Source organism: Acromyrmex echinatior, chromosome 7, assembly GCF_024713525.1.
Source record: "Acromyrmex echinatior isolate Ae372 chromosome 7, ASM2471352v2, whole genome shotgun sequence".
NCBI classification, from domain to species: Eukaryota; Metazoa; Arthropoda; class Insecta; order Hymenoptera; family Formicidae; genus Acromyrmex; species Acromyrmex echinatior.
In genome coordinates, this window is record NC_141858.1 from 10,360,374 (window position 1) to 11,256,487 (window position 896,114).

Below are 896,114 nucleotides of genomic sequence, written 5' to 3' on the forward strand. Positions count from 1 at the left end.
ATGTATATATTGCTGTTGATTAGTGCCAGCTTTTGTCGTAAACTAGACGGAGGTATATCTTTAATAATATTACAGCCGACGCTCATACCTCGCAGATGTAATATCAATCAACGTTATCACATCTCCTAATTCGCATTCGATAATATTCCAAACTGTGCAACGTAATGACGAATGTCTAAAGTGACGAAGGAAATATAAAAGAAAGAGACAGGGGTAGAATAAATAACACAATTTATTATTATACTCCCGTTTAAATAACACAATCGGAGCAAATAAAAATTGAGAATGTTAAAATAAAACAGCGATAACGCGCAGTAGACTAATATGTAATCGGGTAAAACAGTAATAAAATTTGTTATCTAGTAAAAGTAACATGTAAGATGGTATGACAGACGGGAATTTGCAAAACGCAAATTCCACGTTCGGGATCGTTATATCGGACAATAAATCGCCGGCGCAACTCGGAGCAAAGTTACACGCTCGAGACGATCCTCGCTCGAGATCGTGGATCACGATCGATATCACGTAACGTATGAGCGTAAGCTTAAGCTAAAATCGGCAATATGCGAGCGTACCGATTGGAGCGATAAGTTACAGGATGATAAGTTACAGAGGCATTCGAAGAAAGCATGCACACAGAACGCATTCTCACTTTTCATATTTTTTTCTCTCTCATTCTCCCTTTCTCACTTCCTTACAAAAATAAGTTGGACGGAACAGACAACGAGTATCCTCGTAATTTATCTTACCCCCATTTCGAAAGCGATTAGGCCATCCGGTTGGAGGCTTGAGCTCCTCTTCCCTCACCATTCCGCGAAAACGCTTGGCAGACTGCGAAAGTCTATCTGTGCTAAGGGTGCTATTACATGGCTTTAAGCGTGTGCAGGGTGATTTCATATGTCGCGACCCGAGGATAACGCGAAAGTAGTGAGGAGATGAATATGAGGTAAACGTCCCAATCACCGAACACGTACCTATGTCCGGACATTTATAAAAAAAACTTTATTTATTTTCATTATTAATCTCAAATGCTTTTTTAAAATATCTTCTTCTAAATAAATTTAAGTGTCTACACATAAATACAGTTGTTTACTAAAAGATTGCAACATTTTTTCTCGATAACTTTCAGAAGTCTTCATGCAACCTGTTCATCGAGCGATTGGTTCTTACTTATGAATCCATAATCCAGGCCTGTCCAAATTTGAGCTCCGGAGTGATCGACTCAAAAAAAATCAATGTGAATCAATATGAATAAGATTTCGGAGAATTGTAAAGTATTGAGATGCGTCTGAGCAATGCTTATCAACACTTTACAATTTATGAAATCTTATTCATATTAAATTTTTTGCGTCGATGGCTTTGCGTTTTAGTTCCGGAGCTCAAATTGGACAGGCCTAATATCATCATTTATGTTCAATATTACGCTTTACGAGCAGGATAAGTTCGAAAAAAGGGTTGCGAGCTTTTAGTAAACGAGTGTACGTGCCCGGTCATTGGGACGTTTACTTAATGAGAATTTACCCGTATAAAAATAGAAAATAAATCGCTTTTTACGATTCTTGCCGTAAAATTTTTCCACTTTCGCGAAAAATAGTGGATCTTTCCCCAAACCTGTAATATAATTCTTACTGGTCTACTTTTCGTCTTTATTTCGAAATTCTGTCCGTTCCCTTTGATTTCTGCTTTTTGCGTAAAATTATTTCTCTACAATGTTCCAGCGTCACGAGCAAAACTGAAACGATTTTATTTTCTTTAACACGGCGATTCACATCTTTGTGGATCTATAATGGAAATTCCCTTTTCTAACACGGAAAAGGTCGGGGCAGAATATCGTTACGAAGGTATGTGGTAGCGACGCGCTGTACAAAAAAGAAAAAAAAAAGAAAAAATACGTGGGACGTAAAATTAACAAAATGAGAGTTGTACGCTTTATTACATAATACTTCGAGGCAACGTGTTAAAAGTTGTAATTAATATCTATATCTCTTGGGCACCGCTTTTTGCCCTCTCATTTGTGCAACGCACGATTCTCTTTTCGTCGAGGACGAGAAAATGTAGGGTCTCGCTACGCGGAGGATGATCGCACGATCGAGTATTGCACTATGTAATAAATAATCCTCTATTGGCAGCAATATCAAGATCGCCTCCCGCTACGTTGAAAGGGAAAGCTCAACGATCGACTTAATACAGAAGACGTGATACACTTAATGATTTAAATAATATAAAATCAGTGGTAAAAGATTCACTATTATGACAATGGTAACAAAAAAGAATATGCGAAGAGCGCCTCGGATTATCTTGCCTCGATCTCTTCCGATTTATCGCCTTTTCGAATAGCGATCCGCGTGACACAATTCCGAAAGCGAAATATTAAAAGTAAGAATATTAAAAATCGTAATATACGAAAAGGTCGTCGCCACGAGATCAAAAGACAGTGAGCGTTAATCCTCGCCGAAAATTGAATTTTAAAAATATCGCTAAGCGGATTCTCATTAGGTAATTAAGATTCAAAATTACAAGTCACATATGCAGGAATATGACAAAGAATGCTATACAAAAACAATATTTATTCCGCGATAAATATTGTTTTCACTAACACTGATCCAATTTTCGCGTTACGAGGCAATGCGGGTGCAATACAAAAATATAGACTTTCCTTTTGCGTTACAATTCCACGAGTGCAACGTTTAAATTAATACTGTTCGATCACCGCCTTTTAATTTGTCGCGACATGAATAAAACGAGAAACAAAAATAATCTTACAAAATACTATGTAACAAAATGTCTTACAAAATTTTCTCCAGCGTTCGAAATTTCACTTCGCTTCTCCATATCCTCTGCATGGTAATAGTTAAAACGTTCATTCGGCGACAAAAATAGAGTATAAAAAATCATTCGAAAATCTTTAAAAATGCACTTTAATAGCACGTATAATAGCGGCACCGCGTCGATGCTTCAATATTTAACTCTGTGAAATATTAGGTAATCAAAAACATCGGGATAAAATGCAGTTCATGATTCAAGGATGCTACCGCAAAAAAATAATTTAACCGTGAATATAAAAACGAATCGTTCATCGACACGCGTTTTTCCCGTTCCAATTCCCAATTCTTTCCCGTCCTTTTAGGCGCGTACAAGCTCTCGCTTAGGCCCTCTCTCACTTTATATCTTACGATTTTATCTTCACGAGGATCAAGGTATCTACGCCTATGTCAGAGTTTTATTAGTAAACGGACGCAAATACCTCTTTCAAAAATACAATTTCTCTAGGAAAGGTGTTATACTACGTTACGCTTCGTTATTCGTTTAATCGTATTAATCATCGTCGCCTTGATCATTTTCGCGGACTTGAGGCTGATTCAGCTGAAATGTTCGATAATCGTGTGTGATCTGTGACAAGAAAAGTGTCATTCCGCTTTATTTTGCACAAACGAACCGATGAACTCGCTTGGGACATTCCCTCGTTAATTTCTATACGAATTTCGAAATCAATATACTGATGCATCGGGATTTGGCAAACTCATTTATTATCCTTGTTTCGTTATTACTTTGTTTAGACTTTAGGCAATGTTAAAGGATAATATTAAAGTTTACAAATAATATAAAAGTATTGTTAATTGATGCATGGAGAGATACAAATGCTTCCAATGATAAAAGCGAGCTTAATGTTGATATTTTTCTCTCGCGCGCGGATTATTCCGCGTTTAATGTAATTTCTTCTTTAAAAACTTCGATATGTGTTTTTATTGTTTTAAAAATATATTATACTTTTAGATATATTTCTAAATTTTCTAAAAACAATTTAATCGATTTGAATTTAAAGAAACACACATGCTAAGAAATACTTTTAAAAGTTGACACGTTTTTTTTTTAAAACTAGTAAGATTAAATTAATCCTGATGTTTCAGTATAATATTAGATATGTTTGGCGACTGTGTCTTTTCTCACTTTCACCCGCCTCTCATTTAACTCCGCGAACTCTTCTTCACAAATTTCTTTCTTTCCACGCCTTCACTGACACTCCCTCTTTCTCTTTTCATTTTTTTTCCATTAATGATGACAAGTAGCACGACTCGTCCGACCGTTCAACGACTAAGTAACGAACGTCTGGCAATTTTGTTCGCTTTCTCTAAGCTGCGCTATTGCGGGGAAAACAACGACAAGGAAAAGGCGATCAGCAAACGGATTGATCGAGGACGATGGAAGAAGGCGGTAGCAGCAGAAACGTTCTCACGGACGTTTCCTCAAAGACGAGCCGTGATCTTGTTGCTACTCCTTAACAAAGTTTCGTTTCGCTTCTATTTGGCGGACACAATGCGATCTTTGTTTCACCACTGCTGAGTCTCGTCGAGAGGAAATCAATGGTAGTCGACCGACGAGATACTGACAGTCGAATTCACGAGGGTCTCAGACGACGCCATTCTCAAGGTCACTCAAGGCTCCTGATGAGCACCGCCAGTTCGCGGAATGAGGCGCCGAGTTTGCCGGGCGTCGATTGCTTCTTCAACAGGATCGCCCGTATCGCCGAAAGCTTCTCGTAGCAGGAAAGGCACTTGTGGTACCTGAAAGGAAAAGGAGAGAAACGCATAAAGTTTCCATGTCGAAGACGAGGCGACAAAGTTACATTACATACAGAAAATATCATCTTTTCTAACATTCTTAAGAACAACACAATAGTTAAGTATAGTCTTTTGTACTTAAATTTTTGCGTAACGTCAATGTATTAAATATATCAACAAGATAAATTGATAATTTAAAAATTGAACGTTGCTAATAAAATCAATAGAAGAAAATTCAAACAAAAATATTTATAGATATAATATAATAAATAGAACTCACCGTTCCTCTCGCGATACGTCGACACCGATTGTGTGAAGGGGTGCCTCCACGTTGGATTTTATCACCGAGGCGAAATTACGAAGAATAAGTCTCAATGCCGAACAAGCTACTGTTATGTACCTGAAACAAACCCAATTTGGACAAATTAATAATAATAAAACATACATCATACAGAATAATCTAAAAAATATAAAACTAATCAAATAATATTTCAAATAATTTCAAATAATAATAAATTTATCACTAAAATATGTATGCGTGTGTTAAAATGTAAAATGTTTAACGTTAAAACAAACTATAAATGAACTATGAATGAACAGAAAAGTAAATTAAACAATATATATATTTTTTAGCTATTTTAATTAAATATACTTTAGTTATTGTATATGTACTTTAAAGCTATTTTAATTAAAAAAAAAAACCAAAATAAACAAGGTGCTATATTATGTAATTTATAACTCGTTTGTCTAGGAATGGTTCGGACGTTCAGGATCAAAACAATCGTGGAATGAGGATGGTAGCCGGTCTCGCAACACTGGTTCGGTCACGCCTGGTCCGTTCGGTAAAACGAGCGTTATTAGGCCCGCTAACGACGTCAATAAATAACGAAAGGCGCGAAAGGCTTGCCTGCACGATTCAGCACGCTCTCGCTTTCGGACGGACGGGCGATAAAGGGTTCGAGCTCCCGTTCGAATCGGCGAGACGAATCGCAAACAGTCTCATGAATGCAACGTGCACGATGCCGATCGACAATACCACGTGTAATGCACCGTGCACAACTCGAATTTTATGCGACTTGTAACAAAATGTGAAACCAATAGGAGAATAGTCGTAGGCTTTGAGAAAAAGCCTTTCTCGTGGATATTTCAACTAAAATAATCTTACAGATTACAATTATTTAGATAGATTGAGTTGATTTAAATAACAAAATAATATAATTTGAACATATTGAAAAAAAAAATTTTATAAAATAATAATTCTTCAGAGTAAAAGTAGAGAAATCAGATTGCAGAGGTCTCGTTGACTTTGCAAGTTAATATTGAATTTACTTCCATTTATCGTATTTAATCTTATCATTTCTGGTGTACCAAACGATACCATCGATACATTAATTACAACAATTTAATTTTTCTGATTTCATTTTTATGAATGTAATTTATACTTTGTCAAATAATTTTTAACGTTTTACGGCTAAGAATGTGTTTTTCTTACCAGAATTAGAAGAGATCTATAGGGATGAAGCTGGACGGTAAAGAGGGGAACAAATAGACGACAAAGGGGGATGCGAGAAGCAATCGCGAAATTGGAAAACGATCGGGCGGAGCACAAACCCTCCCCTGACATGTGACACGCGTCTAGACATTCTGGCCGACGATCTCTTTTTTTTTTCTCACGAGGCACGGTTCCAGGACGAAAGGCCGCGACGAACGAGCCGTGAAAATGACGAGCAGGCTGTATGCAAACCGTCACTACATAATAAGTTGTGAGATGTGTATATTTGCCCATGTCGATTTTGTGTCCCATCGATGATTGCGAAATCAGAATATAAGAAACCATTGCTCTTCAAAAAATACGAATTTAACAAATACAAACGATTCCCATCTCTATCTTGCTATATTCTACTTTCTATATCTCAGAAATAAATTTTAAATTAAAAGTAAGAATTTTTAGAATCAATTATTTCTATATGATAATTAGATAGAAAGTTAGTTGGATAATTAAAAATAATTTTTTTAACTTTCAACTTTTAAATACCGGTAATTAAGTAGCAAAGTAGTTGTATAAAAAGTTTTATTTTTAATAGAATTAACAAAATTAACTTTATGTAAAGAGAGATTACTTCATGTAAAGATGTCAACTTTATGTTATATAAATTTGTTATATATATATATATATATATATATATATATATATATATATATATATATATATATATATATTAAATATCTCTAATTTATTTCCAAGTAGAATGGCAGGTACCAATAAATGACTTGACGGCCTATTACGAACGAACGACAGCTGCTCAGCGACGGATAATTAGTTTGAATTCACTTTTCACGGTATTAAGTATATACGCACAGGGCGCTAATACCGACCGCTCGACCGCTATTAACTGGTTCACTGGCATTGTTCCAGGTAATCAGCACGAGTAGTCTAATTACAACAATATATTTTCTAGAATTATATTGTCAAAGAAATCTTATTTTTTTAAAATAATTCAAGGATATACATAAAAATCCAAAATAGGAATTGTAAAGAAATTTTTCATATAATTCAACGTCCCATTAAAAGAAAGATTGGCTGAATATGGCATAGCATTTTTAATTGATTGCAGCGGTCAATTTTCGCTTGCGTTAGCTTATCGAAATTCTGTACTGACATTGTGGATGGTTGCTAACGCAACTAAAAATTGGCTGCTGCAGCTAATTAAAAATACGATGCCATATTTTACTATTTAATTTGCTGCAGCAGCCAATCTTTTCTTTCAGTGCAGATTTCAAATTCTCTCAAATATAAGTAATCTCAATCATTCTAAGAAAGATTCTATCAATTAATGAGAACATACAGGGTGACAATTGTTGAAATTAAATAGCTGTTATTTCATAATGAATGGACAGAATAAATTAAATATATCCTAATCATCCTGCGTGCACTGAAATAAATACATACTTGGCAGAAGACAAGAAGAGAAGAAAGGGGAAACTTGTTGAAGACATCAGGTGCTCGATCGAAATCTAATTTTAGGGAGGGTTACGAGTTGATCGGAAGTTGTGTAACGATCTGCCGCTCAATAATTAATTGTTAAATCAATATCAAATAATTTCAATTTCTAGATCGAGATTGCAGGGATAGAAAATTAATTATAACATAATAGAATAGCGTTGATTTTTTTAACCAGAAAATAAAAATTTGTGACAAATATTATTGAAAGCTAATAATAAGATATAATAAAAATCTAATGATATATATTACAATATATAAAATAAATTTAAAAAATGAATTAATGCATACATATATAAAACTAAGCAGATCAAAATAATATTAACACTTTAGCAGACAAATGAAAATCTAATTTCTTCCTACATAAAATATTTTGACAAAAATTAAATGTGGAGCCAAGGGTTAATTAAGGCTCCTAAAATTCACGTGAGTGATTAGGAATCGTTATCAAATTATATCTCGATAATGAGAAGGCAGAGAGAGATTCTTACGAGGCAACACGTGCCCAAGGAATAAAGAACGCGAGGGTGAGTAATGGTAGTTCACAATAAAAACGCGGAAGGAAACAGTCGTTCCTCGTCACGACAGAGCAACAGCTTGGAACTGAGGGCAGTCGGTTAATCACCCACTTTCGTACGTCAAACGAACATAAAAGACAAGCTTCCTCCCTCCTCACTCGGATTTATAGTCAAACGGTCAGGAAGTGGCGCGTATCTGACGAGAAACCGTTTAAATTCGCTGTTATAACGGTAATTTAAAACTTTATCTCGAATGAAATGTCTACTTCTGTGTTGAATGTAATCACAATGAAATTTAGTTTAATCTAATTTCAATTGATCACTCATTGTAAAAAGATTCATTTGCTTCAGTCTTTTTAGTTTAAATAATTTCTCAAATCTAGAAATATATATATATATATAAATCTACAAATTTAAATTTTTTAAAATTTTCTTAATGTTTTAAAACCTACTTCTTTCTAAATTTGTAATTTTTAAATTATAAACTATAAAAATTTTCTTTGTCTAAACGTGCTCATTTAAATTTTGTTTTATGTTACTCTTCAACGTGAGTCTAACTCTCAACAAAATTTAATCGGCGACCGTTTGGCATTGAAGATGACACTCGGTCGTTTTATCTGTCTACTGTCATTGCATCGGCATATGCGAGCTTGGTGGCACTTCAGATTTCAATTCGTTTGACGAACAATACGATTCAGCGAGCGACAGGAATAATCCGCACGTCTCGTCGCATTTGCATCTGCCGCTATCTCCCATTGTCTCGGCTAATTTCGCGCATCGCCCTAACGTTCGCCTCGGGTTTCCCCGCTTCGGCAAATTAGCCATTCCCATAGTGCACCCCCGTTTGAGCACCCTTTTGGAAGGGGTGTCCGTTTTCCAATACAAATGCCGTGCGCGCAGTGTTTCGCTATTGAAGGTGAAGTAATCTTAGACGATAATAGATGCAAAGCGTGCCACGCGGAGAGCAATGAATATTCACCGTGTCATCGCTAAATATACACGCGTGATGCGATGCGGACAATGAGATGCGGATGCCCGATGCAATCTGACGAGAATGCAAATACGACACTGATTTTAAAACGAATCAACTTGAAAACATGATAAGCTTGAAAAAAATATTCCGCACAAGGAAATAGGTCATCAGACTACTTAAGATAACGATACAAGTCATTTGCAAAATAATCTCGCTGTTTTTATTTCACGTTATAATCGAGATTATCGATAATGAAAAATTAATTATCTCGAAGACATCAGAATTTCTTAGAGAATATTAATAGGAAAATGTAAAACAAAATATTTCATACTCACATTTCATATCTACTTTGAAAAAGTTCACTGATAGGACCCAGTAAGGAATTACACAGATCCAAGTTCCACATCGTTCTGCGAACAGAAATTAAAAAATAATTATAAAACACACCGTGTTAATTATTATGTGTAGTATATAAATTCACACCGAATTATCTAAGCTTCAGCTTAATCGATAAAGATTTTTCCACACTTGTTGTGTAATCACATTCATGATCTTAAGAAATTTTTTTAATATGATTAAAATTATCGAGTCGATAAAATTACGTACGGTTTTAATGTGAGGATACTCAAAAGATCCACAATGACTGCTAAATCGTTCATCGCGACTGCAGAGTCCACCGCGGCCTGAAATCAATATTACGTTATATTTTTTCGCCTTATACGTCTCGTACGTTTCAATGCAAAATCAGATGAATAACAACCTTGAGATCCTTATTTTGCCAGAGGGAATAAATTATCTGTAATGAGCGATGTCGACTCTTAAGTACCGCCATCATCGAATCGTGACTGCGCATCATGCTGTTCAGCACCTCGGTCTCAGACATTTCCGTTAGCACACTCTGGGGATAGTCTAACGCCGCGGGACTAGTGTAACTGTGCTGTAAAACGTAAATAGAAGAGAATTAAATATAACTTGGTAACTTTCTCGTTATATAAAAATGGAGAATTTATTATTAATTTTGTTATTTGCACAATTTATAAGTGAAAGGATTATTCACCGGTAAGAAATTTTCCACGTCCAAACCATACGGCTTGTCGGTGCTCATCGGCACCAATTCCTCTTTGTCTGTGACTTTCCTTATTTGCGAGAGAATCGACTTTGGGATTTGAGGGAGTACATCGATCTTGGGATTTGGTGGGACCTGAGCCTTATTGAGTAGCTTCCTCGTAGACGATGATGTGTTCGTGGAGGCATTACGCGCCGACAGCACAGTTGAGGTAGCAAAATTTCGGTTGAGCGACGTCGACCTCGATTGCGCTGTATTTGGCCTATTCAACGCAGGATCCGAGGGACTATGTCTTATATTATTAATTCTGCAACAAAAAGGTCATCCAAACATTACATAATCGTTATAGAATATAATGTTATTTCATATACTGTTAAAAATGTGATGAAATTTAATGTACTTTTAAGCTACACAAATTAAATTCAATTTTATTGAATTTACACTAAATTAAATTTAATGTATTTGCAACTGAAAAGTAAATTTGTGTACATGTGCATGAAATTTATTTTTTTCTTTTTTGTATTTTTCATACAATTTTATGAAGTAATACATTTTTTATTAAATTTTATATAAATTTACATAAAATTTAATGTAAGTAAACGTTAAATTTAAGTTACTTATAATTTCATTTTTATAAACAACATTAAATATTTTTAATGTACCTGCTTGAAATTTGCTTCCATTACATCTAACGGAAGCAAATTTCTTTTTTTTTTTTCAACAGTATAATTAATTTTCAATCTTAATTAATTTTGTGAGCAACATATATTCTACATTCTACTAAAAGACAATTATTTTCTCTTAAAAACTGCAAAATAAACAAAAAATTAACTTGGACAAATGAAATAAAAAGATCTTTCTTTATTAATTTCTATGCAATTTGAATTTTCTATTATACTCATTAATATTTACGATAATTATTTTCCATATTTATGTACTCGAAGAGAATCTTCATTGTCTATTATTACGCAAGAATTATTACTTACTGTACAGGATAGTCACTTTCGTATCCCTGTTCCCCGTCCCTACTGCTCTGCCTCTTCAGGCAATGTTTCGGGGAATCCGGGCTAGGTACTCTGTTCTTCAGCTTGCCATCATCCATAACAGGAATTACCGCAGCCATTGGTGCAACGCGTGGCGTTAAGGTCGAGTTCGACCTTTGTGGTCCTAAAGGATGAGACGGCGCCGACATCGTTTGTTCGGTGGTGCTCATCCTCTTCCCTGGGAACGGCGTGATGTTTTGCCGTAACGGCGGTATGGACGCGAAGTTTTTGGACGCCCTTTGATTCAAGCCATTGTTCGCCTGCAGATTCGTCCTGATCTGGCTCGTCGGCATGATCGAGTTCCTCTGAACTGGCGGCGAAGACTTGATTGGTTGAACACGCACCGGCACCGGTTTTGCTAGGGACAACGTGGGCGCCGGCGGGGGTGGTGAAGAAGGGGATGGCATCGACGGCATGTCCTCGCGCTCTATCGTGCTCAGGTTTGACATTGAGGTAGAGAGATTTTGCAGTATCTGTGGTTGTGCCGGATCTAAAATAAGTTGATAATATATCAATTACATTCGTCCTCTTCTTCTAAGAGAAGTTATTACAAAATTACTTTAAAACAAAGTAACAGTAATCATTTAAAGAACTTAAGACTTGTTTTTCCTGATATAATTAAAAATATTAGATTTATAAATTAAATTTATAAATAAAATTTATCCATATTATTCAACTTTCTTGAAGTTCGTATTCTAACATGCATTATACCAAGATTGAATATTATATCAATATTTACACTTTTTTGAAAGATTCTAATACTATGATAGTAAAAATTTCATTTCAAAACTTATATCATAATTTAGTCCAACGCAATTCGTGCAAAGGTTATCGAAACTCACCTATGTCATGAGGCTCCTGGAAAGCCTCGGGGGTTTCGGGAGGTGGTGTGCGAGACACTGCAACATATCATGCACGGCATGCTCATTCACAAACTGTACAGCGTTTGCATTCACATTTAAACGTGTTTGACATATTGTGTGTGTGTTCGCTAGTGATCGCGAGGGATTGGGTTAGATATTAGTCTAGAATTTTTGTCATACACGCGCGCACACACTCGGTGAACAATGAGACATTACAAGGCGGATGTAACAAATCACTTACACGCCCTGCTCGGTTGAAAAACGTCCCTGTACTCGGTTACGCTGGGTATGTCCGCATAGGTGGCCTCGTCCTCTGGATCGGTACCGGATTTATCCGCCTCTTCTATTGTTCGTACATCCAATCTGCAAGCGCATATAAATATGTGTTACGATGATCAATTGATGTAAAACTTGTGGTTAAAATTAAACTTCATAAGGCAAAAACGTACGTATGCTTCTTCAATCCGATCGGTCGTTCTTTGGAAAAACTCTTCCTCAAGGAATTTCCATGACTAAATGGTGAACTCACGGCAGATATTCCTCCCAGTGGTGCAATTTTTTTTAAATCACATATATATAGAGCAACATTTGCGGTATGAAGACTCGCGCCGATCTGAAAAAATTTCCTGTCTTAGTAAAAACGACATCGAATGTACATATTCAAGAGTTCAAAATCTAGCATTTTGTTCTACCAATTGGTTTTGAGCTATGGCTATATCCTGGACTTTTCCCCAGTTAGTCGGTATCGTATCCAAGGTCCTGCCTGGCTCCCAGCCGTAAACCTTTAAAACGTCATGGCTACCAGCAAAGAGACATTCTCCGCCTTGACTAAAGTATAGGCATCTGAAATAACGCATTAACAAAACAAATTAGCGTGATTAAGAAATTGCATTGTAAGATTATTGTTTTTCTCACCGAATGGCCGAAGAATGACTCTGTTCCGTGGAAGATACAAGCTGAAACGATTCTAAGTCCCAGAAATGGACAGTTCTATCGGCGCTGCCGCTGGCTAATAGGAATTCATGTGGATGAAACTCGACGGTTGTGGCCGGACCTCTATGTTCTGAAAATTCCCTTAGTTGTCTACCAGCCTTTAGGTCCCACAGCTAATTTAAAAATAACATAAAAGTCAATGTCTTTTGTCTCACATAAAATAATATAGAAAAGAATGAAAATCATGTTATACAATATATGAGATGATAACAAGGCAAGATAAGACATGATAAAAATACATTTTTCTGGAATATAATATTTATGACTCACCTTAACCATTCCTTCCTCCCCAGCACTAGCGATCCATTGTCCATCAGGACTGAATTTTAAACTATTCACAATTCTGTTGTGCCCTTTATACGTAAAAATACAGCCTTTCCTACGAATATCCCACAATTTAATCGCCGTATCCAAACTCCCAGACGCTAACAGCTCCCCATAAGGATGGAAGTCCATGCAACGTATCCCGGATTTGTGTCCCGTCAGCGTGCGCGCCAGCTTAGCATGCTCCAAGTCCCAAATCTTCAACGCGCCCGTCTGTGAGCCAGCGCATACAAGATCTTCCGTTTGGCCGAAACGTACGCATTCTATAGGAGTAGTGTGGCCACTTAGGCTCTGAAAATAAGTGAACATAAATCTCATGTAATTTTAACAAATTTAAATTCAATAACAACATTTAAGATATAATTTAGTATTTATGGCTCTCTCTTATTATATAATTTTAATAAATTTAAATTTAATAACAATGTTTGAGATACAATGTAGTGTTCATTGTTCTCTCATGTAGTATGTTATTGAAACAGAAAAAAAAATGAAATAAAGGTAAATATTTGTTGTACAAATCATCATTTAATCTTGAACTGGATAAAGATAACGGAACTGTTGCGCAACAATTACCATAATACAATTCTGCTTTCCGACGGCCCATAGATTCACCTTTTTGTCGTCACCGCCTGTGACCAGAACACGACCCGATTTGTGGCCCAACGCCAAGCAATTGACGTTTGGCGTATGGGCGACGAATTCCTCTGTGCCAAAAAAAAGAAGAGATATACATTTCATGTACTGATTTATTCATGTTAATGTGATGCAAGAGAGATACAATATAAAAGATTTTATAGCATGAATAATTTTTGTTTAGATTGATTTACTTATGAACATACAAGGATTATATAAATTTCTTTTTTCATATTGGAGAAAAATCAATCTATTTATTTGATAAATAAGAATCATCTGAACCTCTCAGAAGTCAAACTCATTAATTATACTTCTTGTAAATTTCTTAGTTTTATTATCCAAACAGTTTATAACTTCTTATCAATTTTTTCCACTTCTAATTTCATGGAATTGATAAATTTGACTTCTTAGAGATTCATTTACTATGAAACTACGGGCATGAAAATTCACACACAATGTCAACCTCTGTTCCTCTAATAAATAATTTCTCATTCTTAGGCTAAAGGTCACAAATCAATAAGTCCTGATCACATAATCAAAAATGATGAGTTGGAACAAAATATATAAATAGAGATTACAGATTTAGATTGAAAAATTAAAAAGATCAGCTCATTTCCATTGATAAGTAAAAATAAACTAATGTATTAAAAAAATTTTTCACAATTTAAATAATCTCTATATTTATCTATACATAAATATATATTTATTCTGTTTCAAATATTTTTAACTAAAATTAAAATTAACTTATTGATGACTTGTGGCATTTATCTAAGAATGGGAAGTTACTTAAAGGAGGAACAAAAGTTGAACATTGAAGTTTCATGCCTATAGTTTTACAAGCATCAAATAAATCTCTAGTCAATTATTCAATATCCTTGTCTTATTTAAAAAAAATAGAACTGTCATTCCTCCAATATAAACTGTTCATCCGTAAAAACAGGCGGAAAATCTCCGTCCATTATAATCCAGTTTCTGCTACCGTTTGCGCGAAAACGACTTCTCATTCTCGCCGCGGGACAAATTCCTGGTTTGTGCCAGATGTAACCATAATTGGAAGAAACTGGGAGGTAGCAGCTGAAGTGAGAAAGTAAACAGAGACTGTTTACCTGCGGAGATCTCGCGGAAAAGCAGGATTTTCGCGGAGGAGGGAAAAAAAGAAAGAAGAGGAGCGATGCAGCGGGAAAGAGAGAGCGTGAGAGAGCGCATGGCGCGCTCGCGCGCGCCAGGATATTCATATTCTTATGAACAAGGATGATCTTACGGAGCTTCCAGGACCTCCTCGTAGACGAGGCCATGTTCGTGCCGCGCGCGCGGACTTATTTGGCAGCGACGGTGGTCCGTGGTCCCGGTTGGCGCACGACGTACGATCTCCTCTCGCTGTTCGTGCCGCTGCGCGAACGTAACATGTTTACCAGCAGCAAACGGTAACAGCCTCCACTCTACTCGCGGTCTCTCCTCTTTCTTCGGCGACCGGGCACCGCGGCGCGTGGCGTCGCGAGGCGTCACGTCGTGTAGCGTCGCGTCGTCGCTCCCCGCCGGGGAGAACGTAGAAAAAAAGAAACGCGACGCTGTCCCGAGAGCGCGGAAAACAGATCGCTTCTCTCTCACTCGAGAAACTGCCAGTGCCACCTTCTCCTCGCTACCGTCTCGTATCTCATCTCACGAACCTGTCACTATCTCTCTGTCTCTCTTTCTCTCGCTCCACTCTGTTCCGTTCGTCTGACAATGTATCTGTGACGCGGCGTACAGGTCGCGAGGTCGCGGTTACGTTTCCTCGTTAGATGGCGGTAATCGCGTTATCTATCGCTGATAAAATAAATGTTTAATCTATTACTGATAAGTGCTAATAACATTAGGATTTACTGTTATCGATCTAGTAATTAATGTCGATAATGTCGGCGTTCTTTAATTACTTCCGGGCCCTCGGGGGCCCTTTTAGTCAGGATAAAAACTTACCAGAGCTTTGGCTGTTCTCGCTTGCATGACTGATAGTGGATGCTTTCCATTTGACACTGACGAGAATGACGAGATACTATTAAAGATCGACATCCTTACGGGAGTTTGCATTCTTGATTTATGAAACATTTATCTAATAAATAATCATGAATTTAATAATATATGAGCCAAATATAATTTATGTTAATAATAGTAAATTTATATCAATTGTTTGATAATGTCACCGTTTTTTAATTACCTCCGGGCCCTTTTTATACCGCCGAAAATTTGCCGAGGATTGACAGTCTTTATTAGTATTTCGTCGGTGGATTTGATGACAAGTCGACACAAGTTGACACGAGTGTCGTTCTATCCTTGTTGACATTCAGAGAGTGACAAAGATAGAAAGACAGACACTTATGTTGACTTGTATCGGTTGTGTTACCAAATGGAAAGCATCCAGTATCTCGTCGACAATAAAGATATATTTATAATTGAGAAAAAGTGAAGTCTCTAGCAGAGGTTCCCTACAGAGGTTATCACAGGAATTTGATCCAAATTCAACGCAGGATACTGTGATCTTTTTTTAGATCGGAAAACCAAATAGGGGAATAAGAAGAAGAAAACAAGGACATGGATCATACGCTTCATGCGTAACTCAAAACCCATAAACAATTATAGCTGGATAATGACATCACTGGTTGTTATATCGATTGTTGGCAAGTTGAAATTCAAAACTGTTAAAATCTTAAATTGGCTCTGTTAGAAAACCAAATGTCTGAAGAAACTGTTGAGAGGCCCACGAGACAACTATACAAACAATTCGCAATAAGGACACGCGTGCGAATGTCAGAACAACCTGAGAAAGATGTCAACATTTTTTTTTTAATAGTTGGAGTGTTACTTATACTTGCTTTGGCCGTTCTAACTGTTTTACATTTTTTACATTAATATTAAAGATGTGAAATATGCCGATAAAAAGAAGGAAGCTTGAAATTATGATCCACTTGTCATGTTGACCGGTGAAACTTACAAGAGAGATTGATGTTTAATGCTTGCGTAAATTCTTATTGTATTATTAATGTCTATATGCATAAAGGAATATAATTTATGTATCATGTGTATACATATATATAATTGATATATTTATGACAGTGTGATATTAAAGTTGTGATATAATCAAACGCAGTTTTTTAGGTAATAAATTATGAACCTGTTTACATATAAGAATAATTTTTTTCTAACAAATTATTTCTATATTATTTTTCTTCTATATTAATAGATCTACTTTAAGAGAGAAAAAGAGGATTAGAGTTCGAAATTTTAGGTTATATCGTGATTATTGTTGAATTCAAATTTAACAAAATGACGTCGATATTTTGTATGCGAACTGGCTTTGTTGTAAGCCGAACATTTCTTTTACCCAATATTCTTGGGAGAAGTTATGTGACATACATACAAGGTCAATCCCCTGAACCTCGTGTGCGAGAATACTTCTATTATATTGATCATCAAGGCATGGTATTTTTCATTTTATCTATTGAAACTTCAGTTTTTCACTGATGAAACATTTTCTCAGATTTTTTTCATAATTTTTCAGAATTTTAAAGTGAATTTCAACATTTTTCAGAATTTCTATATATTATATTTTTTTTTAAATAATTTCTAAATAATTATTTATGTTTGTCACAGTTGTTCCTGGATGATGTCCGCATAAGGAATTTTACCTCCTGCTTTAAAGGTATATATCAATGTTTATCAACTGAAAAGTATTTTTTTTATGCGTGTTGCAAATTGTTGCAGACAAAAAATTTCTGGCATTCTTCTTCAAGCGCCTAAGGAAAAACAATACCGAACGTTACACAGACGACTTTCCATTCTTGTCAATTTGTGGTGTAGAGAGAAATTATGTGAGATGTGACGATTTGCCATTGGTCTTTACGAAGGTGATTCAAAAGCATAACGTGGAAACTGGTGCAGAAGAGGACTGGTTTAGTTATGCGCATGCAGATGACTTATTGATGGTAATTCTGCAGAATCAGTTATATGTAGCTATATATTAGTTTTATCTTTGAATAAACTATGTAATAATTTATCTAATAAATAAACGAGTAAGAGAGTAAGTAAAATTAAAAGCTTAATCGAAAAATGAAACAATCCAACCATAGTAAAATTTTAACCGAGTTTTACTGATGCTATAATAACCATTAAATTTGCCGCAGGTGCAGTTTGAGCCACAAAGATTATTTATGAACATTAAAACGGGAAGAGTGTATCATCCTGCACCAGAGAAAGCGAGTGGGATCGGTTTAGTGAGATCTAATCTAGCTATTGAATTCAGCGCTTCGTTCAACTTTGAAAATGGCGAAGGAAACGCACCAACACATTTTGTGTGGAGAGACGAGCGATACCAACTCGATACCAAATGGTACAGAGACAAACTGTCATAAATAGTAAAATAAAAACAACGAAACTCTTTATAATTCGTAAATACATTGCGTAACTATAAAAAAGGAATTTTTCAATGACCTAAGCGTAAGCCTCGAGGCTTACTCAAATAAGCTTTAATGACTTACTCAAATAAGCTTTAATGGTTACCTCAATCATCCATCAAAAAAGTTATTAATAAAGAATTTATAAACAAGCGTGATCTGAAATCTGAATAAGATTAGGAATTCTACAAAAAATTATATATACATTTACTGTAAGTGCTGCAGACAAATGAAATCCCTGCATTTTCTACCCGAAAATATTCTATTCTAATCAAATCTAATCCTAATTTGAAATTGGGAAATCCCGTTCATTTACTTTGTATTTAATAATTTGCTCAGTCTTGATTTCAATAATATATTTAAACAATATTAAGAAACTTTTTTAGTCTGCATATGTCAGAATATATTTTTTTGAAGTTCTCCTTTTTTATAGTTTTATTAAAAAAAAGTATGTTTTTTATAAATCACACTTGTGTAAATATACATGAATTTATATATATGCTTATATATATACGTCTATATACATGTTTTTTTATATTTTAATATTTTCATCACTTTCACCTCTCTCATCACATATTAACATACACTTAGAAATGTTCTTAAATTTCATTAAATTTTACATAATTTGAACTTAATTTTATGACAGTACATTAAATTTAATATTAAGTGTAGTAAAAAGAAATCCATTATTTTTCCAATAGATGGCTTTAGTAATCTGTATCACGCGTAGACGAGATACAAATTATTAAAGCCATCTATTGGAAAAATAATGTATTTCTTTTTACTACATCCAATATATTTATAACTAAAAAGTATATTTGTGTACATATACATAAAATTTAATTTATTTTTTATGAAAATTTATGAAATTTAATGTACACGTCATTATATTTAATTTCGTTCATAACCACGAGTTTCATTTACATATAAAGGAAGCTCGTGGTTACATTTCTAACAGTGTATAGACGAAATGTCAAAAAGTCTAGCAGTACCATCGTCGGAAACTGTCATTGCTTTCTTCTCATCACTGAAAAGTTACAAAACATATTAAATATCACAGAGATCGTATTTTATACAGAAAATTTCAGAGAATTCTCTAATAAAGCCAGATGTTCAAAATATGATTTTCAAAAAATTGAAATAATTTTAATCGCACGAGAATATTGCTACACAAAACTATAAACGTTTATTAAAATTTACGATTTAATTCGAGTTATTTTTTTATATACATTTTAATAGCTGTTCGAATTTAAATAAGAAAAGTTTACTTCGTACAAATATAATAGGAACTAATATATCGAAATTAAGCTATCCGCAAAATTTTTTTCTGATATTAATAATTTTGTTTTATTTTTTCTCACGCAATTAATTAACACAAATTTGCTTGTTAATAGTTTACCTGGATATGCATACGTCATATAAGGCCCCTTTGTGCCCTGAGAATATTCGAAGGCAGTGACCTATTCTCGCATCAAAACATCTTAGTTTACCATCTAATCCCGATGTAAAAAATATCGATGCCTTAGTCCAAACTAATTTTGTGACACCTCCTTCTTGATCCATTTCGTGCCTAAGACTCTGGAGAGGATTGAAACTTAGAACTTGTTAATTCAAAAAGAAACTCTAGGTATAAAAATATAAAAAATAATACTTGTTTAAAAATATCCCATATGTAAATTTTTCCGTAAGTTTCACTCGTGACTGTTGCACTTGCAGCAGCAGGGAATGTAGGATCTTTACAAAAAGCCGCAATCTCTACATGATCATTATTATTGCCACGTCTATGCAAATCTTGAAGTACACAAATTACCTGAAAAATATTTCAATATCAAATTACTTTTAAGCTTACAAATCGAGATGTCGTATGGATCTGTACGAGAGCAATAAAATAAATAATCGTAATTAACAGATCTCTGGACTCGATTTCCCATCTCATACACAGATTATAATTTCGTAAAAGTTATTATTCTGTAAATAAATAGAGATTGATTTCATTTCATATTAAATTTAATTATTGAAAATAAGCCTGAGAAGAAGCCTCTAGGCTCCGATTTGAATCGCAGTTCATCGGTTTAAGCTACAAGTCAGCAAAAATTTTAAATAATCGATCAAAAAATTTTAATCTTTATATGGATAACATAAAATCCAATAATTTTATCAGAAATCATCTCTTTTCAAGTACAGGAAATACAGCAAAAAAATATGAATATAATGATACTACTCTTCCTATTGAGGAAAATATTGAGAAAATAAAGAATTTCTTGTACCTTGCCATTATGTACTGTGCTTAGTATAGTCTGGCTTTCCACTGATACCGAAATCAATAAATTATTATCCATGTAACAATCAAGAGCAATGATATTGCTTGAATGTCCATGTAATCGTGTTTGGTCAGGAGGAGTGGTGGATACTAGAGTGTTCGATTTTAAATCTATTACGTGAATCATACCATTTTCATATCCTATTGCGGCGCGTTTCCCTGCAAGATTTAAATTAGTATTTTGTTCTCTCTTGAATAAAAATAATATCTAAGCGTATACTCCTATCACATACCATCTGGAAGAATTATACCAGCCTCTGATTTAATACCGCTACCCTGTGCAAAGATTTTACAATCATCTGTTCGTGTTTTCAACATATAAACCTCCCCTGTTTCAACACCTGTTACTAAGATGTCACTGAAAGGATGCCACTTTATCCACTAGATAATAAAAAAAAGATTATTAATAAATTATTGTAGATGCTTGTGTTTAAAGGAAATACAGATTAAAAATTAAATTTTTTGTACTTCTTATTTTTTTTACTTTTTCTTTTAAATTATCGCTTTTCTTGAGACACGACTGAAAAGTACAGGTAATAAAATCAGGAATTAACAGATTTCAACTTATCAGAAATTATGTATACTAGAATATACAGTTTCTAATTAAAATCTGTTATTTCCTGTTCCTTATTGTTTATGCTTTTCAGTTGATCAAATCGTAATTAAATTATTTTATTTATTTATTTATTTAAATTATTATTTTTATTATTTTATGTGCAACTATAAAAAAGTTTTAATAATTATCTAAGAATGCTCACGTTAATATCGTTCATTAAGGCAGTTTCCCAGACACAAGTTTTGTCACTTATTCGCCACAATTTTATTTTGCCACGCATGTCGGCTGTGACTACATATTTGTCGTTGTAATTGAAATCAGAGAATATAACGCTATCGTTATGGCTATCATCAGTACTGAGAATACCTTCGCCTGTATTGGTGTTCCAGAGGTATCCTTTATCATCTTCGCCCCCTGTCGCCATTAAGTCACCATTCTTACTTAATGAGCAGCAAAATACGGCATGATCTGAAATCAATTTAAAGAGAGAGTTAATGACCATTAGTGACATGAGTCAATGAAAACTTTGTTCTTTCTTAGAAACTTTGTTCTCTCTTCCATGAATAATAAAAGATACTTTTCATCTGGTAACAAGTCAACACAAGTGTGATTTTGTCTTTGTTACTCATTGAATGCAAAAATAAAATGACAATTGCTGTCCATTATACCAAAACTCAGATAATTCTCAATTATATCATAACAGTTGCATGTTCCTTTAAATTCTGACAAGTGAGATTCAACTGAGTTTTTACTTAAAATCTGCACAAACTCAAGACTGTGTGCTTTACTGAGTCTTGTTAGCTCATATTAAGAGTGAGGTTTTTTTTTATAAATCTGGTGTTATACAATAACTTTATCGCGAAAGTAAATAAGCCATTATCTGAGTATGAAATACATAACTTTAAATTCAGTATCACTTGTATGATAAACAATTAATGTTTGCCTTGATTTCTGCCACTAAATAGAAAGCATCTAAAGACAGAATGATACTTGTGTCGACTTGTGTCACCAAATAGAAAGTATCTAATGCCTTGCATGTTAATCAACTTGTGTGGAGATAAAAGCTTTCTTACGAGACTTATGACCACGAAAGACGCGTATGGCATCATCCACGGTATCCTCCTGTATAAGATCCTCCGTCCGTGGATTTTCATTTTCATCCGATGAGCTCGAGCTCTCGAAAATCGGATCATTTAAATCAATAACCTCTTCAATATCATCTTCTACAATCATCTCGTCATCCACGAGATCTTCCACTTTAGCTGGAGACGGCGGCGTATGTTTGTCTTGCATCTATTGGAAAAATCACAATTAATCTGCTGTTTAAATGTATCGATTGCACCAACGTTATTTTGATTTTAAGTGAGATTTAAAACTCTTTCTGTCTTTATCTCTTTTTGGCTTTAAAATGAGACAGAGTTTTAAGTCTCGCTTAAAGTCAAAACATTGGTGCAACTGGTCCTAAAACAAAGCTAGTACTGACCATCACGAAATAAATGCGAGCGAGCGAGCGAATAAAAATATCTTTGACCTTCCTAAAGCCCTGTGGCACGCTAAAATGTTGGAGCACGTGTCCACAGCCCTCAAATAACACTGATAATCCGTGACATCGATTAGAACAGCCAGAATAGAACTTTATGGAACTGAAAGGAACTTTTCTGCAGTGTTTCTAAAGTGTAGTTCAGTGCAGTTACAATCGATAAAATAATACGGAAGTTTTGCCGGGAAGTTATCCCGGAAGTTTGTTGCGCGCTAACGCCCTCTCAACAAATTTGGCGGTTAAAATTTAGAATCTAGATGGGGTTATAAATTCTTGTTGTAATTCTAATTTTTTCCTTATTATAAAGATTATACGTAATGCGTCTTAATTTTAATGCAATGATCAAATGCAAATAATTGCAAATGTTGTAGCCTAGGGGCGATTCTATAACTCTAACGTGATAGTTATGTCATTGATGTCATTGATGTCATTGCGTAGATATTATGTAGAGTAAAAAAGCTGTGCAATGACATCAACAACTATCGTTAAGAGTTACAGAATTGTTACAGAATTGGTCCCGATATATTAAATATTTCTATACAGAAGAAATAGAAGAATGTACGTGCTATTCAACTTTTATTCAACAACTATATTAAGCTTATTTTCAAAGAAAACGACGCAACAAGCATCGCGTAACAAGTTTTCTGTACATATTTGAACTTTATATTAATATTTATATATATTAATATATATTATTTTATATATATATATATATATATATATATATATATATAGAGCACACATTCACACATTATACATAATGCTACTATAAAGTGATAATATGTTATATGTATAAATGATTGAACATATGTATGTACATACACACGAAACGAAACAAGACACAAATAAAATTTCACTCTCAAATTTCTCCAAAATAAAGAAAGACGAATTAAATAATTTTTTAAATTAAGGTAGTACACTCGCGAAAGAATTCAGTCAGAATTTTTCGAAATTGAAACTATATATTGTATTAGATTGAAGATTTTGACGATGTGCAATTACAATGAGATTGATCGTTTCAATAAATACAAGCAATTAAAAACTCACTTTTTATACATGTCGCCTATACAAAATTCATAAAAATGTCGCGTTTATTTTTGCAGGGTCTAAACTAACAGTGATATGTTAATAAAAAAACGAGCATGCGATGAAGGAACATGAAACGGATATTGTGAAAAAAATGTCAATTTTCTACCGTAATGCAATTTTTGATTTTGTTTGGCATAAGGAGGCGACTATGCGTCTGTATTCATTTTCTTTCCGCGTATATGTAGCTTTGGACATCATAATCAAAAATTCTTTCTTACTAACGGGAATGGAGGTATCGCCAATGTGCGCAATGGGAAACTTTTGGATGATATTGTCGCGAGTATACTATCTTAAAAAATTATATGGTAATATAACTTTAGTAATAGAGATACTGAAAAGTAGCTCTGAACTTTTCCAAATTTTTTTAAAAATCTAGAAAAAAGTTGAATTGAATGAAAAAGACTCAGATTACAGACGAAGACAGTAAAAATATGATTGCTGACGGAGGATTAATTTAGAATCTGAATTCGATAAAGATAACGCGCTTGTTGTACTTTCTACATAGTAGAAGATTATCTAATTAAAACTCGCTCAATTACGAACTGTAGTTCTTATTAAATGCCTAAATATTTCACTTCATTATTCCGCTTTCAATGACTTCTTTTCTTTTCTCTTGATAGGATTCTTTTTACAGTCATTATAAATATTATTGAGATCAAATGCAGCCTTTATATTGTCCTGAAAAATTAAAACAAATAAATAAGATAGAATTACATAAGCTAGAAGTTTAACAAATTAAATATGAATGACGACATACCAACGAGAATAGAAATTTAACAAGTTTCCCTTTATGATCCGCGTATGGACGTCGCTCTACTTCCTTGCCATCTTTAAAAAGTATCAGCGTTGGTAGCTGCTTGCTCGTGCTGGCGTCACTGACATGATATTTTGCCGCAGCATCGGGATGTCTTCCAACATCCACTTTACCGAATTTGAAGTTCTCCAATGCGTATCTAAATCATAATTATTTTTAATGTCAGTAAACATATCAAATATTCTCTCACAAAGAGAAAGAGATTAGATTATATATAGCCACGTTCAGCAGAATTTATTTTGTTTATTTTGTATTTGCTAGAAATTTTCTTTGTTGATATAGAGAACTATCCTGTAGATCTAAAAATATATTTAAAAAGTATATTTTTTAATATTTTTTTATATAGATTAATAATATTATTCATCCTGATTGTTTAATTGAAGAATAAGATAGTAATATTTGGAAATTAGTTATACCTAATATTTTATAAGGAGAAATAATCGAATAAATAATTAAAATTATGAATACAAATATATAATTAAATTAAATTAAATTAAGTTAAAGACTTTATACAATTTATAGATTGTATAGAAGTAATATTTTGCAAAAGTAAATAAAATATAAATATAGCGTGTAATTAGAAATTAAAGGTAATCCAATTAGCAAAGAAAATTTGCAACAGATGTAAAATAAACATTCTGCAGACTATAGTATATATTTAATTAAATCAACTTACTCTGCAGAGAGCTCAGAAAATATCGGTGCAAAGGTTACACAGGCTGGATTCCATGCAGTGTAAAACGCCACTAGCCAAACCACTCTGGTGTCACGTTGTAATTCCTCCTGCAGCCCATTGGCTCCACGTAAATAAATGACGTTCTCAGGCCCTTGATACATTGGTTCTGGCAATACTAATGCAAATACTGCATACAAAGTGTTATTAGATCGCTTATGACACAATGATCTATAATTCACGATGGTAAAGTGTTGGCCAACTGTTGTACTGTTTATGGAGAACAATTAAAATTAATTCTATCATATTCATGTGCTCAGTTACATACATTAGACTTTCCATAAACAATAACAAGTTAGCAGACATTTTGTCTATCGTGCTCCTGCCCATAGTCTTTTCTTACGTATAAAAATAAATGCATATAGAATGCCCATCCGCACGTCCGCGTAGAACCACAAGATCAAGTTTGCTCCTTTCGTATACATGAAACTGGACGTCAAGTAATTTATCATGGTCACGCTGCCAGTCTTTCTTGTCCTTATCATAACAACAGTTATGAGGAAAAAGAGAATCTGTGTCTCCCTCTAAAAACATGAGTACTTGTTAATGAAATAATCAAATGTTAATTCTCATCTGCAACTATGAAAACCTATGTTCTAGAATGTCCTGTTTAAAATATAAAACGTAAGTAAATCTCTGTCTTATAACGATAAAAGAAAGTTTTAAGTTTTATCTACAATTTGGAATCTCATGATATCAATCATACAGATTGTACAATAAACTAAAAATATTCGCTTTGAGTCTAAATGACTTAGGCTTGATTGCACCAACGTTATTTTGATTTTAAATGAGGCTTAAAACTCTTTGTCTTTGTCTCTTTTTCAGTTTTAAAACGAGACAAAAAAAGTTTTAAGTCAAACTAACGTTGGTGCCTACCGAGCTTTATTGCTATAATCAAGAGTTAAAATCAGGATTGTGTATTATGCATAAAATATAATAATCTACATCTATGTGTATACATACAGGGTGTTCATAAAAAGTAATATCAAACTTTAGGATATACTATGTAATACTTGTACAAATCAAAAAGCCTTGTATAACATAAACTATTCGAACTATTTTATATACCATTTATACAAATAATCCATGGATTATTAAAACCCTTATTCTTATCATTCATTCTTATCATATTCTTTATCATTACATTAGGCTTTTATTTTACATTTTTGATATTATTACTAGTCAGATATTATTACTAAATCAGTAATTGTAAAATTTAATCATTTCTTTCCATATTGTATTATCAAATTTATAATCTTATAATAACATATTATACGTTACTTATATTGTCTACATGAAAAAAAATTCGTGTAGTACAATGTAAACATTACAAAAAAATTTCGTGTAAACATGATCTCGAAGTGTAAGCATAACCTTGGTTAAAATCATATCGTCGACAAATTAGCATCACTTACCCCATCGAATTCGCAGCCGTCTTGAGCAAATATATAATTACAGACTACAGGAAGGCGTTTGGCGATGATGTAGGAGACACTGAGAAGGATATTTATCAAATAGTACGGTTTCACGAGCAACCTTAGATCCTTTTTGAACGACATTTCGCATAAGTCGAAATAAAGAGATAATTTGTACAATTAGTAGAATACAGAGTACCTGAGAGGTACTCGGTACACACTCGAAGTATTCTGACTAATTGACGTTAAACAACGATTATTGTACGATCTGTCTCGCAGATGTCTTCCTCCTGAATAATTCCTAAAGATGATCACTATCTCGCACATATGATGAGCGAGATGTCAGTGAAATTTATTCATGTCAACGAGTGGAAGATATGGCTCTGCAAGGAAAATTAAAAACGAGGCCACTGCAGATGCGACTAATTTCTATGTATTATTCTGCGGCGTGTAATGATATGTCAAGTATCAAATGTCAAATTTTACTCATGGTAACTTAGCTAATGGAAGATAGGTTCCATAATAAAGGACCGTTTACAATGGAGATAGCAAGCGGAGCAAGTCATAAGTCATAAGAAATTGACCAATCATAGTCGATTTATTCTCCTCACATTTTATTGTGATTGATCAATTTCGTATGACTTTCTCGTCGACTTATTGTCAAAGTTTGATTATTAACAGAGATGATAACTGCAGAGAAAAAAATTGTAATTTTCCTGCAATAGGATATTATAGCTTTACAAATATGCATATTTATTTATGGAACATTTATGTAATAAAAAATTATGAATTTAATAATGTATGAGCCAAATATTTATTAAAACTTAACAAAAAAAAAGAGCGTAAAACCACAGCACAAGATATTCTTTGTGATATTTAATATAATTAAATTCTTCTTTTTATGATTGTTCTGTGTATAAAATTCTAATATTATCCCAATCCAATTCATGCATCTCATTAACTTGGCATGACGAATTGTTAATCCTTATCAAATTGACTAGAAGGTATTAACGATAATATAATTTTTTAAATTAGAATCTGGAAATTCTTGTTCTACATAATTTGCAATATGATAATTGGTGCTGCAATCACGATGTTTTACGATGTACTTTTACAAGAGGAAAGCTCTGCAGGAAAGAATGCGTTTATATATATTTATATTTTTGATCGCTGAATTTAATGTTAGATTTATATAAATTCTGTGTTTTATATTTGTAATTTTACTGAAGATAGCCAGATTGTGGTTGATGTGGCCAAAAACGTTATTAAAACTAAATTATTTATTAATGTAATTATATATTAAATATCACAAGAGAATATCTTGTGCTGTGATTTTATGCTCTTCTTTTTCTTGTTAAGTTTTGATTTATAAACCGCGTTTATTATAATTATATTTCAAATATTATAATTATATATTTCAAATATTTACGTTAATATATTAATATATATGTAACAGCAAATTTATATCAATTATCGATAATGTCAGTGTTCTTTATCTCCGGGCTCTCTTTAAATCACCGAAAATTTGCCTAGGGTTGACGGTCTTTAATAGTATCTCATCGGTGATTGTTGTAAAAATCTTTTTCCATAATTATCTACATATGAAAAAAAATTAAATAAAAATTAATTAATTAATTAATTAATTAAAATTAATTATATTATGAACCAGTCGTCTAAATATTAATTCTATAAAATCGATGATCTTTGATAATATCAGAATAGTATACTTAATGTGCTAACAATATTTTTGACACCCTGTATATGATCAGACACGTGCATTGGTGTAATGTTTACATGGTCAATGCACCCATTAAAAAATCAACGATGTGATAACATAATCATTCAGGGCAATTACAATACTACAAAAAATAAAATCCAATAGATCTAAATGAATTCTCGAGACAAACAAAATTCGTAATTTCTGATTGCTGGTAGTTTCTAATTATAATAATATTGAATTATTATCGCTGAACGACTCTATATTCATTTGCGGTGAGCACAATAGTATTAACTATAAATATATTTCCTGCTTATCAGAGCTTATTTTCCCCTTCTATGCTTTCTACTGTTGTATATATAAATGCTATTTAATGCTTCTGTAAACACCATACATCTCCAGAAGTTGTAGGCAGAAATTGCAAGATGAAGACAGTCAGCCACTTTGCGGGAATTTTATTGCTCCTTGAAGCTTGCTCGCTCATTAATGCAAATAACGAATGGAATCCTGACACTCTTAACAACAGTTATCCTGTGATAGTGATCACCTGGAATTACAAAGATGCAATGAAAAAAGGTATATTTGAGATATTTGAGATATTTAACTGCATCAACTTATCATGAGAAAGATATGCAGCTCTCTGCTAATTTAAAGATACTGTTACTTATTATTTAAGCATGGGATGTAATACATAATCAGAAGAAAAGTGCTCTGGACGCGATAGAAGAAGGATGTTCCCTGTGCGAGGAGCAACAATGCAGAAAGACGGTGGGATTTGGTGGTAGTCCAGATGAATCTGGAGAAACTACACTAGATGCTATTATTATGGACGGGTAAAGGCAATTAAAGCAATAAAAAAAGCAGCTTTCTTGTTTCATTAATATACTAATGATATATTCAAGAAAGATATTTTTTTTATAGAACAAAGATGAATGTAGGAGGAGTAGGAGGACTACGGAATGTGAAGAATGCCATTTCGGTTGCTCGCAAGGTGTTGGAACACACAAAGCATTCCTTATTAGTTGGGAGCTTGGCTACAGATTTTGCTGTGAATATGGGATTCAAGCAGGAATCTTTGCAAACGAATGAGTCCAAGGAGATGTGGGCACAGTGGAAGGCAAATAAATGTCAACCCAACTTTTGGAAGGTATTGAGAGAGAGGTCATATTCTTTCAATACATTTCATTTTATGATTATTTCTATGATATTTTTGCTGTATATATAATATTTAGAATGTGATACCAAATCCAACAAGTAGCTGTGGACCATATCACCCGAGCAACATAGAAGATGACGAAAACATGTTAACGGGAAGCGAGAAAAATCATGACACGATCGGTATACTCGCAATAGACTCACAGAGACGAGTAGCAGCTGGAACATCCACAAATGGCGCCAAGTATAAGATACCAGGTCGCGTTGGGGATTCTCCTATTGCAGGAGCTGGCGCATATGCCGATCAGGATGTTGGTGCAGCTGCCAGTACTGGTGACGGAGATATTATGATGCGATTTTTGCCGAGGTAATGTTATGTATTAATTGTCTTTCCAGCGAAAGACACAGTGTAACACATTGATCGTTTTATTTTTGTTTAACAATAGCAAACAAGAATGTTATGAGTCTATTATACTGTGTCATTTGTCTCTTGTTGGAAAATGTTCAGTATAAATATATTTTTTCTAGGTACATTTTAATAAACTAAAATATAAATTTGTATGCATTCTATTTTGGTCTTAATTCTCCTACTTTAATTTTTAATTTGTTGAATAAATAAAATTAATGTCTAATATAATATGTTGTATCTTAGCAATTGTTAGCACAGTTGTTGAAATTGAGTATTTTTTGCAGCTTTCTAGCGATAGAAGAAATGCGTAATGGTGCGGCGCCGAACATTGCTGCTAAGAAGGCAATAAGCAGAATCGCCCAGCATTATACTAACTTCTTCGGCGGAGTGATCGCGTTGAACAACAAAGGAGAATACGGAGCAGCGTGTAACGGAATGCTGACGTTTCCTTATTATGTTGCAAATCCTATTTCAGGCCCTAAGTTACATTCCGTTCAATGCAGCAATTATCCGCAATATGATGGATTCGACGAAACTTGTTAATTTGCACATCTGTTCATACTTTAAAATGAATTATTCAAGTTTATTTATCTTTATAAAATAAAAGAACAGAGACTTAAGAATTTATTTAAGATATAATCTTACTCAACTTACTCTTACTGAACTTTAAACTACATTAAATTCGATATTGAAAATATCGTATGAAAAAATGTTGATGTAATATAAACATAAACATCAATTGTCAATAAAAAAGTCGCACCAGTTGTAGCGATAATTATTTCATAATTTTGAGTTAAGAATAAGTTAAAGACCTTTGCAAGACATATTAATTATAACAGAATTTAAAATAGATGCCACAATATAAGTAGAGTTCTACATTACTTTTTCTCTATTATAAGCTAGTTATCTAAATTCTTCCATATGATCATCTTTGGTAATATTAATGCCAATAAAACAAAAATAAAATTATATTTTGCAAATTAAATATTTCCTTGCGTTTGAAAAAATTATTAATAAAATTATTAATAAAATACATTTTATATAATATAGATATATTTATTTATTTTAATATAGATTATATTTATAAAAAAGATAATTTGATTTTTATGATCTTATAATAGCTTATCAGAATTATTCTTCTCTTTGATAAACCTTCCCAACCAAATATGGAGATGCTTCTTTTCTGTACAACGCTTTCATAGTCATCAGAATTCATCATGATGCTGTCTATTCAATTGAATTTGAATCTGTAAAAAAATGATAAATATATAAAAAGAGTATTTGTAATATAATAGCATAATTTTGTAAAATATTTTAATTGCACACATTTCATTAGATTATTAATTATTATCCTTTTCAGAGCCGTTGCAAGTAAGAGTGTAAATTGAACACCGCACAAAGGTACTTTAATAAGGGGGAATCAAATTAAATTTTAAATATTCACTCTGTATTTCTTATAGCATCAATTGCGTGTGGTCGCTTCGATTAGAAAATTGATTAGAAAATTGATTAGATCGAAATTGATTAAATTGATTAGAAAATTCTTCTATTATCGTATATCTTTTTCCATATGATACAAAATGTGAGAAATGAAAAATTTTTCTAACTTCAATGAAAAAGAATTGTTCACATTTATGGGTTAGACAAAAAGTTACGTAATTAATCTTTACGTGATATAAACTTGTGTAATGTAAACAAAGCGAATAATTACCAGCATTATTGTTTTAATTTCTTCTCCTAATTTCTTTTCCTCCGTTTGGATGGTGTAGAGATTGAAGAATTCTTTGTCGTAATATTTCGTATTTTGCTTTGTTTTGCCACTCTTATTCTTACAATCTCATCATCCTTCAAAGTGCTCGGTCCAGGACTGTATTTACATATCATTAAAAAAAAAAAAAAAGAAAAAAATAGAAATTATTACGTTTATAAACAATAGAAAATGTTATGGAATATTTAGTATTTTAATTAGAAGTATGCATTTCACTCAATTATTATCAAAATTGTCATTTTTAAGATTCAATGTATATATATATATATATATATATATATATATATATATATATATGTATGTATATATATATATATTAGGTGTTGGAATTAATTCGTAGCGTTTTACAAGTGATGGGAAGTACTTTCATTAATGTATTTTTTAATGCTCATGTGAAATAAATAACATTCTTTCATTAAAAAACGCTACGAATTAATTCCAACACCTAATATATATATATATCAATCCTTTAACATTCGTAATGTACATATAATTTGGTAATTTGTACAATTATTTCTAAAAAATTTGTAAAACTAGAAAAAGTACTTCATAAGCGATTAGTTTATAAATAATATAAATATAAAATAATATAATAGTATAATACAAATGATTATATTTTTTCTTAATATAAATATTTTTATCGAAAAAAGTTAATATTTAATTCTCATATTCATTTGATATCAAATACAAATGAATAATTACTTATTAGGAGCACGTTCTTCCCGACTCTCGAGTAATTGCCAGATAAAGTTTTGCCATGTTTCTTCTATATTTTTCACTGTGTCTCCTATTCTCAATTTTTGTCGTAGATTTTTTAATTGTCTTTTCTTCCGTTTTATTCCTAAACTAGATAAAGAAGAAAATCCAATATACTAATATTGCATTATATATGTATTATAATTATACATATCTATGTATAATATATCAGAAACTATTTTATAATTATGTTTCTTCTTATTGTCAAAGTAATAAAATGGAAAATAATTTAAACGAATTCTAGACGTAATATTGTTTCTATTTTCAGATTATCATGCAATTATAGAAACAAAACAAGTGAAACAAAATCGACTTTCGCTCATTTTGGCAAGTATAAACTCTACTTTTTTTCATACCTACTATGAAATCCTGTGTGCCAATGTAAAAGTAATGGGATCAGTTTTGTTTTAATGTTTTCTTCCAAGTCCATTTCTGCATCACATTTGAAGCACTTTGCCATGCTTCCGTCTATCTGGTACTTATTTAATACTTGACGTACTTCTCTTTTTTGTATTACATCTTTATATATGTTAGATTTAGATCCATGATTCATTTCCCAATGATTTTTTATAAGATAATCGCTGCCATTGTATATAACATTTTCTAAACAAATTGTACATTGTCCTACAAAATCTGACACATACGTCATTTTATAATCCCTCATTAGCTTAGGTCGAACGCATTTTTTTTCAATATCATCCACAAGTCTACTTGCAGAATATATTTTTTTAATTTCTAAATCATGATTTCTCCGTCTTTTTAATTTTTCTTCTGCTTTTTGTAATTCTGCTTGTATGGACACTTTATTTGGTCGATCAGGAGCAATTCTGCAAAATCCATAATATCGTTTAATAGTGAGTTTAATTTTTGTTTTATATCAGCTATTTTATGATACATTCCGTGCCACACCAATTTTTCCACTACGATGTGTAGATTACCAGTGACCGGCATAGAATATACATATCAATATAATATTAATCACATAATAATGCTGATTATCAAAATATTTAATAAAAATTAATTACAAAAAATTGTGATAACATAGTGAAATCTCATTAGATATATAAATATATATGTACTCATATATACTTATGATAGTGAAAATAGCTTTTTCTTATCTAAGAGCATCTATATATCAGGATAGTTATTTTACATATATCAATTTACAATTTCATGAAAATATATGTTTGCAATTACAATTCTAATCACGTCATCTATATTTTTTGAATTATTATGAAATTGTTAAAACAAAACAAACAAAATGCATAAAATAATAAGTCTGTTTTTTATTGCTACACTTTCTGAACTGATACACACAATGCAAAAGTTGGAGTAAAACAAATATGCATTTCAACTTATTGCATCGGTTCAGAGTACAACAATAAAAAACAGATATCACTCATATTTTTAATTTGCGTTTTGGAAGATATAAAAAAATTTATTTTTTATACTTATAATGATTGTTCCAGTGAGTACTTAAGGACATCAGTACTTCAGCAGGATCTGATTCTAAGCCTTCCAAGGATAAGTATTTCCAACAAAATGAGCATTTTGCTGTGGTATTTAATATGAAATAATTCATCAGTATTTGCCGTCCAACTTCAATACTCGTTGCTTTTCTAAATTTTTCTCTATGTGTGTGATACATGACCAAATGACTTAGTAAAGGGAAGGCATTACTATTATGACAAATAGTCATTCTTCGACAACTGCCTACATGACATATTCCAATTTCACATTGTGATAAACGTTTAATATCAAAACATTCCTCTAGAAGTTCACGATGTCGATATTTGGTTAGTTCTGATATATGATGCTTCTCATATAAATGTAATATCATTAGATTATGATCATCGAAGAAAACATCGTATGAATTTTCTGTACAGCATTCACATTTTAAATAAACACCATCAGATTTTATAATTTTTTTGCAATGCTTCATTAACCATGTAGCTGGCTTTCGATTCATTTTCGTTACAATCGTTTTTTTAGATAGCTGAATATAACCAAGTACGATCAAAAACTCACTTGATCTCACTGCAATCTATAAATTACAATACTGCTTTTAAAACATTTGATTGACTAATCACTCATCACATAGTGGACTAATCGGCAAATAAGCGTCATGCAAGCTGATGCAAGCGGCAAGCGTCGAGCACCGAGCATCTGCGCAGAAAACTCTGTAGATCTGTTCTGTTTCAACCCCAAGTTCTGAACTGGATAAGTTGAAGTAAGATAAAATTCTTCGAAAAAGAACAGACCTTCTGACTCCGAAGAAGAAAGGAGACGGAAACGAATCAGTCAGATGGAGCCATCTACCGATGAAGAAAAAGAAGAGGAAGAATGAGAATCAGGTTAGATGAGGATCAGGTTAGATTAGGTTGTGTGTTACTGTACAGATGGAAAATATTTGCGCCTAATCGAATTTTCGGAAGAGTAAAATGATAAAAGACCGTAAGAACGTACGATCGGTGGGACGTGTTAGATGTACGAACGTCAATCACGAAGTTCCAGCCATCGTGTTGGTCTTCGTGTACGACCTGCCCTAATAAGAAGAATCTATCAAAGCAAACGTGTTGCACGAAGCACCTGGTATGGATTATGCAACGATCGTTGACGATGCGGTCAGGCAATTTTATTCAGCGGGCAGCAACGAGGCGCACTCGTGGCTTCTGCAAGTGCAAACCTCGCCCGAGGCCTGGCACTTCGTGTGGCAACTACTAGATCCTTCCAAGGTACTTACGCCAGCCAGGGCTGCTTTCCATTTGGTGACACAAGTATCATTTCTGTCTTTGTTACTCGTTGAATATCAAGAAAAATAGAATGATATCTGTGTCAACTTGTGTTGTAGATGGAAAGCATTCTAGTCTTTCTTTCTCTGTATTTTGCGAAACTTCTGATCAGTTTTCTTACATGTGTTTCTCTTGCGACTCATAATGTTTTTTCACTGGTTTTTTCACTCCAAAAGTATTACAATTATAGTAGTAAAATGATTGTCTTCACATTGCTCTTGAACTTTAAAGTAATTGTAGAAATATTTTGATAATAAATCATATCATATAATTTTTTGTACAATTTGTAAAAATATATGACAAATAGTTTGAACACGATATGGATTTTATTATCTTTTTCTTTTTCTTTGATGATAAAGCCTTATCTTTACAGTCATATGAGGTGCAATTTTTTGCGGCAACTACTCTGCATGCCAAGATATCCAAGCAATGGAATGAAGTGCCTGAAGCGGAGTATCCGGTGTTAAGGGAACGTTTGCTCAATAGTGTGAAAAGACCTAACATACCCTTATGCATCCTTACAAAGCTTTGTCAAGCGGTAATATATTCTTCTTTGTTATTTGAAGAAAAAAAAGGACATACTGTAAATAATTTAATGGAGTTTTCCTATAATACACTATTTCTAGAATGTTGTATGAATATTAAAAGTGATAAGTAACATTCTTATAACATTCTAGGAATATTATGTACTTATTGAGTTTTTACATAACACTTAACTGGGACGTCCAAGGGACGTCCTTAGGACATAAAATGTCTTCTGAATGTCCATAGAATATCATTTAGAATTCTGTTGTATTGGAATTCATACAATTTAGTAATTGTTTAATAATATATGCTGATTTCAGTTAGCCGCATTTGTGGCCAACGTTTACAGTGTAGAAAACAGGGAACATGATAGGAGTATAGTCGACGAATTGCTCGACATTTTACCTTATGATTCCCCGTCTGCATTAGAATTATTGCTTCGAGTGCTCTCAACGCTTCCTGTTGAGGTAAAATATAAAATGTATACAAGTAGAGCTATTTAATCTTTGCTTTTTAATGAGTTCAAATCAATAAACTTGTGATTAATTTCAGTATCAAAAGAGACACGAAGCAAAGAATGCCAAACTGCGGGAAGCTCTTGTCAACCTGATCAACAGCTGGTGCCAAACTGCCTGGTTTTTGCAGCAGGTTTTTTCAATGTGTAACCCAGATTCTCAAGGCAACGATGGTATATTATATTCCTTGGGACTGGAATGCGCTCAATTATGGCTTAAGATCGGCCAATTACCTTTAGAGACTAGCGGCCAAATCTATCCTTATTTATTAGTGGCTGCAGGTCACTATGCACCTAATAAGTAAGTAATAATCTAATAATAAGTAAGTTTTATTGAAAAAACAATAATATCGTCAATTTTGCTGTGTTCAAATATATTATACGATTATATCGTTTGGGTCAAGATGATTAAAAAGATAAAATTTCACAAAAAAATCTTACACTGATAAAAAGTTAAATACTAGAGAAAAGTTTTTAAATAAAATATTAGTAAGAAAATAAATTATATTTTGAGTTATAAAGTATGAGAAAATTCTCTTATGCATCTTTACAAAGTTTTGTTAAGCGATAATAAGTCTTTTGTATTACTTGGTAAACAATTACAAATAATTAAATAGGCTTTTATATAATCTATCAATTATTTAATATATGTTAAACCAGATCAGCAATTAAATTTAATTTGCAATAAAGAAAATGATATAATAGATGCGGATTATTGAATTATTAAAGAAAATATCAATTCCTTTCGTTAGAGACGAGAATCATGGCAATTATAATAACCTCAAGAGCTGGGATATAGTACAAGATTGTTTAATTATGATCGTAACACACTACGAGCTTCATAAACGGCCGCAAACATTCTGGGAATGGGCCAGGAGTTTAGTATTGTTAGCGAAGCAGTACAATAGAAAATACTTTTGCGAGATATTAACCGCCATCGGAGAGGCTCACAGTCGAGCGTTTCTGGTTGCTCTGGCTGAGAATTCCAACGAGGCACATACATGGACGGCCATGGGATTGATCGAGCTATTATTGGAGTGTTCGGAACTGGAAGGACGTTATCCTACCGATGAAACGCGCAGCTGTATCCCGTTTGGATTTTGGTACGCGTTACAGGACGATCTTGCTACGTTAGATCAACCGTTAGATAACCGAGCTTTGGAAGCGTTGAAGCCGATTTATTTCCGATTGGCCCAGGCATTGCTGAGAAAATCAACGCTGCCCACATCTCCGAGCGAAAGAGGGAACGCGGACGAGCGCGAGCTCTTCAGATGTTACAGACAGGACGTGGCGGACACATTGGACTATTGTTACAGTGTTCTCGGCAGTGATTTGCTAGCACTTCTCGGGCAAAAATTGAGCTTGGAAGATTCACCATGGACCCACATAGAATCAACGTTACATGCCTTCAAAGCTCTATCCGAGAGCGTCGGTACTCAGGAATATTGTTACATCCCTGCGCTGATAAACTTGATTATCATTCACATACCTTATCATCTTTATCCCGAAGAGGTACATACGATCATTCTTAGAAATAATGATTAATTACAAATCACATACTTCTCCTTCCAAACATCTCTAAATATAATTTATTTCTAGCTAGCTTGATGATTTTTTTCTAAAAAGATATATTTGTGTAATAATATAAGTATTTAATTTATTTTGTCACCAGGTACTAATTTGTGCCTGTTCAACACTGGGCGCATACGCTGAATGGATAGGGGAGCATCCTGAGCCTTGGCTAGAAAAAGTCTTACACCTCGTTACTCAGGGATTGACCAGGGGATCTATGACAGCACCGTTTGCGAGTATGGCACTGAAAGATCTGACAAGGGAGTGCGGGCCGTATCTTGGCCCTTATGCGCCATCCATTCTTCACACTATCAGTCAGACGCTACCGAATGTTGAGCCTGGTGGTGGAGAAGGTTTGCGACTCATGTATGCGGCTGGAAAATTACTTAATGCATTGCCTTCTATGGAGGAGCAACTTTTGCATCTGGAGGCAACGCTGGGATTGTGTGTGACAAAGATCAAGGAGTTGTTGGGACAGCCGTTGTTTACAGCACGGCTTGGTGTGACGAATTATCTGAAGATGGCCACCATGTTCTTTAGCACGATCGATGGTGCGATCGGCAAGGCCGTACTGGACGGCGTGCTGCCGGTATTCAATCAGATCATCACACATCCTGAGTGGAGCCAGGACAACGCCACGCTGGAGGCAATGCACATGTGCGCGCAACGATCCGTGGCGGCTTTACGACAGCCGGAGATTGAGGCACGACCTTTGTTATCGATCTTGTCGACCTCCTATAAGATCTGGCCGCATCCAGCTGCATTGAATCTGTTAAAACAACTCGTGCTACTGTTCGGCAGAGATCCGGACAATGTTGTGAGTCCGGTGCTCGCAGAAATGAGCTCGTTAACGTTGAACGGTGTGAAAGTATGCAGATCAGTGCAGGGCGACCTGTCCGAGTGGTCGGACTTGATGGAAGCGTACATGGGCGTACTAGCACAGATCTGTAAGAAAAATGCCCGGTTATTGTTGCAAATCCCAGATCAAATCCCAGATATGTTGCAATGCGGTAAGCGCAACATCATCATATGTTTCCATGGAAATATGAAAATCATCATACAATGTAATTATATTTCTTTTTACAGGGATTGCTTGTCTAACGCTTCCAGAGACAGCTACAGCCAAAGCAGCCGGATATTTTCTTAGTCATGCGATTGTGCAGAGTCCGCACCTGCAAACATTCATTCAACCAATTGGACAGGAACTTGTCGCTGCGATTTTGCATTGTGTCGGTAAGTAGAAGACTTCAGGATGTCTGCAAATGTGAAAACATTCAATCAATTTATTTCTTAATTAATTAATTTTTTTTCTTTGTTTATTTTTTAATTTCTATTAGGTGGAGCAATGCCTCATAATAACTTGGAGCCTCACGCCGAAGTTCTGTTAGCATTGAACAAAACGTGTCCGGAATGGACTGCGCAGTGGTTACGCGTCGGACTAGAGAATCAAAAGAATCTCGCTGCTGTGTTACAAAAGGAGGACGTCACTCGCATTTTGCGCGAGAGAACGAATAGGGGACGACTTTGTGATGTACTAAAGGAGTTTAATAAACAATGCCGTCAGAAGATGGGTATATGACAATAGAACTTTTGTGATGTCGATTGACGAATTTTACTGTACGAAGTGATTTATGATATATATGTAACACACAGACGTTAGTATAATTTATCTCTTCGTATAATAAACGCTGCATAATGTATATAATTGTGTTTTATACAGATTTATTTACTTGAATTGTAAGATATTCATTGATTGTGTGATAGAAGCGCTTAGTGTATCGAATACAAAAAAGTTCACGTGATGCAAAATAAATAGCGATAATAAAAAATATATTTACAGTAAAGACAGTGAAATATACAGCCTTGGCTAAAAATATTAGGTATCTGTATTTTTTTTCATTAATTTAAAATTCTTTTATTTGTATTGTTTTCTATTGGTTACCAGCAAAGAGGTCTTAAAACAAAGGATAACTCACAATAAATGCTGTAAATTAATTTTCGAGTTAAAACATTATATATCGTTATATACCTAAGTCTAAGTATCTTACTAACCGTTATGTAAAGTATAAAATATATATAGATACCTAATATTTTTGGTTAAGACTATATAGAAACGAGAAAGTAATGTATAAATCCAATTTCTTTTTGTATGTTCCGAGGAATATGAGAATATTAAAAAATATGAGTTATTTCGAGTTCTTTAATCCTTTTAATGCATAAAATTTTACTGAAGCAATTCAAAATGAATGAAATATATTGGTTTTGTATGAAGTAGGCTAAAACTTAAACTTAATAATGTGATAATAGTAGTAATTTATGATTTAATAAAGGTTTGGAGATAATAAAGATGCAAAATCATTTAAAAAATAATGTAAAAGATAGAAAGATTTGCAAAATATATTTAGCAATTATATTGTGCTTTCTTTATTGTATAATAAGATTAGAACATCTTGGAATTTATGCTTCTGCTTAATTTTGATTTTTGTTTTGTTGTTTATAGTACAGAAAAAAGGAATGGAAAAAATCAAAGATATATATTTCTATTTACGGACTTAATATCACTTTCTCAATGTCTTAAATGTACGTACTAATATATACGTTTAACGTTGTCTTGTACAACGATGCCTATATGCAAATAGACAAATGTTTTGCATTAAAAGATGGGCTGTCTTCTAAAAATTGCGATGCACAATTAAATGATAAAATCAGTCTATTTTCTGTAGCTCTAATATGTTATGTTACTAACCAAAACCTTTTCTCAAAAAAGAAAAAAATGGCATGCCAAAATAATGTAAAAAATAGTACAGACCGATCATCGTGCACACATGTGATGTATTTTACAATAAAAAAATTTATTATAAACAAAAAAGGAACATAAAAATCATGTACCACTTACATTATTTAGTTCTGCCATTTTGTGCATATATTATATTATTTCCATTATTTTAAAATATATCTAAATAAATAATATTAGACTTCCTTTCATAATTGCAAAATAACTTGTTACCTTGATGAAATATCACAAAATCGAAACATAAAAGTCAATAGTTACAAATTACACGCCAATATATATGTATATATACATATATACGCGCATTGTGATTGTAAGATACAAAATAAACAGTCATTCGATACAAAATAATCATTCTCACTTGCTTTGTTTATATTATACATTATGTGTTTAAGTTCAGTGTATATACATTTGATTTGAAAGGATCTAGTATTATTTGGTGCACTGACATGCGATCGTATGTAAGTATGAAAAACTTTTGAATGCATCAATATAAAGTTTTCGAAATAAAATATATATATGGCCCATTAGAAATCTTTTAAGAGAAAGATCTGTTTTTATTATAAAATATAGAAAATGAACGATGGCGGGAAAGGATGGATCGGTATAATTATCTTGTATTTACACATAATTTGCAAAGATCTACCCCATCCAAAAACCAGTTTTTCACTGAGGGGGTTCACCACCGTTCGACAAGGGTTGTGTGCCGAATTTTGCGGCGACACGTGATTTCCTGGGCTTAGATGATTTTCCTGTGTTTTGTTGCGGTTGTTGCTGCGGTTGTTGTTGCAGCTGCAGCTGTTGTTTCGGTTGTAGCTGCGGCTCGTTTGATGCTATCTTCTCCCTAGCTTTATTTACAACTTCTGGTTTCTGTTTCTGCGCGCGAAAAATCGATAATTTAATTATAAACATTAAGATAACAAAAAAGAAACAATTTACAAACCTTGGGCAACGTTTCCTCTTGTTTCTGTTTTTGTGGTTGCTGTTGCGTTTTTGAAGGACTGGAGCTCTTCTTAGCATTCGGATTCGTCTCCTTCGAAGCTTGTTGTACGCTGACGTTTCTGCTCTTTTTCTGAGCTTGTAACGGAACAAATGCGGTGCTATTTCTTATTTCCATTTTTGATCCATTCTGAGGTCCTTTCTGTTGTTGATGATTCTGTTGCAGCTGATGTTTCATTTGCAATTGCCTGCTTTGGCTATACGATGCGAGTTGCATGAACGCTGGAGTCGGTGGTAATTTTGGATTCCACTTTGGATAAAATAAGTTAGGCTGCATAGGCGGCATATTCAGTGGGACTGGCGGTATTTTCAGATGGCCCATTGGAGGCATCATAGGAGGTCGGATATTTTGGATCCAATTGTTTTGTTGAGTGTTAAACCACTGAGGCGTCATTGCTACTTTCGTATCGTGCATTGATGCCTTGTTCAAATTTAACGCCTGACAACAAGAACTATATTAATAAAAGTAAAAAAAAAAAACAAAATTAAAGGAAACCTTTTATACAGTTATTGTTACCTTGTACGCTTTTTTTGCGGCGCTTTCTGTGGCTTGTTCATGAGTGGTACAAGGATCGCCCTTAAAGATCTTATTGTCCATAAGCATAACATGAGCGCTGATTAAACCTGTTTTTTCGTCGACAATATAATTATATTTTGGCATGCCAGTTCCGTTAAATGAGAAATGTTTCAATAATTGCGTGCTGTACCAAACTGCATTTGCTTTCTCTTTTTTCTGTTCTGTTTGTCGGGCGCGCTAAATAACGTATATATACCATAAAATTATTAAATAACATGTAGACACGCGATGTAAATTAATGAGACATAAATACATACATCGAACAACTGTTGTACTAAAGGCGGAGGATTCTGATCCTTTTGCGAGACCGTCGCTTTCTGAATCATCGCTGCGGGTTGCGGTATAGACTGCTGTTGCGGCATAGATTGCTGTGGTATAGATTGTTGCGGCGTAGATTGTTGAGGCATATTTTCTTGCTTGCTCGTTTGTGGATTTACGTCAGGAATTTTTAGCACAGCTTTCAAAAATGCGCTAGGATCTTGCGGCTGTAACAGAACGATCTTTTAGAAATACATTGATAAAGCAAACATAATTTTAAAGGTACAATATTCGATACCGATTGTACGCTATTGTTGCTGTACGACTTGATTCTCGGTGTTGAACTGGATGCCATTTTCTCTGGTGGTCCATTCGGTTTCTAAGTGTATAGCAAGAATATGAGATATCTATGAGATTCGTGAAACAATTTCGTAATTCTATATCGCTACACTCACCTGCATCTTGTGCAATTCATTCCACAGCGCTTGAAACTCGGACGTTTGATTAGGCGGTGCGTTCTGAGGTAATGTTTTCGGTACTGTTTTAGGATTCACTTCCATGCCGTGTTGCGCCATGCGCATACAAATATCACGATTTAATTTTTCGAGTCCCTTCTTAGCGAGCTGCATTTGCGGATATGCTTTCGACGATTGGTCGTTCTTCTTATTGGGAGAAGCAGAATTGATCGTTTGCTTTCGGTTTTCCGTCAATTCATTCGCTACACTTCCCTGCTCCGTTCTTTCGCCGAAACTAATATTTATGAAGTCCATAGTCGACAAACGATAACCGCGAAACTGAGAGCAACCGTTTAATGTAAGTCCGCCTGCAAAAAACAAAAAAATATTCCATAAAAATTTATGCACTTAATATTCGGGTTTCGAAAGGTTATGCGTTTCTCACCGATAAAAGGCTTATCGAATAAAACATCATACATGGTATCAATTGGATTGCTTCCATTTCGTATTCCAATGATAGTGCCCTTAGTTCCGAGCGGTACGCTAAAGCCATTTCTGACGCAGAGAATTCTATCGAATAAACGATTTTGGGAGTTCGGATCGGGCGGCACGCTACGCAAGTGTAAACCCGGCTTATAAAGTAATTGCGGCTTCACTTGCAGAAAGACCGTTTTTGCCATAGTCTCTTCAGCCTTCAAGTATTCTTCTACTTTCTCCTCGATTTGTTTGACCAAGTCTGCTTCGATGACATCCATCCCGCAAGTGCGACTTTCTAAACCGTTCAGTTCTGTTTTCAACCATGCAACTGTATCCTTCAATTCATCCGAGCTACAATAATATGTTAAACTAGACTGTTATATAAATTTGTTAAATATAAAGAATCAAATACGATCGATGCTGGACAGATCTTGGTGCCTGATAGGATTTAGCTTCAATCACATTTGACTCTTCTTTACTTATTGAATTCATCCGATTTATTAAGATTGTATTATTACATCAATATATATATTTGGCATAAGAAAATACGAAATATACCCCTTTGTGAATAACTCTTCCTCTTGGAAAATATCGTTTGCTACATTTTGAGTTAAACGTTCGAATAAATTAGGACATTTCGTCATGTAATTCCGAATCAGTTCGATTGCTTTTGTGCTATATAACCATTGACTGTTTTCCTTTCTAGTATAACCAGGCACCTTTTAAGATTTTAGATAGATCAAAAACGGAGAAACTGATAATTGATTACGTTGGAAAATTTGCAACATTATCAATTATAAAATTATATTTAAGTAAAATTTATTTTCGTATAAATTTCTTACCTCTTCATTTCTTTTATTGAATTTTAAATTCAATCCAAGATTATGTTTAGTAACGTCAATCGTCGATGATTCTATAACATAAATTGTTCCAGTGACCCTACTTAAAAGATGACTATTTATTCCAAGACGTTGTGCGGCAACACTGCCAGGCATATATCGCGTTTTCTGTTGCCCATAAGCTTGTTTAATAGTATCGAATGTTGGTTCCTTCATAGTTTTTATAGAAATTTTGATTCTGCGTGACTTGCAACCCTCTTTATTGTGTATAACCTATAGAATAATAAAATCATCCTAAATAGAATTAAATACTAACTCGAGAAATTTCAAGGTAATTTAATCATTAATCCTGGTATCTAATGTGATATAAGAAGAAATTCAATGCAATTGTACCTCTCCCATTGCACCATAATAGGGATGTCCCAACATGAAACAAAAGGTTCCTGGTATAAAAATATCATGCATAGTTTCGTAGACTGGCAATTTTTTACTGTAGACGGAGATATCTTTGACTACAGTCTGATAAGCATAAGCTGCGGCGTAATCATTCCACTGTTTTTCAACCGTAACTTTTCCTTGAACACCGAAAACATATTTGTTGCCCAGGAACGCGCGAGCATAAAGCAACACATTCGTATCGCCAATATCTATTCCAAGACGTGACATATGTCTAGAAATAAATATTGCGCAGTATTATATTACGTTTTTAATATTACTCTAATATTAATGATATTAATGACAAGTATTAATGTCATCTTACAATTCTTTAACTTGTTTGCATAATGTGTTCCATTCTGCAGATAACGCGCCCTTCACATCTTCTTTCTTCAGATTATCATGACTGTAACCGCCTAATTGGTTGATCAAACTGAGTTTCATGTTACAGTCAGACACACCAACTACAAGGACTTCTTTCAAATGAGGCCATTCCACATATACGCTCTTTCCTAATAGCTCTGATGCTAAAGTTGTTAAATTGGGTATTGGTTTTGATATTAGAGTTAGAATCATACTGTCCAAGACTGAATATTGCTGAAATACTTTGACCTGCAAAGATATTGATATAACAACTAAGACCTAAGACAACGTATTTCAATGATATGTATACCCTCGCTTTTTCCAAATGCGCTGAATAATCCAAATGCCGTAGTGTAGGAAATCCTGGATAATAAATGTCGAGATCAAAATCAGGGGATAATCCCCTAATTAATTGTTCTCTCGGAACGAAAATTTCTTCGCGATTCATTAATTTTACTTGAGCATGATTGGTAAATTCTGGAAAGTATATTGTTGTCTTGTGAATACTTTGGCTTTCGTCGGTATACGAGTACAAACACATCGGCCCGTGTTTATTCCTTGCTTGTTCTTCAAGTGTTAATCTTGACAAATGTGGCTGCATAGCTATTGCAAACAAAAAACAACGAAAAAGAAACTTAAATATTTTTTATATTAAAAAAATAATAAAATTTATTATTTGAATATTTACATTTTATTTCGCTCAAAAATTTCAAAACATTGAAAAAAGTCTTGCTTACCAGCCAACAATAGTTTTTCATCAATAAATGGGATAAGTACAACTGCTTCCCATTCCTGTCGTTTTCCATTTAAATCGGTTTTAAAATTATGTGGATAATAATTAATAATCGGAGAAGTTTCCTCTGTCAGTAATGACTGAAATGCCATTGGTAATAAATCTTTACTAAATGCTGGTAACACAGCTAGCAATTGTTGAAAAGGTAAGAATGGCTGTCCTAAGTCAAATTCTAACTTCAAATCTTTGAAGTCTTTTATATCTGAGATGTATGGGGCATAATGATGTGGATAATACCACGACCAGCTGCAACAGCCGTGGTAATAATAATGCAAATTCCACTGTATCGCTCTCACATAACCTTCAGCCTGTGAACGTAAAACTTCTCTGGAAATTAATAAAATGTATTTATAAATGAGCTGGAATATTATCTCAAACATTTTATGTAAAATTATACATATATAAAATACTTACTCATCGACGTTTTCATATTCCAACTTGTTCATATAATAATCTTTTTTATGTTGTACAAATTCCATGTTATATATCTCACTATCCGATTCATCATCTACTATTAAATCCATATTTCTATACTCTATAAAGATATCATCATCGTCAAAATTACCTAAGGACTGTGTTGCAAAGCATTAATTATTATTTATTTATATACAGACATTATTAAAAGATATTTAAATAAATACCATCTCCCTAGTACTTTTGATAAGTGCATCTAAATCTTTATTTTGTGTTTTCTTTGGAGATGCACTTTCATTGTCTTCTGTTTTCTTATATATATGACGCTCAGATTCATTGGGCCTTCTACCTGTCTTACTTTCAAAAAACTTTATATCGGCATACTGCTCGTTAAACTGCTCTACATCTAAACGGCTAAGTCTCTCCATAAACTTTTCAAAACGGTCAAGGTTTAATGTTCCCGCTTCATTTATATAACCTGAAGCAAAATAATATATTTAATTATATAATTATAGAAACATAATTTTGACAAGATAATTAATAACATACCCTCTAGTGTTGGTAATACCTCCATATATGCACGATACAAAATTGGTAATGCACCATTAGCAATATGTAAATTTGGCAGGTGGGGAATAAAATCGTTTCCTACCAGAAAACCCATTAAAACCCAATCGTCAATTATTTTCTCAATATCAAACGAAAATGACAGTTTGTCCTTGATCGGCGAAAACTCGTGTTCTATGTATTCTCGTAAAAGTGACAAATGAAGAAGGCAAAACTTTGTTTCTTCCGGGGTCATTTTCACTTGTTGCTTGCCAAATTTTACTTCCTCTCTCAAAAGAGAGAAATTCGGTTCATGTGAACACAAGCCTAACATTATTAAATCTGCATCCAAACCATATAAACAATGGCTGGAGTCACTGTTGTATTCCTTGCTTGCCTTCATGTACCTTATGTAATCCATAATCTTGTGCTCTCCCTCTCCAGGGACCTAAAATACATTTGATTTCTCTTATATTTTACTGAATAACAAACATCTTAGCCTATAGTACATAAAAATTTCCTTTCTACAGCATTAATAGCTGGATTTGTGTGTTTACTGCTGTATTGCACAGTGATGCTGACAGTGTTGCTGATCATATTGCTAGTTTGATCCCAGATACGAGTTTTCATGATAGATGAGCAGTTAAGTTTTTTGACAGAAGATACTTTATCCAAGTCAGTAAACATAGAATACATATATTGTTATCATGATACATTATCATAAAACTATAATGATATGTTTTTAATTATTGCGAATACTTTAATTACATTTATATTTGTATTCATAGTCAGATCTTATATTTAAGGCTTCTTTAAATTTATCTTCAGATGATCTATGAATTATTTTATTGACTATTAAGCATCTAAAGATAAATTTAAGAAAGCCTTACATATAAGGTCTGACTATGAATATAGACATTAAACTGTATCTTCATTGGCTTTTACAATAAGCCAGCACAAAATTATGTAAGAAAAATAATACATAATCTAACACGAAAATCCAGCAGACTATACAAATTCCAGTATAGCAGCCAGTACAATTAATACAGTAGCATACAAGCAATTCTGCAGGAAGAAAAGTATCATGTGCCACAGACTTAAAACTAGTATTACATTTGTCATACAATAAATTTTGCAAGCTCATTGGTTAAAGAACAAAGAAAGTTTTCTCTATAACTAATCAACAGACCTATAACTAACCAACAGGCTTGAAAAATTTGTTGTACAACAAATGTAATATTAGACTAAGGGCCAATGTTACATTTGCCCATTTATATTGTACAATTTTTCAAGGTTATAAATTTGTCATATGACAAACGTAATATTAGCCCAACTCCTGTTATTTCTGTAAAGAGGACAAATTGTATTTATCTCTCTTATGGCTACATCATCATCAGAAGAATTACCTCAGAACCACTAAACAATATTTTACATTTTTTCCAAGCATCATCTGTAGAAACCTTGTGTTCGACAAAACATTTAAGCTGCTCGCCTAATTTAGCCATAAAAAGTGTTCCTGGGGTTATGCAATTCGAGTCAAATCTCTTCTCTTTGGGTATTGGAATACCCTTGGCTATGGCTTTAGCCTCTTGCACCTCGGCATCCTTAGCGGCTCTGAAACGCCGGCCCCTCTGTTGATTGATTTTTGCTCTGGGTGCGACACCATCGATCGCCATAAAAAATAATTTCTGTGGGCGGATCATATTAAATAGCACCTCTATATAGTGAAATATATTTTTAAAAATCATCTCCTCGGAGATGCGGAAGCAGACGTCGTCGTTGGGATGGGAACATGTATGTATAATACCATTCATGTCCAAATATAAATAATCAAATTCTGGTATCTGGAAAGAAAGAAGCAAACAACAGTTATATTATGATTACTGTACAAAGCTATAAAAACAATTTTATTGAAATATTTAAAATGAATAAAAATCTTGCTGGGCTTAATAAGAAAAAAAGGAAGACGAAGGAGCGTGATAGGAAAAAAAGAAGTCTCATCGCTTCAGGATTTACAATGCTTTTTTTCTCCTCTCACCCCCCGTCCAGTACCTGATGTTCCTTTACGACCTCGCTCAGACACGGATATCTCTCACTTATGTATCTGAAGAATTTCGGCACACCCATCGTGAGGCCTCACTTCGACGTCAAAATAAACGCGTTACCTTGGATAATTCTGTGTCCGCAACGAACGCTTCGCGCGTTAAAGTCGTTCTACCAAAATCAAAGATTTTGCTCGCGAGTACATATATCAACTTTGCTTCGACAGTAACATTTGTCCGCGGATCATCCATGTAGTATAGACGAGAAGACGAGTGCGGGAATCCCATACCGGGTTGTTCCGGGAATCCTGGGAATTCTTTAAGTCGGTTCTACATTACTTGCAAGCCGATCGCAAGTTTGTTGCGACAGCCAATATGAAGCGTTAATTTCAAAATGCAAGCTTCAGATTGGCTGTCGCAACAAACTTGCGATCGGCTTGCAACTAATGTAAAATCGGCTTAATATAAAATGGGCTTTCAGTGTTCCTGCACACTGGACGCGGAAACGTTTGCAATGCGGCAAAATGAGACGCGGTAAGGGTAAATTATGTATTGTGGAATACACAATTTCGGATAGATTGAAATTCTTATTCTTTGTTCTCTGTTCCCTGTTTCTTTTATTGTGCGGAGCCTCTAACCAATAAACACATTAGGAGCTGTAAGCTTATTGACTACCGCATCACATTTTGAGCGTAGCAAGCATTTCCGCGTCCAGTGTGCAGAAGCCATTAGTTGATGTTTAAAATCAGATAAGGGTAAGGTTAGATTATCATACATGACGCCGATATTTTGACATACGGTTGTTCTTTCGCGCGACGTTTAGAAGTTGGAAAATCTGAACTTCTAAGTGTCAACGCTGAAACTAACATGACGTCACAAAATTGTCTTGACGCGCGTCAATTGACGTCCATGAAAAAGCTTTAGTCTACTTTGCCATAGTTTCGCATTATTTTTGTTACATCAACTTGACAGGTCCAATTATAATAATGTTTTTGATGTGACATTTTGGACTTTATAGCACTTTACACGACACAATTAATATAATTATCGTCAAAAATTTATTGCGCGTGCTGCTAACTAATTTATATGAGCGATATTCGAGGTTAGTGACATATGAAATAATCTATAATTTTTGAAAGTTTCTAATAGAGTTTGTTTCGTACATTATATCCAATTTATTTTTTATGCATTTATTTCATAAAAAAATATAGATAAAGGGAAAGTTCTTGATTGTATCAAACTTCGAATGTCAAAAAGACCAATTAATTAGAAAAGAAGGACAACTCATAGTTGGAAGACTGTCGTCAGATGTTGGATAAAATATAAAAGTAAATAATTGTAAATAATTTTTACAAAATTGACTTTATTAAATTAATTAAATCAATTGTTCATTATAGCACCATTGATTTATCCATTATCTCCATGTATTAGAAAAGGAGGGACTTCTCTTACCTTAAAATTGTTGCTGAATTGACGTTTCAATGACATTCCGTACACGGAGAAAAATATTTGATTGAATTAAGAATGTACGATCGATCACTTGCGGGGTAAGTAATGAAGAGGATACGCTATTATTCTACATTGATAATACCTAATATATGAAAATCTTTTAATAATAAGAAAGGCTAAATTATGGTTTATTAAAATTAAATGATAACTAATTTTTGATTATTATGACATGCTTTCATCAGTTTTTTGTTTATATACAAATAAATTACACGGTGAATAGAGTTAAAATTCTTGCAAGAATGTAAAAAAAGGTTTGTTCTAACTATTTATATGTTTTTTATGCAAATCGAAGCACTTTAGGAGTAAGTAATTATGTAATATATCAATCATTCAATGCATATGTCATATGATATCATGCATAAAACTCTAACTTTAGTTCTTTCATTTTTAAAAATTATATAGTCAAAATTATATAGTCGGTTTGAAATTTTAATATAGTTTCGTTTTAAATAATATTCTGTGTAATTTTTAAATAGATCGAAGTATTTTGATTTTTCGATCGTACCTGCTTAACTGGACTTGTGGTGGAAAAAAATGAACGATCCAGAATTCTAATTAAGTTTACTAGATTTCTCGTAAATTTATTAGACTTTGGTTATTTCAAACAAAATTCTGATAGATTGGAAATTGGTTATTTCAACTAGAATTTTGATAGATTTTGAAATTGGTTATTTCAACCAGAATCGTGGTAAATTTAATCAGAAATCTAAACTTAACTAGAATTCTGGATCGTTCATTTTTCACAATTCCAGTTAATTCAACCAAATATTTTTTTCCGTGTATGTAAGAACAAAAAAATTACAATTTTGATCTTAATTGATGTATGAATAATTAATTTTTTGATATACTTCTTTCAATAGGTAAACATTAGAAACAACTGACTTGAAGTGACTAATAGAGACGTTTTTTATTTCGGTCTAATTACACCTGCATTTTATACAGATCCTTAAATCACTTCGACAAAGGTGGTCTACTCATCGCTATACTGCATATGTTTCGAGTACCAATCTAAACGGTGAAACCAACTGAAAGCTGAAAGATGATCGCTCCGTGTTCTCCACCGCGAAAAATGGCGATTAAGCACTTTTGAGCTGACGCACTGTCTAAACATTTTGATTGTTGCCACGCAGTGCGGCACGTGTTAGCTGTGTTATTCGTTTCGCCCAACATGAGCTTTGCAAGCAAGCATAGGAGCAAAAACGATCTCATTATTGATGTCTCACCGAATAATATTACAGCGCGACGACAGCGGCGAGTGTTAGAATTTCGGACCTGGCAGAAAGATAGACGGAAAAGAGGAACGACGAAAGATGAAGAGAAAGAGAAAGACGGACATCTTGATAAATGGAAAAACGCACCACTTACGAAGCTGCTGTAGGCATCGTTGATCTCTCGACTGAGATTGTTTCTTAGTCTCGCTACGCGTTTGAATAATTAATTTGTTCTCCATGTACATCAAGGATGTGACGCATTACATCATCTTGGGTGGTACAATGTGTTTACGCTTACCAGAATATTTAAGATATAGTGACGGATACTAGCTCGACACAGATTTTTAAATTACAAAAATGGATCTCCGATCCGATTCTACTCTTAATTTTAGAATGCTTGCCAGAGCTCTATTATTTTCTCCCATTTACATTCTCATTTGACAGAAAAAAATTTATCAGTTTGAAGAGAAACATGAAATGATAATGATCCATTAGAAATATATATAATTATGGAAAATGGCATTATAAAAATACTTAATTTAAAACATTTAATTTTGTTTTCAAATGAAGACGCAAAAATTCAGTGCTTTGAATAATCACATATATTTTTACTACGAAGCTTTACATGTTGAGTCATTTGTAATTTTATTAGGATAAGATCTAATTAATAAATATTCTGTCATATATATTCTTCTCGTTTTAGGTTTTCCATTACAGTTCTTCTCTCTCTCCGTTTTCGGAGACATTAACTTTTTTTTATACATCTGATGTCTTGACTCAGTTTTTTTCACTGGTAGAACTGGTGCACATTCAGTGCACTTTAAAGCCGTTTTACACAAATTGATGTAAAGATGTTCGTTTAATAAAAATATAGAAACGATTAAAAACGATTAGAATTAAACCGCGAAATCCTCAATACAATTCTATATTTTATTGTGATATTTGATAAAACATACATTGAATATTTTATTAATAGAGATATCTCACTTTTACATTCAGATTAAGTTAGTGTACAACAGCTTTAATATGCACTGAATGCGCATTTTACCAGTGAAAAATGCTATTATTTCACTTTTACGAACAGGTGCAATGTCTTTTGTTGCATTTATATGATACCTTTCGAATGTTTGAAAATTGAAACTCAATTTTGCGATGTAAGAATTTTGGAAGTACGTAAGGAGGGATTAAAAGAAGCTCATGTAATATCGATAATCATCGATATTATGATGAGCGTTCATTGACAAGATAAATATTCCAGATGAAGAAAAGAGAGGGATTTTTTGTTAAGAAAAGAAGAAGAACACATTTGTGTTAACAACATATGTATGAAACCGGGACCGTCAAAATATAAAAGTGAACAATGTCTCATAACATCGAAGAGAAAATATATCGTTTTACTCTTATCGCATTGTCTCTAATTTTAACCGACTTTTTGCGCTAGAAATACATTTAATTTTTGACTGAAGAAATTTTGTTTTTACATTAAAGGATAAAATTCAATTTCATGCGTTACATTCTTCAATTTGCATATATTAAAGGATATAATTCAAGCTAATCAACGATTGACTGCTAATTATCTACTATCATGCAACGATTTTTTCCAAGCTATAATATAATTGCGAACAGGATTATAATTGTTTTAATGTTACCAGCGTTTATTAGAGAGAGCGAAGTATACATTTATATTATGTTTTGTTTTTTTACCGTTTGTAATATTCTATGTTTTATTGATAATGATCTGATCGCGATCGAAACGTTTGTTTGTTTATTAGCGCATTGTATTTAATTACATCATTATATTAATGATATAATTAAATAATTTGTTTGATTTGTAGCCCTTTTTCTTTCTCGTATTATAAAAGTGAATCTTTGCGTTATTTTCTCCGTTGGATATGTTAAACGGATGGGTAAACGGATAAATCGGCGAGCTGGTGGCATCGTGATCGATATACAATCTCGATAAAGGAAGACACCGGCCGGCCAGTCGGTCGAGACGAAGAGAACGATGAAGAAGCAAGAAAAGAGGAGGAGAAGAGGAGTCACGGCGGTTTTAGATCCAGTGATATAGGAGGCACGATATATAAGTCGTTCGTTCGTTCGTCCGCGTCTTCGTCCATGGCCGGGCATACATAATCGGGTTACCGTTTACGTGACACGACGAGTCGATCGGCGACGAACGGGGTCTCGGGGGAAAAAAAACACGAGCTTTTCGATAGAAACGGCCGAACGGCACATATATATATATATATATATATATATATATATATATATATCGTAGCTGGATCTCTCGTCCGTTTTAGTTGTCCGAAAACCCTTATAAGTTCCGGATAGTCTCTTCCATGTTAGCGCGAGTTTTCCATGCTAATGTGTCCTCTTTCTTTTCCTCTTGCCCTACTTGCTTTGCGCGATTTCCGCGCGTTCCTCCTCTTGTATTTCTTCAGTTCGTCTCGTTCTCCAATCTTCTACATTTGCCCGTCCCTTAACCCTCCGGCTGTAGGTCTCATCGCACATCGCTGATGCACACGTGCGTTTATATACTAACTAAACTGTATCATCATCGCACTCTGCTCCCTATCACTCTCTCCTTCTCCTTTCGTTCGCCATACATCGTCGTCCTTGGCCTTGTCTTGTCCCTTCTCATTAGGAGTCTTCTTTGCCCTTTTTCTGTCCCGGCTATCGGCAAACGTGCGCGTCGTCTTCTTCACCAGTTACTTCCTCCCTCTCTCCCTTCCTTCATCCTTTTCCAACCCGTCTAACTCTTTCTCTTTTTCTTCCGCTCTTTCTAACTCCCGTCCTCGTCGTCGTTCCCGGCTGTTTTACTTTTGCTCTTGTTTATCTCTCCTGCAACAAGAGCGCGCGATCTCTCCTGTATAAATTGCATTCTCGTCGTGCAATTGAACGGATCGAGGACTCACGAGATACGCTAAAATAAGGAAGTTGAAGGAAACAAATCGAGTGGACGGAACATTGGGATAGAAATAGTGACAATGTTGGAATGGTGCGTCGGAATTGCGACCACCCTGTTGACCTTCCTTATCTACTTTGCATATTTCTTCAAATTCAACTGGGTGAAAGTGAGTGATAATCAAGCGACATTATTTTCTGTGTTTTTACTATGAAGTGTGTTAAGATTATAACTTAGTACTTCTTAAAGGACATGAGAATTGAGGCTAAAACGCGACAGACCCGCAGTTTTTACGCGAGTAACAAACATCGGAAGGTGGGTAAACTACCACCGGTCTACCCGAATGGATGGTTCGCTCTGCTCGAAAGTTCGCAGATAAAAAATGGTCAGGTGAAACATGTGTCTGCTCTCGGTGAAAATTTCGCGGTATTCAGGTACGTCAGGGTATAGAATTTTCTTTGATTATTTTTTTAAATATTTTAAGATATAACAGGATGTTCTATTTCAAGATATATCTTAAAATATTTAAAATACATATTATTTATCACGTAACGTTTTATCAATTTCTTCAAGAACCGAAAGAGGCGTTGTCAACATTTTAGATGCATATTGCCCGCATTTAGGGGCAAATATGGCTGAGGGTGGTCGTGTTAAGGGAAATTGTCTGGAGTGTCCATTTCATAGCTGGACGTTTCGCGGAGAGGATGGCTATTGCGAAAACATACCTTATGCTGAAAAGGGTATTAATCAAGTTCTACATAATTTTGAATCTCAGACGACATCTATCTACCCTTTTGCTATTAGGATCTGTAGCCAAGATGTTCGAATCGGTTTTTACGAAACCACATTCCTGCATACAAATGCCTATTTGTGCATTTTAATATACAATACAAACGTTTGCGTCTAAATATCAGGTGTCCATTTAGGGCCTAAATTATTCACAATTCTTGATTTTATACTAGAAATATATAAAAAAATGCATACTAGAAATTATTTCCCGATGCATCTATCCTAGTTATATATATACATTTTTTTCACAGTGCCGCATGTCGCCCATGTAAAAGTTTGGAAGAGCTGCGAAGTGAATCACATTATCTTCGTCTGGTACCACTCTGAATCAGCTGAGCCAAACTGGCAACCCCAACCACATACATGCATTTCCAACGGCTCCTGGCGTTACCAAGGTCGCAATGAGTACCTCATTAATTGCCACATACAGGTTTGTCACGCATTCGATTCTCTAATGTGAGAAGATATGTTTCATTACATAAAAATCACTTTGAGATGATTAGAAAAAAAAAGAATTAAGTTCGCAACGAAATAAATGAATTAAACTAATTATTAGTGTTTGCTTGAAAGTACTGTCACTTTCCAGAGTCATGAACTGAAGAAAAAAGTATTAGAAAGAAAATTATTCTTTTCTTCTTTTATTCTTCGTATCTTGAGAATCTCTTTCAAATAGGCAATAAAGGTAGATATTAAGTTAAGGCTGTTTTTCAGCTGAAATGAAAAAGTTCTGAGATGTACAAATATATACGATTATTCAAATCGAATGATATTTCATTTATCTTGGGAACATGGGAGAAATCATCAAATCAAATCAAATCAAATAGATCTATCATATTTATGCTATCACATTTATTGAAAAAGTAAGAATAATAAAACAAGAATTGAGCAATAAGGATATATCATAGTATTAAATATGCAAACTCTTCTTTTTGAAAGAAATTCCGCAAAACAATTTTATTACGCAATAAGATAATTATCATACTGTGATACTATTTTGTTATAATTTCTGTACATACATCGAAGGCTTAGTAAGAATAGAACACGCAGTTATTATTACTTATTATTACGCTTTTAACATTTGTGGAATCATTTCATCCTTGTCTATTAAAAAGCAAGAACGAATGATGATTGCGAGCATTATGAGCATCAAGTGAAACGCAGCCCTAATAAAATCTGAAAAGCGTCATCATTGCTTTTTTTACTTTTAGTATCTTCAGGAATCATGGAATATGTCGAAATGAATTCCGATCGGAATTATTCCGTTTTCTCTAGAAAACACAATAGAAATCTAAGGAATAATTGAATAATTCCGATCGGAATTTATTCTTACTCCAATATGCGTTACTATCATGTATTCTCAAAAATATGTAGTATTTGTTAACAAATTTTATATAATTATTTTTTTCAAATCTAAATCTAAAAATTTCAAACACAAACTTTTCCATGATTCTGATGTTTCTCCAAAATAAGTGATATATCATTCGAATCCGTATGAGTATCCAGTAAACGAAAATGGATTGAATGAAGTAAAAATTGCAATTTATTTTAATTTATCCGAGTTCGCGCTTTAGAGCTGAAATGAATTAATATCTAAGGGCATAAATTCGTTTTTGTTCATGAACATTTATAATTTTTTTTTCTAGTTAAGTTAGAGTTTTATGCATAATGTCATATGACATATGCATTGAATAATTGATATATTACATAATTACTTATTTTTAAAATGCTTCGATCCACATAAAAAACATATAAACAATTAGAACAAATCTTTTTTTATATCCTTGTAAGAATTTTAACTCTATTCACCGTGTAATTTATGTGTATACAAGCAAAAAGCTGATGAAAACATTTGATGAAAACATCTATTTGAGCATTTAAAAAAATATACGCGGAAAACTTGGCAATGCTGTTGACTTCCGACATTATGTTAGATTGCTTCCTTCATCCTGTGACATATGTGTGATGATTGAATATATATGTGTTTGCTTATAACCTGTTATAACTATAAAACACGTATATGAAAATAATATTTTAATCTCAATTATCAATTACTATAGTGTGCAACTCGAGTAGGAATGTCATTCTCATTTTCAGAATGCAACGTTACCAAGTTATTGATGATCATTAAACATAAAACATTAAATTACTTGCATTTTCTAATAATGCAGTATTAATATTATGATTCATTAAATTAAAAATTAGCAATCAATGTTATCACTTAATTTTAATAAATCATAAATTAGCTTTTTTATTATTAAAAGATTTTTATATTTTAGATTGGTATTATCAATGTAGAACAATAGCGTATCTTCCTTATCTACCCCGCAAGTGATCGATCGTACATCCTTAAACAAAGTGCATATTTTCATAATTTGGATGTGATGTATTTATAGTTTATAAATTAGCTATGTTGAAATTTTTTTTAATTGAAGTAAATTCAAACGAGACTGTTCTTATTCATAATTTTGAACTGTGATGTATTCATGGCTAACATATTTATGACATAAATATTTTTGGATTCAAATAGATAGAAATATAAAATGTACAATTTATGTTGAATTTGGATGATTTATGTTTTTATTGAAATGAATTAAAATACGAAAAGAGCTATTTATCATGTAGAAATCAAATGTATTCATGTATTCAAATGAATTCGAAAAATCAGAAGCTCGAATTCGGAAATGTCGAAATGAATTCATTTCTATCCATTTCGATTTATTCTTGTTTACTGAGTAGCCATTTAATATGATATATAATTTATATATGTCGAAATTTTTTTATTTTGACCGAATTTTGAAAAACAATCTTAACTCCTCCTTTGTGGACTTGTACATTAGGATATAGCTGAGAATGGAGCTGATCCTGCGCATCTTACCTCAGTGCACGGTCCAGTTATGTTTCTTTCTGGCAACTTTTCCTGGTTAGCTCAGCACTTGTGGATCACCTACACGGGATGGCGATCGCATTATAATCAGACGGACGAAGACGAAGAAGCAGCAAAGAAGCGCGCTGAATTAAACAGCGTGTCGATCCACCCTATCGAGAATGACAATGGGAATAATCACTTTGCAGTCTCACAGAATAATTTCGGCAGTAAAGAGAAGCACAAGGCCGGTCTGCACATGTGCCACAAGTTGATCCTTCTGGAACGTTTTAGCATAATGGAGATTGATGTGCTCGCCGAGCAGATTGGACCTAGCTATGTTGAGCTAATGATCAACACGTCGATCGGACCCATGTACATTTTGCAGACAGTAACGCCGGTTGAACCGTTGCTGCAACGGGTGACCCATCAGATCTTCTCACCGCCTTTGCTGGCACCATACGCGAATCTCATTTTTTTGGGCGAATGCTTGATGTTTGAGCGCGACGTTAAAATCTGGAACTACAAGAAATATGAGCGACAACCTATCCTGGTGCGCGAGGATCGAGCCATCCAAGCATATCGCCGTTGGTACTCGCAATTCTACTCTGATCACAGTCCCACCTATGAGACGGCTATGAAGGATCTACAGTGGTAGCAATACCTTCTTTTTAAAATGTAACTTATATATTTTCTGTTATATTTGTAGGTATTATTTTTATTATTAAAATAGATAACTTATGTACAATGCTTATTTTTAAGCATTCGATATATGTTAATTATAATATAAATAGTTGTGGTTTAAAAAAAAATTAAATCTTTATTAGAGTGTCCATATATTTTTACTATTGCTTTATATGTTTGACATATCTGCAATGTATATATAAAATTTTATATCAGACAACGATAAATAAATAAGAAAACGATGGAGTTTTTCTTCACTCTAATCGTAGTTATTTAAACAAAAATAGTGAGAAAATAATAATATTTAAATGTCTAACTCTCAAGACATTATATTTGAAAAAATAAATTATGAGAATTAATTGTTGAACTCGCATGAATCTAAGAAAATTCGTTGTATACAAATTCCAATTATTTAATGATATTATCCGTCTTACGTTTTTATTAATTCAATGAGTGAACTGTTTTACGAAATATGTTAAAGTTCAAGACAATTTGCAACTCAGCATGTAACGTAATAACATTATAGCATTCAGGGTCGTGTAAAGAGTTTTGGGGTCCTAACTTTTCGTAAAATATTAAAAAAGATTTGAAGAATTTAGAAAATATAAAAAAACAGAATAATTAAAATTATATTTATTTTATTATATATTATTATATATATGTATGTCATATATAAAAATATCGTGTACATATATGTATAATTTTACGTTATCAACATAATTCAGTGCTATATGTTAAGGAGATTCCTAAAGTAAAGCTTTCGAACTTCGACGAAGTTACCAAAGGTCGCTGTTTTTCTATCGACATGTCTTTATACACTACCACATCAAAATCTCACGCAACCTATGATACACGCAATCGCACATTTGTATAACAAATTCGTCGCGATAAAACGTCTAAGTCTAATTCCAAGAATTCGATGTTATTTATTCGTGAAAACTACGTGTTTGTGGATTACTATTTCGTAAGTACAAGTTGCAAAACTTTCGTATCAAACAAATGTTATCACGACTTAACAGCTCAAAACGTTTGATGTTACTCTAAGAAATGATAAAAAATATATTAATTTCGAAATTTTTGGTCGTTCTTGGTATAAACTCCATCTCATAAACACGCATTAATGCGTATACTTTAATCCTAGAAAAGGATTTTAGAATCTATGAAAAAGAAAAAAGTATTTAGTTTATTGTACAAAAATTATATAATTTAATACAAACAGTAATACAAATAGCTTTAGGATCCCTTTAATAACTCAGTTTGTTTTTTATTTTTTCCATCAATTAGGTTCGGACATCGCAAGTTAAAGTGGAAAGTCTCGTGAGCTGGATGCAACCCACGAGCTACTTATAGTTGTATATCATTATCATAAAAAAATACATAAAACTCGCTTGATTAAATAAACAATTGTATCATCGATATATAATTTTACATTAAATTTGAGATATAAAGATTTTATTAAATTTAAACTATTACTTCTTTGAAGTGCAAATGAAATATAAATAAATATCATCTGCATGTGAAAATTAGATTGGCTAGGGATTAATTTAAATAGAAATCATAGATAATTTATGTAAAGTCAAAGACATAATGCGAGGGAATAACGATAGCGATAGAAACAACACGATTTCAATCTATCAAAAATCAGATACATCGAAATATATAGTTTCTAATAGCTCACCCTAAAAAAAATATTCTGCCGATAAGCGAAGAATTCCTCGTACAATTAGCATTTTCTCTAAACAAAAAATTTTACTTGAATCAAGCGCGTGTATCTATAACACGTATTTATGTATCGAAATAAGGAGACATAAGCTATGATTAAAAAGAAATTTCTCTATAGAAAATTTTATTATTGGGTCATTTAAAAAGTATCTGCGGTTTTTTCATTTAAAAATTGAACAAAAAACCGTGGATACTTTTTAAATGATATAACTCGAATAATCTTTTAAAATAAATGGATATATAAGATACGACACACTTATTTGTTAGAAGATATTTGTCATTTATGTGCTATCATAACTACGCGCGTATGTCAGTATATGCAAGACATTCTTCTAATAATAAGAGAATTGTAATCTTAAATGTAGCATTTTTATGGTTATACAAAATTTTACTTTGTAAAGTATCTTCTTGAGGTTGTATAAATCCTCTGACATTAAAACGGAATCGCTAAAAGGCAGAATATTTTATTTTGGGTGAAATCGTTATTTCTATGGCTATCGCTATTCTCCTCGCATTATGTTGGATGTTTAAAACTTCGGAGCCCCTAACATTGGGGGCCCTGATGCAGTGCTTGCTGTGAACCCTCCCTTTGCACGGCCCTGAGCCATCATTATTGAAGCACAATTTATGTTAAACAATTAAAAATTAAAAGTAGGATTCTACGTATTTGACTGACGTATGTCATACATATGTGAATTTATTTCATGTTAAAAATCTCCAGTAATAACAAATATAAAAGAAAATGTAAGTATTACGTAAACTGTGATTCATTTACAAATATTAATTTATCATTCACTGAAATTTCGAAATAGCGCGCGGTTCAGAAGTCTGAAGGCTATAATGAGATTGCCTCTAATTCACTCCAAAACAATGAAATTCACTATATTAATGGCTACACTGAAAAAAAATGTATGTAAACAGCATTATCTTAATTGAAAATAACTTTATCAATTTAATAACACATTAATAAAACAAATACTTATGTTCTTGTTTTAATAAAATTTTATTTGTTTCATTAATACTGTTTAATTAATATTGTTGCAACAAATCAAAAAGATTATTTTTAATTAAAATAATGCTGTTGAAACAACTTTTTTTTTAGTATACTGTTATGCTATTCATAACTCGGAAGGGATTTTCATGTTTTTTCGAAGTTCGCTATTACGAGATTCCAGTGTAATTTTCGCAATTAATATTTCAAAGCACACAAGGAATTGATATTTAATCGAAGATGTAAAGAATAAAAATTTGATATTTGATTATATCAGATATATTTTTCGCGTTTTGAATTGTCTGCTGATTTGAATTTAATTTGATCGTTTTCTAAATCATCTAATATTGAATAATTTGAACGAAAGCTCGCAGAAACCTGATTAATATATATATTAATCTATAATTGCATATTAACATGGAATGATACATATTATTAATAATGCGCTTCGCTGTCACATTTATGCACGTTATTTGAAATTGTACATACAATATCACAACTATATATTTTTGTCTTAATCAAAAGTTACAATAATTCAAATCTTCTATATTAATTATATAATGTACGTAAAATTATATATATAATGCGAAGTCCCGTGGTCTTATTTTTTGTCTACGCAAAACAACGCAAATATCTTTGCTGCGTTAATGTGCGAGATGCTAATCGTCGAGCGAATCGTTGCTTCGTGCGATCGTATTATCTTCTTTGCGTTACTTTTCAGTCGCAATAAAGCGTCGCAAAGTGTTACGTGATCATCATATTCTGGTGATTGATATGCGCAGGATTGTTGCTAGTCCTTTCGGGAGTGCGTTTGTATGAGCGCCATGAAGAAACATTAATGGTGAAGCAGTGGGAGGAAAAAAAGAAAGAGATTAATCTGGAAGTCATGGAGCGACACTGGAGCATCCAAGTAATTTATTTATTTATTTATGTATTATATACGGATTGATCATTTTCGGCTGCGCTACATTTGAGCCGCAAATAATGCACTCTGAACATTTTATAATATTGTATTTTGTGCAAAAAGTATTTTATATATATGGTATATATATATATATATATATATATATATATATATATACATAAAATATTTTTGATAATTAAAAAATTTTCGAAATTAAATTTCATATAAGAAATTAAATTATGTATAATGCATAATATCGTGACTTGTGTACTAGGATGAGTGCAATTTATTTTCTTGTCAATATTTGTATATAAATTTTAGGAATATGTATTCTAAACTATGATAACGAGACTTGTGCAATTTTTAAATATTACAATATAATTTATAATTTCTAGTAGCTCAAACCATAATGTAGTTCACCAACCATAAATAATTAAAGATAATTTGATAATTTTTTAGAAATATGACAGAATCGAAGTGTTAGTGTACTCAAAGTATCAAACGATCGTCATATTTTGGTATTGATTATGCAAGGTCGCAATCAGCCTTTTCGCAAGTGTGAGCGCCATGAAACCGCAGGAATTACATATAAGAACGGAAAAAGAAAGAAGAGAAGGAGATATGAAAGGCATCATACGACAGCGAAGCATTCGAAAGGTAAATAATTTATTAGTGTGCCTTCCAACACGAATCAAATGACACAATGAATTATTATTATACATCCTTATTTGTTTACCAATGTTAAACAAAGATGATATCATTGTGTCGCTTGTTGGAAAGCACACTTATTTATTTGCTATTAGCTATTTATAAAATTCATCGTTTCCTGTTCAGTTTCATGTTCAGTTATACACAGTGCATAGAATATTCAAACTGCAATTTTCGTATTGGGACATACATATAAAAATTATTAAGATACGTCTTCATACAGATTACCGGCAACGTGTAGCCGAATCCCGGGAAAATTCCATTCATGCACCAAATTTTTGTCAGTACTTGTAATCAGATAAAGATAAAGCCTCGAGAATCAGAAACACCAATACAGTGATCATGTTGCTGCTCTCGGATGAGAAATGATGCTTGTTCAGATAAATTGATGTAACCTTGAGCATATCACTTGAGCATATCACTAGTCATGATGTTGCAAAATGGTTGAAGCTACATCACATTGATAACGTAGATAAACCAAGTGAATGAGCGATACTACATAACAGTAATAAATTTCGCATTGGCAATTTCCATCGCCAAGTGAACGTCATTACTATGTAACTAATATCTTCTCTTCATTGCAAGGACTCAATTGATCCTTGCGATTATTAAACAGAGAATATAAGAAAATATATATATCATATTAAAAACATATTAAAAAAATTTTTTAACGATTCGATCATTTTCCAGATGCGCTCTTTGAATTTTTTCCTTTTTTGCTATTGCTATATGATTTGGCATATTTGCAATGTATATACTAAATTTTATACTAGACAATAATGAATAAATAAGAAAATGAACTTCATTTCACCTTTAATCATTTTTATTTTCTCACTTATTTAGAAAAAATAGCAAAAGAAAGTATTGTTTAAAAGTCTAAGGTTCATAAAAATCTCAGATAGCTTTAAACGGCTCATAGGTTAAAATTGTTCCTATTGAGACATTTATTCAGATTGAAGAGAATTACAACATATCTAAAAATTAGCTAAATTCGCAGAAAGACATTTTCCCATAAGATTACGGTACGGAATCATTTAGTTTATTCCGGATGTCTCATGTAATGACTATGTTTGATCAGAAATTTTATCAGTGGTTTCATTATATTGATTGTATTAGAGGAGAGATTGGAATTATTTAACTTTATCTCATTGCATTGAAGAGAACTCGAACAAGAAAATGTCTGTCCAGTTGAATTTGTCAGCTTTTATGAACTTTGTATTACGGTAACAATTATTATACAATTTCGACATTAATAGCGCGACAAAATCTCATTGGCAATTTGAGTTGCAACTTTAGATTTATTTTAATAAATATTTTCTTTAATTAATTATAAAAAGTAAATGTAAAAACATATGCACAGATCGATGAAAATTTGTTGTATATATAGTGTACTATACAAACGTAAGTTATTCATTGACATTTTTGTCTTCCATGCATTTCTATATACCAGCTCGATAAGCCCAGTTCCATGTCATTCCTATAAATAGTATAAATGAATAAAAATACATTCAGAATTGAAAAGGATTTATTTTAACATTCATGAATCCGTATTTCTGAAAATCTAAATCCATTTTAATCCATTTCAATCCATTCTTGTTTGCTGAGTATTTATTATGTAACGTTTTATCAATTTTTTCAAAAATCGAAAGAGGCGTTATCAACATTTTGGACGCATTGTTCTCATTTAGGGGCAAATATGGCCGAGGGTGGTCGTGTCAAAGGAGATTGTCTGGAATGTCCCTTTCATAACTGGAAGTTTCGCGGAGAAGATGGCTACTGTGAGAACATACCTTATACCATAAAAGGTATTAATCAAGTTTTATTTTTAATTAAGTCTTAAGGTAAATTTTTACGAGCTGTTCTAACCGGCTGTTTCAGCAATAAAAAGGATCACCTGATCAAAGTTGATATTTGATATTTGTCAATTTTGACCACGTAATCCTTTCTGTCACTGAAACAGCCTGTTTGAGCAGCTCGTGAAAATTTGTCTTCAGATAGCTAATAAATAAATAAATCAAATAACGCTCGTTAGGTTGCAATACACATGAAAACATATGCACAAATCTATGAAAACTCGTTGTATATAAATTCCAATAGTTCAATGTTATCTTTCATGCTTTTCCATTACTTTGATAAATGAAGTTTTTATGAAGATAAGTATGTAGAAGTTCGAGATAAATCGCAATTCAGCACTGTATATGACGCATAACATTGAAATGCATCATTGAAATATATCATTGAAATACATTACTGATTATATAATATCATCTAAAATGACAAGTAGGATTCTATGTATTTGTCTGATACGTGCAAAATAATTCCATGTTAAATATTTCTTAATGACAAATGGAAAAAGGAAATGTTATTGCATGGTATAGTTTACTGTCAATTAACGGTAAATGATCTCGCAATTGATGTTATCAAAGCGATCGCAATTTGTACAGGTATTTAGAATTAAAGAGATAAAAGATAAAGATTTAATGTTTAATTATATTAAATATATTTTTCATGTTTTTTTTTTTCAATTTTTTGATGATTTGAATTTAATTTGCTCGCCATTTTTGGAAAAAATGGTGGATTGAATAATTTTAATGAGAATAAAAAAACTGGTTAATATTCATAATGTATATATATTTACAGTGATACGCGTTATAAATAATTTTCTACAAAATTTATGTGAATTATTGAAAATGTATTGCACGTGGAATGTTAAACATGCGCAACTGTATATTCTACTGTATTTCTCCACGCTACCTTTCAACTATAATACAACAAAGTGTCTATTGCGTTTCAGTGTCACACAATTGTCATTCTGATGATTGATATGTGCAAGGTCGCGGCTAGTCTTTTCGCCAACGTGTTTGTGAATGCTACGATGGAACAGATGAGATATGAGAGTGGAGGGAGAGAAGGAGATGTGAAAGACGGTGACCGAAGTGTAAGTATTTTATTTATTTGCTGTTTACTTGTGAAATTAATCGTTCTCGGATCATAAATGACACAAATGGCATCTTCCATGCGCTATTTTGTAGCGTTTTATACAAAAGATGCGTTTTTTTTTATTATATTTCTTTTGTTCCAAGCAGTGATGGACACGTAATTCATTATATAGCTTTATCTTACATTTAATGAAAAATGAAAATAAGTAATACATTACATGCACATCGTGCGTGAAATGAAATGATCCTTTAACAAAAAATTTTGTACAGACTTAGGCTTTTTTTGTTAAAAAGTGTGTATATATTTTGATAATTTACCATTTTTTTTAAATTAATTGTATTTATATAATATGATTTTTGTACTAGGATGTGAGAAAATATTTTTTTCTAAGTCTTTTTTTTAATCTTTTGTTATATTCTGAAATACATGATGATACCAAAATTTATGAAATTTTTAAATAATTAACAATTAACAGTAGAACAAATTTGATTTATTTAAAATATGCATTTAAATATACTTCTGACTATTTCGTATTAAATAGTCAGAATTAGCAAGAGAGAACTTATTATTATTATTGATGTTTGTACAAGAATACATTTTTTTAATTGCAAAATTTAAAAAATTTTAAATTTATTATTTTTTTCAAAATATATATACAGTAATTAAAGATAAAATTTTTATTTTTTTATTAAACTTACAATTATAATATTTGAATAAAAAATTTTAAAAATTACATATAATTCTAATTTCTCTGATATTTTATTTCTGCATAAATATGATTAAACTCTTGTTTATTCTCTTGCTTAATTAAGAGTTTATGAAAATATTTGCATAAGAAAATAACAAATATCTTTCCAATTTTTATATAAAGATGCAGTATTAAAACTGACAAAATTTGTTTTTGAAAAGAACATCATTTTTACATAAAAATGAATTACAATCTTTTGTCTTAATATAAAAAAAACATACACAATTAAAAATTAAAACAAAAATTAAAAGAAAATATTTAAAGCTGCCGAAAATAGACCCACAGACCGCCTTTTGGTGTTGGTAATATGGTGCCAGGAATGAACTTTAAAGGCATTTGCGTCTTTGGGGATAGTTCCAGATTGTATTTTCTTATAATCATAGCCAAACCCGCCTTTATCTGCAGCTGGGCCATTCTCATGCCCACACAGATTCGTGGGCCTTCGCCGAATGGAAGAAAGGTGAATCTATCGATGTTTTGTTTTCTGTCCGAATTGAATCTTTCAGGATCGTATTCTTCCGGATTTTCCCAGTATTGAGGATCTTTGTGGAGAGCTTGAACTGGTATGAAAATCTCCATTCCAGGTGGCACGCGACAGACGACTCCATCGGATCCTTTCAGTTCGAACTCTTCCGTGCATCGTTTCTTCATTGACAATCCTGCGGGTATTAACCTCATCGTTTCATTAATGACTTGGTCCATGTATGTCATCTCCCTCAAACCTTCATACGTGATTTCACTATCGTATTTGTTGAGCACGGATATCACTTCCTCGCGTAATTTCTCTTGTATTTTTGGATAACGAGCCAAATAAAATCCGACGAAGCTCATAATACTGCTAGACGTTTCGTAACCGTCGAGAACGAATGACATTGCTTGACCTGTAAGCATTTCATTATCGAATTTATCCCCCTCTGCTCGCTCCAGTTCAGCCATCAAATGGAGGAAATCGTTTCTAGGTATCCCGTCCTTTCTCCTTTGCTCCATGAGTTCTGCAACCAATGTTCTGAAGAAATTATCAACGTACTTCGGGACGAAGCTTATTTTGAAGATTTTATTTAATGATGGAATGAGAAATACAAGAGCGAATATAATTCTATTTCGTTTTGACGGTTTGAAGATGGCTTGTCCGAGTTTTCTAAAAGATATATCTTTTTTGCTATCATCAAAGCAGTATCCATCTACACCAAAGCCAGCAGCAGCTACCACCTGCGCGGAGTATTTGGAAAATAAGCTCTTCAGTTCGAACTCTGTCTCTCTGTTACTTAATTTTCTGTCCATGTAATTCTCCATCGTCGCACACACTTTTTTAACGCTAACGAGCAAGATCTTCAGTCGCATGCTAGAAAATGCGTATGTTAATCGCTTTCTGCTGTTTAACCACTTCTCACCGGAAAGGACGAAGGGATTATATGACAGGAGGTTGTCTGATTCTTTATCAATATGAACAGCATTTTCGGCAAAACTTGAAAAATGAGTTTGCAGCACCACTTTGACTAGTGCCGGTTCGATGACCATTAATGCTGGTGACGTAAAGTCATAGATCCCGACCATGCTGTGATCCTTATTATCCTTGTAGACCTTGTAACAGAAATCGGCGATGTGCGTCTTCATACAGATCACCGATAACATGTTACCGAACCACGGCAAGGCTCCATCCACATAAGGAACTTCACGTTTTTGCCAGTACTTGTAATTTCGCGTCAAATAAAAATAAAGGGCTATAAGCGCCACGAAAATCAGAGACACTAACATGACAGTCATGTTGCTCCTCTCGTACGACAAGTAACGTTTGATCGAATAAATCGATGTGACCCTCACCACGTATCATCTACGACTGGTCGTCATGTAATAAAATTGACATTAAAGTACATTGATAGCGTCGATAAAACGAGCGAGACTGAATAATAAAATTTGTGTACACGATTTATATCGCCAAGTAAACTTTACTATATTAATGTTAAATAACATTCTCTTACAATTGTATAGAAGAAATTGATTTTTATAATCATTGAAGGAAGAAAATAATATTCAATATGTTTAAAAAATTTTCGATCATTTTAGTATTGAATATTTAAATGTGTTGAAAACGCAGTGATAAAAATATTTTAATGATAAAATTGATATATATGTATATAATAGAAGGGATTAATTTAAAAGAATATCATTTTAAATTATTTCTTGTTGCTTATACAAATGACATTGCATCAAGAAAGCATTAGTTCAAGAAAGAATGAGTTCTTTAGCGAGTAAAGAGACAATAAATAGGCAGTAAATTTAATATGTGGACCTGAGCATTAGGATAACTGAGAATGGACCTGATATCGTGGGCCTGGTATCTCAACGAGCTGCATAGTCCACCTATATTCCTCTTTGGCGAGTTTTCCTGGTTAGCTCGGCACTTATCACCTACACAAGATGGCAGCCTAACTGCTCATATGACAATCAGATGGATAAGGATGAAGATGAAGCAATAAAGACGAGCGTCAAAAAGGAGTGTCAATCCATCCAATTGAAAATGACAACGGAAATCATCACTTCACAGTTGCGCAAAACAGAGACAGAAGTAGGGAGAAGCACAAGGCCAATGTGCACTTGTGCCACAAATTGATGCTTTTAGAACGTTTTAGCATAATGGAGTCCGATGTACGCGCTGAGCAAATCAGACCTGGCATCATCGAGCTAAATGTCAATACGTCGTTTGGATCTTTGTACATTTTGTTAACAATAACGCTGATCGAACTGCTGCTACAACGGGTGATTTATCTGATCTTCTCGTCACCTCTGCTGGCGCCATACGCTAATTTGTTTTTTCACGCGAATGTGTGATGTTTGAGCGTAACATTAAAATCTGGAACTCTAAGAGATTTGAGCAACATCCGATGCTGTTGCGCGAGGATCTCATCAGCCAAGTATATCATCGTTGGTACTCACAATTTTACTCTGATCATTGTCCCACCTACGGCCATGAAGGATTTACAGTGGTAGCAGTACCTCCTTTTTGCAATGTAACTTGTATAATTTCTATTATATTTGTGCAAGTTATTATTATTATTAATATTATTATTATCTTAATAATAATATTAGTGTAACTTATGTGTAATGCTTATATTTAAGTATCCAATACACACACACACACACACACACACACACACACACACACACACACACACATACATATAGGTACATACATATATATAAATTATAATATAAATAAGTGTGATTGGTATAAAATAAGATTAAAATCTTTATCAGAGTGTCCATATATTTTTACTGTCGCTTTATATATTTGATATATCTGCAATGTACATAAAAAATTCTACATTAGACGACAACAATTAATAAACAACGAGCTGGTCATTTAGTTATAATTGTTGTTACATATTGTTTTGCTTATTTAAATAAAAATAGCGAAAAAAATGTTTAAAATTCTAGTTTTCAAGACATCACATTTAATTTAAAACAAAATGAGTTATGAAAATTAAATATTAAAAACACGTACAGATCTATGAAAATTTATTATATAAATAGTAACAAATTCTAGTTATTCCATGATATTATTATTCTTTAAGCGCTTCTGTTAGCTCGATAAGTTAATCGTTTAAAGAAGTAAATATGACAAAGTTCAAAACATATCGCAACTCAGCATTGCAATAACATCATAGCATTATCGCTGAAACACGCGTTACATAATAATAAAATTATCACTAGATTTTCTATTTGTCTCATATATGCAAATTTGTTCCACGTGTATTCCGTGTTATATATTTTTCAGTGATAACAGTTACAAGAAAAATAATTATTACATAGTATGCGGCCAATTACAGTAATAAATTAATTTCTGCAGTTAATTTCAAAGCATATCAGAATATTGATATGTAATTGTATACGTACAAACAGTGATACACATACAGTACATGTTATCAATAATTTGCTACGAGATTTCTGTAAGTTATTCGAAGTGTATTGAACGTGCAATGTTAAATTATGACTTTATATATTCTGTCAATCATTAATTACATTAACTCACGCTTTCTTATGCGAAATTAACGTGAAATTGGGAGTGTAAAGGACTTAATATTATTATTATTACAAAAGAATATTTTCTAAAAATAACAGCACAATTTTGAATATATTCATTTTTTATTTTTTGTAAGAGATACTGATTGAAATTGATAAAATTATTATCTTCTTAACTTCTTATAATCCTTCTACATAAATTTTCCTACAAATCTTATAATTACAATGTATTATGTTTATACATAAACTTAGAAAGTATGTTTAATATATGATATCAACTATCTTTCAATCTATTATTTACGTGTAAAGTTTATTAAATTCTTACTTATCTTTCACAATCAAAAGTTAATAAAAATATTTGCGTAAAAAAGCGTTACATTATAAACAATTATAAAATTTTAAGTATTTCCTATTTTTGAATAAAGATACAGTAATTAAAAATGACTAAAATGGCAGAGAATTGTATTTTTTTATGTAAAGTTAAAAATCTTTATTCTGAAAAAATATTTATGACATTGAAAGTTTGAAAAAGAAATTTAAAACAAGTATTTGTACTTAAAGCTGTCGGAAATAGACCCACAAACCACCTTTCGGTGTTGGTAAAAACGTTCCAAGAATCATCTTTAATGGTATTTGTGTCCTCGGTGACAATTCCATTCTATATTTTCTCAGAATCATAGCCAAACCTGCCTTTATTTGAAGCTGAGCCATTCTCATACCCACACAGATTCGCGGACCTTCGCCGAAGGGAAGAAAAGTAAATTTCTCAATGTTGTGTTTTCTATCTGAGTTGAATCTTTCAGGATCATATTTTTCGGGATTTTCCCAGTATTGTGGATCTGTGTGCAGAGCTTGAAGCGGTATCAGGATTTCCATTCCAGGTTGGACGCGACAGACAACTCCATCAGATCCTATTAGTTCGAATTCTTCCGTGCATCGTTTCTTCATTAGCGCCCCAGGAAGTATCCTCATCGTCTCATTGAAGACTTGGTCCATGTATGTCATTTCTTTCAAGCCATCGTAAGTGATTTCACCACCATATCTGTTAAGCACAGATGTCACTTCCTCACGTAATTTTTCTTGTATGTATGGGTACTGAGCCAAATGAAACCCGATGAAGCTCATAACACTACTAGACGTCTCATATCCGTCGATAATGAACGACATCGCATGACCCGTGATCATTTCAATGTCGAATTTTTCACCCTCCGCTCGCTCCTGTTCCATCATCAAATGAAGAAAATCATTTCTAGGTATTCCATCTTTTCTTCTTTGTTCCATAAGGTCTGCAACCAACGTCCTGAAGAAGTTGTCGACGTGCTTTGGAATGAGATCTTGTTTCAAGATTTTATTTAACGATGGAATGAGAAATACAAGAGCGAACATAATTGTATTTCGTTTCGATGGTTTGAAGATGGCTTGTCCGAGTTTTCTAAAAGATATATCTTTTTTGTCATCATCAAAGCAGTATCCATCTACGCCGAAGCCAGCGGCAGCTACTACCTGCGCCGAGTATTTGGAAAATAAGCTCTTCAGTTCGAACTCTGTCTCTCTGTTACTTAACTTTCTATCCATGTAATTCTCCATCGTCGCGCACACTTTTTTAACGCTTTCGAGCAGGATCTTCAATCGCATGCTGGAAAATGCGTATGTCAATCGCTTTCTGCTGTTTAACCACTTCTCACCGGAAAGACCGAAGGGATTATATGACAGGAGACTATCTGATTCTTCATCAATATGAACAGCATTTTCGGCAAAACTTGAAAAATTGGTTTGCAGTATCACTTTGACTAGTGCCGGTTCGATGACTATTAACGCCGGTGATGTAAAGTCATAGATCCCGACTATGCTATGACATTTATTGTCCTTGTAGATCTTGCAACAGAAATCGGCGATGTGCGTCTTCATGCAGATTACCGATAGCATGTTACCGAAACCCGGCAAGGCTCCATTCACGCATGGAACTCCACGTTTTTGCCAGTACTTGTAATTTCGCATCAGATAAAAGTAAAAGGCTATAAGTGCCCCGAGAATTAGAGACACCAGCACGATGGTCATGTTGCTACTCTTGAACAAGAAATGACGCTTGATCGGATAAATCGATGTAGCCTTGACCACGTATCATTCAGGACTGCAGGTCGTGTTGTAGCGATGCGGCTGAGACTAGATTACATTGATAGCGGTGATAAGTCGGGAGAATGAATAAGACTTTAAAAGAGTAATATATATTGCATTATTAATGATTCCGCCAAATGAACTTTATTATTCCATAATGTTGTAACTAACATTTTCTCTCTATTGCGAAAACTAAATTGATCCTCATATTTATATCCCCATCATTAAAAAGTAAATATAAAAAAATATGCATATTTAGCATATTAAAAAATTTTTTAATAATTCGTTCTTCTACAAATGCAGTCTTCACTTTATTGTCGTTTTCTATGTTTTACGTATCTCCATTACATTATACATACAGAGTTTTATTGCAATGTTAAATAAGAAAATAAACTTTTTTTTATTTAACTGTTGTTATGTATTTAATTGTTGTTACGTATTTTTTCTTATTTAAACAAAATGGTAAGAGATAAGTCTAAAAATCGAGTTTTATTAAAATATTATTAATAATATATTTAAAACTTTTACAATAATAAATTAAGTAAAGCATACACGTAGAAAATGCACAATTCTGAAAACTCATTGTATATAAATTCCAGTAGTTCAATGATGTTATCTTTCATGCTTTTCTATTACTTTGATAAATGAAGCTTTTATGAAGATAAGTATGTAGAAGTTCGAGACAATTCGCAATTCAGCACTGCATATGATGCATAACAGTATCATCAATGAAATACATTACTGATTATATAATATCATCTAAAATGACAAATAGGATTCTATGTATTTGTCCGATGCGTGCAAAATAATTCCATGTTAAATATTTCTTAATGATGACAAATGAAAAAAGGAAATGTTATTGTATGGTATAGTTTGCTGTCAATTAACGGTAAATGATCTCGCAATTGATATTATCAAAGTGATCGCAATTTGTACAGCTATTTAGAATTAAAGAGATAAAAGATAAAGATTTAATGTTTAATTATATTAAATATATTTTTCATGTTTTTTTTTCAATTTTTTGATGATTTGAATTTAATTTGCTCGCCATTTTTGGAAAAAATGGTGGATTGAATGATTTTAATGAGAATCAAAAAACTGGTTAATATTCATAATTGTATACATACTTACAGTGATACGCATTATAAATAATTTGCTACGAGATTTATGCAAGTTATTATAAAATGTATTGCACTTGGAATGTTAAATCACGTTATTACGACTATATATTTTTGTCAATCATCAATTACATTAACTCACGTTTTCTGGCGCAAAACGTGAAACTGATCGCATAACCTTAACTGTTCACGCAAAATATATATCTTCTACAAGATACCAATTTTCAAGCAAATCGTTTCTTCGCGGAACTGTATTCTCCACGCTATCTTTCAACTGCAATAAAGAGTCTATTGCGTTTCAGTGTTACATAATTGTCATTCTGGTGATAGATATGTGCAGGGTCGTTGCTAGTTTTTTCGTCAATGCGTTTGTCTTCAGTGTAAAAATTATAAAATAAAATAAACCAGCTAATATTTAAAAGGATTTCTATTTATAGACATAAAAGATTTATTAGGTTGCTATTCTGTTATTGCTATTTGCTGTATATTTTAAGAGATAGATTACTATTTATGTATTTCATAAAAAGGCCAAACTTGTTTATATTTTATTACATATCAAACGAGACGAAACTTATTTGTATATTTTTATTATATATTTTATTATAAATATGGCTTTCAGAATATTTTACGTATTATACTTATTTGATTTACATATGTATGCGTAGAATCTCTGTTGATCTTATCGTAAATGCGTATGAACGCTGTGAAGAAATACTGAGATGGGATATGTAAACGGGAAGAGAAGAAGGAGAAGGATGTGTGGATGGTATCGTGTGACGCATCCGAAGTAATTTATTTATTTGCTGTTTGCTATTCTATTTTTATGAAATTCGTGCCCCAGTTGCACCCACAAATGTCGCTTATATTGTGATTAATTGTCATTCTAGAATGTGTAAAAATATTAGGTGTTGGAATTAATTCATAGCGTTTTTTAATGAAAGAATGTTATTTATTTCACATGAGCATTAAAAAATACATTAATGAAAGTACTTCCCATCACTTGTAAAACGCTACGAATTAATTCCAACACCTAATATTTTTCTCTAAATATTTTTTTTATGATAACATAAATTGCGTAATTTTTAAATAAATAGTTTATGATTAATAATAACACAAAGATGTTAGATGTTAAACGTATTTTTGACAATTTTCTAGGAAAGTAATAAAATCAGGAGTTGTAAAACTTATTATATATATTGACCATACAAACGAATATTATAAAGAATTTCAAAATTTTTAATACTTCTTTATTTTTATATAAAAATACATTATCTGAATATGGTAAAATTCTTATTTTCTTACTAGATTAAAAACTTATAATTATTATATATTCACTGTTTTGCTTAAATGATAACGATATGATAAATGAAAAATTTATAGCAATAAAGGCTTTTTATGATTAAATCAGTAATAATTCATTGGAAGCATGAAAATCAACGCTGGACATTTTATTATTAATTAAAAGATGTAACACATACAAAATACTAGTTCTAATGTTAAAATGTGGATATCACTGTAAAGGATAGACCTGGAATTTTTTTATAAATATAATTAAATACGAAAAATCCTATATTCGATATATAAATCCTATATTCGATAATCAAAGAAGTCTCTTTAAATATATCTTGTGTGAATTTATATAAAATTGAAATATGTAGAATTTTTCGTATTTAATTAGATTTATTCTCATTATCTAAATTCGTATAATATTTGTTTATAAAGTTACAAATTCAGTAATTTTATCGAGAGTATACAGATTTGATTGAACATATGCAGAAGCTGTCTATGCCTCTTGCATTGGGTGTGTCTAGCAGCGCAACCTCTCACTAAGCTATTAAACAGCAATTAAATATGACTGGCTTTTATTTTTAGAACCAACATTTAAATTCAATTGCATAATGAAATTGATACTCAGCCGCTTAGTAAGCAGTTGTGCTACTGGGTGCACCTATTGTTTCAATCGCCATGTGAATGCCACAGGGGAAAGTGTATTGTGTCGTTTGCGAGTTGAAACGTGCCATCATGGATTTTAATTGCGCAAGCGATAACTCATAAAAGCTTTCTGCTGTTGTGTCCATATGGCGACGTAGAAACCGCTCAGTAATGACAGAAATAGATCGCTTCTGCGCATACGTTACATGTCCAAATCGCTAATTTTATTTAAAAAATTCGAAGCTGCTCTTATAATTAATATTTATCATTGAAACTATTATGTTGTGAATTTTTTATTATGTCTGAATGGAACATCCTATATAAAGTATATAAGAAACATTGTAGAGAATTATAAAATTGCAAATATCCTGATCTTTAATTTCTGTACAAAGATTACAAAGAAATCTTCCTTACTTTCTTAATGAATTAAGAATTTCTAAAAATATACGTATAAGAAAATATTTTATAAAAAATAATAACATTTCACCTTTTTTATTTTTGTATAAAAATACAATAATTAAAATAGATTAAATTTGAAAAGAATTTCATTTTTATGTGAAGATTACACAAATATTTTCTTCGGACATAAAAATTATTCATGACGCTAGAAACTAGACACTGAAAGCTAGAAAGAAATTTATTACAAAAAAGATATTTACATTTAAAGCTTCTGAAAATAAACCCACAGTCCTCCTAGCGGTGTTGGTAAAACGTTACCAGGAATTATCTTTAAAGGTATTTGCGTTTTCGGGGATAATTCCATCCTATATTTTCTTAAAATTACAGTCAAAACTGCTTTTATTTGTAGTTGAGCCATTCTCATACCGACACAAGCTCGAGGACCTCCGCCAAATGGAAGAAACACGAATCGATCGATGCTGTGTTTCCTATCCGAGCTGAATCTTTCAGGATCGTACTCTTCGGGATTTTCCCAATATTGAGGATCTTTTTGCAGACCTTGAACTGGTATTAGAATCTCCATTCCAGGTTCTACATGACAAACAATTCCATCGGATCCTTTCAGTTCGAACTTTTCCGTGCATCGTTTCTTCATAATCACGCCTGCGGGTAACAATCTCAGTGTCTCGTTTAAGACTTGGTCCATGTATGTCATTTCTTTCAAGCCTTCATAAGTGATTTCTCCGTTGTATTTGTTAAGTACGGATAACACCTCCTCCCGTAATTTATTCTGTATTTCTGGGTGACGGGCCAAATCAAATCCGATAAAGCTCATGACACTGCTGGTGGTCTCATAGCCATCGACGATGAACGACATTGCGTGGGCCGTCACCATTTCAAGGTCGAATTTATCGTCTTCCGCTCGCTCCTGTTCGACCATCAAATGGAGAAAATCGTTTCTAGGTATTCCGTCTTTTCTTCTTTGCTCCATGAGTTCTGCAACCAGTGTCCTGAAGAAATTGTCTACGTGCTTCGGAACGACGCCTAGTTTAAAGATTTTGTTTAACGATGGCATGAGAAACGTGGCAACAAACACGATTGAATTTCGTAAAGACGGCTCGAAAATGGCTTGTCCGAGTTTCCTGAAGGACATATCCTTTTTCTCGTCATCGAAGCAGAATCCATCAACGCCGAAACCAGCAGCGGCTACCACCTGTGCTGTGTACCTGGCGAACAAGCTCTTCAGTTCGAACTCTGTCTGGTTATTGTTCAGCTTTTCATTCATGTAATTTTCAAACGTTGTACACACTTGTTTAACACTTTCGAGCAGGATCTTCAATCGCATGCTGGAGAATGCATAAGACAAACGTTTTCTGTTGTGCACCCATTTCTCACCAGTAAGGACGAAGGGATTATGTGCTAGGAGCGGATCTAAGTCGGGATTAATATCGATAGCGTTTTTAGCGAAACTTGAATAATTGGTTTGTGTTATTGTTTTGACTAGCTCGGGTTCGAGGACCATCAATGCTGGTGACATAAAATCGTAGAGACCGACCATGCTGTGACCTTTGTTATCATTGTAGATCTTGCGACATAACTCACTAAGATCCGTCTTCATTAAGATCACCGATAACATATTACCGAATCCTGGCAGAGCTCCATCCACGCACGGAATTCCACGTTTTTGCCAATACTTATAATTTCGCGTCAAGTAAAAGTAAAAGGCTATAAGCGCCCCAAGAATCAGAGATACTAGCACGACGGTCATTTTGTTTCTCTTGAACGATAAATGACGCTTGATCGGATAAATCGATGTACTCTTAACTATATATCGTTCGCGACTGGTTGTGATACAGCGGAATCGTGGAAGTTATAATAATGTGCAATGATAGCATCAGTAAAATGAGCGAGACTGCGAAACAGCCTTGCGTTGGTATATTTAGCTCCATTAACTTTACTACGACGTAGTATTAAGGAAGTATTTTCCAGTTTAAAAAAGTGGAGGAGTTATGTAACTTTTCTTATCTTAATATATACAAAATACAAATTGCCATTGGCATGTCTTTTAGAAAAAAATAATAAAGTTTATACATTTAATTGTTGTAAGACTAATTTGGTGTAAAAAAATATTTTTATTTAAATAAAAATAAATATTTATGTGGAAAATATTAAAAAAGAAAATTGTTTAAAGTAGTGATTATTTTAATTTAATTTATATATTGATAATTCTGGAAATGACGCTATGTTTTTACTTGCGTGACTTCATAATTAAAGAGAATTAATAAAAATTTATCGTACTCTAATTTTACACAAAAAATAATATGGTGAAATCTCATTTTTTTAATTTCAAGTTGTACTTTAAATTTCATTCTTTTATAATTCTTTAAAAATAATAATATATATTCTTATATTTCGTATGCAATTAAATTATTTAAAATCCTCCTTTTCTTAAGAATTTAAGCTATTTCAGAAAATTATTTAAAGAAAACTATACGGTCAAAAAATCTGAAAAATTCAAGAATGCCTACATATTAATTTATTTTCAATATTTGATCAAAACTTTGTTTTTATATGAAAAGATTGAACAATCTTCTTAACATTTTTTCGCGATTGTACAAATCAAGTTTATCCTTGCATTGAAAAAAGAAAATATATTTAAATACTTTTAAATAGTTTTTTAGACTGTATTTTTATATTGTATTAGAAATAATAAAAATACTCTAATAATGAAATTAAGTTACATAAAAGATCAGAAGATTATCTTGAAAAAGATTGCACTATTTATAGCCTATTACTTATTGCTTGTTTAAGCGTTATATATTTTTTATTTTAACTTGCAACTGTGCTATTAAGTAATGTATTTGTATTTGTATTTGTATTTGTATTTATTAATTCTTGCCTAACGGCTTTAGATGGCTTCCAGGCTACATAATTTCTTTACAATAAATGTATCTTGTTATATATTTTAACGCATATTTTAGCACACATTTTAACATAATAATATTGATTACACTATATTACTTCCTATATTATCTTATCCTAAGACTTCAGCAAAGTCACTCAGTATATTTAACTCCAATTAAAATAATATTAACAACAAAGTCAAACTTATATCCGAATGAGCAGCAATATCCGAACTTACATATAACTTATATATATCTGAATGAATAACAATATCCAAACGTGGCTACTTGTATCTTTGGTATTTTATTGATTATTTTATAATGGTTATTTTATAATGGTTATTTTTCCATCCTCATAAAACATCGCTAAAATAATGATTGCGGTATAAAAAAAGCATCGCTTGAGTTGTTTATCGAAATTGACTTTACATTGATTTGATCTGATAAAAAAGATTGCTATATTTCGCTATTTGCTTATACCAGAGTATATACATATAGATAAATTAATCGTCGTGTATGCGATAAAAGAAACAAAATATATGTGTAATTTTATATATTATATATTGATATATTAAACAAATATTGTAAGAAACAAGAATCGTTTCAATATCAATGTTAAGTTCATCTACAAGGTGTCTGGAATTAAAACTTCGGGAGCGTGCATCAATAAACTAAGAAAAAAAGTCTTGTAGAAATATGTTCGTTTTTGTTTCATTTTGAAGAAAATCTCAAAAAAAACAATAATATCTTGAATAATATCTACACAAGTATATCTAAACAAGTGAATAAATATAACGTAAATAATAACGTAAGTAATAAGAAAATACAAAAATGAAAATTACGTTTTGTCTTTTTTTCAATTTTCTCCAAAACGAAACAAAAACGAACATATCTCTACAGGATTTTTTTTCTTTATCAATCCTCTACACGCTCTCGAAATTTTAACATTTAAATACCAAACATCCTATATATATAATATAATATAAAAATAATTAAGTTATATTCAACAAGTGATAATATATTACTGACTATTTTTAATCTTTAAGATAAATGAGTTTTTAATATGCTGTGCGACATTATATAATAAACTGCGTAACAAAAAATATAAGCAATAAGAATATATATATATATATATAATTCACATTGAATTACTTAAAGCATTAAAGATCCAAAAAATATAAGTTTAGAATATTCGAGGTTCGTAAAAATTACCGAACACAGAATTTCTTTTTTGACCTGTAGAGTTACCAAAAAAATTGACATCTAAGTTTTAAGGTATCAGATCTGGGGTTTTCCTTGTAAGTTAGAAAATGATAATGACCGTGATTTCATCCTCGATTTCATTTGTTTATATTTAAAAAAAGGATATCGGATGGAAACGAAATTATACGCTGGTATTTATTAACTAACCTAAGGAAAACAAGAAAATAAAAATAATGTCAATTTGACGTCATAGTGATCTAATTTATGTCATTTTTTAATCATGATAAAAATCTCGATCTCAGATGATTTAAGAATGATTTTATTTGTTCCACTTTATATTGACATTTTTTTTATTATAGTCTTTTTATGTTTGAATGCTGCATATCCCATCTCATGAAGCAATTTGGATATGTACTGAAGAAGAAATTTATGAATGCAAAAATTTTAACAAAAATTATCAGCATCAAATGAGCGAGAGATTCTTTGCAAAATATAAGTAATGAAAGTACCGATTGCAAATCTTCAATAATTACACATTTGTCAACAAATTCTAGCTTTGAATGCAGATGAAAGTGAATAATTTTCTATTTTTTCCTAACTTTCAATTTCGTTAAAATAAAAAGATATACAGTTTTTATATGTTTTAAATAATGTAAAGTACAATGGAAGCTTGTTGTCCTAAATATTCAAAGCTACTAATGAGAAAATTAATGTACTATCGTATGCGTTATTTACATACAAAAAATGTTGCTTATGCCTGTACTGAAAAGTTATGCAATAGGACGTTTAGTACTTGGAGTTCTCTTCGTAATCATTGCAAAAAATGTAATAAGAAGATTATCTAGAAATGATATACCTATTTATGATGCAAATAATTATTACAATACAAATATCAACTATGACAATCGTGAGTTTACCATTGTTCAGGATAGAACATTTTAAATATATCTGTTATGTCGCTACTAAAGCTCGTCAAACAATCAACTTTGCAAACTGATCTACAGTGAACCAATCACAATTAGTCAGCCTCATTATAATGATCCATAATAGATTGATAGTCAGAGTTGGTTGTCAATTGACCTGCAGAATCGATAGTCTGATACGGGTTTTAGTAGCGACAATAACACTACTTAAGCGTTCTAAACTAAAGAAAGAAAATATATAAAAATATTTACACATATTAAGAATATATATAAAAATATATAAAAATATAAATAGTTTTTTTAGACTATTTTTCTATGTTTTAAAGACAATTAATAAAAATACTCTAATAATGAAATTAAATTATATAAAAGACATGATTATTCCGGAAAAGGTTGCACTACTTATATATTAGGTATATTAGGTAATATAGTAGACTATTAGGGGAATGTGTGTAGGGGAGGGGGGGGATTACACGCACGGGAATTCATTGGTGTAATGTGATTTTTACTACTGCAAGAGAATAAGGGACTTAAAGTTCACAAACCAGGGAATTTACTACGCACGTTTTGTTTATATTCTCTTCCAAGCCTCTTGATTTTTCTGGCTACTTGTTTTTTCAGTATCACATTATCCTTCTTACTCCTCTTGTAAGTTCTTTCTTGAGGGACACCAGGAAGATGTCCTGTTAGTGAAGAAACACAAGCACAGGAAAGGTTTCGCTGTTGATCTTCTAGTATAAGATTTTTTCAGCTTTCCATTTTGATTAAGAGCCTTCCTTTTCCTCCCTGTTCCTTTTTGTAATCTTTATTTTTACTATCATTCATGGGAATAAAAATATCGACTTTCCGAAATTCAACTTTCCAATCTTGCATTGTTCCTTTATCTGGCGCTTCAAGCGTAATTTTAGGGAATAATTGAAGTAAATAATCATACAAGGATAAAATCTATTTCCATTTGTTAAGAGAAGAACCGCGATACTTGCTCGATGAACTCTCCCTCTCGTCCTGAACTGCCAATTCCTCATCGAGCAATAACTCGAAGTTACCTAAAGCTTCTGGTGAAGGTAATTTATTCCATTTCACGCTAATCAAATCAAAACCGTAAATTTTAATCTCGTAAACTTACTGGAAATTTTGATTTTTATTAGAATATATTGTACACTTACTCGGGCATACCATCCGGAGGCAGAACCACCGATATGATATTGTCGATTAATTTATACTTCAAGATCCTATCATTTACTGTCGTGGATGTAAGAGACGGCGAGGCGTTTACCTGTGAAAAAAAACCAAAATTTTGATGTTTTCGAAATTTGAAGATTTTACTGACAAAAAAATATATGAGAGTTACATTTCAAAAATACTTTAAAATCATAAAAAATTGTTTTAAATTTTTAATTTTTTAATGCATTATCACATTTTTTTTTTAATTTAAAATTTTTTTATCAAATTAAAGATTATTTTATTATGAATTTAATTATAAATAATAAAATTATTTTCTAAAAAATTATTTTCCAGAATTAATTACAGATGCATCTATACAAATGCAACGTACTAATACTTTTACCTATCCGTAAGTCTGATTTTTTAATGTAATACGTTCTGTTTGTATCTTCCTGTAATAAGAGATCATAGGAGACAATATGACAGGGGGGGAGGGGACAATAAATACATTTGAAGAATATTTCATATATGTCATATCAGTTATATTTGTTATATAATCACCAGGTAATTAGAACATTTGTATAATAGTTAAATATAGAATAAGATCATGGTATCAAGATATGAAAGTCAAATAAGAATGATTTAAAATGCATACACAAAATAGCGTACGTAGAATGAAATCAATGTATATTTAAGTATGTATAATTATATAATGCAACGACACTATATATATATATATAATCGAAATCAGTAATTATATAATGCAACGATACTATATATATATATATATATATAGTGTCGTTGCGTTATATAATTACTGATTTCGTCGCTTATGCATGTGCATTTTAAATCATTTATGTTTAACTTTTATTTCTTGATATCATGACCTTTTATATATATTCACTTGCTATTACATAAGTATTATTTTAATTGTTTGCGATAAAATTTTCCTAGATTATATAATATTTAACAAAATTTTCTTAAAATGTATTTGTCCTCATCGTCATCTATCACGGGAAAATCCTCAACACAATTTATTAGCATAATATCACATCTGTTCTCCTCCGATTTTATCCAGCAAACAAGAAAGGATTGAAATGGATTAAAATGGATTCAGATTTTTAGAAATACTGATTTATGAATGTTAAAATAAATCCTTTTCAATCTTGAATACATTTTTATTTATTTATAGGAATTGCATGAAATAAATGTCTGTTCCTTTTCAATCTTTAATGCATTTTTATTCATTTATAAGAATGGCATGGAGTATATTTCTATGTCTTTCAATCTAAAAATAATATTATAGTATTTTGTGTGTGCATCGTGAATACTGCTCAATTTAATATTCTGAATAAGAAATGCAGTTTTTCAATCTAATTAAATAAAAAAAGTTTTTACTTAAAAATAGACCATAAATGCTACTTAAATTATTCAAAATTATAAGTAGGAAATTTTTTGTTTTAATCCAACTAAGCTCAAAAAAGTTGTAACGTAAAAATAATTGAGCTATGTTCTTTTGTTTCTCTTTGATTAAAAGTAAAATGAATGATCAATGTGAACATTCGCAAACCTAGTCGAACACAGCCTGAATATTAGGCTAATCACGGCGCGCGACATTAGGCCAAGCGAGATTAGATTATCCGACACTTATGTTGTAGTAATGTAAATTGTTTATACTTTATTATATCTGTTAAATGATGATATTTTTATTATATCTTTTTAATTTCGTTACTAGCTTAGCTGGTTGTAATTGAAGTAGAGAATGAATAACACATTTATCAATTGAAGAAGTGGGTGTAGCGGATAACGTAGAAGATTCATAATCCAGAGGTTCTCGAATCCCACTAAGGTGCATTTTTTAAATACCAATTTGAAGTAGTTAATTTCAGGTATAATTATTGTAAATGTCTTAGAAAAATAAAATTTGTAAACTTAAAATATGAATGTTTTGTTTTTCGAATATTAAACTAGTGTCAACTCGGATCTAATCCATTTCAATCTATTCAATCTATTTTCATGGATTTAAAGTACGCATTAAAAAAATTTTAATTCATTTTAATCCATTTTCGTTTACTGGGTAATGAGCTTAAAATATATATTTAAGTTTAAAATACAACATATTAAAAACTCATTGTCGGAGGACACTTGTGATGAAAGATGAGAAATCAATGCACCTCGATCAGCCATGGTTTTAACTTATTATCGATGATGATGTCATATCCGTAGCATTCGAAACAGTGTCGGTCGTTTGCCATCACTGGAGCTACCGCTTTCAACGAATGCACGATGCACCAGGAGATGTTGGCGAACAGCTTTTCTGTAACCGCCTTCCCACGCGTGCTCTCCAAGTATAAACGCAGATTCTGCACGCTCAGTTTACCGCCGTGCTTGCTGTTATACTCGTCCTGAAATTCCCGTATGCAACAATTTTCGTGTTGATTAATACATTAAGTATCCGTACAAACTCATTGAAAGTTAAAATGTTGAAAAACTAAATATCCAGAGATTACAGAAACGCGATGAAATCTAAGATTTTAAAGGTATTTTTTTAGACTGCCAAAAAACCGCTTACTGAGCGCTATGTAACTTAGTTTAGGCTTCCTTAAAAAATCATGTGTTTATATTAAACATTCTGATATCTAAATTGACTTACTTAATTGTCTAATTTAATAAAGATTATTTTGTAAATTTAATTTTAAAGTAAAATAGAAAACTATTTTCCATAAAGGGAGGGAAGATACCCCTACAGCACGAAATATTGCAGGAATATTGCAATAATATTTTAATAGTGTGCAATATTTATATAATATATATACAAAAATTGCAACAATATTGCTGCAATATTCAAATTTAAATATTATATTGGAATGTTGTTACAATATTACTGAAATGATCTATAATAGGACATATTAATTTTTAGCAATCAAAGACAGTACTGTTACGAATAATTTGATAAGTGTACATGATACATACGCCATGCTTTTGCACGGACACATTTGTTAGATGCACGTACATGTTGTCGAGCTCTTGAACGCTGGTATCGTACTTGACGGTGCAAAATCGGCAGAATCCTAATTTAAAGAGATACGCTTTAAGCGGTCGAAATGACGTGATGAGAACGTACAATCGGAGGTCGAATTTCTTGCTGCCGATTAACAGCGGATTGTCGATATATCTACCGTAAGAAATGTTAAAATAATGAAATGGTTCGAAAAGAAAGAAATTAATAGCTTTAATTGACTGTTACTAATCATCTCCATCGCTAGAATTTCATGAAGGACATCCTTATAATCGAAACGTCTTTGATTAAAATTATAATTATAAAATAATTACCTGGATATGACATATGATTCTTTTGTCAAGTTTGGATTGAATGGTGTCTTTGCCTCGCGTGACCACTTCTTCAGCTTGCTTAGCTTATTAATAAGAAATATCCCGGCACCCTGCGATTTGCCGCATGGCTTCATGATCCAGGTGCTCTGCGGAGACTTGCGATATTCTTCCACGAACATATTGTAATCTATGGCATAATATACTGTGAAATTCAAAAATAAAATAATTCTCATTTAAAATATCATAAATAAAACATACATAGTGTGAAAATTGATCGAAATGTTTAACACAAATGAGTGAAGAGGATCATATCAGGTTAAGGCAGGTTTTGATGCCCAATAATAAATTGTGCAAATTTTTACAATGTTCAGTTCAATAAATTGCGTGTCTATTATTTGTCGATCTTATACCAATTAAAAAATTTTAAATTTAAGACTGAACTTTTTATTTACGAAACAGTTATCGGGTTAGCTTTTGTCAAGAAATTTTCGAATCAATTCTTTACTTTAATTTTTAAAAACTTAATCTTGGGCTCACCAGCTGGTAAGACAAAAGTGACAGGTATGAAGTCGAGGTACAAATATTTGCCTGGACCTTCCTCGCGTTCTGCCAATGGATTTCCCTCTCTTTCCAAGTCCTTCCGGTATCGCTTGATGTTTTTTACCAGTAAATCCTTGCGCGTAAGCTCATAGTGATTTGGGAAGTGATTAATGATTCTAATAGCATAAATAAATATTTTTCTTCAAAATTCTTTAATATTACATTTCGTTGAATATTACATTTCATTGGAACCAAAGAACTCTATCAGTTTCAACAAAAAGAGCAGATAATACGGCAATTTTAAAAGATATAATACATATTAATCAAATATACAGTGGAAATGAGTAAGTAAGCATTGTCAATATAATAATTATATGGAATTATAATAATTTGAATGTCATACTTTTATCTGAGAATACATACTTTGATCAACTGAATTCTTTGTAGCTTATTAATATATATATATATATATATATATATATATATATATATATATATAATTAATAATATAAAAAAGCTTTGCTTTGTCTTACTGATTATCATCCATCCTGTATCCAATTTCAACGCTGAAAATATTCCTGCAGGATAATGTAACAGCCCTATAATAAATAATAGAACGTTATAATCAATTCTCAAATAATATGCAAATCTTGTGTTATAATTTATGATTACCAATAAAAATTCCAATCATCCTCCGGACCAACCTGCGTCCAGCCACGTTTTTCGAAGTTGTGTACGATCACAGATTTGTCTACGTCTGTGCAAAACGTGATTCTTGTCCGATCCATCCCGACCGATGGCACTCTATAGTCATCAATTATTTAATCACGATTATGAAAGAATTAATCAACGCCAATATTTTAATATTGCTGAGATTATTTCTTAATTATTTTACATAAATATTTCAAAATTAATTAAGGAAGCTACTGTGTTTACGCAAATTGTCTTAAATAAGATGTTTATAAAATAATAATTTTAGGATAACTCCGGCAAATACGCCGCGCTGGGATTTATTCCGCAGAAGTCAGAAAAAAATAGAAGGAATGGGGATAATTTTCCCGCAACTACTTTGTTACATGCCTTTATGTTATATTAGTATTGTATTATGATTTCAATTTTTTACTGTTAATATTAATAAAATTATTGTGAGTTGAATTTGTCGCTGTGTTGAGTAGCGCCATCATAAATTATAATCTACATAAAATGATTATTGTAGGACGTACAAAAGACTTAATGGTAATTTCGTGATACATGAGAAGTAATAGAGGAAGATACTAGAGTAGAGGAATAATAAAGTATATGTTATATAACAAAATATAAATACTTTGCTCTTGTTCTTTCTTTGTTTAAGTTGTTATCTTGTATATCCCACCTATTTGGGATATACGGCATTTTTAGCGGGGATTTATGCCCAAAGTATACAAAGTGAGCAGATTTAATTCAGTGCATTAAATGCAATAAACGCGATTATATGAAATATGTACCTCATGTTATAACACTTGTAATACATGTGAGAAGATTGGAATTATTATTTATTACTTTATATACATATTTATTATTCTTATTCCTTAATAAAACTTTATAAACGCATTTTATAAGTTATTGTATCACTTTACAACTTATTTACATACGGCAAAAATACAAGGGTTTCATTTTTTAATACGAAATATAAATATTTCCGATTTCCAATAGTTTTTTCATAATATTAGACAGTACAATGTTTTTATTGATACAGTTTTTGTTTACTTTAAACATAGTAAATAATACTTAAGAAATTAAATTTTTGATAGGTGCAGCGTATATATCGGAGTTACCCTATTAATCATCAATAAGATAAGACATAAATAAAAAAATAAATTTTAAAGTTATAAAAATATAATAAACTCTAGCAATCTCTCTTTTTCCCGAATACAAGTTCAAGACAGTTTGAGAATAAACTCTTCAAACATTCGCTGAAGATTGAGCTTGAAGAGAAATTCTCGAAATCTTGGCGCATATTTTTAAGTATTGTGAGCAGTGGCCTTTCAATCATCTCGAGCAGCGTAGTTTTACAAAATTGCTATTAATTATTTACCTGCCATAAACAGCACAGGCGTTTAGATTCGTAGCCCGTTTGCTTTCTGCGGCTACGTTTGACGCCATGTTCTCGATACTTATGAACCGTATTGTTTGATCGATACGGTCGTTAGTCGATATCTCAGTCGTCAGAAATTATACACAGACTGTATTATTGTATTCCAAAATTCACTGCATATCTTCTATCGGTAATCCTCTTCATAATCTTGCTTTTTATGGTCACGCAATTATGAAAACTAGCTTAACATATCCGAAAAATTATGTAAAAAACAATTTTTTATTAGATAATACATTCAAATTAAAAATTCCGAAAGTTTCTATTCTTATTTTTGTTGACGTTGTTTTTTTTTATTCATTAACGTTTTAGTAATAACTTGATAATTGAACTTGATAATTGAAAGTATACTATTGAACGCAAGGTAGGATTTAATTCAGAAGAATACGAAATTATCAAAGATTGAATTTATATAAGTTTTAAATTTAATTCTCGATATATATTTATTTTACGTTTAATGAAAAAAATTTATAAACAATCATATGGTGTATTCCTATGGGTTCACCCCTTTTACACAATCCAGATGAATGCATGTCAAAACACAGTCGAAACGCATACAGTTTGTATGCATTTCAACTGTGTTCCGAAATGCATCTACATCTTGAATGTGTAAAGGCATTTCTGTACTTCGCCAGTGTACTTCAGAAATGATATTTAAATATATATGTTTAATTGATACTTAAACAATATTTAAATTTATATTGTCGACAGAATAACTGATGAGTAAGGCCGTGTTCCAAATTTACTGCCAGTATTGAAAATGCTATAGTCTACATTACTATATATTTTCTATAATACTGGTAGTTAATTTTGGAACAAAGCCTAAAACGTCATGTGTTGATTGCATTATAAATATGATATTAAGATAAAAATATAGAGATGTTAACATTTTTAAAATAATCATAATACAATGAATCCAACATATCACATTTGTTTTGTAAATTTGAACTCTTCTTTTATTTTTTAATAAAAGTAGCTTCCGAGATTTTAATCTTTTCTTTTAGTGATTTTTCTTCATCTAAGATTCTAATGTTGTTCCAATTAAAATTACGATTGTATTCAATTCAGTTATTACCGAGTGTTGAGTTGTATTTGTGTTAATGTGATTGCAATGTTTTCCTATTTTGATTTTTAGTATTCTCTTTATCTCTTTATCTCTTTATCTCTTTATCTCTTTATCTCTTTATCTCTTTATCTCTTTATCTCTTATTTAATCGCAATCACAACAATTAATTTTATATACAACATTAAAACGTGAGAGTAATGGTATTTTGTCTTTATGAACTTTAATAAAATTGCTTAATTTATTTAGACTCGTCTCATTATATGAAAATCCTACAAAAATTTTTTTAATTATTCAACTAAAATCGGTGTATATAGAATTGTAACAAATGTTTTCGGATTTTCATTAAAAATTTTCCATTAAAGATTTGCTATTATTATTTGATTCGGTATTACTTAGTTGTTTAAATTTTGCGTTTAATTTTTTTTAATGTTGATAAAAATTAAATCAATGGAGTAGCCATTTTTTTGGAGAATATTTATATTTAATTGAAAAATTTTCTTTTTTGTATAAAAAAATGGGATGAGAAATTGTATAAAAGAGATAATTATTTTGGAAAACATACTATTTGTAGATTATACTCATGATTGTTTGTTCAAGCGCCATATCTATATTTTTAATTTCAACTTATAACTGTGCTATTAGAGTAACGATCGCGGTGTCAAGAAAGCATAGCTGTTTATCAAACTTGACCTTATATTGATTTTATTAAAAAAGATTGCTACATCCATTTCGCTATTTGCTATCAGAGTATAACTATAAATAAATTAATCGTTGTGTAGGCGATAAGAGAGACAAAATTTATGTAATTCTATATATTATATACATTATAAAAATTATATAAAACATTGTACGGTGAAAACGTACACAGATATATATGATACATTATCTTATTAAATAATAGCCAATAGACAATTGCACTACTGAATCACTAGTTATAGCATTTAATATAGGATAGCGCACAAGAATCGTTTCAATATCAAGTTCGCCTATATGTAATATAAAAATAATTAAGCTATATTCAACAACTGATAATATATTACGAGATTATTTTTTATATTTAAGATAGTGAATGATGTTTCCGGTATACACTGTGCGACATCACATAATAAATGCATAACAAGCTCAGATTATCTACGCATTCGTCATCCTGCCATTTCGCTCGTTTATTTCGCTACCAACTGCAAGTGTTATTTCTGTGTGAAGCAATTGCAACTGATAACAGTCATTTGACGAACATTTCTTGGATATTGAACCACTCAGTATCGTTCAGTCCTTTTCGAAAGCAGTAATATGGCTGTCACTCTCGTGTTGTCGATTCTTATAGTTCTGGTGATTCTCTATTTCTTTTTGACGAAAAATTATAAATATTGGCAAAAACGTGGAATACCTTGTCCGAATGGAGTCTTGCCTGGTGTCGGTCACTTCTGGGAAATCGCCATACAAAAAATCACTATAAGCGAGTTGTGTTGCAGAATCTACAATACATATCGGGATCGCAGCATGATAGGAATCTACAATTTCATGACGCCGACGTTAGTAGTCCGCGAGCCGAAACTGGTAAAGACAGTGCTGCAGACGAGTTTTACGAACTTCCACGAGAACGGCTTGAAGCTCGATCCCAAATTGGACCCTCTTCTGGCGAACAATCCCTTCTTCACCTACGGTGAAAAATGGATTACCGGGAGAAAGCGCTTGACCTATGCATTCTCCAGCATGCGACTAAAAATCCTGCTTGAGACCGTCAAGCAGGTGTGCCAGACATTCGAAGGCTATCTGGACAAAAAACTAGATAAAGCTGGAAAAGTGGAGTTAGAGCTAAAAGAATTGTTCTCTAGATTCACCTCGCAGGTGGTATCTAACGCTGGTTTTGGCGTCGATGGCTTAAGCTTCGACGAAGAGAAAGAGAAAGATTCTTTCTACGCAATGGGCAAGTCCTTCCTCGATTCGACTGTTTTGAACAACATTATCTTCACTTTTGTGTTTTTTATACCGGCGTTGGGCAAAATTTTCAAGACGAGATTTTTACCAAAAAAGGCTGATCAATTCTTTAGAGCTATCATTGCAAATGTTATGGAACAAAGAAGGAAGGAGACGACACCCAGAAACGATTTTCTCCAATTGATGACTGATCTGGAACGAATGGAAGGCGATAAGTTTGACTTAGAAATTCTCACGTCCCATGCGGTGTCATTTTTCGTCGACGGTTATGAAACTTCCAGCTCAGTCTTAAGTTTTGTGGGTTTCCACTTGGCTAATAACCCAAAAGTGCAGGAAAAGTTACGCGAGGAGGTGGTGTCTGTGTTGAATAAATACGATGGTGTGATTACTTATGAAGCCTTGAAGGATATGACATATATGGATCAGGTAATAAATGAGTCGATGAGATTCACACCTACTCTGGGATTCCTAAGCAAGGTTTGCACAGAGGCGACTGAGTTAAGAGGGTCCGATGGGCTCGTCTGTCACGTAGAACGTGGAATGCACATCTTGATACCAATTAGCGGCCTACAGATAGATCCACGATACTGGGAGAATCCCAAAGAGTTCGATCCCGATAGGTTTGGCCCAGATAGAAAGCATAACATCGAAAAATTTACCTTTCTTCCTTTCGGCGAGGGCCCTCGAATGTGCGTAGGCATGAGAATGGCTCAACTGCAGATGAAAGCGTGTCTGACTGCGTTCTTGAAAAAGTATAGCATAGAGCTTTCTCCAAAGACACAGTTACCTTTAAAAATGATATCTTCGTCCTTCCTGGCCAATGTAGAAGGCGGTCTTTGGAGTATAATCCGACCGATTTAACTACGAGATTTTTCTTTACTTTTTTTTTTGATGAATTTTTTGTTGTTACTCGGTCGCAATTTAATTACGAAATTTTTAGTTTTTTTTTTTTTAGTAAATCTGTTTTTTCTTTGATTTACTTTTTTCTACCATCATATGAATTTTGTAATATATTTATTTTTGTGAGATTATTTTCCTGATGGTAAATATTTTTCAATCGTGTTAAATGATACTTTAATACAATAAAAAGAATTGATAGGCTCCAAAGAATAAAGCAAAGAAAAATGATGTCTATGCAAGTCAAGCACAAATTGTATATTTTGTATTAAATAATAAATATTTTGCATGCGGACATCCAGTGTCTTGCTCGCATAGACATCATTTTTCTTTGATTAATACTTTAATAATAATTGTATATAAAAGATAAATAATAAAACACTATTTTCATTAAATTTTAAGGAAATATTTTGTTTATCCGAAAAATTATAAACATTATGGTCACTATAACAGTACAATTATATAAATAAAATTTGTGAAATTTTATTTGAAATTTTTATGAATCAATATGCTTTAATTTATTTTCAGCGTATGTTTAGATATTATTTTAGAAAAGAAATAATGTTTAAAACGAAGCATTATTATTACATAACATAACATTTATTGCGCATTAATTTCGTGATATAAATTATGAATCATGTGTAGCTGAATAATATAATATTATGATTAAAACAATCGTAGAAAACATGATAAAGCATATTTCATAAGTGCGTTTTGTTTGCAGATGGCAATAATGTGTACACATACACACGCACGCATTAAATATGAATACACAATTTATATTCGTAATATATTATATGTATATATTAATTATTTTGTATAATATAGATAATAATTGTACTGGATATAAATTATATTGTATCAAAAATAAATTTTCAGTTATAATTAAATCATGTAATTGTAATAACTACAATTGTTAATAAAATTATACAATAATTAAGTATAATTTTCGTTTGTATAATTATAATTTTTGTTTGTAAATTTATCATAAGAGGAAGGTAGGTAATATCTGTGTATAGATAATGAAGAATGCGTTTTATATATTACATACAGAATGTCTTTATTAAATGTACCTACACATATTATGTACATATGTCGTATAGTAGCACTTTAGCGTATTTTTCTCACGAAAATTTATATATTCTTAGCTGTACTAAAATTACATTTTCATTACATTATTTTACGATGATGGAATACATTATTATATACGTACATTAAAATGTATCAAATAAGGCACTATACGGTGAAACCAAAGTATAATCAATCTCGCAGACGATAATCGTAAGGCAGTTTGCAAATTAACATTAAATTAATAATTCGAAACATAATATTTCTGCTAGAATGATGTCAAAGCTTGATAAATGTGTATCGTGTAGTATATCTTAAATCTCTATCATTCTCATTAAACTGACGATCGATTTGTATTTCGCCAATTAAATCTAGATTCTTTAATCTTAATTCGATGATGGAAAGAAAGAGAAAGAGCGGAGGAAGAGAGAAAGAGCGAATTATGCTTGCTTTTGGTGCCGATTTAACAGTAACAAAACAGTTTCTACGACAAATTCTTTAAGAACAAAAAACTTGGAACACGGGCATTAATAGCATGCAACTTCTCGGGATTTAGAGGTAACAATGGTAACTTAACAATAACGTAATTTTGTATAACAATAACCAGGGATACGTAACAAAGATATTAAATAACAATAACGATTATAGGTACGTCATGGTGGCTGGCCAAGTGTTTCTGACAATTAAATATTTGCCATAGAATTTAGCTACAAGAAGATTAATTGAATCGATTATCTCGTTAAAGAATTTAGAAATGTAAGTAGAATAGAAATGATTTCTTTATTTATGGTTAGAGTATATTAATAATTCAGTTGTTTCTATTGATAATATGATTTTGAATATATCTTTTCCACATATTACGAATTATTTTCAAGAAAGAGATTTGGCGAATTATATGTCTCAAATATAAAACATGAATTTTCATTGTTCGAGTTTATATCTATTTTTTGGGATATACTTTTTACCACGCTTGCGAGAATCGTATTTACATCGAGCAAATCGTAAGAATAAATTTTCATATATACCAAAAAGGAAAATATAAGCGTAAATATTATTAATTGCCCAATTGGAATAGATTTGATTGATCGCCCTGCCGTCGCATTGTCAACAATAATAAAGTAATCTGGAAATGTAATGTTTTCGTAATAAAATCTAAATAGCAAATATTAATAAAGATAATAATATTAGGGATTGAACAAAAGGGTAGGGTAAACAAAAACGGTATTAATAACGAGCGAGATAAATGTGTGTAAGTAACGATTATACAATAATATGTTTAAGGCAGACAAACTAATAACTTTAACTGACCAAAATTTAACGCAAAATACAGAACATGTTTCAACTTGAACTTTCAACAATGATAAAACGGGGGAGATATATATCATCAGAATTTATGAGGATTTTGGAATGTAACAGAATTTCTATGAATTTTGGAATATAACAGAGCATATAAAAATCAGAAAGCAATACGATTTTTTAAATATATATTTAGAAACTAATAACTTTTTGAGAGGCACATTTGTCAAATTGAGGTAACATTATGATATGTAAGATTTTTTTCTTTTTATTGAAGTATCTTGATTCAAAATTTTTTTAAATATATTTACACGTGAATTATTTTAAGATTTCAGAAATATAGCGAACATATTGTAATTAAAGTCAAATAGAATTTTTAATGTCTGTTCAAAATTTGTTATAGTAACTGAAAGGGTAGATCAAATATTTTTGAAAGTATGAAATAGATTTCCGAGTACAAATATTCGATAGGAAGTTTTATGGATGTAATAACGATGATTTACAACACGAACAAAGTATCAACAGTATAATCAACAAAAGATTAACAGTGTTAAAAATAACTTTTGGACAAGAATGGGAATATTCGAAGGCTTGATAATGGGAAAACATGCGATAAAGTAACAGGGTTAAAAAGGAAATGGGATGTAACATTTGATAACGTATTAACAGCAACAACGTGCCAAACAGAAATTCAACGTGAACAACGGGAGAATCTTGGGGAGGAGTACTATGTCGGGTGGCCAAAAACGTAAAATTTGACACAAACGTAAACAACAGAAACAATAACATTCAGATAAGCAACATACGAGAAGCATTCAAAAGCAGCATAATACGTTTGCGCGTTGTATCTGAACAATTCTCTTTCGTGAAGTGTTTTGCATCTCCTTTCTTTACGAAATGTACCTTGAACGCCTTCGTTCGGATCGTATTATTCTGGACAGAATTTAATTTCAATCATTACTACAGGCAAAGTACAAATCATTCATAACTTTTTACATCGAGTCCAATGATCTTTTATCTGGGTAATTAACATAAACAATTTGTTTCTGTAAAAAAATGTGTGTATGTGTTTACCCTAAACCTTAAAAGTACATCCTAAAAATATCCAATTCTATAAAGAAAACTATTAATGTTAAATTATGTCGCTTAACTCGAATGTATAATAATGTGATTATTTTTAAAGTTAAAAAAATTTCTGTTTACTATGTTTGGATAGATATTTATGGATTAATATATGGATTGATCTAAACTAATTAACTAATCATCTCACAAAAATTAATGGTCTTAAATAATCTGTCTACGAGATGAAGCTATCAACTGTAAATTGATAATATTTGTTCTGTAATTTTTAGGCGATTAGCGATATAAAGCTTGACAGTAAATTAACGAAAAATTCATATATATAGTAATTCATTATAGTATTTCATGAAAATAAAAAGAGGTATTCGATAAATTAGAGCAATTATTGTTAACTTACAGCATTGAAGCATTATTAATTTACAATTGACAGACGACATTTCACAACACTAAATATTAGCATCCACGATTTGTTCTTATTATTACTCACAGGGATATTATTCGTTTATCTGTGAAACATTTTTGTCTTAACTGAGTGTGCTAGCGATAAAATTAAAAATTAAATCTAAACGCGAAATACTTACGATACGATTGTGTGCATTAATTAAATTTTATATATATGTATTAAGTAATTAAAAAATATTCACGTTCTACATCGGATGTGTTGGAAACATAATCAAAATATGAATTTTAAGTTTTTTAAGTTTTCTTTTCTTGACTTACGTATTTTGTGACTGTCGCTGAATAGTTGAATCACTGAATAATTGAAAAGTAGCAGAATTTGAATGACAAAATACGCAGACCCTGAAAGAAACTTGTTGGTCTCGCAAAACGGCGATTACGTTATTTACGTACTGTAATTCGCAATGCTTATCAACATATTTTGCAAAATCAACATTTCTTCACATCCTTTCAGCATCTTCGTGCTGTCGAAATTGAATCTTTCATTTTTTTTGTAACAATAAAACATAAATACTTATCTCAATTATTTTGAAATTACTTTTGTATTCTCAGTCATTTAATTACTTTTGAGGCATATTGTCGATTTTTAATTTATTATTTCGTGTAAAACGTATCGAGCTTTATATTTTCACGCTCATTTCTTTCGTTTTCGTTTTCTTTTTTTTTGGGTTTTTATGCTCTTCTTTTTTATGAATAAAAAAATTAATGAAAATAAAAGAAACAAAAAAGAAATTAGAACTGAAAACAGAATGAATAACTGATCAATTCGTGAAATCATCGGAATATAAAGAATGTGTTGAATTAAACAAAAATTAAACACAACATGTGATAATGAATGATATAAAATTCACAAAGCGCAGCTAAGAATCTAAAGTTATAACATATTTATTTCGGATGAGTCTTGAATATAACATTTGGATGTTTAAAAGTTTACCATTCTTACAATCAGAAAGTTTGTATCAAGAGTATCAAATCGTTATTTATATTTATTGATATAATAAATAGTTTTTTTGCAGTTTTATATGGTTCACATATTTTTCACTGAGATCGATGTTTCCAGTCGTAAAAATGTCAGAACTTTTCTCTCCATTATTACAATTCAAGTTACAATATCTGTTATAATCAAATCAGTATCTCTTGAAATACGCGAGCCCTTGTGCTAACGTAAGACGCATACATTAAAGGAAAGTGAAATATATATTTTATATACGTACATTTCAGAGATCCATGTAGGGAAAATGCGCTTTGTGCTTCGAGATTAACGACGATTTCACGAGATAGATAAAACAAAATGGAACGAAATAAAAATAACGGACAAATTAAAAAAGAAAAAAAAATAAATAAAAATAAATAAACTAAGTCTACGAGAATTTTATACATAACTAAGTAAGGATTTAAGTGCTCAAATGCAGAACTATGACGATCTATTTTTACGGCATATCATAAATAATTTCCGCTTTAAGTTAATATTCACGAAGTTTCGATCGATATCGTTAGTGACTTAAGTATAATCTAGGATAAAATTGTACGATTAGAACAAGGGATAGTACCTTTGCTGATGGTCCCACGACGTTCCGCGACGTCCGCGTTGTTTGTTGACCCAAACGACTGTGTCCCATGTTGTTCCGCTATGATTTGGTGCTCGCGATTATCCGTGTATGTCCAAGAGTTGTCGTCCGAGGGTAGGTCCTCCGATGAATTTCCATGAAACATAATTAATCCTTTGCTCGCCTTGATTCCTCGAGCTCTTCTTGCTTGACAGGAGAAAAATAAAACATCATTGTCGATTAGTTAGATTCTGTTTAGCTTGTCGAAGTTTCTTGCACAGTCGGAAAAGTCCGCGACAGCGATTTTTGTCCTGAGATTTGCATCGAGTCGGAATGCTTTTCGATGTAAAATTCTATTCTTCATCCAGATTCGAATCTTCGTGCGATTCGTGTCGAATTTGTGGCCGAGTGTAGAGTTTATTGGAGTAATGGAGAATAAATGATTCTCTCCGAATTTGCTTTGCTCCGAGTAAATGGTTCTCGCCATTCTTGTTTTCTGGCGGTATTTTGCGGTTGTTTCGTGTTCCTGAAGTGGTTTTTGCTCGTTGGACGTAATTTTTCAGATGAAATAATTGATTTACGCCGCTACAGAGCCGCGTGCGAAAGTTCGTTTTTTTTTTTTTGTAAAAGTTTATTCGCAGATTTCGCTGATAATTTCTGGTTGTGTTTTCAGAGTATCCTTGGATTGGACCAAAAAGGACTCCGCGTGTACTGTTTTGCATAGCGTCATTCGCAAACGAACGTTATATAAATTAGCTCGATTGTTGATCCAATTGATTTTAGAGTTCGATATAAATTGATTCGATTAATGATCGATTTCGATTGATTTGGGGATGACATCTGCTTTGAATGTCAATCTTTCCGCCCACTTCCCTGTAGATTTTGCTTGTGAAATTTGTGCGGGTCGTTTTTGAGATCGTCTGGTTTTTGGAGCGCTGCTGTTTGCTCTCTCTTTTTCTCTTTCTCTTTCTCTCTCTGCTAATCATTAATCGATCGAGAAGTTGTAGGTCAGGTATTTGACGGTGTGCTAACTCGTCGATCCGAAATAACATACGAATTTCGATCGAGAGCCTCTATTCTTCGTCGCCAGGTTGAGTTCTGGAAGATCGTTTTTTTTCTCAGATCGGTGCAGCACTGTTTTGGCCGCACGATGTAATTTACGTCGTGATTACCGATTTTGCGATTTGGCGCTTTTGATCTGCTCTGAAGCCTTAATTTGCATGCCGTTGATTGACATGCGTGTTAATCGATCGTCTCCTGTTTGAACCGTGAAATGATCAAAAATGGTCTTGCGGAACTGTTTCACGTAAAATTGCCGGGAAGAGTTAGTGAAAAAATAAATCATCGATAAATCGTACGTGAACTTGGAATCACGTTGTATCTCTTTGGTGATGGCGCAGCGCGTAAGAAAGAACGTAGGGAAGTGTAACGAGAAGTATTTTTTTTTTTTCCTCGCGGTACGGTCCGCGGTAATGCCTCCTGTAAATCGTATACATACGAAAAAAGATCGCGCGTCCTGCTGCGACCGTTTGGTAAATGCTCTGCGAAATTATAATCGTGAGGTGTGCGAGACTTGCGCTTGTGGCGGCGTATAGACCGAAGGGTTGCCTGGTTGAGGTCGGAGGAACGATTCCGTCCATGTCGTGAACCTTTTGTGAGGAGAGACGTTTTGTCCTTTCCAATCCAATTTTGAGCGAGGCAGAGTCTGGACTCTCGCAATTTCTTCTTTTTTTTTTTCTCGCGCTGCGAAACAACGCGGAGCACGTTAATTACGTGCGCGTGCGTGTTATGAGTGTTATGAGTGCTTTTTTTTTTCGTTCCTGAAGTGAAACTGCGCGTTCCTGAAGTGCGTCGCGTGATGCACGCGCTGTGTGATATTTTCGTAAATTTCTATTGATTTCAGAGAATTTTCGTCGATAGTGTTACTATCATTAGTATTAGTATTGGCTGTGAGGGTGAAAGTAACGTCGGCGTTTGATTTTTTTTTTTGAAGTAATAATAATAGTGATAGTAAATGTGTGACGTTTCCAGGTGTGTTTACTGTTTTTGACGATGCTCCAAGTGTTGCGTTGAAAGTGTTCGATTTTGTTGCTTTTGCTCTTCGGTCCGGCGAGAACGGCAGATGCAGCCACCCGCCAGTCAGGAGATTCCTGAGTTTCCGAAAATTTCCCGCGTTGGAGATCGAATGATTGACGATTGTGCGCCGTCTGGCGTGTGGCGTAGACGTTGTCGAGACAGAAGATGGTTGGTCCAAACGAAAATAAAAATTGCCTGGTTTGGTCTTGAGATCGAATGCCGGAAGGTTCGTTCGATACTAGAACTCGCGGAGTTTTGTGTACGCCTCGAGGATGTCTCGTTCGAAGGCGCTTTCGAGTGTGCAAGATAAATCATTAATATCCTCAGGCTCGCCGGGTAGACACGTGAGAGCCTGTTTTCCCCTCTTGTGTGCGAAATGTGTGAATGCGATAACTTGAAACGAATGATTGGCGTGATGATTGGCGATAAATTCAACAAATCCCGTAGATGCAATAAATATAATAGATAGCCTGGTGGATTGAAGAATTGTTGCGATCGTCGCTCTTGATCTCTGATGATCTCCCCCGATCATCGAGGAACGAGATCGCGCTGGATACACTTCCTTATCCATTTCGGTTACTCGTTTTGGCTCCTCGCCGGATAGCTGGGTTCCGCCTGACATCGGTTTCCGGCTGCACCCGCTGATGTTGATCCTCCCGCGCCGTCCCGTCGACTGGTTGATGCCATGATTGATGCCCTGATTGCCCTTGATTGTTGCTGCCTCGTTTTCCCGGGCCGTCCGAGTGGTGAGACCTGGAAGGGTGTGAGCGTTAGCTACGAAAAAAACACACAAGGACCGGTTGTTCACGTTTTCTCCGTGCGTTGAAACTCTAATCTAACCGATTTCTACCAAATGCTCTTTAGTGTCGCTAAATAAAGTGGTCCCTTTGAGATTTCGAATAGTACTAGCTAGTGCAGGTTCGGAAAATGTGCGTGCAGTCGTCGTCAAGCGTCGTCTTTGAAGATAGAAACCGAAAGATAGACATTTCTTCACTATTTGTTGCTGTTCTTATCTTTTCAGAATTCGCGAACGCCTTTGTACATCTTTTGGCCTATCAACGAGTTTCCATGGGCAAAGAATTTCGATCAATTTTAATCAGTACAGGCGTATTCTTGATGAGATTGCAATAAATGATGAATGATCCGATGATATTTTTTACATCCGTTCATTCTTTGTAATATGTAAACGATTTGCATTTTGTTCGGAAAATACTTCGCGACGCTCAACTTCACGATAAATTTATATCATGTTCGGAAAATTTAGCTGTGTTATAGAAAAGTGTTGATGTAGAAAATTTATACAATGTAAAATGTCGGAAAGTCTATTTTTTTCTTTAAAATTTTGAATCAGATTGAGAATCAACATTTAACGGATATCTGGCAAATATCGTTTTTAATAATTTTATCTTCAGTTTTTGTCAATTTCATCTTCAGTTTTGTTATAATGCAACATTCCATTTAATTTTCCTTTTTCGTGAACAATTAGTAATTTAGTTTTGTACATACTTTGATTTCATGCATTAAATTTTATTACTGTTTTTTATCGTTACTGACAAATGTAACAATAATAAAGTTATTCCAGTTTCAAAAGAAAAATTGTTTTTCTAGCACATTTTATTTTTACGTTCGTCTTTATAAATAGCTTTTAGATGTAAATAGCTTTGAATTCTGCATCGAAATGACGGACAAGTTTTTCGGATTTTGTACTCATCAAGTGAATTACTGCTCGTGCTTTTGCGAAATGAGCCTTGGAAATCTGTCTGTGTGTACTCAATTTCTTAGAGCAATTCGATCATTCGTCCAATATATACCGATCACCCCAAATAATTATACAATCACTGTCCTTGAATCAGTTTGTTTCGATTTTCATGAATGTAATCGAGTGTTTCCAAATAAATCTTATTTTTATCTCGGCCAATGTAAAAGATTCTTTTTGGTCATCATTTCATCTGTTGTTTGAGAGAGATTTATTCTGACCTTTTTTAGAAGAAAAGACTTACATAAATAATTGCCAAGAAACAAGATTTAAAGATCATGGTCAAGTTATCAAAAAGTAAAAAATATTTTCAAAAATTAAACAACGGATTTATCGTCAAAGCAATATCTGTTCTTATAAGCTACAGCTTTTTTCCTCTTCCTACATTGGAGACGATAATCGTGGAAGAACTTTGACTTGATATCTTGCTGCGAAGATTTGGAAGTTGCCAGAGAGAATATCTTGCAATAATGTAATTACAAATAAATTAATACATCTCGTCGGTGAACCGGAATTGAAATAATTTTAAGGAATGATCCTGAAAAATTCTACGAGTATCAGATTCACTTTCATTTTTTCTATCTTCCTTTTATCCAGAAATAGTACGAGATGTTATAAAGCACAAGCTGTTTATTTTGTAATATAATTTTGCATGATGATTGTAACGTGTAATTTGCAAGAAATCTTTCGGACGCTCGTGCCATGCGGCTCTCATGAAATCTCAAAGTTTTTTTGCATCAATACTGCTTACCACAATTATACGAAATATATAACAATACGCACTATACCGAGCAGCTGGTAGTAGCCTGCGATCTTGAATAAAATGCGTGATTTCGTTAGTGATTCGTCGACAATATGTCAATTATCCTCGCGTTTCGGAGGGATGACGGAGGGAGGATGGAGAGAGGCAGCGTGGAAAGTGTAGCTGAGAGGAACAGAGCAGAAGCGAGAATCAAAGACCTCGACGGTTCCCTGTGTGTACAACCGGAACAACCGGCCCCGGAAAGACCGGAGAGCACAAAAAGAGGGCGAAGCGTGAATCGTGGAAGAGAAGCGTGGCCGCAAGAGAAGAAGACAAAGAAGTCGTGCTGTTGTACTGTTGATGCAAAGATGCTGGACCGTGGGACTTGTAGGCATTATGAGTTAGTTAGCCCCCTTTGGAGGTTTTCTCTCTCTTCCCTGGGAACGCGGGTAAATCATGAAACGCGAAGGGGAACGGGAGCAAAGTGACGAAATACCTTTGTACGGATGTTAGAAGGGCCGGGTACGCGGAGCGTATAAGGGACTCTTAAAACAGAACTTATTTTTTTTTTGTGGCTTGTTTCTTGAAGGCCGCGCGACAATGCCAAAGCCGTGGCTCTTTGTTACGCGAGTCCGGCCTGCTTCGCGTTTTGATGTCCGGAATCTTTTCTTCCGCTAACGATCGCGTGGTGTTCTCGTTGGCGTTTGACGTTCAGATCGTTAGAGTGGTCTTGAGCGGGTTTCGACGACTGATCTTTGTCGACCTGTTACGCTGATTATCTTGAGCAATGAATTTCTCAAGCTCATTATACGTTATACAACTTTGATGGTCGGTTTCACAGATTATTCGGGCTCGCGTGAAACTGATGATAAAGCAGTAATTGAGTATTCCATTTATTTCACTTAAAAAATCATCTTTCCTTGATAGATTACGATTTCTATAATTGTGACACGTCTTTCTTATAATTTGCTGTCGAGATTTGCAATTTTCCAATGGAAGAAAACCGGCAATAGTCAATGATTAGTTTCGCGAAATTATTTCTTTGATATTGGTTGCGATAATTAAATTGATAATTTTCTATGTATATCTTCTTTCGGAAACAAAACGATTCGTCCGGTCATTTTATGAATTTTGGAAAAGCACAAAAATCCAAAGATATTTTGTACTCGTCTGAAGCAATTAGAATTATTTTTGAACCATTCAGGAATTCTCACTTGGATATTATTGAAACAATTAACAATGGAGAGAATCTTTTCTTTTTGTAGCATAAAAAAAACATTCAATTATCTGTTTGTTTCTATTATTATAATTACTGCTATAATTTCTTGATATTTTAAAAAATACTATCTTACATATGATTTTAAACTTCACTTTAATTCGAGAATGTTCTTCAGTCTTTATATCTTCTCTTATATGTTTTCTTATTTTCTTCACATTCTAATGAAGTTTCTTTATATTCTTTACACATCTCAAATCAATTCAAAGATACTGTGTTGTATCCAAAAATTTGAAAGATATCTTTTCTTTTAAAACATGTTATAAAATGTCCATTATAAGAGCCGATAAATTCTTCTATTTTTTTCATTGAACCAATGGGAATTATTTTCGAAATAGTATAATGCTAGCGATTGATTTTAAAAGGCCAGAAATATCATTTATAAACCAAAACCATTATTTCACTTATTGAATTAATATCATTATTCTATTGCAAGCCCATTTTTCATTTTATTACATGATCTTAATTTTATTATTCGGGGTGCTATTAACACAAATTAATATAATGAAAACTTGGCGGGATATAGCGTGTACTAAAAAATCTGTTATGCTGATTTGACAATGTTAAATAAATTTTGAAAAATGACTTATTCAAATAGGGTCTATAAAAATGCTTTAATTCTATTTGAAGAAACCAATTGTATATGCGCGCACGTTTTTTCCGTAATGTAACCGATTTCAGAAAAGTATCGTAATACAAAACTAGAGAAACTAACACGTATGTTACTCTCACGTGGCAATTGGGAGTTGTATTATTAAAATACGGAATTTTTTTAATACCGAAGCAGAATATAAAATTTTCTGATCATTATATAGGGACGAATCTATATTTTTGTCATACATTCTCATCGGTTGTAAGCAAATCCAGTTAGATGCGATCAAATAGATCAAATAGTGGAAAGTGATACTCTGTGTGTCGCAATTTATGTGTGTACCTCATATTTTCAGTAATGTAAATTCCTTTGGATATGGAAATGCATTCGAAGGAGCAATTCTTTCGTATCAATGTAATCGGTGACCGAATCAATGCAGTGTTAGACTGGTTACGTATGCCGATATCGATCGACATGCTCTTTGCTTCCGGCGTTTAAATACATGGGGAGCAGAAAACTGATCCCCTTCGCACTGATCGAATATGCGAACAGGTGAAATAATTGTCCGAACAGAATAATTTCTTTCGTGAGGAATGTTTTTACTTTCAATTGTAAGATATATAATTTTTAACATTGCCAGTATTGTCACTAGTTGCTCTTAATTTTGTTACAAAAATTATATAATTTTACGTAAAGGTAATAATTGTTAATTTTTGTTGTATAATTTATCAAATGTTGTTTTTTACTAATTTTATTCGACCGATTTGGATATTGTTGGGTATTTTATTTGAAATATAGAATAATTTTTTGGAATATCAAAAATATAATTTAGATTTTCTCAATAATGCTGCTGAAAAGACTCTCTTTGAAATTTGTACAACATATACTATTTTTGATGAATGATCCATTGTTTCAGAATAACATGATATAGAATTATATTTTGAATTGATTGAGCTAAATAAAATAACAGATTAATAGTTGATATCTAATTTCTATAGATTTAATAAAATACCTTATTTATCAGATAATTTAAAATAGAGATACGCTATTAACATGCTAAATGTTTAAAATTGAGTTTTCATTAATTTTTGTAATAAAAATTTTTCGGTTAGTCTTATTGCTTGTAATAAAAAATTGTATAGATATCAATTTCATTAATTGCATTTTTTCTTTTGGAAAATTATTTTTATCGTTAAAGATCACGACAAGTATTATAAAATTATTCGGAATGGATTCTGAATAATTTCATAATACCTGTCCTAATTTTTAACAATATATTAATGAAATTGTTTTATTATTTTCTATTGTATTTTTTAAGGAAACCGAAATAATTCAGATCGAAATCCACTCCAAATGATTCCATAATATGTACCCTGGAGATCAATCATGTAATTTTTTCCTTAAAGTGAAAAGTGAAAAAAAACGTAAAAAGAATTTATATATATATATATATATATATATATATATGTGTGTGTGTGTGTTTGTATATTTTCTCTTTAAAAAAAAGTTACATGATTCATATCCAAGTTAGAATATTCACTAAATACAATAATGAAATGAACCATAAAATTTTTGTAGCATGTCAGAAATAAAATTTTATTTCTTGTGAATTTTGCTTATATTACGTATTGAAAACTTGAATACAAAGATGGTTAAGAATGCCTGTCATACTATTTAACAATTTCTCAGATTTTATGGATTAAATAAAGATTCAGATATAATTGTTTTTTTTTCTGTCGTATAAATGAATAATTAGTTCAATATGTTATTTCTTCTTTTTCTTAGATTATGATCAAAAACTTTTTATTTTATTTACTATTATCAAAAAGCTTTATTATAAATACTTTGTCCAGTTTTCTATCTTGCTTTTATTTCTAATTCTGTATTTCAATATATTTCGTTTGTAATTATTTTCAGAATACTATTAATCAAAACCGTGTTCCATTTATCAAAGTTTCGTATAATATCAAGAATGGCAATTTCTATTTCAGAAAAGTCTATATTACATGCATATTGTGCCGAAATGTGTAGTGCTCGAAATTTAACCTTTGTTAATTATTCTTTCAAACTGCAGCGATAAATTGAAGATTCTAATATGATTTCTGGCTTTTATTTAGGGAGAGTGGGGGGGGAGAGATCCACTATTTTATCTTTTATTTATCCAGATAATATAATTTGTGATCCGTGAAAAAATCTTTTTTTATATTGCATTTCAAACATCTTTCAGAATATGTATTTTATTTCATGAAATTTATATTTTGAAAAGCGTCTTATTTTGAAATTGGAACGACGTTAATTAAATTTGTTTTGCCATACACTCAATTATCTGAATATACCTGAGATTGATGATGCAAAATGAGCATGCCGTCGATAACAGCAGAGAAAATCATATGTATTCATATAGATAACATGTTTATATCATATTATATTATTATCGGAATTTTGAAATAAACTTTTGTTGAGTTACTGTTAACCAAAAATAGAATTTTTGTAAAAATTTTGCAAAAATGATCGAATAATTAATTCCTTATAAAATATTAAAATGGCAAATAAAAAGTCTGTCAAAACAAATTTCATGATTGTTAGACAATTTTTTTATTTCAAAGGCATCGATTTTATCAGATTGGTATATTATTGTTCAAATTGTTCACGTAAATTTATTACTTTATTCTATTTTTCTATGTGTATACATTCTCGTCTATAATTCTGTTTTCTAAAGTACCCACTACATTGATTCATTAGAAATTTTTTAATAGAAACAAATTTAAACAACTTCAAATCTTAGCAATTAAAATTCACATTAATCATAAAGCTGTTGTGATAATATTTTCATAACAAACGAAATTTTTTTTCAAATTTAAGCTTAAATATTCTCAGCTTGAGATTGAACGGCAATTTCAACGGGACGATGAGTTGACAAAGTGAAAAAAAAAGTTTTTATGTGGATTGCTTCGGAATATTCAATTTCATTGTCATTTTCGATTATGTCGCGTTTGAAACTAAAGAAAATTTTCACCTGGATCTGCACATTTTTGATCGAAATTTAAGCCCGCTATTATGTTACGAAATTACATCACAAAAATTTCGATAAAATACACCTTTCGTATAAAGACTTTCACGCTGTCTCCGTGTTACTTTGCGATGCGGTGTATCGACAGTTTCTGACGGGATATGACATATGCTTGACAGGATGTAAAGGTGTCTACGCATGCAGATTTATTGCGGGTTTAATAAGCAGCGTGAAATGAAAGAGTAGATCAGAGATTGAATCGGTACAGAAACAGCAGCTTGAAACTGAGAATGTTTTAATGTGCACACATGATGTGTTAATTTAATTACATGCATTAGTTTACACAAAACTAATTACTGATGGATCTGTACATCTAATTGTTAATCTATGATCATCTGTGAAAATTGCACGCTTACGAGCGTTCTTTGGACACTCGTAAACGCACACGATCAGCAACTGAAAACGTTCTAAAAATCTACAGGTGACAGGGTGAGAAGCTGAGAGTGTGACCGTGATATCACTACTCGCAATCTCGAAACGAAGATTATCCAAATGATTTTAGTATCACGACGAGTTGCAAATTGTACTCGAACGATACCGGCAAATTTGGATCAATCTGCAGTTGTTAACTTAATTATTCATATGAAGATTTCACGAAACGTTTTCTTGTAAGGAGTCATTCTGCTGTATTGGCAATATAACGTAATCGGTAAGATCTCAACGCGTGTGAGTAGTGATAACGCCGTTAACACGAGAAGCAGTTTGAGGAGAGCGATCTATTTTTAGACGAGTACAAATTTCGAAGGATAACTATTACACACAGAGAGCAATTTTATCAGACGTAAAAGAGATGCACAAAAGCAGCGAAACTTTCGAACACAACGGCGAAAGAGGAGATAAGACGAGCAAATTTCAAGTCACATTTTGGGGTGGGATATTAGTGCCTGGATAGAGTAGGTCCGAATGATTAATACGCGCGTAACTCGGAATTTCGATCGTAGATTCACGCTATTCTGTCTCGCGAATTATCTCAAGATATCTCCGTCGCGATTAACTTCACTTTAAGTCTCTCTTGGTACGTTGTGGCAATTTATTGTTCTCGTTTTCAGCAATTTGATCGTTTTCTACCTGCCCGAAAATTTTCACCGATATAGAGTACTATCTGACAAAATCAGAACACCATGAAAAAAAGAATAACATTGTTCGTTACATCACGCGTGAATCTAGCAAACATGCGATAATTAATCGCGCGGTTGATTGAATAAACGTGTATCATGCTTTTCAATTCGAATTCAATTTACTTTGAATCTCTCATATAAATTTCTGAAATGTCAGCAAATTCAATCGCTTCTGGTGTTCTTATTTCACAATGAATCATATTAATCGACCATCTCATTCGCGAAAAATTAAGCGAATCGAAAAATTTAAACTTTCAAAATTTCACTTTGAAAACATCGATATGTTCGTCTGCCTAAAAGACACGTAGCAGTAATTGCAAATTTCTATAACATTTTCTATGATAATTGCTTGCAAACATATTTCTTTCAGAGCGAATGTTAATAGAACGTATTTAGCTTTTTTAGGTGCAAAGTATGACTCGTCCAGTTTTTCGCGTGTGACAGTCGATTTGTTATTTGGAAAGAAGTGCAAATTTTCGGTTTCACGAGGCAGAACGTCGAAGATCCGCGAAGGCCGAAAACCAGATTTTAGATGACTTTTAGCGTAGTCTATCGAAGCACCAAGATCACGTGCTAGCCAGGATAAAAACCCGAAACTATACTCACCATCGTGGGTGGTAGACGCTCCGATCGGATCTGCGACAGAAAAATGATGGCGACCGCCGTTAGATGACTGCAGTTTACTTCCTCTTCTCTCTTCTTTTCTTCAATCCCTCCGGATCCTCCTCGACCGTGACCGGGATGGTCGATCGGTCGAAGAAGCTGAGACTTCTTCTCTACACTGTTGACCGTGATGCTCTGAGGTCATTGCAGCCCGGGCGGGCCCTTATATACTCACTAGGCCCTTCCTTCGTTGCACATGGTGGTTGATGGGGGCCCTTTAGGGGAAGCTCCTGGGAAAACGGCTTTACGCAACGTTCCTTTTCAGATCCTTCAGCTCCCCTTCTCTGTCATCTTTTCCCTTCGACGATGGGGAAAAGAGATCACGAGACGAGACGAGAAGAACACGTTCGCTCCTTACCTGTTTCTGCATGTAACGTGTGCAACGTGTTAGTTTTCTCTGCCCGATATTCTCTACCGAGGGGTCCTAGTCGCCCCCTGAAAATCTCGAAGGGGTCGAAGTGCCAGGTGCCCAGGTGCCGGCAGAAAGATAAACCAAGAACTCTCGGAAATTTCTGCCAAATGATCTCTTCGCGATGGTAAATTTGGTGCGTGAAAAATATCTCTAGGTGTCTAAGAATTGTCTAGAAGTGAGATTTATTTAGTTCGCTTGTCTTGTTAGAATTAAGACTTAGGAAGGACGTAAATAGAATCTCCAAGCGGAACGACATCAATCTCTGGCCTTTAAATCTCATAGTATATATTTATATAGAAGTATATATTTATATAGAATTAAAGGATATATTCTGAGTGATACAAAAAAGATAATATATATATTTTTTAAATTAAATAACGCATTTATAATATTAAATTTGTATTTATATATTCGGGCACAGCATTAATTGATTAAATAATTCTAAATTTCTAAATTAAATCATAAGTCAAACGTATCTTTATTCTTTATTAGCTGAATTTACAGATCTTAAATAATTGTTGATATTAAAAGCATAAATGGAAATATTATTTTTTTTTCTATTTAAAATAACGCATCTTCGGTGCGATTGTTATTCTTTAACCGTTATGCATATCCCACCCTTTGCAAGAGTTACCGGTTTAACGTTCGTGTGTTACGGCAGCTAAATCGATTTTCTTTTTTACATATCTCAACGATTTCTTTAACCCTTTAATAATAGCTGCGGATCCAGTTATGTGAATCTTATCCGTTGACCGTTTCTCATAGACCTTCTCATCTCTTTTATCTCCCCTTCTTGAATTTTTCACTAACAGTACGTGCATGTATGACCAGTATGACTTGTACGACGTATACAAAAAGAAAACAAAATCTTTTTGAGATGACGACTTGTGAGATAATTTTATTAAATTTACCTACAAATGTTATTAAAACTTTCTGATCGAATGATGTGTCAGTAGAGAAAGTAAAGAAATGTTGCTAGATAATTTATTTATATTTGTATAAGCTAACTTATATATATCTATACAAGCTTATATCTATAATATATAAGCTAATTATCTATATAAGCTAATTGTAAGATAATTTAAACTTTTTATCATATATTTATTCTTAATTTAATTTAATTTATTTAATCAATTTTTAATTAATAATATCGCCTTTTTTATCTCATTTATTATGTGTCTAGCTTATTTTTTCCCTGTTAAATTAATCCTTGTTTTCATTCCACAATCTTTCATTAAATTGTACTTTTATATTCTTTAGAATTTCTGTGAGAGAATGGCTGTGTTCAAATTGGCAAAGCAACTAGTCTACTCATCGAACATGATTGGTTTTATAGAATCCAATCTTTATTTATTGGTTTTATAGAATCTAATCGCAATCACATTCAATTACTCGACGAGCTGGCTAGCAGCTTCGGCCAGCTTTTGAACGTAGTTAATTTTTCTCTAACATACATAAATAGATATAGATGTATAATTATATACAAAAATATAGATGCGTTCGAAGGGACGTTATTAACGTTATTTATGTCATTAATTGTATCCTTGTTTTAATGAACGGTAAAGATAAAATAAGCAAATAGCACTAATAACTTCTCGAATGCAATTATAATATGTATATATACATAATAATTGAATTACATATAATATATGTTATTTATTTTCTTACATATGGCCCACTGCAAATGATTATACATACATCGTTATACATACATATATGTATTAAAAGTGTTTCAAAATTTGCGCCCACGAAGTACAAGGCGTGATACTTTATGTTAAAACAAACAACTTTTTCCTTTAACAAAATTGCGTCCGATAAATAATTTTTGTGCTTATTTATTAACTTCAACCTCTCTCCTGCAAAAACTACTTGTTTATTTACAAACTGTGTCGGTATTATCTTTTTTGTTTTTATCTTCTTAAATAATTTGTGTTATCTTCTAATATTCATCTTATATTAAATTAAACGTACATTTAAATACTATTTAAGACACGTTAAATTCAACCCAAATTTTCGATTGTTATACATAAAATAATATTTATATAATTTATTAAGTGCAGCGATGAACATTAAATTTAATACAGTATATTGTAATTTGTATCTGAAAAAAAGTGATGTTATGTTAATAGCATTATTTTTATTGAAAATAATCTTGTTAATTTAGTAACACTATTAATGAAACAAATACGTCATGCTCTTGTTTTAATAAAATTTAATTTGTTTCCTTACTCTGTTATTAAATCAAGATTATTTTCAATTAAAATAATGCTATTGATACAACATTTTTTTCAGTAATAGAGTATAAATTACAATATATACTATATTATGCATTCGGAAACGTATTAGCAGCGTTATTTGTATTATTCTTAATCTCATTTTATGTTTAATGAATGATAAAAATAAAATGACATAAAACTACAAAAATACAAATCTTGCTCTGTCTGGGAAAGTATAATCAAACTGTTGATTTAAAGAGCGACCACCCTCGATCAGAGTGCTGATTTTTAAGAACATAGACACGCGCCACCCGCAGCATACGATATGCCCCTGATGGAAATTGATTCGTCAACAATTCAAGCAAGATCGACATGAATCATTCGGAAAGAACAGTTAAATGAATTCTCGTCGACGCGCAACGTTAACTATGCGGGTACCAACTAGTCATTGGGGGAGATTACCGGGATAGATAATTGGTTAATGACTCCCGCTATTTTCAGCACGCTACGATAAGATAATATAAGGACGGTGATCAATTTATTTTTACCCTATACCAGAGTTATTTCGCGACAGAATTTTGTCTATCAATCATGAAAGTTTTGCATGTTGATATAATGCAATCCATCAGTTTTAGTGTATTTAAAAGTAATCGACCAGAGATAAGATCTTTAAATAGATTTTAAAATAAACAACATAGAAAAATGTGCTATTTGAAATAAAAAGTAATTTATCCTGTAATTTCTATTAATTTATAATTATTTTAAAAGATAACTGCGTTTTAAAAGAAAACATTTAATTTGTAATGGAGACAATGGCGAAAGTTTGATGTAAAAATTTAAAATTTTGCAATTTTTAGAAAACAAAGTCCATTTTTTCTTAATTTCTTCTTTCAGTTCAAATATGATGTTTATTTTATGTTCTTCTTTCTATTATATATTTCTTCTTTCTTATTATATAAGTAGTTTATTAATTTAATATATGATATTATTATCTAGTTCCATTCATGATTGCATTTTAAGACCGAAAAAGATCTTGACGCGCTGTTTGCAAGAATTAAATATGTAGGGGAAACTCAATGGGTCATCGATTATTTAACATAATTTAGAATGTTTAAATTAATCCTACTAATACAATATAACTATTACTTCGTTGCCCACTATTTATTTAGGTGGCAGTGATTAAATTCCATTGTATCGAAAAGCATTGAGCATTAATAGTTTTCGTGGTGTAACAGTAACTTTTTAACCGCATAAAAATGTTTTAATATTGTTTTTTTAGTAGAAGATACATGTATGAAGATAAGGTGCAAGTTTCTGCGCATCTTTTTTCAACTTACTATTAGTAATAATCTAACATTTATTTTTATAGTTTTCTATTAAATGTATAATTATATGTATAATTACATACTACGGGTCATGCATTAAATATTCATGATGAGACGAGACAATATAGAAAATATATGTACTAAAAAAGGGCAGTTTATATTTCTAAGCAATTTATTTTATTTTATCCTAATAAATTTTTTATCTTATATTAGTGGTTATTTCTTATTTGTTTTCTTATAATTTTCTATTTTATTATTTAATAATTATTAATTATAATCATTATTTTATTGTATTAATAATTATGCTAAGAATGCATAATGTTGTAATTAAAAAAATACTTTTCAACTTTCGTCACCGTTATTTCTTGCATAATTCTACTATTTTGTATGTGATTTATAGTAAGTACTATGGGGATCATATCTTAAAAAATGTTATTATTTTTTTCTTAAAAACAAATAAATATTTACTAAATATACTTATTAAATTTTAAAATATGCATTATGCTTTAATTATTAAAAAAAAATACGATACAAACAGTTTTATATTTAGATGCACTTTCAAGAGTTTGAATTTTTGTGACTCAACTTTTTGGTACCCCGGTCTCTCCTATATAAATTAATACACTTTGAAATATTTATTATTTAAAATACTAAGATCCGTTTTGATCAAAAATATTTCTTTTAATTGATTTATTCTCGTTGGTCTAATACGAATTTCTTCTTTCTCTTTTACGGTATTTAAAGATCTGTATAGTACTTGAAGAGTACCGCACACACAAACATATTTTCCTTATTACGACAGCCCTAAACATCTTTATTATTTTTAATTTAAAGAGACAAAAATGTATCTATTGGAGGCAAAAAAGTAGTTTGAGTTTAAAGGGACTTGTAAAAATTTCTTTCCAAGATTACAATTTTCCTGACTTTAAATTTAACGACTTTTTTAAACTATTCCATATTCTTTCTTTTTTTTCTTTATGTAACTCGATTTCTATGCTTGTCGCGATCCATGATTATTGTAATGCCATGATTACTTATTATTTCCGATAAGGCAGATGGCCGGAAATACAGTCCAGTTTCTCGATGCGGCATGGGTAGTTATTTATGCAACACTTAGCGCGCGACCCAAAGGGTGGCTGCCGAATCTGGGGTGGGAAACAGTGCTTTGGCATTTTTGCATCCCCTGCATTCTCACGCGAGCGCTGATACGAATGGAAGGCTACCTGTGCGAGAGTATAATTTTTCAGACAGGTATGTACACGTGTATGATTCGTTTATTTTCATGGATTTAATTGTAACATTATATAATATATTATAATAAACAAAAAGGCACGATGTAACTGACAATTGTCTTGTTAAATTAATTTGTAAATTTACACGTACTTGCTACACAGATATATTTACAGTAAGTCATCGCAATTATTTATTGAACACAAAATTCCGAGTGAAGTGCATAACAACAATAAATTATTGATAATAAAAAATGTGAATTATTATAAATTGTGAATTATCAATTTAAGAACTGAGTTATATTAAATCTTTCGAAGTTTCTTATAATTAAATAAAGAGTTAAGTATAAATTTCGCGATTGATTAAAATAAAGTATTTCAAGTAAATTTCATTTTTTTATGTGTTCAAAATAAAGTAAAGTCATTACATAAAATTATTTCTATTTTTGATAAAATAGAAATATATCTCAAACAACATAATCTTTGCATCTTTCTACGAAAATATTAATTTGTGAATTATAAATTATTGATTTTCTAAATTATTTTTTAATTTATAGATTCCAATAATCTTTTATAAATTCACAAATTTTTATTTTATTCCGATTAATTAGCAAAGATTAATATCTTTTTTCTCGATTTCTATACCAAGAGAGATTAAAGATTCGCAAGTTTTTTTAAGATTCATAGCCTATTTCGCTTAGTGAATATCGTATAGTGAATTTGAAAGGAGAGCATTATTTCTTGAACCCTTCGACCTCGCGACCCTCTAGGCCTGACCCTGATCCAAACTATGGGTGCTATTGCACAGTCGCTTGGTTTCGTACATTTCTATACTCACATCTGCTTTATGTTCTCACGCTATTTTCCTTCCAGCTTAGAATCTCCGAGTAACGGCGATAAGCTTTCCCAAGCAGAACAAAAAATTATGATAATATAAAAATGACGTCAAACGACTCCAAAATGATTATTAAATCATTTCTTGATCATGATAAAAAAATGATAAAAAATGTAATTTCAAAATTTAATTTAGATACACTGTTTTAAATATTTTACAATAATTTATAATATTATAACTTATAAATTAATATCTACATGTTAAAATTGAATACATAGCATACAAGTATGTTGTTAACAATATATGAACTGAATATAATTTTGCTTAATTAAAAATATTCTGATCAATAATCTCTTTCGACAAAACATGCAAATAATGATTGTTTGTATTGACGTGTAAAGATACGTCCATTGAATTACACAATTAAATTTTTAAGTATTATAATATATGATAAGTATATGTATATGATAAGTATGTTTTTATTTCGTGTACATGTGAAATAAGAGACTCTAATAACAATTATTTTTTTTCCGGAACAGAAGCAAAATTATACTTTTTTCGCACACTACTATTCGTTTTTGTTTGATAATAAAAATAATATGCAGGATTCTTCCATGGATAATTAATAATTAATAGCAATAAATAATGATACTTTTAAATTATCAGAATTATTTTTTTTTGTAAAGACATGTATATTAATATTTTTAAGATATTTAATACATACAACTAAATGAAATTATAAAATAAAAAATATATTTTATTTCGACTTATGATACGACATTTACGATTTTTATTCTTTGTCTCTTTTTAATCCTAAACTACAATAAAAAAATTTTGCAGCAAATTTTCATAAATAGTAAATAATTATTTTGAACAAGGAATAAGGAAGTGTAAATTGATACAAAAAATCAATAAATGTAACAAATAATACGTTATTTCAAATGTTTTAATATTTAATAAATCATACATAAGATTCGGGAAACTCGAATGTTACGTCTCGTCCAGTCAATTGTTTATATACCGAAGCGAAAGTATCGACCTGTCAAAAGATGAATTAAAATTTAAATCACATTATAATGTTAAATAAATAAAGTGTAGAGAAAATGGGCAGAACTCAATAAAAATACCTTGTGTTCAATATTCGTTTGTTCATTTTTGTCCAAATGAACTTTGATAACTTGTGAGCCATCAAGTTTTACTCGAATTCGTTTACCCACAATCTCTACAGGATAAACAATATCCTCCAACAAAGCGTCATATACCGAAGTTAACGTACGACTAAAATATAAACATAGATTATACAACGTTTAATCAGAATTCAAAATAGTGCACATATTGAATATTAAAATAATCGGTTTTTACAGATAAATAAAATAATAATAATACTAATAATGCAATAACTGTAGATGTAATAACTACTGTTCTCTTTAGTTGGACTTCTTATACGGTACAATTTTCTTTTGTTTAAAATAAATCATGCAAAAAGTGGTACAATTCAGCAAAAAAAGAATAAGGCCAAAGTCTATTTTTTGAACTTCTTGCCCAACTTTCTCTTTTTTCCTCTCAAATTATAAAAAGAAAAAAGAAAGATAACTGTACAAAAAATTCAACTAATGTCCATTTTTTATCAATATAGTTTAATTTTAACCTCGGTTCAATTAATCTTTCATTTTTTTCTAATTCTAAGAATTAAAAAAGATAAAGAGTAAATCGAACCAAGATTAAAGTTAATTGATAAAAACGGGCATAAAAAACAGACTTATAATTAAATTATACTTGTCAAATTATATAAAAACAAATATTACATTTTCATTTTCTTACCTTCTAGGACGCTTCTGCTTGTTCTTTGTACGCGTCTTTCTCGTCGGCTTCGGTAAGATTTTACGTTCACCAACGAACATTACATGCTTGCCAGAGAACTTCTTCTCCAGCTCGCGTACTAACCTCGTTTGAATTTTTTGGAAAGCCTTCAGTTTTGGCATCGGTACATATATGATAATCGACTGCAAAAAATACAAGCGATTCAAATTTTTTTCAAGAGTATTAAACAGAAAGATACACATTAACATACAACACAGAAGCTTGCTGCAACATTGCACCATTTATTTATATTTATAATCAGACCTTAGATTTAAAGTTTCCTTAAATTTATCTCTAGATGTTCAGTAATCAATAAAATAATTTGTAGGATATTTGAAGATAAATTTAAGGAAGCCTTAAATATAAGACTTTACTATGAATATAAGCATTAGTCTGTTTTCTGTGCCTAAATTAGTATATCCTTTTGAAGTTTAAAGTGAAATAGATATATTTATATTTGGTAAAACAGGCTTGTTCAATTTGAACTCCAGAGCAAAGCCATCGATGCAAAAAGATTCAATGTGGATAAGATTTTGGAGACTGTAAAGTGTTGATAAGCATGTAAGTGATGCTTATCAACAGTTTATAGTTCTTAAGATCTTACATTGAATTTTTTTATGTCAATTTTTTTATGTCAAATGGAAGAGTGCAGTCTAGTACAGGAATAAAAAAACAGAACTATCACTGGAATGATTCATACTGTACGAACTGCATGAAGGAATTGAAGTTTACCTTCTTATTGTTTGTTTCTAATTCCTTCGCCTTGGTGATGTAAAGCTCCCTTAAATGCGACTTCAGATCGCTGTTCATCTCCAGTTCCAGAAGAGCATTGGAAATGCTCGCCTCAAACTGATCGGGTTCCGAGCCACCGCTCTTAATTATCTTTGCGTTAGCCGTGAACATCTGAAAGAGATTTCGAGGTTAGGACATTGTTTACAAGTAACACCCGACGTCCGCGCGAGACATTCGTCGGGACATCGAGTGACAGAGTCAACAACTCCAGCGTGGATTTCGCGGAGACTCCGGGGATTGTCCTCCTGACGTGAGAATAATCGTCGATAACGCGGCAGCGTGGCATTATGGTAAACGCGAGGATTGCGGAAACCGACGAAATCCGTCGTAATCACGCCTTCGACGCGCGATCTGGGAAAGATATCAATCGCTTCACGTATCACGGACTGTCATGAACTTTCTGACGTCGCGCGACGCAAGATTTCATACATCGTTATACATAATAAAAGGCCGCAAAGCTAAATGCTCGAAAATGCCCACCTTGTCCACCTGGCTACCACATGAAAAAGAAGCCGAGATAAAAAGATTACTAGAACGAATCTTCGTATGTTTTTCCAGTTCACGAGTCACTAGTATCGACATCGACTGGCCACGTGGTCCTTTCGCGCCAAGCCTTAAAGCCCACTCTACAAATGTGTGTTCTCTGCTTCTTTATTCTTAATTTTTACTACTTTTTATCTTTTGCCTCTTTTGCTTTTTTATTTTTTTTCCTGTTATTTTTCATTGGAAAAGTTTGTGCAATAAATGAAAGACTATTCAGAATTATTTTGGAGAGAGGACTATTTTTCGGACTACATATTTAAAATCTTACTCCGACAGCCAATCAACACATGACAACGAGAATCTCACGTAAGATTTTCTAATGCGACTGTCCATCTAAATTTCAGATACGCTTTGCTCTAATTACGAAAGAAATATCTGTTTTCATGTGTTAGTGTTGTTTTGCGAAATTCTTTTTTGTTGAATTTCAAATGTTTCTCTAAATTCAATAATTCTATGATTTTGTGTAGTCTCTTAATGAATAGTGTCATATTTTTTTAATCTGCTCCAAAAACGAGGCGAGAATACTTGTTTTACAATATATTTAAATTTTTGAACTTCTAAACATAAAAAATTTGTTCAATCACTGTATGGACATTATCTAATCAATATATTTTGTTGTATAATTATACTTAATTGTATATATAATGAATAACAGCAACACGATGGATGCAGTAAATAATCTGCATGATTTTCCAAGTACAGGTATAATTTGTGATAAATGAAAGAAGTTTGAATGTATATTCTGAGAAAAATATAGTTTTGACAACTCCTAAATTAACTCTAATAATTTAAGTACTTGCAACTAGTTTTACAAAGTAATAAGAATTAAAGTAGTATCAAATACTATATTTTTATAGTATTTGGTATTACTTTAGTTCTTATTACTTTTTAAAACTAGTTGCAAATATTTAAATTTTAGCATTGTACTAGTTACCACATCTATTTTTTTCCTCTCAGTGTAATAATATTTATTTACAATGATTATTTTCTTATAAAAGTAGCACTAGTGGAAAGAAATACTATGCCACAAGGCATATCGTTGGTTGATCCAGCCGCTGTAGCAAAATCAAGTAAGCAAGATTTAATGGCACTAGTTACGGAAATTAAAAAGGTAATATATGATATCTGCGTAATATTTATAATTAAATTAAATTATTTATATTTTAATTATAACGGTTTTGTTATATATTTACTAATTTATATTTTTTTTTACAGGCAGATAACTGTGTAAGAGCTAATGCATGTAACAAGTTACAAGTAATCGCAGAGCAAATTAGATTTCTGCAAAAACAGGCTGAGGGTATTTTGTTGGAAGCGGAACGGAACGCTAAGTTGCATCATGTACCTTGCAATTTTGTGAAACAACCTGGTCACATCTATCATTTGTATCAACGAGAATCAGGACAGCATTATTTTTCCATGCTTAGTCCAGAAGTAGATATCTTTGTATCATTAAGTATTTTTGTAAAATCTTGTCTAACTTTTTTTATTGTATCTGTAGGAATGGGGTAGTTTGGCTCCCTCACAGAATTATATGGGTTCGTTTAGATTAGAACAAGATCGCTCATGGACCCCACTGTCTCAACTACAGGCGAAGAACGACGAATTGAAATTGATCGGAAAATTCTTACCTTCCGATACAACTGCGAAAACTTTTTTACAATCTGTCATGTTAAATACTAGCACGTAACGTAATTAATAAATTTATATCGTTAGTAATGAAAAATGTAAACTAGAAAAATAACATATTGCTAGAAAAACAATTTGGCAACTAAATTATTTTAATCTGATAGATTAAGGATCTTTGTTATAATTCAACGAGCAAATTTATTTCATGATATAATGTCGAACTATTTATAGCGTTATTTGTAAATAACACCTATTTGTAAATATACATACATACAAATATACTTCTGTAGGTATATAGAATAGATGATTATATAGATATCTGTTTTATATGATTAGAAATTATATACATAATTTTTTGAAGTTATGTATATAATTATATACACATATCGTGTCAAAATGATATCTATTTTGTACAAGAATAAATCGTACACTAATACTTTAACTCCAATGTAATAGGATGCAATTAATCAACAAATGTTTTTCTCAATATGTAATAATATGCATATGTAATATAATTCTTGGCTGATTGTTATTTTTTACTCATAATAATCTTTAAATGATTGTTAAAAGATCAATAATATGATTTTTGAAATTATGTTTTCTATTTTATGTGGCATATATGTATGTCATTACATTTCTATAGGCAGTAAATAGATTTGTGTTCAGGTTGACTTTTACTCTAAAATATTTGGAATATAATTTCAATGAGCAAAATGAGTACATCTCAGTTCAGCTCACGATTAAAAGCTTCGTGAGTACAACTGAATATTTATATAAAGATCTATTTTTTTTTCTATAGAACATTTTTTTCGCAAAACTTCTGCGAAATGTAACATATTTAAAATATTTTTATAATTATTTTTAAATAATAAAATACATTTTACTGAAGAAACGACATTAATGTACAAAGTTTAAGGATCAACGAACAATTTAATGTTTTGCCCTTTATGTAAAATTAAACCTCTAAAAATGAACAAATCTATACCAAAGTAACATGTCAATCATTGACGGGAACCGCGACGACTGGTTTTTGATTTCGATGTTGAATCTGTATGTCAAGTAGTATTCACTTTGTGTGCTGAAACATACAAATAATATATTGACAAATCGTTAAATACAAATTTTTTTGTAACAGACAGGCGAACTCTTACACGAGATTGGTATCCTAAGAGGTGCATCATCCTGTATAACGCATTCATGCGTATGAGTATGGAAGAGATACTGTACCAAAAGTTGCTTATCTTCTCCCACACATGGATCATAAAATCCAGGTAATTGGCTCTGCAACAACATACGATTTCATATGATTTACAAATATTTCAATTTTCACTTTATATATACTTTAGTTTATAAGAAATTACGGAGATTAAAGTTTTAACAATCGATAACAGAATGAAATGAGGTAATTGTAATTTTGGGAAAAATAAATACTTAGCTGAAATTGATCGGTCATAGTCGATTACTCTCTTGGCATTACAACTTATAGCTTACTACTTCAATTATAGGAGGTCCTCTTTGTACATTAAATCTTATTTATGTAAAATAAAGTGTCAAATTTTATATATACCAGAAGAGACGGTAGCGTCTCCCGTCAAGTATATATTTGTAGTTATAGTATAGACACACAGAAGATTTTGAAATATAAAATAAGAAATAAGATTTAAATGAAATAAAGACTCTTGACATAAGAGATAAGTTTATAAGAGCGCACCTTAGATGCTTTATGAAGGATCAGTTTGGAATCCTTGACTAAACATTGCAAAGGAATCGTTACATCTATCATTTCGTCTCTGTGTCCGCTTTCGTCCGTGGCAGCTCGATCTTGTGGATAAACGAATCGACCGTACAACGCTTTGGTAATGATTAATCCTTTCTTGGATTCCTCCTCGGCTCTTATCCTGCTGACGGTTTCCTTCATTAGTTCGGTGGCCGCTTTGGCTTCCCTTTGTTTCTCCAACATTCTGGACTTGTTCATCTCTCTCTGTTTCTCCTTCTCGCGCTCTGTTCGCTCTTTCACGACGGGATCGATTATGAGCTTCTTAATGACCGTCCAAGTGATTATAGGTGCTACAGTGGCATAAAAAACCGGAGCTGGAAGAACTTCGTCACATAGATGGATAGGGAACGTGTACGCCTGCGAGGCGCGACTCAATCTAAGTTTTAACGTGACGCCAGTTGGAACACCGATGCGTACAGCCGCTGAGACTGAGCTATGCTTGGAGACCTTCTTTTCCGCGCCATATTCAAGAAACGCACCAAATGTTCCGGCTCTATAAATTATATAGACCAAATTATACATAATTATTAAATTTATTGATAATAGAATAAAAAAATGTTGACAATACTAACTTGACACTACCACGAAGCTTAAGTTGCTTTTCTTCCATTTTGTAAGTATAATTAAGGCTGACAAAAGAATGTAGAAGTCCGAAATGTATAGAAAACGCCGTGTACGATTGAGACGTGTCTCTTACAATCATTGTGCTCATGGCGTCTTGAATGCCAGCTCTGTACGTAAGATATCCCACCGTATGTTTATCCAATTGCATCGCAAGAGCTGTAAATATAACAATTTTGTTCAAGATATCCTTCCATATATAAAACAAATAAATATGTGAATAATATAAGAAACCAAGAATTACATGGTTACAATTATATTATGAAAACCGCAAGTAAACGTACTCCCAACGTAGCCAGCTTTCACGCCATGCGACGTAAACTGCAGTATTGTTGCACCGTCACAAAACAATCGTTTCGTTAATGTGCGAAATGCTTTGAGGGAGAACGTTGGACCGTTGCCAGCTCCGACCTCGACTTCGATCCAACCCTTTGAAGATACCAGCCTTTTCGCTGAAACATTGATAGACCCGGAACCAGTACCGTTTTGGGTTCCTAGTTGACCGGACATAGTCACGGTATCTCTCAGGGTCAGAGGCGCTTCAATAGATTGTGCAAACGACATTCCGCTGACTTCGATGCATGAAAACAGTCCATTGCTGAAACTAGATCCATAACTTTTTAATCAAGGATTATAATTATTGATTTGTTAAAATTTAGTAATACTGTTTAATAATAAATTTCATTATTAAGCAATCTCTTACTGTGTTTTATCATAATAATATCAATGTTTTATCATAATAATATCAATGTAATAATTTAGACTGATCGATCTTACCCATCGCTGTAATCTTCATCGTATTTACTGAAAAGATCGGTGGCATTGATGTTTACCGTTACAGTGCCTTTGGGATTGGTATGCTGCTGCAGTCGTCTCTCCTCTCTCTCCCTTGCCAGCCTCTCGTATTCCTCGCGAATCTCTTGAGGTGTTTTTGTACGCTGTACTATTTCCCATCCTTCTGTCTCCAATCCACGGATTCCCAGCGAGTCGTAAATTGCCCTTTGATGTGGATCGTTCAACACTACAATATCAAGCATTTTACATTCAAGATTCATATTTAAATAAAAAAAAATAAAAAAATAAATAAACTAATATAATACACATAATTTTAATGCTCTAAGATCAAAAATTCATATTGCAAATAAATAAAGAAGCAATTAAATATTTTATTTTATAACTTGCTACAATAATAATGATAAAAGAATAACAAAAATAATTGCAAGGTATCAGTTATATGAAATAAATTCTAAATCAATATTCTTCTGATACAAATATACATATATTAAATATATTGTAATATACCTTCATAAGCTTTCTTTGTGCGATTAAAAAGAACCTCAGCTTCCTTTTTAAGTGTTGGATCCACATGCTTATCTGGATGGTAGAGTCTACTAAGTCTGCGATATGCATTGCTGATATCTTCAGGACTAGCCTAGAACATCGAAGGCAATCATTACAACAGACTATATGATTGCATCATAAATAAAAGGTAACTTTTATGAAAGAAAAGATGAAAAGGGACGAATTTAAAATGACATTCACTCGTTTATAATGCAAAGATCAAACGGATTTGCGTTCTGCAACCAAAAATTATGTTGCAGGATAAATAATATGTTAAGAACGAGCGAGACAGTATCGACGTCGCGTTTTCCAATTAATTTATCCGCAATTCCTCGTGTCGGTCGCAAGGAAACGGATCCTCTGGAGCACGTCGTTACGTCAGCGTGCCGAGGACGAAGGTGTCACGTGGAAGGTGTACGAGACTCGATTTCTACCCCCTTGGAAACCGGGCGAATTGCATACGGAACGAATCGAGGTGTTCTCACGTTTCTCGAGATGTTCAGGAACGTGTAGTAGTCGTCCTCGATCGTGGTCTCCTGATCAGTCTCGTCGTCCATTTTAAAAACCGCGAATTTCGCACGCGCGCCGACGGGTCTCCGGTGAGCTCGGGCGACTCGCTTCTCACCGTTTCTTTCCCAGCTTTTTATAGGTTATCACGCAGAGGGGACAACACGGGCCGGTAGGATGTGCGGTTCCCCCGGACGCTACTAGATGGAGCCCGCTGTTCGAAATTGGAGGGACCCGGAGCGAGAGAGATCGGGAGGTTAATCGTCGAGCATTGTCGAGCGAGAAAAATTAGGAAGATGTGATTATCCGCAGACAAGCTGTTCGTTATTAAATCACTCGCGAAGTGTCATTGCCGGGCTAAATGCGGGACATGGTGAGCGAACATTGCTAGCGAAATTTGCGAATTTTTAGTTTTGCCACGTATCGGATTTCACATTTCACGAATAAATAACATCTACTTTGAGAGCATTTTTAAGTATTTATTCAGCCTTATAAGGTATCATATATAAATAGATAATAAAAGCGTAAAAGTTATCTGTTAAATAAGTGTAAGTGTAACGTACTACTTGGTGCAAAGAAGTATAGAAGCTGTACGTACATTTGTAGATATATTTAATATATTTAATATAATTTTTTTTAATATAATATGTTTATGATATAAAATATTTGATTATAAATTTATCTGTAAATTATAATTTCTATGTTATTTGAATATTATAAATATATTTTTTTTTATATTAATGTAAATAATTGTTCAATTTAGATGACACAATCATAAATGTTTCATGTAAACTGAATAATTATAATTACCTTAACATGATGCAGATAAGTAAATGAGTGGAATCTATTTTCATGGATAGATCGCTTGTTGAGGATCAAAGTTACACGATGCCTGGAAAAATAAAAGTGAAGATACTGGCAGGTCGTAATCTGCCAGTGATGGACCGTTCCGGTGACACGACAGACGCTTACGTAGAATTGAAATTTGGCAATATAACTTACAAGACAGACGTGTGCCGAAAGTCCCTGAATCCGCAATGGAACTCAGAATGGTATAGATTTGAAGTTGACGATGCAGAGCTGCAAGACGAACCGTTGCAAATCAGATTAATGGACCATGACACGTATTCTGCCAACGATGCAATAGGCAAAGTTTACATAAATCTTAATCCGTTGTTGTTACCTGGTGTGCTGCCTTCTGTAAAAAATATTTGGACCGTAGAGGCAGCTATGAACACCACTGCTGGTTCTCAAGGTGATATATAATATACTATAAGAGATACACTTATACATTTTGCGTATTTTTCAAATATTTTCTCTTTGCCTGTATATTTTTTATAGGATCAGTTATGACTGGATGGATACCTGTATATGATACAATGCATGGCATACGTGGCGAAGTTAATATTATCATTAAAGTAGAGCTGTTCTCTGATTTCAATAAGTTCAGACAGTCGTCCTGTGGAGTACAATTTTTTTACTGTAAGTATATTTAATTTTTACATAGTGATAATTTTAAGAGAGAAATAAATATTACGTAGGATACTTCATTTTATATAATATATCTAATTTTATAATTCATTTTTTATTGAATTGTTAGCTTTCCAAATTTAATATTTATGTTACTTGTATAAGTTTGCTATAAGAAATGTTTTGAAATCTGCAATAAATATTTTAAATACATTTTAGCACCTAATATACCATATGGATATCATGCTCAAATGATACATGGATTTGTTGAAGAACTTGTAGTTAGTGACGATCCGGAATACAAGTGGATTGATAAAATAAGAACACCTAGAGCATCGAACGAGGCACGACAGACTCTATTTTTTAAATTGAGCGGAGAGGTCCAAAGAAAGATTGGATTAAAAGCACTGGATCTTGGTGGAAATGCTGTGATTGGGTAAATTTTATTTTTCTAGAAAAACTTTCAATTATTTTTATTATAATATTTCGTCATAATACTCAAGTAAAAATTAAATTGATTTAAAACATTTAGTATCTAAAAATATGCTTGCTATTTTATTTTATAATTCGATATTTGGCATTAGATATCTGCAAAACTTCGATCTGGAAGGCGAATCCGGTATCGTTGCCAGAGGTATAGGCACTGCAGTAACGCTTGTAAAACTACATGATGTTCTCGGTTTTCCTTGCGACAGCATTAATATCGAAGAGTGAGTACTTCTATTACATATCCAGTTATGAATTACCGGGCAGTCCTTGTTCAAATATAATTCGATCATAAATGATAAACGATAAATTATTGCGCAATTTCATCTGGCATCGTACGAATCAATTAAATAGGTGTCGCCAACTCACATAATCTACGTTAAAGTTGGCGCTCGCAAACAAGCTATTTCGAGAATTTCATACAAGGAAATATAGCTATTTTACGGCTGAGACGTTCTATTCCTGTGGTTGAAAATAATGTGCGGCAGATAGATATGATCCGAATTTATTGGACGAATTAATTTTATCTGTAATTAAATGCTGATTATCTTTCATTTAGGTTGTCGTTACTTCGATATTACGAATAGATCAAATCAAATTGCTTATCATCGTTAATAAAACGTTGATATCTGAATTGGCAGTCAATTGACATTGAAATATTTTCTTAATTCCATATCTACTAATTTAATCTAATCTTTTTTACGTAATAGAATTAGCTTTACACTTTATAATTTCTTTAAAGCACTTGGTTTTATGTTCAATGTTTGAAAAAGAAACTGTTATACTGTTTACTCTTCATAAATAGCACCTAATTTATACTCTTTCCTGATCGCTTGAATTAAATCGTCCATCTCATTGTTTTTAATTATATTATACTTTTTAGGAAGTATACGAATTAATTGATACTTTTCTTCTTGTTCCTTACCCTCATGCGTTTGCATAGGATCGCATTTGCGCTTTCCTCACGCACGATAGCGCGAACGGAATGTTATTCTGACAACAGCGTGCCGTTCATCCCTATTTTAACTCCCGCTTCGTATCCCATTCATAGAAACAGGAATCTCCCGTTTTACATGCAATCCACATCGTCTCTAACGCGCCTGGAACGCGCTACAAAGGCTCCTGGATATTTTGCTGGAGCGCGAAGGAAACATATCAAGCGTATTCCTTTTTTACGATCCAATACGTCGAGCATGGTGAGTCTAAGGATAACCGCGTCCAGTAGTTCAGATGTCACTCCGTCTCCGGAAATTAGCCGGAATTTAATCGATGAGACGATGAGGTCTATACGCACTATGTTAACGCCGGAGGATACGAAGAAAGAATCGCCAAAAGATCGTCTCTCCAAGCAAATCAAACACCTGCGTAGCAAATTTGACTCGGTCGGCGAAGAAAATCACTCTGCCGCGAAGTCCGATTCTGAAACTAATACGATCAGTTCGTTCGCCATGAATCCCGAGAAAGACAGAAGTCTCAAAGAAACCAAGACTGGTGGGATAATGGCCGCGTTACTGATTGGATCTATACATAACATGCCTCTGGAAAATATAAAAAATACTGATCCTATTTCAGTTTTTTCCAGCGAAGAACAACCCAATGAAGAGGTAAAGAAAGAAACACGCTGTAGAGAAAATCTTCATGAAAATGTAGATAGAAACATCCAGAGCGAAGAGCAGAGACAGGATGTCGCGTCCTTGATCGATGAAACGGAGACGTCCTCCTTCGATGACGGTAATTCTACAGATGACGAATTGTCGGAGGACACCACGAGCTACAATATTTTGGACGATTCGAGATACTCGATTGACAGAGACTCCGACAAAGCGGAAGACTCGTCGAGCCTCCAGGAGAGAATTCCCATTACGCACTCCAGCGCGGAAAGCTGCACGGATTCTACTCTGCAGATGGAATCGATGAATCGTTCACTATTAAGTCCAAATTTAGCGAGAACGGAAGACATCGTACGAAACGATACGATCCCTATAATCACCGTGGACACTCAAGACAGCATAGACTCGGATACGTCGATCGACGCGTCTGGGTTCTCGAATAGCGAAAGTCAGCCTGATATTACAAATTCATACGTTCTAACCGAGGCCAATATCTTTACTTCAGAATTATCTCATTCGTCTGATAATCAAGAGATCGATGACTTAAGACAAGTGTCCGACACTTCTGAAAGCGAGCATAAAAAAAATTTAAAAATAGAGAATGATAAGCGGCATAGCAGTGTTATATCTAGGTCGTCAGTTTCCGAGACACATCGTGTTTATTTGACGAAACATGAAGATTTATCGGCGCGACTCAAGTCTCCTTCTTGCATTGAAAAATCGGAAGATCACATAAACGCAGACAAGGAGAAGAATCTGGCTATTAGTTTACCGCATGTAACGACACGGATTAGCTTATCGAACGAAGAAGCTTGCGCGATGGCGACCATCGAGAGACGGAGAAGCATGCGTGATTTGATCAAGCTGATCGACACGAAGATGATGGTATCCACGTGTCACAACAAAAGAAATGTATCATTGAGGAGCAAGAAGAGAAAGCTCGAGAGGAAGGTTTTCCGCAAAGACTCAAGAAAGTCGAGGAATTCGTTCGACAGATTTCCTTTCCATGGCGCATCCACGAGGAGACGTTTGTCGCATAGATGTCACACGAAGGACGTTTTTCTTCGCGTTCCTCGCGTTCCTCGCGTTCGCTCAAATCCTGAACGCCTTTCCTCAAGTCAGCATCCTATTCCCTATGCCACCTCTCGTTCCTGTGGCTCTTCTCTCATTAGTTTAACCGACCGCACGCGCGTATCTCCATCTCCTGCGTTTCACCGTCCGCATGACGGTTCATCCGGAACCTCGCCGAGGAACGGCCGCAGGAAACCCGACGCGGTATCCACGGTGTCTGTTAGTTGCACTTGTAATCTAGAAAAAACATCACGTCATATTGATTGCGCTATGCCCACTAACAATGCTAATATAACTTACAACTCGCGTGTGTCCCATCCTTCTCCCGATCTTAGGCAGCAAGATGAGACGTCGGTCAGTCCGTCCTGTCCACTTCCGGCCGTTCCCACGATGGCTCCGAAAATGTCCCAGTCACCGGCGACCAGAACGCTTGCCAACGTGCCACTTCACCGGAGATCGAGTGATTCCGATCTGAGCGTTACTCCTAAAGGTATATTAAATTATTCTTCTCACTAAAGAATGAGATAAATTTACTATTTTTTTAGAATAAGAAGAAAGATAGAAATTATACTATAATTATTGCACGTTCAAAATTAAAATATTCTTTCTTTCTTCTTAGAACTTTAGTTATAAAGATTTGATTAAAAAAGGAGAGAAAAGGGTGAAAAGTTTATACATTCGTGTCTCTTAACTCTCTTGGTGACAATTAAAAATTTGTTTCTTTTAATTTCTCTCTATTTTAATTTTTGTTTTATGAAAGACAAATTGTCTACAAATGAAATCATATATATATATTTAGAATTTAGTTAAAACTTCAGTTATAAAGATTTGATTAAAAAGAGAGAGAAAAGGGTGAAAAGTTTACATTTTCGTGTCTCAGGTAACTCTCTCGGCAGTGACAGATCGATAGCAGGACCCTTAAGGACATCGACTGCAGTCGTCAGACCTATGAATCAAGATACGTTGGAAATGTTAGAGTATCCATTTATTACTATGCAACATTATCCACCTGGCTTCATATTACATATAGGTAATTAAGTTTATTAAGTACATGAGGCGTCTTGAAGACTACTTCTTCAATGTGAGACATCATATTTGGTTCTTTACAATAATAAATAAATCTAGTCGATTCACTTAACAAATATAAAGTTTGTGTAAATTAAACATAATAATAACGAACTGAATTATATGCATGATGGAATAGGTGGTCTAGTGAGCTCGAAGTCGGTAAAATTACTCGAGAGGATAAGTAATCTGGAGGAGCCGGAGGGCCGTGATTCGTGGTGGACTGAAATTAGAATGGAAGTTAGATCGCACGCGAGAGCATTAGCTTGCAACGTTGTTATAGGCTACAAAGAAGAAACCAGTATATGGTAAGAGTTTTATATTTGTTGCATGTCTTATTACCATAAGACACAATTTTTTTTAAAATAAGAACAATAGTTTTTCGTAAAATAATAAATAGTAAATCCAGGTTAATATATTAAATGAGCTATAGATGTAAAAAAAATATTTATTATTCACAAATTATAATTTTCCGACGATAAGTTTCAACGATACGTTTCAACTATACTTAGTCCTCATCAGCTGCAAAAATACATAACTATCTCATATATCTAATTACATTAACATATTATGATTAAGTTTAATGTATTGACCTGGGTTTACTATTTATTATTTTTGTATAAATTATACGAGCGGAAAGAATTGATGTTAATTTATTTTGTAATGAGTTTAATCCTTTCTAGTATCTCTTTGTATCAATAATATTGTGCATTTTTTTTACAGTGACGACGTGTGTGTGCTAAGTGCTTCCGGTACCGCGGCAGTCATAAATTTTCATAATTCCGGTCAAGATTCGGACGGTGTCGTTTTGAATAAACTTCAGCAAGGTGTACCCGCGGCTGCCGTGGATTCAGAAAAGAGCCAGCAAAAGTCCGTAGTGATGAAGGCGGAGAGAGTCGACGGCGATGTATCCGTCGTGACTCACTCGGAACGGCAAAATGGGAAGATATGCAAACATTCTTCCGAGAGCAACGATCACGAGGGCTCCTGCGGCCAGTCTCAATTGCGATGCAACCTGTGCCATCTCCCTTATAGCGAGGGTAGCGTGCCATTTAGAGTTAATGTATCAAAATGTGCCATATGCAAACGTGCCAAAGTCCCAGATGTAATGTTCACTACTATAGAAGTGCCCGCAAATATACCGATGACTGGAAGAGGCTGCTTCATTCAAGCGACTGTGTGCAAAAGCAAGAAGGACCTGCGGGGCGAACTGAACGCGAAGGAGATATCCGATTGCCTGCCATTTTTGGAATACGAGCTACATAGTTTATTGTTGAACAAGCTCAAGATTAAAGGCATGAATGCGGTCTTCGGTCTCAGATTGCAGGTTTCTGTGGGCGAACGACTTGTAATCGGAATGGCGGTAGGCACCGCAATTTATTTGACGGCTCTGCCACCACCCACCATCCCGCAAATAGCGTCTGGAAATTCGTGGCACAACGAGGAGCAGTTGGGGGAAATGCAAAAGTCTATCGTAGAAACGGTGAAGAAGAATAGAGAGTTTTATCGTCTGAAACCTATCGGAGTCAACGTATGTGGGACTTAGCACCGTTTTCATTTCAGAGAATATCATCCTAGGGTTTGATCGTTAATTATAATCGTGACGCGATTGTAGGAAGTCGAAAATGGACGCATTCCGAGTACTTCTGATACAGACGAATCAGACGAGGATCTGCCGGAACTCGATCTTGGATTGGGTACTCGCGATGCGTGTGTCTTGGAAGTGGATGACATCGAGGATATGGACCGGATATCGTCATTAATGGACAACAGACCACCTGATGATTTCCATGTCGTTAACACACAAACCATACCTGGCCTCGAAGATTTAGAAATTGTCAGGAATTTACAAATGTTCACGCAAATCTCAAGGGCTAAAATTCCTATGGGACAATTCGCATCGATGCCATCGAAATATTTTGCCAGATTACTTCAGGTATTTTCATCTCTAAATTGTTTCATAGAAAACGTCTTCACTTTGGAAAATGTCTTTATTTGTTCGCGTATGTTTAATTGAAAATATGCTTCGTGGAAAAGAAGTATTTTTATTTTAGTAAAATGTTTTTTCACTTTATTTTAGTCCTTATATTTTAAATTAAGACGGATGGTTCCATGTGCGCTGTGCGATATGCAGTTTAAAGTAGCATTACCCGAACAAGACGAGATACAACTGACCGTTGTTGGTATGGCACTTGGCTTAGGGGAACCTTTGAGTACGAATAAATATAAAAGGAAAATTGTGTGTCGTTCCTTGAGTAAGGATCAAGTGAGAAAATCAGGTATTTTTTTAAACAGTTCTGTTTACAAATTACTTTTCTATTTTTATCGGGAATTATTATCGGATTTTATATTACAATTTATGATTATGCTATCGTTAATGTATATTTTAAGGGAAAAATTAATTCTTTTTTTTTTTATTTCTTATACCAGATGACAGTGATATGATATTCAGCTTAGACGAGGATCATTTAGAGAACAATGTTATATTCGACAATGCAACACGTACTTGTGCGGGAAATCCCACATTAAGTGGTACTCCTGTACAAAAGCCAAGACCACGCTCACCTTTGCGTATAAAATCATTTACTAGTCATAGACGTAAACATGTAAGAATATTTCTTTTAAATAAATGTATATATATGTTATTTTATATATATATATATATATATATATATATATATATAAACTTAATATTTATACTGTTATCATGTGTTATCATTTTCTCTCAATTTCTACCTTTAAATTTATGGTAAATGTTAAGCATGAATAATATGAGAACTTTTTCATATTTTAATTCATTATAGGTGCCTTTAAAAGGAAGATATGGCGTGGACATAACGCCTTTATCTTATCTACCAGGTGGAAGAATAGAGAGATATCAAGGCAATTTAAATTTCTTTTTCATTCGCGAAAGTACATCGATACGGGAGGTAAATTTTGTAGAATCCATAGTAATTATTCTCGACGAAATGTTATAAAATATAACGATAACAATTCTGATGATGTTATAGAATGGTGGATTGAGTGGTTTTACTCATAGTTTTGTAATGGAAGTTTTGGCGATTGTTCGCGCGCACATTACGGCATTAGGCGGTAACGCCATGGTAGCATTCTTTATGACGCAGTGCGTGCTTCTTCACAGCCCTCACAAAAATCAAGTTAGTAAAAATATATTATTTAACGTGCAAGCATATTCCCATGCTGGTTGCATATTTTATAAAAAATATATTTCTAGGGTCAATGTCTCATTAATGTGGGTGGCGATGTTGTAACAGTATCTTATTATGCAGATGAGAAACACAGCGCTGTCTCAAATTGCTGACCCCAACCTCCACATTCAGCGCCGCCATGAACGACTATTTAACACAAAGGCAATTAATGATGTGACTAAATAAATATGACTAAATTCGGCAATATTAATTCTATTATAGAATCGTATATTATCGTATATTATGAAATTTTTACTGCATTGCACAATGCCTAATCTTAAAATGTTTCTTCGTAACAATCAATATTGTTATTTATTACTAATTTATTGTATAAAAGTAAAAACCCAATACTTATATTTAAAATATTTTCTTTATGAATTAATACAATAGACGTAATGAGATACGACAAAGGATATATAATCTATCAGCCTGTTGTTATAGATTTAAAATATCTTATATATTTAATATCTATTGTATGATTAAATATTTAAATGGCTTAATATTTATTAATTCTAATGACTAAACATAATTATATATACATATATACATGTGTCTCCAGAGGGATATCTTGCCTTATGAAATAGTCCAATGTATAGGATGTTACTAATTTTCCCAGTTGTATGATACTTTTCAATTTTTTGTAATAATTTAATAATTACTTAATTATACCACAAAGTAATCCGTTATTGATGGTGACAATCGGAAAGCTAATCATTCTCTATACATAAAAACTTTAAACTAATAATATTTTAACTATGTAGAACTTTGAAACTATGTAGAAATATGTAAATTGTGCCGATTGTACTATAAATGACAGACTACTTCATAAATATAGAACTATAGGATATTAATCCGTAGAATGCACAATTTTTGAAAGTTTTTCTAAAAAGCTTTTTTTGGAAATATCTAAAAATTTAAAAAAAAACATAAGATTAAATCTGGTTTAAAAAAAAAGTAGAATTCTTTTAAAGGCTGCAGGCCGTAAAACAGCAATTTATCTTTTTCGGAAATAAATATAGTTTTGGTAACTAGGTGCCTTCAAAAACTTTGTAAAAAGAGTTTCGTGTATAGAATATATTCTACTTAATACAGGATATTGCTAACCAGACTTAGCGATAACCGCAGATCTCAAATTTAGTTCCTCGAAACCTATGAAATTAATAAAACAGCAAGATTGTCACCTTAAAAGATTAAATACAAAATAATCCGCTTAGATTGTTAATATTTTGTGTCTTTGGTTGTGTTAATATTTAAAAAAAAGTATCAATACGAATGATGAAAAGTTTATAAAAAATTATTAATTTAAAGATAGATGTTGCTATGTTTGATAATAAACGAGTGGTCGATATTGAAATGATAAAGTTTATTTGATATTTTTATTGGTCACATTCTGTAAAAATACGTATTATTAATTAGCATTCTTCCACTGAATAAAAAATGATAATGAAATTATTTGAATACGTATTCAGGAATAAGTTATGTAATAATGTTATTTATTGCAATTGTACTCGAACAAAACGTGCATTCTTTACTCGAATAACATTATATAACCAAAAACATGTTGAATTATGATATAAAAATGTTGTATTTTATTATTTAAGTATTAAGATAAAGATTTCTATATCTAATATCTAATACTATTTGAACACATAATAATTTATAAATTATATATTGTATTTATCTCATTTACCTGATCAACCATAACTACACAATACTATCCAACTGTGAAGCAAAATGTCCATTCGAATGATCAATTCTAGTCAAACTCTCATTGTTTTCTCTGTTATCACTATTAAATTGTTTAAAAATATTTGACTTTTCTTGCGTTATATTTTTTTCTTTAATAAACAAATTGTGTTCTTAAACATCAAAACGTAAAGAGGGATAATAATAAGAAAGGAGAAAGAGTAATGTTATGTCCAATTTAGTAGTGTAAACATCTGTTTTCAATAATTAATTGGAAAAGCTAACAGAAACTTTTGAAATGGCTCTGTCACCTGGAGATCCGTATTTTTATGCAAGATCAGGTATTTTAATTATTTAATTATATAAAAATTATCTAAAATTTAAAATTTATTTTCTCTCTCTTTTATTGAAATAAATAGAACACTAGGAATCTTTTGATTATCACCCAAGCACACAGCACCTACAAAGCATTAAAAAGCGCTTAAAAAAGTATATATAGCATTTTTTTAGCGCTTTGTAGACGCTGTTGTTTGTACTTTATTATGTCTGAAAGATGAAACTATGCATGTATCTCCAAATCTTTAAAAATTATCTACAATTTTTAATTTGTATTCACTGTTCCACTACTTTTACTATGATTTTCTGCGTATCTTCTTAAATGCTCAAATTACACGTTAAAATAGCATAATACTTAAAATATTACCAGCCATAAAAATAATACACGTATCTAAAATTATGCTTTTAATTGCAATTATTGTTTGTACTTATATTTATAATTTTATATATCCATGCTAAACATTCGAATATTTTAAAAAATTCTTTAATTTTTTAATTATTAGAATTTGCTGTTGTAAATCACATTCATTTCGAATTGTTTGTGGATGTGTTTTGAGTACACTCTTCTTAAAGACAAGGTTTTATGAAAACCTATAAAAGGAAAACGGATATATAACGAAATAGTAAGTATATACTTTCTATTGTTTAAACAATAAATGTCAATACGTGGTCAAAATTTAAAAACGGAAAGATAAAGGGCATACATTACGAACACAAGATATCCTTAGCGAGTAATTATATTTGATTACAAAAATTTATAATCGAATTACAAAAATTAAATGTTACAGACGTTTCGGCCTACATTAAGCCATCTTCAGTATAAAAATTTCATACTTCAAATTTCATTATTTTCCGCGCAACGGGAGACTACTCTAAGTATTATTTTCTTAAACATGTCTAATTGTAACGTAAGAACGCTCATTATTTAACAATTTTATTTTTTCATGTATTGATGTTAGTCCAAAGAGTTTCAGATTATCCTATCCAATGGAAATCGTCTTTAATTACACATTTTCTAATAGTCCAAATGCTCGTACTTAGTTGTTACTTGAAATGCAAAATTTCCAAATTCTAATGATCGCAAAATTTCCTGATTGATGAAGTTTTGCAATTCGTATTTCGAGTTACAAAATATAGAAATTAGTACCTGTGTTACAGTCAACTTATGTGGATTATCAAAAGTGGATGACTTGTTGTAATCAATTAATGTGAACTTTTTTATTTTTATATCATAATTAATGTGAATCTTTTTTATTAGTACAAAAGTTAAACATTAATTGATGAATTGATAATGTATAAACTGTTTTTTCCGATTGATTATATATAAACTGTTCTTTCCTCTATATATTATATCTATTAATGTCTTGACAATTGATTATCTAATTGTTTGTACTTTAGCTTGTTCGATTACTTTATAAAATTAGAGTTGTCACCTAAATTTTTAGTCGTAGATTCAAAATTCATTATCATCTCATTAATTATTGTAATAAATTTTTTTGAAGTTGCAACATTAGATAAGACTAATTTTCTCCAACAACATTCAACTTTAATTGGAGATGCAGATATGATCTATTAATCCACAAGAAGGATATATCATGCTTACATTCTCCTATAATTAAATTCAATATATTTATAGAAACTTATATATTTATATTGTTACAAATATGTATTGCTCTATATATATATAGAAATCATTAAAATGTGAACATTATATAACTTATTATTGAAGAAAATATTAGGTCATTTAAAAAGTATCCGCGGTTTTTTGTTCAATTTTTGAATGAAAAAACCGCGGATACTTTTTAAATGACCCAATATGAGCGAAAAATCATTTCAGCGCGCGTTTCTAGGGACTACATACGTAGTATATAAATTCATACAAGAATTATATAAGTATTAAGATCCAACAAAAAGTTTATTTAGAGATCATTAGAAACTTAATATTTAAAAAATTTTATCATTTTGCGTCCAATAATTAATTGGATCATGTCCATTGGTTCATTTACCTTGAGATATTGGGTACTAAGTCATGTAAGATCCAGTTACTTTATGCTTTGCGATGATGTTACTTGGTCCCTATTTGTCGAACGACATAAATTACGTCCCGGAATAAAATACGATATATGCTATATACATATGGATTAAATAAGGAAATGATACAACGGGATTCTGCAATCGTCGCGATGTTCGCGGTATTCGCGATAAAAAGCTGCTTTGGATATAGAATGGTCGATGAGATAGGTGACAGCAGGGAAGAACAAATATTGCCGCGTAGTTAATTGCTAAGAAGTCAACAGTGGGATATTAATCTTCGGAGTCCGTTCGTGCCGTTGTTTTAGTCAGCTCAAACTCGAGTGTTCTTTTAACTGTGCTGCTATAAGACACTTGCAGACAAAGTTGCAGAAATCGCGCATCGATTTTCATATAAAGACTTAAAATTCGAAAATAATAAAGAATGTTTTTAAGATTTTTACAGAATAATAAACTACATTCTTTCTTCTTTCTATGTATAATTTTTTCATAATTTTTTGGCATTACTATATATATAATATTTTAAATGAGGATTTTTATAAGTCTGTAAATAGTACAATTTATATAAGCCAAGGAACATATAAAAATCAACAAAAAGTTAAAATGATTTTATTTTGGTAACATCAATAAATAATCAAATTTTATAACCAAAAATTATCATTTTGACTTTTATAATGTCAAAATAACGTCATTTTTATTTTCTCTTGACTTGGGGAGTTGTTCCTTGATGAAGATTGTCAAAATCTCATTTCCATTAAAATCATTTGCAGGCTTATTGAAATTCCTCATTTAAAAAAAGTTATAATAATGCAAAAATGTTTAAAAATTATGTAAGAAAGAGAAAAGATTATAGATTTATTATAAAAATATTTTTCATAATTTTTAGAAGTACAAGTTTTAGTATTTCAGGAATTAGAATTTCAGGAGGTAATTTTGAGGAGTTTCTATGTGAAAGAAAAACACTTTGCAAGTTTACAATATATATATATAGAGTTTTACATAATTATAAATGGAATAAAAATATAAGAAATGTAAAAAAGACTGTTAGGCAACGTGCGATTTAGAAGAATCGTGATGTAATTTAGAAACATGTTGTAACACTTTATGTATTTAACCTAAATAATAACGTAAAAAAATTTTTAATTTTATTAATATGTTATTTATTCTAATATAATATTTTATTTTGTATTTTTAATATTAATAGTTGCACTCAATAAAGTCGTTATTATTATTATAATAAAAAAATATAAAAACAATAAACTATTAAAACATAACTATTTAAGTATATATTTTCTGCAATTCTGCTATGAAATATAAAAACTGCAACGCTATCACGATCTTTTTATTTATGTAAATATATTCCTACTATGATCTTTTTATTTATGTAATATATTCCTACTACGTTTCATCACATGAATATATAATGCAGCAGTTATAATACTATATATCATTCTCTCCAAAAAATAATCCATAAGAAGATGTATAAATACAATAATTAAATTTCTAGGTCAGTGTAATTTAGGAACCGGTTTAATTTCGGCAATCTTGTTCTCTAAGAATGTTCCCTTCTCTCACTTATTTGACGGATATTTGCACCCAATTGTAGCGTAATATCTTTCTGTGTTTTATGTCCCCATTCAGTTGCGTTTTTTTTCTCTTAATATACATTGCCTTAATCCTTGACTTATTTGATGGATTTTTCGGCCAAAATATATCCCATATTGATTTTTCCACAATTTCGCGTTTTCGCACAATTTGCGATCCGCATTTAATTGTATTAATCCATATGTTCAGTTCGTTCTCGTAAACTTAATTGAATTCTCGCATGAGCGAAATATATTTTTGCGCTTAACGAGAGAGAGAGAGAGAGAGAGAGAGAGAGAGAGAGAGAGAGATATTACAGCTGTTTCCTGTTTGTTTCCTTTAATACTCGCAATTATTTTTATAATGTTAGTTCGAGAAAATAAATAAAAACTAAATAAATTCTTAACTTATTTTCATTTAGTGCGGAAAATACACATTTCTCGAAACGTCATATGCAGTATTCTCTAAATTGCTAAACAGGGATGTCCGTCCGTATTGTAAGGTGTGGACCGCGGAAAATAAGACCGATGACGGCGACGTCTGCACGAGACGCGGAAATTTAAAATATCCGCAATGAACATACGGTGAGACAATATACGGAAAGGCAGCAAAAATAAAACATTACACAAGATAAGTCCTCAGAAAATATTAGCGTTGGTAGAAATGCAGCAATATTTTCTTGTGTTTTACAAGTCGAGACCACTTACGTGACGTGCGCGTAAACGTATTAGACGAATAAAGAAAAAAATGGGAAAAAAGAAGAAAGGAGAATAACGGAAGCGATTCTCTGAGAACAAAGTGACTTACTTTGTTAAACGTAATCGATCACGTGGCAACGTGACGCCTTTTATGCGAGATGTCGCAATAACTCGTGGTATAAGAATATATACCCAGACAACACAAAATATTTATGATAAATATTTATTATTATTAATTTTTTGAAATGTTATATGAATATTTTATACATATCTTATACAAAGTTTTATTATTAGAAATATTATTGAAATATTGACTAAATATTTTAAGTAATAAATAAATATTTTAGTAAGTATCTTATACTTAGATTATGATGTCTTATTAAGTATTTCTATAGCATATTTAGCCATTTACTATAACATTTATAATAAATATTTTATAATATTTATAATAAATGTTTGTAATCTGTGCAATTTAAGATTACAAAATGTTTACTAAATTCAAATAAGTTTTATAAATATTTACAAATATTTTGTAAGTATTTTATAAATATTGTGTGCTGTCTGAGAAGATATTCCATTGCATGTCTTAATGGTGGCAGACTAATAAAACAACAAATCAAGTATTTTCCGAAAGTTAGCATTAAATTCAAATACAGTGTTGATAAAAATATATAAACAAATGTACAAACAAAAATGAAATTCTATCTGCTGTAGCTAAATAAAAATTCGAAAAACTTCGTGTCAGTATAGTGCCCGTACTGTTAAATCATTCGAAACACTCTTCTAATGCACTTATAACACATGGTAGTAGTCGGTAGTAATCATGTTACTTTTTTCTCTTTTTTTTATTCTTTTTTTAAATTCAATTTGAAACAATATTTTGATTGGCTGAAGAACAGTCGCCACGTTGGACGACTGCACATCCTCGAAAATGGGATACTTTATTTCTTATTATACCATACAAAAACCTACCATCGCTTAACTTGTCGCCTACCTCTATTCTCTTCTCGTTGACATGATCTGCTCCGACCATTCTCGTACTTTTCTCTTACAACTCGATTTCCGCAAGATTCACCTGTCGCCGGAAATCGAGCTTGGATCAAGTTAGTCTCTCTCATAACATCTTCTTCCTTCTTCTTCCTTGTTTCTTCTCAAATTCTTTTTCAGCAAAGAACGTGATATTCTATGATATAAATTACGTTGATAAAAACATTTTATGTTATTCGAGTTGCACGTAAAAATACTATTGCATATTCATACCGATTCCTTCAGAATCTTAAGTTCACGTAATCGAGACGAAATATAGATGCATTGCGCAAGCAGACGATTTTCTGGTGGAGTGCAATCTCGACCGCTTTGATATTGTAATTTAGAGAGCTTGGAATATTTCATACCGTATACAATAGATTCATAATATTGTGAACAAAAGAGCAAATATGTAGAAAGAAAGAGAGTGAAAGACGAAGGATGGTGCAGTTGCGTAGTGTATAATAAACGACAAAGCATTCTGAGAGAATCACTTTATATGCGTATATATATTTATCTGTTATATATAATAAATATATTATTATTTCGCAATGAATGTATTAGCACGCGTCGCATCAGCAATATCTTACTGTTTTATCCGTTCCATGAGTGATACTTAACACATCCATAACGAGCTGCGAATATATCCGACGACGTAAGACGTAGAGACGTTGGAAACAATGCGATCTCTTAGGACAGGGACCTTTGGTCCGGCACGTACGTTGGCAAGACAGTTGGAGAATAATCGGATAATCTTGCGATCGATGGCGATTGTAAGGATCGGAACTGAACGTGCCGTCTCGACAGTTACATCGGGACAGATAATGCAGAGCATACATTTTAGTTAGCTGTTTAGTATTTGATTTTAAGGTTTACTTATTGAAACTGCAGTACAACATTCATTTGTATCTTCGTCCTTTTCGATAAACAAAGCTGTCCCGAATGCATCGATACGCAAACATCTACTCTATAAAACTTTTAGAGTGAATTATTACTCTGAAAAGTAAGATCTCATTCCTAAAGACTAAAAGTTAAGCCACTCTTTTTCAACTGACTCAATTTTCATTCTTTAGAATGAGATTCTACTCCAAAAAATTTGGAAAGTAAACATTATCAAACTCAGAGTCGATCTATAATAAGTCGCTAATAAGAATCCATTCAGCATCATTTACAAAAAACGTTGCTCAAGAATAATTTTAATAGAACTTTGGATTCTTAATAATATAATATTCAACAAAATATTCAATAAAATGAAATTAAAAAAATTACAAATATAGCAGTAATTTCTTTTTGATATTTTTCTACTGAAAATTAATTTTTTACGAAAATTCATTTGAAACGCTCAAGAATAATTTATTTTAATAACATTTTTACATTTAACGCTTATGATGTATTTCAATAAAGTATTAAATAAAACGAAATTCAAAAAGATGCAAATGCAGTAGTAATTCCTTTCGTTTTCTTATCAAGAAAAAATAATGTTGTGGATCTGGCTCTCTCTCCAATTCTGTTTACCAAATAGTTCTATAGATTCCCAAACAGCACGTAATATTCATAAAATATTTACAAAATAAATTATAAATATTTATTCTAAATATTTTGTAGATATTTTTGGTGGATTGCACACAGATTATAAATATTTATTATAAATATTATGAAATATATACTGTATTTATATATATTGTAAATGCTAAAAAAATATTTAATGAGACATATATATAATCCAAGTAAAAAAATACTTATTAAAGATATTGATTTATGTTTATTATAAATATCACACAATGAAAATATTTAATCTATATTTTAACAATATTTCCAAAATAAAGCTTTATATAAAATATGTATGAAATTCTATGTAACATTTAAAAAATGAATATATTGATAAATATTTATCATAAATATTCTGTGCTGTCAGGTAATCATTGAAATATAATCAAGGAAATCTCATTTGGATTAACGAAATTAAATTAAATAACGAACACGAGCCCGCATTTTGAGATATTACTAATACATGTTTCGGAAATTAATTTGAATAAATTTAATTTACGTTTAATTCAATCTTGCGTTCGGACTAATTGTTCGTGTCACTTACTGATCGCATTACAAGGCGTAAAATGCTTGATTTTTTAAGATAAATGGCACGCGAAGACGCATAACATTCTTTACTTTCACATGAAGGATCATCATCTTACAAGCGACGCGAAGATGAGAGTTAATTGAAAATAGTAGTTGGCGCAAAAATCGATACGACACAACGTTCCTACGTACTTACACTGTTAAAATGACTGTTAATCTGACCTATAATCTAATAGTTAAAGGTAGTGCATTAGTAATTAATTGATTAATTAATAGACGAGTAATTAGTAAATTCGGTACATTCACAGTGTGATACAGCATAGATTAAAATGGTTGTACATCATTGCGATAGACTCTTTATTTATGATGTGGCAACATATAGAATTAAGAGTAGCTTCAGTTTTCGAAGATTTAATATTTAACAGTTGACATTTGACATTACTCATAAAATTATATATGATCAACAAAGAGAATGAAATATCGTGAAATTCGTTTTTATTTTCGTAACTATCTAATTATTCTTTCTCGAGCGTTACATGATTATATTTTCAGTGCTCCAACATGTCGGGATATTAAAGTGTTCAAAGAAAAATTATTTATATTATCAAAATTATCTTGTAACAAAATTATCTTATAATGTGAAATTTTTGTTCTGCTAACGGAATAATAGCTGTTAATCAGTGCTGTAATATAATATATGTTTAATTGTTAATTAAAGTTCCTTTAAAGTTTTCGCTTTTGTCAAACAAAGAGAGCAAAACTAATTACTTTAACGCGCATAAAATCCATATATTTAACAAGATATACTTACTTTCACGCAGAGACGATTCAGAGCGCTCGAGAGGATCAATTTGATCTCTTAAATGCTGTTTGTATACAGCAAAAATAAAAATGAAAATTATTAAACCATTAACGATGTTAACGAGATCATTTTTCGGTGAAATGTTGCTCTTACTCTTTTCATTTTTTTCCCTTTTTTTTTACATTTTCCGTAGACGCGCTGAGTTCTCTAGACGACGGAATGATCGAATGAGAAACTTAAAGGTAACTCGAATCGTTTATCTATTCGCTTGCGAATAGAGAGCAGAGTGTAATGCCTGGTTCTAACGTCGTTTTCCAAAGCGCAAGAAAATATGATCAACGTCTTGTCTCTTGACAGCGCTGTCGTATCGCGGTAAGTTCTCCCGGTATTCTGAAACAATACAAACACAAATCGTGCATAATTATCCCTATCGCAATCAGTCCTTCGCAGTATATGGGATAGTATCGAAGGGGTAACCACGAACTGAAATATCCCACAGATTATATGATTTCGTTTGATGTCATACGATTTCATCTGATTGTAAATGATTTCATCTAATTGCAAATAATTTTCTTCATTACATATATAAAGTCACTTAGTAAAATAAACGATTTCATCCGATTATATAATGATTTCTCATGATTGCACAATTATCGGATTTCTAGTAATTGCAAATGTTTTTATTTGATTAAAACCATTATGACGTAGTCACTTAATATAATTCTAATGTAGCAGAATGTAAACAACAAATTCGGAATGCACTCCTAGAATCTTATACGTAAAAAGAAATGCAACCGAATGTGCGTCATCTGTATAAAAAAGGCTGCATATTGTTTACGTTTTCTGCTTAGAGATCTTGAAATAAGAGATTGAGAAATAACACCGCTTAGACAATTTCTAATTAATTCGTCATATTTTTCAGGGCCTGTTTAAAATAAAATGAGGTGCGTAGATATCTCATTCTACTTTAAGCCTTGAAAAGTATGAAAAACTAAATTCAATTTCTTGAGAAGCTCTAGTTTTGTTAGCTTATTATTATTACTTAGAATTATTTATACATTCATTTCAGATTTAAATTTTATGATAATCGTATACAATTTCATTATAGACTTTATGGTGATTACACATGATTTCCAGTAATTGCACAGAAATTCAAAATAATTTCTACTGATTACATATGACTTATAATTTCTGATTATTCTACATGAAAGATTTTTGAGACTTCATAATTATCTGATTGTAAAATGATTACATAGAGATTTTGTAATGATTTCAGAGACACTATTTCACAATTACATTCTCCTTAGGTGATGTTCAGGCGCAGAATTTAAAATTAATTATATATACTGACAAAGTTTTCGAGTGGCGATAATATAAATTAATTAAGCAGTAATAGCAAAAAGATCAGGAAGAAGCACGTGTTGTTCGTGCGCAATCGCGTGACATTCGCTTTTTATTCATTCAAATAAATTAAAATGCCTTTAACGGCACGTAGCGATAAAACGAATGATTCAGTAAGGGTGGACTTTTATTTGTGCGTTTTTGTCGTACGACAAATTTTTCAAGCCTGTTGATTGGCTATAGGATAGAGAGATCCGAGGATCTTTCTGTCCTGCATATAATTGTCATACGACAAAAACACATAAATGAAATCCCACTCTTAGACAGGCGATTACCTTTGTCGTCAATGAAGTCATTCATATCCCTAACGTCCCATATTCTGGCGAAGGCCATGCAGATTTTACGGAGTCTAGGTGGAAGTTCGTCAAGAAATCCTGGGTTGCATGAAATACCAGGCGACCCGGCGAGAGCTTCGCCGGAAAGGATTGCCATAGTTGTCACGGATACGAGGATCATTATCGTCGAACTCATCATTTTCGGGCTGTAAGGAAGAATAGAATAAAGATACCTAATATGAAATACCTTTTTTTAAAGGCTTGTAATTTATTTAACTTTTAACTTCTATTTCAAAGTTATAGGAAATATAATCAAGTTTTATCGCCAAAAGTTAGCAATCGATAATAACTATACTTTGTTGTATATAAAGATTTTTATCAAAATTGTCAATTTTATTAATTAAAAAAATGTTTCTAATGTGAGACACAAGGGTTTCTTTATATAAGATGATATTTTATAATAGGAAATGAAGAAAAAAATTATGAAAAGCTTTCAATCTTAATTATATCTAGTAATTGCATAATTTTTCGATGACTTTATATTTTAAAAACAGAATAATCCTAAGACTAGAAATCAATTACAATTAATATATCAAACTTATATACTTATTATAAAATAAAACCGTCAGAAAAAAAATAAAATTTTAATTTCTTAATTTTTAGAAATTAAAAGTATCTTATATTTTAAGCCCCACACCTTACAGTTTCACAATTACCATCTAAACCTAATTTTTACAATTAAGCCAATCATCACATCCTATATTTTTCTATTAATTTTTGCTCTATCGCTGTGTAGAATTTATTACCGAATATTTATTTATTATATAATAATTTTCAATTATTAAAGATTCATCTCGATAAAATTTCTAATTTCACAATATCTAAATTTACAGATATTATATTATACATTTAATTTCACAAATCTTTTTTCGCAACAACTATATGCATGATCTAATAATGAATTTTCTACACTAAATAGATTTTACCCTAAGAGTAATAAGTTCATGATGGAACCGACCACATGCGCATATTAGTTTCACAGAAACCCCGCTGTCTCATATTAAGAGTTTATCTCATAACAGACGACTTTACTCTATAATGTTGTTCACGCCGATCACTAACATCCTTCAGTTTTGCAAATAGCAATGAAATCAAAGGGAATTAGAGTTAAAATGTAGTATTTAACTGTTGCAATAAATTAATTGCTATCAAAAGTTTCTTAAAAAGAATTATTTTATTCACTGAAATAACTTTCTTCCTTTACGAAAAAATACACTCTTGGTGGATCCAAAGTGACACTCAAATCGAGTGTTCATCCTCAAATTGGAGGTTTATTTGGGAGTTAATATACTCAATTTAAGTATTATTTCGGACCGCTAAGAGTTTATTTTTTCGTAAGGGTTAGACTTCCAAATTGCTTTGCTCCAACAACAAATTTATTCTATCTTCTTTATTTATTTTCTAATTTTTTTTTTATTTTTATGACAACAATCTATCAACAATAATTACATGTAATAATAAAATTGCATTTTCTGATGATAGACTGTTTGCTTTAACAAGTTAACATATTTCTATGAGTAAAACTCAGAAAAATGATTCTATTTGCTGATTTAAGAAAGGAAATTTTACTGTAACATGGAACAATTGTTATTGCAGCAAAATTGATTTGCTTCTTCATCAAATAGTAATCTGGTAGAAATATAGATAACAATTAAATATATGTAATGAGTTTGCAGAATATAGAAACATAAAATTCGAAGAGCAAGAGTTCCTGTGAGCAAATGAAGCAGACGTGACAGACATTTAAATCATGAATCCCATCAAGCCACTTTCTGGGATCCCTGTTCTATTTTCTGCTTCACAGTTGTATTGTATCATGAAGTGAATATCCGCATATATTGACCCACGAGTGTTGCGCGGCCCGACTTCCTAAGCGTACGCTTTCCTTAATACGATAGCGGGGACCTATTGAGAATTAGATGTCATATTCACATATCGATGTTCACGCAATTCAGAAGGAAAATATCGTAATAATACTCGATAAGTCGATTGACATATCTTACCACATAACGTGAGAGCACAATACTAAGAGTGATTAGCCTTGAACTTCAGATGTAGCCATGATACTAAAATAATGTCAACCAATAACATCACAATATAATTAATCGACATCCTTGTACATCAGTAAAAAATTAAATAGAATGTATAAAACGTTTGTAAAAGATACGTGAAGCAGTCCAAAAAACTTATTATTATTTTCCTTTCCTTAAAATAATTTTCTTCACCATGTATGAAGTCATTTGGTAAAATAATTGATTTTATCTAATATCACACAACCTCAAGCAGAATAAGTCACGATAATATTAAAATGATACTAAAATGAATCGGAAGTGATTGAAAAATGACTTTTAATGATCATTTTGAAGTCATTTTGACATAATTTTGATATCATAATGACTTGTGGTTTTGCTTGGGACTATTTCTCATAGTTGTTATGTAATTATCGGATTATACATTGCGATTTCATGCAAATCTTATAATGATTTCGGGGACTCTGTCTCATAATTACATTATATCCCCTCAATTTTGACCTTCAAAATTAATTATACATTATAAATTGTTTAATTTTACATTAATTTTACATTTAATTTTAAAAATGTATTGATTTAAAAACAACAGATCAATGAGTATGGCGCAATAATAAGAGCGCCTTTGCAAAAAGTCAGTCTAATTTTATAAAGTCAAATGAATAAAAAATTAATGTTCATGAAAAATAATATTTGACTCACACACTTTAAAGTCTTCGTCAGCAATAAATAATCTTCAAATCACTCACACATCCCTTCCCAGACAGCACAGAATATTTATGATAAATATTTATTAAAATAATAAATAACAATAAGATTATAAGGCTACTGAGAGTCGCAGAATATTTATTACTATTAATTTTTTGAAATGTTATATAAATATTTTATACATATCTTATACAAAGCTTTAGTGATCGAAATATTATTAAAATTTTGTATTTCAAAAGGAGCTCATAAAAGATTTTGTATTTAAAATCGAAAGATTGCAAGTTTTTTATATTTTGTAACTCAAATAATAAAATTTATTATCAATTTTAGTATTTGAAATACAAAATATAAAATATACTTTCAGTTTTTCGTTATTAATACTGAAGTACAAAATATAAAATATTTTTATATGCTCTCATGAAATACAAAATATTTTTATGTACCCCGCAGAAATACAAAATACAAAATACAATAATCTTATCAAATGTTTCTCAAATAAAAGTATTTTAAATACATGCCCAGCCCTGATTCTAAAAGGTTTAGAGAGTACCAATTAGATTTATTTCAGTTTCAATTCATTTAAATATTTTTTTTTTCAAAGTAATAGCTTCTTTTGCGTATTTTAAAAAACAGTATAAAATGGTTTCTGTACTTTCGAGACGTAATAAAATTTTTTTATCAAATAGACATCATGTTATTTTGCGCGCTTTTTGATATCATACTGTGCCCAGACGATGTATTATAATTTATAATCATAACATAAATATATTCCATCGAGACGCGTGTAAGATGAATTAATTTGTACATACGAGAGGAATGTTAGAAACGATAAGAGTCATCCGAGAAAGGAAAGCGAAGCGTCGTAATAGGAAACGTGATCCAAAAGACATATCAAGTAAATAGAAGTTATTGATAAGAACAGGAGAAAACCCTACAAACGAATTCGAAAAGAGAAAAGAAATTGCGTTACGTCAATGTACCCGTGTTCAGACTTCTAGATAGATCTTTGTTTTGTTCAAATGGATAATGGATAAATGGCCGAATAGAACAAGGTCGGAGCAAAAATTTCTATTGTGGACAAAGGACGAATAAATTCGATATCTTCTCTTCTTTGTGAGGAAGAGGAAGAAACTCATATCGTCCAAAAATTTCGCGTTCCATTACTTAAATAACATATTAAAATTTTATACAAGGTTCTTTCAAAGCAATTCGGACAAAGGAAGGTAGAACTTTTCTCGCAACTATTCGGGGATTGTTTTATTTCTACATTTTCTTATATATTTTTCTTCGGAAACCGAAAATTGTTATGATAATAGCGCTATATTTAAGGAAATATTGGTATAAATAAAGTTAATAAAATTTGTATACACATCATTATGCTTTCAGTTATGTTTCAATCATTTAAAAATTAATTTAGAGTTTCAACAATTTTACTCAGTAAAGTTATAAATATAAAGTTATATATGTTAGCAGCTCTTAAACAATCAACATTATTAAACAATATTTGATACTGCGCAATATTTTATTAATCCTCTGGGGATAATGTTGAGGATTTGAGGGGTACAATGCGAATAAAAAGTTCTTTGAAATACATTGTAGAACTTGTAAAATATTGGTCACTCTGTGGATACGACCAATATTTCAAAGATCTTTTTATTCACAAAAGGTACCACAGAAAACCCTCAACATTGTTCCCTGATGATCAAAGAAATATTGTGTAATATCGAATTCAATAATATATATTGATCATCCAAGAGCCATTAAAATATCCTATAACTTTACTAACATCAGTAATCTTTAACATATTTTCAAATAACACGTATTAATTCATGTATATATTTTTCATGTATTTTTATTGTTATTTTATATAAGTTCCTAAATATATCTGATATCTTATAACCGTTTAAAAAAGGTACATAGAATTATAAATACAACTGTCTTTAAACTAATGTTTCAAGTCGAATAGTGAAACAATAGAAAAAGAAGATAGGCTTGTATACATTCTTTCCCCTTTCTTTCGAGCTTCCATTTGAGTAAGCCTTCCAGTGGTATAAAGTTTACTGAGGCAAATAGGCAACCTGTTGCTGATTCGCCAACGCTCACAGTTGATGAACGCAGTAATCGTGTTTTATGTATGCTCCGAGCCGTTTTATATATCACGTTCAGATAGAATATACGTAGACGTTACGACGTCGAAAGTAAAATTTGTTTGAATAAAACCATCGTTCCAAGTCTCGAGAGAGGAAGAAGAAAAAGTATATATCAAGAAATCCTCTTTTAAGAAAGGCATGTTGACGTATGCAAATATTCAAGAAAGATTCTAAAATCTTTTTACGTTACAGCGTCTAACATGTGTCTTCTTGACCAATTTTCTAAAATGATCGCGAAATTTTTTATTTATTTATCTTTAAAGTAGATTCTTTTCTGTATATTTTAAGCTATATAAAATGATTCTTGTAACCCAGTGAGAAATGACAATGGAATTGATGTCGATTCGATGTTAAATTGACATCGATTTGATGTCGATTCTATTGTCATTTCTAGTTAGGAAATGTTCCTCTTTTTTCGCAAAGTAAACGTGATTGTATAAGTTTATCTTGACGTCCACAAAAGCTTATGTCAAAAATAAGAGGGAAAATAAGAAGAGAAAAACGAGTGGAAGAGTCAACGAGATTAACGAGATACGTCAGATCGCATACACGTAAAAAAATTGAGTAAATATTTTAAGAGAAGAGATTTTATTCTAATACAATGACATTAAAAAATAAAGTTTTTCAAATATTTTTCAGAAATAAAGACAATGCCTAAGAGGGATAATAGTCAAAATAATATCATATTATTGAATCAGGATAAATAATGACAAATTTGATCATTAATCAGTGAATGACATCAAATTGATATTATTATTTTGACTTTCTTGTTCTTCTTGGGCGAAAAAAAATAATTTCGGGCAAAGAAGCCTTTGTGTTAGATCATCAACACATCGTCTCAGTCTAAATTCAATTTAACCTATTTTTAACACAAATTTCATTTAATTCTTTATTCTTAAACTCCATTTTGGTGAAATGTAGAAATTAAAATGCGAAGATTTAAAGAGATGGTTGTAGCATTGTTTACACTTGTTTATCATCAACTGCAAGAGCACGTGTATGTAAATATTGGCGATGCGACAAATAGGTAATACCATTCAATGCTAAAAACGTGCGTTTTCAATCATTTCGATATGCGTGTATATTCCCCTATGTGCATAATCAATTGCCTGTACTGTACGTGACCTATACGTATTTTAGATTTAACGTAGTTGCAATCATAAATAAAAAATCGGACAACGATAAAAAAAAAGAAATATGCGGATGAAATAAATTGATAGAGAGATTTTGACCATCGGAAATTTTTCAAGAAAGATAATGACCAGAGGTAATTATGAAACTTTCGATTCTGACGTGTACTTAAATGTTCTTAACAGCGATTAAGGAAAGATGAACCAAGATAATACTGCGATAAACACCGATCGCTCTTTTTTGCAGCAGAATAGAAACGCTATTGTTATTAACGTGGAAGTTTAAAAGCAAAAAATGTCTCACAGATTAATATATTATACATACGAGAATTTTTTTGCACATTATTGCATATGCTATTTAAAAAAAAAAATATATATATATATATAAACAAATATTCGTATTTCATTTTGATAAACTGTAATAAAAACGCGTATATATAAACTCATAATAATAAAAATAATAAGCGTGTGTTAACTTTCTGGAGTTGACTCAAAATCTGTAATTCAATTACTAATATCGAATCTATCTATTTATAAAATTTATTTAATTTATGTAAATTAACAGTCACTAATTAATTTCAATAAATATAAAAACGAATTAAATCAAGAAATCCTCAATATATTTTATTGTGCTGTTGAATAAAATCTACTACTTTACATATATTTTACTTTCATATAAGACTAAATCAATACAAAACAGCTTTAAGATACATTAGTGTGTCTAACCGAATTTACTATTTTAACATATTTTAATAAAAATGATTTAAATTTGCAAATATTATATAAAGAAAATTAAATTGTTTACGTAACATAACATTTTTGTCGAAGAAATTCACAATTAAATTAATTCAATAGATTCACTGTCTAGAGGATTAAAAAATTCTTAGTTGAAGAAGTCGCGTTCTACGATAAGCATACGAAGATGAAGAAATAAATATATGCATATGAAAAAAATATGGACAGAATACATCAATACATATTTCATATATTGTCTTGAAATCTTCCCTGAATCATTAATACACAAGTATGCATACGCACAGCACACATATACTTTGAAAGTGCCGGCTATGTTCAAGTCTTCTCCGCTTCTCCGATATCACTGGAATAATACATATCATACGAACCGAACATATCATACGAACCATACTACTACACGCGTTACGCGAATCGACTTCACGCAGCTATCTTTAAAAGTACGATGAAATATTAATATCGTGAAAGCGGGAAAATGACGAGATTCTTTCGTCACCAAAAGCAATCATACAGATATATACTTCATCCGAAAGAATCGAGAATTTTAGATACCCCTTCTCGTTTCTTTTTTTTTTTTTGTTGAAACTGACTTTTTCATAAGCAAAAAGAAGATGATGAACTTAATTTTAAAAAATGATTAAGCTCATTTATCTGAAATGACTATTAATAGCCAAGAACAATTAATCGAAATTAAATATTGATAGTAATATCTTCCAAATATTTTTCTGTTAATGTTAATGTTGAATATAATAATCTTAATATATTCGATATATTCAATTTTACTTCTCGATATGATCTTAAAGGCATTCAGTCTGAATAAATCATAAAATAATGATCGAATTTAAAAAATTTTATTCCGGATTAAACAAATACCTATATGTTCGCTGTATCGGAATTCTTGATTTACGTATCGTTGTCCCAATTTTTCTGGCTCGACTACCGATTTCATGTCTGCAGTGTAAGAGTATAATCCTTCCTCTCAAATCTCTGTCCCTCTTTTTCTTTTCTCTCTTTTTTTATTTAACTATTATCGTCCTGCATCTATACCACATCACTGTCCATAGATTCTTGTAAAGTGCGTAAAAAATTATTTTCGGTATTTGTCTTATTAGAGAGACATCGAAAATGATTTTAGTTGCGAGGCAACGGAGAGAAATTGTGAAAGAGATCGTCGATATCAATCCTCTATTAATGTTCTCCACATCACTTCCATTGGAAGTCAGCTTGTTCCAGAAACCTTCACATTTCGTAGATTCTGCTTTATATGGCATTCTACATCCAACAAGCGTAATAACTGAGTTACGTCATATTCGCCAGCTTAAATGCCATTTGCTTTTATTTTACATCAAAGTAATCCGTATGTTATCGTGTGGGCAATTCCAATAAATCTAGCAACTTCGGCAAAAAGAAAGAAGAAAAAGAAGAGGATATCAAATTCTCCTCGTAACTGAATAAATCATTTATGCGATCATATGAAAAAAAACTCTACTTCTCTTCATTTCTTCCGAGACAGCTAACGCTAGAATGTACTTCTAATGACAAAACTTTTCGTCTAATTGTGGGATCTGTTTATTATACATTACATTTATTGTACTTTAAAGGCTTTAAATTAGGCGCTTTTTATTACTTCTTTGCAAGCCGTCATAAGAGTCCATTAGGACGAAGACAGATAAACATTCTTTGTGACTGCACAACTGTATTTTCATATTTTTTAAGTATAAATATAATTTACCAGTGGGTGTCAAAGAAAATTTTTAATGAGTTTAACATGAAAAAATGGGACACTAACGAGCCTTGTATCTGTATTCGTTTTTACTACCAAAGAAAGGTTCTAATGAAGCTACCAATTTAACGTGATATTTTACTACCTAAAATCCTTCTTTATTGCGATCTCTTTCGTAACGTTTTTCTTTTAATAAAAGGAACAGACAAGCTTTCTTAAGCTTTCCAATGAGCAACTACTGAAAGAATTTCATGATTATCAATAGATAACGGAAATTATCTCAAGGCGAATTGAGACGTACGTCATTCACAAGATAATGTCAAACGAGCAATGAGACGTCACCGATCGATCTTATCATTTGAGCGTCCAGCTTCTCCGAAACTCTCTCGTGTTGTTTTAGGATGAGATCAAGCGGAATAGTGACGCCGAAACAGTCGTACTCGTTAGAACTATCGCAATTTAATGCGGCACACAGGAGAGTTTACGTCATTCCGTATACAGGAAGATGTCCATGGACGGTATAAATGTTGATATGGACCATGATGCAAATATGATGTCTACTTGTACATCATGATACGGACGCGGAATTACGAGTTTGTACCTCCCATATTACAATCGCGATTAAACTTGCAAAAGTTGCGTATTAGAGGCAGAACCTGTGCAGGATTCATCCGTTCTGTCCGCGCAAGGATTCATCCTTGCGAGCCGAAAGAGATTAGTGCATTCGGCATCATGTTTGCTTTCGGAAGTATAAGATCGGCGCTTAGATCTTTGCATAACGCATAAAGATGCGCATAAAATAACGCGTAAGAAAATCAATCAGAGTTTCTTATGTTTTATTTAAAAAAATATGTTTTACAAAATATGTTTTATTTATGAAATTTGTTTCAATAAAGCAATAAATGTAAACAGAACTCTCCCCAGTTCAAACAAATATTTTTCTCTGTGAACGTGAGAAGAATAACCAATTATGATTGGTTAATTTCTCCTTATAGAAATTTATCCTTATAGAAATTTAATACTAGTATTGACCGATTAATCACTTATTTTGAGTATTAAAAATACTGTTAATAATATTTTTAATATCAAAAATAATATCAAAAGAATATTTGTAATTTTAAAATAAGTGATAAATTCGTTACTATTAATATCAAATTTCTATAAGAGAGATAACTTGCAGGAAGTCCATATAACTTAAAAATCTTTGCCTATTTACACGCGCAATATTAGCTGCGAACTTTCCACGTGCTTTCGAAATATCAAAGAGTTTCAGTATATATAATAAGGTCACTCCCGGATTTATCCCTGTTGCGCCATTTTAAAGCTGTAAAGCGGAGAGATCGTGATTTTCAGTATTTACTTAAATGAGAATAAATTTCCGAGCTTTAAGTCTGAAGACTAGCTTTTTATGAGATATCGTTTAAAATTCCGTAATATATGGCAAGAGATCCGTAATATATGTATTCAGTGATTAAAAGCCTTCCTTTATGCAGAAATCTAATACTGGCCAATTTAATCCTTATTGTATACATCATTTTTTTGTACGCATTAAGTGTACACGGAAGTCAATATAATGTCTAGTTTTTTTAATGAATTAAATGGCTTAAAAAATATAAAAAATTCATGTAATTTCTTAAATATTCTTAATAAAAAATTTTTACATAATTTTACAAATCTATTTGTTTAAATATTTTATTTTTGCAAATATATAAACCAAAAGTATATGTTTAAAAATTTGTAACTTTTGAACAAATCAACAAAATCTAATCATTAAAAATGGAAAAGAAAGTTTAAGGTACATATTTTAATTTAAAAAATATGCCAATACATTTTTTTAATAATAAATGATTTATTAAGACCGTATATGAATACATATAAATATATATGAATACACAAGTAAGAATTTAAAGCTTATAACGATAAAAGCTGGATCTTTAATGCTTAAATTTTTCTTTTTAAATGCTTAAGTTCGGGATATGAAGTCTTACAATTTTGAAATTTATAAAAATAAGTGTTCGTATGAAAAATTGACATTTAACTTTAAAAAATTTATTTTATATTTAAATCTATAATTCACAATTATCTCATTTCACATTTTCGTAAATATAAAAATATGTATGGAATGACATTGTAAGAGAACAAAAAAAAATCGTAACACCTCTTCAGCAAAGTTTTTGCCATTTTTATTCTAAGATAATACTAAATACAAAATTTTTCGTTATATATATTTACTTGTAAAAATAATCAAGAAACATGAAAAAATCATTTTATTTATTTGTACACAAATATGCGTTGCGTGTAAATTGTGTCCGCGCTCGATTTTGAATATCTATCCGCTGCTCAGCGAGAAAATAACGTTCACTGCCGATTTTCACAGATCTTCTCTCATTTCCATAAGTTTGTTTAGAAGCAGAACGGCGTGTCCATATTCACTTCTTTTTAAAATATTCATCATATTCATAACTTGAAAAATCGCTTAGAACACCGTCGTTTACACAATGAGAATTAATACTGGCCGATTTATTACTAAAAGATGATAATCACTTATTTGAAGTACGAAAAGTATTCAAGAACAGTTTTGAATATTTAAAATAACTGATTAATTACTGTCTTTTAATATTGGCCAATATTAAATTTCTGTAAAGGTTGGCTAAGGAGATACAATATATAATATCGTTTGTGGAAGGAAAAAAGGAAAGAGATATAATATATTTGAAGCGAACAGCTTCTATGAGATTTGCGAAATTCGTTTCTCTTATCTATTTTACGATGGATAAGTAATGAAAGCTTTGAGAAAATTAACTTATGCTAGAAAAAATATAGAAAATGTGTATAATTGTCTCGCAAAGCTGTTTTATTAAAACAATAGTTAATTTGCAGTTTTTCCTTTTTATTCCCTTTTATCCGTAATATCTTTGTGGTGATTCCAATTAACGTGCTGAAAAATGATGAAATTAAAGACTAACAAATGAAAAGAAAAGATAAGAATGTTGAACGCGCACATCATTAATTAAGGGCCTGCGTTAATTGAATGCTAATGAGAGTGATATTTGTAACTGCCATATTACATCTCGTTTATAGAGCTTGTATATTATTACGCGAGATAGTAATACAATGTAATGCAGAAATAGTAATAGGTACAGAGAGAATTGATTAAATCAATACCGGTATGCAATTTGTAATCCAACTGTTATGTTCATTCCGCGCGTATTGCAGAACATTTATCGTTTTAAGGATGATAAAACGCAAATCGAGGAACGAACAATATCAGTCTTTCGTAATGATCAGCGTATATAGTGCCCTTTTCTATCTCGTATAACGTAATCGAAGTAATTCAGGCGTAAATTACTCATCCTAAGATTCCATAATTTTTCCCTGATTTCCAGACAAAATTTCATGATTTTCCCTAATTTCAATAATATTTTGAATTTTTTTATATTTTTTATTTAGAAAATCGTTAAATATTTGATTGAGAAATTAATTTAACATAGCAATTATAGTCAATTACTTACAATTAATGATTAATTAATCACTTTGCACTGTTTGTATTTTTAATTATTAAGTTGATAGTATTCCAAAATTATATATTATAGGTGATATACGTACATTAAACTTCTTTAAAATTAAGAACTTTAATTTTCCAGAAAATTTTATAAAATTCCTTAACTTTTCCTGATCGTTTTTAATTTTCCTGACATTTCTCTGATTTCTTTGATTTTTAGTCTTGTGGTAACTTTGATTATAATATTATAGATTTATACACAAAATATGAACTCGCGTTAATTTACTGATATCTCGCATTAATTATTTACGCGTCGAACCGCAAGATCATTTTAAGCTCATTTATCACGACTGTATTGAGAAACGGCATTCAACAGCGCTTTATCCTATATATGTTTCAAGACATCAATTTTCGAGTTTGACATTTCAAAAGTAGATGAATTCTCACATTACTAAAGAGTCAAATAAATTTAAAACGTTCGTCATCAATTTCATTCGCCTTATTCGAATGTAAGCTTAAGACGTCAAACTTTGAAACTGAATTCCTCTGAAAGATTAGGTGTACCCTCACATCTGTATGATAATGTTTTACACATTATCGATACATGATATGTATAGAATCTTGAAATTGTAAAATTGTATGCACAGCGTTTTATCTTAAAAAATTCGAAATCGATTTTTCTTTAACGAGAACGAGTAGATCACGATTTATCACAACTTTTCGAACTTCGGTCTTGTATCGTCGTAATTAAATTTGTAATTAAAAGTTCCGTTAAAATTTACTTCATATTGAGCACTAAATAATGTCTTGCACTTGTTCCTTTCGAATTTAATTCATAGAAAAGTTTCTCGCTCTTGTTTCCTCGTAATTTAAGAATTTATTTTAGTACCTCGAAGATATCTTTACTATTGAAAATTGGAATTTTTGGAGGAATACATTTCTATTTTTCTTAATTTTAGAAAATCCTATATAACGTAAAATATAATTATTTAATAATTATGTAAATAAAAGATTTGATTTGTATGTAGATGATACAATATACACTTAAAATGATATTTACATAAAATGTTTGATCCGTATATAAAATACACTTTTTATTATCTCCACCTGTAAAATAAATTTTATTTGTGAAATAAATTCATTGCCAATCAACAAGAATTTTCGAAAAAAATGTCAAAGGAAAACGTAATCTTAGTAAGCAAAAAAAAGGCTAATAAATACTACTGTCAATAATAATACTATAATTTTCTACATTTCATTACACAATTAATAGTTTTCTATATATTAGTTTTAAAAATTGGAATTTATAGTAGAAAAATTATATATTTATTTTTATTTTTATATAAATGTAACACAAGATCCTACTTTGGCTTCAAATACGCACGTGTTACGCCAATAATGAATAATAAACGGACATTTGCTCCGTAAATCGAATGAACGCAACCATTGAAAAAGAAAAACATCTGCATTGAAACGAATTACGTTTGCTCGATTGCTTTAAAGCCACTTTAACATTTCAATTCCTAATGAAGTTATATTCTTCATGGGTGTGCAAGAGTTATTTAAAAAAAAAAAAGAATAGGTTGTTGATACACTCGATTTCTAAAACTAAAAGTAAATATAAAAACTTGTCTCCATATCAAGAAATATTGAATTGCACAACATACGAAATTGTTAAATTTTGTATAAGTTTCTATTTCGTAAAAGTAAAATAAAAATATCGACGAATTTTTAACAACATATTTTGTATTTTCGTTATAAACTTATATTTTTATATAAACTTTTTAAAATTTTGCAGACGTGATGGCAGAATAGATGCGTACTTTTATGCAGAGTGGCAATCTTTCAATTATCATATCAAATATCAAAGCTATAGATATAAAAATATTTTATTTACATATTAATTATATTTACATAATATTATAACTGTGTATAATACGATCCTATATATTGTAATTTTATATATAACCATATTAACAAATCTACGTTAACATTTACCGTTACGAATCTTAAAAAATTAACACAATGTCATGGCCTATTTCGAACTATAATTAAATTAACTTTAAATTAATATAATTAACACATTATATTAATTTAAAGTTAATTTAATTATAGCTCGAAATAGGCCATGACATTGTGTTAATTTTTTAAGAAAATATACGAGCATTTTTTACTCCTTTAACGAATCTCATTAGACTCATGAATTTAATTTATTTATGAATTTAAAGAAGATTCTGCAAAAGATATTAATTATATAATAACTTTGCACGAGTGTTTTAAAAAACGCAAATCTGAATTATACCGCATGATTTATTTTTCTTAAAAAGTATAATCTTTTACTTTGCGCGTGCGAGTTAAAATTATAATAGCTTCTTACAATAAGCCATTACCTTAGCTTTAAGTCTTAAACCGTAAGAAATTGACCAATTTAATTGATTATTCTTCTCACATTCGATTATGATTGGTCAATTTCTTACGGTTTAAGACTTAAAGCTTAGGTAATACTTATTATATACAAAAAGTCTATTAGATTTAAACATTTAACGGGACGATACCAACCTGCTGAAAGCGTGAAGATAAGTAAAGAAGAGGCTCGTTGAGAGCAGATAGTCAGCAAAAGTAGAGGCTTATGGCTTCGTCGCGCTCGTTCACCCCCTTTATCGCACCGGTAGACTGCGAGTCGGTGTCAGCCTGAATGGGACCGTGAATTCGCACGAAGGATGTGATACCCTTGAATTTGATCTCCGAAGTTCTGACTTGGCGACTTGGACAGACGTCCGTGCGGAAAGACGATGGGATGGTGCGGAAGATCGCGGGATGTGTCTCGCGATGTGACGCGCGAGATGGATTGAGTGAACGAGAAGATAATGGAGATCGCCGTCGACGTATCGCGGATGTGAACGTCGACGATGGCTCGACGAAGAAGGACAAAGGGTTGCAAAGACAAACGTGGGATGACCGGCGTGAGGCCCGGACGAGAACCGTGTGACAGTGGCGAGAACAGCCGGAGATCAGCCCTTAAATACGCGCTGTTCCAACTGCCATGCGCGTTTCATGGGGCGCCAGAGAAATCATACGTCGACGCGTAACTTACCCTCTCTCACCATCCCTCACCTTCCCATACCGTACCCGGGACGCACGCGGGGTTGAGATGCGACGCACATTCTCATGCAATACGCACAGAATAAAAGTTTTATTAGTAATACGAAAGGACACATTCACGTAAAGTAGTGTGGCGAAGAAACGTGGTTCCAATCAAACTTGTTGCTTTTGCGGAGCTCAGAGGACGCAAGACAACGTGCATGCAAACATGTACAAGGTGGTGCTTGTACGGGGATATTTGAGAAAGTACAAGACGATTTTTCTGCATAAAATACAACATATGAAGTAATAACGGGAAATGACAATGATAATATATATAGATATAGTTAATAAATTACATCCGATAAATAAAATATATAGAATATATATATAATATAGTAATGGAATACACTTGTCGTATATTATTATTAATTATCACGTACTGAATTAATTATGATACCTACATTTATCAATCTGAATTACATAAAAGATCGTCTTTTATAATTTATGTTATATTCGCAGCTTTAATATAATTTTTTTTATATTTATTATTATAATTCTTCAACGAAATTTTTAATCAGCTTCTTTAATGTTGAAAAAAATGTAAAAAATTAATAAAATTTTTGACACGATTAGGGATTTTTCATTGAACTATAGGCGGCAGATTCTCTCACGTAACTTGGAAGTTCTTCCTTGCCTCTCATCATTCTATACATATATCTCTAAAATGTAAATATCGAGTGATCCATCTCCATAATTATAAATTTGATTCTAAAATTATTAATGTGAAATATATAGTTACATTAAAAAATTTAGAAACTCTTCTTTTTTATCTTCTTTTAACTACCGCATGTTTGCATTATATCCAAGCAGAACGAGTCACATCAAAATGACGTCAAATGACGTTAAAATGAATCGTAAATGATATTTTGACATCATTTTGATATTATAATGACTTATTGTTCTGCTTCTATGCAAAGAATTTTAGTTTCTATGTCAGTCTTTATACAACGTGTTATTTATACATAGAGTTATTTAACATAGAGTTTATGTCATTACCAAGATCTCATATTAATAATATGCATTGTTTTACTTGTCTATAAATTTAGATAGAATGTACAGTAGTAATAAAGTAGTGAGTAATTTATGTGCACAGAATGTAGTAAATAGTATGTAATTTATGTGGTCGCACACACGTAGAACTTTACTCGTGTATCCTACTTAAGATGACAGAAATTTTTCTCGAAATTACTTTTCATATCTGCTCATGTTTTATTTATCTTAGCAAAAAGATCACGTACATATTTTGTGTTTTTGTGTAATCTTTCAAAAAACTTTTGTAAATTTTAAAAGCTCCTTTTAATAATAAGCGCATTCATTTTAGAAAAGATTTTAATATAATAGTATTTACATAATTGTGTATAGGTCTATTTTATTGCATAAGACTCTTATTTTCTATAACTTTGTTTCATATCACAATTCCTTGTAATTCAAATATTTATCAATAGAAATAAAGCATGTTAATTTTTAATAATAAGATGAGAATCTAAAGAAACTTTCAAATTTTTTTAAGAAATGACAAAATATGTGGAATTCATTTAATTCTAAAAATGGATAGTCAGTCTCATAAAGGGCTGTCATCAAATGGTGATGATGATTGCTTAATTTTTATATATTATTTAATTACGTAATTATTATATATTAATTACTTAATTATTATATATTATTGCTTAATTATTTAATTATTATATATTATTATATTATATACCTTTCACTATTTTAGTTAAACTAATTTAATAATTAAATGCTTAATATGTCAATAATACCTTTCACTCTATACATTTCTCGAATAATCCATCAACATTGAAAAGTACTTAGGAGTCTTAACGAGATCTAATTGCATTATGCACAAAAGTATATATATATATATATATATATATATATATATACAAATATATAATAAATAAATAATCTGCTTGCATTAGCTTAATATGATAAATGCTGAACATAATAAGTAAAGTTTACAGCACACAATGCATTTTTTTCTTGCTGGATTTGTATAGAATTACTAAAAATTCTGTGTGTTCTATGTGCTATATAGTTCTAGTAATTTATTGAAACGCGAACAATCCAGCAGGAAAAAATAAATCGTGTACATAGGTTTAATTGTTAATAGTTATTGATAGAATTGTATTAACACAGATTTAATTCTGAGGCGTCAGGTGCAATACGAATGACACGATTAGAGATTTTTCAATGAACTATATAGGCAGATTCTCTCACGTAACTTGGAAGTTCTTCCTTGCCTCTCATCATTCTATACATATATCTCTAAAATGTGAATATCGATAAGAGCGATCCATCTCCATAATCATAAATTTGATTCTAAAATTATTAATGAGAAATATATAGTTACATTAAAAAATTTAGAGACTCTTCTTTTTTATCTTCTTTTTAATCAATTCATATGTAATAATAATAATAATTTGATTGCATAGACACAAGATCAATTTACGATAATTTAGATAATTAAACACGAATGAAAAAAATTTACACACGAAAAGTAAGATATCAACAAAGTTGCCGCTATAATACCAATAATGCAAACATAATCAAAGTGCAAAGTAGAAATTTCGTAAAACGACACAAACAAAGCTTCCAGTGAGAAATGACAGTGAAATCGATATCGAATTGACGTCGATTCCATTATCATTTCTCACTAGGAAAGAAAGCAAATAATATAAACGGCAAATAAAACAAACAAATTATGGGACAGAATCAATTAAAAAATGTCCATGGAGTTGTCTCGTGGGAAATGGATAAAATTATGTAGCGCAAATTTTTATTAATTCAATTATCTTATATGTTTTTGTTTAGATTCTATTTACATTCCTTAGTACACACAATTGGGACATTCGTTTTTTGCACATTTCTCTTCTTTTTTTTTTTTGAAAAAGTAAGAGCATCAAGTAATTATTATAACATTTACATACAATTTTTTTAAATACACAATTTTTAAATACTTCTTAAAAATGTTCAAATATATGTAAGAGTCACTTAATAATTTTTGTATATTTGTTGAAGTGATGAAAATTAATTCGGGACACGAATGACTCATTGTGTGTAATAATTAAAGGACCGGAAATCATCGTATGTATTAAATTATGTATTATACATTTTGCATAACGCATGATGTATTATATAATACATAAGAAAATGAATCAAAGCCTTACTTTCCTTTCTTTCTATAAAATAATTAAAAGATTATTGATTTTTTTATGCCTTATGCAAGAATCTGTATTCTCGTCGACTAATAGATTTTCTACAACAAGTCATTACCTTAAGCCATAAGAAACCAATCATGGTCGATTATTCTTCTCACATTCGACTGTGATTAGTCAATTTCTTACAGCTTAAGACTTAAAACTTAGGTAATGGCATATTGTAGAAAGCCCATAAAGATTAAACCTAAATAAAGAACATGTGTACAATGCTGATTGAGCCAATCGAAGTATACATTATTTTTTATTGATTTTTCAGATAAATCTATCTGGTGCACGTGTTTTCTATCTGGTTATCCAAATGGAAGAGAGTTTCAGTCACGCCGAATCTTCCATATACATATCTAGGGGATATCTCAATGTTTTGTTGTTTCACTCATTCGCATTCCATCCCGGTGGAAAAGCGCTTTCTTGGTGCAAGAACGACTTGCGGCTGCGGAATACAACATAGCTAAGCGACGTGTACATTGACATTCGTCCCTTATCGACCACGTAGAGAAAACAGCGTCGCAATTCGATTTCACGGAAGATCGAGTTCCATCGGCTCTCTCATGTAGGATGTTCGTGGCATCTCCTCCGCTTCATTTTGCACTTATGCGATTTACATTTTCGTCACTTACGTATACGCATAATACGACCGTGTTCTACATATAATGAAATTCGTAATGTCCTTCTTTTTTTTATCTGCTCTTTTTTTCTTAACCGAAGTGAAAGAAATTTACTCGTCGCCTCGACGTGATAGCGTAATGGATCACGCACTATTCGCTATAGATAAATTAATTATTGATCTCTTATATCACATAAATAACGTGACGATGTTAATGATATAAGATACGTGTTTTTTCTTCTGCGTTGCAATATTTAGAGCATAAATAAATACATAAATTTATACGCGACGTCTTTTACATATCGCGGAATTGTGTCCCTGCAGCTTCGTGTTTTTTACATATCCAAGGAGAAATACCTCGCACGTGGCAAAACGCGAAGGAATCAAAGAACGGCATTGAAGCGGCTTTCGGAGTAAGCGAATGCTACATTCATACACTGTGACGCTGCCCATGGGATCGAAAACTGCGGACGAACGTTTCTTCCTTCCATCGCGTCGACACGCGAGAATATTGCATCGGAGCGCAGACATGTCAGACTATGCCATCATTTGTATATCATTTGCACACAATATACAACGTGTAGTTCATATGTGCATATGCCTATCATATAGAGAAGACCGATGAATATTCTCCTTTGTCAAAGACAACTTGCAGCACAGTTTATAACCCAAGTAGAACAAGTTATTATGATATCAAAATAATGTCAAAATGACTCCAAAATGATCGTTAAAAGTCATTTTTTCAATTATTTTTTCGATTCATTTTAGTATCATTTTAAAATTTATTTTAATGTCATTTTGATATTATCGTGATTTGTTATTCCATGTAAACGTTTTTAACATTTAATCGCTCGAACAATAGCCTCGCAAAAAATAACCTTCCTTTGTTTCAAATTCGAGATAAAAGCAAGAAGTAAAAAATTCTATATAATTTTTACATAATCTCGACACTGAAGTTAAATCTAACGATCTTCAAAGACTTCGAACTTTGTCTTGAAAATATCGTAACTTTGCAAAATTCAAGATTGAGAAGCATTGGGTGAAACATGGTTAGGTTAAGCTTAACCGCAAGTTAATCAGATAATAAAAACTAGGCCTGAAGCTGCAAAAAAGTTTTAACGTAACCGGCATAACCGAGCTACGAAAAGTCAAATCTCTCGATATAAATGTTAAAAAAAGAAAAGAAACGAGAAACCGTTCTCCTTTTCGTTAAGTTTCTTTTCTTTTATCGAACCGTGCAATTATTGAGAAAACGCTGTTAAAAGAGGCGATTGGAATGGGAATCCGATATTTTTATTGTTTCCTCCTCTTGTAATTGATTCTTTATTCCGAACAGTTATCATCACGGATTATTCATGTCTGTCAATATTGAAACATAAAATCATTTCTTATTAAAATTAATTATTTTGGCTGCTTTCTTTACTCGCGTTTGATCGTGATTGATAACGTAAGAAAATCAAGATTTCGTATAAGTAAGTCATCCGAGTATTAAAAATTATTGGATTAGGGACGATCAGATGCGTATTATATTATTACATACTCGTATATGTAAAAAATGATATGTGTTCTCTAGAAGATTAAAGGACGCATCGAGGTTGTACTGATTTTCTTATTGATTACGTAAGTTAACACAGTTAATAGGGAGTTTTTGCAATAACGTAAATCCAGATACGGTGAACGCTAAAACCACGTCACCCTTTTTTAATTAGTTGTGAAGAAAAAGATAATCTTAGCATTTACCGTATTTGGATAAACGATATTGCAAAAACTCCCTATTATGTCGTATTTTGACGATTCGCATGTTAAAAGTTAATAGTTGTGATAATAATTTTTTTGTTAGAAACGAATTTTATATTACCGTTAACGAAGGAGTCGCACATTTGTTTCGAATTTATAACGAATATATTTATAACATAGAGCTATTATAGTTTAAGGCCATTACGTAAAAGCTTAATCATAATCGTAAGATCATAAAAGCGATAAATTGATTGGCTGCGAGATAAGCGATAAGTCACGTGACTATCTTCCAATTGATTGTTTATAAGGATAAGGCCGCACACATCTTCCGTAACAGTAACATAAATCCGGATCTATAACAGATTTTTAAGCCTTAAGCCATAAGAAATGGATGAATCATAATCAATTATTCCCCTGGCAATTATTCAACTGTAATTGATCAAATTCTTACAGCTTAAGGCTTAAAACAGCTATTGTAGATCCGGATTTATGGAAGGTGTGTGCGGGCCCCTTTAAGGCCGCTTGGCACATAAACTTAAGACGTAAAACTTAAGCAATAAGAAAATCAACATGTTCGATTCCCTACTGCTTACGTTATGCTTTTATGGTCTCTATTGTGATTGGTTGATTCGCTTACTGCTTAAGTCTTACGTCTTAAGTTTTTTTAGATGCCATGATCTTTAGGCTAATTCTACAATGTGCTCTTTGTTTCCTATTTCTTGCTGTTTGTCTGTGTTTGTCTTTTACCTTTTTGGTCAATAAGACAAGAGACAAACAGCAAGAAACCGAAAATAAAAAGCACATTGTAATTAGCCTTAGAAGTACTACAGACAAAATTTTTATGATAGTATCTTATGTTCGCTTTTTATGATTTTACGATTACGTCGACTTCTATGTGTAATGGGCCTTATTTAGGCTGTTCCAAAATTTATTGTTACTACTGAAAATCTATGGTTACATCACGTACACTATATATTTTCAATACTGGCAGTAAATTTTGGATCACAGAGATGAATAATGACTTGGGTATCCCTTTCCTTTTCTTTTGCTTAAATATTTGATTATCAAGTATTTAATATTTAAATGGTCTGTTAAGAAAATAAAATATATGTCAAATAAAACATTTTACATATGTATATTATTACAATATTTGTTATACAAGCTAGAACACGCTACGTAATTTCAATTCAAGTTTTATCATCTTTTAAATTTCCCGCAAAAAATTACAAATAGCAAAAAATTAAAGAAATGTTCCTGTTTATGTTAGTTAAAATTAAAATTTGCTATTCCTCTTTTTTTAATTCAAAAATATGAATTTTAAATGCTATATTTATAATTTTTATAATATTTAGTTAGCTCGTTTAAAAAAGGCGTGTGCTTTTTATGTACTTCTTAAATTGTGAGCGTAGTAATCTAAATTAATTATCCTCTTACATATTTGGATTATGACTTAATTTAAATAATTTTTAAGTGGTTTAGAATTGATAAGTATTATAATAAGTATTATAATAAGTATTTTATTGATAATAAACATTTTGGCAGATATTGGGAGTGTGAATAAGTTCTCGCCGTTTCACCATCAGATGCGGTATAAAAAGTTTGTGTGTATAATTAAAGATGATGACGCCTCTATATTGAAGTTCTATAACCTATGTTTAAAATCAGTGCGTGTCTTACCTTTAATCTATAAAGAACATTTTCTTTTCGTACCATAAAACATGTCAAATTTCGTGCCAAATAAACCGTTTTTGCGGGGAATTTTACTGCACTATTTTATTCAGAAGAAATCTGCAGCTGAAGCGCACAGAATTCTTGTAGAAACCTATGGTAATCATGCTTTGTTGGAAAGAACATGCAGAGATTGGTTTAACCGATTTAAAAATGGTGATTTTAATCTTCAAGGTAGAGAACGCAGTGGTGCATCAAAAAAGTTTCGAGACAAAGAACTGGAAACATTACTTGATGAAGATCCATGTCAGACTCAATCCGACATTGCAAAATTATTAGGAGTTTATCGAACAACAGTTTCAAAACGTCTGTCAGCATTAGGAATGATACAAAAGGAAGGATCTTGAGTGCCGTACGAACTGAAATCGAGAGACATCGAACGGCGTATTGTCACGTGTGAACAGCTGCTTCAACGACAAAAAAGGAAAGGTTTTTTACATCGTATTGTCATTAGTGATGAAAAGTGGATATACTATAGTAATCCGAAACATAAAAAATCGTGGGTTAAGCCCGGCGAAGCAATAGCATCAACGCCAAAGCGGAATATACACGGTTCCAAGCTCATGCTCTGCATTTGGTGGGATCAGCTGGGGGTAGTGTACTACGAGCTGCCCCAACTAAACCATCACAGGAGATCTCTATCGACGACAATTGATGCGTTTGAGCCGAGCATTAAAAGAAAAATGGCCGCAATATGAGCAAAGACACGATAAGGTTATTTTGCTGCATGATAACGCTCGGCCGCATGTCGCGGCACCGGTCAAAACATACCTGGAAACGCTAAAGTGGGAAGTCCTACCACACCCGCCATATTCACCAGACATTGCGCCTTCTGATTATCATCTATTTCGATCGATGACGCACGTCTGAGCAGCAATCTGTCACGTCTCATCATACGATAAAAAATATCAAGAATTGAGTCGATTCGTGGATAGCCGAAAAAGAAGTGTCGTTTTTTCGACGTGGAATTCAAATGCTGCCAGAAAGATGAGACAAAGTTGTCTCCAGTGATGGGCAATATTTTAATTGACTTGTTCTTTTATTATTTTTTTTTTATAAAAGATTTATTTTCACAAAAAAACGGCGAGAACTTATTCACACTCCCAATATAATAAATTTTACTTTTATTTAATATTTTATTTAACATTTATTTTGATTTTGATTTTAATATTTCTCTTTAATATAATATTTTAATACCTTTAATATTTTTTTATTTCTTTTCTTTCATCTTTATGTACTGTGTAAAAGATTTTCAGAGAATTAAGTTTAAGAAAATAAGAGAGAAAAAAATAAGTAAACTAAACCTCTAATTAAGTCAATTATATATATACTTTTAATACTTAATTTTGTTTAACAGAATCATTAATAAAAAATCGACTTTAATTTTTTCAGAAAATATATCATTATGTATAAAATTATATATAAAATTAAAGTCACAAATTACCATTAAAGTAAAAAATAGCCCAAATTACAGAACAGTGTTTACGTAATTCATTGTATCCTGCCATTCATCTTGAGTTCTCTACATTTATGGAACTCAACATCAAATTAATGATTTTAAATTAATGCGATGACCTGCGGATTAACAGTTCACTCAGGAAGCATCACGTGATGTACGATTTTACATATTTGACTTTCAGTTCTGAAGGTAAGGTTTTAGTTTTCTACGAAGCACATGTCTTTACACATCTCCTTTCCACAAGTGCATCTATAAAGTATGTATTATGCATATTTGTGTCATAGTATTATACATACATACACCCATGGACATATACACGCACACACATCGCGCACGCGCGCATGAGCGTGTTAATAAGTTAATAAGTTTGATCAATTTTACTGAAGTGCATGGTAAAAATCTTTAAAATATTGTATTGTACAACAATACCATACAACAACTACCATATTTTCAGGGTAATTTTAAAAGAAAATTCTCTCCATGTATGTATTTTATATTTATGCAACAGTAACATCGCAAAGAAATTCTAAAGCGGGGAAAAATCTGTGTGAGACAGAAAAAAATACTATACAGTGTAGAAATCTAATAGTGCAACATAAGTCATAACACAATGCATTTTTTTAAATAATTCTATTTTCAGTAATAAAAATAATGAAATTTTTTTTTTAATTTGAACATTATAATAATATAAATTTTACATGTTTTATTAATTTAATTTGTGTCTTAATGTTATATTCATTTGATAAATCAACGATGACAATGATTATGACAAAAGTTAATTTGATTGAAGTTATAATTAGGATAATTGTCCCAATTACTGTGCCTGTTAATGTGCTTTTGTATTTCGATAAGTCATAAAGAAAACTCACGAATATATAAGAAAAAAAAATTTGTTTGTTAAATTAAATTATTAATGCATACGATACCGAAGATAATATTTTATTTTTTGAGTATTAAAATATTTTAAATATTTTTCGAAAGATATGAGAAATTTATACGAATCCAGTAATATATATTTTAGCAAGATTTTAAGCTTGTCCCTATGTGTCCTGTATTGAAGCTGAAAATGTTGTTATGTGTACTTTGAAATAAATATAATTAAAATAATGATTTATGTAATATTAACATAAACAATTAGCTTAAATTTATTACCTGTTTCAGTAACTATATAAAATGAGTCAAATACAGATAGACACAAATTGGAGGGCACATTAATAAGGCCATCGTACGTGTGTGAAGTTGACACCTCATCTTTTGGCACCGCAAATTTTGGTAAGAGTTCCATTGGCACCCGCAATAGTTCTATAGTTCCTGATAGGTTTTATAAATAGTTCCGTTGATTTAGCTAAAAAAAATAACACTTGAAAATTTGCGGTGCTAACTTCCCGTAGCACCGCAAGATTCGAAAAAATCAATTGAAAACTATGAAATTTTATAGTTCTCGAAGAGTTCTACAATTCCTGATAGGTTTTAACAATAGTTCCGGTCTCTAAGTTATTTTAAATAATAATTAAACACGCGCGCTGGCACTGCACTACAAGAGTAAAGTACTCTTTAACAGCCAGTTCCAGCCGACTTGTTGGCATTTTCCTATAGTTCTACAATAGTTCCGACGATTTTTATAGATTTCGCTCAGAGTTCTGCCCTTTTAAGTACTTTTTAATAACAATTAAACTCGCGCGCTGACACCGCACCACAAGAGTAAAGTACTCTTTAACAGCCAGTTCCAGCAGGTTTGTTGGCATTTTCCTATAGTTCTACAATAGTTCCGACGATTTTTATAGATTTCGTTCAGAGTTCTGCCCTTTAAGTACTTTTTAATAACAATTAAACTCGCGTGCTGGCACCGCACCACAAGAATAAAGTATCTCTTAAGAAGGTTGTAAGAGCATAAAACACATATATTAATATTTACGCTTTAAACAAATTACATATGTCAGTTATATTGATAACATTGTCTTTATTGAACAACACATTTTTATATATTATTTTTATATATTATTATTATTTGTTATTAGTTTTATTGTTATGAACAGAAATTTTGAAAATAACAAAAATCTAAATTTTTTATATACATATTTGAAGTACTAAAAATGACTTATGCAAAGGTTTTCATTAAGATTCACCAATTATTTTTTATAACAAATAAATATTTTGTTTATTTACTAAACATTTAATGTCTTCAAAAATGAAGTCTAAAAAATCTATAAATCTATAAATGAAGTATAAAAGAAATCTATAAAAATCGTCGGAATTATTGTACAACTATAGGAAAATGCCAACAAGTCTGCTGGAACTGACTGTTAAAGAGTACTTTACTCTTGTGGTGCGGTGCCAGCGCGCGGGTTTAATTGTTATTAAAAAGTACTTAAAGGGCAGAATTCTGAACGAAATCTATAAAAATCGTCGGAACTATTGTAGAACTATAAGAAAATGCCAACAAGTCTGCTGGAACTGGCTGTTAAAGAATACTTTACTCTTGTGGTGCGGTGCCAGCGCGCGGGTATTATTGTTATTAAAAAGTACTTAAAGGGCAGAACTCTGAACGAAATCTATAAAAATCGTCGGAACTATTGTAGAACTATAGGAAAATGCCAACAAGTCTGCTGGAACTGGCTGTTAAAGAGTACTTTACTCTTGTGATGCGGTGCCAGCGCGCGTGTTTAATTATTATTTAAAATAACTTAGAGATCGGAACTATTGTTAAAACCTATCAGGAACTGTAGAACTCTTCGAGAACTATAAAATTTCATAGTTTTCAATTGATTTTTTCGAATCTTGCCGTGCCACGGGAAGTTAGCACCTCAAATTTTCAAGTTATTTTTTTTAGCTAAATCAACGGAACTATTTATAAAACCTGTCAGGAACTATAGAACTATTGCGGGTGCCAATGGAACTCTTATCAAAACTTATGGTGCCAAAAGATGAGATGCCAACTTCACACACGTGGCCATCGTCGCTTAGAGGATTCACTATTAGAGACAAAAACATGTTTTCTATTTTTGTTAAAAGTATTAACATTTTTTAGATTAAAGAAATATTATAAAAAAAAGAAGTAGTTGAAAATCGATATTGCAAGCAGATAAAATTAAAGCTACTATATTTAATAATTCATTCAATAATAAGCAAATTGGTTAAAAGATGTATTAATATAGGGACAGTTACCCTATTTTAATATTCCAAATTGTCAGATGATTTCATGAATTTAAACTTCGTAACATAAATTGCTTATATCATTTTTAAGTATCTATGTAGCACATTTTTCCGTTATTCGCACTTTAGCCAAAAGCCAGAACATTAACATTTATAATATGAATCAATATCTTCTTATTTCTTTCATATGCATATATAAAAGATTATATATTATAAGATTATATATAAAAGATATTTAAAATGTATGTAGTTATTGTCATACTGTGGATGGACCCCACTCCGTGGATACAGAGACGTTACTACTATTACAGACTACTATATATAAATCGTATTTGAACATTCCTCGGATCAACAGTCGGATCAACACGTAAAATGTTGCATCGGATGAATCCTGATTTTTTGGACGCTGAGCCTGAAAGTTCAAAGAAAACATGCGTGGAGCCATGTACTGTACGTTCGAGAATATCACGAAAAGGAGATGACAACGGTATGTTTCTATGTATAAAATTATTGAAAATCAATATTTAGCGATATTTAGTAAAATGTAGTACACAAGAAGGGCAAAGAGTCAGTATGTATAAAAGAATTTTAATTTAAATTAGAAATTTAAAATTCATATTATCATTAAAAATTCGTATAAACAATTACAATTAATAATAAATGTTTTTATTCTAATCGAGTCATTTTCAATGTAGTTTTAATATATGAACATCGTTCTAAATCAAAAATATGTACATGGTATTACAATACTATTATAATACAATACTATTATTTTTAATATCATATTACATTATACATTTTTCATTTCATATAGTACACTGCGAGTCATTTTTATCAAGAATCAAAGTAGTCATAAGAAAATTCTGGAAAAGTAACCATGAACAAAAAGAATTAATATTAACTACATAAAAATTAATAATATAATAATGTATCTTATCAGTGATATCAGTAAATGTGTTAAGAATCCATTAATAAAAAGAGAAAAAAACGCGGGTAGATTGTAGTCCATTTCGTGGTACAATATATTAGGTTTTTATTCTATAAATTATTTTAAGCAAATTTGCAAAGGTAACGGACATCTAATTTTCACGATGTCAGATAACAAAATGTCAAGAAAAAAAACATTTATCGGAAAACGACAAAACAAAGGGGAAAAGGAAAGAAGATGTTAGGAAGGAGAAAGAGAATGTATAATGTTAGAATACAATTCAGGCAAAGACTCTGTGTCATTTTGTCTGTTTATTTCATGTTTCTGTTTTTTAATATGAATTTCAGATATCAATCTTTTATTGTATGAGGGCTCTATATCTAATATGTCCACTTTATCCTATTTAAAGTTATGATTCTCTTCAATCACGGTGGTTGGAAATCACTAATGGAGATTTTGAACTTATATTGATATCTGAAACATGTTCATGCAATTTAGTCTTTTTGTCTGGCCAATGTAACTAACATCACAATCCTCACAAGATATTCTGTAAACTACATTTTGATTATGAAAGTGTTCCAACTCATCCTTTCCTCTGAAATTTCTTAATGTGTTAGGAATGGTAAAAGCCAATTTACAATTAAACATATTAACAATAGTAAATCTTCCAGATATTAAAAATTATAATAGTATTTTAATACCATATACATATTTGTGATTTAGAACGATGTTTATTTATTAAAACTACATTGAAAATGACTCGATTAGAGTCGAAACGTTTATTGTTAATTGTAATTGTTTATATGAATTTTTAATGCTAATTTAAATTAAAGTTCTTTTATATATTACTGGCTCTTTGCCCTTCTTGTGTACTACATTGTTTTATACGTATAGAGCCTTATTATTATTTATTAATTTTAGTAAAAAATATTTTGTTAACTATTACGAAAATTGCAAAATGGTAGAGGACTTTTCGACTTAGTTTAGTTTAGGCAGGTATAGAGCGGATATTGGTTTTTAATAATTTTTTATTTAAATACAATCAATTTTATAGAAAAACAGCAAGAGATAAAAATTATTTTTCTTCATAAAGTCCTAAGAATTTTTTCAGAATTACATAAGGATACAAGATCTGCATTTCATTTTAATATAAAATTATTTTCGACGAAATCAAAATAAAAAATTAATTTAATTGATTTATTAATAGATAAATTTAAATAAATCAAAGGGAAGATAAGACAATATAATAAGAATCAATGCAGATATCGGTGTGCATTATAATACAATATTATAATATTTATATTAATATTATAATATTATAATATAAATATTATAATATTTAGTCTATTATACGCATAAAATACGTTCACAATTTTATTCTCTTCACAGTGCATATTGTATATAAAATTATTTAAATGGTAAAAACATTAGTAAGATAAAACCACAATAATACTAGTAAAGTGTATCGAAATGCGAAACAATTAAATAACAGATTAAACAAATATACGTCTATATATCAAATTAAAAGTTATGTTGAAAAATAAAATTGTGTAAAAAGAGTCCAAAGTAAGTAAAAATAAAGTTAATGTTATGTAGAACTTAGTCAAAGATACAGTCGGAAGACAGATTTATAGTAATACCGCATGTAAAATAACATAAAATATAACGTATAATATATATTATGATATAAAATAAAATAGTAGAAGACGGAAATAAAGAAAAGCGTAATAAACGGTAAAGATGTATATCGAAAAATGTATGCGGTTACTTAGTCTATAACTTAATAAATTAAATATATTATTATCACGCATCGACGTTCACACTTATTGGCATATATTTCTTTCATTTTATCTTAATTTATTCTTGAAGCTATTCTTGTTCATTGTTTAGATAAATTCAATTAGCGACCGATATTAGTCTAAGGCGTAGATAAAATAACATGTTTTTTTCTTCTTTTTTCTCCATAAGAATATTTTATATAATTCATATTAATTGACACATTCGAGTTCCAGATATAATATATATTTTTTTTCCTGTGTGTCGTATGCAAATTTTATGTAACATATCAGGTTACAATTATATAATTACGAGAATAATACGATAATTATGAGAATAAAAAAAAACGATAATTATGAGAATACAAACGAATGCATATTTCTGATAACTATACTGCATATTTTTCAATACTACTTACAACGATGCATACTCTGTTTATCGATTTTTTCAATCTTTCCATTTAAAAAACATGATATTTTTGGAGAATATCTCAATTGTTGTAGTTTTGCGAATCCTTGTGTTTGCCGTCTCTCTAAAATATAAATAATTTTCATTTGACCAAAACTTCATTTAAATTAATTTTGCCTGCAATTGTCACATTGTATAATATTGCGTTGATTATTAAAATCAAATATAAATCACACATTTTTAGACACACGTCCGTGTACGACAATGTGTTACTCAAATATGAACTATTCTCGAAGTAAGAGGTCACATAGTAAACATTAAAGCAAATTTGCGAATATGACAAACATTACGTTGTATTATATAATATATTTGTGTAATATATATATATATATATATATATATATATATATATATATAACAAGAAAAAAAATGTTGAAAATGTAACTTTTCACGTATAACTTAGTGGCAGAATTTTCACTAGGGATGTTCCACATACACGTAGTTGTAATATTTTATCCAAATTATACAGATAGTTGCAATTTTAGGTGGGCCCTGATGAGACACCACAAAAAAATTTTCGGTACTTTACTAAAGAACCATGTTAAGAAAAATGTAAAAATTTTCTTCGATATAAAATCTCGAGGATACAATAATGATCTGCGATCGTATAGATGTCTGTCGGTAATTTTTACACAAATTTAGCAATTAATTAAAATAATTTATATTATTAGCAAGCAAGGACTCGGACCAAAATGAAATTTCAGTCCGGTTACGGTCACGATCAGAGGCTGTATCCAATTTTCAGATTCGGTTCCGGTTCCAATCCTTTTACCGATAACGATTTCGATCTTTTTCGGTCTTTTCCGAATCGAAAAAGTCCGAAATCTAAGCGATTTCAGTTCTTTTACCGATAACGGTGACTATAACCATTTGGATTTAAGTTTTTTTCGATTACGGTATATGATTATAGAATGATAATGATAGAAACGGGCATAAGCACACTAACTCTAAATTAGTGTAAAGTAAACAAATCATTTTTTTCTTTCTTTGCTGCTGTTTCACTTTTATTATCTTCTGCGACGTCATCTATGTCGACTACGTCAGCGATTTACAGCGTCGCTAATACTCGTTTACAATTTTTTGATAATTTTCTATAAAATAATATATTATTGTTACGTAAATTATCATAATCAAGCAAGGAAATAAGAAAGTAACACTCAGATGGATATCCTGTAATATTATTACTCAAAATCCTTTTTCTCTTTAAGACTCTCCTAAGTAGTTGCTGTGGCAGTGGCAACAGCCTGCATAACATTTCGGTTCGGTTATCGGTTTCGGTCCGAATCCCTGTTAGCAAGATTAATTTTTATTACAAATATTAAATTATAATTTGTACACAACCTGTATTGTTTTTAACTTTTCATAATTTATTTCTAAAATAAAAATCCTTTTAATTTCTTGTTTTCAAAGTTTGAAAAATTTGTGAGACTTTCAGTAATTATTAATTTTATAATTCGCCAATTTTGACGTTTTCTCTCTTATACAATAATTAAATGGTTCAGTAAAAACATTTATCAATTTTTGCAGTACTGAACCTGCTGTTAGCTTTGAAAAATAGAGCAATTTTTACTACACATCCAGATTTTATTCAATAATAATTATTCGCTCGATTAGCGCCGATTTCATTGGCAATGGAGATCCTCTATCTAGTACTTGAATTAAATTATCGGGCGCATCTGCTGTTTTCCTGTTGCTGTATTACATCATTCTCTTTACCTGTTCTTCTTTACTCCATTACAAATTACGCAGATCAAATAGGAATTACAAACACGCAGGCACAAGAGTAGAATAAAATTATCGATATGTCCTTCTTATTTTCGCAGGACATTTTTATAGATTTATTTCTTTATAAATCGAAAAAGATTGACTGATGTACAAGGTGTCCCATAACAATTAATTAATATTTCAAGGAGTAAACGAGGATGAAATTTTGAACTAAGTTTCTTTGCTAATTTTGGCTCAGACTATTATTTACCGAGTTATTACAATTAAAGTTGATCAATCAGATCAACACGCAACCGGAGTATAAGAATGTAATATGCCATGGGATTCCTCGCGCTTGCTATGCATTATCCTGATTGAAATTTTATTTTAATTTTTCATATTAACAAATAAATAAATCAATAAATCAATAAATAAATGATAAATAAATATGGTCTGTACCAAAATTGGCAAAAGAACTTTTAGTTCAAAATTTCTCGAAGATTCGTTCACAATCATTTAATTCGCTGTTGTTAGAAATTAGAACTCGCTCTTCTTCGAGTTTTCTCTAAATAAAATTGCTAGCAAGTTACATAATTCCCCATTTCTCTGAAATAAGATACCACACAATCTGATACATCTCGAGAACTCCTCGGTTTCAAACCCCTGGAGAACTTTCACGCGAGATGTGTTTGTATAGGAAGATGTAAAGCTGAAATATTCATCGCTAGTAGATTCAAGCCGTGACTTCTTCTCCAGAACTTTGCAAGTAATATTTAAAAATAATTTTTCCCCTTTTTTCTGTCTCTCTCAATATATGAATAATTTTTGTCTACGTTCTTCGTGCTTTATTAGATCAATATTATATGCAAATATCATATTTCCGCAAAATAATTTATAATGTATCTAACGGTATACAATATTAAAATGTCACATATAATAAAAAAAGAGAAAAAAGCAGAATGTAATTCCAAGGCTACTTGCTAAACCTTTACTCTGAATAACAAAGTTAATTCATGGATCGTGAGTATTCATAATCAATTCTTATCAACTACACATATATATATATGTCGTTAGTTTTTATTTTAAAACCGTCTTAAGTAATATGTTAAAATGTTAAGTCTCTATGATTGATTTATGATATCTTAAGACATTACTTAAAACGGTACATATACATATCGACTCCTGATTCATAACTTAACTCTCTTACTCATAAAGTAAAGTTTTGGAACGCAACCAAGAAGAAATTTCTCGAGGGAGTAAACTAAATCTAAAGTGTTGGAAGTGAATGCTTTTCAGTACAAGGAGAACAATTAAAAACAGGTATTATATTCATTCAAACAGTTTATATCTCGAAGACTATAAAAAACGACTGTGCTAAAAAAATATTGTCATTCTTATTTTTATTTCATTATACACTGACCAAAAAATTTGCTAAATCTTAATACATATTATTTTAATAATACTAGCTAAACATTTACTGTAAATAAATGACAGTAAATAAATATTTACTCAATAAAAAAATGATTAATTAAATTAATGATTCTTGTGTCAAATAAATATATGTTTACTTTTAGTAAATATCTAGTTAGTATTATTTAAATAAATATTTATTAAAATTTAATACATTTCATTTTAATGATATATTCAGAACCGTATTTAAAAGCAGAGATTTTTTGTATTATTATATGATTTTATGCATTTTATGCGATTAGACAATAAATAGCATAAAAGGAGTAGCTTCTTTTGATTCACTTTGTACGCCTCAAAAATGCATAAAATATAAGTTGCAAACTAATTGAAGAAAGAAAGCTATTACGCTTTTATGAATATTTTAAGCTCATTTATTTAAACTGAATCTGTTATCATAGAGTAATTTTTCCTGTATCACCATGAAGATGCGGAATATATCAAAGTTTGTGAATTAAAATTGTAGCCAGAAAGCTCTTGAAAAGCATTTATAAAAGTATTTATAGTAGTTTTTGATATATAAAATTATCAAAGAGAACATATTTTAAAATTAAAATGTATTGTAATATCATTATCGCGCTCATATCATTATCTCATGATAACTAAACAAAGTGAGATAACACTGATAACATATAACTAAATATTCAAGTAATCTAAGGATAATGTCAATTTAATATATATTAATACGAAGCTAATGCGAACTAGGAACATTATGTTCCTTAAAAATGAATTAATTATAGATTATAATTAGACAGCCGGCTGTCCATAAATCGCACATGGATTACATTAAATGCGAATTTTGTATCTTTATATCTCAAAAATTATTACTTGGAATGAAAAATGACAAATATTTTTAAAACTTAATTTTTCAGGAATTTTTGTTGTAATATTTTAATTTGCGAATTTCAGGACGGTCTATAAGTTAATAATATTCTTGTATAATCTCTTTTAAATAACTATTAAAAAAACAGCTTTTTGAGTAAATGTCTTATTAATGTATATTCAAAAACACATCAATACATCAAATATCGGATAAAATATCGCTTATCTGTTACGACATAATTAAAAAATTATTATTTTGAAGTTGCTTGTACAAAAAGAAATGAAACATAAATAAAAACATATATCTTAAAAGAACATTTTAGTCTTTTACAATCATTATTGTATAAAAATCATTATTGCAAAATTATAAATATTACAAAATTTTATTAGGTGTTGGAATTAATTCGTAGCGTTTTACAAGTGATGGGAAGTACTTTCATTAATGTATTTTTTAATGCTCATGTGAAATAAATAACATTCTTTCATTAAAAACGCTACGAATTAATTCCAACACCTAATAATAATCTAAAATATTAAAATTTTCTAAAATTTCCCCTAATAAATTGAAAATCCATTTTCTAAAAAACTTTGTTTTTAAGTTGTGACGTTACTGTAGCAAATGAGCAATTTTTATATTTATTTCATTTCGCAAAAAAGAGTTTTTTTTTTTAAATACTAACGAGATTTTAATTTTTATTATTATCCACGCGATAGATCTTTCTATTACATTTCCCGAGGAGAAAGATTTTTCGAATCCTCATTTAAGGAAGAAAATAAATGAATAAAAGAAAAAACGTGATTTACGCGTTATAAGGAATTCGAATTAACGTCCCGGAGATTTTCATTTCCAGTCATCGTTCCCAGTCGTGTTACATTTCTCCATAAGGGACAAATATCGCAGTGATGGTCCCAGATACGCGACGATGCGTGCTTACAGGAAGAACCGGAGTGAGACGAGATAGAAGACGGAAAGATAGTCCACGGTGGTTCTCTTCTTGCGATTGTCTCGTTTATTCGCGACATCGGGGTGTATTAAGCCAACGTGTTGCGCGACGTACCTCCATAATTCACGATACACGGAAACAAATATGTGGGCGAGACCGCGTTAAAGAAAAGCGGTCGGGATAGAAAATTGCTACGAACTTCTCGTGCAAGGCGTGATGTATGAGCGGCGCATTGGAATGAATTATTCATGCTGGGTAAAAAAATATCGGAGAATCGATATTATTACGTCAAGGAAAGCGTTTTCAAATACATCGTAATATCTCACATGTCATGTTACGATAATTAAATGAAGTGATATGACTGAACATTCTGATAATTCGTTGATAATACAAATCTGATACAAATTCGCGGTATTACTGTAGGGTTGATACAAACTGGAAACATTGGCTGCGTTCAGCAGAAAAAGCAGCTTTGTAAAATTCTTTAACATGATTGGTTTATACGTTTAGATCTATAAGGGTCCGAAAGCAAGAACCAATAGATGAAGAATTTTACAACAGTTGCAAAGCAGCTTTCTCTGCTGAATGCAGCTATTGTTTCTTGTAAAGTTTGTTAAGTTACTGTCTTCGACATAGTTTACTAGACTATTACATTTCTTCGTAACGTAATAAACGGTAATTTCCGCAATACCGAGTTTTGTCAAAGGTTAAAGGCCGTGCTTTATGCGTGGTGAAAAGGTTATTATCGTCTTCATTAACATTTCCTTGCAGATTATATTATGAGCCCACATTGCAACGATTGCCCTACGTACGAAGAAGCATACAGGAAATCACTGGAGTCCCCAGAAGAATTTTGGGGCGAGATTGCCGGGTGTCTCGATTGGAGCAAACCATGGCACAAGGTCTTGGATAATTCCAACGAGCCATTTACGAAATGGTATCTCAAAAAAATCATTAAAAGAATTATATCATATAACTCTAATCATAATTCTTTCCTAAGGTAATCGGCCTAAGCTTTGCGAGTTTTTCTAATTTTTTGCTAACCAAAATTGAAAATTGTTAATTAGATTTAAAACATTCGAGAATGTTAACCTTTAGACCATTGGAAAACTGATATATCGGCTCATTTTAATTTCATGATTAAAATTTCATAATTAAAAACTATGATATATACAAAAATCAGTAAAACTAAAAAATAAAAAAAAAATAAAAAAAAATAAAAAATTTTTTTAATAAAAAAAATCAAAAATTCAGAAAACAAAAATAAAAAAGAAAAAGAAGCTACTCAAACTCTCTACGTCTACGTCGTTAGCTCTGGATAAAGCCGAAGGAGAGTTCTATCTAAGATTTATTTTGCTACTGTTTTATATGCAATAATGGCTTCAGCATTCAACATTATTATTTTCTGACCTCACAGTATTTAGTGACCTCAAAACAAACCCATTATTATATGCATTATTTACAAATTAAACAAATTTTAATTTTTTCCATAACCTTCCCCGCTGGAAAATCGATATATCGGCTCAAGCCGTGATGGAAACAATGTATGAGATATATCCTTAATACAAACACATGTTTTTGTTACTTTTCAATGAGATTTGGATAATCTTTAATGCCGGTGGTCTAAAGATTAAAAAAAATATGAGATATTTCCAAATGTTTACAAATTAGAAAGTGTTTTCTATCAAATAATGTAGCAGTTTTTATATTTATTTTTGCAATAATTAACTTTTTTCGTAAGAAAAGCAAAAATAAGCGTTTGACAATATGAACCTCAAAACACAGTGGCAGAGAAATGTCATATTCCTATTCTTTTTCTTTCACAGGAATCATTTATACAAAATACCTACAAGTGAATGTACAAGTAAAATGTTTTTTGTTGATTTTATTTGTATATTTCACACTTTATTATTGTTCGCAAGATGTAACGCAATAATTTTTTTAAGGATTTTCCCGTGAATATAAAAAATAAAGCAACATTATATATAAAGATTAGATTTAGCTTATGGTCTGCCTTACAAACAGTTAGGTCAAATACGTTGCGCCCTAATTTCATACAATCATTTTTAAAATCATATTTTGAGAAAAGTAAGAAAAAGAGAAATATAAATAAAACATATTTAGGAAACTATAAATATATAAAATAATCTAATCTTCAATCAATATATTTATATCTATTCTATATGTATATCTATTATTTAACATTATGTAATTTGCAAAAAAACAATCATAAAAATTTTATTTTCATCATGGAAGATTGTCGAAATCCTAAAATATAAAATACAAAATATATTTCAATATTTAAATTACTATTTGAATAAAATATTTCTTCAGTAAAAAATAACGTGATTTATTGAATAAAAATAATAGAAAACTAAAATATATATATATATATATATATATATTAGGTGTTGGAATTAATTCGTAGCGTTTTTTAATGAAAGAATGTTATTTATTTCACATGAGCATTAAAAAATACATTAATGAAAGTACTTCCCATCACTTGTAAAACGCTACGAATTAATTCCAACACCTAATATAAATAACAGTAAGTTAAATTCAATAATGTTACTGTAAAAATATAATGATGTTACTGATACAGATAAAAGAAAATAATCGTTACTTTGCAAAAAATAACAATAACGTTACAATTAAATAAAGCGTTACTTCCCAACTTTGTGTTTAAATATACGACATTATATATGAGATTTATATAGAGCTTCACTTGAAGAACAATTAATAGAATAAAATCTTTCCAATTGAATACTTTATGACTGCAAAAAAGATGTAGAAAGCTGATTTTTTTTCCTTCCTAGGTTTGTCGGGGGTGAACTGAACGCTTGTTACAACACGGTAGATCGCCACGTGCATGCCGGATACGGGGAGAAAACAGCCCTTATTCACGACAGCCCCCAAACGTCGTCAATACGCAAAGTGTCGTACAACGAGCTCTTGGAAAAGACGTCCGTGCTAGCGGGCGCGTTGGCGGATCTAGGCATACGCAAAGGGGACAGGGTGATTATATACATGCCGCTAATCCCCGAGACTATAATCGCAATTCTCGCTACTGCCAGACTAGGGGCAATTCACTCGGTGGTCTTTGGAGGTAATAACAAGATGCTGGTAATCGTGACCGTTATGTAAATTAAGTTCGCTGCTAGAATTGCATACAAATTCTTTACAAATTCCTTAGCCTAAAATTCTATAATTTTTCTGATTTCCAAATAAAATTTCATGATTTTCCTTGATAATTTCAACAACATTTTTGAATTTTTTTGTATTTCGTCCTGAAAACCGTCGAATATTTTGTTAAGATAGCAATTTAACATAATATAAATTACTATTAATTCAATTATTAATGTTGTTAACACTGCTTACATTTAATTATTGAGCTGGTAGTATTCCAAAATTGTTTAGGTATAATATTAAACTTCTCGCACATTAAACTTCTTTAAAGTCAAGAATGTTAATTTTTCAGAAAATTTTGCTAAATTTTTCTTGGTCTTTTTCCTGATTTCCTTGACCATCTTCAATTTCCCTGACATTTCCCTGATTTTTAGTTTTATTGCAACCCTGATTGCTAAAATATATCGCGTACCAAGATATCTTTCATGTGGATCACCTAAAAATAGAATCGATACACGGAAAGAATTATCTTTTAAAAATTTATCCTGAAAATATATATATAGTAGTTGTGGTACAATAAAATATTTTAAAGATTTTTTTTAGTTTTTACCATGCACTTTAGTAAAATTAATCAAACTTATATTTTATACTTTACCGTAGTTTTATTAATAAGTGAGAGAGATTTACATTAAAAAATTTCTCGAAATATAATGTCCCACGACTCATATTTTTAGGATAAACTTTAAAAAAAAATTATCTGCGTGTAAAATGTACACCTAGTACAAAATTGACTATGATTAAAATTCGCATATTTATGTTATGTTTCTTACATACACATATTTTTTTATCTATTTCATTATTTAAAACGCTTTTTGTTTAAAAAGTAGATAAACCTATCCTTCAGATGTCTTTTAAACTGTCAAGTTACTTTTACAGTGATATAGAAACTTCAGTCGCATAGCAAAAATATTTCTAGTATGATAAATATTTACTAATTCAATTACAAATGCGACTATATTTATAAATATGCGTTTAATTTCAGGTTTTGCAGCAAACGAATTGGCTTCTAGAATAGATCATGCCAAGCCGAAAGTCATTATCGCTGCGAGTTGCGGCCTCGAACCGTCCAAAGTAATTAAGTAAGTCTTTTTATTTAAAATATTATGAGAGATTTATCAAAATTGTGATTTTTATCTCTTTACAAGAAATTCGTAGAAAACTCTCCAAAAAAATGTTAAATATATATTGATATTAATATTAATTTAATAATGTTAGTATTAATTTATATATTTAATTTATATATTTTAAGTAACACAACTTTTTCAATTAATTTATTTCCCACCCCTGCAATCTGCCAAATATCTTTCAGACGTTCCTATTCATATAAACTCTTGCATCTACGTTGTCTTTTTACATTCTGTCTTTAATTCAAAATACACACAAAAATATAAGATTGAGTGATTCAACAAAGTTATAGCTTTCTGACCGAGTCCAACATTTATAACTAAGAAGATTTGATGATTCAACAAAGAAATTATGTTTGTAAGCAATTATCAGTATGCTAATTCAGCAAATTTTTTACTGAATTGAATATTACTGAATGAATAATGAAAATTGCTAATGTAACAAGTTGTTTTCATTGCAGCAGCAAAAGTACGCATCATCTTAGATAATATGTTTTGTTAAAAATTTTTCTATTTATTGGATTGATTTTCACACAGAATTATTATTAGAGTTATTTTTGCGTTATTAAATAAATTTATTGTGCTGTTACAAAAAATATAATCAACCGTTCATTTTATTCAGCTGTCTAACTTTGCTACTTTAACAAAACTTTAAAAAAACTGGCTGTCTGCATATCACGGCTGTAGATTTGCTGAATCAGTGATCATGATCTTTTAATTGTTTTAACAAATCTTTTTTTTCTGTGTGCAGGTATACAACTATGCTAAACAGCGCTCTGGATATGATCGTTGTATCGAAGCCGAAGTGCATAGTATTTCAGAGAAGAAATGTGTGGGAGGCCCCGTTATTCGAGTCACAGTTCGACTGGGATGATATCATGAAGCGATCAAAACCTCATCCGTGCGTAATGGTCGAAGCTAACGATCCACTGTATATAATGTATACATCAGGGACTACAGGTAATACGTACATAAAGTACTAATATTATAGATAAAAGAACCCAACGACGCTTCTGGAAATGAAGCAAGAAGATTTTCTCATATAATTTTCTCCCTTTGATTTTCTACACTTCGAAAAAATTTTCTCTTTTATAACTCCCTTTCGTTCTCAAAAATATCTCTTGCTTCTTTAGTGTTATAATAAATTAGCTTCCTTTGATGAAACACCGAAATCATATCTCTGTTGCGCAATCACAAAAATTATTTGATATCATTTGATAGGAGAACCAAAGGGGATTTTAAGGCCAACTGGCGGTCATTTGGTGTCACTTTGCTGGTCCATACAAACGGTTTATGGAATAAACAAAAATTCTATTTGGTGGGTAGCCTCCGATATGGGATGGGTTGTTGGGCATTCCTACATTTGCTATGGCCCTCTCGTTAAGGGCGCGACGAGCGTCATGTACGAAGGAAAACCTGACAGAACACCGGATGCTGGTCAATATTTCAGGTTTGAATACCTTTTTATTAAAGCATTTTGCTTGAGAAATATAGAAAAGCGTTTTCTAATAGGAAAAGAAAATTTCTTTTATTCAAAATCAAATTTTTATCAATGTTTTTGTTGAAAAATATGCAGCTTAAAAAGTCTACAAATATTTTTCATCCTAACTGAAAAATCAGTTTTGAAACAGCCCGAGAAAGTTAATAAATATTAACCGTAATTTTTTAAATTGCTCTATTTTTCTTTCTATAATAATTTTAATTCTTCAAGAAATCTATGTGGATGGTTATTCATGGTCCGTTCTTCTGTTAAGACCGTCTTAATGTAATGTTTTGTAGCTCTGTTTGGTTCACGACATCTTAAGACGGTCTTAAATGTAAGATCCGACTATAAATATCTATTTCTGGACTGATTCCTTCGCAATTTGTACGCAAATGAGATACTAATATGTGTCTGATTTATTTCATTTATTATTACTTCTATAGATTATCTTACTTTTCGTATGATGTCACATTATCTGTAATGACTTCATCTTTAAGAAATTTTTTTCTTTTTTCTCAGACTTATTGAACAACATAGCATAAATGCAATATTCTGCGTGCCTACTGCTCTACGAGTTATAAAACGAGCGGATCCGGAATCGCTTTTGGGAAAAAAATATTCATTAAAATCGTAAGTTTCGAATCAATCCATTAATTGATTACTAATTCTCTGATCATGATATTTAATTATTTCGAACTGTAATATAATACATAATCAAAAAAAGAATAAATTATCGTAATCTCCATCTTTTTCAGAATAATTTTGTGTAATATATATTATTTGTATCGAAATATGCCTCTTTTTGTATGAACGATTTTGCTGAAATATCTAAAAATTCAATTAGATCTGAAAATAACTTTGTTAGACTATCAAAATAATTATGAAGGATACTCAAGCATAAAAAGTTTTCAACAATTAATGTGAATATCCTATACATAATTATATTTTTATTCTAACAAAATTATTTTCAGATTTCTTTTTAACTAAACGTATTTTAGCAAAACTGTTCTTCCCGTTATAATTAAACAGATTCCTATAAAAATTAACTAAAATGATGAGACCAATCAACATAAACACACCACTTAAAAGTAACATAACATCGATGTTATAATTTCTCTCAACAATGTAACTGTATATATAATATAAGTATTATTATTATATATTATTATATTATTATATTGGTAAATGTAAAAGTATAACATTAATCCCAGTAAACATAATGTTACACGTATTTTTTAATTGCAATGTCAGCTCAACAAGATAACTGTAATATAATACAGTGTGTTTACTGAGATGTAATATATCACTTTTAGTGTAGTATTGATGTTTAATAGGAAACAAATTCCTTATACAAGCAACTTTTCTTTTAGCTTAAAAACAATATTCGTGGCCGGCGAGTTTTGTGATTACGAAACGAAAGCTTGGGCAGAGAAAACGTTCAAAGTACCCATTTTGAATCATTGGTGGCAATCGGAGACCGGACATCCCATCACAGCGCTGTGCTTAGGATACGGTCATTACGCTAATTTGCCCAAATTCAGTACGGGACTTCCTATACCCGGATATGAAAGTGAGTCCTCTCGATTGTTTTCAAAAATACTTTCGAAAACTTTTTTATTATGACTCTATGTTTGATTATTTCCCTGTCTAAACATTTCGCTTCGTAATAAACTTTTTGATCATCTCTATGCAAAATCACTTACAAATTCATCATCGACAGTACATGTTTTGCGTAAAGACGGGAGTAAAGCGTCACAACACGAACTGGGACATATCGTGATAAAGTTACCGTTGCCACCTGGATTCATGTTGACACTTTATCAGGCATCTGAGAGGTTCAAGCAAGTATACTTCTCGACATTTCCGGTAAGTAAACATGTACGACATTATTGTGTGCAAATTACGTTTACGATGTCAAAGAGAAAATATATATTTCGTATACATATACATACATACGTAAACTTATCCAAGAAACACAAATCAACAAAAAATCAAAATGACCTTATTTTGATTCTTAATGTCAATTAATAGTCAAATTTTATAATAAAAAAATCATTATTTTGACTTTCATGATGAAAAAATAAAGTCAATTTGACTTTCTCTTGATGTGTCAATTTTGTATTCCTTGGATACCTTGAGGCTTGCTCGTCTATTGTTTTTTTATCTTATCCGATTCTTTTTGGAAACTTAAGCTACCTTTAAATAATCAATATTGCACAATTACTTTATACAATATTATTGATGAAAAAATATTCAATATAGTCTTGATTAATATTATGCAATCAAATATTGTGCAATAATATTGATCATCTAGGGATCGCTTTAACTTACAAAAATCTTTCGCGATTTGAAATCTTGAACGCTTTCGATACTGAAAATATTTTTGCCAAAAGAGATCAACTCTCCTTGCCGGAGGATTTATTGCTAAAATCAAGCTCGGAAATTATCTAATTAAGATCACGAGATGATCTTATTAAAATCAAGTTCGGGGGTCATTTATTTCGCTCGTGAGATGAGATTTCGGTATTTTTGTAGGGTTATTACGACACGATGGACGCGGGATACATCGACGGGTTCGGCTATGTTTACGTCACAGCGAGAGACGACGATATTATAAATGTAGCCGGCCACAGAATATCCACGTCTGCGATAGAAGATATTATTTTAGCTCATGCCGACGTGGTGGATGCTGCAGTTGTCGGTGTACCCGATCATATGAAAGGAGAAGTACCGCTGTGCCTTTACGTTAGACGAGAAGGTACGTTCGTAAGAAGTATAAAAGTATCAGTAGCCGGACGTTTAAACGTTGTCATAAATAATACAATTTATAATATCAGAAAGATTTTTAATATAAATATTTGTATTCATTTGAAAACTCAAAACTCCCTTAAGCAAGGAAGAATTATTTCAACTCACTTGTAACAATTATTAATTAAAATATTTAAATAAATTACAGAATGCGTCGATATACCAGTGGCCAGATATTGGGACGTAATTGTTTCATTGGCTACGTTTACATCGTACATTTAGTCCGCGGCCTATACAGGTGTCTTTGTTTAACCTACAGGATAAACAAGGACACTTATTGTATAGGCCGCGACCTAAATGCACAATGTAAACGTAGCCAGTGTCCAACCACAATTGGAAAATTTGTAAACTGACAAGAAATATTAATTAATATAAATAGATGTTTAATGACAAAAGACAACTAATTCAAATTTTTTTTAAGGTAAAAAGCATTTGAGATTAATATTAATTTAAATAAATAAATAAAATTTTGTGTAACTGTCCGAACATAGGTATTGTCCGATTCCAATGACTAAATATGTAGCACGTATCTATGTCCGGACATTTACATAACACTTTATTTATTTAAGTTAATAATGATCTCAAATACGCTTTTTAAAACATAATATTATAATTTAATTGTAATTTTTAAATGCAATTAAATTATAATACAATAATAAAAAAAGCATTTGAGATTAATAGAATAATAAATTGTGTGTAACGTCTAGATATAGATATATGTCTGGACACTTCTCTGATATTTACCTTAATGCATTTGGAAGAGATTCCTCAAAAAAGCGCTATTATTTTAACGTTTATATTCAGCAAATTTTTTACTTACTGTAAATAAATACAGATAGAATGGTTTTGCTGAAGTATATAAAAATTAAGCGAAGCACAGAGCTAAGAATAATTATATTAAACCATCTAAATAATTATATTAAAGCTGATTGATAGAATATAAAAGTTTTTGCAGATTATCATTATGATTGAGCGTAGAAAAAAGGAAAAAATTATAAAATAATTCAGTTTTACTGAAATAATTTAGTAGATATTCATATGACATAATTACTTTAGTAATTTGAGTTATTTTTAAAATGATATCAATTATATGAGGATCAAAGGACCACATAAAGGAAAAAGAGAAAGAAGATATTATACAATAAGTAAAAATTTAATATGTAATAAATGCAATTTAGAAAAAATTGTAAAAAGAAAAAAGTTGAAGTTATGGGATAGAAGGGAGAATATGAAATATCATCAACTAATATATAGTATAATTTTATACTTTGAATATATAAATACATTTGGTTATCAAATTTAGTTCGATTATATTATTTGAAAGCCACATTCAAGATCTCTAAGCTGGATTTATATGCTATCTGCACACTTGAAATGCAGCTTTTACGACAACGCAAGTAAAACCTTACGATAGTAGCCATCTTATAACGTCTAAGCAGACTGTAAAAAAGTTATATCTTGATGGTCGCCTCTCCAGAATGTATCGCTACCAGACATTCCATAACCATCTCCTTTCCTTTGTACATAATTATTTAGATGATTCAACATATAATTATATTTTCAAATCTGTGTAGCTAAATAGATATTTCAAAAAATTTTTCCGTAATAAATTTCAATTTAACTCAATATTGAAATAGTAATTTCAATCAAATCCTGATGTCGTATTTAATAATTTTCTTTAATATAGACATTCATTTCTTATTGATTTAGAATTATTAATTTTTTATGGAAAGAAATATTGATTAGAGATAAATCATATAATTAGTAATTTTAACTGCGAGCAATTCTACTAGTTGTGAATTAATCATCTATATACATTATATATACGTTAAAGTTTAATCGAAGTCGTAACATCATATAACAATCGGAATATACTCCAATTAATTTATCAACATTCATATTATTTTAATGTAAAAGAATTATTAATTTTTTTATTATTTGACATACGAAAGAGAAAAGATAGAAATTAAGGATGATGAGTTTTACTCTCGATAATTCTTTTTAATTAATCTTCAATTAAATTGGGAATTTGGTCGCTCTAAATTAATAATAGCAGATCGAGTGAATTATTAATTAATAACAATCTGAATATTAATTTAAAACAGTAAGAAATAGAAACAATTTCGATTTAATTGAAGTTTCTCGTATTCAAATCGTACTCTTTTTTAACGAGATAATAAAAATTTACACTAAAAAAAAGTACTAAATTCTAATAAATCATTTGTTTGAATAGTACTAATTAAATATTTACTAAATACAAAGATATATTTATTTGATACAAGAACCGTTAATTTAACTATCATTTTTTTGTTGAGTAAATATTTATTTACTGCAAGTTATTTACTATGAAAATAAATATATTTACTTTAATAGTTATTTACTAAAATTTATTTATTAAAATATTATAAATATTTATTAAAAATGTAATACACTTTTTCTCAATGCAAAAAATATAATCGCAATAGAATTGAATTTTTTTATTATTTGACATACGAAAGAGGGAATGAAGATATAGAGATTAAAGATGATGAGTTTCGCTCTCAATAATTCTATTTAATTAATCCTCAATTAAATTGATGGGAATTTGGTCGAAGTCATCCTAAATTGATAATAGCAGATCGAGTATATGTGAATTATTAATAATTATTAATAATTATTAATATACAATAGGTTTAACAAAAGGATCATTCTTCTTCAGATGCGATAAGCAACGAGGAAGAGATAAATCAAGAGCTAGTTACGCGGGTGAGGAAGATGTTGGGACCGATCGCGTCTTTTCGCACCGCCGCCGCCATTACCGCGCTACCCAGAACGCGATCGGGGAAAACAATCCGAAAAGCGATCGCTACATTGGCGCGATCGAAGCAAGTCAAGGTAAGACCGTGTAAATTACACGACAGAAGCGCACTTACCACGCGCCGAACAGAATTGATAATGCGATATTTTTGAAGAGAATCTCCTTTTAAATTTGAAAAACTTACCCCATTCGCCGTTTCTCCTCCCGTCGTCATTACTTGAAGTCTTGACTTTTCAGCTTCCGAACACGATCGAGGATCCAACAGTATTCCGCGAGATCAAGGAGGTGCTCCAGAAGCTTGGCTACGCGAAACTAGCCCCGGATCCGCAATGACCGCCTTTTAAGTCAATGATTCCTCCGCGCGCGCAATATGAGAAAAAATGGAGGAAAAAAAGAGAAGAAACTTCCCGAAAACTAAGGATGTCACAATTCGAGCGCGGCACTTCGGCGATCTGTCTCTTTCCGATTACAGGATGTCCAACCTTGCTGCGATCGGAACTGAACAAGCGTGAACGCGGAAATGCGAGAGAGAGAAAGAGAAAGAATCGATGAATATCCGCATTTTTCTTTTCACTTGCATTTCCTACTTGAATCAAAACAGACGTATATTAAAAAATCCGCGTGAGCGGAAAGTAAAATAAAATTATTGTTTGTTGAGAAAAAAGTGCAATAAAAGTGTAATAAAAAAAAAGTTCCATCACCTTGAAGTTGTCCGTACTCGATATCGATCAATGATCGCTCTAGTAATGAGGAAGCGGGAATGTACAAAAACCATCAAACAATTCGAGTAAATAAAACTTTCATTTTTGCGCGTCAAGTGCGAGGAATCTGTATATCCAGTGTATTCGCAAATATCCTATAATATATGTATAAAATATTCCCTTAAGAAAATAGATTCCATTAAAAAAATATTCTTTTAAAAAAGAGAAGAAAATTTAGAAGAAAATTAAAAGCATTTTTGCCTGTATCTGTTCGTTATTGAACGATTTTAATGAGCTTCAACGAGTTTAGAGTAGCTATCAGTGTAAACTATTCTAATAAAATATTCTAGACGAAATAAAACACGCGCGGGGCGCGGGAAACATTTGTGCGCCTTCGAATATTTGCAAATTCGATTAACTACTTGATCCATTTGTTTTTATGGTTTGAAAAAATATACATAGGAAATCCGTCATACTGTAGGGATGTACAGTGACGTACATCCACATCCCTATTAAAATTATCAGGGCACACTTTTTTGCAAATTTGTTTTTAATGACAATATAATAAGAAACAGTATAATAATAATTGTAATATTAATTTTATAATTATAAATTGTTGTGTAACACTATTTTGTTGATTTATTCAATAAATTTCTTTTTCCAACTCTTACCACCACTTTAATAATAATTATTCAATAATAATTATAATATTAATCATATATTTCCTTAAATGTTAATTTCTGCAATCGATATCAATCTTACTCCCACTTCCGTGTATCGCACTTCAGAAGAATAAAAATATCGTGTTTTTTCTTGTTTTATTATCAAGGAGACTCAGTTATTATTTGATCATCATCCGTTTATAATTATTCCAATGCAAGTTGCCGTTGTTCAGTTTATCTAATAAAAGGAACACACGCTCTTGAGTTTGTTTCTTTCGATTGTGTAGGTCTCCTTATCTATATAATCGAATCTATTTGCTCTTGTATCAGGCTATAAATATTTTTTCCCCTTCTCCCCGTTTCCCCCCACCCCCCACCCCGTTACCCGTTGCGTCGTAGCACGTGGACGCATGTATTGTTTGTATAGCTCTGCGGTACATAGTGTGTGAGTTGTGTGTAATATGTTACATTATTACTAATTCGCCCGGATTTCATCATGCCCGTTCGGTTTGCTTAATATCTCGTGTGCTCGCCTTGCATCGTCACATATTTGTCACATTGAAATAATGATCTTTTTTTTTCTTTATTATTAATCTGTCATAACACTTAAGTAAGTTTTTTTTCTTTTACTCGACGACTTTCAGCACCTTGCCAATTGCGATAGTTTTATCTGAAATTATACACATTTATCGTAAAAATTATCATAATCAGGGAACAAACAAAAGAAAAAACGAAAGTGACAGAGGAAAAAAGCTGAGTTATCATCAGTACTCACTTTCATCCCTAAGAGTAAAGCGGCCCATTTGTTGGAATAACTTGAATCTTTCGAGACATATAACTCCTGCGCACTCGATTCTCATTATAGCCACCTGATCTTGCTTGACAAACCTCGGCCTCGTTTTGCTTTTATCGCCCGTTTTCTTATCCACCAGACAGATCAGCGCCTTTACCGTGACTTCCTCAGCGGCGCAATGAATATGCATGACCGCACTATATCCCGCACAAATAATGCTCTTGTGTTCGAGAATTACTACCTGCGCGTCGAAGACTTTGCCGGTCTTGATAGGATTATTGCTGTCGCATAAGACAAATCCAGGACTAACGTCTTCCTCTTCGATACCTTTTAGTTTGATCTTGACATTTTCCCCAGGTCCGACAGACGTTACTTCTTCGTCGTCCGACCACAGTTGGTCCACCGTTACTGCCGTCTGCAAATTCAAAATATTCTATAAATATAAACGCACATTATCTTACTTAGGCTATAAAATATGAAGCATTAAAAATTACACACTAAAGAAAATATCACACTTTTTCTATATTAAATTGGAGCAAACCATTCAATTCAGTTACAGTTCAATTCTATATAAAACCATTTTTATTGTTAAAACAATAAAATTATTGTTTGATAGGCTTTCTGTATAGAAAAGTTTGTTAATCACTTTCTTAAGAAATTTTGGAAATTTTAGAAGGAAATTCAACAGAAATCAATTTTTTTATGCTAATGTAAAATATAATTTAGATTTACAATAATATATATTAATATAAGTTAATCCCAGAAACCAAAAATATATATAATTATATAAATATAAATTAATTTCAGAAACAAAAAATATATATAATTATAAATCAAAATTAAATCGATGATAAATCAGTTAATAGAAATAATTCTATTTTCGGTCAAAATGAATCTTAGTACTTAATAATACTAAATGCAAATTTTTGCAAACATATTTTATAAACTGCGCATCGATAAGATTTAAAACGCAAATTGAAGCTTTAATTAATTTCTTAAATTAGATTAATCGTCTATTTTAATAGTGAAGCTAATAAATAATTAAAATGAATAATCAATCTAATTTAAGATATTAATTTCAGTTTAGTTTGTCATTGCATTTTAAGTCTGACAAATCTTATCAGCGCGCAGATTATAAAATTGATATATAAAATAAGACTCGAAAGAATCTATCAGTGAAAAATGTAAAAAAGCCAATCAGAGCTTACATCAGCTGTGCACAGAAAATTCTTTATTTTCGTGTGAATGTAACAAAACGCATAAAATATACGAGAATTTCGAATTAATAATTAAAATTCTTTTAAACAATGGATATTCACTGAAACTCATATTCTCTGAAATGAAAAATAGGTTGTCAAAAAAATTTAAATAATGGAATGACCAGGGTAACACATCTACAGATAAGACAACGGACAATAATGAAGATAAAATTAATCACAAGTTTTTTACAATACCTTTTATACCACTTTTATCAGAAAAGATCAAAAAATTTTTTTAAAAAGATTCCTTAATACACATGGCATATAAAGGGATTAATAATCTTAAGGGGTTCATCAGGAGTCACAAAGACGTTCGTCTTAAGTTATCACACAGACGTTGTATATAAAATTGATTGTCGAGATTGTGAAGCATCATATGTTGACCAAACAGATAGATGTTTGAAGACACATAAAAGAACAGAGAAATCACATAAATTGAAATACTACACAGCATTCCATAAGAGAATATAGAATTAGTCATCAACATGATTTTGATTGGGAAAATATCAAGATATTAGATGAGGAAAACGTATTTAATAAAAGACTGATTTCGAAAGTGATCCATATAAAGCAACAGAAACAGAGTTTGAATTTACAGAATACGTATTCTTTAGATCCACTATATGTGAATTTGTTTATGGAATTGTAACATTGCTTTTACCTTCTTTTGTTCTTATTTTTATTTTTATTTCAATAACTACATGGCTTTATTATTTTGACTCTCATTGTATCTCTGACTGTCGACACCATAAGATCTTTATGTTGAGTCGCAAGAACATGCTTACATGTAAATTGGTTTAATTAAAATTCAGACAAATGATTTGAATAATTCTTTAATTTTTCGTTTTCATGTTTCCTTTGAATGACTACACAACAAATCTGACAATCTGATGAGCGATGTGATTCTACTTAGTGACGCAATATATATGACTTCGGTTTTACTTTATGTAAGTTTTTATTGTATAAAATTATTGTATAAGTGTTAATATTTTTGATAACCATTGGGCTATTCATTACATAGCTAATTTGGCATTTAGATAAAGATGAATGAACTAAATTATCGGGAATCATTAACTTAGAATTTGCATTATTTATGTAATTTCGATTTATATTTTATATTGAACCCAAATTGAAGGGTCGAAACGTATATTTTATTCGTTTTATTACATTCACATGAAAATAAAGAATTTTCTGTGTATCCGAACAGATGATGTAGGCTCTGATAGGCTTTTTTTTACATTTTTCACTTATAAAATTGAAATAATATATTTGCAAAAATTTACATTTAGTACTATTAAGATCCATTTTGACCAAAAGTAGGAAATTATTTCAATTTAAAAAAATACATACCCTATTTGGCATGACGAGCAATGACTGTCCCTTTTTAGCTTCTCCCGCTTCAACCTTGCCCATAACTACTGTCCCCATATCCTTATATTTGTCGACGATCGGCATAATAAAAGGTCCATTGCTTTTACGATTAAGCGAGGGTAGCGAATCGATGAAAGGTATAAATGGTGGGCCACTATACCAATTACAGAGATGTTCGGGTATTGGATCCTTTAAGCCGATACCGAGCTGACCAGAAACTGGCATGAACGTAAGATCTTTCGCAGGATTGAATCCTAGTTTACGGAGATATGGCAGTATCTTATCCCTGAAAGATATATTAACGTTTTTCTATTCATGTGAGTAGAGAACGCGCAATTTTATTATTATCAAAATGAATAAAAATATATTTAAAGGGGAATAAAACCGATCTTAATAATTTGTTTCCCTGTAATTCTGAAATTATTTCCAATTAGTTTTTAGAATGAAATCTTTCTAAACATATATTTGACAGAATCTCTACGTATCCTATTTCTAAATCTTGCATTCAATATATACCTGCATTCATTGTATCGACCCTCGTCCCACTCAACAGTAGGATCGTCCATCTTATTTACTAATACAACCAAATGCTTGACACCCGCGGTTTTAGCAAGCATAGCGTGCTCTCTCGTTTGACCCCCTCTGTCAAAGCCCGTCTCAAATTCGCCTTTCCTCGCGGAAATAACAAGGACTGCTAAATCGGCTTGCGCCGCGCCACCAATCATATTCGGTACAAAGCTTTTATGGCCGGGTGCGTCTAATATTGTAAAGTGCTTTCGTTCTGTCTCAAAGTAGGCTCTGCCTACTTCCACAGTTTTGCCCTTTTCTCTCTCTTCTTGATTTGTGTCCAGCGCCCAACTTAAGTACCATGTTTCTCGACTTCTTTCTTTCGCTTCCCGCTCGTATTTCTCTAAGGTACGTTTGTCCACCATCCCCGTAAGCGCCATGATCTGACCTCCAATAGTTGATTTCCCAGCATCTGTAAAACACCAGATATAATATCTAACAATGATAATTTTATTTTATTAAGAAATAATCAATAATTCTTCTATGAAGTTTCCTACTACATTTATATTCCAGTTATATTCTTCACAAATTTATATTACTACTTACCCACATGACCTATGAAAACAACATTAACATGTTCCTTTTTGCTTTTAGTATCTTCTGCAACTTTGACAGGTTTCTTTTTGGGTACTTTAACAACCAGTTCTTCGTCCTCGTCGTTATCAGCCTAGAAATAATATTAAATATGATAATAATAGAGTAAATACTTAAAAAATCCACCAAAAGTCAATGTAGTTTATTTAGGACACTATAATAAGAATATCGCTGCCCGAAGAACTTTACACATTTTCACATTATTATAATAACTTTTCACATTTTCATTTAAATTTATACTTACTTCTTCATTTTCTGGAGTAAGTAGAGGATCTCCATCAACTGCTGCTTCTTCCCAGGAATCTGCAGGTTGATGTTCCGGGCTGGTATTTAGTTGGTCATTGACGTTCGGCGGTGGAGCCCCTCCTCCAGCAGGAGGTTCCTCAACTCGACTGCCAATTGGATCTGCCAGAACAACGGGAGTAGAATTTCCTATAAAAAAAAATTCAAATCGAATCTATAGAATACTTCTAAAATAACAAAGAGATACTGTCTGAGACATCTCTAAGAGAAATTCCTTGATACAGATAACAGATTAAAAACGAATTTGATTAGATAATGCTACGCGCATATCAATCACCTTACATGAAACCTACTTTATCTCAATTTAAATATTAATTTTTGTATAATTTGATAACTTACATTATGAACATATAAACTTTACTAATTACTTAGTTAATTTTACTTTTTTTTATATCAAATATTTATGTTATAAATAATCTACAGATAAAAGTAAAAATATTTCTGAATCTTTCTAAAGTAACTATAAAAAATATTTTGCAAATGTGATATAAAAGTTCAAGCCGAGTTGCAATCTCTTTGTTACAAAGGTTAAAAAGGAAGCTATCAGTTTGATGTACATTTATCACCAACGCTGTACACAATATGTTCTTAAAAATATTTGTCCCAACTTTAGCAAGATATTCTATTAATTGTGTTAAAAAACAGACACAAACATAGATCAAACATAACAGATAATAAATTTTTTGTGTTATAAACACTAAAGATCCCAATATTAATAAAAAAAACTTTGAATCTTCAAACAAAGCATGTCAAATATGGCATGACTCAAATATAAAGCAACGAAATGTCATCAAGCAGAACCAATTGTAACGAAACATCCAGCAGCGATAAAGTACACAATGACAATTCCTTCCGCTGCGTCTTGTTTCTCATATTACAATTTGATCACAAGATCCCACATATCCAATTTCAATAATCATGTAACGACTAAACGTACTCAGCAATTAACATCAACATAAAAAGAAGAGTTGTAGTTTGACACAAAGGTCAGAATGGAGGAGCTACTCATATATAAATGAGACCATATGGTACTTAAAAGATCTACATCCGAATACAACCAGGACATCATGGGGATTGATCTCATGGAAACGTGACGATATACGAAGAAGTGTGCGTAACCTGCTACGCGTTCAATCGTCCCGTGGAGACGGGAATCCAGGAGAGAGGACAAGAAGGGTGTAACGACGAAGGGGGTTAGTGACAACAAGGGAGCCGCGTGCGTGGTGTGACAACACGCGACGGTGCGGTAAAAGCAGAGCGCGGGACAAAATCCGGAAATCAGCTGAAGCGACTAACCATGATGTATCTCGACGGGCACGGAGGTGGTGGTTACAGTATTCATTACGGCGGCGGAGGCGGTGGCGGACACGGCGGAGGAGGCGGTGGCGGCGACATTGCAGGGACTGCTGTCGGCCGTCGTGGTCGCGGTGACGTTGCTCTGCGGCGACGAGTTGATGCAGAAAGAAGGCACGAATTCCGCGGCGTTGACATTCAGGGTGGAGAACTTGCTCTCGATGGACTTGTCCTGCGACGTAGGCGGGCCGACGATGTCGCCGTTCGTGTCCGCCTGCTGTTCCCACGAGTCTGGTGCTATGCTGTTCGCCATATTAATCAGTTGTTTCGGCGCACAACACACTGCCGGCCCGCTAGGCTAAACGGATAATACGATTCTCTCGCGAGGGAGGGTGGGAAAGAAAGAGAAGTGTGAGAGTGTGAGAGAGAGAGAGAGAGAGAGAGAGAGAGAGAATGAGAGAGAGATCGGGACACGAGGAGTTGCACACGCCGCAACAAATCACTGCGCGTTTCGATTCTGATCCGATGATCCGCCGGAGGTTACCGGACTCGGACGGGTCTTAAAAAAATAGTTATTTTTTCAGCGCACTCTTTCGCGTACACACACCGCGTACACGCGCGTACGATCGCTACTCCGCGTGCGTACGTGCGTGCGTCCCCCGTGGTCTGCTTCGTTGCTGCTAATGATGATGGTGCTGCTAGTGGTGCTGCTACCGCCGCACTTCGACCGGAAGTACCGCAATCGAAAAATATCGCGAGAACTATCGTCGCGCCGCATGGCGGTCGGCAGCCGCGTGGCAGCCGTGAGCCAATCACGAGTGAGAGCGCTGGACAAATTTTACCTGTTTTACGCTGCTGGACAAGTCTATTTCGTTTGCACGTGGTCGAAAATATACGTTCACATTTATCTGCAATTTTTTTATCGGAATCAGCGTAAGAATGTATAATTGATTGTTGAATAAGAAATTTTTATCTTTATATTATAAATTATAAATTATATGCAAAAATAATAATATGTAATAATGTAGTAATATTATTGTATATTATATTATTTATATATATAATATATTATGTAACTATATATATACTTTACATAATCTTAGATATTATTTATTTTAATTACTAATTATTTTACCATTTTAATTAAATATTATTTATTTAACTATTAACTACTTATATTATATCAGATAAACTGTGTTTCAAAATGTGTTGAGAGTACTGAAAATATAGAATTAAGAATTGTTTTTTGCAGCTAAACTTTTGTACATTTCCTTTATTTTTTATATATTTTCCATTCTCTTTTTTTCTCCCACCCCTATTATTATATATTTATCTCATTTCAAGTATTCAAGTGCAGTTAGTATGACGTAGTACAGTCAAGTGTAGTTATAGAGAACAGATAACTGCAGATAACTGCTTTTGTCTTTTTTTGTATCTGTCAAATTCTGTGTTCAGCCGAGCACAACCGATCGTTTTGGAGTATTTCGACGTGGGACGATTTTCCTTGCTCGACATTAAACTAAATAAGTTGTCGAAATTATGGATTTGTTAGGATCTATTCTGAAATCCATGGATAAGCCGCCGTCGATAAACGAGAAGCAGAAGGCCCTCATGAAAAGTTAGTTGACTCCCAACCTAAGAATGCTCACTTTAGAAAAGAAAAAAAATAAACAAATGGTTTTGAGAATTACGTTAGCTAACTCATTTCGATTATGCAGAACAGCGGGAGGAATTTCAAAAGTGTCAAAAAGCGGAGGCAGAAAAGTTGAAGCTCTTCCGACAGAAGGTGAAGCATCAAAACAATCTATAAAGCAGTCTTAACTCTATAAATACTCTTTGTAAATGCTCTTTTTATTTACAAAAAATGACACAATTTAAATGTCACTCTTGTAGAAAATATTAGTTGCTTTCCATTTTCACACAAGTGATATTGAGTTTAAAGTTTTGTATTTTATACTCAATTATAATGACGTTGCTACTTGCTTTGATGGCAAAGTTATCGTGTAACAACACAGTTTATTATCTCACTTTTAATATGAGTTAACAAGACTTACTCAATAAAGTACATAGCCTCGAGCTTGTGTAGATTATAAATAAAAATTCAGAATTTGAATCTTACTTGTCAGAATGAAAAGAAATGTGAATTCAACTGAGTTATGACATCATGAATGATGAGAATTATCTGAACTTTAATATAAATGGAAAGTAACTATTATGATCTTTTCAAAAATCTTAAAAACAACACAGATACTATTTGACAGATGGAATGAAGTTAAAAATTAATTAACTTTTGTTGATTGATATAGATTAATGTTTATATTTAATTTATTCATGGTAACAACTTAAAAATCATTTTTTTAATTGTGTTACTTTTGAAGTATAAAAAAATGATTTAATCATTTATCAGTAATTATAAATATATCATATAATTTATTATTAATGATATAGTTGCATCTTTCTATCTTTTGACTAGTCAGTTAATGTTACTTTTGTAGGTTGAAGAGAAGATTAATAAGTTTGTACAAGATGACAACGCAAAGGAATATAAATTTCCTGCCATGGATCAGATATACAGAAGTATTATGTAAGTATATTTCTTTGAAAATGTTTTACTGGAATGATTCTTGTTAGAAAGAAATGGTATAACACAATAATGATTATTTCATCTTTTTTTAACAAACATTGACAAACAACAAGTATGTAATGATCCATTGTATCATTTATGTCTCTTGCTGGAAAACACTCTGTAAATAATATGATTACATACATTTGTTATTTCCTGCAAGTATTGAAAATCTATAATTCATGCTGTAAGCTCTATAAATATTGGAGTCACCAAGGAATAGTCTCACAAGCAGTGTCTCAATTAGACATTGGTTGTGTTCAGTAGAGAAAGCATCTTTGCAACTGTTGTAAAATTTTTTAATATGATTTATATATTTAAATTCAGTAAGAAATTAAAGCAAGATCAATCGTATTAAAGAATTTTACGGCAGTTGTAAAACTGCTTTATCTGTTGAACACAGTCAATGACACTGTAATGCAAAAATTATACTGTTTATCAAGAATTCGCTGATTGGCTAATGTTATTTTATTATCATAAATAGAAGAGCCAGAAAGACAAGTATATATTTGCTATCCTTTTTAGGATGCAGTTTTCTATTAGTAGGTAAAGTATATGTTCCAATATATTATAGAGCTCACTAAAATTACATTACATATACTTTAGATTTTCAATACTCGCAGTGAGTAATGGAATATAAGCAGCCAATATAATGTTTTCTATCCTGGACTTCAGTCATGATGTAGCAGAAGTGGCGAATATCCTGGCATATTCCTTCGGCGAAGAAGGCGTTGATCGGTACATTATGATCTTCAAGAAGGAGCACGCGCCTTCGGAGGATCAGTTGAATACACTGCGCAAAGGTGAAGAGTGGAACGAAGAAGTTGCAAAAAGACTGAAAGAGGAGAGAGAAAGGAAGGCTAAAGAGGAATCCGAGTATGCAAAGTCTAGGAAACGAAAGGAGAATTTTGTGCCCAATAGCTACTACAAGGATAAATATCAGCATTTGATCGGCAAGGAGGCTGCATTGGAAGCAGCTAGAAAAACGGAAGCCAATAGTAGTTATGGATGTGGTGAGTATAACATAAATAAACACACAAGTCACTTAAGTTTTACTGCAGACACAAGTTATTCATTATGTTTTTGAGATTGTATAATAATGTTCATAGGTCTGTTTTTCAGCTGAATTGATTGCAAGGTTTCATATTTTTTCTTTTTTTCTCTCTACGTTAGAAAAAAAAGAAAAAAGAACAATGCAAGAAGTTCAGCTGAAAAGAAGAGGCCATGTTTACAGTAAAGATTACGAAACTTATTGCCATAAAGTCAGATGACTCTTGCTTACAATAGAATTGTCACTTTAAATTCCTGCAGTTCCCAGTGAAAACAAGAAGGATCAAAGAAGTATAGAACAAACTTTAGCCGATATACGCGCCAAGAAAAGAAGACTGGAAATGAACAATGAAACTAATAATTGCAGCGACAACAGTACAAAATAATGCTATTATATATAAATAATCATAGGCATATATAAATTATACACATATATCTATCTATCTATATATCGAATTAAATGTGTACATAATTCAATATATTATATATGTTACAACATTATTACAAATTACTGTATGATACGCATCGTTAAAGAAACCGTGCGATAGTCTGTGATTTGTTGAATTTCCCTTATACCGCGTCCATAGAGAGAACGACCATAATCCGCACATTTTATGATCAGATTGGGGGACTCAAGCACGTTATTTAGTGTTGCACGTATTGTCATACCCTGGCTGCCTAAGGGTATGACAATAATGCGCTCGAGTCCCCCAATCTGATCATAAAATGTGTGAATCATGGTTTCCGTGGATGTGGTATACTTACTTGTCCATTAATCAAGTTCTACGAGGTATTAATAAGTTCTACGATGGCATTATAATTAATATTTACCCGCATTAGAAGTGCAACGAAGTACTTCTATATCGCTATATCCGTATTTATTACTTCAAAGAATCGGGTCTTCTATGTACAATATATTACATTATCTCGTGTGTGCATGCACGCGTGCATACACGTGCGAGTAAGCGTTCGTTACTGCAACATCTCTCTTCATCTATAAATTAAAAGCGACTTAATGTTCTCTATTTCAGTTTAGAGATATTCCGTGGTAGAGTATTTAGGAACTGAAGTTCTCGGAGCTGGCTTCGGCTTTGTAGGCGATGGAGACTCGAATACAATCTGTTCTTTCAAAGCGAGCAGCTTCGTGAATTTCTGGTTCGTTGCGGATTTGTACAGTTCTAGGCCCCGAGCGATAATGACATCTCGCACGTAAGCTGCATTGTTTTGTACTAATTTTCGCTAAAAAATTAAAATTTTATAAAGTTAGAATTTATTCATAATATAATAGAGCTATTTGTAATATAATATAGCCACAACATTCAACCTCTTGCTTCAATTTCGGATCCGTAAGCGAGACGATCAAGTGTTGAACTTCGACCCGCATCACGGACACAAGCACGCCGTCTATCGTAGATATAAGTTCGGGTGTAGCTATACTAAGACAGTCTTCTAACAGATTGACGTAGAGCTTGGAGAAAGTTATCGTATTGTACGTCAATGGTATCCAACAATCGTTCGTTTGTAACGATGGTACACCAATACCGAGATCTTCGAGCTCGGTTAATAGTTTTTGAAGATTCTGACTAGTTTCCATATTAGTCGGTCGCCAATTGTCCTCCGTCACGTGACGCTTTACTGCGTCGAGACAATTTTCACCTGCGTCTTTGATAGTTTTGGCTAACGGAGATCTAAGTTGGCCGTCTAATTGATAACGGAAGTCCATGCCAAGCTGAGTCAACTGAAAATCGAATTATATGCTGAAATCTGCACGTATAATATACAAAGAAGAGAATCCTTAAATATATTTAATATATATTTATTATTTAATATATTTAAATATATATTTAAATCCTTCTATTACTTTAGAGAGATAAAATCCATACAAGTAAATATATCTATTACTTTTGAAGATACAAAATTCAGATTAGAATGTGTACAAACCTGATCGCAATGACTTCGAACAGTGACAATACATTCTACCAATGTGCTTAGCGTGACCTTTGGCACAAACAACTGCTGAGATAAGTGCGACGTTAAATGTTTCACTTCCTGACTGCACCATACAACTAAGCCTTAAACGACAAGTAAATAAAATTAATTCATTATTCGATTATGGAACGTTTGCGGATCTTGATGCTAAATTACCAGAAGTGCAATTTGTAGATTTAGGAAAAGTTTTCAGAAATTCTCTCGCTATCTCAACTATATTGCTGAAGGCGATCGCACTAATCTGTTTCACATAGGCCACAATCGTGCCTTCTTCTTTGATCCTTTCCATTCGCGCCTTCAGCACCGCGCTGCATAATCGCAGATACAAGTGGCATGCTTGTGCGCTTCTGTTTAGCTGTATAAGGAGTTTTACCGCACGTCGAGCACTTCTCAGACCACCGCCTTGTAGCGATTTCGCTTCCGCGCTTAACTCCAATTCCTTAGTCAATACGTTCACCAGCGAGCAGCCTCTCTCGTTCACTTTCGTCTGAATCTCCGTCAATAGCGGTGTCGATTGAGCGTCCTTCAAATAAGTCTTCGCCTTCTCCAATAAGCCGTAAGCCTCCTCAAAGTGACGTTGTGCTATACAGGAATCTAGATCCTCGGCTACTTCCAGCACCCACTCCGGCAGCGGTTCGTAGTACTCCGAGTCATCGTCGTCTTCCATTCCTAGAGGTAATTTAAATGACTGTAAAAGTACCTGACGAAAAAAACTCAATAAAAAGGATTAATGTCTGTTTTTTTCAACACAGATTAATTCTAATCTCAGTTCAACTTGACTCACCGTTTTTTAATTCTTAGAATTAGAATAAGATGAAAAGTAAGTTGAACCAAGATTGAAGTTAATTTACATAGGATATAAAATGAATAAAAATAGGATATATATTAGGTGTTGGAATTAATTCGTAGCGTTTTTAATGAAAGAATGTTATTTATTTCACATGAGCATTAAAAAATACATTAATGAAAGTACTTCCCATCACTTGTAAAACGCTACGAATTAATTCCAACACCTAATAGTATATGAGTAACGAAGAATATATTTATGAAATGCAGAAACATTTTTATTTGCAAATTTTACCTAACGTATTCGACTCCAAAGACATCGAACGAGACGGCACCGCTTTGTCCTCCTTCGGATGCTTTTCCGGTGCGTTGACTGAATTCTCCTCCGCTAGCTTTGTTCTTTTCGCTTGCTCGCATTTATCTAACCACTCTTTCTACAAAGTAAGTAGATTCAAATAATATCCCTTCGTGATTTGCGGTCGTTGTTTTCAAACACACTAACTTTACTTGTCGCTGTGGCACACTGAAACACCCTCGTGTCGGAGAATGCCAGCAACTTGAACGCCAGCTTCACAGTGCCGTGATCCCTTACGTTGACGATCGCCAAGCTTTCTAAATTATAAACTGCTTGCATTTTGTACCTAGGCGGGCCGCGTCTGCCACCGTTTGCTAGCCAGGATGCAACCATTAGAACATCGTTGAATAAATATGCGTGAATTCTTTTTAATGGCGTACCGTCGATCGGATCTAACTCAAGCAGGGAACCTTCGTGTAAACACACGCGTCCTGGAGTCTCGGCTAGGCTCTGCAAAAAGAGAAACAGGAAAAGGAATAAAACATCAACTAAATCTAATAAATCTAAATATTTTTAGCTGAACTTTTTTTGTACTGTTAATCTTCTCTTTTTTTTTCCAACACGAAGAGAAAAAGAAAAAAGATGAACCATGCAAGAAGTTCTGCTGAAAAAAATCATTTCCTTACGGCTCCTTATATATTTCACTTGTTAAATACCAACCAAGGCGCCTTCCACATTTTCAATCAGTTGAATGAGTTTCTGTTTTTGCTCTTCCTCTTTAGACATAGAATCAGCCGAATTCTCCTGCTGTGACTCAAGCAAATCCTCGAAAACAACGCCAGTTGTTCTGGTAGAGCCTAGAGTACTTAACAAAGCACGCTGTTCGCTCAGAAGCTGAGACAACTGATACATCTCGCTCTCCAAATGTGAGATCTCTTTGGCAGTCTCGATAAACTGCATGTAATTCTGATAGACATTCCGTTTCAGTTGAGCAGATGTATTGTTTGCCAGTTCCTGGATTTTTGCGCGCTGCTTCCTCAATTCGTCTGCACCAATACATTGTGCACTCAGCTCCTTCACAACTGTAAGAACAAAAATATTTATACTAACAGATGTATACTAATGTTACTGTTTTTATGTGTTTCCTTATTATTTTCCAATTTCATATGTAATTAATAAATTACTATTTATGTTGGATTTGAGAGAGAGAGAGAGAGAGAGAGAGAGAGAGAGAGAGAGAGAGAGGGGGGGGGGGAATATAGCATAATTCTGAATATCTCATCAAGTATCAGAGATTGATAAAATACGATCCCATACTAATTTTTAAATATATTTTTATATTTATTTTCAATTCTATATATAATTAATTAGCAAATTAACTATTTATCGGATTAAAAAAAAGCGAAAGGATACAGTATAGATCTTGAACATCTTGTAAAGGATCAGAGATTGATAAATGTACGATTGATTTTAAATATATATTTTCATATGTATCTACTATATTTTGTATATTTTTATATTTGTCTCCAATTTCATAATTAATTAATAAATTAACTAAAAAGAGAGGCACAGTGTGGAACCTAAATATCTTATCAAATATTATAAATTGAAAACAAAGTACGATCAATCGCATAATTTTTTTTTAAATCGTCAATTTTTCATATTCTCGAACATGATATGCGTGCTCAATAACTCACATTTCTCTGGGTTAAAGTCCTCAGCTGCAAAAATCTTCGGCAGGTTATTATCGGCCATTGCGAGATCGTCGTCCGCGGACGAGTATTTTTACTATCGTCAACAATACAAATCGCGTGCCTCTGTCATGTTACGTTTCTGTTGAATCCCTTCGTCGTCACCTATTACAAATAAATTAACATGATTCGCGTCGGTTTACACCTCCGCCCCGATCTAACCTTGCTTGGTGTGTATCCCAATTCCCACATCCCACACCGCCGAAAGAATGACCGAGACGGTTGATAATGTCGAAATTCTTAGTTATCTTCTGGCATTTGATTATCGACTGCACTTAGGTTAGGTTTACCAATGTAGGTAAACAAAAGCCAAAAGTGGTTTATGTCTCCGCTAAAATATATATATTTATAAACTTTAAAGTACAATTTTGTTTATCTTTTTCTAATTTATATAATTAATAATTATGCCCGTCTCTACTAAAAACATAAATTAATGTTTAACTTTTTTTTCTTTTTTTCTAAGAATTTCTAAGAATTTAAGAAAAGAAATATAAGGATAAATTAAATTAAAATAAAAAAAACTTAATCTACAATTAAAAAGATATAAAGAATAAATTGAATCGAGATTAAAATGATATAATTTATTTATATTAGCATTACTTGAGGATCTTTATTACCGACAAATAGCGTCTTGTCGAACTTATCAAGTTACCAAGTGAGCGACTTTAAATGCAACATATCTTAAATGGCGCTATTGTGAGTCACTTCCATTTAACGTGACGTATATTAATTTTAATTTTATATATATTTATATATCTGATTGTGTGAGAAATTAGAGCCCAAAATGCAAAATATTTAATTCATACTCGAGACATATTTAATTTACATTTTTTACAACTATAAAAACGATATTTATAGATGAATTTTAGGTTAAACCGATCGATCTCTAGTAGCTTATAAAGACAAGTCGCAAGTACTCTTTCAGCTGGGAGTGTGGCGGCTCCTGTAATCCGGCTACTCGGAGGCTGGTTATGTCGGAGGGTCTGAGGTCGGGGGTACCTGCTGGTGCGGGGCTCACGTTGACTGGGCGTCCGCACTAAGCTCGCCATCAATATGGACACCCTGGAGGAGTCCGGGGTGGCCAGGTTAGCTAAGGAGAGGCGAACCGGGCCAGAGGGGAAACCCAGCAGCCAAAAGTCTCCGTGGCGGGCAGTAGTGGGATCGCGCCCGGGAGTGGGACCGCATTGACAGCCTGGTTGATATGATCCGACACATAACTTTTGCACTTTTTTTTTCAATTTTCCAACAATCCCCAAAACCTCCTCATGCACTTTCACCAAAAATCTGATTTTTTCAATATATTTTTTGATGTATTTTTTTAATACCACATAACTATACAACATTCCGATGTCTATGGAGAATTCAAAAGCAAAGTTCGAATTGATGCTCCTTTTCTTAAAGTATTGTCCATTTTTAGTCTTCGGGAATCATATTGATTATTGCATGTCTTTATTAAAAAATTAAAAATTAAAAAGAATAGAAAAATTAGGTCTGTTTTTTTTATTCCTGTGTACCGGACTGTACGAAAGAGAGAGAGAGGGGGGGAGGGAGGAGACTTTCTTTTTTGCTTTCACGAAATATCAAACGTATACCCATCTCATTTTAAGTTTCTATATCTATCACATTTTAAGTATTCTAAGGAGAGAGGAGTTAATATCTCAGTTCTTATGTTTACTGAATATATTTTAATATTTTTGTTATATATTAATTAAAAAATCAACTAGTGTGCTATATAGATATTTTTTGTATTAAATTAATAGAAAATATTATTAAAAATTAAATTGATTTTACATAATCTATAATTCACATTTCAGGATAGGAATCTATTCATAAAGTTACATGCCTATATTTTGACGCGTTTTTTAATACTTACGTATTTATAAGTCTTCAAAGATTTTTAATTTGTTGTATTAATTCAAAACTAATACTATATTTCGATGTATCTTTTAATTAATGTGTATGGATTTATGAGTCTTCAATCATTTTTGTGTATTAACAGTATAAGTAAAATTGAATCAAATTCTATCCCGAATTTTAACACAAATTATAGATCTATAATTAATCTGAAATAAAGCTTGGGCAATTATGATTATTCAAAATCACATCAATTATGGTAATGAGATGAGGACATAGGAAATTGCAAGGAGAAGAAGTATAACATGTGATACATATTTATGGAAAAACTTTTAATCCTATTATAACCACTGTTTTGTAATGAAGATGATAATGTTGTCATTGTGAGGATTCACTCCTGCGACAAGGAAATAATTTATAGTACATATATAAACACTTGAGTTGCATGTATATCAATTTTTTCCTGATACAGTAAACTTCGTTACCACAGTAAATTAATCTTCTTCTTATTTAATATAAATTTCTACGATTTCTGCTTTTCTTTCTTCGCCTGCTCCGCCAGTGCTTCTAATCGATCATGTTCCGCGATTAAAGCATTCACTTCATTCGCTGGCAATATTTTCGTTTTTGTTTTACCATCTTCACGTGTCAGTATTGCCATTTCCACTGTAAGTAAAAGAAGTGAACATACGTCAACTTTGTTACAAACTATCACAAAATGTGTCCTAATAAGAAATTTGATTCGACGCACTAATATTAAAACTATTGTTGTATACATTTTTATGTTAATACAGATTGATATAAAAATATATAATATAAATATAGAAATGGGTTAAAACTTCAATACATTTTATTCTATCATTAGGTAAAGTATATTTCACAATTCCAAATATTTATATTTCACTGCGTCCAATTGAATTTATTAAAAAAACTATGTTTACAATCTCATCAACTTATGTCCACTTTTATGAATGAAGAGTAACTTTAATCTAGTTTAATTTTCTATCTTCTTTAAAAAAAAGATATTAAATTAAATCAAAATTGAAATTAATCTACATTCGTAGAAATAGAGATTAAAATCAATTACTCTAATTTAGATTTAAATAAAAATTTACCCTTTTCAGCTGTGAGTTTATTCATGTCTAACGTTTTAGAGAGCACTTTGATAGCAAGTGCCATTGCGTCTTTCAGAGTTGTCTCGCCCTCTTTATATTCCTGTTTTAAAGACGACACAGCTGCTGCTGAATTATTCCCAATACATGTTGCTTTCCAGCCACCATAGTTTCCGCTAGGATCTGACTGATACAACTGATAGCCATAGTATTTGTCCCATCCCATGTATAAGATAGATACACCAAAGGGTCTCTTTCCACCATATTGAGTATATGCCTGTTTAACATCACATAACCACGAGACAAGCTGCTCGCAAGGTATAGCTTCGCCATACTGAAGAAGATATCTCTGCGCGATAAGGCGTAACTCATTCGTCAAGACATTCGCGTCCGAAGTTATACCAGCCACTGAACAAACTATATCGTCGTTCAACTTGTAGATTTTTTCGGAGAAGAATACCTCGTCCAGCAACTTATTGGTGTTACGTTTCTCAGCTGCCAGTAGAATACCGTCATTTGCTAATATACCTAGGCAAGTACCGGCATGGCTTATAGCCTCCATAGCATATTCGACTTGGTACAGTCTTCCTTCTGGCGAGAAAATTGTGGTACGTGTATCATATCTACGTGCCTGTAAAATATATGACAAGGTATAGCTAAAAAATATTGAGTCAATTGCGATGAACAGTTTAGAATTTTAAAATTTCTATCAAAATTTCTATTAAAGTTTCAATTTTTATTTTATCCCAAATATAAGCGAGTAATATGTGTAAAATAAAATCATTATATTCATCAAAAGAGTCACTTTTAAGTAAAAGAAAGTCTCTAATGTGTATATTCTTTTATATTTTACTGAGTATCAGAACTTTAAATCAAATAGATTGACTTGATTTCAACATTCTATGCATCAAATATGTGCCATATTAACAATAATTACACTTATGATCCGTTTATATTTTAAAATTATGATAAATGTTAGTCTTGATGACAATGCATTTCCCGCATAACCTAGAAGCAACAACAGTATCCAAGGTATTTCGAAGAGTTGACTTCAGAACTGAATAAATGTAATATTGAGTTGCAATGAGACTCGTCAACCTTACCATTTTGAAAGTAGTTTTATGTTATTAAAATGTCTATCAATCGTATCAAGGAAATGCCGCTCACAAGTTCAACAGTACACGACAACTGAATCTGACACTTCAACTCGAAGAATGATTAGCAGGTTAATCGGTACGATTGGTAGTTTTCGATTACTCGAAAGTCGCTATGAAAAATCGACAAGTATCGCTATGGTAAAAATCTTAAAATCGATAAATACCGCGATAATACAAAATAAACAATGCAATCATTTATTTTTCAAACATACAATTTTATCTCATTTTCTTCACTATTCATATTTTACAACTTATGAAAGTGGGCAAAGACTTCAAGATGCAAAGAGGATGGATTAAATATTTTTTACTTGTACATAATAATACTCTTCAATAATATGTACCATTAAAGTTTATTTTTTTATTAGATCCAACATGAATAGAAAATAAGATGCTTATAGAAGCTAACAAACATTCAGATTACTTAGAGATCCAAGATATATATGTAAGCCATCTATAAGGTAGATATTTTGTATAGTTATACAAATATTAATCAGTAACGTTGCAGTAATCGAACTAAAGATGCAACTTTCTTTTTCTTCATCATAATCTTAAATTTAACAGATATATATAATAGAGAGAAGCAACTTTATAATATTTTGGCTGTGATCGAGTTGGATGTTTAGCGCTTTTTCAGTACTTCTATATTTTATGTCTAATGAACAATAAAGACAAAATGATAATTACAAACGCTTAAAGCACATAAGCATCCAAATCGAGCGCAGCCCTTTATATAAACACCGATATAGATTTATATAAACATCTATACATGTTTGTTAACTGTTTTCTATTATATACAGGATGTTTTGGGCAATAGATGAGAAAAAAAAAGAAATAATTTTAGATGATAAAATAAGATGATAAAATCAAAAGAATAATTTTATGTCTTGATTAAATTATAAATGTTTAAATATTTACATAAGTGTCTGAAGTACGTATAAACAGACATGTATAATTAAAAGAAGTCTCCATCAAAATTCTGATATTTGTCATTATGAATGTTTAAAGTAATACTTGAACATTCATAAATAGAACATACTATAAATTTATTGACTTATTTTATCATTTAGAATATCTATTTATAATCCTATCTGTTGCCGAACATCCTGGCAAGCTCTTTTTTGGAACACATATAGGCCTTTCTTATTTGTACATACATGTATACACAAGAAACTAGATATTTGTCAGTAATTAAGAGTTCACAGCATCATTTTTTAGTAATTTTTAGTAATACTGTAGTAGTATGTTTGGTATCTATAATACCTATACTATTACTATAATAAAAATTATATGGAACATATAGTGACTGTTTAAAAGAAACGATTATTATGTTGCTCCAAACGATACATAATTGTTATCAATTGTCATCAATGTGAGAAATAATTACTTTCTCAAAGCCATCTGATCACGAAGTTCTTTCAGGTCTTTCAGTTGTTGACTCACTCGTGCGCTCTCCACGGCAGCAGTACTCTGAATATCGTTTAAATAAGCTAATCGTTCAGTGAATTGATTGAATATCTCGTCCAGTACTGGTCCTTTTTCATCAAAATTTTTAGTAATTTGATCAGTCTTCACAGTCATAGATTGTTCCTTAGCACTTGATTCATCTTTCAATAAAGCTAGAAATGTATCAGTAACTCGTTCATTAGACACACTCGAAGTGTTTGCAATGCATTCGTCTCTTGCTTTCTTCATATCAATATTGAATCGTTTCGAAGTTGTATTCATTTCAGTTTTTTTACTTTCTACTTTTGTTTGTTTCTTTTGATTTCGATTAGAAATTGAAAAATTTCCATTTTCTCTGGTAACTTGTTGGAAATAATCTTTTAAGGAAATTGCCTAAAAATAAGTAATTAAAAGATTGAAAAAGAATATACTTATATCACTCATTACAATCATTACTATTTACAATCAAGTTTAATCAAATGTTTATATATGTAAAAATAACGTAATATATTACCGAGTCAGTGTTACGTAGAGACTGTTCTAATTGCTTAATCTCGTCATCTTTAGGAGCTAATTCATCATATAACATTCTGTGGAATGAACTATTATGAAAGTTAGGAATAAAGTTAACACGAGCACTTGCATTATGATCATCATCGCAATCGTGTTTTTCATCTTCATGTATTTTCATTTCATCAAAATCTTTTTGTAAAATGCCTGTGGACGCTGCAGTAGCTTGTGTCGCTGCAGTAGCTTGTGACGCTGCAGTAGCTTGTGACGCTGCAGTATCTTTTGATGATTCAATAGCGTAGTAACGAGGAGGACGTAATGGACGTAATGGTGCCTCATGAGTCTGAAATTACAACAGAAAGAATACTTATATAATTATATCAATATAGTATAATCACAACGTATTTATTTAATGTTCAACTATAAAAATAGATTATTTGGAATAGATTATTAGCATATTAATAATATAAATATAAGCATATTAATAATATAATATAAATATTTTTCTTTCTAAATTGTAGATTTTTTTCTTTTCTAAATTGTAAAAAACTTGAACTTCCTCTATCAAGTCGCCGTAAAGATTCATTTGCATTCTATGCACTTCAAACAGGACACTTTAAAACTTAAGTGTAAATTTCACAATTATAGTTGAAGATTAAATACATATATTCAAAGATTGTTATATTAAGTTTGCATGAAATATATTTTACTACGTTCACAGACTCTAAGACTGCACTCATAGAATGAAACCCTTTGAGATTTGCTATACGCATTCGTTCGTTGTCTCTAAATTTCTTTTTCTCTGCTTTTGACAATCCAGACACACATCGAATCACAGGTTTTTTTGCCGAAACTTCCATCGGATCGTAACGCGGAACTTCTGGGTCCTGTCAAACAAAATATACAAGTTATGTAAATCAGTATCAGTTTACATTAGCTAATTGTTACTTATGTTTCACACCTCTTCCCAATTTTCATTTAAGTACACACTACCACCAGCTACAGGAGGATCTGGATCTCTTACTTCAACATTTCCAATATCCATATCTGCCACTCTTCCAATACTAGAACACATTTCAATGTGTTCCTACAAGATTGAATAAAATTGATGTTAATAACAGGAAGAACAGAAAAATCTTTCAAGATATGCAACTTTTAAACATATTACAATAAATTTGAATATATGTACCCTGAGAAAGTTCTGGTCTACAATGTGAGTTTTGTCCAATGGACACTCTACCATATTTTCCTTTTTATTATGTTTCTTGCATTTCGATATATGATTCATAAGTTTATATTTGCGAATACGATGCGCTGGATTGTAGGGACAAGAAACTATGATGTCTGCGTCTGCCATTTTTAGAATTTAATTCTATAAATTATAATATCAATTATTAAAAAGCCATTGTATTTTTTTCGTCATTATCAGTACAATAAAATTTATTGCTAAATATAAGAGAAGAGACAAGAGACCTAGAAGAAACAAAACATTTGAAAAAAAGCTGTGTTATTGACAATTTTGAAGGTAAAATGGCAGAATTCTCAGTCTGTTATTCTTAGATTTGGAACAGTATAGTGGTTATAAAATTATCTATTTCAATAGCAAGTTTTTTATGAAATAATTAAAGCATTCAATATGAATCAGAAAATAAATTGATCCCTTTTCAAAAAAAATTTCACAAACATTTGATGATCAAAGAAGAACATGTATCCTTATTTTTATATATTGCTAATAACAAGCTAAGTTAACATAACAAAATTAGTTTCTTAACCTTCGTCAGCAAGGTGAAAATTTCATCCTTTTTTTGTAATCTGATTTTCGAACTTCAGTATAGAATATTATTCTAGTTTCATATTATTCTAAATTGTATAAAAATCTGAAAAAATTCCTACATACTTGTAAACGCTTTAACGAGTTTTTACTATAATAGAAGTTAAATTTCACTTTTTTTTTATTTTTTACAGATTTAAATTTAACTATCAGAATCCACAATCAAAAAATCAACTGTACTTTTAAAGTCCCGTATTGCCAGTGGAAAGTTAAATAATCAACTAAATAATTATATATTCAAACAATATCTAGTTTTGTCTTCTTTATCAGTAAATCATTACATATTGCAGCTTGTATGAATATGTTCATCTAACAAGAATTTCACGTTTAGTTGCCTAATCATTATGAACCAAACAAAATTTATTTAGTTAATAAAAGAAATGCGTCGTCGAGGTATCGTTCGTCGTACACGCAATAAAGAACTTCCTTCTTTTTTCTTTATATCAAATTTTTTACTTACCAAATCATAACAAAACACCAACACAATTTTTTCTTCTTCTGTCCCTGGATGTCCGATTCTCAATACAATTAAATTTTTCCCTACTAGTTATTAACTCAATTCAAAACATTAATGGCGAATGTTTTCACCTCGATCGATTTCCAATAACAATCAGATAACCAATTAACACGTATCTTTCTACCACTCTAACAAATCAGTGTCCACTTATACCTAATACGTATTTTGGCCTCTTTCGGCAGATTCCACGATATCGTACTGATAAATGATGCTGCTATTAGATGCTATGTGCCATTCTTTGGTGAAAATAGAAGCAATGAAAAATCAAGATTATGATGTGATGTCGCAAGTGTATACAGTAATGCAACTCTCCTGTTGGTCAAAATGGAGTGTGCATGTGAAAAATAAGTAAGTTGCCCCGTCTCTTTTCCTCCTTTTTTATTGTTCTCTTTCTCTTTCTCTCTCTATTTAAATAAACGTTTTAAATAAGCGTCAATGTTCCACTTAAATAATTGTCTTTCAAGCATACATGGTTCAGAGTAGAAATTTAGAGGAAAGTATTATGTGTATTGTCTATTTGACGAAATGTGTGAGAAATCTCGAGAGATTGGTCTAATTTTTGTGAAAAAGTGATAAAATGAAAAAGTGAACAAAAGTAACATAGAAAACCGAGAAAGAGAGATTTCTTTTTATTTATTGTATTTTAAACTTATTTTTTGAATATATATATGTATATAAATTTCTTTTATATCAGCTTTCTCATAATATTTTCATAGATATATATAATTATTTAATATTTCTTTATACAAATATACATTTTTAAGTTAATTTAATATCTTTCCTAATTTTTCTATATTTTTTCTTTATTATTCAATATACAATATTTACAATTTATTTTTATTAATTTTCATAAAGTTTAAATTTCATTGCAATATTAGGTTTATTCGCATGCTCCAATTTCCTACAATAGCACTTACTCACTTCAACGAATTCGTTAGATTGCGATGCGAATAAATCTAGTGAGTTTTGCGAGGAATTTTGACAGAGTGAAAAAAGGATGAAAAGAAAAAGAAGTTTAGGTGGTAACCGTGGCAACGCTAAATAATTTACTAATTTCACGCATGCGCACTCCATTTTGGCCAACACTAAAGGCTTAAACACAATAGCCATCCAATCAGAGCTCTAGGATATAATATCGAACTTACACATCAGAGCTCTGATTGGATGGCTCGTTATTCTCTGTTGCTTATGCCTATTATCTGTGCCTATTGTGTTTACATGATTGGGACTGTGGCTGTGGTCAAAATCTCGTTACAAGTTTGAAGTGTTTGATGGACCAATTAGAAGAAAGAATTTTTACAAACTGACCAATTAAAAAACGCTTTAAAGTGTTTGCAACATCGCGTTGACCTTACCTTATATTAGGTCATCTAAAAAGTATCCGCGGTTTTTTCACTAGATGTGTTGATGGCATATCTAGTGACAAAGTACCGCGGATATTTTTTAGATGACCCAATATACTGTAACTGGAAGCGTGAGAAAAAAGAGGGAAAAAATCAAGATCATTGTGTACAACCAACGGAACGACGAATAGGAACAGGAAATAACAGATTTCAATCTATCCAATAACTTTGTATATCGGAATACAAACCTTTGAACAATCTGGCAACAAGTGACTTCTAGCGGGAAAACTAGTGCAACACTGGCGCAATTGAATGTAAATCGGTTTACATATTTTCAGTATTAATAAATAAGTTAATCCTTTTAAGATTATGAGGTTATCGTTTAATGAGTATTTAATTACACATTCTTTGTTATATAATAACAAAAAATATGTAATTAAATGACTAAATTATTTATTAATATTTAAAAAATGTGGGAATTGATTCGTATTTAATTTATTGTACTCTTGTATGTACCAGTGTTACACTTATACATATATAGTTTCTCCAGGAAAACGCTATTCATATCACTCCATCATTGTTGTTTACGGACGTTAAATAAAAATGACATATAGCGACGGATTAAGCATTTTGTCGCTGCTAAACATCAACATTTAGCCGTCCCTTCATTATAAATAATTTATAAATTTGATTAAAAAAAAATGGATTAAAAAAATACCCCCATGTTAGTCAAAACATTCAATATTTCTTACTAACAATAAAAGTAATATAAATATATTTTTAACTGTATACTTAAAATATCCTTTCTGATAAAATGTACTCAATGTAACTCGTGCAAAAACATTAGATTAACAAATTAAAAATTTATCTCAAATGTGTGAAAATTTTGTCTTGAAAAATTTGCCGCCCCCCCCCCCTCAAATTTGTTATCCTAGGCAAGTGCCTTGTTTGCTTATGCGTTAATTCATCACTGATGACATAACATCCGGGTGGAAATTCGGACTTGTCCCTGCATATTCTAGGGGATTACATCGAAAGTAGTAAGCCGCGAATTTCCAGAGCTAAATTTGTGACATCTGAATAGCACGAAATTTAAATTTATCATACTTATATATATATAAGATTTTTTATCGTCTTATATTTAAGATAATCTTATGACATAAAGCAACTACGGAGACGTATTCTCTTAAGACATTACTTAAGCAATTTTAACATAAGAATTGATTAATATTGTTCAGAAGTATCGAAAAATCTTTTTAAAAAAATAATATAAATTTCGATTTAAAAAATAAAAAAGGACTCAACAATTTTTCGAGAATACAAGGGACATTTCCATTTTTTGTTTCGCTTTTATCTAATTTTTTAAGAAAAAACGAGATAAACATAAAAATTTCATGCGAATAAAATATAAGATATATTATTAACATTTTTCTTTTGTTTCAGATTTTAGATTCACTGAATCAATCGATTATTCACGCAATAAAAAACAATGTCTATTTCTTCATATACACTTCACTCTTTATTTTCATTTGACTATAATAACTTGAACTCTTTATACACTCTCATAGCCTAAGTACATGTAAATATAATAACAGAAATTAACATCATAAAATTCATCATATATTTATAGATTTCGCTACCGTGGAATGATCACGTCTTTGTTAATTTTCGTAATTCCGTTGACATATTCTCAGATAGCGAATGATTTTTGTAAAATCTTATTGGATATTTTTCAATTAAATCGCAAAAAAATACGAGTTTTCACACGATACGCAAAGCGATATTCTGCACGCACAAAATTTGTAAATAAATCATAATAATTATTTCCTACATGAAAAATCGATATTATAATCGAAAATATATCATGAATTATGTCGCTTAATTATTATCCCAAAACCACGAGTTGCAATGAGATATGCTGCGCCATTTGTCGTATGATATAAATCCTTTTCCAAAGTGTGAATTAACTTTTAATATTAGACAACATTAGAAGTCACATCGTGAATGAGAAATGTACCACATGTAACTATGATTTTATTCAATAAGATTTCTTCAGATTTCTTAGATAAAGAGAATTTCATTTTGCACAACAGAGATTTAAAAATTAATGTTTGATGCGCACACACATGTTTGTAAAGAACACGTATCAATCTCGTTTAATTTCTATATTAGAAACAAATGCAGTTTTTACTTTAAAAATTATACAAGAGTAAATTAAGATACTGTATGTAACACGCGATACGTTTATATTTAAGATTCAAGACAAGAGAAGCTATTCGATATTTACAATTTAATTTTGGACTTTGGGTGTAATTTCTTAATAATTTATCATATATATATATATATAAAAATTTCAAAATTTATAGAGCAAACATGTGTCTGAAAAAATTAATTCGTCGGAGCGCTATGCATATATTTATAAATAATGCAAGGCAATAAATATATAATAAACAGATACATACGCTTCGGTAAATAATCCAATACAAATAATTCACGGTCCCTCTGTACTGTCAATATATTAAGATATATTACACAAATTAGCTAACGAAGATTTATCGATATTCGGAAACACACTCCTGCATGAGCTTACACAGATTTATATTAGTGGAAGTCAGAAATCTGATCTACTACTATCGTCGTTCGATTCTTTAAAATATTAAAATTCGATTAAAATTCTTAACGTGCGGCGTAAATTTAGTCGGTCTTCGTATGAACGACCAACGTTTCCCATTTGTTAAGTTCATACAGGAATTCTCACTTGTAAAACGCATTTTTCGTGTAATTATGCGCAAATCGGAAATTCCAGTAGATGATCAGTAATGTCCGTATACGATACATTATCATGGTACATTCTTTCTCCGTAAACGCTGAGGCGTAAAATATAACAAGTAACTTAATGAATGAGGCATTTAAAAGAGTTCTTCAATTTGTCAATTTTCCTTAAGTGGAATACCATGCTGCATCGTATCAATGTACGGATTTAATGTACAATATTGATATCTGTACATAAATAGTTCAAGGAACTTTTTTTACGCAATGTACAAGTGATGTATAGATTCATAAAATATTCCATGTACATCAATTCCAATATATATATATACATATTTTGTGGACTTGTGATGCATATAACATTTTAAAATTTTAGGCACATCGAGCACACAACAATGATATACATACACAATGAGTCTTAGTTATAGGAGCATGATAACTTTATGTGTGTGTGTGTGTGTGTGTGTGTGTGTGTATATATATTTTTCCAATATAATTAATAGTATACAAACTAAACACAGCAGTTTTATGATTTCCTTAAATCATAACACAGCTTGTATATATTATTGTATATATTTATGTAATATATATATATATATATATATATATATATATATTATATATATATATATATCATTATGAGTAATTAACACTTTATAAAATATTTATTCTATTTTTTTTAATCTAAAAATATTTATATAGATTTGATTACTGCAATGTAGTAACATTAATATACGTTTTTACCGTATTTGACGTTTTGTACTACGAATATATTCGAAAACCGATCATTCTTAAAGTTGTTGAATGAATTCTGTACAACAAATAATAACAATATTCATCGAGAATTAATTATCAAAGATATTCATAACTGTCTTATATATAAAAAATTAAAAATTCCGCAACATCCTTATTACATCAGATTTCATATTTTTATAATTATTGTATCTATATAGGACTCTTTTATATACTTTCATTATATAATTAGTATATCATTATTAGTATATCATATTATTAGTATATGTTTTTAAGTTCACTTGATAGCATTTGAAGTGCATGTGCATGCATTTTATGTATGAATCTTTTAAATAAGGATCTTTATCATTACGCGTTCGCAGATTTAAAAATTAACAATTTCTCGACGCCACTAATAATTTATATTATACAATTTTCTGTATATATTATATACAGAAAATTGTATAATATAAATTATTTTCTGTATATATTTCTGTATATATTACTGTAACAGTATAATCATTGTATATCTATATCATTGTATATCTATATGGTCATGCGTTTTCATCAGTGCAACAAAACAATTAATGTGGCATCAAATTATTGTACTGTGGTGTGATTATGCAAAAAATTATTAACTTTTATATCATGTAATACGAGACAGTATGACAAAGCTAAATATTTTGGTTTTTGGACATGTTTTACACAGTACATCATGTGTATCTGTAGCGGTAATATGTATCTCGTGTTTCAATAGCAACAATAAACTTTAGCACATTTTGTATATGTTCCCTGTAAAAAATTCTGATTTTTCAATCAGATTAGTGATTCATAAAATATTTCATTTCAATCTCAATATATATTTAAAAATTATATAGTTAATAATGTGTATATGCTCCGATAACTAAGGCAAAATTATGTACATGTGTATAAATATGCTCCGTAGATCAAGAATCTACAAATATATATAGATTTACTTATTTTATGTATAGATATATATATATATATGAATTTTCATATATATATATTTTATATATATATATATACTTTTATATAATATATATAACACGATACAACGAATACTGTTAGGTGTATCTTAAGGCACTCGTGCGAATAAAATCTAAAACATTTGAAACAAATAAAGAAAAACAAAGTCTCTAACTTTAATAACAATTCATAAATGTACACACCTAACTATATAGTATTTAGTTAAATTGGTCCAGAACTAGAACTGATGAAAAACACTTTCACTCTGTGTTAAACCCCCGTAAGGAAATAGTGTTAAACGATCGTCGAACACAATCGATCAACCCTATATTAATATAACGTTTTATTGTAGCCTCTTAACAATATTATTAAAACTCCGTCTAAAGCCAGGAACTAGTGCTTTAAGGAATTGTTTCACCCTTGACACGTTTTCACACTTTAATTAGAATGTACACTGCAAAGTTTTTTAATCTTCTGCATCGTTTACTATCGATCAATATTTCTATTAGTGAATACACTTCAAATGTACTTTTAAAAATCAAGTGCGAAATAAGGGAGGATGAAACTATCTCTGTAATATATAAAATCTGTGTTAACAGAGACTTTGGGGTTGATACATATGGGAGCATCACTATCCAGTGTCTGAACACTGCGCACATTATGACATATAACGCGTATATTTAATTTAGCCCGTTTGCACGCAGAAATTATATCGTATTTTGAGATTGACCTCAGCTCTTGCTCACTTTAAATTCCTCTAATATTAATTATTAATATCACGAGTTTTGCTTCAATAGATCTTCTGTGTTATGGCAATATAGATAGGTACTCATCAATATTTAATACGCTGGATGCAGATTCTCCCCACAATCTTTTCTAACGCTTACCACAGCTTTTGCATTATTAACTACAATACTGAGCTATAAGACACTGTTTATTTTGCGTAATTTGTCCCGTAATATTTTTAATAAATATAGCAATATATATATGTATATGTATACATGACCATCGACCGTCATAAAAATGTTTCTTTTTATGAAGAATATATATATATATACAAATATATTATTGTCTTCGTATTTTACGATAGACAATTTAAAATCATTATTTTTAAAATAACATCAATAAAATCTATAAATATACAAATAAAATAACACTCAGATAAAATATTCTAAATAAAATTTTATAAACAATGATAACTTTTAAACAAACAAAAAAGTAAAATGTTTAGCCATTTCGAATGCATTTAACACCAACACATGATGAGAATATATTGATAAATCGATATCGTTTATGTAGAACTCGCAAACAGTTCTATTAAGTAAACTTTTCATTACGCAAGATAAGTTGTTTTTATATCTCATAGCTCAAGTTTTTCGATATATATCTATATGTATAATATAGGAATGTTCCATTTTTTTTCTTGTACGCCGCCTCTATTATCAGAGACAAAATTGTACCGTATTTCACATAATTTTAACCGTATACATCTCTTACAAACATAATATTGCCAGTGTACATATTTTTGCAAACTGGAATGACGAAATAAATAATATATATATATATATATATATGTATATATATATATATATATATATATTCATATGTACGCGTGTATATATATATCTACCTACGTGTTTTATATATAAGTCTCTTCATAATATAAATAAAAATTCGCAGTGTGAGCACATTCAGAAGTTGAACATCACTCATAAAACTTTGTACAAATAAAAGACCGGAGTCTCTTTTCAAAGTGTAAATAATCGAACGCGTATTATTTAATTCTGTTAAAATCTTTGGCTAAAACATCTAATTGCAAGCTAGAAGTATCCCTTGGGTAACTCTTTGTTAATGATGACCCACATCGGTTGACTTAGCTAAAATCAGCAAACTTTTCAAAGCGTTCTAGCAATTAAAATTTCGATGTCGATGCCATTAACAGTAGCAGCTGAATCGCTCGCGATCTAACTGCGATATAAAATATTCGATTTTTCGTTATCGTCGCGAATGACCTTTATAAAAAGATTGCACTGTAAGCCATTATAATAATCACAGTAATGTATATGTAGGCTTGTAATGTAAATAACTTACTCGCGATTATTTATCAACGTCATTTTCTTTTCTTGGACTTTGTTGTGTGCAGTCAAAACACTTTGTGACATCCTGAGGAAAAATTAACATATAATATTTATTATATTCAATATGATGAGTTGTTATTGCACCGTTATAATAATCAGTAATACTAATAATGAATAATAACAAAAATATATGGTGCAATATATATATGTAAGAATCGTTTATAAAGACAAACTTTATATCTCTATTACTACTTATTCAGTAAAGAGAATGCAACGTACCTGTACTGCAATTTGTAACGGCGTTAATTCACCTATAGAACAATCACTTCGTACAACATTCGCCGGAATTAGCTTGGGACAAGGCTTGCCCGTGAAGAGCGTGAACAGTGCGTGAATGCTTCTACGTTGTGTCAATTCTATGTGACGGTGTTCGTATCCAGCTAAGTGCCGTTCATGCTGCGATGAATTATCGAACCATATTTCGCACAAATTGCAGTATCGTTTATCTTTTATCGTTGCCTGCGAAAATAAACGGGATGAGCAAAGAATACTTCGAATTCATGAGAGAAAAGAAAGTATCTCAAAGAAAAAGATCTTCTTGCATAATAATTTAAATAAGATAATCTTTTTCTCACCTTTTCGTGATAAGCTAATTGAGTTATGAGATCGACGATGGACATTTCGTTTTTCTTAATGTCCTTTATATTGCTTTCAACTTTAATGTTTGACGTTATAACTTTATCATCTATCAACTTTGACTCCGCTACACCGAGATCTTCGCTGTCCTGAATCGTGATGACCGGAGGCGATCTAGAACTTTCTCTATCTGAATTCGAATCGAAGTTTACATTGACCTCGGGCTCTAATATCGGCATATTGTCTTCTTTGGACTTGATTTCTTTCGCGTTACTTGTGTTATTCCCCTGATTTGTGGATCTCGATATCTTAGGAATTTTGTAGGATAACCGATTCTTCTCTTTCCTTTGTGGATCTTGCGAACGAATATTGTCACATTGATCGGTTACATTCTTTCTTTTCTCGTTTAAATGTACAGTACGAGTTAAGCTCTCGTTTGACACAGCTTGCTCGATCTGTTTAGACGTTTTCAAGGATGTTATATTGCATTTGGATGTGTCCTTTATCGTGTCCTTGAAATCTGCTTCGTTTTTCTCAAATGACCTCGGTTTCTTCTTCATAAAGGAACTTTTGCTTGATTTGGAATGTTTCTTATCAGACTTCTCGGTATTAGATATTTTCTCAGTCTTGTTACATTTACTTGCCACAGGTATAGAGCTCTTCTGAGACGCAATGTCACTACGACAGCTTTGAGAGTCACTCGAAGGCACCTCCGAAATTTGGTTGATATCAAAACTCGAACCCTGTTTCTTCTCCGCGGCTGTCTTCGGTCTCGTGTTACCTATCGCGTTGCCCTGTACATCGTATCTGGATTTCGAAAGGCACTTTTTCAAAGTCTCCTTGGCCGCCAAAACTTCTTTTATCAAGGAATCATTGCAACAGAAGTTTTCTCTCGTCGTAGCAAAACCCATTACTCTGCAACAAGGGGCTTTCGAAGAGATCTCTTTGACAGAGTTAGCCGAGTTGTTCTCCAATTCAGATCTATCATCGTTGCTAATTTCCATAAAACTTTTATCTTTCTCAAGCGAATTTTTGCCGTGAGAGGAAGCCTCAGATTTATCGTAATGTCCTAATTTCGCTGTTTGATCACTAGACTCTTCATAAGTAGAATTCACACGACGTGAATTGTAACAGGTAACAGGATCAAGTTTCGGCATAGATACATCTAATAGATCGGTATTGCTATTATCCGCGATCTCTAACTCCAGCTCGAACTGAGTTGGAATTGCATCCTCCGAATATAATTGATCATTATCACCATCCTCCATTATATTCCTCTCCAGCTCGCTACGATTATCATCCGGTGAAGCAGGCAGGATCTCTATGGTCGACTGGCTCTCGTCCGAAGATTCAACTTTAATAACAGTGCTGTTATTCATTTCGAAATTATCTGATATACTTACAGAATCGTTAAGCAAGTCCATGTCATCTTGCACAGTGCAATCGTTATCTATGTCGTTGAAATTACTCAAACGTTCGTTCTTTATCACAACTTTGTCGCTGTCCTTGCTCAAGAAATGATCGTCATCTTGCTCTTTTCTCCGCTCCTTGTTAATTCGTAAATTGATTTCTTCAGGCGATATTTCACTCGGACCGGGCAATTTCATGAAACAAGTTTCTGTCTTCATTCTGCCTTCAACTGTTGCCTTCAATTCCTTTAATGCCAGCTTGAAGCCTGAGCTATTTAGGTGTTTGACGGGAGTATTCTTCTGGCCAAGTTTATTTGAAATTATATCTTCGTCCGCTTTCAACGCTTGTTTGCTATTGGTATCAAAACTATCAGTCTTGTGTTTATCATATTGAGAGGTAGCTTTCTGTGAGTTGGTTCTTTCAGATGACTGATTGATTTCTTTATCGGACGAAGTAATATCCACTTCCAATCGTGGATTATTATCACGAGATCTCGATCTACGTTTATTGTCCTTTCGACACTCGTTGGTTGATTTGTGACCTCTGGATGATGAATACTTCTTCGGTGTGATGCATGTCTTGGTATCTGTAGAATCTGTTTTAGACGCAAAATTTACAACGACTCTTGACGCGTCATTAATTTTTCTACAGTCGTAATCTGACATTCTTCTCTGCTTACACTTAACCGGAAGTAGGTCGGACGTTGAATTCGATCTGGACAGTTTATAATCACCTTGCTTTTCCTGACGATGATTATCCTTGCGACTTACAGACATTTTTTCGATAGCTCGTAATGTAATCGGGGACAAAGTTAACTTTAAATCCTTGACCATGCTGTCCAGGATACGATATCTTTCCAGCTTGACCTCCGGTTGCCACTTTGCACTCTTCGCAATGACATTCTTGTAGCCCTTGCTCAGCTCGCATTTGAATTCCGCGCTAGCCGATGTTCTCTTGATAATTACCTTAGGAATCTTCTCAGAAATGCATACGGAATTCTTCTTTATTTCGCATTCTGATGCATTTGTTTGCATTGATTCGGAGGAGTTGCTGCGTCTCGTACGATGTTCCGTATCATCACGTTCCGATCTTCTGCACTTTTTGAGGGGCACTTCCGAATAATGGCTCGAGAATTGTCTCTTCCGTGTCACTTCTGGAGATGACGATCTGTTCCTTTCCTGTTTCTTCAATTTCAATATAGGTATCTTTTCCTCGTATCTTCCCGTATCTCTCGATTCTTGAAAAGTCATATTGTTGCAATCCAAATTGTCCGCCAGATCAGATCTTAAGCTACTCTTTATTTTAACCTTTGGTATGATTTTCTTAACGTTTTTGCGTTTGGTACAAACTTCCTCGTCATCATCAGCTCTCACTATCTTATTGGAGTGCTTCTCATCTAATTTAATCTTCATTTTGGGAATTTTATTCCTATAACTATTTGACTCATGTAGAGAACTTTCGGAACTGCAAGTACATATATCATCAATCGTAAGCGAAGTTCGATTCATGATACTTGCAGGAATTTCTTCGTGAACTGCCTCGATAGACGGAGTCCCCGGGCGTGATCTCGCGTTCCTAATGATCATCTTTGGTATCTTCGGTTGGCAAACTGACTTGTTAGATGTACTATCCTGTGTCACAGAAGAGGAACCCACCTTCGTAACGAACTTTGAGCTAGTCTCGCTTTTCTTGATAACGAGTTTAGGAATCATCTTTGTGTTAGCGTTGCAATCTGTCGCGCGCAAATATGCTATCTTCTCATAGTTACTGGAAGAAATTTGATTCTGCTCTTTGCCTTCGTTGTTGCTCGATGTTGCTTTAGATTCCTCGATGACTGCTTTAGATTCCTCGATCGTTGCTTTAGATTCCTCGATCGTTGCTTTAGATTCCTCGATCACTGCTTTAGATTCCTCGATCACTGTTTTAGATTCCTCAATTGCTGCTTCAGATGCCTCGACCGTTGATATGGATTCGTTGGTCGCCTTGTTTTCAATTTCAGTAGTTACCTCCACGTCTTGAGACTCTTTGGTGGTAGACATCCTCGAGAGAGACAGGTGGTCTAACAGTGAATTATCCTGGAGTGAGTTAACCGCGCCCGTAAAATCGATCGATTCATTGATGTTGCACAAACGATTGACAGCATCTTCCTGGATTTGACTCGTCTCCCACACCATCGGTACCATGCTGTCTTCCTCCGTGAAATCGTGCTCGGGCATTTGCAACGTGCATCTATCCTCCGTGTAAATCCCGCAATCAGAAGAATCTATGCACAGTAACTTGGAATCGATTATGCTGTCGTAATTCTTGGGAATCTCATTCGTCTCAGGTTCTTGACATTGCTTCTTGTCGCCTTTAATGATATTCTTGATGACGGTGAACTCTGATATGTTTTGTTCGCGTCTCTCGCTTGCGAATAAGTCGCATATGTTCTTTTCCGTTCGTAGGTTCAAAGCGATGGACGTAGATATTATTGTGGAACAAGTATCCACTTCGTCATTTCCTCGATTCTTCAATGAAACTTCTTCTTTTTGTCGATCAATCTCCGGAATTTCTGATTGCTGCTCATTGCCTTCCTCCGCAAGCGTTTGTTCGATGAATGCAACGTTAGATGGATTTTGCAAGGCATTCGGTTCGTCTTCTTTAGATATAGTAGTATCTCCTCTATCACACATGTCTTGCTTATCTGTTTGATCGAAAGTAATCTCAGTCGAAACATTCGATTCCGTAAGCGTAGTCTTTTCCTTATCTTTGTGATCGATCGAAGCTGATAAAACTGGTTGATATATAGTTTCCTGATTCACGGCAGAGTCTGAATCATTTTTTACTGAATCATTAATTTCATTATCTCGTTCATTCAAAGCAAGCGTGGATTCTTTTACAATTTCCATATTTTTTGGTTCGTCAAGTGAGTCCTTAGATTCGACGTTTAATTTAGAAGGACTTGCGACTTTGGCAGAATCTTCATCCGAAATTTCTTTCGGATTATTTGCAACTTCAGTATCGAGTTTATCTTCCTTTGTAGAGACAGAACGATCGCAACGAAGATGCGAATCGTCTTCCACTGACTGCTTCGTCAAGGCTTCCTTGTTTTTCTCGTAGTTCGTAGAACCTTGGTCTTCTTCTGGATCGTGTATTTTCTCATCCGTCAATTTAGGAGACTCACACGATCGTGCCTTTTCAGTAACTCCGATTGCACTGGATTCGTCTCCATCAAACTGAGATTCTTGCTTTTTTATGTGTTCATCGTTACTTTGCGTACTCAACGATGCATTAATATTAAGTATGCTTACCGGTTTATTAATAACATCTGTTGACGCAATCTTCTGATTATTACATTCATTTTCTTGTTCATTGCATAAAGCAGCATTCGATGATTCATATCGCAAATCGTCTTGAATCGAACGTAGATCGTCGATATAATTGCACGTTGTGTGATGCAACGTTGGCTCATTCATCACGTCGCAATTCGCTTTATGAATGCCGTTGTCAGAAGAGTCTTGCTCCGCAGATAGAAACGGGAAGGTATCCAATCGTTTCTGCGTGGCGAATATATCACTAAAATTCAATTCTTTAACATTACCGCTATTTCTCCTATCGATGTGGGAAGAATACGACTTAATTGACTCCATAGTCTCTTCCCAACATGTGGCCCTTGGTTCCAAAAATAAATTCGATTCGAACACGGAGCTTTCGTTGTATCCTTTCTCATACTCGAGATTGTCCGCGAATACTTTCGTCTTACAATGTTTATTAATGCTAGTTGTAATGTTGGCTGGAGATTCGGTACTGTCTAAATTGTATTGTTTTTCGAGGAAGTCCAAATCTATGATATTTTTCTTATTATTAACTTCTTTGTTTTCTTGATCGTTCTTGTTTGCATACAACTTGTTTGCGTCATCGTTGAAGAATTCTAAATGTGTACCTCGAGTTTTTGCGCAGTTAGCATTTTTGTGAACAGCATTTTTATTTGAATCAACATGTATCGCTGACTTAGCGTCGAGAGGATCAATCTCTTTTTTCCTACTGGCGGTAGTAACATCGCGGTTTCTCTTGAATACCTTCCGCAACTTGGAGCAATTGTAATAATCGTACGACGGAGATCTCGTGAAATACGGTTCGCGAGAGTTACCATAACCATCCTTCGTGCGAGCTTCCATAAGTAACTCACGATACGTGAATCGAGGATTAGGACTATAAGTTATCTTTCCGTCTTTGGTGGTGTATACAGGAACTACGTTTAAATTCTCCAGCTCGTCCGTGCTGAAGAAAGTCGGATTTACGTAACCGCTGGTGGTTTCATATAGGTCGAAATTGCCGAATTTACCGTCTCTCTTTGGTCTTTTCCATCTGTCGGCACGCCTGTCGTCGACATCCGTATTTTCGTTTGGTGCAACGTCAAAATGATTGTAATCAAAATGCACGAGATTATTGTAGCTGGCATCTTCTATGCTAGGTTCCACCGTACTTGAAGAAGTCGATGGAACCACGTTTAATTTCGACGCATCATCTTGAAAATTTCTTGCGCTCCTGCATGGAGAAGCGACGGCTGTTTGCTGATGTTCCTTCTTCTGTACATTGACATTCTTCAATCCTAAGTATGACGAATTATCCGAAGAGGCTTTCAGTTCCTCGCTACCGAAGTTGGTAGTAGCGACCTTCCTTTCTGCATCTTGATGTACGCTTCTCCTTCTGCTCGTCGCGTGTTCCGATCTTGAAATTTTTAGAGCGCTCGATGCCAGCTCAGATTCGGTATTAACGGTGCCTGAAAGAGTATCATCTCGTAAAATTACATTGCAACTAGTCGATTCCGTACAAGTATTTGAAAACATACCGCTATCTTCGTATACGTCATTGATCAATTCTTGTGCCGACAATGAACTTCGTCTCTTCTTCGAAAGTGTCTCGCTGGTCGTATCTTCCTTGCATGCGACCACTGATTTGACCGTATTGTTATGATCTTCGTGAGTTTCGTTATACGCAGACGTTACAGCGGATGGTGATCGATTGCGTTTCTCATAATCCTGGCGATCCGCTTTATCACAAATCATTTTCTTATCCGTTATATTCGTTGAATTTGAGATCGTATTAGTCAAATGTCCGATTGTCTCGGCAACGGCATTCTTGATATTCTCGTGCAGCAATTTCTCCGTTGTGTTCCGTTCAGTGCACGACACGTTTATCTCAATCTTGATCCCGTCAAGGGAACCGCTGCTCTTCGCCTCCTCCCTCGAATGCTGAGATCCTTTCTGGTGATCATCATCCTTGAGTTTCAGATTGACGTTCGTAACTTGAATAGCAAAGTCAGGATTTTTATTCTTAGCTACGAACGTCTTCAAGATGTTCGCGTGTTTTTCTTCCTGTTCCTCGGACGATTTAGATCTCGCCATGTCCTTCTGATTATCGCATAGTGACTGCGACTCGGATCGTTCGTCAGGATTCGACGAACGATGACACGTCTTACTCGCTGCATAATCAGAGGCCTCCTGCGTATCCTTTCCCTTATCGTGGACTTTACTAACACTGTGTGATTTATATTTTATTCTTCTATATTCCTTTAGAAGCCGCATCCTTTCCCCGCTATCGGTAATGCTAACGTTCTCGATCACTCTCGGTTTATTATGCGAATTGTCAAATCCTTTGGAATTTTCAATAGTACAGGATTTGTCCTTATGCGTTGCCACTTCTTGAGTATGTTTATTGTGATGTACGATGGTTTCGCCGCACCTATTCTCTGTATTTTCTGACAAGCATCTCTTTTTGTGAGAAATTGCCTGGTCGCCCGAGACCAACTTCTTGCGATCCGCGAGTTTTGCATGCTGAGAATTCTTCGGATCTGTCGCGTCGATTTTTGCTGATTTATTACTATCGCTCTTTTCCGTGGAAGAATCCTCGTTCGCGAATGATGCCTCGACCTTCCTCAACTTATCGCTATCCAATGTCAGCTGGTTCGTGCTATGTGATGTAGGTGAATTACTTTTAATAATCTGCATCATATCTTCTGTCCTGGAACTCCTCGGAGCAGTGTCGTTTGTCAGTGATGAACTTACCCTGCTCGTTGTCATTTGACGGATCATTTCGGTCGAGGTGCGTCTCCTTCCGGAATAATCATCCTGATCACCGTCTAACGCAACGGGATCGGGATTATTCGTGATATTCTTTGTCGTATTGTCCTCATTCGTCGAATCATTATACCGCAACGCGACTTTTGCATTCGTTTCTGCCTGTGATTTTTTATGAACATCCGGACTCGTCGTTTGAGATTCATTAGCGCGGCGCTCGTTTAAATTTGTATGAGCCTGCATTGATTTATTCTGTGCTCCAGTTGACACGATCTTTAATTCATACTCGCCGGAGGTCAAAGTCATACGCATGCTAGTGGCCTCTATAGTTTCCGTTTCGTTGTCGAGCGCAAATATTTTCTCGCTATTATTTGTCGAAACGGAAGTTCCATTCAGATTCGCGTGTTCTTTACCGTTTTTTGTAAACGACGCAGATCCATTCTTATCAGTATTCGTGGAAAATTCAAATGTATCAAGAATAACATCATGACCGAGCATGTTATTATCACCGCTGTTGTTTTTGAAATGATTCTCCGCCTGGTATTCACCTTTTAACGAATCGGCCGGTTTATTCCTGACGGTTTCCTCGCTGTTCAAATGATCGTAGGGCTCGCTCTTCGTCGGCGACTGCGTGAAACTAATCATGGGACTGTTCTGTATAATCTCGATTGGATTTGTCGATATCGTGAGATCCTCGACGCGCTCCGACGATTCCTCGTTGTCAGAATGGATCGGAGTGTTCAGGGTGGTAGAGATCGGAGTGCATTCTGACGTGGGCAAGTCTGGCAGACTTATATCGTCCGGATTATGAGATTCCTCGCTCGCGAAACTGTTCTGTTTCTTCAAATTTGTGTCTCGGGCGGAATCCTTCGCGGACGTAGGCAGGGCGGTGATCGCCCGGTCACTTACTCGCGATGTTTGTGACGTGCTTTCCACCGCTTTAGGCGGAGAGGGACCTTCGACGACGTATTGCTCCTTGTTCAGATTTTCAAGGTTAGTGTTGAACTCAGTCGTAGTCGATTCGGTTGTGTTGCTGTCGGTCTTTTTAAACTTGTCGGCGGCTTCGAGAGTTATCGCGGCTGTCGCGATTTCCGTTCCTTTTTGGAAAAACGACACTGCATCTTGCCTCTCCAAAGTCTCGGTAACTTGACCATTTGTGACCTGTAAAATGCTACCTATCTCTAAATTATCGACTATGTGTATCGTTGGTACCTCGTCAGGCCCGTTGCTTATGCATTGTATAATGTGGCTTCCCGATCGTACAATAGTTTCCTTCGTAATATCTTTACACGTTGGATCCTTCGCAATCTCAACGTTCTCTGCGGATGAGTACGATATGGTCAGACAGTCCTGCGCTGGTACTACACCGATGTCGCTCTTCTCCTGATTCTCGAACGTTATAACATTCGGAGTGATCTCTTCCGGTTTGGAAACCTCTAGACCCTCCAACGTCTTCGCCGAAAGATTCTCGTAGCCCACGACTACCACTGGTGTCGAGTCGCTCAGAATAGCGCTCGGCAAATTGGTACTCGCGCCATCCTCGTCCTCCGATTCGTCCCAATTGGCGAGAAACTGTCGTACGTCAAGCTCCGGTTTGTCGGCGAACTCTTTGGACATTTTCTGTTGTATAACCGCGTCATTCGCGTTCCCAGTCAGATTGTTGAAGCTCTCGCTTCCAATTTTTTGAATTTCGAACTGATTCTCGAGGCTCTTTTGCGCCGGGTATCGATCTTGCTTTTGCATGCTTTCCGCACACAGCGCGGTTGCATGACCGTCATGTTGTTGTGATACCAATTGTTCTGGCTTCTGGATGTTGCGATTCGCCATTTCGGGGACGCCGTTGCCATCCTGCTTACTCTGCTTGTTGTCCACCGGATTGTTGTCCACTGGAGCGTGAGAATTCATCGCTTGTTGTACTCTAGGGAAAGCTTCGGGCATGTAATTAGAATTGATTAAAACGCCATTCTGATCGAACTGCAAGTTTATAGGCGGGATAGCAGAGGTATTAACTGTCGACGTGGTAGTGGCGACGCATGGAGTTTGCTGCATTTGCCCCTGATATGTGATATGAGACTGCTGTAATTTCAATATTTCTTTATATCTATGAACACATTCCTTATACTTGGGATGCGACTGGTACCCGGGTATCTTCGCCAACTCCCTCAGATGATTCTCCATCGAGAATCTCTGCATCGCTATCTTCTGTTGATACATCGGATACCGTGAATGAGAGGGAGTGTGCATAGTCGTAGACGTTTGCATTCTGTTTACCATGGATGCATTGTCGGCGGCCTCCTGACAATCATGCGAAGCGTCTGTCGATAGATTCCTCGGGTATTGCGAATTGAAATAAGTATTCTGAGCAGGTGGCATCATTGTTAGGTTCGGAACACTCGTGGACGGCATGTTAGTTGATATCATAGCGCTGCCGGTTTGATACGGCACTTGTTTGTTGTTATACTTCTGCTGAGGCATCGCGAAGCCTTGCTCCGAATGTTTAACCATCCCTTGATTCGGCACGTTCATGCCGCTCATCTTGGAGTACTCTTTGACGTTGTAAGGATACTTCTGGTACTCTCCCGTGTAATTGTAGTTTTGCATGGGATAGTTCGGCAACATGCCCGAGGATGATGGATAGTTGCGGGAAATTAGGCGGTCCTTGCGATATTTAAAATCAGAAAAGTTCCTCCGGTGATCAGCGTTAGGTCCATTAGGCGGTGGCACCATAGGCGATAGAACCTCCTTGCTGTCAAAATTGTCCTTCCTAAAATTATAATCGTTTCCGAATCGTCGAGCGTCCGTTTGGTATCCGGTGGACGTGCGAATATTCTCCCTATAAGTCGCATTGTTCGGATAAGAGCAGTACTGCTGGTAACTTATGTTAGGATCCGCATTGCAGCATAAACCCTTGCAGGGAACGAAGGATGGCGGGGGACCCGTTCTACTAGCGGCATGCGAATTCACGTTGGTATTTCGTGATCCCATTGACGCATGCGGTGCATTCATATTCATCACGTTTGGTCCATTTAGATGCGAGATAGGCCCATTTAAAGGCACCTGATTATTTCTATAGCCTAGCTCTTCATTTATACCGCCTATCGCGGCATTCCTCGGATCCATAGGACCATTCAAATTGTCCACCATGGGATTTCTCGTATTCGAAGGCCCATAGTGACCAATGCAATTCTGCATCTGCACCATCGACGCGAGGGGATTGTTGTCAGTGGCATTGTGACCGTGCGAGATGTTGCTCGACAAATGCGGCTGAAAGTGCCTCGGATTAAAATTGGAGTCGTTTTGATGTTTCTCGAGTCCCTCCGAGCTGAGATTCAAGCCGTTCAACTGTGTCGGGCAGGTCGGATTAATATTGGAGATAAACGATAAGTGTCCCGAATTGACATTTTGAGCGGTCGATGTTACATCGTTTATTCCTGATTGCGGAGGATTATACTGATGCCAATCTGGCATATTTCCACTGTAGTTCATTGTACATTGTTTTGCTATTATTTTGCTGTGATTACATCGTTCTTCATCGAGATCTGTCCAAGTATTAAGAGCAGGAGATTACCTAATAAGCAGAAAAGACTAGATGTTATTTGTTATAATGTATTTGTAACAGTTACACAATTAGCAGAAATTATAAATTTACTTTTTATGACTAAACTAATGTACACTTTTTGCACTCAAAGTAAAATAAATATGTTTGATATTTAGCTAAAGAAGAAAAATATTAGTGCAATCCAGTGTAATAATAAAAACATATTTTATACATAACATTATTGTAATTGGTTTTAATAAATATAAATGTCTCTCATCATGTCTGTGCAATTGAATAAAATTTATTTAATATTTCTAAAATAAACAATAAACATTCTTTTAACATTGCTAGATTTCTAGCATTGGATCTATATTATAAAAATAATTATCCTCATTTGACGAGTAAAACAGCTTGAATTCAGGACACAAAAATCCATAATAATGAATTTTTATTATTAATGAAGAGTCAAAGAATATATTTGTGACTACAATTATTATAAGTACACTTTTTATTTGGAGGACTACTTATATCCATCTTGACGATTACAAAGGGATTATAATGCGTAAGGTTTGATGAACTCTAAGATACAAGGAACACATTATCTCTTTATAGTCCAGATTATTTCTCACTAACAAGCAAAGATCAAATATTTCATCTTTACTTTAATCTAATCCAAATAATATATGACTATGGCTGGTATTTATAGTTTCTCATATTTAAGACTATCTTACGTACAATATTAAGATATCATGAACTATAATCAAATAGCTGCATTAGTATCTTAAGATATTACTTAAGATAATGTTAAAATAAGAAACGACTATAAATATCAGCCTATGATTTTTTGTTATTAATTAGAACTTATTATAAGGCTGATATTTATAATTGATTCTTATATTTAAAATCATCTTAAATACAATCTTCAGATGCCGTAAGCCAATCACAGACTGGCATTTACAGTATATAGTCCATTTTTATTTTAAGACCGTCTTAAGTAATGTCTTAAGATATTAATGTGACTCTCTGGCCAGTACTTATAATCAATTCTTACATTTTAGACAGTCTTAAGATGTCACAAGCCAATTCAAGGATCCTATTAGCATATTAAGATATTAATTAGTATCTTAAAAATAATCTTAAAATAAGAATGGATTATGAATACTGTCCTCTAATTGGTTCATCACATCTTAAGACTATACTTAAGACAGTTTAACACATAATGAGCTTTTTATGGACAATAAGTCATTGGCTGCGTTCAGCAGAAAAAGCAGTTTTGCAACTGTTATAAAATCCTTAAATATAAAATATGACTGGTTTATCCATTACAATCTAAGCTTTAAGTTTTAAGCTGTAAGAAACAGGTCCAATCACCAAGATTAGTATCATAGATTAGTATCTTCTCACATTCGATTGTGGTTGGTTAATTTCTTACAACTTAAGACTTAAAACTTAGGTAATAGCTTATTATAGAAAGCCCATAAGAATCGATTATGAGTACCAACTTATAACTTCTTAAGATCTTAAGATTATATAGGTCATAGAACTGTATTAGCACACTTTAAGACATTACTTGAAACGGTCTCTGTAAAAGAACAGACTGCGAATACCAAAGAACACAGTTTGCAATGATGATACACATTGCTTTATTTATTTGAAAAACAGCAGCATTATTATATCTACCTCGACGATCGCAAAGGGTCTAGAACGTATAACATAGGTGTATGTCTATGACCTAGATACTTCTTTGATATGTTTGGCATATAAACCCCCGCACTTGCACGTACACGTATGCACGCACGCATAATTGCAAGCATGGGTCGTGCTCCGTCATCGGAATGTAAATGAAGGAAATAAATATTCAACGGACAGTTCCGCTATGCAAAACTGGAGCAAAAGAGCTGAGCTGTCAAACCGCGAGTTGGAGCTTGACTGAGCACCTACGACCGTGCCTCACACCTCGGCGCTGGAGCGCGCACTAACAGGTGACACCATATTTACCGAGGTTGTAAGCCATTGTTGGTCACCCTACCCCCAGACCCCGCGGCGCGGGTACGTGTTTACGTTCGCCTCGCGACACAACGCCTCGTCGTCGCCGAGCGCTGAGCGTGCTGCGTGATCCACGATATGCGGATTTACATGCGAAGTTATTGCGAGAAACGCGCACCTTGCCACACGCGGGGCCTTGAAGGTACAACACAATTAACAAACACACGCACACACGCACGCACGCATACACTCATACGCACGCAGGTCCCGTCGTGACGAGCTGTCGTTCGTCGTCGCTCGCGTTAAACACACATGATTACCGCGATGACGACGACGACGACGACGACGAGGACGAGGGTGCGTGGACCGGATCGTCGAGATCTGCTGCGGATGGTGTCTCGCGGGGATGAAATTCACACTCCAGAACTTACCTGCATGTTAACATCGCTAACAACACGCACGCCATATTGGACACGACTGCTTGCGCCAGTTGCGCCGTGCGGAAAAAAAAGAGACGATAAACACGCGCGCGCTCTCTGTGGCGAAGACGCGCACTTTACTCCGTTCGTTATCGCATGTAGGTTGCGTATGTACATTTGTGTGCGTGCGCGCGCGCGCGTCCACAAGTCTGTTTTTCGCACTTGGAACTGCATACGTGCAGCGGATACTCATAAAAATACGATGCTAATCGCTTTATACGCTTTACGCCTCGCTTAATATAGCTACGCGAGTGCTGTTGACCGTCGTGACTCGTCGCGACGAAGCCACAGGCGCAAAAACTTCATTATGAGGTACAAAGATAGAACGAGGTTTCTGCTGAAACCTGATTTTAACATATATACTAATGACTCGAACGTGTCTCCTGTGTGTATAGAAATTATCTCGCTTTCTGAATATTCGATAAAATTTTGATGTCCTTTTTATACTTGCATTCTCTAGATGGTGTAACATAATGTATGATATAAGTTTCACAAGTTTTTGCAACTTATAGAATGTGTATAAAATATTCAAACATTTTCTACATTGGAAATGTTTAATTTTACACAAATCTAATTTATTAAAGGGATACACAGATAGCCGTTTATGTAATAATTTATAATTTATATTAAAAGTATGTACAGTGTATATTATTGCTTGTACTTAAGCTTAGACTAAGTATCTATCCTTACTGTTACTTTTAATTTACTATCATTGAGGCTATGAATGGATTTTAAAACGTTATTCGCATAAAAATAGGAAAATCTGTTGCTTATCCAAAGAGAATATATACATGACTGCCTAAAATTTCTTACATTCTTATTTGATGAGTTCTAAGAGAGGAACAATTTTTTCTTATTAAACTTTTTCTTATTAAAAAAAAAGATGCTTTAAGGATTAGCCATAAATAAATGAATTATAAAAGATATTGATACGTCAATAAAGATCTATGCTTCGTAAAGTATGTATTTGCTATTTTCAAATAAAAAATAGATTAGTGTAAAAAAAAACATTTTTCTAATTACTAAAACATTTGATATTGTCTTTCATTCTTTTTTGATGTTTTTTTAAGGGTTTAAATTTAATTTGACAGCTTCTTGTCGTATCACAGAGATAAGTTCTTGGTTTATTAAAAATGTGAACCTCAGTCCTGCAATCTGTAAAAAAATGTATGTAGTTATTAAAAATTATTTTTTAGTTAAAAAAAATAAATTATTATTTAAGAGAAAACTACTCCAATTAAATCTGTTATGCTTTATGCAATAATTATAATTGCGTAAGAATTTATGATAATTACCTCAATTACACTATTATTATTCAATTTCATCTTATTGCCAGCCAAAATTGGTCTGCTATCTACAAAAATCGGCCGTTTTCCCTCGGACGACAGAAAGAAATCTCCATTATTCCTTAAACGGATGGTTCCTTGTCGACGCGAAACTTTCCATGCTGGACCTTCTAAACCAAGATCCACGTCGACAGTATGATCTTTTGTAGAACGTCCCACACTTATCTAAATAAAGATATAGAAGAGAATATAAGATGTAAATCTTTTAAAATAAAGCAATAACTTATTATGAATAATTATAAAATAATCATCCTATGTTTGCCTCTTACCTCTCTAGATCTCATAAGATATCGGACAAGTCTTCCCCTTAAAATAGCTAAGGTTTGATTATCAAATTCTGGAGGATTGATGCCTGTTACGCTGTCGACAAGTACCTGCCATCTACCAAGTTCATTTTCCAATACTTTAATTTCTTTCTTGTTTTTTCTGTCTGCCGTTGCCAATTCAGTGTCCACTAATTCATCTTTCGGTTCCATTAATTCGGTATCGTTAATCATATCTTCGGCATCCGAAAAACTTAACACGTGTTCACCTCGTGGTAAACTTTGCACTGTCTGATCTGGCAATAGGTGATATTGTTTCATCAATTGCCAATGGCTATGTAACGCTTTCGCAGTTCTAGCTGGATAAAATGTATGTGCATTTGCTTCAAGCAATTCTTGAAATACTTCCAATGTTGGTTGAGAAGTCTGACGAGATAAAATAAAAGAATCACATACTCATAATAATAGTTATTAAAAAAAAAAGACTAACTCATTTTCATCAATATATATCAATTTTAATCTTGATTTAATTTATTCTTCTTTTTTTTATTCTTAAAATTAGAAAAAGATGAAAAATAAGTTGTACTGAAATTAAAGTTAGTCTACATTGATGAAGACAAGCATCAGTAACTAACTCATACTTATATTTTCTATAAAAACATTTGTCACTAAAGCCTGCGATACGATGCGTGTTTTCCTGCTGAATAACTTGTGTTTTAGTGAATTACTAGAATTGCATTACACAGAACGTAGAATTCTTAGTAATTTACTATGCATCATGTGCCACAAAAATTTAATAATACTCACCGATTTAATAGTGCCTAATAGATCTTCTTCTGCTTTGCTATATAAGGTTCTTGCTTGAATAGTGGCTATTAGTTCAGGATGCAAATTACGCATAGCCTGCACAGCTACACGCGAAACTGCACTGTCATATAATAATGCATACCATCTTTGTTGTATTTCCTGCAGTGTGAAACGACAAGAAAATTTTGTACCTCGATGGACCTTAAACAAAGAATAAGGACATTAAAAATATATTATATTTTTTCTCGATATCTCGAAGAAAACAATTATGCAAATAGTCTAAGTAAAAAAATGAATTTATCCCGTATTACAATGTAATTATACAAAATACGGAATTAATTCATCATGTTTCGATTTTTTATTTAGACCACTTTCATAATTACTGGCACAATTAGAAGCAAAAAGAAGATAAGGATAAATTAGATACATACCATCCTTAAATCATTTGTCTGTTGTACGCCAGTAATTAACGCCAAGTCGTCAGCGGGTTTCCATCGACCGAGATCTTTGGTGGCGTTGAACGAATGAGAATGATTTTTACTCTTCTTATTCTTTCGTCCAGGATTTGAACCGCTTGGTCTGCTAGGTCTACGATTGCACCTGTCCGATTGTACCAAGGTGGTCGGAATGGGTATCGGAGTCGGCAACGTCTGCGTCGGCAAGACGTCCATAGGGCCGGCGGTTACCGAAATTGTTCGTGATTTCGACGTTGACTTGGCGCTTGTAGGAGGCGGTTGTAGATTGAACGTTGTTTCCACGACCTCATCGTCAAATTTCTTGCGTTTTATCGTGCGCGAGGAGCTTTAAGGAAAAGAAAATATAAGCGATAAAAATTTTTCAACTTAGCAATAATTTATAATTTATAGTAAATTCGGTTATTTGCATTACATTGAAGTAGTGCACATTAAAAAAAAGCTGTTATATATAAAATACCTAAATGCAGTGGCACAATATAATTAACTTTGATGGTGATGATACATGTATATTTTGTTAAATAATGTCATTATTTAATTATTTATGACTTTTATATGCTTTTATATTTAACTCTGCTAACTTTATATATAGCAATTTTTATAATGGTATACTAATTATACAATCAATAATATTGATCAAGAAATATTGGGTCATCTAAAAACCGCGGATACTTTTTAGATGACCCAATATTTTTAAATCAGTAATACTAATTGATATTAATATTTTGACAACCTTACATGCATCAGCATTATTGACCATGTCTCAGTTTTGCATACATAATTGCGTAACTTTATTGACGTAACTTTATTAATTTATACGTGTTTTTTTTTACACATCCTTTACATGTTTTCCAGCAAAAGACACAGATAACACAGTAAAGTTTTTGTTTGCCAATGTTAAACAAAGATGAAATGATTACTATGTTATACTGTATTGGAATGGGAACACAGTTTTACATAACATATAATAATGCATAAGAAAATGAACGAATCAAAGTCCTTTATTTCTTTCTTTTCCATTAAAAATAAAGATTCTAATTGGTTGATTTTCTTATGCGTTATGTATTATGCAAGAATATGTGCTGCTGCACTTATTTGTGAAAAACATCATATCGGTATCAATAATTACTGACAATGATCTCATACTTAATATTAATATATTAATGTATAGAATATTAACAGTGATCTAGATTTCTTGCTTCTCAAGCATCACTGTGATAAATAAAAAATCAAAGATAATTTTCTAATTAGATAGAAAAAAGAATTAAATATAAAATACACCATTATTAGCTATTCTTTTTTAATAAATAGATTCAACAATGAAATGTTTAAACAGACAGTAAATTAAATAGAAGTAAATTTTTCTCTGAATGAAATTTGCTTTTGTCTACCTTAATGAACTCAACATCAATTTTCTTTCAAGGAAAATTTGATCAGCAGTTTAATAGGAAGACTGTTAAGACAGATTGAATTAAGCTTTGGAAATGTAAATTGTTAATACTATTCTCTGATTAATTGAAAGTAAATTTTATTTATAATAATATTTTAATTCTGAGAAATGGAAAAATTGATATTTATTCACAAGGTAAATAATGAAAAATTTAATCTAAATTTTCAAGATTTTATAAAAGCTAATTTTTCGAATATTTCTTTTTTTCTCCCTTCTTTTTTTATTCTCATTTTTTGTACTCTTTCTATTTTTGTACAAGTGATACTAAGTTTAAAGTTATATATTGTATACTTAGATAATGACTTGTCATTACTTGTTTACTTTGACCACAAAGTTATAACATAGTAACACAGGTTTATAATCTCACTTTCAATGTGAATTAACAAGATTCAGTAAGTATATCTCGAGCTGATAGATAAAAGTTTTAGATCATAGGTAAAAGTTCAATTGAGTCTCACTTATCAGAATAAAAAAGAACATTCATTCAACTGAGTCATTTATGACATCATAAATAAAAATTATCTACATTTTGATATAAATAGAAAGCAACTACTGATGCTCAAGAATCAAAATATCCAGATCATTGTCAATCTACATCAATCCATTAATATTAATCACACATCAATCATATTGGCTATGTTCGGCAGAAAAAGTAACTTTGCAAGTAATTAATCAAGTAAAGCAGTAATATAATTAGTTCTTGTCCTTAATTCCTTGCTGGATCTAAATAATCAATCATATTAAAGAATCTTATAACAATTGCAAAGCTGTTTTTACTGTTGACAATCATTGTCAATATTTGTTTTGTATTGACAATACTGTCGATCGTGTAATATAACGCAAGTGAACAGAATTCTCGACTAGTCCTAGCTAAGGTCAACGAACTACTTGACGTCCTACCTTCTCCGTTTCGTCGACAAAGCGTCCAAAGCTGACGAACCGATGGGAATATTCAGGAACCCATCCGTACTGTGCGTGAGTCCGCTGTGGTTAAGGTTAGTTGGAGTCGGTATATCCATCGTTTGTAGTAAAATAAACGATTTTCAAAACATAACACACGTCGCTTGCCCTCAATAGACTTTAGTCTGCGACTAGACTTTAGTGCGAATAAATCACAACTATCCTAATCGCCTTGCGCAACCTTGTGTTAATTCCACGTTGTTATCTGAAAATGTCAACACAATCGGTAGTTTGACGCCAAGCGAGTCGTAGTAGAACAAAAATAGACGCAATCTAACGCAATCACACGAGGCGTATGACGACACTCAACGAGTATCGGTTCTCGAAAATCGATATCGAGAAAGACGTCAATCGATTACTCGCTGATCTCGACGCTCGCAGAATTTTTAAATGCGCTCTATCGTGCGTGCATGTAAATAAATAAATTAATTAATTAATCGAAACGAATAACGCACAAGATATTACGAAGATTTACGTCATTCATAATTTCCATGATAGAGATTACATCGCGCTGTTCAGCCGAAGCTTTTATCGAACGCATAGCTTGCCGTGTATATTTCAAAGCGACGGGACGTTTTTTTTTTAAAGGAGAGACATTGTCTTTGACGAGAAAAAAAATGGCGTTGCGGAGGAGTGAAAAAATCTAACCTCGCGCTAACACGGGTTCCCGATTTTCGCCGTTTGCTCGTCAACGACTAACATTTTTCGTGGAACGTTCGAAATAGGTCGGAGAGATCGTGCCTGGATCTCTCGATCGGTCGCCACGCATGCGCAGCAGGTCACGCTCGCGCGAGCGATCGGATCCAACGTTGGCACGCTGCTTCCTTCGTGCAGTATGGCACGCTCGATTCCGGTTGTACTCGTTGTCACCACGTTTGTGCGGCAGGTTCTCTGTTCATCCGCAGGCACGACGCACGGCGAATAATCACCGGCAGCAATGGACGAGGAATGGGGTACGTAAGTGAACGGGGAACGCTAATCGCTCCCCGCGAAACGCTCCCTGCGAACCGGAGCGATTTCTCGCGAGGGTGAGACTGATTTTTTAACCTTCACCCCTTTGCTGTGTCTCTTGCAGATGTGGACAATGTCGAGACGAAATTCGACCTCGCGATGAGATCGAATAAGTGGGAGGGCGAGGACGAGGAAGAGGATGTCAAGGTAATGCGATTTTCACATCGTTCGTGCTACGCGAGGACCCTCCCACACGAGTCCGCGTGCTGTTCCGCGAACCTAACCTATAACGAACACATGTTCTCCATACTGTGCTTTTCATCGATTACAGAATTCTTTCTCGTATCCTTGTTGGTGTCCTTGATCAGAGCGATGTATACAGTCATGAAAGAAGGATAAATAATATTATAGTTGTATAAGGATAAGAACCAAGGAATCCTGTGAATTTGTTTATACTTAATATTTATTTACTTAATATAGCTAATAGAAGCATATATCTCTTGTTATAAATACTTCTCATGTTTGGAATCAATCTTGTATAGAAATGAATAAGTAAACGCTGTTTAAGGAAGTTAAATTCTTTTGTTTTGTTATTCTTAGGCTGTATTCCGTTTCATGCATGATGCACATGCTGCATTATTTATCCTTGTTATTCATCATATTTAAGCAAGAATAAATGATACGTCATGCGCATCATGCGTGAAATGGAACGCAGCCTCAGAATATAATTCAGTATTTACTGTTGTTAAATATTTTGCATAAAGTATATTTAGTTAGACATATGTGAATAATTGAATATTAAATAATATATATTGAATAATTTATGAATAACAATTGTTAATAGTTGTTAATTTTATTTGAATTATTTCAATTATTGTATATTTTTACTAGATCTTTATTTGATTAAATGAATTATATTAAAATTTTTTGTATTAAGATATTTATACATTGGTTCTAACAAATACTAAATATCCCAATTTTATTATATGATAATATGGTACAATACCATTTTGTATATATATATATATATATAAAATAAGTCTGTTTTTTAGCTGAATTTCTTGCGTGATGTTTATCTTTCCTTTTTTTCTCTCCATACTGGAAAAAAAAGAAATGATGAACAGTGCAAAAAAGAACAGACCTGTTGATGATAAAATCCTGTTTTATTTATTTATGCATATTAAATAACAGGATAGCTGGGAAGATGTAGAAGAAGAGAAAAAGGATGTAGAAAAACCAGCGGAGGTCCCAAAGGCAAAACCGAAACCTAAAAAAGCCCTAGCTGAAAGGATCGAGGAACGTGAGGTTTGTTTCTACTTAAGCTACGATACTGTTTTTATCTTATATAATTTTACTTATATTTTTATATAATACATTTATATGAAAACTCAGAAAAAAGCACGGGAAGAAGCTGAGAGGAAAGCGAAAGAAAAGGAGGATGCACTTACACCTGAAGAAAGGCGAGCTGAACTGTTAAGGCGTCAAAGGTTGCAAGAAGAGGCAGACTTACGGCTGGCGATGGAAACTTTTGGTTTGTCGACTCTAGTAGATTTTAGTGATCGTAAAAAAGATAAAAGAGATAAGAAATGACTTTTTTAACGAATGATCTAACTGTTTCATATTGTGAATTGATAGCTTCTTATTTCTAACATAGTAATTTTTATCTGACATCTAAAATAGACCTCTCTTTTTTTTATCAGAATTATATTAGGCGTTAGAAACATTATTTAACCAAAAATTTTTTATAAGATACGTCATTTTTTTATTACCTTATACATTGTAGGCGCACATTGTCATTGTAATATTACTTAGCTGAAAAAGTACACTTTCTAATTATGCATGGGACGTATAAGCAGTTTTGCTTTGTAACAATAATAATAGCTATTATTTTTATATAAGTGTGACGTTTGACGAATTGAAAAAAATATTAATATTAAACTAACTATTTAAAAATTGTGACGATACACAAACTGAATTGTCAGGAGACACGGTAGTGTCTCGGCGTAACATTACCTATATATTACATTAAATCATACAGTATTATATAAAAAGAAATATCTTTTAAAAAATGCTAAATGCAACACACATACATACACACGCATAGAACATTATGTACATATGTCTTTCTTAATATTTTTATTGATATTAATTTAAGAATGTGGCATAATAGCTTTACATTATTGTAATTATTATAGCCACGTTATATCTACAATCGGTTTATCATTTAGGAACTGCATCAAACAGGGGCAGACAGACAGAAAGAGAATATATATACAAGCATTTAAACTTATTACAAGCTCTACATTTAAATTTATTACTGATGTTGTTGTATTTTAATAAAAGTTGCTATTCTATGCAATTTGTTGTGTTTGCATCAGTCTTTGTAACCTTATCTCATCTGTTATCTGTCTCCTGTACCGTTCCTGATTGATTCTTTTGATGCATATATTGTAACATGCAAAACTGTCAATTATGTGAGTCATGTCAGATATATAAACCTTTATATTTCTTACAAAAATATAGTATACAAAATAGTATGCATTTCTTCAGAAGTACATTTTTCTCTGCAGTTTTATAAAGTTCATTGTTACATGCTCGTGAACAAATTATTAGTGAGTTTTCACAAAATATACTTAAATCTAATACATATTAGCTTGATATGAAAAATATTACGTTACTTATATATATTTAATAAGAAATATATTAATATTATATGTGTTGTGTGTACATTATTACAATATTGACAATTTTATGTTATAGGAGTGACAGAAGTATCGCAAAACGAATCGCTCGATATTATGGTACCGGATACAAAAGAGGAATTTGAGCGATATGGTGCAGCACTGTCACAAAAAATTAATCAATTTAACAAACACGCAGAGTTTCCACCGTTTGCAGAAGAACTTATAAAGTCTATTGCTCTTAATTGTTAGTATATTTGTTAACAATCGATACTTTACTTTCACAGCTAGATACTTTATATTTGAAAATGTTTCTTTGTTTTAGTATCGTCAAATTACTTGAAAAAAGTGAAAACTATAGTTGACAACTTACTTATTGAAAAGCAGAAGATGGAAAAGGGTGATAAGGCGAAAAAGAACAAAGGAAAAGGAAAGGCCAAACTCAAAATCGAAGGTGACAACACCTTATTGAGCGAATACGGTGATTATGTATATGATGAATATGACGATTTTATGTAGCGACTTTTCACATATTCATACATTCTAGTCGCCTAAATACACGCAGAGGAATATTAATTTGCAGAATTTATACAGAAACTTTATATTTGTAATTTCTGCATATTGAATTGTAACCAAAATGTACAACGGTTTAATCTATATCCATGATATCACCCTTAACAAGATGAGAAACAAAAAAAAAGTAGAAGTGAAAGCTAGCATTACAATATTATCGGCGGAAATGCTTAACAAATGAACACTTTCCGACAACTGTAGTGATGTCACATTCACACGCAGTTATTCTGGACAGTTGCAGATTCTACGACTTACTGTTGAGTTTTATTGGATTTTTATCCACGCGTCCGTCGTTATCAGATTTTCAATTTTGATGTTGATATCAGTAACGATTTTAGCTTATAAACATTGAGATTGTCGCGCAACACGTGATTCTAACTTATTGATTGTGCATACATTAACATCGGGCAGTGAAGGATAAAACTATATTTAGTCTTTGAGTTGTAATCGCATCTTAATCTGTTAAAAGGAAGAAACTTTCCCATCTTTATATAGCTGCGCCATTGCAGACTAAACTCGTGTAATTATATTGTGGAAGTTTTATATAACACAGCTTACATATTCATAATACCTACACACACGTACTTTTATTGAAGAATGATTAGAAGTTGGTTTTGAAAAGAGTATATTCCTAAATAAAGGTTGATTATAAATTATCCGCCTCTATGATTCTTGCTCATAATTTATACAATTGATTGTACATTTTACTGCAGAGAAAAAGTATCTTTTATATTTTCTGTTTCAATTGCGTTTCTCCATTTGTAGATGGTATATCTTTCGGCTGTTGATAAAAAATTGTCTAGATTGCTCAGCCTAGAGAAATTAACGCGTGTACATTGCAATGCACGCAGAAATGAACGATATGTATTTCGGGGATAGGGTATCGCAAAGATAATGTTCATAAAACATGTAAGGACGCAGCATTAAATATCTCGAAACTATCAGGAAACTATTTTCTAAACCGAGTCAACTACGTGAACAATTCCTGAGATCTCTCAGGTATTTACTGCTGCGCAGAAATTGATATTGATTTAATAAATATCATTCATTTGATTCTCATCGTTTTTTTTTAATGTCTCGCAGGCTTGCAGCTTGATGTATAGTTGAATTCTCAACGTTAAGTCAATCCTGTCTTTACACAATTCCCTTCATTTCCTTTTATATCATTCTATTCTATCGTTATATTGTTTATATCATTCTATATATATTATATCGTTTTGGTTCATTTCTCGATCTAATTTTAGTTAAAAATCTAATCTCGGTTTAACTTACTTAGAATTAAAAAAAGATCCTTTTTGATTCTTAAAATGTAGAAGTTAAATGTAGAAGTAAAGAATCTCAAAATTCTTAGAAAGAATCTTCTAGAATTCTTCTAGAATTAAAAAAAATTCTTTAAATTCCTTCTAATTTTTAGCATCAGAAAGAATGTTAAACAGATAATTATATCTTACATTGATGGAACCGAGTCTTATTATAAAGATAAAAAAAAATGTCTGCATATAATTCGTTTTAAGTTTGCCTGTAAACATATCAAAACATAGCTAGATTGATAAAGTAACCAAAGTCGCGTAACGAATTTATCTTTGCTAACTCTAAGAGTTAGGGTGAAAGTATGAAATCAGTAATTATATGCACTTACTAGTGAGTCTATACATGCATTAATTTCACCAATAAAGTATGAGAATTGAAGACAATTGGTTTTATTAGCACGTGTAAGCGTTTATTATGCTAATTGAGCAAACGACTTAACCTCAAAATGTCAAAGAATGCCAAATATTTTGCAATGTAAAAATATCATTAATTCTGGCTTACAGTGCAATAAATAAAAACCATAGTCTAGTTAAATAAAACATTACTTTCAACTTTATTTTCAATTTTATTTCATATATAATTAATTTTATAATTGAAATCAATTCAAAATAAAACATGACTTTACTATACTAACTAGGACAGTTTTTATTTTTATTTGTCTTCAGTTTTAATTAAATAATAAAAGTGTTGAACTGTATACAATTACTAAATCTTACTTTTTCTGTAAAATATTTAATTGTAAAAGAAATGAAGTCTTTTCTATTTGCGATCTGTGAAAAATATATGACCTTATAATACAAATTGATTTTGTGAAAAATAAGGAAGAACTGTCAAAACAAACATCTAATAATCTCATGTTTATGTGACTTTTTTAAATTATTTAATCAAAAGATTCCTCAATTTAGGAAATGGCGATAACTATGCGTCTTCTATTCCGTAATATAAACAGAGCGTTTTACTGCTCGACCTCCAAACATAATATCAATTCCAATTCGGAGAAAACAATATCAAGTAATGATGCGATTAAGGATTGGAGAGTGGAGCTGTACGACACCATGAAAGTCCTGCCGAACTTTATCAGTGAGAAAGAGGAAGATATCCTGATACAAGAGGTTGATCCCTATATGAAACGACTGCGCTATGAGTTTTCCCATTGGGACAATGTTGGTAAAATGTCGAGTATCATTGTACTTCTACATTTAGATTGCTTTGTCTTGATTTGTCAATATTTTGAATCTTTGCAGGCAATACATGGCTATAGAGAAACCGAATGGAAGAAGTGGAGCAAAGATAGTTCTCAGATTCTTGACAGAGTTCGTAGAAAAGCATTCTCATCAGAAATGATACAGCTTTCGCTTGTGCATATATTAGACTTAGCTCCTGAAGGCTGGATAAAGCCACATATTGACAGTGTTAGGGTAATGACCTATTATTTTCACTTTCAAGAACTATTTTTATTATTCATTTTATTCTTTATACCTATTTTGTTAATTTGGATAAAAATCAGTTTTTTGTTGTTTAAAGAAAAGATTATAAGAAATTGAAACAATTTATACCTCTGAACTCTATTAATAATTAATTTTTAAATTAATTATCAATAGAGTTCAGAGGTAGTTCTGATTGAAGTCACTTCAAAATATGTTACAAAATTTTACAGTTCTGCGGAGGTATTATTGCAGGATTGAGTTTGCTGAGTGACAGCGTAATGAGATTGGCGATGGAAGGACATGAAGAGGAATGTGTCGCGTGTTTTCTATTGCCGAGGAGATCATTATACATCATGAGGTTCGATTCATAATTTTTATCGTGGCTCTCCTTAATTATTATCGAGAGATTTCATAAATATCATGCATTTTTAGTGGCATTGCGAGGTACAAGTACAATCACGAAATCCTCAAGTCTGAGGAATCGTACTTTGAGGGACGACACGTACCAAAAGGCAGACGCATTTCTATAATATGTAGAACCGAGGCTGATCCCAAAGTTACTTAATCTAATCGATTACGTCATCAATTGCGTAATCTAGATATCATAGTATATCAAAATATCTCTGTAAATATCTAAAGTTCAATTGTTATAGCAGAATCAAATTGTTAATAAAGTATGTTGTTTGAAATTAGTTCGAAGTACACTAACATGAAAAATTGACATTATTAAAACACATTATTTACATTTATATTAATAAATGTTACATTTATATTAATAAAATATACTTTACTTTGTATTGGGTCATCTAAAAAGTATCTGCGGTTTTTAGATGACCCAATATGTGCATTTGTAATATCGAAATTCGCGTTCGATCTCGTCGTTTGAATTTCCCGCCAAGGTGGCTGGACCACGTGACTTCGAATAGATGGCACTGCCATCGGAGGCGCAGAGATTCAATCGGTGTGGCGGTCGTCTACGGGAACGTCGCTTGTCGATGGCGGGGCCGTCGTACGAAACATGGCGTCCGCGAGGTTATTGCTGTGAATGCTGCTCCGTTTTCTATTGTTAAATGCGGCATCGTCACGCGGTCTCCGGTCTGACGCGGAGCGTCGTGTCCTCGGGGCCGGCGAGGGCGTCTGCTTGAATCCCACCACCATCCGGATTTCGGGGACCGCTCGTAAACGCGGTTGAATCGAGTAACGAGAGGAGATACAGGGCCCCCGTCAACACAGAGTGGGCGCTTGTGGGTATACACACCCTGACGCGCGGGACCAGCCTGGGGACCGAATTTCGCCACGAGCGTTACGCGATCTTCATCATCCCGATAGAGACGGATTTACCGCTCCCGTGGGCCGCGACCCCGCGGCGAACGTCCCCCAGGTAGGGCGAACGGGGCCCTGTGCGCCGCCGCCGCCGCCGCCTCCGCCGCCGTTGCTGCACACACGGACACGCGCCTTCAGAATGCCGGTCCCCACCGTGATGAGATTGTTTTTGTATACGGGGTAGTAGGGACACGAGCCTGGGAGATCCAGAATATTCTCGCCTCGTGGTCGCCGTCGTGAGAACGCTCTCGCACATTCCCCGATTTCCGATGGAAAGCGGCACAGTAACACCAACGTGGTCGCGCATTGTCCGATTTCGCAGTTTTAGTGCTTACGATCAACCCCGAACATTGACGAGGCCGACGTAAACACGGCCGATGGTGTTCCGGAGGCACGGGACCGCGTATCGTTATCGAGGATGCGTCCAATGACAGAGTAAAACGACGATAATATACATAACATATGATCCCAATGTATCCCCACTATCGGGTGACAACAAGGTAAACATTAGACAGAATTAGTAAGAGAAAACAGTATCACCCTAGTTCTTATTTCCCCACGTTGCGTGAAACAAAACAGCAAGATATCGTCGTACGCGCCGAGAGAAGACAGGAGTGTGATATACGCTACAGAAGAGAGGAGTAAGGAAAGTGTTGAGCCATATGCCGCCAGCCGGGCTATCGGCGAGAGGCTTGTCTACCTTGATGGACCACGGACAACCAGATGCTCGTCATCGGAGCGAGCGTTTCCTACTCTATTCAGAGAATGGCTCCTCACATCCACATAGTCCCAACACGGCCAACTCATCGCCACGGTATCAGTACAGCAGAACCAATAGTCATACCACTAGGTAAAAAAGATAGAATCTGACATATTAATTTATAGATATTGTATCTTTGATAACATCTTGTGCATTCGTGACAATTTTTTACAGTTACGGGTCCATATATGGACGTACATCTAGCAACAATATGTCTGATAGCAGCGTTTCTGACACGCATAGCGGCGGAACTGCTAGAACCGTCTCTCAACAAACTAGTCCATCCCACGGCACACATTCCTCTTCCCAGTCGCGGCAGGACAACAGCATCACTATTTTCACAGCCCTTTTTGATTATGTCGCTCAGGGTGAAGACGAACTATCCCTGCAAAGAGGAGAAACTGTTGAGGTGATTTATAATCGAATTTGATTGGATGCATTCAGTGTGCATATTAAAGCCGTCATACACAAATTAACGTAAATATGTATGTATGTTTAATGTAAATATAAAAATAAACATTAAATCGTCATGATATGTTTTATTGTGCTATCAAGTAAAATCTGTATTTTATAATTCAAAATTTTACATCTACGCAGATTAAATCATTGTACAACGGCTTTAATATGCATAAGTGCCAGGGTTGATAAAGACTAATATTTGTTTTTAAGAATAAAACATATTGTGTTTCTTTTCAATGCTTATGTTTTTAATGCTTCAAATATGTAATATGTATAATGCTTTAAACGATACTGTAAAAAAAAAACATACATTAAAAACATCAACTAAGTTTCAAACTCTTTAAAACACATTTAGAACATATTTTTTACCAACCCTGACATATACAAGTGCATATTAATGCAAACTGAATTCGCTATTATTTTTATATATCATGTAATTGTTATAGCATAATACACTATCTTCATAAGAAAATACAATATTATTATTGTTATTATTGTTATTATTATTTTCTGCAATAGGTTTTGTCAAAGGACGCCAAAATCTCGGGTGACGAGGGATGGTGGACTGGAAAAATTTGTGGAAAAGTGGGAATTTTTCCAGCGAATTTTGTCGCAGAGGCAGAAAGCATCGACCGAGTTTCGTCGGTGATCGATAAAGTCCAACCGATTGAGATCGACTTCGAGGAGTTGCAATTGGAAGAAGTTATAGGTGTCGGAGGATTTGGAAAAGTATACAGGTATATAGGCAAACTAATTTATAAAATGCAATATCATTATTTTTAAAAAAATGTTTTATAAAAAGGATGCCGATATATTGATTCTAAAGCACTCTAAAAATAGTTTCAAGGTATATAAATTCCATCGCGAAAGTCTTCTTTAATAAATTTGTTTATCATTTCTAGGGGCTTTTGGAAAAAACGCGAAGTTGCTGTGAAGGCTGCACGCCAAGATGCAGGCGAAGAACCTAGTGCAACATTAGAAAACGTACGACAAGAAGCAAAACTATTCTGGTTGTTGAAACACGAAAATATTGTGCAATTGGAAGGAGTGTGTTTAAAGATGCCCAATATGTGTCTTGTGATGGAGTATGCGCGTGGTGGCAGTCTTAACAGAGTACTCAGTGGCAGGAAAATAAGGCCCGATGTGTTAGTCGATTGGGCAATACAGATTGCGAGGGGAATGGATTATCTTCACAACAAAGCTCCAATAAGTCTTATTCACAGGGATCTAAAAAGTTCTAATGGTAAGATACTTTGATATTAATGATGATAACTATATTTAGTAATAAAACAAATCGTATTTTTATTGTAAATAACTTTTTTATATCGACAGTGTTATTAAGTGAACCGATTGAAAATGACGACTTCCAATACAAAACTCTAAAGATCACGGACTTCGGTTTGGCGAGGGAAGTTTACAAAACGACTCGTATGTCTGCAGCGGGCACGTATGCCTGGATGGCGCCGGAAGTTATTAAAAAGAGTACTTTTAGCAAAGCCAGTGATGTATGGAGGTCAGTTCTAAAATTATCAGATTTATTATTAAAAAATTGCAATTAGCATTTAACCATAAGCGTCCCGTTACGCTTGTAAGCATCATTTACCCTTTGTATTTAATATTTGATAAACAACAAGGTTGATGCTTGCAGCGTGTTAGCGTGAAAACGGAACGCATCCTACATTACTCTTGTAGTTTTTAAAACTTGATTACTCGCATGAGATGTTTCTAATATCTAAAAGTAGTATACAAAAAGGGCAAAGAGTCAATAACATATAAAAGAATTTTAAAACGTATGAAAAAAAGAGCATAAAAAATCACCGCAAGTTATAGTTTGTGATATTTAATTATTATTACATTAATAAAAACATTAGACATTTCGACCACAATCTATCCTCAGTAAAGTCACAATATTTTTAAAATGCAGAGTTACATATAGCTGACATTAAATTCAACGTATGATATAATTATATATAAATGTGTTCTTTCATATGTGAAGATGCCTCGTACAATAATGTTACCGCCAATTGTCACGAAAAGTGTAGAATGAGAATTTCCAGATTCTGTTTTACAGCAAAAAAATAATGATGAATCTCAAGTACATCCTTTGCACAGATGGAAATTTGTCGTGACATTATGTGTTATTATTTGAAATACTTGATTTGAACTTGAGATTCACGTTTATTTATTAGGTGTTGGAATTAATTCGTAGCGTTTTTAATGAAAGAATGTTATTTATTTCACATGAGCATTAAAAAATACATTAATGAAAGTACTTCCCATCACTTGTAAAACGCTACGAATTAATTCCAACACCTAATATAATTATAAGAACATCTAATGTTTTTGTTAATGTAATGATAATTAAATATCACAAACTATAACTTGTGCGATGGTTTTTATGCTCTTCTTTTCATACGTTTTGAATTAAACCACGTTCGTTTTTATGATGTATTCTGATCACACGAGCATTAATATGTATAACAAAAAGAATTTTAATTTAAATAAGCAAAATTAATACAAACAAAATTAAAACAATTATAATAAACAAACATTTCAACTCCAATCGAGTCATTTTCAAGAATAATCTTAAAATATATAAACATCGTTCTAAATTAAAAATATGCACATGGTCTTATAATATTATTATAATTCCTTAATATCAAATTTTTCATATTGTGTAATACGCTGCGAGTCATTTTTATCAAGAATTAACAAAGTTATAAGAAAATTCTGGAAAAGTAACCGTGAACAAAAAGAATTAATATTAATTACATAAAAATTAGTAATATGATAATGTACCTTAGTAAATGTGTTAAGAGTCCATCAATAAACAACGAGAAAAAAACGCATGTAGATTGTAGTCCATTTCGTGGTACAATATAATAGTCTTATTATTTAATAAATTATTATAAGCAAATTTGCAAAGGTAATAAGCATCTAACTTGCACGATGTCAAATAAGAAATGTCAAGAAGAAAAACATTATCGAGAACGAAAACCGGCAAAATAGGAGGGGGGGGGGGAGAGAGAAGATATTAGGAAGGAGAAAGAGAATGTATAATGTCAGAATAGAATTCCGTGTCATTTTGTCTATTTATTCCATGTTTCTGTTTTTTAATATGAACCATTTCAGATATTAACCTTTTATTATATGAAGACTCTACATCTAATATGTCCACTTTATTCCATTTGAAGTTATGATTCTCCTCAATACGATGGTTGAAAATCACTGATGGAGATTTTGAACTTATATTGATCAGAAACATGTTCATGGTTTTTATTTTTTTACTAATCTGGTCTTTATTTTCTAATATCTTCTGACTTCTATATTATATCTCAATTATTGTTCTCTTTGATAATTTACAATTAAATAAAGATTGATAATATTCTATACATTCTTTAAATAAAGATAAATATAAACAAATTTTAATTGTGAAACAATTTGTACTAAATATAATAATGTGCATAAATAATATTTATATTTAGTGATTTTGCATAGTGATTTTGTATAAAATCAGAATATCTTAGACATCCTACGCAAATAATGAAATTAAAGAAAATTATTTTTTCTTTTATTATTTTTTAAGTGTGCTTGCTTTTCATTAAAGTATTCGAAATATTTATTGATTATAGCTATGGCGTGTTATTGTGGGAACTTTTGACTGGGGAAACACCATACAAGGGTATCGATGCTCTGGCTGTAGCATATGGTGTCGCCGTCAATAAGCTGACTCTACCTATTCCATCTACCTGTCCTCAACCATGGAGTCTTCTTATGGAGGGTAAAAAATTCGTAATATTTAAATATAAGCTGTTCTTTCTCAAATATCATGTACACGTCGTGAAGGAATAAATACTAAAAATGATCACAGCATGCTGGGCATCGGATAGTCATGCTCGACCGGGATTCACGGATATTTTAATCGCTTTGGACGAAGTGCGCAGTGCATTCGCGGCAACGCCACACGAATCTTTTCACACGATGCAGGAAGATTGGAGGCAGGAGATCGAACAAGTTCTGCATGGATTGCGCATGAAGGAAAAGGTATATGCATATGTATTTAATAGGACACGCTAATTATTTATACATTCGTATATTAAATTATGATATTTCCATATATTAACGGTCATAATTGTGTAAATTATTATCTTTAAATTATATATGTATATGTGATATAAATATGCATAATGAATAATATCCAATCGTTATTTTAAATGCTTTGCAAAGGCATGCCGTTCTTTAGAAGAGGTAAGACAAAAGAATTGGTTAAGATATTATTGTTATAGAAAGAATTATACGTTCATTTTTTTTATTTTCTATTAAATAAAAATACATTACATTAATTATGATGAAAAGCATAAAATACAATTATGTTATTTTGAATAAATTAAGGTCTGACATATTTCTTTTGCTCACAAGGAGCTGCGCTGTAGAGAAGAGGAACTGACGAAAGCACAGGTGCAACAGAGACAGCACGAGGAAAATTTGAGACAGCGAGAACAGGAATTAGCTGCGCGCGAGATAGCTATCTTAGAGAGGGAGCTCACCGTGATGATCATTCAACAGCAAAACACGCCTACGCCAAACAAGAGACGCGGCAAATTTAAGAAGTCGCGATTAAAATTAAATAAGAAGGAACCTGGGAGCAACATTAGTGCTCCTTCGGGTAAGAATAGCTACGTTATTATGTTGCAATCTATATCGTGCAATCAACGAATTTCTTACAAATTTTATCGATAAATTATTATATTCTCTGCTTGGAACATACATAAGAATAGAATTGTAAACTAATTTTGGGAACGTATTGTTTAGATTTTCGTCACACGATCACCGTTCAGGACACGGCCTTAGATCGAGGTAAAGTGAGGAATCCGTCGAGACCGAATAGTCCACCTGGATCACCTAGCATTCCAAGGCTCAGAGCGATCGCATGTGAGTAGTCTTTTACTTTGAAATACTGCTTCTAGTAGTACCGTGATTATGATAATGTATTATGCAATATGAGTGACTTTACGAGCGAGTCAAACGTATTGGAATTGTAATCGAATAATTTGAGTGTAACACTGTTTGTTCGTGGTAGACACTTTGTATTTTTATTCGTGTATAATATATATTTTTTTCGGCATGGTGTGCACAATTATTGTTTTTATATATGAATACTTTTCCATTTTATTTTCTATTCTTTGCAAAGATCACGATTACTTTGAGCTAATGTATTACCATAGTATATACTTATAAATTGCTGAAATTAGCGTGCACAGTTATATCGTTTGACAGTCGCTTTACGAAGAGTATATCCGTAAAGAAGCTTTACCTCCGCGCCGAATAAGCGAAGGAGATGAGAAGAGTAGTTAGTAGTATCGTAGTGAGTAGCACTTTGTTTCTTTTTCTTTCCCCGTTTAGTACCGGCGGACGGAGTTAAGGGTAAGACATGGGGACCGTCGACGCTACATCAACGTGAGCGCGGAGCTATTATCACTCAGCCGCCGAATCCCGCCTCTCCTGGCGGCAAACGCTGGTCCCGTTCCGCGCCAGATCTCGAAAAGACACCTCTGCGTACAGCCCTGTTGGCGAACGCGCATCGCTCCCCGCTTCTGCAGGAAATAGGTAACCCTACCACCAAAAAATTGTACTCCTCGGCCAATAACCTGATAGACAATCAGCCAGGATGTAGTAGCTATAATGATATGCCGCAAAACTCGCTCGACATCGTGCTGGGCGCGTACTGCGCGCCTTGCAACATAGGCGAGGACTTTGTCATTCTGGACAACGACATATACGAGTCTGTAGTTGTGCATAACAAAAATCCCCCGAATAATCTTAAAGCCCACTTCTCGGAGGAGCCCTCGATAATCAACGATGATTACCCAAAAACGGTGGGTCATCGCGCGGCCGCTACAGTTTCGAAAGCTACGTCTCCCAAGTGCCAAAAGCTGCCCGAGTGGGAGCCCTCGTACTCCACGAATTTCGTGCAGAACGTGGCGTCCACTCTGGTGGGTACCGCGAAGCGGGTCAAAAGTAAGAAGCGCGACAGGAGTAAATCGAAGGAATCGAAGCGCAGGGACAGTTCGGAATCGCGGCTGGCGTCTCTAGCTGATTTCTTCCGGTCGCCATCCGGCTCGCGTAAGAGCTCCCTGAATTCACCGCGTAGCGGCGAGAGAAAGAATTCGGTAACTATCAAAATTAACGACTACGACGGTCTGGAGTCGAGTCCCGAGAATTCTATCGGCGGCAAAACCCAGCAGTCTCAGCACAAATCGCGCCTTTCCAAGAGTCCGCTGCGGGTGTTGAACAAGATGAAGACGTGGGGCAGCCGGGACGCACTCGACGACAAAACCGCTACGGTTAAAGTGGAGTACAGCGTCCTGGAAAACGTCATATCTATACCGCAACTGAGCCATCGCGATTCGAGCGAGCAGATATTGGCCAACGTCAGTGTCTCGGTGCCTAGATTTCTCGCAGCGAACTCACGCGAAGGAATAGACTTCGAGAGCCTCGAGTCGGAATTGTGCAATTTCGATTCGGAGCATTCGAATGACAGCTCGAGGTCGAAGAGCTCGTTGGGACCGTATCACGAGACGACGAGCTCCAGGCATAAAAGATCACCGATCGCATTCGAATTGGACGCGTCGCCTGCGAAACCGGTCGCCGCCGCGTACCGTTTAGACCACAGCATCGAGATGAATTCCTTTTTACATCACAAGTCCAGAAGTAACGAATACTTGCGCAGCTGCGACGGCGACAGCGTCGCGCAAACGTCGTCTGGTGGCCTCCAAGAGGGAAACGATCGTCAGAGCCCGCGTGCCAATTACAGTCCAAAGAGAAGTCTGCCCGCGTCTCCCCCGGATCATGCCAGTCTCTGTCGCCCGACCTCCGAAGATGCTGATGTCGTGTCTAAGAATTTCGCTGGCGAACAATTCTCGAAAAAGGGTGACAAGTAATCGCGCGCGGCTTCGACGAAACGGATGTACTCCCGTGACTTTTTCCATACAGGGTGTTCCGTGGCGTGCCCGCGCTGCTCTTTTAATTCCAAAATTCGGATCCACTTCCCTTTTTTGGGACACGTGTGCACAGTATCCATGATTAATTACAAAAGAAGCGCGGCCGAATTACGAATGCCCTGTATTTGACGAGAACGCAAGTAGAGCCTGCAGCTCGAAACGCATTTCGGATGGCATGCCTCCTATCCGCCGCACTTTTCTCCTTACATGGTATTTTGAATGACTTCGTACTGATCGTGTGTTTCTATTCTATCGCAGGCCTCTCTGAGGAAAGCATCTACCATACCCGTAAGTTTTCTCTTCACGCAACGTTGTTAATGTCGTATTTCACTGATGTCTCCTTCATCCCATTTCCTTCTACTTAAACTTTTACTTCGAATTTTATTCTTTCCTTCTCTTTTTTTTTTTTTTACTGAACGACGATTTGTATTGCGTATTGTAAAGCTAAGGCAAGGATCTCAAGTAGACAATGTCTTTTTACTTTCATAACTGAACGAAACTTTTGCTATGAAGCCTCCTTATCACGTAGTTATTAGCTAGTGCTTAATGGTTGATCACATAGTGATAATGCATGTGTACACCGATCGATAGTGTCTTTTTTTCATTGTCTCTATCAATTTCATTTATGGACGACGCAATTAGATTTTGTTCTGAATGAACTGTACGGACTTCTCGTGGATCGAGCGATACTTTTGTTGCCCCACTGTGTCTCGCGTCCATTATATAGTGTATTCCCAGATCATTTTATCGGGATGGGACTTGGTCTCCTGTGCAGCGTGAACTTATTCAGACTTGCGAGGTAGTTTGGATTAGATTCGGTAAGGGACCAGATTTAGAAATTTAAGTTAATCCCCCTCTCCCCTGTTCTACGACAAGAAACGCGAAGAAGCTGGTGCATTCGAGAACCCAAAGTTGCCTCGAGAGACGGAATTGATGGTACATTTAAGCGATGAAATCAAATCTTTAAAACGTTTATACAGAGGGCACGGACTCGTTTCTTTTCTTTTTTTTGTATCCCCCCTCCCCCCCCCCCACGCGCTATATAATTTACGAATTATTTATCCTAATTTAAGCCGATGTGATACTCGTAGTCCGAGTAAGCTAAACTCTAATAAGAATATTAAAAAGAATATATATTATATATGTATATGTATACACACAGTCTTTCTGGTGTTGGTTCTTTTCTGATATTTATCTGGAAGACATAACATTTCTAACAAGCAGATCTAACAGCCCACTACTACGCGAAAGAGAGTCACACGCTTCGTCTATTACCGCAAAGTTCAACTTTAACGGTACTTTTACATTGGAGCGTTGTCAAGGTTGTATATCTGCATAGTCATAATTTTATCAAACGAAACAAAAAATCAAAATTACATCACATATATATTGTATAGATATATGAAAAAAGAGAGAGAAAGAAAGAGCGTACGAAAGAAGAGAGAGAGAGAGAGAGAGAGAGAGAGAGAGAGAGAGAGAGAGAGAGAGAGAGAGAGAGAGAGAGAGAGAGAGAGAGAGACGAAAAGAGAAATATATATTTGTTAGCCCTTCTTATTTCGTTGTCTTATGTGCCTTTAGATCGATTGCAAATTTATTAATTGTTAAATACAACTTCCAGCGAGAATTGTTCGTTTTTTCTGTACTATTTGTTATGCCAAACTTCCGTTTCCGAAAGCAAAGATTTTTTGCACACATCACATTCGACACACGGAACCACACACGCACACACTTGTATTTAGAAAATAGAAATTTTTTTCAATAAAACCTTTTCAGTTGGACACGTTGAATTTTGTTTTTTCGTTTTGCTGAATTTTTACGCTCGGTCTGTGCCACTTGCTTTGCTACAATTCGATGATAACAGATTATCGGCACAATATATTTCTTACATCGCCCTTTTATCGGTATTTCTGTAGAAATTAATAAACGATTACATTTAATAATCAAATGTTCATAATCAAATTAACGAATATTCATCACCGCTTACCGATGTCACATGTGTAACCGGGATTGTACGGTGTGCCGAGAGACAGCCGAGCGTAAAAAAGAAAAAAAACAATCCTTGCATGCTTCCAGTAGGATCCTAACTGTTAACTCCGTTTGGGTATGGTTCCTTTCTCTTCCTCCAGGTCCTAGATTCGCTAAGGAGTAAATATTACTCACGTCTTAATTTCATACCGTGCCAATTTTGACAGCTGCGAGAAATAGGGATCTGCAAACGTTAACCATCTGATTAAATGCTTCCGTTACGATAATCTGGCTTTATGTGACTTTGTTCTTAGTCATTTTGTTTTAAGTCGATGAAATGAGGAAAAGAATCTTTGTAAGTAAAAGTGTATGAGACAGTATCTCTACAGTAATATACCGTTTGATTAATTATTATCCATTCTAAGTAGAGTTTTGGAATGTTTCGTATTTTAGATGTGGAGCACAATACCTTTCGAATTTATCTTTGCACGTAGTATATATTGCACGAAGTCTATATTATATTACGACAAGGATTAGTAGATCAGTAGAAACATTTATCTTGTACGTTGAACTTTGCTACTATTTATGAAAATTAGCTAAGGCCAATATCAGTAGTTTATAAAGATACTTAAGAATATTTCATATCATTTGAAAATAAATTTAAAGTTAAAAAAAAATTATGCGCGCATGTATTTAATTATAAATACTTGGCTTAGCCGATTTTTAATATATGCCTTGTATGTTGTACAATTTGGATGTATACCTTTTAACGTGGTTTGTTCATAGCAAGTAGAAACAGCTAATGCGTGAAGATAATACTTAATTTACATTTTTACTTTTATAATTGGCTTTCATGCATGAGTAATAATAATAAATAATTAATAAGAAAACTAAGCATATATAAATTGCAAGCTGTCGCATTACTAAAAATTAAATTGAAGTTCTGAGCGTAAAATGCATCAAAATATTAAGTTAATTAAAGATTTAATTAATTGCGCGGACAAGGTAAGCAGTTCCCAACCGCATTTACAAATTTCAGCACAGGGAAGAGAAAAAGAAGTATATATCATGCTTATAAATAAAACCGTTAATTTATCAGTTATCTTTGTAGATTCGCTTTAACGATCCTATTACTCTTGCCAGCGGATTGCGCGAGTGCTACACCTGTCGTCGTCCAAAAAACAACCTGAATATCTTTTATAGATTATACAGCATTATCGCCCGATCTATCGACCGACTGGATAACGTCGGAATACCCTCTGAAGCCAGGGCTGACTGGGCCCTACATCATGCCGATGCCTGTTCCCATGCCCACTCTCTACAATGGCGAAACGAAAAAACCAAAGCTAAGCATAGTCGAACTGGTACTGTACAACATCGCGGCGATGCTGGCTGGTGTGGCCACCGGCTACGACGTGAGAATGTCGAATATTTCCCCGATACATCCGCGGCTGTATCCACGGCTGGGCGAATGCGACGAGGATCCGCCGAGGTGGTGGTTTCAAGCGGATACCGGATCGAATCGCAACTCCTATCTCGGTGCCGATTACGAGTTCAGCTCGAGCAGCGGCTACCCGCACAATACTTATCACGGACGGGCACACCATTACAGGTAATCTGACAAAAATAAAATATTTTGTTAGAGAAAATAACTTAAAATGTGTACCAGGATCTGGTTCATGTAAGATTAATCTTGGTTTAACTTACGATTTATTTTTTTTAAAGACCAATTGTTCCATCTTTTGGTAAATTTTACCTGTTAGGTAAATCTGGCAATCCGCGCATGTGATTGGATAATCTATAAAAGATATTCAAGTTGTTTTTCGGACGATGGTAAAATTTACCAAAAGGTGGAATAATCAGGTCTAATTCTTAGAATTAAAGCCGGTTGTTCTACCTTTTAGTAAATTTTACCTGTGAGATAAATCTGATAATCCACACATGTGATTGAGTCTGCTCATCTTGCTATTTACCCAACAGGTAAAATTTACCAAAAGATAGAACAACCTACCCTTAGAAAGATAAATAATAAATCAAATCGAGATTAAAGTTAATCTTACATTTATATAATAGAATTGGGCTCAGGTGTAGTCTCTATAAAAAGCGACTGGAAATTTGTACTTTCCATAAAAATGTATGTTATATATATATGAAATAGTTCAATGAGGTCAATATTTATATTTAAAAATATAATTCTAGTTTAAATGAAAATTTTTTTCATTTTATCTTAATTACTTTTAAAAACAATGTCTGCTTTTTATTGAAATAATTTTATCCAGACTTTATATCACTACAAACTTTTTTAATTTCAAATACAATATCAAATCTATATTTTTTTCATTTTGTTAAATACGTATAATATTAGGTGTTGGAATTAATTCGTAGCGTTTTTTAATGAAAGAATGTTATTTATTTCACATGAGCATTAAAAAATACATTAATGAAAGTACTTCCCATCACTTGTAAAACGCTACGAATTAATTCCAACACCTAATACATTCTTAAGTAAAATGTAGTTGGTTTAATTTAGACACAAATGATAATTACTCTATTCAACATAGATTTATATGACTATCATCGCAGGCCGTTCCTAAGTAATATGGGTGGGATAGCACCTGGCCTTCCATCCACGGCGATGCCGGACAAACCACTGCGTTTCACGGACTCCCCGCAGCACTACACGAGCAGTACAACGGGCTCCAACGCTCCGACGCCCAGCCCAAGAAGAAAGAGCAGCAGCAGCACTAGTAACGAGGATGCATACGATGCGGCCCGTGTCGATCGTATGGAGAGGGTGCCGACGATATACATGGGCAACGTCGCTTCATTCCCCGATTACGGACCGCCAATGTACACCGTCGTACCACCGGAGTACTATCGGCCTCCCGAACCGTATTTCATACCTACAGAGTATCAGTAAGTATCAGTAAAATATTATACAAGGTTTTTCCTTAAAAAAAAAAAAAAGAAATTTTCATAAGAAAGAAAGAAATGATGAAAATTTTAAATGACACTAGGCGTCAAGTGGAGGCTTATTTAAAAGGTCTTTTGATGGCAATAAAAACATTTACGATTTTAAATCGCTATGAACGATCCCATCCAAAACGACGAACATACAAAAATGGAAATTTCATGCACTTGGCATTATTCAAGATTACCTCTCGTTTTTATGTACCTGAGAGTGATAGTTAAATACCCAAAAAGTAGTTTTTTTGAAGTATCATGTTTCACAGTTTTCTGATATCTTCTTTTTACAAAATTATTGCAGATTTCCCACACTTTTGGGATATCAGCATAATCTCGAAATCGATGAAAGAAATAGAACCTTAGTATGAATAAATTTTTGCTCAATTATGTTTCTTCTAGATTGTGGATACGATTTTGAAAACCGATTTGGGGAAACCGAAATCATATGACATAAATATTGGAGCATGGTTTTAGATTAACAAGGGATCTTTCGTTATTTTCAGCGATCGGATGCTCGAATGCCCCGAATTCCCGCATGCGTACGACAATCCGAGCAGCATGAACAGCCCGGCCAGACCGGTGTCCAGACTTCTGCCCTACACACATCATCGTACCTCTTCGAATGTCTCAAACGCCAGCACGTCAAGCCAGAGCAATGTCAACCCAACGTTCCGGCTGGAAGACGAGGATGATTACAGCGTATTACCAATGCTGTATTACCAGCGACCCTCGAATGTTATTTCCAACTTGGCGACGACGTATGGTGCGAGTGTACTCAATCATGAGTATGGCTCGCCGCTGTTGACTCGTCAGAACTCTCACGACTCCAACTCAAATTCCGGCGAGCGGCCAAGTAATCTGGAGGTAGTCACGCGACTACGTTCAAGCCTGAAACGATCAAGTTACAATCCGTACAACTCGCCAAGCAAAAGCGTAAGCAAAAACAACTCCGGTTCGGGCACACCGACGAATCCGACGCCACCGGATTCACTCACTTCCGAGGATTCGAGTTATGTCTCCGCCAAGGACAGCCAGATCAGTCGAGTGCGCTTCTCGCCAGTTACATTCGATCGCGATGGCGTGTCGGGACGCGATATCCACAGAGAAACGCTACTAGACATCCCAGTTCACGGTCAGAGTCAGGACATCACAGTGCCGTTGCAAGCCAATCGGCGCCTCAATCGAAGTAGAAAGCCGAGCATTTCGGAGCTTGAAAGGGAGTTTTTATCATAGCACTGGCTTATTTAAGCACATCCCCCCCCCCCTTATATAGAACCAACAGAAGTGGGTTCGTCGATATTTTATCTATTTATCGATATTTCTAGCGAACGATCCTAGGACTGATCTCTTTACGCCTCCGATTATACAATCGCGATTACGGAATCTTATGATCGCTGATTGAAAGAAGAATTTGTAAAACGAATTGCACGTTATCGAAGCACTGCCTCCCGTGGACGATTCTTAATAGTAGCAGTACACTAACAAGTCTGGGAATCATCATTCCATGCAACGCATATACAATCCTGCGAAATTCATGTACGTTCAACGTAGCGTAATACGTGATTGGGTGAATCTTTTTAATTTCATAACATAATATTTGATATACGTGTAGAAATATGTACATACATATACCATGAGCGAAGATTACGACGCGACGTGGTATATATTCAAATTGCATATTATTTCGAGAAAAGATATTTTTCTGTAAAATACAAAGTGTATTTTACAGTTTCAATCGTTAATAACAGAGTTTTCGAATAAATACAATCCATTTTTTTCTTTAGCAATCAACATCAATTCGCATAACGGTTAACTTAATATAATAACTTAATATACATACATTATGTATACTAATATTTAAACAATGAATTTCTCAATAGCATACACCACAACGCAAGATGTTGGCTAATATTTTATATTTTAATCACACAACAATTAAATAAATAAACGTTTCGACCTTAAAAATTAACGGTGGGAGTACTTGACTGATTTTAACAATAGACAAATTCTCAGGATACGTATAACATGTAATACGATACAATAGTTGACTACCTTCTCTTTTAAGGTTCTGCTTAGAAAATATAACTTGACGTTAACGTGCGTTCTTTTGGATTAATTTTACAAATTATAACGCGATATAAAATTCTTTGTTGCGTTGGTGTGATAAGGTATTTGTATTGAATTGGATAAAGGAATTGTGTAATACTGAAGATGACTTAATTTTTAAGGTCAAAATGTTTATTTATTTAATTGTTGTATGATTAAAATATTAACTCCCAACATCTTGCGTTGTGATGTATGTCATTGAGAAATTCGTTGTTTAAAAATTTTACCACGTATCGACTTTTATTGTTTTTTATACTAATATTCTTCTGTTAATATGATAATTTGTGTATAGAATGAGGTGATAACTATTGTAATTTAATTAATTTAAAGATCGTAAGTTTTCAATTTTAAAAATAACTTTTACCCAGAAAAATAACGTTTCTACCAGATTAATTTCAATAGATTTGTAAATTAACTTTAATCCTAGTTTAACTTACACTTCTAATGCCTATTTCTATCAAGATTAACTTTAATCTCTTGTCCTTCATCTTTTTCTGATTCTTAAAACTAGAAAAAAATGAAGAGTTAATTAAGTTGAGATCAACGCTCTTAAGTAGTCATCACAGTTATGTTGACGTCATTCAATATGGCTATCGTGACTATTCAAGAGTCTTAAAATTAAACTATACTAGTAAAAACGGGAAAATAAAGAATAAGAACTTATTTAAGATTTAATTTATTTTTTATCTTTTTTTAATTTTTAGAGAGAACTAAATAATTAGATTTCTTAAATATGTAATTTTGACTTACTTTTTATCTTTTTCAAATACTTAGAGCTAGATAAAAAGTTAAACCAAGATTAAAGTTAATTTACATTGATCAAAAATGTTGAAATAGATATTAGAAAACAAAAGTTATCGCTATAATGTCTTTTATACAACTTTTCTTAAACAAATTTTGTTTTTATTCTTTTAAGACCTTAAAGGTGATAATTGTTTCAGTCTATATAATGAATAATAAACATCGAAGCTATGCAATTTGACGTTCTCTGTGGTTTATTAAGACATTCCAAACGTTATCGCGTTTATATAATCAGCATCTGAACGATACGCGTGTATTTGAAGAGCGAAGAGGAAAGCGATAGTCGAGCTCGCGATAGAGGGGATTTATCAGAATGCATATAATATGTAATTCCATGGCGCTAGTAAGATTAAAGAAAAAGGAGTGTTTTTTTTTCTTCGGCAACTACCGCATTAACAACCTCATATATTCGCTTTCGATATTGAGATTCGATATTCAGTATTTCAGCGAAACAAAAATGTTATCTCTCGCATTTAATATGAAAGTTACGTTAGTGTGTTCTTCGTAACTTTGGTGATACTCGGCGCAATATATAAAACATTCCAGAGAGATTTGTTGGAACGTAAACTGTTCTACGCAATACGGAATTGACATTTCGTCAGATCGGTGTAAGCTTAGAAGATATTTGCGTTTTTCGAGATTTGAAAGTCCCAAAGTTATTTCTCCCAGAGTTTGTGATAGACGAAATGAATATCATTTCCGTATTGTTTAAACTGTTAGGATGAGAATAGATTTTTTTTGCTTGTACTTTTATCAGATGACGTATTGTGCATTTAAAAAGCGTAATGGTGATTTATCTTAATTTTTTTCCTATTAGAAAGTACTGACGACAGTCTCGTGAGAAATTGTATAAATTTTTGTGCGTTTCGTACAAGCAACTTTGTACAAGCAATTCGCATTAATTATAAATACGCAATGGCAGCTCGAGTATTGTATATTCATAGGGAAGTACGTGTTGTTTTAGACGGATCAATTCAGTTCGAGTTGACGAACAATCACTATTTATAATCTAATTTTATGTACTTTACAAGATACGGACAGCTAGAAGTATTAGTTGTAATATTATGTACTTAGCCGAACTTTTTCCGCGATTACGTATTAATCTACAGTATTTCCGACATAATCTCTCTTCTTCTTATCGCTATCAGTGTAACTAGTCATTGTAATTGTATTTTGAAGTTGTACCATTGTCATTTTAATAGCGATACGATTCCATTTTCCTTCATCTCATAATGTGCTAAAATTAATGAATTAGACAAAATTCTTCATCGCATCAGTGCACTCGCCTTTTCAACACTCTTCTGTCTCCTAATCTTACCCTATTTTCTTTGCAATTTTAAAGATTTGTGTGGTGAAAGGAAGGAAAACGTTGCTGTGCCGCTATTAAAATAGTGCCTCTGCTCAATGATACGTTCATCGTCGTTCTGTTGCAATGCACAATTGGAGATGTACACGGTTAATACATTGACCCAGGTACTTCCACCCTGCCTCGATTATGCCAATCAAAGCGTATAATCGACAAATACGCTCACGAAAATGCGGAGGACATGTACAATTAGCATTTTCGACATTTAAACGTGAATTATATGTATCGTAGCGACGAACCGTGATTAGATAGTCGCGCTTTGCGCAGCTGTCACGCTTCTTTTGTACCTTATGAAAACAGTACGCCGTTGTATTGAGTAATCTATGAGCGTCTGTAGAAAGTATCCAAAGCGTGAGTCGCGTGCAAGTGAATACACAACATGCAGCTGCGCAAAACGCGAGGTGTATTCATTGTAGGATTGTTGTAGGACGAAGATCCTTCTAACGATCGTTGTACATATAGACAAAAAAAAAGTAAACGCTGAATCATTATTACTGTTTAAATAGCGACTATTCATACATTCCTTATACAGCCGACGCTGTGCTGTACGATATCCACGAGGCTTCTCCGAAAGATATTGATGACGAAAGTTGGATTTGCTTCGTGGATATTGCACCGATAACGAGTGTAAGCATTTCAATTCGCAATGTGGGGTACCGACTCAAAAGGAGGGCAATTTTCTGCCATCTTCTTTTGAATAATATAATTCAGGAGATATTAAGAAACATTCGTGTACCCCGTGCTGCGTGCTCTATGTGCCCTGAATGTACATACGGATCGCTGAGTAATGAATTAAAACCAGGGTTGGCAAAGATTTTTTTTTTTTAAGCATAAAACATTGTTTCTTAAACATGTTTTTAATATTTCAAATATACTTTAAACAGTATTATAAAAAAAAACATGCTTAAAACATATTAAAAACAATTAAATATGTTTTAAACTGTTTAAAACATATTTTTTACCAACCCTAATTAGAACGCGATGCACGTAATCTTAATTTATTAGCATTATGAGATGACGAGGAATGCTCGAATTTAGTTTGAATCTGTGAATTAATCAAAGTTACTTACACTCTTTACATCGCATTCGAAGCAATCAAAAACATCTCGTTTGTATCAACCTCACGTAGCGTATTACGGAGTCACGGATTCTTTTATCTTCTTCGTCGTGAAAGCCGCTTTTCGTTTACATTGTTTTTCCTGAATGACTATCATCAGTATTGTAAATGTACGCTGTGTGCGATGTACATGAAATGTGTTAGAAGAAAGAGAATTTTTTTGGTTTTCTCACTCATTGGAACTCATTTACTTAAGCGGACAATTTAGAAATAGTTAAATAGACCTTTAAATTTCGTATAAAAATGTATGCAATTTTAAATTTATTATTTTTTAGTTTGTCCGTTCATTAATTATACGATTTTTCTAACGTTTATTTTGAGCGTTGTGTTGCTTAGGTGATTATAACGAAGAATGAAAAAATCAGCCATCAATAGAAATCCTCTGATAAATAATTTTAAATACGATGGAGATGCATGAAATTTTTCTTAAATTGAAAAATGTGAATCCATCAAATTGACGTTCAATGATAAAACTTGCAATATTAATTGACTTTTCTCTTTTTAAATTTAATAACTTTTTCGAATTATATCGATAATCCGGCTTTTCTATACATTTATCTCTTTCTTACAACACATTTAATGGATATATCTCTACGCTGTGCGAAGGTATTTCTGTGGTGCTAATTACGTACTTAAATACGTTAAATAAGTGACACATAGAAATTCAAAATGCTTCCAAGGTAATCGAGAGAGAACGAGAGAAAGAATGAAAGAGAGAAAATGTTTGAAGTTAGTGAATGCTGATATTCGAGAATAATTGTTCATATATATATATATATACATATATATATATATATATATATATATATATATATATGATAATAATTTTTAATTATACAAGAATATAAAATGTTCGCGGCAGCTATTATATTATTGTGTATGGCGTATCCGTCGCCGACAGTGCTAGTCTAAGCTATATTTATTTTTTATATATATAACAAACACCTTAGCATAGAGATTAAAGAGATAAGAATCCGATTTTATACTTTATTAGAGAGCATTTACGGAATATGTTTGACTCGTTGAGCAGAACGTGTATAAGAAACGTGTGTTCAGAATAATTCTATATATATATATATATATATATATATATATATATATACACATATATATATACATATATATATATATGTGTGTGTATATACACATATACATATATATATACATACATATATATATACATATATATATATATATATATATATATATATATATTTATTTACGAGATAAATTACGTTGTATCATATCAAACGCAACTGAGGTCTCTTTATATAATATCAATCTATAAATATATCTCATTGTGAAGAAAACTCAATAAATTTATCATGTATCGTTCGTATGACATATATTAATAATATATACCAATGACAGTAATTTATAATTCTTCTTTTAGAGATATCTTCTTGTTACATACAACTCTAATTTGTCAGAATTAAAATTGTATAAAAGAAATGAATTTCTTCCTGTAAACAGGTTAACGTTTTTAATTAATGTTATACAGTACTGAATTCTTCTCATCCTTTTAATTCTTTTCTTTCTTTTCTTTTTGTTACATGTACTACACGCTTTGATACAGGATAAATTTATGAAATTTATGTGAGGGAAATAGCATACGAATGTGGATCGTAACGCGAGACTCTCTCTAACACCTGTTTTTACGTAATATACAATATGCAACTCACATTTACAATGTAGTCCTCATTAGTTTAGTTAGACCTAACGAGAGTGGACATTAAGGCACTGAAACAAAAAAAAATACTCATCAACCTCGTGAAACATATAATGGAGGATCCTGTTTGCTCTCTGAACTGCTGTTTCTTATGATGTTGCATTTAAAAGATGTAAATATACTTTATGACGTAACAGATTGTATCGAGATTGCATGCAGCTTGCGCGATTTAGCAAATTGTACAATAACGACCACGACCAAGACGATTAATTATAAACGAATTGTCTATTCGATGTACACATATTCTGCGCTGTGGTAGCTCCTATTTGTACGCTTCTGGCGTGTGTAGAAAGTTTAATGTATTTCATAAATATAAAAACGACTTATCGGCGCGGGGCTATCACAGTTTGGTACATACATATACATAAATACGCGAAGTTAAAATTTTTTTTTCTGTCAGTATTCCTTTTTGTAATACATGAACTGTAAAGAATGTAGGACGTAACAGCAACTCATCAGGTCACAGGCAATTTAAGCATGGAGTAATTCTATAGTTTATAAGTATATTAAGCTAAGTGCAATGTGTTCCACGTGTATTTAAGTGAGAATAATGAATCGCTTCGGTGCGCGCCTTAAAGTAAATGAGAAACATCGCAAAAATCCAAAGCTTTCGACGGGAAAATTTTTCAATGTAATATAACTCCTACCGCGGCGATTTTTCGCGTAAAATCCGGGAGTATTCACTTTCGATCCGGGAATCTAATTTTTTTCTTTTACCGATTTCCTAGGCGACGAGTATAGATTGCCAAGAAAGAAATCCTACAGGATCGGTTTTTATCTACGAGCAGGAAGATAATAAACGAATGAATATTAATTTTACGGATCCCCGAGAACTCGATTGTTTAAAAGCGGAAAATATATCGTAATAATATATTCTGTCTTCGATTTTTTTAATGTGTTGTCTTTTTCCTAACTACGAAGAGAGAGCTTCAGAAGAAGTGTTTGTATGATGTCTGACCTGCACTAAAAGTTCATGTATTTTTCCAAGTATTGTACATTACACTATAAATATTAATTATATAAAAATTATAAATAATAACTGGAGTATACATAAAAATGATAATAAGAATAATAATAAAATAGGTTTATTATTTTATTATTTTAGCATATTGTATTATTATTACGATAACATTTTATGAACTATAAATAATACGTTATACTTACTCTTATTTTTACTTTTATTCTCATCATAATTTTATTATTATTAATAAATAACTTCAAATAACAGCATCAATAAGTTTTAACTCTTTGAGCGATCATTTAATGTCTTCCACATTCCTACGAAATATAACAATTCTTTAAAAAAATTTAAAGTGATTTAACAATACAACTGAGTATAAAATTTTCATTTTTTTTTTTAGACGATTTTCTGATGTCGAAACAACGAAAAATATTTAAAACGTCGGAATAATATTTTGTAACCTGTTATTCTTATCATAAAAATTAATGTCACGAATTGTTTGATGTAGACACGAAATTGAATAGCAAATTTCTCGTTTTCATTACATCATTTGCAAATGACTTGACAGTAAACTAGATAAGTTAAGAAATTAAACATGGTTACCTACGATTGCAATTGCAAGGATGTTATAATCACGGAAGGAATATTTGGAGAAATTTATGCCGGTGCTTTGTTATTTGAGACAGCCCGACTTCTGTACTGGTGATAGAGTGATGTAAAAGCCGTTTTAATTACAGAATCTGCGGAAGATAAAATACGCAGCTATGACAGCAAAGATTATGAGAATGCTGAAAATAAAGGATTCCGGTTGATGCCAGTAAAATCGTACACGATGATTAATAAGAATAGCTTAGAGATCACCGTCATTTCCTGGGGTGCGACAATCGTTTCTTTAAAGTATCCCGATAAGTTTGGATATGTCACGGATGTTGTGCTTGGTTTCGATGATTTGAAGAGTACGAACTCTTGACGTAATTACATATTTGTCCATCATGTTCATTTAATCTTGTCGCTCTCAATTAACTCTTTATAAATTAATGGGAACAATTCGTGTTTTTTTCAGGCTATACAAATCCCAAGATTAATCCGTTTATAGGATGCATCCTGGGCAGATGCGCGAATCGCATAAGAGACAGCAGTATTATCATTAAAGACAAAACTTATGAGCTAACGAAAAATGATTTCGGCAAGCATCATCTGCATGGAGGTGTAAGTCTGTATTATCAGTCCATTCAAGAATTAATGAATTTATATTAAATATCTTATACCAGACATTTTTCTTTATTTCAGACAAAAGGCTTTGGTCGGCAGTTGTGGGAATCGTATATTGATGGATGCTCAGTCGTCATGACTTATCTAAGTAAAGACGGTGAAGAGGGATATCCCGGTGCGGTATTGAGTACAGTGAGATTCAGATTGATGCCTGATAATATACTGGAAATAGGTATCCGAGCGACAACGACGAACTCCACTATAGTGAACATCTCACACGGTTCTTTATTCAATCTCGCTGGACATGTAATTATCTATACATCTTGTGCAATGTTAGTACAGTTGAAGCTGGAACCACTCTGAAAATGCAAAGAACAATGATTTAATAAATACTATATTTTCTTCTTTTTATTTCTATTTAAAAAAGGCATGATTCTAGTTTCAATAAGAAATTGTGTGACAGGTTTATTTAATTAGATGTAATTATAGGACGCTGGTAAAAAGGAATTGATGAAGCACAAGATCTCATTGAACTGCGACCGCTGGACCTTCGCAGATTATACGGATCCAATACCAACCGGCAGCATCCGAGGGGTCGGAGGAACCATCATGGATTTGCGTGTACCGAAATTTCTGGAAAGCTGTATCGAGAAGGCATCAAATTGAAGTTCATACAAATTACAGTAGATGAACCATTATCTAATAATTGTGTAAAAAGATATTGTGAATTTGCGTAAGCTACAGGTTCCTCCGGGAGAAGGGTATGATCATAATTTCTGCGTCACACCAAATTGGCACGGGGGTAACGCGTATGTCGCTCAAGCGGTCCATCCGAAAAGTGGTCGGTAAGGCTCGCAATTATATTAGATTCATAACACAGGTTCATTGTAGCAATATTCTGGAATTATAAATAAACATATACAGCGTTCTGGAGATTTATTCGAATCAGCCTGGCGTACAGTTCTACACAGGTGGTCGTCTATGTAGTACTTCTGAGGTACTGTAAATGCGTTGATAATCGAGATACATAATAATCTATCAATTGAACAAAATACAAAAAATATATCGTAATCTGAATAATCGTAGACTGGAAGTAATCTTGCTGATGCATATGATAGCCCGAATCATGAAGAGGAATACGAGGAAAAAAAGGCTGTTGATGAGATGAAACAAGATGTGGCACCTGAAGGCGAATCACAGGAATTTATTTCAGGAAAGCAAGGTGCTCGCTACGTGAAGCACTGTGCTTTCAGTATTCAACCGCAAAACTATCCAAATGCTATTAATTATGTGAGTAGTAAAGCGAGACTAAGATATTGCATTATGTTTCTTATTACATTCATTACAAGTTAATTTTGTTTCAGTCGCATTTTCCCTGTTCTATTCTACAACCCGGAGAAGTCTATTGTCATGATTTAATTTACAAATTTGGCATCCAATTGGCCAATTACATGTGATACATCTAAATTAGAAAAACATCGATAATCTATCGATTTATTAAGATTAAACTTTCTTAATTCTTTTCGCTGCGAAAAATTTTGCGATGTTACCAACTACAGAACCAAATGAATTATTAATCGTCACGGAGCGTTGAATCCATTGAGGCAGTACTTTGACTTTGTGACAATAACGTTTGTCTAACAGTACAACTGTCGAGTAATCATTGATATGACGAACAGATCGGCCAATACATTGATTCACTGCTTTCATGCAAGAATTTTCGTAAAAACTATTTCCGGCGTCTGATTTCTACAAAAACAGAAATTGGAAAATGAAAAAATGGAAGATATTAAAATTTATATAAAATCAAACTACAACTCTCTAAACTCCGCAATAAAGAAATCTGAATATACATACAACATTCTCGTTTAAGTATTTCATTTTTTCTTGTAATTCTGGTGATTTAATGTTAGGATATGGCAAGCCAACGACTATGACACATCGGCCCAAATCGTCAGAGAAATTTAAACCTTCACTTAATTTACCACCTATAAAATATCATGTAAATTAAAAAATGTGATTCAATATTTCTGAAAAAATAGTATAAATAAAAATACAAATAGGATTCTTATAATACTGATATAATTTTAATTTACTTACCCACTACGCTGAACAACAACGCTCCGTTACACGGGAATTGTGGATTCTTGATGGAATGTGCATATTGATCTAATATTGTATTGACCTGAAGATAAAATGTTGATTAATTTAAATTAATCAAATAATATTAGCTATTTATTAATAAACATATAAATAAATAAATTTAATATAATTAAATTAAATAAGTAATATTAATTATTTTTTAAAAAACTTGTAACAAAAATACCTGTGATGCTAATTTAGGTTCACGATAGATACATTTTTTTGTAGAAATTTTGGATATAAAGCCAGATTTATCTAAATGCTTAAATACTGTGTCTTCATAGTTGTAAGATGGAAAGAATACTACTATTCCAGCTGGTACAACATTACATAAATTTAATAATGCTCTACCTAATTCATCCAGCTAAAACAAAACATCAATCTTTGTTGACATCTTTTTTTTTTAAGTACATACATTTCTTTAAATAATACAATAATCAAAGAGATAAAAATAATTCTATTACCAATTTTGTATCTTGTCGATTATGATAATTAAATTCGAATTCGATTCCAGTCGGACCACGCATTATAACGTTGGATATGATATTTTCTTTGGGAATTACATGGTCACACGAAAATGTCATAATTCTGTCTGATGTGGCACCCGCCATTAAGAATAGTTGATCTACGAATTCGGACATTGGTTCCATTGTGCCACCGGCTAGTACCACAGACCTGGCATCTTTCACTACATTTGTAACAAAAAATTCAAAATACTCAAAAAAAAAGATAAAAATGAAAAAATGTATATTAAATTTCAAACAAGTACTTGCTTACCGATGTCATGGAAATGTGCTGCTGGGTTCAACAATAGAAATTTTATAATCCCTTGTCCAATAGTAGTGCTAGGTAGAACACATATTCTGCCGTCCGCGCAGCTGTTCTTTAAACACTCCAAGAAACTTAAGATTGCCATCAAAGGATTGCTCGTCTGTTCTTCATTGTTGCTTGATGTGTCCGCAACGCTAATAGTTTCTTGAGAGGATACATCATTGTTTTTAATCGAGTTTAAAAATTCCGTTATGCCAGATTTCTTTGTCTTCTGTTCATTAATTTTAATATTATTGCCGTATTGTTCAACAAATCCTTGTAATTTATGAATTAGTTTTGAAGTTTTGATGAATTCTAATAATTTGAAGATGTTTACTGTATCAATCTCTATAAGCATTTCGAAATCTTCTATTTTGTATAATTTGGGTACTATTGTTTTATCGATCGCGTCATTGGGATGAGATTTCATTGTTGCTCCAAAGAGAGTTAGAAGCTTCTTCAAACAAAAACTCAATTGGCCTAGATACATCACGCTTTTAGCAGAGAACAAAGATTCAAATCTACAATCATATTACAGTCAGAAATTTATCTAATAATTGAATAACAATCGAAAGAAGTAATGCAATACCTTTTCTGATATTGCGACAGCTGACTATAACAGTGAAGCAAATTTCTTCCAGTAATTACAGAACTGTGCATTCTTTCGATGGCGTCCAGCAAATTGTGAGCTTCATCTATTATTAATATATTCCCTTTTAAGTCTATCTCTAAACTGGCTCTGGTGTTCTTATGAAAAATAGAATTATATGGTACTAATATTAATTGTCCATTTTGCAGAGACTTTCTTGAGCCATAATATGGACAAGTGTTATTTTCCTGTCCTTTCTGTGTTATCTCCTCAATATCTTGAATATTTGTTAGAACCTCAGCCATTAAAAGTTTCTGATCACCTGGTATAAATGGGCAACTGCTTGTAGTTTTTGATCTTTTTAGATCTTTTTCTTTTTTAACAGTAGTCTTCTTTTTTTGCAGCTGAAGGCAGGTTTCATTTATCAGATTGATATGCTTCAATCTTTTGACATTTTTGTTGATGCAATAATTTTGCCTAGAATGAAATAAAATGTTAATAAATTTTAGAGAGCTAGACAATATATTAAAGTATTAAAAATAAATAGTTACCTCGAAGAGAGCGGTACTACAGAAATCTCTTGAGAATAGGGAGATCTTTTTAATTCATGGACAAACTGTGTCAACTGTGAATGTGTCCTGGAGCAGAAGAAGATTTTGGTATTCTTAAATAAAGGTTCATCCGTGTTTTCTTCCTCAGAACTTTCTGAGTTTGACAATCCATCTTCCAAGATAAGATCTTTCTCGATGTCACAGACATCAAGATTCACTTCCTCTGTCTTATCTGACTCTGGAACCCTTTTGAACTGTTGCCTCATTTTTCTAGTTATTTTCGCTCTCTTTGATTCAACAATCATCTTTTTAAGCTTCTCCCTTTGACCTTCATACTCGAGAAGTGCGTTTAGCTTGGCTTGCAATGGTTGTTTCTCAGCATTAAGTTCTATTTGCTCTGTCTGCACAGTAAACCAATTATCAGATAGCTTCTCGCAACTCTTTAATTTATCGTCTATTTTAGCGATCGTCGAAATTAACTCTTCCTTTCTCCATCTCTCGTGATCAACTAGCCACTTAAGCGCACCACAAATAAGAGACAAGGACTTTCCAGTTCCTGTGGGGCTTTCGAAGAGACCCAGCTTACCATCTTTCAAGCAAGCATAAAGTTCTCTCATAAATCGTTTCTGGATTTCGTATGCTGGGAAGGGAAATGGAAATTCCTGTGGGAGTTCCATTCCTGAGTTTCTCTTAAAACTTTTTGGGATGTGAACCCAACTCTGCTCCTTCTATAAATAAAACTTTTATCACTCCTCTTGAAAAGAGAGAATGACATTTTTGTACACACATCTCATGCAAAAATGATCTTCAATGAATTGTAGAATTGCGTACTTACAGAATTGAGTATTATATACGATAATGCGCAACATAAAACATTGTATATATATATATATATATATATATATATATATAATGATAATAAACCGTCAACCTGTTACACACATTCCCTGTAAATTCTGTATTTTGTTTTCTGCATTCCTTCTGCTTCGTGTTGCTGAGTTTCCCGCCTTTCTTTTGAGAGTTTTGTGATGAATTTAGGAACGAAAAGTGAAGAGGGAAGGTCCTCTGCCGGAATAATCACGCACTACGAAATTTTCTAATGAGTTTTGGAACACAGTGTTGATAAGCAGTAGCCCTCTATCGGAATAATTTTGAATTACAGGTTTTTTGTTTTTTTTTCATCACTGCAGAAAGATGTCATTCCTATAATTGCTTGTTTTGTTATCTAACCTCAAAGGATCTTATTTAGACACGAAAAAGTATAACAGAGATATTTATTACAAGATAATTATTTCGTACTTCAGAATCTTATTGTTATAAGATTAATATATATCAATGAATATATATATGTACGTACAACAATCATTCAAGTTAAATATTTTGGACTTTTACTTTTTTTCTCTTTCGCAAATTCTAAATATTAACCTTTCTAAAAATAATTTGCAAACATTGTTTTTGTCTATATTTATAGTTGACCAAGGCCTCTTCAAGGTATCCGTGTATAATAAATTTGACAGACTCTAGTCGTGAACTCTACGTGGACACAAAAAAGCAGAAATGAAAGAGCTGTTGTCGAATCAAGCTGTGGGATACAGTAGTTCGTTTGTCAATAACAATAATAATCGAGATGCCGGAACCAGCAGTATTACAATCGATAATAATTCAAGGAGATATGCTATGCTCAGCACTGAATGGGTCTCTGCTATTGGCGAGGAACTGGGCATGCATCCCTTACCAGATCCTCTGTTAAAAAGATTAGCTGAAGATGCTTCCTATCGTTTAAGAGAAGTCTTACATGTAAATGCAATACAATTCCTATTTAATATAATTCCTATTTAATCCTTAACAATTTAAATTTTTCTCAATGAACAAAAATCGAGAATTTTATCCTTAAAGTATTATATCAAGTTCAGATAGACACAGAATTTTAAACGATTAATAATTTAACATTTACAATGTTGATCATTTCTATAAAATATTCATTTTTAGAAATGTGTTACAAGACTGAGACATAGTAAGAGGAAACGTTTAACATCTATGGATGTAAATGCAGTAATCACCAGCTTATGTGATGCCGATCCAGTTTTTGGTGCACCAGAATCCTTACCGGAGTATCATACAGAAGCAAAGGTGTACGTGCCTAGTGAATCTATTGTTAATCTCGTTAACCAAATGAATGATCCGTTGTGCCTGACGCAAACTAATGTGCCATTTTTGCAAGGCAAGTTCTTTTAAAATTTATGTTTATGATGAGTCTCTTAATTTATATTATATGATGAAATGTAATTTTAATTTGAAATTGCTGCTAATTTCTCAATATAATTTTTTAATTTAAGTTAAAATTCTTTTTTTTTTAGAATCTGAGATATGTGATTTGAAGCTCACAGAAGCGCGTCACAATTATGCCAAACGTGCGCTGAAAACTTTGTTTAATGGCTCACAAAAAACTTTTCAGGTATATAAAAACACGTACATATAAATTACTTTTTAATATTATTATGAAATAAATGCAACATTATTTTTTATATTTCCAGGTCTTACTTAATGACTGTGCCACTAATGTTCACTTAGGCGACGAGGGAGTCATTGATAAATTGATGTCCATTGCTAGATCTATGGTAATCTCAAATAATGCACAATATACACGTGTTTCTACACGGACATGTCAACTCATAATTGCCATTGCCAGTAACAGCGAAGCTGTCTATCCCTATCACTTAATTTCGGTAATTAATTGCAAAATAATAGTACATCTTTTGCAAATTTGTACTCAAAATGTTTGAATCTTAAATCTTTGTGCTTATTTAAAGGTGGATAAATTAACAGAATTATTGTTGGAATTATTATTGGGTCAGAGTTTCATACATCCAAATTTGGAGGTGCTTTTCAAAGAGTGCGTGCTGAAATTAATGCTTCGCTGGCCGTCAATTGCTGACAAGTAATATGAAATTTTTAAACAAATCTTGTATTTATTTTGTAAAATAATTTCATAAAAAAACTAACTTCTTTGAATATTTATGGACAGGTATATACCAACATTGGAGAATGTTCTTTTAAAGTGTGAAATGGAAAACTTTGAATTTTACAAAAAAAGGATAATGGCGGTGGAATTGTTAGCGAGCATTCAGCCTCTTATATTTTTCCAACATGACACCGCGCACACACTTTCCATACAAAATATTTTATATTATTACGCTTCGTTTGGTTCAGTTATTTGGGAACGAATAGCTGTTAGTATCAACATTATATTCAATCCTTGGTATATGGTTCTTTAATTAATTTTCTTGTAATTATTATAGCTAGCTGTTTGTGCCCTTATGAAATCGCAAGATTCTTTAAATCTCACTTCTTTGATTGAACATTACGGAGACTCGTTATTACCGTATATACCTGCTAATCGTGATGATAATGCAAGAGAAAGGAGAGATAAGAAAATTGGCACACTACCTATCATCATTAAAAGCAAGATAAGATACGTAGAAGTCAGATCGTTGCTTAATACTAGAATGCTGTGGGATCGACAAACGGCGTTTCCAGATTCCACCTTGAGAGGGCCGAGACGAGAAATAAGGTGTGTATCATAAAATTAATGAAGCTAATAGTTATATGAATGCGTAACATTTTTATTATATAATTTAAACGTGATTACAGATTTGCGTTCGCTGGTGGTCGTCCGGTGCCACAAAATAACTTAAGACGTGTCAGTTTAAGAGCTAATTATCAAATTCTAAGAAGCGACCTTCAAGCCACTCTTGCTTTAGTCGCATCGCGCAGATTACTTGTAATTAAAGATAAAAAGAAAGGTCCCTACAATTTTTATAACTTAGCAAATGTTTGTCTGTAATTATTCTATAATCTATAAAGATATGTATAATCTTCATTCGAACATTTTAGTATTACATGTACAACGAGTATTGTCATATATAATTCGTTTTGTATTAAATAGCTGTACATAGACCGTTTTTATTAATTAAAACTTAAAGAGATTGTCATTACTTTCCTTTCATGAAATTTCTATTTTTTTTAATGATTTTTAGATACTAGTCTCTACTAGCATGTTGTTAATCTTTTCTTATTTTCTAATCGCGAATTCCTATTCACGTCATTCGAGACAAAAGAAGTTCTTGAAAGTTTGTATGTAAATCTTTTAAATTAAATGAATTTTTTTTACCTCAATATAAATTAGATAAAAATTATTTGTACGTATATATGTGTTTAGTGCAGAGAGAGTTCAGGGGGATTCTCCTAAATATTAAGAATTATATTTGTACAAATATTCTTTTTAAAGACAATCCTGTAGACCCTGTGGTAGTTCCGTATGTACTAAATAATGTGAGTTGGATAAACATCTGAGACGAGTATGTACTCTAATTGGTAGCTAAAAGAAGATAATAAAGCACATTTTTTAATTATGTAATTTTTCTTCACAGTTCTAATTTATATACTTTACCCTTGATGGACGTCGTCGACTCAAAATTCCATTTTTGTAAAATAGTGTAAAAGCACCACATTGTATAATATACAAATCTTCCTTCTAAATAAGAGTTTTTATGTAAATATAAACAGGTATAGTACAATATTATTAATACTACTTGCCTCGTTATAATATCCACGATTCTCCTCACATTTATTTTGTACACGAAACTTATTATCATCTAAAGGTTTAGGGTTTTGTAATTTAATATCCTCGCAGCAATTGCTACTGTCTGATTGATCGTTATTGTAATCTTCTTGCAGCAGTTCTAATATTGATGGTTTATTTTTTTTTGTATCTTTTGCTTTATTCACACCATCCAGCCAATGCAATATATATGCCGTTTTTTTTGCTACTGTTGTTAGTATCTCTACATATTTTCCAGACATGAAACGTGGACAATCTTGTATTGGTATAATACGTTCGTATTCTAACAGGGATCTCTCGAATTGGGATTGCTCGCGCAAATTTTTTTGAACGATCGCTTGAATATCATTTTCTGTATTTTCCGAGGTTTCTTTTATATTTTGCGATTCGTGTTCTGCACAACAATTCATTCCTGATACAGATGCGTCGATTTTAAGTTCCGATTGAGATTCCTCAATTAATTCATTTTGGATATTGGTGCTAACAATTTCCCGAATATCATCAGTTATGTTCTCTTCCATATATTGCGTATAATTCTCTGTGCAAAAGATAGTAGAATAAATGAAAATTTTCTCTCTCTTAATTGTAATCTCTATGGCTGCGTTCCACTTGTCACAATTCTCGCAAGCATTATTTGTCCTTGTTAAAAAGTTTTTTTTCCATGCTCACACTCGACGCCACTTTTAACGTTAAAACAGGCAACACGTGATCAAATTAGTTCAGTTTCACCAACGTAAGATTAACTTTAATCTCGGTTTAACTTATGTTTATCTTTTCTTCGAATTCTTAGAATTAAAATTACTCTTACATTGGAATTTAGACTTAATATTCGTTAATTTTGATCATATGGCCTGTTTTAACGCTAAGAATGATCGCTGACTGTCAGCGAACATGAAATTATACCTTATGATATTATATCTTACACTTGATAAATAGCTAAGATGAAATACGATTCCAAGAGCATTGTAAGCGTCAAGTGGAACGCAGCCTATGACAATGAGATAGACCTGTTCACATTACTTGAAATCCCCATCCACTATTGTGCATTTAAGACAAGATAATATATATTCGGATGTTAAAGATAGGGCCTTAGCAGAAAACTGACTTATAATCTTAAGACAGTGTCTTATGACTTAAATCTTGTCTTTAATAACGCACAAGAATTATCTTGTGACTTAAATCTTAAAGTACGTATAAATACGAGGGGCCTTTAAAACATAAGTCATAAGACAGTTCTTGTGCGTTACTAAAGACATTAGCCTTAAGTCATAAGTCACTACACTGTCTTAATTGTATGTCAGTTTTCTGCTAAGGCTCATAGAAAAAGTAAAGAGACTATGAGTGCAAGCAACACGAACAGGTGTCAAGCAATATATAACTTTTTCTCTAGAGTAGAAACGTTAGAGTGAAAAACTTTATGTATGTATGTGTGTACATATATACAAAATTTTCATTTTTCATGTTTCCGTTCTAAGAAAAAAGTTACATTGTATAATTGACTCCCAAGCTTAATGATTGGCCTATCGAATTTCTTCATCGAAAATCATTAATCGACATATAACGATATTTACCTAGCGAGAAAAGACTCAATTAAATGTCGATTCGACATTTAATTAACATAGAAATAATTTACATATTGCATATTTTGTTTTCGATTCGACATCAATTCAATGAGTCATTTCTCGTTGGACATCATGCATATATCTATTTTTAATTTTACACTGCTTATCTTTTATAGCTGCTTTTTATAATAAGCCATTATCTAAGTTTCAAGTTTTAAATCGCAAGAAAATAATTAATCAAAGTCGAATGAAGAAAATAATCGACTCTTATTAGTTAATTTCTTAAGGCTTAAAGCTTAGGTAATGACTTATTATAGAAAACCTATTAATCATTCTCGGCACATCGAGTTTCCGTTGCGCCTTTATGATTGATACGAAGATATGAATTTTTATGCAAAGAGATACTTGCTATATTTCAACCAAAAAGATTCGATCTTCCAGACACATTCGGCGTGGTATCGCCTCCTAGCCGCTTCTAATCGTAGAAATATAGATTCTTTTAAAAAGATTAAACGTTTCCCGTAATGCACCGACGAATTATCGTCGTTCAAGGAGAACGACTCCAGTATGTTTTTGCAAGCTATACGTAAATTACTGCAGGTTTCTACGGAGAAGTAATTAATTAATATAATAGACTCAAAATTTTTTTAGAATCTTACCTATGCGTTTTCTACTGTAGCGTTTGAAGAAATCCCAGTAGATGAAATGAACCGGATATTTACATCTGGCTAGTGGTAACGCGTCAAGGATACCTGTATTAGCCAATTGCTTGCGAAGATTGTCTCGATCCCACTCGTGGCTGTTGAATCGCCTGAAAGGTACATTTTTTATTGTATAAAAAAGTAAACTTGATTATGCGTTATTGTTGAATACTATACTGTAGCTTAATGCAGCGAACATAATGCGCGTCACATTTGTTTAATTCCTGTATCAACAAATCCACGTTACATCGGAGCTTGGAAAGCATCGTAGGTTTCTTCGCTTTTCCATTAATTTGATGTGGATTATTTTTGGTAATTAACGAATGTAAAAATTTGTTCGTACTCACGCTGAACGTTATCGTTATCTCGTCCGGAATCTGTAAATGCGTTATCACGTTTGATTATATTCAGATTTTATTTCGAGTACCACGTGTATCATTTTATCTTTACGGACCAGTTGTTCCGTACTTCAGATAAACTATGTGGTAACGTATTGAATAAACAAAAGAGTAAAAGAGTAAAGCTGCCTCTACATAATTCGCAAATCGCAAAACGTCTTTCCTAAACACAGTTACAGAATTGGCAGAATAAGGTATCACTGCAAGATACACGCAGATGCAAATCAACCGCACCCAATGAATTGAATTGCGACAGCGTTGACATTTTAATTTAAGTCAAGTTGGAGAAACTTACTATGTTTCTAATATTTTGCGTATTACAAACGTTTATAAAATTGCGATTTGCGAATTATGTAGAGGCAACTTAAGAACATAAGAGAGTAAGACAGTAAATTGAAGTTTATCAAAAAGTGGAACAACTCAGCCTAAGCCTGTTCTTTCTTTTTATCTGAACTTCTTGCACGGTTCATGTTTTCTTTTTTTTTCTCTGTGAAGAAAAAAGGAAAGAAATGAAACGTAAGAAGTTCAGAGGATCGATTTGTACATAAAAGAAAGCAAATTCATCAGATGTTGATCAATAAAATTATAAACGTCCTATCGAATTTGCTCACCTTTGTAATTTTCACTTTTTTTTCAAGATACATAATCGATCATCAGCTAAAAAGAATAGGTCTCTTTATTGTTTACCGAATGTAAACAAGGATAAATAATTTGATAGCACTTAGATAGAAATCGGAACATACTTAAATTTCTATTAATTACCTTTATCTCAGTTTAATTTACTCTTTTATTTTTTTCTAACTCTTAGAGCTAGAAAAAAATAAAAAGTTAAATTATATAAAGTTAAAGTTAATCTACAGTGATAGAAACGTTATACAAATGCATTTAAAGATCTTTAGCATGTAAAGTATTAAATTGATATAAAAGATTTGTATTTATCGAATGCAATTAAAAAAAAAAAAGAAATTTCGATAAAATTTAAGTAAAATTATCCTTTAAATTATTAAATTATAATTTAATGGATATATTGAATTCGATTTTACCAAAATTTTGTTTTGAACTGTAATCAAACGAATACAAATTATCTACATTCGACTTAATATTTTGTATATTCTGCTAAATGATCTTTAAATGTATTTCTAATGTCCGTTCTTATTACTGTAGATTAACTTTAATTATGATTTAACTTACTTTTTATCTTTTTCTAATAATGTACTCTTTTTTTTATATTTGGGAAAGAAGTTTTTTCTTCTTTTAAAAAGTTCGAATTTTTAAATTTTATTTAAGGTGATGAAAAAACGACGAACTTTTTTCGTTATTTATGATTAGTTTACCTTATCAGTATTCTTGGAAAGCAGATCGTAGGCAGAATATTGTACGGTACCACAATAATGCTGTATAACAAAATTTTCTTTCCTTACGTTCAAAAATCGTCTCGTTGCAGAACAGTTCTTAGCGTTCACTTGACGTATTAATGTAGACGAACTGTTCGGAACAGTCGATAGACACATCTGTGACCCGAAAATGTTCATCATTAACTCTCCCGCATTAATAGATATCATTTATTAAATATTTATAAGATATTTACATCGTTTATGGCAGTAAACAAATATTTTTCGATCGTGCTTATGCGATCTTCGTACAATTGTACAATTGTGAACGATGCCTCATCATCGATAAGACCCTCTTTTTGTAGATCGTTTCGGCAGGACACCAGATAGTTTTCCACGAAATATTGCTGCGATCTCTCGTTGACAAAATTAATGCAAAGTTGCTCGATGCCGTTTGAATCAAAGCATTCGAATCCAAAGATGTCCAATATTCCTAAAATGCGAGAAATATTGATCTATATTTGCAAAATCATATCTTTTTTCATTGAATAATGTATCGTCTTTTGTTGTTTAAAGCAGTTAGTCCTTATGAATTTTGAAGCGGTTAATTCTTATAAAAATTTAATATGTACTGGCAGGTAGGAATTAATTATTTATTTTAAGCATTAAAGGCATTGTTCAGTGCCTTTAAGAATCGGAGACATACACCCAGAATTTTACCCAAATAGGTTTTTAACTCTTTTAAATGTGTACTCTTATAGACCCAGTTTCACAACTCATGGTTAACTCTTAACCGAGGTTCAACTTATTTATCCAATTCTAGAATTGAAAAGAGATAATGAATAAGTTGAACTTCGGTTAAGAGTTAATCGTCAGTTGTGAAACTAGGCCTTAATACTCAAAATAAATAATTTTAGTATCAAATTAGATTTCTGTAAGGGAAGAAAACATCTTTAATACCCAATCGTTCGCTGTACAAACGGGCGGACAAGATTGTGTTTACGAAGTTGATCAGCCAATTGAAAAGAAGATCGTACAAGTGGCGGATGATGCTGTGCAATCGGTAGCGACAAGCATTTGTCGTGTTGAGATTACGTCGGCAAATGGTGTGTCGACGCCGGGTGTTTTGAGGGTTTATTAAAGTAGATGTGAGCAATTCGGCGATGTCCTCTTCTTTGATGCAGGCCAATCTGCATGTGTTCTTCAAGGCTTCTCTAGATTCTGAAAATCGCATGATGTCGAATTTTCGCTTTTCCCTTGCATCGCTTATTATCAATGAAAAATGTTTCCCATACAATACAGACTTCCAAGGGATGTCCTAAAGACATTCAGAGAACATCTCTATGTCTTCTGAAAGAAGATGCGTCATTCGCGGAAATCCAGAAATTTGTTAAGGAGGTTTACTAATTTTGCCGCTAATTTTTAAAGTTTTTTTTTTAGATCAAAATGATGAGATAGAATATCAAATTATTATTTAAACTATTACATTAAAAAAATATTATTTAAATGTGTAATTCATCAAACGTTCTATTTAAAATTATATTAACACAAAAGAAGAGTGATATAATAGAATCTATGTTTTTATATCTAGAAGTATCTTAAATTTAAAAAATACTTTTGGAATATCAAAATTGTGATAAAGCGTTTCAAAAATATTAAAAGTATATATAACAGTTTGCTATGAATATTTAAAAAAATGAGGCTCTAAAAGAGAGGAAAATTCCCATGGCTCCTTCTGGGAATTCCATACGTATTTTCTGAACGTCCTAAGGACATTCCCAGTATGTTTCTCGGATAAAGTAATGTATGGATTTCTATCGCGATTTATATCACGTAAAATAATTAATATAATTGTCATCGAGAGATTACGTACGATGATCATTGGTATCAATCTCGCAACGATCGTCCTCCTCCACAAACTGTATGTTACCCATGTGAATGAGCAGAGAGAGAATGAAGAAAACGTCCTTCTTCTGACTCACTGTAAACCCTAACATATCCATCGCTCTTGTAGTCTCACGGAAATCGTCGCAGAACTCTCGCACTTTCAGAGAATCCAAGTCGCTCATCATGAAGTATCGCATATCCATTGATAATTTGAAGTCGGCGAATGTTACATTTCCTACCGCACTCATCATCTAAGATGCAGTTTCGCGAAATTTAACAAAAAGCTCGATTAACAGTTATATTTTTTAAAAATGCGCACAGCTAGCTGAAGTCTCCTTCACCTGACTAAAAATCTGAAAATTGCAGCAGCCCTTCGTGACTCTGTCCCTTTCCAGAAGATAGGAGGATATCGTTGCTCCACATATGCTACCCATTTTGTACTCAAGCCATACGAGTTGCACATGCCTCGAGCTGACTTTGTTTATTTCAGTGGGCGCAGTTGTGAAGGCCGATATCAAACGGCAGGCGACCGAAATCCTGCGCACGATACCACAAACTACATCTCGCGTCTCGAGGGCTTCAGGAGATGCGTTTCTGGTCAGGAATTCCAGCGCCTTCCATGCATTGAAGGTCTTTCCTGTTCCGGTTTCTCCATTTAAGACTATCACCTTTACAAAGAAACATCGTTCACAAATGTACAGGGAAACGGAATAAATGAATAAAATCAATCTGGTTGATTCGTTCAGAAATAAGATTCAATTCGAGTACAAAGACCAAGAGACTCCTCAGTATCAGTTTTGGACTTTTATTACATGAAAAGAATGGTTTTACTGAAATATCTAAAAGAGCTAGATACAGATCTGAAAATAATTTTGTTTGGACCATCAAAATATTATGTAGATCACTTAAACTGATTGCTAGAATGTTAAAAGTATTTGCAGTATTGTCATCAATGTTTAAGTATCCCGTATAATTATTTTTATGATCCAACAAAATTATTTTCAAATCTGCAGCTAAATTTTTAAATAATTCAACAAAATTATTCTTTCTTTATAAGGTTCTCTATTGGTGACGTGAACCATTTCGTATCAGCTCTGAATTGAAGAAATAGAAAAAGATAATTCAATGCACAAAGAAGATTGCGGCTCGAATCTTCAGACAGTTGGATTTACCTGGCTGGGTTTTCCGAGACCCTGAACTATTCTGTAGTGCGCCCGGGCAGCCACGGCGAATATGTGAGGCGACACTTCCTTACAGCTCACATCGCATACATTGTCATACTCGTGAGCTTGCGAGAGATCGTAAATGTCCTTGGTGGTGATCTCACCGCTGGGATTGATCGCCAAAAGGAGAGTGCCGACCCACGTGTAAATATGACCGCGTTCCAAACGTTCCAGGAGATAATCTACGACTGTTAGAATTGTTTCTGGTTGACGGCGAACGAACTTACGACACATGTTGTGTTAAAAAGCTATATTATAGAAAATACGCATACTCTTCTTCTGTGGCACAGCGCTTAGGTCTCCCATCGCATCCCAAATGTAGGACCAACTAGTCTCCTGCAACACGCGACTCAGTCAATGCGACTCAGTCAACTATATTATCGAATATCAGCACGTACCTCTGCGAATGTACACATTGTCCTTTTATGTATATATACAGAATTACTATTAGAACGACATCCGTTGTTGACACTCGTCAGTTTGACAATATAAAGTTTTTGCCGTATCAAATTTATGAAAGTATAGAATGTGTACGTCGCTATGTCAAAGCGACACACCTATACTTTAAAACAATGACAGAATTCGTAGAGAAGTTCGCTTATCGATATGTAAGTCGATTTGCATTATGACTTTTGCGAAAATAAAAATATCAGTAACAACGGTCGTCGGATGTAGAGAATAAACGTGTAATCATTATATTACGTATGCTCTTTATTTACCATAACTTTTATACGATGCGACAGAATTGGCTTTTAAAATCATTCGCATTAGTCACAGACTCTTTCCGAGGTGTAGTCGTGACGGGCGATTAACATCAATGTCGATTGCTCATCGATAATATCAATAAAATTGCCATTTAATTTATCCCATATCAGATCTATGAATTTGTATTCGTTATTAATAGTAAGTTTGAATTACTCGGTATATTTCTATAAATATTTGACTGCATCTTGCGAAGATAATTCTGCGGAAAAGCTAAGATTTTCCTAATTCTCCACATTTTATTTTATATTTCTTAAAAAAATTAATGAAATTTTATATATTTATATATATATATTTTTTTTTCTTTCTTCTTCTCACTCTCACTCTCTTATTTTCTTTCGTTCTTATTTTTAAATATAATTAGTATATAAATTAAACGTATGAACAAATAAATATACAATGATCATATAATATCTAGTTTCTCCTGACATTCGTCAATCTCCAGATATTATTCGTTTTATGTGAAATGTTTTGCTACAATACTGCAGAATATCATACAATGTGGACGAAAAAACACTTACGAAATTACGTTTGTGTTTATATTTTGCAGTAATAATTATTGTCATTATTTATCTTTTTAATAGAAAATAAAGGATTATATATAAACATGTATATATTTTTTTTAAATGTACATTGTTTGAATTATCAAGAATTATTAGAAGAATATATAATCTATAAAAATTATATATAATTTGTGAGATTACAGTTCGGAAGAATAACTTGAACTGCATTATGATCTTGAATCTCAAGAACTAAATTTTTAACATTAAGTAATTTGAATTGAATTTATTCGTTTATTCGATTACACGAAAGACAAGAGAATCTAAATATCACATACGAATTTACTTATAATATCGAATACGAACTTACTAGCACCAAGCACATACCAAGCACACAATAAATTAAAATTACCTGGAATTTACATAATACCCTGGCTTCACTAATTATAATCGTAATCCGTGTGTATTTGTCACAAGATATATCCACAAACGAAATTACATTCATGCAACTTTCTCAAAATTATCCAAACGTTTGCGATATCTTTGAATGACGATGACAAATAAAATATAATATGAACGCTTTTTTGTGACATTATTAACAATGATTAACTGCATCTAATTTTTGTTTGATTACAGCGAATTAGCTATAGAGAAAGAAAATTTGCTTGATAAATTTACATTTAAGTGAGGAAATGAAATTTACTAATATTAACGATTAAGTGTATCCATACCCATAACGCGCGCGGACGCGAATCACACACTGTCCGAAATACCCACTCAGGAATAGATGGCTTCGCGCGACACTCTCTGCATCACGTTACATAAATATTATGACGAATTATATCAGACGCATAATATCAAATAACATACATCATTGTTAACGTATAGGATGTGAACATCATGTCGCGCAGAGAACTAATTACGAATACGAGCAGATAAAACGAGATCATTTTACGATATCTTGGACGTCCGAATCAGTTGAAGACCGTTTGGCGAAAATGCGATTAATTATATACAAATTAAATTCTCTCCAAAGTACAGAAAACCTTTGAAAGGCATACTGATCTCTTTACGGACAAATCATTCATACGAAATATTTATTTGATTTTTCATTCAATAAACCTGAACGCTTAAATCGAAAATGAGTCTATAATCATTCTAATTACGGACTCATTCTCGATTTAGGCGTTTAGGTTTGCTGAATGAAAAATCAAATAAACATTTCGTGTGAATGATTTGTAAGGAGATCAATATGCCTTTCAAAAGTTTTCTGTACTTCGAGGATACGGATGTCTGGAACGAAAAGAAACGTTGCTATACGCAAAGAAGATCGATATAACCGATGTGTCATTAAAGCCGTAGTTTTCTAGGTGTCGGAATGAGAGACTTGACAGTGTTTCCTTCTATCTTAGCATCATGTTGTTCTGCGTCGTTCAAATCGCATGGTGATTTTATACAATTCTTCGACTTGGTGGGCGAGCCGGACACGCATTCCGACGAGTGTCTTCTCGCATGCACGTTGATGCGACGTGTCGGAGTCTGTTCTTGACGGAGTCTTAGCGTATGAGGTAAACGTTCGATTGGCTTCCGATGGCTCCCGGCGGAATTAAGCTCGGAAAGCAGTGATGGTCGCTGACGGTCCAACGAGTCACTCCAACTGCAATCGAGAAGTTATTATTGAGAAATAGAGATCGCGAAGAACGTAAAGTTCGATTCAAGTAACAATTCTGAATTGATCGAATGAAAAGAACTCAAAACTTACCGCACACGGCTAATCAAGGCAGCGTGAAACATTACGAATTATAAATCCAGTATTTTATCGCAAGAAATTGGGAATGTCAAGGTGTAATTATTACATTAACATTAAAACGAAAACTATGTTATTACAACATGCCAGAAACATTAGTTTTACAAATGTAAACGGCACAATAATCTACATTCGAATCTTTCTACATTCAAATAGTTAAAGATATTTTCTAAATTACAAAGATTAGTTAAAATTAATTCGATCATATTAGACTTTCAATCAAAAAATGCAGTCACTTGATTATTTTCTTTCGCAAAGAAAAAAGATATTGATTAAAGACATGACATGAAGCTGAATATGAAAAATGATAAAGTAAAACAAAAAGTTACAATTTTGTGGCGCTTGAATAGTTGTTACTGCTATAAAATATAATATAGGAATACAACAATTTATATATAAAACTATTATATTTTATAAAATAATCATGTTTATTAAGCTATTATAACAAAATATAGCAGTTTATAATAAATTTGATCATTTTGCTCTGTCAGAATTTGCCTTGATCAATCGAAATTGCGAAGCAAATGAGAAGTTAAATTACTCGATTCCATGCAAAATGTGAACGCAATTTTTAATAACGGATTGTCAAACAAGTGGCACGAAAATAAAAGAGGTGCATGAATATAAGGGCATTAAATGCAGACAGGAGTACATATCCCAATAACAAGTCACACAGACTGACGCACTCTACCTTCCCGATCCTGAAGCTGCGTCACGCGGAATCACCCGAGCAAAGGGCGGGACCAGAGCAGCAAAAAGAACATTATTATTTATGATGCACATGATAGAGAAGATATTGAAAACGCGATTGTGTTAGTGATACAAGAATAATCCACGTAAATGTAATTTTCGACGACAATGGTATTAATTATTTACAAAACTAATATATGTTGAATGAAGATTATGAATATTAGAACTTGAACGTGTAACAATAATTATTAATAAAGGATAAATTCTCACCTAACGAGAGGTCCCATGACACCATCCTGTGGGAGTGACTGTAGGAGCGAGGGTCCCGCCGATACTGGACGTGTCTAAAACCGCAATCAAACAATTTCCTTTTAATCGACGACGATAAGATAACATTAATAGTAACGAATCACGAAATGCAATCACAAAGCAAAAGCGATTACTATGATCGTAACAATACAAAGATAAAACAATGTGAAGTACGATAAAGGGATTGAAAGATTCGATGAAGCGATACCTTCTCTGTTTGAGTAGCGGCATTACAAGTATCTCCAGAGGAGACGTTGATGTTGCGTGTCGGCAAAGTACAGCTTTGAATATCGCCATTCTTAGGTTCTTGAAGCTTCGACATCTGGAGCTGCGAAGGTTCGATTATTATTTCTATGCGATTCGCTTCGATTAATAATAAAGAGCGTTCTGAGGATGATTACCGATTAAACCTCCATCGGGACGAGCTTTTCGCGGTACAGAGCGGTACATATAATCGCGAGTGAGATTTACCTCGTTATTTACCTCAAGTAGCTCGATGGTACGATCCCGCACTTGTATCGTGCGATCTCGATCCTCCACCTGACCCTGAAGGAACACCACCTGTCTTCTCAGATCCGCCAGTTCGTCCGCAATACTACTACCACCACTTCCCGGTGATGTGCTCACGTCAGTCATGTTATTTCCATCCTCGTTCAGGTTACAGAAGAGGCCATTCTGTGATAATATCAACAACGTCATTTTTAATTTAACTTAACGTCAACTTCAATTAAGCAGAATTAAAAAAGAAAGTCTAAGTTATTTTTAGATCTATTTTCTGAGCATTTTTTTATAGGAGGTATAAGTACTCACCTTCGGATTATCGAATGGATTGAGAGTTTCTGTCTAAAAATCAATATCAGATATTAGTGCACGGTAGATTTATTTTTAGCGTTGGCGATAATTTTCATAATTTGCTATCGGGACCGAATAAAACAGTAGAATTCGAATGAGGATTGAGTCTACTTCTTGCAATTATAACTTTCACATATCTTCTTGTAATTACAATTTCATATACTGCTTTCTTTTGTATAATTGCAACTTTCATACGTATAATTTTTACTCGGTTCCGTGCAAGTAAAACTAATATATTATAAAAAATGTATATTATATGTGATATATATAATAATTAAATAAATACACAACATGCATGTAAATAAGGTGACATAAATTAATAAATGTGCAAAGAAAATCAATGTAACGTACCCTCGTCAAATCGTTCTCTCCTGACTTGAGACGCAAAATCAGGAAGGACGACGACAAAAATGAAAAATAAAAAAGATCGTGTTAATAAAAATAGGTAAAAATGTAAACGCACCGTGTACATGGATAACGGAATAAAATGCTTGTGGTCGATAACGTGTGTGCGGTGGAAACCGAGGCGGGCCTCGAGTTAAAACTCAAGTCGCTTCGGCACCGCGCTTAAAACGCGTGAAACATATTTATGGGGACGATCGCAAGAAGCGATGTGACATGTAACGTGCACAATTTTTGGTGAGGTAAAATACAAGTGTGTTATGCTTCTGTCGTACCTCCTGAAGAACTCGTTTGAGCTTCAGGAGCATCGTCTTTATGGAGACGATGTCCTGGAACATGTACTGATACGTGCCGCGGTCTATCCTGAGGCTAGCCTCGTCACCGGAATCGACGCACGAGGATGATACCTATAATCAGTAAGATATGTGATATCAGCAAAATATTCCCTTCAGACAAATCGAGTTTGAGCGTAGAATCATGACTTACACTTCCCGATGTTCTCATAGGACTAGAAACTTGACGATTGCGCATGTTGTCTAACGAACGAGGCGATTCCGTTCCCGATCTACTGCGTAATAGCCTTGACATCCTGTCACTTCCGATTCTGAAACAAGAACAGTGAAATCCATGTAATTCTATGCATTTAATCGTCGGAACTTTCCTGAATTGCATTAGGAGTTCTAGAATTTTTTTAAGGAGAAAGGAACAGTCTCTTCAGTCATTATACAAAGTGTTCCAAAATACACAACTCAGAATACTATAACCAGATAGTATTTTAATTTTAATTTTACTAAATAGATAGTATTTTACTTTAATTTTAATTCACTTAGACTGATTTATCCCAACTTTCAGTAAACTTCAGCTCACTGCTTTACACTCTTACTTTCTTATGCTCTTACTCATTTACTCTTTTGTTTATCCAATAGATAAATTATCACATAATTTATTTGAAGAAATCGGAACAATCGGCTCCTAGTATTTTAATTTTCGAAAAATTAAGTAAAAAAAATTATTTGTGAATTTTTATTTTAAGCAATAGTTTCAGGGATAAGGGTTTAAATATGATCAATTACAAAATATTTAGATGATTACCTGCACGGAGAGAATTCTTTCTTAGAGTTTATTCTGAAAATATATGATAGCCATGGGACAACATTATATTTCGAAGAATTTTAATGTAAATCTCTCATTCATTAATAAAACTTCAATAAAGTAAAATAAATTTGATTAATACCGAAGTGCATTTAAAAATCTTTAAAATATTGTATCATAACTATCATATTTTCAGGATAAATATTAAAAGAAAATTCTCTCCGTGTGTAAATATTAGTAAACGCTGAAGTGCGTCCTCATCAGTGCTCATTAATAAAGGAAAATATATTAGACGAATGAGAGCGGTAATCAAAGCGCAAAATGATAATTTAATGTATTCTTCTTACATGATTTAAACGTTTCGGTTTTCTTTCGAGTCTCAGTGAACAAAATTATAAGAGTTTCTTACGCTCCAAATTGGGAAATAATGAGAATATATCGCTCACGCTGATTACAAGGCCGAGTGACTCAGATTCCAAAGAGAGTCGAGAATTACAATAAAATCCATAGCTCATTGTCAGAAATGTTCTTGAATTTCATTAATATATACTGTTAAAAATTTCATGTGCTTTTAAGTTACACAATTTGAATTTAATTTCATGACATTACATTAAATTTAATGTATTTATAACTAAAAAAAAAAGGTAATAATTATGTATATGTACATGAAATTTAATATATTTTCATGAAATTTAATGAAATTTAATGTATTTTTCATAAAATTTTGCACACGTTCATTATATTTAAGTAACTACTACAATTTAGTTTTCAGTTAAATCATTCGTTATTTTTAATTTCGTTAAATGAACCACGAGCTTCATTTACATGTAAAGGAAGCATTTCTCAGTATGTAGAAAAAATTAATAAATTGAATATAATAATAAAATTAATTTAAATTTAATAAAACTTTTAAAACGGTTATTATATGAATAAAATAAAGGCAGAAACGATGTCAACTGTACAAAAGTTCAAGTCACAATGTGTGTTGACTAATACTATTGCACGCGCGAATCATGGACACGTGGTAAATCTAAATATAGTTTGTAATTGGTCATATTTCAACTTATTATTTCAAGAATTAAAATTTATAAATACAGCTAGAAATTTATAAATATATAACTTTTTTATTTAATGTGTCGAGAACTATCTTATTATTGTAGTACTTTAAGTCAACGAATTTTGGGATTATTCCCTGTATAGAAATTCTAAAAGAGGATTGCTAACTACATAGAAATCGTATCCATAAATTAATCTATTCGTCATCGTTTCTCATCTATTTTAAATCATTCTCTATAATATAATATAATAAAAAAAAGTATGACTTGACGAAACATGATAATTAATCATGACACATCGGAAATAAATAACATATATATATATATATATACAGTGCAAAAAGCACAGAACAAAAAGTATTCGTACAAGGAAATTTTTTATAAAAAAGTCTTATTTGTAACATTATATAAATAGACATTAATTAGCAATTTTATACAATAAATATATTCTGTTCTAACATAATCAAACGAGCTTTACATATATTCCTGATTTTATAGAAGTTAAATTTCTCGATTGTTAAATATTTTTTGGGGATCCAAACAATAGAATTTTTAATTTTCGTTTATTTTTCAGATGATACATTTTCTATAATTAATACACATCTTTTTGGTATATATAATTTTAAGAAACATACAATCTATTTTATTTTTTATGAATAAATTATTACTTACCCAGCAAGAAATGATCGTCAATTAAACGTCGAATCGACATCGAATTAATGTTGAAATCATCACATTGATATCGATTCGACATCAATTCGATGACTCATTTCTCTGGTTAATATTTACTTTTTAAAAATAAAGTTTTTTTAAAAAATATTTTTTCTGTACGAATACTTGTTTGCACTCACTGTATGTATATAGAAAATAATAGAAGAGTAGAAATATAATGGAAAATTATATATATATATATATAGAAAGAGAACTACACGTGCCGAATATAAACGACAAGCAGCGAGAGCTTTCTGCGAGTAAACATAAACCAGCGGGAGTTTAACAGGAAGTAGTGTATTCGCGCATTATCATAATTCTCATCGCAGTCACGCTATCCCAATAAAAAAAAGAAAACGAGCGTGCGGCACCTAATCTCCGCGCTTCCTCGCTATCTTGTATCTCTCTTAGGGTCGGAAATATCTGCGGGAAGAGCATAGCTCTTCCTGAAGGGAGCGGCAGAATGAGAGAAGCACTACCTTCCGGAACTATTCTTGGCTCGCGAGGAGGTCGCGGTAGAAGAGGAGGCGGCCACGACGCCGATGCTCGTGGAGGTGATCTGACCGTTGCTCGGCGCCCTGGGTTGCCGCGGAGGCGGCGATCCGTTCGTGGGCGTCGAGCTCTCGGACGAAAGGCCGGAATCGTCGCGTCCATCCTCGGCGCCGCCGCCGATACCGTTCTCCAAGTTCGCGGGGACGCGAACGCGTGTCGGCAGACCGGTGGTGCGCCTTCGGGCACCCTTCGAGTTCTCGGCCGACGTGGAGGCCATCATCGACTTGTTCCCTCAACCGGATCGTCAGTCGTCTCCCGGTAATCACACGCGGATCATCGGCCGCCCTGGTCCCGCCGTGCGTTCGCCAAGTCGAACGCGGTTCGCCAAGTCTCTAGCTGAACGAGCGCGAGGATAATCGAATTTCTCGGGAATCTCTCGGGAACTTGTTAGGCTTGTTGTTGACTTAAGGAGGTAGAAGGAGGAGAACCTGACAGTGGATTTCCTCGTGGATCTCCTCGAGTTTCCTCAAGAAGTTTTCTCGACGTGGCCGAGTGGTCGCGTTTATCGTATCTCTGAACGTGACAGTCCGTCGGAAAGCTTCAACCGCAGGAATAGGATAATGTAAATAGAAGATGGAGCACGGACGGGCATATTTAGCTGGACGGGACGGAATGCGTCGTTTTACAGTCGACGGAGGACGAGAGGAGGGAAACGCGCGGCAGGGTGAGAAGCGAGAGGCGTTAATGGAAGGAGCCTGGTGGAATACGATGAGTAATTCGGTAGACATGCAGTTGCCGCGGTCACTTTCCCGAGTTGCACGTCCGGCTTATACACGCCAAATTACGCGCGTTCCGCGTTGTGCGTTTCGCAATCCTTGCGCTAAGTTACGCGAATTCGAGCGGTGCCCCGGCACGGGGATGCCGTGTTATCGCTCCGTTCGCCGATGACATCGCAAATGAAACTGCAAAATGAGATAAACGTAATGTAAACGGCAACTCGGAGACTTGGATCGATGGAGAGGTGAACGGGAAGAATAAAAAAAAAATAAATAAAAAAAAATAGAAACCCAGTGAACGCGATACACAGATCGATCCAGATCGCCAGTCGGATAGCGGTAACGCAATATTTTGCGGGTTGACTAACGAGTTCTTTTTTTTTCTCTTCCTTTTGATACACCGCAAGTTATTTGCATTGTAAATTATCGAACGTGATAGTTAAGCGCGTTGAAAAATTACGTTTCTATTTAATTAGTTTCGCGAAAGGAAATAATTAATTTACTTATTTCGCATCATATCATTCCCTCGCAATTTATCGCGTCTTCAATGTAATCCGTTCGTTAGCGCTTCCTTCTTATCTTTTTTTTTTTCATTTTCATAACAATCTCAGACTCGGAGGAGTTGAGTCATCCTGTCGAGTGAAAGTTATCCTACCGAAATCACTACCGGAGCGTTTGCTATTTTTCTACCAGAGCGCACGTTTTATCGAATTGAACGATTGTTATACAAGTGCGGTTGTCACAAAAGTCCTCATCCTAAAATTCCATAACTTTTTCCTGATTTCCCGACAAAATTTCATGATTTTTTCTGATTTCTTTCGATAATATTTTTCTGTATTTTGTCCTGATTTGGATGCCGTCAAATATTTTGTTGAGAGAGCAATTTAACATAGCAATATAAATTACTATTAATATCGCTGATACATTTAAGCACACTGTTTGCATTTAATTGTTGGTATTCTAAATACATAGATGTAATGACGTATATTAAACTTTTTTCAAGAATTTTAATTTTCTAGGAAATTTTCCCCGATTTCCGATTTTGTGGCAACCCTCAATTACATTATTTGATTCCTTTTTTTTAAAGAGGAATATAATTTCTTTTCAATAAATCCGAAATTAATTGATTATTGTTTAATTCCACAGGGAAATCAGACACAGGATTAATTAAAGAGCTTCCGCGCGGTGCAATTTTGACACCTCCGGCGCTCCGCATGAGCAAGTTTCTGCTAATCAAATTAATCGATTTACTGTAGAGACTCGGAAAGCGTCGGTTAATATTTTATAAGACTATTAATAAACTCTGTGAATCTTAATGCCACGGTTAAATATACGACTGCGACCTCGCGTGTTCCAGTACGACCGTGCGTCGTTTCATCATCGCACTATCTTGGACTGGGAAAGATTCACGTGGCAACGACGATTCCAGGGAAAAGGCGATAAGGGCCAAGAACACGACTTGGAAACGATCGCGAACAAAGGAGGACTTAGCGTCGGTGCCGAGTTTCACCTTTTCTACCTGGACTCGGCCGAACTCAACGTCACGCTACGTCCCCTCGCATAATCGCGACAGGCCGGGATCAAGGATTCACTTCCCGGCGTGGAATCGTCGGTGTCTACTGCAAAAACAAGAACTCCCACGACTGTCCCACGATCCACTGAATCTCACACACAAGACGAGTAGATTTTTTTTTTTCGGAGCAATCACTTCACGTTAGAAAGACCCAGTGCGTCGCGCGAGACGCGAGGCGTCTACTTGCTGGGCGTCGCATCTAGGTATCTTTGACGGTCTCTTCGTCGTCGTCGAAGAGGGACTTCCTCGTGAACGCGACACGAGGAAAGTCCCCCCCATGTGAGAGATACGACACCGTTCCGGACGAAACCGTGACGCCGGAATGACCTGTGACGGTCACCGGCAAGGTAGACACAGAATCAGGATCACGAAAGATACCCTCTGCGAGGGGATATACACAGGGAACGCGTGCGCACCTCGCACTACGGCGATGAGCTGCGGTTCGATATCGTCGCGGTGGACGACGAGAAGAGAGGAGAAAGAGAAATCGGAGAGGTAGGAAAGAACGGTAGGGGGAACAGCTGCAGACAGCAGGGAGGAGGTGAATGTAAGGACGGTGGGGGTGATAATGCAAAAAGCTGCGGGAATTATTATAATACCAGAGTTAACGATACAGATCTTGTCCATGGAATACCTGCAGGACTTCCAAACTCGTGATCAAGAGTTTTCCGACATTTTTGCTTTTTCCCTGGAGCTTTTGCTCGTAATTATAATTTTATACGTCCTTTCATTTTCTCAATCGGAATTTCGAAGCTAATGGGTATCTCGAGTACTTCCAGAAATTTGCAAGTAGACTTATGTCCGCTTCTATTTATTCTCTAAAGCTTTTAGAGATGAATCTTATTCTGAAAAGTGAAATCTCACTCTTGGGCCATCGATATAAGATTAACTTTAATCTCGGTTCGATCTTCTCTTTATACTTTTCCAATTCAAAAATTAGAGAAAGATAAATAATAAATTAGTTATATCAAGATTAAAGACTTTAAAGATTGAAAATTGAATCATTTTTTTTTTCGAGACTTGCTTAATTTTTACTTGAGAATGAGATTCCACTTCAAAGAATTTAGGAAGTAGATTAACTTCTTCATTTAATTTACTTTTTATCTTTCTCTAGTTCAATAAATGGAAAAAAGATAAAGAGTACTAAACCGAGATTAATCTATATAAAATAAAAGTTATATAAAAGTTATATAAAAAAGTTAATATCTATATAAAAATAAATATTACTACAAAAAACAACGTAAAAAAGTAAAGCGATCAAGAAGTAACAAATTATTAAATTCACATGCTATTCTCGTCCAACTCAATTAGGCACGGCGCAATAGATATTCCATCAACTGTCAGTCCTAATTGGACAGCTAAAGTGATCTGTTAAAATTAATATTAGCTAGGTCAACGACTAGCTCTACTTGAGATAGAAAATAGCTTTTATAGAGAATGAATTTGTACATTAAATCGATATTATCTGACTAGGTCGTTCCGCATCTCCTAATATATATACATAAATAAGTAAAGAGTTACGGTATGACTTGGTCAGTCAAAAATCAATTTAATATACAAATCAATTTTCTGATGACGAATCAATTCTGTGACTCAAGTGTCTGATCAGCAACTAAATGCGACATCGAAGGAAATCATAACAGTCAATAAGAATCTGTTTCTGAATCATTGAGAAATATTTCCGTTAAAGTATCGTTTCAAGGTCCCAGAAGATTCTTCTTTCTATCGAGAAAGCAATTTGCGAATCAGTCCAACAAAAAGGTTCACGTCTCCAGCGAAGTAAACGATCAATACCCTTCCCAGCTGGCCGTCCCTTGGCTCTTAAAACCTCGGCTTATAACCGTCGTCTACCCTCCTTCACTTTGCCCCTCGACGCGATTTTCCGCCGAACTTGGCTCCGGCGGCGAGAATTCAGGATTTATGAGACTCCGTGAGGTTTTCCGTTCCTGGCAGCCGCTGGTACGCATTTCTTCGTTCTTTCACGAGCAGTCTACCGGAATCCCGCACCCTTAGGGAATTCCTCTTTCTCTTTCGCCAAGCACTTAACAAATCTGCTCGCGTTTCATAATAAACGAACCAGAAAAGGGACCAGATCAGTTTCAGAAAGCTTTCTTAGGTGTTCTCAACGCCATTGTTCGTTTTATGAATGTTTATGGCTACCGTTAATTAGCTAATTCACTTAGAAATGACAAGATAGACTCTTTCGCACGTTTATAGCAGGTTCGCAATATGCAAATGACTCGCTCAGGGATTATTGGTGGCACTATTTTCTGTCGACTGTGATTATCGCTGAGAGAGGTTTTAGTAAATAGACCGAAAGAGTTCACCGTTACACAGTAAAACTGCACAAGGAAGTTCCGTACTTACATCGTGTAAGTTGTTTCCGCTACGACGAGCGCGACTTATCCGAGAGAGCAACACCTTTGAAAATGAAAATTGCCGTGCACTCGCCTATTTTCTTTCAAGAAAGAATTACATTGTTGTCGTACAAGGAACTTCTAAAAGACATGCGTTGTTTCGTCGAAACACAAAGAAAGAAAATCAAGGAAATAAGATTAATGCCTTTTTTCCAATTTTAAATTTAATCTCGGTTCGACTATTATTCATCGTCCTTCCTTTTCTAATTCCTAGAACTATGCCCGTTTCTGTCAAAGTTTAATTTTATTTTCTTAGTTTAACTAACTCTTCATCTTTTTTTAAAAATTAGAAAAATATGAAGAGCGAGTTAGACCAAGATTGAAGTTAATCTACATTGATAGAAATGGGCATTAAAAAAAGATGAAGAATTATCTACAAACCGAGATTAAAATTAAATTACATTGGTAGAAAGGGTCTGAGCATAAGAATTGTCATAATACTTATTTAGAGATTTAAGTTGTAGACGTAAGTAACGCACAAGCTTTGCCAAACGACTTATTGCCGTCTCTTGGAGACACGGCAATAAGTTGTACGTCATATGGGAAAACTTATGCGTTAGTCATGTCTACAACTTAAGTCTAATTGTAAGTAAATGTCATGACATTTCTTACTCAAGAATCCAACCGGGCTTAATGCTTGTTTCCTCCAACCTACAACATGAAATATTTTAAAAATATTTTCAAAATATTACAAGATTTAAAATATTCAAAAATTCTTCATAAAATCTTTCTAAAATAGAAATATACTGGAAATCAAAATTTTTTGAATATTCTCTTTCTTACAATATTTCTAAAATATTTTAATGTAATATTTTAAAACGTTTTACAAATGTTCACAAAATATTTCTGAAATATTTCAAATAATGTTTCATGCTACGTAGAAATATAGATAAACTTTAATCTCGATTCAAGTTACTCTTCATCTTTTTCTAATTAAAAAAAAATTAAGAGTAATTTGAACAGAGATTAAAGTTAATCTACATTGATGAAGATGTAGAGTATTAGACTACTTTGAGGAATCTAGCAAATTCCTTCTTCTTTTTCCATCTTCGAGCGATATGCACTTAATTTTTTAAGCACATACATTTCGTTGCAGGATATTACGCCGCAGCCTGATCAATATGCGCTTTTTACGGCCGCGATCGATACCGCTGCGGATCTAAAATTCTTCACCATAACACGGAAGACGAATGACGAAAGAGGAATAGAAAAATACACGACTAACTAGTAACGCTCTGATTAACGAAGAAATCGTACTGTTTGGCTCGTCTTCGACGTGCCGATTGGCTTCCGGCTATCCATCTTTGATTCCCCGCCGTTGGCGAAAAACGAAGGCTGAAAAACATTGATCCATCAATATCTATCCGTTCCACGTTCCGTTCATCTTTCAGCCTTGAGCGAGCATCACTGTATTCGGCGGTGGCAAGTCTCATTACATCACGGCTATGTGAGTACAAGTCTGTCATATGCGATCCGAGAAAACCGGTTTACACGGTTGAGCAAATTATATCGCACTCTTCTTCTTTTTTTTACACAATGGCCAAGGTCGTAACAAAGTAGAAGCTGACTAAGTTAACTCCTTGTAGCACCACTAGCAACCTTCCGATTAACCCAAACCCCATCCCCATAAAACCAAGAGACACACTAAAATAATGACTGAATGACTTCATAATCAGTTTTTATATTTAAGACCGTCTTAAAATGTCATAAGCCAATCTTAAAATGTCATAAGCCAATCACAAAGTTGTATTAACATCTTAAGACGATCTTGAAATAAGAACTAACTATACCAAATCGGCCAATTGTTGTGTCGTTTATGGAAAATCCATGGCAATATAATAAATATATAATTTTAAGAGCAAGAGTATATAATAGACAAAATACCAGGCGACTGTCGTATTATTTATGGCAATGTAGGTAACTGCGCATGACACAATTTTTATTGTTTTCTATAAACAATATAGCAGTCGGCCGACACTTCATGTCTGCGGCACATTTTGAATTGCTCGCGTTTTAGTAAATTACTACAATTGCATCACAGAAACGCAGAATTTCTAGTAATTTACTAAAACCCAAGTAATCTAGCAAATAAGCATTGTGTGCCGCAGGAGGCTTAAGTCTATTGTATGCTTTTGCTCTAATTGTTTTCCACGAAGGATACAACAGTCAGCCAATACTTTATCTATGTCTGCTCTAACTTGGTTTATTTTACTTTCCAAATCTAAATTTCATATACCACGAATGGAGATGAAATGAAAAAAGAAAACAAGTAGTCCACGAGAGGAAGTGTGTTTTAATTAATGCAATGGAGGTCGATATATATGCTTACAGTAGTACGTATACGAGGAAGACAAAAATACGATACATAGTCATGCTTAATGCCGTCGTATTGCCGTCTTCTAGAACTGATCGCTACACCACACTCTTCTCTCTCTCTCTCTCTCTCTCTCTCTCTCTCTCTCTCTCTCTCCCTCTCCTTACGTTGCCAAAATTACATCTTACAAATTACATCTGAGTACACGCTTGTGGATATAAATACTTGCGGACATAAGTGTCGCGAAAACGTAGCTCAGCATGACGGCGGCCAATTCAATACTAATACAATTCTAGGGAGGACTGATAGTTCATTAAGGAGAGTAATTTACTGGATATTGTGAGATATATATTGGATACTAGAAATGCTATTATCAGATTGACCTTTTCTAGATATAACAGGAGATTATTGGAATTATAAGAATTGTGCAGAAAGACTAAAACTAAAGAAGACAGTGGCAACGCAAGAGAAGAGGAATGACTCTACGTAGGAACAAGTAGGAGTGAGGCGACTTCAATAAACTGCCATTCAAAGTTCAGAATAGTAGCAATATGTTTCTCGTAAGTACTATGCTAAGTATAAGTGTATGTACGTTGCATTAATATGTGTCATTATTGCGCATCGCGTAATCGCGATTCTCCGCATACATATCTTAAAGCGATGCGTGATCGCAGAATTACGCGAGCTCTTCAAGCCGTCTGGCTTCTCAATGCACTTCCCCGGGCTCTCATTGAAATAGAAGGTAGATGTTCAAGAAAGTTACGGGTTTATGGGTTATCTTCGTATCTTGGTACTTCGTTAAATGCCAACGTTCGTGAGCATTGCAATTCTCTTCAGGGCAAGAAACAACCTGTGTGTGTGTGTGTGTGTGTGTGTGTGTGTGTGTGTGTGTGTGTGTGTGTGTGTGTGTGTGTGTGTGTGTGTGTGTGTGTGTGTGTGTGTGTGTGTGTGATATTCGCTCTGATAAAGTGAACTATGATGTTCACAAAACATTAATATTTAATAATAATGATAATCAACGGAAATGACCCGTAAATCATCTAACTTCCTTGAAGAGAAATAATTTATATTCAAAGTATCTATTAAAACCGTAATGTGAATACATGCTGAATTTTTAGTGCTTTTTACAACACTAAAGATCCAGCTTGACTGTTTAGAGTCTTTATTTTCTATTTGTGGAATAATTTAAAGAAAATTCCTAGAAAATATTAACAAAAGTACACGTAATTTTTTTCCGCAATCCAGCGTAGAACTTAAATAGAGCGTTTACGTTGAGATAATTATCTATATAAGCGCAATAATCTACCTCATTTCTAAGAGAATGAGATCCATTTGAAAAAGAATGAAGCTCATGATTGTAATTGAGTTTCGTTCGTGCTAGCAATCGAAGATGAAAAATAATAGTGCAAAAAAGGAACGATAATGTGAAGGGACATTTCGCGGATATGAGGAAGGAGAACGAGAGACCGAAGAGAACACGCACCTTAATTATAATATTACTATAATATAACGGCAAGCATCCAGAAAACTGAAAAGATTGAAATAGTTTAAAATCTCACGTGGACGCACTGATTGCTCCGAATTATTTGATTGATTGACGAAATGCAACATCACATTATCACATGTATTGTTAAATTGTATTGTAATCAGCCTGAAAAACTGCATTGTTCTCTCCTTCACGATAAATTCGAAAGAGGGAAGGGAAGGGGGAAGGATAATATTGAGTCGATTCATTCATCAACTCTCTTCTACGAAACTACGCGTTTACACCTAACAAGCTCTCTATAATGCCACGAGTATACGATTAATAGTTGCTTGGTAGCGGGTGTTAAAGGAGTTACCCTTTGTATTACGTATCAGTAATACGTATTAAATAGTATCAATGGTTACCGTTTAAAAATGACGGTCGTTGGGATGACTAGGATGAGGACTAGAGTGCATCTACTCGGGATTGGACATCGGAACCGGCTTAGAAATCACCGGTGCCGACAGGACGACAATTTTGGAAGGATTTGGCCAACACGACCATCATTATTGGAAAAATACGAAATTAGAAAAATAATCTCTATCACCCACGCCACCAGACGCGCTCGCTTAGTGCCAGATACACCGCTAAGAATTTCGCGCAAATTTCTCCGTAAAGACGAAAGATCGCTTTAAGCGAGTCCTTGCAGCGTTGTAACCAGGACGCAACGAGGTGACTTGTAAACGGCGAACGGTTTACATGTGTCGACGGGTTACTCTCTGTTCGGCACTATGCTTCGACTACATCTCGACTATACTTGAGAGAACTCGGTAATCTTTGCGATTATAATAAGGACGCACTGTAATCTCAAAGAAGTTACCTGATGCCTTGCATCGTGAAATCACGTCAAGCTATATTTCTCTCAAAAAAAAAAAAAGAGAGGAATAAATTAACGAGACCAATCGATCCGCGGAGGTCGGAAAATATTTGAGGTAGATTTCCCATCTACATCCGGTTTAAGAAATTGGGCAGGATGGGACAGCAAATAGTTATTAGTTGTATATATTAATATTTTCCTCAGGACAAATTAAAACTTCTCTCGAAAACAAGAAAGACACGTAACATAGCACGACAAATAATAATTACATAAAATCTGTTAAAAGATTTAAACGTATACCTACAAGTCTTAACAAGTTAGAAAACTATTAGACCAGAAGATTGCGCGTAAGAGAATGTTCTTACATTAAGTAACAATTAATTGCGATATAGTTAACCCTTCAAAAACTTAACAAAAAGACTTTATCGAACTATATTCTAACTCTTTGTAGAATAAACTTGGAAACGCTCTGTATACTGTATACTGAAAATAATTTTCCACGACATGTCATCCCGTTTTTTTTTTTTCATTTAGTCATGCCCTAAGCAAAAGTCACAAGCGCACAACCATAGCCAGTCGCTAGATTTTCCAGTTGCAACACCGTATCGTTATCATCGCTCGGATTCTTCCAATCACTCACTTCTTTCTCTCCCTCTGTATCTCACTCTTAACAACGTCTGTCTTTAACTCGTGAGTGGTCACGCCATGAGCATCACAAAGCACAGCAAATAAAAGATCATTATTTTTTATTTTCTCTCCACGATATAAAATATCTCATCTCGTTTCGCAAAACTCACACACTTTCCAGTATCTTCAGAAAACCTCGCAATGAGGTTCATTTTAATTTCTTTTTTTTTTTTACTTTTTCTTTTTTAACAAGACGCGACCACTCACGCGTTAAGCCTGCATCCGTGTATTATTATTACTGTGTCTCGGTAATCGGCTGCGTGCGGTTATCGGTTTTGCCTAGTCGACATTCAAGGGAGGACCGGCGGATCCCGCTCGCTAGTTAGGGTATGTCAGCTGGTAGTAGTCTCCACCCGCCGAGTCCTCATCGGGGATTTGCAATTGCTTCACCCGTTTTACTAGCGCGCTAGAACACAGAATACTGTCGCTGAATTGTGGCGTCTCCTGTGGCGGATGTGTGCGGGTATGTTCATTTTATTTACTTTGTACAAACAAGGAAGTAAAAGACCTCGCGATATACATCTCGTAGTGTACATAAAGTCTTATAGGGAAAAATAAAATACAGAGATACACAAGAATTCGGCTGATACATTGCCAAAAATTCGTAATATTTTCGTAAAGAGGACAATTTCTTGCTCTCGGCAAATTCGCAGAACCTCCTACGAAAATATTATTCAATATCAGCAGTGAATCAATGTACTCTTGTAAGCGACATTTCTTCCCTATAGACTTCTATATATTATTTGACTTGCAGAAGAAAATTTATACCCGTTTCCATCAATGTAGATTAACTTTAATCTCGGTTCAACTTACTATTCATGTTTTTCTAAGAATTAGAATAAGATAAAGAGTGAGTTGAACTGAGATTAAAGTAATTTACTTTTATAGAAACGGATATTAGTCTCTCTATACATCTTTTTACGACCGCACACATTAAGTCCTGCTGATCGTTATCACCGTTAATGAGGAGCAGAACGAAAAACGGACTGACGAAACGAGTACATGATGTCACGTCTTGATGAAAGCTTCAAGGGTATGGCTTGAAATCAGACGAGATCGAGGACAGGGATGAAGACGGGAATTCGAGGGAGAACAAATCTAACATATATTTTACAAAGTGTACACTTCTTTTCTCGTTCACCGAGAAAGCTATCGAGTAAAAAGGAGCTAGCAACGTGAAAGAGAGTAGGCTGTTATGCGCATGTGGCCATGACGTGCTCGAAACTTGCACGATTCGCGCGATCGTTATTGCATGTGATACCACAAACTGAAATATTGTATTTCATGCTCCCGATACGAAAAATATTGCTTCCTTTAATTAAGAGATAGATAAGACGAAGCTTTATGTGCAATTTCCCCACGCGATGTGCTTAATAACTTCTGCGACTTCCTTGCGGTTAATATCGTTTTAGAATGTGGACTAAAATTGTAAAATTGCATATATCGTATCTACAATAATATATGGTGAATATGGGATATGAAAAGAATTCTAAAGGGATATTATGTGACACTCTTCCTCTCCAAGACTTTTGTTAATTAACTCTCGTTATTTAACTGAACGAAAAGATAATCGTATTATAGAAAAGAACAGAAGTTTGGAACATATTATAATACAGCGCGTATAAGAAAATTAAAATTAATTACGGAATTACCTAAAAGATATTGTTGAGTTTTTCATGGTATTGAAAAATTCAGATAGTACAAAAGACGCAATTTTCCCTGATATGAAATGGCGTTAAGTATAAAAACTGTTTAAATGCTCCCACCTGCACACATCATTAATTTCTCATAACATATTTACCTTTACGGAATTTTTTGTACACAAAAGAAATCGTGTACAAAAAATTCAAAAGATCATTCTGATCAAAGTTTAAGAATATGACTTACAACTACGGTGGACACAGACAGTGGATATACATAAATTTAATGGTTGGATGACACATTCTTTGTCTCCTGCGTACAGTATATACATACTTTATCGACTAACTATATTATAACATCGACCAGGTACTTTTTTAATCTTCCTACACAGTCTCTAGCTAAGGCCTACTACAGTTTCTGCTGTACTGTATTACAGTCTCTACTCATAACTCTGCTATAAACGCGTCGAAATTAATTAAAATTATGTATTCAAAATTATAATCAATATCACGTAACTAAAAAAAATTGAAATGATTGATGCAAATGTGTGTATACAGATTTGTTCAACACACAAAAAAACAGAACGATGTTGCAATTAGAATATCTACGAAGCGATACAAAACAAAAATGCGATACAAAAATAGAAATGAGATAATAATACTTGACTGGATTTTATCTATATATGAAAGAATAACATCGGGAAAGAATAACAACATCAGCGAGAAAGCAGTATCCCTTTGCCCCGATTAAAGGGGAGGAACATCTTTGTATGATTTACATATCATTACAAGTACGTCACGCGTTGTAAATTTAACCGCGGAATAATGTTACGCTAATCATTCTGAAGAAGCAGCATGCATCACGGAATTTTATGTTTCGACAGCAACGCAAGCATGAAAGGTAGTGAAAAATGCGAATACACACCCGGATTCGGTGGCGGCCTGATTGTTTATGTTACCGCTGTTGATGGAATTGTTGTTGGCGGAATTGGAATTCACCTCCTCCATATGCGCAGTGTTCAGCAACGAACTCCATTGCCTCATCACTTCTTCGCCCTGAGCTTCCAGCTCGGAAATTATAGTTGCGTCATCCAGCTCGTGCAACGCAGGATTGGAATTTAATCTGAAAGAGAAAGAAAGACAAATAATGATAATTTAATTCTAACAAAAATAGCAATATGTTTATTTCTTTATTCAAGCTAATCTCGCTTATCAAAAATTATCGCTTAATGCTAACCGCTGTTGTTCCTCATAAGAGCTTGCGTCGCTGCCGTCGTAATCTAACATTAAATCATCCGACGCGATGGATTCGCAGGGCGATAAAGTGTCTACGCTGCCTGCTCGATGCAAACGTTGTCCGTGATGAGGACTATTCATTACGCCTTTGATATGCACGCCATCTGTAACATAAATCACGTGTATTGTCACAATATATAAAATATATATTTCAATAAAAAATATCCAACTATAGCATATACTTAACAAAAATATATTCATTTCAAAAATATATTCTATTGAGTTTATTATTAAAATTCCTTAAAAACTTAACAATCTACACCTAAATGTATTTAAGAAGAATAAGAACTTTAAGAATAGCAAATCCGTACTCACTCTTAGAACTCGTCTCAACCAGAGTATGGCTATTCTCGGTGATTACTTGACCTCCCATAGCGGATTGCGTTTCGATTCTCGCTCTCGGGTTGTTGTCATCAAAGATCAATCCCGGTTGATCCGCGATTTCATCGTCGAAGAACTCTCTACCCTCGGACAAGCTGAGCGAGTTGGAGGCGTTCGTCGGCGTGCCCGGACCGTCGTCCTCGAGAGTGTTGTCCGAACGCTCGTGCGCGTGTTCCTCATCCCTCTTCGAGGGCTTTCCATCCGACTGCGTGATGCTGGCGGTAGGACTGTCAAATAGGCTGTCAACTGGTGAAGTTTCGTCGTCTATTAAAGTGGTTGTTGTAGCAGCGGCGGCGGCGAATGCGGGATCCTCGATGGTGAGCAACACCGAGCGTAGAGCGTTCTTCGATGTTGCGCCGTTTTTCGTGGCAGCGGTGATTGCTTGCGCGTGCTGAGCGATAATGGAGTTGGTACGCTGATATTCGTCGCTGGAGCTTAACGAGTACTCGTCTGCCATAGCTTCACCGTGTCCATATTCAGGATCGTCCGAACTGGGAGGGCTAAAGTCCGATTTGATGGACGGGACCTTTTCTGTGCGCGATCGATCTTTGTAGACCTTCTCCTCACTCAGACATCCCTCGTCGTAGCCCTCCGAGGACGTGGTGGACATTGACGCGGTCGAGTCGGTGTATCTATTGTCCTTGTTAACGATTCGCTGATATTGCGTAGCCCGCTCTCGCACAAAGCCAGTATTTAGATTCACCGCAGCGGTTGCGAAAGATTTGGGCAATGGGATCACCGAGATCTCCGTGACAGTGCTGTCGTCGTCACGAACATCTCTCACGTCAAAGCTTTTGCCGGACACCACCATGCGCAGGTTTCTTGGTCTGCCGACGCCGCGTCTCCTCAGAGAAGCATCATCCATGTAATCCATCGATCTGATTCTATCGTCCTCCAGACCGATCGGCTGGCTGCTGACACCCGAATCCTCAGTCACCGAACCTTCTTTCGAACTGGACGAGCCCTTCGACGTGGATATCTTTCTGCTTTGATTTGCTGCAGTCTTGGCGATCTTGGAATTCGAGTCGTTTACTCGTACGGCATATTGAGGTAGCGGCAAATGACTGGTGTGCAGCGTGTACCTACTGATAGGTTCTGGAATGCCTGAGACTCGTTTGTTCGCGTCTGTGTGTTGCATCATCGAATTGCCGCCGTAAGTCATATTATTCGATTGCGGCGGGCGAGATTTTGCTGGTACCGTCGTGCCGCACAAATGCTGTTGCACATGCGCGACCCTGTTTGGTTGTTGCTGTTTGACATAATAGTTCTCTTGTTGTTGCTGTTGCTGTTGCTGCGAATATTGCTGCAGCTTCTCCTGATTGTAATGACTGATGCTGTGGCTGCTGTAGATGTCGCCAACCTTGTTCGTGAATCTCGCTTGCGGCTGCCGATAGCCAAAGCGATTTGTCCTGACGCCGATACCACTCGAATCCTTCTTTGGCGGTGCCAATCGCGGTGTCGACCGGCCGGACGACGAATTGTGAATCATATTGCTGTTATCATCGTCCATCATCCGTCTGCGATCCTGCTCCGGGCCGGCCGATTTTGATCGTGGATGCAGCAGGCTCTTCTCGTTGGTGGTACCGGCGACATAGTTCGTTATCGGCATAGGAATCCCGCTGGCGGGTCGTCGCCTGAAACCGAAGGACATCGCGGTGCCGCGTGTATGCGACGTGCCGCGCTTCGAAGAGCCCTGAAACGAAGATTTTTTATTAGAAATTTGTCATACAGGATGTCTGAGGGATGCAGAACAATAAGACGATGATAAACGTAAGAAAAATTGCAAAGATAGAATTAAAATAAATTACATACACACGCACGCATCATTCTTATCAGAGATTCTTTTTTTTTTTAACTCTTCCGACACGAATCGCTTGTTAGAAATGCAAGAAATAGTTTATTACAACGAAGTTCTCGACGGGTTCTCGATCGATCTGTCTCGATCGCTATCGCGTTTCTACAGCCGTCACGAACAAAGCACTTCGTAATCAAGATGTAAGAGCTGGGATTATCAGTAACGTATCGTTCCTAGTCACGCATTAACTATGATTATCCGCAGAAGAAGATCAATATCCCACGTAATTCAATTTTGATGATTAGATTGTGAAATTTGCCTTCAGCCGATTACGTATATATAATAAATCTTAGCCATTTAATGTAAGCACGATCTTGACCTTTTTATTCTTAAGACTTATATTTTGCTTTCTACGAATATCCACTCGGCATTAGGCTGCCAAGTGCGCATACATACCGTACGCTCGTGAGGTTTCGGGGTCTGTTCGACGAACCTTTTGCTTGGTTCCCGACTGCAACAATATTAATCGATATTCGTGTGCGGATTATATAACGGCGCGGTGCTGATAGCGCATCCCGCCGCGGACGAGGCTCTCCGGAACAATGTGCTCGCGAGTACCGCATTGTCCATGATCGAGACGACTGAGGAACGACGGAACACGCCTCTGTGCGACTCGCGGAAGCCGTCTGAGCAGTCATCGCGTACAGTGGTCCATTTGAACTCCAGAAATAGCGTAATCGCGGCTGGCAGACTGACAAATCTGGGGATCGTATTCGCGCTTTGGGCGCGTTCGCGAAGAGACTCGAAACCCTAACTGACTCGTCGCTTTCAACACAGATGTCTCGTGACAGCCGTAAATCGACCGCGAAATCGTCGTCCTGATTACGCATGTGGTGGTACACATCGCACGTTATACGGCAAATGCGTAAAATGCGTCGTGTACGCTTACAAAGCAATACAACCTAAATTCGAGCTAAACTGTTAGTCCGCAAACACAATTGTAGTAAGCCTTAAGTCTTAAGAAATAGATCAATAACAGTCGTATGTGAGAAGAATAATCGACTTGGTCAATTCCTTAAGATTTACTACTTTGTTGTGTTTGCGGCACTGAAGGTAATGAACGCTTTTCAGCAAGAGACACAGTAAATTTATCCTTGTTGTTTGCCAATGTTAAACAAAGATGATATGATCACAATCTATTTCCTAATTTTACTAAAAACAGACGCGCATAATTTGCGATCGTTAGCGATGACAAGCAGGATGTCACACTTGCCGGAAAGTATCAAATGTGTTCAGAACTTCTTCGATCATATTAATTTTCAAACAATATCAAGGATCATTTTCAACCTTCAAAATATAAATTGAGTTCAACTATACTGACTTTAACTAAACGATATAAAAACTTGCGATTCAGGAAATCTCGGCAAATGACACTCTGATGATGTCATCGAAAATAATCCCACCCGATTGACACGCGCACTGTCATGGCACCCTCGAACAGGTTCTCCGTGAAGAGGATCCGAAGAGAAGGACGTTCTGTTCGGTGCATCCCTTACCGCAACGCCGATGCCCTTCTCGTTTTCCAGCGGGTCGTCTTCGCATCTCGTGCTGCCGTACCGGTACTCCATGACGAATGCTTCCGGGCCAATGTCACACGGCCGGTCGTCGATCGATTTCTCACGGGGATTGACGATTGTCCACCGTTGTTTTAAGTCGCCATGCCCCGAATATATATTTTTAACCAGTGCGAGGAAAGTGTTCTTGTCGGAAGAGGCGCGTGAAAGGGTTGGTACAGAGCTCTCTTCGTGATCCGTCACATCGTAAGGATGGCATACGACGACGAGGGAACGAGCGATAGCGCATCGACGTCGCCCTCCGTCGTCGTTGTCGTCGTCACCCCCGCGTTCCTCGCTCTTCCTTCGTCTTGCTTGTTACCTCGCGACTTCGGCCTTGTCGTGCTCGGGATGCGAAGGAAAGCGAACACGGGGATCGATCCGGCCATCTGCGCCGGCGTCGCGACGCCGATGTGCTCACGGCGACGCAGCCAGGGGCTTATTTTGCGGATGCGCCCACGTCCCAACTTCTACCTGGTATACAGGATGTTCCTTGAGAATTGCGAGAGGTGTGTCCGATCCGTTCGATTCATTTTAACCTCAAGATTATTCGTAGGTCTGATAAAGACAGATAATTCGAACGGATCCTCTAATTTTCATTGGTCAGGTGTATCCTGACTCAACGAAGCTGAATCTAAGCGGTATAGAAACGAGTTCGTCCCACACTCTTTCCGTCAGGGTTGAAGACGAATCGATTTCACATCCCTGCCACCGATTGTTCTCATTTGTATGGTATAGACGCACTCTGTATATGACTTGGATGATTCAACGTGTTCAAACGTATTCGTTATCAGCAGGAGTGGTTCTTCGGAGTTCGCAACACGATGAAAATTGTCTAAAAATCGATAAAGCGAAGCTATTTCATTCGCGTAAATAACTTCCTATTCGAATTTGTTTTAGGTATCTCATCAGAAAGAATCGTGAGAATGGTGCGAATCAATCTAAATCAAGGGACAATATTTGATATAAAACCAGATTTGATTATGTAACGCCATACGCAAAAGAAAAATGATTTTATTAAAATATCTAAAAATTTAGTTAGATATATGGATATGAAAATAATTTTATTAAACTATCAAAATAATTACACATAGAAAATATATATTGTATGCAGAGCTGGGCATGAATTTGAAATATTTTTATTTGAAAAATAATATTTGTAAGACAATTGTATTTTGTATCATTTCAATGCAACACATGCAAATATTTTATATTTTGTGTTTCATGGCAGCATATAAAAGTATTTTGTATTTTGTATTTTAAATACTAAGATTGACAATTAATGTTATTATTTGAATTACAAAGTACAAAGGACAATTTTTCGATTTTAAATATAAAATACATATATTTTATGTGTTCCGCTAAAATACTTGTATTGCAAAAATATTGCTATGTTTATATTGCTGTGTTTTAAATAAAAGTATTTCAAATACATGTCCAGCCCTGACAGCAAGTAATAATTATTTGTTTCAAGTATTTATATAACAAAAGTTTATACGTCTGCAAATCTGTCATAAGTTTATCAAGCATCAAATTTATTCAAAATATATTTTGAAACCTAGTAAGTTTGATATCAAGATTATTAAATTAAAACAAATTCGATTAACTTATTATTATAAAAAGCTTCTTCGATCAATTTTATAATATTTTTTAAAAGAAAATAAATTCTTGTTTTAAGTACATGATAACGAATTTTATAATAAATATTACAAATAAGATTATTATCGACGATATTTATTAAAGATAACCATTACTTAAAAGAAAGGAAGCAAATTGAGTAATCATTTTTTAGAAAGAGAATATTTTTCTGTGTATGTAGGAAACTCAAACATGATGAATAAAACTGCAAAAAATTTTGATATTTGGGCAACTAGATTGTCCTATGTAATTATTTTAATAATTCAACAAAATTATGTTCAACTATGTATCTAGCTAAATTTTTTACTTCAAAATCATTCTTTCCGTATAAGTATTAATGTTTATAGAAAGTACTAGTTTTATGAACAAATAAATCGGTGAATCGATACAATAAAAATTTCCTAATAAATTCGAAGATTTTATCTTGTTATCATTTCATTTTCTTCAAATTAAGATCTTTCACAAAAAGATCGGTTTTACCGAAGTATCTAAAAATCTAGCTAGATACACATCTGAAAATGATTTTGTTGGACCGTCGAAATAACTATAGTAGAAAGCTTAAATGTTGATGATAATACTGAAAAAAGTTTTAATATTCTAGCAAGTCGTATGTAATTATTTTGATATCTCAAACAAAATGATTTTCAGATCTATATCAGCTCACTTTTTCAATACTTTAACCGTTCTTTTCGTGTTGCAGTCGATGTTGCTGATAAGATAGTTAAGCCTTTGCGCTTTACGTCGTGATAACGCCGCGGACAAAGGAAGTTTCATAGATAAAGGGTAAGAGTTCAGATGATCGAAATGACTCGAGCGAACTTCCTTATCCACATCGTTCATCGAAACTCTCGTGTATACAACAATCATATATATATATATATACACGCGCGCAACCGTTTCACGAAGGAAAAGAAGAGCTTCCGCTTTAAACGTAGACATCTCGGCTGAGATCTTCGGTTGAAAACGTCAGCTTCTAACGAGAGGACATCGGGGAAACAATAGCAAGAAGCGGCATTTGATCCGGCGTGTGATTTCGCCGTGCGAATCGGCACGATCGTGCGCGAGGAGGCGAGACAACGTGGGGAGAGACAATGGGGAGAAAAGATGAGAGTTCTCTCTCCGATTTCTCCTTCTTCGCACCTGAACCGTGCACGCGCCGCGGCCACAGGTTCTCTCTGACGTTCTCCAGCCTCTCTGGTTTCCGGCGTGGGGCTGCCATGCAATCGGCACGCGTGACGACGAACAATGGAAAGCACGTCGTCGTCGTCGTCGGCCGAAACGAGATCGGTCGCGTGAACCGCGGTATGTTCCCCGAGTGAGCATAAAAGTTCTCACAAGAAACATACGAGGGTTTTGTTAAAAGAATAAACCTCAATGAAACCGTTTGAGAAGCGGGATCGTCCTGATTGTGAAAACTAGCGACGATTAATGAATAAATATCTATTAATGAATAAACATTGATTGATTCGCGTGCGTATAAAAGAATTACAATAAGTTGGGTGCTGAAATTCGCACGACTTAACGGATTCCTAGAGATGCGAAGAGACGTGAATTGACTCTTTACACGAAAAGAACGGTTTTATTGAAGTGTATAAAAATTTAACTGATGATTACCGGCCAGAAAGCCGTATTAGCATCTTAAGATATTACTTAAAACGATCTTAAAATGAGAACGGATTATGAATACCCCCCATAGATCAGAAAATAATTCTGTTAGATTATCCAAATAATTATATAGAATGCTCTACTTGAATAACAAAAGTAAGATTCTGATTATTTTGATGATCCAACAAAATTATTTTCATCTATATCTCTAGCTATAAATTTTTAAATACTTCAACAAAATTGTTCTTTTCGTGCAACATTTGCCGATTACTTTTAAATATACCTTCGCGAACGATTATATAAGAAACGTGGTTTGCGGGTCATCTTCATGGAAAAAACAATTTTACTGAAATATCTAATTCAGCTAGATATAAATCTGAAAATAACTTTGTCAGACGATTATAATAATATCTAAGAACCTCAAGCATGATGATTTAACAAAATTATTTTCAGATCTATAATATATCTTAGCTAATCTGTATCCAGCTTAGATGCTTCAGCAAAATCGTTCTCTCCGTGTTGATACATCATTAAACGCCAACGTTTCGTGAACATTGTGGTTCATTTTATCAGAACGAGAAGCAACGTGATACTGATCAGTATCAGGATCAATGAACTGCAATATTCGCAAAACGTCGGCGTTTAATAATGTATCAAGACGCAAAGCAAATCACGTAGCTACTTTTAAAAAAAAGTACCTGTGTAAGCCTCAAAGGTATTATCAATTAACTCAAATATGTGAAGGCTATTTTCTATAAGACTATATTTATCTACTCCAGTGCATCGACACTGGACAGAATGAAGTGCAAGTCTAGGCAACGTAATCGCTTTTAAAGCGATTTATGACGTGTCATGTCCGTTCGAAGATAATTAATTCGTCGCGATTCGTGCATGAGAAAGTTAATGCGAGCCGCGAAAGTGGAGATCGATATAACTTACAGGATACAACGGGATACGTTCGATAGTCGAATTATTCTTAGTTTCATCGTTAAAGGAGGCATTCGAGCATGCGAGTGATTACGCGGCGTTTATCTGCAAATCATATATGAAAGCGTAGACTTCAATCGCGAATTATAAAAAAAGAGGATCGACGATAATAATTGTAATATTTGCGTCGAAACTGCATGCTCGAGCATTTGATCGTGTGAAATGAAACTGATGTGCGGTACAATGTCGAAAGATAGCGAAAATTATCGTTATTCAACGCCTTCGTGTTGCAGTGAAACGTTGAACGCAATATTCGGTCACGCGTCGCTGGCTATCATTTTTACAGAAAGGAACTGAACAGGTTGCAAGGTGGTTTGGCGACACGGATGCGCGCGAATGATCTATTCATGGATGAAGCGCGATCCCGTTGCGAGTAGAATCGCATTTGAGAAAGGGCGTTGAACCTCGACGTGGCCTTCAGCCTAGCCGTCCGTGCGATCAGCTGGTTTTTCCGCTATACGCGTACATGCTGAGTATACGTGATACTTGGCATAGCACATTCATACATGCATATGTACGTAAGCGATCCCTCGTGGATATTGCGTAAATGCAATAACGGCGGAAGTCAGGGACACACTCGATGTCGATGATGAACGTGGACCTTGAAGTTCAACGTCCATCGGTGCAGTCGATGTTATTGATTTCGTTCGATAGAAAGAAGTAGCTTTGCAACTGTTGTAAGATTCTTTACTACTACGAGATTTATCCTTAGTTTTTCTGGATCTAAATGTATCTAGTCAGCTAAATCTGTTTGAACAGCGTGCTTTTCATTGAAAAAGTTCGTATATAATTTGACGTAGATTGGCAGTAGAAATCGAGCAGGATCTATATTCGACAAACTACTCGATTTTTACCGTCAATCTGCTATCAAATTATGTCAGATCAGCTCTAAACACGAGCTTAATGCAAACATAAAAAATGATACTGTTGCACTTTTCTCATTGAACTGCCAATCTGCTGGACGATTTGCTTATTGTGTGTGAATATAAACCAGTCATATTAAATAGAGTTGTCACAAATTCCTAAAATTCCATAATTTTTCCCTGATTTTTCTAGATAAAATTCCAGATTTTTCCCTGTTTTTCAATAATATTTTGAATCTTTTTATATTTTCGTCCTGATTCAGAAACCGTCAAATATTTTGTTAAAAGAGCAATTTAATACAGTAATGTAAATTACTATTAATGTTGTTAACACTGCTTGCGTTGAATTGTTAAATTGGTAGCACTCCAAAATTACGTAGGTATGATATGTGCATATTAATATCATTTAAAGCCAAGAATTTTAATTTTGCAGATTTTCTCTGATTTCCTTGATTTATGGCAAATTTCCCTGATTAAAGAATCCTACAGTTGCAAAACTGTTTTTTCTGCTGCACGCACTCTCTAAATTCTTTGAAGTGGAATTTCATTCTAAATATTTCACTTTATTATAAAGAAATATAAATTTTAAACAACTTGTATACTCTCTAAATTCTTATGAAATGGTATCTCATTCTAAAGAATGAAAATTAAGTCAGTCTTAAAGAAGAGTGGTTTAATCTTTAAAAGTAAGATTTTACTCTTCAAAATGAGATTCACTTTCAAAGTTTTAGAGAGGAGCCTTTATCGCATTTGAAGTGGCTCTACAGGATGTTTCTTAAATCATATAGCGCTATTCTTGATTAAAAATTGAGTCAAAAAATCTTCTTCCATTTTGCAATTTTTGTGATAGTTAATGATTAGGCCGGATACGTGCCTTATTCGGTAATATTTAGAAATAAAATATTTCGTCAATCATTGCAAAAATTGCAAAATTGTAAAGGACTTTTCGACTCAATTTTTAATTAGAGATAACGCTATATGATATGTCTATTTAAAAAAACACCTTGTATAGCGACGACATCGCATAGATGTTGAGATGGTGAGAAGCTCACCTGTTTCTGGGTCTTGTCCATGATACGGTACGAGGGTGAATTGTGATGACCGGATGCTGCGACGACGGCGCCCGCCTTACGAGACACGCATTGCCCCATATAGATCCGCCAACCTTATCCCAACACCAAATGCTGTTCATATAAGAGAGTATACATTAATAAAAGTACGAGTACTCTGTAAATACGCGTTCGTGCGCTTACGCTAATTGTTAAAGCCATTTAGAGGAGAGCACGTAAAGTTGGAGACACCAAGATACCTCCGTGTAAATTAGTAGATAGACAAAAGTTTTTCCCTTAATACATTATACGCCCGCATACCATCGACAACGACACGTATATAACGGAAAGAGTTTAAACTGTGCGTATAACAGTTCCCATCCTTATTGTACACCTGCCTCCCCATTCGCTTTCATTAACATTTCAGCTCGCAGTTGATCGATGGAGAATCTTCATTTGATAGAAGCGAAAATCATTAAGTGAAAAGAAAGTATAAATAGCGGAAGAATATATATATGCAGCCAGGGTACCAAGAAGTAGACAGAGTACCACCACCTGAAGTAACATGTAAGTCCGGGAAAAGTTCCGCGCTGATCGATAAAGCCTATTTCTCTGTTGAAAGGAGAAAATGCGCGATTTAACCAGAGGCACTGGTCGAGGTATGCCGAGGTACATCATCTATGATTACCTTTCGCGTTACGGCACCGGTTCTCAATCTTGCAGGTCACGAACCGAACTCGCGTCCCCATTAGATACGCCAGTGTTGCGATATACAGAATGTTCCAAAGAAGAGACATTAGCAGCGAAGCGCGAAGGAAAAAACATTCCAAGAAATATGTATAAAACGCGGCTTTTGCTTGGAACTCGGATTTTTTTGCCGCAATAAAAGATCTTGTAAAAATAGTTAAAAAGAAAGTCATGTAGAAATAAGTATATATAAATTACTTTAATGGAAGAGAAACGTTTAATAAAATAATCCTTCTAATCCTTCTAATGGCATCATTTGACTATCGATAAATTCACGGCAAGATAAATCTACGTTATAAGGGCAACGATTGTGCTAAACCGGAAAATAGGACACGGATTTTAAAGACCCGAATCTCTCTCGAACGTCGCTCTCGTCGAAAATTCGGCACAGAACGAACGTAGATGGGAATTGACCCACAAGCGAATACGATAGCAATGACTCTCTAAACATTCAATCTCTCGCAAGATGACTATCATTAATACCGTTATGTAAATATAAATGTATGTGTGTATACATATTTTTTATTTAAATTTTATATTACATTTATTTATATTATGTTATTTTTTTTTATTTTACATATATTTTATACATTTATATTTATTTCATACATTTCTATTATATTTATTCACATATCTCTATTTTATATATAAAAAAATTATTTTCAGATCTATATCTAGTTAAATTTTTAAGTATTTCAGTAAAATCATTCTTTCCGTGTACTCACTGTGTTGATAAAAATAAAGTGACACGTCTCAAAATTAAGTAACTTTTCAGTAAAGCATTTTTTCCTTTCTAAATTAGAACGATGTTTTAATCAAGATAACGATTGTACATAACTTCCTTTCTAATGTTATACTAATTTGCTTTCCGCGTTATACTTTCAATTATAATATATTCTTTAAAACTATGTCATGAGTTTTCGAAATTCAAACACTGCAACATATAAGATTGTGTAAATTTCATTCCTTATTAAAGTTGTGACACTTCTATATCAATATAATATCTATATCAATATAATGTATCCATAAATGTGTCGTCTTTCCACAAAAATATGTTAGTTTTAAGGGTTGATTTCCTTTCATTATTTCAAAAATGCTAATTTTTTATTTCTGTTATTTATTATTTCTCTATCAACGCGACGATATATCTAAAATAATTAATTTTTACTGCAAAACATTCAGAGCGACTATTTGTCCTAGCTTCCTTCGCATGAGGATGATTATTTGAAATAACAAGACTATCAACTTCGAAAGACATACTATAAGAAGCGTCCGAGGATTTTTATTTGAAATGCATCGCATAGATGGTGAAAGGTGACCAGCACGATCTCCAAATGTAGGACAATAAATGGCACTGGCCCGATTTGTCGTAGAGAGCATTGCGGATTACATTAGCTCGTGTTCCGCGTTCCATAACGTCTCGTGGGATCGCCGAATAAAGAGAAATAATTCTGAAATTCGAAGATTTTCCGAGATCCGAAGCGAAGGAGTAAGAAACTTATTGTCAAAGATATGGAGACGTCAATACCTAAGATAATGTAAAATGGTAAATGTTTTCCTTTTGGGAGATACAGTCAATATAGGTATGTGTCATTCTATCTTTGTCATTCATTGAATAAAAAAAGATAGGTGTTTGTGTCTCTTAAAAAAAAAACAGCCTATATAATGATGTTAAAACCCAAGATAAGGTGTAAAATACAGAATAATGACATATCGCTTCCTTACTTCAAAAATGACACAACTAAACAAATTAAGTTCCTCAGAAAAGGAAAAAAACTATTTTTTAATTTGACAGAAAATTATTGATTTATTAAATAATATCAGCAAAAAGAATATATTCTTAACATGATCAAACGTTATTTTTGTTATTTTGGTTTCACAATATGTTTGATTTCTTCAAAATCATTTTTTTTTTGGTTGAAACGATTTTGACATTTTTTTAAAAATATGATTTTATTATGAAGTTAAATAAGTTACTTTTTAATATAATAATTTAATATTCTATCTTTTCATATTTGATCTCAAAAAAATTTTGTTTACAGTATGCTAATGGATTCCTCTCTTCCCCTAACAAATTTCTGGATCCGTCAATGCATTCGGCAAAATATCGTAAAATTTTCGACAGCAACCTGATGATTTCGGATGAACGTTTTTGATTCCCCATACGAAGCAACGGGTAAGCGATCGCGGTTGGTGCCTCTCGCGTCGTAAATGCATGGAATCTGACCTTTCTTGTGCCGCATTCGGCTCTCGCGCAAAATCTCGGCTTACCGTTAGTGTGGAATGTTAGCGGGCACCGGAGATGCCTTTGCAGGTGCAGGTAATTCCCTTAATCGACGCGACGATTTCATTACGTTAGTCCCTCCTGGGAGGCAAACACGATCAGCGCTCGTCGCAAAAAAGATCACGAGGGACTTCCACAATACACAAACGGGACAATAACCCCGTTGACTCCGATCGTTTGTTTCGCATTACTTGCCAATTCTTTAGCTTGCAACAGCCTCCTAGAAAAACAGCGAATTACTGTCTGTTTGAACTTATATTGAACTTTAGATCTCTGGGATGTCCAGAGATGTGAATCTCTCCTCGAGAATCCTTCCTTGATTTCCCTGACTCGCGGCTTCTTGCTTTTGTGAATTCTTTGGATCTTCGTATCTTGTTCCGTCGTGAATGAAATAATACTTCCCATTGAGATCGAGAGTAAAAGGAGCAGAAAAGGATAGATAGCGAAGAGAGAGAGAGAGAGAGAGAGAGAGAGAGAGAGAGAGAGAGAGAGAGAGAGAGCAAGAAAGACGTGGTTAATAATGCGAGGAAATAACGTGCATGCGCCTCTTCCTTTCCCCCGAATTAAAAGCGTATGCGAATTTCTAAATGATGTCACCGCGTCTCCGCGATTCCTTACTCACAGAAACGAAAATCCCTTAGGCGGTTTTATGCTTGGCCTGCCGTAGAGTAATCTCGAATACACTGGAAAAAAATAAAGTCGTCCAGCTTCATGGGAGGATCGAAAAGCTTCACCGCCTTCTCGTTTTCAGACGCGCGTTCTTCCAAAGTGAATCTTATTCAATTTTATCGTCGGACAAAGGATGGCTTCCGATAAAAGGTATCACAAAAATAAAGACTACAGAAACAAAACATAAGTGCGTATACTCCGAAACGTAATCTATTACTATCTCTGGCAATTTATTCCGCAAATGACAAGACAATTGTCGTGAACTCGTCTTATCTCTCACCATCAATTATTATCTTTTGGAACAGCATCCGTCAAAAGTGCTTCGCGGTTTGATGACGTAACGCACCGTTGAACGTACGTTTATACACACCTTCAGTTTATTTATGTGACGCGGATTTAATTTGCACAGCCAGTTTCGAAAGTTCAGACCCGCATTCAGAATCGCGAGCTCCAGAACCTTATATAGTACAGAAGCTTAACATTGCTGCAACATTTCTAATGTTACTGCAGTGTTAGCTGCTGTTGAAATAATTTGTGCTAGGACTGCACCATACCCATATAGGTGCAGATCATTCCGGCAATATTGCAAGCTTCTTATATAAATACAGTAAAAATCATTTCAGTAACATTACAACAACATTGCAACGTTGCAGCAATATTATTGTGAGCTACTGTGTTGTACATCATTCCAGCAATATTGCAGTAACACTATAACTTTGTAACAATGTTGTTGCAAACTTCTGTAATGAAAGTATATTACAGATCATTCTAACAATATTACAGCAACACTGCAACATTCCAACAATATCACATTAATATTAATACAAGACACAGATCATTCTAGCAATATTACAGCAACATTGCAACGTTCCAACAATATCATATTAACATTAACATTAACACTGTACAGCACAAATCATTCCAACAATATTGCAATGTTCCAGCAATATTGTAGTAACACTGCAACTTTGTAACAATTTTGCTGCGAGCTTCTGTGCTATATAGAGGCCATGTCACACTAGGCATGAAAGATTAACGATGAATTGAAGATTAGAATTCTACCAGTAAGATAATTTTAATTCTAATTAGTCATTTTGTTCTAATTAGTCGAATTCTAACATCTCTAATTCACACTTCTCAATCTTCAATGCATACGTGTGACGTGTGACATGAGCTTCCCGCGGTGTTACTTGAATTGTTTTCATGGGTAAGGTTAAGGGACATCGCGATCGACCCCGTGTTACGGTGTCATCGTGTCAGAGGGACACACACAATGCCAAAGTCGAAACTGACAACTCTTACCTCTTCTGCAGCTGAATCTCCCGGGTGAGTCGCGTGGATACGTGGTACACATCGTAGGAACTGAACACGGGGGAGGGGTGGAGCACCTACGAGCAGCGACGCACGGGTGATCGTGCGTGCATGTCACCGCGATTTACACAAATTTGGACGGATGACGACGGGTGTCCCGGGTGCCGTTTTCGGAGTAACACGCAACTCGCGTCCTCGCGACGTGTGCGACGTGACAGGACCGTAGAGTATCCTCCTCTCTCGTTGATTTCCCTTGAAAGGACAGGCGCAGAGTGGTGCGCCACGCTTTTCGGCAGTAATGTCAAACGTCCACGACGGTGCACGACGGATCGTGTTATTCACGCCAACGATCACGTACCAAGTGTGTGCATCGCACGGGATTGAGAGCCGAGCTGAGCCGAGCCGAGCTGAGCCGCACCACCTGTCACTCGGATTCGATAGCACGGAACATGCGTCGTGCGACGTCCCCGGCGCCCTGCACCCCGCATGTCGTCGCCGTGGCCAATCAGCGTTCGACCTGGAGAAAGAGAAGGTAGGAGCACAAAGTGCAAAGAGTGCAAAGATATTACGACTATTATAACTCCAGCTTAACCTTACTTTATGTCTCGCTCGTGAACCTCCTGAAGATTACGTAAAATCGTTGGTATTATTATGAGTAACGTAGATAATGCGATCGTCCAAAATTTGGACGAGGAAGATGAGTCCAAGGCGGTGATGCTGTTCGGCCGAGACATTAGGAGGATCCCCTGTTTCAAGCAGAGTATGCTGTCCGGTATTTACAGCGGTCTCGCGGCCGGCCTGGGCACCTTCATGTTCACCAGTCGCGCACATCTATCGGCGAACGTCGCCCTGGGATCCTACATGGGAGTCACCGTGGTTTATTGGTGCTACTGCCGATACAACTACACGATGGAAAAGTATGAAATGCGAAATCTGCAAGATATCATTCGGCAAAATTCGATCAACGCCGCGGAGAAAAACAAGGGAAGTGTTCAGAGAAAACTGATTGACACATGAAAACTGCTCGTCTGTCGCTAAAGACTTTTAAAATAATGTATACGAGAACAAGAGACGCGTTATCATGCGATCGTAGCACAGTGCGATGTAATATAACTAAGATTATTGTATCATATTTATAAAATATGTGCAAAAAATGCCTGATGAATGTCTGAGTTATTTTTAATCTTTTCAACTGTATATAGTATTTTTACACGTTAATATCATATGTATGAGATTGTTAATTGATTATAATTATAAAATATATCTTGAAACTAACGTGGTTCTAATATTAACACATATAAAAAATAAGAGCATAAAAAACCACAGCACAAGTTATAGTTTGTGATATTTAATTATTATTACATTAATTAAAACATTAAACGTTTCGGCCACAATTTGGCCATCTTCAGTAATTCAATAATATTCTTAAAACGCAGAGTTACATCTAGTTGACATTACATTCAACAGTCGAGAGTTGTAATTAAATAAACATGTTCTTTTATATGTGAAGATGCTTCATACAGTAATGTTACATGTTATTTTTCAAAATAACAACACATAATGTCACGACAAAATTCTAACTGGGTAAAAGAAATAATCGAGATTCATCGTTTGGTTTTTTGCTGTAAAACAGAATCTGGAAATTCTTGTTCTACACTTTTCTTGATATGACAATTGACGTTGTAACATTACTGTATGAAGCATCTTCACATATAAAAGAACATGTTTATTTAATTACAACTTTCGACTGTTGAATTTAATGTCAACTAGATGTAACTCTGCGTTTTAAGAATATTATTGAATTACTGAAGATGGCCAGATTGTGGCCGAAACGTTTAATGTTTTAATTAATGTAGTAATAATTAAATATCACAAACTATAACTTGTGCTGTGGTTTTTTATGCTCTTATTTTTTATATGTGATTATAATTATATTTTTCAACGTATAAAAGTATTAATATTAATATTTATATATTAATTATTAGTAATATTTTTTTTTATGTATCGATAGATTGGTTACGTTAATTGGAATTCTGATTGAAAATAGATAAATCAGAATTTTTTGATTGAATCTATTATAACTCTACTTGAGATAATCAAAATTGTGAAATGATCAGAATTTTCTAGTTCGTTTATATTTTCAACCAAACATTTTTTTCAGTATATGAATTCGTAGAGTTCAACGTTATATACTTAGAGGCTTGTAACTCTTATTGACTGTAACAGTAGCATTGTCATATGTCAATTGCTCAGTTTTATATATGATAAAAAAACTGCACAACAACTACACACTGTAACGCTACAATTACAATCATTAAGAGTTATAGAATAATCTTTTGGTTGTGTGATAATTTAATCACTGTGTGATCACACAGTTGCATTGTACTGTTTCAGCTAATTGATAGTATAAAAAATGATTGATTTTTAATCATAATTGACACAATGTTAATACACGAAATCGTATAATAAAATTATAATGAATTTCTGTATTATATAATATTATATAATAATATTATTACTATAATAAAATTATTTTTCAAACGTATATGTTTAATTTTTCTCCACGAGCATGATTGTTCGAAGCTATTAATGCCTGAAAACTATTTCTTACATTTCTATTTTATTTTAATACTATTATGTATAATGCTATTTTTCATGAATAGTAAAAATCTTCATATTTGTGGAGTCTTCATTCTTATTCTTTAAATCTTTTTAATGAAAGAATTTTACTCTTTTTCAAAATTAATTCAATTTTTATTCTTTAGAATGAGATTCCACTTTAAAGCGTTAAAGAACAAAGCTTACATTCTGATAAATAATTTTCCATAATACACTTTATATAATATAATTCCAATTTCTATATATTCCATGTTATATTGTAAAATGTAAATAATCTATAAAGTGACCTCTGAGAATCTTGTAAATACAAGTGAAACAATGCCTACAGTCAGTAGTGTTTTCAGAGGCGCAACATAGCGCGCGGCATCGTATACATCAAATGCGTGCGAATTAAGTTTAATAAAACTAATATTTTAATTTAACTAAAAATTTATATATAATAAGAGAGACGATAACGACAGATTGAAATAATTCCTACAATGTCACAAAATGATACGAGTGACGACGAATCTAATCCGCCACAGATGTACCTCAAGCCGAATTCTCACGTCCGTAACAATTCAGGTATATTGAAGAATTACGAAATCTGTTTATTTCAATTTCAGGACTTGATGTTGTAGTTTTACATAGGCGGATCATACAATGAATCTCTCAATGGGAAATTTCCTATACACAACTCTGGTAATGTACCGTAGATGACTTGGGACAGAACTTTTGTTAAATTCAGTCGTGATATCCATTCATAAGTCATTAAAGAAAATTTGAAATTTAAACTTTCTTTAGAAACTCATGGATACTAAGATTGATTTATATTGATTGATTTATATGAATTTAACAAAAGTATATGCTGTTCCAAGTCCCTGCATTGTTAACTGCATTGTCCCAAGTCATCTACATTTACGGTATTTATTTTCTAGACAAATGCCAGGCATCATAAAACAATTTTAAGATTAAAATTCAATAAAATTTTAATTTTTTCATTAATTTTATAATTTTTCATTAAAATTCCACTTATTAAATTACAAAGCATACACAATTAAAACTTTTAAAAACGCTAGCAGCTTGAAATGTTCGGGTTCCTTAGAAACTCATGTCTATAGTTCTGAAATCAATTGTAATTTGGACATAATTCTATGACAAATATTCCCAAAGTTATGTGTAGCCCGATCAGTTCCTCCTCCTCCGTTTCGAGCTCTGTGATATTCGGACAAATCTCCGAAGAGGTGCTCCGCGCCTGGAGTCAACTACCAGAAGCGATTCGCCTGGATCCGAGTTTGGCGATCTTTCAGAAAGAATGTGATCGAATAACGGAAACGAGGTGAGCAAAATAAGCCTAAGAAATCGATGAAAAAGGATTTCTATATAACAAAAGATAACGTGTTTCCAGATCTCTGGACTGCGTGAAGAAAGAATGTCTAGTTGTCAACATGTCTCTTGGAATGCCATCCGCGACATCAATCAGGTAAATCTATATATCACGGGGGAACTTTAACAAGATCCTACGTATTCTCAGAACAAACGGATGTAATAATAATTAATGGTATCTTCGCAGCATACAACATCAGAACGTCGACGAAGACGGACAGGATGTGCAAATACAGAAGAGACAGAAGCCTTTTTGCCGTTACATAAAATTAATCATACTCTCCTGTTGTTGGCTTCTATTCACAGTAAGAAAACCATCAGATCGATGTGATCAATTAATAAATCTCACGTTGCTTCATATTGCAGATGATACTGATGTTCAAGAACGAGAGGATTGAGACGATGCATCAGCTTTCTGTATCTAGCAGAGAAAGTACGAGTATCCTTCTAGTCAATTATGAAAAATCAAACTGCGAATTTTTGTCTATTTTGAGCAAGATGAGGAGACAAAATTTCCATAAATAATATAATATCAATCAATCTCAAAATATTCTCCTTATAACGATTATATAGATTATCGAATCAATGAACATGTTACAAATACCTTGATTAGCGTAACGGTGAAAGGACCATTGCTGCCGTTACGAAAACACGAGCAGTATTTATCTGCGAATTTATCTATATGTTATTTGATGGTATGGCTGCAGGTTCTGGTGGACAGAAAAACCAATTCACGTTTCTCCATTACTGATTCGAAGAATTTGAAGGTGATAGCTTTAAATGCGTACAAAATTATTCTTATGTTTATATAAAAAAAACACGAAGTCAAATCCAGCCAAGCCTGAAACAGAGAAAGAAGAAAAGAAATCAGTCACATAAACAAATGCTTATCACAAATATTCTTTTACATACATTTCATAAAATTAATTAATTTTGATTATATTGAATGTATATCGCGTATATTTATTTAAATAGCTAAATCTACTGAAATGCTTAGTCAGCAAATTAAAAGTAACGTAACATCAATGTAATTTCGTATTCAAAAATATAAATGTAATATAACACATGATGTTACATACAGTTACATTGTGTGAAATTATAACACGAATATTTATTTCTCTTCAGCTTAGACAGAATAATTAAAAAAGGGATTTATTATAGTTCACAAATATTTCTTACTTCATTCATCCATCCATTGCTTCGTCGCACGTCTCATATTCAATAAATTCTAATATCTGTCTTTATGTAACTTTCTACCATGTACTTTCTTGCCATTCATTATTTATATCATCACAGCCATAATTAAATAATAAACCTAACGTACATTTCCTTTCATCACTATCATATAATTATAACACTAATTATGTTATTTTACTTTTTGTTGGTATCGACTGGGCATTTATTTACTGGATAATTATAAACTAGCTACACCATACTATATTTGCAATCATTAATTGCAGAACGTAAGTGATGTGTGGATTTTGCCGGTACTACCTGAAAATTTGGCGAGCATTTTCCCCGACCAGAAGCATCGGAAGATTTTCCATATAAAAGCTGATAGCAAGTACGTTATCTTATATTTTTGCTATTATTCAAATCTAATGAAAATGAATTTTGCAAAATATTTATTACAAATTTTGTTGGCAAAACGGAAATATTTAAAAGTCTCACATGCAGTATGATATCTCAGAATTTGTTAGCAAATGTTTTGTTTATAGGACTCTATCGCAAGGCATAATGTTCATCAATCTGCGCACGAATTCGAAGTCTATTCTTTCGCTTTCGATAGGCTACGATTCATCGCCAATAAATGTCGATATCGGTATACCGCTTGCCGCTGTTGTCTTGATTATCTTATACATCCTGATAATTTTCGAGGTAAATCATGTACGCAAATTAGAATGTATTTATTATAAATATGAAAAAGATCACAATATGATATATATGCAGGTATATATATATATATATATATATATATATATATATATATATATAATGTATATTAGTAATTCAAGATTGAATTATTTAAAGCAATAAAGATCCAGTTTCGACTGTAAAGACATTTTAAATTTCTAATATTAATTGTGTTTCTCACATATGCAGTCTAAAATAAAGATTCTTAATAATGTATTTATTCCCGAATGCTTCATGTTTGACCGAATTAGGTAGTACATAAAGCTCTAGCTGCTATGCTGGCATCCACGATGTCCATCGCAATATTGGCGGCTCTAAATGAGGTATCGCAAATACACGCTCTTTTAATTTCTATGACGGAATCTTTTAAAAGAGAAATATAAAAAGTGTACTAAAAGGATGATTTTACAGTATCTAAAAATTTAGTTATAGATCTGAAAATAATTTTGTTAAATCATGAAAATAATGATTAGAACATTAAAACTGATTGGTAGCTCATATCATGCTTGAGATTCTCACGTAATTATTTTATGGCCCAACAAAATTATTTTCAGCTATTTATATCTAGCTACATTTTTAGATACTTCAACAAAATCATTTTTCCATTTGGCATTTTGTACTTTAGCGTCCGAGTATGAGCGAACTTATCTCTTGGATAGATATGGATACGCTGCTGTTACTGTTCTCGATGATGATACTGGTTGCCAACATCGCCGAAACTGGAGTATTCGACTGGCTGGCAGTTTATGCTTACAAAGTGAGAAAAAGAACACATTGGTACATGTCAACAAAGTAAAAAAAAAGTTGAATTTGAGGTACCTTTATTCACCTTTCATTTTTAGATAACCGCCGGAAGATTGTGGCCATTGATAATGGCCCTCTGCTTCTTCACTGCGTTTTTGTCATCATTGCTAGATAATGTGACGACCATATTATTAATGACTCCGGTAACTATTAGACTATGCGAGATAATGGAATTGAATCCAGTACCAATCCTGACTGCTATGGTAATTTATTCCAACATAGGAAGTAGTACGACACCGATCGGCGATCCGTCGAATGTCATCATCGCTTCCAATCAGGATGTTAAAAACGCCGTGAGTTACACGAATATGCTATATTGCCCGCACAGAAATAGAAGATAACGTCTTTAGTTGATCTGATAATTAACAAATAATTATGTCGTAGGAAATTGATTTTAGTACATTTGTTTTGCACATGAGTATCGGCGTGATATTGGTGTTGATTATAGTTAGTGCGCAAATCCGCTACATTTTTCGAGATGTCGCAGTTCTTAGATTCGATGAGCCGCAAGACGTACAGGTATAATACGCCAAACTTCCAATAAATTATATTCAGACAAAAAAGGCCTTCTTTTTCCATACCTAGGACTGAACGACTTCTTGCACGATTTATCTTTTGTCTTATTCTCTTCAATGCGAAAAATGAACGTGCAAGAAGTTCAGACAATGGTAGCAACCATAAAAGTGATAACTGTACAAGTTTTATTGTAGAATTAATGTGTATATAGTTACTTTATATTTATTATAGTTATAAAACAGTTTTTTCAACTGTATATTAATTTTGTTTACTGTATATTAATTTAATTTATTTTAATATAAATAAATCTTATTGTTAAAAGGTAAGATTGATTTTATTAAAGTATCTAAAAATTTAGGTAGATTTGAAAATAATTTTATTGGATTATCAAAGCAACTACATAGAAAACTTAAGTATAATGAAAAATGCTACAAAAAGTTTTGACATTTTGGCAATCAATTTCAGCATCCTATATAAATATTTTAATAGTCCAACAAAAAATTATTTTCAGATCTGTATTTAACTAAATTTTTAGATATTTCAATAAATCATTCTTTCTTATAATTGCTATTTCTTTCTGAATGTATAGTATACTGTCTAAAACTTTTACAATGAGTCTCTGTCTCTGAAGAATAAAAATCTTACTTTTAAAAGTTGAAAATTAAGCCACTCTTTCTCAAAAAGACATGCTCAATTTTTATTCTTCAGAGTAAGTTTCCACTTCAAAAAATTTAGAAAATAAATTATGATGTTGCGCATGATTGTTTATTCACAGGAATTGAGGCATACGATTGTTATTTGGCAACGAGCGGCAGCGAGTCTGTCCACTTACAGCAAGGATGAAAATTTGGTGAGGGAAACGTTGCTGAAGAAAGTGAAACGTTTGTTGTCGCAGCTAAAGAAGAAGCTAATAACAGGAAGCGCGGCGTTAGAGAAGTACAAGACCACGCTTGAGGAATTACAAGAAAAGGCAAGCTGGATAATCTTTCATTTTTCACGAGCTTCATCATGCTTCAATCATTAATCGCAGTATTTCGTGTTTTTTTTTTCCAGTATCCTATTAGAGATAAGTGGTTGCTGGTAAAATCTGGATGCGTGTTGGCTTTCGTGATCACAATCTTTTTCCTACACAGTCTACTTCATTTACATGTGTCTTTGGGCTGGATCGCCTTACTCGGCGTTCTGCTGCTTTTGATACTAGTCGATAATCAAGATTTCGATGGCCTCATGGCGCGCGTTGAATGGGGCACTTTGTTATTTTTTGCATCGTTATTTATTCTTATGGAGGTAGTACAAGAAAAACTCTATAAAAATTCTTGCCAATTCGAATGTAGACTCCTCGAGATGGAGTCTTTTTAGACTAAAAGGAATTCGTTGAGAAGTTTAATAGCATTTGAACAAATTCCTTAGGCTCTTTCACGTTTGGGTATCATCTCGTGGATCGGTCAAAAGACGCAGGATTTTATTCTATCGGTCAACGAGGAGTCTCGATTAGCTGTTGCTATATTACTGATGCTTTGGGTGTCGGCTTTGGCTAGCTGTTTCGTTGACAATGTATCACTCACCACTATGATGGTGAGAATCGCGACGAATCTTGCCCAAAATCGCGAGCTCAGCTTGCCTATGCAACCTCTAATATGGGCACTGACGTTTGGAGCTTGTTTGGGAGGTAAGAAATTTTCTAGACCTCAATGGTCTCTCAATTAATCTAAAACTGCAAAGTTTATCTCAAACATAAAATCATTTTTCGAGCTTTGTACAGCATCATGATTTTCTCAATATATTTACACGATCGCGTTGAAGTAACGATAATCAAAGATCATGCCTCGAAAATTGATGCTTTCAAACGAAGAGCGCCAATTTTGTTCGCATGACTAGCAGTTGTTCAGGTGAATATGTTTAAAGGAAATGGAACTTTGATTGGAGCTACTGCCAATGTTATTTGCAGTAGCCTCGCGGAACAACACGGTTATAAATTCAATTTCATGCAATTCTTCAGGTAAGTGAAACCATGACGTCACGATTAATAAAAATATGTCACCGCGTTTCGAAGACATTGTGACTTGTCACTTTCCGTAATTAAAGGCTGTGTAATTAAAGTGCGTGATTGTTTCGATTGCATTGCAGGGTAGGATTTCCCATCATGTTAACGAGTACCATAACAATTATGGTATATCTGATGGTTGTTCACGTTGTCTTCGGCTGGAACGGAAAATAAATAAGAAAGACATATGAGTGAGGATCTGTTCAATGTACAAGAAATAATAATACTCGTAAATGTACTTATTATATAATTTTTTTAAGAGCAATATCCATTACGCAAAACCGAACGTATTTTCGTAAAGTATCAAAAAAGAAAGAGCATGATTAATATGTAAATTCGTTTTACTTTCAATATTTCTACATATATTTCTATGAAACTGTAAGGGAAAAAGAAATCTGTAAAATTCTTTTTAATACGGCCGAACTTCTTTATTTTTTTTTCAAATATTGTTCTTATTTATTTATATAATATAAAATAATTCTAGTAATACGCATAAAATAAACATGTTGCGTCTTTCATCTTTCGTTCGCTTTTTTTGTAAGCAAACTGTGCACATAGCCACATATAATCACGTGGCAATGAAGTAAGTTACTAAAGAAAAATTTCTATTTACAGAGAAATAGCTGTAACAGAGTAAAAGTGTTCTGTTATATGTAAAATCAGTCATGTGTATATATTATAAATAATTATATTACTTACAGTTATATTATTAAATATTATTTTCTCAAGATTTTTTCAATTGCTTGCCTTTAATGATGAAACACAATGACAACATTAAATATTGATAAAAGATTACAATTGGCAGATCATAATTGCAAAAAGATTTAATGATCACATAAAATACATATATATGCTAGACAATTCGTTGAAATATTATTGTTAAAAATGAGGCTCTCCGGGAGAAGAGAAAAAGATCTTAATTCCAAAAATTGCCGCCCGGCAGATTTTAAAATCAAATAACTTATCATAAGCTTATACTTGTATCCTCCTAATTAAACATGCCCCTTAATTCAGCATAATAGTCGCACTTGAAATAAACTATATGTCAAAACCTATTTCTTACAAAAATAATTAGCTGATAGTAAATTATCATGTGATGCATCGTTATATAACACGAAATTTATTAAAACTTATTAAAATATAAGCGTTGAATCATGAGTGATTCGTTGAACTTGTTTGTATCCAACAAACGACGTCTAGAATTGTGTGCGCAGCAAAAAAATTTTCTTATAAACGGTAAAAAAGGCTGCGTTTGCTGCAAAAATATTGTCGTATTTACAATGAATATAACATACTAGTAATGTGTCATGTTAAAAACGATATCTCTGCTTTACTATAATCCTGTTATCTGTAAGTACTACAATTTCAAATGATGCGTCAAATTATTTCTCTTCCATTTGCGTAGAATTTTATTCTCAAACGTGCATGGCAGAAGCGACATACTTTTATATAAATTGTATGTTTTGGATTTCGAAGCTTCGGTAATCTGCAAAATAAAATCTATAAATTAGCTGTCATTTTTAATTAAAATTATTTAGACATATATTCAAAATGTTATCTGCTAAAAACTGCAGAAATGTATTGCCGAAACATTCCTTGAAGAATTATCGTGAACGAGTAGTCCCACAGGTATAACGAAGGAAACCATCAGTTCGAGAAAAACTTATTTTAAACATGACTGGTCAATTTTACTACACAGTTACATTATAGATTATATTTGTATGAATCTGATTTTATGCGATTACATAATGTTTTCGTCAAGTCATGCCTACGCTTTACCGGGATGTGAATCGTAAACGAAAACCTGCACCTGCATTGCATCTGTTATAATAATGTCGAATTGCGAACAAACTTAACTTAAAGAGACGAGTCAAATCCAAACACTTAGCGCAGTAAAGGCATTCTTCGAGCTCGCGTAACTACCTGAGATATCTTATATAGTTTTCAGTCGTTGAAACGCACAGATTCCTATATAACACTGCTGGACTACTTAATACTCGGATATACCGCCAGAAAACATACACGAGCGACAGGCTAGCTAACGAAGTGTACCCCAGTTCAGGAATAAAATGTTTGAGATCCAACGGAAAAATAAATATGATTTAAAGACGCCGACACACACGTATATATCCTTGAATGGAACATTATATCAGTTGCGTAAAATTTAAAGAAAAAACTCAGAATGGTATAAAAATGAAACAGGAAAATTTGCGAAGAATGTAACTGGGATGAGATATGTAATATCGCGTATGTTTTTCCAAGCGGTGTAGCAGTCTTATATATTCAATATTCTAACGTTACAAAAAGAAAAAACGCACACATCCACATATCAATGTAAGAGAACGCCGAAAGCAACACTCGGAAATGTAATTGATATTAAGTGTTTTGTCGCCCTTAATATAATCTTTGATGTTCCGAGATGGTTCCGATATACGAAAAAATAGGCAGACAAGGAATTATGTTCTAGGTGTTGCTAACGGTGTTACCATCCCAAAGAAACGATGGAAGAAGCAAGTCCTTACATTAATTATTACAACAAACCATGCAATATTAGTAGCACTTGTGGAATGCCTGTCACGAGATTGGTTTGTATATCTATGTGCCAAGGCGCGTATTAACAAGCGTATGGTACTTCTGTCCTCAGGAAATACTTCATCGAGAAATAGCGACACGGGTATTTATTCGCAAGTGCACGCAAGGTACGAAAAAAATCCTGTAAAGAGTAAGTACAAATTATCTAGCTTTGATTCTCGAAGTGCGCCAGTGCGTCGCGTGTCGTATCGCATAATCACCTCCTGCATCGAGGAGTTTCTCGATTCGAAGAGTAATCGTGAAAGTAACGCGTGACAAGCTACTGAGAAAAATTATCGTCATATTCATTCACCGGCGATGAGGTAACTAGGAGGTGCATTTAGATGGCAAGTATGTGCAGATAACAAATAAAATGTAACTTCCTTAAAACCTAATAGGACTTAAAGGAGTCCTCTCGAGATCTTAGGATAATGTTGTACGCGTACAGTTTACCAGGAACAGAACACTTGAATAAATCTTCTAGATATGAAGATATCTACAATATTTATAGAATATTTAGACTTCTTTTGGGGATTTTTTTATCCTCCGAAATTACGACTTATTGTCCAATTTTACCGCAGGATTTTTGTTTTATTAATTACGGAATAATATTCTACCGCTCAAAATTTTTTACGGGATAATTGCAATTGGAATCATCTTTTTTACCTCACAAACAACTGTTATAATATACCATTAAACTATTTCGACTATTTATAATTTCTAATTATGTCAACATCTCAAAACGACATCCGTAAACTGCATCTTCAAATCTAAAAATATTATCCAGTTGTACTATTTCTGGTGGGTCGACTGGTATTATTCTTAAACAATATATAGAAATTATTTAAGAATATGTGTATATACATACAGTAGCACATATATAGTGACAACTGACAGTCTCTCTCATTCTCACACTTATTCGCTGGACTGAACAATTTTTAATTGAATAAAGCATCATTAAATATGGGATTCAACACATATTTGTTTTGTTTATACGAAACTGTACGTTCAACGTTTTCACAATTTAACCCTTTCCACTCTTTGTGTTATCATTGATAAATTAATTGAAAAAATTAATTCATCGATGATAATTAATGAAAAAATTAGTAAAGATAATGAAAATTTTATTAAATAATAATTTTAATGAACATTAATGTTTTTTTTATTAATTAAACTGTGAAAAGGACAATAGACATTAAATAATTGTTCAACGATCGAATTTTATATCGTGATATTGTTAAATGAAAAGGGTTAAAAACGATGGAAGAGCTGAAAAAAACATTATAGCTGAAAATTTTTGTTTTAGTTCATAACACTGTTATAAATATAGAAAATATGCATGTTTCCAAGTATCACTATTTATCATGTGTATAGATCAATGCAAATAAACGTCCATTTTTAAAGATTTTTTATTATTAATTATTCTACTAAGATCACGCGTAGACGAGATACAGATTACTAAAGCCATCTATTGGAAAATAATGAATTTCTTTTTACTACACCTAATATATAAATTGTATATAAATGTGACATAAAGTTTAATAATGCAAAAATGACTTTTAATTATTTACTTATAGATGTGGCTAGAGATGTAAACGACAGAAAAATAGAATTAGAATAAAAAACTCAGGAAAGAATGGTTTTTTTCTTTCGGTTTTGATAGGTTTTTTACTCGGATATTTTTTTTTAGCATTTCACGATTTCGATGCTGTACTATTGTTCTAGAATTTAGTTTTTGCACTTATTCTTCATAAGATTTCTGTGAAAAAATAGTTACAAAAGTAAAATATAATGATCAATATTATATAATGCCGGTGGCTATAAATATACTTTTTACTATTATTTGAATGATATTTTATATTGTACTCCAATTATAAAATTTAAGTAAGTGTTCTATACCGTTATTAAAACAAATACTTTGCTAGACTAATCGACATTGGGGTGTTGTCTCAAAATAATTAAAATATAGAATACAAAATAATTAAAACATAGAGTACAATTGTAACCAATATGCAATGTCTATTATGCTTATAAAGTATTATCTGTTAATAATATCATTTATTTACCTTTTATATATCTCTCTATTAATAATATCATTTATTTAACTTTTAAATATAAAATATTTGTCATTCAAATAATTACATTGAACTATATGTTTTTTCATAAATTTTACGTAATTTGAAAAAAAAATCGTTATTTACAGTAAAAAATTAGGTTTTTATTCCAAAGTAAACCGTTTTTTACATCTTCTAAATGCGGCGAAGAAAAAACATATGATACATGTTTATTTTAATTTGTGAATAATGTAGCTCGAAACTTAACGTCACATTAAATTTTTTACAAAGGATCTTTCAAAATAGACATTTATCTCGACTACAAAATATACATAAAAAAATTAAGTTAATAACGCATAGTTTTACAATTTACAAATCATATTATATAAACCTTTATAAGATTCCATTGGAGCGATCCTTGTCCAGCGTAATGCATTTATCCTTGTGTAATGCATTTATAATAAACCTGCAATTACATGTACATACTATGGAAATGTATATAATATGTCACGTTGATAATTCGGGATGATTTTCATGTATAGTCATCGTCATCATTTCCTGTTTTCTAGATGAAGTATCTCACGACCTACGTTTGCGTCAAACATTCAGATATATATACAATTTATCTACGAAACGAATTAATCATTCGATGAATAATTGCCTTACACCCTTCAAATAATTAAAATGTCTCGATACGGATTTACACGGGATTGAAATATATGCGATAATATAGCTGATGCTCTAATACTCATAAAAAGTTGTACTATCTTGTGTATTGTGTCATGCTAACGAAATAAAGACACGTCGATTAAAACAAGCGCAAGAGACATCTGAATAACAGGTAATGCCACAGAGTGCTTTACAACATATGATCCTAATGTATTATTGCTCTTTGCACTTCTCAAAATGTTCGAAACGTCGCTTTTTTCCTATTCTAAAAACTCGTGTAAAAGTCGCTTGATATCGAAACCCAACCAAGCCAACGACACAGCTTAGTAAAATATGACTGTCTTCGAGTATTTAGAGTCGATTCTAAATCATCTCAATTTGAAGTAAAACAAATGGACCGCGCGACGCGATCATTCCCGATTCTCTCCTTTACTATAAGTCACGGATTTATGTCAAGACTTCGTAAAATAGTGATGCCTATACTATAGCGACTGTATATTGTCATTAAAAATATTATATTTTCACGTGGATATATTTGGCAAGCATGCACGTCGATTTGGAAGATCTTTTTTTTTTCCTTTCCTTTTCTAAGTGACGACCAAATAAAAATCGAGTGTATAAGAGCTAATGACAACTACGAGAGGACGGCTCGCAGTCTTTTCCAACGTGCCTCCAATTGAGACTTATTCCTGACAGGATTCCAATCGAACGCAAACTCAGGACTGACTGTACTTTTGTTTGAATAAGCAACATTGTTATGGCTAAAATCTGAATTGAAATTGGCCAAGTCAACAGTACTTAAAATTCGTACGGCGGACGAGAGGCGAAGCTTACTGGTTGGGGAGCTAAATACCAGTTTGCGGCCTTGCTTACTGTTGTTGCCGATGTCTCCAATACTGCTACTATTATTACGATCGTTTTGTAATTGTTTTACTTTGCGGGAATACTCGGCGAGAAACGATTTCGCCATAGATCATTGCCGATACGCCTGTGGCGATATGCCGTTCCCAGGAGTCACGTAGTCACCGATCATCAGGCTGGGATTCACTGGGTAATGAGAAGTGTTGCCGAGAACCAGCGATTGCTGGAAAGTAACACCAAGCTGTAGCGCGAAAGTCACGCAAGCAGACGTATTGTTTTAGTTTCCGTCTCTCACGTAAATTTTATTAAATGTATGTATGTATGTATGTATATATATATATATATGTATATATATATATATATATATATATATACATATATATATATATATATAGTACTACACACGCATATTGTAACAATTTTTCAGCAGAACAATTATTTCATGCTTGTGTTATATCGTCTAAAGCATTATTGTAAATAAAATACATTTTTTATTGCTTTGACAGCTTATTGTGAAAATGTCAAGTTTAGAACTGTACTTACAGTGGCAGGTGACGTAAACATATTTGGAGTTATTCCACCGCCTATTAATTGTGCTGCTTGAGTGCTCGTCGCTGTACCTCCTACGCGACCCCGTCCTGTACTCGAAATGGAACCCGGATGAATATTTGGTTGTCCTCCTGTTACATAAAAATCCGTACATTTTCTTTATATGTACGAATGAAATGAATAAAAAGTACGATTTAAAAATATAAACTAAGACACTGAGTTACATTGAACTACTCATATTAAATTTTTACTGAGAGAGAGAGAGAGAGAGAGAGAGAGAGAGAGAGAGAAAGAGAATAAAGATTATTAATTAAAAGTAAAAATGATTTAAAAAATAGTTGAAATATATTTGAAACAGTCAATTATTACAATAAAAATCATTAACACATTATGCAAAACTAGAGAAATGTTTTTATAAATAATTTAATAAAAAGATATTTATATATAAACTATTGTATCCATTACTATTCGCGGATAATAATAAAAAAAGAGATTTTTAATTTAGATTTGATCAATTTATCATCATTTCGTTACAATAAATAATAGAATAATAACTTAAATCTAAATATTGGGAGGAGAAGAATATATTTACTTTTTAATGGGATATATTAAAGAATATAGTTAAATATTTATAAATCCATACTAAAACAATAAAGTTTATTTACATGAATTGCAGATTCTACAAAATATGTATAAATTAGAACAATCACAAGGAACTTTTTCTTCTTTGTACAAATATCTTCCATGATGTAGAATAATAAAATATTGTGTCCATTCCGTAAGTACCAGTACAATAAAAAGGTCCAGCAATAATTTAATAATTTGATATTTACGTAATAAAGAATTTATCTGTAATTATAACAATGTCAGCATCTAATAATTAAAAATATTCAATATCTTTAATCTAAATATTTCACTACTGCAATTGTTATTAACTACAATAATTTCTATTCCACAACTTCTATATGTGTATACAAAGAAAAATTTTCTACACTAAGAATATCTAATAATTTCAAATCATTCTTGTACTATATATGTAAAATTTTGGGAATATTATATTTCATGCTAAATATATTTTTTTTATTTTATGTTTACGTGGAAAAAGCTGTTAAAATAAAAGATTTTAAACAGTAAAATAATAAAACTTTGATACATTAAAAGAAACGTAAATTATAATATCCTTGTATGATACAGTATGTAAAATGTATTATGGTAAATAACAAACTGCAAAAACAGTAGAAAGGAAAAATATTTATTTTGAACAATACTGGAATTTAGGATATCTCAGATTATAAAGACGATCATTTGTTATCATTGAGGAAATGTTTTATATTTAGATATTTTGTTTTAAATATTGCATATAGCGAATACATAGAATGTGGGCCGAAATTATTCAACGATCACGTGGGCACCTTTCATACATATTGTGACACACGATTTCATAAATACGTTTCAAAAATTAGACGTCGGAGAATTAAAATCGCCAGGGCGTGATGCATGTGGCAAGAACGTTGATTACAAATATTATATATTCCACACGGCACAATTAATACATATAATGATACACTGAAGAGTCAAACCAAACCTTACCTATTGCCAGCAAATTATTTGGATTTACTGTGGCGCTTGTATCCATCGACACTTCGCCAAGACCATTAACCGACATTCCATTGACCATATTCACTGCTTGTCGAGCACCCTGCGCATCCAGAGTCGTCCAATAGGATTCGCTAGGTGAAGTGTTATTTAAACCAGGAGGCGGTTGTGCTGCAGCGCCTGTGTATCGGAAGTAAGGATTTTTCAAGTCTAAGGTGTTGTTACTGCTTTCTAGATTTGTTCCTTCAAGCTTCAGTTCTATTGTTACATCATAGGATTGTCTGAAACAAAATATATTATGTATACAAGAGAATGACATAAATATAGAGAAATAGATCTGTAACAAAGGTTAGAATATGAAATAGTGTCAAGTGAGAGACAGTAGAGATAGATACAAGTATTCCCTCACCTTTTATTTGCTATAAGAATGACTTTTCCAGAGAGCAGTTGCCCACTTTTACAAAACAATGGGTTTTCTAAGAGGCAGCGTACTTGATACCAATGTGTGAGAGGTTCTGTAGGAGCAGTACTTAACCAAACTTGTTGTGTTGATCCAATAAACGCTACATCGAACCAAAAAGCTAAACCATGGCATGTACCACTCTCCAGTATATGAAAATCGACATTTATTTCTAAAAAAGACAATTTATAGGATGTTAGCAGTGTCGCGTTATAGCTCGTTCATAAATCGTAACAGTTTTTATTCTTTTCCTTCCATACCTATTTTATGTAAATCAGTCTCATCAGCTGTTTGGAAGTCTACTATGTGCCTCACAGATTTCGCCATACATATTCTAATATCAAAAGTATCGACAATCGGTTGTCTAAAATATTCTTTAATGGCGTTATTTCTCATGGCCGAGAGATCTACTCCGTGAAAACATGTCTGATACCAAAAGTTGGCCTTATTGAACTGTTCCATATAAAGATTTTCATCGGAAAAGGGTGCGATATGCAGATCACCTCTGGAGGGAAACATTCTTCCGCCTGTATATAAAAATAATTTGATTAAGGAAAAAAAAACAGCAGCGAGACAAAAAAATAGCACGTAAGTCGTGAATTTTCTTTCAAGATATTTACCTGGACTTAACCATTTTTTCGCATGAAGATAAGTTTCAAGCATTCGTTCATTATATAACATATATCCCATAGGCTCACTCACTATACAGTCTACGTGTTCGGGTAAATCGATCTCTTCTATTTTTCCAGCTATGACTATTATTTTATCTTGTAAATTATTAGCTGCAACTAGAAGCTCGGCATGATTTGCCATATTGCTCGCTTCCACAGCGTATACTTTTTTCGCACCAGCTTGTATAGCAAAAAACGATAGTATACCAGAACCAGCACCTACATCTAGTACAACCTTATCCTTAAAATCAGACAGATTCCCCAAAATCGCTCGTTGGTATGTACTGGTCCTAATATAATCTTGCATCATGTTTTGCTGCTGCGAAAGATAACCATAAAATTGGAAATATTGCATCGCCGAGGATTCCTCCGTTCTTTCATTAAATGCCGACACTCCTTTTCCCATCTTGAGTTTTACTATGTGTGAATTAAAATCGCGAAAATCTGTAAATGAAATATATATATATATATATATATATATATATATATATATATATATGTATATATATAAAGTACTTCTTGTGGATACTTTTCTATTTTGTAACTTAACGACAATTCAGTATATTGTCATTGCACAGATATTATATATTGTAAAAAAGTTGTGCAACAATAATATAACGATATTGAACTGTCATTAAAAATTATAGAATCGGAATATGGAAAATATTGACTACATTTATATGGACATCCTTAAACAAGTTTAACATCCGTAATTAGAAACTCATTGGTCAGTCATTCTATTCTTTAGAGGAATAACTAAGGAATAATTAAGTTTCATAACTATGAACGTTAGTAAACCCAATTAAAGGTGTCCATGTAAACGTAGTCATTGTCATTAAAACAAAAATATATATGTTTCTGATGTCTATCACATAATGGACTTTCTATAATATTGCATAATGATACTGTATAATAAGCAATAGCCGTAAGAAATTGAACAATCATTGTGATTGGTCAATTTCTTCCAACTTACTATATCATATTACTCTTGTTGTAGACGATCTTTCAAACTTAATGCATGAGGATTCGTGAAAATTGGAGTACAAGTTGATGGCTCACCTGGTTCATTAGCAAATGTAATCAGTAAGCTATCTGTATCGAGTGTAAAAACATAACTCCGTGATGATACACGAGAGCATTCGGTGCTGGGAGTCACTGGGAATTCCAGTAGAGTCGCTTTCTCCCTGCTGCTGATATCTAAAACAAATGTTCAAAACATCAATTCTCTCAAAGAAAAAGAATACAAAGCAAAACATATAATCGCACGTTAAAAAGAATAATCACAAAAAACGATCAAGTCGATATATTCTTCTTTGATCTTTTTAAAGCGACATTTTCAATGATCAATAACTTCTTACATATATAAACGTCATCCTCTACCTTCTTAATAAACAATAAGAATAATTTTCCTGATATACAATACAACAATCGTCAATATCGCGTAAACAATAGAATTCGATTGGAACTGTCATCATAGTGTCATTATCGGTATCAACAGTGTAACAAATGACGAGAAGACAATTCGCTTCAACAACAGCCGAGAGGCGTGCAGGCACAAACAAAAAAAAAAAAAGAAAGACACAAACTGGGAAAGAAGGGAAGGACGCGAATCGGTGAAGGATGATGTCGCGATATCGACCGGCGATCGAACGGGAGGTCCTCCGGAGCTACGAATTGGGCTGGAAAAAGGAAAGAATTCGTCGCGTAATGCGGCGGGAAGTGTGGTTATGTCATCCGGGTCGCGGTTGGTCGCGTGATCGATCAGATCAGCCGCGTCGCCGTCGGCCGTGTCGTACGACGACGGACATCGACTGGGCGCGCGTACAGCGAGTATCGTCGCGTCCATACCTGAGACAAGCTCGACGCTGAGGCCTTGCGGGTCGTAATTAATATTGAGCGCGACCGGTTTGTTGTACTTCGGCGTGGACTGTCCATTGTTTGACAGAGTCGAGACCGTCACCCGAAACGTCTTCGCCATTTTTCGCAACACCGCGTGCCAGCGCTTCCCAACGCTGTTTCTCTCTCTCCCTGTCCGTCCCCCTCCCTCTTCTCGCTCTTTCTCTCTTTCTTTTGCTCCGCTCTCCTACTCCTCTTCTACTTCTGCCGGTGGCTCGTAACGCTCTATGTTACGCCGTCGCTCCGCTCTTCGCGCCTGCCGCACCACTCGCGTGAGAAACAAAAGCCGCCGCCGTCGCCGCCGCCGCCGCTGCCGCCGTCGTTACCGCGAATTATGTACGATACCTCGGACAGAAGAGAAAGAGACCAACCCCCGGCCAGGGCCGTCACTGCGCTGCGCTGCGCTACGAAATCGCGCCGATTCTCGCTGATTCTTGCTTGCCCCCGTCCCGTTTGTTCCCCGGACGCCCCGCGAGGTGCCGCGAGAATTCGCTCACGGCGCCGTCGCCTCCGCCCCCGCCGCTTCCACCCTGGGCTAATCCAATACGTAGATGTGCAAATTCTATCATCGTTGCTGACCAGCCGCCACCATTTTCGCCGGCATCGCCGTTCGAACGAAGAGATTCCCGCCAATTTTACTAATCGCAATAAACCAGTATTAGTAATTCATTTTTGTTTCAAGATTGTCTTGAGTAATGTCTTAAAATGCTAATACAACCCTCTGATTGATTCATGATATCTTAAGATTCTATGGCTATGTTCGTTTTGACGCTCACAACGCTTTAAGCGTTTCATCTTTGTTGGTCTTAAATATTAAACAACGACAATTGATGCTCACAAGCGCGACGAGCGCAAAAAGCGAATGCAGCCTATATAAGATAGTCTTAAATATAGGAATCGATTATCAAACACTGACTGTCTGTTCTTATTTCAAAATTATCCTAAATGATATTAAGATAAGTGGCCAGTTTTTATAGTTTTATTTTAAAATCATTTTAAGCTAATGCCTTTTAAGATAGCTCACTATAGATTTAAGACTATTTTAAGCATAATCTTAAATATAAGAAATAAAAATAAACAAAGAAATAAAAATAAATCTATACAGTCAACAAAATAAAGATTACATACACTCGATTAATGATATAGAATTAAATCGTTGATACCTTCATCAGCCTATGGCTCTTAGTGGCTTTGTATAGATTGATTTTATTTTTATTTTTTATTTTTAAGATTTTCAGTCTGTACAATTTGACTTAAATATAAGAATAAATTATGAATACCAGCTTACAACATTTTAAGATTGTGTTATAGTCTTAAATAATAAGAATCTACTGTGAATATTTATATCTCTGTAACTCGCTTTACGAAGTAAAAAAAAATCTAATCTAAAGTTCTATAAACTGTAATTAAACTATTTTATAAACTCTAATTTTACTCTAATCTAAAATAAGATTGTTAACCACTTAAACGACTTTCGATAAATAATAATTTTAAAGCTTCAAGAAATATATTGTGAATATATTGTAAATAAAAAAAGTGAAAATATATTCATAAATATGTTTGTATATTTTTTAATGAAAATATATTCGTTACTATTGATTATATTAAATTAATAATTATTTTGATTCTCTTTGAAGTTACAAAGATTAAAGTATCGAAGTTTCGAATCTCCAAAACTTTAATCTTCGAAGATTTTAATGCAATATGTTCTTTTTACGAAAATATATTCGTTATTATTAACTATATTAAATTAATAATTGTATAATCTTAACTCTCTAAAGCTTCAAAGATTGAAGTATCGAAGTTTCGAAGTTTCGAAACTTCGATCTTCGAAGATTTTAACGCCGAAAGCTTCGAATGTTTGAAGTTTCGAAACTCGAATGTCAAAGCCTTCAAAGTAAATCACCAACCCCTTTAATCTAAAACTCGCGGAATTAGAATCTCTATTGCGAACTGAAATATTAAGAGAAATGAGAAACAAGCGCGGACATCCTGTGTACACATCAGAAAAGAGATATCCTCTTATCTAGATTAATTACTTAAGTCTATTTCTACTCCAACATAAAATTAATTTTAATTTTAGTTAACTTACTGTTCTCGTAATTAGAAAAAGCTTTATTCCTTATCTTTTTCTAATCTTTCGAATTTCTAATTTTAGAATCAGAAATTCTAGAATTAGAAATTCTTAATATTAGAAAAAGAGATAAAAAAATAAAGGTAAATTTTGAATTAATATTAAAGTTAATTTACATTATAACGTAGAAACGGAGTTTCTCACAAACTGAACCGAGATTAAAGTTAATCTACATTGGTAGAAACGGTCATTAAAGAAACATCGCGATATTCCATAAGAATAAGCAGGAGATATACATATGTATGTACATATATGACTCGCGGAATACAAAAGATGAATTCAATGATATTATCTCCGTTCCTGTTATGGCGATAACACTCGATGAATTGAGCTCCGTTATCGTCGCATCCGCCTCGCTGCTACATGCGTGCCGCATTGATAAGCGTCGAAAATCGCGGGACTCGCGCACGCTTGACCGATCAAAGCAACTTTCTAAACGCGGCCGCCGCGTTGCGTCTCGTTCAGTTAGCTTAGTGAAGATTGAAGCGAAGGTATTCGAATCGGAACTCCTCACCGAATTTCAATCTCTCTCGACCACACGACGCTTAGAACAAACACGGTCCAGAGGATCGTCAACGATCCTTATTCGGCACGCCGGTCTGCTTGATATTTTCTCGAGTGTCTTAGGATTCTGTCAGTGATTTCTGATTCAGTTAATTTATAATTCGTATTGGAATTCAGAATAAAATTCTATTTACAATCTTTTGTATATCACATAATGCAGATAGCATTTTGTCGTTCATTTTGCTACAATAATTAAAAAATTATTTTTTAATTGCTTGCAAAAAATGTACAGAAACATAAAGAAAAAAATGCATATATTTTAAAATAACATAATTTTTTCCTCTATAATCAGTTATTATATCAAAATTATATTTTAAAATTAATATTACAAAATTTTAATAATTCAAAACTTATTTTCAAGAAAACTTTGTTTTTTTTTAGTCGTGTCATTGTTGTAACAAATGAAGAATAAAAATGCAATGTACATACATAAAAATACAATTTTTAAAATATATGTATATGAAAAATATCTAAAATACTAAAATAAATATCTAAAATATTAAGAAATATATGTAGTTTATACTACATATATTTTTTCATAAACTTTATTCTTTTATGAACGAGGCGCTCCAGCTTTTCCTTTACAGAAAGAAGAATGCTCTAAAAATAAACCATTGTTCTTTTTAAACAAGTCGATATTCGAATGATCGATGCTGATATATTGAGGGAAAAATTATAAATTTTTCCGATTATATCTGATGTAGTAAAATAAAAGAGAATAAAAAATGCATTTCATGAAACAATATAATTTATGCTTGCGATTATAAGCACTTTTCTGCTAATAAATATATACAAATATATAGAGTACATGTTATAAAATATACGAACATGTATCGCAAAATAAACAACATAAAATAACATGAAACAGTGAATGCGAGAATTCTGTACTGACACCTGAAACGAATTACAAATCGCCTAAAGCACATTTTGCTTGCGTTAACCAGCGATGCAATACTAACGTATTGATTTACGTGCAAAATATACTCAATTGTATTTAGATGGTCATGTGCCTATCGGTCGGAAAACCAATATACGAAACAACAAATATATGTATTGAGAACTGCATTCATCTGTTATATTATTGAGACGTTATCTCTTTGTGAAATGATTAATGACGAATAAATCGATCTTGAAGCTTTTCATCCTGATTCCAACATTCATTCATTCTAACATTTATACTTCCATATTCTTTCAAAATGCAGCTTTCTAAAGGATATTCGGACTTTTAAACAAAAAACAAACAAAAAATCGGAATTCGAATTTTCCAACCGAAAAGAGTTATTGTATTCTTTTTTTTGCAAAAAATAGATTTTTGGAAACAAAAGAAATTATTTAAAACCGTTTTTTAAATCGCTTCTTTTTCAACAAAATCAATCAAACCAATCTCGCAACAAATCATATTTTTTTCTTTTGTCCAAGAATTTCGTAATACATGGAAAGAATGCTTTTACTGCAATGAATTGTCTAAAAATTTAGCTAGCTACAGATCTGGAAATAATTTTGTTGGACCATCAAAATAATCATGCAGGAGTTTTAAATAAGATAAGCAATGCTGTAAAAACTTTGGACATTTTAGTAACCAGTTCAAGCGTCCTACATAATTATTTTCATATTTCAAAAATGTTATCAAATCAATAATTTAGCTAAATTTTTAGGTAGATTAGGTAGAGAGAGAGGTAGATAGGTAGATATAAAAACAAGATATTAGATCTGAAAATAATATACTCTTAGATCTGATACTAGATACTGTTAGACTATGAAAATCATATACGATAAAATCCTGTCCCACATATAGATTTCAAGAATACAATTTCTAATTGCGTCGGCGTGTCGCTTCGGGATTTGCAGTAATGCACAGGGAGGAGATTAACCGTGGAGCTCTAAATGGAACACCCCCGTGTATATACGGAACTAAAGAGCTAAGGTAGCGAGCGTCCGTACGCGGACGAAGGGTCAGGAGCAGCTCTTTCGATCAGCCAGCGACGGCGAACGGGCTGGCCGAAATGTCGGGCGTGCGCGCGCGCGTTGTGTATATGCGTGTATATACGCGATTACATATATCTAACCGGCTGCGCGGCACGGCTCGGCGCCTTTGCCATCCAGGGTACATGCGCGAATTTCGCATGCCGCAGCATGGAACGTCGGTGAATTTGCCCCCTCCCGCTTTTTCAGGATGCACCAGCAACAGCAGCAGCGGTGGCCGCGATAGCAGCAGCAGCAGCAGCAGCAGCAGCGGCAGCGGTAGCTGCGGTAGCGTTTCCCTAGCAGTGCGCTTTCCTCCGCAGTGTGGTGACTGTCGTGGTTGCCGATCGACGGGCTGGCTCGACGGCGAAAGGCGGTCGGCGAACGGACACCCTCGTTACTATGGTGAGTACTGCAATACTGTCGTTACCTACAAATTTGTCGTCATCCTACAAATTTCCGTATTGCGAAAAGCGAAAATTCATGACGCGACACGAGAATTCGTCACATCGAGGCGAGCTCATTGAGACTTGCATCCCCATGACTGTATCGTCCCTCTTAGGATTTTAGACGAAATGAAGAGCACAAGGAATAATAGAATTGCAACCTAATGGAAACCGTTTTCATCAAATATTGAACTCATACGGCACACTTTATTCGAGGAATGTTCTGAGAACATCGTTAGGATATCATAGGTAGATATATGGTACGTTCTTTGGATATCTTTAGGATGTCCCGGAGAGATTTGTGGTATATGGGAAATCTGTTATTCCCTGTTCCTATTGCTTGTGCTTTTCACTGCGTCTAGACTCCTACCGCGATGCTCCATTTTTCTTTCTCGCCGGAAAGCGCTATTTTATGATTTGGGACTTTATTCCATATGCATATCATCTGGTGGATGAACGGGTTAAAGCTGAGGAACATCTGCTCGCGATTAACGCGCGCAGAGAGATTGTGGCGGATTCGCGCGCTGCATTTCGCAGAGACAGAGCACGGCATTCACGTCTCGCCGAATGCAGATGTGCATATTGCGCTCGATATTGTATCACAGACCACGTCACGTTTAGTCCTCCGTATGCTCAAGTTTGAGTTTTAATTATTTAGGACGTATTCGATGTTACGTTGCAGCTCGAGACTCTTACGGCTGTATTATTTAGCAATATCCCGACGTTTAATTCAGGTGGAAACTCGGTATCTTCTCACGCGAAAAAGCTGATCGCAAGAGAAACGTTATTAAGGGTAGATAGATGCGCGCCAACGTCTTACGTTCCAACGTTGATTACTCCGACAGATTGCCGGGATTAATTTGGATTAATGATCCAATGGCTTAACCTCAATCACGGTTTCCAAGAACGAATTGTCCTAGTTAGATATCTCAAACCCGGGAGGATGGGGTTCGATATGAGAATTAATGGGGATGACAACTGGTGTGTTTGGGATCGCGTTCGATACCAACCGTTTGAAACCCTTAATATCCATCCAAATCCGTTTGCGGTAGTGAATGGTCTTCAACCGCGACTGTAGCGCTACCTTTACGTGGTGCCGATTACTTAGAGTGGGGTTGCCGGGGGTGGGTGATACCGGAAGGTCAATAAAGGAAGTGGAAATGTATTTAGCCGGCTTAACTTATCGGGAAGTCCTGGAGAGCACCGGTAAGAACGTCGGCCGAGGTGTCCTAAGAAGAACGAATAAATTGCCGTTGGACATGGCGATTTGATTCATTTGAACTAAAGATTTATGAGGGAATAGATAAGGGAGAGTTAGGCGAAGTGGGTGAGAACTCTTTCTATAGTCGCAATTAATGAAAAGTGGAGATTGATCGTTTTTCCTTTGCGACAAACAGTAGAGTAGGTCATGAAAATCTGAAGGAAGAATTCCCCAAGGAAATTACAGGCGTTACATAAGAACGAACTCACGTATTCTGGCGCGATGGGTATTGAAGGGCAATTGGATTGAATTAAACGAATTGAATTACAAAAATACATGTAATATAGCCTGATCTATATAATGTACGTGAAGTAAACAATATTGTATCGTTATTAATCTGCAGATTTTGGCTTCGTCACAATGTACTTCGATAAGTATCATTCAACATCGATTTGCGTTATGATATATGATAGTGGTGTTTTTTTTTTCCCCATAGAAGAGATAACAATGTGAAGAAAAATGTAGTGGCGACGTTCGATCAAACATTCTGTCGGACGGATGCAATCGACCACGACCTTGATCGATCGCAAGTTGGCTTATCCGAGTACACGTTTGTAGGCACTATGCCAACTGTTCCTTATTGATAATCCCACGTAATCTCATAGCGTCCGTCCCGTGAGAGATCGGTCACAAAAAGCTCTGTCGAGAGATGGCAGGCGAGATATCCGATTTACAATATTATACATCATACGTTGGTATTATAAGTCACGATCAATATGACGACGGAGGTAGGACGGACGGAAATGGATGGAGAATGGTAGTGAAAGAGAGAGAGAAAGAGAGAGAGAGAGAGAGAGAGAGAGAGAGAGAGAGAGAGAAGATAGGAGGGAAGAAGAGGATAGGGAGACACATGGGCGCCGTGAACGGAATCCAAGGGGATCCTTACAACCTTCTCCGGCCGTTCAAGGCGAGGAGTAGAGAAAAGTTTCATTAAAAGGCGCTATTTTGTTAGACCACAGGTGCTCTAATCGATAACACGCATAAACGTGTTTAAATCAAGTTCCTGCTATTCAAGCATGCCGAAGTTTCTCCCATTCAAGTACCCTGATGCGTTAACATCCGCTCTTCCCATTACTCTCGTTTTCTTCCGTCAATTGCCGTCTCACACTCCACATTATTGCACGTTTTACTTAATTATTACGTTGCTACCGCTAATTATCTTCACTTCGTGATTCGTACGATTCGTGATTTAATTGCGAGTTACGTGTATGGTTACATGATTATACGTCATTATGTGCTTAAACTGGATTGGTGCAAAAAATTTACCGTTTTTCCATCAAATCTTGATGAAATAAAGTAAGAGAAGCTCTCTTCTTCTTGCGTTCTTTGAAAGAAGGGAAGCCGACAAATCTCTCTCTAAGTAAAAAAATATATTGAAAACCATGATGACAATTTTGCTTCGATTTTACTGAAATTTTGAAGTATAACATTTTATATAACATTTTTTTATTTAAAATAATAAAAAATTTAGCTAGACAGATCTGAAAATAATTTTATTGAACTATCAAAATAATTATCAAAATGATTAAAACGCTTAAACTGGTTGCTAAAATATCAGAATTTTTGGCAGCTCATCATGTTTGAGATTCCTAATTTAGCAGGGTTGCCACAGAAAATGAATTTTTTAATTCCCTGACTTTTCCAGATGAGAATGGAAAACTTTCCAATGTAAAATATGTAAATTTTAACATTTAAAGAGTTGTAGGAAAGCTAGTCTTATATTAATATTATTAAAAACAATGCAAAAATGACTTAATTAGCATACTAAAATTTTGGGTGCAAATTCAAGCTAACAAAAAATAAATTAGTATTGGAAAAAAGAATACAGTTACGAAAAAAGGTGATCAAATAAAAATACTGAATAAAATATAAATTTTAATTATTTTATTAAAATCGTTTAAAGTGTTTTGAACGTTATTTCACTATAAGACTACGTTAGATATAATATAAAAAAATTATAACAATTATCTGAAATAGGAGCAGTTTAAGAAAATTGTGAGCAAATTTCAATATTCCAGACTGTTTTCCCCTGACTTTTCCCGGTTCTTTCAGGTCTGTGGCAATCCTGAGTAATTATTTGTAATCCAACGAAATTATTTTTAAATTTGTATTTATAATCAAATTTGTAGATACTTGAGCAAACTCGTTCTTCCCATATAACTAAAAGACTATAATGTCTCGTTATTGTTTTCCTGTATACACATCTCTCTCTTTTCATGAAACATCAATAATACATTTTATTTAATGTAAAAAAAGGGAACAAAAATTACCAATTAAAAGCCAACGCGGTTAACGGGATGCGCAAAGAAATTTTTATTAACATTTAACAAGCGTACATGCGTTTCAATCATTGATTTCGGTTCTTATCAATGCAAATACTAAAATACAAGCTATTACTAATACATAAATATACAAAATATATAACAAAACGTGTAAACAGCGCATGATATATATCTTGCATCATGGTTATTTAGTTATTGCAGAAATCAGAGTTGCGAACAGGAAAAAGTCTATAATTAAGGTGTACTATAACAGTGGTCAATTTATTTATTTGTAGCACTATTTCTATCGTTTGAAAAATTTCGTTCTGTCGACGCCCATGGGTCGCTATAGGTAAAAGGTGAATTGAGGGAAGGTAAAGGGGTATCAAAACTGAAAGAGGGAGAAGGGAAAGAGAGAGAATCACATGGTGTCTGCCGAGCCGTTATCGACCAGCTAGCAGCAGGGTGGCCATGTGCCCTCCAAATCAAAGGGCGCCATAGGTGGCTATAGCGTGCACACCGGTCGGCGGGAAAGAACTTCTTATTAGTTGTTGGACCCCGAAAGTTGCATTACCGAAAGTTGCGTTACAAATTACACGACCTCGCGAGATTGCGCCTTCGAGAATCCCGTCTGGACCGGCAACGTGCTCGGAAAGCAAATGCAGAACTGAAGGGGTAGCTTGTGCAAATATTCAACCCGAAATTCGCCCGGCTTGAATGCGAATCGATCAAACTTCCGCGTTGTATCCATCCCCGCATCGTCTACGACACGATCGTTGTTTACACAGTAGGGAATTACCTCGAAAAAAAAAAGAACCGGATTAGGTAGTATTGAAACGTCGTGTTGTATTCGCGTGATTTTTATTCGAATCAGGACTCTTGCTCTGTAACTTCTGGTATATATGGCTACGTACTCCGGAAATGTCAACGATACTTTGCGCTTGAAGCCAACTGACATTAAAACTTTCTTCCGAATGATTATCGAATAAATACTGTAGACATAGTCTAACATTTCGAATATTTTGTACTTCGAACGAACGCGATGATTAGATGCATCCCCGTTTATTAGCATCCGTTTGTTAACATTGCTGTGTAAAGCTGCCTACATGTGTAATGTTCACAGTGTGTATGTTGATACGATTCAGATATTTGCCATCCACTTGAGCTTGACCTCTCGTGTTACCGGAAATTTTAATGAAATTAAACCGCCGCCTCGGGTTGTCTTTTGCGGCAGGAGTAATTAATATTTAATCAACAATTTAAGAACAGTTTGAATTTCTCACGTTTGACAACTTAATATGAGGAAATTAGGATTGCTATAAAGAATCGTAGTAACTCTAATTTCTGGACTTGCCACTAAAATTGAAACTTAGGGAAATCGAGGAAACGTGAGGAAAATTAAAAACTCAGAGAAAAGTTAGAGAAATCAGGGAAAAGTAAGGGAATTTTGCAAAATTTTCTGAAAAATCAAAATTCTTTTTTTAAAGAAATTTAATATGCCCACACATCATACATATTCATTAGAATATTATCAACTTAATAACCAATTTAAATGCGAGCAATATCAACAATATTAATATCGTAGTCGCACTGAGAATCTTTTTCTATCCAGGCGAAATTTCGCTCTCAAATTTCTTGTGGCACGAATTTCAATTTGTATTAAATGAAGGTTTTAATATTTAAGTTAAATAACTATTTGTGACAACGTAGCAGAAATACTGAAAAGTAATCCTGAATTTTTTTGCATTTTTTTAAAGCTTAACAGTAAAAAAATTTGAACAAAAATTGGACAAAAAAGACCCACAGTACCTACGAAAGAACAGTAATTTACATTGTTATGTTAAATTGTTCAGCAAAATATTAGGTGTTGGAATTAATTCGTAGCGTTTTACAAGTGATGGGAAGTACTTTCATTAATGTATTTTTTAATGCTCATGTGAAATAAATAACATTCTTTCATTAAAAAACGCTACGAATTAATTCCAACACCTAATACAATTTGATGATTTCCAAATCAAAACAAAAATACAAAAACTTTCAAAATATTATTGAAAGGATCAGGATGACGAAATATTATCTGAAAATCGGGGAAAAGTTATAAAATTTTCATTTCCTCATGTTGCTAATATTTAATCAGTCAATCGCGATCGGTGACAAAGGTGATTTTTACATTCCGGCTAATTACTTATTCGGGTCACACCAGATAAGAACTCGATTGCCCATCGAACTATAAACTCGACGCCTTATATCTATTCGGGAACGGTCTCTCATCGTCCTTCCATTGTCTCACTTCTGCTGCCTCGTGTTATTGATCATTATACAACTAGGTATACGTGTATGCGCCTCTCTCTCTCTCTCTCTCTCTCTCTCCTTCTCTCTCTTTCATATGCCGGCAATCGCAAGCACGTGCCGCCATGCACGGTATCGTATCATTTTCGCCGCTAGCGTAAGCTTCCGAGCCAACACGAATGTAAGTTACAACGTTATCCGATAACGTCGTAACGTAAAACGCGGGTGGAATACATTTGCCGGGGCATGTCGCGCATTTATAGAGCTAATTGGAAGATTAATAATAGGAGGAATTTATAAGTTTTTCCGCGCGATTCCGGTAGATTAACCGCGCGCGTTGCGCCTAATCGCGTTTCAGCCACGACGAAAATTGCTCCCACCGGAGGCTATTTGTGTCGCGCGATATTCCGCACTCAACTGAGATCGCTGACAATGCGTTTTTAACGCGTCCACAACGTGAGAAACGCACGATTTCGCGCACACTTTGCGATTCGATATGCGAAAACTTTTACGCGACGTACTTACATTGCGACATTTCTCATACGTAATATTTCACGTGTGTCTTTCGTGCAAAGAGAATGTCAGAGCGAGGTTGACATTGGAAGAAGTACAGCTTGCTTTGTAAAATAAAGATGCAGGAGTTATTCTTATATATTTGCTTTATTTGCCGGCGACGTGTATTTGTACAAACGTAAGTGATATATGTACGTTTGACAGAACCGATAAAAAGCTCGACAGTAATGTCGCGAGGGAACGTCCTGAAATACTTTCAAACTCTATTTTTATAGATGTGTCCAATGGGTATTAGTGGTTACATTCTTCGATCCAACTTTTAGAGAGAAACATCAATAGAAATAACTTCTAAAATAAAATTCCTGGGTTAAATAATTCATGCATCGCTTTGACATATTTCCTATTAAGTGTCATACGTAAGCGGTCGTATTTTTGATATTCACATCGGGCTAATTCACATCGGAAAGATTGGAAATATTGATATGCGAGCTGATCGCATGTATTATTCGTAAAGTTCTCCAAAGATGTCCGGTTTCGATCTAGATTTTATTGAGCGACGCTCAGAAATATCCTGCGTTTGTAGTCGCGAATGGACTACAGGAAATAACATATGCCATTTATATTTTTACGAAGCTCCGCACAGCAACCAGATATTAATATCATACGCGATGGAAAAATCGTGTACTTCGTGCAAATTTCGTGTGTCTGATTTTTCTTATTCCCGATAATTCTATTATAATTAGAAATGACGTTTACTTAACTTGGTTATTGTATGGAAAAAACAGTTTTGTCGAAGTATTAAAAAATTTAATTAGATACATATCTGAAAATAATTTTGTCTTATAACAAAAAAGTATCGAGATATATCAATAGAGTTTACCGTTTGTTATAAAAGATTAAAAATGGAAGAACAAAAGACACGTTTTCGTCAAATTATACTACATTACTACCATAAAGATAAAAAACCGCAGTGCAAAACCCGAAAAAAGACACGTGCAATGTGAGGATTGTGTGAATCATCACATGTGCCAATTTTGGTTTGGAAAGTTCTGTGGTGAGAATTTCTCCGTTGAAGACGAGCAACGTTCTGGTAGGCCAAGTAGATGATGAGCGAATGAAGGTCTTGATCGAAAATAATCTGCATCGCACCACTTAAAATACCTATCGCATAGAACTAAAAATATCTAAATCGAATGTCAGAATCAGTAAAAAACGAGAAGACTTTTTAGCCAACCCAATTATGTAGCGAAGCATTCAAGCACGAGTTGCAAAAAGTTTTTAACATTCTAGCCTTAGCTTAACGTTCTGTATAATTATTTCGATAGGCAAAACAAAATTATCCTCTCATAGACATAGATATTTTTGTAGACCTACTGAGTCTTTTTGTCCAAAACAAATTTTTAATCTTTCAAAAAATTTAGAAAAATTCCGGATTACTCTTCAACATCTCTGTTACATCGCCAAATAGTTATTTAACTCAAATGTTAAAATCTTTATTAAATAAAAATTGAAATTTGGGAGTGAAATTTCGCCTGGATCGAAAAAGATCCAGTGAATCTATGAAAAGATTATCTTCAGATCTGTATGTAGCTCAATTTTTAGATTTTAACAAAAAAAACTGTGTCTTTCCGTGTATCCTTCGCCTCCGTGTATTCACCTCTCTCTAAGTTCACCTCTCGCGAACGAGGTGAATCGACGTCGGCAAGTCGACGGGTTAAGCGTTCGCCAATCTGAAAACTGTGCTACTGCGCTGCTACGGAGCGCCGAATTACCACAATCTGCTAATAGATTCACGTGATCGGTTCCGTGGACCGTGCGCAGCACGCACACGTGGGACAAACGTCTCTCTCATTCTCTCGTACGACGATCAGTTCTTCGATCATAGCGTGGTGGGGCATGTTACGAACGACGTTACACAGAAGTGGCCACGTGAGTAGGAGGAAACCGGAGGAAACGTTTCAGTGTCGAGTCAGCCAGTGATTGCGTCGCCGTTTTGCCGTCCTCGTCCTCGTCTTCATCGGCCTCGTTTCCATTGTCGTCATTGTCGTCTCCGTCGCGTGATTCTGATGGGACGGCATCATTAAGACACGTTCTCGAGATGCGCGTTTCGATCCCGTCCGATTCCACGAGATCTCCCGTGGATCAACTGGGTCAGGTGCCAAACGAAGCGGAGCGGCCTGATTGATGCCTCGGAGAGGATACCTGGTTCCGAAAACGGAGTGTTCCTCTTTTAGCCGCGAGCAATTAGAAACGCGTCCAGAGTGCCAAATCGGACTGCACGCGGTGAAAAATTGACTCGCGCCACGACGATGAGTGCGTTAATTTGTCTAGCTCTATGCAAAAGCCTATATACGGGTGATAAGTGGTTCTAGCTAAGGAAGCTGCATTAATCGATGCATTTATCGTGCTCTGGTTTCCGTCGAGTCGAGCCGGTTAGTATAAACGATTGAATATATATAGCGACTGCCGCGTGCGACGTTTACGGGCTGAAACGTTGAATGAAATTGCAATCGATATTCCAAGGCTAATTCCTGTGTCATGGAGAAAATTGCACGGGCAATTATGCGCATAATAGATAGTTTAAATATATCTCAAATGTATTCCAAGAAACATTAAGAAATTCTCGATAACAACAAACACACATGTTTTGCAACTCTTAAGGTCGCGCATAGTTTCGAAACGAGCATGTGATATTACTTGCGGAAAAGTAATTCCGTAATTTGCACGTACATATTTCCACATATAAGAATAATGCAGCGAAATTGCACCGACAATATGAGATACAGCTAGAAGATTTGCAAGATAGGTGAAACACCAATAAAACCGCAAAGTTGCAGACCGCGATAAGCGTATGCATCACGCGTTTAAATACGCGCGTGAGACTTGGAAAGGAAGATATACTATTGAAAAAAGTTTCTTGTTGAAATTAGAATTCTAGTAGATTCAACTAGAAAGATAAAAATCATACACAGAAACTATTTTGCTGAAGTATTAAATTTTTGATAAATACAAATTTGAAAAATAAAATAATTTTGTTGGATCATCAAAATTAATTATATAAGACGCTCAAGCATGATGAGCAAATATTACAAAAAATTTTGATATTTTAGCAGCCATCTTGAGCATTCTATAGTTATTATGATGGTCTGAACAAAATTATTTTCAGTTTAATATACTGAGAGAAAAAAATGATTGGAATAACCATAAATTTAACTATAATTTATAATTATTTTGACCATATGAATTATAGTAACTTAAACACTAAATTATGATCATAATAATCATAATATGTATTCATTTAACTAATTGTACGTTCTTATTTTACACATAAATCATATAGTAAATTATACTATAAAATGTTGTAATTATACATATAATATTGTTATATATACTAATATTATAGCAATAATAATTATAAAAATGATGTTCATAACCATAATTATTTTACCATGCAATTATAGTCATACGATATACTTTTCTCTCAGTATATGTAGTTAAATTTTTAAATACTTTAGCGAAATCGTCCTTTTCATATAATTAAATCTACGATTTTGCTGAATTATTTAAAAACTTAGCTAGATGCAGATCTGAAAATAATTTTATTTGGACTATCAAATTAGGATGCTCAAATTGATTTTTAAACTATCAGAACTGTTTGCAGCATTGTCAGCAATGTTTAAACGTTCTATATAATTATTTTGATGGTTCAATAAAATTATTTTCAGAGCTGTATCTCTAGTTAAATTTTGACGCACTTAGAAAATCGGTCCTTTTTGTATAATTAAATCTACACGGAAAGAATAATTTTGCTGTAATAAAAAATTTAGCTTGATATGCAGATCTGAAAATAATTTTGTTTGGACCATCAAAATAATTATGTGGGACGCTCAAACTAGTTGCAGGAATGCCAAAACTTTTTCCAGCATTGTCAACAACACTTCAATGTTCTACATAATTATTTCGGTGACCCAACAAAATTATTTTCAGATCTGCATCTAGCTAAATTTTTAGATATTTTTGAGCAAAATTGTTCTTTCCAATCTATCAAACTCGATTTTCCAATCGAGATAGAAGTTCAATTATCTGATTCTGAGAATTCTGATTCATATGATTAAAGTTCGTTTCGTTCATACTTCTTGTTGTACAATTAGGACATTTTTCTTAGTGTGTAAAGTCAGTTTTCTGGCTTAATGCAAACGAGATTGGCTACGAGAACTCGGGGCATTAACTCGATAATGAATGTTCGCGTTCCTGTCGAAGCCGTTAAAATTTCGGTTAGTTCGGTTCCTTGACTCTAAAGCACAGAGATTTAATTAATCGAAGTTGGAAGGATGTGAAGTGCCGTGGGAAGTGCGCGATATAAAAGTTCCGACCAAGTTGGCGCGGTCTGGCGATATTGCGGCGTTTCTACTGAGATACGTCAACACAATCTCATTATACACCGCCATTTGCGTTGACTGCGTGCACCTTGAACAACGGAAAAAAACGCCGCGTAATAATCGTGACTTGGATTCAAATGAGGGATTTGGTGACTAAGCTGATTTCTCATTAATACCGCGCGAGAGCAGCTCATCCCTAATCTTAATAATGGGATAGCCTTTGCACGAAACGTAAAGTAAGGACCAACTGATGATTACCCAACTGATTCGAAATATAAATGTTTTGCCCTATTAATGTCACTTTTTATTACAGAGTGTCCCATTTTAACATTAACATCGAAATATATCCTGAAAAATATAAAAGATATGAAAAAATGTTTTAAACAAAAAGTTGTATGATCTAAAAAAGAACAAATAATGATAAAATTAATTTTTGAAAAATCGATTTTTTTCGATAGTTGATTTTACTATTTTATTTATTCTCTCTTTCAGATCATACAGTTTTTGTCTGAAATATTTTTCATATAAATAATGTTAAACAAAGTATTTTAAAGTCGTAAATGTAAATACAAAACAACTAGGAGATAAAAGCTTTAAACAGTTAAGCTGGATTTTTAGTACTTAAATAATTCTGTGTAAATTTATATTTATATATCTAATCCTGCAAACTGCGCACCAAATTTAATTTTCAGTCTTAAAACGCAATCCTAACAAAACAGAACAGTAATATTATAAATTAAATTGTCAAGCAATTTAGTAATATTAATTCATATACACAAAAACATATCATTATATTGCTAAGAAAATTGATTACTCGATTTATTTTTTTCTTTTAAGTAACGGCTATCTTTAACAAAGAATTTTTAAGGATATTCACAACCTGATTCTAATAATCATTTTTAAATCTGTCAATTTGCGAGAAAAATATTACTTCAACCGGAATTCGAAAAATATTACTTCATCTGGATTTCCTGCAATGTCTTCGTATCTTATATTTCTCTTTCCTGGAATTTTTCTGTAGCTTACATTTTTCAGTTAAATATTTCGATATCAGAGTTAAAATCGTACACCCATATATGCGAGTCTGAAACATACACTTCATTCGTTTTTACACTGAAAAATCTTGTTGCATTGGAATTCTGAAAATTCTAAATTCAAAAGATACAAATCAGCTTATAATTAAATCTATAATTAAATTAAATTCTAGTCGAGGTAACAAGACATTCAATTACGATAACCAGAATTCTAATTCATATAACCAGAATTCATTTCGTTTGTTAGTACACTTCTTGTTAGTACAACCAGAATATTATTCTCAGTATATAAGGATGTTCAATAACATGAATGCGTCTCTGATTAAATCAGACGACAAATTGCCTCGTTGATCAACGCCACTAATTCGTAAACTGATTTAGATTTAGAAACCGACGATCCTATCTAGATTATCTGACATGGTTAGTTAGTGCGAGCTGATCAACCATGAAATTCTCATGCGAGCGAAACATGGAAGTGAAGCATGGAAGTAAAGCAAGAAGAATGCCCGAGTTGGACCACTCGTATTCTTTCTTGCCTTCTAATTAGTAATTTGTACGACTCCCCGTGACGGCGATGACGTCTGTCATATCCGATTGAAGCTCTGATTTCGAAAACTTGCGTAACAATATGAAATTTCTGGCGAATAGGACAGCCATTGCAATTATTAATCAACGAGATCAATAACCGATTGAAAACAATTCTAAACGGAGACCGATCAATGGTGGCGAAATTTCTTGCGTGACGATCGTCGCATTGGATACTCGAAAAGAAATCGTTATAAGGCTGAATAAAATATATAATATGTTCTATTTCCAACACAGCTGCATATTTAATAATTATTTTCCTCGTAAATTAATTATCATTTCAACGAAAGGTCGCATATCGCGAACAGAGTAATTACCAACGACTATTTATATTTATTAAAATCAATAATAAACTGATATTAATTTTCAAAATACTGTACACTTCTGGAAAATGATACGTGAATTTTGCGATAATATAATTCAAGATTTAAATTAAAAAATATTATGCACGGAGAGAACGATTTTTGCTGAAGTATCCAAAAATTTAGCTGGATACAGAAAATTATTTTGTTAGACCATCACAATTTTTAAGTAGAACACTCAAACTGATTGCTAGAATGTTAAAATTATTTTCTGTAAGTAAAAAGGTCTGTATCCCGCTAAATTTTTGATACTTCAACAAAATCGTTCTCTCCCTGTGGGACTATGATAAATACACAATGGCACTTCTTCTACAACTATATAGATGGCACAATCGATATGCTTTTACTGCGTACTACTTGTCACTTTGAGACACTTGTCACCTTGTTGGTATTTTACAATAGAAAAGTCTTTTAAAAACTTGACATACATTTGAATGGATATCATTAATGGCAATGAAATATTTTCACGCAGATGACGGAAATTCAAATAACCGATGTGAGTAAATCCTGTTATTGTATCAACGATATTGCGAATTTCATTTATATTGGATTATTCGTTCACAATTCGCATCGATCAAACATTGTGTCGCTATAAAATAGATGCGTTTAAGAAATCTTATTGGCGTCTCATAATTTATGGAGGAAGCCACATTACGCTGAATTAAACGCATTTGCCACGATACTTAATTACGTCGATCGATCAGTGACAGATTATCACTCCTTCCGCCATTTAGTTAAATCGAAATTTAACTGTTTGCTCTTTCCGTCTGACTGCATGTCTATTTACCAATTCGATTTACCGTTTTACCGCTGATTGCGAAAGATAATCATTTTCTCGCGTAACCCGCGTTTCTTTTAACAAAGCTAAACTATCATTACGGTGTGATGGAAAGTTGTTTCATATCGGTTATTCGAAATTTTCAGACAATCTGAAATCTTATCAGAAAATTGTCAGATAAGTTTGAGAGGATTTCGAGAAAGAAAGAAAGAAAGCAAAGTGACATTTACATTTAAATAGATTTTTAAACATCTCTTATCATTAATGTAAAAAAGAAAAAACCATTTCACGATATCTTTTTTCATCGAAATGAATATTTATTCCGACATTACTCCAACATTCCTAGAATAGTAGTAAGGAAGATTCTATTCAAGTTCTACAATAGAAATGTCAGAGTAATGTCGAAGCGCGACGAATAGAAGGCCAGATTGGTTTCACATTAATAATTGATTTTACAATCAGTAACGTCGTGATGTGAATCGATTCTTAATTAGCGAATTTCCACTATTCTTCACCACATTTTTATCACATTTTTATTTGCTGCTAAACAGCATGTTTTTCATTGCGCAAGGTAAAGACAGTAGATCTTATCAGTGTCGGTTTTATTTTTTTTTGCTGCTGACGTCGCCAGGCCAGGCGAGAAAGAACGCGTTTGTGACGGACGATATAGGAGAGATAGCGTTAAATTCTTGGTGTCGTGTAATTTAGAGCGCCGTCCTGCATATGACGTTGCTTACGTAAGAACGTTGCGATAGCGACGCGTTGAAAGTAAATTAGAAAAGGGAGCATTTTCGAGCTACGTCGTGTAATGTTCAAAAGATTGTCATTATCAACTCTCAAAGAGTATACTTACTGTCGCATTCTTCGCTTAACGAAGTGATGAATATAGAAAAAGGACGGTAAAGAGAGAGATCAAATTTATATATTCAACACTATATATTCAAGATAGAAAGGATTGTGAAAAATAGTTAATAAAAATAGTTAATTATAATAAAATATTTTTGCACGAATTATAAACAAGACGGGCGCGTCAAGTATGCTGCTGCTGGAGATCTTGCTCATTTTCGATTTTATTCCTACATTTTTCTACTTGTTATCGATGTAAAAATCCCTTTTCAATTTCCGCACCTCTCATTACGCTATCTATATTATAGTATAGTATTTCATTCTCTCATTTTAATGTGTTGTTATACTTGATACACTTCAAAATGTCATCCGTACTTTGTGTAGTATATTATAATTATGAGAAAAAAATTATTTCATACAACACTGTCTTAAAGGACGTCTACATTATAACATTATAAGGATGTCTTCAAAATGTTATTCAGAGAACTGTATTCTATTGGATTTTTTAAAATAAATTTATATATTCAACACTAAAGACAGAAAGGATCCCCCGAAGAGTACTAAAGATAAGGATTAAACGAGTTACTCTTAACCCGTTATCATACGTCGTAAACATTGTTGAACATCTATTATTTCTTCGTGCTAAAGAGGCTATAAAATCGCGAGGGGGCAATACGTTGCGTCGGATGGAAGACAATAGTTATTAATGATAGACGCGGTTAATGCCGGCTGTTTGATATCGGGGAGAAGAAATAGTAGCGAAGCAATTGATGCACTTCTCTCTTTCTCGAATACGAGTCCAAGTCGCGAGAGACGAGTTTTGTTAGAATAGAAAGGCAGGAAGGCCGTGGAAATTACGACGCTGCCCATGGGATTCCCCGGTTTCACGTGCATCCCGGGGGGGATAGCAGCAAACACCCACGTATCTCACGTCTCGTTCGTTAAATAAATCTCGAACGTTATCGTCGCTCGTTAGTGACGGGCGACGGTCCTTCGCTTTAAACGTCGTCTCGCTTTATCGCCAAAGTCCGCGAGATCCTGACGGATGTTCTTCCGGCGACCGCGCTATCGGCTTAGTCGCTACGCCTGCGCCCTCCTCTTCCTCTTCCTCCTCCTCTTCTTCTTCTTCTTCCTCCCTCGCCACCCCCGAGCGAATCCGGGCCTTCGGGAAATGCCACATGACCCACGAAAATAATTAAACCTCGGCGGGATCGTCCCTTCGATCGCACTGAGAATCGGTCCGGCCGAGAGCCGTTGCGCATGTTTGCCAAAAGCGGATCCGCGTCATGGAATTATAATAATTAAATCCGTACGGACGACCGCAATTAATCGTGATTATCGATACGCAGACGGTGATCCGAGGGTTCATTTACGCACGTCGAAAATTTTAATCTGTGCTAAATATATATATATATATATATATATATATGTGTGGATATTACAGCGGTTGCCTACCGTACTGCTCTAGATATAAAAACCTCATGAGATATCCGAGAATTTACGGCAGCTAATTACTTTTATGACAGGGCAAGAAGCAGTTCGCGATTCAGGAGAGGCAGAGGAAACGACGGAACAGCAGACACATGTAGCATTCGGGTGAGTGAGCACATCTTTGTTTCAACCTTCTGTACCCGACGGGCTATTATGACAGCTCCGACGTTTTCCGCTCGAGATCACGCGGAAACGGGATCGTCTGCGCGTCGAGCTTTTAATACGGGCAGGCGGGAAATGCGTTTCAATGTAATATCAGGTTTTAATTCACAGACCTCTCCAACAGTTAATCTTCGCATTTCGTTTCGTTCGCCGTTAAATTTACATTTTATACGCACATAAAATTCGCATGATATACATTTATACACGCTAATGCCCGCAAATGGAGTGCCCCATCTCTACCAGAATGGGATTGAACTGTGAATCAGATTAAAATTGGAAACTCACAGTTCGTAGGAGATATGAGAATAGAACGCGAGAGTAACTGCTTTCCGCCAAGCAGGAAAGTTGGTGGAACAAGTTGAGATGTGGTACATTTTTAATGTACAGTCCGATTCATCTTCCACCTCCGTTCTCCGAGTGAGATTAAAAACATTAAATACAGCTTAATGCGCGTTTTCAAATATTTAATCGAAAATCATCCGTTTTTCTTTTTTTTTTATCGTGTAGCACTCCGTTAAAATCACAATTAAGCTAATATATTATTCTTTTTCTCACTATTATTTCTGAATGTTCCTTTTTTTCGTGACCTCAGGCATCAGTATAATGAAGCCGTCCATGAAAATGGGAGTGATCGCCTTGATAGGGATCTTCGTAGTCTTTTATCAATATCTCCTGTCCACTGGCATTACTTTCGATCAAGTAACGGTCTTCAATGCCGATACTTCCGCGAACGCTGCCGAGGATTTGCCGGTCGGTGAGGAGGATGATAGCGAAACCCCAAAGCTCGCCGAGGAAATGGTAAAAAATAATTATTAATATTTATTATGCCATATACCGAGATTTATTTTCTTAGAATGAAACCCATTTTATCAAAATATTTATTGGAGTAACAGGACCTTATATGTCCCTACTAAGCTTTGAGTTTTTTTCTAATTTTTTGTCGAGTCCAAAATTGGAAATTAGTAGTTATATTCAAGAGAGAGAACATTTCTAAATATAAATAAAAAATATGAGACATTTTCAAATATTTATATATAGATGCTGTGAAGATTTAAAAAAAATAATATTAAAAAAATAACATCACGTATTGGATATATATATATATATATATATATATATATATATATATATATATATATACACTCAATATGACGTGTTTTCCGCTTTTTCATAAAAAAAAGTGTTAGAAAAATGGAGAAGTCAAAGTAATTCAATATTATTTTTATAAAATTATAAGTTTATGAATACATTGACATGTTTATTGATATATAAGAATACGCAAAAAATTATTTTCCAAACAATGGACTTATTTACTTATTTCTTTATCTATATATTTCCACGATGTTTAACGTTTAACTATATATTTCCAAGATGAATTAGAATCCATAATCTGGAGTAACAAAAGTACAAAAGGAATCTTACAATCGATGTGTACAATATATCTATAGGTTGGCCATATTGGTTTAACTTACAAAGAATTTCTTCTCTTTGATTACGAAACGTTGTAACAAAAATATAAACTGAATATATAATATTATAAAGTACGAATACAGAGCTACAATAATATAAACTATTGAAATTAATAACCATCTTTTGATTGTAGAAAACAACCAATAATTACTTACGAAATATTACATATCATAACCACGACAGTCTGCATTTTGTTTTATTGATGATAACAGAATGAACAAATTGAGTAATAAGCTGATGCAATCGAGTTAAATGAACAGTCTGCACAAGCTATTTATTAGATACTGCTATTTATTGGATTAATCATGTAATTACCTACAAACAGCGAATAGGGTTTTGAATACACACCCAATGGATCCAGTTATCTAACTGTTACATATCAATTAATTGTCATCACGGTACTTTATCAAACGAGTTATCATTTTTTTGCAGATTCGATACGCCGTGTACCAAGTACAAATCACGAACGGCCTGAGTCCGGAAATAAGCTCGATGCTCGTGCAGGAACTTATCAATCAGTTAAGCGAAAACGTCTCGGTGGCCTCCAGAAATCATTTCAAGTCTCCGCCGCAATCGCAACTCTCGGCGATGGCGATACACAGGGCGGTAACGCCTCGTCCGTCGGTCCCTTCCGAGGAATCGTCCGAAGAACCCCTATACATCATCACACCCACATATCGAAGACCCGAACAGATTCCCGAACTCACGAGGATGGCTCATACCTTGATGCTAGTCAAAAATATACATTGGCTTGTCATCGAAGACGCTACCGTCGCTACCAAGCAAGTTACCACATTATTGGAAAGAACGGGCTTGAAGTTCGATCATTTAATCGGTAAGTGAATATTTCAGACATAAATCTGTTGCAAAATCGCATATGATAGCTGATGCAATATAATAATATAAAAATGATATTCATAGTTCTTATCTTAAAATTGTCTTAAATAATGTCTTAAGATGCTAATACGGCCCTCTGATTGGTTTCTTATATTTAAGACTGTACTTAAGACAACCTTAAATATATGAATCTTCTATGAATATCGGCCTAAGAGAAATGTTCTGGTTGAAAACGAACTGATTGGCGAATCAGAAGATTCTGATTATATCAATCAGAAAAAATTCCAGTCTTATCTCAACTAAAAAATTCTAGAAAATTCTAATTCGTCTATTTTCGGCCAGAGTTTTAATTAATCCACTCAGACATTTTTCTCAAGCGCGAGAGTGGCATGACAGACAGCGCACTGGTCTATCATGCCAGAGATCCCGGGTTCAATTTCAATAGTAAATATTAATACCAAAATATTTACGCTCCTCTTAGAAAAGGCCGGCATCCTCCCGAGAGTATCCTTGCAACAGAAATATCTTTCGAAAAATTCGCCGTTTAGAATCGGCATTAAAACTGTAGGTTCCATATGCTCGTAGCAATTGAATAATCATCATGCACACCACAAGCACATGAGAGAGGTGTCCAGCCCTATTGAAAAAAATCACGCCGCATAGTTACATGATGAAATTACATAAATTAAACCACGTAAATCATGTAACGGATTGTTCCAAATCAGTACGTGATTTTTTAAATTTACGTAATTTTGAAAGTCACATGATATGTTATTTTTTCTTCTATCAATCATTTCTATCATTCAATTCTTTAAAATTTGACAATTATAAAATCACATGATGAATAAAATTATTTCTAATATTATGTGATTTTTCAAAATACGTTATTTAAAAAATCACGTACTGATTTGAAATAATTTGTTACGTGATTTACATGTTTTAATTACATGATTCATCGTGTAACGTTGTGATATGATTTTTTTCAGTAAAAAGAAGAAAAAGACATTTTTCTCGATATATGAATGGTTTGTGTGTTATATTTGCGCAGCTCCGATGCCGGAAAAGTACAAGCTTAAAAAGGGCGCCAAACCGCGAGGGGTGTCGAACAGAAATCGTGGTTTACAGTGGATCAGGGCGAACGCCACAAAAGGTGTGTTCTACTTCGCCGACGACGACAATACTTATGATATTGAACTTTTCGACGAGGTACGACTGGTTACAAGTATTTACTTCGCTAAAGATCTGAGATTTGTTGTTAAAAGATCTATCTTAACGTGCTTTTTTTTTTCAGATTCGCAAGACAAAAACAGTGTCGATGTTTCCGGTGGGACTGTGCACCAAGTTCGGACTGAGCTCGCCAATCTTGAAGAACGGAAAATTCGCAGGTTTCTATGATGGTTGGGTAGCTGGACGGAAGTTCCCGGTGGACATGGCCGGATTCGCCGTGAACGTCAAGTTCCTGCATCAGCGGCCGAACGCCACCATGCCGTTTCGCGCGGGATACGAGGAGGATGGGTTCCTGAAGAGCCTGGCACCGTTCGAGCCACGGGACGCCCAACTGCTGGCGGACAATTGCACTAAGGTGCTAGCCTGGCACACACAGACGAAGAAGAACGAGCCGAGCGCGCCGTTGGACATGAAGCTTTACGGCGCGACGAATCTGGTGAAGCTCAAGCAGCAGATAGTATGATGTCGGCCGGGACAACGAAGATGCGTGAACTCGAACCTGAATCTTGTGTGTAATCCCGCCCCTCCTTCGCACTAGTTCATCGGTGTCACTCCAGGGGAATTCCTAGGTGCGGAAAACTGTGCGATTCAGTGCCTAAAAGTATATCTACCCTCTCTCTCACGGCGAGAGCGGGAAAGTCGTTATTACCTTTAAGCATAGCCGGTAAAACGAATCGTTTTTTTATCAGCTTTTACACATCCGCAACAAGTAGCTCGCCCCGAAGATGTCCTTTGCTCCGAGAAAGAATACCGCGGTGGAGAAAAAGAATAAAATAGGACCCTCGGGGTAACGCTATGACTCGATACAGTGCAGATAGAAATTTACGCGTAGAATCCGAAACCATCTATTACTGTTACTTTTTGGCATTCCCACTTTCGTGAAGCGATGCGGAAAGATCAGTTTTGCTAAATCTAAAAATTTAGCTAGATATTGAAGATAATTTTGTTTGAATCTGTACTAAAGAAATTATGTAGAACGTTTAAACTGGTGATTACAATGTTAAAACGTTTTACAGCATTGCCTTCAAAGTTTTACATGATTATTTTGATAATCCAACAAATCAAAATTTTTTTTGCTTCAGTAATATTGTTCTTTCCGTCTATAAATGCGAAAAGGAAGATGAATTCCTTCATTAATAATACCAATTGATACGTGGGATGGTGATGTTCGTTAAGTGAAAATCGAGGCGAGGTTTCGAAATATCTTTACGCGTATAAATGTTGAAGTCACGCACTGTACAGATCAACGACCAAAGAAAGCAAAAAGCAAATGAGTCACTCGCTATAACGTTAAACTCTTACACTTACTTTACTCTACCTGAGGGATACGTCCCAACTTCTATAAATAGATACTCTATTCTATTCCAATCTATTCCATAGCGCGAAGTTTCATTCCTAAACTTGCTCTAGTATGACACGAAGTCATAAATGATTCGATCAAAGAGTGAAAATATCTGGGCGATTTTACGCCCTCCCTTTAACTCACGCTGATCGATCTCCTAATGATGAACTTGAACGTTAATCTAATTATCAAGTATAATGTTTAACGATCGTCATTTAATCTTATCCTGCCTCTTAATGCGATTAGTAAGTATAGGCGATTGAGAAATAAAGAATTAGAGCAAGTCCCTTAATAAGAATTCCTCTCGTAGCTTTCGAGTGAGAGGATAAATGTTTAAAAGTCGAAGCACGAAAATCGAAGTTTAGCTTTGTCAACAATAGAGAAATTATTATTTACACGAGGATTTCTGATTCAAATATGAAATTTTCTTCGACAGGTATTTTCGATCGAAGAATATCAAGTTAAAATGCACGAGATATCTTTGACTTATTTAGCCTTCATATAAATCAGCATAAATCAGCATTTAAAAAAATGCTCAACATGCAGTATGCGCATAATTATCATAACTTCGATCGAATAAATTTTTCAGGTTTTTCGAAGAATCTGAAAAATTGATTTCACGACTGAATATCGTGGAATGCCTATATCGTACGAATAGCATTCGCCGAAACAAACATCCTTTCCTGTTTGACTGAATAGAGATACTTTTAATTCCCGAGTTGCGCTCATCGCTGCTCTTTCATTTCCTTTAGCATAAGCCATTTATTTCATCGCGTAATGTCAATTTACGAAATCATAAGCAAAATAGCGAATTATAATCAAATAGAGCGTTTTCGTTACCAATGTACTTGCGTGCGTAGAAAATATGTACTTCTTAGAAAGGTATAATATTTAATGCTACGTTTGATTCCTCTTGCACGGTTCGCGCGAGTTAAATAGTACTAAAAAAAGCTAGGAAATAAAAAAGGTGTGCACTGAGTGCGAAATCCAAAGAATCTGTTTCGATTACTTACCGATGAAATCGTCGGAATAATATCGAATCAGGATTGTACAGTGGAACCTTGATAATTCCGAGCGTCTCCATTACTCTAACATATCGTAAAAATTCGACCAATATTGGATCAAATATTTTATAATTTCCTCTAATCTTATTTATACAAATACTTCGCGTATGTCATTTATTATTTCTCTAATCGGAGAATAATGTAGTTATCTTCAATTATACAATTTGTACATTAAAAAAAATCGAAGTTAAAAATTAGTTACATAAAGTAATTAATCGTGAATCAGAGTATTAATTATCATTCAGCTTAATTAATTCGGGCATTAGGAGTTCTGCTGTACGAACACTCGGAAGACTGTGGAAAAATAACAAAAAAATTTTCTATTCTCGTACATTATATGTATATTTAGTAGCACTTTCGATTGTATATCTTTAATAACGGTATTGGAACATTTATCATTAGTTTAATCTGGGAATCGATCATGTAACTCTCCCAACCGTGAAAATGTGAATTTGTTCACGTGAACCGTGGTGGCGAAAAGGCGGAAACCTACGGAATTAATAAATGTACTTTGAAATTTAATGGAAGTCTGGCCATATTATTCGTCGATAGATTATTATTTCAGGAGATAAATTATATTGAAATAAAAACGGACTATGAATACCGGCCTAGAAACCAGCGCATTCAAGCACGCTATGCGTGAAAAGTTTCACGTGAAATTTCGACGAGTGAAAAATAAAAAGTGAAAGATGAAGCGTAAAAAGTTTTACGTGAGATTACATGATTGACCCCCAGGATAACTTAAAACATTTTCTTAATTCCCAATAATTTCTTACGACACATGAATTTACGAAAGTGCTCTACTTTATCTACTTTTATCTAGCGTGTGACGCTTTATAGCCATAGAAGTGTTTCTAGCGTATGGATGATAATAATTTATCGCTTATGTTCTACAAGATATATATACATATATTTATATATTTATATATGCGTGTATATATATATATATATATATATATTATATATGCATATATTTATATATGTATATTATTGCTATGACACCAAAACCGAAAAAATTACAGTATACATAAAATATCTATAGGATAATTGCACTATTTAGAAATTGAAAAATGTCGAAAAATTGAAATGGCGTTAAATTTTTCCTCACTCACATATCCTGTCAGAATGTGCGGAAATTTGTGTATAAAAGATATGTTATTTAAGTTTTAAATTGATTTATATGGATATGCGGTCCGCAATAAACTTACGACAAGCAATATGTGCGATTCTCGCACAGTTAGATTAAAGTGAGAAAGAAAGAGAATGCGAGAGAGAGAGAGAGAGAGAGAGAGAAAGCGAGCGAGAGAGAGAAAGAGAGGAAGAGAAATAGATAGATCAACGATTTTATTTTTGTTTTATCAGAATATGTAGGAAGTAAGACGTCTCTCTTAGTTTTAATTTTGTGAAATCTTAGAAAGTACTTAGCGCGTTGATTTTAAACAGTTTGTAATATACGATTGTATTGTTTTATAATATCAGTTCTACGTGATATAGGCAGATAAAAACGCCTCCATCACGAGTAATGCTCAAATTTCCGGCAATCCAGAGGCTGAGTGTATATGTGCAAGCCGGAAATTGTATATATAAATCTTTATTTCTAAACAAAATAATTAATCTTTTGTTTTATATATATATTCATATCACCAGATCCGAAAGAATTGAAGAAGATAGGAGTACTTTTTCATGGAATGAAAATTACAGTGCACACATATTTCCCTTGCTATTTTTTTCTATTATAATAAGAATGATTTAATTCATGTTTTTTCCAGTTTAGTATTTTTTGCAAATTCGGAATACAGACTCAAAATTGTGTTCTGATGCGTATAATATTCTTTTCATTTTTGCGGAATTTACTTACAAAGATATTTTTGTATCAGACCTGATTTTCTCAAAACATAATTCTTACTATCAACAAAAAAGAATTTTAGAATAAGTGAAGAAGATTCACAAATTGCATCTCGGTACCTCTTACTATAACATTACGCGCAACATTTATATTCAATAAGGAAATGATAATATACGACAAAATAACGAAGAAATGTAATAGAAATATAAAAAGTTCTCGGTCGTCGATTGAATACATTTAATATATTGTGCGCTGACGATAATATCGTGCCGTAAAATTATATTATAAATTGACAAGCTGTTGCTGTACAAAGACATCTAGCAGTTTTGCCACAAGTTTCAGTTATGAACAATAAACTATTGTTCCAAGTAATTATCTCTCTTAATATCTTTCCTTTAGTCTTGTCTTTCTAAGTCGACATTGTTCATAGAAATAGAAACACTGAGGAAGATATTGAATACTTTATATGAAAATAGAATTTATTTCGTGTTTGTCATAAATTTATCAAAAAATTCACTGAGCTTAGAGCTGGTCCAAATACGTTTAACCAGTTCACTGTAAACTCGAAATGTTTTGTCAAAATAAAAATGAATAATTTCGTATTTTACGTGAAAGTTCAACTACAAGGATTTTTTTGAATTACTGGTGATGAATTCAGGATCGAAATTTCAAAATAGCGAATCCAACATGATCAAAAAACATATGATGACTTTTTTTCATTCACATATGAATAATTATCAATGAACTGGTTAATGTATTGTGCGCTGATGATAAATATACTTATATGCCGTGAAATTACAATTAACAAACTGTTAGAACAAGAGGTTGTATAGCGCAATATATTTTTTTCTCATAAATTTTATAGTGGTATGATTGAGAACGGGAATCATCCTAATGATTTTCAATCCTGTTTCTCGCACTCATTTATTCATATATTATTTAAGTTTCCATAACTAAATTCGTGTAATTTATAAATAATAATATTGCGCTACACAGACCCTTCTAATTTTATGCGACTTGAACCGTTCTTCTTATTTTTTCGATATAAACTGTACTTCGTATGTGTTTCGACATAAACTGAACACAAAATAGACCACTTTTCATTTCTTGATAGACTTTTCTTCATGTTTTTTTCAATGTACACTTTCTATGGCTCAAGTGTCGATATACTTTACATAAAAATATTCTTTTTTATTTTGTACATTCAACGTCGTAAATTTCACCAGGAAATTCGCTGGGCATAGGGCAGATCCTTCCAATAAAATACTTTGGTGGCGAAAATTGTAATATGCAAAAAATTGATAGCGTGTATCGTAAAGGATTCACAAAGAATCTGCCACCTTTCTGGCCTTTTCATATTTAAACGGTAAAATATGTACGGGAGGATGAAGTAACGCGGTTCTACTAGTAATTGAGGCATTAGCATCACGCACACGCAAATAACATAATTAATCTGTGTGAGAAATCTCAAATGAGCAATGTTCCGTGACATGGCGAACAAGCTCGCGCAGTAAATCGGTATCAACATATATTTGAATTCCGCGTATCGGCTCATATATCGATTCCACACGTAAAACGAGTAATGTCGATTATCAGCCAAAATGTACGGATGAACGAGCGTATTGGAACATATCGTTGCGGCCATCAACGCGACAACACTACTCACGAAAATCCAATGCTGATGAAGGAATCGCAAACACATTTGCCAATGAGGTATAACGTACGGCCATGAGAACAGAGAAACAAAGGCGGAGAAATAAAATATCTGACAAACATGGATCGTTGCAACATGGGCACTACGATCGCCGACCACTATGCCTCCATTCCACGCGACAAAAGCAACAAACATGAGGCATACCGTTAAATAAGGAAGTAGACTACCGCATATTTGTGCAACAAACTTGACGAAGGACAGCGGACCTTTGCGCAATTCGTACATTAGTTGTCTCCAAATTAACTAAAAAAAGTTTAACAAGTTTACTAGATTAATTTGTCTATAGTACTCGTATCAAGCTAAAGACTAAGGCCAGTGTTCATAGTTTCTTATTTTAAGACCGTTATAAGTAATGTCTTAAGATGCTAATACGGCCCTCCGATTGGCTTATGACATCTTAAGACTGTACTTAAGACAACCTCAAATATAAAAATCGATTATGAATACCGGCCTCTACCGGATAAGTTCATGATATCATAAGAGTGTACTTAAGCCAGTCTTAAATATAAGACTTGATTATGAATACCGATCTAAGATTGAGATTAAGGATGCTTTTCAACAATGTACATAAGTGACAGTGTGTAACACAGTATATGATTCCGTACTTTCCAAGTATAATACAAGTATAATATAAGTTGACGCAATTATGCTTCACTGTTATCATTTTATATCATTTTATAAATATCAAAAATCATTCTACAAATTTTTCATTACCAATTATTTTCTAGAAGTGATACTTCAGATATACTTCAATAAGAGATTTCAAAATTACATTCGGATATATTCAAACATAGATGTAAAAGATCTTTTTCTTTATTACTGATAGTAAAATAAAAAGCTAAGTGACATTTCAGTTACAAATCGACACTTGTATTACTGTGTCACATAGTGTGTGACTGTGTTTTGTTGCTGAAAAGCAACTAGTCAATCAGAAGAAAGAAAACCAATATAAATTTAGTAAACTTTGCTTGGATTGATCAAATTCAATCCCAATCTTCAGTTTAATAAGAGCACTCCTTCTCTTTTCACAGGTAATATGTAATGTTACTTACAAGAAAGTGCAATGAAGTACTGAGTTTTTCAGGCGAGATAGGCTCCTTTATCCTGCTATCAAATATATCTAATGCGCGTTCTATAGTAAAGAAACCGAGCCAAATAATATTCGTCTGACGAATGAGCACGGCTAGGAAACCTGTGTGATTTATTACTTTGTTGTATTTGTATAATATTTTCTCACATGACTTAAACAGTTGCAGAATAATTACCTGCAAGAGCCACCATCATTGTGTACTTACATTGGTGCAGATAAAACATTAAAAGCACCATGTTCACAGACATAACGTCCGTATAATAAAAAAAGGACCAAAAATACAATGGTGGAAAAAGAGTAAGATTATACATCAGTCCGATAATCGACCATTTGTTCCACCAATCAGTCTGGGTCTTCCAATTCTCCTTTATAATGTTAAAAAAAAGATAGAGATTTGTGAAAGCCCCAAGTACATTTATACCTCTCATGTAAGTAATGTCGCAAAGATTAAAAGGAGACAATATCGCACTGGTAATAAAGTATAAGCCTGGTAACGTAGTGATTTTAGGATCCCACTGAAAATAATTTACGACTTACTTATTCCTGCATAAAAACTGCATTAAAGAAAATATACAAGAAAATATATTGTGCACTCTAATTAAAACAAATTCTCTGTAATGTTTACCTCCGTAAAATTCCATGCACAATATTGTAACGTCTGAGGCACGTGAAAAGCCTCATCGATGTAATAATCCGATTGGATACCATTCAAATACCAGAAAAGGAATGCAGTGCTTGCAAGAAACGTGTAAAACAAGAATTTCGTAAAAACATCATAGTCCACCTCTATGTGAACGAGAATCTCGAGACATTTGGTTATTTTGGTAATTATCCAGAAGACGCCTCTCATCAACGTTGACAAAATTGTGTTCATGGTTATTTTGAAAACGTACTCAAATACTCAATAAATTGTGATCAAAATAAAAAACTGCACGCTTGAAAAAATGCCACGTCAAACATCTTCACCAACACACTTCGGCTAACCTAACTAATTATCTCACGTTCTCGAACTTCTCATTGAATCGCAGATGAATATATCGACATTATCCTATATTTATTAGAAGGATTAATATTCCAGTAAAATATACTGCAGTCAGAGAGAGAGAATCTGATATTATTTTTGAAAGCCGGCACATTGCGATCAACGCAACGTACGGTTATGTTTACAATCAGCTCAGAGGAATTCAGACGAATTGAGGTTATAGTTCGGAAAGTTCGTCGCAGGAAGGTGGCACACCTGGAAAATCGCGACATCCATTGCGAGAATTTCGCGCGCGTATGCGTAGTAAACTTCAAATCGTTCCTATTCTAACTACTTTCGTGTGATTGAATCGCCTCGTTCGCACTACGCAGGTAAGAACGATTTTATGTTCACGAATAAATGATAATCCGCTTGAGCGTAATCGGGACACAAAATTGCGGATAAACGACACGAATATGATAGATAAAAAGATATTAATATGAATAAATTGACTCTCACCATCCGCTGCCCATCGTGCCGCTCCGTCGTCTCTCGTAACTCTCGTTCAATCCAAGATTCTTGCACATCGCGACTCGTACTAGTTCACGGTGTTCACGGTGTTCACACTTGAACGCACGATATCACTCGCGTACGGGACAGTGAGAAAAATACGATCAAAGTGAAATAAACGCGACGCAATTCGATGCCGTCCCAACCGACCGAATAACTGCGACGTTTTGCGACGCAAGTGAAGCAAACATGGCGGCCGCGCATGCGCGCTGCGCGCGTTCAAACTAGTTCAAACGAAACGGTTAACGCGACTGAATTTCGCGTCGAATTCGGACGTATTCAGCAAAAAAAGCAGCTTTGCAACTGTTGTAAGATTCTTTCATTAAAAATCTAAATATATATAAATCTATCACATGTTAAAAGATTATTAACATATCATATATAAATGTTGAGTCTTTTACGGTAATTGTAATACAGAAATCTCTGATACTAACCAATTTATTAATGAAAAAAGTTATTAATTACTTATTTGGAGTACTAAAAGTACTGAACAACAGTGCTTTATTTTTATTAAAATATGCTTAATATTTATTCTTTTTCAGAAGTTAGATAGAAAGTTATTTATGATATTAAGATAGGGATAAATAATATGTAGGGTTTAAAAAATAATGAAAATAATTTAATAATATATAGATTTAATTATGTAAGAAGATATTTTATTTTAAATTAATAAAAATAAAAAATAATAAATAATGATAAAATAAGTAAAATTGAAAAAATATTAAAAAATTGAAGTTATATTAGGAATTTTGATTTTAGAAATTAGGCAAATTAGTTAAGTTTAACTTTAATAAAAATATAGTTTTTTTGATTATAATAAAAAATATTTTACTGCTTAATGATTAATATTAATTAAATGGCTGTAGTATATTGATTGTATAAAGCATAATAAAAAATACATGATTTGAATTTAGATCGGCATGAGTCAAATCAGTTTCTATCTATAATTAAATTATAAATAATTGTACGAAAGAATTATATTTGTGAATTTTTAAATTTTATAAAAAATGTATTAGATGATGAGATTTTTTTTTGTTTGATTTGTTTTATTGATTGTTATTATTGATGAATTATATTACTTTTGTTCCTTGAAATTAATCAGTGTCTTTTAATTAACATAAATAAAATTTTCCTAACAAATAGATTTAGGTCAGTAATTATGTTATAAATTTTGTTTTCAATTTTCAATCTATGCAAATGTGGCAGGAGTCAGAAATTAGAAAATCTTGGTATAAAAAAATAACAAAGGGATCTTAAAGTAAAGGATTTACGTGAATAAAAGGCGATATATTCATTAATTATTTTTTTTTGTTATTTTTTCCACATAATTCTTTTACATGTCACGCGAAGACATCATGATTTAGCAATGGTCATTTTTGTTGTGCCGAAAGACAAAAGATTGTAAAAAAAGGAAAGGTATTTCAACCCTTAAGTACGGATTTTGCTTTTCGTCATTTGATAGGTATGCTCAACGATTGAACATATATTTTACGTTCTTCCTTGGCAAAAATGAAAATTGAAACATAAGTTGAATATATGGAAAGAGTGGCAGAAGCGTAAACAAAGACGAAATTCTTTCTCAATTTTCCAGAAGACGAAAATTGAGACAACGAAAACGTGAAAGAGATCCTTATCTTCTTTTATATTTCGTTATCTCAGTTTTCATCTCTTAGAAGCTTTGTTTACGCTTCTATCATTCTCTCCTTACTTTTATCCGTATAGAAATTTAATACTTGTATTAGCAAATTCATCACTTATTCCAAATATTAAAAGTACTATTTATAGTGAATAATATTTTTAATATTCAAAATATGTGATCATAATAATTGACCAGTAATAATATTAAATTTCTACAAAGACGAATTACCCTCCGATTTTTATTTTCGCCAGATTTGTGTTATGATTTTTTTTCATCGCGTGAAGAAATATGTAAAATGCAGAAAATTGCATATCCGTTTTCTCAATCGAAGAGTCATGGGGTTGTGAAATGATCAACATTGCTTCATACTTAAGGGTTAAGTCCCGCGGTTGATTGTTGCTAATGGCATCGAACTTATTAAGTCTGCTTTTATTCACTGGATATCAAGTAGGTGTAAAAGCTACCCTCGAAACATGATGGCAATAATCTATGGCACGAACTGCATGACGATATATATATATATATATATAAATTATTTTCTAACATATATCGCCGCGGAATAATATGTGCGAGCAAAAATTATACATGTAATCCTCGCTTCTATTGTCGTACAAAAAAAGTAACAATAAACACTTTGAGACTCTTTATCGTAAAATCATAATAAAGTCAATTTTTCAAAATACGTTTTGTTTTTCGTGAATCTTTTACGAGTTCCTCAATCATAAATGCAATCTTCTAAAGAAACGTAGAGATAACTCGCAAAGGAAAACCGAACTGTCCAAATTATGCGGCTGAAACGAAATATAACGTTACAATATCATATAAGCGTAATTCTGGTAAAACGCAAAAATGGAAGACAAGAATATGTAATGTATATATATGTTCTATATACTTATACATTTTACAAGCAAATTCGTTTAATGGAGTCTACGATGACTAAAGTTAAGAAGTTATTTAGTTTCAAGCATATCTTATATTCGAAAATCATCTAAAGAACATCGCTCGCACCGCGAGCTACACATTAATAATCAATATTTCATTGTCCTATAGTTACGTACATTTATATTTTATGTCGCGGAATGGATGTCAAGTAAGTGACTACCAAAATAATCCTCTTTTCTTTTATAGTACTTGCATACACATAACTGAAGGAAAATATTCGCGCGCGCTCCTCACATTCCGCGTGCGTTTATATCGCAGATATGGCATTAGGATATGATGATACAGTGTCGATTGCTCCCTTCATAGTCTGGTTCGTGTAGAATAATTAATAACTAAACTGATATTTGGCTAAGATAAAAACAGAACACTTACTCTGAGTACGCAAGAACACTTTGTCAGGATCGCGTCTCGCGATCGTTGCCATATTGTATGATTAAAAATGTATTATAGATACCCGTCAACGGCGTATAGTATTCTTCAAAATTTTATGATAACTTATGTATAAAAACTCAAAAATTAAAAATCTCAGACATGACACGGCTATAACAAGTAATATCATGTTGTCGTCCATATTTACTCATATTCTTAATCCTAATCCTTAAATTAAATTTATTTTCTTATATATATATACTCCAATTCTCGGACTCTCGCAAGTCCAAGAAGTTATATGGCAATATTTCAACGATAAGCCGCGCAATAAGTGTGCCGATATGTTTGCCGTAGATGATCGATCTTTCGATCGCGAAGCTCTTAAGGAGATGCGGTTTAATGATTAATAAACATCTCAGCTCATATCGACGTGGTCGCGTGACAATCGGCTCCGTTTTGCGTTTGCTGCGTGCTGTGCGGTAATGTCGAGAGCTCGTTCCTGCTGAGATGCTGAACGATTCCTGCGCCGAGCGAGTCACCGATAACATTAATGGTTGTTCTACATCGATCTCTGCAAATTATGCAAACGCATCGTGTTTAACATTACAGATATTTCTTTTAAATTTAATGTAATAAAAAGAAGAACACTCACAGTAACCAATCAACCGCGATAATTAAGAAGACATCGTTGGCCGGAAGTCGTACTGTGTCCAACACCATCACCATGGTCACTAGGCCGGCCTGCGGAATTCCAGCCGCACCGATACTGGCAGCGGTCGCCGTGATACTAGAACAAGTATTAGATGTAATAAATTGGATATATGAAATAAATGATTTTGTTGAAGTATCTAAAATTAAATTTTGCTAGAGATAGACGTCAAAATAATTTCGTTGGACTCAATCAATAATTATTTAATTCTTTGGAATAAAATCTTATTCTAAAGAGTTGAAAAAGACTAGCTCAATTTTCAATGAGTGAGAAAATTCATTCTAAAAATTTTAGAGGATATCAATAATAAATGTAAAATGCTCACACAAGGTGATTGATAGAATTTTTTGCAGCATCGCTCATAATGCTTGGATTCTCTACATAATTATTTTGATGGTCCAACAAAATTATTTTCAAATCTGTATCTAGCAAATTTTTAAATACTTTAGCAAAATTTTTTTCGTATAGAAATACATCTTTCTTTGCGAAATGAATTTCTAAGACTTAAATGAATGGGAAAGCTCACCTTACCGCTACCAGCTGTCCAAAGGAAAGAGGAACCTTACGCACTTGAGCGATAAAAATGGCAGCTACAGCTTCGTACAAAGCGGTACCGTCCATGTTTACGGTAGCACCTATTGGCATGACGAATCTGGTGACACGGGAATCGATGCCGTTTTTTTCTTCAAGACAACTGATGGCGAGTGGCAGCGTCGCCGAGCTCGAAGACGTGCCGAAGGCAGTGACGAGCGCTTCCGCCATATTCGCTATGTATGTATAAGGGTTTTTCTTTGTGAGAACAAAGTATATCGCAGGCAACACCAGGAAACCATGTATGATCAGGGCGATCAATACGGTCAGGAAATACATTCCGAGTTGGCCGACTACCTCCTCGAGCGATTTCATCTCCGTGATCTTTGAAGCGACCAGAGAGAGCACGCCAATCGGTGATAACCTGCATACATAACAGAAATATTCTTGAGATTTTTAATTCGGAGACTTTATAATTCGACGAAGAATAAGCAAGAGTCGAGACGATAGAATTATCACGACAAAAATGCGCGATCATCGACGGTTACGCAACGATAGACGTTCTACGAGTTTTCCTTGAGAAAATTATACGTGTCTCGAGAAGCGGATACTTAGCTATTACTTAGCTATTACAGTCTTACAGTCTTACCATATGACCCAGTTTGTAATCAGCATCATAGCACCGGATAGCGAGTCAAAGAAACTTAACAATGGCTTCGCCTGCGGTCCCATTTTACCGAGGGTGATACCCATCACCGTCGCAAACACAACGAGTCCAAGAATATTTGAACCAGAGACTGTCTTCTCCTCCAGTTCCCATTCATTTAAAGGAACTAAAAACAGGCAAAATATTAATTTAAACTGATTAAAATGAAAAATTAGTGATATTGTGTAATCTAACACTTAAGCAAAATAAGTTACTATGATATCAAAATGATGTCAAAATGACTCTAAAAATCGTTAAAAGTCATTTTTCAATCATTTCCAATTCATTTTAATGTCATTTTGACATTATCACTTGTTATTCTACTTGAGCTTACATTACTTGTATGGTTTTTTTTTTTACATAACTATCAACTCGATGAAAATATATTGAGAAGTTTCTGACACTAACATTATATCTCAATTTTCTTTGATCTCTTTAATGATTACAATTAAATAAAGATTGATATATATAATGTTCTATACATCCTTTAGATCAAAATATACATATAAAAAAATTTTTTTACAAATTGAAATAATATGTGCTAAATATAATAGGTATACACAAAGAACGGTTTTACTAAAAAAAATTTAAGTAAATACTAATCTGAAAATAAATTTTGTTGGATTATCAAAATAATTATGTAAGATTTTCAAATTAATTGCTACAATGTCAAAATTTTTTGCTGGATTGTTCATCATGTTTGAATTTCTTTCATAATTGTTTTGACAGTATAATCAAATTTATTTTTAGATCTGTATCTCAGCCTAAATTTTTAGACAAAATCGTTCTTTCCATGTATAAACGGCATTCATACTTCCTAAATTCTTTGGAGTGGAACTTTTGAAAAAAAGAGTAGCTCAATTTTCAATTTTTAAGAGTGAGATTCATTCTAAAAATTTTAGAAAGTCATTTAATAAATTTATAAGACGGGATGTTCTATGCGAGTAATTAAGAATAAAAAAAAAACACTTTTTTAACTAAAAAAAATTATTACCATTGCCATTCTCAGGTGGCTTAGGCTCGGTTCGACTTTGGGAGATACAGGCCTCCACGAGATTTGGCGGAAACATATTTCTGACTAGGTCCATTAATGTGTCGACGGTAGAAATGTTTTGGGCTGGCCTTTTGCTCTCCGAGGCGGAACTACCGACACCAGGTTGGATCGAGACAACCAGAATTATACCTAGGATCAAAGTTTAACAGGCAACTGTTACTCGCTATCAGCAATTAGACATTGCGAATTGTTTTTTTCGCTTAATTAATCACAAATGGGAGTTGAGAAGAACGTTATGTCGATCGCAATAAAAACGAGATAAGTATGATGACACAATCATAAGAAATAGAAATTCAGTTGATGCGATAATGCTGCAAAAAAAGAACAAAACGATTTCTAGAGAAAAAGAAGAGTGCGATATGTAAGCAAAATTTCAAGTTATAACCGGTCTAATCTTCTAACGCAATATAAAACGTCATATTTGTTCGTTGCTGGAAAAATAGCGATCAAATAGCGCGAACTTTCTGTGATAATGCCTCCGAGTAATCTGTTGCTAATTTATATTGTCTGATGCGTTCGCGCTTCATTCTCTACTTGGTCGCGTTAATTAACCGAGATGAGTCATGAGAATTCAGAGCTATCAGACGCATTCCTTCCGCGACCAGATATATGTAAATGCAACGGATACTGTGTAGCATCTGTCACTTGTCGCATCGCATTCATAGTTTCTAAGAAATGTATCATTGTCCGCGCTGTTGCGATGCCGCGATTCTTTAATCGCGATTTGCGCCGTTGATGCGAGCAATCGTTTAACCTTATGATATGTTATTTAAAACGCTAAATGCGTCCAGCTGTGCGTAAAAATATGCAATTATATTAAAGTATCAATTAAAAGACTCTGCATTAATTATATGAAAATTTGGGTCACGATGGAATAAATTATTTTTCACATACAAGTCGGTATTCACAGTCTTCTTATTTTAAAATCGTCTTAAGTGATGTCTTCACACAAGCAGAACAGCAAGTCATTATAATATCAAAATGATATCCAAATGACTCCAAAATGATCATTAAAAGTCATTTTTTCATCATTTCCGATTCATTTTAATATCATTTTGACATTATCGCGACTTGTTGTTCTGCTTGAAAAAAATACTAATACAACTCTATGATTGATTTATGATATTTTATGATTATGCTAAACTTAAATATAAAAAAATTTTTTAATATAAATACTAACTATGAGTCATAATGTAGCTTAAATATAAATACCGACCATGAATCTAGTCTTAAATATAAAATATTGAATTTGAACATGATTTCGATTGGGAGAATGTCATCATATTAGGAGATCATTTTCTTAAATGTTTGTATCTGAGTGCCTTCATTTTATACTCATATGATAGACAAAATAGTCTCAATCGAAATATTTATACGATAATTATTTTAATGTTTCGAATATTAATGTTAATCTAATGGTGACTTTTTCTTGGACATGAAAGGATTGATATTTTGTAATATTGCTGAGGTTCCAAAGTGAACTGAAACTATTTTTTGGAATAAAGATTCTATTTTCTGGAATAAAGATTTAAGATTTTGGATTGATTTTTTTGGATTTTTTGTTCTTAAATATAGAAACTGACTATGAATACTGGTGATAATTTAACAGCTTATAATTGCTGAGCAAAGATGTTATAGATAAGTACAAGACTCAATAATAGATATAATTATAAGCTATTAAAAATGTAAAATATTATATTTATAGAGATTCACATTTGATATATCATAATTGAACCATCATTCATTACTCAATAATAATTAATTGTTGAATTATGGTACGTGATATATCATAGGTAAATTTTAATGATTTACAAGTTTTACATCTTTAATACATCAGTCGAAAACTATCTACTATTAAACCTTGTGCCTGTGACATCTTATTCACATTATTAAATTACATTATATAAAAGCTAATAACATTTTACCGCACAGAAAAAATGATTTTGCTGAAATATCTAAAAATATAACTAGATATAGAGCTGAAAATAATTTTGTTTAGACATCAAAATAATTATATACGACACTCAAACTGAATAGAATGTCGGAACTTTTTGCAGTATTATCATCAATGCTTAACCCGGCGTTATTGTGACTGGGTCATAATGACCCGAGACATTTTTAAACATCTGTATTTTCTTACATACTTCGTAGATTTTAACTAACTGTAGCTGGAGTTAAGCCTTTCTAAAACCATTGTTGGTACTGCGAGAATAGATCAAAAAAATATTCGGGTTATCATGATTCATGTCAACATCTGTGTACATTTTAGTACAATGACGCCCGGTTAAGCAACTACAAAATTATTTTTATGATCTAACAAAATTATTTGCAAATCTGTATCTAGCTAAACTTTTAGATACTTTAGCAAAACTGTTCTTCCTTGCCTCTCGTTTTCTGTACAATTAGTACTTTGGATACACGTTTCTTTGGCTTATCGCTCTGTTCTTATTCGCATTAAAATAATCTCGACATGCCGTGGCTAATGAATAATTATATTGATTGTAGCGCGATGAGTTAAATTGGGCTTTCACTGACCTAGAATAACCGCGAAGATCGTCGTGACCATGTAATAACCAATCGCACGTACACCGATCTTGCCACTGAGAGATAGATCGAGAGAGCCAATGGCCGATATCAAACTCGAGACGATTAACGGCAGGATCAAGCTCTTGAGCATCCGAAGGAATAGGTCGCCGAGGTAATTGATGTACATGATCTCGCGATGCGTCCATTTTTCACGTGTGTTTCGTAAGATGATGCCGAGTATCACTCCACCGACAACGCCGCTAACTGTCAATATAGTTAGCGCGTTATGGCCCAGACAAGCTCGCATTTTCTGCCCTGTAGTCTGTGGCCTCTTGCTGGGTTCTTGGGGATAGTACGAACTCCTCTCCTTGATCTTGCCCTGATTCTCCGCCCCCGATAACGGCGATCTGGAACAAATTGATAACATTTTCTTCTCTTCTTTATATAACTTTTTCTCCTTTTATTTAATAATTTCTATTATAAATGTTCAGAATAAATGTTGAGAATATTGCGTCGTAGTCTCATTATTTCAAATAATTCATTGATAACGAGTCGGTTTTGAGAAATACGAGGTTTAATATTTTTTAAACCTACGCACAAATTATTTTTATTACGCTTGCTAATTCTGAATTTCGAGCACAAGACAGTATCACGCAAAAAGATAAGATTACTTATAGATACACACACACACACACACACACACACACACACACACACACACACACACACACACACACATACACACATTTAATTTAATTTAAAGGACAGATCTCAGATTATTCTGCATGCACAGTCGACATGTAAATGTATCGACTTCGAGACGATCACTGTAACACAGTAACAGAGATTTATGCTCTAAGATTTTTCGCAGTGAACATGACTCTTTTACGTTTTTTCTAAACCTTGGAAATTATAAAACAAGGACGTAAATTCCTCATAATTTACGTCTATTCTTATATATATATATATATATATATATATATATATATATATATATATATCAACAGGCAATATAACTATGAGATAAATACGTTAATTTTTCATTTATTTTATAAGAGCTATATTTCTTCCAAATTACACTAACAGTAGGTATAATAATCTCTTGGAAATTTTTAATCATTTATGAAATATTCACAGATAATTCAATTAATATCAATTTTATCGCTAGTTTTGAAAGTATAAGATTTTTGTTTATAAATTTTACTCTTATAATCAACGGAAGATAAATTGATAAGTTTTTTATTGCCATATAATCCTTGGTTTTTATCGAGATTATCTCAAGTTGCAAAAATCAAAGTACAAAATAATAAACAAAAAGTAATGTAGGCTTTAAAAATTCAAATTTCAGTTTTTGCGAAATTTATTTATTCTTGTCACGATTTTATTGTCTCATAAAAATTTATATTTCCGCGCTTCGCTTAAAATCATAAATAAATTTTGTTTATTCTGTTCCATCAGCGTTCATAATACTCGCATCAAGAATATATAAATGGTTTATAAAATAATTATTAGAATTTATTTTAGAAAATTAATACGTCATAATATGTATCGCTAAATATCGCGAGTGATATTCAAAATATTTTCATTGCACTTCTTTCAATTTCAGAACAATCGTACTGTTTACTTCAATAATTAACACTTTGTTATAGTATGTGGATCTGAGATTAACGCTCAATTTGCACGTTTCTCGATTGTTGGCAACCGCATTTCACACGATGACGTTGCATAACACAATTTTTAAAAATTCAGATTTATTACATCTGGCACTTTTCAGAGAGCACAAATCTCTTCTGTGATTAATAGGAAACTAAATCATCAACTATTTCAAGTTGAAAGGAGTCCTCCAATTCTCTGAAGCATATCAAACGCAATTTCAGCAGAATTTACAAGGAAATGTATCAAAGAGCTAACTGCATAAAAAAATCCACACATTATGCAGAGGCAGAAAAGATTTTTTTAAATTAAACAAATTCCTGCAAATTGGAATAATCCAACCAAATGGATATTTAATTAACAATGTGATTATTTGCATTAAAATTCAATTTTTTTTATTAAACAATACATGTTTCATTTAAAATTAAATTTTCAATGAAATTAAATTTTCAAATTAATATAAATAGAACTTTCGAATCTAAACAAATCTTTTTCTCTGTGTGTAAAAAAAATGCAAGATATTCTCGATTTGAAATTGGAAAAGTAATACGATTATGACGATCGATTAAAATTAATTGATAATGATTTTGGACAGTAGAAAATCCTTCGAAATCCGTCGAAATCCGCCGAGGCGAATCGCCTTTATCACGATACAATAAATATACGAGAAAATACACGGAAGTATTGACAGTATCCACGAGCTATATTCGTATGTAGCTGGTAAGAGACGAGAAATTGTACTGCGGATTGTCATCGTAGAGTCTCCTTTTATTTCTCCTCTTTATACAACGATATGTTAATTATCCATGGAATAATGCTACGTATTTGTTCTAAGAAATGTATTTTTATTATTTTTTTATTACGTGCTTTTACTGATGCAAAGCTTTTATGAAATTAATAGCGGATCACGCAAAGGCTTTATTTATTTTAATACGCAGGCGTTACAAAGTATATATAAATTTACAAAGGTGTGACTTTACAAATTGTATGTAATAATTAATTTATCACATTAAAATGCATACGACACTTTTTAATTATTTTTTTTTTTAATTAAAAGTCAAAATTTGAAATTGCTAATTTCTATTAAATTTTATACAATATTTTTGAAGAACGAGGCATGATAAACTGGAATGCGGAATCGCTGATTATTTATAGATGAATTACATTTCGTAGTATTCATCAAGTGTTTCCATGTGGCAGAAATAAATACGCCTCTATGCAATCACTTTTGAAATAACTCACGACTTTAGTAATCACTCAAGTGTCCAACAGTTTTCACGATGCGATTTCAATACAAAATTTGTTCCATGCGATTGTGCGTGTGACGGCATAAAGGGCAACAAAAGGTACAAGAGACGAAGTGTGAGTTCATTTGCGTAGGTTAGAAGAAATTATTAGAACGAAATTATTAGAAATTATTATATATGTAAATCTGTCAATCTGCCTTAGACTTATACAAAAATATTATCGTTGTAAAATGTCACCGACTCTCGGTGACGAGTACCTCGCACGTGCCACTGAGAAAACCGGTCAGAGATACACTCGCCTAAATTTTTTATTCGCGATTGCGTCATCGATCAAGGACGTAGCTCGTATGTATCTAACACTATTGTAGAAGAACGCTGTTTTAATGCTAATGATCTTCATGCTAATGATGTCATCAGTATTAATAAAACATCGATAAGGGCGGGAGCGCCAAAGTCTTGCATAACGTATAAAAAAATGAACCAATTAAAATTCTTTATTTCCTTCCTTTTCATGAAAAAAGTCTTTGATTGATTGATTTTCTTATGCTTTAAATGTTACGCAAAAATCTGTGCTCTGGTCTTAAAAGGACCCTAAAGCCGTTTGTATATTACCAATTAAATAATTTTTGTATAACAATTACTTTTTTCCTCTTTTGTAGATTCGAAAATCCTTTTCCAGGATTAAAGATACACATTAATACGTGTTTGTAAGATGGAGTTTATGCCGAGAAAAAAATTTCGAAATTGAATTTCTTGACATAAACTCCACCTCACGTAATGCGTATACTTTAATCCCGGAAAAGAATTTTCGAATCTATAAAAGAGGAGAAAAATAATTGTTGTAACAAAAATTATGATATAGTCGATTATGATTTAGTCGATAATATAGACAGTTTTAGGATCCTCTTAAATCTTGATTTCGACAATTTTGTTGATGTGGAACGATCGAGTATCAGATTACTGTAATTTAACAAGAGCAATATTCGGAGCTTGCAGTGTAAACTAATGTTATATATTCGGCGATTAGTTCTCTCTGCCAAGTTCTTCCGAGTATCCCAAATTGAAGATCTTCCGGGTGCACGACTTGTGAGTGTTATATGTAGAGCCACGTGGTCGTAAAGCCAGAAATACATAGAAAAATAGTAAGGCAGTAAGACGTAAACAGTAAGCAAATCGATCAATCACAATAGAAAACGTAAAATCGTAATCACACTACTGGTTGCCAGTTGCGATTTTTAGTTGTCAGTTATATTTTAGCAAACCACGATGCAGTTTGTCTGTACTCGTTGCATCATAATTGGCTAAAGTAGAACCATCAACCGGCAATCGTAGGGTATAGTAGAACGCTGGTTTTTGATAAGTTGAAATTTTTTATTCCTTGTTCCTGTTACCTGTGCTTTTCAATTGTGCAAGTTCCTCGCGATTCGCGCCTATCGAAACCATCTCTCCATAGCTCATTACTCTTTCATTACTAGCATGGAGTGTCCAAGACACTTCAGTCTTATAAATTCATTAAATATATGATTGCTACACATATAATATGTAGCAATCATATATTAATATCATATATTTAACACTGCAAGATATATTATCATAAAAAATTACTACCTATTTTAATTATGTATGAATTTCAAATTTAGAATAAATTAATTTTAATTCGTAATCACAATTGTTGCTTTAAAGTGATCTTTTATTATTATTATATACACGATATCATATATTTAGTGCAAAATTGATTCATAATTAAAAAAATTTTTTACATTTAACTCCATCTAAAAGATATATTGAATGTTATCAATTTTTATTTACTGTAATTTTAATTGCAATTATAAGTAACTGAAAGAGGACAATGAAAATTGAGACGTAACGTGTTACAAACATCCCACGCGATTAATTACGTCAGACAAATAACGTTAAAAAAAAATATGAATAATTTACAGTTAACAACACGAGGAAAAGGAGCGATAAAATACCAAACTAACGAAACCTTCGGAGCGAACGAGTAACGATGGAGAACACGATAGTAGGAACGCGACGTGGGTGTTCGTCATGGATCGTTTCGTGGATGTTTTCATTATTTCCATCTCTCATACCGAAGTTCCGGCGCGAACCTGCGCCGATACGAATGTCTGCACGGGGAAGAGGGAAGGAAGATCTTGGCCTACTTCTGCGTCCTTACGGACTGACCGGTATTTTTATCTTATCCAGAATTGTACAAATATACTTGAAACTGGATCGCGCTGGATTTTTCCAGATTTCGCAATGTGATGTTCATCACAGGATTATAAAGTTCTGCAATGAATGAGAACTTCGAGGTAAACGAACGACGGCGACGTATTAATTGTCCCAGTTAATCCGTCAATAGCGCGACACTTGGATGCATAACGTCATTCGCAGATGCCGGATGACACGTTGGTCTCACGTGATCGTTGAAAAACAATCCGGACAGATGGGAAAATATCGTCCATGAGAATTAATACCGGACAATAACGATAAAACCCATGCCGTCCGTTTCCGGCGATTCTATAATATGTATACTTTTGCATTGTTCTTTTTCGCGCAGTTTTATATTACAGTTAATCGACGGCGCTCACAAATTGCACTGAGTACCGAGTTAAAGGGTATCACCTTGCAGTGCTCGTCTCGAATAACGTGTGCAATTGGAACCTTTTTAATTTAACGAGTGACGGAAATAAAAATTTTTATGGTCTCTTGAACACCAAATGGTACTATATATGTATTTCGAGTAAGACTTGAAATCCGCGATCGGCTGGCAGAGCCAAGAATATTTGCGAAGACTATGCTATTAAAGTGACCGCAACCGATTAAAATGAATTAGAATACGCGAAAGGATTAGGCGTGGTTAAAAGTGGGAATAATAAGTAGACGCAATTTGCTAGAAGAGATTAGCGTGAAAGAGAGGATTAAGCGTATAGTTAGAAATGGGAATAATAGACCCATTACGCCGCAGCTCTCACGCTCTCATTTTTATTTGTCCCGAATATAAAGCGGAGCAATGAACGGATAAATAAATCAATAAAATAAATTAATTAATTAATTGAATTTGAATCGCAGAATAGCACGTGGTATTGTGCTAAACATTCAATGCCACATCGTTGGCTCGAGTAAAAGTTCCAAAATTATCTTCGGCAAACAACTTGTTGAATACGCTTACGTAAGAAATTGCCCACTGATGCAAGATTTACGATACAGATAAATCTCTTTTCTTTTCTTTCTCTCTCTCTCTCTCTTATTTATTTTGAAAATCCTACGTCATTGGACGTGAGTCTAAAAGGATTGTTTATAGTACTTGTAATCTCTCTTGATGCTTAATATTTCATTCAGGAAAAATGCACAGGGACAGGAAAAGATATGTACAAAGATAGAATTTGTTGCTTTGCAAATATTTGCCTCGAATTTTGACGTCTCGGTAAGATTATTTCAAGTACGCCGTAACTGTCGTGCAAAAAGCTTGAGTGCGTGTCAGAATCGCGTCTGATTCTAATTATAAGATATTATACAGTCAACAGATAAAAACCTTCATAAAAACGCATCTTTTGACTCTTCTGCTTTTACCGTCTATAACCTTCTGTATTTGAATAATTAGCACGCGAGCTATGGTAAACAGTTTTACACGTATTATGCGTGTACATTGTACCTGACATCTTTACGCATGATCGGATGATACAAGGTTTCGATGAAAAGCGACAGTGGAATTATAGAAGGAAAGAACTTCTTTTTCGTTAATCTTACTAATTATTGAAAATTTTATACCAAAACTCGTTATTTTAATGATACGAATGCAAAACTTACTAAAGTAATGGTAATTCTGCATAAAATTGTTCACGCAATGTGAAAATAAGCAAAAACGATGCACGCCCAGTCTGCTAAATCAAATTCTATCGCGACAGCGGTGATTGCACGAGATACGAAATAAACTTGCAGTTATAATTTAGTGCGATAGAGGCGAAGCATGCATTTCCTTATCAGCAATAAGGATAAACGTGTACAACTTCTCTATCGCACAGCTTCGCATTCGCGATGATAAGTATATTTTGTGTATTTCCACCGGATATGTCGCAAGTTTGCATTTTTTATTTAATTATAAATCAACAATGTAAATTTTGTTAATCAAATATTCTGTACACTGAAAAAAACTAAATTTTAATAAATATTTGTTTGAATAGTTCTAAATAAATGTTTACTAAACGTAAACATATATTTATTTAATACAAAAATCATTAATTTCATTTTTTACTTTTTTTTTAATTTAATAAATATTTATTTATAAGTAATGTTTATCATTCAAAAAAATATGTATTAAGATTTAGTAAATTGTTTTAAAGAGTGCTTCTTTGTAAAACTATGTTTAGAACGAGAATCTTTTGCTCTTATATGTTTTTATAATCGAGAAGTCTCCGTCATTTTTTAAAGGTACAATTTAAACGATTCAAGCAGTCACGTCAAAATGACGTGAAAATGAAATCATTTACTAATTGACACAATGATCCTTAGTAGTTATTTTGGAGTCATTTTGACGTCATTTTGATGTCATTGACACTTATATTCTGCTTGAAAATTCACATAACAGAATCTTTTATGGCAAATAAAAATAGTACTATAGATAGTACTATAAATAAAAGTACTATAAATAAAATTTTGCTACGAATTGTAATCGGTGTTGTTTAAAAGAATCGCGAGGCGCGTCCTTTCGAGACAAGAAGCTTACTCGTCAATATACAGTTGAGCACCACCAAAGAAGCTGCATCTCCGCAATTCTCATTACAATTGACCATGATTTCTTACGCGCTATGCGCGCGGTCACATACCATCGTCTTCTCCCTCTGTTCCTTATCACAAAGAATGGGCCTAACAATGATTTAATGAGCAACCGCCGAGCACCCACTGTTGCTATTATGGAATTCTGTGCCAATAAATCTCGCTGCTGCTGAATGCGATATATGACGCGGCGTACAATGGATCAACTGCATATATATATATATATATATATATATATTAGGTTTTACAAGTGATGGGAAGTACTTTCATTAATGTATTTTTTAATGCTCATGTGAAATAAATAACATTCTTTCATTAAAAACGCTACGAATTAATTCCAACACCTAATATATATATATATATATATATATATGTATGTATATATACACACGCAGGATGACTTCCATTCACGAGTATTTATAGAAATGCGACTTGTGATTTTTAATTGCGAATCGCGATAAAGTCATGATTAAATTGACTAAAGTATTACGTCTTAATTTCCTGACTCAGACTTTACATATGCAAATCGAATTGTTGATATATTGTGTCATATCGGGAAAGTCACGGTGTCATAAACGCGTATTATATGCCTCTCTTCCAATTTATTTTCCAGTTTATTTAATCGCTGCGATATTTTTTTGTTATGACAGCTTACAGAAATGTCTCAATCCCGTTTTAATATTTTTTTTTTGAGAGATAGTAATTAATTATTTATTTTAAGTATTAAAACAGTACTTTTGGTTCTCCAAATAAACACATTACTATCTTTCAGTATTAAATTAATTAGATTATTAGATTTCTGTTAAAGTAAATGTCTAAACGATTATTAGAAGTTAAGACATATCGCATATTATGATAAAATATACGATACAACAATTTTAATCGCTTTAATGTTTGATGTTTATCATGTTTTAGCTAAATTATAATTATTATTTAATATATAATTAGTATATCATTAGCCTTTACTATGATTAAATCATAACTTTTCATTATTTAATCACTAAACTGCTAATAAAAAATTATAACCTATCCACGGAAGTAAACGATACATTAATTCATAATTAGCTTAAAGGCGATTGAAATCGTCGTAAGTCACGCATATTTTATCACACGATTATTGCGTGAGCAGAAATATCGCAGAAATTAAAAAATAAAATTAGAGAGAAGAAAAAGAACATGCAATCCACAGTAGTCACGCAAAAAATTGAGATTGTTTCTCCTTTACATTATGTATAATTTATTAACAAAATGGTTTATTTTATTTAAGCTTAAAAAGTGAACATGCAACAAATGTAAATCAATATGAATGATTTTTGTTTTGCCATGTGACAAGTGTATGCAAAACGATAATAATTCTTAGAATAATTCTTAAAAAAACTATAAAGAATATTTAAGAAATCTTGAGAAAAAAAATATTAATCAATGGATTTGCGAAACAATTTGCAAAATTATATTTTAAATATTAAAAATACATTCGAGTTAATAATATGTTTATGTGAAAAAATCTTTTGGAAATTGGATTTTAGAATAGTCGTTATCAAAAATTGTATTGACACTTTTCTTATAAGTCTAGACATTCCAAGAAGAATTGGGTCAGAAGATTCAGAGGGCAAAGTTTATTCGATACATGTGTCGCATATGGTTATCAGCTGATGATGATAGCTCATCATAATAAAATGTAGTTCATTCCAAACAAATGACCAACTAATTGTGTCGGAATAAGTAGGACAAATTTTTGAGAAGGATATTTACCCAGCAAAAAGTTCAAGATCTTTTAGACGTTTTCAAGATGACTTTTTAAAGAATATCTTTAAGATATCTTTAAGATGTCTTATGACTGCACATAGCACACAAATTCAGGTTTAGCCGTTCATTAATCAATCAAATTATATACAAATTATACAAATAATTGTTAAAGTTAAGAATAAATAGAAATCCAGCGATATCTCACGCGATAAGAGAGATCGTACTTACAGTTCGCTTGCCACTTCCATGATGCGCTTCCTGCGTTCTATGTGTTTCAATGAGAACCAATGCTCAGCAATCGTTTACATAGAGCGTTCACTTCCAGTTAGCCGGAAGCGGCGGACTTCCCGATGGGGAAGAGAATCGCCGGAGCTGGATCGTCGAGGGGCACTAAGAGCGAATTTGCCTGTCTCTCTTCTCCCTCTCACGTCGCCGTTTTTTTTTTTCGTGAATAAAATTGCACGTCCAAGTGATGACGCTCGCGGCGCGATTTAAGCCAAGAGGGACGAGACGCGATGGAGAACGAAGATAAAAGAGGTCGAGGACACGCGCGTGGATGACGGGGATGAAGGATTAAATGCTCCAACGTCGATTAGCGCTAATCCCAAGTCTGATCCTTTGACTTCCTCCTTCTCTCTTCCTCCCGCTTAAATGATAAACGGAATTCTCGGTAATTTATATGTTCGCGGATATCAAATTCGTAGAATCGCGGTTCAGGCCGATCAGGAAGCTGATGCACAATGACGTCGACGCAAGAGCGGCTTATCGGCGCGCGCGAACTGGATGGATGCTGGGTATCTCGTTAGCCAGGAGAGGATGTATGCTGATGGGGCTCTCAATCTGTGCCACCTTGGGTGATACGATTAGCTATGGCGATCTCCCCCTACGACGATCTCTTCCTGCCGCTACCGACTAGTCTATCATCGCGATATACTGTCACGAATACGCGCGCGTTGTGTATGGCGACTACGACCCCATCGGAAGCCACTGGCCAGGTCCCTATTGTTTGTCGGCGGTTTGTCCACTCGATTGTGATGATCCACCGGTACCGCACACAGGACGAATTCTTCACTCGTTTAGGTTCGACGTGCCCCTCGCTCTGAAAGCAGGCCTTCCCTCATCCGAGAACGACTTCTCAGTGTTAACTCTCCTTCTGGTCTCTCTCTCTCTCTCTCTCTCTCTCTCTCTCTCTTCCAATGCGAATCTCGCTCTCGTTGTTAACCCTTCGACGACACGAGAATCGTTTTAGCTACTCTGACAAATAACGACAGAGGTAAACTCTCGGAAATGGCGAGAGACTCGGGAATGCAATAACCGCGAGTGCTCTTTGAGATTTGCAGGACGATACCACGTCGATCGATGAGCAAACAATCGCCTGTTGTTATCTGTAACAGAACATTTATGATGTATTGTAATAATATAAAGCGCCGAATGTTCTCTCTAAAACTTTTGAAGTGAATCTCATTCTGGAGAGTAAAGCCTTACTTTTAGGGTGGTATTCATAGTTCGTTCTTACTTTAAGAAATGTCTTAAGTAATGTCTTAGAGACAAGATGCTAATACAGCCCTTTGACTGGCTTATGACATCTTAAGACTGTACTTAAAACTCAAATATAAGAATCGATGATGAACACCGGTCTTCTTTGGCTCAATTCTCACTCTTTAAAGTGAGATTCCATTTCAAAGAATTTAGACAGTATATGTTAAACACGTATTTTTACATCAATTTGTGCAGATGACTTTAATATGCACCAATGCACACTGAGTACGTCCAATCGAATTCGCAATGAGATTCCACCCCAAAGAATTTAGAGAGTTGATATCCTTAAAGCTCTTTAAAACTCGCACTATAGAACTCTGCTTATCGACGTTTTTTTAGTATTTATTTTTAACACCACCGAGTATGGATGATCACCTTGTGATCAGAAGCACGATATTAATGAGCACGATATTAATCGCCGGTCGTATTTTTACGTAACGCGCATTGAAGAACGAGTGCTTTTTGCGAACGTAAACAAATCCGTTTGAATACATAATCTGATCTCATCAATGTTTACTTTTTTTAGTGTACGCGCTCAGTGAACAGATGTCGATCATTAAGCTGTAACATTTGTCATCAGATTTCACGTCTCTTTTTTTTTCTTTCCAATTTCCAATCATATTTGTATCCTAATATTACTTTGAAAGGAACCTCTCCTTCTTCTCGCATCCTCTCTCTCCCTCTCCTCTTTTCTCCCTCTCTCTTTGAGCGAGTCGATCGATGAATTCTAGTCAACTCAACTGATGCAACACGTGCGCGGCGTGTAATCTGTTACATAACACGTTACATTTATCGTAAAAAGATAAACAGCTGTTAATATAAGACAAAGTGAAGTAAATTAATTGTAACAAAATTTACATCAATTTTATTGTGATTTAAATGAACGTTTGTTAATAATTGTATTGTATATCGCTTCTGACTTTCAGTAGCCCTCTTTTCTGTTTATTGTTTTAAGTTTGAGAGATCCTTATTCTTTTAACTGCATTCATTTACATATCTCTCCCTCCTCTCTCCCTCTCTCTCAGTATTTTCTCAGGAAAACACTTCGGAATTTTGCGAATACTCTTACTTATACGTTTATATATATATATATATATATATATATATATATATATATATACATTTTTTTGTTTCTTTATATTATATTTCATTCTTCTTGATTATCTAAATTTTAAATTGAAATATGTAAAATATCAGCTCCAGATTACTAAGCAAAAATTAGTAGTTAAAAAAGTCAAAAAACATGAGCAACGTTTAATAGATCTTTAAAAATAAACTAGTTTATTACAACATACATTAAGAATTAAATTAGTTTTATATATATATATACATTAATCGGAAACGTTTCGACTGTACTAAATCTTCTTCAGTCCACATACAAAAAAAATTGGAAAGAAAAATACAATATATTAAAAACATGAAGTTATATCATAATATATTTAACATTACAAATAAAATTGAAAAATCTTTAACATCATTTTATTGTCAAGTGAGTTTAAGTTAAGAGAAAAAGTTAAATTTTAAATATTTACTGTCAAATATTTACAGTTAATGTCTTTATGTCTTTATATCTATATATCTTTATATCTATATATCGTTTTGTGTGTTTGAAAGAATATTGTCTTAGGATATTTTTTTAAAATAAAAATATACGCTTCTCTCTCTCTCTCTCTCTGTATTGAATTGTTAGTAATATTATACACTAAAAAAAATCTTGGAAAAATATATTAAATTTTAATAAATATTTATTTGAATAGCCAATTAAAAACATTTACTTACAGTAATTAAATATTTTCTCAATAAAAAAGTTAGAAATAAATTAAATTAATAGTTCTTAAATAAAATAAATATTTTTATATTTAATAAATATTTAGTTGATATTATTTAATATATAATTTATTAAAATTTAATAAAACTTTTTTTCACTGTAGCACAATTTCATAATAATTACAATTAATCGGCAGTTGTTTAGAACGTGATATTTATGGCGATAGATTGTAAAACGCCCAACACTCCAGGCATGATGTAATTTATTCGTGATCATTGTTATTGAGCAAGTTTGCGTATCGCATGCATCCGATTTGATTAGCATCGGCGGCGTAGAAACGGAAGGGGCTTGGGACACGACGATTGCAAGGCGCGTTGAGTGGTTAATTATGGTACATAGAAAAGATCGATTCATGAATTAATCGCATGGAATAGCTCCGTTTGATGCCTCGAAAATCAACGTTTTGTTTATTCGGCCTGTTTTACAATAAGGTCGCAAATCAAGCTTAGAAACCCTATAAAGCAGAATCTACAATGAGATTTTAAGGTTTATTTTTAAAAACTTGAGCTTTCTAAGCTCTAAGCCGTAAGAAATTGATCATAGTCGAAATGTGATAGGCTTTCTACAATAAGCCATTATCTAAGCTTTAAGTCTTAAAAGCCATAAGAAATTGATGAATCAAATATGAGAAGAATAATCGACTATAATTGGCCAATTTATTACGGTTTAAGATTTAAATTTTACGCCTTAAAATCTCACTGTAGATGCCGCTTAACAGAATCTATCTCCAAGATAACGAATTTTTGATTGATCCATCGATTTTGGCAACTTCAGTAAGTGAATTAGAATGAGATAGAATATATAAATAGAGACAGTATATTTCTTTTCTCACTCTTGTTTTGATAAAATTATTCGTGGCCAGACTCTGTTATAAAATCTTTACGTAAGTCATAAAAAATTAACGAATCATAGTCAATTACTTTTCTCATATTCGATTATGATTAGCTAATATTTCTTACGTCTTACGACGCTAATAGAGAGTTTCTGTAATAACGTGAATCCAGATACGGTAAACGTTATCCTTTTCTTAAATAATTGTTAAGAAGAAGATAATCTTACCTTAGCGTTCACCGTATTTGGATAAACGATATTGCAAAAATTCCCTATTGTAGAAAGTCATTACCGTTTTGACGCGGCGTGCAATCAAGCGCGGGATGAACGGAAGGGCCTAAGTGTCCCTTATGGTGCCCTCGTTCCAAAAAGCTTTTCGATTTTGCCGCCTCGTTGTCAATTAATTCCGATGACCTTCAGATCCCATAATCGTTTGCACGAGCATTCGTTAATGGAGGTACCGAACTGTACATAACGTTCGCACGACCTTCGTAAACCTTTTGTCATTTATATTTTCCCTCGGAAAAAAGATGAATGCATAAAAAAGAACTTTGAATTGTGTAAAAAAGTGCAGGTAAAAAATTAAATTGAAACAAGCGAGATACTACCAGCGATATCTTCATACAAGATATACATATATCTATGTAGAGAAGAATTTTAATGAGACGCTGTTGCGCTGAACTGTATTGCTTCTTGAATGATAAACGACTCTTCAATTTTCTGCAAAAACACTTGTATGTAACTAAGCTCGAAGTAAATTAAGGCCGCTCGGATGATAATTTGATTTAACGCGACATATGGGATTTTTTCGCGAATCGATACGAGCTCGCATACGAGAGAGTATTTGAGAGGCACGAGAGTAATCAAGACAATACATGCACCATCATCGCGTTCATCGTTTTGCAGTAAACATGTCTCACGTAATTTTAAAGAGATACAACTTCTTAGTCTTTTCTCTCATTTTCATTCTTGGAAATCAGTCTCTGATTTAATCTGTAATAAAATATAAATACAACGGCTTTCATATACACTAGTGCATTAGTGCGTCCAATCGAATTCGCTGTTAGCGACACAGACATCACTCTATCATTGAATGAGTAAGAGGCTGCGCGCAATGAAGGAAATATGAGGAACAGGAATAAGTATTAAGACTTCAATCTATCAGAAACTGATTATTCCGGAATAAATGGTTTTTGATAAATTGAAACATCTTAATATTTATTCCTAATATTTTCTCCATTGTGCCCGGGATTAACAAGGATCTAATAAAGACAGAATGACATTCGTGTCTACCAAATGGAAAGGGCACCATTTAATTTACCTGACGTCGACGTTGTGTATCGCGGACCGAACGCGTTTCTAAAAGTGCGTTCCGTTTCACGCATGATGCGCGTGATGTATCATTTACCCCATAAGATCTGTTTTTCATGGCCGAATTGGCGTACAGTTTCGAAATTTAAATATAGAAAATAAATTTATATTGGCGAAAAGCCAGAAAGAGAGTTCTAGCGCGAAAATAAAAAAAAAATCGATTTGTCGCTCACCGAATATTAAAGAAGGCTAAAATAACGCACCATGCATCTCATCCGTGAAAACGGAATCGTGTCGAACGGCGTCGCAAAACGTTCGCGCACGGTTGAGAAAATGAGAAGACCAACACCAAGCAACAACGATAATATGCGCGCAACTGGTCGCCCTGCGTTGCGTGGACGAGCGAATGAACGACATGCGGACGGACGGACGGACATGCGTGCGTGCGTATACATAATACGTACATCGGTGTCGCGATCGGTCGCGCTCCTGGATAACGAGGATCTCGTTTCTGCGCGCGGCGCGGCGACGATCGCGAGACTGTGGCGGCGCAGCGTAAAGTTGCTTCTTTATAGCGCGGTGTGGCGGACTAGGAGATCCGCGTGCGCGTGTGTGCGACGTTCGTACCACGCGTTCGAAAAGCGCGCGAGAGAAGGATGGTGTTGGCGCGGGACGGGAAAGAATCGCAGACGAGGAAGAAGGAACAAGAGAGAGAAAGAGAGACGGAAAGAGATAGACGGACATAAATCGACGTGACGGGATGAAGCAAAAAATCATGCCGAGCATACACGCGCGTGCGTGCGTGCGTGCGTGCGTGTGTGTGTGTGTGCGCAAATATCCTCAATAAGGAGAGAGACCGTCCGGAGGTCGCGCCTTTCTCTTTCGGCGATTTTTGGGGGAGGGATATTGTTTATCGCTCACCCTCGCCTCATTCTCGTCACCGGTGTCATCCGGTAAAAACCGGCGGGAAGCGGGCGAAACTCCCGCGAAAAGGGAGTGAATGACTTTCGCAACACGGTCGAACACAAACGGTCCTCGGATGACGGTACGTACCGCCTGGTGGGAGCAGTTTTCCTCAACGAGGGGCGGTGAGGGGGTGGGAGGGAGGGAATTATCCCGCGCTCGCGCTCTACCCTCCTCCACCACCTCGCGACTTGGCGGCGGTCGCCATGGCGAATTCATTGTCACCCTGGATTCTATCTGGGTGCCTCTATTTCCGTCTGACGTCCAACGAATCGGATGTCAGGAGGCACTGCCCACGCGGCGTGTTGATAGGATCGATAAAACGTCTCCTCCTGAATTTCGGATTACCTGGCTCTCGCGTATCTCGAACTGTACATCGAGTTTGAATCTCGCTCACGTGCGACAGGTAAAAAGAAATCCGCGCGACGTCGTCTATCAACGATAAGGCACGCTCGCAACGAGAGACGTGTACTTAAGTTGCGTTTCTTTCTGGCTCGCCTCTGAAAAGCCGGGCGTCATCGCCGAATGAAACTCGATGCTCGCAGCATCCCGCGTTTTGGCGCGCGATCGAAGAGGAACGCCCACCCCTCTCTCATTGAATGAACCCTTCCTCTCCCTTTTTTATCGATTTTCAGGACACGACGTCGCGCGCGCGATGGAGGGAAAGAAAAAGAGGGAAAGAGACGGAGAAATTTTCTCTCTTTTTTTTTTTCGCTTCCACTTTATGAGAGACGCTATGCAGAAACCCGTTTCGCCTTTGCGGTATTTGACGATATCGCACGTACATCTGTAGGACGAAGAGAATTGCCATATCCGGCAGCGGGTCTATCTGGCTACGTGATGCCACGGTGCGACGCAATGTGACGCGACGCTACACTCCTGTTGCACGACTTGCACGTGAGGCACAGCCGTGAGCCGCGTAATCGCGAACCGCTACCGATAGTACGAGGGTAATTCAAGCTTGAGCCCGCGCGAGTTCGAAAAGCGCGGGTGACGGGGAAACGAGCTTCTCTCTCTCCTCGACTCGACGTGTCTTCGTAGGTGGAGCCAGCGACAGCTTTCTTGCCTCGATGGATCACACTCGCTCCGCTGTTTGCTATATTTGCTATATTTGTATCTTGATGCGATAAGAGAGAGAGAAAGAGAGAGAGAGAGAGAGAGAGAGAGAGAGAGAGAAATATTATAGATATCGTTATATTTACTAGGTGCTTTAGAATTTCTCTTAAACATTAAAAATAATACATGATTTAAAAAAATAATGAAAATATAAAGAATATTAAGAAACACATTCAAAAAAGTGATAAAGAATTAACAGAAAGCAATAAAAATAAGAAAAACAAATAATAGAAAAAGATAGTAAAATATTTAAATCATAATAGAATAGAAAATATAATAGAAAAAATATATTATATAAAAAATAATATAACATAAATTAATTAGAATTTATAATTGAGAAATACAAACTATATTAAGAAAGATCGAGAGGGAGAGAGGCTGAGAGAGAGAGAGAGAGAGAGAGAGAGAGAGAGAGACTAATTTGTATGCGTAATTCATGAATTTTATGATATAGGGAAAAAAAACGATTTTGTTGTAGCATCTAAAATTTAGCTAAATCTGAAAGTAATTTTATTAGGCCTTAAAAATAATTACGTTGGAATGTCAAGCAAGATGAATAAACTTTTTAATATTCTAGTAACAGTAGCAATCAGTTTGAGCATTCTACATAATTATTTTAATGATCCAAAAAAAATTATTTTTTCAAATCTGTATCTAACTAAATTTTTTTATATTTCAGCAAAACCGTCCTTTCCTTGTAGCTGAAATAGACGGCTTTGATGATATTGAATAATAACGATAACGATAACGTAAACAAATATTTTTAAAACTTCTCTAAAAGTCATTTAAAATACAGCAAAGATTTATCAAAGATGATAAGAAGAAAATATCAAAAAAATATGCATGATCTTAAAAAGACTTTATCTTGTGCATTGACGACTCGAATATCGAATATGATATTAGACTTCAAAAGATAAAATTAATAAATATTCATTTCGCAATAAATATCATCGCGCTGCATTATCGAGAGAGAGAATTGGAAATTTCATAATGTAAACAATTTCTCATTATTACTCAATAATCTGTATTTTGTCGATTTGCATAGGAATAATTGATCTTCATATTGCTTGTTAATTTCAAAAAAGTAATTTTATGCAAATGAAAAGATGCACGAAAAGATTCCTGAATATATTAGTATATATTTAAAAAATATATCTATTTATTATATTTATATAGAAATTATTATACAAACATTAGTATAAACTAGCATAACGAATTGTTAATTATCTACATATTTAACATTAATATTACATTTTTAAATAATTTATTGCAACATAATAATTTTTCACGATAAAGTAAAGTCGGTTTGATAAATATCAATTCATTATTTAAAAAAGTCATATATAAATATAAATAAATAATATTCAATAAATGGTATTTAATAACTGCACGAAGACGAGATGACTGTTCTTTTTAACGGGAGTAATCTGATCTTTCAGTTCATGATAACGGAAATATCTAGTCGACATTAACAAGCATCATTTAAGTCTGACAAATGGGAAGTTGGTGCGTTCCCCGCGATTCGCGACCACGTTACATACAAAGGCTACTTCGATTATTCTCCCGACGAGTATCGAACAGATCGAGTTGCCCCATTCAGTCGAAACACACTTTCAGCCCTCCCATTCCCTTCTTTCCGCTGCTGAGAATAAAGAGGAACCTCGACATTTTGTTTTTGCGAGAGCTAGCCGAATGGAGGTCGCACATGAATAACATCGTACATTTGCTAGCGTAATTTAAAGCGGCACGTGTATCATGAGGCGGACACTCGTCACACGCACGGGTCGAACCCGGAGGACGGGGCTAACGGGATTATTAAGTGTCCATCGAGCGGCGGCTCAGCGGGGTTGAGAACCGCTGGCGCGCGTGCGACGACGCGAAATACGCGCATATACGAGCGCGAGTTCGTGAGGATGGGTGCGTTGCCTTACAATCAACTGTGTCACCAATATTAGAAGCACTCAAGGAACATTGCAAGAAAATGACTTTATTTTTACGTCATGAAAGTCAAACTGATGATTTGATGATTTTTGGTTATAAAATTTCAAAGGAGTCACCACTAGCTGAAATATTATCCCACAGATTACATGATTTCATTTAATGACAAATAATTTTCTTCACTATGCATAAAGTCATATTTAGTATAATAATTAATTTTTATCTAATATCATACAATTATTTTTCATAATTGCATATGTAATTATATATCGGGATTTCATTACAAATTTTATAAGGATTTCGGAAATTCTGTCCCACAATTACATTAAGTGATTACTTTCTGATAAAATTTTTTTCTGACTTATAAGAATCTTATAAGAATCAAAATTAAGTCATTTTCATTTTTTGTTGACTTTTTCTTTGGCCACTAACACTTCTTAAGGCACCTCCAGACGTATATGCCAATATTAACAAATATTATACACATAAATGACATATATAATTATTCATATCGAATGTAATCAATATTTAGCGACGTGTACAAAGTTGATCTATACATTGGACATATCGTCTGGAGGCGCCTTTAGTAAAATACTATAAAAATAAAGAAAGTGATGAAAAACCAAACAGTTTGTTATAAAAAGCATAATTATTATTAAAAAATTAACAAATTTTAGAATCCTATTTTTTTATACGGAAATATAATCTAAAAAATAGGAACGGTCAATAATGTGACCGCTCGATACCCAGCAGAACAAGTCATTATAATATCAAAATGATGTCAAAATGATTCCAGAATAATTATTAAATATCATTTTTCAATCATTGTAACGTCATTTTAACATCAGTTTGAAATTATCGTGACTTAATTATTATTCTGCTTGGGATACCTACTTCTTTAGTATTAACAGTGTTAATGATGGTGTCATCAGTAACATCTTCAGTCTCTTATTCTTTTACATTTGGACAAACTTTTCCTCAGATTTACATTTCGTTTATTATACAGTTAATTGTACGGTTCGATGATCATTGCCCGCGTTCGCGAACAGCATAAATAAAATTGGCGAGAAGTGGCGTTAACCGCCCTGTACCGGATATCGTTAACGCAGCCGACTGTACGTACTTGCGCGCATACGAAAACTGCGCATTCGTCGTGAACGAATATTCCCGGGGCCGCACGCAAATACGTCCTTGTGCGGACTAATTGCCGCGCGCGCGCGGTCGCATTAATTGCGTGCTCTCTTTTCCACGCTCCAACCTTTTTTGCCCTCCGCTTCCCCTCTCGCGCGCGCACTCGAAATGCCGCCCAATTGCGAGCAATTTGCTCGGCCCACCATGGGTCAACGCTAAATCCGCCATGCCGTTGTCGACCGCGAACGAATTCCACTCGAATCGTCGTCACCATCGAATATTCGTGACTAGAATTATTCGCGGATCAATCGAACGGAGACGCTCCCGCACGCAGGGCGATCTCTTGAAACATGCTTATTACTTACAGGAAAGTCTCTTTGACGTATGAGTCATCGGTTAAACGACGGGCTTACAAAAATAAAATATAGGTCTGTTTTATATAGAGAGTACTAGAACTTTCTTTCTCGCTTTCGTCAAATAAACATATATATCTATTTTACTTTAAGTTCCAAAAGTGTAGTACTAGTTTAGAAAACAGACTAGTATTTTTCTCCTTTCAGTAAAGTTGGAATACAAAAAACAATGCTCGCAGAAATGGTTATACAGCAGTGATGCGCAACTTTTGTGGCCTGCATGTGGCCCGTCTGTTAATTTTTTGCGACACGATGATATAGCACAGACCTCCAAGATATGTCTTAATGACGTCCAGAGAACATCTCTCTGAATATCTCAAGATGTCTCTTGGATAAAATGTGTTGTATGGAAATCAAAAATATAAAATCATTTTCTCCATTTTATGTAAATAAAATAAATCAGATTTTTTTCTGATTTTATTTTTTTGGAAAATTAAGAATACTGGTTGCACATTACTGGTTTACAAAATCTAAACTATTATGTTTCCATTGAATTGTTCCTTCGAATATTCGTTCTGAGCTTCAGTGAGTCAATTTGAAATACTCCGGATGTATTTTGAGATTTAGGGCCGTGGATGCCACGCAGCTCAGCCAGCTGACGAGTTTATTCTTGCTGCAATTATAAAATTATGTCACGATGAATAATGAGAATTATTCAAAAGGGTGTAAAGTTCCTTTGACGCAGCTCTCATTTCTTCCCTTAATTTTCCTGCTGTTCCTCACCTCTTTGACATGGTCCGCAACAACCCTTGGGATAGACACGGATGTAATTGCAGGAATGGCGTGCCGACGATAGGGTGAATCGCTTGCGATAATTCCGTGTAATTTAATTTGTAACCATGGACCGTTTGAGCCTCATTTACGCTCACTGGGTTAATCCCGGGGAAATCTAAAAAATAAAGAGGAACAAAATGTTGTAAAAAAAGAATGCGCGTGTCTCACGACAATTGTCTCTCCCCGCAATAATGAATACGCAAAAGGTGATCAGTGTTAATTAATCTAAACGACATGACGCATTTCCGCTCCACCGAAACGCGTTACCGGGATTAATTAATACCGTCGACATATCTGCGCGAATATTGAAATAGTCGGACACGTTTGCGTTTATAATCAATAAAACGATGCATGCGAGGCAGGGTAGCACCAATGTACAGTAGCCGACAACCGCAATTTCAAGCTGTGCACATTCCCATAAACAAAATTTCAAGAAGGTGCCCCTTGCCGTGTCCTTTCAGAAAACTCTTAACTTAATTTTTGTGGTATAAACTTTCTTTTCTACGAATCCTTTTCTACGAAGAAGCAGATAATGGATTTTTGTCAAATATTTTATAAGTTGTTTGGGATTACCTGATTTCCAACCATTGAAGAAGAGAACTGGGACGCTATAGCTGATAGACCACAAAATGTGATGCTCGATAATAAAAGGCATTTCGCTTGTGGAAACAGCCTCATGCGGATCTAGCCGAAATCTCACTTGCAACTCCTGGGTATCGTTATCGTCGTCGGTCGAGCAGTCCTTTCTTGCGGTTGTGTCGCTTGGAACGAAGCACTTGGCTCTTCTAACTAGATAAGCTTGTCCAGGAATATCCTATACATAAATATACATATCATGGATAAAAACATGAAAATTATAATGTCAAATGTCGTTCAGTACTCAATCCAAGGAACACACAAAAGTTAACTCAAAAAATCAAAATGAACTTATTTTGATTATTAATATTAATAAACAGTCAAACTTTGATATCATTATATTTTAACTTTTGGCAAAATAAAGTTATTCTTGATATGTTCTTTGAGAAGTAGAACAAAAAGTCATGATAATATCAAAATGGCTCTAAATGGCATCTAAATGGCTCCGAAATAATTATTAAAAATTGCTTTTTTAAAAATAAAAAATGTTGTTTTGATGTTATCATAACATGTATGTATATTATCATAACCTGTTGTTTTGCTTACATAGAAAAAAACGATTTTACTAAAGCATCTAAAAATTTAGATCTAAAAATAATTTTGTTGAAAATGTCAAAATTTTTTGCAGAATCGCTTATTATACGTTTATGCATTTTGTATGATTATTTTAATAGTCCAACAAAATTATTTTCAGATCTACATATTTTTTTGTCTTAAATATAATAAGCGATGATGCTGTGGGTATGCAATAGATATTTTTAAGTAATCATTAATAACTTCTCCTAAAAGAGTTCGCAAACGATATCACATTTTAAGCATTTAGATCTTACAAAATTGTACTTAAAAATTGCAAAATTTTAAAATACTAATTTGTAAAATTTTTACAAAGTTTTCGCATGTTTATACAATAAACAGCGGTTGAATAGACTGCATAATTGTGAAATCCATTAATAATGTTAATCGAATGATTCAATTTGCATACTTTATGCGTCCGTTCGATCTGCACGTAATTCGCGCGAATAAGTGACTCGATGGTACACGATGTACCTTGTTCCCGTAGAGCTTCCATCCGTCCGATATCTTGTCTGAAACAACAAGAAACCTTTCTGCATTCTCGAGAAATTCCTCCCATGTAACCGTGCCTGGGCCATCCATTGGTACGAGATCTAAACATCGAGAAATTTATTCTGATAAATGCACTTAGAAAGATATATAAATGCTCGACAGCAACAAAGAATCGCGAGTATTGCATTAAACATTTTCGCACGTTTTGTTCGCGAATTCCGAGACAAGTGCCTCATGATTAATGTTCTACAGTTCTCATCGGTTAACGTTGCCTCGCGCAATTTATCTCGAATTCCGAGCAACGAAAGAAAGAGAGAGAGAGAGAGAGAGAGAGAGAGAGAGAGAGAGAGAGAGAAAGCTATGACAAAATTATAGAAGATTTCGTCTAATTTTGCATAGCAACGTATGAGTCGCAACGTCGATCGTATGATAAAATTGAAAAAGGGGGAAGCGGTTCACCCGAGAGAACAGCGTGTCTCCTCTCGTTCCCCTCCCCTGCCCGATATGCCGCTACCTTCTCGCCAAACTCTCTATCGCGTCAATTGTCGACTATTCCGCGTCGGACACGTCCGCCGACGTTCGGGCATAATCGGATCCTTGCATCGCGCTTCTCTTCCCCGCGTCCTCCTACCCCGCTCCAGGGATTGTCGATGTACGCACGCCGATAGTACTTGCTGGTGTGTGCACGCCAGTGCACACCGGCGTATTACGACTCTATGTGTATGTGTGTGTTCGTGCATTGGCCGGCGACCAATCGGACGCAGAGTTGCAGCCAGTGGCGTACCACGAGCGGGCGCGAGAGCGAGAGTTGTGCGCCCTTTTTCCACCCCTCCGCCTACCATCCTGCCGCGCGAGTCCTTTTTAGGACAGCTTCGTCCTTTATTCGACAACGTGTTGTCGGCGTGTCATCGCGCGGGATAGAATTTCTCGCTTGTTTTACGCCTGCGCCTTTTATCACAAATTCGAAGTATCGACCTATCCCAATATCGCGCATAGCGCATTTTTTTAACAACAACGATATTCCATACGACAAGTTGCGACAAAGCGGCGATATGTCGCTCGTTGGCGCTTCATTGACGACGACGACGATGATTCGCAAAGAATCCGCTTACACGGGAAGAAGTATCCCGGCGCGCGGAAAACGCGCGCTCCGCCAATCCGCTCGGCGGCTCTCCAGTCTCCACTCGACGAGATAGTACGCTTTATTTACCTCGCACGCCGATATGTATTACCGTTGTCAATAACATGGCCGAGACTACAACGCAAGGTCGGCAGGAGCTAAAATATTGTAATTTACTAATTTGTTAAAATATTATATATCATTGTAAAAATATTGTAATTACATTCCTTCGCGCAAAAAATAAAATGATAAACTGTCACATAGGCTAACAATGCATGTATATATCATAAGCGAAGAAATTTATCTAATGTCAGAAAGAGCGATTAATTTTTACAAGTTTAACAAGTTGCTGATATTTCATATATTAATGTATTTGTAATTCGATTTTAAGCGAATTTATAATTTTTTGCAGCGTAATATTTTCAAATCCAATACAAGCTCGACTGGACCGTTTAGTTCAGGTATCAGGATTCTTAATTCTTCCTGTGTCGACTTTCATAGAAATGAATACTACTTGTTAGAAAACTTGCTCTGCAGGACAATGTACGAAAAATAGGTAGCGTCAGAATATCTTCAGACAAAAGGTAGGCTCTTGAAGATAAAATAAAGTCTTGTCAATTGAATTTTTCAACGTAGCAAAAAGTAATGGTTCGTCTTTCCGATTTAAAATCTAACACAAATCTAAATGGAAGTTAATTAATATAAACTCAAAATGGAATCAATTGTATTCTCTACGTATATGACATATTTTCGATGAATATTTTCGCGAAAATGCGGTAGCAACAAGCATGATTACATCGAGAAGATTATACATAAAGGAAAGAAACGGTTATTAAAGCAATCTTGAATAAACAATTTTTTCAAATTACGATCCATATGTGGAACATTTTTCTGCTGCGTTCAGCAGAAAAAAGCAGTTTTGCAAGATAGTATCACATATATATTAGGTGTTGGAATTAATTCGTAGCGTTTTACAAGTGATGGGAAATACTTTCATTAATGTATTTTTTTAATGCTCATGTGAAATAAATAACATTCTTTCATTAAAAACGCTACGAATTAATTCCAACACCTAATATCTAGAAAATGTAAGATTTTATTGCATTTAAATATTCATTTAAAATTAAAATGAAAGTACCGCCGTTGATTTCCTTTTAGACTAGAAAAATATAATTAAAAAGAATGATTATATTATGCAAAAGTTATGCTTTGCAGCTATGATAAAATTCTTTAATATTTAATCTTTAAATTCTTTGGAGTAGAATTTCACTCTAAAGAATGAAAATTGAGTTTTGAAAAAAAGTGAGATTCACTTCAAAATTTTTAGAGGATATAAATACATTTAATCTCTCTCCAATGAGGAACTACAGACAGGAGTCAGTCATAAAGAATCTTACGACAGTTATAAAACTGCTTTTTCTGCTAAACGCAGCCACTTGTTCGTATCGATGATACATGTTCAATGCAGTTTAATTTTAATCCGGTTCTACTAACTTTTCATCTTTCTCCAGTTCTTCGAATTAAAAAAAGATAAAGAGTAAATTAAACTGAGATTAAAGTTAATCTACATTGGACAACAGAGAAAATCATCACGCAACTACGGGGACGTAGAGGGTTTCACTCGCCCCTTCGTTTTTCGAGCCACTCGTAACGGCACTGGCATAACAAGCGGCGATGCGCGCGCACTGTTCCCGGCCGGTGCGAGGGACGAGGATGGCGCATCGATACTGCGAGAGATCGAGCGATAGGGAGGAACGGTGTGAAGGGAGCGGCGAGCGGCGAGCGAGCGAGACAGAGCGTAACGAAGATAGGCACGGAGTGAGGGAGAGAGGTGAGGGACGACGAGTATACTCCGTCGACTCATCTGCGTGTAGTCGTGCAGCGCGTGCGAAATCCACGAGTCACATTTCCGAACTTGCTCGTGTTTACACGACAGTAAGTTCAATCCGCTCCCACTCTCCTCGCCCGTCTCTCGTTTCCCGGCTTCGTTCGATCTCTCGCATCACCGTCGCGTCTCTTCTAGCGGGCTGTGCGGACTTGCATGTGCGTGTACGTGTACGTTAGTCGTGCGTGCGCGCGCATGGGGCACGTATGCGTTATGTACATCGTGCGGTCGCAGTGATACACCGTTCCCGTGTTGCGAGACGCTTTCGAACTGAGAGCACGCGCGACAAAGCGAGATTCGTCGAAGGACGAGAGCCGCGTCCGGCGGCGACAACAACAATAACAACGACAACGACGACGAGTGGGTTGTTCGTCTTCGATACGCAACGACGAGTACCGAGTACGAGGCGACAGTCACAGTGGTTAGCGAGCGAGCATACGGAGTGAAGTGAGCTGACGACGACAACGTCGGTAACGATTGCGATCCAAGACAATAGGACGGCGTCACGTTCGAACGGTAACGCGAATTCGTGAAGGCACGATACCGGAAAAACTGTGAGGTTGCAGGAAGGAAGTCGTAGAAGAAACGATGAGGACTTGGACGGCGGCAGCGACAGCGACAGCGACAGTGCTGGCGACGACGACGAGGCGCCCCCAGCGACGCACCTGAACCAACCGCTGACGATTACGACGATTACGACGACGACGACGACGACGACGACGACGTCGTCGTGATGCGTCGCACCGTGTCGCTCCAGTATCGCGCAGCAGCAGGCACCTCGCTCCAGTTGTGACGCGACGTGTTCGTGACGTGACGCGACGCGACGAAAGCGGGACGGAGAAGACCTTCTTGTCGGCACACGAGTGAGCGAGCGAACGAGCAAGACGTGAAGGTGGTGAGGAAGAGGGGGAGAAAGAGAGAGAGAGAGAGTGAGACGGAAATACCTCCCGCGAGACTCCTTTCTGTGTTGCAGCGAGCGGGAAAGAGACGGACGTAAATTAAAAGAGTGTGTGTGCGTGCGTGCGTGTGTGTATGTGTGTGCGTGATCTGTGTATACGTTTTGTGTACGAGCACCTTTTCCTCGGGGTCGCATTTCATTTGACACGGCGTACGTCGACGACGTAAGCACGCCGAGCAATTACCGTTCGCCGTTCGCTCTCGGGTGAAGCGAGACAGACGCCGCACACGTATACAACACGGAGAACCGCGCGTAGCGCGTCCGTGAGACTCGACGAGAGAGTCCTCGATATCTCCCTTTTTAACTCCACTCTAGCCGTCCAGCGCGGCTATACGAAGGAACGGCGGTGCACTTGTGTTTACGCCAGAAGCATTGACCGGCCACCACGGCGACCATGTACGCGAAGGGAAAAGGATCGGCGGTGCCCTCGGATTCTCAGGCGAGGGAAAAGTACGTATCGTATCATTCAGCGAGAATTGAAGGAGAGTGAGAGAGAGAGGGAGAGAGAGAGAGAGAGAGAAAGGGAAAAATAAAGATGATTGGCGTTCCGTTGTGAAAATTCCGACCGGCCATTGATCGCTCGGTATAACTCCATTTTTCTCGGGCATCCTCTTGCCTCCCGACTCCCTTCTACCCCTCCCGCCACCCCTCTGCGCACCCAGAGACCCCGCTCGCTCCATCCGCGCGGGCTCTTCCCTCTCCACTACCCCCTTCGTCGTCTCGCCGGTTCTTTTTGCTCGGAGCGTGTGCATCGCGCGTACATCGCGACCGGAGAACCCGGTTCGTCGGGTTAATCCAGTTTACCTACCGATGGCCGATGAGCCATTCGTTTGTTCTTCTCTCTTCTCTCGCTTTCCTCTTTTGTATGTTTCTCTCATTCGCGAACGTATATACATGATGATGCTCCCTTGCTTGCCTCTCCTTTCCTCTCTTATATCCGCCCTCCTCCTCCTCTCCCCCCCCCCCAGCGCGAGATCGATTCGAGACTTGATGTGCGAAAGGCTCGATCGCTGACACGCGCCATCGCGAGGAGAAAACTCGCGAGGTGAAAATTCCCGAGGATTTCAGTAATTTCCCCAGCAAATGGACTGGCGTTTATCGTTGGCCATTCTTGACATCTTTTATGTTAAAATGACTCTGAATTTACCGAGTGGAAGGATCATGGTGGTCATGTCTCCTCCTCTTTGAATCTCCTCTTTTAAAAATATTTATAGCATGTTGTACATTTTTTTTTTAATATTTCTAAAATTTATCAAAAATTTTATTTTTTAATTTAAGATTAACTCCTATGTATAAATAATATGAATTCCGTTATATTATTCTTCCTCTTTGTATTAATTTATTTTTAAATAAAATGTTTTATGAAATATTCATTTAAATGATAATTTTTCAATGCAATAATTTAAATAATACTTCAATATTCTATTTTTTTTATTTAATCCTACAAAATTTCGTTTGCAACGAGCCAATGGCCCTTTCTTGACAAATTTCTGAATTCGCCAGTGCAAAATGACAAATAATGTCAGTTTGTTTGCTGGGACATTTTGCGAATCTCTGAATTCCGCCTTCGAGCGAATCATTTTAATACCCAATTCGAAAACGGGTTGGTCCAATTCACTCATAGAATCATTGGTTGCCTTTAGCAAAAAAAAAAAAAACAGCGCTTTACAACTATAAAATTCTTTAATCTTCAGTATACGCAATGATTTTCCAGTCCTTTACTATATATGATCGGTCTTTCGTGTCCTGAATTAATTATCACTTTAACAGATATACAAAAATTACTAAGTGATTCTTACATATACTTCAATATCTTTAGGAAGTATCTGGAAGGTTATGTATTTAAAAAAAAGGTATATAAATGTTATAATTAATTACTCAATGCTCCTAGTTTTTCGAAGAAAAGAAATATAAAGCATGAATGAGATCCAAATTAATATGATTGATCTTGACCTTATTATAGTTACTCATTGAACCTAACTGTATCAATTATTCATATTAAAGAATTTTACAAAAGTTGGAAAACTCTTTCTTCTGCTGAACACTAGTCATTTCATCCTTATTGTTCATCAAAGACTTTCCATTTGAGTCAAGTCGATTTCATAAGTCGTTCTGTCTTTGTTATTCGTATATCGAAATCTTGTTTTTTATTTTCTAATTAATTTGTGATTCATATTTAGCTTTACTTAACCTGATGATAATGTAAAAATTGTGTTTTTCTAGCTATGCTCAATCACTAAATTGAAGGTTTTGTAATGATAACTCAAAAGTTATTCGTTATAAAATCATCAGTTTTTTTGATTAATTAAAGGAAATACAATTTTTACATTCTCATCAGATTAAGTTCATTCATAAGTTAAATTAAGTTCAAGAGAGATAAAATGATGTTTGTGTCGGCTCGTGTCACTAAATGAAAAGCACCCAAAGGGGAAAAAACAAGGAGAAATTGTGCTCATGAGCGTTGTGAGCATGAATTGGAGCAGCCCTGGATCTCAATAATGCGAAACGAACGTCAATGGACGGATGAATATGAGCGATATCAAAATCAGTAGGAAATTAAATCAAGTTGAATTACGCTCGTTTTTATCAATGTAGATTAACTTTAATCTCGGTTCAACTTATACTCATCTTCTCTTAGACTTGGAAAAAGTTGAAGAGTAAGTTGAACCGATATTAAAGTTAATCTATATTAGTGGAAGGAGATATTGGAAAGTTAGATTACAATTAATTAAATTGATTACATTACAATTATAATTACTAGCCGGCGAATCTCACCTATGTCACTTCTTCAATTTGAAATTATTTAGACTGATCGCACGAAGTTGCCGATGTATCGATCTTTTTGTCTACGGCGTTAGGCGATATCTCGAGTTGCCGCACTCGAAAGTTTTTAAACTCAGGCTTCGTTTCTCGCGCCTTTCGTTTCTCTCTATCGTCTTCCTTCTCTAAATATCGCGAGTATAATATATGCTAGGAAAGCGAAGTTCGCTTGAGTGAACAAACTTAACGTTTTAGCTACGGAATGAGGTCGGGAGCAGTCGTTAACTGGAATTAGCCGGTCATAAACCGCCGATGCGACTGATTGTCGTAACAGTCGTAATTAACTCGCAACTCGCGATACCTCGGCCCCTTCCAGATCGCAGTTCTGATTGCGATACGGATTGAGAATTGTAATCCAATCGATCGACCAGTTTGTGGTCTCGAATTCGAGAAACTTCCCATATGGCACAGATTTCCGTAGGACGTCCTGAAGACATCCAGAGGATGTCTCACGTCCGTGTAAAATGTTTGTCTTGGCGCTTTCCATTTATGTAGGTCCATTTCCACCGAATGTAGATTAACTTTAATCTCGGTTTAACTTACTCTTAATTTTTCTCTAATTCTTAGAATTAGAAAAAACTGAAGAGTCAGTTGAACCGAGATTAAAATTAAATTATATTGATAGAGAAATGGGCATTAGTGACATAAGGCACAAATGTCGTTTTATCTCTCTTAGCATTCCGCATTGAAGATTTGGAATTGTGAATTAGAGATTAGAATTCAACCAGTCGGAATGGAATGGATTGAAATTAAAATTATCTGACTCTGAGCAAATTTTAATCTCCAATTCGGAATTCTTAAAACGTAGTGTGACAGCCTTAAGGACGTTCCAATTTTTCCAATTTTGTAATTCTTAACATATAATAATTATTATTATCATATATTGTTAACATACAATAATTATTAATTCTTAACATATAATATTTATTATTATTGTCGCAGATATTATACAGTGATGGAATTGGTTGGGAGGAATTTTTTTTTTAATAAAAAAAGACATACTGCGTAATGACGATGTAACGATATTGAATTATCGTTAAGTTACAGAATCGAGCACAAGAGTGAGCTCCGTTTTACGTATGCACACACTGAAAAAGAATAATGTTATCAACAGCATTATTTCAATATATTTTAATATTTTATTAATTTGAAAATATTTTTGTTGAATCAATAACATTATTAATGAAACAAATACGTTATACTCTTGTTTTGATAAAATTTTATTTGTTTCATTGAGTGTTATTGAATAAATAAATTGTTTTCAATTAAAATAATGCTATTCATTTTACATCATTTTTTTCAATTCATGATGTATTTTCCCCTTGTTGTTCATCGAATATTAAACAAAAATAAAATAATACGTCCTACACATTATTCGTGAAACGGAACGCTCCCCAGGGCCTGGAAAATTCTTGATAAATATCGCGTACGAAAATATACGCAAATACTATGATATATGTTATATATATTATAAATTTCTCTAGTTTTTCGTATGAAGTACACTTTTCCCGAATCAGACCCCTAGACGGCCCCTCGGGGATTAAAGTTAGCTGTGTGCTCCGGAAATCGGAAAATTGAGGATGGGAAAAACGAAATCGAGGATGGAAAAAAAAAACTAAATCGACCCGGCCAGGGAAGATTGTCTAGCTCGCGCGTAACCCGCTTTCTCGCGAGAGGCAATTGATTCGCGCGTGCTGTCAATCACCGTGGAACCGCATACGCGCTCCGCTCCGCTCCGCTCCGATTCGCGGTTTCCGATTCCCGCGCCATGTTTGTATCGCCCGGTTCTTCTCTCGGTGCGCGGGCTCACTCGACGATGCATCCAGCCGCGCGTTGCCTGCCTTGCGCGGGGAAAGTCAGCGTTAACTTCACGTTTAACGAACGGATCCGTGTTATTGTCGAGGTGGCTTCGAGTTAAGTACGGGCTTTCTAAAAAAAAAGAGAGAAAGACGAATGATGGATACCGATTCCTCCTCGTTTACGTAACCCTGCCTGCCTTTTTTTACGTTTCCTCTTGCTGTGTCAAGTTAGTTCTCGCTTGAAATTATCTACTTAATTTTATTAATGGCTAATGGTTAATCATGTTTTCAGATTGGCGCTTTATGTGTACGAATACTTGTTACATGTAGGAGCACAAAAAGCAGCACAAACTTTTCTGTCAGAGGTAGAATGATTTTTTTGATCTATGTAAACCTTTTATCTCTGTATTATTGCAAACTATTGTTTTACTACAATACGATTTACTCTGCTTGTTTAGATTCGATGGGAGAAAAATATTACGCTGGGAGAGCCACCTGGGTTTTTGCACTCTTGGTGGTGGTAGGTATACTATGTTACATTAAAGAAATTGTCGTAGGGATGTTTCAGTGTAAAATAATCGTTATAACATTTTTTTACAGTGTCTTTTGGGATCTGTACTGCGCAGCGCCCGAGAGAAGAGATTCTTGTGAACACAGCAGTGAGGCCAAAGCATTTCATGACTATGTAATTATATTAATGACTCTAATACTCTTTTATAATTCGCATAAAATTATCGATTGTTTGATATTGAATCAATTAATATTAAACATAAATGCGTTTGCATTTGTTTTGCATATTATTTACATTGACACATGTTCTGTTATCAGGGATTCGTGAATAGTGCTTACAACGTCAATGGAATTGCACATGTAAGTTAAAAAATTTATGTCAAATATGTTAATATATAAATCGTTAAGCATATATTTAAACTTTATATTTTAACACTTGTTTATATTGATAATTATAAAGAATCATATAATTAGTATATATACTTTTTTAAATTTAAATATCTTTTCTCCACAAAGAAGAAAATTAATATTAGAAATTGAAATGAAATTGAAATACTTACAGAATGCTGGGCCAGCCCCATCTCCAATTGGTCAAATGCCACCAAACGACGGAATGCCTGGTGGTCCCATGCCTCCTGCTTTCTTTCCAGTGAGTTTTCATAACATAAAAATGTCTTAATATCATTCGTTTTTATCTTTACTTACAGAATACATAAAGTGAAAAAGCTATTATTTTAAATCGGTCGTCACATAATTACATTTTGATTTTACTTAATATTATATACATATTTTGATAATTTTAATTAAAATTAAAAGATTTATTCTATTCAAATTATTACTTGTGTTGTAGTGATAGCATTTTTTCTGAAATAGTTTCAAATAAATTTTATACAAAAATCATTAAATATTTTGAAAAACAAAGATATTAATGCTTTGAAAATTTAAAATGATTTCAAATATAAATCTAAAGCGTATATTTTTATACACTAGATATGTGTATGTGTGCATTACACACATACACACACACACATAGTCATGTATTTGTTATCATTGTTATGCATAGTCCTTTATTAAAAATTTACACTTGATTCAAAGCATAATAGTACACAATTAAGCTATTTTAAAAATAAAGATTGTAACCTAACCAAATCTAGTAAGAAAATATAATTTAATTAAATTAATAAATTAAGAAGAAATATATAGAAAACATCTAAGTAAGTAAATGAAGAACTTGTTAATATTTAATTTAGGTTATTGTTTAGAAAATAATTATCGATATAGATAATTTTAAATAATTTTTAAATAAGCTACATATGTAAATAAGTGACAGAACCGATTTTTGTACAATTTGTTCGTCTTTCTTTTGATTGCGTTCGAAAAATGAATTATATGTTATACATTTTTACATGATAATTATTTAACTTAAATATATTTATATATCCCTATTACCGATAAATATACACACATTAGCCGTAGTCGTGATTAACTTGTTTTGAAACAAATGTATATTCAAAAGACGTTCTTATGTCATGCTTGTCTCTATACTGTATATATGTACTTACTTTCTCTCTGCTCTCTATCTAATACTTGTATGTGCGTTCTTGTACCATTTTCACTGTTTCATCTTCTTGGCGCATAAAACAAATCTAGAAACTCTATGAAGAACAGGATTATATAGATGTTAGAATATATTTAGAGCACAATATTGTGGTACAGTAAGCATATCATGAAGAGTATATTACTTTGTGCTGGTCATGTCGCAGTAACACAAAAAGATTGTAGGATAGAGACATTATTGTTCCATTCGTCATATACAAACATTTATTTGCAAAATATAAATTGACATTTTAATATTTTCTTAGATTACATAGCCAGCCAAAGTTATATTCTTTAGAATGTATGGGACAACTAACATGGAAGCCTGCTTAGAAATGTAGTTTAGTTTTTTTTACAAACGATCCATGATATTATTTGTATTATTTGACAAACGTTGATTTCATAGATATTATTATAATAATTATTTGTTATATGATTAATTATATATAAAAATTAAAAAGATTTATAATTTTTCAAAATACATGATATATGTATGTAAATATGTATGTAATTCTATAAATTTATAGTTTAATATATAATCATATATAATCATACATTTATTAAAGATTATAATTACATGCAAAAGATATAAATTTTTTATCTTTTCTTATCAGTATTTAAGATTTATTCTTTATTTATTTATATAATGGTATAAATATGATCTTATATCATTGATTTTAATGATAATATTTATGACCATTTATTATAAATGAAAAACTAGAAATAATATAAAATGTATGTGGAAAAAAGAAAATTAAGAAAAGTATGCATCTGTTGCTTGTCAAAGTAGTCGTCCCCTACTAGATTAGAGAAAAATAATATGCTACACAATATGTGAGTGATATAAATTGTTTCTAGCTCTCTCTACATACATAGGTATCCTGTAATGCTTAGGAATCATCATATATTCTTTCCAACGAAATCGTTTTACGTTCTATAACGCTGTACATTTTATAATTGATTGGCATCTTTTCATATTCTCTTGTATGTCTTGTTTCACAGTTTAAAATCATTTCATATACAGGTTGTAATTATGAAAAGAGGGTGCACAACGACAGAAACACTGAAACGTCATTAGAACGATTTTTCCTAATTACAACTTTCTGTCGGATAACTTAAGATGCTGAGACCGATCATAGTATTAACACAATCATCCCCAAAGCCTTCTAGTCTAGCTGTTGCCTGGATCGCAGTGTTGCTACATGTCTGTCGTTTGCGTTGCTTGTTGCAGAACAACTCGACAATGCGACCATCTCCGCCCACACACCCCTCATCACAGCCATCCCCCCAGCACCCCCAGCCACCCCCGCCCCCACACTCGCAGATGATGTCCACCCAGGTAAGCCTCATTCAACACATACACTCTCACTCATGAAGAATCACTTATTCCGCTGTGTCATCGCACCATATCATGGTATAACCGAAATTCATAATTGTCGCCACAATCGCTATAATTGTTTCCTTCATAATGTCCTTCGTGGTTTTGTCTTTATACAGAAACATAGGTTTATTAAAAAAGTTCTACGATAGTTTAGAATATTATGTTCATGTTATATTATAAATCTCATCTACAAATTTGGGCTTAGGAATGTTGTGTAATGATAACCAACTAATGTGCTGCGATGAACTCGAAATGCATATTTTATGGCCTATCATCTCACGGATTGCTTATTGTGGCTGCCTGATATTTATACTATATCTAGTCAATTCTGTGTATAGTAATCATGATTGACACTTTATGGATACTTAATTTACACCTTCCAATTATGAACTCAATATATTTTGTTATATGATCAATTTGATGAATGTTTATTTTCTGTTACAGTTTATGGGCCCTAGATATCCAGCAGGACCACGACCTGGAGTACGTATGCCACAAATGGGAAATGACTTTAATGGAGTAAGTACGAGAATTTAATTCATATATTATGATTTAAATAAATAAATAAATAAAATAATATTTACATATAAAGTGCCTTTATTTTGCCAATGTCTATTTTACATCTATTCATAATTTTAATTCTTAAATATATTTAAACCTGTATTGTAGATATTATAAATAACAGTATTATAGATATTATAAATAATAGAGTTATAAATTTGTTATTTTTTTTACAGCCACCAGGACAACCAATGATGCCAAATAGTATGGATCCTACCAGGCAAGGTAAGAGATCTTTTTTATGCCAGTGTTTCATTACTTTTTTCTGGCATTGACGAGAGTTGCGAGAGAAGAATGGCATAGACGCATGCGTACCAAAAACCACACAGCAATAAACGAATAAGTAATATTTTAAATTGGATTGGATTGCTGTGATGTGGAGTGGATTGGTTTTTGAATTGTCTAGTTACAAGCAGTGGTGTAGTTTGTGTTCGATTGTTACTGCTAGATATTCAGTCTTGTGTATTTTAGTATGTAAATGTATTTCAATAGGTCTTTTTATCAAATATTTTATTTGATATGCTTTTATATAATTTTTTTTATTTTTTTTATATAAATTCATGTAGTTACATATGTCATATGTATTTTTCAGAATATTCTATCATCTCATAAATTTGATTTGAAAAAATGCAGTTTATATCCTATTTTTAAACTATTACGAATTAATGAATATAAAAATTCAAATATAAAAATATTATGAATTTTTACGCAATAGATAAAATGGCTTGGCTCTCAATCCGTTTATATGATTTAATTAAACACATATATGTCAACATGATTATTCCAGTGTATGTTCAAGAATAACTTTTAAATAATTTTTTAATAAATTGTGTAATTATTAAATTCAAAAATAATTTTATCTACTATACCACTGCAAAATAACTAGGCTTTACTACCATGAACCTGACCTTACCTACCTGCCGTACTAATGTGTGCTCTTGTGTTCCTCAGGCGAAGCTGGAGAATTTGTAGGGTGGCAAGGTAGGAAGCAACCCAAATCACACTCACATGACTTAGTCAAGCCTAACTTTTATTTTTTTCTCCTCCTTGCCTTCGATTTTTTTTATTTTCATTTTCATAATTGCACCGGCTTTGCCCTTTTGCAAGATGATTTGCTCATCCGAATTAGCATCCAGCATGACAATCGCAATTGAGTACATAGACGTGTATATTTGGTTTTGTGCATAATAAGTAATTTTTTAATACAGTTTATATCGACACATTACACAATAACTTTGTAATACTTTGTGTACATTTAAAAAAGATCGTTACTAATGTATGTGTGCAAAATATATTGGAAATATTTATATATATATATATATATATATATATATATATACTGGATGAGTTTTTTAACCAGAGACTGTAAAATATCTGGAAAAATAAGCATTGTACGAAAAAATATTCCAAATAAATCTTAAATATTTTTGAGGGAGCAATTCTATCCCGCAAAAGTTAGCCACCTCCCGCCCTCCCCTCCCCTCCCCCCTGGGGGTAGTGCTGGAGGTAACTTTGAAATCTTAAATGGGAATCCCTACTTTTTATTGCAGATTTGGATTCTACATCCAAAAATCGTCAATTTTGATAGATAGCACTGCATTCGGCGAAAATTGGTTAACCTTCGTCTTCTTCAAGCGGAATCCCCATGTTTTATTGCACAATGATGCTACGTTGAAGAAAGCAACTTTTATCTGAAACATGTTTTTCGAATTATTTTAGATGTCTACAATAATTTTTATCCGTTCTTAGCTTTAGGGATTAAGTTATCTATCAGGAATCGAAAAAAAAGGTTTAGATAAAATTGACGTATCTTTGGACGTAGAATTCGAATCTGCAATAAAAAGTAGGGGAAGGTTCCCATTTAAGATTTCAAAGTTACTCCCATCCTTAGGAAGGAGTGGGAGGCGGCTAATTTTTGCAGGATAGAATTGCTCCCTCAAAAACATTGATTTATTTGAAACATTTTTTTCATACAATGCTTATTTTTCCAGATATTTTGCAGTCTCTGGTTAACTCATCCAGTATATCTAAATTAATGATATATGTAAATGTACTTTTTTTTGCGGAATTTTTTTGGACATTTTTAAATTAACAAAACGTATTTAAATCTGTTATTATAACAAGTTTAATAGTAATTAAAATTTGTTGCGTATTATGAAATCATGCTACATGCAAATAGAAAAGATAGGCTTATCATGTTTGTGTTTAGTAAATATATTTTTAGATTATCATGTTACGTTACATCTTTACGAAATAATATTTAATTGTGATCTGTAGATGTTACACTATTGCATAAAATCCATAAAACAAAAAATCGCTTTTATCTGAAATTAAAATTTAAGAATTTTTTTAAGAATTTTTTAAGAATTTTTAATAATTAACAGCTAACGAAATTATTTTGTTTTTTTATATTCGAATGTATAATTGTTCGCAATTTAATACCATGCTGTTTCTATCTTTAGCATGAGCTTTTCACTATGTTAATTTGTGTGGTGACAGTTGCTTGAACGGCATGTCATCCACCAGCTTTACCTTGAGCTCGACTTTGGCAAAGCATGATTCAATTTGACTCTCACTTTAAGCCCGCACTTAATGTTATCGCACATGAAGCCCATTCTCACACACAAGTTACTTTATCTTAAAGTTCACAAATCCATAATTTTTACCGTTTAGTCCACAAAATCGTAATTAGCAGTTAGCATTAACATAGAACTAGAACAAACGTTAACAGTCCCTTATTTAACGATTGAATTTACAAACTCTACTTTCTATCATAGGTCCACCAGGAATGAACCCAATGAATCCAAGAATGAATCCTCCCCGAGGACCAGGGATGGGACCGATGGGTCCTGGAAGTTATGGCCCAGGTATGAGAGGTCCACCACCCAACAGTACTTTGGGTCCAGGTGGACCAGGAGGTCCTGGAATGCCACCGATGAGTATGGCTGCTCCAGGTGGTAGACAACAATGGCAACCCAACACATCTACGGTATAGATAAATACATATCAATTTTTATTTCTCGATACATTTCTAATATTTAATATTATTTTAACGAATACAAATATCTAACATCTTTTTGTGATGTAGCCAATGAATTATTCGTCGTCATCGCCGGGCAACTACGGAGGGCCGCCTGGATCAACGGGTCCGCCTGGACCCGGTACACCCATTATGCCTAGCCCACAGGATAGCAGCAATAGTGGAGGAGAAAATATGTATACCATTATGAAGCCTGTACCTGGGGGAAATATGCCGGGTGTAAGTGGCTAAATAATAATAATTATTTATTATATTTTAAATTTATTAATAAGCTATATCTGGGTTGTAAGTTTTTTTTATATTGTCCCAGACAAATAATTAATGTCTAAAACATTTATATATATTACATGCAAGCAATGCTATAACATATTTTAGGATTTTCCAATGAGCGGTGGGCCTGAAGGCGGTCCAATGGGACCTATGGGTCCTAATACAATGGGTCCGGTTCTAAACGGTGACGGTCTCGATGGGATGAAGAACAGTCCAGCGAATGGTGGTCCTGGAACACCACGGGAAGATAGCGGCAGCGGAATGGGTGATTATAATCTGGGTGGATTCGGAGCTCCTGGAGAGAATGTAAGTATGCACAGGTTGTTTGATAACTTTTTCTAATGATCACACACTCGACGTGTTGTTGTGGATTTGTATGTCATTGATCTGACTAATCACCTCTTTTATTCATTGTCTTTATGTTGTATATTAATCTAATTATTTATATTGTGTATTAATCTTTAAAAATTTATTTTAAATTATTATCTATCTATTTATTTATTTATTTTTGTGACATACGAATCCATGTTACAACTTATTGCCCTTCTAATCATCTCAATTAACAGCCACAAGCGCTTCTATCAGTACGGCGGATATTCACATATTTTGCTAAAATAATATGGGTTCAGTCTCGTTCAAGGGATTTATCCTCAGCCTCGCTCCAACAGGCTTGTTAATGCTTTCTTACAAGAGTATCATTTGTCCCTATAAATTTCTCGGAAGGTGTTCTGTTTAATCACGCGTTACATGGTATTTTGGTAAATTTAATCAGCGTCATTTGGTCGCATCTAATATTTGTCATAACTGTATTCGCTGAAATTGCGTCTAACTACTATCACACTAACAATAACGTCTAACGATGCAGTTATAAAGTGGGCAGAAAGATGACGAGACTTAATATAATCAATTGATTTTTAATAGTTTATTATTTATATTGATTTTATGAAAAATAATTTATACGTATTTATGTAAGTGTTTCAAGTTCTTTCTGCGTGCTTTATGATAATGAAACACCAAATTACTTTCGTGCGACAAAGTAATTGAACTTTTGATTCAATCGCGTATACGATTTTACATGCTAATCTTATATGTTGTTATATGAGATTATCAGTAGGATATGACAAGGAACAGTCACGACGTGTCATTTTCGTCTTCGATTTTGCTGAAACTTTGGCGATTTATTTGATAATTGAAAAGGGCCGACAAGATGTTTTTATTAAAAAAAATTTGTACTTATAAGACCGGAATTAAGTTGGTCTCTATAAAATAATATTTATAAATTTATTTAAACATTGTTTTTTTTCAGAATAAAATTATTATATGTAGCAGTAAATGTATATATATATATATATATATATATATATATATATATATATATGTATATAATTATTTATGCGTAATTTTCATTTCCGATTTAACGCTCCACCTTACAAATTTCTTTTCAAACTTCTTTTGTATTTATTGCACGCACGTGTGATTTCATCTTTCAAACGGAAGTTTCTATGAGCAAAGAAACAAGAAATGTGTTTTTTATCTTCAGTTATCCTGATAATCCGCAAAGTTTTGTCATAATCTAGAAGTGTGACGGCGTCGCGGACGTTCTTTGCGAGTCTTGCGAAAAGAGTTATCAGTAATCACGTACGTGCACCTTCTCTGTATTCTCGACAGTTTTTTTAAAAAATCAAGTCGCCTTGGAGCCAGCCCCGAGTTCGTAGATGCCGTAGACTTCGCACATGGTGTGCCGGTTATATACATGTAATGCGGAAAAACATCGCAGTTTCGCTGCGTATTCACGTGTTCCATGGTGCGTTCCGGCTAGTTTCGCTATAGTCCGGCACATGTAGTGGTTCAAGTTCGTAGCAAGCCAGAGCGAAAAAGAAAAAAAAAAGTTAATGATATTCGTGTTAAACGCAGCGTGCGGTCGCTATCGATTGCTCCTGCTCGATTAGGATTAGCACTTAAGCGCTCATTAATTGAACTACTATCACTAAATGGCGCAGATACTTGAGCAACAATTATTCTTACACGTGCGCTTCGCCGTGTTTAGGAATATGATATGTATATGCTTTGTTTAAATACTCAAAAGGTTGCAAGACTAGATATTTTATAATTCTTTTTTTTACGTTACTATGATTACACCAGGGATTGAAAACGGTAAAAAAAGCTGATTACTTGTCGGTATTTATTTGTGTGTTTCATATATATTTAATATATATGAAATATATAATAAAAATATATAATATTATATAATGTTATGCAATAATCGAAATAAAAATGAATTAGTATAAATAATATTGTTATAACTTTTTGGTATTATAATGATATTATTACTAATTAAAGTATTTATATTGACATATAAATATGACATATAAATATGACATATAAATATTAAATATAGATACTTTTACTTGATTATTGTATTCTTTTCTTTTATAATTTATAATGAAAAGCTTTTCAGTTGTATATCACGTTTGACGCAGAATAATATAATTCAAGATATTTATGATATTGCGATTTTATAAAAATAAATACATACATATATATACATACATATATATATGTATGATACCGAAATAATTGCTAGTAAAATTGTTTCCATCTTCAATCCCTGGATTATACCTATATTTTACTACGGAAGCTAGTTAATATTTACTTAAGAGATTTGTCAGATTATTTTTTATTATTTATATTTATTTGACAATTATACATAGGTCGTAAGTAAAGGTGCCTGAAAAATTACGTGAAGATTGTTACATAAGACACACGTTCATATACACGTTTATACACATACACGATAGAATATACGTATATAACTATCCGTATATAACTACTGTGATTACTGATCGCATTATTAATCGATTTTTACATTCTTGTTTTCTTTTTTAATTTCGTTTGAATGCACCACTCTGAGTTGTACTTGATACTGAATTGATGTTTGGCGCGTTCTTTACTGCATTATAAAGTTAAACGGTGTAAACTGTAAACGGCAGGTGAGGGTTCCTCCGAGAAGGTGTATCTCGCGCAGTCTTTTTACACTTAATGTGAATCTAGCAGTTTCAACTTTCGCACATCTTGCAATAACGATCACGAGACTGTAATAAAGTGAACACAGACAGGATGACGCAGACCGAATCCCTCCAATTATTTGCTCACAGTCTGTTCCCAATATTAGGAGCAGGCACTCTGTTTTTCTTGCATCCGTCATTAGCTTTGCAAATGGAAATTAATGTATCGTACATACATTTCTATAACGGGATATATACGGATTACTGTTTCTTGCTCGCGAAGCAAAGTTGATACGAACGCATAGAAACGATTAACGAATTAATAATAATTTTTTACAAGGGAAGCTCGCACTGTACTGTAAAATCTCTAATTGCCAATTTTTCTCAATCGGGATATCCAAATTTTTAGAATAATTAGATGTAAAGTCGCATCGTGTTTCTAATCATTTTCTAAAACTTGATCCACAATGTGCTCTTTGCTTTTTATTTCTTGCTTTTTGCTATTTTTTAACTTTCGTCTTTTTGCCTCTTATCCTATTTTTTCGTTTTCCGAGTTGACATTTATAACTCGTCAGAATAAAAAAATTAATGAACTTCGGAAAAGACAAGAAACATGATTGTTAATAAAATGGTCACAAAGAGATGAAAAAAACCAGAAACGGGGAGCCAAGAGTACATTATAGATCAGGCTTCATGCAATCCGTGAATATCGCTCGCGCGGTGATAAACATATTAAATTAATTAGAATCATTCCTTTTAAATTCGTGCAGAAATTAATCAATGCGCGTTTCGTGATCCCTAACACTTAGTTTCGCCGTCGTTTCTCGTGTAAACTATGTAAAGCTCGTCACTTGCTCAATTTTTAGCGTCACTGTAGAACGAAAGGTGGAATCTCTTTTGAAAGCAGAATTTTTAATCTACGTACTTTTAATCGTTTGCGACTCGAGTAACGATGATTTCATGTAAATTAATCGATCGTAGCTTTCACCTTTGACACTGGTAGCTGATTGACATTGTACAACGGTAAAAGCGGATCTCTCAGCGAACGGTAGTTCAACAGCTCGAGATTACGCGATATTGCGAGGCGAATGGTTTACTGCAGGTAGCTTAAATGAAGTACTTGAGAGAGAAAGAGGTATATAAGAAAAATATATATTTGTGTATATAATATATATATATATATATGTGTATATATATATATATATAATATATGTGTGTGTATATATATATATATATATATACATATGTATATATATGCAAACGTTAATATTTTTGTATGAATATAAGATACGTAGACATGCGAGTACTGAACCTTAGAGAGCGAATATAGATAGAGAAACGGAAGATAAAATGCGATGAGGGTGAGAAGCGAGAGATTTCCCGGAATCCATCCGTCCGCATTGATTATAGGTCAGTACCGGACTATACTGTGCTGCTATTAGTTATGTTTAAATTAACTTATGCCGAGACATCGATGGAATTTTATGTAAAAAAAAAAAAGAAAAAATACACGGAGAGAATGGTGAGAGAGAGAGAGAGAGAGAGAGAGAGAGAGAGAGAGAGAGAGAGAGAGAGAGAGGGGGGGGGAGAGGAGTGAATGTGCGTATGCGCAAGTGCATGCTCTGGGATCAAACGGCAAGACGCTGCAAGTTTTTTTTTATTGTCTCGTTGTGAAAGCTCGTTTTTTTTTTTACAAAAGCTACCTTGCTACGAACGTTCTTGGGCGTTCTTTAACGCTTCTCATTTCGGTTTGGGATCGTGGATTAACAGATGGATCATTAAGAAAACAGAGTATTTTGCTTCACACCATTTATATATTGTCAAAAATTTGTATACTTACACATATTTTGCGACAGATGGTAAATGACATAATGAACGCGAGGATAAAATACATGAAATAATTATGAATTAATTATTTGCTAAATTTGCGATCGCGCGGATGACGTGATGACGGATTTATCTTGTAATTAAAGCTTGTCAATTTATCTAATCGAAATTGTTTGCCGCCTGTCACAAAAGATATTGCAGGATAGCCTCGCAGAACGTACTGCTTGCCGATATCCCGGAGTTCTTGCCGTCTTGCCGTTAAGCCCATACGTCAAACGGAGAAAAGAAAGTACACGCGCGCTTGTGGAGTCGTATAATCTTTTCTTTTTAATGCGAGGACGTACAACACGAGTCAATGAGTGAAGGAAAAGCTCGGCAAAGCGGCGCATTAAGGGTACGAAGCTTGAAACGCGATTCGCACGACGAATCGCAATTGTCGATATTGTTGATCTCCATGATAATCGTTTCCTCGAGCGGAAACAATGCCGATTTATTTCGCGATGTTGTTCCTAGTTCATCGATAACAGTAACAATAATAGAGACTCGTGAAACGGACGGGCGCAGTTTGGTACCCTTAATGCCAATTTACTTGATATACTCCTCGTTGTAAGCCGAACGTATCGCTGAATGATAACATAATTAATATATGCCTATAAGCCAGGCGAGATCGAGACAATAAATGTAATCCTGTTACACTGAGATTATTGCGTTTTTCTTTTTTATTTACGATTCAATCCGAGGGGTGCTGGCTATCATCGTATTTATATATAACTATCCGTCTCCGTGTATTTGCACTTGTGCTAATCACACAACACACATCACTTGTGTTTCACTCGTCGCTTTGTTCGTACCATCCGTCCAATTAGCGCGATCAGTATCTACTCTTTAAATGAAAAATCGCTGACTTTAAGCCAACTCTTGGACACTGATCTCCGCTAAGTCGGACGTTGCACCACTATCGCTGGCGGCTGTGGAACACATTGTCATGATCGATGTTGCACTCTCGTTGAACGTTTCTCGAGTGTTCTCTCGTATTCACTGCGTATGAAATACGTACCGGACTAGAGCAGAACAGATAGCTGTATATAGTACTAGCCTGTACTGACCTGTAGCACATGGATGCGTCAGCGCAAAGCGTATCGATGGATTGCGAGACACGAAAAAATAAGCGGAGACGAAAATTCCGAAGGGGCGGAAGAGTCTTCCGCTAAAAAAAAAAATGGGGGAGAAAAAACATAAGTGTGTGAAGGACGACACGTCGAGTTTCTCTAGAGTACCTTTTTTTTCACTGTACTACCTGTCGTTTATAATCGGTGAGGTGTGCGTGCGTGGGGGGGGCAGGCGACGATAATGAATTTTTCGTTGTGTTTTATTATTATTTTTATTATTATTATTATTATTATTATCATCATCACATCATCATTAATATTATTATCGTTATTATTCTTATTGCTGTATTATGTTCAGCTCGACACGGGCTTCACTATCTTACGTAACGTCCATGTGTTGTGGGTCAGAGCACCCTTAAGCAAACAGTACCTCAAGCTCCAACTTTTCTTCCGGTTCCCGACAACGAGACCGACACCTCCTCAGTGTCCCTGTCCCACGGAGTTTTTCGTTTCACGAGCCCGGCCCCTTCACGACGCACCGCCATCACGTTGCGCTTTTAAAAGCGTTTTATTCACCGGCCAGCGTTTTCACACACGGGGGTGAAGACGGATTTTATTTCGCGGGACTCCTCGGTATTCGTCCACCGTCGTGGCTCCTGCGAGTCACGATGATACATACGTTCTCTCCTTCGTTATCTGGGAAGAAATTACTGGGCAGATTCCTGGTATACGCGTTCCTTACGCGCGGCAACGAGAGGAAAATATTTGGCTGGACATTTATCGCTCGGGCTATGAAAACTGGAAACTCTTAACCGAAATTCCGACGCGCGATTATCGAGGGTCCCGCGAATCACGCTGGTGAAAGACGCTGCGCACGGAAAAACTTGGGCAAGGTTGATGGGCTTGCCTGATCGTTTACGTGTAACCGGCCTGGTGTTGGTTGATTCGCAGGATCAGACCGAGTCGGCGGCCATCCTGAAGATCAAGGAGAGCATGCAGGAGGAGGCGAAGAGGTTTGAGAAGGACTCAGACCATCCCGATTATTTCATACAATAACTCTTCACGAGTCGTTGGACCCCGAGACCAAATTAACAATATAAGAGATAAACGCAATCGATTTCCTTTCTTCCTTTAGTCCGAGAAGGATTATTTCCATTCTCTTCTCCCTCCCTCTCCCCTTCATCTCTCCGTCTTCTCCCTTCGCCGTGGAAATCACTCTCCTCATACGTTTCCTATTCATCCTTTTCTCGGATGAAACCTTTGCTGCACCTCACCACGTATAAGATCTTCCTCTCCTCTCTTCTTTCCGAGCCGTCGAACGGCGTAGATCGATCTCCGTGAAGAAGGGCGCAAGAAGGATCTCTTGCGCGCATTGGTGATCCATTCTTTTTGTCGCGCGCTGCTACAAGGAGGACCACGATGTCAGGACGAGATCAGGGAGAGATCTTCGAGACAGAGACAGAGAGAAAGAGAGCATCGATTTCGCGCGACTCTCACATGTCGACCGACGTTCTCGCACAGCGATGTTGTACAGTATCGAACATTGATAGTGTTGTTATCCTTGAGGTGGATACGTCATTCTGAGTGAACGAGTAACGCGGTCGAGCTTACTTAAAATTTTCCGCAACGTGCGGAAATTTCCAGTCGAAGCAAACGCTTATCGGATACTCGAGTAATCGATCGTTCTCTTTTTTATCTGCATTCCCTGTATGCGAAGTAAATATTTCTCGAACTTCAGCTGGTTAAAACTCGCATTTACTATACGTTTGTTACTCGTTCGCTTAGCATACGTTCACTCTTAGGATACAACCGCGAACGTTGTTCCAATATCTTATTTAGTGATGACGAAAAGAGAGAGAGAGAGAGAAAGAGAGAGAGAGAGAGAGAGAGTGTGCGTGTGTGTGATAGTATTATATTAGTATAAACGTTAAATTTCTGAAATTTTTACGATTACGATCGTTTCCAGGATAAATCCGTGAAATTTTCTAAATGATCTCAATCGCAGTTCATTCGTTCTGTACAACAATCTCCATTGAGATCTTTGTTATACAGTCAAGTTCGTATCGTACAATCGAGGATTGGTCGTCCAAGTTAATTATGATTAACTCTTTGTCTGTAGCTTTATTTGATTGTGATTTGGGAAGAGCCGGACACTAGCCTGATCATAGCTAGTAAAATTGAAAAATATGTTGTTAATTGAAACCTAATTCGAGGGTTCGAATCAAATCATTGATTATCGTCATAGAGCCCAAGGACAAGGTTGATCGACGCGTGTGATGTGGACCAGAAGGATTAATCGGTCAAAAAAGAAAAAGAAAGAGAAACGAAGAATATTTCATTATGTAGCCATGGATATGTAAAGTCGCCAGTAGTGGCGCAATAAGACGTTTATAAGCACAAGGATGAAAGTTGCGTCGCCTGAACGTGGAAGATCTTTGGTATTTCGTCACGATCGAGGACCAAATTTGCTTCTACTATACGATAAATATGCGATTATATCATCATGAACCAAAGCAAGCTTACAATGAAAAGGAGGAATGTTTAATTTACATGTGGCCGGTTACAAAGTATTTTGCTAGGACTTGTACTCTTCCGCGATTATGTCTTGTGATGATCATTTACGATTAGTTTCATATTGCACGATTTAGTATGTTAACTTTGTGTTTATAAAATGAACTTGAGTATTCGAAGTTGTCTCACGAATTTTCTTTCTCTATTGAAAAAAGAATAACTATAATTAGTTATGATATGTAAAATATGTACTTCAATTTCAATTTAGCACGTTTAATCTTTATTTTCACCAAGATGGTGGATTTCGTAAAAGATGGTGATATGATAATGCAAATATTAGAATGTTTTCATAATTATTTTGAATAGATATTTTTTATTTTTGATCGGAAGTAGCGCTCCTCTTATTTAGTTGATTTATTTATGTAACAGTCTTGTTTCTTATAACTTATTATTATTAAATATTATATTATAATTATTTTATAATTATTAAGTACATTATGATATTCTTTTATAAGTAGTGCAATTCGATTTATTTGAACGCAATTCTTGCATATGATATTATATAATTTATATTGAATAATATTGGTGCATATATAGATGGTGTTTTTGGATACTACAGACACCAAATATTTACGATTTGTGAGAAACATGTCTATCTAAATTAACAAAAGTATTTGTTTTTGAGAAAATAATTACGTCTGAGCGATTGTGCTTTGTGGCCGGTAATGAATGATTGTTAGGACGTTTATTGTAACAAATTTAATAGACAATGATTGGATGCGCGACGTTTTTATATAATTCCAATTCGTACGTGAGAATGATATGCCGTACATGAGAGAAATTTCTTTAAGATTTACATACGATGCGGTTTCTACTTAAATGTAACATACTCGTTTTACTATGCTAATGATCTATTGATTCAAATATCTATAGCACTGAAAAGATCATCGGATTTCACTGCTGTATCATCGATTGTATACAATTGTTAAATATCGTTTCAAACGCATCGTTCTTTTCATAAAATCAAAACGCACCCAGTATATCTTCGATAATTTACGGATTAATTTAGCAGATTATTATTTCTTCTTACTTTCGAAAGGAAATAAGAGAAAAAATGGTAATCTCGATCGCTCTCTCTCTAGCGTTGAATTCAGGATATCCTACATGGTATTTTGTATAAAGAATAGAATATGTAAGTTCCATAAGAAGATTTTCTGCGGATCTTCTCTCTGGCCGCTTCATTCATTTAGTCTGTTCTTTCTGGATGCACCTTCTACGCTTTTCCTCTTCCTTTTTTCTCTTTCCAAAGCGTAAACGTATAGTTGCTTCGTTTTAAGTGTAGAAAGCGTGAAAAGAGTTGCAGCTGACAAGAACAGATCTAAATGATCAATCGAAATGTATCGCGACGGAGGAGGATATTAGTAATTTTATTGTCAAGTTATTTTGATCCAATCGGATCATCCAAGATGATGGCAATGGATCATCGCAATCCCTAGATGGGAGCTGCGCCTTGCGTTACATACGTCCTTGTATATGTATATTGCTAAGTTCTTAACTGTATGTATTCGGACTCGATCGTTATCTCGATCCCTCTGCATTCCTTATTTAAGAATATATTTCGGCAGCGATATATGCGAAAGGTGGTTGTAAAAAAATGAGAGAGAAGAGAAAAACGAGAATTTATCCCGAGGGAAAGGCGCGTCTAATTCCTTCACTATTTCAAGCAAGAGTGAGTTATCAAGTCACGAACAGACGTGACTTCTATGGACGTTCCTCTTTAGCGACGATCTTCTCATGGGATCGAATGAAAATTAGGAAGCTGATAGTGAGAGAGTTGAAGGCCGAAGTTCGAGATAGTGATTGAGTCCCCGTTTATTAGTTTCGCGATCGAGAGGGACCGATATCAGTCGCGATCGAAGGGCATGAAGAGAGGAAAAAAAAAGAGAGAAATTTAGGTATTATAAATCGAGTCGCGCGCGCACACACAATTCTTCGCGGATCAGCTGAAGAAATCGAAGCGGATCAAGAGCTCTTGATCGCGCATGGTCGACGATTCGTCGAGAGGGGCGACTTCTTCGACGATGGCGCGCCCGCATATTCGGAGCGGCGTCCACCCTCCCAACCACCCCTCGCGTCCGGTCCCCTCTTTTCCCCTTGTAATTAATTTACATACGCGTAATCATTATAACATACGCGTTCACACACGGGCTGTAAAACTCGCGCGGCAAACCTCACGCATTCTACGGATTCACGCATGATCTATCGATATAATTATAGAAATACCTACTACGAATATAGCATTCAGTAGCATAAATAATAAAGTAATTAAATAAATGTCATCTGTATATCCTACCAAGCCTTGTGTTTTGCGTGCTCCCAATCTTGCGTGACGACGACGGATAATTAATTCTAATGACGAGTTGTTGGTGGATCTTTATACGAAGATAAGTCACTCTTCGAAGATTTACAGGTAAGTGAAACTGTGTTATGCAGCTACATAACGACAATATTAGAGCATAAATTTTATAAGAAATATATTCTTTTTTACATTTTGTTATAAAAATGAGGTCTAACAACAATGTATCTTTCATTAAAAAAAAGAAATTATATTTAAACTGCTAATTATTTGTCCAGTTTACAATATTAAAATAAACAAATATATGTAATTTTGTTGAAAATAAAATTACATTTATTCTCTAAAAATACTCTAAAAATACTCTAAAAATACAGTTGAATATATCATAATTATTAGAATAATGCCGGTATTATTCTGGAACAGCAAAAACTTTTATAAAACTTATAATAATATTTTATTCACATTTTGAACTCGTATGATCTAGAAAGCGAAACACTCACCAAAGTTTATTGCAGTTGTTTTCTGTTATTGAAACGTGAGTAATAATTTGAGAACTGTTTAGTGTATGCGATTACAGACGTTTATTGTACTCTCCAACATATTAGTATTTAATACAAATGTATTAGAATGTACATATGTGAGATATTTTTTTAAAAAATCGGCTGTCAAATGCTGTCCGCCTATTAATACTTACGTTATATTTATATGAAACCTATACTTATTGTAAGTGCTTGTCACCCATGGAAACTCGCGTGATCGCCGTACTTCCTCGGGTGAAAGAAAAATGACGAGTACAGAGCGGTATATCTGAAGTATTAATTTATTTATAACCGATACTTATTGCAGAAATGAAAACACTTTCCAAGAAAAGCTTCCTCGAGAAATTCAGATCACTGTAGTGCCAAGAAGAATAGTTTCTTTATGAAGTATGGAACCCAGCAGGGAACATTATTATGATATCAGTAAAAGGTATCTGACATTAATCGGTCAGTGGCCTTATCAAAAACCGAAAGAGAGTTTGTTTTTCCTGATCCTTATTCTTTTTTTTGATGTCAGTATTCTCGTTACACAGGTAATTTTAACTATCGTCGGATCTTTTTTTTTTTTGTAATTAAACTTATACGTGAGTGCAATCACATTTTTCAGGCGGCAAGATTTTTCGTATGCAATAACATGCAGTGTATCTTTGAAACTTTACCTCCACACTTGCTGGCAGCGATTATTCCAGTGAAAATTTTCACGTATCAATTTAATAATCAGAAAGTACGTTTTATTATTACATATGGTATCGACATTCTAATTTTAATCCATAGTTTCAATTCAATTTCTTTGTAAGATCTTAGACTTTGTTGATATTGTAACCGTTAAAGATATTGCATCCGTATGTCAAATATATGGATGATGTTTCTAGATTAAAGATCTTACAGATCGCTTATCTATAGATTGGAATATGCTCGAAACTAAAACAGAACGCGATATTATGAGAAGATATGCCGAAAATGGCAGATGGTACGTGTTAATATACAGCTGTGAGTAATTTCTTTCTGATTTTAATTCAGACTAAAGAAATTTATTATTTGTTATAAGTAGACTGCGGGTATTTATGCAAAATACTTGACTGAATATTTTGTATAAAATGCATATTTTGCATAAATTGCATATTTACAGATGGCAATCTCAACCTTTTTACTTTACTTTTTAATAACTCTTTAACGAACGACGATCGACTGCTAAAACTGTCCGATGGTTAATATTCAGTTAAGTATTTTACATAAATATATCCGCAGTTTAGTTATAAAATAACTGTTGTACCAGTAAGTGGATTGTTAGTCACATGATCCAATTATTGGACGAAATGACAAAATTTTAAATAAAGAACAAAAAAAAATAAAAAAAATAAAGAACAAAGAATATTATTTGTATGCAAAATTTTTATATAAATGTGCATATGAATAAAAATTTATTTTTTAGGAAGAATACCGATTACTCGTTTAAAAATTAAAATTATAACACGGTTATTTGTAAATATATAAATAATATCACACACAATGTGTAGATACTATATAATGTTCAAGAAAATTTAGTAAGTACGTATATTTATAGAGTCGATGTATGCATTAACGTAAAATTTTAGCAAAAATATCAACTGACTAAAAATATCTGCTATTCCTAATAAACATATTTATTTACTAAACAATATACTACACTTGCTACAACATATTAATAAAAGCATGATGCAAGTTATCAATCGTCACATCAATAAAAATATCATTTTAATAAATGCATATACTAATTATTTTCATTCTGGTATATCCTGTTCTCTTAAAAGACTATTTGAGTTATTATGGAATTTTCTATAAAGGAATTTATTTTTTATCACAGTTCATCATGTGTTCTTATTTTTATATAAATAAATACACGCGTGTATCCACATGTACATACATATTTCAATCTGTATATGTATTTATTTATAATTTGATTTTAATATAATTAATAATATTTTAATATAGTTAATAATATTGTTTTATTATAATTTTGTAAAATAAAGTTTAAACATTTTTTTAGCTTATAAAAAAAGCTTTTTATTACACTTCTCAGGGTCATGTCACAACATATGTCAAGGTTATCGGATCTGCTTCCGTTATTATTAATATTAACTCAAATTTATTTAGAGTCATATATGTATATCATTAAAATCTTAACATTTAAAGTTTTTGTCATTTTGTCAATATAATTGGGTTATACATAGCCATTAACTGGTACATTTATATATTACATATATTATATAATTTAAAAAATATGAATGAAAAGGAAAAAATTCTGATGAAAAATCGATGCATTATAAGAAGAAGAAAGTGCGAAACAATTTTAACAATCGAATGTTTATTTAACAAATAAGGAATTTAATTTAAATTTTTAATCGGATCGATTAATTCTGTTCTTATTACAGCGTATGTATACATATCTACCATTTCATTTACTACAACCTCTCTCATGCCACGCATCTTGGATGTCATAGATCCCTTGAATACTTCTCGTCCTGTAATGATGCCATATCCAGCATACTATTTCGTTGATGAAAATCAATATTTTCACTACATTTTTCTCCATATGATAATTTGCTCTACCATATGTTTAACTGGCTTAATCGCACACGATTGCATGTTTTTTACTTACATCGAACACATTTGCGGCCTTTTTGCCATCGTTAGGTAATGATTGTTTATACAAAAAGCAAAATTACATTTTTTATAGCTTGAAGATAAATAATATTTTACCAAGAAGTAAATGATAGTTTTAGCTTATGTACGTTCATTTGGAAGAGACTGAAATTAATTCTCAAAAATTCTCATAACAATGTTATGTTGCATAAATACTTGCAGATACAGATTTGAGCATGTATCATATAAACGTAGTAATATGGAAAAAAATATGATTGATTGTACGGATTACATATATTACAAAAACATTGTAATTTCGATTCATGTTCATCGAAAGACCTTGCAGTGAGTACGTAATAATGTCGTAGCTCATTTTTCTTTTATTAATCCCAATAAATTAATTAATTAGAATAATCTTTACTAAATCATAATAAGGAATTTTGATTTAATTTTTATTTAAATGTTTAAGTCGTCTCATCAATATCGTATTTTTAGATTTGCTAAACTTCTCGAAGATACTTTCTCGATATCATTTGCTGTGCAAATCCTGTTAGTTACGATCTGCTTGAGCATTACTTTGGTACAAGTGAGTCATAAATAGATGAATATAAGAATTCCGTAACACACATAACGCAGAACTAAAACAGGGCCTTACCTTCCTCGCGTTCAAGCTCTCGTCTCAGCTGCACGATTCAGCGGAAGCGATGAGATATTTTGTCTTCATTATGGCTCAATTGTTTCACTTGTTCTGCTTTAGCTTCCAAGGACAAAAACTGATAAATCATAGTCTCGAAACTTGCGACAACATGTAAGAGATTGAATTGGAAATTAATTAGCTTTATATAATTAATAATATGTATATAAAAAGAAAATACTTGGTCGGTATAAAAGATGTACTTTCTATAGAATTACTTACAAAAACTTTATTTCTTAGAGCAATTTATTATTTATTACGTATATTTTTTTATGTATAACGATGATTTTGTATAGATATCATAGCTCATGGTATAAAATACCTGTGAAGGAACAGCGATTGCTCTTGTTCGTGATGAGAAAAAGCATCGAAGCTTGTACCTTAACCGCCGGCAAAATATATGTGTTTTCGCTAGAAAATTTTACAATGGTAAAAAATAATGACAAATATTACTAAAATACATAGATTAAATAATTAAATATATAGATTAAAAAAGACATATAAAATCTTTAAATGTTCCCATTAGATCGTGCAAAGTTCGATGTCGTACTTTACATTACTGTCATCCTTTAACGTGTCATAATCGATACCTGACGATTAAACCAGCGAAATATTCATGTAGTGAAATATTCATGAAAAAAGTTTTGCAGAAGTATAATATTACAAATTATATATTGAATAAAATAATATATATATTTGTTATTATTTATTGAGCTTAAATTATTGAAATTTTATTTTGTTATCGATATCAATCAAAAAGATTTTCGTTTCGATTTTTTACACAACCTTAACATACATATTTCCGTAAAAAAAAATTAAAAAGGAAGAGCATATCATCATTCTTGGTACTAAGAAATTGGTAATGTTTGATCGCCATTCTCTCGTGCTAATTATTTCCGTAAGAGGATAGAGCGTGAATATTGCACGTCAGAGACAATCTACAAGACACATGTATGATAGTCATCATAGCTTTTATCTTGCAGCTAAATGTACAGACGTACAGTAGGAACTTATTTTCTTCATGGACATTCCTATCGATATGTTTCTGGGAAAAAAAATCGCCTCGTTCATCGACAGACAACTATTTGTGTCCATTTTTTACGAGACATAGAAGATTGCTACGTTAAAGGTTTCCGCATATATTTATATAATATATTCTCTCTTCATGCCTGATAAAATATTAATTCGTTTCTCATAACAAGACCAGAAATTTAGTCGACTGCGTGCCACCGAAGGCGAAACACTGTTTTGAAAATTATGGAATCGGCGCAGAAATATTATGGGATTAATGTTACAAAAAAATTGCTGTTACTCGCCGGCCAATAGCCTTATCAAGAAAAGGGAATGAGATTGTTCCGAATGAGCTTGTTGACTATAGCCGTTGTTTCGCTGATCGCTCCACAGGTTCCAGAGTTTTTCGTACCCAAGCAGAACAACAAATTATATCAAAATTATGTCAAAATGACTCCAAAATGATCACTAAAAGTCACTTTTCAATTATTTACTTTAACGTAATTTTGTTGTTCTACCTGAGTAACATTTCTATCACGTATTCATATTAATTCTAATCTAATAATCAATAGAATGCATAAAAAAGTTAATTACAGTACGATATGCAATGTTGTCTACATCTGTTAAATTCACTTTGGATATAATTCAGAACATAAATTCAGGATAGAATTTTGTGTACGATACTTTAGACTTTCGTGGATATTTTTTGTTTAAAGAAGCTACTTGGTTTGCGGGTTATCTTTGTGTCTTGATACATCGTTAAATACCATCGTTTCAGTATCCTGATACAATATCAGGATTCTTGCTCTAATGAAGTAAACTTCAATGTTCACGTAACGACACTTGACATTTAATGATGTATAAAACTACGGAGATAATCCGTATACCGCGCAGCTCTTCCTTGAATTCTGTTTATGACTTTATGAAATCTATATGTTATATATCTAAATATATATCTATATATCTAATGATATATATCTAAATATATATATATATCTATATATCTATATAAAGTATATAAAATGCACTTTGAAGTGGCATACACCCAAGGAACATATAATATAATCAAATCAAGAGAAAGTCAAAATGATTTTATTTTGACGTCACAAAAGTCAAAAAACGATGATTTTTTATTACAAAATTTGACTGTTTATTGACATTAAGAATCAAATTCTTGGGTAAAAATTATAAATAAATGACATAGAAAATCTGTAATGTAAGTAAATAGAATTTTATTCTGTGAAAATGGTCGCAAATTAGAATTTAAGATGAGAATTAAAATTAATACAATATCTTTTAAAGATGTGCTGTAATAACGATATTTTTAGGTGGCCAAACTTATTCAATGCGATGGAAATACACGATGTATTCTATTAACGATACCAGCGCTTATGTTGATGATTATGATTCTGGTGAAACTGTATACGTGCCACTTTAATAGAAGAAAAGTATATCGAAATTTATATTATATATTGCTCAAAAAATCATTATTCGAATTTTTATTATTATTCGCGATCGCGGTCTTTTATGATCGTCGGTGGACTGTCCGATGAGATTTAACATTGAGAGTATTTCTAGATAAAAATTCTCACTGATCATCTGGTTAGCGACTGGGAAAAGTTGAAGAGCGCAGAGGAGTACGAAATTATGAAAACTTATCGCCGCGAACGCGAGATTGCTTTCTTTGGCATATTGTTGTAAGGATAAATCGTTCGATTATTCTCATTTTTATTTTAACTAATAATGGATAATTATTTTTTTTGGTACAGTATATTATTACATAATTTCCGGTACGTTTATATCAATTAGCCTTATATCAGCCCATAATGAATGTCATATTACCTCTTAATGAATCCCGACCCATATTTATGCCTTATGAGGCTTATTACTACGTAGACGGCGAAAAATATTTCTTCTATATTTTCTTCCACGCTCTCGTTAGCTTAGAGATATCTTTAACAGCAATAGTCGCGCACGATTGCATGCTTCTGGTTTACATCGAACACGTTTGCAGCATCTTCGCTGTGGCTGGGTAAGAATGTGTGGTGCTTTCCATTTATTGATACAAATTGACAAAAGCATCATTCGTCTTTCTTAACATTCAGTGAGTAACAAAGATAGAACGATATCGTTAGATAATAGAACTTTTATCGACTTGTGTCACCAAATGGAAAACATCTTATCATTCATAAAATGTTATTTCTCTACTATTCTGTTAATTGCATCTAATTGAAGGAGCGGAATTATCTATTTTAGGTTTAGATTTGAGACTTTATCACGTTATGATCACGACATAATGAATAAAAATCTAGACGACGTATATGATCGGAAGATCGCAGACTCTGTATACGCACACCAGCGAGCTTTATGGTGAGACTGCAATATTTAATTAAAACATGTGCAATGTGTCCGCTAAAGCCGAGAATAACTTACGTATTAATAAGATCGAGTGCATATAAACTTGTATTCGAAAATGCTTTATTAAAAAATTATAAACTTTTAATTTATGAACAGAATGCATTTATCATTATTTCTGATACAATAAAAATATTCGAAAGAGTTCAATAGTCGTTGGATGAATAATTTGACAAATGGAAGCTTGCATTTTTTCAGGAGAGAGAGAGGGAGAGAGAGAAAATTTTCAAATATTTATATTTATTTAATTAATTATTTACTGATAATATTAGTTGTTACAATAGTTATAATAAATGTTAAAAAAATTTTCTTCTAAATTATAAATCTTTAGGGTACCCCTTATAAAAAAACAACAAGTAATTAATGACGTATATCACAACATTTATTTACTGTAGGTTTGCGAAGCTTCTTGAAAATACTTTCTACATTGCCTTCGGCATACAAATAATGATAGTTACCATTACGATGAGCATTTCCTTGCTACAAGTACGTATCTATTTATTGCAATTCAACTTGTGGTACTCGCACTTTTTGAGATAGATTCGTGTCACGTTGTCGCTCGCATTTGCATGCTTAATATCAGGAGAGATTAAAATATTGTATTTATCGCCTTCGAGATTGCGTTGCAAATAGAAGAAATTGCGGAAACGATGAGATACACGGCATTCGTCATTAGTCAACTGGTTCATTTGTTCTGCTATAGTCTGCAAGGCCAGAAATTGATAGATCACAGCTTACAAATGCGCAACAAAATGTAAGATGACAATTTGATTTTTACAAATTATAAATGGAAATTAAACCTATGAGAATAAATCAATTAATAGAAATAATCCTATTTTAATAATTTTTATTTTATGTTATTAAATTAAAGCTCGATGATTTTTGAGACACAAAATTGCAGATATAATTGTTCCTGGTACAATATATACCCGCGAAATCGCAAAGATTGCTTCTGTACGTGATGCAAAGGAGCATGCAACCGAATTTTTTGAGTGCCGGCAAAATTTTTGTCTTTTCTCTAAAGAGCTTCACCACGGTAAAAATTATTTTTGCATGTTACATTTTATTACGACATTCTTTTAAAATTTTTGAAGTCTAAAAATGCTTTTCTTTTAAAGGTTGTAAAGTCTTCTGTGTCATATTTTATCGTACTTGCGTCTTTCCAGTAATTAATGATCAATATGTAATTCGGATAGTATTATTGTGCATTTTGTGCAATCACAATTATATTATAGTAGTAAATATTGTGTGATTAAAATAATAAATACATTTTTGATGCATGCGAGTTACCTACACTATTAAATCGTTGTTAAATATAATTTAAAATCTCATTGTTTCACAGAGAGTTACAAGTTATGAAGAAATATTTAATATGCACAAATTGAAAATCAAGAAATATGTTCTCTTTTTTTCCGAGCTGCCGAACTGCGTAGATCAATTTTTATGAGAAAGAACATGAGATTCCTCTTACATTCCTTGTGCAATATTTAGAATAGGAACATCTTTTTTTATAGCTTTATAATATATTAAATATTTTTTTAAGTAAGATATGTAAAGGGAGATTTTTATGAAAATTACTTTTTCAAAATATTGTTGACGTGATTAAATAAAGGCATTTTTACCGTGAATTTTATGTATAATGAAATATCTTGATTATTTTTGGAGATATACTTAAAAAGCCGTTGTACACATGAAGAATGATAATAGATTTAATTATAAAAATATCTATTATAAAAAAACGATATCCAGCATATTAAAATAATCAAATAAATAACATCTATACATTTATCATATATCAAGTTTTGCGTTTTGCGTGCTCCCATTTTCGTGTGATGTCAGTAATAAATTAAATTGACAAGTCACCATGTAACACTTTTCCATATATTGGAAGTGTGCATTAATTTTAGGGGATTTTTTGATGAAAATACGGCTTTATTGTAAAAAAATGGTTACAAATTGATCATCCAAAATATTGTCTATCACTAGCCACTACTTTTTCTCATCTTTCTGGTAATAGATGGATTTCACATCGAAAGAACGACACATCTTTTGAGACTATCCACGAATTGACCCATTTTTTGGTATCTTTATGAGAATGAAAGCACTGCTCAGACAGGCCACGAGTCATCAATTGAAATAGATGATAATCGGAAGAAGCAATATCTGAAGAATACGGCGGGTGAGTTTGGCGCCATGAATATTCGACTTTGTCGTTGATGGTTCGCCTAGCCTGCGCCGTGATTTTTTGCGCTTCGGATTATCGTAGAGTATCCATTTTTCATCACCCGTCACGATACGATGCAAAAAACTTTTTCTTTTGTGTCTTTGGAGCAACAATTCACAGGTTATTTTACGCCTTTTGACATTCCTTGATTTCAACTCGTACGGCACCCAATTTCCTTGCTTTTGAATCATTCAGAATGATCTTTAAAAGTCTCGTTAATCGATCAACATTTGATGATTCTGTAAGTTCTTCTTGCGTTTGACTCGGGTCTTGATCGAGTAAAGCTTCCACTTCCTTATCTTCAAACTTTTTTCGGCTGACCTGGACGTTCCTCGTCCTCCATGTCAAAATCACCTTTTTTTATAGCGTTGAAACCAGTACTCACATATTGAAATCGATGGAGTATAATCACCATAAGCTTCCGACAGCATTCGTTGACTTTCGTACTTTTTTTCAAATGGAAGCAAAAAAGCAAAGCTTCTGACAAATTGCATTTTATTGGCACAAAATTCGATACTCAATGCTCAAAAAAATAATGTTTACACTTCGGCAAAATGACGCATACTGAAAACTAAAGCCACATAATGGCAATGTTGTAGACGACCTGGGTTTCAAACGCATGCGCGTCCAATATAGCTTCAGTAATGTATCCAATAAATGAGAATGGATTGAAATGAATTGAAATGGATTCAGATTTTCAGAAATATTGATTCACGAATGTTAAAATGAATGCTTTTCAATTCTGAATGCATTTTTATTCATTTATAGGAATTGCATGGAGAATATCTCTATGTCTTTCAATCTAAAAATAATATTAGCTTTTTTTGTGCATGCAAATACAATTGTGAACACTGTTCAATTCAAAATTTTGAATAGGAAATGCAGTTTTTCAATCCAATTGCATCCAATTGAATCCAATTGAATCCAATTAAATTCAAAAGAAAGTATTCGCTATTTTTTCTAAAGCATTCGAATAGAAAAAAAATTTCAATCCATTCTAATCCATTCTCGTTTGCTGGATATGTAAAATATATTAAAATTTTCAACATTTTTGAAAAAATTTTACATAGACGACTAATGATCTATTTACTAGTAACCGGTTACTGAAGTTATATTGGACGCGATCTGAAACCTCTAACAACATTGCATGATGCTTTGAATATGAAAGTAGCAACAATATGGCCCGATGCGATAGTATTAGTTACGCCATTTCTTAAAAATCCTTTAAAATTAATGCACACTCCCATATAATTGAAAAAATAAAACTACACTCGTCAGAGTTTAATATTGTCGATTTTTATCTGTCGCGAATAGTAACTCGAAGACTTGAACTATTCAGTAGGAGTTATAAAATATACTTATCGTATTCTTCAGCGTATTCGTATCCTCGTAATTCAGACAGTAGAGAATTTCTCAAAGTCAGCTATCAAACGCTGTCCACTCACGCCTATCATTAGTACTTATGTTATACTTCTGCCAGATATATACTTATCGTAAATGTCTGTCGCTCGAGTTATGCAATTATGCAATTATGCATGGAAAGAACATGAATGTATAGAACAATATCTAAAATATTGATTTATTTATAACTGACACATATCATGAGAAAAAGCTCTTTCGAGGGAAGTCTCGAATTCGCGACACAATTCATGACTACTTCTTTGTGAAGTATGGAACATAATAGAGATTATTATTACGATATTAGTAAGTGGTATCTGATGTTAGTCGGCCAATGGCCTTATCAGAAGTTAAAAGAAAGTTTGTCTTTCTTGATTTTTATACTCCTTCTTGATGCTTCTGCACTTGTCACACAGGTAATGTAAACATAATCGAGATCTTTATTTCAGAAAAGAAAAAAATTAATGTAACAGTTTATTAAGATTCTGCGCCGATTCGAATAATCTTTTTGTTAATTAAAATTACAAATAGATATAATCGCATTTTTCAGATAGCAAAATTTGTCGTATGCGATAACGCGCAGTGTATTTATGAAACTTTACCACCACATATGTTGACAGTGATGATTCTGGTGAAAATTTTCACATATCAATTTAACAGCCGAAAAGTATGTTCAATGAATGGTGTCGACATTTCTAATTTTAAGCCACAGACATGAATAGTTCCTTTGCAAAAGAGATCTTCTTGAGGAAATTTTATATATTTGTTGAGAATATTGCATCTGAGGTATCGAGTATATCGCTGATGTTTGTAGATTAAAGATCTCACAGATCGCTTATTCGTAGACTGGGATATGCTCGAAACTGTGGAAGAACACAACATTATGAGAAAATATGCTCAAAACGGCAGATGGTACGCGCTCATATATGGCTGTACGTAATTACTTGATTTTAATTAAGAAATGGAAGAAAAATTCATTTCCTTATGCAATTAAAAAAATAAAGATAATATATTTTCTTTTACACTTGGGAGTTTAAATTAATTAAAAACATTAAGTTAATTAAAATATTCCAAGGTAATTATAAAAAGAAGCGATCAATACTTTATAATATCAATGTATAACATCAAAGTATAAAAGATGTATATTGCACAGAAAAGAACTTTTATATTTTATAAAAAAAAATTCTTGAAACAGTTAGCGCGAACTGAAAATATTTGAATGTACAATTTTATTTTGTTTACACAAATAATAAATATTATACATATAATAAAAAATATTGAGACATTCTGTCAAACACTTTATTCGACAGAATAGAAATATGTATTTAATAGGTATTAAGGGGGGGAGGGAGTTCTGACGAAATATTACACATATTTATAAAAATAAAATATTTTCAACATCCTAATTCTTAATCAAAAAATAATTCTTTAAAATAAACTCATTTTGATAAATTTTGTCTTTGTATGTTTTTTTTTGCAGCGTATGTTTATGTGTCTACTATTTCATTTACAACAACCTCTCTCGTGCCACGCATTTTGGATATTGTATTTCCATTGAATACTTCCCGTCCTGTAATGTTAGCGTATCCAGCATACTATTTTGTTGACGAAAATCAGTATTTCTACTATATTTTTCTCCATATGTTAATTACCAGCAGCATGTGTATGACCGGATTAATCGCACATGATAGCATGTTTTTTATTTACGTCGAACACATCTGCGGCCTTTTCGCCGTCGTTGGGTAATGATTATTTATATCGAAAAGAAGATCTCTTCTAGTTAGAAGATAAATAAAATTTTCTGTAGGAGTAAATGTAATGTAACAATAGTTTTAGCTTTTGTATGTTACTTGGAAGAGAGTAGAAGTTAATTTTCAAAAACTCTCTAATAATGTTGTTTTGCGCGAATACTTGCAGATTTAGATTTGAAAATGTGTCACACAAACGTAGTAATATGGAAAAAAATCTAATCGATTGTCTGAATGACGGGTATCACAGAAACGTCGTTTTTTCAATTCGCGCTCATCGAAAAGTTTTACGGTGAGTGTGTAATAATATTATAACATATTTTTCTTTTAATCTCAATGCTATTTAATTAGAATGATCTTTGATAATCTATACTTTTGTTTGATTGTTATTTAGATATTTAGGATGTGTTCCGAGAGTGCGTTTTCAGTGCATTTCCTTATTTTTCAATAAATGATGAAGACAGAAAGATGTATTTTTAAAGATGCACTTTTGGAACACAGCCTTTTATTTGTAGACATTAGTAGACATCGAATTCTTATGCAATATTTTTTTTTAGCAAGTAAATCGGAAAGTAACATAAAAGTAGAAATTTGCCTTATTAAAAAAGCATTCTAAAAATGCATATTTATTTATGCATATTGTGCAAATTTGCATATTTTGTGCATGTTTGTATAAAAATCCGATGTCTAGTCATTAGTATCGCATTGTTACTCTAGATTTGCAAAACTTCTCGAAGATACCTTTTCGATATCGTTTGCTGTGCAACTCTTGATCGTTACAATTGGCTTGAGCATTACCTTAGTACAAGTGAGTGTTAGTTACGTATATAAAATAGACAAATATTCTAGAATTCTGTGATGTAAAAACTAAAATAGGATTATCTTATATTTCTCGCATTCAAGCTGTCGATGCAGTTACATGACTTAGCAGAAGCAATGAGATATTTCGTCTTTATTATTGCTCAATTGTTTCATTTGTTCTGCTTAAGCTTCCAAGGACAAAAACTGATCAGTCATAGCCTCGAAACTTGCGACAAAATGTAAGAAGCAATATTAACTCGGGAGATACTCACATGGAGTATTTTTATATTCAACGACAAAAATTAAGAATTTAGAAAATAATTATGAATTATTGTATTTCATAGATTGTTGTATTTTTAAGATATTTTTTTATGATATTTTTTATGATATTTATTATTATTTCTTTTTATGGTATTTATTCATTACGAATCTTTAAATATGCAATTCCTTTGAAATCCATAATAAAAAAGTTCCTTATAATCTTTATTTATTTTTTTTTTAAATAAATTCATAATAATCTATTTAACGTACTTATTTCATTTAACATTTGTTTTTTTTTCTATCTTTAGAAAATTGATTAAATCTATATTTATAATCTATTCTTCTAAAATACTAAATAAAAAAAAACAATCAATAATATACACAATATGTTGTTAATAATAATTTTATAATTTTATTTTGGAATATAAAAACACTTTATGCAGTTGTTTACGTAAAAAAATTATGTGACTATTCCCAGGTTAAGTAAAAAATGAATTAACTGTTTGATTGATATATTAAACATAAAAAAATATTTATAAAAATTCCCTGCAATCAATAAATTATATTCTTATTTATCATTTTGTAAATATAATAATAGTAATGATAGTATAATTTTATAGATTTCGAGGTTCGTGGTTTACAATACCCGTGAAGGAACAAAAACTGCTCATGTTTGTGATGAGAAAAAGTATCGAAGCTAATGTCTTAACCGCTGGAAAGATTTACGTATTTTCCCTAGAAAATTTTACAGCGGTAAAACAATGAATATAACAAACGTCATAAAAATATGTAAATAAAAAAAATATATAAAATCTTATTTTCATTTAGGTCGTGCAAAGTTCGATGTCGTACTTTACGTTACTATCGTCCTTCGACATGTCATGATCGATACCTAACGATTATGACAGCATGTAGTAAAATATCCCTGAAGCGTAATATATAATATATTTCCACAGTAATATATAATATTACAATTTATACAATGATTGAAATAATGTTTATATTTGCTATTATTTAAAATAAAATAAAAATAATACAATTTTATAAAAATAATACAATTTATTAATTATGTCTCTATCGATAATTTCTGAATAACCGGAAAGTTTTCTCTATCGATTTTCCTCGAAATCTTAAAATATTCACGATACGTAGAAGTATGCAAAAGATAATAGAAATACTCATTTTATTTTGAGCCATACGTGCTTTCCGGAGGGAATTTGTAAAACAAGCTGTTTTTATTAATGGAACTGCATTGTCAAAAAAGGAGGATATATTACCTATATATGTTCATAAAATCCATTAGAACAGAAATCTGGATAGAACATTGCGCGATATGCACAAAGTTGTGTTGTAAGAGTTATTTATGTCTATGTTACCTTCCAAAAAAGATTTTTTTATTTAGATCTCATATTGAAGGATAAGCACAAATGCAAAATTAGATAAAAAAGTACGAAATTAATTGTCTTTGTATTGTCGAAGATACTACACTGTAATTATAAGTGTTATCGAAACCAACAGCAATCATCATGACATTGTCTATAGTATCATCGTCTTACCTACACGTAATTGTATCAGAAACTGGAAACAAAGACATTCTGCGTTGCTCTAGTAAGTATAATCTCGCAGGTAAATACATATACCGTCCGAAAGGAAACTGTTCAGTACAATTCAATGTGATTTCCAAACGTCTACCATATGTTCCAGCGCGTACTCAATACACCCTCGTAATTCCAACCATATTTCTGAAAAGATCAGCTGTTTACTTGCATCTGCTATTAATATTTGTTATATTTACATGAAACATATTGTGTGCCTTCCAACAAGCGACACAGTGCGACACAGTGATCATGTCATCTTTGTTTAACATTGGCAAACAATAAGGATGTAATGGTCCATTGTGTCACACCGTATTATTTGTGTCGCTTGTTGGAAGGCATACATACTTAGAGAAAGTGCCTGTCAGTTAAGAAAAGCCACGTGATCGTTTTAAAATGTGCACCCCGACAATGGGAAGAGAGCGGCGGAAAGGAGGATCTGAAATATTAATTTACTTATAACCGACCCTTATTGCGGAAAAAAATACTTTCCGGGAGAAGTTTTGAAATTCAGACGACATTACAGTGCCGAGGAGACCGTTTTATGAAGTACTTATGAAGTATGGGAATCAGGAGAAGTTACTATTACGATATCAATAAAAAATACCTTACGTTAGTCGGTCAGTGGCCTTATCAGAAGCCGAAAGAAAAACTAATTTACTTTACAATTATAATGATACTTGCAGTCTCTTCAGTCATTCCACAGGTAACATTAATTATTGTCAAGAATTTTTTTTGAGAGAAGAAAGAAACGGTAGAAATTTGTTAAAATTCTGCGCTGGTTAAAATTCCAAATCGCTCATCACGAATCTTTGGATTGATGACGTGATCAGAAGCAAATATATAATAAAAATTCTTGCAAAATAGAAATAATATTTTTCAAATAAACAATATTTTTATTTGAGAATAACACTTGTAAAATACAACGAAAATTCCTATCTGAATAGAATCAAATCATATTTATTTCAATTCGACAACTGTTATATAGCTGTTATATAGCTTTCATTTTCTGGCATAATTTAATTTTGAATATTGTTTATTGATTACTGGAATATTAGGAGAGTTTTTGGTATATTTTGCAAACCTATTTTATTGCAAATGTTATTTTATTACAAAATATTTACATTTTAATAAAATTTGCAAGAATTTTTTTTATGTATTTTTCTCTCTTCTGAAGTCACAATTAACAAGATGATTGCAATGAGTACATATAACTGAAGTACTATAATAATTCTAAAATAATAAAACAATCTAGATGTGACACAAGAATACATGAGCAATAGCCAGATTACAGTCGCTAAAATATAATATTTCAAATAACATATAATAAAATAAAACATACGTTTCGACCAGAAGATTCATTATTAATGTTATTAAATATAAATAAATTCATTTTATTTTTTGTAACTTTATTTGTTTCGTACTTCAAATTGCGTACTATTATTTTATTTTTTATAACTAAATTAATTAGATGTAATTATAGTCATTTAATTATAACCGTTAGAATGTAATTTATATTTATTTATTATATATTTAACAACATTGATAATGACTCAAACTTGATCTTTATATATTTAGTTTTTCTAAAATAACAATTTTATTCTTCTTTCTTTACGTGAATGCGTTTGCAGGGGGCAAAATTTGGCGTATGCGAAACCGCGCAGTGTATCTACGAAACTTTACCTCCATATATGTTAGCAATGATGGTTTTATTGAAAATTTTCACGTATCACTTTAACAGCGAAAAAGTACGTTTTATTAAATAGCATTGATATTCTACTCGTAAAGTCAAAAAATAGCTGCGTTGCAAACTCTTATGCCCGTAGTCAGGCCTTATATTTAAGAGTCTTAAATTAAGACTTTCTTAAATTATTTCATTGGTTACTGAGCATCTAAAGATAAATTTAAGAAAGCCTTAAGTACGAAGTCTGACTATGAATGCGGCATTAGACTTTGTTGGCGATGTTGTTATAATTATTGAGAATATTACATTCGAAATATCGAACATATATCGCTGATGTTTCTAGATTAAAGATCTCACAGATCACTTATTCGTAGACTGGGATATGCTCGAAACTAAGGAAGAACACGACATTATGAGAAAGTATGCCGAGAAAGGCAGATGGTACGCGATGACATACGGATGTAAGTAATAGCTTGATTTTAGTTGAAAATCAACGAAATTTACATCTTGTGTAATTAAAAAATTAAAATAAAATAATATTTTCTTTGTGTTCAGATATGTTTTTTAAATTAAATAAAAATAGAAATAGATATATTTTTTAAACTAGTTCCAAAATCACATCAATAAAATTTAACTGACGTTATTTTAATGTATAAGAAAAGTCGCACAAGGAAAAAACTTTTTTTTTCTAGAAAAAATCTCCAGTCACAAACCATGAAAAATATATTTAAAAGAATAATTTTATTTTGTTAAAATAATTAAAATATTCTGTCACACAAATTTTTCTGTCACATATTTGACAAAAAGGAACATTTAAATGTTATATAGACTAAATAAGAATTTTAAAAGAGAAAAATTCTGAGGAAGAAATTTAGACATACTTATAAAAATAAAATATAAAATACTTTTTAGTGGAATAAAATCTTTAATTAAAAAATAATTTTAATAAACGTTTGTTTTTACAAATTTTGTCCTTGTTGCAGCATTTATTTACGTGTCTAACATTATATTCGCAACAACCTCTCTCGTGCCACGCATCTTGGATATAATATTTCCATTGAATTTTTCCCGCCCTATAATGTTACCGTATCCAGCGTACTATTTCGTTGACGAAAATCAATATTTCTACTATATTTTTCTCCATATGTTACTTACCAGCAGTGTGTGTTTAACCGGATTAATTGCTCACGATAGCATGTTCTTTGTTTACGTCGAACACATCTGCGGCCTTTTCGCTGTTATTGGGTAATAATTATTTTTTCTGAAAGAGGGATCGCATTTCTTTTATAGTTAGAAAACATAAAATTCTCTATATCTAAAAATAAATATAATATAATAATAGTTTCTAGCTCTCTTGTGTATTCGCTTGGAAGAGATAGAAAAATAATTTGCCAAAACTCTCATAACAATATTTTGCGTAAAAACTTGCAGATTTAGATTTGAGCACGTGTCACATAAACGTAGTGCTATGAAAAAATGTATGATTAATTATCCGGATGCTATGTATCACAAAAACGTCGTGATATCGATTTCCGCTCATCGAAAGGCTTTGCAGTGAGTTTGTAACGATTATAGCATATATTTCTCTCATTATCTGCATTCAGCGGAGAAAGCAACTTTGCAACTGTTGCAAGTTGCAAAATGCGTTTATATGAATTCGGTTATATCTTGCCTTTACTGAATCTAAATGTATAAAACAATTATATTCAAGTTACAAAATTTAAGGAGCAGACTTTCAAAATGCGTTTTATCCAAAATTTATAATTTTCAAAAAATGAGAAAGAAAGCTACACCACGCATCTTACAAAAAAAAAACAATTTGCCAGTCAGTATGTAATATGTTAAACAAAATTGCTAAACATTTTTTAATAATGTTAAACAAATGCATTTTTCTCTAATTAAAGGACATAACGCACATTAAATGTCTAGATTTTTTCAGTATATATTAATAATTTGACGCTGAAAAAATGCTTTTTGAACATTCCAAAGTAGTATATAATATGTATCATTATAATATTATAATATGTATCATTATTGAACACTATGCAAAACTTCTAATTCAAAAAATGATATATTGAACATAATTTTGAAAGTTTGCTCTTCAAAGCTATTTCCTCTGCTGAACGTAATCATTAATATTGATGCTAATTAACAAATTATCTTTGCTAAACCATGACAAGTTGCGATGTTTTTGTTTGATTTTTATTTAGATATTTAGTTATTATTATATTTTTGTCATAGATTCGCTCAATTTCTTGAAAGTACCTTTACGATATCGTTCGCTATACAACTTTTAATAGTTACAATTGGTTTGAGTATTACTTTAGTACAAGTGAGTGATTTACTAATAGATAGCAAATACGAGAATTTTATAATGTTAACAAAGGATCAAAATAAGACTTTATCTTTTTCGTGTTAAAGTTCTCAATACAGCTGCACGACTTAGCGGAAGCGATGAGGTACTTCGTTTTCATTTTTGGTCAATTATTTCACTTGTTGTGCTTCAGCTTCCAAGGACAAAAAGTGATAGATTATAGTCTCGAAACTCACGACAAGATGTAAGAGACAGTATTAAGTTGAAAATATATTGATCGATATGAAGAATATATTTTCTATAAAAACTATTACAAGCAACTTTAATCATTTGCAATTAATAAACTTCTATTGTGTTTATTTTATATATATAATGGTAATTTTATAGATATCATAGTTCGTGGTATACTATACCCGTGAAGGAACAAAGACTGCTCATGTTCGTGATGAGAAAAAGTATCGATGCTAGTGTCTTGTCCGCCGGAAAGATATACATATTTTCTCTAGAAAATTTCACGACGGTAAAACAATGAACACGACAAGCGCTATAAAAATATAAAAATATAAAAATGCAAAGGAAGATACATGAAAGCTTGTTTCTATTTAGGTCGTACAAAGCTCGATGTCGTACTTTACGTTACTGTCGTCCTTTGACGTGTCGTAATCGATATCCGATGATTATGGCAGCATGTAGTAAAATATATCCCTGAAATGTTCCACAGGAGTATACTATTACAAATAATAGATCGAATAAAATAATGTTTATACTTGCTATTATGTAACAAAACAAAAGTAATAAAATTTTATTTTGCTATCGATATTGCTAAGCGACTAAAAAACTTTCCCTCCCGATCTTTTCCAGAGGCTTCGAACACTCACGACACTTATTTAAAAGTCTGTCTCTGTCAATAGAGAATACTCATTTTATCGCACTATTTCATTCTCATCGATAAATACACTCCAGAGGGAACGTGCAAAACAAACCGCTCATTATTGAGGTACTATACATTATTAATATTAAAGAATCAAACTACCCGTTCCCATAAATTCTATGTCCAGTCGTTGATCGACATGACATGCAACAAAGTTATTTCGTGAGAATTGACTATATTTACAGCAGTTTTTAGCGCAAGGGGATATCATTTTAATTGATGTCTGACATCAGAGGGTGAACGATCAGCCGTACGAAAGTTCGAAATTAATCTTTGCTGTGGTGAAAACGCGATATCTTAAGAATTATGGAGACTTGGAGGCATTACTATAATATCGTTTACAAAATATCATCGCTCACCGGTACGTGGCCATATCTGAAACCGAGAGCAAGGATATTTCGCGTTGGTGTTATGACTATAATCATGGGGACTGTACTCGTCCCGCAGGTAAATTGATGTAATGCTTGAAAGAGAAGAATCTATCGCAAGAATGATAAACGACCAATGATTTCAGTTTGCTTATCAATTTATGTGCAAGACAAATGTGCAATGTATTTGCGAGGCGATGACATCGTATTTACTGACATGTACTTCTTTGTTAAAAGTGTACACGTGTCAATTAAATATTCGCACGGTATATATTCTAATTAAGCAATTATTTCGATATGTTCGATTTTAAAAGTAGCAGTTTAAGAAAAAAAAATTTCAATATTTTTTCAATTTTTATATACATTTATTAGACTTCTATAAATGCTATTTTATTTAAAATTGATAATATCCACTTTTTGTCAGATCAAAAGCCTTACTCAACATTTATTCATCGACTGGAAGGGATTGAAAACTTCCGAAGAATACGAGATTATGAAATTATACGCAGAGAACAGTAGACGATTTTGTGTGGTGTATACGGGTGAGAAGCGATGAGAAGGATACTCTGTTTTATTCCCAAAAGTTATGCATTTTTTTTCACAAATTGCTGTTTGTACTAATAATCTCTTTTTCACATATATCTAAATACACGTGTGTCTCCAATACACGTTTAAAATCATGATTTATACTTTGTACATTGCAGTATATTGTATGTTAGCGGTCACTACGTTTATGTCATTGTCTCTTGTGCCATTCGCACTCGACGCGATATGGCCCCTTAATGAATCTCGTCCCATAACACCCCCGTATCCAGGATACTATTTCGTGGAACTTCGGGAATATTTCTATAAAATCTTCTGGCACTCCATCATTGTTTGGGAAATCACTATAGTCGGAATAGTCGCTCATGATTGTATGTTTGTGACTTTCGTCGAACATGTTTGTAGCATGTTGGCTTTGGTTGGGTAAGGAAACTTGTGAGCTTGATAAAAAGAATATAATTTTTTATCAAGCTTTCTACATAAAATAATAAAATTACTTAAAATAATTTGATATATAAATATATATTATTTATATTTTATATAAAATTATTTATATTTTATATAAAATAATAAAATCAAAATTTTTTGAAAAAAGGAATTGAAAAATTTGTCTTCAGATAAAGGAAAAAATATGATCAAATCTGCGGCAATTTTTACTAACATTTTACTTTCGACTTTATTTGACAAATATGATTCAATTCTTTTGCACCAATCTAGTATCAAAATACTTTTACAATTTATCCGGAATGTCAGCAAAACTAAAAAGAGAAAAAGTGAGGGAGAGAAAGAAAGGAGTTGTTCAAACTGTTTATAGATTCTATTTCGAAAATCTATTTAATAAAGGTGACAAAACAATGAAAATTGCAAACAATTCTAATGATACTTATCGCGAAAGAATCGCAATCTTTGTAAACAAACATCAAGATGCTTTAAAGTGAGTGTATAACATCATATATAGAAAAAAAATACAAAATATTCTCCATTTAAAGATAAAACTATTTTTGCGAAGATTCCTTTTACGATTATTTTATTTCCCATTTATCATAGATTTGTGGAACATATCGAAAATACCTTTACTATACCTTTTGGCGCGCAAATGATCATAGTAACCATAGGATTAAGTATTACATTACTGCAAGTATGTATTTATTTATGATAAAATTGTTTTTCATATTTTCTAAAACTTTCAGATTGAATTTTACTCTAAAGAGTAAAATTTTGTCCTTAAGATTAAAAATTGATCTATTTTACTTAAGATGACTTTAATTTTCATTCTGTAGAATTTCACTTCAAGGAATTTAGAGAGCATACAAATAATTTTAAATTGTGTTTTTTCATATTAAAGTTTACGCAGCAGAACGGCGATATTTTAATATCAATAAGATACGTATTATACGTTCTCGCTCAACTATTTCATTTATTCTGTCTCTGTTTCGAAGGACAGAAGTTAATAGAGCACAGCATTCAGACGTGTGATAAGATGTAAGTGACTTGAGATACCTAAAAGCTAGAAGAAAATAGAATTTTGTATTAATTTTTGCATTCAATTTCTTTTGAAATGTGGCAGATACAGCAGTACCTGGTACGAAGTATCCATGAGATCGCAAAAGCTAATCGTGATGGTGATGATGAAAAGTGTACGACCGAGTTTCTTAAGCGCCGGCAAGATCTACATTTTCTCCCTGGAGAACTTTACCACGGTAATAAGAGCAGAATTATCGTGTGCTTGTTATATACAGAGTTTCATTAACGAGATAAAATGCTCTTGTTTTGAAGGTTCTACAAACTTCGATGTCATACTTTACGGTGCTTACATCCATTTAATAAATGTTGTTTGCGCATTCGACGATATTACGTGGTGGCACTCGTCCAGAAAACAATATTATGTGTCTTTAATTCTCCTATTACAATTATACACTTCTAATTATATTATTTATTATTTCTTTATTAAATATATACTTAAAGTTAGCTCCTGTTAAGTGTATCGAATATGTGAAATGAAAGAAAGACCATATACAGCCAAAAATATTAGGCATATATATTTTTTTCACTTATTTGGATTTTTTTTATCCTGCATTATTATCTATATTAGTTACCGTTATAAAGATTTTTTTTTAAAGAGAATAATTTTCAACAGATACCATAAATCGATTTTTTAGTCAAACCTATAAATACTGTTAATAAAATGTCTAATATTTGAACAAGATTGTAAATCTCAAACTGCAGCAGATCTAATGATAAAATAAATGGCTAATCTTAACAATCCATTTCTTGTCGTGCAATTGATTGATTAAGAAAAGAGTTGTTGAGATTATAAGATTAGTTACTTATTTTAATCGCCGGAACTGGCTTTTTCGGATTTTATGCTGTTTCCAAAATCATCATGAAAATTAAACATTAATTTCAAGACTTTCAGAATATTCAAAAAAATGTGACTAGTGATCTAAACACATTTCAACTACGGAACTAAAAAAAAAGAATGTTTGGACCCTTTATATAAAAAATGTATCAAATGTACTGACATCATGTAGGATTACTTTGAAAGATAAAATATAATATTCGGACAGATTTGTGTTTCTTTATTGCCTTAGTCTGGAAATTTTATTGTCAGATATATATCGATTTTAGTGTCAATATTTTTAGAGTCAAAAACTAATACTATTTGCGAAGTTATAATTTATATACATATAACTTGAAACAATTTCAAGTATTAATAACGGAATACAATTTTGTACAGTACTAATATACTTTTATAAAAAAATTTAAAAAGTAGAACTTACCCTATACTTTATTGTAAGGATGTCCTAAATTGTCCCATATCGACGAAGTGATCTTATTAGTAGATATCCTATTAGTAGATTAATATCTTAATTAATATTTTAAGATTAATATTTTAAGATATTCTTCTCCATATTCAAATCCTTCCATCACATTCAGTTCTTCAAGAAATATCCTGAGAATGCCCAGAGTACAGCAAAGATTTGCAGTTCGAAAGTTTCAAAAATTAGAGACTAGAAAACTAGAACTAGAAAAAATTAGAAACAAAGAACATCATAATTACTTTGAACACAAATGATATGACGTACAAGACAAAACGATACTTGAAGGTACTCGTACAACCTATAGGCAACTATATATGACAAATACAACATATATATATATATATATATATATATATATATATATATATATATCTCTGACAACTAAGTACACGTAAACTTGTCAGAGGAATTCTTATTTCTTTGAATATTCCGATCGATATGTCTAGTACGGAAAAAAATTGCCCGATAATAAGTTTTCTTTCACATTCATTTTTTATTAGGCATGACACGTAAAATTGCTATCAAATTTTCCATCGTACGTAATATTTTTCTCAATTACACCTGTTAAAATATTAATTCGTTTTTCATAACGAAGACAAGACGAGAAGTTTAATCCATTGCGTGCCAAAGGTAAAACGTCGCTTGAAAATTATGGCATTCATGTGGAATGAGTACTACAGTATTACAAAAAGGATATTGTTACTCTGCGGCCAGTGGCCTTATCAGGAAAAACGAACGAGACTTTTCCGAGCGAGCTCGGTGACTCTGATCATTGTTTCGCTGATTGTTCCACAGGTTTTGATTAAGTTCCTCATAAAAAATTTCTACTCTCTCTCTCTCTCTCTCTCTCTCTCTCTCTCTCTCTCTCTCTCTCTCTCTCTCTCTCTCTCTCTCTCTCTATATATATATATATATATATATATATATATGATATATAATTCAGAATAAAATTCCTTCTCATGAATAATATACAAAAGATGTATAATAAAATACACGCGTATCAGAATACACAGCACAAAAAATTAAAAATAGAATTTTATCTTGAGAAATTGCATCATAAGTCATTTAAAGGAAGCTTTAATAAGTATACTTCTAGGTGGCCCAATTTTTTCATTGCAATAAAAACATTAGATGTATTCAACTGATCATACCGATATTTATGTTGGTGATTGTATGTCTGATGAAACTATATACGTGCCAATTTAATAGTAATAAAGTACGTCAATATCGAAATTTATTTTTTTGATCGAAAGATATAATTATTCGACTTTTTATTATCCCTTATAATCGCGATCTTCTACGATTGTCAGACTGTCCGATAAAATTCATCAAGAGCATTTTTAGATCAAAAGTCTTACTGATCAACTGTGTGACGATTGGGAGAAGTTGAATAGCGCGGAGGAATATGAAATTATGAAAAAGTATGCCACGAACGCAAAATTGATTACTTTTGGCTATTTCTGTAAGAATAAATCATTCTCTTTATTATTCTTATTTTAACAAATTACGGACGATTATTCCATTTCGTTGCAGTATATCTTTTATTGTGTTTATATATGTTTATATTAATTTCTCTCATGCCTACATTACTGAACATCGTATTACCTCTGAACGAATCTCGGCCTATAATTATACCTTATAAGGCCTATTATTTCGTGGACGAAGAAAAGTATTACTTCTACATTATGTTTCATATTACTGCGTGTTTGACTGTAGCTGTATTGGTGTTACTCGCGCACGATTGCGTGCTTTTTATTTACATTGAGCATGTCTGCAGCCTCTTTGCTGTGGCCGGGTAAGAAAAACTAATAGGTTTTTCTTCTTTTTTTACGTTATTTGAATCACGAATGATCGAATTGTCGTTTAAATGTTTATAGATTTCGTCTTGAGACTTTATCACGTAATAATCCTAACATTACGGCGAATAATCGTCCGGATGATCGGAAGATCTACAATCAGAAAATCGCGATCTCCGTTCATGCACACTGGCGAGCTTTACGGTGAGTAGGGGAAAATGGGGGTATTGTGCGCATCCTGGTTTGGTACTTTTTCAATAGATGAAGACATCACTGTGGTAAAACCTTTACGCAGAAGATCGTCCTCTTATAATATAACTACAAAAGATACGACGTAAATACATTGCTAGCCAGAGAAAAATTATGAAATTACATCTTTTCTTGTTATTTAATTCAGAAGATAAGGTAAGTTCGTTTTTTTTTGTTTAAATTTGTTTAAATTAGCACTAATTTTTTCGTTTCTTCTTATTATTTTATTATGCACTATTATTATTTTATTTAGCCATTTCATTTTGCCAAAGTCTATGTATATTATTATTACATTAGTTTTGTATTTTTTTTTTAATATATATAACACTTATTTAAAATATATTTAATATATATTTATATTGCAATATAATGAATATATTTACTGATTTCAACATTCCACAATTCATTCATTTATGAATACGTAATGGTAGAAGAATGTTTATAGTTTCTATTTCTATACTTATATCGCTTTAAACTTAGAAAACCATTCCAGGACAATAAATTTCCCTTAGATGCGCACAATTCACCCACTTTCCCCTACACTATATTAAGTGGAACATGAACATATTTAAAGACAGAAAAACAAGAAATTATATCAATGTAAGCATGGTATAAGAATATAAGGTATTTCATTCTCAAGAATCGGCAGTCGTCTTCAAAATTGTGCTCAAACTATTATGCTCTTTAATCAATCAAAGCGTTGTTCCAAATTTAGGATAAGCATTTGATTGCTTGTTCTGATTTAGGATAAATATTTTATTGATTATCCTAATTTAATCTTCCAGTTATTATGCGCAATGAAAAAAATACCTTATATTTTTATACCATTAATATAAGTACCACAAAATTTCCATTGGACAGATTCGCGAAAATTCTTGAAGACCTCTTTTGCACTGCTTTCGCAGTACATATGCTGATATATGTTGTAACATTGAGCATTACTCTACTACAAGTATGTCTATTTATTATTCCAATTCAAACTAGTATTTACATATTTTTTGTGATACTACTTGTCGTTCGTGTTGCGTTACTCACAATTGTGTAATTAACGGCACTAGCTGTGCAACATTTTTTATGAATCTTGACATGTGACAAGTAATTCTGGTAAATTTCTTCCCGTAGATTACGAATCTGTAATTAAAAATACTCTATAGTATGTTAGATTTTCGAGAGAAACCGAATTGAAGAAATAAAAAATTATTTTTTTTTTACAATTTCGAAGTGGTTTAAAATAATAGAATGTCATAAAAATTCGAGTATTATCGAATGTCATCTGCCACATGTCAAAACAAAATCCTTATTGTACAGTGTGTATACTGAAGCAAGAGATTAAAATATTATATTATTTACGTTTAAGATTGCGTTACAGTATGGCGACATTAGTGAAATGTTGAAGTACCTAATGTATATTTTTGGTCAAGTATTACACATGTTTTGCTTCAGTCTGCAAGGTCAGAGATTGATCAATCACAGCATACAATTGCGCGACAAAATGTAAGATTTTATAATCATTTAAATTTAGTGAAATTGCAAATTTGCTGATGACTGAGATATAATATTGTCCCAGATACAATTCGTCCTGGTATAAAATACCTGTGGAATCACAAAAGTTGCTTCTGCACGTTATGCGAAGGAGTATGGAACCTTGTTTTTTGAGCGCAGGCAAGATTTATGTCTTCTCTTTGAAAAGCTTCACCACGGTAAAGATTATTTATTTTATTATTGTCTCTTGTTTCTTTGAAGACTTTCTTAAAAATATCGGCTCTTATTTTTAAGGTTATGCAGTCTTCGGTGTCATACTTTACCGTCCTTGCGTCCTTCTAATGATTAATAGTCAATATATAATTTGGATAGTATCTGCAATCACAATTATGTTATAGTAGAGACTGTGCAGTGGAAATAATATTTATATTATACTTATTAATTATGAACGAGTTACTGTTAAAATAGTGTTGTTAAATATATTTCTAATCTCGTTTTTTTATGGAAATTACAAGGAATAAGCAAAAATAAAAAATGAAGAAATGGGTGAGAAACGGTGTTTATTTAAAATATTGAAATATGTTCAATTTTCATTCGATTTTAAAGGAAAGGTATTAGATAAGAAGATATTGGCAAGGTAACAGATTTTTAGTAATAGATTATATCTTATTTAAAATATAATATATATATATATATATATTCTCTACAAGGGATTATGATTAATTCAATCTGTGAAGCGTAGGAATATGAGGTCGAGTTTAAGATATTGAATTCTAAAATCTGCGTTAAATTTTTATCACACTGAAGATGAATCTAATGTAAAAAGGTCGAAACGTCTGTATGTATGTTTCTTTATTGTTATTGTACGATAAACATACGATAAACATATAAATATTATATAGCATAGACATCGAGTGTGGCTTGTTTGCTTTTTTATATATTGATTATTTGAATTTTACTCATTGGAGCCTAACATACTACGTGTATTTGTTAAACTTAAATAAAGAACTTATTTATTTCTGAATTTCGCTCATCCGAAACGATACTGATCATCGAATAACAACTTATAGACAACTACATACGACATATACAGATATAACATTTACTTTGCAACCAGGTATATACGTAAACACATCTTGTCAGAGGAATGCTTATTTCTTCGAATATTCGATATGTTCTGCGCGGAAGTTGTCCCCCATGTGTTGATGAGCTACCTTTCACGTTCACCTTTTATTAGACATGACACGCAAAATTGCTATCAAAGGTTTATGTCGTACGTAGTATTTTTCTTTATTACACCTGCTAAAATATTGATTCGTTCCTCATAACGAAGACAAGAGAAGTTTAGTCAATTGCATATTGCCTAAGGTAAAACATTGCCTAAGGTAAAACTTTGAAAATTATGGCATTCGTGTGGAAAGATTACTATAGTATTTCAAAAAGGGTATTGTTATTCTGCGGTCAGTGGCCTTATCAGGAAAAACGAGCAAGGCTTTTTCAATTGAGCACGGTGACTTTGGTGATTTTTTCGCAGACTTTTCCACAGGTTCTTTATAAAATTTTAATTATAATACGCAGTATACATAAAGTATCTATCTATTAAAATCGCTTAAATAGATGACGTATAATTCGATAAAATTCAGGACTGAATTCTTTTTATCATATTATAAAATTATTATATAAAAAATGTATTTCAAAATACACGCTTATCGAAATACACGACATATGAAATTAAAAATAGATTTATCCCGCGAAACTGCATCATAAATCATCTAAAGTGTGTTCTAGTAAGTGTACTTCTAGGTGGCCCAAATTTTTAACTGCGATGGAAACGCGCGATGTATTCAATTGACAATACCAGTGCTTATGTTGATGGTTGTATTTCTGGTGAAACTATATACGTGCCAATTTAATAGTAACAAAGTACGCCAAAATTTATATTTAATCGGAAAATATTTATTCAAATTTCATTATTCTTTGCGATCGTCGGACTCTCCCAGAGATTTTACATTCATTGAGGATGTTTTTAGATCAAAAGTCTCACTGACTTCCTGTGTGACGATTGGGAGAAGTTGAATAGCAAGGAGGAATATGAAATTATGAAAAAGTATGCCACGAACGCAAGATTGATTACTTTCGCATATGTCTGTAAGGATGAATCATTCGATATTATTTTTATTTTAATGAATGACGGACAATTATTCGTTTTGTTGTAGTATATTTGTACGTGTTCAGCAGTGCGTTCATATTACTTCCCCTTGTACCCAAATTGCTGAACATTGTATTACCACTCAACAAATCCCGACCTATAACAATGCCTTACAACGTCTATTATTTCGTGGACGAAGAGAAATATTATTTCTACATTATATTTCACATGTTTGTGAGCACAATTATAGCTCTTGCGGCGGTAACCGCACACGATTGCACATTTTTTATTTATATTGAGCATGTCTGCAGCCTTTTTGCTGTGACTGGGTAAGAAAAACAATTTTTTTTACGTTGTTTCTCTCACGACTCATTGAGAAATCGAAACTGTCCCTTAAATGTTCACAGATTTCATTTTGAATCTTTATCACGTAAGAATCGTAACGACGCGAATAATCTTTCGCATAACCGGAAAATCGCTGTCTCCATTCATGTACACTGGCGAGCTTTACGGTAAGTGCACAATATTGCAGTATGTAGAATGTACTATAGATTTAAAGAAAAAATGACCAAAAATTGTACTGATATAACACAAAATTTCTACCACAAAATTTGTTTCCATTGGACAGTTTCGCGAAGATTCTTGAAGACATCTTTTGCATTGCTTTTGCAGTACAAATGCTGATAGTTGTTGTAACATTGAGCATTTCTCTGGTACAAGTACGTATATATCTATTTGTTGTTATTATTCAACTTGGTATCTGCATATTTTGTGCGATGTCGTTCATATTGCATTATTCGTGGTTATATAATTAACAGCACTGTGCAACGTTTTTTGAACGTTCTCATGTTTCTGACATATAATTCTGATAGGCTTTTCTTATCGATTATGAAACTGTATTTAAAAATACTCGGGCATGTCATAAGCTTTCGAGAAAACTGAGCGAAAAATAAAAATATTATTTTTTTATCACTTTCAAAATTATTAAAAAAATGGAATGTCATAGAAATTCGATTATTGAAAATCACCTATCACATACTATAAAACAAAATCCTTGTTGTATAGTGTATTTACTGAAGCAAGAGATTAAAATATCGTATTTTTTGCATTTAAGGTTGCGTTACAGTACGGCGACATTAAAGAAATGTTTAGGTACCTATCGTATATCTTTGGTCAAATATTACACACGTTTTGCTTCAGTCTGCAAGGTCAGAGATTGATCAATCACAGTATACAATTGCGCGACAAAATGTAAGATTTTATAATCATTTAAATTTAGTGAAATTGCAAGTTTGCTGATGACTGAGATACAATGTTGTTCCAGATACAATTCGTCCTGGTATAAAATACCCGTGGAATCACAAAAGCTGCTTCTGCACGTTATGCGAAGGAGCATGGAACCTTGTTTTTTGAGCGCTGGCAAGATTTATATCTTCTCATTGAAGAGTTTCACCACGGTAAAGATTATTTACTTTACTATTGTCTCTTGTTTCTTTGAAGATTTTCTTAAAAATATCGGCTCTTATTTTTAAGGTTATGCAGTCTTCGGTGTCGTATTTTACCGTCCTTGCATCCTTCTAATAATTAATAGTCAATATATTATATAATTTGGATAGTATCTGTGCAACCACAATTATATTATAGTAGAGTACACTGTGCAGTGGAAATAATATTTACATTATACTTATTAATTATGAACGACTTATATACTGTGACTGTTAAAATAGCGTTGTTAAATATATTTCTAATTTCATTTTTTCACGGAAGTTACAAATTATGAGAAGGAATAAGCAAAAATGGAAAATGGAGAAATGGGTAAGAAATGATGTATATATAAAATATTGAAATATGTTCATTTTTCATTCGATTTTAAAGATATTAGATAGGAAAATATTGACAAGGTAATAGATTTTTAGTAATGGATTGGATTTTTATTTAAAATATTATATATATATATATATATATATATATAGTAATGTCGATAACGCGAGTTGCAAAAATAAATTCGAATTTTTAACTGATAAAATTCGATTTAATGTCAAGTCAAAATTATGCATCATCGGTACTAGCGGGCACGTCATACAAAGTCACAGAAGCTAATCGTGAAAGTTATAATGAAGAGTGTACAACCGAGTTTTTTAAGCGCCGACAAGATCTATATTTTGTGGCTGGTTAAGCTAGTTAAGCCTATTCTACAATGTGCTTTTTGTTTTCTGTTTATCGCTTTTTGCTATTTTTTACCTTTTGTCTTTTTGGTTCTTCTGGTTTTTTGTTTTATGTGCCCGAGATAAAAGTTAACGAACTTCGGAAGCGGTCCATTTCATATTTTATGTACTTGGCGTCGCGACACTACTATGTCCAGGGTTGGGTATAGCACCTAGATAAAACATTAAAAGTTAAAAAGAAGTTAAAATGTTAATAACTTTTAACTTAACTTAAATTAATTTTAGAAATGCATTAATTATTAACATAATTTATAATTACTTTTAAAATTTAATTTATTAACTTTATGAAATTAAATTTTTTTTTCGCTTTTAATGTTAATATTTTTTCTTAAAATCTTAAAATCTTAAACATTAGAGAATTAATTTAGAAAAAGCAACAATAATTTTGTGTAGAGATCCTGTATAATAAGTCTCGCCATATGGTTGTCAGATTTGATTGGATAACTAGATTTTGTTAATTCTCGCTTTTATTTGACTCATACGAATTTTAGATGCTATAAATATTACATTTCAGCAACATAAATATAAAATGAGTCTCAGATGAAGAATTATTGTAAAATAGTGTTACATCCAACCATTTTCTGAATTTTTACATATATTTTTTATAACAAATATCTAGTCAATATAGTCATAAATAGTGTGAGTATTTCAGAACAGGTTAGATTGAAGAAAGAGAGATAATGCAAATATGTCCTCTTCTCTCTCACAAACAAAAACGCCTTATGCGTTACCCTCGCTATAAATAAATTATATGTGAATAAAAAAATTAAAATTATCTAAATTTATCTTATAACCTCTCCCCCCCCCTATATTGCAATTATTTAAATTAATTTCATTTTAAGAAAAAAATTATAAGACATACAGACAAACTAATCTCAAAAATTAATAATTGTTTTCAAAATTAACTTTTTTTTAAACTTAAGATTTAATTTTTTGTTTCTTAAACTTTTAACTTAATTTTAAGCCATTAACTTTAACTTAATTTAATTTTAAAAAACCGTTGACTTATCCAATCCTGACTGCGTTATTCAATATAGAAAAATTTAAAAAAAAATACATATTGAATGTTTAAAATAATTGTTTAAAATTATTTTAATAGTATAAATATATTACATTCAATATAGTTTGCTTATTTTTTAATAAATTTTTAATAGATTGACATATACTATGTTTGAATTATATATACATTCCGTTCTTAGATACATACATATTAAATGTTTAAAATAATTCTTTAAAGTTGTTTTAATAATATGAATGTATTACATTTAATATATGTTGCTTATTTTGGTTATTTTTTAAATAAATTTTTATTTTATATATATATCACATTCTCAAGAGATTATGATTAATTCAATCTGTGAAGCATAAGAATCTCGATATGAAGTTAAGTTTAAGAAGATATTGAATTATAAAATCTGCGATAAATTTTTATCACACTGAAGATGATCTGATGTAAAAAGATCGAAACGTCTGTATGTATGTTTCTTTAATGTTATTGTACGATAAACATATAAATATTGTATAGCACAGACATCGACTTCTTTGCTTTTTTATATATTGATAATTTGAATTTTACTCGTTAGAGCCTAACATATTACGTGTATTTGTTAAACTTAAATAAAGAACTTATTTGTTTCTGACGCTCGTCCGAAACGATACTGATCATCGAATAACAACGTATAGACAACTACATACGACATATACAGATATAACATTTACTTTGCAACCAGGTATATACGTAAACACATCTTGTCAGAGGAATGCTTATTTCTTTGAATATTCGATATGTTCTGCGCGGAAGTTGTCCCCCATGTGTTGATGAGCTACCTTTCACGTTCACCTTTTATTAGACATGACACGCAAAATTGCTATCAAAGGTTTATGTCGTACGTAGTATTTTTCTTTATTACACCTGCTAAAATATTGATTCGTTCCTCATAACGAAGACAAGAGAAGTTTAGTCAATTGTATATTGCCTAAGGTAAAACATTGCCTAAGGTAAAACTTTGAAAATTATGGCATTCGTTTGGAAAGATTATTACAGTATTACAAAAAGGTTATTGTTATTCTGTGGCCAGTGGCCTTATCAGGAAAAACGAGCAAGGCTTTTTCAATTGAGCACGGTGACTTTGGTGATTTTTTCGCAGGCTTTTCCACAGGTTGCTTATAAAATTTTAATTATAATACGCCGTATACGTAAAGTATCTATCTATCTGTTAAAATCGCCTCAATAGACGACGTATAATTCGATAAAATTCAGGACAAAATTCTTTTTATCATTTTATGAAATCATTGTATAAAAAATGTATTTCAAAATACACGCTTATCGAAATATACGGCATATGAAATTAAAAACAGATTTATCCCGCGAAACTGCATCATAAATCATCTAAAGTGTCTTCTAGTAAGTATACTTCTAGGTGGCCCAAATTTTTAACTGCGATGGAAACGCGCGATGTATTCAATTGACCATACCAGTGCTTATGTTGATGGTTATATTTCTGGTGAAACTATATACGTGCCAATTTAATAGTAGCAAAGTACGCCAATACCACAATTTATGTTTGATCAGAAAATATTTATTCAAATTTCATTATTCTTTGCGATCGTCGGACTCTTCCATAAGATTTTACATTCATTGAGGATATTTTTAGATCAAAAGTCTCACTGACTTCCTGTGTGACGATTGGGAGAAGTTGAATAGCAAGGAGGAATATGAAATTATGAAAAAGTATGCCACGAACGCAAGATTGATTTCTTTCGCATATGTCTGTAAGGATAAATCATTCAATATTATTTTTATTTTAATGAATGGCGGACAATTATTCGTTTTGTTGCAGTATATTTGTACGTGTTCAGCAGTGCATTCGTATTACTTTCCCTTGTACCCAAATTATTGAATATTGTATTACCCCTCAACAAATCCCGACCTATAACAATGCCTTACGACGTCTATTATTTCGTGGACGAAGAGAAATATTATCTCTATATTATATTTCATATATTTGTGTGCTCAGTTATATCTCTTGCGACAGCAACCGCACATGATTGCATATTTTTTATTTATATTGAGCATGTCTGCAGCCTTTTTGCTGTGACTGGGTAAGAAAAACAATTTTTTTTTACGTTGTTTCTCTCACGACTCATTGAGAAATCGAAACTGTCCCTTAAATGTTCACAGATTTCATTTTGAATCTTTATCACGTAAGAATCGTAACGACGCGAATAATCTTTCGCATAATCGAAAAATCGCTGTCTCCATTCATGTACACTGGCGAGCTTTACGGTAAGTGCATAATATTGCAGTATGTAGAATGTACTATAGATTTAAAGAAAAAAATGACCAAAAATTGTACTGATATAACACAAAATTTGTACCACAAAATTTGTTTCCATTGGACAGTTTCGCGAAGATTCTTGAAGACATCTTTTGCATTGCTTTTGCAGTACAAATGCTGATAGTTGTTGGAACATTGAGCATTTCTCTGGTACAAGTACGTATATATTTATTTGTTGTTATTATTCAACTTGGTATCTGCATATTTTGTGCGATGTCGTTCATATTGCATTACTCGTGGTTATATAATTAACAGCACTGTGCAACGTTTTTTAATCGTTCTCATGTTTCTGACATATAATTCTGATAGGCTTTTCTTGTCGATTATGAAACTGTATTTAAAAATACTCTAGTATGTCACAAGCTTTCGAGAAAACTAAGCGAAAAATAAAAAAATAAAAAATTGTTTTTTATCACTTTCAAAATTATTAAAAAAACGGAATGTCATAGAAATTCGATTATTATTGGAAATCACCTATCACATACTATAAAACAAAATCCTTATTGTACAGTGTATTTACTGAAGCAAGAGATTAAAATATCGTATTTGTTGCGTTTAAGGTTGCATTACAATTCGGCGACATTAATGAAATGTTTAAGTACCTAACGTATATCTTTGGTCAAATATTACACACGTTTTGCTTCAGTCTGCAAGGTCAGAGATTGATCAATCACAGCATACAATTGCGCGACAAAATGTAAGATTTTATAATCATTTAAATTTAATGAAATTGCAAGTTTGCTGATGACTGAGATACAATGTTGTTCCAGATACAATTCGTACTGGTATAAAATACCTGTGGAATCACAAAAGCTGCTTCTGCACGTTATGCGAAGGAGCATGGAACCTTGTTTTTTGAGCGCTGGCAAGATTTATGTCTTCTCATTGAAGAGCTTCACCACGGTAAAGATTATTTACTTTACTATTGTTTCTTGTTTCTTTGAAGACTTTCTTAAGAATACCGGCTCTTATTTTTAAGGTTATGCAGTCTTCGGTGTCGTATTTTACCGTCCTTGCATCCTTCTAATAATTAATAGTCAATATATAATTTGGATAGTATCTGTGCAACCACAATTATGTTATAGTAGAGACTGTGCAGTAGAAATAATATTTAAATTATATTTATTAATTCGTACCAATTAAGTATACTGTTAAAATATCTTTGTTTAATGTGTTGTTAATCTCGTTTTTCTATGGAAGTTACAAATTATAAGAAGAAATAAGCAAAAATTAAAAAATAGAGAAATAGTTAAGAAATGGTGGTATTTATTTGAAATGTCGAAATATGTTCATTTTTCATTCGATTTTAAAGGAAAGATATCAGGTGGGAAGATATTGGCAAGATAACAGATTTTTAGTAATGGACTGGTTATATATTTTGATCTAAAGTAATACGTAGTAATGTTGATAGTGCGAGTTGCAAAAACAAATGGATTCAAATTCTTAATCAATAAAATTCGATTTAATGTCAAAGCCAAAGTCACGCATTATCGGTACTGATGGGCATGTGAGATCACAGAAGCTAATCATGATGGTGATAATGAAGAGTATAATGAAGAGATACAACCGAGTTCTTTAAGTACCTGTAAGATCTGTGTTTTCTGGTAAGTTTTTTATCATGGTATTACACGCAGAATTAGCATGTACTTATCATAGTGTTTCTTTATCGAAACATAATGCACTTATTTTGGAGATTCGACAAATTTCGATGTCATACTTTACGATGCTCGCATACGTTTAGTAATCCATTGTTTATGCATGTGATGATATCTGGTCGCACTCATCGAGAAAAACAATATCATATGTCTTTAATTCTTCTAATACAGACAAATACTTCTAATTCTATTGTTTATCATTTCTTTATTGAAATTACACATAAATTAATTTTGTTTTATGTATCTTGAATATTTGCGTAAAAAATAATCGTATAAACTGCCTTTGTCAAAAAGGTTAGGCACCTTATATTTTTTCATTTATCTAGAATTTTTTTACCTCCATTATTCGTATTTATTATTACTTATTAGTCATCATTATACATAAATTTAAAGGAATTTTAAATATAGAATAATTCATTGCGAATGCCAGAAATCGATTTTTAGCTAAATCTTTGTACATATAATAATTATTAAAATATGTAATATTTTTTGCCAGACAGCAGCAATAAAAAGAACATAGACAATTCAAATAACAAATTATTATATTTTATTTTTTTTAAAGTTCTTCGTCCTTTACATGACATCTTTTCGTTATAACCCTTCGTTATAAAACTTTCTTTAAAGTCCGTAGTTAGAATATTATTCAAAGTATTAGTTCCTTTGAATGAGTTCCTTCTCGTCATATTAAAAATGTTTACTTTTTATTATTTTAAAAACCTCATTAAATCAGATAAAGCTCATTAAATCAGATCAAGATCTGGTAATAAGATAAATGGCTAAACTTAACAATTATTTTCTGTTGGTGTGATTATTTTACTGAAGAAGATATTTTTGAGACTAGTGATTTTTTTGAATTTTGAAAACTGGCTTTTTCGGATTTCATGCTGTTTTCGAAGCTCAAAATTATCATAAAGAATAAACACTTCATTCAAGACTTCGAGAACATTCAGAAAAATCTGATGAGTTCTCTAAATAATATTTCAACTGCGGAATTAAAAAAATGTTTTGTATAATAGAATATTTAATAACAAAGAAGAGTACTGTGTCATGGAAGACTACTTTGAAAGCTAAAATATAATATAATATTCGGAGAGATCTGTAATATTTTATTACCACAGTCCAGGAACATTATTGTAAGGCTATGTATACTTACATCGATTTTAGTGTCAATCTTTCCAGAGCCACAAACTGATGCTATTTGCGGAATAATTAATTATAATTTATACACATGTAACTTGAAACAATTTCAAATATTAGTTAATCCATACAATCTTATGTAGTATTAATGTATTTTTACATAGAAAATTTATAAAGAAGAACTTACTTATCTTCACTCGTTTCGTAGCGGTACTGAACATTAAATAACAACGTATAGGCAACTAAGTACACGTAAACACATTTTGTCAGAGAAATTCTTATTTCCTTGAACATTTCAATCGATACGTTTTGAGTGGAAAAAAGTTACCCCATCCTCCCGTTGATAAGTTACTTTTCACGTTCACCTTTTATCAAGCGTGTAAAATTGTGACATGTAAAATTGCTGTCAAAGGTTTCTATCGTACATAGTATTTCTCTCTATTACACCTGCTAAAATATTAATTCGTTCCTTATATCAATGACGAGACGAGAAGTTTAGTCAATTGCGTGTTGCCAAAGGTAGAACGTTACTTTGAAAATTATGGCATTCGTGTGGAAAGATTACTATAGTATTACAAAAAGATTGTTGTTACTCTGCGGTCTGTGGCCTTATCAGGAAAAACGAACGAGACTTTTTCGAGTGCATTCGTTGACTCTGATCATTTTTTCGCTGATTGTTCCGCAGGTTCATCATAAAATTTTTACAATTCATTGCACTAGATATAAACAGGTTGCATAAAAAAATTAATTAAAGTACGCAGTATATACGTAACGTATCTATATCTGTTATGCTCACCTTATAGACAATATATTACTCGACGAAATTAAGGATAGATTCTTTTTATTATTTTTAATATTAACGAAACGAATAAAAAATTTATATTAAAATGCACGCGTATCAAAATGCACGGCATATATAATTAAAAATAAAATTTTATCAGATTTTATCCGTGAAACTACACCATATATTGTTTAAAGTTACTTTTAATAAGAATACTTCCAGGTGGCCCAATTTTTTCGTTGCAATGGAAACGGGCGATGTATTAAACTGACTATACCGATGTTTATGTTAATGATTATATTTCTGGTGAAACTATACACATGCCAATTTAACATTATAAAAGTATATCATTAGCGAAATTTATATTAAATATTTGATCGAAAATTATTCGAATTTTTATTGTCCTTTTTTTATCCTTCGATCACGATCGTCTTCGATCGTTGAACTATCCGATATAATTCAACATTCATTGAAGATATTTTTAGATCAAAAATCTTACTGACCACATATGTGACGATTGGAAGAAGTTGAATACCACGGAAGAATATGAAATTATGAAAAAGTATGCCGCGAATGCAAAATTGATTACTTTCATATATTTGAGTAAGGATAAATTATTTCGTATTCTTTTTATTTTAACGAATGATGAACGATTATTTCGTTTTATTGCAGTATATGTTTTTGTTTGCTGTGGGGGATATGTATTATTTTCCATCATACCAAAATTTTTGAATATCGTGTTACCTCTCAACGAATCCCGGCCTGTAAATTTACCCTACCAGGCTTATTACTTCGTGGACGAAGAAAAATATTATTTCTACATTATATTTTACACCTGTGTGTTCGGATCTGTAGCTACTATGATGGTAATCGCGCACGATTGCACGTTTTTTATTTATATTGAGCATGTCTGCAGCCTCTTTGCTGTGGCTGGGTAAGAAAAACTAATTTTTTTTTATCCTATCATGACTGATCAGGAGAGCAGAACTACTGCTTAAATATTTACAGATTTCATCTTGAGACTTTATCACTTAATGACTGTAATGATGCAAATAATCGTCTAGATAATCGGATGATCTATAATCGGAAAATCGCTATTTCTATTCATGCACACTGGCGAGCTTTACGGTGAGTACACAATATTGTATTAAATAGAATGTATATCATACATTTAAAGAAAAATAGAGAGACAAGAAATTGCACCGAATTAAATACCACAAAATTTGATTTCATTGGGGACAGATTCGCGAAGATTCTTGAAGACATCTTTTGTATTGCTTTCGCAATACAAATGTTGATAGTTACTGCAATATTGAGCATTACTCTACTACAAGTACGTATCTTCCTATTTGTTGTTGCAATTCAATTATCTGCATATTTCGTGCGATGTTATTTGTCATTCGTGTTGCATTACTCGCGATTATATGATTAACTGCATGTGGTTAACTGTGCAACATTTTAAAATTGTTTTCATGTTTCTTGATATAATTCTGATAGGCTTTTCTGGTATATTACGAAATTGTATTTAAAAATCTCTAACGTATCACATACTTTCGAACAAAATCGAGCGGAAAATGAAAAAAATTGTTTAATTTTAATCATGCGACCTCGTGCTATATAATCGATCTTTCTCTCGAAATATAAACTACAGATAATTTTTTAATTAATGACTTCACAAACGCACTATATTTAAATAATTAACTATTGTTAATTAATTTAAGTAATTAAATTACAGATATTACGACCTTTTCAAATTTATTTGTATTTTCAATTGTGTAAGTTTTATGTTTTACACTGAGGATGATCTGATGAAGGTCGTAACGTTTGTATATTAAATGTTTATGCGACTGAATTAAAGATAAATTAATCGTTAGCAATTAACAACTAGCATTGACTTGTAGTCTTTTTTCTCTTATAATTTTATTTTTTAGAAAATATTGTTCTTTGATCATTCCTCAAGTTGTCCAAAAAAAAATAAAACGAAACGTCTTAAAAATTCATCATTATCGAAAATCACTTGCTATTTACTATAAAACAAAATTCTTGTTGTATCATTAAATCAAGTGTGTATACTAAATTAAGAGAATAAAATCGTATTCGTCGTGTTTAAGGTTGCATTACTGTATGGCGAATTTAATGAAACGGTGAAATACCTGGCGTTTATCTTTGCTCAGGTGATACACACGTTCTGCTTCAGTGTACAAGGACAGAGATTGATTGATCATAGCTTGCAATTAAGCGATAAAATGTAAGACTTTAATCACTTAAAATCTGTTGACAATTTGTTGACGACTGAGATTCAAAGTTGTTGTAGATACAATTCCTCCTGGTATGAAATACCAGCGGAATCACGAAGGCTGCTTTTGTTCATAATGCGAAGGAGCATGCAACCCTGTTTTTTGAGCGCCGGTAAGCTTTATGTCTTCTCTCTGAAGAACTTCTCCACGGTAAATGTTATTTACGAAATTTATGTTACTATATATGCTCCTTTGAAGTCTCTTCTGAGAATACTGGCATTTATTTTAAAGGTTATGCAGTCTTCGGTGTCGTATTTTACTGTACTTGCATCCTTCCAATAATGAATGGTCAATATGTAATTTGGATAGTATTTGTATAACCACAATTATATTATAGTAATGGAGATGCAGTTGAAATAATATCTACATTAATTATGATAGAATACATATTAATTATGATAGAATTATATTACACACTGTTAAAATATACTTTTAATCTCCGTTATTAAATATAATCTCATTTTAATCTCCTTTTTTTACGGAATTAGAAATTATAAGAAGATATAAAATGAAAATGGAGAAATGGGTAAGAAATGGTATTTATTTTAAGTATTGAAATATGTTTATTTTTCGTTCGATTTTAAAAGAAAAATATTAGGAAGGAAGATATTAGGCAGGTAATTGTTTTCTAGTTATAGACTGGATTATATTTGCATCTAAAGGATATAATACATAATAATGTCATTAGTGTGAATTGCGAAAATAAGTGGATTCAAATCTTTAATTGATAAAATTCGATTTAATAAGCCAAAATCATCGTTATCGGCTAGCATGTCATACGAGATCACAGAAACTAATCGTGATGTTGATGATGAAGAGAGTACAACCGAGTTTTTTAAGTCGGACGAAATCTGTACTGCCTGAGAAAGTCTTTACCACGTTAATACGCGCAGAATTATTGTGTGTTTGTCATAGTATTTCTTTTACAAAACATAGTCTTGTTTTGAAGATTTTGCAAACATTGCTACTTCTCAACGAATCTTGACCTATATCTATGCCTTACTACGCTCATTACTTTGTGGACAAAAAAAAATTATTAATTAAGAAATATTATAAATTAAGAAATATTATTTTTACATTATATTTCACATTATTGTGTGCATGCAGGCAGTTCTAATTGCCGTACTCGCACATGACTGCATGTTTTCTGGCATATCTGCAGTCTCTTGCTGTGGTTGGATACGAAAAATCAATAATTTTTTTCTATGTTTCAACATGACTGATCGGGAGACCGAAGTTGTTGCCTAAATACTCGCAGATTTCGTCTTGAGACGGTATCATGTAATAGTCATAATGATGCTGGGAATAATCATCCGAATGACCGAAAGATCTACGATCGGAAAATCGCGATCTCCGTTCATGCACACTGGCGAGCTTTTCGGTGAGTGGCAATATTGCATTAGTTAGAACGTGTGCACACATATAAAGAAAAAAAAAGAAATTATCTATTTGTACCTTAAAATTGTTTTCACCTATTGGACAGATTCGCGGAGATTCTTGAAGACATTTTTTGCAACACTGCTTTTGCTATACAAATGCTGTGACAATGACTGTAACAATGAGCATTACTCTACTACATGCAAGTACATGTTTGTCATTGAACTTCAACTTGGTATTCGCGTATTTCATGTTATTCACAGATTATCTTACGTTACTCACACTTATATGATTAATAGTTAAGAAATTAAAGAGAGATTAAAATATTGTATTTTGTCGTTTTCGAGATCGCGTCTTACAGATTAACGAAATTGGAGAAACGCTAAAGTATATGATATATATCTTTGCTCAAATGTGTGTTACAAACGTTTTGCTTCAGTCTGCAAGGTCTGAAACTGATCGATCACAGAGTGCAATTATGTGATAAAATGTAAGACTTTAATCACTTAAATTTGGTGAAATTGAAAATTTGCTGATGACTGAAATACAAAGTTGTTGTAGATACAATTCCTCAGGTATGAAATACCTGTGGAATCACGAAAGCTGTTTCTGTTCGTGATGCGAAGAAGCATGCAACCCTGTTTTTTGAGCGCCAGCAAGATTTCTGTTTTCTCTCTGAAGAGCTTCTCCACGGTAAATGTTATTTACGAAATTTATGTTACATGTTCCTTTGAAATCTTTTTTAAAAATACTGGCACTTATTTTAAAGATTATACAGTCTTCGTATTTTATCGTACTTGCATCCTTCTAATGATCAATATTATACTTTGGATAATATCTGTGTGATAGTAATGTCTCTGAAATAATAATTATTATTGTAGTAGTAATATTGTCAGTTTCCTAACTATATGTCCATCTTTCTTTAACAAGATATCATCTTGCTGCAAGTACGTATTTATTCAAGATAAAATTGTTTTCCATATAAAAGTTATTAAAAAAACATTGTTTTTTTTATATCAAAGATCACCCAGCACAATGGCAATATTTTAGAGTCAATAAGATTCATATTGTATCTACATTATTGCTTTGAAAATTATGACATTTGTATGGATTGATTACTACAGTGTTACAAAAAGGATTTTGTTGAAGAAATGGATAAGGAACAGTAATATTTATTTTAAGTGTTGAAATGTGTTCATTTTTTGGTTCAATTTTAAAGGAAAGTTATTACGCGAGATAACAGGTTTTTAGTAATGGACTAGGTTTTATTTGCATCTAATATAGTACATAGTAACGTCGTTAGCGCAAGTTGCGAAAACAAGTAAATTCAAAACTGTTAACTGATGAAATTTGATTTAACGTCAAGCAAAAATCACGCGTTATCGATACTGGCGAGCATGTCATCTTGCCCAAAACGGTCATACTATACTTGTCAGTGATTTCTCGATATTATCATTACAAAAAAATCAAAATCGTCAAAGTTAAGCTCGAATAAAAAGAGATAAGTCTTAAATATCTTAAACATTTAATCTGATAACTTACTCACCTATATTAATAAAATCTTTTTCGTGTAAGGCGAAAGTTGTATCGTGAAAATATTATCAACTTTCTCCAAATATTTTATAGCAATTAAAACGAATGTCACATTGCAGCGTCAACGAGTACCATTCAGTATATCGTTTGGATATTTCGTAAGAGTTTTGGGATCGTCAACACTTTCTTCATAAATAAAAAAATGTAACAAGAAGAAAGGCCGAGAGATAGATTCGACGATATCATAAAATCGACGATAATCCTGGCTTTTATTTCGATGACTCGTAATGTTGAACTTAAGACCGTAAGTTTTACGATCTAACGGGGGATATGTACGTGGATATATGCGCATATGTTGCACGCAAGACGAAATGTCTGTCGCATTTTCATCGCATATCGAGCGGTATCTTTGAATGTTAGAGAATATATCATGTATCTCTTCGATTTACCGATCGAAAGGAAATTTGATTTTGTTATTCGATATAATAAAATAGATAAAATTTTTCAAAACCACTGTGCTTTTGAATGATAAAGTGCTTTTGCACCAAGCTTCCACCGCTCAATTGTACGCTGAAGACACGAGGCAATGAAAAGAGAACCGGCTTTTTTCTTAGCTTCTTTCGAAGATAAAAAACGGCACCTATCGTTTTCGAATCTAACGGCGCCTGTATAATGCCCTTGTCACATGATCTCTCTTTCGTTCCTCTATAATTATTATAGTAATAGTATTGTCTGTTTCCCGATTACGTTCGTCTCTTCCTTTAACGCTTAGGCGATCGTGCGATCGTGATAAAGTGACATTAGAAAAGATCGTGACGACCTGGCTTGGATATTTTCACATTGCGATTGTATGAATGTATATAACTGTCAATCGTTTATATATATACACATTTTTCCGTGTACGTCCGACACTAATATTATTCGTAGTGTACGTGTTATTTTTATATATTATATATTATCGCGTGGATACAGTATAACGATATTTGTATATATATGTATATATAGATATATCTCTACTTTATATATATATATATATATATATATATATGTATATGTTGTATATTTATATATAACTCTGGGTATAAATAATGCTTACAAAAATATTAATTTGGGAAGGCAAACTTTCAATTATAAGTCCGTTAGTCTCGAAATACTCACGAATGCAACAATAACAGTGGCCGATTTTATCTACAATACCGAAATCATAAAGAAACTTCCATCCGCGTCTCTCTAACTCAACACAAGTCTCCGCGTGCTAATTAGTCTCCCATCTTGGAGTACGGCCCTAGAATCAAATCTAATTATTTCTTCAATATCTCGAAACCCTTTCCCTTTCGATGTTGTATTCTTCTCATATCTCATTTTTTGCTTCTTTTTTTCATTCTTTTTGAATTAAGTTAACAGCTGCCAAGAACAGCAGTAACAATAAGTTACTAATTGTTATCGTACACTACTTACAAACTTTACTTACAAACTCACGTATCCTAGCGTACTATTTTGCTAAATCTTTTGGTAAATTCGACGCCAAAAAAAAGGTTCTGATATGATCAGCGGTTATCTCCGATATTTTTGAATATCGTTAACATGTGTTTGACTGCGTAGATATCATATCGTAACAAAGAATGACTTTAAAACAAAAGTACCGAGGAAATATATATGTTAATGAAACATCAATATCTTAGTTGATAATCTACTAATATACGGATAGTAACTCTGATCACACGAGAACCCCATTACGCCACGCCGCAAACACTGACAGTTCTAACATTTATCCTAACAGCGTTATCAATTAACATCGTTAGACCCAAAAAGGAAGACTCTTGTGACGTTTCTTCACTTCCTGCTGTGGACGCTTAACCCTCTCGCCTCTCGAATTGCTCGGAACGATAAAAATCGTTTGACGTTGACAAAACCTTTTAATCATATTCGCCGAACTCGGCGAAAGTATTTCCGTGCGACACAATCGCATGGATTTAATTAGAAGTCTCATTCGTTGTATCAGTAACATTTCGCGACAGTTACGTGTGTTATTACGTGTGTTATATGAAATTACATATAGTGCATAATTCGAGCAAGATCAATAAATCTTTGATGTCATCGAAAATTAAATGAAGAAATTCATTAGCTAGTAAATTTGAAGGTATAAATTTCCGTATCAGCAAAATTAAAATTTAATTATTAAATCATTAAAAAAATCGATTGTTAAAATATCTTAAAATTTTCATTCATCGTAATAAAAAACTGCAAATATGCGCCTGCATAATAAAGAAATAAATAATCGTAAAATAAATTGTCTCATAATTACCTGTAAATAATCGCGTCGTAAAAGATGCAGGAGTTACAATCATATACTATATACATGTCTGTTCTTCACTTTTACAATAAAAAAAGGAAAAAAAATTAAAATTCCTTTCAACAAAAGTCTCTTCTGGCTGTAACTTGCAGAAATTTTCGTGATGTCAGAAACGATTGGGTTAAACGTTGAAAAATTTGGTGCTTATTCTAACGCTTAGTGCTTTGGTGAAAGCTATCCTGGGTCCTGATGCGCCGCGTGGCGTCCTGGACCGTCGACCTTCCTCACAATCTCTCCACGTAGTTGCCCGGGAAGGTGCCGAAGTAGCCGGTTCTCTGACTGGAACCAACATACCATCCGTCGTCGCATTTCTCCATCACGTACACCGTGTCGCCCTCCTTCAACTCTAGCTCGTCGTCGTTCTGCGGTTTGTAGTTGTATAATGCCCGGTATCTGTCGAAATGTAAATATTTATGAGTTCGATATTTGTGTTTCCTGCCACGATAGAATAATCCACACGCGAATGAAAAGATAACTGCTCAAATTTATTAAGACAAAAAAATCGTTAACGCATTCTGTGCCGCGTGAATAACTGATGATCGACTGGACTTTCAATTCAGACTATTAACATATTTTAGCTACACTCTAAAAAATATCGGTATGGATTTCAAACCTCTGGTAATAATATCAACACCATCATGATGTGGATTTAAAACCCATGTGTTAATATTAATACCAACACAGTGCATTAAAACATTACATTACGCTATTTTTTAGAATGTATAAAAAGAAACGCGATCATAAAATATTTTCTAAAATAAATTGCTACGTAATTATTATATACCGTGCAATTTTAATCACCAGTGACCACAGCTAATATAGTGACTGGTTTTTGTACTGCTATAAATATTGTGAGACACAATACTTATTGTTGTTTAACAAATACATAAATACGATAACGTAGATTATCGGTGATCCACACGTGGATGACAAGTCATATAAAATTAATGTAATGTATAAGTTTTCATTCAAATGTAAAAAGTTGCAAGACTCACGGGATTGGTTCCGAATGTGTGTCGATATGCAGAGTTTCGCTGAGTTGTGACACATGTAACTTGCTCCCTCCCATACGTGGCTGAAAAGTACGAGGAGAAAGAATTGTTACGTGTGTATTTTTTAAAAATGTATTTTTTAAAGCTTTTGCTTTATTAGAACTGTCCCTTTCAATGAAAATGGCGTCTTTCGGCCCTTATCCGACGATATAATGAAACGTTACGGGAAGGATTCAATCACGCCGCGGACTAATTATGCCATGACACAAGATCGCGCGATAGTTACCAGTGAATTATAATGGGGCTGGGTTGTGTTGATATTGACCGGGATGGACGGCACGTAATGATGGGGTCCCATACTCATTTTTCCTCCGGACGAGCCGTTTGCTAAGAGACTGTGCGCCGCCGGAGACGCGACCGGTTTGTTCTGAATCGGTGTCTCTAAAATAAAAGAAGGCAAATTTCGTACAAATATCGTCAATTTGACGAGCAATGTTTTTATTAACACTTTATCAGATTTCTTTGTTACTTTTTAACTTTTATAGGAAAAGCAAAACAATGTCATATTTTGACATTGAAATTAGAAAGAATGTAATGACATAATGAATTACTTTATTAACATAACTTTGTCAAGTTTTTTTGTTGTTTTCTTTTAATTCTTACGATTAAGACGGGAAAGCTACTATAGTAGTGCTAAAACAATATTATATCGTGAGACAAAGAATGTAATAAAATAATGAATTATAACAGGAAACAAAAGTTGTAAGATTTTCAAAATAAACCCCTGCCATAAAGATTAATCTGGCTTCTTTGATTTAAATTACCTGATCGATGTCCAGGTTCGGTGATAACTTCGACGTAGGAAATTGGGAAGATCCCTTTTCTGTTTCCTATACGCCCTTCGTACCAATTTTCGTCGACTCTCCTTGTTAAGACCACCAATTCGCCTAAACAGATATTGGTAAATATTTCAAAAAGTAATTTACGTTTCTTTCGTTGCCTCGAGTCAAATTTAAAGAAATTCTTCTCGCAACAGTAGTCTCACCTTTCGCCAAGGATAACTCAAGATTGGTCTGGGCGATAAAGTTAAACTTGGCCCGTGCCTGTCCCTCGTGAGCCTTCTTTGGTGTCGTTCGCATCGTACCGTCGTACGGTAGGATCTGTACAGAATAAAGTAATAACTTAAAGCATACTTTGTTGCCAGGTATCTAACTTTCACTTCTCGCATATACGCCTTATAAAATCTAGATTCACTACTGGTAATTACCTCGACATAGTTGGAAGGAAACAGTCCGATCATCGCGTTGTATTCTCCCTCGTACCAATTCTTGTCCACCTGTCGTCGAACGAATATAAGGTCGCCGCGCCGGAAAGTCAATTCCCGGGACGACTGGCCGACGAAATTGTAGAGCGCTCTTGCCACCAGACGCGGCTCCGGTGTTTGATCTTGGGATCGACTTCGCTGGCTCAAATCGTCCACGAAATCGTCGTAGCGATTCAGGGGTATGGGCGACTTCTGTGATGGTCTGGAAATTGTTGAAGTGTTGTCGAGAAGATGGAATGGTTTCTCTCAGCCGCGGCGAGACCAGGATTGTCTTTCTGTTTGCTCCGAGTAAATGCTAACTCTCCTCGGCATTGTGATGATTATCGAGTGCTTGCGGTCGAAATGCGCCTCGGCGGAATGTAAATCTATTCTTTCGACATTCTCTAATAGTCTTTAGGATTCATGATAAATCCAGCCAATACGTTTTAGAGTCAAATAGTCGACGACGTTAATTAATCCTACATTACCCGCGTGATTTCTTTCTAGTATAATTGCTTAAGTATTTCTGATATCTCCATACTATATCTCAATTTTCATTATTCTGTTTGACGATTTGATAATTAAATAAAGATTGAAAAATCATTTATGAAAAAAAAAATTACTAATTTCTATCTTAATACACATTTCTTTAAATGCTGCTATATATATAAATAAACATTTATTTACTCAATAAAAAAATTAAGTTGAATCAAATTAGTTTTTGAAATAAATGTATGTTAACACTTATAATAAATATTTAAAACTGTTCAAATAAATATTTATTAAAATTTAGTTTTTTCAATGTGCCTTTTAAATAAAGATAAAGACAAAAAATTGCTTTCAAATTATAAAACAATTAGTGCTAAATATAATAATGTGTAATATAATTAAATATAATAAATTTCATTCATTTAGCAAATTTATAAAACCGAGATGTTTTGGACACTGCGAGTAATGAATGGGTAAAGATTACGGCAGAATTTTATGAAACATTTTCTCTTCGGTAAACTCGGGACTTTCTATTTCGCTATTGAGAATATCTAGGGCTCATCAATGAAATTTCTCTCGACTTTTCTACCTGTGTGCATTCGCCTACACTTTCATTGTAACGCCCGCGTAAAACAACTCACGGTGCACGATGTGTTACGCAACGGCGTTGAATAGCAGGAAATGTTTACGAGCCGACGACCGAGTATGACAGGCTAAAGATGCACATACCTTTCTCCATACATTATTATTAACGTCATCTTCGAAAATACTCTCGCGTTTGACGGAATGAACGAAGAAGCACAGAAAAATACGCAAGAAGGATACACGAGTCTTCCAATTAGTAACGACATCGTTAGACCGAGGATTTTTGTTTCTTCATCGACGAAGGTAATTCGAGCCTTACTTGAAAAGATGAAGATGATGATTAAAGCTACGATTCGATCCGACGTCACCCTTCGATCGCAGTTTCCCGAATTAAAAGGAACAAAAGGAAAGAGGAAGAGATCCTTCGTTACTTACATAAAATTATCGGTGTGCCTGCGGGAGTCGATGTCGTGCAACTCCTGGAGATACTTGCGACGGCGCTCCTCTTGGTAGACGCGCCGCATGTTCTCCGCGCTGCGACGTGCGAGCTCCTCCTCGCTCAGCGGCTCCTTCGCCTCTGTACGTACCGGCGAGCGATAGTGAATCGTCACCTCACCCTCCACATAACGCCTCGGCGATTCTGCATCAAGCGAGACGCGTTTATCGTCACCGATCGACCTGATCCGCAAGCGGAACGAACGTCGCGTTTGGACCGTTAGAATTTTTTACGTCTCGCACAGGACGTTTCTAATGTACGTACGATATTCTTTATTTCTTTCTATATACAGTCTGTTCAATAAGAACGTGATGCTCATTATGTTCAATAAGAACGTGATGCTCATTATTCTACAAAGAGCGACCGTAGCGATATCTTCCTGAACTCGTTTGAATCTTTATTTCATGCTCTTTTGCGCAATATATCCTACCAGCACATTGTGTAGTTTACGTCAGCGAATTTATTATTTTTATAATGAGTGCCAAATTCTTGAAGCGGTACGAGGCAGTGTTTTTAGTGAATGGAATGGCCGGCAATGTCCCCAGATGCTAATCCCATTGAAAATATGTGGTCGTACATGAAGATGAAACTCAAAGGAAAGCCAGTGTACACGGTGGAGCAGCTGTCATTTCAAATTAAGAAGATATGGCGATCTTTGCCAAAGAAATATGCAGATAACCTCGTCGAAAGTATGGAAAAAAGGTGTCATGCAATAATCAGTAATGGAGGTGATTGGACAAAATACTAGGGTAGGTAATTGCGCAATAGCTAATAATGTGTACTTCAAAAAAAAAAAATAAAAAACTGTCTAAATGTTTATAGTTTTTTGATTATGGCAGACACTTTCTTATTGAACAGACTGTATATATATATTTTTGTGCAATTTAATTTCGATTCGATTAAACTTTGATCCGTGGCACGCACGACGAGATGCGACGCGAGAGAGTGTGGTTAATTTCGGTCTAAATTATTCGATTGATGGAAGCGCGTTTTATTGGGGCGCGGTTTAAATTCGCGTGCCATTTCATCGAGTTAATCGTCGTCGTCAATCGCTCCAGTGAACCCTGTCGTTATTAAAAATGATGGCGAATGTTCCGATGTCGATCGCAGATTCATAATTCGCGACAATCTAAAGTATGAAATACGATCCTTACATCGTGACTTTTTGTTTTCAATCCGTGAACGTTATTGTGATTCGAATTAATAATAAAGAGTATTTTTTATAATAATAAGGACAATAATAAACAGTAAATCATTTCACCCTTTTTTAACATTAGCAAACAACAATGGATGTGATAATTCACTGTGTTATATTGTGTCTTTGCTACTGGAAAGTGTCCAATATCATAGTGAATTTCATCATTCTACACTAAATTAGTGTACATTAAAGTGTTGCTTTATATGAAATATCTGCAATGGTATAATGTAATTAACTTTGACAATGAAATAATACCTGCATATTCTGTTAAATAGCGTGACAATCATAATTGAGTAATTTAATTGTTAATAAAATAATTACATGCTTTTACCGCAGTGGATGGAACATAATGTGAAAAGTATTATGATTTATATGCTTTGTTTTGTTGATGACGATTATAAAGTTTAACAGAAATATTTTTATAAACGCTGATTTCTATTTTTGAATCAGTACAAAAGTTCTGACTCGATTTATTATTCAAAATTCAAACAACCGCAACTTCATTAAAAATAAACAAAATTTAAATTTAAAAAAAGGGATTTAAAGCTTAAAATCTATACTTTCGAAAGGTCACTATGTTTTTCTGTGAGTTTAATAATTTTCATATATAGAAAACTATGAGCAGGACAAAATAAGAAAATTTCTTCTCATTTTGTAAACCTCTAACATGTCAAAAAAATTTGCAAAAATTTTCGATTTTCTGAAAATTTTTCCTGCAAAAATTTTTTTTAATGTTCCTGAGATTTTTTATTAGTGAGTTATCGCGGATTAAAAAAAAAACTTCAACTTTGGTTCACAACTTCGTAAAAAATCATCGTATCGCAATTAAAAAGAACAGATTCATAAAGTTAAAATTTTGCTCTATTGAATAGTATTATAATTTAAGTAAAACATTCTGAATTTATATGAAAACTGTTTTGAAATCAGGCCAGAGCTTTTGTATTGACTTAATATTATTTGTATATTTAATTTATTATTTGTAAATTAATATCGGGAATCTTATCGTTAGCTTTGCTTCTACACTTAACTTTGCTAATTTCATGTATAACAGCTTTTAGCTTTTAGTTTGCAACGTAACGTAATGTAATGTAATGCAAATGAACTGAATTCGCCATCAGATTATTAAGATCACATTCGCAAGAGACAGGATTTTAGTGTCTCGGCGTCTTTAACGTTTGACGATGTTCAAGTACCGACGGTTATTAGAGCATGCGACAATCATATCCAGCCAGATAATATCATGAAGAAAGAATTGAATCACATAAAAGAGACGACGGTTTAACCCACATCGAGACCACCGCTTATTTATCTCATTCTGCTACAACATATGGCTTCTTCGCGGAGAGAAACGATACTTAAGACGCGGTCGTCGACCGGCACGAGGCAAAAATCTAGATACGGTGTCTGAACATGAGTTCATATAATGCTCGATTACATTTGATTACGCGCACGTGATACAACATAACTAAGTATAAAACATAGTACAGTGAATCTATTACATAGTGCCTATTACACCGATATTTGCAAAATTATAACGACAGTTATAATGACCCGGAACATGTAGAAACTTCCGTTAAATATCCCTGCAAGTAGCTTTTAACACATTTACAGGCGATTATTATTTATTTATGCAAAAGCACGTAGGAACTAACGACCGCATATCGATTCGCGTGACGCGTTTCTGCCTTTATCTCTGTTCTTTTTCTCCTCTTTTATCTCTCAGGAGTATTTAAAAACTAGGAAGCTCCGTATTTCAGATGCGAACAAAAGCGTTTTGCACGCACCTGCTTTCGTGCACTTATCCACGCGCTGCGCGGGATAATGACGACAGTTTATCGCGATGCAACAGCACGCGCGTGCATACCTGCAGGCACGATGCGTACTCGCGTATGTCGGGCTGCAACGAGACCGTGCGACTGATAAAGTGGAATACAGCTTGCAACCGATCAATTCCTATAATAAAGCGCAGCCGCGATGACACAGGTCGACGTAAGCGTCGCGAAAGTTCGAACCAGCAACAAAGTCTTTTAGGGCATTATTGAACCGTTCGAAATGAATTGCGATAGAAGTTGTTCTGTTTTTTTCTTGGTTCTAGAAAATACAATACACTGAAAAAAAGAGCGTAATAGCCGTCAAATGTTGAGTGAAGTAATTGCAACCGAGAGACTGTTCGATTAATCCAATAAAAAATAATTTTAGATTTCATTTTTAATAGATTTTTGTTACTGTCTTGTTATTAATATTCTTATAAAGATTATTAGCGTCAAAAAAATTATTACATTGCTTGTTAATTTGATAAATAATATTATTACTCTGATTTTCCTTATAAATGCGTTTCGAGACCGAAAAAGATTTCGGCGCGCAGTTTGCAGAATCAGATATGTGTATAAGTTCACACAGAAATATTTAAGCACTGAAATTCGCTTTAACCAAATATAGGAATTCTCATATTTAATTAGAATAAATTTTACTAAATATTTAGTAATTATTAGTAAACGGTTGGTTATAATTATTACGTCTGGTAATTAAATATTTAGAAAAGTAAAATTATCTATGGTTAAATTAATCGAACATTTGATTGAAATTATTTCATTCAATACTTGGCTATTATCCGACTCTTTTCAGTGTAGAACTCTAGAGAATAATTAAATAATTTCGAGCGGAATTCATTCCAAATAGTTCCATGATACGTACTCAGGTTCCAATCGCAAGGAATTTATTTTTCATTCCGAACAGCTGAAAGTGGGAATCATCGCGATGTACGGTAACAGAAAAATGTCATGAGATAAAAAAATAAAATAAAATAATAATAATAATAATTTTAAAAAAATCTCTTCTATCGGTTCTTTCTATCAGATTTCAAATCACAAACTTGTCCTTCTTCAGTGAAATCTCACTGGATTCTCCCGCGATTCTACAGAACTACTTTGTTTCGTGCCATCGTTACTCGTGTAACCCGATTTGTTAGCGTGTAACGCTAACTCATCACAAATGCCGAAACGAGAAACTGAATTTCAGTTTCTCTCTCTCTCAGAACGCCGCAACACCTTTCACCGCTTTCATTGAACAAGATTCTCACGCGATCGATTCTTTCTCTATCTCTCTGTTTCTCGCGCTTATCCTGTGCCAAGACTATTTTGTTACGGTATCTTATTATTCTTTTTATCTGATCCTCTCCTCATATAATTTAATTTCGATTTACCGTTCTATTCTCGACGCGTTTCTAAAGTTTTTTGCGGATTATGAGAAGCAAACCTTTTGCCTTACATATAACTTGATATTTATGTCGTGTCAATTATCTTTAATCGCTGGTAACATGAAGTTTTAATCCTTTCGTTAGCAATCTTCGAGAAATAGAGTAAATTTTTTATTCAAATAAGAAAAGTGCCAATTACGATCAAAGTTAGATGTTGGAATAAATCTATATGTGTTTTTAAATAAATTTATCTCAGAAATACGTGCCGACTATTTTCGGACTTGCAGCACAATCTAATTGAAACAATATGTAAAACATTTTTTATTGTTCCGGATTATATAAAAATCTAAAAAAATTCTAGTATACTTGTCAAAGCTTCAACGAATTTTTACCATCACAGCAATTGAATGTATTGTATTTTATTAATTTTTTATAGATAAATTAAATTTACAAACAAAATATCGATGCTTTTAAAGATTCCAGTTGCTGGCAAAGGCATTTCAAACTTTTTTTTATTCTATTATATTTTATATAACACAAATTACTTTAATATATCGAAGTTAATATAACATACATGCTTTAATATATCTGATATAGATATGTTTGAAAATACTTCTATCGACTCGAATCTGAACACGTAATTTGAGCTTATTAAGTTTTCTAAGTTAAAACAACGTTCTGGAAAGAATATGCTGCTCTACCTAATTGGTACCATGTTTCTACTTATTTCTCTATTTTTTTCTCTCTTCTTTTCAATCATCGCGCCAACGACACCAGCAACAACTAGGTAGTAGGCCGAGGCGATTCTAACGGCTATTTACGCGCGGCAGGAAGAGCATTATTTCAGGAAAATTATGCGCATGTTTACTGACTGTACGGAATCGGCCCGTAGACCGTAGACGGAAGCGCGCTTCCGGCGGCGTGAAGTTCACCAATCGGACTCGTCTGATCGAACAAAGGGCTGCTGGTGATTCGGTCATGGCGGCAGGCATCAGGGTCAATCGGAAGTATCTCGATCGAGGTGGGATTTACTCCCTGTAGATCGTTCGTAGAGCTCTTGCAATTGTTGACAAGCTGGGGTGCCTGCAGTTCAGCGGTCAACGATAGATCGCCGCAGGATTTGTGCCGAGGTTTGGACAATTGTCGTTTTCTAATAGAATCTCTTCCATATGGACGATCGTTCCTCTCATCCACGATCTTTGAGGTATTATCTCTGATGACGTCGTTAACGAGTTGTTCGTTCTCGGCGACGGTCAGCAGATCTTCCACGTGATCCTCATGACGACGCAGAATCGCCACGTCAACGCTATAATCATTCAGACGCTTTCTCTCGTTCGCTTCCATGAGTTCGCATTGCTCGTTCACCATGTTCAGGTTCAAGGGAGGAGGAATTCTCGTCGCCTTGACCTCGCGCCGTGGGGTCAAACGGTTGGGCGAGACCAATACGTCCATCGCTGATTTGGATGTCGATTGTCCACGGTTGATCGAGCGTGTCCGATCTGCAATCTTCTCGCATTGTCCCGATCGTTGTTCTCGGGATTGCTTGAACTCGACGCGACTCGATCTTACGACACGAGGCTCGTGATCGTCCGACGATCCGAGTAATTCGAGTCCTTCGGGAACGTTGACCGCACGAGCGACGTAGAGCTGAGTGTCGAGGTTCCGCTTCAAGATCGTCAGATTCGGCAGAGACCTGCAAAAATCTAGATCCCAGCAAGTCCTATCCTCGCTTTTTGACATGCTCGTCTTGTCGATGTTCTCCGAAACGGAGTCCGATCGTTCGCGATAATCATGGATCATCCGAGAGAGTGGCTCGTTTTGAGAAAATTGATCCCCCTCGAGTTTGTTCTTCCGCGCCAATTGGTTTTTTACCTCGTCCATGTTGCGGTGTCCGCTCCCATCCGGCAAATCCCAGTCTTCTTTTCGAGTCTTAGAATCGATCTTCGCGGTTGAGCCGAAGATGTACTCCGGAAGATTCCTCTCTCGATACCATACATCGGGATTAATCTCGTTCTCCTTGATGCGGCACTGACACGATTCATCCTGCATTTTCCTCTCACTCGTCGCGTCTCGAAATCGAGCTTCCTCGACGAGCGGTGATCCCTCGCTCCGTTCATTACTCGCCTCATCGAGTTTAACGGACATTACGTTCCTCACATCCGCTCGTCTTATCTCGCTTCCGGGTAGGATGTTGACGAGCACTCTGCCATCTTTCCGAGCGCGACCGTTCCTGCGATTGACGACTCGAGACAAGTTCCTCTTGGCGAACTCGGTTAACGTGTCCATCTCTTCTTCCTCTTCCTCGGAAGTGCGCGTCGTCTGCGCTCGGGACTTCCGGTCGTTTATACTGCTCACGGACGATTGATTGCTTTGACTAGTGAGCGTCTCGGTGCTACCGAACCCGGTACAACGCCTTGGCGTTTCCTGGCTGTTTCTTCCGACATTCCCGGTGAGACCGTTGCAATTCTGTCGCGCGTTCCCCGGCATGTCAGCGAAGAATTGTCGCCGGAGATACCGATTATGTTCAAAGATTTCATGTAGCCGCTCCCTGCTGTCGCTGAAGTGCTCCTTCTCGAGCCCCTCGGGAGATCGCGTGGATGATGCGCGCGTGGCAGGACTTCCGGAAGAGTGTAGGGTCTCCTGCAGGCAGCTTCGATCCCTCGGGATTGTCTCGTGCGAAACGGGCTCGAGACATTTTCCCGGATTACTACAGTAATAGTCCTTGTAATCCTTGTAAAAGTACTCCCTCTCAAAGTCCGTCCGTGGCTTCCAGCTCCATCGGCAGTTCTCGGATTCCAGACAGTCTCCTCGTAAGGGCGTGTCGCGATCTTCCTTGAAATGTACCGTGCACGCCCGTTGCATTTCCGGCATGGAAACCCGTTGATAGGTGTGTCTCTCGATCCGGGTTTCTTGTTTGTCTCGTCGGATCACCGGTTTAGCCGGATGACGAAGTTTGACCAGGTTGTCGATGTCGTTCGCCAGGCTGGTCCACTGTACACTGTGCTCTAGGTCAGCGACGCGCGGTAATATCGTCCGAGTTCCCACTTCGTTCACTGTGTTCCTCATCGTGAGAATGGTGACTCGCGAATATCAAGTCGGACGGATTTTCTAATCGGCGAATATTCTAAGGAGAAATTAAAGCACTCGGTATCCGCGCGATACGTTTACCAGACTCTGCATCTCTTCCCAATTCCTCGTGTTTTCCTTAATTTTATCAGAACAATTTCTGATTAAACTAACAAAAGAGTCAAATAAGAATGGTATTTTGGCAAGACCAAACAAAATTTCCAATTATAAACAGAATTTCTGTCTCTCTAAATACTTTGGAATTTGAAAAAAAAAATGACAAAATTTTTACCTTTTAGAGGCAGGGTTGATTTTGAACCTGTTTTAAACAGTTTAAAACATGCTCAATTGTTGTTTTTAATATGTTTTAAACATGTTTTTTTATAATACTGTTTAAAGCATATTTGAAACATTGAAAATATATTTAAAAGAAGAAACATGTTTTATTCTAAAAAAAAAAAATATTAGTCTTTGCTAACTCTGTTTTAAAAAGTGAGATTCACTAAAAAAAATTTAGAGTTTGTCCTAATTAAAATCTTGAAAAAGAATGGCAAAATTTTCACATTTGGAGTAAGATTTCACATTATTTTTGGAATGAGATTTTTGAAGTGAAATTCACACTCCAAAGAGTTTATAGAGTTTGTCCTCACTAAAATGCCAATCTTGTTTTAGTCCTTTTGTTGATTTAATCATGAACATTTTTTTCAGTTTACGCTTCGCTGCCGAGCGGAAATCGCGATCAAATCAAACTGCATATTAATCTCCGGCGGACAGGATCGAGGACGATCTCTTGCCACGCCGGATATTGCACAAAATCTGATCGACAATCGTGATCCTCGCGAAATTAATCGCGTGATTACAAACAGAAATGGAAAGCGCGATTCTACGTTAAGTAACCAACTCTTGGCGATTGGCGACCGAATGGAGAGACTCGATTTGTTATTGTCGCGGGGCGATGACTCGCGATCATTTATTCAATGAACCGATCCCACGTACGATCACTTTTACGTCAGTTTGGGCATTAAGAACCGTGTCGTCGTAACGGTGACTCGTACGCGAACGGATGTGCAACGTGAGCTGCAACGTCGGCTATCAAGGTTGAAACGATCGCGTCGTTCCGTGTCACGTTTCTCGGTGTGTCAATGTCTGTTTCCGTGGCAAACAATATTGTCGATACGTAAACGTAATTTCGATTCCGATAATTCGTCTGTGTCGCCATCGCGTTATCGTTTCTCAGTCTTCCTTCGTGATGAGCAAGAACTTTCATTGAAAGTTTAACATCAGTCATCGCGTCCTGTGAAACGTGGCGTTTTATATCCGACGTAATGACGTTGACTCATTAACCGCAGATCTCGTAATGTATAATTAATGAGAATGAGCGAGTTTCCGTGAAACTTTCGCGTGCTGTCGTGGCGCTACAGAAAAATGTGAAGAATACGCCGTTTAAGGAAAACCGTGTTAAAAGCGAGAACATTCACACGTAATCTGGAAAAGAGGTCCTTATTAAATCGACCCCTCCTCGCAAAGGTTTAAGTGCCTTAATGAAGTGCGGCTGTTTGTATTTTACGAGCGGGTGCAAAACTTTTCTCTGAGAAAGAGTGCTACTTGCACTCTCATGACTATTCTATTCAAATGAGTCTCCGGTGCAATGTGGATCAACGCATTCACGAGGAAGACATACCGTGTTCTTTTCTTTCATCGAGAACGATTTCACTGACAAAGTGACTTATTTCTACTTCGCCGTTTCGTTTAAATTATCCCTTAAAAGTTTCGAGATTGCTCTTTTATCGGACAAAGGCTCGAATCTGCGGGTAATTAAATTCGATTTCAATTTGAGATCAAGCTATTCTGGCATTTCAATCGGCCACTGAACTCATGACCGATGCGATCCTGAATTTTTAACAGATCTGGTAAACGTGTCGTTCAAAGTTCGCTCTTGTTTTCGCTGTATAAACAGGGCTGTCACAAATTCCTTGTCCTAAAATTCTATGACTTTTCTCTGTTTTCATAATTTCTTTAACTGTTAATAATACTTTGAATTTTATTTTCGTCCTAATCTGGAACTATTGAATTATTTATTAAATAAATATTTATGAAATATTTATTAAATAAATATTATATTTATTAATTAAATAAATATTTTGTTGACAATTTAACATTATGATGTAAATTACTATTATACACGGAGAGCTTTTTCTTTTAAAATATAATAATTCTGATACGATACAATATTTTAAAGATTTTTACTATACACTTCAATAAAATTAATCAAACTCACTTATTTTATATTTTATTGTAGCTTTACTAACGAGAGATTTACATTAAAATTTTTCGAAATATAATATTATCCCACTATCATATATTTTCAAGGTAAACTCTAAGAAAAAATTCTCTCAATGTCACTGCACTGCTTGTATTTTATTATTAAGTTAGTAGTATTCCAAAACTTCATTGGTGCGATGTATATCGAACTTCTTTAAAATTAAGAATTTTTATTTTTCAGAAAACTGCAAAATTCTCTGACTTTTCCCTGATTTCCCTGACATTTCCAATTTTGTGACAACCCTGTACAGATAAATTTACGTTGAAATCCGGCAATATCAGGTGACCTTGCATAATACGTATCAGATCGCACAGAATTCACCTCGAATCGTCGCACCGCCACTCAACGCGATATGACGCAGAACTTCCGTGAAACGGATCACACGATCGCGAAGTCGATTATCGAAGCCGATTTAACACGATTATCACGTTCTTGAGAAACGAACCTGCGTTTTGTCAAAATAATTGAATTGTCTTACACTCGCGTAAAGGCGTACCTCGCCGACACCTGTTGTCGGTACCTGCGTAGCGCGACGCACGCGAAATGCGTCTGAGGAAGACGCCGCGACGTTGGCACCGGTTATCGCGGCTCCCTACTCCTTGAAAACGGTTCACCAAGTAGGAACCGCGGGGAACGTCTTCGGACGAAGTACACTCATGTTTCCCAACGGTTTCGAAAAACCAAAACCTAAGCTCCTCGATATATTTTGGGACGTTGGTGTCAACGTTAAATCACAAATGATCAACGACGTTTCGCCATGCGGAAAGTATCTTGAATTATTCTTGCCAAATGCACGAGAGAAAATGTACACGGCTACGTAAAGTTTGTGAGAGAACTACGTAAGCAGTCATTTCTTCGAGTCGTTATCCGTAAAGATAAATATATGGTCGTCGTAATAAAAGGCGTTCAAGGCCAGTGACAAAAGATACGTTGTTGTAACGATGTTTTTCGCGTGCGATATGAGTGCATCGCAGAATATAATGAGTTGTTTTGCACACTAATCACTTTCCAGAGCACGCCAATTATTCACGACGTCGACGATATTATTTTCTACGCTCGTATCGCTTCTTGCGGAGAAGACAAACTTAGACTACTGTAGATCCCATTCCACCTGGTATCATCGTCGACGAAACTGCATAGATCGAACACGGAAACACACACGCACGTTAATCATCGAGAGATTAGATAAGAAGGGACGATCGACAAGAGTCTTCACATTTGTAGCAAATATTTGAAATAACAACGATTCGAGAATCGCCGAGAATCGTTGCAGTGCCGAAGGCGTTCCAAACTGATCACGCGAGCTCGCGATTAGGTATGTTAATTGCGTTACGCAATGACAATGACAATCGTGCGCGATGGACGAATTTATCGCGCAGTATTAACTAAAGTATGTGGACATCGCGACAACCGCTTCGACTTCGGCGCTGCGATCATCGCGTCGAAAATAATCGTGACCGCCACTTGTACCAATTTTAGCGGCGCGTAATATCGCGTATGCGCGGTATGATCTAACATTAAGCGATACGATCGACATCGTTAGCATTAAATTTGTTGAGGCTTTGCGTCTTCCTGTCTTGAAGAGTTGCGTGTCGTATTTCGTAACATTAATGCCTTTTAAATATCTTCTCTGATCGGCGCAAGATTTCGAAACCAAGCAGGTTTTTATTTAAAAGATTTTTTATTCTATTCAGAAAGAATATCTAATAACGAAACAAAAACATATTTTTTACGTACTTAATCTTATTACGATATAAAAGTATAAAAATAAAATAATAAAATTAAATTAGATTAAATTCCTATTCTCCTGTCTCGAATTAAATAAGAGAGAGAGAGAGAGAGAGAGAGAGAGAGAGAGAGACTGACTTATATGATTTCTACCAATGTAGAATAATTTTGTAGATTAACTAATCTTGGTTCAACTTATCTCCTCATCTTTTTCTCATTTTTAGAATTAGAAAAAGATAAAGAATAAATTGAATCAAAATTGAAGCTAATCTACATTGATAGAAATGGGCATTAATGTTTTATATAAAACAAGAATAACACATATTCTTACGTTTAGAATAATTTTTATCCGACGTTATAATACACGATGCTGGCGCTATAGTATTTGATACGAAAGCGATATCCAAAATCATTTTATTCAAAATGAAAATTAATTTTATTCAAACTTAAGAATTTTCCATTTAAAAGTAAAATGTTTCTTTGTTAATAATAAATACAATTAATAATAAATACATACACTGAAAAAAAATGTACTAATTTCAATAAATAATTGTTTGAATAGTACTAATATAACATTTATTTACGGAAAATAAATATTTATAAAAAGTTAAATAAAATAATAATAGGTATAATAATAGGTATAGTAATATTGATAAATCAAATTAATGATTCTTGTATTAAATAAATATATGTTTACATTTAGTAAATATTCAACCGGCACTATTCAAATAAAAACTTATTAAAATTTAGTATATTTTTCTCTCATTATCAGTGTAGTCCCTATTCATCTTGTTTTGTGACAAATCGAAGAATAATATTGGACCCGGAAATCTTTTATACAGGTGTATATAATATAATTAAATGGATAGTGTGTTTTTTTTCGTGTCACTCACGTATTGTGCTCCTAGGTATTCACGTGTAAATTGAATGACAGCCAATTCACTGTTACCTTCCCGTTAGGCAATTAGTATGCACTATTTAACGGAGTCGCGAATGCCCTTGACATCGTAAAACTGATGAAGCGATTTAGGGACTCTTTGACATCTTAATACGCGCAATGATTTCATCGTGACTAATTTCTGAGCGGGATTGACGATAACACCTTGATTATACAGAATTGATGGATAAACTGAACATAATCAATCATCGATCACGTAACAGGCCACAAATGCAGTTTTCTCTTTGTCCACACCGAAACGTTGCCATCATTTTTATCCATCGTTTCCTGGTTACTCGTTTCCTTTTTTATGCAATATAAAACGTAACATAATTTTCAATATGTGTATACTTCTGTTAAGTTGTTATGTTTTTAATTAATTAATTCGCACGCAATTAATTCGTTTCACTTTTCAGCCGTAATAACTAGTTACTATCATTACTAATACATTACGTTCTGAATGTTTTATACATAAAAAAAATTGCAAAAATATTTTAATTAAGCGATCTAATCTCACGCTCAATCTTTTTGAAAAATCATAAAATATACAGGTATCTCTAATGTCATGCAGTGACGCATTCAACATATTGACGTTTCATGTGCTGTTTCACGATCTCGCGCATCCAGGAAAGTACAAGCGAGCACGAGGCGCATTTATATCAAATTTCTAATCAGGGCCGAGCAATTCGTCACGGTGAGATTTCTCCATAAGACATGCGAAAGTACATATTATTTTCTGTACGTTTCGCGTCGGTGATTCGCGAGCGACTTATGTAGAGATCCTCAAGTAACAGACTGGACACCGTTTAGACAACTTCTGATTAGTTCGTCATAATTTTCCAGCTTTTCTGCTTAGAATAAGATGCATAAGGTAGAATGAGTTGCGTGGATACCTCATTCTATCTTATGTATAATTTATCTCATTCTAAACTGCTAAAAATATCATGAAATTTAATGTACTTTTACACAAGTTAAATTTAATTTCATGAAATGTTACGTTATATTTATAATGTATTGTAATTGAAAAGTATATATTCGTGTACATGTAAATTTAATGTGAAATTTAATGTACTTCTCATAAAATTTTATGTGGATCTGTTGAAATTTAATGCACATGTTCATTACATTTAAAACTACCTACTGTAATTTAGTTTTTAATTAAATCATTCATTACTTTTCTATTACTTCATGACTACGAGATTCTGTTACATGTTACTTAAATTTATTACGAAATTTAGCAGTGTATCTTAGCAGGTCCTGAAAAATATGGCGGATCAATCAGAAATCTAAATGGTGTTCGATCTTTTACTTGACGATTCTAGATAGTACTAGATTTCAGGGCAAACAAAGAAATGCAAATAAACAGTGAATGAACAGTTCGCTTTAATGAGCGTGACGCCGTTTGTACTCATTGAAGCGAGCTGCTCAGTCGCGACTGTTCGCATTCATTCGTTAGAACTGAACCAGGGCATTATGCGAACGTGCGGGTAACGAAACCGCACGATGTATCAACCGGATGAGCACCGGAGTGCTCCCGACCAACCGCACGATTATTGCGCTCATGCTCGATCGCCCGTGCAAACGTTCGTTTCTCTTTCCCGAGCACGCGTCGTTCATGCATCCCGAGTCACATGCACCACGATGCATTATCGCAACGCGCATTTAGCAAGTGCCCGCATCTACTACGTGCCCGAACTTTAATAGCTCTAAATCGATCAGTCTTAAACCCGACGACACGTACGCAAGATGTATGCATTTCGAAGAAACTTACATACTTCCTCTTTTATTTTCTGCTTCTGCTAAATTTGAGATTAAAAATGTTTGAACACACTGAGAGAAAATATACTAAATTTTAATAAATAAATTGTTTGAATAGTATTAATGTAATATTTATTTACAGAAAATATTTGCTAAATATTTGCTAAATAAAAAAAATATTGTAGTTAAATGAAATTGATGATTCTTGTATCAAATAAATATTTGTTACATTTAGTAAATATTTAACTGGCATTATTCAAACAAATACTTATTAAAATTTAATACATTTTCCTCTCAGTGTAGAATCGAATAAAAGCATTTTATTATAATTATTTAGATGTTAGCAGTTAGTTTTCAAACAAAATTATCTCCAGGTAAAAAACCGTCCGGTTGGTTAAATATGTTTAGTTTCCACGAGGGCCAGTATGTCAGATATCATGAAACACACGGTAAAGACCGCGACACGCGTATGAACGGACAGACGCACACAGAACACAGAAGAATAAAATGTACATAATAATAAAAATGAGCTTTGTAATCGGCATTACCTTGGCGATCGTCTCTGCAATGCTGGGATTTTGGTGGCGGCGGGGGTGCATTCGAGTATTCTATGAATGAGCGGAAAAAAATTAAAATAATAATTAGCCGTTCTACCAGCTATGAAAATCAACTCGCGGGATTCAACGAAAAATCGTACACACGTTGCCGAGAGAACCTGTCGGTCAACTTGACATTCTTCTCTAATATCTAACGATATTGGTGCCACGAGAGGCGGTAATAATTTTTCATAATTCAATCACACAATTTAACGAACTTAAACTCTACTTTTTTCATCAATCAAAAAAAGTCTAGATTTATTTTTAAAAACACCAGAAATTTCCTGGCTCCTCCTTCCCGCTTTTGAAATCTAGGAAGACTGAATCCAGTCTAGACGCTCCAAATGGCTGACGAGATTTCAGACCTTCGAAGGTGACGGTAGGTCGCGCCATGTAGACAGGCAGAGTCGGCCACCAGGTTCTATGCTTTCGCATGGCAGTGGGCGAAGGCGGCGGAGGCGGTGGTTGATACCTGAACCTCGGTCTGTGCTTGTCAGGGTCGAAGGGTTGTCCGGCGAAGACAGTCTGCTGTGACGGTTTGAGGATCGATGCAGGCGTCGTTCGCGGTCGCGTCGGTGACGAGGAGGTGGCACGCGGACGTTCCGGTTTCTTCTTGTCAACCGAGGAAGAACGCGTCTTCGAGGTACCCCGGTGAATCCTGAGATCGGCCGGCGATGACAACGAGCGCATGTTGTCCCGCCGACTGGGGTACCGGTGCGCCACCCACTTCCCAGCCAAGTAGGGCGTGATGTCACGAAGTTCACGCACATCCGGCGCCGACGTGAACATCTCGCCCATTATGGAAGTTCGGCCACCACCGGTGTCCAATGATTCGAATCTTTTCCGCATCCGGCAGACCGGTTTCTTCGCCTCGAGTTCTTTGGTCTCCGCTCGTCTGGTCACGTGATTGGTAACAGTGCTGGTAGCTTGAGGCTCCTTCAATTCGACTGTTTTGCTGATGACATCGATGTGCGGCATCGAGAGATTTTCCCGGCGCAACGGTATCCGCGGGATCGGTGGTGACTCGCCCCTTCGTCCTATTCGCGGTCGTCCCTTCTTCGTCTCGAATTTCTTGCGTAACCATGCCACGTCGACGTGCTCGTGAGGCTTCAGAGCACTACCACGTTCCTCTCCCTCGCTCGCCTTCTTCAACAAGCTCCGTGCCAATTCCGGATCACTGCGAAAGCGCTTCGGCGCGGCGGTGATCCTGACGCGTCGAGGCAGATCCTCGGCGCTCTCGAATCTCGCGCGTAACCTACGCACCGTGCCGTTCCGCACCAGGTTGAGATAGGCTCGCCAGTACCTCTCGGGATCCGGCGACGAACTGCGCGGCCAACCGCTGCCACTGTCCACGCTGCAGGACGAGTTCGATCGCGTGGTCGCGCGACACGGACTGACGCTGCACGGCCTCGCGTCATGTTCACGCTCTCGTGAACAGGAGCGGAATGACCGTCGTTGTTGTCGCGTATTCATCACTTCCGGCAGCGTCGGTGAGCTACCGTCGATCTTTCGTTCCCGCGGCGACGTCGATCGCGATCGATCGAACCTACCGGCAGTACCGGCCAGCGAACTATACTTGGCTAATTCGGACTCGCCAAAAAGCTCTTTCAGATCAGCGAAACTCTGCGACGACGGTAGCTTCTTCTTGCTGCGAAACGTCCACGTCGTAGTGGTCGTCGTCGACGCCGTTGTCATTGGCACCATCTCCTTCTGCTGTTCTGTTCTTTTCTCCACGTTCTCGAAGAACTCGATCTTTCGCGATACGTCCTCCGTCTCGGGTCCATTGCCCCGCTGGATCACCGTTCTCACTGAGGTCTCCGAACTCTCCGTCATGCTGTCTCCATCGCTGCCCGAGGCAAACTTGCTGCTCGATTTTGCTTTCTCAGTTGGCACTGTCATGGCCAACAAGGGAGGTTTCTTCGACCATTCTTCGAGCACGGTTTCCACGCGTTGCTTGTCGCTCGGGCTCTCGTTATTGGGCGTCAACACCAGCAAGAAGTCGCTCTTGTCTTTCGATTTAGTCGTGTCTTCAACATATGGCGCTTCGAGGGAATAGCAGGTCCTAGGGGAAGTGCTGGCCACACTGGGCGTGTCGGGCGCACAAGGAGGTCTTACGATACTTTTTGTAGATGGTTTTGCCGGCATCTTTTTGGCCGCTAAGGCAGCAGCGATACTACCACGAGTTTCGCGAGGTGCTAAGGGCGAGGATTGTCTTTTTTGCATCATTCTATCCAACACTTCTTTACCGAGAGTCAACGACAGCCTCTTTTTCTCCAGCTCCGACATCGACGGCGAGATCGATTGCTCTGATTCTGATCTCTCAATGCTCTTCAAACGCCCAATGGAATCGCTCTTCTTCAAGGTTTTCTCGGCATCATTCGATTCTTTTAATATTGACTCATTTGTCGCTATCATTGAATGGCATCGTACGTGGAGACTCTTTGAATCGTCTTGAGGATAATTCTGGGAATCGCCTTCAGGCGGTACAATAATTTCATAGTTAGTCAAATTTTCGTCTTTAGCAATGGGATTTTCTTTAACAGGTTGCTCGCTAATTTCACAAGGTGCATCGACAACGTCGTCGTTCGATCGTTTTTGGGGACTGTCGCTACCGTAAATTTCGTTTAGTTGCTTCTTTAGATTGGTTACCTGCTCGATGGACAAACTGCTCCAGAACTTCTTGCTGCCGCCGAGACTTTTCTGTAACGATGGATGATAATCTGCGAATTTGTTAGTATCCCGAAAATTGACATTCGCCTTCTTCTGCATCGTAGTCGCCACGTTCACGACCGAATTTCCACGCCAGAGAGGTTTATATGTATCCTTCTGCATGACAACTTTTTTCTTGGAGAAGTCCAGTTCGCCTTCCTCGCTCTGAAGTCTTCGAAAATACTGCAAGATATCTTCCACGGAGCGTTCTTTGCAACGCAGCCCACAATCGCCGTGCCACCTAAATTTATCAATGTCTTTCGCGCTGAAAAGAAAGTCCTTGTCACGTTGAACGCTTCTTAGTTTTCCATAAAGCGCCTTCAGTTCCTGTTCTGCCTTCTCCTTCGATCTAACCCGTTTCCAACGATCATAATCGATGATTTCTTCGTTTTTCAACCGCGGTCGTAGATCGCCGGAGGAAAACGTACGCTCCAACTGATCCATTCTGCTAAGATTCGTATAGAAGTCGCGCAGATCTTTATATCGTGTCGATTTGCGTCTGTGGTGCAACAATTCGAGTATATATTGTTGATAATCCTCGCGATCCATAGACGATAATGAACCGGTGCTCTTCGTCAATGATAGATTCGAACCGTCCCTCTTGGTGTCCTCTGCCTCACCGGCGCTTCTGGCTCTTACTTTTTTCGTAATCGTCAGTGGGGCGTCTAAGTCTTCCTTGGAGATGTGAATCCGTCGAGACGCCTGCGATCTTACCGGAGATGGCGAAGAGGATCTTGGCGAAGGCTCTCTAGATTCGGGCAGAGTCTTCAATGGCGGCTCGCTTAAACTTCGCTCCTTCACGTATTCTCGCGACATAGATTCTGGACTACGAACGCGCAACGTGGTGGACGAGCCAAAATCATCGATGCTCAACAAGCTGTCAAACTTGCCAATCTTTTGAAAAACCGACCGGCCGGGCCAGCAGACTCCATACGGACTTGAACTCCTGGACGAGACGACGCTCTCGCGTTCCCAGTTTTTGAACTTTGAGTTCGAGACCGGCCGCTTGTGTGCCAAATACACGTTCAAAGACTTCAGAGACGGTTCCGACCTGAAGCTTTCCCTCACGCCGTCCTGGAACATTTTTGCACGCTCGCTGACGAGAGACTTCTTCATGTTCTCTTCGTGAGATTGTGCGAGCGACGGATGATTCCGTAAGAAAAGGTTCTGAAAGAAAGTGTCCGTGCGCGTTGCTTCCTGATGTTTCTTGATCTCCTCCACAGTCAAGCAGGTGGTCCTGGAATCTTGCTCGATACTCGGCGCTATCTTCTCTATTCTCCTCAGTATCTTGATCTCATCCTTCTCGGCCATCTCTCTCCACCCGTTCAAAGTCTTGCTCATGTTCGCTTCATCAACGCTCTTATCTCTCCGTGTTTTCCTCCTCGCATCCATCCTTTTCTTGTCACCGTTCACAGTTACGCGTATTGTCTCCGGCTTCCTTGTCGGAGTTTTGACGATCGTGTGCGGTTTCTCACGAGGTCGTTTCCTCTTACTCACTTCACTGATCGTTTCGGAACAGGGCGAAGACATCGAACGCAAGGATTCTTTGCTAACAACCAGCTTTTCTGGCCGCCTCGCGACGATCTTCGTCTTCTTTGGCTCCGTCTTAGTGATCTGTGATGACGCACTTTTCGCAGGAGACTTTAGCTGGGCACTTGACGTCGCCCTTTTCGTCGCCGTAAGCTGTTCAGGACGCTGTTCAGATGTCTTTCGTAATACTTCCTGTCCCTTGAGCGAAATAGCTTTGAGAGATTTATCCACTGGACGCTTTTGTTTATTCGTCGAGCTCTTTACTACAGTGCCCGACGAAAGTATCTTGGTCTGCACGTCCCTCGTTTCTTTCTCTTTGTGCTTCTGCAGAGCTTTCTTGACTTCCACTGGTGAGGAAAGTTCCTGTGATCTGCTTAGCCTTCTACAAGATTGTTCTTGCTCTTTCTTCGTCAAACGAAGTTTGTCTCTCTTCGCAGTTGAGAGAGGCTCCGATTTTATTCTCTCTGGAGATTTCTGTCTTACTTTAGTGGCAACAGAAATTGCGTGTCTGGATGGTACCTTTACTGCTGTGAGTTTATCAAGCTTCACTGAAGATTCGCGAATACTTCTCGATGCCGGCGACGTTGAAGAACAAACGTGATTTCTCGCACTACTTGACGGCAGGTTTAACTTCTTTGCTTCAAATTGAGTTTGTGACAAGCAGGGATCCGATTTTCTTTTACCGAAGGTGTTGGAGAACAAAGCAGACACCTTGGTGGTCTTCGAGGCAATCGGGCTGCTGGAGGACGTGCGTACGATTGTGCTATGAAACTGCTCGCGACTTTGTCGATGCCGCTCGAGATTGCTGCAGAATCTCTCCTTTAGAGACCTGATGTTCGATACGCTATCAGCATGCGCGAAGCACTGTTCGTGCCTAGGTTTCGAATATGCGGTGTACGAATTATCGATCAATCGCGTATTCTCCGAATATAATTTTCTCAAGGTTCTGCTATGGCGTGATGATTTTCTTCGGGGCGGCGAAGGAGGCCTTGGCGCCGACATAGCTTGCGAAAGAGCTTTACCGGACGATGAGAGGCTATGAGGAGGAGGAGCTCTCATGACCTGCGGCGGGGATCTTGTATCGATCGAGGACAATATCGACCACTCATGCCACGTTGAGAATGCCGTCGTGGACGAGGTGATTCTTGACGTGCACGAGGCGCTTCGTCGATGCACGCGGATCCTCGTCAGAGTTGGCGAGATCGGGAAATATTCGATCTCCGAGTCGTCTGTGGACAAAGTTTTGGAATTTGATCCGGATTCTCGATGTACCATCGAAGGCCCTTCGCTCTTACACCCTGCCACCCAAAAATCAGTCGTCTAAAGGTTGTCCTGCTCAAGGCTAAGCTGGTGGACGCGACGAGCTTCGCCGGTGCGACAGCGTGCCGATGCGAGGGTTCGCCATTCCTCATCGTGATGTTACTGCGGCTGGCGGTGTGCTTATACGTAAAAAAGAGGATTGCAAAAAGAGCTTTTCGAAAAAAAACCATCGCGCACCAATATCGATAGATTATCGAGAGAAGAGCTGTGCCAAATTTAAACTAAAGTGAGAACGCCCGAGGTCAGGTTGCACCAATTCTACTGGTTGACTAATTCCAATTATCGATTATCTGTCCCTTCTAGATCGCAGCCTCGGCCACGACGCGATATCCACGAAGGAAAGTTTTAGGCTGATGGAGAGGTGTCGTGGATTGATTAATTAATCAATACCGACGATGCCACCGATGCGTCGTTGATTGATTAATTAATCGATACCGGAGAGTCGAGTCGGCCGGTAAGTTTATCAGCCAAGTACCACAATAGTCGCACAAACTTGGACGGATCCGTTGTTCCACGGCAGCCTCTCCTCCAGCCTAATTAATCGCGATTAGTGTTAACTGACGTTGATGCAACCACTTCGGGAAATTACACATACAAAGAAAATTCATACGTATCAAAGCTATGTGCTTCAAACAGAGCACTACTCACACGTCATGCCACGCGCTTTTCAGCATAAATCAGCATCGAGAGTTGAAATATTCTGAGAGAAAAAAAAAAATCGTCTCGACTTTCGTCGACACATTCAATTTTGCGAAACATCGAGGATACTTTTTTAATCTCCCCCATCATAAATAATTCAAAATATTTATAAATCAATTATAACAATTTCGCTAGCAATAAAAATATAATACTAACATTTTATAATCTTCCAACAATGTAAAACTAATCTTTTTCTCATCACTCGAAGTTTCGGGACGCATGCGTAATTGACAAAACACAATGGTAATTAATAAAAATGCACACACATTGCAAGCAACACCTTAAGACACACACCCGCATGCCAAAAATAAACTCGAGTTACACGGCCGATGTTGCTCAGCGTGCTGACTGTAGCAAATTAAGACGTATGAAAAAAGTAAGAAATAAAAGAAAGATTAAAACGCATATAGCACGAGGATCGGCTGAGGGGACTCACCCTTTGGACGTTCTGGAGCTGGCTTGCGAAGCCCATGGAGGGGTACGTCACCACCGCTCTGCACTGTTTTGTATGCTAGTCTCTGCTCCAAAAGGCTGAGCGGACTAATATCTTCTCGTCGGCGGAACACCAGCGTCGAGTCGCTCTCGTAGCCCGACTCTTTGAGGGCACTTCGCAAATGAGAAACGCCGGTGAGAGACGCCGTCGGATGATAGCTCGATTCATTACAGGGAATTAAAGGGATCAGGAATTGACATTGTACTTACTGAGTTATGTACGGCTTAGCCGCAGCACGTGCGTTGCTGCGCTGATCGAAAGGCTGGAAAAGAGGGAAACGTCATTATTGTTACCGTCCGTTGTGTCGACGGTCCTCGATCTATATAATATATACGAAACATGCTACGTATACGCTACTTGACATAAAACGTCGCACGCCGCAAGAGATACGATTACTCGAGATTCGAGAACGAGTGGTTTTTAATCGGCATGAGCAGTCACATCGAGCAGGACATCGAGCAAATCATGCCGCAGTCGTGTAATGCTAAGCCAGGATGAAGAGGAACGTGGCAGGATTAAGCTAATGAGACATAATCCGAAGGGGATGAAAGATACAAGAGGAGGAAACAAGTATGTAGGAGATCAAGATACGAGGGGATCGACAATAGCCACTTGTGATGCAAATATACTTGTGAGCGATTTTGTAAACCAGAAAAAGAATTATGTCAACATATGAATTATTAATTCTCAAGAATTAAAAATAATTGATACCCCTCAATGATCATATAATTCGGTTCTGTAAAATATTTCGTTCATGCCGCATTGAGTGATGTGTTAAAAAAATATATTTTCTAGTGTTTTTGAAGTTTCGCAATGTGTATAGAGAAAGCGCTAAGAACACGTTTTTAATTTCTTCTCAAGTAAAATATTGTGTAATAGATAAAAATGTGTGAAACAGGCGTGTAAGGAATAAAAAGAGAAATACAGAATCATGTTAAAAAAATATTTTCCAGTGTCTTTGAAGTTTGTTTTTCGCGATGTGTACAGAGAAAGCGCTAAAATCGAAGATCATCAGTATTCATAGTCCGTTCATCAATGTATTCAAAACCGTCTTAAGTAATATTTTGAGATGCTAATACGGCTTTGTGATAACATCTTAAGGCTATACTTAAGACGGTCTTAAATATAAGAATCGATTATAAATACCGACTTAATAACTTCTTCTCGGCAAGTAGAGTGTTGTATAATGATACAGATAAAAATGTGTGAAACAGGCTATAAAGAATGAAGAGAGAGATACAGAATCATGACAAAAATGCAGAGAAGGAAATGAGAGAGATGACTCGATAGATAGAGAAAGAGAGACAGCAGAAAGATATATAGACAGATAGAGGACAACGTCATCGTGCACTCTACTTGTCGACGATGTGGCAGCCGTTCTAACCCGTGAAACGGCTTGCGTGGTGATAACGGAGGGTGTTGTCGGTGATGGTGGTAGCATGATATGATCGGTGCTGGAAAAAGAAGAAGAAGTAGAAGAAGAAGAGAGCGGCAGTCGCTGCTGTTCTTGGTTTTGATGGTGGGACTGTTGATGGTGGCGATGTTGATGATGATATTGATGCTCGGGATGATGATGGTGATGACCATGATGATGACGATGTTGCTGCTGCTGCTGCTGCTGCTGCTGTTGCTGCTGTTGTTGCTGCTGGATGCTGTTATTGCTGATCGAGCACGGCACAATCGCGGCGACGGCCGGAAGCGGCGATACTGCTGATCGCTCGATCCCGACCGGATGCGATCGACGTGCCGGGCAACGATCCGGCAACACGAAGCTCTTGGATCTTCCATCCAGCATGCTGCCGGCAGCGTGCCAATAGCAGGGATCAGCGGGGGCGCGTTCCAGAGGTCGGATGATGCGACCGTCTTTGGCATTGTCACCGGCGGCAGTTGAACGATCGTTCGACCGATCAGTAGACTCGACCGGTAGGATCAAGGACGACTTAGACCGATCTTGGATCGGAGTTCTGGACCGGTGCGTGCGCGACTTGCAGGATAGATCGATCGACCGATCGGTCGTACCTTCCGGTGCCACCGGACGCGCCCGCCTTATGCCGCCAATGAACTCGGAGCTTTTCGTGCTGCTGATTGCCGGTATCCTTACACTGTCCTCCGGCCGGTAGGAAAGGCTGAGGACGCGGGACTGCCGGACGCCATCGCCCAGAGACTCCATCCTAGCGTGCTGAGGATGTCCGTTTTCGTTCAGCCACTGTCACCCGTGGTCGTCATCGTCGTCGTCGTTGTCGTCGTTAGAAGGAAGTGGATAGCGGTGTGGGATGGCATACGAGCGGGTACGACACGCAAAACATCGACGAGCACGCACACGCACACACACGATCATCGGGGACATCGGTCACGATCATCTCGAGCGAACGATGATCGGGATCCGGGACGATTCGACGATTCATAGGACAGGAATTCAAGACGGAAGACATTAGGTGCAATTGGTAAAACGACATACTGTGCATAAGTTAAGACATGGATCATCGTATACGCGACGTTCGTATCGATAAAATTCTTTGCACTCGGTAATATTTCTCCGTATAAATCCTTCGATTTAATTATCATTATCGAAAGATTTATGGTACTTTAAGTAATATCGAGGAAATCCTCATGAGGCAGAAGAATTGCGTGCGCCCGGTCGGGTGTACGGACATCGATTATCGGAGCGCAATAAGCTGCCTTCAGTTATCGCGTTTGACGTTAACAATAAGTTGCACGAGAAAAATCGCTGATCGCTGTTTTTATTGACTAACTTTACAAACAGCGTATATCACACGAAGATTGGATTCGAAATACACATTTTGAAATGCAATAATCACATTAAAAGACGCCGATTCGTTCACGAGAGAAATTGAAATTTATTTTAGAGATGGCAGCTCCTTATTCGTAATTCTGATTTTACGACAAAATTCTACGAGAGAAGGAAAAGAAGATTTATGTGACAACATAGTAATTCTACAAGATCCCTCAAGGCGATGAGCTACCAGGTTAATTCCGAAGTAATGGAAAATGTTAATTTTAATTCAGTCTTACTATCTACGCGGAAGAAAGAGTACCAATAGATAGACCGAGGAAAGAGTAGAAGGAATAGAGAAACGGAGAGAATTCTTATTTAACTATGCATTAATATAAAAATGGCGTACCCCGTCAAATATGTCCATGACCTCGTCCCACCACTAGAATCACAGAATTAAACACAGTGTTATACTAGGCGCTATCTAAAAAGGTTACTGAAACATTTAGATTCAAATAAAAAAGAAATAAACGAATATCCGGATATTCTTGCCATTTTCCATCTAAAATAAGAGAAGACGTTGGATAATCTACCGTTAAATAATTACACCAAAGAGAAAAGCTAAATTACGAATTTTCCTAAAATAAATTAACAATTATATAAATTACAACTAAAATATAAAATTGAAGGTAAAAATTACTAATTGAATAATTAAACAGAATTAAATAGAAAAATTTAGTAGAGTTCGTTCACATCTCAATTTTAGATGGAAGTCGACATAAAATGTAAACATAGGACCAACTACAAGCAGCGCTACAAAAGCTGTGTAAAAATCAATGGGGGATTGTACTACGTGGAGCCGCAGAGCACCCTGAAGAATGCGATTCTCTTCACTCGAGGAATAATAAAAATTTATGTACGTAATCACCATTATTTTTAGTAATTGCTCTCTCGGGGGACTCTGCGCGCTCTGAACATACGTGCGTGCTTGGTGTATACCAACTGAGAACTGTGTCTGCGCTGTGTGTATGTGTGTATGTTAAAAAAACGCAATAACCACCACAAGGGCGGAGAGAGCAAGAGCTCGCAATCAATTAACTCGTGATCGCCAAACAGAAAAGCTCTCAATAAACGGAGGAAACGTATAAGTTGGCCGGCAAAAGCAACTCGTTTTATTTAACACGTTCGATTGGCGTGATTACCTTCCTTCTTGTCCGCGCGTCGTAAGTTGGCTAGAAGCAAAGCCATTTCAAACGATCATGTTCCAGGTGTGTGTTCAGGTAATCTTGGGAATCTTTCAGAGAAATCGCGATCGCGCCGCGTCGCGTTCGTCGCGATAAGAAAATAACAAAAAGGAAGCGAGATGTCTACACGAATTTCTACTGCCACTCTCGCACGAAATATGGCATGATGTCACACGATACAAAATGATATACTGCACGTTCGATCAATTTCGCAATGTATAACGATATATGACACTCTGACGGAGAGATAGATGGCCAATCTTAAGCTCGCGTTCGTGCGCTCACTCCAACGTTAGTATCAATCGTGGTCAGCTAAATTTTGCCTTCTCCATTTATCTATCTCTTGTATCTAACAAGGAGAGATTTCAGATATATGTCACATGGATTTTGAAAAATTTGATATTAAGATACAAAGTTTGACGTCGTAAAAATAGTATGTAATATTCGGGTGCCAATGGGCCAAAAGGTTGGACGTACAAAGTTTTACAATAACCGCAAATATACACACACATACGTGACGGACATCTCATAAATCTCCAAAACGTGACTGGGTCGGTCTAGCTATAGTTTGTAACAAGCGGACCAGAGATTGTCCTTTCGGATTTGGCTCACTGACATCTAGATGCTACATATTATTTTTATGACGTCGAATTCTGTACTTTAATATCGAATTTTCTAAAAATTTGCGTGATACATACTCAGATCTTTCAGATGGAAATCCATACTGAGTATTATATATATACACATATTTCTACATTATACTTAATTAAGATTACTTAACGGGGACTATCAATGCGAAATATTGCCGTCGTTAGAAGATTCGATTGTCCCATCAATCGTTACTCTTCGGACGAGCTAATAATTTCTACACGGTGTCGTATGACCGAATCTTTTCGATGTTATGGGAAAGTGCGCTTTAATTTATATTACAGGCAGGTCTGTCTACTTTCGAGTTACGGACGATAAAACGATACGCCGTACCTCTTTAGCTTCCTTCTCGGCGATCGACGAGTGTCCTGGTTCATAGTCCTCGATGCGGCCAGGTTGATTTTTATAAATCTCTGTCGAGTATTTCAGCGCTCCATTTCTAGAACAGAATGTGAAACGTCCCGTTATCGATAAATCTCTTAAAGAGCTATATATTTTACATGCCAGTTGTTTGAGAAACGATCTGTTCCATCTGTCAATAAAATTTGATCGAGAGATAAAAATGGAGGATGCATGAAGGAAATTTCAACGGTTCGAGGCATCCTCGCAAACTGCTGGGAAAAACAAGCGAAACATTTTTCCAAATTCTCACTTACTTTCTGGGCATAGTCGCCGTGGTGAAGTCATTTTCTTTGTTGCGCAGCCGTCGACGGCTATCGAGAGTAACGGATCGATCCGAGTATGCACGCGGTTCCGGTTCACTCAAATATCCGCTGCCGCTTCCGTATCCATATCTCCCTCCTGAAACAAGAATGTTTCGTTTTTCGCATTTTGTTTGCAGCCGGGTTCCTATTCGCGGGTTCCCGTTTAGTTCCAGCAAAAAAAATCTACCGGTAACCAAATAACGTTCAATTAAGAGCGCAAACAATTCGATGTTTACGAATGGTTTAGTTCCTACGACGTTATAATAGAAATATCAAATTACGAAAACACATACGCACACGCAATACACACATACCGTGTTACGTAACATTAGTATACACATTATTCAAGAATTAATCATCGTGAGATCTTCGGCATCAAAATTAAAACCTCTCAGTTCAATTTAAATTTTAATCGAAATTTTAAATTTTTCCTGTAAGCAGAGTTTTTTAAATTAAATTTGGGATTAAATTTTTTCCGCAAGAAAATCGAATTGGCGCGAAATAATCTAAAGACGAAAGTCGCAAAAGATCAGACGTGAGAACTTCAAATCAACTGAAGAAGTTCCCCCGCGACAGCAAAGAAGAACTTACGCTAACTCGAAAAGTTGTCCCGACTTGGTTTGATATATTCGATGAGAGATCCCGTACCGTCGGGATCTCCAAATTCTAAAATGTTCAATACGGTCTGTGTAAACCAAGTAATCATAAGTTAAAACACACATTAATGGTACACGATTAATCGAATTAACCACGATGTTAATCTAGAGAACGAGAGTCCCGCCGGGGAGAGGCAGGTGTTAATTATCAGCCGGATGTTAGATAAGGTAGGCGCAAGGTAGTCATTTATGTATCTGTTGCAAATTGTTTATTATTGTTTTTCACGCTCGACTAACGTAGCTGTTAAACGGCGAGTATATGTACAGCGACAATTGTTATCTTGCGTTACGCAGAAGGCCATACATCAGTTGCCGATATACGGAAAATAGCACCCTGACGCGATACATTTTTGCTACACGACTGGAGATTATCTCTCCACCGCGCTTTATTTTACAGATATTAGTTACGTTGTTGTTACACAAATCATGGCTAGAGTGACTGCGTTACGCAGCGCACCCACGCACGGCGTAATATTAGTAACAAATGTCGCAATTCGACCACCGCAGCAGTCATGCGCGGTAGTTGTATATTCACCTCTTCTTGATTTGTATTTTATGGTTACGTAGTCATCTGGAAACAAAATTATGGAATTATATGCGAATTGCCCGTTCACCGACTAATGTTATTATTCCAAACGCGCGTATTTATCGGAACGATATTAAATTCCTTATTTAGCTCGTAAATAATAATGATATTAATTTAGTATTGTATGTTCAACATAACAAAAATACGTAAATAATTATTTGTATCTCTCAAGTAAAATTTTATTTATTTAATAATCACATTGTAATTACAAAACTTACCGTTTCTATCAGCGCGGTGCAACGAGTCATACATTTTCTTGTACCATTTCGCTTGATTGCTTTCCTTGACTTCCTAGAAGTAATTTATCGAGATAGTATTAAGAAAGTGCATCGCACGACGTAAAATAATTACTCGTTTATAACGTGATTAAAAATGGCGATATAAATCATTTCTTTCTTACATAACTGCTTGTCAAGCGTTCATCGCACCGATTAGAAAATTTATACTTTTAGTTTACTTAATAATTAACGACCTACCGATCTTAACACGAGAGGGATACCTTCCCTAGTCACCGGTCCGATTCCCTCGAATTTTCGAGGGCCCAGATCGGCCATCTTCTTCGGTAGTTCATTCTCCGTTTCCGGCTCGCTTTCGTATTCTTTCTTCAACGTGTAGACTGAACGATTCAATTTCACAATAAATCATTAGCACTCGCGTACGCAATCAGAAAATAGGTCGACACATATAGTAATTAGACACAGCTAGTTAGCGACAAACGTTAGTGATAATAAGAAACATAAACGGATTTTCGAAAATCGTTTATATTGGTACGTTTATATTGGGCGGCTTTCATATAAAAATTAACCAACCATAATATAATAATCATAATGCTATAACGTTCGACTAGTTGGCTCATAACTGATCGATACTTACTTATCTCTCCCGGAGAGATTAGCGGCCTTTCGTCGTTCACTGGCCGATTATCGCTTTCCTCCAAGTAAGCTGCGCCTTTCGGCAATTGTCCCTCTACAATAAAATCGCAATGGTAGTTTAGTGTAACGAAGAAGAAAAAATGTAATTCCGCAAATCTTTGATATTCTCATTCATTCTGCCTCCGATAAGCAGAAGGATTCTTATAATGGGTGCTGACCTCGCGCTTTCTGCAGCAATGTGATGGTCGGATTCTGGGCACGTGGCAATCGCGGCGTAGACGCGAGGGTGTTCAACCCCTGGGAGGGTGCCGAATGCGAATTCACAATTCGCGAGATGCCGCTCTCCTCCTCACCTTCCCAGGGCGGAAGCGCCTCCTTGAACAGAATCTCGTGTAAGAGTGCGCATCCTTGAACTTTTTATCATCGATGCGAGAAGATGATTCGAATAAAGCGATCATATATATTACAGCTTTCCGTTCTTTCCTTTGTCAAGGGAATTTTTATTACTGTATTTACTAAAGAATTGTCCGAATTGGATTTTCTTCTAAGTTTGTTCGCCAAACTTAACCTTTTGAAGATGCAAAGAAACTTATAAGAAACCTTGTTTTTTAAGACAAGATGCTGAATTCGATTCTGGCCTCAAAATTCTAAAATTCAAGATTATCACGAAACTCGATTTTAGGAGATTCTTGATATCGCTGAGTTTAAATGTAGCCTGAAAATCTCGAATTTCAAAAGAGTAACTTCCAATGAAAGAGGATCTAGTATATCATAGGATTCAGAGTTTGGAAGTTAATTTGAAAATCAGCACTAACTGTTTGCATAGCACACTGATGAGCTTCAAATAAAGTGAAATTCAAAACTTGATATTACTTCGTAATTAAAAATTCTCTAAAATATATTTTATGTGATAATCAGATTGTTTTGGAAATTTTGTGTATTCATCGTATTGAATCTATCACATTTTTAATGTTTTTTACTTAAAAATCAAATAAAGCATTATCAAATTATTATTATTATGAGGATATTTATAATAATCAGATTATTTTTACATTATATCCACTATATTGAATCTACCATTTTAAATTTATTTTTGATCGCAAAATCAAATAAAGCATTATCAAATTATCCTAGATCGAGTTTCATGACACTCGAATGAGCAGTTTACAAAATAAAAGATGTGTTCAAACAAGCACGCCTACAAAGAGTTAATGATTTAATCAATCACGAATTTAATTTTTACGCCAGATAATTGTAGCTAACGTCTCGATATAATTGGCTGACATACTTCTTCCTTCGGCTGCCTCTTCCGGCTTAGTACAGGACTCTCGAATGACACAGGACGAAATTCCTTCCTCTCAGCGACAGGACTCGCGCCGGCGCTGGCGGGGGTCCAAACCGATGGGATCGGCTCGTTCTTCTTCTGTAGTTCTTTCCTTCGTTCGGGACTCGGTGCCTTCTCAGCTGGCGTTTGTCCTGGCGACCAAACGCCTGGCAACGAAAATTCACTTTTAAGAATGTAATTGATACGGCATATCCACGAGACTTTTGTTAATCAACACTCATTGTCAGGCAAATTTGGTTATCGTCAGATGGACTAACAACAGTCTTATTAAAAAAGATAGCCAAGCCGATCGATTACTTCCTATAAATGAACCCTGCTTTTATCATTTTTAAATTTGTGTTATAATTCAATATATTAGTTCTTGATATAGGAGCTAATTAAAAAAAGACTGCCAGTAAAGGAACAAACTCGCCAAAAGGTCTTTGCTCCTGCAACAGCTACGCTGTATGGATTTGGTGGATTGGCGCTAAAGCTAACATATGAAATGTATACGAGCGCGATGCTAATCTTGGCACACGGGGGAGCATTACATAAGGGATCATCTTTTTCCCTACTACTTCCTCATTTTGCCACGTCACTGCCTATTACTAATTCGATCCGTTTTAAAAACGGTTCTTTGACGTAAACGATCCGATAATCCTATCGTTTATATTAATCGCGTAAACACTCTGGAAAGAAATAAAATCGCAGGAAGATATTTTTAAAGACTTGCACGCCGTTTCGGAGTAATATTTCTTAACGGCCGGATAAACAAAGGTTTTATTAACTCGTTACCGCGGTCCAAATAAGAACAAATGTCATGTCGCAACGTCGCGTCGGTGACATAAACAAAGTTATTGACGGGTGACGACGCTTGAATGTCAGATGGGGAAGACAACGTTACGAGCACGATAAAGATACACCGTCGCTACGGTGAATCAGGCACATATGCCAGTCGGAATTGAACCTCTCGGCCAATTTGCAGAACCATACCTCTCGCGGTCGTGCGGCAACAGGAAATCAGGGGTAGTTCATTTGGGACGCTGATAAAATTAGAAGCTCGCGTGGGCGGCGTTAGGTATTATGAGATACGCATAATTGCAATTGGCCGGGAACAACCTGAACACAATGCCGCGGCGACGCGTTTTCTGGAGCGACACGTTAGCGAAACGTTACGCATTCGATGAATATGAATTCGGGTTGAAGAGTCCGGAATTGAATGCGGAGATAAGGAAATTGGGAGAAACACAAATATCTGGGGAAACATAAATTTCTGATCGAGTCGTTAGAAATTTTGTCTCAAACAACCTTCAACATGCATGACTGCCGAGGTAACTGCAGTGGCCATATGTCCTTTATTATAAAGGACAGAGTCTTTTAGTTCAGATTCTTTATATTTATTTAGTTTTTTCAAAAACTCAATTTTGTCTAATATTACGGAAAATTCCTTTCTAATTAACATTCCAAGTATAATATACTTGGAATGAGCGAATTTTTATGGAAATTACCGACAATTTTAATTTCGTGCAAGAACAATATTAGCCCAAACAGAACAACAAAGTCGCAGTAACATCAAAATAAGTCTTGATTGACTGAAAAGTGACTTTTAACAATAAAATTTGCACCTATTTTGACATCGTTTTGATATTATGATAACTTGTGCTTAACTTGGGAATTATTTCAGATATACTGCGCGAAAATTTCAGAAATTCAAACAGACTTCTGACAGTCACAAACTACCTTGAAAATATTTAGGAATAAATCCCTAAATATTCAGCTTTGTTCTTAATTTTTTCTGAAACGATATGGTCATTGAGAGATGACAATTGTGTCTCTAACCGGAGGTGTGATAATTAAGTCAAACTGGAAACTAAGATTTACATATAAAAATATTATTAGGCACCAAGATTCACTTTAAACGGATATGGTATCTTCTTGAACATTTCTTTGCTGATTTTCACTTACTATACAATAATTGATGTTACACACGTTACAATCTATGTACGACAATAACGGCTATACATTTTCACTAATTGCAACGTACGTGCGATTAATCAACGCTGTCGCGACGCCAGCTGCATCCAGCGTTCGAAACGTCAAAAACATAGAATTGCCATCGTTTTTGGATCGTGTACCGACATGCACACGCTATTCGCAACTAACAACCGTGGTAATGGTGATTAGTCGAAACACCGATACTGTAAGGACGACGTCCTCAGGTAACCGAAATTAATGCCCCTTCCTTCCTGGATAAATTACTAAACGAGATTACACGGGGAAATGCACGGAGAAACGCACACGCGTATGTGTGGCAGGGACTTAATTACAATCTCGTTGCTAAGAACACACGTGGCCCCACACAATACGATCTACACGTAATTAATTTTATTACATCTTCGAAACGAACGTTGGTTAACGTAATAAAAGCACACTCTCCCGATGGCAATTCCATTTCTCTTATCGCGTCGTTCATCATCCAATTACACTGGCTCCAGTATATTCGAAAAGTTAATTAATTAATTACCGAAAGTTCTATTAAAAATGTTAATAGACAAATATTCTTGTAGTTACTCGAGAAGGCGCAACGTTGGATATTAATATTTCAGATTGCATCTTCAGTCATTATGCAAGATGCACGACGAAATTATTCTGTTAGTTTTCTTCACACATTCCTCGCGCAGGTTTACCTGGTTTCGCCGACGAGGCTTTAAACGTGGGGGCGAACATAACGTTTTCTGAAAGCATTAAACAACATTTTGTCAAACAAAATGTCTCGGGTTCTCGCCATTTCGTAAATCGTATTATTTTTAACGACGAATTTTTGAATGAATTTCTTTTCATGTATCTCACGATTTCTCGTCGTAATTAATTCGTACGTCTGTGACAGTTTTTTTTAATCTAAATCATTAACTATCAACGCGGAATATCTTGATGCTTATCGCAAGTCAACACTGTGCGATGTAAGACTTATATTACACTCCGCGTTCAATATCATCTGGAGAGCTCTTCAAAGTTACTTTCACGATGAAACCACCACGATTCATTAATATAAAAGCGATCTTGATGGAATGCCGCGAAACGAGCGCAAAGGGAAGAATAAAACCAAGTAGACTGCTTTATTCCACAGCAGACTAAGAGTATACCAGCGCCATGATGCATTTCGAAAACTGTTCGTATAACTTACGAATATTAAAATCAGGATTTGTCGAATTACTTTATTTGTTTGTGAAATTCCTTCAATATATTTTAACATAAAATTAATTCCTGTCGCGTCAATTATCTTCGTCATTTTTGCCAATTTAACATCTTTATATTTTCTTACGAATTTTCTCGCTGATTTGAAAGGCAATAATTTGAAAAACACTCGTAATCCTTTTCTGAGGATTTCCTTCAGAAAGATGCGAGTTCCGAGCTTCCTCACGACCGCGGAACTACCTGTTGAAGAAATTTACGAACACCTATCATGCCTTCATCCCTCGCTATCCTTCGATAATGCGTCAACTTTTCCGAAATGATCACTCACTTTTCTCCAACATCACTTTACGATTTCGACGACCTCTTTTTTTATTCGACGCGGCACCGCGTATCTCAATGGGACACTCTTCTCGGCGAGACACGGGAAAGTAGCACGGTAGGTGCCAGCCGACTGAAGCGTCGCGACGCCGCGCCGATGAGGCTCGACGCCACGCCGCGCGACGCTCACTACGCCGACGTCGATGACGACGTCGTTCGAGGCTACTCTACACGAAATCTTGAATCCACTGCCAACAAGCCGAGCTATATACGTGTGTATACGTTTGCTTGGAAGATAGATCTGAATTCTCTCAATCTTCAATCTGACGTTAAAACAAAGTAACATTAAAGTAAAATAAATGATGTTCAAAATTTCATATGATAAATTTGTTTTTTATCCTTGCATTAGCCTGCACTAAAACTCTCTTTCTCGCTTTGACCAAATATAAAACATGTACCTGTCTCACTTTTTTTAAGTCTCAAAAGTGTATACTAGTTCAGCCATAGAAAAGACTTAATTCTATAATTCATCCGGGACATTTCAATTTTTCAGTATTAATATTTTTTTGCAAATAATATCACAAAGCATTCAATAGTGATATTTTTTGATTATGTAACACATGCGTGATTAAGCAAAATTACAAACGCACCTTGCCCAAGTAGAAATCCCCTGCCGATTCTTAAAGCTTTGTCGATCTCGTGCAGCAGATCACTTTCATTCCTGACTCTTCTCTTCGCAATGACATCACAGCCGCTCCCTTTGATTAACAAAGCATATGCCCATATCCACCAAAAAGAAAAAAAAATAAAGAGATGCAATAAAATTAATTTCGAGCAGCGCGCCGTGAACTTGTTAGCAAGTCGTAAGCCAGAACTGAACGACAAAGAAATTCTTTAGTGCAAGATTTTTAAATACACGTCAGTCGTTTATAAAAAAAAAAAAAAAAAATTGATGTATTGAAACGATGAATACAAATAATCTTGTATCCACAGACGGATGCCTAAATTCGCACATTTAGTCTCGACGGAACGCACGCTGTGGCTAAACTTTCGTGCTAAAGTTAGAATAGAAAATAAACAGGCGCTTCGGTAACCGTCTTCGAAAAGTTCACGAGACTTACGAAATACAAATAACCACAGTGAGTTAATAGTAATAGACGAACGAATGTCCGCAATGTGTCTTTGGCAATGTGTCAATAAAAATTAACATTGTTGCACGGATAAACGACTTTTGTCAAATATCGACTAATACGTCTAACATCGCCGTTTTCCATATGTTTTTGTTCTCTCTGCAAGAGGATTGATTGGCGTAAAAATATTTGAACAAAACGTGCACTCGTGCCGTACCTATTGTAATATATTCATAACATGTACGTGTACTGTCAGCAAACAAGTGGGCTGAAAGATTAAAAAAAGCGAGCATGCAACAATACGTGGTGAAAAAAGCGATTTTAGATGAGATGCGAAGATGATTGATCTATCAAAACAAATGAGAGAATCTTCATTTACATTAATTATATCATCACAATGGAAGCTTTTGACAAAATGAAAAATTTTAAAGCTCTTAAAAACAAAGGATACTAAAAATATTCGCTTAAATGTTAAGAGAGAAGTTCTGTGGATTATATCCTATTATTATGGCGAGCTTCAAAATATCATCATCGAGTATTTTAATTGTAGATAGAGTATAATATGTATATAAACAATTTAACAGAGAAAAATTCTCAGTCTCCACGAAAGGATGTGCGGACCAGCGGGCCAGTAGGCCACGTCGCGTGATTGAAAATAGCTGAAAACAAGACGGTGGTTCCGGCGCGCTGGCCGAAATGGCGAACGCGTCCTATGACTACGGCGACTGGCCTATTTCTCGTCGCGGTGTCTTTATATTTAGATTCCCATCCTCCAAATGAATCACACACGAAACGCCGCGGTCCGACGATCGCGAGATGAAGGAAAGAGTAAACAGGCAGGCAGGCCAGTACTCTACCATCATCAGACGTGGCACCATCTAAATGACAACGTCGTAGCGATAGAAAACGCATCGTGTCAAATAGAATTTTGTGGGAGCTTTTCTCTAAATTCTTCACAGCGGAATTCTCATTCTAAAGACTAAAATCTCACTCTTAAAGATTGAAAATTCATTCTTGAAAAAGAATGGCAGAATTTTCACATATTAGAGTGAGATTCCACTCGAAAGAATTTTTAGAGTACATTTTAAAGACAATCAATTGCATTGTCAACTTATCTCAAGGAAAGAGAGATCTCTTTGAATTACCCGGTATAACGATGACAAAATTAAAGATTCTGCGACTATAATCGGCTCCAGGGAGTCGACGCGTGAACGACATGACGCAATTTGATAGCCTCTGTATCTCCACGTTGATATCCGTTATCGCAAACTGTCGCGGTTCATTATCCGCTACGCTGTCGCAGCGTCGCGAACACGAATGTTAACGCAATAATTTTCCATAGCGTCGCTTTGACGAATCGATCACCGTCTCAAAATAAATGTCAAAATATACGAGCAGCACGCGTGTCGATTGCGTGCCGGATTTATGTCGTGGAATATTAAATCCCGCTGCAGGGGTATCCGATACCACGGCACGTTAGGCAGAGAGCTGGCAATGAGAGGAAAGTACGTAAACACGCATATTTGTTACAATATCACGTTAACTCGCGCGTTTCACGATACAATGAGATTCATTATTTGTACAAGACTGATCGTATCGTTGCGAGACGAGTTATTAATCGGATTACGGAATTGGAGCAATCTGGACTGTGTGATTATGATGCTGCACGACCTGCACCAACGTAAATAGATCGACGCGCTTCCGCTTTGCCGAGAGAACTAATCTTGCCTCCGGAGCTGTGCAGGAAAACAGTACTCAAGACTGTAATGAGATTTCCGTTTCGACGTTACCGCTTGTCTCCCATATTAAGAAAGTTCGCCTACGATGTGATAGCTGAGGCGATCCGACGAGAACGATGACATTCATTGGAGAAATCCCCAATTTTTCGCTTTTCAATAATAATTTCAATCAAGAGTCCCGATGTTTTAAATTTTACAATACGGTTTTATTTGTACGAAATTGAAGATGAGAAATTTGTGATATTCCAAAAAAATATTTCAATTATTTCAATCAATTGCAACATGAATATTACTTTATCGCGTTTTATTACGTGAAATTTTATATCGTTGCATTCAGTCTCTTTAAATCACATTTATTAAAACGAGTTTGTAAAAAGGACATTGCGCCGGATAAACATTTTAATAAAAGATTAATTATTTATCCTTCCTGCATTTTTTGTCCAACAGTCCTTTCATGTATTGTTGGCACCAGGCGAACAGATAAAAAGAATTAGCATAATACCAAGAACGTTAGTGACGACAAACACTAAGGCTTCTACGAACGTCGGACAAGATGCGCACGTTACGTTAGTGATTGTTAAAAGGCGTCCCTTGGCGAGACATTCGAGAGTTCAGGACGGATTTGTTTGACTTCCGGACGGGACACTCTTTCTCAGCAACCACCAATCGGCACGGCACCAATCATCATCGCAACACGACGAGCAACACAGCAAACTCCATCGTCCATTCCAATCGCCGTAACTCACCGCCCTCGTCGTCGCTCATCGTGGAGATCTTCAAAAATTCCCGCAGATGTTTCGGCAGCTTCCGAACGTCCTGCAACTCCTTGCCATCTATTAGGAATTTCGCGTTGATCAGAGCATCGCCATCTTCATCCTCGTGCTCCGTCCCGCTCTCGTCGAGATTGATCCCGAACTTGTTCAGCCTACTGCGTGCCTTCTCGATGAATTCCTTTGCCATCGCACTCATGTCACCATCCGCTTTGCGCTTGATGTCTTCGTGCGAGCTGATCTTCACGACTTTGTGACTCTTCCGCTCCTGCCGCTCTAACACTTTGTGCACGTACTCGTCGTACATTCGCTGGCGAAATGCCTCCCCGTTCGTTGGTAATGTCGTCGGTCTCCTCACTTCAACGTTCTTATGCTGAGTCATCTTTTCAGCGAACACCTCAGAGTCGTTTCTCGGTGTCCCTGTCGACCGCGTTTTCGTGCAACGATCGTTAACTTCGTCCTCGCGAGACTTAAACGTACCATTTTCCTCCGTTCTCGCCAAGTTTTCCTTCTGCGTGATCACATGGCGTTCCTCATGTTTAATACTTTTTGAGGATTTCTCCTCGTGATGCCCGTTCTCATGATATACCTTTTTCAGAAACTGCCGATTGCCTACTTTATCGATCGTCTCTGTACGATTCTTTTCTATATTCCGTGACTTCTCTTGCCAAGATTCTTTTTGAATTCTCGGCTCGCTTCGATAGATCTCTTTGAAGCATTTCTCCTCGAGACCTCGAGGTTCCGCTCGCTTATCTTCCCCACATTTTCCGTCTGTCATCCCATGGACATCGATCGGAATTTTACGTTCACGTTCGAGATTTATGCTGATTTTTTTCGAGGTTCCTTCGGGAATATCAGCGAGAGACGATCTCGTGTCGTCACATTGTTTCGTTCGATGAAAATGCGTTTGAAATTCCTCGAAAGCCTTTCTTTCCTCCTCTTCCGCTAATATCACGTTTTTTAGTTGATCTTCTAATAGCTCGATGTACCTCAGCTGCTGAGCGAAGTATTCTTGAGGTAAGGAGCCCTTCTGATCGTCGTCGAGCCGCCGTGATGTTTCCATCTGCAGCTCTTTCAGTTTATCCATGATCTCCACAGCGGCCACGTGTTTCAGTTTCTCCGCTTCATGGTGTCCTCTTCGTGGTTCCAGACGACTTCTCGGCGGACTCTGATCAAAAATACTCGTCGTATCGATGCACGATCTGTCAACCGTGACCGCGCGCTTCGGCAACGGTGGTACCTCGAGTTTGTTGTCGATCAACGCCGGATTCACGTGCTTGCCAAGATCAGTTGTCTTCCTGAGAGGCGGCGTCCTCTTGCCAGTGGCATCCATCAATCGATCAGTAACGATACCGTTCAGCACGATCGGACACTTAATGTTATTCGCTAAGAATCTCTCTGAATCGCGAGTTATCGCGTTGTTGTTCGTCGACGATCGATATCCAGCTTGGGCGGCGGAACGTGTCGCAATCTTAAGCCGATCAGACTGGACCACGTGACCATTCGGCTTATCGTCGCTCGATTCGCCATCCTTGTCGCCCCTCGTTGCCGCCAAGAATAGCTCGTTCGCGGTGGCGTTTCGGCGATCGTGTCTGGCTAGATTCAACCAGTCGCTCGGCCGAGGCTCGGCCTTGAAACATTCTTGACCCCTGCGCCCAAAAGAGTCGCCAATGGCGTCATCGGTTATCGTCTTCGTCTGCTGATCCGCGAGTGTATCGTTTCGAGGACCGTTTCGTTCTTCCTTGATGATTTCCAGCAGCCTGCTGCTAGAACTCTCGATCGTGCTGTCTCGATGATTCGCTCGAGTAGTCGGCTTAGGTGTTTTCGAAATCGCGTTGTTGTCCTCTTTGATCGGATGGATCTCAACTCGGTACTGCGGCAGAGGAACGTAATGTGGCTGTTCCTCGCGGTAACTGTACCGGTTTAGGAACTTTCGGTGAAGATCCAGCAGGGTATCGGCACTCGTGCGCACCTGCGTGGCCTGTTGCGACGGCGACAGGCATACCAGAAGCTTGGGGTCCATTGTAGTGAGCGCACGCCACCGTGGTTCCCGGTTCTCCATCTCGTTCTCCGACTCTGACAACTCAATATTAATGCCTTTCGGCAACTTGGCCTGGTCTGAAACAGCGTTCGTAATGTCGTTAGGACGATGCCGCTCGCTCTCGTCCGACGTTTTCGTTAGTCCGTGCCGTCGATCACTCACTTCATGCATTGAGTTTAGTCGAGCGTTATCGTGTGGATGCGCCGGCGCGTCACTCACAAACCTCTGTAGAGTCCGCAAACTCTCGAAGATGTTGAACTTTGGCGTAGTGATCTCGCCTATCACTTGCGGTCCATACGGCATCGACAGAATCCTCTCAACGCAGAGCTTCCTGAGAGAAGGTGGTTGTCGCGACACGTCTTTCGTGGCTATCTCAGGAATTTCTGAGACCGTTTTCTTCAATGGCACATGATAAAGATCCTCTACAGGCGAATAAGGGACCAGCTGAGGCGATTTCGAATTCTCTCTCGGCGTCGTCTCATTTACGAATCTTTCCGTGTTTTTCAGCAAGGTGAGCTTCCGCTTCAGGGATTCTCCCACTTCGTCTTTCAAGTTCTCCTCCCTCGTCTCGCGGACAATCGCGGTAATATCGGTCAACGACGCTTCCAACGGACGATGCTTTACGGTGTTCAAGGATGTGGTGCTGCTGGACGAGTCATGTCCTTGAACATCGATTAACTCATCTTCGAGCGAGGGACTCTCGCTCACTGGGACGTCCGTTCTTTGAAAGCTCACTTCGTCGTCGGACAAATTCCTCGTATCGCTTTCTCGGGATGAGCTGCGCGTTTCTTCCTCGTGCTTTTCCTCGCACCTCTCTTCACGCTTCGACTCCCACGTCGAATACTTCGAATCGCGAAGGCCATCGCGCTGGTTAGCGCTCGTACTCTCCTCGTGTCGTTCGATTATTTTCGTCTCCGACGTCTCACTCTTCACTATTCGTTCACGGTGAAAGCCATATGTCGATTTCTCGTTCTTCTCGATTTTTCCCTCGGGTTTCTTCTTGCTCTTTGAACTCGGCGTACCCATACTCGACGACGCCGATTTGTCTCTCACCGAAAAATTCGAACAAGTATCTGATTTATTGCACCTCGGTGATTCGTGATTCGCTGTAGAATCCTTCCTTTCCGAATTCGTGTGTCTCTCCTGACCCGAGGGATACCGGCACACATCGGCCTCACCCTCCTGCTGGCACGACGACGCGTTTTGATCATATACCACCGATGCAGCGGGCGTCGCGAGTTTCCCTTCCTCGCGACGCGTTATTTCCGTGCTAGTCGTGCTTGCCAACGTGACGACGTGCGTACCGGTGCCGCGCGAGCGTGACAGATCATCGTCGCGAATACCCGATGACGCGATCGATCGACCGCCCTCGGTCGAAGCTTCAACGTTCCCAGTTGTCGGAGCGGTGTCGGCGCGTCTGACCTGATTTATACGGCCACGAATCTCATTAGCGCGAACGATTGTCGAGAGGATGTCACGCGAGCTCGAAAAATCTTCGCCATAAATTGCCCGACCGGTCCTCGACGTGCAAAAACTCTTGCAAGCTCCGGGAAGCTCCGGCTGTCGTGGCAGCCCGTCGTCCGCCGCTTCACAACTCGCACGCTTCACAATCGGCTTCCGCGCGGATAAATTCGTCGACTCGTCGTGTTCGCGTCCGTCGCCGTTCGCCGCAACAGACGTCTGATGAATCTTCGCGCCGCTCGAGATATAGTCTATTTCAGGTGGCGTCGGCGGTCTCTGAGGAGGCTCGCGGCCGAAACTGGATGACCTCTTCGGTAGAGGCGGCGGTCGCTTCGTTTCCGACAGGGTTACTTCGCTCGATGACGAATTCGAGGCTGAATCAACTCTGTCGTCCACTCGTGATACGCTGTGATTAACGATCCTTCGAGTCTCGATGGAATCTTTTCGTGGAACATCGCGGTTGTCTGATTTTGCAGGTGCCTCGACTGCGGACGAAAATTTATTACCTTCCGCTTTACTTACATCTGCGTCACTGATATCACTTACAGTCACAATACTTGTCACGTTTTTTTCTAGCTTCTCCGCTTCATTATTTTCCTCACCGTCTTTCGTAGTATCATTTTTCACAATCTCAATTTCTTCAATAATACAACGGTCCTCGAGGTTTAAATTAGCTTGCGTCGCGTCTACTAAAATTTCCAAAGATTCATTATTTAGGATGTCGTCCTTTGCATTCATTTTTTCGCTCATCGTTTCAGTCACAGGATCAGTGTCTTTTACTACTTTAGTTTCAGGACTCGCAATGCTTTCAACGAAATTAGGCTCGACGTTTTCAATCTCGTCGCAAGTGTTTGCTTTATCGCATGAACATAATTCCGAAATGTCATTCATCGTATCAATCTCAATCTTAATATCGCATTCCGACTTCTCATCAGCCGATTCAATCTTGTCAGTATCAACCCTTCTCGCTTCGATGTCATCCGTCGATGTCATCCTCTCGACAGAATGCCTGTCCTCGCGCCGATACTTACTAATTTCCTCGTTTATGAAATCTCTGATATGCTGTGCCTCGTCTTCCGATAATCTTTCACCCTCTTCTTGTATAATGTCCAGAAAGCTGCTGGCGTAATGCGACGCCGACATCGCGCGCTTCCTCGTTTTCCGACGTGGCGAGCTAGCTGTTTTCTCGAACGATCTGTTCTCTTCTGCCGCGAAATCGCACGCAACTTTCTCGAGAGATCTTCCCTCATCCTCGATTACTTCTTCTGAGAAACTCGGTAGTTGCAGGTCCTCGATAAAATTTCGCAGCTTTTTCTCCACGTCTCTGGGCATCACGGTGGCCCACATCAGAGTCGGAGATTCCATTTCCGGTTTGAGAAACTTCTTCTGTGGCACATATTGCTGCCCGATCCGATCCCTTGGCTTGAATTCCACGCGATCCTCGGAATCCTGGCCCCCGACCGACTCTGCATCGGATTCGAATTCGACGATTGCTGACCCACAATCGGCCTCCGCATCGCTGTCATTGACTTCTCGGATCTCCAATCGAGTCTCATTCCCTCGCGAGAGCCTGGTCTTTGTACGATCAGAAAGCGGCCGTACCAATTCCACCGGTTCCAATACCGTCACTATCGTTGCCTCCTTCAACGCTCCGTTACCATTTCCGGTTTCCAAAATGCCCACCCCGGCGATATGGCCGATCGTCGCTTCCAGAGGTAAACTGCTGACGGTCGTGATCTCGATTATCCCGGGACGAGATTCTGCTAGGTCGATCTTCTCGATTCTGCGCTTATCGTTCGGTCGGAATCTGCATCTGTGATTCAACGAAGATCCGCCCTGAGCCTCGTCTTCGGTCAGGTCGACATTCTCCGGAACGGGATTCTCCGCGACGGAGTCGTTCGTCTTCGAGTTGTCGTCATCGTCGTCGTCGCCGTTATCGCGCTCGTTCCTCGAGGTCGGACGATTCTCCTCCTCGAGTTTCCTCTGCTCGGCCTTTCGCGAGGATTCCGTGATGTTCGTCGGTGGCTGAGGAGGTCGCCGTCGGTTCCGATTCCTGCGGCTGCGGTTGCGGTTACGCGCATTGCCCTGCGGCATCACGGCGTAGTCCTCCGCGTCGGTTGCGTAATCCAGAAGGTCGCAGTGTCCTACGATATCGTGAATTTGTGGAAAAAGTAGCGCACGTTCTCGCACGTCCTCTCTCTCTTTCTTTCTCTCTCTTGCCTTCTTCTTCCTCTTCTCTCGTAGAATTCTCGTCGGAAATATCGCGTCACGGTCGTTTTACGTTAACTTTTCCGACCTTCTCAGCTTTCTGTTTCTCTTCGTTCTCTTTTATCTAATATCCGCCACGAGTTTCCCGACTCGGGATTTTTCTTACACGCCCACGTACGTGCGTTTGACGCGCCCTTATTTTCACGTTTAAAGACGACGGCTCGTTACGATTTTCCCGCATCGTCCGGAAAGGAGCAACGGGATTTGAAAGTTTCTAAGAGTATTACGACAGAAAGATGTTACCGTACTGCATTTTGCAGAAAGTTACAGCTTCAATTTTTCCCACGAATTTCTATTGGACACGAAATGTTCCATTCTGACTTAAAGAAAAGATAGGAAAGATAAAATTAAAATGGTTTTTTTTTTTAATTTCTTAGTCACTAAAATTATTTTGTTCTTTAGTTTAAATACAGTCTCAATTCTTTAACAATTCTAGCATGCATCTCAATATCCCCAAAAATATCTCCGGAATTCTCAAGGAAATTTACTATGCCAATTTTTAATACACCGAATACTTTACCTATATACGGGATATTTGCTGATATTCCAGTTTCCTTTTACGCGAGACAATTCGGCAGGCTTTTAAAAAGATCGTTCCAGACAATCGCAATCACAAGATGGTGCTTGATGAAGAAAAGAAGGAAGAAGATAACGTACAGTATTTCATGCAGAAAGCGTTGTCCAGCCCAACATTCCTAAATATATAATTTCTGATAACAAAGCATTCTTACCTTTCTTAGCGTCGCTTCGTTGCTCGCTCGGGCAGCTCTTCAGACCACCGTTCTGATTGGCGTAGCTCTGCTCGACTTTTGTGTCATCTGAAAGAAACGGTTCGATGTTGCAATAGACAGCACACGTATCATCTTTCAAAAACGTTTCATTTATTAAAAACTCGCGATGGCAAAAAAATTACTAAAAATTCCTTAATATAAATAAATGTATGTTAGATGAAAGAATTTGAAAATTAATAAATTTCAGCAAAACAGTTTTACGATTTACATCGTTCAGTCTCAACTGATGAATTCCTTCACACGTCACATTTTTATGACAAATTTTACAGGCGCGAATCGGTTTGTGCCTTTCGCACCGGTACCGGTTAATGAACATCCGTGACTTTGCAGAGTGCACGCACCAAGATATGACGATGACAAACGTGAAGCGTCGCACGTTGCCGAGGCACGAACGAGTGCGTTAAATTTAGGCGAGAATTCTAACGACGACGACGACGACGCCCATGTTAACCAGCCGCGATTCAGCGGCAGAACCGCGACCTGTAGAATACGTGAATCGCGATTATGCACTGAGCCATACGAGTAGACCCAACGAAACCACCCACGAGACGCGCTTGTGTCCCCACCCGTGTGGAGTCACGTGTTTCGTGCACGTATCCACGTCGATCCAGGTGAATTTGTATCACTCACACACGTGGATGATTACACGATTGAACGAATGGGAACTTCAATACACCATCGTCGGTGTCGGAAGTCCACGGTCGTCTGTGTGTCGGTCGTACGGAGCGATTCGAAACTTTCAGGCTCTATCTTCCGAGAGATATGGAGAGCTTTCCAGCAAGGGACACAGATGACACAGTGTAACAGAATGAATTACATCCTTGTTTGACAATGTTTAACGAAGATGAAATGATCACTAGATCTATTTTCAAAGTTGCCATAAAAAAATAAGTATTCAAATTCCCTGACTTTTTCAGGTTTTTTTCCGGATAAAAGTGGAAAATTTTTCAATATAAAAATATGTAAATTTTAATACTTTGAAAATCAAAAATTGTAGGAAAGCTAGTCTATATTATTAAAAATAATACAAAAAAAAGATTAGCAGCATACTAAAATTTTGGGTGCAAATTCAAGCCAACAAAAGATAAATTAGTATTGGAAAATAATGCAGTTACAAAAAAGGGCGATCAAATAGAAATCCTTAGAATAAAATATAAATTATTTAATTATTTTATTATTTGTAATTATTTTATTAAAATTGTTCAAAGTGCGAGTTTTGAACGTATTTCATTATAAACGTCAGATATAATATTAAAAAATTATAACAATTATCTGGAATAGGAGCAGTTTAAGGAAATTGTGAGCAAATTTAAAAATTCCGAACTTGTTTACATTTTTTCCGGTTTTCTATGATCTATTTCAATTTCCCTGACTTTTTCCGGTTTTCCTGGTTTTTCAGATCTGTGGCAATCCTGAAAATTTTTATTGTTGCACTGAAGAAAAATACTAAATTTTAATAAATATTTGTTTGAATAGTTCTAAATAAATATTTATTTAACATAAAAATCAAACCATCATCTTTTTTATTAAATAAATATTTATTTACTGTAAATAAATGTTTATTTACAATTAGTACTATTCAAAGAAATATGTATTGAGATTTAGTAAATTTTTTTTTTCAGCATGCACTAGACTGTACCAAAATTACAAAAATTTCTCGCTTTTATCAAATATCAAACATATTATATCTATCTCATTATAACTTCCAAATATGTAGTTTCACAGGAATGCTTACAAAACTCTAGTACCGACCAATGTTGAAAGATTAATTAATTATTATTATTTTAAATATTAAAAACTATTATTCAGTACTTTCAGTACTTTAAATAAGTAATTAATTACTCTCTTCCAGTAATTAATTGACCAGTATTAAATGAACCAGATTGAATTTCCAGTAATTAATTAACCAATATTAAATTAATCAGATCAGACGGGAAACACAGACTTATACTGTATCTCTTGCTGGAAAGTACCAACTTGTCGACGTTCGGGGCTCCACTCGAAGCTCGACTCGCTCCGGTACTTAGATGCGTTAACGTGGAGCACCGTATAAGCACTTGACAATTTTCCAAAAAATTCTGCAGAGAGAAACGTGTCAACCTTCCTCTTTTTTTTCCTTTTTTTTTTGGAAAGCGCACGAACTCGGGATATTTATGGAACGGTGATGTTCAACGTGCACACACACACACACACAGACGCGAAACTATAGCACGCATTAACGCTCGTACGGGGGTACATGAGCACGCACGCACACGAGTCCTCCCCCCTCCTCCTCCCCTCTGAATTCATGAATAGCGCCGCTTCCGAGTTGGACTTCCTTCCGAGCGTACAATGCCGGCGGAGTGACTCTGTCGCGCGAGCGCACCCATCTATTCTCCGCACTTTTCATTGCGTCACGGCAATCGCGAACGGACACACGCGGGTACGCGGTAGTCGCACGAGATCCGGAAGTGACGAAACATTTTTTTTTTCCTTTCAAGCAAACGCCCCCCCGTATCTCGGTGTGTTAACGCGCGTAGCTAAAATAAGGATTCTGACCGGGTCAGAAAGTCTCGACGATAAAAGTCGTAAAAATCCACTATACGCAAATACCCACCCATGCACGCTCCAATCTTGCCGATGTTGTAACCTTGCAGTTACGCAACGAGTTGCCGCGCAATAAAATATATATATCACATTAATTGCACAATGGGATCGAAGAAGCTTACGCAGCAGGGATTTGGGCTGTAACGGACAAGACACGAACGCGATGGGAAGGGATGAAAGTCGGGTCTTAACTGCGCAGTGCTATCGCATAATCCTGCGACTTTTTGAAAAGGCAAACAAATGTTTTTCCCTCAGTTCATCTCATAGAAAGAGTGGTTCTGAAACATTAAAAAGTTTAGCTAGACTCAGAAATCTGAAAATAGAGATGGATATGACCGAAAAAAATTAGAAACTTATGAATAAAAAATGAGTAAAAAAAGTTCTTTGCTTAATCTCTGGAAGTTTTTACTCGCGATCACAAAAACTTTCGGAGATCAAGAAAAAGAACTGTTTTATTGAATTTTTATACAAAGTTCCTGATTTTTTTTTTATCATTCGGAACATTCTTATCTTTACCTGAAAATTTTGTTTGGATCATCAAAATAATTATGTAGGACGCTCAAATTTTGGTTACTAGAATATTAAAACTTTTTGCAAAAACGTTGAGAATCAACGCTTAGGCATTTTAATAATTATTATTATATTACAATAATTTATTAATAATAATTAAATATATAATTAATAAAAATTATTAACAATAATTATTAAAATAATTACTTTGATGATCCAACAAAATTATTATCAGATTTGTATCTAGCTAAATTTTTAAATATTTCAGCAAAACTTTTTTCCGTGTCAACCCTACAAAAATTGATACAAACAGTCATTCTTTTCAATCTACGTAAAATTACATAAAATCTTTGCAGAAATTTGGTTACCACAGAAAAGGCGATCTCTCGGAGGAAAATTACGGAGGCGAATTTCCCTGAGGGAAAATTAGAGGGAACGTTTCACGCGAGCAACTTCCAACCGGGACGACAGGCCCATTGGCCATGGGCACGTTAATACACGCGATGGGCGAAATGGGTGTGCCGTCATGCCCCGAAGGTGCCAAGCCCACGTTTCCGCGGTTCGCGTCTTCCATCTTCGTCCTCCACAACTGCCCTGCGCTGCGCCCTTTTCGTCCTTCTCGTCATTCGACCGTGAACTCCCTCACGACGAGGGATTTCCTTCGATCCGATCGCCACTGTCGTTCATCGCTTGCGCAATCGACCAGCATGACATATTTTATTGCCCGACGATTCTGTCCGTTGCATAATCGATCACCCGGAGTCACGCTCCGCGTAGATTCGAAGAATTATTCCAAGACGTGCCCTTGCATTGGGTTTCATACGGAAAGAACAGTTTTGCTGAACCTAAACTGAGTAAATACTTATTTACTTACAGCAATATAAATATTTATTCAATAATAAGAAATGATAATTAAACCAAATTAATGGTTCTTGTGCTAAATATAATCATTGTATTTAGTAAAGGTTTAATTGGTACTATTCAAACAACTGGCTTATTAAAATTTAGTATTTCTTTTCAGTATAAAAATTTGAAGACACAGATCTGAAAATAATTTTGATAAACTATCAAAATAATTATGTAGGACGCTCAAACAAGAATGTCAAAACTTTTTACAGCATTCTAATGTTCAACATGTTTGAATTTTATACATAATTTTGATGATTTAACAAAATTATTTTCAAACTACTATATATATATCTACCTAAATTTTTGAATACTTCAAAAAAATTATTCTTTTCGTCAAATCAAGCGCGATTTTTTTCATAAAGATTTTTTATCGTTACTTTCAACTATCCTAAAAAGCTACATAATTTTTATGTAATCATATGAATATTAAAACAATAATATTTATTTAATATAATAACATATACTTGTATATTCCTAGTTGGAAACAAAAAAGAGCACTTCCAAATTATATCAAACTCAATTTCCGATAGTGCGGTGAAATTTATTTACTACTATCGATTTTGACTGTCTAAAGCAAGCCTTGTACAGTATTTTTCATGTGAGCGAACAATTGCCCTAAATATCTAATGCGTAGCTTGTTCGCTTACGATAAAGGAACAATTTCCGTTCGTACAAGCCCGCTCACAAACGGGGATTGCTATTTCCGGTGGCACATTGTTCGATCGAGGCTATGACTGGAACTTCACGACATAAATCGAAAGCCGTTCCATCGGCCGTAATATCGGCGCATAAATGTCAGAGCAGAAAAGACTGTCGCAAAGAAATTGTTATGGTGATTTTGTCGATAGCCTTGGACAAATGTCGCTCGATATTATCGCCATCAGAAAGCTCATATAGAGAACAATAATATTTAAATATTAATAGCCATGTATTATCATTTAAAAAACATAAGGGAGAAGGCCACTGGTCTTTTTATGATTGAATTTCATAATAAAATTTGAAGCATGTTCATGAATGCGACACTTGAGTTTATTAACAGGCAGCGTCGATAGCACTTAGGACTCTCGTGCATCCTCTATTTAAAGAATCGGATGACCCTCGAAAAGCGAACGTAATGACGCATCGCTAATTGCACTATCTCGTTCGTCGTAGCAAGAACAGCCCATAAATGACGCTCAAATTTCAGTGGCAAGAAGAGCAGTGTCGCGAGTTGATGTTAACGCAAGTTGGATTGATGATTGAAGAGGAACTTTGGTTATTACCGGTTCATGAAATTCACAACTGATTAAGCTCAAATTACATGTTTATGCAAAATCTCGATCAAGATTTATAATATTCGATTATATTACTTAAATAATATTTACTTGTTCTTAAAATTTTACGAGAATGCTATAAATGTTTATGTATACTGAGAAAAAAACGTCGAAATATTCGCAAGCAAATATAGTACAAATGACATATTTTTTGATATTTATTGGTTATAGAAACATTAAACTGTAAAAACGAAATATATATTTTGTAAAATATATGCATCTCATTAACAGCAAAAAATAAAACGAATGGTTTATTTGCCAGAAATAAAATTTTATTTCGCTTTATTCAAATAAAAAATTCATTTCACTGGAATAAACATTATATCTCACAAATAAATTTTTGAGCATTTTTTTCTCAGTGTAGAAATGCGGGCTTTTTCCCATATGTTTCGACGTTGAATCGCTTTTTCCGATATGTTCCGACGTTTTCTAAATCTCTTCCCAAATTGAAGTTAATCGCTACCTACCGTTCCGCGTTTCGACATCGAACACGTCCGAGCTCTCGTTCGGTATCCGGTCGCGAGAGAAGTCCGAGATTTCTTCAGTCTTTACGAGATTATCGAATTCCATCCCCGCGGCCTCGCGACCTTCGCCCTCGGGTTTCAATCCTTTTTTCCATCGTTCGATGACAGATGTTCCCGAGCGCTCCACCTCATCCTTGAAGCGAACAGTTTTGTTCTCGCGCGCGGGGGACACCTGTTCGCCATGTCGACTCTTCAGAATCGGCGCCCTAACGAACAAGTCCATCATCGTGCGCTCGATCTTCAGGTGTTCCTCAACGATGCGGTCCAGGGTGTCTGCGTACGATCTGCGATCGAACAGATCATTTTCACGGATCGAGCTCTGAAACCCGTTGGGACCTTCTAGATGCTGATATTCATTAGTTTCGGGTCCCGCGGGAATCGCCACGGTGTTCATCCGTCTGAAATCAAGGCTGTTCAACTTGTTTTCAAAGTTCTGCCGGGTCTCCGTGTTACGGAAGCACGGCGGCGGGTCGATGAGGAACTTCAGCGCTTCCAGGTGCTCATAATATTCACGCTCGAGCTCCCCGGCTCTTCTTCCGGCGACGTTGACTTCCTCCCATCGTCCGGTGTCGTTGCCATTCGACGTTTCCACGCTTTTCGCGGGGATCTTCCTCTTCCTCTTCAGGTGGATTCCATTAACCGTCTTAGGGATTCCCACGCCCTTCGATTTGATCTCATCGTTGGCGAGTTTCCTTGGTTTCGTACGGATCTCATGCTTGCTCCTCGTCCTTGCGAATCCTCGTCGTTTCCACGAAGCGCTGAAGCTACGTATCGTGGTTAGAAATCGGGCGTTGGATCGCGAAGTCACCTTCTGCGGACCTTCGAAGCGACGATGATGAGGTTGATAACGTTGACGACGCGTGGGTGGTCGTTTCGTCATCACCAATGGATCCGTCGTTTCGCAATTGCGTTTTCGCGACGACTGTCGTTGATTCAGCGTCTTGAGACACCGAATACAATCGAAAAGCTTCATTTTTATGGAGGATCATTTATTTTTTAATTTGTCACCTCTATCATCACCTCAATCGAACTTCATTAATTATCATGATGCAACGCGTCCACGCTGAATTTACTTTCATCGCGTGATTTGTCATGACGAGTTCACCCAGCGCGCCCTTTCTTTCCTCATTACGCAATCGCATACGGATTCATTAAACAGCGATTCGCGACCATTGTACCGTCGGATAATACGCGCATTGTTGACGATCATCATCATTCACAGGCATCCCCGCTGTTGTACGCGTTTCCTGATTGAACACTCATCGGCATTGCCCTGTATATTTGCTTGAGCGTTCACTAAATTGTCGATCAAATTGATAAAAAAAATTACACGAAAAATTACATTATCATAAAGCGGAGGATCAGGGGATCGATCACGTAATTATCAACGGTCTTACACTTTACTTATCTTCTTGTATCTAAAATTTTCAAATCTCCCCCGCGTCGAAAGGAAATTACGTGATTACTCAAATCTGCAAATTTTTATCACAATTGTAATTATTATATATTTGTATGAGTTCGTAATTCTTTTTCCAATTTATACCATTTTATCTCATTCAATAGTCTTTTTAAATGTAACAACTTTATTCCGGAACTCTGCCAATAATCGTGGACTGTCACACTTTTTCTCTAACATTACAGAAATTTATCCATTACGAGCGATCTTTTTCCGATATGGACTCATATATGAGGATCAATTGCACTTTTTTTACGGGGGGATAAGATCTTAAAGAAATTTTATCAAAGCATGATTTGCGATTGCGATTGCATGTATTGTGAATTTTTGTAAGTGTTTATCCACTGAAAGAGGATGGTTTATCACATCAGTGTGAATCGAAATGTTTGGGATTTTGATTTTGTATCTGAATTGGTCAATACATTAATTGCAGTATTGTGTACTGATTCATTGCTCTGTATTATCTCTTATTTGAATTTTAATTCTCCAAATTTTCAAACATTTGGTTTAATTACGATGTTCACATTTCACTTTTCCATCAATAACTTCTCCCGGAAAATCAGGCGATCGATCCCCGATCCTCGATCACGAAAAGCCGAAAATCTTCGCGATTCCGGTGTTTCTTTTCGAAATAAGCGACTTTGAAACTTGATTGCTCAGCGCGGCACGCTCGACAAAGTGTTCCCTGATACTGAACGAGAAAGGTGGGTCCGCAGGCGGCGGCCCAGCGAAGGAAGAAGAGAAGAAGAAGAGGGTCGCCTCCTCGATGTAGGGTCTTCCCGGAGAGCCAAGGGTGCGCCCGCACGGAATTGCAGCGTGTCGTTGTGGTGGCAGGTGTACGCTCGTATACATGAGAATGTACATGCGAGCCGGGGACAGGTGTGTTGCGTGTGTGCGTGAACAACACGCACGCACATTCGACGCATGGCGTGGGTATGCCCCTGTCTGGATGCGCATTGTACCGCGACGACGAGCGGGCAATTTGGAGAAAAGAGCCGGGTAATAACAACCAGAGTGGGATGATCCGCGTACATTTATGGTCCGTACACGTCATACGCTGTGGACTTATTAGGCTCGTTATTATCCAGTCATCCGAGGATCCGAATAAGCTGCTAATTAATCGGCGATTAATTGAAGGAGACAAAAATCTCTAATAGTCTCCAGCTTTCGAAACCGATATCTCTCGATTATACGAAGATTTTTAATTATTTCAACCATAGTTTTTTCCGTTTTTCTAGCTACATGTATAAATATTTTTTTTAACCCTTTCAAACCTAATTTTATTGAAACCATGGTAAAAAATCTTTTTTAAATTCAATTCAAGATATTTTAATTGATAGTTTGTACTAAACAATTAAATTTTTCAAAATTTTGATTATTTTTCCCATATCTACATTATTATGTATATCTGATTTCATCTGATATCGATAGAATTAAATAATTTCAACGGATAATGTCTTCAAATTTGATATACATTAAAATAATCTGAAGCAGTTAGAAAGTGAAAAATTGATGAAATTAGAAAAATTCGTTGCTTGTCAGTTTGATTGAAAGAAAATTTTAATTGTTTTTCTCCTATAATAGCTAAATATCTATAAAGGGCAATGCATGAAAAGCTAGCATGATTAATTCGACCAACCAAAACGTCATCGACGCTAACTTCGGTTTCTGCGGTTGTCGCGCATAAAGGAACCGGCCGCCATTGTTCGCCGTTGAGATCATCGGAGATAATTAAACTACGCGCATTGTACGCTCAGTTAACTGGCAGGATTATTGTGCTCGATCAAACATCGGCGGTCATGCGTGGGTAATTTCTGGGTTCTCCGACGTAACACGATGCAGGAACGAGAACGATCGGAATCGTAAGTTCTGAATTTGTTAATTATTAACAAACGTGTCAACGCGCGTTAATTGTCTTGTGGTTCATCAATATTCTAGAGATTATTTACGCAATTACGATACTCGCGTGATTGCTTTATAAATTAATTATGTTACTGCAATTATTTCGATTATTAGCGCTGCAATTATAAGCGTGTATAAAAGTGTAGCGTTAAAAATTTATTGAAAAATAACGATTTGTTCGACGTTTGATACCACTTGAGATTAATCGGGAATCGATATCGAACGCGGCTTATTGCTCAAACAACGATTAAATTGGAAAATACTCGTAAATTCGACGCTATATTACATAACTTAATTAATCATGAGCTTATTCGACGCCATTCGTCAAAAGTTTCTGTCAGATATGGTTTGTAAATTGTTAATTATCGAAGTACGCTTGTATCGAATGTTCCCTCTTGTTAACGGCGTTTTACAAGTAAATACAATTTTCAATTATGCTAAGAGCAAATGTTCCATCACTAGCAGAACAATGTGAAAATTGATATTTGCATAAGGAAACAGAGAACTTACTGGCAACGTTCCTCTCCGACTCCGTCCGTGTGCGCGTTGTCGTTGTGGTCCTTGTGGTGATCTCTGTGGCACACAAATGACAGAATTACGATTACTTCCCTCTTATAAGTGAGTGAGAGATCGATCGATCGGTTTTCACAAAGAATACCTACTGTTCTGAATTTCGGTAGTGGTGTTCTCTTGCAGACTGCTCCTGTAGATCCTCCTTTTCGGCGAGCCGATATTTTCTCTGCGAAAAAAAAAACAGATGAATCAAAATAAAATTTCTGGTCGAATTATATTAACAATAACAGAATATAATAAAATTCTGTTTTTATTACACTAAAAAAACTTTTCTAAATCTATTGTTAAGTAATTATTTTCTTAAATGGTTGTTCCGAATAATCATATTTTAGTAATATATACTTGCTACAAGTTATATATGTTTACATTTAGTAAATATTTACTTGCAGTAAAGAAATGTTTATTTGAAAACTGTTCAACAAAAAAATTACTTAGATTTAAAAAATTCTGTTTCAGTGTACTACAAAGAAATCTAAATATCTCGATCACTTACTGGTTGAGACCAAGTTTTAGCTGCTCCCCAGAATTACGTAACAGAGCGTGCGCCTCGCTGTTAGTCAGATCTCGAGTGCTTCTTTCGTTAATATTACTGATCAGATCACCCTCTCTCACTCCTTGTTGAGCTGCCTTGCTTCCTGGATTCACCTGAAACAGATAATCGATCAAATCAGATTGCGATCAAAAAAATTTGGTGATGATATACGTAAGAGTTAGTTGACTTATGATCGTTTAACACAAATTAATGTAAGTACGAGTAAATACGATTTAATTATATCGTGATTCGCTGAGCGAATTATCAAACCAAAAAAATGATTGAGAACCACTGCAGGCCTTCAGTGCGCCTAAAGGCAGGCAACTTTTCAAACGTCGACACGCGACGTTGTCTGAAAACGGCCGCACAGGCGAAACGACGACAAATTACCATCACGATAGATCAAAACACGATGAAATATAAATATCACAGAATATTTAAGATAAATATTATAACATAAATATTATATATATATTTTTGTACCATTTATATTACAATATATTAAATGTTAATAAATATATATCTATATTTGTGCTATTTAAGATTATTAACTTTTTCATAAATCGCAAAAGCGTCCGTGTATTTATTAACTTTTAGAGATCTATAATTTTCGAAAATATAATCTTATAATTCATTATTTCATTATATTCTTTACTCCAAAATGTGACACTATTTCAGCGTCATTATAGATTTTCCAGTCTGCAAAGCTTAAAAAAATGGCAGATTATTTAGTTAACTTATAGTTTAGATTTAAAATTTGTACATTATCATCAGATTGATGCCTTTCTATCAATGTATTATAGTTTAATTTTAATCTCGGTTTAACTAATTCATTATCTTTTTCTAATTCCGACAACACGCATTTCCAAAATAAAAAATAAAAGATATCTTAAAAACGTCAAAAAAATATATTAAAAATATTTTTTTGAACATCTTACATCCCAAATTTGGATTTTTTATTGTCTGGGAAAAATTAGAAAAAGAAAAATAATAAACCGAGATTAAAGTTAATCTACATTAGTAGAACCGAGCGAAAGTCTCACAAATTAACTAAAGAGTGGAAAACCAAACCTACATAAAATAAAAAAAAATCGCATCAATAGTCGAGCTTTCAGCAATGTTGTTGATATTGCAATGACAAAATTGAACGAAGGATTCATAAGGAATTTCTTAAGATAAATCTAGAAAAATTAACTTTCTACCGGCGGTGTCTCTTCGCATCTCGAGTTGAGATTTAAGTTTCAAACGCTTAAGATTCTCACCATGCTGTCGCACTTCCGTTGGCCGGATGCGACTCGGAACTTCAACATCTCGAAGAACTTCTTCGTTCGATACTCTCGTGGTTGACAAAACGCTACCGCGGTACGTGAAAATAGCTAGACAGAAAGGCTCGTTCCGATCTTGCTCCTTTATCACCACAGAAACTTTTATCGTCAAACGTCGTGAGCTTTAAAACGTTCAACTTCTTTTATTCCATTCACGAAACAAACGGCGCGTATGCGGTTTACTTATTTTGTAATCTGCTTTTGCTTTTATATCTATTGGAAAATTTTCAAAGTTACATGTGGAAATTCCTCCTATCTATCGAATTGATCAAAGCATTCTGTGTTCTAAGTCGTTTCCTTTGATTCGTCCGATTTGACGAGTGATTTATCGCAATGAGTTTCACGTATAATTAAAATTAAATAAAAATGAGAATTGCGAAAAAATCGCAAGTCGATATTACGATAGCGAGAGCGTAATGGAGTTTGCTAAATGAGAACTACTAACGAACAAAAGTATTCGACAATATCTCTTAATCCGGAGATAAAGACTAGAAGGTGACTAGAAGAATAGACGAGGTGCACATCGCGCCGGAGGTGAAAGAGTACTGGCGCTCGTCCTCTGAACAGGATGCCCTGTTGGACTGCCGTCATACCGGCGCCAGACTTTTCGGCTACAGCAGAACAACAAGGGAAGTTTTCCGGTTGACCTTCCCCGTGATGCTGTTTGGATTTTGGGAGGAACGAAGGGACAAGAGAGGTAGTTGTAACAATGAGAGATATGGCGACCTGATTTTCAGAGCGAACTCAATTTTGTTTACGCAATTTTGGCTTCCAGCCAGACCGCATTGTTTTTCGCGTTACTTGATTAGAAATGTGCGTATCAATCGCGCTGTACGCGTTCGTTTCTTTTTATTTCTTTTTTTTTTTTTGGCGATGAAAAATGTACATCGTGCAAAAATGTACATCGTTGAAATCAGATTATCGAAACTAACGTTTGCTTAAGTAGTTTGCATTAATAGAATGGGATAAACAAGATAAATTTTTGTGTTTTGATAGTTAAATTAATGATTTTTGTATCCAATAGATATATATTTACATTTAGTAAATATTTACTTGGAACTGTTCAAACAAATATTTATTAACATTTAGTATTTTTCAATGTAGTAAATAATAAATTAAATTTGAGTCGAATTTAATACATTTTCTTGAGTTAAATTGATTAACTCCATTGTTTTAATTAAATTAATGACATATACGAGGAGTAGTGACAACCTATAAAAATAATCGAAAATTGTTCAAGTATAATTTGACGTTATGAATTTAATAACAGAAGGCAGAAAGCCAAATTATCGACTCGACAAGTAAGCAAGCAGCCACGAAAACACGCTCGATGTAAAACGAGCGGCCGAGCGTTGAACTACTAGACAGAATTTCACGTTTCACACTTTGCGCATAAGTCTTTCAAACTTTTAACTATGCGAGACGCACGACTTTCCAGCTGCATCGACAAAACTTGGGACACTCTGCTTCATTACCAACTAACGCGAGTTACTTCCATGACTAAAGAACTTTCTGAGATGTTTGCGACATCGTATGGTTCTAAATTCCGCATTAATAAATTCCGCGTAAATAAACTTTTAATAAACAATTATTTATTCACTTACAATTAATTGATGACTCTTTAAAGATATTTTCATCAATTTGAAGATATTGATTTCGATATAACTTATTACTTTTGATAAAACTTATTACTTTTAATAACTCAGTCTTCTACTTATTTAATCTACTTCAACTACTACATCACGATATTTTTGAGATACTCATTTTACGCTCAAGTACCACACAAGTTCCGTCCGATTTTAACGACCCTTTAAACGTCGTGCGGCGAGCCAAGGGAGGCCGCAAAAGCGATTGGAGAAAGCGACGGAGAAAATTGCTTTCGGGCAACACGGGATAATAGCATCCAGAGGCGAGAACGTGGTGATGGAAAGCGAAAGAAAAATCAGACAAGATGATGCAGGACCGGTCGAGGATCATCGTGACCAACTCCGCGGGGTATCGGCAGGATAATAAGCGATCACAGGACTGCCGAACCTGCCCGCGGGTGTTCGCACACTCTTTGCTAAAATGTTCGCATAATTCATTCCACGATCGCGCGAATAATACTGACGCGCCATTTGAGAATCTGTCGAGGGATTCGAGCAACTCGAAATGAAAAGAATAAGAGAGGAAGGTTTCATTATTGGAAGACTAAGAATAACTCTCAACTCTTCTGGCATTTAATTTTTTTGTAATCTAAAGATTATAATACACAAAAAACTTCAGCAATAAAATATGTAAATATCAACAGTTGGATTTACTACTAATTATGTTATGACATTATGGTTTTTACTGTAATTGGTTTAACCAATTAATTGATTGCTTAAGTTTTTTGTATGCTTTATAATCTTTAGATTGCAAACAAATTAAATGTCAGGAAGTTAAAAATTCTTTGTAGACTTCTAAAAATGTCATGGTCTTTAATTTTTACAACTCGAGGAAAGAAGGAATTACTTCTTCAAGTAATTGTCTCTCTATTGACTGTCCAAGTTCGAAATCGATTTTTCCACGTCTTAAAAATAATTTTTATTTATTCTTACATCGAATTCAAAAATCGGTCGGAAGTGTTTCGTATTTGATTATACGTTATATCGGCGCTTCCGAGACGATTTATATCTCTCGCGGAAGATACGCGCAGCAATCATGCGACGCGGCAGACCGAAAAATTGAATATTCCCGAGTGCGTTCGATGCCGATGCTCGAACGGTGAAACCGATCCCACATTTTTTCCGCGTATTTCCCAACCGTTACGTTGTCTTTGCGTAATTGTGAGAACAAATCGACCTAATGGTGACGAAAACCATGGAACTCCCATCTATCGACTCTATACAACTGTGACATCATTCTTTAAATACCTTTAGAGTCTAACATTAATGTTTCCGAACTGCAACAACAAAAAAACACAAATATCTCACGTAATAAATTGTTATATTTTATTTTTCAAAGTGGTCTGTCATCAATATAATTTACCTTGGATTCAAAGAACTTTTTTTAAAAACGTAGTTGGAATGTTATTCAGAACATTCGTTACGTTCCTCTGAATATCCTCGACGTCTTAAAACATTTTTTATATTTTTGAACTCTGGGAACAGCTTGAATTCAAAAAAGCCAGATTCAACTAATAAAATAGCTAATTTATCATATGGCCAAGAAAGAGATTGTTAATCTTAACAATTCCTTTCTTGGTCAAAAATGATGATTCTTTTGTACGTAGGAACGTTGTCATGCAATTTCCTTGACCAAGAAAGAGATTGTTAACATGGATTTCGAGAGGTAAAAATTTATTTTCGCACAATTAAAATATTTATATTAAAGTCTTTGAGAATCTTCAGCTAACTTTCTCATAAATAATGCGTTATTTACAAATTTAACTTTTCATCATAAAAACGATTTTTATAATTTAATTGTTTTTAAGCCATAATGTTGTGATCTACCTGAGTGGATCATAAATCCATGAGGACTTAAATGTAATTGTTTCTTTTTGTCAAAATTTAGAAAAGCAAACATTTTTCCCTGCCATCCCTTGTATATGTTGCCCATTTTACTTACCAAAACTAACTTTTTCAAATTTTATGCTGTTCCAAAGCTCAAAAAAAAAATCACGAAACATTTTCAAGACATAGAGGATATTCAGAAGAATAATAAGTGCTTTAAATAATATTCTAGCTACGGACTTTAAAAAATGTTTCGAAGCTTTATATCGAAGATATGTGAACTATATATTGATGTTATAAGGGACTATTTTGAAAGATAAAATATAATATTTTGTTATCTGTGAAATGTCTCGTTTCTTCATTATTGTTGTAGTTCGAGAACTTTATTATCAGGCCATGTATGTGTTTCTTTTCACTAATAATATGTTTTTATATTAATCAAACTGCATCGCAGTTCTCGTTTATCAGCATCTAAAGAAAGAAATTATAACAAATGAATGATTTTTTTCAGTCCCTTTCGTGACTATCTACCAAGCGAAGGCTATAGAGAACGACGACTTCGTGCCAACTTTAATTGACGGAGCCAATTCGTGTCATTATGTGATTATCGCAATAAGACAGCCCGTTACGCACAAAAGACATCGTCGAAACCGAGAAATAACCGTTCGTCGAGGATCGTTAGCGGTTTTCTCCATTCGAGGTACCGTAAAGTTTCCGCTATCGAATAGGACACGAAACTTTACTGGCGAAGCCAATCGCACGCATAACGATCGGTTACGAGGAACCGGCACAACAAAGCGTGGGTATGCATAATGCACTCGGTGACGAGTGCAAACTTCCGCCGCTTTCCGCAGAAAAACTTGCCAGATATAAATTACGGCATCTCGGAGAATCTCGACGGGATGGAAATGGGAAAATTGCAAAATGCCGAGTGCGGGCTGCCCGAGTTACGCATTTATCACAAAATAAAATTTTTCCTGCGCTACGATGGCATTTCCTAAGACTCGGCTTCACGTGTGACGTATGACTGTATAAATTCCACGAGGGAGAAGTTCCCAATCCTGCTCTGGAGTTTCCAAATTCGAATGCCAAATCGTCTCACTTGATATACGGACGAAGTAATTATGAAGTAAAATAGGATTGAATTAAGTTTAACGTAAAATATTTCATGGACAATTTAACGCGGAACTTTTTATTCCTGGAATTTAGACATGTCGACCGTATTTACACGGAAAAGGAGAGATAGAGACTCTACCCACGAATTGCGTATGCATAAGAAATGCGTAACAAGTCGAAGGGATTTCCAGGTAGTCGACACTTTCGAGCCACGTGAGCTGAATGCATTTCACTATGTCTCACTCTAAGAAAACGTACGTCGGATCTTTCAATATCTTGCTTTGAAATCTGTTTCCGCGAAGTGAAATGTGGCCGCTCGAGACAGACACTAAATTGTAATTTAGCTGTTGATCGCGGTCACACCGCCCCGGTGATAAATCTGGAAACACCCACCATGATACGCAGCATTCGTGCAAGATAACAGTAATTTATAAATGATATATTATACACACACACACACACACACACACACACACACACACACACATATACACAAGTTGCACATAAATTCGCAATTTATTGATTTCGGTCATAATTTCCAACTAAATTTTGGTCGCTCAGCACTTAATTATTTTAAAAGTACTTTTACAGTAGCGAGCAGCGAAACAGTTAGAATTTCATAATTAAATAGAAGTGTAATATATGAATTTCGCATTAATTCATAATCCAATCTTCGCACTCTCATGAATATCAAAGAAACGAAAATTTCTCCTCGTTTCACGGCTCGCTTTAGTTGTATTAATTAAGACGAGATAAATTGTTTTAACGAGAAGAAATCCGTCTGTATATTCGCGATTGTATTAATTACTGTAATTTTGGAGTAAAAAATGCATCTACAGAGTTACAGGAAAAACGTGTAAATAAAATTATGTGTTATATTAAATGATACTTTTAAATGATACTTGTGTCTCTGGAAACGGTTCACGGTACAAGTTTCTTGTTGTGTTGTTAGCTTCATAAGCAAGACGCGCATTAATTATAATTCAATCGAAGATGCATCACGTCGTAACGACGATAACGACGACAAACTTCGACTATTAGCCGAACGGGATTCGCGAGAAACGAGGAGGATGAAGGCAAATCGCAATGTGGCGTTCAAAGGAGATAGGAAGAAAGGATCGTCTCCTGAAATGCATTATGCATTCGGCTAGTTCCTCGCTTCAACCAAGGAAGGTTAAAGGCTTAATTAGAAGGCAGACTAGAGGAAAGCAATTAAACTCACTGCACCCGAGAGCAGGAAAAACAGATCGCGATATAAACGTCGGTGCCGTTGTTTGACTGGCGTTCGCTTGTCCGTTTGACGATTCTTAGCATCCTTTTATCTTTAAAATGTATAAAATAAATAATTACACGCGAAACGACGCGAATCGGTCAATTTTACTGATTTTTATCATAGATCTCAATTTTAGATCGTTTTGAGATTTCTACTTTTCTACTTCTATTTAACTTTCATGTTTTAAATTGTAACGCATAGCCGTTTAATATGCTGTCGACGCGCTCAGAGACAGTTGTTTCAAGCCTAGATTGAAGAAAAATAAAAAATATGTCAGAGAAAATTTGTTGAATGATCACTAGTATCATTAGTATAAGAAATAAACTTATATTTCTAGTATTGCAACTATATTTGAAATTTTAAACGCGTTTCTCTCAAAATCGTATTTTTCAAGTCGTTTGACCCGATTTCTTAGAAACTAAACTCATCAACTTCAACTATTGCGTATATAAAATACATACCTATTTTTATCGCATGAATTGGGATATTTTCAAGACATCTATAAATCAATTATTTCTTCATAGATATTAAATTCACAAATTTTGTTAAAAAATCAATATTTGCACGAACAGTTTTGCTGAAGTATCTAAAAATTTAATTAAAAACAGATCTAAAAATAATTTTATTGGACTATTAAAATAACTTTGTGAATGTTCAAACTGCGCTAAATGGCTAGAAAATTTGATTATTCTACCCAAATTTCGATTAAAGAATACCATTTTTTAATAAAAAAATAAGAAAAATAAGTTTTTATTAGTCATATATCAACAAAATAAATAGTTACATACAAAATATTTCTCTCAGAGTATAATAACTCAAAATCCTTTTAAATATTTTGGTTTGATTAAGTTAGAAAGCTACAATCATATCAACTACCGATACATGTTTTTTTTATATTTTGTTTTTAAATTTATATAACATAAAAATTAATGAACATTTACAGTCGTTCTAAAGTTTTACTAAAATGTACACTAGATGTGTAAAAGTAATTAGAATATGTGCAGTTATTTTTTTTTTAATGTCCAGGAATAATTTCCAGTAATAATTATATAAAATATAATGATAACACAAAACAGAGAGAACACACATTTTCGCGTTCTAGACTAAAATACTCTCTTAAGACAAATTAAATTGGAATAACATTTAATCCGTAATTTTCTCAAATACATCTGTAAGTTAATAATTATTTTTCGAGAAAAGAAACCCCATACAATTTATGTGTATTCAGATCAACCAATAATATTCGCTTCGCACGTAACATGTATGTTGCACTGGGCGTATATTTTTAATAGTATCGATCATCATGCACGATCCATTACAGTAACATTGGCATTCTGTATAAATATCCATATAAACTTTGTTTGAATAGTCACGTTTCGCGGTATTTATGCAATATCCAATATTCTATCCGCGAAATCCAATGCCTGGCCATCAATATCTATTGCATGAATATTCGCTAGTCGCTTAAAACGTTCAATAAAGTGTCTTATAAAAATGATCAAAAAAACATGAATCAAAATATACGTCAAAAATATTTGGCATGTCAGATCGTTTTTCGCGGAAAATACATCAACGTACATATAGTGAGTTAATGATTATTATTATTATATTATTAATGAAATAATAATTCTAAAAACGTAAAAGAATAAAAGGCAAATTATTGGTGAATGTAGCAAATTAAACTTACTTATCTAATTCAAAGAAATAAAAAAACCGTAAAAATTAAAAAGCCGATTAACTCTGTGTTTAACTTGGTTTTTTAATGACTTCGCGGAAACTCGCTGTTAATTCGATAAAATAAATCCCAATCCTCTCTCCTTAAAAAAAAAAACTGTTATTCTGTTTGCATAATTATTTAGATTTATAAAAATAGAAAAAAAATGGAACTGTCCGATGGAATATCTTACCCACGCGCCATTTTCTATCCCATTGTGAGAATACTATCATCTGATGCACCTGTTCCTGTACTACAAAAGCTTCTTATTTACTTATTCACGAATTATGAAGTATTAACGAATTCATCAACGAAAATTCCATGTCCTACGTTCGTCAAACCGGCGTAAAAATCGACTAACTCCTCTGAGTTTGTGAGATGACGACGAAGGTGATGAGGAACTGCGTCGACGCCCCCTCGAATTATCAGCGTCAAACAAACCAGACGCTCGTGTTCTCGGCAGCTTGACAACGGATATTAACCCGCTGTGCATTCCATCGTCGGTGTCGTCTGGAGATCGTAATTGACGAGCTGAGAGTGAAGACGACGAAGCGTCTACTGATATCATTTGATAAATTTAAGCGGCGGATATATTCCCATGCGATAAGCAGGATTCGTCAATGATGACTGATACTCCAATCTTTTCGTTAAACAATGTCCTCTTTATTTATGGAACCCTTCAATTCAGTCTGTTTAAACTCGCTTCAAGTGCTTGGCGCGTACTCAAGAAATCAACGACGCTATGTGACTGGCATTGCACGACCCTCGATTATTTATACCGTTTAAAAGAGAGAAAAAGAGAGAGAGAGAGAGAGAGAGAGAAAATTATCAATGTGATTCCTTGCAAACAAGGTGAAGGTAAATATTATGTGAGATAGAAATTTTCTATTTCATTAATTTCTGCATATTCCACGCATGCTAGATAAACAAATAGCGAGGAAAGTGACACTCTCACAATAATTTATTACGATAATATGATCTTAATTATTCATAAATAACGTGAATTAGAAATTTCTTCTCTTCTTCGCGTGCAATAAATTAAAAGCCAAATTCCTGTTGCTGTCCAAAACAGGACAGAATATAAGATCGGATTAGTTGCGATGAAATATTCGTATCGGTAACCGTGACCATGTATTCGACTACTAATAGCCATGGATTACGTTGTAGGCTAAGCTAAGTCTCTAATTAATTTCTACACCCAATTTTCCGATCCGCAGCCGTGATTTATCATTGCGTTAGGTATTGCGGTTCACGTCGCGTTAAATCACTTGCACCCTCGAGAGCCCGAAGATACCACTTTAATCACGATGTTTTTAACACGACGATGAATAATGGCATAAACCTACTTTTGATGGTAGAACTTCGCACAATTCTCAACGCTCGGGACATATTCACGTGTCGGAAATTGTTAGTATGAAAGCGAAAACGCGTCGGTGAGGTAGCTCGTTTAAAAATACAGCACCGTCAAGCCGGTGTGCAGCGATGGAGGCTCTTTCGCTCGCGGATGTAATTTCAATAAAAGCACATTTTGCGGTCATCAAGTTCTTTGATGTTCGCTTCTCGATACCATCACTCGGTGACCTTCGATCGATGAGCTTGCACGAAGCTTTCCGAATTCAAAATAGCACACCGGCCGACGCGTCTCAAGTTTCTCTTGTGCATCCCCGAATATTCTACATGTGCCGTTTACTTGCGATAATAAAGTAAAACAAAGTTCGAAATAAGAGTATATAAACCGAGATAAAATCAGGAAAAATTTACTTTTCGTTACCATCGTCTGTCTTCAATCGTATTTTCTATTTCGCGTGTTAATAAAAGATCTTTAATTTACATAAAAAGATCGATCGATTTCAATGCTGGGTCAAGCTGATCCTATCGATGTCACCTGCAAGGCCCGATAATAATCCCACACAATAGTGACCCGCACTCGGCTTGCGATCGATCGCGCTACCGTTTTTAGCCGACGTAAATTCACTGCGCTCTACAAAGCGAGAATAATCCGTCCTTTTGGCGATGTTAAAAAATTTCCTTCAGCATAAAATGAACAGCTCGAGTGAATAAAAATGAGTAGGAGAGAAGATGAAAAACGGGATGTGAAAATATAGTTGAAACAACAAGAGATGCAAAATTATTTCGAGATTCTCGATATTGCGGCAAACGTGTTTTCCGATAAAACTGCATTATATGGAAAAAATTGTGTTTCTTTAGTAGCAATGTGATTTACAAATTTTCCAAATTCAAAGACATATTATAGAAATATGTTTTCAAGTAAAAAACAAGGCAACTCCGGTAAATTATAAATATCTACAGATAGTAAATACTAGCTTGTTCTTTCTTTCTAACTGCACTTCTTATTCGTTTTATTCTTTTTCCCCTATTTTCTTAATATATACTTCTTTCATTTTAAGTATAAGACGTGGAAAAGTATGAATCGAGTTGATGGATGGAAAGGAGAAAATGAAAGAAGTAGAGAGATTTTGTTTTATACTTAAAAGCTTTCATCCGCTTTATTTGTCGATGACGTGTATTTAAAAGTAGAACACGTTATCAGCGAAGAAGCTAAATTCCAATATGAAATTACACATGTTCAATAACGACGAAGTCAATCTCAAATGGTTTTAAGGGATAACGTTTCCACTGGAAATCCAATATTTTTAATTTATATTAATATTTTTAATTATTTCAACATTGTGAATCTTCGTAGATATTTCAATTTTTTTTTACAAGGCAAATTTTTGACAATTCATTTATGAATAAAGAACTAACATTTTGACATTTCAATTAAGGACGACCGATTTTAAGTTGATTGAAAACTCATTATTAATATTACGTTCCCGATTTTCGAGACATATCTATCTATATTTACCATTGCCAGCTATACATCTTTTAACATGTTCAATTTTATTTCTCGTGGTACCTGTCGTTATCTGTCTTGCTCTCTAAAAGATTGTCAAAAAAAGATATCAAATCCGATCTTCGTAACGAATGAGCACTTGCTCGCTTGTCATTTAGCGCTCACCGTGTATTTTCTCCCGTATTTTCCTCTGGACTCGTTTTACGATTGATTTTCCGATGAGCTTTTCCCCCTGTCGGTGGGTCACCAACAGTCTGATCTCTTGTCGCAGCGTCGCGACGCCCGTCACTGTCCCACACACAATCGCATACTTTTTACCTATAAATGAAAACTGTTTGCGACAAGACGCGATCGCGAGCCGGTTTTTTCGTCGGAAAAAAAAGAAACTGTCCCGACTAGCCGCGTGTGTATTTTGTGGCTGATGGCACCGAATCCGGCCGGTTCACTGAGCGAAGCAGACCGGCCGATGCCTAGGACAATATTAGAATCGGGATGTCTCGACAGGGTTCGGTGTGCTCTCTGCGTCGCACTTTCGCCGGATTGCATCTCGTCCGTCTCTTTCTCGCACCTCTCATCTTGATCTTGGTCCATCCCACGCTCCCCTGACTCCCCGAGGCTCCTCATTCTCCCCCCGATGTCGAGCCTGGCTCGACGTAATCCCACGTCATCACGCACGGACGTTACACACGCGTGCAATTCGACATGCATCCCCGTCGTAATAATTACATTACTGTCAGTTTTAATGTTATTACGATAAAATTATTATTGTGAAAAAAAAATTTACTAAATCTTAATAATATTTCTTTGAATAGTACTGAGTAAATATTTATTTGCAGTAAATAAATATTTACAATAAAAAAATAATACATTTAAAAAAAAAAGGAAATTTTCGTGTACATGTAACGGAAGCAAATTTCACACAGGCACATTAAAAACATTTAATGTTGCCAAATAAAAATGAAGTTAATTTAAATTTAATGTTCACGTGTATTCAATTTCAGGACAAATATACGTAAAATTTTATGAAAAGTGCACTAAATTTCATCTGCGTGTACAAAATATACTTTTCAGTTACAGATACATTAAATTTAATGTAATGTCATTAAATTAAATTTACCTTGTTTAACTTAAAAATACATTCAATTTCATGACATTTTCAACGATCTAGTTAAATCAAATTAATGATTTTTGTATCAAATAAATTTTGTTCCCTTACATTTAGTAAATATTTATTTAAAAAAATATTTATTCGAAAAATATTTATTAAATTTTTTTCAATATGAGAGGATAAAATCGATCCGAGGCAACAATCGAATTTCTTAAAGTCAAGAAATTCGCTTTTAAGTACAAGACCGAGCCATTTCTCAAGCATTTCGTTGCATCAACCATTGACTTTAGAGCTACTGGACAATTACATGAAACAAGACGTCTTTTCTTACATGATATACAATATAATCGCGGTCCCTTACATGAAGCCTTCTTACGTTTCCATTACACGTCGCATGTGCGTGTGGAAGGCGAGCACACCGGCTCGCGTTCCACTTCAAGTACACGCGCGTGATACTTTATGCGCTAGTTATCGTTCGGTGTATGTATTATATATGCGATTGCGTATCGCGACGTTCATTCGATATCGTGGAACGCACGCAGCGCGACCTCGATCGAGAGTTACGAAGATAACAATCCACGACTTCTAATCGCAAGGCAACCGCTTGTAATTTCATATAAGAGACTCCCGTGCAGGTGTATAGCGCGGTATAACATTGCGATAAATTGTACCATGAAAATTTCAGGTTAACGATACCAAGTGCATACGAGATGAGACTTCCATTCCACTTAATGTTATTCAAGTGGGTGCGTCGCGAAGTGCGACAGGCGCGGTTTTTTACGGTTTTAGGTCAATGTTAATGGACGCATCTAGTTAGCCTCAGCCTTTTAGATCTCGACAAGACGAATAACAAGTGTTCAGGTCGGACGAGTCTTGAACGTCATTGGAATCTTGCCGCGACGGCTCAATTTCTTTCATGATATTTATATCAAGAAAAGCGAAAGACGTCTAGTATTTTGGAATGAGCGTCATTAGACGAAATTAAAATATATTGTATATTACTTTAGAATATACGTTTTGTATCATTATAGTGAAAGAAATTGATTGAATTAACCTGAAATATGTATATAATCTACTGCTTGAAAAAATATGTGTGTGAATGATATAATTTTGATTAAAATAAATAATCAGACAAGTTGGTTATATATATTCTGATTATATATATGTAAGTAGACACATTTGATTGTATAAATTTTAGTGAAAATAACAAAACTTTTGGTTAATATTATTTAATTATGACAGATATATATTAATTAGATTATTTAATTATGATAAAAATTCTGCTTAATTCTACTATTATTTCTTTAACCATAAATGTTACATTTATGATTAATCCAATCATGCACTCTTTCCATTATCATAACTAGATATTTGGATGTTACGTGGGCAGCTTGATAAGTCAGTGATATAGTCTCCTTTTTAAAAGGAGACTATATTGCGTATGAGAGAAAAAAGTCAAATAAAAAAAGAAAAATTAAAATCACTGACTTATCAAACTGTCTTCGTATTACTACACACTACCCAAATTCTAACGGATATCAGATCCAAATTTCTGGTTGTATCAAAATACTTAATTATGATAAACAGAAATTCTATTTACTTCTACCAAAATTTGTTTAATAAAAAACTTCTAGCTTATTAATTTAATAATTGTTTCTTATATTTTTATATTAAGAATATTATTTTATAATAAGAATATAAAGCAAAATACAATCGAGACATCCGAGAAGTCTTAGTTTGCAACGGCCGCACATGTTTTCGGACAGTATCAGACTCCATATTGCAAATCTGGAATTAATTAGCCACAATCGCCGCTCTTATTATTAAATTAATCGTAAACCGAGAGGCGTTGGTTACTACCCAAGTTTCTTGCGTACCTCTTGTGTCTTGTACTCTCGTCCGTTTACAAAGAAGCCTCACTTGAATCATCTGCGATGTCAGCCACAGTGTAATGGACGTTCGCAAAAAGAAAGACTGTAGCAGAATCCTACTCGCAACGATAAATACAGATACATGCAGAGTGTATAAGAAAAACCTATCAACCATTGTCATTCGAGATCAATGATCTAATCGTGAAATTCAATCGAATACGTGATGACGAATAAATCGCATGATCTTTGGGGTCTGTTCAGACAAATCTGTACATTGCATTAACATATGCATAAAGAAAATTATGCAATCGCATTTCTATTATAAAAACGCACGTAAAATGCAATTGGATAATTTTCTTTATGCACATTTATGTTATACATTTATGTTGTTTGTCTGGATACATCCTTATATCTTTAAATTCTTCTGGAAAGAATGTCGCCCTTCAGCAAATGAATCCCATAATTTGAGAACCTCTGGTGTAGCGGATAACAGCTCGGACCCAACCTGGGTGGTCAGAGTTCAAATACCGCCCGTCATCTCCCAAGTTTTCTGATACACGCCATAGTTCCACGGTGATTCAAAACTCGCTTTAGCCTGCGGCTCCTCTTGTCGATAAACATCAATGTATTGTAGCATTTTCGACCTGTCGTAACTTTCGACATTAAAAGCTGCATGAAGTCGTCGCACGGAGGCTGAGACATCCCAAATGCGCAGACAATAGCTCTCATCTTTCTTCTACTTTATCATCACCCCGGGCTCCAGGCCGATAACTTTTCTTCTGATAAAGTCATCTTTTGAAAAGATCCTTCGATTTCGACGTGTCGTGCAGCTACTCATACAGCACAGGAGCTTACAACAACACTCTCTAAGGCCCAGTTCGGTTAACACACAATTCCTGATTAACTCTTGACCGAAGTTTAACTTATTTCATCTCTTTCTAATGTTAGAATTGGAAAGAGATGAAAAATAAGTTAAATTTCAGTTAAGAGTTAACCATGAGTTGTAAAACTGGACCTAAATCTGCATCAGTGGATAGTCATTAATTAGGATAGGCATAAATTGGCACTGGATAATCAGTGAAGTTCGACTAAAAAAGGAAGAACGTTTGAGTATTATATTGGGTCGAGGAAAAAGTTTCATCGTATTTAAAAAAATTTTTTGCAAAAATTTCATTTAATGCGAAATTTTCGTGACAATTATATCATTCGCTAGAGCAAAGTTTCGGCTTTAAGAATCTGTTTTTTAAATTGCGATATGATGATTTTTATCGGAGTTATGAGCAATCAAAATTAGAATGCTTCTCCTTTACTTAACTCGCGAATAACTCAGGAACAAAAAATCATAGGAACATTTTTAAAAAATGATTTTGTAAGGAAAGCTTCAAGTTTTCACGATAAGTAGTCGAAAAGTTTTGTAAAAGTTTTTTTTTTCGACACGTGAGATACCCCCAAAATGAAAAGAAAATTTTTCATCTTCTTCTCATAGTTTTTTAAATGTAAAAATTACCAAATTCACAGTAAAAAAATATAGTAATCTTTCAAAAGTAAAGATTTCAAGCTTTAAAACTCTTTTTTTGAATTTAAATTTCGTTTATTTTTGACAAAGATGTTGTATATACAATTTTGAATTAAAAAAGATATAAAGAAACTTTTCCCCAACCCAATAATAATTAAAATATTGATATTTGCACGTTAATTTCAATCTTCCAATACCATATTCTTTGAATTCTATGCACTAAAATAAGATTAGTTAGATCACATGATAAAGATTAGATAAGTTAGGGATTTCATATTTCATTCACTGATTATCATAGTGGCATACTTGGCACTGATATCAGTGATTATTCACTAATTCAGAGAGCATTGTTAGTACTTTCGACACAAACGTCGTTTTTATTTTTTTTTTGCATTCCACAAATAACAAAGATAGAACGATATCGTGTCGATTTGTGTCACCAAATGGAAAGCACCTAATGTTGCTGCAATATTACTGGAATAATCTGCGCTGTATGGGGATATTTCCTTCGTGCAAATCAAATCGTTACATTTTGACGTAACGCAAGAGCTTCTAATGGATGTCTGCGGTATATATTGCGTAACGCAATTAGAGGTTTGGCGTAGCGGGAGGTCCGAACAAGACCGCAATCAAGAGGTACGTGACTTTCACTGACGTCGTTGCCGCCAACATGCGAAAATGCGATGGTCCCGATGCGGTCACCTCATCTTCAGCTTTCTATGGAAGTATTATCTCGAGGGGGGGTTGCGAGAGACCCCTTCAGGGATAATAGCGGTTGTTGGAACGGAAGATCAATTCGTCCAGGTAATAATACTGGGTGAACACGCGACAAGAGCGTTCGCGTTTGAAGGAAAGAAACCGCCAGCCACTGCACCGAATACTGACGTTATCGATGAACTGTGGTTAAGAGATGACTTCTTTCATGACGACAAATCTATTTATAAAGTCAAGATCGCGACAGCGCGTTTTCATTAACAATCTGATACTGTCTCTGAGTTCAGTGCACCATTTGCAGACAAAACCTTTCCTTCGCTTGATTAGTTTGGTCTTAGATAAAGAGCTCGGCATGACAATCTCCGTGAAAGGCGTCTTAGTCTATTCTGCTTTATTTGATTTATTCAGATTTATACCTCTGCGATTTCATTCTTTTTCCACAACCCGTTACACTCTTCGAGCTGCATTACTATTGACGTTACACGGCGCGACCCTAAGTATTCGAGAACACAATAAGCGAATGAAGCTTTTACGAATGGCCTTGCCTCAAAGAATGCGGCCTCGATCAATATTTTTTTTCAGAGGTGTGCGCGCGTGTGCACAGAGCAAACGTTGTGCGCGCAAATATTTGCAGAGCTATATACTTTCACGATACCCTATTCCGGAATGGAGAACGTACACCGATTCTATCCGGCCAGGTCGAAAAAAACTTGACTTATATCCGGCATGTATTCTGACGAATCGTGAGAACTTTATCCGCTATTATATACGTCAGTTTTCTTTCATTTGTCGTAATTGTAATTTTATTAAATGTACATTTGACTTCATTTGTTAATTACTGAATTATAGTAAGATTTAAGCTTACAAACAGCTGATTTTATTATACAGTATTACTGATACCATCTTTTGGAATGCTCTAACAGGATTGTCACCTTTCATCCTAAAATTTCACACCTTTTCCCTCATTTCCAGACACATGATTTTCCCTGTCTTTCAATAATATTTTAAAATTTTTCATATTTTCGTCCTGAGATTTGAAAATATTTTGTTGAGAGATCAATTTAACATAGCAATATAAATTACTATTAATGTTATTGGCACTGCTTGCATCTTTAATTGTTAAGTTGATAGAATTCCAAAATTGCATAACATATATTAAATTTCTTCAAAGATAAGAAATTTAATTTTCCAGAAAATTTTGCAAAATTCCCCGACTTCCCCGACCGTTTTCAATTTCCATGTTAATTCCCTAGTTTCTCTGATTTCCAGTTTTGTGACAATCCTATCTAACTTATACTATCTTTATAATTTACATCTTGCACGTTAATAAAATTTGTTATCGTCATCAATTATATTTTTGCGTTTTCTAGTCGCGCCTCGAGTATCCGATCGACGAAGAGATCGAGGGATGCGCGAAAGACATCGCAGGCGTTTCCGTTCGCCACACTTCGCTTTCGCTAATCTCAACGTCGTTCTCTGCCTATTAATCGTCGCCATTCGACCTTTTTGCGCATTGGATGATTATATCCTACATTCGCCGATAAATACTGCTTCCCGAGTAGCGCCGCGAGCCACAGAGCTCTCGATTGAGAGAGAAGGCCTCGGCGTTCGCTCGGCAATTAAAGCCTCGAGCGCTCGCTTGAGTTACGATTGTTACGGAATTGGAGGCACCTTTCGCGAAGGAACGTAATCCCCGCCGGCTGGGCGAGAGTCTCACTCCGCGGAAACTATTCGCGATATTCGTCATAAACGAGAGGTCCCGAGATAAAGGGAAAAAAGGGAACTGTGTCAGACATTCGCGAGATAAATGATCGGTTTTTATCTATAGAACTGTTCTCAGGAATCCTTTTCAAAGATTCGCTCAGCGCCAAATCCGTTTCATTCTGAATTATTCTTGTGTGTTGCGAACGACAAGTATTTCATCTATTTTCTTTAGAGCGGCGTTTACAATAAAATATTTTATTGTTGTAAGGCGTATATTTTAAGCTTTAAGTACCAAGTAGTAAAAAATTGATCAGTCACAGTTGAATGTGAGAAGAATAATTGATTATGATTGGTCAGTTTCTTACGGTTTAAGACTTAGACTCAGTTTCAATTCTAGGATTGGGAAGAAATAATGAATAAGTTGAATCTCAGTTAACCATGAATTGTGAAACTGTACCTTAAGTTTTATGCCTTTAGAAGACGAACTGAAGTCTGTTTTACCGATTTAGTAGAACCTATATACTCATATGATTTACATGTATGGACACGTTGTTAAATTGATAATATTCCAAACTAAAAATTATAATTTTTTAAATTAAAAAATATATTTATATTAAATATTTATTTTTCCGAAGTTAACAATATGTTTACGATTTTTTTTTTAAATCCAAAGTAACCATCGTATAGATTTTTTGAAGTGTGTCCATGAAAGGTTAACGCGCTTCTTCGGCATGTGTACTGAAAGAAAAGATTGACTGAATATAACATAACATTTTTAATTGATAGCAGCAGTTTTTGGATAGCACCAATTTTTGATTGCGTTAGCCTATCGAAATTTTATACTGACATTGCAGATAGTCTAACGCAACCAAAAATTGACTGCAACCAATTAAAAACGCTATGCCATATCTTACCACCTAATTTGCTGCAGCAGCTAATCTTTTCTTTTAGTGTGCGCAAGTCGAAGCACGTAGGGATAAGCGTACAATACCTTTTTCCGGTACGTGCTCGGCAAACAAGCCCACTGTGCGTAACTCGTGTGAACCATTGTGAATGATTTTTGTCGATCGCGATCTCGTTGCTCCTTAGCCTCTTCAGGCAATTGTATTTTCGCGATGGTGCTCGTACAAACGCGCCGCGCACTTTCCTAAATCATCGCACACAATCCAAACCGCAACGCCGGATACAATTTCGTTTCCACCAGTTGATACAGTTTCAGCCCTCGAGCTGTTTCGCGAGGAGCGTTGACAATTCTTGAGTTCTCCTCCTCGTCTTCGAAAGGAAATATCACGTCACGTCCTTAGAACATCGTTCACTCGTTTCTCTTATTTAATGCTACGCAGACGTTGGAGCGAGGAATTCATCTATCCTCGGCACTGCCTGCGCATATTCTTGGGACGTGCACTTCGAATATTCCACGACCACTTTACGAGCGCGACTTCCGCGTTTCTCAGCCACGCGCGTTTTCCCGGATGCTCTCCGAGGACTCGACGCGTAATACAGAGCTTTCCCTGTTTCCGTGACAGAGAAAAAAGCCGCTATCGAGTTTCGTGTCATCGATAATGATTCATACGTCCGTTTCCGTTTCAAAACGGCTCGATGTATTTAATAATTCCTTTTATCAGTGTTATTCTCGGCATTGACGACAACAAACGACGCAAATTCGATAAAGCGTCAGTCACCTCGTTTCCACCTCCGCAGTCCACGATATATCGATAGCGCGGAATTAAAAATCCATTAGCAACGGCAGATATGAATCGAGGTGTGCTCTGATAACGAACACGCGAATTTGATGATTACGCGGTTTGAAGAAACACGTGCGTTTCGTAGCGACGATCGGAGCACGTCTCTCGATCGTACACGGGCGAGGAATCGCTGCCACTGGCCCAAGAAACGACGGCACGACTGCCTCGACGCGGCGAAGGCATATGGGACCCTCAGGCCCGTAATAGCGAGGCTTTATCGAGACTCCGAAAGAAGGAACGGAACGTGGAACGTTCTGGGAAAGACGGCATGTTAAAGGAAAGGATTCCTCGCAATTTTGCAATTTTGGTTCAGAACCTGTCACCCTTCTCCGCGAAAATCTCGTCACAAAACTATTTCAACTTTAAAACATCCAATAGCGAGATACCTCGTATCAATATTTATAAATTTGGATTATGATTAAGATAGAAATAGCGGAAAAGAGACATGAAATTTTAGAAAATTTAAAGAGCTGAACTCTATTTTAACATTTTTAACCTTTAAATACTTTCGCTAAAGGAGCATTAATCTCATGAGTTAAATGGCATTTTGTTATTTTCAAGCTTCAATATATGTCAAAATGTAAATCAATTCATTTCTATGATTAGTTTCAAAGCAAACAATGTTCATATTAACATATACATTTGGTGCATAAATAACAAACTAAATTTAAATCAACACATCTTTGAGTTGAGTTATTTAACTCTATTATTTTAGTTAAATTAACGACATATTGAATACAAACAGTAGCGACCTAGTTATAGAAATGATTAAAAATAATTCAAATTGAGTATAATTTGACATTACGAATTTAACAGTATAAGTAAAATATTCAAGACAACCCAAAGAGAGAGAAATTTCATCTTTATAATTATATTTTTTAATAATATATACGATTATTTATACCCTTATGAAATAGAAGAATGTAAAAGTAATGAACTGTGAGACTCCTGGGCAATACTTTTTATCTTCCTTTTTCAAAGCAATTAGGTTTTTAAGATAACTATACGTGAGGTGTTGTGATCACCTAAACCTTAAAAGTTAAAGAACGAAAAAGGAAATAAAAAATACGACTGTTCCAATAAAATTTTCAGGGTCTTTCGTCGGTCACGGCCCTGGGCGCTAACTCGTTCTACGACGATAAGTATCGGGAGTAGACGACAGGGCTGCGGAGAGGCGTAGTCCATGTTATGCGGGCGTAAGTGAGCGCTAGTTCGAAACGGGGCGAGCACACACTCTCGCTGGTGAGGCAGAATGCAGGCCCGAGTCAGAATGAGTCACTGACTCTCCCGCCGGAATGACCAATCAACTAAAGAGCCAGAACAAGGGCCCCTCTTGCAACCCGTAGAACGCATGCCGCCTGCAGACCGGCGTAACCTAACCGTCGCGTCGTCATACAACACCTAACCGGGGTCATATATGTTGTACGAGTGGCTCGTCAAAATGCTATTAGCGGCCGTTTGCCCGTAGCTCATTCAAAGGCCCTTCGCCTTCATCGCGTGGAAACGCGCGCCATTGCGACCGAGGTGGCTGACCGTCCCCTCGACGATCCTCTCGCTTTGGGATTACGCCAAAAAGGGCCTTCACCCTTTAAACTAGTGGCCCAGATACCTGCTGACGTAACTGATGGTCCTACATCCTACGATGCGTCTCTCTCTTTCTCTCATATTTTTTAAGTCCTTACGAGAACTCTGAGTGGAATTTTTCCTCCGAAGAATTTCTTACCCGACACGAACGCGCAGCCGTTACGAAAGCGGACGTGCAATCAAGGTGCAGTAAACCTTCGCGAGATTCCTGACATAATGTATGTACAAAGAGCGTTCTCTCCCTGGGATAAGCGCTCCGGGATCGTAAACGTGGATATCGTGATTGCCGTCACGGCAATATATTCCCTGACCTTGTCGTTATCGCGCGCTCGTAGCGATAGAGAACAAAGGTGTTATCAGGTGTTCGAAATTGCGCCTTCCATCATTCATTAGAGGCGAGTCCGGGCAGCGGCTTTCGCGTTTATTCGCGCGGCGAAGGTTGTCAGCGAATTTATGATCGGACATTAAACTTACATTCGCGATCGAATGCACATAATTATTAAATTCTATGGTAACCGAGCGATGTCTCGTCTTTACCGCTCCCAAAGACTTTTCAACGATACTGACACCTACATTCTCTGTCATTAAATTTATCATTGCGAAGAATTCAAACGGAAAGAACGATTTACTGAAATATCTAAAAATTTTGCTAGATGCAGATCTGAACATAATTTTGTTGAACTTTTAAAATAATTATGTAGGAAATTTAAATATAAGTAATGCTGCAAAAAGTTTTAATTTATTCTATGAACAAACTTGAGCGTCCTACATAATTATTTTGATAATACAATAAAATTATTTTTAGATTGATACGTTAAATTTTTAGATACTTTAGCAAAAGAGTTTTTCCGCGTATAACTATTATTATCACGCGGCGTCGGTATCTCTGAGAGATATTTTTGATAATATCTAACGATTCGAATCTATCAAATAGCAGCCTTAAGATTTGAGATGTTGAAATTTTAATTAACTCTGAAATAAAAGATTTTCCAACGAGACATAAGTGACATTTCTTGCTGGAAAATAGCTAATAATGAAAATAGCCAACGATATATTAAAACCCTTATTTCATAAACATTTCTTGACGACAGTGTTAATGTTATTATATTTTGTTGATGCATAAATTTTATGTGATAAAAAATGACAGTATAACACCACCGTCATTAAAAATAACAGAGCAGGGGTCTTAATATCAAGAGAAAAAATATAAATGCTGGAATGAGATGTCCTTAAAGCGGTATCTATATGAATTTTTCAGACGTAAAACTTAAGCCATACAGAAAAATACGTACTATGAACAATAATTAATTATTTGAAATATTTCTAAAATTTATATTTCAATCAAAATTATTAAATTAAAATAAATTAGAATTGCTTATTACAAATTCGCTTCTTCAATTTTATAATATTCTTCACAAGAAAATAAATTCTTCTTTTGAGTTACATTTAAGATTATTATCAAGAAAATATTCTTTATAAAAAATAACCATTATTTAGAAGAAAATTAATTGAATAATCACTTTTCTTAGCAACAGAATGATATTTCTTTATGTTATAAGAAATTAATCAATCATATAGTGTGAGAAGGATAATGGACTATGATTGATCGATTTTTTAAGGTTTGAGGCTTAAATTTAACGCTTAAAAATCTCATCGTAGACGTCACTTAAGGCCAATGCCGCAGTGGCGTAAATACGACGCGGGACGCCGACGCCGACGCCTACTCTTATGCAGCCCGGAGTGCAGAGCTGCAAGCGTGCTGCGCGAGTCTGCAGGCGGCGGCGATCGATTACTTTTACCAGTAGAAAGGAGCAAAGCGCGCGCGGCAGCGGACGACTCCACCTCGTGCTCTCTCTCCAAGATTTCTCTTTCACTCTTCCTCCCTCGAGAGAGCGTAGATATATTAATGACAATGATCGTTGTTCCCCGTGCAAAATACTCGCTATTATAAATTTCTATTAGCATTGCGTCTCGCGTGTCGAGGTATGCTATTTGTCACCGTTAACATTTTGTTAGCGAGGCGGTTTCCACGCTCGTGAAATTGAACAACGAATTGAGCTTTCAACTCTCTCTCTCTCTCTCTCTCTCTCTCTTTTCATCATTCCCTGTGGTCTAAACAGCGCGGAAACGCTCATACAAATAACGTAATTTGGAATCATCCGGCACGAAGTTAAATGTAGCGCTGTAATTTTAATCGTCGGGAATTTAAGCGTGATAATTCACCGCACAAGATGTTTAAGCTCGCATTCCTGCATGAAACGTATGAAAACATAATTTATATCGAGTCAGTATGTAAATTCACTATAAATACATTTCATCACGCATTAGTATGTCGCAGCAAATGCTATTGTCGTTTCAATTATCGTAATTATTATTCAATTGCCAACCAGTTCGAGCACGCGGCATGTAATTCAACTGGACGTCAAAATAATTTTCGGCGAATCAGAATGTCGGCCGCGCTCAAACGCGATCGACGTGCAGCCGCGCGTTTGAAATTCCACCAAGAAGCAAGCTCGCATAATCGAACCCATTGAGGTTAACGCATACTTTGACCGCGGTGAATATCTATTTTTAACGTAATAGTATCTGCGGCTGACTGCCGCATCCAGCGGTGCATCGAGAATATACCGAGAGTCAATGGCTCTTTAATACGATTCGATCCTACACTTAGATTTAGCGAAGACCTAAAGGCAAAAACCAATCATATTAAAGAATCACTAAGCGCTAACTGATTAATTTTTTCTGCTAAACGCACCCATTAGGGGCGTTCAAGTTGACCAAGCGGCTAGCCTTCGCCGAGCAAGTGAACATAATTGGTTGTTACTTATTCAATGAAAGAAAAGATTGATTGCTGCAACAAATTGGATGATTAAATATGGCATAGCATTTTTAATTGGCTGTAGCAACCAATTTTTAGTTGCGTTAGCCAATCGAAATCCTGTACTGACATTGAGAATAGGCTAATACAACCAACAATTGACTGCAGCAACCAAAAATTGGCTGTTACAATCAAAAATACTATGCCATATTTTACCATCTAACTTGCTGCAGCAGCCAATCTTCTCTTTCAGTGTAGGTCCAACCAATCATTTACAAAGCGGTAAGCGTAGCCGCTTTGCCGCCTTGAACTCGGCCAAAATGTCGGATAAGACGCGTCGTGTGCTGTCAGACGAGTGTGCTATCATACGCACGCGGTGAAATCTTTCGTGAACGAACGAATGTACGCGGCGGGAGATAAGTGTGAATTAATGACCGTTTGCCCTGGGGTCGAAAGGTCGAGTACACCAAATTGATACCGTACAATGGGAGAGCAGACGCAACTGCCCGCTTCTAATAGCCGATACGAGCGATCGTCTATGCACACCGGAAAAATTGCATTGAGCTGTTTAACCCTTCACCTCTCTTGCTCATGCTCACTCACGCTCCTATAACGTACATCCTACTTGTGCACGTCGGAAGAACGTCGAGTCCGGAATATTTCATCGGTAGATGCGAAACGAGTATCGTAATAAGCTCTTTTAATCCCAGAATGCTGTCGCTATTGAATGATATAAGATTCCTATCGATATGTAAATACATACACAAATATTATTCTATTGCTAAGAAAAGTGATTACTCTGTTTACTTTCTTCCTTTTAAGTGAGTAACGGTTATCTTTAATAGAGAACTTTTTCTTGATACTAATCTTAAAATATATTTATTACAAATTTTAGAAAAACTCGTTATTACATACTCAAAACAAGAATTTATTTTCTTTTGAAGAATATTATAAAATTTATTGAAGAAGCGACTTTATATAACAAGCAAATTGAATTTGTTTTAATTTAATAATCTTGATTCAAGTATTAAACTTACTAGGATTCACACTCACAGAATTTTGAATAAATTTGATGAACTTATAGATTTATGGATATATGAACTGTTAAAATTAATGTAATACAAATTTATCATTTAACACTTTTATAAACTCAGATAATCAAATTATTAATTTGAAAGGAAAGAAAGAATAAACCATCAATTTCAATCTTGAAATAATGCAGATCCTCTAAAACTTTCAAACTGAATCTCACTCTAAAGATAAAATTTAATTCTTAAAGATTGAAAATTGAACCATTCTTTTCTAAGGCTAATTAAATTTTAAGACTAATTAAATTTTCACTCTTTAGAGTGAGAGATTCACTCTAAAAAATTAGACAGTGTGTTGTCCAATTGTGTGAGTGTATCTCCTATAAATTACTTAAATAACATATATAACACAAAATAATAATACAAAATAATAATACAAAACTGCTTAAAAATTAAAATCACATCATTTTTCAGCTTTCTAATACTGACCATCATTGTTTCAAACTGATATACAGGGTGTCCGAAAAATATTATACTTCGGAAAATGATTCGAAATGCAAAAAAAGAAAAAATTAGATAGGGCCGAAAATAAATCGCTCTGGAAATAATCACTTTTATGTTATAAAAATTGTAATATATTTTTCATAATCACAATTATAGCTTATTTCATAAAATTTTGATATAAATACATTTTAGACTATTTTGGCGTCACTCAGGATGCACCTCCCCTCTAGTAAAGTAAAACAAATTTAAAAATTAAAAAAATTAAAAAAAGAGGAGTGCCAAGTTGACTACTCCTTCATGTGATGCATTTTGAGTAACGCCAAAATAGTCCGAAATGTAGTTATTTATATTAAAACATTATGAAATAAATTATGATATATATTGTGATTTTGAAAAATAAATTACAATTTTTTTAATATAAAAGGATATAACTCGGAAACGACTTATTTTCGGACCTATGTTTATATATATGTATATAATAGCCATAGCTTTCTTTCTTTCTTTATGGATCCTGAATCATTGAATGATTTTCCGAAGTATTGCGAACGATTATCCGGACACCTTGTATAATACAAACATAACTGATACATAATACAGACAGAATTTTTTTTAAAACTTGTCTCCGCTTGTCCTAGCTTTTAGCAAGGTAGATTGGATTTCTTAATACGAATACCATGAAGGCTCAGCTTAGCGCTCAATGACCTCGTTCACTTGTATGTTTTACATATCGATAGCGTTCTAAGGTTAATGCAATAAAATATCAGGTTTCTCACATACTTAAGCCAGTCGATACTGTATGCCAAAAACTTGACGTTAAATCAATGTTTTCTCGACTTGCATATTCAAGCAATGAGGAGGGAATCTTTATACAACATTTGAAAAAAAAATACTACAATAAAATAAAGTTTAATCTAAAAAGCAACGTGTCGCGATTCACGCTTATCTAAAATGCGACACACCATCGGGAACTGCGCGAGGAATAATAAGGTACACCGTATAATTTATATGCTTTCATAATAAAGTCCGTTACTCGAGCTCGAGCGGATGAGCGAATGTTTATAGTTTGACTTTGAGCGTTACGAGTGAACAATGACGTATTGCTGTGGTGCAACGACTAAACGCCACCATGTTGCGTGTCTATTTTCGTTGGATTAACCATCGTCATCGCCCAACATAGCGATAAGTTATCCGCGCGCACAGATCGAAAAAGTCGCGATTATTTATACATTCGATACGTTTCAAGGCGATCCCCCGTCATCGTAAAAAAATTCCGGCATATTCCGTGAAATTGCTATACGAGAGAAAAAAATATGCGCATGAATTAAATCGTTTGCCGAAAAGCAACGAAGTGCTGCTCAAATATACGAAGTTTTACTTCTGGTATCTTTCATTAAAATGGAAACACGAAACTCCGTGGAAAATCCGGGGGAATACCCGTAATGCTGTCGATCGGAGAAGTCTCGAAATTCTGTTCAAAATTGTATTACATAAGTTCGAAGTAACAACGTGTTCCGCAAGAAACGGGCTGGATTTCGGGCTCCTCGGTAATGCTAATTCGCTCGGTGAAATGTCGAATACTGACGGGAATTCCTTGCCTCGAAGTCAGTCGCGTTTCAGTTTAGCGGGAAGGAAAGATTTTGACGTTTTGGCGTTTAACGAAATATTGCAACACGGCGCGGTTCATCGGAACGTAACGGATAAGATCGCGAGAGTAGGATTCTGGAACAGGGCCAGGACGGTTGTTAGGATCGAGATCGGCCTTAAAGTGGAACTTCAGTCCTCATAAAATGTGTCGGCTCCTGCTCGAACGGCCTTATTAACATTTATAGTACGGATTTAGCGACGCGTTCGCCATAGATTTCGCAACTTCGTGATCCCGTGGAAAGCACCGGAAATGGCTGGTGCCTTTTAATCCTTAACGACGGATTACGCACATGAAATTTGTATACCTCGCTATTTTTGCATATTTTACAGCTCGAATTATGCAGATATTTATTATGTTCACGTACAGCTTTAAACGTTAATAACTTCGGATATATAGCACAGGAAAAAAAAATTGTGAATTTGTGTTAAAAACCGTCCACTCACGTTCTGTGTCACAGTTTGAATTTTTTAACATATTTGAGTGTTAATTTAACATAATGTGATTATGTTATTTAAAAGTTTTGTGTAAAATTGATATTCAACGTTTTTTTAGTGTCAAAATGATATAATTTATGATATAAGTGAACATAAAAATAATGTATTTTAAAACGTAAATTCTAAGACAAATGAATGAAATATGTGTTAATTTAACATATCATAAATGTTAATTTTCTGAAAAAAAAAAAGTTCCCACGGTTTCTTTACAAACTGTGTCGATATTATCTTTCTTTGTATTTATTCTCTTACATAATATTTGTGTTACCTTCTAATATATTCATTTTGTGAAAAATTAAGTCAAAAAACTGAGTGGACCGTTTGCAACATGCGGTTTATGTTAAATTCGACACATTTTCCAAATACATGATAAATATAAAGCGATAAGTAATATTTAAAGACTCGAATTCTGAAATTTTTTTATGTGTACTCAAGATTGAGCTAATTATAAATTAAAATAATGCATTTAAACTATATTATGCAAGCGGTAATAATTTTGAACACATATACGATAAACGGCATTTAAAAACTTGGAATGAATTAAAATAATGCTTTTAAACTGTATTACGATAAGTTGTGTGATTAAACTCCTAAATACAGTTTGCAGGACCTCTTTATCGTGTAAACATTCAAAGTTATTAAAGTTTGAAATTGCACACGGGCTTTGTAAATACCCTGCATATTTATAATTAAAGACCAAACGCTAAATATGAGAGAATTATTATATGGATCGGCATAAAAATTGTGTAGATATAGGGATGATATCCTCTTGAGGGATAATTAGCCTACATGTCGTGCTACATTGTTAGCGCTCGATTCTCAGTAGCTAACAGGGTCAGCATGTTAATCAAGACCACCGCAGGACGGAAGAATAGCGGGACATAGCCTTTAATCCATTTGCGCCCATGAGCATAAACCGTCTATTATCAACCGAGGCAATTCCGACGGCGATGAGGCACAGGCCTGAGAAAAAAAAATGGCACACGCTCGTAAAGGGCCTTTTAAGTTCTTTAAGCTCCTCCAACAATTTCATTTCCCTATTACAACATTCCATTCTGTCGCCGGGAATAAATCTTGATTAAATTCATTTTGTTCATCCGCTCGTGTTACACCTGCTTTAACAATTACACCCCGGCACTTATGCAGTACACTTCCTCAATTCAGAGAGAGAAAGGCTCGCTCATATATAAGGATTAAAAAGACCGCCGACGGAAAAATGGATAGAAAAAAGCCTCGGCGTAATGCGCGCCGGAACAAGGCTTTGGACGATGACTTCCACGTTAACGACCTGGCAAAGGAAAGAAAAAAGGTAGAAAAAGAGAAGAGAAAAGTCATCGCGTAACGTCGATCAACTGGAAACCGGTGTGTTGCGCATTTACCTTTCGCGGTGTGTAATGACGTGCGCTAATTGTGGCACGAGACGCCACAATGCTCCTCGCATTACACACGTTCACACACGATTGCGTCACGGATGCGTGCCAGTTTCTACCTACGTGCGACCTTGAAATGCGATGTCAATGTCGAGCCATTTACTCTTCCGTTTTCATTTTTTTTTTCCTGCTTTCGTATTCGCGGTTCACCTTCCGCTTTCGAAATGCAGCTCGATTAGAATTGAGATATAATAATTTACATTCATATAGAAGATTTCTAGATTAAATTATACTCTTCGATCTATCATAGAATCGATATATTAATCAATCATATTTATTATTGACAGAGGGATATTTTATTCTTGAATGGAAAATTGTTCAACTAGAATAAAATAATCTCAGACTTCAGTTTTGTGCCAGATATTATGACGTCAGCGTCGTGAATTATAACATCGAGTAAAGATATTCCAAAACACACGAATACATAAATTTAAATTTATATACTCCTATCTGAAGACAATAATCGATTTCATTTAATTCGAGAGAGGAAAATAGGAATTATTAATCTTATCTTAATATTGTTTTATTTCTATGCTATAAAAGGTCATTTACAATGAGATTTTAAAACGTAAAATTTTGAGCTTCAATCTATAAAAAAGTGACCAATCATAAGCGATTATTCTTCTCACATTCAACTGTGAATAGTCAAATTCTTACGAATTTAAGACTTAAATTTCGCCTTAAAATCTTATTGTGTAGACGTTGCTTAAGATTGCGATAAAATGAAATACGTCAGATATATTTTTTGTCTCGTTATCAGAAATTTCTTTCTAAGAAAACAAGATAATTTTTAAGAACTAAACAAAGAGTCATTTTATGCTTGAGTCTACTTGTCTTCTTATTATATAAGGAATATAAATAAAAAATAAACTTTGATTTTTTTCTATGTTGTTTCATCAAATGCGCAAGTGCCTTGTTCTTATTCTTATCAATCTTATTAATCTTGAGTTGTACTTTGTTTCATTCTTCTTCAAATCCACATATTACCGCTCACAAAAACAATGTAAATGTAATGTAATATAAATGTACGTGATCGGATATATTCAGCTCCGATCTGTGATAAATCTAAATAACTACGGATCAGTCATTCTTACGAGATCTAAATCCACTCTTCTTTAATTCACCATATATATATATATATATATATGTTAATACCAAACACGTGCTGCTCATTCAAGAGAGGATAATTTTCTGCACAGACGGCACTGATAAGTGCTTGGACAAGCCGTATGTGAAAGAACATCGTTGTACCTCTTCGTCGAGCAACATTAACTGATCGAGTATAGCTAAGCCTTGAATTTAAACTGAGTACACAGCGGTGCACATAATCTTAGACGCGAGTGTTTTCAGTGGCAACAAATTTCGAGATTACTCGATAGTGTCACAATGTATGTAATAAATAAATATATGTAACAAATCAATTTTGCCTTAAATGTTTTGTAAATTTGTATAGACTTTTCACGTATTCGTTTACAGAGCAATCTTTTCTTTAATGATTTGGACGAGCAAATTAGTCTAAACAAACTAATCTAACGAATTAATCTAAACACGATTTAGCCGAATATTAAACTTAAGTAGAACACAAAATTTTAAGAACAAGATAACATTAAATAGAAGTTATTTTATAAAAAACCATAATAACTTATTTATTTTATTTAAAAACTTTTTAATTAAAAACTTAAAAATCATTATCAAAAGTTTATTACTAAATCATCGTCAAATATGTATCAAATGACATCATCATAATTTTTCTTAAAATAACTTCTACTTGACGTTATCTTAATTTTATTATGATTTTGTTCCATCTAAGAATATCTTAAGATATTCGGATCTGATCTGTGAGTAAACAACATTATCGGAGGAAAAAGGCGATGATAGACGTGTTTTGTGCCGAGTCAAAAATATATACTGCGAACTATCGCAATTTTAGCACGATCTTTGACCCACGTTGGCCGGGAAAGAATAATGTTTCCACATCCAGAACTTGAAACGCTCGTATCGCGCATTAGCGTTGTAAATGTTATATTCGCGTCACGCGCATGATACACAATTCAAACAAAGTTCTATTTCACGGTATACGCCGCAATTTGCGCGCTTGTAGCATTTATGAATCATTTGCCGCGTCACAACATCACCTATGTTACATAATAAAAGGTCGCGTGTCGCGTATCAGTAGCGGACGTTTGCGGAGAGTTGCACGTGGGAGATGTCCTCGAAACTGACACCAAAAAAAATTTTCTATCGCGGTTTTACAAGCACGACACGCGACTCGCAACGTGATAGAATTGAAGTTTGATTAGTCAGAAATACTGCTGAGTACAACTTTTAAATACACGTAGCGTGCTATATATCAAATCTCAATCTCCAAATAGAAAGACAGACGGATCGGAATGATAATATCAATTCCAAGAACGTCAGCTTAAAGCTGATTTAAGATCACGGATGCTTCCGAGAACCTTCGACATTTATCACCTGCACCAATTTTAACTACGGAAAATTTTCGAAAATGAGATCCGAACGGTTCTACATGCCAGAGTTAACGAAACTGTCATCCTCATGATCGCTCCAATTCGCGTTATCTTCATAACAAGATTGTCACAAATTCTTCATCCTAAAATTCCATAATTTTCAGACAAAAATTTCATGATTTTCCTTGATGCTTTCAATAATATTTTGAAATTTTCGTCCGAGTACTTTACTGATTGAAAACTAACAAATATTTGTAAAAATTTTACATAGCAACGTAAATTACTGCACAGAGAAAAAAGATTTGGTGGAAAATGGTCAAACCAGAAGATTTTGATTAAATCAATCAGAACTCCAATTATCTCAACTAAAATTTTAGTAGAATTAGCTAGAAAATTTTTTAATTAAATTAACTAAAAAATTTTCTGGTTAAATCTACTAAAATTCTAGTTGAGGTAATCAGAATTCTGATTGATTTAATCAGAATCTTCTGGTTTGTCCATTTTCAATCAAATCATTTTTCTCAATATATTAATGTTGGTGACACTGCTTGCAATTGTTAAGTTGGTATTCCAAAACTATGTGAAGTACATATATTAAACATTTAAGTCAAGAATTTTCATTTCTCAGAAAATTTTGCAAAATTCCCTGATGTTTCTCTAATTTCTAATTGTGTGACCACTTTGTATAATCAACGTTAGACACGTGGTTAACGAAAGAGCAAAAAATTACTCAAATAGAACGAAATTCGCTAGTATTATAAAGATACGTGACGAAAGGTAGAACGTGGCAAAAAAGTCAAGGCTCTCTCTTGTCGCTGACCTTCGTCGTAGCTTCATCAAACTATCTAAAATCGTATCTAGCTGACCATATTTCAGAATTCCTTGATTACACATCATCTTGTGATTACGTATAATACTTATACATTGAATAGATTATCGATCTCATCTTAATTCACGTCGAATAAACAGGAAATTATCGCGTTTATCTTGCATCTGGATTTTCTAATCGCGCATTTAAAAATTGTACAACAACGCATTGTCTCGAATATATATATGTTATGAGTTATAAATCTTTATAAATTATTTTATATTTATAAATAAAATTTTTATTTATCTTTATAAATAAAAATTTCTGTCTTTATAAAAAATTTCTATTCTCATAAACTAAAAAAATTGTCTGCACAGGAAAAAAATAATATTGTATTAATAACATAACTGACAGCAAAATATGTAATTGAAAATAATCTTATTAATTGACAGTAATGAAAATACGTATCTATTATATTGATAAAATATAGTTTTTCATTACTTTCATTTACATACTAATTTATTAACTTGAATTTTTTAGCAAGTAAGAAATATTAGTATTTCTAATGTTAATAATACTGTTGTTGAATAAACAAAGTTATTTTTAGATTGCTGTTGACTAATGCTGTTAATACGATAATTTTTTCCGTGTAGAATAGTCTACATACACGTAAAGTAGACACAGATTTACAATGATTGCAAAGAAAATTATGGCGGTGAGTTGGAAAATTGTGCAACGTTTCGTCCTGAATACGTAATACCATAAGTATCTTTATAAAAAGAAAAAAAAACGAGAAATAGGACGGATTCCGTTCTCGTAAACTCGAAGAGTCGTCTATAGAATGATGGAGTTGATACGAAAGTGGGTACGGATTTGCAGTGGTCGCGAGGAAAATTACGATGGCGTGTTCAGTGATAAAAGTATACCGCACAACGCGGGGCAGATCGATGCAACTTTTTCCACTCGCGCGATTATCTCGTTTCACCGCTTACGATGATAAACGGTTAACCCCAAGATGCGGCCAAAATTGAATAATAACGAGCAGAAGCTGCGTGTTCGTACATTTGTCTCTCATTTCTCTTCTGCGATTCGTTAGAGAAGATGTTAACTATTCACATTAAAATGAGACTACAGATACGATATAATATGAATTAATATAATTAACGAGATTCTACTACTAGTCCATTTTTCAAAAAATTTATCAATGCTGACACACTTGCGTCTTATAAAACTCAGCGTGACTTGCTCTATTTTAATGTACATTGTACTCGATTGCGATATTCACTTTAATTTCCATGTAATAATTTCAGTCATAGAATTTTCAGTGCATAAAAATGAAATATTTCATTTTTATATGTAGAGAATCCTATTTGAATCAGCTAATCTCTTATTTGGATATGGACAGACAAATTCTTGGTTGATGCAATAAAATAATTTAGTTAAAGCAAAAAGTTTGGTTACTATAACATTTTAATAACTTGTTTTTATAATATAAATTTTGTTTATCCATATCTAAATTTGTTTAACCATATCTAAATACGAAATTAATTGATTCAACTAAATGAATTTCGGAATATAATTATTGAGGATAATCTAAAAGCGAAGGATCGAATTCGAAAACGTCTAATTAATTTGGTTATTTAATAAATTTGAATTCGTATATCTACACTCCAGAGAAAGATTTCTTCGTTTTAAAGAAATGTTTCTTTATTATACGGTTAAAGAACAAATTTCTTGAATTTGAACATCATTTCTTTGATTTAAACATTATGTTTTTAAATTCAATAAAAAAATTTATTCGATTTAAAGAAATCAAAGAATTTTTTTCTTTAACCATATAGCAAAGAAATATTTCTTTGAATTAAAGAAACCTTTCTCTGAGTGTAGTATTAGCTCTAATTGATATTTGTACTTTTGTCATTTATTATATATTCTTTAGAGCCTTTCATTATTCCTGATTTTTCTTCGTCGATTATGTTTCGTGGCATTTTCACGAATAACGTGACAAACAAAACATGGAAATATTCCAACGGATAAATTCGAGTTGGTCGACATTAATAATGCGGATGAATCGGCATTGCGGATTGAGCTGTATACATATGTAATATGATATTTGTTAATTAACGATTATAGCAATATGCCTTCATCAAATATTCAAATTCGGGATGTAATGTAATTATGATTACGTGTACTATTTCTGTATGCATTGCATCGCGTATAAATTGCACAACTGATGCACCTTGCTTTAAAGCAAGCAAATAATTACTATCATTAATAACAATTAGTATCACATATGAAGTGATTGGACGTACTATATCGGTCAATAATTATAGTTTCATAAAATAGACATGTCATTATAACGTAACATTATTTCTCAATCCTACTTTATCAAGAGAAATAATACATTCTATGCATAATCTATCCTTAAAATAATCTCGTATTTATTTAAAACAAAAAAAAGTCGCGTGATCACGTGACCGCGAGAGAGAGAAAGATCGCGCAGATATGTTCAAGTCGTAACCTTCCAAAAATAACAATGCAATTTATTTCGATTCTGCGATCACGTGAGAGCGCGACAGACGTATCGGTTGACGTTCACTCACCCTGGAGATGCGCAGGGGTTGATGCGTGTCGCAGCCGCCGTGCATGCGGAAACCCCACGGGGACCCGCCGTAGAGGGTGATTTCTCTCGCGCTCATCCCGCGTCGGCACCCCCGCTCCTCTTCGTCGACACGCGCATCCGATTTTTCCCGCGTCGCGTTGCGTCACGTTACGTCGTGGCGCACAGAGTGATACGCGGCTAAGTTCGCGACACTCGTACCCACATCGCGGACTGTCGCGCGAGGTAGAGTCGTAGAGACGCTTCACGACGTAACGCGCGACACCCGGTGACGGTTTTATCCGCTCCGGAGTTTATACTGTTATCGCCGCGAATTTTCTCGCGTTGCCACGCGAAACGGACGGTCGGGGGTGAGAATAACAGTTAAAACAGCGGTCGTTGTCGCAACGACGGCGACGACGAGCGCCGATTACGCCCACTGATGCAAAACGCGACGGCAAATCACACGCACGCACGCGCGCGCGCGAGACCTACACTCGTCCGAGGTTCGCGTTGGACTGATGGCGCGTCCTTCCTCCCTTCCCCACCATTCCGCCCCCGCGCGTAGTAATCCGCGCGCGTATGCCCTCCCTCCTCCACCTCCCTTCGCCCACCTGGTCGTTTCGTACTCCGCGAGGGTGCGTGCGCCCACCCCAGGACCGTTATTTCGAGATTTCTTCCGTCACGTCGCCCTGAGCAAAATTTTCCTTTCTTATCTCGCGATTTTTTTTTTTACATTGCTTGGCTGTGAAATCATCCTTAAGATTTGGTGCCACCAATGTAAGGGTGTTTTAAAAACAATATAAAGAATATACAGATCATATAAGAATCAAATTTAAAAATTATAAAACGTGAAAATTACGATAAAAATATAATACTCTGTAATTAATTGATAGACAAAAGTAAATATATATTACATGTTTCGATCTCACGATTGAGTCCCCTTTAGATATTCGAAAAAATTGTATATACCCAGTGATGTTAAAATGATGTTAAAGTGCTATTTCATTTGTACGTTTTTGTCGCACGATAAATTTTTCAAACCTGTTGATTGGCTATAGGATAGAGGGATCTAAGGATTTCTCTGTCCCTCCTGGTTCCATTAATGTAAGGGTGCTATTTCAGTTGTGCTTTTTTGTCGTATGACAAATGTAAACAGAACAGGGAGATTTCTCTATTTTTCTATCCCATAGCCAATCAACAGACTTGAAAAATTTGTCGTACAAAAACGCACAAATGAAATATCACCCTTAGACTTGAAAAATGTATCATACGACAAAAATGCACAAATGAAATAGCAGCCTAAAATTAACTTTAATCTCAATTTAATTATCTTTCTCTGATGTTGTGTTCAATGTAGATTAACTTTAATTTCGGTTCAACTTATTTTTCATCTTTCTCTAATTCTTAGAACTAGAAAAAGATGAAGAGTTATTCGAATCAAGATTAAACTATATCGGTATACATTAGAATAATTCTAATAATTACATTAGTGATACCAAGTCTAAATACTAACCGACACAACCTAAAAATAACATAACATCAATATTAAGGTTTATTCGCATTGCTTCAAATCTCTAAAAAATGTTGCACTTAAAATGGGATAAATATATGTATTCAGGCATTGAGAAAAGAAGTGAAGGTTCTGAATGCAAGCAATACAAATACACTTTTTTTTTTTGCACTTAACAATATAAATATATTATATATAACATATGATTACAGATAATAAAGTCTAAAATTGAAACATAAGATGTCTTAAAGGTATCCTTTAGACATCTTTAAGATGTCATATATCTCGTTTTTGAACATGCATATTGTCTGGGGAATTACATAATAATTACATTATTGAGTGTGAAATTGTAACATTGATGTTATATTATTTTGTTTAATGTCGATTATGGAATGTTTTTTGGCATAATATTTTCTCTCGAAAAGAACACAGTACGCAATATTTTGAGATTCTTTTAAACCCAATTCTGGTTCTCTACCATCTTATCTTCTATTTCATACCTGCTTTTATCATGCCTTCACATTTTATTGTTGTCTTCCACATAGTGATGCTTATTCTTCCGGCATTTCACGCACAATCAGCGTTGACTACTTGTTAGCTCGTTTCTCACAGATCCGTTCCATTTCGTTCTTCCCGAACAAAAAATTTGTTATGCGCTTTATTTACACGCTTCGACAGACTAGAACAACTCATTTCTCTTTACCACAAAGACTATAATCCTTTCTTGATGTCCTACAAAATAAAATGTATCGATTAGATATATTGTAACTGAGATAAAATGTATTTTTTCTCATACAATACAGAAATTTTTAAAAACATTATAATGTTCACAATGTTATCGTAAAGTTGTTGGACTGTTGTAATATTGCTGTAATATTGCTAAAATAATTTATGCTGTATGATTTTCTATGAATTTTTTTTACATAAATTTCTCTAGTAGCACAATTATTTCCACAATATTGATCAAATATATCAACCCATCATTGGCCAATACATTCCAAATGTTTAACCATGTTAATCGCCAATAAATCGCACAATAAGAATTTTAGTCATAATTAATGTTGATGAATTCATTTTTAGATTATGATTCTCTCTCGACTATACTTTTTTAAAATTAATATTCTTTTGTATTTAAGAATACACGAAAGTAGCAGCGGAATTGAAAAACGGACAAAGATATCCGCGAGGACAGAATCGAAAATCGTGGCTGAGGTTATATTATCGAGATAAATTCATAAAACTTAGAAACAAATGGCTATATGCAATGTATTAAAGTAAAGTCTATAATTTTATCTTAAATTCTTACCCATTTTGCTTCATTCATATCGATATAATTACAATATACGTGGTTAGTTCGATAGGAACCGGACTCCATTTTGTCAAGAGAAATTTTCGCGCGAGAAACTATCTCTGAAGTTGACCGCGCGATCGAAATCGACATATCGCGAGTATCGATTTTAATTTTACCGCTCGAGAAACCCTGGCGAGATGGCGGTACGATTCAACATCAGAAAGGAACATGGTAGCGTGACACGTGGTTATGTTTGCATGTATATTGTATGGTTATATTTGTGTATTGACACATTACCGACATTCCACTAATTTTGACTGTATTGTCCTCCTTCCGATTTTTCTCGGAGGCAGATGCCGTTTATTTAAAGAGGAGAAAGAATTTCCGACATTCTGCGAATATAAACATAATATCTGACCGTTTGACCTTTTGGACTTGATATCACTTGATATTGTAAAAAGATTGTGAACAATCTGTGATTTTTTCACGATTATTGTTCGCCGAATCGCGATGTCCACCAATACAGACGGAAATAACAAGAATCGCTACTTCCGTGGATCAAGGCGGAGAGGTAATTTGTCATTTATAACATTATGTTATTGTTTATAATAATATCATTTATAATCTTTAATAACAAACATTTCCTACTGCAAATGTTAAGAGCGATCAAACTCTGATTAACTTAATTGGCGGTTTATGGAGTTGGTCGACCAGCAAAAACTTAACGCTTAAGACAAATTTTTCAATGCAGTTCTTAATCTTTTTTAATTTAATAGTTTTATTTACATTATTGAATTTAATAATTTTATTTATATTACTTAATAAAATAATGCTAATTAAGTTAATCAGAGTTCGATCGAAGTCTTCCTGAAAAGTGATTGTTTTTCTGAAGGCGGTTACCAGAACAAGCCTGGCAGACGGAGCTTCAAACGTACCTTAGACCGATCACCACGAGAAAATGTAAAGAGAAGCAAATTGGATATTGGCAGTAGACTGAAAGAATCTGACATAGGAATTACGGAATATATTGGCAAGCATCTTGGCTTTTCTGCGATAATTAAAGAGAGGTACAACGATTTTCATGTCAACGAGATAGATCTTAATGGACAAGTAGCCAAGCTGACCCATCAAGACATCCCGCGCAATCCCAGTGACGACGAAAGTATCGAAGATCTGAAAGAATTGGTGTCACCAACAATATGGAATCAGCTACAAACTTTGGGAAAGGAAAATCCTTCGAGTGTGGAAATTGACGTGACTAACATTGATAAAGTTGAACGTAGGACTATTCATACAATTGCTAAAAAATTAGCGAATGTAGTCAGCCAGACAGTAGATAAGGGCGATAAAAAATTCCTCACGATTGTGCCGAATTCTAAAAATGACACGAATGGTAAGTTGTAAATTTCCTCATATAAAAAAAGACTTTATAATTTTTTTATTGTTATATTAGGTCCCAAGATTCGCAAAGATAAGAGAATAGATTGGAGCAGATGTGGAGGAGATTACTGTCACTTTCTGTTGCATAAAGTAAATATGGATACGATAAGCGTTGTGAATCAGTTGGCTGTAAGCTTACGATTACAGCCGAATAACTTTTGTTACGCCGGCACGAAAGACCGCCGAGCCTGGACGACTCAGTGGATTAGTTTGAGAAAGGTAGAACCGCATAACATATTGCGAGCTGGTAAAAGTATACGCGGTGCATATGTAGGGAACTTTAAATACGCTAAAGACAGCCTGAAATTAGGAATGCTAAGTGGTAATCAGTTTAGGATAGCGCTGAGAAACGCCTGTGAGACAGACGAAAAGATCGAGCAAGTGATGAAGTCGTTGCAGGACAATGGCTTCATTAATTATTACGGTTTACAAAGATTTGGATCAGTACCTACTATACCCACACACGAAATTGGGAAATGTCTACTTCAGGGTGATTACTATTTTCTTTATATCAGACAGCATTTTAACCTTAACTGTCTAAGCTAGATCTTTAGAAAATAATATTTTTTCGGTGTGAATTTATATTGCAAGACGGGATATGTATATAAATTCACACCGAAAATATTGTTTAAGCACTAAACATTTATCTTAGATAGTTAAGGCTTTAATTACTCAGTTATGTATTTTTATGTAATTTATATTGCATTATCTTTTGTTAGGTAAATGGCATGAAACAATCGAACTAATTCTGAAACCACGACCGGAAAAGGATAACGAATTGGCGGAAGTTAGACGAATCTATGCGGAAAGCAAGGATGCTCGTGCTGCCTATGCCAAGCTTAAAAGAATCGATACAATTGAAGCCAGACTTTTGAAAGGCCTACAAATATCGGGTGACAAAAATCCTCTAGGCGTACTCGATTCAATCCCTCGAAACATTCGATTAATGTATATTCATGCTTATCAAAGTTTCGTATGGAATCATATTGTATCGAAAAGGATAAAACAGTTCGGAACAGAAGTAGTCGTAGGTGATTTAGTTTATGGCAAACGGAATTGCAAAGAGACTATAAATGACGAAAGTATGGATTATCCTTTGAATGATAATAAAGACATTAAAGATAACACTGATATTACCTGTGTCGAAGAAAAAGATATCGAATCAACATCGAATGAAATGAATAAAGAAAATTCGGAGCAGGATTTTCCAACAGTAAAAATTCTTACAGAAGAAGATTTGTCGAATTACACTTTGGCTGATGTAGTTATGCCTCAGCCTGGCTGGAAAGTTACATATCCGCCGTATGCAAAAGCCTGGTACGATGAATTTTTAGCTAAAGATGGATTAACTACCGATCTTAGACAAAATAACAAGTGAGTGAGTTTACTTACAAACATAATATTAGGTGTTGGAATTAATTCGTAGCGTTTTTTAATGAAAGAATGTTATTTATTTCACATGAGCATTAAAAAATACATTAATGAAAGTACTTCCCATCACTTGTAAAACGCTACGAATTAATTCCAACACCTAATAAATATTACAATAAATTGTTACTATTGTTTTCTTTCTCTCTTTTTAGAAAGTATAGTTTAAGTGGTGCTTATAGAAATATATTAGAAATTCCAACGAATTTATCTTGGAAGATTATGCATTATGAAAATAAACATGATGACTTAATCTTATCAGATATCGACGAAATGAGGAAGCATATGTCTCCACAGGATAAATCAAGTAAATCAATTACTTTTACATTTATTCGAAACGTTTATTTTAAAAATAATTCAAACTATAATGATCTATTTTCAGATGGAAAGAATAAAGCGTTGATCATAGAAATGTGTTTGAAGTCTAGCAGTTATGCCACAATGGCTTTGCGTGAAATCTTGAAGAATGATACTTCAGCAGAAACGCAGGCCGCTTTATCGGCCGCTTACGATGTAGACAATATAAAGTCCAACGTAATTACCATAGATGAATGTAGCAGCGAAGACTTGGAAATTGAGAAGGATCATACAGAAAAAAATTCTGACAAATGTCAGGAAGAGGTTAATGTAAAGACGAATGAGACAATGAAGATAAACGATATAGAGAATATATCAGAGACATGTCAAATTATAAAATAAAATATCTTTTAAATAGAAGATTGTTATTACAACATATAAATTTTTTTATAAAATAAATACATTTTTTAAAATAAATTTTTTTAAATAAATTTTAAAAAATGTACACAGAAAATGAATTTTCATAATCAATTAATTTGTTAACAATATTTTTTAATAAATCAATTGATTATGAGTGATAATGTTATAATAAATTTTATTAAAAAGTAATCACTAATATTTTTACAGACAAGCAGCCATCAAACCTGCCACGTTTTCAAAATCAATCTTTTCAGTGATATTTTTGGTTTTGATGTTTTCGTCTTGATTTGCAATGAAGATGATCGTTTTAGTCTCTTCTTTCCAACCATACTTTTTCACCCAATGTTTCAATGTTGCATCTATAAAGAAAGAAACTTAATAAACTTTACACTCGTGCAATATTACAAATAAAAACTTTATATATCATACCATCCACGCCACCAAGCAATTGTGCCAGGAGTGTTCTATCTATCGTTTGAAACGTGATTCCTACTACGTGACATACAAATTTTCTTATGGAATCCTGGAAACCTACAATCCTATCACAAAGCTCGGACATAGACAATACCCTGTCCCAAAAGTGCTGAAAGTCGCATCGTTCCAAGATATCTCCCAGATACATGATTTGATTAATGGGGCTTTCTGACATCTACAGATCAATGCAACTGCATGTAAATAACTTTAAAAAAGAAAATTATCCTGCATGCTTCAATTGAGACTTACAAGTTTCTCGCTGAGCAAGCACTTGCACAACACGAAATCAGTGTGTGGTAGATTAGTCAATGCCTTCAACAATATTTGACATGTAATGTCCATGTTGAATCGGTGCGGATTTAACTGATAAAGTTTTAGAACAGCCAAATTTGCTTCCAGATCATAAGCATTTTCTCTGGATTGTATTTCAACATATTTCTCTAAAGTCGTGAGATTATCCGGATTGTATCTGAAAGCACATTCACTGTAGCCAATACAAGTAAAAAAAACTAATTCTAAATAATTATTATATTATTAAAAGTATGGATATATTATTATAGATTAATAATTGCTTTCCAGTTATATCAAAATTCAGATAATTCTCATTGACATCATAACTCAGTTAAATGCACATTTTTTTTTATTATGATAAATAAGATTTAATTGAAATTTTATCTACAATCTGCACAAGCTTGAAACCATACGATATGTTTCACTGATTTAGAATCAATTTGATTGTTCTTAAAACACATTGTTAAATAACATTGTTAAAAATCTAAGAGACATGTATTTAATTTTTTTATTGACTTTCATTTTTTTATTGAATTTGAAATTTAAAAAGTATAATAAGCTCTCAAAACTAATAATAATTATATTTGATTCCAATCAATGTTTTGACTGTAAGACAAAACAAAAGTTTTTACATATTTTATAACTAGCTACGTATCTAGATTTTACAAAAGTATATTTTGAAAAACTTCTATCCTTGTTAAATTTGGAGATTGTTTTTCATTCCTTAAGTCTCAAATTGGTTTAAAAAAAAATCTTAGATTTTTGTGTTTAACAAAATGTTCGAAGGAAAAGCAAATTGGCTCAACATTTGTGACAAGATCCTTCTCAGTGTCTTGTTCACTCATATTATGTTATGCAATAACTTTTTTTTTTAAGCAAGTAATAACATCACTATCTGAGTACAAAATACATAACTTTAGACTCAATAATCAACACTTGTATGAAACTGAAAAGCAATTATCATAGTTATTTTCCTTTTAAGGGGATACAGTCGACATAAACATCGTTCTATTTTTCTTGATATTCAATGAATAACAAATATAAAACGAAATGTCGAAACTTTTGTCGACTGTCTCTTTAAAAGAATGCAGTCTAAAACATACAATAAGAATCGCATTGACAAATTTTAATTCCTCATTCGTATGCGGTAAAATACTGCGAGTAGCACGTGTCGTGTTAAAAACTATTTGTGTGGACCAAAAATGCAGCAGGAATGAGAAGCGACGAACCTTTCAATGCCTTTGAGCATTCCAGCTACAGTTTGACGCATCGCTTCAGCCATTTCTGCCAATAAAAGAGTCCTTTATACTGTAAATATTGTCGATGTAGCCAAAATTGGTCGAAGTCGAAACCACTATTTCGGACAATGCAACATCGTTTGAGGTAATAACGAACGAGCATAGACAAGCATAGACAAAACATCCATAGAGTTGTGTTCAGCAGACTCAACTAAAGGCCCACAAAAAAGCGATTCTGCGTTCGGAAATTCATCCGGGTGCTCTCGTGTATCCTTGTTTAACATTGACTGAATAATAAGGATAAAACGATACACGAGGAACTCGAATGATATTTCGAAACGCAGTTCTTGTACACCAGCGCGATGCGTGACACGCAATATACGACGCGCGCATCCAAGTTGTTTTCACTCGAGTGCATCTATGTATCATTTTATCCTTGTTGTTCACCGAATGTTAAACGAAGATAAATATTATATTGGTGCACCCGGATAAATTTCCGAACACAGTCCAATAAACATATATTGTATATAATTTTTTCAGTAGAGGTTTGTAATGCCTAGTTCACTGAACGCGATGAACGATGAACGACGAGCGATATCCAATAAAAGTTGTGCTTTTTCTCACGTGATGACACAAAGCAAAGCTCTTATTGGATATCGCTCGTCGCTCATCGCTTATCGCGTCCAGTAGGCATGAGAGTTCACTGCTATTCGTATTCTTCTAGATCTAAAATTCTGATGATCTAAAAGAATACACCAATAACACCGAGCGTTCGTTCAACTGTTAATCCGTTGAACCAGAGAAAAGAACAAACCTATTGCACTACGTGCACTAGAAATTCAATTCAGAAAGTACAGAAATAAAGAAGAGATCTCTTAATGACAACAAATTATAACAAATTGATAGAAAAAGTGACGAAGCTGAAATCATTAAACGAGCATTTAGACATAATCGTTTTCTAAGTTCTCAAATTGTTTCAAGAGTGAATAACAGCGTTCAGTAAACATGGCCAAACATCATCCGGATTTAATCTTCTGTCGCAAACAACCGGGAGTCGGTGAGTTGAGGTTAAGTCTAACTCCTGTAAGTCAAAACAAAATATTTTATTTTAACAATTATCCTTTTTTTATTAAGCCATCGGTCGACTGTGCGAAAAATGCGACGGCAAATGCGTCATTTGTGACTCTTACGTGAGGCCGTGTACCTTGGTTAGAATATGCGACGAGTGCAATTATGGTTCTTATCAGGGACGTTGCGTGATATGCGGTGGTCCCGGCGTGTCGGACGCATATTATTGTAAAGAATGCACGATACAGGAAAAAGATGTAAGTATAGATTTTTTTTAATTCATCGATTTATCAATTACTTTGCTCCGTTAAAGCTGCATTTGCATATAATGCATTAATTAATTGATAAATTAAAAAAACATCTTTTATTTCTAATTATCTTAGATTGATCTATTCTTTTCAACTGAACTTCTTATAGAAACTAAGTAATACTAGTAAAATTATTACCAAAAATTAAATGTAAAATATTTCTTTTCTTTTTAATAATGATAGGATGTGATTTATTTAACTTAAATTGTACATAGGGTGTCCTCTAAATTTTCGCCAATCACTTTTTCAGAATTTTTTATCAACTTTTTAGTACTGCATTTTCTTATTTTTATTATGAGAAAAATACGGTATTAAAAAATTCTGAAAAAATTCTAAAAAAATTCTTAGAACTTTATAAGACGAAAATAAATAATTTTTATCTCTTGCTGTTTTTCTGTAAACTTGATAGTATTTAAGTAAAAAATTATTGAAAACCAATATTTAGCGATTTTTGGTAATTAATATCTCGTTAACCATTGCAAAAATTACATAATAATAAAGACTCAACTCAATTTAGTTCACTCTATCTACACGAAAGTGATTGGCCAAAACTTATGGGACACCCTGTATATTATATTCTTCAGAATCCGATTCTTAAATCGAAAGAGAAGCATATAATAAATTAAAATAATGTATAAAATTTTGTTAAAGGGCTATATACATTACATGTATATGTATGTGACCTATAATTTAACGTGGGATTTGAACGGCGTTAGTAATAAAAGATCTCTTAATCACCAGATGGAGTCATTTTCAACTTCTTAACGCGAAAAATCGCGTATGTGGGCGCAGGTGGGATTGAACTTCCGGTTCTACAGATAACGAGTCAATCGCACTGAGTGGCCACTCGATGTCTCGAAAGATAGTAATTAATTATTTATTGAAGTACTGAACAACAATGCTGTTAATAATTAAAATAAATAATTACTGTCTTTTAGTATTGACCAGTATTAGATTTTTGTAAATGATTTTTTGCGATTTATTCCCTTTCTAATTTTAAGAATTAGAAAAAGCTAAAAATTTAAACAGAGATTAAAGTTGATCTACAGGAACAGACGTTTTCTTTCCAATATAAAATGCCGAAAAAGTTCAGCGGAAAAGAACAGACTTTGTATATTTACAAGTTTTGTATTTAATTTATTCGCAAATTGAATATCCTAAATCGTGTTTTCAGAGAGACGGATGTCCCAAGATAGTCAACTTAGGAAGTTCAAAGACAGATCTCTTCTATGAGAGGAAGAAATATGGATTCAAAAGAAGATAATTACACTTTTTCTATATAGAATTTTTCCTAAAATAACATTACGAGAGCATCAGGTAATTTATTATTTTTATAAAAGTATCGTTACGATGGCAACATAATTTTTTGTTTCGCAATGTAATAATAGATAATTATGGATATCTTAATTTTATATTAATATTAAACTACGCTCTGTAAGCATGAATATAGTAAAGATAAAATAAATATTCAATTTGTTATATATATATATATACACATATATATATACTTTATTGTTCTTTGCTTTATAATCATTTTAAAAAATATAAGATGGTAAATAAAAATAAATTTTTTCAAAATGAAGATGCGAGGTAAATAAATTTACGTTGCACATTTGTATCAAAACTAAATGGAGCAATAAATGTAAGGTACAAACGCCTAATGCAAAATTATAGAAAGTATACATAATGTAATAATATAAAAATACAAATGTCAAAGAATATCTTTCTAAAGAAATCAAACTTATGTTAAAATTAGCAGTGGTTTTTCTGATGGCGGTAGTTCTTTCGTTTCTTGTATCTCGACGATTTCCTGTTTTATGATATTTCCTTTTTCGTCTACGTCATCGATAGATATTAAAATATTAGATATAACAGGTACGAACTTGTCAACGCTATTCTCTACCGTTTCCTCTTGTGAATCCTGTGCAGCTTCTTTCATTTCTTCTTCCGCATTATCTTCAACAATCTGGAACAAATCATTATATGATTTCCAATGGAATAAAACTATTAAATAATGTTAATGAAACTCACTTTTACTGTTGTCAGCGAGGTAGTTTGATTGAGCTCTATTTTATATTTTTTATCTGGTAAATCCGCCTCTTCGACGGGCAACATATTTTCTTCATCCACAGCCTCGTATCGAACCATCTGTAGCCTGTAACATCCGTCTTCTTCCTGCGTATAATGGAAGCGTTTGTGTCCGCTGGGCAATTGCAATCGATGGGCTTCTATAAGGTGCTTTGTCAATCTATAACTCTTTCGATATTTAATCGGGCATTCGTGGCAACAGTACCATCGCACCGCTAAACTATGTACTCGTTCTAAGTGCCTGTAATATATTTAACAATCATCAAATAAAAAATAAATCATTAATAAAGAGCTTTATGATTACCTATCCAAGGTGTAAGCTCCCTTGCACGTGTAAAGACATCCCTCGAAGTAGCAAGAAAAATTTGGTCCATTAGTATGGACAGTCATATGAGAATCAAGATCCTGTTGCGACTTGGCAGCATGCGAACACAACTGACATGGAAACGTTCTGGTTGACATGTGACGGTATCTGACGTGTTTTGCCAAGCCCGATGGCGATTCACAGCTCATGTCACATAGAGTACATTTGTAATTGAATACATGAGATCTCATGTGATCGCGCAAGATTCCTTCGGTCGGATAAAACTTGTTGCAGTGTGAACAACGGAATCCTTGCACTGTAAATTCATGATTGGAAGAAAATGAAAGAGATGCCGTATAATGAATTTATTACCTTCCAAGGGAATTTGTCGCTGGCAATGTATGTGAAATTTTGTCTTTGAGGCGAACGTGACACCGCAGTCCGGGCAGGCAATTATTTTCTCTTTGGTATGACATCTTACATGATCTCGTAATTTGTACAAGCTGGTATATTTGCCATTGCACCCGGTCCATTTGCAATCGACTCCGTCTTTGATTCTGTTGCCACGCGGGCAATCAGTCATGTGTACAGTAACATGATACAAGTACATTTGATAATTCGTGAACAGTTTCAAGCACTCTTCCCATCTACACAAATGTGGAGGTGGGGAATCTAAAATGTTCTTCCATTCTGCATCTCTATGACATTTCTGCAACAAAAATCTTTAATCTTTAACATTTATTCCACTGATGACCATGTGGTTTTCCAGCAATAGTAATCATTTCCATCTTTGTCTGAATTGTAAAAATTTATACAATATAGTTAAGCACCAAAACTTGCTTTGACTGAATACTACTCTACTGAATACTACTCACCCATTTGTGGTGAATATTTAATTTTTGTTTAAGATTAACAAACAAAAACGTAATGATCTGTTGTGTCATCTATGTTTCTTACTGGAAAATATCCATCATTACTTACAGGTAGTTTGATTTTTGCGCGAACATTGGATCCAATACACTTCAACTTAGTGTGATAGGCATGATAATTAACATGCCGTATTACTTCGTCGCCTACATCGGTGTTATATGGACAATCTTTCCACTGACACACATAGACCTCGTTGTCGTTTTTTATGCTTATCTGTATGTTAGGTATGTGACTCGAGACATGCCTCAAAAATTTATCTAAATGATTGCTGCGAAACGTGCATTCCTTCCACTCGCAAACCAGATCCAGCACCTCGTTCTTCAGTTGCGTTCCCACTTTACGTTTTTTCCCGCCACACTCTGAGACGGAGTCGAATTCCGAGTCTGTGTTGTACCAATCATCGCACTCCAATTCATCTGGCTTTTGCTTGAGGGAGTCTTCTTTGGTATAGAAACAATTCTTCTGGGATTCCACCCAGTTGCCGCATCTATCCAGCACTACTTCGTTCGCCGTCAGTTTTGCCTCTAGATCCTCCATTGTGCAAGGACAACAAATCTAACGTTGTGTCTTATACCTGGAACGAACATCTTGAGTATTAATCAAGGATACATACTTTCTAAAACTTTTAGAGTAAATTCTAGAATTGGAAAAAGATGAGAAGCAAGTTGAACCTCGGTTAAGAGTTAACTACTTGATTCTGTGAGTTGTGGAACTGGGTCTAAATAATTTAAAGTGTAATTCAATAACGATTACTCTTGTAAATCTTTACTTATACGTTACGAAAACTATACTCCTAAATTTTACAGTTTGAAGTACAGAATGCAAGTAAACCTTCGCTTTGCAGCAATTGATAGAAGAAGGTTTAAAGTTTTTTCCTTATAATTTAGAACCTCATACTCGATAAATTTTTTTAATAGAAATCTGACTCTAAAGAGTGAAAATTGAGCCAATCTTAAAAAAGTGGTTCAATTTTCAATCTTTAAGAATGAGATTTCACTCTTCAATAAAATTCACCTTAAAAGTTTTGGAAAGTGTGTAGTACCAATCATAAAGATTATACAACCGTCTAAAATTTTTTGCTTCAGGTCTAAATGATCCGTTGCTGTAATCCAGGGTTAAACGTGCAGCGCGACATGAAATGGCGATCGTGACGATCGATGGACGAAAGGATTTTGTTGAATCAGAAGCATAAGAGAAACTACCGATTCCTAACTACAATCCAGACATCGACAATGATCTCACGTCTCTGCCGCGCAGCACAACGTTCGTTTCTGGCAGTCTCACTGTACCTCACCGTGTGAATTGTGATTCCACAATCGCTATCTCTTCGTAGTGCACTGTCGTCCACTTGTCTCATTCGTCTCTCGTCATTTTGTCGATACATGTCGACATTTCGTCTGACGAGCAGTAAACTCGCTGTGCGCCTGTTCTCGTCTCCGATGAACCTTCGCGGGCGTTTCTATTCCCTCATCCGTGGATCTTCTCGAAGCGCGTGGTTTGTCGTATCGCGTGGGACGTCGCGCTATCGTCACTTTACCGCCAATTGTCCTGTGAGCGATCGCAAGGGCACAACCATCTGTGCTCTGTCTTCCGGTTATTACACTTACTTTGCCCGGCGAGAAAGAGAGAGGGTGAATCCTGACACGCTGATTCTCGCAAATTTCTCGATAAATTGTCTGGCATTTTTCTGATAGGTTAAGACTCGCTGGCTCGGATCGCGTGTCTTCTCCCCTCCCTCTGATTCGCATCGCATTGGTCTTACATGATCTTTTTTACTAGTGTAGATTTAACTTAACTGTTTATCTTTTTTTAATTCGAAAAATGATACTCGTTTTTACCAATGTAATTTAATTTTCATCTAAAGAAATTTAAAAAAAAATGAAGAGCAAGTTAAATCGAGATTAAAGTTAATCTACTGATTAGATTAATCAAAGTCCTTCAATTTCAATCAAATGATTAATGCCGTATTTCTTTTGTTTTCTTCGATCTTTACATGCTTTACAAAACGGCACCACACTAAACCTTGCGATCTATGCTGTTAAAGTGAAAAAAAATTGTTTTTACAATTAAACTTTCTTCTTTTTTTCTTGGTGTATAAATATGAAGTACATTATTATAAATTTATATTAAGCATCATAGATACAAGAATTAAATAAAAATGTTTATTAAGGCTACGGAAAATGCGGCGTGGCTGTAGTGAGAATATCAGGAAGCCGGTCTCTAGACGCACTGAAAAAGATGACAAACATATCCAAGCTGGAACCGAGGAGAGCCTTCCTGCGAAAGATACGCGATCCAGAAACAAGAGAGGTCATTGACAATGGACTTTGCTTGTGGTTTCCTGGTGCGTGCAATTCTCGCACAATTCTCACCTTTTTAATCCTCTACCATCAACTAGAATTAAAAGACATCAGAATATCAGATTTTTTTTCAGAATTTTATATAATCAGCAGCAATAAAAAAATTTGTTCTATTTCTTCAAGACTTATTGCTGATGGAAGAACTAAAATTTATGTTGTCAACGAAGAGTTAACACATTCAATGACCGACATGCTTTTATTTTTATATTTTCTTATAAATTTAAATTACAAGTACTCATATATTTTGTTTACAAATTTGATATATAAATATTTTAGAAGAGGTTCTCTAAAGAACTGCAAGAGATTTGTCCGGAATTAATTCGATTCTCCTTGAAATGTTGTTAAACGCAAAAATCTAAGAGACATGTATTTTTTTTATATCGATTCACTCTCACAATCAGATTTAAAAGATGTAAACGAGAGATGTAAACCCTTCAAGGCTAGCGCTTATATTTAATTCTTATCGATTATCAACAACACAGTCAGTTATACCAAAACTTTAGTTTTTTTTTTTTTATATACTTTACAAATTTGTATTTAGATTTTTCAAATCTATAAGAATCTAATATTTTGAATAGCCTCATCTCCATTAAGTTTTGAGGGTTTAACTCTTTAAATCTCAAATTGAGCCGATATAAAAATATATGTGATTTTAGAATTTTGTGTTCAATAACATATTTCACGGAGAATCAAATCGTTTCCTATTGTAATAGGTCCCTTGTGAATGGCGACGAAAGAAACGAGGAACCTCCTATCACAGGAATAATATCACATGTCTAATTAGGCAATTAACAACCGTTTATAGGTCCGCACTCATTCACCGGCGAGGATTCCGTGGAGTTTCATGTACACGGCGGATCAGCGATCCTGACGAAGCTGATGCAAGCCCTCTCAAGATTGCAGGTACATCCGGCGCTGCCGGGTGAATTTACCAGACGCGCCTTCTATAACAATAAGCTGGACCTGACGGAAGTGGAAGGCCTGGCCGATTTGATAGAGGCCGAGACCGAGTGTCAGAGGAAGCAAGCGCTGCTACAGGTCGATGGTATCCTGCGTAAACTCTACAATAGCTGGCGGAAAGTGCTTTCGGAGTCCGTGGCGAGTATCGAGGCGTACATCGACTTCGGTGAGGAGGATAACATCGAAAATGATGTGATACAGAACGCGCATCACGCTCTCAGACAGCTGATGCGGGAACTGGAGGAACATTTGGCCGACGGCAGACGCGGCGAAATTCTGCGCAACGGAGTGAGGACCGTAATCATCGGCGAACCCAACGTGGGCAAGAGCAGCCTGCTGAATCACCTGGTGCAGCGAAATGCCGCCATCGTTACACCCATCGCCGGCACCACGAGGGACGTCATCGAGCTGACCGCGAACATTTCGGGTTATCCTGTCTTGATAGCGGATACCGCTGGTATCACAGAGGACATCGGGGATATCGTCGAAGCTGAGGGTATCCGTCGAGCGAGAAGTCACGCGGAGAACGCTGATTTTGTAGTCGTTATGATAGACGCGTTGAAATGCGCAACCAGTGGTTTGACTTATAAAGATTATGTACGCGAATATCTATCGTCATTAGGAATACAGGAGCTGCTGGCGAAAATCGGGAGAGAACGTTTTATTGTGATAGCGAATAAAAAAGATTTATTGAAGGAGGAGGAGAAACGGCACCTCGACAACGCTGAAGCAGTTCTAGTATCCTGCAGAACGGAGGATGGTTTCCAGGACTTGCTGCGATCGCTGACAGATCACTTCAGTAATATGTACGATAGAATGAACAATAATCATTGACACTTGCATTCGTGATTATACATTCGTGGTAACATTTTGTTTAGATGCGGTGATCCATCCGCGGAGTGTCCAACCATCAGTCAAGCAAGGCACAGAAACCACTTGGATCGGTGCTTGAGACATCTGCAAAAGTACTTCGAATTTTGCGCCAACGAGCAGCACGATATGGCCATAGCGGCGGAGGAAATCCACAAAGCGATGCGGGAACTCGGAAGGATAACGGGACACGTTAGCACTGATGAAATATTAGACATTATATTCAAAAATTTTTGTATCGGCAAATAAAGCGCTGTTATTTGTATATTAAAAACGTTTTTGTGTTTTCTTATAAGATATTTTGCAACTTTTTTTAAATTGCGGAATAATTACGATCAGATAGTTAAACGTCTTTATGAACTATTTGTATTATATATGTATAACAAACGGAAGATCGCAATACTGAAAATGTATAACGTGTATTAAAGCTATCGTTTTGAAGGATATGTGAAGCATCGGTTTCTTAGCACGGAAAGAACAGTTTTGTTAAAGTATCTAAAAATTTTAGCGCCATGTCTCCTGATTTAGCTAGATACAGATCTAAAAATAATTTTGTTTGAATCAAAATAATATGTAAGACGCTTAACTTGGGACTAGAATATTAAAACTTATTGCAGCATCCATCAACATTGTTCTATATAATTATTTTGTTTAAAATAAAATTATTTTCAGGTCTGTATCTAGGCTAAATTTTTTGTTACTTCAGTAAAACCATTCTGTCTGTTGAAGAGAGAAATTAAAGTATAAAGCGTATTCTATGCATTTTTTTTTTAATTACATGATACGTTATGAGTAAACGTGATTAATTAGAACGCATTACGGTGAAATAAATGGAAAGAAGGGGGCCTTCATAAGCATCGTATGTTTATTAACAATGTTACACGCACAATCATACATAGAACAACCTTTTGCCTGATTATAAGATATCGATACCCTACGCGTTATACACTGATAGGGCTCCGTTAATGGTTTCAAGTCGTTATCTGTATGCCATGTCCGTGTTATGTGTGCTAATTGCATCTCGTTATTATGATATTTATCATAATAACTCCGCTCGCTCTCGCAAAAAAAGGATCATTCAACTTGGCGAAATAACGAAAGTAAAACAACTCGAGTGAGGGAAAGAGAAAAAAAATAAAAAAAAAGAAAAGGAAATAAGTCGTATACAAAAATTCACTTTCTATGACTCGAACGATTCCTTTACATGCCTTACAAATTTGTGATATTTGGAATAGAGAAAAACGTGTTTCTCTATTAAAAAAAAAAGAGAAAAAAAAAGATTCGAGTTGTATTATGATCGACCATTAAATGGTATTATAAACTCCATTACGCAACTACTAATGAAATTTTTCGTTTTCTAATCATGCTTATCGCGTTAATTTCATTTTTACATTGACAGCGTTCAAATTTTAACAAATATATCTTTTTCATATTGTTTGCACGGTGACTCCTCATCTCTGCTGATTAAGGATTGAATTCTCACGATTCGTTGCGAGTCACCCGTGAAATTTTATGCGCGCAGCGAGAGATCACCAACGAATATGCTATTAATATAGTATGATCAGTCCATATAAAGAAATCGAATGGCTTATAAATATATATAAAGATTTGGCGGATTCATCACGCGACTCATCACACTGCGCAGGATTCGTCGCTTATTCCTCCTATTTCTCTGGTGTCCCCTTTTTTTTATATTATATAAATCCGATGTGTAGAGTCCTCAGAGAGTAGATTGCTCGTTTGTACAATTGCATACAATAGTTTGAGATCTATCCGAAAGCAAACTGACTCGCGCTGCACGTCCGAGACGCATTTATTACGAAGATCGTTTTCATTTTCTATCTATACATGTTCTATTTTCTTTCATCCAATTTTTTTTTTATATATAAAGCCTTAAATTATTGCGCGAGATCATCCGATCTCGCAAAAGAAGCAAAACTTTGCTATGCATCAGTTCTCTTTTTCTACGGGACCGAATCAATCATGCGTAACTCTCTGTAATCCTTAAATGCTACTAAAATTGAAATTTCGTTCAATTCTTACGAAAAATCATAGTAGAATTTAAAGATTAATGCGAACCTAGAGTGAACCGCTTGAGTACATCCGTGAGTAAATTAGAATGTTACTATATAATACGTATTCTTTTACATTTCAAATATAATAATTGAATATAAGTTTTTATAGAGTATAAACGAAATCCTGATTAGAAAAATTGATAAATGTAATTAGATGTAAAAATTGAGATAAAAATCAATTACAGTATTACATTTATATTTAGGCAATATTTCTTCGTTTAAAAGGTAGATCGAATACGGATGAACGCAAGCGGTTCAGAAGGTCCTTCGTACCGTGGCAAATACGAACGAGAAAAGAGAAACGAAAGAAAGTCTGTCGAGGACCGAATCGAAGACTGGTCGATTTCTTCTCTCGCCCCTAAATGATCCACGATTCTTCCCCGCATCGGGATAGACGTCCATATTCGTCCATTTCACTCCCAGTTCTTTCTTCATCTAACATCTCTTGTACGGTGGAGGATACGAGGAAAGAAAAGCGACAGTGACAGCTCTATCATGACCTTCAAAATTAAAAAAAAATTAAAAGTAACATAATTTAAAGCTTTATGAAAAGATATGAAAGAATGTAGAACAAAGAAAAATGAAAACGATCTCGAGGACAAGTCACGAAGGTACTATAAAAGCGTAATACAGTTTAAAAATGCAACATAAGTCAAATATTTTAATATATTATAGTTTGACTGATCATACTGTATTCATAGATAAATTTGTTTGTGACTCATGAAATATATATATATATATATACGTATTGGTCCACGGATCTTTCTATTCTTAAAATGATCCTGAAGACCTGCTTTGTCTATTTCCATTTCCTTTCTTTGATAATCTTTTTTTCCTCTTATGTTTTTCTTTTATTAAATAAATTAATAATTAACTCTTTGAGACTTTTTCACATGTAATTTTTAATAATTATTCACATATCGATGTAAAGTCACTTGTTGTTAAATCATTAAAGTATTTTTATAAAAGGCGAATGACTAATTAGTGTAAAAAGAAAGCACAATATAATGAATTTAAATAAATTGAAATAGAAAAAAATTTAATTATCTAGAAAAATTAATAGAAAATGACGAAATAGATTTTTCGGATTACTTCTGGAATAGAGAGATGATATTCCTGGACCAACCGGGAATGAGAGAAAGAATAGAATGGAAGTCTTTAGTTTGATCCATGAAAGACCTTTTACTTATTCGCTTTTCTCTTTTCGTATCCTCGCTCATTAAAGGCGCTAAGTTTGACGATAATTAGATTATCGCGAGTGTCACCCAGCAATTCATTAAACGACGACAGAACAGCACTGCTGAAATGATACAATTAATTTTAATAGAATGCTAATTATGTTTGAGAACATTAAAAATTTCGGTTCAATTTCGCGAGATCGTTCAGAAAGATTCTATGAAGACGTCCATCATTCCGATCGTTTTCATTCACTGCAAACTCCGACGAAATGAAGTATCGTCAACGTTTCTCGCACCTGTTTCTCTTTATAATATTATAGCGCACCAATTTACGCTGCATAAAAGTGGAATGTGCGCGTCAAGATTAATTCCATGCAAAACTTATCAGTTTTATGAAATATAATTTTCTCTAAATCATTTTAGAGAGAACCGATTGTACCTAATAAAAACACATGTATCTTAACACACTTTAACTCGCGTTGTAAAGTCGCTCACAAATTTCGGAAAGGTCTGTCTACTTACTATTCAAGAAAGTGCAGCCCTTAGAGAAATCTAAACGAACGATCGCAAGTTATTATGCGGAAAATTATATCGGAAGAGAAGCTGTTAAAAAAAAATACAAAGATATATCGATTGAAGGCTTTTTAATGTCGGGGACAATTAAGTCGCGTCGTTCGGTTTCTCGAAATGGAATTGGCTTCGACTCGCGGAAATCTCGAAGTTAAATCGGTAACATCTCGGAACCGAAACGACGATGGTACGTCGCCGTTCTTGCGAAATACAGGAATAAAGCATGGCTGCACTTTCGGTTCCGAGGCACCGGAATTAGCGGCCGATGGCACGGATCTTCCGTACGGAAAGTAAGGGAGACGAGAAATTGCATGTTTCATCGTCTCACTTTAGCGAATGTATGTCTATACGCACATACACATTCTATACTTTGCATGTAAGTAATGCCTATTTTCCAAAGATATACGTTATGTGAAACACGCACTCTTTCGCAATCACTGAATCACGCGAGCGATTCCTACCCTCGTGTCGGCTCGCTCGGACCGGTTTTCTCCCCATTCTTCACTCCTGCCTTCTTATCGCTCGATTCACGCGTTTCTGTGATTTCTTCACCAAGCAAATTAATTATAGAAGATTTTCCAGCAAGAATACAGTGTAACACAGTGAATCTATGATTACATTTACACGACATCCTTAATCTGATCCAATCACAGTCCATTCCTCCGAGGAGCTATGATTGGCCAATTTCATAACTATGGATGTTATTAAACCTGATTAAGAGCGTCGTGTAACAGAGATTATAATTGTAACAGATACAATATGATTGGTCTATACGTTTAGATTCATAAGGAAAAGTCAAAGATCAACTGTATTGAACCACTACTCTTTTTGCACTACTATTATCAATGTTTAAGTATTTTACGTAATTATTTTGATGGCCTAACAAAATGATTTCTGTAACTAGATTTTTTGATACTTCAGTAAAACCGTTTCTTTTCCATGTATCCTTACTGGAAGCAAGGTTGGTAAAGACTAATGTTTTTTTTTTATTTTTAATAAAACATATTGCGTTTCTTCTTAAATATGTTTTTAATACTTCAAATATGTTTTAAACAGTACTATAAAAAAACTTATTTAAAACATTAAAAACATTAATTAAGCGTAATTTAAAACACATTGTTGTTTAAAACATTTAAAACATTTGTTTTTTACCAACTCTGATTGGAAGACGTTTCATCCTTCTCATTTCCGCTGATTTTATATTCTGGCATGTACACATTGAGTGAGTTTCGTTTTACGTATGATGCACATGATACATCATTTTATCCTTGTTTAAAGCCCATTCTATAATTACATAAGCGTAAAAATTAATCATAGTCGAATATTCTCCTCCTGTAATCGGTCAATTTTTACAACCACTGACAACAACGCTTACGCAATTGTAGAATGATCGAAGAGAATCAGCTAACTCTGGGAGAAGATACATTAATTCCCATTGAAAAAGAAACAAAAATGAGTCTCTCGTTCGAATGAAAAATCATTTTTTTTCTTATTTAAGACATTTAAAAAGTTATCTTCGATCAACAATCAACATTTTTATTTAAAAAAGTAAAATTAGAGCAGCTACTTTTGTCACGTAGAAAAGATATGTAGAGGATGTATGTGGAGGAAATATATTTGTCCCCACTCCTCTTTTCTCTTTCAATCTATCTTTGGGAACTCTATACACTGAAAAATTTTACTTCGTCGCCCCTGAATCGCATCCATTTTTTAGTCTCTAATCCTTTTCTCAGTCTCTTGTTCCTTTTCTCAATCCCTTGCTCTCTTTCCACTCCACTACTAAACTAAGAAGATTGAAGAGAGAAGACTGAAGGAAAGAAAGAACAAAGAGTAGAGCAAGGACTAAAAATGGCAAATGCGAATACCTATATTATAATGCTCTAGAATAACATGGATAAAATAATACATTATGTGCATCGTATGTAAAACGGAACGTGTAAATAATATATCATGTGCATTAAAACATTACAGAAACGCGCCAAATCGATCTTTGAAGAAGATGTGCATACACGATTTCGCTATAATTTTTCGCCGGTTTTTACCAATCTTCCATTGGGAAACTAATGTTCGATTATGTTGGCAACGTCAATTAATACCGATCAATCTCGGATACCGATCGATCCATGAATGATTCAAGGAGATTATGAATGATATCCTAAAAAGAATATTTTACATGCAAATTTATGATTTAGTGATGATAGTATATTATTGATGATATTAGTATAGTATTGATTCGATAAAATTACAAAAATTCTCTCCATTTTTTTTTTTTAGAAAAGCAAATATGTACAATCGTAATCAGTATTAATCGGCGTTGCTCTCGGCCCTAACGCTTATAATACTACAAATCTTTCGCTCTCTTTCATTCTCTCTCTCTCTCTCTCTCTCTCTCTCTCTCTTTCTCGCTATTTTACTGTGCCACTTTTACACAGCACTATGTACAAAAGAATATACTACTTACAGATTATCAACGGTGATTTACCGTAAAATTCCTGAACCATCGCAACTCAAAATGGCGTATGCACACGCAGATATATGTATAATTTAACAAGAAAAAAAAAAGATATCGAAAGTAAATGCCGATTGTAAGAAAACTAAAAATTATGCCGTTCGTTGGTGCTACACCAAATGCATTTGCCTAATTAAATTATTCCTTGGGAATCAATCTACAATCATTAGCTAATTCCGATCAACGTATCCCTTATTCTTCCGCTTTCCGGAACATCATACATACATAAGAAAATACGATGAATCAGAATTAGGGCTGAATTGAATTTTTTAAATAAATTTCGAAGTTCAAGTCTAAACGAATCTAGAAACGCGACGAAATGACCGGGATCCCCGCGTTTCTAAATTTATTCGACGGACCAAAGAGATATGTCACGATCCGTGAAATGCAACACCCGACGACTGGATCGGAAGTTCCCTACGGCTTTCTCGATCAAGCCGTCTCGCCGCCTGACGCGCTTCGCGTATGTTCTATTGTATATTCGCGATGTTATTCTTTTTCATTTAGTATAAAAAGTCTCATCCGGTGACACGTCAATTGGTACATAGGCAAAATCCGAAATTCGATACACATTCGACCTATATCTTAGACTCGACATGCGTACTTTAATGAAGAATCCTTAACGATTAATCCTTACACGCGTATTAATATGTGATGCTTATGAGTTTATGAGCTACCTATACTAAAGGAAAAAACATACACCACTGAAAGATTATATTTTCTTATATCCGCGATCACGCGTTATTAGCTACTCGGATCGCCGCGCAAAGCTACTTTTTTTTGTTTTTTTATTTATTTATTTTTTTTAAATCTTTTTGCACTGTGCATACGCTTAGTGGAGATGTAATGTTTCGCGGTAAATGGGAGCAAAATTTGAACGATATGCGTCGCTCTATACATGATAATAAAAATCGCTACACGACTCTGCCTCGTTCACAATTTCCTCATCCCTCTCTTCTCTAAATTCATGTAATCTCTCTCTTACGCGCACTCATCTCAGACATCATTACACCACCACCCCATATACAAATAGTGAAGCACATTAAAAACGTAGCGATAAGCTAAGTATTATGTAAGTATTGGAAAACTTCCACTAATTCTATGCAAAGTATAGCTTGTAGAATATCATTCATTAAAACTAGAACTTACATGATAATCGAGAAGAGAGAGAAGAATTCTACCTCGCCTGTACCTCGCGGGGCAATATTCCTCTCTCTATTCTCTTTCTTTTTATCTTTCTCTCTGTTGAAGCGCCGTTCCGTTCTCCACGCTCGAATACTTCTATCTTTTCCGGGATTCGTGCGCGTGAACGACTCGGAAAAGCTAATTCAATCAACATGTGACGCCACCGTCCCTATCGCGTACAGCGGTCGTGATTTAGGTACTTCATAAATAGCGTGTATCCTTGTATATCATCCCATCCTTGCAGATTCACGCTATAGAATACATTACATCGTAAAATTACAGTTGAGCTCAACTCACTATGCCCTGCCGTGTCGTTCGTATGACGAAAAAAAGCCAAAATCATCCTGCTTTTCCACATTTAAAATGCATCCTTTAAAATGTTACGTATGCGTGCCAACGTTGGGCAGGAACGTTAGCCGCATACCGTGTTTGCGTAAATTTGCCAAAGTATCGTCTGCCCGCTCGGACGATCGCGTCTCTGACTTAGATTGGCTAAAATTTATTTCAAACTGGATCATAAATTGAAATAAGTTTTACCACATCCCTTATAAGTAAGTGCGAGTAAGGTAATCTGACAAACTTCGCGTACACGCGAAATATCTGCGAAACGCTCGACACAACGATAAATAATCGATGACTCGCATCAACTCGTCTCTCTCGGGGTCAACGAATAATTTCTACGTTAAAGAATGGATAAATAGAGACGAGTATCTTACAAACTATCTTACAAACTCTATCCAGCATCCACGAATCATAATAATGTAAGGAAGTGCGACCACATTTGTTCCCAAGTTTCGCGGTGTAGTATCTAAAAAAAAAAAAATCTAAAATAAAGATCTGACGGTGTTACTTGTTGAATCGCGGTGGTCTTCTCAACCGTGTTATCAGCTCCGTCCTGACAGTCCTGGCGTAATTCGGCGTAGCGTACTGATCGGTCACCGCAATTGTACTTTGAAGACTCTGGATAAATATGGATGAGTCCTGTATTTGACCTACACTCGCTGCTGCTGCTGCCGCCGCCTGATACTGGTACTGACTGCTGGTTATGTCAGCGGTTGGGTAATGACTCGGTTGCACGAATTGCGGCGGATTCTCGTACTGCGGATACGGAATGGAACTCTCCGCGGAGAACTGCGGGATCACCGGATTGACGTTGACCGGAGTGGTGGGGTAACTTGCCGGGTCATAAGTCTGATACTGATTCAGTTGGCTGATCTGCGTGGTGTTAAACGGCGGTGACTGCGGAAACTGCGCAGTGGTATCGGAGAACAACACGTTTGCAACTGTTGGTTGAGGAAAGGGTTCCGGTCTTGGATATGGTGGGATGTTAGCCGTCACCGCACTGCTTAGATTCTGCACGCTTGGTATGCCGGGAGCAATCGGCGAAGTGCCATATCCGTGGAACGTAGTCTGTGAACGACCTGTATGATCGCTTAGATCTTTTATACCACCGCCTTGTAACGAGCCGATGATATTAAGCTTGGACTTGCCACCACCACCAGCGACGCCACCGCCACTGATGCCGCCGCCGATTGTCTCGTTACCGTGCTTGATACGTGCGTCCGTTAATAACGGGTGTCGCACGTTAACGATGCTCTGCGGAGCTCGCAGTGGCGGAAAGTTGATCGGTGCCATTTTCGGCATCGAGCTCTGCTGTTGTTCTAATGCTTTACGTGCAATCGCAAACGCGCTGTTGTCATTCCTCTGACAGGAACCAGACTGCGAATTATATGTGCTGGACGGTGTGTAGGTCTCTCTGTGTATAACCGGCGTCGCTGTCGATGATTGTTGCATAGCGAATCTTAACGGCAGATTGGTCGTCATTGATCCAGCAATGCTGGTGTTCTTGTAATCCGGACTGTTCACAGACATCGATTCCTTGTAATCCGATTGAATGGGATAATTCTTGATGTTTGAATCAGTGTCATTTGGAAATTTCTTTGGGGTGGTATAATCTCTTGGATTTTTTATCGCGTTTTCATGAACAGTGTTGCTTATACAGGTACTGACAGGCCGTACGCTACTATATGTGGAACTGCTGGATTGTTTTGCGGCGATCGATTTCGTCGTGTTGTGCGATTCGCTCGAAGACTTCGAAGTATCATTATTACCATCATGCTTTTTCATCGACGAGTTAATTTTACCAGACGCAATGTGCAAAGCAGCATCTTTGTTGCCCACTGCGGTGTTCGTTATCTTAACAGATAATTTGGATGTTCTATTCTTATTTCCCATATAAGTCTGACCGCTTTTTCCTTTGTCGAAAATCTGATTTTTGGCTGATAATACTTTGATGTTTGTATTATTGTTCTGATTATTAGATGCCAGATTATGGGGCTTGCAGGTGATAGTGACTGGCAGGAGCAAAGCGCTGGCTCACTTCTTGGTCATGATTTTCAGATATTCCAGGGCATTTTGAGCAGCACTGGCTTGAGCATCTTTACTAGTCGCGCCGCAACCATAGCAAACTGCCACTGGCAGGGTAGACAGTTGCACAAGGCACTGGAATTTACCTAGAAGATAGAATATAATGTTTAGATTATTTCTGTGTTGCAATGTTCACAAATAATTTTTATGTTTCAACATGCATAATTAAAATTGGGCAATTTTGATCAACATTTGCATCATAAAAATAGAAGTCAGAAATGATCTACATAAAGAAACAAAATAACGGAATAAATAAACAAAACGACACGGAAGAGTCACCAGAAGCACACTTGCCCTTGTTAATAATAACATAACTTCTTCCATATAATTCTAGAATTTTCCACTCGCAAGACATAAATTGTATATAAACCGTCTTTCACGATTAGAATTAGCTATTTTGTTTTTGACTCTTCAATATGTGTTTTCCAAGTCTTGAATTCTACCATTCAACTTATTGTTAATAGATATCATAATTTATATATACATCACAGTTAAATTTATTTTTTCAACTGAAGAACCTAAGCGTCAAGTGCTTCGAAAATATAATTGTAATCGAGCGTGTAAAATGTATTATCTCATTATTATAACGTGAATAAAAAAATTGATGCGAAATATTAATTGTTGTATACTGAAGATGGCCTGATATAAGATCGAAATTAACGGTCGAATAAACGTCATTTTATTGTATTCTATTGTAATCTATTAAAATATAAATATTTCACTGCTAACATCTTGCGCTCGTGGCGTATGCCTTTTTAATCACATTATTTGCATCATAATTCATGATAACATATGACACTAAGAGATGATAATAAAAAAAAGGCATAGATATCATGTAAACATTGCTAAACTTAGATAAAATACGCTTAGTAAAGTTGAACACAGATATACTTTAAAAAAAAAAAGCTAATTACAAGTAATAGTAGGAGTGATCAATAAGAGAACATATAATCTACAATATGGCAGCTTTAACATCAACTAAGAGAGCTTTGAGACAAGAAATTAAGAATATTCTTAAAGATATTAGCCTAGAAGAAAGAACAAAGCAATCTGTAAATGTGTTTAAAAAGGTGAGTCTAAGAAAAGTAAATACATTGATAATCTCCAAGAACTAGAGGCTCTTGGCTCATTGAAGAGGTTATGTTCTGAGCATGTGCAATGATTTTTGCACAATATATTTGTAATATTATTATTTGCAGCTATGTCAGTTAAAACAATATCAAAATAGCAAGAGAATTTCTTTGTATTTGAGTACTAAAGATGAAATCGACACTTTGTCCATCTTGAAACATATATTTGATATGGAAAAAGAGGTATTTGTACCGCAATATCATGGAAAAACTATGGAAATGGTAAAACTAAAGTCGATGGAGGATTATAAAAAATTACCACTAACAAAATGGAACATTAAACAACCAAGCATTACTGAAAATCAAGAAAACGCATTAGAAACAGGTAAATTTTATGATAAACCAAAGAATAATAAAAAAATAATACTATATAATAATAATTTATAATAAATTATTTTATAAAATTCATTGTTTACTAATTTTAATGATATTACTTATTTAACAATATTAATTCTTTATTATAGGTGGATTAGATTTAGTAATTTTACCGGGTGTTGCTTTCACGGCGAATGGTGAGTTTTACTCAATAAATATTACATCATTTTATAATCCTGCATGCAACTGTATTGTCTTTATTATTGATTAGGAAAACGTTTGGGACATGGAATGGGTTATTATGATAAATACTTAAAAAGGTGTTTTCAAAAAAATATAAAACCATATTTGATTGCGGTAGGATTTAAAGAACAAATACAAGAAGATATTCCTGTTAATGAGAATGATGTGCCTGTTGATATTGTACTTACTGGATAATAAATAATACAATAAAAAAATATGTACTTTTATTTTTTCTATGAAGTTATTTCTAAAACCTCATAAATCTATAAAGTATATTTATAAAGTAATTTATATATAAATAAAGTCGTTTTCATATTATATACCATTGATAAACTTACCACTGATAGATTTCTCTTCAATATCAACATAGGTTACTTCAAACTGCTGCTCTGACGCAATTTCTTGTAAAAATTGTACCAAATTTACATCCCCATCGTTGAAACAAGTGTTCTGCAATAAAATTAGAATAACTTACACGCAATCGATTGCAGTCTAAGTCGATATCATAGGGACAAACGAATAATTTCTTTCTAGCTTGATAATAAACAAGAGAACAGCAATTACAATATACATTCTTCTATTCTTCATCGGCATTTGAATACAAACCTGTAGTTGGAAAAGCTTAACACCTGTGGATGACTTGAGACTCTTGTGAAATTTCGAAACTTGGATACTATGTATTGTTGTCAGTGTTGAAATTTTGCTACCTTTCAGATCGGCATAACGGGCGTTCACATTTGCGTTTCTTTGCACAATCTATAATGGACAATTAACATACATGTAAAATTTCTTGTAAATACCTACGTTATAAAAGCTTTAACAGCTACTTCACATTTACAAAAACTTAAATGAAGTGGATATGATCCAAGCGTAATTATTCTCAAAAAGTAAATAAAATACACAAAGCTATACAAAAGTTACATTGAAATACGATATTGTCCAAGCAATGGTCCGTTATAGATTTAAACAGATCGGAAAGATAGCTTTTATTATATAAGGCTTATTCTTTGTCACTGGACTAGTTTGCATTAAAACTTTCAACATGGGAACCTCGTAATAGCGAATCACAAAGTAGCGCGAAAAATCCCTTCTATGATAAGAATAGCTTGAGTGGGGAGTAACAATAACCACTGCATTATTTTGAAGTAAAATAGGGGCAACCTCGTTATAGCGTTCACACTCCTAAACCGCACGCTATTACGAGGTTTCAGTGTATTTCATTTTTATTAAATTTCAAATATGTATCTATTTCATTTTAAGTAAAAGTATATTCAGCTACAAAGAACAGACCTATAAAGTGGCATTAAAGCCAAAATCACTTCCACTTCTCTAAATACACACACTCATCATATGCAAACATACACTTACATATACATTCAATTTAAAATAAATCATTGATCATTCACACTTAACTCTTGTGATCATGTCTGGCAGCCATTGCAGAAGTTTTATCCTTCTAATTACGTCATAATTCTAATTATGTTTTCTCTTTTTTTTTCATTTATTTAAAATTTTTCTGGATTTTAAAGGGCAATGAAAGATATTTTTAGAATAACTTTATTCAATGGAGTCAAGATAGAATGCAAAAGAGGTTGAAATATTCAAATGTTAAAATAGTGATGAATAGGGATTAACAATAGATTAAATTATCTATTCTTGCAGAGATATATAAGAATAGATAATTTTCATTATCTGATACAATAATTAAAATGAAAGCATTCTTACCTCATCCTCATCTACGCTGGGAGCTTGGTTATTCATTTCGTGTAAAGCTTGCCACATCTTATGAGCGGCATGCCTTTTAGCGACTTTTTTACTTTTGCCTTGACCGACTTCGCGATATTTTAGGATTGAACAAACAATAGTAAATTGTCGCTCATGAGGCAAGCCTTCTTCACCCTCCATCGAATATTTTGGTGGTGGCCAGTGGCGCGACATACACATTTCTTGTAAGGCTCCAATTGGGTTGTTTACTATTTTCTCTTCTCCATATGTCTGCAGTTCTTGTAAATTTTGTGAGCTACATAAAAATATACATAAAATTATTTTATCCTGCATATATTCTTGCTTACAATTTTAATTCTCTTGTAATCATATTTTTATTTTCTCCATCTGGGTGTGTGTGTGTGTGTGTGTATTTCAACTCAAATTTTAAAATCTTTACTTAAAACAAAACTCAAAATTTAAACAATGAGAAAAAAAATGTTTAAAAATATACAACTTAGCAATAAGGGAACTAGATTTTGCTCTCCTTTATTTCAGAGGAGAATGAAATTTCACCAATCCCAAAAAAGATCCAGATTACAGGAAGGATAAGTATGATGTTAAGCGCAATTCATGCTTACTCGGGTAAACTATTTGGAATTGGCGATTCTACACCATCGGTGTTCACTCCAATTAATTTATCCAACACAGCTTTTGCAGCAGCATGTTTAGCTTCTTTCTTGGACCTGCCGGTCCCCATTGCTGAAACAATTGGGTCTGTTTCTGAATAGTTATGTACTTATCAATCAACAATACATTGTTATGCATGATAATACATGCACAATGAATTTATACAAACCAACGACATCAGTAACAGTGACTCTGTATCGAAACGTAGGCTCGTGAATAGCTCCCTCGATTTGGACGAGTTCATACTTAGGTATTGTGCCTCTACGGGAAAGCAATTCCTGAAGAACAGAGACAGGTGTTTTGCTGGGTAACGACTTCATTTCCAAACGTGCCGCCTCGTGTAATGGAAGTTTCTCTAACATCATGGCATGTAATGTTACACGAACTCTATTACGACGATTGACATTATTAGAATGATTAGGAACGCCACCCACACCAGGCATCATGTTAGTAGGCCCGACCTGCGGTGGTTGATGCATTTCCTCCATTGTTGTGTTCTGAAAATCATATGTTATGAAGTCGTAACCTTCCTCCAAAGTCAGAGTAACTGATGATACACAAGGCTCAAGTCATGATGTAAAAAATAGAATTTAACGACATTCCCCCTCTCATCACTCTATTTACTTAGCAAGTTTGCTTTCCAACAAGCAACACAGTGGTCATGTCATCTTTGTTTAACATTGGCAAACAACAAGGATATAATGATCCATTGTGTTACACTGTGTCATTTGAGTCACTTATTGGAAGGCACACATAATGTCTATTTCTACCAATGTGGATAATTTGAATCTTGATTTAACTGACTTTATATATTTCTCTAATTCTAAGAATTAGAGAGAAAGAGATGAAGAGTTATTGGCAGAAACAGGTAACACAAAAATAACATTTAAGAGTTTTAAAACAAAACATATTTCGTATCCTTACATCTGTATTCATCTTAGCGAACAACGACGATGCATGTAGGAGTCAATTAGTGTCCTCGTGCGCCCTTTACGATTTCGTCCTCTTCTATCTCGCTATAAATATCGAAATCGCGATGATTACTCCGAATTTACTCTGAATTTCCGGTCGCCACGATGCGGCAATTAATACATCGTCATTAATCCGCGATCGGTTATTCCGACGAATGAAAGAGTCGGCATGCAGTGTGCGCGTGTAAAACGTGTTGGAATCGCGTCTTGTCGACGCGATCAACGATGTTTCGAGACCGCGAGGAAGACCGGCATGGCCGCCATGATTGTTATAAAACTCATCGATTGACCGTAACGGAAATACGCGTGGGATATGCCGAGGATAGGGTGTCGTCGCGCGTGGTATGCACGTAGAACGTGAACGCGGCGTTGTCTCGCGGCTCTCAGCGACGTTGACGACGGCAGGATTTTCAGAAAAACAGCCGTCGCCGACGCCGACCGGTTGCCACGCGTATATATGCGTACATATACATATATACGTTATCGTCCGCTACACCGCGGCGGTTCGATCTCACGACGGGCCCAAAGTCACCGGGGGGACAAACACGCGTCCTTCGCACTTACGATTTTCGGGGAGACGTAGCTTCGTGGAAAAAATGATGTGCCGGCTTCTCGTCAGGCCAATTCCTATGCGAAAAGCGAATCCCGCTTTTTGTGATCGATCCAAGTCTCACAAAAAGCTTGATCCGTTTGACGACAGAAAAATGGTTCACTGGTTAGCGGAGAATCCCTTCCTCGTTCGTAGCTCTACGATATCTGTGGGGGTGCCCATCCATCATGCCCATGACCCATGACCGTGTATGTGTGCATGCGCCGCCAATATGTTTCTGAAACTCGTGCGCATCTTCCGTCTGCGCAGACGCGTACCTGCGTTACCGTTGCTCGATAATGCAGTCGCTCGATTCGGTCGGTAAATGTGTATCATTTGGACGGTCGTAATCTCAATTGGCGAACGTCGTAATGCGATGACCAATCACTCGCCAAGAGATCTGTTTACGTTACTTTTGCACTTTTTGCACTAAGGTCGGAATCAAACCAGAGGTCTTATTCTTGAACACAAATAAATAATTTTTGCATATAAAAATGACAGTTCCTCGATTGTGATTGGTCGATTGTATCCGAAATTGCTACTTTACGTATGCGATATTTGTTCAAGAAAAGTGCCCCAGAATCGAAAGCGTTTATATTGCCGTAACCGTATTTCGTAATCTGTAAAAATTGACCAATCACCTTTAAGTATTCTCTTCTTACTGTCAAATGAGAGGAAAATACTTGACTGTGATTAGTCAATTTTCCTACACTTCGACCCAACTGTAACCCTCAGTGGAAATTTAGGCTGGCATCCCATAGAGCGGAAATTTACAGCGGAACGGAACAGCGCGACCAATCACAACTCTGCAGTCTTATTCTGCTTTCTTTTCTGCGATTGTAATTGGTCTTGCTGTTTCGTTTCGTAAATTTTCGCTCATGGAATGCCGATCTTAAGCCTGATGTCCACGATGCTAAAAATCGATCCGAGATCTCGGACAAAAAAAAATTAACAAATCACATTTGAACAATTTGATCACATGACCTTTGCGATTAGTCAATTCTTTCTTCATCCGAGATCTCGGACCGATTTCTAGCATCGTAGACACAAGACTTTAGGGTGCGATCCACGCTGCAAATTCTTTGAAACATTCTTTGATTGGTCAACGAAGTATTTACAACGTTAAGCCGGTTCTACATATTTCATACAAATTTCTTGCGACAGCCAATCTGAAGCTCGTCTTTTGAAATCAACGCTTCACATTGGCTGTCGCAACAAACTTGCGATCAGCTTGCAACTAATGTAGAACCGGTTTTAATCACCCCCTTTAACGAAGCGATTTTTATAGTGGCATAAAAAATATTTTTTATAGCATTGCCCGTATCGTTCAGCTGATTGATTGCTGCTTCCGTTTCTTGACGCTTGCATGTGAATATATCTTTAGTCAGTCTATTTTTTATTTCAAGCATCTAATGAAAGCTAGCGTTTTACTCCTATTTTATTAATTTTCGTAATTTATTGATACAAGATTATAACCACATAATTTTTATTTGTGAATAAGTATTTGAAATATAATGGCTGATAAATTTTTGACGACAGAAAATACAAACGAGATAAGTATATTTAAATAAATAATGATATTAATAAAGATGTAAAAAATATTTTTATTATGTCATTATTGATATTTATTATATTATATTGTATTATTTTATATTTTTTGTAGGAAATTTTATAGGAAAAACTATTAAAATCCTATACTTATGGCGTGTGCGAGACAATTTGTTTCCAAAACGAAATATATTGTATTATTATCCTAGCTTGTGTAGAGGGATATAATAGAATTTATATTGACAAAAATTTTTTTTTACCCAGAATGTGATAAGTATTACTAATATTTTTTTATTTTGTAATGTTGTAACGCGTTAATATTATGTGTAAAATAGAAAATAGAAAATAGAAAATAGAAATAAATATGCAAGAGTTTGGTGGATAATGTAGAAATTATATGATAGAGACCACTCAAAAGATTCCGAAATGATTCATCACGGGACCAAAAGTCCCGTGATGATTAAAGAAGTAAAAAAATTGCAGAAGAGGAACAGTTCATCAAAGAGGTTTGTAAGCGTCATAGAATTTTAAGCTTCCTCTGGCTGAACGGAACTTAAATTAAAAGTAAAAAGCTGTGGAAAGAAATATTGACATCATGTAATAACATTCTATGTATATTTCACTATCTTGCTTGATGTCATCGTTATATAAAAACATCTTTATGGCCAGTATTTATAGGCTATTCTTATTTCAAGACAATAAGACTGGTTTATGGCTCCGTACACAAAACACGGCAATACTTTCCACGCAGCAAAAGTAGATTTAGTCAAGAGAGGTCTATTTGAAATCCCTCAAAATCTTTACACTTAGAACAAGATGAATGTATATATTCGGCTGTTGAAAAAAGAAAATGCAAAGATACTGAGTACAATGAACATTGCAACTACTTATAAAAAAAAATGGAAATCGCTATGTAATTTTCATTTAGATGTATAAAAATAAACACAATCTACCAAGTGGCTCAATGGGGACTTCAAGAAAAAACAACCAGGTGCACTTCGAACAGATGTAGTTCCTTTGACATGCAGCTAGAAATTGAGTATATAAGTATCCAACTATATAGGTAAATCACAAATGGCGTGAAGATGATTGAGAAAAACAATTTTTCGAACATAATTGGAGAAATATTGTTTTTGTCAAATCGCATGAACATACAGTTTTAATGGGTTTAATTGATAAGCGAATGGTACATAAGAAGAGAATGTGCATCGACGCGTCTACATCATTGCTACTTTAATGGCGCCACTTTTTTTTTTCTCTATGCGTCACTCAGCTCGGATTCAGTTTGGACTCGCGTTGTCTGACGTTCCGTATGTGAATTATCGCGGGCCGTTTACACTCGAGTGACATTATTTAACAATAAATAAACGAAATCATTTACGAGAAAAGTGGAAATATGGGCCGCTATAGGAGGTAATACTAATAATACAGCATTTGTATACGCGAAATGGAATGAAGGGGTTGTTGGGAGCGCTACGTATTATATCCGTCGATGGAAACCACTTGCGGCGTCAAAAGCTTGTCCTGCCACAAAAATCAAATTTTCTTCGATATTTTTATAATTTTTCATATAATACAAACATTCTGTATAATGATTATGTTTGATATATATAATCTATACATATGAGTTACAAGTGAATGTCTTGACTCTTTGATCAAATGAATTTCGCACACTTTGTATAAAAATATATATTTTAGGGAGGATCCCGTTTGTCTACAATCTCGATTGCACATCCTATTCATATCAGTTGATGCCTAGTAATTTTTCATTACATTACTCAATGAGAATATTTTGTTTTTAAATTAGCGATGCATGTGTGAGACCTTTCCATATTTTATATATGTATTTATATAAAATATATTATATATTTTATATTGTACTATGATTTCTCTAAACGACATGAATTGGAACTTCAATATCTAATCATACATGCAACTTATTTCAGTCGCAGTCGTGAAAGGGACAGACGACGCAGATCACGCACTCGTTCGCGGAGTAGATCTCCACGTGACAGGAGGAGCTGGGGTGGCAGTGGTGGACGAGATAGACCCTCCAGTAGTCGCAACAGTCGTGGACAGCCAGGTGCGAATCTAAGGAAACCACGATGGGATCTCAACCGTCTAGAGCCCTTCAAGAAGGATTTCTATGTTCCTCACAATGCGGTGCAAAATCGGGATCCCCGGATCGTCGAACAATACAGGGCCGAGAAAGAAATTACTCTTAGAGGCAAAAACATTCCGAATCCTGTTTTTGACTTCGACGAGGCAGGTTTCCCAGATTACGTTCTAAGAGAGATCAAGTAAGTAGTGAATGTTATGAAAGATAAGTTTTGATATCTTGTAATTTATGTTAATAAGTCTAAGTTATCTCCATTTATTTATACTATAATTTAGGATGATTCTATAACAAGAGGAGACTCCAGAGTGACTCTTACAGATTTCAATGAAACTTGACAGGATAATGAATATGATCTCATACAATCTCATACAGCACAGAATTTACAGCATCGCTGTAAAATCTCTGCAATATTGTACAAAAGTTGCAATAATACACTGTTGCAATATTGCAGAGATTTTGCAGCGATATTGTTGCAAATTCTATGCTGCATAGAGAGGTTGTTATCATATCCACTATGCTACGAATATTGAATATAAACATTCTAATAAACTCTAAAGGAAATGCTGTTATCAATTTTAATATTGAAATATTTCGAAACGATAGACCGTTTACACCCTGGGGGATGATTTTTATTCAAGGGAACACACTCTATAATCCTGACAAGTTATTATTGTACAAGGTATAAGTTTTTATTGAAATCGGCAAAGGTCGCTTTGGAGTCTCCCTTTTTGTAAGCTATTTCCATTTATTCATCTTATAATTTATGATCAAGATTTTAAATATCTCCATTTAACTAATAATTTCTAATTACAATTTTAAACTATCTCTATTTATCCATTTTATAATCATAATTTATTAATCTTATAATTTTATAATCATAATTCTAAGCTGTTTATGTTTTGTCTTATAGAAGACAAGGTTTTAGTGAACCTACATCGATCCAAGCACAAGGATGGCCGATCGCATTAAGTGGACGGGACATGGTAGGCATTGCATCTACAGGATCTGGGAAAACATTATCTTATATACTGCCTGCAATAGTTCACATCAACAGCCAGCCGAAATTAAGTCGCAAAGATGGACCTATTGCTTTAGTATTGGCGCCTACACGAGAGCTTGCCCAACAGATTCAGCAGGTCGCTGATGATTTTGGACATTCATCAGGCATTAGGAACACTTGCCTATACGGTGGAGCGCCGAAAGGTGCTCAAGCCAGAGATCTGGACGGAGGTGTAGAAATAGTCATAGCTACACCTGGTAGATTACTGGATTTTCTTGAGTCCGGCAAGACAAATCTGAAAAGATGTACATATTTGGTATTAGACGAAGCTGACAGAATGTTGGATATGGGATTTGAGCCACAGATCAGAAAAATCATAGAACAAATTAGACCAGACAGGCAGACATTAATGTGGTCAGCTACGTGGCCTAAAGAAGTAAAAAATTTAGCCGAAGATTTTCTTAAAGATTATGCTCAAATCAATGTTGGTTCATTACAACTTTCAGCAAATCATAATATATTGCAAATAATTGATGTATGTCAGGATTATGAAAAAGAGAATAAGTGAGTATAGGAGTTTCGAGTGATTCTGGCTTGTTTAGTTATTACTAACTGTTATTAGCAATAATTAGCAGTTAATTACCGAATTAGCACTATTACTGCTAAAGAAAAAGCTATCATGTCACATTTTTATAGATTAAGTACTCTATTGAAGGAGATAATGGCAGAAAGTGAGAATAAAACTATAGTGTTTATCGAAACAAAGCGTAGAGTGGACGAAATTACGAGAAAAATGAAACGCGATGGATGGCCAGCGGTTTGTATTCACGGTGACAAGACGCAGCAAGAACGAGATTGGGTTTTACAAGGTATTACAAAAATTAAATATTTTTTACTGAGAATTTTTTTCAGTTATACAAAATTTAATGAGCGTGCAGGTATATAATCATATCTGACACATAATCACATCTTGTAGATTTCAGATCAGGCAAAGCACCAATCCTTGTTGCTACAGACGTTGCTGCTCGTGGTCTTGGTGAGTCATTCGAATTTTTCGATTATTCAACGCAACGATGTATCGTGTATTATGAATCAATTTTTCCTGCAACACGGAAAACAAACTGGTTAATATTCACGGTATTAATTTTTCCCCAAAATTATCAAATTTTTTTTCTCTTTTTTACAATGCTCTATTCTAACCGAAAATTTAACAAATCTTGACTGCAATGTAATGTTCCGTTAAAAACTGAAAGATACAAATAGTTTTCATACAAACATTTCTTAAATCGTGAGGATCTTTAAAGTATAATTTTGTGTCATATGAAGTTGGAATATATGACGTAAGTTAATAATCTTATAAAGCACCTAATGACATCAAGTTTCATATATATATACACCATGAATAATAGAAACCAAACATTTCTGTCCAAGTTTTATTATATAAGAACTAATCTTGGCTTAATTTAATTTATATTTCATTTGTTGAGTACATTATTTACAACGTTATCGATTGCACCATACAAGTTTAGATTATTTTCTATAAAACGGGACATTACAATTTTAACGCGCAGTAAGTTTAAAGTCAGCAAGAGAATGTAGGAAAGGAATAGGGCAAAAGAAAGCAAAAAAAGCATATTGAAACAGGAGGATGGTTGGAAGTACCTATACAGCTAACGCGGTTGGATCTTTGTTTGTATTGCAGAGGCACATTGCGCGCAGGCCCACGCTGGGTAATGCAAAGCATGTCGGGGGTGCCCGCCGCCGCTCTTTGTTCGGTGGTGCACTGGTTTGCATTGTCTGCGCTGGCCGCGACGCCGTGCCTCTATCCGTCCGTCCGTCCGTCCGTCAATCGCGTGTGAAGGGCCAAGTCCGGGCCAAATCGGCATCTACTACTACTACTACTTCTACTACTACTACTACTACTTTACCTACCTACCTACATACTGGATATCAGTCCTACTGCGCTGCGCTGTACGCCATCCGGGCTGGCTGGCCAGGTCGTTGTTGCCAGAATAGAGTCCCCTGCGCTGGCACGCTCAAGCTAATCAGACAACCAACAACGTTGGTCCGTTGAGGCGGTGGCATGTGATAGCAGATATGCCAGAGCCTCTCTTAGCGCGCCCTGCGCCCTGCGCCTGTAGCGACAGAGTGGCGGAGGCAGTAGCTGGAGCGAGCGCAAATAGCCAGGCCCTGCCCGTACGTTGCTAGCGAAACACTCGCCCACTGCCTAATATTTTAGTATTACATAGTTAAAATTTGATTAATTGACATATACATAAATACACATACATATACATACACAGATACACATACATACACATTACATGAATCTGTATACACGTATATATATATATATAAATCATATGCATACATATTTTATCTCTTTCGCATAATTATTACTAATTTGTGGATTACTGTAAGTAAAGTTTATCAAAACTAAGCTAATCTATCGAGTATATGTATACGTATATATACGTATATAAATGCATACATTCACAAACTATCACTTTAAACTGTATGCATTTCTCATCCTTTTTCCTTAGTCCTTGTGGTAACATCATATATCAGTCGCATTTTATCATACTGATTATTATATCATTATATGAACTTGTTACGCAACGATTCTGGTCTTTTCACTAATTAGTTGTCCTTGAAAGACGTGTAGAAAGATTTTAAACACATTTTTCATTTTTTATTTCTGAAATGTTATAAAATAAGAATATTCGTCATCACGATATTTAGGGGAGAAAGATCAGGATCGTTCTCGGTAATTAATTTGTTTTTGTTTCTTGTTCTTGTGTAAAATCTAGCATTTGTTAAAAGATAAAGAAAGAATGATATCACAAAGAAATTAAATACACAAGAAATTGCTTTTTAATAGAATTCTTTATATCAAGTATTATTATAATTGTTAATACAAAAAGAGGAGCAACGCGACATTTCAAATTATTAGCTCCTTCTAGGAGAACGTATTGAACATTATAATTTACTGCAATATATTTGATAATATTCCATTCATACTCAACTCGCGGTGTTTCACAATCCTTGCGACACACTACTACTTTCTTAACCCATGTCTGTCCTTGACGCTAGAATCCTACAAAGATCCAGGTCTAATGCCAACTCTTAATTTCAGACGTTGAAGACGTCAAGTTTGTCATCAATTTTGACTACCCCTCCTGTTCCGAGGATTACGTTCATCGTATCGGTCGTACCGGCCGCCGACAGAAGACCGGCACGGCGTACACTTTCTTCACGCCTAACAATGCCAACAAGGCTAATGATCTGATACAAGTGTTGAAGGAAGCGAATCAAGTGATAAATCCGAAGCTACTGGAGCTCGCCGATAGTAAAGCTGGTGGCTATGGCAGAAACAGAGGTATTTCTGTCAATCTAACAATTGCTCGAAGACTGCGTAAAGTTTATTCGTGTAAAGATCGATTGAATCGGGATTGGCAGGTGGAAGAAATCGATGGCGATCACGAGGCGGTGGAGGTGGATGCGGTAGCGGTCGTAATGGAAAAGAACGCAGCTATTCGCGGAGCAGAAGTCGAAGTTACAGTAGAGAACGCAACGGCCGCAGCAGTCGACGAAGCTACAGTCGTAGTTACTCGCGGAGTCGTAGTCCCATCAGCAATCGTAACGGTAAATCGCTATGCTATCCGAAGAACTGTTGATTCCGCGGACCTGATACTAACAAGAAATCATTTCTCCTCAGAAGTTATCGGCAAAAGTTATTGGAGTAGCGAGAGATGATCTTCCAGTGGCGGTTAAAAAATGTGTGTGTTGCAATGCAGGTAATTTTTTCTTTTTTTTTATTTTCGAAAGAAGTGGTTGTAATAAACGAGACTGTTTCATCGATACATTCGCTATTCGCGAGAAACGACACTTCAGTGTCGAATTTGGTGGATGCACTACTATTGTAGATCATCAAACTTCTTACATATAGCAGCTTTCAATCTGCACCTCGTGTATTCCGCCGAATTTGGCAGCCTGATGATATAATTAATGTGATGATATAATCAGTGCGATGATATAATCAATAGTTTACTAACTATATATACACGAATTTTTAATGTCGTCTTCAGTAATGCTGATCATCGCTATCTTATATAAGAAAAACTTTTAACGTGAGTACACAATACTGAAGTGTACTCGAACAGAGATTTTATTATGTATTTAGCTAGTGATAGAATGGTGGAATGTGTTATTATATATCTTTTACTTCCTTTTGCATCCCCATGCCGCATCTAATTTCTTCCTTTTTAAATATTATCAATATACACCAATTTATAGATTAGGCAAATCCATTATAGCAATCGACTGTTTATACATTTTTATAATGCTTACTTTCACGTTAATTCTTATATATTCATCCGGTAGTAAGAAAGAATTAGATTGACGTGAGCGAATGATGTATAAATTATTATGTGAATTAAACTTCCAGTGTATAACAATGTTTAATTAGTACGTATATTTGTAGATTATAATAAATTATACTATATGTCTAGTACGCGCTTATTTGTAATTTATCCGTCTGTATTTTAGGCAATTATAACAAATGATAATAACACTTGATGTACAGTATTTCAACAACGTGATAAATAAATTCGTAAATGTCTACATTATTTCCTATTCTAATATCTTACGTGCATTCTGTAGAATTTATTCGACTCTCTTAAATGATTATGTTGCATCAATAATTACTTACCTGTAATGAGCTTGACGATGATATCTGTGAATTATATCACATATTTGGAAAAAGAATAATTTGTTGATACAAAAGAAAAATTTATGATCGTCGCATGCTTCGATTATCATCGCTAAAATCTTTAGGAGAATGACAACCAAAGTGACTCACGTTTAGGGTCGGTTTTTCGCCTGTGTTCTGTTTAATTTAATTTTTTGTCTTAATTACAGGTGGTAGTACTTAAAGATCTTATGGTAATTTTAGAATACCGAATTCCATTTATCCTCTCAACCCGGTGTTCTCCATGCGTCAATCTCGTTCGTTTCGCTTTGCGGATGGCCGATTTTTTACAGCCATGTGGTATTTGACGACAGGAATAATTAATACTCGACCAATATATAAGGTGTATTTGACGGTGTAATTGACGATCTAATAAGTTCACGTGGGAAGATTCCTTCTCTTCTTTTTTTTTATCGGACTATGTGCCACGATACAAATTTATTATGTTACACATCTTGGAATATCGTGCGCTTAAATGCATTCACGAATCACAAACATGCAATAATCTTTCTTACGTTCTCGAGACGCGTGCTCGCTCGAGTCGCGATTGTTCCACCGCTTTCGCCGGGGAGGACACAATCTTTACAATTATTGTGGACAACGTACAATATCCGCTCGTCGATATTTATCCGGGGCGAGCGCGATTTTTAAAGGATTAATCGAGGGAAAGAGGTGATCGACGTCGAACGACTCGATCGCAAGGATATTCTGCGCAGCGTCGACCGAAACCTCGGACTGCACCTTCGAATCACAATTAAAAGACACAGTAAATTTCCAAGGTATTTTATCAGCCATCGCATATTTCTCTTAAATTTATTATAATTCGGCAGAAAAATTTACTATGTCTGTCGATTTTAGAATGTTGGACGACTCATGTTCGAAAGGTGCGCCGTACTTCTTGGCCGAGACTGGTCGCAGATCCACTCGCTGTTCGTTCGTGATTGTAAGAAAACGACATACTATCGATGTTCTAATCGTAATGTTAACATCGAAGTACGATTTTCCCATTGGACTGTAGCCTCACGATACAACGTGTCACGGATAACGCAATTTCCTTACGGAACATACATGGATATTTGTACGTGTGTGCAACACGCGTGTAACAAGCTCCTCGCATGAATTGGGGGGGAGAGGGAGGGGTAAAGGAGGGATTTATTTTTTTTACAGGGCTCAGCATGCTTCGTTCACATATATTACAACATACGCATATAACAATAACATTAAAATCTTTTTAGATGTGTTTTCGGACGTGGGAGAGAGAGAGCTATGGCGCGCTTATAATTATGTCCGCAATACAACAGGATACTTTGTGTGCGTGCGAAGGTCATATATTCATATGTATTCATATGTGTATTAGGTCAGGTGTACGTGTCTATGGTGAGACACTGTTTTTCGGTGTGCGGATCGATCTTGCCTGGACCAAAGTGACTCCAAGCAAGTAAGTGATAAGTGGGAGGTCGAGGGTGAAAATTTTACACAGTCGTCCTTAATTTCTGGTCACCGTATCCTCCTCAGTGAATGTTACGTATATATAATATTTCCGATCTCTATTCTGAATTCTTTCATCCCTTTTCTTTAGCATTAAACCGAGATGTAAACATATAATGTTAAACTGAGGAGGACATGCGTCTGTCGGTGAGACGTATGCCTGCGCGTGCGTGCAGGAAGTTCGATGGAATCTATAATTAAATGTCAGTCAATTGTCCGCAGTCACTAAAATAGTCGTCTTGTCTTTAAGACTCTAGGAGCAACAGCTTCTTGAAGGGAAGCGAATTGATAATGGGAGACGAGACAACGCGTTGGAAGTAGTTCTCGGTTGCAAATCAAACATGCAAATCGAGTTCAATCCCCTTTTTTTTAACGTAAGCCATGAAACGCAAGTCAAACTCTTAACTCAGAAAGGAAGAAGGCTCTCGGAGAAAGATGTTTCTCCTCGCTCGTGGTGTGTCAAAGAGATCTCATGATTTTACGCGCAAAGTGATATAATCTCTCGTTCGATCGTTTTCTCCTCGTGTGAGTGGAAACGAAGCGAAATATCCCGAAAAATGACACATTTGTTGAAATTGCCTTTTTCTTTTCAAGAATGCTGCGAAAAAAGATTTTGCGGATCATTTTATTAACGATTCTATGAGAGAATTCGCATCTACCCATATAGGGTTTTACAATCGATCCAGTGCTGAGCCATTACTGGTTACCACCACAGTTCAGATACTAGTGCAGTATTGGCCGTACTTATAAGTACTGGATGATGACTTGGACTCAGTACAGACCGATAAAAACTTTGGCCATCATTTAACAGCCAATCATTTGCTAGTGATGACCCAGTACTGGTTGACAGAACCTTGGCCATCAGTTGATAGTCGTAGCGTTGGCTAAGATTTGGCTTCGATTTTGTTGTAACTACTACTAGTGATCCTATATGGGTATTTAAGTCTGTTAATTTAGACCGTGTAATGCCAAGACTCGAATGAAGGTGAAGCCTTCGTTATACAGACATCTGTGCGCGGGTATGAGAGATTCGTTTAACACACCTTTACGCACCGCGATTTACTTATAGTACAACTGACGAAGCGCAGGAGAGATGCACGATCTCTATCGCTGATCTCTACGTGTAATCATTTCGCAAATACTGGCTTTGTGTCCCTTTAAATCTCTGACGTAAACACATACAGAGAGACATCTCTAAATATACAGGGTGTCGCGCCCACCCTCGGAAGTTTCGCGCAAAAGCCGGTAATATCGGGTGTTTACGCGGAAACTACGACGTGTCTACGCGTACTGTATCCAAATCACACACACACACGTAGACACGATACAGATAGGCACGGAGTAGAATACAGTGAATCAACAGGAAAATGAGAAACGAAGATGACTATTGTCTCATCCATCTATTCTACGATTCGATTATTCTGTAGATTATTGTATAATCTGATTGTAAACGCATACAGGATTGCAACAGAAAATGTATTTTAAAATTCCCTGACTTTTCCAGGTTTTCCAGATGAAAACGGAAAATTTTCCATGACTAATATAAAATATGTAAATTTTAACATTTAGACTCGAGGATTGTAGGACAGCTAATTCATATTGTTATAAATAACACAAAAAAAAAGTTAATTGCATAATAAAATTTTAGATGCAAATTCAAGTCAACAAAAACTAAATTAGTTTTGAAAAAAAATAAAATTATGACGAAAAAGAAAGATCAAGTAAAAATATATTGAATAACATATAAAATATAAATAAAAGGAGCATATAGCCACAATGCTAGATGTTTTAAACGAAACATATATTTAAATTATACTAAAGTAAAATATAAATTTTAATTATTTTATTAAAATCGTTTAAAGTGCGCAAGTTTTGAACGTATTTGACTATAAAAGTCAGATATAAAAAATTAATACAAAAAATTATAACAATTATTTGAAATAGGAGCAGTTTAAATGTGAGCAAATTTCGAAATTTCAGACTTTTTTTACATTTTCACCTGACTTTTCGTGATTTTCCATGACCTATTTCAATTTCTCTGATTTCCTAGTTTTCCAGGTCTGTGGTAACCCTGCGCATAGTGTAGATAGATGGGACGATGGTCATCTTCATTCTTCTCACATTTTTCTGTTAAATAAAGTTCATTGTTATTATTAATACATGAAACAATTAGCATAGACTGAAGAGTTTCTTCCGATTATTGCTAACATCACGTGATAATACTGCACAGTTATTTTTATTGATTTCGTCTATTTGGATTACAATTGGTTTGGATACTTTACGCGCAACTGTAAATCATTCCCGATTCTATGTGTACATCCGAATCTACACTGTGTCGGCTCTCTTTTCGTGCTGGGATTGCTTGAAGCGAGAGTTGGAGAACTTGATGATGTTATGAGTCGAGAGATTACAATATGCACTTGTTTAATTTTATCCAATTTTACCAATGTTAAATTTCTAGGAAAATGATAATCGGCATCACCGAAATGTATTATTACTTTATAGTGAAAAAATAGTCTTCTCATACAAATGTTAAAGAAAAACAGATCCGTGAATGTATCTCGATTGCCGGGATTATTCGAATAAAAAATAATTTTCGCTCGCTAACAACTTTTCATCCTTTAGGAATTTAAAGAAGTCTATCTAAACGATACTCGAATAATCTCGCATGTGAATTGTGACGTAAATATAAACTCGTTGTCTCTCGCTTGAGGGTAGCGTCTCCCGTCGTGTTTCAAAAAATAAAATCGTCCGCACTTCTTTTTTTTTTTTCTTTGCTTTTTCATTTTTCTCTTTTTTTTTCTCTTTTTGTGAACACGTTCTGCGTGTCTTCGTCGTCTCGTTCCATCCGCGAGGTCGACGACACCGCAGCTCTTCGACGGACAGGTCGACGGATAGATTTCCAGGCGCGGCGACGCCGATCTCTTCTGAGCAATATACGTGGGACAGCCCCGTGCCGCATCGCCGGGAATCCTCCCTGAACGAACCTCGACCGAGGCAGCGGAAACAGGAAATACGTTGATGCGTGGTATGCGTGCGACGCGACCGTTTCGCCGATACTTCGTATCGCGAGCCTGCGATCGCTCTCGGCTCGCACCCGCGTCTGCGTCAATCTTCATCCGGGCTCCGGATTATCCTCGCGAGAAAACTGCGCTGAATTTATCTCCTTTGTTCGCTCACTGTTTCCTTTTAAATTTGTTTCAAAAGCTTCGAATCTTCAAAAATGCAAGTGTGACCGTAGTGGCGTAAAGAGTCCTGCTTTTTGTGCCAAAGGATTCAAATCCATCCAGAACATATTGATACCCACTACGAAGAGTAGCATGTTTCATTTGAAAAACCTACGAAAAACTTCACTCATGACGTCGTTGCGCCGAAGAACGTTATGTTTCCATTTTCGTCACGAAAATCAATACATTTGAGTTTTGACTTTCGAAAAGTAGCACATTTCATTTTATAATATGTTTGAATAATAATATGTTTGAGCGTTTTGTGACGAAAAGTAGTATGTTTCTTTTTACATCACGAAAACTAATACGTTTAATTGCCTTTAGTCGCGAAAACTAATATGTTTGATGGTTTGACTGCGAAAAGTAGTCTGTTTCACTTTATACTACGAAAAATAATATAGCTGTGGACTATCCTTCGAGAATTTTGATGACTGTCAAAAGTTAGAAGTAGAAATACTCATATCAGTGATTTTATTTTTGGTTCCAAATAGTAAAATGAATACTCCATTGTTATTGTTGCTTTTTAGTTGTATAATTTTATTTTTAGTCCACGTTTTTACAATCTTAATTAATTAATCCTATTTATTTATCTTATTTATTTATCTTTTATCTTATTTTTTTTATGTGATATATTATATCAGATGATTTTATTTGATCGTTATCTCTCGGAAAGAATAACAAACCATCTAGAACATATCTTCCAATGGTAAAATAATCTACGGCGTTAAATATGATGAATCCATAATTATTTAAATTAATTTTAGATAATGTTCTAATTTTAGATAATATATATAGATTCATTATTCAAACTGTAGGTCCCGTATGCTTGTGGCAATTGAATAATCAGCACGCGTACCATAAGCATATGAGAGAGGTGTAAGAAGAAGATTCATTACATTTAGCGTCGTAGATTTTTTTGCTACATTAAATTTAAACTATAACATTGACTATTTTAACTATTTTGAAAATAAATTTATCATTGGCAAAGATATTTTTGGTTTGCCATTGACTTCCCCCCGAGAAGTAACGATCGAATAAGATTATTTGATATGTGTTCTAGGGAAATTCAAATCTCCTTTTTTACACAGAATAGACGCGCAACTCTTTACCACGATGGTTACATCTGTACTTTTGAAGACTCAAAATTTTTTGAACAAATTTAGAAAGAAATTCATCGATAACTTATATTAAATGTTTCGGCGAGCGTTGGCTCATTTTCTTCGCAAAAAGAATAGCTGCCCGGATAAGGACTGAGCCTAGCGATACCAATAAGACATCTGATGGTATATTATCAGTGGTAGAAGAGCAGGGGGATACACTTCTCTAAAATCCACCGACATAATTAAATTACAACGTGAGTCCTCTTATCTCTCCAATTTCCGCGACAGCTATCTAACACTGTCCTTTTAAATTAGGATATATATATATATATATATATATATATATATATATGTATGTATATATATATGTATATATGGGGTAAATAAAAAAATATGATAATTCAAACACGAGCTTTCGAGGCTTCGGTCTGCGTCACTTGGTACCGCTAGGTTTGATAAACCTGCCAGATACCAACAGATTATTTTATACACCCGAAAGATCATCGAACGTTCGACACCTTTCTAGACACATAACTTTCAATATTTTTTTTCCCAGCGTCGAACATTCTGCAGCCGATCCTCGTGTGCACCTTATACAGAAATATCATTCCTTGAGGAAGGATAACACACGACGCAGCGAGTCAACGCCGATCATTTCATATTCTTGAAACTCAATGATGAAAAACGTCTCGTGTACTTATTGAGATAATTGTCGTTTCACGTGGAAAACTGAAGCGAACCGCGTTGTCTCGACGTGCCGTGTATTATCTCACCGTTATCTCAACTTACGGTAATATTTAATGGATCCGACGAACTATCCGACGTTAATTTCGCAGTGACGGATACGTTCGCGATCCAAAGCGCGCGATCTCGCGCAACGTAGATATATTTATTCTTATAAATTTTACGCCTCTTTTTTTCTTTCATTGTTAACAGGCCGTGGCTATACAGGGCCCTCTACGCTTTCAATTCAGTCTGTGGCACGCGGTCTTCCGAGCAGATTTGCATACATGAACGCATACGTATTATGTCTATGTGTGCGCGAACGTATGCGTATGTGTGTGTGTATGTGTGTGTATATGAGCTATAGTACGCAATTAAGATGTTATATTTCGTCCTCATCATTTCGACCGTCGCGAAATGTGTACTGAACATCGCTAACATCCTCGTTGCTTTAGATGATCCTCGTCCTGGAGTATTTTTGTTTTGGGCGCGAACAGTGAAGATTTATCTCCATGTCGAAGTGCCTCCGGTCGGTCCTCGTCGAGCAAACTTAGTCTGATTTGCAAAATATCGTTGTTATTAATGTATCTTATAATCAGAGCTCGTAAAAGGTTTGCCTCGGTGTTTTTTCAACGATTTATCCGACTTAACGAATCGCACTCGGCTTGGTTTCGTACACATGATTTTATATATCCTTCTTCACTTTTCCATACCAACATTGTCACCTTCATGACCCGTGTAAATACACCAGTACAAGACGTTGAAGAGAATGAACATGAATGGGAAGGCATAGCGCGCAATGTAGTCGATTCTCGCGCTGCCTCGGGCATCATCCGGATATCCACATAAAAGCAATTTCCTCAGCCAGTAGCGCGTTTTCGACGACACCGTAGCCGACATGGGCAGCGGTGTCGTGGACGAAATCGGTACCGCGATCGGCGGCGAAGGTGTTGCGGCACGCAACGGCGTATCCAGAGGCGACGCTGAGGATGCTGGCGAAGGCCATCGCGACGGCGACGACCTCGCCGAGCTCCTATGCGAGTGATGTCGCGTTGCTTTCATCGGCGAACATCGGCCGGCGACGCAATCTTCGTCGTTCAGCAGCGAGAAAGTCGGCGATGGCGAACGATTCGGATGATAACGCTGATGACGATGTAACTGATGATGGTGGTGGTGCTGCTGCTGCTGATGATGATGGTCCTGTTGATACGTACGCGGCAGCGAATGATGTTGTGTCATCGACGGATTACTGCCGTGAGTCTGCTGTTGCTGTATATAAAAATGACTGTGATGACGGGGAGGATCATGATGATGGTGATTCTGAGGTGAATGGTGATGATGATGATGATGATGACGATTATGAGGCTGATGATACAGTTGTCGTTGACGAGGACGTGAACGTTGTTGCGGCGGTCGTGTCTGTTGGAACTGTTGTTGCTGAGGATGGCCGCGAGCCACTTCCCTTGTTGATCCGAGCGCCTTCCCCTCGAGATTTATTCTTGCCCCTCGTCCTCCCGAAACAGGTACGTGGACCAATACGCGAGGTTGAAGAAAGCGAATACGATTGGGAAGAAGATCCGTGAAATGACGTCGATGCGCTTGGACCTCGTCGGGAACTTGGACAGCCACGACCTGCAGCAGTTTTTTTTCCGTGGTTGCATATGTATTTCGCACTGCTGCAATTTATCCATCGACATGGAATCCTCCGGGTGTCGGACCAGAGGCTTCTGAAAGAATTCGGGTGGTATTGAACCATTAATTTCTCGTACTCTTGGCTCCTTAATTCAAACTATTTCGATTCTAATCGAAAGAATCTCGACCCTCTTCTTTTTGCTGCATAAAAGAATCTCATTCTCATCTAGAAGAAGCGTCTAGAAAAATCCTTATCTCTTCCTTTGATGCATACAAATTCAGATTTTTCAATTTTGCAATTCTTTATAACGAATAAAAAATAATATAATGCTATCCCGGTTGAGACAATATTTTTCGCAATAAATTTTTCACAGTTTATGATTCTCGTTAACATCTAGATTATTAATATTCTTATAAAGATGCTTATTAGCATTAAAAATGATTAAATTGCTTGTCAATTTAATAAGTGATATTAGTACTCTGTTTCTGCTCATGATTGCATTTCAAGACTGGAAAAGATTTCAGCGAGCAGAATCAAATACGTAAATAAATTCACATAGAAATATGAGCACTAAGATCCGCTTTGACTGAAATAGGATTTTTCTTGTTTAATTAGAGTTGCTATGATGTTGCCGCAACACGTTCACGTCCTCGTCAACCAAAACGTTTGCGAAAGTTTCCGGAAAAGCTCGAGGAGAAGAAAACAGCTATGTCGGAAGTATCTTGAGCGCGTGCATGGAGATGCTCGAGGAACGTCATGCCTTGTTGGTATACTAACCATAGCGAAGTTGGCGGATCCATCCGGCTCGAGCAATTCCGAAGACGGATCAATCGACGACGAATGTTCCATCTCGTTCTGTGGAAACTGCTTCTTTATGTTGTCGCTGTGCATGTCGCTACGCGACGCGTAGTTGACCAGCGCGAATTCAAGTAGTGCACCGAACACGAAGGTCAAGCACACTCCTGTCCAAACGTCGATAGCCTTCGTGTAGGAGACCGGTGGCAGTGAGGCGTTTATCCCCGATGTCTGTGTGGCCATTGTCAGCAGTGTCGTAACGCCTGGACGGGAGAAGACCGACAGACTTTTTGTAGATTTTTGCAATTAATCTTGTGAGATGATTCAATAAACGCGAGTAAAAAAATAAATAAAATAGACGAGCGTCTATAAAAGTGTATTTTCCTTTCTTTTTTTTTCTTTACACAAGATCATTAATCATTACATTAACTTGTCTTTAAATAATTCATTTCAATGTGTACATTGCAGCTCTTCGTATTTGACGTTAAAATTGATTTAAAAATAAATTCAATCATTCAATCAATATCTGCAATTCTATTCGTTCTTTTAATAGTAATATTGATTTTTCTTGTTTCTGGATATAAATTTAAACACATTTAGAGTGTTTATTTTAATCTCTGTCGCGTGGCGACCACGTTTCGCTTCTCGTTACGATTATTTATGGCTGCGTTCAGCGGAAAAATCTTTGCAACTGTATTGGAAGATTCTTTAATACGATTGGTTCATACATTTAGATCCAGTGAAGAACTAAGAGCGAGAACAATCAAATTAAAGAATTTTATAACAATTGCAAAGCTATTTTCTTCCGCAGCCTACGACATAGAAAGTTATCTTTGCAGTATTAATAAATTTGCTATGCTGCAACAACAAATACGATTATCCATAATCGCTAATTTTATTCAACTATACTTTGCTAATTTAACATAGAAAAATAGCTATTCGTACATTACGATTGTAAATTCGCTGAATCAGTGAAATTTTTAATTATTTTAACAAATCTTTTTTTTTTTTCTTTGTTACGTGAATTATAACTCTGAATTATAACATCGCTTTGCGCCTAGATAATAATTTATACCTAGTGACACCCGAGCAGGCACGGCGCTCTGATCCAGCCAGAAAGACACCCAGGACACGATAACGAGCATACAGCATGGGATGTAGATTTGAATGAGATAGTAACTGAACTCTCTCTTGAAGAGCAGATCCACTTTCAAGCAACTGTACTCTCCTGTTTTTTTTTATTTCACCGTTAGAATCGTTATATGAGTTCATCATGTTTTTTCTTCTCAACGCAAGTTCTCCACTTACCGGTGTTCGTCTTGCTATTGCAGTAGTCCGTAAGGAATTTCTCGAGGGTGAACCTGGGTAGGTGTAAATTCTTAACCACTTGAACGGGGTCGCCTTCCTTCCAGAGAAAGACCAAATCGTCCGTCGTCCATCCGTCTATCGGGACGGACGAAGACGGTTATTATTGGACGAATGATTAACTTCGATAATGTTTAACGAAAAAATATTTGCCGCGGAGTTGTTAATCTAGCTAAACTGGGACGGAAAACGAAGTCTACCGAGTCGTCGAAATTACTTACAACTCGCCATACGAAGTGAGCAAGTCTGTCGATCCAGGGGATACAGTTTCAAATTCATGGGACACGAAAGCGTCAAGGATATCCTGCGTCAGGGAAAGAAAAATAAGGATGGTTTATATTTAATGCCTGTGGAAGTAAGAATCCAATTCGCAATGGTTACACAAACGCGCTTGTGTTTCGTCATCCGGCACGATACGCAAGATATGGATCTCCGATGTGTACTTTAGCGAAAAGAATTTTGCAACATTTGATTATCACGAGGATGAAATGCGAGTGTAATGAATAATAAATTCCCGTCTAGATACGTATTGAACGATTTTAATTTGGATTTCGTACAAGCATCCTCAAACAAAATTCGCAGAGGAGAGAAAAAAAAAAGAAGAAAAAAAAACGATATCAATAATCCTTCGTGAAAAATTGCGCAATCTCGCTGATTAAGCTGACTCTGCATTCGCCGCACATTGATTACATCCATAACGCTGTGTACTCACCGTATACTATAAAGAACCGAGCCATGCGGGAAAATTCGTATGTATACGTTCGGCATAATGATGTTGTGGAAGTGACCCTCCTTCTCGTTCGAGAAGAACAAATCTGGCATCCAGACGCGGCTAGCCTCCGTCAGGGTTAAATATTTAAGTTTACCTGCAATGTTCAAGAGAGAACAGTGGATACACCCGTGAAAAATAGGCGTACGTTAACGAATACGGTATCGCTCGTTAGCGTTCATTCAGTAAGCAGAAAGCGCGAATATCAGCGGCAATTTGCAAAAGGGTTGATAAAAATAGCCGCTATTAAATTTGCGTAACGACCAGCGCGAGCGAATAAAATGTTACGACTCGCCCTTTGAGGCACGATATAATTGCAATATGAAAAAAAAAAAGTGTAGGTATAAACGCTCTTTGTGCGTCCGAACTTTTCCCGTTTGACCGCAAAATATCGCGTTTGTGTGATGTTACTGCATGAAGATACTTTGGCATTTATGGAAAATAAAAGAAGGATGAACTTTGATCGGATTTTTTCATTTTTTCCATATTGCAACCTGTGCAGTTACGGGGAATATATTTCACCTTTAAAATTATTATTCTTATATTATTCTTGTATGTGACACGGCATTGTACACGCATTGCATGACTGTTATATTATTATTGCTCCCGTTTTATCGCATCGTGACTTTTATCAGCGTCGAAACATCAATACCGGAAGCGTAGAAATTTCAAACTGAAAATCAGTTATAAAATACTATTATGAACTTTACGTACCTCCGAAGTCATTAAACCGTAATCTCTCATCCAACCATTGTTCCCGAAATGTTAATTGTACGGAGTATTCCTGGAGAGAAGAAGAATAAATACGATTAAACAGCGTCGCGCGTTATGGCAGCGAGTAATGTAAAGAATTATTCTTTTCTCTTCTTAGTAAGCGATAGTCTTTCTAATTATTAAGTTTCGTAAGAAACATAAAGAAACGTGCGTAACGAAATAAACAGTAACAGAAGTCTAAATTCATCTCGAATCAAATAGTATTTATAATAGTATTTATAGCAGTGAAGTCTTTGTGAAGAGAACGAAGAAAATAGCTTCGCGTAAATGATAACTCCGCATTTAATGAAGAGTTTTAATTATAATTACAATTGTATTTTTAATTCAATAATGATCAGTTCCCGAGAACGAATACCGGTATAATATTTCAATGCGACAAGTAAAATCTAATAAAACATAAAAGAAAGTTGAATTAAAAAAAAATGTAATCTTTTTCTTTCCTCTTTATATATAGATGTATATTATTCGATAAAAATCTCGCACCTATAAAAAGCAATTATTCAAACACCTCGTAACACAAAGAGAATTTCTTTCTATCTATAGATAATATTATCGCCACTCTGGAACGTGCAACGCCAAACTGGTTGTCAATATTCTTACCATAAAAAAAAAGTGATCACACAGATATGGATTTCAATTTTACGTTAAGAGCTGTATTCTCGTATAGGTCGAATATTTTGACATCGTTTTAGCTTTCATTTAATTTTTCTCAAAAAAAGAAGCACTAAGTCTGATATCATATCACGCGAATTATATTTTGCGTCGCATAATAAAATGATCAAATTACAGCGAGATATAAAAATTAATGTAAATAATGTTTCAGAAAGAGATTTTAATCACAGTAGATTAACGAGGTCAGTAACATTCGTGCCTATTGATCCATATCTGCGACATTAATCTGCCTTGGCGTAATCGCGCATGTCGATAAGTTAACTCGTCACGGATCGAACTGATGCATTTAGGTGGAAGGACGTCATTTCATCAAGTTGCACCTGAGCGACGTACAACACGCGTCAATCCGTGACGACTATCTATCACTTGGTAATGTGTGTGTCGAGAAATATGGAACAGAAGACCGGAGATGTTATATATCGGTAGCGGTGGGAAAAGCGTCCCGGGAAGACGAAAATTCCCGGATCGAAATGAATTATTAAAACGTATCCGGGGACGTTTTTCCGCGGTAAAGCGATCATGCGACTCGAGGGCGTTACAAGCATCGACGGGACATCAATGTAGCCGATCTGTCGTCAAATGCTCCGAATAACACTGGCGCAGCCAAGGAAATGGGGGGCGGTGGGGTCAATAAGGGCCATGCAAAAGCGAACACCGAGGACCTACCAGATGTAATCAGATCAAATGCCAGAAATGTCTCGGGCATCTATTGCGCAATCTGTTAGCGGTATAAAAGAGAAACGCATGCAGTTTCGCTCACGGTGTTCTCGTGTTCTCCAGCTCGCCTGCGACCATTTCTGCGCCGGCGTGCGAAGTCCTGTGTGCCCTGTTTCCTATTTCAGAAGGGGGTAAAAGGGAGTGCTCTCGCAAATACACATTTCTTTTCCTTTCTATTTTTTCTTTTCTTTTAAATACTTTCTTCCTTCCTCCTTGTTTCCCTCGACCTACCGACCGCCAATTTTCGTCTATCCTCCACGCTCGGTGCAGTGCAGTTTCACTCTACAAATGTTTTTTAACGTGAAAAACCATCCCGTTGGCCCTTCTCCTTTTTTTTTATCTAACTTCTTTTTCCCTGTCGGCTTGCGGTATTAGTTTTCACTTTAAAGTGTGCCAGAGCTCACACTCGTGTGTGTTTCGCTCTTCTTCGCTTTCCTCCGCTTCTAACTCGTCCGATGGTTTTGTTCCGTCGTTAACTTTTTAGCGACTCGGCCGTATTCGCAAGCATCTAATATCGGCGGAAAGTTTCTGAAAAATTGAGGAACATACCGCCAAACGAGGATTTACCGGTCACTCTCTTTTCAAGCTTTCGTTCGTTCTATTTTTCCTTTTCTTTAATTTTTTTTCTTTTCCACAACCCGCGGTGTTTTTTTTTTCTAGTATAATACATCACTCACAAAGAAATAAAATACGCTAAACACGTTTGCGTGGATGCCCGTTTGTACTTCAAGGTACTTATTCCTTCCCGTGTAACACGAACGACGAGCTTTCCTTGGGACAGGTATCGTGTGCAATACTACCGCGATTATACGACATGCACTCGCGATTTTCGCATCTCTCGAGATAAAAGCGATTGTCGCTTTTGTATCCGTACGTATGAGAAATATATCTTGTGCGCATAAAACGACGTTATGGAGATTTGTCTATCGTGTGTCGGAGGAAGATTTCGACGAACGGGAAATCGAGTTGTTTCTTTCAAATGTATGCACCTTACACAAAAATTCTATGACACCGACTGAAGAAATTGCCATTGGCGGGGAGACTTTTTCACACTCGATTTGATTAAAGTGGAGGATAGAAATTACTAGTAAATCATCGCAATGTTCTTGCGGTAACATCTTCGTGGAAACCTAAATCGCCTTTCTAAGCCAACTGCTTGAATCATAAATTGTACGAAACGAAATAAATATATGCGATCATTAGAGAATTGATATATATATATTTTTTGCAACCTATTAAACATTTTTTTAAATAATATTATGTCATATATATATATATATATATACGTGGAATAACGAATAATCGAATGTGTCGTATCATCGAGCGTACTTACGATGATGACGTGAAATTATATATAATAAATACCAATAGCACAGCGACAACACGTCGAGGGGGATTTCATACATAATCCTGACGCATAAGATCTAGCACACAGTAAAATATCTCAATTTTATGCTACACAATGACAAATGCAAAGCATCCAAAAAATCATCAAAGTGTTCTATATATATATATTTAAAAAAAGGGAAGAGAAAAATGGGGAGGGTAACCGCAATGCAGCCCTCGAATTTACGTCGAAGAGAAACGATCCTGCCGATCCTGCGACCGTAAGATAAAGATAAAGACAGCCTCCGATATTTCAGGCTACCGTTGCAGGCTACCGGAAGCTGTTGCGCGCGGTAACAGCTGGCTCGTAATTTTTCCCTGGCTCTTACCTTTTAACGAACGACAGTCATCGCTATCTCTACCTTTCTTACGGGCAAAATTCTCGAGTTACGCGCGCTCAGGGCGATATATTTGCCGTTTAAGCCGGCCGCTCGACGAAATGAGTGCTCCTTTTTCTCGCGAGGTCCGTAATTAACGCGGAAACGGCGATTTGTTACTGTCCCTCCCACTCCCCACCCCCCCTCCCATCTTCCCTTGGGAAATCGCACGAGATATTTAAACGTGTCTGGAGTGCAGATGCACTTACACGGGTAGAGAAGCACAACTCGATTATCGCGAGGCGACAAAAGGTTAATTGGTCGAGTCGAGTCTCTCTCGATCCCCCTTGCGAAACGGGTCGTTTTTAGCGAGTAAGAAAGTATTATATATTGTCACTCTGTTGTTCCGGCAATTGTCCTGATGGCAATGGGATAGTGGGATGTGTCGCGAAAAATAACGCTCGCGAACCCTCTATGGACCGTGTCATTATTGCTCTGACTTTTATCTCTTTTCGACTCGCTATCCGAGAAAAGAACGGCGTAATATTTAATAGTTGTTATTAAAGTTGATCTCTCTCATTTTTTTATATTGTTACAATGTAATTCTATAATTAACTCGATGATTATGAATGTCAAGAATGAATCGCGGAAGGGAAACATTGAAATATAAAAAATACATTATTGCTAGGTGAAAGATAAGATGGGATATACATTATATATATATATATGTATGTAAAGACATATATATGGCCGGAAAGAAAATTCAATTAAAGTTAAAAGTTTTCACATCACGTCCTTCACACAAATTTGCTCTACTAATTTCCTTGATCACATCGGAGAAGCTCCCTTCGGGATTTTTAACTTCAATCGGGACTTCCGACTCGCCGTCGTCAGGCATTGTTTCGAAGTTTTGTGTAGGTCACAGAGGGTTCCACGAGATTTCGGAGCCAATACTGCCAATCAGCTTGCTCGGCGATTCGTCCGTATTCCGTTTTCCTCGCCGATGAGCAGCCTCACGTGTTAAATTTTGTTTCGCAGCGTCTACAATGAGATTTTAAAGCGTAGAACTTCAGCTTTAAATCCTGAGCCATAAGAAACTGACCAATCATAGCCAATTGTTCTTTTCACTTGACCGATATTAATTTCTTATGACTTAAAATTTAAAACTTAAGATCTTGAGACGTAAAATTTGAGATTTATGCCTTAAATCGTAAGAAATTGACCATTCATAGTTAGTTCTTATAATCAAGATCGTCTTAAGTTCTTGAATGTGTCACGAACCAATCAAAGAGCCATATTAGCGTTTTAAAACATTATTTAAGACGGTCTTGAGATAAGAATCGACTATGAAAGTACCGGCCGTAGTCGATTATTCTTCTCACACTCGATTGACTGGTCAATTTCTTATAGCTTTTAAGGCTCAAGCTTGAGTTTTACGCCCTAAAATCTCACTGTAAGCGCCACTTAAACGATGCGCATATACAATGCGCTTTCTTCGTGCGCTCTTTACGGAGAACGGGTTACGATCTTCCGTCTTGACGCGCTTATATCCTCGTCTCGCCATTACCGTCTCCGATATATTCGCTCGCAATGAAAATTCTAACAGCCGCATTATTCCCACGCGAATTTCCTTCCCATCCCTCTTGGATTTATTCCTAAGCGCAATGATGTGCTCATTCAGTCGACAAATATTTGTCAGGATAAGCGATGCCGAACGTATCCGTACTTATGAGAACGTGATACAGAATGAAAGAAATAAAGGAGACAGAAAAAGAGGGAGGAAGGGGGGGAGAGAGAGAGAGAGAGAGAGAGAGAGAGAGAGAGAGAGAGAGAGAAGCGAAAGAAGAAGACGAAAAAAGACGACAAAAAGGGACGATTCTTGCAGGGCCTAAAATTGAACAACCGATTTTTTTTCTTGCAATACCTTCAACGCGTAACGATTCCGATGAATATAATATTTATTCCGTAGTTTAATGATTACGAGCGAATGATGTCCGAATAGCGAAAATAGGAAGAGGGATATGTGAACAAATATCGTTTTTGTTTTTTTTATCGTGTGATACTGGCGTGTAAAGCGTAACGAGTCTCTGATTCGTCGAAACAGAATGCCAATTATCTCGACGAGTTTCGCGCGACGGCTGGGAAAATAGAAAAATCAATGCTCGAATCGCGAATGTCGAGAAGAATTCGACTGGACGTCATTTATGATGGAGTTTCCACCCGAAATCGTGTCCGACGTATATCAATGCGAATCAACAAAAGAATGGCAATGATTACCGTAATATCAAGAACTCTGTAATGCGTTGAACCATGTGAAATTTATCGCTCGTATATATTCATGTGAAGTTTATCGCTCGTATTCATTTTTCCGCCTATCGTTGGGATATAAATATCCCTCTCCGACAAAAGATGTGTTATACATAGCTTTGAGTAAGTAACAAAGATCGCCCTCCAGTCTCGCGCGACTGAAGAGTATCGGTTGCCTACTCTCATCTTGACACAGAATTCCAAGGAATCGTGCGAAACCCATTCATAGAGAACAAGAAGTCAAAATAATGTCACATTGACCGAATTATGATAAAAAAAAAAAAAAACATAAATTCGAACAATAACACGTCGAATTGACATCGTTTTGACTTTCTTGTTCCACTTTGGGCCACTTAACTTTGACGACCTCCACACGGAGAGAATTTTTTTCTTAGACTTTATACCCTGAAAATATGATAGTCGTGGAACAACGTTGTATTTCGAGGAATTTTAACGTAAATCTCTCTCCCATTCATTAATAAAGCTATAATAAAGTATAAAATAAGTTTAATCAATTTTACTGAAGTGTATAATAAAAATCTTTAAAATATTATATTGTACCACAATTATTATATTTTCAGGGTAATTTTAAAAGATAATTCTCTCCGTGCAGACATCGTTCGCATTTGCAACCAACGAGGCAGAGACACGCGTGCGTGTGCATGTGAATGTGCGTGTGCGTGTGCGTGTGCGTGGGCGTGTGCGTGTGCGCGTGTATATCGAGCTTACTATCTCTCGTCTGTTCGGCGAGCAAACCTGAGGCCCCGCAACGTGTCTCGGAACGCATTTTGAATTGAACTTGCGAACGATTGTCCTTCGCCGCTCACGCGGGCACACGTCGGTCAGTCTCTCTATAGCCAAAGGTTCCAACAAGGCACAAGACGTGGTTGCAACGTACAGTCAATCGAACGTTCGTACGATCAGTACGGGTGCTTTTCACTCGGTGACGTAGATCAACACAAAGCGTCGTTCTATCTCGTTACTCCCTGAATGTCAAGAAAGGCAGAACGACGTTCGCACCGACTTGTGTCATCAAATGGAAAGCATCCTATACAGCAACAGACAAATTACTGATCGTACCCTGCAGGCGCGACACAGCTAAAGCTCTAGATGTACCAAAGTAGCGCAATCCTTTTATCCGAGCCGAAATACCGACAACTTTTCTATTGGCTGTTTCGACCATATCGCCATTTTCGACCTAGTCCAACAAGCGCTTAGTATTATTGATACAAAATGGAGGTATTGGTCGAAAATGAAGGACCTTTGCGCTACTTTGGTACATCTAGAGCTTCAGCGACAGCTTCACCGTGCTTTGTCACCGCGGATTCTTCAGCCAATCCCAAGTCGATTTCTCCTTAACGAAAATCTCTCTCGATTAATTTCAATGTTCGAATACACTCGAGTCTGTTGAATCAAAACGACAGATGGGTTATCATCCATGTGTCGTATTCCCTTGCGACATAGAATTTGCGCATTAAGATTTCGATATCGCCAATCCGTTTCTCCTTCCTTCTCTCTTTCCTTTGAAGAAGAGACCGACTCCTGAATTCAGCCAAAAACTCCATGCATCGATCCCGGGCACGATAAAGCCGGGACGGCCTGTATAATATGTATGTATATAGACTTAACATGACAGTTAATGACATCGAGAAAAATCAACGAGGTGCGATTAGCACACATCCATTGTCAGCGCGACGCACGAGAGTATGCATATACATGTATAATACGTATGTACGTGTGCAGAGATGTCACGCGCGCGGGAGACGAGACTGATAATATATATATGCATATATACGTATACATATACACGTAATACAGATACAAGTACAGAGAAGTGCAAATCTTACGGCATCATATACACGTGACGTTTTAATATAATTGTACACAATATGTGAGGATATACAGACTGTAGGCCTTGTTGATGATTACTTGTATATTGCACTCACCATATTATAATCATCTATTTTGCTGATAGAGCGGAGAAAGATGTTGACCTTCACATTTGTCGGGCCATCTAACACGTCGACCGGAACAGAACAAAAGAAATCGATTAATTAAATCGGTCGCCGTGAACCGAGGATCGCTGGGCTTTGTATTTTCTTTGCTTATTTCTTTTTTTTTCTTTTTTTTCTTTTTTTTGCTTTGATTAATTCGCTTTCGCTTTCATTTTAATTTACCGGGGTAATATAATTTGCGGTGTGGGTGGATCATTAATGAATGAGAGGAGGAGGAGGAGAATGCGGGAAAGGAGGCGCGGTAAATGATAGAGGCATCGTGACAAGATGATTCTGAGACTCGTCGATTCTCTCGAACGCACGTGTCGCACGCGGCAATGGAATCGAACGTTAATAAATAATGGATTAATCGCGAATGTCGCTTCCGTCGATCGTACGATATACGCATCCGAGCGAATGGACAAAACGACAGAGCATTATCATCATGCACTTCTGTGCCCCGCGATAAAATCACGACAAACCGCACTACGTACGTTCGGTGTATTTTCGAAAAATCGTTATGACTAAATCAAACTCCCGATAAAGTGTCATACTCGTAATACGTGCTCGTTCTCGGACGATTAATTTTTACGGATGACACTTGAAATATCGTTTTATTTCAGTTTTTAATCAGTTTGAAACACTCCTCCGAGAGGACAAGAGACCTTCCATTATCTTGCCGCGAGGCACAGGTCGCATATCTCGTTACGCGGATCCAATATGTATTGTATAAAAAAGCGTAAGAGAGTTTGGAGATGAGCAGAGATATCGTGAGATCGATATAAAATTTAAATAAACACGCTACGCGCTACGACATTTAAATGGCATGGGGTGATGCGATGGGGCGAACTATACTGCAGCGATTTAGCGAGCGTGTCAGCTTCTCTTCTTCTGTGTCCCACGGCTCGATTAATACCTCACGCAAATAACTAGCGGATCTTGTGAAAACTACGGATTTACTGCGGTCGAGAAAAAAAAAAAGACGAAAAGAAAAAAAAAACTCGTCTTGAGAGCTAATGTGGAGTAAGATCGATTTTGGACTTGCGGATGACGGTATCCTTTGCTGTGCGATCTCTTACAGGAGCGAAAAACGGAGTAATATCCAGCGCTAAAAGCGACGATTATTGATCCGTGCGCTTCGCCAAGTGTAAACAAATCCCATAAGATATAATACAGGTAAGGAATAAAGTCGACGTGCATATGTGTTCGGTGCCTACGCGTAGCACATCGAATGCAGAATGCTTCAGCTGTCGCTTTGCGTGTAATCCGGTGTACGACGAGTGATACAGACACCGTCTGAATTTAAAAAGAAGTCGAATAATATCAGGGTATTCCAAAGGTTCTATTCGAGAAATTCGAGGAAACGCATGAACAGTGAAATAATAAACCCATGAGAAGAAGGAAGAACAACAGACATGAAAATAGATGTATCTGACAAGGAAATGTGTTACATTGCAAACATGGTATCAGAAAATTGACGTTATCAATTGAAAGATTTAAAATAAGTATCCTAGATGGTTAAATCTTGGGATTCTATGAATTCTGTATCCGACTTGTTTGATCATTTTAACTTAGACACAAAGTACCTTGAGAATGCATTACTGAAAAAAAAATGTTTCAATAAAAGTTGTAGAATTTGACGAGGACTGGCCCACCTGAACTCAAAATTTAAATACTCATCTAAGTCCCTTTCAAACCTTACAACTTTTATTTGAAACATGTTTTTCAAAAATACATTGTTCTCGAGATATTTGTGTCCAAGTTGAAATGGCTAAACATATTCCGGCCCAAGTCGGGTACAGAATCTGTAAAATCCCAAGATTTGACTATCTAGAATACTTATTTCAAACGTGAATTTTCGGTTGGTAACGTTAGATTTCTGATATCACTTTTGCAATGTAGAACGTTTCTTTGTAAGGTACATGCAAGGCGACATTCTGAAGGAGCTTCTACATTCGGATGCTGCGAGGACATCCGAAATACTGGAAAAAGAAATGCGTTCTACTGCGGGCTTTCGGAGTGAATCGGAGTTAATCGTGGTCCCATCATTCGCCTTCGACGGCCGTTTGTTCCCGCCCTCCGTAATGGGCCTGACCAGGTGTCTCCACCGGAGGTCGACCTTTGAGACCTTTGAAGGGGCCTGATTGTCGCGACTTCTCGCATCTTTCGCTTCTCTCGTGGACGCTGCTCTCGGACACGCGAGGCACACCTTCGTCGTCGTCATCGTCTTCGAAGCGGTTGCGCGGCATGGGAATTAGAAACACCTAGGAGAGGATCCTAGAATCCCATTGCCATGTTCGTGTTTGTCTATGTCGTTTTCGCGATGAGATAATCAGTAATGGGCAGTAAGATGTGGCGATAGCGAATCACAATTTTATATATATGCTAGATCTTACTTTCAAGAAGCAGAAATCGCGCGCGACTCTGTATACCCAATGTCGCTTTATCCAGAATCAAGATCTCTCGATCTCGATCTCGTGTAATCCTGACGTCTTTCGTGACTGTCAATGGAACACCTTTCTTGTGCTAAATAGTGGGAAAAGTATCAATAATGTAACGGTAATTCGCGGTAATATTTTATCAGCTCGATCGAAGGGAGTGATTTAATCGATACCACGAAGGAGCAAATAGCAGATGAATTTATTAACAGGACTTTTCTGCATTTTTGCATCGTACATAAACATGTAAAATATAGATTATATTTTCATATCAGTTATCGAGTTTGTGTTATAAAAATTATATATCATGCCTTGCACCTCTTAATTTTGCAAATACCGAATAATTTAACTTGGCTATTTATACAAAAGGTATTCGATATATTTTCAACGAAAAGCTGCACATACTTTATCGCTTTTGTTTACAAATTACAAAATGAGTTAATGGTTCAAATGTACGGATAATATCCATCAATAAGATGAAAGAGAAGTTCGATAATTGAAAAGTCAGAGGAAAAATATATATAAAGTGAGAGGGAGTCTGAACGCAGATGGAGTCGCTTAGCGTGTGTTGTGTGACGTTGTGTGGGAAAAGGTGGACGTACCTATTATGAAAGAAAGAACGTATCGATTTAACGGAATGTCCATTAAATCTTTGACAAGCCCTGAAATACAATTCTTTTCGCTCCGCCGACGTTTGCTAAATGTTGATTGTTAAAGCAGCATCTGGTTTTAACGAACTGTTGAAAAGTCACAGATCCCATCGATCCCGCGTTCATTAACGTTTGTTTCAGAAAAGCATGACAATCTCAGAAAACTCGTATTCATTCGTATTGAAGTAAAATTCTTACAACTAGACAACATAAGCTCGCGCGTTCAGGATCAAGGCATGGTATATATATATATATATATATATATATATATATATATTTTTTTTTTTTATCATTGTCGTAGACAGAGAACGTAGAAACAAATCAAGCGAACGAGAAACTGCCATATTTTGGAAGTGTGACAGTAAATTTCCTATTTTCCGGAATGTCGCCTGGATCAAAATGACCCGGGCTTTATTAAGCACCGGGCAAATTAGGAAATGTTTTGTGTTGCTAATCGGCGCATTGCAGTTGCATTATAAACTCTCGTAATCTAATAAGCGGGTCTCGGATATTGCCGCTCCGGTGAGATTTACTGGACAATCGTGGATTACTGGAGAACGATCGTTTTATGTATTTCGAAATTTGAACGTGATGGAAAGCCATCTTCCCCACTCTTTCCCCGGATTAGTGACACATAAACTAGATTTTATATATTTCTTTTCTACAAATACACGTTCTGAAACATAAATTGCAGTTTACAACATAGAGAAATTAACATAAAAGGGATGAGATGCAGCACGCTATTTTGAAGTCACATTAAAGGATTAAGTTAATCTTCCTGCTGGCGCTTGTAAACAATTAAATGCAGTCAAACTGGATGTAACAAGCTTTCAAAAATAATTCTATCCTCGCTCGCGATGACAATATCGCGAAATTCTGTATCTCCTTGCAGTAAAGAGATAAAAGCTAATTAAAGTATGCAAAAATAAATATGTAAATATTTATGAAAATTATTGAAATAACGTAAAAAATATCATAAAAATTAATTTTTATGATTATTTCTGCTTCAACAATTGTCATAGACATTTGCTTATATTTGTTCTCTAATTATATTTATATGTATATGTAAAAATAGCCCTTCAAAGAGTCTCTTTTTTATTCGTCAATCAAACTTTCTCTATATCTTCTTTATCGAGTCATCTAATATCTATTCCGCGTTATAAGTGGTAAGGATATCGGCGCCAATGAAGTGAGCTTCAAGAGCGGCAACATCCGAGTACCACTAATAAAGAGACGGCCATATGATGCTTAACTACGGAGATATGGATCCAAGATCCATCGCGATTAACCCAACACCACTTTAGAGAAGAAAAAGCACGCGTAATAGAGTATATATATCGATAGCATCTGTTCACATAAATGTACTTCAAAGCTGCTAATTTTAAACTCCTACAGAAAATATTGTTATGGTCTTTATATCATAATTAAATTCTTACGTAATATTATCATCGTATATAAATTTCCAATAATAAATTTATATTATTATTACAGCGCGTATATTTTAGAAAATAGAACTACAGGTAGTACAGCTGCCTTCTTTAGTAATCCATGTGCCGGTATATATCGTGTGCTAAATAAATTATGGCGGATACACATACATTCTGCATACATTTTACATACACATACACACACATGCCTTGACGTGGCCGATAAATTTTTAAATGTCATCATCTTTTCTCGCACTTAGCGTGTGAATATTTAAACGGCGGTCTGCAAACGGCGGTGGGTTAATCACGGAGATCGATCGGTAAACGAATGCGGTTCAAAGTGGGACTCGCTTCGGTGAAAACGCGCTCTGGAAATTGGAGCTCTATAACGAGACCCCGAACGACAAAGTCGCCTTTCGCGTCGTCGCCAGCCCCGTGTATAATTAATTGGTACCAGGCCTGTCTAATTACACTGCCTCCACGACGTCGTCGTCGTCGTCGTCGTCGTCGTCGTCGTCGTCGTCATCGTCGTCGTCGTCGTCGTTGTCGTCGTCGTCGCAATTGGCAATTCGCGGTTAATCCCCAACTCTGTCACGGCAGCACAATATCTCGCAGCCGCCGCTGTTCTTGCTCAAGAACTTGTCGCGTTGTTCGCGGCAATCCCCGGGCTATTTCCTGCTAAATAAGCGTATTTGCCAAACGTGCGCTTCGCATTCCTCATTGTTCTAAAAGTATACCGACCAGACCGCTTGGTCGCACTACTTGGTCGCGAGCCGAAGGAAAACTCAAGGTAAACTCGACGACAAAAATATAAGTAAAAAGTTAATCGGGGACAAAAAATCCATTACGTTTACTCACGGAATGTATTTGCAATTATAATTCTGGATTATTTATTTAAGTCTCGCGTTGCTCTCGATGGAAGATATTACGACGTTCTGCCCTACTCTCCCTTGATAAATAGTAGACGAGAGCCTGCACCTAGATATATACGCAAGCACGAAAACTCGGAGAGAAATGAACCGTGTCCTGAATGTAAATCTCTCGGCTTGCGCGCAATGCGGCTGTTGAAAAATTTATCCTTGCAATTAAATTGCATTGGTCGTTGATACGCACTGCTGATTACACTGCCGACGTGACTTGCGCCTTCGAGTCATTTCCGCAACGATTACAAAGGGGTTTCGTTTACCGAGATCGTTCCCTCGGATATATAGAGCACGTAAGTGTTTAATTTTCATATAGATAGGCTTAACTGGGTTATACGGCGTACTGGTTACAGTTACTGTTTTCTGGTAGCAATCAGGAAAAAAAAAGAAGTCATTACCAAGAATGAGATAAAAAGGGTTGCACACTACCGCAGAGATGTAGCAGCACGAGAATGCCTTAGCGAGTGTGTTGTCGCACGGTGCAGTAAAGAATTAAAGAATAAGTCAACGATACATCTGGTAATATATGTACATATGTGTAGGCAGATGTCTTCTATTATATATATATAAATGATATACATAGTGTTACATTGCGCATATGTATGTACTCATATCTAATAAGTAAAATGATCAATGTGTGTAATATTGCAAAAAAAAAGAGAAAAAGAGAAGATGAAAAAAGAGATGTATGGCTAAAAAATGAAGAATAGATGAGAGAGAGAGAGAGAGAGAGAGAGAGAGAGAGAGAGAGAGAGGAAGATAGAATGACGTGTGTAGTATATACGTGTCTGCTGTATTTTGCGAGGCAGCGTGTACATGTTTTATGTATGTATATATATATATATACTTTGCATTAAAAAAATCAACGCGAATAAACATAATCGAAACAAGTCAAAAAGAGAGATGAAACTCCATCAAATCATCTACCACACAACAGCGGGTGAGAGCGATACTATATACTCTAATGGAATCTCATAATTACGCACAGCACGACGCTAAGTAAACAGGGGAAAAAGAAAAAATCATCGGAGAGAAAGAAATCGTATCGAATCCCGGATTATTGTAAGAACGAGAGACTACGTCGGAAACAAGAAAAATCATCTCTATCTCGGAGCAATTTAATATATGGAAATATAATTCCTCGGTATAATTAAGTTCCGACGAGTATTATATAATGGAAATTTATGCATTATTTTTGCTGTTATCTGATTCTTATACAATTATAAACGTGATTGTTTCGATAATGGCAATTTATTTACTTTTTTTTTCACTCTGCAACCCTCACACTTTCTTCACTGAGGGATGCAGCTTATTCCGCGGATAAATCAAATAACGTTCTGCGCATGTGGTTAGATTAATTGTCTGCTGCATAATTAGCTATGTATGTCAGCGAGTTAGTATCATATTGCTTCATTACTTCCTTTCATTCTCATATGATCTAAATTTCGCGAGGATACAGAAGCGCGTTTGATATGCAATAGCTATGGTTTAATATCGACCGAAGGCGAAGGCGGTAAAGAGCGCGTCGTGCTATTCGTAAGTCTCAACTCATTCATAGACATACAGAATAGATACTTGCTTAACGTAGAGAACATGACGGTAGGTGGAGATACAAAAGAGCCACGAGAGCGGGCCTCAAGATACGCAACGGGTGTTTTGTTGTTTAGCACGAAGAGGAGAAGAGAGACACAAAGAAGTAGATTGAAAAATGTGTCGTCTATACATCGTGAGATCAAAAAGGGCATTAGAAGGATACTATACAGCGACTTAATGATAACAAGTAAATTAACTATGTGTATGTGTGTGTGTGTGTGTGCACAGGCATTTCCCATCGATGTCGGAAGATACTCCACCGACGAACACGGAGTCCAATTTTTCCTTGATATTCGCTTTCAACGCCAAATATTTCCACAATCAAACCTCGAGTGAAATCTTTGCTCATGTAAGATTGAAGTCGAGTTAAATCGGTTTCGGCACTGAGAAAAAGTATAAAGTCAATTTTAATAAATATTTCATTGAATATTGCCAACTAAATTTTATTAAATATAAAGATACATTTATTTGATCTAACAATCATTCTTTTTGCCGAACAAATATTTATTTACCGTTAAGTTAGCAGTATATCGAACTAAATATTTATTAAAATTGACCATATTTTCTTCAGCGAACGAATAAAGGTTCGTCTATTATCGCAGTCTACTTTTAGGGGATGAATACCGCAATTTTCTGAATTACAGCCCGAAAGACGGAGAATAGATCAGGCTATCCACCGGTAGCGATGGGATTCCCTGTGTCTCGTGATTTCGTATATCGGTAATGTGATCGTTATACACCTCCGCAGCGCACGCGGCATTCGAGGAAAAGGCGCGTGGCCGAGGAACGCGTTGACAATACGCGTGTCGTCGTGCGTTACGTCGACGTATATTTTACACAGCTCCTTCCAGGTATATGGTAGCTGATAGTAAATGGCGCTGACTGTGATACGTGATAACGAAACACCCAGCATTAGATAGTCTGTTACTTGTGTATAGTATATATAAAAAAGGCACATGTGTGTGTCTGTGATCACGGGGCGTTGCATTCTTTTTCAACTTACCATAGTAACGTCATCTATTTTTGAGATACTTCGAACAAATATGTTGACGCGGACAACCGCGGGCCCATCTAACATGGCAAACAGAACAAACAAAATTAATCAATCGTTGAGCAGCAATCAGATACATCGAGGTAGAGATGTGTGCGTGTGTGTGGTATGATGAAATTCTTAGATCCCCTTCTGAATCACCTGCGATTGACGATGAGTTGTGAGATGTGCTTAATGTAGCTTATATCTTATATTTGTTCGATATTCATTATGTCTGTTCAAAATTTTAGAATTTGTTATTTTCTTTTTTTTTTTCTTTTTTTTTTTTTCGTTCGACGGTCTCATTTATTAGTCCGGCGATCTTCCAGCGTCGTTCAGACTATCTTTCGACTATCCGTTGCCATTTCCTTGCCCCCTGTGTTACGTTCGAACGAAATCTGATTTAACGCCTGACGGACGTTTCAGCGCGTTTATCATCGTTAAAATGTAACGTTCCGATATACAGAGAAAAACAGTTTAACCATGATCTTAAAATGCGGCAGTAAACTTCGACCTAAAGCACTTCGATGTAAAGCACTGTTTTAGTAAACCGTTTCGCGTTCAATCGTTTGTTTTTTATAACGTCTATATTACGTTTCTGGCGCAACGCGGAAATACATTGCTCGCGTTAAGAAGCACTTCGCTTCTAATTCGTCCATTCAAGAGACTCATCCGATTAAGTAACGTTTAGCCTCCGTAGTGATCTACGTTCGATCGCATAGAGAGAAAAATTCGTGTTCATTGAATTCAGGTGGATTACGTGATAACGAAACACCCAGCATTAGATAATTTGTTACTTGTGTATAGTACATAAAAAAGGCACATGCGTGTTCTCTAAATCTAAATCAGTGGATATAGTCACTAATTATCCAATCGCTATAATACTTGGCACTGGATAATCAGTAAAGTTCAACGTAAAAAAGAAAAAAATAAGCAAATTTTGAGCATAATTAAAATACTGATATTTGCATGTTAATTTCACAATCTTCTAATATTACATTCACTAAATTTATGCACTAAAACAAGATTAGTTAGATCACATCATAAACGTTAGCTAGGTTAGAGATCTCACATTTCGTTCACTGATTACCAGTGACACATTTGGCACTGATATCAGTAATTATCCACTGATTTAAATTTAGAGAGTGTGTCTGTGATCGCGGGGCGTTGTATTCAACTTACCGTAGTAACGTCATTTTTTATATTGTTGAGATACTTTGAACAAATATAATGACGCGGACAATCGCGGGCTCATCTAACTTGGTATAGAGAAGAATTCGCATTCATTAAGTTCAGGTGGAGCCATATTGATAAATCATGTCTTTCCTCGACTATTTGCTTTCTTCGTTTCGCGGCCATGTTATTCCTCGAATCGATTTACCGGATTTTTCTGCGGTATAGCGAAAACGCTTCGGTCATTGAGGAATCGCGGCCGCGGAAATAATGCATGACGCGCGGGGGACACGAGCGTTATTCCGTGGAATATATCGGTCGTGCGAAACGAATACCGTGAAACGAATTTTCTCTCGTGCAGCCGCCTATTTACTCGCACGAAATAGTCGCACGATCCCAGAGGTAATAGCCGGCGTCGGCAATAATCGATACACGCGGGACGAACCACGCAAATCACGAGATACGGATCAACGGAAGGTAAATAAATTGTGCGCACCAGTATACAATCGAGCAGTTGAAATATGAAAGATCGAATAAGCGGAAACGCGATGAAAAATCGATGACAGCCGCCGCGCCATCATCGTCGTCGTCGTCGTCGTTGTTGTTGGAACGTATTCGACGACGTGCCTCGGTAGTGTCGAATTATTTGAACCAATGGCTGCATTCGGCAGATAAAGCCAGCTCGACAACTTGTAAAATTCTTTAGTATACGGAGAAAAATGGATAGTCTCATGTATGATATAAAAAATTAAGGTATAACATTTCGTGAATGAGCAGGAGAGTGAATTAGAGACCAAATTTGATTGGACGTTCCAATATTATACGCATGAATTGAGTACACTTGGGCTCAAATTTGATTGATCGTTTAGTACTGCTATTCGTCATTATGTTCAATGTTATATGCTTTAAATTCTGAAAGAGTTAAAATACTGCTATTATTGAAAAAGAGTGAAAAATTTGTTCTCTTGAATAAGAGTGACAGATTTTTACTCTTTTTTGAAGTGAAATTCATCAAAAAAGGAGTGAGATTTTTTTCCTATGGAATTAATCTCACTTCAAAAGTGAAAATCTGCCATTCTTATTCAAGAGTGCAAATTTTTCACTCTTTTTCCTTAGTGACAATATATATTTTAACTCTTTTAGAGTGAGATTTTACTCCAAGAAATTTAGAGAGTACATCTTTCTTTTTATACCCTGAATAGTCTTATAAAAATTTACCCTAAGTCTAGTAAAAATATCGAAGATGTAGGGTAAAAAAGACATTACAATTATAGTCCATTCAAATGGTTATTACTTACAGCAAAATAAATTATACTATTCTCAAGAACTGTAAACACGAACAACTATCAAAACTTTATGAACTTTATTTTTTTTATTGTACAATAAAATAAATTTTGTCAGCACTAAGGCAAAAAATATTTGTCAATAAAGTAAGTTTTATTGAGATGTATGGTAATTTATAGATTAAGAGATAGTTACCAATTGCAATAGCATAAAATTTACTTTACAAAATGTACTAGAAAAGTAAAGTAAATTTTACATAAGTAGATGCCTGTCTCTGTATGAACCTGCCAATTCAATAAAATTCAATTTACCAGAATTCTAGCAAATATTACTTAATATTTTTCTCCGTGTATGACTGGTCTTATCCTTAACGCTTCCACTGGATCTAAATATATAAACCAGTCAAGGTTTGAATCCACGGGGAATTTTCTTTTTTAAAAATATTTTTAACAAAATATTATATCCATTTTTAATATTTCTGAAATGGAATGTTTTTAACCACAACTTCGACAACATTTCAAAAATATTTTTTAATTTAAGAGACTCCCAGATATAAAAAACATAGATTCTATCGTATAATTTTTCTTCCATATTGACATAATTTTAAATAAAATGTTTTATGTAAATTATACATTTAAATAATACTTTTTCAAAGTAATAATGTAAATACAATAATTTAATATTTTATCTTTTCATATTCAACCTTAAAAAAGAATTTTGTTTATGATACTCCAATGGCATCCAGACAAATTTCTGGATTCATCAATGAAAAAATGTTACAACAGTTGCAAAGCTGTTTTTTTACCGAACGCAGCCAATCTCGAGAATGAATCAGATACTCGGAAAGCCGACAAAGCGCACGATGCTACGTAGTTTATGTACCCGAAGCGATATATTTGCAGAACGGATTTTACTTCATTTTTTTTTTAGTTCGAAAATACCCTAAAGCATAAAAATGTCGAAAAACCATACAGAACAACGTACAGAACGAAATCGTTGAGAGATGTAAACCCGATGAAAATATTCATGCCGCGAGGGACGGCTGGAACTTCGTTTGCTTGAACGGCGTGACGTTTCGATCATCATCTCTCTTCCTCTTTTTTACGCGAAACAAGGAGTTTCGAAAAAAAAAATTGACGTGCGCCGTAGACGCAAATAAAAATGGAAAGGAAAAAAAAGATATATTATCTACGGGAGGCGAGAAGGGATTTCTTTGCTCGGGACGATAGAAAACCTGGAATGCCGCCCCTGTTTGCGATTCCCGCGCGATATTATCGAACAAAATTTCCATGTCGCCATCACGGTCCGATTAGTGTCAAAGCGAGATGACCGCGGCTGTCCTTTGAACGCTTACGCACAAAAAATACGGCGAATATAACGCGGATGTGACGTCACGAAGATGTATTGTTTGATCCCCTCTGGCGAACACTCCGTGCCAGAGTTCGTCGTGTTGATGGCGTGTCAACAGCGAGACGTTGAACACCTTCGCACGTCAATTATCGTCGAAGTTACGCGACATTTGACAGTATTAGGAATTGACGCCATGAGATGCCATCGGCGTCACACACGGGATAGAAAATGTGCGCAAGCGTGACAAATTTATACAGGAGAGCCAGAATAACACGCAATCCGCAAGCAGTGATATTTCAATCGCGCGTGGTTGACAACTGATTTATTTCTCGACTAGAATTTATAAATTATTTCAAGAATAATGTTCCTCCACAGGAAACTATTCTCATCGTCCTATCATATTTCGAAATGCTTTCGTCTGAAGGTTGCACACTCGTTAGTTTTAGATATATCAAAATTATTCACAGCAAGGACGGCGACAAGAATTAATAAGTTAGCTGTCGTCCCAATTTTAATCTGCATACCTATCTATATCGATCCAACTAACTTCGCGAAGATTGAACTGCGTCTTATTTCAATCAGAAGTCCTATAGACTGTCAGGAAAACAGCCGGTGGATAATCGACAGCTATCGGAAGAGAAGCTCGCGGCGATGTCGTCATTATCAATGATTTAACCGCGTTTAACCGCGTTTAAACGTCGGCGAACGTCGGCGTCAGTATCACATGATCGGCGGATGCATTCCCTCGTTATGTCATTATCGTCATCGTTGGAAGTCTAACTTTGTTTGTAGCAGCATGAACGAGCCAGCCGTATCGTCCTGAGCCATACAGAGTGTTTGCGTACCATTCCGCCCTACATGAACCAGGACAAGACGTCGGACACGTAGTGCTCGTCGTCGTCGTCGTCGTCGTCGTCTTCGTCGTTTTCGTCTTCGTCGTGTCATCGTCACCATCGTTACCGTCGTCGTCGTGTCATTAATACCGCCCACTTTTAAACCCGTGATCTCGCTACACGAAACGCGCAAAGCAGGATGTTACAAATGCTTTTCGAGCACGAAAGCTCCAAGTTCAAGGCGTCCTCGCATTTCAGTCCCGCGCGTAAGAACGAGTACTTACTTGAAAAAATTGTCATATTCTGACGAAGAAGATATCTTTAGCATTTACAAAATCGAGTCATAGTGTGATTATAATTATCAACGCGGATAAATGATGTTTATTTTTTGTTCTACTTGAATACTTTTAAATAATTCAGTTTATTATTAGAAATTATTACGGAGACATTGAGTCACTTAGAGAGCGCAGAAGAAAAGATATTTGTTACCGGCAAAGTCAAAAGTTTATAACCCAACCCGAGAATATTTTCAAAATGTAGCTGCAATTATAAGTATAAAATTATATATGTTTAATTTGAATATTTTTATAATACACGGGGTGTTTTACAACCACCGTATAAACACACCGTATAAAGACTGTCTTTCACAGCGTATTTTAAAAGTAAAATAGAGTAAAAATATTAATACGAAAATGTTGAGGCTGCAAAAATTTTTTGAATTGTAAGCTAACTTTAACTGCTTATATAAAAGTATTGTACGATGTACGATGGTTGTGAGACATCCTATATATTAGTTAGCTTAGTTTTTCTTATTAAGAATAAGATTCTTGCTAGACTTTTATCATCGTAGGAACTTTTCTTTTGTTATCACCTACGAAAGTATCGAACGGTACCAATACTCGTGTTATTGGATACCCAAGTAAGGCGAAGTTCGGAACCTGGGTAGAATTTAAGTGTCCTCAAGTTTTGATAAATTCTTCCTTGTTGAAAAGCAATTGGCATAAAGTGGATCGACTCGCTTGTACACGTAAGCAACATGTTCTTTGTGCAAGAAATAAACGAGGAATACACACAACTTTCCGCTACAGAGGCGACGGTGACATTTGAAATTTAATTATTTACGTCATGTGCAGGGAACGTTTGCGAATTTTCGCAAGACGCATACACAATCGATCGATCTAGCACACACACTCACTCGCACACACACACACACACACATACACGCACACATGCACACATCGAACAATCTAAATTTAATACACCTTCGTTATTTAATTTATTAATACATTAATATATTCTACTGTTTTAGCGTAGTTTATATTGGAATAAATAATGTTCTCTCTCATCGAATCTATCGATAGTTTCAACGATAGTGAAAAATTAAAATCGAGAGTTCCGGAACGCTCTGTATAGTACTTTAGACCGATCGATCGTCCCTTGAAATCACTCTTTGATCTGATAAGCGTGCTTTTACACGAGAGAAGAGGTCGAACACGAAAAGGCCTTCCTGACGGTAAACCTACGTTCGCTTCCTACGCGATACGGAACGAACGAGAGTGCCGGAACGCACTCCCGACGTAACTTCTCGACGTGCATTTCCGTGCGGCCCGGAGCGGCCGCGGTGGTACATGTAATCTCGTTACCTATTGTGAAACACAAGTTTCGCTCTCTGCACTCTCTCTCGACAGAGTGCAACGGGCCGGCCGATCGTCCCTTCGCGAAATCGCGTTAAGTGTCTCTCCACTGCGAGCATTGCGAGGAGTTTTCCAAACAACATAAAAGCCTGACAGATGTCTAAAGGACATTCTAGTCTCTGTATAATTCTTATCCCTTTTCTTTCCTTTTTTTTTATCTTAGAAAAATCTTCGTGGAGTAACACGTCACTTTAGTTCCGCGTGTCATATATTCGGAACTCGATACAGCTCGCCCCGCCCCGCAATAACGAGGGAGATCGAGAGAAATAAAATTACTTTTGGGATGGGATTTCTCTCCGGTAGCGTTACTCAGATTGGGATACGCGATATGGTCAAAGATGAATCCGGCAGAGCGGCTGTTACCGCTGCTTGGCCGTGTTGATCTTTAACTAACTATCTGTGATAAAAAGAAAAAAAAACTAACGACCTGTGGTCGGTACGTTGGAAGTACGTCCGAACGTAATCGCATCCCCGCAAACCCGATTTGGGTGTCGCTCTTTCGGCCACTCCTCGTCCATCCGATGGTCCGTCCAATGCGACGTAACTAACATACGCAAAATGTATTATATAAGCTGGAATGCCACATGCCTGCGTCTATACTATATAGAGTGCTAGAGTTTCAGGGGTGAGGTTTCTCGGGCGCTTTGGTCAAAGGTAGTGGTGGTTGCGGTCGGTTCGTGTGGATGTGGTGTTCTCTCGAGAAAAGGCTGCTAGCGGTGATAGCTAGCAACGAGGCGAGGCGAGGCGAGGCGAGGCGAGGCGAGGCGAGGCAAGGCAAGGCGAGGCGAGGTGAGGTGAGGTGAGGTGAGGTGAGGTGAGGTGAGGTGAGGTGAGGTGAGGTGAGGTGAGGTGAGGCGAGGCGAGGCGAGGCGAGGCGAGGCGAGGCGAAGCGAGGCGAGGCGAGGCGAGGCGAGGCGTGGCGTAGCGAGGTGAGGCGAAAAGGCTATGGGGGTGAAGGGAGTGAGGGTGGAGCGGAGGGGTGGAGCTAGGGGAGCAAAAGAGCGTGGGTGAAGAAGGACAAGATGCTGCTGCTGACCGGTACTCTGCTACGTTTACTGCTCTCTACTATGTTGCGTGTGTTGTTGCTACCGCTTTTTCCAGCCTGCCTGGTTTCTCCTAGGAAGTATCGAGCTCTCACCGCTGCCATCCGGTTGCTGCTGGATTTTCTCTCTTTCCCCTCTGAGATTTCGCTCTTTCTTTCTCACACATACACACACGCGCGCACACACACACACACACACACACACACACACGCACACACACACGGACACACACTCTTTGACTTTCGAGATCAAGACCGCCTAAACCTACTTTTGCGCCTACTGCGTTTTTGCAAAGTGACAGAGACAAATAAAGAAAAGGGGTTAATCGCGTCGGCAAGAGAAGAAACGGCGAGTTGCGGCCAATTGCGGTTTCAAAAGGCTTTGTTTGATTGTGTTATTAGCGTTTATATATACTTACCATCTTGATGTCACTAATTGTCGCAATGCTTCGCACAAACAGGTTTACCCGGACAATGGCCGGCCCATCTAAGGGCAAAAACAATACAGCTCCCTTTTAGTGAATCAGCATTTCTGGTGGCTTACATACTCTACTGGAATGTGCCCGACATTATCTTTTACCGCGCTTGTCGTCTATTTATTTAACCGGTTCCACCGAGTCTCGATGCGATTCAGGGCTGTTCGAAGGACAGGTGCGGAATAATCGAGAGTGAGTCGGTATCAAATCAGTTACGTCGAACACGATTGAGATTCGCGCGAATACTGTCAGAGACTCGAGGGATGAGACCATTCTGTAATCACCTCTATTTTCCTCGAGGACTGGCTACAGAGATAACACGGGGTTTATCACGTATTTATTGGGGTGATACCTCAAGAATTCAAGATATAAAAAAATCCGTGGAGTCATGGGAAAAGATTGGCGCAAAGTATAACGATTCATAAAAACTGTTTGAAAGAAATTGTTCGGGAAAGAAAATCCTTTGGGGAAAAAAAAACCGGAGTAGCGCTGTCATCGAGGAAAATTGTGTAAAAGTGTCCTTTTCCTGTCGTCACCTAATTACGGTGCGATAACAAATTGCGAGATCGTGACTCACGTGAATTACATACCTGAGCACGACTCTCGCGTGCGGACTTTAATCTGGAGCATTATTTAAGCTTGAATCGATTCACGTATCTCACGGCATACATCTCATGATAATAAATGTTTTCGTTCACCTCTCGTGACAGCTCGATGAGAAATGCAATGCGGTGCGCAGATTATCAAGTAAATCTTAGGCTGTGAGATATGTGTATTATCTTGCATAATATGCCAATTATCGCTTATTTTTTTATATAATACAAACGTGTGCGATGTGCGTGTAAGAATTCTAAAAGAATATTCGCGAATATTTCGAGACGTTAAATTCGTCAAAAGTGTTTTAAGCGTTTCTTCCGTCGGCTGTCACAGTGCGGCTGAACTTGCTCGCGTGAAATTATTCTGAGTGCCAAGCAGTACGTGTGCGTTTCGCTTTGTAGAGTGCTTGGCAAGGAATGATGAAGATTGTGGAGTGATAATTATCAGTGCGCGACTGACTTAGGATTGCCATCCATTCTCTTCTCCCCACAATCCTCTTTTTTTAGAATGTCCGGGATAATTTTCCAAAAGTGTCCGAAAAATAATTACGAGCGTTCGGGGTTTCAGGGAATCTTCAAGATATATTGCTTTGACTCCAGCTAATCTCGATCTACAGCAAGCTTTAAGAGTCTATCTAAACAAACTTACATAAATTTATGCATAAAGAAAATTATCCAATCGTACGTAAGTCTTTATAATAAAAATGTGATTGGATAATTTTCTTTATGCATACGTTTATTTATACGCTCTGCAAGATTGTCTAGATAGACTCTAAGCCGTAAGAAATTGACCCATCACAGTCGAACGTGAGGAAATAATCGACTATGATTGGTCAATTTCTTGCGGCTTAAGGCTTACGGTAAACCTAGGGCCGGAACACAAACTTTTGCATAATGCGTAATGCATAATGTATAAGGAGATCAATCAGAATCTATTTCATGAAAGGAAGAGTTCTGATTGGGTACTTTATGTGTTATGCGTAAAGCAACAATGAGATTTTGAGACGTAAAATTTAAGCTTTAAGCCATAAGAAATTGATCAATCATAGAGTAGTATTCATAATCAGATCTTATATTCAAAACTGTCTTAAACACACTCTTAAGAAGTCACGAATCAATCAGAGGGCCGTATTAGCGTCTTAAGACATTACTTAAGACAGTCTTGAAATAAAAACGAACTATGAATACCATAGTCGATGATTTTCCTCACATTCGACTGATTGATCAACTTTTTAAGGCTTAAATTTTTTTTTTTTTATTAAAATTTCATTGTAGACTTTATGCAAAGGTCCGTGCTCACGTTCTTAGAAATTGACTGTTCCAATTTTACTAACTTATATTTCTGTACGCATCCAGAATCGCAAGTGAAATATCTGGAGTTTTTGTAGTCTGTAAGTTTCGAAAATTTGAATGTGGCAATCTTATAGACTGACTTAATTATACGCGACTAATGTCATCTCTCGTCTAATACAGACATTTCTCTATACCGAAATTCGTATTTAGTGCCGTCATCCCCATCGGTCCACGTGACGGGTGTACAACACAAAATCCGGTCGCGGCCTGCCAAATCCGGCCACGTATAAATCCCATAACTGCATTCGACGGCATGCCGATCGCGAGCCAGGGACTCCAGCCAAATCAATGCTGCGTGTATGTTTGTCCCTCTCTCTCTCTCTCCCTCTCTCTCTCATCCTCAGTCTCGCATCTACGTGGCTCTCTTTCCATTATGTGTTAACACCTGTTCCGACAGGCAGCCGTGCTCTCACTCTTTACCCGTTAACCTTCGATTGTAGAACAATGATCGAGCCGTAATACAAACACGAACGTATGTAAATATGTACACACGTTCTACTATTGCGTTTCAATCAATTCGGTTTTTATTTGGTTAATGTTTACCGCCCTCAACGCACATCTTATCCTCCCTATTTGTTTAATTGAAAAGCACTCGAGCTATCTTGCAACTTTACGAAATCAATCAGTGTTGAGAAGATTTAATTTAATCACGCAAAATATATACAGCACAAAAATGAAGCGAAATAAAAATAAAAGTCTCTGGAAAAAAAAGCAATATCGTTTTTGCAAAATATACAATATGTCGCGTTTAATTTCACGTTAATTAATGCGTTAAAACTGTTCCAAATTGCCCGCTCTATAAAGAGTTAATTGATAAATAACGTGTGTACAAATAAATTTCTAACGCAACTTAATATAAAAGTTTTCATTCAATCACCAAATAATATGAGCCCTTGATAGCTCGTTAAGAATGATATTCAATCTTCATTCATTATTTTAACCTCGATGCCAAAATTTCATTTGTACACGACAATATTCGCCTGTTTCCTTGACATTTCATCCATTTCGTGCATTTATATGTGCATGATTGGCGTATCTAGACCAGCTTTATACGGATTTGATTGAAAAGACGAATTCCTTCTCTTCCACTGTAGCGAACTTAACCCGTGTGACAGACTGGCGTGATTAATTACCTGGTAGTTCATAATTCGGCAACAAAATTCCCTTCAGTTCTACTAGCATTCACGCTCGCGTATTTCCCTTCTTTTTTTTCCATCCCTGTTTCAGTTATGAATCTTCTTCAAGTCACTTACGCTCGTTACCGCCGTATATACAGTAGTTAGTATTCAGCCCAGATTTGCAGGGGAGACGCGTTGCGCGTAAGATACAGTTAATTCGCAACCACAAAGGATACTGGTATGTGGATAGCGCAATATTCTCCCTAATGTAGTGACCCATTGTGCTCACCCCAAACTAGATCCTATCTCAAACGACAACTGGCGTTTAATAACAACATTTCCCTGCTATGCATCGTTGTTCGCTTATTGTTAGTTTAATTTTTAAGACGAGCCAAGAGTACATTGCCGTTTTGGCGCGATCACAGAAACATGTCACGAGAGAAAACTAATCGAAGTAGTTTTACGATTTATTTGTTTGGATCGAGTTTCAAACATTTGCGTTCTCATTACTCGCATTATATAGCGAGAAGAATTTTATGACCGAAATAATAATAACCAAATATAATAATAAATAATAATTGATTCGTAAAAGAATTAAAGGATCCGTTTAATTATCTAATTTTTAAGCGAATACTTGAAGAGACGCTCAATGCTAAAAAAAAAAAAAAATAAAATAGAATTAGTATTTTAATTTTCCAACACAAGTTTTGTCAGGAGAGAACCAACTCAAACTTTATTAATCTAACTTAGCAGATGCGCGAAATCTTGGACGACTTTATGTAATTTGACGCTTTGTTCTCCTAAACGAAGACGAAGCGTTCCTTTTTCTATTCGAATTTCCTAAATCAATTATCCTCGCGTGATTATGAGACCAGGAGAGTATGTAAAATGCCTTCGCGTATAATTATTCTTTTCTTTACTTGACCACGCAATTAAAATATTAATAATGAGTTCCTGTCCGCCCTCCTACTGCAAATAAATCAGGCAACTAAGACATTAGGCGAAAGATTAAACGACAACAGTTCATCAAGATTGTAATATAAATAAATCGACTGCGCCGGCGGCAATTGTTTGATCGATATTGGGACCACGTCACTCATTACGCAATATTACATAATATTACAGAATGTTACTTGTAACCCGAACGCAAACATAAATTCCGCAGACCCACGAATTGCAGATCTATCGTTGCCAAGCGCTACCAAGATTTATGGAAACACATAATTTTCGGATGACCCATTTCCATTTCTTTAGCTTCAATGTCAAACTTGACGTTATCATGACATCAACACGCGTTTTATTGCGTAAGAGGGATCACGTATATGTATAACAACTTGAAAATGAACGGAAAATTGTAGAGATGTTTTCTTAGCAGGGCTGTGCTTTCTTACTATTTAATGTCAAACTTTTATTTAATGTAAAATTGCAATATTAATAATTCTGAGTTATAGAATCATAACTCAAATATATAATCCCATGTCAATGCATTGGTAGAGGTTGCGAGTGTAATGTTGAAAGATCAGGAAGTTTATACATAAAAGTATTTGTCAAATTTGAATGACTTAATTATAGAATTTATAGAAGCAGCGTATACAAGAATGAAAAAATAAAAAATAAAAAAGAAATACCACCATCTCACTCCTCGATTGATAGCGAAGGAGAATGACGATCGAGAGTGACGCCGGACTTGAACGCGTCATACACGGGGTGTTTACGGCTCTCATGGTCAATTAATTTCACGCGACGTCATCGACGGTAAACCGACCATGATTACGGATGGGGTGAAATTACAAATGCGCGATCGATCGATCGAAGGACACTACGACTATCTCCAAATTACGCCCGGAAGGGCACGGGTTCTAGGACGGATACTCGGCAGCGTATTAATATCCCTCGCATCGCATCGCATCACATTGCATCGTATCACGTCGCATCGCATCGCATCGCATCGCATCGCATCGCATCGCATCGCATCGCATCGCATCGCATCGCATCGCATCGCATCGCATCGCATCGCATCGCATCCAATCGCATCGCCTCGGGTGCTCAATCTTGAAACGATGTACTTCTCCCAGCCATCCAGAAGTGGCAGCCGGGGACGAACTTCTATGAATTTTCGCTCTTTCATCGCACACTCGGCGATGGTAAAAACTCACGAGCGAACGCGCATTCACGGCTGATACTCGAACGATAAAATTAACGAGCATCGTTTAGTTCCGAGACACGCGATCCGACTTAGCGTCACTCCAGTCGGATAACAGCCGAACGCGAAAAGCAGACCCCGAAGACTCGCAGGAAAAGTGATTAAAGACCTCTATTATCGCGTGACACGCCTATAAACGGGTGATAAAAAAATCACATAAATCGTTTTCTTCCGAGTTTATATATATATATAGTATGGATGTGCCTACAGTAGAAATCCGACGCGTGCTTAGAGAATATTCCGACGATCGTATTCGTTCGTTTAACTGCGACATGTAATTGCGCTCTCGGTGCGATTTATTTAATCCCTCTTTCACACCTGCAAGGAGGATACAATTCCATCGTAACTTCAATTCTAAGCTCGGCAATGTCGATTACGTCCCCTCTTAAGATTCGTTGTAGCTATATATTTTTTCTCAAATTTTTCATGTAAATTATCTTTTGTTTTATAAACAATAAATGGCATTGTACTAAAAAGTATTATTACGTGGTATTATTTATAGTTATAATTCGTTTTAATTATAATTCGTATTGGAAATACCTTCTAATTGTAAGATGAAAACATGTTTCTCTTATTTGATTTAGTCTTTCAATACACAAACAAACGTGTTATTGAATTTCGCAAAGAAAAAAATTGAGGAAGATAATTTTATGCGACGAAAGAAAATTTCGGATATTGCAACACGAAATATTGTAAATACACAGAAAAATAAAGTTTTGTTAATTATCTTTAACAACCGATTTAATTACGATTTATATGCTTGCTTTATATTTTTTCTAATTATCTTGAACTTATGCAACTTAAGAAAATAGTCGATTTGTTGATACGAAACGTTCACACTTCTAGAGCTCTAGATTACAAGAGCAGCGCAATTCTTTGATCTTTGCGGACGCCGACAACTTTCCTATCGGCTATTTCGATTTTGATCTGATCATCTATCGTCCAATAAGTAAATAATAAATAATAAGTAAGCTTATAATAAATAAGCCAATAAATAAGCTTTACAATTAATAATTCTTTAATATATGATCATTAGGTAAAAAATGGCGGATTTTTGCGCTATTTTTGTAAATCGAAAATTCTATACATTTCTCTATTTGACCTTATTTATCACGAATCAAAAGTACTCTGAATTGTCTTCCGATCGACCCGCGCACTGCAGAAATCGCGATAGGAATCGCGACTCAGGATAGCTTCGGTGCAATCGATATCGATGAAATTCCATCCGCGATCCATTCGTCGCGTTATGTAGCTCGAAATTGCAAAAAAAGGGATACTTTTTGTACGTAATGTGGAGGAGATTGGAAGATGATTTTCATCATATGAAATTTGTATCCTTTTTTATTAGAAAACTAGATCACTCTATGTTTAAACGCGGTGTATAATTAAAATTTACCATTGTAAACCATTTTTTTTCTTTCTATTATACATAAGTATCTGATTTATCGAAATCAAATCTCATATATATGAAGTTATATATATATATATATATATATTAGGTGTTGGAATTAATTCGTAGCGTTTTACAAGTGATGGGAAGTACTTTCATTAATGTATTTTTTAATGCTCATGTGAAATAAATAACATTCTTTCATTAAAAAACGCTACGAATTAATTCCAACACCTAATATATATATATATATACATAATATAACAATAATAATAACTTCATATGTATGAAATTTGATTTCGATAAATCAATATATTATAATCATATATTATTATAATAACACATAGAATCACATTCCAATTAAGAAAAATTTACCGCAAATCTCCCAATTTGCTCGCACATTTTTACCGAGCCATCAACAAGAAGAAGTATATATCGCGAGAAGGGAAGAAATAATATACGTATACGATGCATCCAAGAGACAGTTGCAAGAATATAATGGGTCTGTGTTTTTATTTCTGTATTAAATTGCATTAGAACTCTCTCTCGCTTTCGCCAAATATCAAACATATATACCTATCTAACTTTAAGTTCCAAAAGTGTATACTAGTTCAGCCACAGAAAACAGACCTAATATCGCGAATAATGCTCAGTAAGTCTCGGGACTTCTCGAGACCGATCGTGGCTCGTTTTGAACGCAAGGCTGTTCAGTACGCCGTTCACATTCGCGAAGATTATGAAGAAATTTCTCACCGTTCGGTACGCATTCACTCGGTACGGACGTGCGGAAAATTCTCGCAATTCATCTCGCTCGCTTATTATACATACATTCATATATGTATATATATCATCAATATATGATGTGTATATACAATACATATATTTCAATATATATACTTATATATATGTGACGTGATTGTCAATGAACTCGCGCGTTCGTCGTCTGCGTTGCATTAACGACGACATAGATCGTGTTTGTATCGCGCATTCAGTTCTCCACACTCGGTGAAGCTTAAGCCTTTCTCGTCAGAAAGTGCTGTGTATAATCTCTCCGTTGCCCCGTTATGTACCTTTGTTTTCCTTTCCGCTTTATTTCTTTTTTTTCCACCCTACGTTCACATTTCTCGGCTGATTCGCCGCGAGATGTCGGTATAAAAATTACGGTACATGGTGAGGATGGGCAGAAGGAGTAAACAAGGACTCACAAATTGTTATATTCACCTGTTCCGTTCTCCCCGCTCGGCCGGATGCGCGCATCGTATCGGCCTGGTCCTAGGATGTTGTCGAGCACTTGCTTCTCTTTCTCCCGAAAGTTCACTTTTGGCTGCGTACATCTGGAAGAATGTACCAACGATGTCGTCGGTATTATAAAGAAAAGAAATCTATTAGGTGTTGGAATTAATTCGTAGCGTTTTTTAATGAAAGAATGTTATTTATTTCATATGAGCATTAAAAAATACATTAATGAAAGTACTTCCCATCACTTCTCATCTCTTGTAAAACGCTACGAATTAATTCCAACACCTAATAATTTCTGAAGAGAAAATTTCTTAATTATTATGGCTTAACGCCAGAAATAAATTATAAAAATATATAATAAAACAATTATAGCAGTTAAATATATAAAAATATATAATAATAACAATTATAACAGTTCTATTAAAGTATTTAAAAATTTAGCTAGATATGGATCTAAAATAATTTGATTGGACTCTCAAAATAATTATGTAGGACATTTAAATTGATAGGTAGAATGTTAAAACTTGTTACAGTGTTATTCATGCTTGAGTTTCCTATACAATTATTTTGATGAATCCAGGAAACTATTTTCAAAACTGTATCTATTTAAATTTTCAGGTATTTTTAAAAAATCATTATTTCCAGTAGAGAATATATTTCTTTTTAACCTTTTTAAAAAGTTCGTGTCAAATTTATTTATAATTTTATCGTATTTCTAATCGTAATGTATTTTAATGTATGTATCTTGTTATCATTATGTACACGTAATATACATATATATATATATATATATACTTTATGTATATATTCAGAATCTTTAAATATCTTTTGTTATTACACGACACATAAAGATATAAATAGAATTCTATCCTGAATTTTGGTGCAAATTATATAATAAAACACATTTAAAATGATTTTTAAAAAATGCACACCGTCGTAAAAAAAAATACACACTTCGCAAATCGTTCTTCCAAAAATTTTTATATTATTCAAATTCTGTTTCATTCAATTCTGCTCGCGCGACAAAATTTCGAAAGTGATGCACGTCGGTCCGCTCATAAATTTTCGTTTTCCTTATAAACTTTATGCATCATAACAATAATCCCGTGTGAGTCAATAACATATATCTTTACGAGCCACAGCGTTCTTTCTTAGAATTATGTTTCTATCGCTAAAGAAACATAATCGTCTCGCGAAATCTTAACTTGACGTCGTTCCAAAAGCGTATAACTGTTTTATTATTAATTCAGGCGATATAATAAGTTAACTGCGTATGAACAAAATTTGCATGAGGCACTGCCAGCAACAATTTGACACATCCATCAATGAAACAACTTACCTCGATGGATGCAGCAGCACCGCTAGTAACACCAGTAATAGTAGTACTCCAGGCCACATTGCGCCGGCCTGCAAGCAAACAAAATGCACACACCTTCATAAAAATTCTGACGGCGAGCTGCAGAACGCGAATCCCTACGCGGATTCGCATTAGCGATGATTAAACTTATCTATCTCACACCGCACCGATGCAATCTACGTAATTTCTCCCCTGCGATCCGTAATATTTCATCTTTATTTAGATTCATATTTATTTACTTTATCGACATTGTGCCAAGCAAAAGCAGACGACGCGTTTGCTTTTTCCTCGCAGATCACAAAAATTTACCCGCGTTTAGAATTACATCGCTAATTATCGCTAATTTCCATTGATTTTAATTGCCATCGACGCCAACTCGACTGATGTTGTTTCAAACTAAACCGACATAATTGCAATATCGCACGCGCGATATTTAATAGCAGAGGAGCCGAAGTACAAAGCCGGGGATGCCTCCATTTACCATGTCTCACCAACTCCGATGATTGATTGAATTAAGACGATGTATGTATGTGTGCGTGTGTGTATGTGTGTGAAGATCAAAGCGTAGAGAGGCACTGGTGTACGCTTTTATGCGTACCGCACAAGAGTATCAACTGTCTCACGAGATTAAGTTGATTATACGTGGAGAAGGAAATACACGCATCCCCCGTTTCTCTTTCTATATACGAGTATAGGTATCGTGATATCGCGACTTGAGTTTCAACGTAAAGAAGAATTGGAGCGATACCAAACACTGTTCGTGAGTTACTGAGAGGATGTCGGATGTGAATTCTCTTCGAGGTTCATCCGCGAATGACAAGTTCTATATATTCGCCTGTCCATCCCGCTTATCTCACTCGAGAAGGTAACTCAATGATAATTGTGAATTGGATGACCGCCTCGACCGTGAATTGAGGTAGAAGCCAGTAGAGGTGGTCGCGTTGTATTAAGAATTGAATAGGTGCCAAGATGCACACGTGGCCTATTTTTATCGGGGAAACGTGGAATTTTGACGTGAATTGAGCGATCATGTAGGAAATCTCGTGCGCACACGTGTCTATTTTATAACTTAAGTTGCAATTCTACGCAAAATGTTATATCACGAAATATATTTAGCGGTTGAAAAGTCTACAAATAACTGCGTAACGAGAATTCCTTGAGAGAGAATTACGAGTGTTCGAAGCTAGCGGAACATGGTAGATGCCCCGAGCGACGTCCGTCGGCAATATTGCCGGGTAACCCGAAAGTTTCGAGTACTGTGACCCAAACCCGACCCGCGTTACAGCCGACCCGACCCCGAGCTAGAAGCCGAGATATCCGCAGATTCCAAGTACTTGAGAGACCTTAATCGTCTGTTTGAATGCTTCGCGGTCAATTTCTCTCTTCTGCTCTTTCTCCTATGCATTATTGTTGTCGAGATATGCGCATAATTTTAAATTTTAATTAAAAAATTATCTATACGTTCGCAAAGAGGATACTAGAGTATCCCATGCAAGTATTCTTATCTAAGCAAAGATTTACCTCAATTTAAATACTTATTTTTAATGGCGTGACTATCTCTCGAAACTGAGAGAATTAAACCTGCAAATGAATCTTGCGCAAATATTTGCGCAAGATTCATTTGCAGGTCGCGTACGTTCGACATTTTAATCTTTCCTATATAATATTTTCTAATTTCTTTCCGTCGTAGAATATTACGCTGTTTGCTGTATGAATCATTGGTAATTGACGGAAGCGATGAAGTACGCCAACGCGAAAATCATTTTGACGGACTTTATTCCGGATGGTAACAGACGAGAGGAAAATGATGATCACGTGAAGGCGTGATTGCAGTTAACGAGATTCGTACGCGAACGGCAAACAAGTGAGCGGACAAGTACATAATAAGAGGTCCTTTTCAGTATCAGCAATGTCAGTGTCGTTCGCGGCATAGGGGAAGATACGAGAGTCACCCTTATCGACACGCAATATCTTTGTTCGTTATTAAATTACACTCGATCTGCTAACACGTATCATTAATGAATTAGTATTTTATCAACGGACGTAACAATGAACGGTTTCTGCTAATTTTATTGATAAATACGTACTCTCTAAATCTGAATCAGTGAATAGTCACTATATAATCTGAATCAGTGACTGAAATTCAACTAAAAAAGGAAGAATGTTTGAGCATTACAATTAAAATATCGATACTTGCACGTTAATTTCAATCTTCTAATACTATATTCAATGAATTTATAATTAAAACAAGATTAGATCATATAATAAGGATTAGATAGGTTAGGGATCTCACATTTTATTCACTGGTCATCTGCATACTTGGCACTGATATCAGTGCTTATCCACTAATTCAGATTCAGAGAGTAAACATTTTAAGTATTACGAAATTGAATCAACTTATCGCTCAGAACAATGTAAGGTCAAAATCAGACTACGCATTGAAGATTGAGATTGAAGATTAAAGATTGAAATTCGACCAATGAGGACGAAAGAATTTTAGAGAGAATCCTTTTATTATTTTGATTGGTTAAATTTCAATCTTTCAATCTCAATCATCAATGCGTAGCCTGATTCCGGCCTAATGCAAGGTCTACAATAAAAGTCGTAGCGGTCGTAGAGTTTTAAGTCGTAAAAAATTAACCAATCACAGTCGAACATGAGAAGAATAATCGACTATGATTGGTCAATTTTCTACGACCCTATGACCGCTACGACTTCTATTGTAGACCCCACATAAGAGGATCAGCACACACTTCCCGTAACAGTAACCGTAAGACGTAAAAATTAGCCAATCAGAGCTGAAAGTTTTTGAAAATTCTTGACTGTAATTGGCTAATTCTTATGATTACTGTTATGGAAATTGTGTACGGCAGCTCTAAGAACGGAATCAGACTACGTATTGAAAATTGAGATTTGACGAATAAGGACAAAGGAATTTTAACTCTTATTGTTTTTATTGGTCAAATTTCAACCTTTCAATCTTCAATGCGTAATCTGACTCCGACCTAAGTGCCGAAACACAAGAGGAGTAGTAAGCTTCAAGTCATAAGACATTAGCCAATCACAATCGAATATGAGAATAATCGACTATGATTGATTGATTTCTTATAACTTAAAACTTACCACACCTATATTGTATTTCGGAATTAACGCGATGACTATTAGAGATTCTATAACAAAGTCTGATCACGAGATGACAAATTTTGGGCCATCATTTTTGTTAAGTTTAATAAGTTGAATAAGATATTATAAGTTAGAATAAGATAAAATGAGAAAGATAGTATAAGTTAAAATAAGATAATATATATAAAAGAGATGGTATATATATTCTTCTAGCTTACTCTTGTTTTGACAAAATTGCTGGCCATTCTTATAGGGTCTCTAGTGTCCACGACGGAGTAGTAAGTCTTAAGAAAGTGACCGAGCGATTATTCTCCTAGCATTCGACTGTGATTGGTCAATTTCTCATGAGTTAAGGGAATGAGTTATTTACTATCCTATTGTAGACGGCGTTAAGAAAGAAAATTCCAAGATAGAATCGTATTCTCGAGGTGGACTCGCGAAAGAACGAGTGAGCTACGATTCGAGAAACTTGCTGCAATCTGTGTACTAAAATAAATGTTTCCCAATTGTTCCCAATTGTTGAGTGTCAGTAAGAGTTGCCGCGAGTGTATTAAGAATATCGATCTCTTTTGGAGATCTAATAGACCCTATCTTCATACCGAAGCTACATGAATAGACCACGCGGACACTATAACTCATAATTTAGGTACGGCGCTGACAAATGGTGACAAAGAAGAAGAGCGCGTGTGGGTAGGTTACCGAAGAGGGGAAGGCAAGCGATTTACGACACATACTCTCTCCTCCACGAACTTGCCATCTGTATTTCCATCTCTTTCATCATTATTGCAGAGTAATGCCCTGAACGAATACGAGGATTTCGTCCGCGACAGATTAGCTTATCGTGCAAAATCACGAATCAACGCGATCAGTCATCGATTGGTAAAAGCCAATTTAATGGAGGGTAAATAAAGCGCTCGAAAATGCATCTGCGCCGTAGTTTAATGGCATCATATATTTGACACGTCCCTGCAATTTATCAATCTTGATGCAACCTTAATGGCAAAATGTACATACGTCATGCTTATCGTTACGCAAAATCCGACGGAAAACAGAATTAGCATAGAGCGCGTGATAAAAATCTAAATATTTGTAGCCTGTCCCGCAACATTATTACACAAATCAATTATCTCTACGTCTTTATTTTTTTGTTCTTCTCTCTTTCTCTTTATTTTATCGATTTACTTGTACAGATACAGTACAAATATGTAGTAAATACATATCTAAGGGAATGATCATCACACCGAAATATTCGTTATATTTAAACGAATATTTGAAAACCTTTTACATGAAATATATGTACATTTAGCCGCTAAATTACGCGTTAAATTAGGCGTAACGACACGGCGACGGATCGAGATGTTGTTGCATGACGAAGAGATGCAGTTTTCTAGTCGCACGATCTTTGACAATGTCCAGCGATTGACTCATCAATTTGTTCGTCCGCGTATTCCGTTACATTCGTATCTGCGAATTCGTCTTTCCGTTCTGCCAATTGCCCATATTTATCTGTCCGTCCCGTCCGTTTCGGCGTTGCCGTCGATCCGCCCATCGGGTCCATCGGTCCATCTATCAACCTCTGCTCGTCCATTCCGTGTCACCCGCCGAGAACTGAATATGTGCGTGTGCATACTTATTCAATCTATCCGCCAATCTATCCAACTTGTTCCCGAGTCTTCTCTCTCTCTCTCTCTCCTCCCCTTCTCTCTCGCTCTCTTATTTTATCTATCTGTTTATCTATCTACCCTTTCGCAATCGTTCGCTCTCTTCGCGCTCCCACTTGGATCTTACACGCCGCCTCGATCGACCTACAGAACGAGCTATCGCGCGCCCGTTCAACTCGTTCTCCATTCCCGAGAGTCCCACGAGAGTCCCGGGAATTCCCCGAGACGTGTGATTCTCTCGTGCGAACGTCGCGCCGCGAGATCCGGAAGGAGGTTCGCGCGCGCTCGCGGCCAACGGCACGCAGCCGTCGAAGTCGGGATAGGATGGAAGCTGTCGCTGGACCCTTACCTGGAGAGGCTGACAATCCTAGATGCTGGACACCCCGCAGCTACGCTCGATTACTGGCATAGCGTGGCTCTTCTTCGGCACGACACTCTGACAGGCCGCCGAACTCTCTCCCTCTCTCTCTTTCTCTATCTATCTATCTAACTACCTCTCCTCTCTCTCTCTCTCTCTCTCTCTCTATCGCTCTCTCGCTCGACTCGTAAAGTGTCCTACCTCGTGAGGTTCGTCTCCTGGACTGCCACCGTGGAGAAAGCTACATGCACCCATACCTACTACCTGGTTGCTAGCGCTATTGATCCCGGACCCCCAGACTCCCAACCGACCCACGCAGACGCCTCGCGTTGCTGCGTCGCTTTAGCAACGTGACGTCATTCACCGCCCCGCGACGCCCAGCCCGCCGCCAGGATTTTCTATACATCTTTCACCTCTCTCTCGCAAGCCTTTCCAGCGCTGCTGCCACCACCGCAGCTGCGGCCGCTACCACCACCGCTACCGACGACGACGACGTCGGCGCCACCGGTTCCTCTGGGTCCCAACATCCCCGTGTACCACAACATCACGTCACCGATCTCGCCACGAACGCCCGATTTCAACGAATTACATACATATATATAGTGCCATTGATAAATGAAATATATACCCCCCCCCCCCCTCTCTCTCTCTCTCTCTATATATATATATATATATATATATCGTAATATAATTCTAAAAACCAGAGTATATAGTTTTATTTGCATTAATGTTTATTAAATCGCCAGGTATATATATATGTATATATATATATATACCTGGTGATTTATTAATAAACATTAATGCAAATAAAACTATATACTCTGATTTTTAGAATTATATTACGATCGCAAAATTATTAATCTCTTTCATGAGAAATCCAGGCGTTAAATATTAAATTCGATCGAATGCCTTTCGTTTCGTCCAAATATCAAGAGATGTCCATTTATTTGAGAATGTCAATGCCATTTTTGATACTGTCATTATGATCAGCATTGAACTGGTCAAACCTGAACTTGACCATTTCGAGCCATTTACATATACCTAGATGCAAGGTGTCCGTTTGCCCCCAGTTCTCACCCTCGAGCTAACAGGAGGTGTGAAAATCTGTAATGAGAGACCAAACACGAATTCACGCCTATAATGAACGTACATTCAGAAATCTCTCCTTGAAGCTGCTCTTCTTTCGCGCTTATGTAATTTAGTATAATGATGGTTTCTTTTAAGTGTTCGTTTAATTACATTAAAAAATAAGTAATAATAATAATAAGAAATATTAATAAAAAATAATAATTTCCGTAAAAAAAATTAGCAATACGAGAATAATTATGCAAAAAAATCTTTCTCTCCCTCGTTATTATTTCATTTTTCTATTAATCCAGATGTATATCTTTCTGTATAAGCGCCGAGTTTCGTGCAAGGAACGGAATTACGTAAAAATACATGAAGTGTCCCAGATTTTTGCCACGCGATTCTTGATCGAGTTTCGGTCCTTGAACGAGTAGACACGCGTTCTTAACGAAAATTTATATCGGTGCTCCTAGATTATCCTTTCCTCAGCGAAAACTTGCATCATGGCATCTACATTATCAAAGTGTCAGAAGTCATTTTATTCTACGTCGCGTGCTAACTGGCGAGTTGGGAGCTCGGGGCCAAGATTAAATGTCCGAAGCGCGTTTCTCTTAAATACACGCTATAACGTTTCGAAATTACATAGACACGTCAACATTCACCTCACGTGATATTTTCATTATTTTCACAAAGTGATATCTATCCTATTACGCTGTATCATATCGTAAAGACAATATACAATAAAAAATTCCGATAATTGTGCTATTGTTATCTATCTTTTTTCAGAAGCCCAAGGTATGAGAAGTCGGTCATTTATTGTCTTGCCTATCGATATAAAGAAAGAAGAGAAAGAAGAGAGAAAGCTAGCGGAATGCAACGATTAATCTTTTGTTACGAAGAGCCATTATATGTAATAGCTTTCGTATGTTCATTATGTACGAAAAATCAGTGCAACTGCTCAAAAATTTTCCATCTAATTGTAAAATAAAATGAAAGGTAGTAGCAGTAACGCAATTATCACACGACATAAACATCTAATGTTATCGGTCTAAGATAATAATACACGCAAGTGTTAATTAGCCATCAGTGTATCTATACTTAAATCTAGTGTTACTGGAAAACACTGAAAAAATATTGAAACAACAGAAAACTGCATTTGCCAATATACATTACTTGTAATCGCGAGATTTCTTATACGAATGTGTTGTTCGCTGTAATTATCAGTATCTCCTCCTAGTACTAAATAAGGAAAACCTTATTAATTACTTTGCGGATTCATCATTCATATTCAAGTACAACTGCATCAGGAACATTCAGATAAAAGTAAAGATATCGCGATCACGTACTTTCAGTGTGAAGTTTATATTCACGATTACAATTGATCGAGTCATAATACTATGAACAGAAAACGGTTCAGAAAACAGACATCTGAACGATAATGAAAAATTCTGTTGCGCACCCATTTCTTTCTATTTTTTTTTCTAATTATATATCAATATCGTTTATCAGTATTACAGAAGGCAAAGACAAGCAAACCAATTTTTGTTTGGTGCGAAAGGAGCAAAGTGGTTCGACCGGAAATGACACGTGTCGATAGAAGGGATCGTTGAGTCTACGGAAGTGAGATACGCGCGCCAGTGCAAGATTGTTCGATTACACTTGACTGTAAGTACATGTTTTGTCCCAATTGACGAGGTGTTACATGAGTGCGTAATATACCGTGAACGTGTTGCTTTCAATTCTATTGTTGTGCTCGAGCAGTGCTGTACGGACAATAAGTGGTTTCAACGTGCAGAGAATCTAAGTACTTCTTTCTTATTTCATTACTTTAATTTTATTATTTTATCGTTAGATTTATCCAAATACATGCGATACTCTGTGAATATGTAACGGGATATATACATCGAGAGAAAAATGCGTACTAAATTTTAATAAATATTTATTTGTATAATACTAGCTAAATTTTTATTAAATGTGAACGTATATTTATTTAATACAAGAACTATTAAAAATTTTTAGTACTTATTTTCAAAAAATATTAAGAATTTAATAAAAATTTTACAGATTGTTCCATTATCTGAATATCTATTAACGAATTTGATTGGAGACACTCAGTGCGCACTGATACACATTAAAGCCATCGTACACAAATTAACGTAAAAATATGTTTAAAATAAATGTAAAAGCAGATTAAGAATGAAATCCTCAATATATTTAATTGCGCTGTAAAATATGCATTTTTATAATTCCAAATTTTTACATTTTACTTTTGCACAGATTAAATCAGTGGGTATAATGGTTTTAATATGCACTTGTACGTTCAACCGAATTCGTTACATGTAAAATTTGAGCACAATTTTCTTATTGGTTTAAAAATTATTTAATTTTTTGTTCGTTTTTATTCTTCTGAAAATACCGTTTTATAATATTTATTTGCAAATTTCAGAAAGTAATATAAGAATTAAATCAAATATATTACACATATACTAACAAAACAATAATAAATATCTGTGCAAAAGTTTATTTGGATCTATTTCCTCGTTTAAAAGTTATTGACCTGCAGTAAAATATGGTTTATTTTACTGCATAAAACCATTATAAGCAATTAAATTATCTGTTGCTTCGTTTGCAATTGGCAGAACGTATTTCACTGCTAATATCATCAAAATTTTTTTAATGGAATTGGCTGATTTAGCTATTTTTGGCTGATTATTTAGCTATTATACATTTTTACCTAATATTGTTATGGACAAAAGATTAATTTAATTTAACTATCATTTTTTATTTAATAAATATTTATTTATCGTAAATAAATGTTAAATTAGTATATATATATATATTAGGTGTTGGAATTAATTCGTAGCGTTTTTAATGAAAGAATATTATTTATTTCACATGAGCATTAAAAAATACATTAATGAAAGTACTTCCCATCACTTGTAAAACGCTACGAATTAATTCCAACACCTAATATATATATATATATATTCAAATAAATATTTATTAAAATATAGTATGTTTTTCTCAGTATACCCTGTGAAAATAACTTCTTTTAAATAACAAAGAAAGACAGGATAAAAACGGATTAATTTGCATAACTGGGAAATGTATCCTACATCATATTACATTCTACATTTATAATTAATACACTTTAACAATATATTGTAAACAAATTTATATTGGCTAATTTTTTTTATAAAAATCATTTTTTAATCAAATTTTGGAACATTGTCGAATTTTATACAGAAGGATGTAAAGGGTCGACAAGACGCATTGCTTAAAAAAAAAAATCACAATAAAGTTAGTCAATATATATATAATATATATACAATATTTTTCAGTTCAGATGAATTTTCATATATCATATTGGCAAATAATAATACCGTCATATATTATATAATTGTTGATAAAATATAAGAAGTTCGCTGTACCTTTTGGCCTCTGAATGCTGACTAATTCAACTCATGTAGACTCATTAAAGCTTCGAACCTTCGATAAACTGCACCGTTTTTTCTCCGACATAAAAAGGAAAGAAAAGGAAAAAGAAAGAAAGAAAAAAAGTGGTGGGTAAAACCCACGGCAAAAGTTGCTTCATCAGGCGTTTCCTGCATTTGGAACTAATAACAAACCCGTCGTGTCACGGGGGTGGTCGCAGAGGAAAGAAGGGATGAAATATGACCTATTTTCGTCACTCTCCGGATTGAAAGTATTTCCGACATCCGAGGGTTAAGCTAAGACGAGAAAATGTCGAACGGGAAACGAGCACGGAAAGAGGGTGAAAAACGGGGCGTTCGGTTCATCGTCGACGTCGTCGTCGTCGTCATCGTCATGGCTTGTTCATGCTATAACGTGAACTGACGTATGTCGATATAGAGGCGTCGCGTGTTTCGGTCCAGCGCCGAGTCTCCTCGCGACCATAACTCGATATCTCTTGGAAAATCCCTTTATCGCGTGCTTTACAACCCATACAAAGCCCGAATTGAATGTTAGCCTAAGACGAACGACCGCCTTGTAAATATCGTGGTCGCTCCTTCGTCTATGACTGCGAGACTTCGTCTATGTATACAGTACACGTAACTAGAATTGCGAACTCTGTGATTAAAAGCAATTTCGTGTAAATAAGTTTCTCCTTAACGACAATGTTAATTACTGTAGAAACAGGAGAGTAAATTTGACTTGACAGTACAAAATACATTTTTTTTAAATACTAAATTTTAATAAATATTTGTTTAAATAGTTCGAAGTGAATATTTATTAAATGTGAACATACAAGTATATTTATTTGATAAAAACTATTTTGATTTAACTATTATTTTTTATTGAATAAATATTTATTTATTGTAAATAAATATTTTACTTTGTTAGTACTATTCAAAGAAATTTGTATTAAGATTTAATAATTTTTTATCAATGTAGTTTATATTTAACGTAATTTAACATAAATTTAACATAAAAATAAAAGTATATTCATTTAATAGTTATTTAAATTTTTATTATTTAAATTATTCTTTGTTAAGCTTCAAAAACTCGTTCGATTTTGTTAATTTTTTTTTCTCCTTTTAGACTCACTGCATCCGCAAGCAGTAAATTTAAGAAACGGTAATTTTACACGCAGAACAGTCAAAGAATTAACCCTTCTGTCACTAAATAGCAAGTACTTCGCGTTAATTTCGCTACCATATTTTAATCTCTTACTCGAGATTAAAATTCCAAATCTTGGTCTTTCATGTTTTACAGAGCACAACGTGCACACAGGAAATTGAATAGTCTTATTTGTGTCTTAAATTCCATGCGCCTGGTACGCGATATTTTTCCATTAGTCTAAACTAATATTCTGAATCATGTATTTGCTGAATAAACACGAGTTTCGTTGCCGTAAATAACCGCAAAACGTAACCGCATACATATTGAACGCGTTGAATCGATAAGCGAGGGCGTTCGGTAGCATCGTTTACGAATACATAGTTGATTTACTTTTATACTTGGATACTTTTGCAGAATGAAAAAAATCAAGAGATTGATAAAATACATATGATATATGCTAGAATTCTTACTCGCAAGATCAATTGACATTTGCTAATATCAAAAGTACAAAGCAAAATCGTGCAAAGTCAGCTGTGAGTTACTCGATCGAATATAATGAAATGAAAGATGCGGAAAACGAAGTGCGCAGCCGATCAAGGATATTCCTGGCCCGAAAGCATTGCCTTTCCTTGGCAATTGGTTCAGATTCCTATCATACATAGGTAAGAGAATCTGTCATGAAAGAGGATTCGAAACACGCGTTGAGATTTTTATCAATACTTAAACTAAATAACATTTTATATTGAATTATACTATAAAATGTAACTATATTTATAAAGTTATTGTTTTATATATATATATTTATATTATTTACTAACATTATAGCAATAACAACTACAAAAATAATACTCCTGACCATAATTATTTTACAATGCAATTATAGTCACAAATACGATATATTTTTCTTTCACAATCAGTGTATAATATATTTCCTCTGTTTCTTAATTATATTTCGTGTATGTGTAAACGATTACTAATTGGCGTAAATGGTGCAGGTAGATATGGCAAAGTACATCTTAAAATGGAATCGTGTACTAAAAAAAAATTTGGCTGCTACAGCAAATTAAATGGTAAAATATGGTACAACATTTTTAATTGGCTGCAGCAGCATAATCAGTATGAATGTTGCATAATCAGTACGGCAACATTGTCAAATTAGACGAGATAGGATCCCGGCAATCGACCATTTTTCTATTCTCACTGGAGCTAAAATGTATCGGATGGAAAGCACGTGGCCGTTGCGGATTGCTACGGAGACTTTTTATATTACTATCGCAAAAACAAGAAACACATCTTCAATGGGTAATACAGCCTTGCAACAAGGTCAGTAGAATATCTTGATAGAAATGTACACAGTGAAAAACATTTCGTATTTCTGTTAAAAATGGTTCACTCATTTCTTTGTTAAAATTTTGTGTAGAATTTTTAACATTTTATCCAAGTGTTAATTTAACATTATATTACTTGCATATTTTTTGTGTTAAATTGATATTCAACATTCCTTAGTAGTGAAATAACATAATTTATGAATATCTAACAATGTATTTAAAACGTAAATAAAGACAAAGAAATAAAGTACATATGTAACATGTTAAAACTGACACCGTTTGTAAACAAATTGCAAAAGCATAATTTTTCAGTAAAATATTTATGACTTGTTAAATTAACACGTATTATATTCTTTATCTTAGAATTTACATTTTAAATACATTGTTAGAAAGTAATAGTTACAGTAATAGTTAAGTAATATGTTAGAAAGTAACACAAATATATAAAAAGTTAATACAAAAAATTTTTTGTATTAACTTTTTATGTAATATTTGTGTCACTTTCTAACATATTAATCTTGTGTTAGGTTAACACAAAAGTGGAGTGAAGTTTGAGTGAATCACGAAATGTGTTAAATTTAACACAACCTTTCCAACTATGTAATCATCAAGAGAGAAAAAAATGTCTCTTTTTTTTACAAGATTATATACAATATTATATCTTGATTTCCAACCGTACCTCTTTATAATCTCGATGACGCAATAATGAAAACTTCTCTTAAAAATCTTTTAAAAAATCTTTTAAAAAATCCTGAATAAAATTACTTATAAAAAGAAACTTGTTAAGTTCCACGCTAGATAAATATCTAGGTATAAGTGATAGTAGTACAAGTATCTTATGTATACAAAGAGCGCCCTAGTTTCGCTCCCTCTTATCTGTTACCTGTCTGTTATTAAGATATTAAAAAAACCGAAAATGAAAAAAGTGCAAGTAGTACGATTTCATTAAACGGTCTTTTCAGCTTAGGAATCGCAATATTCTTCCGCTTATCTCTGATCGCTTCAACCATCTACGTGATTTGCGTCACAGCTAGTTTCGAATAGAGTTATGTCGTACTAAATTGTTAGATTAATAACGTATTAGCTATTATGGCTTGCGAGATTGCAACATGGATAAATGCACACGTTCCCGATGCAGTACGTCAGATATATGGTCAAGCGCGAAGGTCGTCGATATCCCGAAAATTCGTCAGAATACGGGAACACGAGCTGACGAAGCAACCCTCCACCCCATCGGTATCCTAATTCTCTTTCTCTCTCTCTCTCTCTATCTATCTATCTATCTATCTCTGTCTCTCTATCTCGCTGGTCTCTCCTATGTCCTGTACGGTCGATAGTCCAGCGAGTGTATAGAGAGCCACAGAGGCCAAACACAGAGGCCTACATAAATTGCGTACGATGTAACATCTCGTCTCTCGGTGAAAAGGGCTCTCGCTCTCCTGCTTTCAGCCAGGGCAAATTGTGGCACGACTTTCGATCGAAAGTCAATCCGCACATGATGCAACCGCGAATGATCAAGGCACGTGTCGCAGATCAACGAGGTGGCCAACGAGTTCATGGAGAAGATACGAGCATTACAGGATCCTGAGACCCTGGAATTGCCGAGCGTCTTCACCAATGAATTGCTGAAATGGGCCTTAGAATGTAAGTGATACCGAGTGAGATATTTACACCACTAATGTTTTGCGCTTCTCTTCGAAAATGGAGCATCTAGAATGATGTACATGTATGTAAGTCTTGCTTGTAACAATGGAGTTGATAAATTAGCTCGCACTCGAAATTCAATGCACTGCGGCAATGTACATTCGAGTGTGAATCATAATACATTTATCAACGGTATGACAAGAGAGATACGATTGAAAGTTAAAAATACACCGCTCTATATTCCAATATTAAAATTCGTCGGTCAATTAACGATCATCATTGTTGTGTCGTAATTAATAGTAATATGTTCGATCTCGTGCTGGATGTCCCGCTAGATTGCTTGATGCCTAATCTTGCAGCTTCGGAGCTGTGAATAATGATTAATTGCATGCACAAGATGTTCGATCTCATGTACCGCATGGAATTCAGATGTCTCTGTGGAAGATATACAATACGCGGAATCTCAAGAAGTTCTTCCGTGTGCTGGATACGCTTAATGGGTAAATATTGAAACTTATACTCGTTACACTGCTACGTCAGCATATTACTCCAAAACTTTTACGTGAATACGCGAACTTGTTACTCCACGTCGTCATTACTGTAATCCTCGATGTGTTTTCTCGATATTCTCATGTTGCGAAGTTAGTTATCAATAATGTATCATGTGTCTCACGTTAATTACTTTCTATTTAGAATAAAATTTAACATTTTACGTTATTCTGTTCTACCCTCTTTTACGTTTCGCTTGTGCATCAATTCATCCTGCACATAACAAGCTTCAAAACATGACTCATCGTCGCCGTCGTACTCGCGCAATTTTATTTACGATCTCTTTTAAAATCGCTAGTAAACACATCGACTAAGGCAAAGTATGAAACAATGAACAATAGCACAAATCTACACGACTGCAGTATATTAGAGAAACTTTTGCATATCGACAAGGTAACGGCACAGGTAATGGCGCTTGATATGCTAATGGCTGATATGTATAGTAATAATATGTATATTGATACGGTAAGTGTGAGATTCGAATTCTTCAAAAGTTGTGTCGTAAAAATTCTCACAGTTCGATCTTCTACAAACAAAACATTATTTCTTTTCCGATAGAATTAAATATAATAATATAAAATGATAAATGATTCTAATTAAAATAAGAAAGAATCTTTTCGTTTTTTTTTTAACGTGACTATATCTATTATAGATGTATCTTCGAAATTTTTATTTTTTATTTCCGGCCTTCGAAATTTTTATTTTTACTCCCGGTCGAGGTAATATTTTTCGCAATAAGAATTAATTATTTACAGATTTTAATGTGTCACTCAACATTATTAAGATCGTTCGAAAATGCGAAAAAGCATCAAATTGTTAAATTGCTAGTCAATGTGATATTACTGTGGTAGTTTAGTAGAATTAGCGTTTCAAGACCGAAAAATCATTTCGGCGCGCGTTTCAAAGAACTACATATGTAGTACATAAATTCACAAAATACAAGCATTTAAGATCCAGCTAGACCGTTTAAGACATTGATTTCTATACTTTGTTTTATTTTTTTATATATTTAACCGCAAACATTTTTTTTTAATGCTTCGGAAATATTTTGGGCAAAAGAAAGATGATTAATTAATTATATCAAAGTTTCAAAAATAGGACTATACAAGATTAAGTAATAATCTGTTACAGATTGGTAATGTGTCTGACAGTTTGTTGTATTACACCGCGGAATAATCCGGAGGAAAAACTACGAAAAGAAATAATGTTCGTGTTACGGGATAAAATATCGCCCGTCACACAGAACGTTCTAAATCAGAAGAGATACGCTAAGGCCTGCATCAAGGAATCCCTTCGATTGTTTCCCATTGCTGTATCTATTCTTAGAACTATGCAAACGGATGTTTGCTTAGGAGGATATAAAATACCGGCAGGAGTGCGTGATGTTTTTTTTTTTACTTTTATTTATTATTTATTATTTATTATGTACAGTTTAATCTGATAACTAATTAAATAACTGTATTATTTATATCTTTTCGTTGGATTATTAATTAATCCATGAAAAATTAATTACTATCAATATATTTCATTATACTAAAAAAAAATTGATTAAATCTTAACATATATATATTTTTTTAATATTAGTATTGAATAAATATTTACTTATAGTAAATAAATGTTCACTCAATAAAAAGATAATAAATAATATGAATAAATCAAATTATCATTTGATTTAACTATCATTTTTTAATTCATGATTTTTATGCAAATCAAATATTTCTTCACATTTAATAAATATTTACTTTGAACTATTCAAACACAAATATTTATTAAAATTAAATAGTTTTTTCAGTGTAAGAAAAAAATTCACTTTAAATTATACGATACGTTGATACATGAATTGATAAGGGGTATTATCGGGTATACATGTCGCGAAACAAATTACATCAATGAAATCATATTCAAAGGATTCTCTTTTCTATGCCATCAGTTTGATGCCATGGTCTGTCATTCTCTGATCGCGAATGAGCGATCCCACGCAGTTTTCGAGAACGCAGAAATACATTCCCGAGGGATAGTTGCGAGGTAACACGGAGTTTCCATCAGCCAAGGAGGTGCATCCCTTCGCGTACATGCCTTTCGGATTTGGCTCTCGTACCTGCATCGGCCGACGATTCGCCGAAATGGAACTCGAGACATTACTCTTGACAGTTCGTAAACTTGCTCGTCCTGCTGGTAATTCTATTGCTCAGGGGATTCAGTTTCTGGGATAACGATAACAAGATTTTCAATTCGAAATATAATTCCGTGTCTCACGTTAAGAAGGTAACGATATCAAACAAAAATGTTTTGAATTCTCTGAGTCCTGAATTTTTACTGTCGAAACGATTAAGATATTTTGACAAAAATTGATTAATATGCTCGAATCTCAATTAATAAAATAAATCTTTAGATACATGGGAAGAATGGTTTGAATAAAGTATCTAAAAATTTAGCTAGATGTGAACATAATTTCTGTAGACAATTAAAATAATTATAAAATGTAAATGCTCAAACTGGTTGCTAGAATGTCAAAACTTTTTGCATGCAACATTGCTTATCATGTTTGAGTTTTCTATATAATTATGTGATGTCCAACAGTTATTTTCAGATCTGTATTTAATCTAAATTTTTAAATATTTCAATAAAATCGTTCTCTCCGTGTAATGACAATTAATCAACAAAAATTCGGCTATTATTAATAAAATGTTTTCTATTTTTTATTTTTTTAGCATAAACAAAAATTATATATTTCTTTAACATAAAATAATTATATATTATATTGTTCATGCTACAGTTCATGACACAATTTCATTCGTTGCTTGTCGTTTAAAAGATTTGTTTGGAAGCGGAAAAAACTACTATTATCTAATTAGTGGTTGTCCTATTAATCTTATTGTTGTATTTCACTCATGTACTACACGCTTTCATACGAACAGCTGAAGCGAACGTAAACGTCCTTTAAATGAGTAACGCGGAAATCTGATTTTTGTTTGTTTTCAATTCACTCGCATGTCTCCGAGGAGAATTCTTCTTTTCACCGATGTTTTATTCATACACGATAAGCATAGATGTTTAATAAGTTGAGAGGTTTAAACGAGCGCACGCGCAAGAGTATATCGCATACTGAGACAATAACAGAAACGGACAACATGCTTGCATAATATGCAGATTCTCTTGGAGCGTTGGACTATGCGTGACTGTGCATGGCAGTGCAATAACGATGTTGTGCTCAAGTACGAATTCCCGGAGAACTAAATATTCTCGCGAATTCTCGTTGGCGTCATTCCTTTCCTCATGAAGAATTGAGAAGCATGATTCCGTAATTTATCCCAGCAGTTTAATACGAACATTAATAAAAATGGCTACTTTTATTTCCGCGGTTAGGGCGCGGTGCTCGTGCATATATTTATCTACAAAATACTTGAATATACGCAAATAGGATAATTATTACTATGTCTTTAAGCCAACTTGCTCATTATATTAATCATTAAATATTTTAGCTTTAGTTTTGTGTGCTTGAAATCAGTATTGATTTTCAATATTTCTTTTTCTTATATATTTTTTTAATCTAAAAAAAAATATCTTATAATATTCTTAATAAAAATAAAGAATACGTTTTTGTATGTATTAGTGTACCTTTCTAAGAGATGATAGTTCTATTAATGTATCCTCGATTTGTGTGCTTATTCAGGTCTGACTCGTTTTAATATATAATTACTAAAATAGATAATAAATATAAGCTAATTGTTTAAGTTAATATTACGTAAATCATTGTTTTAATCATACTTGCAATTTCAATGTACACCCATAATATAATGGTCTCAGCTCCAACACAGCACATTAATAGGGAGAAGCTTAAAATCTTGTGCGGTATTACGAGTTTCACATAAATTCCTCTAAATCGTGATATGTATCTTCCAAAAATATTTACTGTATTTTAATAATTAAAAAAATAGAATATTATCTTTATTATCGTATATGTACATTAATAATTTAATTTAAAAAAATATTTTTTTCTTATTTATTTCTACTAGTTTTCCTTTATGGCTTATTTAAATACAAAGGCACACTAATAGGGACAATTATTCTATATTATATACTATTTTTATATTATATACTATTTTATTAATATTCAAATATATTAGATTTGCATGCGAGCAAGAAATTTGATTTTTGACGAAAGAGCCTTCACACAGAAATTCAGAAGCAATCTTCTAGTGAGAATTACGAGACTCGGAACCACGCTTTTCAACTGAATAGCTGATTCTCGAAATGGTTTCCAAGCGGAAAAGCCGCGAGAACACGACGCTTGCATATCACTCTTCCGGTCGCGCGCAGTACAAACTGCGAAAGGAATATGCTGAAGACGTTTTTGTTTTATTTAGGTCATACGAAATTTCCGGATTGAATGGCATCACGGACCACTCGAGTACGAAAGCCGATTTATAAACACGCTAGTGTCATCGATGCGATTCAAGCTCATCGATTTGTTAGATCGTCACAATTGGTGCAAACCTTCCTACGACCGAGCCATATGTTTCATGGAAAAAGATGAGAAAAGTGTCGGAGAAACGGCAAGAAAAGTATCCCGCCGACATTTTGCGCGATTTTTTCCTTTTAATAATTACGACAAATGTCGGTGCAGCCACTGGTTACACGAGCATCTGACTCGAAGAAGCTCGGCCGAAACGGTGAAGATATCATCGACCAACCACACAATTCTTACAATTTTAATCTACGCCCGAGGACAAAAAGCATTTCGCAGAAATGTCGTAGCGTGGAAGCTACAAATTTTTAGCAAGTTCGTAGAAAAGCACGCGCGCGTATGTGAGCTCGGGTCTAAATAGCATAAAAATATAAAAGATATAAAATAAATTGTACATAGAAATTGTATTATAGAAACTTTAATAAATACCGACGTACTTTTTTGTGCTCATCTTTTATTTATGATAGCCCGAGTGATAGCCTTGGGGCAGCATATTGCGACGGATATATTATTTTATACATATTTGTAATGTCAATAAAGTTCAAAAAATATTTATTAACGTTGATGGTTGTTTCAACAAATATTTCGCTTATAGCACTGATGAAAGTTTCTACTAGTTAAAATTATATAAGAAAAAAGAATGAATAATTTGTAACGTAAGACAGTCACTATATATACTCAAGTCAGTAAATTGCCATTATTTAGGCGGATCAGATTCGATCGATTTAACATCGTTGCGACACTAATTTCGTTATATGCCATTTAGTTTAATTATATCGCACAGCGTAATAACAGCATTTACAACAAAGCTACGACATTACAGGCCTTATCTATCGCGAGACGCATTCTGGAATTAATTTGAATTCGAAATAACCGCATAATAGAGCCTTCAAAATAGATTTGAAATGGATCGGAATTCCAAGACATTCCGTATATGTGTATGAGTGCAAATATACGAAAATCGATTTACACTTCGCGATGAGAAGCAATAAAATCATTCTTACGTTACGTCGAATGACGTGCGACACTCTATGTTTCCGCATGGAAGGATAATGCATAATCGGCGAAATGAATCTTAATGCGACCTAGTTCCGGTTTACACGACCCCGATAATACGACTGGATAATAGAATATTACCGTGTGCATGTGTGAATCTGCAATACTTTTTTTTTACATCTATCTCTCTGTAGTTTTCGCTTACAAGACTACAGTATGTAATAAAATTGAATATATTTACATGTGTTACAGAGATGAAAATAATGTGCGGAAAAAGCAAACGGGATAAGATAAAATGTGAAAAAAACCAGCAACGAATAACTATCGAATAAAATTTGCGTATTAACAACGTCATTGTTCGCTTATTTTATGCGATTATCGGTTTCACGAGGGATTTACTCTTTTATAAACCGAAGCGTGACTAACTGATGCGCGGACATGTTAAATTCAACAAATTTTATATATTAAAATGTTAGGTATAGCATGTATATATGTACACGAGTGTATGTATTTGTGTAAAATTCACCATCCGCGCGTCAATGAATTAATAAAATATCAATTTGTGGTACGAGAGAAACGTGAAAAGATAAATCAATGACAGCTTATAATCTCAATGCGAAAATTGACTTCAAACCGTCCAAAAATAAACTCTAATGATTACCACGTTTTATTTTATAGAACATGAGCAATGTGTTTACAAATCCACATATTCATTGCATTCCCGTTACATATATTTATGGAATAATATATAAACAAATATTAAATAAGTACGATCTCGTTTCCCATTCAATGATATCACGTTATTTAAACGCATTTCGAAGAATAATTTTGTAAACCGGAATTAGGTCGCATATCACCGTTCGCGGTCGAGCAAATCGCCGTCGATCGTAAAATAGTCTCACTTCCTGTTAGATCCACGCCTCCTTGAACTTTCCTTTTTTCAAAATATTTAGAACAAAATGTTATATATATTTTTAATATTTCTTAGATGCTTAGCACAACTTTGATATTCCAAAAATATTTTTTAATTAAAAAACTCCATATAAAAAATATAAATTCATTTTTTGTGTTAATATAATTTCAAATAAAACGTTTCATGAATTTAAATAATATTTTTCAATGTAACAATATAAATAATAATTGGTATTCTATCTTTTCATATTTGAATATAAATATGGTAATGCCTTTTATCGAGTCGACAGAGGTTCTTAGAGTGTAACAAATTATTATTTCTTAATTCTACAGTATATGTTTTCGACTTCTAGATTTTGGATCCTCTTCAGTACAATAAATTACAATAATATAGAAAAATTAATTATATATATATATATATATATATATATATATATATATATATATATATACAAGTGATTCTTATAAAGTGCATATTATGACCGATTGTAACAATTTTTTTTGAAATTGTATAATATTGAGCCATGTTGGCTATGCTTTTTTAATCTCCATCTTACGTATCATCGAATTGGGGGTTTTACTTAATTAAGTGATAAAATTACGTTATTGTACGAATTAAATAATATGAATTTCTATTAAAACTTACATGAAATTAGTAAATGGAGCGCATTAAGATGTTGATTGTTACAAAGTTATACTTCAAATGATGGTTGTCACGCAAAACATGATACCGACACAATAGGTCTATTTTCTGTGGCTGAACTACTGTATACTTTTGGAACTTAAAGTGAGATAGATATACGTTTGATATTTGTTTAAAGCGAAAAGGAGAGTTCTAGAACAATCTAATACAGGAACAGAAAACAGACAATATGTTAATAAAACCTGGCAATTTAATGATATGATGTAAAAATGGAGATTAAGAAGGTGTGGCCAACATGACTAGGCTAATGTTATACAATTTCAAGAAAAATCATTACAATCACAGTCATAATACGCGCTTTATAAGAATCACTCGTGTATATATATATATATATATATATATATATATAATGCATATTATAACACATTAATTTTTTGTTAGAACGTGAATATATTTTATGCATATTTTTTTCACCATATAATTTCGGTATTTTGTATTTATTATAATACCATAGTATATTACTTTATTTACTTTCTTATGCTCTTTATAACTTCTGTGTCGGATTTATTCTCTCTCGTTTTGGTTGCACTAGTGCAAATATGTGACAGAAACGTGCAAATGTGTTCACCATTTTTAGAGGCCTCGTATATATATAATTAATTTATTCTATATTATTATTGTACTAAAGAGGACTCAAAATCTAGAGGTCGAAATGTATATCGTAGAATTAAGAAATAATAATTTATTACTAAAAACCTGTGTCAGCTCGATAAAAGGCATTACCATATTTAATTAATTTCACTCGTATAATATTGAGCCTGGTCATGTTGGCTACGCCTTCTTAATCTCCATTTTACGTATAGGTGAATCTAGAAACAAGAGAGGGAGAGCCATTGACGCGCTGCATCTCTTGTTTCTAGATTCGTTTATTGCCTATGGTCTCATGGAAGAAGTTCACGCTAGAGAGAGCTTCGGAAACTCGAAATACTCGAATATCAATGTTTTCATTGTTGTGATAACATGTTGCTAACTGGGGCCTTACATAACGCGACGTTTCGGAATCGCTGGTTTCAGTCTCTGTCGGGACAGTCTAGGTCTCTCACGCCTCTATTTCTCGTTCCGCTTGCTATTCAAAAAGATACGGTCACGATGACATCGAAAAACACAATTATAGACTCAGACTGCATGACGTTGACGAGATTCATGCTGGCGGAGCAACGCAAGGCACCAATAGCGACCGGTGACCTCACACAGCTATTGAATAGCATACAGACTGCCATAAAAGCTGTCAGCTCGGCCGTGAGGAAAGCCGGTATCGCTAACATGTGAGTAAATCAGTAAATATGAGTTTCCGAAATTGGCTCAGGACGAAAACTAATCTCGCCAACGTTTGCGAGGAAAACGCGAACATAACGCGCGCGTGGAATGTGCGCGATTCGTCGTTTTCTGCATGGCCGAATAGGCGAAAAAGGAGCAGTGCGAGAGAAGCGGAAAACATTTCGTGATCTCGTAAACTAGACGTCCTAATAGCACATTTAAGCGACAGAACTAGAGACATTTTACGAGATATTCAAATTAATCTAATTATAATTTGTAATCTTCATGAGTTCGAAACTACGCTTTACGACTATACATTTTACATCGTGCAAATACATCTTCCGACTTGCAACGGTTTAAGTCACTTTGTGACAAGATCGTGACTGTCAAATGGAATTGGATTTTCATATATTATATCCGGCGGATGTAGTTTGTGCAATTTTACATTTTCATCCGGCACACAACGGTCAGAATTTAACACGCGGAGAGACTCGGACCAATACGTGTAAAATGTGTAAAGTCTTCGTAGTGTCGTAGCTAACGTTTACTCTCAATCGGCACACGTCTCTCTATTTTATTCAAATGTATTCGGCAGCGGTATAGTCTCATACATTTACCGTCGTGCTCAAGCTGCCAATACACGCCAGTAAACATTAATCTCTACGACCTGACAATTCTGTAACCTTGCATGTAAATAACATATAAATGATTTCCCATTATTACAGTGCCTGTGGTACACACAGCACAGCATGAATAAAACAATTTCATGACTGGTCGCTCTCCATCGACCTCCAAAACAAACTTGCCTTATCAATAATCTGACGAGGATTATGCTTTGAACTGTATGAATTAAGATAACCGTAATGAAATTAATAAATAATTTTATATAAATCTAAAGGCAAATAGGAATTAATAAATCTTAGATTAAATAAAATTAACTCCAAATTTTTTTAACGTAATTAAAAATTATCATAACGTTTCTTATCTGAAACACATTTTCATAGTATCTATTGAATTATTATCTATTGAATAAATATATCTACTGAATAAATCATCTTAAATTTTTACAAAACAATTCTAATGATAATTTATTTTCTAAATAAAAGTTTTATATTCCTTTTATAACCTTTAATATATTTACTGTTTAAAAATATTACAAAAAACGATGTCTTTTTGTTTTAAATAATAATAACTTGTTCCACAAATTCTTCCTTTAATTTTATAATAATTTTATCATAGAAAAAATTTCAACTGTTCGTTTCAAATATTAATCGAAACCTTCTGTATTGAAGTTCGTAAATCTTCCCTCTTGAGAAGAAAGTCTTCTCTCTTGAAAGTCTTAAATCTCTGGAGAGTCTTTCCTTCAACGTGATTCAATATCTATATGTTCAAAGTTCTTAAAAATTTCTATATCTGATTATTAAATAAAGAATATATTAAGAGATATATTATAAATATATCGACATCTTAAAATATTGTTCAAAACAATTGAAATTTTCAAAAAATTTAAATAATATTTCAAATGACTTTTATCATATATTTTTGCCATATAATCAAAGTCTATTTCATGTTGTTGTCATGTAATCGAAGTCAAACTTCAAGTCTATTATCAACCACAACTAATCGAATCAGCTACGCAATGTTCGTTTAGGCATATTAATCAGCTGATGTTAAACGCACACGACATATCGTTATTCATTCAGGTATGGCATCGCCGGCAACACCAATATTCAGGGTGAGCAAGTCAAGAAGCTGGACATCCTGAGCAACGAGCTCTTTATCAATATGCTGACATCCTCTTTTACCACATGCGTGCTCATAAGTGAGGAGAATCAACACGCCATTGAAGTGGAAACGGAGAAGAGCGGCAAATATATCGTGTCGTTTGATCCGCTTGACGGCTCATCCAACATTGACTGCTTGGTCTCAGTGGGTTCGATCTTCGGAATTTACAAAAAACCTGAAGAGACCGGAAACTCCATATTACAAATCGCTCTGCAACCAGGAAGAAATTTGGTTGCGGCCGGATACGCTCTATACGGATCAGCGACTATGATAGTGCTCTCGATAGGTCAAGGCGTTAATGGATTCATGTACGATCCGGCCATTGGGGAATTTATACTGACCGAAAGAGACATGCGTATGCCTGATAGAGGCAATATATATAGGTATGATAAAAAAAAACGAATGTTCATTTCTATCACCAATGTATCCATATAAGATTTTACAATTGGAGCTACTTGCTCTAGTTCAGCAATGTAGTTTAATTTTAATCTCGGTTCAACCGGCTTCAACTAACTTCATCTTTTTCTAATTTTAACAATTAAGAACGTATAAGTTGAACCGAGATTAAAATTAATTTTCATTGATAGAAACGGATAGAAAAAGATAACGAATAAATTAAATTAAGATTGACCCTTACGTACGATTGACTCATTTGTATTCTGCATATTTCTAATTCTCTTCGAAAAACTGGGAGCATTAAGTAATTGGTTGTAAGTTATAACATTTATATACAATTTTAAGCGTATGTAAGAATCACTTAATAATTTTAGTATATTTGTTAAAGTGATGAAATTTAACTCGGGATACGGAATTTAACGAGATACGAATGATCTATCGTATGAAGTAAAGGATCGGAAAATTATGTATATTAAGGCTCAAGAAATACATCAAGTCAAGAGAAAGTCAAATAATAAGTTTATCTTGACGTCACGAAAGTCAAAATGATGATTTTGATTATAAAATTGGATTGTTTATTGAGACACATTAAGAATTAAAATAAAGTCATTTTGATTTTTTGTTGTTTGTTTGTTCCTTGAGGGGTTAAAGTTCATCTACATTAGTATATAGAAATGGAGAAAAGAGAGATAAAGAAACGAAAGCTATGGAATGAAATATGCTCGGCAAACAATTTCGATGAGTTAACGGCTAACATCCGCATCGCGAGTAATGGAAATTGCCACGAAGTTTCGAGAAATTATGAAATCAAATATAGTCAATGTGATCACGACAGAATCAATATGTTGAGTTTGAATTAACTTTTTATGGACGAAATTACATCTTTTTTGGGATTATCGATCGCACTGAAATGATTATTTATGTATGATTATTTACAGTATTAATGAAGGCAATGAGAGTACGTGGGACTCGTCTATTAAGGAATATATACATTCTAAGAAATATCCTGTAACCGGGAAACCTTACAGTGCCAGATACGTGGGTTCCATGGTCGCCGATGTACACAGAACGATTAAATATGGTGGTATCTTTTTGTATCCTGCGAGCAAAAGCAATCCCAATGGCAAGGTAATTTAATTTCGCGATGATTTCTGAACTTTCTGTCAAACTAATTATTTAATGAAGAAAACGAATCAGGCAGACACAAGAACAATAAAAATACACAAAGAAAAAGAACAAGATAAATACAAAAATGAGAACAAGACAAATCCAATAGCAATAATAACAGTATATTACGATATATTTCACATCATCCCATTTATCTTCATCAATAATATTTTCTTTTTGATTCTCTCTTTTTACTTCGATTATTATTAACACTTCTGATCTCGCTCTTATCACCACAGACGGATTGAGTAATAATATAACTCGCTGTGTAGAAACTTTGCCTTATAAATAATTGTTTACCATTTATCCGATAAATGTGCAGGAAAGTATTGGACTTTAAAAATTATTTTATCTAGGCACAATATAAATATCCGGTTTAAACTTAAATTAATGCATTCCTAATTTCTACATAAATTTCTATAAAATTTATCGGATTTCGCGTATTATTCGTCCCGGTAAATGTAAACATGATTACAGCTCTCTATCAGAAGACCGATATCGGGGTCAGAATTTTAAGAGAACGTATTTATCAATAATTAACTTACACAATATTACGCTTCAATTTATAGCATTATTTATGTATAATATTATTATAATATTATTAAATACTTTTCATCTATTCTATATCTTACGTATCAAATATGAAAATTCATAATATATCATAATATATCAAATTATCCACTGAGAGAAAAGTGTTTAGTAATTATGATTTTAATTGCATGATAAAATAATTGTGGTCAGAAGCTCCATTTTTATGGTTATTAATATAGATTAATGTTATATATAATATAATAATTTTCTATCTAATTCTCTTAAACATAAAAAGTTGTATTATATAATAATCTATGATAATTTCAAATGTTAATATAAAGATATTAAAATATCAATAATAAATAATAAATAGAATAAGTATTTTTATTCAATAAATGCAATCGCAATTACAGTAAATATAACTATTTTCTCAACCCACGCTTATTATATTTATTGATAATAATACTAAAAAATAATATTAAGAAAAAACTTCAGAAAAGACTAATTTTCAAGCATGTATATGTATAACTATATTATTATAAATATATAATTGAAAAAAAAGACTAAAAATTATAATTAAATTATAGTAATTGCAATCATTCTTTTCTCTCAGCGTGCGACTGCGATATTCATTTTGTAATTTCATAATTTTCCAGTTACGACTTCTGTACGAATGCATACCGATGGCTTTCATAGTTAAGGAAGCCGGCGGTCTGGCGACAAACGGAAAAATTAATATTCTAGACATCGTTCCGGAAAACATTCATCAGAGATCACCCATTTTTTTGGGATCCAAAGATGACATTAACGACGTAATGACGTTTATTAAGAAATAAAACCGAGCAATGAAAAAACGAAGAATCTCTTTCAAATACATTACACAACCGAGCATTATATCTCTTTTATACGACAGATTGTTATTTTGTAATATTTTGCAATAAAGATTTTATTAAACCATCTACGTTTTAACTATTTCGTCAAACGATCCCACAGTTTAAATGCCTGAATAATTCGTTATCGCCGAAAAGTAACGCCGCACAGAAAATAAATTAATAACAATTAATTAGTAGAAATTATAGTCACACAGCGAGGAAATGTAATAAATCTCACGTCATCAAGCGCTTTTACAGGTGATTACGAATAATTACGGGTGATTGTTGGCAAATCCGTTAAATCCGAAAATTCATCATGTTCTCGCGGAAACCCGAATTACGCTAAACGTTAACTCGTCGGATTATTTAATTTATTCGGCGTACATGTGAATCCAAATTAATCACCTGTATTCAAAAGCGTCATTAATGATACCGATAAGAAATACTGTCGAGCGACCATATTAATATAGCGATCTCGTTAATATATCTCTTCGAGGAACTCACATAACTTACATATCAAACTTATCATACACACACACACACATACACACACATATATATATATATATATACATATATATATATTATATATAAATATTATATATAAATAAATATATTATATATAAACCTAAGATGTTAGATTTATTTATATATATATTAGGTGTTGGAATTAATTCGTAGCGTTTTACAAGTGATGGGAAGTACTTTCATTAATGTATTTTTTAATGCTCATGTGAAATAAATAACATTCTTTCATTAAAAAACGCTACGAATTAATTCCAACACCTAATATATATATATATATATAAATCTAACACATATTAGATTTATAATATATTTATTATATCTAGACACAGACTTATACATACATATATTACAAGTCTATGAGAACTTATTCAATCGGCGCACACGCTGTAATATGGAACTACCGTAGTTTTTTTTTACAAATACCGTATCACTTGCGGGTGTAAATGCAATGTAACGCGATCGGCACGAAGCCGTCGCAGCATCGCGTCATCGGTCAAGCCTAAGCGATGTCGAACAATCATTTCCGTTCTTCCATCTGTATAACCGTAGCGAGACGGCGGGCGCTGATAACGTTGCTATTTATTCTACACGCACGCCTGGCTCTCAGCTTAACCTCTTCATGGCGTGCAGCCCGGAATGCATCATAGGAGCACGAGCGACTATTGATCGGCCGGTCGACAGTGCGCCAGCGCAAGTCGAGGCCCGACGAGGTATTCATGAACGCGAGCCGCCCTCGGCCTTAGTGCGTTTGGTCGACATTTGGCTGCCGTTATGTTCGTCACACGGAAGCACCCTTAGATGCTGCCATAATGTCCGGTGGTACGTAAACGTTTTATTGAAATAAAAATTGCCGCATGTTAAACGGTCCACCGTGAAATCGTCTTTTTTCTTCTCGAGTCGGCAAACCGGCTCATTTCACAGCCGTCATATCAGTTATGCAGAAACGCGATATGACGCTGATAAGTACGTCGCTTTTGAGTAAGAGTCTATGAGTCAGCTACCGAAAATGCAATACGATGCACGTAGTTTTATGTTATACTCAGAGATTTGTATTCGAGCGCGATTTTTCTTAATTATTGAGTGCTAATTGTTTCTATGGCGAGAGAAGATTTATCTAAATATCGATATCGCGATATTAATGACCGTTTATTTCGCTCAGTAAGACAGGGATTATATCGGCTTCGCGACGCTGCCGGAGCAAGTGCACCGGAAATCGGTGAAGAGGGGCTTCGAGTTCACCCTGATGGTATTGGGTGAGACCGGTCTCGGCAAGTCGACGCTCATAAACAGCCTCTTCCTCGGAGACCTGTACAAAGACCGGCGAATTCCGGATGCGGCGGGTGTGTGTAATTTCTATTTTATTTTATTTCATTAAACACGATGTTTTCAAGAACTAGATCATCGTCAAATCCGTTTAATCCCCTTGCAAATAAAATTATACTCGCACGGAGAAAAATGGATTTAAAAAAATGCATTAAAAAAAATTACTAAATCTTAATATACAGAGTGAGTCTGATAAAAAGTTCACCACATTTTTCTCAAAAACAGAGATAGGGGAAAGTTATTATCAAAATTGTAGGATAAATAAGCGGACATACTTTAATGACCTTGAATAATCTTAAATATCCTTGGTTTTCATACTATCAATAAAAATTTTTTTTAATGGAAAGGGGTTTTTACTCGTTCTATATATTGATGGTGTTCAATGAACTGAATATTAACTTTGCATTAGAGTATCTTTTCGAAAATTCAACTATTGTCGGGATATAAGTTGAAATGAGCCAGACTGTTCACCATGTTAATAATAAATAACGATTCAAGAGTTAAAAGAAGTCCAAGCAAGCGTTCTATGAAGAAGGCATGTCTAAATTTTTAAAGATTTATTGCAATAATAAAAAATTTGTTCCAAACTTTCTGATTTATTTTGGTTTATATCTCGACAATAGTTGAATTTTCGAAGATATTCTGATGCAAAATTATTCATCCTATTTTAAACAAAATCTTTTTATTGTATGAAGTATGAAAACTAAAAACATTTAAGGTTACTCATCAAAGTATGTCCTCCTACTTATCCTACAATTTTGATAATAGGTGTCTTGCCTCTATCTCTAATTGTTGTCGAGAAAAATGTGGTGAATTTTTATCAGACTTACCCTGTATATTTCTTTGAATAGTATAAATAAATATTAAATAAATATTACAGTAAATATTTTTTACTGAATAAGTAAATCTTAATTCAATGAAGAAAATCACAGTTAAATTAAATTAACGACTTTCGTATTAAATACATATATATTGAGTAGATATTTACTTAAAACTATATTCAAACAAATATTTATTAAAATTTAGTATTTTTTTAGTGTAGTCTTGTAAGTTTAATAAAAATATTCCAGTTATTTTTGTCGAATTTATGACAAATTTTTGTCTAAAAAAGATATCGGAGATGTAAGATAAAAATATATTACAATCCAATAGTAAATCCATTCAAATGATTATTACCCTACAAAGTAAATCATACTATTCTTAAGACTGTAAACACAATCAACTTTCAAAATTTTATACATTTATATATTTCAGTAAAGTAAATTTTATCAGGTTAACTTAATATTTGCCGCTAAGGCAAAAAATATAAAGTAAATTATTACTATTGAGATGTATGGTAATTTGTAAATTAATAGTAAAACAAATTGTAGCATAAAATTTACTTTACGAAATGTAAAAAGTACTTAACAGTATGGCTATAAAACGATTGTTCATCATTTATCAGAAAAGTAAAATAAATTTTACATAAGTAAACGCCTGTCTCTATAATATGGATCTGCCAATTCTGTAAAATTTACTAGAATTTTAGCGCACATCACTTCACATTTTTCTCCGTGACGTGCGATCGGAATCGGAATAATAATGACACCGTTTGATCGTGATGGAGAGAGGAGCTGTAGCATTACCGGAAATGGTCGCTGCTCTGAAATCTTCCGCATCCGCGAGTTATTGACACGCGAAAAATATTTGATCAACTTACATAGTGGGTAAACCGCTCGTCTCGATCTCGACGAGGAGTCGATAAATATTCATCGTTCACTTTCAGAGCGGGTGGCTAAGACCACCTCCATTGAGAAAAAGACAATGGATATAGAGGAGCGTGGCGTCCGGCTTCGCTTAACGATCGTAGATACGCCAGGTGAGAAATATTGATGAATTATTAATTTTTTTATGTTAAATAAATTTATATAAAACTAAATATATAAAGCTCACTTGTTATTAAACAATATAAATGTGATACTAGGATATGTGAGCAATAGCCAGATTACAGTTGCTAAAACATAATATTTCAAATAATATCAAATAAAATAAAAACATACGTTCCGACCAGAACATTCGGTCATTATCAATGTTGTTTTTTTTTTATCATAAATATAAAATTATATCTTAAATGATTATATACGTAAGTCTCTCTCATACTAAACGACTATTATATGTAATTATATATAATTATAGTTGTTTAGTATAACTTGCGTATATAACCGTTTAGGATGTAATGTCTTATATTTATGGTAACAACATTGATAATAACCGAATGTTCTGGTTGAAACGTATGTTTTTATTTGATGTTATTTGAAATATTATCTTTTAGCAACTGTAATCTGGCTATGGCTTATATACTCTAGCATCACATTTATATATTTACAAATTTATATATTTTATACGTACCAGTAGATACGTTGAATTAATTTTTATAAATAGAGAAATATTTTTGTGAATAGCAATTTCGTGAAATTGCTGCACTGAGGAAAAAAATGTTTTAACCAAATTTAATAAATATCCTTGTAAATATCTATTTAAAATGTTTGAATAACACTAGATTAATATTTATTTACGATAAATAAATATAACTATATAAATACAATAGTACTAAATAAAAGAAAAAAGATAATTAATCAATCAAATTATTGGAAATTAGATCCACAAGTTTCTAGACCCAAAATCTGAACAGCTCATTCGATAATTCTCTTCAAATTCTACAACTTTTATTTTAAACATTTATTATTAAAAAATGCATTATTCTCGAGATATTTTGTGTTAAAATTTTGTGTTAAAATAGCCAAACATATGCGACCCAAGTCAAATACAGAATCCTAAGATGTGACCATCTAGAATATTATGTGATCTTCTGATTGATAACATTAGTTTTTTTTTATATCATTTTTGCAATATAGAACACGTTCCCTTGTAAGACTCGCTTTGACTCAATATGGCCTTCTTCATTAACTTGTGTACATTTCTCGGTCTATTTTCATTTCAAATTGATTGTTCTATCTTTGGATAAACTATGTAATAATTTATTTAGTAAATAAACAAAGAGGAAGAGAATAAGAGAGTAAGAGAGTAAGAGAATGAGCTGAAGTTTATCGAAAGGTAAAACAACCCAGCCTTAATATTGTTTCCTCACGATTTTATGAAATAATTCTATAAGTGTTGTACAAATATCGTTCTATAATATAACGGTACCTTTCAAGGATTCGGCGATGCGGTAAATTGCGAGGATACGTGGAAAGCATGCTCGGCTTACATCGACGAGCAGTTTCGCCAATATTTTACGGATGAAAGCGGATTAAATAGGAAAAATATTCAAGATAACAGGGTACACTGTTGTCTCTACTTTATACCGCCATACGGCCATGGGTACGTGATAATCCAACTTCATATATATTCTAATTTACAGGATTAAAAATAATTTTCATCTCGCGAAGGATAATATCGAACGAAATTATGATATCAGACTCAATTACAGTTTTATCAATTACAATTTTAATATCTTTCTTTATAGCCTCAGGCAGATTGATCTCGAGGTATTAAGGCGTTTACATCGGAAAGTTAATGTCGTTCCTGTAATAGCGAAAGCGGATACTTTAACTACTCACGAAGTCAAAAAGCTGAAGGAGCGCATTTTGGCAGACATTGAAGAACATGAGATTCAGGTAGCATGCGAAAAGCTTTGGTTGAGAATTTTTTGGTTGTGAAATTAGCACATTTTATTAATATAAAAAAAATAATTATAATTCCAATAGTATTTTTCATAGTTCTGTATAAAAATAAAAAAATTCTGCATTACTCCAAAAAAGTTTCTCCAAATGTCGTGTTGGTTTCAGATATTAAAAAGTTATTTCAAAATATGTAGCCGCCGGAACTTTGTTTAAAAATAATTTGAACATAGTACTCTCTTAGGACTCTCTGAACGAGGATTAGAATTGCAAAATAATCAGCACTTTATCTTCAAACTATGTTTAAATTAATATTTAAAGTCTAAAAAACTTAGTAATTATTGGAATTTTATTTTCAAATTGCATTCATTGATGGAACTCGAATAATACTGCTTGCGTAACTTGCAAAAGTACTTGGTAAAGTGATAAAATTTATTGTTTTCTTGTACTTTAGAAAGGGAGGTGTCGTATAGATTTGCGAAATTAATACATTTTTCAATTTTAATTTTTTATATAAAAAATGTGAAATTTTTTTATTTTTACATAGAACTGTAAAACTATGAAAAGTGCTAGGCTGAAAATGCAATTTTTCTATATTAGACAGAATGTCGTACTAACTTCACAAATACTTAGATTTTTTATTTTTAATATAAAATAACACGAATTTCGCAAGTTCATACATTGCAATATTTGCTCATAATTATGATACGATAAATAACATTTTTTTCGTGTTTTCGCAGATATACCAATTTCCGGATTGCGACAGCGACGAAGATGAAGAATTCAAGCAACAGGATAAGGAACTGAAGGCGTGTATACCGTTCGCGGTCGTCGGAAGCTCGACGGTGTTGGAGGTTGCCGGAAAGAAAGTTCGAGGCCGGCAATATCCGTGGGGAGTAGTGGAAGGTGAACTTTTATATTCTACATAAAATTAATATTTTCCAATTGTACTGATTTCACCCATTACCGTTTGAGGTAAGTATGAACGTTGAAAAATAAAATTAAATTAAATTAACGTAAATATTTTGAAAAAATTTACATGATTGTTATTTCATGTGAGCAACAACTTTGCTCGCTCTACATAACCAAAGAATTTAATTTCAATTATTGTTATTAGATAAATCTTCACTAACGAATTACCATGAAAAAATTGAGAGTGCACTTTGGTGTAACATTAAAGAAATCATTCATTCGGAACAAGGATTTAATGTACTCGATGCCTTTACAATTACAAGAATACCGGCTTTTCAATTAGATTGTTAAGCAGGAGCCGTATCAAAAGCAATTAGGAATTTAATTGATAAAAGAGCTTTTGGAGCGTAAACCTTCTGCGAGTAAAATCAATTAGCGTTTTCGAAAGCAGTAGGGATTGAATGCGTTAAAGTATCTCTGGCTTTCGCGTGCCAGTGCTCGATCTTTAACATTTCGATTCCATTGATCATAGTCGAGAACCCGAAGCACAGTGACTTCGTCAAACTAAGGACGATGCTAATATCGACGCACATGCAGGATCTAAAGGACGTCACGCAGGACGTTCATTACGAGAATTTTCGGGCCCAATGTATTTCCCAAATTTCGCAGCAAGCGATCCGGGAACGGAGGTATTTACGCATGTAAATAAATATTGCATTTCAGTAGGTATATACAAACGGACGCTTATTCCGCGTTCGCAATGCGTACAGGACGCCTCGAAAGCGCTGCGTTCGAAATAATATTTTTATCTACGTTTCAAAAACTTTCCTTGAGATGTAAAATGATAATGGATTGTTATATTAATATTGGTACCTTGAATATTGAACTTGATACTCTTTCGAGTGTTCCTGTGCGTTTTGCATGATTATTAAAAGCATCTATCAGTAATAGTTTCAAACTATTAGGTGTTGGAATTAATTCGTAGCGTTTTTAATGAAAGAATGTTATTTATTTCACATGAGCATTAAAAAATACATTAATGAAAGTACTTCCCATCACTTGTAAAACGCTACGAATTAATTCCAACACCTAATAGTTTGTGATGGTATGACAATTCAATGGAGATGATGGAGATAGTTCAGAGATGATATGATGATGAATTCAGATTAGTTTTATACCGTCCAGTAAAAATTGAAAAATTGTTAGATTGATTCTTTCGTAAAATTGCACGGTATTCTTTGCTTTAATAATATTATTTATAACTTAGCTTCGTTTGCATTTGATAAGTTATTTGTAATCCCAAATAATCAAGGATAAAAATATGTTTTCCGTTTCTCTTTTTTATAGCAAACTGAAAAGAGATTCCGGGCCGCACTTTGAGAATAGTATATCCGACACGGACAGACTTCTCTTGCAGAAAGATGAAGAGGTAAGCATGCAATTTAACGGCCGTGTTAAATTTTTCCAGAGACGAATTTAAGAAATTAGAAATCAAAAAGTATTTTGCACTGAGAAAAAAATTTTTAATATTTATAAATATAATTACATTTTACTATAATTATGATCATTACTACTATTATGTTAGTAATAATAACTGCATAGTTTTATCAATAAATATGTATCAATAAATAACTGAAATGATAATAATTATAGTTAAATTATAGTAATTGCAACCGTTTTTGTAGCAATGATAACTATAATTATAGATCTTTTCATTATCACATATATTTGTTAATAAAAGTATACATATAATTATTATTAATATTGTCGCGATAATCATAATTGTAATAAGACGTAATTGAGGGGATGAATGGAATAAAGGCCTAATTACAAGGCCTTGATATTAGCAAAAATTAAAATAACTTGCTACTTTTTTATTATACACAAATGAATACAATATCAAATAAATTTATGTAATGTCTTTAAGAAATTATATGTTACAATACTTCTCTATTATGATCAATATACGATCAAATATTACATGAAAAGACTAATTGCCGGAAAAAGGGCCTAGAATTGTGTCTTTATTCTGCCCATCCCCTAAATTATATACTTACGAGTACAAATTCCTCTCGGTGTTGTACTATTCCAAGTAACGTAAATATTTCAATATTTAGTATTAAAACAGACGTATTTTATTAACGTATTTTAATATTATTATACGTCTCTGGAAAAGTTAATCTTATTCAATTGAATTTTCCTGAAATATTTTCTCATGCCGCTCGCTATGCATTTCACTTTTTAGATACGAAGAATGCAAGATATCTTGGCACAAATGCAAGAGAAACTCAAAGCGACCGGTCAAGTCGGAGGAGGAGGTGTTGGATTGCGAGGTCGCGTGGGCAGCCTCGGTAATGATCTCGATTCCGCAGACGTGGAGAAGAAACGTAACAGTATTATAGACGTTTGAAGTGTAGATCATCCTCGGAATAGACATACATCCGGGATATAGGATTTTCCTTCCCGAGAGATCTGTACATATTCGTCTGACTCTTAACAAATTTCTCTTGGTGCATTACGTAAAATTTTCGAGATTGTATTATTAGCACAAATTCTTACATATTATATAAAATATAATTAAATTATATTTGCTTCTATTTTATAATAAGAAAATTAAATGCATATTTGATTAATTAAAATTTAAATTAAATTAAATTTGTCTCTATAATAAAATTAGATAATTAAGGTTATTAATTTCTTCTCGATTATGCGCTATCTTTTATTACCGTTTTGGAAGAATAGATAAAATATATAAAATCGCAAAAGATTCACCAATACTTATTCGCCGAATATTTAATCAAATCGAGTTTGTACAGATCTTTCAACTATACTCCGCTAATGTCAGTGATACGTGAGATCGGAATGTGTTTTATACTTAACAAGCATAGCTAATTTATACAAATAGCACGCATCATCGTATAAAAAAATATCGAGAGATATACAGGGAGTTGAACCATTAAACTGAAAGTATGAATTTAGGACCTCAAAATAAACAAAATTTTATTCTGCGAATTTGCTTGTAAAAAGATATAACTTTCTTATTTTAATTTTGTTTAAGAGATATTGACTTTATATTTGATTATTGTCAAGCAATAACGGGAATAAATCTAGATATTTCGACATCACTCCTATATTCTGTGACTTATTTGTGTTAGAAATAACAATCTATTCAAGCTTATTAAAAATTTTTGTTGAATTTTTAACATATTCAAATGTTAATTTAACGCAATGTAATTATGTTATTTGAATATTGTCTTAATGTCAAAATGACACAATTTATGAGTGAATGAATAACATAAAAATAATATATATTAAAACAAATTCTAAGATAAATGAATAAAATATGTATTAATTTAACATATTATAAATAATTTAGTGCCAAAATATACTTCCACAATTTGCTTAGAAATTATATCATTATATTTTTTATATTAATTTTTTAATGTTCATTACTTTATGACATGTTTAACAAAATAAATGTGTTTCAAAGTAACAAACGTTAAAAATAATTTGGGACACGAAAATTTTTAATACAAATTTTCCAACTGTGTAAGAAGTCACTGTCTGTTAAACGAAGCGTTTACGAGTAAACTTTCCACAGAAAAATTTTGTTTGCTTTGAGGTCTTAAATTTTCATATTTTGGCGGTTTAACCTGGGAATACTCTATGGCTGTGTTCGCTTTGAAGCACTTCGTTTACAGCACTTGTGAGCATCAATTGTCCTTATTTAATATTTAATAAACAACAAAGAATGAAAGTGTTGTGAGCGCCAAAGGGAACACAGTCATATATACATCGAGCATTCGTTATAAACCGGACGTACAATTGATCGCACAAATACTGAAATCGGTGGAGAAAATTCTCCCGTTCAGTTTGCTGTTTAATGTTAGTTCAGAGATCCATAGTCCCGAAGTTGCGAATAAAAATTATTACATAATTAGAATTAACGTTCTAAATATACGCACAATAATTCATAATTATATAGAATTATATAAGAAGAGTGAGATATGCAAGATAAATTTAATTGTCGAAGAAACCAAAGATTCACGTTTACACAGTCACTACTTTAACTAAACTTTTTAGTTTTATAAATCCTTTAAGTGTGCTTTAAGTTCTTTTCTTGTGAGAAGAATTTGTAGACGTTTTGTAAGAATAAATATGCCGTAATAAATGATACGGTCAATTTGAATCTTAACAATTATTTCAAACTTTGTTTTATCCTATTTCATTTTTCCTTCGATTATTTAAAGAAATTAAATTAATTTTCTAGAGAGAAAGAGAGAAAGAGAGAGAGAGAGAGAGAGAGAGAGAGAGAGAGAGAGAGAGAGAGAGATCATTGCCTTGCTATTAAAAAAATAACTTGTTTTACTGCTTTAACTAAAAAACGATTTATAAAAGAAGAATCTATCAATATCAAACTATGATATTTGTTGATATATGTTGATATATAGTTTTTCTCTCTGGAAGTAGAAGTTATACTTTATTTTAATTCAATGCTACGTATATTCATTTCCATCTAAAGTTCTTAACTAAATATAACTAATTTGCGCGATTTTAAATTTATTTTCTGAATATATTTCAAATTTAATTTTTAAAGTGAACGTTGTAAATTTGCAATACTCGCTTGAAAGTTAAATAGAAAAAAAGAGAAAAATTATATTTCTTTTGGAATAAATGCGTAATAGAATCGGCTAAAGATAATAAAGAAATATTATAAATCTTATTCAAGATAAATTCATTTTTATTCTGAGAAAGAAAAAAGATAGATGCTGTTTAAATATATTTAATTAATATTTAATACTATTTTATAAATATATTTTTTAATTTGAAAAAGTACACACTATTTCGTTGCTATCAAAAATCATAAATATATTTTGTATTACGGAAAATTATTTATTACGAGAAAATCATTGCAAAAAATTAAAATAATTTTATTTTGCATAACATAGATATGCAGAAGAAGTAAAATATGGTCGGGATTCAGTTCCACGAAATTCGCACTTTCTCGTAGTTCCAGGAATTACCTCAATCGATCAGGTTGCGTTTGATTACTGTCGGGCTCATCGGAAAAATTTATTATGCGATATATAAACTTGATTTATATGATGTTTTTTACTAGCAACTACCATCTTGTAGCAAATTAGAAAACAAATATAAAATATAATTAAAATTATTTTTTAATATCTATCATTATAAATAATTTAAATATAATTATAATTATAATTGTAATTCAAAAATTTGTTAGAAAATTTTTTTTAGAAAAATGGCAGTTAAAAAATATAATTTAAGATACTTTTTAATCCCTAGTCTTCTATAATTCACTGGAAGACTAGCATGTTAATGCTAATAAAATTTTGTAAATCAGGCCTTGCATAACGCAATAAATTTGTTCGAAAAATATTTTTCCAAATGACGGCGACCAAAGACACGTGATTTTCACGTTTCGATATTCCGTGATAGCATTTTAATGCAAATTGCATAAATATTGAATTTGAAAGAGAGTAAAGCATCTTGTTAATCAGGCCTATGTATCGCAAATCCTTCGTCAAAGAAAATTTTTGTGAACTTAACGGTAGCTAAAGAATGCATGTGATTTTCACGTTTCAATACTCCGTGATAATATTTTAATAATATATTTTGTTACAAATTGCACTAAATTTGAAAGAGAATAATTAAATAATATTATCTTATCTCAATAATACCAAACAATCCTATCATCCTTAATGGATTTAACGTTCAAAAATCAAGTGGACGCATCGGCGAGAAAAATCAACGCATCAATCGGTGGAAGAGAATTAATTGTTACGTGAATAGAGGAATAAATTCAATTTAGTACTCACCGTTCGATGTCTCATCTACCTCGCGATGCTGACACGCTGATACCGCCTAGGATGTTGTAGCTCCTGTTGTCCGGCACTTCCAGGAACCCTCATTGTCTGCAATAATTATACACTTGTCACAAATATACACTCAATCATCCCATTTCAATCGTCACTCTTGGCGTCGCCCAATTCGATGAAATTAAGAACGAAATGCGCGAGAAAAGAAACGTCCATCTACGCATGAAATTTTCATGAAAATTACGACGCATACGTATTAACGACAAAATTTGAAAACGTAACACGGCGCGGGACGACCTTGAAAAAATCCGTACGTTCGCGCGAGTACATTTTGCAACTTAATCGCGAAATTCATTGCTCACTTTCGTTCAAATTATTGCTTCCGGTAGCAGTAAATTCGACAGAATTTACCGAGGAAAAGGGCGATAAATATAATTTACTGCGTAAAACGTCCGTCCAAACGTCGCGCACAACGCAACGGTATAGACTGAACTGAGCTCCATCGGTTGTCGACGCGACCGGTTTGTCTCACTTCGCGATATCGTAAAATTCCTTGTTCATACGATCACTTTGTTCCCATTTTATCACTTCAAGTAGCACCAATTCAACTGAATTGTCGAGGAAACACACGACGCTGTGTGAAGCGTCCATCTGCGACCAACGGTCGACTCGAATAGACTGAACTAAGCGCCATGTTCCGTCGGCCGGCGGTGCGCAACTCACTTCATGACTTACGTTAATCACGAAATTTCGTTGTTCATGCAATCATTTTCATTCGCAAATTATTGCTTCCGATGGCGACAGAATTAAATTCGACAGAATCACTGAGAAAAACGTGCTGAAAAGTGAAGCGTCCGTCTTCGAGTAAGATTTCCACGAAAATAAAAGCGCACGTATTGCTATCAATGGGCATGTTCAAGCCGAACAAGGTGAACTAGCCTGCTCACCGAACGATTAAATGTGATTGGTTGGATCTATAAGTAACAACCAATTACATTCATTTGCTCGCGACAAGCAGGCTAGCAACTTGTTCAGCTCGAACGCGTCCAATGAGTTTAAAAAAGATACTGGCGCGATGCTAGCGAATACACTGAATATAATCACGCATATATTTGACTTATTTTCCGAGATTCGTCGTTCGCACTGTCACTCGCGATGAATCCCTTACCGATATTATCCCCGACAGGATTCGATTTGATAGAATTACGACGAAATGTGCGATGCCGTGCGAAACATATAATTCGTCCGCACACGACTGTGGCGTAGATTAACATCAGTATTCATAGTTCTTCCTTATTTTAAGGGTGGAAGAAAGAGAAAATGCTTTTGGCACAGTTTATTTCCAAAAAAAGCTGTCGAAAATAATTATTGATGCGACAGATTTGCTTAGTTATGAAAGCTGCATCTCCTCCTTAAGGAAACTCGTAACTTCCTTTGAGAAAAGGAAGCTAATAAGGCTTCTTATTTGCTCAAGAAAAGTTTATGAAATGTAAAATGAAGAACAAGGAATCTTCATTCCTCAAGGAAGGATTATGAAATATGTGTTTAATGGCCGATTACCGACGCGCGACTGACTTCGCAGTTAACAAGGTCACGCGTGTTGAGGCATAGGCCTTTGTGTTTAAAACAATACAATATTGCTAACGTTTCGGGATACTATGACGCGTTGAAATGTTTTATTGGTTTCAAAAACATTTGCCGTGACAGTCTCGTATTAACCGTTTGCTAATAATTTTTTAGCTGTTCTTAATTACTTTGTATTTATGCACTGTATATATATATATATATATATATACATTTATAAGTAACAAATTCATATCTACGTGAAATTTATGTATTCTGTTATATTTTCTAATATTCGTATTAGAAGATTGAGAATAAATTTGATTAATCAAAAGCAAAGTTCATTAAATTATTGATTTTTTCTTTTGAATTGTTAAATTAAATATTTTTCTCTCCCTCAATTTCAATCTCTAATATAGTAACGAGTCTTTTAAGGAATGTAAAGGAATTTATAAGTAAATTTTATGTAGATATAAATTTGTAAATATATAAATGCATACATAAGATGATTTATGTGATGCATATAAATAAGAATGTCTCTATTCACATATAGAAATGACTATGATTGAATATTGTCCATAAATCTCTTTATAATAAAAGTGAATATAACATATAACAACTCATTCGATCTTAATTATATTAAACAATTAAACAAAAATATGCTATACTACTATTCGCGATTCTTTCATTGCTTGTTTAATGTAACTCTTTCCGTACATACAAACCAATACAATTTATTCATTTGCAACGATTCGCTTTGATGTTGTCGAAAAATCACTGGCGAACCGGCACGAATACTAAATGACAATGCAAACTCGACTCTATCTATTCGTGCTTCACAAATTTCATACAAACGGCAATCGCAAATCGCGTAATTTGCTTAGCTTGCATAGATTGGCTTTGCGATGAGTTCATTATGCAATTTGTGAAATTCTATATTTATGTGAAAAGAAAGTAAAAAGTTACTGCAACGTATTTGTTAAATCAGCGTACGATAATAAATCGTCAATCGGAAAATTAAATGAATTAAAACTATCAAAAATATATTAAAAACTCGCCTGATCCGGAAAAACTCGGTTCCACGAAATTTGTCCGCCTCAGGCGCACCCAGTGAATTCTCGGAATTGTTTTCGTGCCTAGCAACGTTGCCTAGCAACGTAACGTCGGAAAAAAACTCCTTGCCATAGCGCGGAATTTACCGCTTATTCTGTTCGTCCATCCAGTGAAAACCACACGTGCGTTATAAAATATCCACTATATTTTACAACATTAAAATATTTCGATTGCATTCAGCAGAAAAAGCAGCTCTATAATTGTTATAAGGTTCTTTAATATATATAATTGAGGGGATGGGCAGGGAATAAAGACCTAATTATAAAATTTTGATATTAATAAAAATTAAAATAACTTGTTACCCGGTAAAAAATTTTTCATTTGTGAATATGTAATTTGTGAATAAATATGTATAAACATACATAAGCATGCATAAATATTCATTATGTATGTTTATACATATTCATGCATGAAAAATTTTTTACCGAACACTTTTTTATTGTACAAATGAGTACAAAATATCAAATGAATTTATATAATAGCTTTAAGAAGTTACATATTATAATACTTCTCTATTACGATATATATTACATAAATATTGCATGAAAAAAGCTAATTGCCGGAAAAAGGACCTAAGATTCTAAAAATTAGAAAAAGATGAAGAGTTGAACCAAAATTAAAGTTAATCTGTGTACATTGATGAATACTAGCATTAAATAATCATATTAAAGAATCTTATAACAGTTGTAAACTCAGACAACATAAAATTTAAAACGTTTTTAATTGTAAAAGTCGTTTATAATATGTTTTTAAAGCCTAATTTACACCGTACTCTTTGCTTTCTATGTTTTGCTTCTTACTACTTTTTACCTCTTGCCTTTTTACTTCTTATCTTGTACACAGCACAATTTATTCGTTTTCTATCGCCCGAGATAAAAGTTCACTTCGAAAGAGATAAGGAACACGATTGTCGATAAAACGGTCGTAAAGAGAAAAAAAGGCAAGAAGTAAAAACTATAAAGAAATAGGAAGCAAAAAGTACATTTTAGATTAAGCTTTAAACTGTTCTCATAAAAATATCTTTAATGCTCGTTTCTAGTAATTCTAGTTTAACTCTCGATTTAACTTACTTTTTATCTTTTTTCAGTTCTAAGCATAAAAAAAAAGATAAAGAATAAATTAAATCGAGATCAAAGTTAATTTACATTGATAAAAATGCACATAAGTCGTCTTCTGGACTATTCTCACAAAAATATCTTTAAGTCTATTTTAAGACATCTTTAAGATGTTTTATATCACATCATTTTGAACTTTGTGTTTTCTGGGAAGTTGCTTTTTCTGTTAAATGTAGCCAGTTTTCCTCTCTCTTTCTCTCTCGCTCACTCATTCACTCACTCATAATTTCATAGAAATTTTTTAGTAACGAGTATCTATGATGCACTAATTAAAAGATTTATCTAATGCGAATCGTTCCTCTTTAATGATGTTTTACACATATTTTCAAAATGATAATAAAATTATGCAAAAATTATAAATTATTCTAAATCACATTTAAAAATAATACGTCAAATTTGGTGATGGTTTATTATCTGGATCATAAGTTATTTTAATGAATAGTAGTATTTGTTTAATCTGTGCTCTAATAAAAATATATGGAAATATATTATAAAATAAATAACAAAAATCTCAAATTTTTAATGTAAGTACATAATGTATTCAAGATTATTCATGTACAGCTACATTGCAATACATTGTCCAGTAGATTAATAAAATATTTATTTGTTCTATATCCTTGTAACTGATCAGTGAATCGCAATGAAACTTTGTATAAGTAATTTTGAATATTTAAAGAACTTACCCAAAAATATTAGATTTTTATTATCATTTTTTAAATTTTAATTTTTAAAAATAATTACAAATAAAATAAATAAATGACAAAAGTGTTATTAAATAGAAATGTAATCTTATTCACACAATCTTCATATGTATGTAGTTTATTTAAAGTGTAAGTATTAAATACATTTCCAAATTAATTTTCTTTGCAGAGACTGTACAATGTGATACATCCTTAAGTGAATTAATGTGAAGTAAAATGCTACTTTAAAGTCGCATCGTTTATTGTTGCAATTTGATTCGTGATATCTATTACGATATCTTGCAACACGTCGTTTAAATCTTGCGACGTATCTGCCTACGGAAAAAACAGTGATGCAATCGAAAGGAGAACTATTAATCTAACTTATTGTTATCTCTGTCTCTTGACTAAGGCTTTCATGCAAATTATATGGCAACCACCATCGAACAAACCCGCTAACAAATTCTTGAGATATTGCCAAACGCGTTTTTCACATAGAATTAAGAAACTATCTGAACGCTTTATCAGTCTATTGATAATAATATTGACAAAAATAAATTTAGGATTTGTCTATTTAGTGAATTTTGTGTCATAATAGTAGTCTAGAATGGCAGTGTGTAAAGTAATTAAATCTTTTAATCCAATTTTAAGAACGCGAGACACGTTTAATCGTTACAAATTACTTGAAAATATAACTAAGAGGAAGAGACCACGGCTTCGTATTTCGACAATTGCACAGAATCAGGAATCATCGCGATTACACCGAACGAATGATTAGACTCATCGCAAAAAACCTGCGGTTTTATTATTAGCCATAATTACAGTTATGCGATCGCACCAAAACTCCCCGAATAACGAATATTGCGTACTCCAATCATCGTTCCGTCGGGGCTGAATTGGACGCTATAAAACCATGGTTGTCGAGATGAACCATCTCAGTTTCGCGAACGATCGTACAATTTTATCGAATTTCTAATGATCCGTAAGGTTGGTACAAATACTTCGCGGAAGCATTTTGTAGAATTTTCATTAAAATTCTGCAGAAGATTTTGTGTAAATCGGCAAACGAGATAAAGAGTTAATCAACTCTTTTTCTTATAGTAAAAAAGCGTCTCTTTATCATAATATATTAATCACATTTAATTAATTTATTTATCATTTTGCATCGAATCAATATCATTACATCGAATGGTGCGAAATCGTTTTCTCATTAATTCATTACGTCAGAATCTTTCTTTTTCATCAATACGTGTACAAGTTTCCGTGTTTCTTTTTTCGCACAGGCAGCATTATTAGCGATGTTTCTAGTAGGAGTTCGGAACGAACCGCAAGGTCCGGCTTATCTTCCACCTGGCCCTCGTACTGGAGGAGGCGGGACCGGTCATCCGGACGATTGGGCCGGTGTAAGTATGTATTTATTATATGTAATAAATAACTTCAAGAAAAAAAAAGAAATAGAACAGAAAGGACCCCATATCCAATTTATGGAAAATGTCTTTCTGCGGATTTGGCTAATTTTTGGATATGTTGTAGTTTTCATCATTCTGAACAAATGTCTCAATGGGCACAACTTGATCCTATGAACCGTTTCCGCGCTACAAGTCTTGAAAGGTTCAGATTTTACATGATTACTGGACCTTTCAAGGTTTGTAACGTGGAAACGGCTCATAGAATCAAGTTGTGCCCATTGAGACGTTTGTTCAGAAGAAAACTACAACATATCCAAAAATTAGCCAAATCCGCAGAAAGACATTTTCCATAAGATTGGTGCGAGGTCCTTCAGACTAGATGATAATTTAGGCTCAGTTTCATAACTCATGGTTAATGAGGTTCAACTTATTTCTCATCTTTCCAATTTTAGTATTAGAAAGAGATAAGGAATAAGTCAAGCTTAACCTCGGTTAAGAGTTAATCATAAGTTGTGAAACTGAGCCTTAATCGTTAGAAATCCGCTAATCATCGAGATACACTTTATTTTCGAAATGTGCAATATGTGATTCTTGGCTATGTTCTCTTTGACATTCGCAATACTTGCGAATATCATCGATTGCGTTAAGCAGAGAAAATTAAACGATCGTATCAGTGATTCTTTAATATGATTGCTTACTTGTCTTAGTTCTTCGCTGGATCTAACAATAAGTGTAGGAACCAACTGTATTAAAGAATCACGGAGCGCTCGGTGTTATTGTATTCTTCTAGAGATCTAAAAATCTGATTAGATAATATATAAGGATGATTTAGAACACTAACAGCGAGCACTCTTTCAACTATTAAGCAGCCATTGATTGGCTAAATTAAATAGAGAAAGCAATTTTACTACTGTTGTAAAATTCTTTAATATAATTGGTTTATACATTTAGATCCAATGAGAATTTAAGGGCAAAATCAATCATACTGAAGAATTTCATGACAATTGCAAAGCTGCTTTCTCTGTTGAACACAGTCTTGTGATTTATCAAATGTTAAACAAAAGCAAATAATGATTTTGTTACACAGAAAAAAATGTTTAGTTGAATTAACTAGAATTCTGATGGAAAATGAACAATCTAGAATTTTAATTAAATCTACAAGATTTCTGGTTAAATCTAAAATTCTAGTTGAAATAATCAACATTCAGTAGACTTAATCAGAATTCTGGATCGTTCATTTTCCATCAGAATTCTAGTTAATTCAATCAAACATTTTTTTCCGTGTAAGGTATCTAAAAATTTAGGTAGATACAGATCTAAAAACTTTAAGTTGAACAATCAAAATAATTATGTAAGAAACTTAAACAAGAGTAATGCTGCAAAAAGTTTTGACATTCTAGCAATCAGTTCGAGCGTTCTATATAATTATTTTGGATGTTTAACAAAATTATTTTCAAATCTGTAGCACAATTTTTAAATACTTTAGCAAAAACCGTTTTTTCTGTGGATATCCGTAAGTATTGCAAATGTCAAGTGGAACTTATTCCTTATGACACTTTTCTGGGGATTGATTTTGTATCTTGAAATGAGGTGAAAATGACAAAAGTGAGCAAATTTATTAAAATATTTATAATTTTATTGGTAAAACAGTTGGTAACACTTTCTCACTTTTTTGTAATTTTCATCTCGTTTCAAAATACACAATCGATCACCTGGTCTCGCTATTATTAGACATGTTCTTATTGAAACTTATGTCAGGATCCAGCGAACTATGAGTTTTCGTATGAGGTCCAGGACGCGGTGGCAGGTCTAGACTTTGGGCATCGTGAGATGAGGAAGGACATGGAGGCCACGGGAACCTATCATGTACTGCTGCCGGATGGTAGGACCCAGATCGTCGATTATATCGCTGATCAGAATGGGTATCGGCCGATGATACGATACGAAGGAACCGCCACTTATCCCGCTCCAGGACCGGCGCAAGAGGGCTACAAATATTAGAGTACTGACTCTTTTTTTGCAATTAAGTACCGATCTTTTTTAGCGCATTAAAAAGGTCGATTAAATATTATATATTCTTGAACAGGGATCGGCGGTTTTTTTATAAACGTTTTTTATAAAGAACCAAAGAATATCTTGGGCTTTGCGAATCAAGAGGCGAAATCAAAGATTATGTAGATATTTGTGTTAAGGAAAAAAACAAATATCCTTTTTTATTAACGAGATTCAATATATGATAATAATAACTTCAGAGCCGACCTCTGCTCTTAAGTCTGGTTCTACCAATGTAAGTTTAACTTATTTAATCTCAATTCAATTCACTCTTTATCTTTTTCTAATTCTAACAAGATGATTCTTGTAAGATTTAGATAAATTCTAAAATAAAGAATAATTCTAAGTATTAGAATAGATAATTCTTGTAACTCTAAGAATTAGAGTAAATAAAGAGTAAGTTAAACCGAGATTAAAGTTAATCCTACATTGATGGAATCGGGTCTAAAGATATATGACAAACATGATTGAGATCCATTCGTGGACATGTCGAATATTAGTAGTATTAGATACTGTTGTATACACTCGAATAATATAAAAGAATGACTTTTTGTTCAGGAAGATCAAAATAATACAAGCGAAACGTTCGCCGTGATTGTGACAACGATCTTTTCTGTAATGTATAATAAATAATTTGACGAAGAAATATAATAAAACCTCTCTCCCCTTGTTCTCTTTGATGTCTGATATCCTGCAAACGTTTCGCTGCAAGCAGCCGCGATGCAAACAATTCTAAATCTCAATAGATTTCACAGCATTATATATTATATATAAAAAGCCAATCCAAATTCCAATCTGAATTGAAACTTTAGATGCGCAGAGATTGGGGATTGAAAATGTCCCACATAAAATAAAATAAAATAGCTTTGTGGCTCCAAAAATAAATCAAATATAATTCATTTATAAATTTATATGTATGTATATTTAATTTATTTTTGGAGAGAACTACAATATTATTTTGATTTAAATTCGTTCTATGTTTTTCTTGTTGTTAGAATATTACATACGGGATGTTCAATTGTGGAGACTCATACAAGCAATTTACACACAAAAAAATATAATACATATTGAATACGCAAATAATTATCTGTTTCAAATAATTCAAAAGTTTATATATCCGCAAATCTATCAAGCATTAAATTTATTCAAAACATTCTGAATTCTATACATTTCAATTAAGATTATTAAATTAAAACATATTTAATTTACTTATTATATAAAGCCATTTCTTTGATCAATTTTATATTCCTCAAAAGAACACAGTCTTGTTTTAAGTATCAATGTTTTTCTAAAATTTGTAATAAGTACATTTTATAAGATTATTTACCAAGAAAATATTCATTGTTAAAAATAATCATTACTTAAAAGAAAGAATTAGCATCAAAAATTATTAAATTATTATATAATATATTATTATATTATTCTCGACTCTTCGTGTTCATGATTACATTTCAAGACTGAAAAAGATTTCGACTTGAGATTTGCAGAATTAAATACAAAATCACTCTAAAATACTTAAACATCTAAGATCCGCTTTGATCAAAAATAAGTTTGTGTTTTAATTTAAAAAAAAAAAAAGGAAACTAATTGGTTCTTAAAAACAGAACATCGTCCTTAGGCATTGAAATAATGATAATATAAAGGAGAATGCAGAATCTAGCTGATAAATTAGTACATTATTAATTATAAGTTATCTAATAATCGCGAACAGTAATTTCCAATAATTACGGTCGGCAAATTGATATATTGCCGCGGACAAATTCCGCCATTTGCAACACGTGATCGAAAATCGCTTGAGTGCGCCACCTCGGTATCAATCCCAGTCGAAGTTTCCAGAATGCTCGAGCATGCTCCGTGGTGTGCACGCCAATTCGGTCAGCGTCAGATAATCAGATTCGTTTCATGGCAGTCTAGACTGAAGATTCGCGAGCGAATCAGTATTATTAATCGGTATTGTTGACTCTGACAGCGGGTTCTGTCGTCGTCTCACAATAAACCGCCGCGCGAAGCAACACCTTGTAAGCGCAAACGGAACACTTGCATTTTACGAGCGAGCCGTCACGAAAAACGCGGCCCGACATTAAACTCGGAACGCTTGCTAACCGCAGTTCGCAGGACGACTCGTAAGTAAGTAATGCGTGTATGCTGAAAAAATCACAATGGATCTCATTCATTAACGGACGTCCATCGACTGATGATCGTCTCATTACCGTTTAAAACATAGGTTATGTTACGCAGGCGAGTTCCAGTTGTTCTGGAAAACTGAGTTTTCTAGAAGGTTAGCTCAGCGGTCTCGATTTATCTCCAACGGCTCTGCAAATTGGAAATTGCCTTGCGCTCCAGCTCCAGTGCGCTTGGCTCGGAACGTTATTGTTAAATCCCCGACACAATCACTTGGAAGCATGGCAAAATGGGGCGAAGGCGATCCACGTTGGATTGTGGAAGAGAGACCTGATGCAACTAATGTTAATAACTGGCATTGGTATGTTGCTCTACATAATCATGTTAGTTGGGATATCTTTAAGTCGATTATTCGATCCTAATAGTATATGCAGCATTTGATTGTTTCTCAAAGTGCTCATTTTTTCTTTACTTTTTAATATATTAAAATTGTTCTGTAGGACGGAGAAGAATGCCTGTGCATGGTCACAAGAAAAGTTGAAAGAACTTTTTATAAATTTCAAAATTGAGGGAGAGGGAGGTTGGTAACATGCACTTATAAATTGGAAATTTGGAAAAAATATGTATAGTATCTCTATACATATTAATATTAATATTAATTGTCACAAGCAAATATCTTGAAAAATGTGATATGAAAAAGTATTTTAGATAGAACGATTTCGAGGGATATGTTTTTGGTTATGTTACTGGTTTTTTTAATTAATATGATTCCTTTAATTCTGCATACAAAAGTGTTAAGATAGAGATATCGAATAAATGAATAAAAAAACTAGAGAATGGATAATTTTTAAAATGAACAATTGATTAATTTCAATATTTTATTCACAAAAGTATTAAGGCACGATTATCACAAAATCAATAGATATTAATAGATATTAATAAAGATATTTAACATTAATATATGTGTCAGAATACAGTATAAAATATCTTGTTAACTTGTTTTTTGGTGTACATTTTTAATACTTTTATATGCAGAAAAATTAGTGGAATAATATGTAAGATAATTACATAATTTCATATAAAAAAGTAAAGGTGATCTTCATATATTTTTAGCGCTTCTACCTAAAAAAAAGTAACGTGACTAAAATATATTTTTTTTTTAACCGTTCTGTTTTCATCTAAAACATTTTATCATATCTTATGAAAATGGAACACTATACTATGTCCTGAAATTATAATATTTTTAAACTTTATTGATAAATCTTATTTTAATTTGTAGTATCATGTAAAATAACAGAAATGGAAAAGTGTGAAGGTGAGGCGGTAGCAAATAATAGAAAAGGGAAACTTATTTTTTTTTATGAATGGAATATTGTTCTTAAGTGGATATTAGATGGAAACTCCAGTAAGGACATTGAGGGTAAAATTAATATTCCTAATCTTTCTGAAGAAAATGATATTAGTGAAGTAGATGTAAGTATTTTTAATTAAATTATATAATTATTAAATTAGGCAATGGTTCAAACTATTATTTGTTTCATTTTTTTAGTTTATCGATCAGTAATCATTTTCCTTTGATATTTAGTATACTATTAAATTGCAAGAATTTAAATAGACACATGTTTTGTAATTTGTAGATTGAAGTTACATTAAAAGATAGTACAGATGAAGGAGAGAAAGTTAAACAATTCTTACATACTAAGGGTAAAGATGCAATAAGAGAAAAATTAAAGAAATATATATCTTCTCTAAAAGAAGGTAAGTTAATTTGTTAACTTGTGATGTAAATTGCTCATTATATTTAAAAAAATATGTAACATTTGTAATCCATCTTTTTTTATTTGCAGAGTTTACGAAAGGAATGATACTTCCTAAAAAAGATAACGATAAAGAAAAGGAAAATATTTCTAACATAACATCTGGTTTTAATATTAAGGTATGTATAATATATTTATAATATAAATTAGTAAAATAATTAATAATGTATTTCCTTTCAAGATGCAAATGAATGCTGCAGTAACTCCAACGAACAATAAAACAGCAAACTGTAAAATCTCAACCACTACGATTAAACAAAACGTAAAATTTCAATGCAGAGCGGATGAATTTTACAACGTCCTCTCTTCGATCGAGGTAATAATTTTACCGAATTATTGTCTTAATATAGACGTTATTAATGTAAACTAAGCCACTAGCCAACTTATAACAGAATTTTTAATTTTCACAGATGGTACAAGCATTTACGAAGAATCCGGTAAAGCTAGAACCGAAGAAAAATGGTCAATTTGAGCTATTCGGTGGCAATATTCATGGCGAATTTATAGAGATCACTCCAACGAAGATTATCCAAAAATGGCGTTGTAAACAGTGGCCGTCCGGACATTTCAGCGATGTTACGATCGATATCTGTGAAAAGAACGATCATACTGAGGTCAATTTAACTCAGAGCGGTGTCCCAGTGAGGTAAACTCGAGAACAATGACTTTCTGTTAAAATTTAACGGTATTATTGACAAGTAAAATTGTCATGCGGAAACGTCGTGATTTTCAGCGAGGAGCTCTCTACGAAGGAGAATTGGGACAGGTATTACTGGGATGCTATAAAACGAACCTTCGGCTTCGGATACTTCATGTGATCTAAATTCACTCTAATGGATATTTATTTATTGCTAAGTAGAACAATCGTACAGATTGCGTGGATTTACACGCAGTCGCGCGAGCGCTTGACTTTTGCGGGAGCATAGATGAAGTCTATGATGCGGTGGAAAGGAAGCGTATACTATACAGGTTTACTCTGTTCTCTCTTCGTATATTTGGTACTGCCTTGTGTAAAACTATAAATTAATATCGCTGCGTGCTACATTGCCGCGCGACATTGCAAGTGACTTGTATGTCTCTATCTATTAGATGTGTCTGTCTAATAAATCATGAGATAAAGATCAATGAGATTTCAATCTGTTCTTTCCGTATGAGAATGACCGATATATCAAGCCTTTATTCCTTTAAATCATAACGATGTAACTTCAAGTCAATTATCAAATAAACATTTTTGCAATTGCTGTAAACTCTACATATATCTCTTTAATTGAAAAAAAAGTTGGTAAAGTAATCAGTCTTCTCATGAAAAGAACGGACATTTTTTTATACATAATAAAAAGTGATGATCATTTTTCATTGTTTGAATGCTAACATCACATTATACATTCTACTAATAAATCAAATTTTGAACGCGGTCGCGCTCGCGTTTATGTAAACAAGTTGAGACGCCTTTAAAATCCTAAAGCTGTATCCGCCGGTACACCGAAATGTTCCCCTTTTCGCACGAGGACAGGACCAATGTCCTCAACAGTTAGGGAGACGGGAGCGGCATGAATGGGCAGATCCAGAGAGTACGAAATGCGCGCGCCTTCGAAAATCAAAATCAATGTAGTCCGCCGTCGTTCGCACCGTTCCCGCTCGCTCGCTCGCTCGTTCGCTCGCCCGCTCGCTTGCTTCCTCGCGGATTGCCCACGCCCTTAGTGCGCCTCGCGGTGCCAACGCGAATGTTATCGGAGTACAGCGCCGTTTGTCGTTTCCCTCTCTCTATTTCTCATGCGTTTCCTATCTCCGTTGCTCGTAACTGCACAAGCGCATATCGGGATGCATATATACACGTACACCAACTTGTTGTCCCTCTTTTTCCGAGTCTCCCCCCCTCTTATATTTCTAATCTTGCTCTTTCCCTCTTTCCAGCTTCTCTTCCAAACAACCTTTTCCTCGTTCTTCCAGTCACTTCTCTCTTCGCTTTCTCTCTTCCCCGTCTCGATCTTTTCTTCCTCACTCGCACCCCTTGACCAAGTCAGTCGAATAAATTGAGAGAGGGGGGGGGAGGGAAAAGCGGGGGTTAAATTACCTCCCTCGTCGGAGAAGCGCTCTCTCTACCACAAGCATCACCACCACTATCATCACCACTACCATCACAGTCAGTCTTTATTCCGATCCCGCGCCAGCACCATCGGCTAGCTCGCGACTTACGCGTGGAGCATCCCTCCGTGTTGAACGCTCCTCTTACGCGCGCCCTCTCTCTCTCTCTCTCTCTCTCCCTCCTCTTTCACCCTTCTCATCTCACCCCACAAACGAAATCTCTCTCACTCGACCACATCCTCGCGTTCGCCTATCCGTCTCGCCACCCCTATCCGACTCTCCTCTTTCTCTATCTCGTTCGTAGCAAATAGCACACTTTTGGTCGCGGGTACGCGCGCGTTGCGTCCCGCCCCGAGCGATGTCGGGACCGCATTAAACCATGCATGTAACCGATCACGCGTCCGTCAGTCGGTCGGCGACAGTCTAACGGAGGCCCCACGCGCACTGCGACATCGTCGCACCGACGACGACGTCGCCGTCGATCGCACGAGTCTCGTAACGCGCGCTAGGAAGCGACAATCGCAGTAGAGCCGAGTATACCGATTGGAAGGAGAGGAAGGTAACAGCAGGAAGCACCGTCGTCCTCGTCGTCGTCGTCGGCGTGATGACCACGGTCCCGGGCCGGTGCTCGTCCTCGCACCCCGTCGTACCCCGTCGTCGGTGATACGAGGGTACGTCGCGCGCGCGCCGATTTCATCACACGACAGACATGTGAGTGCGAGAGCGCCTTCTCTCACCCCCGCCCTCCACCGCCTACCTTTTCACCCTCTCTCGCCCTCGCCCTCATCAATTCCGTGCGCACCCTCCGGCCGAGACGCACGGCGGAGAAGCGCAGCTTGTCGCCGACTCTCGCAACGCGCGCGACTCGCGGGAGAGAAGGATCTCCGTTGACGATCGCCACGACCGCGTCGACGAGGGGTGGTCGCTCGCTCGCTTGTTCTCGGGAGGGAGGATCGAGTCTTCTGTCTCTCACCTCGTCTCGCCTCGCCTCGCCTCGCCTCGCCTCGTCTCGCATCGCATCGCATCTCATCGCCTCGCCTCGCCTCGTTCGCGCATCGCAGCAGCCTCCACCGCCTCGCGCCAGGAATACCGAAGAGGATGCGTGACGCACTCGACACGGGCGAGTATAGTTCGGGGGTGTAGAAGGTGGCAGTTTTCTTTTTCAGTTTTCTTTCCTTTTCCTTTTTCCCGTGTCTATACGTTCTACCGTTTTTCTATCTCACCCATTCGCATCTGTGTGTTGGTCCCATCGTGCTATCGCGTCGATTATCGGCCGGCATCGCCGGAATATCTCTCGCGGAGAACTCGAGAAGATCGACGGTCCTCTACTCCTCTCTCTGGCGTTGGGCGGGTACGGCGTAACGAGCACGCCGCCGGACGAGCCACCCTACTTTTCCTCGGGGTGGTTTACTTTCTCGGGACTACCCTGGCTAGTCGCGCCGCGTCTCTCGCTCCACTCGCCTCGGCCCTCGTGAAGAATCCTAAATAACGCGATTACGGGCGGCCGCCCCCGTGTCCTCGGGTGAACTCAATTCGGAGCGTGTCACGGGGGTGAGTCAGAGAGGGATGATTTTGTACCAGTGCTGAGCCGCGTTCGAGAATTTCTCCTGGGACGGAGAGTGTTTTTCGTAGCAGTGCTTTCAACGTCCCTTAGGTGTGCCGCGCGAGATTCGCGCGGCGTAAAGTGGACCTTTCTGCGAAATCCCACTCGTTCCGATTTCGTGAACGGACTTCGATCGCGAAATCGTCCGTCGATTCGCAGTAACTTAAAGGGATACGCGGTTATTTCTGTACGGTAATTTTTTCTATCTCCCACAACGGATATTTCGCCGTTCGAAACGAGGAAAGAAACGTTGACCCAGAGTAAGATTTCGCTAATAATCATTCATTCATGTATAACGCCTCGCGCATAAGTAACGTATCTTTACATTCATGAATCTTTTAGTATGCGTTTTAAAGAGAATCGATAGATTACATACAATCAAATATAAAATCGCGAACGACGCGTGCTTTACAACCGCCTGCGCTTGCTTGAACTTGTTTTAATCAATTCCAACTTTGCTATGAACTCGCAACTAAGTTTCCGTCACGATATCCGTTCGTATAATCCTAGCTTAATTTATTTCAAATTGAAAGAAAAAAAAAGAGAGAGAGAAAGAAGAGCTTAAGAGAGGTCTTCTCGCTAATCTATTACACAATCGACGATACGAATATCGAAATTCAGGACCGCAGATGCACGAAGCCGCGATTGTTTATCTATAAAAATGCACGCGGAGATTTTCCGCGTTATGGACGGCGGGCACGGTACGTGAGAGTTTTTCAGTATGCTGGGCATTCGAAAACAAAACTGATAATAGACGAAGGAGCTTCTCGTTTTCCATTAAGATAACGTGCGTTCGATCACTATTTTTCTATGGCTATTCGCATGTGCGTGTTACACGTATTTTAGTTCGCGGATTTGTGCACGCGACGTGGGGAGGGGCATTTATGTACATAATTTGAGCTAATAAACAGATAATTTTATTAGCAATCTCTCTCTCTCTCTCTCTCTCTTCTTTAATTTCTTTACTTTAATTTCATAATTATTCTCACGCTGTTAGATCCATTCTTTTGCATCTCTTGTTGCATTAATGTTTTAACGTTTGAGAGAATGCTATCTTGGAGCGCGTGTAAATAAAGCTATCTTGCTTTTTCTATAACCGAGAATATTTGAAATTAATTGCTGCAACACATATTACATTTCATTGCTAATTACGTGAATGGCACTCATATTTTCTTGAGAATTATGAAGCACTTCCAGCCAGCGATTTTATTTTCAATTTCTGTTGTATTTGCATTTATCATGTTTGTAAATAGTGTAAAACGAGGAACGAGATTAAAGCCTTATTTTTAAATGTTGATTTGAATGGTTTAAGCGTCAAAAAACGCAGATACGATTTAAATACAGACATTGTGACAGATAATGATAGTAACTTATCAACAGTTTTCGATCTCATCGCGATATTGAATATATTATAAATAGAATCAATTGTTATTCATAATACAGCCAAGAAGATAATTGTTTCTCAAGAAAAGTATTTGTCTATTAAATCCAGTAGATTTTTTATTAAATCCAGTAGCTTTTTTGCTAAAAGAATTGCGCAGCAGCGTTATAATGATAACGAAATTTACGTTAAGAGTTACAAAATAGGCCTGCAGTATTTATCTTCTTGTGGGCGGAGACGCGCTTCCGTTTGCAATTCGCGACTTGCGATACACAACTTGTGATTGGTACCGACGATACACTTCCGGTTTTACGTAAGATTATTATAGCACTCTTATCGTTCGACCGTACATGTCGTCGCTGTTATGTCACCTCCGCCTCGAGTCGCGAACGAACCTCTGATTTTATCGGCGCTTTTGATGCTTCGATAGCAACGAAGTATCATATTCCGATTCCTGAGATACCAAGTACTTTGATGTTAGAAAAAGACGATAATTGTACGTTTATTTATTACACTAATCGTCTGCTTTCATTTCTCTCGATTTATCGAAAATTTTTTCCTCATTTTCAAAAAATTATTTAGATACAATCACTATTGTTAATAATATCCATACTTTTCAATTTTATCATGATATCGAATGTGATAAATAGAATTGTTATACTTAATATGTCAAAGGAGACGATTATTTCTCAAGAAGAGCATTCGCAATTAAATTTCCTCATTATTTCCTTATTATTATATAAAATATGTCATTATTGTGAGAATATGTGTCAAATATGTGTGAGAAAATAAATTAAATTGAAATTTAATGAAGTCGGGAATCGTAAGATCGAATCGGGCGGACGTAACATTTCGTACGATGTCAAACTGCAATTGCAGTTCCGGTCGCATCACACGAGAACTTTGAATTCCCCCGACTCCACCTCGCATTAGGTTCGTTCTTTCCAGCTGTACTTTATTAGACTCTCCACAGCTCTAAGTGAAACGGCGTGTTGTAGTTCACGCTTGGCGAAGAAAAACGAGATGGGAGAAAAAAATGAGAAAGAGAGAAGAGAAGTGTGGACAAGTGCGAAAAGTGGCAGCTGAAGAGAGAACGAACCTATTACAATCCACGATAACAATCTGTCGCCTGTCCCACCTTTCAGCTGAACATGACAGTTTCCAACGATAATGATAATGTCCGCTATGGCATTTTCGCCTTATCGAAAAGCAGAATATTTCGTTAACTTCAAATTTTCCCTTCGCCTGCGCACGATGTAATCTGCGATAAGAGCTTCGCGAAAAATGATACCCATTTTATACGCCATGAAAGCCACGCGTATAATTTCGTATTTGGACACGGAAAGAATGATCTTGCTATCTAACAATTTAGTTAGATACAGTTCTGAAGATAATTTTGTTGGATCATTAAAGCAATTATATAGGAAATTCAAGCATAATAAACTAATGTTGCAAAAGAATTGTGTTTTCTAGTAACTTAAATGTGTGTTAACTTTGATATTATTTAGATACTATTAGACATTAGGATTTATATTATTAGGTGTTGGAATTAATTCGTAGCGTTTTTAATGAAAGAATGTTATGTATTTCACATGAGCATTAAAAAATACATTAATGAAAGTACTTCCCATCACTTGTAAAACGCTACGAATTAATTCCAACACCTAATATTATTTGTTGTTATATTATTATTTTGACGATTCAACGAAATTATTTACAAATTTGTATCCAGCTAAATTTTTGGACACTTCAACAAAAACTATTCTTTCTATGGAAGAGATCCGATCGCAGGGTCTATGACATTCCGAGCTATCTATGTTGACACTAGTTTAAGCATCGACAGGCAAACGAGAAAACGAGACTACGCGAATTTCAATCGAGCGGCGAATTGCTCGCTGGTGTATATCCATTAGAAAATAGAAACAGAAGAGTCGTTGGTCCCCCGTGGTATCCTAAAGGAACGAGTGATGTTACGACTTTGATCTATCTCAAATTCTGCATCTCAAATTCTTCCTCTTTGACGTAAAGAAGAAGATCTCGGTGCGAATGCTATAAAGGGTGTACAAAAACTCGCGCGTTTTCTCGAGCAGTAGCGGATTCTCAAAAGCTTTGGGAAGCTGATCGTTGATCCGTTTTCAGTGAGAACTCGTCCGAAGATTTACGATTAGACGAACCTTATTCCACTTGCTTCCGTCGTCATCAACTCTTTTCTCCTTTCGGTTCCATTTTTACAACCGCAAAATGTAGGTACTTCTTGACGTACAGCGTTCTTGTTTTTTCCATCACAAAAGTATAAATGCCAATCGGAATCAACATTAGGTATTCGTGTGCGAATTTAAATTCTTCGTTAAATAATAATTAGACATTTATATTAATTAGACGTTTCGACCTCTCACTTTAAGAAATTTACCAATTATATCTTAACATGATTTGCTCTAATTTAACGTATTTGACTGCGACATTCTCTTTAATCTCCACATAATAATTTCGGTCATATTTTCGTTTTTTTTTTTTTTAATTATTGAGGATGATTCAAAAGCGAGGGATCGAAACGTCAAATTAATTTGTTATTTAAAGAAATTTGAATTCGTAAACTGACATTTGTATTTTTCTGATTTACATTCTCTGAAGTTTTTTATTATTCTTATTTTATTTATTTAATTCGTTTGAAATTTTTCCCTTTGCTTCTAGTTCCTTCTTTTTTCGGCTTCACGTTATCGGGTTAAGCTCTTTAAGATTTTACTAAAGAAAGTTCAACTCGAAATTCGCGAAGCAAAGCGGATCCGGCAGATGGGGTGGGACCCCGACGGGACTTCTGATGCACCGTGTATATGTATATCGCTGAGAAATACCTGCTTGGCCGACTATGTGTTATACCTTTACCGAATTAGGTTGTACATACATCTACCGTTTTCTCTTAAGAGACATCCCCGACCTAGCCGTACAGCTATCGTCGATATATAGTCCTCCTCATCGTCAGGTATGGCGCGCGTTAGAAGTAATTCGATCGACATGTCCCATTTATGTCTACTAGCGGGCAAAATGTAATAAAAGCCGCAGCGCGGTAATAGCGAGTGCCACCTGTTTCACCCTGGGAAACGGAGAGGCGTGCACGACAATTGATACACGAGATTGATTCCTTTTTCCCTAATCGGGAAACCCTTTTTGCCTCATTCTGTCCTTAATCCGCCAGTAAACGGCGGTGACTTGGGCGGAGGTGGGATATCGAGGAGGGACATCTTCGACCGCGTGCAACCGCGCGATTATGCAAACGTCTCCACCCGATTTATCCCGTATTTGCCCAATTTAAAATGTGATCGATATGGTCGATTATACGTTAAAGCAGTTAATATTTATCGATCGAATTGAAAGAGGAGTCCTCTCTTTTTTTTTTCTCGACGCGAATAAAAATATTGTATCGTCCTAATAAAAGTTTGGGGATCGATTGTGTATCTTGAAACGAGGTGAAAATAACAAAAGTGAGCGTTTACTAGGTGTTGATCAATGAAATTATAAATATTCAAATGGATTTGCTCACTTTTATCATTTTTACTCCATTTCAAGATATACAATCGGCACTTTAGACACGAAATATTTTTTGATTGGTCCGCCATGTTTTAACAGCTCCTGAGAGAGAGAAAAAGAGGTAAGAAAAAGATAGAAAGAAAAGAGAAAGAAATAGTAAATATATGTCTTTTTCTCTTACGTGATTTTATCAAAATTAGAAGTCCTACTCCTCCCTTGAAAAAAAGTGTTTGGTATTTTTATGACTATATAATATTGTATATAATTATAAAACAATTATGGTTAGGAGTTCCATTTTTACCCAAGCAAGACAACAAATCATTGTGATATCAAAATGATATCAAAATGATTATTAAAAGTCATTTTTTAATTATTTCCGATTCATTTTAATGTCATTTTGACTTTATTGTGACTTGTTGTTCTGCTTGAATATGATTATTACTGCTACAATGATAATAACAATAACCATATATGATAATTTTCCTAGAAAGCAAGAAATATTTTGGAACATTTCAGTAAGGTTGTTGCTACAATGTTAATAAAATATTTCAAAATGTTCTTGCTTATTAAGTTCTCAAATATGAGGAGAGAGAGAGAGAGAAAGATTACACTATAAGTAATACTTTCAATTATTAATATAGTAAAATATAGTAGAATATCAAGATATAAATGGTAAATAAAATAAAAATAATTGTTATTCAGCAAATGCAATCGCAATTATAGTGAATATAATTGTTTTCTCAAAAACTCATTCTACAAGCGAAATTATAAATGGTTGTAGTTGTAAATTGGTCGAATATTATTTCTCCCTCAATTCGACTGTGATTGATCAATTCTACAACTACATTTTACGCAATTGTAGAATGGACTTTATTATTTATATAGCAATAACAACTAAAAAATGTGTTAAGAAAAAACTAAAGGTTTCCAAGCAGTGTGTGACTATTATTAATAAGACAATCGACTATTTATATTCGCATCATTAAAACAACTGTAAATACATAATTATCCTCAAAAAACGACTATAAGTTACAGTTAAAGTATGATAATTGTAGTTCTTTTCTCTCAGTGTACAAAACGCGGTTCGTGTCTACACTCTTAAAGGATCTCTAAAAAGTACAAGCCGCGGCTGTTCGCGAGTTTTATCATTCCTAACAGCACGTTTCACTTCGCGCGCTCTCCAGCACGTGAAGAGGGAGACAAATGTTTAACGTCCGAGAAGCAACGCTTTATTATTACGTTCCTCGGTAACCTTTTCGAGCGAGAAACAAAGAAGTGTTCTTCATTAATGAAATATCAAAGGTTATTAACGGCGGTGTCTCGATACGCCACGCGACACTCGATGGACTTCGATTTTCAAAACGCGGTTTTCGCGCGCGGGCGCCTCGTTCGAGAGAAGGGATTTTTTTTACAATGGGGTTGCACGCTGATCCGGAGGTCGGTTGACGTTAACGGCGACCGTGCACGTACGGGCCCGTAAAAATATGCACGGCGCAATTTATGCGCGCGTTTACGCGCGTGCAAGGGAAGAATGTACGTATGTGAGTGTATATATATATATATATATATATTTTTTTTTTTTTCATCGGCAAAAAGAGCAGCGTATCGGAAAATTTATTTATAGTTCAACTGTATAGCCGCCGGGGTGGCCGCAACGGCCGCCGGCTGTAACGCCTCGTAATAAGCAGAGAGATGCATATAAGTGGATCACGACCTTCTGCTATTTTTTTTCCATTTAGTCATTAATACGTTTTACGCGCGTTCGCCCCTCTCAGACGCATTTATATTATTAATTTACGCGCGAGACGCGCGACGATCCAAAAACGCTTTTTCGGACGTGGATACCGAAGAGCGGTCCCGCAAAGCCGATCAACGAGATTGACTTTTCGTTAATGCCGCGACTTAGACTTAGCCGCGATCAATCTCGGATCACGTATCCCGATATATACTCCCGTAATAAAAGAAGCGGCGCAGGTCGACCGAAATCGATAGCCGATAAAAGTGTTTACATTATTACACGCGGCTGAAACATTATTTTTATATTTTCCGCAAGCCGGTGAATTTACAGATCCTTGTTAGGATAAATAATCTTTGCTGAACGCAATCGCGATCGTTTCGATGGAATGCGAAATGTCGCTGATGCGAAAAATCGCGTTTATTTTTCCATATGATTCTTCCATTATTATGTTCTCTCTTTACATTTTTCCCGCGGGTCTTATAGAGACATATACATTTATTTTCATAATTGCATGTTTTGATTTCCATCGACAAATGATGATTCACAAAATTATTCAGAAAATTGTGTTGAAAATTAAAGAAAAATATCTTTTTCATGCATTATTTTAGAATACGCAAGTCATACATTTATCTTTATGCTACATTTATCTTATTTCTCTCTCTTTCTCTTTCTCTCTCTCTCTCTCTCTCTCTCTCTCTCTTTCTCTTCTTATTATATCAAGAGGAGAAATTTACAGAATCTTTATGGAAAGAACGATTTTGCTAAACTATCTAAAAATTTAATAGGTAGATACAGACTTGAGAATAAATTTTGTTAGACTATCAAAATAATTATATAAAATACTGAAATATGATGAGCAATTCTGTAAAAAATTTTGATATTTTAGTAATTAGTTGGAGCGTCCTACATAATTATTTTCAATCTAATTAAGTAAGAGAAATTCTACTTTCAGTCAAAGTGAATCTTAATACTTAAATGTTTTAGTGCGAATGTAATATACGTATCTCTAATTCTGCAAACCGCGCGTCGAAATCTTTCTCAGTCTTGAAACATAATTGTGAACAAAACTAGGGTAGTAATATTACATATTAAATTTAATAATAATATAATATTGATGTTAATAAGCATTTTATAAGAATATTAACAATTTCGTGTTAATAACAATTTAAAAAAAACTGCGAATAATTTTTTACTACGGAAAATATTACATAAAATTGATTATACAATTATTATACAATTATTTTAATAACCTAACAACATTTATTTTCAGATCCATATCTAGCAAAATTTTTAAATACTTTAGCAAAACTATTCTTTTCGTGTTCAGGATGTTGAAAAATTTGAAAAATAGCTAGATTAATTTTTATCGCGAGAAATATTAAAAATATAATAAAAATCTTAAAAACTGCGATTAATTTCTGTCACGGAAAATATTACATAATGGAAGCATTACATAAAAATTTATTATATAACTATTTTTATAATCAAAGACAAAATTTATTTTTAAATCTGTATATCGAGGAAAAATTTTTAATACTAGAACAAAACCGTTCCTTCCATTGCACGTTCAGGATCAAGCTCGGTCGGTTTCGCGCGAACAAATGTACATTTATTTATTTCAGTACGAGAGAATCCGTGATATTTCGCGGGCGTGGGAAGTCGAAGGACTTCGATCCGATCGCGCGATACGGCGAACATTGTGCATTACGTATTATTAGACACGCATCCTGGCAGCGAATAATCGCGCTCGCGCCCGCGCGGCCTACCGCCTGTCCACTTAACAGAGAACATCGCGGACAGTGACGCAAGCGATTTTAATACTCGTCATCCGCCGGTCTGTATAGGTCTGTATAGGTGCGCGAAGTAGATCTCTTTTAAAAGATCGCTCGCATTGTTCGCGATGAATGCGCACACGCGCGACACGCAGTTATCTGCACGCTGCAACCCGTACCTGTCACTGGCGTTATTTTAAACGGCATTACGGACTCTCTCCACGTAATGCCACGGGTGCGATAAGTGCCTGAGAGAGAGAGAGAGAGAGAGCTTCGATTCGCGAAAATGTGTCTCTGCCAATTATCGTGGCGTTTTTAATTATCTTTACGGTACACGTAATCTCGTAGACGCCAAAACTATTGCGAACTAAATTTCTTCAGAATTTAAGTTCCTATGACACGAGTATATAGGTACCCTCTCTTTCTGAAAGTGTCCTACGCTTTTCTCCACCTCTAAATTGTGAAATGACGTCGGTTGTTCTTATAATATTCCGAGAGACTATCCCGAGAGATTCAACTCGGTAAATCATACTAAATCATTTCGACCTGCGATTTCGCTTGATCCTCCACGTTGCTCTAAAACTCCAATCCTTAGTTTAGAATCCTCAGTCCCGAGGCGACTGGGGTGGCTTCGTTAACGTTGCACCGAAATCGAACACGGAAAACTGACTCGATACGTGACATCCAAATCGCTTGGGCGTATTAACAAACTAATTAAGGACAGTGTTCGTTGTACGGAGATAACGCCGTTAACGAGACCACCTGTCTCTATGCATTTCTATATTTATTTATGGAGCAGGTCGCGTGACGGTGTAGGGTCAGTGCAGCCACCGAGCGTTTCTCGTCGTCGTTATAGCGTCTATTCTCTAGTAGATCGGATACACTGCGAGGTGGTGTATGGCCATAGTTACACTATTGTGACATGTTATCCGTCCTATATGAACCAATGCGAGCACGACGGCGGGAATCGAGGTTTACCGCTTGAGCGCATAGCCGTTTTTATATATCCGCGAACGCGCGGCAAAATCGGATACGCCTTTTGCTAGCGGAAGAAATCACGCGTGCTGGTTGGATTAGATTATCCGTGTTAATCCCTAGTGTTCAATACCGGATATACCTTCTCTCGAATTGTGATAACATTGCGTTTGCTTCTGGGCACGTATTAGGTGTTGGAATTAATTCGTAGCGTTTTTTAATGAAAGAATGTTATTTATTTCACATGAGCATTAAAAAATACATTAATGAAAGTACTTCCCATCACTTGTAAAACGCTACGAATTAATTCCAACACCTAATATTATGAACTGTTCAGATTCCGACTAGAATTGTTTTATTTTCTTTAGAGAGTACAATAGAAATCTATCCCGAGAGAATAATTTTTCATATATTTGTGACTATAATTACGCGTTATCATGATATAAATATTGTACGTATAATTAGCAATCAAAAATGATTAGAATTATTGCCGTATAAAAATGTTTCTTGCCAATAAATTATTCACAGTTTTTAATATTTTTGTTAATATCAAATTATTAATATTCACATAAAATGCTTATTAATTATTAAATTACTTGTCAATTTAATATGCGATATTACACTTCTAGTTCTTTTCAAAACTGACAAAATTTTAGCGCGAAGTTTGTATAATTGAATATATATTTAAATTCACACCAAAATATTTAAATTCACACTAAAATATTTAGACACTAAGATGATCTGAAAATAGAATTTGTCTTGCTTAATTAGATTTATTCTTATCGATCCAATTTCGTATTAAAATTACCGTAAAAACGGTTGCTAATGTAACTATAGTCATTTTGGAGAGAATTATATTTTTATCATGATTGTCTCCACAAATGACTAGAAATTGCAGTTAAATTATAATAATTGAAACTATTTTTGTGGTAATAATAATAATAATTATAGTCATTTCCGGTTGCTAATTACGCACATATATATACATATATTTGTTGATAGAACTATTCATATATAATCATTATTAACATTTTAACAGTAATAACCATAATTATATAGTAACATAATTATAATCACAAATACCAAAAATGTTTACCTCAGAGAATAATTGAAATGAAACAATTCTGATCGAAATCTATTCCACATAATCTCATAAAACGTGCCCAGAAAGCGATGTCGGTATTTCTGAAAATCATGAAATCCTTCTTGCGTTATTCTATATGATTCGTAACCAGGTTACACGATCCTTCTTTTTATGGTGAAGAAATCGGGTTAAGATGACGCGGCTAGATTTCTCGTAAAGAAAAAAGAAACCGCGGAGTTCATAGTGCGTAAAGTAGCGATAACGCCGTAATGCTACCACCGACCTCTTGGCAACCATCCACTGCGATTTAAACGCCTTCGTCCCGGGACCACCTTTAACGCTCTGTTGCGCTTTAGTAGTCAAACTAAACATCTTGCAGCGTATAATTTTTGTCTATTGCACATACAACATTAACAGTACATTTAAGAATACACTTGCACTAAAAAAAAAGATTGGCAGCTAATTAAAAATGCTATGCCATATTTTACCATCTAATTTGCTGCAGCAGCCAATGTTTTTTTTCAGTGTAGGCTTCTGAAAATATTATAATTCACCGTACATACTTAGACTTGGTCCCACAAATATAAGATCAACTTTGATCTCAGGTTAACTTATTTATCTTTTTCTATTTGTCTTCTTATATTTCCAACTCTCTAAATTTTTTTGATAAGACTCTCATTCCAAAAAAGTGAAATCTCACTTTGAAAGAGAAAATACTGCCTCTGTTGTTCAAGAGTGACAGTATTTTTACTCTTTAAAATGAGATTTTACTCAAAAGAATTTCGAGAGAAGAATTAAAAGAAGATAGATAGTAAATTAAACTGAGATTAAATTAATCGCAGATTAAAATTAATCTTACATCTGTGTAACCGAATCTTATTTGATCATGTCGTACGAACGATATAAAAGATAAAATGACTGATAAAATGGAAAGAAATGTAACATTAAATGTTAAAGATATCATTATTAAGAAATTTGATTCGCCGAGCTATTTTATACGTTCCGCGTATAATGAAATGAGGCTACCTAGAGGGATGAACAATTCAATGCCATCGTTAGACGGCGTAAGGTAAAAATTACAAGCCCGCATCGATTTTCGAACGACGTCCCGTCACTCGCTTCCGATTATCTCGAGGCGGACGCGAACGCCGTTCGACCTTCGCAAACGTTACGAGAAGCTCGATACTGAAGTTCGCGCCTACTCGTCGTACGAGAAACACTGTCCGCGGAAACGTTAATACCAACGAATAACAAACGGCGAAGTACGTGCGCTTTTATTCTCGCGGTAAATGTCGACCGGCATAAAACGCCATTGATTCAGCCAAGTAATATCGTTGATTTCTCGACAGTTCTCCGTTCGCGTGTAAAGAGAAACTAATTTTGGGTTTCGCGCGAACACTGGATGAATCTGAAGATTAAAAGGAGAAGGCGTGTATTATTTAAACTTCGGGACAGACGAGAACTTATTTATATGTCGCACGATTGTAATATTGTACCAGACAGTTACGGAATATAGATGATAATGTAAGAGTCCTTTTAAATATTTTCCAGACAATTGTCTGGAATTTCAAATGCGAATTATTCAATTTTCAGAGAGGTAGGCTGTTAAGATGACCAATCATCTCAAATTAGGAGAGACAGTCCTAAAACGTATTCGAAAATTTTTGTCCCCAATTGGACATGATTATGAATTGTCCCTCTTTTCAATATGAAAATAATAAGTATAATTTTTGTGAAGTATAATTTTTAACATGCGAAGAATCTTATAATATTTTATTTAAACTCCAAATATTAACATACAATAACATAAAATACATTCGATAGAAAAGTACAATTTAAAAAATAAAATATCATCTTGTAACTTGATGTAACTTTTGTTATGATCTCACATGATGTTACGTAAATTAAATATTAATTATTTACAAGTATAATAACAGAATATTGTTCATGTATTTTATTAATAATTACAAAAAAGTTTATCTATTAAAATTTAATTATAATAGTTAATATTGAATTTAAAAAAAAAATGTCCCTCTGTCTCTTCTCAAGAAGTTGATCCACCTTAACGTTAAATTCTATCCGCTATCCAGTATTCGCGATAGACCTAAAGTATATATTCTTGCACGATATTGTCGCAAAAAGATTTAAATATCGCTGGCATTTCTATAATTACAGGCGTCGAGCATGCCATGCGCACTTAACAGGGAGGTAATCGCGTTGCACACCTGGCGCAACATGCATCCTTCCACGCCCTTGCCGCAGCAGCAGTTCGACCGCCTCGCCAGGGATATCGAACTGGCCGCATTCGATGAGGAATCTGTCGCAATTATGGCAGTTATCGAGTACGTTACTTCCTTCGAGTATGTCCTCTACCCCAGTGTTTCCCACGCGGTAAAGACAAGACGAAATTTTTTGGCGAAATTCTTTCGAAGAAATCCTTCAATCGGGAAGGCCGTGGGTCTCTTCGGCGGAGAATCAGGAGGCGGAAAATTCTGAAGAATTTTTGAATCTCTTTTAATTGGTAGTTAAACTTTAATTCCACAACAACAAAACTGATTTATTACAGCAAAATCCACCTGAAATTGAATTAAGACTAAACTTTGCTTACTGATTCTCATCTCCGGAGATTAATTTGCTTTAACCTTCCCGATACGTAAAACTAGTGATGTTTCAATATTCTTGAAAATGAAGCAGAATTAATCGAATTTCGAATCGAGAATACATTTTAAGTCTTTGAACCTTTTTTTATACCTTTTTTTTTTATTCGATATAAGAACTCTTTGATCATCGAGCTATGAGAGAAAATTATTTATTAAACGCATTTTATTTGCCGTCTCTATTTCGTCTGCCTACAAATGTCAGTTAATTGTGCAAATTAACTGTCTTGGCACAGCTCTTTCGGATGCGCCGTTGCACAGGCGGATCTAATTCGTGACACGCAAAATTCCCTCCGAGTATATTAAGACCGCCACGGCGAAGCGGCGCGCGTTTAAATAGACAAGTCAGCAAGTGAAATACGTCCGTAATTGGACCGCCGCCGCATCCCCGCGAGTAGGCATCTTCGTGTTTTCGACGACGAGATGAGCGCACGAGAGGAACGCGATCGAATTGTGTGATTCTAGACGATAACAGGTTCGAAACTTCGGCTCGACATTTTCTGCGCAAGCTGCTTCGATGGTGTTACTTCCGTATTAAAACGCGCTTATTACAGCGAACCTCTCAGTACATGTCCGAAGTCGTGGCATAAGTTAATTTTGTCTTTTTGAATTTTTTAACGGAACAAGTAAATCTTGTTGACGGAGAAATGCAACGTCGGATCGGAAAGTTTCCTTAATGGAATTTTTATTCGTGTAACAGACGCGCGAGAGATTTTTCCATATTTTCTATCATGTCTTTTTCATATTTTCTATCATGTCGGAATTAAGATTCAGGAGATTACTGCGCGTTAGCGAAAAAAAAGGATCTAACTGATCATCGATAATCCATTCTCTCGCTTTCAAGTTCGATAAGTGGCGTATAGAAGCTGACACGCGGAAATCGCAGAGTAAACGCATTATAGTTTGTACTCCAAAAACGGAAGTGCGAACGCTTGATAAGTTTGAGATGCATTTCGAACACGTCCGGTTTGCTCGCTAATGATGAATAAGTAGCTCGTTAAGGAGATCTTCAAGTCGTCTGTTTTATCCATTATTTTTCAAATAAGTATTTTTCTAACTGCCCTTATATGAAGATTTAAAAATTCTTTCCATATACACATATATAATTGAGTAAACGATAACGTAGTCCAAATCAGTCGACTTTATGCCGAAAAGGAGTTGGAGAATTAATTTTTTTATCGATTTCTGGCGTCAATTCGTAACGATATTTTTTTAAATAAAAGTTTTGTACTTTTATATACGTATAAAACAATCTTAGTTTGGACTAGGATTGATCAAACATGAGTTGTTAGAATTAGACTTAGGTAGAGATCCTCAAGTAAGAGATTGAACACCATACGTTTGGTTCATCATATTTTTCAGAATCTTTAAGATAGAATGAGATATCCATGCATCTTATGATATCTTAAGTAAGTCTTGAAAAATATGATAGACCAATCAGAAGTGGTCTAAACGGTGTCCAATCTCTTAACGATATCTAGACTGAGGTATCTAATACGAAGGATTAATTAATTCGAAAATTTGCACATGCAATATCGATGTAATATGGTAAACGTTCCAGTGACCGGAAATGTATCTACACTGTTAATTCTATAGTGTCAAATTCGACTAATTTAAATCGCCACTGCGCTCCTGCTCAATAAATTTAACTATACAGTGTTAAATTCATTCATTACTTTAGTATAAAATAACAATACATTGAGTAAGAACACACACACACACACACAGAGTGACAAGTTAAAATTAGTTAAATTTAACAGTGTATTTTACGCAAAACTTTATTTATACCATTACTATCCTAAACATTTTTTTTAAATACATATAATATTATAATTTAATTGTAATCTTTAAATACATTATAATTATAATAATATTGTAATAAAAGAAACGTTTGAGATTAATAATAATAAATTTTGTGTAATTATCCGGACATACACTGTTAAATAGCTACATGTCCGATCACTGGGGCATTTACTTTAATGCGATGTGTTAGTGACACGTAAATCGTATATGTGTAAGTCCTCCTGAATCGGTAAAACAGACGATTTTAGGATCCCCTTAAAGATGAAGTGGCGGTCAAGAGAGAGGAGAGAAAAAGTGCAAAGTCTTTCGCGCGAATTGAGGGAAACAGAGTGGAAGCCCCGCGGCATTGGTTGCGCTTTTCGCGGTACGCTTGACAGTAGTCTCATGCCGTGCCGAAGTACGACAAAAGAACTTTCTCTCTCTTCTTTCTTCGTCTCGTTTTTTTCCTTTTTTTTTTTTTAATATGCCACTAGTGTCTCTAAAGCGCGATGACGAGGATTAAGGCAAGTCGTCTGTCGCGCGATACGAGTACTTGTGTCGAATGAATAGCTGTATCTCGGCAGTAGCAGGGAAGTTAATCTCGGTTATACAGATTTTAATAAAAGTCACGTATTAGTTTATACTTTAAATTCCCTTTTGTCATCGCACAGAAGTATTCATGAGGAAACGTTTCTGCATGTATCTCACAGTTATTGATATTTGCTTAGAAGCAAACGTCGAATGAAATATAAATATATCGGAGAACTATAATGTATCGAATATCTGTGAGAAAGTAAATATTGATTCCGATCATTGATATGACCCCATTAATGTTACTATGCTAATAATTTCTGATATAATTTTTCGGTATATTTGCTTTGTCTTTTCTCGTAGACTCAATGTCTCCACCGAGAGGAGCAAACGTGGGATGTAGTTGACACTACCTTCCACCTAGCGAGAGCACGACGACGGAGGCGGTGGACGAGGAAGAGGAGGAGGAGGAGGAGGAGGAGGAAGGGGGGGAGGAGGAGGAGGCGGCGGAGGAGGAGGAGGAGAAGGAGGGAGAGGGGGAGGAGGAGGAGGAAGAGGAGGAGGAAGACGAAGACGAGGAGAACGACGACGACGAGGAGAACGAGGAAGAGGAGGTGGTGGAGAAGGGAAGAGATCGCGACGGTAGCATCGGTGAAGGTGGTGCCGTTCGCCGAATCCCGGTGTACGGCGACGAGGGGTATCGGAAGCGTGCAGGCGTTCGCGCGTTCGCGCGTACGTGCGTGCGTGCGTACGTGCGTGCGTGCGTGCGGGCGGGCGTGCGTGCGCGCGCACGGCCGCGTGGGCGAACACGCTCTCCGTCAGCGTACCTGCCGCGCGCATGGTAAAAGAGTACGCGAGAGGTCGGGCGAGGGTGAGGCGGGCTACGTGGGACCGGCGGTGGTGCCCCGAGGATCGGGATTCGAGTCGTGAGCTCCAGGGATCCGTTCGCGAGAGGATCAAAGAACGCGCGATTGCCCGCGCGAACCGGAGGCACCCCGAGGATATAGATAAGGCACTGGGATTGTTGAGATTATCCGAATTAACGAAATAAAGAGAAAGAAAGAGAGAGAAGAAAGAGGGAGAGAGAGAGAAAGAGAGAAGAGACAGGGAGAGAGGACGAGAGATAGTCCGTCAGACATGAACGTTACTCCGATGGTGGAGATACCCGGCAATGACAACTACAGCATCAGCAACGGTCTCGACTGTGGCGGTGAGCCCCATCAATACGCGATATGGGAGCGTGTGACGATAGTGGTGATCGCCGTCATCCTCAGTCTCACCACGGTCGTCGGCAACATTATGGTCATGATATCATTCAAGATTGATAAGAATTTGCAGACGATCTCCAATTATTTCCTCTTCAGCCTGGCGGTGGCCGACTTCGCGATCGGCCTAATCTCCATGCCCCTCTTTACGATATACACGGTACTCGGTTATTGGCCGCTCGGTCCCCTCGTGTGCGACACGTGGCTCGCTCTCGACTATCTCGCGAGTAATGCGTCGGTCCTTAATCTGCTCATCATCAGCTTCGACAGATATTTCTCCGTCACGCGTCCGCTTACTTATCGGGCCAAGAGGACCACCTTCAAAGCCTCCGTCATGATCGGTGAGTATATATTAAATTTACGAAATGGGGTGAGACGTAAAAAAAAATTGTTGGGAAACCTGAAATGTTTTTCCGTCTGGAGAAATCATAGAATTCTCGAAAGAGAATTTCCGAGATTCAAGAAATTTTTGTCAAAATTGTCTCTCTTCGGAGATTTTCCTTTTTAATTCTTAATTCACACGATGAATCGTTCGTGTTCCGATTATTTTGTGTCACTTTTACGAATATATCAACTTTAACATCGTAAAAATGTATTTGTAAAGTTGTATTTAAAAAATTATACATAAATGTTGTAACTAATTATACTTGGTACTCCTGGTATTTCAAAGAGAAGAAATGCGCAGCACATGAATGATCCAATTGTGTACTAAAGGTTATATATAATTTATTAATTGCGATTTAAAACTGCTTCATTTTTGCCTGAAAAATCAACAAATTTTTAAGCCATTCTTTTTTAAAAAGTTCGAGTAGACATTGATAAAATAATTTATATCGTGTTTATAATAAATTAACGTATTCCAATATATTATAGAAAGTTGCGCGGTTTATGGGTTATTTCCGTGACTTGATACATCGTTAAATGCCAACGTTTCGTGAACATTGTAGTATCGTGAACGTTATAGTTCGCTTGAACAGGGCGAGAAGCAATCTGATACTGATCAGTATAAGGTTGCTTCTCGCCCTGATAAGTGATCTGCAATATTCACGAAACGTTGGCATTTAACGATGTATCAAGTCACAGAGGTAACCCATAAACCTCGCATAACTTCCTTAAAGAAAATATCCGTGAAAGCCTCGAAAGTATGCTTCAATACACCCGCTAACCATAAAGTAACACATTACATCAATGTTACACAGAAAGAAGTTTTACCAAAGTATTTAAAAATTGATACAGATCTGAAGATAATTTTGTTTGGACTATCAAAATAATTATATAGGACGCTTAAATTGTTGACTAGAATTAAAACTTTTCGCAACATTGCCGTCAACGTTTGAATATTCTACATAATTGTTTTGGTCCAACAAAATTATTTTCAGATCTGTATTTAACTAAATTTTTTTATGCTTCAGCAAAATTGTTTTTTTTTTCGTATATAATTTTCTACTCAATAATGTAATTATCGTGCACACACACACACACACACACACACACACACGCGCGCGCGCGCGCGCGCAATATGTGTTTTATATAATCTATTGTTAGTGAGAAATTACAAATTAATATAATGTTACTTTATATTTAGCAGATAAGTCTAAATTAATATTCGCGATAAATAATCATCCAAAGCCTTCGAATAAGAATTGAATTATTAGGCTCAGTTGAAAACAATAATAAAAGGTAAAAAGAGCCAACGCTGATTCTTGATAGTTAATTTTATTTAATGTCTTTTAAATTTTTAACAAACGTTTCGTTCTAAACTAGGATCTTTTTAATATTAATAGATACATAAAAACAAATTCTTCGAATAAGAGTCTGGAGTTCTCGAATTTTTTACAGTCATATGTTTGTTAAAAAATAAAATAAAATTTGCAATAAATATAACCAAATGTTCATTAAAAACTACTCCAGACAACAACATAATGAACGTTCCAGGATCCGCTTGGGGTATATCGTTGCTTCTTTGGCCACCTTGGATCTACGCATGGCCGTATATCGAGGGTCAAAGGACTGTGCCGAAAGCCTCGTGCTACATCCAATTCATCGAGACGAATCATTACATCACCTTCGGCACGGCCATCGCCGCGTTTTATGTTCCTGTCATGATAATGACGTTCCTTTACTGGCGGATCTGGCTGGAGACGAAGAAACGTCAGAAGGACCTGCCGAATTTGCAGGCCGGCAAACAAGACGCGAGCAAGCGCAGCAACTCGAGGTGGTAACTAACGCTTTCAATTGTTTCTCTCTCCGAACTTGTCGTCAGCATGTCACCAAAAAAAAATGCAACCCGTGCACAAGAGAGATGGTAACACATTGCCCTAATTGGAAGATCAGCCCTTCCTTTGATTTTAGGGTACAGATGCACCGGTCGAATGAACATTTGACACTATTAGACATCGTTAGATTAATTATAATTAATTTCTTTCTTACGTGAAGATATTATTTTAGTCGCATATATTTATTTTTCCTTCTCCTCAGATATTATTGAATGTCCTTTTATGATTATTTTTATAATTCTTGTTATTTTTTAATGTTTGCTCACGATCTTTATAAAAATATTTTTTCGAGATTTATGTATCTCGTTAAATATTTTCTATTCGTTTAATCTTAATTTGATAAAAATATTTTTTCTCTCATCTGTGTAACTCCTTTTGACAACGCGAATAATCGTGTTCTGCGAATATCGCGCGGTCGAAAGACCTTAAATACAGCTCGACGTACTTAGTCTCTCATGTTTTTTCCTATAGTGACGAGGTTTTAGATATGGAGGAGAGCAGAAGACAGCGAAGTGAGTCGAGCACCGCCGACGACGTCTCGCACGCCACGCACATCGCGGTTTCCTACATTGATAAGCACTATCCGCAATACAAGAGCGTAAGTATAGTTGTAACCTTAAGTGTGAATGCGATTACACCAAGTGGAGTCACTTTTGCACGTTTACTTATTTGCTCGTCTTCACAAATGTCGTTGATAGTTGGAACTTTATATTTATAATTCGCGCAATTCAGGATCATTAATTGTTATTACTTTGAAATCTCGTGTATCTCTTTGCATTTTGAAAGGAAAGTCGCCGATAGATTTTCTAAAGATCTCCCTTATTTTTCAGAAACTAAACATTACGCTAATACGATAAAAATATGATCTATTTAGATGATTAAAGAAATAAAAATTCATAATTTATACATATATTTGTGGCTTGCTCGTATATATAACATCAGCTAAAAAGAAATTCTACAAATGCGAAAATAAAATTCTTATGATTGTCTTTTATAAATTGCGTAATTTAAATAAGAATGACTATATTTTTAATAATATCACATCTTTTTATATTTGTAGTTTCCTAAATTTATTTATATTTTTTCTTTCTTATTTTTGTCATATCTCAAACAGCACATAATATTTATAAAATGTTTACAAAATATTTGTAAGATTTATTTTGAATATTTTGTAAATATTTCTGTCATCTTAGATTGTACAGATCAGAAATATTTATTATATATATTATGAAATATTTACACATATTTACACATTTATTCACACATATTGTAGTAAATGCTATGAAAATACTTAATAAGACATTGTAATCTCAGTAAAAAGTATTTTCCAGAAATATTTATTTATATTCATCATAAATATTATATAAATATTTGGTCTGTATTTAGTCTGTATTTAAATGTTTTCGAATAATGTTTATAGAAAATATGTATAAAATATTTATATAATATTTAAAAAAATAAATAATAAATATTTATGAATATTTATCGTAAATATTCTGTGCTGTCTGGTTTTATATAAAATCGGGGAACAACGTAAACTGACATACTTGTTTGTAAGACATATCATAAGCTAACTTAATCTTTACATAGTGTTGCGTTATAGTGTCAAATAGTCCTATCGAAGCTGAAGGCAAATCTGTATTTATGGGGAAAGACCTTTAAAAAAAAAATTGTCGTTGACAGTAATTTTTTTCTTTTATAGGAGTCATTAATACCATTTAAGTACAAAATATCTACAAGTGAATGTACATTTTTTAGAATCTTTTTACTTCGATAAAAAACATTTTGTTTGATTTATATATTTTAATAAGTATAAAGCATATAAATTATTTTCTATAAAAGCAAAAGAATAGGAATACGTGGCATTACTGCTTACTGTCAGTTTTGGGACCCATTTCGTTAAACATTTATCTTTGCTTATCTTACAAAAAATTAATTATTGCAAAATTATAAACAGTATTATAAAAATTGCTACATCATCTGACGACATTTTCTAGTTTGTATTTATGTTTCTGAAGTTTGATTTTATTTTTAGCTTTTTTTAAAAATATTGCTTAAAAACAAAATTGTATGTCGATCAGCAATCTTCTTCTGCTATCAAAGAAAAATCAGAAAGGATTCGGTATTACGTTATGACGCAAAGTTACGTTTGCATACGCAATCTTGGCTAAATTAATCACTTTCGCAATTACAACTATTACAAGCTTATCCGTATTCGCTTTTTGGGCGTGCAGCACAGGCCGTTTTCCTGGACTTGGCTGAAGATGTGGTGCATCGCATGGTGGCACAGCGGTCGAGACGACGAGGACGACGACGAGGAGATCGCTGGACCGGAGAGCAGCCACACCGGGGCCGGTTACGAAGACACGCTCACGCCGCTGTCAGCCGAGACGCCGCTTCCCAGCACGGTATCGCGATGTCCTTCCCTCACCGCGATACAGGGGATCGCCCTGGATAAGACTGCGCTGCAGCACGAGTTATACAAAAGGCCGGCACGGTCGGTCGACCTTAGAAATATTTCCAGCGATACCGTATGTGACGCTCCTATTCGTTTTTACTTGGGAATCAACTTGAGAAAAGATAACATCTTTTAGGTTCGATTTCATAATATATGGTTATCCTAAAGACTAAAGGTAATCAAGAAATTCATGAATGAATTTTATTGATGAATCTGTTGATAATCTTTAATCTTTAGGTAACCATATATTGTGAAAATGGGCCTTAATGTGTTTTCGAGGGGAATCAGTATTACAATACGCGGCTATTAGAATTATTAACAACGGCTGTGTTCAGCAGAAAAAGCAATTTTATAGCTATTGTAATAGCGAATTCGATTGGAAGTACTAGTGCGCACTGGTGCATATTAAAGCCATTGTATACTAATTTAATTTGAGTATAAAAATGAAATGCAAATATTTCGAATTATGAAATACATATTTTATCTAATAGTACAATAAAATGTATTAAATATTTCACGATTTAATCAATTTCTATGTTTATTTATAATAAACATTCCTGGTAAAATTTTCTGAAATTATTCCACTTTTTGGAACATTTCACCGAAATTATTGAAAATTTACTGAAATTTCACTGAAAGTTGAATTTTTCAGCTAACATACTAAAAAATCGTTGAAACTAAACTGAAATTATTCTGAAACTTCTCTGAAATTTTAATAAAATTTCTTTGAAATTTTGCTAAAAATGAATTTTTCAAATAAAAATCGCTGAAATTAAACTGAAATATTTATGAAATGTTGAAATTTTACCGAAAAGTGTTCCAAAACGTGGAATAATTTCAGCGAAATTTTTGCATCAGGGATATCTTTACATTATTTTGTGTACGGATTTAATGTGCACTGAGTACGTCCAATTGAATTCGTAATAAGATTCTTTAATATAATTAAATTTTAAATCCATTTTATAATTGCATAAGCGTAATTATAAATAGTAGTTGTAGTTATAAGAATTGGCCAATCATAATCGAATATTAGGAGAATATTTGACTGTGATATATCAATTCTTATAATATAGTCACAATTATACTTATACGATTGTAGAATGAGCTTTAGATTCTGTGAAGAATTATAAGTTTTTCAAAACGTAATAGGTGTAATAATGCCTTAAGGAATTAATTAATTCGTTAATTAATTAAATCAATTAATTAATCACAGTCGAATGTGAAAATACTCGACTATGATTGGTCAATTAATAAGGCTTACTACGCACCTATTTCGAGACTAAGAGTAAAATCAATCATATTAAAGAATTTTACAATTACAAAACTGCTTTTTTTACAAAATGCAGCCAAAGTTACATATTATTTATTTATCTATTTAGCTATTAAATATAAGATTTGTTCTTTGGGTGTCTTTCATTGGTTTAATTAGAACATTTTTTTCACTATACAATTTTTCAGTATACAATTTTTGTATTTAACGTGAAATCGAAATTTGTCGAAAGCGAGAAAGAAAGTTGCAGTATAGTCCAGTGCAATAATAATAAACAAACTTATTATCTTTAAAATTCCGATTGATTCACTTGAAGATCCATACTATGCGTGTGTCTCCTTGACTTCCAGATTTATACGATTCTAATCAAATTGCCGGGTAACGGCGGGAAATTCACCGAGGGGACGAGCATAAGGATGATACATGACGAGTCCATGTCAATCCAGTTGCACCCTATGATGGAAGACAGCGAAGATGACGGTGGTGTTGGCGGTAGCGGCAGTGGTGCCAGCAAGCTCTTCCGTCTCGGCGGCGGGTCCGTGTCGAGCCCATCGACGGTGACGATGAGGAGGCCATCGCAGATGCCGGACATCAGGATACCGTTGAATGCGAAGAACATACCAAAGGCTCTGACGACTGGCAAGGGAATACTGAACAAACAGCCGAACAAGAAAAAGAAGAAGATCCAGGAGAAGAAGGCCGATCGAAAGGCTGCGAAAACGCTGTCAGCTATTCTATTGGCATTTATCATAACGTGGACCCCATACAACATCTTGGTACTCCTCAAGTCCATCACCGCCTGCTCGTGGTACATACCTCAGGTGCTGTGGGACTTTGTTTATTACCTTTGTTACATTAACAGTACTGTGAACCCGATGTGCTACGCGCTGGGCAACGCAGCTTTCCGCAGAACCTACGTGAGGATTCTCAAGTGTAAGTGGCAGAGCAGGAACCGCGGTACCGGTGCGGTTGATCGGGGATGACATCAGTAACCCATCGATGCGCACTTCGATCTTCTCGCATCGAGGAGGGGAGCAATCTCCTCTCCATGCTTCCGATATCAGCACATTACAGAATTGGAAGTCAACGACCACGCGCGCGCGCGTGTGCACACACACATACACACACATGCATATACCGAAACAATGCTGTACTATTATTATTATTATTATTATTACTATTCTACTATTATTATCATTACTATTATTATTGTTATATCGCCGTTTACTTTTCCTCCGTTTTACGCGTTTCTCAGATTGTACGAAGAAGCGGAAGCGAGGAGACCGGCGACTGCCGCGAGTAAGTTTGGCGCTCGTGACTGCCAAACTTCCCTGTTCCTAGCGATATCGCTCGTCGTTACGGGTATGTCCGGTTGTCTAGTCCACACATCTTTCGGGCTCACTCTCCGGATCGTGCGCGACGTTTAATATCCGATCGGCCACTCACGCTATCGTCACGTAGATGAAGAAAGACCTCGGGCTTTCTTTTGCCCAAGGAACACACCAGACGTGAGAAAATCAAAATAATTTTATACTGACTTCATGAAAGTCAAGATTTTTTATTACAAAATTTAACTGTTTGACATTAAAAATTAAAATAGAATTCCTTGGGTGAACGATTCTCCGTCCAAGGAACACATCAGGCATGAGAAAGTCAAACTGACTTTATTTTGACTTCATAAAAGTCAAAACGATGATTTGTTTTATTACAAAATTTGACTCTTTATTGACAGAAGAGTCAAAATAAAATATTTTTTATTTTTTATTGACTTTTACGTGTTCCTTGGATACTGAATAAGAGATTAACCCTCCGACGACCGCGTCGTTTTCGCGCGCTGACCGATCGCGTGCATTTTTCAGTGAAAATTCTATTAATCGTCAGTAATTACGCGGATAACTCGGTTATCCCCTGACGTAACATTGGAGTTTAACGCTCTCTCGAACGTAATTGTATCATTTCATAATTGCATTGACGTCCATTAACGCATAAAAAGAATTAATCACGAACTAATGTATTCTTGTCGGGGGGTTAATGACGTGACACCGGATGACGTGAACGGGTCCCCATCCTCATCTAAAGAATATATGAGGATTGTTTGTTCATAATATTCTCGAATAATCTCGAATTTCGACGACACTGATATCGATCGTCTATATCGAGACGCGTGAATATTTAATGAGGCAGTGGTTCTTAAGCTTTTTTGAGTCGCAAACTCTTGGGGGGAGGGAGGAGGGAAAATCGAGGGTTCTCAGCTTGATTATTATTTCAATATTTCAACAGTCGTCCGCCGGAATCTTTTCATTGTAATGAAAATTGACGTGGGATGACGGTACGTCGGAGACTTGGGGAAATTGCGAGAGAATCGAGAGGGAGGAAAAAAAGAGGATGCGGACTCGTTCGCGTTGGAATGGAAATCGCGTGCCGGCCGTTAATGTACTAGTCAAAACGCACGCAGCTCCGGTCTCCGAGTTTCGCAGAGAAGTAACGCGATGTGGATACTGCCATGAATTTAACATCTTTATTAATACCTCTCGAATATCGCGCAAGTCGCGCGAGTTCGGAATTATATATTGCGTATCCAGTGCCCTCAGGACTTCCCCGAGGAGTACTGGTACCTTCCCCCCCTTCGGTGCGATCGTCACCGTCGTCGCCGTGGTACCGGAGGCATCGCGCTGCCCCCGAAAGCTTCCCTTCCGGAGGAAAAAGGGAAAAGGGAGCGGCGGCGGTGGCGAGTAGCGTCGGGGAGAGTAGACGAGAGGAAAAAAAGCTAAGTCGCACAACAACTTATTTAAGTAAAAAAAAAAATATATATATATATCGAAAGGATAACGATAATCTTCTGTACGCGCAGAATCGCGACTGCAAACACTCGATGTAAATTTTACGACGTAGCGAAGTGTAAAACTGTAAATGAATGTGTTTAAATATAATAATGCTGAAGGAGGGAGGGGGAAATAGAAGAGGAAGTGGGAGAAAAGGATTCGACGATGGGGACTGATGGGGAATAGTAGTACAGCGAAGTACGGGAAGACAATTAGCGATCAGAGAGAGAGAGAGAGAGAGAGAGAGAGAGAGAGAGAGAGGAGAGCGGGAGATTTAACGCTAAATCGAATTCTTCCGTAAAACTAAAATAATACATTCTAATAATACGTGCCAAAAGAAGCTTTAAAAGATTATACCAAGATTATACGACGTGAGAGAAAGAGAAATAGAGAGACGAGGCGGAGCGAAAGGGAGGAATGTCGTAGCGCACTCTCGATGCTATTAAGAAATGAGATACCAAAAAAATATATAGTTAATAAAGCAAAAAGAAATTAAATAAAATAAATAAAATAAAAGCACTGTGTCGAGCGATACACTTTAGCGATCGAAGGCTCGTAAAGTAATCAAAGTCAACCGTACGCGCGCCGACATGCCTATAGTGACCTCAAGACTGCGAGATTCTTCATTTCCATCCTTGCGATCATCTAATTATATAATACCTCGCGCATCTCTCGATTTTACATGTAGAAAGAAGATGTATTCTTTTACATATATAAGTGTTCCTTTTCTCTAAAAAGAAGAGATTTTACTCTTAAAGTTTTGCCACTCTTGAAAAAGAATGGCAGAATTTTCACTCCTTTGGAGTGGAGAGTTCATTTCGAAGAATTTAGAGAGTTGGGTAGTTTCTTCTTTTCGTTTCCATAAGTCGTACGTGTTCGTGTGAATGTTAAAGTCGATCCAAACTGATTCTTGGCTAATTTCCACTTGCGGAAACAAGAGGAATGTACTCTCGTCTTTCGCGTATTGTTCACTCGCCACTCGAAGAAGCAAGAAACATAATCGCTGCTCGAACAAGTGCGACAGCGACGTTCCTATGTACGCGTCGGCACGCGTGCGTTTGTACCTTGTACAAAATACCCACGCACACTAAACACGCACTCTCGCGCGATCAGCATACACATATATACACGGTGCAGTGTCGCGGATAGTACGTACTCGCGGGGATGCATCTACGAGAGTGAGAAGCCCGTCGAAAGTCACGCGCCTCTTTTTCGTCCACGACTAGTGTTCTTAGCCCCCCAAAAAATTCTTGGAAAAAATAATATTTTTAGTGGCATATTTTTTAGAATTTTTTTTAGCGTTATTATCTTTTACGCGAATGGTTTTAAAGCTTTTAACATTCATTTCACTCTTAAGTACTCCAATAAAGTAAGTAATTCAGTAATAAAATCCGTTGTCACCATTTATGAGATTTCTGTTAAAGATTTCTTTTTGTTAAACGTTGGATGGTAATAAAGAAGAAAGCCAATTACGAGTAATGTTAAGATCCAGACATAAAGAACAGGATAAAGAATACAAAATTGAACATAAAGAATTAGTAATAAAGCTAGAGGCTGACGATACGATTTTTCGTTCTACTCTGACATTTTCTTAATTTTTTATGATTAATTCCATTTTTCTGTTCACCGTGTCTGATCATTTACTTTATGAATGGAGAATGTTTGCTTAGTCAAGTGCATTTTCAAAGTTGTGTATCTACAGCTTTTATAAAATCTTTCCAAAAAAAAAACCAGAAAAAAGTCAGATTTTTTCCGAAAATTAAGAATTTTTTAAGAAACTTAAGAACACAAGCCGCGATGATCCGAGTGTGAAGGGATCGCGCGATTCTCGGCTGGATCCCGTATATGTAGATCGGCGAGGAAGGAACTCGACGACAGAAATATTGATCACGAACGAACCTAGGTACATCGGGTGGACGCGACGGTAGTTACGTATCGGCAGTGTAATTAACGAGTACAATTAATCAATGATTTCGATCTATTATTCGGGTACTTTTGATACGAGGATTCGCGCTGATCGATTTAGAGACCATTACGCGAGCGATTACACTGATAAACTGTAAACACGATTTCTGTTTTCCAAAGTGCGACTAAGCAATGTCGAATTGTTTTATATAACGAATTCGAAAGCATTTTTCCTCCCATAGATGTGTTAAAGAATTTCAAGAAGAATCTCCCAATAATAATTAAGGTGTTATAAGCATATAATGATCGTTTGTTAGCTGTAAATCTTTAGTGAAGGAGTCAATGCGGAATGTGTCACATGTGAGGAAACAAAACCTATTCTGTAACTGTTAACGACTATAATATCATTACAGCCATTAAGAATTATAGAATCGGGTTAAAGGTTAATTTTTTAAAAAAAGGAAAAAGATGTATATGAATATCCGTATAATCTCTCGCGTTTTCTGGCATTTTTGAGCGCCGCCGAACATACGGGGGAAGGAAATAGCGTAAGACTCGGTGATATTTTTTTACCTTTATAGTCGATCTCGCGCGATTCGATTTTGCGTGACGCGAACGAATCGCGTTGATATTAAAATGCGACGGTAAACGCGAATGAGGCGAGTGATAGAACACAATGATGTTCAATGTTTTCGTTACGCTTGCATTTCTTCGTAACGTAAGAGGTGTTGAGAGATGGTAAACCCAAGCAGAAACAATAAATCATCATAACATCAAAATGATGTCAAAATGATTCCAAAATGATTATTAAAAATCCTTTTTTAATAATTTACGATTCATTTTAACGTCATTCTGACGTTATCATAACTTGTTCTACTTGGGAACCGCGGAATCGTTTCGAAACAAGAATTTTAGGCTTATAGCGTTTTTTGTCAAATTCGCGATTTCGCGAATCTGCGAGCACTGAAATTCAAAGAGAAGTTCAAGACTCTAGAGAACTGCGTTTCTGAGAAAATTATTGTAGTAATTTGCGAGAGAGTCGATGACGTTTCAAAGACTTCGAAATTTTAATATTTTGGCGCAGATAGAATAAAGTTGAAATTCAGAGATCTAAAATTAGGGAGACTGCGCGTGAATTTTTGAGAAAAGAGAGAATACACATGTCGAATAGTGGAAATTTATTCAAAAGATGGATGAACTGAAGGATTAATCGTATCGAAAGATTCGTTTTACTTTCGATCCAAACGAAATTTTTAAAAATGGTATATTATATTTATTGTATTTCTCGGAAAGTAAATGTTTAAAATGTAAGATTATTAATTAATATGGCAATTAGTATGACAAGAATACTTGTGGTATTTTAAATAGAGAAGCGAGTGTATGGTTGTTCTGTGCTGCATAAAAAACTTGCGTTTTTTTCCAAAAAAGTGTCGAAAATTTCGTAACTTTGGGGATATATTCTAGAATCTGTCATCACGTTGGTGCTTCAATTCGGAAGAGACTTGAACTCAGAAATCCGTGAAAAATCATTTTCCCATCTGTACTCTTACGTAAACACTTTATTTATTTATTCCAGCACCGGAACATATCTTCAAAGTTCGGCTTCGCACTAGAGATACGCTCTGCGGGATATTTATTTCGACATTTGTTACAAAAGAGATTTGTAAACATAGAACAAGACGTAACAAAGGGCGTCTTAGTCGCGATTAAATTGCACGTGGGCTTACGCATCGGTCGACTCCCGGCCATGATGGGACCTCCGATCGAGGTCTCAATAAAAACGTGGAGTATTAATGCTAAAAAAAAATACGACTGGACGAAAACTGGCTGAAGCTGTTGCTACTGCTACAAACGATTAACTGCCTCTCTTTATTTACTTGTTTCCTTTGTAGTACATCACGTCGAGACGTAATGTAACACGCAACGCACCATAACGTTGTGCCAAAGAAAATGAGAAACTCTCCTTCGTCGAATGCGTTGAAATGTACAAAGCGAATATATTTCACGATCGTGTGTTAAACGTAAGATTTAGATATTTTCAAAGGAAATCTCAAACATATATAGCGCATGTACCTGGGTACCCTCTTACGACACTGCACATTCATACATAGTTATATATAATATATATATATATATATAATATATGTAATATATATATTACATATATAATAATACACAATATTATATACGTAATATATATAATATAAATATATATACACTTGAAATATACGCGTACGATGCGTACTATTTATCTCAAAACGAATGTTCTCGCATAAAAAGCGTATACCGGAGATAAACGAAATGATGTACGACTTTTTTTAATCGTAGATTATTGTAAACACCGATGTAATCAGTCTATGTTTATATACGTGTTTTATATTAATGAAGAATTTACGATTCGAGAGTAACATATAAGATGCCAAAGAGACGTAAAGAGATAAAAGAAAAAAAAAGAGAGAGAAAGAGAGAAGACGAACGAGCGTGTAGAAAATTGTGTAACGCGATACCGATAGAATTTGGAAGAATATACTCCGTTGTCTGTGACAAAGAGATGTATGTAAGTACGACGCCGCCCTTTTGTGTTCGTATTCGATTCTCTTGACGCTCCCTTATCGCACTCACACATTTCCGCTTGATACATAGATACTAGTCCTTACCTTCGTTCTTTAATTTCTTCTCTAATTTCTTACATGAATTTTACTTTTATTTACGAACTAACTGGTATCCGACATTTACCTACGCTTTTACTATAAAAAAAGACTGTAGGAAAACTATCCAAGGAACACCAAATCAAGAAAAAATCAATGACTTTACTTTGACGTCATGAAAATCAAAATGATGACTTTTTGTTACAACATTTGACTATTTACTTGATGTTAAGAATTAAAATAATGTCATTTTGATTTTTTGTTGACTCTTATGTGTTCTTGTATAAATTTCCCCTACTCTTGTACTCTTTTACTGTCCCCTAAACTTTTACTGTGTATGGCCCCTTCAGATTTATACGTATTTCCTAATTTATTTCGGGAAGTCCTTGCTGTCGTTCTCCGTGGACTGTCCCTTTCTACGTGGTAACTGTAGCGTGATGGGCTGCACCGCGTCTTGATGCTGCTTCCTAGGCTGGGCAGCAAGGTGGCCAGTTGTGGTGGCCGCGATGCTACTGCGATGGAAGGTAATCTTCAAGTTTGGCACGTGCTGCTCGGTGCCGGCCCAATCAAAGTTGAAAATGGGCGCCTCCGGATGTCCAAGTGTATCCGAGTCGGGTGTGTTGACCGGCGTGGTCGGCGTGGTGATATACGGGCTCAGTTCCTGATGTACCACGTCTGGCACCCTCTGCAGCGCGTCCGACCACGCCGGGTTGGTGCCCCAGTTCTCCAGGGGGATGGTATCGGGCGGTGGTGGTTCAGCCGCCGTGGTGGCGATCGAGGATGATGGTGCAAGCAACGCCTTCGTCGACAGCCGCTTGTGCAACAACAAACCGCTCCGTTCCGTACCACAACAGTAGTCTCGGTCGAGGTCGGTAAGGTAATACTTGGTGCTGGGTACCGATAACACGTCCGCGCAGCCGCTGGCGTATTGCGTGCTGTGACATTGCGCGAATTTCGCCCGATAGCCGGCCAGATGTAGCGAGTTCTTATGGTACTGCTTATGATGATATCTGACCGCGTCATCCAAGGCATGTTGCTGATGACCAGAGATCGTACCCTGGACGCCTCTACCCTCATGCTGCTCCGCGCCGCTTATAGACATATCCACTGGCTCCGCGTCATCTCGCAGAAGCCGCCTGTTGGGATAGTCTGTTGACTGCGCGATCTTCGAGGCACCATGCGACTCCGTCTCGGACCGGTCCGAATGTAGAGATGGTGAGAGCTGGGTGTCAGTATCGTTGGAATATGTCCGAACGTATTCTTGGGCTTGATTGGTAACGGGCCCTGTGGAGGGATAAACGGTGCCGCGACCTTGACCGCTGGGACATAGCCCGTAAGTGAACTTCGTTTGAGACGAATATTGGTACAGCCATGAACTGGAGCGCATTACTTCTGCCTCTTTGTCGCTATAATTATTGTATGCGCGATATATACATGGAATTAAAGAATGATTTTGCTAACTATTTAAAAATTTTATTGATCTGAAAATAAATTTTGTCGGATTATCACAATATTTATGTAGGAAATTCAAATATAATGAATAATCCTATAAAAAATGTTGACATTCTAACAATTAGTTTGAGCGTTCTACATAATTATTTTGATAATCTAACAACATTTTTTTTCAGGTTTACTAAATTTTTAAATGCTTTGGCAAAACCATTCTTTTCTATAAAAACTATTAGGTGTTGGAATTAATTCGTAGCGTTTTACAAGTGATGGGAAGTACTTTCATTAATGTATTTTTTAATGCTCATGTGAAATAAATAACATTCTTTCATTTAAAAACGCTACGAATTAATTCCAACACCTAATATTTTAAGTTATATTACCGATTAAATTATAATAAATTAATATAAAATTTCATTATTTAATAGAAAATTCAAGAAAACGATAAAATAATTATAAACGTACGTGAGTACTTGATTTGTGCAAACAATTATAGGATGTTGACACTCATCGGAGGTATCTTTAACTTGCAGCACGCAATGGACCCAGAACCATCTCCCGGAACGACTTTGTAGTTTCAGTAAAGCAGTGGTGGATCGCTCCTGATCAGATTGAATGACTAAAATCAAATTAAAAAGTGAGAACAACTTAGAATACAGAAAAAAGAATTTTGTTTCTACGCAGTAATTGTCCGTAGAAATATTTTCATTTTCTTTCCCAAGGAACATAACAAAAGAAAGTCAAAATGACTTTATTTTGATGAAAGTCAAAATGATTTTTTTTGTTTTACAAAAATTTGACTATTTATTAACATTAAGAATTAAAATGAAATCATTTTGATTTTTATGAACTTTTGTGTGTTATTTGGATTCTCAAGAGAATTTTTTACAGCCAGCTATTACCAGTTTGATGCTTGCAATAGGCAGTCCTTATAGAATCCCAATGAAGTAAATTGTACCACGATACGTTGACCAGTTCAGCTCGCGTGTACTCCAGATGACTTTCCGCACTACGAAAAAAGAAAAACATTCAGGAAAACTGAATTTCGACAAAATTCTGTAATTTTTAAAATTAATGATGAATTATATACATTACGTTTTATCGATATGCAAGTACTTCATGTCCATCGAATGAATTGTGGTGAAGATATTCGTCGCACCCTGGACGATGCTCTCTCGAGTCTCCGGCAGGACTACCGGAGTACAAGACGCCAGAAAAACGAACTCGTTACGATTACAAACGGGAACGAATGGCAGAAAGTGACCTTCCACGAGAATTACCTACGAATAGAAGGAAATAATGCGAAAAATGAATGATATCTTAAAGTTAATCGGCTAAAGGTTTTAATCACCTTTTGATCGCCGAACCGCAACTGCCTCCGAGAATTTCTCGATACGTTGATTCGACACAAAAATAGTCTCCTGTCACTGGGAATGGGACTGTTTCGGGATAATTGATTTTGCACCACCATATGATCCTGCTTGTCGATCACATCGTACACACTGTCTCCATGAATGAGCAAATCCTCCTGGAAATCTTTCGTCTTATTACGATTTGTTTCAAATGCAACGTTCATCTTGCTAACACGAAACATTTACATGGAAAGAACAGTTTTGCTCAAGTATCTAAAAATTTAACTAAGTAAACCTTAAAATAATTTTGCTGGACTATTAAAATAATGCAAAACACTTTGTTAGCTGGTTGTTAGAATGTCAAAATTTTTTACAACATTGTTTATTACGTTTAAATATCCTACATAATTATTTTGACTGGGGCAATATTTTTCACAATAAATCATTTATAGATTTAAGATTCTCATTAACAATTCAAATTATTAATATTAAAGATGCTTATTAACATCAAAAAATTATTAAATCGCTTGTCCATTTAATAAGTGATGTTATATGATTGCGTTTCAAGATTGAAAAAAAATTTCAACGATCTATTTATAGAATTAAATATGCATATAAATTCACACATAAATATTTATGTACTAAGAGCTGTTTTGATCGAAAAACAGGATTTCTTTTATTTCATTTTAATTATTTTTGTAGTTTAATAAAATTATTTTAAAATTTGTATCGTGTTAAATTTTTAGATACTTCAGCAAAATTATTCTTTTCATATAAACAGTATTGTTAATTTTTTTGACGAAATTACCATAGAATGCCCGAGATAATCCGCCGCATTTTCTGAAATGTATAACAATTTGCCCTGCTGTGTCATCATCATAATAAAGCCGGACATCGCCTGGAAAAGATACATAATCTGTATCCCATAAATGTATGGTAAATAATAAATAAATAAAAAAATACGATTACGCGTAAAAATAATCAAACGATTGATATAAATAAATTTAAAATAATTACTTTTGAAAATCCTATATTAGGTGTTGGAATATTCGAGGACTCGGACGGGCAGTTTTTTAATGCTGAAACGGAAAAATAAAAAAGAATCAAGACTGTCAAGATAAAATATGTTTAAAAGAACAAACAGATTAATATTATATATTCCATTATAATATTATTGAAGAACCAAAATAACATATTGCGTCAGGAAAAAAAAAGATAAATCGCTATCAGTATATATACGTATTGTTACAATGTGGGTTTACAGTCGGCAAGAGGGCGATAGGCGAGCATCGTTATTTCTATTTTTATTTTATGCAACGAGCAAGTGCACTCGATAAGTCTGTCTATCGCGAACTGTAAAAAGTATTCTTTTTATCCTAGAAATGTAAATGCAAATCTGAGAAAATGCGAAGAAATATAGCTGTAAGATTACACAGAAAGATTGATTTTGCTGAAACATCTAAAAACTTAGTTCCTTGCAGACCTGAAAATAATTTTATTGGATCATCAAAATAATTATATAGGATACTTAAACTGGTTTCTATGTCAAATTGCAGCGTTGCTTATCATGTTTGACATTCTTGTGTAATTATTTTGATCGTCCAACAAAATTATTTTCAGATCTCTATCAGGCTAAATTTTTAGATACAGCAAAATCGTCCTTTTTGCGTAGAAGAAGAAAAGCTGAGCAATCAGTTTGAAAAGTATCATTGATCCGAGATCATCAGAATGTTACCTTCTATCGGAATTCTATTAGGTGTTGGAATTAATTCGTAGCGTTTTTAATGAAAGAATGTTATTTATTTCACATGAGCATTAAAAAATACATTAATGAAAGTACTTCCCATCACTTGTAAAACGCTACGAATTAATTCCAACACCTAATAATTAAATTCGATATTTTTCAAATGTACAAATTTTTAATATTCCTCTTATGTTACATTTTCATAGATATCGATTTCTCGTTCCTCACATGCTGTTCTTACGCCTCATTGTGTTTCGAATCTTAATCACGTGCTATAGTCTTGGGGCACGCGCGGGCTTCCAACGGACCGGAGAGAAAGGGGGAGGGAGAGAAGAAGGAAGGGAGGGAGAGAGAGAGAGAGAGAGAGAGAGAGGGAGAGAGAGATCCATTTCAATCTCGTATTTTTTCACGCGATTACTCGCGCGTTTGCCACCCTCCTCGCACGGGGCTTCCCCGAAAAAGTAAAGAGGGGAAAAAGGTATGCATCGCGGGACGAAGAAGAGAAAGAGAAGGGTGAGGAAAAATGCGTATGCTAATGCAGCACGGCAGCGTTTACTAACGGCGCTACATGGGACTATAGTACCCGATATCGCGAGACAATGAGCGCGAGAGAGAGAAAGAAGGAGAGAAAGAGAAAGAGTGAGACGGCTAGAAAGGGGGTGGGGAGGTTAGGGGGCAAGGAGAGCAGAGAGGAGAACGGAGAAGAACGCGCGCGAGAGGAAGGGAAGCTGTAGCGCGGGCGGCAGAGGAACGATAGAGAGAAAGAGAGAGAAAGAGAGAGACACAGTGAGAGGGGGACGCGATGCGGGGAGGAGGAGTGTGGGTTACAGGAGCGTGAGAGTGTTGTTGCAAAGGCCGACAGGTCAGCGGATCACCCGGAACTCGCGCTTAGACTCCGCTGAGTTTGAACGCGCGCCGGCCGATCTTGCCTTCTTGCATCGCTTCGCTTCGCTTTGCTTTGCGCTCGCCTCGCCTCGCCTCTCCAGTCTCCACTCCTCTCCTCTCCTCTCCTCTCCGCTTCTCTCCTCTCTTGCGAGTCTCTCTCGTTGTTGGTACCCACCGGGATACCACGTTCCCCGCCGTCTCTCCCTGTGTCTACGAGAAGCTTACAGCCGGGTTACCCGGCCGACTCCCGCAACCGAATAGAAATTCTCTTTTGCGCGGATCGTTTGAGCGGGTCACCAGCCGATTACAGCCTACGAGGCGAGGAGAGATTGAGGACCGCGAAAGCGGATTCTCAAAATTCAGCAAATATCTCGGGTTGAAGCGTTTATTTCGATAATGCAAGGACGACCAAACATTTCTCCATTAACAATAATAACGAATGCTTTCTATATTGGACAGATAAAATTCAGAATCACATTTTGTTATCTTCCCTTTTACATGTTTTCTTGTTACTTTTTACAAAACGAGACACTCTCTCTTCATCGAGAACAATAAAAAAATTATAAAAAACTAACAGTGTCTCAATAAAGTTTCATCCCCATTTTTATCGACAGTTTTTCAATCACTTTTCATCTAATGATTCTTATCGAAATTAGTAGTTAATTTTCTTGCATTGTGTATGCATTACTGAAATAACTCTCAAAGATTCTTCAGTTAAAATATAATTCCGAAATAATTTTATTCTCTCATACTTTTTTTTTTAAATAAACAAATAAAGCAAACGTTGCTATCAACAGTGATTGCAAGAGTTAGTACATTTATTATGCCTAATTGTATTTAGAATCTTTCGTCAGAATTTAAAAACATTTTCATGTGTAAGAAATTTATTAATAATCTTTAAGCAACAATAATTTGTATTTGATAGTTCCTACAATTTTTATGCTTGTTACTTACGTCTAATTATGATTAATTGAAAATTACTCGTCGGAATTTAAAAGAATTTCTACGTGCAAGATGGAAATTTATTAATCTTTAAACAACAATAGCATTAACTTGGTGTATTTGACGGTCTATACAATGTATCCCGGTCATTATATACGGCAACAGTACGCTCGAGTACCAATGCGCTCGCTGAAATATCAGAGTAGAGACGCGGGGAATTGCATGGCACGAGCGCTTACCGGCATTGAAGTCTCGGACGATGGATGTGAATTACTGTAAAGATATAGTAATCGCGAGATACGCCGATGGACTCGCTTTATCACGTTCTTTATTTTATGGAGTAACAAGTTGTAACTTGATGTGACGCGCGTATTAAATCAATTTTCTCGATATATTAAACGCAGGTAAGCTGAACATTTAAATTAATAATTTAACAATTTCTAATAATAATTAGTTATACTGAGATCGATATTAAATTTGTATCCAATGTTAATATTCAATTTATCCTATTATTAATTATCGATGAACATTTGATTCTAACGTTGGTAATTTTTTTATAATTGTGTTAAAAAATAAAAAATTTAAGAATGTAAAAAGTATAAAATTAAAATATCGCATTTAACAATAAGTTATTATGAGGAAAAAACAATTTTGTTAAAGTATTTAAAAATTTTACAGATCTGAAAATAATTTTGTCAAAATAATTGTACAAGACATTCGAATTAGTTGCTAAAATGTCAAAATATTTTGCAGCATTCTTTGATATATAATTATACTTTGATGTGTGTGATCCAACAAAATTATTTTCATCTCTATATTTATCTATTAGGTGTTGGAATTAATTCGTAGCGTTTTTTAATGAAAGAATGTTATTTATTTCACATGAGCATTAAAAAATACATTAATGAAAGTACTTCCCGTCACTTGTAAAACGCTACGAATTAATTCCAACACCTAATAATTTTTTAAATATTTCAGCAAAATTCTTTCTTTATAGCATTTCAATATTTTTCCACACAGCTCAGAACATCTTAAAACTTCAGAAATAGAATCGATAAAACCACATGTCGCGCAACATGTTCATTTATACGAATTAAATCTTTCATTTTTTCTAAATAAAAACTTGCCGATCAGAGAGAAGTCGCTCGTAACTTTGAGACATGAAGAAAGTAGAGAGCTTTAAGATTTAAAGGCGTGAGCAAATTCTTCGTTCGCCGTACCTTGCTGAAAGTAGTTGGCTTTTCGCAGGAATACGCAGACCAAGGCCATAAGCTGCAGCTGGGAAAGCCTCTGGCGTGTCGAGGGCGGTAACGGCAGTAAGTCACGCAGATTCGCGATTTCGGCGTTTATCAGGTCCCTTCGAAGTTTGCTGGCGCCTTTCGTAGACTTGCTCGCATCTATCCTTCAAGCACACGCTGATGTTACCGTCATTTGCCGCGGCACGCGCGTACGATACGCACGTGCGTGTCGCGTCGTACAACGCGTGCGTGGCGCGTCGCGTATTTATTTTGCGAAAAACTGTCAGCGGCCACCCACTGTTCACTTCAACATCCCAGAATCGTGACATCTCGTACTTCAGCAAGGATAAACATCCCGAGTCCTCTGAAATGTTCACCGTGCATCTCGGCAGTCATAAAGGAGAACTCACCCCCGAATCAACTCGAGGATCAGCAGTTTGTTCTCCATTCAATTTCTTATGATTAACATCATTTTTATTTTATTAATTTTCCAGTTCGGACATCACTGAAAGAAGCAAAAGTCTACCTCTTGTGGTCCAACGTTTTTTTCACTGCTTTCCTAATCCAACTGGATCACTGATATCTAATTGTGTTTTTTCAAAGGATTTTTGGATTTTAAAAGATCTAAAAAAATTCCGGTACACTCTTTCAACATTCAAAAATATAATTCTACAATGATATGATCAAAACGTTCTCCACTTTTCCTATATGTTCCAGACAACACGCAAGTCTAAAAAGGGGACTTAAAATGTCTGACAGACTTGTTAATGACGTTTTCAGGAAGTTTTGTGTTGCGCATTTTGAACATATTGTTCTCTGGGATTCGAATTCAAAGCAGAATAATTTAAAATAGAAAATTCGCCTGGATCTTGAAATCCTCAATTGGACCATGGAGGATTCGCAACGTATCTTATGCATTCAGAGAAGTCGGTGATCATCCTTGCCGAGGTATGAGGCGACAACTTCAATGAAGACGACGGCGATGAGAAGGGTGCTGGACCGCGGACGTAACTTACCGATTGAACATATTTTGGTAGCCAGGAAGACATTAGTGGTTGATCACTAGTAAACAACGAGCGGGGGGACATCCGGGTCGGCAGGTTCTCGCGAAACTGCGGCTACGATCTAACATCCGGGTCATAACGCGCAACTACACTGAACACGTGGATGGACTGGCGGAGGCTGGTTCTCCTACCACCACCGACGTCGCCGCTACCACCTTCTCCTCCTTCTTCTTTTTCTCCTCCTCCTCCTCCTCCATCTCCTTCTTCACCGCCATCACCTCCTCTTCATCCACCTACTATTTCGTCTTCGCCGCTTCTCCAGCCTTCTCTTGCTTTCGCTCGCGGTACCGAGGTCTTTCCCTCTTCCTCCGCCTCCACCTCCTCCGCGCCGGTTAATTCCTCGGTCTCGCTTTTACGTTTGCTCGCTGCATTTACTCGCTCGCTCTCAGGTCACGATCGAGAACACGGAGTCCTGGTACCTCTACCATTGCCACCAGCCCACCACCGTCGCCACCACCTCCGCTACCGGTTGCTCCGTCTCTCTTTTCTGCATGCGGTTTCTGCGCGCAGCTCGCGACTGTCGTTCAGCTCAGCTTGAGAAATTTTCGGAAACTATTATGCAATACGCTAACTACGGTAAGTTTTGCCCGATTAACGAAAAGACAAACGAAAACGTCGCGTCTTCCACCGTTTGATATCAAAACATAGTAATCGAATTAAACCCAATATCGACCCAATATCGAATTAAATAACATTTTGTTATTTTTAACTTCGATATGTGTCAAAATATAAATCAATTTATTTCTGTATAAATATAAATTAGTTTCAAAGTAAACATTATCTATATTAATGAAACGAATTTAATAAATAATAAACTAAATTTGAGACAAATTTAATTTTCTTGATTAAATTGTTTAACTTCATTGCTTTAGTCAAATTAATGACATATTGTAGAAGCAGTGGCGATCTATAAAAATTATTAAAAATAATTCAAATTGGATAATTTGACATTATAAATTTAATAGTTACGTTAAGAACTATAAATAATCTTTAAATATATACGTAAAATTGTCAAAATGCTTAAAAATACTTCATTTTATACAATTTTATATATAAATGTGAAAGAGATGAAAAAAGCTTATTTTAAAATCCTGATTTTGCTATAACTTATAGAGACTATTTATAATTTAAAGATTTTATAATTTAGGAAAATATTTACATTTATCTGCATACAATGTTGCGATTATAATAGTCGTGAAAGTGTAAGTTTTAATGTTGGATATTGTACACGGAAGTGTATAATTTGATTTAAACTCTCGAAGGGGGCCGCCGGTCATTGCACTCCAACATGTTCGAAGTCGCTGTGCAACCCCTGGTTTAAATACCGTTGGAACTTTGTCGGCGTAAATCCTGTGGACGCTCTCCTCTCTCCCTTTCTCTCTCTCTCTCTTTTTCTCTCTCTTTATCTATTATTAAAATCTTGAAAGAATCTCCGTGAGTTAAATTTTAACAATTTTTATAAATAATTTTATCAACAATATTTGTGTATATAAAATAACAAACAAAATAAGATAGAATAGAAAAAAAGATACTTCTGCCTCTTCTTTTCTGCCGAGAATAAGTCTTTATTTCAAACATTTCATCCAAATGTTATTAGCGAGAAAAATTGATATAATCAATCTAAAATGACCGCGATCTATCACAATCTATTAAAAATTTCTGCCCTCTTCTGCCGACAAAATGGCGGACGCATCGATCGATAGATCGTCCGTGACGTCGATTCCCTATTCGATAGCCAATCAGAAGGCGAACGTTTCGCAGCAACTTCAGCGTGCTCGCCGAACGACCGTATTGGCCGAGACGAGTCGTGCTGTCCAAAAATCCTGCGCGGGACAGCCAATCAGTACGTCGAACGTCATAGAAACGCAGCCGTTGACTACGCGGTGGCGCTGCAATCGTCGAACGCGGCGTGGTGATCGGGCGGAAAAGTCTTCTTCCTCTCTGGTCTGAAAATTCGTAAAGGATCGAGGTGTGCTACGCGCGCATGTGTGCGTACAATCGGATGGCGTGGCTACACGATTTACTTTTGATTTAAGTACTTGAGCTGTGTGTCGTGCATTTGAGAGGTTGTACACACCGACTTACACGAAAAATGACGGCGCACGACCAGATGCGAGCTATGCTCGACCAGTTAATGGGCACAGGACGAAATGGTACATACATTATCTCACTTCTTACATCGTTACGGTGGCATGTGGCTCGCGGAATGAGTGATAACGAGATGAGTGCGGGTCCGAGTTGAAAAGTGCGAGATCGCCGGCCATACTTGTTAACAATGTAGCACCCTACCCTTATAAATATGCTTATCTCCCCGATGTCAAATCACCGTTAACTCTGAACTTGTTTCCAGGTGAAAATAACAAATTTCAAGTGAAATACTCCGACTCGAAGGTCTGCAAGAGTTTTTTGCTGGCCTGCTGCCCCCATGAAATCCTCTCGTCGACGGTGAGTATAATATTCCGTAATGCAGCGAATTCAAACACGAATGACACACCGTTGGCACTATGCGCAGAGAATAAATGCATCCTGTATATATACATATATATATATATGTATACACATATACAACACACACATACACACACATACACACACATACGGAGTTTTGCCGATATCTTTCATCCCCGATGCAGCAGAGAAAATAATAGGTTGTAATTACATTTCGTCTCCTCTTTATTATTTATTTTTTGTTATTTCATAAATTCTGTTTTACACTGATTGCACGATCTATTTGCTCAATCTACGTTTTTTTAGCCAATATATTATCTATATTTTAATCGATGATACGGATTCCCGAAACTGTTTACAATTGCCATCTCATATATTTCTTCACACTCTTACAACCTTTAATTTTTCAATCAACCTCTTAACTCGAGACATATATGAGCTGAGGGTCAGTGAGTTCTGAACCCGGGACTTGCTGACTATAAAGCTTGCTAACTAGATGATCCGTATTATTGCACAATATTGATCGTCTGGAGGCTGCATTTTGAACCTTGAGATTATTTTGAATTGTTTAAAGAGGGCATCAATATTATACCAAATAAATGTACAATAATATTTAGCATTTACTCTTTAACTTTTAGAGAAAAATCTCACTCCAAAAAGTAAAACCTCATTACAAGGTTTCACAGTAAGTTAAATTGAGATTAATTTAATTGAGATTGAGAGCCCTCTTTTTTAAGATTCAATTTTAAGGTTCAATTTTGACTCTAGAGATTTCAAAAAATTCAAAGAGTAAAGGCTGCGTTATGCCTGTGTCACTACACATTGGAGATTGAGGATTGCGAATTAAGGATCAGAATTTGATCAATCAGGTAGTTTTAATTTTAATTTATCCGTTTCGTTTTAATTAGCTGAATTCTAATCCTCAATTCGCGCGCAATTCTCAGTTTCCAATGCATAGTGTGACACAGACATTAGTCAATCACTCTTTCATATAAAGTCATCCATCATCTCAAGTCAATATAATATTAACTACAAAATTAATATGCAATAATAATACGAAAAGTAGACTTAATCAGCACACAACATTAAAAAAATATTTAAATATTTTTTAAATATTTATTTAATGTAAAAATATTAAATAAATGTTTAAAAAATGTTTTTTAAATATTGTATGCTGATTGGGGACGCGATTTTTTTACTAATTTTTAATTTTTGTTTTTTAATTTTTAATATTTTAATAAGCGGAAATATATCATAAATAATGTGAAAATGATAGAGTGGTAATAATACATTTTATTATTTCTATAAAAGTAATTTACTGTATTGCTAGTTCTATATTAATAGATGTTGATAGTAAAGTCAATAGAATATAGCATATGGAATCGTGTAATCACAATTTTTTTATAATATTTAGACTCCTATTCTTGAAAGAAATGTATACGAAAAATTGGGGAAATACAAGTATATGTTACAAGTATATTCCTAATCTTCCATATACGGTTTCTTTTTTAATAGGAGCTCTGTAATTAATAGTTGAATATTTAAATAAAAAGCGTTAATATTCAATACTTACATATCCATACACTTAATCATAATCATCAAACAGTCTGTGTGCACGAACACAAATAGTATTATTGCTGTTTAAAGGCATAAGTATGAAATAATTAATAATTTAGCAGATTTACAAGTAGAAAAATAAATAAGAATAATTTTTCTTGAAATAATCAAAGTCACTTTTTGTCTTGACAAAATTTGGAATTTCTGCTGCCTTTTGCTGTTACGTATTTATATTTCACAATTTAATTATAAAGACTAATTTGTTCGTTAGATCGTTCAGTTTTTCCTAATTCGCCTTATTTTCCTGATTGTGCTATTTGTTGTCCAGTGAGTCAGACCGTGATCAAATCCATTTTAGTATAAAGGGCAATAAATTGATAATGAAGGTCTGTATTTACTACCACGGTCGTGAACTCGTATGCACACTGACTTGTTTAGTACTGTGTGTCACACATACATACGTTACACAATTAGAATATTCCTTTGCATTGTACAAAGGTACACCTTCATTTAAAATCAAATAGAAAAATGTATGTAGAGAATACTGATTAGCTGTTTCGAATGTAGAAGCTGAAGAGCATTTTTTTTTTAGAAATTATTACTCGCCCATAGAATTTAGACGAACTTAAAATAGATAGGTGAGATAGATTCATCACGAACATTCCATTTGTTAGCGCTTTTTCTTCTTCATCTGTGCCAATCGGTGTGCTCACTGCTCAGTACCATACGTAGGCATTAAGTATCCGTAGATCGTAAGAACGTCATTTGTATAGGACTTAATAAGCGAATTTAAATAAAAAAGGATAAGCGCCGGAAGGGGAAGCATTTCGCCTTATTTATTCGACACGTACCTCAGGAATTGATTACGATCAATTCACACTGGATACCGTCGAAGTGCAACACGGGGCAGGCGTTTTTTAATCGTACTATTGTACACACACACGTAGATCCTTGGGTTTAGAACAGTCAAATGTACTTGGCGCGGCCTGGAAGCGCGGCCTTAAAACGCGCAAAAATATCGCATTCACGTTCATATCATTTTTCTTTTTCCAGACCGCGGAACCTAGTTTTGCCTGTTCTATTCCCCAGAACGTCGCGTGTGGATCCATGTATATATACATATATCTAACATGTATTGAAAATACTGCAATCGCAGTGATATCGGGCAGCTGACTGTGGTGACTTGAAATCAAGACGCAATCACACACATCCTGCATATATGCGGTCGATCGAGCAACACTTACTTATTAGTTACAGCATACACGGGATTAATGATACATGAACGAACAATAATTAATGTTCTATAGTACTGCTTCGCGCATTTCAGTGTCATCTTGTGGGAATTGATCACAGGGGTGTTTGCTATCTCTCTCTCTCTCTCTCTCTCTCTCTCTCCCTCCCCCCCTCTCTCTCTTGCATTCTTCTACACGTAGTTGCCTGAACCACTTCTCTGATGTCTCGAGTTTATAACAAGAGGGATCGATGTTCCAATATATATAAACATGCCTCTCTATTGGAATAATAATGTCAAGTTGTTTCTATTATAAACTTTTTATAGTCTCCATGACAGGCATTTTAAAAATTCTATTTCGCTTTATGCTCTTTCTCTCTTGATCATTTTTTTTCCTTCTCTCTCTCTCTCTCTCCCTCCCTCTTTTTCTATTTCTTATTGTCAGGCAGCTACTAGAAAAATTTCTTTATGCGACAAAATGCTCGATCTAAACTTTTAGTTACTTTTAATCTTTAATTCTCAATGCCATTTGCAGATATCAGAATTTATTTCGTATGAATAATTTTATTTTGTCTAAATAATATTTGCACGCGTGTAAATGTCGAGAACTTTATCAAATTTTCTTATATTGGATAACAATTCTCTATCACGGAAGTAAGGAGAGTCTGAAGTTGGCAGTTAATTTTATCTCAAATAAATTCATTATCTCTGATTAATTTTTTCTTTTTATTTCTTTCAGAATGAACGAATTATTTCTTTTCATTTCACATCAATCTTTCTGTGTCCCTCGTTTTCATTTCTTCTCAAAGATTTTAATTAAATTCTCTTCGAGTACATAACTTGAATATAACGAAAATATAAAGGAATTTGCTTTATTCTCGGAGTGTCGCCTTTGTCCTCAACCAGCCTAAATTGTGTTCAAATTCAAATGATAAAGTACAATTCCAGTAGAATTGACAAATATACGTATAAAGTAGTTAACACAGATTACACAGATTAGCAGTTCAACTTTCTAACATAATAAACATAATAATACCTAACGCTTTTTATGTGACATTTTGCGAAATAAAAAAAGTCATTTAAATGAGATCGTATATATTGTGTCGTGAAATTTATGAGAATGTATTGGAATGTAACGGCGAGAGATAGCAAACACTTCTGAAGGTCTCGCGATATAGTTTCCATAATGAGAACCATTAAAAAATATCGATAACACGATATTAGAGAGCAAACGAAGGCAGAACGTAAAAAAATATTAAAAAAAAAACACGAAAAAATACTAACGGCAATCGCTCGAACGAGAAATATGCAGATCCACTAATGTCAACGTAACTACAGTTCTATTTCCAGAGTCTCTGGAAAAAGCAATTCCAATCAGATCCATTGTACAATATTGTTGCGAGTATTGTCCGCTCATATGTCCGTGTTGTACTTGTCACTCTCACACGCGCGTTACTGTAAGTACTGAAAACGAGAAGAGGACGTACGTATTACACCTACAATTTGATTTACCTTTACCATAATTCAAGTGCTAGATATACATATATATATGCATATCTATATCTATATCTATATACATATCTATATATATTAATTCGATACGAGTGACGTAAAGAGGCGGGCGGTTATCTCAGCCCCTCTACCGATTTTCCATACGGTGGTGAGGCTGAATAATATGCCGAAAGAATAAATTTCCCAGAATTCCCTCGAAAAGGCCTGTAAACAGTGAGTCGGTGAGTAGCGTCATGCTGATTCATGAGACGATGTCTTAATGTCGCTTCTTACTAATAATGCCGTTTACGGCAGGTAGGAATGAGAAGTTTACTTTGAGAATGTGTGTGAGAAAATATATATCATCCGGTGGAAGTATGGGTGCAGGAAATGAAGCAGTGATCTGTAAGTAAAAGATTTGCGAATTGCCAAGTACCTATACGACATTTAATCGCTGTCGGTTTCATTCCTCGCGCGAGAGATTCATGTAGGAGGATTTTTCTCCGTTCTCGATTCCATTCTAAAAGTACGAAAAAACAAGGAAAAATTTTACGTCACTCGCACCGCTGCGCGAATTGATGTAGACTTTGAGATTAATGGAGATTTTTTTTCAATTATGGAACGCAATCTTAAGTACAACCGCAACGATTAAAGAGGATTTTTAGCAAAGTTCTTTGGATTCATTCGCGTGAATATTTAATAATATCTTTGGCAATTTGCAACATCCAAACATGTCTCGGCAGAGAAAATATGAGAGGTGGCATGACGCAGAGAGACGTGTGATTAGGCGGATTAGTACAACAAGCGCCAGTTCCATTAGAAAAATTTCCTTCAACCATTGGATGTGTACGTATTGAATCCGTTTTTTTTCTAAAAATTCGTTTAGCAGCCAACATAAGACACGGTTCGTGCCGTACGTAAAATAGTATATTAAACCATTATAGGCTGTAAGTTCTCTTTCGTAGAAAAAAGTGAACATTATGAAACTTAAGGTGTGTGCTGATTATAGCTTCATTGCCATCGCATTCTCGTGTCAGGCGGAGAACTGTTGCCACCCTGTAAGTGAAAACAACAAACTATTTATCTGTAAAAACTGCATTTCTACTTTTACACGCGATTCTAGATCGCCTGACGATCTCGATCGCTTCATTATTGTACGTTCTATCCTAGCCTGTGCAGGAAGACGAACTTACTGTGAGTTCACGTAAAAAGAATGAAAAGAACAAAAAATATAAGAAAATATATTGGACCGTCTTATCCTAAGGATATAGGCGATGTAAGCTCAGAATTTTTGTCGTATCATCTCTGTCTCTCTCCTAGATTATTGATTCGTGCTATTTTCCAGTCGCGATACCGCGACCAAGTACGTTATATTCTTGTCAAATAAGAAGTTATCTCGTTAATACGCAATGTTGGGAAGGGGTCTAACTCGTATAACGCATAGAATCGATAAGGCCCGCATACGAACGAAGGGATCGTAAATCTAATCATGATTTGGTTTGTAAATCGTAGCGCATGGACCTGGGAGAATGCCCCCAGATTCACGACTTGGCCCTACGGGCTGACTACGAGGCCGCGCAAAAGAAGAAAGATCACTTCTATGACATTGATGTGAGTATTCATTTTATCGCATTATTTTAATTTTTAATATTAATCCTCCACCGGCAATGTTGGACTTTAAAGACACAGTCAATTTTTTTACAGTATGAATTCTGATTATAAATAAATTTAAAAAGTAAAATATTATACAACTTCTATATAAAATAATAAAAATTTGTTAAAGCTTTTATAAGTATGCAACTATTTTTTCAGATTTTTATAATTCGGAATTGTATAAAAATCTGCACTGAAGTTCGAAAATCCAGATTGCGGGTAAAGAAAATTTCACATTGCTAACAGAGGGTTAAACGTTCAATATTATTGTACAGATCATTAGGGTCATGGTACACAATAAAACAATAAAGCAGTAAAATGTAAGCAGTAGGCGAATTGACCAATCACTGTAAAGTCCGTAAGACCATAATGTAAGCAGTAGCCAATCCAATATGTTGATTTCCTTATTGCTTATGTCTTTCTGTTTTGAGTTTTTTGTGTGCCATGGCCCTAATGGTCTGTAGAATAATATTGAACGTTTAACCGTTTCTGTCAGCAATGTGAAATTTTCTTTACCCGCAATGGGGGTAATCTGGGTTTTCGAACTTCAGTGCAGATTTTAAAAAAAATCTAAGAATTGTATCTAAACTAAAAACAATTATGACTTTGTAACATGTAAACTAAACAAAACAAATGAATGCTATTAGGTGTTGGAATTAATTCGTAGCGTTTTTTAATGAAAGAATGTTATTTATTTCACATGAGCATTAAAAAATACATTAATGAAAGTACTTCCCATCACTTGTAAAACGCTACGAATTAATTCCAACACCTAATATTTTACAGAGGAATCTTATCCTGTTCACAATTTGCATTCGATAATTTATTATCATCGAGAAATTCTAAAATTTCGATTAAACAAATTTTAACATGACTTTCTCGAATTTCCAGGCTATGGAACACCTCCAAAACTTCATCGCCGATTGCGACCGTCGTACAGAACAAGCCAAACAACGATTGGCGGAGACACAGGAGGAACTGAGCGCAGAAGTGGCGGCGAAGGCGAACAACGTCCACGTGCTCGCCGAGGAGATCGGTAAGAAACTAGCCAAGGCCGAACAACTCGGCGAAGAGGGCTTTGTCGAGGAGTCGATGAAACTAATGGGCGAGATCGACGAGCTGCGCAAAAAGAAGAACGAAGCTGAACAGGAGTATCGAAACAGCATGCCGGCGTCAAGTTATCAACAACAGAAACTGAGAGTGTGCGAAGTTTGCAGCGCATACCTTGGGATACATGATAATGACAGACGACTGGCGGATCACTTTGGTGGGAAACTGCATCTCGGTTTTATTAAAATTCGTGAAAAACTCGCTGAACTTCAAAAAACCGTTGAGGAAAGACGTAAGGAGAAACGTGAATCTCTGCTCGACAGAAGACGGGACAGAGACAGGGAGGACCGCGACAAAGACCGCGATAGGGACAGGAACCGTGAAGGATTGGGCTATAGGGATCGCGACCGCGATAGAGATCGCGACCGCGACCGTGATCGCGATCGGAACCGTAACCGTGACCGCGATCGCGACCGTGACCGTGACCTCGATCGCGATCGCGATCGTGATCGTGACCGCGATCGCGATCGCGATCGCGATCGTGAGCGTGATCGGGACCGGGAACGCAGGGATAGCGGTAGGAGAAAGTCACGATCTCGCAGTCGCAGTCGTGGAAGAAGGTTTGTGGATTTCATGTTTTTCTAACATTGTAATGAGTTAAAAATATAGATCATCGTTCCTCTTTCAAATCTGAGTGAATTAAAATTGGCAAAATTTTCAAAATGCAAATGGTATCTTCCATGAGATCTGCTCTTTTTAACTGAACTTATTACTCTCTTCAACATGAAAAGAAAAAGAGGAAGGACGAAGAAGTTTAGTTGAAAAGAATAGGCCTATCGTCTAACAGTGTATTTGATATTTTTCTTGTTCCAGATCAAAACGTTCCCGTAGTGGTAGTCACAGCCGTCGATCTCGTTCTCGTCGCAGTGGATCTAATGATCGTAAGAGATAAAGGACAAAATGTATAAGGACTATGCTCAATGGTTTCGTTTCCTTCCTCACACGCGCACTTTCATATATGTAATTTAATGTATAACACCAAGTCGCGCGCACGAGACATTTGCGCCGAAACGTCCGTAGCAAATGCGATACTCCATTTTGACATAATCTTTGTACATTACTTGTCATCCAATTGATATTTTAACGTAACCTACTATTTATGCCGAATCTATTTCTATTGAAATATGTCTTACATTTCTTTTAGATCTATTCTATATGTATAATCTGTTTTGGCTTTTAAAATAGTTTTAATTCACTGTAAATAATAATAGCTTAAGTACAACTTGTATTGGCAGTTGTTATATGTTTATCATATTTGAGCATATACAATAATAAATAGTGGCAGCGTATAAATACTCGGCGTTGTATTATTCTCCAGTTTCAAACAAAACATATCCAATTAAGTTAAACCTCCGTCATAAAAGCATTAAACTTTCAATAAAAAAGCAACAAAACTTTTAATACTAATTTCTTTTATTTTATCATAGCTATATTTCATATTACTAAACATTATTTTGGAAAGAAGCCAAACTAAATTTTAAAAATATTTTGAATTTTTGCGCGTGGATAAAAGCACAATTTCATTCAGACAAAAGATAGCCTCGAAAAGTACTTAACGAAAAATGAACTTTATTATAGTGTCTTAAAAAAGTGTCTTAACATTAATTATTAGAAATTAAAAATAGGATGTCCCGTTTAAAAAAATTAATATGATCTTAACTTGACCTTGGCGACGCCACTCAAGATGTGATCGGTAAATAAATCTTTATAAACTCTTCAACTTTCGTCTAAATCATTTTTCTCAAAAGTGCTTTTTTCTTTTTATTTACCTTATAATAGAGAGAGAGAGAGAGAGAGAGAGAGAGAGAGAGAGAGAGAGAGAGAGAGAGAGAGTGTAATATATATATATATATATATATATATATATATATATATATATATATATATATAGCTGCACTTAAGTGACTAATGCTCATTGCCATCAAATTAATTTTAATCTCGGTTCAACTTACTCTTCGTTTTATTCTAATTCTAAAGATTAGAAAAAGACGAAAAGTAAGTTGAACTGAGATTAATAAAGTTAATCTACGTTGGTGGAAATGGATATTAGAATAAGAAATTGATAATATAATACTATAATTTTATGACTTATTAGTTTTGTAGACATGTATATGTATTTAAAACTCAATAATACTCGATTTTCCATTTCTATTTAATCATCATTTTTATTAAAAATTATGATTTTAATATTATCCAAGTTTGATTATCAATAGAGATGATAACTGCAGAGAAAAAAATATAATTTTGCAATATAAGATATTATAGCATTACAAGATGCATATTTATTTATGGAACATTTATATGTATAATAAAAAATCATGAATTTAATACTGTATTACAAATTTATATTAATATATTGTAATTGCAAATTTATATCAATTGTCGATAATGTCAGTGTTCTTCAATTACCTCCAGAGCGCTTTTTTGAGAGGACGAAAATTTATCTAAGGTTGGTGATCTTTAATAGCATCTCGTCGATGTCAAAACATTGTACGTTGACCTACGACTACGACTCGGTTAAAAGATGCGTAATAAACTTGCAACGTCCTGTATTTATAGTCTTCTCCAAATTCGCCGTATATGTTTTTGTTACACGAAAGTTTGAATCTCGATTTGTTTGGAGCGACTTTCGAAAGTAGCGAACGAATTTGCGTTGTTCGACTGGTAATCATCGGTATTGTTACTCCACTTTGTGCGTACATCGTACTTTATTGTATGTAACAATGGAATAATATAAGAAAACCAAACGATTGTCGCACTTAAAGCGTACTGTTATGTGGAAAGTGTCTTGATGGATTATATTATAATTATTATATTATAATTGGATACTTTGAACAAGATAATGTTGTCGACTCCAAAAACAAAAGGTGGCCTATTTTTGGCTTCATCCCTCTGTGACGGACTTGAGGACAATAATATAAGGTACAAATATATTATTAGATATATAAATTTCCATAATTGTACTTGCTTTTGATTTCGAAGAAAATATTAAAAGATTATCAACTCTCCGTTTGCAATCTAAATTTTTCGTTTGACATAACAAATTTTATTCTCAAATTTCTGCATTTCTGCTCAAATTTCAATTTGTATTAAATAAAGATTTTAACATTTGAGTTAAGAAACTGTTTGATCACGTAATAGAAGTTGAAAAGTAATCCTGAATTTTTCCACATTCTTTGAAAGCCTAGAATAGTAAAAAAAAGACCCAGATTGCAAATGGAAATAAAAATTAATTGAAGACGATTAATTTGACTTAAAAATCTTTTCTTAGGCAAGTTGCAACCCTTTTGCTAAATAAAGATGCGGATCCTAACGTCTTGATTCCAATACACGGAGTTACTCCGTTTCACTTAGTTATTGGCAATGATTCGGAAGAATTCGCAGAAGAAGTGACTAAACTATTCCTACGTCATGGTGGCAATCCCAATGTGAGGTATAATCTAAATTATAATTATAATGATCCTTTGTATTTATGCAAACGCAAGTGAAACAAATACAATATACTCTTAGATCAAATGACGGAATGACTCCGGTTCATGTAGCAGCAGCTTGGGGCAGAATAAACATATTGCAGTTACTTCTGGCAAATGGTGGTGATCCGTTACGTCTGGACAACGATGGACGAAGTCCGTTTCACTATGCCTTCGATGGAAAATATTTTAATGTTGTAACGATGCTTGCAAATTATTGTGAGAGTACTCAAGACGAGGATGACAAACCAAAATACAATATGATGCTGGGTAAGTAATCTCTACACTTGATTCACAGATACTTTCGAATTATTATTTATTATTTTTGCTCTTAATATTGCAGACAAAGTTTTAGTTACTAACGGGGATGTAATCGGCGAATATGTTGCGTCGAAAAATACGGTATTAAATGAAGAAGATGATATGGCACAGAAGAGTGAGCTTACCAATTCTTCTAATTATAAGCAAAACTCTTCCTCGATGATCGTAGACTCAAACCGTACGCATGTATGTGCTGCTATTGAAACCAAATACAAATTATCAGATAATTCAGATGGATGCTCCTCTAGTATTAATCATGCATCGACTGCTAAAATACAGAATAACGTTTTGCGGACTGGTAAGAAAGAAATGCCGAATTGCTCGTTTATCGATTTTGACTTGGCAAATCTATATCTTTCCAATGTCATGCAAAAAGAAAAGTGCCTTGTCAGTCAAATTATTAATCATCTCTCGTCATCATTAACTAGCAGTTGCACTATTAACGAGACCTTGTACAATAAAGTAAACAAACAAGAGGAAAGCACTATTACAAGCAATTCTAACACGTCATTTAATGACAGATTGTATTTAATGAAAGATGTAGGTGTACATCATAAAAAATCAAAGAATTCTCCATATAAAATAAAGAATAGTAAAGATATTTTAAAACCTATCACTCCAAATATGAAAAAACAATATTCAAAATATAACAGACAAAGCACTTCCAAGAACAAATGCAAAGATATCTCTGACAAAATTTCTTTAACACCAACTCGTATATTGGATAATTCCATCATCAGTATGTCACCGAATTTTAATACACCTAGTCACAGAAAGAGAAGAAATGCTTATAGATTTCCATTAACGCATATTTGCAATGATTCTATTGTTAGCAAGTCGCCTAATTTTACACCGGTTTGTACGGGGAAGAAAAATTTAACAAAGACGTCACATGAAGATTCCCTGAATGTATTCAAGAAGTACAAAACTGAGATGCAATATCCTGAATGTAATTGGTATAAAAAACATGTAGCTCAATCAACACCAAGAAGAATTAAGAAACGATCGATATACAAGTTTCATTCTGGCCGAAAAAGATTTAAACCTTATCGATATGAAAGCGATATCACTTCTGATGAATTTATTTCTAATAATATATTAAAGCCAATTGATTTAGATAAAACAATATTTTCTGATACAACTCACTACGATATTCTAGGTACGAGTAGTGAACATTCATTATTAAATTTTAACAAATCTATAAAAATAGAACAACAAGATCAACATAAAAATAATTTGGCAATAAAATTGGATGAAGAAAGATATGACGAGACTGATGTAATCGATAATAACAGTGACGCAAATCTTTTAGATACAAATAGCAGTTTTAATCAAATTCAGCAAGAGAACGAACTTGTTAGCAATTTTAGCAATAATAAAAAATATGCCAAATTTGGAAATAATGAAATAAACACCGAATTTATAACAATCAGAAAAAAATTTGTTATTGATAAACCACTGGAAAAATCAGTAGACACTAATATAAAATCTACATGTACAACTGAATCTGATTCATTGCATAAGGAAAATTTTGTAGATTGCGTTGATTGTGATACTAAGAAATTATTAAATGAAGATTTAAATATGAATATAAGCAAGACTTGTAATTTACATGCAAAAAATTGGTATGATAGGTTTCACTTATCTCCATTATATAAATCGCCTATAGAAAATAATTCACTGCCTGCTACAAATCTACCTATACAATGTAAGAAAAAAATTTATATACTCGGCTCTCAAAAATCATATTCCTCAAGAAGTACCGATTCTAAGGGAACAGAAAGTTTATTAAAAGCAAAAGAATTAGACGTGTGTAATGATTCGTGAGTATAGCACAGTATACTTTCAAAACGATATCAATGAAAGAATAATTACTTGATTGTTACGAATTTTAGATCTCTGCTTTCATATGTTAGTACCCAAGAGTATAAATATGAAGATCCAGAAGAAGGTGTAATTTTATTAGAACGGCGATTTTGTATTACTCCATTTAAGTGAGTTTACAATTACAATTTTTACTTTTACTTCACAATCTGTATTAAGTTGAATCATTGAATCATTGAATCATATCTCTGCAAAGGAAAAGTTAAGAAATTTATCTTATCAAACTTATCAATTTTTCAGTTCTGATAGTGAATATGTTAGAAGCAAAATGTCTGGTAAGCTATAAATAATTTCAATGTCATTGTTAAATATAGGATTATCATATCGATAGAAATAAAAAATAATTTACTTGTTAGGTGTTTCAAGTACATCCACTCCTCAAAGTTTACCAGAAGAGTTACTGTTTATCGATGATGTTGCTCTTAGACAAGAACTTAGGCAGTTTGGTGATCAACCTGGTCCAATCACTAATACAACTAGACAGCTCTATCAAAAACGTCTTTTACGTTTAAGAAATATCAGAGATGCCAATTCTGTTTCGTTCATACCAAATCTGCAAAATTCTCCAAGAAATCAGATTTCAAAGCTAGACAAAATCAAACCTTATTTGGAGCTTGGAGATTGGTTAAATCATCTGGACACCTACAGAAGTATGGAGAAGCAAGTATTTCAAGAATTTTTATCGCCAGATCCGTCTCGAAGATGGCGTGAAGGCACATCAAAAACATCTTTCACATATCTGCTGCTAGATCCACGTATAACGCAGGATCTGCCAAATCGTAGTGTTCATCTTACAGAATCAGAAGTTTGGTCAATCTTTCTTAACGCTATATTTTATATTGGTAAAGGCAAACGTTCCAGACCTCTTGCTCATCTTTATGACGCTTTCAAGACGTGGGTGGGTGGTGGTAATAGTACAAATAGAAAAATCAATTGCATTCTCAATATATGGGACAACGATTGCGGTGTGATCTGTTTGCATGTTTTTCAAAATATTATTCCAGTAGAGGCTTACACAAGAGAAGCTGCCATGATAGACGCGATAGGAAAGGAATATTTGAGAAACTCTATAGGTGGGAAATACTATGGTATCGCGGCAACGTGGAGCATGCAACAAAAACAGAAATTTGGTAGATACTTATTATACAAAGCTTTACAAATTTTTATGTACGAGGGAGAGAGTCAGATTTTCCCTTGCCATTTATAATACAAGCAAAGTAAAATAGATTAATATAACAAATCAATTTTAATATCGCGCTAGACTTTATCTATATAGATACAAGTGTATTGTATATTAATTTTTGATGTACAGATAGAAATGTGACGACATAGTGTTTTTAATAATTAAAAGTTTGCAGAATATATAATTATGTGCAATTTGATAAAGTAAATAATATAATAATAGAATTGTGTACAAATACATTTTAATGCAGTAAATGTTCAGTGCAAAATTATTGCTTCGAGTTAAGAGAGAAAATTAAGCTAAAAGTAAAACATTAAAATAATGTATATCTAATAGTGTAATGTAATTGCCTGATAAAAACATGTATTTATTTAATTTATAACATAAAAAAATGTAGAATCGTATCAAATGATATTTAAATTCTAAAAAAAAAACACATTGAGTATATATGTAAGCAATCATTTATACAGACAGATATAACAATTATCTTTGTACATTTATTAATATATGTTTTGCAGAATATAACTACATATGTAAAGTGAATTAAATATAGTACTTTTTTACCAAGAAACGTTTCGGATTCTTGTTGAATGTTACAAGTATGGTCTATCAGGTTCCGTATCTTTTGCTTTCTTGTCTCTGGACCTAGGATACCACTTGTGCTTGGTAGTATATGTGATTTTCGCTAATTCTTCCACAACCTGATATTCCTTCTTCTTCCTAAACATCTCAGCGACTTCTTTGTTTCCGATACGCAGTACAGAAATGTCGGGCTTTTCTTCGGGCAGAGGTAAGGAACACTCGTACGGAAATATCTTCTCTGGATGCCAGCAGACAACCATGCGATTGTCTTCCATAAATATTACCGCTTCTGAAGGTAGAGTACTATATTTGGCGTGTCTCGCAAAGCGGACGCAAGCTCGGATCGTGTATAACACAGGATTCATCTGCCATGACAAATCGCAATGAATAACACAATATGAATAAATTTTTCACTTATATTTTAACTCGTCAACAAATAAATACGTGTATTAACTGGTGACTGTCTATTAAATTATTTTAATTTCAGCAATATATTTAAAGAATGATGAACTAAATTAGTACAACATATATCAAAATGATTGATCAAATACACATATCATGTATATGTTTACACGTATCGCCGAAATTAAGATAATTCAATAGACAGTTACCCATATCAAGTGCACGATGTAAACTAGACCAATGAGTCTGATTAATCGCGCAACAACAATCTTTCGTGATAATATTCTGTAATTTTAAACAATAATTCGCAATTTATACCTCGCAATGTTTTAGTCTTGCCTTTCAATTTATATTTTCATAGATTTTTCTGAGGATGAAAATTCGACTTGAACATCTGATTTTAACCTCAAATCTACGTATTTTGATGTGTTAATTGTGTACGAACTGCTTTTCTGTAAGAGCGAAAATTTGATTGGATACTACACTGTCACTTCCTGCCATGTGACATTTCGCGTCTTTAGGCCGATAATTCATAAATTTTTATCAGGGTGTAAAATTTATTATATAAATTTTTAATATGTATGCATTTGTGTAACGGGAGATAAAAAATAACATACTTTTATTCTCTTTCAATTAATTATTAAATTAAAATTGCATTTCAAAATGAATATTGTACAATTCAATGATTTAAAACATTCAAATTCATTTTCTAGTTTTGTTGCTTTAATTGTGTTGTGTTGTAGCAAATAAATGATATACATTATTCTTACATTGTGGTTTTTACATTCAAGATCATCTTATTAAGATATAAAGCGAGGAGCACAGACTTTTGCATAACACATAAAACATGAGATACAAGAAAATCATCAACCAATCAGAGTCCTCTATTTTACAGAAAGGAAGGAAATAAAGGACTGTGATTGGTTCATTTTTTTATGCATCTCTATTGCCTCATGTATTGGGTCATCTAAAAAGTATCCGCGTTTTTTTGTCACTAGATGTGTGTTGATGGTCATATATCTAGTGACAAAGTACCGCGGATACTTTTTAGACGACCCATATTATGCATTATGTAAGAGCTGTGCTCGCCGCTTAATATTAAGATAGTATAAGCCAATGGTTGCGTTTAGCAGAGAAAGCAGATTTGTACTATTCTAAGTGTTGTAAAATTCTTGAATATGATTGGTTTATACATTTAGATCCAATAAGGAACTATGAACAAGACCAATCATATTGAAGAATTTTACAGTTGCAAAGCTACTTTCTTTGTTGAACGCAGCCAATCACAAATACTGCTTGAATGCGTTCTTATCCAGTATCTGTCTCCATAGTCCATGCATACTCATTCAATACATCAGCGAGCTTTCATACGCATCCGCACGAAATACATATGATGGCGAGGGCAGATGGAGGGTGAAGGTGTAGAAGGGACGAGTGGAGTACGCGACACTACGCGCGTAACGGCTGGGAAGACTAAAGACGAATCTGTTGCGTCGAGCGAACCTGATTACTTGTTCTCTGTAAAAGAGCATTATCGGCTAGCGAGAGTGACGGAGGAAAGCATGTTAGCGGTGGATCGCCAGTGCCCCGGTACCTGGTTGTCATCTCTTTAGCGAGATGTCGTAGAAACCGGTGTGAGAGTGAAAGAGGAAATCTGAACTGTTAACGTATCTTTTGAGTCGAATTGCGGTTTGAGCAATCCGTTTTCTTACAAGTGAACCTGGTCGATGTCTGATACGTTCACGTCGCGATGCAGAAACTGCAGATGAATTAGCACGGTTTGCTTAGTTTCTAATTGAGTCAGGTGTCGAGTCTGATAGTTCAGTTCATTCGACGAACATTCAAGATTCGCCGGTTATAAATTGTCAAATTATAAATTATCTCACTGTTGCTTTGTCTCTTGGTACTCTTTGTACCTGGAGAAAGTGATCCTTTATTACTTTTGGTGAAGGTGCGATAAACTAAAGCAGCAAGGATGATGATGGGCGATCAGTTTCGAAGTAAAGTGGAACAATATTCACCAAAATCTTCACCAAGAGGAGCACGGTCTCCAGTAGTATCTCGTCAAGATTCTACAGGAACACTAAAGACAACCATTTCCCTTGGAAAAAATCCTTCCATAGTCCACAGTGGACCATTTTATCTGATGAAAGAACCCCCAGGTAACGAGAAAGTCACGGATATAGAAAAAGATCAATATGTACAGCATATACAAGTTGATTCAAGTTTTTGTATGAATGAGATATAATCTTAAAAAGGTAATTAGTAAAACTTAAAATTATACATTACTTTTTAGGGGAAAGCGAACTGACTGGAGCAACAAATTTGATGGCCTATTATGGCCTGGAACACTCATATAGCAAGTTTAGTGGTAAAAAGCTTAAGGAACAGCTATCATCTTTTTTGCCAAATTTGCCTGGTATTATAGACAGACCTGGGCATCAAGATAATAGGTAATTTAATTTAAAATTAAAGTAAATAGGCTCATATTATTGCAACGTAATTTAACTAGTGGCTCATTTCGAGCTTTTTAAACAGGTAACTTAAAAATTACATATTTTAATAGACAAGAATATATTAATTTAAAATACAAAAATACAAACGTTAACCTAATATAATTAAAGTCAGTTATATTACGATAATATTGGACAGTGCCTTGCGTGTTCCATTCCATTATGCAAATTTTGCCTGCATGATTTTAAAATTAATTTAATTTAAATTTTTTCTCATACAAGAGTATTTAAACATTATAAGTGTACTGTTTACTTCACATTTTGTTCTTTTTATCTTTTTAAGCTCTTTAAGATCGGTAATTGAGAAACCTCCCATAGGCGGTAAAGAATTATTACCTTTAACGAGTGTACAGCTTGCCGGTTTTCGATTGCATCCTGGTCCAGTAAGTATTTTTATATATTAAAGTATATGTACATAAATATATATATATATATATATATATATATATATATATATATATACAGAATTGAATATGCATATAAATTCATGAAATATTTAAGCATTAAGATTCACAAAAATGGAATTATTTCTCTTATTTAATTGGTTTATTCTTTTTGGTCTAATTTGAATTATAAATAATATATATTTTTTTTTCTAAAAAAAAAATGATGTATATGTGCAAAACATTAAGTTACATAATGTAATTTTACAGCTGCCGGAACAATATAGATACATAAATCAAGCCCCTCAGAGAAAACACAAAAATAAACATAAGAAACACAAGCACAAGCCTGGAGAAGTGCTCAGTGGACAGGAGACAGCCACAACAGACGTGGGTGGTTCTGATACGCATGAAAAGAAACATAAGAAACAGAAAAGACACGACGAGGAAAAGGAAGCTAGGAAGAAGCGAAAGAAGGAGAAAAAGAGGAAAAAGCAGAAACACAGTCCCGAGCACACCGGCAGCCTCACACCGTCTCAGCATTCCAATTCGTGATCTCTAATCTGTCCTTTTCAATTCATGCCAAACTTTTGATCGAAATCTAAAAAAAAACATACGATATGTCAATACGATTAAAATATACACAAAATATATATATTTATTTGTTGCTAGGACTGTAAATATATGATATACGCATTAAATATTCTACGTTTGTACAAATAAATAAATAAATAAATAAATAATAATTTGGAAATTTTAGTCGAATAATTCATGAATTAATAATTTGAATTATTAATTTATATGAATTAATAATTCAAATATACGAATTAATTAATTTATACTCACGAATATTCGGAATAATATTCCGATATATTTACAGTTCTAACTTGCGCATAATATACATATATGCTTATTTTTCGATATTATTAGATTCGACGAGGAAGAAAACTATGTGCAAATTATATGTAAAGTATATATTGTATTATAAAGTAATATCTAGTAATCTTTTTCGTTCGGATTATGTATAGATCTACTTTTAGAATCGGTTTAGACTTGTAAAAAGCTTAACGCTTTATGAAATTGTTTGCTCAATCTTCCTCGTTGTTTTGCACGCCACACGAATGTTACAATTACATGCGTTACGTATGAAAAAAAAAACGTTTCCGAATAGAGTTCAGTTTCGTCAAATTTCGGCGCTAAAATGACAGAACAATTAATGTATAATGTTTTATTTTCGAATGTTTTGTGGCGTAAGTGAAGTTCAATCGTTGCAATTGATTTTTAGTATAACTTTTTTTTTACCTAATCGTGCAGTATCATTAATGTATATATTATGTTTTCGTAATTTGCATACTCGAAAGTTGCCTGTATCGATGAAGGGGAAGTGTAAAATATGATCGTGTGTAATATAATGATCGTACACAGGATACACTGTCCCAGATCTATCGATCGCTTATGCGTTACATTATAATTGTAAAGTCCATATTAGACTATGAAGATTACGAATTGGAGATTAAAATTTAATCCATCAAAACGAAATGAATTAAGGCTGTGTTCCAAAATTCATTGCCAGCACTGAAAATCTACAGTTTACGTTACTATACATTTTCAGCACTGGTGAATTTTGGAACAGCCTAAATTGAAAATTATCTGATTGGTCGAATTTTAACTTTGAATTTGTAATTCTCAATCTCCAATGCATAATTTGATATGGGCTTAGCGCGATTGTGTCGAAATGAAAGTGTAAATATATATACGAGACGGGAGATTGTGTAAAGACAGAATTGTTCGGGTACATTGCTGTTCTATATAAAGTGATGTTTACGAAGTTCATGAATGTATAATACACGTTTTAAACCTGATGCGATGGGTTTAGTGAAGAAAAAAAGAGATATATTGGAATGGGAACATTCGAATCTAAATGTAAAATTTATAGCGCGAAAGGGAAAGAATTAAAGAGAAAATGATCGATTTCGCAACAGCAATTAATGTATCGTTTTTCATCCCTCAGTTATCTTTTTTCATTCTCCCTGTAATAATGTCAACATCAAACGAACGTTTGGCAATTTGGAAACACTTTTAAACTTTAGTCTTAGTTCAAGTCATTCTTCATTTTTTTCTAGTTCTAAGAATTAGTTTCTATTAAAGTCAATTAGTGGAAACAGTGAAGGTTTGTTTTCTATAATAGAATTAGTATATATTTTCAGAATTTAAAATGAAAAAGATATATGTTTAATATTTGATAAAAACGAAAAAAAAAATTCTAGTGCAGGTCTAAAAAACAGACTCCTATTATCCTACTTTTGCTCCATTTTTATTAAATATTTTTTCAAATATCGTTCTTTTAAATGTACCTGAAGACTTTGGAGATAGCAAGAATAGAAATGTACGCAGCTCTCGAGAATACTACCTTCTAGGATCATCAAAATTATCAATAAAATAATTATTTTAGCATAAGAATTAATTAAAAATCGCGTTAAAATTTGAATATTTGAAAATTCGGTAGAGCTCACTTCAGCCCGTTCAAAATATTATAGGTTTGTTCGTGTTGTTTGTACTTCTTGCACTTAGTATTATATTGGGTCATCTAAAAAGTATCCGCGGTTTTTTGTCACTAGATGTGTGTTGATGATCATATATCTGACAAAGTACCGCGGATACTTTTTAGATGACCCAATATTTTCGCTTTGTCTTTCTCTTTAACATTCGAATATATATATTTATTTCCTTTTAAGTTTTTAGCAGAAGTTTTTAAGGATTTCAAACCACGCGAACAGACCTTTTATAGGTTGCAGCCTTGACGAAAAATTCTTGTAAACTACATAGCAATGTCCACTTTTCTTCGGTATCGTTCACTTTTCAAGACTGGAGGGGATCGATTCTGTATCTTGAAACGAAGTGAAAATTACAAAAGTACGAATTTACTAGAATACGATAATTTCATTAGTACATCTAGTAAATTTGCTTTTATAATTTTCACCTCGTTTCAAGATACAGAGAATTGATCCCGAGATAATAAATTGATATTTAGGCTACGTTCCAAAACTTCCTCTCTGAGGAAAATTTTACTCGAAATATATAGTACACGTAACGTATACTACAGCATATACAGTAAAATCTTCCTCGGAGAGAAAGTTTTGGAACGTAGCTTTGATTCATATAATCGTGCTACATGTAACTCTTATTGTATGTACTTATACTGTGACTTGGGGTGAAAAAAGAACAGACCTAGACAAGTTCCAGAATGGCGCGAATTTAAAAATGCGATAATATTTTTTTGCGTATACATCTAAAAGCGGATTCATATTTTCCTGAAATAAAAGTAGACCAACTGTATAAACATTTGCTACTCGAGTTACAAGATCCGAGCCGTTCTAGGTTTCTGAACGTTCCAATTGTGATTCGAAACAATTCGAAATCGAATGGAGTGAGGTTTGGATTCCATTATCGCTATTCGCATTGTGTGGCACGAGGCGGCACGACCTTGTTTCCCTGTGACTCGTCGGAGTTGCACACATCAGTAAATATGCAGCGTAGTATACTCCGCGCGACAAGTCTCCAGTTGTTGCAAAGACGCTTCTTTAAGAAATACCACGTGAGGGTTAGATTTGCGCCCAGCCCTACCGGTAACGATCATTACATTATTTATGCCGATTTTCTCTTTTTTGCAAAACATTCAGTTTTACTGAAAAAATATCAATATAAATACTGGGCGTTATCTTAGTCTTAGTTGTTCCAGAGTCAATCCTTATTCATATGTTTCAGGCCACTTGCATTTAGGAGGATTGCGCACGGCGTTGTACAATTATTTATTTGCACGTAGCAACAATGGCACATTTATTTTGAGGATCGAGGACACCGATCAAACAAGGACAATTCCTGGAGCAATAGAAAAAATCCAGGATGATTTGCTATGGGCAGGGATTATATCTGATGAAGATCCTACCAGAGGAGGCCCTGTTAGTCCTTATATACAATCGTCAAGGCTTGAATTATATAAGTATGTATATATCTTGGTGCTCAGATTTGCAAATCTACCAAAAACAAAATATCTGCTATAAATTTTGTTGGAATACTAGTAGAGATTGAACAGTCTACAGAAGAATATATATGATGGTAAATTGAATGCAGAAATTGAATGGAGTTTATTTTTAATTTCTATTCTTTTATTTCTTTTATATTATTTCCAGGGAGCAGGTGCTTAAACTCTTGAACAATGGATCTGCTTACTATTGCTTCTGCACAGAGAAAAGACTGGACCTGCTGAGGAAAGAGGCAATGAAATGTGGACAAATACCTAAATACGATAACAGATGCCGACATTTTACTAAGGATGAAGTAAAAGAAATGATTAAGAAAAACTTGACTTATTGTATTAGATTTAAGGTACGTCTTTTAAACTTACTAACAGATCAATGGACTAATAGTCACAGATTTATAATAATCATTTTATTGAATGTCTTAGTTATCATCCACACCAGAAACCTTTCATGATCTAGTTTATGGAGATGTCTTGCATGATATCACTAAATCTGAGGGAGATCCAGTTATCATAAAATCAGATGGTTATCCTACTTACCATTTTGCAAACGTAGTCGATGATCACTTTATGGAGATATCTCATGTCTTACGTGGTGTTGAATGGCAAGTTTCTACATCTAAACATATTATGCTTTACAAGTAAGTAGTTTTATTTAAGATAATAAAATGTCTTGTGAATTCTTGCAATTGATTAGATTACAAATGTTATTTACTATAGAGCATTTGGTTGGAATCCTCCTATATACGGACATTTACCTTTGATAATGAATGCAGATGGATCTAAATTATCAAAAAGACAAGGTGACATAAAAATCGACTCATTCCGGAAACAAGGTATTTTTCCACTAGCATTATTGAATTATGTGATAGGAGCTGGTGGTGGTTTTCACAGAGAACAAGACAACCAAGATCTTTATTCTTATGAGGAATTAATTAAACAGGTAATTGCTTCTATTTACAAAGCATTTTTTTTAAGCTATTCTTCAATATAAATGAAATATAAAAATATAAAAATATAAAAATATAAAAATATAAAAATATAAAAATATAAAAATATAAAATACATTTACGTTCTATTGATATGTATTTTATTTTTCATTGTGCAGTTTGATATTACAAAAATAAAACTAAGTTCTGGCAAACTTATGCCTGAGAAATTATTGGAATTTAATAAACTGGAAATGGCGAATTTACTACGAAATGAAAAAAATCATAAATTTTTTATTGAAAAAATTAAGAAATTAGTGTTAAAAACTTTCCCCGAATGGTATGTTTAATTCTACATGTAGCATTGCTAATAATCTTACTTAAAAAAAAAATATTTATATCATTTCTATATACTTTAGGAAAAATGATGGAAATTTGCAATTAGATGATGATCACATAATAACAACATTTAAATGGGCACAAAACAGGATAACGACACTTAATGATCTCGTCAAAGAAGATTTAGCATTTTTATGGATTGTTCCATCTTCTATGCCAAATGTTAAACAAGATGGATGTTCAGGTATTAATATTTTTTTGTACGAAAAATATCGAGTCCTATTTGTCAAAAATTATGTGTTATTACATTATTTCAGATGCGATTAAACTATTGAACGCGGAATTAGTGGAAATAGATGCGAGTAATTACAAGACCGATTGGATGGCACCTTATCTAAAAGATTTTGCCAAAAAGAACGGAGTACCATTCGCTGCTTTTATGAAAACTCTGAGAAGCGTTATGAGCGGCGTAAATGTAAATATAGCATATAAATATATATTTATTGTAAAGAAAAAGCTATTAATATATGTATAATATATAATATTAATACTTCATAGATTGGACCACCTGTTGCTGAAATGATGGAAATTTTGGGAAAGGATAGAACGTTATTGCGATTACAGCGTTGTGTTTCTTGAGAACTTATATATGTTGTGTAATTGCAAATGGATTGTACTGTCAAAGGTAAAATACATTTAAAAAAATAAATCTAGTTTATATATATTTCTACAGGGAGGATGTAATTCTGCAAAAAAAAAACAGTTTCGCGAGTTCATCAATGTTATTCAAGTATCTTCCAAAAATGATTGCATGTATTGCTAGAAAAACAAAAACAATTGTGTATATAATTTAATTTTAACATGATGTAGTTAAATATTTTATAAATTTAATTTAAGGAAATTAAATAAAAATATTTTGTGTACATTTTATATCTATAAGGAACAAATATATTGAAATGTAGACAAAATATTTTTATTTAATTAAAAAAATACATATATTGTATCTTTTCGTTAATAGTGGCATCGATTTTTTACATAAAACATTTGCTAAATATATGAATTCATTAAATTAATATTAATATTATTACATTAATGTACATATATCAACATATTAGTGTAATATCATCCATTTTAATATGTCGTGTATATATGTATCATATGTATTAACATTATACTAATCTATAACACTATTTACATTGTATGTAAAAATAATTGTAAAATGCAAAAAAAAATTTTAAACAATATCGAGCACAATTAAAATATTAATGTGGTTTTGTAATATTACTATTTCTTCATATTTTTTATAACTTAAATAATTAGTTTATTAGGGAAAAGAGTAATGTAGAAATTTTTTAATACAGAATTTTGATATTTAATTTTATTACAGAATAGTGATCTCTTTATACAGAGTGTGAATAATTCGTAAAATTTTCATCTTATATAATGCAATATGTAATTTATAATATACTTAAGTACAAAAAGATTAATACATGTAGAAATTATGCGTAATTATCTTGGCAATAGTAGATTTTATGTATCTACTTTCATCAAGATAAAGTGCTTGTATATAACAAATTGAACACGTTTATTCTTAAATAGCTTTTTCGATCCAATGCGAGATTTTTCTTATACAGCACAGGATTTATAATACAGTTCCAAAGGCATTCCAAGAATGGGCACGGAAAAAACCCGCGAAATGCATAATCTTTATATAGAAAGCACCCGTGGAAGCCTCAAGAATATTATAAATATTGTATATTGCTAAAATATTGGAATATAAATAATATTTTAATATCGTAGAGATTAATTTTTCTTGCATTACAGATTAGTTTTTATCACAGTACTGTCAGATTTAATAAAGGAAGAAAAGTTGTAATGTATGTATTCATGGTTATTTGCAAACTAGAGATTTTCTATGTCTCTGATTTTTAAAATAAAAAAAAATTATATATATATTAGGTAGTAAAAAGAAATCCATCTATTGGAAAAATAATGGATTTCTTTTTACTACACCTAATATATATATATCAATTTATACTACCATTTTCATCTAAAACTATAAGGTTTATTGATCAATTATTTAACTGTATGTGTATAAAACACGAAGACATTTATCTAATATATTTTTTTAACAAAAAAATATAACAAGATAAGTTCACAATGTTAATCTCTGATAAATAATTTTGATTGTCAAAACTGAATTATTTCAAGCATTTTTAGAAATTTTCAAATTATTCACTATATAAAAACGCGGTATCTTTAGATCAGAGGACCTTCCACCTATTGATCTTGATCTTGAGTGACTTCCAACAAGTTTTAGCCGTCGCTCGTCCTTCGTTAAAAAGTTATTAATAACAAAAGTTTCAAAAATAACGTATTATTTCTACTATACATACGATATTAAGTACTATTCTATATCTTCTTTTGCTTAAAAATGTTCGGCTTTCCACGCGAAGCGACTCTCACCCCATCTCCCTCCATCAAGTTCATTATCAGTTAAAGAGTTATTATTAATAAAATAAATTTGTGTGAAAAATAACGTTTTATTCTGCTATATGAATAACACGTAATTTTCGATGGAATACATGGTACACAGGTTAGATTATTATATACCCATTAAATAATCGTCAAATAATAAATAAAATTTAATAGTGATTATATTTTCCGCGAATATACAGGGTGTACATATGTCAAAGTCAAGATTATTGGGGGGGGGGGGGGGAGTCCCCTGATCTAAAAATTTACCAAAAATGCGAACATTTTCAACCAATGATTTTAAATTAGTTTTATATACAAAATATGTGTATAATACCATTGCTTTTATATATAGTTCAAAGATTATTTAAGTTGGTGATAAAAGACGTCACAAATTGAGAAGAAAAAATATATCTTCATGTAAATCTGCTCATCCATTCCGAATTACATAATAATAACTTTAAGATTAGGAAAATATCACAAGTAAAAGGATAAAATGTGCTCTCATGAATACATACATTTGAAAAGAAGTATAAGATACATCTCAAGTGAAAAAAATGTTTAGAAAACGTATAAGTGCAAATAGATTCCTGAAAATCTTATATTCTATGAATACAATTTCTTCTTCAAATTCCTTTGAAGCTTATTTTTAAAATACTGTTCATTAGGAATAGTAATTACGATTAAATACATTTGTTTATATATTAAGATTAACATTTAGATTGACATCTGTACGTTAAGATTAACATCTTTTCAATATTCACATAAATTGTGAGGTATATTCGATAATTGCTTTATTTTAATAAAGTAGGAAAAGGTGAGGTAAGACGGATTGCGGGGTAAAATGATTCATTTACTAAATTCAGTTTTGTCACAGAAAATGAACTTTAAAATTCCCTGATTTTTCCAGGTTTTCCAAATAAAAACGGGAAATTTCCATGACCAATATAAAATATGTAAAAATTTTAACATTATAAAAAAGTTAGCTTATATTATTAAAAATATAGAAGTTTAGTAGCATAATAAAATTTTGGGGGCAAATTCAAGCCAACAAATAAATCAGTTTTGAAAAAAAGAATGCAGTTATGATGAAAAAAGATCAAATAAAATTATTGAATAAAATATAAATTTTAATTATTTAAAAAAAATCATTTAAAGTGCACGAGTTTTGAACGTATTTGATTATAAATATCAAATATAATATTTAAAAAAATTATAAAAATTATTTAGAATAGGAACAGTTTAAGAGAATTGTGAGCAAAATTTAAAATTCCAGTCTCTTTTACATTTTCCCCTAACTTTTCCCGGTTTTTCATGACCAATTTCAATTTTCCTGATTTTTCAGTTTTCCAGGTCTGTGACAACCCTAAAATTTTATTAGTACTTTATAAGATAAAATGGATCAAAATTAAGTTTTATAAAAATCTTAATAATAATACAACTTTTGTAAGATTTGAAAATTTAATTATGATTTCGCAATGAACATTTCAAAGTTTCATTATGTTAAATTTCATTTGTTTCATTAATTAAAAAAAGCCATTTCCGCTTAAGGAATCTGCCTTATCTCATCTTTTCCTATATAAAACAACATATACACATTTTGGAAAGGAATATTATCATACACATGTGGATTGCACACGATAATATGAGATTGTCAATATTTCATATATTAATAATCTTACTGCAGGAATATCTGAAGAATACACACAAGATGACATTGATAAGTATATCTATATATATATAAAAAGAGCAGAAGACAGTTATAAAAATTGATAGATATTAAATAAGCATGAAAATTACAATATATTAGCAAAAATCAAATTATATTTAATAGGATTCTCGAAATTCAAACAATAATAAATATTAATTAGCCAGCAAGAGTGAGAGTATACACAGCGAATATACTTGTGTGCAATACATAAAATACATTTACTACAATTTTACATTACTGTACTTGTTGATAACAAATTTCTTGAACATTTCGGTTCATTTTAAACTACCAACATCATCAGCAATCCATATAATTTCCATGAACAATATTCTAATCCGCATATGTTGGAGGTGGTCACTGCGTTCGACAGAGGATGAGTATATTATTTTTTAATTGAGAAATGCCGTTAATTCTCTTCGTTGGAAGTTATCCAACGAAGTGAATAACTTCATCTTTGCAAATCACAATTCGAAGCGCAATTCATTATAATATGTTACAGTATATTATAGAAATAAATTATAGACATACAATATTACTTTAAGATACTATCCAAATAAATCGAAACGTTCAAGAAATTTGGTATCAACAAGTACAGTAATGTAAAATTATAGTAAATATATTTTATGTATTGCGCACCACGCTGTGTATGTCCTCATTACAATATATATAGTTTTAAGACATAAAGAATTTAATTTATTATTTTCCTTTTTTTCTGGAAAATTGATTTAATTTTTAAATATTTAATTACCTGAATGAATTTTTCGTAGCCGTTTGTAATTTTGACTGAAGATGAGCAGACTTATGAGAAGATATATTCTTTTTTTCCTTTATTGCTTCAATAGGGTGTATGTTAATTTTCAACGTTTTTAAAGCTATCGCTGACTTAAATAAATCTTTGAAACATATAAAAACAGGTATTATATACACATTCTGCATAAAACTAATTTAAAATCTGTGTTTACAAATATTTGTGTTTTTATATGAATACTTTGAAAATTTGTAAAAATATTAGAAATAATATTTAATAATATTTAATAATCAAAATTATTTATCAGAGATTAACATTCTGAACTTTCTTGATATCTTTTTTTTGTTAGAAAAATATATCAGGTAAATGCCTTCCTGTTATATAGCTTTTTCGATTAACATTATTTTCAATAAAATTTCATAAAATCATACATACTTATACATTTAAACAATTGACTAATATATTTTATAATTTTATTACAGATTGAAAATGGTATGTACAGATTGATATATGTATCTAAAAGAGACATGGAAACTCTCCTTACTTTGCAAAGTAAGATCATGAATATATATATTATAACATAAATCTGAACTATTTGTGATATAAACTTGTGACCTTTGAAGTCTAATAGTGGATTCTAATAGAGACTAATAGTGGAATACTAATACTCTAGGTAGGATATTAATAAGATTTACAACGACTTACTTATTTTTGTCTTTTATACAATGTCTTGTATAAAACACTAATGAATTTAAATCAACTTATTTGCAACATTAAAGAAAATTTCTTTACATTTCAATGTATATCTAAAAGGACAAAAGTGCCTATTCTAGAATCACGTATTTTGTACTATATATACAGATATATAAATAGAATTGCGCTGAAAATTTGTTAGTGCATAATAAATTCAGCTTCGCTCTTGTGTGTAGTCTTTATATGGAAAGAAATCATTTCGCATGTACGATATTTTAATAAAGAATTCGACACAGACAAAATGGTTTCCTTCCATACAAAGACTACTCACAAAAGTAATGCTGAATTTATTATTATACAATAACAAATAAGATGGTCTCCTTCCGTGCAGTAACATTAGATGGATTTCAACATTTCCTTCCATTTAATCCCCACAGTATTATTCGAGAATTGTAATTATAACGTTTTAGAGTAAGAACATACAAACGAAATAAATTCATAGAAAATAGATATTTTCTTGCCCTAAAACGTTAATACAACATTAACGAAACAGAAGAATATGCCCTCTTCGGGATAACATCTTACATGACCTGAACTCAGTTGTTCAGATCATTGATGGCTTGTAAAATACGTTTCACATGTCCAACCTTTGTAATTCCTAATTCTTTTAGATCTCGACGAGCTAGGGTTAATAGTTCTCTACCTCGTATATCATGAGCAATGAATTTCTCCGTATATTCTGCCAGTCGCAGATTTTCCAACCACGCACAGACCTCCGGAACTCCCCAAGTAGTAACCAGATCTCGAGCCGGACCCGCGCTGCCAGCAATGCGACGACACTTCAACCAAAATAACCCTCGATGACGATTTTTTTTATCTCCCTGCAGATCCAGAGTTCGAGATGTCGGTTAGTACACGGTTAGTCAGATTAGTAGTAAAGCGGTATGCTATTTTATACGCATACGTTAGAAACATGCTAATCATATGCAGGTGAAGATTTGCACTCGGGATTATACGTGATAATGGATTCGTCAGGCATACAAAGTAGCTCTCGAATGGCCTATATGGTCGTTTGCGATAGTGTGATTCAAAGTCGCGCAAATACTGCAGATATGCTTTCGGTATACATTAATGAGACAATATATATGAGACAATATATATAAGATATTCCATTATATATATTTATTGTTGTACTTTAGCAAGATTCATATACATTCACTAAAAGATACATCTCTCATAAAATCACGAAAGTTCCCCTCTCATTGTTACAGTGCAACAAACTCTCACGAAATCATGAGAAACCGGAGGCGCGATAACAAAAGTAAAAGTTAAGTTGCATATAATTCAAGTGCATATTCAGATGTGTTGCGTTGGCTAATGTAACTGAAGATAAGTACAGCGTCGCTAAATATCACACAATATATGTTTGTCTCACTGTGGACTATAGTAGAGCCGCAAGCGAGAATAAACAAATAAAAGGCAATCTAAACGGCAATTCCATCTCTCAGCAGATGTAATACATGCACGCACGCACATACATACAAACGTACAAAAATAATCAGCATCATGTTCCGCAAAACTAAGTCTCTAAAATGCTAATTCTATTTCTCTAATGTCATAAGCATTAATACTTAAAAGCATATTACCAGCACTGGGATTGAGCACTCAATCAATCCGAAACAAAGCATAGGATAATGTATTAATTATCATTTGAAAACAACATTTACGCATAATGAATTGTAAACTTTTCTCAAAAAAGATTGTAAATTTTCGTGTAAAATATGTATGTAAAGAGAGGTGCTTTCATAATATTATTATCTTTGTATTATCCAACTAACTAGCATTTCTCAAAACTTATTTACAAGAATAGTGTTTTATATAATCTTCTTTTGGCAATATACTGGCAAGATGGAATATCGAATACCAATAGAATAAGATAATGGAAAACTTTATCATTAATTTTATTATCAATGTATTTTATTTGATTTTAATAATCTTGTGGAAAACTATGAATAACTATAAATATAGCACAGATAAATTAATTGTACCTCCCAAAGATATCTATATAAATCTAATTCTTTAAATTATGTTTGTGAGCGCGAATACTTGAATATTTATAAAATAAACTTTTTGTATATTAAATATTAAAAATTCAATTAGTATTCCGTCAATTAACTGTATGGTAAATATTACAAAATGTACACTGTGAAAAAAATTTACTAAATTTTAATAAATATTTCTTTGAATATTCCTAGAATATATTTAATAAATTTAAACATGTATTTGTTAGATACAAAAACTATTGATTCAATTTGATTTTTTTTGTCATTTATATAAATATTTATTTACCGTAAATAAATATTTTGCTAGGACCATTCAAAATAATATTTATTAAAATTTAATAAATTTTTTCTCAGTGTATATGTAAATTTTATCACAATGCAAAATACATGACAAAAATGTAAAAATAGTTAATTTCATAACTCGTATCTCTTTAAATAATTGACTTTAAGCAGCATTGCATTAAGCATTATAAGAAAGAACTATACCTGATCATCTGCGGGAATATTTTGCAAGTAAACCAGCCCTGTGCCTCCTTCATCAAAGGTACATTTTCGTAATTGCTGTTCCATTTGAGCTAGAGATACAGATAACTTGTTTTCTAAATCTTCTCGTAATTTCTACGTTAAGGAGATAACTGTTAGTTTAATTATTGCGTTAATATTTTACAGTCACAACATTTGCTCCGCTCACCAAGTTATGTGCTTTATCGCGCAGTAATTCACAAGATTCTTCGTATAATTGCCGTGCGCTTGATACTAACTCAGTTACCATGGGTCTCAGGCTTACCTGTATTAACAAATCGAAAAAGTTAAAAAAATAAGTAGATTATCGTGACAAATTTCTAATTCCCTAATTCAAACTTACCCCTTGTAAGATTTTACCATTGGGATGTACTTGTTCAAGCGCGTATGCTGTTCGCGAGGCTACTTGGTACAGATCTCTTTCCAGGGTCGGATGGGATATAATCAGTAGTTTTACCCACTTGACCAAGGTTGTTACGGTTTCAATAAAACTTAATAGGATATTTAATTCTTCATCGTTCAACTGAGGAGGCTTATTGCAAAGTTGCAATTGTGGTCTGGATTGCGATGTATTGTTTATAGAAGAAGATTGAGCGCTTAATGTACTGCGCTGTTTCTCTTCCCACGTTTTCAATGAGGTTTCAAGTGCCTAAGACGAAAAATATTTTCGATTACATAAATTAAAATTATTTTTTCCGTTAAAAAAATCACGATAAATACTAGGATTCATAAACTCCCATTGTTCTGTTATTAGTTATCTGCAGCATTGTAAATTTTTAATAACTAGTAACTATCTTGCACAATAACTGTCTTATAACTCAAGTCTTAAAGGTATATATATATGTCATATCTTGTTATTATTTGTTATTAAAAATCCATAATACTGTAGACAACTAATGGCAAAACAACAAAGGAGTTTGCGAGTCCTTGATAGATACCCTATTTCTATAAAGCATCTGCATGCGATTCTTGTGTATAATTTTTATAACACCAGGTGGTTGAATCCAAGCCTCCCCATCGACTTGTATAGGAACTCCTTCTTCTCCTAAGATATTAATTTGGACTGTTTGGCATTGAGCTATCCTGTGATGTTGCAAATTTATGAGTCGCGAAGCAGCCATTTGAACAGATCCGAAAACCGCAACTACTTCCAATATACGGTCGTCGAATGATGGTGCCAAGAATAGATCTCCTTCCTTTGTACCTCCCCAAAAGTTTGTACCGCCCATAAAACTGTTATTAGAGAATAAAATTTTGCTTTTAAATTGGATAACTTAGATAAAAATCATATATAGATATATTTATTATCACAAGTACCTTGGTATATTTAATACAACAATTCCTTGTAAGGACGGCAATGGTATCCTTTGACCGTCGCACTCCAATTGAACTCTCTGCTCAAGATTTTTATAAGTTTTCTGTATCCACTCTTTAGAACCCAAGACACCGTACCACATATAATTCTTAGCACGCGATCGACATTTCTCAGGATGCTCTTCTCTCTTATTGTGAAAATCAAGACTAATCTTTGCGTCTATGCCAATACCGAAGTAATTATTCATGACACATCGTTCAAAGTAGCCTTCCCTATAGTACAAAAAAAATTTCGTGATATCTATATATACGTCAAATGTACTAATTACATAATGATATCAGATGTGTAAATGTGTAAATTACATCAATGTTTCATCTGGATCCATTAATGGCGATACCGGTGCACATAGAGCGTCTGCATTTGCCAATAAAACTTGACTGATGAGACCAGCTCCTCCACTTACATCTGTATTTATAAAAAAGACACGTAAATAATTATATAAAATAAGAAAGATCATATTTCAACATTGTATTTTTACTCACTTGGCCACATGGGCAATCGAACTAAAGGATTTATTATAGGAAGTTTCTTCACGTCTTCCGTTTTGTCTACAGATTTTGCTCTTTCGTGGCGCAAGCTCATGCTCGAGCCACCTAAACGAGCGGTAGTTGCCATCAACGACACAACTTCTGATGCCTTCAACAAACTTCCACTGCTTATACGCCGTGTAGCTTGCGGAGAGAAGCCTGAGTTGGGTAACTCCACGCTTACTGCATTATTAGAAAAATTATTAAAATATATGCATATATAATTTTCATGTAATAATTTTTTAATTGATCAAACTTACGTCTTTCCATACTATTGCCACTGTATTGCTTGTCATGTGGATCCAATTTGTAATCTAAATTAAATTTGTGATGACTCTCAATTGACAACGATGGACTTGGTGGATCAACGATAACACTAATCTGTGGCGGAAAATTTGTAGAGCACTTTTCGTTGGTATTGTCCGGAACAGGAAAACAGCATACTGGTCTCAACAAATCGGATGTTTTTTCCTTTTCAATGGTTTCAAATGTAGTCTCAAGAACAACGTTTGTCTCCACAGATTGCGGCGACTTAATTCCTGAGACACGGACGCATGTTGTTAAGCCCTCCGTTTTATATTTACTTAGCATTCCCTGATAACAGAAAACAGTTAATTTTATATATTATATACATAAAATATATAAAATTAACTTATATAAAAACAGTTAATTTCACATATTTAATTTAAAAAAAAATCGAAATATTTATTTACCTCTTTATCCGTCTTTATATTTTTTCTGCCTTTCTTAAATGAGTATCTTCCAATGTCATTCCCTTCGCTGAATTGGGCTAAGCCGCAATATCTATGCGATTCCTCGAATTCTAAGCCTTCACTGACAGAATCATATCCCATTATCACATCACCCATAATAACATCTTGTCTGAGGGAACTCAAATCTTCCAAGCCGCTTTCCGAGTGTTGAATTTCACTGGAAAGCATATCGGAATTATCCGGCGAATCGTAGTGCCCTATCTCTGCATTTTCCCATTTTCTTGTAGAGTCAAATATATCGCTGTCTTTATGATCTGAAAAGTGTCAGAGAAATTATCTAATAACAAGATAAGAAATACATACAAAGTGACACTTTTACGATACTTGCCACATTGGTAAGTATTTACTTACCGACTTCACTCAATGTGCTATTTCGCACAGTGTAACTCCTGGAATCAAAAGTTTCGGAAACCATGCTATCTGTACTATTGGTACAGCTACTTCTAGTTTCTAATTTGACAATCGCGGGTTTTTGCACGTGTTCTGGTGAAATATTTTTAGAATGAAACGAATCCATGTCAAGAGATACAACTGTAGTTGCATCATCTGACGGTGTACTTGTGTCTAAAGTAATTTTTGTCACAGTTATTGGAACGTCAGAGGAAGCTTCTATTTGTGTCGGTTCGGACAATAGAAAATTATCATTAATAGCTGCTTGAATTTCTTGACCGCTGACAGTTTGCACTGCGGGCATGTCAAAATTGAGAACTCTAAAATTATATCGAGTTACGTGTAACTTGTAGAATGCAAATATTGACAATACGCCATTGAGTTCATGTTGAAAGTTACCCTTGTGGTATGTTTTCGCTGTTTCGTCTACTGTCGGCAAAACTATCGGGTGCAGGAAGCGTCAATAATTCTTCGGGTTGCGAGTCTCTCCTTAAATCCGGCATTGGGCTCAGGGATGCCACATTAGGAGTAGGACTTGGGCAAGAGATCTCTATGCTGTTGGATTCTATAATTGGTAGACATATGGCCTGATCTGTTTACGATCAGACCAACAATATAAGTTTATTGATAAATTATGTTCAATTGCTGCTTTTCGCCAAAGTTATCCATAATAACGGAGAAAAACAAATATGAAAATCAGTTTTATCGTTGTAGAGATAAAGGAAATATTCAATAATTTTCCGATAAATATTATGACAAGTTTAATCTAACTTGTCATATTTATCGGAGAACTATCGAATACTCTTGCGATATTTGACATCTTACTGCTTTGTTTTTCATCCGAAAGATTGTTCTGCTCGCCGATAGGTATTTCCGCATGTTCCACTAATTTTCTGACAGCTTTTTTCAAACTATTTACTCTGTAAACATCATTAAAACATACATCTCACTTTCAACATTTATAATACAATGTATATTAATATATGAATATATGCTATACCTGGACATTACAATATCTTTCTCCATATAACATGTTCTTTTAATTTTTTTTAAATTCGTCATTTCTTTTTCTGGCTTTTCTAAAACACCTTTCTCTTGGATGCTGCTAAAAGTGTCAGTTTTTAGAGTGCCAACGTCAATGTCTTCCGTATTATCGGAGAAATAGCTTTCTTCTTTTGATAATGTTTGCAACAATAGGTCAAGTTTTTGTTGAAGTATTGTACATTTTTCTCCCAATTGTTGGTCCCCTGTGTTTAGACTGGCTTCTAGTATATATGTTTCAAAATCTTTTACTGTTGTACATAAAACTCTGTAAGAAAACTCTTGTTTTAAATGCTAAAACTTAAACCTCATGCAAATTCATAGAGGGTGTCCCGAAATCCCAGAAGAATATTATTGCATTGTGAAACTTCGTGAACAGTTAAGTAATAAAAGTATAAATTAAAATGTTAAAGAGAGCTTTTGAGAGTCAACACAGGTTGTAAGTGTGTAATTATATATACTTTATTATAAGAAATAAATATACGTTTGGATCCTCTTCAGTATAAATAAATATATAAATAAATAAACTTAATAAAAGTGTAAGCCATTTTTTTCCGTAAGGTAGTTTTTTAAGTATGAACTTTTAAAGTTTGACTAATCATAAACGTTGCCTTCGAAGTCATTTGTTCGTGTGACATGCGTGCAATTAAATACTAAACGAAATATTGCCGCTGTACGCACACAATACGGATAGATGACTTCTTAACCAACGTTAATAATTAGTTAAACTTTTAATATTTATATTTAAAAAACTATTTTACAGAAAAAATTGGCCTTACATTTTTATTATTTAATTTTTCATGAAATTTCATGCTGCAATAATATTACCTTCGAATATCGGGATATACACACACACACACACACACACACACACACACACACACACACACACACACACACACACACACACACACACACACATATATGATTATATTACTTACTTGGCACTAGATAAAACTACACTTTCTTGATCAGATTGCAAAATATTTGTTAAATGAGCAAGAACGCTGTCTTCATACTGATGAGCTATGCTCGATTTTTCAGTCGGGTCCGGCTGAGTCACTTTGTGACATGACAGAGATATGTTGCGTTCGAATGTCATAATACTCCATCGATCTAGCATTTTTGTACCCGCTTTTTCATACTTCTCCATTAATTGAGGTAAATGTGCGTCATCGTCACACGACGAACCCCACCCTAATACGCGCGCTAAATCATTTCCTGTTCCTAAAGGTAGTACTCCAATTTGGCATTGCCTCTGCAAATTTAAAAAATACAAATCTATATCTCTCTTCATTTTACGCAATGCATTTAGTAGTACATTTTAATTATATTAGTTCCTAATGAAAACTATAGATTAGATAGATTAGTCATGCATACACTTACCGCCTGCAAAAAAAGTTAACAAAGCTTCGTGTATATAAAGAAGCCTAAAGCACACACCGATTTCATCTGGAATAAAATCATAAAAGAGACACGCCATGCAGTTTATAATCAAAAGTTTGAAAAAATTAATACCATTGGCTGCAATATCATAGCTCTGAATATTAGCATTGCTCAAACATTGTATATATTAGTTACAAGGCAATTCTTTCGAATATACATCAATAATTCAAAAGAATAAGCAGAGTTCGAGAAAAGTTTTATTTTCCGAGCCGTTAATAAATTAAAAAAATATTTGGAATGTTCATTCTCTAATCTATCTCTCTTTCCAAGACAATTAAATAAGATAAGCGCGAAAGTTTGAATGTACATTTTCTGATATCTTGAAAACGTCATCAGAAAGTTGTTACTTACAGAATATAATTTATTTGAACAAGAAGTAATGCGATCTAAATCCAATCCAAGTTTTGCACCCATCTCAAAAGATTATAATTCAGAGCTAATCAAACTGTAAATTACCAATCTCTATTTCAAGAATTAAGTTGTCGATATTGGAAAGATGAAATTCAAATCGAATTTAATCATGTCATATCTAAATATACCCTCTCTTGTGATAATTCTGATGTTTCTGATGTTCCAAAAATATCGAAAGTTATCTCACAGTACTCGATTGAACTAAAAAAAATCTAAATATTTTGGAAAGAAAGATTCATACATATTTTTTTTCAAAAATAATATTTTAAAATATATTATTTAATAATAATTATGTATATATAAAAATTCGTCTCTATATTTATTCTCCGAATTGACATATAATTAAGAATCACTCTGTACATGTTATAAAATAGATATATTAAAGTTTAAAATAATATACGGTAATGCTCCTTTAATCTCATGTATAATGAATTTTAACTGCAATTTACATTCATGCATTATGTATTGTAAGTCAAAAAATATCACTAAGTTTCTAGGCTATGCGCAGAAAGAAATAAGAATATTAAACGCTTTAAACAATGCAGCCCTGGTAAAACGTAATTAGATTTGAGATGAAATGATAGTCGCTAAGAAATCATGCTGAAAGAGATAAAGTCCTCACTCATAGTTTTAAAATACGCATTTACTCACGTGCATTCCAAGCCGATCGATTTCTGAAAGAACCCATCCTACAGATCCATCACCACTACATACTAAAATCCGGAAGGGATCAAAATGCCGGAACAGTCGTAATCTGAGCAAGACACGTAATTCTTATATTCGAAGCGTTTATACACACTTTGCTACATGTATGCTAACGTATTATAGATTCACGATTGATTAATTGTAATTAATAGCATACAATAGCGATTTGCCTACCCTGGACCTGGTCCTCCTTTTATAAGGTCGAACACTTGTGCGGGATTAAGTAATTGTTTAAATCTTCTTAGAAACTTAATACCTTGATTGTCACCAGATTTACTGTTTACAAATACTAAAAGTGGACTGCATCCCGTAGGTCTAACTGCTTCCCAAGCTTCGTCGCTACCTAATAATAATTGAATCACGTACACAATTATTATTACTATAAAAGTTTTATATTTGGATATTTATATACAAATTCGTACAAATAATGTTTTATGATACAAACAGATAGATTACCTATATTATGCAAAGCCGTAGGAGGCACTATACTGAGTTTACATGGTCCTAATGGACACTTGATACTCATGGCAGGTCTGCATGCTGTATGTACAGTTGCTTTGCACCACACACATCTCCAGTCTTGAAGCCTATGAATAATATGTTGATTTAAATATCTACTAAATTTTATCAACTACTTACATAAAAATGTAGTGAGATGTAAATACCTAAGTACAGAACCACATGTCTTTTCGCAGACGAAGCATTTTGAGGACACTGGCAAGTTTCCCTCCATCCACTGATGTGGCATTGTGATGTTCTACAATAAAGATTAAATGATACAAGAATTGTACATTGTTGATACATTTATCAGACGAACAATTATAAGAAGTTATTAAAAGATATGTTTCTGATTAAAATTATGTACTTTTATTGATTATTTCCAAGATACAATATATTTTTAATAACATATATACACACCCCATCTTGGTCCTCAATAATATCTTTTCCAATGGATGCCAATGTTGTCCACTTGCAATTATTTATTGCTTTTGCAGCACATCTTTTGTGCACCTTGTATTTACAAGTTTCACAACTTAAACCGTGGGAAGTAACACCTGTAACAATGTAACATTATAAATTTAACCAATATTTTTAAATAACTATAATTTACAATGAAAAAAGATCCTTACCAGGAAGAGCATCTCTGCAGACATTGCAATATGTAGGTCTAGCATGATTAGTTGCGTAAAACTGATGATTACCTCCCAATATCTCTGCAGTCCCAGAATCACCTTGAGGATGATTCTCCGTCGCTGTTCTTGGAGTCAACCACTCCTCCATGTCTTCTTCTCTGTTTTCACTACAGAGAACCAAAGACCTTAGAGGAGTGATTACCTAATACATAAGAAATAATTACACTGTATTAAAAAGGTTCGTAGTAATGTTTTATTTCTGTTGTATTGTTTTTTATAAATTTTCTACAATAACCCATTATCTAAGTCAATACCTTTAAATCTTAAACCGTAAGAAAATGACCAATTATAATTAATTATTCTTCTCGCATTTTATTGTGATTATTAATTTTTTATCTTAGGATTTAAAGCTTAGGTAATGGCTTATTGTAGAAAATCCATTAAACTTCATTACTTAAAATATTGATATATAAATATCAACTCTCTGAAAAGCAATGTTTTAAAATGTTTTTAAAGAAACTTATTTTTGCATGTAAAAGGAATTTATTCGTGTAAATATATTTTTACAATTCACCGGTATAGAGCATTCTCAATGCAAGGTTATGATTTATTATTAAACGGCGCTTCAAAAATGCGGATAAGCATCGCAGGGCACCGTTTCCGATCAAATAACAGTCTCGCTCCTTCCGCATCTCAGCTGTTCCGTTTTGCAAACAAAGAGAACCACCGCAGATTGACACTCAGCCGGCTCAGCGAAACAAGCTACAGAATTTCGAACGTTGCGAAACGTCGCTCGCGATACTCATCGCTATTTAGCCAACCCATTCTATTGTCTATTAAAACAATCGATAATGGCATTGTTACGGGGCCGCGGTAGGAAGCAATTATTAAGCTGGTGGGACATTCGGGCGGGCAGACGGGCGACCTAATTAGAAAGCTGGAGACGCATCGCCGCCGTCACTACCACCACCGTCCCGTCGCCACCCTCGGCTCTGCGCATCCCTTGGCGTGCCTAACCTTCGCGGTATAAGTACCTTGAATCGGGAACGAGCCCTTTGTTGCTTCGACATTCGAACTGCGGTCCGCAACACGACGGCGGCATTCGAGTGACACGTGCGATTCCGCACGCGGGTTCCGATCACCGCTCCGACAAGCGTTGCCACGAGACTTGGCGGCGTGCCACCCGCGGCGACATGTCACGCACGAAGACGATGACCGACGACGGTGACGAAGCGCGTCCGATCGGGCTCGCCGCAATAACAATCGCATGTTCGCATCGGTCCGTTACTTCCGCGAGACGGCTGCTCTTCCGTCCCGGCTTTAGCGCACTGCTCCATTTCTTATGGCGCATGTCATGCCCGCCGCTTCTCCGTGTCGTTTATAAATAAGTACGTCTTCGCCGCGCTCGTGCATTGTTCGCTCGCTCGCTTTTGTCTCTTCCTTCTCACTAGCACGCCGGTGTCGCCGAGCCGCCTGGCCGACCTGGCCACCGCACCGCGTGTCACACGCGCAGTGACCACGTGCGCCATTGTACTTGACGCCGACGCCGACGCGCTTATTCACGCCGCGCCGCCTCGAGTCACGAGGCGAGACGCGGCGCGGCTGTCATATCAATAAACCGGCTCGGCCGCGCCGCGAGACGTTATCGCGTGCGCTTATCCGTCGTGAATAATACTTCGCGCTCTCTCTCCCTCGGCCCTCCGTCCCGCTCCCGCGTCGCCGACAGTCTTGCGTGTCGTCGTATTGACAGGTAGACAGCAGGGTGTATCGGAGCTTCGCGTGCTATCTTCCCTCACGAGGGTCGCCCACGCGATCGAGTTGAAAATTCCGCGGTATTCTCCATTCCCGGACTCTATTCTCTATTTCTGAATATAAAAATGAATAGGTCATCCGAAGTATGTAATACGCGAGCATACACACATAAGTACACGATTATGCGTGTATTTGATGCTATTTAAAACATTTCTGTTTTTCATTTTCGTCAATCCCACGAAAGTCTCTTATTTGTCTAAACTTAGTCTTAAAGGGAAAATTATTAACTCAGTTGTGCTCAACGGAAGGAAATGAGATGCGGTCGTTCGTTGAGTGTGCTCGTATTTCTCATTTCAATCTCGAGAGCGTAGTTATATTTGTATTACCGGTAATTCATCTCTCGTACAATTTATGCAGATTTGCAGAGGAATATTATAACGTAAATATTCTAAGAAGAAGAAATTCTAAGAAGAAGAATAGATGATACTTCTCCGATAAACATAGAACGCTTCTTCAGTTTATGAGCGTTGGATCGCATCTCGATCGTAAACCGGAGATATTTGTAAGTTCAATTCTTACAGAAGACAGGGCTGGGTATGTATAACATTTGAGATTAAGATTAATTTGGGAAATTTGGGGGGATTATTAATATTTCAGATTGATCGCGTTGAAAGACAATCATATCGGCACGCAATTATTATTTCTGAAATTAATTCATTTATATATATGAATATATATAATAGTTTAACATCTTAACATTCAGACCGTAATGGTGTTTCGTATTTAAAGTAATGTATTTAACATAAATACATTACTTGTCTTTTGTTTCCAATCTTATTGTATAATATTTGAAATATTTTTATTTGAAAAACAGTATTTGTAAAACAATTGTATCTTGTATTATATGCATTTCAACGGCGCACATGCAAATATTTCGTATTTTGTGTTTTATGGCAGCGTATAAAAGTATTTTGTATTTTGTATTTCAATATTAATAACGAAATATTGAAAGTATCTTGTATTTTGTATCTTGTATTTCAGATACTAAGATTGACAATTAAATGTTATTTTAATTATAAAGTATAAAAAACTTAGAATTTTTCGATTTTAAATACATAATATTTTTATGTGCTCCGCTGAAATACAAAATATAAAATACAATATATGTATTGTAAAAACTGTGGTTTAAATAAAAGTATTTCAAATACATGTCCAGTCCTGACAGAAGGCAATTCTTTTTGTTCGCTGCCCGGAAAATACTAACTGCAGTAACATTACATCAATAATTATAATTTCATCTCAAAACTGTAGTGTAAAACATTATACGTAACAATTACATTGTGCACTATTAGATATCAAAGCAGCAATGGTAATCCAATACCTTGAAACAAATAATATTTTGTTATTTTTAATTTTTATCATTTAATTTTTATCTGGATCAAAATGTAAATTAATCTATTTCTTTGATTTATATAGTTTCACTGTAAATATCGTCCATATTAACCCATTTAGTAAATAATAAATAAGCATTTAATAAATAATAAATTTTGAATTAAATTTAATACATTTTTTTACCTAAATTATTATGCATAACTCCATTTTTTTTAGTTAAATTAAGAAGTTAATGGCGACTTAGATTAGAAATGATAAATAATTTAAATTGGATATAAAAAAAATTGATATTATGAATTTAATATATGTATGAGTATGTAAATATGCATAGACGTGTAAGTGTGTAAAAAGACCCATCAGATAGTACAGAATTCAAAAAGAATTCAATTCATTTTCAGGGATAAAAAGAATTCTTTTTCTGAAAAGAATATTTATTGCATTTGAAAATGAGTTTAGAATTGATGACATATCACTGAATTCTTTTTGAACTCTTTTAAACTCTCTGTGCTCTCTGAGGTCAGAGATGTGGCGGAATTGGACAAGATGTTGTATTCTCAAAGATAAACAGTATCAGAATAATAATAGAATTGCGTCCACGCAATTTGCCTTAAAATGCAACTGACATGAATACAAAAATCTTCAGTCTGTCCACGTTGCTTGTATTCGCTTGCACTCAGCATCTTTGCTTTCTCTCTCTTTAATGTCCGGAAAATATATTTATCTCTAATTTATGCATTGTTAGATATCAAAAGAGCAAATAACACTTTGTCATTTTCAACTTCCATCTGGGTCAAAATGTACAATCCATTCCTGTGGTTACTTTCAAAACATACATCGTTCATATTAAAGTACATATGTTTAATGGATATTAAATTAAATTTGAATCAAATTTAATATATTCTTTTAAGTAAAATTAGAAATTGTTTTATAGCAAATTCGAATGGACGCACTAATACACAATAATGCATATTAAAGCCGTTGTACGTTGATTTAATCTATGTAAAAATAAAATGCAAATATTTCCAATTATAAAATACGGATTTTATTATCAGAATGCATAATGCAATGTATTGAGGATTTTACGGTTTAATCTGTTTTTATATTTCTATTTTTTATTTCAATTTGTATGTAACGGTTTTAACATGCATCAATGCGCCTTGAATGCGTCAAATCGAATTGTCTATTAGTCAAATTAACGATACTTTGGACGGTAGCAGTGGTGACCTATATTATAGAAATAACTAAAAATAACTCAAATGCGGTATAATTTGATATGAATTTAACAGTTGAAGAGGAAATTATACAACGTTGACAGCAAACAAACTGATGTTATTTGTTGTCATTTTAATGTCAAGTGATGTCATTTTGACGTTTAAACGACAACAAATAACGTTAGCCTGTTTGCTAGGTGATGTTATTGTTAGTTGGCGTTTACTGGGGATGAAAGGTAACGAGTTCCCCGAACGCGTTAATCCTATTATCGTTTGCACAACACGCGAATATACAGCCTTTGAAATATTTGATCAGATGCATTATTTTGTCGTTAATATCGTCGATAAGCTCTCACCTTCGATTTCTTATAAAAAATTTTTCGAGTACTCGCAGTCACGTAAAAGTTACGAAAAAGGATCTTCGGATCTTTTTAATAATAAAATAAAATAAAGCCTCTGTATATATATATATATATATATATATGTAGCGGCGTCGATGATGTACAAATCTATATCAAAATATTAAGAATTAAAGTCCAGTTCCAATATAACGCCTCAACATTTTTTATTTTAAAAATTAAAAAAAGATGAATAAATTGAATCGATTAAAATTAATTTACATTGATAAAATATGGGCATAATAATTAGAAAAAGATAAAAAATAAATTGAATTATTCCGAGAGATTAAAGTCAATCTTAAATTAATGAAGTTGGGTTTAACTGAATTGGGTTTTCCACCTGCTGAATCACGAAAAGAATTCGGTGACGGTAAATCACAAATTCGTTCCTGCGGGTCTTGAATCTATTATGAAGTCAATTATTGGACATCGGGGCAAATCCGCGAGAATTATTGACGACACGTGGGTGGACTCATCTTCCTGACACGCCAGCCGGTATTTGCTTTATTGTCGGAGCCACTTTTCCAGCCTCGTGAGTAGTGGCGTAGGTGGTGGACACATCATCGAGGAGTGAAACGGAGACGATGTACGCGACGCGTTAAATGCCAGGTGAGATCGGAGACTCTGTGTGTGTCGATCGGTCAGGTGTCTCTCTTTTGTGCGGTCGTCCATTCTTGTCCTGTGCTTTCATGCCGCCGTCGCGATATCGAAATTCGAACATGGCCAGCCTTTGTGTAGAGTCGCGCGACCACTCTCGAGGCCGATCTATTCATTGCGCATTGAAAAAGGCTCGCATATCACAATGCTCTCTCTCTCTCTCTCTCTCTCTCTCTCTCTCTCTCTCTCTCACACACACACACACTCTCTCTAAATAATATTAAATATATATTATTTAATGTTATTTAAATTGTGAAATTTATATTATTTAACATCATTTGTATAAGTTATATTTTAAAATATATGAGAAAGCTAATAGTCATTCATTCTCTCTCTCTCTCTCTTTAAATCGTTACCTTACTCCACGTAAGTTCGACTTGGACTTATGTATTTTGCTATGCTATTGTATTTATAATAATTGTACTTATTATATAGCACTCATTGTAGGTATTGTATTATTTAATTGCTAGCAACTACCTTTTTCTGTTCTCTTTTTATTTTTTTTATATATATAACTTTACTTTTCTATTAATTTTATGATTTTTCTTTCTTTTGGTCTTATAGTTATATCGGCTTAACAGTTTTTATGTAGGAATATTTTATGCTTTGCTTTTGAGTGTCCGGAATTTTTGGCCTGTAAGTTTTAGTTTCAGTTTTGAAAATTTTAACATGGTAACCCTATTAGAGCTTGAGAGAGGAGCTATTTCTAGAGCGCGTAATGAATCTTTTTCTCTCTTTTTCGCTCCCTCTGCTCCTCTTGCTCTCATTTGCTCGAGCGATGAATACAATGGCACGATATTGATATCATCGAAATATTACACCGTAAAATACCTATTTTCGTCGCATATTTTGCGCTTCAAATTCAATGAAATAACGCCCGATGAATTCACTCTATGTAACTGAGTTTAATTGGCTTCAATCCGAATGCAATTGTTGTGTAGATTTCGAAACGCTTGGCCGCCGGTATTGTTCAGGATAACCCAGCAGAACGACGACGGTGAGACTACAATTCCGATAGACGGTCCCGGGACGAGAAATTATTTTCCTGTCGAGCGCTCGTAAAAACACGCGTGACTTGCATGTCGATGGAAATTGAGCGGGAAGTACGCGGTGCAATTATTGCTCGCAACGTAATCGCGCGAATTATCTTGTACTCGGAAAGATTGGCCGCCGAGGTAAGCGAGGGATGAAAGAGAGGTGGTATAACGATAAAAGTAATGGATTTTCCTTGTTGGCACACGAACATTCATCCCTTCTCACAAATGTGTGAGCTCGTCGAAACGCGGTGGAGAAAAAACATCTTTCGTTCTTCGCCGCCGTCTTCTTTTCTATGTTTAATTAATCATCGTCACCAGTTAATTTGATCGTTTAATCATCGTGCAATACCGCTTGACTGATTATATACTATACAGATATTTCAACGTGTACTGACTTTTTGATATAAGATTAAGAGTGTACAATGAAAATTTTAGAATATTAAAAAATTATGACGAAGCATTTCAAAAATATTAAAAATATTATATAACATTTTTGCTGTAAAAATTTTTAAAAAAGAAAACTAAGAGAGAGTCATGGAACCATTCCTTTCCCCTTTCATGGGGAACGTTACATTAGTGGATTCGTCAGATCTATTAATGTAACGATCTAATATGATTTATTCTGGATGTAAGTTTCCTAAGAGATTTATGATCCAGATTTATGACTTATACCCAGACAGCACACAATATTTATAAAATATTTATAAAATATTTATAAATATTTATAAGATTTAATTTAAATATTTTACAAATATTTTTGTGGTCTTAGATTGCAGATCATAAACATTTATTATAAATATTATGAAATATTTATTGTAAATGTCATAATAAATGCTATGCAAATACTTAATGAGACATTATAATTCAAGTAAAAGATACTTATTGGAAATATTTATTGTAAATATTACATAAAATATTTAATCTATACTTTAATAATATTTCGAATAAAGCTTTATATAGAATATGTATGAAATATCTATAGAACATTTCAAAAAAATGAATATTAATAAATATTTACCATAAATATTCCGTGCTGTCTGAGTAATTCCGAGTTACCATCAATATGATATGAACGATGACTAACGATTCATTGTAAAAAGTCCATCTTTTATTCTTAAAATCTCATTTTTACGAGGTCATCGAAATTGACCGATACAAGAAAAAACTGATCTGGGATGCGGCTGTTACTAGCTGGAGCAGATCGTTACAACGGCGAGGGGTGCTCACATTTCCGCGAACCCGAGGAGAAAATTACTCCGGATTAGACCGAATCGAGTTTTCTCGACTTCGAGAAAATTAATTTCCTCGAGCTCTTGAAAAGCGTGTCGGACCACCCACCACCCCAGCGCGCGCTTCTCGATTTCGTTCCGGTTAGCGAACAACGCTCGGCGCTCGAAGGGGAACGAGATCTTAATTCATTATCAATTTTATTGTTGTTAATACCGTACCGCTCCCCGCGGCCTTGGACGCATCTGAGAATGTCGGAAATATTTAAGCACGCACTTTCAACTAGGTCAGACACGACGCGGATACGGTCTACTTGATTCATTTAGAACGCGCGGCTAGAACGCGAGAGCCCGCGGTATATAACACCTGCCCGTGAAACTCGATATTATCACTCGATGTGCATCCCACGAGAGTTAATAAAAATACGAGAATCCAGTATCGCTAACGTAACCCGCGTAATAACGAATTTGCAGGCCATTAATTTAGCTCGCGTTATTATCATATAACAGTACCAGGAATTATCATCAATACAATTCCTAACTTGTGTAAAGTATCGTTTAGCCACAGCAATTTTTGCCATATTAAGCCAGGACGAGCCTGTTTATGTGAAATAAATGGTCGGACAAATCGATAGTACCAATAGAAAGTGTCACAGAACTATAACTTTTCATCAAGAATTGTTTGCGTGTCAGTTTCCTGAAAGTTTTATGGTCTATCAGATAAAACGGAAGAATGTAATAATATTAAATAAATATATATGGATAACATAGCACCTTCATGAAGCGTTTTGCGGATAAAATAGAAAAGTGGATTGTAGCTCACGAATATTACGATATATGTATATATATTTTATTCATGGTATATTTTTTTATGACGACGTCGAAATAAATTTGCATTTAAATGAAATAATAAAAAATATATAGAGAAGGGATGAAACTTATCACTCAATTCAAATATCGAGGGTATCTCATCAATATTTTACAGATATTAGAGTGAAGGTAAGAAAAACGAGAGAGGGTGATTTAACCGAAAGCCATCACTTCTCGTTTCTCTTTTTTGCCATCGTCTCACTGTATTGCGCGACTAAAAACTACGTTCTCGGGGATGGTCTTGGCCTTTCTCAACTTCTCTTACGTATATACTGTGCCATACATATTTTATGAACAAACGTAGCCCCTGGGCGACGATGTAAGCCCAGAGAAACGGGAGAAGCGAGAACGAGAAAAAAAGTGAGAGTGAGAGTGAGAGAGAGAGAGACAGGAGAGAAAGGGGGGAGAGAGAGAAAGAGGAGAGGAGAGGAGGACACCATGTCACGCAATTCCGGCGTGTGCGGGCGACGAGAAAATGAGGCCGCTCTGAAAGCTCTGAATTCTCAATATTGTATACTGAATGTGTTGCCTGCTTGGTGCGCCGCTCGCGAACGCCGCCGTGACCTTCTGACCTGGAAATCCATTCCGTCCTGACGCGAGCTGCCGAATCCGCGGGGCCGTGAGAAGGATCGATCGTCCCTTAAATTACCAAGTGCCTTCAGCCGTGTTATGACATTAAACGGAGATATCATAGCGTCTCGCTTATCAATCAGTTCTACTGTGCACGAACCACCGCGATAACGGACAAGACAAAGCGTGAGATTCCCGATGATGAGATAGCTCCGAGGTCGATAAACGGACGTATCTGACAGACGTGTCTAAATGTTCGCTTCGCTGAACACATAGAACAGAGATAAATCGGAATCGCAGTCGCTTCAGGCAGATTTTCCCAACCGTTTTTTTCCTACCGTTGTACAATATACGTTTCGTATGATTGTACGCCGAGATTAACCTACCTCAGCTCAAAGATATTTTCAGCTTTTAGTCTCAGATATTAAATGGGAACCTCTTTCAACCCAGGGGTTGAAAAACGACGCTCTAATACTTATCGCAAAAAGGGGTCAGACATTCTCGGGTCACAGACTTGGTTTCAGGTACTACCTCTCGATTATTCAGCGTCGAAGGTGCTAATACACAAATGCTTTCTCGCATTATCGTCGCATTAGCGACGCTTTGAAAGCAATCGGAACTTTCACAAATGGAAAAATGATATTATTCTTTAGCACAGAATTACATAATGAAAAAAAAATAAAAAATAAAAAAAAACATTATACGTATCTCTCTTATATTGTAGAGATCAGAAATATCAATAGCAATTTATTCTTCGAGTTTTCTGCGGATAATATTTTTCTGACAGAAAACGTTTCGTACGAGAGAGAAGAGAGCTCGAAAAATATTATAACGAAATAAAATGTCAAACGTCTTTTACAAAGACCCAATTCTCAGACTCAATAAACACAAAGCAAGATTTCAATTTTTTTCTTCAAAGAGAGATTCTACGGTGAAGAAACAATAAAAATTGCTGTTGCTTAAAAAATATTTTCGTTCTCCGACGGAATCTCGAACGAGAAGAAGAGGTGGATGTTAAAATTGATCAGATGCTTGTGATTTAATGCGAATAGAAATAAAACGAATGAGAGAGAAGGAAAACGTCATGTTCACTTACGTGCCTGTCACATGTCGACCGGCAACACTGATCTTTATCAAAGTATCATCCCTCGCGACCTACGATGTAATCTGACGTGTCGTGGCACGAATTTATCACGGGTTCATAAGCCGAGCTTTCTGTGCTCTCTCTCTCTCTCTCTCTCTCCCTCTTCTTCTCTCATCCTTTCTCCGGCTCTACCGCCCTAAAACCACGCACTTTAATTAGCACCGCACCAACCGCATTGACCATCCCCGGCCCTATTTATGTCGAGACTCATTACATTATTCTACGTACGCTTCCGTCTATTTTTAGTAGCACGTAACGCGTGCAATAAGCACCACCGGCTGGATCTAAGCACGGTCTTTTGCATAATGGAACGCGCATATTTGCCCAGGAGGATACGCGGCACGTGAAAGGTCCTTCCGCTCGCACGCGGATGTGGTCACGGCGTAGAGACGCTTGGCTCCGCATCATTACAGCTAAATATACATCGAGGCTCAAGCAAATGGAGCAACAATGTATATATCACATTGAACGCATATATAATATATGTATTTTACGGCTAATCATATTATCTGCTTTCTCCATTCTTTTCTTTTTTGTTTTTATAAACGCAACGCCAGCTGAGATCCAGACAATACAGAATATTTATGTTTAATTAAAATTTATTGATTTTTTTGAAATTTTATATAAACTTTTATTCGAAATATTAATAAAATAGAGATAAATATTTTAGGTGTATAAATAAATATTTCCAATAAATATTTTTTACTTGTATTATAATATCTTAGTAGTATCGAGTATTTATATAGCATTTATTACGAGATTAACGATTAATTTATTTACGATTTGTGTAATCTAAAATTATATCTTGGGAGGCAGCTTCATTAAAGGGCGGAATCTTCAGGAACGAGTATTTCCTTCGTCACAATCAATAATTCTACTAGATTAAAATTGCACTCTTCTCTTCGGGGAATTGCTTTTCGAAAGCTTAACGTGTAGCTTGTACAGCTTGAAGAACGTAAAACGGTCGTAATTACGGTCTCTTTAATGGACGAACGGATGTCGTGCGCGCGAGAACTTGACGTGGCTGAAAGAGGGCCGACGAAGTGGGTTATTCGTACAATTTGCAGCACGGCACAACTGCGACCATCGCGGCATTAAAATTAATTAAGCCCTGATTCGCGTTGATTACACGGCGTTGCCCGGCGCGCTTAGCAAATGACACTGGATTACAATACGGCAAATTATTCCACGATCGGCGCACGCGAAATATATAGCGCGCTCCAGTTAGTCGTGCACGGTTCCCCCTTATTATTCAGTTACGGTGTTATCTCAGCTATTCGAGCGGATGGAGCATCCGCTCCTCTAACGCAGGATGGAATATGAAAATTTCACGTCACCCCACGTTCTGCAACCGCTTCTACGCCGAATCTCACCGATTTTCAATAGACACTTGACCTTTTGCATCTCTCACGTCCCGAGTTCCGATCCATATCTCCACGCCCCACCAAATGTGGGTCGTGGCTAAATTACGGTCCACAACGCATTTAACCAATATCGAGATAAAACAGTGGAATGAATTTATTTTATTCCGGTTATTAACAGTCCGTTTGCGTCTCTCTCTCTCTCTCTCTCACACACACACACACACACACACACACACACACACACACATATTCTATATATTCTGTTATTTTGACTTTTTAAATTTTTATTTTATTTTTAAAGCTTATATATTTAAAAATAAATTTTATTCTCTTTTAGATTATTTCTTTATCAGTGTCAAGAATTTTAGGCCATGCATTTCTGTGTCACTATTATTATCTTGTACAATAATATATCTCATATTTGAAGGGGCTTAGTCCCTGGTATCAAGTAAATGTAATTTTCTCTCCTCTCTTTTCCTCTTTACCGCTTTTGAAACATAATACAAGAATGACGCAATCGTAATATAAATCTAATTTTATCGAATTAAACTTCCAACACATTCTACATTTTATCATCACGTCAAATGAAATATTCTCTCGGATAACTACTGCTTCGTTTCCATAATCCCGCAATGTGCGCGATTTTGTTGATACAAACGTTACTGAAAAAAAAAGAAGCACCTGCAAAATTTTTCATAGAAAATTTTTGGAGAATATAAACGCGTTGAAAAAACAGCATATTTATTGAGACCGATATTTGCCCAAATGTGGGATGGATCGCATTGTAACGCAGGACGATATAAATATGTTTTCTCGAACAGGAAAAAAACTCAGATAGAGACGAGGTGCGATATATCGATGCCCTTTTTATTTGTATATTTACTGTATATTTATACGTCTACGCGTTCATGCGTAAGCGGATTTCGCATTCCCATTGTATAAAAGTGCGATCGTCAGGGTGGTGGCCGTCGAAAGAAACATTCGGAAAATTGATTGACCCGTTAAACTCCACCTTCCATTTGCGGTCAATAAATACTCGTATCCTTCACAATCAGACCGTTTCGTAATTCTGTGATTGTTAAAAAGCGTTTGTTCGTAATCCTTTCGCAAACCAATTTCTTTTAACGACTGGCATTACGTCGATGAACAGCAATTGTACACGATTAATTAATCTATCGCCGACCAGTTTCCAATTAACTTGGCTATCTTTGAAAAAAAAAATGACTTTTAACAACAAAGCACGAATATTCTTCCACAGACAGTCCGGTAATCTGAGCATAATTATCGATAATCCCACGCTTTACTCTGCGTAATCCATTCTTTATGATGTATGTTTAAATTTTCTGATAAACAAGCACCTTGTTATCTCATTATTAAGTTACATCAGATTTTAGAGAAACCTACAATTACGTAAGATACAATTAAAGGTTAACAATATAATCACGTTTGCTGATTAGAGTAGTTTTAATAACAATGATCATCTTTCTCTCCAATTAGTATCTCACCAATAGAATTTCGTAAATAATTTCGTGGCTTAAGTGATCAACCGTTAGATTAATCTAGCAGTGCATAAATCTAATTAATCGCACCGTAAGCTAGAGAACTTAGTGCAAAATTACGGCATCGTACGGTAACCTCCGCGAAAATAGATGGATCTGGTATGAGCGAAGCAAAGCCTATTATGAATTAAACTCACACAGAAAAAAAAAAGATTTATTAAAACAACTAAAAACTTCATTAATTTAGTAAATTCACAGCCGTAATGTAGAACAGTTTTATATGTTAATTAAATAAGTTATAAAGTTGTACAGTTGAATGAAATTAGCATTTACATATAATTATGTTGTATATAGCGCAGCAAATTTGTTAATACAGCAAATAACTTTCTACAAAAGTCAATTCAATATATATATAGATAAATCAAAACTTTTAATAAAACGTGCAAGCTAAGATGATATGCTTTTATTATTGTAATGAAGAAAATTTATTACATTAACTTTTAGAGAGCCGGTATTTATATATAAATTCATGTATACATTGAATGTTTATGTCACGAGGAGTCAACGAGTTTTCCGCTGGTCACTACAGTGGCCAGTCCGGCCCTCTAAAGGTTAATAATTTTCATTGCAGCAAAGAATTAGCTAAATTAATATACTAATTGCTTATAGATAAATTAATTTGAATCATCAAATCTTCTTAAGCCTGTTTTACAACACTATTAAAAATATCATGAAATTTAATGTACTTTTAAATTACACAAGTTAAATTTAATTTCATGACATTACATTAAATTTAATGCATTTAATTTTCTGCAACTAAAAAGTATATTTGTATACATAAAATTTAGTGTACTTTTGATAAAATTTTACGTGAATTTAATGCATACAATTATTATTTAAAACTACTATAATTTAGTTTTCAGTTAAATCATTCATAAACTTTTCAATTGGCTGCTTGATCATAAGCTTCCGTTATACATGTTAACTTAAAAAATTCATTAAGAAATTTCTAACAATGCACCAATAGTGCATTGTAACTTAACTTTAGTCTCAGATCAACTTACTCTTTATTTTTTTCTAATTTTTAGAACTAGAAAAAGCTAAAGAGCGAGTTGAACTGAGATTAAAATTAATCTACATTAGTAGAAATGGACATTAGTTATATAAATAAAGTTAAATCAATATTAGTTGTACATATAAATGTTAAACTCGTACATCAAGCTGTAGCTTTTCTTAACCATCCAATCTATTTTTTTTTCCCGTGCAAGGTTTCATGGCTTCACGGCGTGCGTTTCTATCTCATTTTTCTGGATCACATTGTGTATTTAAAAACGTATAAAGTACTTGTCATCGACGGACGTCATCATGTATTCTCCTCTATCAACGACGTATCGCATCGTGTACACGTGTATTCAGTTATGCACGACAATGTACGTACACGATAATGGATCGCGCGGAATTATATACGTCTCGGGACAAGTGTTTGAGATAAGAATAAGAAGGTAGAGTAAGAAGAAGCTCTCGTCCCAGTTACGCGATATCATATTTCAACGGTAATTGCATCGCGTTCGCAATATTCATAGTAAAGTGCAACAACGGTGGTACAAATCGAGGGCGCACAAACACACACAAAACATTATTGTGTACATATATAAAATTTAAATTAATTAAAACTCACAACGGGAATCGAGCGAAATTCTAAACTAAAACTTAACCCACTTCAGTATACAGACATCCCCGATTTTCCGCAGAAAGAAATCATGTAACGCAAAAAAGGCCTTGACGATACTTTATTTATTCCGTGACATTCTCGACGTGGCATTATAAATGGCTGCTCTTCGCCGCACTGTTACGTTTTACGTGAAATTAAATGTATTAGAATTTTCTGCAAAACACAATAAGCGCTCCGAAACTCTGACGTCAATATATGACGACGTCGGTTGATGATCGCTTGGGAAATCGCCACCGTCGAGCAAATGCCATAACGCCAGGCGGTTCCGTCCGAGACGAATTGCCGATTATACTTTGCGGCCGCACGTTCAAACGTGCGATAAACATTCATGCGCGCATTCGAGAGCATAGCGCTTTTCATAGCGCTATAAATAAACGCGAGCATGTAGGTGGTCCGTCACGTCGATGCACTGTGCACATAGTCCAGAAGAGTCTATATTTATTAATTTAAGATACATCGGACTGACATCAAGTCTCCTTACGCTCCCTTATGCGAGTGTAAAAATATATCTGGACGGCTAGACGGAGACACCTGGAAAAGAAAGCGAGGAAGAGAAAGAGGGAAGTAGATAGGTAGCTGGATTTATCGTGCACTAAGACGTATCTATAATCCTCGAGCATCAAGAATCTCGATATAAGAGCGTAGTTCGCTACGTTGAATTTGTAAGTTTTCGATGCATTAAGGAGGTTTTCGCATTTGATGAAATATATAACAAGTTTATAATATATATGTAATACAAAAGTTAATAATATAAGCAATATCTAGAAAAAATTTCATTGACTTTTATCGTACCATTTTGAAGATATTTGATTCTAAATTTATAGAATTTTATATTACAAGTTGAAAGTATAATCTTATTCTATAGTTATTCTCTTTTCAATTGATACACTTGGATATAAGACAGCAATTTAAAAATCATTATAAAGTAAACACTTAAATTCGTTTTCGTAAAGTTTCGTTTAAACTCACCGTATAGTTTAGAAGAAATTTATATTTTTCAATGAAAAAAGAATATATATGTCAGATAGACGATATATCAAATGAAACATCTTACTTTTATTTTGTCATTTTGTAAATATTTAGTAACATATAAAATTAATAATAATTATGTATATAATAGCATAAGATATATTGTAATCTTTTTATTTCAATTGTTTTACATATTATTATAAATAAACTGTCTATTGACTAGGAAGTAGAGAAGCGCGAGAATCTCCTTAAAAAGGTATAATGCAATATAATAAAATATAATTATACAATATTATAAATAAAACATTTCGAAATGTACAGTTCAAAGAATTGAACTGTAACATATGCACTGTCAGACGTCAAAGGAGCAATGATATAACTCTTGAAGTAACGTAAATAACATTTTGTTACTTTCAACTTTCATATATGTCAAAATGTAAATCAATATCCGTTTCTGCAGTTGAATTACTTATTTAAAAAATAAACAACATTCATATTGAAGTATTTAATAAATAATAAATTTAACATTTGTGAAATTAAATAAAATCGAACTCCGATATTTATATTAACGATTGAGTAGTAATTGTTGGGAATTTATATAATAGATATAACAAAAAATTAATTTAAATTGAAATAATTTTGATTTTATGAATTTAACATCATGTATCTAACAATAAGTATTATGTACAGAGAGAAGCAGAGAGGGAGAGAAAAAGAGAGAGTGAGAAATCCTCGAAACTTTATCTCGGCGACAATCGATGCAGATTAATGTGTGACAACTGGCAGTATAATTTTGCAAATCGCCTCTCATCGCACAAATTCAAGAACAAGCCTGAGCGATACATTTAAATAGCTCTGTCGTATCATTCAGGTCGGAGAATTTAATTGAATGCCCGAGTGGCACGAGGCTGACGGATCGATATCGTAATTAAGAGTTTTCCCAAAATGGCATTCTCTAAACACAAAGAGCATCTAAATCAGTATACTCGTTAGTGATTCCTGGCTACGTGTGTGCGGCAGACGTTTCATGTGCGGCAATAAAGCCGATTCTCTCGCCGTATATCGTAAATGCAGTTTACTTCCTACAAAGGGAACAGACAAATAACGACGCACTTTCTTTATCGAAAAGGCTATACTTTATTGCCTCGCCCTTTCACCGTCGACGGAAAAAAGTTCGATGAGGATGCTCCGCCAAGCCCCGCGTTATCGCGCGCGTGTAGAAAATTAGTTGCGACGTTATACGTAAGTTTTAAAATAAACGCGATCTGCAAATATCCCCGTAAAGGACGTAAAAACCGTAAAAATAATTGTAGCGTATCAGAAAAATGTCCCGCTCGCGCAACGATAGGCTAAAGTTATCGTAGTTAAATCACAAGAAAAGAGTCTCTGCACACAGAAAAATATCATTCTATTGTTAAGAAAAGTGATTACTCAATTTACTTTTTTTTCTTCAAAGTAACGGTTATTTTTAACACAAAGAATGTTTTCTTAATAACCATAAAATAGACTTATTAATTTTATAAAAGTTTATTATTATATATTCAAAACAAGAATTATTTTCTTTTGACGAATATATTATATAAAATTGATCGAAGAAAAGACTTTATATAATATTAGTAAATTGAATTTATTTCATTTTAATAATCGCAATTAAAATATTAAACTTATTAAGATTGAGAATTATTTTGAATAAATTTAATGCATATGATAAACTTATGATTGATTTGAGGATATACGAACTTTTAAAATACTTGAAACACACAAGTAATTATTACTCGAGTACAGTATATATTTTTCTGAGTGATACGTATAGAAAATACACTTTAGAAAATATGATGATGTGAAAGCGAAAGAAGGATATAATTATTACACATTAAATGTAGCTATTTAATAATATAAAATTTCTAAAAGCATCATTTTTGTTGATAGATTTGATTATAATATAATTTTATAAGTATAAAATTTTAATTAATAACCAGAAGCTTTACGATCTCGAAAAGAATACATGTACTCTTAAAAGAGTACACAGCTGGTAATTCTATCCGCGTTTTTCCCATCCTTTTTTGTTAAGATCGCCATTAATTTGTTTGCGGACTCGCGACTCCGGGCAAAGTGCCCTTTATATCAAGTACGTCAACGCACATGCAACTCCGACGTACGCTTAATTGCATTACGCGTCACGTATACGAAGACATTACTTATCTCGTAACATGATAGCAGTACCTTTCAACTACCTCGTCCTGCGTCCTCTTTATCTCCCGTCAACGAGAAGATCTACTACGGCATCTCAAGTGTTTGGCTTATTCTGCACATTTCAAAGCTAAATGCACTTCCTCTGTGCACGAGAAAGTAGAAGTCAGGGAATTACTGAGAGATCGCTAAAATTATCTCTCAGAGCGGTGGATAAATAATAAAAGGAAAATAGACTAGATGTGTAACTATATAAACGTACGCGGATACCTGCTCGAAGCTAAGAATTCTGTAGGATGGCAATCTTTTTAAAATTGTATTACAGTGATAAAAATAGCCGAGCCAATCGTAAATGACACCGTTCTCGGATCTTTTATGTAACAACCGCATCCATCTTCGTCCGTTTTACCTCGCGAAAGACGGATGCGTAAACTCGATTCTTAAATGGCTGATTGCAGCGAGTCGTTACGACGGTAATGACGCTTGTCCGTCTCCCTGTACACCCCATTGTATCCCCCGCTGTGTTTAATATTCTATAATTCTGCGAGAGACGTGAAGTTAGTAAAGTTTGTGAAGCAGAGCGAAAATTCTAAAGATATCGACCAATGTTTCGATCGAGGATATAGCGAGAAATCACGTAGACGTATCCTTCAGCCACATCTGCGTTTCGAAAGTTTGCGATAAACTTAACTTAAATTATTAGGCAATTATGGCGTGACTAAATTTATTCTTTCCCCAATAATTTTTTACTCATCATAATTGTATCTAATTTGTATTTCTGGTACAGGGTTTTCGTAGCAGCAGTTAATGTTTCACCATGTACTACATTTATCTTTTATATTTCTTCTTGATTTTCAATTTGTAACTTCGTTATGTGATAAATTATAATAAAATAATAATAACCATTGTTATTATTGATAAAAAATATACGTTATGTCATAGATTTAATAGCTGAAAGATCTAATTGATTTGCTTGTACTACATTTATTTCTTATATTTCTTTTTATTTTTCAATCTATAACTTAGTTATGTCATAAATTGCAAAATAATAATTATTATTATTATAATCAATAGAAAATAAATGTCGCAGATTCCATAACTTCAATTGTGTAATACATTTACTTGATTTACTTCTTATATATCTTTTTATCGTACAGTCCGCGCAACTTGGTTATGTCATAAATTGCAATAAAATAATAACTATAATAATTATTATAAAGGATAGGAAATAAAAACGTCAACGTCCCAAGTACAATAGATGAGAAGATTAAATTGATAGCGTACTTAAAAAATTTCCACCCGTTCTCCGTTGCAGAACTCTCGATTCGGAGAGAAGGAGTTAAAGAGCGACATTACGATAAGGAATAACACATAAAAAGAGGCTATTTTGACACACCCACGGCGAGGCAATTTTGCGACGCAATCTCGCTCGAATAATGCCTGATCTACGTGGGAGATCCTGATTTACTGGCAAATGCGTAATATAAACGATAATATGAGTAACGAGCCAGATATTCTCGTGGATTTTCGCAAAAATCCAAAAAAAGTCCCAGGGCAATAAAAGAAAATGAGAACGTATTGCTGACGCAGCGAACGTTGTACGTCAACGTGGATCCATGGGATGATGTAGGGTGGCCGACCCGAAGCTGTCGACTCGGTGACTCCGGTCACTCCGGTGATGAATGCATGAGATCAAAACTTCATCTCGAGTAACTGGAGCACGTCGCTCAGTTCGAAACCATCAAATTTCCTTTCCAGTCACTCGGCAATACTTAGAACAAGCGAAGAATAATTCGAGAGAAATGGTAACACCAAGTTATCCTATATGTACCCACATAGTGTACATATATATATATATACGCACACACACGTAAACATCTCGTGTGAATCGTTTCGGTAGAACATTGTAAAATTTTACGAGAAACTTGCCCGGGTTATGTCCCAGCGGCGAATAGCATGCCACGACCCCGGGCTTCGGGCTCAACTTCGCTAATGGCCATTAAAATGGCCGAGGGTGCATCACGGATATTACCTGCATGCCTGCACGTGCTATTATTGCAACCCCTTATCGTGGCTGGACGCTCGTTAAAAATTTATCTCCACTCGTGCAACGAATATTCCAGCGCACGTTCACACATACACACACGCACATACTACACTGTTTTTCTTTCTCTCTTTTTCTGAAATGCCTTTGTAAGTTCTCTCAGGCATGGTCGGAAGTGCTAAATGAGATCTGGGAACACTGTACAAAGATGTCCCAGATCCCTCGTGCCGTCCTTCAGTCGCCAATCTTTTTGGCAAGGAACGTCGAAGAAAAAGAAGTAGATTTTTCTTTAACAATTTCATGAAGCGTTTGAAATTTCGACAGACAAAATTAGCATTCGATCCGACAAAAAGTAAGGCAAAAAAAGTAAGGCTCAACCAGGTTTAATCGAGAAACTATTAACAATATCCTGTTATCCACTTCCATTGACGAAATTTAACTTGACAGTTATAAAGCTATTTATACTCCGACATTGAAGTACAGGAACGATCCTCGTGTTCGATGCTGCATTTAACTCGCGGTGTAACCGTTTATAGACAAATTCTGGGGCAAGTTGTGGTGTCCAAATGTCATGCTATTCTTAACATGTGTCAATTTGATCAAATGCAACCCACCCGAACTTGTACATTCGCGCGATAAACACTGTCCTATCAGGTCACACGTGGGATCGATTGAACAATCACTTCTGGTTGTTAATAGAAGCCTCCGCGATTGATACTCGAAGGGATCCGAATGATACAGCGATAATTTTCTCGTTTATGTATTTCTCGATATACTTGATTCCAAGAGTTTCATCGTATTCCAATGTAATCAATGTTTATGACACCTTTATTATTATTTTCTCATAAGCATGTTATTTCGTTATAACATGAAATATACGTTTCGGTTTATCGATATTACAATAGGAAATGAATTGAAAAAAGAGACCAGGACCACTTTGATCATATATACGGAAAATTTAGTTACCCAGATAGCCAGAGAGTCCAAAGAGATTTATTTTTTGATTCCCGACTTACGAAATGGATTCGTTTTGTCCCATTTCTATTTCGAAAATATTACTGAGAGATCGAAAAGATTTTATTTTTATGTCACCAATTGTGAACTTTTTTCAGATTCGAAAATCTTTTTCTATTTTTAATTTTGCATTAATCATACTTTAGTTTTTGTGCAAATTATTTATCATTTTTATTAAAAGTAATATGTAATATATATATATGTATGTATATAAATATATTTGTATATATTTTTTATTTCTTTTAGAGTTCATTTCAAACGGATTACGCTAATTCACAGAAAACGTAAAAAGGCGAATACTTTTTGAAGTTTAAATGGATTGTGTTATCTGGGATAAGATACAGATCTGAAAATAATCTTACTGAACTATCAAATAATTATATAGGACGTTCAAATTGGTTGCTAAAATGTCAAAACTTTTTGCAGCATTTTTCATCATGATTACTCTCTAAAGTCTTTGTAGTGGAATCTAATTCTAAAGAATGATAAAGAGTAACAATTGAGTCAGTGTAGAGAAAAAAATGGCTCAATTGTCAATTTTTTTAAGTGAGATTTCACTCTTTAAATTCCACTCTAAAGATTTTAGAGAATATGTGAATATCCCACGTAATTATTTTAATAATCCAACAAAATTATATTCAGATCTAACTGAATTTTTAGATACTTCAGCAAATAGAATTTTTTTCGTGTGGAGCAAAAAATATAGATTGGTATTACGCCCCTCGTTCGCGGCTGCTGTTTTCGGCGCAACTTTCTCGCGGGTGTATTTAGGTCTCTCAGGTCATCGACCCGAGAGGATGTTCTGCTCCATTCTATCCTCGTATACATTATCGTTTTCCTTCCTTTCTCTCCCACCCAAAGTATACCAGGCCACGTCATCGTGGACCGTGTACTTGCCTCCCGTTTACACTGTCGCCTATATTGCATTAGCACAATCACCCCATCTTTCGCTACCCTCCTGAAAGGAGACCGGGAGGAGACTCATCTAAAGAGTTTCTCCTCTCTTATATAGCCTTGTCGATTCTGTTTATCTATATCTCGTGCCACTCTATCGCTCGCGTCTAACTATATAAATATGTCCTGTTACACGGGCCGATGCTGCCAGCCAGACGCAACACTGAAAACCGAATCGATACGGAAAATGAATCTCGCCGGGTACACATCCGCACGCGCCGCTCCATTGCCCATCTCCGTCTTTCTCACTTCCTCTCTCGTTTCTCTCTCCCTGCGGCTCAATATTTCTTTCGCGCGTTGTATATACCCATTAAATTCCTATTTTGAGGGGAACTCTCCGTGCGTGTTTCCCCAGCCGTTTATCCTTGTGTATGATTTATTCACATGCCCGCGCGAAAGCGGAAATACATGGCGCGGGAAAATTGTATTTGTGACGTGGACTTACGAGAGAAGAAAGTTAATTTTTGAAGAGAAAGTACAAAGTGCACGCCCGATTGGAAAATTTCGTCACGCGGCATATAAGATAAATATATACCTGTTAATAGACAGTTAGCGGACATGACCCAATTATTGGATAAAATGACGCAAGTTTAAATATCACACTTTTAACGATATAACTGTAAATAAATTCATTGTTTATAAAAAAAAGGTATTTAATTGATAAGAAATAAAAAGCCTTTGAGAGCCGATGCTGGATGTTATTAATTACATTTTATTGTATATAATAATTGAAGTAGACGTTTCGATTCTTTTGATTTAGATCCTCTTCAGTAAATACATTAATGATAATAAGACTAAAATATATACAATAATTACCGTTAAATACGGCATTAAATATTAAAATTGAATATTAGATCATGTGAATTTACATATTCGTCGTAATTTGAACTGTAAATCATGTGGATAAATCAATTCGCATTCATATGTTAATGTTCATTAAATTATTAAGTTTATTAAATTATTGAGTCAATAATGTAAGTCGAAGTTATTTAGAATTGTACATATTAAAAGATTAATATTTACAATTTTTGTCATCTCATCATAACTGGGTCATGTTTACTAACTGATACATTTACCTTAATGGTGAAAAGTTTAAAAGGATACCGAATTATCCGTCCGAATACTCTCTTTTAGCCATACGTCTTCTTATAGTTTAGTATAACGTGCCGAAGGAGTCCATTGAGGATGAAAGCTGATCGAACAGAAAGGGATCGTCTTAACGAGAGCGAAAGGATCGACGAAACGGATTCCATTGAGCCGAACAGAAGTTGGGAAACACAGGAGCGATGGTTAATAAGACAAGGCACCCGGATTAGAAGACTCGACAGAGGATTTGCCCAACGAGCATTTTGTCAAGCAGTCCGGGACTTTTGTTGTTACGAGAAAAATTGTACCGTCGATGATGAACAATAAACATCAAGGAATATTCCGGGCGCGGCGAAGAATGAAAATTTAACAAGTCACTGCTCTCCTTTTAGGTTGAGCTTAACGACGCGGGAAATTATTCACGAAACCAATGGCACCGTCCAACTACCCCAATACCTAACACACTTGGCCCAGATCCAGGTCAGGTCGAGCCCAATCTGTTCAGAAAAGAATCGCAGATGTATAGTGATATACATCTTAATTACACTTTGCGCATGGGACATTTAATTCGTTATTTAAAACAGTCCCCTTAGAATGCCACTAGAGATGAAACTAACCCAATTTGACAATAACTTACCCGGTAAATTACGGTAAATTAATTAATTATCGGTAATTTTTTAAGGCTGGTAAAATAGTAATTTAAAAAAAATTAGGAAAATTAAGTAATTCGATATAAGAGCATTTAGTCATTAAGTTAAAAGCGCTTTGTTTAACTTAAATTTTCATGTTGATACTATATATTGATATAATAATTAGACAACCAACAACCGACAACGTTTACGGCAGGGATGCCAAATCAGGGACGATTTACGACGGGAGTGGCGCATTTGCACACAGTTCAATTGCACCACTCACATCGGCCTGTTATTTCTAGTAATTTTTCACTGCTTCACCAATAAGATTATATTATTTTTAATTAACTAATTAGTGATGTGGACAATTGATATACATCCGTTTACATCGCGATAAATAGCAACCTAGCGCAAGTAGCCACACACTTAACATGAGTCGTCTATGTGTCATACAGACATTTTGTTACGATTAAATTGTATATTTAGATTTCGTAACCCTGCTATTATATCAGCGATTCCTATTAGGAATATTAGAAGAATGTTGTTTTATTTTATACATAAGTAGGGAAATACAGTCTATTTATACAATACATAAAATTATAAAGACAATAAATATAGCCAAAATTATCAATAAATTACCATTTTATCGCAATTTTACCATAAGTAATTGTAAAATTGAATTTGACGCGGTATTTTTACATCTCTAAATCCTAACATAATATAAGTCGTGATAATAAAATAATGTTAAAATGAAATTAATATAGGTACGTATTAGGAAAAGACATAAAGCATGACTGCGCCATCAATGACTATCTTTACACGGCACTCTTAATTGAGTTTAATAACATCCATACATAGTTATGAAACTGGCCAATCATAGTCATTCTATTCTTCACAGAAATAGCTATGATTCGTCAGTTTCATAATTGCAGATGTTATTAAACTCGATTAAAGATGCCAAACGTAGTAATGATGTAGTCAATTGGTTGATAAAAATGAGAAAAATAGAACGCGAAGACGCCAGTCTCTATCTCTTTCTATCCAAACAATTATATGTTAAAAAGAAAAGGAGATTGGCTGTCTTTCTTCATACTCTCTCTCCTCATTTTTGTTGATATACTATTTCGATCGGATGGTACAGTCTATGTTCTGTATCTTTAATATTAAATGACCGACGGTTTTGTTGAAGTAATAGTCCTCTCGTATCGACACAATACGATGTCTGATTATTGAGGTTCCCCCTAAAGAGACTTTAACGCACAGATAGAATTATTTTGCTAAAATATCAGAAAATTTAACTAAGATACGGATTTATAAATAATCTTGTTGGATCATCAAAATAATTATGTAGGAAATTCAAATATAATGAGCAGTGTTGCTAAAATTATAATATTCTAACAACCAACTTGAACATCATGATATGATACATGATTTTGATAATTCAACAAAATTATTTTTTATATTTAGCTAAATTTTTCAGTATTTCAGCAAAATCATTCTTTCCGTGCGGCTTAATATCAGAATGTTTACTGAATCTTGTAAAAAAAATTCTCCGAGAATTCCCAGATTTTTTTAGATATATTTTCATTCAAAATTCCAGGTAAAATTAAAGATGTTTTTAATGCAACTTTGAGATAATGCAACTTTTCGAATGTAAGCAACGTAAACATACTACAAAAAATATTGAAATTATTGAAAGACAGAGATTCCATAAAAAATTACATCTTTTTTTTACAATTAGAACCACGAAACCTATAAAATAATATATAGAAGGTTGACGATACAGAGAAAATTTTCTTTTAAAATTTACCCTTAAAATATGATAGGCACAATATAATATTTTAAAGCTTTTTACCATGCATTTCAGTAAATTTAATCAGACTTATTTTATATTTTATTGTAATTTTGTTAATGAATAAAAGAGATTTATATAAAATTCTTCGAAATGCAAAGTTATTTCACGACTATTATATTTTCAGGGTAAACTCTAAAAAAAAAAAATTTTTTCCGTGTATAATTATGTATATCATTAGTAAGCTATTCTGTTAAGTATTGTCTTATTCTATCCTAATTTATTTTAAAAACTTGCAAAACACGCGAGCGTATGTAATGTATGCAGATATGTACTATTATTATTACTAATTAACTGTTGACATTTTGCATTATAAAAAAAATGATAAAAAACAATATTTTCAGAAAAAAAACAGAATTTAAATTCAAAAGTAAAATTTTTTTAATTTTCCTAAGCGCCGATAAAATTCTATGAAAATATTTCCGATATATTTTCAAAGGTTAAAAAAAAAATTCTCCAAAAACTCCACGTCTCTCCAAGCAATAAACTCTAAATATTATGCGCCATGCAAAATAATTTTTTATTCTAAATGTAATGATTTTAACTAATCATAACAGGTTGAAAAGCGACTTTCAGTAATCATTTTGTTATCATTTTGATGTCATTTTAACGTCATGATGATTTGTGGTATTCCGAATCCTCTAATCTCCGGAATTTTATTTTTTTTTTATTTCTTATTGACTTTTATGCTTTGAACGTCTGATTCCAAGGAACACATGAAAATCAACAAAAAATCAAAATTTGTAATCAAAAATCATAATTTTTTACCTTCATGTCAAAATAAAGTCTTCTTGATTCAGTATGTTCTTTGTGATCGACATTCGCCTCGTGCAGCGAAGCTTGATACCGCTTCTCCTCTTTTCATTTTTACACCAAGAAAGACATCATCATGCACTTAGTTATTCGAGGCACGATGATCATCCCTTTTGGACGCGTTCTCTTTGGAATTCCTTTCGACGCGATCGCGAGACACAACCATGGATATAACAATCGCAGGTGTTGGAATCTGAATTTCGTTCCACGAATTCGTTATATGACAATATCGCGCGCGGGTGCAATATATTACATCATTCTATCGTGCCACATTCAGGATGTGACCAGTGCGGGCGATATCCCTGGATAACCTCGAGATAACGCCTGTAAACAGGAATTGGATATTGATTACGAGTTTACAGTCACGAGATTGTACCGACGAGGAATATCAATATTTGTTATTTACATGGAGCATTGTATTACCTCGAGTAAAGTGTAATCGAATATGGAAATTGCTCGATTATCCGTTACGCGCGTTTAACAATTGCTAAATGGATTTATCTGTAAATAAGTAATTACGAATATAGACAATTAATGAAACAAAATGTTATGCCTTTCGCTTGCGCGTTTAATGGAGAGAGAAAATTTGCTTCGTTATATATTGCTTTTTTTTTTCTTAATGTTATTAGTCGTCATACTTCGTGGTCATTTACACGAAGAATGACGTTTCTCGTGCAAGTTGCGTTATGCAAATAATTTCGCATACATCACGCACAAATGCCAGGGAAAATAGAAAACTATTAAGCCGGCATTACACGATCCGCTTAACAAGAGACAAGGAATTATGAAGCTTTACAGTTACATGCGCGGAATGACGCAGATAAAACGTGTATTTGTAAAGTATAACTCGCATAGAAGAAATTTGACGCGATAGTGACGACGTGTGTGGAAGTTCATATGAGACTTCGAAGAGGGGAGATCTCGAAAGTTTTCGCGAAAGGAGCTGCTCCAAGTCCCTTTAGATACCCTAAAAGGAACTCGAAATCCAGCTTATACTCAGTAATATATTCCCTTTCCTTTATGTATGTATATGTAGAAAAGTACCTCTGGACACTCCAAGCATAACGAATTAATCCTTTAAGGACATTACGAAGTAAACTTGTCGCGTCGCAACCTTTTGGTAAATTCATTATGATTTCTCAACGGAATCTTCAATCCGATAATGTTATCAAGAATACGTAATTACCGGTCCAGCTCTCGAAGAAAGTTCTTTTCCTCGAATCATTCATCTCGAATGTCTATAATTTAAGAAATTCATCAGAAGGCACGTCTCTTCCGTTCCCTTCGGCTGTCGTAGAATTCTTAAAAATCATAACGATCACCCTTGACATTTTTCGATTCTCGAAGTTATGGTAGCATCAATCTTACATAACGCACCACTATCTTCAAAGTGGAACGAGCAATTGCGTTCTGAGACTTGGAAACGACGCGACAGGAAATGTTTTAGATTTAGATAGAGAAGGACATTTACCTTTCTATCGCCAAGTTGAACAAAATGATATTGGCCTTTCTAGTTATTGATTTATTCGTATAACTTGCTTACTTATTGGCGAAAGGTGGTTGCAAGAGTGAGTGCATTGTTTATATGTTTGGTTAAAAGGGTTTTAGGTCAAATTCTGTGCTGTCCGAAATAATTTAATAGTCCGTCGATATATCGCCCGATATTAGCTTTTACGACGATACTAATTGCACCCCACGATCGCTCAAGTTGTAAGTTAATAATATCCCAGAGAGAGAGAGAGAGAGAGAGAGAGAGAGAGAGAGAGAGAGAGAGAGTTCAAAATGTAATAATATTTGTTAAAATAATATTTGTTATTCAGTCAAAGCGGTTTTTCGTGTCTAATAATATTTATTATGAATTTATATGAGAAAAAAGTGGCATTGTATCAACAACGTCATTTTAATTTTGTTTTTTTTTAAATAATTTTGTTATTACAATTCACATACAAATATTGAATAAAAAGATATTAATATAATAAAGCGAATTTGTCTTTTATTTTGATAAAATTTTGTTTCATTAATACTACCGTTATCGCGAGTCAACAAAATTGTTTTTAATTAAAATAGTATTATTGATATATAATTTATAATTGTTTAATTTCTGATTATTACAAATAAATATCACTTTTGGAATTACAAATAAAAATAATTTTTGACTTTAAGAATAAATTAAGTTTAAGTAAACTGCGTATAATAACATTCCGTTTGTTTCATGATTGGCGTTTTAGTCAATATGTAAATCTAGTTTAACCTCGGCGCGAAAAATTGGCTCTTGTATCTTGTTTGCTTAGCGAATGACGGAGATAATCCACCGTGGCAAAAACTTGCTTTCTAAATTGATCGGAAAGTCGTGTACACATTTTTTCCTTCACCGGGCCGCATTTTGTAGTTTCTCAGCGAGGACATCGATCGCACAGTCGTCCTTTTTGTCATTTCTTTCTATGACCGATCGTATCCTCTTATATGTGCAATCTTACCGTGGGCGTTCTCGATGGAAGTAAATTCGCGGCGAAACGCAGTTTCGTGTTACACGTCGAGTGGAAGCACTTAACGGACGTATGAAAAGAAACTGGGAAGTATCCGTGTTTGAAACGAGATACCGACAGCATCTTTAAGGATATCGGCTGATATTTCCACGGGGATCGATTGCTTGGTAACAGATTTCCCTCTGTCCTTCGAGTCTTCGATTATCGGAATTGGATTTACTGGTAGTCTTTAGGGAATGTAGACGATATTTCGAGCTGCTGATAAATATGAGGTATTACTCGAAGAATTTAGAGAGGTGAGTTGTTACATTCAATTTAATATCGGATTATCGTGTAGCGCGCGTTACTAGAGAAACACCAATATCCGGCTGTTATTACGTGGATGTGGAAATTAATATAGATATACGTATTAAGCGACCGATAGTTTAGGTAGATAGATCTCTTCGTATTGATGTAATGTGTGACGTTCGACGATTAAAATTTCCCCTAGAGAGGCTTTAATGACCGAATATTACATTCCACGCGAAGGTCATGTTCGAGTCAAACCAACGATTAAGACGCGAGTAAAACGAGCGATACGTGAGATAATTTTTCTGCCTAACATTAACATTGCATGGGAATGGAATCGCTCGTTGTCACGAGTGAGACGAATAATCGCGTTTTCTCGCTCGCAGCTGTCACGGGATATAAATGACAATTCCCCTGGACACGACAATCCGGCAATCCTTATTACATAATGGTATTAACGACGCCGGTCTCGCGGTAGGGGATACCGGATCGATTGGAGGACGATTTTACAAGGGAAAAAGGAAAAAAAACTGATTCCAACGCTGACAAAACGATATGAGATTTAACGATGCTGAGCGCGCGGAGTTTCCAAAGCCCGATTGCACCAGCGTTGATCATCGCTAATCCCGATTAATTCAATTCTCTTTTTGCCGCCCGCACCATGGCTAGAGTTAGTAACCGTGAAAGATCAAAGAGAGGATTCTTGACATTACATCTCTTTGCAATTAAATCTGACAATAAAATTCCATCCGAGTTCGTTTGATTCAGAGTAATTTTTCATTTGTACGACAGAGTCATGGAGATCCAGTTTAATATCCAGCAATATTATATTATAATATCAAATATTGTTAATATCGTTATATTTTAATTGTGGAGAATTTTTTAAATGTAAATTATAAAAATATTGATTTAAAACATAATTGGTAAAACATACAAACGGGTTGAGGTCCCTTTAAATGATAACGTTTTCGATGTAATTGGTGGAACGGTACAAAATATTGAGAATCGAGAGGGAGACTTTAGAAAAAAAGAGAAAAAGGAAGGCGTTATCTCGAGGTTATCCAGGGATATCGCCCGCGCTGGTCGCATCCTGAATGTGGTACGATCGAACGATGTAATATATTGCACTCGCGTGCGCTATCGTCATATAACGAATTCTGGAACGGATTTCAGATTCCAACACCTGCGATTGTTATATCCATGGTTGTATCTCGCGATCACGTCGAAAGGAATTCCAAAGAGAACGCGTCCAAAAGGGATGATCATTGTGCTTCGGATAGCTGGGCGCATGATGATGTCTTTCTTGGTGCACGTGTCGCAAAAATGAAAAGAGAAAAAGCGGTATCAAGCTTTGCGACACGAGGCGAATGTCGATCACAAAGAACACACCGAATCAAGAAGACTTTATTTTGATGAATTTTGATGAAAGTAGTTAAAAATTATGATTTTTAGTTACGAATTTTGATTTTCATGTGTTCCTTGAGATCGGACGCTCAAATAAAAGTCAAAGAAATTAAAAAAGTAAAATTATTCCGGATTAGAGGATTCGAAATATCATAAATCATGACGTTAAAATGACATCAAAATAATAACAAAATTACTGAAAGTCAGGTGCCTTCTGATGAACATCTTAAATTATAGACGTTCGAGATGAACGATTCGAGGAAGAGAACTTTCTACGAGAGCTGAATCGGTAATTTCGTATTCTTGATATTATCGAATTGAAGATTCCGTTAAGAAATCGTAATGAATTTACCAAAAGGTTGCAACGTGACAAGCTTACATCGTAATGGAAAAAAACACATAGTTGCTTATTTAAAAAATTATCCAGTATGCATACATATTTTTTTAACCTTTAAGGATTAATTCGTAAAGAAAACACATCGTTGCTTTAAAAAAAATATGTATGTATACTGGATAATTTTTTAAATAAGCAAAACTATGTGTTTTTTTCCACCAACTGATTCATCTCATTATTCTGTTCCTAAAAGTATTAAGACACAATTATCAAAAAGTTAATAGTTTACGAGTTATTTAACATTTTATGTTAATATATGTGCCAGAATAAAGTATGAAATATCTCGTAAAATATTGGTTTTTTGATGTCATTACCTCAATACTTTTATATGCAGAATAATTAGAGGAATCATATTATAAAAAAAATCATACAATTCTATTTTAAAAAGTGGAGGTTACTTTCATATCTTTTTGACGCCTCCTAAAAAGAAGACAACATGACCAAAATACGTTCCCCTTGAAATCATTATCCTTTCGTTTAAAACATTTTTTTTGTATCATCAAAAAATAAATGAAATATTCAAGATATTCGATTTAAGTGGACTATTCTTTTATATATATATATCAAGCTTCCCTAGATAAATAAACATTTTTTCATGAATGTACGGACTTCCAAAATGACAATTACATAAGTTTTAAAGGTATCCATTCAGGACCAATTTTGGTCATTTTTACACTCCCTGCTTTCATATCGAACTCAATTTTTAATTTAACACTTTATGTATGGTTATCACAGTTTTGCTAAAAATTTAGATACAGATTTGAAAGTAATTTATTGGACCATTAAAATAATTGCGGACTCATAGAATTCTGTATTATTGCTCATCGTGCTTGAGATTTCTACGTAATTATTTTTGTTTTAATAAAATTATTTTTAGATTTGTATCTGTTAAATCTTTATTATACTTTCAGCAAAATCGTTTCTTCGTCTAATTACAGACTTTTGATTGGATAAATTTTAATTCTCCATCTGTAATTATATTTTTCCGCCAACTCTCAACTCAAATATTAAAATCTTTAATAAGAATTAAAATTTGAGCAAACCTGAGGAGAAATTAAAATTTGTATTTTAAAATGTATAATTTATAATTAGTAATAACGGAACTGGACTCCACCCTCTCTTTTTTATTTCGGAGAAATTTCAGAGTAAAATTTCGCTTCAATAAATTTCATGCCAAAAAAGATCCGGATTACAGACAGAAAGATTAATAGTGGATTTAAAATCGCTTGGAAAGTAGCGCGATCGACTGATGGATCGGTCGGCCACCGCGTCTGATATTTACTACGTTTTTCTACTGTGTGCAGTTTGATAATGAAACTCGTTTAGTCGCAAGAGAGCAAAAATATTCTTCTTGCTTGCATACGTTTACTACTTTTTCTTATTTTAGTTTCAAGATATATCGACTCCTGCCACTCTAAATCTGTAGCAATGAAATTTCACTGCATTAAATTGAAATTTCAATACAGGCATTAGTGGCAATTGCGCCAATGTTACTGCCAGTAAATTTTACTGCAAGATGGAAATGGAAAATCCGATAATTCACATTCGATAATTGAAGTGCAAAATTTACTCCAAAAAAAGTGAATTTGGAGATTAAAATAATGACAGAATAATGTCATTCTATAATACATCCAGATAACAAAGCCTACGGAGACAGATTTTAAACAGAGCATGCCATCAATCTATTAATCTATTAACTTTATTTTTAATCATAAATTTTTGAAAAAATTATATATGTTATAAATTTCTCTTTAATACTTAAAATAATGGTATGGCTTAATGATATAATTAATGATATAATGATATAATATACATGTATATAATTTTGACAAACAATAAACATGATAACAACATGAACACGACAAACGACATAAATGATGCGCTATGTCGCTAAATTCATTTGCAGTAACATTCAATGCATCTTGCAATTCATTATCAACTAATCTTTAAACCACTTTGATTAATCGAATGAAATAGTCCACTCCCTTATGTAAGAGTAGACAGATTAACTTCAAAGCAGTGAAAATCTATACTTAAAGCAATGACTTTGTTACTCACTTTTGTTAGCAGTAAAATTTTCATTACTACAGTGATGAGCAAAAAATTATCCTTTGCTCATACAAAAAAAAGATCGGTAAAAAGCGTGCAGCACTCACGTGGGGTTCTCTCCGAGAGCCTGCGGCGCGTGGCGACAGGGGTGATAACCGGATCGCGACGAGGCCGACCGGCCAGCCGGACGGACCGCCCAGCGGAGCTGCTGCTGCTGCTACGCGCGACACTACTCTGAGAGTGGCAACGCACCGCCGGCGCCGGCGACGTTCGGCGTCGCGCGCCGTATACCCTCACGTCGAGCGTTGCGCGGGCTTTGTCGGCGGCCGCGCCGTCGCTGATCGTGGACCCTCTCTCCTTCCGTCGCGCCTCTCTTGCTCGCAGAAGTCTTAGGTCTCCTCCAGGCTCCAGCACTGTTGCCAAGTCTGTTTGAAAATTATCCATTATATTGCGATTCTCTCAAAATTTTAGCTGTAATTTGGAATTCTTTGTATTTTCCTCTCCAAAAGTTACTTATTTATTCTGAAATTCTCCTAAACTTTTTGTACCTTCAAAAAATTTAAAAAGAAAAAACCTTCAAATCTGGTAGAAATTCCTTTAAATTGGCAACACTCTCCTCCTAGTCTTTCTCGGTCGAGTCCTAGCCAATCGCAATGAGGGTCATTCCTAGTTCCAGCAGTAGAAAAAATTATTTCGATAGCGGCAAAATGCGTACAGAATTCGCGCCACTCGTTTCTTCTTTCTTCTTCTCTTCATCATTTTCTATTTCTTTCTGTTCCATTTGCTGTGAGGATACGTTCCATTTGAAACTTACAACCTTCAAGGGCATTATTTATTCTTATTTAATATGTGATAAATAACAAGGATGAAATGATTTCACGAGCGCCAAGTGGAACGCAGCCGAAATGCCCGGGATAGCGCATGTCAGATAAAGTTTTCTCTCACTGTCAGTCTCCAACGGAGAATTTGGCGAGTTGGAGCTACACCTGCTGACATCATGCTGAGACTGGCGCAACAAGTAGAAAGATTCCGTCGGTCAAGTCACTCGAGATCTGCGAAGTAGGTAATCCTAAATTTTGGCACAATTTTACTTCGCATTCGATTATCCACAATCTGCCTCCATAAAAAATAATTTTTTGTCCACCTAAAAAAAATTATAAATAAATAAAAAATTCTAGCATCTCTATGTGTATTTTTTTTTTAATTACATACGAATGATTGTCCACCATGTATACGCATGTGTCCATACATAATTATCCATCTTTTGTCCACTTTGCAAAACTAAGTTATAAACAAATGAAAAATTTAAAAAGTTCATCACGGCGTTTGTAAGAATCGCAAGTGCATTTGTCTCTAAATTACCTATGGAATTCGATTGTCCATGATTTATCAACCTTTGCTTATAAAATTGTTTATAAACAATTATTTGTTAAATTTGTAAAATATATGATGAACGCAAATATTGTTACATTACAAGTATTCTCAATTCAATTTCGCATGCAAACAGTTGATTCACGATTTAATATGCGATTGATCGATTAAAAAACCGCGTAATTTGAATCATAATGAAAAATTGTTCGAATGATTATTTTTAAACAGATAAACTTCTCCGAGATAATCATTTAAAAAAAATTAATTTTCTTTTTGTTTCTCTGTCCTTCTTATCTTGCAATTACGTCGTATTTAATAAAAAGATGTAGGCTTCATATCTGTTATAATTAATATAATAGTAGGAAGTATATATATATATATATATATATATATATATATATATATATATATATATATATACAGGGAGATGTGAGTTACAAGTCACACACAACTGCAAAGAAAAGGAAACGTATGCGTTTCTGATTAAAACAAATTTTATACTATAATCAAAATAGCTGCTTATACTTCTCAAGTATATATCGTTTACAAAGCTAATTTGATTTAACATGTATATATTTATATTTTGACACAATAATTATATCTCCATACCTACAATTTTGTATGAAAATATAATTAACGCAGTATATTAATACTATATGGCTGGCTATTGAGAGGATTAATAAACGGAAAATATCGCTATAATAACGTCGGCATTACTCCACATTACTGAATAAATGAAGTTCGAGTTTTGTCGTAAGCGAGTCATTACATCGGAATGTATATATGTATATTATATTCGAGTATAAAGTAGGTTCGAGATTATCGCTCGTAGGATAATGCATTGCAATTGTCGTACGACAAAAATCAACTATAAAACGAAGTCGCGATAGATTTACAGAGCACAACAATTAGGGATATATTACGCTACTGTATATATATATATTTATATATATATATAAATACATCAAAAGAATTAGAGCAGGCGTTAACGAAGCGTATTCAACCGTAGTCCACACTCAGAGCGCTTAGACCTTTCTTCTTAATCGCCTCACCTACGGCGCGTTCGAGGAAGTCTTCCGGCTGATCACACTCGTATACTTTATCCGCATCCAACGCATTGCATCGACCCGTTTCTACATTGCTGTAGACTGCCCCATAAGGAAAGTCTTCGAGTTCATACATACATTTGGACGAAAAGGAACAATCGACACCTATGCATTTACAGTAATGAGGCTGAAGAGGGAGCTCGGCCGACTGGACTAAGCCGTGATTACGGATCGCCATCGTCACCGCTGTGTCCTCCATGACTGTGTTCCCTCTATACAACATATGAAACCTGGAACCGACAGACTCTTCCTCCAGAGGATCAGGTGGATGCATCATTCTGTAGTAAGCCAAAACTTCATTGATGCTATTATCCATGGATCCCTCCTCCTCTTGGAAAGCCTGCCATAACTTCAGCTTCTCTTCGATCTGTATTTGGTATATAATTTCATCGTAATCGAGATTTCCCACGTTGCTAGCTGGTGTTTCTGTACTCGTACGCTGTTCCTAGAAGAATAATTAGCTGTGTTTAGCAGAATATTTATTTTGCAATTGTCAGAAGTTTTCTATGCGCTAATTAGATTGTACTTTTAAATCTGGAGAAGTCCCCTTGTGAAGAAAATTTCTAATAGTTACAGAATAAACATTTTGCTGAACGCGGTCAGTTTCTTATATCAAATCATGATATATAATTGGTAATTATTTTTCAGAGGCTGTGTTCCGATATTCGTTAGCGGTACTGAAAATCTGTAATTTACGTGCACGTAGATTTTCGGCATTATCGAAACATAGCCATAATAATAGAAAATTCAATTGATACTAGTGCACACTGATGCATATTGATTTAATATGAGTGTAAAAGTGAATGCAAGTATTATAAAATATATATTTTAGCTAACAGCACAATAAAGTATATTGAGGTTTTCACTGTTTAACTTGTTAACTTGTTTCTACATTTATATTAAGCATATATCTTTACATTTTTAATTCAATTTGTGTATAATGTGTAAGCTAAGTGTGTTCAATCGAATTTGCTATATGTTAAACATAATTTGCAATATACTATACTATATATGAAAAATACTATAATGTTTGTTTCCACTAATATAAATTAACTTTAATTTCGATTCAACTTATTTTTAAATATGTAATGTTAATACCAATAATAATAATAAACACAGAATTCATATGTGTACATAAATTTATTAGATTCTCAATATAACCAATATGATGGTAATTAATAGAAATTTTTTTAAATTCTTATTCTTCATCTTTTTCTAGTTTTAAAAATTACAAAAAGATGGAGAATGAGTTGAACCAAAATTATAGTTAATCTATGTTAGTAGAAAGGAGCATAAGATCTGTTTCCATCAATGTATGTAGATTAGCATTAATCTCTGATTAATTTACTCTTTATCTTTTTGTATTTCTTAGAACTAGAAGATGAAAAGTAAATAAAATCAAGATTAAAATTAATTAATGCATTGGTAGTGGATATAAATGTAGAGGAGATATAAATAAAATAATACGGTAAAGTTACAGATACAATCTGTTGACAAGCAGTCAACAAATCAAATTACTTCAGCAATTATCAATTAAGGTAAATTAACTCATGTAACGTAAATATCAATGGAACCAAATTACCATATCCGAACAAGCCTCGTTGGCTTTGGACAATTGCGTGCAGTGTCGTTTAGCCGGGAAAAAGGCGCACTCGTGCTCGTCCGCATCCGAATCCTCGTCGTCGCTCGCCACTATCTCTACTGCGCTGCGCCAGAGCTTCTTCCTGGCGCGTTCCTTGCTGCTGGCACCCGAGAAGGGCGGAAGAAGCAATATCTCATGCTCGTCCATGTCCGCGCGCAACCCTTCGACATTCGACTCCACGACGTCGGTCGTCCCGTCGTTCTTGCGAGTCTCCGCCAGGGCGTCCCTTCCTGGTGGGGCGTTCGCGCCCCGTCGACGACTTTTCCTTCTCCCCTTACCCTAATTCTTCTTCTTCCCTTCGCTTCTTAACGTCACCTCAACGAGGATGCATCAAAAATGATCGGAGAACTTGACCTGATCCCGTCGACGATGATGATTATTTACAGCGAGAAGGGAGCTGGCGGGGCGCGCGAGGTATCGAGGAATCACGAATGATGACGATGGCGTCGCGACTTCAGCTGTCGACTTGGAGAACCGTGGGTTGCGTCCACCGTCAACGCGTCGTACGACGATCGCGGATGTCGGAGCCCGGACAACGCGACTCCGAGGCCGAGGGCTTGCGTATCGTCAGCGGGGAGGCTCGGCGTTTGACAGCTTCAAGATGGTGACCCACCACCGCGATCAATTGAACGCAAAGAGGATGTAAAACATTTGTACGTGGCGAACCACGGAGGTAGTGCGGAACGCCCGGGAAAATTCGGGATTTGCTCGCGGAGAATATTGCGGATGGATCCTTTGTATCTCGACGCGTGTATGTCACTCGATTGACGCGCTTTTGAGCCACCGTGTATCGAAGCAAGTTCCAAGATGGCGGCGAACATGTGTTCACTCACGTAGGTCGGCGGAGACGACCAGAGACGACTCACCTGACACGACTGTCTGTCAAGGGAGCGATACTCGTTGGCGTGGCTCTCCCGATTCGGGATTTCCTTCCCCTTTTTTTTAAACATTCACCCTCTGGAAATTGAATAGCGAGTATTATGGCGACCTGCGGCGAATACATCCGCAGCCAGTTCCCGACGATAGACGACGATCTGTATCAATACGTGCAAGGTATGTTCCCGTGCCGCGGAATAACCTATGCGGTCAGATTCGCGGTTTGATATCCGGTGAACTTAGCTTTGATACGCGTATCATTTTGCATGCAGGTATCTTAGACAGCTCCAAGGATGACTTCGAGGACGGCGACGAGGTGTACGAGGCGATCGGGCAGGTTCTGCACGAGGTCGAGGACAAATCAGAAAACGAGGTTAGGTCTGTAAATGTGTTCGCATTTGTCATTCTAATAACGAATTCGATCACTCGCGTTACATTAGATTAATGCAACTGAAAACTGCTATACATGGAATTAGCATAGTTAAGTTGTAAAAACATACAAGCATTTTTAACGATTAAATATCCAATAATGATATTGTCAAATGATTTTATGTCAATTTCAATATTTAAAGTAAATTTCATTGTCAAAGTGGATTATATTACTGCAAATATTTTATGTCAGTTTATGTAACTTTGGATACTAAAGATATGTATGAATTATTCGAATATTAATTTAATTGAATCAAGTAAGATTCGAAATTAGAATTGATTTTATATCACATTGTTTTTCTGACAGAAATTTCTTTATTATCTGCATATTAAAATTCAACCTAACAATAATTATTAATTACAAGTCATGTTTCAATGATTTAATTCAATCTTGATTCACATCTTTTAAATACTTTATATAAAGCAGTCTTTAATTCTAATCCAGTGTAGTGCGAGTGACCGAATTTACCATAATTAATACTAATCAACAATATTGTTCTTATATTTGGAAGTTTTAGCATGTTTTTCTTCATTCGCTGTATTAAAAAAGATTGTAAGATTTATTGCTTCTTGGTAGATTGATTCATTATATCCTGTTCTCTATTTACAGACAAATATGCGTGAGGCTATTAGAAATATTGAAAGGTAGTTCAAACAATGATGATGATGACATAGACAGGAGAAAAAATGGCGTTAACAAAGTATTAAATGCTCCGGTGCACTTGGGCTCATTAGCTGCTACCTTAGAGGCGCAAGTTGAGCAGATTAAGAGTATATGGGTTACAACTAGGGACGATGTAATGGTAATGTATAGTTGTATTTCATTTATTTTAAATAAAGAATATATCATGCTACTTGCATAGATTGTCCTCATCTTTTATTTATTTTTATCTATTTATATATTACTGGGTGCTTTCCATTTAGTGACACAAATTGACAGTCATTGACATTTTTTTTAAATATTCATTAAGTAACAAAGATGATGTTACTTGTGTCATCTCATTAATTTTACATGTAACTTCGTCTACAATCTTTGGATTTCTTTCGGCACAAGTGAAATTCACTTCTCAAGTTTCCAAAATAAAGAGGGCGGAGGGCAGAATTTCTTTCTTCAAATATCTTGTTAAAAAACTATTTGGTAATGTAATAATAATGTTGAAAAGAGAGCTTGAATTATTTCATATTTAAAAAAAAATTTTTGTAACAGTAAAAGAATTTGAGCTGAACGGAGGATTATTTCTAGGCGTTATTTATATGTTAATATTGCTTATTATGACAGAAAGTAGACGCTAAGAAGCTGGAGAAAGCCGAGGCCAAGTTGCAACAAAAACAGGAAAAACGAATCGTAAATGAGCAAGGATCGGCTTCCCGTATTAACATTGCCAATAATGCAGCTGAAAGCGCCGCCAGTGCCAGTCAAATGACAAGTAAGAAAGATAGTCGGATGGAGACAAAAGGTGGGATGAACAAAACCCAAGATATCAGAATAGAGAACTTTGATGTCGCTTATGGCGATAGAGTCTTGTTGCAAGGTGCTGACTTGACGCTTGCATTTGGCAGACGATATGGTCTGATTGGTAGAAACGGACTTGGCAAAACCACCTTGCTTCGAATGATATCAAGGTATTATGGCGATATGTCATTACTAGTCGTTTCCCAGCAAACAAGCAGATGTCATATTAAAAACGTTAAATGTGTTAATCATTTTAATGTCAAATAACTTCAACTTATTTTCTGGGAAATGATATCTCTAATTATTGCATATTAGTCCCGATTGATTTTAGCAAGCAGCTGAGAATACCATCGCACGTGCGAATATTGCACGTCGAACAGGAAGTAGCCGGCGATGACACGTCCGCGCTCGAGTCCGTTCTGGAATGCGATCATGAACGAAGCACGTTACTCAGTCAAGAGGCGAAACTGCAAGCAGCGATAGAAAAGGACGGTTCCAAGACAGGCGATGTGTTAGGTGAGGAATTGGCCCGGGTATATGAGGCGATGCAGTTAGCTGAGGTCGACAAGGCGCCTGCTAGAGCAAGTGCGATCCTATCAGGACTTGGATTTTCTGTTGAGAAGCAATCCTGGCCGACCAAAGCATTCTCTGGTGGCTGGCGGATGAGACTCGCTCTCGCGAGGGCACTATTTTCCAAGCCAGACCTGTTGCTACTTGACGAACCGACGAACATGCTTGATATCAAAGCAATATTATGGTTAGAAAAGTATTTACAAACATGGCCGAAAACGTTACTCGTAGTGTCGCACGACCGAAAATTTTTAGACACTGTGAGTATGATGTATATTTAACTAAGAGATATATGTTAATAATGGAATTCTCCGCAACATGGAATTTTAACTTTTTTGTCAACAATAGGTTTTCGAAAAACAGAGCAAATTTTGTTATTGTTCCAGATTACATTAAAAAATCTAGGGTCAAATTTTTAACTAGTTTCTATCATCATAGAAGTCAGATTGTATTTTATTTATTTTTTACAAATTTAAATTTATTTATCAGAATTTACAATCAAATATCAATGGTTTAAATGTTATCGATGAAAGATTAAGGTCTTTATTTAAAAAAAAATTTTTTTTTAAATTGTAAATTGTAATGATTAAACAATTTTTTCACTAAATATACATACTTATCTTTACTTCTTCAATAGGTACCTACCGACATCCTGTATTTACGTGGACAAAAAATAGAGCCGTATCGTGGCAATTACGAGCAATTTGTGAAAACGAAAGGCGAACGCGAGAGAAATCAACAACGAGAGTATGAGGCTCAACAGGCGAAGAGAGCGCATGTACAAGAATTTATCGATAGATTTAGATACAATGCGAATCGCGCATCTAGTGTACAAAGCAAGATAAAGATGTTAGAGAAATTGTAAGTCTAACAATTTGATCGCACGTCCAGTTAATAATTCGTTAGTCTACGAAATTTATCTTACATTTTTTCTTATTCGACAGACCTGAATTAAAGCCAATGGAGAAGGAGAGCGAAGTGACCCTTAATTTCCCCGATGTCGAACCGTTAAGTCCTCCGATATTGCAACTTAATGAAGTCTCGTACAGCTACAACGGGACCGACATGGTGTTTAGCAATGTGAATCTTACTGCCAGTTTGCAATCGCGCATTTGTATCGTTGGAGAGAACGGTGCTGGTAAAACTACTCTCTTGAAAATTATCACAGGCGCGTTGAGCTCGACGCGGGGTACAGTGCATGTACATCGAAATCTGAAATTTGGATATTTCAGTCAGCATCATGTCGATCAACTGGACATGCGTGTTTGTCCTGTTGAATTGCTACAAACACATTTTCCCGGTACGTATCCGCGATACAAAACAGACACGAGATCCCATTTAAGAAATTTATCACTGTGTTCGTTCTGATAGGTAAACCAATCGAGGAATATAGGCGAATGCTTGGAAGTTTCGGTATAAGCGGTAATTTAGCTTTACAAGTAATAAATTCTCTTTCGGGAGGGCAGAAGTCGAGGGTAGCATTCGCCTTGATGTGTGCCGCAATGCCGAATTTCTTAGTGCTTGATGAACCTACGAATCATCTCGATATCGAATCGATTGAAGCGTTAGGTAAAGCCCTCAACAACTGCCAAGTGAGTATTATTATTTTTTATTGACGACTGTCAATAAGATTCAATTTCAAAATCCTTCATTTCACATATCTGCAATTGTGTGTGTATAGTTCAATCAATCAATATTTTATTATTGCAGGCTGGTGTGATATTGGTGTCGCACGACGAACGTTTAATCCAAATGGTTTGTACAGAATTGTGGGTTTGCGGAGAAGGATCAGTTCGCTGTATCGAAGAAGGTTTCGATGAATATCGTAGGATTATTGAAAAGGAACTTGAATTATAAAAAAAGTTAAGTTTTGTCTAATGTGATATTAATATCATCTTACGTTCTATGGGTTTCTTTCACCAATCTTGGTTAAGTTACATGGGATTCATTTAGAACGAGTTTCACAACTATTACTCATTATTACTCATTATTACTTAAAATAAATTAAACCTCGGTTAAAAATTAACCACGAGTTGTGAAACTGAGTTTAAATGAGCCCCACGTAACTGTTGGTTAACCGAGGTTGATAAAAGAAACCCTATACCATACAACACACAATAATAATGCATTATATGACGAAAGTTTTGAAGGAGTATCCCCTTTTAACTAAAATTATATCATGCGGCTATTATTTACTTTCTTTCAAGAAAAAACATTCATCGTCAAAGGTATTTTATTTATTTTTTAAATACCTTTTTCCCTGAAACAAATATAGACAATTATACGCACGATTTATTTATTAATTTAACGCGTCTCTCTTTTTTGATAACTACAGAATCTAACTCTCAAAGAATTTGTCATTACAAAGATATTTATATTTATCATTCTTTAAAATGCATTGTATTAAAACAAACCATTCGACTATGACAGTTGATATGCAATAGAATTTGAAAATTTACACATTTAATATTATCATTATAAAGAAAGTAATAAAAAATATTGTTAGATAAAAGTATGTTCTATTTCATTTGAGAATATATCTGGTACCATATATCCTGCATGTATATATAAAGATTGTATTTTTATTATACAATATTAATATACAATATTCTTAAGTCAACGAATTGCTGCTATTTGTGTATGTATGTGCAATCGTTTATTAGTATTGAAAAATAAGTTGCATGTTTATATATTTTGGCCTTTGTTAATGTCTAAATAACTCAATGACCGATGAATCGTCATACATCGATACAATGTATATTCTGAATTAATAATTTTGATCTGATATTTATTAAGTTTACAAAGATAAAAATAGGAAAAATATAATACAATGATTAAGAGAAATAAATGAGTATGTTGTTTTTAGAATGAAAATAAATGTGCCTTCCGCTTAAATCTCTTTTACAGATTTTTGTAAGATTATAACAGACTTAAAGTTAACGATTCTTTTCTTTTTATATATATGTATGTATATGTATGTATATATATATACATACACACACACACACACACACACACACACACACACGTACATATATATATTTTTTATATACATATACATATATATATGTATGTGTGTAATTATAATCTATATTAAATATATTCTTTCTTCTAAGATAAACTGTACAGAAAATATTGTCTAAAACGTTTTATTGTATAACTGGGTTCGCGAATTCGGAATCTCTTTCTCTCAAACTTTTTATACTCTGCCGATTCACACCTTTTCACGCTCACTTAATTTTATTGTGGCAGCATTAAGAAGTGTTTAAACAATAATCAATGCACGAAGCAATGATTTAAGTATGCACAGATTTTAATATGCCAAAGAAGTCGCATTATGTTGCCACTGTTTACTCCCAGACGAAGTATTTAACGAATGCAGTGTGCTAGAAGTAGAAGACGGTTGAAGTGGAGGAGCTGGTGCTTGTTGTTTTGCTGCTGTAATTTTTGAAATGTTATGATTACTTTTCGAACGAATCAATGTACGAATTTATAAATTCCATTATGAATATCCATAAAAGTGCAATTAGCAGCATGCAATTTACTTTATACATATAATCATCTGGTTATAAACAAATATGAATTGTTTGTGTCATACGCGTTTAGTGTCTTCATGTTTATATTGTTCTGGAAGATAGAGAAGCAGCGTTCAATGGAAGTTAATGCTTTGAAAGAACCTTGAAAAATAATATAAACAAATAATGTCGTGTATGATGCATCATGTTTTGTATATTTATTAAAATATGCGTATGAGTTATATATGCATCCCACGAGGGATTGTAGTAATAAACTTTGGCAACATGCACGTATTCAGGATACGATTAAAGGATACGGATATGGATGGACGGCAATGTAGAAAGCACCGTTTGTTTAATTTTAGAACTAAAAGAAAAATGTATAAAATTCTCATCATTATCTCAAGCGTCAAGTGTTATAGAAACAAGTCAAAGAATATTTTGGGCCGAGTATTCTTACCATTCCTGCTACTATAAACCTTGGTAAAACCCCTGAAGGGTTCCGGTGGCGGAAAACTCGACACGGTATGAAACATATCAGCAAATCGCGTTTCCAGGTCGACAGAACCAGCTTGAGCGCCGCCGTTGCGAACCGATAGACTTCTGGTAGGAGGCGTCGGTGGCGGTGGCGGCGGCGGTGCCAGTCTCTGATGTGTGGGTGCGGGACGATGAGGAAGCGGTGGTGGTGGTGGCGGTATACATGGCGCGGTCACCGTGATCCTCGACGGTGGCGGCGGCGCCGCTCTCATGGCTGTCACGGGCAACGTATGCGACCGCGAAGCCGGTGGTGCTGGCGGCGATGGTGGTCTCATCATAGGCACGATCGTTCGCGAGATCGGCGGTGACGGTGGCCTCGTCACGGGAGGCCTGAGAATTCGATTCGCAGGTCTCATGGGCTGTGGCGTGGTGGCTTCATTCAAATAATCTTGTGACTGGTGCAGAGAAGACGGTGTTGTTGGCACCAGAACCGGTGGCGATCGCGGTAATCGCATGCTTTGTGCTCTCGCCACGCTCGCGCTACTCGTTAAATTCAGCTTTTTAGGCGGCGGCGATGGTTTGTGCAAGGTGGCAGACGACGCTGGTTTAGGCACAATGGTTGATTTCCCGAATCCTCTGGGCGTGATCTCCGGAGTGCTCATCCCGGAATCAGTGCTGCTTTGCCCCTGTGCGAAATTAAACATTTTTACAGATATATGAACGATATATGTAAGAACCGATTAAACAGATCGTTTTTTACCTGACTGAATAACTGCGGTTTCTGCGCGGCTGGTGGCGGAACTGGTGGCGGGCCGCGTTTTACACTGTGGGACGACCCGGGTGACGAGTGAAGAAAATTAGAATTATTTACACTTTGTCTCTCTTTCTCGGACATGTGTCCTCTCAGTCCTGTAGGTTTTAATTTTGGCATACCACCCGCGAATAAACCGCCGAGCGACATGGGCCCACCATTACTAGAATTAGAACTGCTGCTGCTGATTGCATTAGAACTATTAGTTCTACTATTATTGCTTAACGAAGAGCTCGATGATTCGCCTTTTATTCTCCCTGCAAAACAAATATTTCTCATTATAGTTCCTGGTTTTTCACAACAATTGCTTTATACATTTTTGCTTTGGAATTTAATAGTTGTATGCAGACCTAAGGTGCTTTTTTATCAAGAAACAGATGACACTGTGTAATATAACACAGTGAAATATCCTTGTTGTTTGCCAATGTTAAACGAAGATGAAATAATTCGCTGCATTAGTCTGGCTGCTTTCCTTTTGGAAACATAGTTGACACAAACATCAATTAATTTATTCTTCTTGGTATTCAATGAATCCTTCTTTGGTATTCAATGAATCCTTCTTTGGTATTTAATGAATAACAAATAAAATGATGCTTACATCGACTGTATCTCTTAAAAGGAAAACAGCCAGTGTGAAATCATTTCAACAGTGAATCATTTCATTAATTTCTTTATTATGACACTGACAACAGTTATTAATTTTACTGTGTCTTTTACTGGAAAATTCAAGATGCGAGCAAGTGATAGATAAAGTTTGAGTGATAGATAAAATTCTTGTATCATATATGAAAAACAATTAAAATTATATTGTATGTGCAATTACATGTATTGCCAAGGATTTTCCATAAATAACAATAGTCAACCATTGTCTATCATACGCTCTTGCTCGAACTGATATTCATAATTGATTCTTATATTTAAGACTGTCTTGTAAGAGTAATTTCAAGTTGTGAATCAATCATAGAATGCATAGAAACATCTTTAGAGACGATGATGATTTTTATTACTTAAGACTTGAAATAAATTATGGATATTGGCCACAAAATTGTATTAACCTCTTAGACTATCTTAAAACATTATTTAAAATAAGAACGGACTATGGGTGGTATTAGTAATTCTTTAATAATGTCTTAAGATCAGCATCTTAAGTAATGTCTTAAGATGCTGATACAGTCTTTTGATTAGCTTATGACATCTGAAGACTGCATTTAAGATAGTCTTAAATATAAGAATCAATTATGAATGCTATTCTATGAAGTTATGAACACTGCCTTTAGTGTATATAATTTAATTCCGATAATTTACCAGCGATTGCAGGTGCGCTCTTATCCACAGTAACAGTCTTCTTCAGAGTTTTGCCTGCTCTTATAGATTGTAGTAATAAACCTCTATTATCGCCCATCGGTGGGCCAGCAGAAGCGCCAGCCTGTGGAGGCGGTGGCGGAGGTGGCACAGACATTCTTGCTATCCTCCTGCAAAAAATAACCAAAAATGTAACACTGATTTCACTTTAATACAGGAAAGAGAAAGAGGGACATATATAAAATATAGATTTGTCAACAGGAAAGTGTCAAACATATCGCGATACGACAGATATATATCTACGAAATCTATCTCTAATTTGACGGCTATTATTTACGGTTTACGATTTCGGTTCGTTCCACCGAGATGTGTCATTCGCTGGGGGGTGGGGGAGAGCCGGGGGAGGGAGGAGGGATCGCCCGTTTCCGTATTCGGAGCGCAGGTAGAGAAGATGATCCAGGAGTCAACGGAGCCCTCCCCCCAGGGGGGTCGCGCGGGCGACCGGTGCGGACCCCCGCTGATGAATCCCAATGAATTCCTCGGGTCCACGGATTAGATTTTTCTCACGGCGAGCTCACACGCGTACACGCGTGCGGGAGAGAACTGAGAAGAGGGCCGTGTTCCTCTTCACGCGGGCACACACCTCGGCAGCCGCTTTTTATCTTTATCGCTGCTCTCTACGCGACGTCAAGAGTGCGATCCGCACGGACGGACGGACGTTACGGGATGCGAGCGATTACCGGATTAGACGGCGGTCGTTGATGCGTTCACGTCCGGAGGAAGGACCCGCGGCCGATGGTACTCATAATTAAAAAAGGGGGCCTGGCTGGCTGGATCCGCGCCTACACGTTCCGCGGCTGTGCAACACGGCGACGTAGATCATGGCGTCATCAAAGATCCATCGAGGTTGGGGGCAGTTGAGGGTTCGTCGTTCGGCTCCGCGCGCGCCCACCCGTCCGTCCGTTTTCCAGCTGACTCCCAGAGCCCTCTTTACGTAGATAAAAACGAAAACGTCTTTCCTCCCGAAAAACTGATATCATTTATCGTAGCACTTAGGGAGTTACAAAACATTAGAAGATAAAACATTTTTTGAGGTCGTAAGTAATCCAAATATAATATGACTGAAATGTTTCAAGCTCGTCTAGTTATTTATTCAAAATATTAGTGCCTATTTAAAAATAACCTAAAAAGTTTAAAAAACTTTCCGTTCTGTAAAAAATAATAATTTTGTGTTAATTTTTGAAAAAATAGAATAGAGTTTTGTTAATATTATTCCAAAATATTATTCAGGTTTTATAAAATTAATTGTCACTTCGGAGATAAAACATTTTTTGAAATAATTCAAATATATATATGTGATAAGAATTATTAGAATTTATAGAAGTTTTAAAAATTTGTTTAGATTATTCTTAGATTGGCACTAATATTTTTACACTATATAAAATAATATCTATTTTGTGTTAATTTTTTAGAATAGAAAAAAATTTTTTTATTATATTAATCAAGTCTTAGAAAATTAATCGTTCTGTTAGATGGAGCCTATGACTCTAGGATCACCGATGAATAGTCCTGTTCAAAGCCCTGGTAGTCCAGGAAATTCTTCCTCGTATTTGCCAAGTTTTCTCTTGGGTGACACTAATACTGTGAGAAGTACATTTTATTATTAATTTGAAAAATACAAGTCTGTATTGCTAACATCTCTCTTTAAAAATTCTAGCCCGCAAAGATCAACATAATAAGTCCTCAAGATAATCCACGCCATTTGAACCTAACCAATACCAGTGTGATGTCACCAGTTTCCTATGGTTCTCCGGATTACCGGTCTAATCGTCAGAAGGCGGTGTTTGGATCTACGACTCCTAGCACGCCACAAATAAGCACAAAAAATCACACCGGAGGTCCGCCAACGCGAGGACTATTCGACACTCTAGAAGTCACGCATATGTCACCATCTGTGGCAGTCACAAATCCGGCTATCACAGCCACACCTATAAATCAGTCCAAACTCATGATGAGTACTTTAACTAGTCCACTGATATTTCCAGATAGTTCGTTCAATTTGAGCACAAGCGAATCGCAAAGTCTACTGCAATGGGTAACTGTTTTCGGTTTCTTACCTATCGATGTCAACGCCGTTCTGTCTCACATCTCCAGCAGAGTTCGTATAGTGGATAAACATCCAGCTCCACAACCTCAAAGCAACTGGATACATTTGAAGTGTGCATCAGAGCAAGAAGCGCAAAAGGCTCTCATGTGCAATGGTAGTATCGTTTCGGGCACAATTATGATTGGTGTCATACCATGTACGGACGAGGGCGTCGTTCTGGGTTGCGACAAAGAAAACCGTGCCAAGCTGAACGGAAGTATGAGATCGCTTTCAATGGGCAGAATCAGTCAATCTCCCTTTAACTCGTCACCTACCGCAAGACGACGAAAACTGAGATCTTTAGCAGCGGGTTATAATCAACATTTTAGCCCACAAGCCGCGCAGATGCCGGAAAATGTTCCACAAAAGTCGGCCAGTTTAGTTTCAAAAGCAATGGAATATGTGTTCGGTTGGTAGTTGTTTTTTTTTTTAGTAATAATTATACATTGAACTCTTTATATTGAAAATATATTAAAAATTGTAGAAAGGAAACTATGATAAACAATATATTAATCTTTTGGAAGGAAACTTTTAAGCGGAACATTAACTTAAAGATTAAACAAAATTATTATCTATTATCCTAAAAATAAATTTTTCTATAATGTTGAAAATCATTATTATAAGAGCGTTTCTGTGAAGGCTGTCCACTTTTTTAAGACTATTGTAATATGCATATTATCACATGTTATATTTGTATGTATCTTTACAATTATACTATCTTGTATAGGCTAATAGCCGGAGTCATATGCAAGTCTTAATTTGCGCGTGATATTGCGTGTCTATTCCTAGTAAATATTGCATGTACATGAAGTCTGAAAATACCTCTACTTGTTATGTTAGCATTACATTCCAAAAAACAAGAAATAATCGCAATAAGCATTCTTATCTCTTACACTTACAGTAATTGTAACAACGATGTATCAATTTAATCATTACATTCTTATTATAATAGATTAATGATTCTACACACCATCTTTCTCTCTAATTTGTTATACAAGATTAAAATTCGGATATAATTTCCTACAAAATGAATATAGCAATTTACACAAAATTACATTTAAAGGTCAATTTAAGACATTTCATTTATCGCATTTATAAATAAGGCTGAGAACTGTTCTCAGTCTGTCTACTATAAAATTATTTTGTATCTTCAATTGTGGCACTACCTAGATCAGTCATCTTCGGATATTTTACTTTTTTCTTATCTAATTCCTCTTGAGCCCATAGTATCATCTTCAACAGATTATTAAGACGAGGACTGCTAGATTCCCTATGTTCCATTTTTAATATAGCAGCATTCAATTCGCCTGCAATCTATAATCAGGCACAACAATCAGGAAATAACAAGATCAAGTTAGCAAAAAACAAGGCTTATTATAGAATGTAAGTGTATTGGCCAATCACAATAAAAACTAGGCTATAATCTAAGCAATAATGAATCTAACATTTGTTGATTTATTTATGGATCATCTACAATAGGAATAATATTAGATCTGTTCTTTTTAGTTCTTTCTTCTAAAGTTCTGATGAAGTGATACATCTTTCTTCTTTTTTTCTTCATGTTGGAAAGAAAAAGAGAAAAGATGAATCATGCAAAAAGTTTAGCTAAAAAGAATAGATCCTATTGTGCAGTAAGCTATAAACTGTAAAAAATTACTAATCATAGTCGATTATTCTGCTCACATTTAACTGTGATTGATCAATTCCTTAAGACTTACAGTTTATTGCACTATTTTACTTCTTTTGCAGACAGTCCTTTATTATTTATGTCTTACTGTTCAAGTTTTTCTGTATGCCATGGCCTTGATAATACTCACTTTCTGTCTATGTGTGGGATGTAGAAGATCACTAAACGGGCTCTTATGTGGTTCATCAAAAGCCAACAGTGCCAATGTACGTTCCAACTCGCACAATATATTATCATCTGACTCGCCAGCTTCGCTGAGTTGATCCTGGGCGAACTGAAGCGCCTCCTCGACTCTGCCTGTGCGTATGAGTTCAATCAAGTGCAACTGTTGCAGGTGAAAGTAAAGATATCTGTCATTGTCCAACAATTCAGGATGCAGCTGATTCACCAAGTCTGTCGCTTCCTGGATATGACCATTTTGTACGGCGTCTCGAATACGGATTCTATCATCCAGAGTGCTCAGTTCCACCGTCGGACCTACTCCCGACTCCTGTTGGAACTTCTCAGCAGCTTCCTTGAATCCTTCTAATCATCGAAATATTTTATTACCTCGACAATTCATTTAGATTACAATAGATTCTAGAATTCATTACCTGTGACTAGATAATTCATGATCATGTTGTTCATTGACATTTTTTGTATATAGGTCTTCTCTTCCAGTTTCGATACCCATTCTTCCTTGAGTAGGCTATCCAGTCCTTTCTCTGGGAAATTCATTGTTTTCCGAAGATTCAACTTGACCAATTTCAGATAGAAGTTCAATAGAAGTTAAAACACTTAGAACATTATGCTCTATCCGATACAATCTTTCAAAAAATCGCAACAGCTGATTAACATGAGACGTGGAAGCTCGATCAAAACAAAAGGAAACGTCACTTTTGTCACTCCGCGGTAATTCTAAAATCGCTGAACTCCTGGGGAAAAAACGGCGAGAAGCGTCGACCGGAGGATAAAAGTAATTTTGCGTGTGCAGCGCAAAGTATTCCGAGCGTTAAGCTTATCTGCTTCACAAATAAGAGCAAAATCGAGAATCTCTCAAGAGCACCTTAACGCGTAAAAAAAAGGACAGCAACGAAACACTTGTCATTAAACGGAACCGACCAATCGTGATTTAGCATCCTCGAAAATTCCTATTCCCCATAGCGATGGCGATCGTGATTGGTCTATTCATTTATCATTCAAGTCTTCCCCCCTCCCATCATTATTTCATATTGAAGTTGGAATGGTTACCGTGAGAGGACGTTAGTGTACGATAAACGTAGAGATATTGTAATAAAAGTATCTCTAATTAAACGAAGAAATTAGTATCTTTATAGTCTCTCTAATTTATAGTATCTCTATGGTATCTCTTATAGCATCTCTAATTAAACGGAGAAATTAATTACAATCTGGATACGATAGATGGCGCTAGATGATCCGAAATCAAGTTTTCATTCTTTTTGCTCATTCCATATTTATAATCATTTCATTTAGATTTCAAAGAATCTTAATAATTTAGTGTACAGTTCCCGCCTTTCCGTTCTGGCTATAACGATCTCTGTTTATAAGGAAGCAGGAGCTATAAAAAGAAAATGGAGGCTGATTTCGTTTCCAAATAAGAAACAGGCATCTTTGAGCCAAGAATTCAAGAAATTTCGGAGCCAAACAAGGAGAAATTAGGTTTCTATCAATAATGACTATATTTTCAAACAATAAAAAGCTATGATCACGAATCTGTACATATCAAGTAAGAAAATCTTGTAATCTTTCAGTATTTTTTATCGATCCCGGTTGTTCCACCTTTTAGTAAATTTACCTGTGAGGTAAATCTGGTAATTTGCGCATATGATTGGGTAATCTTTGAGTTGTAAGTAGCAAACTTGGAATGAACTTTTGTTTATCATTATACGTATTAGAATATAAAAGTTAAAATTATTGTACGTAACGAAAATAGCGATATCCCAGTGAGAAATGACAATGAAATCTATGTCGATTCCATTATCATTTCTCACTGGGGGATATATTTCTTTTTAATTAGGAGATATAGTTGACCTGAACGTCGTTCTATCCTTTTTGGTCAATAAATAACAAAGATAGAACGATATTTATATTGATTGTGTTTTCTCAAAAGGAAAGTAATCTCATTTTCTTTTATATATATATATCTGTAATAATTAATATAAACATAAAAGTTATGACTCTTTTACATATAATTATTTTCTAATATATATTTTCTATTAAAGGAAATACCTTTTGTGTGCATTATTATGGAAAAAAGAAAATATGAATTTGTTGTTACATTACAATATATTTTTAATAAATTAGCATCAGCACTATGTCCATAAACAGTAATGACCGATTTCGAAGCTCACTGTCTAAATTTCGATAATTTGACATTTCGGGACATTTAGTTTTCAGTTTTCAGGATTATGATTTTTCGGGACATTACATGCAGTAATAAATTCTGGCAAAAAAATGTAAAAAAAATATTAAATTTTAATGAATATTTTTTTTAAGGAATAGTTTTAAATAAATTTGCTAAATATAAACATATTAGGTGTTGGAATTAATTCGTAGCGTTTTTTAATGAAAGAATGTTATTTATTTCACATGAGCATTAAAAAATACATTAATGAAAGTACTTCCCATCACTTGTAAAACGCTACGAATTAATTCCAACACCTAATATATTTATTTGATATAAAAACCATTTGATTTAATCATTATTTTTTTAATTGAGTAAATATTTATTTATTGTAAGTAAATGTTTATTTAGTTCTATTCGAAAAAATATGCTGCATTAAGATTTAGCACATTTTTTTCCAGTGTAGAATATAAATGAAAATAATAATAGAGGCTTCTAAGAAGTGAAGAAAATTGAGACAATGAAACATAAAAAAAACACTCACGCTTTTTAAATGTTGTTTCAATTTTTGGTTTCTAAAAGTTCCGTCTTTATCCTACTGTCACTCTTTCTTTTGACTTAAACGATGTCTGCAATGAAATTTTAAGCCGTAAAAAATTAGCTAATCATAATCGAATATAAGGAGAATAATTAGCTGTGAGTTGTCAATTTCTTATGGCTTAAAGCTTGAAACTTAAATTTTACACTTTAAAATCTCATTGTAGACGCCACTTTACATTCCAATTTTCATTTTCACCAGGGAAGAGATTTTCTTTATTCTTTTGTCAATTCAGACAACACGCAATGTCTATAGAAGATGCCTTTATGATGTGTTTTAGATATTTTTTAGACATATAAGTTCCAAAAGTTTTTAAGAGACTTAAAAGATTCTTTATAATGTCATTTAGGACCGGTCTCATCAATTCCAAACTTAACTTAATCGATTGATTGTTATATTGGAACTGACCAATTGCTGTTCAGCAGAATTGATCAATTACAGTTGATACTTAATCAACAATTAGGTTAATCGGAATTGGCGAGACTGGCTCTTATACAGGCATATTGTCTGAGAAAACATTTTTAAAATTATATATGTAGTCGATTTCTGCATGGAAATCTCTAGATCGCACCCGATATTTTTTCCGCAATTAAAAATGTAATGTAAAAATAATCTTTTCTAGAAAACACATGATATATCATCCCGAGTGACAACTGCAGAATTGTATTCAAAAAATCGCATTTGCATATCAAGATAACATGGTGAAAGGAAATATAATTGCGATCACAGCAGCGAGACGAGATTCGCGCTGTTTCATCGTTTTCATGAATGAAACCGCTCTTGCCGCGTATCAACAGGCGTCCTTTAGTACGCAGAGGAAACATCGATCCATTCCTTCGGGACCAACCCCTTCCACGAACTCATTACATTTCGCGTTGTACAGGGTCGTAGTGCGCGAGAGGATCGTCGTGCTGTTGGAACGCTCGATCGCGCGATTAATTCGCAAATGTATCTGCTAATCTCACCCCTGGGAATACACCGAAACCTTGTAAGTGTGACATTAATTTTAATTCCCTTTCATTGACGCCCGGGACGCGAAAGATTTGCTTAACTTTGTCACAATACCGACAAATTGCGTGACTTTGAATTTACCTCTGTCTCTCACGATTACTGAAAATTCAACGTGAAAGTGATGCAAACATCTCGCTTGTAATTTATTGTTTATACGTAGTTGTTCCAATAGTTATTCGTAGAAACATACATAAAGTAATAGTAATTTTATATCACTATTATGATTTTCTCCTCAACAAATTTAATTGTATAAAATACATCAATTGTAATTTAATTTGCTTTTAACAACATATAGACATAATATAACTCATGATGTTACATATAGATCAATTTCTGTTCTATGAATTACTTTTATTTGCATAATTATTTTTTTAATGGGAGAATCGAAAAATATATCTTAAATAAGAAAATTTTTATTTATACAGTTTACAATTATAATATACAATAATATAATATTATAATAAAACTGTTTTATTTTATAGTTATTTTAAAGATTAATATTATTCTGAAAAATGTTAATATTTCTAAAACAGTATCTTAATCTAATTATTAAATTTATTTATCTTGGAAAAGCAAAAGTCCAAAGCAAATTTAATGAATAATATTTAATATATGATATTTGATAAGAAAAGAATTTATTATTCTTTAATATATTTTGTAAAAGTAAGCTAAAATTTTTGTTTACTTCACAATACGATTTAATCTCTGCTATTCGCAGCATCTATTGGGAACATATTTTTAAATATCTTTTTTCCTTTCACCTATCAAAGATGCATTTATTGCTTTCGTTCGTACTTTTACTATTGAAATCTATAAATAAAATGCTTTTTGCAGCGCTGTTAGTTCGACTAACTAATTACAAGCTGTCGTAAAAATAGAGTAATCAAGAATCGTTTAGTCCAGGACATGCTGTCGACATAAATGAGTGCTTTTTAATTCGCTCGTGGATGATACACGAATAAATAAATGTCGGAAGGGGGCTAGAATACAGTTCGCGTGACGCTACTGTATTCTCACCCCTGTCGACGAGGTGGAGGAACCATTTCACCCCTCTATCAACCCCCTCTCTCTTTGGCCGGTCGTGCCACGGGGATTCGCCACTTCGCCGACTCAAAGACTGACGTCAATGGGAGTCCGTCCTGTGGGGTTGGGGAGAGAGATAGGGGAAAGATGCGATACTCGATGAAGACTTGCGCGATTTTGCGAAACCCTCGGTTTGCGATCACACGGCCGATTGCCCGTCCCAATGAAGGCGAAAAGCTCGCGACTTTGTCTTCCCCTCTTTGTCGAAAAAGACGTGGGTGTGGCGTTTAAACCGGAAACTTCGCAATATCGCGTGCCGTCCATTTTCCTTTTTCGTCCAATTTTCATCACGCTTAGCGTCAGTCAGCTGTGCGCGAAACTGAACCGGGCGAGGAGTTGAGGGAGAGATATAAGAAAGAATTAAGGAAAGAGATGGATGAGAGACTTCTACGTAGAAAACTTAACACGATTTTAATTTTTGATGAAGATACTCCCTTTTCCAAGTAACACACCAAATCAAGAGAAAATCAAAATGAATATTTGTATCACTGAACATAACTGTTTATTAGCTTTAAGCATCAAAATAAAATTATCTTGATTTTTTGTTAATTTTTGTGTGTTTCTTGAGTTGAGAATAAATAAATAATGAAAAATGTTATATTGATATAGCTAAACATTTTCAAGAAGATTAAACTTCCCTGAAATGTTTGCCCTACTATATTTTTCCTGTACTTTTTTCAGGAAAAAAATAAAAAATGATTTACAAACTCTATTTTTCTATTTAAAATTAGAAACAAAAAAGAATTTTTTAATCTTTTTTTGTTTCTAACAAGTAAACCTCAGGGAATATCAGATGTTGATTTTTCTTAAATGTTTTACGGTTGCTTTTTATGAAGAAATTTATCATTAATTTTAGTCACGTTGTTTCTTATGTTAAATTGAGTCTCTTTCAATTAAAAACATTTTTTTTTATTTTACATAAATACCCAATTTTATACATTTTAAAGCAGTATTTCTTAAAAATAAATCTACATTTGATTTTTTGAAGCTCGAAACATACATAGAACATCAAAATAATAGTTAATAATAGTATAAGAAATTATATTTTTGTATAAAATTTTATACTGCTTTAAATATATGTATATACTCGATATTCGTATAAAATAAAAACATTTTTTTGATTGAAAGATTCAATTTAACATAAGAAACAATAAGAAACGTGACGTTTTCTAAAATTTACTTATAAGCTTTAAAATATCTGAAAAAGCAATTTATTAAAAAATTGCTGTTTATGTGATAACAGAATTGATAAAAATTCCCTTCGAAAAAATTCTAGATATGTCCCATGTGTGTGCACCGGAATATTATTCATAAATCTTTCGATATTTCTCATAATTTCCGATAACTTGACATGTTATTATATTCATTTTTAATATCAATTATTCTTATTGTCTTGATTGAAATTTGCATTAAATCGATCTTTTCCCCGTCACGGTATTTTCTGTTCTCCCTGCCAGTTTGTTTGAGTACGGTATCGTATCGCAAATGATCAGTTGCTATTTTCAACTCGAGAGGAAAAAGAAAGCAAGCTGCGTAACCGCAAAAATAACATAGCTCGTAAATCATCGCGAGTAAATGGTAGCGATAAAGATTTTTCAAGCGCAAAATATTTACCACGCGAGAAGTAGAAAGAGGGAAAGTTCATTACGCTTTTGCATTAAGGTCGCTGCGAGTGTACTTTCCGTTTATTTATCAATAATTCAACGTACATGAAGAGAGGTATCGCAAAAAATAGAATCTTACATTTATAGAGATAGCGAATTAAATTAATTCCCTCCGGACGAGGTATGAGGAACATTTGAATCTTGTCTGATAGTGAATTTAATTAATTTTCTAGCGGCAATAAATATTCTCAAACGTTATTTCATCAACTGGAAAATTTTATCGAGTTATCGTTTGGAGAGTTGTCGATAAAATTTTTTGTTCTTGAAACTTTCGTTGCCACGTGTCAAATTCTCAATCTCGGTTCGCAAACTTGAACAGGCTCGAGCTATCACCCGAATGGAATTGTCCGGGTTCGATCGTGTCATACGAGAAGCGAGGTGACGCATTCGAGGAAAATAACACTTTCTGGTACATGAAATGTTTCAAAGTGAAAAAAAAGAGATGAAACCTTTCCTTTAAGAGATCCTTTATAAAGATTTACTAAATTATTTTTTTGGACTAACCCAAGCATAAGGATTTATTAGAACTTTTCTGGAATTAATGAGAAAACCTCGCAAAGTGTCAAATTTTGATTTTAATGAAATTTTGTATACATATAGATTATATAAATAAATATTTTATAATATGTTAATAACAGCCCAAAAACTGTTTTAAGGAGAAATTACTTTTTATATGTAAAATGGTTTTCAGCTTTTTTCGGTTCTCTCAAAAATTATTCAAGATATCAAAAAATGTTTTACAGTAAAATTACTTCATCTACATTAATAATATTTAAAAAATTTTTTTTAAAAATCAAAATATTTTTTAATGAGTAGAAGTAATTTTATTATAATATTTTATTATCATATTCAGAATTTAGCACTGCGAGATTCTTTCTTGTAAAACCGATACACGTTTATCATACGACAAAAACAAACAAAATGTAAATGTAAATACTGGCCTAAAATGACGTCTACAATGAGATTTTAAAGCATAAAATTTAAGCCTTAAGACATAAAAAATTGACCAATCACGATCGAATGTGAGGAGAATAATCGACTACGATGGTCAATTTTTTACAGCTTGAGACTCAAAGCTTATGTTTTATAAAATCTCATAGTAGACGCCGCTTTAGAGATGGATTTTTCAATCGATCCGGAGATAATGATCCCTTCATGTAGTCACATCTCGTCGTGAAGGGGATGCAACGTGAACGCGTGCCTTTATTCTTCCGCAATTGAAAAGGAACTCTCCGATGCGGACTCTCGTAATTTACCGGAAGCTGCACCTGTCCTCCCCCGTGTCGTATACGCGTGCAAACGAATTTGCGCAAGCGTTCTGCGGCACATTGCGACGACGACGACGACGACAACGACGACGACGACGACGACGACGACGATGACGACGACGACGCTGACGAAAATAGGTCAATTACGGTACGAGGGCGGATGTACCGGGAGAACCATCGCAGCCCTTCGCGCTGAAGTTAGTTGAAGTGGCGAAGCGATGGAGAACGACGACTCGCTTATTCACGAAAGAGACCAGCCCTCATAAAACGACGTCCGCGACCACTCGTTACCTCGCCTTAGATCAAAACGCTCTCTTCCGATCGAGATTGCTCGGGAGAATCGGGCATGATTACGCGCACTTATGCCTTATGGCAGAGATACGAATGGAAATAGTCGCGGGCCATTTGTATCCATCGCGTATATTTGCCGTTCATGTCGATGACGCTCGATCGGCTCGATGGGCAGCGATAAATCGCGCCTAATGAATCCGGCAGAAGCAATTTTAGTTGTGAGACATGAAATACAGCCTTGATCAAAGTTATCAGGTATCTATATTTTTTTCAAAATATAGATTGCAATTCTTTTACCTGCGTTGTCTATTGGTTACCGATATTATGCATAAATTCTTGAAACAAAGAATAATTTACAGCAAATTTCATGAATTAATTTTTTAGCTAAAATTTTAAATAATATTAGGTGTTGGAATTAATTCGTAGCGTTTTACAAGTGATGGGAAGTACTTTCATTAATGTATTTTTTAATGCTCATGTGAAATAAATAACATTCTTTCATTAAAAACGCTACGAATTAATTCCAACACCTAATAGTTAATAAATAAATTGCGTAATAGTTTTGGCCAAGGCTGTATATATAAATTGAAACTTCCCATAATATAAATATAAAACATGTATAAGCCAATTTTAGATCCGCAATTCATGATAGATTCTGTTCGTAACTTTGGACACTATAAAATATACATGTACATGTAATAACGCGTGTGCTATTTGTTTTTGATTTGTGACACATTTTATAGCAGCTTAAAAAGTTTTATGTCGTTTAATTTAATACAAATGTGTTAAATTATACGTACTGAGAATGTTTCAGAATCTTAGAGATAAACTTCAATGGGATGGTAGATCTCACCAATAAAATCAGCTTTCGTTAAAAAAACTGTATCCTTTAATACATATTTAAGGAAATGTGTATCTAGTCGCGTGTGATATCTGACAATACTAGTTCTTTGATTTCGTTTTTACAAAAGGAACAAAGCTTAGACAAAAGAAACAGAAGCTTAGACTAATATTGTCAGACGACACACGTAATGCTACCGATCGATTGTGTACTTACAACCAATACGAACAAGAACGTGCAGCTCTTTCTCGAACTCCTTAAAAATGCGAAAGAGGACACAATTTTCTTAATAAAAATTTCTTGAGTTCTACCATTCCTTGAAATTTATCTTTAAAGTTCTGAGAAACATCCTGCACATAATTTATGTATATGTATATGTTTACATTTTTTTTTATCTATATATAATTAATTTATATACATGTATATATGTATATATGTATATATGTATAATTATCCATATATATATTATAAAATTATGTATAGATCTGTATAATTATTAGGTGTTGGAATTAATTCGTAGCGTTTTACAAGTGATGGGAAGTACTTTCATTAATGTATTTTTTAATGCTCATGTGAAATAAATAACATTCTTTCATTAAAAAACGCTACGAATTAATTCCAACACCTAATATATTATATATAAATTACATATATTAGATTTAATGGATACTAATAGATATTAATAGATACATATACATGTATAATTTATACAATATTATAATTATATATAATTTGGCACACTTAATTGTAGTAGTGTTAGGATTTAGTTGCACATTTCGACCGATCGACACACATAGAAGCACGTATAATAATTTATATTTTTTTTTCTGAGAGAATCACAGACACTTGATGCCTTTTTTTTAAAAAGGGTAGAGTTTAACAAAATTACGAATAGAAATCTATTACAAATAGTAGATCATTTAAAACTGGCTTATGTATTTATAATTATATGAGACGGCTCCATATATTCTATATTTCCAAAATCAAAATTATATACATACTTGTATATATCTACATATATGTATAATTTAGCATACTTATATGAAACTGAAAGATATAATGCTTTTTTAAGCATCAGTAAAGTGTGTCATGAATTAGAATCAAATGGCGTTATTATATTTTAATGCCAATAAAATTACGAATAGAAATGATTCGTAGATTATCTAAAATTGGATTATCTTAAACTCATTTTCAGATCGTTTATAATTCACGACAGAATTTGGGACAGAATTCTATTTATAATTTTATGTGTCGTGTAATACATTGGATAATTGACCTGGAGAACTTACACACGCATATATAAAAAGCACGCGACATAAAATTATAAATAGAAACCCGTTTCGAATCCTGTCGCGAATTTATAGATTGCCCAAAGATTTTAAGCAACTTTTGTCATCGAGATTAATATTCACGTAAAGCTGTACAAATATGTGAAGCATTCGCCAAAATAAATATTATTGCAAAGCAAATAATTTATAACATAGGCGAAAATAATCCATGTTTATGACCTCGACGTCAGTTTTCGTTTCGCTCATCAAGGAATGAGTCTTCACAGTTATACGAGTACTCATCCATTGATGTTATCGAACATGATATTACTTTAAGTGCAGTGACGCCACTCTCCCTTTCTCCCTCCCCCGGGAGTCTTAGACATATTTCAAGGATTAGAGCCACCTCTTTAGAGGTTCCCAAGATCACGTCCCAGAGAACCTCTTTGCAAAAATAACAAATATTCCTATATGAAAAAATCTCTAAAGACAATTCCTACAGCATAAAATATCGTAGCAATATTTTAATAATTCATAATATTACAAAAATTGCAGTTTTAATATTTATTAGTAATATTGTACCAATATTGTCGAAATATGTACTATAACTTTAATATTCTGTAGGAAATATATTACTGCAATATTATAATTTAATTAATAAGTACGCGGTCCCGCTTCTAGATGGATACGTTTCTTGCAAGAAGAAAACATTCAGAAGTTCTGTAATAAGAAATATGCATGTATATATATTATATAAATGCAAATATGCAAATTTAGCGAATGTTTTCTGGATTCAACTTTCATATATATTTTGAAATGTGATTCTAATCAATAATATTTTAACAATAACTGGATTAATCATTGAAATATTGTATAATGTGTTCCAGCAATATATCTACAATATTTTTTGAAATATTGTAGAAATGTTTTACAAAATATTGCAATTTTTTAAGTGATATTGGAGTACTCTGTATGGCGCGGTCCAATTAAATAAAAATAAAAAGAGTTCCCTTAAAAATAGAAAAGGCGCTCTACATATATGGTATATATTCCTCCACAACAGATTATACATTTCAAATTGTATGAAAAGACGACAGACTAAAGTATGCAATAATGAAATGATTGAGAACATTTGTCATCTTTATTGTTTTCGCGTGTACGTTGCGAACGGTGCCGTTCAAGCGGTTAAAGGGTGGGAAACCCTGACGCGGAGGTCGTCGAGCGTCGGTCTGCTGACGCGAGAAAAAAAATACGCTCCCTTCCGCCCAACCCCTGATCTCAGCTCGATTCTCGATATGGGGTAGAAACGCGCGTGGGCGCCGTACCGTTCTCGCGTAGGCGTATGGCCTGTTGCGGGGGTTGAAGCTAGGCGATTGGGGATGAATAGCGAACGAGGGGAAGGTAGAGGCTGGAGAGAGAATCTCTTCTCTTTCATGGCGCGCTAGGCCGTGCTGATTTCGCCGTGAGATCGTTACTGGATTTTCATCCCTAAACTCGTAACCATAATTAATATAAATTTTGGGAATCGAGAAGAAAACGGTGCCTTCAGATTAAGAAAAAGATCTTAGGGTCCAAGTTTCTTATTATATTACATCTTCAGCCATATTTCTCGCATGAATTTTATTTATGATTTGTGAATGAAAATTTTCAAAAATTCAAGCACTAAGTTATTATGACACATGAAATATATATTAATATTATAAAAATAAATTCAAATTCGAAGTGCAAACATTGAAGGGAATACGAGTTAAAAGTTCAATAGTTTATTATTAAATTTGTCACTTTTTATATACAGCTTTAGATTTAAAAATATTTGAGACAAAAGGGAGTCGTGTTAATTTTACGTTTCTATTGAATTTTTATTGATTTCATCGCCTGTTTTATCTTTTTGCTACTATTACAATCTAATCTTTTAATCGTTGTGCCAATTTCTTTTATTGGAACGTTCGCATTGAGAAAGTAAATGTTTGAGAAATGGAGATTGGAATGATAGATACCTATATATACGTATAATGTATCGGCTGAAAATACACACAGCTCTACTACTTAAGTATACATGTTCCTGTCATAGACCGTCTGTAGAGCCGCGTCGTGTATAACGTCATCGTTTGAAATGCCAAAGAAAACTATTCCTATGACGTTTGCATAACTATCGCATTAAAATTAAAGACAAGTAGGTAACGTCATCATAGACATTACATGACGCAGCGGGGTTGCTATGCCTAGTAGTGTTTTAACTTTCTATTAATTCTACCATCCGTGGCATTCTATCTGTGTTGCAATGGGGTACTAACAATAGCGAAACGTGTCAGTTTTCTTTTCTTTTATGCTGGTATTTTAATTTAACGCTAGATCAAAGATAAGAATGCTAGATTATATCTCCTGCTCTTATATAAATTCATGAAGAAAATTATAAATATGAAAAGCTGCAGAGCAGAAATAGCTTAATAGAGAATATAAATAATCTCATACTTTGTAGGTTCTCCTCGATCCTGTTAAGGTGAAGGCTGCATTCTTTCAAGATGAGACGAGCCATATATATTTAACGGTCGCGTTGAGTTTCAAGGGCTAACGAGAGAGCATAAACGGACCTATGCCCTTTCGAAGAAGCGTCGTTTGGATTACAGAAATATTGAATTACAGCAATAAGGATTTGTTGTCGTAAAGGGTGACTAAAGATGCCTTTGTATTCTTCTCCATTTTACAAAGGATGTAGATCTTCATATAGAATTCAATAATCTTGAGAAAATGTCTCGATACAAAGATGGCTTTGACACTCCACTGGCAATTGGATTCCTTAGGTTATCGATACCTTAAGGTTATCGATATTTTGATTATGAATTTTGATATACTAGAAAAAAATGCAATATATTAATAGCATTATTTTAATTGAAAATGATCTTATTAATTCAATAACAATATTAATGAAACAAATAAAATTTTACTCGAACAATAGCATGACGTATTCATCTCATTAATAGTGTTATTAAAGTAATAAAATTATTTTTAATTAAAGTAATGCTGCACTTGATATAATTTTATTTTCTCACTGTAAATAAATTTAAATCTATAAAAAATAAGTAAAATACAATTCGAATCTTCGGTGATGTAGATAAAAACTCGATGTTAAAGCTTTGACAAGTATATCAGAATTTTTTTATTTCAGGAGTTTTATAATATGAAACAATAAAAAAATTGTTATGTTTTTCAAAGACCTTTGTTACTGATGAAATAATTAAAATTCACGTTGCCGAGGAATAACCGCAATTAGAGTAAGAAAATTAAATACTACATTATACTAATTATTAGCGGGATGCAGAACGCAAGGACTTTCCATCCACGCATTGAAAAATATTCTAAATTAAAAAAAAATCATTCGTTTGAACAGTGCCAATTAAATATTTACTAAATATAAAGATACATTTATTTGGCACAAAATCATTAATTTAATTTAACTAACTATTATTTCTTTTTAGGGTAAATATTTATTTATTGTAAATAAACATTCAGTTTGCACTATTTACAATAAATAAATATTTATTAAAATTTAAATTTTTAGAATATTTTTTTCTTAGTAACTATCAAACCGATGCGTTCGATAACGGCAAAATCTTATGGCTCCGATAATGTCGGCTGACAGGCTTTCGACAGCAAAATAACAACATAATTCCCACCCATAGCGATCCTTACGATGCCACGTAGAAAGCCGGGGATCCGTCGGGAAGACGTAGTTGGGTCATCGCGTGGGCAGAGACGTCCCTTGTATCAACGGTTGTGTGGGATTCGTGTGCGCGGCACTCACACGCACCACCTGCTGTCGGCGTCGTGTGCCATGCGAGGAAACGCAGCGCGCGCGCAGCCAACAGCGTCGTCGTAGGGTGCTCTCACCACCACGAGACGAGAGACGGGGAATGCTCGTTCACCAAGGTGGGGGTTGGTTGATCGACCGTACCCCGCTTTTCTACTCGTCCTGCCGAGCCCCGACATTCATTCCACCCCGAGCCGGCGGATCCGCTAGGACGTGCCTGTTCTCCACCCGGGTGCCAGCCGAAGGATCATCGCGAGACTCGCGAAAGAGAAAGGGACAAGCGTACAAGGACAAATCCAGCGAATTATTGTATCTCGAAAGGTAGACAAATCCTCACTTCTACGTGTAGTTTCTTTTTTTCATTCTTCATTCTTCATTGGTCGATAATTTCAGATGAAAACAAATTCTGAAATTCGAACGATGAAATGTAATTGTAAACGCATTTTATCGTCACGTAGCCGGCCACTTTCGGCACATTCATACAGGTAGTTGCGCACGGCTCCGAATCAAATTTCATTTTATCTAAATGAATGTTATTCAATTTTAGCGATATTTGTAGACAGAATTAGATTCACATCTCTATGTCTATTTTAAGAAATTTGAACAGCTGGCTACGTGCGCACGCGTGTGCGTGTGTGTGTGTGTGTGTGTGTGTGTGTGTGTGTGTGTGTGTGTGTGTTTCGGGATTAAATGTTGCTTTATAATTTCGTCGTTGATCCTCTTTAATATATTTGTACTTGCCATACTGTTAATAAATTAGAATTAATTATGACGACAACGTGTGCGTGAGAAAAGGCTTTTATGCACACTTAACTCGTCAATGAGATTCTCATTCAGCGAAATGCATTTTTAATTGCGATTTACCTAGCCGTGTAGCTCGTACACGCCGATAAATGACTATAGTATTTGTAGATGCAACAAGTGTACGATTTCTAGGTCTACTATATCCGGTTTAGCGTTGCTACACGGCTCGCTTTAATTGTCAAACTTCGCCATTCGTTTTCGGACTTAGGCGAATGTCAATTCCGAGAATAATTCCCAAGCATTTAATCCAGTGATCGTTTAATTGAGAACCACGTCGCAACGTCAACAACGCAACTGTCGCGAAAACAGTTTCAACTATGACATTAATTTCTATTTGTTTCATTTAAATATCGTTTAATCCATATCGATCTGGACATGGATACCGTCTATTATCGAAGCGAGTGAAATCTCAATTACATATCATATAAAATGCGAAATTAAATGACCTTTATATGTGCAAAAAAGAAGTCTACTGCAAAATTCGAAAGGTCAGAGGTCATGTATTTTTCAGTACTGAATTTGACGATTAAACTTCCTGGATATTGCGTATAAATTGCGAGCCATTTGCTTTATACAAAATTGCGTGGAATGCAATATTCGAGATTGTCGCTATACTGTAAATACGCAATTTCACAAATACATATATTTTCCGCACGCAATTTTGAACTCTGACATTTCCAGTAGCACCGTCTGCGCGTTCACTACTCTCCGCAGCCATTTCCAGCATCACCATTAGAGTTTCACGTAATTACGCGGGTTAACTTACCCTCAGAGGCAGTTCGTAATTCATTAATGAGAAGCCAATTGAGAGCAATTAAGTAGTGTAATTCGATCGTGCAACACGCGGAAACTTGCCTTCCAGCATTATGAAATTCTTGATAAATCGAACAGCTGTTAATGAACTGATTATAGATTGTAGTAAATTTATGCATGTTAGATTAAAATAATCGCGCAAAATCGAGTCGAATCGGTCAGAATTTTCTACTGAAAACAACTACTCCTTTCGCTCCTTTATAGGATATTTATTATTTCTCAAGGAATCTTTTTATACACACGTGGAGCTACATATCGCCGTCACGCGATAAAACAAAAGTTCGATAAAGTCAACCTATCAAGTTACATATATGTGTGTGACGTAAAGCAGCTGGGGAACTCTCTTGTTGGCTACGTCATACGGTAACGTCAACGTCATAACCGAAGAAAGTAAACCGCGTCGATTACATGAAGTCGTGACGTCGTCGGTCGCTGTGACGACGGCGTCATATCTGAAGATATTTTATTATAGAACTCTCAACGACGTAATATTTTTATGTAACCGCAAACATATGCACAAGACCCTTTATCGAGCGCCCTTGTTGCTCCTACACTCGTCTCTCCACACACAGTGGAAATAGACTCTCGACATTTCGCATTATATGACATTTACATATTCAAGTTTTCTTAGTACGGTGACCCGGTAACTAATAAAACTCCGCAGATAACAAAAAGACGAAAATCGAGACACAAGACGTCTTAAGGATGTTTTTAAGACATCTTTTTCTAACTTTTAATTAGAAAAGAATTAGTTGAACCGAGACCAAAATTAAGCTGCATTGGTAGAAACAGATATAAGACGTTAAGCTTAAATAACCAAGGAATATATCAAGCCAAGAAAAAAAATCAAAATGATGATTTTTGATTACAAAATTTGATTGTTTATTAATGTTAAGAATTAAAATAAAATCATTTTGAGTTTTGTTAATTTTTATGTGTTCCTTGAGTAAATCATGAGGCTTGTTCTTTTTAGCTGAACTTCTTGCACGGTTCATCTTCTCTTTTTCTCTCCAATTCAACGTGGAAAGAAAAGGGAGAAAGATGAACTATGAAAGAACTTTAGGATAAAAGAACAGACCTGTGGTTTATTTTGGTCCTGCGATTACTGGAGTCGGAAATCCGATGTCAAGAGGAAGAACTCGGGGGTGGGAGACACGGGGCGCAAAAAAAGAGTGTCGCGAAGCTCTGACCCTGAAAACGGTGCGTCATCGCGAACGCAACCGGCAATGAGAATCCCGCAACTTTGTCGCAGATGACGTGTAACTGGGCGTGGTTGTTGCTGTTGTTCTCACTAGTCTCGGTAGGCATGTGCCTGCCTATGAGCCTGATGGAGGACGCGAAGAAGGCAGACCAGGTCATGAAGCCGAAATGTAAGACTCCATTCGTATATTTTTCATCGAGAGCGAATTATTTCTCAATTTTTATTCGCTTTCGTTTCGCTTGAACGCCCCGCAATGTCGCTTTCAGCAAAACGCACCCAGGAGATGCTGATGTTCGGCAACCAGCAGAATCGACAGGCTGCTAATGCTGCCGCCGTCGCTGCCGCCGCTGAAGAATCTTTCACGTCAAACGCAGAAAAACGTAAATTATTTATTAATTCTTCACTACTCGCGTGATTTTTTGTAATTAATTATTCGTACTTGGGGTTTCTGATCATCTTATATCTCAATTTTCATGGTTTTCTTTGATTACAAATAAAAATTGATAACATTCGATACATTTTTTTAAAGAAAACTACAGTGAATGCAAAAAGTATTCGTACAGAGAAAATATTTTTTAAAAAAACTTTATTTTTAAAAAGTAAATATTATCCAGTGAGAAATGAGTCGAATTGATATAAATACGATAATTTCAACATCAATTTGACGATTCGACGTTTAATTGACAATTATTTCTTGTTGGATAATTAACAATTTGTTCATAAAGAATAAAATAAACTGTATGTTTCTTAAAATTATATCAAATTAAATATATATCAAAAAGATGTGTATTAATTATACAAAATATATTATCTGAAAAATAAGCGGTAATTAAAAATTGTATTGTTTGAATGCCCAAAAAGTATTCGTACAAACGAAAAATTTAGCTTCTAAAATCAGGCATACATGCGAAGCTCATTTATTTATGTTAGAACAGAATGTATTGTATAAAATTGCTAATTAATGTTTATTTTCCACAAATAAGACTTTTTTTATAACAAATTTCCTTGAATACTTTTTGCTCTCACTTGTTATTGTGATTTTTTTTTAAACGTAATTATTTGCGTGAAGTGTTTTGATACCCCAATGTTTTATCTCAATTTTCATGCAATTTTCTTTGATTATTTATAATAAAAATTGATAACATTTTTTAGATAAAAATAATTACTCGTGTGGGATATTTCTGGTACCCCTACGTTTTATCTCAATTTTTTGATTATTTCCAATAAAATAAAAAATAAAATAAAATTTATAACATTTTTTAGATAAAAATACATATATTCATTTTTAACGTAATTACTCGCTTGGGATGTTTCTGACACCCCATTATATTTCAATTTTCACGAGTCCCTTTAATCATTTATAATCAAATAAATATTTATAACATTCTATACGCGTTCTTTAGATAAAAATATATCACTCTTGTGGTTTTTTTTAGCGTAATTACTTGCGTGGGATGTTTCTGACACTTCAACGTTATATATCTCAATTTCCATGGCCGGGTTCACAAGTCGATTTGAAGTCGATTTTTAGGACCGTTTGATACCTACTAGATTTTTTATTGATCTTCGAAAGATGATCAAATGATTCGAAAAATCAATCGATATTGATTTGATTTCGACTTATAAACCAGAGTGGTCCTCTTTAATTATTTACAATTGCATAGAAATTGATAACATTCTGCACATTCTTTGGATGAAAATAAATAACATTTGTAGATGAAAATAAAAAACAATTTTTTAAAAATTAAACATTTTGCACTAAATACGTATAACAATATGTACAAGTAACATGTACACATTTAGTGAATTTATAAGGTGACCGAGTGTCCTGAATATCTCACGCGAGTAATAAAAGGTTAAAACATACAATGCGTTATATAATCCAGCGAATACTGTACGAGGATTATCTCTGGAATTCATTTACGTATGTAGGAACTCTCGCTGCCTCGGGGCTGGGAGGCTTGAAAGCAGCTCTCGCCGAGGACGATAAACCATCCCCGGTCCAGAAATCACCCAGCAACACTATGTACGAGCATGAGTCGTACTCGCCGTACGATAAGAATTACGAGTAAGTCTAGTTTTCGCGTCAGGGAAGATAAATTATTCGGAATTCAATACCTCGAATTATGTAACTATTTCAATGTTACGTTCGATTTGATCGACAAATGGAATATATTTTTTTCGCTTTGTAGATTATTATATTTTTAGAACTTAATGACCTGTTGTATTAATTTACTTTAAATGCCATGCAATATTTGAGAGCTTCATGTTTATTTACTTTTCTTCGTTATATTTCATACGGCACAGATTTTTAAGAGACGTTTTAAAAAGTCCAGATAAAGCATGCTATGTAGAATTATTGTGCTTATATTACCAATATTATTTAATACATTTCATATAATAATATTTTAAGGCATTTTATTAGACTGGTATTATATTTATACTTATATTAATATTACTTTCTAAATTCTTTGAAATTAATCTTACTTCAAAAGAGTAAAATCTCACACTTTTTCAAGAATGACACAATTTCATTTTTTTGGAATCAGATTTCACTTCAAAGAATTTAGAGAATATATTATTATGTTAATATATATTTAATATTTTATGATTGTGTCCCAAAAATATAATATATTAATATATTAACATAAATATAATAAAATGCTTTATTTTAATATTACATACAAAACACAGTATCTTTCTTGACATTTAATGAATAACAAAGACAATGGTATTTGAACGACTTGTTTGTTCCCAATGGAAAATGCCCAGCGTTACCTTGATTGGTAAGATTCGCCATAACGAGAATTATTTGTGTCTCAGCTACGGAAAAGTCATCGTGAATGAGGTCGAGGAGGACGTACCGCGGGTGTGGGACACAGTGCCGTATTCGCGGTATTACACGGGCGAGGATCGGCGCAAGAGATCGGAAAAGTCCGCGACCGCGCTACCGAGCACCACGTTGCAGCCTCCGACGAGTTCGTTCCAAACGAGACGTCTACCCAGCCTTCTGCCTACCCCGCAGCCGGTGCAGGCTCAAGTTAAGAGGAGGTAAGTGGCCGCGTCCTACTTGCTCCTAATTCTCGAAATCGATAACCCCGCGTCGATCGATATTCCCGGGAGTAACCGCTGTTAGATTGCGGTAGGTAACAAAATCCTCGAAAGCGGATAAGTGGATGGTTTCGTTTTATTTTGCCGCGCTTATTTCATGAACCAAAGAGAGCGAAATTGTGAAACGTTATTTAGTTGGAAGTCGATTTGCTGAGGCCACACGGCCTCTCTGTAGACCAGACCGATATTAAATTGTCACATCGGTGATGAAATATCGGAAATCGAGGACGCAAAAATAAGTGAGAGTTAATATACGATTCTCTCTCTCTCTTTCTTTCTTTTTTTCCCTACGATATGAATTAAGAGCTGCACAATTTAGAGGGTTAGACAGAATACAGAATCATAATTAAGTCATAATGATATCATAGGACATCATCAAGACATCATTTAATATTTGAAAATTAACTTATATATAAATGACAAATAAGTTCACGAAGATATACGTCCTTATGATATTCTTATGAGTTCTGTGTTCTATTTAAAATGGAAGAACGTTAGGAGGAATAAGCATCAAGATTTCAATAAATCAGGAACCAATTATACCGGAATACACGGCTTTTGGTAGATTAAAATCTCAATATTGTATTTCTATTCCTAATGTTTCCTTCATTGTGCGCAGGGCTTTACCCTCGGAATCGCGCACGTTGCTGAGTTGGCATGATAACGGAAACCCCCTCATGTAAAGTGAGGATCGACTCGGTGTACCTCGGCGCGCGAGGGCTATACATCACCGTGCGCGCCCTTTCCACCCTTTCCACCCACCAAGCATCCCTCTTTTCCTCCGGCGTTTCTTCTGAATGGGTATGAGAGGGTTTGTGAGGGCGTTGCCCTCGGTGCAGGGACGGCGGCGGTCGACCTGACGACCGAAGTCGTATCGAACCATTTGTAGAGAGAGAGAAAGAGAGAAAGAGAGAGAGAGAGAGAGAGAGAGAGAGAGAGAGAGAGAGAAGGAGAGAGTGAAAGAGAGATTGTCGTCATCGAAGATCGTATCAGTAGCGTACGCTCGACTGGTGCTGTTTAAAATTGCAGCCGAATGAAATCATCGGAAGTTTCGCATTCGGTATCTTGGCGCATTGATTCGCCAATCGTTCGATGTTGATATTTACCCATACAGCATAGATCATTCCAGCAATATTACAGTAATATTGCAACGTACGTCTCAATAATAATAATGATAATAATCTTTAATACTATTATACAAGACTTACATCTAGAAAGATTTACATCTACGAAAGAAAATTAAAAGAAGATAAAATAAATGCAGGAGACATATAAAGATAAAACGTTAGCAGATTGCTGCTACGAAGCCTAAATATTGCAATAAAATTGAAAATGTTGCAAGAACGTTGCTGCAAGCTTCTGTGCTGTATAATCAGAGGACGAGAATTATCTGATAGTAACAATAATTAACGATCTTACTCGTCGCATTCTTTGGCTGGTATTATATTTATCGTATGAGAAATTTTTCGAGTCTGGGGATCGATTTTATCTCGAAATGAGATAAAAATTACAAAAGTGAGCAAATATATTAGAATATTCATAATTTAATTAGTCATCTAGTGAATTTGCTCACTTTTGTAATTTTCACCTTATTTCAAGATACACAATCGGCCTCCAGTTGATTGATTTTAGGATAGAGAGATTCGTAAATTTTTCTGTCCTGTTGCCAATTAAAGGATCATCTACAATAGAAGTAATGCAGTAATTAAATTACAAGCCATAAGAAATCAATTAAACCGATTACAATTGAATGAGAAGAGAATAACAATTGATCAATTTTTTATAGATTACTGCTTACTACACAATGGGTATTTTCTAGCAAGAGACATGATGTGACACAATGAATCATTACATCCTTATTATTTATCAATATTAATCAGACATGAAATGATCATCGTGTTATACTGTATGTCTTTGGCTAGAAAGCATCAATATATTATCCCCATTGTGGATGGCATAACAGGCTTGAAAAATTTGTCATGTGAAAGGTAATATTAGCCTTTGATGTGCCTCTTCCTCCCTTCCAATGAAAGCAAATGAAACGGATAAAACGTTACGACGCTTAATAACACAACGTTTACGTTCGGCTCGCAATCGCGCGACGACGCGAGATAAAAATACGCTTTCCCATTGAGCGCGATGCAGATTTATCGAGAGCCGAATCTAATTTCAGGAAATCGCGTGAACACGCGAGCCCTCGATATCGAAGCCGTAAAAGCGCTTCGCACGGAATTGCTTAAGGCCGGTGTTTAAAATTAAACACACATACATGGGACCTGCCGTCGAGCAGGACATTATTATCGTCTCAAAGTTAACAGCCATCGCCATCGCGGCTCGTTATTTTTACACGAAAAATGTACGGGAATGCATTGCCTGACTGTCGTAAATGTCACAGGTCACCCCGGACGGACACGACAACGATTAATTTTTTCCTCGATAAAATTCTTATAACGCGGTAACCGTTTCCATTATAGTAAACGCGATTACATAACGCGTTATCCTTAGACGCGAGTGCCATAATAATAGAAGCACTCGCCGTTAAAAGCACTTTGAATATATTTTCATGAAAAAGAACGCGTATTGCGCGCCATCGAGGAAAATTACGTTAAAATTTCTTCGGTCAAGATCTCATAGAAATATCGTTTAATATAATTAATAATATTTATACAATATTACAATTTATATTACAATTCTTATTCTGATTCCCACAATTTTATTAAATCGAATTGTATATATATTAAAGTAAAATTGTGAAAAAATTGATTTAATGAAAGACTATGGTATCTAATTGCTTAACTCGTACAAAAATTTTCTTCTCTTCGATTCTCGACATCTCAGCGAAAATATCTTTAAAATTAATCAGAGAATTAGAATTGAAATTGTAGATCTCGGCATGATTTTGTCGGAATCTTCAAATGTCTAAAGGTAAAAAAAAAATGCTATTGTTCTCGTGAATTAACGATCCGTGGGTTGGACCTTCCTCACAAATTTTCTCTCGAAAAAGAGAGAAATAATAAGACAAAAATAATTCCTGCGTGCAGCACAAAGCGACGTAGGATTTATGTCCATTTCTATCAAGGTACATGTAGATTAATTTTAATCTCAGTTTAACTTACTCTATAAAACTTTTAGAGTGAATTGTCACTCTGAAGAGTGAAATCTTACTCTTAAGAATTGAAAACTGAGCCACTCTCTTTCAAGACTGGCTCAATTTTCGCTCTTTAGAGGGAGATTTCGTTCCAAAGAATTTAGAGAGTACTCTTTATTTTTTTCTAATTCCAATATCCATATCTATATTTAATTTTAAGTTCAACTAACATTTCATCTTTTCTCAGAATTAGAAAAAGATAAAGAGTAAGTTGAATTGAGATTAAAGTTAATTTCCAGATAGCACAGAGAGTTGGAAAGGAATTCAGTCATATGTCATCAGTTCTGAGTTTATTTTCAGATGCGAAAAGAATACTTTTTCAGAAAAAGAATTCTTTTTGCATCTGAAAACGAACTCAGAATTCATGACGGATCAAATTTTTTTAAATCCTTTTTGAAACTCTCTGTGCTATCTGGATCTATGTTGGTAGAAACGGGCTTTAGATGAATGTTCGCCTGTGCATACGGCATCGTGGCCGCGCACACCCACACGGGAGGAGAATTTGGTGCAGTGCACGAATCGCTCGATACGCGTGACGCAGGTAGTAGTGGCGTGGTGGTGGTGGTCGAGTATCAGCGAGATAGAGAGAGAGAGAGAGAGAGAGAGAGAGAGAGAGAGAAAGAGAGCGAGAGCGGGCCCACGAAAAGCTGAATGGAGCCGGGATGGAGGCAAAAGTAGGTCAGAGCTTGATTATTCGCCGGTATCAGCGACCAATCATCTGGCAAGCACACCCCGCGGATTTATCGATGATACTTCCGGCTGCGACAGGATGAGCCTCCGCTGCACTCCACGTACTGTTCTTCCGTCGACGGTATAATAATCCTGCTGACGCATTAGACAACAGCTCCGCCGTCCTCGTTTCGAGAGTTTGAATGGAGGCGTCCCGTCGGATGCAGATCAATAGAGGAAACGCCGACGTAATGAACTAGATTAATCGATTAGAAGAATTACAAGCGGCACGTGCCGAAAAACTAATGAGATAAAAACGTCGAGCTCTTTCAGCACATCTGATGGCAAGAGAACCTCTCGAAATGTTAAATTATAATTTTAATGAAATTTTGTATACAGGTCACGTAAATAAATGAATTTAGAAAATATCCATTGCAGCTAATAAACGGTTTTAAAGAGTGAAATTGTCTTTTACATGTAAAGCAGATTTTTTTCATTACACCTTAAAAACTATTTAAGATAAAAAAAGTGTTTTATATGAAAATTTTATAGTAAAAAATTACCTTCATTTCTATACATCATAATATGTCAAAAAATAATAAACATATAGATTAAAAAAAAAATTAATTTTTAAAAATATTATTGACGTAGATGAATAGAAATAATTTTATTTAAAAATTTTTATGTAAAGTATTTTTGATTTCTTTAAGAATTTTTTAAGTATAATAAAAAAGGTGAAAATTGCTTTATAGATAAAGGATGATTTCATCTCTTAATTTCCTTCAAACTTTACACTGTAGTATAAAATTCGCTTTTTCAATCTCGCAAGGTTCATTGATCAATATAATTTTTTACTGTTTATAATACACACATTTCTTATACAAAATAGAACTTTGTCACAAATTAATCGTCTAATACCCAGTTCATTTTGAAAAGAGAATAAAAAGTAAGTTAAGCCAAGATTATAGTTAATCTGCATAAATAAAAATAGACATAAAGTGAGCTTAAGACAAAATCGAGACGGAAGAATCAAGATGGATAAATTACAGTAGTAAGATCCGACGTGTGATCAGCCTTGGCGGCGCAAAAGCCACGAAGGGCCAGAGTCCTTACTACGCTCTGATAAACGTCGAAAAGCTGAATGAAAGTATCCTACGAGTTTTTGGCACATAGCCAGCTTATCAGTTGATCAGCGTTAGTCTCTGCCAGGCATCACTATCGTTTTATCGTAAACGCGATGTGTAACAGCTAAGGAACATGTAAAATTCAACAAAAAATCGAAATGACTTTATTCTGATTCTTAATGTCAATAAGCAAAAATAAAATTTTTTAATCAAAACTCATTTTGGCGTCAATTTATGAAAATCAAAATGATGATTTTCAGTTAAAAAATTTGACTGTTTATTGACGTTAAAATTCAAAATAAAGTTATTTTGACTTTTGTGTTTCTTGAGTTGGATGATTGCGAGATGACTTTCTCTGTTAATCAACAATGGACGACGACAACCGTCGTCGCAACAATCGTTTCTCACTATCGAAGGCACGTATTGTCCACGGTATTGTCCCCGTACTCGCCGTTGTATCGAGTACAAGTTTGAATGCTAGCTACCGTGAAACTCGATCACAAAAGACAGTCCATCGACAACGAGATAAAGCACCGTTCGTGCTGGAGAACAATAGCGCGCGATGTAGGGACGAGTTGTCTGTGATCGTCGTCGGTCGCTTTGCGTCACGGATAAGCATCGATCAATCTTGAAATATAGACACTGCGCGAACACAGCGCGGAATAATGAATTCACGAAGCGATTCCGAAACGAGATTGCGAGACATCGATCTGAGCATCGTCGGAAAAACGACAATTTTTGTAGCCACGATTAGATCGTCGTTTCTCCTTGACATATCTGTTTAGCATTATCGCGACAAGTGAATCCACTCGTGAACCATTACAAACTACATACTTCATTGTTAAGTATTGTACGTTTGTAAGTTTTTACCTGAATAGAAGTATATGATGACTATTTTTAGATCTGCACTAATCTGTATTAATCCTTTATTATTTAACCCGTCACAATATCTAGAATACCTTATAAGTACGCTAAATGAAAGTGAATGCTATTTGTACACATTATTATATTTAGTGCAAATTGTTTTACAATTAAACAATTTTTTTATAATATGTTTATTTAGAGAATGTATAGATTATTAGCAATCTTTATTTAAAAACTCTGCTGGTCTGATTTATTTGACTCTAAATGTAATTTATCTTCTTACTAATATATTTTTTAAAAACTTTTTCTTCAGCATTTGATGATTTTATTAATGTAAGATATTTTTTCTGTGAAAATTTATTTTTTAAGGCACAGTCGATTTTTTTATTATGAATTTTAAGAAAATGAATAGATAGCGAGGTGCAATATTCTCTTTTTAAAAAAACTTGATATGCTAAGATTGTCTATGTACAAGAACGTCAATATTTATTTGTTTTGTTGCAAGGTCGAATAAAAGTCTTACGTCTATGCTCTTAACGACTATTGACCAGTTGGCGTGACCAGTTAGCAAGTCCCTCTTTTTAGGATCTCTAGATCGTATAGTAAATTTGAACAGACCAGTAATTAAATTAATTGTAAATTATCAAAGAAAATAATAGGAATTAGGATATAATGTTGGGGTGTCAGAAACATCCCTGGCGAATAATTACGTTAAAAGAAGATCACGCAAGTAAGAGGATTTAAGTAGAGTTAAATCTTCGAGAAAAGACCTGCTGAAATGTTGTCGGAGATTATAGGAACGCTTTTACTTGAATTTTCAGCGTCCCGTACTATCAGGAACCACGGTACAAGCGGGAGCTGCCTCTGGACATCAACCCTGATGACGTATTAGCCCTCCTATCACTGTGGGAAAACGAACAGCGTAACGGGTAATCAGCGTTTTTCAAATCTTTCACAGTCTTTCCATAAATACATGCTTAATTCAATTTTATTTTTATTCCATGAATAGAAACTGGCGCAAGTATGCTAACGATGAATACGAGATAGACGACAGTGATTTCCTTGATGAGGAAGACCCTAGAAACGGTTCGTGTTGATAACTGTCCGATTCTATAATTACGATCCAGCTGCACGAAAATAAAAATAATAAAAGGATAATGAATTTCTTTAGCGAGGATTTCTACCTCTTCATCAGTTCTGTATCCTTTTCTGTATTCCTTTGTAGCTCTCCCATGGTTGACGCCAGTGTACCCCTCGCGGCACTACGACACATTGTCGCCCTCTGACATCGGGATAGTCCGAACCCACCCGCCCAGCTATTACGAGCAGTATGGAAAGCAGCTGGATCAGCAATATGAAGGCCCCGCGCAATATGGCAATCACGTTAATCCGCAGTATGATTTCCTTTATCCTCAACGTGCCGCATACTATCCCCAGAAGAGGTTCATGGTGTCCAAGAAACGAACGCAGGTGAATTAAATTCGACAATCGCTTCGAGCCAACCAATATAGCACAGAAGCTTGCATCAACATTGCTGCAACGTTTGCAATATTACTGTAATATTATTGGAATATTGCAAAGATACCTATAATATTGCTAGAATGAGAATCTTCAAGAGGGCTAAAAAAAGAATGAAAGTAAACAAAAGAAGTTGAAAAATGCCCTTTTTCCTATATTTTCAGGGTTATGATGCGTATCCCGCCGCTGAGTTGCAGTTGAGTTCCCAACCGCGAAGCTATCAGTATCCCCATCGAATGGTCTACTAAGTAATCTGCGACATTGGGGCCTGTCTAGAGGCGCACGAAGAGAAGCGAGAAGTTTCCCGGACGGAGATTCTACCAGAAAGAAAGAATGTTAGCAATCGACGTTTCTCCGGGAGTCGGCGCTCTTTCGACGAACGGCCCTCGCTGTCGCTCCTCTTCAGCTATCCTCCCTTTCTATCGCAGGAGGCGAAACAAGCAGCAGCCGTGACGACGGCGGCGATGCGGATTTACTCGTTCTAAGAAAATCACGGTGCTCACAGAGAGAAGCTTTCCTCGGGTTTACAAGAGCTGCGCTGAAGAACCGAGGGACGTGATCACAGACCTTCCGTGATCCAGACTCTTTTTAGTCCAAGTACCTCGGAATATAAAAAGTGACAAATTCACATTTAGAATATGGCATTTTATCATTGCAACGATAATCAGCATTCAGGTTACCTCTTTTGCAGAGGCCCGTTTAACACGAATTTTATGAAACAGCGTGTGAAACATATCAGAGTCTACGACTCAATATCCGATACAATTTTCTGCGCTAGCTGATCGAAAAAATCGATCGGTTTCGTCGAGCTCTTTTTCAATCCGACCGCGATGACGGTTAAAAAGTAAAGGAAAAAATAGCTTCAGCGCGCTCTTGTTACTTACTCGCTTAATGGTAATGTTACGATTTTAAGCTCCTTTTGCGTGTAATACGGGCGACGCGCTCGTAATGACGCTACGACTGAATCATTAAACAATCGTAGTATCGAATCAAATTACCCTCAGGCTTGGTTTCGACAACTTCGTGACTGATAAAATATGCATATATATAAATATATATACATATATATATATATATAATACAAATATGTATATGAGGCGATATAGTTTTGAGTTAGCATGAGACTAGATGTAGATCTATTCGTCTATATAGATAATTCGAGCGGGTAGGAATTGAGAAGAATTGACAGATGAGAGAGATGTATCGACGTATAGATATGTATTGTATAAAAGTGAAAAAGTAGAGATGGAGGGAAATTTACTGTGAGATTGAATTTTTCTTTGATATACAGATTATAAGGACCATATGCCCATGTTAGACTAGAGATTCATCGAGATTAACGTGAAATTTGATTAACAATTACAATTTGTATCAGATCGATGAGAATAAATCAAGAGAAATAAAAACTTATTTTTCGATCAAAACGGATCTTAGTGCTTAAATATTTCAGAATGAATTTATATACATATTCAATTCTGCAAACCGTGCGTCGAAATCTTTTTCGATCTTGAAACACAATTGTGAACAGAATTGAAGTAATGATATATTAACGAGCAATTTAATCATTTTATATACTAACAAGTATCTTAGGATATTAATAATTTGATTTATTGTGAAAAATATTGCCTTAGCTGAGATTCAAATCCAGATACGGCAATAAGTAAATTATTTATGATTCTTAAAATGCTTAAATTAGCATCAAATTATTAATATCCTTCTAAGATGCTTAGTATCAAAAATTAATTATAAAATTATAAAATATTATTAGTGCTTGTCAATTTAATATATGGTACCGCTATTCTAATTCTGTTCATGATTGCGTTTCAAGGCCGATAAGAATTAAGATGCGCGGTTTGGATATAAATTCACTCTGAGATATTTAGACTAACAATAAGATTTGTTTGACCGAAAAATCGGTTTATTTCTCTTAATTGATGAGTTTGATCAATTAAAGCTAGGTTCATTAAACTTGATATTAATTTGCTTTCTTCTGATTGGTTGAATTCAATTTCAATCTTAAACTCAATCTTTGGTCTGATATAGAGATCTCGTAACAGAGAGTCTGATCAAGAGCTGACAAACTTTCAATTAGTCTCTCGTTTTTGTTAACTTCAATAAATTAAAATGCATGAGATAGTAGAAGTTAGAATGAGATAACATTTAAAAGGAGACAGTATATATATCCTTCTTTTTCACTCTTTAATAAAATTTCTCGAAGCCAGATTCTGTTATAAGGTTTCTAGTCTGATTAGGGCATCACCATGAAATCTTCCTGGAAAATTTTTGGCGATCGTACCAACGAAAACATAGTGTCAGGAATTACAGTGAGTGCAAAAAGTATTCAATACAAGGAAATTTTTTATATAAAGTCTTATTTATAGAAAATAAATATTAATTAGCAATTTTATACAATGAATACATTCTGTTCTAACATAAACATCGAGCTTCACATGTATTCCTGATTTTAGACGCTAAATTTCTCGACTGTACGAATACTTTTTAAGCATTCAAATAATATAATTTTTAATTTTCGCTTATTTTTCAGATATATTTTTTATAATTAATACACATCTTTTTGGTATATATAATTTTAAGAAACATACAGTCATTTTATCCTTTATGAATAAATTGTTAATTAGAAATGATCGCCAATTAAATGTCGAATCGACATCAAATTGGTATTGAAATCATCGTATCGATTTGACATCAATTCGATGACTCATTTCTCATTAGATAATATTTACTTCTTAAAAATAAAATAATGTTTTTTTTTATATTTTCTCTGTACGAATACTTTTTGCACTCACTGTATATATTCTCGTCGTTTGACTGAGGAAGCGCGAGCCGAACGTTGATCAACCGAATCGGTCATCTTTGTCGCATTTGAATTATCGGGTCCATATTTCTGGAAAATGGGAAACGCTCGAGGGAAGAAGAGATGAATGTGAGCGTAAAGGCCTAGACAAAATTAAAAGCACAGATAGTAGGAACAGGGAATAACAGATTTCAACGTATCAGAAACCATGCATTACAATATAGGAATAATACACGGTTTCTGGTTGAAGTCTATTATTTCCTGTTCCTATTGTCTGTGCATTTCATTGTCTAGGCTCTAACAGTACCGAAGGGGTTTATCTTCGTAAGGTTTATCTTCGAACCAAACACGGCCTTCCATATTCAACACTCCGAGGAGACTGAACATCTCTACATAACTAATTAATGTAATTACACGTCCGTTACACATGCACGTAACATCTTCACTGAAGATATTACGCATTATTTGCTTTTTTCCTCGCCAAATGAACCGTACTCGAGGGCGTTCCAATTTTGCCGCATTATTTATTAACGACTTTCTTGAGTGGAGTTAATTTTGGCAGGAAATCAGGCACTACTTTATTTTTTACGATTATAAATATTAACTTTTCGGGAGAATAATACGTTCAGATCTTTTTAAATTCTATTATTGCTGACAAAGGAGAAAAGCAAACGGTGTTCACCATAGTACTTCTTAACTTCTTCATACTTTTCTTCTAAATTTAAATATGGATTTGAATTGAATAAAATATAATTGAAAGAAAAATGAAATCAGTTTAAAAGCATTTATTCTTGAAAAAATTAAATCTATTCAATCGAAAACAGATTTTGAAGTGTCGATTATAAGTTTTTATTGATACTGAATGTCAGCAATAATAAATGGCAAATTGATACATTTCATTCAAACAGTCACGAAACTATAGATTGTGCTCGAATCCGACAAGTTGTCAGTGTATCGATTTTTTTTAGTAATTAAATCTCTTTGTTCAATGCAAGAAAAAGTGGGATACCTTCGTGAGACTGGAATAACTTAATGGAATAATGCGATAATGGCGGGGAAGCGCTCATAATTTTGTTCAGGACATTTACCTGTTGTTCAACGTAGTTAGGTTTAGATTAGCAACATAAATTTCAAAAAATATATACACATACATACAGATACACGGCGTCAAGAACATTCGATATTCGCTATGCGCAACTAAAGCGGCAAATATCGTAAACGAAAAAGAAAATCAGCTTTACTCCTAATCTTGCAACAACGCACGATCGATGTTCAATTCAAAGCAGATTTGCCTGAAAATGTGTATTTTTGTTACGTGTACGGCGGAAAAAGAAGAGCCCAACAGCGATACGTATAATACACGTAATTTCTCTCCCCCCGCAACACATGTGATGACCCATTTACACGTTTCTGCGTCTCTTCCTGTTACCGATAGTGATTGTGCGCGACGTGATTACGCCGTTATCATTAAGACTTAACGAGAGCGGTCCTTTCCTTTTTTCCTCCTCCCTCCCTTCTTTTTATAAATATAAGCTTCGATTATTTCTTAATCACGAATCTAGCGGCGGTTATAATTTTTGTCTATGAAAAGTTGTGGAAATTGAAAATAATATATAGACTGTCCAATAAGATGTCTGAAATAAAAGTGTCGTCTCTGTTTCCTTTAAAGAAATATGAGAGCCTTCCGGAATTGCGAACGAGAGAACGGCGACGTTTGCCTCAATTTCGAGGCAATTAAAAAACCCAATTAAATTAAAGATTAAACGCGATTTCGAGTCAGCTTGATCGGTTGATTAACTTATAATCAATTTATTATCTAAGTGAATAATTTACGTTTTTTAAAAAACAGTCAAAACGCGTTTAAAAAATTTTAAATTAGTAAAAAACCGTTTATAATAGATATTACAAATATTTTATAAATGTTTCCATAACGTTCATTAAATAGTTTAAAAAATGTATCAAATTTTTAATGTTTATTTGTTAGTGTAAAGATGATTTCTAACGTTTATTTTGAGCGTAGCTATGTTATTATCGGTTAATGATACAATATAATGGCTGCGTTCCATTATTTGTATATAAAAATTTATAGTTACGTACTACAGATTTATAGTACTTGCAGTGAATAACAGAACCAAATATTGATTTATACAAGGTGTCCTAAAATTCGCTATTCAAAATACTATAGCAAGAAAATGTTTGAAAAATTAAATGAAAAAGTTATTTGTAAATTTTTATTGTAAACAGAGATATAAGTAGAGTTTATGTAAGAATTAAGGTTTTATAAATATGGTCAATTACGACTACGTTTAAATAATCACCTGTGAGTAGTGCTCGCTGAAGTGCAATTACACGTGCAACTCGTGAATAGATAGCTATTTAAACGTAGCCTAGAATTAGCTATATTTAAACTTTTATTATCTAAAAAATTGCTGCTTGAAAAAAAAATGTGAATAATTCTTTTACATAATTTTTCTTAGATAGAGAATTCTTGCTCTAATATTTTGAGTCGTGAATTTTGAGACATCCCGTCTATTATTAGGCCAAGTGCTTTTTTATGACTTCTCATTCTTTCTCATTTTTTGTATTGTATACATATATATACGTTCCTGTTGCATTTCATTGGATTCAGCCGAAACAAAAGCTACACAGCGATACCTGCACGAACTCGTATTTTTTCGCAATATTCCTGGTTACATACCATTTCGATCTACTGACAGAAGATTATTGCAAGGAGCAAGTGTATATGTTGCGGAAAAAATGCAGGCTGTAAATAAAAAAATTATATGTAAATTACTTTAGATTGTTACCTCAATTATTTTGAGTAATTATTCAAAATTAGTCAGAGTTATCGATTAAATGTGCTTTTGCGTATAAATTTTTTTATTTAAGTCAACTAGATTAGCGTCATTAGTAGGATTAATTTTTAATTATAAGCATGCATAACTCTGCAAACACAATAGGTATAATAAGCTTTAAGAAATTAATCAATCATGATCAAATGTGAGAAGAATAATCTTCTATGATTGGTCAATTCCTTCAGGCTTATTACATCTATTGTGTTTGTAAGATAATACTTACGCATCAGTGAAATCCGCTGAATAATTAAACTTACGTAAAAGAAAACGTGAAATGAAGCCACTACTTTAATCATGAACAGTTCCGCACAAGACTCCTTCGTTATCATTTCTACCAAGGTAGGTTAACTTTCAGGTTCAACTTATTTTTCATCCTTTTTTAATTCTTACAAGTAGAAAAAATGAAGAGTTAAATCATGATTAAAATTAAACTATGTTAATAGAAACGGGTATTAGCAGTGAATTCAGTTCAGTCTATCCGCTTGAATTGCACTCGCTTGCTCTTTTTGTACTTGAATTGGGAACGAAAGTATCCTCGAGTTTAAAGAGAAAGAAATAAACAAATGCAAATTGCAGAACGAATATATCTATTCTGTATAAAAAAAAAAAGACTCCTTTTTAGGACGTTGTATTCTGTCTTCGTCTAGCAACTGTTGCTCCGTTGAATTGTTTTCCCTTCCATCCCTCACGGTCTAAAAATATGTAGTCTACTTTTAATTACCTTGAAATAATAAATACTTCGTACGAAGTTTACGATTAAATACGTCTATAAAAATGATGTCGATAAATTTTATCAGTAAATCAATTATAAATATCGCAATCATATTCGCCCGCGGTCGAATCTATTTTGTCAAGTTAGATTTAGAGGTTATGTCAAATTATAAACGTATTTCTCTTCTTTCCAAAACAGATATTTTTACCGCGCGTATAATTTCATATAAATTATATAAGAATTGCAACGTAAATTCGTGAGTTGTGCGAAATACCCATAAGAATAACTAGGAAGAAATTATCTTGGATCTGTGATTTATTCTTTTAATTCTTCTTTTTTTTTGTTCAAATCTGGATACAGTGATCAAACAAGAGAGAGACGATCTCCGATCGCGAGCTTTATCCGCCTTCCATTCCGGAATCTGAAACAGAATTTTCTTTTTTTTTTTCCTCTCTGTTAACACAGCTAGGAGCTACACGACGAAACACCGCGTAGAGCAGCCAAATCCACGCCAGGAAAGATTTGCGAGCAAAAGGCAGCACAGCACTTGACGCAAATCGGAGCCGGATGTCAAACCACTGACGGAACGAACTCACTTTGACTTGCCCCGCACACAGAATCGAGAGAAGATATGAATTTCTTTAGACTTTCGCCCGTCACTGTGTCTTTTTATTCCTACAGTTCTTATTCTTTCTCATTATAGTTCTCCCTTCCGCGATACTACATCCAGATGCACAATTTTGTTACGTCGGGCAGACGACACAGCTATTCTTTATCGCGCGGATAATTTCGACAACGACGCGAAGTTTAAAGTCCCTGGAAAGTTTAATACGCGACCTTCTATCTGCTTCTCTGGGAGAATCCACAAGCCACAGAAAACACCAAAAACGTCACAAACGGTCATCGCTCTCCTTTTCCCGTACAGGCGACAATTGTATATGAATGAACGTAACAGCCTCCTACGCGAGAGAAATCGAGAAAATGATTCTTTAGCACCAAACACTTGGAATTTAACGACCTACATAGTCGCGTTTTTAATCGTTTTCCCATCCCTCGAAATTGTCATTGCTAAACGATTAATATCATGTATTATTGCACAATAAACTTCACTTAACGGAAGAAAAGATTGAATTTATTAAACTGGTCAAAATCGCAAGCAGTTTAATTAATATCTCGGCCACATGCATGCATTTTAATCGATGACAACGTTCTATCGATTCAATGTGAACGTCCGATATTTTATTGGCTCTAAATTCTTTTCTTTGCATTAATTTCTTCGGATATCGCGAATGGAAGTATTCATTGGAATCCGAAGAAATTAAGTTTTGTTATACAGATTAGGACCAATAAAATATCGGACGTTCATGTTGAATCAATAGAACGTTGTCATCGATTAAAATGCATGCATGTGGCCGAGATACTAATTAGATTGCTCGCGATCTTAACGAGTTTTGTATAAAATTCAATCTTTTCTTCCGTTAAGTGAAGTTATCATGCAACAATACATGGTGCTGTTAAAACTTTCATTCGCGTATATCACTGTAATATTTAATCAATTTCCCGAGAATTTTCGAATTGTTTGATAGGTGTAAAACGGTATTAAGAAAATTGACACATTTTGTAATTTTTTTTTTTCTCTCTACAAACTGCATCTATTTTTTTCCGTTCAAACACTAAATATACTTAACCACTGCACCTTCAATCGCATTCAAGTATGGCAGGGACGTTCCTTTCTTCCGTCCGATGTCTGAAAGAAATATAAAAATATACCCTTCGGACGTCGTTTCGGATAATCGGATGTTCTCCATACCGGAATACGGAACACAATCACTTTTCTTTTTTTTTTTTTACATTTCACTGGACACATACTCAGAGCTCAATTTCGTTAATGCCACCAAACACTGTCCTTTAGAGAAAAAAAAACCAGTCCTCACTGAAAAAGGGATAAACTTCTGTTGACATTATGAAAACACAGATCGACAAACTTTATTTTGCAGTAAACAAATTTAGGTCTCTTCATAGATTTTCTCTTTTTTTCCTCACTGTCTTCACTATTGGGCACAGTCCAAACTTTCAGAACTTGTAACTACATTCATCACGAATTTTACTTACTGCACAATCACTTAAAAATTATGCCACACAAAAGAAGTATACAGAAATAAATCGTGAAACGTTAATTATATAAATTTGCCATATCTCAAATATACTCTAATCCAGACCTTTCACATTTTTTTTGCCATTATGATTATAAAAAATTATATATATTTTTTGTGAGCTATAAGTGTTCTCATATCGTTATAAAGCTACGCACTGTGTCTGTTACAATTGAGAATATTCTATTTTTAGGAGAAATGTAAAATTTTTAGTAAAGTAATTTAAATGTATATAGGTTTTTCAATGAAAATGTCTTACACTTAATATTGAAAATTTACAATTAGTAAAGAATTCTGTCCTAATTTCATTATTTTAAAGCAAAATTTTTGTCAAGTGTTTAATTATTATTTTTATGTGCACATACATGCCTCAAGAAGACATTCAATTTGCATTGGCCAAGAAATCAAATCAATTATATTAATTATATGATTGCAAATGTGAAAGAACTGTGCACAATATTATTACTGACATACGTACGTATAGTTATATAATGTATATATGTATATAATACAAATAGATCCTTCTTGTATACACTACACTTTAAACAAGTAATTATACATCACTTGTAGTAATGAGGATTACAATATTTGTAATAATTCAATGTGGTCAATAATGATTTTGCTGATAGAAACTTTACCATTTAGTAATCGCTGCTACTTGATTAATCTAACTAGGGAACAATACCAAAGTTGTGTTTTTTGATAGAAAATAAGTACTTAATTTCTCAGTAACGATATAATGTAGTAGTCGATAATGTGCATTATATGTGTGGAGTAGTTATAATTCTGAAAAAATATATCACAAATCAAGATACTGTACAGAACACAATATTTTCCAGTAATATTTCAAAATTGCATCATCCTCGCCTATCATTAAGTTTAACAACTATACAAGGATTGTCTTTATAATAATGCGCAATAAAAATTCGTATTGCCTAATTTCGATTAGAATTTAAATACACATCCAGATTCGCACAATTTTGTGTAAATCTAACTGATTGGAGTAGACTCAAATCAACAATTAGGCATTACGAACTTTTATTACATGTCTGATTATAGAATATAACGTTAATATACTTGGCATTCCTATGTCAATGCGATATATACTCGTATAAAAAAAGTATCAAAGTATTACGATGCTGTCTGTAATCATATGAGATTAACTTGTGTGTCTGGAAGCCAGTAGAAAACGAAATACTTACTCGATCAAAAAACACAAGTTCTCCTTCTCACAAGTCCTGTACATTGTTTCGCATCTAAGAGGCTTGTCCACTATGACTATTTGGCGAGGGAACATATTCTTGAAAATGGACTGAATGAAAAACACGATATTTTAATTAATATAATTATTCATTTATATAATTTGATGTCTAAAAAAAAAAATACTGTAAAATGAAGAAAAATTCTAAATTTTTTCCACAATATTTACGCCAAAAATCTCTACATTTCAGATTAGACTGTGTGTAGCACAATTTTCAAAATGCAGATTTGTAACATTAATTTTATATGGAAAAAATTAAAAATTTTCCTTCATTTTACAGATTTTTTTTTTAAATAAACAAACATACTTCCCATTCAATCCATTTTGAGACAAACATTTCCTCGTTAAATGATCAGAGTAAAAAAGCTCTTAGGAGTTGCATGTTAAAGAATCTTTGCACTTACGATGTAGAAAATACGGACACAAAAGACGATATTAGGCGCTACCTCCCTTGACCACTACGATTACTAAGTGGTCTTCCTTAAGACTCTCTTCGCTTAAACTAGGACATGTGCGTTTCAAAAGTTCCGTCGAGAATGCACAGGGTGGAAAGGCGTAGAGCACACCGGTGCCTTCCGTGTCCTTGTTCAGCAACGATATCACACCGGCAGCTTCCTTCTGCTTCAGATAAGAGACGAGATTGCGCAGTGGTCGCGTCTGAACATTAGCATCGTCATTCGTAATCGCAGTACTTGAACCAGCCAAACCAAGGAAGATAGCATGCGAACTCGATGTTTGAATTCGTTTAGACACGTCATCTAACTTAGGTTGATCAAGACGCAATCGTTGCGTAATGCGCAACATGTGTTTACCTTCTTCATCCTTCATTAGAGAATCGATTATCTCCGTCTCGCCATCAGTCAGATGAAATTTAGCTGGAAACAACGAGTTCTTTAGTATCAACGCGCCTTGCCAAACTGCGATTGACTTGCGCGCAACGTCTGGTAGCGTGCGAGATGTCGACAACATGCCAGTGCGAGCATTCTCCGAATCTGAATCAGAATCCATTTGTCGTCTACGTGGTGAACGTGATCTTGATCTATCGACTCCTGGTTCGCGCGAGAGCGATCTTCTTAGTCCACGTGGTGCCTCGTATTCCAATTCAGGCGGAGGTCTTCTACTGGACCAGTCGGCTTCGTCGCGTATATAACCATCAGGATATGAGCCTCTGTAACCACCTCGAGTGTTTCCTCTTCTGTCATGCCATGGCGCATTACCTCTACCACCTCGGAAGCCCCTCGGTCCGTAATTGAACTCACCGTCAGGTCCGTAAGGATCATATGGAGATTCGTAGTCAACTGGACGTGGTCTGAAGTCATTGTTATCCTCAGGATACGATCTGGGCTTGAAACCAAAGCCCGGTGTCACGTCAGCAAAATCTACTCTCAGTCTGCGCTCCGGTCCACCTAGAGGGAAGCCACGCATTTCCTTAACAGCAGCCTGAGCTGCGTCGATCGAATCATAAAGAATATAAGCGTTACTATCGCCCTTGATGTAGTCGATCTTTTTTATTGCACCAAATCGATCAAATTCGCGTTCAAGTTGTGGTACGGAAGTCCATGGTCCAAGACCGCCCACCCATATCCGAGTTGTTGGCGTTGCCTTACCATAACCGATTTTACATTGAAATTTACCGATGTATTGACCCGATAATTCTACCTTACATCGATGAGCCATGTCTAAGGTTTGGAAGCGCACAAAAGCGTATGCATTACCAGTACCGGGAGGCGGACGCTTTATATCGATATCGTCGACAATGCCATACTTGCTGAAAATACGACGCAACTCCTCTTCCGTGATATTAATCTCCAGATTACCGGCGAACAGAGTTCTAGTAGCTAGAGGGTCATCCTCCGGCGACACATGATGCAAATAATTGGGAAACTTATCTTTCTTGTTTTCCACTCGCTCAAATCCATGTACTGGGTGGCGCATCATCATATGTCGTGGCGGTCCATAGTGATGGGGCGGTCCTGGGTGAACGTGTGGCGGTCCATGGGGGTGTATAGGTGGTCGGACGAATTCGTGATGCGGCGGCGGGATGGTCTCGCGGCGCATCTCCCGATGAGGAGGTAAACCCACTGGTGGTCCGTACACACGTTCGTATCTCTCGATAGGTCTGTGTCGATCTGTAGGTCCCGGAGACCGGGCGTAGTACCTCTCATAATCCGGCGGCGTGATAGATCGTGGACGACGGTAGGCTTCCTGTCTATCATACACCGGTTCTACCAGAGCTAGTTTGTCGTACATGATGATACGCGGTTTCGCATGTTTAGCGTCCCGGGCGTCTTCTGAGCTACGGAAACACACATAGGCGACACGTTCGTCTGGTTCGTGCGAGATCTGGATGGAGAACTCCCCGAATTTCTTGTATTCCCTGTACAGAGTATCCTTGATCACTTCGTCACTGGCCTTTGGATGGATGGCGCTGACGCAGAGCATCTTGTAGGTGTACCGCTCCCGCGGTACATCGCGCGATGTGCGTAAATACTCGTCGCGATGGGAACTGGATTCAACGTAGCGAGCGTGAGACGATGCTCGCGTGGGCGGACTGGGACTTCTGGCTCCTCGGCTTCGTCGTCGAATCCTTTCCGGACTGATCCGTTCGTCGCTGGAATCATCGTATCTAGAAATTACGAGATGCAGTTTAACAGTATAGTTTACTTAAATTAGAAATTGTAAAAAGTTCACACAAAAATATTCAGGGTTGGGAAAGTTTATAAAAGTAACTCGTTATCTTTTTTCTGAAAAATAACTCAATACTGTTATTGACTCCTTTTTAAAATAATATATAATTATCTTTGTCACTAATTTAGACCAGTTCAACACGAGATCTGTAGCGGTTATAATGATTATAGTTAATTGCGATATAGTCAAACATAATATTTTTTACTTTTGGAATTCACTTATGTACGTTCTATGTATAATTTACTGTAAGTATACAAAATAATGGTAAAAGTAACAATCATATTCGTTACTGTTATTCAAAAAAGTAATCGTGTTACAATTAACATTACAAATAAGGAGATGTAACGTAATTAATCATTACTAAAAAAGAATAATTGTAATGGTGACATTACAAGTAATGTGTTACTTCCGAACCTTGAAAATATTATGCGTGCACCTTGACCGAATATGGTCCCCTTCATTCATTTGTAGTAGCATAATATAGCGTATAATCAGGGATGGGGCAAAATACTAAAAAAAATTGTATTTAAATACAAAATACTCTCAATAAAATAAAAATGTGTTTAAATACATTTCAAATATTGCCCATTCTTGACTGAGACATAACGCTAGAGATTGTTGTTCACCAAATGTAAACAAAGATAAATGATGCATTATGCACATCATGCGTGAAATGAAACGCACTTTAGATTGAGTCAACATTGGTGCGATTTTAATTTTAATAAAAAATTTTTTTACATAATTTAAATGTATTTAGTATTTACAAATTTAAAATACAAAATACTAAAAAAAAAGTATTTAAATGCAAAATACAAAATATTCTCAAAAAAGTGTTTAAATACGAAATATAAAATACAAAAGTCTATTTAAATACGTATTTTAAATACGTGTCTTTCAAATATTGCCATCCCTGCATATAATACACGCACACATAGCAAAACTACATATCAAGTTATTATATCTGTAATAATTGCAGTGAAATCTATTCGTAAGTTCATTGAAATGGAACAATATTAAAGCACCGAATACTCTCTAAGCTCTTTGAAATTGAATCCTAAGGCTAACATTCATAGTCAGGTCTCATATTCAAGACAGTCTTAAGAAGTCAAATCAATCAGAAGGCCGTATTAGCGTCTTGAAACAGTCTTGAAATAAAGAATGGACAATGAATACCACCCTAAGAGTGAAAATTAAGCTAATCTTGAAAAGAGTGACTCAATTTTCAATATATATTTTCTTTAAGAGTGAGATTTCACTCTTTAGAATAAAATTCATCCTAATAGAATTTTAGAATGTAACGAAAGTCGATCAAACAAGTAAAAAATTATAAAAAAATTCACACATCTAATTGTAAATTTTCCTTAAGATTTGTTACGTATTATATACTAGGATTATTACTTTTGATAACTTCGAAGCTTTAAAAGAATTTTCAAATTCCGAATCTTTGAAATTTAAGGTGCTTCGAAGCTTCGACCTTTGAATTTTTCAAAGGATGATATTTCACTTATGCGCTTTTATTGTACGACAAATTTTTCAAGCCTATTGATTAGTTATGGGGTAAAGAAATCCGAGGACCTTTCTCTTCTGTACACATTTATTGTACGACAAAAATGAACGCACAAATGAAATAGCATCCAAAGTTTGGAAGCATCTGAAAAGTTCAAAGATAGTAGAGGTAATTTTCGAAAATTGGAATTTGTTGTGTTCAAAGATTCGAAATTTCAAAGTTATAAAAAGTAACAGTATTTAATGAGCCTTAGTATTTAACATATCTTGAAAAGAACATGGATATGTAAATTTCTGTAATTTTTTACTTCAAAGATATTCGGAATTAATTTCCAATATTCGAATTCTTTCAAAGTTTCGAATTTTTCAAAGTCAAAAATAACAGCCCTAGCATTTAACATCTTGAAAAGGACTTAAATGTCTAAATTTTTGTAATTTTCTATTTCAAAGGTGTTAATTTCCAAAATTTGAATTCTTTTAAAGCTTCAAATCTTCGAAATCAAAAGTAATAGCCCTCATATTTTATACTCGAAGAAAACTTGAACGTGTGAATTTTTGAAATTTTCTATTTCGAAGAGTTAATTTCGAAAATACGAATTCTTTTAAAGCTTCATAGTCAAAAATAACAGCCTTAAATATCAAATATAAATACACGTTTCGCTAGCTGTAGTGACTGAATGAAGAATAATTCACTCGGCGTAAAACGCACACACACTCGTGCACACACACACATACGCGCGCGCGCGCGCGCGCAACGCCACGTACGTGCGCACAATAGCAATGAAAAAAAAAAAGAAAATCCACACATCATTAATGCTATGTATCACAGGTCAGCGATCATAGTTACACAGAACAACAATCTCGGCGTCGCGAAGCGAGGGGGAAAAAAAAGGATTAAACGCAGAAGGATCGAGCGGGATTTGTTTGGCCAAGAAAAGACGCCGCGTGAAGTTGCCACCGGAGAGATACGCGAGTTTTTCGTTCGATGTCGCGAGATATCTTACCGTCCCATGGAAGAGCGGCTCCGCTTAACACGAGGAGGCGGGGTATCACGACTTGAGCTCCTCTTCATGTTGTTGCGGATCTTGACTGTGATTTTGTGCCGATCGTCCCGCGGAATCCCAATCATCAACGCTGCTTGCTGCTTGCACCGCAGCTCGACGTGGAACAAGAGAAAAGAATGTGACGCGGGACAGGGATATGAAAGAAGGAAAAGGAGGAGGAGAAGAGACGAACGAGAATGAAATCCGTCCAAGGATTTGCTAGAAAACCGCTTTTTTTCCTCGGAGAACGACTATTTCTCCGCTGCACGCTGTACTTCGCCTGTTTGCGATGCAAAGAGCGAACAAAATGGCGCCCAATCGCGCCTATTGTTACCGTCACCGTCGTTGTCGTCGTTGTCGCCGTCACTGGCGCCACCATCGCCGCGCGTGGCTTCCGCTCGTGACGACTTCCGAGCGCGCGATTTGACAACTCATTTCGATCTGAAAAAAAGGAAAGGAAAGCATGTGGCCCAGAGTTGGGCAAAATATCATAATTAAAATATTTGAAATACAAAATACTTTCAAATGTTTTATTTGAAATATAAAATACTTTTTCTATCTCTTTATTATGATAATGTATAATGTTAAACTTTTTCAATAAAGCTAAGCGTTACAACATTGCGAGAAAACTTTATTTCGCTTGCATTAGAGTTTCTAGAAGAGGCAGTAATTCTTATTTCTTTCTAACATTCACTCTTTAATTAGACAGAGCATAAATATATCATTAAAGTATTTAAAATATAAAATAGAAAATATTTTTATGTACTTTGAAATACAAAATACAAACTTTCTTTCGAATATTATATTTCAAATAAAAGTATTTAAATTGTGCCCAACGCTGACGAGGCTTAATGAGAACAAAATATTTTTTCTTTATTTTTATGTCATTGTTTTCTGACAATTTTAATTTACATCGCCACTGAAATTAAAAACTTTCGGCAATATTGTTAAAAATGAATAAAATTTATGTTAATTGTATTTCTAGCGTATATCTATTTTTTAAATATGATTTTCATCGTATTTCTCGCATTGATTTTGCTGATAACAATCAAATAAATATTCGTATATCTGTGAAATAAATTTTTCTTACACAATAGTTATGAATTCATCCATTATTGAAAGAAAAATCGTGGAAAGAATTTATTTCGCTACACAAATTATTTCGATATAAAAATTATTCGTCTATTATTAGCAAAAATACATAAAATTGACGTAAATTATATCTTCTAAGGTGTATCTATCTTTAAAATTTAATGTGAGAAACACATTAAATTTTAAAGATAGATACACCTTAGAAGATATAATTTACGTCAATTTTATGTATTTTTAACAATATTATCGAAGTGGCCTTTTAATTTACAGCAGCAATGCAAAGAAAAACAGGATGTCCAGCGATAGCTGATCAATTCAAAAACAATTTCAGGACATTCTAGGTAAAAATCCTGGTTCTTCCAAGTCAATTAATTTTCATTGATTTCAGTTAATTAATTTTTATTGATTTGCGCAAAATATATGAGGAGTAGGTTTTCAAAATGCATTTTGTCCAAAATTTTATTTCTTGAGTTAGAAATGGCATAGTGTTCAGTATTGAAAAATTCATATTTTAAGTTACTAAGATTTTCTGAAAGCATTTTTTCATCATTAATTTATGTGCTATGAAAAAAGTCTAGACATTCAAAGTGTACTATGTCATTTAAGTAGAAACAAACAAATGCATTTGTTTAATATTATTAAAAAC

The 896,114-nt window shown here is 34.5% G+C and overlaps 81 protein-coding genes, 19 long non-coding RNA genes, 1 other non-coding gene and 4 pseudogenes across 229 annotated transcripts; 57 read left to right on the top strand and 48 right to left on the bottom strand.

Annotated features, from left to right (window-relative positions):
* Positions 1–213: 213 nt before the first annotated feature.
* kat80 (katanin p80) lies at positions 214–15,799 on the bottom strand. Of its 2 annotated transcripts, XM_011070088.2 has the most exons (15): positions 15,235–15,799; positions 13,914–14,044; positions 13,287–13,631; positions 12,939–13,129; positions 12,716–12,866; positions 12,473–12,636; positions 12,265–12,386; positions 12,003–12,059; positions 11,104–11,650; positions 10,109–10,424; positions 9,812–9,988; positions 9,658–9,734; positions 9,387–9,461; positions 4,840–4,959; positions 214–4,562 (listed from the first exon to the last, which is right to left on the bottom strand). In XM_011070088.2, the coding sequence occupies exons 1-15, from the start codon at positions 15,266–15,268 to the stop codon at positions 4,430–4,432; spliced, it is 2,640 nt and encodes an 879-aa protein (XP_011068390.1). In that variant the 5' UTR covers positions 15,269–15,799; the 3' UTR covers positions 214–4,429. The 2 variants fall into 2 exon arrangements, with proteins under 2 accessions (XP_011068390.1, XP_011068391.1); XM_011070089.2 differs by lacking the exon at positions 12,003–12,059.
* Positions 9,901–10,969, top strand: LOC147909165 (uncharacterized). Its single transcript, XR_015545656.1, has 2 exons — positions 9,901–9,997; positions 10,093–10,969. It is a non-coding gene; the product is annotated as an uncharacterized LOC147909165 (long non-coding RNA).
* A 431-nt stretch (positions 15,800–16,230) lies between the features above and the next one.
* LOC105154508 (UPF0598 protein CG30010) lies at positions 16,231–20,308 on the top strand. Of its 2 annotated transcripts, XM_087407760.1 has the most exons (6): positions 16,231–17,105; positions 17,191–17,429; positions 17,601–17,649; positions 17,712–17,932; positions 18,131–18,336; positions 19,795–20,308. In XM_087407760.1, the coding sequence occupies exons 2-6, from the start codon at positions 17,274–17,276 to the stop codon at positions 19,820–19,822; spliced, it is 660 nt and encodes a 219-aa protein (XP_087263886.1). In that variant the 5' UTR covers positions 16,231–17,105; positions 17,191–17,273; the 3' UTR covers positions 19,823–20,308. The 2 variants fall into 2 exon arrangements, with proteins under 2 accessions (XP_087263886.1, XP_011068389.1); XM_011070087.2 differs by lacking the exon at positions 19,795–20,308 and having other exon boundaries at positions 16,237–17,105; positions 18,131–18,919.
* On the bottom strand, positions 18,807–22,925 carry LOC105154511 (angio-associated migratory cell protein). Its single transcript, XM_011070091.2, has 8 exons — positions 22,760–22,925; positions 22,350–22,569; positions 21,479–21,744; positions 20,954–21,101; positions 20,668–20,879; positions 20,052–20,210; positions 19,800–19,978; positions 18,807–19,427 (listed from the first exon to the last, which is right to left on the bottom strand). The coding sequence occupies exons 1-8, from the start codon at positions 22,760–22,762 to the stop codon at positions 19,352–19,354; spliced, it is 1,263 nt and encodes a 420-aa protein (XP_011068393.1). The 5' UTR covers positions 22,763–22,925; the 3' UTR covers positions 18,807–19,351.
* An 833-nt stretch (positions 22,926–23,758) lies between these two features.
* On the bottom strand, positions 23,759–27,558 carry LOC105154512 (thioredoxin-related transmembrane protein 2 homolog). The gene is made up of 5 exons (XM_011070092.2): positions 26,868–27,558; positions 25,796–25,976; positions 25,396–25,582; positions 24,663–24,858; positions 23,759–24,583 (listed from the first exon to the last, which is right to left on the bottom strand). The coding sequence occupies exons 1-5, from the start codon at positions 27,009–27,011 to the stop codon at positions 24,485–24,487; spliced, it is 807 nt and encodes a 268-aa protein (XP_011068394.1). The 5' UTR covers positions 27,012–27,558; the 3' UTR covers positions 23,759–24,484.
* Positions 27,559–28,318: 760 nt separating this feature from the next.
* Positions 28,319–30,934, top strand: LOC105154513 (N(4)-(Beta-N-acetylglucosaminyl)-L-asparaginase). Of its 2 annotated transcripts, none has more exons than XM_011070094.2 (6): positions 28,319–28,859; positions 28,996–29,160; positions 29,261–29,417; positions 29,506–29,731; positions 29,817–30,106; positions 30,433–30,934. In XM_011070094.2, the coding sequence occupies exons 2-6, from the start codon at positions 29,010–29,012 to the stop codon at positions 30,689–30,691; spliced, it is 1,083 nt and encodes a 360-aa protein (XP_011068396.2). In that variant the 5' UTR covers positions 28,319–28,859; positions 28,996–29,009; the 3' UTR covers positions 30,692–30,934. The 2 variants fall into 2 exon arrangements, with proteins under 2 accessions (XP_011068396.2, XP_011068395.2); XM_011070093.2 differs by having other exon boundaries at positions 28,320–28,859; positions 28,987–29,160.
* A 249-nt stretch (positions 30,935–31,183) lies between these two features.
* LOC105154515 (hypothetical protein) lies at positions 31,184–34,832 on the bottom strand. The gene is made up of 5 exons (XM_011070095.2): positions 34,124–34,832; positions 33,029–33,499; positions 32,619–32,762; positions 31,860–32,015; positions 31,184–31,395 (listed from the first exon to the last, which is right to left on the bottom strand). Exons 1-4 carry the CDS (start codon positions 34,639–34,641, stop codon positions 31,886–31,888), a joined length of 1,263 nt encoding a protein of 420 aa, XP_011068397.1. The 5' UTR covers positions 34,642–34,832; the 3' UTR covers positions 31,184–31,395; positions 31,860–31,885.
* Positions 34,833–35,032: 200 nt separating this feature from the next.
* On the top strand, positions 35,033–39,919 carry cdm (importin-13-like protein cdm). Its single transcript, XM_011070099.2, has 8 exons — positions 35,033–35,407; positions 35,838–36,002; positions 36,310–36,456; positions 36,542–36,804; positions 37,256–38,015; positions 38,176–39,085; positions 39,162–39,308; positions 39,413–39,919. Exons 1-8 carry the CDS (start codon positions 35,267–35,269, stop codon positions 39,652–39,654), a joined length of 2,775 nt encoding a protein of 924 aa, XP_011068401.1. The 5' UTR covers positions 35,033–35,266; the 3' UTR covers positions 39,655–39,919.
* Positions 39,920–40,548: 629 nt separating this feature from the next.
* On the bottom strand, positions 40,549–49,359 carry pcm (5'-3' exoribonuclease pacman). The gene is made up of 18 exons (XM_011070096.2): positions 49,075–49,359; positions 48,429–48,866; positions 47,026–47,470; positions 46,704–46,954; positions 46,477–46,634; positions 46,007–46,389; positions 45,580–45,872; positions 45,232–45,518; positions 44,865–45,141; positions 44,475–44,744; positions 44,191–44,351; positions 43,601–43,983; positions 43,156–43,523; positions 42,999–43,079; positions 42,700–42,927; positions 42,383–42,619; positions 41,810–42,304; positions 40,549–41,742 (listed from the first exon to the last, which is right to left on the bottom strand). Exons 1-18 carry the CDS (start codon positions 49,147–49,149, stop codon positions 41,533–41,535), a joined length of 5,040 nt encoding a protein of 1,679 aa, XP_011068398.1. The 5' UTR covers positions 49,150–49,359; the 3' UTR covers positions 40,549–41,532.
* A 128-nt stretch (positions 49,360–49,487) lies between these two features.
* On the top strand, positions 49,488–60,099 carry nvd (cholesterol 7-desaturase nvd). 2 transcript variants are annotated; one of them, XM_087407757.1, is made up of 8 exons: positions 49,488–49,819; positions 50,083–50,166; positions 50,276–50,392; positions 50,462–54,858; positions 54,927–55,123; positions 55,263–55,429; positions 55,730–55,908; positions 58,316–60,099. In XM_087407757.1, the coding sequence occupies exons 4-8, from the start codon at positions 54,772–54,774 to the stop codon at positions 58,997–58,999; spliced, it is 1,314 nt and encodes a 437-aa protein (XP_087263883.1). In that variant the 5' UTR covers positions 49,488–49,819; positions 50,083–50,166; positions 50,276–50,392; positions 50,462–54,771; the 3' UTR covers positions 59,000–60,099. The 2 variants fall into 2 exon arrangements, with proteins under 2 accessions (XP_087263883.1, XP_087263884.1); XM_087407758.1 differs by having other exon boundaries at positions 49,489–49,819; positions 54,939–55,123.
* A 2,411-nt stretch (positions 60,100–62,510) lies between these two features.
* On the top strand, positions 62,511–65,143 carry LOC147909166 (uncharacterized). Its single transcript, XR_015545657.1, has 3 exons — positions 62,511–62,648; positions 63,102–63,299; positions 65,039–65,143. It is a non-coding gene; the product is annotated as an uncharacterized LOC147909166 (long non-coding RNA).
* Positions 65,144–66,287: 1,144 nt separating this feature from the next.
* On the bottom strand, positions 66,288–68,903 carry LOC105154520 (cytochrome P450 6j1). The gene has a single exon (XM_011070103.2). It carries the CDS (start codon positions 68,800–68,802, stop codon positions 67,297–67,299), a length of 1,506 nt encoding a protein of 501 aa, XP_011068405.1. The 5' UTR covers positions 68,803–68,903; the 3' UTR covers positions 66,288–67,296.
* A 145-nt stretch (positions 68,904–69,048) lies between these two features.
* LOC147909167 (cholesterol 7-desaturase nvd-like) lies at positions 69,049–70,595 on the top strand (annotated as a pseudogene).
* On the bottom strand, positions 70,286–73,215 carry LOC105154521 (putative cytochrome P450 6a14). The gene has a single exon (XM_011070104.2). The coding sequence runs from the start codon at positions 73,114–73,116 to the stop codon at positions 71,614–71,616; it is 1,503 nt and encodes a 500-aa protein (XP_011068406.2). The 5' UTR covers positions 73,117–73,215; the 3' UTR covers positions 70,286–71,613.
* A 2,494-nt stretch (positions 73,216–75,709) lies between these two features.
* Positions 75,710–78,527, bottom strand: LOC105154522 (cytochrome P450 9e2). The gene has a single exon (XM_011070105.2). The coding sequence runs from the start codon at positions 78,388–78,390 to the stop codon at positions 76,885–76,887; it is 1,506 nt and encodes a 501-aa protein (XP_011068407.1). The 5' UTR covers positions 78,391–78,527; the 3' UTR covers positions 75,710–76,884.
* Positions 78,528–82,086: 3,559 nt separating this feature from the next.
* Positions 82,087–88,893, bottom strand: TTLL1B (Tubulin tyrosine ligase-like 1B). Its single transcript, XM_087407762.1, has 9 exons — positions 88,763–88,893; positions 87,361–87,492; positions 87,222–87,287; positions 86,686–86,864; positions 86,149–86,335; positions 85,789–85,990; positions 84,990–85,220; positions 82,818–82,927; positions 82,087–82,735 (listed from the first exon to the last, which is right to left on the bottom strand). Exons 1-9 carry the CDS (start codon positions 88,828–88,830, stop codon positions 82,597–82,599), a joined length of 1,314 nt encoding a protein of 437 aa, XP_087263888.1. The 5' UTR covers positions 88,831–88,893; the 3' UTR covers positions 82,087–82,596.
* A 2,161-nt stretch (positions 88,894–91,054) lies between these two features.
* On the top strand, positions 91,055–94,830 carry LOC105154524 (cytochrome P450 9e2). Its single transcript, XM_011070107.2, has one exon. The coding sequence runs from the start codon at positions 91,176–91,178 to the stop codon at positions 92,682–92,684; it is 1,509 nt and encodes a 502-aa protein (XP_011068409.2). The 5' UTR covers positions 91,055–91,175; the 3' UTR covers positions 92,685–94,830.
* Positions 94,831–98,780: 3,950 nt separating this feature from the next.
* On the bottom strand, positions 98,781–109,604 carry LOC147909168 (uncharacterized; annotated as a pseudogene).
* A 6,804-nt stretch (positions 109,605–116,408) lies between these two features.
* LOC105154525 (small ribosomal subunit protein eS7) lies at positions 116,409–118,752 on the bottom strand. Its single transcript, XM_011070108.2, has 5 exons — positions 118,613–118,752; positions 118,073–118,243; positions 117,302–117,483; positions 116,608–116,758; positions 116,409–116,519 (listed from the first exon to the last, which is right to left on the bottom strand). The coding sequence occupies exons 1-5, from the start codon at positions 118,712–118,714 to the stop codon at positions 116,442–116,444; spliced, it is 684 nt and encodes a 227-aa protein (XP_011068410.1). The 5' UTR covers positions 118,715–118,752; the 3' UTR covers positions 116,409–116,441.
* A 240-nt stretch (positions 118,753–118,992) lies between these two features.
* LOC105154527 (uncharacterized protein C1orf50 homolog) lies at positions 118,993–120,819 on the top strand. 2 transcript variants are annotated; one of them, XM_011070110.2, is made up of 4 exons: positions 118,993–119,377; positions 119,677–119,786; positions 119,891–120,109; positions 120,177–120,819. In XM_011070110.2, the coding sequence occupies exons 1-4, from the start codon at positions 119,320–119,322 to the stop codon at positions 120,363–120,365; spliced, it is 576 nt and encodes a 191-aa protein (XP_011068412.2). In that variant the 5' UTR covers positions 118,993–119,319; the 3' UTR covers positions 120,366–120,819. The 2 variants fall into 2 exon arrangements, with proteins under 2 accessions (XP_011068412.2, XP_011068411.2); XM_011070109.2 differs by having other exon boundaries at positions 118,994–119,377; positions 119,674–119,786.
* Positions 120,820–121,214: 395 nt separating this feature from the next.
* LOC105154529 (dnaJ homolog subfamily C member 11) lies at positions 121,215–124,723 on the bottom strand. 2 transcript variants are annotated; one of them, XM_011070115.2, is made up of 8 exons: positions 124,529–124,723; positions 124,005–124,134; positions 123,480–123,723; positions 122,987–123,306; positions 122,654–122,861; positions 122,016–122,574; positions 121,456–121,585; positions 121,215–121,382 (listed from the first exon to the last, which is right to left on the bottom strand). In XM_011070115.2, the coding sequence occupies exons 1-8, from the start codon at positions 124,598–124,600 to the stop codon at positions 121,360–121,362; spliced, it is 1,686 nt and encodes a 561-aa protein (XP_011068417.1). In that variant the 5' UTR covers positions 124,601–124,723; the 3' UTR covers positions 121,215–121,359. The 2 variants fall into 2 exon arrangements, with proteins under 2 accessions (XP_011068417.1, XP_087264328.1); XM_087408202.1 differs by lacking the exons at positions 121,215–121,382; positions 121,456–121,585 and adding an exon at positions 121,595–121,832.
* A 40-nt stretch (positions 124,724–124,763) lies between these two features.
* On the top strand, positions 124,764–135,271 carry LOC105154528 (C2 domain-containing protein 5). Of its 3 annotated transcripts, none has more exons than XM_011070114.2 (15): positions 124,764–124,923; positions 125,411–125,805; positions 125,892–126,032; positions 126,240–126,456; positions 126,605–126,730; positions 127,450–129,677; positions 130,068–130,217; positions 130,392–130,560; positions 130,976–131,783; positions 131,868–132,188; positions 132,333–132,531; positions 132,683–132,858; positions 133,057–133,182; positions 133,264–133,410; positions 133,488–135,271. In XM_011070114.2, the coding sequence occupies exons 2-15, from the start codon at positions 125,439–125,441 to the stop codon at positions 133,572–133,574; spliced, it is 5,262 nt and encodes a 1,753-aa protein (XP_011068416.1). In that variant the 5' UTR covers positions 124,764–124,923; positions 125,411–125,438; the 3' UTR covers positions 133,575–135,271. The 3 variants fall into 3 exon arrangements, with proteins under 3 accessions (XP_011068416.1, XP_087264327.1, XP_087264325.1); XM_087408201.1 differs by having other exon boundaries at positions 124,768–125,140; XM_087408199.1 differs by having other exon boundaries at positions 124,768–124,923; positions 125,376–125,805.
* A 6,030-nt stretch (positions 135,272–141,301) lies between these two features.
* Ms (neuropeptide receptor myosuppressin) lies at positions 141,302–160,459 on the bottom strand. The gene is made up of 3 exons (XM_011070116.2): positions 159,989–160,459; positions 145,377–145,582; positions 141,302–144,090 (listed from the first exon to the last, which is right to left on the bottom strand). The coding sequence occupies exons 2-3, from the start codon at positions 145,573–145,575 to the stop codon at positions 144,002–144,004; spliced, it is 288 nt and encodes a 95-aa protein (XP_011068418.1). The 5' UTR covers positions 145,576–145,582; positions 159,989–160,459; the 3' UTR covers positions 141,302–144,001.
* Positions 160,460–169,505: 9,046 nt separating this feature from the next.
* Positions 169,506–193,351, top strand: LOC105154531 (acyl-CoA synthetase short-chain family member 3, mitochondrial). 4 transcript variants are annotated; one of them, XM_011070117.2, is made up of 13 exons: positions 169,506–169,578; positions 172,726–172,962; positions 181,356–181,521; positions 183,401–183,690; positions 184,753–184,849; positions 185,646–185,854; positions 186,116–186,344; positions 186,897–187,007; positions 187,748–187,947; positions 188,098–188,243; positions 188,913–189,135; positions 191,884–192,059; positions 192,220–193,351. In XM_011070117.2, the coding sequence occupies exons 2-13, from the start codon at positions 172,848–172,850 to the stop codon at positions 192,313–192,315; spliced, it is 2,058 nt and encodes a 685-aa protein (XP_011068419.1). In that variant the 5' UTR covers positions 169,506–169,578; positions 172,726–172,847; the 3' UTR covers positions 192,316–193,351. The 4 variants fall into 4 exon arrangements, with proteins under 4 accessions (XP_011068419.1, XP_011068420.1, XP_087263968.1 ...); XM_011070118.2 differs by having other exon boundaries at positions 169,526–169,578; positions 172,787–172,962; XM_087407842.1 differs by lacking the exon at positions 169,506–169,578 and adding an exon at positions 170,484–170,547.
* On the bottom strand, positions 192,765–200,245 carry eRF3 (eukaryotic translation release factor 3). The gene is made up of 7 exons (XM_011070119.2): positions 199,529–200,245; positions 198,174–198,361; positions 197,882–198,002; positions 197,285–197,747; positions 196,748–197,054; positions 194,121–194,553; positions 192,765–194,015 (listed from the first exon to the last, which is right to left on the bottom strand). Exons 1-7 carry the CDS (start codon positions 199,836–199,838, stop codon positions 193,972–193,974), a joined length of 1,866 nt encoding a protein of 621 aa, XP_011068421.1. The 5' UTR covers positions 199,839–200,245; the 3' UTR covers positions 192,765–193,971.
* Positions 200,246–200,875: 630 nt separating this feature from the next.
* LOC105154533 (sperm-associated antigen 7 homolog) lies at positions 200,876–203,677 on the top strand. The gene is made up of 5 exons (XM_087407882.1): positions 200,876–201,143; positions 201,244–201,311; positions 202,021–202,109; positions 202,824–203,161; positions 203,460–203,677. The coding sequence occupies exons 1-5, from the start codon at positions 201,065–201,067 to the stop codon at positions 203,582–203,584; spliced, it is 699 nt and encodes a 232-aa protein (XP_087264008.1). The 5' UTR covers positions 200,876–201,064; the 3' UTR covers positions 203,585–203,677.
* Exo84 (exocyst complex component Exo84) lies at positions 203,194–208,253 on the bottom strand. Its single transcript, XM_011070122.2, has 9 exons — positions 208,182–208,253; positions 207,966–208,124; positions 206,989–207,350; positions 206,476–206,778; positions 206,269–206,407; positions 205,344–205,856; positions 205,140–205,270; positions 204,523–204,936; positions 203,194–204,437 (listed from the first exon to the last, which is right to left on the bottom strand). Exons 2-9 carry the CDS (start codon positions 208,021–208,023, stop codon positions 204,231–204,233), a joined length of 2,127 nt encoding a protein of 708 aa, XP_011068424.1. The 5' UTR covers positions 208,024–208,124; positions 208,182–208,253; the 3' UTR covers positions 203,194–204,230.
* Positions 208,254–208,943: 690 nt separating this feature from the next.
* On the top strand, positions 208,944–209,240 carry LOC147909169 (signal recognition particle RNA). Its single transcript, XR_015545808.1, has one exon.
* A 950-nt stretch (positions 209,241–210,190) lies between these two features.
* Prosalpha3 (proteasome alpha3 subunit) lies at positions 210,191–212,241 on the bottom strand. Its single transcript, XM_087407880.1, has 3 exons — positions 212,089–212,241; positions 210,989–211,616; positions 210,191–210,539 (listed from the first exon to the last, which is right to left on the bottom strand). The coding sequence occupies exons 1-3, from the start codon at positions 212,089–212,091 to the stop codon at positions 210,397–210,399; spliced, it is 774 nt and encodes a 257-aa protein (XP_087264006.1). The 5' UTR covers positions 212,092–212,241; the 3' UTR covers positions 210,191–210,396.
* Positions 212,242–212,473: 232 nt separating this feature from the next.
* LOC105154596 (proteasome alpha3 subunit) lies at positions 212,474–216,749 on the bottom strand. Of its 2 annotated transcripts, none has more exons than XM_087407865.1 (6): positions 216,387–216,749; positions 215,285–215,467; positions 215,057–215,182; positions 214,809–214,982; positions 214,100–214,438; positions 212,474–213,978 (listed from the first exon to the last, which is right to left on the bottom strand). In XM_087407865.1, the coding sequence occupies exons 2-6, from the start codon at positions 215,450–215,452 to the stop codon at positions 213,523–213,525; spliced, it is 1,263 nt and encodes a 420-aa protein (XP_087263991.1). In that variant the 5' UTR covers positions 215,453–215,467; positions 216,387–216,749; the 3' UTR covers positions 212,474–213,522. The 2 variants fall into 2 exon arrangements, with proteins under 2 accessions (XP_087263991.1, XP_087263990.1); XM_087407864.1 differs by having other exon boundaries at positions 214,806–214,982; positions 216,387–216,748.
* Positions 216,750–219,282: 2,533 nt separating this feature from the next.
* LOC105154536 (uncharacterized) lies at positions 219,283–238,502 on the bottom strand. Of its 3 annotated transcripts, none has more exons than XM_011070126.2 (5): positions 238,413–238,502; positions 231,230–236,025; positions 224,988–231,160; positions 224,632–224,871; positions 219,283–224,437 (listed from the first exon to the last, which is right to left on the bottom strand). In XM_011070126.2, exons 2-5 carry the CDS (start codon positions 235,941–235,943, stop codon positions 224,372–224,374), a joined length of 11,193 nt encoding a protein of 3,730 aa, XP_011068428.2. In that variant the 5' UTR covers positions 235,944–236,025; positions 238,413–238,502; the 3' UTR covers positions 219,283–224,371. The 3 variants fall into 3 exon arrangements, with proteins under 3 accessions (XP_011068428.2, XP_011068426.2, XP_011068425.2); XM_011070124.2 differs by having other exon boundaries at positions 219,283–224,286; positions 224,366–224,437; positions 224,988–236,025; XM_011070123.2 differs by having other exon boundaries at positions 224,988–236,025.
* Positions 238,503–238,548: 46 nt separating this feature from the next.
* LOC147909171 (uncharacterized) lies at positions 238,549–239,106 on the top strand. The gene is made up of 2 exons (XR_015545704.1): positions 238,549–238,772; positions 238,921–239,106. It is a non-coding gene; the product is annotated as an uncharacterized LOC147909171 (long non-coding RNA).
* On the bottom strand, positions 238,996–244,427 carry Rcd5 (microspherule protein Rcd5). Of its 2 annotated transcripts, XM_011070128.2 has the most exons (7): positions 244,408–244,427; positions 243,700–243,964; positions 241,308–241,677; positions 240,877–241,077; positions 240,076–240,495; positions 239,756–239,971; positions 238,996–239,615 (listed from the first exon to the last, which is right to left on the bottom strand). In XM_011070128.2, the coding sequence occupies exons 2-7, from the start codon at positions 243,816–243,818 to the stop codon at positions 239,526–239,528; spliced, it is 1,416 nt and encodes a 471-aa protein (XP_011068430.1). In that variant the 5' UTR covers positions 243,819–243,964; positions 244,408–244,427; the 3' UTR covers positions 238,996–239,525. The 2 variants fall into 2 exon arrangements, with proteins under 2 accessions (XP_011068430.1, XP_011068429.1); XM_011070127.2 differs by lacking the exon at positions 244,408–244,427 and having other exon boundaries at positions 243,700–244,097.
* Positions 244,428–244,452: 25 nt separating this feature from the next.
* On the top strand, positions 244,453–249,017 carry eIF3j (eukaryotic translation initiation factor 3 subunit J). The gene is made up of 6 exons (XM_011070129.2): positions 244,453–244,712; positions 244,835–244,917; positions 245,902–246,015; positions 246,103–246,241; positions 247,471–247,638; positions 247,717–249,017. The coding sequence occupies exons 1-6, from the start codon at positions 244,697–244,699 to the stop codon at positions 247,908–247,910; spliced, it is 714 nt and encodes a 237-aa protein (XP_011068431.1). The 5' UTR covers positions 244,453–244,696; the 3' UTR covers positions 247,911–249,017.
* A 127-nt stretch (positions 249,018–249,144) lies between these two features.
* LOC105154539 (RNA demethylase ALKBH7, mitochondrial) lies at positions 249,145–251,394 on the top strand. Of its 3 annotated transcripts, none has more exons than XM_011070131.2 (5): positions 249,145–249,676; positions 250,181–250,438; positions 250,520–250,693; positions 250,933–251,060; positions 251,135–251,394. In XM_011070131.2, exons 2-5 carry the CDS (start codon positions 250,184–250,186, stop codon positions 251,265–251,267), a joined length of 690 nt encoding a protein of 229 aa, XP_011068433.1. In that variant the 5' UTR covers positions 249,145–249,676; positions 250,181–250,183; the 3' UTR covers positions 251,268–251,394. The 3 variants fall into 3 exon arrangements, with proteins under 3 accessions (XP_011068433.1, XP_011068432.1, XP_011068434.1); XM_011070130.2 differs by having other exon boundaries at positions 249,145–249,605; XM_011070132.2 differs by having other exon boundaries at positions 249,675–249,749.
* A 118-nt stretch (positions 251,395–251,512) lies between these two features.
* On the top strand, positions 251,513–269,928 carry LOC105154544 (mitogen-activated protein kinase kinase kinase 11). Of its 5 annotated transcripts, XM_011070140.2 has the most exons (16): positions 251,515–252,525; positions 252,605–252,875; positions 252,960–253,194; positions 253,764–253,981; positions 254,147–254,487; positions 254,577–254,757; positions 256,877–257,025; positions 257,116–257,288; positions 257,472–257,492; positions 257,664–257,910; positions 258,057–258,176; positions 258,648–258,851; positions 260,504–260,533; positions 263,414–263,822; positions 264,794–265,126; positions 265,681–269,928. In XM_011070140.2, the coding sequence occupies exons 2-16, from the start codon at positions 252,688–252,690 to the stop codon at positions 266,408–266,410; spliced, it is 3,579 nt and encodes a 1,192-aa protein (XP_011068442.1). In that variant the 5' UTR covers positions 251,515–252,525; positions 252,605–252,687; the 3' UTR covers positions 266,411–269,928. The 5 variants fall into 5 exon arrangements, with proteins under 5 accessions (XP_011068445.1, XP_011068444.1, XP_011068442.1 ...); XM_011070139.2 differs by having other exon boundaries at positions 251,515–252,875; XM_011070143.2 differs by lacking the exon at positions 258,648–258,851 and having other exon boundaries at positions 251,513–252,875.
* On the bottom strand, positions 261,891–263,439 carry LOC147909172 (uncharacterized). Its single transcript, XR_015545709.1, has 2 exons — positions 262,230–263,439; positions 261,891–262,152 (listed from the first exon to the last, which is right to left on the bottom strand). It is a non-coding gene; the product is annotated as an uncharacterized LOC147909172 (long non-coding RNA).
* Positions 269,929–273,638: 3,710 nt separating the features above from the next.
* Positions 273,639–274,207, bottom strand: LOC147909173 (uncharacterized). The gene is made up of 2 exons (XR_015545708.1): positions 274,087–274,207; positions 273,639–273,997 (listed from the first exon to the last, which is right to left on the bottom strand). It is a non-coding gene; the product is annotated as an uncharacterized LOC147909173 (long non-coding RNA).
* LOC105154543 (galactose mutarotase) lies at positions 273,853–276,543 on the top strand. Its single transcript, XM_011070137.2, has 9 exons — positions 273,853–273,922; positions 273,995–274,213; positions 274,321–274,466; positions 274,548–274,775; positions 274,959–275,123; positions 275,214–275,314; positions 275,394–275,466; positions 275,556–275,759; positions 275,834–276,543. The coding sequence occupies exons 1-9, from the start codon at positions 273,853–273,855 to the stop codon at positions 275,924–275,926; spliced, it is 1,299 nt and encodes a 432-aa protein (XP_011068439.1). The 3' UTR covers positions 275,927–276,543.
* On the bottom strand, positions 274,518–279,604 carry LOC105154540 (ATP-dependent DNA helicase DDX11). 5 transcript variants are annotated; one of them, XM_087407840.1, is made up of 9 exons: positions 279,504–279,604; positions 278,562–279,289; positions 278,011–278,487; positions 277,389–277,942; positions 277,076–277,299; positions 276,796–276,975; positions 276,570–276,654; positions 276,327–276,457; positions 274,518–274,828 (listed from the first exon to the last, which is right to left on the bottom strand). In XM_087407840.1, the coding sequence occupies exons 2-9, from the start codon at positions 279,236–279,238 to the stop codon at positions 274,784–274,786; spliced, it is 2,373 nt and encodes a 790-aa protein (XP_087263966.1). In that variant the 5' UTR covers positions 279,239–279,289; positions 279,504–279,604; the 3' UTR covers positions 274,518–274,783. The 5 variants fall into 5 exon arrangements, with proteins under 5 accessions (XP_087263966.1, XP_011068436.2, XP_087263965.1 ...); XM_011070134.2 differs by lacking the exon at positions 274,518–274,828 and adding an exon at positions 275,389–276,218 and having other exon boundaries at positions 279,504–279,603; XM_087407839.1 differs by lacking the exon at positions 274,518–274,828 and adding an exon at positions 275,389–276,218 and having other exon boundaries at positions 279,493–279,594.
* A 96-nt stretch (positions 279,605–279,700) lies between these two features.
* LOC105154546 (uncharacterized) lies at positions 279,701–282,543 on the top strand. 4 transcript variants are annotated; one of them, XM_011070147.2, is made up of 9 exons: positions 279,701–279,820; positions 280,033–280,358; positions 280,551–280,782; positions 280,919–281,016; positions 281,096–281,287; positions 281,372–281,499; positions 281,587–281,791; positions 281,861–282,132; positions 282,213–282,543. In XM_011070147.2, the coding sequence occupies exons 2-9, from the start codon at positions 280,119–280,121 to the stop codon at positions 282,403–282,405; spliced, it is 1,560 nt and encodes a 519-aa protein (XP_011068449.2). In that variant the 5' UTR covers positions 279,701–279,820; positions 280,033–280,118; the 3' UTR covers positions 282,406–282,543. The 4 variants fall into 4 exon arrangements, with proteins under 4 accessions (XP_011068449.2, XP_011068450.2, XP_087263971.1 ...); XM_011070148.2 differs by having other exon boundaries at positions 279,722–279,931; XM_087407845.1 differs by having other exon boundaries at positions 279,722–279,910.
* Positions 282,164–290,847, bottom strand: LOC105154545 (uncharacterized). Of its 2 annotated transcripts, XM_087407838.1 has the most exons (13): positions 290,557–290,599; positions 290,234–290,472; positions 289,403–289,729; positions 289,048–289,312; positions 288,135–288,395; positions 287,432–287,667; positions 287,178–287,354; positions 285,623–285,822; positions 285,404–285,555; positions 285,154–285,348; positions 283,158–283,552; positions 283,012–283,095; positions 282,164–282,939 (listed from the first exon to the last, which is right to left on the bottom strand). In XM_087407838.1, exons 1-13 carry the CDS (start codon positions 290,588–290,590, stop codon positions 282,844–282,846), a joined length of 2,661 nt encoding a protein of 886 aa, XP_087263964.1. In that variant the 5' UTR covers positions 290,591–290,599; the 3' UTR covers positions 282,164–282,843. The 2 variants fall into 2 exon arrangements, with proteins under 2 accessions (XP_087263964.1, XP_011068447.2); XM_011070145.2 differs by having other exon boundaries at positions 283,158–283,720; positions 290,234–290,847.
* Positions 290,848–290,977: 130 nt separating this feature from the next.
* Positions 290,978–327,610, bottom strand: LOC105154549 (uncharacterized). 11 transcript variants are annotated; one of them, XM_011070157.2, is made up of 16 exons: positions 327,541–327,609; positions 326,935–327,460; positions 321,936–322,067; positions 312,317–314,075; positions 311,943–312,105; positions 311,631–311,828; positions 296,093–296,210; positions 295,882–296,013; positions 295,556–295,579; positions 295,163–295,195; positions 294,824–295,027; positions 294,561–294,680; positions 294,314–294,387; positions 294,045–294,060; positions 293,309–293,317; positions 292,996–293,203 (listed from the first exon to the last, which is right to left on the bottom strand). In XM_011070157.2, the coding sequence occupies exons 3-16, from the start codon at positions 322,032–322,034 to the stop codon at positions 293,195–293,197; spliced, it is 2,958 nt and encodes a 985-aa protein (XP_011068459.2). In that variant the 5' UTR covers positions 322,035–322,067; positions 326,935–327,460; positions 327,541–327,609; the 3' UTR covers positions 292,996–293,194. The 11 variants fall into 11 exon arrangements, with proteins under 11 accessions (XP_087263956.1, XP_087263957.1, XP_087263959.1 ...); XM_087407830.1 differs by lacking the exon at positions 294,045–294,060 and having other exon boundaries at positions 290,978–293,203; positions 327,541–327,607; XM_087407831.1 differs by lacking the exon at positions 294,045–294,060 and having other exon boundaries at positions 290,978–293,203; positions 325,586–327,460; positions 327,541–327,607.
* LOC147909174 (uncharacterized) lies at positions 316,199–318,883 on the top strand. The gene is made up of 2 exons (XR_015545711.1): positions 316,199–316,299; positions 316,398–318,883. It is a non-coding gene; the product is annotated as an uncharacterized LOC147909174 (long non-coding RNA).
* Positions 327,595–328,214, top strand: l(3)87Df (cytochrome c oxidase assembly factor COX20 lethal (3) 87Df). The gene has a single exon (XM_011070149.2). The coding sequence runs from the start codon at positions 327,595–327,597 to the stop codon at positions 327,958–327,960; it is 366 nt and encodes a 121-aa protein (XP_011068451.1). The 3' UTR covers positions 327,961–328,214.
* Positions 328,215–329,623: 1,409 nt separating this feature from the next.
* On the top strand, positions 329,624–336,599 carry LOC105154550 (P protein). Its single transcript, XM_011070160.2, has 17 exons — positions 329,624–330,126; positions 330,715–330,880; positions 330,950–331,024; positions 331,115–331,232; positions 331,294–331,366; positions 331,501–331,694; positions 332,388–332,491; positions 332,646–332,805; positions 333,093–333,164; positions 333,467–333,598; positions 333,684–333,938; positions 334,030–334,164; positions 334,937–335,131; positions 335,215–335,448; positions 335,572–335,830; positions 336,067–336,160; positions 336,289–336,599. The coding sequence occupies exons 1-17, from the start codon at positions 330,042–330,044 to the stop codon at positions 336,377–336,379; spliced, it is 2,442 nt and encodes an 813-aa protein (XP_011068462.1). The 5' UTR covers positions 329,624–330,041; the 3' UTR covers positions 336,380–336,599.
* A 412-nt stretch (positions 336,600–337,011) lies between these two features.
* Positions 337,012–380,888, bottom strand: Art4 (arginine methyltransferase 4). 4 transcript variants are annotated; one of them, XM_087407844.1, is made up of 8 exons: positions 380,670–380,888; positions 346,696–346,833; positions 345,586–346,080; positions 345,226–345,492; positions 344,915–345,137; positions 344,500–344,786; positions 342,904–343,040; positions 337,012–342,601 (listed from the first exon to the last, which is right to left on the bottom strand). In XM_087407844.1, the coding sequence occupies exons 3-8, from the start codon at positions 346,040–346,042 to the stop codon at positions 342,473–342,475; spliced, it is 1,500 nt and encodes a 499-aa protein (XP_087263970.1). In that variant the 5' UTR covers positions 346,043–346,080; positions 346,696–346,833; positions 380,670–380,888; the 3' UTR covers positions 337,012–342,472. The 4 variants fall into 4 exon arrangements, with proteins under 4 accessions (XP_087263970.1, XP_011068465.2, XP_011068466.2 ...); XM_011070163.2 differs by lacking the exon at positions 380,670–380,888 and adding an exon at positions 347,485–348,012; XM_011070164.2 differs by lacking the exon at positions 380,670–380,888 and adding an exon at positions 347,485–348,011 and having other exon boundaries at positions 337,012–342,583.
* GlcAT-P (Glucuronyltransferase P) lies at positions 352,527–376,757 on the top strand. 2 transcript variants are annotated; one of them, XM_087407879.1, is made up of 6 exons: positions 352,527–352,597; positions 368,473–368,542; positions 369,192–369,397; positions 370,502–370,904; positions 371,955–372,112; positions 372,198–376,757. In XM_087407879.1, the coding sequence occupies exons 3-6, from the start codon at positions 369,203–369,205 to the stop codon at positions 372,594–372,596; spliced, it is 1,155 nt and encodes a 384-aa protein (XP_087264005.1). In that variant the 5' UTR covers positions 352,527–352,597; positions 368,473–368,542; positions 369,192–369,202; the 3' UTR covers positions 372,597–376,757. The 2 variants fall into 2 exon arrangements, with proteins under 2 accessions (XP_087264005.1, XP_011068468.1); XM_011070166.2 differs by lacking the exon at positions 352,527–352,597 and adding an exon at positions 358,646–361,394.
* On the bottom strand, positions 376,844–380,606 carry Alg10 (alpha-1,2-glucosyltransferase Alg10). The gene is made up of 4 exons (XM_011070168.2): positions 379,815–380,606; positions 379,365–379,704; positions 379,152–379,291; positions 376,844–378,342 (listed from the first exon to the last, which is right to left on the bottom strand). The coding sequence occupies exons 1-4, from the start codon at positions 380,061–380,063 to the stop codon at positions 377,605–377,607; spliced, it is 1,467 nt and encodes a 488-aa protein (XP_011068470.2). The 5' UTR covers positions 380,064–380,606; the 3' UTR covers positions 376,844–377,604.
* Positions 380,889–382,010: 1,122 nt separating the features above from the next.
* Positions 382,011–409,182, bottom strand: LOC105154556 (excitatory amino acid transporter 1). Of its 8 annotated transcripts, XM_087407846.1 has the most exons (9): positions 404,595–404,697; positions 400,800–400,928; positions 398,850–400,006; positions 389,206–389,603; positions 386,611–386,799; positions 385,560–385,743; positions 384,906–385,334; positions 384,323–384,457; positions 382,011–384,241 (listed from the first exon to the last, which is right to left on the bottom strand). In XM_087407846.1, the coding sequence occupies exons 3-9, from the start codon at positions 398,867–398,869 to the stop codon at positions 384,091–384,093; spliced, it is 1,506 nt and encodes a 501-aa protein (XP_087263972.1). In that variant the 5' UTR covers positions 398,870–400,006; positions 400,800–400,928; positions 404,595–404,697; the 3' UTR covers positions 382,011–384,090. The 8 variants fall into 8 exon arrangements, with proteins under 8 accessions (XP_087263972.1, XP_087263976.1, XP_011068471.2 ...); XM_087407850.1 differs by lacking the exons at positions 400,800–400,928; positions 404,595–404,697 and adding an exon at positions 409,042–409,182; XM_011070169.2 differs by lacking the exon at positions 400,800–400,928 and having other exon boundaries at positions 404,595–404,746.
* On the top strand, positions 389,281–395,649 carry LOC105154555 (uncharacterized). 2 transcript variants are annotated; one of them, XR_847204.2, is made up of 3 exons: positions 389,281–389,368; positions 394,037–394,285; positions 394,351–395,649. It is a non-coding gene; the product is annotated as an uncharacterized LOC105154555 (long non-coding RNA). The 2 variants fall into 2 exon arrangements; XR_015545706.1 differs by having other exon boundaries at positions 394,037–395,649.
* On the bottom strand, positions 408,778–414,901 carry Atg10 (Autophagy-related 10). 2 transcript variants are annotated; one of them, XM_011070173.2, is made up of 5 exons: positions 414,781–414,901; positions 412,149–412,267; positions 411,039–411,279; positions 410,415–410,580; positions 408,778–410,304 (listed from the first exon to the last, which is right to left on the bottom strand). In XM_011070173.2, the coding sequence occupies exons 1-5, from the start codon at positions 414,785–414,787 to the stop codon at positions 410,214–410,216; spliced, it is 624 nt and encodes a 207-aa protein (XP_011068475.1). In that variant the 5' UTR covers positions 414,788–414,901; the 3' UTR covers positions 408,778–410,213. The 2 variants fall into 2 exon arrangements, with proteins under 2 accessions (XP_011068475.1, XP_087264010.1); XM_087407884.1 differs by lacking the exon at positions 414,781–414,901 and adding an exon at positions 412,626–412,761.
* Positions 413,101–414,336, top strand: LOC105154558 (uncharacterized). Its single transcript, XR_847205.2, has 2 exons — positions 413,101–413,454; positions 413,699–414,336. It is a non-coding gene; the product is annotated as an uncharacterized LOC105154558 (long non-coding RNA).
* A 1,334-nt stretch (positions 414,902–416,235) lies between the features above and the next one.
* Positions 416,236–438,914, top strand: Ssdp (Sequence-specific single-stranded DNA-binding protein). Of its 5 annotated transcripts, none has more exons than XM_087407856.1 (14): positions 416,236–416,579; positions 421,041–421,113; positions 421,207–421,268; positions 421,349–421,433; positions 421,577–421,618; positions 421,821–421,907; positions 424,086–424,193; positions 424,680–424,754; positions 424,973–425,021; positions 425,748–425,777; positions 427,574–427,785; positions 427,885–428,055; positions 428,212–428,412; positions 434,999–438,914. In XM_087407856.1, exons 1-14 carry the CDS (start codon positions 416,524–416,526, stop codon positions 435,101–435,103), a joined length of 1,356 nt encoding a protein of 451 aa, XP_087263982.1. In that variant the 5' UTR covers positions 416,236–416,523; the 3' UTR covers positions 435,104–438,914. The 5 variants fall into 5 exon arrangements, with proteins under 5 accessions (XP_087263982.1, XP_087263984.1, XP_087263983.1 ...); XM_087407858.1 differs by lacking the exon at positions 434,999–438,914 and adding an exon at positions 429,775–433,639; XM_087407857.1 differs by lacking the exon at positions 425,748–425,777.
* Positions 438,915–439,224: 310 nt separating this feature from the next.
* LOC147909175 (uncharacterized) lies at positions 439,225–466,614 on the bottom strand. Of its 18 annotated transcripts, none has more exons than XR_015545688.1 (14): positions 466,523–466,614; positions 466,280–466,373; positions 465,965–466,060; positions 465,770–465,875; positions 462,843–463,087; positions 458,851–458,925; positions 458,634–458,764; positions 457,062–457,167; positions 454,184–454,369; positions 450,420–450,680; positions 443,092–443,180; positions 442,731–442,870; positions 439,415–439,721; positions 439,225–439,328 (listed from the first exon to the last, which is right to left on the bottom strand). It is a non-coding gene; the product is annotated as an uncharacterized LOC147909175 (long non-coding RNA). The 18 variants fall into 18 exon arrangements; XR_015545696.1 differs by adding an exon at positions 453,905–454,003 and having other exon boundaries at positions 439,225–439,721; XR_015545700.1 differs by having other exon boundaries at positions 439,225–439,721; positions 462,843–463,015.
* Positions 439,721–445,162, top strand: LOC105154561 (odorant receptor 22c-like). Of its 5 annotated transcripts, none has more exons than XM_087407860.1 (10): positions 439,721–439,986; positions 440,061–440,177; positions 440,326–440,443; positions 441,865–442,126; positions 442,298–442,420; positions 442,571–442,661; positions 442,747–442,883; positions 443,066–443,198; positions 443,753–443,898; positions 443,972–444,060. In XM_087407860.1, exons 1-9 carry the CDS (start codon positions 439,843–439,845, stop codon positions 443,894–443,896), a joined length of 1,269 nt encoding a protein of 422 aa, XP_087263986.1. In that variant the 5' UTR covers positions 439,721–439,842; the 3' UTR covers positions 443,897–443,898; positions 443,972–444,060. The 5 variants fall into 5 exon arrangements, with proteins under 5 accessions (XP_087263986.1, XP_087263987.1, XP_087263985.1 ...); XM_087407861.1 differs by having other exon boundaries at positions 443,977–444,058; XM_087407859.1 differs by having other exon boundaries at positions 443,753–445,162.
* LOC147909176 (odorant receptor 9a-like) lies at positions 444,027–447,364 on the top strand (annotated as a pseudogene). Its single transcript, XR_015545684.1, has 9 exons — positions 444,027–444,173; positions 445,109–445,228; positions 445,359–445,477; positions 445,550–445,812; positions 446,037–446,150; positions 446,591–446,681; positions 446,813–446,949; positions 447,097–447,231; positions 447,290–447,364. The product of XR_015545684.1 is annotated as an odorant receptor 9a-like (transcript).
* Positions 447,239–448,813, bottom strand: LOC147909177 (uncharacterized). The gene is made up of 2 exons (XR_015545707.1): positions 447,818–448,813; positions 447,239–447,709 (listed from the first exon to the last, which is right to left on the bottom strand). It is a non-coding gene; the product is annotated as an uncharacterized LOC147909177 (long non-coding RNA).
* LOC105154598 (odorant receptor 33a-like) lies at positions 448,849–453,898 on the top strand. Of its 2 annotated transcripts, none has more exons than XM_087407866.1 (9): positions 448,849–450,233; positions 450,368–450,484; positions 450,632–450,749; positions 451,298–451,559; positions 451,735–451,857; positions 452,283–452,373; positions 452,442–452,605; positions 453,248–453,380; positions 453,456–453,898. In XM_087407866.1, exons 1-9 carry the CDS (start codon positions 450,090–450,092, stop codon positions 453,510–453,512), a joined length of 1,209 nt encoding a protein of 402 aa, XP_087263992.1. In that variant the 5' UTR covers positions 448,849–450,089; the 3' UTR covers positions 453,513–453,898. The 2 variants fall into 2 exon arrangements, with proteins under 2 accessions (XP_087263992.1, XP_087263993.1); XM_087407867.1 differs by having other exon boundaries at positions 448,851–450,233; positions 452,469–452,605.
* On the top strand, positions 454,386–459,037 carry LOC105154566 (odorant receptor 9a-like). Its single transcript, XM_087407871.1, has 9 exons — positions 454,386–454,928; positions 455,854–455,970; positions 456,250–456,367; positions 456,890–457,151; positions 457,338–457,460; positions 458,148–458,238; positions 458,328–458,464; positions 458,608–458,740; positions 458,827–459,037. The coding sequence occupies exons 1-9, from the start codon at positions 454,785–454,787 to the stop codon at positions 458,881–458,883; spliced, it is 1,182 nt and encodes a 393-aa protein (XP_087263997.1). The 5' UTR covers positions 454,386–454,784; the 3' UTR covers positions 458,884–459,037.
* LOC105154565 (odorant receptor 4-like) lies at positions 459,283–462,626 on the top strand. Of its 2 annotated transcripts, XM_087407854.1 has the most exons (9): positions 459,298–459,598; positions 459,666–459,785; positions 459,944–460,061; positions 460,224–460,485; positions 460,877–460,996; positions 461,110–461,200; positions 461,408–461,544; positions 461,630–461,762; positions 461,839–462,088. In XM_087407854.1, the coding sequence occupies exons 1-9, from the start codon at positions 459,458–459,460 to the stop codon at positions 461,884–461,886; spliced, it is 1,170 nt and encodes a 389-aa protein (XP_087263980.1). In that variant the 5' UTR covers positions 459,298–459,457; the 3' UTR covers positions 461,887–462,088. The 2 variants fall into 2 exon arrangements, with proteins under 2 accessions (XP_087263979.1, XP_087263980.1); XM_087407853.1 differs by having other exon boundaries at positions 459,283–459,598; positions 461,630–462,626.
* On the top strand, positions 463,345–466,795 carry LOC105154600 (odorant receptor 13a-like). 3 transcript variants are annotated; one of them, XM_087407869.1, is made up of 9 exons: positions 463,345–463,679; positions 463,981–464,100; positions 464,229–464,346; positions 464,418–464,679; positions 464,762–464,884; positions 465,791–465,881; positions 466,287–466,423; positions 466,497–466,629; positions 466,706–466,795. In XM_087407869.1, the coding sequence occupies exons 1-9, from the start codon at positions 463,536–463,538 to the stop codon at positions 466,751–466,753; spliced, it is 1,176 nt and encodes a 391-aa protein (XP_087263995.1). In that variant the 5' UTR covers positions 463,345–463,535; the 3' UTR covers positions 466,754–466,795. The 3 variants fall into 3 exon arrangements, with proteins under 3 accessions (XP_087263995.1, XP_087263994.1, XP_087263996.1); XM_087407868.1 differs by having other exon boundaries at positions 463,360–463,679; positions 466,497–466,711; XM_087407870.1 differs by lacking the exon at positions 463,981–464,100 and having other exon boundaries at positions 463,361–463,679; positions 466,497–466,711.
* Positions 466,637–472,594, bottom strand: LOC147909178 (uncharacterized). The gene is made up of 3 exons (XR_015545705.1): positions 472,505–472,594; positions 470,802–470,937; positions 466,637–466,786 (listed from the first exon to the last, which is right to left on the bottom strand). It is a non-coding gene; the product is annotated as an uncharacterized LOC147909178 (long non-coding RNA).
* Positions 467,521–470,326, top strand: LOC105154563 (odorant receptor 9a-like). Of its 2 annotated transcripts, none has more exons than XM_011070179.2 (9): positions 467,521–467,957; positions 468,215–468,334; positions 468,442–468,559; positions 468,628–468,889; positions 468,968–469,072; positions 469,189–469,279; positions 469,675–469,811; positions 469,885–470,017; positions 470,094–470,326. In XM_011070179.2, the coding sequence occupies exons 1-9, from the start codon at positions 467,814–467,816 to the stop codon at positions 470,139–470,141; spliced, it is 1,158 nt and encodes a 385-aa protein (XP_011068481.2). In that variant the 5' UTR covers positions 467,521–467,813; the 3' UTR covers positions 470,142–470,326. The 2 variants fall into 2 exon arrangements, with proteins under 2 accessions (XP_011068481.2, XP_087264004.1); XM_087407878.1 differs by having other exon boundaries at positions 468,215–468,286.
* A 201-nt stretch (positions 472,595–472,795) lies between the features above and the next one.
* On the top strand, positions 472,796–475,380 carry LOC105154562 (odorant receptor 13a-like). Its single transcript, XM_087407877.1, has 9 exons — positions 472,796–472,944; positions 473,206–473,325; positions 473,440–473,557; positions 473,626–473,887; positions 473,967–474,071; positions 474,189–474,279; positions 474,684–474,820; positions 474,894–475,026; positions 475,103–475,380. Exons 1-9 carry the CDS (start codon positions 472,801–472,803, stop codon positions 475,148–475,150), a joined length of 1,158 nt encoding a protein of 385 aa, XP_087264003.1. The 5' UTR covers positions 472,796–472,800; the 3' UTR covers positions 475,151–475,380.
* A 1,860-nt stretch (positions 475,381–477,240) lies between these two features.
* On the top strand, positions 477,241–480,448 carry LOC105154567 (odorant receptor 9a-like). 3 transcript variants are annotated; one of them, XM_087407872.1, is made up of 9 exons: positions 477,457–477,600; positions 477,919–478,038; positions 478,182–478,299; positions 478,369–478,630; positions 478,705–478,824; positions 478,939–479,029; positions 479,808–479,944; positions 480,011–480,143; positions 480,225–480,448. In XM_087407872.1, the coding sequence occupies exons 1-9, from the start codon at positions 477,457–477,459 to the stop codon at positions 480,273–480,275; spliced, it is 1,176 nt and encodes a 391-aa protein (XP_087263998.1). In that variant the 3' UTR covers positions 480,276–480,448. The 3 variants fall into 3 exon arrangements, with proteins under 3 accessions (XP_087264000.1, XP_087263998.1, XP_087263999.1); XM_087407874.1 differs by lacking the exon at positions 477,457–477,600 and adding an exon at positions 477,241–477,327 and having other exon boundaries at positions 480,002–480,448; XM_087407873.1 differs by having other exon boundaries at positions 477,595–477,668; positions 480,002–480,448.
* Positions 480,449–481,271: 823 nt separating this feature from the next.
* On the top strand, positions 481,272–552,478 carry LOC105154568 (uncharacterized). The gene is made up of 5 exons (XR_015545683.1): positions 481,272–481,374; positions 481,477–481,576; positions 481,718–481,860; positions 481,932–482,063; positions 548,770–552,478. It is a non-coding gene; the product is annotated as an uncharacterized LOC105154568 (long non-coding RNA).
* On the bottom strand, positions 482,615–580,880 carry LOC105154570 (Cbl-associated protein). 7 transcript variants are annotated; one of them, XM_087407822.1, is made up of 29 exons: positions 579,256–580,880; positions 543,422–543,573; positions 543,018–543,094; positions 542,866–542,928; positions 533,096–533,182; positions 526,571–532,240; positions 522,130–522,177; positions 519,407–519,609; positions 518,337–518,493; positions 518,120–518,212; positions 517,723–517,862; positions 517,465–517,537; positions 517,196–517,231; positions 515,957–516,101; positions 515,634–515,739; positions 514,611–514,640; positions 513,818–513,850; positions 512,776–512,880; positions 510,884–510,936; positions 510,618–510,787; positions 504,289–509,391; positions 503,876–503,935; positions 489,061–489,265; positions 487,516–487,774; positions 487,294–487,408; positions 487,073–487,195; positions 486,535–486,689; positions 486,252–486,331; positions 482,615–485,649 (listed from the first exon to the last, which is right to left on the bottom strand). In XM_087407822.1, exons 1-29 carry the CDS (start codon positions 579,349–579,351, stop codon positions 485,481–485,483), a joined length of 13,806 nt encoding a protein of 4,601 aa, XP_087263948.1. In that variant the 5' UTR covers positions 579,352–580,880; the 3' UTR covers positions 482,615–485,480. The 7 variants fall into 7 exon arrangements, with proteins under 7 accessions (XP_087263948.1, XP_087263949.1, XP_087263953.1 ...); XM_087407823.1 differs by lacking the exon at positions 512,776–512,880 and having other exon boundaries at positions 579,256–580,879; XM_087407827.1 differs by lacking the exons at positions 522,130–522,177; positions 526,571–532,240 and adding an exon at positions 523,606–523,713 and having other exon boundaries at positions 579,256–580,078.
* Positions 580,881–581,902: 1,022 nt separating this feature from the next.
* Pus7 (pseudouridine synthase 7) lies at positions 581,903–586,054 on the top strand. Of its 3 annotated transcripts, XM_011070185.2 has the most exons (8): positions 581,903–582,038; positions 582,118–582,286; positions 582,409–582,626; positions 582,948–583,448; positions 583,509–583,985; positions 584,215–584,869; positions 585,079–585,230; positions 585,306–586,054. In XM_011070185.2, the coding sequence occupies exons 3-8, from the start codon at positions 582,566–582,568 to the stop codon at positions 585,620–585,622; spliced, it is 2,163 nt and encodes a 720-aa protein (XP_011068487.1). In that variant the 5' UTR covers positions 581,903–582,038; positions 582,118–582,286; positions 582,409–582,565; the 3' UTR covers positions 585,623–586,054. The 3 variants fall into 3 exon arrangements, with proteins under 3 accessions (XP_011068487.1, XP_011068486.1, XP_087263967.1); XM_011070184.2 differs by having other exon boundaries at positions 582,118–582,626; XM_087407841.1 differs by having other exon boundaries at positions 581,913–582,626.
* On the bottom strand, positions 585,244–587,852 carry eIF3k (eukaryotic translation initiation factor 3 subunit K). The gene is made up of 4 exons (XM_011070194.2): positions 587,635–587,852; positions 586,364–586,583; positions 586,070–586,289; positions 585,244–585,999 (listed from the first exon to the last, which is right to left on the bottom strand). The coding sequence occupies exons 1-4, from the start codon at positions 587,685–587,687 to the stop codon at positions 585,842–585,844; spliced, it is 651 nt and encodes a 216-aa protein (XP_011068496.1). The 5' UTR covers positions 587,688–587,852; the 3' UTR covers positions 585,244–585,841.
* Positions 587,853–588,450: 598 nt separating this feature from the next.
* Phf5a (PHD finger protein 5a) lies at positions 588,451–594,646 on the top strand. 5 transcript variants are annotated; one of them, XR_015545682.1, is made up of 4 exons: positions 588,457–588,700; positions 588,778–588,968; positions 590,194–590,336; positions 594,512–594,646. XR_015545682.1 is itself a non-coding variant. In XM_087407885.1 (3 exons), exons 1-3 carry the CDS (start codon positions 588,649–588,651, stop codon positions 589,782–589,784), a joined length of 357 nt encoding a protein of 118 aa, XP_087264011.1. In that variant the 5' UTR covers positions 588,451–588,648; the 3' UTR covers positions 589,785–590,262. The 5 variants fall into 5 exon arrangements, 3 of the variants coding, with proteins under 3 accessions (XP_087264011.1, XP_087264013.1, XP_011068502.1); XR_847207.2 differs by lacking the exon at positions 594,512–594,646 and adding an exon at positions 593,427–593,552; XM_087407885.1 differs by lacking the exon at positions 594,512–594,646 and having other exon boundaries at positions 588,451–588,700; positions 589,671–590,262.
* Hinfp (Histone H4 transcription factor) lies at positions 590,487–593,491 on the bottom strand. The gene is made up of 6 exons (XM_011070199.2): positions 593,356–593,491; positions 592,393–592,915; positions 591,784–592,120; positions 591,412–591,727; positions 591,051–591,348; positions 590,487–590,985 (listed from the first exon to the last, which is right to left on the bottom strand). Exons 2-6 carry the CDS (start codon positions 592,876–592,878, stop codon positions 590,761–590,763), a joined length of 1,662 nt encoding a protein of 553 aa, XP_011068501.2. The 5' UTR covers positions 592,879–592,915; positions 593,356–593,491; the 3' UTR covers positions 590,487–590,760.
* LOC105154572 (5-taurinomethyluridine-[tRNA] synthase subunit GTPB3, mitochondrial) lies at positions 593,724–596,805 on the top strand. Its single transcript, XM_011070195.2, has 4 exons — positions 593,724–593,934; positions 594,512–594,685; positions 595,507–596,467; positions 596,540–596,805. The coding sequence occupies exons 1-4, from the start codon at positions 593,724–593,726 to the stop codon at positions 596,778–596,780; spliced, it is 1,587 nt and encodes a 528-aa protein (XP_011068497.2). The 3' UTR covers positions 596,781–596,805.
* A 573-nt stretch (positions 596,806–597,378) lies between these two features.
* Positions 597,379–606,283, bottom strand: LOC147909179 (uncharacterized). Its single transcript, XM_087407855.1, has one exon. It carries the CDS (start codon positions 606,281–606,283, stop codon positions 604,895–604,897), a length of 1,389 nt encoding a protein of 462 aa, XP_087263981.1. The 3' UTR covers positions 597,379–604,894.
* Positions 606,284–606,320: 37 nt separating this feature from the next.
* Positions 606,321–612,342, bottom strand: LOC105154577 (protein Loquacious). Of its 4 annotated transcripts, none has more exons than XM_011070205.2 (8): positions 612,093–612,342; positions 611,482–611,573; positions 610,727–611,054; positions 610,509–610,629; positions 609,889–610,183; positions 608,770–608,919; positions 608,502–608,613; positions 606,321–606,561 (listed from the first exon to the last, which is right to left on the bottom strand). In XM_011070205.2, exons 2-8 carry the CDS (start codon positions 611,491–611,493, stop codon positions 606,425–606,427), a joined length of 1,155 nt encoding a protein of 384 aa, XP_011068507.2. In that variant the 5' UTR covers positions 611,494–611,573; positions 612,093–612,342; the 3' UTR covers positions 606,321–606,424. The 4 variants fall into 4 exon arrangements, with proteins under 4 accessions (XP_011068507.2, XP_011068506.2, XP_087264001.1 ...); XM_011070204.2 differs by having other exon boundaries at positions 610,509–610,644; positions 612,093–612,341; XM_087407875.1 differs by lacking the exon at positions 611,482–611,573 and having other exon boundaries at positions 610,509–610,644.
* Mthfs (methenyltetrahydrofolate synthetase) lies at positions 607,334–608,390 on the top strand. The gene is made up of 4 exons (XM_011070201.2): positions 607,334–607,545; positions 607,675–607,930; positions 608,070–608,117; positions 608,192–608,390. The coding sequence occupies exons 1-4, from the start codon at positions 607,435–607,437 to the stop codon at positions 608,356–608,358; spliced, it is 582 nt and encodes a 193-aa protein (XP_011068503.2). The 5' UTR covers positions 607,334–607,434; the 3' UTR covers positions 608,359–608,390.
* A 2,246-nt stretch (positions 612,343–614,588) lies between the features above and the next one.
* On the top strand, positions 614,589–621,412 carry LOC105154578 (putative ATP-dependent RNA helicase DDX5). 2 transcript variants are annotated; one of them, XM_011070208.2, is made up of 8 exons: positions 614,819–615,078; positions 615,612–615,965; positions 616,695–617,348; positions 617,481–617,653; positions 617,761–617,820; positions 619,921–620,163; positions 620,244–620,429; positions 620,503–621,412. In XM_011070208.2, exons 1-8 carry the CDS (start codon positions 615,062–615,064, stop codon positions 620,538–620,540), a joined length of 1,725 nt encoding a protein of 574 aa, XP_011068510.1. In that variant the 5' UTR covers positions 614,819–615,061; the 3' UTR covers positions 620,541–621,412. The 2 variants fall into 2 exon arrangements, with proteins under 2 accessions (XP_011068511.2, XP_011068510.1); XM_011070209.2 differs by lacking the exons at positions 614,819–615,078; positions 619,921–620,163; positions 620,244–620,429; positions 620,503–621,412 and adding an exon at positions 614,589–614,728 and having other exon boundaries at positions 617,761–619,589.
* Positions 617,657–618,858, bottom strand: LOC147909180 (uncharacterized). The gene is made up of 2 exons (XR_015545661.1): positions 618,721–618,858; positions 617,657–617,886 (listed from the first exon to the last, which is right to left on the bottom strand). It is a non-coding gene; the product is annotated as an uncharacterized LOC147909180 (long non-coding RNA).
* An 8,100-nt stretch (positions 621,413–629,512) lies between the features above and the next one.
* GluClalpha (glycine receptor alpha 1) lies at positions 629,513–706,336 on the bottom strand. 3 transcript variants are annotated; one of them, XM_011070226.2, is made up of 11 exons: positions 705,635–706,336; positions 665,953–666,020; positions 664,596–664,708; positions 656,658–656,725; positions 633,349–633,418; positions 632,578–632,731; positions 632,087–632,169; positions 631,809–631,943; positions 631,576–631,728; positions 630,483–630,763; positions 629,513–629,796 (listed from the first exon to the last, which is right to left on the bottom strand). In XM_011070226.2, the coding sequence occupies exons 1-11, from the start codon at positions 705,647–705,649 to the stop codon at positions 629,566–629,568; spliced, it is 1,371 nt and encodes a 456-aa protein (XP_011068528.1). In that variant the 5' UTR covers positions 705,650–706,336; the 3' UTR covers positions 629,513–629,565. The 3 variants fall into 3 exon arrangements, with proteins under 3 accessions (XP_011068528.1, XP_011068526.1, XP_011068525.1); XM_011070224.2 differs by lacking the exon at positions 656,658–656,725 and adding an exon at positions 648,836–648,903 and having other exon boundaries at positions 629,513–629,799; positions 705,635–706,333; XM_011070223.2 differs by having other exon boundaries at positions 629,513–629,799; positions 705,635–706,333.
* LOC105154582 (cytochrome P450 CYP12A2-like) lies at positions 673,852–685,306 on the top strand (annotated as a pseudogene). The gene is made up of 8 exons (XR_015545660.1): positions 673,852–677,426; positions 677,760–678,087; positions 679,542–679,740; positions 680,037–680,298; positions 680,584–680,750; positions 681,417–681,660; positions 682,216–682,435; positions 684,653–685,306. The product of XR_015545660.1 is annotated as a cytochrome P450 CYP12A2-like (transcript).
* Positions 688,336–693,457, top strand: fbp (fructose-1,6-bisphosphatase). The gene is made up of 4 exons (XM_011070213.2): positions 688,336–688,629; positions 690,325–690,789; positions 691,741–691,930; positions 693,157–693,457. The coding sequence occupies exons 1-4, from the start codon at positions 688,454–688,456 to the stop codon at positions 693,334–693,336; spliced, it is 1,011 nt and encodes a 336-aa protein (XP_011068515.1). The 5' UTR covers positions 688,336–688,453; the 3' UTR covers positions 693,337–693,457.
* Positions 694,443–703,992, top strand: Septin4 (septin 4). Of its 3 annotated transcripts, none has more exons than XM_011070210.2 (9): positions 694,443–694,719; positions 695,064–695,240; positions 696,989–697,081; positions 698,418–698,583; positions 698,729–698,879; positions 699,623–699,788; positions 700,327–700,495; positions 701,142–701,223; positions 702,040–703,992. In XM_011070210.2, the coding sequence occupies exons 1-9, from the start codon at positions 694,710–694,712 to the stop codon at positions 702,202–702,204; spliced, it is 1,179 nt and encodes a 392-aa protein (XP_011068512.1). In that variant the 5' UTR covers positions 694,443–694,709; the 3' UTR covers positions 702,205–703,992. The 3 variants fall into 3 exon arrangements, with proteins under 3 accessions (XP_011068512.1, XP_011068514.1, XP_011068513.1); XM_011070212.2 differs by having other exon boundaries at positions 694,444–694,719; positions 695,060–695,240; XM_011070211.2 differs by having other exon boundaries at positions 694,451–694,719; positions 700,327–700,483.
* Positions 706,337–707,578: 1,242 nt separating the features above from the next.
* Positions 707,579–714,222, top strand: LOC105154586 (Cuticular protein 56F). Of its 3 annotated transcripts, XM_087407776.1 has the most exons (4): positions 708,469–711,092; positions 711,389–711,508; positions 713,273–713,516; positions 713,601–714,222. In XM_087407776.1, the coding sequence occupies exons 1-3, from the start codon at positions 711,081–711,083 to the stop codon at positions 713,513–713,515; spliced, it is 375 nt and encodes a 124-aa protein (XP_087263902.1). In that variant the 5' UTR covers positions 708,469–711,080; the 3' UTR covers position 713,516; positions 713,601–714,222. The 3 variants fall into 3 exon arrangements, with proteins under 3 accessions (XP_011068531.1, XP_087263902.1, XP_011068529.1); XM_011070229.2 differs by lacking the exon at positions 708,469–711,092 and adding an exon at positions 707,579–708,432 and having other exon boundaries at positions 713,273–714,222; XM_011070227.2 differs by having other exon boundaries at positions 708,471–711,092; positions 713,273–714,222.
* A 1,154-nt stretch (positions 714,223–715,376) lies between these two features.
* LOC105154587 (activator of 90 kDa heat shock protein ATPase homolog 1) lies at positions 715,377–718,629 on the top strand. Of its 5 annotated transcripts, none has more exons than XM_011070232.2 (9): positions 715,378–715,693; positions 715,791–716,048; positions 716,188–716,267; positions 716,967–717,160; positions 717,325–717,445; positions 717,535–717,623; positions 717,686–717,820; positions 717,915–718,150; positions 718,238–718,629. In XM_011070232.2, the coding sequence occupies exons 2-9, from the start codon at positions 715,969–715,971 to the stop codon at positions 718,320–718,322; spliced, it is 1,020 nt and encodes a 339-aa protein (XP_011068534.1). In that variant the 5' UTR covers positions 715,378–715,693; positions 715,791–715,968; the 3' UTR covers positions 718,323–718,629. The 5 variants fall into 5 exon arrangements, with proteins under 5 accessions (XP_011068535.1, XP_011068534.1, XP_011068532.1 ...); XM_011070230.2 differs by having other exon boundaries at positions 715,805–716,048; XM_087407775.1 differs by having other exon boundaries at positions 715,378–715,689.
* A 624-nt stretch (positions 718,630–719,253) lies between these two features.
* LOC147909181 (uncharacterized) lies at positions 719,254–737,712 on the top strand. 2 transcript variants are annotated; one of them, XR_015545658.1, is made up of 3 exons: positions 719,254–721,452; positions 733,843–734,009; positions 737,001–737,712. It is a non-coding gene; the product is annotated as an uncharacterized LOC147909181 (long non-coding RNA). The 2 variants fall into 2 exon arrangements; XR_015545659.1 differs by having other exon boundaries at positions 719,254–720,709.
* A 62-nt stretch (positions 737,713–737,774) lies between these two features.
* Positions 737,775–751,181, top strand: mAChR-A (muscarinic Acetylcholine Receptor, A-type). 3 transcript variants are annotated; one of them, XM_087407767.1, is made up of 5 exons: positions 737,775–738,243; positions 739,838–740,120; positions 740,650–740,776; positions 742,413–742,709; positions 744,257–751,181. In XM_087407767.1, the coding sequence occupies exons 1-5, from the start codon at positions 737,775–737,777 to the stop codon at positions 744,887–744,889; spliced, it is 1,809 nt and encodes a 602-aa protein (XP_087263893.1). In that variant the 3' UTR covers positions 744,890–751,181. The 3 variants fall into 3 exon arrangements, with proteins under 3 accessions (XP_087263893.1, XP_087263895.1, XP_087263894.1); XM_087407769.1 differs by having other exon boundaries at positions 742,413–742,586; XM_087407768.1 differs by having other exon boundaries at positions 739,838–740,117.
* On the bottom strand, positions 750,990–761,744 carry dysf (neuronal PAS domain protein dysfusion). Of its 2 annotated transcripts, none has more exons than XM_011070505.2 (9): positions 759,908–761,744; positions 758,874–759,050; positions 755,100–755,161; positions 754,891–754,980; positions 754,082–754,258; positions 753,826–754,010; positions 753,633–753,739; positions 753,196–753,349; positions 750,990–752,687 (listed from the first exon to the last, which is right to left on the bottom strand). In XM_011070505.2, exons 2-9 carry the CDS (start codon positions 758,920–758,922, stop codon positions 751,652–751,654), a joined length of 1,860 nt encoding a protein of 619 aa, XP_011068807.1. In that variant the 5' UTR covers positions 758,923–759,050; positions 759,908–761,744; the 3' UTR covers positions 750,990–751,651. The 2 variants fall into 2 exon arrangements, with proteins under 2 accessions (XP_011068807.1, XP_011068806.1); XM_011070504.2 differs by having other exon boundaries at positions 758,874–759,055.
* A 225-nt stretch (positions 761,745–761,969) lies between these two features.
* On the top strand, positions 761,970–770,738 carry LOC105154780 (putative RNA-binding protein Alsin2). Of its 5 annotated transcripts, XM_087407773.1 has the most exons (7): positions 762,305–762,400; positions 766,530–766,924; positions 767,002–767,087; positions 767,426–767,740; positions 768,195–768,293; positions 769,227–770,005; positions 770,259–770,738. In XM_087407773.1, the coding sequence occupies exons 4-7, from the start codon at positions 767,663–767,665 to the stop codon at positions 770,335–770,337; spliced, it is 1,035 nt and encodes a 344-aa protein (XP_087263899.1). In that variant the 5' UTR covers positions 762,305–762,400; positions 766,530–766,924; positions 767,002–767,087; positions 767,426–767,662; the 3' UTR covers positions 770,338–770,738. The 5 variants fall into 5 exon arrangements, with proteins under 5 accessions (XP_087263897.1, XP_011068803.1, XP_087263899.1 ...); XM_087407771.1 differs by lacking the exons at positions 766,530–766,924; positions 767,002–767,087; positions 767,426–767,740 and adding an exon at positions 761,970–762,108 and having other exon boundaries at positions 762,306–762,400; positions 769,227–769,847; positions 769,914–770,005; XM_087407774.1 differs by adding an exon at positions 767,853–767,958 and having other exon boundaries at positions 766,530–767,740.
* Positions 770,739–771,926: 1,188 nt separating this feature from the next.
* On the top strand, positions 771,927–776,874 carry LOC105149907 (Ankyrin repeat and LEM domain-containing protein 1). The gene is made up of 7 exons (XM_011062637.2): positions 771,927–772,367; positions 772,717–772,878; positions 772,956–773,185; positions 773,259–775,059; positions 775,132–775,230; positions 775,361–775,395; positions 775,477–776,874. Exons 1-7 carry the CDS (start codon positions 772,288–772,290, stop codon positions 776,325–776,327), a joined length of 3,258 nt encoding a protein of 1,085 aa, XP_011060939.2. The 5' UTR covers positions 771,927–772,287; the 3' UTR covers positions 776,328–776,874.
* LOC147909182 (uncharacterized) lies at positions 775,177–775,607 on the bottom strand. The gene is made up of 2 exons (XR_015545755.1): positions 775,470–775,607; positions 775,177–775,308 (listed from the first exon to the last, which is right to left on the bottom strand). It is a non-coding gene; the product is annotated as an uncharacterized LOC147909182 (long non-coding RNA).
* On the bottom strand, positions 776,747–777,765 carry mRpL42 (mitochondrial ribosomal protein L42). Of its 2 annotated transcripts, none has more exons than XM_011062633.2 (2): positions 777,606–777,765; positions 776,747–777,250 (listed from the first exon to the last, which is right to left on the bottom strand). In XM_011062633.2, exon 2 carries the CDS (start codon positions 777,248–777,250, stop codon positions 776,897–776,899), a length of 354 nt encoding a protein of 117 aa, XP_011060935.1. In that variant the 5' UTR covers positions 777,606–777,765; the 3' UTR covers positions 776,747–776,896. The 2 variants fall into 2 exon arrangements, with proteins under 2 accessions (XP_011060935.1, XP_087264215.1); XM_087408089.1 differs by lacking the exon at positions 777,606–777,765 and adding an exon at positions 777,497–777,519.
* Positions 777,766–778,679: 914 nt separating this feature from the next.
* Positions 778,680–782,168, top strand: MED19 (mediator complex subunit 19). Its single transcript, XM_011062639.2, has 4 exons — positions 778,680–779,449; positions 779,584–779,740; positions 780,084–780,183; positions 780,454–782,168. The coding sequence occupies exons 1-4, from the start codon at positions 779,263–779,265 to the stop codon at positions 780,736–780,738; spliced, it is 729 nt and encodes a 242-aa protein (XP_011060941.1). The 5' UTR covers positions 778,680–779,262; the 3' UTR covers positions 780,739–782,168.
* Positions 780,741–783,405, bottom strand: LOC105149908 (uncharacterized). 2 transcript variants are annotated; one of them, XR_846651.2, is made up of 3 exons: positions 783,164–783,405; positions 782,963–783,070; positions 780,741–780,784 (listed from the first exon to the last, which is right to left on the bottom strand). It is a non-coding gene; the product is annotated as an uncharacterized LOC105149908 (long non-coding RNA). The 2 variants fall into 2 exon arrangements; XR_015545756.1 differs by lacking the exon at positions 783,164–783,405 and having other exon boundaries at positions 782,963–783,157.
* Positions 783,406–783,560: 155 nt separating this feature from the next.
* Positions 783,561–786,769, top strand: GluRS-m (putative glutamate--tRNA ligase, mitochondrial). Its single transcript, XM_011062652.2, has 9 exons — positions 783,561–783,809; positions 783,949–784,183; positions 784,374–784,569; positions 784,649–784,863; positions 784,943–785,165; positions 785,331–785,491; positions 785,571–785,734; positions 785,808–785,965; positions 786,049–786,769. Exons 1-9 carry the CDS (start codon positions 783,710–783,712, stop codon positions 786,127–786,129), a joined length of 1,533 nt encoding a protein of 510 aa, XP_011060954.1. The 5' UTR covers positions 783,561–783,709; the 3' UTR covers positions 786,130–786,769.
* An 84-nt stretch (positions 786,770–786,853) lies between these two features.
* Positions 786,854–802,717, bottom strand: LOC105149910 (diacylglycerol kinase eta). Its single transcript, XM_011062643.2, has 22 exons — positions 802,538–802,717; positions 801,501–801,705; positions 801,289–801,425; positions 801,036–801,127; positions 800,827–800,957; positions 800,545–800,713; positions 800,317–800,419; positions 798,750–799,066; positions 797,768–798,076; positions 797,593–797,687; positions 797,167–797,359; positions 796,729–797,087; positions 796,318–796,631; positions 795,865–796,198; positions 795,560–795,787; positions 795,380–795,482; positions 795,020–795,289; positions 794,641–794,935; positions 794,046–794,351; positions 793,872–793,967; positions 793,667–793,798; positions 786,854–791,998 (listed from the first exon to the last, which is right to left on the bottom strand). The coding sequence occupies exons 1-22, from the start codon at positions 802,571–802,573 to the stop codon at positions 791,714–791,716; spliced, it is 4,509 nt and encodes a 1,502-aa protein (XP_011060945.1). The 5' UTR covers positions 802,574–802,717; the 3' UTR covers positions 786,854–791,713.
* A 432-nt stretch (positions 802,718–803,149) lies between these two features.
* Positions 803,150–804,462, top strand: LOC147909183 (uncharacterized). Its single transcript, XR_015545758.1, has 2 exons — positions 803,150–803,817; positions 803,913–804,462. It is a non-coding gene; the product is annotated as an uncharacterized LOC147909183 (long non-coding RNA).
* Positions 804,463–836,377: 31,915 nt separating this feature from the next.
* On the bottom strand, positions 836,378–839,279 carry LOC105149913 (uncharacterized). Its single transcript, XM_011062657.2, has 2 exons — positions 838,590–839,279; positions 836,378–837,452 (listed from the first exon to the last, which is right to left on the bottom strand). Exons 1-2 carry the CDS (start codon positions 838,794–838,796, stop codon positions 836,901–836,903), a joined length of 759 nt encoding a protein of 252 aa, XP_011060959.1. The 5' UTR covers positions 838,797–839,279; the 3' UTR covers positions 836,378–836,900.
* A 155-nt stretch (positions 839,280–839,434) lies between these two features.
* LOC105149912 (ATP-binding cassette sub-family F member 3) lies at positions 839,435–844,489 on the top strand. 2 transcript variants are annotated; one of them, XM_011062654.2, is made up of 9 exons: positions 839,435–839,702; positions 839,798–839,903; positions 840,565–840,757; positions 841,234–841,577; positions 841,739–842,237; positions 842,615–842,838; positions 842,922–843,277; positions 843,349–843,569; positions 843,688–844,489. In XM_011062654.2, the coding sequence occupies exons 1-9, from the start codon at positions 839,630–839,632 to the stop codon at positions 843,832–843,834; spliced, it is 2,163 nt and encodes a 720-aa protein (XP_011060956.1). In that variant the 5' UTR covers positions 839,435–839,629; the 3' UTR covers positions 843,835–844,489. The 2 variants fall into 2 exon arrangements, with proteins under 2 accessions (XP_011060956.1, XP_011060958.1); XM_011062656.2 differs by having other exon boundaries at positions 839,798–839,898.
* Positions 844,490–844,744: 255 nt separating this feature from the next.
* On the bottom strand, positions 844,745–848,994 carry LOC105149998 (uncharacterized). 4 transcript variants are annotated; one of them, XM_087408088.1, is made up of 6 exons: positions 848,823–848,994; positions 848,086–848,252; positions 846,730–847,037; positions 845,953–846,655; positions 845,576–845,654; positions 844,745–845,415 (listed from the first exon to the last, which is right to left on the bottom strand). In XM_087408088.1, exons 2-6 carry the CDS (start codon positions 848,237–848,239, stop codon positions 845,364–845,366), a joined length of 1,296 nt encoding a protein of 431 aa, XP_087264214.1. In that variant the 5' UTR covers positions 848,240–848,252; positions 848,823–848,994; the 3' UTR covers positions 844,745–845,363. The 4 variants fall into 4 exon arrangements, with proteins under 4 accessions (XP_087264214.1, XP_087264211.1, XP_087264213.1 ...); XM_087408085.1 differs by lacking the exon at positions 848,823–848,994 and adding an exon at positions 848,420–848,811; XM_087408087.1 differs by lacking the exons at positions 845,576–845,654; positions 848,823–848,994 and adding an exon at positions 848,420–848,806.
* Positions 848,995–849,021: 27 nt separating this feature from the next.
* LOC105149915 (nucleoporin Nup35) lies at positions 849,022–851,200 on the top strand. The gene is made up of 3 exons (XM_011062659.2): positions 849,022–849,179; positions 849,615–849,725; positions 849,800–851,200. Exons 2-3 carry the CDS (start codon positions 849,615–849,617, stop codon positions 850,643–850,645), a joined length of 957 nt encoding a protein of 318 aa, XP_011060961.1. The 5' UTR covers positions 849,022–849,179; the 3' UTR covers positions 850,646–851,200.
* Positions 850,890–853,025, bottom strand: Hou (GID complex subunit 8 homolog protein Houki). The gene is made up of 3 exons (XM_011062658.2): positions 852,509–853,025; positions 852,046–852,440; positions 850,890–851,542 (listed from the first exon to the last, which is right to left on the bottom strand). Exons 1-3 carry the CDS (start codon positions 852,630–852,632, stop codon positions 851,366–851,368), a joined length of 696 nt encoding a protein of 231 aa, XP_011060960.1. The 5' UTR covers positions 852,633–853,025; the 3' UTR covers positions 850,890–851,365.
* A 215-nt stretch (positions 853,026–853,240) lies between these two features.
* LOC147909184 (uncharacterized) lies at positions 853,241–860,205 on the top strand. The gene is made up of 3 exons (XR_015545757.1): positions 853,241–853,574; positions 853,667–853,761; positions 855,480–860,205. It is a non-coding gene; the product is annotated as an uncharacterized LOC147909184 (long non-coding RNA).
* Positions 860,206–864,121: 3,916 nt separating this feature from the next.
* On the bottom strand, positions 864,122–866,115 carry LOC147909185 (uncharacterized). Its single transcript, XR_015545608.1, has 2 exons — positions 865,974–866,115; positions 864,122–865,134 (listed from the first exon to the last, which is right to left on the bottom strand). It is a non-coding gene; the product is annotated as an uncharacterized LOC147909185 (long non-coding RNA).
* A 138-nt stretch (positions 866,116–866,253) lies between these two features.
* Positions 866,254–884,951, top strand: LOC105149916 (prohormone-2). Of its 2 annotated transcripts, none has more exons than XM_011062660.2 (9): positions 866,254–866,412; positions 868,961–869,078; positions 869,176–869,289; positions 870,842–870,977; positions 871,733–871,960; positions 878,647–878,754; positions 878,835–878,911; positions 878,997–879,295; positions 879,508–884,951. In XM_011062660.2, the coding sequence occupies exons 2-9, from the start codon at positions 868,961–868,963 to the stop codon at positions 879,589–879,591; spliced, it is 1,164 nt and encodes a 387-aa protein (XP_011060962.2). In that variant the 5' UTR covers positions 866,254–866,412; the 3' UTR covers positions 879,592–884,951. The 2 variants fall into 2 exon arrangements, with proteins under 2 accessions (XP_011060962.2, XP_011060963.2); XM_011062661.2 differs by having other exon boundaries at positions 879,051–879,295.
* Positions 884,952–886,022: 1,071 nt separating this feature from the next.
* Positions 886,023–894,694, bottom strand: nito (RNA-binding protein spenito). Of its 2 annotated transcripts, none has more exons than XM_087407606.1 (2): positions 894,338–894,694; positions 886,023–891,750 (listed from the first exon to the last, which is right to left on the bottom strand). In XM_087407606.1, exons 1-2 carry the CDS (start codon positions 894,460–894,462, stop codon positions 889,575–889,577), a joined length of 2,301 nt encoding a protein of 766 aa, XP_087263732.1. In that variant the 5' UTR covers positions 894,463–894,694; the 3' UTR covers positions 886,023–889,574. The 2 variants fall into 2 exon arrangements, with proteins under 2 accessions (XP_087263732.1, XP_011060964.2); XM_011062662.2 differs by having other exon boundaries at positions 886,023–891,765.
* Positions 894,695–896,114: the final 1,420 nt, after the last annotated feature.

Coding starts and splice junctions, on each gene's coding strand:
- kat80 (XM_011070088.2), bottom strand. CDS start 15,268: ATGGCCTCGTCTACGAGGAGGTCCTGGAAGCTCC. Junction 13,130..13,286: donor GGGAGGAAGGAATGGTTAAG/GTGAGTCATAAA, acceptor TTTTTAAATTAG/CTGTGGGACCTAAAGGCTGG. Junction 12,867..12,938: donor AGTCATTCTTCGGCCATTCG/GTGAGAAAAACA, acceptor GCGTTATTTCAG/ATGCCTATACTTTAGTCAAG.
- LOC105154508 (XM_087407760.1), top strand. CDS start 17,274: ATGACGTCGATATTTTGTATGCGAACTGGCTTTGTTGTAAGCCGAACA. Junction 17,430..17,600: donor ATATTGATCATCAAGGCATG/GTATTTTTCATT, acceptor TGTTTGTCACAG/TTGTTCCTGGATGATGTCCG. Junction 18,337..19,794: donor TACCAACTCGATACCAAATG/GTACAGAGACAA, acceptor GCTTGTTAATAG/TTTACCTGGATATGCATACG.
- LOC105154511 (XM_011070091.2), bottom strand. Junction 20,211..20,667: donor GCACAGTACATAATGGCAAG/GTACAAGAAATT, acceptor AATATTTTTCAG/GTAATTTGTGTACTTCAAGA. Junction 19,428..19,799: donor TATGACGTATGCATATCCAG/GTAAACTATTAA, acceptor GTAACTTTTCAG/TGATGAGAAGAAAGCAATGA.
- LOC105154512 (XM_011070092.2), bottom strand. CDS start 27,011: ATGTCGTTCAAAAAGGATCTAAGGTTGCTCGTGAAACCGTACTATTTG. Junction 25,977..26,867: donor ACGGCTGCGAATTCGATGGG/GTAAGTGATGCT, acceptor TCATGTTTTTAG/AGGGAGACACAGATTCTCTT. Junction 24,859..25,395: donor TTTTCTGAGCTCTCTGCAGA/GTAAGTTGATTT, acceptor ATTATGATTTAG/ATACGCATTGGAGAACTTCA.
- LOC105154513 (XM_011070094.2), top strand. CDS start 29,010: ATGAAGACAGTCAGCCACTTTGCGGGAATTTTATTGCTCCTTGAAGCT. Junction 29,418..29,505: donor GATGCTATTATTATGGACGG/GTAAAGGCAATT, acceptor TTTTTTTTATAG/AACAAAGATGAATGTAGGAG. Junction 29,732..29,816: donor GTCAACCCAACTTTTGGAAG/GTATTGAGAGAG, acceptor TATAATATTTAG/AATGTGATACCAAATCCAAC.
- LOC105154515 (XM_011070095.2), bottom strand. CDS start 34,641: ATGAATCGAAAGCCAGCTACATGGTTAATGAAGCATTGCAAAAAAATT. Junction 32,763..33,028: donor CACACAGGATTTCATAGTAG/GTATGAAAAAAA, acceptor TTCTTTATCTAG/TTTAGGAATAAAACGGAAGA. Junction 32,016..32,618: donor GAAGAACGTGCTCCTAATAA/GTAATTATTCAT, acceptor ATGTAAATACAG/TCCTGGACCGAGCACTTTGA.
- cdm (XM_011070099.2), top strand. CDS start 35,267: ATGGATTATGCAACGATCGTTGACGATGCGGTCAGGCAATTTTATTCA. Junction 38,016..38,175: donor ATCATCTTTATCCCGAAGAG/GTACATACGATC, acceptor TTTTGTCACCAG/GTACTAATTTGTGCCTGTTC. Junction 39,086..39,161: donor CCCAGATATGTTGCAATGCG/GTAAGCGCAACA, acceptor TTCTTTTTACAG/GGATTGCTTGTCTAACGCTT.
- pcm (XM_011070096.2), bottom strand. CDS start 49,149: ATGGGTGTGCCGAAATTCTTCAGATACATAAGTGAGAGATATCCGTGT. Junction 44,352..44,474: donor TCAATAAAAGAAATGAAGAG/GTAAGAAATTTA, acceptor AAATCTTAAAAG/GTGCCTGGTTATACTAGAAA. Junction 42,305..42,382: donor CCGCAAAAAAAGCGTACAAG/GTAACAATAACT, acceptor TCTTGTTGTCAG/GCGTTAAATTTGAACAAGGC.
- nvd (XM_087407757.1), top strand. CDS start 54,772: ATGTTGGAATGGTGCGTCGGAATTGCGACCACCCTGTTGACCTTCCTT. Junction 54,859..54,926: donor TCAAATTCAACTGGGTGAAA/GTGAGTGATAAT, acceptor ATTATAACTTAG/TACTTCTTAAAGGACATGAG. Junction 55,124..55,262: donor GAAAATTTCGCGGTATTCAG/GTACGTCAGGGT, acceptor AATTTCTTCAAG/AACCGAAAGAGGCGTTGTCA.
- LOC105154520 (XM_011070103.2), bottom strand. CDS start 68,802: ATGACTGTCATGTTAGTGTCTCTGATTTTCGTGGCGCTTATAGCCCTT.
- LOC105154521 (XM_011070104.2), bottom strand. CDS start 73,116: ATGACCATCGTGCTGGTGTCTCTAATTCTCGGGGCACTTATAGCCTTT.
- LOC105154522 (XM_011070105.2), bottom strand. CDS start 78,390: ATGACCGTCGTGCTAGTATCTCTGATTCTTGGGGCGCTTATAGCCTTT.
- TTLL1B (XM_087407762.1), bottom strand. CDS start 88,830: ATGGCGTCAAACGTAGCCGCAGAAAGCAAACGGGCTACGAATCTAAAC. Junction 86,336..86,685: donor CACTTTTGTCTTACCAGCTG/GTGAGCCCAAGA, acceptor ATTATGCCATAG/ATTACAATATGTTCGTGGAA. Junction 82,736..82,817: donor CCTCCGGATGGTATGCCCGA/GTAAGTGTACAA, acceptor TGATTTGATTAG/CGTGAAATGGAATAAATTAC.
- LOC105154524 (XM_011070107.2), top strand. CDS start 91,176: ATGGCTGTCACTCTCGTGTTGTCGATTCTTATAGTTCTGGTGATTCTC.
- LOC105154525 (XM_011070108.2), bottom strand. CDS start 118,714: ATGTCGATACTAGTGACTCGTGAACTGGAAAAACATACGAAGATTCGT. Junction 118,244..118,612: donor GTGGTAGCCAGGTGGACAAG/GTGGGCATTTTC, acceptor AATCTCTTTCAG/ATGTTCACGGCTAACGCAAA. Junction 116,520..116,607: donor AAACGAATATTGAACACAAG/GTATTTTTATTG, acceptor ATCTTTTGACAG/GTCGATACTTTCGCTTCGGT.
- LOC105154527 (XM_011070109.2), top strand. CDS start 119,320: ATGAATAACAGCAACACGATGGATGCAGTAAATAATCTGCATGATTTT. Junction 119,787..119,890: donor TAGTTACGGAAATTAAAAAG/GTAATATATGAT, acceptor TTTTTTTTACAG/GCAGATAACTGTGTAAGAGC. Junction 120,110..120,176: donor TTTCCATGCTTAGTCCAGAA/GTAGATATCTTT, acceptor TTGTATCTGTAG/GAATGGGGTAGTTTGGCTCC.
- LOC105154529 (XM_011070115.2), bottom strand. CDS start 124,600: ATGGACGACGAGACTGATCAGGAGACCACGATCGAGGACGACTACTAC. Junction 124,135..124,528: donor TCCTGAACATCTCGAGAAAC/GTGAGAACACCT, acceptor TCGATGTTCTAG/GCTAGTCCTGAAGATATCAG. Junction 121,383..121,455: donor TCTTAGGATACCAATCTCGT/GTAAGAGTTCGC, acceptor TGTATGTTTCAG/CACACAAAGTGAATACTACT.
- LOC105154528 (XM_087408199.1), top strand. CDS start 125,403: ATGGATAGATCGCTTGTTGAGGATCAAAGTTACACGATGCCTGGAAAA. Junction 129,678..130,067: donor TCTGAGCGTTACTCCTAAAG/GTATATTAAATT, acceptor TTCGTGTCTCAG/GTAACTCTCTCGGCAGTGAC. Junction 130,218..130,391: donor TGGCTTCATATTACATATAG/GTAATTAAGTTT, acceptor ATGATGGAATAG/GTGGTCTAGTGAGCTCGAAG.
- Ms (XM_011070116.2), bottom strand. CDS start 145,575: ATGATGAGTTCGACGATAATGATCCTCGTATCCGTGACAACTATGGCA. Junction 144,091..145,376: donor TGACTTCATTGACGACAAAG/GTAATCGCCTGT, acceptor GTATTGTTTCAG/AATACCGGGAGAACTTACCG.
- LOC105154531 (XM_011070117.2), top strand. CDS start 172,848: ATGTTGCATCGGATGAATCCTGATTTTTTGGACGCTGAGCCTGAAAGT. Junction 184,850..185,645: donor GAACCGTCCAAAGTAATTAA/GTAAGTCTTTTT, acceptor TTCTGTGTGCAG/GTATACAACTATGCTAAACA. Junction 185,855..186,115: donor GTATACATCAGGGACTACAG/GTAATACGTACA, acceptor ATCATTTGATAG/GAGAACCAAAGGGGATTTTA.
- eRF3 (XM_011070119.2), bottom strand. CDS start 199,838: ATGGCGAACAGCATAGCACCAGACTCGTGGGAACAGCAGGCGGACACG. Junction 198,362..199,528: donor GCCCGTCGAGATACATCATG/GTTAGTCGCTTC, acceptor TTTTTTTTATAG/GAAATTCTACTCCCGTTGTT. Junction 194,554..196,747: donor TGCTCGTCATGCCAAATAGG/GTATGTATTTTT, acceptor TTGAATTTGCAG/ACGGCAGTAACGGTGGACCA.
- LOC105154533 (XM_087407882.1), top strand. CDS start 201,065: ATGGATTTGTTAGGATCTATTCTGAAATCCATGGATAAGCCGCCGTCG. Junction 201,312..202,020: donor TGAAGCTCTTCCGACAGAAG/GTGAAGCATCAA, acceptor TTACTTTTGTAG/GTTGAAGAGAAGATTAATAA. Junction 202,110..202,823: donor CAGATATACAGAAGTATTAT/GTAAGTATATTT, acceptor CCTGGACTTCAG/TCATGATGTAGCAGAAGTGG.
- Exo84 (XM_011070122.2), bottom strand. CDS start 208,023: ATGGCCGATAATAACCTGCCGAAGATTTTTGCAGCTGAGGACTTTAAC. Junction 206,779..206,988: donor AAAATGTGGAAGGCGCCTTG/GTTGGTATTTAA, acceptor CTCTTTTTGCAG/AGCCTAGCCGAGACTCCAGG. Junction 204,438..204,522: donor ATCCGAAATTGAAGCAAGAG/GTTGAATGTTGT, acceptor TTAATTTTTTAG/CGAAAATTAGTACAAAACAA.
- Prosalpha3 (XM_087407880.1), bottom strand. Junction 210,540..210,988: donor TAAACTCACAGCTGAAAAGG/GTAAATTTTTAT, acceptor TTTTACTTACAG/TGGAAATGGCAATACTGACA.
- LOC105154596 (XM_087407864.1), bottom strand. CDS start 215,452: ATGGCAGACGCAGACATCATAGTTTCTTGTCCCTACAATCCAGCGCAT. Junction 214,983..215,056: donor TAAATGAAAATTGGGAAGAG/GTGTGAAACATA, acceptor TTTGTTTGACAG/GACCCAGAAGTTCCGCGTTA. Junction 214,439..214,805: donor TCTTAGAGTCTGTGAACGTA/GTAAAATATATT, acceptor TTGTAATTTCAG/ACTCATGAGGCACCATTACG.
- LOC105154536 (XM_011070124.2), bottom strand. CDS start 235,943: ATGAACTACAGTGGAAATATGCCAGATTGGCATCAGTATAATCCTCCG. Junction 224,872..224,987: donor AATTAGCTTATCACGAAAAG/GTGAGAAAAAGA, acceptor TTATTTTCGCAG/GCAACGATAAAAGATAAACG. Junction 224,438..224,631: donor CGTTACAAATTGCAGTACAG/GTACGTTGCATT, acceptor ATTTTTCCTCAG/GATGTCACAAAGTGTTTTGA.
- Rcd5 (XM_011070128.2), bottom strand. CDS start 243,818: ATGGATATACCGACTCCAACTAACCTTAACCACAGCGGACTCACGCAC. Junction 241,678..243,699: donor TTGTCGACGAAACGGAGAAG/GTAGGACGTCAA, acceptor TTTTCCTTAAAG/CTCCTCGCGCACGATAAAAC. Junction 239,972..240,075: donor ATCTTATGAGATCTAGAGAG/GTAAGAGGCAAA, acceptor ATCTTTATTTAG/ATAAGTGTGGGACGTTCTAC.
- eIF3j (XM_011070129.2), top strand. Junction 246,242..247,470: donor GCTGGCGATGGAAACTTTTG/GTTTGTCGACTC, acceptor TTTATGTTATAG/GAGTGACAGAAGTATCGCAA. Junction 247,639..247,716: donor AAAGTCTATTGCTCTTAATT/GTTAGTATATTT, acceptor TCTTTGTTTTAG/TATCGTCAAATTACTTGAAA.
- LOC105154539 (XM_011070130.2), top strand. Junction 250,694..250,932: donor CACATATTGACAGTGTTAGG/GTAATGACCTAT, acceptor AAAATTTTACAG/TTCTGCGGAGGTATTATTGC. Junction 251,061..251,134: donor AGATCATTATACATCATGAG/GTTCGATTCATA, acceptor ATGCATTTTTAG/TGGCATTGCGAGGTACAAGT.
- LOC105154544 (XM_011070139.2), top strand. CDS start 252,688: ATGCCGCCAGCCGGGCTATCGGCGAGAGGCTTGTCTACCTTGATGGAC. Junction 253,195..253,763: donor AAAGAGGAGAAACTGTTGAG/GTGATTTATAAT, acceptor TTTCTGCAATAG/GTTTTGTCAAAGGACGCCAA. Junction 263,823..264,793: donor GGACGGGCACACCATTACAG/GTAATCTGACAA, acceptor CTATCATCGCAG/GCCGTTCCTAAGTAATATGG.
- LOC105154543 (XM_011070137.2), top strand. CDS start 273,853: ATGGTTACCTACGATTGCAATTGCAAGGATGTTATAATCACGGAAGGA. Junction 275,315..275,393: donor GTCCATCCGAAAAGTGGTCG/GTAAGGCTCGCA, acceptor AAACATATACAG/CGTTCTGGAGATTTATTCGA. Junction 275,467..275,555: donor GTCTATGTAGTACTTCTGAG/GTACTGTAAATG, acceptor GAATAATCGTAG/ACTGGAAGTAATCTTGCTGA.
- LOC105154540 (XM_011070134.2), bottom strand. CDS start 279,238: ATGGAACTCCCACAGGAATTTCCATTTCCCTTCCCAGCATACGAAATC. Junction 276,976..277,075: donor ATCGACAAGATACAAAATTG/GTAATAGAATTA, acceptor GTTTTGTTTTAG/CTGGATGAATTAGGTAGAGC. Junction 276,219..276,326: donor AATACTTAAACGAGAATGTT/GTATGTATATTC, acceptor CTGTTTTTGTAG/AAATCAGACGCCGGAAATAG.
- LOC105154546 (XM_011070147.2), top strand. CDS start 280,119: ATGAAAGAGCTGTTGTCGAATCAAGCTGTGGGATACAGTAGTTCGTTT. Junction 280,359..280,550: donor GTTTAAGAGAAGTCTTACAT/GTAAATGCAATA, acceptor ATTCATTTTTAG/AAATGTGTTACAAGACTGAG. Junction 282,133..282,212: donor GGGCCGAGACGAGAAATAAG/GTGTGTATCATA, acceptor ACGTGATTACAG/ATTTGCGTTCGCTGGTGGTC.
- LOC105154545 (XM_011070145.2), bottom strand. CDS start 290,518: ATGTGTCGTAAGTTCGTTCGCCGTCAACCAGAAACAATTCTAACAGTC. Junction 287,355..287,431: donor TGTTTACTGCCATAAACGAT/GTAAATATCTTA, acceptor TTCGGGTCACAG/ATGTGTCTATCGACTGTTCC. Junction 285,556..285,622: donor GTTCGCTGCATTAAGCTACA/GTATAGTATTCA, acceptor TGTACCTTTCAG/GCGATTCAACAGCCACGAGT.
- LOC105154549 (XM_087407830.1), bottom strand. CDS start 322,034: ATGGGGCAATGCGTGTCTCGTAAGGCGGGCGCCGTCGTCGCAGCATCC. Junction 296,211..311,630: donor CAGGCCGCCACCGAATCCGG/GTGTGTATTCGC, acceptor TTCTTGTTTCAG/AATCGGAAGTGACAGGATGT. Junction 295,028..295,162: donor ATCCATTCGATAATCCGAAG/GTGAGTACTTAT, acceptor ATATTATCACAG/AATGGCCTCTTCTGTAACCT.
- LOC105154550 (XM_011070160.2), top strand. CDS start 330,042: ATGTCACAAAATGATACGAGTGACGACGAATCTAATCCGCCACAGATG. Junction 331,367..331,500: donor ATCTAGCAGAGAAAGTACGA/GTATCCTTCTAG, acceptor ACGATTATATAG/ATTATCGAATCAATGAACAT. Junction 335,449..335,571: donor CGTTATTTATTCTTATGGAG/GTAGTACAAGAA, acceptor CAAATTCCTTAG/GCTCTTTCACGTTTGGGTAT.
- Art4 (XM_011070163.2), bottom strand. CDS start 347,614: ATGGCGAAGACGTTTCGGGTGACGGTCTCGACTCTGTCAAACAATGGA. Junction 346,081..346,695: donor TACATTTGCTAATGAACCAG/GTGAGCCATCAA, acceptor TTTCATTTACAG/ATTTTCGCGATTTTAATTCA. Junction 345,138..345,225: donor GACTGATTTACATAAAATAG/GTATGGAAGGAA, acceptor TGTCTTTTTTAG/AAATAAATGTCGATTTTCAT.
- GlcAT-P (XM_087407879.1), top strand. CDS start 369,203: ATGAAGCCGTCCATGAAAATGGGAGTGATCGCCTTGATAGGGATCTTC. Junction 369,398..370,501: donor CAAAGCTCGCCGAGGAAATG/GTAAAAAATAAT, acceptor ATTTTTTTGCAG/ATTCGATACGCCGTGTACCA. Junction 370,905..371,954: donor GAAGTTCGATCATTTAATCG/GTAAGTGAATAT, acceptor ATATTTGCGCAG/CTCCGATGCCGGAAAAGTAC.
- Alg10 (XM_011070168.2), bottom strand. CDS start 380,063: ATGAACACAATTTTGTCAACGTTGATGAGAGGCGTCTTCTGGATAATT. Junction 379,292..379,364: donor AATGATGGTGGCTCTTGCAG/GTAATTATTCTG, acceptor TAAATCACACAG/GTTTCCTAGCCGTGCTCATT. Junction 378,343..379,151: donor GTACTTCATTGCACTTTCTT/GTAAGTAACATT, acceptor AACTTTTTTTAG/TTAATTTGGAGACAACTAAT.
- LOC105154556 (XM_087407850.1), bottom strand. CDS start 398,869: ATGGAAGTGGCAAGCGAACT. Junction 385,335..385,559: donor ATTACAAACTGGGTCATATG/GTAAGACTGTAA, acceptor TTATGTATGCAG/GTTATCACCGATTGGCGTGC. Junction 384,242..384,322: donor ATCGCGGTTGATTGGTTACT/GTGAGTGTTCTT, acceptor CATAATTTGCAG/AGATCGATGTAGAACAACCA.
- Atg10 (XM_011070173.2), bottom strand. Junction 410,581..411,038: donor CTTCAATGGTTGGAAATCAG/GTAATCCCAAAC, acceptor TTTATTTTTTAG/ATTTCCCCGGGATTAACCCA. Junction 410,305..410,414: donor TTGCGGACCATGTCAAAGAG/GTGAGGAACAGC, acceptor TTATAATTGCAG/CAAGAATAAACTCGTCAGCT.
- Ssdp (XM_087407856.1), top strand. CDS start 416,524: ATGTACGCGAAGGGAAAAGGATCGGCGGTGCCCTCGGATTCTCAGGCG. Junction 421,114..421,206: donor CACAAACTTTTCTGTCAGAG/GTAGAATGATTT, acceptor CTGCTTGTTTAG/ATTCGATGGGAGAAAAATAT. Junction 428,056..428,211: donor CTGGGGGAAATATGCCGGGT/GTAAGTGGCTAA, acceptor AACATATTTTAG/GATTTTCCAATGAGCGGTGG.
- LOC105154561 (XM_087407859.1), top strand. CDS start 439,843: ATGGAACCCAGCAGGGAACATTATTATGATATCAGTAAAAGGTATCTG. Junction 440,178..440,325: donor ATCAATTTAATAATCAGAAA/GTACGTTTTATT, acceptor TGATGTTTCTAG/ATTAAAGATCTTACAGATCG. Junction 442,662..442,746: donor TGAGCATTACTTTGGTACAA/GTGAGTCATAAA, acceptor CTCGCGTTCAAG/CTCTCGTCTCAGCTGCACGA.
- LOC105154598 (XM_087407866.1), top strand. CDS start 450,090: ATGGAACATAATAGAGATTATTATTACGATATTAGTAAGTGGTATCTG. Junction 450,234..450,367: donor CTTCTGCACTTGTCACACAG/GTAATGTAAACA, acceptor CGCATTTTTCAG/ATAGCAAAATTTGTCGTATG. Junction 452,374..452,441: donor TGAGCATTACCTTAGTACAA/GTGAGTGTTAGT, acceptor AAACTAAAATAG/GATTATCTTATATTTCTCGC.
- LOC105154566 (XM_087407871.1), top strand. CDS start 454,785: ATGGGAATCAGGAGAAGTTACTATTACGATATCAATAAAAAATACCTT. Junction 456,368..456,889: donor GTACGCGATGACATACGGAT/GTAAGTAATAGC, acceptor TCCTTGTTGCAG/CATTTATTTACGTGTCTAAC. Junction 458,465..458,607: donor CTCGAAACTCACGACAAGAT/GTAAGAGACAGT, acceptor GTAATTTTATAG/ATATCATAGTTCGTGGTATA.
- LOC105154565 (XM_087407853.1), top strand. CDS start 459,458: ATGGAGACTTGGAGGCATTACTATAATATCGTTTACAAAATATCATCG. Junction 460,486..460,876: donor AGCATGTTGGCTTTGGTTGG/GTAAGGAAACTT, acceptor AACTGTTTATAG/ATTCTATTTCGAAAATCTAT. Junction 460,997..461,109: donor AAACATCAAGATGCTTTAAA/GTGAGTGTATAA, acceptor CATTTATCATAG/ATTTGTGGAACATATCGAAA.
- LOC105154600 (XM_087407868.1), top strand. CDS start 463,536: ATGGCATTCATGTGGAATGAGTACTACAGTATTACAAAAAGGATATTG. Junction 464,101..464,228: donor GCCAATTTAATAGTAATAAA/GTACGTCAATAT, acceptor GAGCATTTTTAG/ATCAAAAGTCTTACTGATCA. Junction 465,882..466,286: donor TGAGCATTACTCTACTACAA/GTATGTCTATTT, acceptor TTTACGTTTAAG/ATTGCGTTACAGTATGGCGA.
- LOC105154563 (XM_011070179.2), top strand. CDS start 467,814: ATGGCATTCGTGTGGAAAGATTACTATAGTATTTCAAAAAGGGTATTG. Junction 468,335..468,441: donor GCCAATTTAATAGTAACAAA/GTACGCCAAAAT, acceptor GGATGTTTTTAG/ATCAAAAGTCTCACTGACTT. Junction 470,018..470,093: donor CATTGAAGAGTTTCACCACG/GTAAAGATTATT, acceptor CTTATTTTTAAG/GTTATGCAGTCTTCGGTGTC.
- LOC105154562 (XM_087407877.1), top strand. CDS start 472,801: ATGGCATTCGTTTGGAAAGATTATTACAGTATTACAAAAAGGTTATTG. Junction 473,888..473,966: donor AGCCTTTTTGCTGTGACTGG/GTAAGAAAAACA, acceptor AAATGTTCACAG/ATTTCATTTTGAATCTTTAT. Junction 474,280..474,683: donor TGAGCATTTCTCTGGTACAA/GTACGTATATAT, acceptor GTTGCGTTTAAG/GTTGCATTACAATTCGGCGA.
- LOC105154567 (XM_087407872.1), top strand. CDS start 477,457: ATGGCATTCGTGTGGAAAGATTACTATAGTATTACAAAAAGATTGTTG. Junction 479,030..479,807: donor TGAGCATTACTCTACTACAA/GTACGTATCTTC, acceptor GTCGTGTTTAAG/GTTGCATTACTGTATGGCGA. Junction 479,945..480,010: donor TTGCAATTAAGCGATAAAAT/GTAAGACTTTAA, acceptor AAGTTGTTGTAG/ATACAATTCCTCCTGGTATG.
- LOC105154570 (XM_087407822.1), bottom strand. CDS start 579,351: ATGAGCGCGAGAGAAATCACCCTCTACGGCGGGTCCCCGTGGGGTTTC. Junction 513,851..514,610: donor ACGCGCGGACAAGAAGGAAG/GTAATCACGCCA, acceptor CTGTGATTCTAG/TGGTGGGACGAGGTCATGGA. Junction 503,936..504,288: donor ACCTACCGTCACCTTCGAAG/GTCTGAAATCTC, acceptor GCTCATTCATAG/AATACTCGAATGCACCCCCG.
- Pus7 (XM_011070184.2), top strand. CDS start 582,566: ATGTCCACCAATACAGACGGAAATAACAAGAATCGCTACTTCCGTGGA. Junction 583,449..583,508: donor TTCTAAAAATGACACGAATG/GTAAGTTGTAAA, acceptor TTGTTATATTAG/GTCCCAAGATTCGCAAAGAT. Junction 584,870..585,078: donor GATCTTAGACAAAATAACAA/GTGAGTGAGTTT, acceptor CTCTCTTTTTAG/AAAGTATAGTTTAAGTGGTG.
- eIF3k (XM_011070194.2), bottom strand. CDS start 587,687: ATGGCTGAAGCGATGCGTCAAACTGTAGCTGGAATGCTCAAAGGCATT. Junction 586,584..587,634: donor ATGCTCAAAGGCATTGAAAG/GTTCGTCGCTTC, acceptor ATGTGCTTTCAG/ATACAATCCGGATAATCTCA. Junction 586,290..586,363: donor GCTTGCTCAGCGAGAAACTT/GTAAGTCTCAAT, acceptor ATTGATCTGTAG/ATGTCAGAAAGCCCCATTAA.
- Phf5a (XM_087407885.1), top strand. CDS start 588,649: ATGGCCAAACATCATCCGGATTTAATCTTCTGTCGCAAACAACCGGGA. Junction 588,701..588,777: donor TCGCAAACAACCGGGAGTCG/GTGAGTTGAGGT, acceptor TTTTTTATTAAG/CCATCGGTCGACTGTGCGAA. Junction 588,969..589,670: donor GCACGATACAGGAAAAAGAT/GTAAGTATAGAT, acceptor ATTTTGTTAAAG/GGCTATATACATTACATGTA.
- Hinfp (XM_011070199.2), bottom strand. CDS start 592,878: ATGGAGGATCTAGAGGCAAAACTGACGGCGAACGAAGTAGTGCTGGAT. Junction 591,728..591,783: donor GCGACAAATTCCCTTGGAAG/GTAATAAATTCA, acceptor ATGAATTTACAG/TGCAAGGATTCCGTTGTTCA. Junction 590,986..591,050: donor CCTCGCTGACAACAGTAAAA/GTGAGTTTCATT, acceptor GATTTGTTCCAG/ATTGTTGAAGATAATGCGGA.
- LOC105154572 (XM_011070195.2), top strand. CDS start 593,724: ATGTCGACATTTCGTCTGACGAGCAGTAAACTCGCTGTGCGCCTGTTC. Junction 593,935..594,511: donor CATCTGTGCTCTGTCTTCCG/GTTATTACACTT, acceptor ATGTTTATTAAG/GCTACGGAAAATGCGGCGTG. Junction 596,468..596,539: donor ACAGATCACTTCAGTAATAT/GTACGATAGAAT, acceptor CATTTTGTTTAG/ATGCGGTGATCCATCCGCGG.
- LOC147909179 (XM_087407855.1), bottom strand. CDS start 606,283: ATGGGAAATAAGAATAGAACATCCAAATTATCTGTTAAGATAACGAAC.
- Mthfs (XM_011070201.2), top strand. CDS start 607,435: ATGGCAGCTTTAACATCAACTAAGAGAGCTTTGAGACAAGAAATTAAG. Junction 607,546..607,674: donor CTGTAAATGTGTTTAAAAAG/GTGAGTCTAAGA, acceptor TATTATTTGCAG/CTATGTCAGTTAAAACAATA. Junction 607,931..608,069: donor AGAAAACGCATTAGAAACAG/GTAAATTTTATG, acceptor TCTTTATTATAG/GTGGATTAGATTTAGTAATT.
- LOC105154577 (XM_011070204.2), bottom strand. Junction 610,184..610,508: donor ATTCCAAATAGTTTACCCGA/GTAAGCATGAAT, acceptor ATTTTTATGTAG/CTCACAAAATTTACAAGAAC. Junction 606,562..608,501: donor TGAAGAGAAATCTATCAGTG/GTAAGTTTATCA, acceptor TCTATCTTCTAG/GTAAATTCCAGTGCCTTGTG.
- LOC105154578 (XM_011070208.2), top strand. Junction 615,966..616,694: donor TACGTTCTAAGAGAGATCAA/GTAAGTAGTGAA, acceptor TTTGTCTTATAG/AAGACAAGGTTTTAGTGAAC. Junction 617,821..619,920: donor CGTTGCTGCTCGTGGTCTTG/GTGAGTCATTCG, acceptor TCTTAATTTCAG/ACGTTGAAGACGTCAAGTTT.
- fbp (XM_011070213.2), top strand. CDS start 688,454: ATGACATCGAAAAACACAATTATAGACTCAGACTGCATGACGTTGACG. Junction 688,630..690,324: donor AAAGCCGGTATCGCTAACAT/GTGAGTAAATCA, acceptor TTATTCATTCAG/GTATGGCATCGCCGGCAACA. Junction 690,790..691,740: donor GATAGAGGCAATATATATAG/GTATGATAAAAA, acceptor GATTATTTACAG/TATTAATGAAGGCAATGAGA.
- Septin4 (XM_011070210.2), top strand. Junction 697,082..698,417: donor AACGATCGTAGATACGCCAG/GTGAGAAATATT, acceptor GTACCTTTCAAG/GATTCGGCGATGCGGTAAAT. Junction 699,789..700,326: donor TCCGTGGGGAGTAGTGGAAG/GTGAACTTTTAT, acceptor CATTGATCATAG/TCGAGAACCCGAAGCACAGT.
- GluClalpha (XM_011070224.2), bottom strand. Junction 631,944..632,086: donor CTCACTTCGTATGGCGAGTT/GTAAGTAATTTC, acceptor CCGTCCCGATAG/ACGGATGGACGACGGACGAT. Junction 631,729..631,808: donor CAATAGCAAGACGAACACCG/GTAAGTGGAGAA, acceptor AAAAAAAAACAG/GAGAGTACAGTTGCTTGAAA.
- LOC105154586 (XM_087407776.1), top strand. Junction 711,509..713,272: donor ATCCGGACGATTGGGCCGGT/GTAAGTATGTAT, acceptor AACTTATGTCAG/GATCCAGCGAACTATGAGTT.
- LOC105154587 (XM_011070232.2), top strand. CDS start 715,969: ATGGCAAAATGGGGCGAAGGCGATCCACGTTGGATTGTGGAAGAGAGA. Junction 717,446..717,534: donor TATATCTTCTCTAAAAGAAG/GTAAGTTAATTT, acceptor TTTTATTTGCAG/AGTTTACGAAAGGAATGATA. Junction 718,151..718,237: donor CAGAGCGGTGTCCCAGTGAG/GTAAACTCGAGA, acceptor CGTGATTTTCAG/CGAGGAGCTCTCTACGAAGG.
- mAChR-A (XM_087407767.1), top strand. CDS start 737,775: ATGAACGTTACTCCGATGGTGGAGATACCCGGCAATGACAACTACAGC. Junction 738,244..739,837: donor CAAAGCCTCCGTCATGATCG/GTGAGTATATAT, acceptor TGAACGTTCCAG/GATCCGCTTGGGGTATATCG. Junction 740,777..742,412: donor ACTATCCGCAATACAAGAGC/GTAAGTATAGTT, acceptor TTGGGCGTGCAG/CACAGGCCGTTTTCCTGGAC.
- dysf (XM_011070504.2), bottom strand. Junction 755,162..758,873: donor AGCCAACTACTTTCAGCAAG/GTACGGCGAACG, acceptor TTTCCGTTTCAG/CATTAAAAAACTGCCCGTCC. Junction 753,740..753,825: donor TACTTGCATATCGATAAAAC/GTAATGTATATA, acceptor CTTTTTTCGTAG/TGCGGAAAGTCATCTGGAGT.
- LOC105154780 (XM_011070501.2), top strand. CDS start 762,048: ATGACGGCGCACGACCAGATGCGAGCTATGCTCGACCAGTTAATGGGC. Junction 762,401..768,194: donor ATGAAATCCTCTCGTCGACG/GTGAGTATAATA, acceptor TGTAAATCGTAG/CGCATGGACCTGGGAGAATG. Junction 768,294..769,226: donor ATCACTTCTATGACATTGAT/GTGAGTATTCAT, acceptor TCGAATTTCCAG/GCTATGGAACACCTCCAAAA.
- LOC105149907 (XM_011062637.2), top strand. CDS start 772,288: ATGTTGTCGACTCCAAAAACAAAAGGTGGCCTATTTTTGGCTTCATCC. Junction 773,186..773,258: donor AAAATACAATATGATGCTGG/GTAAGTAATCTC, acceptor TTAATATTGCAG/ACAAAGTTTTAGTTACTAAC. Junction 775,231..775,360: donor TTTTGTATTACTCCATTTAA/GTGAGTTTACAA, acceptor TCAATTTTTCAG/TTCTGATAGTGAATATGTTA.
- mRpL42 (XM_011062633.2), bottom strand. CDS start 777,250: ATGAATCCTGTGTTATACACGATCCGAGCTTGCGTCCGCTTTGCGAGA.
- MED19 (XM_011062639.2), top strand. CDS start 779,263: ATGATGATGGGCGATCAGTTTCGAAGTAAAGTGGAACAATATTCACCA. Junction 779,741..780,083: donor CCTGGGCATCAAGATAATAG/GTAATTTAATTT, acceptor TATCTTTTTAAG/CTCTTTAAGATCGGTAATTG. Junction 780,184..780,453: donor TTCGATTGCATCCTGGTCCA/GTAAGTATTTTT, acceptor GTAATTTTACAG/CTGCCGGAACAATATAGATA.
- GluRS-m (XM_011062652.2), top strand. CDS start 783,710: ATGCAGCGTAGTATACTCCGCGCGACAAGTCTCCAGTTGTTGCAAAGA. Junction 784,184..784,373: donor TCAAGGCTTGAATTATATAA/GTATGTATATAT, acceptor TATTATTTCCAG/GGAGCAGGTGCTTAAACTCT. Junction 785,492..785,570: donor TTAAAAACTTTCCCCGAATG/GTATGTTTAATT, acceptor TATATACTTTAG/GAAAAATGATGGAAATTTGC.
- LOC105149910 (XM_011062643.2), bottom strand. CDS start 802,573: ATGTCGAAGCAACAAAGGGCTCGTTCCCGATTCAAG. Junction 800,714..800,826: donor TACGGCTTTGCATAATATAG/GTAATCTATCTG, acceptor AATTATTATTAG/GTAGCGACGAAGCTTGGGAA. Junction 793,799..793,871: donor GCGATAAAGCACATAACTTG/GTGAGCGGAGCA, acceptor TCCTTAACGTAG/AAATTACGAGAAGATTTAGA.
- LOC105149913 (XM_011062657.2), bottom strand. CDS start 838,796: ATGGACGAGCATGAGATATTGCTTCTTCCGCCCTTCTCGGGTGCCAGC. Junction 837,453..838,589: donor ACGAGGCTTGTTCGGATATG/GTAATTTGGTTC, acceptor TTATTCTTCTAG/GAACAGCGTACGAGTACAGA.
- LOC105149912 (XM_011062654.2), top strand. CDS start 839,630: ATGGCGACCTGCGGCGAATACATCCGCAGCCAGTTCCCGACGATAGAC. Junction 839,703..839,797: donor TCTGTATCAATACGTGCAAG/GTATGTTCCCGT, acceptor TTTTGCATGCAG/GTATCTTAGACAGCTCCAAG. Junction 842,238..842,614: donor ACCGAAAATTTTTAGACACT/GTGAGTATGATG, acceptor CTTCTTCAATAG/GTACCTACCGACATCCTGTA.
- LOC105149998 (XM_087408085.1), bottom strand. CDS start 848,457: ATGACACATCTCGGTGGAACGAACCGAAATCGTAAACC. Junction 848,253..848,419: donor ACGAACCGAAATCGTAAACC/GTAAATAATAGC, acceptor TATTTTTTGCAG/GAGGATAGCAAGAATGTCTG. Junction 845,655..845,952: donor GGTTTATAGTAGCAGGAATG/GTAAGAATACTC, acceptor TTATTTTTCAAG/GTTCTTTCAAAGCATTAACT.
- LOC105149915 (XM_011062659.2), top strand. CDS start 849,615: ATGGAGCCTATGACTCTAGGATCACCGATGAATAGTCCTGTTCAAAGC. Junction 849,726..849,799: donor TCTTGGGTGACACTAATACT/GTGAGAAGTACA, acceptor TAAAAATTCTAG/CCCGCAAAGATCAACATAAT.
- Hou (XM_011062658.2), bottom strand. CDS start 852,632: ATGAATTTCCCAGAGAAAGGACTGGATAGCCTACTCAAGGAAGAATGG. Junction 852,441..852,508: donor CATGAATTATCTAGTCACAG/GTAATGAATTCT, acceptor TTCGATGATTAG/AAGGATTCAAGGAAGCTGCT. Junction 851,543..852,045: donor ATCCCACACATAGACAGAAA/GTGAGTATTATC, acceptor GCCTGATTATAG/ATTGCAGGCGAATTGAATGC.
- LOC105149916 (XM_011062660.2), top strand. CDS start 868,961: ATGACGTGTAACTGGGCGTGGTTGTTGCTGTTGTTCTCACTAGTCTCG. Junction 869,079..869,175: donor CCAGGTCATGAAGCCGAAAT/GTAAGACTCCAT, acceptor TGTCGCTTTCAG/CAAAACGCACCCAGGAGATG. Junction 879,296..879,507: donor TGTCCAAGAAACGAACGCAG/GTGAATTAAATT, acceptor CTATATTTTCAG/GGTTATGATGCGTATCCCGC.
- nito (XM_011062662.2), bottom strand. CDS start 894,462: ATGATTGGGATTCCGCGGGACGATCGGCACAAAATCACAGTCAAGATC. Junction 891,766..894,337: donor AGCCGCTCTTCCATGGGACG/GTAAGATATCTC, acceptor CGTAATTTCTAG/ATACGATGATTCCAGCGACG.